A 1,062,824-nucleotide genomic window follows, 5' to 3' on the forward strand; every position below is an offset into this window, starting at 1 on the left:
TAGTTCGCAGTGGACCCACAGCCAACTAACGTAAAAAAGATTAGTTCCTTTAGGCTTAGCTGGTTATTACAGAAAATGCATACCTACCCGACTACTAAAATTCCTAAGCCAATGACTACTTTGATTTTTACTTTTGAAAAGTTTCTACTGGTTTCGTTTGGTGACTTAGTCTCAGGAGACCGATCACTGAGAGAAGTGACGCTGGATGAAGATGGAACACCTAATGAGATATTGTGTAAATTGAATTACTTCAAGATAAAAAGTGTGCTAAAAAATCCCTTCGCTTCTCTCTACGTAATGTACAGTTAATTCGTTTAGGGCCCTATAGTCTCAGGAGACCGATCACTGAAAGAAGTGATGCTGGAGGAAGATGAAACACCTAATGAGATATTGCGTAAATTGAATTACTTCAAGATATAAAGTGTGCTAAAAAAATCCCTTGACGTAGCCAAGGTATCGCAAGAACAAATTTATTTTATATATGTGCGAAGAAATTAAAAAATTGATAATATTAGGTACATTAGCCTTGGCTTGTCCTTTAGCTACTGCGCATCTCCGTATTGTGTTATTGTGATTCTATTTTGACCTGGCTATGAATTTTCTGACCTCGAACATGCATTACACTGCTGACCCGGCTATGAACTCTGGAACTCCGAACCTACTTGTAACGAACGATTCGAATTTGAATGGACACCGATTTCACTGCGCTAGGATTGAAGCTTACTGACGAAGTAAACTCATCAGCGACCACTCCGATGGAAGTTAATTTAAATCTGGAGCCTAATACGAAAGAAGAAGATAACTTACCTTACAGAAACCTGATTGGAACATTGATGTATTTCTCAGTCTCTACCCGACCTGACGTAATGTACGCCGTTAACTATAGTTAACGGCGTTAACCTTATCCACGATAACGAGCTAGTACTAGAAAACTCAGACTGTACGTGATTGGTCAGCGATAAGGGCGATGCACGTGCAACGGATGAGTTTACATGACAGTCAACTCTGTATCTTTTACGGTGCGGACGCGTCTAATTGCTCTCCTTTGTATTGTTTCCCGTTTAACTACTTTGTGACTCGGCCCGTTTACTGGATTATCTTCTGCTTACTTTGCGACTCGGCCCGTTTACTGGATTATCTTCTGCTTACTTTGCGACTCGGCTTGTGTATTATTGGACTGTTTCCTGCTTACTGTGTGACTCGGCTTGTGAATTATTGGACAGTTTATTGTGTGACTGAGGTGAATTATAATGGAAAATTCACCTAACTCGCCTAAGAAGAGGCGGAGACAGCCTTTTTTGTCACATGAGAAAGTGATGATATGCAAATTGTTTGACACGTTTGTCCAAAAGGCTCCAAATGCCTCATACAATGAAATTGCGAGGGCTGTTGAGTCATCATTGGGTATCCATTGGGTATCGGTGTACAAAATAGTGCAAGAAAAAAAAACTAAGAATGTCCTTAAATCACCAAAAAAAGTAAGACAGCGAAAAACTGTGCTAAACACGACTGATAACTTTACTCAAAACGCACTGAGAAGAATAGTGCACGAGCATGTATGGGGTATGAGGCGTTTGTTATAGATGAACTAGCGAAACAAAAAAATAAAACAGTGCTACGTTTAGCCCCCTATCACTGCGAATTAAATCCAATAGAGATGATTTGGTCACAAGTCAAGGGGTACGTAGCCAACCAAGTTTGGACCGGAGCCTTTTTAAATCAGCCAAGCGAGTATTACGCTACTTAAAAGGCACGACTGACGTCGGCCTAAGTTACTCCAAGTCACAAGAGCCATTAGAAGGCATGGCAGATGCTGACTGGGGTGCTTGCAAGTTAGACAGAAAGTCCTGCACTGGAAACCAACACCAACGAACGTATTATGAAACAATAAAACCAACGCAGGACACTTATCTTAGCAAACCCAAAATCGTTTCTTCAATAATTATTTAAACATTTATTTTTATCTAATAAACCTTTTTATTTGTTTATTCAAGCATTTTCCCACATACCCCCGATGATTATTAAAATATGTTTATTTCAAATTATTTTAAGGAATTTTGTTTCAATTTATGCAATAAATGGAAACCAACAACAAAACAACAAATGCAACGAACGTATTATGAAACAATAAAACCAACGCAGGACACTTATCTTTAGCAAACCCAAACTAGTTTTTCAAAAATTAAACATTTATTTTTATCAAATAAAAGTTAAAACCTTTTATTTGTTTATTCAAGCATTTTCCCACATGCCCACGATGATTATTAAAATATATTTATTTCAAATTATTTTAAGGAATTTTAAATTGATGTATTAATTAGATAAATAAAAACCAACAACAAGGAACATATGTAGGTATTATGAAAACAATAAAACCAACGCAGGACACTTATCTTAGCAAACCCAAACTCGTTTCTTCAAAAAATAAACATTAACTTTTATCTAATACATAAAACCTTTTATTGTTTATTCAAGCATTTTCCATGCCCACGATGATTTTCTTTCAATTTATGCATTAAATAGAAACCAACACCAACGAACACATTATGAAACAATAAAACCACCGCAGGACACTTATTTTAGCAAACCCAAAGTGTTTCTTCAAAAATTAAACATTTCGTTTTATTGAAAAAAAAAAAAACAACATTTTATTTGTTTATTCAAGCATTTTTTCCACACCCACGATGATTATTAAAATAAATTTATAGTAAATTATTTTAAGGAATTTTGTTTCATTTTAGTATGAAAAAGAAACCAACACCAACGAACATCTATAAAGCAATAATACCAACGCCGGACACTTCTCTAAGCAAATTCAAACTCGTTTCTTCAAAAATTAAACATTTACTTTTATCTAATAAAACCATTTATTTGTTTATTCAAGCATTTTCCCACATACCCCCGATAATTATTAAAATATGTTAATTTCAAATTATTTTAAGGAATTTTGTTTCAATTTATGCATCAGGTAAATAGAAACCAACAACAAGGAACAAGAACATATTTATTATGAAATCAATAAAACCAACGCAGGACACTTATCTTAGCAAACCCAAACTCGTTTCTTCAAGAATTAAACATTTACTTTTATCTAATAAAACCTTTTATTTGTTTATTCAAGAATTTTCCCACATGCCCACGATGATTATTAAAATATATTTACTTATTTTATATTATTTTAAGGAATTTTGTTTCAATTTATGCAATAAATGGAAACCAACACTAACGAACATATTATGAAACAATAAAACCAACGCAGGACACTTATCTTACTAGCAAACCCAAAGTTTTTCTTCAAAAATTAAACATTTATTTTTATTAAAAATACCTTTTATTTGTTTATTCAAGCATTTTCCCACATACCGCCGATGGTTATTAAAATATATTTGTTTCAAATTATTTTAAGTAATTTTGTTTCAATTTATGCATCAGGTAAATAGAAACCAACAACAAGGACCAAATGTATTATGAAAACTATAAAACCAACGCAGGACACTTATCTTACTAGCAAACCCAAAGTTTTTCTTTAAAAAATTAAACATTTATTTTTATCAAATAAAACCTTGTATTTGTTTATTCGTTTATTCAGGCATTTTCCCACATAACCCTGATGATTATTAAAATATTGATTTCAAATTACTTTAAAGAACTTTGTTTCAATTTATGCATTAAATAGAAACCAACAACAAGGAACATATTATGAAACAATAAAACCAACGCAGGACACTTATTTCAGCAAACCCAAAGTTGTTTCTTCAAAGATTAAATATTTATTATTATAAAAAAAAAAAACATTTTATTTGTTTATTCAATCACTTTCCCACATACCCCCGATGATTATTAAAATATATTTCTTTCAAATTATTTTAAGGAATTTTGTTTCAATTTATGCATCCGGTAAATAGAAACCAACAACAAGGAACAAATGTATTATGAAAACAATAAAACCAACGCAGGACACTTAGCAAACTCAAACTAGTTTCTTCAAAAATTAAACATTAATTTTTTACTAAAAATACCTTTTATTTGTTTATCCAATCATTTTCCCAAATACCATCGATGATTATTAAAATATGTATATTTCAAATTAATTTAAGGAATTTTGTTTCAAATATGCATTAGGTAAATAGAAACCAACAACGACGAACATTATGATTTATGAAACAATAAAACCAACGCAGGACACTTATTTTAGCAAACCCAGTCGTTTCTTCAAAAATTAAACATTTATTTTTATCAAATAAAACCTTTTATTTGTTTATTCAATCACTTTCCCACATACCCCCGATGATTATTAAAATATATTTGTTTCAATTTATTTTAAGGAATTTTGTTTCAATTTATGCATCAGGTAAATAGAAACCAACAACAAGGGACAAATGTATTATGAAAACAATAAAACCAACGCAGGACACTTAGCAAACTCAAACTAGTTTCTTCAAAAATTAAACATTAATTACTAAAAATACCTTTTATTTGTTTATCCAATCATTTTCCCAAATACCATCGATGATTATTAAAATATGTATATTTCAAATTAATTTAAGGAATTTTGTTTCAAATATGCATTAGGTAAATAGAAACCAACAACAACGAACATATGATTTATGAAACAATAAAACCAACGCAGTACACTTATTTTAGCAAACCCAGTCGTTTCTTCAAAAATTAAACATTTATTTTTATCAAATAAAACTTTTTATTTGTTTATTCAAGCATTTTCCCACATACCCCCTATGATTATTAAAATAAATTAATTTAAAATTATTTAAAGGAATTTTGTTTCAATTTATGCATTAGGTAAATAGAAACCAACAACAACGAACATATTATGATTTATGAAACAATAAAACCAATGCAGGACACTTATTTTAGCAAACCCAGTCGTTTCTTCAAAAATTAAACATTTATTTTTATCAAATAAAAGCTTTTATTTGTTTATTCAATCACTTTCCCACATACCCCCGATGATTATTAAAATATATTTGTCTCAAATTATTTTAAGGAATTTTGTTTCAATTTATGCATCAGGTAAATAGAAACCAACAACAAGGGACAAATGTATTATGAAAACAATAAAACCAACGCAGGACACTTAGCAAACTCAGACTAGTTTCTTCAAAAATTAAACATTAATTAGTAAAAATACCTTTTATTTGTTTATCCAATCATTTTCCCAAATACCATCGATGATTATTAAAATATGTATATTTCAAATTAATTTAAGGAATTTTGTTTCAAATATGCATTAGGTAATTAGAAACCAACAACAACGAACATATTATGATTTATGAAACAATAAAACCAACGCAGGACACTTATTTTAGCAAACCCAAAGTTGTTTCTTCAAAAATTAAACATTTAATTTTATCAAATAAAACCTTGTATATATTTGTTTATTCAAGCATTTTCCCACATACCCCCGATGATTATTAAAATAGATTTATTTCAAATTATTTTAAGGAATTTTGTTTCAATTTATGCAATAAATAGAAACCAACACCAACGAACATATTAATTATGAAACAATAAAACCAACGCAGGACTAATTTGTTTCAATTTATGCATCAGGTAAATAGAAACCAACAACAAGGAACAAATGTATTATGAAAACAATAAAAGCAACGCAGGACACTTATCTTACTAGCAAACACAAAGTTGTTTCTTCAAAAATTAAACATTTATTTTGATCAAATAAAACCTTTTATTTGTTTATTCAAGCATTTTCCCACATACCCCCGATGATTATTAAAATATGTATATTTCAAATTAATTTAAGGTATTTTGTTTCAAATATGCATTCGGTAAATAGAAACCAGCAACAACGAACATATTAAAAACAATAAAACCAACGCAGGACACTTGTGGTAACAAACCCAAAGTTGTTTCTTTCAAAACTATACATTTACTTTTATTTAATACATAAAACCTTTTATTTGTTTATTCAAGCATTTTCCCACATACCCACGATGATTATTAAAATATATTTATTTCAAATTATTTTAAGGAATTTTGTTTCAATTTAAGCTCTAAATAGAAACCAACACCAACGAACATATTATGAAACAATAAAACCAACGCAGGACACTTATTTTAGCAAACCCAAAGTGTTTCTTCAAAAATTAAACTTTTATTTTTATCAAATAAAACCTCGTATTTGTTTATTCAAGCATTTTCTCACATACCCCCGATGATTATTAAAATATATTAATTTAAAATTATTTAAAGGAAATTTTGTTTCAACTTATGCATTAAGTAGAAACCAACACCAACGAATATATTATGAAACAATAACACCAACGCAGGACACTTATAGTAACTAACCCCAAAGTAGTTTCTTCAAAGATTAAACATTTATTTTTATTAAAAAAAATTGTTTATTCAGAAAGTATTTTTCCCACGCCTACAATATGATGATTATTATAATATATCCATTTCAAATTATTTTAAGGAATTTTGTTTCAATTTATGTATGAAAAAGAAACCAACACCAACGAACATCTATAAAGCAATAATACCAACGCCGGACACTTCTCTAAGCAAACTCTAACTCGTTTCTTCAAAAGTAAAACATTTATTTTTGATAAAAAAAAATTATCTCACTCTTGTTCTAAAAAAAATCAACATTTTAAAATGTATGTCTTGCATCGACTAGATTCAACATGCACAATGTTCTCTGAAACTATTTGAAATGTCACTATTACATGACAAGTCTCACTCTATTTTAGTGGTTCGGAAAATAAAATATTTAGACAAAAGACACGAGGCGAGAAACTTTAGCTCATCTTTTTACATACTTTCTTCTAAGGACTTAATCTCTTGACTGTGTATCATAAAGATAAAAATTCTGACCGTATTTGTAGCATTTTTCAAACACGATTTTTTTCTACGCTATACAACACGAGACCAAGATTTGAACCCACGACTTTTTACCACAACACACATATCAAAAGTTAAAAGGTTAACTTCTCTTACCTTACCTGTAGTCCCGACACCCTTACCTGTAGAACTCGACAAGGCAGGGAATTTCCGTGTAGTAATCATCAGGTAAAGTTTATAATTATTGTGCGACAAATAAAATAAATCTACAAGTCTAGGTTCAAGGCGTGCAGAATATTGAGCAATTCTATTAAATTTTATAAAATCTGCGTTTTATAAAAAACTTATACCTTATAATATAGGTATATTATAATCGCTGCTTACATTATTATTACAGATTATAAGCCTTTTATATAACGCGACCACTAGGTCAATTAGATTGGCCGTGGCATTTTTTGATACGAAATTATATTATGTAACTATTATAAGTGTCATGAAATTTTAAATAAATTCAAGGCAAACTAGTCCGTTATTGCATGCCCATCGCCCAATTGTAACATAAAATTAACAAGTATTTTTGTATATTTCCGATTCACATAAATTAAGAGATGTAACAATTTCTATTACATTGCCATTGGTTACCTGACACAAGTGTCGGTCCTACTGTTCTACATTACATATTGTGTATTATAATGTACAGTCAGAAAAGTTAATAGCTTATTATCTCTCATCTGACCGATACGTGCTAACTCGGGGTACGGATATCAAATTGATGTTTATTATCTTAAGAGGTTCAATGTTAGACAAAAGATTAAACCACTTTATAGTAATAGAGGATTTTGAATTAACGCATGAATAAATATATTAAATATACACTAATAAACTTTAATAATAAACATCATTTTAGTGTCCATGCCTCGAGTTAGTACACGTCTGATAATGTTCATTTTATAACAATTACGCAGCCTTAATTTAGTTATACATATTTACCGCATATTTACAAGTAAATTGTTTATGGAACTACATGAACGTACCTATATAGTTTGTCAAAGGACTGTCTCATTTCAAACAGAGATAATCATACTATATACTATCTTTGTCTTACACTAGTACTATCACCCAAAAGAAAAGCATGAGTATAGTTTTCCTGTTTCTTACTGACTGACAAATTGGTTTGACCAACTATATTTGTTCTGTGGCAACATCTAGGTAGACTACAGAATGGCGTCCATTAAAGACTGTGTAACATTCAGTGTTTTATGTAAATATATCATTGCAAAATAAATTTCGTGTCAGCTGTTGCGTCAGCCGTAGTGCCGCCTTCGACTTATGAAGGAAATCTGGCTAAAAATTTCAAAAGCCAGGGGCTAATAATTCATATGGAAGCTAACGAATTGGACAAAGCTAAGGAGAAAAGAAAAATTGCAAATCAATTTCATGCAGTCAATTTCATTCGAACAAAAGGAATCGATATCTACAACACGTTTTCAAAAAACGAAAATTATACGTTTGACATAGTACTCGACATATTCAAAAACCATTTCTCACCAAGACAAAATCTGTCAATTATACGTCATGAATTCTTCGTTATAAAACAAAATGGCGGCGAGAGGTTGGAAGACAGTTTACTCAAGTAATTAATATTGAACGACAATGTGAGCTGGGGGATGGGGGAGTTGGATTAGAAGATAGATTCCAAGTATAATCATATTCGGACTTGACCGGCAATATGACTGTTATGTTGGCACATTGACAAGTGTTGTTTCTTGCATTCACCCGTGCGCAAGAAAGATTAAGGAAATCCAAAAGAGACCAATCCCTTCAGATCTGAAACAGGTCCGTGCATTCTTAGGCCTAGTCAATTTCTATGAAAGGTTCTACAGAAGTCAGACATCTTAGAGCCTCTGCATCAACTGAAGAAAAATATGACTTGGAAGTGGATAGAGACAGGGGAAGCGTTTAAAAAGGCTAAACAGCTGTTAACCCCTGACTTGACACTAGTGCAATTTAACAAGAATCCATACTAATATTATAAATGCGAAAGTGTGTCTGTCTGTCTGTCTGTTACCTCTTCACGTCACGCTTAAACCGCTGAACGGATTTTGTTTGAATTTGGCATAGAGATAGTCCCGGGAAAAGACATAGGATAGATTTTAAATCGGAAGTCATCCCTAAAGAGGGTGAAAAGGGGGGTGCAAATTAATGAATTGCCTGTTGATTGGTGTAAGCAAAGCTCAAATTGAAGGATTGCTATTACATTTTATCCAGGCGGTATTCTTACTTTTATTAGCTGATGTTACTGATTCCACGCTGACGAAGTCGCGGGCAAAAGCTAGTAAAGAGATAATTCTCACTTGTGATGCCTCAGAATATCGCGTTGGAGCTGTGGTAAGTCATATTTGTGATGATGGTCAAGAGAAACCAATTGCAATGGCGTCACGAACTATGCAGCCGCATGAAAGAAATTACAGCCAAGTGGATAAGGAAGCACTGGGTATAATCTATGCACTAAAGAAGTTCCGAGAGTACCTGGTTGGTGTAAAATTTACCACAGTTACAGACCATAAGCCGCTAATTGGGGTCTTTAACCCAAGGAAGCCTATTCCCGACCAAATCCCTCCACGTCTGCTGCGCTGGTCACTAATTTTAGCCAGTTACAATTATGACATATTGCATAAGCCAGGCCAGTTAATTCAGAATGCTGATGGATGCAGTCCAGAGCCTGTGCAAGAGGGAGCTGCTTTGCCAGAAGTAATTTAAATAAGAATACGATCATGTAGTTCCATAAACGATAATATGCAAACAATAGGGCTAAGATGGTCACCTCTTTATCGCCTGACCTGTACCATTAACATGCCCGTCACGTTATGTAAGTGCGAAAGTGACGCATGACACGACAGGTGACAAAAACTCGACCATGCTATCGCCGCAGAAGATTTATATCGATAAATATCAAAAATGTTAACATTTATTTGGAATTGTAAACATGGAAATATTATATAATTTTTATACAATTATAATCAGTCCTTTGATCTATTGTGGTTGGTACAACCAGACTGACAACGTGTTATTCAAAAAGTGTCAAAATATGAAACGTTTACACCCACGTTTACTTATTTGGTACATTTATTATCAACACAATAATTAAAATACAAATAAGATAATTATTACGATAAAATATATCGGTCGCATAGCATTTTATCACAGCAAACTTCACTTTGCAGTATTCTAATATCGTCCATCCCAACTTGTCGGCATATCATTGAATAATCACGTCTCTGACGGAGGAAGTATTAAAGTGAAGTGTCCGTTGACTGAACTACAAAATGCGTACCCATACACGCGTATTCATAATATTTTACAAGCCTCAATTAGTTAATTAATGTTTTATCCCTTTCTTACAAAAAAAATGACATAAAAACAAACGATTAATAGCAAATTGAGGCTTGCATTGCGTTTATGAATAACGCTTATTACTATTACCCCAGTTGCCGTCAGTTTCTTCAGCAAAGTAGAAGCTGGTTTCGGCGAGCATGCCGAAACGGTCTCTCTCGGCGCGGTGTTACATAGTAGAGATGCAACGGATAGTTGTTTGGCCGGATATTCGGCCTGACCATCGGCCTAATATTCGGTATTCGCGAATATTCGACCGGCGGAACTATACCTACATTTCGGTTTTTGAGGTGCGCATTGTGCACCGAAAATCTGCAGGTTTTGACCTGTTTCATAGTGAACGTTCTCGTGGACTCATTTCTAGGTTCGAAATCCTCAGAGCCCTCGCTCGTGCAAGTGAGTGGAATGTTCAAATTTTTAAAAATAATAAACCAGTACGATTATGACCGTGACTGTTTCTTAAATCCATTTGTTTACTCGGAGATCAAGCATAGTTACTATCCGGTATCCGGCCGGATATTAAAATAAGGGCCCGATAGGCCGGATACCGTATAGTAATCGAATATCCGGTGCATCTCTATACGTAGTTTTAACTAATTGAGTTGGTATTTTGAGCTAGTGACTAGCTGCTAGTCTGTATTCAGGATTATTAACCACAGGGCTACGCCAGTGCTAAGCCCCGCCCCGTTACCGCCAATACAGATGTAGTGCATAATTGTTTTCCATCGTATTTTCACGGAAACGTTCGTACGAGTATTTGTCATACTATTTCAGTCAACCTCAGTACTTTTTGTACCGAGACTGACTGAAATAGCAAGACACATTCGTACGTTTCCGTGAAAATACGATGGAAAATAATTATGCACTAAACTAAAGTGTCATTCTATGGAACCTGCCAACTATGTAAACAAACTGGACATCGGATGATGGTAGCATGTCGTAGGAGGAAACGGGATCATCAAGCATGATTTTTAGATGATTTTAGGGGGAGGGGGGGATTTTAAAAATCGTCAAAAATAGATGACGTAGGTAATTTATGAACAGCCCCATATTAAAATTGTCTCTGAATGTCAATTTACTAGTGACTTGTTTACATAGTTAGCAAGTTCCATGACACTTTACATCTGTACATTGCAACTGGCAACTTTTTCCGGGCAGTTTCTTCAGTTAAAAGCCGAGTATTTACTGCTAGTTAGTCCATGTTTATTTGACCACAGGGCCGCGTGAGTCCGTCAGCCCTGGTTACCGCCAATATCATTGTTTGCCGCGCTTCCCGGGCGGTTTCTGGAGCTGGAATCCTGCGCCGGAGTCGTGCGCCGCGAACGCGGGGGCGGCGAGCACCGGCGGCGGCGCCGGCGCAGCGCCCGGCTGCCAGCTGCTGCCTGCTTCAAACACGATGCTGTCAGATATGTGACGTTATCTATGAAAAGGGACCTTATTGTCGATGGCGCTTACGCCTTTGTTAACGATGCTCCGATATAAATACAGACGCAGACCGGCGTAAGCGCCATCGACAATAAGGTCCCTTTTCATAGATAATGCCCCATATTAATAAATATAGTCTGTCAAGCCATTTGCGCCAGTAGGAAAAAGCGGCAAGCATAAAAATTTAGGGTCGTTCCATGGAAAATTTGAATTTCGCGCCTTTTCCTGCTGACAAAGTTGGTTGACCGGCTGTATAACGGGACAATATTACACAAATCGACCTAGTTCCAGACAAATATAAATAACTTGTAACAAAATTATTCTTACAACAGAAAATGTATTTAGGTATAATATGTATTTTATTTAGTATTAATTTTTAGTTTTATTTAGACAAGTTAGTTTATTATTTTAATGTACAATTACCTCGAACCTATGTTATTTAAAAAATAAATATAGATACAGTAGGGCCTCGATAATCCGAACTTCAAAAAAATACCCCCTGTACGGACTGGCGAAGCGTTCGGATTATAGTAGGTATGTTAATAAGAAAATAATGGTATATTCTAAAAAAAACATATTTATTGAGACTCCAAAGTAACAAAAACAAAGAAATTAATCAACAAAGTACTTAACACAAAATAATCGCGAACTATTTATTGACAGAGCAAAGGCTTTGTCCCTCAAATCACGTAGCATCATTCGTCAGCCCAGTCCAAACAAGTGGTTAATGCCGATATAGCTTGCGAGTGGGGAATTTCTTTGACATTAAGAGCCGAAGAATCGTCAATAAAAGACTCGCCACATCCAGATTCGTCAGTCTCTTGCGAAAGTTGGGCTATGATCTCATCGTCAGTTCAGAGAAAGGGGTCACTCGGCAGTTCGGATTACAGCGACGTTCGGATTAGCCTATGTACGGATTATCAAGGCCCTACTGTATCTAGTTCAAAATCCGATAGTGTGGGGCTAGGTAGTGTGGGAAAGGTAAAGGAATTTCGACTCGGGGTCTCTGATTATTAGAGATGCCCCGAATAGTGGTATATTTGGCCGAATACCGAATATTTGTCCCCTATCTCGGCCGAAGCGCCGAATATTCAGCATAACATTTGTACATTTTGAGTCACATTTATTATGAAAACTGTTCGCCAACAAGGCACAACGTTTGCTAAGATTTAATTTGTGTTACTCAGAACTAGTGAATGTAGTCAGAGTCAATATATAATAACGAACTCATGATAAAAATAAAATTATTTGTAACCAACAAATGCTCAAAAAACAGTCTTCGTATTTAACAACTTAGCGAGAAAAAATTTATATTCCGTTCTTTCCTTTTGAAATACGGAACCCTAATAAAAGGTTTAAAAATAGCTCCTTATACATATCAATCGAATGTCATGAGTCGCGAACTTGCTATCTTATATTAAGTACAATATCTGGGCGACCGAGCTTTGCTCGGAAAACATATAAAAACTAGATCGTTTTTTCGCCCCCATACAGCAAATTTCATCGGGGATCTCCGAAATATATATACAAGAATTGCTCGTTTAAAAGTATTAGATTAGATTACTTAGTAGACTAAACGCATACCTGTTAAATCATCATCTGTTTTACTGGCAAATCTCACTTTTGCAAAGAGCATTTTTTTAATTTCAAAACACTACCACACCAAATGAAAGTACAACATACACTGAAGACGGACTGAGACTGATCGCCGTTCCTAACGGCATTTATTGAGCGACGAAGCTTCGTTTAACTCCCGTCTCTATTGCTCGACGCGAGAGCGATAGAGACGGAGATATGAAAACGTGTCCTTCGACAGTCCCGAGGTTTACCGAGTTATTGGCAAGGAGGGGGTCGGGGTCGGGGGAAGGGGAGTTACTGACCGCGAACAAATAGATAGGGCCAGGTAGTCGTTTCTTTTCGTTTTATCGAATGTGTATGGGTTGCGCGTGGTATTTACGTAAAAAACAGTCCTTTGACTTTAGTCTTTGTGAACTCGTAGAAACATGTTTCTTAATATAGAATTATAGATGAATAAGTAAACTCTTACACTTGTTCACTTACACTTACATCTAAGGGCCAAGATACACTAGTTTTACTTACGTAAGTAGCCACAGCTACACCATAAAATGAGAGATGAATATCGTAATTTCATTGTAACAAATAGCTTTGTCCCTACTTACGTAGGTAAGTAAAACTTACAAGTGTATCTCGGGCCTAAACTCATGTCATCCAGACAAAAATAAACTTTTCTATAAGACGATCTTTGTCTCAGAGTGTAAGGTAAAGGTACTAGTGCTCGACATGCCCAATAGATGACACCCTGCTGACACCTCTATTGACAATTACTTAAAAGTTTCAAGATTACATGTACTGGTACCGCGTCGACCACCGGTACGTTTACCTTGTAGTCCATCATTCGGAGTGTTGTTGATTTGTGACCGACTACATGGTTGGTTTGTCATGGGCGCACTATCATTTAGACTCTTTAGAGTCTCAAGAAAACAAACAAAACCAAGTATTTGGTCAAAAATCAACCAAAAAGTCCGTAGGACTACTAATACTAAGTACTCTCTGCTACGAAGATCGTCTTATAGAAAAGTTTATTTTTTTCTAGATGATTTGGGTTTAGATGTAAAATATTGATTGGAAATAATAGGAAAGATACTAAATTACAACAATAACTGGCCACCCTAAACTAAAAATGAATTCTATTCACCTATAAAATAAACATAGGTACATAATTAATTTTAGTATAATGTTTCCATAACTGGCCAGCCTTCAATAACTAGCCACCTTACCTGGCGAATTACCCTAGTACACAATTGTATGTTTTTTGTAGGTTATTACGTTTCTATAAGAATTTCTGCGAGGTAGTAAAAAAGCCGACTTTTATATTTTTTTCTCTTCCAATATTATTTAAGTAAACGTTACAGTTAATTTTGAAACAATATTGAGTAATGCAGAAGAATTATAAAAAAAGATCCAATATATGATCTCAAGTTAATAAATAGTTAGGTTAAGTCCCCTAATTTTCATTCTATTGACTGCTATTATATTGCACACATCTGTACGAGTACATACTGTACGGCTCGTTACAGATGTAGTGCATAAGGGCTTATTTAGACGGCGCGCGCACTCGTATACGATTTTAGCTACATTGCGGACCAATGAAGTTACATCAATTCAGCCGACGGATCAAACTACGCAATGTAATCAAACTCGCATGCTAGTTCTCGCCCCGTCTAAATAGGTCCTAATCCTTTGCCATCGTATTTTCTCGGACACGTTCGAATTTGTCATGCTACTTCAGTCAACCTCAGTACTTTTTGTAATGAGACTGACTGAAACAGCAAGAAACGTTCGTGCGTTTCCGTGCACGATGAAGGAGCATCATTTGCCAAAAGGACAATATCGCAGGTAAATTCTAGTATAAAATAACACAATAGGACTTACCATTATAAGTTCTATAGTTCGTTTTTTTAGCATTAGAAAAAGGTTAACAATCTTGACATGTCTTTTTATTGAAACATTCCTTTTAAAAATCAGTAACTATTATACTTATGAAAGCAAAAGATTGTAAATGATCGTATATGATTTACAATCACATATTTGCCGTGACTTATTTTTCAAAAGATTTTTTCAATAAAAAGACACGTGAAGATCGCGCAGTCTTTTTCTAATGCTACAAAAAGCGAACTATAGTATAAATTAACACAATAGGACTCACCACTATTATCAGCTCCAGGGTACGGGGAGAATGAATTGCCCAGGTAGCTGAATGGCGTGGGTCCCGCTAGCTGAGCTATGCTACCTGCAACAAAATGACTCATGTTTCAAATATTCACACTACAAAATGGTAAAGTTACCTTTCAATAAGTTTAGGTGCATTTTTTTGCCTAACCCGTATCATTAGGACAATCGCAAGCGTTGTGGAGATTTGATATCACTACCTCGGCTATTTTTTGCAGTTTAAAGGGTTAAATTTAGAGATGCCACGAATATATGGCAACTATTCGGTATTCGGTCTACTCGGCCACTTTGCCGAATATTCGATATTCGGCCGAATGTTGCCTACTATTCGGCCGAATACCGAATATCTGTAGCACCTACTTAAAAAGAAAAATTGCACAATAAAAATAACCAAAAACTATGTCGGTATATTTAGAATGTGTTCTTGGAAATTTGTTAAATACGAAGACCCTTTTTTGAGCATTTGTTGATTAAAAAACATTTTATTTGTATCATGACTCTATTCATTAATGCTGTTCAACAAAAATGTATTTTAGCTAACCTTATCTAACGTTGAGCTTTGTTAGCGATCAGTTTTCATAATAATTGTGACTCAAAATGTTCGCATGTCATGCCGAATATTCGATCGCCGAATATTCGGTATTCGGCCGAGAGGGGCGGAATATTTGGCATTCGGTATTCGGCCAAAACCACTATTCGGGGCATCTCTAGTTAAATTAACCCAACAAGAATTTCTGTGGTAGTTAGAAGCCCTTTCCACAATGGGCCATCTATCCAGCAGCAATAATTATCAAATCCCAGTCATTTCTGATTTTGCATTCATTTTGTATGAATTCTCTTGTCAGTCGTATCCGAGCTTGGAGGATACAACTAAACGGAGTAGCCATTAACAGGCTTTCCCCTCTGTCGAAAATAGGCGGCCAACGGTCATACACAATGTATGGACTGACGTTTATCTGACATGGCTATTTTTACGTTACGCATACATTTGACGTTCCCCTCCCCCGCAAAAATCGGCAGACTGTTTTGTACAGAAAATTGCAGACATGGCGTCTCCGTTTGATTATATCCTCCAAGTATCCGAGGGACCCATCTATGCCTAGGTAATTTTTTCTGCCTACCCGATATCGTGTCCGTGGGATTCAAGGTGAACTGATATCCAGTGCCCAGGGCTGGGATTGAACCATGCTGCTTTAGCAGATATAACCATTACGCCACCCGGACGTACGCAGCACAGTTGTAGTGCATAATTATTTTCCATCGTATTTTCACGGAAAAGTACGAAAGTGTCTTGCTATTTCAGTCAGTTTTGGTACAAAAAGTACTGAGGCTGACTGAAGTAGCATGATAAATACTAACGTTTCCTAGAAAGTCCGATGGAATGCACATCATCTGTACGTGCTTATATGTAATAAAAAAATTGGATTTGTTTCATATTTGGGTTAAAGATTTAATAGACATACCTAAAGCAGCCCTAGGGTCTGACAGCACGGCGCGGCCTAGGCTGTCGTTTAGCCCTGACTTAGTCTTCTTTCTTGTGCCTTCTGCGTCACGCAGAATCTGATCTAGACTGTGACTGGCTGTAATAAATAGAAGAATATTACTTGATGCTGTATGATTACTAATATTAAAAGCAAGGCTCGGAACCGGTTTTTTCTTCATACAAAAAATACCGGTATTATTACGTTATTTTTCGTTCTTTGGTTTATTATTTCACTTTTAATGGGACAATCTAATAATAAGTTCTTACCTAAATACATGATTCAGTCCTAAGTACGTAAAGAGGAGAGAGAAATAATTAAAAATATTGGGCTATTTTGAGTTTTACAAAAAAACCGGTTCTGAGCCCTGATTAAAAGCTTATACTTATTTACGTGACTACATATATTTTATTTTATTTCATTTGAATCAGGCAACAAGGCCAATATTACAAATACCTTATAGAATAACATATACATTTTATGAACTTAAAACTAAACACTATTTAGGAGACAAAACGCAATGGGAAATTTGCTATGGGAGTCAAAATTCGCTATTTCGGTGTTCGTCCCACAGTAAAACAAACTTTCTTATGATTGTATTGTGTGTTACCTAATTGTATCATCTATACCACCGCCTACAACTTATTTGCGTTGCCTAAAGGTTGACTGGTAGAGAATGCCTTATGGCCTTAAGTTCGCCGTTTGTAGTGTGTTTTCTTATGTGCAATAAAGATTAAATAAATAAAAACTGCACCACCCAAAACATGACCAAGAGTTGAAAAAACCCGCCGACGACCCGCCAGCGCTACTAGCGACTCGTGCATGCGCCTTATGCCGAGATTCAACTATATAAATACTACTACGTATATGTAACTTACCTGACACAGAGTTGAAGACGTCAGTGGAATCCTTGAGCACGTATTTCCTCAGGTTCAGGTACTGCTCCTTCTGTGCCTGGACACAAGTCCCACACACAAGTCCACACACACAAGTGTGCACAGCTTGTAGACGACCCGCGAGCGCTACTAGCGACTCGTGAACTTACCTGACACACAGTTGAAGACGTCAGTGGAGTCCTTGAGCACGTATTTCCTCAGGTTCAGGTACTGCTCCTTCTGTGCCTGGACACAAGTCCCACACACAAGTCCACACACACAAGTGTGCACAGCTTGTAGACGACCCGCGAGCGCTACTAGCGACTCGTGAACTTACCTGACACAGAGTTGAAGACGTCAGTGGAATCCTTGAGCACGTATTTCCTCAGGTTCAGGTACTGCTCCTTCTGTGCCTGGACACAAGTCCCACACACAAGTCCACACACACAAGTGTGCACAGCTTGTAGACGACCCGCGAGCGCTACTAGCGACTCGTGAACTTACCTGACACAGAGTTGAAGACGTCAGTGGAATCCTTGAGCACGTATTTCCTCAGGTTCAGGTACTGCTCCTTCTGTGCCTGGACACAAGTCCCACACACAAGTCCACACACACAAGTGTGCACAGCTTGTAGACGACCCGCGAGCGCTACTAGCGACTCGTGAACTTACCTGACACAGAGTTGAAGACGTCAGTGGAATCCTTGAGCACGTATTTCCTCAGGTTCAGGTACTGCTCCTTCTGCGCCTCGACTTGCGTGTGCACAGTTTGTAGACGACCCGCGAGCGCTACTAGCGACTCGTGAACTTACCTGACACAGAGTTGAAGACGTCAGTGGAGTCCTTGAGCACGTATTTCCTCAGGTTCAGGTACTGCTCCTTCTGCGCCTCGACTTGCGTGTGCACAGTTTGTAGACGACCCGCCAGCGCTACTAGCGACTCGTGCATGCGCCTTATGCCGAGAGTCAACTCTGTGAACAAAAACTTCAATGAACATAAACACAGATAAAGAAAATTTTAACCCTTAGGCCCAAGATACACTTTTAATTTTTACTTAAGTAAGTAAGGACACAGCTATACTATAGAATGAGAAATAAATATCGTTATCTCATTCTAACAAATAGCTTTGTCCCTACTTACGTAAGTAAAACTTACAAGTGTATCTCAGGCCTTATTCATAAAACTTTACAAGCCTCATTAAGTTAATTTAGGTTTTATCCAGTGTCCGACCACTCCGACCCAAGGTTTGGTTTCGGTTTCGGCAGAATTAGGAGATTGATTAAACTATGAATAGCTAATTGAAGCTTGTAGTGCGTTTATGAATAACTCCCTAAGAGACAGAATTAGAAAGTAGTCAGCCGGTCTTTGTATAGGATGTGGACCTGCAAGCCGCTCCGGTGTATGACTGGGACACGCCGGAGCGATGCGAAAAACCGCATCAATGTGATAACCGCATACAAATGTAGTGCATCATTTTCTACCGTCGTATTTTCTCAAAAACGTTCGCATTTGTCATGTTACTCCAGTCCTCACTTTTAGTAGGTACCGAGACTGACTGAAATAGCAAGACACGTTCGTAAGTTTCCGAGAAAATACGATGGAAAACAATTATGCACTACATATGTATATTATTTTTTTCATCCCCGATATAAAAAGTTTTTAAATTAAATTAAATAAAAAATTATTTCAGGCAAGACCCATATAAGTGAGTCATCACTAAACTTGTTCAGTGAGCAGTTTGGGCGACGACTGCATCTGTTTGTCGGCGACCTCCATCTGCCGACGGAACGTCACTATCTGCTGCTCCAGCTCTTTGATGTACTTAGATAATATGATAACCATGCTTACATACACATGTAGTTATAAAGTGATCACTAACCTTGTTCAGTGAGCAGTTTGGGCGACGACTGCATCTGTTTGTCGGCGACCTCCATCTGCCGACGGAACGTCACTATCTGCTGCTCCAGCTCTTTGATGTACTTAGATAATACGATAACCATGCTTACATACATATGTAGTTATAAAGTGATCACTAACCTTGTTCAGTGAGCAGTTTGGGCGACGACTGCATCTGTTTGTCGGCGACCTCCATCTGCCGACGGAACGTCACTATTTGCTGCTCCAGCTCTTTGATGTACTTAGATAATATGATAACCATGCTTACATACACATGTAGTTATAAAGTGATCACTAACCTTGTTCAGTGAGCAGTTTGGGCGACGACTGCATCTGTTTGTCGGCGACCTCCATCTGCCGACGGAACGTCACTATCTGCTGCTCCAGCTCTTTGATGTACTTAGATAATACGATAACCATGCTTACATACATATGTAGTTATAAAGTGATCACTAACCTTGTTCAGTGAGCAGTTTGGGCGACGACTGCATCTGTTTGTCGGCGACCTCCATCTGCCGACGGAACGTCACTATTTGCTGCTCCAGCTCTTTGATGTACTTAGATAATATGATAACCATGCTTACATACACATGTAGTTATAAAGTGATCACTAACCTTGTTCAGTGAGCAGTTTGGGCGACGACTGCATCTGTTTGTCGGCGACCTCCATCTGCCGACGGAACGTCACTATTTGCTGCTCCAGCTCTTTGATGTACTTAGATAATATGATAACCATGCTTACATACACATGTAGTTATAAAGTGATCACTAACCTTGTTCAGTGAGCAGTTTGGGCGACGACTGCATCTGTTTGTCGGCGACCTCCATCTGCCGACGGAACGTCACTATTTGCTGCTCCAGCTCTTTGATGTACTTAGATAATATGATAACCATGCTTACATACACATGTAGTTATAAAGTGATCACTAACCTTGTTCAGTGAGCAGTTTGGGCGACGACTGCATCTGTTTGTCGGCGACCTCCATCTGCCGACGGAACGTCACTATTTGCTGCTCCAGCTCTTTGATGTACTTAGATAATATGATAACCATGCTTACATACACATGTAGTTATAAAGTGATCACTAACCTTGTTCAGTGAGCAGTTTGGGCGACGACTGCATCTGTTTGTCGGCGACCTCCATCTGCCGACGGAACGTCACTATCTGCTGCTCCAGCTCTGCGATCAGCTCTTTGATGTACGCCGGCGGCGCCATGCCTTCTAACTCCGTGCCTACAAACAATGTATACGTCAGATAAATGGATAATGGAAATTAATTGTATTCTGTAGTAGGCCAAAAATAGTGGAGCACTAGTGGCCTAGCGGTAAGACCTTGCGACCTACGTCAATTCTTGGGATTAGTTGTCAAGCGGACCCCAGGCTCCGTGGCAAAAAGCCGGGATAACGCAAGGAAGATGACGAGTAGGGCAATAATAATATAGGTTACCTACCTAGTGTTACTGACAACAGTCTCTAATGTCAGCATTAGTTACAAAATATAATGTCGATTCAAAGGGTCATCATCTTTTTTTTCATCCTGTTACCCCCTGCTGGGGTGTAGGGCTCGAATCTTTTCCTTCCACTTACTCTGGTCCTGGGCAGCCTGGGTAGCCTCCTCCCACCCCATCCCCAATACACCCTGCTCTCGCTCCACAGAACGGCGCCAAGCAAATTTAGGGCGGCCCTTTTTCCGTGTGCCGGGCATCTTCCAGGTAGGGCCGTAACAGACTCCCGCACCCCATTGCGACCTCGGTGCGGTCAAAATATCGCCTTCCCGCTCTATCGATACCGCACTACACACTATCGACACCGTGCCAAAGTAGCGCTGCAGTGCGGGAGTCAGTTACGGTTGTAACACAAACATTTGATGGGCGGCGTCTAGGGTTGCCAGATGGTCGGGATTTGGCGGGATTCTCCCGATTTTTAGCATGTGTTCCCGATTCCCGACAAAGTGAAAATTGTCCCGAAAAACAGCTTCACGTTATAAAACAATAATTTCAAGTTCCTACCTCTCGTCCAGAGAGCGAGCGACCCGCGTCGAGCGCGTCTATGGCGCGCGTGGCGAGAGACTGTGCGGTGGGGGTGTGATTTTTCCCGACTTAAGTCCCAAAATCCCGAAAAATTTATATTTTTTCCGGATAATAGCGCCTTTCGATCTGGCAACCCTAGCGGCGTCAGCGTCTCCTGCGAGTTCCGGGGCCCTGTTATAAGGCAGGTGACATACCGAGCGTGTCCCGGGCGGCGGCCTCGGCGTGCGCCTGCGCGGCGGCGGCGGCCGCGCGCAGGCGCGCCGACCGCGCGCGCGCGCGCCCCACCTCGCCGCTCAGCGCCAGCGCCGCGCGCAGCGTGCACTCCGCCGTGCTAGACACCTGCCCACACACACCATATACATCTACAATAATGTCAGGGTGAAAAAATAATGGGCCCTGGAGGAAAAGTTAGCTCATTTCACTTAAAGAAAATATTCTTTTATTTTTTAACCTTTTCGCCGCCACATCAATGAAGTAATAAAGTATCATCAGCGCCCACTGACAATCCAACCTCTAGACTGAGCTTAGGCCAATTCTTTCATGAAACCGATGCTGCCAAAAATACGGGGGTGCGGGGGGACGAGGTGAGCGAATCCCGTGCCGTGATTGGTCTGTTCAAAGACACGGACCAATCACGGCGCGGGATTGACTCGAAGATGGAGTAACGCTACCGTATGTGTGGCAGAGGGGGTAGCGCGACTATGCTATGTCTAGAGGTTGGATTGTCTGTGTCAGCGCCATGTCAAAAATTGCTCGTATCAAACCTGACCAAAACTACGACTTGATATCAAGTCGTGGCGTGTGGGGCACGAAGCGTTCGGACTTCATATCAAGTCAACGGCGGCGAAAGGGTTAAATAAACATTCAATTCTCTTAGGGCCAGTTGCACCAACCACATTTGACAGACTCATCAACGCCCCGGCGCTTTACTATGAAACTTTCCATACATAAAAATATTGCGAAATCTTCCAACGATACCATAGAGAAATAAGTAAGACAAGAGTGCTCACTCCATACATCAGTTCAGACTATTAATTTCAGTGTCTACATCTAGCATCGAGTAGCGGAACTATCAGTACTGCTATTTGACAATAGATGTAGCACCAACCGGAAAGTCTTATCTCAACAGCATAAGAATTTCCGGTCGGTGCTACATCTATTGTCAAGTAGCAGTACTGATAGTTCCGCTACTCGATGCTAGATGCTAATAGTCTTTTTGGTACTAAAACTGATGTATGGAGTGAGCACTCTATGTATTTTTTTCTCTATGACGATACGAACAGTTTGGTGCAACGGACCCTTAGGGCCTATTGCACCACACTGTTCGTATCGTTAAAGAGTTCGCTAAATTTTCATGTATGGAAAGTTTCATAGTAAAGCGCCGGGGCGCGCCGGCTGACGTTGATCACTCTGTCAAATGTGGTTGGTGCAACTGGCCCTTAGTCTTACACACAATTCACTATAGTGTACTTGCATTGAGCCTGCGACACACCTCAATTACGAACTGCTAATTTAACTATCTGAGGGGTTGTATACCTACCTACAAAAAAGTACCATCGTCGAAAGATTCTTCTGATTAGCTTTAACCGGCTGTCAAATTCTATAAAATATATACCATTGCCGAGAATGACCTTATACAGGGCTACGAAAAAAATTTGATTTGTCAAATTACAATAGAATTACATGAACGATTTTTTTTGTTTGCGTCACACAAAAAAATAAGCAAATAGTTAAACTTCATACCTTATGCAACGGCTTGATTGACACTCTCATGATGTCCGAGCTGAGTGATTTCTGCTTCTTCACAAACTCTTTGAATGACTCCACATCGGTTAATAATTCATTTGGCAGCTTGGTCTGTTTCGGCGGTTCATCTAAAAACACAACCAAATTATGTTAAGTACAAGGGTGGATCAACTATTTCTTGTTGTTATCCTGTCCCAGTCTGCCAAGAGACAATAGTAGCATAGTTTGTTAGAAGACATTGTACACCACCTTCTTCTGACACGCTTGGTAGACGACCCTCAATGGAAAGGGTTTATAAGTATCACAAAAAAGCGTGTTTCGTGAATTTAAATGCCTAAAAATCAGGTTTTAAAAAGTGACCCAGGAGAACGTAACCATGGCAACGAGTGACAAGAAAAAGTTGATTCACCCAAACAACAAGACAGTGTACATCGGTGGACCTTATACAAAAGGCAGGTCCACCGATGTACAGTTAACAGTGTGGATGATGGTACCTACTTTATAACTCATTATATGGGCTTTAACTAACTGCAGGCGTGGCTCACTCCGCGATTTCGTCGCTTTGCTACAGGTAGCTAAAAGTACATCCGTTCCGCCCCAATTTTGGGGAAAGCCATAAGCCGCGCGTGGCGCTGTCGCCACCTAGCGGCCATATCTGTGCTGATCGTAACAGACGCGTTTTGTTAGAGAGTGAGTCTTCTGTACTTAGTACTATTATTTATTCTGTGCTAACAGTGCTGGGCGAAAAACTTGAAATAGAAATCATGCTAACCTTTAAAATTACACAAGTACTAGTTTACTTACTTTTTCCATCGCCTGTGGCTGTGTTCGCAGTCCCAATGCCGCTTTGCGATAAACCGCCTAAACCGAGACTGGGCGTCACTGTAAAAAAATAATTTTGTAGTTATGTATGATCAGTCATAAGAGCCATTTTCATATTTTCATTTTCATTTCATAAAATTCTAGGTTTATCGTATTTAAATGACCCAAACTTGCATTTTATGGTAGTTATAAGACCTTTGCATAATGGGACATCTGAGCATGTTAGTAGAACATGGTACAGCAGTTCTTCTAACAATCTATGCTACTATTGTCTCCTCGCTGATGGGACAGAATAACAACAAGAAATAGTTGATTGACCCTAACAGTACTTTATGGGAAGACAATCTGCATGACTACAAACTACAATAATTTACATTTATTTAACTACGTCAAAGCTAAGACTATAACGGCGTTATTCATAAACGTCTGCTAAGTTAATCGGCTGATGATCATTGTTTCTCCCTGTCTATGGTATAAGGACAGATAGGGACAAACGACGATCATTAGCTGATTAATCATGTGTCTGGAATATTGTTTTACTACTAGTACTGTAATTTTTTAGGGTTTCGTACCCAAAGGGTAAAAAACCGGCCAAGTGCGAGTCGGACTCGCCCATGAAGGGTTCCGTATTTAGGGTAATTATGACGTATAAAAAAAAACTACTTACTAGATCTCGTTCAAACCAATTTTCGGTAGAAGTTTGCATGGTAGTGTACATCATATATTTTTTTCAGTTTTATCATTCTCTTATTTTAGAAGTTACAGGGGGGGAGGGACACATTTTACCACTTTGGAAGTGTCTCTCGCGCAAACTATTCAGTTTAGAAAAAAATTATATTAGAAACCTCAATATTATTTTTGAAGACCTATCCATAGATACCCCACACGTATAAGAAAAAAAATGGGTTATATGAAAAAAAAATTGTATTTCAGTTCTAAGTATGGGGAACCCCAAAAAGTTATTGTTTTTTTTTCTATTTTTGTGTGAAAATCTTATTGCGGTTCACAGAATACATCTACGTACCAAGTTTCAACAGTATAGCTCTTATAGTTTCGGAAAAAAGTGGCTGTGACATACGGACGGACGGACAGACAGACGGACAGACAGACAGACAGACAGACATGACGAATCCATAAGGGTTCCGTTTTTTGCCATTTGGCTACGGAACCCTAAAAACGGGACCCTATTACTAAGACTTCGCTGTCCGTCCGTCCGTCCGTCTGTCACCAGGCTGTATCTCATGAACCGCGATAGCTAGACAGTTGAAATTTTCACAAATGATGTATCTCTGTTGCCGCTATAACAACAAATAGTAAAAATAACATAAAATAAATATTTAAGGGGGGCTCCCATACAACAAACATTTGCTCTATTTTTTGTTGACGGTGCGGAACCCTCCGTGCGCGAGTCCGACTCGCAGTTGGCCGGTTTTTTTTTATAACCTTACCCGTAGTGGATGTTTGAAGTCCTGTGGTCGCCCCTAATTTGGCACCTGAAAACAATAAATATTAGGTTATAAAATGTAGAAAGCCAATTAACCTTTTAGTACCTTCAAGTATTACACATTTACAGGACATCTGCTACTCTTACTAGACTTGTGCCATTCATAAATTAAAAGGTAAAAGGTCGTTGGACGTTCATAAATTGCTACTCGCATAAAGATTAAAGGTGTAATACAAAATTATACTCTTTGCCTAAAAAATTTGTCCCTGCTGGGCACAGATGGGAATACCTACATGCATTCATGTGAATCATTCCCACCTGACCCGCTTCATGTATGGCGGTGGCCAAATGGGAATACACCTAAAAGAGTACAATTTTGTACGCTCAAGTGCAAAATCTTATACCTTTAAACGAGCAATTCTTGTCTATTTATTTATATGTATATATATTTTGAGGATCTCGGAAACGGTTCTAATGATTTCGATTAAATTTGCTATATGGGGGTTTTCGGGGGCGAAAAGTCGATCTAGCTAGGTCTTATATCTGGGAAACGAGGATTTTTGAGATTTTTATGTCTCCCAGATATTGTAATTTCATTGACAAACTTTCACCATACTTATAAAAACCTCTCACCAAGTGAAGGTGTAATAGTCCGATACTGGTCTCTTGAAGCGCACTTCACGTGATACATGGGCGTCGCTGTTTGGGAACTACGGTTTGGTGACGCCGTGTAACACGGGCCTTGGACATCTTGGAAAGTTTGGGTGGTTGGGAGGAAGGGTTCTTGGTAGGAATTGTCGGGATATGTGGAATCTAACGGAAAGGGAAAAAGTTAGTTTCTGATAAGATGGCGGACTAGATCAGTATTGAGGATAATGGGCTTTTATACAAGTACTTTAATAGCTTAAAGATTCCGTCACACAGGCGCGTTTTCCGGGCGTGGCGTGAGCGTTTTATATATAAAAGCGGCGCGCCCCGCTCACGCCCCGCCTGTGTGACGGAACCTTAAGACAGAGAGAAGTGGAAATCGATGTAGAAGGCCTAGAAGACAAACGCACAAGCTAATGATATTTTGTAAAATATTAAAGGCTATATTGTTTTATGTATTATATACTAGCGACCCGCCCCGGCTTCGCACGGGTTGCACAAAACCTTAAAAAATTATATAGCTAAACCTTCCTCAATAATCACTCTATTGATAGGTGAAAAGCATGAAAATCCGTTCAGTAGTATTTGAGCTTATCACGAACATACATACACATAGACAGACGCGGCAGGGGACTTTGTTTTATAAAGTGTATTGATTTTGACATAGACGTCCATGGCAACGGCACATTATACCTATACAATAAGGCAGGAATCAAATGCACAAGATTGTATGCAGTCACTTTTAGTTTATGATGGACGGTAATAATAAAATAAATAAATAAAATAAAAATAGCCTTTATTACTGAAGTTTTGTAACATTAATACTATATCTACTTAAAAATATACCTATTAAATTAATATAAAAATATTTCTCGGTAATAGAATATAGAAATCCAAACAAACTGTCTCTGTTTAGCCCAAAGGTTGACTGGTAGAGAATGCCTTAAGCTTGAATGCCAAGGCGTTAAGTCCGCCTTTTGTACTCTTTGTGGAAATTTGTGCAATAAAGTTTAAATAAATAAATATCGTGAATTCAAAAGCAACTGCATTACACATCTATGACGTCTAAGGCAAAGCACCGGAATGGAAACATTTATTTTTGTAAAACTTGTGTATGAGGCTTGAGCCTCGTCTGAGATTCATATAATGCCATTCCGTCAAAGACAGGTCATTTAACTCACCAAACCCTTCAACTAGGCAAGGTTCGACTGAGTATGGTAACCAGTGTCATAACATAAGTGTCATAACAAACAGGTCATGGACTCTTTAACAAACATCTTTGTATAACAGGTGTCACAGACAGTCCCCTGTACCCTGGATGCATGGAGACAGAAGAAACAGCCTCTCACGTGGTGCTGGAATGCAGCGGAGTAGCCCCATACAGGGCAAAACATCTCGGATCTCTCCGAGAGACCTCCCCGAGGTCCTACTCAACATCAAAGGTTTGATAGGATTCCTCGAGGAGCTGGGCTGGCAGGACTAGCCCACCCCCCCATCACGCAAAATAGGCGCAAGACGTCGAGTTGCGGAAAATCGCCCGAACTACAATACAATACAACTCACCAAATAAACTGTTAGTTGTGCTAGTTGTTGCTCCAAATCCAAAACCGCCCTGAGTAGAAGCTGTAGCCCCAAAACCGAAGCCCCCCAGTCCTCCGAGGCCTGTGCCTGCCGAGGTAGCTGGTGCGCCAAAGTTCAATCCTGCGAACATAGTGAAATGTTATTAAAGTAATTCTAAAAAATCTTCACTACATAGTATAAAACAAAGTCCCTTCCCGCTGTCTGTTTATATGTATGATTAGTTAGATCTTTAAAACTACACAACCGATTTTGATGCGTTTTTTTTTTAATAGATAGAGTAATTCAAGAGGAGGGTTTTTGTATAATTTTTTAACCTGTTCGAAGCCGGGGCGGGTCACTAGTTAATAATAAACCAATCAACAAGTTATTTTAGTCCATAGTCCATATGGATCTTAAACGAATGCAAACAAGAAAACAATGTGATCCTGTCACTAAGTATGTACTTTAAATTTGTTTTAGTGTGAGTTTGTGTGAATCCTGAAGTGATGATAGCATTTCTTATATTAGACTCACAAAAATGTAAGTGGAAATTACCTCATTTTACTAGTTCACTGCAGCATCAGGCAGATTTAAGTATTTGTTATAAACAGTATCTCACCAGTTGAAGCAGTGCTGGTCCCAGCCCCAAAGTTGAGGCCGCTGGTGCCCAATCCACCACCAAACGATGGGGCACTTGTTTGGCCGAAGGCTGGTGTGGCTGTAGCCCCAAATGCAGGCTGAGAGGTCGCTCCTGAAATAACCAAGCAATTCAGGATTCAGGATTAACCTTTCATACGTGTGTTGGTCAAAAAATCTTGGATTGAATCCTCGGTTGTGCTGTATAAGGTAGAAAAAATTGTTCTCAAATAATATGCAAAAGATTAACAAAAAATTCAATCAGGATCCTTATTATGCACAGACAAGAGGTCAATTGTTTTAAGGTAAGACTCAGAAGCACAGTTTTAACAACAGCAAAATTTTTTATACAGGTGAAGTGAGGTTATATAGAATTATAGATATACCTATGAGCTCTCACTCAATTCTCATTTCCCCAAATGCCTTTGAAAACTTACCAAAAGCTGGAGTAGTTGTGGCTCCAAATGTTGGGTTAGCAGTTGATCCAAAAGCAGGGGCAGCCGAAGTAGCCCCAAAGGCAGGTGTTGCTGTTGCTGCGCCAAACGCTGGTGCTGCGGAAGTTGCACCGAACGCAGGGGTCGTAGAAGCTCCAAAAGCAGGCGCTGCTGACGCCCCGAACCCGGAGCTGGCCCCGAACGCGGGAGTGGAAGTCGCCCCCGCCCCAAACGCTGGAGTGCTCGTGTTAGCCCCAAAACCAGTCGCCCCAAAAGCGGGCGCTGCACCGAACGCAGGCGCCGAACTCGTCGCTGGGCTAGCGAAACCGAAGCTTGAAGGCTGCGATGTTGCCAAACCGAAGCCCGGCGTCGCGGGCCTGTCAAAAGTGAGGTTATGTTATAATAGCTTTTAAATGGAAAGATATGGAGTATATATTTGGTTCAAATAAATAATACGACAAGATATAGACCGATAGAATACAAAAACCCGGATTCACAGAGCAATAACACCAAAACTGGCCTGTCAGGTGAATTTACGTTTTCGCAAAACGTCAGATTTAATGCAATTTACTTTTGATTTGACACTGCACTGTAGCCAGCTTTGTGGTATTAAGGTTATGCATGTTCACAATGGTTTTTTATACGTACTTGGCAGCGCCGAAGCTGAACCCTGAAGAGAGACCTGATGAAGCTGGTGCACTTGATGGAGTGCCAAATGAAAAAGACATTTTGTCGAATCACGCACTTTTCGCATATAATCACAGCATTAGAACAAGAACATCATGATTTTCTATAAAATTAATACCGCGAACAGTAATTTGATGGCCAAGAAGAATCGCAAATATAGACAGTACAGCAAGCGGGAACGGAGCAACGGTCGCAGACGTCGCAGTCAAGTTTGAGTCAAGTCAATCGTACAGCAAGCATAGACACACAGACACAGGCAGAGACATCAACTTTTTTTTTCGTACGTAATGCACAGCCATGGCAATGTCCGGCTAGATAATTGGCGTCTATAGTTGGTCCGTACCAATAGTCTATACATATTAAGCCCCCTCCAAACTGGACGACACATAGTCTGGAGAGGACTCTAGAATTGGCCTCTTCGATAATCACAAGTCTATGTGATTAGCAATAGTCATGCGGCATTTGGTCATCGATTTATTTCATTACTCCTACTTTACGACGCATTATCTAAAATCGCAACGCCTGTAGAAGCCTTTTGGATTGAAGCCCCCTCCACACTACTGCGCTAATCGCGGCGCGAAGCCGCGAACGCGAGTGTGGCGTCGATTTAAGTGGAGTCCAGACGAGCTGGGCAAATCGACCTACATAATTGCATTCCATAGATACTAACTTCGAAAATTGGCATTTTTGTGTCCGCACCTGCAGACGGGCGTACCGGACCGCGACATTGGTACACATTGTGGTACCTAATTCAGAGAGACATTCCGGACATGTGAGGCCGGCCTAAAAGTGGTAACACACTATCGCACCAAGGTCGCGGTGCGGTGCGATAATGTGTTATCACTATATCTCTTTGCTAAAACTGGCTAAAAGCTAAAACTTCAAAAAATCTTCAAAGCATCAAATGTCTCTTTAGGGACTTGAAGGACGTGTTTGAAGCTCCACTTTTAACATTTAATTCAGCGTAGCTACTATTTAAAATGAATCACTTATCGTGGGGCGGCAACATAATAAACTCGTGTAGGGTAATATTTAAAACCACACCAATATCGTCGAAGATTGATTTAAAAATTCGGTCACCACCTTATTCTATACCACGAAAACCAAAGATGGCTCCAGTAAAATGCCCCGATGAACTGGGTAAGAGGCTCTATACAGGGAATATGCGAGTGGAAGCTTCTATCAGTGGGGGTCGATGTAGAGTTGTGAATGATACTAGGCTTTAAAGTGTGCTGTTTTATCTTAATTTGGATAATTAAATGTTTGATCTTTAATAATATTTTTTTGTTCTTGAACATCTACAATGAGATACTAGACATATATACTGGGTCAACCAAATCTTGTCAGTAAATAGGAACAAAAAAAACTTTACTCATCCTTTTCTTTTGGGTGCTAGTACTAGTGTAAGACAAAGATAGTATGATTCTCTCTGTCTATGTTTGAAATCAAACAGACCTTTGACACACTATAGCTGGTTAACCAAATCTTGTCAGTAAAAAAAGGCGTGAAATTCAAATTTTCTATGGGACGATATTCCTTCGCGCCTACATTTTTCAAATTTGCCGCCTTTTTCTACTGTCAAGATCTGGTTGACCAAATATATAAGAGATACCCAAAGGCTAGATGCATCATCTAGAGATACTAGAGGTAAAGCGTTTCACACATTCACACATCATATTAAGGGCGATTGTGCACTACAATGAATTTTACTGTCCGGCAGTCCGAGTTTTTACGGTCCGATATGGCACGCCATTAAATGTATATAGTAGCTTGTGCACTAGACGTAATTTTACCGTCCGACATTTTACTTTTCCCCATTCCGGACCGGAGCCAATCATCCGTTTTTTTCATGCCACTGCGCCGCACCTGCGAGTAAAAAGACGGACAAGTGCACAAGCCAAACATCCGTTTTTTTCATGCCATATCGGACCGTAAAAACCCGGACTGCCGGACAGTAAAATTCATTATAGTGCACAATCGCCCTAAGTATTACTTAATTCAGAATCCTAAATCCTAAAGGTAGGGGTCATGCGCTACTTTTCGTCCAGCTCTAGTTTTCGTACACTTGACGTAATTAGAATATAAACACATTGCTGTATAAATTTGGACTTATTGCTATCCTTAATGTCTAAACACGTAGTGATTTAATACTCTTTGGTCTAAACAATATATCTATCAACATAAAAATGATATTTCGCAAGTAGCAAATTAAAAATGAAATAGCTAGGTAATGCTAATGCGCAAAGTGGACGAAAACTAGAGCATGGATGGAAACTAGCGCAATGCTATTTTATTACCTTGCAAAATACCCTATGTTTTTTAATTCCAGGGTTCTGTCAGGGAGCATGATACCAAGTATGTACAATTGAAGGGATGCTTACAAAAACAACATAACTGACTACACTGGTTGACACCTGAAACGATTAACAATGTTCTTAAAAAAGTGTCAACCGCTCTAAGCAGTTATGTTGTTTTTGTAAACATCCCTTCAATTGTACAGTCAGCTGCAGACGTTGTGATCAAAAAACTTATATACTGGGGGTGTCAGTTATCTCTGGCGCTATTGACTGTACTCGCTAAAATAACAAACAACGGAAAAATAACGACTTGGGACATTAAAGTAGCTCCGACTCCGAGTATGGGTACACTTAGCTTGATGCACCGGATGCACGGCAAGCTAAGAGAGCATGGTAAGTAAATATTCGAGCATCTAACCTCCATTGCAAGTCTCGAGAATGCCATTAGTTTATTATGCAGGTACCTAACTACGTAATATCCATTTCCGCATATAAAACCTGCTATAATAATAAGTTCTCTCTATTCCATTCTCACCAACATCCTAAGTCCTGAGGGACTCGCGACACTAACGATGTAGCCATGTAGCCCTCCAACAACACACCGCTATTTCGAGAAAACTGGACCTTTATACATTGTCATAAGGACTAATATAACTGCAAAAGTTAACGTGGTCATATCATGAAGCTCGTGACCTTAGGGATTTGCTGCTAATTTTCGGGATTGTATGCCTTATTCAGTGGTATTTAGGTTTATTGTGTATGCAGGTTACACGGTCATGTTCTCGTGGTGTAAATTATTGAATCCAGCAACGTAAAGGAGTCTCGCGGTGATAAAACTAGGCGTTCCGGGAGTCAGTATTGGTTTTCTTGAAATGAAATGTAATAGCAAATTTATTACTGTTGCCGGTACAGCTATTACCTGTTGTTGAGTTTATTAGATTTGAAAAGCTGGAACAAATAAACTACTGTTTCTGTAGATATCTATAGGTACAGAAAGATTTTATTAAGTTTATGTCTGACCATACTCTGAGGGTTCATGTAGGTCACATTAAACAACTTTTACTATGGAGCCAACCGAAAAAAAAACTGCTAGTGCTGTTCCATAGAAAACATTGACATTATTTACTATTGATTTGGCAAAATGTAGGTATGATGAGACATGAGACTGAAGTTTTTTTTTGCGATTTCGGGGTTTCGGGGACCCCATGGTAAAAGTTGTTCAGTATGACCAACATATTCACCCCTTAGAGTTGTATCAGACTTATTTTTTCATCCAGTTTTTCTTTGAGTAAAACATTTAAAAAATTCAATATAAAAAGAACATTCTTACGTCATTAGCCCCTTCTTAACCAATACTAGCCTAAAACCTATCCACCGCCAAATTTAATTGTATTGTACCTGTACCCTGTACCTAGCCTCGCTACAAGTGTGGGATATGTCTAACACGTTTATCTCATTAATTCTTTATTCTTTAAATAAATACAGGTATAAGGTTACACCGGCTTTACAGCTCTAGATATGCCAAAACACTTGGCATGAACTATTTCTATCATCATCCAGTTAATTACTAAAAACCTTGCGGGTGCGGGCGCACCCAAAAAGATTACGGTAGCTAACTATCTAAATGTACTTGTCCTTAATAAGTTCGGTAAGTATTAAGTGCTTAAACTTGAGTGTTCTTACCGCAATTAATTCTACATTAAATTTATACCTAGTAATTTATTGTAGCCCACAGGGACGGGACGACTGTTTTAATTTTGTAGGTACGTACCCCTATCTACACCGGAGTTAGGTAATAAATAAAGAAATTAAATTAAATAAAGAATTTTAATAATCTCTTATAATAATTTAAAGTAAATAATTTTGCATTGGTCAAGTTCGTAAACGTTGCTTTTATGGATGAGTGAGGAGGTGTTGAGGAGTATGTAGGTACTTCAACTTCAACTTCAAAAATAATTTATTCAAGTATTAGGCTTAATAATAAATTAATAAGCACTTTTGACAAGTCATACAGTATGTAGGAACCTATAGGTAGGTATAAAGCTTCGAAATAAATTAAAAGTGGAAAAATTCACTGTCTTGGGTGGGACTTGAACCCATGACCACTGGATCACTAGTACAGTGCTCTGCCATCTGAGCTACCAAGACCGTACCCAATTCAGCGAATATTTCCACCATGTATGAGCCCTAGGGAGGCTCATAGCGACATCTACCGTAAGAGTCTTACACTTCTTAAACGGGTACCAGAGTTCCAAATCATATTGGAAATTCACTAGTAACGATGCGCTATCCCATACTAAATTAATTTTGTATTAAGCAGAAACGTCTGCGAACGATGCTATTCTGCCGTGCAGTACTTAAACCACAGTAAGTGCTACGGTTGGTAGGTAACACTTACTGTGGTTTGTACTGCACGGCAGTATTAAGCTTCGAAATAAATTAAAAGTGGAAAAATTCACTGTCTTGGGTGGGACTTAAACCCACGACTATATATGGCGGAAATATTCGCTGAATTGGGTACGGTCTTGGTAGCTCAGATGGCAGAGAAATGTACTAGTGATCCAGTGGTCGTGGGTTCAAGTCCCACCCAAGACAGTGAATTTTTCCACTTTTAATTTATTTCGAAACTTAATAGCATCGTTCGAAGACGTTTCTGCTTAATACAAAATTAAGGTAGGTATAAGCCGCTAAAAATATTTTTGGGGTATATCTTTTGAACCTATTGACAATTATCTTTAAGACAATTTCCACTGTGGACCGCTGCTCAGCGGTTAAGTACTACTTACTGTGTTAAATGTAAACGTCATCATATCATGAACAAACAGGGCTAAAAACCGCGAAACTCGAAGTTCGCATTTGCGGGCATTTTTCTCCGTCACTCTAATTACGCCATCATTGGAGTAAAAGAGGAAGATCCCCGCAATTTGCAAATTTCGGTTTTCGGGCGACTTTTTTCAAATTCATTTTAACGTTAATTTGTGACATGGTCAGAGCCCGTACCATGACAAGAGTCACTGACAGTGTCAAAACTGACATTTACGCTATAGAGAACGTAATTTACTTTCTATACATCTCGTTTGCACTATATGCGAGTACGAGCGAGATGTACCTATAGAAAGTAAATTACGTTCTCGACGACGTTTATGTCAGTGACAAACTGATGGTAGCCGTATAGGTACTTGGTTCGTTTTGCTAGTACGTATATAATCTGTCCCAACATTGTTAACTAGAAATGGACCCGAATAGCGAAACTTTACAGTCGTATCAGTTACCCCTATATAACCTGCCAAAATAGCACTTTCAGCTTAAAAATTACAGTGCAATTTTGGCACACAACAAGGTCTTGTAAAATGTTACAACTATAACATAACTTCCAAGTGGCACTAAACGGTATCTGTCTGTGATTACCGCTTACTATGTTGTATTATGTTGTTGTGGGACATATTTTACTGCCGAAAACATGCAAAACTTTATGGTAGTGCTAGTGCTTAGTAAAAGATTGTTTAATCAGATTTGGGATTATACGATTTGCGATGTATGTAGGACATAGTTTTCTCGGTATGACTAAAATGTTGAACGGGTTAAGAGGCTTCCGTAGTTTAGGAAACCGTATTAAGTATAATGTCCGTCCGTCCGGGCGAATATCCTCCTAAATAACCAATCTATTTATTTTCAGAAAGAATGTTTCCGAGTATTTCCGATATTGGATACTTACGTGATACGTTCCTAGCGATTCCGAGAATATTTTGGTTCTGTAACCAAAAGATGGCTTTCAATAATTCCTGGTATTCACCCACCCTACAGGCCTACACCATACCATAGGGTTGATGCGGAAAATCCTCTCCACTATACTATACGCGTAGGCCGTAGATAATTTTTAATTACCAACCCGTGCCAAATTGTAGTTTTCTGGTACTAACGTAACGGTGCTAAGCCGCGGGCGGACAGACAGATAGACAGGACAAGTTGTAACGTAAACGTTCCAGAACGCGACATTTTTGGCCCAATTCGAACTTTAAGATACTTACGTAAAATACTAGTTAGGTATAGAAATGATATGGATCTTCTTCAAACAAATACGTTACTTTTGACACTTGTTTGACACTGACATATCCGATCCATATCGTTTCTATAACTAGTATTTGACGTACATATCTTAAAGTTCGAATTAAGCCGAAAGTATCCCTCCACCAGCCAGCTCCTTTCACCAAATCACTTTCACCATTAACTATATGACGCCAAATATTTATTTAATTTGCCTTTCAGTATAATCAACAGCAATTACAGCAAAAGGGGCAATTACTTGTGTCAATAATTGTATTAAATAATAGGTATCTGATAGTTAATTTTCAATATTAGCATTTTGCAAAAAGTTCTAACAGACTCGGTTTTGCTTTGAAGTTACGCCGTTCCGTTATTGAAATGGTATTTCCAGTAGGTATATTTTGTTAACCCTACCGTGAACTGGGGACAAAGTAATCGGGTCGCACTTAGCAGACACCGTTCAAGGAATATCGGATAATTTTCCACGATTTCAATTCTAAAGCTGTAGTGAGGGGCAAGTGTCGATTTAGGTAACTCTCGTTAACTTCTCGTTAGTCATCTATTGCATTTTTTTCTGTACCTAAAGATTTATTCTGCTCTATGTGTCACGAGTGTCACGACCGAGGCATTTAAACCCAATAGCATAATTTGCGAGGTGTATTTACTACATTGACTTATATCTCAGGACGGGCCTTACGTGCACTAAAAATGGTACTCGTTCAGCGGTGTCACTCACGAATCCGAGCCAATCGTGTAGTCTAACGCAACTAGTTGCGACCAATCGCGCAGCCGCGCGCGCATGGTGCGAACTCATCAACCAATCGCGTTGCAGCGTTTTCACACCGCTGTACTGGCCCCATTTATGCTCCATTCTTATTGCCCGTAAGGCTAGTCCTGAGATATATATGTCAATCATTTACTAATACATTTTGAGTAATAACATCTTGTCATAGTCATGATTTACCGCGCTTTTGAGGCCCCATCATCCATAAGGTCCATCACAAATATGCCCAAGGGTGTATCGACAGAGTTGAATCTAAAACTTTTGCTAGCAAATTTTGGTACCCAGTCGTCAGGACGCTATAAACATGTTCTTATCTATAGCAATTGAAATACCTACTCGACTCACTCCAGACAAAACGGTCACTTGTCCCCTCACTAGCGACCCAACTCTTGGCCAACTTTAATTGACTTTCTAGATTTTTAATTACAAACTTCAAGGAAAGATACACCGCTAACAGTGGCTCATAATGGAAGGTTTTACAATTCATAAAGAAAAAGTTGATTATGTTCGGAGAAGTGTAAAATGGGTACGGATTTAGGTCACTGAAGGTGTTTAATAGAGTTTTAATTTGAACGCTCATTACAGGGCTATATTTTCTTTTTTTTTATATATGTGCTCACAAGGAGACTCATTAACATAAAAAAATATCGACTTACATACTTACAATCCAGTTATAAGATACCCATGCGAACAATTTAATAAGTGGACCTTAATCATAATCATTTATTTGCACATAAAAAGCTTAGATATTACTTATTAGTCCCAAAATTTCCACACGTTTTCGATTCAGACACCGTTACCGTTACCGCAAAGTCTATAAAACCGTCATACAAAGTCTATAAAAAATGGTAACGGCATAGAAATAAAATCCTTGGGTCCCATTTTCCTCCTATTACTTTAGATTAGGGTTTGCACGACGGATCCGAAATGTATGGGAAGATCCGCGGATCCGGATCCAGATCCGGATCATTTCATGCATTCTGGATCCGGATTGCAAACCCTACTTTAGATCGATAAGAGTTCTTGATTATAAAAATATAAAAATCTTCAAATAAGAAAAAAAGTTTATTGTACAACTGTACATAAAATGGCCCCCAGATAAATAGGGTCTATAAAACCACATTTCCATGCCAAGTTTTAAAAGTTTAGTTTAAAACGTCTCGTAATGGCGAGTCTGCGTTTAATGACCGTGCAGACTATAAAGAAAACTAACCATCGACTTAAGCACGAGACACATTTCGTTCGCACCAAGGATTCATCACTATTAATCTCAAGGTATCAAGATTATTGCTGTTTTATTCTACATGCCCATATCTGGCTATAATGTTAATATTATAGCCAGATATGGGCATGGTCTTTGCCTTTTTATCATATGTCACCATGCTTGTCACGTTCTAACAAGTATGAAAGTGCGAAAGTGCGCATGACGTGACAGGTGATAAAAATGCGACCATGATTACAGACCTTGCTGATCCAGCCGCCCGTAAACTTCGCGAGGATAATTAGGGAGGTCCCTAATTAAAAAGCTTTATAAAAATCCCTTGGGTCTAGCTGAGAGCCTCGAGATCACCAGCGGCGGTAGCACGGTCGCATTTTTATCGCTTGTCACCATGCCTGTCACGTTCTAACAAGTATGTAAGTGCGAAAGTGATGGGCAAAGTGACAGGCTATAAAATAGAACCATGCTGCGCCCGCAGGTCTACACTACATATAAACAAAATCGTTTATTAAATATAGTATATCCTTTAACAGACTCCCGTATGTTTTATCAGACAGTTAATTGTTGAGGATCTAATAAAGTTAGCCTTGGCTGCACTCCCAGGAAATAGGGCTTCCTTGTGGGAGTGCTGCCCCTGCTGCATTTTACGCTACGTTATGACCTGTCCACTGCCACTTAAAGCGTTCAGGTGCTGGTTTTTTTTAAAGTTCTCCGGTATCTTTGTGCTTACCTATATATAGTCTGGCCAATGAATTGTGTCGCAGGTTATATACAGTCAGCTGCAGAGAAAAGTGACCCTACCTGCATAACCTGTTATTTATTTATTTATAGACGTTTTTATGCAATGGTGACTGTACTCTATGATAATATAGATTAACATTCTGATCTGCATCTATATTTTTTGTTTTTTGCATGTAGGGGAACGGGGGGTAATGAGAGCCATCGGGTAATTCAATTCAATTCAATTCAATTCAATATATTTTATTTCGGACCATGTCCATAGTGTTAGTGTACATTCCCTTAATCTTATGTTAGTGAGACTTATACTAAATTACCTATAATAAATTATAAACTACGCCTCTGGACCCCATATGTACATCGTCCCAGTGTTTCCAGAAGGCGCAAGCAGGCGATTCTAGCACTAGGCGCACGAGGCTGTTGGAACTGTCACGCACGCGACGCATCAGGGAGGCCGTTCTATTGCGTATGATCGCACCGAAACAGTCAGTGCGCGCCTCCGCGAACATACCTGACGCGCTGCAAAAACGAGGCAGTCCCAACAGCATCCTGAACCCATTGTTGTACTGGACGCGCAGGGCATTAAAGGCTCTTTTAGTATAATTTGTCCACAGGCTGCACGTGTAAAAGGTCTGGCAAAATGCTTTAAATAGCGTTATTTTGACATTCCCATTACACCGCGCAAACCTGCGGGACAACATATTACAACGCACCGCCAATGCCCTGCGCTCCCTCTCTATATCGACATCATCCAGTAAGTTGTCAGTCACCCAGTGTCCAAGATACTTGAAACGTGTCACCCTTTTAAGAGCGGCACCACACAAGCTGACAGGTGGTAGTTCGTCAAAAGCCTTGTTACCTGCTTTAAAAACTAACAGCTCGCTCTTACTTGTGTTGTACCTCAGACCATGAGCGACCGCATAATCTTCACACAACTTGAGAAGTTTCACTAGCGCACTGATTGATGGACACAGCAGCACCATATCATCTGCGTAGCTGATGTTGTTCACAGTGGTCCCACCTACCGAACATCCGATATTGATGCTGCTGAGTCCCTCAATCAGCTCATCCATGTACAGATTGAATAAACGCGATAATGAGAGCGATGGTATTTTACCGAAAACTACCCCTATTGGCGCACGAGTGACCACTCGGGCGTGTTCTTCGACCTTCGGGAATGTTCGTGTAACGCGGCCGACTCGTTGGTGTGCAGCATTGAGTCGCAGGAGACGGTTGTTTGTTTTACGTTCCGTGCTTATAAAAAAGTTCAAATTGTCAGCCACGAGATAAGCATGGAAATATGATATTGTTGAACAAGTTTGTATTAATTGCATACACAAATTAATCATCTATCAAGTGCCATTCAATCGATTCTGATAGAAAGCTGATTAAAATATTTATGTAATTATTTATCAAAATTGAGGTAAGCGGGTAATGGGAGCCTAGGATTTATCTAAAGATCTATCTAAAGATCTGAAGGATCTAAAGGATCTAAAGATTTATCTTTATTAGCAGAGTAAGGTTTTGCTGATTTAGTTATGGTAAAAATCATATCCAGCAAGATTCTAAATTATGGCTCTCATTACCCTTATGAAAATTTATTAGGCTCTCATTTTCCGAAGTGTGGGGTAATGAGAGCGAATGACTTTTTTTATATTTTGATTTGTTTTTCCAAAGAGCATATCTTTAGTAGGTTCAAAACGTGATTATCTGATACTCAAATAAATAAGGTTTATATTCATACTTGAAATATATTATAATTTAAACATATGTCGTTTTTATTAACAATTTTCCTTAGTAGGCTCTAATTCCCCCCCGCTCCCCTACTTAGAATTCGCGGATTATTTTCTAATGAATTTTCGGAAATGAAAATTGTGTGCCTAACTGATATCTGCAGATTTTTTTGCTCAGTTCTTATGTATCCGTAGGGTTGGTTCGGCAATAATTAATATGGACCTTCATATGACAAATAGTAGTACGTGTACACCATTGCGTTAGCAAGATATTCCACGGACAATGCGCCAGCCTATCTAACGCTTAAACCCCTCAGAGAAACTAGGTAATCATTAAAACTTCACTTCGCTACACAATGGCCCTAACTAGGTAACTCTCCCCCTCTAATTCCATCAGCAAACACTTAGGACTTGATCTAAAAACCAAACAATAAGTGCACCGCACGCATCGATCGCGCACACATTAACACGCACACACACCAACGGGCACCGTCGCCATTTGCAAATAAAACAAAATGCACCCCTCCCCTCTGTCTAGTCGGTAGACAACAAAGGCTGCTTGCACAAACTTTAAAAGAAACGCTGCCAAAGGAATATACCCTATATTACAATGTGTTAAAAGTGATAGGAAACGTTTTTGATACGAGGGTTTTAACTAGGAAGCGGTGTGTTAAGTGAAGTTTAGTTAATTGCGTTTGCAGATTTTACAGTAGATGTTGGGCTCGAGTCTTAACAGGACGGGTCGGAAACTCATTATGCACCTTATATAATGTGTTGTAAAGCTGTTTTATTTTAATTATTCATAGTTGAAGATAGACGGATGAACGTGCTTTGCTTTCGGCTTTGTGTTTAAAGTTATGGAAGAAATAGCTTCTGCCCGCGAATTCGTCTGCGTCAGATAATGATGATGATTGATAAATATCCTATGTCCGTCCTCGCCCCTCGGGCCTCAAACTGTCTCGATACCAAATTTCATCTAAATGGTTTTAGGGGTTTAAGCGTGAAGAGGTAAAAGACAGACAGAGTTACTTTGGTACACTTTACTTTGGATGTGTATACTTTAGGTACCTACTATATAATATTAGCAGGGATTAGGGATACGGCTAACCTATGGGTATCGCTGTAGACGCGTCGCAGTTTCATTTCTAATAGAAACCTTAGACGGATTAACGTAACGGCTAACTCTATACTGACATCGCAAAATGTGGAAGTACCACAATATAAGGTGCATTGGGGTAACTTCCGAAAGCGGGATCATTTAGGAAATCGCTAATATCTACCAAAGACATGTTGTAACTTCTACACTATTCTCTATGTATGTATTAAATTAGAAGTAATTCATACCTTGACAACACTTAAGGGTCAGTTGCACCAAACCGTCTGTCACCGTTAACACAGTGTGGCGCCACTGTGCCAGCGCCGCACTTGTTAGTTTATCTCATTTATATATCTCGTTTCAAGTCATCACCTAATTGTACCCATTCTTTACGCAATTTGTTCTTATCTGTGCAAACTTCGATTCGCGGGACCAATCAGGGCCTGGCTTCCTACAGAAGCCACCCCTGATTGGCCGCGCGATCCACTACTACCAACTTAGACACCATTTTCTCCAATTTTGCAACTGAACTGTTCTTCCTTCTGCTCCTGACCACTGTCACGAAAACACGGTGACATTATTTGTAAGACCGACTCTTTGTGTCCTCGAAGAAAATAAATATCTTCACCACTGCATCAGCGTTTCCGTCGATAGCCCTCACCAATACCCCACGGGCAGGGTCTTACAACTGGTGACCCCGAGAAGAATAGACTCGCCGCACACAGGCGGATTTTCCTAAATTTCTGGCCAAAAGTCCAATGTACCAAATCAACGATAATAGTCACGTGACTTTATTTTTTGTATCTGTATCGTTCCTAAGATTTAATGACAACCCTCATAACAATTTAAACTAACGTTTTCATAACTACCCACATTAACGAAGTATCGACTTCTGACCAAAGGTTAATTACTTGTTAAAACTAAGTGTATTTATATAACATATTCTATTGTTTTGAAGTTGTTTGGTGTAATTTATATAATGGATTGTGAAGCTGGAGGTATGTAACTATATATTTAACATGAATGTTCATACTTTTCAGTTTGTTTATACACAGGAAAAAAAAAGTTAATTTACAATCGAATTTTTACCTGTTGGTTACTTATATTAGTGTATAAAGTTCAATATTCAATAGAATCTGACTACTGAATGAATATTATAGTAAAGACAAACATATTAGCTAAACTATTTTGATAGTTTAGGTTGCTAATACGTGCTAATCTGTTTTTTATTAGACAATTATCAGTTAGAAGTAAAAATCACGAAAACCGTTTTTTTTTATTTTTTCATTGTTTTTAGGTTCATCTTCTGAGAATATCATTATAAGTCGTCAACAATTGCTTGTATATTATAGAACGTGCAATTCGAAAGATAATAATGAAAAACTTAACAATTTTTTTAACCAAGTAGCAAGTTTCTTAGGTGTTGAGGATGGTCTAACAAATGACTCAAAACAATTATTATCTAAGTTCGTATTCGACTACAAGCAAAAGTGGGCATCTGTTAGAAGAAACAATGCCTATTTCAATAGAAAAGTATGTAATTGGCTTAGTAATGGTATTTGTTTTGTGGTTAAGAAACAAGTTTCAAAGCAAATAAGCGGAAGACCTTCGAAAGATTTCTGTGAGAGTAGTGATCGGTCCAAACGCAGAAAAACCGAAGACTTACGTAAGGAAAAAACTAGTAGTGAACTTTTATTTGCTGCTAAAATGAACTTCAAAAGAGATGGTGATCTGAAATCTGCTAAAGAATGTGAAACTATAATTACAAAACAAGAAGCCACTTCTGGACAATCTCACATTCCTTTCACACCAGATGAAGCTTTAGCACTTGTTGTTGGAGCAAAACTTACCAAGTTCCAATACAATTAAATTAGGAAAAGTGCAAGTGATCATTACTGCAACATCTATCCTCCTATCCTCCTTACGAAAATGTTACTTCCGCCAAAAAGAGATGTTATCCTAAAAATATATTGGTCAGTGAATCATCTGTAAAAATAGCTATCCAAGACTTGTTAGATCATACAACAATGAGACTTGTTCATTCACTGCATGAAGTAATTTCTTCGCTTTCTAAAGACCAACTTGATACCATGTCTTTGATTACGAAATGGGGATGTGATGGTACATCTGGCCAAGCTGAATAACCTTCTTGTATCATCTGATCCTTACATAACAAATATTTCACGAAAACATTACAAGAAGGATTCAAAAATAAATGATTATCCAAAAGAACTAAAGTATTTATTGGACATGTAAAAAAAAAACTAATAAAATAAATATAGAAACAGTGAATCGACCTTAAATAAAGCTGTAGTTTAATTTAAATATGTTTTTATTTGATTCCTAAAGCGTTTCTAACTTTTAATTCAATCCATTAGTTTTGGCCAGAAATTTAGGAAAATCCGCCTGTGTGGCGCCGGCGACGAACGAAGATCGACTCGCCCATTTTGAAAAAGGGACTCGCCCGCGGCCGAACCACGCGGTAGTAACAACGAAGCCCTGCGCCCCGCCTCATAAAACGCACCGCTCGGCGACCTCGTGGCGCAAGAAGACTCCGCGCTGCCCGACGACCACGCGCAGCAACTGCTCGGCCACGTGCAGCTACATCCCGCGCGACGTCATCAGCGGCGCGCTCACGTAACGACGCCAAGCACGCGTCGGCGCCCCCGGAACTACTAGCGCCAGCGATCCGAGCACGTGTCGGCGCCCCCGGACCACGAGGCAACAGCTACCTACGGAGCACGTGTCGACCCGCGCCACGTGCCTACGACGACGCGCACACGTGCCACCTCCACGGCGCGACAGCGCGCCGACTCCGCAGCGACCGCGTGAACACATCCGGCGCGCCCGCGCGCTCCGTCCCCGGCGCTCCGCGCGCGCCCCGTCCGCGCCACGCCCACTGCGCGCGCACGTGCTCACGCGCGCAACACCGTCCTGCGCGCCCGCACCGGAGCCGGCCCAGCAGCGCGGCCCCACGTGTTCGTGCCCGCACGTGGTTTCTTCGTGCGCGCCACGCCCCTGCGAGTCTCAAAAGTAATATTTATCCTTTTTTTATATAAGTTATCGTGTTGTTAAATTGTAAAATGTCTTTAGAAGAGCTAGAAGCTAAAGTAACCTCTCTTGTAGAGCAGAATAATGCCCTAAAGGAACTTGTAGCCAAACAAACCCCCGCCGATACTAATAGTTTAAGTTTCGTGAATAAATTAGCGGTCCGCTTACCCCCTTTCTGGACCGACAAACCGAACGTGTGGTTTGCTCAGGCTGAGGCACAGTTCGCCCTAGCCGGAGTTACTAACGAATCTACAAAATATAACCACGTTATCGCACAGCTAGACACGCGACTGGCGGCGGAGGTGGAAGACATCATTATCAATCCCCCTAAGGAAGGCGCGTACCAAGCGCTGAAGGCGGAACTGACCCGGAGGCTGTCGCGCTCGGACGGCGAGAGGGTGAGACTCCTGATCCGCAACGAAGAACTCGGCGAGCGGCGTCCCTCACAGTTCCTGCGCCACCTGAAGTCTTTAGCTGGTGAGTCCCCCGATACTAGCATGCTTAAACAGTTGTGGCTAACCCGCCTGCCCAACCACGTCCAGGCCATACTCACTAGTCACTCCGAGTTGGCCCTGGAAAAGTTGGCTGACCTCGCCGACAGCATACTGGAAGTTTCACCTGCCAACCCCATGGTCCATGCGGTACAAGGTACAGGCCAGACAAAACCCGGCTCATCCCCGGAGGATTTTCCTTGGATTCAAAACCTAGTTGCCAAGGTTGACCGTCTCTGCGAGCAGCTGGTAGTAGCCGCAGTCAATCCGGGTAGAGGCCGCTCAAGAACCCGGTCACAAACCAGAGAGCGCTCTCAATCCCGGGGGCCTCCATCAACTATCTGCTGGTATCACAGGCGATACCAAGCCCAAGCTCAACGCTGTACCACTCCATGTACCTGGTCACCCTCGGCCGGCTCAAACCAGGCCCAGTCAAACTTTCAAGGCAGCCAGCAGTAGCGGCAACTGACTGCCCCGCGAGCAGCCGCTTATTTGTAACCGACCAGTCTTCCAAAATCAGATTCTTAATAGACACAGGGTCTGATTTATGTTGTTTCCCTAGAAGGCTTTTAAAATCCTGCAGGCAAGCCACAGATTACCATCTCAATGCAGCAAATGGGACCTGCATACAAACTTATGGTATACTCCCTATCTCACTTGGAATAGGTTTCAACAAATTACTAAAATGGAATTTCGTTGTAGCCGATGTGGACACACCCATAATAGGTGCAGACTTTCTTAGCTACTACCACCTATTACCAGACTGTCGTGGGAAGCAGTTACTAGACGGGACCACTGGCGCCACCGCCCCCGCCACTGTAGCCTCCACATCTCAACCAAGCATTAAAGCCATCCAGTGCGATAGTAACTCACATTTCGTCCAAATTCTTTCAGAGTATCCGGAGATCCTGAAGCCGGCTGGTGTGGTGCGACAACAGAAACACAACACTGTGCACCACATCAACACAACTCCCGGCCCTCCGGTGTACTGCCGCCCACGTCGCTTGGGTCCTCAAAAACTGGCCGCAGCCAAGAAAGAGTTTGCTGAGATGGTACAATGTGGGACGGCGCGCCCATCGAAGAGCCCCTGGTCATCACCGCTCCACCTAGCCCGTAAGAAAGATTCATCATGGCGACCGTGCGGAGACTACCGGGCTCTCAATGCCCGAACCATCCCGGACCAATATCCAGTCCGACATATTGGTGACTTCAACCAGGAAATAGCAGGTAGCACTATTTTCAGTTCCATAGACCTAGTAAAAGCGTACCAGCAGATCCCAGTTTTCCACACTGATATCGAAAAAACGTCGATCACCACGCCCTTCGGTATGTACGAGTTCCCATACATGACCTTCGGTCTCAGAAACGCGGGACAAACTTTCCAGCGTTTCATCGACGAAGTCACCCAGGGCCTCGACTTCACTTACGCGTACATCGACGACATCCTGGTGTTCTCTAAGGATGCCACACAACATGCCGAGCACCTGCGCATTCTTTTCAAAAGACTACAGGACTACGGATGCGTAGTAAATGCTGCAAAATGTCATCTAGGTATAAACCAACTAGTTTTCCTAGGTTACCTCATCAGCCCGGAGGGTACTAAACCACCTCCAGAACGTATCCAGGCGCTCCACGACTATACGTTACCGAAGACCATACAAGGGCTACGCAGATTTCTCGGTATGATCAATTATTACCGCCGTTTCCTACCCAAAGCTGCGGAACAGCAAGCTCCTCTCATCGACGCGCTTGCTGCCACCAAAGGTAAAGGTACTAAACCTTTCCCATGGACGCCGTTGCTGGAGAGGCACTTCTATGAATGTAAGGAAAGCCTTACCCAGGCTACACTTTTAGCCCACCCGATCGGTTCTGCCCCCCTAGGACTCTTTACTGACGCGTCATGCAACCAGGTAGGTTCTTGTTTACAACAACGTGTGGATGACAGCTGGCAGCCCATCGCGTTTTTCAGTAAGAAACTGACGCCTGCACAAAGTGAGTGGCCCGCGTACTACCGCGAGTTGCTCGCCGTGTACGAAAGTGTGCAACATTTCCGTCACATCTTAGAGGCGCAGCACGCCACTTTTTTCACGGACCACAAACCACTGGTATACGCTTTTTCACAACGGCGCGAGAAACTGCCACCGGCTCAGCTGAACCAATTGTCTTTTATCAGCCAGTTTACCACTGACATCGTCCACATCGCCGGGCAGGATAACATCGTGGCAGACGCAATGTCGCGAGTCGAGACAATTTCGCTCGTCGACGACTACACCGCCCTCGCCGCATCGCAGCAAGCGGACGAGGAACTCGCCAACCTGCGACAGGTCAACTCGTCGCTCAGGGTAGAGCGCATAAACATCCCAGGTACCGACGTCATCCTGACATGCGATACGTCGACTGGTAAGGCCCGCCCATTCGTGACTCTCGCATATCGCCGTGCCATTTTCAAGAAACTACATGGTCTCAGTCACCCCGGCCCACGCGCTACAGCCAAGTTGGTCAGTGACCGGTACGTATGGCCTGGCGTAAAAAAGGACTGCCACAGGTGGTCACGCCAGTGTGAAGACTGCCAACGAAGTAAGGTGAGTAGACACGCCCACTCACCTCTCGGGCAGTTCCCACCAACTGACAGGTTGAGGCACGTCCACATCGATATCATCGGACCCTTGCCACAATCGAACGGTTTCATGTACTGCTTAACTGCCATCGACCGGGCTACCCGCTGGTCCGAGGTGTGGCCGATGCGCACAATAACCGCCGAGGAGGTTGCTGAAACATTCACCCAGGGGTGGATAGCTCGGTTTGGTGTCCCAACCACGGTCACCACCGATCAAGGTAGGCAGTTCGAGTCCAACCTTTTCCAACGCCTCATGGAAATGAACTCCATCACGAGGAACCGGACCACCAGCTACCATGCTCAGGCGAACGGTATGGTCGAACGCTCTCACCGTCAACTCAAGGCTGCCCTAATGTGTCACCACGACACCTGGACCAAAGCACTCCCCATGGTGCTCCTCGGGATGCGTTCTGCCATCAAAAGTGACTTAGCCTCGTCAGCAGCCGAGATGCTATACGGTGAGCCGTTGCGCCTCCCTGGCGAACTGCTGTGTCCTCCTACCACAACACAGCTCCACACGGACCCAGCAGACTTCGTCCAACAGCTCAGGACGAAGATGGCGCAGTTCCGTCCCACTCCGGCATCCCGCCACAACCGCGACAGTTATTTCACGTTCAAGGACCTGCCTACCGCAACCCACGCTTTCCTCAGGGACGACTCAGTACGGCGCCCGCTTCAGCATCCGTACACCGGACCTTACCCCATACTCCAACTCAGGGAGAAAACCGTTACGCTACTTATCAAAGGTAAGAAGTCGGAAGTTAGTGTCGACAGGGTTAAGCCCGCCTACGTAATGACAGAGGAGGACACCACGAGCACACCCAGCCCGGCCGTCACTACTGTGCCCCCGCAGGTACCGACCGCCCCCTCCTCAGCTCCGTCGAGCCAGTACCCCTTAGCATCGACCTCTCCGCCGCCCGTCGTGCCTCCGGCTGTTGCTACACCGCCACCAGCCGATCCTCCTCCGGTAACTGAGCCACCTCCCACTGAGTACTCCACACGCTCGGGTAGAAGGGTCCGTTTCAAATTACCTTACGATATCTAATATAAACTTAAATTATTAATATAACTTATAACTGTGATCTCATTTCCCTTAGGTATAACTATTACTGTAGGTGTTACTCTCACATCTTTTTATCAAAAAAACAAATCCTTAGGCTACAAGTTCCTACCCATGTAATTACTGTGCAATATTTCACTTGTGAAGTGTACTTTTAATTTATCCTTAACTTAGCTTCCCTTGTCAATACATTTCACAAAGTGTATATACTACTTATGTAACTTATGATGTACCTATTTTGTACCCACTAAGTGTTATAACTCTGTGTAAAATTACTGTAATAACCATTTTTTTAATTTCATAAACAAATATTGTATACTTTAATGCTATCAACCTACAATATACCTGTAACTATGTTTAGCTCTGTGTAATAATTTTTATGATGTAATGTACCTCTTAAACTATTAATGTAATTAGTATTAGCCTTAATAGTTTCCCCTCCCTGGGGGGGTGATGTGGCGCCACTGTGCCAGCGCCGCACTTGTTAGTTTATCTCATTTATATATCTCGTTTCAAGTCATCACCTAATTGTACCCATTCTTTACGCAATTTGTTCTTATCTGTGCAAACTTCGATTCGCGGGACCAATCAGGGCCTGGCTTCCTACAGAAGCCACCCCTGATTGGCCGCGCGATCCACTACTACCAACTTAGACACCATTTTCTCCAATTTTGCAACTGAACTGTTCTTCCTTCTGCTCCTGACCACTGTCACGAAAACACGGTGACATTATTTGTAAGACCGACTCTTTGTGTCCTCGAAGAAAATAAATATCTTCACCACTGCATCAGCGTTTCCGTCGATAGCCCTCACCAATACCCCACGGGCAGGGTCTTACAACAGAATAAATAATAGTACTAAGTACAGAAGACTCACTCTCTAACAAAACGCGTCTGTTACGATCAGCACAGATATGGCCGCTAGGTGGCGACAGCGCCACGCAAAAGTTCGTTAAATTGTATGTGAAAAAAATACATAATTCAGTGCTGGGTGGCGTTGATCAGTCCGTTAATTGTGGTTGCAAGTAGCCGTTACACTCAGTAGCGTTGCAGTCAACGCTTACCAAGTCATCTTGCTCACTGTTGCTACAGTAGGTAGATAACGCTTCTAAATTTTCAAAATTATCCCGCTTTCGAAGTTATCCCACTGTACGAATATGATGGTCGTCTCTTGTCTACGTGACGACGTGATAAACGTCACACTTTTAAGAGCCAACAGGAGTGGTCATTTCTCCATACAAACGTACTCGACTGTTTCCTCCGTGGGTTTTGAAGCTAGAGCAATGATTTTTTCAACACAGATTAATATTGTCAATATCTGTGTCGGACCGTTTTGCTTTTTTTGATATTTTTGTTTTTTAAGGCGCTAGAGCCCCTCAAAAATGCCCAAAATGGCCTAATTGACTATGCCGCAATGAGAGGCGTGGTATTCAAAACTGATATCAATTAGCCAAAAAAGCAAAACGGTCCGACACAGATAATTTTATAATCATTTAGATTTCCAAATTTGGTTACGATTGGTTAAGTTTTGGAGGAGGAAACAGTCGACTACGAAACCTCGATTTTTGAGATTTTTACGCAGGATTTTTCGCCTTGTCCTTATCGCACTAGTTTCAGGAGCCGCTTCCGTTAGCGAGACGGGTATATTTACCTAAAATATTTAAATCTCAGCTCCTGTTGGCTCTTAATCACTTTCTGTTAAAAAGTAACGGACATTTTATCACGTGGATATAGCCAATAATAGGCCTGGGTCACACAGTTTTGCTAATATACACTATGTAGCCGCCGTGCAGGTCAGGAGCTCGACGACTCAAATAAAAAGCTGCGATTTAAAGTAAACTGATGTAATCTTCCAAAATACTGGTTACAAAGGGTTCTTGCCACAACGGTTAAATGTAGAAGTGGTGTACCTAGTTATTGTATGAAGGCTGATGAGAGAGTGATTTGCAATATTTGATTAGTACAAAAGGTGGTTTAAATTTAGGTATCTCTAATTGGCCGCGATACAAAGTATGTGGAGCGCCCCTATTGGTGCTTAAGAAAAAGCTTCCGAATACTAGCCGAGCCCGACGGCCGCGTTTAGCTACTGCATTAGGAATATAGGTATTGAGATTTTATACAAATATAAAGGTTGCGTTCGCAACACACTACAATACATGCTCCGCAACTACCTTACATGCTCCGCATCTCAGTTATCTCTACGATCTTCTCCTATCACTACGTAAACACGATCGAATTTAGTACCCCAGAGCCAAATTGATAGAGCCTTTGAACGACTATTCGTACCAAGTTCATGTGGTGCGTTCGTCTGTCCGTCTAGCCTCGCCGCTACAGGTGTCGATCGATGCGTCGCGACGGCCCAACCCCATAGCACCCGGAATGCTACCTATAGCATTGCGAGGTGGGTTTTGGCAACGTGCAGATGCAGACATAGAACTATGTACTAGATATTATCACTACACTTATAAAACAAAGTCCCCCGCCGCGTCTGTCAATTTGTGTTTGTTTGTTCGCGATAAACTCAAAAACACTGAACGGATTTTCATGCGGTTTTCACCTATCAATAGTGTGATTCTTGAGGAAGGTTTAGGTGTATAATTTGTTAACCAGTGCAAAGCCGGGGCAGGTCGCTAGTGAATTGTGTTTGTCTCAATTTTCTTATGGGACGATATCCCTTCGCGCCTACATTTTTCAAATTTGCCGCCTTTTTCTACTGACGAGATCTGCTTGGCCAAGTATATCAGTTTTATCTAATTGAACCCTTTGTCTATCTTTGTCATATAAAAAAAACTTTATACGTACGGTACGGTGGTACTTTGAAGGTGATGTGAAGAATGAAATCTATAATTTGACCGAGAAAAGCACACGTTTTTTTAGGGTTCTGTAGTCAATTAGGTACCCTTATAGTTGTTTTTGTGAGCCCTTATGTCTGTCTGTCCATTGAGGCATTACTCCGTGAACCCTACACTGGGCCATACGGCCCGACTTGCTCTTGGCCGATTTTTACATATTTACTTTTTCATACAAAATGGACAAAAAAATGACTTAAGTACACTTTTAGGGTTCCGTACCTCAAAAGGAAAAAGCGGAACCCTTATCTCCGAAACGAATGGGTCTAAAATTTTGAAAATAATACACAAAATAGTTCTTTACCTATATAGATGACAGGAAAACCTATTAGAAATGTGCAGTCAAACGTCAGTCGGACTTAATGTACGGTACCCTTGGAACGCGAGTCCGACTCGCACTTGGCCGGTTTTTTCTTAACAATATTGTACCTAATCACAAAAACATTAAAAAAGCTGCAAAAATCTACATGGAAATTGATCTATACGAGCACTTAAATGGGGGTGGGTGAAAAATGTCCCCGAAAATGGAATTAGGTACAATGTCAATAATTGTCCCTTTGTGGGAGTTGTGGGACAGAATCAATTTAACCGGCTCGCCATCGGTTTTATTCCATTATTGGCGCTCTTACTGTCCAGTTTTTGGAAACGCGGGCGTTTGAGCCGATATCAGGCGTGGCTCACTCCGCGATTTTGTCGCTTTGCTACAGGTAGCTAAAAGTACATCCGTTCCGCCCCAATTTTGGGGAAAGCCATAAGCCGCGCGTGGCGCTGTCGCCACCTAGCGACCATATCTGTGCTGATCGTAACAGACGCATTTTGGTAGAGAGTGAGTCTTCTGTACCTAGTACTATTATTTATTCTGTGCCGATAGACACGTTTCAGTTGGTTGTTCGAATTATCCGAGAGATGTCGTTGTTCCTGACGCAAAGTAGGCACACAGGGCTATAACAGCGAAAATCGAATTTCGCAAATTGCGGGCATTTTTCTCTGTCACTCTAATTACGCGTGCATTGGATTAAAAGATAAAGATCCCGGCAATTTGCGAATTTCGGTTTTCGCTGTAGCCCCTCTGCTCTGATGTAGTGCATAATTAGTTTCCATCGTATTTAGAACTTACGAACGTGTCTTGCTATTTAGTCAGTCTCGGTATGACAAATACGTTTTTTTCCGAGAAAATAGGATGGAAAATAATTATGCACTACATCTGTAATAACACTGATTTAAACTTTCACGATTTTTACACATTATTAAATTATACAACGGGACTTAATCGCGTATCTAAGTTTTAAGATTTACCTCCGACGTTTCGAGGACGGCGTTGTCCCCGTGGTCTCGGAGAAGACTGGCTTAAGTTGACATCAGCATCGTCTAACCGCGCGAGTTTTTCGAACTACCCGCACTTGGTCTTGTTTATCCGCTTGAACGTTTTGCGCACTAGGGATGTCACTCTGTCGACACACAACACTAACGATATTCGATTTATCGACTGTCGATATTCGTTTACGCTTACATTTACTAATGACTGGATTCCATGTGGATGAGATCTTGAAACCCTCGTCCCGATTGAAATTACTATGTTTTTTGATTTCAATGGCTTCCCGTACTTTCCTGCTGTAGAAATGAAATCTTAAAACTTAGATACGCGATTAAGTCCCGTTGTATAATTTAATAATACATCTGTAATATTTGCTGGATGCTGGAGCCCACAGAAGAGCATGTATTGCCATAAAGTGGTTTATAGAAATACAAATTCTACGCAGAAGAAGTCGCAGGTAGGTATAAGCTAGTCGATATATACCTAAGTATATACTTAACTTGGAACTCCGAGATCACTACGAGAGTCTACGGCCCGATTCAAACTTTAAAATACGTCAAATACTACGTCTACATACGATATGGTTTAAAATACGTCAAATATTACGTCCAGATACGATATGGATTAGATATTTATGTCAGTGTCAAACCGGCGTTTCTTCAAACAAAAACGTATCGTATATCTTGACGTAGTATTTGACGTATCTTAAAGTTCGAATCTGGCAGCTAGTATTGGCTAGAGCCCACATAAGAGCATGTCTTGTCATATCATATCATATAACACGATAGACGACGTGGAATTTGCTATGGAAGTGGTTTATGGAAATACAAATTCTACGCAGAAGAAGTCGCAGGCATAAGCTAGTCGATATATAGTATATATACTCGTAAGTAGATACTTAACTTGGAACTGGCAGATAACTACGAGAGTCTAGGTTCACATGAAAGCTGTTTACAAGTCAAAACTTGCTCGCAGTCTGGAGCAATGTTATTTTATTGCTGAAACTCTCTTGTCAAAGGAGTTCCGCTTCGATTCGCGAGGAAACTATTTATTCACTTGAAATAGGAACTCTGATAAAAGTCATTAAGAGAAGTTTTTTGTTTAGGTTAGAATCAAAGAGTAATTTAATAGTAGAAGAGACTATATTATATGGCATTATTCATAAACCGCTACAAGCCTCCATTAGCTTATTATTTAATCGTTTGTCGTTTGTTATCTGCAGGGCTAAGATGATTGGTGTTTTATCATTTGTCATCATGCCTGTCACTTTGTAACAAGTATGTAAGTGTGAAAGTGGCGCATGACATGACAAGTGATAAAAATACGACCGTGATACCGCCGCTGTAATTCGATAAAGGGATAATAACTAAAATTAACTAATTGAGGCTGATGAAGTTTTATGAATAAGGGGATTACACCGTCACAGTCTTAGCTAAATTTGACTGCTGAAGTAGATGTTGCTGAACAGTCCCGCAAATTATGCGGTAGTTATGCAGTTGTTAACAGTTGAAGTTTGATAATTTAACTTCGTTTTCTTTTTCATAGGCTTTATAGTGGCGGATGAGAAGTAAACTTCACTATCAAAAATATTATTTGTTGTCACGTTTTGCTCAAATATAACTTCACATTGGCATTATAAGTAAATGGAGAGAATAGGCTACATGACTAATTTTTTTTTATGGTATCAATCAATCGGGTTTGTTTTTAGGATCAAATGTCTATATGGGACCTATTGCATTAAAGTAACACAAAAGTCAGAAATTGTAGTCAAAGTCCGACAGTCGCACTTCACTCGCGAAACGCCCTATACAAAACGGCTAGAGGCCGTGACGTCATCGCCCATCTTGTAGTATGGACAAAACAAGAAAATTGCGTTTTTGTCGGTGAAATATTGCGTTTATGTATATAGTTGCTATACAATATTTTTTTGAATGTAATGTAAGGAATCGAATGGTACCCTTTTATCGTTTTTGGAAGTTAAAAAAAACTTAAATTTTGAAACTTTCAGGTCCTGTAATTTTGTAATTTGTCAATATTTTATTTTAATATCCACATTATTGTGATAAATTGCTCGTTTGCTATCTATTTTACTAGATTTTGTTATAAAATTCAACATGTGTCATCATCCCTATTATAAGTAGCCAGAGTAGCCTACACTTTATTAGAAACTATCGACCTGCCCCGGCTTCGCACGGGTTAATAAATTATACATAAACCTTCCTCTTGAATCGATCTATCTATGAAAAAAACCGCATCAAAATCCGTTGCGTAGTTTTAAAGAACAAAGGGACAGACAGCGGGAAGCGACTTTGTTTTATACTATGTATTGATGTACCTACTGTATCTCGGGCAGCGGAATTTCATCTCGCTTAATGTCGAATTTCCGGAGTTTCTATGAAAATATTACCTTTATAATGACATTCCATACTTTGTTGTGTTCAAGTTGATGCAACAATATATTTCATATACCTATTAGACGAACTCTATTTGTTTTGACTAGCATAAAACATAGAGCTGAAAGTTGACTGAAAATAAAGTCTGCATTGACGCATTATATAAGACTTGGAATAAAAGTTAGGCTCAGTGCTCGTAAAGAGACGCGGTTTACCTGAATTCAGGTCTAGATAGTCAATCTAGATTAATCGTAGGGTCGGCAGTAACTTCACCTTTTTCCAAAGGTTGTAAAACCACAACGGCCGTACACTGTACATGTTTATCGACGAAACCACTTCAGTTTTATTGACAGTAAAACTCGACCGATGCCTCCAATCTGTCCTGTGCCATAGATTATCTTATGATATAAAGATATATTACTCGCGCTGAAAAAAAAAGTTCTTGAACCAACAAATAATATTTGTTGCAAGATCTTTCCGAATTTCGACATAAGAAAACTTGAAAATGTCTTCGCCCTAGGAATAAAATAGATGCATTAGCTTCTTAAACTTCAGCGACTGAAAGACTCTTATACAAGTCTGACTTGTATCGTATAAAAAAAAAAATATATATAAAAGGATAAAAAATATATATAGGAAAGGAAGGTGCAGCATGGTCATTTTCAATCTTTAGTACAGTCAGCATCAATAGTAGTGCATGAAACTACGCGCAAAAAGTATATGCCACCCTGGAATACTTTTCCAAATACAGACATAGCTAGGTAATCTCTACAGTTCTCGTTCAAAAGTATCTGCCACAGTCTAATTGTTCTCTACACGTAGAGATAGGTATATCACTTTTTGATAAGTTATTAGATAATGTACGTTTTCGCGTAGTCTGATATCCTACTTTTGGCGCTGACTGTAGCTATGTCATGTCGCTGCATAGGTGTTAATGAAATAGCTATAATTTATACTCTTAAGTCGCACTTATTATTTCCTTTTGTATTATTTAATCTGTGTCCCTATTTACGGCGTCATAGACAGACGTACAAACGGATATATTGCAGCGGTATATTGGAAAAGGATAATAATGATGGTATAAGAAACCGTTCGTTCAAATGGGGGATACGTTTTTGCGGTGATTTAGTTTGCCGATTGTGATTGGTGCGGCGATCCATTTTGTTAAAGATAGAAATGGGAAAATAGAACGTAATAGAACAATGTTTTAACAGTTTTATTGAAAACATAATGCTGTAGCGAAAATGTAATACTTGTAAATTTAGTTTGTCAAAGGACTGGAAGGACTCATTTAAAACATAGCTAGAGAGAATCATACTTTTTCTCTTTTCTTTCTTACACTAGCTAGTACTAGCATCCAAAATAAAAGGATGAGTATATAGTTTTCCTGGTTCTTACTGACTGACAAATTGGTTTGACCAACTATAGCGATCGAACTTGTATTAAGTTTGAAACCGTCCAGTTTTGCCCTGTAGAGTAAGTTTACCTTCCCATGACGGAACTAATGCTTACGACTAAGTACATAACTAATAAAACGGATACATAGTTGTCGGCCATTCATTCGTGGTTTTAATATGATTAATTAGTACGTTTATACTTTCCCATTTTGCTTTTCATAAATTGATTTTTTTTCGTCAGATTTTGTATAAAAATTTGGTAAGTTTGAGGAGTTCTTCACTTGGGCGGAATAAATACAAACCCCCAAGTAATTTACCACTTAACTTTAAACAACGCAAATCAAAGGATTTAATAAAGTCACTAATTGCTATACTAAGTCTAAACTAATCTCGAATAAACTCATCTAAAGGACCAAAAGCGAATTATACTGTATTCACTCTGTATTGGGATTAGGATTGATTTAGACTGAACTGATTACCGCCTAATCTGCTCTGAATACAAATTGAACAACCAGATTATAGCTGATTATGATAAATATAGCTTGCAATTTGCTGTAACAAGCAGCTAAACTAGCTTAACATTAGCTATTTGTTGCTGTTCTAGCGTTGCAATTTCGGGATTAATGTTGTGTGACGACACAAGGCCAGCACAAGGCATATGTTGTAAACTATGTCGTATGTTATACATGTTGTAAACATGCAACTTGTTGTAATGTTGCGCTATAAAGCGCTTAGTGCAAGCGTGGTGTGCCGTCGGTAGGTTTCGAGAATTGCGAAATGTTCCACATAAAAAAATTCGGAACCTTTTTAAAAAAATTATGGGTACAATTAAAGTTTCCTTATAGCTACGCGACGAAATCGCGAAAGTGAGCCGCGCCTGCCATCACCAATCAGCGTTCGCGATCTTCAATTTCGTATCGAAATAAGATCTAAACCATAACAAGTACTTAAATCAGAATCGGGCTCCACATAAAAAAAACTGTTAGACACACTTATAATAATTTAGCAGTAAAAGTATGAAATTATGTATGAAATTGGCAAAAGTTTTTGCGCTATAGCGTGCCGCTACGCGCTACGATGCGGCTACGAGCTGCTACGACACGCCGTAGGCTCCAATTGGTAAAGCTACTGGCATTGATTACAGTAGGCGATAGGCGGTTATTAGGCATAATGCTGACTACAGTAGAAATAGTACATTACGATACAAGTGCGAAAAGTAGGTAATACGCAACGAGTCGCGATAAATTAAAACACGACCGAATGGAGTGTTTTAAATCGACACGAGTTGCGAATTAATTTTTCGCACCTGTATTGTACAACGTTTTACAGTACATATGCCCTTAAAATTTTCGACCTAGGTACGTATTGTGGTAATTACAGCACTAGGGCGGTAAAGTAGCACCATATGTACTGTTAAATATTATTTACTTTTATTTTAAGCCTTTATAAGGCAGGGAGAACATATTTCCCACCTGATTTTGCACTTTATCTTAAAGTGATAGGGTTCAATTATGCATAATTTCTGATACCTTTATGCCTTATAAAGGGTAAAAATTCAGAATCAGGAAATTAGACCCAATATTACATATAGATAGACTAACTTACTCGTATATACTCGTAAATTTCTTAAAAACTAAACACTGTTTTTCACTATATTTATACCTTTCCAAATGGGCTGCCTGCAAGTTCGAATTGGCCTACAAGTCTGGTACTAGCTTTCATTGATAAAAATTGTAAAATATCGAAATTAGAGCGAGGAGAGGTTGTACAACCCATTGCTTTTTTTTGCAAGTTTGCAAAGATAGTATACTTAAGCACATGCCAATTTTTTTAAATCTACTGGTTCCATGTCCCTTACAAAAACCTTCTAAGAAACTCGCGTTTGCGAGTCTCCGTGACTCCAACTATTAAGTATTTATGAGTTATTATAATTACAGACTAAATAATAGAGGAAACAAACCGTTTAAACTTATGTAACGCTCTAAATGTGCCAGATGCCCTAATTTTATTACTAGTACGTTTAATTGTATTTTCGTGTGGAAAACGGTCACGTACCTAATTTATTTATTTATTTATTTAACATTTTAAATCAGGCAACAAGGCCCATATTACAAATACCTTACAGACTAACATATATATGCATTTTATATAAACTTAAAAAACTAAACACTATTTAGGCGACAAAACGGCGTGGCTCCGTTGAATCGTCTGGTCTTGTGTCGGATTCGACAGTTTGCCCCGGAACCTCCGAAACACGACACCCTTCGGCCAGAAGTCGATGGTCCCCTGCAGCGGTCGCGGCACGCGCACCACAAACGAGTTGAAGTGCACGTAGTGGCGCGATCGAAGCTGGAACACCCTCAGCGTATAGCCGGTCTTCTGGTGTGCATATTCCACCACTTCAATAATACTAATAGTCAATAGGTTTTGTTTTTACAAAATATGACTTTTATTCAACTATATACATATTTCTTAGTTTCACCAGAGACTAGTAAATATCCAAGACGAACGACCTCCATAAAACACCGCGTTCCTCACGGCCCTTTTTTATATTTTTTCACAGTAACTTAGTTTATACAGACAGATTTTATATATAATGCTGCTATGTGTCATAGTAGTAGTGTTTATTCAATGTATAGATTTAGATATTTATTCTCATAATATGAAATAACATTATAAATTACTACATGAATTTATATTTTGATCGTCATTCATATTTACATAATATTATTTAATATAATACAAAATTAATAAATGTCTTATATCAACGATTACCTACGGTACGTGCCTTTTAGGCCTTTATAATCTATCGACCCTCCAGTCCCAGAGTTAAAAAAAAACCGGCCAAGTGCGAGTCGGACTCGCGCACGGAGGGTTCCGCACCATCAACAAAAAATAGAGCAAAACAAGCAAAAAAACGGTCACCCATCCAAGTACTGACCCCGCCCGACGCTGCTTAACTTCGGTCACGTTTGTTGTATGGGAGCCCCACTTAAATCTTTATTTTATTCTGTTTTTAGTATTTGTTGTTATAGCGGCAACAGAAATACATCATCTGTGAAAATTTCAACTGTCTAGCTATCACGGTTCGTGAGATACAGCCTGGTGACAGACGGACGGACGGACGGACGGACGGACAGCGGAGTCTTAGTAATAGGGTCCCGTTTTTACCCTTTGGGTACGGAACCCTAAAAATTACGTAAACAGAGACGTAAGTAAGGACCGAAAAGCTAAAAGTAACGCCGTAATATCTATCTTGTGCACTCGGGAAGTGTGTCAACAGCAGAAAGTTCGCATTAATTTAGTTAAAAATACGTCCGGCCGCGAAGCCACAAAGAAAATAAATAATTGCTTGCCGCGGGGCTTCCATCATTAGGGAACTCGCGATGATAATTGTTAGAGCATCTAGCGGTTATAATTTGTATCTTAGAAGTAACGTTTATACAATGATTATCAAATTCATATAAGCGATAAGGTGCTCACAATAGTACTTTACATACCTAGGAGGTGAATTCGTAAATTCTCCAGATTGCAGGTGTTATATGTAAATATGCGATCTGGGGCTTTACGAATTACCGCTCGTGGTTTGTCTAAAGTTTTACGTCTTGCCTTGGCCAGGAAGTGAGATTTTCTTCTCGCGTAGCGGGGAGAAAATCCCACATACGGGCCTAGGGTGACGTAAATATACATAAACATCTCAACACGACTCTGTCAAGCCTAGAGATATGGAGTGGAAGTAAAATAGTACTAGTACCGTGATATTATAACTTCAGAGTAGTCAGACATACGAAAGCGTTTTTATTTTACCCAAGCAATAACGGAGAATTTCTCTTCGCTCGGTCAATTACCATATATATTACCATATTTATTATTTTTCTACGCCTGATAGGCAAATTATAGTGATTCCACTAAAATACATATGATGTAGGTAATCCACCTTTCTATAACACCTATCCTTATGCAATAAATTATTATCTTATCATAAGGATGACTCACGCTATACCGGGCCGGGGCTGGGCCGGAGCTTCCGGAGCTTTGTTTTCCATGGAAAGCACCATGTGATCACCGGTCAGCCGTCATAGAAAATGACATGTCGGACGTCCCGGCCCGGGCACGGCCCGGTCTAGCGTGAGTCATCCTTTAACCGTACAACGGGTACCGGCAACCTACACGAGTCTTACCGATAAAACTTGCTATCGTAAAACATGGTAAATCTTAATTGAACAACATAATGCTACTTATCGCTTATCGATAAGTTCGCGATATCGCACCGCCCGGGCGAATAAATTTGTCGCGATAAGACCCAATAAATCAGAACGCGACTCTTGAAAGGAGGCACAGTGAAATTGTGGACAGAAGTGCTACTTTGTAAAACAGCTTAGTAGCTAGTATATAAAATAACTGGCTTTAAAAATAAAAATTAATGCCATTAAAAAAAAATATTAAACTACATGATGAAATTTATTTGCAACTAAGATAACAGAAATACGTAAACGTAATACGACCAGCCTTCTGGGCACCCTACAAAATGTCAAATTTTTTGCCTGTAGCATAAGTATAAGAGGCGTGTCTCCCTCCGCGATTTCGTCGCTTTGCTACAGGTAGCTAAAAGTACATCCGTTCGGCCCCAATTTTGGGGAAAGCCATAAGCCGCGCGTGGCGCTGTCGCCACCTAACGGCCATATCTGTGCTGATCGTTAAAGTAATACATAGATACATACATAATATACATAGTCAAGTTTGGCCCTGAGTTCTACTGTATTTGTCTCCTCATGTAAATGAACTCGGTCCCGAACTTGATCGTATAAGACACTTATTACATTTAAAATTTGCATACAGATTGCTTTCTCTTGGCTTTCTTACTGACTCTACTCTTTACTAACATTGATATATTTACTCCTAAAATTTATGAGACGGGTTCTTGGTACTTACTCGTATTTGAGTCGAAGTGACGTGGCTGCTATTAAGGATGACTCACGATAGACCGGGCCGTGACCGGGCCATGTCCGGGCCATGTCCGAGCCGGAGCTACCGGCGCTTACTTTTCTATGATAGATGACAGGTAGTGTTGTTAATAACGCTCATTTCGAGGCTTAAAGACTCGAACCCTTAAGACTCTCGAGGCTTATCGCCTCAAAGGCGGCAAAGACGATTTCTTACATCCATACGATTAAAATAAATAATTACAATTCTCAAATATAGTCGAGTCTTCAAGACTTACAAGTCTTGAGGGCTCGAGTCTTTAAGCCTAAAAATAAGCGTTATTCACAACACTGATGACAGGTGATCACGTGATGCTTTCCATAGAAAACGAAGCTCCGGAAGCTCCGGCCCGGACACGGCCCAGTCTGACGTGACCCTTTTTGACTCCTCCCCCCCCTTGGTGATATTAGGTCTGGGTTTTGGCTAACCCCCCCTTCCCCCCACAACCTCACGTGTATTTTTTAGATTTTTTACATTCAACCTAATTTTAAGTTACGCGTTCCAAAATTTCGTAAAATAAGATAATATAGCGAGCTATTTTGAAGTGCGCTGTGAGATTTATGTTTAACGAAACCGAGAAAAAGCATCTATTCATGATGTGGTAGGTATTTTTTCTTAGTTTCGTTCACTGTAGAAAAATACACATGAGGTCTCCTTATACCCCCCTCCCCCAACGTGATCTGTCGTGATTTTTTCGTGACTCCCCCCTCCCCTATCGAACCTCGAGTGATTTGTGCACAAGCCCTAACGATCACGGAGCAAATCTGCGGACAGATAGTTAGACATGGCGAAAGTATAAGAGTTCCAAGTTGAGTACGGAACCCTAAAAACCATAGACAAAGATTTGGGTTAAAGTCCTCACGTTAAAAGATAGTTTATTCAAGTAGGCATAATTACAATGCGCTTATGAACGTCAAATAAAGCTAGGTAGACCGGCTCCAACCCTACACCTCTGCCCCGAGAAGATTTAAATCCCCCCTCAATTGGAGGAGGGTATCCCAATATGGGACCGGCAACAAACTCGGCGGGACACATCTTTTCAAAAATAATTACATCTTATAATTAACATGCATTACGAGAAAATAAGGGAAAAAATACAATTTAAATTACTATAGAATTCATGCAATTATACACATAAGGTGTAATAGAAATTTGATTTAGAAAATATACATATGTACATGGAATCATACAAAATCGTAGCTCTTTCAGAAACCAAATGCAGATTGGTAACTTGTCGTAAACCAATTATTTTTACAATTTCTCTAGGTCGTGGTACAATGTGGCTAGGTACCACCAGTACGGCTACCATCAGTTTGGCATTGACGTAAACGCCATCGAGAACGTAATTTACTTTCTATGCATCTCGCTCGTACTCGCATATTAGTGCAAACGAGATGTATAGAACGTAAATTACGTTCTCGATAGCGTAAATGTCAGTTTTGACACTGTCAGTGACTCATGGTACGGGCTCAGTTTGGCACTGACATAAGCGCTATCGAGAACGTAATTTACTTTCTAATGCATCTCGCTCGTACTCGCATATTAGTACGAGAGAGATGTGTAGAAAGTAAATTACGTTTGGCTTATACATATGTCAGTGTTGACACTGTCAGTGACTGGTGGCACGGGCTCAGTCTTCTAAATACTTTTACTCCGTGATATAAATACAGACTTTGATCAGTAAACGTCAAATTAACCTGGTAGATGGAAGATAAATAAAGCCAACAGTCGGGAGATCGCTGAACGAAGCGACCCGCTGTATGTACAACTTGAATACCAATAAAACTGGCGCTGATTTGCCCGATATTGAATTTAATCTGGTCTCGCATTCTGTACATTCGATTTCAGGATGCGTTTAAATACGCGACGAGCCTCGGTCAACAACGTAGTTTCATCTATACGCAAGTTCTATTCACATTTTATCGCTATAGCGCGTTGTTCGACTTGGCCGTTGACCACGTAAACGCAGCTTTTAGATAAAATAATTTGGAAGTATAGAAAAATGGCGGGAACGATATTTTAGAGAAGAATTTTTAATACAAAGTACTATAAATTAAACTAAAACCCGAGTGTTTCCTCAAACTAAATGTTTAATGTAACATGCTAAGCCAAATGGGAATTAAATGTTTGTTGTCTTATCAAACAAAAGATAATTCAAAATATAAAGATAACACGTAAGAAAATTGTGTATTTATACCTTAATATTATCCTGATTTAACGAGTGCACAGAATACCCGGCCCGCGACTCCTCAAAATCGTATTTGGATTGCAATGGGATCGGCACTAATTTGCACTTAGCGCAGATTGCGTCGCGCGATTCCACTTATAAGGACTTCGCGCCGTATTGATTCGTTACTTAGAGGAATGTGTGGTAGCGAATGAGGTAGATTGGTCAATGATAAAGTGTAACGATTTTAATCCCACCAAAAACATTTTCATGTAAAATGTTGCCAAGACGAAACCATAAGGCTCGCACTGACAAAAAGTTATCAGATCTCTTGTAGAGCCAAGCTTCTAACTCTACAGGCCCTACCTTCACAGACTCTACACCTTAGTCCAAATATGTGGCTTGACCGTTTCGTCATATGGGCGTTAGGTGAAAAATGTATTCCACTATTCATTATTTTTTTATTATAAAATAGTTCTTATAATAATGAAACGGCCAAGCCACATATTTTGACTAAGGTGTAGAGTCTGTGAAGGTAGGGCCTGTAGTTAGAAGCTTGGCTCTACAAGAGATCTGATAACTTTTTGTCAGTGCGAGCCTTATGGTCTCGTCTTGGCAACATTTTACATGAAAATGTTTTTGGTGGGATTAAAATTGTTACACTTTATCATTGACCAATCTACCGCTGTAATATATTTAATAAAGTGTAACAATGTCATTATTAATGTCAAATTTATATAAAAATATGACGTTTATAATGACATTCCATCACTTTGATATATTCAAGTCGAGGTAAAGTTAGCTAAGACGGACTCTATTAGGCATCTCAAAGACTCTCGTAATATCTCCAGTTCTTTCATTTGCACTTCTGTTTAATGTATAATTGCAATAAATTAACATGAATAATCCAATATTACCTACGCATGCTATAACTGTTTGTTGTGTTGCGATCAGTGTTGTGAATAACGCTTATTTTAGGCTTAAAGACTCGTAAGTCTTGAAGACTGGACTATATTTGAGAATTACGGCGCGATTCGGGAAATGATTTAGAGATTCACTAGATATGAAATAGTAAAGATATGTGACGTTCCACTGCAAAATGTACCATTGCCCCGGCTGAATATTGGAGCGGCGTTAAGCGTCAGCTGCCATAAGGTACCTTTTGCCGTGGAACGTCACATATCTTTACCATTTCATATCTAGTGAATCTCTAATTCATTTCCCGAGTCGCGCCGTTATAATTATTTATTTTAATCGTATGGATGTAAGACGCCTTTGAGGCGTTAAGCCTCGAGAGTCTTAAGGGTTCGAGTCTTTAAGCCTCGAAATGAGCGTTATTAACAACACTAGTTGCGATGTCACGGTCTTTGGAGATTGCACATTAGTTCTTAGAAGTATATGTAGTTACTTAGTATATGCAGATTAATTTATGTAGGTACAGTTTGAGAACCGCCCGCCCTTAACATGTAGTTTGAGTATGTAGGCATGGTTGTGGTGATATTTCGTATTGTAAATCTCGTAGGAGCTTAGTATTTGGTATTTTTAGGTCACAGATCTAGAATGTACAAGATTGCCTGTCAAATATGCGACCAAAATTGGAATGAAGTGTTATTCGAAGTTCAGAAATAGAGAAATAGAGAATGATTGCGTAAATTATTTGATTTTGTTGAAATTTTCTTTCAAATTTTAAGATATTCCAAGATATAAACTCACCGTATCTCCTGAATACAGCTTTTCTTTTGGTAAATACATTCAAGCGGCTGTTAGCGGTCGCTATGAAGCTCAAAAGTATAGTTTGCCTCTTTCGCACACATGAAATGTTCATATACGTGATCCCTTTTGCACACTTCAATTATCTTAAAGCGTAACCTTCATTCTAGATATATATTAGGTATGTGGTTTTGGTTAATAACTATTATCAATCCAATATCAGTCATCCTAATCAGCCTGTACACCCACTACAAAGCACAGACATCTCATTAGTCTCGTTGTACAAATGGGTTTAGGCATGAACTAATTATACTAGTTCATGGTTTAGGCTAGATATACTATAAAATTATATAGTCCTCACGCTAGAACAGTGTAGATTGGGGACTTCATAAGAATACACCGTGAATTTCTTCCCCACTTGTATGCATGACATGACTTTTATATAGGTAATAATATAAAAGTATAATCTTTGTAGCCTTACACGCACACACACACACACACACCCACACATTCAGGCACACACACACACACACAAACACACCCACACACACACCCACAATTTTTTCTTTCCTTTTTCTTTGAATTGCTTAATTTCTCTAACTATTAGATTCATTACCTGTATTCTATTAGATTAGTCTTTAACTACATTCGTTTATTACTCATCTGCCCCCACATTTAAAAGCCCCCTTAAAAGCTTGATTTCTAACTTCCACTAATTTAAAAAGCAAATAATGACATTCAATTTCACGAACTGTTTTTCGATCCATCCAACGCACAGATGTACTAATGAGTACATTTGGAGGGACAGACGACAATATACTGCAATCGTACATAGCTTGTTCGATGGTCAATCCATGTGCCTTTCCCATGTACCTAACCATTCAAATGTAGATGTTCGGAGGGACATATAGAGGGACTCACCCTCCCAGACAGCCGTATTGATTTTTGAGTCCCGTAGTTGTGGGGTGTTATTATTAAATATAAATCGCGACGAAATGTTGGCGGTGTAAATGTTTAGGGGGCGAAAAATCGATACCCTTGAAAATATCACTAGGAGTTGATTCGTTTGGTGTTGTGACTGTTTGTGAATGTAGCGATTCGCAGACAACAATGGAAACTGATATAGTTCTGCAGTGTTTTCTCTCATTCTGAGTTTGTTTAAAACAGAAACGACCGGAAACTACTAAAAAAACTAAGAAATCAAATAGAACATAATTAAGTACCTATATAAATTCTAAGGGATAAATAATGCTTTAAAACTGATGCGTCCAAAGTTAAAACGGCCGTTTTTGTTTTGAGTTTATAGATTGACGAATCCAACAACATAGAAACTAGTTTGATGTATTCAAAAGGTACTTTAATACAAGATACAGTACGTAGCGGCCCCCTTTTTATAAATATCTTTCGTTAAATTGAAATAATCATGATTATTTAGCAGTGGCGCTAGTGTCCACGTTGATGGGCTCTTAAATCTGATAACATAGCAGTCATCAGTTCGTTCCTCGGTATTCTCGGCAAAGAAAACTCGGAATATGAAATATGTATATATTCTACAGAAGGATCGGAACTAAGAAATGTTATTTTTTTGTACCGCTAAAATTGCTGCTTGTATTATTCTGGCAACGTTACTACACCCTCTGCAGTGGCAGAGATCTCAAGGGAACATTAAAGATTGTGTATTTAACTTTTGCTTTACCTTTCCGTTTTACGTATAAGTTCCGAAAACAAAGGCAATGTAAACACAATGTTTAGTTAGCTTGTAGGAACAAAGAAATGCCGTAAGCTCGCTTAATAAAAATAGCAACAAATTTCGTTGCTTTTTTTAATATAATTTTCAAATCAATATTCTAAAAATGTATAAAATTCGTAGCAATGTTTACAGAAATGTTAATTTCGTACGTCACGTCACGATATTGAATGAAATTTACTAGGGGTAGGTACGTCACTTCAAAAAACTTCTAAACTGTTACCTAAATCGACTAGATTCCGTTTAAGCTAACTATAAATGACAGAGTTTTAAAGAAATTTGACGTTCACGTTGGCACTTCCACAATTTGATATAGCATAGTCCATGCAGAGTTAGCTTGGTTACAACGGCAAACGATAAGTACCTGAATAGTAATCATTATTACATATTATAATACAAGCATTTACAGTATCTACTAATCGATCCGCATTATATACTCGCTAAACACTGCACGTAGCGCCTCGTTTGCGATCACCAACCAATTTATATTTAAACTGATTCTTATCGTTCAGGAATAAGAGTCGTAATTGTTGAAAATTGAATATGGAAACAGCAAATTAAACTTTGTCGAGACGTCGGCCGATTCATTGAGCAGTTCCGGACCGTTTGTTTTCGTTTGTGCAACTTTATGTCGTTTAAATTTGGACTTTAATGCCCTCTGTTAAGGTTGGTGGGTGTGTTTTATGGTGGCAAAGGGTTTTGGCGTACATTATGTCCTGTGCGTTACCATCGTCCGATAGTGAATCCAATTACAGCACCGAGTGGTATGAATATTCACTTGTGTTCGTGAATCTCGATCGGTGCTGATTCGATAATGTTAATTGCTATCGGTCTGCATATTTCAGTGCACCAATGAAGAAAACTTTTGTAAGATCTGCACCAACGATTACCATTGTGATACCTGAAGACCCTGAAGTGACACTTAGTGGAAGTGAGCGGAGTGAATAGTTTTCTTAATAGTTTTTTTCATTGATTGCATCTAATGTACCTATATACCCGTGAAGATAGTTTTATATTATGCAGCCTCTATTAGTAAACTTATATTCGCATCTTTTTCCTTAGTAAGAGAGATCAAATACAGCATTTGCAAATTGGTAAAATTATTGTACTATACTAACTCTTTATTGCACAAATGCACACCTCAATAGATGAAAACAATATAAAAGAAAACTTTAACACAAGTAGCGGTAAACAACAGGCGGTCTTGCGCTAAAAAGCGATCTTTTCCAGATAACCTTTAGGTAGCGAAAATTAATAAATTTACACTGTATTTACAAAAATTAACCGTATATTCATCAAATGAAATTGCGTTCACAAAGCCATTGCGTAGTTTAGTGGAGGCACTTGTATTCAACCACACCACCGCTAGTATTTCAAGTGCATTGTTTAACTGCGACCTCTACTCGACACGCACACATGACGGCTATTTTGTAGGGTTTTACCGGATAACCAAAACAAAAATCGTTTATTACAAACTGAAATAAATAGACGACTAAAGAAAAAGTGACCAAGCCCTAGTGGAGTAGCGGAGGCCGGATTCGAACCGGCGTCCTCAGCTATCCACGTAGATAACATGCCAATCGCTAACGAATGAAACGCAACTGACACTGTCATACTAATAGTGATAGAGAGACACAAAACGATTCGATGGCGAAGCGATAGATTGTCACAGCAAGCGATTACGATTGGGTGGCACCTAGACTGAGCTAGGTATCAAATTGTGACGTTTAATGAATTTTTATTTGAGATTTTAGTAAGGCTAGAATTATATGGTTAATAAATAATAATAAGAAAATATAATAAATTTAATAATGGTTTGTTGCGACCTAAAATGAAAAATTTATATCGATTTACTTAGACGACTACCGATTCACAAAGGTGGTGTCTGGCCAACCCTAAATAAAAAAAAAGACGTAGGACGTAAACGTTCGCAGTGCAATTGTCTTCCTTTGTGATTTCGACGTGCAAGACATTTTACGTTGTATTGTTGTTGTGAGTGACATGTGTCAAATAATGCAAATAGGAATAATCCGACTATACTAATTTTGTCAACATCTGTGTTGTCTGTGTCTGCTCTATCTAGAGCGGCGGCAACAACGACGCCGCAACAGTGATGCAGCTGCAGTTGACATCCAAATGTCACCTTTAGCAGTGCCGTACAAGTATAAAACTTTGCCCTTTAACATAACTTTGCCCACCGTGTCACAGTTCAGTAAAAGCGAAATAACTTAAAAGTAGTTACAGATACATTTTCTGTAGAAAGTGTGAACTGTGACGCGTGGTGGGCAAAGTTATTTTATACCTTTACGGTAACGATGCAGTCGTCATCCAATTTTACTCTTTATATTATTACAACGTAATAGTTTACCACAAGCGTCGGGCCATGACAGTGCCAGATCAATATTATTCCCCCAACAGGGACCGTTATTAATGATCAGCCGTCCCGCTCCCACGCGGGGTCTGCCTGCGGCTGATACGGGCCCTGGGTTCAAATCCCGACAAAGCCGCCGATGAATTTTCATTTTTTTTCTATTTGTTCGGCTTACGGAAGATTATGGAGCGACCACATGCCGGGAATTATAGGAGTTTGTGTTGCCAGATATAATAGTATTTTATACAATCGTGATATAATGGAGAGCTTTTCAGTCGAGTACCGTGTTTAGGCAACGAAGCTTGCTGAGTTGCCTAAGGAAGGTACGAGATTGAAAAGCTTGATTATATCACTAAAGTTGTATACAATACTTTTTCTACGAGTCAAGAAAAGAAATACTTAAAACTAGTAGAAGAATCAAAGAATAGGTAAAAAACCAAAAGTATACAGCTAACAAGGAAGGGTACCCAACTGTCCGACTCCGATTTGATTTATTTTGATATATGTTATAGAGAAGTCTAAAATAACAGACACGTATTTTTTTTAGCTGCCCAAACTCAACCTGTTAGGAGAAAATGGCCTTCAAAGTACTTACTGAAAATTGACCAAACTTTCTAATTTCTGAGAAGAGACTTGTTCAAAAAAATTGATAATTAATTACTGGTTTCGTTATATGTTGGAGAACATGAATAAAGAATGGGGACGTGTTTTGTCATTTCACCACAAACTCATTTTTTATATAAAAATATATTTATTATATTTATTTATTTTATATATTTTTTAAATCTTCTCGTATCTCATGAGGCCCTGGTACTTGCTCCGCGCTTTCGATTGGTCAATTTCATTATAGTTGACTAAACTGTATCGAAATGAATATTATAGTTGCCTAAACAGTATCGAAATGAATATTATAGTTGCCTAAACAGTATCGAAATAAATATTATAGTTGAGTTGGGGTCCCATAATGAAAAAAGTATGCGATTTCACTTTGGTATACGAAGTCTTAATTCAAGCATTGCAGTCGAAGAGTAGAAAAATACAAATGAGTCATCATTCTATGTTTCAGAGAGAGAACAACGGAGTATGACTCACTATAGACTCTTAGTACTTCACCTTTAAATCATAATTCCACTATAAACTTTTCAGTAATCCAACATTTTAGGATATAGAAAAAAAATAAGAATAAATTTCATGTAAATAAATATGGCTAGTCGTGCTGTAAAGTCGTGTAAGAACTTTGCGTGATAACGTCATAAGAAAACATTGATGAAAAATTGCATACTTTTATTTAACGTTACCATGGAGATCTGTCCACAACGTTTCCATGGAGATCTGTCCACAACGTTACCATGGAGATCTGTCCACAACTTGACATTTTTTCATGCATGCTACCGGTGTTCATCGATTTATAAGTTATCACGTCAATAAAAATAAGGACGGGTGGCGAAGTTAGATTAATTTTGTTTTTTTTTTAGTTAAAAGTATTTTTACGCAGCTTTAGCCAGCTTTGCCAACCCTAATTTTCATGGAATGTGTGTTCAATACACACACGTCTAACCAACGAGTTGGTTATGTCATATGTTAAAAAGTTTAAAAACATAATCAGTAACAAGCGTAACTTTGGCCAGGCAATTAACCGGCAATGCCCGCGGGCCGCGGGGGGCGACACGGGCAAAAGTTGTCCGGTGCAATCAATTAAGTGGCGATGTTAACATGGGAGCCGGTGACGGTTAAACTTATATGTCCTTTATTCCTTTATTTATTACTGCATGTCTGTACAACCCAGATATTTACCTAGTTCTATAAACAATTGTTATATATGATCTAAATTGTATACATATGTTATACTATTACACTTACTTAAACTAGTACTTGAAATTTTCGTGTAACAATCTGTTAATTAAGGAAGAGCGGTGTTGCCCAACACAGGCAAATTTTGCTTACCGGGCAGCACTATCCCCTACTTTATAAACACTTGTATATTTTACGAAAATAAATAATTTTAATTTAATTTTAATTTTAATTTTTTTTTAATTTTAATATGTTTTTTAACACGTTCACAGCCAGAAACTCTGGGCCCGATTCGGATTTTGAAATAGATATCTATAAGATATCTTTTAGGCATCACCAAGATACGATAACGATATGTTTAGGATCTAACCTGTCAAATTTGACATTTCCGCGATTCTGGAGATACTCTTGAACGATTTCCACAAGATACTACTTAGAGATCTAATTCACATCTAATAGATATCTAACACGATCTATCGTAAAAGTGACATTGGTTGCCCGAATTGCGCTGCAAAAGAGAACTAGTTGAAATCTAAACTATAACGTATCTAGAATGGAACTACATAGTACGTGTCGTCTCTTGTGAATATCTTGAAGTTCGAATACGGCAGTCTGCTGCTGCTTTCTGTTCGTAGGCGCTTTTGGATACTTACGGTTTTCACATGTTATCGGCTACGCTCGTAGCGCGTAGCTCGCGCTAGCACTGAATGTGCTAACTAAAACTATAGATCTACAATGACACTTACGCTTCAAGATAATTAAAGCGTGCAAAAGGGAAGCCATCACGTATATGAGTGCGCAAGAGGCAGACTGCAAATGAAAAAACATGACCACTTTTGAGTTTCATAGCGGCCGCTTGAATGTCCCAAAAGTTTTTTGGTGTCCAATACACGTCTAACCTATGAGCTAGTTATGTCAAAATTCAAAATCTGGCAATCCGTATAATCGCACGGCCACATGGGTAACGGCAGCATTGGTAGAATTTTTTCAAGTAACATATGCAATTCTTTATAAGGGCTTACGGCCACTCTACACGGTAGCGGTGTTTTTTACCTGGAATAAAACAAATAAAAATATTATCATACAAATAATTTAATTTGTTTCCTAATAATCATCATATCATCAGCCCTTTATCGCCCACTGCTGAGCATAGGCCTCTCTTCTAGTACGCCACTTGTCCCGGTCCTGAGCTAATCTCATCCAGAAGTGACCCGCAATCTTCCGGGTGTCGTCCACCCAACGAGCCAACGGACGCCAGGCGCTTCTTTCATCCGAAAGCGGCCGCTTTGAATGTGGCCACCATTCTAATTAAAACCAAAATATTACTTTGCTAATCCGCGAAAAGATAACATAACTACTAGTCAATCAGTGCTAACCCGTTATACTTACTTGCGTATTTTTTACATGCAATTAATGTTCCTACCCTCCCACCGCAAAAATAAATACGCAAATAAATATAACAAACCACCACCAAAAGAACAATACTCGACACGTGTTTCGCCTCTCTACGAGGCATCTTCAGGAGTTCCACCATTCTGTTAACATTTTAGTCCACCTGCCATCACTCTGCCTAGCAACAAACAATAGCAATAGCAATTGTAATGTATTTTTATCTTTTTGCTGTCTTTGTCTTTTGTATGTTATATATTAATTTTGTTTTGTATTCATGTTACCTGTCGTGATTGTTTCACCGGATGGTCTCATCGGAAGATCAGCGCTGGAAGTCGCCAGCAACATGCTGAGATGAGACCATTTCGTGGCACTTTATCCTTTTATTCTCTGTTATATCTCTTGTTATATCTCTTGTTATCTCTTGTTATATCTCTGTTATATCTGTTACATCTGTTTCTATTTTGTGTTTGTGCTCACGAATAAAATTATTTCTATTCTATTTTATTCTATTCAACATGTCCCGTCCAACTCCATTTTAGTTTGATAATCACGCGACCCACGTCCTGCACCAATAATACCTATAATTAGCTTCAATAATTTATACAGCTCCCGCGCTACCGCGTTATGATAGGTACTACGGCATTGGAAAGTTCCATGGGGTCGCCGGGAGTATCGATTTTCGGCGGACAGACAGACGGACGTGTCACTGACAGCACGGTGGGGGTGCGATCATAGTGTGCTCAATAAATGAATGAGCGGTGCTATAGGCACGGCTGTTGAAATATTGTCTGGCAAACAGTTTTACTTTTAACAAACAGTAGAATAAAAAAAACGGAATGATGAATTCAGAAGTAATATGAGATTGCGTAGGTAAATAATATTTTCTACTCCCGTACTTTTATATGTCATTTAAAGGGTCGTGGACACACCTTTAAACCCCTATCTTATAGTTGTCAAGACAAGTCTTTAGTCTATTCCCCAAAAAAAGTATTTGTGCATACACGCAGTATCTTTTTGGCACTTTTATGATACTTCGTGTAATCACCACATAAAAAATATTGTATGAAATACATTTTGTCAACCTAATTTTAATTGCCATCTCTGACAGACATGTCTCAGACATGTTTTTTTTATTTCATTTATTCTTTTCCCGCCCTTACCCTCAATTTTTTGCTACATCTTGAATGAAAAATATTTGTTAAACTTACAATTTTATTTCAAAGTAAGTGCTTGGTCGTAGAAAAAGTATTTGTATGCAACGTTGTTTAACTCAGTCAAAAATATTCGTGGCGTCTTTATTAACAATTTTCGGCTTCGCCTCAAATTGTTACTCACGCCACTCGCCTTTTTTGACCTCTCCTCTCGTCTGACAGATTAAACAACGGTTGCATAAAATACTATGATTTTGTAACAGTAGATTCCATGATATAGTCACTCACCGTATCCCCTTTAGCTTTTCGTACTGTCCAGTTTGGGTACATTCTAACGGCCGCAAGCGGCCGCCGTAAAGCTCAAATGTGGTCACGTTTTTCATTTGTTTTCTGTCTCCTTCGCACTCATGAAATGTTCATATACGTGACGGCTTGCCTTTCGCCCACTTCAATTATCTTTACAGATGTGGTGCATAATTATTTTCCGTCATATTTTCTCGGAGACGTTCGTATTTGTCATGCTAGTGCTACTTCAGTCAACCTCAGTACTTTTTGTACCGAGACTGACTGAAATAGAAAGACACGCTCGTACGTTTCCGTGAATATACGATGGTAAATAATTATACACTAAATCTGTAAGCGTAAGCGTCATTGTAGATATAAATCATATAACATAAACTGTCACCGGCTCTCATGTCCCATTGGTAGATTAGTTGGTTAAACACAGCGACGGAATATATTATACATCCACGAAGCTCTCAGTACATTTTTGATTTTTAGAAACGGTCCACATTCTGACCTACTTATTATCATTGACAGTCAACCCGTCTCCGTAAATATTTATTTATTTTAATTATTTAAACTATATTGCACTATAAAAATTTCCCGCTATTAAAAAAAAGTCGTCACTAAAAGTTTTGATTGGCTAAAATAAAATTCTGCATGTCAAACCTACTCTACTCTTGCGCGGCATTGCAATATTGAGTCGATCGCGGCACATTTCCCGTGGTATTTATTACCTCTAGTCAGACTTTATTCCAGTTCGTTGGTATAACTCTTACTATGAGCAAATCAAGTTCACATTTAAAAACTTCGAATAGACTTGCTGGTTGTCACATCTCCGGCACACGAGCGCGGGATATAAATAGCATTGTACAAGATGAGAGCATGCACTCAATTTCTCCCAGGCCGGCTAATTGAAATCTCGGCCGCCTGCAAATTAGTTGCGAACTTGGCGTCTTGGTTGGCGCTTCCGTGCCCCTCGGGGCCTTAAATAGCTTCATCTTTATTACATTTTTTAGCTGTTTTGACATTTTTGTTTTGCAAGTTGGACTCTAAATTGGATAGCAGTAATTTTTTAATTCTAGTCGTAAAAGCAATCCAACAGTATTGATTTCTTTCAGTTTTATATTTAGGCGATTTATTGACATTATTTAAACTAAATTGAGTATCAAGCCAAAATATTAAAAAAAGCAGCGTGAGGTGGGAAAAATTCTGGTGAGATAATGCAAAACAGACAACAAATCATTTAAGTTGCAGTGGTTTCAGCCAGAGCTGTTTTTGTAAAATCGTAGCGCTTTTTTCGATCATAGTACGGTTGCAAGAAATATGGTTAGAATCTGTGCGGAAAGAAAAGAGTCGTGGAATGTATGGGGCCCAATACATTCCATGACTCTTCTCTTTCCGCACAGATTCTAGCAATCTTCTAGTAACTTCATCGTTTCGATACCCGATACGTAAATGCATCATTAAATGTTTGTAACTCTTTTTGAATATGTAACTGCTATTGATGAAAATAAAATGAACACGAAAATATTATATTTTGTTAAATATAGCTAAAAATAACACAATTCAATAACAAATAATATCCGCGATGCCGCGATGTCGAGCTGCGTTCGGAGAAGGACCTGAACTCACTGCATCTTAACTCTTTTAAGTACCTAAAATATGGCATGTGACATATGTTAAAATTAGGTTAAAGACAAACATATAAAGTCTAATCTTGAGCTAACGTGAGCTGAGCTCCCAGACTCAAAGGGCTTTGATTCATCGCGCGAGAATATCAGGCCATCACCGTCACAGGAGATCGTATTTTCCAGCCGATGGGACGCTGAGCCCGATTCAGATGTACAACTTGTTAAGGTTTTGATCTTATTTATGTGACCTTGAAAATCGCTCGTGCAAGCGAAATGACGACAGCCGGCCTAGCCAAGCTGACAATCGCTATCGGTTCGACAACGAAACGCTTTGTGTCTCTCTCTCCTCCACATTAGTGCGACAGGGACAGTTGCGTTTCGATCGCTATGGAGCGTAAGCGATTGGCACGTTGGCTACGCGGTCTGTGAAGCCGCGGTCCTGGGTTCGAATCCCGGTAAGGGCAATTATTTGAGTACAGATATTTGTTCCCGAGTCTTGGATGTTTTCTATGTATTTGTATATTATATAACTATCGTTGTAGTACCCACAACACAAGCTTTCTTGAGCTTACTGTGGGACTGTTGATCTGTGTAAGAATGTCCTATAATATTTAATTATTTATTTATTTATTATTAAATTGAGTGAATGTCGTGCGTCAAATATGTGCTAATCACCAAGACTATCGCTAAGAGCCCGTACCATGAGTGTCAAAACTGTCATTTACTCTAACGAGAACGTAATTTACTTTCTATACATCTCGTTTGCACTAATATGCGAGTACGAGCGAGATGTATAGAAAGTAAATTACTTTCTCGACGGCGTTTATGTCAGTGCCAAACTGATGGTAGCCGTAAAGGGCGTATTTAAATAATGTCAAGTTATTAAATCTGAACTGGGCTCGCCGTCGAGCGTATTATCTCGCCGGAATATTTCACAAGCAGCTCGGTGCAGTTTCGTAGATTGGCCCCGATATTTATGGGAGCGCTTCAGCTGGTGTTCGATGAAGATCGCATCCTTGGAATAACAACGCCTAAAAAGTAGGGATGTACCAACTAGTCGCCGACTAGTCGGGAAAGCTGACTATCCGGCCTCATTTGTAGTCGGCGACTAGTTGGCAAAAATGTCGGCACTTTACAAGTGACAGAAAACAGGGCAAAATAAATAAACAGCAAATATTTACCATAAGCTTTTCACCTATTTTACCCAAATTCCTATTTAGGGTGCTTACGAAAACTTTTGTACAAATTATTGACAGTGCCTTCTTATGTCCGATTGTCTGGCTGTCGTATGAAATATAGCCTTAGGATTTATTTTTCATTTTTAGCCCGACGAAAGGGGTAAAACGATTGTTTTCTAAGTGCATCTGAACCGAATTTAAACGTAAGTGACGTAACTAATAATCTGGCCGACTAGCCGACTAGTCGGCCGACTAATCGGCCATCCGAGCGCCGATTAGTAGGCTAGTTGGCTAGTCGGCCAAATCAATAGTCGGTACATACTACTACTAAAAAGTATTGGCAACTGAAAATAAAGTTTTTTTCACCATACCAGCTCGTAAGAGAATCTTTTTTTTTATGCAATGAGAAAGTTGCATTTTATCCACAACTAGCGACCCGCCCCGGCTTCGCACGGTTAACAAATTATACATAAACCTTCCTCTTGAATCACTCTATCTATTAAGAAAACTGCATCAAAATCCGTTGCGTAGTTTTAAAGATCTAAGCATACATAGGGACAGACAGACAGCGGGAAGCGACTTTGTTTTATACTATGTAGGTAGTGATAATGGCAGGCAGTAATGAAACATGTGAAGCAATCTTCGACGTAAAATACGCGAATGACCCGTTGTTAGTACATTACATACCTAGGGAGGTGAATTCGTGAATGCTCTAGATCGCAGGTGTTTGTGGCCATAAATATGCGATCTGGGGCTTTACGAATTACCGGCCGTGGTTTGTCTAAAGTTTTACGTCTTGCCTTGGCCAGGAAGTGAGATTTTGGAAGAAAATCCCACTTACGGGCCTAGGGTGACGTAAAATATATTTGACATGTCTGTGTATGAAGTATGGTTGTTCAAAGTACCTATACCGGCTATACCCTCAAGTTTGTAAATACTAAATATTCGATAATGTTTCATTTCCATGTTAAACCTAGTGAAATAACTTGCCGGCTTGCAGGTAAAAGTTGCCAGGCTCTCGTTCCGCTGATCTTGAGTAAAAATACCTAATTAATATTGCTAATGAAGCAAGCCTTCGTACAAGCGCCTGCTGAAGTTGCCTGAGGCTAGATCGATAGACAAGACTTTCGGAAGGTAGTTTCAAACTATGATGTAATAAATGCGATGGTGTATTTTAATAGTAAATTACGATATAATTGCGAAAATAATAAAATTAAAACACGACCGAAGGGAAGTGTTTAAAAAGCGTTTATTTTTAATATTGCCATTTTTATATGTTACGACCTTTTTTGCCACTTTTGTGTTATTTATTTTGTGTTATACTACTCACAAGTCACAATCACGAGCTCTTTCGATCCTCATGGGATAAAAAATATCCCAGAATCTTTTTTCCTATTGTGTTACCCTTTCCCCATATAGGTATCTACTTTGTATGGCGGTAACAAAAAAGAATATTTGAAAAATGTATGGAAATTTTAGGACACTTTTTTTCTCCTACGAAGGGGGCTAGGGGCTACAAAAGTGGCAAAAAAGGTCACAATATATAAAATGGCAAAAAATAAAAGAAACTCTCTTAAATCGACACGAGTTGCGAATGAATCGAGTAAAGTAGGCACATTTCACCGCAAAATAAACAGGAAAGCTAAAACACATCTAACTCCTTCCACCTCTGAAGCCTAACATCCAAAACATCCGTAATTTTTTAATATGTAGCCTTATAAATATTCATCCGTCCGGACTCGACGTCGCAATTAGAAAGATGGACTCCCGAGTATTATGCAAATTCCGCGCTCAAATAACATTATGGGGACCGGCTGTTATTTTTAAATGTAAGACAAATCCTTGACAAGTTGAATTGCGTTTTCGTCGCTGTAAATCTTTGATATTCAATTACATTTTTTATTTAGACGTTTTTTTTGCTTGGGGCAGTGGGGAGTTGAGTTCTTTTGATAATCAGGGAACTTTAGGTTTAAGGATGGCTCACGCTAGAACGGTATGGCCTGGGCCGAGGGTTCCGACACTTCGCCCCTTTTCTATGACACCAGGCCCCTATTTCACCATGGTGACAGGTGCGAAAATTGTCGACATCACTGTTACTGACGTCACAGGCCTCCATAGACTACGGTAACCGCTTACCATCGGATGGGCGGTGTGCTTGTTTGCCACCGTTTGCTGACGTCAGCAACAGTGACATTTGTCGAATTGTCGCACCTGTCGCCGTGGTGAAATAGGGGCCAGGATAATCTGGTAATTATAACAATTCAATATAGAGGTATATATTTGACATGTGTACGTTCGATTTCATGGGGCAGCCCCACAGACAAGACATCCTCCAGACTGAGCATAGTAGCGTTACCCCCTCTGCCACAAATATACGGTATTAGTTTTACTCCATTATCGAGTCAAAGTGTCTTTGTGTGACGTCCGTGTCTTTGAACGGACCAATCACGGCACGGGACTCGCTCACCTCGTCCCCCGCACCCCAGTATTTTTGGCAGCATCGGTTTCATGAAATAATTGCTCTAAACTCCGTCTAGAGGATTCCTAGTCTATGGGCGGCCCAATCGCCTAACCCATTCAGAGCTATTATAATCACGACACGTTGTCGTTTTCTCTCTACAAAGTATTTTCGCTACATACCGGAAAACCATGTTATCGGGTACTGCGTAGCGCTATGACTGTAGCTCAGCGTTGAATGTGTTAACAAAATCTACGATCTGCGTCAAAATGAGTACAATTTAGTCTTATGTAATCAAGACCTTCCTTACAGCTGCCCAGAGTTGCTTGATTTTTTTAAAGCCTACAAATGATACCCGATTAAATATAATTCAGACCGTAACCAGAACCGCCTTTTAATACCGTAAAATGGGGTGAGTAGGGTCAAAACTGAAATTCAAATTTCGATAACATTTTATTTTTACATATGAAAACTGAATGGTGTATATGACACCGTAAGATTGTGAACCCGTTAGTTTATAATCTAACGTAGGTTAGGTTAGGTTAGATTATAATCTCCCTACCGTCAGTTTATAATGTAACTAGCGAGATTATAATATGACGAGTGTTTACAATTTTACGGTGACATATTTAAAAAGTGTTCCGGACGTATGTATTTTAGTTTTTATTTTATTTTGGGTAGTTCCATTTCATAACTTTGACGATAAAGAGGATAACCCACCTCACCCCGTAGTGCCTCGTATTTGGGGTGAGAGGGGTTTTCATACAAAGGTGATTTTGGAAGATTGTTGGATCGATTTTTTTTTATTATGCGTATTACTATAGCTCCATTTTAAATTGGAATACATTATTTTTGTAGCAGTAGCCTTAAAATCCCTTCTCACCCCCCTCTCAAACCTTCTCTCCCCATTCATAACCCACCTCTCCCCGCGAAACCTACTCACCCCGTTTTACGGTATTTTGTTATAAAAACACAATATAAATTACTTATAATAAAATTAAAAACTAAACTAATCTAAATTAAAATACATCTAAATTGCCAAAGATGCTGGCATTCCCTCGCTGAATGGCAATACTTATGCGAATATATTTATATTTTGTTAGGTTAAGATTAAGCCTCTTAGCTAAGACAACTTGCTGAGTGATAACGTCATCACCACCTTTTTAATAAAGCGTTGCACCCAAACAGTCGATTGAATACACATATGTAGGTATGTAATAGAGAAATATAGTAAGACAAGAGTGCTCACTCCATACACCAGTTAGACTATTAATTTCAGTGTCTACATCTAGCATCGAGTAGCGGAACTATCAGTACTCCTACTTGACAATAGATGTAGCACCGACCGGAAAGTCTTATCTCAACAGCATAAGACTTTCCGGTCGGTGCTACATCTATTGTCAAGTAGCAGTACTGATAGTTCCGCCACTCGATGCTAGATGCTTATAGTCTTTTTGGTACTAAAACTGATGTATGGAGTGAGCAATCTATGTATTTTTTCTCTATGGGTATGTGTAGTATCAAATGAATGATATATGTATAAATAAGTTACTTACATATTATATTATATAATTATAAAGAGCCCACTGTGTCCCACTGCTGGGCAAAGGCCTCCCCCCTCTTCCTCCACTCGTCTCTATTTAGTGCAATATCTGGCCAGCCTCTCAAGAAGGAGTCCAAGTTATCCCGCCATCGCCGACGAGGCCTGCCGGCTCCCCGGTTAGACTCGTGGGGCTCCCACTCTGTGGTTAACTTGGCCCACAAGTCGTCCGGCATTCGGCAGACATGACCAGCCCAGTCCCATTTTAACTTAGCCGCTTTCCGAGCTACGTCCATTATTCGAGTCTTAGAGCGCAGCGTGGTGTTTCGGACTCGATCCCTTAATTTTACACCTAATATGCTGCGCTCCATAGCTCTCTGGCAAACCCCGAGTTTGGACTTCTGAGCTTCCGTCAAAGACCAGCTCTGAGCACCGTAGGTGAGAACTGGAAGTACGCACATGTCCATGAGCCTACGCTTGAGTGATAGAGGTAGGTCTCCCTTCATCAGGTGTTTCATTGACCAATAGCTCTTCCAGGCGTTTTCGGTGCGTCTTTGGACTTCTTTCTTCTGTCGCGCCTGGAAAGAGACTATTTGGCCAAGATAAAGGTATTCTTGGACATATGCGATGTGTTCTCCGTTTACCTCAATCCCACGTTTTGTGCTGTTAGTCATGACCTTGGTCTTTGACATATTCATCTTCAGTCCAACCTCGAGGCTTGCGTTGCTAAGGTCTTCTAGCATATGACGTAACTCGGATGAACATACACTTACATATATTCTTCATTATTTTTACAGACTTTCTGAGAAAATACTGTCTTGCATTTTCGCGTTATTTTGGACTTCAGGTTGACTCAGGTTAGACCGGGCCGTGACCGGGCCTTGTCCGGGCCGGAGCTTCCGGCGCTTACTATTCTATAACAGATGACAGGCGATCACGTGATGCTTTCCATATAAAATGAAGCTCCGGCCCGGACACGGCCCGGTCTAACGTGAGTCATCCTTTAAGTGTGCTTTAAATTTACCTACGAGTTAAATGTGAGCTTAAATATGCACCAAGCACGTAAATACTAAAAGTTAGCATTTCGTGTAATGTTTTTAAAACACTCTTAGAACGCTAAATCGAGTCCATTATGAAGTGAAGCACACTTCATTACTGCTGCGCAAACTTGAAATTTGTATTCAAATGAAAATATCCTGCATTCAGGAACTGGCAAACATATTCCCTTTAAGGTTGTACAAAGCCGCAGTAGTCGACTCGGCAGTAGAGTATCTGAATTAATTTGTGTATATCTATAATGCTTAGGTAAGCGCATAAAATAATCAGATATAAATACTTCGGCCCGATTCGAACAATGCTAAAAGATGTCACTCTTATCATATACGATACTGATCTGTTAGTGTCAAAAGTGACGTTTTTGGTCGCTGTGACATCTTAGTGTAAGGCCTGAGTGGACGCTCGAGTTGGGCGTCAGCGGGGCGAGGCGTGCGGCGTGCATGTTAAACAAATGCAAGCGTATAGGAGCGGTCTTAGTATATATGTCACCGTAAAATTGTAAACACTCGTCATATTATAATCTCGCTAGTTACATTATAAACTGACGGTAGGGATATTATAATCTAACCTAACCTAACCTACGTTAGATTATAAACTAACGGGTTCACAATCTTACGGTGTCATATACACGCTGCTCAAATCACTTGTGAGCTCGACGCCACGCTGCACGTTCCGGCGTGCCCGTTAAACAAATGCAAGCGTATTATAGGAGCGGTCTTAGTATATACACGCTGCTCAAATTACTCCTGACCCCGACGCCACGCTGCACGCCCCGCCGAACGCTCCGCTTCGAGCGTCCACTCAGGCCTTACACTTACAAGCATTGTTCGAATCGGGCCGTTAACGTTTAAGTTTGCTACAATTCGAGATATAATTATTTGTGGCGCAGGAGGCTTGCAGTTATTTTTCTCCGTGGTAATGGTAGTATTATTGTAAATTTCATCACGCGCCATGTTGCGGAATTTCACTGGAACTATTTTTTTCATACTATACTGAACTGTCACCCTATACATGAGAATAACAGCGCCCTCTTGACAATGATCATATACCTATTACTAGTAGTTCATGTAAGTAGCTAGTAACCACATAACTAGTTACGGTGGTAAGAACAGTCAAAGAATTTAATTTCCTACCTATGGGTATTGTCATAGTGACAGTGTCATAGTGGGTGTTAAGTTTTGTAAAGATGCATGCTTTTCTATTATGAAATAAACATATTAAAAGTTTTTTTTTGTAATATGTACGTCGCTAGAGACCTCTGCATACTATTGTCATTGTGAAAAAGTATAAAATGGGTAGGAAATTAAATTGTTTAACTGTACATCTGATATTGTACATACAATATAAATAGTGTTCCTTTAAGTAATATCTATCATACACATGGAAAATATACGTAGATGCGTTGACATCAGTCTCGTCATAGAGAAAAAAATACAGAGTGCTCACTCCATACATCGGTTTTAGTACCAAAAAGATAATTAGCATCTAGCATCGAGTAGCGGAACTATCAGTACTGCTACTTGGCAATAGATGTAGCAGTACTGATAGTTCCGCTGTAGCACCGACCGGAAAGTCTTATGCTGTTGAGATAAGACTTTCCGGTCGGTGCTACATCTATTGTCAAGTAGCAGTACTGATAGTTCCGCTATTCGATGCTAGATGTAGACACTGAAATTAATAGTCTGAACTGATGTATGGAGTGAGCACTCTTGTCTTACTATATTTCTCTATGGTCTCGTCTACATCCGTCATCTCTATACAAATATTTATACAAAGTACCTAAATCTAAAAACTTCCTAATATACTTCTTAAACGTGTCTCTACTGCTTTCAAACAACTTATACTACGCCCAGAGTTTACACTTCAAACGACAGGTCATGAATTTTGGAGTACAGCTCTACGATGCGGCTACGAGCTACGGCTACGAGCTACGCTACGGCGGAGCTCCGCTACGGCTACGCTGATTTGATTCCCAAGTCTTCCGGACATTTTTCATTAGGATCTTTCAAGCTGCTTTGCTGCGCATATTTCAGAAGAGATTTATTTTTAGTTGGTTTCCTGAAAAAGGAGAATAGTAAGAAGAAAAGGTAAGATTTATATTTACTTAGGTAGGTATTCGTAGACAAAAACAAGTTATTATTAAATTATACAACGGGACTTAATCGCGTATCTAAGTTTTAAGATTTACCTCCGACGTTTCGAGGACGGCGTTGTCCCCGTGGTCTCGGAGAAGACTGGCTTAAGTTGACAGTCTTCTCCGAGACCACAGGGACAACGCCGTCCTCGAAACGTCGGAGGTAAATCTTAAAACTTAGATACGCGATTAAGTCCCGTTGTATAATTTAATAATGTGTAAAAATCGTGAAAGTTTAAATCAGTGTTAAAAAAAAGTTATGGTTATTGCGAATGTACGAGAAGGTTATATCTATAGATAAATCCAACTATACATTTTCTTAGTTATGTTATACGAGGGCTGTTTGATAAGTACCCGTTTTCCGAATGTATTAATATCACGGGCCGAAAATATGTATACAATCGTTTTAAGCCATTTTTCAGAGGTGGGAAAATTTAAAAAAAAAACAGCATTCTTTTGTTTTTTTTCTCATTTGACAGCGATTCAGTGAAAGCGTGAACTTAAAATTGTGAAAATGGAGAAAGAGCAGTATCGGTCTGTAATTAGATTCTTGTTTTTGGAAGGAAAAACATGTGATGAAATAAAAGTAAGAATGCAAGCGGTTTACCATGAATGTGCTCCTTCTATGACAACCGTCAGATACTGGTTTAACGAGTTTAAGCGGGGGAGAACAACCGTCTTTGATGAGGATCGCCCAGGCCGCCCAATTGAGGTGACTACAGACGATATGGTTAAGAAAATTGAAAATATCGTTTTAGCCGACCGCCGAATTGAACTTCGAGAAATCGTTGATGCTGTAAATGTTCCAATCGAGCGGGTACAAAACATATTAGAAGAAAAATTGGGTATGAAGACAGTATCGGCGAGGTGGGTGCCGCGTTTACTCACGGAGGAGCAAAAACGGAACCGACTGACTATTTCGGAGCAGTGTTTGGCCGTGTTCAAACGTAACCCGAAGGAGTTTCTGCGTCGTTTCGTGACCGTAGACGAAACGTGGGTCACCACTAACCCCCGGAAATGAAAGGGCAGTCGAAGAAGTGGATTTAACCGGGTGAACTTGCGCGAAAGATAGCAAAAATCGTTCCATCGGCTGGAAAGGTCATGGCGACCGTTTTTTGGGATTCGCAGGGTATTATACATATTGAGTTCTTAGAAAAGGGGAAAACGATAACAGGGCAGTACTATGCCAATTTATTGGATGAATTTGACGCTGGGTTGAAGGACAAACGACCCCATTTAAAAAATAAAAAAGTACTGTCTCATCACGACAACGCACCAGCTCATTCGTCTAGAGTTGTGATGGCTAAATTAACACAATTACGCTACGCCCTATTGCCTTACCCCCCGTATTCTCCAGATTTGACCCCATGCGATTTATTTTTGTTTCCCAACCTGAAAAAATGGCTCGGTGGTAAGCGATTTGGATCAAATGACGAAGTCATTGCCGCCACAGAGGCCTATTTTAATGACTTTCCGAAATCATACTTTTTGGATGGTTTATTGAAGCTTGAATATAGGTGGAACAAGTGTATAGAGTTAAAAGGAGACTATGAAGAAAAATAAATGCATATAAACAAAAACAACTGATTATTTTTTTCATAAACGGGTACTTATCAAACAGCCCTCGTACATTAAGTAATGAATACCTAATTACGTCAACAGCAATTATAATATTGCATTATTGCAAAAAATAAAGAGAAATTTAATGTTTAAGTATAATTGATTCACACTTATAACATTAAACTAGTTTCTATATGTTGTTGCTGGATTCGTCAATCTATGCGTCCAAAGTTATAACGGCCGATTTTGTTTTGAGTTCATGGATTGACGAATCCAACAACATAGAAACTAGTTTGATGTATTCAAAAGGTACTTTAATACAAGATACAGTACGTAGCGGCCCCCTTTTTTTAATATCTTTCGTTAATTTTAAATAATCACGATTAAGCCCTTGCTACACGGTCGTCGACAAGCCCCTCAGACCGCGTGGCCTTGGTCTGGACGGACCGTGTAGACAGTTGTTACCAACAAAATTTGACCAAAACTGACCAAGGACAGACCAAGGTCAGACGGTTAGAAGGCTTGTCGGCGACCGTGTAGCAAGGGCTTTATTTAGCAGTGGCGCTAGTGTGCACGTTGATGGGCTCTTAACACATTCAGTGCCAGCGCGAGCTACGCGCTACGAGCGTAGCCGATAACACGGGAAAAACCGTATGTAGCGAAAAGCGCCTACGAACAGTGAACTACCCTAGCGAGTCGCTGGCAGTTAGTGTTAAATATTTAAATGTAAATATTTAATTACACACACACACCAAACGCTGCTGTTCCGTATCACCGGTGTCACGTGAATATGAAATACGACTCGAAAAGGAAACATTTTAAATTCCGACACTTGCCTCACTTGCATATGAATTGAAAAACAGAAAATGCACACTTTGAATTACATATATTTTTCACTTACGAAATGTACTGTGGGTCTCGAAAGAGCGTTATAAATATTAATATAGTGTGTCAAAGGTCTGTTTGATTTCAAACATAGACAGAGAGAATCAAACTATCTTTGTCTTACACTAGTACTAGCACCCAAAAGAAAAGGATGAGTATAGTTTTTTTGTTCCTATTCACTGACAAGATTTGGTTGACCCAGTATAGTATGTATACCACTTCCTGTGCTGATTTTTCACTGCTTGTCTATTTTACTAGGCTTTCAAAGTTAGTACCAGGGATATTGCGGATGCCGATTTTTGACATCCGCGGAAGCGGATTTTTAAAGGCTCACATCCGCGGATGCGGATGCGGATGTAAAGATAGGTACATAAAAACGTCAAATATTACATTTTAGTAATTTTTATTTAAAAAAACCGGCCAAGTGCGAGTCGGACTCGCGTTCCAAGGGTTCCGTACATTAAGTCCCACTCACGTTTGACTGCTAATTTCTAATAGGTTTTTTTGGCTAATGACTAAATTACCTAGCAGTCTAGCACTTACGCCGATGCTAAGACGTTCCTGTACCGACCTGTTCCTCGTCCGCATCCGCATTAAATCCGCATCAATTTTCGGATTGCGGATATTCGCAACATCCCTGGTTAGTACCTACATTAAAACTAAGGGAATAAAGGTGTCATATGCGATGTCTTTCATGGTCCAGGGCAGGAATCGAACCTGCGACTTTTATGTCGTGGCCGCAAATGTGGCTGGTCACGTCGACACCCAACAACACAAACTTTAGGCTTAAAAAAAAATTGATAATTATTTAAGTGCAAAAATTAATCCTATCCTTACTCCACTTTTCATACTAGAGTTAGATCGAGGTAAGTGTGCAACGATTTTGATAGCACAGGCAGTGCAAGTGTTATTTTATACATTTTAATGAAGTTTGACGTTTAAAATAACACTTTCACTGCGTGTGCTATCAAAATCGTTGCAGACTTATCTCGGTCTTACTTTACTTATATTACCTAATGTGAAATTCACTGAATCTTTCATAAAATATAAAGCATAAAATAGCTTACCATATTAATGGAATGTACAATCACATCAATAAGGCTTTGTACAGCCTAAATTGGACGCCTATAGGCGTGCTGTCCAGAAATGTGTGAAATTTTATGCATTATGCCGTGGTGTTGTCGACTGTACACTACCGGAGTGACGCAAATATGAAATTATGTTGTTTCAGCGGCACATTCATCTGGCGAACGGGCTGTATTTCAGGCTGACAGCCTCGTGGGCTTGAATAAAAATAATTCATTTCGGTACCTTTAGTAAGTTTAACGATTTTATAACAAAAACAAGTATTCAATTAATTTATTCCATTTATTGCTGATAACAAACGATCCTTATTTATCGATCCGATATTAAAATTACGCACAAAATGAAAAGTACCTTAAATAAATAAATAAATATTAATGGTCATTTTAACACAAATTGACTAAGCCCCACCGTAAGCTCAAGAAGGCTTGTGTTGTGGGTACTCAGACAACGATATATATAATATAATAATACTTAAATAAGTACATAGAAAACAACCATGACTCAGGAACAAATATCTGTCTGTGCTCATCACACAAATAAATGCCCTCACTGGGATTCGAACCCAGGACCGCGGCTTCACAGGCAGGCTCACTACCCACTAGGCCAGACCGGTCGTCAAAAACAGAAATGAAAATATTTAAATAATAATTTAATTTGTTCCCAAAGATATCTAAAAATATTCTTTAGTTTCCTTTGCCAAGTTTTTATTATCATTTAGCGTCCGCCGGCTACTTGTTCGCTTATCACGTGCGGGTGACGTCACGCCGATACCGGCCTGCAATCGACAGCTATGACAATGTCCCGGACAAAAAACAGGCGGTTTCCGCACGGGAGGAAAAGCCTTTATTACTGGCGTGGAACTGTTGCTGAAGGAAATGGTTGCGTGATTTTCTTTAACCAAACTATTGGGTGATTTCATTCCTGTTTTACTGTTTTTGTTTTATTTCCTTTTTTCTCTATTGATTTCCTTAATGCAAGTTTTATATTTCATTGAGTCGCTGCACAGAGGTAAGTTTTTTAGAGTCTCTATTATTTCCCAAAAAGTTTTAAGTCATAATATATTGTTTGTCCGGATTTTCGTTACTCATAATTTTCTTTTGGATACAAACAAACCTAACCTAAGTTATCTATAGGATACCCTTACTAAAATTCTGAATTTAACGGTTTCAATTTTTGGGACTAATGATAATATGACAAAATTATGACTTAAAACTTTATATGAAACAAAGGGACCTCGTGACTTATAGATTAATGTGGCTGGCCTTCACATTGAGGCCTGGCCGTGTAGCCAACGTGCCAAACGCTTACGCTCCGTAGCAATCGAAACGCAACTGTCACTGTCGCACTAATATGGAAGAGCGATAGAGAGACAAAGCGTTTCGTTGTCGAAGCGATAGCGATTGTCAGCTTGGCTAGGCCGGCTGCTTACACATCGATATATAGTATTTCTTTCGAGTTCATACCTTTGCCACTAAACACAAGTAGCAACAACACTAATCAATGTGTATTCAGGCTTCAATACTACTACTTACTTACTACTACTAGTAAGTACTTGTAGTAGGTAGGTACTTGTGTTAACCTTATTGTATGTTAGGCCCACGTGCACCATTCCACTAACCCGGGGTTAACTAGTTAATCCGTTAACCCAGTGTCAAATCGTACTGGTAACCATGGTAACTCCAGGTTTAACCGATTAACCCCGGGTTAGTGGTTAGTGGGATGGTGCAAGTGACCCTTAGTCTGTAAAGTAGGTATGTGTTTATGGGCCTTTGTTGTCCAACAACAAATGATTTCTGATTTGATTTGAATAACTTTTCGGTTTCGACTTAGGTTATTTTTTAAGTCCAACGGGCACGCCCCGTGATGTCACGAATGGAATCCGTCACGTGTCAGACATGTTTACAGTCGGCCTGTTTGCCGTACGCTGTACACGTGGACTGAATTGTAATGACATGTTTTGCTGCGACTTCCTAAAACTATACCAGCGGGATGAACCGACAACCGACAGTAAGTAAAAGAGGTTAATGTAACGCTACATTGCAAATGATTGAGCTGTGTAAATTTTCCGTACTCATTAGAAATGTAACGATACCGATATATCGGCCGATATAATCAGCAGGCCAATATATCGGCATCGCCGATTGAAATACACCCATATCACAGTTAGAAAAGCACAAATACAAACTATGATTTGCTAACATATTTGTTTGCCACAATCATGGCAAACGGCACCAATACATCAATTTAAGTCCTTATTATTTAATTTTTTACTAGATAAGTGTTATTATAGTGTAACTGATTATTTTAATGATATTGACATATGCCAAAATAATGAATTGTAATTGTAATCTATTAGCATACTTAATTCCTAGCATAGTTATAACATGAACATTTGACATTTTTTTAGTTTTTTTTGTATAAGTATATGAATTGACTCACTAAATTATATTTGCATATGCCAATCCCATTACCCATGTAAATAATGTAAAAAAAATGTATACTATTATGTACTGGGAATTAATCTATAGGAGTCAAATAACACAGCACGCGAGTATATTCAAGACTGATTTATTTGTTTTTCGTAGGTAGGCGCGTAAATCTTAATCTACCCTTATTCAATACATCGCATCCTTCCCCCCTTACAGAAAATTAGCTTAGTAATAACTTCTTAACAGTACATACTTATGTTAAGTGTCAGTTTGCCTATCCACATCTATCTTCTATTGCATTGGTTACTAAGTAGTACAATACACATATTTTAGGTTAATTACATAGGCTATTGAATACTTATTCTAACTAAATACAACATCTGTTTTACACCCTAAATTACTATTCCGGAACAATCATGCGTTTATTGTAATGTAATAAAAAGTACCTTAGTGTTATACTCAGTCGGCGATATCAAGCGATATTAAATTTACATACTATGACAACAAGGTCTAAATTAGCGTTACCTACTGATTTGAATAGTGTCTACAAAACTAACATGCAAATTATGAGCGCCTAACTTACAACAATATTATTACATAATCTAAGACGTCTTTAACACAGTTGGATAAGGCTTAATAATAAGCTATAATAGATAAGCTTGCTATTATACTAACATTGTATAATATATATCTTATCGGTGGACGACGAACGCGTTTCGGTCTTTGTACAGGTAATTTGAAGTCGTGCTATTGTCGTTGCTTGTGCGGTGTAGTGACTCAGTGGTGGCCGGAATCCCCTGAGCTAGCGTGGTAGCCCGGTTAAATTCTTGTGAGTCAGAACATGTTAATATTTTCGTACCTTTCACGCCCTCTGTGTTAACGCTGCTATCATTAAGCAATTGATCGACATGCCTTTTGTGACTGCGTCCGTCGGCCCCTTCTACGCGGTATGTCAAGGGGCCCAGACGTTCGATGACCGAACCTGCTGCCCAAAAAAATTGCTTGTTTTGCTGATAGACTCGATACATAATCTTTTCTCCTACCTTAAACTCGCGAGTCGGCGATGCCTTCATACCTATCTGTTTTCGTTGAGCTTCCCTTACTTCTTCTCTCGGGTCTGGCCGCAGCAAATCAAAGCGACTGCGTATGGTGCGCTTTAACAATAGTTCAGCTGGCGACTTACCTATCGTAGAATGCGGGGTTATGCGATGGGTTAATAGGTATGTTTGCAATGCTTCATGCACATTCGCATTATCTCGTTCCGCCTTTTTTAATTAACCCGATTGTGTTTTCGGCAGCCCCATTGCTGCTCGGCTTATACGGGGAAATGCGGATGTGCTTAATGTCCACTTTCTTTAGGTATGACTCAATCCATTTGGAGTAGGCGTCAATCAGGACAAAATAATACGTGCCAGCTGTCGGCGTTAGGAAGTCCACGTGTACTCGATACCACCTCTCCTGCGGCCACTCCCACGGGTGCGTGGCCGCCCGTGCCGGCGCCGGGCGCTCCGCCGCGCACGCTGCGCACTCGGCTGTCACCCGCTCCACGTCCGCGCCCAGGCCGGGCCACCATACATAGGCGCGCGCCAGCGCCTTCGTGCGTACCGCGCCGCCGTGCGCTGCGTGTAACTCGCGCAGCACGCGTGCGCGCAGAGTCGTAGGTACCACCATCCTGTATTCAAACATTATACAGTTTTGTTCCGATTTAACGCAAGCTATCTCATAGTCGTATCCGCTTAAAATTACCGCCCACCGCTGCAAGCGCCCCGCTACCATTTGCGGGATACTTACCTCACCTGATTGTTTGATGACGGGCACGACGGGCGTCCCCCACTCGCTCGCCTCCACCGGCGAGATGACCCCGTCCGCCTGCAGGCGCTCCAGCTCGGCCTCCACGGCGGCGCGCAGCGCGTGTGGCACGGGCCGCGGCTTGCAGAACACGGGCCGCGCGTCGCGGGCCACTCTTAATTGTATGGGCTTACCTGTGAACTTGCCAGTTCCCTGGGCGAACACCTGCGGGAACTCTCGAGCCAGCTGTGTCCCTACACCTTCGCGACCGTTATTAATATTGTATATCGACTCGGGAGTCTCGGGACTGCATTTTATACCTAACGCCGTCATCCACCGACGTCCGATAATGGGCGGGCTGTCGTCCGAGTCTACTACGACTAACTTTAAATTTGATTTTTTTTTATTGCCATATATAACTTCACACAACATAATGCCCTTCGGTGTGACTTTTTGTCCCGCATACATTTTTAAATTTGTATTAGAAGGCAACAAATTAACATTTTTAAACAGCTGGTTAAAAAAATTGCTAGACATAGCGCTTATCGCAGAGCCACAGTCCAGTTGCATGCGCACCTTGACTCCGTTCACCGTAACTGTGCGCCACCATGGTTGATCACCGTCGGCATCGTCGTCGTCTATAGAGTATAACGGCACGTCGTACTCGTCGTCGCCGTCCTCCGACCCGACGTCGTCGCTGGCCTCCGACCCGACGTCGTCGCTGGCGTCCGTATACTCCGTGCACACGTTGACGCTATGATGTTTACGGTTTTTACACGCTTTAGCTATATGTCCCTTCTTGCCACACACGTAGCACTCCGTGTTCATAAATGAGCAGCTCCTCGGATGGTGCGTGCCCAAGCACCGGGGACAGCGCGCGCGCGGCGCCGCCGCCGGCTGCCTGCGGCGCGGGGGCGCGCGCGCGCCGCCGCCGCCGCCGCCGACGCGCACCGCGTGCACGTCCTCTTCTCGCGTCGACATCGGCGCCGATGTCCCGCCCCCAGCGCCGCCGCTGGGTCCGCTCGCCTTTGAGTCTCGCTCCGCCGCCTCCAACGACGTCGCTATTTCCACTGCGCGGCTGTATGTTAATTTGTCCTCAGTTAACAGCTTGAAACGTATCGCATCGCTTCTCAATCCGTATGCGAGCTGATCACGTAGGTTCTCTTCTAAGTACGTAGCACTGGTGAAATTGCATTTCTGAGCAAGCTGCTTGAGTTGTGCCACGTACTCATTAATGGACTGGTCGGCCGTTTGCTTACATGCCCGAAATGTCATACGCTCTGCCAACTCGGATCGCTTAGGTGATAAATGTTCGCGAACTTTTGACACTATATCGTCGTAACTCACTGTATCGGGCTCCGATGGATAACACAAATCTATTATTAAGTCCAAAGTTTCCGTACCAACCACCGCGATAAGGTACTGCGCCCGATTGTCCGCTTTTACGTTTGTTACATCAAACCATGCCGTTAACTGACTTATGTACGTATTCCACTTTCCCGAGCGTAAATTAAACTCCTTAATGTTAAAAGGTAATGTTTTCGACATCCTCGTTAGCCAAATATTATGTACTGGGAATTAATCTATAGGAGTCAAATAACACAGCACGCGAGTATATTCAAGACTGATTTATTTGTTTTTCGTAGGTAGGCGCGTAAATCTTAATCTACCCTTATTCAATACATCGCATATACCTATAGTTAGATAATAAGAAATTATTTCGTACGCCAAAAGGCACATCATGGCTGTTCCTTAGAATATTAAGTTATCAATATCATCTATTTATGTACCTGTGATGAACGAATAAAGAATTGAATTGAATTTAGGGTAATAGGTACTCCAGTAACTGGCCACCATAAACTAAAAATGAATTATATTCACCTATAAACAGAATTAATAAGGTGGCTAGTTATTGAAGGCTGGCCAGTTATTGAAACCTTATACAAAAATGAATTCTGTGTATAGGTGAATAGAATTCATTTTTAGTTTAGGGTGGCAAGTTATTGGCCAGTTACTGGCGAATTACCCTATCTGCTAATAATTTGAATAAACTTTGATTCCAACAAAAATCTACGTAAAGTGAACTTTAATTACTGATTTTGATTTATTACTTTTGCTTTGATTCCTCGATGGTTACCCAAACAAATATTTACCATCAGACTTGCGCAGTATGCGTGTTATTTCACGCAAGTACTAATGTTGTTGACTATACGCAATGTATTGCGACGACTGGTCTGGCCTAGTGGGTAGTGACCCTGCCTGTTAAGCCGCGGTCCTGGGTTCGAATCCTAGTAAGGGCATTTATTTGTGTGATTAACACAGATATTTGTTCCTGAGTCTTGGGTGTTTTCTATGTATTTATGTATTTGTATATTATATATGTCGGAGCCGGTAGGTCTATGAAGGCATCAGGGGACCAGGCATCGGCTCCATGGTGGGCGGAAACAGTGGGCATATCTCGCACACAAGTCCAATACAATGTTAATGCAATAAACTCACTGACACTAGTAATTAGTGTAACTACGTATAGGTGCCGAATGTCACTAAATCACAATGACAATAAATTAAGTTCCAAATCACAAAGAAATCACACCAAGTTAATCAAAGCTTACACTACAAAGTTATCAAGAAACGGAAACGAATCCGTGGGTCAAGTGGTACAAGTAAGTACTTAAAGCGCACACGAAATCGCACGGCGCGGTTACGGGCTTACGGGACAGCACGCGTCCCAACTCAACCATGGCCCAAATCTTAATGCCCGCTCGGCATTTCATAGCTAAGCTCAGAACAAAGAACTAATATCAAATTTCATTCAAATACCAGACCCACGGCTACGTTCGGCAGTGTTTACAATAACCGCCCCGCTTCAAGGAACAACGACGTACTCTGTGACAATCACGCCTAATGCTGTTAATGTAAACAATTGACCAAGAATGCGGGCCACCTTCACGGGCCTCAGCCACTATAAGCTTACAGGTGCCCCGCGCCGACACGGCGATCCTGACTGTCACACGTCCCAGTGTGCCCAACAACATCACAGATTCTCAAAAGTAGTAAAATTCCAGTCAGTCAATCTGCTCGGCTATCCTGCCATCAGATCACAACAATGACAAAAAGTTAAGTTCCCAAAATCCATGACGCATCTTATAATCAAGTCGTCAACAGTAACAAATATTCTCAAAAGACACAGATCAGAAACAGCCCAAAATCGAATTCCTCAAATTCGACACAAACCCATTGTCTCACCATCACACATGTGATATCAAAGGCCACATGCCAAAATAGACCACAAAGGCCATAAAGCAACCGTAACCCTCCTGCTTGTCACCATACCGCGCAGTCTCCGTACCAGCTACACTGGGTTTGGAATATGACCTACGGCTAACGACCAAGTCAGTAGATCACGTCACAAAACACAATGCCAGCCACGTGGCATACAAACAACCATGTGTATCATCAAAATCTCGGCATCCAAGTGCATCAACCACACCTCGCCGACAGGGCTGATCCTGACTGTTCTCTACTTTCATCAACAGATGAACATTAATCAAATTCTATGGGAACGTAACAGTCTGACATCGAAGAATCCATTAGTGCACTTACTTTTTAAAATTTATTGCAATCAATAGCTAACAAGAGATATCAATCTCTATCGAGCAAGTCGATTATCTTAAAAAGACTTTAAAACTTCAGGTCCGACTTAGTTTGATTTCTTTCATGATTTTAATGTAAGTAAATGTAGTGAAAATCATCAAGTGCACATAAACTTCATTCCTCAAAATACAATATCAATCCACAGCGAAGGTTAATAATAGTATCCACAGTATGCTCATCCATAAAAAAATTACAAGCATTTTTTTTTAAACTGACGTAGCTCCTGAAATTACCTTTATACTTGTCAAAATGTGCTGCTTATCCACACAAAAATCTTCATTGACAGATTTGATCACGTCCTGGTGATTATCACCTAATGCATGTCAGTTTGCTTCAATTTATCAATAAACAATTTAGAGGGGTTATATTTTACAAAAATAACCCTAATCACTGTACGGTTAAAACAGCTGTGATATTAACTTGAGTCATGAACAACATCATGACATGTTCTCCATTAATTGATATCTTAAACAGTAAGCATGTTCTTTACTGTGATCATAATACGCTCAACCTGAAAAAAACAATCTTTACTAGAGACTTATCATCACGTCCCAGATGGCACATATGGTGGTTTTTGCATAGGTAGTAACAGTATTCGCATAATATATGACGATGATGATCAGCTTGACTTTTCTCTATTTCAATTGAAGTATTGTTTAACATGTAATGCATACTACAATGAAATAAGCAAATATTGTCGCTTATTCAGAAAACGGCAAAATCAAGTCTCTTTCAGCCCACTAACTAAAAACGAAGTGACTTGGTATAGAGCGTGTTAATTTTGTTGAATTTAGTTTTGATGAAAAACATCAGCTTTAAAATGTATCTGGAAGATCTCGTACGGTAACATTTTTATTTCGTTTTAAATAATTTCAATAATCTTAAAACACGTTCAGGATGTAACGCAACTGATCGTTGGAAATCTCTAGCACTTTTGTATTTTGTTTCGACAAAAATATAAACAGGACCCATTCGTTTACCGTCTCTATAATCAATATCAAAATAAAAACACTTATGAAGATCCATCACCTATGTACTCTAGGTGTTAACTTTATTAATTCTTCTGTGTGTACATCCAATCATCATCAGTTATTATCAATTGTTTCTCGTCAGTACGAGAAACAGTTTTACAGTTAAAATGACTACCTTATAAGAAAGGCTGTAAATATTTTGTGGTACTGAAAATCCCATTTAATTCAATTCGTATAAATGATAATGAACTTCTTATTTTTTTTTTTTAAATATTCTTTGACATGATACATATTATGTTGCTTTTGCAAAAAGCAAAACACTATAGAGTTACTGAACCAGCAGCATTAAGTAGTATACATTTGGTAATTTAAAATATTAATGAAAAGTAATTGTTAAAACAAGTTCAATACTTAGTAGTTCCGCCAAAATTTTTGGCACATCTGTCCAGAAATGCATCGTGTCAAGCATTCACTGAAACACCCTGCTCGTTGTAAATTGTTTTTTCTTATAAAGAGGAGTGCCTCTTTATCAGTGGATAACTATGAAAAATTAAGAATTAATTGAGAGAAATATAAGTGAACCAATAAGTTGCTGCAGTTGCATAATTGTTGTAAAAAAAAATCACAAAAGCCACCGCTTCACCCTGGTTAGGCCTAATTTCTCCACAAATGATTTAATTCAACTCTGACTTACCAAATATAATATGGCATCAAAACTTTCCAAACGGAAATCGTATTACTAAAAACGAGTCATAAACTCAACAAGATATTTAAAGACACATTGACAAACTATTCGACACCACAATCATATTTAGTTTCTTTTTCTTACAAAACTCAAAGGCACATACTTTGCAAACGCTCTGCATTCTCTGTTATATGGTGTCACTCGCAATTTACCACAAGATTGCCAAACTTTCAAAATGTTACTTGACATTAGCACACTTGCCGTCACACTACAGGCTGGCCGACTCTGCCGCCATCTCACACAGAGACTGGACAACTCTGTCGCCACCTGAGTCGAGACTAGCCAAGCGACTGTCACAAATACGACTCATCAACCCGAGTCAGATACAGCCAAATCTGGCTAACACAACAATCGCACCACTAGTGCTAACACATATCATAAAGAATGCAAGCCATTTATTTTGTATTTGGATACACCATTGTCCCATTCCCTTAAAACTGATCAATAAAAAGTTTGCCATTGCCTCTTTAATTTTAAAACAATGTAATCTCTTTTCGTTCAACTTTTATGGTTCAAATAATAACCACAATTTAGGTGAATAGTTTATTATTCAATTTTATGATCTATTATCAGATTCATCACTTCATAACTGACCAAACATTCAAACAAATCATTTCGTCGTGAATGAAATCAAAACCAAAACAATGAATTTCACTGTTGTCTTGCTCCTTAGAAAATTAAAATCAATGAAATCTAGGTAATTTTGTCATATCATTTGACCAACACAACAAATAACCTTTAATTCCTTCAATTCAAAAAAATACAAAATTGCGCTGTTGCATTAGGTACACAATTACTCATGTGGCTATAACTTTCCACTAAACCATTCCAATAGACTGCGTTCTGTTTACTATAAATTCATGACCACAAATAAAAAATAATATGGTACTCTTACTAAGTGTTCACGGATGGAAATATTGAATCAAAATTCCTTTACCAAACTCACTTTCCCAAAATACGTTAGCGTTACTGCTTCAGAGTGGGTTTTTCACCAGACAATCTAATATCATTAGCGGTACCTACATCTTCCTATGTTTTCGCTAGGTACACAAAAATTTTGCAACTATTTGCAAAGACTCAAGTAGGTTGGTATAATTTTTTTTACCATCGGAGACTGACTTAAGTAAATTTTCAGTCAAGGCATAAATTCTCCCCTTTATTCATAAAACTTAGCAAACCTCTGTCAAACTGTCTCCCTCCAACAAACACAAATTTCAAAAGGTCAAACAGTTATCAAAGACCCGACAAGCGATCACCGATCATTAATAAAGCCATAAATTCATACCGTCTAAAATAGGAATAAAATCCCTCATGAAATAAAATTTCAGATATAAAATATCATTCTCTAGGTTCCTCGTATGATTTAACCACATCAAATATATTCGGTGCCTTACCGATTTCTGTTAACAAAAAAAAAGTTAACATTTCACAATCTCAAAAAAAACTTTCAAATTGAATAAAGTCAACACACAGCGATGAATACCAATTAACCTCTACTACTTATCTTGTCATCCCACCGGATAACTCCTTCTCGCAAGCCAGGTTTATACCGCAACGCCACCACACCATGTCGGTGTTGCTGCACATTTCAGCCATCGCACCATCAAGTACCGCCATACGTCACTTCTTCCTTAGGAACTACTTCCAGAACTACGAACTCTCTTATGCATCCAGTGTTGTGAGAAACACGATAAAAAAATGGGTTTCACGACCATACCTTGTAGTAGGTCACAAATCACGTTTAATAACTGAGCCCCACATCTCTCATTGTTGCTCACTCACATTTTATCACAATAATTGCAGTTGTTTATTGTATCTAAGAGCATCTCGTCAACAAATACTTTCATATTAGATAATTCTTATCTTATTAGGTTGCATCTTCCAAGTAAGCTGTCTTTAACTCACAAACAAAACGGCCTTCAAACCATTTGCAAATTATCTTCAACCAATTTCCAATCAAATTCTGATAATCAATCAATTTAGGATTTTCCAGAATTTTCCACATTTTCCTCGTTCATGATCCCACTTCTGATGTCGGAGCCGGTAGGTCTATGAAGGCATCAGGGGACCAGGCATCGGCTCCATGGTGGGCGGAAACAGTGGGCATATCTCGCACACAAGTCCAATACAATGTTAATGCAATAAACTCACTGACACTAGTAATTAGTGTAACTACGTATAGGTGCCGAATGTCACTAAATCACAATGACAATAAATTAAGTTCCAAATCACAAAGAAATCACACCAAGTTAATCAAAGCTTACACTACAAAGTTATCAAGAAACGGAAACGAATCCGTGGGTCAAGTGGTACAAGTAAGTACTTAAAGCGCACACGAAATCGCACGGCGCGGTTACGGGCTTACGGGACAGCACGCGTCCCAACTCAACCATGGCCCAAATCTTAATGCCCGCTCGGCATTTCATAGCTAAGCTCAGAACAAAGAACTAATATCAAATTTCATTCAAATACCAGACCCACGGCTACGTTCGGCAGTGTTTACAATAACCGCCCCGCTTCAAGGAACAACGACGTACTCTGTGACAATCACGCCTAATGCTGTTAATGTAAACAATTGACCAAGAATGCGGGCCACCTTCACGGGCCTCAGCCACTATAAGCTTACAGGTGCCCCGCGCCGACATATATATCGTTGTCTGAGTACCCACAACCCAAGCCTTCTTGAGCTTACTGTGGGACTTAGTCAATGTGTGTAAGAATGTCCTATAATATTTATTTATTATTTATTTATTTATATATTATTATTTGTAGGTACAATTCAAATCAGCTTCAAAGGCACTTTCTGAATGAATGACGCTTGATTCTGACTAAATATTTGCTCATAGGATTATAGAAAATACGTAATCATTTCGTAACTTCAAACATGCGAGAAAAGTTATGTTTAGATACCATGTAAGTTCATAATTGTTTTCCATCGTATTTTCTCGGCAACGTTCGTATTTGTCATGCTACTTCAGTCAACCTCAGTACCTTTTGTACCGAGACTGACTGAAATAGCAAGACACGTTCGTACGTTTCCGTGAAATAACGATGGAAAATCATTATGCACTTTACATCTGTAAATAGTATGTACGTAAAGTCAACAGCAGAAATAGGTAGGCGGGCAAGGTGTTCAAACTTTATTTTAGGAGAATAAGATCATGTGCAAGATCATTTTGAACACCCAGAGGAAAACATAGGCCTTAGGAATGATAATACTACTATAATAATACTATACTATAATACTTATTCTGTGCCTTAGGTATTAAGCACTTGTCTGTGTTTCATAAGGATCCTGGCGACTTAGCCAAGGTGACGATCGCTATCGTTTCGCCATCGAATCGCTTTGTGTCTCTCTATCACTCTTCCATATTAGTGTGACAGTGACAGTTGCGATTCGTTCGCTACGTAGCGTTAGCTATTATTTATTTATTATTTATTTATTTAATTAATAAAGTACAGTGATATTCTTAACTATAATCATAGCCCCGCAAAACTCAACAATGAGTTTGACTGTGGGGTCATCAGTCTCTGGTTAATATGTAACTTAATGTAACTTAAAGTAGGTAAATTAATTACTACAATGTGTCATGGTAATGTTTTTTTAACATAGATTTAAATTTGGACTTCTTGTTTTCGCGTCTTATAGCTTCAGGCAAACTATTGAGTAAGTATGGAATTCTTTTTCTAAGTGTTCTATCCCCGTAGTAGTTATTAATTCTAGGAACGGATAGTTTGCCTGTAGTCACAGCCTTTGTGATGTATGTATGATTAACTGGTGTTAAGGAATCCGCTGAGTTAGACTCTTGGTAGCTATGGTTATTGATCGCGAGTAAGTATTTATGTTTTAAACTAACTGGTAAAATATTGCAAATTTTAAATAGTAGTCTGTAGTTACCTTTACATTTGAGTTTAATTTTATGGTTGACAAGTAATTTTAAAAATCTGATCTGCAGTCTCTAGTTTATCGATACGGGGCCTGGGCGCGTAGCCAACGTGCCAATCTTTAACGCTACGTAGCGTATCGTAGCAATCTCTCTCTATCACTCTGACCCACTAGTGCGACAGTGACAGTTGCGTTTCGTTCGCTATACACTGATTTTGTATTTTAAGAGCCAACAGGAGTGGTCATTTCTCCATACAAACGTACTCGACTGTTTCCTCCGTGGGTTTTGAAGCTAGAGCAATGATTTTTTCAACACAGATTAATATTGTCAATATCTGTGTCGGACCGTTTTGCTTTTTTTGATATTTTTGTTTTTTAAGGCGCTAGAGCTCTTCAAAAATGGCCAAAATGGCCTAATTGACTATGCCCCAATGAGAGGCGTGGTATTCAAAACTGATATCAATTAGCCAAAAAAGCAAAACGGTCCGACACAGATAATTTCATAATCATTTAGATTTCCAAATTTGGTTACGATTGGGTAAGTTTTGGAGGAGGAAACAGTCGAGTACGAAACCTCGATTTTTGAGATTTTTACGCAGGATTTTTCGCCTTGTCCTTATCGCACTAGTTTTAGGAGCCGCTTCCGTTAGCAAGACGGGTATATTTACCTAAAATATTTAAATCTCAGCTCCTGTTTCGTCTTAAGAAGGTAAGGGTGCTGACACATAGGTAAGGGCCACCCCACATCTAGCGTCTTTCGAGCGTCGGCGTCTACAACTTTATGGCCGAACGTCGACGCAACGTCATTTTCCATAGCGCTGACCAGACGCCGACGCTCGAAAGACGCTAGATGTGGGGTGGCCCTAAGTATTGCAAATTAAACTAATATTTATTAACTCCGTGTGGTACAGACAGCGACAAAAAACGATGTACATTGTAGTTCTTTATCATAAATGGAAAAATACTGAGAGATAGATTGTGTTGTAGTAGTAGCTGTTCCATATTATGAATGGAATCCATTCATAATGACTTCTCATTTTAATATACTGACTCCACACACCGAGGAGGAAATAATATTAGGACAAGTTAAAATAAAACGCACATTTCAAACCAGTTTCTTTATTTCGTGTTCATCATTTTAATACAACATACGAGTAAATTTATCATCAGATATTATTTATCAATTCTTAAGAACTAACTTAATTATGACCTGAATAACAAGTATGTATGTATGAGTATTTGAAGGCGCGAGTCATCCGCGCCGAACGAGTGTTAAGCTTTTGTCTCTGTTATTTCAGGTTGGAGAGGAGATGACGCTACTCACTTGGCGCGAATGTAAACGCTGCCCACCAATGCGCCTGAATGATCCATGGATGCATTATAAACGATCTATGAACCATTATAATTAGTAGAAAGTTGTTCGACCCACACAGTTCGCATTCGAAGACAAATCAACCAATAACAAAGTCTTATTATTTTTAAAACCCATAAAAATTGGAATGTTCAGATTATAAATATTAATTGGAAAACATAAGACTTTGACAACTTTTTCGGTTATAATATTAGAAACAAATCGGCAGATACATACAGTCGATCTTAAATATGAACATAATAAAATTATCAAAAACACAAACTCGCTGGTTCACACAAAAAACAAGGGATGGTGAAAAACGCATCATACGTCGTTAAACGTATGTACCTAATGATTACGAAGACTCTTTCTCCGTAACCTTGGTTATAAACAAAACACTCAGCTATATTCGACAACCATCAACTAACACAGATTCTACATATTTCCCGTGGATAATTTACACATGTTTCGGAAACGAGCATCAGAATGGAAACCAAACAACGAGGTAAAATAAATAACTGGCGGCAGGGCCGACAGTGACTAGAGAAAGAAGTACCATCTCGAAGACTCCGTGGAATTAAAAGAACCACGAAACTTATTTAACTTATCGAACGTAGCTCACGAAACTAAGAAGTAACTTATTTAGTAGCTAACCTAACCTGAAGTTGACTAGCTTCGAGTAAGCAAAAATACAAATAAATATTATTTCCTACAGAATTTAAGATTGTGACTTCTGCACTGCATGTCTATCAAGCGATTTGGAAACAGTCTTCACTATATTCAACAATAGAGGAAGACAATTCATGTGTTCTATTATTTCTTACTTGGTCTTCATTTATTTAGTTTAAATATTCCAAAGTGACTCGTTTATTTCGACGAATTATGTACCTACTTATATTAGAATAAATAGAAAATATACTGAGAGATGCTTATTGCTTATATAATTCCGGCAAAATAACTTCGCTTCTCTTTTTCATAATATCTCTTGGATTGTGTACTACCGGTGCCTATTTCACAAGATAAACATATAATAACAGTTGAATATCGAGCGGTTTTCGCAGGTCCATGACGAAGATAGACATTCAGCAGAAGCCAGAAATCCGAATTTAACAAATAAAAAATCACTCAGAAGGGATAACATGGGTGCGTATAACAGAAGTGCGGAAAGGAACCGTGAGGTGGGTATACAGCGGGCTCAGCACGGTTCCATTTTTATCGACTATCACTATGCCCGTCACTTTCGCACTTACATACTTGTTAGAACGTGACAGGCATGGTGACAAACGATAAAAATACGACCGTGCTACTAGGGCTGGATGTGCATTAATAGGCGGAGTGTAGTAGGTAAGGTAGGTCAGTTCGAGGACTGTCGACACAATCTAAAACATGAACACTAACAACTAAATCATTTGCCACGATCAAACTGCTGTCTCCAGTTACTGAGAACTGGCCAAATGCTAGCTGATCCAGAGAGAAATCAAAGGAGCAAGAGTGATCCGTGGCAATGATGAATACCACACGTTAAGTTTAAATTCCTACACAGTTATAAACCTTAATGTACCAATTAGCATTCAAGTCATTATGAAAAAATATATCATTGGAAATATTTTTCAACTTCTCTCCTTAATTTCAAACCACCCAAGAACATCTTAATTATGCATGTGACAACCGTTTTTTATAACTACATGTATCCCTAACAACACTTTGGCAACAAATAGTATTTTTGTTCAATATCCCGTCGATCAAACGGTTGACTTTGCTGCAGCATAGGCAACTGTAATCACACATACGGAATCATAGAACTTACTGTGGCTGTCACTTAGGTGTTTAGATGCATTTTGTGGTGACTGCGCATATAGCCGCAAAGTATTCATGGACCCCGAACGGCAATGACAATCAGTTGTCTGTGTACAGTTATCAATGTTATCAGTATCCTTACCGCGGATTTTTCCAATCTTTTATCGCTTAGATTCATCGTCTATATAGGAGACAGAGAAGTCGACAGAAGATGAATATAGATAATGTAACACTCACTCAGGTAGTCCACCAGCGGACCTCGTACAAATTTGGCTAATCAACTAATTCAATACCTACCCCTTCGGCTTGTAGACTACCCCAGTATCGAAGCAAACTGAAGCTTACCTAACCGATAAAAACAATTGTCCAGGATTTTTCTTTTTTTTTTCACTTTTCTTTTTCTGTGATCAGTCTTAAAATTGAGTCATACCATCTAACTAAGAAATGATGAACCCTTAAAGTTACCTTAAACCATTGCTAGGCCAGAACTATAACTTCGGAATTTGAGGTGAGGTTGTGTGGTACGTTTATATAAATAGTGGAAGTGTGTCAAGAGCTATTTGAGGGAGATAAGTATAAAAAGTAGGTAATATTAGTGTAGACGATCTGTCTGTCTGTTTATGCTAAATGGCCTGCGTAGGTACTCGCCGCCACACCACCGTACATCACTACATTAAAATGGGAAAGGGAAATTTTAACTGTCTAAGGAAAAGGCTTCTCCTCCACTAGTAAGGCTCTCGGGGAAACTAGTTTACACCATACTTAACACATACATTATTGGTTTTAGAGTAATCAACATTGAATAGTTTTCATTTTAATATTAATCTTATTACTAAAGAGTACAAAAAATAAAGGAAATTTTATGAATACCTATGAAAAACAACAAGTTATCAGCGAAAACCATCGCATATCTTATTAGAACAACATTGTTTTTTCGTTACAGTAACATTTCACGCTTACAATGTATAGATGTGAAGTAACAGTCGCCGGCACAGACTGCCCCCCCCCCCCCTCCCGTCTCCCCCCACCCTCCGGCCGACTGAAGTACCCCCCAACAATCCTTTATCTACAATTCGCGATTGTTTCCCTTCGATTATCCTCAAAGTATCAAAAATATCTGCTGAAACAGCCCTTTCCCTTAGAGAAAACTCGATAGAGTACATCTTGAACAGTCTCAAAGTAACTAATGAGTAGGTAACAAGTTATCAAACATGTTAAATCGGGATATGCACAAATCGAAATATTGAAATCAACAATTATCATTAAGTTAAGACATAGGACGTAGATATAGCGATCCTACTCTACCAACATCTAGCCTAGACGAGGGTTACCATACAAGTTAAGATATAGCACTTACAATAAACAGTTTGATAATGCTTCATATTGAAATGTGAAATTTTTAATCTGTACAAAATTCAAATGTCTTTTTAATAAAAGGATAACACATTCCTTCGTTTTTAAGGCCACGGCGCAAAATGGTGTTTCAGTAGATTAAAGTTAAGATTGAATGTAACATTTAAGTTATTAGATGTCATTAAATACTAATGACTGGCCTTATTTACAGTGTTCAGTGCAGTGCATGCGACATATAACCATACGTTGCTCTGATTAGCAAGTCTGATTCGAGTATGAAGCGAAATCGCGTGTTAGGTACATTAAAAATTAAGTAGTGCAAAAGCACTTTTCTCGTGGAAAAGTTAAAACCGAGCGCTTGCTTCTTAAGGGTATTCCTGACTACATCACCGGGAAGGCATGGCTTGAAGTTAATGTTATTACTAGGTCCATAAAAAATATTGGTGCCAGACTCACACGGTTCGAAGCTCAAGATGTGCCTTAATCACTAAACTAACATAGACAATGCGATATCTAAAAATACACACTACTCCATACACTAAGTAGGATATAATTTACTTTAGTCATCATAAGCATTGCGTTCTCCTTACAACTGGCAGGATGGCATTAATTAAATGTGTAAAATCGATTTGTGTGTGGACAATTTAAGCATCATATAACTAATTTAGGTTAAAACTTACGTGCATACACAGTTACATTTAATTATCTAAAAGCATTTATCTTTGGCGACTAGCTCCGTTCAGAAAGATTCCAAAATCCTTGCTCGCCTGCCCGGCCAACACTTCATCATTCCTTAACGAAAACGGTATCTTGTGCTATTCGTTTATTTTAATTTTCAAATGTCACCACTAAGTGGAAGATATGTGCGTCCCGACGGCGGGACTATTTCCTATTAAACCTTTTATTATTTTAACATGCGTAATCCAAAACTGAGTAGTATTGTCCATAATAATATCAAACAAAAACTTCAATTTCTCGTAAATACTTCACTAACCGTTCACGTGCTCATCCTCACTCCATTCGATTAATAATAAAACATTACTTGATATGTCATTAGCTACACCATAATTTTTCTATGCAGTTTCATTTGGAATCTTTCCAGTACAAAAATTATTATTTCTTAACTAAAATCACACATCTTACAATAGTAGTAAATATATCTAACACGTCATAAAAACATCGAAATCGATGGTGACCACTTCCATTGACCGTCTCTTTCGTTCTGGAGAAAGTGACATCCGATAACTACCTACTATCTGTCATCATCGATCTCTATGGCAGAAGAAGGAGCAACGAAACGCATGGAACCATAAAATGTACGCCTATATTTAAATATACTATCAATATCATGGTAGAATCCATATCATATTATCCACGAACTCTCAAAACTTTGCCACTAAAAAAATTTCTTTCCTCTTGAGAAAATAAATACTATTATATGCAAACGTTTCAACTAACTTAAGCGATAGTAAAATATTTTTTACAATAAAATGTATCATAAAATTCAAACGCGAGTTAAAACAGCGTAGTTTTCTCTGAGGATGGATGGTTTGTGCTCGTGTGTGCTTTGTAAATTTCTCCTTAACTTACAACAATCACATTTTTGACATGAGTGTCCGGATGAGGAGGGCCCGAACACTATATTACCCGTCGGGACCGTCCGCGGCCGCGTCCCCACCCCGCACCTTTTAATGAATTTACTTTCATTCACTTTAAAACAACGTCAGTCATCGATTTCAGTAAAATCATTGAATACATACTTTCAAGAAAAAATACTCCAAAAATCAAGTGAAATACCAACGTTCTGTGCAATTCACTAAAATATTCAATTAGCGAAATGGAATTCAACAATGATACAACACCGCCGTATTATAAATCACATTATTCCATAAAAGCGGTGTTTAAATATTACAATTATTCAAATACAATGACAATTTAATAAGAAAATGAATGCAATTCCTGAGCTTGCGCATACGAGAGTACGCGACAGTAGAAGCGACAATGATATTTACAAACTTTGCATAATACATATTATCAACGTACCGTTAAGTTCTATCAAATTCAACGACGCTCTACGTAATATAATAATGACCAAACCGTCAACCACATACAATCTGACAAGCTAACATTGCTACAATATTTCTACCTTGATGAATACATTAACAGGTGTATTTATTAACTGCCACAAAAGTATCGATTCCAAACAATGTTAAGAGTAGGTATACGCCTACGGATATGGTTACGGTAGACCCTTATTCGGACCTCGAGGCCGAACTGTCGCCCCAACAACAAATTCAATGTCTCGCTACAGTATGTCCCTAACAACAATCCTAAATAACATCTTATTAATTAGCGACCTATCGTTGACTCGTAATTCATAAAAAAATACACACTTTAATTCTTCGCGTCCTTCATTCCGCTGTTTACCTTTACTCTTGTTCTGTGCCCGGCTCCCTTACGCTACCAATAATCCTAAGAATGACATAATCTAACATATTTACATTATTTTCTATACACTTCCTGGCAATCGTGATGTTGATATTAGAAATAATTTTTCTGGGTGATGATGGGACGAAGTAGCTGTAAGCTTGAAATTTCATCAATGAGCATGAAGACTTTTGGAAAATTTTAATGCATTTTAGATTCATGACTATAATCAAAGCGGTTAAATTGTATTTAGGAAAATTTAAAGTTAAAAGCAGCAGAGTTAATTTACTTTGTTATATTATCAGTGCAATAAATGTTACAAATGATTGTAATGAATGTGATATTTTTACAATATTAATTAAGGAAACGTATACCATATAAAAATTGATGAAAAATAAACTGGACCAAATAATGGTTTTATTGTATCTTAAATTTTAACCTTAAGAAAACTGCTGAGTATAAAATTATAAACAATTGAGTAAGCCTAGTTAGTGCTTACGTTTATCTAATAGGTGCTAAAGTTAGTAGTAAAATGTTCCCTATAGTAATTGACTTGGAAATAGTGGTTTTGGTTAGAGCTTTTCATTCAAAAGCAGGTGCTGAAGGGCATCCAAGAATCCAAATCAGGTATGTCTAGTAAGTGGAAAAGAAAAGCTTATTCGGGTTACAGAGTTTAGACTTATGTTAATTAGTACAAATAGTTCTTATCACGAAGATTATAGCCTATAATCATAAGAATATGTATTTTTACTTGTGTTCTGTGAACAATTGTTATGTCGTACCGCCCAATTCACTGAGAAGCTTGGTTAAAATCGCCTTGGCAAACTAAATATGCAGCCAATACTTTGACTAACATTACAATGGGACAATGACAAATTAGATACATAATGCTTCTACACTAAATACAAAAGTAAGTAAGACCTTAAATAATTGTTCCTTTCCGCATAAAAAACATAGCAATTGTAACAAAGTTATTATTTCAATATCATTAGCATCTTTTAGTTAGAAATATTTATTTAGTTTGCCAATTTTAATGAAATTTTAAGGAAAAAATAACTAGTAAGTGAATAAATAGATACTACTGAAAACTATGCTCTAGTACTGAAATAAGTAACTAAAACGTGCACGTGTGTGACGTCGTTCTGCCTTTCTCACATGTGATATTTTCTCATATGACAAGAGAAAGGAGAAGAGAAAGTCACGTGACTATAATTTTAATGTTTAGTTCGGAGTCTCACTGTCCAATAAAGACACTGCTGTTACTCTCTCCTCCGTTTCAAAACCAAGAATAATAAATGCTCCTCGCAAACCTTATCGGTGTTTGACGTAAAATATTAAAATATCTACTTAAATTTGTGCTCGAAAGGTATCTAAAGCTGGAATGCCTTTGGGCCATAGTGTCAAGTCATTACTTATCCGCAACGTTAAATAAATACAATTTCATGAACGCTTCTTACGAACGGTTATTTTTATTGTCAAAATAAATTGCTTAACAAAAAGGTACTACACGTCATATGAAACACTCGATTATTATTATTTAATATAACTAATCGTAAGACGCAATAGTTTGTATTTATTTCCAATTGCAGTACTTTGGCCGCTTTGTGAATGTTCTAAATAATTGTGTAACGTAGGTACTTAATACTAAAGCAATACTTACGAATCTCATGCCAACGCTTGTTCCCCAACACCAACTGTTTGAAAGTAGGTAATACTTATCAAATGCACACACACGATCAAACAAACACACGCACACGGTCCTACCACCACACCATCTGGTTCAATTTTACAAAACTCGTAATATTAAGTTTTTGTCATTATGGACCATATAAATATTTTTTTTTATAGTTTTGTAAAATAAACCAAAACGTTTGTGCTAAAAAATCGATTTGACGTAAAACTATTAATAAAACAGTATCTCGTAAGAAATATTGGCTTAAGTGGCGACTGTCGGTATGCTGTGGTAGAGGTGCAGTATAATTAAAATACTGTTGTGATGAAAACTAGAGGTAGTGCAGGGTTATTTTAGACATTGTTTATATGTGATTATTTTACTAGTACCTATTTGGAGACACTTGTAAAAAAATATAAAGCAACGGAGGAAACATCTAGGATAAAGTATTTTTATTGTGTTTTCTATGGAATAGCAGATATGTAGATTAATTAGCACAAACACGCATTTTTCTAATCAGTCGCAGCTAATTTAGCTACAAGTAAAGTAACTGCGACCAAGAACAGGAACACTACTGAAGCACTACTCGGGCAAAATCAAAATAAAACACACATTAAAACTGCAATGAATTGGTATTATTAAAAAAGCAATTATACAACAAAAATAATTCAAAACAAAACGATGTACATTAATTTAAAGAACAATTGTTTATACAAATAATTAAAAAAATATAATAATTATAACAACAAACATCGACAAAATATATTTAAAGACAAAACATATTTCAAATTTTAATCAGTCCTCAAGCTTTAGAAATGCAATTTTAAGAATGAAATGTTTTTCGTACTTACAGAAAATCATTTTTTTAACTTATATTATGCAAAAACACAAAAAAGTTAAATGTGAACGAAATTTGTAATAATAAATCAATAGGCATGTAACTTAAAATACCATATCAGGTTAAAAATAAAATAACTAACTCATTACCGTCATAATTAAAAAAATGTTCGAAAGGATTACACTGCTTTACATTGAAGGTAGGTGTAGTTGTCATAATTTGCAAATCTTATGATAAATTTTGATACTATGCTATACTTAATATAAATATAATACGTTGTAACGATCTCAATTAAGTAGAAGCGTATGTAGTTACTGAAATCATTCGTAAACATTACGACACGATTTATGATGTAGATGGATCGGATATTTTTTGTATAGGTACAATGATGGCGTAATTTTTACGAATGAAACTTTTGCAAAGTCTCAATGATTGTATTCACCTTGTTTCGCGTAATCTCAGTTCATTTAGACGAATTGTGCATAGTATTATAAACTAAAATAATCGGTCAAGATTGGTAAAGCAACTATAGATTTTATAAGATGACACGTTGGAATGAAATGAAGTATGTTGGAACAATTCATCAAAATGGAGTGAGATGAAGCAGGCTACGGCAGCTAAAATCGCAATCAATAGACCTTCACTCAACTCGATTCAGTAGATTAAGTGAAATACAATATTAACGTCCGATCTAAGGAATGGTAATAATTTATTAGGAACAGGGCAGCCTACATTAAATCATTGGTGACTCATCACTGAAATTTCGACTCTTAGAGATCTGAAAATAAATTCTACTTCACCTAATCTAGTGAGTATCCAAATTTAAAAACGAAATTTTACTATCGAGTCGAAGACGCGTCGTGATTGGCAGTAAGTGCGCGGGTCGCAATTTTTGAAAAATAAGAAGCATAAAGAAAATCTGCTGTTTCAGAATGCTAACGATAGTGCAAGTGTGCAAACGATGAAATGAATTAAAATAAAATGCACTAAATACTTAGTTCATAAAATAATCGAAACACAATTGCACTAACGAGTAAGATGTACGATCGAGTTCATCGGAGGCTTATAATTAGATTCCGTAGTCAAAGATGTATGGTACATATTTACAAACGATACTAAATATTATTTATTAAATCACAACAAAGTTGTATGGCACATGTGTTGCAGGTAGGCGAGGCCACGACCCAAGCCCTCGCGACGCGCCTTCAATCATTAAACAGATAAACTTTAGAACATTGGAATATCACCGAACTCATCATAACCTAAGCAATATTACTAATGCAGATCAAAAATTAAGAAATAGATCCCCCGACCGTAATAGACGGATCGAATCAGATCTCTTCACTTGTCATAGATTCAGCGATTAAAAATAACTAAAAACGATTATTCACTAAGAAAACCAAAACTATTGAAATCAAACTAAAATAATTCTGCTAACACACTCACACACGGTAATGAAGTAAAAAATAATAGTATAATATTCATAAAATACAAAAAAGTAAACGTTACACATGCACCGTATAATACTACTGCTACAAAAATAAAGTTGTTTCCACATAAAAAAATATCTTACCAGAATAACAAATTGCATATTTATTTGTATACCGAGTGAGCTATAATACTCCAGTAAGTAGTGGAACGCCAGTTACACGCGTATCGAAATCTCAAAAATTATAATTATTTAAAAAGTCTAGCGAGACGACCATTTCCTAAAGTGCTCTACTAGTTACTACCGTGTCCAATTACTAAAAACATATTCAATTACTAGATTTGTATAAAAACGAACAATATTATTATCAACCAAATGTTACTTATCTTTAAAACAACGAAAACATGAATTTCAGGTCCGTGGGCTCTCAGTGACTAGGCGGTACTGACATCGGTCGGGACAGAAGTCTTCCAACAAATATAAAGAAACTACAGCCATTTCATTCATAACTTATTAACATCATAATCTAAAATGCTTTATAATACTCAAGGTTCATGTTGGAAGAGGAGTGGCGTATCTAATTCGGAACTGAGCTGAGGTCTATAAAACATTTTCGATCAGTCACAGTTTTGTGGCATCAGAACTTTCCGTTCCATATAGAACGACATAAGGTAAGGACCTGTAGCATTGCTCGAGTTATCATAGTGTCCAAGGAACGCCGCAGTCAACTTTGTCATTGATAAAACCCCTACCATCACTTTCCCTAAATTTTGTAACTACATCAAGAGGGTAGTAACTAATGATTGTCCACATTAGCTCAATCAATTTAACACTTACCTAATAATAATGTAACAACTTCTTACTTAGTTTCATAATCATATTTCCATCGACACAGAATAAGTGCTAATCAAAAACAGGAAGTGCCATTGTGCCGAAGAATATCTTACAACTAACAACAATACCGCTCGATGCTCTCTTATTACGATAAAATCACACGCTTAACGCCTAACAATTTGTTAAGTAATAATAGTTAAAATATTGGTCCAACAAATGGGCTAAATAATACAAATGCCCTTAATATTCATCCCTAATTTAACGATGTGGGATATGAAAAAATATTATTCAATAGATCAAAAAATGATAGGGTCGAGAACACCGTTCGTTATGCTTGGATCGATTCAACGGAATAATCTCCATCCTTTAAATAGGTACTCGAATAACAATGTCAATACTATGACTAATCTCATTACAGTTCCGAAATAATACATATAGAGATTTTATGCCAAAAACTATTTTAAGAATTCCCATCGTTAGTTGAATTGATCACATCGAGACAGCCGCAACACTTGCACTTACAAAAACTATCAAGTACCTTAATTCACATCAAAATTGTCACATGCAACTATTCAAAAATTGACACATCTGGCCGATCCGTTCACTTGCAAGTTATTTGCGATTCAACAAATGGTTTTTTGGCTTATAGTTCATCGGTCATTCCGATCTGATGTGATCAGAGCGGGGGGCTCACATGCCTATAGGCGGCACTTGCACGTAGCGATAGATATAGAGCCGGTAGTCCTTGCTGGCGAGAACGACGGAGCCGTCGTCCATCAAGGCCACGTCGAAGCACTGCGCGTGCTTCACCTTGCTTTCAAGAGCGGACACCAGTTGCCCGTCCTGAGTAAAGATCGTCAAGTTAAAGTTGTTGTGATTGTCCGCGATCAGGATTTCGCCGGCGGCGTTAATTCCTACACCAATCGGGTAGTTAGTCACACCTTCGCCTCCTATCTGGCGCAAATAGATCCCCTCGTAGTTGAACACCTTGACACAATGCGCGCGGTTGTCGCTAATGAATATCTCCTGCTTGTCGTTGACTACTACTCCGTTGGGGAACTCTAAATGCTTGGAGCAGCCGAATTTCTGGAGCACGTTGCCCACTTGGTCAAAGATTATGACGCGCATCACTTTGCATTCTACGACCACAATACGGCCCTTGTTGTCGACGGTCACGCCGCGAGGGTGCTGCAGAATGTTGGCACCAAATTTACGCACGAATTGGCCATACTGGTTGTAGATCTGTATTTGGTGTGTGGGGGACCTTTCGGTAACAATAATGTCACCAGATGTGCGCACCACGGCAACTCTGTTAGGGTATAGCAGTTGCCCGTCGCGTTTGCCACATTCTCCAAATTGGAATTTGAAGCGGCCTTCCTTGTCGAATATCTGAATGCGATGGTTGTTGGTGTCGGCGACGATGATGTCGTTTTGAGCGTTGACAGCGACGCCACTGGGCTCCGTGAACTGACCTTCCATAACTCCGAACTCTCCGAATTTGCAGTGATAAATCATCTTTTGTCGTTTAATTTGAGATTTCGGTGGGAAAATGGCAGTAGAAATTAACTTGTTCGTCAGATCTAATATAGGATCATTGTGTGCGGCAGTGGATAGTGAGTAAGGGTCATTATTGGTGGGAGGAAAGAGCGAGTCGCATCCGCCATTTGACCATTTCTCATAGGGATTAATTCCATTCAAGTTGATGTCTCCAATAGCGGTAGAGAATGGTCCAAGACTCGCGCCATTGTTAAATCTCTTGGAGATGATGTTGGATTCGAAAGGTGACGTGGACTGGCTGGTGGGTCCAAGTAGGCCATTGCTGTAGGGACGGTCTAAAACGCCGTTGAGTCCAGTCGGGAGGTGGATACCACCGTTTAAGCTTCCAGAACTTCCGTTGACGCTACTGCTGCTGGACGATGAGCCCCCATTCAAAAGTGAGCCGTTCGTAGGACGGGCAATAGGCGGTTGCTTGGTGGGCCCTACATTTTCGGGGTTCGAGCGGACATATCCAAATGTGTTTCGTACTCCAACTTGTATTGCCTGATAGTTCGACACAAATTCGAGTTCAGATGCTGTTTGCATGCTTTGTTCTGGGTTCGTTTGCATCAAGGTCTGCAGTTTATTATCTAATAACTTCCTGAACATCAATATTTCAGCTAAATTGGCGCATTTGGTTAGCCTCTCTACGAAGTCGCAAGTTTGATAAATTTTGTCGACAGTCTCTTGAGCTTTCTGGCCTACAACCGTCAACGCGATCTGTTTCGTTGAGAATACGCTTTCGAGTTCTTTAAGAAGTTCCTGTTTGCGCTCTTCCAGCATAGAACGGTAGAATTGGAACGTATCATTAATTTCGTTTTGAGCTTTGTGGTACTGGACCTGTAGTTTGCCAGCAGCATGTTCGACAGTCTTGACGACGTGCCTGATCTCCGTGGCGCGGGTCTTGGCTTCGTTGACGGCGGCTTGCATGAGCTCTAGTTGCTTAGGCCCAGCGTCGGACAAGTGCTCATAGTCGTGCAACGCGGCGGGGTGCTCGATGATGGTGCACTCCTTACACACCGGTACTGAGCATGTGCGGCAGAAGTATTTGAGAATATCATTCTTGTGTCGCGGGCAAAATGCGGTTTTATCCCCGCTCGTCGTGAGCGTAGATCCGAGCATGCCCTTGTCATCTTTCAGATCTGTGAACGCCAGCACTCGGTGGCCTTCGAAGCAGTGCATGAATTGGTGCGCCATAACGCAGTTTGGGCACAGGAAATTGGCGCAGTCTACGCAACGCGCTACGGCGTCTGATTCCTTTGATTTGCAGCCGGTACAGCGGGCCGAGGGCGAGTTGGTCTGGCGAGCAGACGGGAGGAGATCGGCGTCCTGCTCAACAGCGGCGGCGATCACGAGGTTCGTGAGCAGGCCGGGTACGCCAGCCGGCGGGAGCTGACTGTCCACGCGGCAAGTCACGCAGGTTACTTTGTCCGGGTGCGTCTGCTCGCGCTCCAGGCAGCCGCGGCAGAAGGTGTGGAAGCAGTTGAGTACTTTCGGGTCGACGAATGTCTCCCGGCAAATGGCGCAGGTGGTGTCGAGACCGTCGAACTCGCGAAGGTCACATACAGCGGAGTCGCTCGCGGGGGGCGAGGAGCCGCTGAGGGTCAGGGGCGATAAGGAGCCACGCTCCAGCGAACCTATCGAGTTGGCACCGGGCAGCGACTCAAGGGACGGGGTGCGTGAGGCCATCTTCAGGAAACCGGCATCCCTGAAACAAGTGAACAGACACGGTTAGTACTTAGTCATTATGTAACAGAATATTTCAAATTAATGTACAATATAAAATCATATTTTTATTGCTCTCTTTTAAGCGCGCGGTTGTTTTACGCGATTACGCAATGCTTTTGTCGCGCACCTATTTTACATCAAATAATCTAATGACACTATATTGTTTTACGCGGCAAACGCAGCGGTAAGCGCATTGTAATTTTGACGCATGCGTTCAAGCGCGCGCTTTAGGTTCACTTCCTTTTCGAAACATCAAAGTGATCGATGTGACGTGCTCCCATATGTCTTGGTAAATTTACTCTTAAAGAAGTCGCATGATAGCCACGTCACACCTGTCATTTTTGCACTGAAAAACTCAGTTTATACTCGACTCGTACACATTATTTATACATATCCAATGATGAGAGAAAACACAATTATGTATTACAAATACACTAGTAATACGGCGCGCTAAAGCTAAACTATCATTCTGTAATAACTATAGTTAGAAACAAATATCTCTGAATTATTAAGAAAACGAGTTTTTGTACCCACAAAAATACATATTATCATCATCTTCTAAGTACTGAGGCAATATCTCCGACCGAATAAAATCGTTAAAGTATATTTTCAACGTTCAAAGGCACGTTTCAACATTCTAATATCAATTTAGAGCGCTATAACGTAAATGCATCTCCTGACCTTACCCGTATATACAAGCGCCATAAACGTGATAAATAGACAAGCTTAACTTAATATTTTGGAGCCATTTACGAGCTGGCGGCCGGAAGGAGCGGAGAAACATCAATAACGAGGACGGGTAGCCGAAAAGTGCATTTCAGGAACGCCTCTGGAATGTTTACATCGGCGGTGCACTCCCTACAAAGGGCCCGTTGCCATGCCAACGCATAGGGCGAATCGAAAGGGGATCGCGCTCATTCGAATTAGGGTGAGGGTGGAAATTTATTTTGACTCCCCCGTGTTTAGAACTGTACCTAAGGGGAGATATTTGCGAGGTGAATGGCCTTGTTTTGTAGAAGGTAGTCAAAATTGCTCTCGACAAAACGGTACAGAGATAAACCGGAATACTTAATTAGGTTGGTAGCTAACAGGTTCTAATTTCCGATAGTGCAGCTCTGGGGTAATATGGGAATTTACGGGCAGCGTCCGCAATACATTACAGCGGCCGCTTAGTCCCCAGTGACAGTGACGGCTCGATTGCATTGCCTATGCGACGCTGCATACGGAATGACCACGCTGGCTCGTCGACTAATGATAAAATTTGCAAGCGCTATTCGGCAAGTATATCGTTGTCTACATTCCCTTTGAGGTGTCAAAGCGATGCAGCATGCATTAAAGTGGTTTATTTGTAAGCAGGGCGTTTCAGGCCTGGCACGGGATTATTGTGTCAGGGTTTTACATGGATACAGTTACAGCGGCCTTTTTTCAAGGAAGGTAGATATTGTTATTAGGTTACATAGAGGACTTGATTCCACAAAGGTTCTTTGCAAAAGCAAAAATGTGTCATAATAAACATTGTTTTTAATATTTACCCCCTTAATTGAAGTTAAACTGTCGTAGGTCATGCTTATATTAAATTAATTTACTAATTATTAACATGTCGCCCGGGTGGCTAAAAATGCGCGAGTTAAACCGTAAATTAACTCACTTCGTTGTTGTTACTTAAATATTAGTATTTTAAATTTCATTACGAAAGCATGTTGTTTTTTTTTACTGTACCTAATAAATGTTATATTGTTGTCAACGCATACAATTCCTCTGTTTCAGAACCTAATTGGTAACAAGCACCCGCTCGTAACCGTAACTCAGCATTGGGCACAATCGAAGTTTGAGCCGTTTCCCCGCACGGAGCAATTATACGTCCATCGTTGCGTTGCAGTTCCGTCCCCGATGTATAGCTCGATCGAGATACGGTAGATATACGGCGAGCCAGACACATTGTTGGGAACAAAGCACAGGCAAAATCGGTTCCGGCTACAATCTGAAATTCACGAGACAAAAGGCCCTCTACGTAGTTTTTGATTACTCTCGGAGCTCGCTAGAATCAATAAATACTAACAATTGGATACAAATTGAACGATTAATCCATCAGAAATTGCCTGACAGAAACATACTTTTAAATCAACAGAAACCTCAGCGAATTCGGCAGATTTTAACAAGCTTGGATTATTTTCCGATGTAAGGGATTTAGAGTAAAATATTTCGAATTATTAAGGATATTTGTAGCGAAATCGGGGCTAGGACACTTGAAAATTGTATGGCCTTTTGCCGGCACTCTCCGGGGAGAAGCCCTTAGTCCCGCTGATATATGTATACATAGTGGAAATTGTGGAATGGAAACGGTGACATCGCGTGGATTAACATCAGAATGTGAACATTTGACTTGGTGATGTTGCTTCAAAACCGTCGAGTTGTGTAGACAACTATGTGCATAATCTTATGTGATTTGGGCTTTCTAGAGCGGGATACAAACTACTTGCTTCTAGTTTTTCTACGAATGTTTATTACGATCATAAATTACGTTATACAGGTAAAAGAAGCAAGAACAAATCTGGAAAATACCATTCAATTGCGTTTCATGTTGCTTTTTAGGGTTCCGTACCCAAAGGGTAAAAACGGGACCCTATTACTAAGACTCCGCTGTCCGTCCGTCCGTCCGTCCGTCTGTCACCAGGCTGTATCTCACGAACCGTGATAGCTAGACAGTTGAAATTTTCACAGATGATGTATTTCTGCTGCCGCTATAACAACAAATACTAAAAACAGAATAAAATAAAGATTTAAGTGGGGCTCCCATACAACAAACGTGATTTTTGACCGAAGTTAAGCAACGTCGGGCGGGGTCAGTACTTGGATGGGTGACCGTTTTTTTGCTTGTTTTGGTCTATTTTTTGTTGATGGTGCGGAACCCTACGTGCGCGAGTCCGACTCGCACTTTTTTACAGTGGCCGGTTTTTTACAGTGAATTACCAGTATATGAATGCGCGAAAATACCAGTACGTACATATTATAATACAATGATTGCCTAATCTTAGATGTACAGCAAACCAGGATCAGTTTGAAAACACGTCCAGTATTCCCAGTACGAGCAATAAGACCGCCTGAACCGACTCCGCGCTGTTGGGACCTCATTAATTGCGATTGGGTTGAAGCAGATTACGGCAACCGAAAAGGTTTCCTGATCGGTCGTAAATCACATGCTGCAGCAGATGGAAACCGACTCAAACGTGCAGAAATTAAAGCCGATAATACGAGTAGCTTGGATCGACTAATGACAATTGAAACGTAAGGGTGGACAGCATTTTAGCACCGTCGGTGAATTGTGGCGGAGGCGCCTCAAGCTGGAGTGCACAATAAATAATCTGTGGCTATAAAAAGTATTGTTTGGGAATTACCTTGAGGTAACATTGGATTTTTCTGATCTCGCTGTAAATAAAGTTTGCAAGGGATGATCTCGGCTTGGGCAAATTGAAAAATTCAAGTCTGTTCGGAGCGTCTATAGAATGCCGATTTGAATAAGATCAACTGCGAGCTTTCATTGAAAGGGAATAAAGATGTCTAGAGAGTGTCATAGCGGAAAATCGAAGTCTTATGATATGCGAAAAAAGAGAGAAATGATCTTGCTGAGTATAGCGATCTTCAGCCCTGACAAAGAATATTTCAATTCTAAATTAATACGTATGATTGTGACATGGTGACTTAAGATTCATTAAGCATACAAAACCAACGCCGTTTCGTCATTATTTTCAATACGTCAAACGAACATTCTGGACTTAGCTCTTGTGCTTTATTAAGAGCCAACAGGAGCTAAGATTTAAATATTTTAGGTAAATATACCCGTCTCGCTAACGGAAGCAGCTCCTAAAACTAGTGCGATAAGGACAAGGCGAAAAACCCTGCGTAAAAATCTCAAAAATCGAGGTTTCGTACTCGACTGTTTCCTCCTCCAAAACTTAACCCATCGTAACCAAATTTGGAAATCTAAATGATTATGACATTATCTGTGTCGGACCGTTTTGCTTTTTTGACTAATTGATATCAGTTTTGAATAGCACGCCTCTCATTGCGGCATAGTCAATTAGGCCATTGTGGCCATTTTTGAAGGGCTCTAGCGCCTTAAAAAACAAAAATATCAAAAAAAGCAAAACGGTCCGACACAGATATTGACAATATTAATCTGTGTTGAAAAATTCATTGCTCTAGCTTCAAAACCCACGGAGGAAACAGTCGAGTACGTTTGTATGGAGAAATGACCACTCCTGTTGGCTCTTAATTCGATAAATGACAGGGAATCGGCAATAATGAGCATCGGCAGCTCATCTAACGCAGATGGCGGGGACAGATGCCGATATTAACCTTTTTAGGGTACGCTGGGTATTCCAATTAACGGTGTTACATTGTTTAACTTTCAAAGTAACAGTGCTATTATTAGAGCACTGCTATTTGCTATTTAATTAAATCTTCGTTTGGTCATTTACTGTCTTTATTGGAAGTTTTTTTAGATGTCTAAATGTTAGGAAACTCAATGACAATACAATCTTATATTTCAAACTTGCCACCGGCCCTGAGGGCCTACCGCGAACCACGTTCAACGTGTTGCCTCTCTGTCGCACTTGTAAATTCGTACGTAAGTGTGACAGGGAGGCAACACGTCGAACGTGGTTCGCGGTAGGCCCTCTGATATGACGACCAACCACTGACAAGAGTGTGACGACAAAGAAGAAGATATCATGATAACGCCAAAACTTACTTCGTTACTTCATAAACGGCATATATCTATAGATAACACATGCGTTTCACCCCTCCATAAAATATAAATAAAAACGGTCGGGCATCTCAAGAAAATCGTTTCATAAAACCAAATGTATAATGTATCGGGTTGGCAGTTGCCATGTGTAATATGCCGGGAGACTTGAGAAGTTAAAATTCATGAGAACATGTCCGGGATGGCGTTTTTTCGAGTGGCAACATTGCGTTTACGACGTCACGAATCAACCTAATGCGTATGGCGGGACTTTTTTTAAAGTAAACAAGGAGCACGCACCGTTTCACACAATTTTTATGGCACAGTTTCAATTTTTAAGGGCTTACGTTATGTAATATTACAAATAAGTAAATGATTAAGATCGGCTAAATATTTACAAGGTAAGTGCAGCCACCGTGCAAGGTCAGACTCGTAGTGAATCATACTGACGTTTTTGAAACTTAGGTACTTCCAATAGGCCGCGATAAAGCGTAATGCATTAAAAATCAATATTACCTTACTTTTCTAGTTTAAGTGTTTTACAAAAAAAGCCAAAGTGCCACGAAACCCTTGGTAAAACTTTGCTCCAATAAATTTGCAAGAATTTGCAATTTTTCAAACTTGCAAGCAGTTGCCGTCTCGCTTCATACATAATATTAATAAGGGACGGGAGATTTGCATGATTCCACTTTATTGAACAAGTTTCGTCTTGTCATTCAATATTAAAGATTAAACGTGGGTACTTTCTTGTTTAAGGTTTTTGGCGGAAACATATTTGTTTTATGCAAATGTGTAGGTAAATAAGGGCACAAAAATAATATCTTGATGTAGGTAAGGGCCTGTGCACAAATCATGCGAGGATCGATACGGAGAGGGGGAGGGGGGGATTGTCACGAAAAAATCACGACAGATCACAAAAACACCTCGCGTGATTTGTGCACAACCCCTAAGTTTCTACGTAGGCACAGAATAAATAATAGTACTAAGTACAGAAGACTCACTCTCTAACAAAACGCGTCTGTTACGATCAGCACAGATATGGCCGCTAGGTGGCCGGATCGCGGGGTGAGACACGCCTGACGTAGTAGAGACTTAGGGGTAGGTCTCTCTAAGTAGGTAAAGGGCATTTGAAGAAATAGAAGCGAATATAAAGAAACCACAAACGACATAACACTGCAAATTGCTTTTTAATGATGTTTAAAACGGGCTGTGTTACGTGGCCATGTTTGAAGCTTTAACACAAAGTTGTAATTTTTAAAGGTAAACCGCAAGCTGACTCATTGCTGTCAAGTTAATGTATTCACAACTAGCGACCCGCCCCGGCTTCGCACGGGTTAACAAAATTTGTTTTGTTCCTCTTGAATCACTCTATCTATTTAAAAAAACCGCATCAAAATCCGTCGCGTAGTTTTAAAGATCTAAGCATACAGACAGACAGACAGACAGACAGGGAAGCGACTTTGTTTTATACTATGTAGTGAGTAGTGATGTTAGCATTGCTAGGCGAGCGTAGAGAGGGTCGCGTATGGGAACTAGTTTAAATTAGACCTCGAGATTATGCGGTATCGGGGACTTCGGGGATTTCTAAATTTCGACCGCTCGATTTCGTGTATTTCATTCAATAATATCTCCGCTACTCGGCAATTAAATTCTACTAATAGAATTGAAAACGAGGAGTCAATACCACTAGATTCCCAATTTCTATTGCTCGGATTTAAAAAAAAAATGCATTTCGCCGTTTTCCACCGTTTTTTGAGTGATGAAATCGAGAGATCGAAATTCAAAAAGCGGCCAAGTGCGAGTCGGACTCGCCCATGAAGGGTTCCGTATTTAGGGGATTTATGACAGAAGCAAAGAGTTTATTGATTGTCATAGAGAGATAAAGTCTAAGAGATAAACGTGGCAGATGTCGCTGTACTGCAATACATCCACGGAAAAACGTCCACGAATTCAAGCTTAACAGTGATATCCATAACTATAACACTAGAAACAAACATAAACTTTCTGTGCCCGCCCACCGCCTCCGTAAGGTTAGTACGTCTTTCGTCGGGAACTGTACACGTTTTTATAACAAAGTTCCCACTGATATAGCGAATTTACCACTTAACAAATTTAAGTCACACATTAAGCGCTCCTTGTTGAGTAAGGCGTACTACACTGTAAATGATTTTATAGATGATAGAGATGCCTTTAAGCCGGCAGCTTGATTTCGATAGTATAATAAGAGTTAATATGTATTGTTTTTCTTTTCTTTTTTTTTCTTTTCATTGTGAATTAATCATGCTAGTGTCCAGTAGAATTGACACATGAGACCATCATGTTCTTGATTAATTAGGTATATTGTTTATATTGCTTAATTTAATTTTAGTTTTTGACACTTGGAGACCTTATACATCTCTAAGTTTTAATTTTATTTTTAATTTGTTTGTACATATTTATATTTTTAATGATTCTGACACTTGAGAGACCTATACATCTCTTAGTCAATATAGGGCATTTTGCTTAGTAATTATGTGAAGATATACCGTTTTTCATGTAACATACAAGAACAAAATGTTGTGTCTCACAGCTATACGTTATTACAATTTAAATATTAATATGGCCCGGCAGCTTGAATATGTCATGCTCGCTTAAAAGTCTTTGCTTACGGTGGCGTTGTTGATCGGGTCGCCACTTTCCCGAATGAAGGTTGAGAGAGGCGATGGCTGAGATACGCGTCATACTCGTGAACGGGTGCTGTTTGTGGAGACTGGTCTATTTAAGCTAACACGAGCTATTATATTTAGTAACTTTATTTTTGAGTATAATTACATGGACACACCTCATTCGGTTCTCGTATGCTATTTTATTTTTACTATCATTTTCTTTAATTTAATGAATGTTTTAATTAGGTATACAGGATTTTGACTCTTGGAGACCCTATACATCTCTAAGGATAATTTGATTAACTACTATATATTGTAATCTTTTAGTTATGATGACACTTAGAGACATTTACATCTCTAAATAATTTTAGATTATAGTTTTTGTATCTTTGTGTTTTTTTTTCAATACTATTGTTATTGCGTTTTTTGTAATTCGACATTTAGAGGCTTTATACATCTCTATGTTAGTTTGATTTGATATTTACGGCTTAGTTGTATTTTATAATTATTGATGTGTTTTTTTTTTTGCTGTATGTAAATTCCATATTGACGTGTAAAAGTGCCCTTGTGGCCTATTTGCTGAATATTGATATTTGATATTTGATATCAACTTTTGAACCAGTACACACTCAGAGTTACCGCATAATGTACCGAGCCAAACAGCGCCATCTCGTTTAGCTGTCTTATTCGAAGTACGACATTGCCAAACTTTACTCATCTTCTTCAATCAATGTATGAACGGAATGCATGAAACTTGAACTTGACAAACTTAAATATGTAGCTTAAACATGGAAATCGATAAAACACTTCTGTACCCCTTGCAGTGCCCGCAGTATTTTAGAAAGAACGGTTAAAGTTACAACTAAACTTGAAATAATTAGTTACTTTTTAAACGAATATCATGGTTTTTTGCGCCCCTATGAAACAGCTTTCCATAGAGACTATTAAAAAATTATAATTATAACTGGCTGGTTGGCTTCGACTCTGTAAACCGTCGAAATACCATTAAAACATACGCCAAGGAAGCATGACGCTTAGTGTAAGGCCTGAATGGATGCTCGAAGCGGAGCGTTCGGCGGGGCGTGCAGCGTGGCGTCGAGCTCCCAAGGGATTTGAGCAGCGTGCACTAAGGCCGCTCCTATACGTTTGCATTTGTTTAACATGCACGCCACATGCCCCGCCCCGCTGCACGCCCAACTCGAGCGTCCACTCAGGCCTTACACTTAGCGTTTCACTGACGGTGACGTCCCAAAACGCTCTCATTATTTTCATTAACAATAACGCTCAAGTAATATTAATTATAGCTAAAGACAATTATAGCGTAAGGCGATTACGTCGAGATGACGTCGCGAGACGCCATAAATTGCCTCCATTAAAATTCTGAGGAATTCCAAATTTGAATTTGGGAGGTAAGCGGTACGCGCGACATTTGGAAATCGAATTTGATAGTTACAAATGGTTGTTTAATGGCGCTCGGGGGAAAATGGGGTTATTTGCGTGTTTGGGGTTTAGCAAGAGACGCTTTTATTAGGTAATTCGGTTTTATATTATGTTACTGGATTTTGAATATTATTCAACAACACAACTATATACATTTTGTGAGTTAACTTGTATCTTCTATGTTTTCGTTAGTTATTTAATTACGAATGCGAATTATAACTTTAATAATCAATATAAATAAATTAATCATGAAGAAGTACGACTTAGGGCTGATTCGGATTTTGAACTAGATAGGTATCTATTAGACATCACCATACCTCGCAACCGAGCTAGCAAATCTGTAGCAGTTGTACGTCAGGGTTATCACTACTACGCATAAACTAAAGTACAAAAAATATATTTTCTTTGTTTTCAAACACACCAATATTATCAAGCAATAAAAATTCCATGTTAATATTTGAAATAAATGCGAAAAAAAAACGTGATTTTATAAACAAAATAACAGATACATTGAGACGCATCTAATATTGACATTGACCTGTTAATTTATATTATTTGACAGTAAATTGAACCGGGTTATATCGGAAGAGGGTCAACAAGGTTCTCGATCAATTTTATTAATCTTACATACAATAAAGTTAAAGCAAAATGTTTCATCATAATCGCCAACCCTGACACAAAACTGTCATATGCTACGGTTTTGCTAGCTCGGTTGCGAGGTATGGACATCACCAAGATGTCAGTGTCAAACAAGTGTCAAAAGTGACGTTTTTGTTTGAAGAAACGTCACTTTTGACACTGACATATATTGGCGATGTCTAATAGATATCTAATATTTGACGTATCTTAAAGTTCGAATATGGCTGATAGACTATATTATATGTATGTATGTATGTAGGCATGTTTTTAGCTTCCCTTTTTTCCCAAATTGCCTTCAGTAAGTTCTAAAAAGTCTACGTCTCGAATACCTAATATACCTACCTATAAACCTTTTTTAATTAATAGGTCATAGGTATAGGTGGCAAACGAGCAGACGTATTTATCGCCTGATGGTAAGGGATTACCGTCGCCCATGGGGAGTCCAACACCAGCGAGCTTGTAAGTGCGTTGGCGGAATTCAAGTTGGGAGTACGCTCTTTTCTTGAAGGTAAGAGGTAAGTATTGTACTAATATTAACAGTAAGTCTGCAGTGTAACACGGCAGCGTTGTCACAGAATCACAGATGTAATTAAATTGAATTAACATAAACCAACACAATATATGTATGTGGCAAACGTTTGTACAAGTTAGCGTGTTTGAATAAATATTTGGTCGGCGCGTTAATTACCAATTACTTGTGTAAAATATGTAATTCCGTTTGTTCTGTTACGTTACATTGTGTATAATATTAATATATTATCGTTCGCTAAGGTAGGTTTCCGTTTATCAGACAGCTTAAATTAATTAAAATAAACAGAAGTCTTTATTATTGTTACGTAGTACTTACGTACTAATAGTTACTGTTTTTAAATCGGCCCAGACCTAAAATAATAAGGCTTACTATGATAGTCTTCATTTTGACTCATTTATGTAGCCTTATTAGGTACCTACTATATATATAAAAGATAAGCTTTTCTTTATTTCAATTCTGCTAACCAATTATAAATGAGAAAATGTTGGGCTGGATTACTTAATAAAATACTATGAGTAAAGCTTTCATAAGTAATCATCAATGTTTTACACATCAAGCAGTACTTATCAAAGAAATAATATTAATTTAAGTCTAGATAAATATACCCAGTAATAATATTGGTAAGAAGTAAATATTAGACATAACAGACTATAAAATAATTGGCTGAGGTCTCAAAACGAAATTATCCACCTATGTGATTGAATACAGGGTGGATTTTCTTTTTGGGTCAGTGAGGGCAGCTACCAGATCCCGTGCTGCTACGAGAAAACGGTCTAAGAAGACCTTCCCTCGATTTCAAATTAATGAAGATTGGCTATTACAGATTTTGGAAAAAAACATACAGGGTGCGAGAAAAAGGTCATTTTTGACAAACTTTTTTTTTGATGCCAATCGATCCCATTCCTATTAAGGATCAAAAGCTTGTATGAAACCAAAAAAAATTTTCCGGCTAGAAAAGCCACAAATCGAGGAAAACTTTTCCCATACAATTTGTATGAAAATGAAAACTTTTATTTTTCACATGCTGTTTTTGTATGCCAATCGATTCCATTCCTATCCAGTATCAATCGTTTCCTAGGGGTCAACTTACGGTAAAGTACTAAAAACCCACAAATTAATAAAAACTTTTTCCGTACATTTACTATGGGGAAAATGTGAAATGTTATTCTCAATTTTCTATCTCGCCCATCAGTCCTACAGCAATGTCTTCATACAGTATTATGGTCCTTAAATGTAACAGGATTGATTGGCCAGATAGAAAAATGTGAATTAAATTTCACGTTTTCTCCATAGTAAATGTATGGAAAAAGTTTTCTTAAATTTGTGGCTTTTTAGTACATTACCGTAAGTTGACCCCAAAGAAACTATTGATACTGGATAGGAATGGAATCGATTGGCATACAAAAATAGCATTTGAAAAATAACAGTTTTCATTTTAATACAAATTGTATGGGAAAAGTTTTCCTCGATTTGTGGCTTTTCTAGCCGGAAATTTTTTTTTGGTTCCATACAAGCTTTTGATCCTTAATAGGAATGGGATCGATTGGCATCAAAAAAAAAGTTTGTCAAAAATGACCTTTTTCTCGCACCCTGTATGTTTTTTACAAAATCTGTAAAAGCCAATCTTCATTAATTTGAAATCGAGGGAAGGTCTTCTTAGACCGTTTTCTCGTAGCAGCACGGGATCTGGTAGCTGCCCTCACTGACCCAAAAAGAAAATCCACCCTGTATACTGATAATTGAAACTAATTAATTGTATTCACCGTTTGTGATCATGTTCTAAACACGTAATTAATCACAGATAGAGATAATTCGATTAATCAGAATATTGTCTTCGGTTACCGCGACAGTTATTCATGAAATAAAACTATTTAGGACCACTTCAAGGTTAGTCACTAACTCGGAGTTAACCGTTAACACAGGGTTAAATTGTACTGGTAACTCCAGGCTTTACCAGTTCTCAGATCGATTAGGTATATAGCGTATAATGAATTTAAAATACATCCCGATCCCGACGTTTCTACCCCTTTACAGCGTTCGTGGTCAATCTGCCTAGCTAACACTTAAACTAGACATGAGATACCTAGAATAGCTTTTTTCCTGGGAGTCAATCTTACCTAGAAGATTTAGAAGAAAGATTTGTTACCAAATTATTTTCAACTAAACATTTTAAATCTTTTTTGAAGTAGAAAACTACTATATATGTAATTTATATAAATTAATCCCCGTAGAGGGTAAAAATAAGTGTTAGGTTATTACAGTCACCACACGTGATTGTTACGCCATTTTGGGTCTAAATGGCGTAACAATCACGGAGCGTGACTGTACAGGAGTATTTATGGGGGGAAGAAAGGGGTAGTTTTAACCACTATTACTTAAGTAGACTCTAGTTGAAGTCTAAAATGGAAATTAATACAACTAGCGACATCAAAGCGTAATATTTAATCCCAACCGCGATCGCCGTCAATCACGAGCCCTCAACACGACCTAATTGTCGGGTAAACATTCTAATTTAGTCGCCGCAACTGTTGCCTACAGGCAACTAAAGGTAATCCATCCATTTAGGCTTTAGGCAAGAATTAGGCTTTAGTAATGATTAAATCACATTTACAACCGGGTCTATTTTACTACCTATATTTACCGACGTTTCGTTAGTAATGATGTTCAATCCACGCTAGTGACCAGACGGGCTACCGCGAAAACCGAAAATCGCAAATTGCGGCCATTTTTCTCTGTCACTCCAATTACGCCTTCAATGGAGTAAAAGAGAAAGATCCCTGCAACTTGCGAATTGCGCCGTAGCCCCTCAGAGAGATGGCAAATATTTTGCACAGAGGATCAGCCTTGTTGCCTTTTCCAGCGGGGCAATACGGTCAACCTTCTGGGCACCCTACCTAGCGTATATTCAGGGGGCCTAGCCAAACCGACAAAGGTACATCGACAAACGCCAAACGAAAAGTAAAAATATATCGGGATGACAGATAATACGAAGAGTCACGTGACTATTTACATTTATTTTTCTAGCTATCAACAATTGTCAGAAAACATCAATCGAATACTTATTTATAAGTTTAAGTTGCGGTTTTTTAATAAAGTTTTGCATATGTAACCATAAAAATTAGTTTTTAGTGAAAACGCGTTATAACTACTTAAAACTACTTTTATCTGGAATTTTTCAGTCAGTAGTTTTCGCGGTGTTTTTACGGTGACATATACACCGTATTAAAATCGGTTATTAAACGAATAAAACACATGACCGTGTGTTGTAAAAGAACCAGCGGGGGTGTCGACGTAAAATACTTATGTTATTTTTAGGTAAACAGGAGAACTGGGCTTATTTTTATGTCAAGGGCACAGTAAAGCAAGTGCGTCTCAAAATAGCTTACTCAGGGGGAATGGCAGCAGGAGTAGCAAGTTAATTATAAACCAGTGTGTTTACATAACAGGGTGCTTGTAAGGTTTTAAAAAACAATATTAAGCTATTCGTATAAAATATTACTAATTATTCTGTGGTAAGTATGTGTAAAACTACAGACAGCACATGAGTTAATCGTTTAACGTTAACGAATAACAGCAATTGTAACATTTCTGATTGTGTTTAATACGAATAAGTAAAGCAAATAATGATCATATTCTTATTATTTGTTTAATGTATCCTGACCGTATTAAAAAATCTTAACCCTTTAACAGATTACCTATAAGAAATCCTCAATTCAAGCCTTATTGCCACCTTTTACCTGCCTAAGGGAAAAATAGAAAAAGATGACGTTTTAGGGTGGCAATTTTTTCCTTATAATATAGAGGTAATATCTTATAAAAGGTTATAAAAACCAGTTTCCATTGCTTTCACTATTCTTTTAACCATTTGTCACTATTTTTACTTAACCACAAACACAGCGGGAGATCGTTCGACGTCAAAATATCGAGCTAAAAACTACAGGCCGCGTAGCCAACGTGCCAATCGCTTACGCTCCGTAGCGATCGAAACGCAACTGTCACTGTCACCCTAATATGGAAGAGTGATAGAGAGACACACAGCGATTCGATGGCAAGCGATAGCGATTGTCACCTTGGCTAGGCCGCACGGTTTTACACAAACGCAGTTGTCTCCGCCCTTAATGGAGCAATTTGATCACCGGGCATTGGGCACCCAAATGCAACCTTCGAAACCCAACACCTCCCTATAACAAAACGTAGGCGTTGTATCTCCGACCTACCGTCCACCCAATTAAGGTTTAATTTTTTTTGTAAGTTGAGTTGAATAAACGACCTTTTTGTTTCATGTTTACAATTACCAAGTTAGTTATTCAGTTAAATATATCGCTGATGGTTTTTATGAATAAGTAAAGAAAGGTTTTATCTTGTTTTGGCGCCGGTATGGTAAGATGGTAAAGAAGGCGTTTAAGACGTATCTATCTATCTATCTATCTATCTAATACCTTTAAACGAGCAATTCTTGTTTATACATATATATGTCGGAGCGAGACACCAGAAGGACGTATTGCAGTGTTACAGTTCATAGCTTTAACCGCCTGTATAAAGTCGATTAGCAATGTTTGGCTACGTATTAATTGCTTGTAACGAAATAATAAAGTTGCGTAGTGAATGAATGAATGACAGGTAGATCGTCAAGAGGTGTATCTTGAGTGAACGTAGGCACGAGTGGGCATTTTTGTCGTTATGTTGGTAGACTGGTCAGGCAGGTTTACCAACTTGAATTGGAGGCGGGAGCGGTTGGCTGGATAGTGATTGGTCGTTTTGATTATTTAGTACTGAAATATAGTAGGCACTAGCAGGGTTGGGCAAAATACTGGCTTCCACGTATTTGAAATACAAATTACAAAATACATTTTTAAAATTATTTGAAATACAAAATACAAACTACTTTGGTGACGGGTATTTGAAATACAAAATACAAATTACAGTGTTTAAAATAATGTATTTCAATTACAAAATATACCTTTAATAGCATTTAGTTTTAACGTTAACGTTAACGAATATCCTTTCATATAAACTTATAGGGTCATTGCGCTAGTTTTCGTCCAGCTCTAGTTTACGTCCACTTGACGAAATTTGAATATATACCTACATTCCTGCACGAATTTGGACTGATTTCAATCCTTATGTCTAAGGCGTCTAAGCAATATATCTGTCTACATATAACAATGATATTTCGCAAAAAGGAAGCGCTGGTGGCCTAGCGGTAAGAGCGTGCGACTTGCAATCCGGAGGTCGCGAGTTCGAACCCCGGCTCGAACCAATGAGTTTTTCGGAACTATGTACGAAATATCATTTGATATTTACCAGTCGCTTTTCGGTGAAGGAAAACATCGTGAGGAAACCGGACTAATTCCAATTACGGCCCTAGTTTACCCTCTGGGTTGGAAGGTCAGATGGCAGTCGCTATCGTAAAAACTAGTGCCAACGCCAATTACTGGGATTAGTTTCCAACCGGACCCCAGGCTCCCATGAGCCGTGGCAAAATGCCGGGACAACGCGAGGAAGATGAAGATTTCGCAAAAAGTAGTACATTAAAAATGAAATATATATTTGATAATCCGTCAAGTCGTCGAAAACTAGTGCATGGACGGAAACTACTGCAATGACCCTATCCCCTAGATTTAAACGAAAAGTTCCACGCAGAAGTTGACCTAATATAGATCCAGTATCCAGCCAATGAAAATTGTATCTCGGCTGGATCGGAGGTTCGCGGTCGGCTCACAGCTTGTGCGAGAGATTAGACATTTTAGGATTATAGAATTTAATAAAATGTATTTATAGAAATGTATTTTGAAGCTTGAAGTATTTGAAATACAAAATACTAAATACATGTGAGTGCAGTATTTGAAATACCAAATACAAAATACTTTTGAGGTAGTATTTGAAATACAAATACAAAATACTAATTTGTATTTCAAATACGTATTTCAAATACATGTAATTGAAATACTGCCCAATCCTGGGCACTAGTATGGTTAACAAGTCTGAATGTTTATTTCATGCGTTGGTAGCATACCTACTATTTTGGCTGTAAAGTAATACATCTAGGTACTACCCCACGCGCCCACCGCCATTAGAATCATCCTTCTCCGACATATATATGTTCAAGCTTGGATGTCTTGAGTATTAAATAAAAATCGCAGATACTTAAAAAGCTTCTAATTCTGGTTCCACAGAGGTACTTAAGATTACATTGTATGAAAAATATATTTGCGTGTGTGACGCGCACATGAGCGTGTATCTCAGAGCCTAATGGCTCGCTAGGCGTCTATAGAGACGGCGGGGGGCGCGGCTGATGGGCCAACTGGTTTAGTGGTGTACGGTCCCCGCTTCCCCTTCGTTGGTAGGAGCCGCAACATCCTGGGGGCCCTTGGAGGCGTCAGCCTTCAAGGCTTCATGAGTGTCGTCCAGCAGTGGGCAGAGGTACTTCACACCTCGTTTATAAGTGCCCGTTACTGTGGCAACTTCGGCCACTCGCGAAATCCCGTCGGCGCCAGGAAACAATTTGGCGATTCGTCCAAGCCGCCAGTGTAGGGGAGGAGTATTCTCTTCCTTGATGAGGACCAGGTCACCCAGTTGAAGATCTCGTCCTGGAACACGCCACTTCGTCCGTTGTTGGAGCTCGCAGACGTATTCCAATTGCCAGCGCCGCCAGAAGTGCTGTCTTAATGCCTCGAGCCTCTGAAACCTATCTAAACGGTTTGTGTTTATATCCGCGAGGTGGGGCGACGGCAACGAAGTGAGCGCGCGGCCGATGATGAAGTGACCTGGGGTTAAGGGTTGGAAATCGTTTGGTGAGGACGACAAAGGACATAAAGGACGACTGTTAAGGATAGATTCTACCTGACTAAAGAGAGTTGCCAATTCTTCATAGGTTAAATGAGCGTTACCTAATATACGATTGAGGTGAAATTTTGCCGATTTGACTCCTGCTTCCCACAAACCACCAAAGTGAGGAGCATATGCCGGTTGGAATTTAAATTGTATTCCCTCATTTGCTGCAAAATTGCAAACCGTGTCTGAGTTTGAAGTAAGATAATCGCTAATTTCCTTGGCCGCTCCTACAAAATTACGTCCATTATCGCAGAATATTTCGCGAGGTCGCCCTCTACGAGAGATAAAACGTCGCAGCGAAAGAATGAAAGAATCCGTCGACAGCGTGCTTACTGCCTCTAAATGCAAACATTTGTACCGGAAACAAACAAATATAGCTAAATAGCACTTTGTTATTTTGCAACCTCTGCCATGCCTGTCTGTAATCATAAAGGGCCCGGCGAAGTCTACGCCGACACTAATGAAAGGGAAATCAGGCGTTACGCGCTGAGAAGGCAGAGCGCCCATCAAAGGAGCAGAAGTGTTGCCAGCTGCGCGGCGACAGGTCACGCATTGCTGCGATACGGTACGCGCAAGCGTGCGCCCCGATACGGGCCATACCGTCTCGCGAACGGCGGCTAGAAGCAGCTGAGGAGGAGCGTGCAGGAGACGGATGTGTTCCTGTTGAAACAGCAATCTAGTCAATCTATGTTTAGAGTGTAACAACATTGGGTGGCGTTTGTCAAATGGATAAAACGACGAGGACAGACGTCCACCAACTCTGAGAAGCTTGTCGTCTTCATCGTAAAATGGGTTCAATGATAAAATAGGGCTTTTAGGGCCTAGAGGTTGCTTGTCACGCAACAAATTCAATTCAAGGGGGAAACTAGCCTGTTGTGACAAAGCGACCAGTTTTTTAAACGAAACCTCGAGCTCCTCAGGTTGTAGTACACCCGTAGTTTTATTGGATGAAGGGCGGCAGTTATGCGCAAACCTAAGCATATAAGCTACCGCACGTTGTAAATGTGTAAGTTTCGAATATCGATCGAAATCAATAACATTGGTTTTTTGCGAATCGTCAGTAATCGCGACGTTAACCTTTAGCTCGGGTAAATCGAGTTCCGAGTTTGCGGAAAACTGAGGCCAGTTATTTTGTGGCTCGTATAAAAAAGATGGCCCGGTCCACCACATGTGCAAATCAGGTAAGCGACGCGCTTCGACCCCTCTAGATGGGTAGTCAGCCGGATTTAACGCGGTTGGAACGTGACGAAACTCACTGCCATCAGTGAGTTCTAAAATATGAGCTACGCGATTGGCAACAAACGTTTTTAATTTGGTTTGATTAGTTTTAAGCCATGCGATTACAATTGACGAGTCAGTCCAATAAAATTTCTGCGCAATCTGGCAGCGCAACGTCTTAGAAACAGCTGACGCGAGCTGCGCGCCTAGAAGGCAAGCGCATAATTCCAATCGCGGAATAGTCGTAGCCTGGACCGGCGCGACCTTGGCCTTGGCGCACAGCAACCTGACTACAACATCGCCCCTCTCATTAGTGGACTTTAAATAAATACAGGCCGCGTATGCAACTGAGCTTGCATCACAAAAGACGTGCATCTCGATATGCGTCGGCGAGTCGCAAAGTACATTACGAGGTATTTGGAGCGAAGTTAAAGACGCTAACCCGTTAACAAAATCCTGCCAAGACTCGTTTATGTAACTCGGCACGGGAATATCGCAGTCGATTTTTTCAATCCATAATTTTTGTATTAAAACTTTAGGTATAATCGTCAGCAAACACAAGAGGCCTAGGGGATCAAATATTTTACACGAGTCCGATAAAATTGAACGTTTCGTAGGGTGGCCGTCCTTGGCAGAGTATTGAGTAGGAAAATGAATGACATCTGCCTCAGAGTCCCAGCCCACTCCTAGCGTGTGCGACGACGAGCTAATGATCAAGCTACCTTTATTTTCACCTACACTATCGTTTTGTGAGTCATGCAAAATTGACGGTAAATTTGTGCGATATTTGCGCAAGGGAAAACAACCAGCTGCCAGCGCACGCTCAACCGACTCTTTAATATAACGCAATTCCTCCTCTGTGTCTGATCCCGTTAATAAATCGTCAACTAAAAAATCATTTTGAATGATGATCTTAATTTTTTCATCTGCACATTCCTCGCCCAACTGCCACAAACAGCGTGTACTCAAAAAACTAGCACTTGAAAATCCGTAAGTGACCGTGTTAAGCCTTAAAGTCTTTAAAGGTTCGTTCTCATTGGAGCGCCAGAGGATTAATTGTAAATCGCGGTCGCATTCCTGAACCAGGACCTGCCGATACATCTTAGCGACATCCCCAGTTAAAACATATTTGTAAGTACGAAACCTCAGAAGAATGTTAAACAACGAATCTTGGATCGTCGGCCCAACCATCTGTAGGTCGTTTATAGAATAGCCAGACGTGGTGGGGGCACTGCCATTGAATACGACCCTTAATTTTGTAGACTCGCTGGAGGGCTTTTGCACAGAATGATGTGATACAAAAAAAGAAGGATCCGGAATGTCAGAATCGGACACAGAGAGATGGCCTAATTCGGCATATTCATTTATAAATTGCTGGTAAGCTGTTTTCAAATCAGGGTTGCGTTTAAATCGTTTCTCTAATGCAAAGAACCGTTTTTTAGCAAATCGATACGAATCCCCTAAACAATCGGGTTCGGTAACTAATGGCAAACGCACGTGAAACCTACCGTTATCGTCACGATAAGTGTGAGTGACAAAGTGTTGCTCACATTCCGCCTCTAAATCGGTAAACGGTTGACTAGGTTGGGGCACCTGCTCCAGCTGCCAGAATTTAGTAAGCGAGTCGTCGAGATTACTACTTGTGTACAAGTGATTGCATTGTAAAAAGGAATTGAACGACTTATCGTTTAACATTGAAAATGCATTGTACTTACTGACCACTAACCAACCTAGTTTCGATTTGCGCAAAACAAGCGAATCGTGCCCTATATCAATTTGCTGGCCTTCAACCAGACTCCAAAAAACGTCACCGCCAAGTAAAATATCTACAGGTCCGGGCTGATTAAAATTAGGATCAGCGAGTGTTTTATTACGTGGCAACTTGACGCTCGACACATCGATATACTCTAGTGGCAAAGAGCTATTAATTACAGGCAGCGCTAAACATGCGATATCGAATTTGGATTTTTTATCATGTTTAGACCGAATTTGCACAAAGCAGCGCTCCGGATTACTAGATATAGGAACGTCGGACAATCCGAAAAGCTTGGAATTACTGGGCAGCGGTGCGAGTTGCAATTTCTGTTTAATACTGCTTGTAACAATAGAAGGCATGCTTCCGCAATCTAAAAACGCGCGCGCTGTTACATAATCATTAATAGCCGGGCTATATATGTCTATGTACGCGGTAGGCAAGAGTATTTGATTTGAGCGCGACACGGTCACATTCGACGACAGCCCGAGCTCGGGCTCCGAACGCGGCGGAGGCGCATCTACGGGCGCAGCGGCAACCTGAGGAGTCTCCCTATGCAACAAAGTATTATGGCGCTTCTTACAAGTGTGACACGGAGCTACTCTGCAGCGATGAGAAGTGTGCCCCTTCCGCAAACAGTTGAGACAAAGGCGTAACCTTGACGCTCCGGAGATCCGGTCTTCAACTGGCAGGGACAGGAATGACGAGCAATCGTAAATCCGGTGCTCGCCGCTGCAGAACACACAGGCAGGAGGAGAGGCCGAGGCCGAAGCAGCAGGAGTGGCTGAAACCGCAAAACATTTGGTGCTAGACTTCTCGCGTTTATTATGAGGCGAGGCAATAGGTTCGCGTTTATTATTATTATTAGTGATAGGCTTATCAGATTTATTACGCTGAACCGATTCCAAAACATCCGCACGTCCCTTTAAAAAGCGATTAAAATCGGCCAATGACGGCATATCATCATTTGAAAATGAATTACTTTTAAATTCCTCCCATTTTAAACTCGTATTACTATCAAGTTTATTCGCGACCATATGTATAAGAAGCGTGTCCCACTTATCAGTGGGCTGGCCCAACGTATTTAAAGCCCGTAGGTTTTTGGACACATGATCCACTAAATAGCGCAAGGACTTTGCCGATTCGCGACCAATCTGTTGTAAGTTAAACAATGAGTTTAAATGGTTGCTAATCAGCTGTTTTTTGTTGTCATATCTCTCGCAGAGTAGACGCCATGCCTCAGCATAATTATTGTCCGACACTTCTAAATTACTTATCACCTGAGCCGCTTCACCGTCCAAATAAGAATTTAGATAGTGAAATTTGTGAATCGGCTTGATGTGGTCGGAACTGTGAATGAGTGAATCAAATGTGTCTCTAAATTCGAGCCACTTAAAATACGAACCATCGAAACTAGCGATTTTAATCACAGGCAAACGAAAATTTAAACCGTTGCATACATTGTCATGACCACAGTTACTTTGAACTTCAGACTTTACGCTGGCGAAATCAGATCTTTCGGCTATCTTATCAATAATTTTCTGCGCCGTTGCAATAAGAGAAATAAAATCATTTTCCATCTCTTCTCTTATGTCAATTTCGGACTGCATATCAGATGTAGTCGCAATTTCTATTTGAGTTTGGATCTGGTCGAATTGTGTGAACATATTACGAAAACGATCCAACTTCAACGAAAGTTCGTCTACATCTTTCGAGGAAATGTTTTCCTGAGCATTCAATTCCACAATGTAATTTTTAAATTTAGTAATACGCCCCTTAATGGACGTTCTAGTAGGAATCAACGTAGCCATTATATGAAAAAGATCCGATTTCAATTAAAAACAGCGAATGAGGAAATGAGAAATCAAAAATAAAATATTGGAATAAATACGTAAATTTTTCCGGCCTATGTCACAGTCACAGTGGTTGGCTCGGTCGGCAACAGTGCTATGCGGAATGCAGGAGTCAGCGGAAAACGCACCGCAGCTGCAGCTGAGTAGTGGCTGTTGCCGGGAGCGATGCGACCGGTTCTTATCTGTAACACGGTGAACACTTGTGTTACTATGGAATGCAATGGAATTTTTTGCGTTGAGATTTAACTGTGCGTAATTAGTAAAATCGCTAGACAGTATTCTATATAGCACAAAGTGGGAGTATGCTTTATGAAATAACGGAATGTTTAAATTAAGTTGAAGAAATTAACTAATAAGAATGTCACTCAAATAAGCGTTCTGTTCTTTAATAGTTTTAAGTTCTTAAATTGTCGTGAAAGACTATAGGTTTTAAGTTTGGCTATAAAGCAGCGATCAGATTATTTCACTGACACTAGCTATTAAATGAGGATACGTGCTAAAAAATGTTTACGTCACTAGTGCAATAAAATGGCATACAATTAAACTTAAGCACGGCAAAGGGTGAAGACGGCAAAGCTAAATAGTCAAGTAGGTGGAGGATAGTACGAGCAGAAAAATAGGAAATATGAAGGAATGGTGCACTTCCCTTGCTAAACCTTGGCTGCGGCGGCGTAGTTCTGACCGGCGGCGGGCTTGAAGTAAGGGTGTCTGCAGCTTCCAAAATGGCGTCGTAAATCTCCGAATATATATTTGTACAGTTCAACTGGCGTCGTGGATAGGTACAATAGGCGTCGTAAGTCCAGAATACTGCGTTGACGCCGGGATGTCCAATTTCTGCCACGTTGTAGCTGTCGTGACCTTTGCTCTCTTCACACGTAGAAATTCCGTTCGACTCGGGCAGAAGCAATCGTTGCGTATTAATCACGTCGGGGTCACCATGTTCAAGCTTGGATGTCTTGAGTATTAAATAAAAATCGCAGATACTTAAAAAGCTTCTAATTCTGGTTCCACAGAGGTACTTAAGATTACATTGTATGAAAAATATATTTGCGTGTGTGACGCGCACATGAGCGTGTATCTCAGAGCCTAATGGCTCGCTAGGCGTCTATAGAGACGGCGGGGGGCGCGGCTGATGGGCCAACTGGTTTAGTGGTGTACGGTCCCCGCTTCCCCTTCGTTGGTAGGAGCCGCAACATCTATATATATTTCGGGGATCTCGGAAACGGCTCTAACGATTTCGATGATATTTACTATATGGGGGTTTTCGGGGGCGAGAAATCGATCTAGCTAGGTCTTATCTCTGGGAAAACGCGCATTTTCGAGTTTTTATATGTTTTCTCACCCAGATATTGAATATATTATATGAATTAAGGTGTATGTTGTAGGCATTAAATACTAAGTGTACTTAATTATAAATAATCCAATCTATTTAATTATAATGAATAATTATTTAACGACTTAATAAAGTAGCCTGATATTTTTTTTTTAACTATCACAATCAACATAGGTATAAAAAAATATTGTTTGTTTAATGATGTTCAGCCAGCCTATTATGGATAGCTTTATCCATCTTTCTCCACGTGATAAAATAACTGTCACTGTTTAACACCGTGGGAAAGAAAGTGACGGACACCGTTTTATCACGCTGTCACGTAGACAAGAACGACCATCATATCCGTACAAGATTTAGAACGCTTAGGCCCCGAGAAGAACATAGACTACTTTACTTTTGGAAATCCAACCTTGGGGATGTGGAAAATTGCCGGAATAGGCGCAGACCAAACCCCAAAACTAAACACGGAAATGACAAAGTCTCTGATTTTGCAAGCATAATCTTCATCTTGTTCTTATAGATCCGTGTAAAGTAACAAAGACTCAATCTTATACCTTTAAACGAGCTTTAAGCTTTATATTTCGGGGATCTCGGAAAAGGTTATAACGATTTCGATGAAATTTGTTATATGGGGTTTTCGGGGGCGAAAAATCGATCTAGCTAAAACCTACCTCTGGAAAAACGCGCATTTTTGAGTTTTTATATGTTTTCCGAGCAAAGCTCGGTATCCCAGATATTGTACCTAATTTGAGAGAATAAAGTGTGCTTAATACTCCAGGGCGGGAAAATCACGTCGGGCGGGATTTTTAGTCCGTAAAACAAATGACGCGCAATGTTTTACGACGAGCACTGCTCATCCGTCCTGCTTTAACTGTCTGATAGACTTTTATCGGTTTGAAGATCCGTTAGGGTAAATACTTCTTAATGAGGCACTGAAAGGTAGCAGTGATCGGCGTCTAATTTCGCAGGAGGCTCTGTTACTGGCTTAAAATTGGGTTGAAGAGGATAACCTCTTATGATGCATCTACACCGCTGTTAACTTTTGTTGAGCAACAATGGAAGAACAATATGCAACAGTAACTTATCTAAGTTACCAAATGTTACCAAGTTAACTGCGGTGTGGAGATGTGGAAAATACTATTAAGTACAGATTATAGTCAGATTTACAAAATATCTGAGGATTAGTTTAATGAGTATAAAAAGCGAACTTAAGAAATTAGAACCACCGTTTTAAATATTGAATAGGAAATTTCAGTTTTAAAGGTATCGGAAGTCTGTTGTCAAATATTTTTATTAAACAATTCATCATAGTTTTAAATAAACGCGAAATTACCTCTATATGTATAAATATGGGAACAACAAGGAGCCGATTCTGATTTAACTACTTGTTATGGTTTTGATCTTATTTTGACACCACATTGAATATGAGCTTAGATTATCGTGCGAAAGTCGTGCGTGAGAAGCGCACCAATCACCAAGATGATTGTCAAGCTCGTGTCAAAACCAGCTCAAAACTAAAGTGTCATTCTATGGAACTTAACTATGTAAACAAACCGCCATCGCCATATTGAAATTGTCCTGAATGATGAATTTACTAGTGACTTTTGTTTACATGGTTAGCAAGTTCCATAGAATGACACTTTATAACCAATTGGTAAATTAGAAACGACCTCAAGTTATTTGGATAACGACATCAGCCATGGCATGATCCGATTCGTTCTTGACGTGTTTTTAAACGACATTTTACCTTTATTGCCGTCCAGGGATTCATGTCGAGTCAGGATCAGGATACTTACCTGTAAAGAAAGGAATCAAATTAATACTGAGACGAGGAAAAAACACCCATTATGCTCTGAACATTTACCGACGCTACTTAAATACTTAATATCTGGGAGAGCAAGCTTTGCTCGGAAAACATATAAAAACTCAAAAATGCGCGTTTTCCCAGAGATAAGACCAAGCTAGATCGACTTTTCGCCCCCGAAAACCCCCTATAGTAAATTTGATCGAAATCGTTAGAGCCGTTTCTGAGATCCTCAAAATATTGCTCGTTTAAAGGTAAAATAATTGCTCGTTAAAGGTATAAGATAGGTAAAAAAATCTTCAGTATTGAACGAGCCATTGTTTCCGATACTTAAGTCTATTGTCTAGTCTAGAAGCTTAAAAAACTAATAGATACGTCGACATTGTGAAGGAATCTTTAGAAACATGAAATTTTATCGTAAAAAACTAACCAAGTCTACCTAGCTTTATTTGACGTTCATAAGCGCATTGTAATTATGCCTACTTGAATAATCTTTTATCTTATCTTTTATCATGTGATTTATTTTTAACTGCGGAATCGCGACCTAGCCCAACATTTCGTTGCATACGAGAAGTCGTGTCAAGTGACTGCTTGCTTCTCACTCATGGTTTAGATGAGTGAGCGAGATGTAATCATTCATTTGTAAAAACAGCTGAACTACGGCTAAAAATGTAGAGTCAGTTTTTTTTGGTAGGTACCTATTTAATTATATTGAGACCGTCATTTTCTTGTTAAATATGAAGCTCTATTCGTTATTTGAAGACATTTGTGTTAAATGAAAAAAATACATATTACCTAATCACAATTTAGTCTATGCTGCGCGGAGCTAGCTAAATTGAAATAAGAATACCAATTCTGTTTCAAAAAATTTCCATCTGCGTATAATCATACTTCTGTCCCGAACGGTTGTGAATTAACATAAAAATAATTAATTAAAAATTAAAAAAACACGACTGCAGTTTAATTAAGCGAACTGAAAAGCTAAAAATAATTTTAGTTATATTTAATATAACTAATTTAGTTACTCAACTTAATTAATGTAAATTAGAATATAAGTGTTCAGACAGGGTCATAAACAGCAAATGCAAAAGTTTAGGCTCGTTTAGGATCGTGACTGTACCTGTATATTTTATTTTGATTGCAGTCGTGTTTTTTTAATTTTTAATTAATTCTTTTTATTTTATATATTTTAGTGATCATACAAACTAACGGTTATGTAGCATAATTTCTAAAATCAAATTTCCTAAGTACGAAATTCCTAAAGACAGAACATCGAAAATCAAAATGTCTAATATACGAAATTCCTAAAGATACAGGTCCTACAGTTAATCAACCTACTATTTAAATGTCTAAAATACAATACTGCTAGTGCACGAAAATACTAACGATCTTTTTCCTACGTTCAGTTGACCTAAGTTTAAAATGTATAAACTGCGAAATTTCTAAGACATTTGTCCTACGTTTAGCTGACCTTAGCTTAAAGAGTCAAACGTACGCAACTTTATTTTCAAAAAACTTCCTTTACAACTTAACTAGACGGAGCCCCGCTTCGCAGGGCTCCTATTTCTGGGTGGTTTGCCCTTCGGGCATCTGAAGCTACCTAACGAACCTAACCTACCTACCTCCCTACGCTTTTCCCCCAAAGTGTACTGTTTTCACGGACGTCACACTAAACTAAATCAATAGGTAGATAGGTTAGGTTCGTTAGGTAGCTTCAGATGCCCGAAGGGCAAACCGCCCGGAAATAGGAGCCCCGCGTAGCGGGGCTCCGTCAACTTAGGGTAAGAAGGAAATGTTCTCGGAAAAGTATTGTCCTTAGGTATTGTGTACAAAGGAATATTGATTTTCGAAAATGAGATCGTTCGATTAAAACTGTATTAGGACATGCGTCTTTAGGAATTTCGTATATTAGACATTTTGATTTTCGATGTTCTGTTTTAGGAATTTCGTACTTAGGAAATGTGATTTTAGAAATTATGCTATACTCAGAATTGCATGTACCTAATGCTGGTACAGTGGGCGCTGATTTATTCGGATCTAAAGTAACACTCATGGAGGTTTATTTACGTGATTACCTCCTCATCAGTTAATCAACCGATTTGAGCGAAAGTTGTGGCATCTGATAGATATTACTGCGATTTAGGTTAATAGTAAAAACATAAAATATGTGGGCTTATAGCGAGCTGTAAAAGTTCCTTCGACCCTTTGTGGAGCTTGGTCTTCGGCCTTTATCATTTAGATACTTATAATATTTTTTCTGTGTTTGAAGAACTAGTAAGCATGGACGCGAGCTTACGTGGAAACGATCCTCTCTTGGACGCTTCGAGCCATCGGCCCCTAATTGGAGCTTTGGCCTTCGGCCTTTGCAATTAAGAAACTTGGGGAAGTTCCAAAAAGCACGCACCTGGCTTACGCTCCGGGCCTTTGGCCCTACGCGGGGCTCGGCCTTCGGCCTTCGCAATTAAGAAACTTGGGGAACTTACAAAAAGCACGCACCTGGCTTACGCTCCGGGCCTTACGGCCCTACGCGGAGCTCGACGCACCTGCTTTACGCTCCAGTCCTTCGGCCCTGCGAGGAGCTCGGCTTTCGGCCTTTGCAATTAGAATACTTGGGGATTTTGTATAAAGCGCGCACCGGGTCTGTCTTACGCTCCGGGCCTTCGTGTACCTCGAAGCTCGGCCTTTGGCCTTTGAAAAAATGTAGATTTTACAAAAAAAATTGGTTATTAATGACACTTTCACACTTTTTTCTGTCAAAGTCGGTGCAGTTAGCTTAGACGGACTCTACAATCGTATCGATTAATAAATATAACTTATTTGTACACATTTCGATTCCATTAGCGCAATTTGGAACATAGGTATTGGCGGCTTTTAAAACATGTGTTAAAAACTTTAAGTAGTATAATGTAATATGTACTATATTATGTTTTTTTATGATCGGCGGTCAAAACCTTCCTTTTAATATCCAATTCAATAATAATATTTGGTTTCATGGGATTTGCTTTTCTTAACATATTTTGAAAATTCTTACTTTCCTAAAATTAGATTTAAACCAACATGTTGCATATATATTATTACTCGTCTTTCAAAGCTCTACATTTTGATACCCTACTCGATAGGTTTGCAAAATATTTTTTTCTTAAGGTTGCGTAATTTGGCGTATTAAGTCCGCCATATCGATTTTGTAATGACGTCACATAGCCTATGTCACCCGGGATGACGTAAGGATTCTAACGATATATCATACATCTAAATCGGTTGAGGCATTCTGAAGTTATCGTGGAATAAAGAAACTCACATAAATACATAAATATATACATACAAACATGAACGCTGAAAACAATACACTCTTTTTGTTTGGGCAGTCGTGTAAAAACAAACAGAAATTCTCGATTTGAATATTCAATTAATATTATCTTAGTCTTACACGAAAACAAGTGAATCGTTAAAATTGAGACAACGCTGTTACCGAACTGTTCCCAACATCTGTGTTCGGGAACAAAAGTAATCCGAACGAACGGCTTATACACTGCCCAAGTAATCCGAAAGGCTTTTCTGCGGTTAAATTTCGAACTAACTTTCGCCCTTTCAATTCGACGCGGTCAGATGCATTCACATTTCAAACTGACACGTTCCAAATTTAAATTTTGCCCTCTGTAATTTTGAATTTATGAACGTGATTTAAGAGTATTATTTTTTCGATAATTTTTACGTGGTAGATCCCTGAAATTGCTGTTTGGTGGTGAAAGACAGGTTGTTTATTTTTAAATAGGCTGATAATCTGTCAAACAAGTTTGCCAGTAGAAATAAGTTAATTTTAAAATTACAACCGAAGGACCATGATCATGAAATAAAAAAGTAGTATAAAGCCGTAGAATTAAATATGTATAATGGAAGATGGCTCTTCGCGCTTATATTTAAAAAAAATCCGCCTTTTTCTACTGACGAAGTTGGCTTACCAGACTAAATATACATATAATTAATTTCGTTCACGAAAAAAGGCAGGAGTTAAAGTTATAATGTCGAACTTTAAATTAAAGTGCACTTTGAATATTGAAAAGTTAAACTGGGATCAAAGAAAGTGAAACAATAACTCAAGTATTTCCGCAGAAAAGTTCCTATTTAGTTACTGAATGACGTGAATTTAAACTTCGCAAAGCAGGAAAAAATGCAAAAACCGCCTCGGGCAGTTTGTTTTGGCTCAAATTAAAATTCCGCCGGGCTTCGGAACAAATTCGTGCTTAATTAAGCTAAATAGTATAATTAAGGGAATTTTTGAAGTTCACGTCGAGAATATGAAACAAAATTTGATTTTCTGATACAAGAATCGAGTTTCTTAATTAAAGTCATCCGAATTCCTTGGGGGGTGCCAAAGTTTTCTTTGGAATTTACAATTTTCATTCAAAACCGTTTATTCGTCACGGTTCTAATTCTAACGGATCTCGACTTGTGAATTTGAAATTTGAATAAAAATCTTAAGTAGAATTGAATTTCCTAAATTGATCGATTTATAAAAGAAAAATTAAAAAAAAAAGCTATTGTATTGTTAACAACATTTCTGTCACTAGTAGGGATGATTGCGTTTTTGTCGCCTATTGTGTCAAATGTGTCATGAAAAACTTACGCACTTAGAAGTGACAGTTTCGGTGACGGACGATAAAAATCGCGACCATCATAGACCCGCAGCTTAAGTTAAAATAATACCATAAGCTTGATAATTAATTACATGTAACATGTTAAATAACCAATGCGATAAATATTAATTAACTGCCAATTATTGGCGTCGCTGTAACGGTCCAAATTTCCAGTAAAATAATAACGGGGCATTAATCGTGACGACAATAATTATTTATTGGCCCGCAATAATTTGTAGTTGGTTTATGTGTTTGAGGGTTTCGTGTACATATTAGCCACACATGATAGCGTAGCAAATTATGGCGCCATTTTGTTTTTAATATAACAATGAAATAAACTTGACAACACTGATTAGGTAATTGTTATGCGGGACAAAGTTTAACAATAAACAAGATGATAATAATAAGATGACTTCAGTTTAAAAAATCTTATAAATCGCTAGTTTGAAAATGTAGCTACATTTTCAAACTAGGTGTCTCTTGTAACACGAGCATTTAATTATTTAATTAAAACATATATTGTTCTCCTCAAACGATAAAACGTTGTTTCAAAAATTATGAAGTGTTTAGATTTTCTCTTTTTCCTAGAAATTATTTTTGGTGTAAGCTAAGCTATCATCAGTATAATTGACGTTGCTTGTCACGCTTTAAACATAACAAAATTCGCAACACAGTCATGCAGTTTGAGGAGTATACCCTACAGTTTTAGTTTATTGCTCCTGTATACAGGCCACACCCGATATATACTACACAAAATACACACAGCTTTAGTAACTGTCATTTTACACTTCATTGTGAGTATAATTTCTACTGTTGTTGAAGTGGAGAAATTCTGATATATTATTCGAGGTACGATGTTGTTGTATTAAGGTCTTTTTACGAGATTAATAGAATTGTACAGTAGTGCTCTATTTTCTTTTTGTTTTAAATACTAATGCGAAAAAATCTTCATTTGCTTTCAATCTGCTGAAGCTTTCCATAAGTAACCCGTAAGTACCCAGTATGCAATACTATTATTGATATCATCATTAAATGCAAGTCGTTTCCACCATGATGCATCATTAAATGATATAATTACGTTTGCCATTAACATTGGAGCTTTACGAGTCAGTGTTACAGGTAATTAATAATACGAGCTGTATAAAAGCTATATAAGAGGTACATTGGCATGGAAGCATATGTTGGTTATTTGAGAAACTGTTTAATATACGTATGATGTATATTTAAGAAATAATTTGTAAGCGCACCTATGTAACCAGTAACCATCTATGTATATCAGAGATGAACCACAAAGAAGCTTATAACTAGTTATAATTATAAATAAAGTACTTTTGATAGTACCGGCCTGATTCGTACTTTAAGAAACGTCAAAAATTTGCTATATACTTTTACTTTGCAAAAGTGACGTTCTTGTTTGAAGAAACATCACTTCTGACACTGAGATATCCGATCAAGGTCGTATCTTTAGCAATTTTTTTACGTATCGTGCCGTACGTGGGCGTAAATCACGGTGGACATTTTAAATCTAAATCGGGGTTGACAGCTGTCGTCATAGAAAAGTATGCTTTATTTGGTTGTACTTACGACATCCCAGACTGTATTAAATATTTTACGCAACCTAATCTAATACTCTGTTAAGTACAAGCTTCGTTATCCTTAGAATATTCAGACATGGATAGTTAAACCCATCGCAGACCATTAAGATCGATCCAGCCTGACGCTAACGGGCATTTATATAAATCACTGCTAAACGCCCATAGCTGGGACAAACACCCGACCTGGTGCCAATTTTGACATAAAATAAATGGCGACGAATTCGTTACAGTAGAAAAATCGTTAGTCACTTGAAAAAAAAAAGGAGAATGAATGACGTTCACTCGAGTTGCCAGCTGTTTCCGTCAGCTGATAGAGCGGATATTGGCTGTTAGAGAGACGCCTTCGCCCTCTCTTTCCACTGAATAAAGCCGTCCTTATCGGAGATTTTAATTTTTCATTCGTCACCTAATGAGGCCGCTTTCGATTGGGAATGGACGCTGAAGCTCGTAGGTATTTTCCGCTTGAAAACGTAGTAATACTGCGGCAAAAACATTTGAACAAAGATCTGATTTAGGTCAAATGTCCTAGTTTCAAAACTTAATTACAATTTTGTTAAAATTACTTATGCACAAATCGCGTGTTTTGGGACTTGTTACATTAAAACCATTGTAAAACTTGGCAGAACAGTAGTTTTAGATCTCGTTTTGCAATAAAAAAGTATAATACCTTCAAGCTTGCACGCGATTCGAATGCGGACGTCGTGTTCGAAATTTGAACTGGCCAAGTTTATAAGCTGTATTTTGCGGTTCGCATTTCAAAATTTTAACAAGAGGAGTTCGTTCGGAAACAAAGCTTGCTAAAATTGCGAATAACTAGAAATACCGACGGTTGTTTTTTGTAAATAAACACTATCGCGAGTAATAATCACAGCTGTGACTACTACCTATTCAATTTGCATGCAGTAAATTTTGCATGTGATTTATGTTTCGTGAATTTAATTTGAATATTTCCCGAAATCCCTTAAAGTTTAAGTGGGTTTAAGGTTAAGTTTATAATGTTCAAAATAATTAAATTTCAAAGGGAATACATTTCAGATTTAAATTTTAATCCGATGCATTCGATTATTCAGAAGGCAATTGTATCAGTCGTATTTAAAGTACCTATCAAAAGTTTCCGCTAGTTTGGACTTTATCCCGTCCTACTAAAATTCGATTTCTTATGCATAAAGCAAAATTAAGTCACGGATTTTAAGAGCTAAGTTTTGACATAATTTCGCTGGAAATTTGCGGTTTCATGCCGCCGTTTGTAAATTTAAGAAGGTTTAATATATAATAATGGACGACCTTTGGGAGGGGAATGTTTGCTTTGACAAATTGCTCGCCATTAGTCAAATATTAAACAACTCATGTACATACTAGACTAATGAAGTTACCTACCAGCGTCCGCTAGTAAAACGTGCATGGTTGTTTTAAACAGTTTGCTCTTTAATTTACTGTTGCCCTCGTAGGTATTATATTTAGTGTAAAATAGAATCCAACAAACATCTGTTCATTTGTTATGGGCAATACTGGACTTCTTAAAAAATGTAGTCGTGTCATTAACTAAAATAGTGAAGGCGGCGAATTGAATCCATAATAGTAGCTTCACCACCACCTTGACTTTGACGTGGCATTGACATATTTGCTAGCGTGTGCGTAACTACCTATCCTAAGCATCTCGCTCGTACTGGAACATTAGTGTGAGCGAGACGCATAGAAAGTAAGTTACGCACACGCTAGCGAATATGTCAGTGCCAAACTGGATAACCGTATAGGTATATTGTCAACGATATTTTGTATTTCGCAAAATTAATCCGCATTCTTACAGGTATTTCGTATAGCAACGTATTTAGGGTCAGTAAACGACACAGACACGAGTTGACCGGCTTTTCCTATTTAAATAAGGTAGAAGCAATCCGGGTTCGAGCAGCCTACTAGATCCCTAGGGAGGGCACTGCATTGCGGTGGTATTGCCCCCGGTCAGGCGAGGCTCACTCCGCGATTTCGTCGCTTTGCTACAGGTAGCTAAAAGTACATCCGTTCCGCCCCAATTTTGGGGAAAGCCATAAGCCGCGCGTGGCGCTGTCGCCACCTAGCGGCCATATCTGTGCTGATCGTAACAGACGCGTTTTGTTAGAGAGTGAGTCTTCTGTACTTAGTACTATTATTTATTCTGTGCCCCGGGGCATGCAAAGCCTCCATTACGTTCAGTTATTGATAACATATTTATGATAGGATATAGCTCTACTCTAGCTCAGCACGGTTCCATTTTTATCGACTATCACTATGCCCGTCACTTTCGCACTTACATACTTGTTAGAACGTGATGGCGATAAATGATAAAAATGCGACCGTGCTACTAGGGCAGAGCGTAATATGATAAATTAAAATGTATTCAAGACCTTTTAAATCGTAAGGCGTAAATATTTTAAAAGACTCTGAGGTCTCAGGTTTACATCACGGTCACATCATGGTCATGTAATAAATCTTGTAAACGTCGGAATTTAAGGTAAAAACAATGAAATTATATCGCGTTAGATCCGTTTGTGAAATTAAATAAATTTTGTTTATATCCTGCAGTAATAATATTACGTATTCTGTTTTAAACTTTGCATATAAAAAAGTTATAAGTCTCTGAATTCAAAATTTTCCGCATGAATTTCTCTATATTCACCGCATGCTCAAAGTTTGAATCGGCGAATAAGTAAGTTTGAAGTTTGATAAAGTACACTCGAAGTCTAATGAAATAAGGTTCATTTTCAAATAAATTCAATGCACATGGGGTTAATTGTAGAATGATGGATAATTTGCATTCAGGTCATTTGACATGCAATTTTCTTTGTAAACTCGAATGTTAAATATGAAAATTGCACAACTATGCACGTTCCGTGAATTGATGGCAATATTCATACTAATAATTCATATGCTTATTAACTTCGCTATTATTTCCTTTGAGACGCCATATTTCTTGAAGTGAAGACAACATTTGTTCGAAGGAAAATAGCTCCGAAAATTTTCGGTTGATAAAATGAGTTGGGAATTAAATTATGTTGGCCGGCATAATGATATTCGTTTCAATTTGTTAGACTCTGTCGACACAAGTCAAACAAGTACGAAATCCCCGAACCTTCCTGCTGCAAATTAAAGGTATACATTTATTTGGCAAACATATATTGGACTTAGTCATAAATACCATAAAAAATAAAAATAAAAAACCGGAGATACTATAGCCGGAGAGCTAGCCACGGAAATAGGTATGCGATTTATAGAGCAACGAAATCCCTCTAGTTAGTGTGCCATACTATCATTATTAATTAATTCGGGCGCCTGGCAGCTGTTCAGCGGTGGGTGCGGGAGTGGATGGACAACAAAGGGGTTGTAAAATCAATTGAAGGTGTGCAATTTATAGAGGTCTGAGTTTGGTGTGATATAATAGCTAATTATGTATTTAATTCAAATATAACAATGCCAGGCGTTTTATTTGGGGGAAAAGTAGTGCCAGGTGATGAAAATACACAATCACTTGTGCGCCTGCAGGAAGATCACGAGCAAATTCAACATGACTCACAATTGACTAATACTTTACAAAATTATACACTCCCAAATAGACTGCCCCTCCCTTCTTTCTCTTCTCAATTTTATTACACGTTACAAAACTCGCAACCCCTCACTCAAAATATTTCAACTACAGATTTACAAAAACAACACCTCATATTACAATCCAGTGACTAGAATGTGTCGACTATATAACGAAACCGCGGCCGAGAATCCTTCGGTAGACATATTCGAACGCAGCTTATCCACTTTTAAAAATAAAATACTTAAGACTTTCTGTACATAAGCTGCGTTCGCACTTATCATTTTCCAAATACGCTTTCTATTCTTAGTTGTTAGTTTATTTTAAATATTTTATCTTGTTTAGTTTTAGATCTAGTTTAATTAGTTTTGTTTAGTTTTTAGACCTAGTTTAATTAGTAGATAACTCTTAAATCTTATAATTATTGTTGACATCTCATCCCTCTAGCGTTATATTTTAACTGTATGTTCCTATCCTTCTGTGCACACATGTTTGGAGTTATAGTCCAGATCTAAACTGTAAGCTTATTAATGTAATTCCTGTAAATGTCTGTAACTTGTTTTGTGAGCCAAATAAATAAAATAAAATTGCTTTAAGCATAGTGTCGTATATGTCTTCTTTACCTATACGAACTGGGGTTTGAACCCGCGACCTCCGGATTGCAAGTCGCACGATATTACCGCTAGGCCACCAGCTTATACATGGAACTTTACTATTTTTACTTCGATAACATTCTGATTTAATTTCAAAGTTCTACTTGATTTACTGTAAGCTTCTTTGAAAGCAAAAACTAATCTAAGGAAACTAGTTTCACAACTGAAATTAGCAATTATAAAATAAATTAAGATTTCATACAACTTTTCGTTGCAGACTTATCTTGAGATTGTAATAAGAATTGTTCCTGTCATTTTAATTGGGGTTTTTGTTGTTGAAATGAGTTCAGTTGGATAGAAATAAACATTTTTGGAACTAATTTAACAAACAGGCCAATTCGTACGTGCACCTGACAGTCCTGACCAGGGATGTTGCGAACATCCGCATCCGCATCCGCAACCGCGGAACTTCCGCATTATTTTCAACATCCGCATCTGCATCCGCATCCGCATAAAATCGATGCGGAGCTTATTCGGATGCGGATGTCGAACAAGTCGGTACAGGAACGTCTTAGCGGCGGCGTAAGTGCTAGGTAATTTCGTCATTATCTATAACGAAATCGTCTAGATCCAGAGTTATAATTATAAGATAATAATATAATATGATATAGCCTCTTTATTCCTCAATAAACAAACATAATTCAGAGTATCACTTCTTAATTATATTAGAATTTCATTTCATATAAGATAATATATAATAGGTACCTATGTCATATCACAAGTCCGAGCTAAATAAACACGCGAATAATAACTGACTACATTTAGGGCCGGTACAGACAAACTGCAACCCAACTGCAACTTGTATGGGAACTGTACGCCGACGTTGCAGTTGGCGTGCAGTTCCCATACAAATTGCAGTTGGGTTGCAGTCCGTCTGTATCGGCCCTTAGATATCGTTTTGATGTCAGGTATCTACACGTTCGAATTAGCCCTCAGTAAATCCCCAAATTGATTTCAGATTTATATTGGTAGTATCCGATCTCAAAATTGGCTGACATTGCTATCAAAAATAGGTAATCAATATCATTTCGACCGAGAACAGACCCCTGAATGAAAATGAAAAAATAGTGAGTTGATCATAGATATACCAGTGAGTAGGTAATATGTATTATATGTATAGTATCTAATACCTTTAAACGAACAATTCTTCTTTATTTATTTATTTATATATATATTTCGGGGATCTCGGAAACGGCTCTAACGATTTCGATGAAATTTGCTATACAGGGGTTTTCGGGGGCGAAAAATCGATCTAGCTAGGTCTTATCTCTGGGGAAACGCGCATTTTCGAGTTTTTATGTTTTCCGAGCAAAGCTCGGTCACCCAGATATTAAGTATTTATACATACATAATTATACTAGACAATGTGGAAATAAAAAGTGATACCCCTTAGGGGTTCATTTATATGTAAAAAGAGATATTGAGGTATATTTACTGTCCCATTCTCATACGTGGATGCGTCCTTCTCGGGAAACCCTGAATGCAATGCTTTTATCTGGCTCAAACAATACTATACGACTATATAAAATAACATCAATAATGAACATGGCTTGGCAATGAAACGTTACTAAATCTAACTTCCTAAAACAAACGTCAATTAGGTGCAAATACATCACGTAGAGAAAACGTGATGGCGTAACACCTAATCCTAAACGTTTCCGTTTCTTTCACACTCGAGCAGAAAGCGAGACAGAAGACGAAGTTTCGGAAACGTTGGCCCTATTCGGATAAAACTGCAATAAAACTTCAATGTAAACGCAGTTAAAAGTAGATTTAGTCCAGGTGGGGTAAACGACAAAGTAATGTGTTGGGTTTGTGGAAAAATTGACTTTAACTTGTACGATACGATGCAGAATTTAAAATCGTTCTGAATGCTAAATGGACTATAATATATTCTTGAAGAGCATATTGGAGAGAATATTCTCTATATTTTTTATTACGAAGAACCATAAAATGAATATTACGCTTGGATTGTTAATGGTTAGTTACTTACCCTAATTCAATATACATGCAAAGTTTCTACTAGGTATTCTAAAATTTATAAAGATATGTAAAGTATGAAGACTGAAAAAAGATGTACATACTTAGTTTCTTGTTGTTGTCCCATCAGCAAGGACACAATAGTAGCATAGATTGTTAGAAGAACTGCTGTACCATGTTCTACTAAAATGCTCAGCAGATGTTCCATTATGGATAGGTCTTATAACTACCATAAAATGCAAGTTTGGTTCATTGAAATACGAAAAACCTAGAATTTTAAGAGTGACTCAGGAGACCGTAACCATAGCAACGTGTGACAAGAAAAAGTTGATTAATCCAAATACAAATAGAACACTGATAATCTCCATACAACCGTGTGCCTCGTATATACATATATAATAAATAAATAAATAAATATTATGGGACAATCTTACACAAATCGACCTAGTCCCACGGTAAGCTCATAAGGCTTGTGTTGTGGGTACTAGACGACGATATATATAATAATATAGATACATATAAGTACTTAAATACATAGAAAACATCCATAACTAAGGAACAAATATTTGTGATGAACACACAAATAAATGCCCTTACCGGGATTCGAACCCGGGACCTCCAGCTTCGTAGGCAGGGTCACTACCGACTAGGCTACGGAGGCCGTTATATATATATATATATATATATATGGCTTTATTAAGTCTGCATTTTGTAATCTGACACTAGCATTACACTGCTATATTTTAACTTCAAAACATAAAACTGGACATACCTGACCGGCGCTATGACAAGTTAAAAATATTAAAATATCCCTGAGATGCCAGTTATTACAGGCACAACCAAAGAGTAAAGTAAGTAATAGTAAACATGACAAATAGCGCCAGTTATAATAATCACTACATAGTATAAAACAAAGTCGCTTCCCGCTGTCTGTCTGTCTGTATGTATGCTTAGATCTTTAAAACTACGCAACGGATTTTGATGCGGTTTTTTTAATAGATACGAGTGATTCAAGAGGAAGGTTTATGTATAATTTGTTAACCCGTGCGAAGCCGGGGCGGGTCGCTAGTAAGGTATACGCGGAATTCTACGTTCTCAATTCTCATCCAGAATTTTCCACCAAGTAGGAACCTACGAACTTGATAGTTTCGAAACGAACGAAACTCTTGAAGCACTTTTATTAGAATATTCAGGAATAAGTTCTTGTTTAACTTGCTCTCCGTAACTTCGGGTTCGGTGGAGTAAATCTTGGGCCGCTTCTCGACATCCTCGGCATTTTTCTCTGTCACTCTAGTTACGCCTTCATTGGCGTAAAAGAGAAATATCCCCGCAATTTGCGAATTTCGGTTTTCGCGGTAGCCCCTCAAGATTCTGGGCTCTAGTAAACCTGACTTCTTAATAAGGCCCCTTTATATGGTAAAATTTTGGTCGTAATATGTTATGGTAACTGCCTAGGAATAGTGGGAGTACAAGTATGGTTTACAAGATGAATATTTTTCTCGTATTGCTATAATCATATGTTCGAGGCGAGAAACTCGTATTATGTACTCGTATTTTACACCAATACCTGATACCCTAACATTATTCACATTACGTTTTTTTTTATGTAACAATACCTAGTTTTTTTAAAGGCAGTTATTAATTAACTTCGTTTAGAAAATTATTAATGTAAAATTGAATACTTTTAAATCAATGTAAACATGAACTAAAATAATAACGGTAACCTAACGGCAACACAAAATGAACACTGTGTTTGCAAAACAAAATGAATAAGTACGTTTGATATCAATCAATATGTAATTCTAACCAGCGTTACAAACAAGTGTAATGATGCCACCCGCGGGGCGGGGGTTCATCGTACACGGTGACAGGAGTTTTGTTACGTTGGGGTGGAATGACGTTTGACGGATGACGATAATGGGTGACGCAGATATTATTTTTTTATGATTTCGTGCGTTCCGAATGTTACTTTAACGCGCCGTTTCGTCGTTTATACCTAGGGTTGCCAGATCGAAAGGCGCTATTATCGGAAAAAAAATCGGCATTTTGGGACTTAAGTCGGGAAAAAAGAAACATTCAAATTAAAATAATTGTATTAAAAACAACGATCTTTTACATTATTGGCTGTCAGCTGCTCTGCCCAATCTCGCCATGCCGCGCTGACGGGCTCGACGCGAGTCGCTCGCTCGCTCGATGACAGTTAGGAACTTGAAAGCTGTTTTTCGGGACAATTTTCACTTTGTCGGGAATCGGGAACACATGCTTAAAATCGGGAGAATCCCGCCAAATCCCGACCATCTGGCAACCCTATTTGTACCGATACATACGCGATATGAAACTAAGTTCCTAAAACGCGCGTCGACGGCGCGTTAAAAAAACGCTGTTGTTTAAGTCCTTACGGCGTTATTCATAAACGTCTGCTAAGTAACCAGCTGATGATCATCGTTTGTCCCTCTCTAACGCATAACGACAGATAGGGATAAACGACGATCATCAACTGATTAAGTTAGCAGCCGTTTATGAATAACGCCATTAGTTTTGTAACTATCGCTTATAGGGTTTGCTCCCGGTACTGAGTTTGTATGGCGAGAACCGGGAATTCCCGGTTCTCGATTCCCGGTTCTCGCCATACAAACTCAGTACCGGGAGCAAACCCTAATCACTTAGTAGGTAAACCGTCCAAATATACTTCTTCCTCTTTTTGTATTAGTTCGATTTTTAAATCAATGTTACATGTAAGCAAAAAGCTTGAAACTTGGCATATAAATAAACTGCCAGGTGCGACAATTGGCGTTATTTTTTAAATCAGTTCAGTCATACAGTCATAAGACATGCATTCAATTTCAGACCGAACGTGCGACTAAATGTATTCCATTTTTAAATACACAAGATCGCACTAAAAACGACGCGATAAATTTACCTTTCGCACATACCTCACATTACGCGGGATAAAAAGTGACGGATATACTTTCGCGCACTATGTAATGGCAGTAATAAATCGGGGTTATACTTTAAAGCTATACGCGCAGCTTTCCATGTATCGTATCTAAGAATACGTGTTAGTTTAAAAAGAGACTTTAGTCATATGAACATAAAGTCGAAAGTTCAAGTAAATGTGGAACCCGAATATGAGCTAAGGAAAAGGATATACCAAAGTTGCAGGTAGTCAACCCAAAACCCAGCAGAATGACACATTACGTGATTAAACTGCAACGAGGGTTGCCACCGTTCGGTTAAATTAATAGCTTAAAGTAAAGGGGAGTTTTACGCCCGTGTCGACTAATTGTGACTCTGTACCTTTTAAAAGCGCGCGGACCTTTGTTAAAAGCTTTTTGTTAGGCTTTGACAGATATTTGTTAGTAGGAATTATAATGATTTAACAAAGTTTATGAATGCTAAGTTTTTTGTTTAGGCTTTGTACACGCATATTGGGGCCTTATCAAATTTTGTTGTTTATATACAAATTGCAAGCAATTTGGTTGTTTATCTACAAATTGCAAGCTCACAAGCTGGAAGTAAAGCTGGTTGCTCTTAAAAAGTAAGGCCGCCTGTTGTTCACCCCAACTTTTAAGCTTTATGCAATAAAGAGCACTTCTATGTATGTATCTTGTCTCTTGATCGCTGACTCTAACTGTTCTTCTTTTAAAGGCAAATAAAAATATGAAACAAAATATTGATATAGATATTGGTAACTTCGTATTATGTTCTTACCTAAAACCCGAGCGTATTTTTTTGACACAACCATTAACAAACACGAATAGATTTACGCATTCACGAAATCTATTACGACTGTACACAATCTAAAAGACGTGTTCAATCAATCATCGTCCGTCATCCATCAAACATGCAACAAGTAAAAATAACTGTTATCGGGCAACCCTGGAGCCAGTCACTGTTTTATACAATGGGGCTGCGCCCTAAGCGAGTGACGGAGCTGTGTGCTATACGCACGACTAGCTGTGTATTTGTGTGCGTGACAGTGCGTATCATTACGACGGAAGGTAGGTGCGTGTGTGATGTTAGCGCGCGAGTGTGCGCTAGGGCTGGCAGATGTGTTGTTTCACACGCAGCTGTCGTTTCTCCCCTTAAGCTTTAAAGTACTGTATTATAATATGGCACGCGTTGCTTTCACGAAATTACACATTATTATTACCGGGTTATTATTACTGGATTGTAATTTTTGTTTTAAATGCAGTTGCCATGTCGCCGCCGGTTGCCCGGAGGAGATACGGTGACTTAACCAGTTAAATCTAATGGGGTGGAATGTCTTTGGTCTTGTATAATAACAAAGCTATGTCAAACAGAGCTTGGTTTGTTGTGAAGCTGGTGTTTTGATAATGAATTCATGTTTATTTTAAAGCTACGCTATATTTGGGTAGCAAATGTAGAAAATTATGAAACTTAGAGATAAAAATAAAAATTAAGTAGCACATAATGATATGACCGCGAATGATAATTCATATCTAGAAAATGTGAAGGCCAATAAAAACAAGAAGAAAGCACATAACAAAAGAAAAGGTCCAATATTATTCCTCTGTCCCTTCAAACAAAAGTTGAAATATGATGCTACATTTAAGATACAAGCACACTTGTCCAGATATAACACAATAAAGCAGCTAAGTGCGCAGCGCTGTAGGTCGTGAATCAAACAGAATTCTCTAGATGGCAACGTATTTCTACTGTTTTATTGTACATTTTTGTGAGTAAATAAGTAATTGACTGTTATTACGTGATTCTAGGGATTTATGTGGAGTTGAAAAGTAGACAAAGACAACTTTTGTAAATTATAACGTTCGTTGTAGACGATTGAGTAATGTCATTAGTTCTCGTTAGTGCCCTTTCAGACGAGCGTTTTTCTTGAGCTTACTTCAGTTCGTGGGTATTATATTCCGAGTATTCTGACCCTATTGCTCGTACGGTTTGATACGCACCCCCATATGTGGCTTTACGCGCAAGTAACTTACACTGGTATAATAAGCGGTTATTTGGTTTGGACCGCAAAACGCGGTAAACAAGGATCATATTTACACAGATTTAGGTTCTAATGTGCCTGTGTTCTAGCTATGAGCGCCGCGCCGGCGCGCCGCCGCCGCCGACAAAATTTTCGCGCCGCCGCCGCCGACGCTGCGCTATCGGCGTGGCATCGGCGTGACCTTGGTAGTTACTACTACTTTCGGAATCAGATAATATATTTTTAATCGAGTTTAGATCATTAACGGCGCCACTTCGAATAGTTTATAGGCATTCAAAAGGTATTTTAGGCCCATATAATTCAAAAATATCGAAGGCAAATGCAAACTTATCTGTCTAGTAACCGCGCTACTAGTCTTGGGGAAACGAAATTATTTAATATCAATTTTAACATCAATATGCTTGTAATAAACATACTGATTCCCTTCCATTTTTATTGTGGAACGTTCCACATTACAATTTATAGAGTGTATATATACACTAGACATATGTCAATCACAATGAAAAAATTAACTGTGATCAATTCTGGCTAACGTGAGCTCGAACTCGAACCCACATCTTTGCATTACCGTACCGATCTTAATTTTGCCAGCTAACCATCATTTACCGCGAATTTAGCCATTGCAAGCATGGTTAAACGTCTTTAAAAGGTATAAAATGGGGTTAATTTTAAGATATTAAGCGTTTCCACGTCCAAGTCCAAATGTCCGGCCGTTGGCTTCGCACGGAAGGGCGTCGGAATCGGGTCTCAATTAAACTTGGCCACTGTTCAAATTTCAAGCTTTGCTCTCTCGCAGCTCAATATATGGCCTTGCATCGCTCCCATGGAATTAAGCCGCTATCTGAACCTGCAAGTTTTTGGCCCTGTTTGGAGCTCAACTTTCGGCCTGTTTTAAAACGCTTGAGCCTTGGTCCTTATCCGATCTTAGCTCAATTGCAGCTCGGTCTTTGGCGTCGCACGAATGCGCCCGCAGGAAAGCTCCAGATCTTTAACACTATGGCTTCAGTCTTTATTGGCCTGCGCCCTCGCTCTGCTCTCATGCAGCTCGGCCTCGCACAGAAGCGCGCCGCAATTGGCGCTCCAGGCGTTCGGCCATCAGCCAATCTAACACTTGGCGTTCGATTCTTAGCTGTATACTTACCTGCAGCTCATCCTCTGGCCTCGCATTGGGAGGCGTCGAAATCAAGTCTTCGGTGTTACATGGAGCTCGGCGTTGGGCCTCACTTTGGGCATCACTATGGTTATCGATATTGGTTATCGATACGGAGACGGAGCTCGATTTTCTTTGGACTGTCGAGTCTGTCGACAAGACGTTTCCCTGATACAGTCAATCCGCAATTTTTAACTTAGCATTAGCACAAAAGAGTGCCTCGCTAAGATCTTCCGGCCAGAACCTCTCCAAGATTAAGTCCGCCTCTGATGCCGCGCGATACCGCTTATCTACTGTTTATACGATATCAATTTTTTTCGTACCATTATTCAATAAATTACCCTTGAAAATAAAAAATGCATTTATTTCATAACTTTCTTACAGCAAAAACATGTTTTTTCGGTAAAATTTTGGTTTGATTCTTTTTTCATTAATCGAAGGTGTTTCAAGGCCACGCCGCCGATTCGCCGCCGCCGCCGACCAATTTTGACCGGCGCGCCGCCGCCGGCTATATGCCTATCGGCGCTCATATCTACTGTGTTCTAAACTTTTTGGGTGAGATCATTCATCAGCGATAAAATCGCCTAATGTTTCTTATTCTTATAGTAACTTTTTTGTAACAATTGTTTTCTGTGTTTCAATATTATTGTATTGTTTAATGCGTGTGAATTTAATAAGCGCACCTACATATTTTATCGTTGTTTTTGATATTTATTGAACCAACCTGTATTTCCAGGTGTGTACGCAAACTACATTTTAATTGTCGAAAGTGACAGTGCTCGAACTCGCGATACCATTAGCTTTTACTTTCATAAAAATCATAAAATTATAATACAGAAAAGTGGGTGATACTTGGTACAATTAATATTAGTTTCTTTTTAAATTATACGTTTGAGACGAGCGTTTATACGCGCGTATAAACTCGTTTTTGGAAGTGCGTATTAGCGCGCCTTTTGCGAAATGTAGCGCATAAAGTATTAGCAATTTAGGATATAATTACGTTTTTAGCAAGAAATGGAAGGCAAAAATACACTGTCGAATTTAGGCGTTTATATCCTAGAAAAATATACAATACCTATAAATATCGCCTTTCAGAGAAAAACCCGCTTAAATACACCAACAGAAGCTTTTACACGCCTGCGAGTAAATAAAATAAAAAAACAGAACCCATCACATTTCGAATTGAAGTTTTGGTCAAACAAAAACACCACGAACTCCACTTTCAATAAACCCTATCAAATTTCGCTTTTTATTCTTTTTTGAGCTCTATTTCGTGCAACCAAAATCTTATTTTCGACAGTAAAGCTTTTTGTTATAAGATTTTGTGGTAGTTATCGCTTGGAACATAATAATAGCCTGTGACATATATTTGTCGATGTAAATAAAACGCCATTAGGGTAGTTGTGTAAATTTTTGATGAAGATGTAGATAGTAGGTGTTAATACCAATATGGTCTGTGAGCGGGAGAGGGTTGCTAATGGATGCTTTATTGACATGTGATTGGTTGAATATGGTTGATAATTGATATACATGTGTGTGTTAATTATTAATACATTCTCTCTCATATGATCAACATTTGCTAATATGGCTAAGCTTTACATAATTTCACGAAGCTTTTGATTTATTCACTATGTTGCCACATTTTAAGGTAGATGTCTAAATATTGTATACAACTTGTATCAAATTTCATTCAACTTTATAAGATAAACAAAGTATTTGAATAAGACTTGCAAGGTCAGGGTTATTGATTCGTACCGGAGTTCTAAATCAATTCAGTACAGCGGACATGCCTGACCGACACGGCATCATTGAGTTATTGAATAAGGTTCGGCTCGGCCCTATTCCGAGCGATGTGTCAATTGGTTCGGAGCTTCGGGATTAGGCGTAAGTCAGGGCAAGTAAAAGGTTTGACAAGCTTTATATTTTATTAATATTTGTATCTCCTTGGATATCACGGGCCTATAATCCCGGTTTTTTGATAGGCTTGCGTGGGGACACAGATCCAACACGTAGAGGCCCCTTGGAGAGCTTTTATGTCATGTAGAACGCCTACTGGAACCCGTTCACAGGTGCAACAATAGACACCAATGAACCGGTATTATTGGGGTGTTGTGGGCCTTTGAGTGCCACTTCGACCAAGCTGTGATCTATTGTGACGCCCCTTTAAAGTTCACTACTAATGCCCGTTGAATCCAGGAAATTCCAGATTCTTTGCGCCGTAATGCTCTGTACCTCATAGGGTTCCAGTATGTGTCGCCCTAAGTAGGTACTTCTTTTGGACATTAGTGGTCAACAGGAACAGAGAATGTGCATAGCAATCTCCTCTGACTCCTGGCAGAACCTGTCTTGTTTTTTCCCTATTTGGAACATGTGTTTGTTCAACTTGCAGTGTCCAGCCATTATTCATTAAGTAAATATTGTAAATCCATCACTAATATCTCTATCTTACACAGCCTTCACATTGTTTATTTTTGTATGGAACTATGAACAGCGCGCAAAGTGGGACGTTTTGGAAACTCAAAATCCCATACAAAATGACACGCAAACGCGTACGTCACGTCACGCTATCGAATGAAATTTAAGTACACTAGAGTGAGTGGGTTCAGATGCTAGAGTGCAATAAAAAATGTATTTCTAAAACAAAGTTTACCAGTTAAATCAGAGAAATATAGAAAATGGCCGGAGGCACTGACTGTGTGAGTACACTAATAGTGTTTCCCAATTGCAAATTCGAATATTAATTTCGATTGCCATGTTACGTCGATTGTTTTGGAAGCCGTACAAAGCTAGTTAACGAACTACAATAACGCAAATGTAACAAGGCCATAATTCAGTATTAACAGTGACCTCTAAACTAGTATTATGCAACAGTTATAAAAGATACAAATAAGCGCAATATTTTTATTCTATGCGTGTCATTTAGAGTGCCAGACGGCCAAATAAGCTTCGGGTAGGAGAGCATTTTTTACATACGTTTTATGTGTGTTACGCAATTCTTTGGCTAAAATATAAAATGTATTCGTATATGTTGGGTTATTTTTTGTTGCTCTTGTTCAGCATATACCACATATCATATTGACTACGGTACGCTGACTATTCTACTATTATGTAGCAGGCTTGAAAATTTAGGTATAATCTTGAAGTCTATTACGGACACAAACACGGGCCTTTACAATTTAATTGACTTTATCAAAATGACACCTGTGTAAAGTACTACGACATAATATACATTATGAGACCGTATGTATCATGTATATTCATTCATATGTACAAATAAAGCCTGTTATATCCACAACTATGTAATAAAATACACAAGATAAATATAATATACTTAACACAGAATACGAACATTATTTTAATGCCTTAAATTTTGAACAAAGCGTTCATAAAAAGTGTCTATAAAAAGCGGTCTTCCGACGTAATTACAAAACACGTTAGCGAAAAGCAATAAAAAGGAAATGGCGTATTTGCATAAAATAGTGTTCATAAAGCCGCTGTGCGATGCTAGCATTGGGTCGTCTAAGTGTAAGGCCTGAGTGGACGCTCATGTTGAGCGTGCAGCGGGGCGGGGCGTGCGGCGTGCATGTCGAACAAATGCAAACGTATAGGAGCGGCCTTAGTGCACACTGCTCAAATCTCTTGTGAGCCCGACGCCACGCTGCACGCCTCGCCGAACGCTCCGCTCCGAGCGTCCACTCAGGCCTTACACGCGAGCAATGGTTACTTCATTTGTCCAATTTTCATTTCGTCGAAAACGCCTTTTCAAAAACGTTGGATTTTCTGTAGGTTCTCAAATATGATATAATGATTTTATTTTATAACTGAATAATATAATTATAATGAATGATGATGATATAATTGACATGATGATTATTGAAAACAAACGCTTTCGGTGAAATGAAAATTTCGCAAATTTCAATTTCAATTTTATTTATGAAACGTTGGAGAAAATTTTTCGTATTAATTTCGGATGAAAAGCGTTGCTAACGGATTGTTTCGTTTAACGTAATGTTCGGTATAAAACCTTCTTCGTTTTAGTTATATTGATTTTCTACATTTAAACGTTGACATATAAAAAGAATGTGACTTTTCTATTGAGATTTGCACTAAAAACATATATTTTTATTAATAAATAAGAAACAACGATAATACGTGTTTAAATAAACTTACATAATACATAATCCATTTCACGTAATAAAATAAAAACCTTATTTTTTAAACAAAAGAGTAAAGGTAAAGTCTATCACATGTTCGAGAATTAATTAAAAAGTACGTCGTTTATTTGCATTAACTGAGCGACAAATTTATCAGGGCGTATAAAGTGTTACGTAAAAGCCTACTATTATTTTATTTATTTAAGCCATTTAATTCCTTAATAAAAAATATACATATTTCATTATTAAATTAAATAATAATAAACTATTAAATTAAATTAAATATTATCAAACTAATGTACATGCAAGTTTAAATTGTAAAATTCTATTCAATAATTTAGTTTGTATTATTAAGGACCTCTTGACGAGTAAAGGCCTCCTCCATTTTACTCCACATTTCCCTGTCTTGGGCTATTGTTACCCAATCGTCGCTGGCAAACTTTTTTAGGTCTTCTGTCCATCTTCCCAGTGGGTGGCCTGACTTTCTTTTACCGGGAGGTCCCGCCCATGTAGTGACTCTCTTAGTCCATCTTTCGTTGCTCATTCGTGCCACGTGGCCCGCCCACTTCCATTTTAGTTTCTTGCAATGTGATAGAGCGTCGATAACTTTAGTCTTTTCCCTTATAGCCGTATGACGTTGTTTGTCTCTAAGTTTTAGGTTCATGATGCTCCGCTCCATGGCTCTTTGACAAGTTGTAATTTTTCTTTTCGTGTATGCATTATATATCCATGTTTGACTTGCGTAGGAAAGACAAAACCTATAAAAGCCTACTATAAAAGGCTTTATTATATTTTAAATTGAGTTGTTTTAACGATGGCAATATTTTTTACACATCAGTTGCGTAAACCCCTACATTTTATAATTACTATATTTAAGATAATATTACGACAAGATACGCTTAAACGTGCTTAAACTCATGTTTAAGGGCTTGTGCACAAATCACGCGAGGTTCGTTAGGGGAGGGGGGGTCACGAAAAAATCACGAAAGATCACGTTGGGGGAGGGGGGGGGACCTCACGTGTATTTTTCTACAGTGAACGAAACTAAGAAAAAATACCTACCACGTCAAAAAGTAGCTGAAATCACCACGCGTGATTTGTGCACAACCCCTAAGCCACGCAAATTTTTTTTTTAATATGATATTATTTAAATTAGGACATTACGCATATCAGCACTTCAATAAACGTGCAACTATTGAAAGTAAAAACTCGTAGGTTAATTTTGCTTGAAGTAAGAGATATGTTGCTTCTCTTTTCTTGTGTAAGTTGCAATTTACTTTACGCAAGCGGAGTACATCAAAAAAGGAAGCTTTCAAGAAACATTTCACGATGAACTTTTTATGAAACAGGTTAAAAATATATTCCGGTTCGATCTTTAAGATACGTCATATTAAGTCTAGATATGATATGGTTCTTTTTTTTATTTTTAATATATGGATTAGATATGTCAGTGTTAAAAGTGACATTTTTGTTTGAGGAAATGTCACTTTCGACACTGACATGTATAACAGTACTAGCGATCCGCCCCGGCTTCGCACGGGTTAACAAATTATACATAAATTTTCCTCTTCAATCACTTTATCTATTTAAAAAAACCGCATCAAAATCCGTTGCGTAGTTTTAAAGATCTAAGCATACAGACAGACAGACAGCGGGAAGCGACTTTGTTTTATACTATGGGCCCGATTCGGATTTTGAAATAGACATCTACTAGATATCTTTTAGACGTCACCAAGATACGATAACGATATGTTTAAGATCTAACCTGTCAAATTTGACATTTCTGCGATTCTGGAGATACTCTTGAACGATTTCCACAAGATATGACTTAGAGATCCAATTCACATCTAATAGATATCTAACACTATCTAACGTAAAAGTGACATTGGTTGCCCGAATTGAGCTGCAACAGAGAACTAGTTGAAATCTAGAATGGATCTAGTACGTGTCGACTCTCGTGAATATCTTGAAATTCGAATACGGCAGTATGTAGTGATAATCCATATCGTATCTAGACGATTAAGTTCGAATCGGGCCATATTTCATTTCGCTTTATTTATCTTCCATAATCGATGCACGCTCATGTTTCTATTTCCACCGATTAAAACTATTTAAAACTGAACTCATCAGTTTTCGTGCAAAGCGTGGGGTGGATAGTTAAGCGTTATGTAGCTGTAAAACTATATTCACTATGCTTACTCGCATCTAAAAGAGCGGGACCGTAATAGGATTACGGAACAAAAGGGCGATTGGTCGGACTCGGTGCAAGGGGCACACACTTTGTAATGAAACGTCGGGAACGATATAGGGATTTCAAGGCGCTTACGACGTTTCTGTATTAAGTTTTAGATCCTATTGGATTTGCGCGCACGCTTCTGGATAATACGGAGAGGGATGGAGTGTTAATTATTTTTCGAACTTACATAGTGTGTACGTTGTACATATCCTCGTGCCGCCCAATGTACATTAGGATGTACACTCAGTTTCGATGGAATGTCAACCTTAATTAAAAACAAAGTAGGTAGCATTTTATTTGTCACGTAAATTTTTTCGAACAAATGAAATTCAACCCAATTGAAAATACAATAAGATTCAAACTTCCTTGGCTACAATTTTGTATGGTGGGCGGCACCAGGATAGTGTAGTGATGAAATAAGAAATAGTAAGGTTTTATTTCGATTTAACAAGAGTTTGATAAAATCTGGGACATGGTTTGTTCAAGTAGATCCAGAAAACTACGTTATACCAATTGATGGTTTTCATAAAATTAAATTTAGTAGAAAAGTAAATTATACACAAGAGTCGTGGAATGTATGGGCCCCATTCTCTTTCCGCACAGATTCTAATATTTTAATTAAAAAAAAAACCATGGAACGCATTTATTTTTGTTGAAACCAACGACGAAATATTGTCTGTTTGAAAATGTATAAAGACTCACTGAATGCTTCTGACTAAAAATATACTTTTTGGTGAAAATACGCAAGAACTGAAGCGAATATTGCGTGTAAGCTAGCAAAGACTAGATCCCTCGAAAATATAACGAAGCAAACGCTGCCAGAATTAAATAGTTACCTAGTTCACCCCTAAACTAAACTACCGAACCACATCACGTGCAGGGTTGACGTGGCTTAGGGGTATATCATCCCCATACAATTCAATCCCATAGTGCGCATGTCTCACACTCTAAGGGGATATTTTTGATGACCCCCAAACACAATGTAATTTTATTACATCGTATTTTCGAGTAATGGCGTAGCTCGTAAATTAGTAGATTTTTTTATGCGTTTTAATCGCGATTGTTATGTGACTAGGTCCCGTTTTATATGGTTTATAACAGCGTTGGGCGGTGGGAGTGTAATAATACTTTTTTTATCTATGTTTGGGTATTATTGGTTATGAACGATTGCCAAGTACATAATACGGTTTGATTACTGCGGTTTTCATGTCGGATAGGTATGTCATGTCACTAACACAATTATATCATTCGTTTCGTTATTTCCATGTAATTTAGTACTGTAGGCTGCACTGAAAGAAAAGAATACTGTTTTAGAACAGTAAGAAATTTTACAGTTGAAATAACGTATATTACATTTAAATTTACCTATTTCAGTCAGTACGTATCACTGTTTCAAAACAGTAACATGTAAAACAGTAGTTTTAATTCATTAAACAGTAGTTCTTACGTATTGAAACAGTAACTCTAACGGTTCACCGTAATCAGTAGCAAGACAGTAACATTTACCATTTAGAATAGTTATTTTCACTCATCGAAACAGTAGTTCTTACGTATTGAAACAGTAACTCTAACGGTTTACCGTAATCAATAGGAAGACAGTAACATTTACTGTTTAGAATAGTTATTTTCACTCATCGAAGCAGTAGTTCTTACGTAGTGAAACAGTAACTCTAACGGTTCACCGTAATCAATAGCAAGACAGTAACATTTACCGTTTAGAATAGTTATTTTCACTCATCGAAGCAGTAGTTCTTACGTAGTGAAACAGTAACTCTAACGGTTCACCGTAATCAATAGCAAGACAGTAACATTTGCCGTTTAGAATAGTTATTTTCACTCATCGAAACAGTAGTTCTTACGTAGTGAAACAGTAACTCTAACGGTTCACCGTAATCAATGGGAAGACAGTAAAATTTACTGTTTAGAATAGTTATTTTCACTCATCGAAGCAGTCGTTCTTACGTAGTGAAACAGTAACTCTAACCGTTCACCGTAATCAATAGCAAGATAGTAACATTTACCGTTTAGAATAGTTATTTTCACTCATCGAAACAGTAGTTCTTACGTAGTGAAACAGTAACTCTAACGGTTCACCGTAATCAATAGGAAGACAGTAACATTTACTGTTTAGAATATTTATTTTCACTTATCGAAACAGTAGTTCTTACGTATTAAAACAGTACCTCTTACGGTTCACCGTAATCAATAGCAAGACAGTAACATTTAATGTTTAGAATAGTTATTTTCACTCATCGAAACAGTAGTTCTTACGTATTAAAACAGTACCTCTTACGGTTCACCGTAATCAATAGCAAGACAGTAACATTTAATGTTTAGAATAGTTATTTTCACTCATCGAAACAGTAGTTCTTACGTATTAAAACAATAACTCTAACGGTTCACCCGTAATCAATAGCATGACAGTAATATTTACCGTTTAGAATAGTTATTTTCACTCATCGAAACAGTAGTTATTACGCAGTGAAACAATAACTGTAACGGTTCACCGTAATCAATAGCAAGACAGTAACATTAACCGTTTATATTAATTATTTTCACTCATCGAAACAGTAGTTCTCACGTATTGAAACAGTAACTATAACGGTTCACCGTATTCAATAGCAAGACAGTAACATTTACTGTTTAGAATAGTTATTTTCACTCATCGAAGCAGTAGTTCTTACGTAGTGAAACAGTAACTCTAACGGTTCACCGTAATCAATAGCAAGACAGTAACATTTACCGTTTAGAATAGGTATTTTCACTCACCGAAACAGTATATAGTTCCTACGTATTGAAACAGTAACTCTAACGGTTCACCGTATTCGATAGCAAGACAGTAACATTTACTGTTTAGAATAGTTATTTTCACTCAACAGTATATAGTTCCTACGATCCTACGTATTGAAACAGTAACTCTAACGGTTTACCGTAATCAATAGCAAGACAGTAAAATTTAATTATTAGAGTCTTTACAGTTAGGAGCAAAAGTGAGTCAATAGTAGTACCTTAATAGTAATATATAGATGTATTAATAATAGTCAAGCTTGACTTAATTGCTTTGAATACAACTTATAGATTATGAAATGCTCTATCAATCAGTTCACAAGATCTGTCTATCATTTATGGTTTTACTAACTCAAAAGGCTAAAAATATCATACTTTATGTATCCCTGATAATTACCAAATCTGTGTATGAAAGGCAATGCCTAAAATTCTTAAATCAGGGAATGAGTAGGTATTACCTGTACCTTATAAGTAAATAACATATATGCTCAAATAAAATTTTGTGAACAAAGTGTGTGGTGCTAAGCTGAATCATTGCAATAATGTATGGAGCCAACAACTGATTCTCTTTTGCACCTGATATTTATTTTTGCAATAATTACTAGAATATATTTCTGGTTTAAGAGAGTTGCTGCTTATTGTAAAGACGCGTAATTAATTTGTCTTATAATTGTAGCAGATTTGACATTCCCATAGGTAATATAAGTCATGATCTTTAACTCCGACTTAAACATGAAACAATTTACACATTGTCTGTTATTAGTTTATTTGTATTTATTCGAACTTAACGTGTATCAAGAGATATGAAGATCTCAGAAGAATTTTTTGTTATGAACACTATGTATTAGACTACCCGCCATCAAATTAGAGAGGGTGGTGCAAAATAGACTCAATGGAGAAAGACGAAAATAATTGATTGCAAACTTGTGTGTTATCGCGAACAGCACATTTTTCTCTCCTGTGGGCAATAGTTAACAGCTTGTGGGCATGTAAGCAATGATTTTATCATAGTTCTCTAAATAAAAGGAGGACCTTTTCACGTGGATAAGGGTTAAATAAGAAAATTAACCTTTATAGCCCTTAACTCTTGTGTATGTCTACAGGAAAGACATAACACAGTGATCTGTTTGACCCAAATTACAGATACATCACAAAATAGTAAACATTGGTTCAGTTATGCTACTAACTGTATTTTTACTCACCAAGACATACGTTATTTACTGACTGACTCAGTATTTCTAACGGTTTACCGTAATCAATAGCAAAACAGTAAAATTTAATGTTTAGAATAGCTATTTTCACTCACTGAAACATTACTGACTAAGTATTTCTAATTATAACCGTTTACCTTAATTAATAGCAAACGGGTACTTTAAATAATTCGTTATCTCTTCTAATCGAATAATTTAACAGAGCTATATGAGTTTCAATTTATCTAATGTTATTAAAAAAATAGTTGAAAACTACACCGTTAAGGCATTATAAGATCAGCGCCCTCTTACTGTGTACAAGTGAAGTCACTTAGCCAAACATCAAATAAAATCCAATAGTACTGAATACGCGCCACTGTATAGACAATTTTATTCATGTAAGGCAGCGCCATCTATTAAAAAATGTTTGTATCTTTAGGATAGATGTCTGGACGTACACCGAGTGGTTAGCTGTATGAACGCAAGATGGCGCGCTAAGTAAAATTTATCTCATCAAAAACATTTTGTGATGATCAACAAAATGATTTTCATCTCTCCTAGAAAGTTCACCTTTCATAGACTGATAGCCGGGTGGAAAATTGCATTTCCCACCCTAGGGTGGAAAGTAATTTATTTTTATTTGTACTTCGAGCAACGGCTACCAGCCATATACTTATGCCAAATTATTCAGTTCTGTTAAATTAGATTCAGTATTAGCTTCCGTATTTCTCAGACCAAGTATTATCGAAATTAAATGTACATAATGGCACTGCATTATTAAAAAATATATACTACTTGTATTTAATATGTATCTATGTATGAAATAAACATAAATATTTTTTGACAAAGTTGCATTCGGCGGGTCGTGGTCTCAAACTTGGGTTACCATTCATTGAGCCAATATCATAATCAAGTCTAAACTACCGGATTTGACGCAAACGCTAAATGTATAAAGTTTCTGTACTTATTAACTGGAGTTTACTAACATTTCATTGTGACATTTGTAACCCTTTGAATATTAGATATCTATAAGTATTTTTATAATAAATTGAATGACCTGGCCATATATCAGTTAAATACATATATCAGCTCATAATAACAGGCCTTTATCATCTGTGTCAGATGTTTTAAGCAGCATCCTGGTTACGACACTTGCGTTCGTGGCTGTAAAGCCCTATACGAGAGAGGATCCCTCGGCCACACGCGGCAGGTGTATGCTCCCCCAGGTGGGCGGCTGGGCGGGGGTTGGAGGCCTGCTCGTGGCGCCTCATGCGTTTTTCTTTTAATGAGGAAAACCAGGCATCGTCGTGCTTGGATTGACCATCGTGAATATCACGACGCCACACGGGTCGGTCTTCGGCCAGTTTCTGCCATTGGTTGCATGAGATGTTAAAGGCAACCATGTCACGTTTCGCACAAACATCGAAACATTAGGTTTTACTGACTGACTCAGTATTTCCAACGGTTTATTGTATCTAATCAGAAATCAATAGCAAAACAGTAACATTTAATGTTTAGAACAGTTATTTTCACTCATCGAAACATTAGGCTTTACTGACTAACTGTAGTGACTGTATTCGGGAAATTTTATGAAAAGAAACGGAACCGTCTCGGGCTACCGTGAACACCGAAATTCGCAAATGGCGGGCATCTTTCTCTATCACCCTAATAATTACACCGTAATTGGAGTACCTACTTAAAACAAGCGGCCAAGTGCGAGTCGGACTCGCCCATGAAGGGTTCCGTAGCAGCAAGTAACATAATAAAATTGCGGTTTACGATTTATGACGTATTAAAAAAAACTACTTACTAGATCTCGTTCAAACCAATTATCGGTGGAAGTTTGCATGGTAATGTACATCATATATTTTTTTTTTAGTTTTATCATTCTCTTATTTTAGAAGTTACGGGGGGGGGACACATTTTACCACTTTGGAAGTGTCTCTCGCGCAAACTATTCAGTTTAGAAAAAAATGATATTTAGGGACGTCAATATCATTTTTGAAGGCCTATCCATAGATCTATATATATAAATGCAAGTGTCCTGACTGACTGACTGACTGACTGACTGACTGACTGATTCATCAACGCAGAGCCGAAACTACAAAAGCTAGAAAGTTGAAATTTGCACACTAGGTTGCATTTATAAAGTGTACAAGAGATAAGAAGCGATTTTGAAAAATTCAACCCCTAAGGGGGTTAAAAAGGGGATGAAAGGTTGTATGGGGTACAAGTTTTATTTTAAGCTAGGAATTTAAAACTTTGTAAAAATGTATTATATTAAAAAACAAGAAAACTAATTTCAGCGTTTTTGAAAATTCATCCCCCAAGGTGGTGAAAAAGGGGTTGAAAGTTTGTATGGAGATCAAATATTTTTGTGAGTGTGGGACTTGAAACTTTGTATATGGGGATATTATTATAAGACAAGAAAAGTAATTTCAGCGTTTTTGAAAATTCATCCCCTAACAGGGTTAAAAAGGGGTTGAAAGATTGAATCCATTACAAATGCTTTGAAACTTCTTAGAAAGGCATAATAGCCGATTACAAAATAAAGTAATTGCGACGTTTTTGGAAATTCAACCCCTAAGGGGGTTAAAAAGGGGATAAAAGTTCGTCTTGGGGTGCAAATTTCATTTTAAGCTAGGAACTTGAAACTTTGCAAATAGATATTAAATTTAAATACAAGAAAACTAATTTCAGCGTTTTTGAAAATTCATCCCCTAAGGTGGTGAAAAAAGGGTTGAAAGTTTGTATGGATATCAAACATTTTTTCGAGCGCGGGACTTGAATCTTTGTATTTGGAGATATTATTAAAAGACAAGAAAAGTAATTTCAGCCTTTTGTAAAATTCATCCCCTAACATGGTTAAAAAGAGGTTGAAAATTTGTATGTGGTTCAAATTTTATTTTAAGCTAGGAACTTGAAACTTTGCAAATAGATATTAAATTTAAATACAAGAAAACTAATTTCAGCGTTTTTGAAAATTCATCCCCTAAGGTGGTGAAAAAAGGGTTGAAAGTTTGTATGGAGATCAAATATTTTTGTGAGTGTGGGACTTGAAACTTTGTATATGGGGATATTATTATAAGACAAGAAAAGTAATTTCAGCGTTTTTGAAAATTCATCCCCTAACAGGGTTAAAAAGGGGTTGAAAGATTGAATCCATTACAAATGCTTTGAAACTTCTTAGAAAGGCATAATAGCCGATTACAAAATAAAATAATTGCGACGTTTTTGGAAATTCAACCCCTAAGGGGGTTAAAAAGGGGATGAAATTTCGTCTTGGGGTGCAAATTTCATTTTAAGCTAGGAACTTGAAACTTTGCAAATAGATATTTAATTTAAATACAAGAAAAGTAATTTCAGCGTTTTTGAAAATTTTGAAAAAGGTGGTGAAAAAAGGGTTGAGAGTTTGTATGGATATCAAACATTTTTTCGAGCGCGGGACTTGAATCTTTGTATTTGGGGATATTATTATAAGACAAGAAAAGTAATTTCAGCGTTTTTGAAAATTCATACCCTAACAGGGTTAAAAAGGGGTTGAAAGATTGAATCCATTACAAATGCTTTGAAACTTCTTAGAAAGGCATAATAGCCGATTACAAAATAAAGTAATTGCGACGTTTTTGGAAATTCAACCCCTAAGGGGGTTAAAAAGGGGATGAAAGTTAGTATTGGGGTGCAAATTTTATTTTAAGGTTGGAACTTGAAAATTTGCAAAAAGATATTAAATTTAAACACAAGGAAACTAATTTCAGCGTTTTTGAAAATTCATCCCCTAAGGTGACGAGAAAGGGGTTGAAAGTTTGTATGGATATCAAAAATTTTTTTGAGCGCGGGACTTGAATCTTTGTATTTGGGGATATTATTAGAAGACAATACAAGTCATTTCAGCGTTTTGTAAAATTCATCCCCTAACAGGTTTACAAAGGGGTTGAAAGTTTGTACAGGGTACAAATTTTATTTTAAGCTAGGAACTTGAAACTTCATATAAAGGTATTATTTTAAAACGGAAAAAAAATATTTCAGCGTTTTTGAAAATTTATATCTCAAGGTGGTGAAAAAGGGGTTGAAAGTTTGTATGGAGTTCAAACATTTTTGTGAGAACGGGCTTGAATCTTTGTACAGAGGCATATTATTAAAAAAAAAAAAAAAAAAAATAAAAAAAAAATAAAAAAAAAAAAAAATTTATTTCAGACAATTAATAATCCATATTTTTAAATCAAATAAAATTAAAATAAATTAAAATTAAATTAAATAAAATTAAAATTAAATTAAATAGAATTAAAATTAAATTTAAATTACAATTGAACAATCATAAATAACAATAAATTAAATTAAATTTACAATTTTATTAAAACTAACATGTAGGTAACATTAAAATACAAGAAAAGTAATTTCAGCGTTTTTTTATATTCATCCCCTAAAATGGTTTAAAAGGGGTTGAAAGTTTATATAGGGTTCAAATTTTATTTACTTCAAACTTCGTAAATAGGTAGTTAGGTAAATAGAGGACATGAAAATCTTCTAAGGGGTTTGAGAGGGATTATGTCGAGAACAATTTTATTTAGTTAGGGGCTAGAAACTTCGTATGTTGTGAAAGACAAGTCTCATGCGTTGTATAATATTAATAATTAACAAATGATTAACCGTCCTACTGCAATATTTTCTGCATAATGTTCTAAGCTAATGTAGAATATATAACCACCAATATACAAATCCACGCGTACGAAGTCGCGGGCAACAGCTAGTACCCCATACACGTATGGGTTTGATGAAAAAAAAAATTGAGTTTCAGTTCTAAGTATGGGGAACCCCCAAATTTATTGCTTTTTTTAGGGTTCCGTAGCCAAATGGCAAAAAACGGAACCCTTATAGATTCGTCATGTCTGTCTGTCTGTCTGTCCGTCTGTCCGTCTGTCTGTCCGTCCGTATGTCACAGCCACTTTTCTTCGAAACTATAAGAACTATACTGTTGAAACTTGGTAAGTAGATGTATTCTGTGAACCGCATTAAGATTTTCACACAAAAATAGAAAAAAAACAATAAATTTTTGGGGTTCCCCATACTTCGAACTGAAACTCAAAAAAATTTTTTTCATCAAACCCATACGTGTGGGGTATCTATGGATAGGTCTTCAAAAATGATATTGAGGTTTCTAATATCATTTTTTTCTAAACTGAATAGTTTGCGCGAGAGACACTTCCAAAGTGGTAAAATGTGTGTCCCCCCCCCTGTAACTTCTAAAATAAGAGAATGATAAAACTAAAAAAAATATATGATGTACATTACCATGTAAACTTCCACCGAAAATTGGTTTGAACGAGATCTAGTAAGTAGTTTTTTTTTTAATACGTCATAAATCGCCTAAATACGGAACCCTTCATGGGCGAGTCCGACTCGCACTTGGCCGCTTTTTCTATTTTTGTGTGAAAATCTTAATGAGGTTCACAGCACATCTTAATACATCTACTTACCAAGTTTCAACAGTATAGTTCTTATAGTTTCGGAAAAAAGTGGCTGTGACATACGGACGGACGGACGGACGGACGAACCGACTTCAAAAAACCAACCCACTGAAAAGCACAAAATACTTAATTTTGATATGGCACCCCTATACGTGTCCAGTCCCTATCCCGTCGTAAAGCAAATTTCTAAAAAAAGTAATTAATATCTAATAATAAGAAAATTAATAACATAATATGACGTTTCGGTGCTAAACGATTTGTATGTATATTGCTCCCACTCCCACTTTCAGTCCTAGTCCGAGTCCCACTATTTTATCTAAATCGGTTTCAGCTAGGTATACCGATAGCATCGCCACCTACCGGGTCCAATTGGTTTTTCAAACCATCCATGTACTGTCCACTAAAACCTTCTCCAGAATGTAACACTTTTCTGAAAACCGCATCAAAATCGGTTCAGCCAAACGCAAGATAATCACGAACAAACATACATACATATAAACATACAAACATACGTATCAAACTGAGAACCTCCTTTTTTTAAAGGCGGTTAGAAAAAAGTTGATTGACCCACCTAGTGGAACTCTGCAACATAGGCACACGACGACAAGTCGGTTAACCAAAACAAAGTGTGCCTATTGGCTCCTCTTCACGTTGGGCCAACGCCAACGCCAACGAGGGACGCAGCCATGCGGTAGAATGAGATAGCAATATCACTTGCTCCCTCTAACGCATAAATGCGTCCCTCGTTGGCGTTGGCGTTGGCCCAACGTGAAGAGGAGCCATATTATGTTGCACCAAACCTGAGTTCCACTAGGTACAGCCAGGGTTCAGCATCAGCTCTATCTTGAGTACTGCACTCCCAAGTGCTCATCAAGATGTGACGGATGACTAATAATAGCGTGGGCCTATGTTGCACCAAACCTGAGTTCCACTAGGTACAGCCAGGGTTCAGCATCAACTCTATCTTGGGTACTGCTCTCCCAAGTGCTCATCAAGATGTGACGGATGACTAAAATAGCGTGGGCCTATGTTGCATCAAACCTGAGTTCCACTAGGTACAGCCAGGGTTCAGCATCAACTCTATCTTGGGTACTGCTCTCCCAAGTGCTCATCAAGATGTGACGGATGACCAAAATAGCGTGGGCCTATGTTACACCAAACCTGAGTTCCACTAGGTACAGCCAGGGTTCAGCATCATTTTTACCCTTTGGGTACGGAACCCTAGGTAATAAACGAGTAGGTACGATTATGACCGTGACTGTTTCTTAAATCCAATTTGTTTACATCGAATTTCCGAAATCAAGCAGATACTATCCTATCCGGTATCCGGCCGGATAGTAGGACACTATTCGGTATCCGGCCATATATTAAAATAAGGGCCGGATAGGCCAGATACCGCATAGTAACCGAATATCCGGTGCATCTAGTATTAACATTTGAAATGTACTTACCTATATAAAGAAAGTAGGTTCCTGACAAATGACCTACGATGTCATTGAAAGGAATCAAATTTTTTAATTATATTTAATTTTGTATAGCCTAGCGAAGAGACATCACCAAATAGTAGTGTTAATAACTTATTACTTAGGTAGGTACTTAAAAAAGGGTATGCATTATAATCATATACTTAAACATCATATAAATCATACTCAAAGGTTAACTGGAAGAGATCCCTCAAAGGGATAAGTTCGCCTTTAATTGTACTTCTTACTAATTGTATGTTATTTTTTTAAATATGTCTTTCTGCACAATAAAGAATTTACTATACTGGGTCAAGCAGATCTTGTCAGTAGAAAAAGGCGGCAAATTTGAAAAATGTAGGCGCGAAAGGATATCCTCCCATAGAAAATTTGAATTTCGCGCCTTTTTCTACTGGCAAGATTTGCTTGACCATCTATACTACCTACTTACAGAACAGTAGTTTGTACTGTTTTTACTGTCTGACTCGGTAAATAACGTTGTTGCCCGAAATGGCGGGACGAAGACATAGGTCGCAAACCTTTTCAATTTCATTCCTTCTTATATTATACGACAATTTAATGCTTTGAAGTAAATATGGGATACTATATTGTTTAAAACCAACATATATATATATATATATATATATATATATAATATTGTGATTAAAAGGCTCCCTGGCACCTGATTCCTTTAGTTTTCTAATGTTTTTTGTAGCTTATATACATATATATATATATGTATATAAGCCTTTTAATCACAATATTTATAAGAATCAGACAGAATGAAGAAATTTGGATTAAAAAATATAGATGGTGAAGCAAATCTTGTCAGTAGAAAAAGGCGCGAAATTCAAATTTTCTATGAGACGATATCCCTTCGCGCCTACATTTTTCAAATTTGCCGCCTTTTTCTACTGACAAGATCTGCTTGACCAACTATAAGTCATGAAATATTTTCGAATCCATATACTTACCTTAATACATACGTATAGTTGGTCAAACCAATTTGTCAGTTAATAAGAACAAAGAAAACTATACTCATCCTTTTCTTTTGGGTGCTAGTACTAGTGTAAGACAAATATAGTACGATTCTCTCTGTCTATGTTTGAAATGAGACAACTGCCTTTGACAAACTATACCTACATATTTTCTAGCGCTCAGTTTTGAAATGTCACTCTCGAAAGTCATAATATAAATCGGTTCCCTGTTTGACTTTCCGATCCATCAAATCAAATCGAAAAAATAATATTTAACAACAAAAAAACCGGCCAAGAGCATGTCGGGCCACATTCAGTGTAGAGTTCCGTAGTTGTCGCCCTGTTACAATAAACCCACTCAAAAGGTCGTTTTTATAGGATGCTTTGCGGCACTTACGTCTTTTTACTATGAAAGCACATTTTCAATAACTCAAAAACAGCTCAACCGATTTTATTCAATATAGTATTCATTAAAAGTACTTATTAGTCGTTACTTACTTAATTTTTCCATATTTTTTTTTTCACGGTTCAAAAGTTACAGGGGGGGAGGCACATTTTTTTGTGAACTTTGGGAGCCATTATTTCCGAAAGTATTGAATTTATCAAAAAATATTTTTTATGGGACCCCTTTTCTTTTTAGAAGACATATCCAACGACACCCTATAGCTATACGATAGGATTAAAGTGAAAAAAAAAAAATTTCAGCCCCACTTCGGGGTACTTTTGTTTTACCGTTTTGTCGGCGTGATTAATACACACACTCATACCAAATTTCAGCTTTCTAGTCCTAACCATCACTGAGCTAAGCTGCGGACAGACAGACATACGGACATGGCAAAACACATAGTTGACTGCGGAACTATATTTAACGGAATACATTTTCTCTCAATATGATTAACCCTTTTTAAAAAAAAGGGATTCTGATTACACTTTTTTTGCCAATCAAATAAAAATGTTTGTGATCCCTTCATGTCCACACCATGTCGGCCATTTTGCGCGACGCGTGGCGTGACTTGCGAGCCACCAAGCGCCATTTTGAGTTTAGAAGCCACTCGGGAGCCACGAAGTCAATTGCTGGATGTGTTCATAATTAAAGTTGTGTAGAGTGTGTGAACTGTGAATTCTGTGAACCAGGGATGATGAGGTAAATACTTAATTTTAATTGTAATACTAGTATGTAAGTATATTTAGAAAGTAGCTACTTATATTTAATAGGTAGTTACCGAGGAATTGTCGTTTGTGATGATTTCTACAAGCGTTCTTTGATTTTTTTGCTGTCCGGTTATTAAAATTATAATGTTGATAGTGGTTTCTGTGAATGTGAATAAGTGACATCATTTAATACTTACTACCTACTGCATTATCTGTCATTTTTTCACGAGCAAAGTCGTTTCGTAAACGCACTTGATATTGGCAGAATGCGAAATGACATGAAATTTATGGAGGATTTGTATTGTTCGCAGTGGTTCTTCATCCAACGAAGTATCCAACGAAGTCAGTCAACTTTTGAAGACATGGGGCTTCGAGAAATACGCTGAGACATTTGTTGGTAAGTTGGATATAATTCACGTCACGCTTTTTATAAGTTTGTCCTACAGTTCTGTACCTACTTAATTCATAATTATTAACCCCCGACGCAAAAATAGGTGTGTTATAACGATACCAAAATATATCGTAATATACCGAGCTATAATTATATAGCAAGGTATCTTAACCCTTCGTATGCCCCTGTTAACATTTGCCACTAAATGAATAACCTTGATATTGTAAATTACAGGGGAATTGTCTGTGACGTATACGGGACAAGGCATACGAAAGGCTAATATGCCTTGCTGTAAGATATCGTAATATACCAAAATATATATTATAGCTTCATGGGTGGACTCTGTCAAATTGTACGTAAAATACTGCCCTCCTAAGCCGAATAGCGCTATCTCACAAACAAATGATTTAGAAAATGGAACTCTCAGTAATAGAAACTAAAGTATAAGTTAGCAATGAATTTTCTTTTGAGATAGCGCTCTTTGGCTTAGCAGGGCAGAATATATCGTAAGATGCCTTGCTTTATGATATCTTTTGGTATATTATCGCTCCATCTGTGATAGGCTTTAGTCCAACTAATAGATACCATTTTATTCTGGCAATCAAATTAATTTCAGAAAAATATACACATGTAACTTACACCGGCATAGTTTAATTATATCAATTTAAGCGGAATTATTAACATTATTATATCAGCCTTTTATCGCCCACTGCAGCATAGGCATCTCCGAGTATGCCACTTATCCCAGTCCTGAGCCAATCTCATCCAGAAGTGACCTATTATTAACATAATTATGGCAAACTGCAAAGTAATCATGGTAATATTTATATTAAGTTAATGTGGTATTGTGTGATCACTGATCTTTGCTTGTGGTATGGTGTGGTATTTTAGGTATATTTAAGTGGCAAGTGACTGAAATAGCAATGTATGCCCTTGTTTAGTTACAAAGAGCGGCTTTGCATTGTACTTTCAATATTACTCTGCCTAAATTAAATTAAAATTGAGAATTTAACCATATTTAAATCGCCTGTCAGATATTTTTGCTGTCTATAGTTACTTGCATAGAAATCAAAAATTATTTTCATATTTTTGGGACTAACAAAAAACTAAATCTAACTCTGTTATGTTATGTAAACTGCTGTTAACATTTTAACTGGGTATTTGTTTGCTTATTTTATTATCTTGGATTTATCATTTGTGTAAGCTAGCCATCATTGCATTCTTTTTTCGATTATTCTAGAGAATGAGGTTGACTTAACTTCATTGCCGTTATTGGACGATGACCAAATCAGACGATTGATCCCTCCTATTGGCCCGCAAGCAAAATTTAAAAAACATCTTTTAGATTGGAAATGTACTAATTCCCAGGTATGTAAAAGTAATTATTATTAGGGTTCCGTAGCCAAAGGTTAAAAACAGGACCCTATTACTAAGACTTCGCTGTCCGTCTGTCTCCGGCTTGATTTTTTTTAAGTCTGTTAAAAAACCTTATATTTATTTCTGTGAAGATCTTTCTAATGCAAAAAAATGTAGTAAAATGGAACTAATATTGAGTTGATGAATACAGACAATAAAAACCAGCCAAGTGCGAGTCGGACTCGCGCACAAAGGGTTCCGTACCATTACGCAAAAAACGGCTAATTTATTTTATTCTATTTTTAGTACAGTCAGCAGCAGAAGTTGCTAAGCGGGCCAGGTGTTCAAAATGATCTTGACGCGACTTTATTGTTAAGAGAATAAGAGCGTGTCAAGATAATTTTGAACACCTCGCCCGCTGAGCAACTTCTGCTGCTGACTGTACCTATTTGTTTTCCATCATTCCGATACGTCGGAAAGGGACAAACGATTATTATCGGCTTGTCAACTTTAGTAAACGTTTATGAATAAGGGGGTTAGTTAATAGGGTCCCGTTTTTACCCTTTGGGTACGGAATCCAAAAAAAAAAGTTATCAATTTGACCTGTATGTATGTAGTATTATTGGTATTACACAACATTTCATATAATATATTATGTTAGTCTATGTGGGCTTAGTAACCAGATGTGCCAAATTTCTTAAGTGTATGTATGTCTGTATGTATGTACCTATGTCGGTTTGTCTCTGTGCAATACAAACCAAATATTTTTATAGGTATGAATTCTGCTCTATGTGATTTATTTAAGTTTTCGAAGTCGGTATACTCGGTATCATATCAAGTAGGGTAATTGTGTGAGTTTTCGTCCACTTATCGATTTTGACAGTTTTATTATAAATTGTTTTTTTATTGATGATCTTTCACAGTCTTAGTTAATAGGGTCCCGTTTTTACCCTTTGGATACGGAATCCTAAAAAGGAGGTTAACAATTCGACCCGTATGTATTAGATATGAGCGCCGATAGGCATTTAGCCGGCGGCGGCGCGCCGGTCAAAATTGGTCGGCGGCGGCGGCGAATCGGCGGCGTGGCCTTGAAACACCTTCGATATATGAAAAAAAGAATCCAAACCAAAATTTTACTGAAAAAACATGTTTTTGCTGTAAGAAAGTTATAAAATAAATGCAATTTTATTTTAAATGATAATTTATTGAATAATGGTACGAAAAAAGATTTATATCGTAAGCTGTGGATAAGCGGTATCGCGCGGCATCAGAGGCGGTCTTAATCTTGGCGAGGTTCTGGCCGGAAGATCTTAGCGAGGCCCTTATCTTTTGTGCTAAGTAAAAAATTGCGGATTGAATGTACCAGAGAAACGTCTTGTCGACAGTGCACGGAAAATCGAGCTCCGTCATTAACCGATTTATGTCGAAAAGTGAGGCCCAAGGCCGAGCTCCATGTAACACCGAAGACTTGATTTCGACGCCTCCCAATGCGAGGCCAGAGGATGAGCTGCAGGTAAGCATACGTACAGCTAAGAATCGAACGCCAAGTGTACGCTTGGCTGACGGCCGAACGCCTGGAGCACTGATTGCGGCGCGCTTCTATGCGAGGCCGAGCTACAAGAGAGCAGAGCGAGGTCAAAGGCCGATAAAGACCGAAGCCATAGTGTTAAAGATCTGGAGCTTTCCTGCGGGCGCAATCGTGCGACGCCAAAGGCCGAGCTGCAATGGAGCTAAGATCAGACAAGGACCAATGCTCAAGCGTTTTAAAAGAGGCCGAAAGTTGAGCTCCAAACAGGGCCAAAAACTTGCAGGTTCAGATAGCTGCTTACTTCCATGCAAGCGATGCAAGGCCAAAAATTGAGCTACGAGAGAGCAAAGCTTGAAATTTGAACAGTGGCCAAGTTTAAATGAAACCCGATTCCGACGCCCTTCCGTGCGAAGCCAACGGCCGGACATTTGGACGTGGAAACCATTGATATCTCAAAATTAACCCCTTTTTATACCTTTTAAAGACGTTTAATCATGCTTGCAATACCTAGTTAAATTCGCGGTATATGTCGGATAGTTAATAGCTGGCAAATTTAGTTATGCATTGGGTCGATAATCCAAAGATGTGGGTTCGAGTGTCACGTTAAATAGCCAGAGTTGATCACAGTTAATTTTTTCATTGTGATTGACATATTTCTAGTGTATATACAATCTATAAATTTTAATCTAGAACGTTCCACAATAAAAATCGAAGGAAATCAGTATGTTTATTACGAGCATATTGATGTTTAAATTGATATTAAATAATTTCGTTTCCCCAAGACTAGTAGCGCGGTTACTAGACAGATAAATTTGCATTTACCTTCGATATTTATAAATTATATGGGCCTAAAATACCTTTTGAATGCCTATAAACTATTCGAAGTGGCACCGTTAAAGATCTAACCTCGATTGAATATATATTATCTGATTCTGAAACCTCTGAAAGTAGTAGTAACTACCAAGGTCACGCCGATGTCACGCCGATAGCGCAGCGTCGGCGGCGGCGGCGCGAAAATTTAGTCGGCGGCGGCGGCGCGCCGGCGCGGCGCTCATATCTAGTATGTATGTAGTATTATTGGAATGACACAATATTTCATATATATGTTAGTCTATGTGGGCTTAGTAAACAGATGTGCCAAATTTCTTAAGTGTATGTATGTATGTCTGTATGTATGTACCAATGTCGGTTTGTCTCTCTGTGCAATACAAACCACATGTTTTTATAGGTATGAATTCTGCTCTATGTGATTTATTTCAGTTTTCGAAGTCTGTATCATATCAAGTAGGGTAATTGTGCGAGTTTTCGTCCACTTATCGATTTTGCCAGTTTTATTATAAATTATTTTTTTATTGATGATCTTTCAGATAGATAGTGGGATAGAAAAAATAATAAAAGTGTACGGAGAAGGTGTCGACGGGCTCACGCCAAGTTTAACTTCACCGATCAACTCTGTAGAGTCTTCACCAAGTTCAACATTTTCAAGGTCGGAAGAATTAAATGTAAGTGTACCTTTTTTGCAGAAAAGCACCTAGACCTTAAATATACCTTATATTATACCTGAGTCCCGCCTCCGCAGCGGTCGCGGAAGCATCATTTCTACTAACCTATTATTGTTATTAGACCTGATTTAGATTCCTACATTTTATTTACCGACTTACAAATCTCAATAGGAGGAGGTTATCAATTGATAACCTTCGGTTGTATGTTCATTTTTTATTTTTTTTTATGTTTGTTACTCCATATCTCCGTCATTACTGGACCGATTTTGAAAATTCTTTTTTTGATTGTATATGTATATGCATACAGATTGGTCCCGTTGTTGTTAAAACACAGTTCTGATGATGGGATACATAGTGATGGGTAGGACATCAATTTAAAATGAGTTTGTATGAGTACCTCATTTTCTAAAATGAGGTGTTACAATGTCTTACTTCAAATGAGGTGAGGTACTACCATACTTTCAGCGTCAACTATTCCATTAATTCCAACAGCGACAATTTTTTTAAGATGTATGAAAGCTTGCAGCGCTTACGCTTGTTGTCTTTCGTGTTTAATTGTCAACGTATTTTCGGTGGTGACGCGAAGCGATATTGAAGTACGTCGCGTGTCGGTCTCACTCCCTCTTTGGGTATTTCTAATTCATTGTTTCATTTTGAAAGGATTTTTGAGGGGTTCATGTCACAGAGAGGCGGTGAGTGGACCTTTTGTCGTTGCAATAAGGTTTGTAGTTCGGCAGTTGACAGTGTGGATCATTACTCGTTTCTTCATTTGAGACATTTGAGTTTTTAGTGTCGGCGAGCAGCCGAGCACCTAGCGCCTCGCGCGATCCAGGGACTCTGTTGCGAGTTGTGAGGAGTGTATGAGTTTTGAGGGTCGCGAGACTCGCGAGTAAATTTGAACGGATAAGAGTTTTTTGAAATTTGAAGTGTGTGAATGATTTGTGTGGCAAGAGGTGTTTGTGATGCGCGCGAGTAAATGAGTAAAATGAATAGAGGAGTGAAGTAAGACATTTTTGCAGTACGAAGTACTGCGACAAATTAACAAAATGAGTGGTACAAATGAGGTGCCTCACGAGTGAGCGACTCAACACTAGGGATACATGAGGAATTGAGGGAACTCCTCAAATCTTAAAGGCATGCGTATAGAGATTTCTGTATTATCATCAGAAAATCAAGCATTTTCATAAAAAACTGTCGCATTTGATGAAGTGGAACTGCTGATGATGATCAGAACAGAACTCTTCAACGACGCATTGTTTAGCGATTTCGATTTGGTGGGTTAGGTTAGGATAGAACTGCGACCCCTTAGAGAAACGAAATGCTACTAGAAAAGTGGGTAAGGTTAGGTTAGAACAGCGACCCTTACAGAAATGAAATATTCTACCAGAAAAAGGTGACGAAGTGGATTACTATATCTGGTGATCTTGGAGACTGAGAATCGCGTATTTAAGTTTTAAGACTTAACTCCGACGTTTCGAGGACGGCGTTGTCCTCATGGTCTCGGAGGAGTCCCGTTGTGCAATTAAATAATGTTTAAAAATCGTGAAAGTTAAATACCAGCCAATAATTTATATGGCATTTCAAACTATTTGAGAAGTCGGTTTATTTCTGTAAAATATTATTTCTTCTGCTCCATTACTATACTTAGTAATAAATATCAATCTTTTTTCTTTCCAGGACTTAATTTCTCTGCTCAATAGTACACAAGAGGGCAAACTGCTTCTTACACAGCGTCCAAACCCTTTGGGAGATCAACTACGAAGAACTTTAACCAGGGAGATTTCGACAGAAATAGTAAAACATGATCCGAAGGCACCAATAACAAGTAACATATACTTGCATTGGATTCGCGAAATTAGTAAGTTTTTAATTTTTTTTAAATAAGGACCTATTTATAAATGTGACTCTGACTGTCTGTCTAACTGTCTGTCTGGCTGTCTGACTGACTGACTCTCTTTTTGTCTGTCTGTCTATTACGTTTTCACTCCTAAATTGCTGAACCGATTTAGAATTTTAGATGAATGGATAATGGGCAATAATGTATGGCACGGAATATATTTAATAGGAAATAAATATGTGCCAACCAGGGAAACTTTCCTCATGTGTTTTATGGAAAACATTCTCTAATTGTTCAATGTTTCCCTAACAAAACGAGAAAAGTTTCAATGGGCCGCGTTGTTTTTCTTATAATAATCATAGTTTAATTATTTGTCTTTATATATTAATATAGGTATAACTATTGATCTGTTACAGAACGAGTATTCCCGGCAGAAAATACATCTATTTATTACACTAAAGGACCTCAAGTGTTTGGGAGAGCCCAAGGTCGGCTGTTTGACGCAGTGACTAATCTCAAGGCTAAGTATCGCCGAAATAAAATATACCAGCCAAGGGCGCGTCGTTCCTTAGAAAAAACGTTTACACCAACAACAGTATTAGTGGAGCACGCTACAACTAACAAAAGGACAGCACCGGTTAGAGAGGGCCCCGAGACCACCTCTGAGAGTCAAGCGGACCTAGATTCAGAGAACACCGAAATAGAAGAATGCTTCGAGTGGCTCCGTTCGACTGCAGACAATTATACACTTTGTAATGAAAAGTGGGCCGTAACTAGGAAACGGCGCCGCCAATCTGTCTTATCAGAAGACGCATATCCATACCTTCAGGAATTTCCCTGCTTAAAACGATCTTGGGGATATTCTTTGGTAAGTTTACCAAAATAGCCTCACTTTGGGTAGTAGGGTAAAAAACCTGAACCCTCTGTTTACTGACAGTTTAGGCGGTGTCCCCCTGTCGCCTGGTAGTCCTTATTTTTTCAAATATTAATACATTAACAAAACAGACATAATAACATGTAAAACTTGTTTAATACAAAAATATCTACTGTTTGAAGATGTTACAACACTGAGAACTTATTTTACATTTTATTTTCCAGCTTCTTGCAGACTTTCACGAATGGTATGTTGGAAATGAATACAGTTTCGATTGCAAATTTCCGTTATTGAAAAATAAGATAACAACATTATTTGAAGCAGTTTCAAACAAAAGTAAATTTGTAAAGGAACTTAAGGAACTTGCAAATAGTGAGTATTTTTTTTCTCAAATTATGACTAGCTTATCTGGCCAAGTTGAGCATCATCATCATCATCATCATCTCAGCCTATATACGTCCCACTGCTGGGCACAGGCCTCCTCTCATGCGCGAGAGGGCTTGGGCTATAGTCCCCACGCTAGCCCAATGCGGATTGGGGGGAAGTTGCGCATAGCAAACAACAAAGGCACAGCCGTATATCATCATATGATATACGGCTGTGCCGGCATATATATGCGAACATTTAAATTACATGTACAAAAATGCAAATCTCGCAACACAGTTCTTCTACCACAATAAGTATTGGGATCGAATGTAATCCAAGCCGGTGTCCATATAACTCAATCCTTACTGGAGTTTACTAACAACATTTCATTATGTGTGAGTGACCCTTTCAATATTATATACAATATTATAGACTGGGAACCTCTTATGGGAACCGGATAGCTACCATACACTTACTGCAGTCTGTGGGAGGCATGTCTTATAATGTTTATTTCTTTTATTATAGATCCCGATCAAGAAACAAGCAATCTAGCTGCACTTCTTATGATCCCGCATCTTTTAGGACCGGTTCAAATCAGGAAGAAGAAATATTCTACGGCTGAAGTACGTGAAAGTTTCATTAAGCATATTGACGAAGAAAAACTGCTGAACGAAGAACGACAGAAACGACGCGATACGAATCACGGGGTATCACTGTCCAGCCATATGTCGTAGTCGCAGGACCACTTCAAAATATCACGGCAAGGTACCTTATTGTTGATAACATTACTTATGAGCTGCCTACCATTGGTTCTGCAGTGGATACTTGTTTTAAAATAATATGGGCCCTATACTTAGAGTATCCTTGTGAATGTTTACGGGTTTGGCAATTCCTGCAGAGAGCGGTTTATGCCATTGATGATACCGAAGTAGTTAATTTAAAAGAAAATATTTCTACTTCTGTTCTTAGCCTACTGAGTGATTGCAACTTCAATAAGGAATAATGGTTGTCTGTTTTTTGTGTGCAGCTGAAGTTATAGATTTTAAAGCACTCAGGTTTCATTTCCAATTTTTTCATAAGAATCATAATTTTGAACAATATAGATGTACCGAAAGCGGCTGTTCCAGATCCTACCATCTATTTAACTCATATCGGCGACATTATCTTAAAATTCATTCAACTGAGGAGTTTCTCAGAAACGAAGAAAACGACGGATCTGTTGATACAAATGCTGAAATACCACTCGAAGATGTTAGTTCATCATCTGTAGTGCCACCATCTTCTACAAGTGATGATTTATCAGTAATTGTAGCACCAGAAGCTAATGATATCTCTTTACGTAATATTTCACTTGAATCAGCTTTAGCTTTATTTATAGCAATCTTGTATGGAGCTGCAAATCTACCAAGAAATGTTGTTCAAATTATTATTGAAAATTTTCTAAACATCATATCACATTCTGTGTTGCCTTTAATGCATGAGTTGCCGCAGAAAATGGTTAATAATGGGGGGATCGCTTCTTCTAATCATTCAGAAGTAGTACAAACGATACGTACAGAAATAAATTCAGTGTTCAGTACATTTTCCTCAGAACATCGTATATTTTCTTTCTTTGAGCGCAATCAAACGTATATACCGCCCCAAGCAATTGTAGTAGGCGAGAGCCGCGAATCAAACATTCGTGGCGGCAATGAAGTAGTTAATCGTACTGTCCAATTTATTCCATTAAGAGAAGTGTTGCGTGCTTTTTTCTCTCTCGAATCAATCTTGGTTGATACACTACAATATATGGCAAACCTTTATAATGATATCACAAATATACACAACTTCATTCAAGGATATTACTGGCAATCCAAAAAAACAGTTCACGCTGATAGGAATGTTCTGCCCTTATTTTTATTTTTTGATGATTATGAGACGGGTAACGCTTTGGGAAGCCACTCAGGCATTCATAAACTGGGAGCCGTATATGTCTCAATACCTTGCTTACCACCGTGGCGTTGCTCTGTTCTTTCTAATATTTTCTTAACTTTGTTGTTTCACTCTTCTGATAGAGTGCGATTCGGTAACGATATAATATTCCAACCTGTAATAGATGAACTAAATTTTCTCCGTACTGTTGGTATACCATTTGATATTCCCAATTTTAGTGGAGTAATATACTTTGAATTAGCTCTTATTCTAGGGGATAATTTGGGCATTCATTCCTTAACTGGTTTCGTGGAAAGTTTTTCAGCTAATTATTCTTGTAGAATTTGTAGAGTGACAAAAGAAGTCATGAAAGTTCAGTGCTATGAAGATAATACAATCTTAAGATGTATTGATGATTATGAGGCCGACCTATTGGAAGGTATTCCTGGAAACTCAGGTGTTAAGGAAAGATGTGTTTGGCTGAAAGTAGGCTTTGAGTTATTCAAGCAAGTAGGCGTAGATATTATGCATGACATTTTTGAAGGAGTTGGCAAGTATGTCATGGGACTGGTGCTAATGAAATATATTACTCGTTTCAAATATTTCACTTTATCTTTGCTGAACGATAGGCTACGTAGTTTTGAATACGGACCAGATAACCGCAACAAGCCTATTGAATTAAGCATGACTCACATCAATCAATGTAATATTCGTCTTAGCGCGTCAGAAATGCTAACTTTCATAAGATATTTTTCAGTTTTAATGGGTGATAAGGTTCCTGGAGGTGACATCTATTGGAAACTTTATTTGAAATTACGCGAAGTTGTAGAACTTGCAATGGCTACTTGTGTTTGGGACGGTATTGATGCTGTAATGCAGGACTGTGTCACTCAACTTAATGAATTGTATTTGTTCTTGTCAAATGGATCTCTAAAACCTAAGTTTCACCACCTCACACATTATCATAATGCTATGAAGAACTTTGGTCCTCTTTCATTAATTTCATCTATGAGGTACGAAGCAAAACATAAACTGGCAAAGACATCTGCAAGGGCTTCATGTAATCGAAGGAACATTTCGCTCAGCTTATCTATTAAACACCAGCTCAAATTAAACGAAATATTTTCTAAGGGTTCATTGGATCCAATATTATCTTGGGGAGCTAAAAAACTAAAACTGACACAATCTGATTTAGAAATCATTCAATCCTGTCTCCATCTAGACGAACCCAAGTCTTTGTTCGGTGTCCCTTGGTTTGCCATGTCCTCTGTTCGATATAGTAAGGGTTCTATACTTGTTTGTAGTTCTAAGCCAATCTGCGATCGTAACGAAGTAATGTTTTTAATGGTAAGTGGGGTGTACATTTGTGATAATGAGGTTATTTTAATAGGGACTCTGTTGCAAACAATTTTTTTTGATAGTCATTATTATGCGTATGAAGTTGAACAACAAGTGAATAAAATAGCTATTCGGTACAAAACCCTTCATTTTCAGGCTCCCCATACATTAAATACGGTATTTTCGCCTCTTAAAAGGTTATTGGTTACATTACGTAGTCCCATTTAAAAGCTGCATGCGATAAAAGGTATACAGAAGAACAGTCATAGGCACAAACTGGTCGGAGCAGCGGGGCAGATAGATATACAGTGGTGCGGAATATTGGTATCTTCAAATCTGTAAGATTTTCTAGTTCTTCTGTATTATCGTTCGTTGTTTTGCCTTCATTGGTTCGCCATCTTAATTTGTCGAAGGGTGCATGCATGGAAGCAAGCATGTGCCTAGTCCTTTTCAAATATGGATATGTAAATGTATTAACTTATTTTTCAACACATTTCTTTTCAAAGCTAATAATTATATTAACTTAAAGAAAGACCGTCAGTTGATCACATGAACCTGTAAAAAAAATCAGTCATCGCCTCCCGATTGATACTTTGCCAGATGATAGTTTAGGACCCGGGTATGTCCTTAAACTACGTCCAGACCACCGGTGGACGGGCAGCAGCGTCCCTTAAATTCGGTGTACCTACTAGACTGCGATCGCCAACCCGCCTGCCAAGCGTGGCGATTAGGTTATTCCCACTAGTTACCACCAAGTTATTACCAGTGGTAACTACTGGGAATTTTTATTCCCACTAAACCGAGCGGGTGGTAACTACTGGGAATTTTCATTAAAAGGTGGGATTTTTTTTCCAGTAAGTAGTTACCACCAAAATATTGTTACAGTTCAATACTAATAAAGACAGTTTAAATATAGAGTGCTTTAATAAATAATAAATAATGTAATAAATAATTATAAGTCTAGTGTTTCAGGAAACTGCCTTAAGAGTGATCAAAAATATTAAAACAGTTTAACCGATAGAAGTGCAAAAATTATATTATGTTCATATAAATAAATTTAATCGTCCATTTAGAATCTAAATTTTAGATTATTTTTCAAGTGATTTTATTAATTAAAAAGTTTGTTCTAGTATTTTTGATCATTTTCAAGACAGTTTACTGAAATGAAACACAAATCAATTTATAATAATTTATTAATGCAAAATGTATTTAAAAAAATTGGCTGTGTCATACAATTTGACTGGTCTGATGTTGAAATTTGTATGGGAGAGTCAATTTTTTTTCGTGATTTTGGTATTGGTTTCACAGTAAAACTTGTTTAGTATGACCTACATATTCACCTCGTTAATTATTGCAGGTGACTATAAAAAAACATCCTGTACATATTTATACTGTTTTTATTAGTATTGAAGTGTAACAATATTTTGGTAGTAACTAGTGGGAACAACCCGGCATTATGGCATTCACCCCCATCATGCAGATAGTTTAGATGCTATTATAAATAAACAAAACCGTCAGCCGGTTGTATAGCGGTGGAACGTCAGTTACTTGCATAAACATGTAAAAAATACGCGCCCGTAAGGCGTTTATTGAAATGCCTGATGAAATCCTACATGCAACGTTTCATGATTTAGTTATTCCTATAATAAAAAGGTACAGCGCTTATTTTTTACATGTTTATGCAAGTAGCTGACGGTTTTTTTTTATTTATAATAATATCAAAACTATCTTCTGACAAAGTATCAAACGAGAGGCGATGACAAAATTTATTTTATTTTTTTACATGTTTCGGTGGCTGCCATTCCTCAACCCACCAACGGACTGCCAGCCCCACCCCATGAGGGATCATCATACATAGCCGTTAACCAATATACGAGTTATCGCCCGGGAGGCGATTGGTCATGGAAATATGTTCGTGGCTCGCGGTCCATTAGAAGTTATTTAAAAAATCACCCAGCTGCAACCAAGCAGAAAATATCATAGATTTTGAACTAGGAGTATTGACTAAATTGTCTTCATTGCCTTTTATTGTTGGTATATGTTTTATTGTAGGAAGCGTGTTATCTGGTCCATATTTCACAAAGGTAGCCGTAAAGGTGGGCCGTATGCTTGTTTGCCACCATCGTGATATTTTTTTTTAATACGAGACAACATTATTATATCGTCAATAAATAATTAAAGTTCGAATCCGGCTGTAAGTTCCTTCACAAAGGACCAGGGGTAACTTTGTATGGAGCCTGGTTCAAAACCCAACAGAAATGAGAATTAGGTCATTAGATAGGTATTTCTATGTACTTCCTTTCGTTCTATGGGCACCAAAGCGGTGCTGTCCTTTTGTTAGTTGTAGCGTGCTTCTCTGATGCTGTTGTTGGAGTAAACGTTTTTTCTAAGGAACAACGCGCACTTGAGGTCCTTTAGTGTAATAAATAGATGTATTTTCTGCCCGGCGGTGCGCGAACATGTAGCCTGCAGCATGAATTTAATTATTTGGACTCTATTGCCTAGGTAATAAGGGTGACGACATTTTGACTAAAATACCAATATCTCAGTTCTGCGATGGAATTCCGCTTGGTGCCCATGGAACGAAATGAAGTACATAGAAATACCTATCTAATAACCTAACTCTCATTTCTGTTGGTTTTTGAACCAGGCTCCATACAAAGTTACCCATGGGCCTTTGAAGGAGCTTGCAAAAAGTGAGTATTTATCTCAAATTATGACTAGCTTATCTGGGGGCAAGGTAGTGCCCCTGCCAATAAGTTGAGCAAAAGAAACAACAAAGGCGAAGGCAATAAATGGTAAGCGTCAGAACCCCTGGACCACTTGAGATATTTGATGTTTAGATAATATCAAAATACACTACCTTTTTGCTACTATTTGGTACCTACCTTCAAATAATTAGTACCTCGATTGACACCGAAAACCCGAATAACTAAAGTAGCCATACATTCTGACGTCAGGATATCTGGGCCATTTTTTTTACATGGTTTGAGACAACGCAACTACATGACATGCTAGTAAATATTTACTACCTTTTTAGTACCTCAACATATATTTTTTTCCATTCTTTTTGGTATTCCAAAAAAAGAGTACATTCAAAAAAGAAATTTTATATTAGATTTTTTTTGCAATGCCTTTGTTTTTGGGGTAAGTAAATATATGATTCTGGCTATAAAATCATACACTTAAATATCATAAAAACAAAAAAAAATCTTATATAAAATTTCTTTTTTCAACGTATTTACTTTTTTTCTGGAATACCAAAAAGAATGGAAAAAGATATATGTTGAGGTACTAAAAAGGGGGTAAATATTTACTAGCATGTCATGCAGTTGTGTTGTCTCAAACCATGTAAAAAAAAGGTCCAGACATCCTGACGTCAGAATGTATGGCCACTTTAGTTCTTTGGGTTTTCGCTGTCAATCGAGGTACTAATTATTTGAAGTTAGGTACCAAATAGTAGCAAAAAGGTAGTGTATTTTGATATTGTCTAAACATCAAATATCTCAAGTGGTCCAGGGGTCCTGACGCTTACAAATGCCAGGACTTTATTTCTCTGCTCAATAGTACACAAGAGGGCAAACTGCTTCTTAAACAGCATCTAAACCCTTTGGGAGATCAACTACGAAGAACTTTAACCAGGGAGATTGCGACAGAAATAGTAAAACATGATCCGAAGGCACCAATAAAATAAGTTTTCAGTGTTGTCACATCTTGAAACAGTAGATATTATTGTATTAAGCAAGTTTTACAAGTTATTTCTCTATTTTGTTTATGTATTAATATTTGAAAAAAAAAGGGACTACCAGCCGACAGGGGGACACTGCCCAAACTGTCAGTAATCAGGGTTCCGGTCTGTAACCCTACTACCTAGACAACAGAGTTAGAATGGCCTGAATGGCTTCGGGAAGAGGATGGTACAGCCGCGCCTGTGTTGCTTTTGTGCTCGACTTATTGGCAGGGGCACTACCTTGGCCCCAGATAAGCTAGTCATAATTTAAGATAAAAATACTCACTTTTTGCAAGCTCCTTAAATTCCTTCACAAAGGACCATGGGCACATCTTCAAACAGTAGATATTATTGTATTAAGCCAGTTTTACCTGTTATATCTCATTGTGTAATAATAGAATGTAAGTAATAGACAGACAGACAAAAAGAGCGTCAGTCAGTCAGACAGACACTCAGACAGAGTCACATTTACATTTATAAGATTTAGCATGGATAGTAACTTTATCAATAGGTCCCTATTAAAAAAAAATTAAAAACTTACTCATTTCGCGAATCCAATGCAAGTATGCTTGTTATTCGTGCCTTCGTTCGGATCATGTTTTACTATTTCTGTCACAATCTCCATTGTTAAAGTTCTTAGTTTCTAAAGTTAGGTCATTAGAAAGGTATTTCTATGTACTTCATTTCGTTCCACGGGCACCAAGCAGAATTCCATTCCAGAACTGAGATATTGGTATTTTAGTCAAAATGTCACCCTTATTAGAGTCCAAATAATTAAATTATGCTGCAGGGTACAAGTTCGCGCACCGCCGGGCGAGCGTTTGCCGCGCTCGCCCGACGGTGGACTCTATTGCCTAGGTAATAAGGGTGACGACCTGACGACATTTTTACTAAAATACCAATATCTCGGTTTTGCAATGGAATTCGGCTTGGTGCCCAACCATAGAACGAAGTGAAGTTCATAGAAATACCTATCTATATAGTGACCTAATTCTCAACTCTATTGGTTTTTGGACCGTTTTGACGCATAGTCCTTTTGTTTGTGTTACTTCATATGTTTTTAACTGCCATACGATAAATAAATAAATTATTTTGGTAAACTTACCGTGAAGGTATGGATATGGGTCTTTTGACAAGACAGTAATAACATGTAAAACTTGTTTAATACAAAAATATCTACTGTTTGAAGATGTGACAACAATGAGAACTTATTTTTAATTTTATTTTCCAGCTTCTTGCAGACTTTCACGATTGGTATATTGGAAATGAATACAGTGTTGATAGCAAATTTCCGTTATTGAAAAATAAGATAACAACATTATTTGAAGCAGTTTCAAACAAAAGTAATTTTGTAAAGGAACTTAAGGAGCTTGCAAAAAGTGAGTATTTTTATGTAAAATTATGACTAGCTTATCTGGGGGCAAGGTAGTGCCCCTGCCCATAGGTTGAGCGAAAGAAACAACAAAGGCGCAGCCGTACCATCCTTTTCCCGAATCCATTCAGGCCGTTTTCGACCGCCCCCTCTCACTCTGTTGTGGATATAGAGTCTGGCTACTGAAATATTACACAAATGTTTGGCGGGAAATTCAAAAAATCTTGGGCTGGTCACACTTTGTGTAGTAGGAATTATAGTTTTGATATTAGAAAATATTTTTGATTTTCTATGCACACGTAAGGTACCTGAGGATATAAGTTAAATATACGTTGACGTGCATTCAAAGTCAGCTCACATAATTTCTACCACTATGTAAAGTACAGTCAACGACAATAACATATGTTAACACTTTCTCACCATATACCATTGTAACAAGGCGAACAATGAAATGTAGTTTAAATAAGACCTAGCTCGATAATACCGTAATATTAATCCATCACTAAAAAAATACATAAGTACTATGCCAAATATGCCAAATGCTAAGTATCAAAATATTTATAGAGCACCAACCTCCTAATTTGTTTACATTTCTTTAGGACTTGTAAACATTGCAGTTTTTCGTTATACAACGCTACACGTCGACTTCGCACATTGTCGTAATTATTTAAGAGCTTAAATAATAGTTTGCTAACCTCACTCAGTATAGACATTATTAATCTTATTTAAAATAAACCACTTATAAACCGCAAACAATTTGAATGAATGACATAAATTGACAACTGACTTTTAGCTTTTTTTTAAATCATAGACAATTAGTGATACAACAACGAAATATCTGTCAACAATTTTTGGCTAGCCAGACTCTATGAATGAATGATTTACAAGGCAATTGTGTTGACAAACAAAATAGTACTTTCACATGTTTAGCCGATTTCAGCATGCTAATACATTAACAAAAAATAGAGAAATAAAAGTTTTTTCTACGGAACGACGCACCTTTAGCTGGTATATTTTATTTCGGCTATACTTAGCCTTCAGATTAGTCACTGCGTGAAACAGCCGACCATGGGCTCGCCCAAATAGTACAGCGGCTGCGCAGGCTTTAGGTTAGTTTTCGCTCATGTCGTCTCGGATATGGGTGAATATGGTATCGATACCTTCAGTGTAATGCTCTGAAATCAAATATATGAGATGACAAGCGCGAAAGTGTTGGGGGTAGTTGCTGTGACGTCATAAAGTCGGCAGTACAAACTTTTATTTTATTTTCTTTTAAACGTATCTTGTGGGGTACCAAATGAAAGGGCTTTGTGAGTAGATCACAAATATATAACATACTGTAACATTTTCAATACTTGGTCTAACAAATTATCCGAAAACGTTCAAAATTTCACAATCCGCAGTTGATTTTCAAGTACATACTTTAATTGAAAATGGCTGTATAATATAATGTGTGAATAATTTCTATATAATGTTAAAAATAATTAAACAGATATATCAAATAATATGAAAAGTACATCAAGTTGAAAAAAGTATATTTTTCTGTTACATTAAACTGCAACTTTTATTAAAACAAACAAAAAACCCGACTGAGTATATATATTTTTGAAATGGTCTTTTTACTAGCTTTTATTTGGTACCCATATTGTTATAGTAAGAAAAAAAAACAATCCCCCCCTCAATTTTTTTCATTAGCGGGCACAATTTTCAAAATTTATATAGCCTTTGTCACTACCACAATTCTGACGAATTCAATCACACCTCACATATCTAGCCGTAGGCTGTAGGGCTATATATGTCCATTTATTTGGCAATCCCTACAGCCTAAGCGGCTGGACAGTTTTTGACATATGAGATGTGGTTGAATTTGTCAGAATTGTGGTAGTGACATAGGCTATATAAATTTTGAAAATTGCTCCCGCTAATGAAAGAATTGAGGGGGGAATTGTTTTTTTCTTACTATAGCAATATGGCTACCAAATGATAGCTAGTGAAAATACCATTTCAAAAATATATGTAAACAGTTTTTGAACGTTTTCTAATAATTTGTTAGACCAAGTATTGAAAATGTTACAGTATGTTATATATCACTCACAAAGCCCTTTCATTTGGTACCCCACATGATATGTTTAAAAGAAAATAAAATAAAAGTTTGTACTGCCGACTTTATGACGTCACAGCAACTACCCCCACCACTTTCGCGCTTGTCATCTCATATATTTGTGTTCAGGGCATTACACTGAACGCATCGATACCATATTCACCCATATCCGAGACGACATGATCGAAAATCGATTTCTAGAAAACTTTTCTTTCGCTTGCCACTATACTAAAACACTTGAGGCCCTTTAGTGTAATAAAATAAGTTCTCAGTGTTATCACATCTTCAAACAGTAGAGATTATTGTATTAAGCAAGTCTTACCTGTTATTTCTCTATTTTGTAATAATAGAATGTAAGTAATAGACAGACAGACAAAAGAGAGTCAGTCAGTCAGACAGACACTCAGACAGAGTCACATTTACATTTATAATATTTGGCATGGATAGTTAATTGTAACTTTATCAATAGGTCCTTATTAAAAAAAAAAACTTACTAATTTCGCGAATCCAAAGCACGTACGTATATGTCACGTGTTATTGGTGCCTTCGGATCATGTTTTACTATTTCTGTCGAAATCTCCCTGGTTAAAGTTCTTCGTAGTTGATCTCCCAAAGGGTTTAGACGCTGTGTAAGAAGCAGTTTGCCCTCTTGTGTACTATTGAGCAGAGAAATTAAGTCCTGGTAATTATTGCCTTCGCCTTTGTTGTTTCTTTTGCTCAACTTATTGTCAGGGGCACTACCTTGCCCCCAGATAAGCTAGTCATAATTTGAGATAAAAATACTCACTTTTTGCAAGCTCCTAAGTTCCTTCACAAAGGACCATGGGTAACTTTGTATGGAGCCTGGTTCAAAAACCAACAGAAATGAGAGTTAGGTCATTAGATAGGTATTTCTATGTACTTCATTTCGTTCCATGGGCACGAAGCGGAATTCCATTGCGGAACTGAGATATTGGTATTTTAGTCAAAATGTCGTCACCCTTATTACCTAGGCAATAGAGTCATGTTCTCGCCTGACCTGACGATATTTTGACTAAAATACCAATATCTCGGTTCTGCAATGGAATTCGGCTTTGTGCCCAACCATAAAACGAAGTTCATAGAAATACCTATCTAACGACCTATGTACTTCTCAACTCTATTGGTTTTTGGACCGTTTAGACGCATAGTCCTTTTGGTTGTGTTACTTCATATGTTGTTAACTACCATACGATAAATAAATAAATAAATTGTTTTGGTAAACTTACCAAAGAATATCCCCAAGATCGTTTTAAGCAGGGAAATTCCTGAAGGTATGGATATGCGTCTTTTGACAAGACAGGGGGCGTACCTACCGCGAAAACCGATATTCGCAAATTGCGGACATTTTTGTCTGTCACTCTAATTACCCCTTCATTGGAGTAAAAGAGAAAGATTCCCGCATATTGCGAATATCGGTTTTCGCGGTAGCCCCTCTGACTGCTGGCGCCGTTTCCTTGTTAGTTTGTAATGAAAAGTGGGCCCACTTTTCATTACAAAGTGTATAATTATCTGCAGTCGAACGGAGTCACTCGAATCATTCTTCTATTTCAGTGTTCTCTGGATCTAGGTCCGCTTGACTCTCAGAGGTGGTCTCAGGTCAGGGCCCTCTCTAATAGCTAAGGTCTAACTAGTGTGTAGTGTTAAAATAAACCTATTTACTGCTGTAGGAAAACTCGTTCTGTAAAATGGATTTTTGATTGGAAATCTACTACTAGTTCCCAGGTATCTAAAAGTAATTATTATTTGCTCTATTCATCGACTCAACATTTATTAGTTTTATTATGCATGTATACTACATTTTTTGCATTAATAAGATCTTCCCAGAAATAAATATAAGGTTTTTGAATTGCACAATATTCATATAGGTATGTTAGTCTATATGTGGGCTTAGTAAACAGATGTGTCAAATTTCTTATGTGTATGTATGTATATGTACCAGTGGCGGCGCATCAAACATATATCCATAGGCAAGCCGGGGCTAATTTGGCTTACATATTTCCTTTACAACTTTGTTCAAACTTCCAAAAAGAGGCAAGCCGGTGTGAATCGGCTTTTATGGACGCGCCGCCACTGATGTGTACCTATGTCGGTTAGTCTCTCCGTGCAATACAAACCAAATGATTTTATAGGTATGAATTCTGCTCTATGTGATTTATTTTCGAAGTCGGTATCATATCAAGTAGGGTAATTGTGCTAGTTTTTGTCCACTTATCGATTTTGCCAGCTTTGTGATGCAAAAAGATTATCATAGAGATGAAAAAAAAACGTGAGCAATTTCTTTTCTAGGCATAACAAGATAGCAAATTACTGCTGCCGTTTTTATTTGGCAAAAGATGTACCAAACACCCTGTATAATACATTTAAGTAGGAAGCTGGCAAAATCGATAAGTGGACAAAAACTAGCACAATTACCTTACTTGATATGATACCGACTTCTAAAATAAATCACATAGAGCAGAATACATACCTATAAAAACATTTGGTTTGTATTGCACAGAGAGACAAACCGACAAAGGTATATATAGTTATGTACAAACATACACACACATACTAAGCCCACATAGAATTGGCCCCTGAGTTGATAAACGTTTCAACAAAAAAAAATGTTACACTTGATGGAAAATTTATGATTGTTACCTACTGACTAAATTATTGGTACTTATTACAAATGTGTAATTTATAATACTAAAATAATAAGATAAGATAGTATAAGATGTGTTGTACACTTTAGGTTAGCTCCCAAACAGCATACATTAAATCTATTGCAATCATCACCTTGCGTGCTAGCAAGGTATTAATAGTAGTTTGTGTTACAAGGGATCAAAATGATACATTTCCGTCAAGGCAGGGAGGAAAAGTGCCACTTTGATCCCTCCTAGCGGGGAAGAAAAAGCCCTTTTCCGAATAGGTGATGTGAAAATAGTAGTTTTCACACCAATTATTCGGAAAAGAGCTTATTCTTCCCTGCTAGGAAGTAACATTTTTCTGTTCTAGCACACTATTTTTAAATTTTTTTGCACATTATTTTTTTAGCTTAAATAATCTGTTTAAGCATCAGATTGTGTCAACACTAAGATTTTTTTATTTTCCTCATAGTTGATGTGAAAAGCAGTATGTGTCACACGGTATCAAAATTATTTCGTCTTGGGCGTTAACACTTGAATCCCTCATTACGCTCAGGATTCTACTGTACTGTACTGGATTCTATTGTAGAATCCATCGCTTCATTCAGGATTCAATGTACGCCCTTGACGGAAATATATCATTTTGATCCCTTGTAACACAAACTAATATTGTGTTACAAGGGATCAAAATGATATATTTCTGTCAAGGGCGTACATTGAATCCAAATAAATATGTATTATTTGACCAAAAAAAATAGTATGCAAGAAAGAAAAAATCGTGTCCTAGAACAGAAAAGTACAACTTTGATCCCTCGTAGCGGGGAAGAAAAAGCCCTTTTTCGAATAGGTGATGTGAAAAATAATTTTCGTAGTCAAAGGCCAGGAATTATTACTGCATCGCAAAGTACCCTTAGCCCTTACTAGCAGGCGTAATGGTGATTGCAATGGATTTAGTTGTAGGTATCATTATTAAAAAATGTTTATTTTTCACATAACCTTTTCGTAAAAGGGCTTTTTCTTCCCCGCTAGGAGGGATCAAAGTGGCACTTTTCCTCCCTGCTAGGGGGGGTCAAAGTGGCACTTTTCTGTTCTAGGACACTGTTTTTGTTATTTTTTGCATTCTTTTTTTAGCTTGAATAATATTTTGAAACATAATAATTGTGTCAACACTAAGATTTCTTTATTTTCCTCATAGTTGATGTGAAAAGCAGTATGTGTCACACGGTATCAAAATTATTTCGTCTTGGGCGTTAACACTTGAATCCCTCATTACGCTCAGGATTCTACTTTAGAATCCATCGCTTCATTCAGGATTCAATGTACGCCCTTGACGGAAATATACCATTTTGATCCCTTGTAACACAAACTACTATTGTAACACTCGTGTTTATTTGGATTGGATTGATGTAGGTACTTACATGGATTTAGTTCTATCAAAGTATCAATGAATAATGTTTACTTTGTAACATCCTTGTTTATTGTGTGTAATTTGATGTGAGTTCCATCAATAAATATGATTTTTACTTTGTAATATACACTTGTATTTATTTCTTCACTGTTCCTCAACAATAGCAAGACCAGGGCCCTGTTTCTCCAAAGCTTGTAAATTGTAATACAAGTGGAAGTCCCTTTCTAACAAAAGCTGTCAAAAAGTGACATCCGCTTGTATTACAAGTTACAAGCTTTTGAGAAACGGGCCCCTGTAGCTCAGCTGCAGTGTCTGCTACTGTTAGGCAATAGTACCAGCTACTCTTAGGTATGTAGTTGCTACTGTTCCACAACAGTAGATGTTACTGATGGCTACGGTTGCTGCTACTGTTTAGGAACAGTACCAGCTACTGTTAGGTATTTAGTTGCTACTGTTCTACTACAGTAGATATTACTGTAGTGGGTCAGTAGCAACTACATACCCAACAGTAGCTGGTACTGTTCCCGAACAGTAGCAGCAACCGTAGCCAATCAGTAACATCTACTGTTGTGGAACAGTAGCAACTACATACCTAACAGTAGCTGGTACTGTTACCAAACAGTAGCAGCAACCGTAGCCAATCAGTAACATCTACTGTTGTGGAACAGTAGCAACTACATACCCAACAGTAGCTGGTACTGTTCCCGAACAGTAGCAGCAACCGTAGCCAATCAGTAACATCTACTGTTGTGGAACAGTAGCAACTACATACCCAACAGTAGCTGGTACTGTTCCCGAACAGTAGCAGCAACCGTAGCCAATCAGTAACATCTACTGTTGTGGAACAGTAGCAACTACATACCCAACAGTAGCTGGTACTGTTCCCAAACAGTAGCAGCAACTGTAGCCAATCAGTAACATCTACTGTTGTGGAACAGTAGCAACTACATACCCAACAGTAACTGGTACTGTTCCCAAACAGTAGCAGCAACCGTAGCCAATCAGTAACATCTACTGTTGTGGAACAGTAGCAACTACATACCTAACAGTAGCTGGTACTGTTCCCAAACAGTAGCAGCAACCGTAGCCAATCAGTAACATCTACTGTTGTGGAACAGTAGCAACTACATACCCAACAGTAGCTGGTACTGTTCCCAAACAGTAGCAGCAACCGTAGCCAATCAGTAACATCTACTGTTGTGGAACAGTAGCAACTACATACCCAACAGTAACTGGTACTGTTCCCAAACAGTAGCAGCAACCGTAGCCAATCAGTAACATCTACTGTTGTGGAACAGTAGCAATTACATACCCAACAGTAGCTGGTACTGTACCCGAACAGTAGCAGCAACCGTAGCCAATCAGTAAGATCTACTGTTGTAGAACAGTAGGAACCACATACCTAACAGTAGCTGGTACTGTTCCCGAACAGTAGCACCAACCGTAGCCAATCAGTAACATCTACTGTTGTGGAACAGTAGCAACTACATACCTAACAGTAGCTGGTACTGTTCCCAAACAGTAGTAGCAACCGTAACCAATCAGTAAGATCTACTGTTGTGGAACAGTAGCAATTAATGTTTCCATTAACTGTTTTCCTTAACTGTTTTCTTTAACTGTTTTCCTTAACTGATTTATTCAGTTAAATTAGGTGAATAAAGTTACTGTTTCCATTAACTGTTTTCTTTAACTGTTTTCCTTAACTGATTTATTCAGTTAAATTAGGTGTATAAAGTTACTGTTTCCATTAACTGTTTTCTTTAACTGTTTTCCTTAACTGTTTTATTTTTTTACTGTTTTAGTCAATAGTCAATTAACTGACTTATTCAGTAAAATTTACTGTTTTACCCTTACTGTTTTGTTACAGTTAAAGTAACTGGTTTTTACAGTTGGCTCCATTTTAACTGCTTTTTTCAGTTAAGTTTACTGATATTTCATTAAGATTTACTGATTATTTCTTTCAGTGTGGCATGGCTCACTCCGCGATTTCGTCGCGTCGCTACAAGTACATGCGGCCCACACCAATTTTGGTGTCTAGCCATATAGTAGTTGCCGCGCACCGCTACAGAACGGACGCCTGCTCGCGCTTGCGCCACCTAGCGGTCATATCTGTCGTAATAAACGCGTTTGTTTTAGAGTGAATCTTCTGTGCCTAATACTATTATTTAATTTTATTCTGTGCTATATGTAAGACCGAAGAATGTAGCCTTAATGATATTGTAACTATGAATAAAAATGTAACTCCTCCTAGCTGCAGCGGCGAGCATTACCAAACTTTATAGCAATGGCCACCTTCCAAATCTGATAAAAATAGGTGCAGGGAAATGTAATCCCAGATGTAATTTCCTTTGTTATATTTAGGTCGGCGAATAAAGTACTTACGCGAAAAATGGAGCAGCGTTGACCTGCTTTAAATAAATGGCGAAGAGTCGAAAAAAGTTAGCAATTACGAGTAAATGGTAATATTGCAGTCTGAAAACATTTATTAGACGCTTAATATTCAGCTAATTTAGTATTGTGTACAGTGAAAATAAACGATTATGTTAAGGGTCGATTTACACGAGGAGTGTACATTTAGCGATTTGCGGACTAAAACACCTGTTAAAGGTCATAACACATCTCAAAGTTCGAGCAAAAAAAAAACTAAATACACAGGTAATGTATACTTGTAACGTCTTAGTTCATACTATTACCTACTTAACTCTTATCAGTTCTAAACAAATAAATAATTTTATCAGATTTTTACTTTGAATGAAAGATTTGATTCCCTCTAGAAGCTTTTAGCTTCCATTGACCCAAATTGCGGAAATTTACTCAGTTATAAATACAATAAACATCCCTTTGGCACGGAAAAACATTTAAGTAAAAGAAAAGAAAGGATGACGAATCTTTCGGCCCATTGATACGGCATTAATACGTTTGTTGGGGGAGGGTCCAATACACACAATACCATGTATTAACAAGAGTTTTGTTTTGTGATACGATTTACGGAATTTCCGACACAACACGCCAAACGGTACAATAGTTATTTTCGATACAAGTGTGGAAAAGAGGAAATTACCTATTCGCACGTGTATCGTACAACGTTTTACAGTTCATATGGCACTTTAAACTTTCGACATACGCACGGAAAGTGCTATTTCCTGCACCCATATAGTGTAATAGTAAATTACATACCTAGGGAGGTGAATTCGTGAATGCTCCAGATGGTCCAGGTGTTTGTGCATAATTATGCGATCTGGGGCTTTACGAATTACCGCCCATGGTTTGTCTAAAGTTTTATACGTCTTGCCTTGGCCAGGAAGTGAGATTTTCTCCTCGCGTAGCGGGAAGAAAATCCCACTTCCTTTAGTTCACCACTTCGTTTAGTCTGTAGCATAATTATGCGATCTGGGGCTTTACGAATTACCGCCCATGGTGTGTCTAAAGTTTTACGTCTTGCGTTGGCCAGGAAGTGAGATTTTCTCCTCGCGTAGCGGGAAGAAATGCCCACTTACGGGCCTAGGGTGACGTAAAATATATTTAAGCAATCATGTATCTGTTTTATTTGAGGCTTTGTGTAGAAACTACCTACTACAAATACTACTTACATCATAAATAATGATCTAGATGAAAAGTTACCGTACCTACTTTGTTTTAGTACCTCAGACCTAAGGATGACTCACGTTAGGACGGTCCGGGTCCGGGCCGAGGCGTCCGACACTCCGTTTTCTGTAGAAAGCATCACGTCATCACGAATCGAAATCGAAAACGTCGTAATTCCATCATGAAAATAATTATTTATCGTTATGTTGACTGGGAAGGCATGGGCTATTTTGTTTCATCATTGCCATGTGGACAAAAATGTTCGACTGCTATTTATATAGATATCTTTAATTTGTAATAGGTACATATAATGACTTGGCAATCGCACATAATGGTTTACTCGTACCGTACTCGTAAATATGTGTAATGCTCAAACTGCAATTAGCGCTAGCGTTATGTTCAATTAGAATTATTTTTAATAGGTGACGATGATCCTTTTGTCATTATGCAGCCGTGCGATGGCCAAGTCATTATACGTACCTATTACAAATTAAAGATATCTTATTGATACGGTTTTAACACCCCCTGGCACTGATTAAAATAACCGACTTGGTTTCACATTACATCTCAAAACTTTTTTGTAGTAAAAGCGTTGCGAGACTTGCGCCTTTTTACATTAATGTTTTTGATGGGATATGATATAAATGTCTAAGAATCCGACATATCCGCCAGGACCCGATGAAAGTGGCAAATGTATCAGATCGAATGAGAATTATATGGTAAATTAAATAGTAGCGGATACATGGATTTTTCAACTTATCCCCTAAAGGGATTCGCGCCAAATGACAATTTCTAAGGGACGCATCCCTTCCGCTCGACCTCCCTGCTATTGAATTTGGACATTCGCGACGAATTCATGAATATTCTTTGAATTCAAATATGGAAATACGGAAATTGTATATTATGATACAAATGCGAAAAGTAAGAAATTCGCAACGAGTGGGGATAAATTGTTTTAAGTCGACAGGATTTGCGTATTACCTTTTCGCACGTGTATTGTATCTGATGGCGACTGTACAATTCGTCGTTTTAACCGGACAATTGTCCGTGTAAGGCGACGATGTCTTGTTTTCTTGGGTGTACCTGTCGGTAGCCACAATACAAAACTGGATGTAGTCGCGTATCACGGTCCTTTGTCCAGTGAAAACAAGAGACCTACAGGTATACAAGCGGCCTTACATATACTTACCAATTCAAGAATTAATTAATTTTCAATTAGACTAACAAGATTGCGGAGATTTTTTTTTAAGAAGTTATTTTCTATAATCGAATTTGTGGAACAATCGAACACGATGGTAATATAGGAAAAGACTTACCGAGGAAAAGCAAAGAGGGTTCCTTATCGTGTCCATCTGAGACGTCATTCCCATTTGTCAATGAGATGTTAATAAGACATATGGTAATTACTTAAGAGATATACTTTTTAGACGAGGGTCGGATAATTTTATTGTCTAGTTCCTCAGCACTCATTAGAGTTATTAGTTTGAATTATTTAATACACAACTATAAAGAATTTATTGCGAAGCGAAATGAAATTCATAACAAAGCAAATCATACAGAAAGCTCATCCACCTCAGGCTTCGTCAAATTAAAATGCATTTTGTCACATATGTCATCCGCAACACGCATCGTCAAATTATAAAGGAAATTGGTCATTACAAAATACATAATAATAAGCCATAAACCTATATCCTAATCCGGTAAGTACCCGGCACAAATGTCCCCAAAATACCAGCGGCGTTCCCGCGCTGAATAGCCAACGATATACGCTGGACCAGGTACGAACCAGACCTAGGATCGCAACCCCTATCCCGCAAACGTTTTCCCAGGTCCCTCACAAAAACCTTCGCCTCGGAACACCAAGGACCAGCCGACTCAACAGCGAGAGGGACAAAATCGTAAACCGGCTTCAAGTCTGAGTACTTGGCATGTTTCTGTCTCGCGGCGTTCTCCGCAGCCCCCCCAGCCGCACGTATTGTCTGTGCAAGATGCGATGCGGCAAAGGTGCTCACACATGTAGCATCCCACAACAGACTCCGACCTTTAGCCCAAGGAACAAGAGTGAGACCGTCTGGCCTCTTCCCGTCCGTCCGACTAAGACCCTGGGGTTCTAACACGCACGGCAGGTTAGCCAACACCATCGCTCTGTGCACAATATCATTAATCGCATGATGTCGAGGAAACCTACCAGCACACCGCGCACAACTCAATCCATGGTGCCCGTTTGCCTCCACCATCACCCCACAGACGCACACATGAGGCTCGCACACAGTACACCCGAGCCTTAAAGCAGCACCAATCCTTAGGTAATCGTTATCTATCTTGAAACATCAGAAAGCGAGTATTAAGACCTACATGCGGAGTAAAGTCACCTGCAATAATATGTTCCTCTTCGAAGGTCGCAAAAGTATGTGACACGCTCAGCTCTACAAATAAGATCGTGTCAGATATTTTGTTATACGGAAGCGAGACGTGTACATTAACCCAACGTGATAGAGAAAGATTGAAGAGCTTTTTAAATTTGGATATTGAGAAGAATGGAAGGTATAAGCTGGAAAGAGAGGAGAACAAATGAGGAAGTGCCTATTAGATTTGGTAGGTGAGAAGACACATGTGTTGCTGCTGAGAACGATTGAATATAAAAGGGGAAATATGTTAGGTCACCTGATAGCATAACTGTTCTAGAGACCAGCCTTCACTTAGTATACCTATATTGAAAGTGTTTTGTAGATAGCAGTTTTAAAACGGTTTTGTAAAATTCCTTAAACTCGCGCAGAACCCTTAAAAATCTGTCGAACTCAGCATTCTGCTTAATTGGATGAACCCGGGGCGAAATTTCCTGCGTAATTCATCCCCCATGTTATTATACCGCAAATTAGCGTTATTCTACGTTCCTTTTGTACCTCATGTGCTCTGTATTGGAATACGCTCCAAATTGCGCGAACTTACCTGGAAAAATGAAAGGAAATTATTAATATATTTCAAAGGAAAAAATAATAAATTGTCTGGAACGCTCAGATTGATAATTAATGACTGGAAATTAATTGCTTTAGCTGGAATTTCTATTACGTATTCAAGTTACGCAAAAGTCTAGGGTTGTGGCGCGGGAAATTATCGAAATAATCGGAATAATGGTCGGTAATAATATTCTGTCGCTATAGATATATAGTTTCACCAAAGCTAGTTATCTCCTTGTTAATGTTAGCTACATTTTAGTACTAAGAAACTGAAAATGTTCGAAAAGATCTGAATTCCAATTTATTACGCTAAAAGCGCAATTAACCGCGATATGAGTTCTCTTCATCGAACCGCCAACTTTCTAGCCACACATTTTGATACTTTATTCCAACGGAACAAGGAATGAAATCGTAAAACATATTGGCAAACGAGTGAACATAGGGCAAAGCAGTCGCGAATCCGTATTAGCCTATCCAAGGCTTTGGCAGTACGCCAACGTGGCTGCTTCTAAAAGAAAGGTGAAGTAAAAAGTACGGAAATTACCCTATCGGGCGCTTTGCAATCACTTTGTTGTGTATAAATGAAAACGGGGCTTCAAACGAATTTTGGAAGTGTGCCTTTTGAGCTTTAGTAGGAATATGTAACATTAGTATGTATACCTTTTTAGGGTTCCGTACCCAAAGGGTAAAAAACGGGACCCTATTACTAAGACTTCGCTGTCCGTCCGTCCGTCCGTCAGTCGCCAGGCTGTATCTCATGAACCGCGATAGCTGGACACTTGAAATTTTCACAAATGATGTATCTCTGTTGCCGCTATAACAAGAAATACTAAAAACAGAATAAAATAAAGATTTAAGTGGGGCTCCCATAGAACAAACGTGATTTTTGACCGAAGTTAAGCAACGTCGGGCGGGGTCAGTATATAAAATAAATATTTAAGGGGGCTCCCATACAACAAACACGATTTTTTTGCTCTATTTTTTGTTGATGGTGCGGAACCCTCCGTGCGCGAGTCCAACTCGCACTTGGCCGGTTTTTTTATTAGGTATGTAATACATACCTCGGAGAGTTGGGAGACATAAGACGAAAGTGGAGAACCCGCGCGAAATCGCCTTTTCATACAAACGTAGTCCTCATTTTCCTCTATGGATATTAACATTATTGAAAAAAAAATTGACACAATTTGTTGTATATAAACAACAGCTATGCCCCTACGCTAGATTTTTTTCGATTTTCTAATTATTATACGAGTTAGGAGCATTTAAAAATTTGTATGAAGTCTGTTATTCGCTCATACATACAATTATGTAAAAATATTTTCTAGTGTCAATATCCAGAGAAGAAAATGGGGACTACGTTTGTATGGAAAAACGGCCGACCCCTTTCCTCTTAAGTGCCCGTGTGTAGAGCATCTCACTCAAAGAATCGAAAGGTCGCGCGGCAGAATACGTACCGGGAAACGCAACGTCGGAAAGCTAAAGGTTCAGTCACATAGGCGCGTTTTCCGGGCGGGGCGTGAGCGTTTTATATGTAAAGGCGGCGCGCCCCGCTCACGCCCCGCCCAGAGAACGCGCCTGTTTGACCGAACCTTAAAGGCGGACCGACAACCTCGTCAAGATTGCAAAGAACCCTTGGAATCTTACAGATCGTTAGGGGTGGCCCGTAATAAGCATTTTTCGGATGCGAGTTGATGCCTGTGCTATAACCGCGAAAACCGAAATTCGCAAATTGCGGGGATCTTTCTATTTTATGGCTCCTCTACACGATGGGCCAACGCCGGCCACTCCAAGGGACGCATTTATGCGTTAGAGGGAGCCAGTGATATTGCTATCTCATTCTACCGCATGGCTGCGTCCCTTGGAGTGGCCGGCGTTGGCCCATCGTGTAGAGGAGCCATTACTCCAATGACGGCGTAATTAGAGTGACATAGAAAGATGCCCGCAATTTGGGAACTTCGATTTTCGCGGTTATAGCCCTGACTAGACTCGCATTTAATATGTTCACGCGCACCTTCTTAAATAATAATTATGTCCCAATTATACCAACAATCTGCGCTGCGCTGTGCGACCGCCTATGCTAAAAAAACCGACCAAGTGCGAGTCGGACTCGCGCACGGAGGGTTCCGCACCATCAACAAAAAATAGAGCAAAACAAGCAAAAAAACGGTCACCCATCCAAGTACCCCGCCCGACGTTGCTTAACTTCGGTCAAAAATCACGTTTGTTGTATGGGATCTTAAATCTTTATTTTATTCTGTTTTTAGTATTTGTTGTTATAGCGGCAACAGAAATACATCATCTGTGAAAATTTCAACTGTCTAGCTAGCTATCACGGTTCGTGAGATACAGCCTGGTGACAGACGGACGGACGGACGGACGGACGGACGGACGGACGGACGGACGGACGGACGGACGGTCGGACGGACGGACAGCGGAGTCTTAGTAATAGGGTCCCGTTTTTACCCTTTGGGTACGGAACCCTAATTAACTATACTTACAGAAACGGTTCTTTCATTCTATATTATTATACCTAGGTACGTCTAAAAGTCGCTTTATTTTTCGCTTTACAGAAAATTGTGTAGCAATGAGAATTTCAATCAGCACTAAAAAAAAATTACTTTTTTAATTTCAAAAGAAAATAGCAAGTTTCTTTTAACAACCAGAGAAATACAATATAGGTTTTAAATTAGATTTTAGTTAGCATTGCTTGGAGCTTAAGGCGAGGTTATTCAATATTCAATCTAGGGGACAATTTTGGATGAACCCCAGTTTTAGGACTAAGTAAATATCTAATCCTCTAATTACTACAGTCTAGTTAACTAACTATTAATTTTGTATTCAGATGTTTAATTTTTGGGACAAGATTCGCTTTATAAAGTAAGAATACTAAACTCGGTTATAAATTAATGTGAACACAAGGAGACGGCTATTAAATTGGCTAAGTAATTTAAAAATTAATACGACATAATAGCCAATAATTGACATTTATAATGATATGCCATCCGAGTATTTCCTCTAATAAATACTGTATCGTTTATTATAAATACAGATAAAACCTGGTCTAACTGTTGACGTGTGTATTATTTTGTATTACTATGTTCTTAAGGTATAATCTGGGGGTATTTTTAAGCCACATCTGATATAAGAAGGTTTTACATTTTTTTTTAGGTACTTTATGATGATTTCAATAACGTCTAGCAAATTTAATTTGGACAAGCCTATCGAGCTTAATTTGAGACTATTTCACCGATTCCTTGGTACGATTTAAAGAAAAAAAAGGTTAATATGCTGCCAAAATATGTCATCTAAGTGTCCTTTTCATGATTGCTCAATTGAACATCCACAGAATAAATGTGGTGAATTTTAATTTTTACATGAAAACGACTTTTTATGCAACATTTTGGATTCCCGTCAATTTCTGAAGCAAGCGAAAGGAGGGAAACAGCTAAAAGAATCTACCGAAATCCAAAGCCTAACGGACATTCATGGCGTTGAACCATGGCTAGAGCAGGTGTTGTCGTAAGTAACATACCATGTTCTCTAAAAGGCCACCATGCACAGATCCAAAACTTTTTTTCCAACTAAAAGAAATTATTAAACTATGCCCAGATGTTTCGCTTTACGAATCATGTGTAATTGCTGTTTACATAGTACGATTTTTTTTGTGTAATATCTCGTCTTGTTCGCAAACCGCAATTTTTTTTGTAGTATTTGTCCACAATCGTTTTTGTTACTCGGGAGGATTTAGGGCTCGCGGTTGCGTCCGGATTTCGTGCACCCGTTGCCGGGGCCCCGGTCTCGTGCTACACGAAACCGGATTTGTGGCCCGTTCGGAACGGGTAATTAGGGTCCGTGTAATTAAAGTCCGTGTACCCGTGTTACCCGTATGTCCGGATCCACGGATATTAATTACACGCGGGTCCGGCCCGTTCTCGACGTACAGTGACGATCGGACGCGTTCTTTTTAAGAGCGAAGAACGAAAATTAGTCTCAAGAATGAAAGATAAATATTTAATACTAGCTGTTGCCCGCGACTTCGTTCGCGTGGATTTGTATGTTGGTGGTAATTTATTTTACATGAGAATAGAGCATTATGCAGCAAAAGATAGCAGTCTTCTTCTTCTTCTTTATTTACCATGCCCTAACAAAAGAGTAGGTACAACAGGCTGACTTAATGCCGCTAATGGACCTAATTTCAAAATTAGTAATTAAACTTTTTTTTGCGTTCCTCTAAATTTTTCCATGAGTGGAAAGAAATAAATATTTCATATTTCACAGTTTATAATGAACGATAACAAGCAAAACGAAAAAAAAAAAACAGAACATCAACAACTAGGTAAAACTATAAATGCAATTCAGATTAAAAACGTTGACCGGCGGTGTGGCAAACTCAAACCTTATTAATTACTAATAATGAGTACTTGTGAGTTCAAAAGCTGCCCCCTCTAAAATAACTGAATAAATACCACTCTTACCTTTTTTGTAAAATAGCACGGCTAATTCTTCAACTTTCCAAACAATAGGTATGCCTGGTAAAATACCAGTGTCAAAGGGAATCAGGGTGTCAGTGTCAATATTATTAGTAAAAATTGCCACGGGGAACCATTATTCTCTGCACGTGCGTTAATCTTACTTACTTCTTTACTACAAAACAAAAGGCTGCTGCCCTAGTATGTAGATAACGAATAACTCAATAGTTCTTCACTTAATACGACTTCAAAGACGTTTTATTTATTTTAAGTACCTATCTCTATCAATATTTAGTACAGGTAGTTAGGTACCTAAATACCATAAAAATAATTAATAATTATAAAGACGACATCCAGTTGTACGTCTGCCTAATCCTGATTATCCGCATCCGCATCCGCAACCGCGGAACTTCCGCATTATTTTCAACATCCGCATCTGCATCCGCATCCGCATAAAATCGATGCGGATTTAATGCGGATGCGGATGTGGAACAGGTCGGTACAGGAACGTCTTAGCATCGGCGTAAGTGCTAGACTGCTAGGTAATTTAGTCATTAGCCAAAAAACCTATTAGAAATGAGCAGTCAAGCGTGAGTGGGACTTAATGTACGGAACCTTTGGAACGCGAGTCCGACTCAAGTGCGAGTTTTTTGAAATAAAAATTACTAAAATGTAATATTTGACGTTTTTTATGTATCTATCTTATGTCAAAAAATCGGCATCCGCAACATCCCTGATTCGTACGCAATATAACATAATTTTTAACATTTACTTATTTCTTTCAACTCAAAACTCAAACCGGCCCGCGTGGGTCGGTCCACTCGGTCCGTCGGCGCTGTGTATTCAATACCCGAACGGAGCCGAGATTCGGATCCGAACGCACTACACGGGGGAACGGACTACACGGGGGAACGGACTACACGGTAACGGACTTCGACGGGGTCGGGTAGTTCGGACGCTTAGCACCGCCGGGGCTAAGAACACGGGCGCACGGGTTGGCGGGTAGCACGGATATCGGGAGCCCTGGGAGGATTACGTAAATATTGTCCAAACCATATGCTTTACGTCGATTTCCCAGGACGAAATGTTACTTATTATTAAAGCACTAATTAAACTATATGTGTAATTTTTAAATAAAAAAATACCAGAAAAAACGGCTAAGTAAAGTTGTATTTATAATAAACGATACAGTCCTTACATTTCTACTGTCATATTATAATAAATCTTTCAACATTTCATTCTTTTAGGTTATTTCTTTGAGTGCTTTATTATTTAGAAGCTTTTTGTTGACGAAGTATTAAAGAAAAGTAAAATGAAAATATCCAATGTTACTATAACGTCTTTATAAAGTAAAACGCATTGCGTTATTCTAATTGGAATAATATTTGAGAAAACCTCATCTTCAGTACTTTACTCTTAAGTGGGTTTGCTTCAAGCAAATACATTATATACCTAGTTTATAAGCACGTTGTTTATATCACATTCCTAGAAGCTTAGCTTACAATACAAACTCAACACAATCCTTTTCCGTTAAAGGTAAACTGCCAGAGTTAAACTACGTACATAAGCTGAAGTGAGACACCTGTGGCTTCAGCTTGGTTTGTGTTTAGAATTCTAAACTTAGTTAATATTCTAGTGTCGTTCGGGTGCCGGAGTTTTTAAGAAACGTTTAATTAAAGTGTAGACAAAGTGTTCAGCGTGCTTCACTTGTTTATTTTGGCTCTAGAGCTTTGTAGACTATTAAGGTCACGGTGTTTTTTTGTAAATTCGATCTTAATTTGTGTCATTCTCAACGAAAGGGTACTTATTGTCGGTTGTCAATAAGGCGCTATTTCCCTATAGCCTAAATTTGAAATAAACCTTTTAGACTACCGACAATGTTGAAAACGTAACATTTTATGAACATTAGTTAATTACGTTTGTATATCCCACATTGGTCTACGCAGCCGTGAAATACGCTGTCACTTTTACGTGACACTGCTTATATAGTGTAGTGTTATAGGAACAAAAGCAATTAATTGATAACGCTGACGTATTGTGAAAGAGTTGATGGATTGATGCGTATAAAATCATCAACTTTATGACAAAAGCTTGATCCTATTTCAATCAGAATATTTTGAACGACGGATTAAAGCATGTGAAAGGTGAAAAGAAAGAAAGTGAAATCATATAACGTTGATTTGTTTCGCGGAACGCCATCCATGAAATGAATTGGTATTTCTTTCTCCCGACTTTACTCATAAAATCAAACAAACTGGAGGTAAACTAAATATATAGGAAATGGGTAAGAAAACAGGCTCAATCTAGGTCAATTTGTAAGCTATGGGAGTCCGTTTGTCGCAATACTGGATTCTATTTTGCCTCGCACCTGCCTCCGGTAAATGAAAGGTAACGAATAGATAGGTAAATATATGTATGTCGGGGAAACAAAGGCGAATTTGTCATATATTATTTAGAAAGGCGAAGTAGGGAGGGGGTTTGAAAAATCCATTTTTCAGTAGCTTGGATACGAAACGAGGGTATTCGTGCGTTATGGAAAAAAAGCGGCCAAGTGCGAGTCGGACTCGCCCATGAAGGGTTCCGTATTTAAGCGATTTATGACGTATAAAAAAAAAACTACTTACTAGATCTCGTTCAAACCAATTTTCGGTGGAAGTTTACATGGTAATGTACATCATAATTTTTTTTTTAGTTTTATCATTCTCTTATTTTAGAAGTTACAGGGGGGACACACACACATTTTACCACTTTGGAAGTGTCTCTCGCGCAAACTATTCAGTTTAGAAAAAAATGATATTAGAAACCTCAATATCATTTTTGAATACCTATCCATAGATACCCCACACGTATGGGTTTGATGAAAAAAACATTTTTGAGTTTCAGTTCGAATTATGGGGAACCCCAAAAATTTATTGTTTTTTTTTATTTTTGTGTGAAAATCTTAATGCGGTTCACAGAATACATCTACTTACCAAGTTTCAACAGTATAGTTCTTATAGTTTCGGAGAAAAGTGGCTGTGACATACGGACGGACAGACAGACAGACATGACGAATCTATAAGGGTTCCGTTTTTTGCCATTTGGCTACGGAACCTTAAAAACCAGAGGGCCTACCGCGAACCGCGTTCGACGTGTTGCCTCTCTGTCGCACTTGTAAATTCGTACGTAAGTGTGACAGGGAGGCAACACGTCGAACGTGGTTTGCGGTAGGCCCTCAGGACCTACCCCTAGTGTAAATTTTGCGTTAAGTGTAATTTTGTATAGGATTTTGAGTTTCCTAAAGCGTCCCGCTTGGCGCGCTGTTCAAAATACCATACAAACTTAAGACTTAAGGTAATAAACGCGTAGTTACGTCACGTCACGCTATCGAATGCAATTTACACTATGGATTCTGATACTTAAGAGCCCGGACCATGAGTCACTGGCAATGTCAAAACTGACATACACGCTATCGAGAACGTAATTTACTTTCTATACATCTCGCTCGCTTTCTATAGGTACATCTCGTTTGCACTAATATGCGAGTACGAGCGAGATGTATAGAAAGTAAATAACGTTCTCGATGGCGTTTATGTCAGTGCCAAACTGGTGGTAGCCACACTGATCACCAACCACTACATCCTATCAAACCCACTAGTCCAAATACTCGTGATTCATGGCTGTAGGGCGTGGGCACAAACATGCCTTTTGTGCAAACAATTAGGGCACTTGTTGCTACATCGATATTCTATATATAGACAATCATCAGGGTTGTCACCAAGCAATTAATAGGTAAAACTATGTTCAGTCACGGCAGCAATGAAATACATGCCATTTTATAAACATTGGTTGTTTTATATATTTTTATATAGGCTTTTTAACTGCGCCGTTTTTTATTGTACCACTTCCATTAGCATTTGTATGCAAGTAGTGCTTTATTAATCTACATATACAAAGAAGTACCTCATTCGACACGTAAAGCGTAGTCAAAATAAGGCATTTGAATATTGTATACGCAAAACTACTTTGCTTAAACGGGCATAATGAATAGCGAATACATTCAAATACTATAAGACGTCTAGAATTGCTATTGTTCAAGTAATGCCCTAGAATCCATAGATAAAAATAAATTGCGTTGGTAAGCTTTGCGTTGTGCCACCTGCCTCTCTGAATAGCCTATAAAATGGATTCTAGAAAAAGTACTAAACGCACTCAATGGTGAATAATTGATCTTGCATTTTTTCAGACAAATTAAATAAAAGCAATGCGCTTGAGAAAAAAGGCACATAAAGGCCATCCAACTAGTCAATAATCTTTTTGTATCTTTTGTCTCGGGTACAGGTTTTCCACTTTTTTTAGCTCCTCTCATCGTATTTAAAATGTAGCAACATTGAGTTGCTCTTTGAAAAACGTTCTTAGATAATTTGTGTATCTATAATATACATAATAATCGAAGATACGTTTTTATTTGACAACCCTACTTGGTAACCAAATAGGGTATTTGTTTTGCACACCCTGTATGTATAACGTTTCTGTTGGTACATCGGAATAGACATTTTCGTTCCATCAAAATAGGAAATTGGTATTTTGTAGGTATGCCTCCAGCTAGGGATGTCTGTATACAACGATGTACGTATTATTTGTTTGTAAACATCCTATTTGTTTGTTCGTGTCCGTGTATAAGTCCTATGGTACGTATTATTATTTATTAAGTATATTTACGTATTGTTTTAGTTGTTTTAATTTGTACTGTCTTTATGTTTTTTTGTCTGTTCTTTATTTCTTTATTATAAGTATTAAAGTAAACATACTAGTGCTCGACATGCTAATACCTAATAGATGACACTCTATGCTGTCACCTCTATTGACAATGACTTAAGTTTCAAGATGACATGGACTAGAACCGCGTCGAGCACCAGTACGTTTACCTTATAACAGTATGTTAGGGCAGTTTCAGCACAACACACACTTTTGTAGACCTAAGACAAGCTCGTGTTAGGTCTACAAAATAAATGGACTGGACGCATCGCATTAGCGGGGCGTGCATCGGCAAGCGAGGAGGTAAAGAAAGTAAATGAAAGAAAAGTCGAGTTTCCCGGCCTGGATGGGTATTAGAAAACGCGCTGTTAGGTAACGGGAATTTTTGGCAGATTTACCTACATTCGTGATTTGAATGTACATTTCTGTTCGGAATAAGCTCAAGACGAGATTTTGAAACGTGTAGACATTAAAAAGATAGTGGCGATATTTTGGCTGGCTTATGGCCTGGCCACGACATTGCGCGACTGGCTTCGCCTGAGCGCGCCCTCCTAGACGCCGCGCGCCTGAGCGCGACCTCACTAACCTACGTATCTACTGCTATCTCGTGCCGTTTATGTATTGGATTTTTAGTAACTCGAAGTGCCATATTGACCACTTACCTGGTAAATAAAAGAGACCTACCCCTGAATTCCTACTTTTATTGCTCTACCTTCATCTTCACCCTACCAGCTGCTCAGTTGCGTGCTCTAACATTTATTGGAAGAGCACATAACGTGACAATACAAGAAAAGTAAAAATACGTATTCCTTTAGGCAAAAAGTCTCCTACGTATAGATTTTGTCTGGCTGTATATATTATTAGTCACATTTAGAAGTCTCCTATATTGACAACCAAACACTCGTACCTACATATATTTAACCTACGAAGGATATATATCTATACCATATACATCTCGCCCGCCTAGCAACTTCTTCTGCTGATTATGAAAACGCTTGATAATCTAAGTCTTTAGAAGTAGGTACGTCTTTAGTCGTTTTCTAAAATAAATATCGAAAACCTGATAAAATCAAATCTGGACATTCTTGGGCTCATTCTACTCAGAATCGACAGCATTCTCCACCCTTCCATTAAAAAAAGATGTCATAAAATGTCCATTCCATTACTTCACGTTTTATTATGAAAAAAATTATCACATGTATGGACGTGACGTACTAGTGGAATGTACAATTTTCATCGAATTTTTGGACATTTTTTTTATCATCAGGATTGAATATGCTAGTGATTCTGAGTTGAAAGAACCCAAAAACACCAGGATCCGTGAGAATCGGGTTTTCAATATTTATTTTAGAAAACGCCCCTTTAACAAGCGAACTCTTTCAGCGTCTATTCGTACGAACAAATTAAAATCGATGCCTATTCGATTGAATGAGGCGTGCCAACCAATGGTGCTGAAAACGGCCTAACTTGATAATATATTGAACTAAGTTGTCTTTCGAATATCGAGAATTTAAGCTGATTCATTGAAAAAGTTTGATTGCTATAAGTTATCTTTGAATTGTGGAGAATTCTCGATTAAATTTTGGGGAGTAGTTAGCGAGATACTTTAATTACTTAAGTACTTTCATTTGATGAATGTTAACTAGCTTTACGGGTAACTTCAAAACTTCCAACTAACAGTTTTCGTTACATTAAGAAGCGCATCCGGATTTCGAGGTAGTAAATTTTTATTTCTGTATTTATAAGCATTTCCAGATGTTTCCAAACAAGCCGCTAATGGTAATCCTATAAATGTTACAAATAAACAAAAGATAAACTTAACCACTCCATAAAAAACGTGGAAGGAAACAAACTCAAAGCATTCCTCACCCGGCCGCAAAACCAGCCCTTTCCTTTCAAGTTAAAAAAGTAATTAATGAACTCTGTAAGCCTGAGGACCACTGAAGCTTGGTCTTCGTTAAAAATAGAAGCACGTTACGTAAACAGGTCGCGAGAAGCGATTAAGGTTAAATACTTTGATAGCGACATCTGTTGAATTGCGGAGATACCGATTAGTTTTGGAATTCGTTTATAGATGGCGGAGATTGCACGGGTCAATGTTACTCGTGTCAATACGGAAAGGAGTCATTTTCATGTCCAGCATCATCTTCCTCGCGTTGTCCCGGCATTTTGCCACGGCTCATGGGAGCCTGGGGTCCGCTTGGCAACTAATCCCAGTAATTGGCGTGGGCACTGGTTTTAACGAAAGCGACTACCATCTGACCTTCCAACCCAGAGGGTAAACTAGGCCCGTATTGGGATTAGTCCGGTTTCCTCACAATGTTTTCCTTCACCGAAAAGCGACTGGTAAATATCACATGATATTCATATCCATATGATGTGATAATTGTATCCGATTTGACATTTCTCATTATTTATTCTAAGCGCGTTAAACAACGAGTTCGTCAAATACGAGTTTTCCTCATTTAGACGTGTTAAATTTTAAAGGAATATATGAAAAGTCGCTAGTCCGCTTTAATATATAGAAATAGTAGTAGTAGAAAAGTAGTATAAAGAAAATCTTATTTCAAATTCCGTACTAACTTTAGTTCCAAATCGTAAAATGTGAAAAGGCAGCTGCAAACCCACCACCATATTAAAAACGTTACACAAAGAGTAAACGTATGAAAAATTGACAAAACAAGTTGTGCTCAATCTTCTTTTATTTACCTAATCATACATATGTAAGCGCCTCAAAAAATACAAGGCTCATTCGTGCGTAATGTATAAAGCCGCAATATAAAACGGCGCATGCATAAGGCATTTACTATACGCAAACATATATTTCGTTAAACGCAGGGGAGGTTCAGCTAAGGCTGGCGGCAGTCGGAAGTCGCGGGAATGATTTAAATACTTGCGTCTTATCTAGAATCTGAGACGTGACGACAAACGCTTTAGAGGCTTCGGGCCAGTGCGAGCGGCGTCAGTATTGAACATACTCTTTTGTATTTTAGTAGATATTCTAACAAAGATATAAAAGCGCAGGATGCGAGAAAAACAAATGTCGATACACGGTACAAGCGCACACCTCCTAGTCAGGATTAACTTATCGAGATTACAGTATTCCTTATACGTTAGTCAGGGTGTCGGTGAAACGCAAACAAGTTGATGTCACAGTTGTTGGAACTAGGGCTCCCGGTATCCGTGTTACACGCCGAAACGAACACCCGTGTTCTTAAGCCCGGCGGTGCTAAGAACACGGTTTACACGGAACCGCCGGGATCCGGATACGTCTCTAATAAACGTTCCCAAGACACGTTTCTCAGATACGTATCTCCGTTTACACGGGTACTTAACACCGGCCCGAACGGATCCGAAACAGGTTGACCCAATCAATGCTCTAGGTCTGGGTATGTAAGGTCTAATATTGAATGTTGACTTCAGATGAACTCGTTTGGCGTACGATTTTTTTTTTAATTTTTTATGACTGTTGATATAACATATTTAGCCAACTATACAATATATTAATCGAAGTAGGTGTCCCTATCCTATATTGTCTACTATTTTTAATTTTAAACCTACTCGTCCCTAGTTTAAATTAAAACCTTCATTTTTTTACTATTATTGCTTTTAAGCTAACATATTCATTATTAATTACATAATTAATATAATTATATTTCAATCAAAGAAATACATTTTATACATGTATAATTGTGTAAGTAATATAGTTTCGTGAAGAATAGATGTGCAGACAAATACTACCTATATTAGTTAAAAATAACAGTTAAGAAAATAAGTATGAATTACTTCGTGGTTATTTCTTATTATTATCAATTTACTGCTGAGCGAAAACAGCAAATCTGCCAACGATGCAAAAAAAGTACACACAAGCGGCATTCGAAACGAGAACCTTAAAATTAAAAACCCATGCTACCTTGGTTACCTAGCGATTATATTGTTAAAAACATTAAAATAGATCTCAAAATTGGTAATCATTCATGTTCACTTGTGTCACTTTCAAACTAGTGTTCAGGTAATAAATGCCGGCCGCTGGTGTTCCATTCATTAGAACGTGTTGTTTTACAATATCCTTTTGTCTGATATCGCCGAAAACAAGTAGGTTCCCAAACCATTATCAGAACTGCCACAACCAATTATAAGCTTTATGTCGGAGTAATAAGGTGAACACGTCTACACAAGAAATTGTAACAAATGCAGCGGCAGATACATATGATTATTTATCAATTTTTACATGGTTTACTATAATACTTATAGATGCCTGGCTTACGTAAGTTAAAAAATTATACAATTAAAAAATATACATTTCTTATTGACAGAATATTTATTCGATAAAATATACCTATTCGAGAAAACTCACACATACATTGTAGGTAATATCAGTAATATGATTGACAATTGATTTAATTTTAATTATAATTATACTTATAGGACTTATATGTACAGATTATTAAAAATATAAGAACTGTTTAATAATGTGCAATTGGTAAGAATATTGTAGGTATGTATACCTACCAGATCATGCATGGCCAGTTTTTGTCGTACAGTCTTCTCTTTATACTCTTTATTGCTTTAATTTTTTATTACTAGCACTTTATATTTATTGCTATCAAGTTATATAATAAACCATAAAGTATTAGTATTTGAAGTCTTATATAAAATACTATTTTGATAGTAGGATGTAGGTATACCTACTGTATTTCTAATTTTCTACTCGTATTGCAACATTGCAAGCAAAAACTACCTGCTCAGAAAAGGGTTTTGTAAACCGTTTATTGAATTTCGACTCTATGAACCACGAAAATAGGTTAAATATGACAGAAACTCCTCATGAATCTTTTGTCTATTCATTTGTAGCTCTTAAGTACCTACGACGGTTCGTTCCTTCGCTACTCGTCAAGGACGTCTCCGGAGCCACGGGTAAATAAGATCCGTTTCTTCGAATACCCGTTTATCCGTGGGAACGGATCTTAATTACACGTTTCTTAATTACACGTGCGGAACGGGCCAGAAAACCGTGTACGTGTTATTCGGAATCGGGTATTCGAAACGTGTAAACGAAACACGGACTCGACCGCGAGCCCTAGTTGGAACTGCTCTTCAGTCTTCACCAATAGTTGTTATCTGACAATGACAATTATTTGGGACAAAATTGGGAAATATAGACGTGTGGGCATAGACTAGCCAACGGCTTTCTTACATTATCTGTGCGCACTTAGTGGTTTTCAGTCTACTTGTGATGCAAGAAATTAATTGCATATAAATTACTAAGCTTCTTATGGCGTAAATGTATTTGATCAGCAAAATAACATTTTACATGCAATTGGCGCCAAAACGTGTCAGATCTTCGTAGACTCGAGAGGAAAGTGAGAAACCAGGAAAACGGTATAATAGCGTATTGTGTCAGGGGAATACGCGAAAGGCGAAGATCGCTGTCAAGTGTAACTGACATGTGTCGTGCTTTGATCAGCTTAATCACTATATTCGCAAACGTCTCTGAGCGGACATAGTGCTCACATACGTATATGTATGTAGGTATGCAAACTATGTACGAATATTTGTACTTGACGAATAATTAAAGCGATGTTTCTAGTGGCTATGTGGATTGTGGAGAAAATTCCGTGAGTTGCTAAAGCTTTTTGGGCTTTACAAAAACTGGGTCCTTCAATTTAAATTGCAGAGAAATGTCACCAACAAAACCTGAAAAACATTTGACAGCCAAAAATTTGTGAACAGAACTTTTCTTATTCGACTTTGCACTATTAGTACAAGGTTACAGGTACAGCGTTAGGTGTGGAACCATCGTGGGAATGGCGTAAATTTTCGTTTTATCTCAGTGGCGAACGTTGCAGAGATTTCACGCTAGAACGAGTGTGGAATGAGCCAAAAAAAGGAAAACCCGTTAGTACGAGTATACAATGAAAGCACGGATATGGGAGTGGTCCTTGGAATTTAATTTGAATACGTTTTTCTAAAGAAGATATAAATTGTATCACACATCAGATCGTGTTGGTGCAAATCCAGCCTGAGCATAACGGACTATTCCGAATATTTATTTAAGAGATTGTACCTAAATTTGACACCAAAAAGATGCAAAATATACAGGCATCTTTCGCACAACATATGAAATAGATAAGGTAAGCATTCGACGTTCAGACAGGCAGTCTGCGACGTTGGCGTGTACAGCTCTGCTGATATAAAACGACCATGTTTCAAATGTAATAGAACACCTCATTACACGCCCTTCATTAATTAAAAAGGTACTCCAAGCGCCGCCAACAGTGTGTCCAAACCTCACCGAGTAAATCGAGCCAGGCTTGCCCAAAGTCTTGTTAAAATTCATTAGTTTACGCGGGTTGATTAAGGGTTATTTCACGAGGGATTTTGCAGTAAATATGTTGACGTATATGCTTACTTTTGCGCCTACGGAAAATGTGAATGTTTAAAGTTGAAAACACTAACTAGAACCTTGAAAACAGGTCAACGTGGAAGGTCAACGTCTGAAAGTAATAGTATTATATCAGAAAGCTAAAACAAATAGCAAAAAGCGGGATGATTTGAGATTACTCCACTGACAAGAACTGTGCTCTTAAATATATTATAATAACCTAAAATGCTGTATACTTATAGGGATTATTCCATGGATGTTCCGGTACAATTATATATTTATATAATTATTAACTAACTCCAAATCCCGGTAAAGGAAATTACGTCACGTTTCGCAGCCAACCAAATTTAATTGAGAAACGACTCCCTTGAACTCAATGGATTTACGTTTACATAACGGTAATTAAGTTATATCATCATTTTCCTCGCGTTATCCCGACATTTTAGCCACAGCTCATGGGAGCCTGGGGTCCGCTTGGCAACTAACCCCAAGAATTGGCGTAGGCACTAATTTTTACGAAAGCGACTGCCATCTAACCTTCCAACCCAGAGGGGAAACTAGGCCTTATTAGGATTAGTCCGGTTTCCTCACGATGTTTTCCTTCACCGAAAAGCGACTGGTAAATATAGTTTCGTACATAAGTTCCGAAAAACTCATTGGTACGAGCCGGGGTTTGAACCCGCGACCTCCGGATTGAAAAGTCGCACGCTCTTACCGCTAGGCCACCTGCGCTTCCTCTAGCTAGGCCACCATCGCTTCCTCGAGCGCCAAATAAGGTCAAAATAAGGCCAAATAATACCTATCGATCTCCATAACTATTCTAAAATTGAACTACTTTAGTCAGCTGAAACTAAAACCGTAATTCCAAGTTTTAAATAGTCGTTAAAGTATCGGCCTAATTGCTAGGATTTGATGACAATCTCGTTTATTACGTCATTTATGTCCTTTCTGGCTCCACCACCTATCTACTATTTGTTATAATTATAACTAACGATAGATAAAAATATGTACTAACATTTAGAAAGGAAACTAAGTTGACATTTAGGTAATCGCAGTGTAATAACAGTTTGTAACTGTAGCTAGACTAATAATTATAACTACAGTATTTTTTTAGGGTTCCGTAGCCAAATGGCAAAAAACGGAACCCTTATAGATTCGTCATGTCTGTCTGTCTGTCCGTCTGTCTGTCCGTCCGTATGTCACAGCCACTTTTCTCCGAAACTATAAGAACTATACTGTTGAAACTTGGGTATAAATTTTTGAAATAAATTTTTTGGGTTCCCCATACTTCGAACTGAAACTCAAAAATTTTTTTTTCATCAAACCCATACGTGTGGGGTATCTATGGATAGGTCTTCAAAAATGATATTGAGGTTTCTAATATAATTTTTTTCTAAACTGAATAGTTTGCGCGAGAGACACTTCCAAAGTGGTAAAATGTGTGTGTCCCCCCCTGTAACTTCTAAAATAAGAGAATGATAAAACTAAAAAAAATATATGATGTACATTACCATGTAAACTTCCACCGAAAATTGGTTTGAACGAGATCTAGTATGTAGTTTTTTTTATAAATCGCCTAAATACGGAACCCTTCATGGGCGAGTCCGACTCGCACTTGGCCGCTTTTTTTATTCTGCCTGAACGAACGTTTATTTTAAGCCAATCGATAGGTAAAATTAGTTCTAGTGCCAATGTACAGATGGCGCGTTCCTTATCTGTATTTTATCTACTCGTAAGTACCTACTGTGTTGCAGGCATATACGAGTATGCGAAAATTATCCGACGCCTTACAATTTCCAAGAAGTGTAAATGCTTTTTAAAACGTGACATAATGTGCTATAAATTCCAATTAGGGGTTGATGAAAGTCCATTAATCCAGGGGTGAGGGCGGGAATTAAAAACGTATAGGGTAATGGGCTAAGTTCCGACTCACACGTTCCGGCAATTTAGGCCCGCCGCAAACGAACCAATTAGGGTACTAAAATTTAATTTGCAATATCAATCAGATTTATGAAAATTTCGCTGTTATTGAACAATTATTGGTGTATGTGCGTTTTCATCGAATTAACGCAACAAACCATATAATAGATCGGTTTAAAAAATGAGTCGATACGTATAACCGGCAAGTCTCTCAAGATAATGGGTGCTAAAGTTTACAATAAGATTCCTGAGTTAAAGACGTTGACACCGAACGTCAATTTATAAATAAGCTAAAAATGTATTGTCTAATGAAGGCTTACTACACAGTAAACGAGTTCTTTGATGAATGAAAATACCTATAAAAATACATAACTGACACTGACATCATTATTAATTTATTGTTTTTAATTAATTATTAACGTTTTCAATTTTAATTTATTGTATGTACGGACTTAATTTGCTATTGTATTATTTTTTGAATTGATATTTAATTGAAGTTTTATATGCCTACCATGAAATCATTAATTGTAATGCACTTGAATCCCATTGTAAATATGAACCCATGTTGACAGTGTATGATCAGCGGGCTCAGCACGGTTCCATTTTTATCGACTATCACTATGCCCGTCACTTTCGCACTTACATACTTGTTAGAACGTGACAGGCATGGTGATAAACGATAAAAATGCTACCGTGCTACTAGGGCAGTACCAATAAATGAATCTATCTATCTATCTATAGATTTGCAAATTGTTTTCGATTTTTGAAACTCAAATCTTTTATTTTCAGCATTACATACCTACTCAGTTACACATATACCTATTGGGTAGGTACCTAATCAATGTACTTATTTACTGAATTGGTTTTTGTAAGACGAAATATGGTTCTCCCCCACGGATTCGTTTTAATAGTACGAGTATTTTCAATATTGTCATATTACCGACCAATCTTCCTGCCGTATTCGAACTTCAAGATATTCACAAGAGACGACACGTACTAGATCCATTCTAGATACGTTATAGTTTATATTTCAACTAGTTCTCTTTTGCAGCGCAATTCGAGCAACCAATGTCACTTTTACGTTAGATATCTATTAGATGTGAATTGGATCTCTAAGCCATATCTTGTGGAAATCGTTCAAGAGTATCTCCAGAATCGCGCAAATGTCAAATTTGACAGGTTAGATCTTAAACATATCGTTATCGTATCTTGGCGATGTCTAAAAGATATCTAACAGATGTCTATTTCAAAATCCGAATCGGGCCCTTCATCATACTATTTTTAACTTCATTTATTAGCATATGTGTGACCTCATTTCAGAAAGGTAATGTAAACAAACCAATCGTGACATTTGCAAGTCAATCACTAAAAGTAAACAATTCATTCGAGTAAGCTGTATAGTTTTATTCTTAATCTGCTGCCTAATAAGAAATATCCGTAATTTATCACGAAGGCAAAGGAATGTTTAAGACAGGGTTGCCTCAATTAAAATTTAAATAAGAGGAAAAGCGACCGTGTACCCTTAGAATTAGGTCCACAATTCACCCAAATTCATCTACATTTAGATTCGTTACAATTACTTTCCATAGGCCGGGAGTCGTAACTGTTTTTCAACTTACTTGATCAGCCCATTTTTTTTAATTTTTTTAAGTCTGAATCGTGTTATTCATCGTAACTAGATGAATATAAATACACCTAAAGTTAAGGCATTATGATTTTCAGTGTATGTATGTAGTTTTAATAGTGCTAATTTAGAAAACTACAGGTATATCTAATAAAACAACTTAAGAATCGATCACCATATGGTTTAAATGTTTTTGATTGTATCTGAACAGCGGTTTAAAAACACTGGCTAGTCCATATTACATTAAACTATTGTCACATAGTTCAAGCTCTATATTGAACTAACAACGTATTGAAAATAATTATTATTAATGTACAGCTCCTGCCCTAGCCATAGACCCTTACCCCTTTGTTCCTGCTCCCTAATTTTAGAGCGCCCTAGCACGAGGTTCGACGCTATCGCGGCTTGTTTACAATCGCATAAATGTCTCACACTATTGGGTGCTCGATAGGTCGCTGATTATGAATACATTAGTTGGCTACAGGCATACATTAGTGGGCTAAATCACGCGAGAACGCGTCACATCTACGCGTTCTCGCGTGATTTAGCCCACCAGTTCAGGGGGCCTCTCGCGAAAACCGAAATACGCAAAATGTGGGGATCTTTCTCTTTTACTCTCATTAAAACGTAATTAGAGTGACGTGACAGAGAAAAATACCCACAATTGACGAACTTAGATTTTCACGGTTATAGACCAGACCTGATAGCATGAGTAGCACGACTCCATACATCTAGCGCGACTTCAAATATGGACTCGCGCGATAGAACGCAACTCATGCTAGCCGGTCGGATGCGACTCAAAATAAACATTAATAGGCTATTACTGAACCGGTGAGCTCCATCTTAGGCTCTGTCTTCACTTTGCGTCAGGTGTGACTACAGCCAATCGCCGATCAGTTTGTTCTAATAAAAAAAAAACAATATCTGGGAGACCGAGCTTTGCTCGGAAAACATATAAAATCTCAAAAATTAGCGTTTTCTCAGAGATAAGACCTAGCTAGATCGATTTTTCGCCCCCGAAAACCCCCATATACCAAATTTCATCGAAATCGTTAGAGCCGTTTCCGACATCGCCGAAATAAATAAATAAATAAATATGCAAGAATTGCTCGTTTAAAGGTATTAGATAGGGAAAAGTAAAATATGTATAAGTAGGTAGGATTCTACGGAGCCACAGGGTCAGGCACGTAAAATAATTTTTAACGGCCTCTTGGCCTAGTCTGTAGTGAGTCTGCCTACGAAGCTGGGGGTCTTGGGTTCGAATCCCTGTAAGAGCTTTTGTTTGTGTGTTTATTACGAATGTGTATTTATTTGGCAGTTGTGAATGTTTGGGGCTAGGTCGATAATGCTTTCATGACACGGTTAAACGTTGGCGGGCCATAAACTTGATAAGTATTATTTGTTCTATTTACGCATAGAAAGCTGACAGTAGAATAGCAAAAGTTATATTGTCAAAGGAAATTCCATTCTAATGACGTTATTGTGTCTTGCTAATCTAGTAAAGGACAATTGCCAGATGTTTGTCATAAGTTTCGTAGAATCACTAATGATTCCATTACTGGCTGACAAACAGCCATATTCGAACTTTAAGATACGTCAAATATTAGATATGGAACGATATGGATCGGATTTGTCAGTGTCAAACAAGTGTCAAAATCGATGTTTCTTCAAACAAAAAAGTCACTGTTGACACTGATATATCTGATCTATATCGTTTTCATGTCTAATATTTGACGTAAGTATCTTAAAGTTCGAATATGGCAGAAAGTCCATGAAAGATGGAATAGAATCCATCTTAAGCTTCTGTTAAAGAAACAATAAAACGTTATTGGCATTAAAATTAGATCATGATTTCGAAACATTCTTAATACATTTCCAATATTCCAAATATGTATGGATTATGTGCTTTCACGGTACTGCCAAAACGTACAGCGTAATCTGATAAAGCGAGACGTAAAGTGGATCATCTCAATTTATCAAATGTCTGTCTCAAGCTCTTAATATAAACGAGGGCTTCAACAGTGTTCTGACGTCACTCGTCACATCGACCTCAAACGCGTTACAAGTCACGTACGATCTTGATTCTATTACAGGTACCTATTATAAATACGTATTTGTATAATTGGAACATGTCTAACGCTTGAGGTCAATCGAAACTTGCATTTAGACGTCTAAATGATGCCATTTTGCTCTTATTCGCCCGTGCGTCTCGCTCGCGCCAATACATGTATCTACGGCCAAGTACGAGCGAATGATAACTAAAAGACATCAAAATGTACTTTCGAATTGACCTTCTTGTCTTTCAATGAGATACCCCATGACAGGGAATGAAAGTATGTAAATGTAATCAGCGGGAAAGTAACCTTTCCCAGCGGAAAGGACCCTAATATTTAACAGGGCTGTAAATAGACTGTTTAGGGGCATGCTAACACGCAAGCCACTAAGTTTTGATGTCGTAAACACAATATACGAGACGTGGATTCGTAAAGATGAATTTTAATGTCCAATTTGTGTTTGTAGCTTAGATAGATGAGTTGAAAGTCCTGCTAAACCGGAAAATGCATCTCGACTTTATTGTAAAAGAAGCATAAATAAAAAGCGATTTCATAAAATTATAAGAGCGATAATAGCCTATTATAAATGACTGCTCTAAAGAGTGACATGTCCACATGAAAACAAGCGAAACACGGCTTAAAGCTCACACATTGTACACACATGTCATAAGTGACACACATCGGTCTTTAGCCGCACCGACCATAAATAATTCTGTGATCGACGCTTCCGCATGAAACTATTTGAATATTGTATAGGATATGTACATTGTACACGCAGGTGTGCCCATAAGAAGACCTTAAGACAATGTATTAAGGTTAGGTACCGAATAGTCTGACTATATTGTTGATGCTCCTGTCTGTTATTATCTAATGGATATTGTTCATTAATCATTCCAAATTGAGTATTTACATTGGATCAACTAGTGGGCAATTGTTGCATTTGTGAGCGATTTGGTGGTAACTGAACCTTTCATTACGATAATGTACGATACTTTGATACGTTTGTAGGACTATTGATTTATTTCGTTTGAAACCTCAAAGACACGAAGGATCTGGAGGTTTAAACGACTCGCCAGATTGAATGATAGGCGTTGACTTTTGTTAATAAATACATAAGACTAAATTTACCACAATGCCGTATGTCATTCTGACTAGGTCTCTAACTATCTAAGAACTAAGGAACGTTATGTTAAAATACCACAGCAAAAGCGCCTGAACAGACTTAAAAACGTCAAGAATAGTGGTTCCAATAACTACTCTTTAAAAACCGCACAAATACAAAAGTCATTATAAAATAGGTGTGAATCACACAACATTCCCAAAACAATTCTAAAACGTTCTAGTGAAAAAAGTCCGTTAAAGTCCGCCATCTTAAGATTTGAATTCAAAAGGACAGGTCCAACCCTGGAATCTATTGTTCCATTTTCAAATAGAAAAAGGCACCTGATCGTGAGAATATGCTGGTAGCGGTTCATAGAAGAGGGTAAGTTTAAGGTATTTTGGGGTTGTGAAAAGTGAATAGTTTAATGTTCTTAACGGTTAACTCAAGAAATGGATACGTATGAGGGCTATTCAGTTTTTGTCGCAGGGCCATTGTTGTTTAATCTTAATTTGTTTTATTCGTGAGAAAATGTCATGCGAAACGTGCTATTTAGTATTCTGTTGTGTAGGGTTACGTTAGTTTTACGTAACTATGCGACTCTCGTCTACGACGTTTGAGTTTTTTTTCACTTCGGTCTTCAAGGAGGTACCAATATTAAGGGACAGAAAATTACTTGCCAAAACAGCAGTCTACCTAGTGTTTTAATTTTTAACAAGCTTTTATTAGGTTGACCTGTATGTAGCTAACTATGTAATGGAATCTAAGGTAACCAATTTAATCATCTTCCAAGGATCGTAGCGTCATTAAAATTGGCAGCTGTATTGTAGTTCTGATGACAATACAATAATATGGTACTGTAGAACTGATCTGATGATGGAGACAGGAGGTGGCCATAGGAACTCTGTGATGAAACAACGCAACCTAATTGTGTTAGGGGTTTTTAGAATTGTCTCGATGAGTATTAGTTGTCTGTCGTAAGAAAAGTACAGTCAGCGATAAAAGATTGTACCAAAAATTAAATTTTTGCCAAAAACTTATTTGATTGAGACTGTTCCTCACTGTTTACATTCAAGTTCCAAATCGAAAACAATCAACCCACTTGGGTTGAAAGACCACTTGGCATGTAAGCTAACCCATTTTCCCGTAAATCAGTACATCGGTAACAGAGTTACGTCACGCGACGTCAACGTAACGTAGTTACGCGTAATCTGGTTGTGACGTCGATACGTAATAACGTTAATATGGAATATTGCGGCGCAAAGGACGTGCCAAGTGGGCAATAAAGGGTTTGACTCTATTTGAAGTTTCAGTAATAGCATATAGAATGCTTACTTATTTCTCTATTGTAATAAGAACAGTGTCGAAGATATTGAAGTGGAGATTAGAGGTTATCTATATGTATGAAGATCTCAAACGGCTTAGGTCGTCGTTTACAAGCTATCCTAATAACGCAAGACAAGCCCTAATATTTCTCAGTTGGGTTTTGCAAAGGTCCTTTAATAATGGTGTTTTTAACTGGGAATGTTTGTGTCACAGACAATGAAATAAATAATTTTTGGAATCCACTAAATTGAGAATAAAATGAATTTATACTTATTACGAAAATCAATAAATAAAAAGAATGCGCTAGGCACGTTTGAATACTTTGAATGTCTTCGAAAAGATCACAAGACGTTTTCAATAAACTTCTTCTCAAGAATTTCCCAAGTGTTTTGAATTGAAGTGAAGCGTAGTTACAACACTTTTATCATCAATCACAGTAAGTAAACTAGTAATCCAGAAACGTCAGGTAAGTTGCTACTAAACGTTTCGTCAATGGTTTCATAATGGAACTCCTTGCTGCCCTTTACTGTCCTATTGAAACGAAATGCCGGCGTCGGCGTGGACATTATTCTCAATTTTCATATAGCGCATTGCCATAGTCCAACCAGTTTAAGTATAATTTTCTCACTCGTACTTATTCTGTAGATCCAGGGGTCTTGATATAATAGTAAGCAGCTCACAATTTCGTCAAAATACTTAACGAATTTCGGTACTTTCATCGTCAAAAGGTCGCAAATCACAAATTTAACCTACAAGGGTACAGCGTTTTTAGAATTGCTAGCTCATACATAAGCCAATCGGTCGCGTCTGCGCGTCGTAACATGAATCGGGACATCATTACTCATGGGGGATATTAATCATATTAATAACGGGTCTCAGCAAAAAGCGAGTGGCAATTTGTGACGTACATATTTGACGTTTTGGCTATAGATGACACACTCCCGGGTGCTAGCCAGCTTAATTACGGAATATTCTCAGCACTTCTCACCGACGTCGGTCCGTTTGAAGTCTATTCGACTTGTTTTGATGACATTTCGTGACACTACAGGCATGAACGCTTGTTAAAAATGAGGATGTCAGCTGAATGTCTACTTGGAATGCTTAAGAGTCAAAGACAATTCTGGAATAGCGCCTGTCAGTTTGCTTATAGCAATTTAGCTCTAATATGCATTTGTTTCTTGCGCACGTAGGCACTTGCGTATTCAATTGTATGTAGGAGTTTTCTACTGAAGGTAGAAAAATAGTCAAAAAAAGTCTGATAATCTGCTTATGAACTTTAAAACACCTTTAAATAAGCGCCTCTGCAAACGTAATATTAGATATTAGCTTCCTTAAAGTAAAAAAAAACATTGTCATCCATTTGAGGTTTCCAAAATTCTACCATTTAAAACTGATGTTTATCTATATTTACAAGCACGTAACTTTTTAAAGAAATAAACGGTGCCGGACGAACAAAGGATTCCTTTCATGGTAATTGTGTTCTATGAGATGGAATACGTTTTGGAAAGATGTTTATGACAACACAAGGTTCTTTGGATTCGGTTTTTTATCGAGGAAATTTTATGTAATTTAGTAACGTCGCAACTAAGTAAAGTTAATACCAAATTCAAAACTATGTTAATTACTGAATGGTTGCAGATTTTCGTTCGATAGAAAATCCAATTGAAAATGCACATCGCCCTGAATGCTTATTCCGATTGTAATAACAGGTTATGAATTTGATCTAGATTTGTTATGGAATATCTCTGTCTTTTAAAGTATTTATACTTCGTTTCAAGATGTAGAGTTACAGAGATCTGAAATGTGTAGAGGGAGCTCTTTTTAACAAGCTTTTATTAGGTCGACCTGTATGAGTATGTAACTATGTAATGGAATCTAAGGTAACTAATTTAACCATCTTCCAAGGATCGTAGCGTCATGAAAATTGGCAGCTGTATGTAGTTCTGATGACAATACAATAATATGGTACTGTCGAACTGATCTGATGATGGAGACAGGAGGTGGCCATAGGAACTCTGTGATGAAACAACGCAACCTAACTGTGTTAGGGGTTTTTAGAATTGTCTCGATGAGTATTAGTTGTCTGTCGTACAAGAAAAGTACAGTCAGCGATAAAAGCTTGTACCAAAAATTAAATTTTTGCCAAAAACTTATTGCAATATACTTAAATATAATTCTGAAACTGAGTTTGCGCGTAAATGGTATTAAAATGGGGGCTAATTGACATGACAAGCCGTAACGTGGTCATTATAATTGAAGGGATGTTTACAAAAACAACATAACTGACTACACTGGTTGACACCTGAAACGATTAGCAATGTTCTTAAAAAAGTGTCAACCGCTCTAAGCAGTTATGTTGTTTTTGTAAACATCCCTTCAATTATGCCCGGTCATGGTGGTGACTACGACCGAACCAGAGGACTTGACAACATACAGGAAATGAGGTCTAACATAAAAATAAGTCCATGTTTACTTTAGTAAAATGGGTTAGAGTCGGACTAAGCTAATTCAGTACTGAAATGATTCAAATGACAAAGTGCGGCAATGTTAATGACACCCCTTCACTTAGTTATGTCCAATTAAGTTAGCATAGATTCCAGTCTTAGTCTCATTGTTACTTAAATGTTAACATAAAATATCACAAAGAACTAAGCAAAATGCGCACATTCAACGTTCATCGCATAACAGCCCTTGTTCCAATCAAGTTAAAGTACACATTCCAAGACAACGAGAGTACGAGTTGCGGAAAGTTAGGGTACATGTGCAAGTTAAAGCCATTAATCAAATCGGGTGCGGAGCTAACTGAAATCTGAATAGCAAATTCGACGGTCGCTGTTTTATAAACTCGCGCGGTGAAGAGCGGAGCGGGTAGCGTTTCTGGGAGTTTTCAGAAAATAGTGTTCCTTAGCGCGAGTTGTTAAAAAAAGTCAGTTTTGTGACGATAATAAAGCATTAAATTTCAAAAAAAACTTGGTTTTGGTGTTTATTTCATAAACCTATATCGCTTAGGTTAATGAAATAAACACCAACGATATAATGGAAAAAAAGGGCAAAAAGTCCCCTTCCCCTTAATTGCCCTTCCCTTAATTGGTAGCATTACTTGACGTTCACAAGCGCATTGTGATATGCCTACTTGAATTATTGAATCAGATAAAGAAATTGCGACACGTCAAATTTGATAAACGCTGGGGAATTTCAGAAAAGTGTCAGATGCGTGACGCATTTTTAACACTTCTGATAAAGCTAAGAAGCCGATATGGCATGATAACGTTTGATAACTTAACTTTAAATTCAACGGTATATAATATAGATTTCTGAACGTTATTAAGGTAGCTGTCACATGCGTCACGTTCTCGACAAAGTAGACCTTTTTGTGGAATGCCCCCGCTACTCGCGTCTCTTCCTACTGTATCCCCTCACTAATGACCAAGCCGTACTAATAACTATTTGAGTTTACAATCGAGACGCAACCCGTAATCTGGCTCCAGACTAGGTACGAATAGTTGATGGCTCTTGCTTTAAGGGATTTGCTGTATAGGTTAATTGGAAACCTTTGATAAACCAGACTTATAAATACGCTTAAATACATGCTGAATACACAAGTATATTGAGATCTTCAGGGCTGTCCTCAACGCAGGATGTAGATAAACTTACCTGAAACAAAACAAATAAAATATTAATAAATAGGCTAACTAAGACGAGATGGTAGAGGTCAGAAAGTTGTTTTGTTGTGGTTGAGGTTTGGTCATGTTCAACTGATTAATACACAATTAAGTATTCAGTAAATAAAAACAAAGCTGTATTCTGCTCCTACATCACGAATCGTCACAATTAGGACTGTCAAAACTAGTCTTAATTGTCATGCAGTTAAGCAAAAATCACTTTAAATTCATCATATAAATCCGACTGCCAGCATATGTTAACAATACAATCACAATTTAGACAAACCGACGTTACCGAATCAAGGCATGTTTAAGGGGAAAGAAATATAACACGGAATAATAAACCTACTTATGCATATTTTTTTGAAAGATCAAGTTCATAGGTCCTTGAAGCCCATTAGGCTATAAATCGTCCCGAGGGAATAGACATATACGTTTCTAATTACGAAAATACCCTTCATTTACAGTAGACAGTAAAAAACTACAAAGAAATGAAGCAAGAAAAATAAAGCAACAATAACAATTAAGTACAAAGTTCACGCTAACAAACTGCTTAATATTAGATTCCCATCGTAAGCTAAGGTTACATATGACGTCATTGTGGGAATAAACACTTCTTTACACTTACAGGTTGTTTAATCAATGATCAACGTCTAGGGTTGCTTGATCATAAAATTCTGACAAAAGTCCGGATATCACCAAATCCTGACAATCCTTTCGAAGGCCGCTAAGCCCCTTAACTCGCCTTCATATGTTGTAGCTACAGCATAACCTTACCTAACGAAACTATTGGTAAGTTGAGGTTCCTAATAAGTTTTTGGCAAAAAAATAATGTTTGATACAAGCTTTAATCGCCACAGGCAACTAGTAATACTCATCGAGACAATTCTAAAAACCCCAAAGATAATTAGGTAGAATTCCTATGGCCACCTCGTGTCTCCATCATTAAACCAGCTCGTTGGTAGCATAATATTGCATTGTCACCCGACTTACATATGTATGCAAATGATCAGCTTTATTGGAAGTTGGGAAGTGGGTCAAATTTTACTTGCAAGATTTGACCCGTACAACCTTACATAGATAGGTACATTGCAAGTTAAATAAAAACTTGTAAAAAATAGTGACACTCGCCAAATCCCCTCGCAATCTAAGGACCAAAAATCTTCACATGTTAGGGGAAATCCTGACGTATAGCAACCCTATCAACGCCTGACCATTGTGGCACGTGTGACATGTGGACATTGAAGAAACGCCGTGTATGGATATAAAATTAGACCAGTAGAGCAATTAATTCATATACTACGACATGTGTAAACAAAACATATGTGAAGCGTTATGTTTATAATATAACCGCGTGGGGTTATTTGGATAACGAAAGATTGTTTAAAACTATGATTGCCATAATAGACATGTGATTAGGAGCTTGACTGCTGTCACTAAAGGTACCTATGTCAATAATAATTATAGGGTGTTTAACCTTATTTAGGTGAACTGAGAAAGATGTCATAATCGACACCCGCAAACATCAGTGGTTTACTCTAATTATGAATATGAGTTTACATAGTATACTTACGCAAGATTGGACAATAATTAAAAGTATACCGGAAATCAAACATCAATGTTGTTCATGACACACGTCAAGTTGCTGTCACGTCAAGCGGCTGTCGAAATTTTTCTCGCATAAAATTTTAATTAAATATTTAGGTTTTTTGATCCAATTTCGGTTCAACTGTCTGTCTGGATGAGTGAATCTAGTCGAGGGTCTCGCTCTATGAGCGTAAAAAGTGGAATCCTCTTCGATGATGTAAGTGGGAACATGGATTGGGATCGCGCAAGTTTACGAAGCCTTCCTGAAAGGGCGATACGAAAGAATGCGCGTCTAGCTGAAAAACGCAGCTGTAGTGACCAGGGCCCTGACAGCGAAGGTGATGATAGCGAAGGCAGTTATACAACCGTGGTAGCTAAGCGACTACGCAGACGATTGCGGACAGGTATACTTCAGCACTCAACACAAGGTAATGTCGAGTCTGAAGGTATAAAAGAAGAGTTTGAGGTAGCCCTTACGTCAAAAGAACCGTTACCCAAACAAATTGCTATGGCAAAATTGCTACGAGCAGAAAACATAAGTGGCATTTTGAGAGTAAAGTTCAAAGGCGCGTACAAGGTACTTATACAATTTTCTCTTAGTACGCAAGCTGAAAAATTAATAAGCTGTTCGACCTTTAATAATGAGAAGATGAGTTGCCAGTGGTCAAACCAAGCTGAGTACTGTTTTGGTTTGATTAGAAATATTGACCTAGATATAGAGGATGAGGAACTGCTGAAAGAATTTAATGTCTCGCAGGTAGTCTTGGCAATTCGTCGCCTAAATCGACTTAATGAAGACGGCCAATGGGTTAAAAGTGAAGCCATACGTATCTGCTTCAAAGCGACTTCCCTCCCGTCTTATGTGTACGCGTATGATTGTCGCTTTAAAGTAGAGCCGTATATATTTCCAGTATCACAATGCTCAGGGTGCTGGAAATTTGGCCACCGAGCACGTACATGTCCGACCAAAAAAATCGTGTGCCCTAAGTGTGGAAAAAACCACGAGAACTGCAATACTACAGTAATGACGTGTATCAATTGTCAAGGCGCACACATGGCACTGGATAAAACATGTCCAGTGTTCTTGAAAGAAAAGAGACTAAGAATGATTATGAGCAAACACTTCTGCACATATAAGAAAGCTATGGAACTTTACTATGAGCAAGAAAGCACCTCTACAGAGTCACCAAGCGATGCGATTGATAACACCCAGTTAAGTACGAATACGTCGTATCGGGATGCCTTAACTTCGCAAAAGTCTAGTGCAGTAGTCTTTACACCAGATATTAGAAAGGAAGAGGACAAACTGAAAGAGGTTCTTCCCTTAGCCGGACCTTCTTCTCCAGTGAACAAACAGCCAAGGCAAAAAATCAAGGCAAGGAAGCGCAGAGAGGAACCTAAATGTGACCTTCAACAACCGGCTCTACCATCGGCAAATCAAGGTAAACAAGAGGGTGAAGATGAGAAAGAGAAGAGGAGAAATAGTACGAGATTTCGAGAGATACTTCAAAAACTTAAAGAGATCTGTCTATCAAGACAGACATTGGAATGTAAAGTTAAGGCTGTAGTTAGTTTTTTGATTGAACAAGTAGTGTCATTTGTCTTAGACATCGTGAAGGGCGGTGACTTGTTAAATATGTTATCTATATTTAATTATGGATAATAGCCGCAAAGATTATACTTTAAACTTAGTCCAATGGAATTCACAAAGTCTAAGACCCAAATTAACAGAATTGGACCTTTTTTTGACACAGGAGAAGGTTCATATTGCATTAATATCTGAAACGTGGCTTGAGCCTGGCTCGGCATTAAACATAAGCGGCTATAATATTTTTCGCAAAGACAGGGATGACTTACATGGGGGAGTCTGCGTAATTACTCACAAATCGATAAAAGCTCAGTTACAGAATATTAATTTACCAAATACTGAAATTGAATGTATAAGTATAAAACTTTTAAACTGTAATATATTACATAACGTTGTTTTAGTATACTGTCCACCGAGAGTTAGAACCACTCAATCTGATTGGGACTACATTTTCACACTTTTTCCAAGGAAATGTTTAATTGCAGGAGATTTTAACGCCCACCACACGAATTGGTCTTACAGAACAGAAATAAGGGGCTCCCAAATTCTTGACGCTTCACTAGAAGCTGGGTTTGTGTCAATTAATAATGGTCAAGCCACTAGAGTCAAATCGGTGAACGGTATACTTCAACAAACTTCACCAGATATATCTTTCGTGTCCTCAGATGTCGCAGGTAATTTTACATGGAATGTTATTAGCGAAAATCTGGGCAGTGACCACTTATTTATTAAATTAAAGATTATATATCAGGAACTCAGAGTAATGCATAAAAAACGAAATTATAAACTAGCTAATTGGGATTTATATAGAGAGCATTTAGAACGAACATTACGTCTCCTAGAAGGAGACCGTAATGTACAAGAAATGTATGATAACCTTACTACACAAATCAATCTAGCGACAGAGGAAAGTATTCCTTTTGTTAAATTATGCCCGTATCCAAATTCAAAATTTAGACCGAAACCTTATTGGAACCCTTCTTTATCGGCATTGGTAGCAAACCGCAGGCTCGCGTTGAGCACTTTTAGGAGAAACCCCACACCTCACAATTTAGATATTTTACAACAAAAATCGGCTGAAGCAAAGAAGGCTATACTACATGCAAAGAGAGAGAGTTGGCAAAATTACTGTAGTAGTGTAGATGAATCTACAAGTTCCTCAGAAATGTGGCAGCGGATGAGATGGATCAAAGGTTTTAAAAAATCTAGTTACAACTTTTCACATGAAGAAAAGTCAAACATGCTAAGCAGCCTGGCCCCAGACTTTGTTCTTCCACAAGCTCCCGTGTGCTTTTCGAACAACCCTATTTTAGACATCAATTTTTCTATTCATGAGCTAAATAACTGTTTAAAAAAAAAAGACACAGCACCAGGAGATGATGAAATCACTTACTCTATGATATACTATCTACCAGACTCAGCAAAAAAATATTTGTTACATATATACAATCTTATTCTAAGTTCCGGCGAGCTGCCTTCTCAGTGGCGAGAGATTAAAGTAGTTCCCATACCTAAACCAGACAATAATCCAAACTTACCTCCTAAGATTAGACCTATTTCACTAATATCATGTTTATGTAAGACTCTCCACCTCTTACTAGTTAAAAGACTTGAATGGTACATAGAATCAAATCATTTTCTATCTCCGTGCACGACAGGTTTTAGACGAGGCCAGTCATCGCTGGACTGTCTGACTAGAGTTGTCACTCACATACAAATCGGTTTCACCACAAATGTTCCCACACTCGCTTGCTTCCTGGATATTGAAGGCGCTTATAATAATGTCCTAATTGATCAATTAATGAACATTTTAGATGACCTAGGAGTTGGTAAGCGGATATGCAAATACCTGTGGAATTTTCTGAGTAATAGGATTCTTATAGTTAAAGATACTGTCAACAGCCAAGAAACAGTAATAAGACATACCAGCAAAGGCCTAGCACAAGGCGATCCACTTTCCCCGCTCCTTTTTAATATAGCTACATCGAAATTGTGCCGTGACATCACAAACGTACATATGTGTCAGTATGCAGATGATTTTATATTATATAAAAGTAATAAAAATATCGCCCTTAGTCGCAATGCTATTCAGGAAGCATTAGATTATTTTGTAACTACCTTAGGTACTTTAGGTTTACAGATATCAGAACAAAAATCAAAATTTTGTATTTTCAGCAGAGGGCATAAACGACAACAGGTAGAGTTAACAGTAAACAATATGCCTTTAGCTTCGGTCACATCTTATAAATACTTAGGCCTTTGGCTTGATAGGTCACTCCGTTGGGGCAAGCATATCAATGAAATTACAGAGAAAGTACAAAGAAACCTTAATGTCTTACAAGTCTTAGCTGGTAAATCATGGGGCCTACATCCTAAGCACTTACGTAGAATATACATCGCGCTAATTAGGAGCCGAATCGATTATGCTAGTTTTTTATACGACAACAGTGCAAAATGCAATACATATAAGCTAGATAAAACACAAAACAAGGCGCTGAGGATTGTAGGCGGCTTCATACGAACCACCCCCATCCATAGTATGGAAAGTGAAATTTGCATTCCACCTTTATTTGTCAGGAGGCGATTTCTTGCAATTAAGTACCGGCTGAAAGCTCTTTCCACTTCAAATAACGAAACCAACTCCCTGCTACACAATTTAACTTTGCTCAATCAGAATAGGTACTGGGTGAATAAAAAACCGCCTCTTCTAGTCACCGCTGGTAGGGATGTTGCAGATGAAACCATATTCTCATCTGACTGCCTACAAATGTTTTCTCTTAACACGTGGGTATCAAATATAAATGTGAACAATCTGGTTACCTCCAATTTAGACTGTATAAGTGACTCTAAAAATACTTATGAATATAACTGTCTTAAATATAATGTCTTAGAGGAGTTACGTCAAAAGTATAAGGATTGGCAATTTTTATACACAGATGGGTCTAAGAGTCCGCTTGGAAAGGGAGCCGCTTTTTATGACACACGTAATCCTTTATGTGTCCAGGATAACATGTTTAAGGTTGTAGGAGATGTTTGTGTGATGACAGTAGAACTGGTCGCAATCTCGCAAGCACTTTCCTATATCTCTAACAGGCGAATTAGAAAAGTAGTAATTTGTACAGATAGTAAGAGTGCTTTACAACATATTTCACGATCGATTCGTGGACACAGAGGGGTACCGACTGTCTATGAAATTCTTGAAAAGATCCTTCTTTTAACACAAAATAATAGTGTAGTACGACTGCAATGGGTTCCTTCTCATATAGGATTAACGGGTAATGAGAAAGCTGATCAGCTAGCTAAACGGGCAGCAGTAGACGGAAATGAAACGGTCATCAGACCGAGTTATTTAGAAGCTTTTAGTCGCTATAGGAGCACAATCCACTTACTATGGAAGGAATACTTCAACGAACGCTCTAAAGAAAAAGGGATTTGGTACAAGGCCATTGCAAGTGAGCCTCCGCGGATTCCATGGTGCCTTAATACTGACGAGGGTCGAAAGACTGTCGTAACAGCGCATAGATTACGAACTGGTCACGTGCCCCTCAATAAATTTAGGTTTCTAATGAAGCAGATCGACTCTCCTAACTGCGACATCTGTGGATCAGTAGAAGATGTCTATCACATTCTTATAGAGTGTAGTAAAAATCGTGCCCTTAGGGAGGCGCTCATAACTTCAGCCAATCTAATGCCATATGACATTGGTGCTTTCATACACATACTCAGTCAACCATCATCAGACACGGCACAAATGGTTTTTAGATTGGCTGGAGTTATACTGAATAAATAGGTAGATTTGTTTTATTTTAAATATTCACTGAATTTTGTAATTTTTGGAAGTACTCATAGGAAGCGGACCATAGGGCCGATATATACAAATGTATGAAGGTCCTGTTAAATAATAAATTGAAAAAAAAAAAAAAAAAATGTTGTTCATACTAATCTTGGCAGAACCTCAAGGCTTAGTTTGTCAAATTTACACATATATACATTTTCTATACGCAGACCCATCTTCGTCACGTATCCACTAAGTTATAATCTCATTCTACCCACATGGAAACATTCTATACAAACCAAGCTATAACTTTCGAGTTTATCTCGCAATTCTCGCATCTCGCTCGCACTCATTACACAATGCATCGCTAAAAGGAGTCAAGATTACCTTTACATATCAACAGTCGACGACAAATTGTAACTAGGCATTTGTGGCCTTATTAGAAGGGAATAAGGTGCAAAAGTGTACACATTTTTTTACATCGACACTGAAAAAATCGGGTCAAATAGATTAGGACATAATACTATTGTCTAAGAGTTCGAAGATGGAAGGCGTTGAGTTATTACGCGATACATTTCCTGTTTACTCAAAATAATACTTGTAGGCGTGGATTAAGACGAAAGATACCGATTATTTTGTATTTTTATTACGATTAATAAATTGTTAGACTTGCCTCATGATATTCCACATCCATAAATAGTTAAATACTAAATGCTTCCAATAAGAATAGATAATTGAGTGACTAAACATACCTAATACAAGATATTAATTTAGTGTGATTGTAATGTAATACAAATTTTAATGAAATGTAATAAAAAGCTATTATAAAAAAGCGTGAATCAGACAAAGAAAAAAAATTAAGCATTTATTTGATCTGAATAAAAGCACGCAAGGAAACATTGGTTCGAATTAAAGCATTGATTGATTGGTTTCGTTTCTATAAGCTGCAATATGCTCAAGTTAACATAAGCCCAAAAGAACACGAAGTGTAACATTATACCTAATTAAGCATGGGCATACAGGTTGCCATGCTGGCCCCAGGGCCAAAGCTACTTATCCCTGCCAAATAATAGTTCCGGACTGCTCTTTAAACTTAATAAAAATAAACATGGCGCTAATGTGTTGAAAATATCCATAAGCGTGCCGGAAACTACCAGTCACGACAACATAAACTTGAGAACAATGGAAACGAATCTTTTTGTATGGATTTCCATATAAAATGTCCAATTTTTATTGCTCTTGTGTGTAGTATGCACGGAAAATAAACTGCATACAACTTAATTTTATTCTTCATGAAAATATATAGGTAGTTGACATTTTTTGAAGGCATTTTTCCTATTTTTTTTTTAATTATTGGGGAAGTTATTTACGTACTTATGAATGTTATTGTTTTATCAGTGTTCAAATTAGGCAAATGTTGGAGCTGTTTCACGCACTGCGACATTAAGTCCTAAATATAAAGGCTTATGTTAGTTTTCCTTGTCATAATCGCAGTTCTTAAAAAAATGTGTAAGTGCAAATTATAATCTTCACAATTTCTAATACCTAGTGACTAAAGGTTTTAGAGTTCTTTAATGTTGTCCTCGACTTTAATCCAGAAGGTCTAGCCAGCACTGAAGAAAGGCGTTATCGTGCAGATTTTTACCAACAACCTTTTACTCACTGTAATGATGCGCCACGTCAGACTAAGTTCAATTCCCATCGCTAATCGACAGTCCTACTCGGCCATATAACCGTGACCTCAAGATTTCTCACATTTAAGTATGTATTAGCGACCCGCCCCGGCTTCGCACGGGTTAACAAATTATACATAAACCTTCCTCTTGAATCACTCTATTTAAAAAACCGCATCAAAATCCGTTGCGTAGTTTTAAAGATCTAAGCATACATAGGGACAGACAGACAGCGGGAAGCGACTTTGTTTTATACTATGTAGTGATGTGTAGTTGAAGATTATGCTTAGAGACGGACTCTCACCTGTGGTCAGAAATCGATCGGAATATCCTAGTGCGTAGGTTTCATAACATTTATTTAACATTTGAACCGAGACTTTTAAGCACTCATGACAACTAAAATTAAACCTTATCTTCATATAAATAAGACCTAAATTAGAAAATAACAATGCACGTTGTTACCTAACCCGTAAGTGATGGACTAATTTCGATGCACGCTTTGAGATGGAATCTAGAAACAGTATTGTCGGGTCATTTGTTTTGTATCGCAACCTGGCCTACATTCACATATATTTTTTGGTAATATTGAACTTACGAGTATAACGCCAATCTTCTGTTAATGTTTATTTTACTATTATTTTTTTGATGCAACTTTAATATAACTTTTTATGTATAATATTACAAGCATACTTACCTATTTTTTTTAATAATACCTGAAAACAACCATTTAATTTAAGCGTTATCGTTTGACAAATAGACCGAAAAGGTTCCGAAAACCTTGTTTTGTGCCCGTAACCGAATAAAAATACCTAGTATTGAAGACACACGATTATCATATTTGTTGTATCTAATATACATATCAACAAAACATACGAGCATTCAAAATCTATAACTTAGCGGGATTAAATATAAAGACAAATAAATAAGTAGGTAGACCAAAAAAAGCGTTACAAAAAGTCCACGGAACCCATAACGCGACACGGTTTCTTTTAAATCAGTCAACTAAGCAACGAATACTCGATACTCGTTTAAAACTTAAAACCTCATAGTGTTGTGAATAACGCTTATTTTTAGGCTTAACGACTCGAGCCCTCAAGACTCGTAAGTCTTGAAGACTCGACTATATTTGAGAATTGTATTTATTTATTTGACGCGTATGGATGTAAGAAATCGTCTTTGCCGCCTGTGAGGCGTTAAGCCTCGACAGTCTTAAGGGTTCGAGTCTTTAAGCCTCAAAATGAGCGTTATTCACAACACTACCACAGAGCCTATCCTCGGAATGTGTAGTCATACTCGAATAAGTCGTATTTTTTCTGAAACCGATCCGCGGCGGAACAAAGACAGACACCCGGCGAAGTAATTTGTTGAGAGCTCTCGGCCAATGACTTTGGAAGGCAGGTTCAGTTTCAAAGATACGTACAGACTGACGGACTAATACGTTTCTCGTTACAAAAGGTAAAGTGAGTTATATTTTTAAAAGGAATTCGGAGTTTCTTTAGGTTAGAAATCTTTTATACGTCGGAGCTTTAGAATTTTTTCGTATAGTAAAAGACAATGATGAAAAATAATCGATTTTTAAGCCTAATAAAGATTAAACGTTTAATATCTGATCAAGTATTTCTTAATCGAATTCAAACTGTTGTGAGACATACTAACATTGACGCTACTCGCACTGTTAGTGCTTGAGAAAGGAGACCTGCCCTAGTAGCACGGTCACATTTTTATCATTTGTCACCATGCCTGTCACGTTCTAACAAGTATGTAAGTGCGAAAGTGACGGGCATAGTGATAGTCGATAAAAATGGAACCGTGCTGAGCCCGCTAGGTTCTCCGAAACATGTCGCGCGAGTGACTTAAAACAAGTGAGTCTAAACCGTAAAATTATTCAAAGTATTTCTTAATTTGAACTATGTTGACAAAATGTACAGTATTTCCGTGTACTTTTATCGAATATTCATTGAATAAAGCAGGTAGACCAAGAAACCGTTAAAGTTAAACGTATTCGATTACATTCAGTAGATACCAGCTATTCCATTCATAGCAATTCCGAAAATCACCGACAAAAGCTAACAAATTTTTTGTGGTAAATACTAAAAATCCAAGTTTATTCTCTCAAGATATTTTAAATCTCTATAGCGCCTGATAAAATTTCGAAGGCAATCTTACATTTCTTACACTAAAAATATTCCTAAAATTTAAGGACATTTTGTTTGTGTAGGATTTAGGACATTTTAATTAACCTAATAACTTCGAATAACTTGTTTGGAATTCGCACAAAGTTACTTTAAAAAATTCTCTCAATTAAAATTCTAACATTCAAAAAGTTCTAATTTAATTAAACTTTATAAATAACCGTTACTCGATTTACGTAATTTGAACACCGTTTATATAAAATCACAAAATGAAATATCAAGCGTTACACAAGATGAAACCCTGTGTGTGTGTTTAAAACCGGCACACGCGGCGTTAACAAAGAAAAACAAACAAACTCACCAAAGCAATCCAAATCCGTTCATTAAAAGCAAATAATTATTCTTCCAATCTTAAAAACAATTCAAACTACACAATTAAAACTAACCTAAGCTACACGACACTAACTTATAACTTAGAAATACAATTTGGCGTTGACTAGAATTCCGAGCGCACAACCGTTCGCGGCAACGGTCGGATCATAACTGAAACGGGGGTCAAGTTTTGGAAAAAGAATGCAGGCAAGGCACCCATACGTTACGGACGAGATGACTACAACAAAAAGTACCCTACTAGTTATATTACCGAAAACTGACGGTTCTCAAACATCTGTTTGTGTAAGTGTTAATTACTTTTTTATGTTCTACGCGTAATTTTAAGGGAAATTAGTTTTTTTGTTTTGTTCCACGCACGTTGAGTCGGGCGAGCGAAGGTATTGTAGTCCAATGCTATTTTCGTATCGGTTATAATAACGTACATACTTATTTTTTTGTTTTAGTAAAGATCTCGCATACAAGTTTTCAAGGTAATCGGCCCGCGTTCATTGTACCGAGGAGTTATTCTACTTCGTATACAGATTAAAGTTTATGGACGTGTTTTTTTTTGTTTTATTCACTTTAAGCGAATGTCGTTGTGCCGATTATATTCAATGTTGCGGCCTGTTATCGTATAAGGCAGTGATTTAGATTATGATGTAATCAGTCTGTTATTCATACATATTTAGACTAACGCCAAATAAGCCTCCCACCAATTATGTGTTTCTCCATGAGTTACTAGAATGTTTAATTGTTTTTGTTAACGTATACAACAGGTAAATGACACGGATTTGCGTACACGTGGTGATTGTCGGGTTTGTCGACCTCAATATGTGATGTTCGTAGACATTTCTCGGAAGGTACAGTAAAATTTCGGAATAATCTCTTCTTTCCTACGATAACATGTTGCTTATAATAGTATTTTATGCAACCGTTGTTTAAGAGAGGTCAAAAAAGGCGAGTGGCGTGATTAACAATTTGAGGCGAAGCCGAAAATAAAATATGAAATAAAAAAAAACATGTCTATGGTTCACTTATTTGTTAGAGATGATATTTAAAATAAGGTTGGCAACACTGTATTTATTTTCATTCAATATTTTTTAAGTGGTCATTACACGAAGTATCGTAAAATCACCAAAAAGATACTGCGTGTATGCACAAATTCTTTTTTGGGGAATAGACTAAAGACTTGTCTTTACAACTATAAGGTAGGGTTTTAAAGGTGTGTGCACGACCCTTTAAATGACAAATAAAAGTAGGGGAGTAGAAAAAAGTTACAAATGAATATCTCATTACGCCTTTAGTCAGGTTTTATTTACTTAGCCCTTATTGTGCGGGCGTGGGTGAATGACGCATCACGTAAGGGACATTGTCACTTATGTAGGGTTGCCAGAGGCTGTCCATTAATTTTGCTTGCGTAAAACAGTAGTCAGCATATTGCAATATTTTTTTCATAATACTAAGCATTTAAATATCCGATAAGTAGTAAAAGTCTGCTACTTTTCGATGCTAGTCTGATATTAATAAAACCGGCCAAGTGCGAGTCGGACTCGCGCACGGAGGGTTCCGCACCATCAACAAAAAATAGAGCAAAACAAGCAAAAAAGCGGTCACCCATCCAAGTACTGACCCGCCCGACGTTGCTTAACTTCGGTCAAAAATCACGTTTGTTGTATGGGAGCCCCACTTAAATCTTTATTTTATTCTGTTTTTAGTATTTGTTGTTATAGCGGCAACAGAAATACATCATCTGTGAAAATTTCAACTGTCTAGCTATCACGGTTCGTGAGATACAGCCTGGTGACGGACGGACGGACGGACAGCGGAGTCTAGTAATAGGGTCCCGTTTTTACCCTTTGGGTACGGAACCATAAAAAACTAAACATTAACTTATAGAGAAAAAAAAACAACTAAAATTACCGTATTTCATTTTTCAATTTAACTGACGCAAAATAAGTTAAGTAGTAAAAAAAACTGTACCTACAGATGTTATGTAACTTTTTATACTCTAATCTTACATAGAAATCTATAGAGAAATTAGATGTGTCGTTCTAGTCTACGGTGTATATTTTTTTACTGTGGCAACCCACAACCTGACGCGGCATTGACAGTTGGAGTCGCCTGGTGAATTTGTAAATCTTTGCCAACGTGTTATTGGCTGTGGCCGCAGAATACATAGTTTTGCTATTGTCATTCCACGTTTGTAGGGTTTCGTTTTTGCAACGTGTTATTTTCAAGGCTGTAATCTGATAGATAAGACGACGTGTTCTAGAGCTGATTTATAACTATTTGTTGGACTTATATTACGAATTAACCATAACTTTCCAAAGCGGGTCCAAGTAGAATTCTATGTGTAATGCTCGGTGTATATTAATAACTAAAGAACGGATCACATTAACATATAAATACATACATTACATAGATTTTGTTAACCTTGTCCATTAAATAAAAACAAACCTATATAGGTACTAAATTGAACACATTCATCTTCTAAAAACAACACGCATTAAAAAGCAACATGCTTTTTTACATTAATAAAACGATCGCAACAGTTGCAGTAAATTCAAAGCAACACAAAACACGAGTCACAATTCATCGTATTCCTTGCAGTTAATAATAAAAGTTTGGGAACCGCGGGCGGCGGGATTCGAGTTTTGCAGCTGCCGCCGCACACATGCGCGGGCACATGTGTGCATTGCGTGTGTGTGTGTGTGTGTGGGTGTGATTAACGTATTGTTGTGTTGTTAATTGATTTTATGTATAGCAACTGCTGATAGATTATAGTTTATACATAATAAAATATGTTTTTTTTGTTTAAGTGTATTTTCAATTTTGAGAGTAAATCGATGATATTTTAATTGGCAATTTGAACCAATCCAATAACGATGGCGTGACGTCAAATATATTCAGAGGGCTAACTAAGCAAGGCTTATTCCGCTTCCATTCTTTTACACAAGTTGCAGGATCAGGTTTTTAGGGTACCCTTATAGGATCACTTTGTTATCCGTCCGTCCGTCAGTCAGTGTGTCAGTCAAGACCCTTTATGTCGGGAACGTATGGAGGTATGGAGTTGAAATTACCATACTTATACCCAGTACGGCTACCATCAGTTTGGCACTGACATAAACGCCGTCGAGAACGTAATTTACTTTCTATACATCTCGCTCGTACTCGCATATTTGTGCAAACGAGATGTATAGAAAGTAAATTACGTTCTCGATAGCGTAAATGTCAGTTTTGACACTGTCTGTGACTCATGGTACAGGCTCAGGTCTACAGTCCCTTGAAACTTTTTTCACAGCTCAAGATCAAACTTTTAAGTACGTAAAAAAAGATAGGTATATGAGGAGAAGAGAAAAGGTAGGTTTATGCCGTTTATGGGAATGAAAATTTATAGGTTACTTCCCGTTGACCTAGAACTATGACATTTGGCGAGGCGAAAAAAATTTTTACGGAACCCTCGGTGGGCCAGTACGACTCTCACTTGTCCGGTTTCTTATTCTTAAAATGTAAATATAGTCCTACAGATTGCTTTTACTTGTATCTTAATAGGTATAGGTATTTCTTATCTACATTACAGACGGATAATGATATAATGCATAAAGTGTCATTCAATAGAACTTGCGAACTATGTAAACAAAACTTACTAGTAATTTGACATTCAGTGTCAATTTTAGTATGGCGGTTTGTTTACATAGTTAGCAATTTCTATTGAATGACATTTTAGGTATTAATAATTTCTGGTAAGGAAAAAATGCTGAGATGAGGCCATTTCGTGGCACTTTAATCTTATTTTGTGTTTCTTTTATATTATGTATTGTCTGTGCTTACGAATAAATTATATTCTATTCTATTCTATTCTATTCTAAAAAAAAACAGATTTTAGCTGATATTTTCACAATCTTGCGTAATCTACTACATATTTGTATAATAGCAGGGTCAGCAACATCCAGTTGTTTTCCTAAAGCTGTCTCTTCTACTGAGGTAGGTATGCAACAAAGACTATTCTGTCTATCAATGTATCCAAAGGTAAACTAGTTGACTACGGAACCCTAAAAAGTGGACATTGCTGACATTATTTCTATGCGACTCATCTGTGTCTTAAATTCACTAATACTCAAACCTTCAACATTTTTGTCCCCTAAACTCTTTTACGTTTGACCGTCAACACGACCTTTATGTAATTTCAATCTCGCCCCCCCGGGAGAAAACTGACGTATCCCAAAAGTGTCGTAATAGGGATATCGTACGCGCGGGAAATAAGACTTGGATGGGAAAGTTGGTGAGCAGTAATTGTCGATAGAAGTTTGCTGTCCGAGGGACATTTCGGGACGTTGTGGATTGTTTTTGCGGCATTTCTGTCATTTGGGACTACGTTGGACCAGTCAACGAACTCATCACCAATAGGTATATATTTTTGGCCTGCACAATTTTTGTAACACGTTTAAGAAATTTGAATTTACTAATAATGCTCATTTTCAGATGTTATTTAGATTCGAGCTTACAAATGAATGTCCTTTTGCTGTTATGTTGTTATCATTCGCTCGTGAATCTCACTCGTACTTATAATATTGGTTCGAGCGAGATGCATTGCGAGGCGTGCGAGTACATAACATTTTTTAAAGTTCTAAAGGCGGGATTCCACCAGTGTGCGGCACTAGCATTTTTGTACTGAATATGCTTGTGTTATGCCGCCTTTACGGCTAGATTATAATTTTAATAAACGTCAAAAATTTGATCTCGAGACGATACGGATCGGGTCTGTCAGTGCCAAAATGACGTTTCTTCAATCAAAAATGTTACTTTTGACACTGACAGACCCGAATTATATCGTATATCGATATCGAATTTTTGACGTTTACCTATTAAAAAGTGAATCAGGCCGTATATGCTGCTCCGAACAACGTGGAATAACTGACAATTCAAAAATATCAGCCTAAGTAGACGATCGAAGCGGAGCGTTCGGCGTGGCGTCGGGGTCAGGAGTAATTTGAGCAGCGTGCACTAAGGCCGGTCTTATACGTTTGCATTTGCTTAACTTGCACGCCGCATGCCCCGCCCCGTTGCACGCCCAACTCGAGCGTCCACTCAGGCCTTAGTGTAAGGCTTTAAACAAATGCAAACGAATAGGAGCGGCCTTAGTGCACGCTGCTCAAATCACTTGTGAGCCCGACGCCACGCTGCACGCCCCGCCGAACGCTCCGCTTCGAGCGTCCACTCAGGCCTTACACTTACACTAAACGTGTTGAAATCGGACATTTTCTAGGAAACACTTTTAATGACCGTCTAGCAAACGAAACTGGATTGTGTAACGCCGCCAAATAGCGCAGGTGTGACTCAACCAATAAAACAATGAAAGGATACTCCGTAACCCTGACCTCTGGACAAATAATGGAAAACTGTGTAGTTAAAAATTCAGTCAAGAGTACCCCTAAATATATACGAGTGGTGAATGTTATGAAAGTGAAATAAAAAGATAACCAGCATCGTAAAAAGTGGAAATCAGACATCTGTCCCTACGTCCGTCCTTTTGTTCAAAATCCATATTAATATTATCATCTAGCCACCCAGAGACCTATAAAAAGTTCTCCCGTTCTATGCTAATTTGAATCTTTACTTTGACAATTCAAAGTTCAATTTGTCTTGGCAAGTTTTGACATCTGGGCGGCTAGAGGTTAAAAATGCGAAAGTAACTCTGTCTGTTACCTCTTCACGCTTAAACCAATTTAGATGAAAATTGATATGTAGATAGTTTGAGGCCCGGGGAAGAACATACCTATTTACTTATCGTAGTTTTTATTAATCATCATTCATCATCATCAATACAAGAAGACGAAGTCGCGGACAGAAGAAATTGTATTTAATAAAACTGTTTCTACACAAAATCATATAAAAAAAAACACCTAAATAACTGAGCTAAAAATGAATATTTGGGTACTGTACTACATTTAGTTAAGTGATTTTGTACACTGTACCGTGTTTAGTTCTAAACTGTGATGATACACACGAATACGGAACTTACCTGTAACAAATTTAAAAAAAACATTAGACATAGAAAAATATGAACAACCACCTATTTAGAAATATCAAAACATTAAGATAAGTATATAAGTACATATTATTTGGAGCTTTCCAATAGTAGGTGTGTGTGTGTCCAATAGTGGCAAGAAAAAGTGTATCGGGTTGATGGCTCCTCTACACGATGGGCCAGCGCCGGCCACTTCAAGGGACGCATTTATAGAGGGAGCAAGTGATATTGCTATCTCATTCTACCGCATGGCTGCGTCCCTTGGAGTGGTCGGAGCTGGCCCATCGTGTAGAGGAGCCATCAACCCGATACACTTTTTCTTGCCACTATTGGACACACACACACCTACTATTGGAAAGCTCCAAATAATATGTACTTATATACTGTAGAGGAGCCATGACAGACGCTACGAAAAGTCACGTGACTATTTCCATACATTACTTAAGCTTCGATTGGCGTTTTCTACCAAAGATTGTCATCTTGTCTTTCCGAGCCCTTACGGACCCTGAGGTCACTTTACACTCGCTCTCAAAATCTCACACGCAATTTTGTGCAATCACACACGCGCTACCGGTATTTTGTTTTATACAAGAGGAAAATGGGGATACATACGCACGGACCGATTAGGCATTCAAATATCGTTATTGTTATCTTAACGTGGTATGTCTATAGGCGTCGCCTTAAGTTACGTACTTAAATACCAAAAAAATATTTTAAGTCGGTAAAAGAAACGGATTTAGCCGTGTACCTGTTTCAAAGGGTTTCAGGTAGCCAGACAGTCGGTGCCGTAGATTGGTGGTTGAAACAAGGTCGGAGTCTTTACAACTTTAGGAGAAATTATTAGTCCCATGTGTAAAATAGAAAAATAAACAAAGTAAGGGTAACATTCCATTTCTGGAACTGAACTTTCTACTGGTACTGAACGCGTCGCTGTTACTGTCAATTTCCATAGTAAAATGAACAGTCGTGCAGCTGCGGTTGGAAATGGACTGTCACCTTTAGGCTCACGGTTTTACCTATAAATAGTACTTATTAAGACGAAAGTACAATATGAGATAAGAGAATCACCGAAACCGACAAAACCTTTCATATAGGCCCTTGGTTGTAGTATATTATCACAATACTCCAGTTGCAACAGAAGATGACGTCACGGCCACCTCGGACCGCAAAACGACATGTGCTGGTCTGTATCGCGGAGGTCCAGTGCTTTCGGATTTTTAACATGCCTGCACATGCCTCGCATATGGCGTTGGCACGGTGAAAATATTATAAACAGTATTTTAATAGTATGCGGTGGCAAAAATGCTCGTACAAATGAGTTCTTTGGAACTTTAAACGAAGTAAGCACATACTATTTTATTTGATAAGTAGTAAGGCATCCGCTGGCTGGCGCGGGTGCATGGAGCGGGCGCACGCACGCGGTTGCCTTTGTAGGTAAAATCCGCCGCACGTATCCGCGCCAGTTAGCGTTGCTCATCCTTTTTAGGGTTCCGTACCCAAAGGGTAAAAACGGGACCCTATTACTAAGACTCCGCTGTCCGTCCGTCCGTTCGTCCGTCCGTCCGTCCGTCCGTCTGTCACCAGTCTGTATCTCACGAACCGTTGTAACTAGACAGTTGAAATTTTCACAGATGATGTATTTCTGTTGCCGCTATAACAAGAAATACTAAAAACAGAATAAAATAAAGATTTAAGTGGGGCTCCCATAGAACAAACGTGATTTTTGACCTAAGTTAAGCAACGTCGGGCGGGGTCAGTACTTGGATGGGTGACCGTTTTTTTGCTTGTTTTGCTCTATTTTTTGTTGATGGTGCGGAACCCTCCGTGCGCGAGTCCGACTCGCACTTGGCCGGTTTTTTTCGTTTACCCACTCACCTGTTCCGTGCAACCGCGCCGGCTAGCGGACGGCCGTATACTAACCAATAGCTTTTCAGTAGAGAGTAAAGTATTATGAGGAAACCGGACTAGTCCCAACAAGGCCTATTTTTCTCTTTGGGTTTGAGGGTGAGGTGGCAGTCGCTTTGTAAAAATTAGAGCTTGCGCCAATACGTACGCTGAGCGTCTGATCTGATGATATGCAGCTTGCAATTTCAGGGGTATCACATTCGCATTGCCGACCCTTAAAAACCATTTCTTTTTTGTTTTGGAAGCCCAAACTGTAGTGTGTATACAGTTTCTGTGAAACGTGGAAGTGCAAATAAACACGACACGCGGCAATAATTTTGTAAAGTAAACAAGGGTTGAGTAGCCTGCGTGTTCGATGCCATAAGATAACTGACGATTGGTATATTTGGTATTAGAATGGCTTCGGCAATGCAAATATTGCAAATGTATTTTCAAATCTCAAGGAAAATTATGTACTTGCAACTTTTAACACCGGCATCAATTTAATTATTTATTTTTTGTACATTAAGTTAAAAAAAATACATTTACAATATTTACATCACGATTTTTTGGGATTCAAAAACACATAAAAAAATTGAAGAGTTATTATACTGGGTTAAATATATTACAAGGTGCAAGCCTGCAAGGCCCAAAGCTGATACGGCGGGTATGTACATACATAAAAATTAAAAATACCTACTTACAAAAAAATAGTAAAAGCAAGATCTAAAACGGAAAGCCTTTAGTAAAATAAAAAAAGCTTACTGTCGGTATTGTCGGAAAATTATTTAAACGGGACCCGATTACTAAGACTCCGCTATCCGTCTGTCTGTCCGTCTGTCACCATGCTGTATCTCATGAACCGTGATAGCTAGGCAGTTGAAATTTTTACAGATTATGTATTTCTGTTGCCGCTATAACAACAAATACTAAAAACAGAATATAATACATTTTTAAGTGGTGCCCCCATACAACAAACGTGTTTTTTTGCTGTTTTTGCGTAATGGTACGGAACCCTTCCTGCGCGCGTCCGACTCGCACTTGGCCGGTTTTTCTGTTCCTATCCTTGCAAGTCCCCATTATCCAACTGTTACATGACTTAATGCCAAAAATCTGTGATATTATAGCGCAAATATTTCAAGTCGATGATTAAAAAAAAAACGCAGTACCTACTTTATTATAAAGCGAACGTATCGCCAATTCGCCAGTAACACTTGACGTAAAGTAGTCCGCGCATAATCGCACGCGCATATATGTCGCATATGGCACGCATCGGCAGGATGCGGCTATAAATACCTAAACTATACCTGTACATGTACATTGTATGGGTCAGCAGAGCATTCCCGTCGCGTCCCACAAATACAAGGTGATATAAGTTAAAGATTTCAAGAAATAATTAAGACTAGCGGATGAAACAACGCTCCAAAAGTATCTGCCACCCTTGTATAAGTATTCTTCAAAATATATCTCAACAGATCCTGTCAAACGTATCTTCAGTCACAGTCTAATTGTTCTACATATCTCTTTTTGTAAAATATTATCAGAGAATTCTCATCAAGTGCTTTTGACGCGTATTCTGATCCGTTACTTTTGATGCTGACTGTACCTAATAGTTCCACCCAGTGCCGGCCCGAGCCCTTGATTAGGGTAGAGCGAAATCTGGTTTTGGCGCCCTTCGTTGAAGTTTTCGTATTTTGGGCCCCCGCCACACTCGCGTCTTTTAAAACTTTTTTTTTCTCATTTGCCATTTTGGCGCCCCCCTTGCCATCCGGCGCCTAGAGCGGCCGCTCCAGTCGCTCTACCTTAGATCCGGCCCTGGTTCCACACCTGGTATCAAAATCAGTAAATCAATATTTGAACAAGTTACTTTGCAAAAAAAGCATAATTTGACAGTAATGAGAGGTAAACATGGAATTACCGAACCGTTAAAACAAGAACAGTTACCGGTCGTAAACGAAAAGTCAATTCAGTTGCATCTGGTCACGGAACAGAGTCAGTCGGCCAAGGTTGGCCGAAACAAACAGTCAGCGCCATTTTGAGAGCGAGCCCGGTCAATGAAGACTATTTTTAGTCTTTACATTGGGTTGTATAAAAATACTGGGTGACATTTTTTTTAGTTGAAACAAGATATATGTACGTGATTGTACTAACCAACTGAACTCGCAAAAAACAAGCCTGGTCTTCATATATTTGTCGAGTTCTTTATTCTTTACTTTAGTTAACCTGTTGTATAAAACGCTAGACTTTTTTGGGAATTTAGGGTTGCTTTCTAAACACTGTATGTACCTCTCGTAGGTAAATATCACCTAAAAATTTCACTCAGTAGGTATACGGAAGGAAAATCTCATTCGTCACTGCTGCTGTCTTTGGTAAAGAGACCTTGGGAGCAATATGAAATACGATTTAGGAAACCCATTATAGAAAACGTTGAAAAATGAAATATAAAAATAAAAATGTAATAACAAACAGTCATAAAACTTTGCCTAAATCATTTTAGGGTGATTCCGATTACGTTTTCGAAAAGCTACAGGCCTTTTCTTAATTATGTATTTAATTTAATTTCACCGGTATTCAAACATTGTAATCGTAATTGACTTAACATTAACTGTGACTGATAGTGATACCGTCATGATTTAGTTTTTATACATATATGATAAATTAAAATACGTATATACGGCCACATTGATTGGGCTATGTGTAATGGAGTACACGACATTGCTGTTTTTATTTGCGTCAGCAACCTGAAAAATGATTGCATTAAAGGTGTAATAACGATTATGTTTAATCGATTTAATGTGCTGACCCTATGACCGATTTTAAAAGAGGAACATTTTCAATTCATCAAAACAATTTAAATAAGTACATGGACAGCAATGTTTCTGTACCTACCGATACCGATTGTTATTTTATATTGTTTAAAGGAGTTATTTCAATGAGAACTAAGTTAAATGAGCACTTAAGTATTAATGGTTAGACTTATTTTCGTGCCGTAAAATTGATTTTGTACTAAGCAGGTCCAAGCATATTAATTTTTACGACATTAAAAAATGCGTTATTACTGTGACAATATTATTATGACTGCCTGCACCTACATTACATATTATGTAATTATGAAGTTTGGATTAAGAATTATAATAAGTTTACATTATACAGTAATCTGTTAAAGGTAATACACGTGTGAAAAGTAAGCAATATCCAATGAGTAGCGATATATTACAATAACCCGAAACGAGCCATGGTTTAAAAGCCTTTAAATAACCAAAAATAGATTTTCCCACAAACAAATATAAAATTTACAGACCTCGTCCGGAAAACACCGGGTCAACGTACGAGTGAATGACCCCCGCTAGATGACTGGAGTCATCGTTTACGACCATTGTGTGTATGACTCATGTATGGTCTTCATTTGTATGTAACAAAAGGTCGTTACAGTAATGATTTACACCTTTTGGATCCTTCAAAAATGCGCGTCAATCAATATTTGGTTTGGGTTATTGGTTGTTTTGTTGACAATGTGTTTTAAGACTTACGACAGTATATTTAGAATCTAAATTGCAGTGTACGTGCAATTAATTGCATTCACCGCTCCTCACGACTCGCGAGTGAATAAGGAGCGAATCGAATAAGTTTTTTTCCAATTCATGGCATTGAAAATGTTGTCATATTATGTACAGATATATTAAGCTTTGCTCATACATTCAAGAAAGAATTAAATCATTTAGCGATCACACAGTAACTTTTCGGAATCCATTCTCAAGAAAGTATTATGTAACATTAAGCAGTTTTTTCTTTCAATTATTATCAAAAAACTGACAATATCACGATCTCCAAAAATCAGAGATGTCGATTAGCGTCTCAAAGTCAAACGTGCTAAAGTTATAAATCCAAGTTAATCTACACCAATCTCATATATGTATTTGAATATATCTGCTTGCGTTTAATTTTCTTCTGATTAAGCCACGTGTGGATTCTACCCCTCGAATTACTTCCTAGTACGACATTAGGAATATATGTAATTGTATATTCATACAAGTATGTCTGTATGTGAGGAGGGATTAATTAACACGTTCTCGGAGATTTTGATCAGCGGCTGAAGCAAAATTTAGCAACGTGTTTAATCTATGGGTGTGATGATAGAGGTTGTTGACAGTCACTCCAAGGTAAAATACACAATATTAAATTATAAAGTCGACTAAAGTATGTTAAAGACTCAACTTAGAAAATACCTTAGCAATTAGCATGTTAGTGTGTTATGAGCAAAGCTCGGCGGGGGTGAGCTATTTTCCTTATAATATGACGTAAGACTTGTCAAATTATAAGGTAAAGCTCACCCCCGCCGAGCTCTGGTTATGAGTGTTATGACTATAGCCCCAGCTATAAATTCACATGCTAGCATTTTAGCATTTTTTTTTCATTCCGAAGTATAATTATAAGGATATACCTAATACATATATTATATAGGCGACACCCTTGTGGAATACCCCTTAACCCACTGACCACCAAGAACGTGAACTGTTGCGCGCGGATACAGCCCAATATCAACCTTCATACATTCCGACAAGGTTCAGGATGGCGCCGCACACGATAGGCGTGGTGATCAAAGAGTTAGTCGTATATCAGTTGCGACTTTCTGTGTAACGTACCCAAGTAAGGTCTTAGCCTTACGCGCTGGTCACGACATTGCGCGACTGGCTTAGGCTAAGGCGACAGCCATAGGGGAACAAAGGTCCGATTGCTCTGACTCGTTCCAAGTCAACCTATGGTTGTCGCCTTAGCCAAAACCAGTCGAGCAATGTCGTGGCCAGGCCGTTAGAGCTTGTGCACATGGACGTTTCTGGCCCGGCAGCGCAGTGCCATACAATGAATGACAAGAAAAGCCAGTGTGAACGTGCTCTAACCATGACAAATAAAACGACTTATCTAACTTATGTTGTTCAGAAATGACTGTCTCTTTCGACCTTTTGTATGACACGGGTAACCTAACCGACGAGTCCTTCCGTTCGGTCTCAGGTTACACCGCGACACCGATACGGCCAGTGGTAACCGGACCTAGCTGGTGTCAGTTAGCGAGGTTATCTGTACGCAATTGATTTATTGGCAATGGTTTAAACGTCTGCTGGTAAGTGGATCAAGTCTCGCGAAAATCCGGAGTCCATAGGGCGCTTTTCATAGCATAGGTACCAAACCATCTGTCAATGGCATTTTGAAGTGTTCTACGCTTCTTCGCCTCGGCCCGAGCCTGGCGTCCGACACTTCACTTTCTGTGACGGGTAATCGAAAGACCCCTTGCTCGGTGAGGGGTACACGTGAAATGTTATTACTCTTCTCTGCAATTCTGAATCTCGAGGCGCCACTGTTGCAGAACAATACGCTCCGAGAATATCCCAACAACGCCCGCTCCTTACGAAATAGTGCACATACGCGATTTATTTAAATCTCTAAACGCCCAGAGGAAATTCCTGCAACGAACACCCATTGAAACCCACCGACATAATAGTTCCCCTACGTTCTGCATTGAAATTCAAGAATACCCGGACGCTGAAAACGAATTTTCCGGACGAGCTCCTACGGACCTTGTAAAGTGGTTTCGACGTGAAACTTCCTTCCTAAAACGACACATGTTTTTGGGTTAAGCCAGGCGCTTACGCCCTTTTTAGTAAGTTTTAAACGGCGAGATACCTATGTTGGTAGAAAGACCAAGTCACATAAGCTCTTTTTATAAGTACAGCCCGGAAGTGTTTTCTCGATGTCGATAGCTGAATTTAATCTTATTTTACTGTATGGTCTCCGAGTAGGAAAACACATTTCCAGAACGTGGTTTCCGTTTAAATAGGTCTGCTCCGGACAATGTCTGTCTTTCTTGGATTTACCACGATACGGCCAGCTTGATAGTAAGTGCCCACTGCACCACTGCTGCCTACCACTGCATACATTTTTATATAAGTAAATATTTATCATATGTTATTCGTGAATTCCAAATAGCAAAACTTAGGACCTGACCTACCTGTTGACATAGGTATTTCCCACAAAATATTGGAAGTAAAGTAACCTACAACCACCTACTAACCTAAACAAATTTGCTCTTTTAGCAAATTTGCAACCAAAACAAACGCAATTCGTTAGCAAAACAAAATACTGTTTCAATAGCGCATAATAAAATGAATCAAATAAGCAAACAACAATCGATCCATGGCATGTCAAACGTAATTTATTCTTCGGAAAAGTAAACACGAGACGATCGCATTTTAAATACGAAACCCGGACGGGAAATAATTGCGGAATTCGTTTGGTTTTTTCAATTATTGAATTCGGTTTAGTGTAAAGATAACGGCGGTATAGGTGACGGTGAATTGTATAACTTCCTTGCTAATCCCTGATAATCTATTATCGTAATACCTTTGAACGAGCAATTCTTGTATATATTATATATTTATATATTTCGGGGATCTCGGAAACTGCTGTAACGACTTCGATTTTGCTATATGGGGGTTTACGGGGGCGAAAAATCGATCTAGCTAGGTCTTATGTCTGGGAAAATGCGCATTATTGAGTTTTTATAGTTTTCCCGAGCAAAGCTTGGTCTCCCAGATATACATAAATGCAATAACTCTCAGGCCAATTCGAATGTACACGGTCATCAGAATGATATCTAAATGATGTAATTTAGTTATCGTGCGTCAATTTGGTTAGATTGCGTCCCGGAGATGGACAAATAGGTGCTAAATATTTTCTTCACTTGATTAAAGTTTACTGATTGATACATGATACACAAATAAATGCCCTTATCGCGTTTTGAACCTAGGACCTCCAAAATTGTAGGTGTAGCCGCCGTGCAGGTCAGGAGCTCGACGACTCAAATAAAAGGCTTCAATTCTTAGTGAACTGATATAATTTTCCAAGGTACTGGTTTACAAGGGTTCTTGCCAAAACGGTTAAATGTAGAAGTGGTGGATATTGTATGAAGGCTGATGAGAGAGTGATTTGCAATATTTGATCAGTACAAAAGGTGGTTTAAATTTAGGTGCCTCTAATTGGCCGCGATACAAAGTATGTGGAGCGCTCCTATTGGTGCTTAAGAAAAAGCTTCCGAATACTAGCCGAGCCCGACGGCCACGTTTAGCTACTGCATTAGGAATATAGGTATTGAGATTTTATACAAATATAAAGGTTGCGTTCGCAACAGTAGGCAACGTCACTCTCACTACCGTCGAAACCAACATATGCATTGCCTATGAGGCCACTACGAACGTAGGTACATTGACATCAAAATGATATCTAAATGATGTCATTTAGTTATCGTGCGTCGAAACACCGATAACTAAATTAGATCTTTCTGATATCAGTGTACGTTGAATTGGCCTATATATGGGGATGCGAATTAAACCCCAGATTTGAGGGGGCCAGTAGTAGGCAATACCAGCTCCACTCCACTAAAGCTGTGTTTAATATCCCTAATACTAAAATGACAGTTTGACTGTTCAATTTACTATCTAATCAACCTGTTTTTATTTACAATATTTTTTTTTCATATCTGCCGGGCTAGCACAGATTGGCGCGACAGTATTTTGCGGCGAGATAGACTACCCGTCCCTCTTTTATTAATACAGTTAGAAAAAGATGGGTAGTCTATCTCGCCGCGAGATACTGTCGCGCTAATCATGTGCTAGGGGTGCAGATTGATTGAGCAAATCGGGATCTATTAGGTACTCGAACCGGCGGGGTAGTAAGTATCTGAAATGTATAAACAAGGCAGGCAGGCTGATGTCTTCACATAGGATGCGAACGCATGCGGATGCATGGCGTCCCGCGCAAGCGTGACATCGCTATATAGCATAGCGCTGTCTTGTTTACACACAGGAGTGGCGTCAGTGTGATATCTAAAGCGGTTGACGTATACAAATAAAACCGTTAAATGCGTTACGATTAGAACGATTTACGTCCCACGCCAGGTGCCATTGCGGTTAGGCAGGTGCGATAACTATGGCAAAAACCGCCTAGTAACCTAACCCTTGAATAAAGCCTATGTAATTATGTATGTACGGACGATAGGATGTCCGGCTTGTCAATGTAGCAATATGTAAATGGGTAGATTGTAATCTGATGTTATTGTTAACAAAAACCTTAAGAAAGTCATGGGGTTATGTCAAAGTCACTTTGTTTCATCAGCAGAAGTAAGCTTTATAAAAGACAGGCACACGTAGATCTTATATGGTAAAAATTACCACCCTACTGTAACGTCATCGTTTCATACATACATACATATAATCACGCCTATTTCCCGAAGGGATAGGCAGAGCACGGATTTCCATTTGCTAAGATCCTGACATACCTAGCTCTTTCGCTTATAATTTTTTCTTATGCAGACATTTAAGAACTTTAAGTATTTTTTTAAATATTGACCGTTAAAGGGTCAAATCGCTTTGTCCAAAAATAAAACTAAGGAAATGAAAAATTGGCTCGAAAAACACATGCTGCACATTAAGGTATCAGAAATCCATTTGAAAATTCACACCGTCATTCTACACGCATTTCAATTGCCCTGAACCCTAAAAACTCCCCTTTTTCAGAGTGTTTTAAATAAAAACCGCGTCCAATAATAAATAGGCACACAAAGGAACGTCGCCAAATTTATCGTCACCACGAGCTCGGTTAATGTAAGGAAGGAAAGCGAACAAAAGAGAGAATAAATCTTCTAGGATTGACGAAACAATTACTTAAATTAAAAGCAATGGTCCACACGCATTCGCGTTTAAAAAACAAATCGTTGTTGCCACGCGAAAAATAAGAGCGGGGGCCTAACGCTACGGCTTATGTAGGCGGACAACGCGCGAACGCGGCGCGGCGCGGCGCGACGCGGCGAGGATGAAACAAACCGTTGATACGTATAGGTATGTCCTACTCGTACGTGAGCGATTTAGACGCGAAGCGGGGCGGCGGCCGCGCGGCGTTCGCGCGTTGTTCGCCTACGTAAAGGTGGCGACTGACTTGTACCATTTCGGTGTAATGTAACACGATACAACCCGAGCATTACAGCAGTCAGTACAGCGAACCGAGCCGCTCGACGCGAGCGCTGCGTGCTCCACTCGGTTGTCGGTTTTTACGCGAATCCCTTTGAGTGTTACATTACAAGTCAGTACAGGTTCACGAGTCGCCGCAAGAGCACGTCTCGCGTGATTTTGTTTTGGGACTGGATTTTTCAATAATTTTTCAATCTAGTATCTTGCTTTACCACTAACCGCCCAATTAAATTAATGAGTCGGTCAAAATCGGTTGACGACATTCTAATGAAGTTTCTGTATTGACCAGTAAACTCTTGGTTACGAAGAATATCCATTATAGTCGTATCGTTGTTTCTTCTTTGGTACAAATTACTTATCCAATATAGTTTAGGTAGTTTTTTCTTTTTTTTTAGATAGCAATAACTTAGTAAAATAAGTGAAGCACACGCAACCTCCATGTCTGACATTTTGAAACAATATGGAGCACAAATGAACAGAGCGCACAAAATGAGCGTTCGCCGCGTAGCTGGAATGTAACTGTAATGTAACACGATCGCTGTAAACGATACATTACACCGAAATGTTACAAGTCAGTCCCCACCTTAAGACGTAGCGTAACACGAAAAATAAGAGCAGAGGGCCTCGGCGCGGCAAGGTGGCGGCGCGGTGGCGGCGCGGCGCGGCGCGACGCGGCGAGGATGAAACAAACCGTTGATACGTATAGGTATGTCCTACTGTACGTGAGCGATTTAGACGCGAAGCGGGGCGGCGGCCGCGCGGCGTTCGCGCGTTGTTCGCCTACGTAAGACGTAGCGTAACACGAAAAATAAGAGCAGAGGGCCTACCGCGAAAACCGAAATTCGCAAATTGCGGGGATCTTTCTCTTTTACTCCAATGAAGGCGCAATTATAGTGACAGAGAAAGATGCCCGCAATTTGCGAACGTGAGTTTTCGCGGTGATAGCCCTGGAGCGCAGGCGGTGAAGGGTCCCGCGGAGTTGCTATGTCACCGTATAAGGGAATTAAAGGATCATTTTACCAGCCGTGGAGTTTACTCAACGCTGCTCTTTTATATAGATTACACAACAAGGGTATAAAGTAACACATTTCATCCGAGACAACGTATATAAAAGGTCGGTATAGGACGAGGATAAAATGGGGATTTTTGCCAGAGTTATATAGGTACCTACTTGGCTTTTCATTTCTGTTGCGCGTAAAATATAAAATATTTATTCAGAAATGTTTTTTTTTTGACATTGTTTACTTTATTCTTTAAATAAATACAGGTATATATAAGTTTACAGCTCTAGATATGCCAAACACTTATACTGTTAGGTTCATTGTTCAATGAGCACATCGTCGTAAAATTCCACCGAATCGATACCGACTAAACCAAAAACCCACGCTAATCACTATCCACATTGACTTCCTGATTTGACTTGTTTTTAAAAAAGCACATTCGAATTTCAAATTGGTTTGAGACCGAGAACGCATTGCAGGTAGCAAGTTATCCTGGACATGAACGCAACGGCGGGTCGATACGGCCCGGTAAACCCCAATATAATTAGGTATGACGTGCAAAGCTCTGTCGTAGTTTCAAACCGCTATTTGAGTAGCTAGGATTAGAAGCTGATAAATCCTAGGTGTGATTGTAACTGATTTGGCTTGTTTGAACAATACCGGTTTCAAAAAACAGGAAAGGAATTTTAAAATTTCAAATTGAGAACGTTAGAGCATAGGACGTTATTCTGGCACATTGCACTAGATCGATACTGGGGAATCCCTATAAACTACATAAGAAAATGTACATGACTCGTTGTCTATGATATATGTATATTATATTCTGCGGAACAGAAAGTAAATTACACAGAAGAAAAACTTAGTATACAAAAGGTGAACTTAATGCCATGAGGCATTCTCTACCAATCAACCTTACGTCAAAAGTGTCAAAACATATTTCAGCTCGGTAATTTTAACTTAACATACAAACATGTTTGATTATTCCCTCGATTTCGTCGCTAAAATTTGATTTTTCTACTCGTCGACTGCAATGCTTGAATTAAGACATCGTATACCAAAGTGAAATCGTATACTTTTTTCACTATGGGACCCCAACTCAACTATAATATTCATTTCGATACAGTTTAGCCAACTATAATATTCATTTTGATACAGTTTAGTCAATTATAATATTCATTTCGATACAGTTTAGTCAACTATAATGAAATTGACCAATCGAAAGCGCGGAGCAAGTACCAGGGCCTCATGAGTTACGAGAAGGTGTCGTTGATCAACAGGCCGGGGGCGCGGGGCGCGGGGGCCGGGTCGCGTACGAGTATGAAGGTATCGCGGCTGCTCGCGCATCTTTAGCCCTTGCTACACGGTCGCCGACAAGCCTTCTAACCGTCTGTCCTTAGTCTGACCTTGATCAGTTTTGGTCAAATATTGTTGGAAACAACTGTCTACCTACACGGTCCGTCCAGACCAAGGCCACGCGGTCTGAGGGGCTTGTCGGCGACCGTGTAGCAAGGGCTTTAGCTGTATACTTTTGTTTTTTTTTACCTACATATATGATTCTTCTACTAGTTTTAAGTATTTTTTTTGTTGACTCGTAGAAAAAGTATTGTATACAATAGTGATATAATCAAGCTTTTCAATCTCGTACCTTACTTAGGCAACTCAGCAAGCTTCGCTGCCTAAACACGGTACTCGACTGAAAAGCTCTCCATTATATCACGATTGTACAAAATACTTATACCTACACAGTTTCCAGCCGGGTTCGATTTTCAAAATTTGAAATGGAGAACGGCACTGCACGTTATCCTGGCACATTGCACTGGCGGGTCGATACGGCGCGGTAAACACGGCGGTTGCCGCGGCAACGGCGGGATTCGTCACTTCCGCCCCGCCCCGGCGGGTTCCCGCGCACCCGCCGATTTTAGGGCCAGTTTAACTGGGACCTCGGGAAAACGAGCCATGCCATAGCAAATATAATTGGCATACTTACCTATTACCTACTGTAACCGATGTTGTGCAATTAAATAAATAAAATATACCAATTACAGTATTTAATTGCGCAACTCATTCACAATTCAAAATGAATTTCCGATAGTAGTGCAGTGTGAAGCCACACGTTAATATTATTGAAGTGAAAACTTCTTTAGCGGCGCTGTGCACTTTTTGAGGTGGGGAAAAAATGTTAAACTCGCGACAGGTCACGTGACCGACTGATTCGTAAGACGGACACGTGACCTGATCGAAAAACTGTTACAATGTCATTGAGTTTTCACTTCTGCCGGCACTCCCGGAGTGCATCCCGTTGTTTTTTTTAAGCCGTTGTTAACCCGTTGTTTTAAGTAAAATATTAGGTAGATTGATTGAATAGAAGAGTAAATAGTTTTAAATTTCCACACTATACACCGCGTATTTCATTATTGTGTGAATTTTTGATTTCGAATAGGCCTCTTACAACCGGCCCATAGTCATGCAAAATAAATAATAACGCCATCTAACGTAATGTAACTGAACTTTTACTTCTTGGCCTATCAACAGTATCAACACATGTCACTGTCACATGTAGGTATGCACCCAAAACTCTGAATGAGCTCAACATTTTATACTATTTGACAACTTTAAATAATCAATGTAGCCCATAACCGCTAGGTGACGCCACTATCGTGCGCAAGAAACAATACACGAATGCCTAAAACTAGAACGGTCTTGCAATATCCGAGTAATAAGGAGGGAGATACACGATTTTCAGAATTGGATGTTCGCGATAGTGTTGACCGCTGGCCGTTCGGTAAGCATTTGGAACAACGGAACAGAGGGCGCCGGCCGCACCACCTTCACAAAGTACAAAATACTCGACTGCGAGTTCGTGTCTAGTATAACATGACCTGAAGGACATTAACAACTGTCAAATGAAAGGTAATAAGATACTGGTTCGTTTACGGTGAAGTGGTGCTTTGTGAATATTAGCTCTGTTGTGATGCTGTTCGATTTTTTTTATGGTACGTTGTATTGCAAGATCTTGCAGTTTTAATTTTCGAAGCACATGGTTCTATTTGTAATGTTTGATGTTTGACTGAGTAATTGTTTGATTCTTAGTTTTATAGCCAGTAAAGAAGATACTCTTACAGTGCTGTCATATCCATCTTATCCGTTCAAATGTCATAGGAAATACACTCATAAACTATACCTAACTTTTATAAAAAAAGCGGCCAAGTGCGAGTCGGACTCGCCCATGAAGGGTTCCGTATTTAGGCGATTTATGACGTATTAAAAAAAACTACTTACTAGATCTCGTTCAAACCAATTTTCGGTGGAAGTTTACATGGTAATGTACATCATATATTTTTTTTAGTTTTATCATTCTGTTATTTTACAAGTTACACACACACACATTTTACCACTTTGGAAGTGTCTCTCGCGCAAACTATTCAGTTTAGAAAAAAATGATATTAGAAACCTCAATATCATTTTTAAAGACCTATCCATAGATACCCCACACGTATGGGTCTGATGAAAAAAAAAATTTGAGTTTCAGTTCTAAGTATGGGGAACCCCAAAAATGTATTGTTTTTTTCTATTTTTGTGTGAAAATCTTAATGCGGTTCACAGAATACATCTACTTACCAAGTTTCAACAGTATAGTTCTTATAGTTTCGGAGAAAAGTGACTGTGACATACGGCGGACAGACGGACAGACAGACAGACAGACAGACAGACAGACATGACGAATCTATAAGGGTTCCGTTTTTTGCCATTTGGCTACGGAACCCTAAAAAGATGCTATGCTGTCGCTCCTATTTTATAAAACAAAATATAAGCTAGATTAAAAACAAACAATATAAAGATTTCTAGCAAGTATTTTTTAAGTTATTATTTTCAGAATATCTTTAGGTATATTGTACCGATATCGAAGTGTATGTTTGTTAATAAGTATGTATGTTTGAATGTTTTACGACAGACTTACTATCTCTCAAAATTCACTTGAGTTCCATTAATATAGACAGTATTTGTTAGTTTTTTCTATTTTATGATTAAACAAACAAATTCAACTTATTTGTATTTACCCTTTCTGCAAAAACTCAAACAACTTACCTGTAAGAAAAAGATATTGTTATTAGAAATATATAATAAGTAAAGAAACTCATAAGAAAATAAACTTCACAACAAATCTAGATGATAATATAATTAAGTACTTATGTACCTACTTAGTGTAAAAGAAATATTTGTTTTATAAAGTTTAGCTCTTCAATGAAATTAGTAAAATCAAATACCTAATGGAAACTCGACCAACGATATAAATGGTATATTTACATAGCTGGCAAGCAAACATACTTACGGTCCGATTTTGTTAATGTTTCCAAAGTTTCGTTTAAAGTATACCCCACTAGCGTTTTTTGAACGTCGGCGTCCTGTCAGCGCCATGGAAAATGGCATCGCTGCGCAGTTGCGCCGACGTTGCGTCGGGCAGCAGCCATAGTGTTGACTTGACGCCGACGCTCGGGAGACGCTATTGTGGGGTGGCCCTTAAAAGTCCCCCGAGATATCCTTGGTCAAAATTTTAGTCGAATTGAAAATTGAACAATGGTTTTCAGCCCGATTGTCGGGAAAATCCGTTAGTTCATTAACGAATGGTTTACACAGATAAAACAGATTTAAGCCCTTGCTACACGGTCGCCGACAAGCCCCTCAGAACGCGTGGCCTTGGTCTGGACGGACCGTGTAGACAGTTGTTTCCAACAAAATTTGACCAAAACTGACCAAGATCAGACCAAGGACAGACGGTTAGAAGGCTTGTAAGCGACCGTGTAGCAAGGGCTTTAGCCGCTTCGTCAGTTGTTGGATATGAATTTAATTGTCAAATGAATGGAATTGTTGAAGATTTTACATTCATTCATATTATAATATTGAATCAACAGACACATTGATTAGTTTAATTCGACCATTTCAGTAGTGACTGATACGAAACTAATATGTGCGGGACGAGACTGAATTTGGCGTCTCGCATAAGGATTTTACATCTTTAGTGAAACGAAATTTAACACTTTGCAATAATATCACTAAGGAAATCCGGTGTTAATAAGGTTGCCAGATCGAAAGGCGCTATTATCGGGAAAAAATATCAATTATTCGGGATTTTGAGACTTACGTCGGGAAAAAAAAACATGCAAATTAAATTAATTGTATTAAAACAACGATATTTTACATTATTGGCACTACGTCAGCTGCTCTGCCCATAGACGTTTTTATAACGCTAACGCGCACGACATGGGTCGCTCGCTCGCTCGACGACAGTTCGGAACCTGAAATTATTGTTTTATAACGTGCAGCTGATTTTCGGGACACTTTCCACTTTGTCGGTAATCGGGAACACATGCTAAAAATCGGGAGAATCCCGCCAAATCCCGACCATCTGGCAACCCTAGGTGTTAATTTGTTGTTTGTGTACACTGTTCCCTAACATATCCCAAAACACGTACCTTAAATAAAACAGACTTCCGTATGAAGTACGCTTTCACTTTTCTGGTTTAATCTAGTTTGTAGAAAGAAGAAATATCAAAAGCTATCTAATACTAAACCGTAAAAGTGTTCGCTAGACCAAATTAAATACTGGTGCTCAAACGCTACTTCGAGTACCTACTTTAATATATTTTGGAAAAAGCTTTCAGGAGACACTTGAAACTTCTCCATCTTGGCTATTTAAACTTTATCTGTCTAAGAAATATCTAATTATGAAGTATAAAAGCTAGCTTACCCATAATTTTGGCGCTTGTTCAAATAACAAAGTTATTTTCAAGCGTTCTCGAATGTTCAATACAGTAAGATAATTCGATGGTCCGTTTGTATCAAGAAAGTAATATCTATTAAACTAGCGATTAGTGTTGAAATGAATTTTACCTATATGGCCTGACAAAAAAAAAACTAAAGTAAGAGAAAAAAGTTACCGATTACTAAAAGTGCAAATCATTGTTTAAAAATCACCAAATAAAATACAAAATTGCAAGGGGACTATATATAATTGTTTGTTTTAAATTGTTACTTTTTATACGAGTACCTACCTATGTCGTCATTTCTACGTCAGTGTGAAATTGTAAAGCATAACGTATCTACTTAATATATGATTTACATGTGACGATATGAACACAATAATGTATGCAACAGCGAGTCGGAATAACGTAAAATTAGCATACAAATCCCTAATTCATTAAAGCCAAACGAGGCAATTCGCGAAACTAACACTGCAGCTATGTGCCGCATGAAATTAGCTTTTCAATGGTACAACAGTAAGTGATTATGACTGCATTGGAGTGCAAAGACGTGTCTGGCATAATGATACGTTACTTAATTATGATTTTGAGATTACATTAACATGTGCTTATATTTGGGTTGGCTTGTAGTTAACTAGCCTTTGGACTTATATTCTGCAGATACATTTGATATTTTCTCGGAGGAATAATCCAATATGGAGTGATGACACGCACTAATTTCTATGTGAAAAATTCTGCCGTTTTCGGCGCGGGGGGCGAGGAACGCACACAAATAATGTAAACACTAATGCATTTTTTGCATGCGTCGTTACACACGCACACGACAAAATTATCAAACACTAGCATAAACTATATTCACACAAATACAAGAACAAACACAGACAACCCTGTCCGTGAACGAGATGATGTCAGTTCTAAGTAAACGTAGAAGTGCGAGGGACTTGTCGATAATATTGTCGATATTTTATTGACTGAATTTTAACTGTCTGCTTTAGTCAATTATAACCATCAAAAACATTACATGTAAAAAGGTGCAAGTCTCGCAACGCTTCTACTACAAAAAAGTTTTGAGATGTAATGTAATGCTAATGTGAAACCAAGTCGGTTATTTTAATCAGTGCCAGGGGGTGTTAAAACCGTATCAATAAGATATCTTTAATTTGTAATACGTATAATGACTTAAATATGTAATACGTAATACGTATAATAACTTAATAATGACATACTCACATCGTACATACATCATAGTGTACCTTTAATTTACCTACTATTTGTAGGAACTGCAACAGTAACTTTGTAATAGCATATATTTATATGGAATTACAAACTTACTTATGCAGTTCTTAGATCTTTAAAACGTGACTGATATTGCAATATTTTTAGGTTTTCGATGGCTTGATAAGCTGAAAACTACTTATGTTTAAAATTTATTGCATCTTTTAGAAATCTAAAAAAATAAATCAAAATAACAATATATTTATAATGTTCATATAGATTTTATCGATATTGGTTTTTATGGTGTCCCATCGCTAACTATGGTAGAGTGATACCAGAGTAATAAATTAAAAGTGCCTATTTATGGAAAATGACGGCAGTAAATACCTTAAAATAAATAAAATACAATACAAATATTGGACATGTCAAATAAAAAATATACGATAGAAACTAAGAGAAAAATGAATTTTCAAACAGTAGTAGGGTAGGTGCGTTAGTTTTCGTCCAGCTCTAGTTTTCATCCACTTGACGAAATTGAATATAACTGAATTGCTGCACAAATTTGGACTTAATGCAATCCTTAATGTCGAGACAATATACGAGTATCTATCTACATAAAAAATTTATTTGGCAAGTAGCAAATTAAATATCAAATAAGTTATTTGCTAATCTGTCATGTTGACGAAAACTAGAGACTAGAGCATGGACGGAAACTAGCACAATGACCCTATATCGGTAATAATATCACGATATTTATGATTTATACTATTTATTTCATTGAATGGATTATGTTGATATAAAAATAAGGTGTTATAGAAAAATAATGTGTTATATAAATTATATAATAATAAGCAACGCAAATTAGAAGTTAGGTATACCTAATGAATATTTAGAAAGTCTTCTTTAAATATTACCCTAAATTAGATCTAGTACCATGAAGTGGTATCACTTTCAGATTGACAATGTTTTTTAGTTTTTTGCTAAATTAGTGTACTATTTGATAATATTTACATGTAATAGTACTTACATATGAAAAGAAACATGTTCTTTAAGTACGCTAGATGTGTCCGATCGGTTTTTACAGGAGAAAACGCTACAATTCGGCATTTTCTGCTCCTAAGATTCCGCTTAGACTGACGTTTGCTGAATGGCTTATGACGTATGGCAACTAGTTTTATATAACCTCCTTGACCGGCGGCCGCCGACTTTTGGCAGAGGGGAACGCCTGTTAATGGCGGTTCCTGTTGGTTTATTATTCCGAGGATATTTTACATACATAGTATAAAATAAAGTCGCTTCCCGCTGCCTGTCTGTCTGTATGTATGCTTAGATCTTTAAAACTACGCAACGGTTTTTGATGCGGTTTTTTTAATAGATAGAGTGTTGCAAGTGGAAGGTTTATGTATAATTTGTTAACCCGTGCGAAGCCGGGGCGGGTCGCTAGTTTTACATATAAATCATCAAACAACTTTAAAGATAATTCTCGGCGTAAGGACTTGCAGATGATTTAATTATTTAAAAATCTTGGTTGGTAATATAAATTGTAAATAAATAAATAAATAAATAAATAAATAAATAAATAAATAAATAGTAATGGACATTTTTTTTTACACAAATTGACTAAGCCCCACGGTAAGCTCAGGAAGGCTTGTGTTGTGGATACTCAGACGATAGATATAATATACAAATACTTAAATACACAGAAAACAACCATGACTCAGGAACAAATATCAGTGCTCATCACACAAATAAATGCCCTTACTGGCATAACACATAACATAATATTATAACATTAACTTTAATACCTACGTTAAACTTTAAATATTATGACTTTGCAAAGCATTTTCTGGTATTGATACTTAGGTATGTAGTAGATGTTTAAAGTGAAAAATATTCTAAATAACATTTCGGTCAAGTAACTCGACCGACAGTAAGACAAACGCAGCATAATACTATTAGGGCTGTCAACAAAAGCGGTAATCCCCACTTTGTCATTCCGTTCGTCCGCGGCGATAATTGGATCAACTGTACGCAAGATGGCGCGGCCAGATGATTTAAGGAGCCTGTTTTTGTGAAGATGTGCCTGATTTTTTCTAAGGCAACATATTTTTTATAAGTTTTGTTCAAATTTTTCTTTCTAAAGCCCTATTTAGACGGATCAAGAACTTGCATGCGATTTTTACATTGCGGTATTTGGTAGATCGACTAAATTCATTGTAGTCTATATTTTGGCAATATCTAATATTGATAAAAATAGGCCAAATATGATCACATGATTTCTGGACGACCCCAATATAAATACAATAAATTTAATACATGTAGCTATAAACTAGATGTGTAATTAGTTAAGTACTAGATGTAAACATTTCATTTAAACGGTGCAAAAAGGGCCTCAGAACTCTGCATTCCGCATATACTTTTAAAGCCTTATAAAGAAGCTTCAGAGAGCTTGAAACGAAAAGTTGTTAATAGACCGACTGAAAGGGTGTAATGATAATTAACGTTAAAAGCTCAGTGTAATCGCATTATGGAAGGTTACTTGTGGAGTTACGACATGAGAACGAGACGTAGGGAGTTCTTTGGTAAAGTAAATGGGTTAGAAATATGACATTTACATTCCCGTATTAATTTAATCTTATCTTGGAAGTACAGCTACTTGTACAAGTTCAAATTGAGGTTTGAATTCATATGTCTAGAAATGAAGAAAGTTCCAAAGTCAAAAAACACAACAATAGCCTTAAGATTTGGAACCCTGTTTATTTCTCGAAATTAAACTTTCGTGAGACATATTTTAAACGATTTAGACGACAACGGTTTCACTCACTTAGATTTTTAGTCGCTATTGGCGACATGTTTCGGGCTTATCGGGCCCTGTTTATTTCTATTAAAGTTTAAAATTTTAATTGAATTTGCCCTTTGAGAAATACGGTACCGAACTTGTAAGCCTGAGTAGCCTAAACGATTGCTTAAAAATATTCATGTATTTATATATGTACATTTAAGTAGCTTCTCCGCGAAATTTAAATTATCTCATATCCTTCCCGGGGACTCAAACTACCTATATATATGTCGGCGGCAGATCGTAAAATCGGGCATATCGAGATATTCCTAGGCATATCATGAAACGCCGCCATTTCATGATCTGACTAAGATTAACCCAGTCGTATCACGATCTGCCTTATAAAAGAGGCGGCAGATCGGTCAGACCAATGTATTCGTTGATATTCCTAGCTTCATACTGGGCGCATCGTAAAATAATTGATGAGATATTCCTAGGCATATCATGAAACGCCGCCATTTCATGATCTGACTAAAATTAACTCAGGCATATCACGATCTGTCTTATAAAAGATTCGGCAGATCGATGGGAGCAATGTATTCGTCGAATTCCTAGCTTCATTCATACCGATCGCATCGTAAAATAATTGCATTTTTTGTCACTGGTGGCGCTGCATTCTATATGGCGCTACGTCCGAGGCCCAGTGTTGCCAGATCGTACCTTTTAATACAAGTTTACGTTCCTTTTGAGCCTTGAGGTTTGCTCGATATGGCTGGTGGTCGCTAGGTAGATCATGAAATGCCGGCGTTTCATGATCTGCCTAGGAATATCACCCATTGAGGTTTGCACGATATGGCTGATGGTCGCGCTAGGCAGATCATGAAATGCCGGCGTTTCATGATCTGCCTAGGAATATCACCCCTTGAGGTTTGCACGATATGGCTGGTTGTCGCTAGGCAGATCATGAAATGCCGGCGTTTCATGATCTGCCTAGGAATATCACCCCTTGAGGTTTGCACGATATGGCTGGTCGTCGCTAGGCAGATCATGAAATGCCGGCGTTTCATGATCTGCCTAGGAATATCGCCCATTGAGGTTTGCACGATATGGCTGGTGGTCGCGCTAGGCAGATCATGAAATGCCGGCGTTTCATGATCTGCCTAGGAATATCACCCCTTGAGGTTTGCACCATATGGCTGGTCGTCGCTAGGCAGATCATGAAATGCCGGCGTTTCATGATCTGCCTAGGAATATCACCCCTTGAGTTTGCACGATATGGCTGATGGTCGCGCTAGGCAGATCATGAAATGCCGGCGTTTCATGATATGCCTAGGAATATCACACCCTACTACATATTTGATATGCCTAAACGTCGCTAGGCAAATCGTCAAACGTTGATGTTTGAACGATATGGCTGGTAGTCGCTAGTCAGATCATGAAACGGCGGCGTTTCATGGTATGCCTAGGAATATCTCGATACGGCCGATTTTACGATCTGCCTCCGACATATATACCTTCAATCCTTTCATTTAAATCTGTTATTATTTATTATTTTATTTGTTAGCCTGTTGTGTCCCACTGCTGGGCAAAGGCCTCCCTCTCATTCTTCCACGCGTCTCTTTCTAGGGCAATATTAGGCCAATCTTCCCGAAAGACGTCAAGATCGTGCCGCCATCTCCTTCGAGGTCTGCCGTTACGCCGCACTATGTTCGGTGTCTACTCAGTAGTTTTCTTGGCCCACTTTAAATTTTAAACCACTGTTAGTCGGTTTAAACACTTTAAACGTGAAAAGGTAACAGACAGACAGATAGACAGAGCTACTTTCGCATTTGTGATATCATGAATCCCCTATTCATTTAATGTGTTACTACTAGATCCCTTTACTACCTCAGTACGAAACGGCTCGGCTGTTTTCCGCCAGGTAGAATTTTTCCTTATACCGTCCACTAAAACTTTAATCAACCCGGAAGTGAATGCGCGAATTAAGATTGCACGAGCCCACGGGAAATCAGGCTGATGCTCCACGTGTGTTTAAACATCCGGTTTTAAGGGCTATGCTAATGTTCCAACTTGCACGTGACTGGCCAGTTGCGCAAACCACACTTGACAGACTGACCAACGTCACTCAGCGGTTTACTATGAAACTTTACATACAGGCGTGGCTCACTCCGCGATTTCGTCGCGTCGCTACCTACGTGTACCTACAAGTACATGCGGCTAGGGTTTGCAATCCGGATCCGAAATGTATGAAATTATCCGGATCTGGATCCGGATCCGCGGATATTCCCATACATTTCGGATCCGTCTTGCAAACCCTACATGCGGCCCACACCAATTTTGGCGTCTAGCCATAGTAGTTGCCGCGCACCGCTAAGAAACGGACGCCTGCTCGCGCTTGCGCCACCTAGCGGTCATATCTGTCGTAATAGACGCGTTTTGTTAGAGAGTGAATCTTCTGTACCTATTATTACTCTTATTTTTTCTGTGATACAATTTAATTTTGCGACAGCTTTACCGTTGACAGGCGGTTTGGTGCAACCCACACTAAGGGCCACTTGTAACATCCCACTAACCCTTAAACCGTTAACCCAGTGTCAAATTCTACTGGTAACCATGGAAACTCCCGGTGTAACCGGTTAACTACGGGTTAGTGGCATGATGCAAGTGGCGTAAACCGACCGCAATAGGGTAGTTGACTGATTAGTAGTGTCCGACCGAAACATGTTTTTTTGCCGAAACCGAAACCGAATTTTCGGCTTTGGCTCTAGTTTCGGCCGAAACCGAAACAGAAACTTTTGAAGACTTGTTAAAATCGTTGAAAAAATTTCATAAAACCGCTTTTAAACTCATATTAAGGGGCTGTCAACACCCAATGTCCTTGAAATTGATGTTACTTAAGGGGTTCCGCCACGCCAATGACCTTCGATCTGAATCCCTTAGTTTTCTTATGTTTTTTGTAGCTTATCAAGTTATCATATTAACAGCAACGGCTTTAAGCAATATAGTATTCCATATTTACTTCAAAGTTCATTGTCTTCGAGATATTTGGCATCAAAGTTGAACAATTTAAGGCCAAAAACTGGTTTTCTGGCCATAACTTTTGTGTTAATTCGTTTAAAATAAAACCCTAGACCGTTTTACGACACGTCAAAGACGAACCCAAATATGTAAGTAGATTTCGTATAAGTAATATCCTTCACAGCAATCTAGATACGAAAAAAGTGTTCTTTTAGACAATGTTTAAAAAAATCATAAAATAGTATCAATTTCTTTCAAAATCCGGTAGACAATAATGGAGATAAAGATTGAAGAACCGATAGCCGTTTGTCTTATAAAAATCTATCTGTAGTGCAAAAGTAGGAGATAGGATTCAAAACTTGTCAAAAATCGATAAAAACCGCAGGTAGCCCCTTTTAACAAAAGCTATTTGATTTAGTAAAGCAAAAAATATATTTATACCTATGTTAATAAATATTTATTATATTTTAAGACCGTTGCCGCACTCGATACATGATTGAACGACATCGGCTCGATGCTCGATAGAAAATAATTGCAAAGTTTGGTCTTAAAATCACCATTAAACGGTTCTAAGTTCTAATGTCTTTATTTCTTGGCTTATGTGTCTGAAATTAAAATCAGTTTGTCAAAACATTTACTTACTTATACCTTATACCTAAACCGCTAACGAGTAATATTACACAAATAATCCACATTTATTTTTATTTCAATAGTTTTCTTATTATTCCCTTGAGCACTGGTGGCCTGGCCTAGCGGTGAGTAAGAGCGTGCGACTTTCAATCCAAAGGTCGCAGGTACAAACACTACAGACCCCGGCTCATACCAATGAGTTTTTCGGAACTTTGGTAAATATCAACCAACGTGGGTATTGTGGGTCTTTGTCACATAGTTCAGTTTCATAGAACGAAGTACCATTGCGTATGTTTCGGCCCGGCCGAAAGGTTCGGCCGTTTTTTGGCCGAAACCGAAACTACGGCCGAAACATGATTTTTTGGCCGAAACTGGCCGAAACCGAAACCGAACCTTCGGTCGGACACTACTGATTAGTCAAATCAGTTTCTTTTTAGGGTTCCGTAGCCAAATGGCAAAAAACGGAACCCTTATGGATTCGTCATGTCTGTCTGTCTGTCCGTCCGTATATCACAGCCACTTTTTTCCGAAACTATAAGAACTATACAGTTGAAACTTGGTAAGTAGATGTATTCTGTAAACCGCATTAAGATTTCCACACAATAAATTTTGGGGGTTCCCCATACTTAGAACTGAAACTCATTTTTTTTTATCAAACCCATACGTGTGGGGTATCTATGGATAGGTCTTCAAAAATGATATTGAGGTTTCTAATATCATTTTTTTCTAAACTGAATAGTTTGCGAGAGAGACACTTCCAAAGTGGTAAAATGTGTCCCCCCCCCCCCCCCTGTAACTTCTAAAATAAGAGAATGATAAAACAAAAACAAATATATGATGTACATTACCATGCAAACTTCCATCGAAAATTGGTTTGAACGAGATCTAGTAAGTAGTTTTTTTTAATACGTCATAAATCCCCTAAATACGGAACCCTTCATGGGCGAGTCCGACTCGCACTTGGCCGCTTTTTCGAACTGTCTATACTCTATGGAATCTTCTTATATGAAAAACAGAACAATGACGGTTATATTTTAGAAATTTTAAACACCATTATACTAATAAGAAACATACTACACAAAAAAATACACTGTCAAATCTCATTTAAAACAAAAAAAGAAAGTGGCCAAAGAATTCCCCGAAGTGCAAATAATTTATGCCTAACTTTCCCGCGAACTAAAAACGTTGGTAATAAAAATATAACATACCAAGGTGCACAGATGTACAACGACCTTCCCAAAAATATTAAAGACGCGCCAAGTTTTTCAATATTCAAGAATAAATAAAAATCCCATATACTCTCTGAAATCCCGGTTATCTAAATACGGCCCTGGCCAACACAACATCTTACCGCGAGCCTAGAAACCGGCCGGTCGTCCGGTGCCAATGCGAATAATATTAATAATGTTTAGTGTACTCCTACCTTCTCTCTGCTAATTTATAAAAAAAAAGAGTAATAGGAAAAACAAAAATTATAAATGTATATTTGGGTCATGTTTTTATTGTCTGTTAGTAAATAAGTAAATAAATAAATAATATGAATATACATATGTACTTAACAAACTCTCACTTAGTACTTATAAGTTCTAGTTACTTCGTTTTGATATACCTATTGTTTTTTACTGCTACACCTATGTTTATGTAGTTATGTAGACGCTCACAAATCGTCATAACTTCTACTTGTTTACATTGTAAACTACCTACTCATTAAGTGAAATGTAACGTTTCTTTTGAGTAAATAAATGTCTTTAACCAGAAATTGTGTATGAATATAACTGCGATATAGGTCTTTATAATATTTTTTCTACTTCCGTACTTTTATTTGTCATTTAAAGGGTCGTGCACACACCTTTAAACCCTCTTATACAGTTGTCAAGACAAGTCTTTAGTCTGTTCCCCAAAAAAGTATTTGTGCATACACGCAGTATCTTTTTGGCACTTTTACGATACTTCGTGTAATCAGTTAATCACCACGTAAAAAATATTATTGTATGAAATACATTGTTGCCAACCTAATTTTAATTGTCATCTCTGACAAATAAGTGAACCATAGACATGTTTTTTTATTTCATTCATTCTTTTCCCGCCCGTACCCTCCACTCTTTGCTGCTTCTTGAATGAAAAATATTTGTAGAATTTACAATTTTATTTCAAAGTGCTTGGTCGTAGAAAAAGTATTGTATGCAACGTTGTTCAACTAAGTCAATAAATACTCGTGTTCGCCTCAAATTGTTACTCACGCCACTCGCCTTTTTTGACCTCTCTTAAACAACGGTTGCATAAAATACTATTCTGGTGCTTTATTTCGGGCATAGTGTGAAATAATTTACATATTTTAATACAGGCAACATCCCTATATTGTGTTGTGGTCGGTTTACATTACATATATGTATTGTAAGCAGCTCATGTTTATGAACAGCAACACCTTCTAATCCTACATCAAGAAAACGAGAGCTTAAATCAAACGCACTTTGTGTTTACTTCAGTTCGACAGTAATATTAAATGATGAAAGTTATATCATAGTATAGGCTACTAACCCCATTCAACCTGCCATCTGACATCAAAAATTAAATAACTATATTCCATTAATACAGAACCGAACTAGTATAACTGCGCACACATAACATAACACATAGTTGTTACAGATTATAAAGTTACTCTTACACTGGCTAACTTTAATAGAAAGCCTGCGCTCTGTAAGCTCTGAATACACATGCCCCGCTTCATAACAAGGCTATTCGAATATAGACTTTATTACTTCATTAGCAAGGTATATAGGTTAAGGTATAAATTATGACATAAAGTGAAATTCCCAGAGAGATTATGTAAATGGTGTGTACTGCGAATCTTTGTTATGTATATTAATAAGTGATGTGGAGGCGAGTCGGCTGAAGCTATGCGTACTATTGCGTACTCGTATCGAGCGTCTGTAAGTGACGTAATATTATACATAAATTCGCCGTATTAAAATGTAGTTCAATACTCTTACTAGGGAACTTACCCACGTCGTTTGTATTCATGCGTACTGTATGCCACAGTTGGCTCGCAGGACATACATATAGGTTACGTAAATAAGTATGTAGTAGTGAGATTCAAGTGAATGTTTATGCAGTCGTATATTCAGGTAAAAGCTTTTAGAAACTACATTATGTTTCCGCCGTATTATATTACGCGTACTAAATGGAGTAATCTAGTTAAAATTAAATGCAAAGTCTTAAAATGGTCAGTAATTCTTTTCTCCATCCATTACTATTTCATACAATACAAGATTTTAAATGCTATGTCGTCACGCACTATTCGACAAAACGTACATCGTACATATGAACTACTAATTTTGACTAGTACTTAATCACCGCCCGCCCCATCTCGAGCATTAATTGAAGAACGTGTACATATATTTGCAGTTCTCGGGGTATATTGCATTTACGTGTTCTTAATACTAAATTGATATAACTTTGATTGAAACGGTGTAATTACGCTGGGGTATCGCGTATCCATATGTATGAGAACTATATATTAGGGATTGCAGAACCGGTACTGTTTAAAAGAACCGGGATTTTCGGTACCGGGCAAAAATGGAACCGGGATTTCCCGGTATTTTCGGTACTTTCGGGACTGCCTTCAAAAATCAGTTTTCACATCAATTTTCAGTAAAAAAAAAAGCAAAACGACCACGAATCTTTCTTAAAACAATAAAAAAGTAGCACAGTGAAGGTACACACTTCTTTTATACCATAATATGTGTCTTTAAGTCGCACAATCATTAGTATAATTTTTTTTTCCTAAACTACATGATATTTTTACTATCTTTGTTGATTGGCAAAAACTGAATTGTGGCTCAGTTATATCTTCATTTTTTTTTTAAATATGTAAGACGTTTTGTGAAAAAGGATAAAAAAAATGATAATTTTCGCATGCGGTCAAAATGGGCTATGGACCTTCGAACATACTATAATAACAGAACTATCAATACGACAAATCAAGAAATTATTCAGTCAGAATTATTAATTCATTTAAAATATCATTATCATATGTGAGTTTCTTATACCGTATTTGAATTAAAAGTAGTATTTTATTAATTACAAAATTGTCTCTATTTTTGCTTCTAGTTAGTATACAAATATGAAATAACTAATTGTTCGTATAAAATTATTTATCGTACAAACATTTATGCCCTTAAAGTATCAAATTACGCAATTTTATATTGTCGGCATTGTCAAACCCATTGACTTTTTTTTTTAATTTATTTTAATAGTGGTCAGCCGTAAAAGTATTACCAGCAGCCTTAGATTGATAAAATATATTTATTTTCTTTATAAAACATTATATTTCATGCTAAGTAACAAATATTGCAAGTAGCAAATATTGCAGTCAAATATTGTACCGGAAATTTTAGTCCCGAAAATCCCGGGAGTACCGGGAATTTAATTTTGAAATCCCGGTTCTTTGCTTGGCTCTAAATCCCGGGAATTCCCGGTACTTTCGGTACCGGTATTTCCCGGGAGCAAACCCTACTATATATTACTGTTAAGAGCCAACAGGAGTGGTCATTTCTCCATACAAACGTACTCGACTGTTTCCTCCGTGGGTTTTGAAGCTAGAGCAATGATTTTTTCAACACAGATTAATATTGTCAATATCTGTGTCGGACCGTTTTGCTTTTTTTGATATTTTTGTTTTTTAAGGCGCTAAAGCCCTTCAAAAATTGCCAAAATGGCCTAATTGGCTATGCCGCAATGAGAGGCGTGGTATTCAAAACTGATATCAATTAGCCAAAAAAGCAAAACGGTCCGTCGAAGATAATTTCATTACCATTTAGATCTCAAAATTTCGACACATTTGGTTAAGTTTTGGGGGAGGAAACAGTCGAGTACGAAACCTCGTTTTTTGAGATTATTATGCAGGGTTTTTCGCCTTGTCCTTATCGCACTAGTTTTAGGAGCCGCTTCCATTAGCGAGACGGGTATGTTTACCTAAAATATTTAAATCTCAGCTCCCGTATCCTCTTAATTATAATTGGAGGCGTGTCGTCGAGAGCCATTAATTTCGCTTTGAAGTGTTACGTCCCTGCGTCGATAATGTTCGAAAAGCAAGTCTACTTCCAACATATTTTAACAGTAGAGAAATTGTCTCATGATATCCAAATATGCACTATCGCTGTGACGTGTACAGATATTTAAGCTACAGTTTGCTTCGATGTAACACGTGTGTAGTATAAGGACAGAAATGTCAATCTTAAATCCGACTGAACATCTAGCGATCTAGCGATTAGCGAAGGAGGAGTTAAGGGTGTCAAGTTTCGGCGGTTCCGCGGCCGGCTCCCTGACACTGCGGGGTTGCGTAATGGATCGCAATCATAATATGATTTTTTGTGTTTTGTTATAATTTTATACTATGCTAGTTTTAAGGTATTTATGTATATGCCTGAAATAAAGATTTCATTCATTAAATGTATCAACACACGCGACTATTCTAAACTTATAACTCCCATTCGACCGTCAAATTAAGCATCAAAGCTCCGTGTTCTTCTAAACTCCTTATTTACTACAATTTCTGTTTTTGTCATTTTCTAAGCACGCACTTGAACTTTAGTACAAAAAAAGATGAATGGAATAGTTCAGTCCCGATGAAAGTTGAAATCATTGAGCTGACAACGAACTACATTTGTTGTTGCAATTTGAACCTTTTATATTCTTCGGTAAAGTTGTAATTTGAACGATAATTAATTATTGTTATTCGGCAATGTGTAAGAAGTTCCACATATGGACACATGTGGCCTTCTTTAAAATGACAGAACGGCTGGTGTGTGTCGGCACTGAAGTGATTACTTGAGACTTTAAGTTCTAATCCTCGAACTAGTTTTTTTTTAACTTTGACGTTCAAGTAGTTATGAATGAATTTGAAGTATTTCCAGTCACACTTAGCACTTGATTCAAGCGGCATAATGCAATTGACAGATTAATTAATAGTATTAATCTCTAAATATAATGAATTGATGAACATCATGCATTATTTTTGTCCATCAGTCAAGAGAAATTGTCTTATTTTAGGATAGAAATAATAAGTTAAAAAATCCAAGCTATTAATAACGATGATGAAGATGACTGGAATGTATTACGCCTTACAGATAGGTACGTTTAAATTTCCATGAAATATATTTGTAGTTGTTATAAGCTAGTTACAAGAATTTTTATCAGATTCATTAAGCTATTTGTTAATAAATCTGATAATAATTCTACCTAAACTAATTTAGAGAAACATGTTTATTTGTTTTATCTATTATTTGCTTCAGATTCGGTCGCTTTCCATATTTTAATGAAATGATGCAGTGTAACGACGAGTGTAGGTTTATTCTTGTATAATGTTCGTATAATATCTTAAAGATAGTTTATTATGCTATTACTTATTATTCAAATTCGTCAATTCAAAGACAAACTTGGTCTACTGTTGTCCGATAATCATCAGATAGTAGATACCAACTGACCAATACTTTCTTACCTACTCGTATTGAAGACAGGCCTTTGCTCAGCACTCTCAGCAGGGCGATAAAAGGGCAAAAAGCTAATATGAATTTAAAACGCATTTTAGGGGGTAAATCAGATCAATGGTTTAAAACAACCTTATATGTATTGTAAAAATACAACTTCAAATAAAAAATAACTCTTGATTAAAATGAAATGAAAGTATTCAGTAACACTGAAAGGCCAAAGCGCTAGTAAAATGCGGACACAATTAATTATAATAGTAAATTAAGCAATAATACCTTTTCCGAATGAATAAGTTAAATTAATATTACATCCGAACAGCCTGCGGTTATATCTGGCGTTCGGTTTTACTCTAAAATTATTCGTAAGTCCAAAAGTATAAATCATTAAACTGGAAATTAATTTTCAATACTGTTCGGTAGTTTAGCGGTTTCGATTTTAAATGAACTTTTTGGTTTACGAATTTATGGATTCTGATTTTTCATTGTTAATATAACAATACAATTATTATTTGAGCTCCGAATTAACGGAAGTAATCATGAAAGTTAATTATTTTGGTGCGTGCTAACAAAGAAATAAATGATAATATTGATAAAAGCGAGAACATATTTATTTTCATGTTAAATTTAATTTCATAGAGTCGGCGATTTGGTTTTAATGGATTTGTTAAATATCACAATATGTAAATTGATTTCAGTATTTCACTGTCTGACGTGATGTCACAGCAAAGCGCTACGAAGAGTTTTCGCTACGACGCGGGAAATTCTAGCTACGAGCTACGAAACGTATCACGTAGGTAACTTATAGTACTGAGGGCCTACCGCGAACCACGTTCGACGTGTTGCCTCTCTGTTGCACTTGTAAATTCGTACGTAAGTGTGACAGGGAGGCAACACGTCGAACGTGGTTCGCGGTAGGCCCCCTGAACTCATTATCCCGTTTATAGTTTACTAGCGACCCGGCTTCGCCCCGATTAACAAATTATACATTTAAAACCTTCCTTTGAATCACTATCTATTAAAAAAAAACGCATCAATATCCGTTGCGTAGTTTTAAAGATCAAAGCATACATACAGACAGACAGACAGCGGGAAGCGACTTTATTTTATAGTATGTAGTGATTTTATTGTAAAGTACTTTTCTAGTCTGTAGACCGTAAAGGCAGTCATCCCTCATCCGCTCATCGCTACCGCGAGCAGGCGTGGCTCACTCCGCGATTTCGTCGCGTCGCTACAAGTACCTACAAGTAACATCCTACCTATAATGCGGCCCACACCAATTTTGGTGTCTATTCATAGTTAGTTGCCGCGCACCGCTATGGAACGGACGCCTGCTCGCGCTTGCGCCACCTAGCGGTCATATATGTCGTAATAGACGCGTTTTGTTAGAGAGTGAATCTTCTGTACCTAGTAGGTACTATTATTTATTCTGTGCCGCGAGTGTAAACGTAATGTTTGGTTGCAACTGTAGCTGCATTACTGTTGCTGCGCCGTTGTAGTCGCGGCTGTTTCCTTCAATTTCCTTGATGAACTTATCCTTAAGGCTGCCTTTCCACTGAGACGGAGATGAGAGGAGACGTGCGGTATCATCCAATAGCATTGGTTGATGACAACCGAGCGCTGAAGCTAAGTCTCCTCTCATCTCCACCTCAATGGAAAGGCAGCCTTAACGCCAGTTTTCACAAACGTTGGAATTTGTATGCTAACGCCATAATTGAATATACCTCTGCTGAAATCCGTATCAGAATTAATTATTAACTCCAAACTAAACCCAACAATGCCCCCGAAACTTTAAGCGCATAAAAACCTTGCCTACAAAACAACTTATTAAACCAAAAGCCAACATTAACAAGAATATAGAAGCGTAGACACGGCAAAGGTTTATTAAAAATTAATCCCCCGAGTTGTAAACTACATAACGCATTTACTCCCAAACTGTTGAAGTTTCATACGGATTATAATGAATTCAGAGCCGCGATGAATAATTTAATTTACCACACGGCGCCTCTGAAGTTATGGCTGTCTATAGGAGTTTTGAGTGTTTTTGAGTTTAGTTATGCAATGGCTGGGCTAAATCTTCCGCGCAGGGCGTTGAGTTGATGTTTTAACTATGTTAGGTTTCTAAACTTGTGCATGTCATGGCCTAGCCAAGTTGAGAAGATAATCGTACATCGACAAACATCAAGAAGAGTGGACACGGTTTACAGTTTTGTAATGACGATGATCCGGATAGGTGGGCTAATAATTATAGCCACCAAGTGGATGCCGATGAAGAAGCGTGGGCGGGACAGGCCCAGGCAGAGATGGCGGGACGACTTTGACGCCTTCCTCAACAAGAAAAGAACGATAAACTATTTAGGTACCTAAAAATGATAGTTTGTGTAGATACACCTTGTCATCTTAGAATTATCAAGTTTAGTATATTATCAAGCGGGATTCCATTTCAAAAGCGTTCAATCAAAACGTACAGCTTATTATAATACATCCTACACAAACCGTTAATTCATTAAAGCATTATGCCTCGACAATGATCTGAGGCCTATTCTAAATCGGCCCGTAAGATTTATAGCGACTGTTTGTAATAATAGGTTAGACTATACATAACATAACGTAAAACTACCCAAGTATAGTCCAAAATTAACTTGAGTTTAGGCTTGACTATTATTTGAATGAAGTAATTCTGATGAGGCATATTTTCATACAAAAGAGAAAAAACTCAGATATGTACTACAAAATAGTTATTTACAGTACATATGGGGCTACTTTTCCACACTAGTGCGTAAAATAGCACTTTAAAGTGCCATATGTACCTACTGTAAAACGTTGTTCGATACACGTGCGAATAGGAAATTCGCAACTCGTGTCGATTTAAAACACACCCTTCGGTCGTGTTTTAATTTATCGCCACTCGTTTCTAATTTCCTCTTTTTCGCACTTGTATCGAAAATAACTATGTATTTCGAAACGTGTATCGAACAACGTTTTACAGTACATATGGCACTTTAAAGTTTCGACATACGCACGAAAAGTGCTATTTTACGCCCCATATGTACTGGTAAAAGTACATTTTGATACTTAATTACGAAGTGACACTGTGGACCATAGTTGTAGTATCCGATTATATGGTTTTACGGTAACGATTCTAGGATGGCCGTTGCGAATAATAGTCTCTAGATATCAACATAGTTAACTGACCATGAACTTTAATGCAAGGATATAAGATTTACTATTGATCAGTCGCCGTTATTGTTATGTGGAGGTCAACGACATGTAGGTGAATAGGCGATAATTCCGACAAGTACGTACTAACGACAATCAGTTAGCGCGTGTTGTATACATATAGGTATTTGTGTTGAACCTGTTGGATCAATATGTTCCTGTGAGCTATTTAGGTAATTCGTGGAAATCTGTGTCATGAAATTGAGATTTATAGTAACTACTACAAAAATGGGGCATTATCTATGAAAAGGGACCTTATTGTCGATGGCGCTTACGCCGCACAGCGTCGCGCGGAATTGTATTTATATCGACGCATCGTTAATAATGGCGTAAGCGCCATCGACAATAAGGTCCCTTTTTATCGATAACGTCACAAATAATGATTAAATACAAGTTAAAATTAGGTCAGTAATTGACAAAGCTTATTTAAAAGATAGGCGGTCCGACCTAATATAATAAATATATCACCAGTAAATATGTAATCTAGTAACATAATAAATAATATGCCAAAGCCTGTTGCGGATTACATAATTTGTTAGTAGGTGACGAAGCCTGTAGCTGATTTGTATTAATGTCCTCTTGACGAAGAAAAAAAAAACAAAGAAGATAAATAAAAGTATTACCTAATTTTTTCCAGATTTTATTGCCGAATTTCAGAACTGGTATAATTATTGTAATTCAATCGAAAAGCATTAATTAAGCTAACACGAAAACTTCTGCCTGTTTCGCTCAGACAGGCACAATCGGTTGCGTCGTTCAAGGAGAAGTTAAAGAAGCTATAGTTATCTGATTTGGCTGATTAATTTGTCTATATTTCTATTGTATATTTGCTTTATATTTTTCTAATTCTTTCCAATTTTTAGTGTATTTTCCCCATTCCTTTTTGTGTAATATATGTATGTTTTTCCTATAAATTTTGTATGTATTTATACCCTTTAACTTTTTGGTACCTTGTTGTACATTTTGCTGCATTCGTCGCCCTCTTTTCACTTTCTCCTCTCATCTACTCAAAGGTTAACTGGAAGAGATCCCTCATAGGGATAAGTTCGCCTTTGTACTTCTCACTACTTGTATGTTAGTTTTAATATGTCTTTTTGTACAATAAAGAGTTAACTAACTTCATTATAAGAATTACAAATATTACAATAGCTCGAGAAATGGAGAATCCGTGTAAAACTTAATACAATGGATTAATTTGATGTTCAAACAATGATTTTCGCTTTTGTTGCCGAATCTGATGTTCGTCGGTATTTTCTTTTAGGGTTTCTTCGCTCACGAAAACTCCAATCATTGATATCTAGTAAAGACGTGAAGGGCTGTTTAGACGGCAACGGTTTCACTCACTTGCATTTTGAGTCGCTATTGGCGACATGTTTCGGGCCCTTCCTCAGGCTCGAGTGCTCGCGGCGGCTGCAATTTGTACAAAAAAAAAATCCACTGAGTGAAATCGTTGTCGTCTAAACAATTTAAAATATGTCTCACGAAAGTTTGACGTGAAGCTGAAGGGCGTTAAGCACGAAGAATTTTGTAAATTTTTCCTATTGAACATGTCCTGTTGGCATTTTGCAAACCTGCGGATCAACATGTTGCTTTTCACTGATAGCGCCCTATTACGCTCCCTATATCTATGTCCAATATGTCCATGTCATCATTTTGAGACGCAGTGACCCAATGCCCCAGGAACGGGTATCACACTTTAAACTCTCGCGTTTTGTACACAAATATAAGGCTTCGTCACACAGGCGCGTTTTCCGGGCGACGAGTGAGCGGGGCGCGCCAGTTTTACATATAAAACACTCACACCCCGCCCGGAAAACGCGCCTGTGTGACGAAGCCTTTAATTACACAAACGGGTCTACCGCCCACAACCCGCAGCAGCCAGCAGCGCGCGGGGTTCCGTGACAACAGCTGGTGCAACTCAGCTGAAACGTCAGAATTTAAGGTAAAAACAATGAAACTATATCGCGGAGATCCCGTTTGTGTAGTTAAATATGAGAAACTGGTATTCTATCTCGGGGGGATTCCTAAAGCTTGTCCAGTTAGGGTCGGTTGCACAAAATCGTCACTATTTAACGGCAGGTTTCCAAATAAATATAGTTTCCAATAAAATCTTAAGAGAAGAAAAGTTTAACACTCACGTTTCGATATCGTTTGTGCGATATCTAATGCATGGTTGGCGTTTAACGCGCCGCGACCGTCGGCGCCGCTGAGCGAAATCTGTAACAATAAGAAGACATATTTATTAGACAACTTCGATTGATAAATATAGGAACTAGAGTGTACCTGTACCCTCACTATTAGTTATACACGCCCTGAAACGCTAGCAACTGCGTCAACATAAACGCAGTGCTTCTTGCTTGAGGGAGATGCATTGTTAATTTACGCAGTCGCTAGCGAATATGTCAGTGTCAAACTCGTAGTATGGATATTGGACAGCATTCTTTACAACGTAAACTGCATGGACCCACTTTCTTTTTCGATATGCATAGAGCTGAATAAGTATGAATTTGAAATATAGGATCAAACCATAAATAAAAAAGCTATTCCAAAAATAATTGTCACAAATCTAAACGTAAAACGAATTATTAAACTTTACTATACTTAAGCACTGATCAGTGTATCCTTACATTCAACTTAAGCGTGCCAACATTAAGTTCATGTTTTGTTTTGAACAGACAAAATTTGACAGTAGTCTACAAAAGACCAAAAAAAAATAACCGTAGACAACGCATCTATTCTATTATTTCTATTTAACATACCAATGAGTAGTGCGTAGTAGTGAAAAGTGTTAGTTCGTGCCTACATTACACCCCTTTGTAGAAATCTTACCGATTGGAGTTGTAACTATATGTATAATCACTAACCGAAGTGTACATATACAATTATACAGGCTTTAAAATCTGCTTTAACGGCTACTACCGACAAAAACAGAAAAATAAGCGTTATGCTATTCAATAACAGAACACAGGACACGTCCGTTGGGACTATTACCAACCGTCTCGGCCTTGGGCCGTAAAAAACTCAGGTAGCAACCAACCGACGTGATCGGAGAAGGCTAAGTATTGTAATTGCCTACAGAGCGCATTTAAACCCAAAGGTCTTGAAAACCAGCGTAAATACGACCTCGACATTCATAACAACTATACGCGACCGAAAAGCGCATATACACTGGTACTGTTGAGCTCTCGACTCGTTTGCGCTCTGGAATAACGGCTAAGGATCGCTGTCTTTAAAACTAACAAAGTTAAGTTTACCGTCGAAAACGGCGACACTATCTAAGTGACACAAGAGGTCTGTATGTAGAAATGGTAGTTCTCTATTTGAACAACGGTATAAATAAGTTTGTTGAATCTTTATTGGATTCTTGACTCGATACAGCATTAGGAGAAAAAGTCGTGGTATTTAGGTTATTGTTAGGTTAGGTTAGGTAATGTTAGCATTGTTTATGTATGTTTACGTTCATGCCCTGAAAATGCATCGTGCCTGGCAGACTAGACTTCAATCGTGATATTTTATTACAATTTATTTTATAACAGATACAGATGTAGTGCATAATTGTTTTCCTTCGTATTTTCTCGGAAACGTTAGTATTTGTCATGCTACTTCTACTTACTTACTATTTGTCATGGTATTTTATGAACCGAGACTGACTAAAATAGCAAGACACGTTCGTACGTTTCCGTGAAAATATGATGGATAAAATTTGCACTACATCTGTACATAGGCGTAGTAGCTTATTTAAGTAAGCTATCCCAGTAAGAATCGCCAGGACACCTTCATAATTTTTCCATGGACAACTATAAAAAAAAAGCGGCCAAGTGCGAGTCGGACTCGCCCATGAAGGGTTCCGTATTTAGGCGATTTATGACGTATAAAAAAAAAACTACTTACTAGATCTCGTTCAAACCAATTTTCGGTGGAAGTTTACATGGTAATGTACATCATATATTTTTTTTAGTTTTATCATTCTCTTATTTTAGAAGTTACAGGGGGGGACACACACATTTTACCACTTTGGAAGTGTCTCTCGCGCAAACTATTCAGTTTAGAAAAAAATGATATTAGAAACCTCAATATCATTTTTAAAGACCTATCCATAGATACCCCACACGTATGGGTATGATGAAAAAAAAATTTTTGAGTTTCAGTTCGAAGTATGGGGAACCCCAAAAATTTATTGTTTTTTTTTCTATTTTTGTGTGAAAATCTTAATGCGGTTCACAGAATACATCTACTTACCAAGTTTCAACAGTATAGTTCTTATAGTTTCGGAGAAAAGTGGCTGTGACATACGGACGGACAGACAGACGGACAGACAGACAGACAGACAGACAGACAGACATGACGAATCTATAAGGGTTCCGTTTTTTGCCATTTGGCTACGGAACCCTAAAAACGTTAGTTTTGCGAAGGTTACACTAAAACCAAGTTCTTGTCATTTATAAATGCCCTAGTATAGCATAAATCGCGGTCTTTCGGCAAAAGCGTTAAAATCGTAATAACAATTTGTTAAAATCCAATCTACGAATCATTTAGCATTAACGACGTTAAATTATTCAAATTCACCAGACGTTCGGAAATAACCTCCATAAAGGACCAGCTGATATTCCCATAGCTAAATACTGGACTTAGAAAAACCAGTATAAATTAGTGAAATGGGTCATGCACATTTTATTGTACGTGTATATGCAACACATTCATCGTGGCCTAGCGGTAAGAGCGTGCGACTTGCAATCCGGAGGTCGCGGGTTCGAACCCCGGCTCGTACCAATGAGTTTTTCGGAACTTATGTACGAAATATCATTTGATATATACCAGTCGCTTTTCGGTGAAGGAAAACATCGTGTGGAAACCAGACTAATCCCAATACGGGCCTAGTTTACCCTCTGGGTTGGAAGGTCAGATGGCAGTCGCTTTCGTAAAAACTAGTGCCCACGCCAATTACTGGGATTAGTTGCCAAGCGGACCCTAGGTTCCCATGAGCCGTAGCAAAATGCCGGGATAACGCGTGGAAGATTATTTTGTTATTTGTTATTATGTCACCGTAACTAGAAACACTCGTCAGATTATAATCTCGCTATAGTTAAATTATAAACTGACGGCAGGGAGATTATAAACTAACCTAACCTACGTTAGATTGTAAACTAACGGGTTCACAATCTTACGGTGTCATATACACGCCGTAGCCGATAATAAATTGAAAATAATACAGTAGGTTGATAGATTTCGTATGATATAATTTGCGTAAGTAGTTATTAAGAATTTGTCAGGTAAATCACATTTTAAGTTTTGTATCACATATTATCAGTGAAAGAACAAGGATCAAAGTCAAATGGCGTTCTAAAAGTTATAATCATGTGTCGAAAGATGGCAGTAAATTTACTGTGGCTACAAAATGTACTTTGACAATCCGCCTCTATATCAAATTCTCCTTGGTACTAGTATTGACGCGACGGCTAGGTGCGATGGGAATACACCACAGAACAAGCTAGAATGGCGATGCGAGCAGGGTACGTGTTGCCGCGGGGTTTTGAGCAAACGCTCGCATGCTACTCGCCCGCGCTGACCGAAAACGAAGTAAACATGCCTTTTTGCGCCACAATAACCTTCAGATTAAGAAGCCAGACATCAAATCTGTCTAAAGGAGGCGTATCCAGGAGGAGGAGGGGTTCCACAGGGTAGCGTCTTAGGACCTACACTGTTTCTGATATACATTAACGAGCTCCCAAAAGTCGTTAATGAATTATGTGTTTTGTTTGCAGACGACGCAACAATACTGTTTTCAGGTGATAAATCGAGCACTGAGCAATTGGAACAAAATATTAATAACACCCTTCTCAAAGTTATCAAATGGCTTGAAACTCTTAATCTAAAAGTTATCCTAACCAAAACAAAACTTATTAGTTTCAGAAACTATAAAACACCTTCTCTATGTTTGAATGTTGCAGAAAGTGGGACTTTGATTGAAGAAGTAAATAGTATATCTTTTCTTGGCATTACTATAGACACTTTTTTGAATTGGAAGGCGCATATTACTAAAATAAATAAGTTGATTTCCAGCCAGTGTTATGCCCTGTCAGTACTCTCAGGAACTTGCTCTGAGGATGTTGCCAAAAAGTCTTATTATGGTAATGTGTTTTCGTTGCTAACATACGGTATCATTTTCTGGGGGAACTCGGTGGACATCCAAAGTACATTTATCCTACAAAAACGATGCTTACGTACAATATATCGCATGCATACTGAACAATCCTTACGCAATGTGTTTAGAGAAAAGCGGTTTCTTACTCTTACTGGAATATACATCCTAGAACTTTGCCTCTTTGTAAAAAATAATGACGGCTATTTTAGAAAAATGTCCTCGCAGAGAGATAATCTTAGAGAGCAGTACAGATTTAATCTTGTATGTCCAAAATCAAACAACTCAATGTTTTACAGAAGTACATTAAATACTGCAATACGAGTTTTTAACGCCCTGCCAGTTGAAATAAAAATGTTGGAGGGGAATCGCTTTAAATTAAAATTAAAAAATTGGTTAATTGAAAATGTATTTTACAACCTAAATGAGTTTTTTCTGGAATCACCAGTTTGTTAAGTATAAGTTAGTCAGTAAGCTAGTATAGTTAGTAGTTTTAAGATCATATTGTATGCTCGAAATGGGCAACTGTTGATTCGATATCTCATGTTTATGACATCTTATGTACACAGTTTACAATTAATAAATACTTTACTTTACTTTACTTTATCCATTCACCAGGCACACAAGTTATTACTACCGTTGCGCGAGTGTTAGTAAATGTGGAGAGGAACGAGCGGCGACACCGGTTCCGATACTAACTGCGCGCGATAGCCATTCTAACCTCTTTAATAATGTTCTGTGGAATACACCGAAGGAAGGTCGCGTTATCGGCGTCGTTAGAACTTCATTATCACCCACGCCATCATTTCTAAACCGACGCACTAAATCCCTCCCTTTCTCACCTATCAGCGTAACGAAACGTAGAACAGGGACGGCATCAGCTATTTTGAAATACGAACGATTCCATTAACCAAATGCCTACAAATACATTAACACCAAATGTATTGGACGATTTAATTTGTGAATGTTAAGTTAGGAATTAAAATGTTAGGTGAGGTAACGGTCTATTGTTGAATTCGAATTTTATGGTTTATTATGTTTTGTTTTTGTGGTTTTTGTGGTGTTTAATCTGTATTGTAGAGTCGCTAATGTCGCCATAAGATATATCGGAGCCGCCAAGGTGCTCCAAAATATCTGAACACGCACTTTAACGCCTTGTCAATAGAGCCGCGTTTAGCGATTTGTGAGCACCTTGATAGGTTTGTTAGGTTGCTTTAGATGCCCGAAGGGCAAACTGCCCAGAAGTAGGAGCGTCGACTCAGGGAACGGGTCAAAGATTTTCACGTTTCACGATATGCCTAGGAATTTCACGATATGCCTGATCTTACGATCGGCCGCCGACATACATAAACCTTCCTCTTGAATCACTCTATCTATTTAAAAAAAAACGCATCAAAACCCGTTGCGTAGTTTTAAAGATCTAAGCATACTTACATAGGGACAGACAGACAGCGGGAAGCGACTTTGTTTTATACTATGTAGTGATTAAGTATACTGAGAATTTACATAAACAGAAATGGGAAGCTGTGACTCATCTGTTTCTAACGAACTATCAAGTAACTTATATATCCATTGAAAATAAGTACTAAACATAAATAACTCCAAATAATAAATAAATAACAAAGTTAACTTCAAAGAGATTCTAATACCATTATGTTTATACACAAAAGCATATAAAAGCGGCGAAATTACGTTCAACTAAATTAAGGGGATCCAAACTTCCATATTTACTTGGAGATCCGGATACTTCTTGTCGTATCAATTACTTGATAAATTCCCTTCAAAGGAGAGGAAATTCGGTTAAAATGGATATAGCTTATGCAGCATTTTGGAGCGCTGCTAACTAAGCATAATGCTAGCGCAAAGATTATATAGATATACTTAATAGAGATAAGCATGAGATGCTATTCGAAAAATGTATTCCAGAACTCCAGCATATTTTTTTATATGGAGTATTTATTTATTTATTTTATTTTATTTAAACTTTATTGCACAAAATATATACAACAATGTACAAATGGCGGACTTAATGCCAAATGGCATTCTCTACCAGTCAACCATAGGGCCAAACAGAGATACCTTCAATTGGTGCAGAGAGAGAAAATATATTGAGTGAGTTAAAAAAAGCAAACTATACTTATAAATTACATAAATAAATAAAATATATATAAACTACCACATATTTATAAAATACATACTATAAATATAATAATGATGGATATTATTCGAACTCTTGCCAGTATTATCCAGTTTATAGGGACAAATTGCGGGTATTAACTAAGTCTACTATATGCAAAGCACGAAGTAATTCGTTCCATTTGAACGGAACTATTAATGAAAAATATTTTTTCTTATTTTTTTTTATTGTTCAAAAATAAGACGAGGCGAATGCTGAAATTTAGTATAACACTTACTAATGGCGTGACCCATCATCAGAAAAAAAATCAGGCCGAATAGCTGTTAAGGCACAAGATGGTCCCTTATCCTGCCACGGCCTTTACTGCCACCTTTCGACATCAGATTACAACTGTTAGAACGCCATTTGACTAAACCCTTATTCTTTTACTGATGTGTTCATTTGTTAAATATTGAAATTAACGCCATCTACACGACAGTAGGCCAAAGGTATGGCCAATCTTTTCGAGAGATGGCAGCAGTGTACAATATACCCAATGTAATGTACAGATTAGCTAATTCAAGAGAACTCCAAATTTCATTGAATAATAGAGAGTTCAATCAGGCTTTCACTAAGACCACTTGTCAGTAATCTAGTCTAGAGTCTAGACAAACCTGGGAGAGACAGAGCTTTAGCGTTGGCCTAATCCTCTAATATAATCCTACATAAGAGATTATACTAAAGGTGGCCTTAGGTAGCTAATACCACACAGTGCTAATTTTACATAATCAGTTGATTTAAACCAACACGATTTCCACTTATAATTTTAAAGCTGAACACGAACGTAACGTCACGTTCGAAACGTGAGGCCAAATAATAAACGTAAATGCACGCGATGTCCCGTTTCTACATAATCCTTAAGGGTCCGCAGCACCTTCATCTTCCCATACAAACTGAACTCCTATCTGTTGGATTGCAAGGAAACCTTGCATATCCAATGACACGATGTATATCTATGCCTGTAATTAGTTCATATAGCTCAAGCTCATAAAACAAACGAAATAGAGCAAACACAAATTTTGCATGAAAAACTTAAATTCGCTGTATTTTTTTAAGTATGGTATCTGAAGCTACATAAACTAATTACAGGCATAGATATACTATACCTTATCCTATTGTAAAGTTTCAGAGCAATCTAGCTAGTCTTTTTAAAATGAGAGCGTAACTACGTTTGTATTAGTAGTAGTAGTAGTAAACTCTTTATTGTACAAAAAGATATATTGAAAATAACATACAATTAGTAAGAAAAGAAGTACAAAGACGAACTTATCCCTTTGAGGGATCTCTTCCAGTTAACCTTTGAGTAGATGAGAGGAGAAAGTGAAAAAGGGGTGACAAATGCAACAAAATGTACAACAAGGAATGTTTGAATGGAGAACCGAGCTTGCTGCGGACTCTTAAGTGAAACGGAACCGTAATGTCATTTCATTACAATCAATATGCAATCGCAAGTGTTTGACACTTGTTAGATCAAAGCATCTAATGATCCGTTACACGCACGCTACGCTTCCGTAAAGCTTTTGTACAGCAACCAAGTTATCTTTGACTTGAATCAAGCAAATATAACCTTTATTCATCCTACATACGGTCCACGGTATTGCGCTGATAACCTGGTTGAAGTGTTACATCATAATTGACAAAGATGTTTATGATGTAAATCAAGCAAAAATGGCCCGTTTGTAGATGGGATAAAGTCTTTGATGGATGCACGATAAGCTGGTATGAGATTTTCTTCTAATGCTGACGCGCCAAGATCGATTATCTGTTTGAGCGTGGAGAATGTAATGTGCCTTTATAATACCAAGATAAATACCTAATACATATCATATTATGTGGTCTTGAGTCTTGAATACGTAATGATAATTTAATAACACGGTAAAAGAGATATTATAGCTGCTATATTTGATCATTTTTTGAAACTGAACGTTTTTGTGCTTTCTAAAATGTAACTTGACGCTGAAGTAATAAAGGTTAAGTTTAAAGACTGTTAAGACTAAGTCAGTTTCCCAAAATCATCTGCACATGCGGTGATCGTCTGTCTTGTCAACAAAGTTTTGTTCAAATTAGAACGTCTCGCTAGCTTAAATAGCTACTTCAGCTGCTGACTAAATATACATTAATGCACAGACTCGAAAAGAAACAATCGTTATTATTTTATTCTAACTGAACTGAACGGGGCACAAACGATAGCGCGATTTAGAAATCACTTTCCTCGCAACAGCGACATCTCCCGTGCAATTAGGTCAACAAATCCTTTACGCATCAAAAAACATGACATTCGATAATCTGAAAAAGATGATAGTGAAATTTATGAATGAAGCCCGTCCAGACCGGACGACACGTAACGTCCAGCCGTTGATCCCGATTGCGTAATGCAGGTGAATGGGTTGGCTTAATTATTCGGGTTATTTTTAAATGAATGGATAACGCTGGGAGCTCATACTTAATTAATGAATGGCGTTGGATTATGGAATAAAATGATGTAAGAGTCATATGGGATTTATTTTACGTGAATTAAACGATTCCTAGTTGTAAGGATAAATTACCTGAGACAAGGACACAGGATTATTTATTTTCAGAAGAGTAATATTCAACACAGTAAACTCTACAAGCTTCATTAGTTAAATTATGTTTTATTCCTTTCTTACAAATACATGAGTCAAAATGACAGATTAAAGACAAACGATTAATAGCTAATTCATGCTTGTAAAAGTTGTAAAGCGTTTATGAATAACACCAATTAATATTAAGTTTAAGAAGTCCGCATTACGGATATTAACAATTATTAAAGCTTAATAAATAGAATTACAAAGAGCGCGTTAATTTTTACGCGGTCTATAACTTTGAAGACTTCAAAATATGAACTGAAAGTTAGCAGTAACTTTTTGCTCCAGACGCCCTAACAAAGTTACATAAAGCAAACGAGCCAGGCGGGGCTGACTCCACTAACTCGGACCGTCAACACTCTCCTAACGAATTATCACAGCACAAACTATTCTACTTGACAAGTTTTAGGTGTCTCTTGAGAACGAGGGATATAGATCTAGACTTCCTCGCTCTTAGGACTTGAAAATGGCTGTAACAAAATTATGTCGCACGCATGAACAAAAATACGTAAGATTAATTTAGTCTTTATACTTCTTCAAGGATTGAAAAAGGTCAAGAAGAATATTTTCAAGGAGATACATATAAGAAGGAGATACCTAACGAAATATCACAGCACAAACTGATAGAGGGATATATTATAGATCTTTATACTTCTCTTCAGTACTCTTAGAGCTTAAAAATGGAGACTAATGGCGTTATTCATCTAATACCTTTAAACGAGCAATTCTTGCATATTTATTTATTTATTTATATATATATATATATTTCGGGGATTTCTGAAACGGCTCTAACGATTTCGAGGAAATTTGGTATATGAAGGTTTTCGGGGGCAAAAATCGATCTAGCTAGGTCTTATCTCTGGGACAACGCTAATTTCTGAGATTTTATATTAAACGTTTATAAACGGTCCGTCATTTTGATAATTCTGTTTCTTAAAAAGAGACAAAATTTAACAGTTTGTAAGAGGTTAAATATGTCGCTTGAGTGTCTAAAAATAGGTGAGTTACACCGTAAATTAATTTAATCATTATACTTCTCTAATGATTGAAAAGGCTCAAGAAAAACATTTACAGGGAACCCTAGAAGGAAACAATTTTCTTTAAGGAAAGACCTGTTTTAAAACGTAAGTTTTATCACTGGCTAGTTCATACAATCAATACCAAGGCTCAACTTATCTCATAACTCGTTAGTTTTTATATCTAAGATTTATTTAAAACCTAATAAAACTAATTGGTTTGTGTTTGAGCTATGACATTTAGGGGAAAAATAGCTTAATTTTGACTTTCTAAACGTGCTCTATAAAGATTACAGAGCAACCCCAAAAGATGAAAATGTTTCTTCACAAATACTTGCTGGTCTGAATCACGTTACCCCAATTGTTTATCGCGAACTCCAAGAATTGAAAAACACGTTCAAAACAATGGAGGTGGGAAAACGAATTAAATGCAAAACGATACAGCCTTAATTACCGAGCTCGGGTGGAATCGAATAAATTGTTAATTAAATAACATGCTGACACATAATGTTAGGTCATTAATTTGGAATGAAACGGGCGAATTGTATTAGTGTGCGGAGTTTATACGCGCGAAAAGAGCAGAATACACTGTTTTTGTCGTTGAAGAACGAAATATTTAGTATAAGTTTATTTTGAAGTCGAATGAGCACAATTAAATCATTCTACGTCCGGATGAACTTGAAAAATGGTAAAGGACACAGATGTTTATCTATATGGCTTGTTTACTCTCACAAGTCTCACCACAACCACAAGGAAAGTTTGTAATGAAATATCCAACAATTAATTCGTTCGTAAACTGAGGGACCACTATCCTACTCTGAACCGTTACGCTAAAACAAGACAGGTAGAAAACATAATCACGGTCAGCCGTCCCCAAATATTTGTACTTCAATTTGGCAAGCAAAGTTCTTGTTTCATTAGTGTTATGTTGTTGGTCCCAAGACAAGAGTTTACTTCTGATTGGCCAGAGTTCTGTGCAAAGTGTTGGCCGGTTTCTAAAGGGATTAATGTCGCAAACGTTGGTCCGTTCACGGCCCTGACAACTGGAGATTGGGACAACTAGGGATCAGCTAAGTGCTCCTTGGTTTATAGCTTCTTAGTGGAGTTGACGAGACGTAATAGCCAGGGTTTTTTTAATGTTAGGTACCTATTTCAGAAATGTTGGATCGTCATATTCAGTATTTTCAGTTTTCAGTTTAGCATTTTTGGAGAATTTATCAGGAGAATATGAATTGCAATTTTGCTTGAATGCTTATTTATAAAGGTCCCAGTACCAGCTTCAAAAGAAATGGCAATCTTCGTGAGCAACGCGACTATATTGAGGTGTACCTACATTAAGTTCCGTTAGTTAAAGACGATATGTTACTTAATCATAACTTGCTAATACACCCAAATACGCTACGCACGTCCCAACGTTTCAATCCAATTACAATGATGTTGACAGGATAAACTAATGTCAAAGTTTCAGATTGCTTTTAATGCGATTGAAACAGTTGTTGAAACCAGAATAAACGTTACGAATATAAATACAAAAGACACTTCATACCATTAAAAATCTTCAGGGGAATTCACGCCAACAGGCTCCCAAAACATTTTCCCAAAATTTTTGCTCATTATTCTACAAAGACGAATACCAATAAAGAGGCAATTTCCGAAGGTTCTCGAGGCCCAATACTGTGAATCAATGTGTAACCACACGTTAACAATTGAAAAGAAGAAATGGAAAACCTTTCAGAAGAAAGCACTCAAGATAACGGAGGAAAAGGGCTGTAATTACTTTTTATGGCAGGATGTTGCTATAGGTGTCCTTACGTTCGGCAAATAGAAACGTGGAACATTGTGAAAGATGTTGACGTGGAGCCCTGGAGGGACAAAAAATATTTTTGTTTGTGAGTGCTTTATTTTGAAATGGTGCTTAAGAAAGTTATTAAAATATGTACATTTAAAATAGATAATGACGTGATATAACATCAGAAATAACTTCGCAACTATAAATTGGCCGAAGTGAAGAAAATAATTGATAAATTTTTAGATTTCAAAATTATGCCTATAACCAATCCCCCCACTGCAGAGAATATGCCTTTTATTATTTATTACGTCTATTAAATTGATAAATAATATTTGCTAAATGTCTACCTCTTAATGTTTTTTATCAAAAAATTTTTATAGAAAGCAAAGAATTTGTTCGGGAAAACCTCTCGAGTCTAGAACAAGATACTTGTTCAGTTAAGGGACATGCAAACGATCCCAACAATCCCAATTTTGCCATCGTTCTCGCATGAGGAGACATTGCAAAAGACTCGTCATTTAACTTAGGAAGTCACTTAGAACATGTCGTCAGATATTCGGAGGCAGTCGGCTATAAATATAATTGGCTTGTTAAGAATTAAAGGGGAAACTTTCCTTTGAAGACTAGAGCTTTTAGACCATACTTTGTATAGGCAGTACCTACTGCATATCTGGGGAGTGTGTTTTCAAAAGGGCTTATTTGTCAATGAAAACCATATTACTACTACATATTGTTAACCATATCTCAATAAGAAGCTGTATAAAATAAGCCCGTTTTAAAAATACACTCCTCATCTGTAGTAAATCCAACATTTTGCAATTTTTTCTTTGTAAATGTCAAGCTTTCAACAAATATAATTCGCAATAATGTTTTAATGTAGAAATATTGTGAGATGATAGACAACACAGATAATGAAAACAATAAACAAACATAATTTTAGGCAGAATAGCTTAGTTAGGGGACTCCTAAAATGAATTTATACCTACTAAACAAAACAAAGTACTTATATTAAACAAAATATAAGTAAGTAATACCTATTTCGTTCATAAATTCATTTTATATAAGTAAATAATTATACAAAATACGAATATTAATCTCACATTTGTACCTACGCATGAAATTGTTTCCCATAGGAGTGTTTTTTGTGATACTTACTCCATTGATCCGGAAAAAGGTTACATTTCGGTTGTTACTTTTAGTTGCGGATTCCGGGAAATCAAATCAGTCGTGTCATTTCACGAACGTTACATACAGTTTCACCGATATTTGGGGCATTATCTATGAAAATGGACCTTATTGTCGATGGCGCTTACGCCGCACAGCGTCGCGCGGCATTGTATTTATTTATCGGAGCATCATTAATAATGGCGTGACCGCCATCGACAATAAGGTCCCTTTTTATCGATAACGACACATATATTGTTTATTTATTTTAAAATTTACATTGCTGTCACTGCCCTTTTATTTTGGGTATGGACTTACCCAAATTCTTTATCTGACTATCCCTCTTGGTGTTGTTTAATGTGCCTCTAAAGTTAAAAAGATATGTGCTGTTTTCAAGCAACTTAAATATATTATTTTTTTAATAAATATACGATTAGGAAAGGCCCTCATTTTCTACTGTTTATTTGGTACGTGTTGATTGTAAGCGTCACATGGAAATGTAAAGACGGTTAATTATCACAGCTATTCCATTTGTTTTTAATCTGTTTGTTAATCCTCCATGTCCCGACGAAATTATCACGTCAAACAAACTCACCAACTCGTCCCTTTATTTTCATAATGAATATGCTTCGTTCGCCTCAACTTTATCGCAGAGACATCTGTTGATTTTCTTTGTTAAACTCGCCTTTGTTCCAGGATTAAATTGAACAAGTTTCAGACTTATTACCGGAGAGATATGGTCGCATGTCCTATTTAATGTTATGTAATAATGAAGGTATTGTTTGAACTAGAGGGCGCCCCTATGCTCGCACATGTGCACTACCTACTCGTTAGGGCTTCATAACCACTTGTATCCTCGTGTATGTACAATGATAATGTTTGCTGCCGGCGAGATTAAAATTAAACAACTTTACCCCTTAATGCGTTAGCATTAGAGTCACGTCTGGTAGGAAAGACCGAATTAACCTTGGTCGGTTCAGGGTTTAGGATGTTAAAATTCAATGGATTATGTAAATATGGGTTCCGCTCCTAATGGAACGATATATTTGTGTAATTGACATTCTGTTCCGTGAAATGAAGCTGTGGGGCCTCAACGGGCGGAGAGAAATGTTCCACATTAAAACCAAGTTATTGGAAATTATATAAAGCACGTCATTAGTAACTGTTAGAATAAACGACGCTATTCATTTATTATTCTTCTCCGACTAGTTCTATTCAGACAGTTTTATTGCTAGATCTAGATTTTTTTCTATAGGTACTTTCATTAAATATAATGATTTCGCGTAATAGCTATTCTTTTTCCGAGTAGTTTCGGTTATTCAATTAAATAATAAATGTTATAATGCTTGTGAAATCCTATAAGTTTTATTGAGTTTGTATCTAATGAACGTAGTATTTACTTTGAATTAAAACATACACAATAACCTTTTGTATTAACAGAACTGCCAATAGAACTATGGTATTTTTTGGCCAGTACTATTAATTATTCATTAATTCATGTAAAACAATTACATAAAACAAAGCTATAAGTAAATTGTTAGTGATGTTGGTATTGCTGGTACTAAGGAAATGGTGGGACAATATCATATAGTTATCTTATGACTAAGTTGGCTAAAAGTTGGTAGTGATCTAATGAAACTGGTGGCCTTGGGTTCGAATCCTGGCAATTGCATTTAATGTCTGATGAGGACGTGTTCCAATGTTTTATTAGTTATGTATATATCTATATAGATATCTGTCTTGTAGCCCAACCTAAGTCTTACTAAGTTACTGTGTGACTAGGTCAGTACAATACAATTACTCTTTACTGCACACCTCATTACAGAAAACAATACAACGAATACAGAAAAGAAGGGGTTAAACAACAGGCGGTCTTATCGTTAAAATGCGATCTCTTCCCGACAAGCTTTAGGAAGTGGAAATTAATAAATTAATCAATGTGTCAGATCGTCCAATAATATTTATTTGTGTATTTATTGACCTAGGAGCTGAACAATGCGCACTAACGCCAGCAATGTTTCATTACATCATTTCAACTCTAATTTTGTATTCCTTAATGGAACACTAGCTATGCTCAGAAGCATTTCTGGCATTTCCTACAAACCACGCGTCAAGCGAATGCTGGGTTTTTGGAAATTACACTCTATTACGACACAGTAAGGTGCTAGTTGAAACATGCAGTCTCGCCAGGTCGTAACGAATCAAATGCCCAATAAAGCTAGACCTCTTAACCCTCTTGCTCTAAATATTAAACAGGTGATAAATATTCAGCGTAATGCATAATGAAGTGTCCATGTTAAAATGGCCGTTGGCAAACGCCTTTGCTGTCTGACACGCCATGCTTGTTTTTTTTTTTAATATCGTACGTGGTATAACATTCTGTGAGTTGTAAAAAAGCTTTAGGACCGATTTTTCAGTAATCATTTAACTCTTTGTTTTCTACTATTATTATAGTTGTAGGTCCTCGCTTTCAATGGCGGCCTATAACTATTATTACCTACTTTGTTACATCAATTATCATGAATGTTTTATTAGTTATGTACCTATCTAATCTATATGACTGTCTTGTAGCCCAACCCGTCTTACTAAATGTCTTGTCTTCTTTTTTGAAGTGAAAACTGCTTTAGCGGCGCTGTGCACTTTTTGTGATGGGGAAAAAATGTTTAACTCGCGAGAGGTGTCACGTGACCGTAAGACGTAAGACGGACACGTGACCTGATCGAAAAATTGTTACTTCAATGTCATTGAGTTTGTCTTTATTGATTTAAATGCCATTTAGTGAGTGTCGCTCTAACTGGTATTAATATAACTTGTGTACTAACAGTGACGTGCTTAGGGGTTTCAAGTAATGCGACTAAATAACGCTAGATGGCGTTAACCTCAATTATACATAGTGCTGCAGACATTTTGCAATAGTGAATTGAGTTTTCACTTCTGCCAGCACTCCCGGAGTGCAACCCGTTGTTTTTTTTCTTGTTGTCGGGAACCGTGGGCGTATCATACTATCGCAAGCACATCAGGACCTTCAATCGTGGATGACGAGGGCTTTCAATGAAATACGTTATTCAACTCACAGTCTTTACTGAACAAGACTGATCCAGTGATCGTTAATTTACCAGCAATTTTGGTGCAGCATAGGTAGTAAAAATAAAGGATTTTCTTCAATTTTTCTCTAGGGAGAGGATTGGTTAAGGTTAATATTACTGTTAATTACCCTAATTATCTATTCCACCTGGAGTAGGGCATACAGATGCTTTTAATCTGTCAGCTCCCACGGCTCATATATGAGCCAGAACGTTTATGGTGACGTCATATCGTGGGATTCGACAGGTTAACCAACAATGCTGCACCAAAATTGCTGGAAAATTAACGATCACTGCTGATTACAAATCATAGCATTCGTTACACTTCTTATCCAAAGCAAACCATTTAACTCGTCCGATAACTATATATAATAATTCACTCCCTCTCAATATAAGACAAGCCCCGAGCAAGTTAGCTTTCAAGCGGTTGCTACATAAGTACCTATCTGCTGAAACAAGAGTTCGAGTAGCGTTTATCATTATATTATATATTATGAGTATGTATGAAATATGTAGTAGTATATTAATTATATATATTCTAGTATTTTTATTTGTGTATTCTACATGTAGTTTATCAGAATTATTAATTGTTTAGTTGTTTACTAAGTTCTAATAAGTAAATTCCTTTTCCAATTTTACACGTCTCTGTTTGGCCCGATGGTTGACTGGTAGAGAATGCCATTAGGCATTAAGTCCGCCATTTGTACATTATTTTTGTGTATTGTGCAATAAAGTTTAAATAAATAAATAACTATTCCAACGAATTAAGTTTTGAGAATGACACTGGGGACTGAAACATCGGCTCTTAAAATAGTTGTCAACGTTTGATATTATATCGATATTAATATTTATCAATATTTATGTAAGTTTTCTTGGTACATATGGTCGCGTGAGGAGAAACTGCGTTGAGATATCTCCCTTAACGACTAAATGTAAGTCTACAAATAGTAATTATCTTTTTAAAAAGGCGGTTCATTGTTTGTTGAGTAATTCTGTAACAGTATTTCCTTTGTAGATAACACTGCAAACATAAAACGTAGCGGTATAGCAATACGGTCTGTCCTAGTGATAAGAAAAATCATACGCAAAACAGTGAACAATATCGGTACGTACCTAGTTAAATAATGCACTGACCCAGCTAATATTTAATAGTTATTTTATTTTATGGAAATTTTCGATTAAAACAATAGCTTTGATTATACATGAAACATAAAGTAGGTACAACGTACGCACAACTAAATACAAATAAGTTAGAGATAAGTAGAATTAGTGAATAAAATCAGGCGTTACTTTGCGGAAATCCATCTTAATTAAAACCAAAACATTACTTTGCTAATCCGCAAAATGATAACGTGCGTGTAAATATGGCCGACCATTTTAGACAGGTCATTGCGTTGCCGGGGGTCAGACCGTCAACAACTCCTGAAGATATCTCGTAGAGCGTGTCGAGTATTGTTCTTTTGGTGGTGGTTTGTTATACATATTTATTTGCGTATTTATTTTTGCGGTGGGAGGGTGGGAACATTAATTGCATGTAAAAAATACGCAAGTAAGTATAACGGGTTAGCACGTTATCTTTTCGCGGATTAGCAAAGTAATATTTTGGTTTTAATTTTAAATAAGTACAATTATTTTTTATGTTTCAGTAAACAATGTTTTATAACAACCTAGACTTTCTTATTTTCATTTCCCGCATTATATAAAAAAAAACATCATTTATTTCAGATCATTGCTCGTTGTAAACATGATGATATGTTAATAACAAAAAGAAAAGCAATAAAAAATAACAAATAAAATAACTGTTTTTGCTGTAATAATGGTCCCTATTCATGTGTGATATTAAAAATCAACAAATTCAACGTAACTACTATACAACATAATTTTTACTTTCGCGTCATTTCAACTGAATATCATTTTTCCTTCTACTAATACGAAATCGTCTTCGAGTTAGCGTGTCTATCTTTAATGACAAGTAAAAGTTAACATTTATCCAAAATATCCAAATGAATCAGCTTGTAATAGAAACAGAAACAAACCCACACGAAAATTACATTTTGCCTTAAATTTCTGAACATGCGATTTGAAACATTGAATATTTAATCAGTATTTACTGATTCTATTGTATCCTAAATTGAATTGTCTTAATTACAATATAAGATTACAAGATTATAAGATTACATTTAAAACTTAACTGTATTCCTTCAAGCCGAAAGCCCGAATTTGATCTTACACGAAAAAAGGTTAGATAGAAGTATGTAGAAACTTAAAAACTGGCAGCCACCGCAAGTGGATGCGTTCAGTTTTAGGAGGCCGTGCCGTACACTACAGCTGCGATCGTGGCCCACAATAAATGGACTCGCCGAAAGATCAGCGCCGACTCTCGGGTCAGCATTATGCTGAGGCGAGCCCATTTCGTGGTAAACAATATGTAATTATGAATTTATAACCTTTATCATGTTACTTTTGTATGTTTAACTAGTTTATCACGAAAAATAAATGATTTATGATTTATAAAAAGAACTAGACGTGCAGACAAATGCATCAAATGTTTGCAATTTGCTTAAATTTAATTTAATTCATCAAGTGAGCGGTAAGTAACAATTAAACGTAGTTGGCGCAAATAGTGACCTCCGAAAAGCTTTGTTTAATTATAACTTTGTTACTAATCCGAATGGATCCTCGTAAGTGACAATTAAATACGCTTCCACCTCTTTCAAGAAAAATATTGAAAAAACAACCATTATAAACGTGTCGTTTACTTACTTAGATATCACTACATAGTATAAAACAAAGTCGCTTCCCTGTCTATCTGTCTGTATGCTTAGATCTTTAAAACTACGCAACGGATTTTGATGCGGTTTTTGAAGTGAAAACTTCTTTAGCGGCGCTGGGCACTTTTTGAGGTGGGGATAAAATGATAAACTCGAGACAGCGTAAGGCGATCACGGTCGTGACCGTAAGAGGCGTAAGGCGATCACGTGACCGTAAGCGTGACCGAAATGGCATTTAAATCAATAAAGAAAAACTCAATGTTATTTGACATTTATATTGCGGCCTCCTTTTTAGGGTTCCGTAGCCAAATGGCAAAAAACGGAACCCTTATAGATTCGTCATGTCTGTCTGTCTGTCTGTCCGTCTGTCCGTCTGTCCGTCTGTCCGTCCGTATGTCACAGCCACTTTTCTCCGAAACTATAAGAACTATACTGTTGAAACTTGGTAAGTAGATGTATTCTGTGAACCGCATTAAGATTTTCACACAAAAATAGAAAAAAAACAATAAATTTTTGGGGTTCCCCATACTTCGAACTGAAACTCAAAAAATTTTTTTTCATCAAACCCATACGTGTGGGGTATCTATGGATAGGTCTTCAAAAATGATATTGAGGTTTCTAATATCATTTTTTTCTAAACTGAATAGTTTGCGCGAGAGACACTTCCAAAGTGGTAAAATGTGTGTCCCCCCCCCTGTAACTTCTAAAATAAGAGAATGATAAAACTAGAAAAAATATATGATGTACATTACCATGCAAACTTCCACCGAAAATTGGTTTGAACGAGATCTAGTAAGTAGTTTTTTTTTATACGTCATAAATCGCCTAAATACGGAACCCTTCATGGGCGAGTCCGACTCGCACTTGGCCGCTTTTTTAAGACTCTTTACCAGGGATGTTGCGAACATCCGCATCCGCATCCGCAACCGCGGAACATCCGCATTATTTTCAACATCCGCATCTGCATCCGCATCCGCATAAAATCGATGCGGAGCTTATGCGGATGCGGATGTCGAATAAGTCGGTACAGGAACGTGTTAGCGGCGGCGTAAGTGCTAGATAATTTCGTCATTACCTATAACGAAATCGTCTAGATCCAGAAAAGTCGGCGAAGTTACTGTTTATTAAATATAACGCACCTACTATATTCTTGCTCAAATACTAGACGTTTCGTTTTTTTAATTAAAAAAATACTAAAAATGTAATATTTGACATTTTCTAAGTACCTAATCTTGACATCCGCATCCGCATCCGCATCCGCGGATGTGAGCCTTTAAATATCCGCATCCGCATCCGCATCCGCGGATGTCAAAAAATCTGCATCCGCAACATCCCTGCTCTTTACCTATCTATCTTATCTTCTATATATATAAATGCAAGTGTCCTGACTGACTGACTGATTCATCAACGCAGAGCCGAAACTACAAAAGATAAAAAGTTGGTATTTGCACACCAGGTTACATTTATAAAGTGTATACGAGATAAGAAGCGATTTTGAGAAATTCAACCCCTAAGGGGGTTAAAAAGGGGATGAAAGTTTGTATGGCGTTCAAGTTTTTTTTTAAGCTAGAAATTTGAAACTTCGTAAAAAGATATATTATTAAAATACAAGAAAACTAATTTCAGTGTTTTTGAAAATTCATCCCCTAAGGTGATTAAAAAGGGGTTGAAAGTTTGTATGGATATCAAACATTTTTTCGAACGCGGGACTTGAATCTTTGTATTTGGAGATATTATTAAAAGACAGGAAAAGTAATTTCAGCATTTTGTAAAATTCATCCCCTAACAGGGTTAAAAAGGAGTTGAAAGTTTTAATCCATTACAAATGCTTTGAAACTTCTTAGAAAGGAATAATAGTCGATTAGAAAAAAAAAGTTATTGCAATGTTTTTGGAAATTCAACCCCTAAGGGGGTTAAAAAGGGGATGAAAGTTCGTCTTGGGGTGCAAATTTTATTTTAAGCTAGGAACTTGAAACTTTGCAAACATGTATTAAATTAAAATACAAGAAAACTAATTTCAGCGTTTTTAAAAATTAATCTCCTAAGGTGGTGAAAAAAGGGTGGAAAGTTTGTATGGATATCAAACATTTTTTCGAGCGCGGGACTTGAATCTTTGTATTTGGGGATGTTATTAGAAGACAGGAAAAGTAATTTCAGCGTTTTGTAAAATTCATCCCCTAACAGGGTTAAAAAGGGGTTGAAAGTTTGTATGGGGTTCAAATTTTATTTAAAGCTAGGAACTTGAAACTTCGTAAAAAGATATATTATTAAAATACAAGACAATTAATTTCAGCGTTTTTGAAAATGCATCCCCTAAGATGGTGAAAAGGGGGTTGAAAGTTTGTATGGATATCAAACATTTTTTCGAACGCGGGACCTGAATCTTTGTATTTGGAGATATTATTAGAAGACAGGAAAAGTAATTTCAGCGTTTTGTAAAATTCATCCCCTAACAGGGTCAAAAAGGTTCAAATTTTATTTTAAGCTAGAAACTTCAAACTTCGTAAATAGGTAGTTAGGTAGTAGGTTTTATTAAATAGAGGACATGAAAATCTTCTAAGGCGGTTGAGAGGGATTATATCAAGAACAATTTTATTCAGTTAGGGGCTTGAAACTTCGTAGGTTGTGAAAGACAAGTCTCATGCGTTGTATAATATTAATAATTAACAAATGATCAACCGTCCTACTGCAATCTTTTGCTGCATAATGTTCTAAGCTAATGTATAGTTTGTAGCTTTCTAATAGACCCCGAAGGCTAATCCTATTGTCTATTGTTCAGTAAAACCGCACGTGCTACTTACCTGCAAAAAAGGGTCCTAATTATTATATTTGGCACCTGAGCGCGGGCTAGTCCAACGCTCAAAAAACCAGTGTAGGTGCACTCTCCGATAACGCGCCTTTGTTACGCATCTCGATGACACATTTTAGACTGGTTCTGTAGCGTTCGACTCGCCGGCACTCAGTAACCGAAGTACCGATTTTTTATGCAGGTGGTTGTGGCACGTGGCACGAGCGGTTTTTCTTAACAATAGACAATAGGATTAGCCTTCGGGGTCTATTAGAAAGCTACAAACTATAGAATATATAACCACCAATATAGAAATCCACGCGTACGAAGTCGCGGGCAACAGCTAGTGTTCAAATAATTTGACGTTGTCTTGGCAGTATGTAAATAAACATGTCAATGAAAAAGTGTGATCTTATTTGAGAATGATAATAATATATAATAAATAAATAGAATACCTCCGCTAAACGTATGTATCGTGTTACCGGGCGTCAGTAACATAGTGAGGTGAGTTTTCACTTCTATCGGCACTCCCGGAGTGCAACCGTTGTTGCTTTTTTTTTTAAATAGATAGAGTGATTCAAGAGGAAGGTTTATGTATAATTTGTTAACCCGTGCGAATCCGGGGCGGGTCGCTAGTTTATTATAAGACGCACCTACAACTTCGTGCTTCTCAAACTTTACAGTTTGCATACGCATTTGTCCCAAACATTCAAGTCCCCCATAACGCAGAACTTATCTTCCACTGAAGTGCCCGCATGGCTTATCTGAACGAACGCCATCTGTCGTTGACAACGGGAACCATTGTGAACGGGAAGACTTGTTCACACAAAATGTCGTATACGCCGTTACCTCTTACGAAGTATCATATGTGAAATATGCTGAATTAAGGTCCTTTTTCCTGTGACAACGAATCGTGTATTGAGATTCTTGCTTTTATCACGTCGCTTCAATTAATGAGGTTTTTTTTATGTTTTTTTCGCTAGTTTCAATGAGCCATAGGGGCTCATTGAAACTAGCGAAGCTTCCTCATACTTGAGTTTTTTCTTTGCGCATAAAATAATTCTATGTAGTTACAATAATGTGTCGGATGTTAATGACATTGAAACAACTGTGTCCTCTAATTATGCAGGTTCCTATATGAGTTATTATTATTTCACAGGTAATTAGTATTATATTTTAATTACTTACTCAATATTCGTCCTAAAGTCGAACCAAGCGAACTCTGCATGGTATTTTCAATAACAACGTGTGGAAATGTCATTAGGAATGTCAAATTTCTATGAAATGAAACTTCACTTTGTTCGTTTAAAATGAACCTTCACTTTGTTCTATTCATGGCGGTGCAAAGTTACCTTAGACGGACCCTATTATTCGTCGTTTATTTTTTCTTAAAACTCTCGAAGGAAAACAATTACACATAAACAATTATAAATTAAAACATTAAATTCTGCGTACATATACCCGATTCAGTCACTATTTAACCTACATTCAGTTTTCCTGTACGGATATGATGGTCGTTCTTGTCTACGTGACAGCGTGATAAAACGGTGTCCGTCACTTTCTTTCCCACGGTGTTAAACAGTGACAGTTATTTTATCACGTGGATAAAGATGGATAAAGCTATCCATAATAGGCTGGCAGTTGTACATAACGTGGGTAATCAAAATTGAACTATGTTTTAAGGAGTATAAGGTCGTCTTCTGGATGGATAGGTTAAGCCACAGATTCGAAGTACGATTTTGGATGTTTGTTTAGGTACCTACGGATGTTTACTTGTCGATAAGAGCTTATGAAACTTGTAACCAATGCATGACAGATATTTAAGGACTGTGTAACATTCATTCAGCACATGAAATAGGACAGGGCCACTGTTGCTAACGCTATCTTATACTGAAAGAAATGCTTGCATAACAGTAACAAAATATTTTGGTAGTACAGTTGCCATCAGATATATCGGAGCGGCCAAGGTGATCACAAATATCTGACACGCACTCTAACGCCTTGAGAATAGAGGCGTGTTCAGATATTTGTGAGCGCTTTGGCTGCTTCGATATATCTGATGGACTCGTAATAAGAATGAGATCACAGGGCAGCCGAGTATCAAATGTTATGTGAACAGCTGACTGATTGCAATAATATATGACTGCATTGTTAGTTTTGCTACACTTAAGGGGCCCACTGATTAACAGTCTGCCGGACGGTATCGGCCTGTCAATTAGAACAAAAATTTGACAGTTCCGAACAACTGACAGGCCGATATCGTCCGGCGGACTGGTAATCAGTGGGCCCCTTAAGTGCCAGTTGCACCAACCACATTTGACAGATTGATCAACGTCAGCCGGCGCGCCCCGGCGCTTTACTATGAAACTTTCCATAAGTACATAAAAATTTAGCGAACTCTTTAACGATACGAACAGTTTGGTGCAACCGACCCTAAGCCTAGTTTTGGTGATCTGTCCATGAAAGAAAGTGAAAAACAATCCATACGTTTTAATTTTTATCAAGCAGAAACGTCTGCGAATGATGCTATTAAGCTTAGAAAAAATTTAAAAGTGGAAAAATTACTGTCTTGTGTGAGACGAACTCACGGCCTCTGGATAGATACTCCAGCGCTCTGCCATCTGAGCCACCAAGACCTCATCCATAGCCAGCAAATCTATAGGTTATTGTTATTTCTTACTGGTACAGTCGACATATAACACTTGCGTTAATTTATGATCTCATCATCATCATATCAGTCCTGTATCGCCCACTGCTGAGTTTAGGCCTCTCTTCTGAGATGCCACTTGTCCCAGTCCTGAGCTAATCTCATCCAGAAGTCGCCCGCAATCTGCCGAATGTCGTCCACCCAACGAGCCAACGTACACCAAACGCTAATATTATTCGTATCTAGTATTTATTTACATTACATATGTATTCTCTGCATAAGAGGAGTAATAAATATTTTTGACAAATACTGTAGTGCATTTAGCTAAACCAGTAGTTAAAGTTTTAATGACACAAAAACGTCTTAAAAGGAACTATGAATGTAAACATAAGATCCTGTTTATACCCAGATTAGGAAAAAATGTGCCTCTGCGCAGAACATTTGTGCGACAGATGCTAGTTTAAACATTTAGAAATAGAATTTACCTGCCTGCCCCATTTTTTTCATGTAACTTAATATCTCAACCGATACAAGACCTACTCGTATATATACCTAAAATGTTGCTCTTAAACTATAAATAGCAGACCAATTCGAGTTTTAGTTATTCGATCTGTTTCCGATAAGATTATGATCAAAAGTGACGTTTTTGGTTGAAGAAAAGACATTTCATCCGTCATTTCATGTCATTTTTTCCAACGGCATACATTTTCGACTTTCGGGATCATGACCCCGACTAATCACCCAGTATTCATTATAATATAAATCTAGTCTAAGAGATCTGTCTGAGACCGAAAATAACTTATTTTCGTTCCCCTTCAACCTTTCTCAACCTGCTCAACATACACGCTTGTTAAATTCATCGTAAAAATCTAAGGTCGTAGGATTAGGGATGAATTATTAATGGCAATAAAACTGAAGCCCTTTTATACTTGGTCTTGAAAATCTAAGGGCTTGAGACTGGCTAAAAATGTCCTAAATCATGTCGTATTATGGAAGAGCGACGCGGTATTTGCCAACTCCAATTTTCAAGAGCGATAGAGATATAATTTTTATTTATATTAAGCAGGAACGTCTGTGAACGATGCTATTAAGCTTAGAATAAATTTAAAAGTGGAAAAATTACTGGCCAGGGTGAGACTTGAACTCACGGTCTCTGGATCCAGAGATATAATTTCAACAGGTCGTGATGAAAGTCCTGATTTACCCGATTATAATATAATATGCCTACGGTACGCTCCTGCCGTCCCTCTGTGTTACCTCTTTGATAAACATGCCACTAATACGACATCCAAAAATGCCAGTTTAAAAACTGTGACAGAATCAAAATTTGAATGAGCTCTATGTAGATACTATGTATGTTTGTGTGGAGCGTCGGCGGATAGGAGGTCCTAGAAAGAGCTTACCAAATACTGATGCCAGGCGTTACTTGCGCCAGACAATTGTAACCACACAACAATTGCTCTTAAGAGGAAGCAATTTGCCTAGTCTTTGTTAATGAAGAGTGGGATTTACTTTCGTTGTCTATTACTTATCTATGTCTTATAAATAGCATCTTTAACCTCTTGTGTATAATAGGATCCAAACCGAATTATAGTCATCTTTTTGCAATTTTTTCGTGACCGATTTTATCTGATCTACAATTCTACATCAGCACAACCGAGGTTCAATCCACGATTTCGATCACCACACCCATACATATCTATAGGCTAAGTTAAAAATTAACCTGTGAATGTTATCTTAGGCTCTGTCATCGCTTCCCATTAGAAAACTAGAGCCGGTCATTCGTTGTCTAGTATTCGCTTAAAATACCTTTTCAATCAAATCAAAAATTAACCACTTAATCACTGTATCTTTGACACTGTCATCAGGTCATCACTTCCCATCAGGGTCAGCCGCCTGGAGTAATAAAAAATGGTTACCCAACGACCAAGTAACTAATTTAGAAAAAACTGTACTGCGACCCCGGAAAATATAGAAGCCAAAAACGACAACGTTAAATATAACGTAACGAATTCATTCCGGCGTCGAGGTAAACACAGAGCGGAATTTTTTCATCAAAATTTGACTTAGGTGCCTGCAATCTTGGCGGCCCAAATATTTGTCCCGGGTTCATTATAATGCCGGGAATATGGACGTCCTGGGGTTTGGCATAGTGGGCTCGGGAAATAGAATTTTCTAGACGTTGTTGGGAGTTTTTTGATTCTAGAATTAGCACTTAATTATAGCCTGACCAAATATATGATCACGCGCCATGTTGCGGATTTTAATTTTAACTATTTTTTTCATACTATACTGAACTGTCACCCTATACATGAGACTCATGAGAGTAATAGCGCCCTCTGGACAATGGTCATATGTTACTGATCAGGCTTTAGTAATTTTAACGTGTATATAAATTGGTAACCTCAAGCAGTCCAGACTAAAAACTAGTTAAAAATGAAAATATTTTTTACAACAATTCCTCAATATATTTGATTAAGCGCCTGTACCTACCATTGCTTAAGCACTTGCTCCGATTTAATTAAAAAGAGAAGTTGAAAATTGTAGTTATGCGATAGGTACTTTTATTCCTATCAGGATCGAAAGCGCGTGATTCTAATTAGATATAACCTACAAGTTTCCAAATCAGAAAAAAGTTACTACAACCACAGAATAAATAATAGTACTAAGTACAGAAGACTCACTCTCTAACAAAACGCGTCTATTACGGTCAGCATAGACATGGCCGCTAGGTGGCGATAGCGCCACGCGCGGCTTATGGCTTTCCCCAAAATTGGGGCCGAACGGATGTACTTCTAGCTACCTGTATTAAAGCGACGAAATCGCGGAGTGAGACACGCCTGCTACAACTTTCAATAGAATGGCCAAGTTATACAAATGCATTTATTTCATTCCTTTTTCACAGCTGTTCTTAGTTACAATAAAAGGGTTAGGTAGGTAATAATTAGTTATGCAAGTAGGTTCATATAACATTCAAAAGCGTTCGAATCCGCCTCAACCGTAAGCACACCTATTACGCATACTCGTCATATACTCACGTATGTAAGTACTTACGGCGGTAAGGTAAACAGAGCCGGGAATAAACCGATGGGTTCACTCACTGGAACTTACCTGGAAACAAATGTACATGTTACGTTTGAATATGAAGGACGTGGAAACGTTTAAACGGGATGGGCGTTTTTTTTGTTGTCCCCTACACTTTTTTTTCAAATTTGGGATTTTTTATGTTATTTCTACTTAGAATCACGAGCTCTTTCTATCCTAATAGGAGAAAAAAAGTGTCCTAAGGTTTTTATTTCCATTACGTCACCATTTTTCATAGAATAAACTACTTGAATAAACTATCTTTTATCTTTATCTTTAGACTTTGTATGGCGGTCGCGTAATGGAAAGACCGAAAAATGTATGGAAATTTTGGGACACTTTTTTTCTCCTATAAGCATAGAAAGAGCTCGTGATTCTGAGTAGAAATAACATAAAAAATTCCAAATTTGAAAAAAAAATGTAGGGGACAACAAAAAAAAAACGCCCGGTTATGGGTAACATGTTAGGTAATTTTATGTTTGTTTTATATGTGTATATGTATGTAAAAAATAATAAGTAGCCCTTTTCTAAATAGTAGGTAATGTAATCTGATACGGAATTTACGTCGAAATTAAAAAATGTGAACGTAGGTTTGGTGATAGGTAAAGCCTGACCAGTAATATATGATTATTGTCAAGAGGGCGCTGTTATTCTCATGTATAGGGTGACAGTTCAGTATAGTATGAAAAAAATAGTTCTAGTGAAATTCCGCAAAATGGCGCGTGATCATGTATTCCTGCGGGCTCAGCACGGTTCCATTTTTATCGACTATCACTATGCCCGTCACTTTCGCACTTACATACTTGTTAGAAGGTGACAGGCATGGTGACAAATGATAAAAATGCGACCGTGCTACACTCTAAAAAATGAACACCAACTAAGAGCAGTTTTCTCTTAGTTGACGTTAAGTTAATTATAACAATAACTATCTTATATAAATCAAAGAAACCTGATTACTTAAAACAATAAGTGTATCTGTGATTGAACTAATAAAGTAGGTATGTTATTAATCCTAACAATTGTATACTTTGCATCTATCATTAACTTGTTGGCATAATTATGTAACGTAGGTTGATTCAATCCTTAACAAATTAATTAAAACAGATAAATATGTTAATAGTTATGAACATTTTAATAGTTTATGTGATTATTTTCTCTTTGTTGATTTACATAACACTTGGTATTTTAATCAACTAAACATATAATATTTAGAACAACGAAGATAAAACATTCAATCCCATTATGATCAAGTTATTGTATTAATTACGAAACTAATATTCCATTCTATTAAGAATTATTTGTTAAATCGATTTTCTTCATAATTAAATTAAATAATCAGTTAATCCGTTCAATCAAGAGATAAGTAGGGGGGCGCCGGTGCACCCGCGGTCCTCCCCGCCCGCGCCCCTGCTGCGCCTGTGACCGTGCGAGTGGGGAGTCAGTCTCAGCCTCGACGTTCAACATTCAACTACTTAGTCATTCAAGTACGCGTCAACGAAATAAACTTTACTTGTGCCTTTATTTCACGGCAAGCCTGGAACAGTGAACGTGTTACCTTTGCTTTGTGTACCTAATGTATAATAGTGTATGTGCAACATGGAGCAAGTGCTAATCGCGGCGACGGGAATAAAAGGCGCGGGGACGGGCCGGGATGGTTATGTGGGAATCCCTGTTGTGGACTAATGAGACCCCAGGTCTACCCAGTAAAACCCCTGTTGGCCGCCTCAAGGCTTTAAGGCGAGGCACGGGAAACGATCGGGACCATGCTTCCGAAACCCCACCAGCGGCTGTCCGAACTGCGGACTCGACTGCGGAGGAACTGTTTCCCTTTACTTCTCTAAGAGTGCGCCATTTTTTGCGCATTGGCCATCCCAGGGACCCTCGTGTAGGCGACAGACGTCCCCGAGCCTGCCGCCAACGGGTACCCATAAGGGGGAAATCGACGGTTGTACGCCAAACGGTCATTATATTTGTAGCCCGTTTTAAATGTTAATTATAATATATATGTAAGGTATGTAAAAGAAAGTTCGATTTTTAAATGTAAAACGTTTAGTTTTCTAAATGTTTAGATGAATATATAACATCTTATTATATATATTTTTTGTTTTATTCATTTACCCCCTTTTCATAAAACTTTACTTTGTTAAATTTGAATCTCAATTGTTTAATCAGTTCAACTATGAAGCTTGTTGTGTTTTATTGTACTAGTACAATTGATGAAGAATGGTATATTGTACTAGACAAGCTTCATAGTTGAACTGATTAAACAATTGAGATTCAAATTTAACAATTTCTTAGTTCTGGCTAATAAGATGCATAAGTTGATGCAATCATGTTCTTAGTTGAACTTATTAGGGTCAAATAGTTGATACAGTAATTCTTCATGTTAACATTGATTTACATCTTAGTTGAAATGATTAAACAATTGAGATTCAAATTTAACAATATCTTAGTTCAGGCTAATAAGGTGCATTAGTCGATGTAATCATGTTCTTAGTTGAACTTATTTGGGTCAAATAGTTAATACAGTAATTCTTCATGTTAATATTGACCTACATCTTAGTTAAACTGACTTGTTTGTATTAGTTGGTACAGTAACTTATCATGATAATAATTATCAAGCCCTTAGTTGATCTTGCTAGGATCAATTAGTTAGCATAATAATTTTTCGTGTAAATATTGAACAAGATCTTAATTGGTTCAGTTACATAGATATAGTAATAGCAATCAGAATTACCTTATTTGATGTGTCTAAGTTCTTGTTAGGCTCGTATGGAATCAAGATGCTTGATTACGACTATCAAGATATTGATAGGGCCAACCAAATTTTTTTTAGAGTGTACTAGGGCTGGTCAGGCTGTGTATACCTAATGACATAAAATTCCAACTAATATCATAAATACGAAAGTACCTAGGTAAGTCTGTCTATTACCTATTCACGTTTAAATCACTGAACCAATTTAGATGCAATTTGGTATGGAGAAGAGGTAACAGGCAGACGGACAGACAGTTATTTTCGCATTTAATTCGTAGGCAGTGATTATTGTCTTAGGGCTATAAAGTATAATAATTTTAATTACACCGTAATTAATGATAGGTAATAATCGTAATCATAATTTTATACAGCCATTAATTAAAATTAAATAATAAAGGTTTTACTTAAATCATTGGGACAATAGAGCTATACGAGACAAAGGATTTAATTACAGGCGATTAATATATATTATTTAGCCATATACTGTACACCTAAATTTCGATTTTCACTCACAAATAACCAAAAACCAACTAAATGTGACGTTATCTATGAAAAGGGACCTTATTAGTCCTAAGGGACCTTAGCGCTTACGCCATTATTAACGATGCTCTGATTTAAAATAATGCCCCAAATTGAATACAGTTTTCTTAATAATAGGAGTTTTTCATGACCCGACTCACTTTTGACCGCTTTTTTATAGAAACTCGTTTTTAGTACTCGTACAGTTACAATTGCTTTCGCTGTTGTTAGTTTTTCATTAGACCGGCCGCGCTCTGCCTTTATTGGGTAGCCATAGCGGTTGAATAATTCTCTTGTTTCTTTCTATATGCGAATTTAGGCGTAGATATTAACTGTGTGTACAGCCAGCAAAACTATTAGCACCACTATGCAGTGGATGTATGCACATAGGGTGACTGCTTTAGTTATTGGGCACTCCTAACAAATCTAAAAGAAACAAGCCCATATAAGAGTTATTGTTAAGAGTGACCACTCTTAACAATATATAGTGCGTTAAAAAGTTTGCCCTCCCATAGAAAATGGACCAGCCAAAATGTATGAAACAGCGTGTCGAGAAATGTCGTGAAAAACCTGTGTCATGCAGATATCGAGAGCATTCTATCCAGAGTTTCGGTGTGGGATCGGGACAATTTAGTCCAATTCAATCCCACCAAGACTCAGACTCGTTTGTAGTGTGTAGTTATTAATATGTAGTGGCCGATTGCTGTAGCAATCACCCTATGTGGCTTTCCAACAGAGAAGGGTCCCTATGCTTCATGTGCATAAGGACCTTTGAGATGAGATTTGTGTGCAGGGGTGCTAACTTATCACTGATAAGCTAATAGTTTTGCTGACTGTACCATTACAGAGTGCCAATAATTGATCACCGCCATGTTTAGTTATATAAAAAAGCGGCCAAGTGCGAGTCGGACTCGCCCATGAAGGGTATTTAGGGGATTTATGACGTATTAAAAAAAAACTACTTACTAGATCTCGTTCAAACCAATTTTCGGTGGAAGTTTACATGGTAATGTACATCGTATATTTTTTTTAGTTTTAGCATTCTCTTATTTTAGAAGTTACAGGGGGGGGACACACATTTTACCACTTTGGAAGTGTCTCTCGCACAAACTATTCAGTTTAGAAAAAAATGATATTAGAAACCTCAATATCATTTTTTAAGACCTATCCATACGTATGGGTTTGATGAAAAATGTTTTTTTGTGTTTTAGTAGTAAGTATTAGGGACCCCCAAATTTTATTGTTTTTTTTCTATTTTTGTGTGAAAATCTTAATGCGGTTCACAGAATACACCTACTTCCCACGTTTCGACAGTATAGTTCTTATAGTTTCGGAAAAAAGTGGCTGTGACATACGGACGGACAGACGGACGGACAGACAGACAGACATGACGAATCCGTAAGGGTTCCTTTTTTGCCATTTGGCTACGGAACCCTAAAAACTAGCGACCCCCCGAGAATTCATTCGCGTAGAAGTAGTGATAAATTGTAAACCCTATTTTCGCCCCGCTAGAGTTTGAATGTCCTAAAATCCTTTCTTAGGGGAACTTTACATAACTAATATAGTATCAAACTGGTCAGTCGAACACTAACAATTATATGTAGGTATATGTCTGTCAGTATCTGTATGAAGGAACTGTTATATATATTTTATCTATTTTTTTAGCTGAAAATGCTCAATGTATTAACATTTTCGGCAAACTAGGTCACCTACACTACATATGTTGTACCTAATGTACCCATTGATAGTGTATCAGAATGTCAACGACCTCCGGTCTACCTTCCAGCCCTAGTAGCACGGTCGCATTTTTATCGTTTATGCCATGCCTGTCACGTTCTAACAAGTATGTAAGTGCGAAAGTGACGGGCATAGTGATAGTCGATAAAAATGGAACCGTGCTGAGCCCGCTGATCGAGATAACAATGATAACACGACAGACGACAGGCCTATTATCGTACTACTAATCGATACCTTTGTACATACTCGTACAATGTATACAATATCGACACGGACAAAGTGCCAAAAATATGTACCCACGACCTTAATGTTTGGGCAATAGGGTCCTGTTTTGGACACTTTGTATGTATCTATATCTAATATCTTGACTGTACTTGATAAATTCGACGATTCAAAGCGTACCTGCTTTTGACGTATTTGGATTGGATGAAAAAATATACAAGAGCGCTGGCTGCTGATTTGATTTCAATAAATCGAATTGAATTATTACCGCTGAATGAAGCTCAGGTTCAATACAAATGCAATGGTATGAAGTTTTGTTAATAAAATTTCCGTGTGATGGAAACAGGGATCGGAACCGGTTTTTTGCAAAAACTTAGAAATAACCATATTTTTCGAATTATTTTATACTAGAAATGTGGGACTCAGTTGTGTTTTTAGGTTACGACATCGTATTATTAGATTGCTCAATAAGAAATGAAGTAATTAGCAAAGAACGAAAAAATACCGTTTCCGTTCCCATACAAAAAATACCGGTATCCGATCCCTGGATGGAAATGATGATGATTTAGAATTATTTAAAGGGTAGACCTTAACCTTAACTTAGAAGGTTATTGAGAAGTTATTATGGTTGATTAGTTTGGCTACAGGGTAGTTGAAAGTGTGGCTGCATGAGTAATAAAAAAAAGTTAGTCATTCGAAGCGACGGTCACCCATCCAGAAAGTAATCCCGACATTGCTCTACTTTACTTCGTACAGTCAAAGTATAAAAGTACTAAAAATATGTATACATATAAATATTTATTGCCCATAGTTTTAGTTCAGTTAGTTAGTTATTTTTATGTGAACCGGTTTAGAATAATAAAAACCGGTTATAAACAATGAAGTTTATGACGCAAGTGCCGCAACGCTCCTAATAGTCATGCGTCTGCTGCCTCTTTCCTTATTTTTCTAATATACCAGTATCTAGGTCAAATAACTACTTCGTGTTCTCAAAAAAAGTTCGCAAGAATACTTAAACCGGTATCACCGACACATTTTAATCCAATTTCACTTCTAATAAGCCGTTATATCCTTCGTGTTCTCAAAAAAATCTCGCAAGAAAATACCGGTATTCACCGATACATTTTAAACCGGTTTCGCTCCTAATAAGCCGGTATTCGTGGTGCATGTTTATGCAGTGATACCACACGCAGTCCCACGTGGCAGGCGGCTCCAGAAATACCGCGTAAACACCGCAATATGTTCACAACTAATGAACCGAACACTTGGACGGGTATAAATAGATGGATAAATAATAGTGCTGCTCGATGCGGTTGTCGATGGTTGACTAAAGAATCAACTTATGCCCCACGGATCTATGTCCGCGCTTTTATCGTGGCTGAAGACAGGCGCTAAATATAATACCGTACAAATACTCTTCAATATAGAAAACAAAACAAAGACAACAGGCGGTCTTATAGCTAAAAAAATTGTACAATAGCAAGTACTTACGCACGTAATGATTGTCGGTCGTCTTATCTTATCGATGGCGATAAATGACAAAATCGCTCGACCTCACAGCCGTGCAACTTTTGGTTGCGCGTCACGACACTCAGTATACGAATTTATATGGATTTGCGTCCGTGGCGCTAGAATGCCACGAAAAACACAATATACACAAATCAACCAATTCAAAGCTTATATTAAGAGTACCATAGTGACTAGACCAAGGTAAATAATACTTGTTATAGGTTAGATACATAAAAATAAATAATTAAAAATCCATTATAAAAAAATCCATTAGTCAGAAACAAAGTTCGTGCTTGTGACGTCTAGATTCCCTTGTATTACAAGGTGATAAATAAAACTCAGTTGCTCAGTCATGTGCTTTGCGCCCCGTCTGCACGCCATGACAGTTGACAACAGAATGTCGACTTGCAGGTAGTTCGCATTGCACTTTTATTGTGTAAACGTCACAGTGCTCATCACACAATATGCCCTTTTAATAGTTATTTGTACAACAAGTGATCAAAGTTTGATATTTCTTCGAGTGCTTATTTTGAGTCCCGTGCAAGCGAAAGATTCTATAATAGATTCACGAGCGTAGCGAGTGAATCTAATTTAGAATCTTGAGCGTAGTAAAGGACTCAAAAGCGCACGAGATGTAAATAACTTTGATCTCGTGTAGTACACAACATTTTTCACCTCAGCGCAGTGAGAACATACCTATTAGACAACTTGAAAAATGTAAACCTTCATCACTTAATACCTGCACTCATGTTTTCTTAAGATATACAAACAATTAAGTTTACTTAATTACCGCAATGGAACACAAAAACAAAACGTAATAATAAATTCCAGTAAAATAATATAGAAATAACAAACATTAACTGACACTTCAATCGACAACTTTTTTTTGTAAAAAAAATCTTTGTAAGATACGGTCCGAATTGCGGATACGTACTATTTGTCAACTATGGTAGAAATTCTTAAAAGTAAAATAATTAATTTTGCGTGATGATCTGTGTATTTTTTGAGTTCGTTATTTTAATTGTACAATAAAATACCTAAAATATAGTATTTTATCAGTTTTTATCAAATCTTAAACTTTATTTTTATTTATTAATTATTAAGAATTCATACACGTACGTGGTTTGGAACGATGCGGTCTGAAGTTTTTCGGGGGTCTATTATAAACCGTGAATATACTGTTGAATGTCGTTTTAACTTTTTTGTCTGTTTCTTTTTGCTAACAGTGTGAAAGGGACAGAGATAATAGAACCCAAGTATTTCGAACTTTTATTAGACCCCGCATGTTGAAATGACATTTGACTATAAAGGTCACTTGAATGTCATTTTGTCTCACTCAGTGAGCAAAATCGCATTTTGCTCACTGTTTTTAAGAATCAAAGTACCCTTGTTCGAGCTGCTGAGGTGAAAAAGGAATTTCAACCCAGGGCCATCAACTTCTCAAGCATTCAAAACCTATGTTGCTAGTACCTACTGTCACATACAATTACCAAGCCCACATAATATGCGATACAAATGAATACTGACATATATTAGCCCCAGACTAATCGATAACGACGTGGCACATCCCTATTTACCGGCCATAGAGCACATCTGTGTGCGTTTGGTACCGTTTTGTTTTTTTTTTTCGGCATAGGGCTGCGCTGCCTGCGCTATAAAAAGATGAACTTGGTTTACTGCATGTGTGTTTACATTGGTTTTTGTGTTCGGTTTTTGAATCTTTTGAAGTCTATGGCAGGATTTATAACAGAATATTGGAGTGTATTGATTAACGATAGATGTATTGTTATTGTTTTGTAGCGTATTTGCTAGTTGTAACGAATGCTTTAAGAGTAAGAGGGGCTTCCAAAAATATGTTTTTTCCATAATATAACAAGTATTTATAGAAATGAAAGAAAGTTCTAAATTCAAAAGCACAAAAACTTCCCTGGGTCTTAGAGGAATCCTAAAAAGGGCACACCCACCTAATAGTGACAAGTAACAATTAATTACTACATAGTATAAAACAAAGTCGCTTCCCGCTGTCTGTCTGTCTGTATGTATGCTTAGATCTTTAAAACTACGCAACAGATTTTGATGCGGTTTTTAGTGTACCGCACAAACTTTGTTCGCGGTACACTTATGGGATCACATCGGTCATCAAATGTGTTTTTCTCAGAAACCGTTTGACGTAGATAGCTAAAATTTGGAACAGTTATAGCAATTATCATCACTGACATTATTTTTAATAGATAGAGTGATTCAAGAGGAAGGTTTATGTATAATTTGTTAACCTGTGCGAAGCCGGGGCGGGTCGCTAGTATAATATATATTATAACAATCCTAGTACATAATTAGCTTTTACTCCCGCCATCTTCCGGCCATAATTTGTACCAGATAAGTTGGTCCAACTTTCTCGTACTGCGTAGCGATCGTCCGATTGCGTAAAACTTCCCTTAGGCCATTGTTAGCTAATCCAAACTGGTCTAGGCCAAGTTGTTGCGAAACACCATACATACCTGGGTATAGCTTCGTAAGTTTTGTACTAAATATAGCTATAGTGCCCCAGTGCTTGAAAATACCCGTTAGTTGTCATTTTTTAGGGTTCCGTACCTCAAAAGGAAAAAACGGAACCCTTATAGAATCACTCGTGCGTCTGTCTGTCGGACTGTTATCTCCGAAACGACTGGGTCTAACATAAAAAAAATACATATAAAAATATGTACACAAAATACATAGTTCCTTTACCTAGATGACAAGAAAACCTATTAAAAATGTGCAGTCAAGCGTGAGTAGGACTTAATTACTTAGTTTTTGATCCGACCCCTACGGGTTTTTTAAAGACATTTCATTCACGGTCCACATAAAAAAATACATTATTAAAAATTGGGTAAAGTACGGAACCCTTGGAATGCGAGTCCGACTCGCATTTGACCGGTTATTTTAATAATATAGGAGGCAAACGAGCGGACGAATCGCCTGATGGTAAGCAATAACCGTCGGCCATGGACACCTGCACGACCACAGGGGTAAAATATGCGGTACGCTCTTTTCTTGAAGGGTTGAACGCATGTCACACCTTTAAGCTAACTTTCTAACAGAATTAGATTGGTACAGGATGTGGTGTAAACTGCTTGAATAAGGAATTAGGTTTTAGGTATGCAGTGTTGTGAATAACGCTTATTTTTAGGCTTAAAGACTCGAGCCCTCAAGACTCGTAAGTCTTGAAAACTCGACTATATTTGAGAACTGTATTTATTTATTTTACGCGTATGGATATAAGAAAGTCGTCTTTGCCGCCTTTGAGGAGTTAAGCCTCGAGAGTCTTAAGGGTTCGAGTCTTTAAGCCTCGAAATGAGCGTTATTCACAACACTAGGTATAGGACAATTAAAATTATCTTCGTAGAGTTCGAGAGATTTGCCCAGGTGAGAGGCTAAAAGTGCCAAAATCTAAATGGATATTTATTTTATCTGCACCCCAACAATGACCTAACGATACCTATTATATAACCTATTGTAGTATAAAATATGTTACACATTTTAGCACCCAGTCTCCCGTACCCACCGCCTACGCATTCAAGTAAAGTTTAAAACTCTTATAAAACAAAACAAAATGTTATATAATTACAAATTCAAGTTACTAATACGCTGTAAAATTGCCTTAACTTTGCTTTTAATTACATATACATACTTATTCTGTACAGTCGCCATCAGATATATCGGAGCGGCCAAGGTGTTCACAATATCTGAACAAGCACTCTAACGCCTTGACAATAGAGGTGTGCTTAGATATTTGTGAGCACCTTGGCTGCTCCGATATATCTGATGGCGACTACACATTTAAACTTGAATATCAACTAACGTGGCGTCAAGCCAACGCCCCCGCGGACCTTAAAACAGCCCACGGACCTTTATTGTCGTGGTCAGTGCCTCCTGCCCACAAAAATAAGACAAAACAGCATCACGAAACCAGTCCGACCGCTTTTGACCACTTTTCCTATCCCGTCGGGCCGCAACCAGACACTCTACTAGGGCGCAAGGGATTATAAACCTTGTCTAGAGGAGTTAAGGTAAACGTGGATGTAAAGATAAAGTTGCGTTTTTTTCGACCCTGGTATGATATAAAAATCGTTTCGTTTTCTTTAGGAATTCCGTCTGGCAAGGTTGAGGGCTGCTACATAATAGATAGACTTGTAGTTTTGAGCCGTTATACATAAATTACGAGTATGTCTTGAGTCAAACAAGCGCAAGTTTATAAACTAGTTTTCTAAATTATAAAATGGCTGTAAATTTCAAAATTGTATCTAAGATTGTGTAGATAAATTCTCTAATTAGGTTTAATGTAGCCTTATATTAAAAAGAACGTCAGACCGTCAGAATCCAAAGTCCAACTAAAAGCAGCTTTTTAGTTTAAAATCACTTTTAGAGCTTAAATATTACCAATTCTAGGTACATATCAAATTAAAGTGAAGGTCATTTCAATGCGTTTACATAAAGACGATACCTACTTAATTTTTTTTTTAAATTGAAATAATTTTAAGTTCGTATCTTTGCTTGCTTGTGGATATAAGTTTAAGTAAGTTCTATGAATTCCTCGTTCTGCCTTAACCTTTACAATTTACATGAAATTTCCCACTAGCGGATTAACAGTTAATGATTTAACATCGCCGAAATGGGATTAGGTTACATTTGGAGCCAATTTGAGCACAAAATTGATAATGATATCCAATTGAAAAACGTTTTCAAATATTTGTTGAATATCATTTATTTTCATGGAAAATATATGGGATATATTTTCATTCATAACAAAGGAATTACATAGAATTAAAATATTCTACTATTTTTGTATTTTACAAATCTCCACCCATATTCTATTCAATTCAAAACGTGTCTGAAAACTACATACATAGTTAATTGGTACATCACAATTGAATTACAAATGCAATGTATATTACTTGTATTACATAAAAATACATTAATATTATACTGCTTAATTATATTATTTATTATATCTAATTTGAAATATGTCATAATAAACGTCATCTATCAATTAAATACAGTTACAACACTTAAAACTTATTGTAAACAACATGAGTCACACGTTCAAATATTTAACCTTATTAACTCATAAATAATACAAAACCAACACATAAAATGCCAGGAGACGTTCACCTACCAGACATACCAACTAACAAAAAGACCACAAAACATATGGTTGAAAAAAGATAGTAACAAACTTGAACCAGACCTCGAAGAACGCTTACTAAGCGTATACTCTGCCTTTACGCAGTTCTTTTAATACTGGTCGTTAAGAATCCTTGTCCATTTTAAAAAGATCCCTCAGATCCTGTAAGGTGACCTGAAGCTGTATAAGAGAGGGGCGAGAGGGGGATCTTATAAAGTCGGTGTTACAGTCACCTAAAGGTTCCGTGGTCACTGACCAGCGCTGAGAATAACGCAAGTACCATATCCCGCGCCTTGGGTGTGACGTCACTATATGAACCAAGTACCTGTTTAGTGGGTTTAAACTTTTATTACATTATGGCGACGAAATATGAGTAAATCTCGAAACTGTACACGCTACGATAAGCTATGAAATAAGTTGTAAACTGTTTTATGTCTGTAAGCTAACATGGTCGTCAGATTTTATATTTTGCTATAAATATTATTATGGAGACTTTTAGCGAAACAAAAGACTTGATGTTTTCATAATACTTATCCAAATTACCAGAGTTTTTATAGCACGGTCATACTAAAGTGAGCTATGGAGTCGATAGTAACATTCAAATTAAAGTCATACTCATCCCCATACTCTTAGAGTAATTTCGTAATGCCTTTATAAACATTCCTAAATAGCATTACACTACAATGTTCTACTACAGAATGTTCTTTATTCAGAGGTTACAAATGATTTAGTTTTATTAAACTCTAGAAACTATTTTCTGGATGATTACGTGTCAGAGCGTAACTTACGCTCTGACACTCTGCTCATTTCTCATAGCATTATATTATTTCTCATGGTACCTACATACTGCCGTATTCGATCTTCAAGATATTCACAAGAGACGATACGTACTATACGTGTTAGATATCTATTAGAATTAGATCTCTAAGTAATATCTTGTGGAAATCGTTCAAGAGTATCTCCAGAATCGCGGAAATAATAAATTTGACAGGTTAGATCTTAAACATAATCGTTATCGTATCTTGGCGATGTCTAAAAGATATCTAATAGATGTATATTACAAAATCCGAATCGGGCCCCTATTCACTTCCTCGCATTTGCTTAAATTATCGTGTTGAATCTCTTTCCCTAGTACAGTCAGCTGCAGAGAAAAGGTATCCCCCTGCATAGAAGTTTGTATGCAAAGGGACTAAGCGAATAGTATTGCTGACTGTACATAAAAACAAAGGAGACGTAGAATAAGCCACCAATATAGAACCTATTCTAATATATTAAAACAAGTAACAAACAACAAAACCCTTAAAAAAAATATAACTAAAATTAAAAAACTAAGCATAAACTATAAGTAAATAAAAAAAAATTGGCCTAAATCGCCGCCTATTGGCAGCGTGCCCAGAAGGCAGAAGGCTCCGCTGAGGAGGAAGGAATCCGCTGTGCTAGATATGACCCAGCCTTCTGGTCACGCGTCAATTCTACTAACCTACGGCTGCACTCGTTATATAGAACCTAAATCGTTTTTTCTGGCATTATCAATATTCACACCAGGGATGTTGCGAATATCCGCATCCGCATCCGCATAAAATCGATGCGGATTTAATGCGGATGCGGATGTGGAACAGGTCGGTACAGGAAAGTCTTAGCATCGGCGTAAGTGCTAGATAGCTAGGTAATTTAGTCATTAACCAAAAAACCTATTAGAAGTGAGCAGTCAAGCGTGAGTGGGACTTAATGTACGGAACCCTTGGAACGCGAGTCCGACTCGCACTTGGCCGATTTTTTGAAATAAAAATTACTAAAATGTAATATTTGACGTTCTTTATGGTACTACCTTGACATCCGCATCCGCATCCGCGGATGTGTGCCTTTAAAAATCCGCATCCGCGGATGTCAAAAAATCGGCATCCGCAACATCCCTTATTCACACACATATCACAACAAGGCCCATAAATTCATATTCAAATCCTCGAAAAGCGAGGCGTCATATTTCCTTAAAGCCTTATTGCTTCTAAAGGCGTATGTTCAAAGTAAAACCCCGTCGCTTGCAACCTTCTAAGCAGTGAGGGCAGTAGCTGTATGAGTGAGAAATTTAACTCCTTAATAAAGCTGCTACCTGACGTCAACGGATTTATAACCCTCGGAATTAACCCTAGATGTCGCACCGAGATTTATATGGAGGAAATGAGGTATTTTTAAGTGCAGTTACATTGTTGTAGGCTGTTCAGAGCTTACAAAAGGTTACTAAGGAGCTTTTTAATCTTTTAAAAGACAATTAAGTGCAGAGATTTCGCATATGACGTGATATCTGCGGCGGAAGTATAAGGGTTCCTAGCCAAGATGACGATCGTTCATAGAAAATACCGATCGAAACATTCATGGAAATAGTCACAAGGATATGGTTTTGATGTTTTAATGCTGAAATCTTGTGTTACGCCGATGATACTGCTGTCATTTTCCGAGGGTCCTCCTGGGAGAACGTTTATGAAAATGTCGAGAATGGTATGTCACAAGTGTCAATTTGGTTAAAGCAAAATCTTCTGACTCTAAACACAGCAAAAACCAAATTTATCTGTTTCCATAAGACTTCAGCTTCTGCACCAAAACTACAGCGAGATATAAGTCCATAATCCTAATTGTATAAATGCCCCTGTTCCAAATTGCACTTGTGACCACATGAACAGAACAAACACAGTGAGGTACCTTGGAATTATGATAGACGAAAATCTTAACTTCAGAAAGCAAGTTTCCGCGGTTTCAGGTCGGATCCGAAAGCTAATATATACAATGAAATTGCTAAGAGAATCAGCCGATTTTGCACTGTTGAAGACTATATATTTAGCTCTTGGCCAGTCAATAATCAACTACTGCATTCTTGCCCGGGGAGGTTTATCCTCTTCCCTTATTCTAAAACTAGAAAGAGCGCAAAGAGCGGTGCTGAAGGTAGCTTTGAAGAAACCAAGTAGGTACCCCACGTGCGATCTATACAATGACGCCCAGATGCTCAGCGTTCGGAAACTCTACTTAATAAGGGTGGCGTTGCACGTACATAGAAAACTCCTAAGCTCGCCCAATTACAACACATTACTTTAAAATCGTATTTTTAAAATTCCTGTTACTGCTGTTAAAACTACATTTGCTCGCCATTATTCAGTTTTCTTATACCCCCGAATTTACAATAGACTAGTTAGGTTATATGAATTTAAAGAACACTCCATTTTCGAAGCAAAAAAAGTGTTATCAAAGAACTTAATGCATCTATCATATGTAGACACAGAAAATTTAATCAAGATACCATATTGAATAGACACACTCACAATAACCACACTCACTCACACTCCACGCACAAACACATACACGCACTTACACACATGATACGACCAAATGTTATTTAATTATATTTTAAATTTTATTCCACGAAGGATTATTCTTTGTTTTTTACCTACTGATGGTAAACTTAAGTTATGTTTGTTTGTTTAATATTACGTTTCTCCATCTTGTCTTTTCTTTTAATTCTTTGTCATCTCTGTAAACTTCATATATCTCTGTAAATTTTATTCTTGATCGTTTCACTTTAAATAATTGTTTCATTTATTCAAATATCATCGTACAATAATACTGTTTTTACTTGTAAACCGCTTTATGTCCACCACAGGACAGGCTATGCCTAGTATAGTGTGGGGGCCAGCATAAATGTAATACTGTATATTTTATTTCCGAAATAAAACATTTGTATTTGTTGTATTTGTAATTAAAGGTTGAATAAGCGAGTTTCGTTACATTGCGTTATTTGATCGGTCGTCTGTATTGATGTAACCTCAATGATCCGCAATGTAACTAGTATACGAGTTACTACGCGAGTTACTAGTATACGCGCGCCGTCTAAATGAGCTTATGAGCCCTAAGCAGTGTTGTGAATAACGCTTATTTTTAGGCTTAAAGACTCGAGTCCTCAAGACGTAAGTCTTGAAGACTCGACTATATTTGAGAATTGTATTTATTTATTTTACGCGTATAGATGTAAGAAATCGTCTTCGCCGCCTTTGAGGCGTTGACCTCGAGAGTCTTGAGGGTTCGAGTCTTTAAGCCTCAAAATGAGCGTTATTCACAACACTAGTCCTAAGTGACGTAACTTTCAGCGTTCGGGCCGAAACCGGGAAAATGATGTAGGTATGTTAAGGCTATAACATTTTGAATGATTAAAATCACTTCAACTTTGTAGCAATAGAGAGATTGTGTAGTTAAAAACATTTTATAACAGGTCATGCAAAATTAAACCTTATGACCTTGTGGTTCAAGCCCTGGCGTTTTGTAGCTTTCTACAATTTATTTATCTATACTTTCAACATTGTAAACAGAATAACTCGCAAAATATTTTGAATTGAATTTAATTATTCATCAGATATTTTAAAGAGCCCTCGACTTAAATGGTTTCGTTAGGATTCAAGGGGAGTTTTTTATTCCCTTTTTGAATTTTCGGTTTAATTACTTTGAGGCAGCCCTTTCAAGGCGTGTGATAAATATTTATTTAACAAATTTGTTTTCAAGCCTTTATCCGCCAAATATAAATGTTTGCTGGTGCAGTTGTAATATTTGGAGTTAAAAGCTGCTAACTGATGTAAAAATACAACATTACAATTGAAAACTAAACACTTACATACAACAAACAGAAGAAATATTCGGGGTAAAAAAATATCTTAAACACAACATAATTCATTTATATTTTAAGAGAAATTAGACGGATATCATTAAAAATAAAGAATAGGTCATTAGAATAGTCTCGCAACACTTAACAACCACTATACGCACGATTAAAATGAAAAATGAAGCCCCGAGTCCCCGGGTGGGCCTTTTGTGATAAAACAATTAGGTATTCTTGTACTGTAATTTGGACTCACACCGACAGACGAATTTGAAATTCAAAAACCCAAAGTTGGAGCTGACGTTTTGAATTTTAACTTCATTTACATACACAAATGAGTCATCTGCGGGATCGTTACGCCTGACTGTACTATACTCGGTTGTACAATTGTAAATTTAGGGTTGCCATCTCCTTGGTATGTCAGGATTTTTGGTCCTTGCACAGAATCGATACGTAGCTACAGAAGGTTTACTCTCTAACAAAACGCGTCTATTACGACAGATATGACCGCTAGGTGGCGCAAGCGCAAGCAGGCGTCCGTTCCGTAGCGGTGCGCGGCAACTATTACGGCTAGACACCAAAATTAGTGTGGGCCGCATGTACCTGTAGGTACTTGTAGCGACGCGACGAAATCGCGGAGTTAGCCATGCCTGGTTGGGCAGATGAAAAGAAAGGTTTATGCTGTAGCTATATATAGTTCATCTCATATACAATGGCCGATTCATTAGGCATGAACAATAGTATTAGTAATAACAAAAGATACCCCGCAAAATTATACAGCACATGGTGGTGGAGGGGCTAGTGGCCCACTGGGTCACTTTTTGAGAAATTACCGTCCAGTAAATGTCACGATATTTAGGATGATGTTAGGTCCTTTGTCAGGATATTAAATTTCTTCATATGACAACCCTAATTGTGATGAACATTACTTTATGCAGACGTATTTAATTTGGTCTCTGGGATTAAAATGTAGCGGAATTTAATTGTGGACCGCATTTCAGTTGCACAAACTAGAATGATTTTAAGTATTTTTATTACAACTGCTACAATATTCTCGTACACGGGAAAGTATCACTTGAACATTCGGGCAAGGGGCTATACCGCGAAAATCGATTTTCGTCAATTGCGAGCATTTTCTCAGTCACTCTAATTACGTCTTAATGAGAGTAAAAGAGAAAGATCCCCGCAATTTGGTTTTCGCGGAAGGTCCCCAGCTTTCAAACTGCATGCAACATTCTGGTAGTTATCAGTTCTCACTCGTTGTACTTAGTACAGTGAAACCTGGTTAATTGACACCTGGATAAATGCAAAACCTAAATAATTGCAACCAAAGGTCCGGTCCCGGTCCCTTGAGACCAAAAGGCTTCTATAATTGAAATTTTGGAACCTCTATAATTGAAATTTAGATTTAATTGCCTTTCGGAATTTTGCCTCTGTAATTGACCACATTGCAACTAAGACCTCTATAATTGACACGGTGCTAAAAAAAGTAGTGATTAACGTAGTGTAAAAGAGCAAGTTACATAATAAATAGACCAGAAACCCAGAATGTAAGCTTGTAAATCTTCTTTCAATTGTTATTTGCACCTCCATAAAAGCAATTTGTCAGAACGCAACCTCTGTTAATGAGAACCTCTATAATTGACACAACGATTTTTTGAACCTCGTTAATTGGCACGACCTGCTTAATTGATAAATATTAATTGAAAAACCTGGTTAATTGACAAAAAATTGCCGGCCCCTTGAGATTGCAATTATCCAGGTTTCACTGTATTAATGAACGCCTGCTATTTAGTTAGATCAATACGGGTAAGTGTTGCTGCGGGATAAGTGTGGCTGACCTTCACATAGGGTTCTGTTTACACATTGATTAGGGTTTATCGCGAGTTCTTACATTTGCCACTTCATCACGCACATAGCAAGTAGCAAGTGTGTGAACTCGCAATAAACATTCATCACCGTAAAATTGTAAACACTCGTCATATTATAATCTCGCTAGTTACATTATAAACTGACGGTAGGGAGATTATAATCTAACCTAACCTAACCTACGTTAGATTATAAACTAACGGGTTCACAATCTTACGGTGTCATATATACAATTGTACACAGGCCCCAATGTGAAGGCCAGCCACGCTTACCCGTACGCCACACTTACCAGTATTGACCTTATGACATTTGTATATGTTGTTGTATTGACATTTTTAATAGGTAAGAATGACAACGCATTCAGGCAACATTCCGGGCAAGGCGTAAACGCGCAAACTTGACCCCTACTGAGACGAAAGAGAACTTGTTATGTGTCAAGGTGAAAGGGCAACATTCCGTGATTTTCGTGACCTTTGTTTTGTTATACAGTGGGCCTTAAAACTAAATATTATTCCTTTTAACGCACTGTAAAATTGTGCTATTGTTGTGATTTTTAGAGTTCCGTACCAAAAAGGTACAAAAGGAACCCTTATGGTGCGACTCTGTAGGTACATCCGTCCGTTTGTCTATCACATCGCTAAATATCTCGAGAACTAATTAAGCTATCGATTTGAAATTAGGAATAGTCATGAACAACGCTAACCCAGACACATTGAAAGTGTTATTTTTTTTTTATATTATACTAGCTTCTGCCCGCGACGTCGTCTGCGTGGAATGATGGTCATGATTGATACAAACTATCCTTTGTCCTTCATAACAAATTCCTTCTTAATCGGTTCAGCGTAAAAAGGTAACAGACATACAGTTACAGTGTAGTAGAGATGTGACGAAATATTATCTATATATCTTGGTTCGCATCTCAAAGAAAGTGCCTTCTTCACTCGACTTGAACATTCAAGTTTTCCTTTCCTTAAAGATCCAATAAAAGATTTCCACCCTTAAGGCAATGCGACATATTCCTAGACATATTATATATATACAACAAAGAACTTTTTGTAAGCAATTTTCCGGAGGAAAGGGTCGTATTGAATTAGCAATGTTGTGGTAACATAAAAAACCTTATATGTAAAGCTACATCGATCATTTAAAAAGGAATAAACATTCGTTTTGTTATTAGAATTCAGGAAGCGCTATTATCATGCAAGCCAATGGCGATCTTTCAATGAAATCAACGAAAAAAACATCAAAATCAGGCATTTGCATACACCAACGAGATGATTCAATGGACGGAAACGATTATTTTACAATGGGCTCCTCTGGTAACGGAAACGCCCGTCTGTTTCCGAAAATATCGAAACATCTACATGTAAATTTGATTAGGCTACGCGGAAAAGGTATAAAGCACAATTATGTCATTAAAGTGTTGGTTAGATGGGTATATTAGATAAATATGTAACTAAATATGTTGGCGTGGAGTGAGGCATCGTGTTTCTGAAATTATATTTTACACTTATGATGTTTTAGTGTGTCGCGCTCTCTGAGAAAAGTGGCCTTGTTGAAGCGAGCGATAATGTCATTATAAGTACGTAGGTACCGCACTAAGCTACATTTTTAGCCTCGTGCCGCTCATCAACCGACCATACCCGTGAATAATTAGTCCTCTTCATTTATGCCGTGAAGTTGAAAATAAACGAGATAATGATAATATTCCAAATTTGTCGTTTTTTTCAAATTTAATTGCCAAAATATCGATCGATTTCACTGTAAAATCAAAAATGGCCGAGTTATTCAAGAAAAACCGTTTTTTTGGAATAAAAACCATTTTTCGAATATACGCAGGAGCCTGATTCAGTCTACTTTTTGAATTTACATTCCCAGTGACCCCCCCGAGGGACCTACGAAAAAAAAAATCCAAAAACTAATTATTCACGGGTCAAAATCTATAATGACTGTACTACCAAGGAAGTTAGAATCTTGTTGCATTTTGACATCAGCACCTCTAGCACATGATTGGGGCGACAGTATCTCGCGGCGAGATAGACTACCCGTCTTTTTATAACTATGTTAATAAATGAGGGACGGGTAGTCTATCTCGCCGCGAGATACAGTCGCGCCAATCATGTGCTAGCCTGGCAGTTAGATGTCATTCGGCTCCTCTACACGATGGGCCAGCGCCGGCCACTCCAAGGGACGCATTTATGCGTTACAGGGAGCAAGTGATATTGCTATCTCATTCTACCGCATGTCTGCGTCCCTTGGAGTGGCCGGCGCTGGCCCATCGTGTAGAGGAGCCATAATATCAGTGTACTTTCGAAATGGCCTGACATACATAAGAAACTTAAGAAACGACAAATAATGTCAGATCCGCAAGACACTGAAGTTTTATCACAAACATACGGAGGCACATGAGTTGGTTCTTATACTTATTTAAGTATAATACGTGTATTTACTTACTTACTTACATTTAACTTTGAGATCAAGGACCCTCGGTCATAGACCTTCTTAATGGAGCCAGTTCCATTTTCGTATAATTACTGTGTTAATACTCAAAAGGTCAAAGCCGAATAAGAATATAGCTAGTTGTGAAATTAAACCTTTTTGGAATATAAGCCTTAAATATATACGCTGATATGTAAATATGTTTCTTTTCGTTCAAAACCCTTTTCAGACTAAAGTAAATTGAAGTTTGACTTCTATTGAAATGAAATAAGCCTTTCTTCAATGATAAAATTCCACTTTCTGTGATATCAAAGAATTTACTTAGTTGAATAATTAATTTATATGAACTTATTTGTTGTATTTCATTTAAGTTATTAACGATACCATAAAGCTGAGAAATAAATTTTAATACTATTATTTATTCTGTGATAGGGGACTAAAAGCAATGTACACCGTATAATATATAAATTATTACTCTCCGGGCTTGAGAGATAAAAACACGTCTAAGTTAAAGGATTTATTTTTAGTCTCACCTCAGAAAGGTGCCTGGAAATATAATTTCCATCGACCTAAGCCTATACGAAAACGAAATTTCGACATGCGACTCGTATCTTTCGGGCCACCCGCGCTCATCCAACCGTGATTTTTATATCCTGACGCATCCTTTCCACTGCCGCCATATTGAAATTCCTTTCTTCCCCCATCACGCAAATATACCCTTTAACGCACTTGTAATACAGCTTCAAACTTGCGGGAAAGGTCACAATGGAAAATGAACTTCCCGTGATAAGTAATAAAGTGGTTTTCAGGTCAACCGTGCTGTATAGAAATTCTATTGTCAAGTTGAATAGAACCTGATTCGGGTCGGGATGATGCGTCGCGTCAGTTTTTTTACCTGTCAAACCTTGGGCATTAATCAGGGGACATTTTTTCGTTTATTTTCAAGCGTGACTTATTATTTATTAGGTCCCTTGACGTCTAGTGGGGCGTTGAGGCAATCAAATATTTTTTAGAGTATAACTAATGCGTGTGCGTTCACTGATGAGAGTAAACGGGTATGTAAAAACAAAATATTGTGGTTTAGATAGTGGCCATCGTTACTTATTGGCCTGTGATTATCACAGGTACTATACCATCCCGAAATTGACTGAAATTAATCAAATTTAAGGCAATACGCAGATAAAGCTTAATATAAAACATGTTTGACAGTTGCCTTTTGATTTTAAGGAATTAAATCGTCATGATTTCATGTATGGCGTAAACGTAAACAGTTTAAAATACTCCATCAATAATAATATACAATTCGTTCACACACATACTAAAGTCTATTTTTTTATTCGGTAGACTGAAATGACAGTTAATAGTATGAACATGAAATGTCATTTCATACTATTAACTGTCATTTCAGTCTACCGAATAAAAAAATAGACTTTAGTAGAAATCCGGTTCAGTGGCGGGCAACCTGCAGCTTTTACATACAGTCAGCAGCAGAAGTTGCTAAGCGGGCGAGGTGTTCAAAATGAACTTGACACGCTCTTATTCTCTTAAGAATAACGTCGCGTCAAGATCATTTTGAACACCTGGCTCGCTTAGCAACTTCTGCTGCTGACTGTACCTTGTCTTATGGTTTGCAGGATAAGATGCCTGTTTGTTTCAAAATGTAAGCAAGCCGGTGGGATTCGAGTTTTATGCATAACTCGTTACTGCTATGGTGTTACCAAAATATATTTTTTCTAAACAATTTATTTTATCAGTCGATTTGCGTTTTCTATTTTAATATAAAAATGAAACGAATACGCCTGATACGCGTCGGTGGGTAATGTATTCAAGCAGAATTCGCCTGAAAACCTTTATACATATATTATGCTGAAATTAGGACCGTCTTAGGTAATAATAGCTCATTACTTATATGGTGGAGGAATAAAGTATTTCTTTTTTTGCTTGAGGTTGTACACAATTATTTATATTCAGACATTTCAGACCACTCAATCCCATTTAAAAGCAAGATACTTTTAGATATACTTATATAACTAGCGACCCGCCCCGGCTTCGCACGGGTTAACAAATTATACACACACCTTCCTTTTGAATCACACTATCTATTTAAAAAAACGCATCATTGCCTAGTTTTAAAGATCTAAGCATACACATAGGGACAGACAGACAGCGGGAAGCGACTTTTGTTTTATACAATATAGTGATTACATGATACACATAAGTAAAAGAGTTCACACAAGATATTGAAAAATTACATACGTTTACTGAAAGCATAGCGTTGTGTACAAAGGGACACTTTAATTTTTAGACGCGCTGATAACTCGCTTCCTGCGTAAAATAAGATAAAAAAAAAGATAAATGTTTAGACTCTAAATTAGGACCTTGTCTACGCTATTATCGCCATGGAAGTACAGAAATACGAAATTAAGCATAACGTAATATAGATATTACAATACATATGGTATTACCTAGTAAATAAACTTAACATTAATGATATCGTAACTTAACGATGAATTAATGACCGTTAGACATTATAGCCCATTAAGCATTCGTATAAATAATAGATGTTGTCAGCATCACTAATACATGCATATAACTTTAATTAGCGTTTTATTACTCAGTGCGTGAGCTGTATTAAGCTAGGTATAACAAGCGAGTTGTAATTCAATAGTCATAGCTATCTGCGCCCGGATTGCAAGTTAATTTTATTACTGTGAAATCGTAGACGCTGTTGTAGGTATAATTAGTAATGTACTTGAATAGATTACTATGGGATATACATATATGTTATTTTAAAACATCCTTAAAAGAGTTCATGCTCGAACACCAGCTTAGCGAGGAATGCCTCAAACTGGAGACAAGCTGCATTTAAATATTGATTTCGTATATGTATGTATAAGTACTTACCATCTTTTTCTGTTCCTTTCCGCAACTGCCATTCACACTCATTTTATTGTTTTACGTAGTTTTTAATATAATTCTTTTTTTTATTTTTATTTTTTTATCTCTCTTCCTAATTTCCATAATATATGAATGTATTACTGTTATTTATTTCTTTCCAATTTCTTTGCTTTATTGCCATTGTTAATTACTTAAATGTTGTGTACTTTCCGTGCTTCACTCGCCCTTGGCCCCGACGGAAGACCAGCGTTGGCCCATCCAGGCTAACACCATGCTGAGTCGGGACCATTTCGTGGTTATTTTACATGTTATGTTTGATATGTGTTGTAATGTTAAGTGTAAGTTTTACTTTTGTTCCCCTGTTTTATCTGTTGTATTTTTATTGCCACGAATAAACTATTTCTATTCTATTCTATTCTATATGGGCTAATTGTACAGGCAACGCGGCTTTGGATAATATTGCCAAAGATGGCTTTAAAAAAAATGAGTGTGATGATAAGTGTTGAGTTGTTTTCAATTAAGTTCTACATTCCTTTACATTAATATTACAGAGCAGCTACAGAATGAGAGATGATTTTTAGGGTTCCGTACCCAAAGGGTAAAAACGGGACCCTATTACTAAGACTCCGCTGTCCGTCCGTCCGTCCGTCTGTCACCAGGCTGTATCTCACGAACCGTGATAGCTAGACAGTTGAAATTTTCACAGATGATGTATTTCTGTTGCCGCTATAACAACAAATACTAAAAACAGAATAAAATAAAGATTTAAGTGGGGCTCCCATACAACAAACATGATTTTTGACCGAAGTTAAGCAACGTCGGGCGGGGTCAGTACTTGGATGGGTGACCGTTTTTTTGCTTGTTTTGCTCTATTTTTTGTTGATGGTGCGGAACCCTCCGTGCGCGAGTCCGACTCGCACTTGGTCAGTTTTTTTTATACCACATCGGTGGCAAACAAGCATACGGGCCGCCTGATGGTAAGCAGTCACCGTAGCCAATGGACGCCTGCAACTCCAGAGGTATTACATGCGCGATTGCGCGTTGCCGACCTTTTAAAAACCTGTACACTCCTTTTTTGAAGAACCCCATACTGTCTATAGACCCTCGGGAAAACCTCGGAAGGGAGCTTATTCCACAGCCGGAGCGTCCGCGGGAGGAAATTCTTCTTAAACCGCACAGTACGCGACCATTTAGGTTCTAGGGTGTTTTGATTGGAGACCCAGACGATACATGAACTCTCATCGAGAACTATTATATCATAATATTGATGTAGTATCTATTATAAGCCCCAATCGTTTCAGTCACATTAACCAAGCATGACTAAGACATGGTTGTATTACAATTGTCTTAGGCAAATCTTGATAAGTTCATAGCATCATGAGTAAACCTTTTTTACCGTGAAAATGGGCAGTCAAGTTTGTGTACCCCTGAAGGTCGTTCGGCAATTGTTTCTGCAAGTAAACTAGAAAACCGACAGAATGACGCCATGCCAACAGGGCGTGTTTCCGCCGACCGAATGTCGTTGACACATTGACGGGCAAAAAACGAACTTGAAGAGTGCGTGAACCTCCGAGTTTTTAAACAACTTAATATGCATGTATGTTGTGTGCGAAATACATCAGTTTAAAGAAACATACATATTTCAACAACAAAGTCAAGTCAATTCACTTCGCCGAGTAAAAATATATAGCTTTTGATCTATCATCACGTCATATTGATCGACACACGAAAAAAAAAGTGTGTTTTATCTTAAGCTCGTCAAAGAGTCGTTTGATCTATCAACCCGTCCTAAGTATTTACGGACATAGGTACAAAAAAGTTGTATATTATATCTTAAAATGCCATACATATACATATAACATTACCTAAGGCGCGTAGAAAAGTAAAACTTGTTTTAATGGGCTCGCCTATTTTTATGGCTCCTCTACACGATGGGCCAGCGCCGGCCACTCCAAGGGACGCATTTATGCGTTAGAGGGAGCAAGTGATATTGCTATCTCATTCTACCGCATGACTGCGTCCCTTGGAGTGGCCGGCGCTGGCCCATCGTATAGAGGAGCCATTAAACTTACCTATGAAATGAATGAGCGTTATGTTGCCAGCATCAAAAATAACCAACCCTGTTCTTATTACTTAAATACATACATAGTATACTTTTTTTTCTTATGTCAGACACTATCATAGAGAAAAAAATACATAGAGTGCTCACTCCATACATCAGTTCAGACTATTAATTTCAGTGTCTACATCTAGCATCGAGTAGCGGAACTATCAGTACTGCTACTTGACAATAGATGTAGCACCGACCGGAAAGTCTTATCTCAACAGCATAAGACTTTCCGGTCGGTGCTACATCTATTGTCAAGTAGCAGTACTGATAGTTCCGCTACTCGATGCTAGATGCTAATAGTCTTTTTGGTACTAAAACTGATGTATGGAGTGAGCACTCTATGTATTTTTTCTCTATGGACACTATATACCTACCTCACGTATCTCTTACATGTATTCAACACCAGTACGGCTACCATCAGTTTGGCACTGACATAAACGCCATCGAGAACGTAATTTACTTTCTATACATCTCGCTCGTACTCGCATATTAGTGCGAGCGAGCTGTATAGAAAGTAAATTACGTTGATAGCGTATATGTCAGTTTTGACACTGTCAGTGACTCATAGTACGGGCTCTGAAACGCATTTGTTTTGTATTAACACTTGCACAAAAACTAAATTCTGTAAATCAAATTATTTTTCAACCCAAAACCGCTACCTAAAGGTTGTCTGGCAGCGATCACTCTTTAGCGATTAGACCGCCTGTTGTCTGCCTCAATCTTTAATCAGTTGTTCTTTCCTTATGTATCTTTTACTGAGGAGTGCCCATAATGGGTATTCTATCAATTTCTATCTTTATCTTCTTCAATGCGATTCCATACGAATGTTTTGGCCATAAACGTTATTCAAATTCAAAGGAACGGGCATCGCTCTAAAAGTTTTGTAACTGCCCTGTTCATACGGCGTGTAACCGTTCTTATGTAGCATTTGACGTAACAACAGTTCACACGATTGATACCTCAGTTAAGGTAAGTCACGTGACGTGCAACAATTGTGCAAGTCTCTAAGACAATGATAGCGTGGGAGTTTATCTACTAACATAATTTACATATATATAGGTACAACGTGTCGTTAGCCTCTGGGCAAAGATACAATACGTACTTTTACATATTAATTAGGATATTTCTTAGGGATAGTTAAAATATTAAAATGAAAGTTACCTTAATAAACATATGAAGTTCTTTAGTAGAGTTTCAATAGGTACCTGTAAATAAAACATATACAAATTAATATCTTGATTACATGAATAATATCTACAAAAAAGCAAACAGGAATATATAAAACTGAACATACAAACATTTAGAGTGCTTTCTTCGCAGCTGTATGGTTTCCTCAGGATAATTTATCTGTTTTCTCACGATAGTCACAGAATAAATAATAGTACACCTACCTAGGTACAGAAGTTTAAGGCCGCGTAGCCAACGTGCCAATCGCTTACGCTCCGTAGCGATCGAAACGCAACTGTCACTGTCGCACTAATATGGAAGAGCGATAGAGAGACACAAAGCGTTTCGTTGTCGAAACGATAGCGATTGTCAGCTTGGCTAGGCCGGCAGTTTCTAACAAAACGCGTCTATTACGACAGATATGACCGCTAGGTGGCGATAGCGCGAGTAGGCCCCGTAGACAACATGCCAATCGCTAACGCTACGTAGCGAACGAAACGCAACTGTCACTGTCACACTAATATGGAAGAGTGATAGAGATACACAAAGCGATTCGATGGGGAAGCGCAAGCGATTGTCACCTTGATTAGGCCGCCCGCCAGGCGTCCGATGCGTAGCGGTGTGCGGCAACTATTATGACTAGACACCAAAATTGGTGTGGCCGCATGTACTTGTACAGAGAGCCACGCCTGCGATAGTTTCCTTATACTCATCGAAAAAGTTAAGTGTTAGTTTAGAACTTACATATTTATGTTCAATATTCTAGCACTGTATGTTTAAATTAAACCATGTCGAGTCGTGAGTGTCGTGACATTAGACGTTAAATATTCCAATCTTGTAAAATCGATGTATCATTCGACGAGCCTAATAGTGTCTTAGTTTTTATTTGCGCGCGTCTAGATTTACGTGGAATTAGTAGGTATTTCTATATACCACTTCCATAGTAAATTTCACACCCGTTTTACCCAACCCTTAAAGGCTTCGTCACACAGCCGGGTTTTTCAGACGGGACGTGAGCGGGGCGCGCCGCTTTTACATATAAAACGCTCACGTCCCGCTCGCGCCCCGCCCGGAAAACGCGCCTGTGTGACGGAACCTTAAGGGATGATTTTCGGGATAAAAACTTTTACGTTTGCATTTATAATAGGTATTTGTATTACTAGCTGAATACAATAGGTAATAGGTACGTAAATAGGTATAGGTTGGCCGTATCCGTATTCAACTAGTTACGGTGAAGCAACATCATTGTAATGACATCATCCGAGGCGCTTGAACTTTATCAGATTTACCTCGTGACTACACAGTTTGGGAACCGTGAACCGTGAGTGTAACAAGAACGGATTTGTACTCAATTACATAAAATATTTTAACTGCACTGTAATTAAATATAACCACGATTTCACAATTTCGGGAAAAAAATCGACCCTTTTCAAGAGCTAATAGTTCCGAATTTGATATTGTCGCAACGCAAAAAGTCTTCCCTTCTTAGTAAAAAGACGTACCTAAAATGAAGCGAAGGTACTCCCTTTTGCTTGTAATGTAATGATGCTTAGGCACTATTAATAGCCCCCGTTCAGAGGCCCATTTCTCGAACGGTATTAATCTAATATTATTAGTCTGTTGCCATGGTAACCCATACAACTTAACAGGGGCCCATTTCTCGAATGATATTAGTCTAATATTATCAGTGTGTTGTCATGGCAACCCATACGATTTGACAGTTCGTGGACTAATAATATTAGTCTAATATCGTTCGAGAAATGGGCCCCAGCTCGTGGACTAATATTATTAGCCTAATACCGTTCAAGAAATGGGCCCCAGAAGTTACCCTCCTACGAAACCCGGATTTTCTTTTACGGTGGGCCGCTAAATAGAAGCTAAGTACATATAACCTCCAACACCTCCATAAAAATGTGATCCATTTTAACTGCTCGTGAGTGTAAAACAGCAAGACTACGTTTATATTGTAAACATTATTTTCTTGATTGCGTCTGTGACGCCCGCGATTATGAAGGCTGATTGATCCACGCCCATCTCTGTGTTCCGGACAGCAATGCTAGATTTTCCTCACTGTATCTTTCCGCGTTCTTGCTGTACACATTATTGTTGCAATAAGAGCAAAAGTGGAATGGTTTAACGCATTTTATCATGATTTGGAATTGTATAACAAAAGTGGGCAGATTTTTAGTTCGTTGTCGATTTTTTTTTGAGTTGGATAAAATCTGGCTGGTTTGAAGAGCTCGTTCTGTATGAAAAAAAAGTGTAGGTATATAATTTTCCGTTCAGTTACGAAATTAACATACGTTTTCATAACTCAGTTGAGGATTTTTTAGGACATACATATTACGATGAAGCTGCACTAATTATGTACCTACAGAATACTCGCTGTCCACCAAATTTTATCAAAACCTGAAGAAAAAAATCTACAACAAAATAAAAACGCCTAGAAGAAACGCGCTTTGTATAAATCCAACAGATAACTTTACTCGATTTGACCAAAAAATACGGAATACATCGTAAGTGTTTAGGTACAGTAAATAGTGTAGAAGTCGGTTAACATAAAAATGATCTTATAATAAAGCAAAAACGGGCTTCGGTTCAATATTTGATGACAATAAATTTAATATAAACAGGTAGGTACCTAACCGAACAAAACAGTTCAGAAATAGAGCCGTCTGTCAAACTACTGTCTTAGAGTGGAAACTAAACAAGGGTCCCTACCCCTCATTGAATAATATTTATTAGTGAATTTGTAATTTGGTAACCTTAAGGCTTAAGATAACCGAGAAACTGTGCAATGCTGCGGAGATATGAATGGAGTTAAATAAATACGATAAATAACAGGTACTTATCCCTATTAATCCCTAATATAATAAATGCGAACGTAACTGTCTCTATGTCTGTTACCTCTTTATGAATTAACCGCTGAACCGATTTAGATGAAATTTAATATGGAGATAATTTGTTAGCTAGTTAAACTTACCGAATTAACTACAACAGGCGGCCTAGCCAAGGTGACAATCGCTATCGATTCGCCATCGAATCGCTTTGTCTTTCTATCACTCTTCCATATTACTGACAGTTGCGTTTCGCTAAGTAGCGTTAGCGATTGGCATGTTGGCTACGGGGCCAGCTCACCAATCTATAATCCCAAAATTCGGATTCGAATCAGGAATGGAAAGGAAACGTGCATTAATGGAAGCAACGGGCCCGGGCCCTAATTTTAGCATCACAAAGAGCAGGGCGGGCTGTCATTCGCCATTGTTTAAGGCGCAGACGCAATTTAAATATTCCATCGCGGACGACGGGTTTGACTCGTCGTTTTTCCTTCGAAATTTGAACACGCTTCGAGTTGTGTAGACGGTTCTAGAGCGGTTTCGTGCGGCTTAGGGATTATTGATTGAACAAGTTCAGAAAAAAAAACTCTTTTTTCTCGAAAACGTTCTTATTTGTCATGCTACTTCAGTCAACCTTAGTACTTTTTGTACGAGACTGACTGAAATAAATAGCAAGGCACGTTCGTACGGTTCCGTGAAAATACCTACTATGAAAAATTATGAATTACATAAATAAGTACCATAGGTCTACCATTTCACTTTGGCAAGAAGTTTTTTCTGTCAGTTACGAACTGGCTGTATGAAGCTGATTTGCATTATTTTAAGTATAAAAGTAAATTTAATTAACTAGTTGTAGTTCCAAGAATCCGTAATCACCGCGCAACTTTTTTTCCAACCTGACTGAGATAAGTAATCACTTTCTCGGCTTAATTTAAAGAGATTTTATACACATTTAAATAACGGCTGCAAAAAGTGCCAAACAACAAGATACAAACATACATTCTTGAAATAACCCGCCCCGGAACCCGTAAAGATAAAGAAATTAGCTCAAAACCAGCCATTCTTGGAAAAAAATCGCAATGTCTCTTTATTAAACTCAAAAAATTAATTAAAAAAGTAAAACATAAAACCAGTTAGTAGTTAAATACAAACATTTATTGTTTAAATCAATATTACAGGCATATTTCCTTACTTACATGTGATTCATGTCATAACACATATTAAGAGACAAAGCAAACAGCATCAGACAAAGACAGAGACACCCGATATCAGCTCATCACTAATTCCTTATTAAAAATAAATCAAGGACCATTGTTCGATAATTTTATTTTGTCGACACGTGCAATCCTTACCCTTAAAGTGTTAATCAAAATGTCTTATTAAAAAGACATTAAGGTTCAATTTGGCGCAATAAATCCGGAAGAACTAAATGAATCACTTTGTTTTTGCGTTTTAAATGTGCCAAGGATAACCTATATCATGCGTTGCTGCTACAGGAAACTGAACCATACGGGCTTTAACACAAAGTTGTTTTATAAACGAGCTGACTGGGTGAGATGCGAGTGTTCTAAAGTAATCAGGGTTATGTTAAACAGCCTTTGTGAGTAGTACGACAAAGACGATACGCGTACTGTATGACCGATTTATTACGCCTACATCATGTTTAAAGGTTATACAAAAAACCAAATGCTAGTAGTACCTGCGTACAAAATACGTATGACACTAAACTATTGTATAATCTGTGCTATAACTTTCCATGCCCCTTCGACACCTTTTCATCTCTCCATCAGCTACGAGGCGATATTAATACCTAATATGTAACGATCGAAACTTTGAAAAAATAATGCTTGGCGTTTGTTTTATTGTTTAAAATAAAGCTTCCCGGCAAATCTTCTTCTCAGCATCTCTCTTCATAAATTAAATGTCAGCTCAAGTAGGCCAGAATACCGTTTATTTCAAGATTTTCAAATTATTTCATACAATTTCGACGTTTAATCTCAAGTTCAGTTTATACGCACGTCATTTCAAAATTACAAAACCCTTAATATATGTCTTAATTTATAAGGTACCAAGTCTTTATCAGATATGTATTATGATTTATTCGCACAGACAAAGGCACCGACGCAGCAAAGTAACTTTAATCAGTAACCGCGATAATGAACCCTTTAAATCAGAAGACAAAAGAACGTAACAGCCCAAGATTTCGTACAATTTACGTCATATTGTACAAGCCTTGTTTAACCCTATAAATAGATACGGAACCCTAACAATGGGTTTAACCCTCTGCCTGCGACAGCACCCGCGTCACGAGCGCTTGACGGACCGATTGTTATTTAAATGTCCTTCCTTGAATTTAGAACGGTTTAGGGTTGGTATTTGCCTAGTTTGGGTTTCGATTGCGACCGAAGTTTCGCTACGTTTTTCGCAAACGATAGGAACCTTTACAGGTTATTTGTTGAGCGATTACTTAAAACTGGATTACAATTAGCAATGTCTTGTTTTATTATAGTAAAAAATATAGGGTATTTTAGGATATCTGGATATACCTACTTTGTGAGTGCAATAGTAAGTAGGTAAGCTTACTTTGAGACAGACTCCAAAATAGTCAAAAATTGTTGCTGGTTCATAGCTACGAGTCAAAATAAACGAAACATGTATGTGTCAAACATCATGCAAAAAATTACGTTCGTCTTCGGTATATGTCTATTGGCGGTAATAACACTAAATTATAAAAAAAAAAACTATCTACTCTAGTGGTACAACATGAACCACTAGAGGAGATAGTATAATAATATGGAGACATTTTTAAATATTTAACATGTTTTTCCTAGACTTTCTCGAATGGTATTGGTAAATTAAAAGGGCATGACACAACTACGTTGTTTATTTCTATTCTAGGAAGATAGTTTAGTCGAATACCGGTCGAGAAGGCTCTTTATATGTAGGTACTAACAAATATTAGAAGCTTAAAAGCCGGTATCGGTTTCGGGTGACCTCCGGCCCGCACTACCGAGATCCGAGATAGACTCATGTGTGAGACAGGTCACAAGGGCCACCCCCGTGCGATCTCGCCGGACTTGCAAATTACATTCGAGGAGCGAAATACTCATGCATGCCTTGATTGCTTTTGGATCTTGATCTATATATGTCGGCGGCCGATCGTAAGATCAGGCATATCGTGAAATTCCTAGGCCTATCGTGAAACGTGAAAATCTTTGACCCGTTCCCTGAGTCGACGGGGCCCCGTATTTCTGGGCAGTTTGCGAGTTTGCCCTTCGGGCATCTAAATCAACCTAACGAACCTATCCTACCTATATATTGGTTTAATGTCACTATCGTCAAAACATAATATTACACAGGAACATTACGATCTGCCTGATCTTACGATCGGCCGCCGACATATACACGGATGAGATGCAATTGTTTTCTATACATATAAATATTATCACAGAATAAGTAAGTAATAGATCCTAAAGAAATTACGGTATGGACGGGTGGAGCGCAAAACAACATTTTTTTTGTTTATTTCTGAATCGTCAATCAATAATTTATACTTTCAGAGGTTTTCATGAGATTCAACATTCTAAATCGACATCTTCAGGTGGTGGTTGTGAAGACGTTGAAGAATAAAAACAATTTTATTCAGAAATAAATACAATTTAATTATTGTTGCCCTAATAAAACATTAAAGCAGTAAAATGGTATTATTTCCAGATGTTTACCAGCCGCATCCTAATCATCAAAGGTTTATTGCTATCAGTCAATCGACACGAACCGTGTGATGGTCTCAAGTGCTATTAACAGTTTAAGTGTATCGAGAAAAATCAATAACATTACTTCCATTACAAGTGCCGACGCGGTATTTGGATTTCTGAAGTTCGAACCTGACCACTGAAAACACAGAAACAACCTAATTACCATTAATAAGTTTTTTTTACCGTGGTGGTTTTTACTATTTTACCAAACAATAGGTCTAAGATCTCGCGGTCGATTAAACTGCAAATACTTCGTATTCGTAACTCAGAATCAAAGTGAAATCTGCAGCAATGGCTAAATGAATTTATTACGAATACTTCATGTAAATCATCATCATGTGTACTGTAGGTATTTTAAAATAGTATGAATATAACCGAAAGACGACTAAAGAAGTCTGCCAGTTGCCTACTGTCAAGAAATCATGGCATTATGACTAATAAACTCTATTTTAGTTCGGCAGTCTACATGCATTCGATGTAGGCAGCTTGCAACTCTGTTCTATTCTAAAACGTAGCATCTAACAAGCAAACCTAAGACGCGTTCATATTTAGAGCAGGCCATCTGTATCCCTTGCCCTTAACCCTCCGGAAACGACGGCTATTTCAGTCAGTTAAAATAAATTGAACAGTCCCAAGTTTACGACCGTTGCAGTTAACGCAGTTCAAAACTATAACGGTTCAAGATTTCATGCGTTTTCGAACGAATAGTAATACATTTAAAAAAGACAGACTGACACCGGGACCAATTCCAAATTGTATCTGTCAGCCTCGACACCCGAAACATACCGTCCATCCAAAACGTTATACGATTAGTGGTTCAACGGGTAGTCATTGGCGAGCTGGATATGTAGGCGATATCTGCTGAACAACTAGGAGTAATTCCCAAAAGTGCGAAAAAATGTGTTTCATAATCATAAGAAACTAAAAGATCTAATCAACCAACCGGTGTATGAAACAATCTCGAAGTTTGACCCCCCCAGTTCAGTTTGACATAACTAAAAAAAGATTAGATTTTAAGATTAATTCTCATATTGCTATTTGTCCATATTAAATTGTCTTTCACCTGTTAGTGTTTGATCCTTTCGCATTTTCTCAAAGGTTAGCTGGAAGAGATCCCTTTTAGGGATAAGTTCGCCTTTGTACATAACGTTCTTATTTTTGTTTTGTTTTTGTCCGTTTTATGTAAACCTGTTTATGTACAATAAAGTGACGTACATACATACATACATACATTATTATTATTAATTTTATAACTACAATACTGCATGCAATTACAATCATTTTGTAAAATTACATTTCCAACTAACATTATTCGCACGTGCTCGCTTTGACTATCCGAAATGCTATCCTAGTCTAGTATCGAATAGCCCAAAGCATTGAGTGAGCATTCTCCGTATCTCAGCTGTGTTCGTGGTATCCTATTACTACCTGTCGCTTAGTTTAAGTTTTCCAATATATAAGACATTTTACGAGAAGTAGGAAGTATATTCAAGTACCTATTGGCCCGTCATTTTTAAAGCGATAATTCATTTACTCAAGTTAAACATTAATTCAATTTTGTTATTTTTTAATTACTTTATTAATTTTTACACTAGAAATAGCATGAATACAAAGGGAAATCAAACATTTATTCAAACTAATGTTCCGCCAATAATGTTTAATGAATCCAGTCATAATTTAAAGCTATTTTGGGTACATTAGGAGGATATAAACTCGAAAATTTATTTGTAAATGTTACCTGAAAATTTATCTATATTTTCGGAAAATTTCCCAACTACACAATTCTGAGCTCGATATTGGAAAACCATATTTATTATCGTATCGTATTCAACACAGTGTATTTTGCCTAGGAGTCAGCAACTTCATAGGTTTTTTGATGTTTCTCTTAACTATTCACCGTCGATTGCAGGTGTATGTTGAGTATAAATTGTTTGGAACTGATAAAATATGTATATATATCCTTTATGCTTGTATGTAAATTCCATTGTTGACGAGTAAAAGTGCCCTCGTGGCCTACTTGCTGAATAATTGTTGAAGTTTTAAGGTCGTATTAGATAACGATAACTTTTTACCATAACATTAGTCGTTAGTCGTATGCTTGTTGATCATCATCTCTTTGAAGATACATTATCAGAATAAAGCGATCGGGTTTGGGGATTTGGGATCCAAATAAAGCGTTATTTCGCAGAAATGCGTCAAAACAAAGGTCTGGTATTGGATAGATATTAACGACGGACCGAGTAGCAATTTATACGCATAGCAGGTGCTCGGGTACATAATAAATAAAACAGCACCCCTGTTGTGGGTAGTTCGATAAATAAGATCTGTATTTACTTGTGGGAGAGTACAAGTGGCGAAAAGATATGGTTAAGCTGTTAGCGAAATACAAGACATAGTAAAGGGTGAAACCGAAAGTGGGTTCCGTAAATTTTGTTGTTGTGTACTAGCAACAGGTACCGTTCACAAGTCTTTGGTAATGAGTATTCATAGGCTATCGACCCCCAACTCGGAAGATTCTCAATATTTTTTTTTATATTACATCTTAGATTGCAAATCCGTTTTTGTTTTCGAATTCTAAACCACCTATATATTTTTTGTGGAGATCGAGTCTCGGCATAATTATCTATATATATTTATGATTACTAGATTCTGCCCGCGACTTAGGGTCGGTTGCACCAAACTGTTCGTATCGTTAATTAAAGAGTTCGCAGAATTTTTATGTATGGAAATTTGCATAGTAAAGCGCCGGGGCGCGCCGGCTGACGTTGATCAGTCTGTCAAATGTGGTTGGTGCAACTGGCCCTTAGTCTGCGAGAATGATGACAACTATAATAAAAACTATCCTGTACTTTCACAGTACCTACAATTTTTTTTCCACACTCATCTAAACCGATTCAGCGGTAAGATTTAATAGGGATTTAGATTTCACGTATTCCTATTTTTAACCTGCATTTCTTTATTTAAATACCTCATACACCTTTGAAGATACCAGGTATTTGTAAGACCACATAAAATATGGCACAGGCAACCGAAACGTTGAATACATTATCTTTTTTGACTTGGGTCGCTTTTTCGTTCAGACGTTAGGCATTTTACTCCAACACTTTCCGGGTCATTGACATGGAACATTTTTAAGGCAATTTTGAGGTTATTTTTCGTGGTAAGTATAAGTTACACGGCTGAGGTCAAAATACTGGCACCACCATACCTAATTTGGTTTATATACCTACGTAAATACCAAGTACCACAAACATGAATGTTTATTAGGAACATCCGCTGAGATAACCGCCATGGGGGATGTTGATTCGACGATCATTGTCCCGATAGTTGTTTCAGCGAACGGTCTAATAGCGAAGAGTCTCGACCAACATCTTGAGAGACTCTCGCTAGGTGGTTGGATCAAGGGTCAGATGCAGAAGGCGGTGATCTTGGACACGGCGCGGATAGTCCGCAGGTTCCTCTCTCTGCAGCCCTGACCACCGGCAGCTTGGGCCTTGCCCCGCTGCTGGCGGCACCCTAGGTTAGGTTTTTTTATAATATGTTTATAAGTATTTTGTATTGTTTTTGTAAGTGTTTTTGTATTTTATTTTTATATCCATATTGTAAAAAACCAACCTAAGAAGAGAAATAAATAAAGAGAATAATGAGTACCAAATACCTACTTATTACCTACATACTTATTAAACCAGTTGATTATAATTACACGACTGCCCAAAAAAAGGAGTGTATTGTTTTCAGCGTTCATGTTTGTGGGTATGTAAGTTTCTTTGTTCCACCCTAGCAGCTAAATGCCTGAACCGTTTTAGATGTATGATATATCATTAGAATCCTTACGTCATCCCGGGTGACATAGGCTATATGACGTCATTATAAAAACAATATGGCGGACTAAATACGCCATATTGCGCAACTTTAAGAGAAAAATATTTTGCAAACCCATCGAGTAGGGCATCAAAATGAAGCGCTTTGAAAGACGATCAATAATATATATACAATATGAGGGTTTCAGTCTAATTTCGAGAAAGTAAGAATTCACAAAATATGTTAAGAAAAGCTAATCTCATAAAACCAAATTTTAATATCCTATTCTTGTTGGGATATTAAAAGGAAGTGTTTTGACTGCTAATCATTAAAAAAAATTATACATAGGTATTATATTAATCATATTTTACTTGTTTTGAAACCAAGCCAATATGTTCTAAATTGCGCTAAGGGAATAGAAAAGTGTAAATAAGTTCTTTGTAAAGAGTCTGAGATTGTAGAGTCCGTCTTCAGATATAACTGTGCACCGACTTTGACGGAACAAAGTGTGAAAGTGTCACACCGAAGGCCGAGCCCCACGTAGGGATGACGGCCCGGAGCGTACGACAGATGTGCGTTTCCTGCAACATCCCCAAGTATTCAAATTGCAAAGGTCGAAAGCCGAGCTCCGCGTAGGGTTGAAGGCCCAAGCGTCAGAAATAATTCCCGGGGATTCCCGGTTCTCGCCATACAAACTCAGTACCGGGAGCAATCCCTAGTCAGAAAGGTGCACGGTTTTTGCAGTTTCCCCAAGTATCTTAATTGCGAAGGCCGAAAGCCGAGCTTCGCGTAGGGCCGAAGGCCCGGAGCGTAAGAAAGGTTCATGCTTTCTGTAGCTTTCCCATGTTTCTTAATTGCGAAGGCCGAAGGCCGAGCTTCGCGTAGGGCCGAAGGCCCGGAGCGTAAGAAAGGTGAACACTCTCTGCAGCTTCCCCAAGTATCTTAATTGCGAAGGCTGAAGGCCGAGCTTCGCGTAGGGCCGAAGGCCCGGAGCGTAAGAAAGGTGAACACTCTCTGCAGCTTCCCCAAGTATCTCAATTGCGAAGGCCGAAGGCCGAGCTTCGCGTAGGGCCGAAGGCCCGGAGCGTAAGAAAGGTACACGTTTTCTGCAGCTTCCCCAAGTATCTTAATTGCGAAGGCCGAAGGCCGTGCTTCGCGTAAGGCCGAAGGCCCCCGGAGCGTAAGAAAGGTGAACGCTCTCTGCAGCTTCCCCAAGTATCAGTAAGTAGGGGACCTGTGAATGGGAACATTTCAATATATCAAGGTCCCCGACTGCAATCGAAATAAAATATACAGGTAGAGTCACTATCCTAAATGAGCCTAAACTTTTCCGTTTGCTGTTTATGACCCTGACTGAACACTTATATTCTATTTTACATTTATTAAGTTGAGTAGCTAACATAACTAAAAATTATTTATAGCTTTTCAGTTCGCTTTTAAACTGCAGTCGTGTTTTTTAATTTTTAATTAATTTATTTTTTTTGTATTTATGTTTTCCGCCGTAGGTTTCGTCGAGTTCTCAAGTGAGTACAAAATATAGGGGGGGGGGGGGGGTTTGGCTGTTTGCACAGACACACAGACTGTTACGTAGACATCGAAGAAGTAAGCTTCGTCCGTCACATACAAATTAATGTTAAAATCGGAAACTGGCTTCAACACTTTTGTCGACCTTTAGTTGTAGGTACAGATATGGTGCATAATTATTTTCCATCGTATTTTCACGGAAACTTACGAACGTGTCTTGCTATTTCAGTCAGTCTCGATACAAACAGTAGTGACACTGACTGAACTAACCCATACGTCATTTAGCACACAAACACAATGATATTTGTGACGTTCCACAGCAAAAGGTACCATATGGCACTTGGCGCATACGTCGCATAGCGCCGCAATAATAATAGCGCGCGGCGGCGGAGCGGCGTTAATAATAGCGTAAGCGCCAACGGCCATAAGGACCTTATGGATAAGGTACCTTTATCCGTGGGACATCACATTTAAGATTTTACACGCACATTTTCCCATACAAAATGAGTCACTGAGACATCGTGACAAAGTCGTTGAACTTTATTGCACTAATTGAAATTACATTTCGCAAACACGATGAACTCAAGTGTCAGATATGTTAATGTGGATCTTTATTATTCAGTGGATCAACAGTTTCTTCTAGAATGTGCTACTGGGCGTTTTTTTTGTTGTCCCCTACACTTTTTTTTTCAAATTTGGGATTTTTTATGTTATTTCTACTCAGAATCACGAGCTCTTTCTATCCTAATAGGAGAAAAAAGTGTCCTAAGGTTTTTATTTCCATTACGTCACCATTTTTCATAGACTTTGTATGGCGGTCGCGGAATGGAAATTGGAAAGATCGAAAAATGTATGGAAATTTTGGGACACTTTTTTTCTCCTATTAGGATAGAAAGAGCTCGTGATTCTGAGTAGAAATAACATAAAAAATGCCAAATTTAAAAAAAAGTGTAGGGGACAAAAAAAAAACACCCTTACTGTGCTTGCAACAAATCTACGGATATACCTATAAAGTGTCGTGGAAGGGTCTTAGGAGTAGTCTTGCTCTATAATATAAATAGAAAATTTTGATATTTTGATATGTCGCTAACTATTATAGGTAGGTGCAATGTTAACTTATTTATTTTTAATATAACTTGCAAACAACTGCAATTGTAAAAACATGTGGGACATGCCACGCATACGGCCTGGGTTTTTCGGCGAAATGTCATACAACTTATAGACTTACCACTTCATAATATTACGAAGGTGATATGTTTCCCATTTTTTAACATATGAAATAGAAAGTGAAATAATTCTATTGTATGCAAGATTAATAATAAAAATCTAAAAGCCTTTAGGTTACCTATATTTTTACTTTGGGAGCGATTACTTCCACTAATATCTGGTTCGTTTAGAATGTTTGTCAAAAAGAATCCAAATATCTTGTTCTATGATTCCTAAACATATTGTGTATAAACGAGATAATCTAACCGAAACTACTTCGTAATTTAAGACGAATGAATTATGTACCAAAACATCGCTGGGGTTGATTTAAACCAGTCATCTCCGTTCCTTGTTCGCTGACGACAATGACTCACTATAGCAGGTAACGCCAAAAAACGGCAGGTAGCGAGCCCCCTTTAGGGGAAATTAAGGCATCGAAATGTACAAAAAACTGAACAAGCGCGAGTCGAAACTAAGCAGAAGGGTCTATAAAATGTCTGGTCCTTTGGGGTATTGTTAACCTTTAAGGATGTTTCACTTTCATTATGATATAATTATTCGACTGCAAGAATACTCGTAGTACGCCAAGAACCTAACCAAGAGGACAATCGTACATCGCGACAAACGCCAAACAAACAGGATAAATGGATCGGGATGACAGATGTTATGAAAAGTCACATGACTATTTCCATACATTATCTACGTTTCGTTTCGTTGGCCGTTTTCTATCAAAAGATGGCTATGGCAGGGTGATAGCCTAAGTCCCCGAATGTACCTTCCTTTTTAACTTAAGAGTTGATACAGATAAAAAAAAGTAAGTTGCGAAAGTGAAAACAAATTGCGAGATATTGATAATCCAACGCATTCTAGGTTGACTTTTTGTTTTATTTAATGAGAAGTATTTCTAAAAATATAGGATATAAACGTATAGGTATACTTACCTATACATCCATACCTTATCCCATTATTAGGAAATGCATACAAAATAACACTTTAAACTCTCGCGTTTTGTACACATATTTAATTACACAAACGGGTCTACCGCGATATAATATCATTGTTTTCACCTTTAATTCCGACGTTTCAGCTGAGTTGCACCAGCTGTGGTCACGTGTCACGTAAAAATAAAAACAATAGAATAGGAAAGACTAGAATAGGTTAAAGGTAAAAACAATGAAATTATATCGCGGTAGACCCGTTTGTGTAATTAAATATGAATGCATACAAAAGTTTTGGCGTTTTCATGTTTTATTTGCGGTACCCTAAATTTCTTGGTCCGGGCATCGTGGTTTTGATTCGGAGATAAAATGACGTAGAAAAAATGTATAATTTTATCACGTATCACTCGTTGTTCTAGGGAACTACAACATTCCTTATACCCGGCGTTCCGTGAAGATGAAATATGATGTGAATGCATTTTTAATGATATAATAAAAACTAAAACGGAGCAAGGTTCTAGAGTTTGACAAAAGATTTTGCCTATCGAAAAATCATGAGGGTTATAAATTTTTAGACGTAGTAGTAGTAGTAGTAGTAGTAGTAAACTCTTTATTGTACAAAAATACATATAAAAATAACATACAATTAGTAAGAAGTACAAAGGCGAACTTATCCCTTTGAGGGATCTCTTCCAGTTGACCTTTGAGTAGACGTTACGGAGTATTCACCATAATTTTTTGACAGTTTCAGTATATATGTTTAAACACTATCATTAAGGGCCGGTACAGACAGGCTGCACTGGGCTGAAGCTTGTATGGCAACTGTACAAGTTACCCCATAAAGATTCCACCGCGGTACAGTTCATTGTACCGTCCCTAATATCTTAATAGGTAGGCTTGTACCTCTAATATATTTGTACTATTTTGTACAAAATGAAACATTTCTCGTCGCTTCAGCGTATAGTAAAAATTATCTCAAAACCTAATTACTGAAAGCATCGCATCGTCAAAAAAAAGTACTTTCTAGAAACGCTACCTACCTACTCAGAAGAAATACATGTCTATTTTATTTGCAAATTGTAACCCTAATGCAGATAAGAATGATGAGCATCGGAAAAAGTTGGCAAATTCAGTTACAAGTTTAATCAAAGTTCGGGACCGATGTCAGTGCGGGCTGACCCGGGGTCGATGACCTGGCTGTGTTGCCACATGAGTATGAGTCAATTGTCAATATCTTGGAAATGGCGATTAGGTGATTAGCATGGCGGCGTAGGTGTCGATCAGCAATAATCAATAGCGCTTTTCGTCGATTCTTATCAAATATAGATAAGAGAAAAATTACGTTTGCAGACGTGTACGTGCTATGGTATACCTAGAATATAAATTTTATAAATTAATACCTACTTAAACACATTTCTTTTAAGCTGAGCGCTATGGTGCCAATATGTATTTATTCAAAAGTGGAGTGGAAATCGAAACAAATCGGAAATAAAATACGAAAAAAAGCTCAGTCTCGTCAAACGTAATAAAACAAGTAATCTGTCTTTATTGTCGTGGTTCATAATAATAACAACCGTGTCCAAAACTTAAAATAACGTCTAGCAAATACATCCCATATTCAGACTAATTGTAAGTACGTTAGTTTAATCACGTAGGTAGTGTGAAAAAAAAAACTGCGTGACGCGGGCAGAGTAACGACCGCTTTCAATGTTGTTTACCTGGTGAGCGAATTCGGGGCCTGAAGGTATTATAATATTAAGAGTGGCATTATATAATGGCCATACAATCGTGAAAACAGGTGCGTCAGTGGGCCTATGATGGTCGCACGTTTATCGTGCCCACCGCGTCCTAACAAGTGCGTGAGAACCGCATAAAACTAATATAGACGATAAAGCGCGAGATTTTCATCCGTGAATTGTATAACAAAATAATACTATGCTGTCAGATACGTAATCTTGTAATCTATTATTATAGCTATACCTATTATATAAAACACCTATTTGAGACACCACGGGCTATAGTGAAAAACATATGATCTTTAAGGCGATGATATTTATTTTAGATAACGGGGTTAATTAAAATATTTATGAAAAGTAACTCTTCCAATTGTCAAAGTAAAGATGCAAAGCAAACCTACAATGTACCAGTAGATTGTTAATGAACTTCTGAACGAAAAAGCAGTCCCCGTCAAGGCCTGGAAATCTTACTAAAACAAATAAAATTAACGTACACGCAGCGCCGCAAGCAGTATTAAAAATGGTCTTGCCTCGAAGAGACAAAAACAGAAAAACACAGCTCGTCAGAATAAAAATAAAAACGTGACAGCACATTATAATCTCTTCCCGTCGGCCATCTTGTTTTCTAGGAAGGTCTCCTATCTTGGAAATTACTGAGAAAGTTTATGTTAGTTGGAAAATTGTCTTAAATAATTCAGTGGTTGATTCATGTGTCATCGCGCGGTAGAAGTGTTTTCAGGCTGGTTGAGAGATGGTGTTAGATGTGTGTATAAATGTGGAGTAAATACCGGTGAAACTATTTTTGGAGAACCAGTCCTACACACTGGTTACGATTCATCTATTCTGATAGATTTTTTAAACGCCAGGTTTGCCAGATACAGTGAGGTTAATACGGCTAAATGTGGTATAGGACGGGTAAGTGTGGTTGGCCTTCGCTTCAAGACTGTTTAGAGTCTGTGCGGAAAGAGTGTCATGTGTCCAGAATTTTATAATTCACTCTCAGACATCGGTTTTGTTAAACAGTGACAATTCTGGACATAGTACAGTACTATGATACAGTCTATTCAGTGCTTCCCAGATTCAAAGGACTTCAAAGCGCTGTGGAGCTTCCTAATCTACAACATGGACATGGAATCCGCAATAAGCCAGTAGGTGCAACTAGGGGAACACAAAAGACCTCATTGGAGCTCCAATAAGGTAAATGCAACGTTGCACGTTGTAAGCATCAAATATTATTAAGGCGGATGTACAGACAGCATTCAAAGTAGCGGATCAGACTACGCTTTAAAAATATCTACCATACAAAAACAGATGTCACTATATGTAGAACAATTACAATGTAACAGATAATTATGTTTGTTTGTAGCCGGTCCCATATTAGGATCTCCAATTGAGGGAGGATTTAAATCTCGAGGCAGAGGTGTAGGGTTGGAGCCGGTGTAGCTTAATTTGACGTTCATAAGCACATTGTAATATACCTACTTGAATAAACTATCTTTTATCTTTATCTTATCTTAGAAATATATATATTTGGAAGAGTATTCCAGGGTGGTAGATACTTATGGCGCGTCGTTTCATCCGCTACTATTGAAACTGACTGTATAGTGGGGAGATGAAGGGCCACAAATAGCTGTGGACTTGTTTTGTTTATATTCTGACGGTCGGTGAGACGTGAGACCAGTCGGACTGCCTTGCCGTGCATAAAAGGAGTTATTTGGCATAGTTCTCGACCAACTACATTCGATTGATTCTTTTATCTCTTTGTTAGTATGGTTATACTCGTAAATAATTGCAATAACAGATACGGGTAAATAGAGAAATTGAGTACCTAAAGTATAATATATAACTCGATGACGAGGAAAATGTACATTGCAGCTAACTTTAGTATTAGGTACTACATTTATAATATTCATTAGTACATCGGGGAATACGTCAATTTAGTCGAAAACATTTTAGCCAGAGCAAAATATTAATTCACTTGCGGTCATTGGCATTCTTAAAAATAATCTTATCTTTTATTTAGTGTTGTACGAGTTAAGTTCATCAGGTTATCGTTCAGATAAGAAATAATTGCCGAATATGACACATGCGACGTCTAGACTCCCATACGCGTACCTACGTTGTAAATATTTACGTAAATTGTACGCGATAAGAAAATTATTTAGCCTCAACTTTCTTTTTTTTTAAACTGACTCCCATCAAATATAAATAGTATTTCACCGATGTCAAAAGTGTGCTCGTAGATAAATATTTTCATTTCATTGTTGTAGATGGCGCCAGTAGAAGACAATCCTAAACCAGTTTCATTTAATGTGACATTCCGATGTCAACTTTAGCTGCATAACTGTTGCTATAATGCAGTTGCCGATTACATCCGAACGTCACCTTTACCGTCTCATTTGTAAGTATGTAGTTTACAATAATGGTAGGTAGGTACATTTTAAACGTCGTCATTCACAAAAAACCGGTCAAGTGCGAGTCGGACTCGCGCACGGAGGGTTCCGCACCATCAACAAAAAATAGAGCAAAAAATCGTGTTTGTTGTATGGGAGCCCCCTTTAAATATTTATTTTTAGTATTTGTTGTTATTATAGCGGCAATAGAGATACATCATTTGTGAAAATTTCAACTGTTAACTATCGCGGTTCATGAGATACAGCCTGGTGACAGACGGACGGACGGACGGACGGACAGCGAAGTCTTCGTAATAGGGTCCCGTTTTTTACCCTTTGGGTACGGAATCCTAAAAAGATAACATTGATGAGGCACGGAATTTTGTGGGCAGTCATTGTTATTTGTGACGTTCCGTGGGTAAAGGTACCTGTTATTGCGTTTGACACTTACGCCGTTATTAACAACGCTCTAATACCAATGCGGTGCTACGTAAGTTACGCGACGTAAGCGCCGACCGCCATACGGTACCTTTTCCGTGGAATATAATTATGTCACATTTACTTGTCTTCACTGCCACGTTTATAAAACTTGTTTATGGTTTCCAGAATTTCCAGATACAGGTGTTTTTATCATGTTTGTCGTAAATATCAGTAATAGTTACCTTTATATTTCTGTATTTCATTCATTCAAAGTAATGTGGAACTTACCTGAAACAAAAATAAATGAATAATTAATACACAGTACAAGAAATTCTTATTACGTGCAAAGTGATAGGTAAAAAACTGGAACCGATATGGAGGTATTATATTTTATTAATATTTCTAGTCGTACATCAATAGTTGCAAATGATTCTCTACTAGCTTTACAACATGAGATATATATTTATATGTGAGACCATTAGCCTGCCTTTTCACTGAGGCGGAGAATGAGAGGAGACGTGCGTGAAACAACCAAAAGCATTGTTAGGGTCCTACTGGGACGTAGAAATAAATCGCGGACTGTATCAAAATAGGCTGGTTTATTCCGCCTTAATTACAAGAAGAAATCCCGGCCAAACAATTATAAAATTATATTCGGTATTCGTCCGTTGCCGGTGAAGTAGGTAAAGCCAAGTGTGGGCCGCGCGTCGCTCGCGGCTTGCCGCGATGACGTCGCGTGCTGCCCGCCGCCCGCGCGTCTCCTCCCGTGCGTATATCCAGTACTTAACAAGCATTGGCAGGCGTGGCTTATTTCGTCGCTTTGCTACAGGTAGCTAAAAGTACATCCGTTCCACACCAATTTTGGTGGCTAGCCATAAGCCGCGCGTGGCGCTGTCGCCACCTAGCGGCCGTATCTGTGCTGATCGTAACAGACCCGTTTTGTTAGATAGTGAGTCTTCTGTACCTAGTACTATTATTTATTCTCTGGTATTGGTTGTAATGCAGCGGTCGCAGCGGAGCGGAGAAGACAACCACTATTGGTTGATTCCCGGACGTTTCTCATCTCCGCTCATCTTCGCCTGTGGAAAGGCAGTGTCAAGGCCGCAGCAGTAATGTCGCAACAGGGTGCGTAGCCAAAGTACAATCGTTAACGCTCCGTAGCGAACGAAACGCAACTGTCACAGTGGGGAAAAGTGATAAAGATATGACTACGATACGCTACGGAACGTTAACGATTGGCACGTTGGCTACGCGCCCAGTAATCAGTTGTCATTCGAATGATTAGACGAAGCTCACTGGTTAAGTAATCAGTAATTACAGGGCCACGAACCCAAAACTAAGCTCAACCAACATTACAACGCACGAGCAACATAAAAAAATGTTTTATACCTTTTTATGCCTGTTATAAAACATCAGCTTCCTAAATTGAGACGTTTTATTATTAGAAATACGATTTTGACAGTCGTAAAGCGTCAATCCTGAGTTATTATTTCACTTTACGCGTTGGAATAGCACAATGCTGGCGCTTCAAAGAATTCGTAGGCTAATTCGAGTTTTAGTCATTCGATCTGTTTCCGTTATGATACTGATCAGTTTCAAAAGTGACGTTTTTGGTTGAAGAAATGTCACTTTTGACACTGAAAGATCAGTATCATATTGGAAACAGATCGAATAACTAAAAATCTGATTGGCCTGTAGGTTACGACGAGTATTCAATTGGCACTGGAAATTGGGATGATTTTGGAAGATGTATAGGTTTCATAACTTTCATAAGAGCTGGTGCAAGATATACTGAATGAAATTGTGATATAAAATACGCGTCAGCTTTCGTAAATTGGAATCAATCAGTTTGCCGATGCGTGGTGCAGATATGTGTAAAATGCAAGTTTTATTTTGACGAAATTAAATAAAAATTACCCATGTTTTCGTGTTTTTGTCTTCGAGACAACTTTGATTATTTACCTACTAAGGTTGTTGCTTGCTTTGCCCTTGCAAAAATAGTCTAGTTTCCGTGCGATTTTTTTCGTGGCGTTTTACATTGTAAAAACGTGTATCAATTCCAATTTAGAAACTATAATTTGGCCAAAAAAAGTCATCGTCTTGACTTAAAAGCCTCGGGGCTCAATAGTTCTAATCATTCAGATTCCGAAAAAAATACAAACAGTCAAAGATTTTGTATAGCCTGACATACACTGCCAAATTAAGGGTGGCACTAAAAGCCTTATTGACTATCAACAATCCCTTTTGCTTGCAACCGTCACAAACAGAATAGTGACACACTAAATAGCACAAGAACGCTCTTCCGTTTCCCGACTTGAATCAGAGCCAATGTCATTGCCATTCTCTTCGCAAGGTCGCCGAGGCTGCCTATTCGAACCTAATTAAACGGCCTTATTCGAAAATATATAAATATGGTTCGATAATTTGATTCGTGTGGCTGTGAGTCACGTTTCACCATTTTAGGGTTCTGTACTTTTAAATACACCAATTATCATCAAATAAAGTATTTCAATACCTACAATATGGGTAAAACAGACAGCCCCGTGTGCAGAGCGTGCATGGAAGAAAAGGAAACAATAAAACACATTCTCCTAGACTGCAAACAGGTAGAAGCATATAGGAGCAAATACCTAGGGAGTCTAGGGACTCCGTGCACACTAAAAGAGGCTGTTAGCAACTTGAAAATATTACTAGGCTCCATGGACGAGCTGGGGTGGTTAGACTAGTGTTACCTCGTTTCACGCAAAATAACACAATGCACAAGGCAAGGTTGTCGATTTGCGGAAAATGCCCAGAAGCACTAACTAACTAACCTAAAACATAGAGAAAAAAATACATAGAGTGCTCACTCCATACATCAGTTTTAGTGCCAAAAAGACTATTAGCACCTAGCATCAAGTAGCGGAACTATCAGTACTGCTACTTGACAATAGATGTAGCACCGACCGGAATATCTTATGCTGTTGAGATAAGACTTTCCGGCCGGTGCTACATCTATTGTCAAGTAGCAGTACTGATAGTTCTACTACTCGATGCTAGATCTAGACACTGAAATTAATAGTCTAAACTGATGTATGGAGTGAGCACTCTTGTCTTACTATATTTCTCTATGCCTACAATAAATACCGACATAGCTCGGGTAACTTCACTACTACCTACTCGTACGGCAATTCTCACTGCCAGTCCAGGCTATGCTATGGCGATGTGACCATCTGCAAAACAGAACGTAGGGTTGTGCTCAAGAAAGCCACATAATCTGTCATCAGTACAAACCTTGTATTAGTTTCGTCATGACGGTACATGTACACTATGGTTGATAAATTATTAAAAATCATAGGTAATAATAATAACAACCAAACCCAAGTTATGAGGGTTCAAAAAAACGACGAAGCGCTTCGAGAAAAGGTAGGTAGTGCCCTTGTACTTCGCTTTGCTCGTCTTGGCGGGGGCACTGCCGTGCCCCCAGATTCTACAAAAATTTGACTATCTATAAAGACATCAATGTGTGATAGGTCAATCAGGGTTGTCAAGAGTGTAGAAGTGTAAATTACTCTAGAGAAGTGAGTGAAATGAAAACCTCAGAGGGGCAACCGCGAAAAACGAAATTCGCAAATTGCGGGGATTATGAAGGCTCATAGTGACAGATAAAAATGCCCGCAATTTGCGAAATTCGATTTTCGAGGTTAGCCCAGGCCCAGCGAGTATGTCATATACCACAGTACTGACACTACTGACAGTATGGGTATGACGATCGTATTTGTCTAACTACGTGACAGCGCGATAAGGACAGTGTCTAATAGATAAAAATATTTTTTAGTAAGGATATTTTTTATATTCTCTTATAAAGTAGGTATATATTTATCGTAAGATTATTCAAAGTGAATCGACCTTAAGCGAATACATATATATATATATGCCTCGCTAATTCGGTTCGTGTGGTAAGTGAGTCACGTTTTTTTCATTTCTGACGGAGTTTTTTCCTGTCGTACCGCGTACGGCCGTGACATTTGTGTGTCTGACCGATTGGTCGGCCTTCGGATGCGGTCGTCAACACCGCGCGTTAACAACGCATGAGCGCTCAGATGAGCCAGTGAGTGCGATCTCTGATTACGCTGTCTTTACGTATTAAGCTGGTCGCTGTTAGATTGGTTTGTCTCGCGTGCACTTAAAAAAAACCGATTGGAATTGCCGGTACCTTACCGCGTTGTGTTACGGGCAAAGTGGTACGAGTTCATACTAACTTTACTGGCAGGAGAGTCGAGTGCTCGAATGAACTAGAGTAACTGTGACCTTTATATCCTTAACCTCCATGCACAATCATAAATCAATATATTACTGGCTTAAATTAGCATTCGACTTATTTGCGCACAGTAGTTACACCTCTGTACCGAAATTTTGTAGTGCCGCTCCAGCGCTCTCGAGTGTTTCGACCTACGCTTACATTGCGTGTGTAAGACGAATTCAAGGTGCGGTCTTCATCTGTTATTGCGCTTTGTATAAGGTAGGATTGAGACATTCAAAGTAGTAGAGACATCTGGGAGACAAGTTTTAAAGTAATCGAGTGAATAATGTTTCCAATGTATACGTAGGCGTGCTTAGTTACGAAACGTTAGATAAAGCTATGCCTCTCAATAGATTTTATGCAGTAGGTAGTAAAATAATCGTTAAAAGGGTTTGCCCGCATCGCTCTGCCCTTATAAATATAAATTGACTGTATGATGGATGTGTGTTAAATGATATTAACGACGGAATGAAATTATCAAGTAATTCTAATGAATTGCCGATCCCAGCTATCAAATATAATGATCATTTGACACTACTATGATCATAGACTATGATTCATAGTAATCCGAAAATTAACGTGAACTATGTTCTGCTAAATAGACAGGCAAGTTTATGTTTTCCGCTCAATATGTCTAATTATACATTCAATATGTTGATAAGAGCACTGGCCAGGATTTTATAACTTCCTTTGACGTAAATAAATTACCTGTTTATCACGGCAGCCATACTGAATTAGCAAGTCTGTTCACACTTTCGACGACTACAAAAAATTGTAGGTACATATTGGTAAATATGATGATGGGAAGTGTACATGTACCAAATCTCATGGATACTTGCAATAGGGTATTTGACACATGTTGAATTTTCTAACATTACATGACGATGTATTGCAATTTTGTTCGAAGCGTTTCGTCAGTAATGTGCGAGTGCCAGACTTTGACCATAATTTGTGGCTTTTGTATTGCTTTAAGACAATGGGTCCCATACAGACATTTGATCCTCAAAACAAATCTGATCGACTGATACCATTCATAAAAAATTTTCAAATACCCTATTGATCCCTTAAAAATATTTGATAAATTTGCGTTGAATCAAAAGGAACAAAACATGCGCCTTAAACAACCATGTGATTCAGGCCGTCAAAAACAAGATACAAAGGCAATTTCCATGTGGATATTTGTCAAGCAGTGCCATCGACCTCCGCTGGATACGTTAATAATGCCTATGTCCATGCTGAGTTCGAACTAGAAACTGTTTAGTATTTAAACTACGCATGTGTTCGCGGCATTTCCGCCGCTACTATGGCGTGTTGGGTAATACTAAAACTGTAGATAGGGCTTAAGTCCCTTTGTGTACTATGGTACTTAATCCTTTCTAAGCTAACTCATTGGAAGGCCTTCGTCCGCTTACAATCGCAACAGACTGGAATCAATTTAGCGTCGCGGTTACAAAATACAACCTAATCACTTGTCCTCGTTGCGTCGGCGAAGGCGCAGAGCGTTTGTCACTGTCTTGTAAAACATTTGCTAGTATTATTATGGGTGTTATGGCTGGGTCTTCCAAGTTCTAATGTGACTCATATCGCGAATCTAATTTACAAATGAAATGAAATCCTTATTTCAGGAAACAAAAACAACAAACACAAAGAACACAAACCACAAACAAACAACAAAGAGAATCACGATCATTTTTGCTAAAAGGAACGAAGTGATCGTTACTTAAACACGAATCAAATTATATATCACTGCTAGGTATTCCTTACATTAGTACGGTCACCATTTCAAGATGGTATACCTATAGGAAATGATGTCGGTGCCCACATCCAAGCGCACACACGACGCACATTCTTTCCTAGCTTTGGTCCGAAGTCACGGGCATTTTCCTCATTAAGTATTTATATCATTTACCTATTCACGAAAAGGAGCAAGTTCCCCTTTTTGTGTAACAGTCAAATATCGACCATTGGAATTATTACGCAATGATAGTGAACGGAGTTTCCCAAACGCGTGGGTATCCACGCTCCATTACATACGCCTGCCAATTTCGCTAAGTCCGATGTTAGTGTCGCTGGGGTTGCACATTCAGCACATGCATGTATCAATATTGTAAATAAAACAAGACAAGTGCCAACCAAGTTCTCTTGAAATTAAGGGCCAGTTGCACCAACCACAAATAACAGACTGATCAACGGCAGGCAGCAGAGACCCATGAAACTTTCCATACAATAAATTTTAGTGCAACCGGCCCTAAGACTTTGTTATGACGATATAAATTCTTAATGTACGAGTATTGATTCTTTATGCATTTAAGGGCTCATCATTTAATACTATGGCTCTTATACTCAAATGATTACGATGTCAAATTAATTTTATTAAAATAAGTTTTTGCCAAAAAAAAATTTTTTGGTACAAGCTTTTATCGCAGACTGTACTTTTCTTACGACAGACAACTAATACCTACTCATCGAACCATTCTAAAAACCCCTAACCTAACACAATTAGGTTGCGTTGTTTCATCACAGAGTTCCTATGGCCACCTCCTGTCTCCATCATCAGATCAGCTCGATGGTACCATAATATTACATTGTCACCCGACTTACATGTGTATGCAAAATTTCAGCTCAATCGGAAACCGGGAAGTGGATCAAATTTAACTTGCAAGATTCCATTACACAGTTACATACAGGTCGACCTAATAAAAGTTTGTTAAAAATGTAGATCTTTCATCCGAAAGGCTTAAAACATTGTGTGGATGGGATGGCTTGTACAAAATCACTACGTCGTGAACTTGTCTGTCTGTCACGTTGAATCAGCTGTAAGTAATTTAAGGAAAAAATAGTGCTTGTATTCAAGGAATAGGTACTTAGATGTTTGGTAAACAAGCACCGTAACCAAGGCGTGATTGAATCTATAAATATAGAAGTATTATTTACACCGTGTCGCTTATGCAACCTGGGTTACCAGGGTCAATTTAGCAATATCATAAAGTTTAACTGATTCTATATCCTAGATACTAAAAACACAGGTCGCCATGTCAAAATACAAATACTTACCTATGGCCACTATGGCCACTATAACAATTTCGTCATTTAATATGAATCAAAAGGATGAAAGTACCGATTTTTAACAAATTTCAGATTATCTTGTCTCTTTTAACAAACACGTTTGTGTTTTGTAAGAATACTAGCGACCCGCCCCGGCTTCGCACGGGTTAACAAATTATACATAAACCTTCCTCTTGAATCACTCTATGACTCTATCTATTAAAAAAACCGCATCAAAATCCGTTGCGTAGTTTTAAAGATCTAAGCATACATACAGACAGACAGCGGGAAGCGACTTTGTTTTATACTATGTAGTGAAGAATAATATTTATTTAAAATTGTGAACAACTCGTAAGTTTTTAAGATGTTACTGGAAAAACGTGGCGATGCAAACCTTAAAGGCGCCGGCACACAGGTGCGTTTTCCGGGCGGGGCGTGAGCGTTTTGTATGTAAAAGCGGCGCGCCCCGCTCACGCCGCGCCCGGAAAACGCGCCTGTGTGACGAAGCCTTTATGTAACATAAAGGTCAGAAGAAGTGCAGAATAATAACCATTTGACACGTTAGAACCAGCAATATAGGCAATGTCATTCATTCGGACACTCGAGCTAACATCGCACATACTCGCCTTCTCGGAATTTGCACACAATCGTTGCGCGGCATGCCATGCCCTGGCGTTCTGATGTCTGCCGAGCTAGCACATGATTGGCGCGACAGTATCTCGCGGCGAGATAGACTACCCGTCTTTTTCTAACTATAATAATAAAAGAGGGACTGGTAGTCTTATCTCGCCGCGAGATAATGCCGCACCAATCATGTGCTAGCCTGGCAGAAGTTAGCACGTCAAAATCTAGCGGATCACTTTTTTATTAGAGTTCTATTACCATGCAACATGGTTCTAGTTCCTGATATTTTTTAGCACCAGTAAGGCGACTGCTTTAGTTATTGGTCAAATCACTCCCAAACAAATCAGAAAGAAACAAGACAATAGAAGCCTTATTGTTAAGTGGCCAATAAATATAGCAGTCAACCCTACTATGGATTTTTACATTGATATGCTAACTTCACACAATAGCATAAATTTAGTAGTGTCCGACCGAAACATGTTTTTTTGCCGAAACCGAAACCGAAACCGAATGTTCGGCTTTGGCTCTAGTTTCGGCCGAAACCGAAACCGAAACCGAAACTTTTGTAGACTTGTTAAAATCGTTGAAAAAATGTCATAAAACCGCTTTTACACACATATTATGGGGCTGTCAACACCCAATGTCCTTGAAATTGATGTTACTTAAGCAGTTTTTTATGAAAATTACTAGAGTTAGACCAAGATAATTCTGCAACGATTTTGATAAGTTGATAACACACGCAGTGCAAGTGTTATTTTAAACGTCAAAACTTTTATGAAATTATGACGTATGCTATCAAAATCATTGCAGAATTTTCTTGGTTTAACTATATTCATTCACCAGTCAAGCTAACATGTAGACACAGGGTCAACCAAAAACGCGAGCGCAGCGAGCGCGAAATTTTTTGTTAACAATATCGCAAGGCCGGGTACCGATCTTCACCTGGGCCGAAAAGTCCGAAGTGCCCCATTGAGGCGAACTTTCATGCGAAGTCAAAGCCGTGCTTAAGGCTTCAGGATAAGTAGTTGAGCACAGACTCCAACCAATGTCCATTGTATTCAAAAGCGAGACCGCAGGCCGAGCATGGCGCAGCGAGGCCAAAGGCTAAGCTGAAGTAGAGGACATGTGGAACACAAACCAATGGTAAATTGAGGTAAAAAGTGAGGCTAGTTTTCTTATTATTATCTTGCCCAGGGCCCAGTAACATGCGACAGTGCTATCTCATTCACTTATAGGTATTGACAGCCTCTTAAGACTGCGTCAACCGTCCAGTGGCACCCTCATTAGTGGAATTGTGTTTTATAATAAACCAATTAATGTCTGTACCTAATATACATGAATCAGTATATGTAAGTATTAATATTGTTGTCCTACTTATTCCCCAACTTTTGGTCTTTGTCCGAAGTACCATTTCGTAAGTTTCGGCCCGGCCGATAGGTTCGGCCGTTTTTTGGCCGAAACCGAAACTACAGCCGAAACATGATTTTTTGGCCGAAACTGGCCGAAACCGAAACCGAAACCAAACCTTCGGTCGGACACTAAAATTTAGTTACAAATCGAATACAAAAAAATTGTCAAGCCTCGTTGACAACCATGCGACAGAGAGACGAAATATCACTGTGTTTTGTATCTCTTAGAAACTCACGGGTATATAACTACATCCCGGTCATTTGATAGGCGTGCGTGGGGATACAGAATTACAGATCCAACACGTAGAGTCCCTTTGGAGAAGTTTGCTGTTATGGAATACACCTGCTAGAACCCATTCACGGGCAAATACCCGATACCCGTAAATCGGTCCCAACAGGCGTAGGGGCTATTGTAAATATAATCACTTTATTATTATTGAGAGCCTGTGTGCCTGAGAGGTCTCCCCCACCTTTACTATGCCTTCCGGTTCTGTTCAGACTTCGGCCATTCCTTACAAAAAAGGACAAGTGCGAATCGGAGCCCACCGAGGGATTTTAGTACTTGTTGTTATAGCGGCAACAGAAATACATGTTTGAAAATTTCAAATGTCTAGCTATCACGGCTCATTAGGTGCAGCCTGGAGGCAAACAGACAGGAGTCTTAGTAGTAGGGTCCCGTGTTTACCCTTTGGGTACGGAACCCTAAAAAAGAGTTTAGCTCGTCTCGCCATCACTTCCTTCTTTTTAGGCCTTAACCTCTGTGTCTGTGTATGATATGGATCCTGAGCAAATTTTTAGTCATCTTTTGTTTGAACATTTTTTTAGTGTTTGTTATACAGCACAATCGATTTTTGAACCCACGACTTTTGAGCACCACACATAATGACAGGTAAAGACACAAATATGCAGTTTTATGTTCTGTACCTCCGTGGCTCAATAACTTCGCGACATAAATGGCGGAACAGTTCACAAGGAAACTACCTCACACCAGCAAGGTTAACCAGTGAAGGTAGTTCGCATAGTTAGGAAATGTTTCTCATTTCTAAGATCCGTTTACTTTACACGCTACTCGCATTGTGCAACGCAGATCATATCTATAATGTTGTAGAATATTTCTTTAGTAATAAAATTTATTAAAACTCTTCGCTTGGTTGCCGTACTGCGCATCGTTGTCATTACTGTGTAAATTAATTTTTTATTGCACAGTATATTTTGCAAGTTTAGTTATTAAATTACCTAAGTGCATTGGAGTTGTTAAGCAATTTCAAGATAAACATATTATATGCTCAGCGTGTCTTAATTAGTTAAAATGTATGCCTACCTTTTTCGACATACAAAAGTAAAATTGGCAAACAGCAATTTTTAACATTATAAAATGAATAGGTACAATCTTTTAGTATTTTATTTTCATCATGATGAGATGATTAGTCATTAAAAAAAATATGATTGTCATAACATAGCACGAGAAATCTTTCGACCTTTTGACTTTTTAAGGAGTAATAATACTAAACAATTATCTGTGCGTCCCTGCCATCGTTACTAAGCGTTCCAATAGGTTTAAGCACACATGTCGTAAAATGCAATACTCGTATATTGGACGAAATGCGTCATAAAATTCAATTTGACAATTCAGCGTTGGCTTTCGTCATCTTAAAAACAGATGTCTAGTAGTTAATACAATTACAGTTACACAACTAAACTGGCTGCATATGAAATATATGAGGTTTTAGGTTTGAATACGAATTGCAATCATTTGAGTTATAAAAAAAATTAAGACAGAACCTTTGTACTTTTTACACAAAATTGGTACTGATTGAATTCGCCAGCATGGACACAGAAGTGTTATTGTTCAGTATACGAGGGTGAATTGGAAAGTTTTGAGCCTGAGGTTGATAATGAAAATAAAAGTAAAAAATAATACTGGGACTGGGACGTAAGACTTACATATTTTTTTATCATAATGCACTATCTTTTGTTTTTCTTCTGTTACAATTGTACATTTTGTGATCGAATTACTAAAAGAGGTTTACGATTTCCTTTAGAGTGGATAAAATTGAGCACCGTTCTGTCATAAAGTACTTACAAAAAAGGGCTTAACGCCCAAGTAAATTTTTGAAGACATGTGCAAGACTTTAGGAGAATCCGCTCCATCATATGCCACTGTAAAACGACGGGTAGCAGAATTTAAACGCGGCAGAGAAGCAGTTGAAGATGAACCTAGGTGTGGTAGACCAATAACGGCTTTTACGATAGCGGAGACAATTGGCATTTCCTATGAGCGAGTACAAACATTATCACCAAGGATCTTGGATTTTCTAAGGTTTCTGCTAGGTGGGTACCTAGACTACTTTCAGCTGAAAATAAACGCACCCGCTATACAGTGTCACAGGATTTTTTTGATCTGTTTCAATGCGACCCACAATTTCTTGGTCGTTTCATAACTATGGGAGACTTGGGTCCACCACAATACACCGGAGTCAAAAGTGCAATCCTAACAATGGAATAGATCAGGGTCCCCACCTCCTAAAAAAGCTAAGGCCATTTTATCAGCGAAGAAGGTAATGGCTTCAGTTTTTTGAAATTGCAAGGTTGATTATCTTGAAAAGGGTAAAACCATAAATGCTGATTACTATTGCACCCTGTTACAACGTCCGAACGAAGAAATTAAAACAAAAAGACCTGGTTTGATATCTAAAAAAGTGTTGTTCCACCAAGACCTAGCTCCTGTCCATACTGCAGCGAAATCTTAGCCACAAATACATAACTGTGGGATTGAATTGTTGCCGCATCCACCCTATTCGCCTGACTTGGCCCCTTTGATTAACATCTTTTCCCGAACCTAAAAAATCACTTGGAAGGACGGAAATTTTCGACGGATATTAAGGTACAAGAAGCTGTGACTGAATATTTCGATCACCTTCAAGATTCTTTTTTTTTACAAGGAATAATGAAGTTAGAAGCAAGGTCGCAAAAGTGTATAGATAGTTTTGGAGACTATATAGAGAAATAAAATTGTTATAAAAACTCAAGTCTTTATTTTAAAGGTTAGGCTCAAAACTTTTCAATTCACCCTCGTACGTCAATGATATGTTTACATTTTCCGCCTTATTACAAAGGAGTAAGGTGCAAAAGTGTAAACACATCTTTGACGTCGACTGTTCAATCCATACGCAACTAAATCCGACCTTGACTTGACGCCAGTGACTACCCAGAGGCCAGTCTATGACTAACGCAGACCAAACGCGGCATGTGAACCGACTTGCGTGCCCGTTCCGGTCTCTTAACAATGAAAAAAGGGAGAATCTTACGGCCAATGACTGTATGATAACGCTGAGAATTCGTCTACCCAACATACCGTGACCTCTGCAAGAAAACACCTGTAGTAATCCTTTCTAAAACGACGTACTCATGTACAAATTCGCAGTGGATATGACCTTTTTGAACGGGAAAGTAAGCATACCAAGTATTAGCGAGCATAAGACAGTCGAAGTTTTCTTCTAGCCAGTGTAACCATGATCTTGAGATCCATAATATAATAGGCAATCAGAGAGCGCGCTTAAACTGGGATGAAAACGAGTTCGAGTTGCTTGCACTTAACTCGGTATTTTATGAACACCTCAGCAACAAAAGTCTAGAGGTCTCCCATAATTGTATAGGTTATGTAACAAATGAAGGGGACTCCGTTCCCATTGCGAGACGTAATTGCTAGTGCATCTTACGTTAATGAAGAAATGTACATGACAGGTGCAATTAGCGATATGCTGTGTTAATGGAGCGAAGGTGTATTCATTGGTAATGAAATGAAGTGTGAAGATAGTGTACATATTTCTATAAATAGTGCTAGTTGACTCGGCATGTCCATTTAATACACGTGTCAGTTTTAAAGAGTCATAATGAGTATTTTTAGAACAGTATATAACCTACGAACATGTTTTAATTTGCATTCTAAATTCGAATCTCTAGAATAATAACTAGGTAACGACAGTCCGCCAGCTCTTTGTAAATCATGGCTAATTCAAACTCGTCACTCGTCAATTGTTTTTGCCCGCGGACCGAAGTATTACTACTTGTTGCAATGTGGTTTTGAATTTTGATGTATAGTAAGTAGTATCCAAAATATCCAAATACATAGATTTTCGCGTGCGCGGATGACGAACTACAAATGTAAATGTATGGTCATGGTCGTTGAGTTCGCTACGTGCCTTGAGCTGTCAAAAATGTTTTTGTATCTTCTGCCTACTTTAAATTTATACAATACCTAAACGATATTTCGATGTCCATATCACTTCGGTCGGAGTTAGTTGCTATAAATGTTCAATTTATTCAACTCGCTTCACAGTCACGCTTCAGCTCTGCTCGGGTCACGCGTCATGCGTAAGGGTCTTTCTTTGAAGTTTATTACGTGTAAAAGAAAAGAACGCACTTTTTAAATTGTGTTAAATTTTATAGCAATTCCACAACTTTTTTGTTCTCATTAACGCGTTATTTGCATAATTACAAGGATGCTATTACAAACGGCCTGTTTAACAGTTGACGAAGTGGTCTTTGTCTGCAGATGATTTATCGTCAATTAATTAACCCGACATCCTTAACCTTTTGACCGCTACGCCTATAGTGCGTGGCACGTAATCTTGAACCTTGTCGGAATGCACGAAGGTTGTTATTGAGCTGTAGCCACGCGCGTCAGTTGACGCGTTTAAGGCTTCGTCACACAGGCGCGTTTTCCGGGCGGCGCGTGAGCGGGGCGCGCCGCTTCAATATCAATCAATATCAATACACATTATAAAACAAAGTCCCCTGCCGCGTCTGTCTGTCTGTATGTTCGCGATAGACTCAAAAACTATTTGACGGATTTTCATGCGGTTTTCACCTATAAATAGTGTGATTCGCGAGGAAGGTTTTGGTGTATAATTTGTAAAGCTTTTGTGTAAATTTATTGACGTACCCGTGTGAAGCCGGGGCGGTACGCTAGTTTACATATAAAACGCTCACGCCCCGCTCACGCGCCGCCCGGAAAACGCGCCTGTGTGACGAAGCCTTAAAACTTTTTCTGTCGCTGCCACTGTGTTTTAGATGCCTTTAGAAGTTTAGATGAATATTTGAGCTTTTTTATTAGGGTTCCGTAGCCAAATGGCAAAAAACGGAACCCTTATAGATTCGTCATGTCTGTCTGTCTGTCTGTCTGTCCGTCTGTCCGTCTGTCCGTCCGTATGTCACAGCCACTTTTCTCCGAAACTATAAGAACTATACTGTTGAAACTTGGTAAGTAGATGTATTCTGTGAACCGCATTAAGATTTTCACACAAAAATAGAAAAAAAACAATAAATTTTTGGGGTTCCCCATACTTCGAACTGAAACTCAAAATTTTTTTTTTCATCAAACCCATACGTGTGGGGTATCTATGGATAGGTCTTCAAAAATGATATTGAGGTTCCTAATATCATTTTTTTCTAAACTGAATAGTTTGCGCGAGAGACACTTCCAAAGTGGTAAAATGTGTGTCCCCCCCCCCCCCTAACTTCTAAAATAAGAGAATGATAAAACTAAAAAAAATATATGATGTACATTACCATGTAAACTTCCACCGAAAATTGGTTTGAACGAGATCTAGCAAGTAGTTTTTTTTTTAATACGTCATAAATCGCCTAAATACGGAACCCTTCATGGGCGAGTCCGACTCGCACTTGGCCGGTTTTTATAATCTTATCATTCTGATAATTTTGGCCTCGTACTCGTAGTAACTTGTGGTGTGTCATCTCCTTGTTAGTCAAATATACCTACGACCTTTTGCGTAGGTATTTGGCGGCTTCACTATCACTACATAGTATAAAACAAAGTCGCTTGCCGCTGTCTGTCTGTCCATATGTATGCTTAGATCTTTAAAACTTCGCAACGGATTTTGATGCGTTTTTTTTATAGGTAGAGTGATTCAAGAGGAAGGTTTATGTATAATTTGTTAACCCGTGCGAAGCCGGGGCGGGCCGTTTAACATAACTGTAGTAAACACTTTACTTTAAAGCGTTTACTCTAACTGATACGAGTACCGCGCTCTTTGAAAAACCTGTTTTGTGTGTCCTGTCCTAAGTGAGCTTAAAAAGCCCTTTCAAGGGCCTAGCCCTGACATTTGCGCCCGTAACCATGACGACGGACCCTCACAAATTGGATGATTGCCCTTAATTGTAGCCGGGATGTGGTTTAACGGCACCCCCATAAATGACATGACTGTCAGTTTACGTTTGACATGTCATGGGAATGTGCTCGCTCCATTAACTTGACCGTTGTTTTCGGTTGTTAAAGCCAATTGTGTTGATGCCGGTTTATATCGAGTTTTGAATGTATTATTAGCCTTATCGCAAGTCAGAATGTTTGGGAAAATTCCATCGTTTAAAAGTACAACAACAACGTAGAATTGAAGAAAGGCAACAAACAAACCGGTTTTCTAAAAATAATAAATAGCGGCGTTATTCATAAACGTCTGCTAAGTTAATCAGCTGATGATCGTCGTTTGTACCTATCTATGGCATAACGACAGATAGGGACAAACGACGATCATCATAAAGTTAGCAGCCGTTTATGAATAACGCCAATAACGCCATAAGTCTAAAATTACTATTTAAAAATAAGTGGGAGTTGCAAATTAAATTACTACAGTCTGAACTGCGGGCTCAGCACGGTTCCATTTTTATCGACTATCACTATGCCCGTCACTTTCGCACTTACATACTTGTTAGAACGTGACAGGCATGGTGATAAGCGATAAAAATGCGACCGCGCTACTAGGGCTGGACTGATCCATCGATATAAATTGTCATGAGAGGAAAATCACTACTAAATTACAGCAGAACAGAGGGCGTAGCCAAGGTGAAAGTGGTTAATCGTGAACGCCAATCGAAAAGTAAACAATATATGTGACAAATGCGAACGAAACGTCACGTAATCATATCCATACAATATTTAAATGTTTTTAATTTACTTACTTTTAAATGTTTTTATGATATATGACGCAAACGAATCACCTGATGGTAAGCAATTACCGTTGCCCATGTACGCCTACAACACCAGAGGATGCAAGTGCTTTACCGGCCTATAAGATGGGAGTACGCTCTTTTCGTGAAGGTTTGAAGGTCGTACCGGTCCGGAAATACCGTGGCGACAGTTCATTCCGCAGTTTAGCTGTGACGCAGGAAGTTTCTGGAGAAACGAGGAAATGTTTTCAATGTTGTGATATAAATAAATTTAAAAAAAATTGGCGTTGATGATTCTCATCTTGGCTACGCTCCTAAGTCGAGAATTGAACCTTGTACCTCAAGCCCCATTATTTTTATTTACCACTAACAACACATACCAGAAATATTGTCTAATCCAGTCATACTCAAAGTGTGTGAACCCTAGGGTTCCGCGACACCCCTGCAGGGGTTCCGCAAGAATTTAGAATTATGCTTATTTAATAAAAAAATACACTTCTAAAAACTATTGTTTTATTGTAGGGTTCCATCAAGTATTTCGCTTTCCAAAAGGGTTCAGTCAAAAAAAGATTGAGAACCGCTGGTCTAATCATCAGACTAAAGAAATTGAAATAAATCTCGTTTCGGCAATTCGACGTTCTCTCTGGCAATACCGCAACGTCATGGTGGGATAATGGTGAACACAAGGCTTGCCAATAATCAATTATGTATATTATAACATATCCAGGTATACAGGTGTGGAAGCACAATACATTATTAACAAGATAAATGACTCTGCACTGCTTGGCAACACAGTCTAAGTAACCAGTACCATGATTTGAAAAGACGGTTAATCACATTAGGGCAAGCAATTTATCAAATCAATTACAGCAGTGTTTTGTGCAGAAAGGACGTGTCTCCCAACATTAACTTACTCTAATAATGATCAGGTCAGAACGGGTTAATATGGGGCATTATCTATAAAAAGGGACCTTATTGTCAATGGCGCTTACGCCGCACAGCGTCACGCGACGCGACATTGTATTACTATCGGAGCATCGTTAATAATGGCGTAAGCGCCATCGACAATAAGGTCCATTTTCATAGATAACGTCACATATAAGAATGAAATACATTATTGCGGTTGGTTTTGCTTAGGTACACAAATGCCAAAGTCATAGCACCGAGTAGATATGAGTTACGAAATTGATGGTATGTTGTATAAAAGTGGAAGAAATAAATGCTTTTAGTTGTAAAAAAAACGGGAAATATATTTCAATTACAAGGTAACTATTTCCTCAAAGAGATAGATTATTTTTGAGTGACAATAGAAAATGGAGAGACGTAAACTTTTGACTGTTATAAACATATGTTATACACATCTAGTTAAAAAAAACTATTTATTTATAGGTATGTTTCAGTTTAAATTCTACGACCCTCCGCAATCAGCCCTTACAGCAGCGTAGCTAAAGTTGTTAAATTAGAGAGGGGCCCCACTGGTGCGTTGCGTTGCGTCGCGTCGTTGCAACACTTTTTATTGGGCATGTCATAAAAATATGTATAAGTAAAATATCGATGACGCTGGTGACGAAACACGCGACGCAACGCTACGCACCAGTAGGGCCAGGCCCTTATAAGAATGAAGTCACGAAACTCCACATAATAAATACACTGTTGGCAAGTTTCATTAACAGATAAGGGTAGGTTATCCTTTGTTACAAATAAGAAGAAAGCACGAAGAGAATATATATATACCTATAAGCATAGGGTTCTGAATGGCCTAGAATATTGTGCGTCACGAGGCACGTTCGGGATACGAATCATCTGACTTTAGTGTTATCTCTAATTAGGTGAGCTACTTTTATTTACTTTGCGGATAAGACTTGGTATTAATTAGGATTTTCGCTACAACCTTTTTTTCGCAGTATTTTCTTAGGTTTTCGGGTAGTTTTACTAATGAAATATAATCATTCTTATATAAGTATATAAGTACTTGAGCATTTCGTTTAGTTCGACTAGTATAAAGTAGCAAACAAATTTGGTATACATATGTGCCATTTTCAACCAAAAGTGTACTTACTTATTGTTGGTTGTCAATAAGGCGCTATTTCCATACAGTTTCAATTTGAATAGGTACTCTCGTAAATACTCTGCAAATAAGAAATAATTGATAAAAGAAGTGATGGTGATGGTACGGAATCCCCTGTACGCGAAGTCACACTTGGCCGTTTTTAGGGTTCCGTACCCAAAGGGTAAAAACGGGACCCTATTACTAAGACTCCGCTGTCCGTCCGTCCGTCCGTCCGTCCGTCTGTCACCAGGCTGTATCTCACGAACCGTGATAGCTAGACAGTTGAAATTTTCACAGATGATGATATTTCTGTTGCCGCTATAACAACAAATACTAAAAACAGAATAAAATAAAGATTTAAGTGGGGCTCCCATACTCTTACAACAAACGTGATTTTTGACCGAAGTTAAGCAACGTCGGGCGGGGTCGGTACTTGGATGGGTGACCGTTTTTGGCTTGTTTTGCTCTATTTTTTGTTGATGGTGCGGAACCCTCCGTGCGCGAGTCCGACTCGCACTTGGCCGGTTTTTTTTAATGACGCGGTCGCACTATCACTAGTTAACGCCGCCAAAACAGCAATCTGTGATGTACGGAATACGGAACCCTCGGTAAGCGATTCCGACTCACACTTGACTGGTTATTTTTACAATTTAATTATGGACGTTGTCGCGGCTGCGTAGATGTCGCGACTGCCAACCTAGCCAAGGTGACAATCGCTATCGCTACGACAACGAAACGCTTTGCTTGCCGTATTCGAACTTCAAGATATTCACAAGAGACGACACGTACTAGATCTATTCTAGATACGTTATAGTTTAGATTTCAACTGGTTCTCTTTTGCAGCGCAATTCGGGCAACCAATGTCAGGTTTACGTTAGATAGAATTAGATATCTAATAGATGTGAATTGGATCTCTAAGCCATATCTTGTGGAAATCGTTCAAGAGTATCTCCAGAATCGCGCAAATGTCAAATTTGTCAGGTTAGATCTTAAACATATTGTTATCGTATCGTATCTTGGTGATGTCTAAAAGATATCTTATAGATGTCTATTTCAAAACCCGAATCTATCTATATCTCTATCACTCTTCCATATTACTGCGACAGTGTCAGTTGCGTTTCGATCGCTACGGAGCGTAAGCGATTGGCATGTTGGCTACGCGGCGTACATTAGGACTTTGCCTTAAGAGCCAACAGGAGTGGTCATTTCTCCATACAAACGTACTCGACTGTTTCCTCCGCGGGTTTTGAAGCTAGAGCAATGATTTTTTTCAACACAGATTAATATTGTCAATATCTGTGTCGGACCGTTTTGCTTTTTTTGATATTTTTGTTTTTTAAGGCGCTAGAGCCCTTCAAAAATGGCCAAAATGGCCTAATTGACTATGCCGCAATGAGAGGCGTGCTATTCAAAACTGATATCAATTAGTCAAAAAAGCAAAACGGTCCGACACAGATAATGTCATAATCATTTAGATTTCCAAATTTGGTTACGATTGGTTAAGTTTTGGAGGAGGAAACAGTCGAGTACGAAACCTCGATTTTTGATATTTTTACGCAGGATTTTTCGCCTTGTCCTTATCGCACTAGTTTTAGGAGCCGCTTCCGTTAGCGAGACGGGTATAAATATATATTTAGGTAAATACCTAAAATATTTAAATCTTAGCTCCTGTTGGCTCTTAAATAAGTAGCAATAACGATAAAACCGAACAAATAAGTACTTACTTAAATAAAACCAAGCCTTATAAATACGGTGACAGTATCAATTGAATTTAATGTAAGGTCAGTAATCGGGTGACATTGTATGGTGTCAAGTCAAGGTTCCCACGAATATCAACAAGTGGTGAGATAACAAAACGTGTAACTGTAAACGGAATTATTAAAAAAAATACTGACGCGTGCCGACGGTTCCGTACCGAAGTAAAAGTCAGATAGGTAATAACAAAACGTACAGGAGGCCAATTAAATTTTGATTTCAGAATGTCATTTTTAGGGTTCCGTAGCCAAATGGCAAACAACGGAACCTTTATGGATTCGTCATGTCTGTCTGTCCGTCCGTATGTCACAGCCACTTTTTTCCGAAACTATACTGTTGAAACTTGGTAAGTAGTTATGTATTCTGTGAACCGCATTAAGATTTTCACACAAAAATAAAAAAAAAAACAATAAATTTTGGGGGTTCCCCATACTTAGAACTGAAACTCAAATTTTTTTTTCCTTCAAACCCATACGTATGGGGTATCTATGGATAGGTCTTCAAAAATGATATTGAGGTTTCTAATATCATTTTTTTCTAAACTGAATAGTTTGCGCGAGAGACACTTCCAAAGTGGTAAAATGTGTGTCCCCCGCCCCTGTAACTTCTAAAATACGAGAATGATAAAACTAAAAAAATATATGATGTACATTACCATGCAAACTTCCACCGAAAATTGGTTTGAACGAGATCTAGTAAGTAGTTTTTTTGAATACGTCATAAATCCCCTAAATACGGAACCCTTCATAGGCGAGTCCGACTTACACTTGGCCGCTTTTTAGCATTCGATTCGCTCGTGTCGTGTGTCGTGCGTCGCGCTCGCACTAATACATGATCGAACAAGAAATGCACACACGAATTAAAACAATGACATCATTAAAGGCTTCAAACACAGGCGCGTTTTCCGGGCGGGGGCGTGAGCGTTTTGTATGTAAAAGCGGCGCGCCCCGCTCACGTCGCGCCCGGAAAACGCGCCTGTGTGACGAAGCCTTATCATTTTGACAACAAGAAGTATGTTTGAATTGGCGTTCAGGGCTATAACCGCAAAAATCGAAGTTCGCAAATTCCGGGCATCTGTATCTGTCTTTCTAATTATACCTTCATTGGAGTAAAAGAGAACGATCCCCGCAATTTGCGGATTTCGGTTTTTGCGGTAGCCCCTCAGGTCAATGTATGAAGATATATGGTAAACTAACTTTGGTACCACAGTTGCCTTAAGAGCCCATCAACGTGCACACTAGCGCCACTGCTAAATAATCGTGATTATTTAAATTTAACGAAATATATTAAAAAAAGGGGGCGCTACATATACTGTATCTCGTAATAAAATACCTTTTGAATACATCAAACTAGTAAACTAGTTTCTATGTTGCTGGATTCGTCAATCTAGGCGTCCAAAGTTAAAACGGCCGTTTTTGTTTTGAGTTTATAGATTGACGAATCCAGCAACATAGAAACGTACTTTAATATAAGATACAGTACGTAGCGGCCCACTTTTTTAAAATATCTTTCGTTAAATTGAAATAATCACGATTATTTAGCAGTGGCGATAGTGTGCACGTTGATGGGCTCTTAAAATGAGGGTGCAGGGAACAACTACAATTAGACGCGGCCCGATAAAAAGTTTAGTTTGCTCTGTAGGCACCTATTTCCTAAAGACCTATAAGCACAGAATAAGTAATAGTATTATCATACAGAACGGCCACGCACCGCCCTGCCCCGACTCGGATTACCTCGCCCCGCGACTGGCCGCGACATGAATGTGTGCGTAAGTCGCTCTACTGAGAGCATGCCAGAAGTCCGTCAGATACACAATGACGCGTGTACAGACGTGCCGCGCACACATATAAACGCAAATCATTTTTGATGTATGGCGTGTCCGCCCTGTACTATAAGGTACCTAGAATATTGTTTGGTCTGGCTACACTAAGTAGGGCAGTTACCTGCCTTTTGTGCATATTTTGAATATATCTTTTGCCAAATAAAATTGTATTGGCAAGTTTTGATTTGTGGGGGACTAAGGTTAATAATCAAAATCAAATCAAAATACATTTATTTCAGATAACTATGATCCATAACTATGATTAATAGGTAGGTAGCCGGTAGGTACCCTATCTTCGAGTCCTGACGTGACCAATGACAAGGTTGGTCACGTCAGGACTTGATACGCTTTTGACAGTTAGTTACATAATTGACACGACTTTTTGTCAGATAAATTTAATTGAACTTACCTTTATTGTTAGCTACCTACCTCTAACCTTGTCTACTCACACATACTTATTACATAAGTACCTACAGGTAGGTAGGTAAGGTGTAGGTATATTAGTATAGTCATGTGGTTGCCCACTGACAATAGAGCTAATCTACCATATGTTATGCCTACACGCTCATATAAGCGGATTTCATACCTAATTAATATGTAAGTATGTGAACTTAGGGCGTCCAAATCGCCTCTAATCCAATGTTATGACAAGTTTGACATGTTATAGGGTAATTGTGTCTGTTTGCCGTCCAGTGCCTGTTTCCGTCCACTTGGCGGAGTTGCTACAAAGAATTGCGGAAAATTTGAATATAAACAAGCCTTCTCACACATGTTTGGATTTGTTGCAATCCATAATGTCTAAGCAATATTTTTACCAAAATAAAAGTGTTATTTGACAAATAGCGGCTTTAAAAAAAATTATGTAAGTGGCGGCATTGCATCCAGAGCTTGAAAACGTCATTTTGCAAGAAAAAAAAAGTGTTGGCGGCAAATGTTCACGGTAAGTTTATTAATTAATTTAACTAGTTTAAGTTACGTTATTGGCACATACTGCAACTTAAAAGTATAGTAAACGCAATTTTAAGTGTTTTTTATAGTTTTTTCATAATAATCTTTGATAAATTTAGTGGACGAGTACTGACATACTAATTTTGAAAAATATTTAGTTTCCGACCACACGGACGGTAACTGGAACAGCTAGGTGAGTATTTGTTATGATCGTTTTACTTCAAAAGACTTATAAACTACTATATATTTTCTCTTAAAATGATGTTTCTTGCTTATAAGATTATACATTTTAGTTTTCGTCCACGTTTTTGTCAGTGTTGCTTGATTAAAATCATGTTTAAAATACGTGGTCGAAAACTAAAAATAGCTTTAAATATTGTTTCAGTTTCCGTCCATGTACTATGAGTGGTGTAGACGAGATTTATTATTACATGATTACTGAGGGCGAAAATAGCAATTCGTGGATGAGTTTCGATTTTGTTCGACGAAATGAAAGAATTGAACTGAGTCCGACAATGAGACGATTCCACGAATTGCTATTCCCACCGGAGCATAGTGGTTTGCCCCAAATATGCGAGGAAATAAGTTAAAATAGGCAATTAATTATTTAAGCATCAAGCATTACTCGAATCTTAATATAAAAAATGTCAAATCTTACGATTTTCCCTCCTTAATATCTCGCGCACGAGTGTGGAGCGGGCTTTAAAATAATTGAAATGTCTATGATTATTAAGCAGTATTTACACGATGTTACAAAATAGTCCTGCAAGAATGAGACATATAATTGTCTCCCTATCTCGCTCTATATCCTACAGCATGAACTGATAGCTGTACCAGGCCGTGTGGATGCTGGTTTAATAAGTATCTGTTTTTCGCTCTCACTTAAGCCCCGCATTCACACTCCTACCTTGTAGGCCGCCTCGTAGTCCGCCTCGTTGGGTAGGATTGTGTATGGGGGTTGTAGACTACGAGCCGTCCTACCGTTTAGCCGTTTGTAGGACGGCTCGTAGTCCACAACCCCCATACACAATCCTACCCAACGAGGCGGACTACGAGGCGGCCTACACGGTAGGAGTGTGAATGTGGGGCTTTATAAAACTGCGTCCTTAAAAGCCATCTCTTTCTCGCTCTCACTCATGGGTGCGGTTGTCTGTTACACGGCTTTAATGGACGTACATACGGCGGATCACCTTACACACGATCGAACGTGCGCCGGACCGCAAAGTCACGGTCCGGGCGTCTGTAAGGCCAAGCGCGCACCACGATTTTAATTTTTGCGAGACGATTTTAGAATCGCGCTGTAATTTATCGCAGAAAATTCACTGCGCGCACTGCGATGAAAAGTCGACGATTTGTTCATTCTCGACATGGATTTCGTACCAGTCGCCAGGCGTGAAACAATATGCAATCGCTGTATGACTGAGTATTTATACCACAAAGGTGATCTCCTTCTATTTCTATAATTAAACGGTCAACATCTAGCGTCTCATCTTGTGACTCCATTGGAGAAGCAGGTTCCGATATGTTGACTCTTGGAGAGCGAAATGCCGACTGAGGTCCGGGGTGCGATTTTATTATCGCAGTGCGCGCGGGGCCATACAACTCCGTATGCTGCAATTCACTTTGTGACAATGGCGTCGCGAGCAGTCGCGGAAAAATGTGACAAATCACAATTTTAAAATCGCTGCGATTTTTTTGTCGCATATGCGCGCACTGACATATAAACACATACGTTACATTTCTGCGACTAAATTATCGTGCGACAAAAAGTCGTGGTGCGCGCTTGGCCTTACTGTCGCATTTGTCAAAACCCATGTTGCTGCATGGATTTTTGACATTTGCAGCAATAATGCAGTCGGCAGTATTGTCACGCTGCAATAATGCTGGTGTAGTCAGAGGGGCTACCGCCAAAATCGAAATTCGCAAAATTGCGGGGCACTTTCTCTTTTACTCCAATGACGGCGTAATTAGAGTGACAGAGAAAAATGCCCGCAATTTGCGAACTTCGATTTTCGCGGTTGAAGCCCTGAATCCGAACTGTATTTTTAAAAGCCTGGCCGCAGACGTTCGGAATTTTCCGTAAGGAATGACATGTGTAAGCGAGACAGCGCTATGCATTTGTAGAGCGACGTCCCGTTCCCACATGTCATTCCATACGGAAATCGAATGAAAATTCCGATTGTCTGTGGCCAGGGTTAAGGAAGGCGTCCGACTGATAATTGCAGCTGCATTACTGTTGCTGTATCTGTCAATTTCCGTAATAAAATAAATGACGTTCACCGCCGTACTAAATAAATTAAATTACTATCATAAATTCTTTATAAGGCACATACACGACACGAGCTGTTTTTCTAAAGAATTTCAGTGCCTAAATCTCTATGGTCACTTAATTAATTCAGAATGAACTCCCTGACGACTATGACCATACATAGAGATCTTTTCCTACAAAAAAATAAATTATTGAATGACCATGTATATTGAGACTCTGAATTTCTCAAATAATAATATTATCTAAAGTTGATAAATAGATTGTATTAGATTGTTAGTAATTTAAGAAAAACGAGTTAAATATCTGTAATTAATAAATTAAAAGTGGGTAGGTATTATAATTATAACTGGTGTTTATCTTAATAATGCATCTGCATTCGTTTTTCCTATACATAAATTAACACAAGAAAACAAATAACTATCATATATTTAAGTGGGTATTTCATGATAAATTTTACTGTCCAGCTACTCTGGCAGCTCCGATAAGTTGATGAAAACTAACGCAACGACCCTATATACAACAAAACTAAGTCGGTACTAGTAACGTACATAGCTTAAAAATAAATGATTCCTTATTATATTGATATTATATATTATAAATGCGAATGTAACACTGTTTGTCGGTCTGAGTCCTGAGGAAGGAAATATATATAAATATTTATCACGAAAATAACCATTCTACGCGGTCGAAGTCACGGGCAGAAGCTAGTAACTAACTAAGAATTATCTATATAACATAAAAACAAAAAATAAAGATAGGTATAATTGATTTTCAATGCAATAATGCACCCTACAGTACTTTTTCATACAGTGGACGAAAACTGACTCATACGTGGACGAAAAGTAGCTCACAGGCGGACGGAAACTGAAATAACCCTACTTTTTCATAATATATTTTTTATGAAATAAACCGTAAATATTATTTAAGGTCACGTAATATTAACCTAAAATAGACAATATGAGCAATACAAACAAATATAGCACATTTAAGTAAGACTACTTAAATAATTTTTTTTAGCATTTCAAAGTAGACATCTCCTATAATTGGACGGTATCTGACACAATTACCCTATCATGACATCTGACTGTGTCAACGTTAATAAAATACCTATTGTCCGTCTTTGGTCCATTGACACAATATTTACAAAGAATAATTTGTTAATCAGTGCAAATATAAGTACATCCTCTACATATTATCCTCTTATTTACTCTGTAACGCGTTGACAAGCATAATAGGTTCATTTTAAAACGTTTATATTAGGTACCTACCTATGTCACAAAGACTGAAGTGAATTAAAAACATTTACCTACTTGAAATGTTTACCAATTTAACGTGCCTGTCTGTAGGTAGGTACTTACCTAAATGTAGTTAGGTAGGTATTTGTAGCAACGGCCTCATAGATTTGAATGCCGAAATGTAACAGTCATTTTGGCCGTTAAGGTCGAATGTGAAGGTAGGTAGTAGTAAAACAATTACCGAGTCAAGAAACGCTGTCAAAATGTCAAGCAAGTCACCACAGACGCGATTCGACATGCAACTTGTTAACTAATGTATTACGCAAGCATTATAAAAAGTAACCTAGCCTAACGGGGTCACTGACCTACAAACTCACGATTCTCGCAGATGCACAGATAATTTAGCCATACGAGAACTGATCGGCTATTCAGACTAATTAGACAGGTATGTACCCAGCTGTACGGTACGGTACGACACCGAATGTACCCGACAAAAGGTTCGAAAGAGCGTTCACCTTTCGACAAACTAAGTCTTTGTTTCACTTTGCTTCGAATCAATCCCAATACTATTATCCTGGAAATAGAAACGACTTAATACGACTAAAGCCATGATTCATACGCGGACTACCCGTTAAAAACCCTTAGAAAAAACATGTGTGTATTAATATATCTAGAGACGTAAACAAAGAACATGTGCACGTTAAAACACTTAGAAAGGGATACCAACCGTTCACCATAAAAAACAACACGTACACTAACAGTTTTTTGTCTATAACACACTGGGGTAACGTCGCATAGGAACAAACTAGTTTTATTTTTCGAGCGCGTCGATCGAACGGGCAAACGGCCCGTACGCTGGTCGGGGCGAGACTGAGTGCGGCGAGCGGCGGCTAGCGCCCTCTCGCCCCGCCGCCGCTGTGTGCGTGCGTGCCAGTGTAGGGGTGCCAGCCCCTGCCCAACCGACAACCACCGACCCACGCACACATATACACATGGACACCCGCGCCCCGGCAACCGTGTATTTATTTTCGACTAACTATAGGGTGGATAAAGCCGGTGCATTCGTCAGATATGACTGCCGCTTCTCTAGATATTGAATGCCGATACGCAGTGGAAATTCAGTTTCCATTCAGCAGCTAAGTACCTACGTTCGATGCTCAACATACGCGGTTGGATCGTTTAAAACGCGCGATTTAGACGACCATGAACTCGCGCCCGGTCATTGCCACGGGCACTGATATAAAAAGATGCGCGTCACACAAAACAAGTCATCTGTTAAGATTTGAATTTTTAAAGTCGACCCCAATGCACAAGTTTAAGAATAACTGACAGTCTCGTTAATTTCTTGAGTCGTAATTAAAATGGCGTTCGGAGCGGGAAGGCGGACTATTTCTAAACAAAAATAAATGGGAGCAGAAAAGGACGCGTTATTTCTGTGCAACAAGGCCACAATAAGAGTCCTGTGTTCGTTCGTGCCGCAGTTTTTGTTTGTGTACAATTTCGCAGTGCAGAAGTTGTAAGGCAATATATCTCCTGGCGACAGTATATTTTGGACGTTTGTTCCGTCAAAATGCGCATAAATAAGTCAGCAATACAACACAGAATCGAGAATATGTGTACCATCACATTTAATATGTGATTTGACGTCGCTAAACCTATTGGAATCAAGGAAACTCAAAGCTGATTAAGACACATTATTAGTGACGTTTAATGTAAGACAACCGATAGGGTCTGTGCGGAAAGAGAAGAGTCGTTAAATGTATGGGATTGGATCCAATACTCTAGTCCTTCTGCACATACAATCATTAAATTTACTAAATTTGTTGTTATAATAAGCTAATTAGTCGTCTAAAATCAAGTTAGAATACCTACAGATACCAAATACCAACAAAAAGTCGGAAAATATAACATTTCGTAGCCCCAGCTAATCATTTGCGTCTTTGTACAGTGAAATGACACCACAGATAGCTCGAATAATGGCCTCTCATTCCCTCACGAGTCACGACTGACAGTGACTAATACCCGAACTTCTCATGGCGTCCGACGTAAAGAATCGCATTTCCTTAGATAGCCATGGGTTTTTGAGGAAATATGACTTTTTCTTTCATATTCAAGGGCCGTGCTCTTGCTCCCTTTGTGAAAAACAAATCGCTTTTTGTGCTGGAGTCCTCCTGAGACCCAGAAACATTTGTTTTGTTTTTGAATTTGGAACCCTTAGTTACCTACTCAATGAAAGTTCAAAATATTTATTGGAATAAGGTACAAAAATTTGTACGCACCCTTAGGAGGTTAAAAAAGAGTTATAAGTACCAAAATAGTTTGCTACAATAGTCTTATATCTTTTAGATATATTTTAGTGCCTATCTCATATATGTATTTCAATAGCGTTTGATATTAAAACTTATCACACACACATACTTTATGACACAAGTAGGTACTTAAAAAAATCAATTAAGGGTAGGTCCCTTCCTTCTTTGTTAGTGTGTAAAAATGAATCTACAATTATTTGTACCGGTTCACCTAAACTCTAAATTAAATCTAAATATTTAATGTAGGTACCTATTTCGTATTTAGATTCAAGACTCCCGAATCTCCTGATCCTAATGTCTTAACGATTTCGGACACCCTGTGTCTTGGTACCTGAATGTCACGGTCGGCGACGCTGTGTGAGTGAGGTACATTTACATTTAAAAAAATTGAGCCCTTTACCTGCAGGGCTGTCACAAACACCAACGCAACGCATAATAAAATTATGAACGAAAATACTGCTTTTTATTTTTTGACATTGGTTCCAGCTAAAATGACAGTAAAGCGACTATGAATATTATTTGAAGATGTACCGTGATTTTTTTTTCAGTAAAAGTGGAGTGAATCGCTGGTAGTTTTCATTAAAAATAGTAGGTACCTACAAATGTAACGAATTAAATATTCCAAGTGTCGATAGAATCAATAGATCAAATTATTAAAACTTTTTCACAACATCCATTTCTGCGTCATTTAAATGTATAAATGCCGTTCAATTTAACGATTTTTTGTCGCCCACGGCTAGTCTGCCTCCGGCCTAGTTGTAACATTTAATTAAAACACGAAAGTGACTCGTAAACTATAACGTTTTGGGGTCAAGGTGAAAGTATGTGCTCATTGATTGTGACGCTACCGTAACTAAATAATGTTATGCAATTTCTTTTGCCGCTTCTTTGTGATAAACTGTGAGCTAATACGTACGTGTTCTGATTTTAATTTTAAATTAGGAATTATTGAGCGATTGAATGTCGCTGATCCGAGACGGAATCCGTTCCGTATAAGGCGACCTGGAACGCTATACGGTTTTCCAGGATAGGATGAATTTTTATTATTCGACCGTTACAATTATCTAAAACCGGCTAGCGTTACATGGCGAAGTCACGGATGAACTGACACATTTGGAATTAACTCTAAAGCTATAGTAAGCACTAAAACCTAAGCTAAACATACCTATACAACATCTATATCGTACCCACGCACATCCTAATATTTTATTTGATAAAAAGAAACTTGGTGGGGATTTCTGTCCAAGCTATCTCCGTATCACGCATTTCTTAACAGCATGTCTCGTAAATTTTTGATTTTATCCTTTTTAGTGAACCGTTGTCAGTTAAAAGTGTTAAAACGTATAGATCGCATCCCTCGAACTCAGCCTTTAAAAGGTTTTACACAGCGATGTTTTTTTAAAGCGACTTCACGTGCGATCGACCTACTGCAGTACTATAACTATAATTATCAATAATAACAAGAATCGTCAGTTAAAAATACTTGTGTGAAAAGTCTCTTTTGGTATCACTTACTGAAAACCATGGAATATGTGAAGTGAGAGCGTTTCCGGAAGCAGGTGCTCACTTAAAATTCTATATCACACAATAATTGACACATACTTGTGTTGTTTCTCCAATAAAGAAATTAAAAATAATAAATAGTACGCGATCACATGGGCGAAGCATTTTGTTTAATAACAAAAGTATGTGTAATTCAAGCCTTGGGCACATAGTTTTGAAAACACTATGTTACGTATGTAAATGTGTATTAACACATACTGATTACAGTAGGTTGTTTTTAAGAAAATTGTACTTAATTATTCGACAGTGACAACCCTAGTTTTAACGCACACATCCATCTCATTGTTATAATAGGTGAACCATAACGACGATGCGTTGTGACGGATATTATCTAAGTCGTGTTTTATTTTAAAAAGTTAACATTCATTTATGAAAACTATGAATAGCATTACCACAGCGTGATTCGGACCCCGCGGTTTGAGGCGATCGATAATAAACCAAATTTCATTTTAATTAGAGTTCATTTTGGCTTGCAGTGGCAGAAAATTTTGTTGTATAATGAGGTTTTGTGGCGATATTTCAATTTCGGTTTCGATTTTGAATTCTAACACAACATTAATAAAACCAAACAGACTCATCCATCAATATAATATATTTAAGGTTGGTATGATCAAATGTATTAAATCTGATTAATCATATTGAGAAAGCTAAGTATTTACTATATTACTACTGGAAAACGGGGTGGCTTTGAAATGAAGGGGTGACTTTGAAATTTCAGTTTCAACAAAAAGCTTTAGTAGCCTCTAATGTTCACCATAAAGTAATTTTCACTAAATAATTAACAGTCCCTTCTTTTATAAAAGCACTCCGCCCTTGGCCAGCAATCCTTTTATCCTTAAATTATTCCAATGTTGTTTAGGGAAAATCATTATAGATAGCGTTCAACAATGTGGAAAGTTTTTGGCACTTCGCTTTTTTTCAGTTCGCTATAATGTGTTCTAGATCCGCATCTTATGGAGGTCTCCATTGTGGCACTTGATCACAGTGATCACACACTCAATAAAACGTCATCTCGACTAATTCTAGATCAAGATATTTAGGATAAGTTTGTTTAAATATATGCAGTAAATCTGAAAAAAATATTTAGTACATACCAAATACGTTCTTTTGTTACTTAAGTAAAGCAATTTGCGGAATGTGCAACTAGGATTCGAGGGCAAAACCCACGGATTGAAAGTCGCTTTACCGTCAGCCAACGTTGCTCTTTTATTTATTTTATATTTATATACTCAAAAGTAATTAAAATAGGTTACTATATTGAAATGTTCATAGAAATTTACATATTTTAATTTATCTTCAGTGTACAAAATAACCTATCAAACAGTAGCCTATTAATTTTAACTAAATACTTAATTTACAGTCCATTCTCCCTTTGTAAAAGCACTCCGCCCTTGGCCAGCACTGCTTATCCTTACTTTATTCCAATGTTGTTTCGGGAAAATCATTATAGATAGGGTTCAACAATGTGGAAAATTTTTGACACTTTTCCCGGGGAAACTAGATTAATGGCCGATGTAAAGTTTCGAGTTTATTACGGAGTGAAATTAATCTTTGCTGTTTTCGGTAAGGCGGCGAATTAGAAGCGTTAATAAATGGAGTCCAGAGGGGAAATGATGACAGGCCATTTTATGACAATAAGAGATGTTTTGACTTTGAACTACAGCGTTAAAGGTACGTATTGGTCATCGATTTTTGAGGAAGAGGGAGATGATTAGAACACGAGCTTAAGAATTTTATATTGTGGTTATGATGAAAACGCTCAGAAACGAATACCTTATAGTTTTAATTCGATGATCAAAGTTACCCCACGAATCAATGTAACCCCAGTATTGCGGAACCATAAGTTTTTGTAAAAAAGCGCTTTATGTTATCCTGAAACTGGAGTTTGTGGGTAAATACTAGATAATGACAACGAATCTCTCTTATTCCTAGTTATGTTGAATATCTATTACCTACTTTCAATCAAAAATCCGAGAATGATTGGACCAGCCATGATGGTTCCTGCAAAGATTATTTTTATTGGATAATCCATTATATTCTGTGCATGAATCTACTTATTACCGAAAAACGGGGTGAGTAGGTTTCGCGGGGAGAGGTGGGTTATGAATGGGGAGAGAAGGTTTGAGAGGGGGGTGAGAAGGGATTTTAAGGCTACTGCTACAAAAATAATGTATTCCAATTTAAAATGGAGCTATAGTAATACGCATAATAAAAAAAAAATCGATCCAACAATCTTCCAAAATCACCTTTATATGAAAACCCCTCTCACCCGAAATACGAGGCACTACGGGGTGAGGTGGGTTTTCCTCTTTATCGTCAAAGTTATGAAATGGAACTACCCAAAATAAAATAAAAACTAAAATACAAACTTCCGGAACACTTATTATATACACCGTTCAGTTTTCATATGTAAAAATAAAATGTTATCGAGGTTTGAATTTCAGTTGTGACCCTACTCACCCCATTTTACGGTATAGATATAATATCATTGTTAGTAAACGTTTCATAATGCGGCTTCTGTGTAGTCTGAGAGATGATGTCACGATGGAGTGTCCCAGGTTTAACTACACTATGTAATCCAAATAGGAAGGAAGGGATCGTGATAAGAAGCGATAACATGTAAGATTAAACTTACTTAAAGTGAAATCCACTCAGTTGAAGTGATAAGGTCGTTAAGGGGCCCACTGATTACCAGTCCGCCGGACGATATCGGCCTGTCAGTTGTTCGGAACTGTCAACTTTTTGTTCTAACTGACAGGCCGATACCGTCAGGCGGACTGTTAATCAGTGGGCCCCTTTAGAGGCAGGTACGTAGTTGTTTAACGGCCTCCTAGCCTAGTCGGTACTTCGGTAGTGCCCACAGAACAAGTAGAATGGCGATGCGAGCAGGGTACGTGTCGCCGCCGGTTATGAGCAAACGCTCGCATTCTAGTACTCGCCCGCGCTGACCGAAAAACGTAAACATGCCTTTTGCGCCACAATAACGTTCAGATTAAGAAGCCAGACATCAAATCTGTCTAAAGGAGGCGTATCCATTCACCAGGCACACAAGTTTTTACTACCGTTGCGCGAGAAATGTGGAAATGTGGAGAGGAACGAGCGGCGACACCGGTTCCGATACTAACTGCGCGCGATAGCCGTTCTAACCTCTTTAATAATGTTCTGTGGTAGTGCCCCTGCCTACGAAGAAAGAAGTCCCGGGTTCAAATCGTGTTAAGGGAATTTGTTTATCTGTTCATCACAAATTCCTTCTGGTTTATGAGTTATGGACGTTTTCTATGTAAGTATTTAAGTATTTGTCTACATATAAATATGTATAATACAGGGTGACACCCAAGACGTAATACAAAATAAGTAATTCTGACTTAATTGAAGATCGCGAACACGATGCACTAACTCAGTTATTAAAGTTAATCAAAATTAATTTTTAGTAATTTTCTAACAAAATAATTAATTAAAATCTCGAAGTGTGGACACACTGTCGTGTGGCACCTATTTGTCATGTTAACTAATTCTGATATTTAAAACATAAAACTACACTCATATGTACACTCGAAAGCAATAAAAATGGGTAACTTTTTATGGTGATTCTCATAGAAGGAGACCGTTTTTGTTGCTCTTGAGTGCAGTAACATTCTTTTGCACATTATGTCTAATAATGTAATAATTAGCGATTAGCGGTACTTGTTTAAAAGATTTTATAGCTAAATCAAACAAATCCAAAGTTCAGACGTATTTCAACAAATGTTCGAAGTGACCACCAACTTGCGCTTCACTTATTCTGCACGACGTCGAAGATTCCTCCTGGCTCATTCTACCAAGTACAAACTGGTTGGCATTCAGAACTTCCTATCCAACGCTCGGGAAAAGTTTGGTCAAGGTAATTTCGTACCCGCAAAAAAAAATGTGCTGGAGCCCCATCTTGTTGAAAATACAGATTCTGTGGCTTCTGGGTGTCGGATAAATTACCTAAGCACCTGTGTTCGAAACGCCTCCGAGTATCTTGGGCGTCGATCTCTACGTTGGGCATGAACTGGGACTGTAAATTGCCCATGGTCTCTCAAATTTTGTACGAGTATGTAGGAGTTGATCAATTGCCGTGTTGGAATTGGGCACTCTGCACCGTTCGTGAAAAAGTGCTTGCGGCCGCACCGTACTCCGCGATGTACATTTTTAGGGTTCCGTACCCAAAGGGTAAAAACGGGACCTTATTACTAAGACTCCGCTGTCCGTCCATCCGTCCGTCCGTCCGTCCGTCTGTCACCAGGCGATACTGTATCTCACGAACCGTGATAGCTAGACAGTTGAAATTTTCACAAATGATGTATTTCTGTTGCCGCTATAACAACAAATACTAAAAACAGAATAAAATAAAGATTTAAGTACATATAAGCTCCCATACAACAAACGTGATTTTTGACCGAAGTTAAGCAACGTCGGGCGGGGTCAGTACTTGGATGGGTGACCATTTTTTTGCTTGTTTTGCTCTATTTTTTGTTGATGGTGCGGAACCCTCCGTGCGCGAGTCCGACTCGCACTTGGCCGGTTTTTTGCCATGACAACTCGCTGGATATTAGTAAATGGATATGGAGGAGGCATTATTCATTTAATAACACGAGTTCGCTACAATGACAGGCTAACCAAGATTTGTAATGACAATTTCAATAATGTGTCAAAATGCATTTTATTCATAAATTATCGGTCGAGATAATCAAAAAGCGGCCAAGTGCGAGTCGGACTCGCCCATGAAGGGTTCCGTATTTAGGGGATTTATGACGTATTAAAAAAAAACTACTTACTAGATCTCGTTCAAACCAATTTTCCGTGGAAGTTTGCATAGTAATGTACATCATATATATTTTTTAGTTTTATCATCCTCTTATTTTAGAAGTTACAGGGGGGGACACATTTTACCACTTTGGAAGTGTCTCTCGCGCAAACTATTCAGTTTAGAAAAAAATGATATTAGAAACCTCGATAACATTTTTGAAGACCTATCCATAGATACCCCACACGTATGGGATTGACGAAAAATTTTTTTTAGAGTTTCAGTTCTAAGTATGGGGAACCCCCAAAATTTATTGTTTTTTTTTCTATTTTTCTGTGAAAATCTTAATGCGGTTCACAGAATACATCTACTTACCAAGTTTCAACAGTATAGTTCTTATAGTTTCGGAGAAAAGTGGCTGTGACATACGGACGGACAGACAGACGGACAGACGGACGGACAGACAGACAGACAGACAGACATGACGAATCCTTAAGGGTTCCGTTTTTTGCCATTTGGCTACGGAACCCTAAAAAGGTGAGTGTTTACTACGAAAGTGCTTACAAACTTTTTTTTCCATTTTAAGTAGGTAGGGTAACCATACTGAGCCTAAAAATTAGAGATAAAATTAAACCAATTATGTTAATGTTAATGTCAACAGGAGACCTAGCAGCTAGCAGGGGCTTATAACTCCAGGAAAATGAGTTCGAAAAACATATTTTGTATTACGTCTTAAGTGTCACCCTGTATATCGTCGTCTTTTATTATTTCCGTCTTTAAAAGAAAACATAGGTACTCGTGATATTTTTTCCGTGAGACTTCAATTTTAGTGCAATCGAGTGTTAATAAGCCCTATTGCAGAAAAGTATTTATTATGTATTGAAGAGACACTAATACCTAATCAAAAGAGTATAATAGATTTTTTTAAGACCTTACCCTGAACTTATTTCCCCTTAACACTTCCAATCTCAACTCATTGTTTGCATAATATCCCTTTTCAATGTGTTTACAGAATCAACATCGTAAAAGTTAAGATTTTAGCTGCACTTATGCCTTTTTGTAAGTGCCTATGGCATGGCAGTTAACCTCACCTACCTAACCTTACCTACCTCTGCCCTAGTGGCACGGTCGCATTTTTATCGTTTATCACCATGCCTGTCACGTTCTAACAAGTATGTAAGTGCGAAAGTGACGGGCATAGTGATAGTCGATAAAAATGGAACCGTGCTGCGCCCGCTGGTGGTTTAGAGTTGCCAAGTACCAGTCATGTTTCATATCATTACTTTCTCGGTTAATGAAGTCACAGAAATAGTAGATTGTGTCACAAGGGAGCAAAATGACATATTTACGGCGAGGGCGTACATTGAATCCTGAACGAAGCGAAGGATTCAATAATAGATTCAAGTATTAACGCCCAAGGTGGAAATAATTTTGCTACCATGTGACACATTACTGCTTTTCACATCACCTAATGATTTTAATTTTCATTTTCATTATTCGAAAAGAAACAAAAATAGTGTCTTAGAACAGAAAAGTGACACGTTACTTTGATCTTAGCAGGGAAGAAAAAGCCCTTTTTCGAATAGGTGATGTGAAAAAGCATTTTTTCTATGGCTGTGTTTCGTAGTGGTTTATTTTGTATGAAATGTGTCGTTTCCTGTACTGTCGGTATCTTCAGCCGCCTTGTTTCTGTTTTGCCTCCGTATTTCTTTCCAAATCGTAAAACCTGCAAGTGAACTCAACAAATCACTTGGACGGGCTCTAAATAATTACAAAGTGTAATAAAGTAATTAATTAGCTAAAACGCGCTTAGCACAGATCCTCTAATTAATCTTGTTTTCCGGCCTTGGCCTTTACTCTATTTCAATTCTTGCTAATCTACGAACCTTCGTCTTAGCAACTTTGTAAACATGACAATTGTTAACTACATATGAACAAAGGGAAAGCTAGTTTCCAAACTATAAACACGAATAAGCACCATTGGAAATCCAGTTCAAATTTAGAACTTATTGCCCGGGAATAAGGTAAACAATAGAATGCGTTTTCAAATGGATGTTACGCTTTTACGCTTGCTGCGGAAAGTTCTATAAAACGTCAAAGCGGTGATTATGAAGTCAGTAGTTGAATTAGTAAAACTATAATTAGGCCCACTTGCACCATTCCACTAACCCGGGGTTAACCGGTTAAACCTGGAGTTACATGGTTACCAGTACAATTTGACGGCGTAACTCAGGGTTAGAGGGATGGTGCAAGAGGCCATTAGTCGTTCATTACGGCGTCACAGTTGCATTTCTCATACTAACTTTATATCTCAGTATGTTTAAAAGAAAATATATTACTTGTTTAGGGACGTTCCATTCATTTATAATTGCATTCATAGTCATATTTTTACTGGATAAATATATGATCTAGAATTAGACGCCTCTAACTTTTTCATTATTTCTCATTACTCCTTCAAAGTATGTACCTACTTTCTTAAGTTGAATAGATACTTTATATCAAAGAACATTCATATGTTCAGCTTTTCGACTAGGCTAGACTAGACTTCTATATTAACTTCTCATTTCAAAACTGTATAAATGAATAGGACGACCTTGGATCCCAGACAAAAATCACGCATACATCGAACTTATTACGTGTTCGAAGTTCAATGCTACCTAAGCTTAGTACACACTGTGGCAGTGGATATATTCAGAAAAATAATTAAAATGCAATTATTATTAATGCAATACAAATGTAGCGCAAAACTTTTTGAACACATAATTTGTAAGCGGATTTATCGCGAAACGTATGTGCTTGCAAATGTTTTAAAACAACATCGATACAAATTACAATGAACTTTATTTTATTCGATGATAAAATACACGTTTTAATTTAAAAAAAAATACAATTTTGATTTATGCTAGAGAAATACTAAATTATTTACTTCTTAAAAAGTGGACTCGCTAGTTTTAGTTACACTATATACTATCTTGGGCCAAGTTGGAAGGTTAAACGGTATACACCTGCCCTAAAATCGTGCCCTTTAGGACAAAAGACTGCGAATTATTCCGAACCACCGACTCAGTCTGGAGGCCTATTCTGTTATATAATTTGATAAGGTTTTCTTATTTTGATACGACCTTGAGTCATCATCAGGCATCTCACGCGCACCAATGAGTGCGATCGAGATGCCTTCTTGATTGCATTTCGTAACGTAACAATCGTCAGCACCAATCAGTGTTAGGGCTCATTTAGACGATGAATGAATGAATGAATGATTTAGGGCTCATTTAGACGGTGCGAGAACTCGCATGCGAGTTTCATTACATTGCGTTATTTGATCGGTCAGCTGAATTGATGTAACCGCATTGGTCGCAATGTAACTAAAATCGTATACGAGTTCGCGCGTCGTAAGGGCCCATTTAGACGATGCGAGAACTCGCATGCGAGTTTCATTACATTGCGGGTTTTGATCGGTCGGTTGAATTGGACGTAACCAATAGTCCGCAATGTAACTAAAATCGCATACTATTTCGCGCGCCGTATAAATCCCTTAAGCCCTATTAAGCCCTTAGCTTAGCCGCATGTTGCTCGCTGTTCGGTCGGTGCTCGCTGACTCAAGGTCAAAATAAGATGAAAATCATATCAAATTGTTGAGACATAATCGACCTCCTCGTAGGTAAGCAAGTTCAAGAAAACCATTTATCCGCTGAGGCGTTACACGCTTTCAATTACCCGAGAAAATCGGGAATATACGACTTTTCTTATTGAAATTTTACAGTTTTTTTTGGGTTTATCGTACCTACCTTTACTGTTTTATCTTACAGGCTATTAATATAAGTAAAGGACATGCGTTTTTCAGTTTTTCAGCTCTACATTTCAACGTTCGAAACTTCAAACGGTAGCGTAATCGAAGTTTTATTTGAATAAATAGGTACAGGCTGGTAGGTGTGGACATTGCTGCCGAGTTTGACATTTACGGCAGCTATGAAGAAAGCAGTTATGTCGCGCTGCAATACTGCAGCGGTAATGCTGGTGCAGTCTTCATCCGAACGGTACCTTAAGCGGCAGTCTTATAAACGCCATCTGGCGGTCTAGCATGAGTTGCGTTCCCGCGCGCGACTCCATACATCTAGCGCGACTTCAAGTATGGACTCGCGCGCGAGAACGCAACTCATGCTAGACCGCCTGGTGACATTAAACTAATTTTACTACGACTAAGAATACGTGAGTTTAAACAGTAAAATTAGTTTAATGTTAAGTATGCCTCGCGATAGTTTAAATACTTTAAATTCGATCCATCTAGTGACCTGTAGCGTAGTCACCAACTCGCACTGCAAGCTGAAAACGTCGGAAGCTCCTCGTATTTTGCAGTAAACTACAACTTTAGACTCCGCAAAAGTCTCCAGACATATATATCACTGAGACGTGGGATTTACGATGCTTGTCTTTACGCTGTACCGGTCTAGTAAATAAAGAAGACTGACAACCCCCTTACAACGCCGTGTAAGGGGATTGTAAATGTTGTAATGTATGTTTAAGACGACAACAATTAAATATTAGTTATTTGCGTATGAAAAAACAGCAGGGAGAGGCTGCTATTTGTTATAAATTGTAATTTCAAAACGTAACATTGGTTGGACTTAACTGATCGCAATACAATTAAAAGTATAATTTAAAATACTTAAAATAAAATGTTTAAAGCCCTCTTCTCTTACAATTAAAATTAAAATAAATGAAAATAAAATGCCTACTGCTGCTGCCATAACATTTTTTTTAAACTAGATGGGGGCCATTAAACAAGAATATGTATAAAATGCTTTTATTATAGTTTAATTGTACTTTTGTGGATTTGACAGCGTCTAGGAAAGTCGAATTTTATGTTTATAATATAAGTCATAAACAGCAGTAGGTAACAGATTTCATACGTACGAAGCTTAAATAGAAAAATAGATGCGCGGTGTCTAAGGGGTTGTCCGTCTTGAATATTTACTAGTCTCTGACTATACGCAGGTAAATTGGCTTCGATGTATACTCTCGGTAAATATACCTATGTTTGTTTTAGGTCTTATGTCTGGGGTTTAAGGTTAAAAATAGATAATCGCTGCAAATATGAATAAATACCTACGTACACTACCTACCTATTGTTTTTTGAAGTCAAACTTCTTTAGCGGCGCTGGGCACTTTTTGAGGTGGGGAAAAAATTATAAACTCGAGACAGCGTAAGGCGATCACGTGACCGTAAGATTTAGATGGCCACTCATTTAGATGGCATTTAATCAATAAAGAAAAACTCAATAACATTACATGAAAAAGGTTCTAATCATGTACGGGCTGAAATACGAGGATCTCAAAGTTACAGTCTAACTTTATATCACTCAAATATAATTCAATAAAGCTATATCTTGATGAAATCGCTAATAAAAGTGAACTCTAGTACTGGTGAATAAAACTCAAAATATCATGACCAAATATATTTAGATGCGAGGTCTGCAAGGTAACTTTACAATTTCTATTCGAATTTTAAACAATTAAGTAACGCTAGAAATTTGAATTTCGAATCTTAAACAAGCTCACTGACCAGCAATTTCGCAACTAAAGTGTTTCAATAGAAAGGAGGATGGGTCAATTATACATAGTGCTGCAGACATTTTGGACTAGTCATTGAGTTTTCACTTCTGTCGGCACTCCCGGAGTGCAACCCGTTGTTTTTTTTTTCTTTTCATTATACGCGTACTTAAAGCCTGACCAGTAATATATGATCACGCGATTCACGCGCCATATTGCGGAATTTCATTGGAACTAATATTTTTCATATTAAACTGAACTGTCACCATAATATGAGAATAACAGCGCCCTCTTGACAATGATCATATATCCTCCTAAGGCCCAGCCATACAAATGAAAAATCCAAAATTTGTCACTGAAATTTGAACCTAAAATATAGTGTAGCAAATAGAGTTGATTATGCGTTGTTGGAACATTGAACGAAACAAAGCAAAAGCGACTCTTTTCCAATTGAATAGGATTTCAATTTCATCGAACTGAAGAGGTACTATAGGTAGGACCTTAGGAGGATATTTCTGGTCGGGCTTTATAATACAGACATATTCGTAAATAGTCCTCATCATCACCATCATCTCACGCATACGAAGTCGCGGGCAGAGGCTAGTACGCTGTATTGTGGTCAGTAGATGGCACGGGCATCTAATGTGGTCACTCGGTAAGTTCTGTGCTCGTATGTGGTTACCGGCTATTGTGGTTTATCATGCAAACATCAAACTGGATGAACCATTGCAAGATGGTTTTAATGGGGTGTTAACTGTTTTGTTGGCTTGGGCTTGGTGCGCTTTTAGACTCGCGTTTTTAATGCGTTTTCAGTTATTCATATTGAAATATATTTACATACTCATAAATCACTACATAGTATAAAACAAAGTCGCTTCCCGTTGTCTGTCTGTCCCTATGTATGCTTAGATCTTTAAAACTACGCAACGGATTTTGATGCGGTTTTATTTAATAGATAGAGTGATTCAAGAGGAAGGTTTAAAAGCTCAAAAATCATCAGAAATAGATGGCGTAATTTTTATAAACAGCCCCCTGGTGACAGACGGACGGACGGACGAACTGGCGGCCAGCGAAGTCTTAGCATTAGTATTAGAGTCCCGTGTTTACCCTTTGTGTACGGAACCCTACAAAAACGCGTCTAACCTCGCAAACCTACCACCCCAGTGTACATAAACGCAGTAGGTAAGCTATGCAAACGCAGTATAGACAGACAGACGGCTAGACGTCGAGACAGGGGGTCTGCGGTCCACTAATGAAATCACTGGGGGGCCAGACTGCACTGCCATTTTTGTTGTGTTGTCTTTTAACTGAATTGATGAGTGTTAATGAGTTTATGTTTCTGTGGTTGTTAAAATGGAATCTATACAAGAGATGTGCACCTGAATTTAAAAGAAGTCTTGGTTGAGACTTGAACTCACGCCCAGCGACTACATCTGTAATTTTTTCCACTTTTAAATGTATTCTTAGCTTAATATTAAATAGCATGATCGCAGAAGTTTTAGCTTGATACAAAAATTAATTTGCTTTTGATTTATGTACATTTAAAAAAGCAAGGTTACTACGATTATACGATAGTAACATTTGGTGAAAACATATTGTTACTGGTAACATTTTTCGGGTTCCTCTCGAGCAAGGTTTTTAATACACTGATTTAAACATTCACGATTTTTACACATTATTTAAAAGGTTAAAGGTTTTTATCATAGTTACCTGTTTAGTGTTTACCTGTTTAGTGTAATAGTTATTTGTTTTAAAAGGGGGAAAGTTGTTGCTTAACTCCTCGTGCTAATATTGATACGCGAGCGAGCGAAAGATTCCGAAAATGAACCACGAGCGTAGCGACTGTAGCGAGTGATTTGAAAAGTAGAAAGAATCTTGCAAGGCGCGAGGGTTAAACAAACCTTGCTCCCAACCAACGCGAGGAAAATACTGACTGATAAAGATTAAAAATTCAATCCAAATGAACGCAGTTACATATTTATTATTCAAAATAATACTTAAAAGTCAATTCGATCAGCCAACATAACAAAAACAACTAAAAATGTTCATCTTTCTTGTGAATACAATGCAATTTTCTCATCAGTTTTTGACAAAGAGTCTTTACAACTTTACTTTTTGTGGTGAAAAAGTATTAAAACATATACAACTTTGGGAACAAATCAAATTATTTTACTAAATATTTTGACTTGTGTTTTTTTAAGTAGTCACACTACTATATTTCAGTGTATTAAAACATGTTCAAACTAATCGCTACAGTAGGCTACATGACTAATTTTCATTTATGGTATCAATCGATCGGGTTTGTTTTTAGGATCAAATGTCTATATGGGACCCATTGCATTAAAGTAACACAAAAGTTAGAAATTGTAGTCATAGGCCGACAGTCGCACTTCACTCGCGAAACGCCCTTAACAAAACGTTAAGTGAACGTGACGTCAAGGTCTCTGAGAGCCCATCTTGTAGTATGGACAAAACAAGGATATTTACATTTTTGTCGGTGAAATATTGCGTTTATGTATATAGTTGCTATACAATATTTTTTTGTATAAAATGTAAAGAATCGAATGCTACCCTTATTTTTACAGTTTTTGGAAGTTAAAAAAAAACTTAAATTTTGAAACTAAAACTACCTATATTTTTGTAACATTTCCATATTTTATTTTAATATCCACATTATTGTGATAAATTGCTCGTTTGCTATCTATTTTACTAGATTTTGTTATAAAATTCAACATGTGTCATCATCTTTATTCTCCCCAGTGCAAACGAATGAAACGCTCTGCATATGCATAGTATTGCATAGTGATTTCCATTTCAAATGCGAGCGCGATAAATTCTCGCTCCACGCTGAAACCCTCTTTGTTAACTGAAGATAGGACACATTTAATTTGACGAAGCAAATATGCTCATTGCTGTACTTAGAATTTCTTTTATTTCCAAGGTCTTAGAAGTCAAAAATTAAATAAGTTTGCGAATATTTTACTTAGCTTACTTTGAAGGTCAGTGTTGTCTCTCCTGGCCCCGTAGCCAACATGCCAATGACTAACTCTCCGTAGCGAACGAAACGCTACTGTCACAATAATATGGAAAAGTGATAGAGCGATTCGCTAGCGAAGCGATGGCGATCGACACTTTGGCTAGCCCGCCTGATCCTGAGGGTCTATAGTCGCTGTAAAGTTAAGAAGTCAATCTTTGACAGTTATGAATTTGATCCTTATATTTACGAAGTTAAGACCAAATTAACTGATAGCCTTAGGGCCACTTCCATCATTTCACTAACCCGGGGTTAACCCGTTAAACCGTGAGTTATCATGGTTACCAGTACAATTTGACACGGTTAACGGTTTAACCGCTTAACTCGGGTTAGTGGGATGGTGCAAGAGGGCCTTACAGTTATACTTAAGTATGCATTTTTTAGGGTTCCGTACCCAAAGGGTAAAAAACGGGACCCTATTACTAAGACTCCGCTGTCCGTCCGTCCGTCCGTCCGTCCGTCCGTCTGTCACCAGGCTGTATCTCACGAACCGTGATGGCTAGACAGTTGAAATTTTCACAGATGATGTATTTCTGTTGCCGCTATAACAACAAATACTAAAAACAGAATAAAATAAAGATTTAAGTGGGGTTCCCATACAACAAACGAGATTTTTGACCGAAGTTAAGCAACGTCGGGCGGGGTCAGTACTTGGATGGGTGACCGTTTTTTTGCTTGTTTTGCTCTATTTTTTGTTGATGGTGCGGAACCCTCCGTGCGCGAGTCCGACTCGCACTTGGCCGGTTTTTTTTTGTATATCCCAGTACAATGAAAGCCCGCATGGTCCTTCTTTGTCGTAGTACGGTTTACATACTTATGAACAATACGGGTAAGTGTCGCTGTGGGTTAAGTATAACAGGGCGCGTAGCCAATGTGCCAATCGTTAACGCTCCGTAGCGTATCGTAGTCATCTCTATGACTCTCCCCACAGACAGTCTGCCGTTTCGAACTTCAAGATATTCACAAGAGACGGCACGTACTAGATCCATTCTAGATACGTTAATATAGTTTAGATTTCAACTAGTTCTCTTTTGCAGCGCAATTCGGGCAAACAATGTCACTTTTACGTTAGATAGTTATATTATTAGATGTGAATTGGATCTCTAAGTCATATCTTGTAGAAATCGTTCAAGAGTATCTCCAGAATCGCGCAAATGTCAAATTTGACGGGTTAGATCTTAAAAATATCGTTATCGTATCTTGGTGATGTCTAAAAGATATCTAATAGATGTCTATTTCAAAATCAGAATCGGGCCCAGTGACAGTTGCGTTTCGTTCGCTACGATTGCACTTTGGCTACGTACCCTGACCTTCACACCAGCGGGCTCAGCACGGTTCCATTTTTATCGACTATCACTATGCCCGTCACTTTCGCACTTACATACTTGTTAGAACGTGACAGGCATGGTGACGAATGATAAAAATGCGACCGTGCTACTAGGGCCTGTTTACACATTGATTAATAGTGTTTAGTGAGAGTTCATACATTTGCCACTAAACGCAAGTAACAAGCAGCAATAAATGTATATTAAAACAATAAATAAAATAAAATATATTTATTTTCACCTCACAAAGGATAAATTCAACAATAATTATTTTATTGGACTCGCAATATAATATATACACTAATGTATGTGTATACGGCCCCTATGTAAAGGCCAGCCACACTTATCCGTATTGACCTTATGCTAAAACCATTTCGTTAGGCTAGACATTTACAGCTTCAATATACACCCATTTATCTTACAAAACCTTACTCAAACTTCTTGAACGTTTAGTATCAAAGCTCAAACGCTTAATACAGTTGCGTCCAGTCTGAAGCGGCATTCGAACCTTCAAAAACTGACCTTGATTTAATATTAATCCCAGTGACTCTCGCTCACACTTATATTGGTCCAAGCGATACACTAAGGGTAACATCAAATCGATGTTAGGTTTTAGAATGTCAGAAAGCCGAGCGAGTAAAAACATGCACAGCTGACCGTCGCGTCGCCACGTTTTTTGTGTGAGACAAATGCGGGCTTTGTAGTCCAGACACTAAGTGAATGAGGGACGTTAATAGCTTTTAGTTATAAACCGATACCGCTAGGGCGGGGACACGGGCAGTCAATCGATAGAAATACAAGACATAGATATGTCGGCGACGGATGGTCCCGATGGCGGTGGGCACGTGGGGGTAGTACCTAGATGTATTACTTCACAGCCAAAATAGTAGGTATGCTACCAACGCATGAAATAAACATTCAGACTCGTTACCCATACTAGTGCCTACTATATTTTAGTACTAAATAATCACAACGACCAATCACTATTCCAAAATTATTTAAATCAAAATAAAAAGATCACATGAAACCGTTCAAATCTTTATTTTACAAAAGTAAGCTTCTAATGGCACATAAGAAATCAAAATAACACTTGGAATAAAACACTTAGCTAAACGGTTATACAACGTGAGAATCTATAAGCTTTCAGAATAATCCTTCAGGTGTAAGCCTTCAGGAACGTAGCGAATTAGGCACGAGCTTGGCTAACGTCCGATCTCTAGCGCGGTCCGATCAAGAAGAAGGAAGCCAGTTCCAGCGACGGAGCCAACCGCTCCCGCCTCCAATTCAAGTTGGTAAACCTGCCTGACCAGTCTACCAACATAACGACAAAAATGCCTGCCCGTGCCTACGTTCACTCAAGATAGGTACACATCTTGACGTTCCAAAGCCTTCTACCTGTCATTTTAGTTCAACAATACGCCAAACATTGCTAATCGATTTTATACAGGCGTCTAACTATGAACTGTAATGCTGCAATACGTCTTTCTGGTGTCTCGCTCCGACACGGCCGTCCTGCGATACACACGTCCTCGTGTGTGGGTGTATGCATTTGATACTGAAACAAAACATACAGCACAGTATCTCATCGCTCGGTCATTCCTGACCAACAATTTGGTTCTCACCCAAATTACTATTAAAATCAAACTTTGTTATCAATCAAACCAGAAAAAATAATTGTTCAAAATTACTTTAACAATCCTCAATTCTCTAGTCAAAAATAGTCCATCGAGCAATGACTAAATAAAAATAATCATCAGTAATCATCGCCGCTATCTAACGGATACACTCCAATAATCATCGCCTCCATCTGGCGGATACTCTCAAATTTATGTGAAAACAGAACAATCCCAAACATCAAAAACACAAATCACAACAGCTCTAATTCATTGCTCGACAGTATCACTACTATTGTCGTCAATATCAATTTACGGGGAAATTATCTGGCATAAAAAAAAAAAAAATTGGTCATATGTGATCTAAATTTTTGTAAGACATCTTAAAATAAATAACATTCTGAATTGATAGTTCACACACAGAACACACACAGAACACAGTACATAAACAGGAATTCATTTTTAACAAAACAACACCAGTCCTTCGGTGCATTGCCAGTCCTTCGGCAGATACCAGACCCTCGTCAGAAGTAACCATCTCAGCCGCGTAAGTGCTACTCCTCGCAAAGAGCATTCTGCACATAAAAAGCAGACCACGTGCACCTCTTACATGCTCCGGCACTTCTGATGCGGTCACTAAAAAATACCCAGTCCATCGGGCATACTTTCAGTCCATCGAAAGCAAACCAGTATTGCCCAATCCATTGGGCGTGCCTTCAGTCCATCGAAAGCATGACAGTATTGCCCAGTCCATCGGGCGTAATTTCAGCCCTACGAAAGTACAAGCTTTCAGTCCGTCGAAAGCAAAACAATGTTAACAGTGAATTCCCAAAAAAAAAAAAAAAAGAAAATAAAAACAGGTCTTTAAATCATGTTACTCAGAACCATTGGTACTATCAGCGTCAACTGATCAACTGAAACTGAACATTACTGATCAAAATCACAAAAGATAGTTTTCTTCTTTAGCTTTAACAACAGAAACTCGCTCAAGACTTCTATGCAGAAGTAAAACATCTCAAAATAATCCCAACGAAATGGGAACTGCTCACCAGCTTAATAAAGTATGATGCACGTCACCAAGTCAAAGGTGGTGGTGGTGAGGTCCAACCCAAGCACGGAGGCTGATCCTTTCCGCTTGCCGTTGCCGTTGCTGCGGCAGATTGCGAGAGACACGATGTGGTTCAACATAGCTGACTGTTACTGAAATCATCATTTACACGGTATCAGGTTTATCATGTATGCAGGCTAAACTCAAAAAGTTTATGAAATGCAAGATGGCAGACACAAAAAAAACATGTTTCCAATGTATACGGGACTTCAAAAATCTCAGAATAAAATTTAAATTTCAATGAGTGCGTTTTATTTCCTTCTATGAACAAACAAACACGTGTTCCAAAAATAAGTAACACGGTAAATAGGCCAATACGAAAAGTGACAGTTTATTAGTTACGTTCGACTGTTATGCTTCGCCATTACACTCAAAATAAAATTCACTAATAAACAATTAGAACGAAACCTGTCCTTTTATTTCCAAATCTCCAGCACTAAGATACTGCACAGCTGCTTCTGTGTCACGGGCGTAATGGTGTCTGCAAGTTCGCTCGGCTCTGGCTGCAGGACACTGTAACATTAATTTTCATATGCGTAGCTCATGTTTCCATAGTATGCACGATTTGTGATCTATCACGGTATTACGAGCAATCATTTGTCGCAATTTTATTAATTACTAAACGTTACAGGGTAAAGATTACATAATCCTTGCATTGGCAAATCAGCAGGATCAATTTCTAACGGTGCATTGTATTTTCATGAAAAAAAATATTTTTTGAGGGTAGATGCACAAGTGAGCGATGAAATAATATCACGTAGTGACAGCCAATATTTGATTTTAATTAACAATATGGTTTTCACATCAAAATAACTTAAGATCACTTAGATTTAAATAGATTTTAAAAATTAATTGTATTTTCATGAAAAATCGATTATTGAGGGTAGATTCACAAGTGAGCGATGAAATAATATCACGTCGTGATAGCTAATACTTGGTTTTAATTAACAGTATGGATTTCAAATCAAAATAACTCAAGATCGCTTCAATTTAAATGGATTACAAAAATTAATTATAAAGAAACGTGGCGATACCAGAGATGACGTCACGTCACGACCACTCTGTTCGACAGCCCCAATCATAATTCACAATGATTCACACCAAATAACATAATGAACTGCACTCACCTTTCAATGAAGGTTAGACACGTGAGCTTACCATTTACCACGTGTCCAGATTATGGAATGTAGGTCACCAGAAATACACCACGCTCCCAGGTGGCTGTGTAAGCAATACATGAAACTCCGCATCGATCCCACTTGCTGATGTCGGCGAAGGATGGTCCTAACGGCGGTGGGCACGTGGGGGTAGTACCTAGATGTATTACTTCACAGCCAAAATAGTAGGTATGCTACCAACGCATGAAATAAACATTCAGACTCGTTACCCATACTAGTGCCTACTATATTTTAGTACTAAATAATCACAACGACCAATCACTATTCCAAAATTATTTAAATCAAAATAAAAAGATCACATGAAACCGTTCAAATCTTTATTTTACAAAAGTAAGCTTCTAATGGCACATAAGAAATCAAAATAACACTTGGAATAAAACACTTAGCTAAACGGTTATACAACGTGAGAATCTATAAGCTTTCAGAATAATCCTTCAGGTGTAAGCCTTCAGGAACGTAGCGAATTAGGCACGAGCTTGGCTAACGTCCGATCTCTAGCGCGGTCCGATCAAGAAGAAGGAAGCCAGTTCCAGCGACGGAGCCAACCGCTCCCGCCTCCAATTCAAGTTGGTAAACCTGCCTGACCAGTCTACCAACATAACGACAAAAATGCCTGCCCGTGCCTACGTTCACTCAAGATAGGTACACATCTTGACGTTCCAAAGCCTTCTACCTGTCATTTTAGTTCAACAATACGCCAAACATTGCTAATCGATTTTATACAGGCGTCTAACTATGAACTGTAATGCTGCAATACGTCTTTCTGGTGTCTCGCTCCGACAGATAAGTATATGTTACTTGAGTGTTCATTTCTAATTTCATGTTACTTAGTTCAGAATGTCGTTTTAAAATGAGAGCGTATACTAATATTTGTTGTAGAAACTTTAATACAAAAAAAACTAAATATATAAAAAATAACTACCTACTAAAACCCGTTCCGGGCTGCCCCCGACGCAAAGGTGCCCATCACGCTCGCTGCGTTGCCGTGTTGGATTGCCAAACGAAAACGGCGACGCGGGCTTTTATTGTGTTCAATTAATTAAATTAATTACCGACCATCGCCCACACTGTTAACTGTACATCGGTGGACATTATGCCTTTTGTAATAAGTTCCCCGATGTACCTACAGTTAGGAGTGTTGCTGTACAGTATAAAGTTTTTGTCTTTTTGACCGTGACGTCACTACCACTTCTCGAAAGGGTTTTTTTGCATGTATCGTCCCTGATTGGACGTTTTTAGGGTTCCGTACCCAAAGGGTAAAAAACGGGACCCTATTACTAAGACTTCGCTGTCCGTCCGTCCGTCCGTCTGTCACCAGGCTGTATCTCATGAACCGCGATAGCTAGACAGTTGAAATTTTCACAAATGATGTACTTATCTCTGTTGCCGATATAACAACAAATACTAAAAATATAATAAAATAAATATTTAAGGGGGGCTCCCATACAACAAACACGATTTTTTTGCTCTATTTTTTGTTGATGGTGCGGAACCCTCCGTGCGCGAGTCCGGCTCGCACTTGGCCGGTTTTTTATTTTCTTTTCGCCAGTGGCGATGCATAGCCGAATCAATAAAACATAGAACGTTTGACGTGCCCGCCGTTTTAACGGCGCTGGATTGATCGAACTACACGAAATGGTCACAATTTGATCTCTTTTTGACATCACTGGCAGTGATGCATACTTAGTGTAAGTGTTAGGCCTGAGTGGACGCTCGAGTTGGGCGTGCAGCGGGGCGGGGCGAGCGGCGTGCATGTTAAACAAATGCAATCGTATAGGAGTGGCCTTAGTGCACGCTGCTCAAATCACTTGGGAGCCCGACGCCACGCTGCACGCCCCGCCGAACGCTCCGCTTCGAGCGTCCACTCAGGCCTTACACTAAGGCCTGAGTGGATGCTCGAGTTGGGCGTGCAGCGGGGCGGGGCGTGCCGCGTGCATGTTAAACAAATGCAAGCGTATAGGAGCGGCCTTACCGCACGCGGCTCAAATTACTCGGATTCTGACCCGACGCCACGCTGCACGCCCCGCCGAACGCTCCGCTTCGAGCGTCTACTCAGGCCTTACACTTACACTTAGTGTGACGTTCGGATGTCAACTTCAGCTGTAACTGTTACATGAACATAATTATAATGAACTAGCTGTTGCCCGCGACTTCGTACGCGTGGATTTGTATATTGGTGGTTATAAATTCTACATTAGCTTGGAACATTATGCAGCAAGATAGCAGTAGGGATGGTTAATGGTTAATCAACATTATACAACGCATGAGATTTGTCTTTCACAATCTGGCTACGAAGTTTCAAGCCCCTAACTGAATAAAATAATGTTCTCGATATAATCTCTCTCAACCCCCAGAAGATTTTCATGTCCACTATTTAATAAAACCTAAAACCTTTAGTTTAGTGTTTAAACCTTTAGTTAGGGGATGAATTTTTAAAAACGCTAAAATTACTTTTCTTGTATTCTAATAATATGCCTTTATACAACGATTCAAGTCCTGCACTCAAATAAATATTTGGGTTCCATACAAACTTTCAACCCCCTTTTCACCACCTTGGGGGATGAATTATCAAAGACTCTGAAATTAGTTTTCTTTTCTCTTAATAAAATACCTTTTTACGAAGCTTCAAGTTCCTAGCTTTAAATAATAAATTATAGGTAACCTAAACAAACTTTCAACCCCTTTTTAACCCTGTTATGCGATGATTTTTTTAAAAAGCGGAAATTAGTTTTTTTGTGTTCTAATAATATGGCTTAATACAAAAATTTAAGTCCCGCATTCTCAAAAATATTTGATCTCCATACAAACTTTCAACCCCTTTTTCACCTCCTCGGGGGATGAATTTTTAAAAACGCTGAATAGGTTTTCTTATTTTTTAATAAAATACCTTTTCACGAAGTTTCAAGTTCCTAGCTTTAAATAAAATTTGAACCCTGTACAAACTTTCAACCCCTTTTGGACCGTTATTGGGGATTAATTTAAAAAAAATCTGAAATTACTTTTCTCGTATTCTAATAATATATCATTATACAAAGATTCAAGTCCCGCACTTAAAAAAAATTTTGACCTCCATACAAATTTTTAACGCCTTTTTCACCACCTTAAATGTTGAATTTTGAAAAACGCTGACATGAGTTTTCTTCTCTTTTAATGAAATAACTTTTTACGAAGTTACAAATTCGTAGCTTAAAATAAAATTTAAACCCTATACATACTTTCAACCCCTTTTAACCCTTTTAAGCGAAGAATTTTTTTTAAACGCTGAAATTACTTTTCTTGATATCTAATATTATGCCTTTATACAAAGATTCAAGTCCCGCACTCTCAAAAATATTTGGTCTCCGTACAAACTTTCAACCCCTTTTTCACCACCTCGGGGGATGAATTTTTAAAAACGCTGAAATTAGTTTTGTTGTTTTTTAATTTAATACCTTCTTGCGAAGTTTCAAGGTCCTAGATTAAAATAAAATTTGCACCCCAAGACAAAGTTTCATCCCCTTTTTTACCCCCTTAGGGGTTGAATTTTACACTACACAATTTTAATTTTAATTTTACAATTACTTTTTTTGTAATCGGCTATTATGCCTTTCTAAGAAGTTTCAAACCATTTGTAATGGATTCAAACTTTCAACCCCTTATTAACCCTGTTAAGGGATGATTTTTTAAAAACGCTGAAATTACTTTTCCTGTCTTATAATCATACCCCGCAACGTAGCTAGCAAAACCGTAGCAAGTGACAGTTTTGTGTCAGGGTTGGCGATTATGATGAACCATTTTGCTTTAACTTTATTGTATGTAAGATTAATAAAATTGATCTAGAACCCTGTTGACCCTCTTCCGATATAACTCGGTTTAATTTACTGTCAAATAATATAAATTAACAAATCAATGTCAATATTAGATGCGTTTCAATGTAGGTATCTGTTATTTTGTTTATAAAATCACGTTTTTTTTCGCATTTCTTTCAAATATTAACATGGAATTTTCATTGCTTGAAAATATTGGTGTGTTTGAAAACAAAGAAAAAATATTTTTTGTAAGTACTTTAGTTTATGCGTAGTAGTGATAACCCTGACGTACAACTGCTACAGATTTGCTAGCTCGGTTGCGAGGTATGCTTATAATAATATACCCATATACAAAGTTTCAAGTCCCACACTCACAAAAATATTTGATCTCCATACAAACTTTCAACCTCTTTTTCACCACCTTGGGGAATGAATTTTCGAAAACGCTGAAATTACTTTTCTTATTTTTTAATATAATACATTTTTACAAAGTTTCAAATTCCTAGCTTAAAATAAAACTTGAACCCCATACAAACTTTCATCCCCTTTTTAACCCTTTTAAGGGATGAATTTTTAAAAACGCTGAAATCACTTTTCTTGATTTCTAATATTATCCCTTTATACAAAGATTCAAGTCCCGCATTCTCAAAAATATTTGATCTCCGTACAAACTTTCAACCCCTTTTTCACCACCTCTGGGGATGAATGTTTAAAAACGCTGAAAATAGTTTTGTTGTTTTTTAATTTAATACCTTTTTGCGAAGTTTCAAGGTCCTAGCTTAAAATAAAATTTGCACCCCAAGACAACGTTTTATCCCCTTTTTTACCCCCTTAGGGGTTGAATTTCCTAAAACGTCGCAATTACTTTTTTTTGTAATCGGCTATTATGCCTTTCTAAGAAGTTTCAAAGCATTTGTAATGGATTCAAACTTTCAACCCCTTTTTAACCCTGTTAAGGGATGAATTTTTAAAAACGCTAAAATTACTTTTCCTGTCTTATAATAATATACCCATATACAAAGTTTCAAGTCCCACACTCACAAAAATATTTGATCTCCATACAAACTTTCAACCCCTTTTTCACCACCTTGGGGGATGAATTTTCGAAAACGCTGAAATTACTTTTCTTGTTTTTTAATATAATACATTTTTACAAAGTTTCAAATTCCTAGCTTAAAATAAAACTTGAACCCCATACAACATTTCATCCCCTTTTTAACCCCCTTAGGGGTTGAATTTTTCAAAATCGCTTCTTATCTCTTGTACACTTTATAAATGCAACCTAGTGTGCAAATTTCAACTTTCTAGCTTTTGTAGTTTCGGCTCTGCGTTGATGAATCAGTCAGTCAGTCAGTCAGTCAGGACACTTGCATTTATATATATAGATTACTCATATATTAAGATGTGTAACGTTCCCCGCGCTAGCTGTTTTTATTTATATAAATAGAGTGTCTTGCGCAGAATTGAGCGAATTTTCTATAGATAGTTATCTAGTTTTATGAGTCATTTAAATTGTGCAACTTACAAAAACCAGAAATTAGTCACTATCGCCTAATTTAATGTAATCATTCGATTTCTCAGAACTTATACGTCATGCTAGTGAAGTTTCCTGGACTATGCTGTAATTTAGTTTTACAATGTAGATTTTGATTTAATTTCCAATAATAATTTCGATTTCGTTTATCTATTCAATGAGAATACCTAAGCAACCATAATTATGGCATTTTAACGTTGACGTACCTAAGTACTTTAGTTAAATAACTACCTAATGTAGAAATCTTGGTTTAATGTGTTTTGTGATACTAATACATGCGAGCCCTAAAATTGTTTATCTCTTATCTCACATTAATTACAAGCAAAAAACAAGCAACAACGGTTGCACTCCGGGAGTGCCGATAGAAGTGAAAACTCACCTCACTATGTTACCGACGCCCGGTAACACGACACGATGCATACGTTTAGCGGAGGTATTCTATTTCTTTATTATATATTATTATCATTCTCAAATAAGAGGTTTTCTTTATTGATTTAAATGTCATTTAAATTATGAGTGGCCACCTTACGGGGCTTATGGTCACGTGATCGCCTTACGCTGTCTCGACTTTATCATTTTTTTCCCCACCTCAAAAAGTGCCCAGCGCCGCTAAAGAAGTTTTCACTTCAAAAATGTCATGACAAAAATGTGGCTTTCCACAGAGAAGGGTCCTTATGCTTCATGTGCATATGAAGAATAAGGGCCCTTCTCCATGGAAAGCCACATTTTTGTCATGAAAATTTTGCAAATCAACTGGGCACGTCAAGGATTACAACATTTACAACCTCATTTTCAGACAAGGGGAGTATTCACCCCGCCGTGCGTGTGGTCCACTTAAACCATGTTTACACACTTGACATCCATTTTAACGATAAACATAAACATTAACAGACCTCCCTAGCAATGCGGCTATAAAATTTCAATGCAGTACAGCCACCACCAGATATATCGGAGCGGCAGAGGTGCTCAAAAATATCTGAACGCGCACTCTAGCGCCTTGACTTGCCGCGCACTATAGGCGTGTTCGAATAATTAATTGTGAGCACCTTCGTCGCTCCGGCGACTGTTCAAATTGATAGATTTATTTAGCAACTTTTATTTAATAGTTGGATAGTTAAAGTTTTAATTGAGTTTGTGTTTCATTTGTTAGGTTTCACTGCAATCGTGATGAAACTATTTCACTCAAATGAAAACAATGAGATTTTTTATGTAGCATTGATAGGTATCAATTGGTAAGTACAAGATACCTTATGTCGAATATATTCATTAAGGTCAATGTGGCTAATTCCGTCATGGGGACTATTCCGTTCACTAGCGATTTTCTCGAACAACGAACAAAATTTACAATTTCATCGACAAAGCAGCGAGTGCTTTTAGTTTCAGCAATCAAAAGCAGATGGTTTTTTTCCTACGATTTATATCAAATAAATATACGCTCGTGGACAGAATAGTCCCTATAACTGAATTAGCCACATTGAACTTAGTTTAGGATTTCAATTATATCTCCGGGTTTCCATTTATAGCTTGGTAACGTCCTAAATTTAATTAAGATTAGATTGTTTGCGAACTTTCATTAGGCCTTTGTGCCGTTATCTATACGAATCGACAAACCGAAAACTTAGACAAATATTTCAAAATAGCCCGGTTATATTTTATGCTCCTATATATTTTACTTTGTTAAGCATAGCGTAGCACGTACCTACCAAAGATCCTTGGTAGGTAGGTGCTACGCAAAAGCCATTTTGAGATTTATTTTGTTAAGTACATTTACAATTGGTTGTTCATTACTCATTTGTAGAAATGTCGTGATGAATTTTATCCACGTGAAAAAAATATTGTCACTATTTAACTCTAACTGTACACTATTATTTACGCTGTCACGTACATACTTAACTGTTTTTTATGATACGGCAAACGAGCAGACGAATTGCCTGACGGTAAGCTATCACGGTCGCCCATGGACACCTGCAGCATCAGAGGGGTTTCAAATGCGGTGACGGCATTAAATATTTATGAAAAGAGGGGCGTTATATGTTTGACGCCAATGTCTGTTTGTCTGTGACATCGTAGCTCTTCAACGGATGGACCGAATTCGATGTGGTTCTAGTATATAGGTATATAAATAAACTATTAAAATAGCGCTCCATCAGAGTTCAAAACTGTAAATAAATTATTCAATTCAATCTGGACGATAAAGATCGATCGATCTGACATTCCAGTATTGTGTTTGTATTTGAATAAAAAAAACAAACTCCATTCAACAACTGCGCTGATTTTTAATCCAAACACCCGGAAATGCAAAAACGGAACGTACGAAATCCGACGCCCGGAAAAATTAAAAAGTAAAAATTTGAAGCGGCGAGTTGGGTAAAACAAAATGGACGACATCTGGGTACGGCGGGAAGTGCGTTCCGGACGAGAGGACGTGTATCGATGGAAATGCAGTCGGCCATGGACGTTTCAACGGATTCTGTGAACTGATGTATACCTATAGGTTCCTGAATGCGTTTAGTTTCTATACACGTTTGCTTCGGCTTCTATTTGCTCGTATGATTTTTCTTTTAATATTTGTCGAGTGCCGAGTGCAAATGTAGGTCGATGTTATGCAGTTCAAACATACATGTCATGGGTTCAATGGATAATATTTTATCCAATAGTTATTTCGATTTCGAAAGTGCTAAACCGGATTTATTTCCAAGGAACATATTATTTTACATTTTAGTCGGTAACCTGTTCCGTGTCCTTAACTTACGAATAAAACTTTACGGGCCTGATTTAGTTAAATTATGTTTTATCCGTTTCATACAAATACTTAAGTCATTATTGAATATGTCGAAATTTTTTTGTTACGAGAAATGCCAGAAGCGACTCTGAAATGAATTTTAAACTAGTTTATTCTAAATTACTCTAGCATTTTTATCTATTCAACCACACAAAATGTATGTAAATAAAATATTCAACGTTTCATTTTAGTTCGTATGAGAAAATTTCGCAACGTTCTGTATTTTATTCTATGTTTGAAAATCGGATTAATTGGAATTTGTTTAAATATGTAAAACCAATTAGATTATTTAAAAACATAGTTTGAAAATTGCTTTTTGGGTTTTAATTTTCTAAGCTGGATTACAATTAAGTATCTACGAAGATTTATGAATGCTAAATTTATTTATTTAAGTATTCTAGGTTTTTAAGCTCCGCTCCTCCTAACTTAGATTAGACGCGTAGTTTGTATAAACTTGAAAGCATTAATTCATCCTTATACAGATAAAATATTTGCGGATTACTAATCTGAATTAGTCATGATAAGTCATAATGTTTAAGGCGTGGATACACTGTAGTTACGCAACCAAATATAAGTAAATGTAGGTACCCAGATCTGAATTTGGACTGTTCGAAAAATACTCCTTATACTGTGTACTACATATTAGAACATACTCTACAAGTGAACAGTGGAAAAAACTGCCACTTGCGGTATTCCCGGACCGTTACGACCTTCAAACCTTCACGAAAAGAGCGTACTCCTATGTTAAAGTCTGGCAACGCACTTACAACCCCTCTTGTTTCCATGTCCATGGGCGTCAGCAATTGCTTCCTATCAGGCGATTTGTCTTTTTGTTTGCCTCCTATGTCTTATAAAAAATTAAATAAACAAAACCGGCCAAGTGTGAGTCGGATTCGCGCACGAAGGTTTCCGTAACATTACGCAAAAAACGGCAAAAATATCACGTATTGGAGCCCGACTTAAATATTTATTTTATCCTGTTTTTAGTATTTGTTGTTATAGCGGCAACAGAAATACATCATCTGTGAAAATTTCAACTGTCTAGGTATCACGGTTTATGTGATACAGCCCAGTGATAGACGGACAGACAGACAGATGGACAGAGGAGTATTAGTAGTAGGGTCTCGATTTTACCCTTTGGGTACGGAACCCTAAAAAGCTCTAAGAAAGGGGGTCCCGTTGTTTCCCATAAAATTTTAAGTCATAATGTATTGTTTATCATATTATCATTAGTCATAAAACTGAAACCATTAACATTTCAGGATTTTCGTTAGGTTATCCTATAGATAGGTTAGGTTAGGTTTGTTTTATGGCAATCCTGGAAAGTGACGCGTTTCTGAATTAAATGAATTATTACTAACGAAACAATAGAGCCTGTGCCCTGTTTATCAAAAGCTTGTAACTTGTAATACAAGTGGAAGTCCCTTTCTAACAAAAGCTGACAAAAAGGGACCTCCATTTGTATTACAAGTTACAAGCTTTTGATAAACAGGGCACTGCTCCTGTTTTAAAACGGCTGTATCGTTAAAACAAAAGAGCGTCACCGTCTTATTTAACGTTCGCGCCGGCGTTCTTTATTTGAATAAATTCAAAATTGTAAGTGTTCTCAATTAGGATTGGGGAAGGGCAGGAAGGTGCGTTCCCTGCGAATGCGTCCGAGGGAGCGACGGTCGGGCTGGCACGACGCGACGCGACGCTAGCTAAGGAGGATACACCTTTACATTTTAACACGTTTTTACTTAGCTTCGCGTTGTATACTTATTTAAACTTTATTGGACATAAAAAAGAGTACAACAGGCGGACTTAATGCCGCTATAGGCATTCTCTACCAGTCAACCATAGGGCCAAACAGAAATATATGTATATAAATATATTGGATTATTTGTGTCATATACGTATGTAAAGGTGTGACCAGGCTACATATTAGGGTAATATGTGGTTAGCATCTAAGAGCAAGACAAGACTCAATTATATCAGTAAACGACAAGTGAAGCTGGTTTTGAAGCTCCACAAGCCAACTTTAAGCAAATTTTCGGTGTTTTGTGACATGAAAACGTGTTCCGTAATTTCCGTGACAATAATATGCTGACTAGGGATTGCAAATATTCGAAACTTTCAGATATTCGAATATTCGACTTTTTCTGACGACATATTCGAATATTCGAATAATTATTCGAATATTATAAAAAATAAGAAAAGGGACGAGAAATCAGTTTATTATCGTTTTATTCAAAAGCTTTTATACATATTGCTAAAACTAATGATATTTTGCAGAAATCCACTTAATTGACTAGATTTTATCATCCTACTATGAGATGCCCACATTTATAAAAACAAGTAAAACGCCAAAATTAGACGTACCTACTTATTCAATATTTCTAGATAAAACTTTTATTATAAATGCGTCGTTGCGTGAAATAATATAACTTTAACCATCTAAACACCTAGGTATGTAAGATATATTTTTAGTAGGTAATTATTTTCCGATTTAAATTAACTTGTAGTCACTCAGAGGCCTGTAAAAAGGCCTTTAATTCCATTGTATTTTGAATTTTTATTGACTTTATTTGTTTTGGCAAGTTTTTATTCCTAATTAATGGTCGGCTAATTATATAATATTGGAATATTTAAGGGAAAAAGTTAGTTGACTACTGGGTGGATTATTCGTCAGCTAAAGGTGCATTGTTAGATTACCTAGTTGGGCAGGTTTGGTGTATGATCAAATTTAAGAATTGCGATAAGTGGCAAGGTTTAGACTTCAAAAATTCGCTTAACGTACGCTTGTACTTAATAAACAGAATGACTCTTTAACTTAAAACTTATGCACCGTAATAATAACATCCTTTTTGATTTCGTCTTCTTTGAAATTAAGTTAGGTTTCACTGTATTCACGAAGTACATCGAGAGGAATACAGTAAAACTATTATTTCCTTCGTGTTTGGGTACCTACCGTTCCTCATTCACTGTAAATACCCGGAAAACACACATAAACTGTAACTACAGCGGATGAAAAGGATTTTTTATAGTAATAAAAAATATTCGAATATTCGAAACCTGAGCGGCCGAATATTCGAATATCAAAACAGGTCGAATATTCGACAAATTCGAATATTCGAATATTCGAATTGCAAGCCCTAATGCTGACATAGCCAGAGCTCAAAAAAAAAAAGTCGAAAGCCGGCCATAAATTAATCCGCAACCATAAATCACATTAGCTTCGAATATATATATAAGCTGATGAGAAAAGTCTTGAGAAGTATTACAACATCAAATATTTAAGTTTCTTTGTTATGACATCATTTGATTCACTTAAAACAAGGTTACAGGGTTTACCGTGGTAAAATCCTACCGTAACGCCGAATGACGCTAGAAGTAAAAAAAAAAGAAAGGTCTTAAAGAAAAGACCATCTTAAAGACCGGCAACCCATTTGCAACCTCTGGTGTTGCAGGTGTCCATGGGCTTTGGTAATTGCTTTTACCATGAGGCGATTCTTTAGCTCGTTTAAAAAGAAAAAACAAATCAAAAGCATTTATTTCATTAAATGGTACAAGTTACAACATAGCACTCTCATGGTTGGGACTTTCTAGTAAGTATGTATAATACCTGTGACAGGAAGCCAGGAAGCCCCGATCTTCCACATTTGTCTAGTTCATTTGTACACAGTTAACTACAATAAAATCTAACATTGTGCAAACGGCTGTTAACAAAAAAATTGCTTCCTATAACAAAAAATCCCTGGAGTATCAGCTACTGTCCCCGCTTCCAATTGCAGCAATATATTTACGTAGGTAAACTAAAACTTAGTACTTCTTTCACAAACGTTGGACGTGTCCACAGTATGGCTGTCGCTTGCCAAACTAGCTGGAACGAGTACTCGCGTCAAGTTCAATGTTACGAGCTACTTGCGCTAGTTCACTCGACCTTCCACTAAACTGTCCTAGAGACCGATTTGCTACGGCACCGCACGCAATCACAACCTTCGTATTTTAATTAAAGTTACAAAGATTATATTATAAAAAATATATATTTTACTCGATAACAAAACTATTATAAACTATTATTAAAATTGACTATAAACTAAATAAAAAAAACTAATAAAAAAAAACTTACAGACCTATCTTAGGTCCCCCAAATCTGTCCCCTGCCTTTTTCGTGCTTTCTATTAAAAATAAATTTGAATTGTTTTATTTGCAAATAAGAATATTTACCTTTTATATATATTCCATAAAGTAAAATAAAATATATAGTAGATGCGCATTTTTTTCTGATCACGGTAATATAAATCCCATCAAAAATATAAATGTGAAATGAGAGCCAAGTTCAACTTAAGAAATTTAATACATATACCTATGCGCCGTTGCGTTGTTGACTTCGCTGGCAAAAGTAGGTATTGATATATATGAGTGGCAAGCTCTAGTTCACTTGGGCTGTAATTAAAGTTCAGGATTGCTGTTTTATATACTGTGCCAACAGCCCAACATATTAACCTTTAAAGATATTGGTTGGCGTAGATAAATTGTAGTCTAGTAAGTCTAGTTTAAGTGTGATTTTTTTCATGGCATTTGCCCTTGATTATTATAAATATCTCCCGCATCTATCTCTGTTTAGCACAAAGGTTAACTGGTAGAGAATGCCTTCTGGCATTAAGTTCGCCTTTTGTACAACTTTTACTGTGCAATAAAGTTTAAATAAATAAATAAATTATGTATTATTATATTGTGTACGACCGGTCTGGCCTAGTGGGTAGTGACCCTGCCTGTGAAGCCGCGGTCCTGGGTTCGAATCCCAGTAAGGGCATTTTTGTGACGAGCACAGATATTTGTTCCTGAGTCATGGTTGTTTTCTATGTATTTAAGTATTTGTATATTATATCTATCGTTGTCAGAGTACCTACAACACAAGCTTTCTTGAGCTTACTGTGGGGCTTAGTCAATTAGTGGAAAAAAATGTATTTATTATGAAATTCAATATAAAAACTAAAATATTGCAATGCCCTCTCTAACATTATGCGCATCGTTTGTACTACTTACGTAGTTCCTCTTCAAGAGAAAAATCCTACTAAATTATATTTCAATAAATAAAAGCTATTACTTATAAGGAAAAGTATATCGAAACGACTTGCCATTTCTCCTTTGTTATAAAATACGTCTGTGATGTTGTTTATGTTCAATGTACCTGAAAGAATAAAAGAAATTGTAATACTTTAGTTATTTACGAACCTAGGTAATGTAAATGTATAGAAAACAGTTCAATTTAGAGCCATTCAAATGGAGAAAACACGTTTCAATAACATCATTTTTACTCGTATTGTCGCCTAATGAGACACGGATCACGTACACACACTAGATATAGCATATGATGGGGGCCGATCGTAACGATCTTGTGTAATGTTTTGACGGTAGTCTGAGTTACATTAAACCAAAGGATATAGCAGGATAAGTTTGTTAGGTAGCTTCATACCCGAAGGGCAAACTGTCCAAAAATAGGAACCCCGCGTAGCGGGGCTTCGTCAACTTCGGGAACGAAAGTGATTTTCACGATTCACGATATGCCTAGGAATTTCACGACCTGCCTGTTTTTACGATCGGCCGCCGACACATACACACCAGACCAAAAGTATGGAAACAGGCATAAATAGACAATAAAAAAACTGTGATTTTCATGCGATAGATTTTTATATTACTCATTGAGAATAAGAATAAACCAAAAACCAAATAGTAGAAATAATAATAGAACTGTTTAAATGTAAAAATAACTAAAATTCTGCTTACGATAATTTGCCAGTTCAACATTTTTTAAGGTAATTGAAGGGCGATATGTAAGTTTTTCTAAATTTCAATAATTCTTTATCTTTTTATAAGGATGTTTTTTAGGGTTTAGCCAAAGGGTAAAAACGGGACCCTATTACTAAGACTCCGCTGTCCGTCCGTCCGTCTGTCACCAGGCTGTATCTCACGAACCGTGATAGCTAGACAGTTGAAATTTTCACAGATGATGTATTTCTGTTGCCGCTATAACAACAAATACTAAAAACAGAATAAAATAAAGATTTAAGTGGGGCTCCCATACAACAAACGTGATTTTTGACCGAAGTTAAACAACGTCGAGCGGGGTCAGTACTTGGATGGGTGACCGTTTTTTTGCTTGTTTTGCTCTATTTTTTGTTGATGGTGCGGAACCCTCCGTGCGCGAATCCGACTCGCATTTGGCCGGTTTTTTCTTCATTCTTAAAACTGAAATATAAGTAAGTAGGTACTGAAGAACGGCTTTGTGTGGTGACCGCATAAAACTTATTAGATTAGCTGCCCTACAACAATCATAAACTTTTTCAGTACTCGAGTACTTAGGTCTAATTACTTTTATAATACAAGTAGTTCGCCTGTCCACTGTGTCCACCCTCATAAGTAATTTAATTTTCATTTAAAACTACATGACCTTGAGTTACCTCGATTACTGGCAAAGGTCGAAAAGGCCAATATAAACTGGTCTTCCGACTATATATCGCTGTTTAACATTCACAGGTCACCCTTAAGCTGGTTAGCGTCAAAAACAATGGGTATTCTTGTCAGTCTCAGGGGTTTATAAACGACGAAACCGTGTCAAAATGTTTGAAGGTCGCCATAATTGGATTAGTAGAGATGTTCAAAATAACATGTTGGTGACGGTTAGGGAGGTTTGGGACACAGGCAAGTTTTAACAGTTTTATGAATAATGTACCGTTATTTATGAATAACTTTTATAGATACGGGTAGAAGGTAGATGCTCTATGTACAAAAATGGCGGTATATATGTCGGAGGCAGATCGTAAAATCGGCCATATCGAGATATTCCTAGGCATACCAAGAAACGCCGCCATTTCATGATCTGACTAGCGATTACCAGCCATATCGTTCAAACATCAACGTTTGACGATTTGCCTAGCGACAGTAGCGACGTTTAGGCATATCAAATAAGTAGGGTGTGATATTCCTAGGCATATCATGAAACGCCGGCATTTCATGATCTGCCTAGCGCGACCATCAGCCATATTGTGCAAACTCAAGGGGTGATATTCCTAGGCAGATCATGAAACGCCGGCATTTCATGATCTGCCTAGCGACGACCAGCCATATCGTGCAAACCTCAAGGGGTGATATTCTTAGGCAGATCATGAAACGCCGGCATTTCATGATCTGCCTAGCGACGACCAGCCATATCGTGCAAACCTCAAGGGGTGATATTCCTAGGCAGATCATGAAACGCCGGCATTTCATGATCTGCCTAGCGACGACCAGCCATATCGTGCAAACCTCAAGGGGTGATATTCCTAGGCAGATCATGAAACGCCGGCATTTCATGATCTGCCTAGCGCGACCATCAGCCATATCGTGCAAACCTAAATGGGTGATATTCCTAGGCAGATCATGAAACGCCGGCATTTCATGATCTGCCTAACGACCACCAGCCATATCGAGCAAACCTCAAGGCTCAAAAGGAACGTAAACTTGTATTAAAAGGTACGACCTGCAAACACTGGCTCGGACGCAGCGCCATATAGAATGCAGCGCCACCAGTGGCAAAAAATGCAATTATTTTACGATGCGATCGGTATGAATGAAGCTAGGAATTCGACGAATACATTGCTCTCGTCGATCTGCCGAATCTTTTAGAAGAGAGATCGTGATATGCCTGAGTTAATTTTAGTCAGATCATGAAATGGCGGCGTTTCATGGTTTGCCTAGGAATATCTCATCAATTATTTTACGATGCGCCCGGTATGAAGCTAGGAATATCAACGAATACATTGGTCTGACCGATCTGCCGCCTCTTTTATAAGGGAGATCGTGATACGCCTGGGTTAATCTTAGTCAGATCATGAAATGGCGGCATTTCATGATATGCCTAGGAATATCTCGATATGGCCGATCTGCCGCCGACATATTCATAACGACACGCGTGCGTGGTCTGTAACGTAGAGACATAACGGGTAGAGAAAACCTTATGGCATTAAGTTCGCCTTTTGTACAGTGTGTTTTCTTATGTGCAATAAAGATTAAATAAATAAAATATTAAATAAATAAAAATATCGACGATCACGTAGTAGTGAACATTTTCCAAAAAACGAAACGACAGAGAAATTGTATCTATTGTATCTAACTATTAAATGCAACCTGCCCTAGAGTAGCAGGGTCGCATTTTTATCGTTTATCACCATGCCTGTCACGTTCTAGCAAGTGTGTAAGTGCGAAAGTGACGGGCATAGTGATAGTCGATAAAAATGGAACCGTGCTGAGCCCGCTGCAGAGGAGAACATCCGGATATACGAAAAAAAAAATGTTTTTTTGCCCAAGCTGCCGGGCTAGCACATGATTGGGGCGACAGTATCTCGCCAGCGAGTTAGACTACCCGTCTTTTTCTATTTATTAACAAGCTTTTATTATGTCGACCTGTATGTAACTATCTAATGGAATCTTGCATGTTAAATTTGATCCACTTCCCGGTTTCCGATTGAGCTGAAATTTTGCATACACATGTAAGTCGGGTGACAATGCAATATTAAGGTACCATCGAGCTGATCTGATGATGGAGACAGGAGGTGGCCATAGGAACTCTGTGATGAAACAACGCAACCTAATTGTGTTAGGGGTTTTTAGAATTGTCTCGATGGGTATTAGTTGTTTGTCGTAAGAAAAATACAGTCAGCGATAAAAGCTTGTACCAAAAATTAAGTTTTTGTCAAAAACTTATAACGATGTACGATTTAATTCAAAGAGGTATTTGTAGGTACTTTATAGTATTCCACAGGGAACACATCTGAAAAGATTAATTGTTAATTTCCCACCCAGCATCCAAAGCGTAGTTGATTTGTTTCTCAATTTGCTGCAATTACTATTGCGCATATACGATAAGAGTATGCGCTTTCAATAATTCAGAGACAATCTTCATCTGCAAAGCTAGAATTCTAGGCTAACTATCATTTAACCTAGCATCCTAAGCTACAAAGGGAAATTATTCCTTAGAACAAGACTCCATGCAATTTCCTTGCCTCTTCAAAGTAAATAGCAATCTAGAATAGACCTAACCTGTTTTCCCACTCGGATTAGTTGGCGGGATAACAAATTTCCCTTGCAATGCAGTTCTCATCGTGGGACTGGTAAAGGATGCCCTTTGTGCATGCACTGCGTGCTTCTGTAGGGTCACGGAATAAATAATTGTACTGGGTCTCAGGACTGGCCTTACGTGCACTAAAAATGGTACTAGTTCAGCGGTGTCACTCACGAATTCGAGCCAATCGTGTAGTCTAACGCGACTAGTTGCGACCAATCGCGCGGCCGCGCGCGCTTGATGCGAACTCATCAACCAATCGCGTTGCAGCGTTTTCACACCGCTGTACTGGCCCCATTCATGCTCCATTCTTATTGCCCGTAAGGCTAGTTCTGAGATATATATATATGTCAATGTACAAGGTACAGAAGATTCACTCTCCAACAAAACGCGTCTATTACGACAGATATGACCGCTAGGTGGCGCAAGCGCGAGAAGGCGTCCGTCCCTTAGCAATACGCGGCAACTACTATGGCTAGACACTAAAATTGGTGTGGGCCGCATGTACTTGTAGGTACTTGTAGCGACGCGACCAAATCGCGGAGTGAGCCACGCCTGGTAGGGTACAGAGTCAGTATAAGCGGGGAATAAATGTGGAAATTGGCCATTTTATTCAAAGTTGTATACTACACTATTTTTATTTTTGAAATTTTAATGTAATTTCTAGTACATAATCACGATCTCTTTCGATCCTAATAGGAGAAAAAAAGTGTCCCAATACTCCCAATATTTTGATTTCCATTCCATTACTAACTAAAACGGTAACAGAATGGAAGAAACGAAAAACCGGCCAAGTGCGAGTCGGACTCGCGCACGGAGGGTTCCTCACCATCAACAAAAAATAGAGCAAAGAAATCGTGTTTGTTGTATGGGAGCCCCCCTTAAATATTTATTTTATTTTATTTTTAGTATTTGTTGTTATAGCGGCAACAGAGATACATCTTTTGTGAAAATTTCAACTGTCTAGCTATCGCGGTTCATGAGATACAGCCTGGTGACAAACGGACGGACGGACGGACGGACAGCGAAGTCTTAGTAATAGGGTCCCGTTTTTTACCCTTTGGGTACGGAACCCTAAAAAAAGGTACCTATGGACATATTGGACACTTTCTTTCTCCTATTAAGCGCAAGTTGGCTAGGCCGACAGGGCTTTCGCCGCGTGCCGCGTAGCTGTAACGTCACTGTAATAGGTACACTTTCGCCGTGAACGTTACGTTACACCGGAATGTTACAAGTCAGTCGCCATCTTTAAATAAATTGTCGCCTGTGCGTTTAAATAACTTCTAAATTCAGAATCGCTTCTACTGGCGCTAAGTCCTCCCATAATCTCCTTGGTCCGTTAAGCTCACGCGCTTGCATAGCTCCAAACTTCACTTACATTTGGAATAAAGCGATTTCTCTCCTTTGTTTAGTTCGCTAACTCTTTTTTAGGGTTCCGTACCCAAAGGGTAAAAAACGGGACCTATTTCTAAGACTTCACTGTCCGTCCGTCCGTCCGTCTGTCACCAGGCTGTATCTCATGAACCGCGATAGCTAGACAGTTGAAATTTTCACAATTTTCTCTGTTGCCGCTATAACAACAAATACTAAAAATAAAATAAAATAAATATTTAAGGGGGCCTCCCATACAACAAAGACGATTTTTTTGCTCTCTTTATTGTTGATGGTGCGGAACCCTCCGTGCGCGAGTCCGACTCGCACTTGGCCGGTTTTTTAATTTGTTTTGTTTGGCCCGGGTGGCTTGGGGACTTTTTTGCGCAATGTCCTAACTTTAACTAGACGGTAAACGGTTTTTTTTGTAAGATAGTGTAGTTAGCAATTATCCTGATAAAATAGACTTTACAGTACATATGGTGCTGTTTTACCGCCCTAGTGCGGTAACTAGCACAATACGTACCTATGTCGAAAATTGTACCAGCCATATGTACCTACTGTAAAACGTTGTACAATACACGTGCGAAAAGGTAATTCGCAACTCGTGTCGATTTAAAACAGTCCCTTCGGTCATGTTTCAATTTATCGCCAGTATCGTAATGTACCTACTATTTCACCTCACCAGTGCGTAAAAATATCCTTATCATCACTACATAGTATAAAACAAAGTCGCTTCCCGCTGCCTGTCTGTATGTATGCTTAGATCTTTAAAACTACGCAACGGATTTTGATGCGGTTTTTTTTTTAATAGATAGTGGTTCAAGAGGGAGGTTTATGTATAATTTGTTAAACCGTGCAAAGCCGAGGCGGGTCGCTAGTTGTTCATTAACTCATGAGAAAGTTGAGTTGTTGAAGACGCAAATTTAATAATTTCAGCTCTCATTTTCAAACTTCGGCTTTCATCATTAAAAAAACAGGTTATTATATATGGGACAGTTAGGGTTTGCACGACGGATCCGGAATGTATGGGAAGATCCGCGGATCCGGATCCAGATTCGGATAATTTCATACATTCCGGATCCGGATTGCAAACCCTAGGGACAGTCATAACACACGATTTACTGCAACAAAGACATTAAACGATGAAAGTTACAGGTGCATTCGCAGCCTTTTCACGACTTTGTGTAACAAACTCTAGCTTTCAAACGTAAATGGTCGATTTAAAATTCCTAAAACTTTCATATGCACCCGTTAACGGGGATCCAAATCCTTTGATGGCGCACTCCGTGCAAAATCCGATTCGTGTCAAAAAATATGAGTACGCTCTTCTGATTATGTAAGTTTAAGGTTCACAGTTGTATAGATATTAATGACGACTGACTTCGCGTCGTAAAAGTGCAACATATTCACTTTGCATTATTGCATTTGAGATATAAAGAGAAACGTGTTGTAGGTTATATTTTACGTTATCTACAGTTAAAACGGGAAAGGGAAAACTTTGTAATTCATGCCAAAAATCCGGGGTAAAACTAATTTGTAATCAGTTAATCAGTTGATGATCGTCGTTTGTCCCTATCTGTCGTTATGCCATAGAGAGGGACAAACGACGATCATCAGCTTTTTAACTTAGCACTCATTTATGACATGACGCCGTAGGTTTTTCTTGTTTCTTCTATGGCTGCAATTAATTTTATTTCTAGGTTTAACTTTAGTTATAATTTTATATTATAAGATACTATATTTTAAAATAAGAATTAAACTACTTTTATATTCAAGTTGACCTACATTGGTTTAAATTAAATATCAAACAAATGAACAAAGAATATGTAATTATCTGGATGCAACGGGCATTAGTAATGAACTTTAAAGGGCCGTCACAATTAATAGATCAATACTTGGTCGACGTGGCACTTAAAGGCCCAGTACCACCCCAATAATAATAATAATCCCGTTCGATATATAAGTCTAGTGAAACTAACCGACGTGAATCATTCAAAACTGTTAACCTGCAGTATCCTAGTTCAGGCAGATGTTAAACCATCACTATTTTTAAGTCTTTGTTTTATATGAATGTAACCACGAATTATGTGTTTTTAAACAAATTATGTTTATGTTTAAAAAATTATGTTTATAGTATTTAGATATTTTACTACCACAATAACTACCGCAGCAAAACCCCCGGCCACAGAATACTTAAATAATAGTACTAAGTACAGAAAACTCACTCTCTAACAAAACGCGTCTGTTACGATCAGCACAGATATGGCCGCTAGGTGGCGACAGCGCCACGCGCGGCTTATGGCTTTCCCCAAAATTGGGGCCGAACGGATGTACTTTTAGCTATCTGTAGCAAAGCGACGAAATCGCGGAGTGAGACACGCCTGCCCCGGCTATAAAACCGCTGTTATTTCCGAAACTCGAATAAAGCTGTACTTCTTTAGGCAGATGTTGCCCGAACGTAAGCCAAATGACACGGCTTTTGATGTTTACGATTCTACCGAAGGCAAAGGATGACACAATATGTTTCAGTGGAGCAAAGATAGCTTTGAAAATGTATTTGTTGGAAATGTAAGAGCTCTTAGCTTTGTCTACAATCTATATTCGGCTTTAAGTTTGACAATGCAATGGGGATTTGTTAACTTATAACTTACATTTGAGCTGAGTTTTATACATAAATATCTGGGAGACCGAGCTTTGCTCCCGAGCGTTTCCCAGAAATAAGACCTAGCTAGATCGATTTTTCGCCCCCGAAAAATAATTAATAATTGTTAATATAATTATGTATACCTTTAAACGAGCAATTCTTGTTTATTTATTCATTTATATATATATATTTCGGGGATCCATATAGCAAATTTTATCGAAATCGTTAGAGCCGTTTCCGAGATCCCCGAAATATGTATATATAAATAAATAAATAAACAAGAATTGCTCGTTTAAAGGTATACAGAATTATATTAATAATACCAATATATCATCATCGCGTTGTTCCGGCTTTTGCCACAGCTCATGGGAGCCTGGGGTCCGCTTGGCAACTAATCCCGAGAATTGGCGTAGGCACTAGTTTTTACGACAGCGACTGCCATCTGACCTTCCCAGAGGGTAAACTAGACCTTATTGGGATTAGTCCGGTTTCCTCACGATGTTTTCCTTCACCGAAAAGCGACTAGTAAATATCAAATGATATTTCGTACATAAGTTCCGAAAAACTCGACGGGCCGCACGGAGAGAAAAAATATTGTTCGAATTAAAAACCTGCTTTCTAAAAGACGGGATTATCAAACTTTATTAATTTTTACATTTTTATTTTAGGCGATAGAAAATAATATAATTTCAAGTAAGTTTTATTAATTTCATAGTATAGGAAATACAAAACGGTTTTACTTAATCGTGAAATTAATATTCTTTACTCGGAATAACAGATTTGTATAAATTCTATAAAACTTTCCTTGAGTTTATAAATGGTGTACTATTTACAGTACGTAAAGATTACTAGATAATACAAATGGGATTTATTAAAATCGGTGGCTACAAATGAGTATTAATAATTATAAGTCAATTCTGATTTCTATACTTGGTGATCTTGTAATAACAAGTCCCTTTCTTATTCTTATGAGTTTTATTCTTATTTCCGTAAATAGTAAATAGCTTTATAGATATTAGTAAAGTGTACTAATAACAAGATTCCTAAACGCACTAGCCGCCCGTCCCCCCGCACGCGTACTCCGTATCCATCTTTGACTCGTCCATTTTGCTTGTAACCTCATCGGCGAAAGGAGCTCATCGGAGAAATTATGTTTGGTGCATGTGGTGTGTCGTCGAATGGAACTATGACTAAGTCTAGTTTTAACTACGTTGAACATATAACAAAGAAACCTGTAAAATTGGGCCAGCGACTTGTAAGTAACCATAATTGCAATTTACAGATGCACTCGTACCTGATCCTGATCCAATCCATTCAAGCGCGATTGGAGCGTGCCACGCAAATTTAGATCACGTAAGAAGTGATCGTTCCTTACGGGATCTAAATATGTCTGGTACGTTTCGTAAGCGTTTGGATCGCTTGGATCAGGCTCAGGTGCAGACGCATCTGTACATTGCAATTATGGTTACTTGAAATCAAATCGCAGCTTACTGAATCCCATGAATTATTCTATAAGTAGGTTTGTAATCTCTAGTAAAAATATTACTGAAAATAAGAGTGCTGCTTTATTGTTTCCAAGCAAACTATTGTGAATTTTAGTCACGGGATTAGTAAAACCAAGAAACAAAACACTAGATAAAACTTCTCAGCTTTATAAATTCCATGACTTTTTTTTGTAATTTCTAGTAAAGTTTACTTGTTTTTAGTAAACAGTATTGTTGTTCCAAAAAGAACAATTTTTTTGGTATTAGTAAATACAATTAGTAAAACTGGTTCATAACCGTTAGTATAATCTACTTGTCATGGGATTCACTAAAATTTTACTAATGATTAATATTTTTTACTTGATTCTACAAAAATTTTCTCTCCGTGCGGGGTTTGACCCGCGACCTCCGGATTGAAAGTCGCACGCTCTTACCGCTAGGCCACCAGCGCTTCAACACCAACAATACCAACATATATTACAACTTAAATATACGAACGATTCATTCAAATGAACAAAATAAATATGATACATCCTAAAATAAAACATGCACCCCAGGTCGTCTGTGCGTTATGGTGCCCAGAAGGCTGGCAGCGTTACGTTTTTGGATGGCCATTGTCCTATTTATTATAGGTATAAATCTGAGAATTCCCAATCACTAAAATTCTGATCGGATTATCTGTACAATTAGACCTTCGTTTTGTAGCAGAAAACCGTCCATGGCATAATGGGATGGGGCTGATATGTCGACGTCATATACGATCTTCTAAATGTAATGCTACTATGTGTAATGTAATGAACTACTATTTCTATCATTTAGTCTTTTACTTCGAGTATTTACACATAAATATCAAACTCGGCTTGGTGCAACCGGCTCTTAATCCCTAGCACTCTGGCTGCAAAGAATAGCCTGCGACCAACAGCCCAATTTATCGGCTGGTCGCAACAGCACTATGCTAATCCGCTCTTACAACGACCCAGCAAAGCTGTCAACATTCAAAAACAGCACTCCACAAGCTGCCAGTGTAACTAGAGCTATACAATACAATATTTGTACTCTGCCTACAAAGCAGGAGGTACAGGGTTCGAATCCTGACAGGAGCATTTATTTTTGTGTTGATTATGACACCATAAGATTGTGAACCCGTTAGTGTATAATCTAACGTAGGTTAGGTTAGTTTATAATCTCCCTGCGTTCAGTTTATAATTTAACTAGCGAGATTATAAACTGACGAGTGTTTACAATTTTACGATGACAATTACAAATATTTATTTCTGAGTTATTGATGTTTTCGATGTATGTGAATAATCATATATAACTATATAGTATAATATATCGTCATCCTAGACTAGACTAATAGAAGCCTTATAGAGCTTACTGTGGGACTAGGTCGATCTGTGTAAAATTGTCCTTATGATACATAATTAATAGGTGGTAAAATTGCATGCATCTCGTCGTGGCAATCGTAGTAGGTATCAAGTGTCTTTCCACTATGATGGAGGCCAATCCAAACTTACATTTTGACATGAAAATGATATCTAAATGATTGCATTTTATTTATCATTCGCTCGTGCGTCTCACTCGCGCCAATACAGTCATGTACGGACAACTACGAGCGAAATACACACGTGAATAAGAACTAAATGACACAATTTAGATATATAGCTGGTCAACCAAATCTTGTCAGTAAAAAAAGGCGCGAAATTCAAATTTTCTATGGGACGATATCCCTTCGCGCCTACATTTTTCAAATTTGCCGCCTTTTTCTACTGTCAAGATCTGGTTGACCGAGTATAGTTTTGAAAGTGTTCCTATTACGTCGTATTGGCCTCCAGGGGCCGATTGCACAACATTTTACAACTCATAATACAAGCGGATGCCTCTTTTAATTCCAATTTATTAGAAAGAGACTTCCGCTTGTATTATGAGTTGTAAAATGTTATGCAATAGGCCCCTGATGTCATGACCGGTCGGTCTGTTATAGGTTATAGGGTGATAGCTATAGTTCTGATTTAAACTTTCACGATTTTTACACATTATTAAATTGTACAACGTGTCTTCTCCGAGACCACGGGGACAACGCCGTCCTCGAAACGTCGGAGGTAAATCTTAAAACTTAGATACGCGATTAAGTCCCGTTGTACAATTTAATGATAGCTATAGTTATTGGCCCCTCCATAGTAATTGGCCATTCTTTACAAGGCAGAAAGAGACAAGGCAATAGAAGCATGAACTGGAATGAATAAGACCGTCTGCCTTATTAGTGGCCAATTACTATGAAGGGGCCAATAAGTAACTTTAGCAGTCACACTATCAATACACCCAGACCTTTGTGAACAACAATCCAGCTCAGCTTTTCTGCAAACTTCCACGGCTTGCATGAATTCATTATTACAATTTTCAGTTAAAAATCCCCGTTCAGTTTTAAATTCTATAGGTTTTATTTCAGTTTGGAATGTTATCTGATGCAATACTATAGTTTCACTTTATAATTTTAAACGCGGTATTTTCACAATTCAAAATATTTGCTGGGCAAATTTCAGGGATATTGATTATAAAAATATAGCTAGCGTTTAATACTGTGAGTCTGCCAAACGCATTTATATAACAAATTTTCCCAGAAATTTTATTGAATGCGTCGCACCCGTTTAAAGTGTCATTCTATGGAACTTGCTAAGTATGTAAACAAATCGCCATTAAAATTGTCTCTGAATGTCAATTTACTAGTGATTTTTGTTTACATAGTTAGCAAGTTCCATAGTATGACACTTTAATTCAATGTTTTCCATGTTACGTTCGTTGTAACATGAAAACGACTATGTTACTCAGCGCAAATTGGAGAGCAATTTTAAATTCTCATTGTTATGAGGTGATATGATAAGATCTATTCATCTCACAATACAATTTTACTTCAAATTATGCACCTACACAATGGTAAATTCTTACGAATTTATATTGTGATTGTCAGTTAATAATAATCGGTTATTATTAAATTACAATTGTAGCTATTTCAAAATTGGGTGTTGCATTAGTAATGAACCGAATGCATTGTATTGGTTCATTACAATTGTTAAACAGAATATATAACGAGTGGAACAGAACGAAGGACTTTTATGCAAACGGAGAATTGTTTAGGCTACGTATGTAGGTACTTTATTTATCACTTAATTAATCACGTTAATATTTCTAACCTTTTTGAGATACAGTTTGTTAAACATTAGTGCAAAAATCTGTATGTTTCAACCCTAGCAAGTAGATCCTATGAATGACATGACATATATTATGTATGTTAATTTAAAATGTAAATAACTTTGTAGGATTGTCACTGATATAAAAATATTTAATTATAATGATTTTACAATTGAATCCAGCTTTACGATTATAATAACCTGATTGAAGATCACTTAGATAACATTATCCTTTCAGCTCAGTCTCTAGAAATGTTCCAACCTGTATATAAAAAAATAATGCGCTTTCATATATCAGTAAGATTATAGATAATTGTTTGAAATAGAGCTCAGGATGGGGGTCTTTATGAGTGTAAGCAACACGCAACGGAATACTTTTACCTATAATATTTTGGAATTCTGAGTAAAGCTCCTAAGGGAGTAAAACAAAAGGTTTTTGTTATTTTTCCAAAAGCAAATCTTATCCAAAGTTCGATTAAGCTCGTAAAGATATTCTCTCAAAGCGTTGTCCCTATAATGAGTCCCAGAGTTTCTCGGATACCGTTTTATTCACTAAGGTCAGGGCAGAGGACGATGGTACACTACACAGATAATAAACAGTACGAGCAAGAGTGGAAATTAATTTCTCTAATGTGTTTATGATATATAGACAGTCTTTGTTAATAGCTCTAATGATTAAGCTAGAAAATAATTATGAGTAGGTTTCCAGTAATGTTGATGATAAACTGAAACAGATGACATGTACTAAAAAAAAGTACCTAACGAAGACCTCCAGTGGCGGAGGCCGGATACAAACCAGCGTTTTCTGCTAACGCAGCTAACTAAAGTACCATTTAGAAAACAGACATCAAAATATTTTACAAAATCAAATCATTTGATCCCAAAGTTGTATTGCTGAGAAGTATATTATAAGTGTAAGATTTTTTATTATTATTGCCAGGTACATTTCTAAGCTAAATGATCACAAGAGCAAAATGTCTGTGTTACGTTTAACTTTTTATACCACCGCAATGTACAGTGGTTGATCAGCGACAAATGCTAGTCCTTCGTTATCAACACAGTAAATTTTTGGAAGCTTCGACAACTCTCCTCCCTATTACACACTCAATACTACATTTCTAAAGAGTTCATTATTTGACGGGGATTTTACTTTTTCAGAAACAACGTACTGTTTCCATCATTTTACTGTGCTACCGCCGGCCTCATTCGCTAGGTATCTCATTAGGTCGCTTCGTCGCTTAATTTTTAACTTAAGTGAAAAAATTTAGTAAAATTCCACTCAGTTTGCCCTAAATATAGGATGTTGGGAACGATATTTCGTTGGCAGCTACCGCTCTAAATTGCCAGCAGTGTTTCAGATAGTACAAGGTATTTCAGCAGATTTTTATTAAGTCACGGTTATAAGGAAAGTTTTACTACGGTGCATTATTCATACATATTTGTAAAGTTAACTTGAACAATTATGATGATAGAAATGATGCACTACTGTGGAAACTAAGTACTGTAATGCAACATGTTTTGATGTTGATGAAATCCTATATATTTATAGACGGAATAACAGTAGCTATGTAAATATATAGGTACCTATATTACAAAAAATATTTTAATATATCTGACTCTTAACTGTCTCAAGGAAGTTTCCTAACTACAAATGTTCTCAATATTTTGATATTGGCTCTGTTCTTAACAACGTGAAGTGTTCCCGTCCACAAATAATTAATTACCCGATACAGCTAATGCTCTACAAGAGTCGTTTGCAAGCAAGTATTCCAATTAAGCGCACCGTTGACTAATGACGTACATGTGAACTTGCGAATACTTGTAAATACATAGGAAATACTTTGCGCGTTTAACGTTGAAACTACTTTTGTCATTATCGATTCAGGTGTGCTTAGGCTTATCGTATACGAACTATAAGAATCCTAATATTTTATGTTATATTTACGAGCTCTTAATAGTAGTTTATGCAACAGTGATATAATAAGGGTTCTTAAAATTCAAGGGTCGAAGTTACAAAACGAGACGTAGTAGAGTTTTGTAAAAAAAGACCCGAGAATTTTAAGAACCAATTATGAGCTGTTGCATACATTACTTTTTCTATGACAGCTGCAGCAAAAAAAAAAAAAAAGAGATTTAAAAAAAAAAAGAGTTATTATTTAAAAAAAATTGAGTTATTATTTAAAAAAAAAAGAGTTATTATTAAAAAAAAAAGAGTTATTATTGTAAATGAAAACATACCTCTTTCAATCAAGATGATCGGAACTTGTATCTTTAAAAAAAATAAAGCAGTTGTATTATACTCATAAGATGACTGCTAGCAGTCATCTTATGAGCCTATAGACAAAGCATTCAAATGACATTGCTTTAGATATCACTGTCAGTCATTTAATTGACACATTTAAGTGCTGGAGTAGAAAAAAGTATTTTATATCACTGTCAGTCAATTAAATGACTGACAGTGATATCTAAAGCAATGTCATTTGAATGATTTGTCTATAGGCTCATAAGATGACTGCTAGCAGTCATCTTATGAGTATAATACAACTGCTTAATTTTTTTTAAAGATACAAGTTCCGATCATCTTGATTGAAAGAGGTATGTTTTCATTTACAATAATAACTCTTTTTTTTTTAATAATAACTCAATTTTTTTTAAATAATAACTCTTTTTTTTAATAATAACTCTTTTTTTTGCTGCAGCTGTCATAGAAAAAGTAATGTATGCAACAGCTCATAATTGGTTCTTAAAATTCTCGGGTCTTTTTTTACAAAACTCGACTACGTCTCGTTTTGTAACTTCGACCCTTGAATTTTAAGAACCCTTATTATATCACTGTTGCATAAACTACTATAGTATAGCATAGTACATCTATGTATGCATACCTGCCACATGTTTTAGAATCGCACACTTAGCTTTAGATTTTTTTCTGGTTGGGGACTGAAAATCTGCGGTCTCGCTGAGTCTCATCCATTTTACTGCACAAATATTTGTAAATTCTACCTGTTTTTTTTTCTTCAATGTACTTGCAATTCGTTGTATTTTTTTGTGTCGGTAAATAAATATCTTTTTATTTTTATTTTATTTATTTATTTAAGGCTTATTTATATGGTGCGAGTTTCTCGCACGTTTTGGGGCGACAAGTCGTATGACAGTAACGTATGAAATAATTGTCAGGCGAGTATCGTATGAAAATGTTGACATTCATGCGAGAAATAAAAACTTGCTTACGATTAAATGTCATTCGATACTCGCACAGAAATTATCGCCAGGCGAAATCGTTTACACGAGGAGCTGCATTCTATGGAGATATTTGCTTGCGATTTCTCGACTCATCTAAACTTCTTCTCGTATGACAACGAGAATGGTTGCGAACCGATCGGCGTGGACCGGCAATCCAAAGATGTCGGTTCGAGTCCCACGTTGACCAGAGTTGATAATCGTTGACTTTTTCATGGTGATTGACATCTGTACATACAATTTAAGTTTTCAAATAATAATACAAAATGTAGGCATTTATATTCTGGTAGCATTTATATGTATTATAATATTCTTTAGATTCATAAACTGTATTAATTTGTATTTTTTATGAGAATCATTGTAGTATGAAAAGAATTACTTAAATAGTAAAGATTTCAGGGCACTTGAAAAAAGGTTTTATTTCGGGAATTTTAAGAGTAAATATTAAATTCAAGTACTGTAAAATAATTTAACATTTAAATGAATAGTTGTAGGTATGCATGCAAAAATACTTGGGTAAAATTTGCAGAACGAAAAATGCTAAACGTTTAAATATCATTATATTATTTTTATAAGTACCTACTGAAATAAATATTAAGCCGTCATTTTCGAGTCAGAGTTTTATTAAAATGAAAAAATTGTTAGTAATTGAAAAAAGCCTGCAGGCTGCAATTTGCTGGCTCTGACATACATTTTATTACAAGCTTTTATTTAACTTGCCTTGTATTTGTTAGTGTGGGTCAAATCATGGGAGCTAGATTTGGCCCACTTCCCGCTTTCCAATTCAGCTGAAATTTTGCATACTTACATATATAAATCGGATGACAATGCAATATTATGATGATATGGCGCTGGTTTGATGTTGGAGACAGGAGATGGCCATGGGAACTCTGTGATAAATTAACGCAAACTATTGTGTTTTAGGTTGTTAGAATTGTTTGGATGAGATTTAGTTGACTGTGTAAAAAAAGTACAGTCAGCCATAAAAGCTTGTACCTTTTTTTGCCAAAAACTTACTTAATTTTGTTTCATTCTCTATGATTCAATGCGTTTGTTATATGCACCTCTGGAGTTGCAGGCGTCCATAGGCTACGGTGACTGCTTACCATCAGGTGGCCCGTATGCTTGTTTGCCACCTATGTGGTATAAAAAAAATGCGCATAATTGTTTGTATACTAAGCATATAATTTAGATCAATAAAAACATTAGCATGATTAAACGAGCTAGCTAAGCGAAACAAAGTTCTTACATTCAACTTGGCACATTAAATTTAGTTAAACTATAAATACAAAGATAATTTAAGTTTAAGTTAAGTTTTAGAGATAATTTAAGTTTTAACAGGAGAACAGGAGTAAATCAGTTAATAGAATTCGGAGTTCTTTTAAAACAAATGTACTGTATCGACATAATACAAAATAATGGCATAACACAAAAAACCGGCCAAGTGCGAGTCGGACTCGCGCACGGAGGGTTCCGCACCATCAACAAAAAATAGAGCAAAACAAGCAAAAAAAACGGTCACCCATCCAAGTACTGACCCCGCCCGACGTTGCTTAACTTCGGTCAAAAATCACGTTTGTTGTATGGGAGCCCCACTTAAATCTTTATTTTATTCTGTTTTTAGTATTTGTTGTTATTGCGGCAACAGAAATACATCGTCTGTGAAAATTTCAACTGTCTAGCTATCACGGTTCGTGAGATACAGCCTGGTGACAGACGGACGGACGGACGGACGGACGGACAGCGGAGTCTTAGTAATAGGGTCCCGTTTTTACCCTTTGGGTACGGAACCCTAAAAAGATATATTCATTCATAATGTCTTTGTTTACTGCTCTGTTTTGCAGAAAAGTCTGCATAACATACTTTCACCGAAATACCTAAACGTTATACTCGTAATAGTACTATTTTGCTGTCGAAAGTTCTTTAATTAACAAACTATTAAAACCGACAAACATTTTCACTTCATTCGCTAAACACCCGACCTTCGTCAAGAGATGGCGCCACTATCGGGTTAGCTGTGACACCGAATTAATCCTATAGACTAAGAGCTAGCCCCGTAAAACGGTAAACTCGGTGCCCTAACACAAGTATTCACTTACTTAAGTTGGGGCACTTACCGTACATGATAATTAGAGTAACTAAACTTGACAGTTTGCTATACTATATACTTTTTACTGGACGCAGGCGTCAGGCAGTTATTTAAAAAATTCAGTGGAAAAAAATGCTTATATACATGCAAAGTCCCAAAATTATTTTATTTAAAGCGCTTACTACACAAACAAAAACGCTGGACATAAACGGGTACTTGTTTTCCACAACAGAAACGTCAATGTTATATTCGGAAACACATTTTAAGTGGCATTATTTGACCTCCATCGATGTATAGCTGCCAGACACCTGGATTTAGTAATGAGGATAGTATAGCCAACTGTCAAGTTCCGTTGCTCTCATTATCAAATACCATTTTCTGGGCTAGCTCTTCGTCTACTAGAGTAAGGTGGGAATTGTTTAGTAAATAATAAAGTGTAAACTGGGGTAATCTCTCAGTGACGTGGGCATTGTGGGCAAGTTTCGCAGTTGTAGGTAGTGTGAGGTCTGCCGTTGACAGCTTGAGGTGTTTTCTAAACTTTACTTTATTAAATGTGCCTTACTACGGACGTGGACAGGTTGTAGTGAACTATTCCACTAGTTTAAAGTAGTTTAATACATTCACGGGCATAGCGCCATTCTTGAAACTACGTTATGTGACACAGAGGTATGTGCCCTACAGGGTTTCATAGCTAAACCTACGACCCTGTATAACCTATGAAAGTAATAGACATACTGATTACTGATTACAGGTAAATTCCACACCTACAAGATATTTCGAATGTATGGTAGCGGCTTATTGATGGCGTGGTGAGATTCTTAATATTCTTAAATAATTTAATATCCTGTACAAAAAAAAATCGTCATCTATCACACTATTTAATAGCGCAGTCTGAATTTACTTTCAAGCGCATGTTGCATTTCCTTTATTCGTCCTCTTGATAATACACATTAGGTAAGGTTGACGAAATATAAAGTGAACCGATCTCTCGAACAAGTTTGAACAAGATCGGCTCACTTTATATTGCGTCAATTTTACATAAAACAACTGCAACAACTTTGTTCCTAGAATTTAGCCGGACAAATAATATAAATTCTCGGTAGTATGTCCGCCGGATATTCGGATCATTGAATTTATATTTATTAATTCTGCAGCGCATTACCTCTACAATAAGATTAAAGAATAAATCATTATATCCATGACCGTATCGCTACTGTAGAAAAGTGAATTATCACCCGAGATAATACTTAATCACACAACTTCCATTACTGCAGCTTCTATCACATTTCCGCACTAGTGAAATAAAGACGACGTTTGCTTTGCTGCATCATTGTTAAAACAATGTTGCAACTTCTAGGTATAGCTCTTGGTACAGTTGAGTTCATAAGACATCTTTACTTACAAACCAACATTTCGAAAATATATTTATTTACACGCCTCTACGAGACTGAGAATAAGGTCGTGTAAATATATTTATGGAACTTTGGCTTGTAAAGATGTTTGTGAATTCGATCGTACACTTAGAAACTAAAGTAACTAAGCAGAGAAGACCGTAATAATAATGATAATCCTTGGGCCCTGCCCCGCTGCCGGCGGCACCCTAGGTTAGGTTTTTTTATAATGTGTTTATATATTTTTTGTAATGTTTTGTAAGTGTTTTTATATTTTACTTTTATACTCACATTATAAAACCCTAACCTAAGACCCTAATTGAATAAAATAATGATAATCTGACAAAAACTGATTCAAAGTTTCACGTTTTTTACACATTATTAATTACTATAACAGGACTTAATCTCGTATCTTCTTCTTTGTCGTCACACTCTTGTCAGAGTGGTCGTGGTCGTCATATCGGGGCCGGTGGCAAGCTTCACAAACCGTCTCCATTCTTCCCGTACTGTAGCCCTTCTTGTAGGTACATTCATGGAGTGGTCCATCGAGTGCATTTTTGACTAGGTTTGACCAACGTATTGGTAACCTACCGCGCCTCGTGCCTTCGATACGACTTTTCCTTGCACTACAAGTCGTTCCACAGATGTATCGTCTCGACGTGTAATATGTCCAAAGAAATTGGAAATCGATGGAAGAAAGACGCTGTTCTCGTATACTTAAGCGTAAATAATAATAATCTGGCAAAACTGTATGTCTTTATTCTACAAAGAAAACATAATTGAATCGCGTACACTTACAGTAGGTATACCGAACTTATTTTACACTCTACCTAAAAACTCAAGAAATTTTCTCGCCACCAAGAGGTTACATAAATATAAAACACTAATCCTTGTATTACAGATCATTCGCTTAGCTTCTGAAGTTGCCTGTACCCTATCTCGTTATTACGGAGCTGATGTAATAGTGAAAATTAAAAACAACACGGGTAAGTGGTTTAGAAAAACGGGGTCGGCGGAGATGAGTTTTGTAAGTGTGCGGGATTATAGCGTTGTTGGGTTGAGACGCGGTACAGAGTGTAAATATGGCCGCAGATATATTACCGCGAACCGTGGCGATGCTGATTAAACATTTTTGGCAAAAATAACATTTTTGGTACAAGCTTTTATCGCTGACTGTAATTTTCTTTCTACAGACAACTAAATGCTCACTGAGACAATTCTAACAATCCAAAAAATAGTTAGTTTGCGTTGTTTTATCACAGAGTTCCCACGGCCACCTCCTGTCTCCATCATCAGGTAAGCTCCATGTCATAATAATATTGCATTGTCATCCGATTTACAAATGTATGCAAAATTTCAGCTCAATCGGAAATCGGGAAGTCGGTCAAATTTAGCTTCCAAGATAACAAATTCTAACTAGACTCTAAATTCTAAATTTTAACTAATAGCAGGCGTGACTCACTCCGCGATTTCGTCGCGTCACTACAAGTACCTACCTAAAAGTACATATGGCCCACACCAATTTTGGCGTCTAGCCATAGTAATTGCCGCGCACCGCTACGGAACTGACGGCTGGTCGCGCTTGCGCCACCTAGCGGTCATATTTGTCGTAATAGACGCGTTTTTTAGAGAGTGAATCTTCTGTACCTAGTACTATTACTTATTCTGTGCTAATAGTTGGGTGACTTGGGTGGTTTTACGTTCAATGTTAAATAGGCTTTCATAATCGCCTCATAACAGCAAATAGTTTAAAACCTATTACGTTCTAGCCTCAGTATAGCCAGTGGACATATGAATAATTTCACGATATCATAAACTAGCGATATTAAACGTCAAATCATGTGGCCTTTAAGTGCACAAGTTTTATTTCTGTCTTAGTTTCAGCGATCTTTATGGCTAGATGCATTTTACGGCGGGAAAGCCTTCAAGATGTTCCATAGACTAGGAATCCTCTAGACGGAGTTTAGAGCAATTATTTCATGAAACCGATGCTGCCAAAAATACAGGGTTGCGGGGGACGAGGTGAGCGAGTCCCGTGCCGTGATTGGTCCGTTCAAAGACACGGACGTCACACAAAGACACTTTGACTAGAAAATGGAGTAAAACTACCGTATATATTTGTGGCAGAGGAGGTAGCGCTACTATGCTCAGTCTGGAGGATGTCTTGTCTGTGAGATGTCGGCAGCAGTAAAGTTAAATGCAGGTTTTATTTGTCAGTTCGCGGAAGTCAAACGACAACGGCACGGAGCACTTACTGTCTAATCGATTTTAGGGATCCGTGTCTTAAAATATATATTGAAACTTACACGAGTATGTCAGCTGCGGTATTACCGTGATTCCTTCACCTTCAAGAAAAGGGCGTACTCCGTCCGTACGTACTCGTTCGCACTAATACACGTGCGGACAAGTCTGAGCGAAATGAACGCGCGAATGAGATAACTGCAGTGTTGTAAATAAGATTTTTAAAGCTTAAAGACAAGAAAGAAGAGCTTTTAGGCTTAAAGACTCGAGCCCTCAAGACTCGTAAGTCTTGAAGACTCGGCTATATTTGAGAATGAGCGTTATTCACAACACAAGATAACGGATATATATGATTCTAATTTCCAATATGGTTCCAATATCGGTATGATGTATAGTGCACGTTCTAATTGGCCTGTGTGTAGCCTGAAAGTAAAGTTTTATCATACAATTCTCTCAAATTGTAAAAAAAACAAAAGTTATAAAGGGTGGTTCAGACTCGGCATTACAGGTGCGGATCGCTGGCGCCTCGCCAGCCACGTTATCTACACTGACACCGCTCTTATGACGCTAAAGTGCTCGATGGCTTATGTGAACTTCCCAATTGTTTTTTAAGCAGTTTTAAGTTTTAAAGGTTTGGTCTTTAAGTATGTTTACGGTCAAAATGTAATAGATAAGGCCTTCTACTCTTTAGATGAATTTATGAATCCTAACAATGTTATGTAATATTACTGGAACTTATTATGTTTACTCTGTAATAAAGCTACTACTAATTTAATATTTATATCTAAAATTACATATTAAAATTATAAATTAAAAAAAAAGACAACGCTTCAAGTCGTTCCCGGCGCAAAGGTGCCCATGATGCTCGCAGCATTGCCACGCTGGATCACCAGGGACAGCCTTTACACGAGGAACGACTCGGAGCGGGGGCCTTCCCCTTTCTGTCTGAGTCGACGTCCTTAAGTCGCGTGTGAAGCGTTTCGCGTCGGCTCCCCAGCAACCCGCCGTTTCAACTGCGAAAGGGACGATTATGTAGGCAGGGGAGAGGGGATCATATTTACGACGCTTCACATCCGCTTGTGTTTCCGTTGCCGCTCCGGCCACGCGTGAGGTACGGCTGACATGGGAGGCGGCGAAGGTGCTGATGCACGTAGCGTCCCATACCAAACACCGCCCCCTTTCCCAAGGTACCAAAGTCAGGCCATCAGGCCGTTTACCGTCGGTACGACTAAGACCTGGTGGCTCAAGTACCGATGGCACACCAGCTGATCTAAGGGCCCGCTGGATCGTATCGTTTAGGGCATGGTGGCGCGGATGCCTACCTGCACATCGGCGACAACTCAGTGCGTGATGACCGTCAGCACCCACCATGGAACCGCAGATGCATAAATGTGGTTGGCATACATCGCAGCCCAGGCGGAGAGCAACGGCCACGCGCAACGAGTTGCGCTCAAGTAAGGTACCCAATTGGGGCGAAGGCAATGCGTGGAGCCATGCCCCTGATTCTGGTTGTGATACTGCCAGAAGCCTCGCACGGTCTACACCCGCGGCACTCTCAATAAGGTTGTCAATCGAGGCTTTAGAGCGGGTGTCGTCCCACGCACGCTGTATTTTGGGATTCTCTGGCACAGTCGCTCCCTGGTTGATGCACAACCATTCCCTTAAGGCGTCAGCCACAAAGGGAATGCACACCCTGTCGCCATTTTTAGGTAAAATACGAGCAACGAGGTCTGCCACCCCATGGGCCGACGCCAGAAAGGCCGGTAGACTCACATCTTGAATACGACGCACACCAAGGCCACCGTGACGGACTGGAAGAGCTGCTTGTGTCCACTGGTTTTCGTTCATCGAGATGTTTACGATGGACTCAATTGTTAACTTTATAGTGGCATCGAAGCAACCGATGTCGTCGGGAAATAACCAAACCGGGGCCGTACGCATAAGATAGGTTACTTTAGGCACGGCGAAACATTTTTGTAAAAGGACCAAAGCTACATGCGGATTAATATCCTTGAGGCGTTCGCCGGCAAGCAGGAGGAGCTCTTTGCGCGATAGTAGAGCCTCGGGAACTGCAGATGGAAATATAGGGGCTCCGAGTAAGGTGAAAGAGTTGGAGTTAAGTTCCGTAAGCCCAGGCAATATCGATGAGAAGGAGGGAAGGAAAGAAGATGACTCCAACCCGCAAGCGAAAAACTCGCATTTGGACGCATTAACTTCTAAACCCAAATCATTAAGGCGCGAAAGCAAAATAAGCAAGTCTCGCTTTACCTCTTCTGGTTTACCTCCAATGGTCCCATCATCGAGGTACCAGATATTGAGTGGGGACTTAAGTTCAGCGATTGTTTTTTGTATTGAGAGGCTAAACGTGAGGGGGCCCAACGGATCTCCTTGTTGAGCACCCACTTGAGACATAATGCGACTGGAACCATAGAAGAGGTTGGAAGGAAGGTGATAGACCTGATAGAGGAAGGGGTAGAGAATTGGAATATTCTCCCTTACCTCGTTTAATAAGGCGTCCCTTTCAACCGAGTTGAAGGCGTTTTTTAAGTCCAGTTTGACTATCACACTACCTGCATTTTCTGAATCTAAAGCAAAACTACGCACTGCATGTATCGCCGCTTCGCAACCCAACGGTGTCCCGAAACCTACCTGAACTGGCTGAAGGTAGGAAGCCATCTGCTCTCTTACCGCGCGGCACCCAAGTTTAGCGACGAGTCGGCGAAAAGTACTCCCTACTGCTATTGGACGCACCCCTCCCTCCTTCTTCTTTAACGCGCAAAGAGTTGCCCCATACAAATAAGGACAAACTTCGGCATGTAACTTTCCGCTAAGTAAAAAATGTTATGTTATGTTATGTAATAGGTATCGAAACGAGATACTTATTGTAGTTAATATAAAATAGACATAAGATGTAAATATGTATATAATAACATTGACATGTAACTGACGTTATGAATAAAGAAACTGAAACTCTTCTTCTTTATTTGCCATGCCCTAACGGACGTCGGCGACCACCTTTGCCATCTCTCTCCTGCTCTTAGCCATTCTTGCCAGTATGGCTGCGTTATCCACGTAAACTGAAACTAAAAGTACTGAAACTAACTGCTTAAAATAGGGCGAAGCCCCCATATCGTATAAAATTAAATACTACTTGCCTAAGTATGGATATCTATTTTAGTTTTAGAAGGAATAGCTGACCGCTGTTCTATTGCTCTTAAACGTAAAAAAAAAGTTTCATGGTACGATTTAGCCAGAAATATGGCGCTATTTGGTGATTATGGAAGCAATTTTGTAATGTGTTTTATTTACCGCGAGTTTATTCGCACCAAAAAGGGAAGGGGCAGAGGGGCATACATTGTATGTAAAATTTGAGCTCCGCCTGTTTACGCGCATGGTTATAATACCAAATGTATAAGAATTCACATCACAATACCGCGGTATTGGGAAAACAAGATCCATTCTAGAGAAGAGAACGATACGATACGTACTAGATACCAACTAAGGTAGTTTAGATTTCAACTAGATATCTTTTGCAGCTCAATTCTGGCAACCAATGTCACTTTTACGTGAAATTATCGTATTAAGATCGTTTCAAAATCGCTTGAGATCTAAAAATACATAACGAGACGTTTTAGACATTGTGGAAGTCGTTCAAGAGTATTTCCAGAATAGCGAAAATGTCAAATTTGACAGACTAGATCTTAAAAATATCGTTGTCGTATCTTGGTGATGTCTAATCTAATACCTTTAAACGAGCAATTCTTGTTTATTTATATATTTTTCTACTCCAGCACTTAAATGTGTCAATTAAATGACTGACAGTGATATCTAAAGCAATGTCATTTGAATGCTTTGTCTATAGGCTCATAAGATGACTGCTAGCAGTCATCTTATGAGTATAATACAACTGCTTTATTTTTTTTAAAGATACAAGTTCCGATCATCTTGATTGAAAGAGGTATGTTTTCATTTACAATAATAACTCTTTTTTTTTTTAAATAATAACTCTTTTTTTTTTTAATAATAACTCAATTTTTTTTAAAAAATAACTCTTTTTTTTTTAATAATAACTCTTTTTTTTAATAATAACTCTTTTTTTTTATAATAACTCTTTTTTTTTTAAAATAACTCTTTTTTTTTTTTTTTTTTTTTTTTTTTTTTTTTTTTTTTTTTTGCTGCAGCTGTCATAGAAAAAGTAATGTATGCAACAGCTCATAATTGGTTCTTAAAATTCTCGGGTCTTTTTTTACAAAACTCGACTACGTCTCGTTTTGTAACTTCGACCCTTGAATTTTAAGAACCCTTATTATATCACTGTTGCATAAACTACTATTATTTATTTATTTATATATGTCACCGTAAAATTGTAAACACTCGTCATATTATAATCTCGCTAGTTACATTATAAACTGACGGTAGGGAGATTATAATCTAACCTAACCTAACCTACGTTAGATTATAAAGTAACGGGTTCACAATCTTACGGTGACATATATATATTTCGGGGATCTCGGAAACGGCTCTAACTATTTCGATGAAATTTGCTATATTGGGGGTTTTCGGGGGCGAAAAATCGATCTAGCTAGGTCTTATCTCTGGGAAAACGCGCATTTTCGAGTTTTTATATGTTTTCCGAGCGAAGCTCGGTCACCCAGATATTAGATATCTAATGGATGTATAGTTCAAAATCCGAATGTAGCCCATGGTCACATACTACAAACTATCAACATGCAAACATTCCAAAGTAAAATAATATTTTATCTCCCAAAAAGTCTCGTCAGATTTGTAAGCCCCTTGAGTCGGCGTCGTTAAGGGCGATTCACACTCGACATGGGTGATGCGACGTGTTGGCGCCGCGCCAGTGTTGTCTGCGCTGACATTACCTACTGACAACGCTCTTATGAGGCTAAAGTACACGACGATTTAGGAATTGTTAACTTAGAAATTGAAATAAAACTCTGAAAAGAGAATATACCACGTATAATCAATTTAAAATACATAATCACCCCATTAACTATGTAGTTTACTAGACTTATGATGATGTTATACAGGATGATTCATGAGACGTGAGCAGGACTAATCCTGCACACTCAGTAACTGATAATTGATCGATCACCGTCGTATTTAGGTGAAACAACCACACTTTTTCCTATTTTTTAACTTTTTGGTGAGGGCAAATTTAATTTTCTACAATCATGGTCACCCTACAAGACCTAATTAATAAACATAAAAGCTTTTTAACCGTAATGGCAGCATTTTGATTACGGAGAAAATAAACTGTCAAACTTGAGTGAGATACCTACGAGTTTTCAAAAGTAACCAGACCGTGATGACAGTGATGACATTCAATTTGACACAGAATAGCGGTAGTTTAGTATTCTAATTGTAGGGTGACCATGCATGTCGTAAATAAATTAATAACTTTTTTTTTCAACACGACTAGAAAATTAACGTCTCACTAATACTGATACGAAACAGTTGATTATAATTTACGAAATGAGCAGTGTTAGTCCTGCTCACGTCTCCTGAATCACCCTGTATAGTAGTATAACAAATACTTACATTTACATTGCTACAGTCCATTGCCTAACACCTACGCAGCTACGCCGTCGTAGCGCGTAGGCTTCTCGTAGGAGTCGTAGGCTTTCGTCCGTAGCACTAGGTACGTGACTCATTTCAGTTTCGGCGCTAGGGAGTTATGAATCATAATAGCGTGTTGTTTTGATGATTCACTGAAAGCATATTTTCAGACAAAAATATGACGAGTTGTGGGTGTACGCTGAAGGTTAATATTGTACTTATTACATAATTATTACATACCTGCATAGGAACCAATTTATTTTTACCTTTCAAGATAAATTATCTAGTAAGATAAGTTCGTCTTATATATAAGATAAGGAGAACATTTATAGGACACACGTTCATTTTACTCTTGATAGATTTAAAGGGTGGCGACATTTACGTACTAATAAAAAGTAGTAGCAATTAAAAACATTGTATTATGTATAGAGTTATAGGTGACAGAGCTCAGGTAAGCAGGAAAGCACATCAAATATTATATGTTGGTAATTCATAATAATCAATCAGATTTATATAATGTTTTCCCATTTCTTTTAATAACTTTATTTTCTTTTCCTTTTGTAAGAATTTGATATGTTTTCTGAAAGAGCTACGAATTTGTATGATTCCATGTACATATGTATATTTTCTAAATCAAATTTATATTACACCTTATGTGTATAATTGCATGAATTCTATAGTAATTTAAATTGTTTTTTTTCCTTATTTTCTCGTAATGCATGTTAATTATAAGATGTAATTATTTTTGAAAAGATGTGTCCCGCCGAGTTTGTTGCCGGTCCCATAATGGGATACCCACCTCCAATTGAGGGGGGATTTAAATCTTCTCGGGGCAGAGGTGTAGGGTTGGAGCCGGTCTACCTAGCTTTATTTGACGTTCATAAGCGCATTGTAATTATGCCTACTTGAATAAACTATCTTTTATCTTATCTTATCTTTACGACGCGGTGAAGTTGAAAAAATAAAGGCCTGTGCACACTGAACGCGTAGTTATCTATGCCTTAAAGGTTTGACTTAATGGTATTGGTATGACTTAAAGGTTTTAATATACTGATCCTTATGAGAGCCGGCACACCGCTTGAGTGACGTTTGCGTGCACGGTCGCACGTGTACATCTACGCATACGCAGCCGGTGTGCTCTGGCCTTTAGTTCCCTATTAAATTTCGTCCTTATTATGAGTCAAACATATCGTTTGTGAATCTAACGACACTATACGAAATTCTAAAGATAACTGTCGGTCATATTCGAACTTTAAGATACGTCAAATACTAGGGATTGAAACGATATGAATGGATATGTCAGTGTCAAACAAGTGTCAAAAGTGACGTTTCTTCAAACAAACGCGTCACTTTTGACACTTGTTTGACACTGACATATCTAATCGATATCGTTTCAATTTCTAGTATTTGACGTATCTTAAATTCGATTATGGCCGAGTACCTAAGTACATTGTAGATAATATAACGAGGAATTGAAAAGGAAAATATTTTCAGCATTTCTGTCTTTCACTGTAACAAAATACTTATTCGTATAAAGTAGCGAAAGACTGAACGTGCCCGTTTGATTACAGGGTGGAAAATGACAGAGGGAACATATCGAATGACGGAAGTGATGAATCAACCTATGCGAGAAAATAATAGGACTTCGTTTGTTATTTACTTTTGTGTCAAAGGTCGGCTTTTAGAAACAAAGTTAGGAATGTATATGTCACCGTAAAATTGTAAACACTCGTCATATTATAATCTCGCTAGTTACATTATAAACTGATGGTAGGGAGATTATAATCTAACCTAACCTAACAGTTAGATTATAAACTAACGGGTTCACAATCTTACGGTGTCATATACACAGCTGCACATGTGCATATACCCACTTTATTAATAGAATTCATTCTGCACGATTCAAATAGAATAAATAAATATTTGGGGACAATCTGCATAATAAGCAAAACTTGTACTATGGGCATTTGGCGACGATATACATGCTTATATAGGAAAACATATAATTATATATAAATAACATCCATAACTTAAAACTAAATAACTATTCGTGATAAAGATTCTATCTTCTCTCAAAAAATACTGACAGATATAATAAAAATATTTTTTTTAAGTCGTTTGATGTACGACATAATAACCTGTATTAAAAATAATTTCGTCGAAACTACGGATATTCTTAGATTTAAACCAATTGTTTTCAGGTTCTCATTATGTACGTTGTACCTCGTATAAAATATTTGTATCATCACTTATCTGTCCTATTTATCTAAGATACGTGTATTTTCTCTCTATTGTTCCATACAATACACAACACAGGTGAAAGGCAATATATCCACACATTCCCACGAAAATTGGCTTTACCTTCGACAACATACAGCACGTAATATATCAATGGCTCTAACGTATGTGGGTAATTCTTATTCTTATGCATTTTTTGTGTAACACGTAAGAATAGCATGTATTTTTGTGGGAATAAGTAAACTCTATATAAATATACTTAGCAATTTACCTCTAGTTTTAGGTCAACCTAAATGTATTGTCCTAAGAGTATTAGAAACATATAAAAAAAAATTACAAGTGCGAAATGTCACGGACCGTGTAGTGTGACTTCCCCAGATTTTATGATATTTGATTTTTTTTTTAAATATGAAGTGATTTTACAATAATTTATATCAAATATAAAACACTAATCCTTGTTCTACAACACTGTTTAAAAATTGTATGGATTTATAACGATTTTATATAATTTTAAACAACATACATTTTGTGATTAGTTTTCGCGGCACCACCGCGCGTGGTAATATAAACATGCGGTACTCGGTAGAAAATTATGTTTACTACTGGCAGCCCTATTAAAGTTATTATAGAACAGCAACACTGTGTTGTTGTCAGGTTTACAAATGGCTGCAGGGAGAAGTTTTGTCAAAAAATATTTATTTGTGTTCATTTGAAAAAATGGTCAACCTTAACGCATCACCGCCGTGTTAGAGTTTTAAAAGTAAGTTGCAGTTTCACTTTATTGTTTGTAACATAAGATATACCTCATACATTACAGATTAAGCTAATTATTTAACATTTGCAAAATCAAAGGAAATGTTTATGTAATATCGAACATGTTCCAAATTATCACGACCGTGACCTCAAAAATTTATCACCACCACGGACTTTTGAGTCCACGTTCGTGACATATATATAGACACGTGGTCGTGTCATTCTTAATTCGTTTGATTAGTTTAGAGGCACATGCACTTTTCAGTAATGCATTTTTATTAGCTACAGATTATTTGCTATTATTGCCCGACTGCCAACGCAAAAAAAAATGATTTTCACTTGTATGTATGTATGATGTGTGTCGAATTCTTTGTCACGCTCTACAGCCTTTATAGTTTGACGGATTTCGACGTTTGAGCTGTCATTAGGTTTGTCGTAGTCATAGGAGTGACTTAGGCTATGTTAAAACAACTATATAAATCAAAATAGCCGAGTTGGCCACCAAAATGCCGAAATGTCATGTAAGTACCTATTTAGCTTTTTTGAATTACAGAGACTGACAAAATCATGTATCACTAAGCATGCATTTTAACGTAAAGAAAAAAATGTATCGGCATCTCGACAGAATATGCAACGAAACGTCACGTGACTAGTTCCATACATTATTTAAGTTGAAAACTAGCGTTTCTATTAACTATTGGCTGTAGGAGCCTAGCCAATATGACAATTGATAGTAAATGCCAGAGGAAACTATAAGTAATGTATAGAAATGGTAATGCGACATTTGGTAGCATCTGTCATTCCGATACATTTTAACTTTCAGCTTGGCCTTTGTAGATGTGTAAGATGATTGTCATCTTTGCTAGGCCGCCTGAATCGCCTGATATACGCACTATTGGTGAATCCAAAGATTGCAACACAAACGGCGCGATTCGGGAAATGAATTAGACATTAACTAGATACGATATAGTAAAGATAGGTATGTGACATCCTACGAGAAAAGGTACCTATGGCGGTTGGCGCTTACGCTATTATTAACGCCGCTCCTATATTATTGCGGTACTATGCGACGTAAGCGCCAGCCGCCATAAGGTACCTTTTGCCGTGGAACGTCACATATCTTTACTCTTTCATATCTAGTGAATCTCTAATTAATTTCCCGAATCGAGCCGAAAGTTACATTGTATATTACTTTTTAATGTAAGTGTTACGTGCCGTGATATTGCTTGCTGTCTATAACCGTAAGTCTGCGACCTTCACCCCTTTATGGGGCAGATAAGCCACGCGTGAGGACCGCGAGAAATGGCGACGTTAACACGCTTTCTGCTAAAGTTGATGCTTGTGGTGATATTACGTAAAGTTACGTTATCACCCTATTTTCGTATATGTCTAGATTTTTTTAGGTATAAGAATAATTAATAAAGAACATTTATTTCGAAATATGGTTACATACATTCCAGGGGTCTCTGCACTAGGCAATGCCTGTATGTACGCATATATTTTATTTTGCACGATGAAGTGGGTAAATTAAAACTTTACGGTGAAAAGCCTTCGCTCTTAGTATTTTATCTTGTTGTTTATTAAGACTAAAAGACTATACTTGTAGAGAATTACAATTAGAGAACAAATCAAATTATTTATTAAATATTTTTTGATTTGTGTTTTTAATAGTCACACTACTATATTTAAATTATAAAGAATGTAGGCAATAGGGATGTTGACACATGTTGAATTTTATAACAAAATCTAGTAATAAAATAGATAGCAAACGAGCAATTTATCACAATAATGTGGATATTAAAATAAAATATTGAAAATTACAAAAATACAGGACCTGAAAGTTTCAAAATTTAAGTTTTTTTTTAACTTCCAAAAACGATAAAAGTAAGGGTACCATTCGATTCCTTACATTTCACCAAAAAAAATATTGTACAGGAACTATATACATAAACGCAATATTTCACCGACAAAAACGCAATTTTCTTGTTTTGTCCATACTACAACGTGGGCGATGACGTCACGGCCTCTGGCCGTTTTGTATAGGGCGTTTCGCGAGTGAAGTGCGACTGTCAGACTTTGACTACAATTTCTGACTTTTGTGTTACTTTAATGCAATGGGTCCCATATAGATATTTGATCCTAAAAACAAACCCGATCGATTGATACCATAAAAAAAAATTAGTCATGTAGCCTATTGTTCGGATCATTTTTGAGTAACGACTCTAAAAATTCTGATAGAATTTACAGTTTAAAAAGATTCAACAGGCTTACGAAAATCAGAAATCTTAACATTCAGGTTCATTTATTGGAACATTTCGTTTTACTAAGTTTTTTCATTAACTTGTAATATTTTCTTTGTAAATCTTACAAAGAAAATGAGCATTAGCCGGTTATGAATCCCCCCCCCCCCCCCCGCATCCTCCACACCATCATCTCGTCATCGTGTTTACGCGGATGTCGTCGCCGGTCCGAAAGTCGCTTCGAACCGGGTTAGTGTACCTGTAAAGGGTACTGAAGAGCGAGCGGCTCCCAAGGAGAAGCTCCCTGTTGCCAGTGTGGATGAGGAGGATTTCACACTGGTATCAAGAAAGAAGAAGGCGCGCACGGCGCCTCGTAAAACTCAGTGTGGCACCGCCGAACCGGCTAATTCTGGCTTGCGGATTGCTACACCGAGTAAGGCGCTGTACGTATCGCGCTTGCATTACACCGTCACGGCTGCTGAAGTGGTGGAGTATGTACACCAGAAGACCGGTTACACGCTGAGGGTGTTCCCGCTTCGATCGCGCCACTACGTGCACTTCAATTCTTTTGTGGTGCGCGTGCCGCGATCGCTGCAGGGGAATATCGAGTGCGCTGACTTCTGGCCGAAGGGTGTCGTGTTTCGGAGGTTCCGGGGCAAACTGCCGAATCCGACACAGGAGCAGCCGATGCAACGGAGCCACGCCGTTTTATCGACTAAATAACTAGTGTTTAATTTTAAGTTTAAATATACATATGTATGTTAGTCTGTAAGGTATTTGTAATATGGGCCTTGCTGCCTGAATTAAATTTCTAAATAAAAATAAATAAATAAATAATACTCGTAATGTTGTCAAGTTTCGTATTTATTTTCAACAACAATTTTTATAAACTGTCTGCTTGCAGTAAAATAGCATCTGAAAGAGAGAAGAGCCGCCCGGAATTCGGAACGTTAAAAATGAAAATTTCAATAACTTACCCACGAACCTTATTCGAAGTCCGCATATTAGATTAGACGTATCTCCCGGGTTTGTATTAAATTCCATGTCCCACGACAGTTTTCGCAAACAATATACTTTCGAATTACTTACGCGGGCATATTAAATTTTCTTTTGTTCTGTGCAGGGTAATATATATACGAGTGCCTGGAGTGGACACTAAGAGTGGAATTGCGTGGAATATCTTATTATGCAATGCATTTCTAGGTGCGGAACGTAGTAGTAGGGTAGGGTAGGGTAGGTATTTTCTGCTTATAATTAGTCGTGGTTTACATAAATGCTGTATACCAATGTGCAAAGCGTTATAATAATCCGACCCAAACGCATAATAAAATAATTAAATCTCCTTATTAACAAAAGGTTTCGTCATTACACCCGTACATGAAATAAAAATGTATTTCCATTCCTAATCACGTATACGTTTCATTATAAGAAGGCTGTTTCTGATTTAATAATTTGATATAGTTTTCACCTTGTTTTGACACGACCTTGACTCGTGTCATTGTTGCGTTTCGCCAGCACCAATCAGAGTGAACCGCTAAGTGTAAGGCCTGAGTGGACGCTCGAATCGGAGCGTTCGGCGGGGCGTGCAGCGTGGCGTCGAGCTCCCAAGTGATTTGAGCAGCGTGCACTAAGGCCGCTTCTATACGTTTGCATTTGTTTAACATGCACGCCGCACGCCACGCCCCGCTGCCCGCCCAACTCGAGCGTCCACTCAGGCCTTGCACTAACTCTGATTGGTGCTCGCGAAATGCAATTAGCGTCGCTTCATTAGACTCTCTCGCAATTATTGATGCCCGTGATAACGCCAATGTCATTATTACTATCTTGAGTAATGTCATTATACTTGCCACAGCACAAAGTGACAAGTCAGGAAGTAAAAGTCAGGCACCGTACCTTTTATGCGAATTCCTGCACTACTGTTGCGAGTCCCATAAGGTCGTGCAAGTGCGACAGAGATGATTCTGATAATTTACGACCTAACTCGCCACTTAGATTTGCGATAAGCAATAGGCATTCTCACCAATAAGTACGAGCGAAATTTTGCTAATAACACTACTCAAGGTCGTGTCAAAACCAGATTAACATAACAAATTCTTAAATCAGAATCAACCTTCCGGGATAATAAGACCGTGTTCCATATGACTGTAATATCGCTAATGCTGGCGCAGTGGCTTCGTAATCTGATGCAAACGCGTGAATAAAATGTGTTGGTTATTGTTAATTTTCATGCTTGTTTCTTACTTGTGTTCTGTGCCAAGGAAACGGTTTTAGTTTTCGTAATATAATAAGTTTCTTACTTTAGAAATTGGGGACCAATTTCTAAAGTGGGGATCCTACTTGGGGTTACCACTAGGAGGCAGCGGGTGGTGAGTAAAGTTTCCTTTGGTGGATAAACTTATGATAATTTATTCCTTATTAACCAGTGATACGAGCATTATCTTAACTGGATCAGCGCGTTACGTAATGTGCTAATTATCGCACTAGTGCGGTAAAGTAGCACCATATGTACTTTAATAGTACATTACGATACAAATGCGAAAAGTAGGAAATTCGCAACGAGTGGCGATAAATTGAAACACGATCGAAGGGAGTGTTTTAAATCGACACGAGTTGCGAATTACCTTTTCGCATGTGTATTGTACAACGTTTTACAGTACATATGACTCTTTCAATTTTCGACATAAGCACGTATTGAGCTAGTTACCGCGCTAGGGCGGTAAAATAGCACCATATGTAAACATTATTATATCATATGATAGTTAAGATTCAGATTCATGCAGTGTTTCATAATCCGCCCCCGTAATTAGTATGCCGTAACAAATATTTGCAGGCGGAAACTTGAGCTTAAGCGAGTATTCCCAATTTAGCTCACTAGTGGGTTCATTACGTTGATATTAATATTCAATTTCGTAGCTATGTTTATACTTAGTTTCGTTGACATCGAGGTACAAACAGCTATTAATCTAACAGCTTTTACAAGTAAAAAAAACTATTACATAATATAAGATAAGATAGGTACATTTATTAGGTAATTAAAATTGTACAAATTTTACACGTCAATTCAATGTGGATTCTTTTACCATACTATGCTATACAATGTCGACCATATTATTATAAAAAGATTTATATAACCGGTATTAAACTTTCGTGAGACATATTTTAAACGGTTTATACGACAACGGTTTCACTCACTTGAATTTTTAGTCGAAGGGCCCGAAACATGTCGCCAATAGCGACTAAAAATTCAAGTGAGTGAAACCGTTGTCGTCTAAACAGATTTATATAACATTACAATGTTCGATTTGTTTTCGTAGTTTTATTGATTACGTTAGTTGAACTAATTATCATTTATATCGCTGACTAGTACATTCCTACTCACTACACCAGCCTTATTGAGCTGTGGAACTATCCATCTGCAGTTGCCACCCTAACGTCACGTTTATTGAACCTATGTACTCGTAGTTAAACATCACTGCACTTTTTCAGTTATAATTTCTCATTCATAATACATAGAAAATTATGATTTTAGTATCTTAAAATAAATAAATAAATATTATAGGACATTCTTACACAGATTGACTAAGTCCCACAGTAAGCTCAAGAAGGCTCGTGTTGTGGGTACTCAGACAACGATATATATATATATAATATACAAACACATAAATACATAGAAAATACCCAAGACTCGGGAACAAATATCTGTGCTTATCACACAAATAAATGCGCTTACCGGGACTCGAACTCAGGACTGCGGCTTCACAGGCAGGGCCACTAGGCCAGACCAGTCGTCATCTTATCCATCTTAATGTCTCAATGACTAAAGAAACAAACGATCAAAGGCATGTTAGATTTGATAGACATTAATGCCAATAATCTTAAACTCCTACATCTGAGAATTAAACGAATCTATTACCCAAGTTCCACGTCTCCAATCTCCATAGTACGGGACCCTAGTTTGGCTCGCTGGATTATGAAGGCAAACTAGTGCGCTCGGAGTTAAACCTTACTGATGGACTTGTGTAACGAGATCTAGCCACGGGTTTACTTTGTTGAGATTTTCCATGTCTTGCTGGCCTGAATGGAATATTAGTTTGAGTTCAACAAGGCGGCTACAGGCGAGTATAGTCAGAATCCTACGTAGCGGATCAGACTACGCGTCAAAGTATCTACCGTCTCTAGTAGTTTCACAAAACGAGATATGTACAAGGATAATTAGACTGTGAAAGATACTTTTAAAAAGAAATTGTAGTGATATATCTCTATTTGCAGGAAGCGCTGAGTGGTGATCTAGCGGTAAGAGCGTGCGACTTGCAATCCGAAGGTCGCGGGTTCAAACCCCGGCTCGTACCAATGAGTTTTGCGGAACTTATGTACGAAATATCATTTGATATTTACCAGTCGCTTTTCGGTGAAGGAAAATATCGTGAGGAAACCGGACTAATCCCAATAAGGCCTAGTTTACCCTCTGGGTTGGAAGGTCAGACGGCAATCGCTTTCGTAAAAACTAGTGTCTACGCTAATTCCTGGGATTAGTTACCAAGCGGACCCCAGGCTCTCATGAGCCGTGGAAAAAAATGCCGGGACAAACGCGAGGAAGATGAATCGAAGCTGGAAATATTTTAAACTCCTTTGATTTTTAAAGGCTTTTTGCACAATTTTCAAGATTTGTTGTTTTTCCTTAAAGTTCATAGTTCACAGTAAAGAAGTTCTAAGTATAGCAAGAATTTTATTCATCCATTTAGATATCAGAGTGATGTAAAAATAAAGAAGTTGAAGTTCAAACGACTTGACTTACGACTTACGACTCAAAGAGGTGGAGTTTTTTAGCGCGAAGTCTCTTAAAACTAGGTCGAGTATTCAAGTTTTTAATAAGTCAAGCAAGTCCTTGCTTTACTCTAGCTGTGTATAGATAAACAAACTTACAGGATACACTGTCTTACTAGTATTAAACTTAATATTGGACAGGGATTTATTGCATATCGTACCTACCGTCTTTGTTGCATGACGTTTCGCTAGAGTTGTCGAGTATTGTGTGTCTCCAATATTGAGATAAGGCTGACAATGATCGTGCTAAGGATCAGTTAAAAAATCGTTATTTTCAGTAGGTAATTTAAAAATTAGACTTAATTTAAAAATAAGAATTAAACCATATGTAACATATCAGGGATGTTGCGAATATCCGCATCCGCATAAAATCGATGCGGAGTTTAATGTGGATGCAGATGTGGTACAGGTCGGTACAGGAACGTCTTAGCATCGGCGTAAGTGCTAGACTGCTAGGTAATTTAGTCATTAGCCAAAAAACCTATTAGAAATAAGCAGTCAAGCGTGAGTGGGACTTAATATACGGAACCCTTGGAACGCGAGTCCGACTCGCACTAGGCCGTTTTTTTGGAATAGTTAAGTGTCTTGAGAGAACGGAGGTCTTCTTATAAAACACCGATGAGGAGGTATTTACTTTATTTGATTTTACAATTACGAGTTTAATTCAATATAGTTTAGAAGCGCGAGGGTGTACCGGTACACCGAGCGATTCGGAGCTCACGTGTAGCCTGGTCGCTGGATGCGAACTAGATGAGGACTCGATGAGAACTCGGTGAGAACTGTCTTCCGCTGGTCGGGATGGCCGCTTATATTCATCCCGAAACCGTGGGGATGCGTTGTCTGGAGTCACGTAGGCCATGAGAAGTTTCTGGAGCGTTTATGCTGTCGCTGCCATTAAGATAATGAAGAGTCGATCCCGTGGGAGCGGCATTAATTGACAACCGCCATAAAATAGGTGATGCATTACATACGCCTGTACTTGTATCAAAGGGTGCGTTTGTTTATCCCATTAGGTGCGTCTGCATTCCTTCTATCGACGCTGAAGATAATCTTTAATGTCTTGCCGTCGGTGTGTTGCTGGAGGTCGGGGATACGTGGGAAGCGTTCCTTAACTCCTCCCCCCTTAAGAGAGAACTAAGGGTGTAGCTTGTTACGCCCGTGTTCTCGATGCTGCTGCGGCGTTGGGTGCACTTGAGGTATATGGCGCACCCGATGAGGCACATAAATATGCTTATGCTCCACACGCTGGGTATCCAAATATGTTGATGTATGTTTGATTTGATTGTTGATTCTAATGGCTTCAGGTGTATTTGTAAATCTTCATCCGTATATTGGATCTTATCTGTTTTTTGTTCTAAGTGCATCTGTATCTGCTGGACTTCTTCTTTGAATAGATTGTTGGTTTTCGAGATCACTTTAGTATATAGGTTCGCCATCTGTAGTTCACAGCCGGGATTAAGGTGTAGTTTATATGGCCCTTGGATGACTTCGTAAAACGTTTCATTGCAATTGATGGTTACTCGTTGTGGTCCTCTTGAGTATAACAGGAAATTGCCGTCGTTTATTGTTGTGATAGCTTCCTCTTCTTCTAGTTTCGTCGTAAGGCACGTGTGATTGTTTTTGAGAAGCAGAGCTTGATGGATGCAGTCAGGTGTTTTATTGGAGTCCTTCCACCAAACGTGTTTGCAGACCATCATGGTTTTCTTAGCTTTGCATTGTTCAGCACTTGGGTAGGCGTACCATGAGTTTTTAATGAGGATTGAAGGTTTTTGGATTTCGAGGATTAGACCATCATGAGTCGGGAAAGGGATGAGGTTGTATGCATTACCACTTTTAGCTTTAATTTCCGCTATTTTTGCAACAAAGTGTATGACATTACTAACAGTGTAAACCATAATACGATCGACTTCTACATTGTTTGCCTCCTCAAAAATGTCTTTACAAGGTATTCCTGGCTTAGCTAATGTTATGCCTAACTCTAAGATATTAATTATATCTTCCATTAATATAAAAGTAGTTAAAATATCAATATTTGCCTTATTAGTAAAACTTACTTCGTACATAGTGTTTAAACGTTTTGTAATGCTTTTAAGCCTTAAGTCAACTTTGTTAATAGTTTCGTTTAAGTTGTTAAGTAATGTTTCTTGGTTATTTGTAAGGGTTTGAATATTGTTATTAATTTCTTTTAAATCATTCGCATCAGGGTTTCCAGCTATAAATTTAACAATTGTTCCAAGACCATCAATAAGGCCGCGTTTGGATCGACCAACGTTTTGGTTCATTAATCCTTTTAATCTTCCTAATAAATGGGTATAAAGACTGTTAATGTGGTAATTATCAGTTTGAACTCTATTAGACATTAATTTGTTAAGGATGTTAAGGATTTCGGTTAGATTACATCTTTTGGTTAGATATCTGTAGCCTTCTATTTCTGCAATTGGTCCTATTTTTTCGAGGTATATGCCATTGGGATTTTCTAACTTCTTGATTTGGTAGGGTTGACTACCCTGGACTTGGAGGAACCTGTAACAACAACAGGCCTCAATTTATTTGCTGCTCGTCGTTTACCTCGACTATCCAAATATATTTTTGGGGCTTTTGTGTCGCGAATGTAGGTTTTTCGGCGAGTACAAAATACGTTAGCTTGTTTATTAGTGGTTGGGAGTTTTTCGTGAGTTTCGACTATTGGGGCTGGTAATTCGGTATTCTTATTATATTCGTCTGTTCTTTTTATTTGAGCATCCCGTTTTATTTTGTATATATAATCGTAAACCGTTTTTAAATGTTCTCTATGTTTTTCCAATAGAGTATTTAACAACTGTGAATCATGGAGAAAGTTAAACAAAGGTTCCGTTTCAATATGTCCAAATAAGATTTCATGTGGAGTTAATTTTGTGTCTGATTGTATCGAGCTGTTGTATGCTATTAATGCGAGTTTCATTTTGTCATCGTGCGGTAGTTTATTTTTATATTGTTCACTAAGCAATCGACAATGTTCTCTCAACGTTGAGTGGAATCTTTCGACGATTCCGTGTGATGCTGGATTATAAGGCGTAGTGAAATTAATCTTAATGTGATATAAATTAACTAATTCCTTAAGTAGTGCGAATTCTTTTCCTGCGTCAGTCGTTATTTCTGCAGGGACACCATAGTGTGCAAAGTAAGAAAGAAGTTTTGACATAACTGTTGAGCTATTTTTATCTTTTAATCTTTTAACTACTGCGAAACGAGAGAATCCGTCTACTATAGATAAGTAAAGCTTGCCTTCAATATCAACAACATCGCAAAAAATATGATTAAGTGGTCGCAAAGCTATTGGTGGCAATAACATTGGTGGACGCATTGGATGCCGTTCGTATTTGCCTGCCTTACAAATAGAGCAGTTATTAATATATTCGCGGATATCGGACATAATATTTTTCCACCAATATTTCCTACTAATATGCATTAAAGTTTCGGTAATACCGCGATGATTCGTTTTTCCTTCGTGATAACTTTTTATGATATCGATTCGCTTTTCCTTTTCAACTACGGTTTCCACTATTTCAGTACAACGAGTTATACGAATTTGAGGATTATGTTCTTTAGTGAGGATCTTTACCATTTCTTGATATAATTCATCTACGTAAAAGAAAGCGTAATAGTGAATACCTGGTTTTAAATACTCGCGTGCAAGTTTCCTGAGTGCTTCTCCTGGTCGTTTAGATGTATACAGGCTAACTTCTATGATTTCGTTACCGTCTTCCTTTCGCACGTTTATATTATCTAATTTATTGTGTAGTTTAAAATAAATTTGATGTGGCTTTTTATTTATGACATCATTCATAATAGGGATTCCCTGGTGTATGTTGTCATCTTGTGAGTGCTGTGTTTGGATTTCTTCGCGGTTATCATTGTAGTTAATTTGTTCATCCATGTCGCTACCGTTCTGAGCTAATATTGATTCATTATCGTTAAAATTAATTTTTACCCGTGACAAAGCATCTGCGTTCGAGTTAATAGAGCCTTGTTTGTATTTTATTTCGAAGTCGAATTCAGCTAGTCGAAGTCTCCACCTAGTTAACCTAGAATTGGGGTCTTTTAAAGACATTAACCAAGTTAAAGGTTTATGATCGGTGTAAATGATGAACTTACGACCATATAAGTACGGTCTAAAGTGTTTGCAAGCCCAAACTATCGCAAGTAGCTCTTTTTCAGTTGTAGAATATTTAGATTCTGTATCAGATAAAGTTCTAGATGCATAAGCGATTGGTTTTTCGACATTATCTTCTTTCTGAGACAAAACCGCTCCTAACGCTATGTCACTAGCGTCTGTGGTAACAATAAATTGTTGATCAAAATCTGGATACTTTAAAATAGGTTCGTTGGTAATTAATTCTTTTAGCTTCTGTACTGACTTTAAAAACTCATCATCTATTATAATCTTGGCGCGTTTTTTTAAGCATTTAGTCAATGGTTTTGTTATTTGAGCATAGTTATTAATGAATCTCCTATAATAGCCTGTCAATCCCAAAAAGGATCGTATTTCTTTTTCGGTTTTTGGTACTGGGAAATTAACTATGTCTTGTATTTTGCGTTGGTTAGGTGTTAGACCGTTAGGTGTTAACTCGTGTCCTAAGTACTCTACATGTTTTTGAAGAAACTCAGATTTATCTGGTTGTATTTTTAAATTATGTTGTCGCAAGCGTTCAAATACTTTTCGTAATTTTTGTATGTGCTCGTCCAACGAAGTTGAGTAAATGATTATATCGTCTAGATATACGAGGCATGTATTATATAAGAGGTCGCGTAATATTAAATCCATTAATCGTTGAAATGTAGCCGGAGCGTTTTTTAAACCAAAAGGCATGCGTAAAAATTCCCAATGTCCGTGATTAGTTGAAAACGCAGTTTTTTCAATATCTTCCTCGTGCATTTCTATCTGATGGTACCCACTCGCGAGGTCTAGCGTAGTGAAGTACTGAGCTCTACCTAATTTATCCAATATTTCCTCTATATTTGGCAGAGGATATTTATCTTCGATTGTCTTTGCATTTAATTGCCTATAGTCTATGACCATGCGCCATTTAACCTTACCGGATGCGTCAGGTTTTTTAGGTACAATGTGAACAGGACAACTCCAAGGGGAATTAGACTCACGAATAATGCCATTTTTAAGTAACTCGTTAACTTGTTTGTCTATTTCCTCTTGTTGTTTTGGTGGTTTCCTGTAATTGCGCACATAAATGGGTGTATCATCTGTCAAACGTAATTTATGTTTAACTGTATGGGTAAAGGTAAGTGGCTCTTGACCCGTATGAAACACGTCTTTAAATTCGTGTACTAACTTGGTAATTTTAGCTTTTTCTTCCATATTCATGTGATCCGTTCGAATCGTTAATTTACTAGCTTCCGTTTTGTTTATTTTAACATTGTCTAATACTTCCGATACAGATTTTAATCCATTCGGTATTGGTTGTAAGAAATTATCAAAATTATTTTTGAATTTTTGGGGCCTAGGACTTAGGTTTGTGACACCTAATCTATATTTGCCATCTATCACTGACACTAATGCACAATTAATGAGGACGGTGTTTGTCCCGATTTCAGGGATAAAGTATTCGCCGTCCGGTTTGTTAGATACACATGTAATTAGATTATCCGAGAGCGGATCGATTTTTGAGATTTTCTCCGGATAGTCTATGCTAATTGGAATTATTTTGTTTGGCATGATAAGTTCACACTTTTTTGGATGAATTATTGCGTTAAGCTTTAAAATCAGGTCCCATCCTATCATTCCCGCATATTTGGGGTCAAAGTCATAGATCAAAAATTCATGTTCTATGTCTTCGCCTAACGGGTATAATTTTAAATTAATAGCTCCTCGATGTTTTGTTTTACTATGAGCAGTCGTAATTGTAAACTCTTTATCGATAACTTTATTATTAAAATTCCTATTAGACTTCAATATTGATGATCCAATAAGGCACCTATTACTACCAGAATCTATTAAGATTTTTCCTCCCCATTCATCTATAGTGATATATGGGAGATGATCTTTATCTAAATAATTTAATTTTACGTCAATTCGTTTTGTGGTCCTGTTTCTTGAAAAAAATCATCGCCATCATACGTGTTGGGGTCATAATTATGTTCGTAATTACCATTATGTTCATTGGTATTTATTTGTGTATTAAAAACTTCTACCGGTCGCGGTCTTGGCGGACGATTTACAGGTCGCCTACTAGTCGCGGTTCTCATTGAAATATCACTATCTAAATGGTCAGTTAATCTTTGAGGTTGGTGTTTTGGCGGGTATGTTTGTCGCCATTGTTCCGGAGTTGGTCGCGGTTGGTTGGCCCAATGCATTTGATTGTTGTTGTTATTTAACTGCAGATTAGGATAAGATATTTGTGCGAATTGGTTAGATTGGTGTTGATTTACGCGGTTTTGATTGAAATTCGGTTTTAGTATAGTATGTTGATTATAGTTTTTATTATTATAGTTAAATCTTGGATTAGATTTAAATGATTTTTCTTGTTTTCTCTGGAAGTACTCGGGGTGGACTTCTAACTCGTGTTTTAATTGATTATACGCGTCATCAAAAGTGGTGTGTTGCGCGGAACGGATTAATCGATCAGTCGCGATATCCAAGTGTTTACATAATTGGTCGATGCAAACGTTCTCCAAAATGGCTGTTGCTTGCGGTGAATCCGCTTTATTTTTCGCTGCGTACAAAAGTTCTTTTATTTTATCAGCAAATCCTAGAGCACTTTCGTTAGGGAACCGTTTAATGCGAGTGATTTCAGAAAGAATTTGTTCTATACTTCTAGTGTCACCAAATTTAGACCTTAAGGAATTTACAATTTCTTCTACCGTGTTGTTTGGCATGTGAGCAATTGCTTTAATTGCTTCCCCGCGTAACTTGCTTTTTAATATAATTGGAAACAGGGCCCTTGCGTCAGCGTCTGCTGCTCTAGCTAACATAGTAACTTGATTTAAAAAGAAATCTAAAGTTTGTCTATCACCTTCATATTTGGGCAAATATTTTTCGATCGTAGTATGATTCAGAGCCATTATCAAATTAAATTAATTAAATCCTATCACAGAATAGAACTGTCTCTTTTTTTTTTTAAAGAAAAAAAATGGTGGAAATGCGTACAAAATAATTAGGAAAATGAAAGGAAAATGTAGGAAAACTCACAGGGTAGCCGCCAGTGCGATGAGTACTGTGGTCTTCATAAGGCAGTGGTCGAATCTCTTCAGGTTGAAACCTTCCAGTTCGCGCCGACGATGTGTAGCCGCTGCTCGCTGGGAGACTCGCCCGTCGCTGTCACCAGTTAAGTGTCTTGAGAGAACGGAGGTCTTCTTATAAAACACCGATGAGGAGGTATTTACTTTATTTGATTTTACAATTACGAGTTTAATTCAATATAGTTTAGAAGCGCGAGGGTGTACCGGTACACCGAGCGATTCGGAGCTCACGTGTAGCCTGGTCGCTGGATGCGAACTAGATGAGGACTCGATGAGAACTCGGTGAGAACTGTCTTCCGCTGGTCGGGATGGCCGCTTATATTCATCCCGAAACCGTGGGGATGCGTTGTCTGGAGTCACGTAGGCCATGAGAAGTTTCTGGAGCGTTTATGCTGTCGCTGCCATTAAGATAATGAAGAGTCGATCCCGTGGGAGCGGCATTAATTGACAACCGCCATAAAATAGGTGATGCATTACATACGCCTGTACTTGTATCAAAGGGTGCGTTTGTTTATCCCATTAGGTGCGTCTGCATTCCTTCTATCGACGCTGAAGATAATCTTTAATGTCTTGCCGTCGGTGTGTTGCTGGAGGTCGGGGATACGTGGGAAGCGTTCCTTAACTGAATAAAAATTACTAAAATGTAATATTTGACGTTTTTTTATGTACCTGTCTTGACATCCGCATAAAAATGGGCATCCGCAACATCCCTGTAACATATCCCACTGACTGCGCCAGATAGAGAATGTTAATTTTTCGTATTCTAAGAATCCAAAGATCAAATAAATGTAATCTTTAAATAACACAGATGTTATACTAGATATAACTATACCTATTTGATATGTTCAGCTAAAGAAAGTAAATACAACATCGTTCAAACTAGAAAAACCGGCTTCACTTATTTCGGACCTGATAAAACTAAACACAAAACAGTTACTTCCAATAATCCCTTAGCAAAAAACCTATAAGATACGAGAAACTATTTCACTCCCAGACAAGAACAAAACAATAAACTTGATCCTTTTTGTTTGTCGCTCGGCAGACCGACATACCTCCACAACTTCTGAAAGAAAATGTGGATGAAAGTCGAATTCTGAAAAGTTAGCCTTTAAAAGTTTGTAAACGAAAAACGACCTTTCTTTTGGCGAATTAGGAGTAATAGATAATTTTGAGGTAGAATTCTATACCAGATTATGTTGTGTTATATTTAATCTTCTTTGTAGCAGTTACGGATAGGCTACACGATTTGAATCGAGATACAGTAAGAGTAAGAATAAGAAGTATCACGTAAATAAATATTATAGGTAGGACATTCTTACACAAATTGGCGAACCCCATAGTAAACTCAAAAAAGCTTGTGTTGTGGGACCTCAGACTACGATAATATATATATTATATACAGGATGGCCAAAAAGTCGTGGATCAAACGAAACAGGGAGATAAAGGAGCTAATTTTCAACAAAAAATCTTTCTACAGCATGGCCATAACTTCATTGCACGAAAAGTTATGATTTTTTTTTTTTTTTATGAAACTACCGAGATTTTTTACAATTTAATCGAGTCATAATACAATATCTTGATTTTAATCAATTTATTTTTTTATTCATTAAATTTAAAAAAAACTCGGTAGTTTAATTAAAAAATAAATAAACAAATATTCATAACTTTTCGTGCAATGAAGTTATGGCCATGCTGCAGAAAGATTTTTTGTTGGAAATTACCTCCTTTATCTCCCTGTTTCGTTTGATCCACGACTTTTTGGCCACCCTGTATAAATACTTCAATGCATAGAAAATACCCATGACTCAGGAACAAATATCTGTGCTCATCACTCAAAAAAAGACCCTTACCGACTAGGCCAGACTGGTGGTCAAATAAAAATTTATATAAATATAAACCGCCCCAATCAACATGCACAAATATAATAAGTTCTGAATAACTCCCCCTATTCTAGGAGAGCTGTTGGAAAATCTGGATCTCAACTGTATTACTTTAGTTAGCAAATACTCTTCCATCTCTGAGAACTAGGGCAAAATGTTTAGTAAGTATAAGATGCGCTAAAAGTTTTCTTAAGTTTGCACTACAACTATGCATCAAAACCACTTACAAGACTAGGACATTTATAATTTGCGTATACGCAGTAAAATGCCTTGTACGTTGCACTTTCGCCGTAGTTGAATAACTAATGAATGGAAAAAAAATCCGCACGTACGTATTTCAAGCTTCAGAACGACCTTGAAGCAGGGTCTCAAAGTTTACTACTGTCCAGAAATATGACCCAATCGGGCATAATCCGTCAAAAGGCAATTCGACTTTGTCACCCACTGGGCGTGTCCGCAATACATTGCCTAGCTTGAAATCTGACAGTAATGATTTCGCAGTAAAAATGATGCATTTTCGAATTTTTATTCTAAAATATAAACCAAACTGACTAAAATAAATGCTGCATCTTAAAAATTAAGAAGTTAAATACATTGAATACGTTAAATAAATTCCTAAAGACATTGAAATCTACAAAAGGGATAATAGGTATAGATTTATAATGTGTGGAAATTGTAAGTAATCTTACTTGATCTAAAAACTGTGATCTAAACCAAAACTCTGTTGATATAAATACTCTAAAATAATGAATACTCTAAAAATATTTCAGTGCGAATAAGGATTTATTGAATAGGTACTTTTAAAATGACTTATACAAACTTAATACTTAAGTGCCTTATAAAATAAAATAACTAAAACTAAACCTAACAAATAATAAAAATCCATAAAACCTACCTTATAAGCCTCTAGGTTATATAAATCCCTAAAAATATTATATGTGCATCAAGGGACTGAACTATGTTGTAGAATATAGCCGAAACATTTTATTATCGAAGCAAAATAGTTTTGTCCGGTCATCAAAAAAGCACACTGTCGTAAAATATTGTATTTCCAGTGACTTTCCTACTTTGTTGAAAGATATTTTTAAGTACTAAGATTAATGTTGATTCAAGATTTGTGATACTTAAATACTTAAGTGTCTAGAAATACGGGACGTTTTGAATATTGGAGGCTTAATGAGCTTACCTAATATTATTTTATATTCTAAAATAAGATTTGACATGAATATTCTTGAGTAATATTATTTACAACTTTTATATATATTAGGTATATAATAAGCAACACGAGATCTTTGAAATATTTTAGATGTAATTTGCCTTACATTTTATTATTTTATATTATAAGGTTTATTTGAATATTTGAATTACTCGTAATAGTATTTTTCAAGTGTATTAAAAACGAAAATTATTTACTTCAGTCTATAAAATTTCTAAAAGTTTCAACCCTAGCGGGGTAAACAACAATTTCACAAGCGTCACTGTGTATTTAAAAAGTTACTTTATGAGAAAAGTTAACGTGGTTAACTGCTTGACGCTCAGGGTTGGTGAAATGGTTCGGCAAGTTTAAAAATGCAGGCAATTTCGTTTAAGCTTTATGCAATTTTATAGGAGCTATGATAACAGGATAATGTTCTTTAGATTTTTTTAGAATACAGGCTGTGTTTTCATGCCTTAGCCATATTTTGCGAGGTGAATATATAGGTCATACTGTAGTCCTAGCACATGATTAGCGCGACAGTATGCCGCGGCGAGATACATTAACCGTCTTTTTCTAACTACGTTAATAAAAGAGGGATGGTTAGTCTATCTCGCCGCGAGATACTGTCGTGCCAATCATGTGCTAGCCCGGCTGAGCAGTGTGACCTTAGAACAATGGCTAAGGGTTGAAAATACATCCCGTATTTTTAGATAATCCTAGGACATAAGTTGCAAAAGTCCATATCTATCCCCTGAGGGCCCTGACCACGACTTTGCCTTGCATAGAATTCATCAAACTGAATACATATGGGGAAGGCCCCATTATCGTTCTGAATTTATGTGTAGGTACTAACATTTCGCCTATTTTACCTCTATATGTGGTTAATCCTGACGCACTTAGTAATTTTTGTAAATCCACGTTACAAACTAAAGTTATGCGAGTCTGTTTTGTCGTTTTGAGTCACTAACACCAAAATATACAAATACCTAATCACATTTTAATATACATAGCACCAAACAATCACTTAATATAACAGGTAGTAAACGAGCCGCAATCGAGACAATGCCACCCAAATGCACTTAAAGGAATCAAGAAAAAGCGTTCCGTCCGTGCATCCATTACTTTGAAAGCAAGGTAAACAAAACGCGGCAGGAAAAGACAGGGAGCGCTTAGTTTCCAGCGGCGAGAAAAGGTTCACGAGTTGTTTTTGGTGTGAAATAGACCCATTTTTAATTGGCACGGCTCGGACATTATAATGCCGATGACGTCAAACCACATATACAGTTTGAAAAGATAAGTCAGGCCCTGGAGGGAAACTACCTTAAATCCTTAAGCTGGCTCATTTTACTTAATGGAGACATTACTTTATTTTTAAAAAGAAACAAAACTGCATTCAATGTATTTTCTTTTTTTCTTCAATTTGGCTTGTCTAAAAAAATCTTGAGTACTAAATATTACATTTTATGGATATTTTGTACGACAGACGAGTTTAAGACCTAATGTTTCTAAGAGAAATGTTATCATTAACATTAACTGTATCGACTAGTAGAATAAAATTGCGAGTTTTTATTTTTTGGAATTTTTAGTCGGTTCGAGTCCCGGGCGAGGCAGGCGAGTTTTAGAAAATCTTTGAATGCAGTTTTGTTTCTTTTTAAAAATAAAGGAATGTCTCCTTTAAGTAAAATGATCCAGCTTAAGGATTTAAGGTAGTTTCCGTCCAGGGCCCGACTTATCTTTCCACACTGTATAATGATTTCAAATAGTCTTTTCGTTAGCAATCACCACTTATCAACCGCTTTAACTTAACGATATCGCCACTTGTAATGAGTAGTACATAATGTCTTCGACGAATAATAAATTGGTACATAATATAACATGGCAATATCAATATATTTTATGATTATAATTAATAATCTGACAAGGCTTTTATAGCTCACCAAACGATAACTAAAAACTGCCTGCTTGGGAAATAAATCATGCATAAGAGAATTTTGGCATAAATGCAGGGAATGGTGTTTTACATATACTACTTATAAAAAAGTAATCTCGATAAAATTTTCTACAAATATATTGTGTATATTTTTCACTTTGATTAAACATTGTTACGTATATTGCGGATTATTTACGGCTTCTTGTGACGGATGTCTATTGATCGACATTCAAATTTCTATTTCAATGAATTCCTTTCTCAATTGCTTATCTAAATTCAATGAGGTTAAACTTTACAAATTGTCTCATCTCAATCTCCATTTGATTTATTTTGACTTGACTCGCACCACATCTTCCTTGCACTCACGTGAAAAAAAGTACCTATACGGCTACCATCAGTTTGGCACTGACCTAAACGCCATCGAGAACGTAATTTACTTTCTATACATCTCGCTCGTACTCGCATATTAGTGCGAACGAGATGTATAGAAAGTAAATTACGTTCTCGATAGCGTATATGTCAGTTTTGACACTGTCAGTGACTCATGGTACGGGCTCATAGCATGAGTTGTGCATTTCATTTCACTTGTGTCACTTTTACGCTACTACCTAGTTTGGATCAAACAACTCGATAGAAATAAACAGGGGTCGGACAAAAAGTGCGGATGACGTCAAACCACTTATAGGATGATTTCAAATAGTATTTTTGATTTTCATAAACAATTATCACTTATCATTTATCAACCTCTTTATTAAACGATATCGCCACTTGAAATGAGTAAGTACGTTTTTGACTGACACATTGTCAATCAGATGAACAATAAATTGACTTCGTTATTGTTTAGCTATTGTATCTTCACGATTATATTTCGCTAAAATTTATATTTACTAATGTATAAGAAAACGCTCTAAAATGTCATCTTTACTCGAATATTGTGGCAAGTTTCGTGAAATTTATTTTATTAACTACATCACCCTACCACCTGTATTATTAATTCCATGGATTTATTTACGATTATTTTGTTACTTCATTAATACTACTTTGTTACTACATGTCACACGGAAGTTTAAATACAAACTCAAACATCATCCTGTGTGCAAGATTACGTCATTTTTACGACATCCGCACTTTTTGTCCGACCCCTGGAAATAAACAATTATCCATGCCACATCCAGCTATTTTCTATACCCGCAAAAAACGGTGAAAAGTATGCCCAGGTCTACCGGAAAAATATGCTCAGGTCTACCGGAAAATTCGCTAACATGGCTCGTACGGTCAGCAAGTCAATTAAAATATTAAAGCGGCCCTTTACGAGGAAATGCGCTGTTGAATTAGGATGAAAAGCGTGTTTTGTTAATGTACATGGAAATTTCCATTTAATGTGACCCATTTTCAGTATTCTAGAGTGTAAATGCATGTTTTATTAGAGTTTTTGTAGTATGCCAAATTAAATAGTGCCCGCAAAAATGATTATCGCAAAATGTTCGCATATTAACTTTTAGTGAAATATAATCGTGTTTAACAAGATAACCTTAATGAATAGGTACTCTTATTTTGTACACACTTCATCAAAAGGGATTGATTGCAAAGGACCTTAAAACGGGTATATTTTGATCGGAAGATATCTCATCACTACGCCAATTAAAAATCTATGGACTATTTTAACTGAGCTGCTATACCTATATGAAACCTCCGGAAAATTAATTTTCAATATTGCACAATAGTTAATGATGGGGTTTCATTCTATTTCTATCAAGATAATATTATAAATGCTTTAGGAATATAATAAATAGCATAACATATTACTTATTACCATAACTCCTGTTTATTTTAATTTAAATTGATGTATGTATTACATTTTACAAAAAACAATGGCAGCATTTACACGCGGAATCACCAACCATAACCGCTCAATCAATTTCCCAAATAGTTAACCGAAACAATACACCATTGTCATCACAAAAGTGTTGAAAAGCGTGAAAAATTCCCCGGAAAAAGTAAAAATATAGTGATAAATTCCGCTAAAATAAAGTGTGCACCGCTTGCGCCCTCCATCATAATCAATCATCGCGTCTGTGGCGCCTTTGTTTTTGTTAACACGTGCATTTTCTTTCGTAAACTCGTTTCGAGGTACTAAAGGTTACAAGCGGGTGGCGACTACAGCAACATTGGTGTAGTAATTTGCTGTAACGATGTATATTGGGAGCTCGAAAACAATACAAAAGGTAATCACGGTTCATATCCCGGTGGATATAAGTAATTAGTTCGTTTTTTTAGCATTAGAAAGAAGGTAAACAATCATGGCGTGTCTTTTTATTAAAAAAACATTGAAAAGCGCTTTAAAAAATTCGTTCAAGTATATTACTTATGAAAGCAAAAGAATGTAAAAGATCGTATATATTTATAATTCTAACATATTTGCTGTGACTTATTTTTCAATGGTGATTTTTAATAAAACGACATGTCAAGGTCGCTTACAGTCTTTCTAATGCTCAAAACAAACTATAGTGATATAAGTAAAACAAACACTCGACACCTAAAACAAATGGTGTCTTATATATATGTTAACTTAAGACAATAATAACTCCATGTATTTCATAACAAACCCCGTAATTGTTAAAATTTATCGCGAAGCCTTATTGTTACAACAAATTATTATCATAAGTTCGCAAACACTGAAGTTCAGTCGTAAACTAGATAGTTTTGAAGGAAAATTCGACCTGTTTACTGATATCCCTACGAATATTATAAATGGGAGAATAAATCTGTCTGTATGTCTGTTACCTGTTCACGCTTACACCGCAAAACCGATTGAGATAAGATATTGAGATAACAAATTTCATGAAATTATTAAAATACACCAAAATTGGCAAGTCACGAAGTACAAAAAGGAATTACGAATATATCCCCTAAGTCATAAAGTGAAGTTGATACAGATTTCCGAAATAGAACGCGCAACTATGAAAGTAAACTTGGGCACCTATTACGACGTAAAGAAGGTTTATGAGGTTTACGTGGACACAGTTTGGCTAGATGTGGCTTGTGACCTGACATTCTCGAAAGAACCTCGTTTTTTACCTTTATCCAGTCGAACGACCATCATACAACAAATTGCAAAGCAATTTGACCCATATTGATTTGTAGTAACACACGTCTGATACTGAGTCGCTATAACCTAAATTGAGTTCATCACACGTGCGATACTAGGGTGCTCCGCGGGTTAACTAATGATCACGGCATAGTTTATATACGATTTTACGTCAAAACAGATTTTATTGCACCTAACTATCGTGACACGAGCCTACAGTGACACGAGCCTAGCCGCCCGGAGCCGCCATACAATCCTTTTACGCTTTCATTTAAAAACAACATTCTGAAATAACATGAAATTGTTGCATGAAACGGAAATAACAAAATAAATAACAGCATTAAGTAACTAACTTAAAAAGTAAACTAAAAACTATCCCCCCGCGGCATGGTGCCGTGATGCTGGCAGCATGCATGAAATTGGACCTGCCAGCCTATTATGGATAGCTTTATCCATCTTTATCCACGTGATAAAATAACTGTCACTGTTTAACACCGTGGGAAAGAAAGTGACGGACACCGTTTTATCACGCTGTCACGTAGACAAGAACGACCATCATATCCGTACTGAACATTCAAGTAACATACATCTATATCTAGTTAGTAATTAGAGCCGTTTTTTGCCTGCGAGTTCAGCCAAAAAAACCGCTCCTATACGATTGCATACGATTGTAAAGATACGCTCTCATTTTAAAACGATGCTTAAATTACATGAAACTTGGTATGTACGTTTACGTATTATATACTATAGTCGATACAAAAACAGTAACTAACAACAACTTAAAATTACAATTAAACTAAATACAAACTATTCTAAAATAAAACCAAACTAAACTAAATCTAAAAAAGGCCAAGCGCAGCAAGGTCCCCATGATGCTGGCTGCGTTACCCCGCTGAACTGCCAGACTGATGCGTTGAGCGAGGTAACTGCCAGCTCTCCGGTCCCCAGTTGCGTCCCTAAGTATCTTTGAAAGGTTTCCAAAGAGACTCAGAGCGCCAGGACCCAGAGTAATATATACTTGAAGATATTATTGTACATTTTCGTTGCTAAAAATTTAATTCAATTATTTATTATAAACTAAGACTCTTAAAATAATTGAATTTGTCGTATCTAGATTGAAGCCACGGATAGAAGTTTTACTATCCAGCAGTATTTTAATGAAGCTTTCATTAACCTTCGGCTCTAATTAGCAAATGAGTTTTTATGAGGTTATCAAAGCAGAGTAATCAAACGCGAATATTTATGTCCTTTCAAAATCCTTTATGAAGCAGGTAAAAGAGGGATGATTTTGAAGTGAAAACTTCTTTAGCGGCGCTGCGCACTTTTTGTGATGGGGAAAAAATGTTAAACTCGTACGTCACAGGTGTCACGTGACCGTAAGACGTAAGACGGTCACGTGGCCTGATCGAAAAACTGTTACTTCAATGTCATTGAGCTTTTCTTTATTGATTTAAATGCCATCTAGTGAGTTTCGGTCTAACTGGTATTAATATAACTCGAGTACTAACAGTGATGTGCTTAGGGGTTTCAATTAATGCGACGAAATAACGCTAGATGGCGTTAACCTCAATTATACATAGTGCTGCACACATTTTGCAATAGTAATTGAGTTTTCACTTCTGCCGGCACTCCCTGAGTGCAACCCGTTGTTTTTAGGGTTCCGTAGCCAAATGGCAAAAAACGGAACCCTTATAGATTCGTCATGTCTGTCTGTCTGTCTGTCTGTCTGTCCGTCTGTCCGTCTGTCCGTCTGTCCGTCTGTCCGTCTGTCCGTCTGTCTGTCCGTCCGTATGTCACAGCCACTTTTCTCCGAAACTATAAGAACTATACTGTTGAAACTTGGTAAGTAGATGTATTCTGTGAACCGCATTAAGATTTTCACACAAAAATAGAAAAAAAACAATAAATTTTTGGGGTTCCCCATACTTCGAACTGAAACTCAAAAATTTTTTTTTCATCAAACCCATACGTGTGGGATATCTATGGATAGGTCTTCAAAAATGATATTGAGGTTTCTAATATCATTTTTTTCTAAACTGAATAGTTTGCGCGAGAGACACTTCCAAAGTGGTAAAATGTGTGTCCCCCCCCTGTAACTTCTAAAATAAGAGAATGATAAAACTAAAAAAAATATATGATGTAGATTACCATGTAAACTTCCACCGAAAATTGGTTTGAACGAGATCTAGTAAGTAGTTTTTTTTTATATGTCATAAATCGCCTAAATACGGAACCCTTCATGGGCGAGTCCGACTCGCACTTGGCCGCTTTTTTATTCTAGATGATGGGTAGGTGGTAGGCAACTTAATGAACCATTTGGAATTGTGTTGTCGAATTTATAGTTTACTTACTCGTATTAATAGTTTTGAATGATTCACGGTTAGTTTCACTAGACTTTGACACCCACCCGCTATCTTCAGTTACCCGTGAACAGGATCATGGACTAACCTATTAGGACTCGCAATCGCCATTTTGAGTAGCGTACCCCGGAAGAAAACATTTTTTTTGTATTAGACTTAGATGGCGTCGGTCATTCAGCGGGCTGTAGGTTGTGTAGCCCATTCCGCAAGAGGGCGCTGCCACTAGAAGAGTTGTAGACGTTGTAGTTGTTAAGGTGTAGTTCTTAGTTTTTCTTAAACGAATGGATAGATGGCGCAATAATTTTAATATTAGGTAGCTGGTCAACCAAATCTTGTCAGTAAAAAAAGGCGCGAAATTCAAATTTTCTATGGGACTACATTTTTCAAATTTGCCGCCTTTTTCTACTGTCAAGATCTGGTTGACCGAGTATACTACCGCATCATTTGCGTTTCTATGTGTGAACAGCGCATCTGTACACGTGTCATTGTGTGAGTTAGTTGTTATTATTATAATTAGGGCTGACTTTCGTTTTTTGTCACAGATAGCAATCAAATGTATATGTTTTAGATAAAAATGGTCTTCACAGCAAGATGTGTTGTCGTTAATTGTGTAAACACTAGCAGAAATAGTGACTGCAAATTTTATAGATTTCCAAAAGTAGTGTGGAAACAAGAACACGCAATAAATGGATAATTGCCGTAAGGAGAAAAAAAGTAAGTCACCTAACCTAACCTCTAAAATCATACCTTCCTTAAATACGCAAAAATTTGATTTATGTTGTAAACGTATCAAGTTTTAACGGTGAATTATTTTGTTATAGTCCCGATGGCACTCAAAACCGGACGACAGAATTTGCAGTGCTTACTTTATTGTTGGTAGAAAGGCTGATGAAAGTGATGAACAAGCCAGTCCCAGCTATGTTCCAAGAATCGAGACAAATCAAGACGGATTGACGAAAATGCGGCAATATCGAGGTTCCAACGTTATATGGAACGAAGAAACGCGAAAAAATAGAAGCTGTTAGTGCTATTAATACAACTAATACAAGTGACTTTGAATTGCTGGAAAATAGTGTTAGTGTGACTTCAAAATATTGATAGTGAATGTCAAGTGGACCTGTATACAGGTGTACAAAATCCAGGAAAGACGTTTACGTGCAACAGGTACATATTTTATGGTAAAAAAACGTGATGCCGAAGTTCAAACAGAAATATGTATGTACACCTGTGTGTACAAAATCCAGGAAAGACGTTTACGTGCAACAGGTACATATTTTATGGTAAAAAAACGTGATGCCGAAGTTCAAACACAAATATGTAGATATCAGTACCAGTGTACGAAGATTATTAAGCATTTTAAAATAACAAAACTCGAAGTCTGTAATACTGCTAAAAGTATTTCTCTGGATCTAGCCACCATAACTGACAGTAAATATTTTGCTGGATTTTAATTTATTAAAACCAACGAACAGGGGCCGATTGCATAACAAACTACAACTAATAATACAACCGGAACTCCTTATTTAATAAGTTAAATTAGAAAAGGAGTTCCGCTTGTAATATTAGTTGTAGCAAGTTGTAATTTGTTATGCAATCGGCCGCAGCTTGTAGATCTTGCAGGTGTTACTCTTAACAACTTCAACTTTTTATTAAAAACTACACAAATAAATTATATGGTGAGCGAAAAAGATAGACTTCTACTTTTCTTGATGAAAATAAAACTTGGTGTCACATTTTCAGCACTCAGTGTTTTGTTCGGTATTCATAGAACAACAGTGTCAAGAATATTCTGCCCGTATGTTGAAGAAGTAGCAGCTGTTACATCAAATTTGGTTTTTTGGCTAGAATGCTTCCGTCCGGAGTATAGTAACACTAGAGTACAGAGTTGCCTATAGTACCTACAGAGCAAGTATAGAAGTACCATCAAGTTTTGCTAATCGTGTGTATTGCTACTCACACTATAAAAAGGGTTTTACCTCAAAAGTGCTTATTGGTATTACTCCAGGGAGGCTTCATATCGTTCAAGTCAAAAGAATGTGGTGGAAGAAAAAGTGTCTCCCAAATAACGAGTCAGGATTAGTAGACTACTTAAAAAATTGGGATATTGTCTTGGCTGATAAGGGATTTCCGGCAATAAAGAATGTAATTGATGAAAGTGGAAAAGAAATTGTTTTTTTAGACTGGAGGAAACCGGCCTGTTTTGAGAAAAGTCGTCGACATCTCTTCTAAATACCTAAAACTGGTATGGATGTGTTCCTCGTGATCTCTAGAATACGAATTGACCGGTTTTGGTTTATGGAGGGGGGGACGGGTCGAAAAAAGGGGGGGGGGGGCAAAGATGTCGGCCGACCATCATTGATATTTGTGCTATTATCTATGAAAAGGGAGCTTATTGCCGATGGCGCTTACGACACTGACATCGATAAGCAAAAAACGTAGTAGTTTAAAATTGGGGATTCTGGCACATGTTTAGTTGTTTTGATTCCCAATTTAGCAATTAAGTTTCTTTGAATACTGGAACATTCAATGTTGCTGTCTATCCAATGCGGAGGTCAATTTATGTTATGTGACGCTGATGGACTGATCAGTCATGTTGTGTTAGAAAACTTAAATCGGATTTAAAGGTCCCTTTGTAGTTTTTTATAAATAACTCTTAGACATAGACATAGAAAAGTTTTATTCAACATCACATGAAGTTGCACGCTTAAACGGTGACCTGTAGCAAAAATGATCTGATACATAAGTAATCTTCATAAAATTTTCTACATTAAATATTCTATACGCTTTTTCGCTAGGATCAATATTTAAAAAAATATTTAAGGGAAAAAGTTAATTATAATCAATTGTTAATATTTTTTGTAAACGGTGGCCTGTAGCAAAAAATGTTCTGATACATAAGTAATCTACATAAAATTTTCTACATTAAATATTCTGTACACTTTTTCGCTGGGATCAATATTTAAAAAAATATAAAAGGGAGAAACTTAATTATAATCAAACAATTAATCAATCAATTTTTTGTTAATAACTCGTAAACGGTGGCCTGTAGCAAAAAATGGTTTGAAACATAAGTAATCTACATCCAATTTTCTACATTAAATATTCTATAAAAAAATTCGGTAGGTTCAATATTTAAAAAAATATTTATGGGAGAAAGTCAATTATAATCAATTGTTAATAATTTTGTAAATAACTCGTAAACGGTGGCCTGTAGCAAAACATGTTCTGATACATAAGTAATCTACATAAAATTTTCTACATTAAATATTCTGTACACTTTTTCGCTGGGATCAATATTTAAAAAAATATTTATGGGAGAAAGTTAATTATAATCAATTGTTAATATTTTTTGTAAATAACTCGTAAACGATGGCCTGTAGCAAAAAATGTTCTGATACATAAGTAATCTACATAAAATTTTCTACATTAAATATTCTGTACACTTTTTCGCTGGGATCAATATTTAAAAAAATATTTAAGGGAGAAAGTTAATTATAATCAATTGTTAATATTTTTTGTAAATAACTCGTAAACGGTGGCCTGTAGCAAAAACTGTTCTGATACATAAGTAATCTACATAAAATTTTCTACATTAAATATTCTGTACACTTTTTCGCTGGGATCAGTATTTAAAAAAATATTTAAGTGAGAAAGTTAATTATAATCAATTGTTAATATTTTTTGTTAATAACTCGTAAACGGTGGCCTGTAGCAAAAAATGTTCCGAAACATAAGTAATCTACATCCAATTTTCTACATTAAATATTCTATAAAAAAATTCGGTAGGTTCAATGTTTAAAAAAAATATTTAAGGGAGAAAGTTAATGGGGAAGTTAGTGCACTGAGTTGTCCCTTTTGTCCCAGGCGATGCCGCTTGACACAATTGTTCCTTTGATCATACTTAATTGATGTGAAGCCTTAACCTGGATATTAACTTTTGGCTTACCCCCAAAAAGGGAGAGGAGAAAAGTGGTTCCGGCTGTACACTGCGCTCTGTTTGATATAAAGCCGCAATCCGATGATTGATTGACATAATTGTTCTCCCAGGAGGTTCGTGGGGTATTTGTCTTTGGTACGGTCGTATAGAGAGCGGCTGGGTGACCTCCAGAAAATTCCGACTTTTGGTCTACCGCTTCCGGTCAGAAAAATGTTTGACGGCCCGGCCAAACGGTCGGACCTAGGTGGGGGGGGTGCTCGACCAAATGTCATAGAGGTACCCTGGCAGTTTTTGACGCCGCCATTTTTTTGTCAAAATGGCAGACTTTTATTTTTTATTTTTTCAAGTTTGTCCTAGCGCGCTGAAATTTTGGTCACGGAAACTTGGGGTCCCCTAGATTATTTGTAAAATGTTTTAATTGCGGAAAAACTGGGCACTTTTATTTTGTATGGTAACTTTTAAACGGTGCGTGATAGGTGGGGGGTGCTCGACCAAATGTCATAGAGGGCCTCGAGGGAAATAAAACTGCATTGAAAAAAATTCAAAATGGCCGACTTTTATTTAATTTTTTCAAGTTGGTCCGAGCGCTCCGAGATTTGGCATGGCAGGAGATAGAGGCCTCTAGATTCCTATAAAATTTTTTTTTTTTTTTATAAAACCCAAGATGACGGAAAAAATGGTAATTTTTATTTTGTATGGCAGCTTTTAAACGGTGCGAGATGGGTGGGGGGTGCTCGACCAAATGTCATAGAGGGCCTCGAGAAAAATGGAACTGCATTTAAAAATTTTCAAAATGGCCTTTTTTTTTTAAGTTAGTCCGAGCGCGCTGAGATTTGGATGCGACAAGCCTGGGGGCCCAAGAATACTATGTGAAAAATTTATTTGGAAAAGTCCAACATGGCGGCGGACACGGGCAAAAGTCAAATTTCCAAGTAGGTTAAGCGAGCCCGTAGGGCGAGCTTCAGGCTGGGAGGCCGAAGGCCGACCCCGCGGAGGGCCGTTAGGCCTGGAGCTTCTCCCCGAGTGTCCAAGCGTGGCCTACCCCCAGTAATTTTAGGCGAGGCCGAAGGCCAAGCTGCGGGAATGACGAACCAAGCAAAATCCTATACAAAAACTGTGTTAAGCGAGCCCGAAGGGCGAGCTTCAGGCTGGGAGGCCGAAGGCCGACCCCGGCGGAGGGCCAAAGGCCCGGAGCCTTCACACCGACTCCCAAGCGTACAACCCCCAGTAATTTAAAGCGAGGCCGAAAACCGAGCTGCGTGAATGCAGCGCTTCCAAGCGTTCTACCAAGTCAACTGTCTTGATAAGCGAGCGTTGGCGAAGCGTCGAGGTTCGCGAAGGCCGAAGGCCGAGCTCCGCGTAGGGCCGAAGACCCGAAGCGTTACACGAGAGGGGGAAGTTGGAGCTTAAACACGACCCAATAGTAAAAGTGGCTTAGACAAGCGAAACGGCGGGCCGAAGGCCGTAGGCCTCCTGCCATGCCAAATCTCGGTGCGCTCGGAGCAACTTGAAATTTAAAAAAAAAAAGTCGGCCAGTTTGATTTTTTTTCAATGCAGTTTTATTTCCCTCGAGGCCCTCTATGTTATTTGGTCGAGCACCCCCCACCTATCATCCATCGTTTAAAAGTTACCATACAAAATAAAAGTGCCCAGTTTTTCCGCAAATAAACATTTTACAAAAAAAAAATTTTTCATAGGAATCTAGGGGACCCCGACTTTTCGTGACCAAAATTTCGGCGCGCTAGGACAAACTTGAAAAAATAAAAAAATAAAGTCGGCCATTTTGAAAAAAAAAATGGCGGCGTCAAAATCTGCCAGGGTAAAATATGACATTTGGTCGAGCACCTCCCACCTAAATCCGACCGTTTGGCCGGGCCGTCAAACATTTTTCTGACCGGAAGCGGTAGACCAAAAGTCGGAATTTTATGGAGGTGACCCAGCCGCCCTCTATACGACCGTACCAAAGACAAATACCCCACGAACCTGCTTCTGGGAGAACAATTATGTCAATCAATCATCGGATTGCGGTTTTATATCAAACAGAGCGCAGTGTACAGCCGGAACCACTTTTCTCCTCTCCCTTTTTGGGGGGAAGCCAAAAGTTAATATCCAGGTTAAGACTTCAGATCAATTAAGTATGATCCAAGGAACAATTGTGTCAAGCGGCATCGCCTGGGACAAAAGGGACAACTCAGTGCACTAACTTCCCCATTAACTTTCTCCCTTAAATATTTTTTTAAATATTGAACCTACCGAATTTTTTATACAATATTTAATGTAGAAAATTGGATGTAGATTACTTATGTTTCAAAACATTTTTTACTACAGGCCACCGTTTACGAGTTATTAACAAAAAATATTAACAATTGATTATAATTAACTTTCTCCCTTTTATATTTTTTTAAATATTGATCCCAGCGAAAAAGTGTACAGAATATTTAATGTAGAAAATTTTATGTAGATTACTTATGTATCAGAACATTTTTCGCTACAGGCCACCGTTTACGAGTTATTTACAAAAAATATTAACAATTGATTATAATTAACTTTCTCCCTTAAATATTTTTTTAAATATTGATCCTAGCGAAAAAGCGTATAGAATATTTAATGTAGAAAATTTTATGAAGATTACTTATGTATCAGAACATTTTTGCTACAGGCCACCGTTTAAGAGTTAATTATAAAAAACTACAAAGGGACCTTTAAATCCAATTTAAGTTTTCTAACACAACATGACTTCATCAGTTCATCAGCGTCACATAACATAAATTTACCTCCGCATTGGATAGACAGCAACATTGAATGTTCCAGTATTCAAAGAAACTTAATTGCTAAATTGGGAATCAAAACAACTAAACATGTGCCAGAATCCCCAATTTTAAACTACTACGTTTTTTGCTTATCGATGTCAGTGTCGTAAGCGCCATCGGCAATAAAGTCCCTTTTCATAGATAATAGCACATTTGTTCACATCTTGAGTCCTATGCGACCGATCGGTTCGTGTGAGGTGTCGTTTGAAAGAGTATTAAATGTGCTATTATTGTTTCATAATAACTGTAGTCAATTACAAAATATTTTAAAATATTTGAGTTTTTACCGTGCATGGATGGCATAAGTAATGAAATGATTAACTATGCGTCTAACTCAATAAATTACAACTATACCGCAATTATTTTATTACAAAATATACGAGACATTTCATTAGCTTACCAAAAACATAATAGACCCCGAGCCAGGCGCAAATTTCGTCAGTCATCGCCTCCCGGGTGAAAACTCGTATACTGGTTAACGGCCATATATGATGAGCCCTCGTGGACGTCAGCTGCCGCTACGTTATGACTTGGTTATATAATATCATACACCATTAAAACTTATAGACCGCGAGCCACGAACAGGTTTCCATGACCAATTAACGGCTACGTATGATGAATCCTCGTGGACGTCAGCTGCCGCTCCGTTGGTGGGTTGAGGAATGGCAGCCACCGAAACATGTAAAAAAAATTGCGGTAAAGTTATAATTTATTGAGTTAGACGCATGTTTTGTCAGTACTTATGCCATCCATGCACGGTAAAAAATCATATATTTTACAATATTTTGTAAACGACTACAGTTATGACTACGGTTATTATGAAACAATAATACCACGTTTAATACTCTTTCAAACGACATCTCACACGAACCGATCGGTCCCATAGGAGAGCGTTCAAGTATTACGTAACGCAATTTTTGGACATTTTTGACCCCCCCTCCCCCCCATGTAACGCGCCGTAACGTTTTTCTGTAACCCCCCCTAAAGGCCACAATTATGTTGCGTAAAGTACCGTAAAGTGGCGAAAAGTTCTGAAGGGTTAAAAAACAATGTTACGTAACGCGTAGTTTAAACCCCCCCTCCCGCCTTTGTAACGCATCGTAACGTTTTACAAGAACCCCCCCACCCCCAAATTCGTTACGTAATACTTGAACGCTCCCTAGGACTCAAGATGTGAACATATCAATGCTGGTCGGCCGCCCACTATCCCCCCTTTTTTTCGACACGTCCCCCCCTCCATAAACTAAAACCGGTCAATTCGTATTCTACAGACCACGAGGAACACATCCATACCAGTTTTAGGTATTTAGAAGAGATGTCGACGAAAATCGTGAAGGAGACGACTTTTGTTTAATTTACCTATAGACTATTATTATGCCACCTTTTCTCCAGAATAAAGGTGAATTTACAAGGGAAGTGACCGATGCAACTTATAAAATAGCTCGAGTCAGAATTCATGTCGAAAGAATAATGCAGCACTTAATAATTTATCAGATACTACATAAAATTCCTGTAAATGTATTTTATCATAAACTGAAATAAATGTCATATACTCAGAAAAAAACAGAGACCACCGACCGAGATCGAGAGGTAACAGGCACCTGCCGCGATAGCAGAGGACGCTGGTTCGATTCCAGCCTGGGGCACTAGAGGCTAGGGTCACTTTTTCTGAGTATATGACATTTATTTCAGTTTATAATTTATATAGTAGTGTGACTACTCAAAATAATAACAAATTAAAATATTTTCTAAAAATAATTTAATTTGTTCTAGTATGTTATTTTATCATATTGATGATATATTACATGTTTAACCCTTTAACCGCCAGAGTCTGATATATAAGACATTACATATCCAGCTCATCTCGCCACAGTCTGATGAATAAGATAAAGATCTGATTTGGTTTTTACAGCACATTTATAACTCCCGTAACTATGCCAACCTTACTCTGCGTGGTACAATTACTGTCGGTGGTGACACGAGCACGCTCGATCAAAAATTGCTGACGGTTAAAAGGTTAATTGTTGGGTACTAGTAAACCTGCAACCACCTATATTTTCAAACAAATAAAACAACAGTTATTTTTACAATATTTACATTATTTAAAAAGCTATTAAAACATTGCATTTTTATTTAAATTTGTTTTTATTTCACACATAAAACCTGTAAATATTATGTGACTTTTCATGCCTGAAGGACCCTTATGCACATGGAGCATAAGGAACCACAGGCATTGACCACCACATATTTATAACATGGGCCCGTGGACCTATGAAAATGTGTCAGTCAGGTTAGGGTTTAATATGTCCAAGCACTGGACTGATCAACATTTTTATAAGTCTAATGTACAGTCAAGTCAAGTACAATGGATTAAGGTTAAGAAATGCATACATATTTATGAACTCTACTGTACATACCATTAGTCATATTCCTTTATTTCAGTCACATGCATAAACTTACAGCTAAGGATGCCAAAACGCTTATGTGGTAGGGACAATACATACATCAGAATCAAACATAGTCTAAAGCTAAAGATTATTAAAACAAAACAAAAACAATCAAATAAGGTCAGGTTAATATTTAGGTATGCTAGGATTCTAAGATATAAAAATGTTGAGTTCCTTACTTACAGGCCTTCCAGCTAGGTATGCGTATTGCAAATTTTCACAAAGCGTGATACTGCAATATTCAGCTTTACTATACATATAAAAAAAACAGTAATAAACATTTTGAGTTAACAACATTTAAACATATTATTTTACTTAATACTACTACTACATACTACTATTTGAAAAGTTAATTACCTAACATTGTATTGATTATATTTTTTCTGTAAAACTACGCTTTGGCTGGTTTTTCTCACTCAAAGTTTGGTTTGTTCTTGTAGAATACAAGAGCCGTAGATAATGAGCGAAGTAAAATTATTCACTTATTAAAATTGCTGCTTTAATAAAGTCTTTGTCTCTGTCTACTCTTACTATACAACTACCTTTTGGTGAATATATAAAGAGATCATACATAGTCATACCAGTGACATACATTTGCACTTGGATTTGGGTATAAGTTAATATGGTTTGCTTCTTTTTAATTCTGGTTGATCATTCACAAACTGCGAATATTGCACATTATGACATTACATTTTTGTTTATCAAAATCTGCAATAGGTGGTTTTTACAACATACAGGACATTTAACTTCTACTAACACTGACACATTCATCGCATATAACAACACCATCTACACTAGTGCACAACCAAGGCTGATCTTTGCTAACAATCACTCCGACACAAGAAATTCTTAGTCTCCTCGCCGAGTACCACTCTTCAGACATTGATTGTTCTATTGTGTCACTACAGAATTTAAAAATGTCTTTATCTGCCAACGCAACATTTGCTTCATAAAAGTTTTTCTAATGTTTTTTCTATGACTAAAAAAAATTTTTCTATGACTTTTTAGTCTAGCTTCACTTTTGTACACATCAAACTCTTTTCTAAAAATACTAAAGTTTTCAAGACATGTAACACATTCTTCTTTTTTTTTATCAGTCTGTTCTACTAAATTTTCCGACAACCTTGCTAACGGAAATTTCAATATCTTCTGTACAATTTATTTCAGCAACTTCCAGTACACGTTTCAAGGCACAATCTTCCTTTAAATCTGTGACATCGAACTGAAAAGGTTCACACTTGTGTTTCTTTGATGTAGGATACATTTCGTGGAAGTATCTCCCTTTGGAATACTTTTCGTTCGTAAATTGTCGAACACTTGGCTTGCCCCATTTTTGTTCCTGGCTGGTTTAGGTGGAACTCTCTTCATGATTGATGTAGTAAATTAGTGCTGCAATGCTGCTTGAATTTGCCACTTTTGTTATAAACAATCGCATGTTACTCTAGTAACATGACGATTGATATTACGAATTAAGGCTGTCTTATACGCTGTCGCCGTCACAGAGGCTTGACGAACCACTCGGGCTTTGATTATGTAGCTCCTGTCGCCTTGCCAGATGTCTTGCACCTCCAGTACGTGCCGGTAACGACCAAATTTCATGGGTTATGGCACGAAAAACCCTGTTCCCGTCAGAAGCACGTTCATTTTAACTGAAAACCACAATGCTAATGTAATTGTCAATACAGCCGTCGTCCAAATATGTCGAATAATTATACTGTAATATCATTAGATTTCATTGAAATTATTACGATGTTTACTTACTTCACGTTTGAAAGTTTTCTGACAGAATATCTCAAAGTTGCGCTCGCTAGGACAGAGAGTCATACTATCTTTGTCTTACACTAGTACTATCACCCAAAAGAAAAGGATGAGTATAGTTTTTTTTGTTCCTATTTACTGATCTATACCTATATTCGATTTTTCAAAGATATCTTTGATACGTCAAATACGTAAAGGCGTATCCAGATTAGTCAATTTTTCACCAATCTGGAAGGGAAGGGAATCGAATCAGGAGGTGCGGACGCAAACGGCAATTTGGCTCACTGATTCGATTGCCCGATCAAATCAGGAGGTGCGGACACAAAAATGCCAATTTTCGAAGCTAGTATCTATGGAATGCTAGGATCTGTACGTACTTTTTACAATCTGATCAAATTCTCGTGTCGAATCAGGCCGTGCGGACGCAAATACCAATTTGATTCCCCGATCACATCAGCAGGTGCGGACACAAAAATGACAAATTTCATAGTAGAATGCAAATTGGTGATTTAATTTCTGTACGTGTGGACGCTAGGCAAGATAAGATTGGCCAAATATTTTCCTGAACAAATCGACTGATTTGATCAGTCCCGTCTGGATACCCACTAATTGGCCAATCTCATTTAGCATCCACACGTAGGTACACAAATTAAATCACCAATTTGCATTCCATAGATAATTACTGTGAAAATTGGCATTTTTGTGTCCGCACCTGCTTATTTGATCGGGGAATCAAATTGGTATTTGCGTCCGCTCGGCCTGATTCGATCGGAGAATTTTATCAGACTGGCGAAAAATTGACTAGTCTGGATACGCCTTTATGCATTACTTACCTTTTTAGGGTTCCGTACCCAAAGGGTAAAAACGGGACCCTATTACTAAGACTCCGCTGTCCGTCCGTCCGTCTGTCACCAGGCTGTATCTCACGAACCGTGATAGCTAGACAGTTGAAATTTTCACAGATGATGTATTTCTGTTGCCGCTATAACAACAAATACTAAAAACAGAATAAAATAAAGATTTAAGTGGGGCTCCCATACAACAAACGTGATTTTTGACCGAAGTTAAGCAACGTCGGGCGGGGTCAGTACTTGGATGGGTGACCGTTTTTTGCTTGTTTTGCTCTATTTTTAGGGTTCCGTAGCCAAATGGCAAAAAACGGAACCCTTATAGATTCGTCATGTCTGTCTGTCTGTCCGTCTGTTTGTCCGTCCGTATGTCACAGCCACTTTTCTCCGAAACTATAAGAACTATACTGTTGAAACTTGGTAAGTAGATGTATTCTGTGAACCGCATTAAGATTTTCACACAAAAATAGAAAAATAACAATTAATTTTTGGGGTTCCCCATACTTCGAACTGAAACTCAAAAATTTTTTTTTCATCAAACCCATACGTATGGGGTATCTATGGATAGGTCTTCAAAAATGATATTGAGGTTCCTAATATCATTTTTTTCTAAACTGAATAGTTTGCGCGAGAGACACTTCCAGAGTGGTAAAATGTGTGTCCCCCCCCCCCCTAACTTCTAAAATAAGAGAATGATAAAACTAAAAAAAATATATGATGTACATTACCATGTAAACTTCCACCGAAAATTGGTTTGAACGAGATCTAGCAAGTAGTTTTTTTTTTAATACGTCATAAATCGCCTAAATACGGAACCCTTCATGGGCGAGTCCGACTCGCACTTGGCCGCGTTGATGGTGCGGAACCCTCCGTGCGCGAGTCCAACTCGCACTTGTTACATATGTTGAGTATAATATTTGAGGTTGTCATGGTACCCAGTGTAAATAAATATGTCAATAAAAAAATAGAACTTTATCAAATATATTACAAATAGGTAAAAATACTTTTCTCCAATATGCTCGGAAATGTTCACCTTATTGTAGCAAAAATAGTACGGGAAGATCTTCGTTATTGTCAAACTCTAATTTAAAAAAATCAAACTATCGCTGTCCTTTTCTAGCGGACGGGAAGTAAAAAAACACTACAGTAATAACTTATTACTGTAGTGTTTTTTACTTTTTAAAAATAAAAAACGTAAACAGCCAATTATTATAGCCGCGAGCCGCGTCTACACGACCCGATCAGCTATCATTTCAAGCTATAGGATAGAGTGAGATAGTAAGCCTTTCATGTCTCGTTCTTACAAGACCGTTGTGCTCGTGTCTGATCGTGCGAATACTGCTTAATAAAATCAAAGATTATTTTTATATATTTTTTAAGGATCTAAATCCGTGTTAATATTAAAGCTTTTATAGTTTGTCAAAGGACTATCTCATTTCAAACATAGACAGAGAGAATCATACTATCTTTGTCTTACTCTAGTACTAGCACCCAAAAGAATAGGATGGGTATAGTTTTCCTGGTTCTTACTAACTGACAAATTGGTTTGACCAACTATATTGCACAATTATATTGAATGAACGAATATTGAATGGTACTGAATGGCCGAATAAGTTTGTGCCTTTAACTTTTAAAAATTAATTAGAGGGGAATTGTTTTTGACATTCTTGATGTGAAGGTTCGATTTGAGTGATGCTTGATGCTTAAATAATTATTATTTGAGCTTATTTCCTCGCATGTTTGGAGAAAAGCACTATATATGCCTCGGCAGGAATAGCAATTCGTGGATTCGTCTTCTTTGTCGGACTCCGCTTCGCGTCGTCCGACAAAATCGAAACTCATCCACGAATTGCTCTTTCCCGGCCTCTGCAATAATGTACTATAAATGTAATGTATCGTGTTACCGCGCGTCGGTAACATTAATATTATGTGACAGAAAAATGTATTACGAGTTATTAAAATTAGTAAGACATCGCTAATGCTATTATATTTATATTTTATATGAATGAATATATTTATATTTTTTTAATATCAAACATCCAAAAAAAATGCGTCAAATGAAACGAATTCAGTACGGGGTATGGTCGAAGCGCCATCTCACGAAATATATTATCAACATTGAGGCAAGACGAGAGCATGACGATAGTTGTCATTCCAACCCGTCACATGGCATTGATACAGAATCACACTTATTGCAACATTTGACACTACTAGAGACATCTGCTATACTTTTGGGAACTAAATATAAAGTCACGCTACTCAAAATGGCGATTGCGAGTCCTAATAGGTTAGTCCATGACAGGATGCATGTAACTGCGTCGAAATATCGGAACCTCGAAAACAATACAAAAGGTAATCACGGTTCATAACCCGGTCGATATAAGTATACTTATTAATAGTTTAGTATAAACATAACGTATACGTTATACGTTGTGTTTAGTAACGATGGCCGTTTCAGCCGTTTACAGTTTTGTTCACCCACAGAGCGTCTAATAAAATCTAGTTTTGTCTAGTGACTCGCAGCTTTTATATTATTACTGCGTATTGGCAATTACATACTTTGCAGTCCATCGATAGAGGTAAAATGTATGTATAACAAATAATACTTAATTAATAATACAATACAATACAATACAAATACTCTTTATTGCACACCTCATTACAGAAAACAATACGGATAATACAGGAAGAAGAGGTATAATATTTATTATTTTATTATTATTTTTATATTTTTATTTTAAATATTATGCCCTTACGCACTCCAAGTGCGCTCGTAAATCGTAAGTTGCGCTCTCCTGCGAGATAATTTACATGTATCTTTCAACACATTGCCTTAAATTCGGGTGAATATACCATTGAAATTGTCTCCATAGTCGCTAAAATTATTTAAATTGTTAATGATTTTATACCCTAATTTATGTAAATACTTGTCGAATTCCACATGCGAAGACAAATAGACGAAAACGTTCGAACGCGCCCATTTACTTAATTCATTTTAAGGTTACTGTTTACAACGTTTCGTAACTCACATAATATATTACTTTTTATTTATCTTTTGTCTTAAGTTAGGGTTTTTTACAATATAAGGATATAAAATTAAAATATAAAAACACTTACAAAAACAATATAAAAAATATTATAGGTAAACACATTATAAATAAAAAAACCTAACCTAGGGTGCCGCCAGTAGCGGGGCAAGGCCCAAGCTGCCGGTGGTCAGGGCCGCAGAGAGAGGAACCGGCGGACTATCCGCGCCGTGTCCAAGATCACCGCCTTCTGCATCATATATTACTTATTATTATCTTGACTAGGCACCCTGAAGTATAGTTTAGCAATAGTCTAATTACCTTTGTAATAAACAATCAGTTTGCGTGAGGATTATCGATTAAGTACCTGAAACAATAATAATAAATCAATAATAATATAGGAGAACTGCTCTTACAGTAACTATACTAATTATTTATATAAGTACAGGCAGGTACCTATTTTCTATCTATATTTTCATTCTTAGGTTAGGTCATTTAAAAAATATAAATTATAAAAAAAAAAAACATATTACCAACCTACACACAATAATAAAAACCTAGGGTGCAGTCAGCAACAGTGCAAGGCAAAGCTTTATATGTACTTTTATACTAGTGAGCAATTTTACTCGTTTCTATGATAAATGTTTAACAACAACCCTAAAATCACAAAAAACCTGGTCTCAATATTTTTGTCGAATGGAACTTTAGTATAGAACATTTCTGGTCTTTTTCCCATTTTTAGGATTGCTTTCATGACAAAAGTTGTTCACAGTAATGAATACAGTCCCGTTTATACATAGGTAATAATTATTTTAAATGTCTTTAAAAAAACCACATCATATAAAACATTACTAACGGTGTAAAAGAGGCCTAAAGGGCGGTAATTCAACCATTTTAATTACAATTACAAGTCCTTACTGTGTCTTCATTTGTATAGTTAACGAACGCGAAAATTGGCACAGCCCTGTAATGGGTACATTTGTATTGGTATTCTTTATGGATGCTCTTTGTTTCTCGGTAGGGTTGTCAATTTGGGCCGACGGGGATTAAATGGGGAGAAATATTTCAATTTGATTACTTTAGCAGGTATATAGGTATCGATATCGGGTAAATAACCTGTGGTACAGTGGAACGTGACACATATAGGTACAGTATATAGGTAAGCAAGTATGCGATGCGTTTTGGACAATTTGTTTGTGATGTATTGTGTACTTAAACTGTAATTATAGCGTATTTTTTTTCGTTTAGATCGCTTCTCTTACGATCCGAGGATAATAATGGCTCTCGGTTGAGAGGACTTAGGGTTTCACCCAAAACACAAACAATGGAATGAATTATAAGTAGATACCCTTAAATAAAATGTCTTTCATTTTATATCGTAGGTATTATTACAACTCTATTATTGTGATAAATTGCGCATTACTCAGGAGACGATTTCTGGTATTATTATTATGGTATATTGTGAAGTCTTATAAGCCCTTGATAATCGGTTGTCCTTATCTGTCATTTTGACATGTGTTTGTTAGAAAAGGACAACGTTTAACAAAGGTTTATGAAATTTTACGAAAAAGAGGGTTATAGTTTCGTTTATAAAGCATAATAACCCAAGTAGCATTTCAAGCTGTATAAAAGCTGTATATAAGTTTATTTGTATACTATACGCTGTACACTTAGGCTGTACAAAGTCGGTATAAGCACTTATACAGCCCTTATAAGTTAAAAAAGGGCCCAAATTATACAGCTTTTAGCGTTATTGGAGCTGTAGAGTAGCTGTATATAAGCTGTATAAATTGTATAAGAGCTGTATTATAGCTGTAATTTGGTGTAAAGGAAACCTTAACACTACAGATAATATCTTATAAGTATGATTTAAGAATATAATTTGTAAATAAGGTTTTAAAAAGAAATACAAGAGAATAAAAATAATTTAAGAAACTAAAATGTCTTCTTGTTCATTCGTAATATTTGTAATGGCGACAAATGTTATAAGTGGATGATAAGTAAGGGACTTTAAATATTAATAAAGGACCTTGGGAGCGGATATTATATAGGTATCTAAGTGCCGATTAATATTTATTGTGAACCTGTGTATATTTACCGGCAAAATATTCACGCGCCTGCAAAATAATCAAGAGAAACACAAGAAAAATAAAAAAAATTGCTAAGTTAGTGTTTGTTTTTAAGGTTAGAATGTATTTTTTTTATTAAATATAATTTCTTTTGCTATAGTCATTATAGTCAATTTATTTTAAGCTGGTAATCTTAAAACGGCTTTAGTTTTTGCTAAATATTTGCAAGTATTTCTTTAATTATATTTTTAAATACGTTTTTATTCATTGTAAAATGGCGACAATTTTTAAACAGCCTACAAGATAGTTGGAGAGCATTATAATCTTAGTAGCTTTACTATGTAATTAGTGGAGTAACTTTTATAGCTTTTGGATTCAAATCAGCTTTAAAATAGAATATTTTTAATCGTTTGGCTGTATTTTGGTTCTCCTTACATAAGGTATAATCCTTCAGTTTTATAATACACTCAGTGAGAACTCGTAAAACTATACTATACTTATACGAGTGTCAAATTACGCCACAAAATTGCTTTAATCGGCTCTGTCAGTAATACAGAAAAAAGCTGTACTATAGCTATCATTTATTCTTTTAGTTTTATAATACCCTTATAGGCAGAAGTTATACAACTACTATACTTATAGGAGAGTAAAATTACGCCATAAGAAATAGTTTTAAAACGGAGTTGACGGATACTTTTGTACAGCTACTAGTGCCAAGTGATACTACAATACAGCCAATATACAGTTTTTACGCTAAAATTAGCTTGTAGTGTCTCACAACTCTTAAAGTTTTAAAACGGAGTTGACAGATACTTTTGTACAGCTACAAGTGCCAAGTGATACTACAATACAGCCTGTATACAGCTTTAATCTGTCAGCTTCCACGGCTCATATATGAGCCAGAACGCTTATGGTGACGTTATATCGTGGGATTCGACAGGTTAAGGATAGAATTAGCTTGTAGTGTCACACAACACCTAAAGTTTTATAGTAGATTTTTTATATTCTGATAAAGCACCTCATGCTTACGCAGTATCCTTTATAATGCTTTTATACAGCTTGAGCTGTATAATAACTGTAAAATACCTTTTATACAGCTTAAATCTTTTCTGACACCCTTATACGTCCCTTAAATTACTCTAAGTTCTAAATTGGCTGGTATATTGATTTCGCCGACACTTACATGCTACTTGGGAATGTACATGTGATAACGCGTCAGAATCTTGTGAGAAGGTCAATGCTTGCCCATATTTATAATAATGCGTAACAAGTAGAACCATTAAATATACGCTTATAGCGCTAAATAAGGATATAAAATGGCATGAATGCCTAGATAGTGCGTAAATATCATAACTGGATATAGGCTTCCTGTTGTTATTATATGTAAATGTACTACGTCTATCGATATTAAAGCCAGTATTATAATATCAATTATATCTGATTATTGTCTTTGAAAAATCATATTCCATGTGTAAAAGCTAAACATTTAGAAAACCAACTACGACCACGTCTAATCAACTTAATTACAAATTAGTGACTTGATTGTTTTAATAAATTAATATAAATAAGTTATAAAATTAGATACAACTAGTGGCTCTGTGAGCTATAGACATCGTGAGCCTGTTTTTGCTGTTTTTAATTTTATAAATGTGGTTCCGCCATTTATTTGTTTTTGTCAAAAATGTAATCGCCAATTCTTTTTATAACATTATGGAACCTAGGTTTTTGTACTCACAAAATTTCACGGAAATCAGTTGAGAAATGCGACATGGACAGACATACTTACAAAAACCTTTTTTGCCCAATTTGAAACGGAGACGCTTCGAGCTGGCTCGGCCAAAGTCGTTGCAAATCATATTAATATAGCAAAACCATAATGTCCCTTTACAACTAACTACCTATTACAAGTAGGTAAACAAAATTAAAATGAAAGCACAATTTCTTCTTCATCCATTAATTCCTTCATTCAGAAGTTCATTCACTAAAAGAAAACTCTAAACTCAAACTCCCTTTAGATTTCTGGACCATTACTTAAACGTAAAACTTTTTAACAGTGGAAATTTGCCGCCGACTTTGTCCCAATAACTCCGGAGTGGAATTAAAACCTCCGACGGCTATTAATTGAGGACAACCTTGACCAAGACTCGGTTATCGGCGACATCGATATTCGCTTTCATTTATTGAATGAGATGACCTAAGATTTTAGAAGATTCAAGTAAGTATGCATAAATAAGAATAAGAATAATTTATTGAGAAAACCTTATCGCTAATGTTGTTATGCGTGAACTTTTACATATTACGTACATTGTTACGTGCGCCTGAACTAGGAATATGATACTGTATATCAGGCATGCAAATGAACATTATCAAAACTACTACTACTACTATAATAGGTATAGACATTATCAAATGTATTCGATTACTTTCAACATTAAATATCATTTGATAGAAACAGAAAGATATTAAACTACTTACCTACAGCTAAGATATGTTGTAGGACTATGTTGTTTACCTATTTAGAAATTTGAGCTAGCTAGGGGTTGAAACAAAAAAATCTTCGATTTAAATTTCAAGTAAGCAAAATAGCGTTCTTGTCTTACGTACTCGTGACTCGTGTATGGTACGTAGGTAAACTTTTCTGACTTACTTTCGCATAATTAACCTTAGGTACTTCACGTAACATGTTATATCGTTCCCCCTAATCTCTCGCCATTAAAACACGAATTAACTCGACATAATAAACCTGATTAGTCGAGATTGAGAGAGATGACAATAATTTACTACGGTCATTATTCTAAAACGTCGCGGAGGCAAATGTTCGTGAAATTCGCCACGGCTTGTACACTTTATTGCGGAGTTGGGGGAGGTAATGTGTTTGGTCGTATTATATTTTGAAACAATGATATTTGCTGCTGAGTGATGTTTCATGAACATATACAAAATTTTCGAGTAATCATAATAAAGCCTAGGGGAAAACTTTAGGAAGTCAGATGGCAGTCGCCTTAAAAATATTGGGTTTAAGTTTCCAAAAGTGGACGTCATCACCACAGGCTTATTTTTTTGATATCAACCAACACTAACAGTTGTAATGTTGTGAGCCTGTCTGTTGGGTAGTACGATGGATCTCTCTCTACCACTCAGTATCAACTCCTATGTTTCTACAATAACGCTTGTAAATTTCGGCACTGTTTGTCTTCTCTGTAATCCATCCTTTGTATCTTTTGATGTAATGACTGTTTGTTGCCATAATAAAATAAAATAAAAAAAAATAAAAAAATAAAACACTAAATGCAGGTTTCAATACTGTAAAATTATTCTGAATGATTTAAAATTTGTCTTAACTACCTTAGCGTAATATATTTTTAAATATTTCAAGCGGCAATTTATTTCATACATGTGATCGGTGATCAGTGATCACTTACATGTGACAGTAGTGATATACATATTGCTTGCTGATTTTTTTTATAAGTAAACAAGTAAGTAAATATTCTTTATTGCACATTTATATGTAAATTTTCAAAGAAGGAAAATATAACTAGGTAACAACAGGTAAAAATAACATAAGAATCTTTTTTTATAAAACCTATGAAAGTATGTTAATTAGTGTTCAAACTAACTACCCTTTAATTATGCGGCCGTATCAAAAATACACGCTATGTTTTGGTAAAGTCATTATATGATTGCCGTTCTAAAGTGTACGACGAAAACCTAATTAAACTATAACTACTTATATACATAATAACCGCCAGCTCACTAAGTACTGTCGCTTTTTTTGATAAAAATACCTTTCTAAACGTACTCAAGGGCTGTGAGAATCGCAACATACATTTTGTAGGTACTGGATTTCTATAAAAAAAATACCGTCGTAAAGGCCAAGATCTCCTTATCTTGTCGATGTCTTCGCGTCGTAACAGTTATTACTAGCAAGGTCCGAGCGATAAAGTGAAAGTAGATACCGACCAAGGTCGGCCGAAAGTGTGTCTCGGACAAGGCTACGAAACGCCAAACTGGGTGACGCGGCACGCGTAAGACATGTTTTGTTTGGTTACCAGGTGGTCTAGCATGAGTTGCGATCTTACGCGCGACTCGATATTTACATTATTTACTTGAAGTCGCGCAAGATGTATGGAGTCGCGCGCGAGAACGCAACTCATGCTAGACCGCCAGAAGTGACAAGGACAATTGAAATTATCCGATATTTATTAGTAACTAGCGACCCGCCCCGACTTCGCACAGGTTAACAAATTATACATGAACCTTCCTCTTGAATCACTCTATCTATTAAAAAAACTGCATCCAAATCCGTTGCGTAGTTTTATAGATTTAAGCATACATAGGGACAGACAGACAGCGAGAAGCGACTTTGTTTTATACTATGTAGTGATTATTATAACTGGCGCTATTTGTCATGTTTACTAATACTTACTTTACTCTTTGGTTGTGCCTGTTATAACTGGCATCTCAGGGATATTTTAATAATTTTAACTTGTCATCGCCTGTGTGATTTTTTTCTGTAGGTACGCGTAAAAGCTACACGTAATGTCAAGCAAAAACTTTTAGGCACTAAAATGAAAATGTTTTGTACAAAAAATTTCTTGCTTTGGGATTAGGTATTACAAACCTATACATTTTTAAGTAATCAAAGCCAGCGAAATCTTTAAAAAACTGCTTAACGGCCTAAAAAAGCTTATTCTACTTACATATATTTTACGAATTTAATTTAAGAAGCAATCACACGCTTATTTACTTTCTCAGATTAGTTCATTTTGCAATTTAACCAAATAAATGTATGATGAAATACGTGAAATACATTTATTTCTATACACTTTAGCAGTTTTCAAGTCATCTTACAGTTTATCCGTGGCACGATTGTGGTAAATAAGCAGTCTATGGCTTACTTGCCGGTATCTATGTCGGTATGGCTTACCAAAAAGGTCCAAAATCACAAAAGTGGTGATTTGGCGAGTTGAAATTACGACAACGGTTTCACGCACTTGAATTTTTAGTCGCTATTAGCGACATGTTTCGGGCCCTTCGGGGGTCCTTCCTCAGGCTTGAGTGCTGGCGACTGCAACTCGTGCACTCAATCAAGTGAGTGAAACCGTTGTCGTCTAAACAGTTTAAAATATGTCTCATGAAAGTTTAATATCGATTAGTTGAAATTACGCTTTGTCGTAACCCTAACTTAGCCTTAATGGTGTGTACGGAACCAGAACGCGTGTAACTAACACACATTATCTATACCTACTTAGATAAAAGGGCTTATAGGCCTGATTCGCCAAAATTTTGCAAAAGATACGATAGGGATCGGATATGTCAGTGTCAAAAGTGAGGTTTTTGTTTGAAGAAACGCCACTTTTGATACTGACATGTGGGTATCCGATCCATGTCGTATCTTTAGCAAATTTTTGACGTATCTTAAAGTTCGAATCAGGCCGTATGTTATCGACGTTATCGTCGGCTAAAGTCGCAAACCTCTGTCCTACAAAGGAGTTAGGAGGTTTGAAACTTTAAGTACCTATTATTGGTTAAACTTGTCTTATGTCCTTGAAATGTAATTACGAGGTTTGTAATAATGTAATGCTATATATCATTCAATTAAAAGTGAACCGTCTTTATTATTTTTAATTAGTCTTTATCTTATGTATCTATTTACAACTTTGATTAAAAAAAAAATTAATAACAATAACCGCGAAATAAATGTTTTTATAAATTTAAGTACCTTACGACCTTACTTAATATTTCTTATGTCAGTTACGCTGGTTTAATACCGCGGTGCCGACCCCAAACTGCGTACTAACCGTTTGAGACCATTTGTTTTTATGTGATCGTATTTAGCAACTGCTTCGTATTGAGAAGGTCGTAAGCGCCTAAGATAAGCTAATAAAATTATTACCTTTTGTCGACGGGGATAGTGGAAGGGTTGCGTTTGGGGTCATATGTGACGTCCCACGAGTAAAGGTACCTTATGGCGGCTGGTGCTTACGACGACGCGTACCAGCGTATTCGTTTTCTACACTGACAGATGTGATCCATATCTTATCCAGATCGAATTAATGTCCTATAATTAAAATTGGAATACGCCTGTCTTTCTGTTCTCTCCTATAATGTTACAAGCTTATTATAACAATATCTGGGAGACCGAGCTTTGCTCTGAAAACACATACAAACTCAAAAATGCGCGTTTTCCCAGAGATAAAATTTAGCTAGATCGATTTTTCGCCCCTGAAAACCCCCATATAGCAAATTTCATCGAAATCGTTAGAGCCGTTTCCGAGATCCCCAAAATATATATACATATAAATATATAAATAAATAAATAAATATGCAAGAATTGCTCGTTTAAAGGTATTAGATAATATGTGACGTTCCTCGACGAAAGGTACCTTGTGGCGGTCGGCGCTTACGCCATTATTGGCGGCGCCCCAATAGATACTAATGCGGTACTACGCGACGTAAGTGCGCCGACCGCCATAATGTACCTGTCGTCGTGGATCGTCACATATGTTCACAACAAACAATATATGTAACACCATTCCGTAGATAAAGTTTAATATTGCACGGTAAACGTAGAGTGAAATGGGTTTCATTGCATGTTCGACGTGTAAGTGTATGCCGGCGAGTATCCACTGCAGTGGAATGCTGAAGGCAAGGTCACGTACTACCGCAGCACAGTGTAGGGTAGGTACAGTGGGCCAGCTATATGCAGGCAAGAATTCAAAATGACCTCAATTTTTTTTATAAATTTATATTCAGATTTTATAAATCCGATTGAAGTGGCTCGTCAAAAAATACGAGTAGCCATGCAATGCAATCAATATTGCTTTTTATAGTTCGTTTTTTTTAGCATTAGAAATAAGGTAAACAATCTTGATGTGTCTTTTAATTGAAAAATATATTTTAAAAATAAGTTACGGCAAATATGTAACAATTATGAATCTAATACGATCATTTATATTCTTCTGCTTGCATAAGTAATAGTTTTTGATTTTTAAAAAGCGTTTCTCAATTAAAAGACATGTCAAGATCGCTTACCTTCTTTCAAGTTCCTTATAATGCTAAAAAAAACGAACTATAGTCACCTTTAAATTGACACCTTTTCTGAGTCAGCAGCTCTGCCTGAGAGCATACCTATTCAGTACTTTCAGTAGCAATTTGTACGCAGTAATAAGTAAGCAGGGTACACTTAATTTTGCTTGTCTTGATGTTCAATGTTGATCTAGCATACCTGAAATTTCTTAGCATCCATACCTACATTACCTACCTAGAGCATCACGCAAAGAATGAGTGATACACAGATTATTTTATTACTACGATATTTTTCCAATTTTAATCAAGTAAAGTACATTAGGGTAATTTCAAAAGCGGGCTGATTTTGAAAATACTAAACTAGAAGCACTTTCTATACTGCTGCACTCACAAAATTATGCCGAGACAGAAGACATATTTGACAGGATCTAGTTTCAATATTGTGTCTAGGGTTAGCTTTAGTTTGTAGTTAAGATTACTAGTCGTAAGTAGTTTCTTACTAAATGTTAGACTAAATGTAACAGCTCCGATATTTAATTGTAATTTGGTTCCCCGCGATACAGGCATTGCCTAGTGCGGAGACCCCTGGTATATCTGTAACCTATTTGCTGAAATAAATTGATCTTTATTCTTTATTCTTATTCTTATTCTTTCTATTGTAGCAAGTATAAGCAAAATGCCATAGTAAGCGGTTGCAGTAGCCTAAGTGGTGCTAAAGTATAAACTGCTTCAGGTTTAGTATATATTAGCCACATTCAAAACTACCCCACGTTCGAAGTTATCATGAACCTTACCTACGCTTTCTTGTCTGGACTGTACAAAACTATGCCGTGGAATAAAAATACTAAGTAAAACAGTCTCGCCTACTGTACGTCGGTGTCTGCTTGGCCGACAACCCTCTCGGGTGCTCCTGTGGTATAAAATTTAAGTTTTCAATGTTACCGGTTCGTGACATCAAATTTTCAGGTATTTTCAGGTAACGGTGCATTCCTTTCTTTAGAGTGTTTTTCATTTCTTGCTTTTACTTACGTAGGAGGTTTTGAATTCGAATTTGAAGCTATTCCACAATCCAATGACTAGAGTACCTATATTATTATTTATAAAGTATTTTCAGGAAGGCGTGGACATCATAATAAGTAGATTATATTCTTTATTCTTAAGTGTTTTGGCATATCTAGAGCTGTAAACTTATACCTGTATTTATTTAAAGAATAAAGAATAAAGGTATATAAACCTTTTTTGGAGCGTAAGTAATAATATGTGTCGCGTAACAATTATATATTTATGAATCATTTTCTTATTCTAATCGGTAGTTTTAAATTCCCATTTCTATTTTGTACGAATAAAACTTTTTACGAAATGTATCTTTTTCAAAACTCATAATTCAAAAATACTTACTGTTATACTTACGATAATTCTTTGCCACTTTACATAGTTTTACATTGTTATTACCTAAGCTATGTAGGTAGAAGGTTCCTGATTAAATTTGCGCGTCGGCATTATCGTGGAAAGTTGTGGATAGTTCCCGAGCCAGGCTCTTGTCTAACTAATATTAGTGTACAATGTACATGGCAGATAAGCTTCGGCAGTTCAAGTGTAGGGCGGTTCCCGTATGTCATGTCGCGCGATTCGGTGGGTTACTGGGTACCCCTATACGGCTACCATCAGTTTGTCACTGACACAAACGCCGTCGAGAACGTAACGTAATTTACCTTCTATACATCTCGCTCGTACTCGCATATTAGTGCAAACGAGATGTATAGAAAGTAAATTACGTTCTCGATAGCGTAAATGTCAGTTTTGACACTGTCAGTGACTCATGGTACGGGCTCGGTGTACATTTCATTCGATATCGTCACGTGACTTACGCGTTTGCGTTAAGTGTAATTTTGTAGGGGATTGCGAGTTTCCAAAACGACACGCTTGGCGCGCTGTTCAGAATTCCATACAAAAATAGACATAACGCAAACGCTCATCAAGCTATCGAAAGTAATTTATACTACGGGTTGGGATGTGATGTTTTGTGCAAATATTTTCTTCCATGTTAACGGCGTATTAAGTGTTAAATTTATGTGTCGATTTCAAGAAAGAAGTACTTACCACCAGGGCCGGATTAAGCATGTCGGGGCCCCTAGGCAGTGCAATGCTCGGGGCCCCCTTAGGCCCTTACAGTCAATTCTGCATACATAATGTTCATTTTTCAGTTCAGGGAAGTAAGTTTGTGGTTTTAATTTCAACCTTCAGGTGTCGGTTGAGCCGATCCGAACATGCCGAGCGTTGTCTTTTTCGCTGTTATTGCGTGGACATAAAGCTTTTTTCTATCAGTTTTTGCCGATTCCTTTTTGCGTCAAGTGTGGGGAGAGCCCTTTTTTTCTCAATAGGTAGGTAGTTAAATATTGTGCGAGGCTGAACAGCGATTGTCCGACCATAATACCATACGCGAGCCACATGATTAAAATTAACGTAATAATAAAGATATTTCATAGATTTAAATTCACCAGTCAAGTTAGCATGTAGGTACAGGGTCAACCAGAAAAGCAGCAAAAAACGCGAGCGCAGCGAGCGCGACATTTTTTGTTAAAAAATTGTGAAAGCGTGTTAAAAACGCCGGGCCGGGCCTAAAAATCCGAAGTTCCCCAGTGAGCCGAGCTTTCATGCGAGGTCGAAGCCGTGCTTCAGGATAAGCTCAGCTAGAGCACAGACGCCAACCAATGTCCATTGTATTAACAAGCGAGACCGCAGGCCGAGCTTGGCGCAGCGAGGCCAAAGGCTAAGCTGAAGAAGAGGAGATTTGGAAGACAAACCAAAAATGGAGGTGTGAGGCTGAAGGTCGAGCTCAGCAATCTCCACATTACTTAACAAGCCCGAAGCGTACTTATAACCAGCGAGGTGAGCTTTCATGCGAGGCAAAAGGCCAAGCTTCCGAAATCAATGTTTATATTTGTTAAAAAGCGACGCCGAAGGTCGAACTGTAAGAAAGCAGCGCTCTGACACGAACCAATCGTCAAATGTTACTCACTCGACAATAATATGTCTTAAGCAAGAGTTACTCGGAGATGAGGTATTAGGCCCTCGGGAGCCTGAAAATCGAGCTCGATATTACAGACTTTAAATCTATAAAATGACATAATTGACATAATCATCTAATGATCGTGTATCTGAGAAACTGATAATGGACATTAAGTAGGTATAAATATTTAGGTACAACAAAAACAATATTTATGAATTTTGGCCATATGGCCAAAATTCATAAAATGTTTCATATGAAACAAATATTGTTTTTGGCGCGCGCGGGGCCCCCTAGCCGAGTCGGGGCCCCCTAGCCAAAGCGGGGCCCATAGGCAGTTGCCTACTCTGACTTAGGGTTAATCCGGCCCTGCTTACCACATTATCGCTTGCCATAAGCACACTCTGACATGTTATTCCTCTGAAGATTCAAGCAAATTTCGTCCTTATGGTAAGCGACAAAGTGGTACGTTTGCTTGATAACGTCACATATGCAGTACCTATGTGAAATAAGGTTCTAGGAGTCGAATACCAATCCTATCATCACTATTCCCCGACAAATGCAATTGAATAGTTAAAAGAACTAAACCATCCTGCCCTACTAAGCATAACAGCCGCAACAACCATTGAACAACAACGTGTATACGTGTAACGTGTGTGTGAAACAAAACACTATTTAAAAAAAAAACTCATCGAATTGTAAACCGTATTTTAGCACAATAAACTCAAAATTCCGACTGTTTTTCCAATGGCTGTTGCATTTTTTATTCGAGGTGGAGCATCAAATAAATTATTCACAGCTCACATTGTTTCTATCTTTAACTTCACTACATAGTAACAAAGTCGCTTCCCGCTGTCTGTCTGTCCCTATGTATGCTAAAACTACGCAACGGATTTTGATGCGGTTTTTTTTAATAGATAGAGTAATTCAAGAGGAAGGTTTATGTATATTTTTTTAACCCGTGCGTAGCCGGGGCGGGTCGCTAGTAAGCCATAAATCAGCAAATCGAAACGGTAGCCGAACGGGACCAACACCGCCAAGAAGCCAAGCATTTAAGGCTGACGACATTGGTAACGAGTATAACACTAGCTCGTTACAAATTGTCGTTACGCAAAACGTTACTCTAACGACTCGCGTTCGCCTAATGAACTTGATCGCTAGTTCACTGGGTAACTTTAACCTGCCATTTGTTTTGTTTGCCGCTGGCGTGGAGTTTCACCTGTTAATTTAGTAAGTTTCAGGTAACACTTAATCAAATGTGTGATGTTTTACATTAGTTTTGCAACTTCATTTAATAATTAAATAGGTATAGGTAAGTTTAGTATTATTACAGTATTAGCTCTTTGAACGCCACGCCTATCGTGCGCGGCGCATCATCGTGAATCTTGTGGGATTGCACGAAGGTTGATATTGGGCCGTAACCGCGCGCGTCATTTGACGTCTTTGGCGGTCAAAGGGTTAACAGATATGTATGAAGTTATAGTCAGAGGCAGCTGTTTAATGAGTCTCTTTTTAGGGTTCCGTAGCCAAATGGCAAAAAACGGAACCCTTATAGATTCGTCATGTCTGTCTGTCTGTCCTTCTGTCCGTCCGTATGTCACAGTCACTTTTCTCCGAAACTATAAGAACTATACTGTTGAAACTTGGTAAGTAGATGTATTCTGAGAACCGCATTAAGATTTTCACACAAAAATAGAAAAAAAAACAATAAATTTTTGGGGGTACTTTGAACTGAAACTCAAAAATTTTTTTTTTCCTCAAACCCATACGTGTGGGGTATCTATGGATAGGTCTTCAAAAATGATATTGAGGTTTCTAATATCATTTTTTTCTAAACTGAATAGTTTGCGCGAGAGACACTTCCAAAGTGGTAAAATGTGTGTCCCCCCCCTGTAACTTCTAAAATAAGAGAATGATAAAACTAAATAAATATATGATGTACATTACCATGTAAACTTCCACCGAAAATTGGTTTGAACGAGATCTAGTGAGTAGTTTTTTTTATACGTCATAAATAGCCTAAATACGGAACCCTTCATGGGCGAGTCCGACTCGCACTTGGCCGCTTTTTTTGTAAATATGAACGCTAAATTAATTTTTACACCATAATGATCACGTTTGTAAAGCGTGTACTATAAATAAATAAATAAATATTGGGGGACATCTTACGCAGATCAACCTAGCCCTAGCCCTACTATGCCTAACTTAGCCCTACTATGGATACTAGGCGCGACGATATACATATTTATATAGATAAATACATACTTATATACATAGAAAACATCCATGACTCCGGAACAAATATTAGTGTTCATCACACAAATAAATGCCCTTACCGGGCCTTATGCCTTACCCAGGACCCTGGCTTAGCAGGCAGGGTCACTATCCACTAGGCCAGACCGGTCGTCAAGTATGTAAAGCGTTATTTTTATTATTTAAGTATAGTATACGTATCGGCGCATCAAATAATGTAGTTATATATGAACACATGCACCGAGAAGTAAATAATTACATTGCTGGGCTAAACTAAAATAATGTGGTGTTTTTGTTGGTTTATTGCAATCATGTCCATTGGGAATCCTAATTGTGGATAAACTAACAAACAGTTTTAATCAATGTTTACAAGATGGTAAATTTCCCGACAGTATGAAGATAGCTAAAGCAACGCCAATATTTAAAGCCGGGAAACGAACATGTCCAGGGAACTATCGCCCGGTATCAGTTCTCCCTATACTTTCTAAAATATTAGAAAAAATTATACACAGGAGGCTACAAACATACCTTAATTCGATAAACTTTCTTTCTGAATCTCAATATGGGTTCCGAGCTAAATCGAGCACCCTATCTGCAACTTTAGATCTGGTAACAGACATAAGACAAAATATAGATAAAAAAACTTAGGCCTCTGTATATTTGTTGACTTAAAAAAAGCATTCGACACCATTAGTCACTTTTTGATGTTTAAAAAGTTAGAACATATAGGAGTCGAAGGAAAAGCTCTCTCAATGATCAAGTCTTATTTAGAAAACCGGCAACAAGTCTTAAAAATTGGCAATATGATTAGTAGCACTAGAAAAATCACATACGGCATTCCGCAGGGGTCCATTTTGGGCCCACTGCTATTTATATATATAACCTATATAAATAATATCGCTAATCTTGACTTACAAGGACAGGTATCTCTCTATGCGGACGATACTTGCTTGACGTATTTTGGAAAGTCAATCGATGAACTCACAGATCGCGCTCAATGTGACTTAAATATAGCTTATTTAAGTCAGATTGGTTTCAACAAAATCTCCTCACTATTAACGCATCAAAAACTAGCTACATGATATTTTCCGCTAAAAATAAAACTATTCGACAAACCTTACGAACCACTACATATTAATGGAGAAATACTTAAAGCTTCTACACAAGAAAAATATTTAGGTCTATTACTTGAGCCGCGCCTTGCTTGGAATTTGCAAATAGAACGTGTCAGGAAGAAAATGATCTCACTAACAGGTTCACTACGCCATGTCGTCGGCTGTTTTCCTAGAAATGTACGATTTATTATTTACAACTCATTAGTGAAGCCACATCTAGAATATTTAATTGAGATCTGGGGTTGCGCGGCAAGAGCCCACTTGAATAAGCTGCAAACGTCACAAAATAAGTTGCTTAAAGTATTATTCGGATATGACTATTATACTTCTACTAGCAAAATTTACGAAGAATTAAAAATAATGCATATTAAACAAATTTACGTTTTTAAAACCTGTATCTTGGTCTATAAAATTTTACATAAAAAACTGCATACGAAACTTTCATTCACATGTAAGCAGACTAATTATAATCTTCGAAATAAGCATAGTTTAAAGTTACACTTTCACAGAACAAATTACGGCAAACGAAGTTTTTTAAACGAATGTGCAAAATTGTACAACAAAATGACGCCGGCGATAAAAAATAGTCCTTCGATCATCATATTTAAAAAGAAACTTAAACGGTATGCAGTTGAAAATATTTCGCTTAAATAAGTAGTTACATAAATACCACAGTTGCAAATAAAACACAGTCTATTAGTTTAACGAATATTTTCAAATACATAACCGTTTTTAGTATGACATCTTACATAAAAAAAAATGAAACTCGCAATTGATTATAACATATGTACTTTTAGATTAAAAGCATGATAATTGATTGATACAATTATTAATTATAAGTTACTGCACTTGCAGAGTTATGCATGTTGTTGTTACGCTACCCACTCTTAGTATTAATTAATATTGTATTTACAGTTTTTGCATCGCACGGTCGAGGGTGCGCTACGAATAGCAACCTTAATCCTATACACATAATAACTATGCTAATTTACTGGTGTTTCCTTGAGATGCAAAAACATAATAATACCTACACCAAGTTATTGTATAGCATTAAGTTAAATTTTAATTCTCATTTTAAGTGAATAATGTATATTCTTATGAGAATAAATGTCTTAAACCATATATCAACCTGCCACCGTCGCCTGGCAAATACTGCGGGCCTGCATATATACCTATTAGGTAGGTACATACCTACGAATATACTTTCGTTTTCTTTTCTTAGGTAGGTAACTCATATATGTCACTCGCAGTCATACTGCCGACGAAGCAACCATAATAGATCTCCGGGGGGCACTGACCAATCACAATCCTGATTGAAATTCGGATTATTGCTAATTTTGGACGAAACAATTTGTTTCGTATACGATCTACAATAAGTAGGTACCTACAACACATACTAAAGAAACTCAGACGATTGCTAGCGTGGCCGACTTGTCTAGGGGTTACCTTAAGGGCGTCGGCTCAAGAACACTGAAGTTTTGATTCAACCTGCCTGCCTGTGAAGCCGCGGTCCTGGGTTCGAATCCCAGTAAGGGCATTTATTTGTGTGATGAGCACAGATATTTGTTCCTGAGTTATGGTTGTTTTCTATGTATTTAAGTATTTGTATATTATATATATCGTTGTCTGAGTACCCACAACACAAGCTTTCTTGAGCTTACCGTGGGGCTTAGTCAATTTGTGTAATAATGTCCTATAATATTTATTAATTATTATTATTATTTATTTAACCTCGTGCACAGGGGGGCTTTGTGAATCTTCTTTAATATATGACATATGCTACAATGTGTGATATAAGCTTAAGGTGGCATTCGGATGCCAAATGCGGCGGCCTGTCAGTTTCCTTCCCGCAACTACCCCTACTACCTACCTACTAAGTGTCTTAAATGCGAAGGTCGAAGGTCGAACTCCGCTCACGGCCTGTAGCGTCCGACGGGTACATGCGCATCTAAGCGAGGCCTAGGGCCTGCGGGAGGTTAGTGTTCGCGGAGCTCGGCCTTCAGCCAGGCTCGGCTTCGGCAATCGCGCACTTGTCGAATGCTTCATACCTTCGGCCTCACGCGGAGCTTGACTTTCGGCCTCTGCAATTAAGATACTTGTGGAAGTTGCGAACAGCGCGCACCTGTCGGAAATTGACAGATAAGTACAGTGGCAAAATCAATGCCACAGTAGTAAATAATATCGCAACAGTAAAGCTGCAGTGGACATTTACGGCCACCACCAATGTTCCCCAATGCAGACCACCAGAATTAGTGCCTAAAAATTCCTTTTTAGGCTCTCCGAAACATGTCGCGCGTGTGCGTAGAGTACGTAGTATGACTCACGACTGTGTAAATTCGGATGTAAGATTTAAATATTTACTTACTTAGTGGTATTCCTCGAATAAATTGTCTAAGTATGTAGTTTAATAAAAGGTGTCTGTCGTGAAAACCGACAACCTAACCTTGCAAGATAACTATGTAGATGAGTTCATATAACGCACATGACGCATCCTTTTCACAATTTAAAGCCTATACGTAAAGCTGACAGACGATTATGTACATGCATTAACATACATTAGCCACGTTTAGGTCATGTATTACACATTAATGTCACGAACTATAGTTTATATGGATATGCGTGTTTCCTACTTTACCATATATTGTGGGAAACGTAAGTATTGTGTGAATAAATTATGAGGTATTACGGCGCAAATAGTATATTGTTTTGATGATTCGATTTGTATGTTATTGTATCATAGCGTATTATACTAGTTTATGTGACTGCTACATAATGTCTAATGATGTACAGTTACATACACTGCTTTACCTACACACATATGTACTTATTTTAAGCTCTCTATGATGTGTTCAGGTACTCCATTTTACGGCCACCCAGGCGTCATTTGATCACACTCAATAAAACTTCATCTTGACTGATACTAGATATAAGGCAAAATTATTTATTTAGATTTTTCAACGATTTGAATATCATTATAATATTATAGATATCGACGTAATTATTACGCAATTTCAGAATATCAGTAGCCAGCACAAAATTACAGGAAGTCGAAAATGGCTTGAATCGCTTCGAGAAAAGGATGGTACGGCCGTGCCTCTCTTTGTTTTGCTCGACTTAGCGGGGGCACTGCCGTGCCCCCAGATTACCTACTTGTAACCAACAATAAAGAAATTGAGATTGGTTTATATTACCATGATGTGACCGCTTACCATTAGGCGGACCATATGCTTGTTTGCCACCGACGTGGTATAAAAAAACAAATTGTCAAAACATTCTTAATTCCTGCAGATACATGATTATGTTGTTAAGGTAAGGACAATTAATCAACGAAAACGTTTGTTTTGACACCAAACAAACGTTTCGTGTCAAAACAAAATAACACGAAGAGATGTCTAAGAAAATGAAACTCTTGAAAATAATCCTACAGTAAATGGATCTCATTTCAATAAAATCGCAAGTGGAAACACGTTTGACCCTGTCTCCTCGCGTAAATAAAACAAAGGCATCCGAAAGAAAGAAATAAAGTGAAATCTGCCGAATGGGGTCCGAGTGTCTTTTATTGCGGGGTCGGTTCATTAGTTTTTATCGTTGCCCACCTAATTATGAAGTCGGAGGTCGGGGACATAATTCTTAATAACCCTTTTATTGTTTTGTAAATATTGCCAAACGGGAAATATTGCATTTAGGGTAGTTATCTAAGTGGTAATCGTGGTCAAACACTTTATTGTACAAAGTAACACAGCGAGAGAAAAACACGGAAACGTTTCTTGACTCAAACCGAGTAGTTAGTCATAACCTTTTATATATAGGTACCTACATACACTAGCTTTTGCCCGCGACTTCGTCTGCGTGGAATTAGTACCAGCATGCAGTTAGAGTAAGTACAGTGCCTGGAGAAAATCGAATGGCAATAATTTCTAGCATAATATGCTTAATTGCTTACACCAATTAACAAACATTTCATAAATTTTCCCATTTCCCCACTTTTCACCCTTTTTAGGGATGACTTCCGATATAAATCTATCCTATGTCCTTTCTCGGAATTCAAACTATCTTTATGCCAAATTTAAACTAAATCCGCTCATTGGTTTAGGCGTGAAGAGGTAAGACAGAAAGACAGACAGACAGACACACTTTTGCATTTATAATATTATATATTATTATGGACATCGACAGAAAAAAAGAACAAATAATATACTCAAGTTCTCAGCTACTAAAGCTCTCCAAATTCAGATAATCCGTACATTTTCCGTAAAACTTGGTAAAAATCGGTATCTTTTACTTACGCGTAAGCTTTTACAAGTTCTCTATACATTTTCCTCGTGTTAATGTATTCGACGCACGCGAGAACTCGACCGAGTATAAAACGTAGTAAATAACTATGGACCTATATGGGGTTGATGCCTTTTTGAACTGTTCGGTTTTTCGTTGTCGTACCTACTTACTGTATATTAACTAAATAAAAGATTGCAGATGAGATAATGAAAAATAACACATTATTTTATTATTAAACCTTCGTTATTCGTTACGTAGATGTAGGCGTAAAATCCACGCTGTTACGTCGTTACCCAAACCTGCCGGCCTAGCCAAGCTATCAATCGCTATCACTACGACAACGAAACGCTTTGTGTCTCTCTATCACTCTTCCATATTAGTGCGACAGTGACAGTTGCGTTTCGATCGCTACGGAGCGTTAGCGATTGGCACGTTGGCTACGCGGCCTGTTCGACTTGCACTTGGCCGGCCATTTCTTTTAAACTACCGCGGTATTCGGAAAACAAGATCCGTTCTAGAGAAGAGAACGATACGATATATACTAGATACCAACTAGTTTAGATTTCAACTAGATATCTTTTGCAGCTCAATTCGGGCAACTAATGTCACTTTTACTTTTTTCATAATCGTTTTGAGATCTAAAAATACATAACGAGACGTTTTAGACATTGTGAAAATCGTTCAAGAGTATCTCCAGAATCGCGGAAATGTCAAATTTGACAGGCTAGATCTTAAAAATATTGTCGTCGTATCTTGGTGATGTCTAAAGGGGCCCACTGATTAACAGTCCGCCGGACGGTATCGGCCTGTCAGTTGTTCGGAACTGTCAAATTTTTGTTCTAACTGACAGGCCGATACCGTTCGACGGACTGTTAATCAGTGGGCCCCTTAATAGATATCTAATAGATATCTAGTTCAAAATCCGAATCGGGCCCCTACTGTCACTAACGAACATTATACAACGGTACCTATATGTGAACTCATGAAGTCCCACCATTCAACATTTCACATTTTAGTTATTTCAGTCATCACCATTTAACATTTTATCAGGGCATCTCCTTAATTACCACTGTCATGGAGCTATAAATCCACAGACACAGCGATTTACTTACGCTATATGTAAACAAATATAATATATCGCGTGCGTGTAACGTAACATGTGTTATTTATTTCGCCCCGTCCACGCCTCCTTCGAACAATGGAGATGGGAATAGTACATTATTGTCGAGGTTCGGAAGTAGCTACTTGCAGGCTGAGGATTCGTTTTAAACGGACGACCTTGGGAGTCCGTTTAATTGAATCCGAAGCCAGCAAGTAGCCTTCCAGCCGAGTCATATATAGTGCTTTTCTCAAAAGTGGCGCAAGAAATAGAAATATTTTACAGAAGCAACGTTCTAATTTTCACAGAGAAAAGTAAAACCATTAAAAAGATTTGCTTGCCGCCTTTAAAAAAAATAGAAGTGTATTTTTCTGCTGAAAATACGCCAACGTATTTGAGACACCTAAATAGTCGCGGTACCAACATTATAATAATAATAAGTGATGATCATCTGTTTGGCTGTTTAATGGACCTATGCCTTCATTTGATATGGCCATTTAAAGTTTTAAAAAGTTTGGAACTCGTTTAATAATGGAATTTGTATGCAACATTGCAGTCCCGAAATCGAGACTGCAATGTTTTTAACTTTTTAATTTTTAGAATGACCATAAACTACGCACTTCGCGACCTATTTTTTAACCGGCAACGTCGACTTTGCCGTCCATTTTTGAGAAAAAACTATTATAAGCTAGGGAATGAGGGCTAATACATGAGCTGATGGATTTTTGACAACGCTGTCTTTATGGTATGGGCCTTTGAACGAAGAATAATTATTGTGATGTTTACATCGATGGGTCTTACCTGTTATACCACAGAACATATTAAAGAGGTTAGAATGGCTATCGCGCGCAGTTAGTATTGGAACCGGTGTCGCCGCTCGTGTCTCTCCACATTTACTAACACTCGCGCAACGGTAGTAAAAACTTGTGTGCGTGGTGAATGGATACGCCTCCTTTAGACAGATTTCATGTCTGTCTTCTTAATCTGAACGTTATTGTGGCGCAAAAGTCATGTTTACGTTTTTCGGTCAGCGCGGGCGAGTATTAGCATGCGAGCGTTTGCTCATAACCGGCGGCGACACGTAGCCTGCTCGCATCGCCATTCTACGTGTTCTGTGTGTTATACATAGAATATAGGAGGGTTGAATGGACTGAAATTTAAATTCAAAATAAGTATATTTATTTCAAGAAATACCAACAGTAATTTCAATAAAAGCAGTACAGTGATCCCCACATTAGGCTCATCAGCCTGTATCGTGGGAATCTTAGAGAAATACCGAATACTGATGTTGCCGCTATAATTTTAACAGAATATAATACATATCAGAGCTGTTACATTACAGGTAAATAAGAAATTTTATTGTCCTAACTATCCAACTAATGATAATTTGATAGGTATACCTGATAAATACTAGTATTTGATTCCTATTTGCTAAGAGAATAGCTTGATTAATTTAGTTAGTATTGAAATAAGACCAATCTTCGAATTTAAACAGTCGTGAGTCCTAAATTAAGCTAATATTTAATATTGACGAGGGATCTGACGAGCAAAATTTTATACAAAACTATATTTTCAGAGTAATTTAGATAAAAGGTAAAAACCCGATGACATATCTTACGTCACAACTTTCACGCAGCGCGCCTATCTTTTGTCCCCTTCTTATTTATTGGCTTTACGCCCCTCTTAAGACGGTCTCCGCTGACGCCCGTGTCTCACTCCACATCTTATGAACGCGAGAAAAATAAGTCTCTGGACGTACCTAGGGGCCTTATCTCAGGGTTGACACTCGCAGGTTTTAGCACTCCTTGATTTGTAGCCGAGCGCAGACTGAGGCGCGATAAATCACACCCCTAATTTGACGTGGGAATATTTATACTTGGTAGCTTAGTAATGGAATATCATATTTATTCAGAATTATGAAAAATTTAAACTGCGGTAGTGAGTTAATATGATTATGCACCTAAAACGCTGTATAATAAAAGGACTAAAATAACGGAACTATTTAACATTGTTTCAGTTATATTGAGGTTTTTATGCGATCTGTTCATTTAAAGAGGTTTAATAATTTCAAAGAGGAGGCCTTTGGGTTCCAAGTGAAGGGAAGTTTCCTATTTATCCAGATCATAATTAACCAGTTTACACTGTATATTAAGGGCACTAAATATAAAAAAAAAAATATTGCTATCGAGTAGCGCGCTCCACTCGTCCGATTCTCATAACATCTAGTTATATTCTCGCATTGTCCTCGTGTCATCCTTGCAGACACAATCATGAGACGTCAGCGAGACGTACTGCTACAACAATCACTCAACGCGGTCTCTTGCCGTAATACCTTTTACTTACGGATACACGTGACATTTCTCAAATAATATGTGGTCTTCCCGGTATTTATGTTATTTATTTCATATTTAGTTTTTTTTGTCATATTCAGCTCATAACAGAAGCTGACACGTGTAATAGTTTTTCAATCAATAAATTCTTTATTCGTCATCACAGGTACATAACAAATAGGTGATAACTAAATGATTTAAGAAACAGCTATGATGTGCCTTTAGGCGTACAAAACTTTGACTTCGAACTGTCTCTTTCAAACCGAGTAACGTTTGATTAATCTCATTAGATGTTGAAACGCGTGCACTGATAGTGCTTGAAAATAAAGACTTAGGCGCTCCGAAACATGTCGCGCGAATGACTAAAAATACGTGCGTTATCGTAAAATTAGCTGTCAACCCATTCCGAGGAATCTCGATCACATCAACTGGTCATAAATATTTATAGGGCTTCTTTAATCGCGGTGTAATATCGGAAAGCAGTTATCGTCGAGTTATCGGAACGTTATCGTTCCGTAATCGTGTAAGCGCCGTTCCGTTTGGGAGTTTAAGCATGGAAACGTATTATGGAAATGGTTATAAAGCTGTTTCACGCTTATCTCGTACCTGATTTTAATTTTTAGCTGTCGAAGCTTTAGGGGCCGGTTGCACCTGACCACTGAAGGCGGACTGATCAACTACCGTAAAAGTATGAAACTTTACTCTTTAACATAACTTTGCCCACCGCGTCACAGTTCAGTAAAAGCGAAATAACTTAAAAGTAGTTACATATATGTTTCTGAAGAAAGTGAATTGAAGTGAGGTAATGGTTTTTTTTTTGGGACAATTTTTTATTCATCAGTTTTGGTTAAAATTTTGTTGGTTTGAAGAGCTGCTCATTCTGAGTGTAATAAATACGAAATCCCATACATGTAGTACTCAAATAAGGTTTCTACAGCTCTTCACTACAATTTATTTTAGTACAGGTTACCGTGCTAATATAATACGATAGAACATTCAGTTCGTCGACCTGTTTTATATGCCTGTTCACAATATTCTAAAAGTGCTTAGAGCCAAATACATACAGGGTGAATGTGCGGTTTTGTATTTGAGAGGTCACGTTATTGTCACTGACTAAATAGCCGGAAAACACGCATAGTTTAAAATTGCTTGTCACTATGTGGTAAAAAATAAGCCTGAATGTAGACAGGATATAATATGAAAAACAGTACGTAGGTACCTAATAAAAAAACATGCGTCTTCATTGTTTTTTTTTTCGGCAGAAATGACTTAACCTCTTTTGGACACACATATTTCTCCTAACAGGATCGAAAAAGCTCCTGATTCTGAGTAGAAATAGCTTAAAAGTGTAGTGGGAAATTTCTAATAATATGGCACAGATATCTGTACGAGTAGGCACCTTACCTAATTTACCTTATTTACTGTTTTGTACGTAATTATTTTATTCGTAAAACTCCTGCCATGCTATGGGTTTAAAACTTCTACTATTTGGTAAAATGAGAAAACTGCCAAAAAACCTAAATTATACCAACTAGAATAAAAGACTAGAAAAACTAGGTTGACAAAAAGCGAGTAAATTTCCATGGCACGGCGAGTCGTTGACCGCTCGCGCTTGACGGGGTCACTACACTGACCTTGGCCACTTCCTACGTAGTTGCTATAAGGTTTTTTTGCCCGAATGTGACGTTTCTAAGCAAAAGGCGGCATTGTCGGTTGCCGATTAGGACTAGTAATTATTATTAGTAGTAAGTACCTATTTATTAATTGTAAACTGTGTGATGTCATGTACAGGAAATATCGAATCAACAGTTGCCCATTTCGAGCATACAATAATGATCTTAAAACTACTAACTATAGTAGCTTACTGACTACTTAATTTTTGCTTTTCTTTTCTAATTCATGCTATCGAGAAGTGTTAAAATGACGATAAAAGTGTCCCTTTTTAGGGTTCCGTACCTCAAAAGGAATAAACGGAACCCTTATAGGATCACTCGTGCGTCTGTCTGTCTGTCTGTCCGACCCCCCCCCTTTATCTCCGAAACTACTACGTCTAAAATTTTGAAAATATACACAAAATAGTTATTTATCTATAGATGACAGCAAAACCTATTAGAAATGTGCAGTTAAGCGTGAGTCGGACTTAATGTACGGAACCCTTGGAACGCGAGTCCGACTCATACTTGGCCTTTTTTTTACCTGCGTTAATAGAAGACGAATGTTTCGAAAGCTGTACTTCACGTACAAAACAGTAAAGTAAGTAAAGACTTTGTCTTTATCACATGATAAATGATAATCTGCCTTAGATTAAATAACACTCGCCTACACAGACATAAACCTAGATAAGGTTACATAAACTTTCACTTTTCAACCTACTGCCCATGCACCAACCCACCATATGGTCGTCTCTTCTTACTCCACTTGACAAGTTCCAATAGAGCAACTTTTACCGTCAATTTATTTCTATATAATCCTTATTTAGTGAGTATTTAGAGCTAAATTGCAATGCCTTCCTATTTTTCAACTGTTTACTTATTTTTGTAATAATGTTGAAAAAAGTTTTATGATTAAGAACGCTACTTGTTGTGAGTTAAGGTTTGTTATTATTTGTAGTAGGTTTGTTGATGGTTGAATGTCGTGATGAAGTTTTGGATTGTATTCAAAATGCAATTATGTGTAATTTTTGTAGAGTTACATTTTTATTACCTACAAGTTGTTGATCTGGGAGCATGGTAGTGCCCCCGCCAAGATGAGCAAAGCGAGGCGCAAGGGCACTACCTAGCTTTCTCGAAGCGCTTCGTCGTTTTTTTGAGTCCTCATAACTTGGGTTTGGATTATGCCAGATAAACAAAATTCTCGGGATATGATGACTTATTAAGCATAACAAATTTCAATTGCATAGCTTTTATACTTTGGATTTTATTCATATCTAATAAAACCCGATTTCGTTACTGACTGACTCACTCACTGATGTTCATCAAAACCTTTAGGGTATACTTCCTGAACTCTTAGGAAGCTGAAATTTGGTATGTACGATAGTCTTAGTACACAAACAATATAAAAATTCAAAAACTTTCACTTAACATGTGACGGTAGCGAAACGGCCAAACCACATATTTTGCCTAAGGTGTAGGGTTTGTGAAGTTAGGGATTGTAGGAGTTAAAAACTTGGCTCTACAAGAGATCTGATAACTTTTTGATAGTGCGAGCCTTATGGTTTCGTCTTGGCAATATTTTACATGAAATGTATTACTATATTATATAGTATATTACTACATGTAAGCTAACAAGAGTAAAGTGAAACAAGCAAAGTGTCAGTATTGTCAAAGTGCACGACACTCGCGCGGCAAACGCCGGTAAGTGCCGCGAGTCACTTTACTGTCTCCACGCTCTGGATGAGCTTAAAGAGGTGGTCATACGGGGGCTATTCCGACGAGTTTTTATATTTCAATATTATTACATTTAAATCTACTTCTGTTATATAAAATATTCCGTTTTATAATTTAAATGTGCGAATACAATTTACGTTTCTTGCCCGATTTACTATTTTACAAGTACCTATTATATTGATCATCACCTAATCTCATTAGTACTTTAATTGAAATAAACAGATTCAATGGAAAAAATTATGTATTTTACATTAGCAACATTTTACAGTATGCACATTGATTTTGTTTAAAAGGCCGTTATATACGCGACATATGTATCACATTATGTCATTTCCGTACACGGACACTTTTCAAAAGTAGTATATGAAATTAACCGAATTTTCTCTAGTTTAGGCAACTAGTGCCCCAAGAGTACAAAAAAAAAATCTTAAAACTAAAAACTACAAAGCACGTTATGGCTGTGATGCATACCTCACACGTCACAAGCCAGCTGTCATATAACCAACACGACAACCCCTGACCTTTCCCACCACGTTTCACTCGCCACAATGTCGATCGCTCGCAATAACCCCCTTTTCAAGAGCACTCGCCAGAAGCAGGCTAATGCATGTTTATTCCTGCTTTAAGTAAATGGATGTCGTTCTCTGTAAAGTGTTTTTTATTTCGCAAGGACCCGACAAGTGTCGCTGGGGACAGAATGGGAGGAAACAGTGTTTGAAGTGTGTATTGTATTAAATATTTATTATGGCGGTATAATATGATGCTTTATACATAAGTATAAGTTGTATAAAGAGTGTGTTTGGGTACTTTAGGTTATACACTTATAGGTAGTTATTTTTGTTATTCTCTGGTGTGTTAATTTTATTTCTTTTAGTCTCTATATTAATAAAAAAAAATGTTGTAAAAATTACCAATTAAGGAAGAGAGGTGCGGTCTTAGCACAGGTGTATTTGTTACTTAAAAAAAAGAGGCGCCAACACTTACAACTGTATAAATAATTCCTCAACCGAATAAACATTTTTTTATTTTTTCATTTTAATTTTTCACTGTGGGAAGAAAAAATCACGCACCGCTGCATTACTGCAGCAATTATGACGATATGATTCATTCCATCACTCATTTTGTTGAGAAAATCGACAGATACAGCGGCGGCAACAACCGAACGTCACATTTAAGAGAATAATTGTGATGTCCCACAGGTAAAGGTACCTTATGGCGGTTGCCGCTTACGCCATTAATAACGCCGCTCCAATACTATTGCAGTGCAATGCGTCAGCCGCCATAAGGTACCTTTTCCCGTGGAACGTCACATATTTCTTCACAATTTGTTTTATCTATCCTCACTTGAGAACTATGTTGCGATTGAGTGATTGTATTGAATATTTCATCAAATACCCACAACACAAATTATTAAGCTGGCTCAATACTTACCATTTTACATCCTGTACCACCAATTACGTAAGCGAGCAGGAAGGAATGCCAATGAGAAATGTAGCTTTCCTTACGTAACTTGATAATTCCCGAGCTTACGCGAGCTTTGGCTCGATGAAATCATAAAAGCGCCGATTTGTACGACTTGAAGCTCCCATTCATGCCTTTTAAACGTCGTAGTAGAAACCACAGATTTGAAGTAACTAGATAAGGATACTAGCACAGAACATATTAAAAAAGAGGTTAGAATGGCTATCGCGCGCAGTTAGTATCGGAACCGGTGTCGCCGCTCGTTCCTCTCCACATTTACTAACACTCGCGCAACGGTAGTAAAAACTTGTGTGCGTGGTGAATGGATACGCCTCCTTTAAACAGATTTGATGTCTGGCTTCTTAATCTGAAGGTTATTGTGGCGCAAAAGGCATGTTTACTTCGTTTTTCGGTCAGCGCGGGCGAGTAGCATGCGAGCGTTTGCTCAAAACCGGTGGCGACACGTACCCTGCTCGCATCGCCATTCTAACTTGTTCTGTGGATACTAGGAAGGTCTGGAAACTGGAAAATTTAAATATACAACATGTTTAATAATGGTCTCTATTGTTTCCCAAAAAGTTTTAATTCATAATGTCGTATTGGTTGCCAGCATTTTCGTTAGTTATAATTCATTTGGTTCAGAAACGCGTCACTTTTTAGGATTGCCATAAAACAAACCTACCCTAACCTATCTATGGGATAACTTTACGAAATACCTGAAAAGTTAATGGTTTCCGTTTTATGACTAATGAATGATAGTATGACAAACAATACATTATGACTTAAAACTTTATGGGAAACGAAGGTACCTCGTTTAATAAACGTTCTAAAACCATTTGAACAAAAACCGACTTCAAAAAGGATAAAATAAAATAATATTTTATTTTATTTTTTAATTGCTAGCGCATGTAAAACGAATAATAATCTCAATGAGGGCATTGAGATTATTATACCTTTTATAGGCGGTTAGCAATAAAAAAGATGTACCTACCAATCTTTTATTGGACTATTTCTCCAAAAGCAGGGGGACGTATGTTGTTCGTAAGCAGTAACAAAACTTATTAAAAAAAAGGTCATCATCACTGTATTACTGCAGCACAAAATCGCTACATATATATATTATATCTTTAAAATAAACATTTTGTGGTGTCTTGTCTCACTTCGTCTGTGGCAACAAAGTAAACAGTTTTGGGTTGAAAGTGGTAACAAGATCCCTATAGTATTGCGGATTGTAACTTGAGATGTTCTGTGCGATTTACATTCAGAATACTGTATAATAGACGATGTCTACAATAGTTGTATAGATGGAGGAAGATGTAATCCTCATTTAACGCGCGACAGTGTCATTTTATCGTGTTGACTGGCAAATATATTTACCGTAGACGAGAAGCGTCAGTCAGCAATACTGTTCACTTAGCACCTTTGCATACAAACTTCAATGGGAGGGGGGGGGGGTCACTTGTCTCTGCAGCTGACTGTACATTTAACGATATCCAATCTAATTTTAATACAATAACTATTATATACCATAGTAGTAGTTCATTATTTCAAGTTTGTTTGATACGACATAACAAAATAGGGGTCATCCATTAACTACGTCACACGTTTAGGGGGAGGGAGGGGGTCAAGTAAATGTGACATGTTGTGACATGGGGGAGGGGGGAGTCACAAACATTGTGATGTCACTTTAACTTCATCAGTAACTGAAAATTAATTAAATTTTTTTTTCGCTGTACAGTTAAATAATGAGATTTTGGATGTAACTTTCGTTGTGTTATAAAATTACTAATATTTATATATCAAAAATATTTTTTTATTAAAAAAATAATGCCGAGTTAGTATTGTCGATTTCGTTGAAAAAAAATTGACTAAAATGTGACGTCACACCAGGGGGGGAGGGGTTTGCAAAATGTGACCAAGTGTGACAAGGAGGGGGGGAGGGGTAAAAAAACCTAGAAATTCGTGTGACGTTCATACAAAATCAAAGATCATCAGCGTGCGCGTGATAGGTTTGTATGTATGTATGATTGTATGTCAGGTTACAGTTCTACCGATTTATTTTATACCTCATAATGTTCTTCATACGGTTAAATATTATGCGAAAATCCCTTTCTAATTAAATAAGTTATCAATAAAAATAATAAACGGTCGACGCCCTGCGTCTTTGTATACGATTCCACTCTTTATCGGTTGGTGATTTTCAATAAAATACGAAATCGGCTACTGCGAAATGTAAACTTATTACGAGGAGTCTTTTTACTTTTTCCGGAACAAAAGAGTAACGCGACCGTTAATGACTTACATGCTGATTAAATAATTCACTCGACATTCCAGCTGACATACCTGCGAACAAAGGAATCGAATTAAAATAAAATTATCGACTCACGTCAACAGGGGAGCGATTAATCGAGCATGATTGCAATCAGCACGGGAAATGAAACGCAACAGGAAGGCTGATGATTTCAAAAGAGCATTTTTTGCTTTAATAAGTTAAATCTTTAATTTGAGTCGTTTTGTTGGAGAATATTGGTTTTTAAAGCATTCTTTGTTAAAAATGACTTGCTCATTATTGCAAGGATTTACATGCTTTGTTAATATGTACCTACTGCATCTTTATAATTAGATCGGCATTATATATTTCACTACGCACAAAGATTATACAAAAATTACAAAATCTAATAACAATATTAATATCGATCGAGAATAATGGTAGTGAAAATCGAATCGAAATCACATTGGCATTATATTCTTATAAACGTATTCAATAAAATTAACAAAATACAGTGTGGAAAGATAAGTCGGGCCCTGGAGGGAAACTACCTTAAATCTTTAAGCTGGCTCATTATAATTAAAGGAGACATTCCTTTATTTTTAAAAAGAAACAAAACTGCATTCAAAGATTTTCTAAAACTCGCTTGCCTCGCCCGGGACTCGAACCGACTAAAAATTCCAAAAAATAAAAACTCGCAATTTTATTCTACTAGTCGATCAGTTAATGTTAATGATAACATTTCTCCAAGAAACATTAGGTCTTAAACTCGTCTGTCGTACAAAATATTCATAAAATGTAATATTTAGTACTCAAGATTTTTTTTTAGACAAGCCAAATTGAAGAAAAAAAGGAAAATACTTTGAATGCGGTTTTGTTTCTTTTTAAAAATAAAGGAATGTCTCCATTAAGTAAAATGAGCCAGCTTAAGGATTTAAGGTAGTTTCCCTCCAGGGCCCGACTTATCTTTCCACATGTTTGTGTAATAAATAAAATAACAGTTTTGAATGATTCACGGAGACTTATGTATATCGACCGGGATATCGGGAGCTCGAAAACAATACAAAAGGTAGTAATCACGGTTCATATCCCGATCGATATAGGTAATTCTAATGAAAAAAAAAGTTTACATCCAGTGATTTGAGTTCTTATCTTAAATATCATCAACTGTACTCTACCATATTTTGCATCGATAACGATCACTAGATGTATATACTCGTATAAAAAGCGACTTACGCAATTTTACATACTATACTATACTAATATATACATTTACATACATAAAGCTTGTAATTGAAGATTGTTTTAGGTCTGACGGGTCCCAGGCATGTTTGGTTAGGTTAAAAGCTTTTGAAACTAGCGCAGCCGAAAGCTCACTAAACCACAATGGGTTTACATACTCGATACGATAAAATACGCAAATATATCTCATACTTTCAAAAAATATTTCGTTGAAAAATTACCATGGGTGTTTTTATACGATGTAACATATGTATGGTGTTGTCCGATTGATTGTATGATCTTATTTTTACTCTTAAATCGCTCAGGGGACCTAACTAAATAAGTGACAAGCGTTTGTAGAAAACGCCAATCGAATCTTAAAATAATGTATATGTTAGAAAAAGCTTATTTTTTGTTACTTGCATCTTATAATAAAAACTAGTTTTCACTGAAATACATTTCTGAACAATTAGTGAAAACTAGTATTCACACCAAGGCACTTTTTTGATCCCATTCTAAATTGTTTATAATATTTAAGGTTTTGGCGTTTTAAAGTAATGTTATTAAAATATACTTTTGAGTTATATGTAGGTACTTTTAAAATAAGTAGGTATACTTACTTTTTTATTTTATTTTATTTTGTATTTTATATTTTGACATGTGTTTTTGACATTAAAGATATTGAATTGAATTGAATTTAATTTAATTTACGAAGGTTACTTGTCATAGTCGGTTATCAATCAAAGCGATACTGCCGTACAAATTATATTTTATTTTGAATTTCATGTGATTCCTTTTGTTTAAGCATGTCACAAAGTGTATATGTATGTATATTATCGTTGAATCCATTCACGGTGCCCTACTTTAATAGTAAACCCGAAATATGTCACCAACATTCTGCGCTATCCTAAATACCCCGTTTCTATCATTCAGCATACCCCGCGAGCCTTCACCCCCAATCAAGAGTCGCTACAAACCAAATAAAATATGGCAATAACTGCAGACAGAAAAGGAAAAAGGGGGAACGTTCCCAAACATCTGGCAGGGGGTGTTCTATGTGAGTGGGATCGATCAGTATTCCATAAAATTAAACATTCAGGGAACGCGCCGTAGCTTGGAGTGCCGAGGTGCAAGGGAGAGGCGGAAGATGATCAAGTTTAATCCTTTTTTTAAATTCTACGGTGACAAACAGGTGTACTCTACTGATGGTAAGTAAGTAAGTATTTATTTGCAAAGAATAAGCGTGTTCTATGGACGCTTAGGGGTTCCCATACTTAGAACTGAAACTCAAAAATTTTTTTCATCAAACCCATACGTGTGGGGTATCTATGGATAGATCTTCAAAAATGATATTAAGGTTTCTAATATTTTTTTTTCTAAACTGAATAGTTTGCGCGACACGCTAAATAAACCGGGAGAAGAAATTCTGGAGTTCGGCACACGCCATATATTAGCGATAGTGAACACATATTTCCAGAAGAAGCCTGAGCACTTAATAACATATAAAAGCGGTGGGAAATGCACCCAAATAGATTACATACTTACAGATAGAAGACTACTTAAACACTGCAAGGACTGCAAAGTCATCCCAGGGGAGGCGCTAACAGCACAACATCGAATGCTAGTCTCAATCTTTAAGCTACCCAAACCCATAAAAACAGTAGTAGACAGGACCCCCAAGAATTAAATGGCGCCAATTATACAGTGAAAAAGGCGAAACACTTATAAGCCAGATAACGTCATACCTGGGCCGAGATATAAACAAGGAATATAACAGCAATGCAGATAATATGTGGTCCAACTTCGAGAAAATCTGTATTGAGGAAGCAGCAAACATCCTAGGAATGTCAAAGGGTGGGCTTAGCAACAATAAAGACCCCACATGGTGGACGGATGAAATAAAACAACTTGTGAAGGAGAAGAGAGACCTATTTAAACTATGGCAGAAAACTCAGCTGGAAGAAGATCGTACAGAATACAAGCGTTTAAAGAAAATAACCAAGAGCAAAGTGGCACAGTCAATGGCGAAATCCAAGGAGAACCTTTATAACAGACTAGAACAAGCACAAACAGATAACGAAATCTTTAAAATTGCTAAACAGCGCCACCGATCTACACTAAATATAAAAGTGAACAAATACATACGGGATAAAGACGGAAAACTCTTAACGGAGAATGATAAGATCAATGCCAGATGGCGCCAATATTACCAGGAACTGTTAAATGAGGAATTCCCTAGCCAACCTTTACCCCCCATCACACCAGTGCAAGGGCCACCGGTAGGCATCAAAGTGAGCGAGGTTGAGCGCGCAGTAAATAAAATGAAGAACCATAAAGCTACTGGCCCCGATGGTATACCCGCTGACCTATGGAAAAGACTAGGAGCCGTAGGAGCACAGTGGCTAACGATACTTTTTAACACTATCCTAAGTAGCAACAAAATCCCCGAAGCTTGGCGACACAGTTATCTCCTCCCCTTCTACAAAAACAAGGGAGACGTCAGCGACTGCGGTAACTATAGGGGCATCAAACTCACATCGCATACGCTCAAAATTTGGGAAAGAATTCTTCACAACCGCTTTCTTAAACATGTGACCATATCAGAAAACCAGTATGGATTTACTGCCTCAAGGTCAACCACGGATGCAATACAAACAGTGAGAATACTCATGGAAAAAGGTCGTAACAACCATGAAGATCTACATCTAGTCTTCATAGATCTAGAGAAAGCATTCGACCGGGTGCCGCGTAAACTAGTATGGCAAGCTCTGAGATCGCAAAGAATACCTGAGTGCTACATATCACTGGCACAGGATACGTATGACAATGTAAGCACACAAGTGAGAAGCCTAGCTGGTACAAGCAATCCCTTCGAGGTTAAAGTTGGCGTACACCAAGGGTCTGCTCTTAGCCCGCTATTGTTCAACATTGTTATGGATTACCTCACCAAAGACATCCAGTCCCCCCTACCATGGTGCCTGCTGTATGCAGACGATGTTGTACTTATTGATAAATGCGCGGAACAGCTGCAACGGACCCTGGAGATGTGGAGGCATGCCCTGGAATCTAATGGTTTGAGGATTAGCAGAAGCAAAACAGAGTACCTGCCATGCAATTATAGCCGCACAGAGCAGACAGCATCAAAAATCACCATAGATGGACACCCCGTACCGGAAGTAAGCAAGTTCAAATACCTAGGCTCGGTTTTGTCCGCGGACGCAAATGTGGACATGGATGTATCACATAGGGTAAATGTAGCTTGGCTGAGATGGAGGTCGCTCTCGGGGGTGCTCTGTGACCGCCGTGTGCCGATAAAGACTAAAGGCAAGGTCTACAAAACAGCTGTGAGACCTGCTATGGTGTATGGTGCTGAATGCTGGACGACCAAACAAGCGCATGAACAAAAACTCCATGTCAATGAGATGAAGATGCTGAGGTGGGCGGCCGGTGTGACGAGACTCGATAAAGTACGTAACGAACACATCAGAGGAAGCTACAAGGTCGCCCCCATCACCGACAAGATTCAAGAATCTCGCTTGAGATGGTACGGGCATATCATGAGACGCGACGAAGACCATGTCGTGAGGAAAGCCCTTGCATTACCGAATAATAAGAGAGGCAGAGGCCGCCCGCCTGCTACGTGGTGGTCCACCATATCAATGGATTTGAAACAGACCCAGTTGAACAAAGAGACAACCCAGGATCGCCCGACCTGGCGCTTGAGAACGAGGAGGGCCGACCCCAAATAATGGGAAGAGGCACGGAAAGAAGAAGAAGAAGAAGAATAGTTTGCGCGAGAGACACTTCCAAAGTGGTAAAATGTGTCCCCCCCCCCCCTCTGTAACTTCTAAAATAAGAGAATGATAAAACTAAAAAAAATATATGATGTACATTACCATGCAAACTTCCACCGAAAATTGGTTTGAACGAGATCTAGTAAGTCGTTTTTTTTAACACGTCATAAATCCCCTAAATACGGAACCCTTCATGGGCGAGTCCGACTCGCACTTGGCCGCTTTTTATTTACTTTTGGGGTGTTAAGAATGATTTACTTCATTAAAATTCTTAGCGCCATGTACTGATATATATTTTGAATACCAATCAATGTTTTACCATTTCTCGCTCGCTTCTGTAACCGAAGTCACAAGGAAGAATCCTACGGTCGCACTCCCCACTTACTGTTAATATGTTTATTTACTCCTACAGATAGGATCCATAATATATACGTGTATGTTGTTGATGCAAAACCATCTGTACGTGATTCATATTCGAGCCGGGACCTATTCGCGTTAAATACGACTTCGGAAAATAATTTTATACGGGATCCGAATGGCTAATGAGAGATAATATATGTGGATGAGCTGAAAAGTCGGAAGTTTTTGAATTTTCTAAGCATGTGTTAGGGCGGGAGTTGATCAGAAGAAAATGTGTTTATACTGAATCTTACCTTACGTACCTACCTTTTACCTTTATTTACACTGTAAATCTGTTATTGTATTTTTCTTTGTGGTGCAATAAAGTGTATTTACTTACTTTACTTAATTATTGCCATTAAGTCTGCTATTTGTACTTTTTTTGTATTTTGTGCAATAACATGTACATACAGTCAAAGAATTTAATTTTTAGTACCTACTATTTCGTACCTTGTCCCAGTGACAATCAATATGAAACAGTACATAAGTGAGTGTCTCAATATACCTAATTCTAATATTTTCTTTAATTTCAGCACTGATACCATGCACAAAAAAGGATCTCCAGCTCTTAGTGTCAAAGAGGTGCCATGTACAGAGGCGGACAAACACGATCTGGTTCAAGTGGCGACATTTGAATAAACCCACTCGTGTCGGGGACCAAAATGGGCCTTTCTCCACAAGAGCCTCTTCACCATAACGTAGGCGCCTTTGATGGTTAAAATTTGCTTATCGTTGCGAATTTTAACTTTTGATTTTCTTGAATTACCTACCACATTTGATCTTAATCAACATAGAAAGTCAGCTTTCATAGAAATTCCTCTTTATATTAAAATAAATGATTTGCAACACCGTGGTGATCCCATTAATTTAGTGTTCAGTGAACGAAGTTTTGTACGGAACACTAAAAACGTGTTCATCATTAACTGCCCGTGCTCAACTCTAAGGGTAACATTCAATTTCTGACCGCAGCTGTTCACTACTGGTACTGAACGCATCGCTTTTACTGTCAATTTCCATAGTAAAATGAACAGTAGTGCAGCTGCGGTTGGAAATGGACCGTCACCTTAAAGGTGACATTCGGATGCCAACTGTAGCTGCATTACTGATGCGACATTACTGCTCCGGTTGTGCCACGGGCGCTGTCAGACAATTTCCTTGATAAAATGAATGACGGATTGAACGTCATAATCGCTTCAATAATCGGGGGTAAACGATGCAGGATTTCCGGTTGATCTTCAAAATGGCGAAGTCGTCACGAGAATGTTTTTTTTAAGTGAAAACTTCTTTAGCGGCGCTGGGCACTTTTTGAGGTGGGGAAAAAATGATAAACTCGAGACAGCGTAAGCGATCACGTGACCGTAAAGGGCGTAAGGCGATCACGTGACCGTAAGGGGCGTAAGGTTTAGATGGCCACTCATAATTTAGATGGCATTTAAATCAATAAAGAAAAACTCAATGTTATTTGACATTTATTTGTGCGATGAGCACAGATATTTGTTCCTGAGTCATGGTTGTTTTCTATGTATTTAAGTATTTGTATATTATATATATATCGTTGTCTGAGTACCCACAACACAAGCTTTCTTGAGCTTACCGTGGGGCTTAGTCAATTTGTGTAATAATGTCCTATAATATTTATTTATTTATTTTTATTTTTATTTATGTCGCGGACTCCTTTTCAAGACTCTTTAACTATGTTCAAATAATTTGACGTTGTCATGGCATATATGTAATAAACATGTCAATGAAAAAGTGTGATCTTATTTGAGAATGATAATAATATATAATAAATAAATAGAATACCTCCGCTAAACGCATGTATCGTGTTACCGGGCGTCGGTAACATAGTGAGGTGAGTTTTCACTTCTATCGGCACCCCCGGAGTGCAACCGTTGTTGCTTGTTTTTTTTTCTCATTAATGTTGTTTAAAGTGCAATATTGATAGTTTGTTTTGCAGTGAACTAACGTGGAAGTGTGCATCTAATGAAGAATTAAACTCTAAATAAGTTTCTATTGTCAATACCCGGCAATCCTTATTGACTATTTGTAACTAGACCAGCTATCACTTTAATAAAAGCAACTACCGTAAAACGGGGTGAGTAGGTTTCGCGGGGAGAGGTGGGTTATGAATGGGGAGAGAAGGTTTGAGAGGGGGGTGAGAAGGGATTTTAAGGCTACTGCTACAAAAATAATGTATTCCAATTTAAAATGGAGCTATAGTTATTGGCATAATAATAAAAAATCGACCCAACAATCTTCCAAAATCACCTTTGTATGAAAACCCCTCTCACCCCAAATACGAGGCACTACGGGGTGAGGTGGGTTTTCCTCTTTATCGTCAAAGTTATGAAATGGTTCTACCCAAAATAAAATAAAAACTAAAATACAAACGTCCGGAACACTTATTATAAACACCGTTCAGTTTTCATATGTAAAAATAAAATGTTATCAAGGTTTGAATTTCAGTTTTGACCCTACTCACCCCTATTTTACGGTAGGTACCGAACAAAGTCATGTTTTACGAGTACGCTTTTGATATGCTTTCTACCTCTAACCGTGTCTGATTAGGGCCCTCGAGGCCATATATTGTTTTATACTGTAAATTGAAATTTATTTATAACCTAAAATATTGTTTTGAACCCACGTGGATCCACTCTTTGACATTGGTTAAATCATCGACAATATCGATTAATACAGTAAATTTATACATTTAGCGTTTGCGTCAAATCCGTTAGTTCTGATTTTTTGCAGACTTATTTATGATGTTGGTCCAATGAATAATCCAAGTTTGTGACCTCGTGCGCCAAACGCAACTGTGTCAAAAATCGAAAAAACCGCGAAAATTTCGTTTTTTTTAGTTTTGGCGATTCTAACCCTAAAGGACTAGTTTTTGATAGTACCTTCCTTAGACGTTTTTAAAGAAGACTAAATTTGCTACAATACGAGAACTGTCTCTGTAGATTGAACAGTTTCCGAGATAAAGGCTTTCAAAATTTAGATTTTTTTTAAATTGAGGTCGTAAGCTATAAGTGAGTGCATTTTCGATTTTTGACAAAGTTGCGTTCGGCGCTCGAGGTCACAAACCTGCATTATTTATTGGACCAACATCATAAATAAGTCTGCAACAAATCAGAACTACCGGATTTGACGCAGAAGAGCCACGTTACAAAGTTCTACAATTTCACTGGATTAGATGGAGCCACTCAAAGATTGATTGATTGCAGGTGCAGTTGGCATCCGATATCAGCTTTCAGGAGTTTTTCGCCATCTTTCTAATATCATCAACCCATCGAGATGTTTCCCACCGTAAATATGCTTGAACTGAGCAAAATTTGACAATATTTCAAGAAAATCGTCTAGAGGTAAACGCAATCTCGGCGTTATAATCGTTGTTTCTAGTAGCAATTTCATCACGGACGGCGGCGGCCATTTTGACGAAATTGCGCCAACAACAATATCCCTTAATTTAATAAGTTGAAAAGACCGGCGCAGCTCTTCTTAGCCAATGGGTACGGGCGTGGGTGTGGTTCGAGTTGCGGCGACAATTTTTCTACTTATTTTCTCAAAAATGGACGGCAAAGTCGATGTTGCCGGTTAAAAAATAGGTCGCGAAGTGCGTAGTTTATGGTCATTCAAAATATTAAAAAGTTAAAAACATTGCAGTCTCAATTTCGGGACTGCAATGTTGCATACAAATTCCATTATTTAACGAGTTCCAAACTTTTTAAAACTTTAAATGGCTATATCAAATGAAGGCATAGGTCCATTAAACAGTCAAACAGATGATCAGCACTTATTATTATAATGTTGGTACCGCGACTATTTAGGTGTCTCAAATATGTTGGCATATTTTCAGCAGAAAAAGACACTTCTTTTTTTTTGTTTAAAGGCGGCAAGCAAATCTTTTTAATGGTTTTACTTTTTTCTGTGAAAATTAGAACGTTGCTTCTGTAAAATAATTCTATTTCTTGCACCATTTTTGAGAAAAGCACTATATATAAATAATAATAAATAATAAAATAAATATTGGGGGACATCTTACACAGATCAACTTAGCCCCAAACTAAGCTAAGCTTGTACTATGGGTACTAGGCGACGATATAGATACTTATATAGATAAATACATATATACATAGAAGCTACTTCCGAACCTCGACAATAATGTACTATTAATTACCTCCAAGCTGAGAAGTGCTGGCTGGACGTCGTGATAATGGTCACGGAAGAGAACAATTTCACACCTGAGGATGCCGAAGACCGGGCAAAGTGGAGAAGACTGAGCAGGAAAGCGGACCCTGGCGCTAGGCCGGGAAAACGCTGGATCGAAGAAGAAAATTTGGTTTACCTCCTTTGGATGCAAGATACGAGAAAAAATATTAAAAGGGGGCATTCTTCTTCTTCTGTTTTGTCGTTTCACTCTTGACAGAGTGGTCGTGGATGACTACGACCACTCTGTCAAGAGTGAAACGAATGATGACATTGTAGCGATTTGTGACGAGCTTCGCAACACGCCGCCATTCTTCTCTGTTCTGCCTTTCTGTAACATTCGTGTGCCAACCAATGACGTATATCGGCTAGGTAAGAGTGCCCTCTAATTTAGTATGGATATAGTTTAAGACCCTCGTCCAATCATCATTATACGCAGACAAAAGTCGCGGGCAGAAGCTAGTAAAATATAAATCATCATCATCATATTAGTCTTTATCGCCCACTGCTGAGCATAGGCCTCTCTTCGAGTACGCCACTTATCCCTGAGCCAATCTCATCCAGAAGTGACCCACATTCTTCCGAATATCGTTCACCCAACGAGCCAAAGGATGCCAGGCTCATTTTGTCTGAAAGCGGCCACCATTCCGTTAACATTTTGGCATGCCATCACTCTGCCTAGCAACATGTCCCGCCCAGCTCCATTTAAGTTTGGTAAAATATAAATATGTAGGTCAAAATTATTTATGTTTCAACAAGAGGAAATGATTGATCGTCCCACGCTATCGCTTGTACAAAGCCGCACCTCTTCAATATTTCAGAGGCAACAGCATCTCGCATGCAGCTCTAGTGTACCTCAAATATTTATAAAGGTTTTTAGAAATGAAATATATGGGCATTATATGGATTGGACTGTTGTACGGAAAATGTTGAGGAATTTTGAAATGTTGAGTGCGTCATACTGCCGTATTCGAACTTCAAGATATTCACAAGAGACGACACGTACTATATCCATTCTAGATACGTTATAGTTTAGATTTCAACTAGTTCTCTTTTGCAGCTCAATTCGGGCAACCAATGTCACTTTTACGTTAAAATATCGTATGAACGAACGATTTCCATTAGATATCTATTAGATGTGACTTGGATGAGTATCTCCAGAATCGCGTAAATGTCAAATTTGACAGGCTAGATCTTAAAAATATCGTTGTCGTATCTTGGTGATGTCTAATAGATATCTAATAGATGTCTAGTTCAAAATCCGAATCGGGCCCATAATAAACTGTAGGTATATATGATGTACTGTATATAATGTGACTTTTGGAATGTACAGTCACCACACAGGATTGTTATGCCATTTAGGGTTCTTGCTAAAATGGAAATTTTATAGCGTAAGCTGCGTAAGTATTGAACCACCAATTTAGCTTAGTGGCGCAACAATCGCGGAGCGTGATGGTTGTTATAAGTTCATATTATAAAAAAATGGAGTGGTTTTCAATTTTTTTCATTGGAATTCGAAAGATGACATTAGGTGATTTTCCTTCCTTTGTTCTCAATTTAAATGATAAACAATCTTTACATAATTAAGAGCTATTGAATTCAAGTAGGGAGATGCTTCCCTTGTTTAAGATCCAGTCTTGCAGAATTGCTTAAATTAGGAGGATAGAGGTACGAGATCTTAAAACTTAATTATGTAATTAACTGTTTACTTTTATGTATTTACTTAAATATTATATTTTATATACTCAAGAGCAAAGGGAACGAAATCTTGACCGCGATGACAACATATAATAGTATAAAACAAAGTCGCTTCCCGCTGTCTGCCTGTCCCTATATTTATATGCTTAGATCTTTAAAACTACGCAACGGATTTTCATGCGGTTTTGTTTTAAATAGATAGAGTGATTAAACAGGAAGGTTTATGTATAATTTGTTAACCCGTGCGAAGCCGGCGGGTCGCTAAGTAGTTTCATTATATAAAGTTGTTTACTAGGTCTTAATAATATAACGGAAACTGGCGTATTCCGACGCCCGCAGCTACAACTTGCCAGTGCATAAAACGATACACGCACGAGCCGAAATTACAATGTTCACTGAACTTAGTTTAAGAGTTTAGTAAACTGGGTTTCTAAGAGAACTAACGCTTTATTACGCTTATTGTATGTTTATGGCTATTTGTGGTTTTATTTATCATTTATTAGCTTTACCAAAATATGCCAGAAAAGTAAAGCGAACATGCTGAACATAAAAGAAAAACTAATTGAAATTTTAATTATTAACAAGCAGAAACGTCTGCGAACGATGCTTTGGAGGTTAGAATAAATGTAAAAGTGGAAAAATTACTGTCTTGGGTGAGACTTGAACTCACGGCCTCTGGATCGATACTCCAGCGCTCTGCCATCTGAGCCACCAAGACCTCATCCATAACCAGCAAATCTTTCCACCATATGGGTCACGGGGACCTGAGCGACGTCTACCGTAAGAACCGACCGTACCGTACTTGAAATTGTCAAGAAAACATTAGTTTTTTTTTTAAATTTAATATTACTCAGTCAAATAAATGGTACACAGAATTAAAATTCCGAGTCAGATTTAAGGTCAAAGAGACGTTCTAAAAACAAAATTTTCGTTTGTACACCCGATTTTGCGGCTTTTAATCCACTAAGTTGCTTTCCTCGTAATAACATGTTCCAAATAAAAACAAAAGCTTGCGGAAAAATCCCAACTTCTGTGCACTAAACAAACACAGCTTTAAGCTGTGGGCCATGCGAGTAAATAAGTTCGCTGCACCTCAAACTTTCCGTAATTAGCACAGTTGTTCCCAAACTTCCCATTTAATTTATTCATAAACTTTAAACACAAGCCATGGACACCCAGCATGGCGTAAGTTTAGTAGTTACACACATTTAACTTTCAAGAGCGCTGCGTCATATTTGTGTTGCGAATAATTTAAATAAGCTCTGACCCAGTTCACAATGGCACCCGTGACGAATCATCTTCATTCTCTTCCATTATTTTCTTACACTTTTAACTATTGCAGATAGTTTTGAGTTCGACTAATCTCTTAGCTATTTACCTAGCAAAATCTAAATAGTAGGAAAATTTGCATTGCATGACTTCTTTCTTGGGGCTTAATGGCTTAACTCACTTCACTTTGAAGTGTCTCTCTGAATCTGTAGTAATGTTTAGCAAATCTTCAATGTATATAAAATGCATAATTGGTAATTTTTTTATTTACAAGTTTTTATTTTATTAATAGTTATTATGATTTTCATTAATTAAAAATTAAAATCACCTATAAAAAAAAATTGGTAAATTTCATTATTAGAAAAAAGGAATATTGAACACTTTTCAGAATGCATCCGAAAAAATCTACGTACAAATTAGACTAGATGAAACCTTTATATATGTTATTTATTCAGTGATATAATTTTGCATTTTGGGGTAAAATACCCAAGGATTGGCCCAAAAAACTGTAATTGGCCCCTATTTTTGTAAGAAAGTCACCATACTTATATATCCTATAAGTTGAAGAGATCATTGGAGGCCAAAATTAGTATCGATTACCCTATTTTAACCACCTTAAATTTTCAGTTAACGTATGCATGTAACATGTAACCAAATGGATTCCCCATACGTAGCTGCTAATAACATACAAGCCGCAACAAGGCCCACCTGACCCGAAACTATCGACTATCAATTTCCCTAAGACCCAACTTTTGAACTTAAACTGAAGGTAGTAAGCGCCTGTACTTCCACATATAGTTGGGCTCTTTTGTACGCAACTTGGCATAACTTGGTCCACTAATTAAGAGCCACTCCAGCCTTCGAAGTTTGATGCACTAACCTGTATGTACCTAGTTGTAAAGATATGTGCCATTGCAGGTATACGGACGTATCTTACAGAAGTTAGCTCAAGTCACTGCGGCCGGAGTAGGTACCTTAGTTCTAGATTGTACATAAGTAGCGTACTAATTAGAACACACCTAAGTTTGAGTACGAACAAGCTCGTAAGTAGTACGTTTGGGCAGGATGTCATGTTGAAAGTCTGTGATAAGTTTTTGCATGTAAGTACCTACAAACTTATTTTGCTAACGATATATAGTTTAGTTTAGTTTATTTATTTCATAATGATAAATTACAGTATAAATTATTCTTACGCTAATCTATATGAATTTACATTATGGTCGTCAATAATGTAGCATGCAAACGTATAATTATAAAATGTCAACAATGATAATCAAAAAACAATACAAACTATTAACACTAACAATTTATAGCTAACGTACCTACTACGATACGAATAAACGCGAAAGAAATAAAAGAATAAATAAAGAAAAAAAAGACCTATTTCTCTACTGATAAAAATGTCCTGTCACTCTGACCTCCACCGCAAAACAGCTGCCAAACGCCCGGATCTAGTAATAAGGATAGTTTAGCAAACGAATTAGACAGGTTTTGTTGCTCTTGAAATTGTTGACCAGTTTTCATGTTAGTTTATTATTTAGAATAGTGGGCCTACTCTGGCGTACCAAATGTCCGAAGACCTTCTGGACGTCCTAGGTATCCCTGGAGACTTGGAGAGACGAAGTGCAAAAAAAAATACATTTGCGAACTCGGCACCGTTTCAAAGAAGCATGTCGGTTTTTGGTGTCGGAGGTCAAGACCCACTTCGGGTTGTCGCGCCATATCGCCACATCAGTGAGTAAACTAAATACACTAGCAGGTATACAAAAAACCAGGTTTTTATGAAGTGTTGTTTTTATACTTCTTTGTATCAGGGATGGTTTGCGATATATTTATTATAAGCCAGTATATTGCTAGTAATCGGTATATATTCGTGAACAATAAAGGATTATATTGTATCGGTCCAGCGTTAAGGGGTATCGTGTCAGATAATAGCGTTTCCCTGTACGGCTTATGAGCGGTCAGCGATTGCCAAATCCGACGCAGGGTCGCCAGAACAATAGGTAACTGATAAATTGATAATAACTAAACTTTATTGATTTATTTTAGTAACATAGGTTAGAAGTAACTGTATTAAAAAAACTAACATATTTAAATAAAACTAAATTAAAACTAAATAAAATTAAAATAAATCCAAGAAATTTGGCCCGTTTGGCATGGTGCCGAAGGCGCTGGCAGCATTTCCCCGCTGTATTGCGAGGCTAATACGCTGCGCGAGAAAGCTGCCAGCTCTTCGATCACCAGTTAGGTCGATCAGTCTTTTGGACACGTCTTTAAAATTGATAATTAGTATAATAAATGTCAGATTAGACTAAAGTAGTACAGATTAGGGAAGACTTGGTCAACCTAAATTATAAAACCACAATTACGTAATTGCGAATAAATGAATAATAACTAATAAGCCAATAAGGTACCAACCGCTATAATGTTCTGATTTTGACAATCTAACGCGGCAACGCAGCGAGCGTGATGGGCACCTTTGCGTCGGGGGCAACCTGGGACGGGTTTAAGTAGGTAGTTATTTTTAACATATTTAGTTTGTATTTATATTTAAGTTTCTACAATAAATGGTTCTAATTATTATATTATATTTCATCACAACGTGCGTTAGTATTGCTATTTTAGATCTATTTCAAATTTAATATAGGTAGCTTTATAATATAAAGGTCCTGAAAAGTTACGCATCTCTGCGATAAACCAAATTACGACTAACTAAAATACGAACAAACAATACATTATGACTTAAAACTTTATGGGAGACCATTGAGATCCATCTGATACAATTATAACCTATTAAAATGTCAGTAGGTACTAAACACAACACATTTCACTAGTGGAAATTTGTTCACTTCGTGAAACCACCACCCCTAATTATTCAATATCGGATTAATATCTACTGAACCGAATCTCCGCTTACAGATGACTCGCTTCCAATGTACGGATAGTTCCATTTTCATGATACAATTTATAAATGGATTTTATCTTTTTACACATACAAAAGGCAGGAGTTACTCTATGATTTGTACCTTAAAATAGGATTAAATAAGCTAAAAAAAGTACGACTAAGACGAGTTTAAATTTTGTAACAGACATTGGGTACGTATTTTTATTTTTCAAAGTTTTTTTTTCTTTTTAAATTGGCGAAATCGGACTGTATAAGTGTGTAACGAAACTTATTGTGTTTGTTTAACTTATACCTAGGCCTATCATCAGATTGAAGTGATAGACTGTTTTTTATGCGCTAAGGGAACGTGCATGAACTGTAGGGGGCAGCCCCTTGCTTATTGGCGCAAAGTGTAAATGTCAAGTTTAAGTTTCCGTAGGCCACAAGATGGCAGAACTTACAACGCGCAAGAAAGCGTGCATGCGCTGTAGGAGGCAGCACCTGCTTTGGCGTGAAGTGTCTATCGGCCCAATTCGAACTTTAAGATACGTCAGTTAATAGATCTAGAAAAGATATGGATCAGATATGTCAGTGTCAAATGTGACATTTCTTCAAACAAAAACGTCACTTTTGACACTGACATATCTAATCCATATCTTTCCTAAATTGGGCCGAATGTCAAGTTTAAGTTTCCGATTTAGGTCACAAGATGGCAGAACCCCCCAACGCGTTGGAACGTGCACTCGTATAGGATACAATACATATCTGTATATATTATGTAGATACAGTTTAATAATCGTATACCACACACAATACAGAAATATGAATACGATAAGAATCTGAAAACAGCTAAAATTACTACAGCAGAACTGGATTAAAATGCATATTATACAAACAACATCTGTTGACAGAATTTCAAATTAAAATAAAGTGGAAGCCACAGATAATTAATTATAGTCAGATTTAAATTATGCAGAATATCAATTTGCAGACTAAATTATTTCCTGATGGAGCGGCGATTAAAATTTGCAGTAATATGTAATATTTTCACCATTTAAACGGATAGCATTAACTACTGATTTAACTTATTTTAATTAGACAATAAAATTGAATGAAAACATTTGTTATTAAGCAATGGTGTCGTTTAATGAAATGAATTAGGGATAATAGGTATAGTCTCCATCAGATATATCGGAGTGGCCGAGGTGCTTAAAAATATCTAAACACACTCTGGCGCCTTGACAATAGAGGCGTGTTAGAATATTATACAGTATATTTATATTCAGATAAAGCATCCTTGACACCGCTCAACACGGCACTGGCCGCATTTCAGATGAAACACAAATTACTACATAGTTCCTGACTGCTTGCTCTAACTTGTTCTAATGCATTGTGCGAACTACTAAGTGCAAGTACAGGTTCACGTTTACTTGAACACATTCGCCCGGTCTTATCACTTTGCCAGTGTAAATCACCCTTAGTTACACAACGGAAACGAGTTCAAGTTACGGCAGTTAGAACTTTGGTGTGTCGCGCCCCTATTATAGTTGCTGGTGCTTCTTAGAGTTAAGCAATTGTTTAAGTATAATGTTCTTTTAAAAAGTAGCCTTTTTCACCTTTTAAGTTTTCTTCTTTTTAATATTAGCTAAGGTCAATAATACGGGTAAGCATGGCATACGGGTAAGTGGTACGGACCTTCACATATATTGGGCCCTGTCTAGTTACCTACACATATTGGTTAAGTAGTGTTTGGTAATTATATACTGAAATAGATGTCATATAGGTACTAAAGAAAATGCGACCAATCCTGCTCGCCCTCAAGGAGCCCACAGACTACCAGTTCGCCGGACGATATCGGCCTGTCAGTTGTTCGGAACTGTCACAGTCTTTGCGTTTAACTGACAGGCTGATATCGTCCGGCAGACTGGTAATCAGCCCTTAAGAGTTGGTCAAAGACGCCCCTGCTTTCAAATGTTGCAGGTACCTTGAGAAATTGAGACGGGTACCGACGTGGCCGGGTAGCCTAGAGATAGGTACTGGTCGTTAACCGCGTAAGCTGAAGAACCGGAACCGGAGGTTCAGACCCGGCATCCAAACTACAGGGCTTGGTCACTTTTTCTTTGCTATATGACAAATATTTGAATCACTCATATTATACGAGTAGATCATAGAACACGTTAATAAAAACAAGAGCATTACATCATAAGTTATACACCACTGTCCAAGAAAAAAAACCCTTCAGAAACGAACAATAAAGGAGTAGAAAATAAAACACGCTAATAAAAACAAGAGCCTTATACATCATAAGTCAAATAATGACATACTCATATCAGCAACTACAAGCAAAGTCTGAAGTGAATAACTTCGACCCTTCAGCGACCAACTATTATAATGTATAGTTAACTGTAACTTCGCCTATTTAAGGCGAAGTTACGCAAGTGATTGTGGAGGTAAAGGGTCAATTTTGCTATCAGCAGGGCGGTCGCGTTACAGCGTCGATCATTGGACTTTATGTAAGCTGCGAGAATACACACGGAGCTTTGATATGGCATGCAATCAAATAGCAATATTATTTCTATGCAATTTTCTAATAGCAATCTCTTTCTATGTTTTCTTTTATTATGTAATGTCTCCTTTGTTTAATAAATAAATAAAAATAAATATTATAGGACATTAGTACACAAATTGACTAAGCCCCACGGTAAGCTCAAGAAAGCTTGTGTTGTGGGTACTCAGACAACGATATATATACAAATACTATACAAATACTTAAATACATAGAAAACAACCATGACTCAGGAACATATATCTGGCTCATCACACAAGTAAATGCCCTTACTGGGATTCGAACCCAGGACCGCGGCTTCACAGGCAGGGTCACTACCCACTAGGCCAGAGCGGTCGTGTTTGTGCTCACGAATAAAATAATTCTATTCTATTCTATGCTATTTAAAGGCTTCGTCACACAGGCGGGTTTTCCGGACGGGGCGTGAGCGGGGCGCGCCGCATTTACATATAAAACGCTCACGCTCCGCTCACGCCCCGCCTGGAAGACGCGCCTGTGTGACGAGGCCTTAATGGCCTACTAGCCTAATCTGGGGGCACGGCAGTGCCCCCGCCAAGTCGAGCGCGAAGCAAACACTGCCGTACCATCCTTTACTGGAACCATTTCGCCGCATTTTTAGGCCCCTATTTGAGAACCTCTGCTTAAGACCAGAACGCAGAAATTTTCGTCATCCAGTAAGCTATAATCACATACTTAAAATCCAAAATTTCAAGTCTGTAGGTCATTTAGTTCCGAAGTTAAGCGAAAGCAAAGTTTCGCATTTATGACACTCACTCACTCATGATCATCAGAATAGAACTAGTACTTCCCATAAACTCAGACAGCTGAAATTTGGTACAGAGTTACGAGTAGGGTTTAATGGCCACATAAAGGGAAAACCTAAAAATATTGCAATATCAGTCACGTTTTAAAGATCTAAGAACTGCATAAGTAAGTTTGTAATCCCATATAAATATATGATATTACAAAGTTACTGTTGCAGTTCCTACAAATAGTATGTAAAGTAAAGGTACACTACGATGTACGATGTGAGTATGAATGAAGATATGTTTAGTTATGATATGTGTATACATAGTATGGGTATGAGTACCCGAAAAGAAAGACTGCCTACAAAAAGAGATGAGATCCGATCAAAAACATTACATGTAAAAAGGTGCAAGTCTCGCAACGCTTTTACTACAAAAAAGTTTTGAGATGTAATGTGAAACCAAGTCGGTTATTTTAATCAGTGCCAGGGGGTGTTAAAACCGTATCAATAAGATATCTTTAATTTGTAATACATATAATGACTTGGCAATCGCACATAATGCTTTACTCGTACCGTACTCGTAAATATGTGTAATGCTCAAACTGCAATTAGCGCTAGTGTTATGTTCAATTAGAATTATTTTTAATAGGTGACGATGATCCTTTTGACATTATGCAGCCGTGCGATGGCCAAGTCATTATACATATTACAAATTAAAGATATCTTATTGATACGGTTTTAACACCCCCTGGCACTGATTAAAATAACCGACTTGACATTACATCTCAAAACTTTTTTGTAGTTAAAGCGTTGCGAGACTTGCACCTTTTTACATGTAATGTTTTTGATCGGATCGGTAGTGACCCTACCTACGAAGCCACCAACCACCAGGAGGTCCCGGGTTCGAATCTCGGTTAGGGAATTTAACTGTGTGATTATCACGAATATTTGTTCCTAAGTTATGGATGTTATCTATGTGTATTTATTTATATGAGTATGTATATCGCCGCCTAGTACCCATAGTACAAGCTTTGTTTAGTTTGGGGCTAGGTAAATCTCAGGCAAACCGAAAAGGAGATGGCGGGACAACTTGGACGCATTTTACCCCAAATGGTGGGGTGCCGATGACAGTAAAGAAAACGAGGGGAGGCCTTTGCCCAGCAGTGGGACACCAAAGTTGGTTAGTAAAAAAAAATCTCAGACACACGTTTGCGTGCCATTTTGGCTACCAGTGTGTCCAAGCTTATCACAGCAGGTTATATAAGCCGTCAGTTCGTTCTGGAGCGACGTAATCTAGACGGTTGCGCAACTCGGGACGTTTAGGACAGATAGATGACTAACAAGCCCCAAAAGTTGAGAGCGGTCTGGAGAAAATCGAGGCGGCATCCATAGTAAACATAATAAGATACCGACGTTGTTATATATGTTTACTTTATCTTGAAAACAAATTATTTCTAGTACTTGTAGCTTTAGAAACTGAAATAATATCGATATAATGCGCAAAAATTAACAGTGAGACAGAGAAAGATTATGCTGACGTCAGGTACCTAAAGCGTTTTAAAATGGAAGGGAAAACGAAAGACGATGAAAAAGAGTTCCAATTGGAAGTAGAAACAGTTTCAAAATGAAGTTTGAGGTCAGAAGAGGAAATATATTAGGGCATGCTACATATAGCAATCCGTGTGAATAGTATAAAAACACGATAAAGATTATACTAGAAGAACAACATTTTTTTATTTGAGACCGTTAAAAACGGAGACAAGCATTTATGAATGACTAGCGACCCGCCCCGGCTTCGCACGGGTTAACAAATTATACCTACATAAACCTTATATCTCTTAAAAAAAAATCGCATCAAAATCCGTTGCGTAGTTTTAAAGATCTAAGCACACATACAGACAGACAGCGGGAAGCGACTTTGTTTTATACTATGTATTGAAGGTAAACAGAAGGTCTAAAACAAATGTAAGAAACAAAATTGTGATTATTCTAACAAAATGCGCATATGGACTTATTTGTCAATCTAACAATCTATAATCAAATGTAAAAATCAATGAGAGCGTTTCTAGAACCGTCGATTTCTCGGAACCCTTGTAGCCGTAGAGCTTGGAATAACTAGCGTAACTAAGGATTTTCCCAGAATATGGTAAAAATATAACCTCACTAGCCCCTCCTTGTGCAAAAGTCGTTAAACTAACTTCCCCAGAGGAATAGTATGCCTCTACTAACTTCTATTATCATTTCATTACCTTACTCTTGGGAGGAAGATATTTGAAACTAAAAAGGTATTCTTCATGTTGGCCCTAGTAATAATATTTATAAAAGCCAAAAATTAAATTGATTTTACGTATTAACTCACGCGTTTATAGTCACTCGTTTGGCACTATTACTCACGACGGTGTAAATTCGAATACACATAATAGGTATTGTAAGATTCATTAAAATTACTAATTATTTGAAGCATATTTAATGAAATAAAGAGTTGAATAATCATTGGCAATCTATAATTTAGTAAGTTTAAAAGTAACGTTATTGATAGTTGACCTTTGTAAAGAGTAGGTAGTTTGAAAAAAGAATAAAAGGACTGGCATGGCGGTTAACGGGCATTCGGTTACGGGCAGAGGTGACGGGAGGACGATTGTGAAGTGAGGATTGGAGATTTAACTGTAACGGAATATTGTGATCAAGAAATATATTGTTGTTATGTAAGAAGCATTTTTTATTACATAACACTTGGCGGACGGGTCTCTTTGGTTGTTGAGCCGTGCTAGCGAATGGTGGTTATAAGACGAGATTATTAATGTGAATTGGAACAAGACAAGAAACTAATGGATAGACATCTTCCAGGGTGTTGTTATTTTTACAGTATGCATTTCTATCTACATTTTAAGGTACATAATCAATTTTATTTATTCCATGTCAAATTATTATTATTTAGATTTTCTAATACGAAAATTTAAAAAAAAATCTAGAATTTCGATGAAGCAAACGGATCTTATTTATATTTTTTGCCTTATTGTCACAAAATAACTGAAAATATACTTCTTGCAGTGATATCTCAGTATTTTTAACCGACTTCAATTTCACAGAAGGAGGAGGTTCTGTATTCGGTTGTGGCTATTTTTTTTTCTATGTACTTTAAGTGTTATGTTGGAATTCTTTTATGCGTTCTGAGTGAAAGTCAAACGATAAGATTCACACGGATTGCTCGAGATGAGACTTTGAGTGTTCAAGGAATAAAAGATCTTTTGTCGTCTTTTTTATCATAGAACAATAAAAAAATACGCGAAAAATTACACACTTCGTGTACAATCAGTAGGTATCTTTTTGGTACAGTCATGTTCATAAATATCTTCACGTTTATTGCAATAACGTGAACAAATTTATAGGTAGGGTACATATTTATGAACTCAACTATACCTACTTACCTATATGGTTTGAACAGTTTATCTCTATTTCAGATTTAAGATCAGATTAAAAAAAGCAATTGCAATAATCGTATGTTATGAAACTGGAAACTATTACATCCTTTTTAGGGTTCCGTAGCCAAATGGCAAAAAACGGAACCCTTATGGATTCGTCATGTCTGTCTGTCTGTCTGTCTGTCTGTCTGTCTGTCTGTCTGTCCGTCTGTCCGTCCGTATGTCACAGCCACTTTTTTCCGAAACTATAAGAACTATACTGTTGAAACTTGGTAAGTAGATGTATTCTGTGAACCGCATTAAGATTTTCACACAAAAATAGAATAAAAACAATAAATTTTGGGGGTCCCCATATTTTTTCATCAAACCCATACGTGTGGGGTATCTATGGATAGGTCTTCAAAAATGAGATTGAGGTTTCTAATATCATTTTTTTCTAAACTGAATAGTTTGCGCGAGAGACACTTCCAAAGTGGTAAAATGTGTCCCCCCCCCCCCCTGTAACTTCTAAAATAAGAGAATGATAAAACTAAAAAAAATATATGATGTACATTACCATGCAAACTTCCACCGAAAATTGGTTTGAACGAGATCTAGTAAGTAGTTTTTTTTTAATACGTCATAAATCCCCTAAATACGGAACCCTTCATGGGCGAGTCCGACTCGCACTTGGCCGCTTTTTACTGATTAGTGACGTGATTATATTTAATTTGACTATACCAGATACCTTGATAAATAGGATGATATTGCAACCCCATTTTACAAAGGCCTTCCAATGCACTTCGACGCCCTACAAAAGTTTATTTAAACTTATTTCCTGTAAGCAGACTACCCTCTCAGCTACTCACCTAGCAAAGACGTAAAGAATATTATTTCCCCAGGAGATCGGAACGTACTTACGAGAGCACATAAGGAACGACGTTCACTACGTATCAACTCGTTTCAATATTGAAACTGTTTTCGATATCTATTATGGATGAATGGATATGTCAGTGTCAAACAAGTGTCAAAAGTGACGTTTCTTCAAACAAACGCGTCACTTTTGACACTTGTTTGACACTGACATATCCAATCCATATCGTTTCAATCTCTAGTATTTGACGTATCTTAAAGTTCCAATATGGCCGTCTGTGTATTCGACTGATGCATAATGTTCGGCTCCAAAATCGAAAGGCTTCTATTTATTATGATGATGATAATTGTGTTTAGGTTTTCTCTTAGTCGTAAAGATTTTCAATGTTATTTATCTTAATTAACTTGAATAAAAAAATTAATAATATATTGCCTTGCTTAATATACAGCAATTTTTATCAAATCTTCGGTCACTTTGATACTCGAGGCCTGTGTAGCTCGACCCATATAAGATAAGTTTCAAGAGTACAAAATACAAACAGTAAATACTAACCCCCTTATTCATAAACCTCAATTATCTAATAATGGTTTGTCCTTATCTGTCACTTTGACTTATGTACCGTAAACCGGGGTGACTTTCAAATGCAGGGGCGACTTCGATATTTCAGTTTTTCAGCCGTTACATATTTTTATTCGGATTTTTTAGTAGTAGGTAAACAAGTATGTATAATAATCTAACTTGTTACACGAACAGTTCGAGAAAATAATGAATAATGATAATTTAGTGGCAGTTTTAAAACTATCAAAGTATCCCCAAAATTTCCTAAAGTCACCTCGTTTTACGGTATATGTAAGAAAGGGATAAAAGATAATTGAACTAAATCAGGCCCATAAAGTTTTATGCATAATCCGGTAAGAGGGTAAATATACCGGTAAGGGTGTGTTTATATTCTACTTTTAAATTCATAATAATTAATAATTGTACTTTCGTTCTCGGGGCAAAGGAATTTTGTAATAACTATAAGTGGAAACTGTTTTGGCTTATGTTCTAACTATATCTTTTACCTTATTGTGTTACCTATTATGTGCTGTATGTTTCCCGAATAAAAAAAAATACTGCACCATTCCACTAACACAGGGTTAACCGGTTAAACATGGAGTTACCATGGTTACCAGTACAATTTGACACTGGGTTAACGTTTTAACCGCTTAACCCCGGGTTGTGGGATGGTGCAAGTGGCGCTTACGTGAGTAAGCAGCCTTATACGGCGCTGCATCGGTACGGATACGTCGCTAACGTCAAATTACGCCCGACGCGTTCACAAAGCCAATGCGGGAATACTTTTTAAAATAAATATCGTTTGCAGTCAATTCGTAACTCTTTCAAACCGGAATTGGGTTCAGCAAACAGGAAACGTTATGAAAATAAAGAAAATGTAGCCTTTCAGTACAGATTTTCAATAGCTAAAGGAGACGAAAGAAAAATAAGTACGGATGTGAAATGAATATATATATAGCGTAAAGATAAGATAAAAGATAAAGGATAGTTTATTCAAGTAGGCATAATTACAATGCGCTTATGAACGTCAAATAAAGCTAGGTAGACCGGTAGGCGTAACTTTAAATACCTAAAAAAATATAAGCTAAAATAGAAGATGTCATATATTAAAGAAAAAGTGAGGAAGCCTTCTAGTGGTGGCACTTTTTCTTTAATATGTGACATCTATTTCAGTTTATAATTTATATATAGTAGTGTGCCTACTTAAAAAAAACAAATCAAAATATTTAATAAAAAAGTTTAATTTTTCCCAAAGTTGTGTATAGGTAAAAATATTTCTTGCTAACTAACATGGCTAACAGGGCCACGTCTGACTAATTAAAAAAATAAAATAAAACGGAGACGGTAAAAATTCGAAGCACTTTCCCATCGATGCACTTTACGTACTAACCCTTGTCTTTAAGTTTTATCCGATTCCCATAGACGGTAGGTACTTGGCTTACACTTTAGCTGAGCTCAGATCGTTTTTGTTGTTTTTATTATAAATGGGCTTACTCATGGCCACAGACTAGCCGAGGCAAAGACGTGGCCTACGATGGAGCGATCCTGCCCAGGAGGTGCCTGTTCACCCTTGATTTGAAGGTTGCCGGGTTATATGAGCTCGGAAATATAGACGCCGGCAAGGATCATCACAAAAAATGACCTAGCTAAGTTTAATTCTTGGATTCTTGGTAAAAAACTGAAAATTTCCTATTGTTAATGTTGTCAATTATAGTATACACATATTGAATTGATCCAAGTTGGTCGCAAATAAATGAATTTAAAAATGAATTTATTTATAGTAAAAACCCCATGTTACCTTTAATAAAATTAAAAAGCTTTTAGTAACATAAATATAATGCGGTAATCCCAGATAGATATTAAACAAGCTTAATTAACCAAACGCAAAAGCAACACAAATTGAAACCAAATCCAGCAATTATTATTTAATATCATCCAAATTTTAATAGAATCGGTTATTTCAACTAAATAACATCCACAGTACCATTAATTCCTTATTTGCAATTTACATTTTAACAGCATGGTTTATGTTGAACCGTATCCATTGCTGATACATTGGGATTTAACGTAGCAATTTAACTAGGCTGTACGGATTATCTCTTTTTTAATATAAATGCATAGTCTACTCGTATTTCCACAGAAACAAATATTTAATACATTTTAAAAGAAATCGCAATATGGCTGAAAAAATTCTGTTAAATAAAATCGTATTTTCAAACAGTTTAACATATGATAAGTACCGATAGTTGTAGAATGATTTGGTATTCACCTAGACATATTAAAGCACATAAAAAATGTGTAAGAACACTATCAGATATGATGGCGGTATCAATTTTTTTAAGGTCAACAAAACAAGTTGATTAAAATTGGTATCTTTATAAAATATGATTAAACTAGCGACCCGCCCCGGCCTCGCACGGGTTAACAAATTATACATAAACCTTTCCCTTGAATCACTCTATTAAAAAAAAACCGCATCAAAATCCGTTGCGTAGTTTTAAAGATCCAAGCATACATAGGGACAGACAGACAGCGGGAAGCGTTTATACTATGTAGTGATAACCATTTATAGAAAGATAAAATAAAATACGCTTAAATAATAATAGGAGTAAATCTAATTATAACTGACTAAAACAATCTAGAACTATTTAATCGGATCGGCAGACAACTCAAACGGGCAAGACAAAGAAAAGACAATACAAGGACAAGTCTCCAATAACGAAATTCTTCGGAACTTTTAATGGCGGAAACTAAGCCAAAGTTGTATGTCATTCGAATCGCGAATGTTTTTTAGGGTTCCGTACCCAAAGGGACCCTATTACTAAGACTCCGCTGTCCGTCCTTCCGTCCTTCCGTCCGTCCGTCCGTCCGTCCGTCCGTCCGTCTGTCCGTCCGTCTGTCACCAGGCTGTATCTCACGAACCGTGATAGCTAGACAGTTGAAATTTTCACAGATGATGTATTTCTGTTGCCGCTATAACAACAAATACTAAAAACAGAATAAAATAAAGATTTAAGTGGGGCTCCCATACAACAAACGTGATTTTTGACCGAAGTTAAGCATCGTCGGGCGGGGTCAGTACTTGGATGGGTGACCGTTTTTTTGTTTGTTTTGCTCTATTTTTTGTTGATGGTGCGGAACCCTCCGTGCGCGAGTCCGACTCTCACTTGGCCGGTTTTTTACGTAAACACGAAGAAAGTACTGACAGTTACTTTGTGTTTTCAAGAAAAACTTGAGTGAGCACTTTCAGAAAAAAGTGTACCATTTACTTTTTTTCGAAATAGATACTTTTAACTTTTGAGAATCACGAGGACATCTATTTAAAAAGATAAAAAAGAGCCTGAAAAAATATTCAGTTTCATGACGCATTTTTACATTACATACATTTTGTATGGACAGTCACAAAACTGATATCAAAAATTTGTATGAAAAACTGGGTGAACAGTCCGTCTGGTCGGTCTGGCTGTCCGTTGTGAACTGATCTTATTTTGTCTTGTCGTTGTCATGTCTGATTTTGAATTTAAATGTCCGTAGTTCCAAATATGTATGTCAGTCAGCCATTCCGTCAGTTGCTCTATGTCATGTCACCATGGAGGTTGGAAGCCACGACACTGGGGACAGTAGTTCTAGACATCTCTAATCTTATTTAGGTATTACAATATCGTCAGTCTACTTAGTTCTTATTAAAATCTTATTATTCTCATTAGAACAAGATAAATAAAAGTAATTACTTTGTGTACTTAAGTATAGATAGGTACAACTGTTATTGGCCTTATTTTATGTAGGTAAGCATATGTCTTAGTTATATTTACGGCTGTTGTTATCCTGAAAACCAATAGAAAAGAAATATATAAGTTAGTTCTTTCGTTACTTACAACTCCAGCTCTACGCGGGTCCTTATCAAACAAAAAAGTGTCACATAAACTTTTATACACCAAATAACATAAGCTATATTTGCCCCGTTTTTACGATCCACTCATCACAAAGCCAAGTGTATCACCGCCAAATGAATAACAAACATCAGAAATTGCAACAAACCGAAACCGCGCGTAATGTTAATAAAATAGGGGTGAAATTTGCATGGGTCGCTTGAACTTATAGGCACATTCGAGTTTTAGTTATTCGATCTGTTTCCGATATATATGATACTTATCTGTCAGTGTCAAAAGTGACGTTTTTGGTTGAAGAAATGTCATGAATATCATATCGGAAACAGATCGAGTAACTAAAAGTCGAATTGGCCTGTCAAATATCAATTTGCGAAGGATCAAGTTATCAAATGCGTTCGTATACAGGTATGGCTTACGTATGACCTAATTAATATATTCCGAGTCAGTGTTTGTAACTGCTGGTGCAAGATACGCAAGGATTAATGATGGAATTATGGAACTTTAATGCCAAAATGCAGTAAACGTCTACACTCGAGAAATGTTTCGTTGTTTATTAGTCGGAACTGTAAATAATAAGTCGAATGAAAAAATATGTAATATTTTATATTTTGGAACGATACCTTTACGGCGCACAAAAGGCACTGGCCCTCCTCCTCCTCCTCCAATATTTTAAAATAGGCAAGGTGGGAGTCGAGGTATATGGAAGCTTACAATGGTACGAACAAAAAAACTCTGCCGCCACACTCGGCTCCGTAATTTTCAATCCGTGTGACGTGTGACGCAGTAAATTACAAAACCAATAAGCCTGGTGGCCGACAAACGTCAATGCGGTGTCCAATTCACGTCCGTCGGCCATTTGGTTTGACGCTCGCCCGTACCTGAAATAATTAAGGCTTTGTTTTACACATGCACTGTCAAATGCTAGTACAAAGCAATAGGAAATTCAGTGTTTTGGTGAATAATATTAATACAGTGTCAAACCTATCGGGAATATTTCCCAGGTGGGTATGTTTACGTACGCTGCCCGTGTACGAGTATAATATTCAATTGTTTTGAAAAGAAAAAAAAAACCGGCCAAGTGCGAGTCGGACTCGCGTTCCAAGGGTTCCGTAAATTAAGTCCGACTCGCGCTTAACTGCACATTTCTAATAGGTTTTCCTGTCATCTATAGGTAAAGAACTACCTATTTTGTTTATTTTTTTCAAAGTTTTAGACCCAGTAGTTAAAAAAATATATTTGAGATTCTTACGCTACGTCTTACGTAGGCGAACAACGCGCGAACGCCACGCGGCCGCCGCGCCGCTTCGCGTCTAACGCTACGTCTTACGGAGGCGAACAACGCGCGAACGCCGCGCGGCCGCCGCGCCGCTTCGCGTCTAAATCGCTCACGTACGAGTAGGACATACCTATACGTATCAACGGTTTGATTCAACCTCGCCGCGCCGCGCCGCGCCGCGCCGCGCCGCGCCGCGCCGCGTTCGCGCGTTGTCCGCCTACGTAAGCCGTAGCGTAAATCGCTCACGTAGGAGTAGGACATACCTATACGTATCAACGGTTTGTTTCATCCTCGCCGCGCCGCGCCGCGCCGCGTTCGCGCGTTGTCCGCCTACGTAAGCCGTAGCGTTACAATGAGCTCTTTCATTTGATATGTAACACGATATAGTTTGAAAACCTTTATTTTTTAATTTTCTTATTTAACCCCCAAAAATGGCCTCCATATTTAAAATTCATTTATTTACGTTACACGTCCATCTTTGGGTCACAAACTTACATATATGTGTGCCAAATTTCTACTTAATTGGTCTAGTAGTTTCGGAGAACATAGGCTGTGACAGACGGATGGACAGACAGACGAGTGATCCTATTAGGGTTCCATTTTTTCCTATTGAGGTACGGAACCCTAAAAATCAACTGTTTCTCGTATTTTCGCACTGTTCCGCGTGAGAGCAGTACAAGTAAGTATTCTGTTTAAGCATTGTGCATGCTTGAACTGTGGGGTATTTTAGTAACAGAGGGCCAGACTCACATGCGGAAGTGATGATGGTGTGACATGTCCATGTAAGTTTTCATTTAGGCCTTAAGGCAGACCCCTCTAGGAGGCAAAGATGGCCGGAAATGAGAGAAGACGTGCGGGAATCAACCAAAAGCATTGGTTCTCTTTTCCACTCCGCTGGATTACAACTAAGTGTAAGGCCTGAGTAGAAGCTCGAAGCGGAGCGTTCGGCGGGGCGTGCAGCGTGGCGTCGGAGTCAGGAGTAATTTGAGCAGTGTACACTAAGGCCGCGTGCTAAGACTAAGGTGCGGCGTGCATGTTAAACAAATGCAAACGTATAGTAGCGGCCTTAGTGCACGCTGCTCAAATCACTTGTGAGCCCGACGCCCCACTGCACGCCCCGCCGAACGCTCCGCTTCGAGCGTCCACTCAGGCCTTACACTAAGTAATGATATTGGTTGATTCCCGCACGTCTCCTCTTATTTTGTGGCTCCGTATTCAATGTGAAGACCGGGACTTTAAGGGCACAGTCCCTTTAGCATGTGTACATTTGTACAACAAAGGTCGCAGTGTACAAACAGACTGAACAACTCAATTTAGTCCATTAGTGACGTACCAATGGTCCAATCCCGCAGAACGCGGCTGATTTTAATCACGACCGCGTTGTTTCGCTTGATTGGCCCCTAAAATACCCACTGGAACCGTGCATACAAATGTCAACCTTCTGTAAAGGGATGAAGGCGTGTTTTTGAATGACCGGATAGTATAAAAAAGGTTACAAGCGAGATATTTGAATATTGTTAGGATGCCTCGGTAATTGACAACAGGCAAAAGAGACACATGTTGTTCTTGAATATTTTATTAATGTAAGTACATCAATCAAGTTAAAAATGGAATTACGTGCAGAGCTGAATAATGGTATTTTTAGGGTTCCGTACCTCAAAAGGAAAAAACGGAACCCTAATAGGATCACTCGTCTGTCTGTCTGTCCGTCCGTCTGTCACAGCCTATTTTCTCCGAAACTACTGGACCAATTAAGTTGATTTTTTTTTAACTACCTATGTCTAAGCTTATAAAAATGTAGCGTGATTATAATCTACTAGAGGTGATCTTTCTTACAAATAAATTGAGATTTATAATGAAAATACACTGCAAACTTATTCCACAAGTTTAGTTTCAGAGACGACAGAAAGATGACCCTAAAGACGACATTCGGATTATGATCTAATTACCCCTATGTGGGGCACGGACAGTGAATGTGTTAAAACTGCGAAAAAACACAAAAAAAAACTATTCGTTAACTTTAACCTGTAGATGCCACTATTTTGAGAATCACTCCTATAGATTTCCGTTATCTAAAAAATCTTGTAGGGAATATCATGAAATGTGAACCAATTAGATATGTAAACAACACTTTAATAGTTAAACTACCCTCACCCTAATCTCTCCGGGGTCAGTTCGAGCCGCTGGGTCATATTAATTTAACCTGATCTACGGTTTGAAGATGGCAGCCGCGTTATTAAATTTGGATTCAAATTAGTTTCACCCTGTTACCGAAGGGGCTTGTATAAATATGTATATAGATAGTTAGGGAATTCTCATTATAGCAAGACAATCTTGGTATAAAGTTTACTAAAAATATTAGGAGTGAAAATACTAGTTTTAGAATAATATTAACATAATTTAGTTCATAATCATGAGTTAAATAGTGTTTGGCAATATTAATTTCGTTTTGCAAATTCTCCAAACAATAATATTGTAATAAGCGGTGGTAGCCGAGTGGATATGACGTCCGACTTTCAATCTGGAGGTCGCGGGTTCAAATCCAGGCTCGTACCAATGAGTTTTTCGGAACTTACGTACGAAATATCATTTGATATTTACAATTACAATTTATTAGTTTTGAAATTGTTATACTTAATACGACGTTGCGTAGCAATACGACTCGTAGTGTATTTTGCGCACATTAAATCGAGTGCGAGCGATCGATCATATTAATATTGACCACTTAACATATTTTAAAATCTGAATAGGTACCATACCTACTCGTAATCATATATGAATTTAGGTCCAAGTAAGGCCTGGGCACACCGACCTGATGCGTGTGCGTAGATGTGCACGTGCACATGCGCGTCGTAATATCATCATCATCATCATCATCATATTTGCCCTTTATCGCCCACTGCTGAGCATAGGCCTCTCCTCTAGAATGCCACTTGTCCCGGTCCTGAGCTAATCTCACCCAGAAGTGACCCGCAATCTTCCGGATGTCGTCCACCCAACGAGCCAACGGACGCCATTCGCGTCTTTCATCCGAAAGCGGCCACCATTCTGTTAACATTTTAGTCCGCGTCGTTAATATACAATTCCTTATGAGAGACCGCACATCACATGGGGTAAGTAATATAAAATATACAAATTTTAAATATAAAATTCACAACATATACGCTCATTTTGTATAATTTTGAATAATATATGTTTTGGATTATATAAATTTTGACTTATATAAATATATAATGTTAAAATGTCTAATTTGTGTTGAAATAACATTCAATGAACATAATTTCATGTTATATTAATGTTAGATATCATAACAATTACATAGTCGAACGATCATACAGTATATTATTTAGTATATCTAAAAACATAATTAAAACTGCTCAGAACGCCTAACCCTAACCTAACCTAACCCTAACCTACCTATCTCTGGGAGCAGTTTCGTTTTTAGGATCATAAAAAAATAACCCTAACCTACCTATCTCTGGGAGCAGTTTCGTTTTTAGGATCATAAAAAAAAATAACCCTAACCTACCAGACATAGGTATGTCTGGGAGCAATTTCGTTTTTAGGATCATAAAAAAAATAACCCTAACCTACCTATCTCTGGGAGCAGTTTCGTTTTTAGGATCATAAAAAAAAATAACCCTAACCTACCTATCTCTGGGAGCAGTTTCGTTTTTAGGGTCATAAAAAAATAACCCTAACCTACCTATCTCTGGAAGCAGTTTCGGTCTTAGGGTCATAAAAAAAATAACCCTAACCTACCTATCTCTGGGAGCAGTTTCGTTTTAGGGTCATAAAAAAAATAACCCTAACCTACCTATCTCTGGGAGCAGTTTCGTTTTACGGGTCATAAAATACCTGCTTTAGTATAGAACAACCGGTAGAAGTTACTTATTTAGTTAGTTACATGTTTGATCATATGTATAATCTGGATGGTATTTATGTCATTTATATATTATGTTATATATATGTTATTTCAAGTATTTTTATTTGTAATAATTACTATAAGTTATGTATGTTATACGAAAATTAATGTTATACTAATATATACGAAGTATGTTAGATAATTTCTACATTATATGTCATAAATATATATTTTTGTTGATATCCCTAACGTGTGTTATATATTGTGAATGATATTAAAATTAGATTATATCAAATGTTGGTATAATAATAAGACGCACCCTTGCGTGACGTGTGCGTGCACGCAGCCACTGTCCTATGGCTTTTAACAGCTAAGTATTGTTTATCAAAATCTCGCGAAATCAATTCTAATTTTGATACTGGTGTACCGATGGCTGCTGCAGTTGTTCCGCGAAGTCACATTCTCTACTTCAGTCATAGATAAATATAGTAAGACAAGACTGCTCACTCCATACATCAGTTTTGGTACCAAAAAGACTATTATTTTCATAGTCGACATCTACTGTCAAGTAGCAGTACTGATAATTCCGCTACTCGATGCTAGATGTCGACTATGAAAATAGTCTTTTTGGTACCAAAACTGATGTATGGGAGTGAGCAATCTATGTATTTTTTTAACACGCTTTTGTTAGGTCGACCTGTATGTAACTATGTAATGGAATCTTGCAAGTTAAATTTGATCGACTTCCCGGTTTCCGATTGAGCTCAAATTTTGCATACACATGTAAGTCGGGTGACAATGCAATATTATGGTATCATCGAGCTGATCTGATGATGGAGACAGGAGGTGGCTATAGGAACTCTGTGATGAAACAACGCAACCTAATTTTGTTAGGGGTTTTTAGAATTGTCTCGATGAGTATTAGTTGTCTGTCGTAAGAAAAGTACAGTCAGCGATAAAAGCGTGTACCAAAAATGAAATTTTTGCGATAAACTTATTCTCTAATGCTTCAGTTCACGGCAAGTTTAATCCCCCAGCACAACAACCCAAATTAACAGTCAACTAAACCGCTTATAAAAGTAAATATTCTATTTAACGCCCGCTACAAATTCATACGCGTTACGCGAACACAGGGCGACATAGAGGGTACGCAATCTGCATAATTTCAACACATTGCCAAAGGTTATCCCTCACGAGTTGGGTCACTCTGACCTGTTCTCATTAACCTTGTTAATTGTACACATGGACATACAGAAGGCATGAAAATGAAACACAATAGGTAAGTCTCATAAAAAACCGGCCAAGTGCGAGTCGGACTCGAGCACGGAGGGTTCCGCACCATCAACAAAAAATAGAGCAAAGCAAGCAAAAAAAAACAAGCAAAAAAACCGGCCAAGTGCGAGTCGGACTCGCGCACGGAGGGTTCCGCACAATCAACAAAAAAACGGTCACCCATCCAAGTACTGACCCCGCCCGACGTTGCTTAACTTCGGTCAAAAATCACGTTTGTTGTATGGGAGCCCCACTTAAATCTTTATTTTATTCTGTTTTTAGTATTTGTTGTTATAGCGGCAACAGAAATACATCATCTGTGAAAATTTCAACTGTCTAGCTATCACGGATCGTGAGATACAGCCCGGTGACAGACGGACGGACGGACGGACGGACGGACAGCGGAGTCTTAGTAATAGGGTCCCGTTTTTACCCTTTGGGTACGGAACCCTAAAAACGGCCACCCATCCAAGTACTGACCCCGCCCGACGTTGCTTAACTTCGGTCAAAAATCACGTTTGTTGTATGGGAGCCCCACTTAAATCTTTATTTTATTCTGTTTTTAGTATTTGTTGTTATATCAGCAACAGAAATACATCATCTGTGAAAATTTCAACTGTCTAGCTATCAGGTATCACGGTTTCAGCTATCACGGTTCGTGAGATACAGCCTGGTGACGGACGGACGGACGGACAGCGGAGTCTTAGTAATAGGGTCCCGTTTATACCCTTTGGTTACGGAACCCTAAAAAGCTCAAAGTTACTCTAAGGGCAATAGACCCTCCACGCCGGAGCGTGGAGCTCATCGAGAGAGCGTTTATCGGAATAAACGCTCTTTCGATGAGCGGCGATAGACGCTCCGGTCCGGCTGTGGAATGAGCTCCCTGCCGGGGTTTTCACTAGGAGCTACAGTATAGGGTTCTTCAAACAAGGAGTGTACAGGTTTTTAAAGGGTCGGCAACGCGCATGTAACACCCCTGTAGTTGCAGGCGTCCATAGGCTACGGTGCCTGCTTACCATCAGGCGGGCCGTATGCTTGTTTGCAACCGCGTGGAATAAAAAAACAAACAACGGGTTGCACTCCGGGAGTGCCGGCAGAAGTGAAAACTCAATGACTAGTGCAAAATGTCTGCAGCATTATGTATAATTGAGGTTAACGCCATCTAGAGTTATTTCGTCGCATTACTTGAAACCCCTAAGCACATCACTGTTAGTACTCGAGTTATATTAGTACCAGTTAGAGGAAACTCACTAGATGGCATTTAAATCAATAAAGAGAAACTCAATGACATTGTAACAGTTTTTCGATCAGGTCACGTGTCCGTCTTACGTCTTACGAATCTTACCGACAGGTATCTTCGCGACAGCGAGTTTAACATTTTTCCCCATCACAAAAAGTGCACAGCGCCGCTAAAGAAGTTTTCACTTCAAAAATAGAGTGAGCTATGCTCGGGGCTTTTCTGCAAGAGCGAATGAGATATGTGGAGATCCGGAAGAGAAGCAAGGTTGTTAACATAGCTCAGAGTTACCAGACTTAAGTTGCAGTGGATCGATGGCGACCGCGAACCGCTTTCAAAAAAGACTGAGGCCTGCCTCTTTCTATAGGAGATGGCACACTGGAAAAAGAAGAAAGAAAAAAACTTCGTTAACGTCAACCTGCTGTGTTGACTTGGCGCGAACGGCCGCGTCAGCACACGTGGTTCATTAATTTTAACAAGCCCCGGTAATTTCGGCTTTATTACCCGCCGTTGTGGGCCAAATTTGCTTTATCGCTTATTTTTACTACGAATGTTGTTTTAATTGAATTTAAAATAGGCTTTTGTTTCGGAGAACGCGCTTGGTGATAAGAAAGCAGATGAAAATATACAGACTACGAATTAACTGCCGTATTCGAACTTCAAGATATTCACAAGAGACACGTACAAGATCCATTCTAGATACGTTATAGTTTAGATTTCATCTAGTTCTCTTTTACAGCTCAATTCGGGCAACCAATGTCACTTTTACGTTAGGTGTTAGATATCTATTAGATGTGAATTGAATCTCCAAGTCATATCTTGTGGAAATCGTTCAAGAGTATCTCCAGAATCGCAGAAATGTCAAATTTGACAGGTTAGATCTTAAACATATCGTTATCGTATCTCGGTGACGTGTAAAAGATATCTAGTAGATGTCTATTTCAAAATCCGAATCGGGCCCTAAAAGATTTTTATTGTTATTTCGTGTGAAGTCATATTATCTCACCAATCCATGTCGCCATCACATATTCATGTCGATCAATAGTCCGCAAGGTATTGTGGGCTCTTCACAAGCTCTTGCATCAAATTATAGGACGACCGGTCTGGCCTAATGGGTAGTGACCCTGCCTGTGAAGCCGCGGTCCTGGGTTCGAATCCCAGTAAGGGCATTTATTTGTGTGAAGAGCACAGATATTTGTTCCCGAGTCTTGGGTGTTTTCTATGTATTTAAGTATTTGTATATTATATATATCGTTGTCTGAGTACCCACAACACAAGCTTTCTTGAGCTTACCGTGGGGCTTAGTCAATTTGTGTAATAATGTCCTATAATATTTATTTATTTATTTATAGGTATTCAAAATATTCTTGCAATTTCATTCATTCACAGACGAGAATTCAATTCAATTTCATTTACATTTCCCATATAATTGACGTTCATCAAATTGTCATTAGATAATTGATTTTACTACAAATTGTAGACGCCAATCAATACCGTTCTTGCGAGAATTGCTACGAACTCCTACGAACTACAAGCTACGGCGTAGCACTTTGAGGCGTTAACAGGCGTGTCTCACTCCGCGATTTCGTCGCTTTGCTACAGGTAGCTAAAAGTACATCCGCTGGGCCCCAATTTTGGGGAAAGCCATAAGCCGCGCGTGGCGCTGTCGCCACCTAGCGGCCATATCTGTGCTGATCGTAACAGACGCGTTTTGTTAGAGAGTGAGTCTTCTGTACTTAGTACTATTATTTATTCTGTGGCGTTACATCGAACATACGGCTGCACTTTGCACACATATGGGGCATTATCTATGAAAAGGGACCGTATTGTCGATGGCGCTTACGCCGCACAGCGTCGCGCGGCATTGTATTTATATCGGAGCATCGTTAATAATGGCGTAACCGCCATCGAAAATAAGGTCACTTTTCATACATAACGTCACATATGTATGTATTACTTTTTAATACTGACAATATGCAGGATTCCAGTTTTAAATCTTGTGATAATTAAGTACCTTAATTTTATCACTTTTATGACAATTTCTATAAAATATCACCAATATCACAAACGGATATGAGGAAAAGTCAACAAAACCCAGAAATAACACAGGGTGCCTCAGGGTCGGGGCTACCAAGTTTTTACCGGAACATTTAAGGGATGTTGCGGATGCCGATTTTTTGACATCCGCGGACGCGGATGCGGATGCGGATTTTTAAAGGCTCACATCCGCGGATGCGGATGTCAAGATAGATTACATAAAAAAGCGGCCAAGTGCGAGTCGGACTCGCCCATGAAGGGTTCCGTATTTAGGCGATTTATGACGTATAAAAAAAACTACTTACTAGATCTCGTTCAAACCAATTTTCGGTGGAAGTTTACATGGTAATGTACATCATATATTTTTTTTAGTATTATCATTCTCTTATTTTAGAAGTTACAGGGGGGGGGACACACATTTTACCACTTTGAAAGTGTCTCTCGCGCAAACTATTCAGTTTAGAAAAAAATGATATTAGAAACCTCAATATCATTTTTGAAGACCTATCCATAGATACCCCACACGTATGGGTTTGATGAAAAAAAATTTTTTGAGTTTCAGTTCGAAGTATGGGGAACCCCAAAAATTTATTGTTTTTTTTCTATTTTTGTGTGAAAATCTTAATGCGGTTCACAGAATACATCTACTTACCAAGTTTTAACAGTATAGTTCTTATAGTTTCGGAGAAAAGTGGCTGTGACATACGGACGGACAGACAGACGGACAGACAGACAGACAGACATGACGAATCTATAAGGGTTCCGTTTTTTGCCATTTGGCTACGGAACCCTAAAAACGTCAAATATTACATTTTAGTAATTTTTATTTCAAGAAACCGGCCAAGTGCGAGTCGGACTCGCGTTCCAAGGGTTCCATACATTAAGTCCCACTTACGCTTGACTGCTCATTTCTAATAGGTTTTTTTGGCTAAAGACTAAATTACCTAGCAGTCTAGCACTTACGCCGATGCTAAGACGTTCCTGTACCGATCTGTTCCACATCCGCATCCGCATTAAACTCCGCATCGATTTTATGCGGATGCGGATGTTGAAAATAATGCGGAAGTTCCGCGGTTGCGGATGCGGATATTCGCAACATCCCTGTTTTATACATACCTACGCGCGTTTTGTACATGTGCAAAAAAGGGTAATTAGGTATTTTCTATATGGGTTATTTATTTATGTATATAAATATCCCAATTGGGATTGAGTTAATTACGTGTAAGAACGTCCTATCACAATGATTGATTTATTCAACAATATAATAGGTAGTAAACTCTTTATTGTACAAAAAGACATATTAAAAATAACAAAAAAAAAGTATGAAGTACAAAGGCGAACTTATTCCTTTGAGGGATCTCTTCCAGTTAACCTGGATGTTATAATTGGTTTAGAGTATGATTTAAATTCAACGTTATACTCAACAGCAAAAGTGGATCACAGCATCGAGCAATGCCACAATATAATTTGCATATCTAACCATATTCTAATTCAGCAATACGGAATAGTAAGGTAATTTGCCTAAAATTATTATAATCAAGAGAGAATTCCTGATTGCTAACCTACGCGATAACCAACTAAGAGCAACCTACCCAGGTATCATTACATTAATATATGGGAGATCGAGCTTTGCTCGGAAAACTTATAAAAACTCAAAAATTAGCGTTTTCCCATAAAGATAAGACCTAGCTAGATCGATTTTTCGGCCCCGAAAACCTCCATTTAGCAAATTTGATCGAAATCGTTAGAGCCGTTTCCGAGATCACCGAAATATATAGTATATATAAATATAAATATGTATATAAATAAATAAACAAGAATTGCTTGTTCCTTCCATCGTAATACCTTTAGTATTAGATGTTGGATGAAAATATCTGATGTTTCTACAAAGTGATTCTATAACGGTTCGCACGCGATTAATATTTCCGAGGAAACGAAATATCACCCATCTGACCCCCCACGTCCCCATTGCATCACTAGGTACAGCCAAGCTCCGTGATTGTAACCAGGGATGTTACGGAGCTCCGTTTCCGTTTCCGTTAAGTCGGAACTTCCGTTTGGTATTACACATCCGTTTCTGTTCCGGTTGCGTTACTTTTGAAACGGAAGTTATATCGGATGTCAATGATGAGCGCGGCAGCGGGACATGAGCGATGTACATCAAAAACAAACAGGTTTATACCAGTCATTCGCTCATAGCCCCGCTTGCCACGTGCTGCAGTAATTAGATGTTCTGGTATATCCGTGTTTTTGAATTTAAAGTACCTATTCGTATGTTGTTTCACCGGATGGTCTCATCGGAAGATCAGCGCTGGAAGTCGCCAGCAACATGCTGAGATGAGACCATTTCGTGGCACTTTATCCTTTTATTCTCTGTTATATCTCTTGTCATCTCTTGTTATATCTCTGTTATATCTGTTACATCTGTTTCTATTTTGTGTTTGTGCTCACGAATAAAATTATTTCTATTCTATTCTATTCTATGTGTTGTGTTGTGTAATGTATACTTACTGATAGTACTGACTCAGGCTCCGGTTCTGGTTCCGGTTCCGTTTTCGGTTCCGATTCCGTTTCTGGTTCCGATAAACTAAATTTAAAACATCTGGTTCCGCTTTCGGTTCCGATAAAACCACATCCGTTACATCCCTGATTGTAACGCCATTTAGGGTTCTAGCTAAATTGGACATTCCATAGCGTAAGTATGGAACTACCGATTTAGCTAGGACTGGTAGGTGACTGTACTATATAGGAATCGTCGAATATGTATCCGATAAAGTAGAAGAACGCAAATGTAAAACATATTTGGGGCATTATCTATGAAAAGTGACCTTATTGTCGATGGCGCTTACGCCGCACAGCGTCGCGCGGCATTGTATTTATATCGGAGCATCGTTAATAATGGCGTAACCGCCATCGACAATAAGGGCCCTTTTCATAGATAACGTCACATTTTAGTACAAGATTCGTACAAAACTCACCCGGTAAGTAACACAAAATCTACCCAAACTGGCAAACTGCCGAATCCGACACAAGACCAGACGATTCAACGGAGCCACGCCGTTTTGTCACCTAAGAAGTAAATAGTGTTTACTTTTTAAGTTTATAAAATGCATATAAAAAAAATCATTTATTTCGGACCATAGAATCGCATAGAATAGCATATATATGTTAATCTGTGATGTATTTGTAATATGGGCCTTGTTGCCTGATTAAAAAAAAAATATATATATAGGGTGACATTTAAGTCGTGATCAGTAATATGTTTTTCTAACTCCATAAACAACGAGCAATTTAATGCCCCTACTCTTATTAAAATCAGACAAGATTTTTTTGAATTTTTTGTTAATTTTTTGTCAGTATTTTACTTTTATAAGTGGATTTAGGATATTACAACGGCTTATTAAATTAGTAAATTGAATCGCCTCTTTGAATCGGAACTGTCATTGACATCAATTTTGCCATTTGTCCCAGTTAGAAATAAAATTTACTTAATTTTTCATTTGAAATATCTTACAGAGCTTTTTAAATGCCACATTGCCACTTGTAAAAGTAAAATAAATGACAAAAAATAAACAAAAAAATAAAAACATCTTGTCTGATTTTAGTAAGAGTAGGGGCATTAAATTGCTCATTGTTTGTAGAGTTAGAAAAACATATTACTGATCACGACTTAAATGTCACCCTGTATATATAAAATCGCGCATGATTCATGTTCAAAATGTTAAAAAGGTAATCCACCTATGTGACGTAACCCACGTCTCAAAGAAGTGTAGAATCTCATGTTATCTCCGCTATATCCGGCGAGTAAAGGCGGGACGCGATTGCCCATGACGTGCCCTATCGCGTTTAATAAAGCTGTGCTTTTCCAGGTGCGGCGCAAGATACAAGCGTAAGCGGATAGATTCGGTTATCTGCGTTTATTTGGTCCCTCTTTTAAAAATGTCTGAGAAATCATAAATCCAGTCATACTAAGTACAGCTTAAGTAGTATATTAAATTTAACTAAAAATAAATTAAGCAACTTTGATGTATGATAGCGATATGATAACGAAGTTTCATGATGCTTTCTCCTAGTATAAGATTGAAGTAACCATGATGAGTAGATTGAGTAGGTGCTACAAGGTCAGCAAGAAACGTATTAAGGGTGTCCGCTAGCTGGCACGGTTGCACGGAGCCGGTTAACGAAAAACAGTATGAGGAACGCTAACTGGCGTGGACGCTACGTATTTTGTCTACAACTACGTATTTTGTGTACGGGTGCCGCGTGCGTGCCTCCGCTCCGTGCACTCGCGCCAACTCGCGGACGCCCTTGTGTAAGGCCTGGGTGGACGCTCGAGTTGGGCGTGCAGCGGGGCGGGGCGTGCGGCGTGCGTGTTAAACAAATGCAAGCGTATAGGAACGACCTTAGTGCACGCTGCTCAAATTACTTGTGAGCCCGACGCCACGCTGCACGCCCCGCCAAACGCTCCGCTTCGAGCGTCCACTTAGGCCTTACAGTAAGAGCGTATCGCTTATCTCTTACAACTCACTTTCCTCAAGCCGCCCCCACCCACGTCTAACTCGGCACCCTTTCAATATCAATCAATATCAATAATGTAATCCGCGCCGACTATACCGGTTTGATTCATTTTCGCCCGGCACGTTTTATACCTCTCTAAACCTTATAAAGCCAATATAATTTTGAAGGCAAATTAACTTTATTATCTCAGAAGGATTCGATCAACGTATTTTTTGTTTGAAGGTTGAAGTAGGTAATGGAAATTAACTTTAAATTGCGTTATTGGGAATTGTGCCATTAGTAAAATTAAAAATACTTGAAGTATGCGCTAATAAAATGGTTAGATTGTCCAAGAGTGTTGTGATTGTTCTAAATCTAGTACATTTGTTCCATACTATGCTGATGTAATGCCCGTGCCGCTGCTTGCTGCCCTCAAAAAGAGAGGAGGAAACAGCTGCTCTGGTCAAGTTTGCTGTCTATACATACCTGTATATAGCAAATAAATAAGACCAGTTTTTACAAGATATTCCATTATAATGACTCGTTTTCATTGCTCTTGAGTTGTACATAGGTTACTCTGGGCCCCTAACCTATAATTGGAATACGTGCATGTTAACCGAAGACTATTTATTGTGTGACAGAATGACATGACAGCAATTGATATCAAAAACATATTTGGAACATCACAGTTCCTTATTTAAACAAACACTATAGATGGCGCAGCTGGATATCAAAAACTACAAGGTATATGATGACTGTCTTGAATATAATAAAAAAACTAAAAATATCGGCCATTCCGGGACGCCAGTAAGTCCAGTAACTTAACACAAGCAAACGCTCCACTCGCTTTTCCCCACATTATTTCATGTTTAACATTTTATATACGCCGGCTAATGCATCTATTACCAAGGGCTTTAAATTGCCTGTGTTTCCCTGTTTTACGACGCGCTTTAAATCCATCGCCGGCCACTTAATGCCTTCACCGTGGCTATTAAGATGTTGATGAGATTTAATATCAGAAGGGCAGTTAGAAGTGTGAGCAGATAAGTCTGCTTTTCGCAAAATTATATCTACTTACATAAACCATGCCTTTTCGAGAAAGTGTGTCTGTGCAAGAAACACTGAGTGAGTGCATCATGCACTAATACGAAAACAAACGATCGAATCCTTAAGGTGAAGTTCGGATGTCAACTGCAGCTACAACTGTTGCGGCGTCATTGTTGCCGAAGCTGTATCTGTCAATTTCCTTGATTGAATACGTGACGTTTGCCGCTGCATTACTGCCGCGATTATGACGTTTCATCACTCATTTAATCTAGGAAACTAACAGCGGCGGCAACAACGACGTCGCAACAGTAATGCAGCTAGTCGCTTTTTTATCGACTGTCGGGAAGCGTCGGCGCCCTGTGTCTTTCTGTCAGACAAAGGACGATTGTCAGCCAATCACATCTTTAATATTCTTAGTATGTTAACACATTTATTAGAATATCAATTATAATATTTATAATATATATCGCAAAATCCCATATTTTTCCGAACAAAACAGTTTAAGAAATATCTACTTTAGTGCCTAAACAAATACGTCTACGTCAAACTTACTGGAACTATAACTTTTGATGGATCATGTAAAAACTTAACTGTGTTGGCATTAAATAACATTCACGTTATTCTAAATAAAGGCCTCAGGAAAATGTTCTTTTAGCTACCTGTAGCAAAGCGACGAAATCGCGGAGCGAGACACGCCTGCTTTCGTCGGAATCTACCTAACCTAACCTAACCTTAGAATAAATTTAAAAGTGGAAAAATTACTGTCTTGGGTGAGACTTGAACTCACGGCCTCTGGATCGATACTCCAGCGCATTGCCATCTGAGCCACCAACACCTCATCCATAGCCAGCAAATCTTTCCACCATATAGGTCAAGGGGACCCGAGCGACATCTACCGTAAGAGCTTTACACTAGGTACCTACTCAGCACTGGCCAGATACATGTTCAGCTTGATAGAGAGACTCGTTTACATGAACGAATAGGTCCAATTTATTGTAATATACGAGAATTTCCCAAGCTACGCCACGAGGCCCGCAAATGCAATTACGTTCAGAAATGGCAAGAACAATAAAACATTACCCGTAAACTGATTATGCCACAACTCTGTAATTCAATAAAACATGTGTTTTGTCGATGTACCTAAGTGATGCGAAGATGTGGGGTTTTTGAGGCGGGAATATTTCCGAAGGAATTCCTGAATTATTTTAGTAATATTTCAAAGGTTCCTCATTACATTATTCTAAGAGGGTTCACAAGTCCAATGATATTCATAATATTTTCGATTAAGTAAGTAAGTAAAGTAAGTAAATACACTTTATTGCACCACAAAGAAAAATACAATAACAGATTCTCTCTACGAGGTTTTCTCTTAAACATTAAAAGATGATTGGTTAATACAATATATTCATCATTATTTAAAATTATAATATTATGGCGTTATTTCTCAACGACCTACAACATACTTACATTTTGGTTGATTTTTATTTTTTATTTTTATTTTGTCTTTATCGGTCACTTTTGAACTTGACAAGAAAAGCATGCTACATTTTATATAGGGTTAATATACAAGAATGTTATTGTTGTAGTTGTATATTTTATTATAACGTGGGATAGAATGTTTGAGGCCTTTTGCTCAAATGCTCAAGGAAATTCTCTATTTTCAGAAACATTGGCAAGTAACATGCCCCTTGGGAATATTTCTGTCTGGGGTAATATTCCTTCCGCACATCACTAGATGTTATGTGAATGTCGGCAGTTCGGGGCGCGGATTTCACGTATGTTAGGGCAAGTTTATTAGGTTTATATATGAGATTTGACGAATAAGTGTCTATTTGCGAAGACGGAGTTTGTACAATGAGGATATTACTTATACCATTATTCGATTTGAAGCGTTTTGGCTGTAACATGGGATATCGGCCGATCGTGTATTGGATTACGAAAATCGTATTATAATATTATATATTATATAAATTACATTCGTCTTGTGATTGCAGTGCTTCCACAGAATTCTCAACAACAGCAGGCAAACATGCAAAAAATATACCTACTTAAAATGAATAAGATAAGACTTTTCCAAACTACGGAGTGATGATTAAGAGACTTAAGGGGCCCACTGATTACCAGTCCGCCGGACGGTATCGGCCTGTCAGTTGTTCGGAACTGTCAACTTTTTGTTCTAACTGACAGGCCGATATCGTCCGGCGGACTGTTGTTAATCAGTGGGCCCCTTTAGGTACCATTATGTTGAATTGATAGTAGGATGAAGGCAGCACGAAATCGATGATAATTATCTGGGGCACGGTAGTGCCCCGCCAAGACGAGCAAAGCGAAGCGCAAGGGCACTACCTACCTTTTCTCGAAGCGCTTCGTCGTTTTTTTGAACCCTCATAACTTGTGTTTGAATTATATCAGATAAACAAAACTCTCGGGATATGATGTCAATAGTAAACTTATTAAGCATAAAAAATTTCAATTGCATAACTCTTATACTTTAGATTTTATTAATGTCTAAAATACCCCGATTTTGTCACTGACTCACTCACTCACTGTTGATCATCAAAACCTCTAGGGTACTTCCTGATGTCCTAGGAAGCTGAAATTTGGTATGTAAGATAGTATTAGTCCACAAGTAACAAAAAAATCTAAAAATTGAAATTTTTAGCCCCTAAGGGGGTGACAAGGGGGGTGGAATTATGTATGGGAAATCAATAACCGCTGAACCAATTTCGTTGAAATTTGGTATGTAGATAGTTATTGTTATCATTACTTTTTAAGGTTGATCGGAAATCTACCGATTATAGTGTAATTAACAGCACACTCGTTAATGTACTTAACTGGTTTACTATGAACAATTTGCTTCTTAATGCTAAGAAAACCAAATGTATTAGATTTTCTTTGCCGAATGTTAAACCAGTCGATACTAAAATACTTTTGAATAATGAATGCTTAGAGATGGTAGATAAAGCTCTGTTTCTTGGTTTAACATTGGACAAAAATCTACAATGGAGTCCTCATATCGGAACACTAGCTAACAAATTAAGTTCGGCCGCTTACGCCGTGAGGAGAATTAGACAACTGACTAATGTTGAAACAGCTCGCCTTGTTTATTATAGTTATTTTCATAGTGTAAGGTGGGGTTGCTCGATGCTGAGCAAGCAAGGAGTGACTCGCCGCTGATCTATTTCTCAACTCGTGAAGTTGCTGACTTAATCAAAAATATGAAGCGCGGAAAGTCACCGGGGCATGATGGGCTCAGCATCGAGCATCTCCAACATGCCGGCGTACATCTCCCACGGGTTCTTAGTATGTTATTCAACCTCTGTATCCGGCATAGTTATTTACCTGCAAGTCTCATGCGTACGCTAGTGGTACCCATTGTAAAAAATAGAACCGGAGACGTATCTGATAGGAATAACTATAGACCCATATCGCTGGCTACAGTGACTGCAAAGGTGCTTGACGGTCTTCTTAATAAGCAGCTCGATAACTATTTGCATTTACATGACGCTCAGTTCGGGTTTCGAGCGGGTCTCTCGACGGAGAGCGCCATCTTCACCTTAAAGGAGACCGTCAAATACTATACTCAAAGACAGACACCAGTTTATGGATGCTTTATGGACTTATCCAAAGCCTTCGATATGGTTTCCTATCGGATACTGTGGGGAAAGTTGCGGGCCACTGGCATGCCTAAAGAGCTGGTTGACTTGTTCAGTTACTGGTACGAGCGGCAGGAAAATTGTGTAAGGTGGGCTGGAGCGGTGTCCGACACATATAGACTGGAATGCGGAGTGAGGCAGGGGGGGCTAACCTCACCTAAGCTTTTCTGTCTGTATGTCGACGAGCTGATTGCCGGACTCAGCAGCACGTATGCGGGATGTTCTATAGATGGCCAAATGGTCAATAACATTAGTTACGCGGACGATATGGTGTTGCTGAGTCCGTCAGTCAGTGCACTTGGGGACCTGCTACGCAAGTGCGAGACCTATGCCGATTCACATGGACTGAAATACAACTGTCTCAAAAAGCAGGTTATGGTTTTCGCGGTGCGGGGCAGGTCTGTAGACTATGTGCCGCCCATCAAATTGCATGATAGAGAGCTGGAGAAGGTTGACCAGTTCAAATATCTTGGTCACATTATCACGAGTGACCTAAAGGACGACAGTGATATTGAGAGGGAGCGTAGGGCGTTGGCTGTTCGGGGGAATATGCTGGCTCGCAGGTTCGCGCATTGTACAGGGGAAGTAAAGAGAACCCTGTTCAAGTCCTTCTGTCAATCGTTTTACACCAGCGGCCTGTGGGTTAGTTATACTCAGAGAGCACTCAACGCCTTACGAGTCCTCTATAATAACATGTTTAGGGTCCTGATGGGACTCCCTAGATTCTGCAGCGCATCTGGAATGTTCGCTGACGCCCACGTAGAGGACTTCCACGCTGTAATGCGTAAAAAGATTGTGTCTATTAGAAGCAGAATCCAGGGTAGTCCCAACAGCATTCTAAATATGTTAGCGGATAGGCCAGACAGTCTTTTGCAAAGACATTGGATGTCCGCACTAATAAACCCCCATTCTGGGGAAGTTTATTATTTAAATTAAGCCCGTACTGCAAGTAAAACTAATTCAGTAATTTTGAACTTTAATAGCTGTCAATAGAGTTGAATATTATATCCGCCATAATTGGCTTCGTATGCGGTAAAGGGTTAAAAACAAGTACAAATAATTACCTGTATATTTCTAGTGTAGTATGTAAGTACAATTAACCTAGTTATAAGTAGCTGAGTAACAAATGTGGACTGTATATTGTCTGAATAAAGAAAATTATTATTATTATTATATTAATGTCATATGGTATTCTGGTTTGGGGCAAAGCAGCTGACATACAGACTATATTTGTCTTACAAAAGAGAGCCATTCGTTCTATATATAACTTAAGAGCGCGTGAATCATTAAGAGAACTTTTCAAAGAAATTAATATTTTAACTGTAGCTGTAGTAATACATATATGATAGTATTATTTATGTTATTAAGAATCTAGACTCCTTCACTAAGAATTCTGATGTCCATAACTTTAACACTAGAAATAGAAATAAGCTTGCTATCAGAAACTTTCGTGTCCGTAAAGTACAAAAGTCATTCGTTGGGCAATGCATTCATTTTTATAACAAGTTACCTGAGGATGCTTTAAGATTACCCTTTCCAGCTCTTAAGAATTACTTAAAAAAGTCATTGATGTTAAAAGCTTATTACAGAGTCGAGGACTACTTGACAGACAAACATGCATGGTCCAAACCAGAAACTAACTAATAAAAAGTAGTAGCAATTAAAAGCATTGTATTATGTATAGAGTTATAGGTGACACAGCTCAGGTAAGCAGGAAAGCACATCAAATATTATATGTTGGTAATTAATAATAATCAATCAGATTTATATAATATGTTTTCCCATTTCTTTTAATAATTTTATTTTCTTTTCCTTTTGTAAGAATTTGATATGTTTTCTGAAAGAGCTACGATTTTGTATGATTCCATGTACATATGTATATTTTCTAAATCAAAGTTCTATTACACCTTATGTGTATAATTGCATGAATTCTATAGTAATTTAAATTGTATTTTTTCCCTTATTTTCTCGTAATGCATGTTAATTATAAGATGTAATTATTTTTGAAAAGATGTGTCCCGCCGAGTTTGTTGCCGGTCCCATATTGGGATACCCTCCTCCAATTGAGGGGGGATTTAAATCTTCTCGGGGCAGAGGTGTAGGGTTGGAGCCGGTCTACCTAGCTTTATTTGACGTTCATAAGCGCATTGTAATTATGCCTACTTGAATAAACTATCTTTTATCTTTATCTTTATCTTATGGGGAAGGATATAGAATAAGTTTTCAACCCCAAAATCACCCAGTAAGGGTGAAAAGGGGTGGAAATAGGCATTAGGGGAAAAAGGGGGTTGAAGTTTGTATGGGGAATCCGGTAAAAAGCAGATTGTACAAAAGATGCCCCCAGGTACGTATTTGAGGATTTTTAGTAGTAAATCACCCGCAACCCTTTAAATTAGGAGATGGAAGATTGTCATAAGCAACTTACAAAAAGATGTGAAATCCCACCAAAAACATTTTCATGTAAAATGTTGCCAAGACGAAAGCATAAGGCTCGCACTGACAAAAAGTTATCAGATCTCTTGTAGAGCCAAGCTTCTAACTCTACAAGCCCTAACTTCACAGACTCTACACCTTAGTCAAAATATGTGGCTTGGCCGTTTCGTTACCACAAGAACTATTTTATAATAAAAAATAATGAATAGTAAATACATTTTTCACCTCACGCCCATGTGACGAAACGGTCAAGCCACATATTTTGACTAAGGTGTAGAGTCTGTGAAGTTAGGGCTTGTAGAGTTAGTAGCTTGGCTCTACAAGAGATCTGATAACTTTTTGTCAGTGCGAGCCTTATGCTTTCGTCTTGGCAACATTTTACATGAAAATGTTTTTGGTGGGATAATATTTATAATACAGGGTTATTTTATTATGATGAAACTAAAATTAATGAAGAGATGAGACATTTGAGATTGGGGTTTGATCCCATAAAAATTGTTCAGTATATGACCTACTTATTCACCTCTTACTTGGGCTGGACGTTTATCAAAATGCGGAATTCCCGAAAAGGTGGTCGATAAATCAAAGTATCAAAATTAAAACACACGGAAACACGCAATACTTCCTAAACATGTATTGCAAAAGTTTAGATATAACATTGAATAAAACCTCACCAAATTTCCGATATCCGGACTCCTTCACAAGAGTTTTATTACATTTGTCAATGGCGCACAATTCCCTTTCGAATTCGGAAATGCCCTGGGTTCGGTTGCGTTGGACAAAAGCGGCCAAATTGGCCAATTCCAGCTGAATAGACGAATCTGGGACCTTATTTATTTATTTATTTATGGGAACAATTGTGAGCAAGGTTAAGCGTGCCTAGGTCAGAACTATTTTGATTTGAGTATGTGCGTAGATTAAATCTAGCCGAAACCTACTACTTTGTCACGTAAGTGTCGTTATAATAACTTTTAACACCATTTTCACCTCTAGACGTTGAACCTTAAAACATAATTTCATGTTGTATACAACTCGACAACATCTGAAGAATATTTCAAGGTCCTACCTTCAACAGTTTACGATGTGTATTGTCTGCTCAAAAGTAACGGAATTGTTATATGCATGTATTATATATTTCTTTTTTATCATAAAGGGGCAAACGAGCAGACGAATTGCCTGACGAATAAGGCTCACTTGCACCATTCCACTAACCCAGAGTTAACCGGTTAAACCGTTAACCCAATGTCAAATTGTAACTTCAGGTTTAACCGGTTAACCCCGGGTTAGTCAATGGTGCAAGTGGCCCTAAGCAAAGTATCGTCGCCCATGACCACTTGCAACTCCTTGGGGTTGCCGACTTTAAGATACCGCTTATGCCACCACAAAAAACAGAATATATGTAAATTAAGAGATTTGTACTGAGCTAACTAATCTGACTATATTTCGTTTTTTCGGTAAGTTGTCGGCAGTCAGCTTCCGTCAAACTATTTGTAAGTACACGCACGTTTTCTTATATTCCTTCTCGAACTAAGGCCTTACTAAAGTCCTCCCGCCCTATGACAAACCAAACAAAAAGGTGGTGTAACAAAGTTAAGTGAACCCGCTAGATACGCCTAAAGATTCCTCTTAGTTCTTTTACTACGCTGTTACTTTACGGAAACAGCATTAATATGGGGCCGGACTTCTAATAAACCTCTTCGATTCTGGGGTCGTCCCGTTTGGGTTCGTTCTACAGAGGCTCTTTTAATTGGTCACTCACTTATTACGATATCAATGTCTCTAAGTGCCGGTGAGAATTGAAATTACTCTGTGAATCTGTAAATCTACTTTGTTTTGAAAATCGAACTTGCTCAAATTTCTTAGGCCCACAGTCCCCACACATTAGCAGTTCGACGGACGATATCAGCCTGCCAGTTAAACGTAAAATGTGACAGTTCCGAACAACTTGTAATCTGTGGGGCCCTTAAGTTTCACGATCTCGCCACGCCGCAAAAAACCGTTTCCTTTTAATTACGTTCTTAGCTTACTCGGGCGCACTGATTAGGTACTAACATAACTGAGCACTCTTTTATGGATTTTCCTTCTATTAAAATATAGATCACTTGTACATCGGGTACTTGTACAGGGGTATTGGTTATAATTTGCACAATTAAAATATGTTCAGTGGTAAAATTTCAATCAGCATTATCTATAATGAGATATTAGGTATGTCTTTTCCAGGTCTTTGAGCGGCTAGAGGTTAAAAATGTTTCTTCAGATTTATTTGACGCCTTGCCAATGCAGAGAACAATTTATTTTCCGCCTCTATGTTTCAATATTCAATCCTATCGAAAGTTTTACTTCAGTGAATCGGAAAGTTGCCAACGGGGAAGATACCTCGAAACGTATGGCGATCACGTGTCCGTGGCACTTGAACTAAGTATATTAGAGACTTTTATGGCACTCGTAAAACCCCCAACGAGGGGGCTTGATCTGATAGACATTGGGGTCTTCGTTAATATTTAGTATCGAATTAACTAGTGACTATATTGACTTAATGGAATACGAGTTTAGGTTTCGAAGTAGATAGCCTGCGTGATCTGAAAAGTTTTATTTATTTATTATAATTAAATGTTATAATTACAGGTTGATAAAGGTTCACAAAACTACATTCTTTTGACTGTGGAGTCAGGTATCAATCTCATTTTCGACTTAGTTATAATACTGCAATATAATAATAGCATATTATATTGCAGTATTATACCATTACTAGTTATATTCGTTCATGGTCGTTTCGATTGTTTCGTCGTAATAAATAAAAGGTACATATTATAGGTTATACTCGTATTTCACAACAAACAAATAATATACTTATTTATTTACATTGCAGGATGGATATATGAGTAAATAAATATCATGAAAAGCTCACCAAGGCTTGTGATGTGGGTGTGGGTACTGTCAACTACTGTCGAGTTGGGTAATTCTTATTCTTATGTCTTTTTTGTGTAACACGTAAGAATAGCATATATTTTTAAGAAAATAAGTAAACTCTATATCAATATACTTAGCAAAATTTACCTCTAGTTTTAGGTCAACCTAAATTTATTGTCCTAAGAATATTAAAAACACATTTAAAAAAAATTACAAGTTTGAAATGTCACGGACCCTGTAGTGTGACTTCCCCGAATTTTGTGATATTTTAATTTTTTTTGAAAAAATATGAGGTGATTTTGCAATAATGTATATCAAATATAAAACACTAATCTCTGTTCTACAACATTGTTTAAAAATTGAATGGATATGTAATGATTTTATATAATTTTAACCAACATACATTTTGTGATCAGTTTTCGTGTCACCGCCGCGTGTGGTAATATAAACATGCGGTACTTGGTAGAAAATTATCTTTACTACTGGCAGCCTTTTTAAAGTTTTTTAAGAACGACAACACTGTGTTGTTGTCAGATTTGCAAATGGCTGATGGGAGAAGTTTTGTCGAAAATTATTTATTTGTGTTAATTTGTAAAAATGGTCAACCTTAATGCATCACCGCCGTGTTTGAAATTTAAAAATAAGTACCAGTTTCACGTTATTGTATGTAACATAAGATATACGTCATACATTGAAGATTAAGCTAGTTATGTAACATTTGCAAAGTAGAAGGTAATTTTTAGATAATACTGAACATGTTCCAAATTGTCACGACCGTGGCCTCAAAAATCTGTCACCGCCACAGACTTTTGAGTCCACGTTTGTGACTTATAAACACGTAGTCGTGAAATTCTTAATATGTTTGATTAATTTAGAGGCATATGTACTCCTTAGAATGGTATTTTATTAGCTATAGATCATTTGCTATTATTGCCCCACTACCAAAGCAGAAAAATGTTTTTTGCGTGTATGTATGTATGATGTGTATCCACTTCTTTGTGACGCTCTACAACATTTATAGTTTGATATATTTCAACGTACCTATAAGCTGTCATTATGTTTGTCGTAGTCATGGTAGTAACTTAGGCTATGTTAAAATAAATATAAATCAAAATAGTGGAGTTGGCCGGCAAAATGCAGAAATGTCACGACTGAGGGACACTTTGTCACAACCGTGTTTAAGTACTAATTTTATTTACCAATCCTGATGGTATTAAGCTTGACCATATGCATTAAAAATTTGCTTTTTGTATGTTCTTTTGATATATGTAACAATATGTGAAAAATAAAAACTTTTATGAAAAACAATATTTCTGGACACAATTTAAGAATCACCAGTTCACAAACATGTTACAAGTTACAAGCCAACGTTACAATAGTACATTACATACCTAGGGAGGTGAATTCGTGAATGTTCCAGATCGCAGGTGTTTGCCCCAGCCCCAGGTCGCATATTCAGGCCATAAATGTGCGACCTGGGGCTTTACGAATTACCGCCCGTGGTTTGTCTAAAGTTTTACGTCTTGCCTTGGCCAGGAAGTGAGATTAGCGGGGAGAAAATCCCACTTACGGGCCTAGGGTGACGTAAAAATATGTACACGCCTCTAAGACACTGACAATAAGGTTCAGTATATATTTTTGGAACGTTAGATTGTAAATATTTTTTGTGAAATCGACCGTACGAGAAATATAGAAAAACCACAATTTGGGAACAAATGTCCATGCTCGTTACAAAAATAAAAGTCCTACCCAGGATTTGAAAACAGGACCTTCAGCTTCAAAGGCAGGATTACTAAATAGTATTTTGATTTCAACTAACGCGCTTTGAACTCGCTATTTAATCGTATTTCAACTGAAACGGGATTTAATCCTGTGCACTTACTTACTTGAGTCCGTCTGCGACCACGAACGTGATGTCACGTTCGAAACGTCAGGCCAAGACATAAAAGTAAGTGCCGTTTCAGTTGAAATTACAGGCCGGTATTATATATTTCATAAAATAGTTTAGAAACCATTAACTCCAACATCGGGTACTATATTATGTCTAGATAAACGATGTCACGCCAGCTTTAGGCTCAAACGCCCGTAAACCTACATTATATGCCAATAACGTAAATATGGAGCGTGTTAACGTGAAATATACGGAGCCATTAGCATTATTGTCCCGCGTAATAGTAGGCGTATATCAAAACTTTTCAGTACAGTCAGCATTTAATAGCAGAGGTACAGCGCGCAAGATTATCTACTAGTAAAGTTTTACTACCCTATAATAGTTTAAAAGAGGTAAGTACGTATCACTACAGTCTGCATTCAAATACAGTCAGCATCTATTTTTGATACGACCACATATTTACAAAGGTAGTTAGTGACTATATAGGCCCTAGTTAATTGACTTTTATATGATTAAAAAAATACGACCTCAAATTTTCATTTAGAAAATAATTTATCGCGTAATGTAGGTATCATTACCACAGAATAAGTAATAGTATTATCATACATAACGGACACGCACCGCCCCGCCCCGATTCGGATTACCTCGCCCGCGACAGGCCGCGACATGAATGTGTGCGTAAGTCGCTCTACTGAGATTCCGTCAGGATTCCGTCAGAAACTCAATGACGCGTGTACAGACGTGCCGCGCACACATATAAACGTAAATCATTTTAGATGTACAGCGTGTCCGCCCTGTCTCATTACATTGTTTTTATTCAAAAAATCGCACTTAAATACCTACTGTCGCGACGTAACAACTATCACAAGTAATGACTACCAATATTTTAATCACTCTTGAATGTACACTCAAAACAAGTATTCTTGGATAAGAGGTTACACTACACTTATACTTACCTACATTATACATGTATACTTCAGAGAAACTCGGCTGAGAATAAAAGTTCAAAGCTACATTTACATTTGCTGCTACTTAGTAATAAGCATCATACTAACAGAAACGCTCGAGGTATAAAAGTAATAGGCTAAGAGCTGGCCCCCGAAAACGGTAATCATTATTGCACAATGCATGACAGTACAAATGACGGACTTAAAATTAAGGCATTCTCTTCTAGCCAACCAATGGGCTAAAACGGTAAGATTAAGTAGGTGGTCTTTTAAAGTGAATGAAATTATAAATTGGATCCAGTAATGTAGAGCTGGACCAAGCTAACTTTGCATGTCATATGCAATGACAGTGTAGCAATGTCATAATTAATATCAAATTTCTATGATAATTATGACGTTTATACCTAACTAGCGACCCGCCCCGGCTTCGCACGGGTTAACAAATTATACATAAACCTTCCTATTGAATCTAGAGTGTCTATCTAATAAAAAAACCGCATCAAAATCCGTTGCGTAGTTTTAAAGATCTAAGCATACATAGGGACAGACAGACAGCGGGAAGCGACTTTGTTTTATACTATGTAGTGATGTCACATCACACCCTCACTTCGTTCTGTTCAAGCCGGTGCAAAGCTAGCTCAGACCATAGAGAAATATAGTAAGACAAGAGTGCTCACTCCATACATCAGTTTTGATACCAAAATGACTATTAATTTCAGTGTCTACATCTAGCATCGAGTAGCGGAACTATCAGTACTGCTATTTGACAATAGATGTAGCAGCGTGCACTGACCGGAAAGTCTTAATGCTCAACAACATAATGCTTTCCGGTCGGTGCTACATCTATTGTCAAGTTGCTACTAGCATTGCTAGTTGCTAGTTGTTGCTAGTACTGCTGTACTAATAGTTCCGCTACTCGATGCTTGATGTAGACACTGAAATTAATAGTCTTTTTGGTATCAACACTGATGTATGGAGTGAAAAATCTATGTATTTTTTCTCTATGCTCAGACTAACATATGCCACTTTCCTAGGATCTAGCTCTTCGTGTAAGGTGAGTACATGAGCGTGTGTTGCGAGAAGCAATCTCATTCCCGGCGTGATGTCCGTTTGAGCACATAGGTGTAGCGGCGAAATAAACAATATGAAGGCAACGGCAACACACAGCTCACGAGGTGGACAGTGGTTACACCTCATTTAGAACTAGTATTTTTTAAGATTACTTAGAACTTTACAAAACACATTAATATATTTATGGACTAAAATATATCTGATATATTAAAGGAAAAATAACGAAGTCCGTCAATGGTGAATAAAATTTGATTTGCTCCCAAAGTTGTAAATTTTTTTTAACAGCAAACTAACACGACTAAATTCACAATTTCCTATAAAACATAACAGACAGTAAGCGGTAAGAGCCTAAAAAGATTATGGCCTGTGCGAGACCGACACGAACTTCAAACCTTCAAGGAAAAAGCGTACTCCCATATTAAAGGCTGGCAACTCACTTGCAACCCCTCTGGTATTGCAGGTGACATGTGCAATGGTAATTGCCAACCATCAAGCGATTCGTCTTCTCGTTTGCCTCCTTTGTCATTAAAAAGGCTTATTAGTCCATAGGTTGCGGTAATTTGTAACCATAAGGCCAGCGAATGCGTGTTTGACGACGTTTTCTTTCTTCTTACAGTGAAATTAGGTGCAATTATCTTAAGTCCTCACTAGTCCTAACCTAGACCTCAATAAAAATGTACTACTGTTAATAAATAGGGTACGTTCCCAGCGACCCGAGTACTCAGATATATTAGTCTCTTTGCCCGTCGTAAACGCGCCGTTATTGATGGCCCATAACGAGTTCTTTGTTAATATCACTGTTTTTATTTCTTATCTACGTAATATAAAGTATCTACTGCTGTATTGTGAGCTAAGTAAAGTCCGAGTTATGAGGGCTGGTATTGACCACAAATTGAACCTAAATAAATACATGCAGTTTAGTAGCATAGTGTGGCATGGTTTTGGTTAATATATGTTAAGAGAAGTGTGTGTGTGTATGTGTGTGTTATTGAAGTTTATCTAATTCAAGTATCGTACAGAGTGACCTTAGCCATTGGACAAACCCTGAAATCCCACGTAGGGTTACTTCTCAGGAATGCTCTAACGTTTTTTTTTTATTAGAACGAAAGATAAAATAAATAAATTTTCAAACAAAAGTTATGAATTGCAATACAAAGAAAATAGAGCTACTAAACGTTTTACATACATATTAATTTATTTACCATAAACGACAGACTTTAAAAGCGCGGTCACAATTTTATTTTATTTTAAATAAAATTATGTATGATAATATTGATAATCATATACAAACATGACGTATGTGCTGGCCAGAAGTGCTCAGGGGGCCTAGCCAAGATGACAACCGTACATCAACAAACACCAAATAGAAAAAATGTACCGGGATAACAGATGCTGCAAAAAGTCATGACTATACCTATTTCCATACATTACTTAAGTTCCGATGGGCGTTTTCTGTGATGGGTGTTCCTGTCTTAGCTAAGCTCCCAACACATCCGTCGTTCAAGTCAAATACTTATGAAAGTGTAAACAACTCGGAAGCACTCGGCGAAATACAATTCACGAAATGTTTCACAGCACATGTCCCAGCTAAAAGATAATTCGCTTGTATTTGTCATTTAAATTAAAGTTAGCGAGCCTGGATACAGGCACGAATGTAGCTTAATGTCTTACCTTAATGTTTTTAGTTTGAGAATTATCTGGGTTTTCGTTCGTACGTATTAACCCGTATGAAACCCCGTATGAATAAGGATTCATAAACGTCTGCTAAGTTAATTTGCTGATGATCGTCGTTTGTCCCTCTCTATGGCATAACGACAGATAGGGACAAACGACGATCATTAACTGATTAAGTTAGCAACCGTTTATGAATAACGCCATAAGTACGTACATACGTGCGTATATTAAGTTACAAGTATAAATATTTACTTTCAAGAAGAATCCAACCCTTAGTATAATAAACCCGTCAACCCTCTTCACGACTCTTAATGAACAACTTTATTTAATGTTTTCAAGATCGACTAAATAAACAACGGAGTTCTAAAATCCATTTAGTTAGAAATTTAGAACGAATCGTTTTCGACACGTTATTTTTCTAAAAAATATATTGAGACTCACGTTTTTAACTCCTCGTCTGTGTATGATAAATTAATAAAGATCCTGACCAAAATTTTAGCATTATTCTATTTTAAACATTTTTTTCAACCGAGGTTTGAACTCACGGTTTTAGACCGCCACACACATACGAACGGTTAAACTTACCTAATGTTATCGTGTTGCTCCACAAAAGTTAACTACGGTGGATGCACCTTATCGATAACGTTTTTATGAATCCTTTGTACTTACCCAAACTACATTAACTAATAGCGAATTGCGTTTAATTGAAGCGATTTGGACGTTGATAGTTATCGAGCAAAAACTGATTCCTGGTTCGTTAACCCGATTGTGATTGTTCATTGCTTACTGAGCGACAGTTAAACTCTCAGCAAAACCAGTGTAAAAGCCGTAACAGACTGTCGCACCACACCGCGACCTTGGACACATCGTGAAGGAGCGATCAGGCCAGGGTATCTGCAAGTATCCCCATTGTTGTATTAGCCACCACCAACCAACCACCACAACCACCAACCATGCCACATGCATTTAAAAAAAATGGCTTCTTAGTAGAGTTTTCTACAGCATGAAAGAATTTCACGATTATGATAATAATGTATGCATGTATTAATTTTGTTATTTAGTTATAGGTTAGTCATTAATATATTGTACGTCCGTGATGGATAGACTGTTGGTTCCTAATTGTATTATGTCAACATCTTTGTACACAGTTATACAATATCTTATCTTATCTTATCTTAGTTATAGTTATGTCGGGGCCACACTAACCTATCGGGGCTATCGCGATAATCCCAGTGTAGTCGTATGACAAACGTCCATTTAACACGATAATCAGCGGCGTTTCCGGGCGTTTCTCGTTAGTGTGGCCGCGGCATTAGAGAAACAATATAAAGATAAGATAAAGATAAAAGATAGTTTATTCAAGTAGGCATAATTACAATGCGCTTATGAACGTCAAGTAAAGTTAGGTAGACCGGCTCCAACCCTACACCTCTGCCCCGAGAAGATTTAAATCCCCCCTCAATTGGAGGAGGGTATCCCATTATGGGACCGGCAACAAACTCGGCGGGACACATCTTTTCAAAAATAATTACATCTTATAATTAACATGCATTACGAGAAAATAAGGAAAAAAAAATTACAATTTAAATCACTATAGAATTCATGCAATTATACACATAAGGTGTAATAGAAATTTGATTTAGAAAATATACATATGTACATGGAATCATACAAATTCGTAGCTCTTTCAGAAAACATCAAATTCTTACAAAAGGAAAAGAAAATAAAGTTATTAAAAGAAATGGGAAAACATATTATATAAATCTGATTGATTATTATGAATTACCAACATATAATATTTGATGTGTTTTCCTGCTTACCTGAGCTGTGTCACCTATAACTCTATACAAAATACAATGTTTTTAATTGCTACTACTTTTTATTAGTTTCTGGTTTGGACCATGCATGTTTGTCTGTCAAGTAGTCCTCGACTCTGTAATAAGCTTTTAACATCAATGACTTTTTTAAGTAATTCTTAAGAGCTGGAAAGGGTAATCTTAAAGCATCCTCAGGTAACTTGTTATAAAAATGAATGCATTGCCCAACGAATGACTTTTGTACCTTACGGATACGAAACTTTCTGATAGCAAGCTTATTTTTATTTCTAGTGTTAAAGTTATGGACATCAGAATTCTTAGTGAAGGAGTCTAGATTCTTAATAACATAAATAATACTATCATATATGTATTGGGAAGCTACAGTTAAAATATTAATTTCTTTGAAAAGTTCTCTTAATGATTCACGCGCTCTTAAGTTATATATAGAACGAATGGCTCTCTTTTGCAAGACAAATATAGTCTGTATGTCAGCTGCTTTGCCCCAAACCAGAATACCATATGACATTACACTATGAAAATAACTATAATAAACAAGGCGAGCTGTTTCAACATTAGTCAATTGTCTAATTCTCCTCACGGCGTAAGCGGCCGAACTTAATTTGTTAGCTAGTGTTCCGATATGAGGACTCCATTGTAGATTTTTGTCCAATGTTAAACCAAGAAACAGAGCTTTATCTACCATCTCTAAGCATTCATTATTCAAAAGTATTTTAGTATCGACTGGTTTAACATTCGGCAAAGAAAATCTAATACATTTGGTTTTCTTAGCATTAAGAAGAAAATTGTTCATAGTAAACCAGTTAAGTACATTACCGAGTGTGCTGTTAATTACACTGTAATCGGTAGATTTCCGATCAACCTTAAAAAGTAATGATGTGTCATCAGCAAAAAGAATTATTTCACAAAGATTGTCTACTATACATGGCAAATCATTTATATAAACCAAAAACAGGAATGGACCCAAAATAGAACCTTGTGGCACTCCTAATTGGACTACAGCTCCGCTAGACTGGGTTTTGTTTACGACAACTGTTTGTGTTCTATTGCTAAGGTAAGAAGACATAAAGTTTAGGGCATTTTCTGACAGACCATAGAGTTCTAATTTCAAAATGAGCGTTATTATATTAGAATCTTCACAATAGAGAGCAGAGTTGATCAGGGTTTAGTTGAAATTATGCATACTAATATTATAAATGCGTTACCGTGCGTTGCGTTATGTGTCTGTCTGTTACCTCTTCACGCTTAAACCGCTGAACAGATTTAGTTGAAATTTGGTATCCTAATAATATTAAATATTTGGTGTAAGTACAACAAAAAAAAACAGAACCAGTGCGAGTCGGACTCGCCTACCGAGGGTTCCGTACTTTTTAGTATTTGTTATTACAGCAGCAACAGGAATACATCATCTGTGAAAATTTCAACTGTCTAGCTATCACAGTTCATGAGATACAGCCTGGTGACAGACAGACGGACTTAGTAATAGTGGAGTCTTAGTAATAGGGTCCCGTTTTTACCCTTTGGGTACGGAACCCTAAACATGGAAAATATCGCGTCTGGTTTTGAAGTCAATGCCATTCTACTTTAAACTCCATCCGATCAACCTTTTCAAATTTTTATAAATAGAAAAAAAAAACATTTTTTTTATAGATTGCTGTCGGATTTAGGTCAGCAAGAAAGATCTGTATGCCCGATTTAGGTTATGGTTTCACTGATATCGACTCACATGCTAAGAAACTAAATTGATGTTTTGGCTGGACCGATTTTAATGATTTTTGATTTGTCAGATTCGCCTCTGCATCGATTAGCGGAATAGCCATTACAACATCGATAAAATCACCAAATAAAATGGTGAAAACTATAGCGAACACTTTTGGGTAAGTCATAATTGATATCGCTTTCTAGGTTTTGGGGGGTACGGATTTCGAAATGATGATGTTTAATTTAATATACGATAGCTTACTTGCATTTTTTCGTAAAATCGTCATGAATATTGTTGTTGGGGTGCAGATTTCGAATATTATTACAATGTTAGACTTTTACCTACTTTAAACTTTAGTTTATTAAAATGGAGTTACGTTATAGAGCACGATAATAAACGACCAATTTTAAAAGGATTGGTACTAATATAGGTACTCCTCTTACACAACGATTTTATAATCAAGTGGCCTTACTGTCTTAGAAATGTACTCTGTCGCAAAATTGTAAAGTCAATTTAGGGCTGACGCAACGACAAGCAATCAAACCATCGATTTATGGGTGGAAGGATGAGTCGTGCTCTTAACGAGGCAAATACCAATATTGGCGAATGGAGGGAAAAGTAATTAGGGTAATTGTGGATGTATGCTCGGTTTTGTGAGTAGGAAGTTATATGAAAATTTGCAAATAAAAAGAAGATACCGTAAAATGGGGTGAGTGGGGTTCGCGGGGAGAGTTGGGTTATGAATGGGGAGAGAAGGGATGAAAGGGAAGATGCATTACAAAAAACAATGTTTTAATTATGGTATTTACACTCTCGTATTTACACTGTAATCGTTTTAAGGTTTTACTCACGTAATAGGATATTCACTTTTCAATTCAATTTAATACAAGAAACTTGATATCCATGTTGTAATACTTGCAACAATGTGAGATGCAATCACAGCTCTAAAGTCAATGCAAATACCTTAACTTTAGTTCCTTACTAACTTTTCTAACGTCTTAATCAAAACACATCCATTTCACCCCGAAAACAAAGTGATCAGTGGTCCACAGAGTAGTAAAACTGAGATTTTACACAGTTAAAAAGTCGAAGAGCTCCATAAAACTAAGTATCCGAGATGCAACATAGTGGCATGCAATCGCGGCGGAAGTCATTTTACGGGAAACAGAATTGCATCGTAAACTCTGTCTGTGGAAACCAGGATTTTGATGTACCTATGAACCGAAATAGTTAATGAAGATCTCTTTTTTTTAATACCACATCGGTGGCAAACAAGCGTACGGGCCTGATGTTAAGCAGTCATCGTAGCCTATGGACGCCTGCAACTCCAGAGGTGTTACATGCGCGTAGCCGACCTTGATAAGATCTCTTGACAAAATGTGGATTTATGAAAAAGCACACGACTTGCAGAAAAGTATTTATTTGTTCCTTGGGCAGTCTTCACATTGGATGGGAATTCACGCCACTGCGGTGAGCGAGTGGGACATCGCACATAGCGCCGTCACGCTCAAACAGCGGAGCGACGTGCGAATTCGCATCAATGTGATGACCGCATTAACCTAATCATTCTAATCAACACAGCGAATCGTTGTACAGGTACTTAAGGGTTCGACAACAAGTTTGTGAATCTACTCGAGTTGCAAGCGTCCATAGGCTGCGGCGGCCGTTTTCTTACTGCAGTATTCGCTAGGTGCACGACTGGTGCTGCCCTCATTTTGGCAGACTTTCTACGTTAAATCTTATGGAGTAAAATTAGTTCAAGCGGCTGCCGCTAGTACTAATGTCAGACATTCCATAAGATTACCTGTGTTTGTGACGATCAGTGCCACTTCCCCCTCCACCGACTGCGCACCTTGCCAATAAAGCAAGCGTTCTAAGTGGCACTTTTTAGGGTTCCGTAGCCAAATGGCAAAAAACGGAACCCTTATAGATTCGTCATGTCTGTCTGTCTGTCTGTCTGTCTGTCCGTCTGTCCGTCTGTCTGTCCGTCCGTATGTCACAGCCACTTTTCTCCGAAACTATAAGAACTATACTGTTGAAACTTGGTAAGTAGATGTATTCTGTGAACCGCATTAAGATTTTCACACAAAAATAGAAAAACAACAATAAATTTTTGGGGTTCCCCATACTTCGAACTGAAACTCAAAAAATTTTTTTTCATCAAACCCATACGTGTGGGGTATCTATGGATAGGTCTTCAAAAATGATATTGAGGTTTCTAATATCATTTTTTTCTAAACTGAATAGTTTGCGCGAGAGACACTTCCAAAGTGGTAAAATGTGTGTCCCCCCCCCTGTAACTTCTAAAATAAGAGAATGATAAAACTAAAAAAAATATATGATGTACATTACGAGTCCGACTCGCACTTGGCCGCTTTTTTTATGTTAAATTGTTAATTCACAAACATTGTTCAAAATGAAAATATAGTCCACCCAGCGAAATTAAAAGTCACATAAAAAATAACTAATAAAAATAAAATAAAATAAAACTATATGTCAAGCAGGCAGTGACTTCTAGAGGACATTAAATATATGTACAAATACATATAGAATTAAACATTACAAAAATCATTTTTTTATCACGTTTTATAACGTGTTTTTGGATTGTTTACCACTATCGACCTACATTTTTGCGCGGATAAAACATTTTAGATCGTTCCATGTTTCAGGTTTTTGTTTGTCAAACGTGGCATGGAGTAGACAAAAAGTATTATACTAAAGTAAATATGAATCGGAATATCGGACATCAGAAACAACTGTTCGTTTAAACTGGATGTTTGACTTTTTTATATTTTTTGTTTTTAGAATATTTTGGTGTTGTTCGTGTATTTAGTTTTGTTTTTTTTTTCTAATAAAGTATGGAAATATTGAAAATTAAGAAAAATAACTTTGTTTCCATACTTTTGGCCTGGGGTGTATGTTGGTGTTGTTCGTGTATTTAGTTTTGTTTTTTAAGAATAAAGTAGCTAATAACAATAACTACGTTTATAGGAGGTTTATAGCGCTATGGCGTAGATTGTAGCAGATTTTCCGGTATGTCACGAAAATTATTCGTAAAGGCCAAATTAGGATAATGCATCGTGATTAGCACTAAGTACCTATCTAGTACTACCTCTACAAGTTCTACATGCAATATTTTCTTTTGACATAATTTCATGCCGGCGGCAAAATAAATACTCATTATCATTATCACACTACTTTAGCTACTTTTAAGTACTACTGTGCGTTTAATGAGCGAATATTGTAGTAGAGGCATAGCATAGTTCTTAACAAAAGTCTAGAACCTATCATGCCGACCCATCCGACCCTTAGTACCAATCCGCATCAACAAAGACAACTCAATCATAGTTGTGACAAACACAAGTTTTAACCCTTATTACGTCGTCATAGAGTATAAATTAGACTGTAGATACCTAAGTACACTTGGCAATGTAAATAAAATTTAAGGAGAAAGGGTTACTATTGACATATTACCTTGTTTTATGTACTTGCTCGGGATTTCGAGAAAGTTTTGCTTGCGTGAACACTTGAATGTTTAATTTGAGATTGTGAAAGGTTAAGAGATCTCAATTTGAATATTTAGGTATTTTAAGTCGAGGAGGGTTGTATTATTTTATGATAAAATACCTTTATTGTCAAAATAAAGTCGGTATAATACCTTTCTATGGAGCCAACCACGTCAACGCAAAAAAATATGCTGTCTTAAAATTTTCGGCGAATATTATGTAAAAAAAATGCCGTTTTCTATGGAAATAGTATTTTATACAATCGTGATATAATGAAGAGCTTTTCAGTCGAGTACCGTGTCAACGAACGAGGCAACGAAGCTTGCTGAGTTGCCTAAGTAAAGGTACGAGATTGAAAAGCTTGATTATATCACTATTGTATACAATACTTTTTCTACGAGTCAACAAAATGAATATTATAGTTGGCTAAACGGTATCGAAATGAATATTATAGTTGACTAAACTGTATCGAAATAAATATTATAGTTGAGTTGGGGTCCCATAGTGAAAAAAGTATGCGATTTCACTTTGGTATACGAAGTCTTAATTCAAGCATTGCAGTCGACGAGTAGAAAAAGCAGATTTTTGTCACGATTTCGGGGTATATGGTATATGGTCTGACATTGCAATTGCAAGAGTTACACGATCCAGTTTTTTTGGTTAGTAGAAGTCGGAAGATATTTTCAATCAAACATATGTCGCGTCAGTTCTTCCATTACAAATGTAGCTTAGCATGAAAGGGTGAGAAGAATGTACGAAATATTTACACAAATTATTAAAAATACAATATAACAAATGTCGATTGTTAAAAGAAAAAAAAAGGATTTCATTTGAATTATTATAACTCGTTAAATCGTCAGCAGACTGCACATACAATATCCGATAAAAGCCTCAGGCAGCCGAATTTAACAAGTACCGGCAAATAAATAAAATACGGCGTGTACAAATGTACAAAAACCGAAGAAACAGTTTTTAATATGAATTCTTCCAGCGCATTCTGATTTTAAACGTATTTTCTCAAAAATGGACGGCAAAGTCGACGTTGCCGGTTAAAAAATAGGTCGCGAAGTGCGTAGTTTATGGTCATTCAAAAAATTAAAAAGTTAAAAACATTGCAGTCTCGATTTCGGGACTGCAATGTCGCATACAAATTCCATTATTTAACGAGTTCCAAACTTTTTAAAACTTCAAGTGGCCATATTAAATGAAGGCATAGGTCCCTTAAACAGCCAAACAGATGATCAGCACTTATTATTATAAAGCTTGTAACAGACTATCGCACCGCACCGCGACCTTGGAGCGTCGCACCCATAAGTGAGAGCGAGAAACAGATATCTCTTTCTCGCTCTCACTTATGGGTGCGACGCTCCAAGGTCGCGGTGCGGTGCGATAGTCTGTTACAGGCTTAATGTTGGTACCGCGACTATTTAGGTGTCTCACATAGGTTGGCGTATTTTCGGCAGAAAAATACACTTCTTTTTTTTTAAAGGCGGCAAGCTAATTTTTTTAATGGTTGTATTTTTTTCTGTGAAAATTAATGGAAAATTAGAACGTTGTTTCTGTAAGTTCTGTAAAATATTTCTATTTCTTGCACCATTTTTGAGAAAAGCACTATATATGACTCGGCTGGAAGGCTACTTGCTGGCTTCGGATTCAATTAAACGGACTCCCAAGGTCGTCCGTTTAAAACGAATCCTCAGCCTGCAAGTAGCTACTTCCGAACCTCGACAATAATGTACTATTACCGAACATGACCATCGACAAACAGATTCCATTTGAAAAGAGAACTTAATTGACCGCGATACCCAGTGACATTTACGAGTCGCAATCTTCGAATTTCAACTTTATCATTTGCGGGATAAGTCACAGAACCGTCTGTAAGAAGTTTCTAGGCTATACTTTCACTAAGTAATGCCAATGTCAGCGCACGGCTATTTTCTCTGAAGTTACGCAATCCGTTACACGGTATTAGCGATTAGCAGTTGCGCAACAGCACGTGTATTTACCATGTAGTTCTCATTGCTTACTGGTTACTGGCGAATGGAACGCTCTGTGACCTCGAGATCCATAACACTATGAATTTTTGGACAGCGCACGTATATTAGTTATAAGCATTAGCTCGCCTGCGTTTCATAAGCGTTTGGAATAAGACCGAACACGCGTTCGATTTGCAACGGATTTTTGCGAAAGAAACGTTTTTTAACGGCTTATTCCTAACCGCGTTTGTTTCTTTTAATTTCTCGTGCTGATGACCTACGTGCAATTATAGATTGATGCGGTTTTGAAATTTTATACTTTTTTGGATTGTTTAATTGTTAGAGATTATTTTTATGTTTAATTATAAGTAGCTTTTGTTTTAGTATTCTGCTAATTTAATAATCTTGATGCCAACTCGCTGACGTAATCACCAGAAACGGAGTCTTTTCGGTGTTACACCATCAAGTCTGCAATATATGAAAGATAGAAATGATAAGCCTTTTCTACCAGTTGCTGTCATGCCTTCCATTTGATTCAAATCATCTTCCTCGCGTTGTCCCGGCATTTTGCCACGGCTCATGGGAGCCTGGGGTCCGCTTGGCAACTAATCCCAGTAATTGGCGTGGGCACTAGTTTTTACGAAAGCGACTGCCATCTGACCTTCCAACCCAGAGGGTAAACTAGGCCCGTTTAGGGATTAGTCCGGTTTCCTCACGATGTTTTCCTTCACCGAAAAGCGACTGGTAAATATCAAATGATGTTTCGTACATAAGTTCCGAAAAACTCATTGGTACGAGCCGGGGTTCGAACCCGCGACCTCCGGATTGCAAGTCGCACGCTCTTACCGCTAGGCCACCAGCGTTTGTGTTCCATTTGATTCAAATGTAATAACACTAATAACGAAGAGCAATTAGGGACGATTCATTTCAAAATTGGAATCTTGCTTCTAAATTTCACGAACCACACAGACGTCCCCAAAGTTAAAACAATTACTAATTTTGATTGGAACACAAACGGAGCAATTATGACTGACGATCCGACTTCTATATTTAAATTCATCTAAGTATTTCTGATTTGAGATAGCGTAATTTTCCCCAGACAATCCGTTAGGTAGTTGTTTCCACAATTTCTACATTTGTATCATGTCTCCGGACGTCGCGTACTTACTCCTAGTTTTTCATTTCGAATTAATTTCATTCAGGTAGTGTAAGACCTGAGTGGACGCTCGGAGCGGAGCGTTCGGCGGGGCGTGCAGCGTGGCGTCGGGCTCACAAGTGATTTGAGCAGCGTGCACTAAGGCCGCTCCTATACGTTTGCATTTGTTTAACATGCACGCCCACTCCACTCAGGCCTTACACGTAGGTATTCCCATTTGATTGGTAAAATGGTGCAAAAGGTAATGTAAGTAAATGGGCAAATAAACACCAAAATAATATAAATATGAGGAGGAATAAAATAAATATATCAAAGAAGGGTATAGCGTATTAAATTGTAACTGACATTAAGAGATATATTTTTAAGGTCGTACTCGTTTGTAATTCATACGATCGAGCATAAATAATATGAAGGAAGTACCTACGTTAATAAACTACGTTATAGACAGTTGCAAAAAAAGTGATATTTTCGTAATTTTTTGCCAATTTTAGCAAATCCATTAAATCTTAAACTACCTATATAGGACAGTTTTTCTCCCGATAAACTTTTGCGTTTCCATTTGCAACGATCTCTGAAATCTTTGATCATTCGCTGTTCAAAGATCAAGGAGCCTCATTTCCTCGCCAAGCGTCATTTGCTTATCTCAAACAGACATTTAAACAAATCTCGACTTTATATTCATGTCATTTAAGGTCAACTCGTTCTGATGGACGGTTAAAGTAAAGTTGTGTTGCCTAATGATTTTCGAACGAGTAAGTTGTATTGATGTGATGCTTCAATTATCTTTCGTTTGCACTTTAGATTATTTTCTTGGCTGAATCATCTCATCAGCTAAAAATCCTTTTTAATTATGACTTAAGAAGAGGACAGAGTAGTTTTACGACTTCCAAACGGACGTAGTTGCGGGCAGAACCTAGTCTGTAATAAAATTGTATAATACGAGTGGCCACGGAGGATATGATTATATGTATATGTATATTTAGCGTTGTTATTGCATGCCCATGAAAAAATATGTAAGTAGAAACTGTAGCTACTAATTTATAATGCGAAAAACAAAATATATGCGCTGAAACGATTACTTAATACCTAATTTAATCTCATATGAATTGCTCCAACCACATTGATATAGCTACTTGATAAATGTAGGTAAATATGTAATAAACTAAGTAATTACCCCGACCGTTTAAACGGTTGTTATGCTTTAAAAAAGTAAAAAATTGCCATCGTACCTTATAAACACGGTAACCAATCCGAAACTCCATTCCAGCCAAACGTACCTAAACAAAGAGAAATAACAGTTAATATCCATTAAAATCGTAAAAACAAGGGAATTAGTCGAACAAGGCAATTCGTTATTGTTAAGCAAATGGTGACAACGTATGGTATGGCCCATTCGTTTCAATTTATTTTGAATCTTAATTCCTGGCGGTAAAGTCTGTTATGTAAGGATTAATTTTGAGACGTCACAGTTCAGTGACCGATGCCTAATGATTTGCACAGAACAGTGTTTCATGTGTACCATCGTCAAGCAGTTATCTGGCTCTTTATAAGCTTTATTTCAACGAGAAAAGGACTACCGATAGTCACTGACGTATGTTCTTGCCAGTGCTTGTTTATTCTAGTATTTCTGGAGTTTAATTGAAAAATTCAATCACAAGACGGTTGCCAAAAATGTAATTAACTATCTTAGCGCCTTTCTCCAGTAACTTTATCGAATCGAAACCTGATGTGACTTTCGCTCGATAGAAAAAAAATACAAGTCTAAAACGTACTATAAAAATGTGTTACTATTTTTGCACAACAGCTAAAAATATGAAAATAGCATCTAAAATTAGCAATACTTTTTTTGTTCAAACTTACAAATATTAACATTAAAAATCATGAAATCCGCGATCCCAGTCACACACAGAGCCATCTACCTCACCCTTACGCTCATTGAGAGAAGAACCTGAACCTACACGGGCCTTAAGAAAATGGTAGCCCGTTCATTTCAATTAACCTCCAACAGTAATTTCTGCTGATGCGCCTTTATATGTTATTTCAGTTTAAAATTTATTTACTCGGTTGTTAGTGTGAATGTAAATTTGAATAATGCTAAATATTTGGTTTAATTTTGATTGAACTAAAATAAATTCGCATTTAGAGTGAATTTTATGTTTGATTTTAGATTGCTATTTAAGTGAGTAGTATTTGTAACATTCTAGATACCTAATCTTCTTCTTTGCCTGGCCCTTTCCCATTTTATTTGGGGTCGGCCCTCCGTATCATGCGTCTCCAGGCAGCTCGGTCCTGGGTCGTCACTTGGTTGATTTGGGCTTCGTTAAGGTTCTTATTTACTACGGACATCCATGTGTTTCGGGGTCTTCCTCGTCCTCGGGGTTTGGTTTGGATGTCTAGCACTTTTCTGGTCATGTGGTCGGATGGTCGCCTCATAACGTGTCCGTACCACCGCAGACGGCTCTCCTGTAGTTTATCTGGGATAGGTCTCACTTTGAAGGTGCCTCTTATGTGTGTGTTTCTGACGTGATCCAGCCTAGTTACACCACCTGCCCACCTGAGCATCTTCATCTCTGCGCAGTGTAATTGATTTTCGTGCTGCTTTTTGAGTGGCCAGCATTCGGCTCCGTATGTCATGGCCGATCGGACGGCTGCTCTGTATACTCGTCCCTTTATGCGCACGGGCATTCGGCTGTCACATAGTACGCCGGATAGCTCTCTCCATTTCATCCACCCGGTATTTATGCGATGGGTGACATCAGTGTCTATTGACCCATCTTTACTGATGACTGACCCTAGGTACTTGAAATGGTCCACTTCTTTTAGCTGGGTGTTCTGCAGACAGATGGTGTATTTGCTGTTGACGCCACTGAAGTTGCAGTGCATATACTCGGTCTTCTCTCTGCTTATTCGCAGACCTGATGTTTCCAGAGCTTCCCTCCACTTTTCTAAAATCTGCTGTAAGTTGTTGACATCTTCACTTACGATGACGACGTCGTCCGCATATGGGATGTCATTCTAGATACCTAATAATAAATAATAATAATGTGAGCCTATATACGTCCCACTGCTGGGCACAGGCCTCCTCTCATGCGCGAGAGGGTTTGGGCTGTAGTCCCCACGCTAGCCCAATGCGGATTGGGGACTTCACATACACCTTTGAATTTCTTCGCAGATGTATGCAGGTTTCCTCACGATGTTTTCCTTCACCGAAAATCTAGTGGTAAATATCAAATGATATTTCGTACATAAGTACCGAAAAACTCATTGGTACGAGCCAGGATTTGAACCCGCGACCTCCGGATTGAAAGTCGGACGTCATATCCACTCGGCCACCACCGCTTCTAGATATTGAAGATAATTAAAATCATGTTCATATTCGTCAGCATCAATAGTAGCGGTTCAAACAACTCGCCAAAAGAAACTGCCACCCTGGAATATTACTTTTCCAAATATGAATATTCGTTCGCTTAAGAACATAGAATATAGATTATTTTGTATATAAATCCGATTTCATTGCTCTGCAGTGTGATCTGACTAAGGTTAGAGGTTATTTACATTTTCGGGTTCAAAAACCACATTATATAATTTAATTTGGATAATACATTTGCATTACGTTCTGTGTAATACACGTCTAAATTAGTATGAGGTATTTAATAACCCTTACTTGAAGGTGAATCTTTTAGGTCGTCTAACCTGAGAAGCGCAATAAACATGTCGGCTAAGGGCCGGTACATACAGACTGCTACCCGACTGCAATTTGTATGGCGTGCAGTTCCCATACAAATTGCAGTTTTTTTTATTATTATAAATAGGCTTACTCATGTCCACAGACTAGCCGAGGCGAAGACGTGGCCTACGATGGAGCGAGCCTGCCCAGAAGGTGCCTATTCACCCTTGATTTGAGTTGGGTTGCAGTCCGTCTGTATCGGCCCTAAAGCTTGTTAAAATTATCTTTAATAGCAATACTCCCGCTATCGAAGCAATTTCAAAACAGTTATAACGTAATTATTGTATACGCCTGCATCGGGAGCAAATTCAATTCAGGCAGGAAATTTACATCATTTTCATGTTGATAATATCGGCGCAGATCGTGACTGTAAAAAATCAGATATGCCACTTAAGAAAACCACGTCAACAATATTTCGGGAATGTATATTTTCTTATTCATGTTGTCACGTTTATTCCATGTTGTTATGTCAAGAAAGGTAACTGATATATTATGTTATCACGACGCCAATATTGTTAATATCCATGGCTAAATAGCAAAGGCAACTTGATGCAAAGCAGTTCGATCCAAGAACAAGTTACATGTTACAGTGTCAGATGTGTTCTCTTTGATATGTTGTATAAAATTTATTTGAGAGTTGCATATCTAGTGCTAGTATATAATCTGCGTCGAATGAAAATGACAGAGGTTTTCTCTTTAATTAAAATTGATAGGATTATACATCATCATCTTCCTCGCGTTGTCCCGGCATTTTGCCACGGCTCATGGGAGCCTGGGGTCCGCTTGGCAACTAATCCCAGTAATTGGCGTGGGCACTAGTTTTACATTTTAATTAGGATTATACAATCATTAAAATTCACTTTGATATCTACTTATAGCAAGTTTCTGACAATATGGTATTAATACTCGCAGAAGGCTCCTCCTCCCGCGCCCCGCGGCGTTCGCCATGCGTGCATGTAGCTTGCATTTATTTTCCTCATAATGATAGCCATGCTAATTCACTTCGTTGCTTTTTTGATAATGCCGCTAGGCTAATGCATTCCCACCCTGATGATATTTTCATTTTACTGGGTGACTACAATGTTTCCCACGCCTGTTGGTCTCTGTACAGGGACCAAAACCGTCTCCAAATAGAGTCAAGCGATGACCCCATTGTGACCATTCTTTCTGATTTTATAGCATTAACCAGCGTACACCAGTTCAATGCGTGTTATAACATTAATGGACGGGTTTTGGACTTAGTGTTGAGCAATTCGGACTGCATGGTTACCCCTTGTACCTCCCCGCTTACGCCAGAAGACCCTCAGCATAAAGCTTTGGATATATCTTTAGCTCTAAATTTGACAACATATTTGCCTCAGTTAAAACCGAATCAATCTACTAAGCCTGTATTTTATCGTGGTAACTTTGATCTCATTCGTAATGAATTATTAGTAACGGATTGGTCGTGTTTAAATGACCTTGGCGTGGAGGATTCTGTTGCATATTTTTATTCTGTTGTAAGGAATCTCATAATAAAGCATATCCCACATAAATGTATCAATGTCAATAATGGATACCCGCCATGGTTCTCCCGCGCCCTAATTAAAACCCGTAAACAAAAACTTTCAGTCCATAAGCGATGGAAAGTGTACGGCAATCCACTGGACAGAGCGGAATTTGTTCTCTTAAGGGCTAGGGAACATAAGATGGAGTCTGAGTGCTATAATAGCTACATCGCCTTTGCTGAGGATAAAATTTGTAGCAATCCGTCATATTTTTGGACTTTTATTAAGTCTAAATTTCCCACCAATAGTGTGCCGGACCAAATGACATATCTTGGTAATACTTCCAGGGATGGAGACACCATAAGTAACTATTTTAATGACTATTTTAACTCAGTTTTTATTCCTGATCCGCCTACTACTACCAATTCTTTGCCAGTCCCAATTGATGACACTCTTGTTGATTTACGGTCCATTAATATTACGGAAGATTGTGTATTCAGCCACTTACAAAATGTCGATATTAGAAAGGGTGGTGGTTCTGATTTGATCCATCCTATCTTTATCAAGTCGTGCGCTCGTGAGTTAGTCGTTCCGCTTACTAAAATTTTCGCCAAATCCTTGTCAAGTGGTCATTTTCCTGATATATGGAAGAAAGCCCTTATCACACCTATATATAAAAGTGGCGATACCCAACTAGTGACTAATTATAGACCCATCAGCAAACTAAACATTTTCGGAAAAGTATTTGAAAAAATTGTTTGTAATGAGATTAGGGCTGTAATTTGCCATCATATATCTCTGAATCAGCACGGTTTTTGTCAAGGTAGGAGTGTGGACACTAATTTACTTACTTTTACTGATTTTATTACCGACAGGATCTCATCCGGTTGCCAGGTTGACGCCGTGTATACCGACTTTTCGAAATGTTTTGATAAAATAAATCACAATAACTTAATAACTAAACTTCTAAAGCTCGGTATACATGGCGATCTCTTGAGGTGGGTGAAGTCCTATCTTACGAACCGAAGTCAGGCTGTAGCATTGAAGGGATACACATCGCGTTTTCTTCCCGTGCCATCCGGTGTACCACAAGGGTCACACCTTGGCCCGCTCCTTTTTGTCTTGTATGTCAACGACTTGGCTAATTGTTTTCTAAACTCTGATCACCTAGTTTATGCAGATGACACGAAAATATACAAATCTGTTACTTCGGAAGCGGATTGCCATATATTGCAAGAAGACCTAGATCGCTTTTCCCAATATTGTTCAAATAACAACCTTTTCCTTAACCCTGACAAATGTTTTGTTATCAGCTTCAATCGTAAGCAAGATCCTATAATATATAATTATAAATTATCTCATTCAAATATTACAAGAGTTTCCTCCATTAGAGATTTAGGAGTTACATTAGACTCGCAGTTAAATTTTAATACCCACATAGATAACATTTGTAAGCGTGCATATAAAAATTTGGGCATGTTGCTTCGGGTAGGGCAGCCTTTTAAGCGACCTATTACATATAAGTTATTGTTTTTCTGTCTTGTCCGTAGCGTCCTCGAGTTCGGTAGTGTTGTATGGTCACCTCAGTATCATGTACATATTGACCGACTGGAGCGGATTCAAAACATTTTTATAAAATATCTTAGTTATAGGACAGGTTTTCACTTCAATGACACCTCGACGGCTGCGAAGTACTTCAATATCCCTTCCCTCAGTAAACGTAGGATTTATCTGGATGTTATGTTTTTCTACAAAATTTGTAAGAATGCAATCCAATGCCCTAATCTTTTACAAAATGTGCTTTTTAGCGTTCCGCACCGCCCCTTACGTTCTAGGCCCCTTTTTCATGTTAGTTTTGCTCGCAAGAAATATGCGCAGCATACGTTTTTCAGACGAGTGCCCAATTATTGTAATAGGTATCTAAGTAATATTGATCCCTTTCACAAATCACTTAATGCACTTAAAATCCTTACAAGGGAAAAAATATTATAGCTGTAATTACCTACTCTCTGAGACTTTAAATTTACTGTTATCTATTTTTCGGTATTACGCAAATTCAGAATGCTATGTATATTTCTTTAATTATTACTATAATTCCGACTTTTTACTGTAAGTATTAATGAATCACTAATGCTTCATATTGTATGTATCCTACCTTAGGCTTATGCTTGTGTCTATTGTATTCCAAATTCCAGTTACGTATATATTTTATGAACCTCCAGGTCTTTGTAGTAGATAAATTATGTGCGTATAATGCACTTCTACCTTATGTATCATGTATGACTGTATGTGTTCTGAATAAAAAAAAAAAAAAAAAAAAAAATATATGGATGCCAAACCTGGGCCGCAACAAGAAAAATCGCACAAAAGTTGATAACGTGCCAGAGGGGAATGGAAAGAAGCATTTTAGGGTACACAAAAAGAGACAGAAAACGGGCGACGGAAATAAAACTGGAAGATGTTACTCTAAAATCAAAAACTCTAAAATGGAAGTGGGCGGGCCACATGCTCAGGGAAAAGCAGAAATGGTCAAACATACTGACTGAGTGGACCCCACGCTACGACAAAAAAAGAAAAAAAGGCGGACAATACAAGAGATGGTCAGATGATTTAAAGAAAACTGCTGGTCCACTATGGAACCGACTAGCCAGAGACAGAGAAGCATGGAAGGCAATGGAGGAGGCCTTTGTGTCAAAAGGACACGTCGAGCCGACGGTTGTTGCAAACATATAAATAAATAAATAAATATTGTATTAAATATTATTAACTGTATGTTCGATAATAAAAGGCTTTGAAATTGAAATTGAAATTGAATGGTTTAGACACAGGAACCGCCACAGACGTCATCTTCTCCCGTTCATTCTCATCATGTTCCCATCTGAAGATTGATTGACAGCATAACTTCAATTGTTCTGGATTTTATTTGTTTTCGACAGCGCACTCTATGACGTCTTGGCGGAACTGCGCCGAGCGCCACTCAGGTGTACACCCTAGTTTGCTCTATTTGTCAAAGATTGCGTGATGAAACGCCACTTGAAGGCAATAGATGGCACATTTCAGCCATTCTCCGACATATATATAACAATCATGAGTGTAAAACAATGAAGTTGTGATATACCCATAAAAACTGTTGGAGTACAATTATCTAATGGGGAGCAAAGTGGCCAAATTTTACGGTATCGTGTATTCCCGATTTAGTATCTAAATACTGTGGTATTAATATAGACCGGGATATTTCTGTCGGTGCGTCTGATCGACTCTTTGGCCTAAAATAGAACTTCGTAATGCAACATTAATTCATTATTTCGGTAGTAAGGTCATACTCGTACTGAGAGTACGAGTACGAATATACCAACGTCTCGTGGAATCTCGTGGAGTACCTATTAAATTTGTTCCAGAGCCCGTATCAAAACGGACATTTACGCTATCGAGAACGTAATTTACTTTCTATACATCTCGTTTGCACTAATATGCGAATACGAGCGAGATGAATTACGTTCTCGACGGCGTTTATGTCAGTGCCAAACTGATGGTAAGCGTACAGATAGGTACTTAGCTTGTGCCCACGTCTTGTTTACGTGTCAGCGTGATAAAACGGCGTCCGTCACTGTCATTCGCCCGTTGTTAAAAAGTGACGGTTATTTTATCACGTGGATAAATCCATCCATAATACGCCTGCTGTAGCGAATGGCGATAAAATAAAACACGACAGAAGGGGGTCTCCTGACACAAGTATTTATATACTTACTAGGAGGTCCCAACTCTTTCTCAATTTGTAACACCAAGATTGTGACCAATAAACGAATTTTCATTTTTTAAATAGGGGATATAACTGCAATGTTTTGCCGCCAGAGTGCAGCACTAGCGCCTTTAGTAAACCAAAGAGTAATTTATACATACTGTACCTTAAACTGTTTCTTGACAAGTTTTCACAGACAATCAAATATGGCATTGATACATCAAGGCGGTTTGTTTACAAAGGGCCTACCGAGATACGCGAAATCGAAACTTGGCTTACTGCCTCTCGCTGGCTCGCTCGAATATGCAAGCTAGAGTGATAGAGAGGATAGATAACAAAATGTCGACTCTCTAGTATGCGGTAGACCCTTAGATTGTGACTTATTGTGGGATTGGCGCCCCCTACGCAGAGTTTCTTGTAATATTCCCTATTGACAGGAGTTACAATTTCTAGCAACAAAACTAGTAGGTACCAGACATGGATATTAATGCTACGTAAATATTCATGCCAAGTTTCATGTAATTTAAGCGTGTCGTTTTAACCTCTAGCCATCCAGAGACCTATAAAAAGGTCTCCTGTTCCATTCTAATTTGAACTTTGTGTTGACAAAATAAAATTTAATTTTGCTTGGCAAGGTTTGACGTATGGGCGGCTAGAGGTTAAAATGAAAGCGTAACTTCGATTGTATGGGAGCGGCTTTTTGGCGGTGGGTTCGTTTGACTAAGTGCCAGTTTCACTTGCACTTGACAGACTGATCAACGTCACCCGGCGCGCCGCCGCTCTTTACTATAAAACTTTCCATACAATCAAATTTAGCGAACTCTTTAACGATGACAGTTTGGTGCAACCGACCCTAAGTTGCTGCTGTAGCGGTCACGTGACAGCGTGTGAGAGCGCGGCGCGCTCATTCTTTCTTCCGTGGGCTTACAAGTCAAATATGTAGGTCCTCTGAAATTGAAATCAATACTAAAAACATTCGTTCTAGACAAACACAATTTACTTACAGAATGTTCTCTCGTACCCTATTCTTAGATCTGTTGTTAGGGTTCCGTACCCAAAGGGTAAAAACGGGACCCTATTACTAAGACTCAGCTGTCTGTCCATCCGTCCGTCTGTCACCAGGCTGTATCTCACGAACCGTGATAGCTAGACAGTTGAAATTTTCACAGATGATGTATTTTTGTTGCCGCTATAATAACAAATACTAAAAACAGAATAAAATAAAGATTTAAGTGGGGCTCCCATACAACAAACGTGATTTTTGACCGAAGTTAAGCAACGTCGGGCGGGGTCAGTACTTGGATGGGTGACCGTTTTTTTGCTTGTTTTGCTCTATTTTTTGTTGATGGTGCGGAACTCTCCGTGCGCGAGTCCGACTCGCACTTGGCCGGTTTTATCTCACCTTTGTGTGAAAAGAACCCACACATGAAAGATGGTGCACAATTGTTTGTTTGCATAAAACTGCCTTTGACCCTTTCCTACTTGTTTTATTTATTTTCTCGTGTCAATTTGCTTTTGAGGAATTTCGGGGGCCCGCTGCTTCGTCGTTTGATTCGCGCGGAGTCACTAGGGATGGGAACACGGTTTTCTAAAGTCGATATAATTTATTAAAAAAGCGGCCAAGTGCGAGTCGGACTCGCCCATGAAGGGTTCCGTATTTAGGCGATTTATGACGTATAAAAAAAAACTACTTACTAGATCTCGTTCAAACCAATTTTCGGTGGAAGTTTACATGGTAATGTACATCATATATTTTTTTTAGTTTTATCATTCTCTTATTTTAGAAGTTACAGGGGGGGGACACACATTTTACCACTTTGGAAGTGTCTCTCGCGCAAACTATTCAGTTTAGAAAAAAATGATATTAGAAACCTCAATATCATTTTTGAAGACCTATCCACAGATACCCTACACGTATGGGTTTGATGAAAAAAAAATTTTTGAGTTTCAGTTCGAAGTATGGGGAACCCCAAAAATTTATTGTTTTTTTTTCTATTTTTGTGTGAAAATCTTAATGCGGTTAAGCTACGCTTAAGGCTACCTATTAAAATTATGAGAGTCGGATGTTAGTAGCTAGTCAAACTACGTTAAAAAAGCTTTGTGATGTAACGGTGTACATAACATTAATTCTTAAACATATTACAGTTTTAAAATAACGTAGGTATAGGTATAAGGTGTGTAGACTGTGTAGCGTAGTAGCGTTTCGTATTTAATAGCGCGTCTTAAACGAAAGTAATAGGTACTTACATATATAATATAGGAGACGACTATAGGTATATGTACCAACCAGATTATTTTTCCATTTTCCCTTTAATATAAATAAATCTTATATGAAACAACTTCCCGCGTCCCAACCCTAACGAGTGTACATAATAAAACTCATGTCACATTTTACGCGCGCTCAAAGACGAGCCGAAATTGGACGAAAGGAAAATATTTACCGAACATAATAAGGATTTAAGTTGCTTAAGATAATTTTGAGTGATTGATGTAAATATTGATTTAAGGCAATGTTACTGCTTTTGGCCGATTTTTTTAATGGCACTGTGGGATTACGTCAAGTATGTAAGCGGACTATTAATTTAGTTGTGCTACTTATTATAACTACAGTGCTAATGCCAAATTATCATCATCATCCTCATTGGCCTTAAAGTCTATTATTACCTACAGACTAGGTATTGAAACAGTGTCAGGTAGGGCGACAACGTTTTTCGTGGCTATATGTAAGAAAATTAAATTAAAATTAAATAAGCCTTTAATCCATATAATAGACACTTGTAAATACAAATTTAGATATTTTGTTTGTGAGATATACATTGATTAAATTACAGAATGTCTCTCAGTGTGGTGTGCCTGTCGGCATAGGCCTATTCCAACTCTTTCCAGTGCTGTCTGTCCAGGGCTACTCTGGTCCAGTTGTAAGTTGGATGTCATGTCATGTAAGCTAATAGCTAATGCCAAATAGTAACCTACATATTCAACTGTAAATCGGGCCTTATGCCCCACAGTTAAAAGATATACCGATGATATGGATAATAGGGGGAACGCAAGATACTAAAAAGTATGTTTCTATATTATATCTCTCGTTGAGAGTTTCGCAACAAAAAAACACTTTCATCACATAATATGAAACATACAAGAAAGTTTTAACAGCTACCAATATGATTACCTACCAATTGTAGGTATCTCTGTTTGGCCCTATAGTTGACTTATAGAATGCTGTTTGGCATTCATTCCGCCATTTGTGCATTGTTGTATATATTTTGTGCAATGAAGTTTAAATAAATAAATTACAGATGGCTCGTACAGCCAGCAGCAGAAGTTGCTAAGCGGGCCAGGTGTTCAAAAATGATCTTGACGTGACTTTATTGTTAAGAGCGTGTCAGGGTAATTTTGAACAGCTCGCCCGCTTAGCAACTTCTGCTGCTGACTGTACCCTTAGAAAATTTGGCTCTCATCTCTCTTTTTCATATTACATATTTGCACTAGCAGTCAGTTAATAAAGCCACAGTATTCCAGAAGTTTAGTGCTGTAACTGAAATAACTACATTTTTAGGGTCCAGTTAACGAGCAAGCACCCTATTAATCTTGCTTTGTAGCTATCGTAAACTAAACAACGTGGAGGACGCGAAAAGTGCAAGTAAGCTAGCGCCAGTTTATCTATGCCAGTACTAAACCGGTGTCAGCGAGGCTTGGATGAACTTTTTGTAAAGTGTAAAAATGTGAAACTAGGGAACAAATCAAATTATTTTTATGAAAACATTTTGTCAAAAAAATATGTGCCCCCCCCCCCTAACAAAAACTCAATAAATAGGTACTTTCAATGAAAACTATAGCGAACATAATCGGTCCAACCGTATTTGAGTTATTACAAAAAGTTTTCTGATTCTAGTCAAAATAGGTACCTACAAAGCGCTGCGAAAGTAGGTACTCCCTTTTGCTTGAAATGTACATGATACTTACTAATAGCCCCGTTTAGCCTATTCTGATAGAATGGTATGTTACGGAACTTACGGAGGTTTGACATCCGCGGATGCGGATGCGGATATTTAAAGGCTCACATCCGCGGATGCGGATGTCAAGATTAGGTACTTAGAAAACGTCAAATATTACATTTTTAGTATTTTTTATTTAAAAAAAACGAAACGTTTAGTATTTGAGCAAGAATATAGGTGCGTTATATTTAATAAACAGTAACTTGGCCGACTTTTCTGGATCTAGACGATTTCGTTATAGGTAATGACGAAATTACCGAGCACTTACGCCGCCGCTAAGATGTTCCTGTACCGACTTGTTTGACATCCGCATCCGCATAAGCTCCGCATCTATTTAATGCGGATGCGGATGCAGATGCGGATGTTGAAAATAATGCGGAAGTTCCGCGGTTGCGGATGCGGATGCGGATGTTCGCAACATCCCTGTTACGGAACCCTACACTGAGCATGGCCCGACATGCTCTTGGCCAATTTTTCTTATTCTGAAAGAGCTCATTAGCACGTTGCACATTTCTCGCTTGCCTATATAGGTGCGACTAATTCAACTGTACAATTTGTACAATTTAAGCGCTTCAATTTCAGAACGCCTACCACCTATCTGGAGTTAAATTATCATGAATTTATTCATGTACTTAAATAAGGCCACAAATAAGTTCGTTATTAAATAAGGACTACATTTTTGGTAGAAACTTATAAATTACAGTAGTAACGATACTTAATTAGGAAAGCCACCATATGCTCTCAATATATATGACAATCTTAAATCACATATCAAACGTCCTTGCACTAAATTCCTTAGATGTACAGTACTAAATCCGAGGACATACTAACCCATTTCCTTGACGTATGTAAACAGAATACGTAACACATAGGTATGCATAACGTTTGTTGTCACTCACATATGTATGACGTAGATTACTACGTACCTACAGAATTTTTAAGGGGAAGTAAATTAACTATAGAGGTAGTGTTAATATCCTTCAATGTTTTGTTTTTGAAAACTGTTCATCTACTAAAGACTATTTTCTTTTCTAAAACCAAAAGAAACTTAACTACTTTTTTTATCAAGCAGATACGTCTGCAAGCGACACTATACAATTTTAAATTATAGGAAATATCACCGCTTCGGGCAAGACTAGAACTTGCGACCTTTTTGAAACATTGGTCCAATCGCTCTTAACTTAACCAACTATTTGAGTGTTTATTTATTGAGTATAAATATAGGTACAGACTTTAACGGCGACGTATAAACTATATACTAATATAAATTCGTTCTCACGCGAATTAATTCAATATAATTATAATTACTACATTTTATGCTAACACAAAACATCTATATTGTATAGTATCTTCAGGAAGATTGCAGGTTTGCGGGATAGGCGCTTGTTTATTTTCCTGCTCTTACTCTCTTGACATTGTTTGTGAAGGCGCTACAAATAACAAAAGCCTTAATTTAGAACAATAACGAATTATATCCACTGATATCTCTTAAGGGACCCACTGATTAACAGTCCGCCGGGCGATATCGGCCTGACAATTGTTCGGATATGTCAACTTTTTGTTCTAACTGACATTCCGATATCGTCCGGCGGACTGTTAATCAGTGGGCCCCTTTAGGGTTACAGCATTTTTTGATCAACTAAGTAGCAACGGTTTGCCAAAGGCGTTTCGTTAACTATTTATTTATTTAAACTTTATTGCACATAAGAACATCTTAATGTACAAAAAGGCAAACTTAATGTCATGAGGCGTTCTCTACCAGTCAACCGTAAGCAGAAACGATTGTAGGTAAACTATTCACATATGTTTGGTTATCGTTATCAAAATATTTAAGTACCTACGGGTTAGAAAACATGATTTAAGAGGTGTGTAGTACGCAACAGGTAGCAAACAGATAGAAGTAAGTACCATTGCCCACACTGTTAACTGTCCATCGGCGGACCTTATGCCTTTTGTAATAAGGTCCATAGTTAAGAGTGTTGCCGATAAAGCTGGAAACAAATTATCGGACGCGGCTGACGGACGCGGCTGACGCGCGCGACATAAAAGTGTGCACAGTCAGGAACATCCAGCGCGCCAGATTTCTGTCGGATGTCCGAAGGCTCAAGGTTACGTCCTCGGTTACCTCCGATAGTTTGCACAGTTCCGTGTATATTCATTATCTAGATACCTATAAGTCGCGGCTGTGAGCTGCGTCCGTCAGCCGCGTCAGATAATTTGTTTCCAGCTTAACACTCTGCCCTGTTCTGCGCCACTTCACGCCAGGGTATTCCGAGAGCGGTCAGGTATTTTAGGGCTTCGTCACTCCAGCGGTATCTGAGACGCCCAGACGTTTTCTGCCCGGGTGCCCCACATAGCTACGCTCTTCTCACAGCACGAACCTCTCCCATCCTCTCCAGGTGACCAAGCCATGAGTGGACATTATTAGGTCACCCTAATGCCTCCTCCATTGCAGATCAGTCGGCAGGTTACTCATAATTGCTTTATTTTGCTTCAAAGGTCGATAAACACAGAGAACAATGGGCGATAACAATTACGTAGGTATGTGCACACAGTGACCCGATTATCGGAATGCGTATACTAACAGCAATTCTAAACTGGTAATTGGTGGATCCTATGTCTTTGGGATAAGGTTTACGAGGTGTTAATAAAGTAAGGTTAGGTGTTACGTATATAGGCTCAAATTATTATTATTATATATATATATAAGTATCAACGACGGTTGTATCATTATTAAACTTGTTGTGTTAATTCTCTTCAAGGACTTGGACTTCTCTTCAAGGAGCAATGTAAATTTTATTAAACATTTGTTCTGTCCTTGTCATGTCCTAGTAAGCTAGAAACTTGGCAGCAATGCACAAGGTCCTTTTTACTGCAACTTCGTAAGAAGCATACTGTGTTACTATCTGACCCCATTTTTTATTATAAACAAAGAACATTATTTACTTGAAACTATCTAGGTTACGTTGTTTTTAGATTAAATGAAAGAAAGTGCTTCATTTGAATTGTTGGAATAAAAATGAATAATAATTATAGCGTTGAGAATGCTGCTCCCTAGTACGTAGGTACATTTGTGCAAGTAGCGGAAAGTTACAAAAGTTCTCGGATATTTCGGGAAAATTTAATTGAAAATTCTAAAAATCTTTAATTTGGGAAACGGAAAATTACTATCCCCATACACAAAATTGAGAAGTTCCCGAAATTTTTTAATGTAAAAATATCGCAATTTCGGAAAATTTTCGACGGCACGTCAGTACCACCAAGGATAGGAGATAGTAAGGGCAGGTGACAAAAAAATATTAAATTGACTTATTAAAATATTTGTTGCCACAGATCGCAATCATTCACATTTTACAGTCTCTCGCAAAAATTGAAATGATTTTTAGTCAGTTAAAGTAAAGTACTTATTTATTCACTGGTATTTTATTGCATTTTTAATAAGTTTGTTTATTCTTTTACGTAGTTTAGTCAGCAGTAGAAGATTGTTAAGCGGGTAACGCATGTAAAATGACACACTTCAAGACAACTTTATTCTTAAGATAAAAAATGTTTATTGAAAAATAAGTCCTACAACATTGTTTATTGCATTTGAATGCTTGAACATTACCTACACATTAAATCTGTAGTATCAGTAAGTATTTGATGAACCAAAACATTATTTTCAACTATATAGTATAAAGCTCGCTAAACGGGCAAAATAATGGCACAATATACTACACCCATATCATTTCATGATTATGAGCTTATGTCAACGAAACTACAATCTCGTTACCACACGCGTTACCCGATCAAAACTACGCCCTAACACTTTAACAATAGGGTGGGATTTCGGTGGTGAAATAATTCAATCACTTAGAAAAAATAACAATTCTTCCCTCCAAGGCGTCAAACAAATGTATATAATATCCTGAGTCGTTGTCGTAATGACTTGGACAACACTATAGCGCAGATTAAAGGCGACCTAGTGTAAGCGGATTCATAAGCGGATTGTATAAATCAAATATTTATTGTAAATTGCAGGGTCAAACGGAGATTCAATGGATTAACTATAATTATAATGATTGTTGCTATAAAAGAAAGTATGGGCCCGATTCGGATTTTGTAATAAACATCTATTAGACATCGCCAAGTTACGATAACGATATCTTTAAGATCTAACCTGTCAAATTTGACATTTCCGCGATTCTGCAGATACTCTTGAACGATTTCCACAAGATATTACTTAGAGATCTAATTCACATCTAATAGATATCTAACACGATCTGTCGTAAAAGTGACATTGGTTGCCCGAATTGCGCTGCAAAAGAGAACTAGTTGAAATCTAAACTATAACGTATCTAGAATGGATCTAGTACGTGTCGTCTCTTGTGAATATCTTGAAGTTCGAATACGGCAGTATGTTTATTGCTACGATACGCTGTCACTGGCACGCAACAAGTGTAGTTCACAGAAACTCAAGTCGCAAGTCACGGCTATCGACCAAATCTCACCTAAAAGTCTTTGTGGTCATTGAACCATCGTAGTAGCGGTTATACTCCGCCGTCACTGGCACCCCGCAAGTGTATTTCACACAAACTCAAATCGCAAGTGACGGCAGTCGATCAAATCTCACGTTTGTCTTTGGGCGTTTTTTTTTTAAAGTTGTCCCCTACACTTTTTTTTCAAATTTGGGATTTTTTATGTTTTTTCTACTCAGAATCACGAGCTCTTTCTATCCTAATAGGAGAAAAAAAGTGTCCTAAGGTTTTTATTTCCATTCCGTCACCATTTTTCATAGACTTTGTATGGGGAAAGATCGAAAAATGTATGGAAATTTTGGGACACTTTTTTTCTCCTATTAGGATAGAAAGAGCTCGTGATTCTGAGTAGAAATAACATAAAAAATCCGAAATTTGAAAAAAAAAAGTGTTTGTGGTCATTGAACCATCGTAGTAGCGGTTATACACCACTGTCACTGGCACCCCGCAAGTGTAGTTCACACAAACTCAAGTCGCAAGTCACGGCACTCGATCACATCTCACCTAAAAGGCTGTCTCTCGTAAATCCCCATTTTTTGTGGAGCGTGGCGCATTTTGGGAGTTTTCGGGGACAATACTTTGATGTAAGTAAATAAAACTATTTATTTTGTCAGGAAGTCTGCCATTTAATTTATTAATTATTTTCTCAATACATTATAAATCATTAAATAAAAATTATAGGTTGTAAATAATATTTAAAAAAACACTTATCAAAAGTATTATCATCATCATGAAGATATTGAAGATTCAGTCATTAGCAGATACTACTAATGTGAAGTCGAAACTTAGGCAATTAGTAATTAGAGCTAACCAACTTGGGCTGGATGGCAAATGGTGTTCGGTTTCAGCACCAGAGTTAATTAAACTTGTTTCTATCGCACAGATCATGAGCTAAGTCTAGACGGAACACAGGCATAGATTTAACTGGATGTAGCAAGCTACTTAAAGAAGGCCTGCCAGGGATCTACACAGGGGCCTATTATCAGGAAGGCGGAAATCGTGCAGAATGGAGAGCCTTGGTGCACGAAATAACGACCTCATGTGGTCGCGATCCTCAAGACATGAGGACTCGAGGAAGAAGAAGAAGCAAGCTACTTCAATAATATGAAGAAGTACCTACGGCCTCGGTGGGTTGTGTTCAGCGAAGCGTTTGACGGGGCGGGCAGCGTACCGTCAAGCGAAAAAATTCATTTTTGCGTCGTATGATTAATTCTTGTTTAATTAATCTCGCCAGTTCAGAGCTTGGTTAACGGTGCTTAACATACGAATCTTTAACGATCCCAGACTCACACCTTCTGCAACAACAAGCGTAACAAACGTTTAAGGTGAAATTTATAGCCATATTCGAAATTTAAGATACGTCAAATATTAGGTATAGAACGATATGGATTGGATATGTCAGTGTCAAACAAGTGTCAAAAGTGACGTTTCTCTTTGATGAAACGTCACTTTTGACACTGACATATCCAATCCATATTGTTTCGATATCTAATATTTGACGTATCTTAAAGTTCGAATATGGATGTTATAAGCATCTTTTTGTCTACCTATATATATCCGAACGAAGGACTTTTATGCAAACGGGGAATTGTTTAAGCTACGAACTTTATTTTTCAATTATTAATCACGTTTTTCAGATGCAGTTTGTTAATCATTAGTGCAAAAATCTGTATGTTTGAATCACAGACATAGAATCCACATGGTTTGAATCCTAGCAAGTAGATCCTATGAATAACAAGATATGTGTCAATTTAAAATGTAAATAACTTTGTGGTCTGTCACCGATATAAAAATACTTCATTTTAATGATTTTATTTTACAATTTAATCTAAAGTCTATTTTTTTATTCGGTAGACTAAAATGACATTTCATATAGTTCGTTTTTTTAGCATTAGAAGGAAGGTAAGCGATCTTGACATGTCTTTTAATTGCAAAACGCCTTTTAAAAATCAGTAACTATTACTTATGAAAGCAGAAGAATATAAATGATCGTATTAGATTCATAATTGTTACATATTTGCCGTGACTTATTTTTAAAACGTGTTTTTCAATAAAAAGACACATCAAGATTGTTTACCTTGTTTCTAATGCTAAAAAAGTATGAAATGACACATGATGTTCATACTATGAAATGTCATTTTAGTCTACCGAATAAAAAAATAGACTTTAGCTTTAGGATTATAATTTAATCTAGCTTTGCGATGAGTAGAACGGAATGGCGTGTACCTACACAGTCTACAACTCAGCCGGCCAGCTCCATGGCGCACCATGTAATCGCATTTTCAAAACCAAGTTTGGCTTCGCAAGTCATATCAGATGTTCCTGATTAAGATTCTTAATCAGGAACATCTGATATGACTTAAGAACAGTTGGAGGAGTCGCCGTCGTCGGATACGGCGAGGAGGACTAATATATATTATTTTCCACCGTCGTCGTATAAAAATAAACTTCGTGAATCCGCTTCCGCTCATGAGTTAAACCATGCGTTTCGGATTTGCCACGTAAATTATTTCTTTATGCGAACGTAAATGTATCTGTCGTTATTAAGTGATAAGAGGCCTGCTCCGGAGAGATAACAGCTAGACATTATTAGAATTCTTGACGGATCGGGATGAAAAATGTAAGGTTTCCCGCAAAATGGGATATTATCAGGGCTAAGGGACTCTTTTGTCCTGAGGATATTTGCTACGTTAAGTTTTTTGCTTGAGATATTTTTCTTATACTCAAGAGAAAAAATTACGTTAAGAATTAACACAGAAATTGTAGTTGGGTTTTCTTTTCATTTTGAATGCTAGAACAAATCCCTACATGCGAAAGTATCTCTGTCTGTAACCTCTTCACGATTAAACCGCTGAACCACTTTCGGTGAAATTTAGTATGGAGATAGTTTTATGCCTAGGGAATTAAGATAATCAATCATCATGATCACTCCACGCAGACGAAGTCGCGGGCAGAAAGCTATATAGTCTATACGTAAATTTGATTTTAGTATTAGCATCGTCTCCCTCAATTTCCTATCCTTTATTTCTAAGACCAACTTCAAGAAGAAGCGCTGGTGGCCTAGCGGTAAGAGCGTACGACTTGCAGTCCGGAGGTCGCGGGTTCAAACCCCGGCTCGTACCAATGAGTTTTTCGGAACTTATATGTACGAAATATCATTTGATATTTACCAGTCGCTTTTCGGTGAAGGAAAACATCGTGAGGAAACTGGACCAATCCCAATAAGGCCTAGTTTACCCTCTGGGTTGAAAGGTCAGATGGCAGTCGCTTTCGTAAAAACTAGTGCCTATGCCAATTCCTGGGATTAGTTGCCAAGAGGACCCCAGGCTCCCATGAGCCGTGGCAAAATGCCGGGACAACGCGAGGAAGATGATGATTTCTAAGACCAACTTCAGTCTTTTGTTCCTGACATTTTCAATCTTTTATACTAAACCAAGCTACTTAAACTTCCTTTATGCTGAAACTACAGGCAGATTTATTAAGTCAGAAATAAAAGAACTATTCTTTGTTTGAACTTTTCGACTGCAAGTTAAATTCGTTCCGTGGCCATGATCGCTGTCGGTTACTTACGTAGCTGGCTTTGTCATGTACTGAAATTATACAGAAAAATGTAGTTAATAGGTGAATTTAGTTTTTAGTTTGTATTTACTTTTATACCATTTGGGACACATATCAGAAAACAGGTCACTGCTGTGGACTAAATATCAAAAGTTAAGGACCCGGGTACATATATATATATCACGGTTTTCTTATTTGAGTCAATTACTGAAAACATATAGGATTACGGCCTGTAAGGGTGCAGCACAAAAATTTAGTAGATTGTAGTTAAGTTAGCTATATTATTTCCACAATTTTCCAACAATAAATATTTACCCAGCAAATGTAGGTTATGCTAGCCAAAATTTGCTTTGTAAATTTTCTATTTCAGCTCGCTATTCAAGTAATATAATGTGGCGATTCCGCATAGAGGTTTATTATACATTTACAGAGGTCAGCCGGTCATAAGCGCTGGTAGTGTAGCATAGCTATGGCGTGTGTTAATCAAGTTTGGTTAAGAATTTAGAAACATTTTCTTAGATTTCTTAGAAGATTGATGTTTACTAGTATGTCAATGAGTAAAGGGTGTCGGTTTAAAATTAGATACAGTTCTAATAAAACAAGAGCCCGTGGCAGTCAGATTTACGTCATAGTACAGGGTGGCCCAAAAGGGTGTTGGTAGTTTTAATCTTGAATTTTTCAAAACCGCTTGGCGGGGTGCGGCGGGAGGGTATGTTACTATACGCCTCGTTTCGTGGAAATTTAATCGGCATAGAGCAGTACACAGGAGCGGAGCCTGCATTTTGTGTAACATTTTACCAAAACCCTAAATCGGTGATTATTGCACGATGGCTGTATCGACAGGAATACCATTTACGAGATTAACGTGAGGTTCCAAGTGTTCATGTTATACGCAAATTGATCATAATGGTTTAAACAACCGGATCGACCATAGCAATAATCCCTGGCGGACGTCCAGCCTCTGAGAGAACGGCCGACATTGTGGAGCAAGTTCGACGTTCAGTTCGGCAAAATCCGCAACAATCAACGCGTAAGAGAGTTTAGGCTATGGACAATAAAAAAATCAACATTGCGACAAGTTTTGAAGCATAATTTGCATTTTATGGTTTAAAATATTCAGTTTGTTTATGAATTAAAACCAAATGATGCGAATAACCGACTTCATTTTGCCAATCAGATGCTCTAATCTCATTTCTGAAAGGAATGATAACAAATGGCCACCACCCAGCCCCGATCTCGGTGCGTATGATTTTTTTTTCTGTAGGATTACCTCAAATCTGTAGTCTTTGAGAAAAATTCGAAAGATTTTGAGCAGCTCAAAAGAAAAGAAATTCGGAAAACCGCCAATATCCCCGAGGCGAAGATTTGAAAAAAAATATATCAGAATTTGTGACGTTGCCTTCAAGGGTGCCAAGAAACTCCACCACTTCCACTAATCTACACATTATTTTGAGTCATAAAATTTCCATAACTAGTGTTTTTAAAAGTAGTATTAAAAATGTTGTACGATTAAAGTCAAATAGTTTTACTGGTTCAGTACCTATCAGGAGACCTGAATCTAGCTAGTCGTACTACTTAGTAATTAGATTTGACCGAAAACATTTCTTTTTTTAATTTTTAACAAGCAGAAACGTGTGCGATCGATGCTATTAAGCTTAGAATAAATTTAAAAGTGGAAAAATTACATTAGTGCCATTAGTGTAGATGCTACATTAGTGGAAAACATTTCTAATCGTTTCCAATGAGTGAAGCTAAAATTTCGATGATTTACTGCGAAACCATAAAATTTTCGCTGAGCTTACGTGAGGGTTAAATCGGTAGCTCTAAGGCTGCCTTTCCGAGGTGAAGATGAAAGGAAACGTGCCCCAATAACAGGTTGTAATCCAGCAGCGCCGAGAAGAGCACCAACGCATTGGCAGGTTCCCGCATGTCTCCTTTCATCTTCGCTGATCATTATTCATTATTCTGCGCAGCTGTGTCTAAAGTTCGTATAGCCCTCACGATAGCCGACCTCCGGTAGGAGATGTCACTGGAAGAAGAAGAAGATCAGTAGAATTCAGCCTTCATTCCTCTATCATTGTCCTTCGTTTGATCCGTACAGTCAGCAGCAAAAGTTGCTAAGCGGGCCAGGTGTTCAAAATAATCTTGACGCGACTTTAGGTGACAGTCCATTTCCAACCGCAGCTGCATTACTGTTTATTTTACTATGGAAATTGACAGTAACACCGACGCGTTCCGTACTAGTAGTGCAGCTGCGGTCAGAAATGGAATGTTACCCTTTAAGAGAATAAGAGCGCGTCTAGGTAATTTTGAACACCTCGCCCGCTTAGCAACTTCTGCTGCTGACTATATTGAACGTAACACTTGTTAAAGAACCGCCTTTTTGTGTCACAAGTGCAAGTCTGGGCATATTTATGGCGTCGGGCCCAAGTTCACGGCCCGAAGGAGGATAAAATTTAAAAATAAAAGAACGTCGCACGCGCCGGTCCGATTCCGTGTCGCCATGTTAATGTTGATAGAGTTTGAGTGATATATTTTTTTGTTACCTATTAAAAAAAAACAGAGAACTGATTGATAAATTCCTAAGGCTCACTTGCACCATTCCTTTAACCCGGGGTTAAGCGGTTAAACCTGGAGTTGCCATGGTTACCAGTACAATTTGACAATGGGTTAAGGGTTTAACCGCTTAACCCCGGGTTAGTGGAATGGTGCAAGTGGGCCTAAATAGTTTAATTAATATTATCATTTCTCCACTACCTAAAGGTTGTTTAGGAGAGATCGCTCTTTAGCGATAAGACCGCCTGTTGTTACCTCTGTCTTCATGTATTACCCATGTGTGTCTCTCTGTAAATGTTTTATTGAGGTAGTGCAATAAAGAGGATTTGTATTTATGAATACAAATCCTCTTTATTTATTGCACAAACATTTATGAATACCTAATGTTATTTATTTATGTATAGTTATGGGAGTTAGAGTTCTAGTTTTCTGGAGTTATGTATAAGGTCTTGGTAGCTCAGATGGTAGAGCACTCAACTGGGCTAGTGATCCAGTAGTCATGAGTTCAAGTCTCACCCTTCTTGTCTTAAATTTTTTCCCACTTTTAAATTTATTCTAAGCTTAATAGCATCATTTGCAGACATTTCTGCTTGGTGCCACTTATGTCAGAAGCGAATGAAGTCTTCTACTGTAAATTAGAAACTTCAACAAAAATTTAGTGCTAGAAATGTAGGTACAGTCACCTGCAATAATATGTTACACAACGAAGGCCGCAAAAATATCTGACACGATCTTATTTATAGAGCCATAAGAGAGTGTCACATATATTTGCGGCCTTCGAAGAGTAACATATGAATGCAGGTGACTGTACATGGGTTTTCGTAGTATAAAATGTATGATAGTGCTACTCGCAATATATTACAAGCACATGGTCTATGTGTGAGTATCTGCGTCATAAACGCTTCATAATGTGGTGCCTGTGTAACCTGTGCACGTATCTCAATACTCTCAGTAGATGGCGTTAGGACATTAAAGGTAGTTGAAGAGCTGCATAAGTAGCGTCATCTACATCACAGACAAAGGACGTGACCTTTTATAGAGCTTGATTTCAGTCTTTATCTGCCGAGGCAAGACAAGGAAAACTGCCTACATTTTCTCGTCGCCTATTATCGCATTTTCGTTATTTATTCAATTATGAAAACAAAACATGACACAAAGTCGTACGTCCAAATACCAACACGCAATCTTATCTCTTAATGACTAGAGAAACGGGGTGAACAAACTCCCACAGCAATTTATTTAATTCAATTGCTATAAATTTATCTAATTAGACCGACCTATCGCTCGCGCAGAAATCCTTCACATACGCAACAAAAAGAAAGCGAGGCCTATGACCCTACCACAATAAAAACTGCATGAAACCATCCGGGCTAAAATTATAATGTCGACGCACTCCCGAGCTGTCGACCTTAAAAAAATACAACCCAATACCAACCTTAAACCCTCTTATATAAAATCCAAAATTATCCGTCTACTTGATTCACGAGATGTCCTTCTGGCAACAAACTACCATCGCCATTCAAGATTACTCAACCCAATAAATGTTACAACTTTCAGTGTCCTTCAACCTGATTTCAACTCAAGGACAAGTGCGTAAAGTTCAAACTCGAGCATCGTCATAGGAATGCATGCACAGGAGCCATCGGAGCCTGGATAATGCCCTTTGTTAGTCGTTACCATTCTTCGAATTTCAACTTATTGGCTTTCAGAATACCGTTCACGTTCGTTTACGATGCCCGAGCCTTCCAAAACGAAATGTCGTAAGTGTTGCGTGCGCGCGTAATCTAAAAACAACTTCAAGGGTATCAATACAAGGTTGTTTTTGGGTTGGTTAGTGACGTGGCAGATTCAGACTGGTGTCATGACATTGCATTCCTGGCGATGCGAATGACTGGGCGATGACAACGACCAGACAAGGGCAGTACTTGCTCATGCGAGGGGCATCGCCTACGTTCGCTTGTTGCAACTATGTGGGGTACATCAATGGATAGTTGCAATGTTTCTAATTCAGGACATGTGAGATTGTTTCCGCGAGGCAATTGTAAGTCTGAGCATCATTTCTGATATCTGAGACTCGATGCGTCGTGATCGAACTTTTAGCTTTCTGCATGACTGTGGCGTCGCCATGGCGGCTATAGGACATATCTGACCGTCGTTGACAGCTGTCAAAATAGTATGAAATTGGTATAATGATGTATGTTGTCGTTGATTGAATTTGCCCACCAATAGGTAAACGTAGGTATAGCGTATATGTTTCAGTTCTTGACACTACCACAACCGTAATTTTAGCAATTAAGTGACAAGCTATCAACACGTGAGTTAGGCTGTCGAACTCTAGGATGTTTACCCTAATTATTTAGACAAGTTTGTATATTCAGAACCGAAACATTACAAGACGATCAATTAAAACTTACATTTTGACATCATAATGATATCTAAACGATGAAATTTTGTTCTCATTCTCCCGTGCATCTCGCTCGCGCCAATACTGTGCGGACAAGAACGAGCGAAATAATTACATGACATAATTTAAATATCATTTTGATGTCAAAGTGTACGATCGAATTGGCCTCAAGGAAACAGTCACAGAGAATTCTATATGCCGGGGGCTTTGAGACACAATGAATAATATATCTGCGCAGATCTAGGCTTTGATGTTACATTTAGTGATCTCAAACTTGGCCGGATTAATGTGGGTAAGTGTTTTTAGTAGTTTGTAAGAGGCTGTGGAATCCGAGTGATCTAGATATTCTAAAAAGGTCACTAAGGATATTCTAACATATACAATAACAATATTCTGGTACCTACCTAATATACATATATAGGTACTGTTATTCTTATTTATGTCTCAAGTACTGAAAAAATGATTCCCTTAACTTTCCGATGTCTACGGGAAAGACGCAAACGAGTTTTAAGCATACCTACTATATAAAATTAGTATGACCCAAGGTATGCGACTTTTCAAAATGTCGTAAGTATTCGGATGGCAATTGCAGCAGCTGCATTACTGTTGCGGCATTACTGCTGTGGCTTTAAAGGTGACAGTCCATTTCCAACCGCAGCTGCGCTACTGTTCATTTTACTATGGAAATTGACAGTAACAGCGACGCGTTCAGTACCAGTAGTGCAGCTGCGGTTAGAAATCGAATGTTACCCTTACGCGCGCACTGTCACTGTCAATTCCCTAGATAAAATGAGTGACGGATATTATTGAATGTCATAATCAAGGCAGTAATGCGGCAACGAACGTCACTCATGTATATAAGGGTAACATTCGATTTCTGACCGCAGCTGCACTACTGGTACTGAACGCGTCGCTGTTACTGTCAATTTCCGTAGTAAAATGAACAGTAGTACAGCTGCGGTTGGAAATGGACTGTCACCTTTATCATGAAATTACCAGATACAGCGGCGACATCAACGCCGCCGCAGTAATCTTGCAAAGGTAATGCAGATGTAATTGACATCCGAATGTCACCATAAAGCTGCTGCAGTCACTATTCGTATATGCCCAGCAGTGGGTGATGAGAGGCTGATATGATGATGATGATACAAACAAACATTAGCATATTAAGTATAGCTTTTGTCTGAAAATGGATTAGCAATTAGCCAGTGTCTCAATAGACCATGGACCGAAAAGCAATTAATCAACCGTGTCCAAACTGCAGACTACTGACTTAAAAGGTCGTAACTCCATTACTTTCTTACTCACAAAATGACCTTTTGAAAAAATAATGCCCAATGAAACTAGCGCATAGAGACATTATACCTAGAGGGAGATTAGACAGATATTAGTATTTGGTTAAATGATCGGTGATTAGAGTATGCGATGTGTTGGAAACTATGCAAACTAAATGGCATTTCTGGATAATGGAGTGTCAAATACACGAATATACTGGATATTAATTGAGATTATTCAACAGATATAAGTACTGGATATTGAGATTATTCTACAGTGTTTAGCCTGCCAGATTTGGGTAGTTATAAGAAGTTCCGGCATTTTGCCACGGCTCATTGGAGCCTGGGGTCCGATTGAAAACTAATCCCAAGAATTGACGTAGGCACAAATTTTTACATGGCTGACCTTCCGACACAGAGGGGAAACTAGGCCTTATTAGGTTTACCTCCAATAAAAGTAATACAACTTATTACTCTTATTAGTTATTAAGTAAGAAGACTGATGTGGGTGTGAGAGCACACTAACCTTACTTATTGCACTTTGCTTAAACATAATAAGATAATAACGCATTACCAATCACGTGGACTGCACTCAATGACCCATTTTGCCACGTTACCGCCGCCCAATAAGACTTACACATCCATATGCTGGAATCCTTAGTGCAACGTAACTAACGTTCGAATCTGCAACATAGTCTAATTGCAGGAATCAAACTCACCAACGGTTGGACCGCGCGGTACTGTTGCTGTGTTTGATTCTTGGTACCTACTTTATTTTTGACTGGCTGACAGCTCTACGACTCAAGATGCGCCTCATAAAGGGCTCATTTAGACGGTGCGAGAACTCGCATGCAAGTTTCATTACATTGCGTCATTTGATCGGTCGGCTGAATTGACGTAACCTCAATGGTTCGCAATGTAACTAAAATCGTATACGAGTTCGCGCGCCGTCTAAATGAGCAGTAAGGGAATTGATAAATTAATAGTTATGGTCAATCCGTCGTTGCGGCATTATTAGGGAAGGCGGCCAATAGTTATAAAGTTCATATTGTGTGACCGTGTTAACACAACAGACTAATTGAAAACACAGTTCATCCTCCAGAGCAGTGGTAACTTTTTTTAGACTTTTAATATTCAACAAGAATACAATACAATACAATACAAATCCTCTTCATTGCACAACCTCAGAATAAATGTACATGGAAACACAAATAGAGGTAAACAACAGGCAACTAGAGGTAAGAATAATCCGCAGTTATCGTCTAAAAGGGTGGCGTGCGTGAACGGTGCGTTCACGCACGCCATCCGTGCGTGCGTTCGGTGCGTGAACGGTGAGGTCCTGCTGCCCAAAGTTTAGTTTTCGTTTAGATAAAAAAAATGTTGTACTGTTGCAGACCCTTTAACTCGCAATGAAGTGTTTAATTTAAAGCTTCGGCCTATTGGCGTGAAGCATCAAGTAAAAATGATCGATTAAGACAGCAGATTGTCCCGGTTTTTGGTAAATAAATTACCGTGTCAACTGCACATTCTGTTGTATTCTGCTTTGGTTTTGTTTTTATGTTCTGTGTTGTTTTGTGTTTGTTTTAAGTGTCAATGGGTACACTGAAAATCAGCGTCGTAACACAATTCATGTGTTGCGACACATGCTGTGTTATCCTTTTCTGGAACCCCTCGCAGCATTGTTACTTACCTACTAACTTACCTAGATTTAAGCCTATTTTAGTGTTGTCGTGTGAGTGTTTCGAATAAAGCATCATTAATTCATTCATTAATATTGGCAGGCCTTCCAAGTCTTGGATACTGGGTTCACTATAGTAGACGCAAACCAAACTGACGACCGGGGTCTATATATCTCTGTCTTTCTCACCCTTCCTTTGACCACGCGAGCGTGAATGAGAAGTATTACGACTCCGGTCAGTTTGGTTTACTATAGTCGGGTTGAATCACCCAACGCTACTCGGACTGCCTCAACGTTACCAGACAATAGATTCGAACGAGCGGTCACGTCCCACACCCAAGATTAAACTATTAATATGCAAACTGCATAGACGCGCTGATTGACGAATCACTGCACCTTACTCGCTGGAAATAATGCCCGTTTTCCTCAAGCATTTGATTTGAGGTTGAGATCTAGCCAATATAAGTGGAATAGGAATGGTTTTGTAGTGGACGGAATAGTGACGATATCAGTGACGCAAGGAAGTTTGGTGTTTGTTGATCATATATTGATTCTTCGGATTATTGAGTTATAATATGATCGTTTATAAATGAATACTCCGCAAACATCCTGCAGAGAATTCATGCGACCGATTTTACTGTACTTAGGGCATACTGAAAATTCCTGGACTGGCCACTTAGAAAAAATAAGTCTTCTCATATATCAGAATCCAGAAACTTTCAGTATAGCGTTTTATATAACCACTAGCCGCCCAGAGACCTATAAAAAGGTCTCCTGTTCCATTCTAATTTGAATCTTTGTTTTGACAAATCAAAAATATGCATTTTATTAGCAAGGTTTGAGGTCTGGCGGCTAGAGGTATATACATAATGACAAATAATATTTTTCAATTAGCTACCTATTGTATTTATAAATGTTGCTATGTATTTTTCATGTCACTTTATGATGTCACTGTGAATGTTGTATTGTTGTAAAAAGCCCTTGAGGCCTACTTGCAGTTTTTTTTGAAGTGAAAACTTCTTTAGCGGCGCTGGGCACTTTTTGAGGTGGGGAAAAAATGATAAACGCGAGACAGCGTAAGGCGATCACGTGACCGTAAGGGGCTTAAGGCGATCACGTGACCATAAGCCCCGTAAGGTGGCCACTCATAATTTAGATGGCATTTAAATCAATAAAGAAAAACTCAATGTTATTTGACATTTATGTTGCGGACTCCTTTTCAAGACTCTTTACCTATGTTCAAATAATTTGACGTTGTCATGGCAGTATGTAAATAAAGATGTCAATGAAAAAGTGTGATCTTATTTGAGAGTGATAATAATATACAGGTTGGTCCAAACTTTGACGTCCAAAAATTTTTTTTAGATTCCTCACGTCGTGGGCTATCAGAATATACCCCATGTTAACCAATATGTTAACCCTTCCATAGAAAATGGACCACAGCCAAAACGTATGAAAGCCAAATTTTTTTTTTCGCGATTTCGGGGTTGGTCCCATATTAAAATTTGCTCAGTATAATCCCAAAACCTCCCTGGCAACGGGAATGTAGTTATTTTTTAGCCACCCTGTATGGGAACCCCGGAATTTTATAACAAAAGTTAAAACTTTAAAAAATCATAACTCAAATACTACGAAAAATCGGCTAACATACATGGGGTATATTCTGATAGCCCACGACGTGGGGAATCTAAAAAAAAATTTTGGACGTCAAGGTTTGGACCACCCTGTATAATAAATAAATAGAATACCTCCGCTAAACGTATGTATCGTGTTACCGGGCGTCGGTAACATAGTGAGGTGAGTTTTCACTTCTATCGGCACTCCCGGAGTGCAACCGTTGTTGCTTGTTTTTTAATTTTGAATATTTAACGACTGAGAAGAACTGTATTGTACGGGTATGAACTCTAAGTTATACGAGTTACGTAACCTACACAATGACGCCTCAGACGGAGTGAATGGACTACTTAGCACAGTAGGTACTAATGGGTTAACACTTCGTTCGGTAATTGCTAATGTACATAAATATGGGGTTACGTAGTGAGAAACAGTGGATTTGGTTGATGAACCGTTGCAAGGTGTGTTCTGGTAGAGTAGTCTTAAACAAGCAACATACATTTTTTTTAAATACTTATATTTAAGATGAATTACAGAAGTGACCAATTAAGTACTAAGTAAGCCTACCTAGTGGAAGATAAGTCTTAAACAAAGCGATATTTTTTTTAAATACTTATATTACTCCACCGACAAGACCTTGATCATTAAATAGATAAAATAAATATATAGCTCGCATTTTTGTGAAAATTGGGTTATTAAAACAGTAGCTCATATATAATATGTGTTAGAATTATATTATTTTATCAGGGGGAAAATACGTTTATATGGAGAAAAAACTATCTATATCCTATCACTACTTATATTCTCACACAAAATCTTACACCTATTTACTTTGCATAATAATGCGCTACAACTTGAGGCTTCGTATAATAATAGTAAACATTTCAGTGCGGACATTTCCCCAAATTTACAAGACCTTTGAAAGGAAATTTCATCGGAAACGTCTCACCTACAAATTGCTTTTTAAAATCCTACATTGTGCTTGTACATAAATAACGACGATCTAATTTCATTCGAACATGAGCCCTAGAGGACTGGTCGAAGTTAAAAATATTAACTTAATTTAACATCGTCCGCGTCGTAGCAGTAAATGTAACATTCCGATTATGACTGCAGCTGCTTTACTGTTGCGCCATTACTGTTGCGACGCAGGCGCTGCCACTGTCATTTTCCTTGATAAAATTAGTGACGTTCTAAACCGTATTACAGCCGCGAACGAATCTATCACTCATTTTATCAAGGAAACTAGCGACCCGCCAAGAATAACTCTTTTGATAGGTGAAAACCGCATAAAAACTCGTTCTGTACTTGTTGAGTTTATCGCGAACATACATACATACAAACAGACAGACGTGGCGGGCCTTTGTTTTATAAGATCTAGTGATGTACAAATACAGCTGCCGTCAAGGCGGCAGCTGCAGTGGCCATCCGAACGTCACCCGTACGCTGCGTCTACGTAAGCGAAAAACTCGCGAACGCGACGCGGCGGGCCCAAGGCGTTCGCGTTCGCGTTCGCGTAGGACACTTCTATGGGTATCAAAGGATTGATTCACCCCGCGCCGCATCGCGTCGCTTCGCGTTCGCGTGTTGTTCGCCTACGTAGTACGCTGCGTTATCCTGCTGTAATCACCATCCGAGCACTGCGAGTAGTTAAAGTTTGTACCATATCAATAAAAAATCAAGTTGAGAATTCCAAACTTCGAACTGTACTTCTAATTCGGAAATCCACTTTGCGCTAATAGAAAACGTAGCGCCTTTCAATTCAATGAACTCAATTTCGACGTTAACCGTTTTGATATTTTCGTTTCCCAGTACCTTTTATTATTGTGATCGGTCGACGAACGTTCGCCTCTGTAAATATTATTTTTACATGTTGTTCATAAAACATAAGTAATAGAATTTCAATCAAAGCTCATAACCTTAACATACAAGTTGAATGTAAATAAACTAGATAACTACAATTAAAAACTTAATAAAAGAGGAAGATTGCGGGTCACTTCTGGATGAGATTAGCTCAGGACCGGGCCAAATCGCGTATTTTAATGCTGGGTGATAAAGAGTGGGGTGTACCACCAGGTGAGATTGTGGTCAAATGCTTACACACCACAAAAAAAAGACTAGTTAGGTATGATGATGATGCTTGTAAAGTTTAGGTGTGAGAAGTCAAGAGCTGCGACAATGAGTGGGATTTTTTTGCCAAGCGTACTTTAGAGCAGCGGTCGGCAACCTTTTAGCAGCCAAGGGCCACATAGTAGTTAACGAAGTTGACGCGGGCCGCATTTTGTTAATATTTATGACTTTATCAGACATTGTCGTTTGTCAATATTACATACAAAATAGCCAGGGAGGCTCGCGGGCCGCAAGTGACAGGTTCACGGGCCGCATGCGGCCCGCGGGCCGCGGGTTGCCGACCGCTGCTTTAGAGGGTCTTTAAAAATGACACAAGGAAATCCCAAAGCCCACATTTATATTATACTCGAATTGAAACTGTCGTGAGTCATTTTAAAACCAAACTTATTACCTATATGATTTAAACTCACGTATTCTTAGACACTCGAGCGACATGTTTCGGACAGCCTAGGTCTCCATTTTCAATCATTTCAATCAGCGTCTTGCGCTGTCGTAGGCGGGCAGTGACTCATGGGCTTTGGTCACCCAACACTCTCAATGATAAACAGCACGAACTTCACATTTACACTGGTTCCCTCACCAACGCTCGTGACAAATTTTGGATAGGTACTAAACACCACCAAAGTGTTGTATTTTACTCAAAAACTATTAACTTTTGACCTTATCGCACGTATAATTGAAATTTCTCACAATTTCGTTAGCAACGTGACACCAATCACGAATTAATTTGAATTCTTAACGAGAGGGATTGTATAGTCCTTAGAGATGTCAAATAAATCAATTTAAATTCAGGGATTAAATCGGACACGGATTAACTTAAAACAGGGTCTTTGTCATTTCACTACGCCATGTAATAATAGGAAATACATAAAATAAATAAATATTATAGGACAATCTTACACAAATCGACCTAGTCCCATAGTAACCTCAATAATAATAAGTTATGGGTACTAGACGACGATATAATAGACACATATAGATAAATACTTAGATACATAGAAAACATCTATAACTCAGGAACAAATATCTGTGATAAACACACAAATAAATGCCCTTACCAGGATTCGAAACCGGGACCTCCTGTTTCGTAGGCAGGGACACTATTAACTAGGCTAGGAAACCGTTTAAATTAGGAAGAAGCAGTAACTTATAAAGCATTGCGGAGGAAGAGAATTTAGTTTTAGTTTCGTTATCCCTCTATTTCTCTAGAAAGCTTTACTGATTATTCAAGCAAATAAAAGAAATTTACATAGAAAACAATCTAGAAGGGCCGCGAGATAAAAGTAAAAATAAACCTTTGCTTAATGAAACCCAGAATCCGTGAAAGCGGACTAATGGTACTCGAAAACCAATCTTGTAGGTCCGAGTGTTCCAGTCTTTCCCATTCAAGGTGTTCCACGTCATAAGTGGCAGCGGGTATGACATTAAGTCAGTCGAGATAGATTGTAACTACGATAAAAAGTTTACTACTCTACATTTAGGCTATTTCTAAAGTAGCATTTTTACCTACCGGGTGTGTAATGCTTCATATAATTATAAAAAAACTATCATACATTTGTTATAACGCCATTTGATATATTATTATATGTTATAATGTAATTTTTATTATACATTTCCTTTGTTATATTGTGATTTTATCTAAACTGTCATTGATATAATGCCTAATGTAATATAATTTTTAAATAATATATACACATGTGCTATAACGACATTTGTTATATTATATTTTTGTATAAAGTAATACTTTATACAATTTTATCAAGTATAAATAATATAGTGTATAACATTTTTTGTCAAACAAAAACCAACATAATAAGTATCTAAGAGTGATTTTTTTAATTATTGTTTTGTGCATGCTGCATTATTTTTTAATAAAATATTGAATTTCTAGTTACGTATTTTATGGATCCTACTTCTTTTGCTACATATTTTACTCTAGGGGGTCGCAGTTCTAACCTAACCTAACCAATTTTTTCATGGTTTTCGATTCTGCGCGGGCCGCAGTTTAAACCTAACCTAACCTAAACTACTTTTTTGCTAGGTATTTCATTCTACAGAGAGGGTCAAAGTTCTAACCTAACCTAATCCTCCTTTTGCTAAGTAGTTATTCGTTTGTGTGGAGTCGCAGTTCCAACCTAACCTAACCCATTTATGTCATACAACTATTATGCCACACAAATAATTATAACAAATAATATGCTTTAGAGCAGGGATCGGATACCGGTATTTTTGTATGGGAACGGAAACGGTATTTTTTCGTTCTTTGCTAATTACTTCATTTCTAATTGAGCAATCTAATAATACGAAGTCGTAACCTAATACCACAACTGTGTCCTACATTTAGAGTATAAAATAATTCGAAAAATATGGTTATTTCTAAGTTTTTGCAAAAAACCGGTTCCGATCCCTGCTTTAGAGTATGTAATAATTATGGCAATGTATATTAGACGAAGTGTAAATATACCTTATGACCATTATACCAATAGTAACATTATGTGTACCGTTAATTAGGTAGGTAGTATGCCATTCATTACGTTATTCGAAATAACGATATATTAAACTATAATATATAAAAAGTAATTATAAAAAATGTAATGCACCCTTACCTACCTACGAAGTATTACCTAGGTGGGTTAACTGACCGTACGTTCAGTGAGGTGCGAAATTATTGAATTCATTGATAAAGTCGCTATACACGTACTTTGCGGCTGATGGTACGTTGAAGCCTATCACCAATAAGCAGAGATAAAAAAGAAACAATTTGCTACGACACTGAGTCGTGTTTTTATCCTATTAATTTCATGACAATCTCCATTTATGCTGGACGATTTGGTGCCTCTTACTGTGCGTATGTAGAATCTTTCAGACGCAGAATAGACGGCGAGGTTTTTCCCTTTGTATCAACGCCAACCATTCATATTTTATATACCTATATATTTTCCTAAGGTATATAAATGGCACAAGGTAAGAGTAGGAAGATTAAAAAGTGTACATACGTAAAGTTATAAAGTAGGTATGTGGAAACAGCTATCAAAATTATAGCATCAAGCTAATAATTTTACTGGTTAACTCGCGTATTTTTAGTCACGCGCAAAAAACGCGTAAAATAAGCTCAATTTTAGTATGATTTACGACAGTTTAAATTGGAAAATTAGAGCAGTTAATAAAGACACAAACACATTAAATACCTATCAACAAGTAAGTGCAGTTTCAGAACTAAAAAAATAACTTCAAAATTTATTACATATTTAACTAGCTCCCATCTTTTACTTGTACCGTACTCAACGCTCCCAGGATTGGGTACTTATGCCAATCGCTTTAGGTTTTAGAGTGCGGGTGCGGACGTCATGTGTTAGGGATTTTTCCACGTAATTGATTAAAACGTGGTATATGTGCCTTTGATGAGTGTGACCTCCGGCGTCTGTTTATATTTAGATCGCACAAAGGGGTTTATTAGTTAAAGTGCATTTATGTAATTATGTGTGGACTCGTGGGCACCATATCAGAATATAGACAACGGCGGATATTCGATTAAAAAAAAGTAAACATATACCTAAACCAAAACTATTTAGGAAAATAGGGGATGATTGATTTTTCACTCACCGATTGTAACGTATGACCACGCATAACTTTTTACAGAGTAGTCAGATTTTTTCATTCATGTGTCGCGCTCTTAACAATACTCTTAACAATCTAGTTGCCGGTCAAATACTGTCTCTAAACTAATAGAATAGGTATAGGTACCTACCTCCAAAAAGAAATGTTAATTAAATTATTTTAATTTTAATATTCTTCTAAACATTTCAATTTTCATTACTGTCACAACTTAGCAACTTATTCTAACTTTTAGCTTAATTAGCACTGGGATAACTTTATAACGTTTTAGGGTGTTAGGTACCACCACTTATAGACGCCGAATCGGCCGAATCAACGAGCAGATGACGTGTCTCTTATGTTACCGACTGACTAGGTGTGCGACCTTTTGGTAGCAGCGGAGATCGCATGGCGCTATAGGCTATACAAGGATACGTTGCGAGGGATGTGTTTGTTAATAATAAAAATAGAATGACTTCATTTGTTTTCCTCGCTCAGCGTGCAGTGATTCTATTGGTTAAAAACACATCTCTTGTCGAAACGCAGCCCTAATCGCTCTTATGACATACTTAGACAGAGTTTGCTGAACGTCCTCAGCCAATTCGGCGTTGGCAAATGTGGTGACACCCTTATTAGTCTGAGGGCCCTACATTGCAAACGATCTGTAAGTTGTCAAAAGTGATAGTTTAATTAGTTGTCTAATGACAGAGACACACGAAAGTATATTGCGTGGAAAAACGATGCAAATTTCAAATAAAAAGATAAGTTTTTATAGACATTTTACATCTGATAGGTTTTCATTGCTAACACACCCAAAGAACGTTGTATGTACCTATGGATTTACAACTTGGCTTAGCTAGATAGCTAACAAAGTTATAACTTCAATTAACTAGGGACTAAGCATGTTGCTGATTTTTATGTTCCTAAAATCTATAACAACATACCCTTAAATATTAGGAAAAGCACCAGCAAAAATGTATTTAAGTCTAAATTAAAAAAAAACCGATGTTGAAACAATATGAAGCTAGGATAAGCTTAAGTTAAGGAATGTCATGTTATATTGAACTTATATTTGTATCTAAAAATAGTTAAAATACCGAAATTAAGTAAAATAGCCTAAAAACAGTATGTAAAGAGAGGAGCCTATTTCTGCCAACAAACTGTTATACAGTTTGGCGGAGGTTGTAACCTAAATTTTCAAACACAAAACGTTGAATCCAAAATGGCTGTCACGTTCTGACAGTCGAAATTTCGCAAGTTTCCCGTCATTTCGCACGTATCTGTGCGGTTTCGTTACGACTAGACCATTCACTTTCATTTTATTGCTACGTATACGAGTATGTTAGGCTATTCCTAGAAGATCGCTCGTTTTGTGTTTTGGTGTCTACGTACCTAACAATAGCACGCACGACTTGGGACAGTTTTAGTTTTACATTTGATCATGATTCATATTTTATTTATTTACTTAGGTGCAATACAAAAAATACTTATAAATGACAATATTAAATTATACAACGGGACTTAATCGCGTATCTAAGTTTTAAGATTTACCTCCGACGTTTCGAGGACGGCGTTGTCCCCGTGGTCTCGGAGAAGACTGGCTTAAGTTGACATCAGCATCGTCTAACCGCGCGAGTTTTTCGAACTACCCGCACTTGGTCTTGTTTATCCGCTTGAACGTTTTGCGCACTAGGCATAAACAAGACCAAGTGCGGGTAGTTCGAAAAACTCGCGCGGTTAGACGATGCTGATGTCAACTTAAGCCAGTCTTCTCCGAGACCACGGGGACAACGCCGTCCTCGAAACGTCGGAGGTAAATCTTAAAACTTAGATACGCGATTAAGTCCCGTTGTATAATTTAATAATGTGTAAAAATCGTGAAAGTTTAAATCAGTGTTATAAATGACAAGTTATAAAATAAAATTGCTAGAATATTCAGCCAATTACAGGCAAACACGGCATGCATATGCATATGGTCATGATATGGTCACTTCTTTCTATTTAGGACAATTACTTAAGACACATTTTGTCATTCAATCTTGACTTTACAATGAAGTAAGTATGTATACCTAATCAAAGTACAATTGTCAAACTTAAGAGGCAGTAGGCATGCCAAGTTGCTCGTAAAATATTCAATGGAATGCAATGGCTGGACAAGATTGGTCGATGATGTGGATAGTGGCCTGAATGAATGTTTAACATTCGATTCGAAAATTTTGAACATTAAAAGTCACATAATTTTCACAATTAATCAACGAGATTCCTACGGATATTACAATGTGCGAGTATAACTAATAGTAATATTTAATTTAATCATACAAAAGCAGCTGATCAGAAAACGGGTGAAATTCAGCATACACAAGACACCCACATATATACAAGATGTTTCTATTTAGTCTGAAATACGAGAATAACATTAAACGGACGAAGAAACAAGTCAACAACATTACCGACTCACATTTATATTCAAATAGATATCTCAGTAGTCTAACTTATTAATACGCTGCTTAGAAACTTGCAGCCATCTCCGGCCGTGTGTTCCGCCATCTTGGGCGGCCATATTGGCTGCCGGAAGGAAGTCGAGTTGGGAACTCGCTAGAATTCCCCTTGCCGACGTATTAGCCGTTTATTCGTGAACGGGTTTCAGAAGTTTGGATGTTAACTTCAATTAGCTGCATGGGATATTGTGTGTGGGTAATAATTAATTTATAATATACCTAGTAGGTACCTAACAGTATAATTAAAAGGTTTCAGTAGTAGTGTTATCTGAAAATCGAAGTAGTATTTTAGTCAAATAAATATTATAATTATTAAATGTACTACTTTCACGCTCTTAGAAGTTGCCTTAGCTTTAGCAACTGTTTCGTAGCTCAGGGTCTATGTTTCTACTTTTTTAAGTGCACTTTGTATGGTTTTCGGCATCTTCTTTTCTAAGATTGATATAATATGGATCATTTACATAACTATATAATAAGTTATCAAAGTTCCTTTATTGAGCACACAAAATGATGTTAACTATTTTTGGTTATTCTGATAAAGTCAAATTATAACATAAAATCACAATAGGCGTTGTGAGGTCTCGTGTGTCCTCATCCCAAACCTAGCCTTTAAATTTAATAACTAAATTCAATTTTCAAAATTTTGGAATAGAATAAAAATTACTCACGCAACAGAGATCAAAGGCCAAGTCCTGAAGTGTCAATTATACGTACCTTTTTTACCCCAGTCAAGTATTCAAAAATACGCGCAAAAGGCATATTTTAGGGCAAGCTCGCTAGTAATACGAAAAAGTTATGGCCTACATTTAATTAGTGAAAAGAGCCCTTGTAAGGCTTCGAGATAAAAGTAGTTGCTATAGTGCTTGACCGAATATGAAGATCGCGTGCGATTATCAGAAGATAAGCTGATATATGATGGATGGATGGATGTATGGATGGATGGATGGATGGATGGATGGGTGGATGGGTGGATGGGTGAATGGATGGATGCAAGGATGGATGGATGGATGGATGGATGGATGGATGGATGGATGGATGGGTGGGTGGATGGATGGATGGATGTATGGATGGCTGGATGGATGCATGGATGGATGGCTGGATGGATGGATGGATGGTTGGATGGTTGAATGGTTGGATGGATGGAAGGATGGATGGATGGAGGGATGGATGGATGGAAGGATGTATGGATGGATGGATGTTGTAGGTATATTGGTATATTAGCCGTAAGATATAAAGACTTCTCCATGTGTTTTAAGATGATAGTGGACGACTGCTTCTCCATACAAACGTAGTCCCCATTTTCCTTCCTTGATATTGATTTATGGAAAATATTTGTATACAATTTATTGTATATTGTTTATAGCTATGCTCTTTCGTTTGACTTTTCCGATTTTTTGATTATTATAAAAGTTAGAGCGGAAAACAAATTCTAGCTAGAGGTACACTTTTTTATCTCCTAACTCTTATAATAATTATAAATTGTAATTAATCAAACGAAGGTTATATGTAGCTATGGTTCATAATTAATATACTTCAAATGGCCTAATCAATTTACGTTTGAATTTATTTTCATTAGCATCTGTTATATAAAATAAAGAAAATGGTTTATTTTCTAACTTATACAGCTATACTCTAGCTATACTTATGACGTATTTAAAGCTCAAAAAACCTGTATTCGTGCTATGACAAACTTAAATACTGATGAAAGCTGTGTGCCCGCATTCAATTCACTAAAATTGTTGACATTCCCTTCATTGTATATTTTAGAAATGGCCTTATTTGTTAAAAATAATTTAAATTTGTTTAATCTAGCATCTCATGGTCGACCGCGTCCTGTGCGGCCGCAACATACTTACAAACTGCGAATACCAGCTGGAAACACCGCTCTTTTTAACAAGAGTGTGTTAAAAATGGCCACAATCATTTATAACAGATTGCCGAATGACATCCTACAACTAAATTTGAAATTATTTAAGAGAAAATTAATTAAACTATTGTTGCAAAAGTGTTACTATTCAATTAAAGATTACCTAAACGATCAAATGCTATAATTTAATTATATTTATTTTATTAATTACTTACTCTTAATATTTTCACAGTTGACATCACTATAATTTTTAACTTTATTCATAAATTGATACGGACATTTTTGTAATAATAATAATTCACTAGGTGAAATAATTTATTTACAAACAAGATATGTACAGTGGGTGGTATTACTAAAGGAAATTAATAACTAGGTAAATTTTTGAAACGCTTTCCATAAATTGTAAAATTATTTTGTGACGTGACTCCTGTCCTGTCCTAAATATCATTACTTATTTTTAACTTGGTGTAATTTATGCTGTATATAAATTGCTACCCTATAGTTAAGATGCATGCTGCATGCGATCAAATATTTGTATACCTGCATCCGTGGGTAAGACATAGAGAAACCTGTACATAATTTAACACCATAATTGTACCTATGTTTTCACAAATAAAAAGATTCTGATTCTGATTCTGATTCTGATTCTGATACATCTTAATACAACTTAAACTTAATGCTTGATTTTAAATACTACTTATTAACGTTATCCGATATAACGATATTTTAGAGTCGTTAACAAGGATCGGCTTACGGATTAGGGGAACTGTTAAATTGGGCAGTTAAGGCTGAATAGGTTCACTTCAGGTCTGCTATTCAGTCAGGTTAGCTGGATCAACGTGTTTTTAAAATAAGTCTGATATTTAAAGATTTTAAAGCATTGTTATAACAACAAAAAAACTCTATGAAACTTATGTCAAATTCAGCATTTCTATAAGTAATTAGGTACCTACCTAGGTATCTATAAAACATCATGAGGAATCTAGCCTAGTTCTCCTTTGGGTCGGGAGGTCAAAAACTCAGATGGCAGTCACTTTCGTAAAGTGCTTATATTAATTCTTGGGATTAGATTGCCGAGTGGGCCCCAGGCTCCTCAAGTCAGCCGTGGTGAACAGCCAAGATAATCCGAGGAGTATGATGATGATGTACCTACAGTAATAAAAAGTGAAAATACCCTGCACGGAGAAAGCCAAATATATTAGACTTTACCATACGATATTTTGGAAATATCGATGAATTGTACCAGGGATTTTGCGAACATCCGCATCCGCATCCGCAATCGCGGAACTTCATCATTATTTTCAACATCCGCATCAGCATCCGCATCCGCATAAAATCGATGTGGAGCTTATGCGGATGCGGATGTCGAACAAGTCGGTACAGGAACGTCTTAGCGGCGGCGTAAGTGCTAGGTAATTTCGTCATTACCTATAACGAAATCGTCTAGATCCAGAAAAGTCGGCCAAGTTACTGTTTATTAAATATAACGCACCTATATTCTTGCTCAAATACTAAACGTTTCGTTTTTTTTTTAATAAAAAAAATTAAAAATGTAATATTTGACGTTTTCTAAGTACCTAATCTTGACATCCGCATCCTTTAAATATCCGCATCCGCATCCGCGTCCGCGGATGTCAAAAAATCTGCATCCGCAACATCCCTGAATTGTACTTTAAAATGTAAACACTTATCTAAATTCATTATGTGTACATTTAAGTAGATAACTGACGTGCAGTCGTGCACGTTTTAATTTTTCTTCTTCCTCGCGTTATCCCGGCATTTTGCCACGGCTCATGGGAGCCTCGGGTCCGCTTGACAACTAATCCCAAGAATTTACGTAGGCTCTAGTTTTTACGCAAGCGACTGCCATCTGACCTTCCAACCCAGAGGGGAAACTAGGCCTTATTGGGATTAGTCCGGTTTCCTCACGATGTTTTCCTTCACCGAAAAGCGACTGGTAAATATCAAATGATATTTCGTACATACGAGGGGTGTTCAAAATATTCTCGGTATGAGAATGAAAACAAACAAGTACGAAAAGTTTGATATTTTTATTTTTCAATATACTCCCCCCCTATGTTCATACACTTAAAAGATCGATCAATTTTTTTTTTAATCCTGCATAAAAATATTTTTTATCTTTGGTGTAAAAATGCTCCTCCACTGCCGCCTTCAATGCTTCATCATCGGAAAATTTATTTCCACGCAGATCCTTTTTAAGATTGGGGAACAAAAATAAGTCGCTGGGGGCTAAGTCCGGACTATACGGTGGGTGAGTAACAGTTTCAAACCCACATTCAACAATAGCTGCCTTGGCAATATGAGCAGTATGGACGGGGGCGTTGTCATGCAGAAGCATAACACCTTTGGTTAACTTTCCTCGCCTCTTTTCTTTGATTGCATCCTTTAATTGACGTAGAATGTTAGCGTAGTACTGTCCTGTGATATTTACACCTTTTTCTTTATAATCGATCAGTAATACTCCTTCACAATCCCAAAATATCGTGGCCATGACCTTGCCAGCTGAAGGGATGACCTTAAACTTCTTGGGATGAGCTGAACCCTTAATGTGCCACTGCATGGACTCTTGTTTACTCTCTGGGTCATAATGATGAACCCAGGTTTCATCTCCAGTAACTATTCTTTGCAGCACCTCATCAGGATTTTCACCGCACAGGTCAATAAAATCGGAACAACAAGCTACACGCATGTCTTTTTGAAGCCGAGTCAGCATTCGCGGAACCCATCTTGCACTTACTTTTGACATATTAAGATGGTCATGGATAATATCATGTACGGTACCAATAGAGAGATTGGTTACTTGTGCTATAGATTTTACCTTCACTCGACCATCTTCCAATATAAGTTTTTCCACTTTATCAATATTTTCTTGTGAAGTAGCTACTACAGGCCGGCCAGGTCTAGGGTCGTCTTCAACACTCTCCCTTCCACGTTTAAACTCGCTTGACCACTTTTGAATGGTAGATAAAGAAGGAGCAGACTCACGGTAAACACAATCCATTTCCTCTTTTATGGTTTTTTGATTTTTACCCTGTTTTGTCAAGAATTTTATCACGCATCGATGTTCTAATTTAGTTAACATTGTCAATTCCCACATGATGTTCATGTTTGTTCAGCAATTGCAGAAAAACAAAAGAACATCTCGCTTCGAATTATACTTTTTTTTAATGTCAATGAATAAACCTTAGCGGCCAGTAACGAAAGAAATTTTAGAAGAGGTTGTAAGATATCAATATCGAGAATATTTTGAACGCCCCTCGTAAGTTCCGAAAAACTCATTGGTACGAGCCGGGGTTAGAACCCGCGACCTCCGGATTGAAAGTCGCACCCTCTTACCGCTAGGCCACCGGCGCTCTTTTTTCGAGCTACAGTATCGTGACAAAATTGTTTTACGCATACTTTATGCATAAAGGGAGGTCAAAAGCAATTACGCTCTGACGAGTCAAAATTAAATTATTTTACAGCGAAATTCGCCCAAGATATATCTTGACAAGCACAAAAATCTACGAGCACCGTAACACTTGTGAATCGGATTTAATTATCTGAGTGAGATTTGATTGAAATTGAATTTTATTAGGCCATTCCCAATCGAAAAGGAAAAAGTTAAAGATACATTTTGGTTAACTTAGCAAGCTCGTACACAAAGTATTTTATTGAATTAGCGATTTTACTATAACTGGATACGGTTTAAAATTGCACCGAGCCTATACGCGTTTTAAAAGTGTGCCACGAATATTGAAAACTTATCTCGAAAAGCTTTAGTATTAGAAATACGACTTTACTGAAAATAGACAGTGTTGGAAACAGAGAGCCTTCAGACTCTTTTTACAAGGTGATTATCAAATTACCAAAGAAATTTTATTTCGTTTTCAATTCGTTAAAAAGATGATGATTTTATTTATTTTGCTGTTCTCTTTATGTCTTAAACAGAGTATTTTACTGAATTAGTGATTACTCCACAATTTTCTACACACTGCCGTGGCGCATTATTGGAAATATCTGGGAGACCGAGCTTTGGTCGGAAAAGAAATATATCTCAAAAATGCGCGTTTTCCCAGAGATAATAATTAGCCCGATCGATTTTTCTCCCCCGAAAACCCCCATATAGCAAATTTCATCGAAATCGTTAGAGCTGTTTCCGAGATCCCCGAAATATATAAATATAATACAAAAATTGCTCGTTTTTAAGGCCTGTGCACACCGGCTGCGTGTGCGTGACGTGCACGTGCGCGTGCGGCGTTGTAGTATACAGATCCTCATGAAAGACGGCACACCGCTTGCGTGACGTGTGCGTGTGCGGCTCCAACATCCTGAACAGTGCACGTAACGCACACGCAGCCGGTGTGCACTATGTTGAGAAGCCCGGTACAGTAAACACCCATATAATGGACTTGGCGCCAATAATGAAAGGTAAACCACAAATGCGATAAAATAAGTATTTACCATCAGTTTTTAATCAAGATTAGAGTCATAGAGCTACTAAAGTTTGATGTTACATTAAGATCAGTTTTAAAATTTGTAAGACGTCTGTCTGTCTTACTAATTTTAAAACTGATCTGCATGAGTGATCCTATAAGGGTTCCGTTTTTTCTTTTTGAGGTACGGAACCCTAAAACGAACCCAACTGAACTTTAAACGTTGCTAAAGACTGTAAATGAAGGTAGATTACTATTCCATCCCCGTGCCAAGATTCCATTTTAACCGCCCTCATAAACGCTACAACAATAAAATTATTGCCGAGCGCCTCGGGCTATATTTTACGCTTCCTTAATTTAAAGCCAGAGTCACTTTAATTCTTATTTCCGGGAAATATAAAGCTTGGTACACATTTATGCATTTTAAGGGTTCCGTACCCAAAGGGGACCCTATTACTAAGACTCCGCTGTCCGTCCGTCCGCCCGTCCATCCGTCTGTCACCAGGCTATATCTCACGAACCGTGATAGCTAGACAGTTGAAATTTTCACAGATGATGTATTTCTGTTGCCGCTATAACAACAAATACTAAAAACAGAATAAAATAAAGATTTAAGTGGGGCTTTCACACAACAAACGTGATTTTTGACCGAAGTTAAGCAACGTCGGGCGGGGTAAATATTTGGATGGGTGACCGTTTTTTGCTTATTTTGCTCTATTTTTTGTTGATGGTGCGGAACTCTCCGTGCGCGAGTCCGACTCGCACTTGGCCGGTTTTTTAAAGTATTTTTCTACATTTCTACAGGACAAACTAAACTTGGAGTGATCTCTAGTACAATCGCCAACAGATATATCGGAGCGGTCAAGGCGCTCACAAATATCTGAACACGCCTTGATTGACTTGAATGTGTACTCAGATATTGTGAACACCTTGGGCGCTCAGATATATCTGATGGCGACAATATATGCGAGAAGTATCCATAACTGAGTTGATCGATATAGGAACTCTGTACCCGTCATCGTCATTAAATTTTGTTTCTAAAATTCCGATGTCCATAAGTTTATTGCCACACGTAATATTGCATGTTCAAATTTTTAACCTTTTATAATATCACTTTTTTATTGTGTTGATTGTTTAACTTAAAATTAGTCCTATAGATACTGTGACAGAATCTTAAATTAGACGGTGAATTAGGTATTTTTTAACAAATCATTTGGAATGTATTTATTTCTAATATCGATTTAGTCAACTAGGTACATTTATTAACTTGAAACTTGTAACTTATTAACTAAGACTTAGTGGATTTGAGCTTACATTATAGAAAAAAAAGCCAAATTCGGCTCTCCAAGTACCCATAAGCTCTAACAACTTTTTATCTAAATTATAATACCTAATGATGTTTCTTGGGTAGGTACTGAGTATTTAAATACTGATATTAATTTAAATATAGCAATTAAATCGAGCTGAATTTGGTAATTTAGTGGTAATAAATAGTCAAATTAAACACTTTAATACTCTTTTTTGGAATAAGGTTTAAAAATAAATAAAAAAATACTTTAATTTGACGCGTTAGTCTGTCCCCCACCTTAACTGCCGTGATACGAAAAATTTAAATTCCAAATATCCGATTCCATCCAATGTCCGCTATAATTTGGGGCAATCACGGCATCGCAATTTTCTATGCTGAGTGCCGAATCTGCATATGCAGTTTTCGGTGCACCAAAGGGCTGTTTTTATTATGGGATTGCGGTCAGATAAGACCTTTTGGTGTTGTGAAGATTTTTGTATGCAGATTACTTGGGAATAATGACGCTGGTTTAGGTTCCGTGTTCGAAACAATTGAATGTGGTGGCGATGTTACTTGTACAGTCGACTACAAAAGGTTATCCACTTATTCACCAGACTGCGTTGTAATAAAGTGGAGAAAGAATGCATGTTTTTGTAGTCGACTGTACGTAGAGCCAGGGATCGGAACCGGTTTTTTGCAAAAACTTAGAAATAACCAAATTTTTCGAATTATTTTATACTCGAAATGTAGGACTCAGTTGTGTTTTTAGGTTACGACTTCGTATTATTAGATTGCCCAATTAGAAATGAAGTAATTAGCAAAGAACGAAAAAATACCGTTTCCGTTCCCATTAGATATGAGCGCCGATGGGCATATAGCCGGCGGCGGCGCGCCGGTCAAAATTGGTCGGCGGCGGCGGCGAATCGGCGGCGTGACCTTGAAACACCTTCGATTAATGAAAACAGAATCCAAACCAAAATTTTACCGAAAAAACATGTTTTTGCTGTAAGAAATTGATGAAATAAATGCATTCTTTATTTTCAAGGATAATTGGACGTAGTTTAGCGTAAAACATTCATCCTCTAAAATTTGACATTTAAATGAACGACTTTTTCGTTTGACAGAAGTTCAAATTTGACTAACAGATTTTTGTGGATTGGATCTTTTACCCTAAACTACGTCCAATTTATTGAATAATGGTACGAAAAAAATTGATATCGTATAAACTGTGGATAAGCGGTATCGCGCGGCATCAGAGGCGGTCTTAATCTTGGCGAGGCTCTGTCCGGAAGATCTTAGCGAGGCCCTTATCTTTTGTGCTAAGTTAAAAATTGCGGATTGACTGTATCAGAGAAACGTCTTGTCGACAGTCCAAAGAAAATCGAGCTCCGTCATTAACCAATATCGACCCAACAAAACCGATTTATGTCAAAAAGTGAGGTCCAACGCCGAGCTCCATGTGCCGAACACCAAAGACTTGATTTCGACGCCTCCCAATGCGAGGCCAGAGGATGAGCTGCAGGTAAGTATACAGCTAAGAATCGAACGCCAAGTGTAAGCTTGGCTAACGGCCGAACGCCCGGAGCTCCGATTGCGGCGCGCTTCTGTGCGAGGCCGAGCTGCAAGAGAGCAGAGCGAGGGTGAAGGCCGATAAAGACTGAAGCCATAGTGTTAAAGATCTGGAGCTTTCCTGCAGGCGCATCCGTGCGACGCCAAAGGGCGAGCTGCAATGGAGCTAAGATCGGATAAGGACCAATGCTCAAGCGTTTTAAAACAGGCCGAAAGTTGAGCTCCAAACAGGGCCAAAAACGTTTAATTGAGACCCGATTCCGCGCCCTTCCGTGCGAAGCCAACGGCCGGACGTTTGAACGTGGAAACGCTTAATATCTCAAAATTAACCCCATTTTATACCTTTTAAAGATGGTAATGCTTGCAATGGTTAAAGTAGCGGTAAATGACGAATGGTTAGCTGGCAAAATTAGTTATGCATTGGATCGGTAATCCAAAGATGTGGGTTCGTGTCTCACGTTAACCAGAGTTGATCACAGTTAATTTTTTCATTATGATTAACATATATCTAGTATATATATATATATAACCTATAAATTGTAATGTGGAACGTTCCACAATAAAAATGGAAGGAAATCAGTATATCTATTACAAGCATATTGATGTTAAAATTGATATTAAATAATTTCGTTTCTCCTAGACTAGTAGCGCGGTTACTAGATAGATAAGTTTGCATTTGCCTTCGATATTTTTGAATTATACGGGCCTAAAATACCTTTTGAATGCCTATAAACTATTCGAAGTGGCGCCGTTAATGATCTAAACTCGATTAAAAATATATTATCTGATTCTGAAAGTAGTAGTAACTACCAAGGTCACGCCGATGCCACGCCGATAGCGCAGCGTCGGCGGCGGCGGCGCGAAAATTTTGTCGGCGGCGGCGGCGCGCCGGCGCGGCGCTCATATCTAGTTCCCATACAAAAAATACCGGTATCCGATCCCTGCGTAGAGCTAATTTGTAGAAATCAGTAGGTTCTGACCAAAACAAGATTTTTTGCCGATATCGAGTTCGTTTTTGCTCGATTTTGTTTTGGTTACATGTTCATGCCAAGTTTCGTGTAATTTAAGCATGTCGTTTTAAAATGACAGCGTGAATTCGATTGTACGGCAGCGGCATTTTGGCGGTGGATTCGTTTGACTCTTAAGATTCAGGATATTTCAATGTCAGATAATTATATCGCGGTGTCAACGACATAATTACGGCGTACCTATTATGTATACATTTTTGAGCAAACCGTTTTTTAATTATTTCTAAAATAACAAAAAATATGCTATAATTGACAAAAATCGGTTTTTGAAAAATACAATTTTTATTTACACTCGGTTAACAGAAAATTATCACAAAAGTTGTGACATATCCAAAACTTTTGTGTCATATCATACATTGTACGTTTAACATTTACTCATCAAAAACCGATATGGCAATAATAAAAATGCTTTTATTTCTTAGTTACCACTATATTCACAATATTTGTATGATACTATACATAGTAAACATATGTGCCTAAATGATAAATAAGTTCAATATTTCCTAAATGTAATTCCTCATGTTTTTAAAGGCTCTATGTTAATGACGCGCCAAAGTCATATAGCCATGATATTTTAAATTAAAATAAAAGGTAATATTCAGGGTATAAAAAAAAGTTTAAATTTAAAATGCATGTAAAAAGTTGAAATGCATGGACACCCTACAATTAGAATACTCCCTGAAATACCAATACTCTTTGCTTTATCCTATGACAAGTGTCAAACTGAATGTCATCAGTCTGGTTGCTTTTAAAAAATCGTATCTAACTCAAGTACTTATGTAAACTTTTTTCTTCATAATCAAAGTGCTGTCATAACGGTTAAAGAGGTTCTATATTCATTAATTACATGTTTTAGGCTGACCATGATTTTAGATAGATAATTAAATTTGTCCTTACTAGAAGAATTAAAAACAGGAAAAAGGTGTGATTGTTTCATTTGAATGCGATGGTGAACGATTCATTAAAATTTACTGAGTGTGTGTGTAGGGTTTTGCTCACGTCTCATTAACCTTTTGAACGCCAATGACCGATATATCCGCACCGTAGGTTCAACGCCAAAGACCGATTAATCGGTCACATGTCACAGAGCAACATAGACCTACGTGCATATGCATAAAGTTCAATTTCAGTTTTGACACTTCGGTGACGTGGCGTCAGCGTGACAGCTTTTGTGTTTGACACGGCGTCGAAAAGTGTAATCATTCCGTATTATACCTAATAAACAACGTCTACATGTATTTCGGGGCAGACACCATAAGACAGTATTATAATTATGATCTGTGCCTTTACCATCGACACAGAATAAATAATAGTACTAAGTACAGAAGACTCACTCTCTAAACAAAACGCGTCTGTTACGATCAGCACAGATATGGCCGCTAGGTGGCGACAGCGCCCCGCGCGGCTTATGGCTTTCCCCAAAATTGGGGCCGAACGGATGTACTTTTAGCTACCTGTAGCAAAGCGACGAAATCGCGGAGTGAGACACGCCTGCCATCGATCACATTACGAGTAGCTAGTCCTATTTTCTGTTCTATTTGCAATCGTGTCATGCATTGATCAGGATGATACTATTATCATTTGTCACGCTCTAACACGTTCGGTTACGTGTTAGACAATGCAAGAGCTAGATTAACAGCTCAAATCGTTGTATGAACGCTTGCGCTTATGGTTCGCCTAAAAAGCACACAGACTTATCAATACGCATCTCATTGCACGCGAAAATCACTGCAAGTCGTGTGAAGGTCATAAAATCGGAATCCCACTGTATATTGTGATACCTACTATGCCCTTAAAACTTCAAGAACAAGTAGGCGGAAATATATCTATAAATAAATCACAATATAACAAAGCTTTTAATTTATCTGACGTTTGTCTCAAGTAACACGACGCAAATTTGAATACGTCCATAGATACGAACTCACTTTGACACTTCCCAGTCCAACTTTCTTTAGGCTTTTTATGAATGTAAATTCCAGCATTCTCTCAGTTCGCGATTTTTCGGGATAATATTTTCGTAAGACGGCGGAAGCTCCTTTATTATCATGGCTTCCGAGGAAATTCCTCACAATAACGCGCTAAACTTATTTGAGTATTATACCGTCATGCATAATATAAAAGAGAGCAAAGTTCTACCTTGTTTTATATCCCACCGGTAAAATCCATGACACAACACTAATCACTTCAAAGCACTCACTCAAACATGCCAAGGAATTTAAAATTCGAATTTCGACATTCGAACGATTTTAAATTTCGAATAGAACGTTAGCACTGGCCGGTTTGCGTGTAGTTTGCGCGCGGCCGACGTCGACGATTTGAATGAACGATAAACGAGCGATTACTCGGCTAGTGGTGGGATCGATCGGTTATCGATGCTTACTGCATTGCTCGGTGATTTATAGCGCATTGTGCAACGATGCCTATGTGGTTACATTTGTTAACAAGAGTCAAATAAACTCTTTCTGAAATTCCCCTTTACGAGAAAGTGCATTGAAAAATTAACAATTAGCTGGGCGTTTTTTTTTTGATGTCCCCTACACTTTTATTTCAAATTTGGGATTTTTTATGTTATTTCTACTCAGAATCACGAGCTCTTAAGTTTCTATCCTAATGGGAGAAAAAAAGTGTCCTAAGGTTTTTATTTCCATTACGTCACCATTTTTCATAGACTTTGTATGGCGGTCGCGGAATAGAAAGATCGAAAAATGTATGGAATTTTGGGACACTTTTTTTCTCCTATTAGGATAGAAAGAGCTCGTGATTCTGAGTAGAAATAACATAAAAAATCACAAATTTAAAAACCAAAGTGTAGGGGACAACAAAAAAAACGCCCAGCTACACTTTTTTATGTGTGTTTTTACTCATCTAATCTAAAAAGTTGTGCAAGTCCACAGTGTTGACATTTTTTACACGTTTTTATTTACTTAAGCACATCGGTAATTTTTACACACTCGTATAAACAATTACTTGCCGCAACCATCAATATACAGTAGGTATTTATAGTAAAATAATCACAATGTCAAAGTTCAAATTCATTGTAGGTAAACTGTATAACATAATCACAAGCTTTGATAACGTGAAATCAGTTTTATCTAAAAGTTGAATGACCGCAATGCTTGCCATTAATTTAATCCAATAATAAACAATCAGTTAGTAAACTAATAATAATTAACCCCTTGACCGCCAATGAGGTTCACAGCGCGTAGCTCGTTATAATATTATAAATGCGAAAGTGTCTGTCTGTCTGTTACCTCTTCACGCTTAAACCGCTGAACCGATTTAGTTGAAACTTGATATACAGACACTTTGAGTTCCGGGAAAGGGCATAGGATACTTTTTATCACCCTCAAGGGGGTGAAAAGGGGGGTGGAAATTTGTATGGGGAATCAAGAACCGCTGCACCGATTTAGATGAAACTTGGTATGCGGATAGTTTGAGCTGTTGGGAAGGATATAGATAGTTTTAATTCCCGAAAGTCCCTTAAAATAAAAAATTCAGTGGACCAATTTGGGGATGAAAAGAAGGACGAATAAAAACAAATTTGTTTGAAAAGTAAGGTACCCAAATTACTTATTCCACGCAGACGAAGCGAAGTCGCTGGCAAAAGCTAGTACATAATAAGCGTGGCTTTCAAAGGGTTAGTGATCAGAGTTCTAGTTAAATTGGTCAAGAGTTATCTCAAGAAGTGTTAAAGGCCAAGTATGATAGTTTCGCATATAATATGACGTGTTATCATAATAACAATATATTTTTTATCTGATCTTGACATTTATACCGCAGGGGTTTGATGGCCGTCACTTATCTAATTATATAAACAAATACATTTTGCTCAAGAGCACTGAAAGTAGGTCACTTTATATGAAAATTCTAAACAATATAACTCGGTTTTTTTGCCTTTGAGTGTAGGTATGTAAATAATTTTTCTTATCGTGTTTAGTTCTACCTGTCACGTCACGTGTAAAGTATGTTATTGTTGTTACAAGCAATACTTTATTAAATTATCTTTATTTTATTTGTAATTTACTGACTTTTTTATGTTTTTATAGTCAACTACAATATTTATTGGAGGATTAAGTGGCTAGAGTTAGACCAAGAAATCTCTGCAACGATTTTGATAGCATACTCAGTGCAAGTGTTATTTATACCTACGTCATAATTTCATAGAAGTTTAAGGTAACACTTTCACCGTGTGTGTGCTATCAAAATCGTTGCAGACTTATCTTGGTCTAACTTTAATCATTTTGAAGCAGCTTATAAACTTTAATCATTTTGAAGCAGCTTAATTCACTCAAGTATCGATATCGATAATCCATCACTAGGGTGCTATCGACTTTACGCTATGTCGTTTAACGAATGCATTGTACTTTTTTAATTTCAAAATCGATTGCACACCGTTTCCACGATGATATAATGCACCGATTACACATGATTACACTGTTACCCACTAGCTGGCCGTTGCGATATGACAGACCAACCAATATAAGCTTGAGCTGGGACTCTGTATAATCTTTATGGACCTAGGCATCAATTTATGCTGGAGGTGTTGTGAATGAGATAGCTGAGGTTGCGAATTCGTAACAAACGGTTAGTGGCTTGAATTCTTGCATTGAGACAGTGATTAAGGAGTCATCGTCGTGTCAACTAGAACATGAGGCTAATTGTAACTTACATTCCATTTTTTTAAATCATAGCAAACGAGCAGACCAATCACCTGATGGTAAGCAATTCCGTCGCCCATGGACATATGTAACACCGGAAAAGGCATACACCTGTGTTGCCAGAGCGTTGCCGAACTTTAAAATGGGGGCGCATTTATTTCTCTCGTACCTAGCCAATTGTTCGTGTATTGGTGCACAAGGGAATTTCGAAACATAATAATATCGATAAAAAGCGAACAAACCTACTCTTCCCTATTTACGAGTCCACCTAAAATAAAACACGAAACGTGTAAGAAGCAGAAGCTGGACTCCATGAAAAATGTGGACTCGCCGAGTTATTTGAGAGTTAATCCAATATCTCCACAATACGCCCGCCGTGGACGGTCGCTGCATTATTTATAACAACACAGGGAATACTGGGTGGAGATGAAGGTCGACTCGATTTGTACCAAAAAAAGTTTTACAATAGTTATTTTCGATACAAGTGCGTAAGGGGCATATGTATTGTAAAATGTTGTACGATACACGTGCGAATAGGTAATTCGCAACTCGTGTCGATTTAAAACCCCCCTTTCGGTCGTGTTTTAATTTATCACCACTCGTTTCGAATTTCCTCTTTTTCGCGCTTGTATCGAAAATAACTATATCAGTCGTTGCGCAGCTTTGAAAACATTTTTGTTATATTCAAAGGTTCAGAATTTTTGTATTAAAACCACGAATCGCAAAGTTTTTGGACTTTTGCCATTTTTATGCAAATAAATATCACATTGCTTGCGTATTTATTATCAGACACAATTTGTACTTAATAAATCCGAAAGAACTATAAAGAGTATAGGTAAAAGGTAGGTATTTCCTAGACTCTATGACATACAGAATCCACAGTGGCTAATCGTTTTATCAGGTCGAAACTGAAACTGAGAAACTGGGCTATAACCGCGAAAATCGAAGTTTGCAAATTGCGGGCATCTGTCTCTGACTCTCTAATTACACCTTCATTGGAGTAAAAGAGAAATAAAAGATCCCCGCAATTTGCGAATTTCGGTTTTCGCGTTAGCTCCTCTGATTTGACTAAGCAGTATTGGTTTTAGAGATTGATATTTATTATGATGCATTGTTAATCACCTAGCTACTCACATTTGTTTAAAGGACAGCCGAGTCCCACGAGAAATCGTATTGATAATAAACCGCCTTGACTTGCCTATTACTATGAAAACCGTAACACTACTCAATAATACATTACGTAACTTGCGTGTGCGTGTGCGCACGAACGTCTATGCACGTGGACTGATTATCGGTCTTCGTTCACTTTTCACATTAATCTTGTTAGCTATTGGTACGTAATGCAATTATAATTGTATGGAGATGAGGGTCGGTTCAGTAGATTCGTTTGTGACCTAGGTTTTAGTTTTAAACTCTTATAAAATTTCAAATTAAAAAATTGTACTGGGTTTCACGAGATGCAGAAAAGCATTGATACTCGTAAATACAGATGTTTAAATTGTTGGAAATTTTCAAATTTTCAAAATTTCAGGAAAATTTCACAGGAATTTAAGGGAAATTTCACAGGAATTTAAGGGAAATTTCATTTTGGTACTGGAAAATTTCGATCCCTATACAAAAATATGATTTTTCGATCTGGAAATTTCGCAATTTTAGGAACTTTCCGACGACGGCACTTCTGTACTCGTACAATCAAATAATTCATGGTACTGAAATTAAATTCGTTGACCGTACATATATAGTCCGGAAAGCCCATTATATCAGTATACCTGGTCTACATAATAGACAACAAAATAAAATTTAATAATGTAACCGCGAAAGTTCTATTTTCCACACAAACTTTAAACTTCGTGCCTTTTTTTCTTTGCCAATAGTCAGGTAATAGTTATTTGTACAACAAGAGATCAAAGTTTGATATTTCTTCGAGTGCTTATTTTGAGTCCCGCGCAAGCGAAAGATTCTATACTCTAATTTAGAATCTTGAGCGTAGTAAGGGACTCAAAAGCGCACGAGATGTAAATAACTTTGATCTCGTGTAGCTCACAAAACTTTTCACCTCAGCAGTGAGAACATATTAGAGAACCCGAAAAATGTATTCCTTCTTCATCACTTACCTATTCACTCATCTTTTCTTAAGATATACCAACATTAAGTCTGCACCTCAGCAGCTCGAACAAGGGTACTTCGCTACTTAAAAACAGTGAGCAAAATCGCATTTTGCTCATTTTGACTCACTCAGTGAGCAAAATGCGATTTTGCTCACTGTTTTTAAGTAGCAAAGTACCCTTGTTCGAGCTGCTGAGGTGAAAAAAATATTTCCGTCTCCAGTTTTGACCTAGTTGACCTTGAAATTGTTTTTCACATTGCCACCTCCCCTACCCTCCCTCCGTCTGTCCACTGCCGGGTCTAAATTTGGCGGTATCCCCCATCCGATATAATTTGTCACGAACGTGACGAGAAACGGAATGGGACAGAAACAGTTGCGTAAATTATACCATATTCAAGACGCGGACACGGAATTGAATTATAGGAAAAAAACGAAACGCCATTACGATTCTGAATAATGAGTTTAGGAGGTAATATTTATCAGGTTATTTTGGGATGAATCTGGTTGTGCATGAAGCCATCATAGTGGGATTAAGCGAACTGGCATTTTCAGTGACAATGTCATGATTTAAATTTTTAACAAGCCGAAACGTCTGCGACCGATGCTATTAAGCATAGAATATTTTTTTCCACATTTAAATTTATTCTATGCTTAATGTCATGACTTTCTATGAAAATGAGACGTTTTCGTTTTGTATAAAAATTTTGGAAAATGAATTGTGTCAAGAATAAAAAGATGCCAGATAAATGATTAAAATTAAAAATATTTAAACCGTTTTCAAGGTCATATTTTCTTATACACGATACAGCGGAATGATAAAAAAAAACAAATTCAACAAACGGTTGGAGTGAAATCAAAAATAATCGATGTTCTTTTATGGTTTATAATTTTTTTTCATTAGAACAACGAATTTTCCGTTAGATTATTTTTTGCTTCGACTATTTTATGTAGATAATGTTAATATTCTACTTATTACCTAGAGCGACGTTTGAATATGTAGTTAAATACAAATTACAAATAACCCGGTATATTGTAAACTACAAACACAATAACGTCGTGAACTAAAGTCCTTTAAAACTTAATAAAAGCGGAAGCTTAACGCTGTTATTAGCTTTAAGTGTAGGGCGTGAGCATAGTAATAGCGATAGCGATTTTGATATCACGAAAATGTGAGCTGATTTCTATTTAAAGTTTGTTTTCCTTAGTCACCCGTTCACTGCGAACGCTGTAAAGGGTTCGAAACGTCGGAATGTAGTATAAATTTAATATAAGGTCACTGTGGGCAAGACCGGCATACTTTATTTTTTTTTTACTTTGGAGTGATCTAGTTGCGTTAATTATTCACCTACGTTACCGTTTGTAATCGCATACGATGAAGAATTTAATAATTAATAGTTTAGCCATAGTGACAGATAATTTTAATCACAAATTATGCAAAAACAATAGTATTTTTAAAAAATCGGCGAGTAGACGGACTTTCCTTGTAGTTTAAGGGAAGTCCGTCTAGTAATGATATCATCCAATCTATGGGTGCGTATATGTTCGTAGTCGAATTCCTAAAAATAATTAATCAAGACAATGAAAAGTGTACTTTCACCTTGTTAATATAGGGTCCAGATTCGAAATAAACGCCATTTATCTAATATAAAGGCAAGCATATACTACGAAAATGGGGTGGTAAACCTTTTTTGGCTAATAATTACACGTAATTATTTTTTGGATTTCCGAAATAAAAAACCCATAAAAATTTTGAAATGTACTTTATTCGTTTCTTTTAATTTACTGATATGAAAATTTAGGAAACTAACATCATGCGCAATGTCAGGAGGATTTGTCGATACCTTATTAAATTGTTATAATATTATAGTCGCAAACACAGTTGGTAATCTCTGATTTAACGAAAGTCCATATGACGGACTTGCCTTGTACATAATAGACGGACTTTGGAACTTAGTCAAATTTTAATGTGATAAATAGTGGGACGTATAATTACAAAATTAAGCCAATTTCTGATATTTTAAACACAGAATAAAGATAACTGGTTCTTATGCTACTTACGTAGGTACTTTCTAATGCACAATCTTTTCAAAAACTATTTTTAACAATTTTTTTTCGAACGGCTGTCGAACTATGACTTCGAGTTCAAAACACGAAATGACTTATTTAGGCGGATTGCTCTGAAATTGGTTGTCACAGCGCCATCTGTTTTAGAGTGAGGGAACTAACGCGCAAAACTGATTAATCGACTAGACTCCAAAGCGGCATACGCCTTCAGATTCAAAAGTTATAACGTGTAGACGGACTTGCCTTGTAGACGGTCTGGCCCGCAGTGACCTTACGCGATATAATCCGTTCTAATAGTTTTATTTTATGAGTAGGTAACTATCGCGGTAACCGAAGACAATATTATAAAACTTCGATTTCGAGAGTTTGTACTTGGTCAGTATTCTCTTTTTATCCGACGGTTTTGCTTTTTGTTCATCGATTAAATTATAAATTAAGGGTCACGGAAATGAACTAGGACATCATTAGGGTGCACATTTCAAATGGAGCAGTGAGTGAAAATCTGTTTTCGGACAGGCCAATTCGAATGTGACATCAAACCGATATTTGAATCGTATTGGAATCATATCAGTTAAAATAAGTAAAACTGTCAAACATCGCAATTTTTATTTAAACGGGCCACCCATTCACGTTCCTCCCTACTCTATTTTAGCCATAAACCATATCAAATGGTTTCCTCTCCCGCTCACTGCTCCCATTATATTCCAACCCCTATCAGCACAATTGCATTTAGAAACCCATTCCCTGTATTATGCTACAGTCTTTGTTGTCATTTGCATAGACATTTTCACACAAGAGTCGTATTACGCGGACGCTACTTGGTAATGCGTTTGCGGGATTCGCATTTTGATTCTTCGCATTATATAGTATTTAGATGAATGTATGCTGTGATCTGCTTATATAATCGGTTGCTGGTATATAATTTAGGTACTATTTTGAAATGTTTCATGTCGTTACATAGATAATTTATTTTAGATACGCATGCATGTAGATAGGTACATCAAATCTGAAACGACCTGTATATACACGGTGCAATCTGACATGTGATCAGAAATCATAAATTTACAAAAAAACTGTAAGTAATCAGAAATATTATTACGTGCAACTTAACAACAAAATCGTCGTTGCGCTTTCCTAAACATACATGTGCGTTGTCATGACTTTTCAGTTTTAACTCAAAACCATTCGCTGAAATTCTAAATAAATATGAAGAAAATTTGTAAAAAAAATAGGTAGTTTCAATGAATAAGAAATCACTTTAGAAAACCGCAAATTTTAGTATGTTTTTAATTTTTTTCACTTTTTGTGCACATGTCAGATTTGTTTAGAGTCAAAAAAGTTATACATGTGCAAGCTATGCACATATAAGAACATTATTTTAACAAATTTTTAACATTTTGGTTTCATATGTGCTTCAAGTAGTTAAAACAGAATGAAGATATATAGATATGAAGTGAAATAAAACAGTGATATAATCGAAAAAAGCGATTTATACAAAAAATATTTTCAGAAATAAATCTTCTTATAGTCAAACAAAAAAAATAACAATTTTGTCAGGTAAATAAATCATATTACCTATGTTTTATAAGTGCGTACATAACTATCATATTCCCCATTAGAAGTTCCATATTCTATAATATAAAATAATATAGCCTGGAAAACCAGTTTTGTTTAACATAACTATTTTATCTATTTACTACTTAGAGTATTAGATTGATGTAATCGCTAGGAGCATATATGGGAGGTTTGAAGAGGTTTTCTAATGTAGAGTGAACACTGTCAATCTGCATCATAGTATGGCCTTTTTCAAGAAGCCGCTGCTCTATTTCAATATGTTTGTCAGTTGTAAAACTAAGAAGAGCTGAAGACAAAACTTTGTTCCTGTTTTGATAGCAATATAGCCGTCTGAAATTAGAATAACTTTTTTGAAACCTTGATCAACTTTCGAATTCATAAAATCTATGATACGTCTCGTAAACTGATTAGCCGTTACACCACCATATCGTCAGTCGTAAATATTAACCTGGGGTTCCTCGGCAGTCTCTTTTAAGAAAATGATTTCTTCAGTCTGATCGTCTAGCACACAATTGTCGTCTTGGATCCTTGAATCATTTTGGCCAACTTTAAATACCCCAGTCGTTTCATCTAGCTCCATAGAAGTAAAATTGTTCAAATCACTTAATTGTTGATTTGGTGCAGGAGTTGAAGCAGGGATATTTTCAGTAGTTGTTGCTATCTCGCTTTGGGTTAAGTAATGATCATAAGAAGATTCTCTGGGCAGAGGTGCGGAGGCAATTGACTGATCTGCGCCAATGAAATAGGAGTCTAATGAAATATCACCAGTTTCCATAAAGGTTATAGAGGGAAGAGATGAATTTGGAATCAAAGAATTGTTTCCTAATGAGAGGCTTATATTTTGGTTAGCCATCCTATCATGAGAGCTGATGGGATTATAAACATTTGACGGAAATATATTGGAAGAAAAATGTGATTCTTGTAATCTATTTATTTTCCCTGTACTCAATCCACAAGAAGTTTTCCTCGCCGTCCTTTATATCTTGAACTCATATTTAGACTATTCCGGTGAGCCTTCTACTTAAAATTACCTACAACCAATACACGAGCTATTAAAGTACCTACGTAGTAAAACTCGAATAATATGCCAGGAAACAGGTGCCAGGAATAGGTATCAAATATAGGTACCTAAATAAGTTAATGAATTACGTATCAGAGGGTTTTCTTAAATTGGAAGTCTTACCTTACTATAATACGTATTCCCAATTTACGGTGAACCCCACGACAAAATAAACCTCCCATTAAATTAAACACGTACGAAGTTCATACTTCTAGCTATAGCTAGCCGTTATTTTTATTTTCTACAGCGATTTACCTATTTATAACATACCTACAATAAATCAACGCTAATAAATTAATCGATCGATCAATTAATCCAATAAAATAAAGTATCTTCCTACCTACAAAATATAACAGACATCCAACCAGTTGTAAACATAGTTAATCATTGAATAAGACATAAGACCCACGAAATAACGTATCCTCATTAACACGAGTTTATTATAGTGTTTTATTAATGAAAGTAGGAAATCTTACCTGTAACTTCACAATTTTCCGTAATTTTGCACTTATTTTATACAACACAACCTTAATTGAACTCAACGTACCGACAGAATGCATAAAGGAGAAAAAAGTGACATGTGCAGACCAGACCTGATATGTGTGATTTACCTGATTTAATAAAAACGGATATGTGTCTCGTAGACACTTATACGGTTTTTAAATGAACCTAAATCACATATAATCATTGTAATCTCCGTTTCTATTACGATTTTCCACATGTTTGTTTTTGCAACAGACGCGGCTTTCGAAATTATTAACGAATCGCAAATAAAAAAAAAATCGAAAAAATGCACATATATGTTTTGGAAAGCGCAACGCGTTTTTAAAACGTGTCAAGAATAGCTTTAGAATAATAGTAACACAAAATCCGAAATTCCTATTACATTTGAAGCTGGAAACAAATTATCGGACGCGGCAGATGGACGCGGCTGACGCGCGCGACATAAAAGTGTGCACAGTCCGGAACATCCAGCGCGCCAGATTTCTGTCGGATGTCCGAAGGCTCAAGGTTACGTCCACGGCTTATCTCCGATAGTTTGCACAGTTCAGTGTATATTCATTATCTAGATACCTATAAGTCGCGGCTGTGAGCCGCGTCCGTCAGCCGCGTCCGATAATTTGTTTCCAGCTTTATTCCCCGCCATCCCACATGTCCATGCCGTAGGTAGGTAAAACATTTTACCCCAAAAAACATAACTGTCAAAAGAAATTACAAATCCCTGCTTAATAAGTAATCCGGATCCCTTAACGAACCCCGAAGGCTTTTACACCTCATCAGGGAATAATAATAACCAAGTTGCATTACGGAGGCCTATTCTGATAAAAAAATAGATACATGTAGTTTTATATTTATTTTGATACGACGTTGACCGTGGGCACCAATCAACGTCAGCGGCGCACACTTTCTGCTGACGAAATGCTATCAAGCATATAAGGCGCATGGCACACTCCATCCGATTCGCAAATCGCTCTGATGTTTGAGCGAGACAACGCTATGCGCGTATTGTACCGACATCCCGCTCGCACGTCGGAGCGACGTGCTAATCGAATGCCTATACTATGCGCCTATTTCACCGCGGTGACAATTTACCGTAACAAGAAAATATTGACTCCATGTGCCCCCGTTGCTTATCGACCCAGAAATTGTCAGGAAACTGTCAGATGTCAATAAATTATTGTCAGCGTGTTGTCATAAGGCATTTTGCTCGCGTATAGGTGTGAGATCCCTGTTGAAACGACTCAAGGTCGTATCAAAATGAGAACACAACCATATCGAATTGTAAAAACGGAATCGGTCAGTCTCGGACAAGGGAAAAAGAAAATTAACAAAGTTTAATGAAAACATTCGGACAGATCAGAAGGGCGCAAACAGGTGTAGAAGTAAATAGATGAATATAATGCCTAATATTCCGGCGCGTAGGGATGGGGCCGCGATATTTTTCGTGTATCGATAAAGCTAGAATTTTATAGGACTGACGTGTCGTGTGGTGCTATAATTTTACACAGTTATTTATTTATTGATAATATCTTCCCTACCTAATAGACAGAATTTCAGAATAAACAGGTATTATAATATAATATGTATAATTTGGTTTACATGCCTCTCATAGTGCGGGGTGTTAGAAAGACCCTACGGACAAGGACAAGTTACGAGTACGTGGTCAGCAGCTACGAAATGGTTGAACCAATGAAGAAAATGAGTCGATATGATCATGACTTTGTTCGAATCCTGGTAAGGGCATTTATTTGTGTGTTTAAGTACCACAAATATTTGTTCCTGGGTTATGGCCGTTTTTTATGTATAACTGTATATTATATATATCGTCATCGTAGTACCCACAAGCCTTAATAAGCTTACTGTAGGACTAGGTTACAAAATAAAGAACGAGTAAAACTTACAAATAAAAAGAAAAAATATCGATAACAACATTTACTAAAATACCAACCGGCACATCTGTACTTCCTAATATAGGATAATAAGCATCGTGGAAGCTCGGAACTGCGGTCTCTTTTGTAAAGAAAAAACAATAACGAATTTCCATTTTTAGGGTTCCGTACCCAAAGGGTAAAAACGGGACCCTATTACTAAGACTCCGCTGTCCGTCCGTCCGTCCGTCCGTCTGTCACCAGGCTGTATCTCACGAACCGTGATAGCTAGACAGTTGAAATTTTCACAGATGATGTATTTCTGTTGCCGCTATAACAACAAATACTAAAAACAGAATAAAATAAAGATTTAAGTGGGGCTCCCATACAACAAACGTGATTTTTGACCGAAGTTAAGCAACGTCGGACGGATGTACGTACTTGGATGGGTGACCGTTTTTTTGCTTGTTTTTTTTTTGCTTGTTTTGCTCTATTTTTTGTTGATGGTGCGGAACCCTCCGTGCGCGAGTCCGACTCGCACTTGGCCGGTTTTTATTTACTTGGTCTAATGTTGGAATTTTTCTGGTGAATAGAGGCCTTAGTTACATAAGACGGTTTCTTATTGACATAGGACGATTTAGGATAAAGAGTCCTTAGTCCTTAGAGACATTAATGTAGTTTAAAGATATTTTTAGTCAAAAATATCTTTAAACTACATTAATGTCTAGGCAGTAACACATACTTTTGGCGCTTTATCTGTGTCGATATATTTGACCTTGACTGTAAATACATTGCTGAGGGGCTACCGTGAAAACCGAATTTCGCAAATTGCGGGTTTCTATCTCTTTTACTCCAATGAAAGCGTAATTAGAGTTACAGAGAAAAATGCCCGCAATTTGCGAAATTCGGTTTTCGCGGTAGCCCCTCTGATTAGTTTATTTTTCGCGATTAATTTTAGCATTCTTTTACCTTTACATTATTTAAAACATTAACGATGACTATTTTAGCCATTTTCTTATTGAGAAGTAATAAAATGTAACATAGATTAAATAAAAAGAGGGTCAAAGAAATTTTGCTAAACTCGTAATGGCTTCATAATAATAATTTCGCCTTTGCTTCGAAAAGTAAACACGTAGAACTTTCGGGAGGTAAAAAGGTTAACGTCATAAATTGAAATGGCCCGGATAAGGGCTTCATTTTCTTTAAAAACAAGGGCTTCTTTTGTGTATTTTGAGTTAAATAACCTGTATTACGAAACAGTAGGAACAAATCTGAAGTGGTATAATAAAATAATAGTTATTGTTATGCAAGGTAGCAACATTGATGTTTTCCAGCTTGAATAGAAATAAAAATTACCTACCTACCTCGAGTGTGATTGGTTCCAAAAGTTGAATGTTGTTAAACTCGCAGTTTTAATGCGGTGGCAAAACGCAAGACTTGTTGAGTAATTGGTTCACGACATTGGTCATCACTTTTTGTAGGAACATGATATACATACTAGCTTTTACCCGCAACTTTGTTCACATCATATTGGAATATGAAGTTGGTTTGTTGCTACCTACCGTACATTGGTACTATAAAGTGGATATAAACGTAGGTAAATTGAAAGCCAAATTATTGGTCTGAAACAGAGAGCGATAATCCTGCGGGCAGGACATGGTTCTATTTTTATCGCCTGTCACTATGCCCGTCACTTTCGCACTTACTTGTTAGAAGGAGACAGGCATGGTGACAATTAGGCGATAATAATGCGACCGTGCTAGCCAAGATGACAATCGTCACGTGACTCACGTGACTTTTCATAACATTTGTCATCCCGAAACTTAAATAATTTATGGAATTAGTCGTATGACTTTTCATAGAATCTGCATGTCATACCCGATACGTTTTTACTTTTCGTTTGTCGATGTTCGACGGTCATCCGTTGATTCCATAAAGTGTCATTCAATAGAACTTGCTAACTATGTAAACAAACCGCCATACTAAAATTGACACTGAATGTCAATTTACTAGTAACTTTTGTTTACATAGTTAGCAAGTTCTATTGAATGACACTTTACATATATACATATAATTTTTTTTGCTACGATCCTGACATACCTCTTTCGCTTACTTTCATAACATTCCCCATACACGCTCGCCGGTTTAGGGTGCTCTTGACCTGGCCGTTCTTTAGGATTTCCCCGATCTGATCAGAGAAAGTCCGCCGAGGTCTGCCCCTTCCAACTCCCTCTTCTTTCTCCCTTATACACTCTTTTTGTCAACCTTCTTTCACTCATTCTTTGATTCCGTTATGCTATTATTCCAGCACATATGTTTCACACAGTTGCCTCAATTGCGCACGAAACCCTGCATTGGTGACATGAAATGCTGTAATTTCCCCGGCGCATGCCAGACTGTGTCGATACTGTACAATTTATACGATCAACGTAGTTTAGTTTCAAACTTCGCTGCGCCGAAGGCAATTTATCACCTAAACTTGCACTAGCAGTCTAAAACGATTATTTGCGATTAAATTTAAAGAAGTGCCTAAGAAATTTTGGTTTGCGGAATGAGATTAATATACACATTTTGGTATGTGGTCGATATAGGCGTTCCAAAATTGAAGCGCGTAAACTGTACAAATTGTACAGTTGCTCTATGCGCACGCACGTGACTCCGCACACCAAAAGAGAAATAGACAACTGATTTAACTTTCACGATTTTTCACTCTCCGAGACCACGGCGTCGCCCGTCCTCGAAACGTCGGAAGTAAATCTTAAAACTTAGATACTCGATTAGGTCCCGTTGTACAATTTAATAAAAAGAAAGAGACAAGCTTATGTTCAACAACGAGTGTAACAAGGATGAATGGTATGCGAAAATTAATCAGCAAAAGCCTCAAAAGCAGATTCATTCGTAGGCAATGAAATGAATATGGAAGTATTTTTGTGCTCAGGCACAGAATAAATAATAGTACTAAGTACAGAAGACTCACTCTCTAACAAAACGCGTCTGTTACGATCAGCAGAGATATGGCCGCTAGGTGGCGACAGCGCCACGCGCGGCTTATGGCTTTCCCCAAAATTGGGGCGGAACGGATGTACTTTTAGCTACCTGTAGCAAAGCGACGAAATCGCGGAGTGAGCCACGCCTGCGGTTATATAATATAATTGCCGTTAGTCTCATTTTGTTCGAGAATATCAAAAATAGCCTACTAAATATTCAGTTAGAATATTGAATAGGATATGAGGAACACCAATAAACACGAAACTCCCGTGAAACCTTTTAGAAACAAGTCTCGTTAAAGCCTACATCCCCCGTATTGAAACTTTTTGCTTCGAACGATTGCTTTGCATTTTGTTACTTTACTTCGTCGCTTCCTGAGTAAATAAGGATAATTAATGTATTGCTTTGAATTTGGTACAACTTTAGCAAGACAAGTCCGCGGAAGAAAATCGTACGTGATATTTATAAATAAATAAATAAAATAAAAAGCATTTATTTCAGACATAAAGTCCATCGGGGTTAGTATCATAAACCATAAACCACACCATAACAAACCATAAACCACATAAACCATAGACTAGGAATCCTCTAGACGGAGTTTAGAGCAATTATTTCATGAAACCGATGCTGTCAAAAATACTGGGGTGCGGGGGATGAGGTGAGCGAATCTCGTGCCGTGATTGGTCCGTTCAAAGACACGGACGTCACACAAAGACACTTTGACTCGAAAATGGAGTAAAACTACCGTATATTTGTGGCAGAGTGGGTAGCGCTACTATGCTCAGTCTGGAGGATGACTTGTCTGTGTTATAAACATATCGGCCCGATTCGAACTTTAAGATTCGTCAAATATTACGTCTAGATGTGATATGGATTAGATGCCAGTGTCAAAAGTGACGTTTTTTCAAACAAAGACGTCACTTTTGACACTGACATATCTAACATCTGATCGTATCTATTAGAGATGCCCTGAATAGTAGTTTTGGCCGAATACCGAATATTCGGCATGACATGCGAACATTTTGAGTCACAATTATTATGAAAACTGACAGCTAACAAAGCTCAACGTTAGATGACGTTAGCTAAGGTATATTTTTGTTGAACAGCATTAATGAATAGAGTCAAACAAAAACGACTCATGATAAAAAGAAAATGTTTTTTAATCAACAAATACTCAAAAAGGGGTCTTCGTATTTAACAACTATCCAAGAACACATTCTAAATATACCTACATAGTTGGTTATTTTTATTGTGTAATTTTTCTTTTTAAGTAGGTGCAACAGATATTCGGTATTCGGCCGAATAGTAGGCAACATTCGGCCGAATACCGAATATTCGGCAAAGTGGCCCAATAGGCCGAATACCGAATAGTTGCCGAATATTCGTGGCATCTCTATTAGTATCTATATGTAATATTTGACGTATCTTAAAGTTCGAATCGGGCCGTATTTTGAGTAATATTTACTTGTTGCGAAAAATACCACAAACCTACTTCCTACATATTGTAAATATAAATGTCTGAATGTTACGCAATCGCCTTGAAGATGCTAAATAAGTGCCTACTTGCCTAGTTGCAGTTGCAGTAGTTAGTAGTAATAAAACTAAAATTAACTAAATCGTAATAGTCCGTATCCGTTTACAACATAGCAATTTAGGGAAAATGTTACAACATTTAATATGCCGTGGTAAACACAATTTTTGGAACAAATCAAATTATTTTATTAAATATTTTTATTTATGTTTTTTAAGTAGTCACACTACTATATTTAAATTATAAACTGAAATAGATGTCATATATTAGACTTATTAGAGAATACCGTGTACCGTTATACCGTGGTAAAATTCTCGTAGAGAAATGTCAAATATTCCATGGCCAGCATATAATAAACTACAATAACGATCACAGACAACAAACAAAACCCCCTGAAATGTTAAAATGTACGTGCATAAATTCAGATAAAACGAATAAACAGAATTAATAATATTTCACGCACGGAATTCAACCAGACTACGCCAATTTTAAATTAAACCAATCCAAATTAGTTATTCTACTGTTTAATGCTTAACAATGAACAAATGTTTGTTGTTCCAATTCCAAAATGACGTTAGCCACGTTGCTACCTTAATGACTAAACTACCATACCAAAATGACGCATATTTATCTAAAACTTTGACATGAAATAACAACTGTTTCCTCTTTATTTCAAGGTTCAAATTTGCTTAAAAGGTGTTGCGAATAAGCGCCTTTTGAATGTAACAATTTATACCTGAAGGCGTATGTAGATGAAACAATTACAAACGGAACTCGTTTGGAATCTTCATAAACAAAATAAAGCATTTTATTCAAAATCGCTTTAAAATATGCGAGGTCCTCTTAACGTCGTGACAGTATTTTCTTCATAATGATTTAAACTGTCTTATAAGTTAATTAATAGTTGGTTAAGATTTTATGTCAAATATTATAAGTTTGGTACAAATTTTCTCCTGTGACAATTTTGCCGTTCCTTCCAAATTGTACCGTCTGACCGAGCCCCAACATTTCGTTAATAATGGCCCCCATTTAGCGTAGAACGCTCAGCGAACGTTTATTTGGATTTCAAATTAAGAACACCTGTTGAACAGACGCGGACGGTAGCTCGCCCTGATAATTTGTTTATGTAATTTAAATTGCATCTAAATACGAGAACGAAATCTTGTTCCGAATTTGAGATGTTTTTTGGTTCTATCTTCACTTTCCTGTATATAAATGTGACATGATGTGTAAATGTGTAAGGTATTAGGTATGTAGACATATTCTAAGTAATAATATCAACAGTCTTAATATAGTTTAAAGGCTTTGGGGATTATTAGGTAGGTACCGATAAGCTAGACGTGCTGCAGCATTTATTTTTAATATAGCCATTTTTACTACGAGTTCCTTGGTCAATTTCAGCTTATATTACCGTGAAAGCTTATATATTACCAAAACAATATAGAGTAGGTGCGTCAGTTTTCGTCCGCTGGATGAAATTTGAATATAAACCTACATTGCTGCACAAATTTGATCTTATTGCAATTCTTAATGTCTAAACAATATAGGTAGCTATCTACATAAAAGTTATATTTCGCCGCTGGTAGCAAATTAAAAATCAAATGTATTATTCGCTAATCTGTCATGTGGACGAAATCTAGAGCATGGAAAGAAACTAGCGCATATGTTACTGTATATTGACAAGCTTTTCAGCTCAAGACTGTATATACCACACTCTGGACTTGAATTGAAATAACTATACCTATAACTATTGAAATAACTCAGTTATTTCAATTCAAGCAAAACCGGCGTAACTTTAAGGTTATTTAAGCGTTAATACATATAGCTCGATCTGCGAAACATTCTCTAGCCGGCCATCCATACGACAAATCTTGCCAAGCAAAATTAAATTTTATTTTGTCAACACAAAGTTCAAATTAGAATGGAACAGGAGACCTTTTTATAGGTCTCTGGGCGGCTAGACAATACAACTCAAACGGTTTTAGGGAAACACAAAGTTCTATTGAATTATTTTGAAAGACAATGTGTATAAAGTTTTTGCTGACACTTATTTTTATCTTACCTATAGCAAACAACTATTAAGTACCTATTATTTAACATATAATTAAGTATAAGGTTTCATCGACAACGTAGTAGTAGTAGGGCAGTAAAAAGTGACGTTTTTGGTTGAAGAAATGTCACTTTTTCTGACAGATCAGTATCGTATCGGTGTCATCTTATAAGCATTGTTCGAACTGGGCCGTAACTCTGGCTAAGAGCATAGGATCAATCCAATAAGTCAGTAGGATTATATTTTACGCAGATGGTGCCGCAGATAAATGGGTAAGCAGAAGATATAGAGAGCTCCAATATCCAACCAACAGGAAATTCAAGCATATTTTTCATTGAAAAAAAAAAAAACACTAATTAATCCAATTTCCTTTGTGTTTGCAAGATACCAATAGGCATGTTGGCCTAATGCGTTGACAATGAATTTTGAGGATTTTTTTACTTACACATCTTTAACAAAATGTAAACAAATCAAAGTATTATTCTCTAGCTTTGATACACAAAAGCAAACGTTTGTAGAATTACCAACAATTTGCCGCAGTAAAAAAATTTACAACGTATTTAAGGGCCTGTAGCTATTGAAAAACTGAAACTCACCAGAAAGAGAAATAAGGTTACCTATATGAAATAAAATAAATTAAAAAGATAGAGCTCGCATAACATAAAAAAATAAAGTAAGCACAAATACATTGATTTTAGTTTTAATTAGCAGCAAGCCAAAACAAAAGAACGCTACAATATCAAAGGAATTCAGTCGCTTTGTTTACTTATTGAAAACATGATTTCACCTTATTGCTGCTGCCTCCGCTCCTGAAACAAACAATAAATATAAATTAGATGTGCGTAGGAAAATAATTTAAGGTAACATTTACAAAGTTACACGTGTTTTACTCTAGCCGCCCAGACGTCAAACCTTGCCAATGAAAATTCAATTTTAACTTGTCAAAACTAAGATTCAAATTAGAATGGAACAGGAGACCTTTTTATAGGTCTCTGGGCAGCTAGAGGTTATGTTCTGGAGGTCAAATTCTAGTTTAATGATTAGTTATGGTTTTGATAAGACCTTGACGATCGTTTTGATGACTGGCTCGCATCTCACGCACGACTTTCACTTTCTTTCGCATGCGTCAATCAGCGTGAGCGATCTTCAAGGTCGTATCAAAATAAGATCAAAGCCGTAGCAAGTTGTTAAATCTGAATCGGGCTCCCGTTATGTTATGAAAGTTTAAAAATATATTTTACTACTTAAAGTCTATTTTTTTATTCGGTACACTATAATGACATTTCATAATATGAACATAAAATAACATTTCATAATATGAAATGTCATTTTAGTCTACCGAATAAAAACATTCACTTTAGTTACCCCAATAAGTATTAATTTACAGCCAAAAAAAATTGCACGCCAAAACTTATCTCTCTAAAAAATGAACTCCACATCGTTAATATTTCCCCGAGTTAGTGAAAAGGCGTCGCATTAGCGGGCCACATTTATCAACCAGACAGATCCCCCGAGGCTCTTAGCCGTGACAAATGCCGCGGTCAGGTAAAAACCGTTTAGGAATTTCACTTAAACGATGTTAGGAGGTGTCTGAATGGAACTGCGTCTTTGATGCGGCTTGCAAGGTGTGCTTAAGTGTAAAGCCTGAGTGGACGCTCGAAGCGGAGCATTCGACGGGGCGTGCAGCATGGCGTCGGGCTCACAAGTAATTTCAGCAGCGTGCACTAAGGCCGCTCCTATACGCTTGCATTTGTTTAATGCCGCACGCCCCGCCCCGCTGCAAACCCAACTCGAGCGTCCACCCTTACACTAAGACGCCTGCTTTTTTTTTAAACATAGATACATACGTCTGTATTCGAACTTTAAGATACGTCAAATACTAGAGATTGAAACGATATGGATTGGATATGTCAGTGTCAAACAAGTGTCAAAAGTGACGCGTTTGTTTGAAGAAACGTCACTTTTGACACTTGTTTGACACTGACATATCCATTCCATATCGTTTCAATCTCGAGTATTTAACGTATCTTAAAGTTCGAATACAGCAGATAGTGGGGCGTCAAAATCAGCCCTATTTCTCTTTGCTCTAAATTATAAAATTTTAATGCCAGCAAACCTCAGCCACAGGCTAAACTATATTTACAGAATTTTTACCTAATTAAAACCTAGTGTAAGAGCAGATCGGCTATCTGTTGGAGTGAGGAAGAATTAGGATTGTCATCTTATTCTAACTGACGTTTGCTTTTGTAGGACCGTAGGCATTGTAGGCTGCGTGTGTAACTTTGTACGAGGCACTAGCTCTATGGTCCAGTTTTGAAATTGAGTTGACACCTGCAGACTAAGCATTCGGCTTTGCATGGCAATTATCGTATAGAGAATTTTGGAGAATATCGCGAAAAAAGAAATGTCTGTTTAACATTTTGGCTGGTCTGATGTTTCAAGTCTATTTTTTTTTTACGATATTGGGGTTGTTGGCCCCATAGTAAAAGTTGCTCAGTATGACCTGTATATTCACTCCGCAAATTATATCAGGTGACTTAAAAAAAACCTGTATAATCTTACTGAACGTGAACTCAGAATAATTATAATGGAAAATGCCAAAGGCAGCTAACTCTATCGCTCACACGTTGGAAGTTAACATAGAAGTTCGCCACTCTGATCTAAAGTTTCGGGTAATGTTTGTGACATAGCCATGTCACCAGCGCGCCATGTCACCGCAGCGACGCGCCCAGAGCGGAATCCGGCCACACCGACACGACGGCCCCGCGCGAGGCGCGATGGAGGGGAACACCGACCGGAGCTATATAAGCACGCGCAGCGCACAGTCCCATCAGTCGCGGCCGGGGTGACATACGTGCGCCTAGGCCAGGCTCTTCCCTTCCCCCACGGGCTGGAGCGGTCACCGCCTGCCAGTGGTATCCTGACCCGGGCTGGAGCGGCTATCCGCCTGCCAGGGTATTCCCGTCACGGGCCGGAGCGGTCACCGCCCGCCAGTGAATCCCCTACACCCCCCATACGCAAGGCCTGTAGCGGACACCGCCGGCCGGCGTAATTCCTGTCCCCGATCTTCCTTATCATTCCCTTACGTCCGTGTTACCTAGGGAACCCGCGTATCGACCCACTACCGTAGAGTCCCCGACCGATCGGGATTAGTTAGTGATAAGAGTAGTTAATAAGTGTTTACAATAAACGGCATAAAGCCCCGTCTATACTAGTGTACTATCCGTGTTTGTATTCATAACCCGTAAGTCCCCTTTCTCCCAAATCTGAGACTAGCTCGGTAAACCTCTCCAGCCCTTCAGGCCGAGAGGATATGTGACTCCTGCTCAGGCAGCACATCACATGTTAATATTGTTATATTACAAGCTGTTATGTGGGAGCACGTAATATTCACTGGAGTTGAAAATTTACCCGCAATATTACAGGGGATGCCTCCTTGGCATTTCTATCGAAACAAGCAGTTTGGTAGATAGTGAATAGAAGTGAAACCAATATTATTAGTAAACTAGCGACCCGCCCCGGCTGCGCACGGGTTAACAAATTATACATAGGTAAACCTTCCTCTTGAATCACTCTATCTATTTAAAAAAACCGCATCTAAATCCGTTGCGGAGTTTTAAAGATCTAAGCATACATAGGGACAGACAGACAGCGGGAAGCGACTTTCTTTTATACTATGTATAGTGATACCTACTACTAAGTATAGACTACAGTAAAATTACATACCTACCTATATAAAAATACACACATACTAGTTAGTTTTTCAACCATTGTGCATTGTGTAGCCACCCCAGTGTCTTCAGATTGCTAACTGCCTCCTACTACCTACACACATATACTATTCAAGCAAAAGAAAAAAAAAACAATGTAAGAGCATATTTCATAAACAGGTACATTTCTGGAAATTATTAAGATTTAAGATTGTATCAACGAAATTTACAGTGAGCATTGAGCGCCCGCGACAACGGCACAGCAGTAATGTCGTAACAGTAATGCAGCTGCTTTCAATCCGGAGGTCGCGGGTTCAAACCCCGGCTCGTACCAATGACTTTTTCGGAACTTATGTACGAAATATCATTTGATATTTACCAGTTGCTTTTCGGTGAAGGAAAACATCGTGAGGAAACCGGGCTAGTCCCAATAAGGCCTAGTTTCCCCGCTGGGTTGGAAGGTCAGATGGCAGTCACTTTCGTAAAAACTAGAGCCTACGTCAATTCTTGAGATTAGTTGTCAAGCGGACCCCAGGCTCCCATGAGCCGTGGCAAAATGCCGGGATAACGCGAGGAAGAAGAAGAAGAGTAATGCAGCTGCAATTGCCATGCAAATGTCACTATCCTCAATTATATGACAAATAAATCTAAAAAATACACAAAAATTCCGCAATCCCGCGATCAACCCTGCGAATTCACCGCCAAATATGGAGCTGTGACACCCAGTGACGTCCGTCAAAACGGACATGAAGTGATTTATGGACGATATCTATGACTCTTTTAGCTCGTGTCGGCCGACATCGTGACAGGCCGTCATTCACATGTAGATGAGCGCGAAATTTCCATGTCCCATAAAAGGGACTAAGTAGATTGGTTTAATACGGTGCTTTACACTTTCACTGCGTGTGTGCGTGAAACTCAGGGAAACATGGGACTGGCAGTCGAACGGTTAAAGAGCTTTTATCGATCGGATGTTTAATGCGATGTAATGGAACGTATTTAGGCATATCGCTTTGGTTGTATTTGGTGATTTATGTATACGAATGAATTATTCGTAAAAGTTTATTTATTTCTTTTGTATTTAACATTGAAAATGTACTATAGACAACTTTTGTTATTTGTCAATTTCAACATATTTCTGAGTATGTGCATGAAAATAAAGTGTGATAAGTAGGTACACAGCTTTTAAAACCAAAGTTGTCACAGCAATAAATATCGTTCACAGCCATTACAGCAATTATTTAAAACCAAGAGTGATGTTAACTAACTTAATGTGTTATTTCGTACTTGACATAGTCTGGTCTAGTCATCCTGCCTTGAATCCGATAGTCCTGGGTTCGATTCCCGGTAAGGGCATTTATTTGTGTGATTAGCACGGATTTGTGTTCCTGGGCTACTTTTATTTATTTAATGTGACAAGTTACGAAATGGTACATACCTACTTAAATCAAATTGCTTAACTATAACTGTACAACAAGTAGTAGGTAAGTATAGTAAAGTTGATCTAGTTTTTGCAACATTAAGTACTACATCCTAAAGTACTAGGTGCCAGTCTCCAATTGTCTGGCATCCTTGGGCCGCTCACTGTTTCGACACCGTTTCGTTTCTAGGCTATTGGGATCAGAGAATAAATTAATGCATTCACTTTTATGCCTCAATCAGATTTACTCACTGTTTCGTATTATATTGTATTATCATTAGTCCTAAAACTGAAACTTTTTGGTACGGAACCCTAAAAAGTAACGAAATAAAAGTATTTGTATTTGTAAAATGTCCAATACCCTAGGGAACAAGTCTGGGGTTGAAATCGGCACCCACCAACCTGGATGCGCATCTCTACGTTCCGGAAGGTTCCACAGCTGGAGACGGCCATCTCCAAGTGCGACGTTCCGTGGTGCAGGGAAGCGACCCCGATCAAGGACTTGTTTCGCGCTAATTTGAAACTGCTAGCTCAGTATTAAGCTCACGACCCTATCTTTCTACCTATTATTATTATAGTTTTAAATATATTTTGTAAAATTTACTCCGGGGATTTGTCTTCTCTCTCTTTTCGTAGTCTACCCTACTCTATGCGACGCTAAAGACTGTGAGTTGGAAATTGACTTTCTTTAAAATCTTTAAATGTTCATCGTCCACTATTTATACGTATTGGATCTAAATGTGTTCTTCGAACATGCTACGCCCTCGATTCACGATGTACTAAGTAGGTAATGCATACGACACGAGGGACTAAATTCATAACTCAAACTTTCTAAATCTGATTGATGCACCAAAACTATCCTAGCTTGTAGGAGTGGCTTTTGGGGGGGTTCTAAGAGCCTGGACAACTTTAAACTTGCAGCAGCTGTGCCAACTGTCATCCCCGTAATTTATGAGGAGCTTTTTAAGCTAGCTCAGACTTAGATTATACTCCAAATAGAAGTCTAGATTTACAATTTCTGGGCGTCACATGCGCGTTGCTGAACTGTTGAGTGTCCCACAGTTTTTCTCATGAGCTCTTTCAAATTGTTTGTATTTGTTTTTATTTTACTACTTTTACACAAATACAAATTGCAGTTTTCTAGCACTAGGTAATGGTCTAGTAGCTAAGCCAAGGACGGACAGACAGACGGACATGGCGAAACTATAAGGGTTCCTATTTGACTACGGAACCCTAAAAACGCATAGTAAAGCACAACATTATTTCCAACGTCAAAATCTGTTCTAGATTTGGAAAGTTCTTTGCGGGCAATTCCAGTAATGGACCTAGGTTTGCAATCCGAAACCGGAATGTATGAAATTATCCGGATCTGGATTCGGATCCGCGGATCCATCGTGCAAACCCTAAATGTACCTAAAATAAAATATCATATTAAGGTCATATTTTTAAAGTACAAATGCTCGATCAATCTAGAAGTTGAGTATAAGTATAATATGAGTCGCGCATTAGCCGTCGGACTATTTATTTTCTTTTTGTACATCCGAGCGAGATATTGAAAAGCTCCACAGGGGTACGGATTCAATGACACTGTCCACTGCTATAACGGGGTACATGCATGTTTATTACATTAAAACTCAAAATAATTACGTAATAAATGTGATGGGTGCCAACCTGTTAGGGTGATTATTTTAACTCACACGCTTTTTCATAACTCTGCTCTTGTCAGTTTAGACTATACATCTTACAACATACTTTTGCATGTAACGCTTCCGTGTCGGACTAAGGATTTTTGAACTGATTTTGATTGGCCATTCCTCGACGATTTTACGTCGGAAAATTGCTGCTGAGCTCCTTTTAGAAATGGATATCGCCAGTTAGCGGATAGTAGGCCTAAGGACAACGTGTAAAGTTTTTGAAATTTACTACTAAATTCAGGCAATACCTACATCTTGGACAATGGGCACCCACCCTATTCTCTTTGAATCATTTTTATCACGATAAGAGAGTTAGAGGGGTCTAATACTACGCTACGAGAGGGGCCATTGCGTAGTTGTACCTAGTAATTCAATATTAAATTTTAAACAAAACTTACTGCTCCTTCTTAAAACTTATACCATTTAATATACATTATACATTAAATTTAACACGCCAGAACCATTCGTTCGTAGAGCAAACCGGCGCGTGGCATACTTATCGGTTTCACACGCTGTTTACTTTTTGGCAACACGCCAGATACATGGTTCTAGCAGTCGTCAGCGACTCGGGCGAAAAGTGAATTTAGTAGCAGAAATGTGCTTCTCGTTTTAGGGTACCGTTGAGAGCCTAAGTGCGACGAGTAACTCGATTTGGGAAATGAGTGCCTGAAATATAGAATTTGCTACATACGAGTAATTGTATCAAGTTAGCTATTTAAGTACATATATTATAAATGGATGCGTGAGAAACGTTGATAGCCTAGCGGTAAGAGCGTGCGATCCAGTGATTGCGGGTTGAAACTCCAGCTCATACCAGTGAGTTTTTTAGAACTTATATGTACCTACCAGTTATTTTTTGGTGAAAGAACAACATCGTGAGAGAATCGCGGTATTTCCAATAAGACCTAGTTTCCCCTCTGGGTTGTAAGGTCAGATGACAGTCACTATCGTAAAAAAGCACTAATACTTTGCCAATACTTGGTAAAAATGCAGTTTTTCGTATTTTTCAGTCCGCTCACGATACGACTTGGTAAGTACATTAGGAAGCTTAAAAGTGGGCACGTCTTTTCATTTGTAATCTGCCTCTTAACTCATGAAATGTTCATATAAGTGATGACTTCCCTTTTGGACATTTTCATTATCTTGCTGCACCGTCATTGAGACCGAAGAAATGTTGGATGGATTTGCGCTAAATGGGTCAATGATGCGTCGTAAACCGGTCATATTTTAATAGCTTGTAGTTGTAACCCTTTTTAAATAAATACATCCGGAACCCATCATACGCACAAACGATACCATCTAAAAAGTTATTTGAAATGACCCTTGGATAACGTTTCCATTGTTGGCAAAATTGGGAATTGTATGGTTTACTGGGTAAAAAAAGAAATGTCTGTGTTACGTACTTCAGTTACATGGATATTACAAGTTGGAATTTAGTGAGTTACCTTATGTCGCACATTGTGTTTTAGCCACGGTTTATTATATTGGCAGCGGTGTCTCACTCCGCGATTTCGTCGCTTTGCTACAGGTAGCTAAAAGTACATCCGTTCGGCCCCAATTTTGGGGAAAGCCATAAGCCGCGCCTGGCGCTGTCGCCACCTAGCAGCCATATCTGTGCTGATCGTAACAGACTCGGTTTGTTAGAGAGTGAGTCTTCTGTACTTAGTACTATTATTTTTTCTGTGATATTGGTCAAATCAGCTCACCATTGGCCTTCGAGTCTATTACAGACTATACAAGCAGTATCAGGTAGGGCGACGTTTTTCGTGGCTGTGTAAGCCAATACGGGCAGCAAGGTAGTAAAACTAGTAAATCTTTTGATGTGAATATTTGCTGAACATATTATGTCAAATAAAAACAACAATATTTATGTTTAAGTATATCTGATGAATTATTCACATCTCTATACCCAAAAATTAACTAAAGTTTTCTGAACGCATCTCACCTACCCGAATAAATTTATAAAAAAAAGATAAAAGGCAAATTCGTGACCGAACATGAACGAACATGTACGGAGAACAAAAGCAGAAAAATAGAACATTAAGTGCGCATCACGAAAAGGACCCAATTCAGCATAACGCTTGCTATGAAACCATAAGGCGCTGGTCTTCCATAAGGCCTACTTTTTCGGTGATTATTATAATACTTATACTACGTTTCGTTATTACTTATGGCACGTTGTAATTTACCTAGGTGCATAAATAGCAAATATAAAACAACCGTTTTCGTACCAAGGCATTATATTACCGAATTCCAATTCAAAAAATTAGGGCATATGGGAGCTATAAATCAAGTGAACCGTGTTTTAGAGAATTGTAATTTTGCTTAACGTTCGCCAGCAACGCAACATGATGTAGTGTTTCTAGAACGTTCGATCGGTTCAGCTCATGTAGTGCCGAAGGTATTTAATGTATGGCACAGTCAAGTGTAAAAATATGGGTGCACACATCTTCAAAAATATGTCCCATAGCTCTTATGTCAGCGAATTAAAAACTATGGGACATATTTTGAGTAAGTTATATCCACCCATATTTTTGACTCTATCTAAATTTCTATAAAGAGGTTTTAAGAGCGTTTTGTAGAGCAGAGAGTATTTTAGATTTTTTTATCTGTAGCGGGTGAATCAACTTTTTCTTGTCACTCGTTGCCATGGTTGCGTTCTCCCGGGTCACTCTATAAAACCTGTTTTTTAGGCATTTAATTTCATAAACCCACACTGGTATTTTAATGCCATTCATGCACCACTCATAAACTAGTGACGCCGTTAAAACGCCGTAATAATAACCTATTTCTAGCTCAAATGCCTCAGTAACCTAACAATCTGTAACACTATATCCAACCTTCGATCTACAGCTGAAACCAAAAACTGGCTCAATAATACCTACCCGTTCGAGGTAATAATAAGGTGCGTTCGGAAACGTGAATGCCTGACCTTACCCAACCGACGGTAACCAGCCCGTTGGCTTTTTAATAGTAAAATGCTTTAAGTCCATGTGATATGATTAATGTTATGGTTTTTTTTAAAAGGGGGCTAACGCAAAACTAGTAGGCTTTATATTGAATTTTTACAGGTGTTAATAAAAGGCTAATCCCGTTATAAAAATGAGGCAGAATCTAGACTAGATTTGCAAGGGTAGACTTTAACGATAACCTTATAAGGTTAAAGTTGAATTGATAGAAAAAAGTACGAAAACATGTTTAATTTTCTTTTATTTTCAGATGTATATCGTTACCCTGCATACCATAGCACTATAATTTTAGTATAAAATAGCTAGTGATATATCCGAGCTAGGATCTAACGAGCAAAATTTTAAACAGACGTAGTTTTTCAAAGTAATTGAGACGTCGACAACGAGTAATTGTGGCGACGGCCATGTTTCGCGCGGCGCGTCTTTTGTTTATTTCTAAATCCCTGGATTTACACCTCTTAAAATGATGTGCGTGTTTTTTCAAAGTCATTTCTCAAGTAAATTATTTGATGGTCGGTAAGATTGAGCGATTTATATTTACAGTCGACCACCTGCTTGAAAGAGCACAAATGTGGACGCGTTACCAGCGTGAAAAGCAAATTCTAGAGAATTAAAGGTGAGAGTCCATTTCCAACCGCAGCTGCACTACTGTTCATTTTACTATGGAAATTGACAGTAACAGCGACGCGTTCAGTACCAGTAGTGTAGCTGCGGTCAGAAATGAAATGTTACCCTTAGAATATCTACTGCTGCTGAACGTTTCTTATCCAATCATAGAATCTTCAATAGTTTTTATACTCTTTTTTATTTAAATGCATGGGAGTCTGTATATAACTAAAGTAAGCTATATAACTAAAGTAAACCATTAACAGTATACAATACAAGTATACAACGCGTATAACAGCTCGCATATCGCATTAGTGTCGCTGACAAATGAACGCTCATACATCACCTCACCTGCCCGCTCGCGGCAAATAATGGACCATCTATTGGTGCTTAGCGTGCTAGTGCGATACTCTTGTGAATAAATCTTAATCATAAACACCTTCGCTAATATAGTGTTTAAGTCTACTTCAAGTTGTTTTATCGGATGCCTAGTTTATCATAAGAACTTTTGCTATAACACTTATTTTGACTAATCTCTACTGTCATATGAACACATTTAGTACTTATATAGCACAGGGGACACTATATCATTTTGCTATTTGGTCGTAAATTGTAGTTGAAGTTGTCATAGCCATGTCACAAGAAGTCACGAGCAAAAAAAAAAGTAAAATTCCAAGAGCTGCCATCTCAAAGTAGATATTTATACATAGCATAGATGGTCTAAGAGCCAGCACCGGAAGAAGGTATACAATTTATAAACCAGCAAAAGTGTTCTAGTGTGCCATCGATGGAGGCTGGAAATTTTAGTCCAGCAAACTGAAGTAAAATCAATTGTAGGTGCAATTATAAAACTAAAGGAAGTGATTTTTGCGCGACAAAAAGGAATGGTTATGATTAAACCATTTTACGTAAGTGGGTGTCTTTAGGTGTTTGTGTGGGTAAGTTTGTTTTGTACGTTCCACCGTGGGGTCTAAACGACTAAACCATTTTTTTTATTAAGGCCCAAAAATATGCTGACATAGATTTTTTTACTGGGCATATTGATAATAATTTTAACAAACGTTTGCTTAAGTCAAAGGATAATACGTTGTACTTCAGTAAAATGATGGTAGTTCAAATTTTTAACGAAATTTTGTAATTAAGAAAATAATTAAGTACTAAATTTTTTTGTCAATTTTTGGGCTATTATTCTGTAATAATTTACAGAATAGCCCAAAATTATTATTTAATAATTGTATTCCATTTTCTAGCGTTCGCTCTCCGTCTAAGAGTAAAGATCTGCTAGTAAGTAATAATATAACTCGTCCCGCGACGGGATGGACCACATTCCAGAAACGAGTCCGGATAAATGGTCATGTAACTAATAGCTTTTAAACGCAACAATTGGCCGGGAACAAGTGGAATGCGGGTTGAAAAAAAGCGGTTTAACTATTTTTGCTGGAAAATCAGTATTTATTTTCTTTAAGTTTATTGCCGTGTTGCAACCAGCAAGTTGTTTCAGATAAGTAAGGATTAAGGATGGCACATTAGGGCATAGAGAAAAAAATACATAGATTGCTCACTCCATACATCAGTTTTGATACCCAAAAGACTATTAATTTCAGTGTCTACATCTAGCATCGTGTAGCGGAACTATCAGTACTGATACTTGACAATAGATGTAGCACCGACCGGAAAGTCTTATGCTCAACAACATGATGCTAGATGTAGACACTGAAATTAATAGTCTTTTTGGTATCAAAACTGATGTAGTGAGCATTCTTGTCTTACTATATTTCTCTATGATTAGAGTTTGCAATCCGAATCCGAAATGTATAAAATTATCCGGATCTGGATCCGGATCCGCGGATATTCCCATACATTTCGGATCCGTCGTGTAAACCCTAGGTACAGTTAATGACAATGTTATTTCTTTAGTAGAGTCTTAACTTGAGATTTTACGATAAATAACTGATAATAATGGCTGCTATAGAGTAATTTAAATAAATAGGAGGCAAACGAGCAGACGGATCACCGGATGCTAAAGCTATTACAGTCGCCCATAGACACCCGCAATACCAGAGGAGTTGTAAGTGCGTTGCAGGCCTTTAAGATGGGAGTTCGCTCTTTTCTTGAAAGTTTGGCTATGCACTAAGATTAAATAGGCCCTGTGTTCCTATGTGATATTTAAGATACCATTGGTATCAAACCAATATTAAACGCTTCTGTTACATTTTATGATATCAACCTCTAATCTATTACACATCATCATAACAAATTTCATCATCGCTTAACTATAACATAACATGACACTGTGCATAACCGGTCGCAGTGAAAGGGAAAACAGATAGCGTAGTATCGAAAACGAAAGGGACGATACGATCGTATTTAGCGCGAATCGCTTGATGCATGAACTGTAAATCGTTTTCTTTATTGTACAGTTAATAAATAAATATTATAGGACATTTTTACACAAATTGACTAAGCCCCACAGTAAGTTCAAGAAGGCCTGTGTTGTGGGTACTTACTCAGACAACGATACATATAATATACAAATACTTAAATACATACAAAACAACCATGATTCAGGAACAAATATAGAAAGAAAAGAAGAAAGAAAATACATTTATTTACGTCAAACTAAACCAGTTAATTACATAAGATATATAAAAGAGGCAGACGTTAAAAAGGACCCCCACTCAGCGTAATGCTACGCTAAGCCGCAGCGCTGATTTTCAGTGGGGACCTAACTTATAACTTAAGACTAATAAGAAATACAGGAAAATTAACACGTAGAGGAAAAAAAAACAAATAAAATGGATAAACCCGTAATTAAAAGAAGAAAGTTAAATAAAACAAAACAAATGAAACACTTTGGGTAAGAACGATGTAAAAATTATATGAACTGAAATGCTACAAACGAATGCTAAAAAAATTAAATATTTCAATTTTGCCCAAAGATAATTAATGACATGGGGTTGTTGCTGCCGCTAAATGTTTTGGGTGTTAAAAAACAGCATACGACATTTATATTTGAAACTGTTAACGGTTAAATAGAATTTTAATATAGATTTTATAGATATTTATACTAAATTGTGTGATTAGCACAGATGTGCTAATCACACAATTTAGTAAGATATAACTTAAGCATTGTATTTTTCTAACGTAAGCATTGTATTTTTCAAAATGAACACAATTCTTTTGTTCTTTATATAAGCGCTCTTTTTACACGAAAATTGTAAAGCTTTTGCACTATATTACTCTGTTATTTATTACCTAAAGCGACATTTTCACAGTCAAATTATACAGTATACTAGGACACATAAATCGCATGAATGCTACAGCACCGTTTAGTAAAAGTTGGTAAAAGCGTAATAAAACTTCAGTACTTGCATGTACGATCAGATGGTCACGGTCTTTAAAAAATAAATAAATATTATAGGACATTCTTACATAAACAAGAAGGCTTGTGTTGTTACCTACGTACTCAGACAACGATATTATAATAAGTAAATACTTATATACATAGACAAATATATGTGCTCATCACACAAATAAATACCTTTACCGGGATTCGAATCCAGGACCATCGCTCACTATCCACTAGGCCAGACAGGTCAATATATAAGTCAGAACAACACAACTTTAAGGGCCGTGCTGTATTCACACACATTTCAGCGAATAATATGTCAATGGTTTTTCATGGAACAGTAAATTCCGGGGTTGGCTTCGTAGTAAAAATGGTTCAGCATGACCTAAATATTCACCCCTCAAGTTTGGACAGACTTTACAAAAACAACCTACATGGTATATTTTAGTTTTTCTACTCGTCGACTGCAATGCTTGAATTAAGACTTCGTATACCAAAGTGAAATCGCATACTTTTTTCACTCTGGGACCCCAACTCAACTATAAGATTCATTTCGATACAGTTTAGTCAACTATAATATTCATTTCGATACAGTTTAGTCAACTATAATGAAACTGACCAATCAAAAGCCGTCTAAAAATTGAATTTAGTGCGGAGCAAGTACAACCTCATGAGTTACGAGAAGGTGTCGTTGACCAACCGGCCGGGGGCGCGGGGCGCGGGGGCCGGGTCGCGTACGAGTATGAAGGTATCGCGGCTGCTCGCGCATCTTAGCTGTATACTTTTGTTTTTTTTTACCTACATATATGATTCTTCTACTAGTTTGAAGTATTTTTTTTTTGTTGACTCGTAGAAAAAGTATTGTATACAATAGTAATATAATCAAGCTTTTCAAACTCGTACCTTACTTAGGCAACTCAGCAAGCTTCGTTGCCTAAACACGGTACTCGACTGAAAAGCTCTCCATTATATCACGATTGTATAAAATGCTTTTTTTGTTAATGTTAATTTTAATATGTTATACGCTTACACATATTCATGACTTCAGGGGTCTATAACGACCCCAATAAACTGATTTTAATACTTAGGTTGTGTGTTAATTACGCAGACTTTCTTAACGAGACTCTAAATTTTCGAAGATTGAACAAAGTGAAATTACAAGAATTTGAGACTGAGAAGAATGGCTCTTTAGATTAGTTTCTAGACTCAGTATTTAGTATTTTGGCTGTCCTAGAACTGTTAAGATCGTTTTTAGGGTTCCGTACCCAAAGGGTAAAAAACGGGACCCTATTACTAAGACTTCGCTATCCGTCCGTCCGTCCGTCTGTCACCAGGCTGTATCTCATGCACCGCGATAGCTAGACGGTTGAAATTTTCACAAATGATGTATCTCTGTTGCCGCTATAACAACAAATACTGAAAATAAAATAAAATAAATATTTAAGGGGGGCTCCCATACAACAAACACGATTTTTTTGCTCTATTTTATGTTGATGGTGCGGAACCCTCCGTGCGCGATTCCGACTCGCACTTGGTCAGTTTTTTTATCTAATTTACAATTCTTCGAATCCTTAAAAGCTGTTTCAAGCCTTTGTTTGAATTACGAAATAAGTAAATTAAATGGCGTTTTGTTTCCAAATACTTTTTTGTATTACCTAATCAAATAAGCAAGCTTGGTATAAATGATTAACTTGATTTAATAAGTTTTTCTCAAAAATGGACGGCAAAGTCGACGTTGCCGGTTAAAAAATAGGTCACGAAGTGCGTAGTTTATGGCCATTAAAAAAATTAAAAAGTTAAAAACATTGCAGTCTCGATTTCGGGACTGCAATGTTGCATACAAATCCCAATATTTAACGAGTTCCAAACTTGTTTAAACTTTAAATGGCCATATCAAATGAAGATGTAGGTCCATTAAACAGCCAAACAGATGATCAGCACTTATTATTATAGTGTTGGTACCGCGACTATTTAGGTGTCTCAAATACGTTAGCGTATTTTCAGCAGAAAAATACACTTCTTTTTTTTTAAGGCGGCAAGCAAATCTTTTTAATGGTTTTACTTTTTTCTGTGAAAATTAGAACGTTACTTCTGTAAAATATTTCTATTTCTTGCACCATTTTTGAGAAAAGCACTATATATGACTCGGCTGGAAGGCTACTTGCTGGCTTCGGATTCAATTAAACGGACTTCCAATAAGGTGGTCCGTTTAAAACGAATCCTCAGCTTGCAAGTAGCTACTTCCGAACCTCGACAATAATGTACTATTAATACTCAAACGCGGTACCTACTATTATTTGTATTTGGTCTACTTTCGTTATGGTCGTTTATGTAATATTTAAAAATGATACTGAAAAATTGCATGGACACATTTATAGAAGAGTTTAGAGGAGAGGTTTATCACTACATAAATAAAACAAAGTCGCTTCCCGCTGTCTGTCTGTCCCTATGTATGCTTAGATCTTTAAAACTACGCAACGGATTTTAATGCGGTTTTTTTTAAATAGAGTGATTCAAAGGAAAGGTTTATGAATAATTTGTTAACCCGTGCGAAGCCGAGGCGGGTCGCTAGTTATTTCTAATGCATGCCACGAACATTATAGTTCCTATGTCAATAGACAGAGCGAGATAAAGAAATATCCTTAGCTCCCTCTGCAAATCGAACAGACAGAGGCATACGAAAGAAGAGTAACGGATTTAATATCTAATTCATCAATTGGTTTTTTAGCACCTCGATTCTAAACTTGAATTTACAACCTTTCCACCAAAAATCACCACACATAATATATTTGGCAAACCTTCTTCGCCAGCAATTCTCCGATTTTACGGCAATATATCTTTAATTCGCAACACATTTATCTTCCAATACAATTTCTCTCTTCTGTAAACAGTTCCACACCAAGTAAAATATTCCAATTGCCTCTTAGCGCGGACGAAGCGAACGCTCAGATAAACCACTATACGTAGGTACGCTCTCCGTTCCTTTTTCTTCGTCAGAACACTTAATGTACAGCAGCCACACTATTAAAACATTAACTGTCAGCGACTCGCTAGGGAAGTTCACTGTTCGTAGGCGCTTTTCGCTACATACCGTTTTTCCCGTGTTATCGGCTACGCTCGTAGCACGTAGCTCGCGCTGGCACTGAATGTGTTAACTGACATACATACTGTTACGTAGGGTACCTAGACTTATAAGTATGTCGGCAGTTGGATCTTTTTACACACTTTGATTTAGTTTCACTGTATAAGTAGTGCTTCAAATCTTGTAATTAGAATTTTAACCTCTACCTGTGCCCTGTTTGTCAAAAGCTTGTAACTTGTAATACAAGTGGAAGTCCCTTTTTGACAGCTTTTGTTAGAAAGGGACTCCCACTTGTATTACAAGTTACAAGCTTTTGATAAACAGGGCACAGGTATCTGATTCAGTTGAAATTTGGAGTACTATCGTAATTTCGGTGACAATACAATGATGCTAACATGGAGGTGTTCTGATGATGCAGCCGGTAGGTAACCAAAGGAACTCCTCGACGGAAAACCACAAACGCATTGAGCTTGGGCTCATTAGAAAGGTCTCAAGAAGGACTCGATAGATATGCAAATGAGAAGAAGTACAGTCGGCAATAAAAGTGTGTCACAAAAAAAATTGACAGTTACTTGTATTCATCTAACATTGGCGCAGTCGGTAGGATAAATAAATAAATAAATATTATAGGACATTTTTACACAGATTGATTAAACCCCATGGTAAGCTCAAGAAATCTTGTGTTGTGGGTACTCAGACAACGATATATATAACATACAAATAGTTAAATACATAGAATACAACCATGACTCAGGAACTAATATCTGTGCTCATCACACAAATACGAGTAAATGCCCTTACCGGGATTCGAACCCAGAAATAATACATAAATGGATGGATGGTAATAGGTAGTGTTGTAAATAACGCTCATTTTGAGGCTTAAAGACTCGAACCCTTAAGACTCTCGAGGCTTAACGCCTCAAAGGCGGCAAAGACGATTTCTTACATCCATACGCGTGAAATAAATAAATACAATTCTCAAATATAGCCGAGTCTTCAAGACTTACGAGTCTTGAGGGCTCGAGTCTTTAAGCCTAAAAATAAGCGTTATTCACAACACTGATGGTAGGACTTATGCGGCAAGAAGTGTTGTGCAGTGACAGGCTTGTATAGCTATAAGTGGAAATGCATCGGCCGTTTCAACCGCTCTTGGCACAGCATTACAACAATCATCCGTCAGGGAAGCAGTGGCCATTGATGATTCTCGTGAATGAATCAATGAATTCCAAATTCAAACAGGTTCTCCAATTGGGAGTATTACTGCAATGTTATGCCGCCAAAGTGCAGCACTAGCGACGTAAGTATACCATACACACTGTACCTTAAACTGTTTTTTGACAAGTTTTCACAGACAATCAAATATGTCGTTGATACATCAAGGCGGTTTGTTTACAAAGGGCCTACCGGGAAACACGAAATCGAAACTCAGCTATCTGCCTTTTATCGCTCGAATATGCAAGAGTGATAGAGAGGCTAGATAACAAAGTTTTGACTCTCTCGTTTGCGGTAGACCCTTAGATTGTGACTTATTGTGGGAGTGGCGCCCCCTACGCAGAGTTTCGCGTAATATTCCCTATTCAAACAGGTTTTCCAATTACAGTGATAGTTATGCGTGGTGGGGCAGTACCTAATTTAGTTTTTAAAACGGCTGGTTCAACCAGCTAAGCAAATCGACTAGCAAGGGAATATAACAACACCAAAGAACTAGAACTCGTAAATTGCAACTGTATTTTACTATTTCCATTTTCCAGACACGAAGAAAACGGTCTGCTTAACCGGATAATGTAGTTGCATTTTGCACGGACTGTGGTATTGTCTTAACCTTTTTTAACCAAGTAAGGTCGTCGCTTGCAACATGGATACCACCACCACAGGGGTTGCAAATGTGTTGCCGCGGTCACAGAATAAATAATAGTACTAGGTACAGAAGACTCGCTCTCTAACAAAACGCGTCTGTTACGATCAGCACAGATATGGTCGCTAGGTGGCGACAGCGCCACGCGCGGCTTATGGCTAGCCACCAAAATTGGTGTGGAACGGATGTACTTTTAGCTACCTAGCAAAGCGACGAAATCGCGGAGTGAGCCACGGCTGCCGCGGTCTTTAAGATGGGAGGTTTTAGATAAAAGATAAGATAAAGATAAAAGATAGTTTATTCAAGTAGGCATAATTACAATGCGCTTATGAACGTCAAATAAAGCTAGGTAGACCGGCTCCAACCCTACACCTCTGCCCCGAGAAGATTTAAATCCCCCCTCAATTGGAGGAGGGTATCCCAATATGGGACCGGCAACAAACTCGGCGGGACACATCTTTTCAAAAATAATTACATCTTATAATTAACATGCATTACGAGAAAATAAGGGAAAAAATACAATTTAAATTACTATAGAATTCATGCAATTATACACATAAGGTGTAATAGAAATTTGATTTAGAAAATATACATATGTACATGGAATCATACAAAATCGTAGCTCTTTCAGAAAACATATCAAATTCTTACAAAAGGAAAAGAAAATAAAGTTATTAAAAGAAATGGGAAAACATATTATATAAATCTGATTGATTATTATTAATTACCAACATATAATATTTGATGTGCTTTCCTGCTTACCTGAGCTGTGTCACCTATAACTCTATACATAATACAATGTTTTTAATTGCTACTACTTTTTATTAGTTAGTTTCTGGTTTTAAGGCCGTATCGGTCCAGAAATACTGCGGATGACAGTTCATTCCATAGTTTTAAGGATGACTCGCGCTAGACCGGCCCGGGCTCGGCCCGAGGCATCCGACACGTCATTTTCTATGACGGCTCATCGGTGATCACGTGGTGTTTTACATAAAAAACGAAGCGCCGGAAGCTCCGGCTCGTACCCGGCCTGGTCAAGCGTGAGTCATCCTTATGCGAGGCAGAAGTGTCCCTACGCGCTTGTCTTTAAAAATCAACGATCATCAATACTCTCCAATCCGAAACGAAGTCATAACATGACTTCATTTTACTAGAATCAAGAGTTTAGTTTAGTACTCTCACGAAAAATCTTTACCAAAACGATTCAGTAGGTACTTACGTAAGTTTCTAGAAACGGACGACCTCTAGGTCAATGTCAATGTCACTTGTCTGAGCCAAAAAACAGGATTATAATCACACTGTAAAATAGACACCACAAAAAGGCGGGCACGGAGAAAAACGGGAAAATTATCCGAGTTAACACTCCGTGAAATCTCTCCATTTATCTACCAACTATTTTGGGATGCGCCCTAACGAGATATCGTTTAACATTATAGTGCGTAACATATTTTTTCTTACAATGGGGTGAATGAGAAATACCTTTCTATTTCCCGTGGGGAACCCTCCGTTTTAGAGTTACGACGCGATTTTTCAGTGTCTAGATTAGCTGTTAATAGAGTGAGAGACAAACGTATATATCACAGATCACTTATCGTAAAGCCATCCAACTATAAATTGATATAGATTAGCTTAAAATAATTTATATTGCAATTTTATAATATGAATTATGAAATAAATAAATCTAAATCTATAGTCCAGTACTATGTAGGTACTTATTACAGCTATGGCCCACGACTTTTTAAATACAAATAAGTATCAATACCATGGTCTTTTTGTATTTTTAGTATTTTCTTTGATTTATAAAAATATATATTTAGCCTAAGAACAACAAATTTCAAATAATACTGGTACCAGAAGAAAGATATCAGAGTTAGGATCACAGTTGAGAGGTTTTGCACTAATAGCTGGGTTTTATAGTACCACAACGCGTTGTCGCGTTAGACCCAGGGCCAGTTTCTCAAAAGCTTGTAACTTGCAATACAAGTGGATGTCACTTTTTGACAGCTTTTGTTAGAAAGGGACGACAATGGATTAGTCGTTGTAGGATTCATTTGGACTAGGCAATAACTTTAATAAACCAATTTAGTAACATCGTTTGTGCTAACTCTTTAATGTACCTATTGCTCAATAATATAAATTTAAACGACTAGAAAGCAATTTCACCCGCGTTTATAATAGTCAATATGGCTTTATTTGCCAATCTATCCACAAATCAAATTTAAACACTGATTTTAATACACGAGCCTGTATTATTCACAAAGCGTTTTGAGTTTGGCTTGGTCCTTGTGTCTGGTACAGTTGTAGTGCATAAATAAATTTCCATCGTATTTTCACGAAAATGAACGAACAAGTTTTACTATTTCAGTCAGTCTCGGTACAAAAATGACTAATAAAAAAAATAAAAAAATCAAATATAATTTATTATCAGGCAACTAAGGCCCATAGATACATAGGTACCATACAAACTAACATACATACAATAATAAAAATCTTACAAGCTAAAAATTATTTTATTTCGCCGACACGGTGGTTTTCTGTTGTGTCGCCTGTTCCGGTGTAGGATTTGGCAGATTCCCACGGAACCGCCGAAACACCACACCCTTCGGCCAGAAGTCCGCGCTCGCGATGGTTTCCAGCAGCGGCCGCGGCACACGTAATACGAACGTTTTCGAGAAAGTACGATGGAAAACAATAATGCACTACATCTGTAATAGCAGATTAGGTATTTATATTGCTTATATTGGTCCAAATAACTAATGGTCGGTATGCTTTCACGAATGCCCTGAAAACTCCGATGCGGCTGATCAAAGCGATTTTGCCGCCTCAATACACCCTAAAGCCAGTGGCTTCTGTCAGTCGTTAGTTTTCGAATGTCCAATAGACCTCAATTAATCTAGTACCGAATTTTCAGTAATTAAGTAACGTACATTTGTTTTTGAGGTTATATTGACGATCATAATTTCTGTTTTGCTTTAAGGATTACTGGCTGGACAATTTCAATAAGTGAAACTATAAATTAGTGTGATTGAAAAGACAAAACAGTTGGCAATCCAACGCGGGAACGCTCCCTGCGTGATGGGCACCCTACGAGTACCAAGGGCACTAAATTTTGATAGGTATTTTTAATTTTTAGCTTTAGTTATTATAGTTAGTTTTATATTCATTTTATAACACTTATTAACACATTCATTGCCACCCAGCCAAACAAGACATCCGCGCCAGGGTCATAAAAATTTCGTCATTTTTATGCTAACAGTAGTACCACGATCCCGACTATTAATCGGGTCGTCCGGCCTGGAAACGAAATCATAAAATACCCGATAGTGGGGTTTTCGGCACTAAATGTGTTAAATAATAAATGAGTTTCTTCCTAAATCAGTTGGTCGGTAATATTTAGGTAGTGGCGGCATATTGAAAACATTAATGGGCCATTTTATTTAAAGTTGTCCCCTACACTTTATTTTTTAAATTTGTAAGTTTCTATGTTATTTCTACTCAGAATCACGAGCTCTTTCTATCCTAATAGAAGAAAAAAAATGTCCCAAGGTTCTTTTCCCATTCCATTACCTTTTTAGGGTTCCGTACCCAAAGGGTAAAAACGGGACCCTATTACTAAGACTCCGCTGTCCGTCCGTCCGTCCGTCCGTCCGTATGTCACCAGGCTGTATTTCACGAACCGTGATAGCTAGACAGTTGAAATTTTACACAGATGAGATGATGTATTTCTGTTGCCGCTATAACAACAAATACTAAAAACAGAATAAAATAAAGATTTAAGTGGGGCTCCCATACAACAAACGTGATTTTTGACCGAAGTTAAGCAACGTCGGGCGGGGTCAGTACTTGGATGGGTGACCGTTTTTTTGCTTGTTTTTTTTGCTTGTTTTGCTCTATTTTTTGTTGATGGTGCGGAACCCTCCGTGCGCGAGTCCGACTCGCACTTGGCCGGTTTTTTTTCATAGACTTTGTATTGCGGTTACGGAATGGAAAGATCGAAAAATGTATGGAAATTCTGGGACACTTTTTTTCTCCTATTTGGATCAAAAGAGCTCATGAGTCTAAGTAGAAATAACATAAAAAATCTCAATTTTGAAAAAAAAGTGTAGGGGACAACTTTAAATAAAATGGCCCTATGCCCACGGTAAAGTTGAGTCGCTTGCGGCACAATACACATGGGGTCATTTTATACCACTTATGACTACCTACATGAATGATAAAACAACGTGGGAACAACAATTATTATTTATTTTTTCTGTTTGATTATGATAATGACGAAATGGACATTCCAATGTATTATGTACTTCTTTTGTTTTTTTTTTGACATTTAGATTTTATTCTAGAAACATTCTAGACTAGTGTTTTTATACAACTTTTTATGTTTTCCATCTTTTTGTGAATTTCTTAGTATTAAATTTGATCTGCATAATAATTCAATACTCTTATGAATTATACTTACATCAATAAATTGCTCTGAAAATTAGCTTAAGATAATATAATTAAGTATATGTAATAAGTAGCTACTATTCATAAGTGCTTGTTGTTAGGCCGATATGAATAAAGTATATCTGAACTTTGAGCACTAGTCAGATTTCTAATCTTATATAGTTATTCTAGTTCGTTGTTCAAATTAGTCTATACCAACTTCTATGCAAAATCCAGAACATTCGCGAAGAAATCCTCTACATCAAGTCAGCTTTTAATTGATAGGTATTCGACTGAAATTCCATCAAAAATTTACAAAGGCCGCCTGCTCACTGCTCAGGGCTGATAGCGATTTGAATTTCGTCAAAAGGTTGCGCACAATGGGGAGTTGAGTATGGTTGAAAGGTGTCGGCAGATTGCGGGGTATAGGATTTGAAGCTGGGGTTTTGCCTGACCTTTTTAAGAAGATATGAAGTAAAGTGCCGTCAAACTAGCCGACTTTGTCCACTTTTTTCGAAAAACACGATATAAACAAAATTATGAAAGAAGAAAGAAAGAAAGAAAATACATTTATTTACGTCAAACCAAACCAGTTAAAGTCTATTTTTTTATTCGGTAGACTAAAATGACATTTCATAATATGAACATAAAATAACATTTCATATGAAATGTCATTTTAGTCTACCGAATAAAAGAATTGACTTTAGTTAGTTAATGATAGTTAACCTTTTTTCTTGCATAGGTACTGCATTTATCGTGATCATACGCATGTATTTATTCAAACAAATATTTTTAAGTCATAATTTCACCCACTTTTTTTGCAACTTCGATGGCGGGTAAAATTACCTAAGTATATAAAGGTTTTGCCACCATTGCACACGTCGATTTCGTATGGAAATACGACTCGAAAATCGTCGAAACAAGGATCTAGATAACGGCTAATACTAGCGTTCCTTTTCAACAGTAAGACATTAACGGTATGTAATATGTATTAGAACAAATTAAATTATTTTCAGAAAATATTTTAATTTGTTTTTATTTTCAAGTAGACAGGCACCTGCCCCGATAGCAGAGGACGTTGGTTCGATTCCAGCCTGGGGCACTGGAGGCCTTGGTCACTTTTTCTTAGTATATGACATTTATTTAAAGGTATGTAATATTTTGTAAAAATGGGTAATGTTACCTACCTGTTAAAATTAGTTAACTGAAATAAATATTGTATTGGTAATTACCTGATCCGACCCTCTTACCAATGAGTGCAATCATGATGTGGTATTGCAGTAAGTAAGTACTAATAGTATAATTAAATCTTGCTGCCGACAAATATTCAAATAACAAACCGACGCAAACAACCTTGAACTTGTCTGAACTTGACCAAACAGTCAAACAATAGCGACAGTCGTGACCAAGATACTATCGCGGTCGGCGACCTGTTCTTATATAATTCAAAAATTATCAGTCATCAGCTAGACAGTGCGTCCGAGGCATTGTATCGACTATAGTCCTGTCAACTATTTTCGTCACTAAAAAAAGCAACAACGGTTGCACTCCGGGAGTGCCGATAGAAGTGAAAACTCACCTCACTCTGACGCCCGGTAACACGATACATACGATTAGCGGAGGTATTCTATTTATTTATTATATATTATTATCATTCTCAAATAAGATCACACTTTTTCATTGACATGTTTATTTACATACTGCCATGACAACGTCGAATTATTTGAACATACGAGGGGCGTTCAAAATATTCTCGGTATTGATATCTTACAACCTCTTCTAAAATTTCTTTCGTTACTGGCCGCTAAGGTTTATTCATTGACATTAAAAAAAAGTATAATTCGAACCGAGATGTTCTTTTGTTTTTCTGCAATTGCTGAACAAACATGAACATCATGTGGGAATTGACAATGTTAACTAAATTAGAACATCGATGCGTGATAAAATTCTTGACAAAACAGGGTAAAAATCAAAAAACCATAAAAGAGGAAATGGATTGTGTTTACCGTGAGTCTGCTCCTTCTTTATCTACCATTCAAAAGTGGTCAAGCGAGTTTAAACGTGGAAGGGAGAGTGTTGAAGACGACCCTAGACCTGGCCGGCCTGTAGTAGCTACTTCACAAGAAAATATTGATAAAGTGGAAAAACTTATATTGGAAGATGGTCGAGTGAAGGTAAAATCTATAGCACAAGTAACCAATCTCTCTATTGGTACCGTACATGATATTATCCATGACCATCTTAATATGTCAAAAGTAAGTGCAAGATGGGTTCCGCGAATGCTGACTCGGCTTCAAAAAGACATGCGTGTAGCTTGTTATTCCGATTTTATTGACCTGTGCGGTGAAAATCCTGATGAGGTGCTGCAAAGAATAGTTACTGGAGATGAAACCTGGGTTCATCATTATGACCCAGAGAGTAAACAAGAGTCCATGCAGTGGCACATTAAGGGTTCAGCTCATCCCAAGAAGTTCAAGGTCATCCCTTCAGCTGGCAAGGTCATGGCCACGATATTTTGGGATTGTGAAGGAGTATTACTGATCGATTATAAAGAAAAAGGTGTAAATATCACAGGACAGTACTACGCTAACATTCTACGTCAATTAAAGGATGCAATCAAAGAAAAGAGGCGAGGAAAGTTAACCAAAGGTGTTATGCTTCTGCATGACAACGCCCCCGTCCATACTGCTCATATTGCCAAGGCAGCTATTGTTGAATGTGGGTTTGAAACTGTTACTCACCCACCGTATAGTCCGGACTTAGCCCCCAGCGACTTCTTTTTGTTCCCCAATCTTAAAAAGGATCTGCGTGGAAATAAATTTTCCGATGATGAAGCATTGAAGGCGGCAGTGGAGGAGCATTTTTACACCAAAGATAAAAAATATTTTTATGCAGGATTAAAAAAAATAATTGATCGATCTTTTAAGTGTATGAACATAGGGGGGGAGTATATTGAAAAATAAAAATATCAAATTTTTCGTACTTGTTTGTTTTCATTCTCATACCGAGAATATTTTGAACACCCCTAGTAGGTAAAAAGAGTCTTGAAAAGGAGTCCGCAACATAAATGTCAAATAACATTGAGTTTTTCTTTATTAATTTAAATGCCATTTAAATTATGAGTAGCCACCTTACGGGGCTTACGGTCACGTGATCGCCTTACGCCCCTTACGGTCACGTGATCTCCTTACGCTGTCTCGAGTTTATCATTTTTTCCCCACCGCAAAAAGTGCCCAGCGCCGCTAAAGATTTCACTTTAAAAAAAAACTGAGCATAAAATGCGAAATTCTAAAATTGTATTCGCGGGGTTCAATCAGCATTAATAACGCTCCAAAAATATCTACCATCCTGGAACTACTTTCCAAATAGGGATATATTTCTCTATAGTTTGCGTTATTATAAAGTATCTGTCACAGTCTATTTGCTGTACATACAGGGACTTACATATTCTTGTTAACCTATGTTAAGGGGCCCACTGATTAACAGTCTGCCGGACGGTATCGGCGTGTCAGTTAGAACAAAAAGTTGACAGTTCCGAACAACTGACAGGCCGATACCATCCGGCGGACTGTTAATCAGTGGGCCCCTTTAGTTTGCAAGGTTTGATTTGATAGCAAACTCACTGTCTTTGCAAGTAGAGGTACACAGACTGTGGGTACCTATGTCCACAGAACTCTCGTTCAAACATTCCATTTAATTCCGCGTGTTAGAGGGAAAATCAATAAAACTAATGATAAGGCAACTGATTACAAGCTTATCAGAAAAATGATATGGAAATAAGCCTGACTGGCGTATTTTTTATGATTACCTACTGAGAACACAACTGTTTTGTACCAAGATAACGGTGACGGTACATAGGTATATTTGGGCGTTTTCACTTACCTGTGTACTTACTATTAACGCCCGGTTAGTAATCGTCACTAAACTGACCGTCCATGTCAATTCCCATACATTTTGTCAGGAACGTGACGGTTAGAGGTTACTGATACACGACTTAAGTCACGCTTTAAAGTACAAGTTAAAATAAAAATGCCCATTTATATGCGTCTAGGCCTAGGGTGATATAGTCGTATGTCTATATTACACATAAGATGAATGAAATTTTTCATCAAAATATTAGATATTTCGTCAATATTCGCGCGTAATGCGCATATTCCAAAACTAACTTATTTACGTAACGCAAATGTTAATCACATTCATTCAAGCAAATCAATCGAAATCATATATCGTTTATAACAATCACTCACTCTTGACAATCGCACTACTAATTTTTATGTCTGCAAAATGCTATTTTGCTATGAAACAAGTAAAAAAGGTTGCAATTTCTATCTTATCTGCCTTGCAATAAACACTTAATATTTTTTATCCGCCGCAAAGCAAATCACTGTCGAAGTATCTACATAACCAAACCATCTAATTCGATTGAAAATGCAGTAATCAATCGAAAATACGTCTTATTACTAGGCAGATAAAACACATGCAGTTTTTTACAAGCGATAAAATAAGGATAATAAACACAGAATAGAATTGCAATGGAGTCGTCACTCATTTTAATTGTAGCCGTATCATAGTAATATAAAAACAGTACCTAACTTATCAAAAACTGTGTCATTGCCCTTCAATTACATCAATCGTACTTGACAAACGTTTCATCGAAATTGGAAACCGAATCGAATTTAAAATTTTGGCGTTATCCTTCGCAAGAAGATTCCAATAAATTTACAAATAATTTTAATAACCTTCTGGTTTTAAAAATATTATAAAATATAACATTGACTCTTTATATAAAAAGTATTATAAACAAAGCTGGTTAGCCTTAAGAGTCGTAAGAACCCGCCGCCAAAAAATAGCTACCTAGCTCCTAGCTCCCATACAATTAAAGTTACATACTCATTTTAAAACGGCATTCTTAAATTACTTGAAACTTGAAATTAACATTTAGGTATTTAGATATTTATTTTCATTCCGTTACCATTTTTCATAAGCTTTGTATGACGTCAAAAGAATAGAACGATCGAAATCCGTATAGAAAAATTAGGACACATTTTTTCTCCTATTAAAATCGAGAGAGCTCGCGTGATTCTGGGTAGAAATGACATAAAAATTACCACAGGTATATATTATTTGCAAAAAGAGTTAAGTGTATAAAATGTTGTCTTCGGTTACCGCGATAGTTACTCATGAAATAAAACTATTAAAACGTTTTTTTTTCCTCAGTCACCCGTTCGAAACGTCGGGGTGTAGAATAAATTCAATATACGCGATATAATCCGTTTTAATAGTTTTTGTTAAGTGTATAACTTTATATAAAATGGGCCAGTTACCACGATGATCTACTGCGGCATAGCGCACTGTGGCATTGCGCAAGCCGCGGCGTCTGCGCCGGTTTTGCAAGCGCGTGGGTGAACAATGGAGCGTAATCTCTGCGAAGGGATTATGCGCAGAGCGAGAAAATAACGATATTACCTAGGAATGAGAAATTGATGTTTCGTATATCGGTACCTACATTTTAAATCGCTTAAGCGCCCTGACGACTGATAAGGTAAACGTACTAGTGCTCGACATGCTAATGCCCAATAGATGACACCCTGCTGTCACCTCTATTGACAATGACTTAAGTTTCAAGATGACATGTACTGGGACCGCGTCGAACACTAGTACGTTTAGGCCGTTTAGGGTAACATTCCATTTCTGACCGCAGCTGCACTACTGGTACTGAACGCGTCGCTGTTACTGTCAATTTCCATAGTAAAATGAACAGTAGTGCAGCTGCGGTTGGAAATAGACTGTCACCTTTACTTTACCAAAATTTGCCAGTTTAAATTGAACTCTGCCAAAGTGACAAAAATCGTAAGCAAACCACAACATCTGCCGATTACGCCACGGTTGACCACCATTATTTTTTACAACCTCTATATCATTAATAATAACCCTAATAAAATGAAATATATATTAAAAAGAACTCAATAGCATAGTAAAATATTAACAAATAGTTTACTAGACAGTTAAACACACAAATATAACATGTATACCTACATGAACATGGACGTATAAATACATAAAGTAAAATTATTACAATTACAATTTAAGAGTAGATAATGAATCCCTCGCGCTAACTAGACAATAACTAGGTTTAAGAAATAACATTACTTATTATTGATAAAATATAAACCATTTTTTTTTATTTCATATCGTTTCTATACCGCATATGTGTCGTTACGCCAGAAAACAACCAGTATGATTAATGAAGTCAGTCAGTTTTAGAAGTAAGCTCTAGAATCAGTAATGCTGGCTTTGGACGTCAGGGGGAGTGATAAAGAAATTCACCGACTGTTTCCTTGAGATTGTTCAACTTAACGTTGGATATTTAAAACGATTCTATTTGAGGAACATGAAAGGAGGAAGGCTCTAAAGGTAACATTCCATTTCTGACCGCAGCTGCACTACTGGTACTGAACGCGTCACTATTACTGTCATTTTCCATAGTGAAATGAACAGTAGTGCAGCTGCGGTTGGAAATGGACTGTCACCTTAAGTAAATATTTTTATTGTCACATGGTTTTTAACATTTGATTTGTTTATTAAATGTAACTTGTTACATAACGTCCATATAAAATATCTTACGATCGGTAAAAACAACTGTTTTTTTTTTCAAATCGGCAATATTTGGCCTGCTAGATAACGTTGACAAGGTTAACGGTTACTTGCCTGCCTTTGTAGATTATTTGCTTTTAAATACTCACCTATTGCTCTCGCGTTGAAAAGATCTACATTTCGTAATACGAAGACTGAAGACACTTACCTGAAACAAAAAGAAAGTAATGTTGCAGATAACCTTCAAAATTATGAATTCCTAGTTTCGAATATGCAGGTCGACCAACTAACTTAAGGCAAGTCAAGTTTCAAGATCTTTATTTGTATAAGGGTGTAGACACTTCAGGAAATGCTTTGTTGAAGGAAATAAACTTGAGACATCAGTTTATTAAATATTTATTCCGCTATTACGCACATAGTACCTACCGCGAATACCGCGACAACTTCAACTCCTAACCGGCGTTAATCGTAGCGGGTACGGGTGGCAGCATTGTCTGCCAGCCTGTTCAGATACTAAACCTTAATCTATATTTAATTCTACATCATGTTTCAATCTAGTTATTTAGCTCCATACTAGCAACCCGCCCCGGCTTCGCACGGGTTAACAAATTACACAATACAATAACAAAATACATAAACCTTCCTCTTGAATCACTCTATCTATTAGAAAATCGCATCAAAATCCGTTGCGTAGTTTTAAAGATCTAAGCATACATAGGGACAGGACAGACAGACAACGGGAAGCGACTTTATTTTGTACTATGTACAGATTTGAAAGATATTAGATGCATATTAAATAATACCCTCCTGAATATAACAACTAATTATATTAACAAATGAGATTTAAACATTGCAATCTTGAAAGGAACGAAGCTTGTGTGACATCTTGCCTCAGAACTGCTTCATTCAAATAATAGTCACGTCTAAACAAAGATATTCAAGTTCATTTCGGACCTAGTTTGGTTTTACTGTAAGTACCAAAAAGATAAAACTGACAGCCGCATAAAATCCTACTCGTATAAATGACGCTAGCAAACGAGCGACAGTAAGGACTAATTCTCATCCCTGACAAGCACATCGCCTCGGATAAAAAGTAGAACCGACTCGGACCCGGGCCACCCGAGACGATAAGGCCCTCCTGACTTTATGACAGGTACATAAACAGGATTCACCAGTATAAATGCAGCAGCAACAAACTTGCAGCAGCGGGAAAAAGCTGATGATAATACCTGTTAATAAACCTACAGTAAATTTATACATTTAGCGTTTGCGTCAAATCCGGTAGTTCTGATTGTATGCAGGCTTATTTATGATGTTGGCCCAATTAACAATCCAAGTTTGTGACATCGAGCGCCGAACGAAACTTTGTCAAAAAGTTACGCAGGTGCAGTCTGAATGCGAATGTTACCTTTAAAAACCGTCAATAGCCTTCAAATACGAAACTGCGATCGACAATCGCTTTGACGCGGGGTTTGTCATGGTCAATCACGTGAAATTGACAATCGTATATGATGGTCTCAGTGTCGCTTTGATCGTGTGAGTCCTTTGACAAAGGTATTTGAAGCTCCTTTATGGTATTTGATACACACACATTAGTATACTCCATGGTCTAATAAAACATGGTCTTCTCTCGTCACTTGCCTACGTCACAATAACATTGCCACTTTATTTCAACATAACATGTTACATGGGTACATTATATCTATGGTTAATAAGTTAAAATATTTCTTTATAATTTTATAATTTTCATTTATATGTATTTTATCTTAAATTATACAATAACACGTCATTTTTAATTATTCGTTAGCAATATCTTCCGATTCACGAAAGAAATTTCAGACGTTCGGGTAATTCTGTTTACACTACTGGCAACACAGGATAGCGCTGTCACATTTGACAATCCGCCATGTTGTCCCTGACCGTCATCCTTGTCGAACGCGTGTTAATTGTTATTTCCTTCTCGCTCAGTGACAGCAGTCGCAGTGTTTTCCAAACTTTTCACGTCGTAAGCTTGGTAATTAATGTTTTGTTACGAAAATGGTTGGCTGTTCTATTCGGAACTGTAAGAGTAGGAGTGAAAAGTGCAGTATAGATTTGTTTTATTTTACTATGTTTCTACATGAATAACTTAAAATTAATGCCGTTAAAATAATTTTCACCGTTGGTTAAAATTCTCCCACATTTTAAAGTTTGAGAACCTGTAAACAGCATGATGACGTAGGCAAGTGACAGTTAGGTCATTCGCGAATCTCGGAAGAGAGTACCAGGCGGAGTATATTATTATACCATGAGTATACTCGTATAGACACTACATAGACTGTTTTTGGTCTGTATTTTATTTGATGTTACATACGTTCAATAAAAATAAACCTACATTCATAATATATAAACGGGAAATGAGAGGATACTGAGATAAAACATTATATAAACAAAGCTGGTACTTAGAGGTTAATGAAAAATTGTGAGCCGCTTTAAGTGGAAACCAGAGGTCAGATTGCAGCGTCTCATTCACACGCATAGCGGCCGCAGCCGGGTACCTACTGGGTAGAGTCCATCTAAGCTAACTCTGCACCAATTTGGACAGACAAAAGTGTGCAAGTGCCATCATATTTTTGTAGAAATTTTGACGTTTACGGCGGCTTCTCCTTTTTCATAGTTAACTTCGTCTGACTACTTTGAGGCGAAAGCTAGCTAAGCAATACAAATAACAGCTAAGTTTGCATATCATTACCCTGGCGATAAGGGCGCGTTTTGTTACAGAAACAATACTTTCTTCTGTCACAAAGGCTCTTTGTGTTAAAAATCGCGCTTCTCGTAATGCTAGTTTTTATTTTGAATTGTGGGTGCTTATTAGAGCCAGCTGAGGACAGAGGGACCTGAGGGTTGGGTTGAAAAGGACATGGTTTTTCGTAGCCTCTTTGTTTTCTTTTTGTTTTCGCGTCAACTGAGAGGATTTACTGACTACTATAACACTTTAAACTCTCGCGTTTTGTACACATATTTAATTTCACAAACGGGTCTACTGCGATATAATTTCATTGTTTTTACCTTAAATTCCGACGTTTCAGCTGAGTTACACCAGCTGTGGTCACAGAAAGACTGACAACCCAGCAAATGTCAACGGAGATATTAATAAAACACCACTACTTAAGGTAGCTAAGGTAAAAACAATGAAATTATATCGCGGTAGACCCGTTTGTGAAATTACTGACTACTGTTATTTTATTGTATTTTACAGTTAATTTTCCCTCAATGTAAGAATATTATAACATGTAGTATGTACAGTATGTAGTAGCCGTCGCGAAGCCTTATGTTGCACGATAAACAATCATCTTCATCTTCCTCGCGTTGTCCCGGCATTTTACCACGGCTCATGGGAGCCTGGGGTCCGCTTGGCAACTAATCCCAGTAATTGGCGTGGGCACTAGTCTTTACGAAAGCGACTGTCATCTAACCTTCCAACCCAGAGGGTAAACTAGGCCCGTATTGGGATTAGTTCGGTTTCCTCACGATGTTTTACTTCACCGAAAAGCGACTGGTCAATATCAAATGATATTTCGTACATAAGTTCCGAAAAACTCAATGGTACGAGACGGGGTTCGAACCCGCGATCTCCGGATTGCAAGTCGCACGCTCTTACCGCTAGGCCACCAGCGCTTCCCACAATAAACAATACTACTTATTAAATACTTATAACTACTTCAGCTGTAATAGCATTATAGTTTATGTTGTCACATATAATAAATAACAAGGTCATTAGTATTTTCCCTCGAAATATTCCACTTTTTCCCCTACTTATGTCTCGGAAAGTACATTTTTAAACACAGAACACCTAGAACTTGTAAGAAGCCGTAAATAAAAGTAAGATTAAGGATTGTAGGTCAGCGGGTAGTTCCTACAGTTCTTATTAGCAAGAGCCGCAGAGGGCGCTGGAGGCTCTTAGAGATAATGAGGTGGCGCGGTATGAGAGCCTTGCGGGATCCCCGAGTAAAATTTATCTAATTCTACGCTGCTGGCCTTAATAATCCGAGATTATTTCCTGGCAGAAGAATTTCCGTTACATGGATAATTAATTCAATTTTAATTATCAATAGGTGTGAAACAATAAACGGCCAAGTGCTAGTCGGACTCGCGCACGAAGGGTTCCGTACCATTACGCAAAAAACAGCAAATTACGCTTGTTGTATCGGAGCCATACTTAAATATTTCATTCTGTTTTTAGTATTTGTTGTTATAGCGGCAATAGAAATACAACGTCTGAGAAAATTTCAACTGTCTAGCTATTACGGTTCATGAGATACAGGCTGGTGACAGACAGACAGACGGACAGACAGACAGACAGACACACGGATAGGTCTTAGTAATAGGGTCCCGTTTTTACCCTTTGGGTACGGAACCCTAAAAAACAAATCAATTCGCACCTAGTTTCTTGTAAAACCTCAAATCAATTCCTTCGTAGATGGAAGCTGACTAAACTATAAAATTATAAACACAATACGTTTCAGTAATATGTCATAGAGGTACCAACTACTTTTTGTCTTATTTATGAAACATTTTTAAAACAGGTAGGAAGTGTGAAAAGCGCTTTCACGGGAGTTATGTGAAATTAATGCTCACAAAGCTTTGACACGTCACTTTTCTAACTTTATTCACAGTTCTACACACTCATTATTCTCAATTATTGCGACTGGTACGTCACTTTTCTGACTTTATTCACAGTTCTACACACTCATTATTTTCAATTAGTGCGACTGGTGAGAGTACCCACGGGTCCCAACATTCAGAAAAATGGTCGGCACGATTCTGAAGAGAAACATCTCTTATTAAATAAAGCTAATTTTTACCTTATACTTTCGTGGCGCGAATTGCAGTTATTCATAATCCCTTTTTTTTTAACATGGTGAAAAAAGAAAAAATGCAATTCGGGGCATTGACTCAGATCTTTTCATTCTTCATTCTTCATCAATTTTTTTATGAAATTGTACTATTAATTTTAATAGCTTATTTTAGTAAGAGCTCTAATACCCACCCTTCATTGATCATATTTAAGCTTTAATATCTTAACAATGAGGTCTACATCAGTGGATGTCGGTACACAAGTACACGTTAGCCTCTTCCTTATCTTGACTATTTCGAAAACGTGTTTTCTTTCAACACAAAACATCGTGAAATGCCAATACACTGTTGCAAATAGGCGAATAAATATACATAAAGGAAAGTTTTGCGCAGATATATTACGTAGGTAACAATTTAATATCTTAAACTGATGCCCAGTATTGAGTGCTAAAAAAACGTTTACCTACTTACAGGTTCTTAAAGGGTTGGAAACGCTCATGTGACGTGCATGTGATGTGGTGTTGCGCGTTACTATGCTACGGTAACCGCTTTACCAGCAGACAGACCGTATGATGTAATTGTTTGTCACCTACGTAGTATAACTACGTGCACTTCAACTCTTTTGTGGTGCGCGTGCCGCGACCGCTGCAGGGGACCATCGAGTGCGCCGACTTCTGGCCGAAGGGTGTTTCGGAGGTTCCGGGGCAAACTGCTGAATCCGACACAGGAGCAGCCGATGCAACGGAGCCACGCCGTTTTATCGACTAAATAACTAGTGTTTAGTTTTAAATTTATAAAATACATATGTTAGTCTGTAAGGTATTTGTAATATGGGCCTTGTTGCCTGAATTAAATTTCTAAATAAATAAAATAAAAATAAGTTTAATATCCACATCAATAATTTTGTTTAGTTTTATAGGTATCTATAACACTTACGAGGTTTTGAATGATTCACGGTTAGTTTCACTAGATTTATATCGACAACTGTATAAAAGGTAATCACGGTTAATATCCCAGTCGATATAAGTCTAGTGACCTACGAGGTGACTTGCGAAGGGGTGTGTAAGTAAATAAAACGTAGATCAATAAACGCTCTATCTTCTTGGAAATTACAATAACACATCCCACGTGATTCAATGAAATAAAAGTAAATATTTACTTTTTATATTTACCTTTTCTTTACATCTCTTATTTATTATAAACTTACGTATCACTTATGCGCTAACGAGTTTGTAAACAGGAGCATAAAATAAATTATATTTACAAATCTCACTCAACTTTGCAAACAAGTTTGATAAAAAATAAAATCAATAGTGTAAAACTGTAAAGGAATATAATGGTCAAAAACTTATTAGTAGATAATGCGACTTTTCTGTGTAAAAATTTCGTGTAAAAGTAAACGGACTTAAAAGGCTAATTTTTGTACTTTATCCTTATCGACATATTAAAATCTTCGACTTTCTTGAATTTGTATTTGTATATTTGTATAAAGTCTTCGAAAAATGTTTCCATTTCACTAACTTCCATAGAAAAGCAAGGCGGTTTTTCCGAACGTTTTAACCCCATAAGTAGGTACCTAAAAGTACAGAATGATGCACTATAGCAGAGTACTGTACTGTATAAAACACAAAGCAGAGCCTGCCTCAACAAGGGCATCGGACGCAGGGCGTGAGCAGCCATAGAATACTAATGGTTCAAGGGCACAGAAAGTATTGATGAGTCATTATTTGCCTACGGACGGGTTTTTCATTAATTACAGAATAACTGAAAAAAAAATTTGCTGAATTCATTGAAATAGTATTGTCTTTGGTCACCGCGATAGTTACTCATGAAATAAAACTATTAAAATGGATTATAGTGTCACCCGTTGACCACGAACGCTGTAAAGGATTCGAAACGTCGGGATGTAGGATAAATTCAATATACGCGTATAATTAATATAATCCGTTTTAATAGTTTTATTTCATGAATTAATTGAGTAATTAAAAAAAAATTTGAACTGAGATAATAAAAATTAAATAAATGAGATAAAAACAATTTTCATCAATATCCTAAAACTGATTTTGTTGTTAGAAACCGCAATTACTTTGTCTTACATGTGAATAAAATGCAACTTTCTTACCAGATTTTTGAATAATCAAGGGAGCCTTTATTAGCTGGTGTGGTGAAAAATAATTTAACTCGGAAGTAGGATCATTTATCCTTTATTGTAGGTATGTACCTGATGATACACGCCAAAATTCTCTCAGAGCCTTCACCCTCTTACCTACAAACGTTTGGCTACGGATGGTCGCATCTGTAACACCGCCGCTCGCTGCTCTCCGCGATTCTTGACCTCAAGCGTGACCAGCCCGATCGTTGCCACTGAGTCAATTGGACGAGATACATATAGTACTTATAATATACCTATAGTAGGTATCTGGTTTGTTGTGTGCTGTATGCAGTTCCGCTTGTGGGATCGGCAAGTAAATATTATGAAATAAATGGATTGGGTACTTAATACTTATGCTGCTTTTATTTTTCTATTTAAGAAAGCTACAAGTTACCCTATTTGTTAGAATGAGACTTCCGCTAGTAAATTGTAACTTGTGCTCTATTAAATAAGCCACTGGGCAGATAAAATCTGAATTAAATTATCTGCCTCTATCGCTGAAGAAATTTCGATTTTCGTTTTTGGCGCAAGTATTTTATAATACTTTCCAAATACCTATACCAAAATGGTGAATAGGTATTGTAGGAGTTACCCCAGATCTACTCTCCTGCGTCTATCGTCTACGTCCCACTTAACTATCATACTCGTATAACTAACTACCTACAGTAAGCAGGAGTAATTATTTTATCTTATGTAAAACAGTCTGGTTAAAATAAACCTATTGAAAGACAACACACATCTTAACTATTATAACTGAAGGTAGGACCCTGAGATTGATTGAGGAAAATTGGGTTTTAATTATACTTAAGTTTTTAACGAATTTGACGTGGACGAAATCTCGTACGGGGAAAAATATTTTTTCTAAAATTGGGTCGAACATAAATGGAATGAAATCATAATTTGGCTGTCTATTTAAGGGAGACACCTCGCTAATCAAACTTGGCTCCAGCTAAATATGCAATTTAGTCAGCAATTGGACACTTCAGGATTAAAACGAATTACATTTAGAGGAAAGGGGACGATGTCTCCGATGTAGGTGTGTCTCACTTTCCTCGAATATTTACACTATAGAAAATATTTTTACGTAATCTCGTGTTAATTAACCAGCTATATGACAGAAACTTTAAAAAAAATTATGGAACTTGTTTTTCGCTCGTAAGTTTTATAATAGGTAATCAAAAAATCTAAAAAAGTCGTAAGAAGACTAGCTATCTAGGCGTAGCTATGGATAATATACCTACAACACAGACAAGACATCCTCTAGACTGAGCATAGTAACGCTACCCCCTCTGCCACTTGGTATTTTTACTCCATCGTGCCGTGATTGGTCCGTGTCTTTGAACGGACCAATCACGGCACGCGATTCGCTCACCTCGTCCCCCGCACGCCCGTATTTTTGGCAGCATGGGTTTCATGAAATAATTGCTCTAAACTCCGTCTAGAGGATTCCTAGTCTATGACCTACAATGAATTGTGTACAAATATTTTCTATAATGTCAATATCCAGAGAAGAAAATGGGGACTATGTTTGTATGGAAAAGCAGTATTTGGTTTGGCACCCTTGATATCCTTTTAAGATAAAATCAATTTGTTAGAAGATCATCAACTCTAAAAAATATCGACAATCATCACACAATCATCTTGGCTAATGGATTATTGAAGGGTGGTTTATGGAAGGGTGTCAAGTTTCGGCGGTTCCGCGGCCGGTTCCCTGACACTGCGGGGTTGCGTAATGGATCGCAATCATAATGTGTTTTAGTGTTTAGTTATATTTTTATAATATGTATGCTAGTTTTTAAGGTATTTATGTATGGGCCACTAGTTGCCTGAAATAAAAGATTTCATTCATTCATTCATTCATTATTCAAGGTTATTACTTGTCACAAAATATAATTTTAAGTGATGAAAAGCTTACGTTTCGATCAATTTGCTTTTGTTTATCTTGTGAAAAACAGTGTTATTTAACAGTCTAGACTCTAGAATGATAAAATACGTTGTGGGTGTAATGTGAATACTTGTTCAGAAAACATAATTTCTGTTACGAAATACATTTTTCCCACGCTTCTTTGCTATTTATACACACCTATTAAAATACCGTTTACTATTTAAATACCGTTTGGTTAAACTATAATTCTTATGTCGCGACGAACGCGATCCTCAACAAAATAGCAGGTAAGTGTATGCCTTGGACAGTTTTAATTGTTTACACTGGCAGCACTGACAGAATGTTTTTAAAACGGTTAACGAATCTTTGACAGTAGGAGGAAGAAGACGTTTTTTCCCAACGGAACAATGTTCGCGTGGCGGGAAGTAAGTTGCATAGAAAGAAAGAAGACCTGCGGGTTTAAATCGGTGAGTGTTAGAAATGTAGTTCACCAGTAATTGGATTAGAGAGATGAAGGGATAATTAAGAATGAAGAATGAGAATTAGAATAGAAACAGCCAAGAATAAGCCAAATGGTTGTGAGTGGACAGGGTCGGGCTATACGGGGAGTTGTGGAGGCCCGCGGCGGAGACAGAATCTCCGCCAAACAATCAGAATAGAATGTACATTGTATTAGAATCTGAATCAGAGAATAAATCTTGAAATCACTTCATCTCTCACTCTGTAGTATTGTGTTGTGTACTTTCAGAGATATCTTGTCGTTATGTCTCGTTAGAACTCGGGCACGGTTTGATATTAAGGTAATAAATAATATTACTTTGGTTGTCAACCTTGCATATGTATAGACGTAACGACAAAATGGTGGAGATGCTGTGCGAGCATATTATTAGTAAGCGAAGCATGTTTAGTAGAACCTATACCTTTTCGTTTGGCTCGGGAGGCTCCGAGGTAGAACGGAAAGGTGTTAGAAGAGGACGGTGGAGACCTAGAAACTCACAGGACGGTGGAGACCTAGAAACTCATAGGACGGTGGAGACCTAGAAACTCACAGGACGGTGGAGACCTAGAAACTCACAGGACGGTGGAGACCTAGAAACTCACAGAACGGTGGAGACCTAGAAACTCACAGGACGGTGGAGACCTAGAAACTCATAGGATGGTGGAGACCTAGAAACTCATAGAAAGACTCAGAAGTTAGATGTACGTTTCACAGTTAGACATACATGAGGTACAGAGTCCATAGCCTAGGAATCCTAGTTTGGTCTCACAGGAATAGAACGATTTTCTTTTTTTTGTCATTCAGAAGAACCCTATGCTAGGAATCCTAGCTCGGGCTCATTAATATAATATACAAAAGAAAACAATAATTTGATACTAATAAATGTGTTTTATTTAATTGTGAATTTATTTGATGTATTTACCAGCTATTTATTGCATTTTGAATTGGTACGATACGTAACAGATGGACAAGCGTAAATGTCACAGGTGTTGGAGAGTGTGAAGTCAATATAACAAATCGATAGAGTTGTAGGCGAAAAAACGCCTCATACTCGTTAGGTTGGCAGCAGTGTGATGATTTGTTCTTGTTACCATAAATTTATCCTAACTAGGTCTAATCGTTTGTTATTGGCCAATTTAGAAATTAAGGTTATGTTATTGGTTATTAAGGCCGATTATCAGATGACATATGGATTTGTAAATGGAAACGCACTTGTCAACTACGGCGCTCTTTTAATCTAAGAATAACTTCAGACGGATGTTTTGTATGAAAATATTTGGTCTGAAGTTTTGGGTATGAATGTTCAATGTTCGCAATCGTAACAAAGTATCGAAAAAGAAAAAACATGGCTTGGCTTTACTTGCTTGGCTAAGATTGTTATTGTTTGCAAGCGTTACTTAGATTAGTGGTTATTGCAAGTAATCCTATCGCGAAAGCGTAATTATAGTTAACCACGGAAGATACACTGTGCTGTTGGTATATTGTGGAATTTGTGGATAATCAAAGGAAGCAAGGATATAAACGTAAGTTTTTCCTTAAGTTTCTTATAAGAATCTAGTACTGCGCCAGTTTGGCAAACGTTATGCAAATGAAACAAGAATTATAAACTAGGCGTAGGATTGTAAGGAATTGTTTACTTTCAGTACGGTCAAAATGGACGACGCCATGTTAGTTCGTCTGGAGCTCATCCATGAGCGTCTAGTCAACTTGATGAAACAAAGCGCCGCCATGGCAGCTGTCACTGAGGATGATCTAAACAAACAGATCCAAAAGGTAGAGGAGTGCAACTCCAAACTGACGGATGAAATTCATTTTTATTTGGAGAAAAGTAGTCGAACATCAAGCGAAAGTTTAAAAATGTTTACCCAAACACAGTTTCAAGCAGAAGAATGGAAAGTAGAGATGAAAAGTCTTATAAAAAGTCAGTCTTCGGTCACACAAAGCACAGCAAAACTGCCGAAACTTACACTACCAAAATTCAAAGGAGATACTCTACGGTGGGCAGAGTTTTGGGATAGATATAAAAGTAATGTCCACGACAAGGCCTTGCCGGATTCCGAAAAGATGGCATATCTTCTCGGCTGCCTTGAAGGGGAGGCTCTTCAGGCAGTGGAGGGTCTTGGTATAACTGACCGGAATTACGACATAACAGTAGGAATACTAAAAGAAAGGTTTGGGAACCAGCAGAAGGTTATTGATGCACACTATGATGCCGTCAATAATCTTCAAAGGGCAGCTCAAAATGCCACGGATTGCAGGGCAAATTTTAACACAATAGAGAGACACCTAAGAGTTCTTCAAAGTTTAGGAGAAACCATAAATGGAAATAACTTAAGGTCTGCCATATTATCCAAATTCCCTGAAAAGGTGGTGTATGAGCTACACTTGTTAACGCTGACGGACAATATAGATAATATACGAAGCGGTCTTCAAAAGATTATAACCGCAATGGAGAGTGCGAAAGAAAGCCCCGTCCCAAGTACTAGCGACACAATCTCTACAGCAGCGTTACATATAACTACCCACCATAAAAAGGGAAAGCAAGATAATAAAAGGATATCCATTAAAAGGGGGTCTCTTAAACGGAAACAACTACCGGAGAATTCTGAGAAGATGACAAAAAATAAGAAACCTAAGATGGCTTGCATTTTTTGCCAAGGTGCGCACTACAATGCATCTTGCCCAGTGGTTCGGGATATAAATGATAGGAAAAAGAAACTCGGCAAAAGATGTTACACTTGCTTCAAGGAAGGGCATAGAACAACGACATGCCACAATAGGAAGCCGTGCTACTTCTGCAAAGGAAGTCATAATCAAGCTCTATGTCCACAAAAGCCAGGTAGGAGTAATAATAATATAGAGTTATCTATGGCATCTATGTCTAAAAATAATGACATCAATATTAAACATAATTATTGTTCTTACCCACAGACGGCAATAGTGGTGGTGGGGCAGAAGAACTCAAACAAGACTAAGACACGAAGACTGATGCTTGACAATGGCAGTGGTCGCAGCTATATTACCAGGAAGCTTGCAAAAGAACTTGACTTAGCAGCAGATCAGGAAGATGAATTGATGGTATTTGTCTTCGGTGCTGATAACCCCGTTAACATTTCCAGCCCATCCGCTGACATCCAAATCATAACAAGAAGAGGTATCAGAAGAGATATTCGAGTAAACATTGTGCGCCGTATAGCGAATTATCTTGGTCCTCCCATGAGTATGGATGGAATTCATGGAGTAGATGTTATAGCTGATGATGGGTCTGCTAGTGAAGAGCCACAACTTTTGATAGGTGGTGACTATTGTTATTCATTTTACAGAAAAGAAATGTTAATGCTGAAGGAGCACTTATATTTAATTAATACAGATTTTGGCTGGATAATTGCCGGCAAGGTGCTACAAGAAGAGAATAACAATACACTATCTGTCATCATGTACTGCCAGTGCCAAGAATCAGTAATACCCTATTTTGTAACACCAGACTTGCCACTCCGGGAACCGGACATCAGGTTTCTTTGGGCCTTAGAAAGTATTGGGATTGTAGACTCTCCTAAGATAACTAGAGAGGAAGAGGCAATCAAACATTTTAACGAAACAGTCAAATATGAGGATAAGAGATATCAGGTAAAGTGGCCCTGGATAACATACCCACCTGACTTACTCACTAATTATGGTCTTGCTTATGGGAGACTGTCAAGCTTAATCAGAAGATTAGAACAAGATGCCATGGAAGAGTATGATAGCATTCTGAAAGAACAACTAGCCGCAGGGGTTATAGAAGTAATAGATCCTTCGGAAATTGATTCCAAGACACATCCTGTTCACTATCTTGCCCATCATATTATTCTTCCGAAGGGGAAGAAAGGGCGTGTGGTGTACGATGGCTCAGCTAAACTTAAGAATAGTAAGAGCCTCAATGAATGCATGTACAGAGGACCTTCGATGCTTGAAGACTTGACCGCTCTCCTTTTGAGATTCAGAGTCAACAAGATTGGAATAACAGCAGATGTTGAAAAGGCCTTTCTTCAAGTAGGATTGCAACAGGAGGATAGAGATGTGACCAGGTTTTTATGGCTTAAAGACTCTAAACAAGGAGTGACTGAGGAAAACCTTCTCCATCTGCGCTTCTGTCGTGTCCCATTTGGGGTAATATCTAGCCCATTTTTGTTGACGGCTACGATTCGACATCATTTGTCAAAGGGTGACCAGAACCTTATGTCAAAAATAGCAGAAAGAACCTACGTGGACAACCTAGTCACTGGAACTGACACGTTAGAGGAAGCTCGTGATCTTGTAAACAAGACTAGGGCGACGTTCACAGAATTGTCGATGAATATAAGAGAATGGACATCCAACAACAAACTATTGTTGAAGAATATACCAAAACAGTTTCGATCAAAAGACACTGAATCAACAAAGGTATTAGGACTCACCTGGCACATGGGAAAGGATACACTGAAGCTAAGGTTGGGTGATGTGCTCTCAGACACAAAGCAAGACAAGACAATTACAACAAAACGAGGAATATTGCGAACTCTTGCTTCATTATATGATCCTTGTGGATTCGCGGCACCCTTAATTTTGCCTGCGAAGCTCCTCCTTCAAGAACTATGGAAAAGGAAAGAAAAATGGGATTCTCAATTGCCGGAGGACTTAGAGGAAGAATGGCAGAAGGCAGTAAGTGCTATAAAGACTGCTGCTGAAATAGAAATTCCTAGACATGTTGGCCTGTCACCAAATGAAGACACAGAATGTGAACTTCATTGCTTCTCTGACGCATCTAAAAGAGCCTACTCAGCTGTAGTATATCTGAGGTTAGTAAATAAGAAAGAAAAGAGCACTAAAGTCATGCTCATTATGGCTAAATCCCGGGTTACCCCTATAAACCACACGGAAGACCTCAAAATACCAAAATTAGAATTACTTGGATTCGTCATCGGAAAGCGACTCTTAACTTATGTAAAGGACACCCTTAGAATAGAATTGAAACGACTATGCCTTTGGTCCGACAGTGAGATAGTTTTATACTGGATGAAATCAGAAAAGTTATTGCCTCCATTCGTTTGCAGAAGAATAAACGAAATTAAACAAAACAAAGATATAGAGCCTAGATATGTCAATACAGAATTGAACCCTGCAGATCTGGCAACACGACCGGAACTTTGGCACACGAAGAAGGAACTGTGGTTCAATGGACCTCAATTTCTTTCGCTGAGTGAGGAGGGCTGGCCGAAGTTGCAAGACCACAGCCAGTCAGCTCTTTTCGCAGGGACCGACTCGAGAATGGATACCATGGAGATGGACCTATCATCTCAAGTAGAAGAATCAATCAGAGGAACCATAGAACAGGAAAATACGGAAGGAATGACAATAGATATAGAGAATATAGAAGACAATGGCCAGATGCAGGTTTCGGCTACCGCGGTTGATACAAATTGCACAGAGATAAAGAATTTACAAAAATTATACTTTCCACAAGAGGCAGCAGGCAAGGAAACAAGCCTATCAAGGAATTTAGGACTATTTGTGGATATGGATGGATTATTAAGATGTAAAGGTCGGCTTATGAACACAATGTGTTCATATGACACCAAATATCCGATACTGATACCTAAGAACTCAGAATTTACAGACAGACTGATCCTGGAGACTCATCAGAGATACTACCATGTGGGAGCCCCACATACACTGAGCATTATTCGCCAGAAATACTGGATCCCTCAAGGAAGAGCGAAGGTTCAGCGAATAATTAGAAAATGCCAGCAGTGTATTAAACATGGAGGTGGTCCCTACAAACTTCCGCCCACACCAGCACTGCCAGCAGAACGTGCTAATTATAGTGCCCCTTTCACATATACCGGAATCGACTATTTCGGGCCAATCTTCGTCACGGAGGACGGACACAAGAGAAAAAGGTGGATTTGTCTATATACATGCCTGGCCGTACGCGCAATTCACATGGAAGTAGTTAAGGATGTAACTGCGGAGGAATGTTTACTTGCAATGAGAAGATTCATATCCACACGAGGAAAACCAGAACTCATAGTTTCGGATAATGCATTGCAGTTTAAATTAACTGCAGAATTATTGTCGAACACATACTTCGTGGACAATAAAATAAGGTGGAAGTTTATCCCTCAGCTCAGTCCATGGCATGGAGGTTTTTATGAAAGGCTGGTCGGCATTGTGAAGAATTGCATGAAGAGAACTTTAGAAAAGAGAGTTCTAAATAACTCACAGCTAAGTACAGTCGTCAAAGAAATCGAAGCCGTGGCGAATTCACGTCCACTTACTTGTGTTGGTTCTGACATAGAATATGTTTTAAGGCCGGCAGACTTTCTTACCTACGGGAAATGTATAGCGATTGAGCCTTCTATACAAAATCCGTATCCAGGTGGTTCAGTCACAAAAGAAAATCTAATAGAAGGATGGAAGAAGGGTAGAGTGATACTAGAAGAATTTAAAAGGATGTTTCTGGGACAATATCTTTGCAGTCTACGTGAAAGGTACCAACATTCACACAAGGAACCCCGAGTTAAAACTAACCAAAGCCCTCTTATTGGTGATATAGTCCAGATTAAGGGTGATTCTAAAAACAGAGAGAACTGGAAGGTGGGAAAGATCATTAGTTTGGAACGAGGAGCCGATGGAGAGTGCAGAGTTGCAAAGGTCAATGTTGAAGGAAAGGAATTTATAAGGTCGATAGGTCACTTATATCCATTAGAGGTGGAAGAAGCTACAGTAGAAGTTCCAGGAACAGAAGAAAGAATTCAAGTAAATCCAGACGTACGGGAGACAGAAGAATCTTCACTACAGGGAATCACAGAGATATCTGAAATAGAAACCAGATATCCTGAAAGGGAATCAACAGAACAGATGCCACAAGAAATTGCAGGAGAGGACGATGTTAGAATGGAGACCAATGGTTCAGACAGAATGCTCACCCCCGTAGAATGGGTGCAGAGAAATGGCAGTGCTGAGCGTGCTAAAGTGGTGACTGAAGGTGACGAAGAGGTAGAGAGAGTAGAAACTGTGTCAAATGCCAATCAAGAAAGAAGTAGGAGAGCAGCTGCTGTCCGGGCGAGAGAAAAGATTGCCCAATGGACTAGCCAGCTGATAGCCCTGCTATAGAAACTCGCGCCGTTGGGGAGTGTCGCGACGAACGCGATCCTCAACAAAATAGCAGGTAAGTGTATGCCTTGGACAGTTTTAATTGTTTACACTGGCAGCACTGACAGAATGTTTTTAAAACGGTTAACGAATCTTTGACAGTAGGAGGAAGAAGACGTTTTTTCCCAACGGAACAATGTTCGCGTGGCGGGAAGTAAGTTGCATAGAAAGAAAGAAGACCTGCGGGTTTAAATCGGTGAGTGTTAGAAATGTAGTTCACCAGTAATTGGATTAGAGAGATGAAGGGATAATTAAGAATGAAGAATGAGAATTAGAATAGAAACAGCCAAGAATAAGCCAAATGGTTGTGAGTGGACAGGGTCGGGCTATACGGGGAGTTGTGGAGGCCCGCGGCGGAGACAGAATCTCCGCCAAACAATCAGAATAGAATGTACATTGTATTAGAATCTGAATCAGAGAATAAATCTTGAAATCACTTCATCTCTCACTCTGTAGTATTGTGTTGTGTACTTTCAGAGATATCTTGTCGTTATGTCTCGTTAGAACTCGGGCACGGTTTGATATTAAGGTAATAAATAATATTACTTTGGTTGTCAACCTTGCATATGTATAGACGTAACGACATCTTATATGTGCGAAAATTTTAAGAAAACATCGAGGCCCATCAACTCGGAAGACTCATCGTAACAAAAAAAAAACTTGTTTTATGTTATGTTATGAGCATTCGGGTGAAAAAGAAAATAAATTTGCTCCGCTTTTGCAGTCCATATTAGTATCTACAAGAAACAAACCTTATGTTACCTCCAGCAACCATTATTCGAAAGCCAGCTAACTCTGTTCCTTCAATCCAATTGACGACCCCGTCCGATACAAAATACTAAGGAAAACCGGTAAACACGGATACCGGTAAATACCGGTAGAAACTAGACGGACATTTTCAATCGAAACGAACACAGTTCTCAGTGAGGATCAGATCCTATTAGAGGTAACAAAGGATGCATTGTTGGGATTGGATCCCGTCTGTTTGAATCAGTCTTTCTTAACTTAATACGCGTGTCATGTCCGCTGGTGAACAATCGGATCTTGAGGTAAGCTGGTCTTGTTTGAGGTAGTTATTCCAACGTAGACTAAAGGGGCCCAGGCCCACTGATTAACAGTCCGCCGGACGTTAAGTATCGGCCTGTCAGTTGTTCGGAACTGTCAAAATTTTGTTCTAACAGACAGGCCAATACCGTCCGGCGGACTGTTAATCAGTGGGCCCCTTTACACCCATATTCAAACTTTAAGATACGTCAACTATTAGATATCTAAGCAATATGGATTGGATATGTCAGTGTCAAACAAGTGTCAAAAGTGACGTTTCTTCAAACAAAAACTTCACTTTTGACACTTGTTTGACCCTGACATATTCGATCCATATCGTTTAGATATCTAATATTTGACGTAATGTATCTTAAAGTTCGAATATGGCTGTTAATGTCAGTAAGACGAGGTCAAAAATGCGAATACCACCCCTGAAATGGGGGCGTAAAGTAATTTCGTTTGGGATCCTGTTTGCGAGAAAAGACGTATACATCCGCATACTACGTATTACATGGGCTTAAAATGTTTTGTGTCAAAGAGCCTCTTAAGCAGGCGTAAGTCCTTTCAATAAGCAAAATAGGTATATAAAAAGAAGGTTTAAACAATATAAATATCAGATTTTGTTTTTCAATTAGATGTGTATGCTTATAATTACTGACCGTGAAACCAAAATATCTATACTCGATCTCTCCGATTCTTCATTCATCCTGTTAACCAGTTAATTGGAATTCTTGTTCATATGATTGCTATTGCATTGAAATAGCGATCTTTGATAAATCCATTCTTAATATTAGTGAGCGGTGCTTGCCTTTTCCGAGCATAAAAACTGCCTTCGGCAAAATCGTGAACAAAACCTAAGCAGAGAACCGAATCGCCCTGACACAAAGGTGTAAGTAAACGTTAAATCTTAAAACGTCTGACTTCTGAAATGCTGGCATTATCTAGGAATTGTTGTGCAAGGTCTAAGTATAAGTGGGTACTATAAACTATAAGTGTATACCTGCCCACGTGGTCGTTGCTTTTGTAATAAGTTGTGGTTCTATAATATGTAAAACTTTCGCGTTTTGAACACATATTAACTCACATTTATAGACGGGTCTATCGCGAAATTTATTTAATTACCTTTATTTACCAACGTTTCGACACAGGTTTCACTGGTCGTGGTCGCGGCTAACACTGATGTCCCAGCAAAATGTCAAAACAGAGATTTGTGCATCTACCCGACGAACACCCCAGTAATTTTAATAGGAGGATGGATGCATGGGTGGACGGAATAGTTGTGGTTCTTCTAATTGCCTGTCTTTATGCCCCCTCTTAATAAGGTATCTATATCGATCAATGACCGCAACGTTTTATTAGTCTAAATGTGACGTTATCTATGAAAAGGGACCTTATTGGCGATGGCGTTTACGCCATTATTAACGATGCTCCGATATAAATACAATGCCGCGCAAATAAGCGCCATCAACAATAAGGTCCCTTTTCGTAGGTAATGCCCCAAATTTAAATTAAATTTTAAAACCGTCTTTGAAATGAATTGCAAAACATACCGACGTTTGTGGTAAATAAATCAATTTTATTTATATTTAATCCTTTTAATGTATCATAGAAAGTTGCAAAGTAGTGCATGGAAGGTTTCATGAAATGGCTAGATTTAAAAATGCGCGATTGTAGAACAACCCCTTTTTCAATGGAACTTTATTTCATACTAACTGCCAAATAACTTCATAAAAGACATTTAAAGCCCCCCACAGTTCTGTAAACTATAGTTTACTTAACAATTTGTCACACTGCGCCAACCCACAACAATTACACAATATTAATAGCTGCAAGTCGTAGAAAGTAGAATGGAGCCAAGTTTGCCAGCTGGTCTCAACCAGTTGCATAAAGGCTGATTTACGGGTTTCACTGCAGCTTCGAATGCCGATACTCATAGACTACTTCATGCAGACGCCGCATAATGAAGCACTAGTATTTTCCCACGTCTTCACCGGGGTACAAGTAGAAAAACTGATTGCAAAATCGTCCTTTTTACATCCCCTTTTAAATCTTTAATTTTGTATCCCAGAATTAAATGTTTTTTTTTCTTGACTACATACTTATTATACTTAACTGCTCTGCTAATAGTGCAATAGGTAGGTAGTCATATAAGTGCCCTTATATTTAAACACTATGGTATTCAGTTATATTTTAAATTACAATAAACTGTTAAGTTCAAGTTTCGTACATAATTTTGTGTAAACGTCCGATTCTCATTTATTAGTGTAGAATAGCCAATCAGGCCGCGTAGCCAACCTGTCAATCGCTTACGCTCCGTAGCGATAGAAACGCAATTGTCGCTGTCGCACATATGGAAGAGTGATAGAGAGACACAAAGGGTTTCGTTGTCGACACGATAGCGCCTTGGCTAGACCGGCTGTTCAGTAGTGGCGTCTTAAATGCTTCATCTACCGAGCAAGTGGTCTATACCCGATACTACAAGCGTTACGCAAGTAAGGAAAATAGGTTGTTTAATTAAAATTGTTCGCGAACTTCCAAGTCACTCTGCGAAGCCTAAACAGTTCCAATGAAGGAAATTTTAGACTTAGGTATGGTTATAATACTTGACCTATGTAATATATGTATTAGGTAATATTATAGGCGACCTAGTCTAGCCTAGTCGGTAGTACCCTGCCTATTAAGCCGATAGTCCTGGATTCGAATCCGTAAGTGTAGTTTTGAGATGAACACAAATATTTGTCCCAGTATCATGGGCGTTTTCTATATTATTAGTCTGTCAAGCCATTTCAGTTAGTTAAATCTAAATCAGTCGGCTAATTTAAAAAATGTAGGCGCGAAGGGTAATCGTCCCATAGAACATTTGTATTTTGCGCTATTTTCTAGTGACAAAGTTGTTTGACTGGCTATATTTAAGTAATTGTACATTATATATATCGTTGTCTGAGTATATATCCACAACACAAGCCTTCTTGAGCTTCTTCCATAGCCACAATCCTAAGTGTACTTACTTCAATCATATTGCAAAATATGTTGTCATACGTCGAAAATCTTGAGCAGGGGCCCGTTTCTCAAAAGCTTGTAAGTTGTAGTACAAGTGGAAGTCCCTTTCTAACAAAAGCTGTCAAAAAGTGACATCCGCTTGTATTACAAGTTACAAACTTTGAGAAACGGGCCCCAGATCCAAGCAAGGATTTCGAGCTGCTGTCCCATTTTTAGCCGAAGATTCTACGAGTATATCGTTGCAAAGGCACAAAGAGACCTTCACAGACATTAAGGTCGTCCGATCTCCAAAATCGTTAAAGCCGCCATCTTGTTTTTATTTAAAAACCATTATCAGCGCCTACGGGTTTACGACGCCTGACATAAATACGAGCGTAAACCATTTTATGGACAAGTGATATTGGGATCCGTCATTCGTTTAGGTGTAACAAATTCCGTGGCATCATGTGGTCATTACTGCCGGTGACTTTATTGTGCTGTAAAGAGGTTTTATTATCGTTGAATCTTTAAAGCATCTAGCATGGAATTATCATCATCTTTCTCGCGTTGTCCCGGCATTTTGCCACGGCTCATGGGAGCCCGGGGTCCGCTTGGCAACTAATCGTAAGAATTGGCGTAGGCACTATTTTTAACGAAAGCGACTGCCATTTGACCTTCCAACCCAGAGGAGAAACTAGGCCTTAGTGGGATTAGTCCAGTTTCCTCACGATGTTTTCCTTCACCGAAAGGAGACTGGTAAATATCAAATGATATTTCGTATATAAGTTAAGAAAAACACGGTACGAGCCGGGGTTTGAACCCGCGATCTCCGGATTGCAAGCTCGCACGCTATTACCGCTAGGCCACCAGCGCTTCCAGCGCTTTAGCATGGAATCATCATATCAGCCTTTTATCGCTCACTGCTATAAAAGGCCTCTCTTCGAGTACGCCACTTACTCCGGTCCTGAGCCAATCTCATCCAGAAGTGACCCGCAACCTTCCACCCAACGAGTCAACGGACGCCAGGCACTCCTTTCGTCTGAAAGCGGCCACCACTCCGTTAATCCTATCACTCTGCCTGGCAACAAGTCCCGCTCAGCTCCAATTATTTAAGTTTGGTAATGACGTAAGTATTCGACGTCTTGCACCTTGGCTCGGATCTCGACATTTCTCATTCGGGCTACAAGTAATCTGATTTTATAAAGTACCATCTTATTATGTGTTAGGTAGGTACTATAATATGTCCCTACACGTACGTAGGTAAGTAGGTACTTAGTTATTTTTAAGGCTCTCTATACCTGTCAGCTCGTCTAGCTTGTATGTTGTATGTAGGTAGGTACCAAGTTTAGAGCTAAACTATTTAAATCCATCGAGTGATGGACTGAAAATTAATAATCAATGATTTTATCGATACAATTGACAGATACAGGGGCGGCATCAACGCCGCAGTTAGTTGATATCCGATTATCACCTTCTTCTCCTTTAAAAATGTATGCAGAATTTCACAAGCATCGTTTCTTTTCCCGATGAATAACTATATTAAATGACATTTCGTACACGTAAAACTTATAATTAAGAAACTTACGGCGCGATTCGAGAAATGAATTAGAGATTCACTAGATATGAAATAGTAAAGATATGTGACGTTCCACGGCAAAAGGTACCTTATGGCGGCTGGCGCTTACGCTATTATTAACGCCGCTCCAATATTCAGCCGGTGCAATGGTACCTTTTGCCGTGGAACGTCACATATCTTTACTATTTCATATCTAGTGAATCTCTAAAAATCATTTCTCGACAAAATACATTTTCTCGATGAAAATATTTTAATTTGTGTGTTTTCAAGTAGACACACTACTATTAAACTACAAACCGAAATAAATGTCATATACGAAGGCATTTATTTCGGTTTAAACTTCCTCACCGCTAGCTTATCAGCGCTCTTTGCATATCCTCTCAAAACTCATTTGTAATCCTTCAGACGTCATAACCATGCACTAGCATTTCTGTGAAATTTAAGCTGAATTCCGTACTAACCCGGATCCGTAGCAGCTGACAATCCAATTTCATCTTGGACTCTCAAGGGTCGTAGCCGATAGATGAAATCCTTTGGATTCCACGCGTATTCTGCTTATATCTGTACGAGTACGTAACATTCTTATTTGATTCACGAGCACGCACGTCGAGCGACTATTGTGTGAACCAGCGTATCCTGATCCGTAAGAGTTTGGTGTAATATGAGAGCTCTTATGCTGGTTTGTTTGGAAGATCAACTCTCTGGCGATCGGCAAGCGTTTAGAAATAGGCTCCTGTCTGTAAAAAGGTACGTATATGTTGAGATTCGATGTTCGCGTGTGGGAGTTTTGTAAGAATTCTTAAATATTTATAACGAAGTTTTTGGCAAAATGCGAAACTCCGAAGTATTTCGTATAATAATACACGAGTATCTGACTTGTAAGGTTTTGTTTATGGTCATTCGATAAATTAAAAAGTTAAAAACATTGCAGTCTCGATTTCGGGACTGCAATGTTGCATACAAATTCCATTATTTAACGAGTTCCAAACTTATTAAAGCTTTAAATGGCCATATCAAATGAAGGCATAGGTCCATTAAAAAGCCAAACAGATGATCAGCACTTATTATTATAATGTTGGTACCGCGACTATTTAGGTGTCTCAAATACGTTGGCGTATTTTGAGCAGAAAAATACACTTCTTTTTTTTTAAAGGCGGCAAGCAAATATTTTTAATGGATTTCCTTTTTTTTTGTGAAAATTAGAACGTTGCTTCTGTAAAATATTTGTATTTCTTGCACCATTTTTGAGAAAAGCACTATATATGACTCGGCTGGAAGGCTACTTGCTGGCTTCGGATTCAATTAAACGGACTCCCAAGGTCGTTCGTTTAAAACGAATCCTCAGCCTGCAAGTAGCTACTTCCGAACCTCGAAAATAATGTACTGGTATTATATTAAATATAGGTATATTTTTTTACTTTGTACGTCGAGAGGCAAAGCATGAAGCAAATTATCTTTATCTTTATTATACTAATTAAAGATAAGATTCAAAAGTATGCGATAAGTTATGTTAATCTAATCAAACAGCATTAATTTGTAGGCCTCGATTAGACAGTCCTTTGCTTATTAAGTTAGTAATTGCTTGACAATTTTTGTTTATCATAAAAACGTAATAAAATTTCTATGTACATGTACAGTCACCTGCAATAGTATGTTACTCTTCGAAGGCCGCAAAAATATGTGACACGCTCTTATGGCTATTACGAATGAGATCGTGTCAGATATTTTTGCGACCTTTGTTGTATAACATATTATTGCAGGTGACTGTAAATCGTTTCTGTACTGCGAAATGCAACCTGCAATACAGCCTGTATGTATACTTGCAGGTATTTTAGTGACTTTCATATTGATTGTGACAAGGTGCGAAATGGTACGGAAATGAATTACTTTGCCTGTGTTAATACATAATTAGTAATTACCAGACATCGGACTTTTTGTGGCAATAAAGAGTAGTGCTTGACAAAATGAATAATCGATTTTGTTAGAGATAAGTCTTGAAGTCATATATTGATTTATTAATGAACAGATGAGTGCCTATACAATACAAATCCTCTTTATTGCACAACCTCAATAAAACATTTACAGAGATACACACATAACACATGAAGACAGAGGTAACAACAGGCGGTCTTATCGCTAAAGACCGATCTCTTCCAGACAATCTTTAGGTAGTGGAAAATGAAATCTATATGTGTTGTAACATATCGAGAAGTTTACAGACTTTAATATTTTTACAAATCGACAAATATTCCTTATACATATATTTTATATTCATAAAATAACTGCATGTCTTATGAAAGACTATTCAAATCTCAGAATTCAATCCGTCTGAGATAAATCCGGTAGTCTGTTACTAGTAGTGATATTCCAATATGTCACCGAGGACCGGCGAGTTGGAGGCGTACGAAAACCAATATAAGGACCTGAATCCAAATTTATAGACGCAATACATTGCGCTCGGCCAAATGTGGAGTTCCATGCCTAAAGGGTCCATTCCATTCCATTAGAGAAGGGTTCTAATGGAATACCACATTAGAAAGGGACGTCCACTTGCATTACAAGTTACAAGCTTTTGAGAAACGGGCCCCAGTCCGCGGCCTAAATAATGTATGGAAATAGTCACGTGACTTTACGTAGTACCTGTCATCCCGATACATTTTTGAAGTGAAAACTTCTTTAGCGGCGCTGGGCACTTTTTGAGGTGGGGAAAGAATTATAAACTCGAAACAGCGTAAGGCGATCAAGTGACCGCAAGGGGCGTAAGGCGATCACGTGACCGTAAGCCCCGTAAGGTGGCCACTCATAATTTAAATGGCATTTAAATCATTAAAGAAAAACTCAATGTTATTTGACATTTATGTTGCGGACTCCTTTTCAAGACTCTTTACCTATGTTAAAATAATTTGACGTTGTCATGGCAGTACCTATTATGTAAATAAACATGTCAATGAAAAAGTGTGATCTTATTTGAGAATGATAATAATATATAATAAATAAATAGAATACCTCCGCTAAACGTATGTATCGTGTTACCGGGCGTCGGTAACATAGTGAGGTGAGTTTTCACTTCGATCGGCACTCCCGGAGTGCAACCGTTGTTGCTTGTTTTCGTTTGGTGTTTGTCGGTATACAATTGTCTTTGCTAGACCCTCACGAAGACTTTATTCTTTATTCTTTATTCAGGTAAACACTAAGCTTTTAGATAGCTCTATCGAACGGAATCGCGGGACGATTCGCAAAAATACTTATACATCACATCAAATATACATCAGAGGTATACTTATAATCAATCCAGAATTTAGGTAATACAGGAGGAAGAGGGGGCATTTATAAGATAGTAGTGGGAAGGGCCATATATAAACCTTTATTTTATTTTATAAATGGGCTTACTCATGGCCACAGACTAGCCGAGGCGAAGACGTCGCCTACGATGGAGCGAGCCTGCCAGAGCTGCCTGTTCACCCTTGATTTTGATTTGATTTTTATACAATTTTATTAAATGTACGAGTAGGTACCTATGTTAAAAAAATATTTCTGCTTAATACCTTAGTCTCGCCCACGTTCGGCCTTGCAGTGGGAACACAGCAATTGCAATCCGGTCCGATCTAGTTCTTGGAGAACCCTCGAGAGAATACCCGTGTCGTGGGCCGACTATTGGACCTGGATATGTTAAGCTTGCTTCAAGAGGACGCTATTCACAACTCTTGCTTGCACGGACCAGTTTTAGGTGGACTTCAGAGTACGCATAATAGTCAATAGTCATGACTGCGTTGAAAATTCAGTATACTTTTCTCCAAATAAGCAAGCTGATGGGAGCTCTTGTGGTCAAAGGGCGGTGTGAGACTCCTAAATCGAGGTGCATCCACACCGCATCGCAGCAATCTATAAAATTAAACTACCTACATGTATTATACAACTAAAATAAACTTATTAAATTATACAACGGAACTTAATCGCGTATTTAAGTTTTAAGATTTACCTCCGACGTTTCGAGGACGGCGTTGTCCCCGTGGTCTCGGAGAAGACTGGCTTAAGTTGCATCAGCATCGTCTAACCGCGCGAGTTTTTCGAACTACCCGCACTTGCTCTTGTTTATCCGCTTGAACGTTTTGCGCACAGAGTTGTTTTGCTTGAGAGTTTTGGAGGTAAATCTTAAAACTTAAATACGCGATTAAGTCCCGTTGTATAATTTAATAATGTGTAAAAATCGTGAAAGTTTAAATCAGTGTTAAAATAAACTTATAAATAAAAAATGCTCCCCAGGTCGCCATCGTGTGTCATGGTGCCCAATATACTGGCAGCGTTACATCTTTGGATGGCCAGAATTATGTCAGTGACCGAAGTAGCTGCCAGCCCTCTGGTTACCAGTATCATTTATTTAAATAAATTGAATAATTTGAAGCTTTACACAAATAGTACTGTTATCTTACCTTTTTTAAGGAAATCTAAGGGTCCGATCTCATTGGTCACCTTACAGGCGTATACACCAAGTTTAGTAAATCACCTAGTTAGATAGGATAGCGAATGCTTTTGAAATTGAACCCTTTATTAGTTCTAGAGTATCGGATACCTGACCGTCTATTGAATTTCCCTATTTGTGATAGCCGAGCTCAAGGCAGCTCTGTTTTATTTGGTACCGTGACTTCAATGATGAAAGTCGATATACTTTATTTCGAAGTAAAGCCAAACTATAGAGGACAACATAACATCACTACATTAGTATAAAACAAAGTCGCTTCCCGCTGTCTGTCTGTATGTATGCTTAGATCTTTAAAACTACGCAACGGATTTTGATATTTTGCGTTACCTAAGGCGTCTTCTTCACATTGGCGCCGCAAGCGGTTGCATTTCAGTGTGATAACTGACTAGCAGGGTTGAGTCTTTTCCTGATAGTGCATTAGAACTTCCGTGCTGCCTCTGCGTGCGTCCCATGATACGGGCAAGGGTACATTTAAGTACATTTCTTGAAAGTTTCAAAAGGCGCTCTACGTGTGGGCTTTGGCTTCGCGCACGCCTCCCAAATATCCGAAACACGAGTTCCGTGATTTGAAAGACACAAAATTATAAAATGTCTGCGATTAATTCGCTTATCATTAATTAATGACGTTCCGCAATGTGATCGATGATGATAAAAACCTGATTACGAATATAGAATCTAAAGCAATCTATCTGAATATAATAAAATACAATCGTCACGATAACGTGATAGTCAGTATGTTAGTATTACCTTAAGTCAGTAAGACAACGCTTCCTGGCTTCCATTAAGATTAATTTCTTTTAGATTTAAATAAAAATGAAGCCTATACTATATTTAGTACTCCTCGTTTACCTTTCAAATACAGTTTTAAGTGAAAAGTTGCGATATGACAACTACACTCTGTTCAAGATTCATGTAGAAAATGTGGAACAAGTGAAATTACTGCAAGATCTTCAAGATACTGACTTCAGGTTTGATTTCTGGACGCACCCCGACCATCCGGCAAAGTTCGTGCAAGTTATGGCCGGTCCGGAAGATAGAGCGGATCTGCAGAAATTATTGACTGAAAATAATATGAATGCTGAAATCAGCATGAATAATGTGCAAGAGTGAGTAACTAATAATTTAATATAGTGTTTTTCGATCGGTTGTCAACAAACTAGGATAGTTAGTAGAGACCGTGCATGCATTGCGTGCCTTTGTGTAAAAGAAGCAAATATTTGTTCTTGATGTAGGTACAACACAAGCCTAACAAGCCTTATTGAACGTAATAAGGGATTTCGTCGATGTTTAGATTATTGTATTATAGGTATGTACAATATTTATGAATAAATAACAGTTTTAAATATTTCACGGTTAGTTTTACTAAACTTATATTGGGAGCTCGAAAACAATACAAAAGGTAATCACGGTTCATATCCCGGTCGATATAGGTCTATTTATGAATCAGGGTACCTATATGTTTGTTTTATTTATTGGCCAAAAAATTATGAAGTCAAGTAAAAATAGCTACATACTTTTAAATAATGGACCCACTTAAGATCGCCTTAGAATCTGATTTTTTTATTTTCCTCATAGTTGATGTGAAAAGCAGTATGTGCTCACACGGTATCAAAATTATTTCGTCTTGGGCGTTAACACTTGAATCCCTCATTATGCTCAGGATTCTACTTCACTCACTACGTTCGGGATTCTATTGTAGAATCCATCACTTCATTCAGGATTCAATGTACCTACGCCCTTACGGAAATATATCATTTTGATCCCAATTGTAGCACAAACTACTATGGTCGATTCATTTTTATGAAAATTATGAATTATTAAATTATACAACGGGACTTAATCGCGTATCTAAGTTTTAAGATTTACCTCCGACGTTTCGAGGACGGCGTTGTCCCCGTGGTCTCGGAGAAGACTGGCTTAAGTTGACATCAGCATCGTCTAACCGCGCGAGTTTTTCGAACTACCCGCACTTGGTCTTGTTTATCCGCTTGAACGTTTTGCGCACTAGGGATGTCACTCTGTCGACACACAACACTAACGATATTCGATTTATCGACTGTCGATATTCGTTTACGCTTACATTTACTAATGACTGGATTCCATGTGGATGAGATCTTGAAACCCTCGTCCCGATTTAAATTACTATGTTTTTTGATTTCAATGGCTTCCCGTACTTTCCTGCTGTAGAAATGACGATCCGTGGACAGGATTTTAGGGTTATGCAGCTCAATCCAGTGGTTTGGTCCTGACTCCAGTAAATGCTCAGCCACGGCAGATTTGTTCACCTGACGATTTTTGACAGCTGCAATATGTTCCTTAACTCTTTCTGCTATTGTGCGCTTTGTTAAAGTCCCGTTGTATAATTTAATAATGTGTAAAAATCGTGAAAGTTTAAATCAGTGAAAATTATGAAGTCAAGTAAAATAGATATGTACTTTTAAATAATGGACCCACTTAAGATCGCCTTAGAATCTGTAATTTAGAATTTTATTTACTATTTTATTAATATTTGTTTACTATTTTAGGTTTATCGAAAAGCAAACTATAAAACATTACTCAAGAAACAACATCGGAAGCATGACGTGGGACGCTTATTACAGCCTAGAAGACATTTACGCCTGGATCGATGACGTAGTCGCACAATTTCCCGACATTGCCACAAAAGTCATCGGGGGTCAAACTTACGAAGGTCGAGAAATAGTAGGGATCAAAATCTCCCATGGAGAGGGCAAGAAAAACATCTTCATAGAAGGTGGAATTCACGCCAGAGAATGGATTTCGCCGCCAACAGTCTGCTTTATTATTCATGAGTTGTTGACCAGTCTGGATGAAGACACCATGGCAGCTGCTAGAGATTTTGACTGGCACATTTTCCCTGTTACTAATCCTGACGGATACTTATATTCCTTTGAAAGTGTAAGTATACAGTACCTACATATGGTGCAACTTTACGGCCCTAGTGCGGTAATTAGCACAATACGTGCCTATGTTAAAAATTGGGCCATATGTTCCTACTGTAAAACGTTGTACAATACACGTGCGAGTTTTCTACTTTTCGCACTTGTATCGTAATGTAATAATTACTTATTTTTTAATATTTATGTATGCTGAACTAGATATACCTAGAAAGCACCTTATATATCTTTTTATCTGACTGCTACGTTAGAACATATGGAATGGGATCACAAATGAGTGGTGTTTAGGGTATCCATAAAAAACATGTGAATTTACAGCATTTGCTGAGTCCAATTGGGCCAAGCCTCAGAGAAGGGTCTCTGTTTCAGCTAGGACCAAAATGCTTTCTTCATGTCCGGATGTTTTTCTCTATAGGTCGCAATTCTCAACCGATTCTCATGAACACAGATATAATATGTACATATAATTTAATATAATTTTTTGGTCGTTTAATTTTTTTTTTCAATATGATTTATTCTGTTTTAAGTTATGCTTGCGAGGTTTACAACTCACAGAGCTACTATAGTGCATGACTTAATTCACTGTTGAGGAGTCCAAAAAACAAAGGTAAAAATAGTTTTTTCTTTTTTTTCACAGGAAAGGTTTTGGCGTAAGAACAGACGTGTTTTCAGCGGAGGCATCGGAGTAGACTTAAATCGTAACTGGAACAGCAATTGGTTGGGTACGTTTCCCGACTAAACTAAGGACGATAAGCATGCAGAACTTCTTACATTGACCTGACATTTTCTATTTCTATCGCATGCTTATAATTATAGTCCTGTAATATTAATTTGACGACTGGTCTGGCCTACTGCCGTATTCGAACTTCAAGATATTCACAAGAGGCGACACGTACTAGATCCATTCTAGATACGTTATAGTTTAGATTTCAACTAGTTCTCTTTTGCAGCGCAATTCGGGCAACCAATGTCACTTTTACGATAGATCGTGTTAGATATCTATTAGATGTGAATTAGATCTCTAAGTAATATCTTGTGGAAATCGTTCAAGAGTATGTCCAGAATCGCGCAAATGTCAAATTTGACAGGTTAGATCTTAAACATATCGTTATCGTATCTTGGCGATGTCTAAAAGATATCTAACAGATATCTATTTCAAAATTCGAATCGGGCCCCTAGTGGGTGGGTGACCCTGCCTGTTAACACATTAACTGCCAGCGACTCGCTAGGGAAGTTCACTGTTCGTAGGCACTTTTCGCTACATACGGTTTTTCCCGTATTATCGGCTACGCTCGTAGCGCGTAGCTCGCGCTGGCACTGAATGTGTTAAGCCGCGGGCCTGTGTTCGAATCCCGGTAAGGGCATTTATTTGTGTGATGGGCACAGATATTTGTTCCTGAGTCTTGGGTGTTTTCTATATATTTATGTACTTATTTGTATATTAAATATATACAGGGTGGCCCATTTAGATCGGTCAGTATGGGAAAATTTGAAACTATAAGACATACGACGATCTCTTCTTAGGAACCATGTCATCGATTTTAGTAACAAGAAAAGCTGCATTTAATTTTTTTTTATATAAAATGTATTGAAAAAAATGGTGGCTATTTCGAAAACATACTAAAATAAATTAAAGGATATGAATACAATGCATTTTATTCATTTCAGACATCATGTTTCATAGTAACATTTACTGCTTAAGACCTACACAATCGATATCTAAATAGAAATAATTTTAGATATTTTTTTTTCAAAACGTCCGGGTTCGATTCCCGAGCTAAGTACACTTTTTTTTTAATGTATGAATGCAGTTTTTCTTGTTACTAAAATCGACGACATGGTTCCTAAGAAGAGATCGTCGTATGTCTTATAGTTTTAGATTTTCCCATACTGACCGATCTAAATGGGCCATCCTGTATATCGTTGTCTGAGTACCCACAACACAAGCCTTCTTGAGCTTACTGTGGGACTTAGTCAATCTGTGTAAGAATGTCCTATAATATTTATTTATTTATTCTTCTTCAGTACATGGAGCGAGCACCGACCCAAGCTCCGACGTCTACGCCGGTCCTGGTCCATTCTCGGAGATTGAGACGAGGTCCATGGCCAGATACATGAGGTCTATTGGGGACCAAATGGAAATTTTCCTCACATTCCACTCCTATGGGCAAATGCTGCTGCTGCCTTTCGGGAACACATCTGAACCTCTGGCGAATTATGATGAAGCGGTAAGCTTACGCTTAGTTAAATTGACGAGTGCCTAACAATTAGTACAGCTACCACCAGTTTGGCACTGACACATAAACGCTAGTGTAAACGTAACTTACTTTCTATAGATCTCGCTCTTACGCGCGCGAGATGTACAGAAAGTAAAATTACGTAGACGTTAGCGTATATGTCAGTGCTAACACTGTCAGTGACTCGTGGTACGGGTACAGGTCCCTGTTTTACCACATTGACCGTCGTTTTTTTTAAATTAATAAATCTAATGAATATTTTGCGTTTATTATATTAGTGTGTTGAAAATTTTTCAGATGAACATTGGCCGTCGTGCTATGGGCGCTCTGTCCGTCAGGTACGGGACGGAAGACGTCACAGGCAACATTGTAGAAGTCTTATGTAAGTAAAATAGTTAATTAATAATATTATATTTAGTATTCAGATCTTTTAAACCTATAAGAAATTGACATAACTTGTGCTTGTTCTTTTTTGTGTATTTTAAGTTTTTCCTTACTCTACATTGAATTTGTAATGGAGAGGAGAATCGCCGGGCATAGATGCGAAAACATTTTTGCTCAAGTATTAGGCCACCAAACGAAGGAATTATAGCGGAAATAATACGTGTATAAGCAGATTTTGGCATAGTTGTAGGGAATTGTGTATTAAACAAGGTACTAAAAGTACCGGGGGGTAGGGGTGAAGATAACGGGTCGGGGGGGGGAGCTTTAAAGTTCCTGTTTATAGTTTTTCGTAGATAACTCTTAAACGGTGGCCCGTAGCATTTAAAAACGATTGAAAACCGTTTCAGACGAAGCTACAGGGGGAACCGACGAGTGGGTCAAGGAGCAACTCCACGTCCCAATAGTCTACTGCTACGAGCTCAGAGACCGGTTCCAATACGGTTTCCTCCTCCCACCAGAACAGATCCTGCCCACGGGACTGGAGACCATGGACTCCGTCCTGGACATCATCCATCAGATGAGGCGGTTCGGCACCCTGCCGAGCGCTGGGATGGCTTTTGAAGCGTCAACGGTGCTGATTCTGGGAATGGTCATGTCTTTTTTTGTGTAGTGTGAAAAGTGGCTAAGATTTGAATGGCAAGGGTGGAAAAATACGTTGGCAAATTTTTAGGAATATTTGTATTGCTGACGCTTTTACAAAATGTCATTAAAAATTAAAACTACAAACTATAATCGTTTAATTTAAAAAAACGTATTATCTTCATAATATTCTCCTGAAGCTTTGATACACATACGCAAATCCTCATGTGTTAGTAAAAAATGTTAACGTATTTTTGAGCCACTCTGTAGGAGGGTTTAATATATGACATACATACAGTTCTAGTGTCAGAATCATTTTGTATAATTTGGTAAAATAATATAAATCATAAAAAATATTTTTTAGTTTAATTAGTTTTATTTACTCAAATTATTAAATTACCATGACTTTCAATATAACCATTTTAGGCTTTGTTTTCCGGCTGACGTTTAAATTTTAAAACTCCTATTGATAGGTATAATTACTCATTTTAAACGAGAGAAAATGTTAATATAATGAAATGCTTAAAATCACAATATTGTCAAGTCTGCTGCAGCTTAGCTTACATTTGTTAAAAATACAGTATAAAACCACCACCAGCCAAGTGTACCACTCCAAAATCCAAGAAAATTACCTTCTAGGTATAGTTGTACCTACAGTCAGCAGCAGATGTAGCTAAGCGGGCCAGGTGTTCAAAATGATCTTGACGCGACTTTATTGTTAAGAGAATAAGAGCGTGTCAAGGTAATTTTGAACACCTCACCCGCTTAGCAACTTTTGCTGCTGACTGTACCTAACGAAAATTATGGAGGCAAAACTTACTTTAGCAAACCCTCCAATAAAATTCACTCTACGTTTGGCAGTTTTTTCGCCCACAATGTGCCATTTATGTTAATACACTTCATTATTATAGTAAAATACCGTAATAAAACACGACAGTTTCATGCCATATTTCCCGCAAAACGTCTTTTACAACGACAATGGCGATATCTCGAGTAATATAGAGTACACTAAATTCCGGCTTAGTGATTCAGGAAGTGGACCCGCTGGGTTCACGGACACAGATTTATTAGAGTCCACTGCAGCGACCGTGTGGTTATTAATGGGTTATGTGAACGTGTTTAATAATTTGTAAGATATTTGAGTTTTTATTAACGCAGTTTATTATCCGTAAGTAATAGGTTATGTTAGCTCTGCGGAACATTTTAAAGATAGGTAAATTTAAGTGGAAAAACTCTGCGGCATAATTTTCTAGGTAAAACGAAATTTCCAAAAAACTTCCGACTTGCACTCGACCGGTTTTTATGTATTATATCCCAGACTCGCTTGAATACGCACACAGGTCAGGCAAGACCAATCTTGCGGAAAAACGTTTGTTAGGAAAATGAGAAAAACTTTGGTTCGCTTTCCAGTCAAAAGCAGGCATAAATATTGTTCAGTGCTTGGAAAATGTGCAATGAATAAGGAAAGCTTTAAATAACCAGATACCGGATCTCTTAAATACTATGTTTTTTTGACAAAAAATTAATTATTGATAATAGACGCGTGCGAGATAGATAGGTACCTAGGTCTACCAGCCAGCCTATTATGGATAGCTTTATCCATCTTTATCCACGTGATAAAATAACTGTCACTGTTTAACACCGTGGGAAAGAAAGTGACGGACACCGTTTTATCACGCTGTCACGTAGACAAGAACGACCATCATATCCGTACAGGTACCTACTCGTCTTTTTCTAACAGCAGGACGAGCAGTATATCTCGCGCGCAAGACACTATGTCGCGGCGCTCCTGTGCTAAGCTTACAGGCGTACGAATCGTACGATGGTCAAGGAATGTAATTTCTGCGCCATTTCGTACCTTGTCACAGTGACAATAGAATGCCATCCATAGCGGAGGCTAGCGGCTTGCACATTGATTGTCACTTTGAAAACGTCCAAAATGAATAATTGTTACAAAAATCATATTTCTCAACTGTCCTCGTAGTAAATTGGAGACAAGCGACATATAGTTATTAAGTTACATTATGTAACTTACACTTGCCATAGTTCTAGAGACAAAAACACGTTGAAAAATAGCCATGGACACATGTCACATTTAAATGACCCGTCCGTACGGACAGTCCCGTTAGGAAATCATCTCACGTATCGGGGGGGCGAAACGGTCGTAGTCCTGAATGTTAAAACGGCCTTCGCCTTTATAAGTTTTCAGCAAGTTTAAATTATGAAATGTAGTCGGCTGTTTTCGTGAGACTATTAAAGTTGCCGTCAATAGAACTTGCAAACTATGTAAACAAACAATGTAACTTTGTTTTGTGACTGTTTCTCCTTGAATTTCATACTACCCCATCAAACACAATTCAAACTATACACATATACACTATTGAAACGGTCCGTTCCGTAAAATACACAAATTTATAACTGTATCTTGGATATTTAATTAAAAGTTTAAAATGGTTTCATAAGTTAGGTTATTAGGACCTGATGGAACTGACGTTTTTGTTTCTTTGAAATTCTACAATTGTCTATGATGGGTAGTGTTGTGACTAAAGTTTGTGATATAAACCCGCTACACACTACCCAACTCACGCTCTGTACCTACCGCCGCGGTTGTAAAAAACATCAATACATCATTCTTAAGTACCAATTTGTCTTCTGATCGTGATTAAACAAATTAAAAATAAGTAACTACTTGTTTTTTAATTTTGGTATTTTATTATTCGATATGGTTTGACATTAGTAAAGTAGTTAGTAAGAGTCTTGCCCATCACTAGTAAATTCATCATTCAGAGACAATTTCAACGAATTCCGGCCGAACGAATTTCAATATGGCGGTTTGTTTACATAGTTTGCAAGTTCTAATGACGGCGACTTTAGCATGGCACACTGCGACCGATTCGCACGTCGCTCCGAAGTTTGAGAGAGATAACGTTATGCGCGTAATATAGCGACATCCCGCTCGCACGTCGGATGCCCCGGCAGTGTACCATGCCCTTTAAGTTCGGACAGTTTTCGTCCAACATTTTATGACTTATTGTTTTTTTTTCTCGTGGATGAAAAGCTGATAACTGGGGCCCATTTCTCAAACGATGAGTCTAATATTATTAGTGCGTTGTCATGAGAGCCGACACGATTTGATATTTCGTGGACTAATAATAAGTCTAATATCGTTCGAGAAATGGGCCCTGAGCGGTATATATTGTATGCATATGCACCTCGCGTGTGCATAAACGTAGCATTAGCCGTTTTATATTAAAAATAAGAACAGCAATAGCTAGGTAACTATAAGTAGACTCAAAAGCAACTAACACGAGCAGCGTTTTATATCAATTCCCTACCGAATAGTCCCGTTTTCACTGCCCTAGAGTATACGAGCTGGCTTCATTGTTCGTAAATGTGTCAGAGGCAGTTAGCGACCGATTCAAACTATAAAAACAATACTGACCATTTCCGTGACAACAAAATGAGGTAATCGCACCTGTTGCCGGCCGTTCGCGTGTTACGGAATTATTACTGTAATCCCCCATTATGGGTCCGAAATGTGTGTGCGGGGTGTGATTCATTTACCTGTCTAAAAGGATTGACCCACAATATTGTTTATAATCCGAGTATAAAGCATTATTTTTTAAGACTGGTTACCACGTTACACACTTAGGTATGGGCTTATTAAAGCATTTATATGTTTTAGTGGGGTCCCGTTGTTTCCCATAAAGTTTTAAGTCATAATGTATTGTTAGTCATAACAGTCATATTATCATTAGTCATAAAACTGAACCCGTTAACATTTCAGCATTTTCGTTAGGTTATCCTATAGATAGGTTAGGTTAGGTTTGTTTTATGGCAATCCTGAAAAGTGACGCGTTTCTGAACCAAATGAATTATGACTAACGAAAATGCGGGCAAACAATACATTACTTACTTATGGCTTAAAACTATTTGAAAAACAATAGAGACCCGTTTTAGTGGCAATGCAATTTTATTGGTATAGTGATACCTAATAGGTTATACCTACTTCGTTAATACCTACTTGACTGAACCACCTAGTTCAACCATTATAATTTGTCCATAGAAAGTGGCTAAAATGGACGCGCCAGATATAATGTTGAATTTTTGGTAGGGTAACTCGGATAGTTATTGGCCACTAGATAAGTACTAATTGCCCACTCTTAAGAATAAAACTTCTGTTGGCTTGTTTCTTTCTGATTTCTTAGGAGTGGCCAATTACTATAACTATAGCAGTCACCCTACTCATTTTAGAACACTTAAACAGTTCATTAAAAAAACCTGGAACTCTGAAAATGTGTACAAAAAGAAAACCACCCTTAAAGGCATTTTATAAGTCACGTGATTTTCCACTGAAAATTGATCCTGTTAGAAGTCGTATCGAGCACGCGAGGGGCTTTATAATTGGATAATTGTAATGGGTGTAAATGAGGCTGTTTTAAGCCAGCTGTCGTGACGCTGGTTAAGGCTTTTCCATAATAATTATTACTTTATCTTTCAATCGGTGGACTTATGTAAAGCTTTTAATTTAATTTCCTTTGTTTCTAAGATATTATCAATAACAGGGTCCCCAACAAAAATAATAACGTCTAAAAGTGTAGGTTTATTAATATATTGTTGAACTTAGGTATATGTAACTTGCGACAGTAGCATAAGACGTGAAAAATATTAAAATGTAGGTACAGGATTACGGTATAAGAACATAATTAAAAAAAAAATTGTCATACTTTCAGCTTAAACCAGGTCACTGGACTAGTTTTTACTCAATACGTTTAGAAAAAGTTTTAGGTATTGCAGTGCTTCCAACTAGCTGTAAAAGTCGTAACTCGCGCGACATAGGTACCCATCTTCCATCGCTTTTGCACATAATAACAAGAGGTAGGCACAGTCAAGTGTACAAATATGGGTGCATATAATTTACTCAAAAATATGTCCCATAGTTCTTAATTCGCTGACATAAGAGCTACGGGACATATTTTTGAGTATGATGTGTGCACCCATAGTTTTACACTTGACTGTACCACATAAATAAATAAGTAAATAGTACCAGGTACAGAAGGTTCACTCTGTAACTACACTCTCTAAAATTACGACAGATATCGTCGCTATACTTACTCAACCTCATATCTGCAACAATCATTTGATGGAAATGTCGCTTTTATTTCATTCGGAATACGGGTGTTTTTGTCATCAAATGAAGTGTTGCAGATACGATACGAGGTTGAGTAAGTATAGCGGCGATATGACCGCTAGGTGGCGCAAGCGCGAGCAGGCATCCGTAACGGTGCGTCGCAACTACTATGGCCAGACACCAAAATTGGTGTGAACCGCATGTACTTCTAGCGACGCGACGAAATCGCGGAGTGAGCCACGCCTGACTGTACCCATCGACCCTACCTTACTTAACAAACTTACGTCTCACGATACTCCCTCTATCGATGCCTCGATCGATCCCTCTATTTAACTAAAATATCGACTAGTCCTCGAAACAGTACCTGAAAAAGAAAAAAAGGTATTAAACAAATAATCGGATGATGAACGAGCGCAACGCAAACAAGAAATTACTGCCTTCAGAACTATTGGGTCTTATATTTCTATTGATCATATGACACATACGCCTTTTTGGTCCTGTAGTACAGAAATTATGACCAGAGGTTATTTATATGACAGACAAGCTAATTAATCTTATAAGAATTATGTTAACATCGCCCTAATAAGCGCTAATTATTTCTGTATTTTCTTGAAGGCATATTTAGCGAGAAACGTTTCAAACTTGGTCTTCTTAGAACCAAATCAAAATGTACTGATGGAGTTTGTTGAACATTGTGAACTGTCTGGCTTGATTTTTTATACACTTTAGAGAACTCAAAAACTTAAGTCGAAGGCTGCCATTCCACTGAGGCGGAGATGAGAGGAGACGTGCGGTACTTAAAGGATCATTTCTGGGATAAAAACTAACCTAATATGTCCTTCCCCAGGACTCAATCCGTCTCTATATCAAATTTCAACTAAATCGGTTCAGTGGTTAGACGTGAAGAGGTACAGACAGATACACTTTCGCATAAAATGTATAATATGAATAGTATGGATTCGGCGTACTTCCGTAAATCCGATGATAATGCTAACATGGAGTTGATCTGATGATGCAGTCGGAAGGCATGTAAAGGAAATCGTCGGTGGAGAAACACAAACACGTTCATTTTAGGCTTACTAGAAAAGTAGGTACTTGATAGACATGCAAAGTCGAGGATGTCCAAGTGTTAAAAAATCATTAAACTAGACAGGCATAGTCATTTCCTAATCAACCCGTCAAAAACATTCATTGTCATTGTCATTGAGTCACTGTTAAATTGGAACGAGACATGAGATCAACATCCGATTCTGAGAATGTCTGAAAATTCAATTAACCCATTAAGATATTGTTAGTCTGTGCCCTGCCGTCTTAGGATAAACAGCAGTGTTGTTATAGTCTTATAAGAAGAACGAATAATAAATAACGAATCTAACTTTTTGGTTAAAGATCTAAATCTAAATCAGGATTTTTATAGATTATATTATGCTTACCTAAAAAAAGATATAGGTAAACGTAGAATTAAAACAAAGAGATTACTAATCTGCGAAAAAATATCGGTTGACGAAATATAAAGTGAGCCGATCTCTCGAACAAGTTTGAACAAGATCGGCTCACTTTATATTTCGTCAACTTTACATCCAAATGTAAACTGTCGTTCACTTCAAATAGCGCCAGTGTGTACACCGCTTAACAGCAGATATAAATCTATCAGTGCCTAGGTATTAGTCACGGCCCCAGCTGGTCCATAACAGCTGCTGTTATTGTACGCAGCTAGCTCATTGTCTAACTAAACTCTAAATGACTGACTTTGCTTATAAATGCTACCAATGTTTTACATAAGTGTTAGCAATCCGATATGTTTGTGTAACACTGGCAGTTGAGGCAGTTGGTATTGACGAATTGTTCTGGATTACTGGCGGTCTAGCATGTGTTGCGTTCTCGCGCGCGACTACATACACCTTGCGCGACTTCAAGTAGTCACGCGCGAGAACGCAACTCATGCTAGAGCGCCTGATATAAGTGATATACGGTCGGAAAGTTTCCAAAATAGCGAAATTACCACATTGAAAAATGTCGGAAATTTCTCATATTTTTGTATGGGAATCGAAACTGGAATCTATAATATACAATAGGCTACATGACTAATTTTCATTTATGGTATCAATCGATCGGGTTTGTTTTTAGGATCAAATGTCTATATGGGACCCATTGCATTAAAGTAACACAAAAGTCAGAAATTGTAGTCAAAGGCCGACAGTCGCACTTCACTGGCGAAACGCCCTATACAAAACGGCCAGAGGCCGTGACGTCATCGCCCATCTTGTAGTATGGACAAAATAAGAAAATTGCGTTTTTGTCGGTGAAATATTGCGTTTATGTATATAGTTGCTATACAATATTTATTTTTGATGAAATGAATGAATGAATGAATCGAATGGTACCCTTACTTTTATCGTTTTTGGAAGTTAAAAAAAACTTAAATTTTGAAAGTTTCAGGTCTTGTATTTTTGTAATTTTTCAATATTTTATTTTAATATCCACATTATTGTGATAAATTGCTCGTTTGCTATCTATTTTACTAGATTTTGTTATAAAATTCAACATGTGTCATCATCCCTATTCACAAATGTACGCCTACATTACATACACACTAAGCATGCTGAAATCTGACCGTATAAGCTATCTGTACGCCTATTAATTTAATATGAATCTGTTTTTCATATTACGTATACCTTTTACAGGCGATTTTACGTGAAAAATCACTCAAAATATTTACAGACACATTTACAATATTACAGTATAGCCGTGATAATTCGGACCCTCGCTAATTCAAACGGTGTCGCCCCGCGGGTGCACTGCCTTAATATTAGTACTATTAGTAGTAACGATTTCATGTTTTTCCCCGACTAAGAGGGCCTTCAAAACTACGAAAATTTTAAGCTGAAGACCCATAGTCTAATAAAACATGGTCTTCTCTTCCCAGAGTGACACAAGCCTACGTCACAATAACATTGCCACTTTATATAGCGCTATCGCATATTATCATATAGCGCTGCCGCATGATGACGTAGGCTTGTGTCAGTCACGTGGTCGGAAGAGAGTACCAGGCAAGTATATTATTATACCATGCTGAAGACCTATATTTAACAGATAATTTTTACTGCTGAGTAATTTATTTCCTTTGTTTCACTATAGTGATATGTACAGACACTATAGTGATTTTTGTAGCATAGAAAAACTGTACCCAATCCGTATTCCGTCAACAGCCTAGTTTTTTCCCGTCCGGACTAGCAAGACCCTACTCTACTTGGTACCTAGTTGTATTACATCACAATTTCGAGACCCACTGTACGTAACCGCAGTCATTAGTAGAGATATTTTTCATGCGTAACAAACGTATGAAGGTCTTCCTCGCTGATAAGAAAGGGTCACTGATAACAGACCCCTGGCCCTTAGATGGCCCTAGATTGTGAATGTCACCAAAACGGGTCACTTATTAATGTTAATTGCTCAGCGACCTTTAAAGGTTAGTGGGCACTTACATTTTGTAAGTTGTGGCATAGAGAAATATAGTAAGACAAGAGTGCTCACTCCATACATCAGTTCAGACTATTAATTCCAGTGTCTACATCTAGCATCGAGTACCGTAACTATCAGTACTGCTACATCTATTGTCAAGTAGCAGTACTGATAGTTCCGCTACTCGATGCTAGATGCTAATAGTCTTTTTGGTACTAAAACTGATGTATGGAGTGAGCACTCTATGTATTTTTTTCTCTATGGTTGTGGTAGTGAAATGGTTCCGAATTGTAACTTTAAACCAGAGGTCATGAGTTAAATTAGGAAATAGTATGTACAACATTTTGTTTTGCTACATTTATTTTCTACTGTTTCGTTTCTACTTTTATTTTGACTGTCTGTTGCTACTTTTATTTACACTGTGAATCTGTTTTAACGTGATAACGTCTTATAAATCGATGAACACCGGTAGCATGCACGAAAGTGTCACCTTGTGGACGGATCTCCATGGTGACGTTGTGGACAGATCACCATGGTAACGTCACTAGTACGCAATTAGTTGGTAGTATGCAATTTTTCATCAATGTTTTCTTATGACGTTATCACGCGTTATCCGTAAGCCGACTTTACAGACAACCATATTTTTTCTTAATTAGTTTTCATTTGTGGTGCAAAAAAAAATTACACCTACTTATTTGCTCTCTAGTTCTTTAAACCGTCTCTTTTATATCGTGCTGTGTCACAGAATAAATAATAGTACTAAGTACAGAAGACTCACTCTCTAACAAACGCGTCTGTTACGATCAGCACAGATATGGCCGCTAGGTGGCGACAGCGATTCAGCAATTTTGGGGAAAGCCATGGGACTTTCCCCAAAATTGCGGCCGAACGGATGTACTTTTTTAGCTACCTGTAGCAAAGCGACGAAATCGCGGAGTGAGACACGCCTGGCTGTGTCAAAAAGTCAAATAGTTACGGCGTAGTCATTGTATGCCATGTTGCATGGACATGCAACTACAGGACTGTAGTCATCGCTGTGTCGGCATCAACATAACAATGACGGGGAATCGTTAGCGATAGCGGAGGTACCACAGTTTCTCGATTAGAAGTCACTGGACAACGAAGCGGGGTGAGATCGTCTGAACCATTGACTCAACAATACTTTATAGAACTCTGATTTTCGTATATTTGAATAACTGTAAATCTTGTATATTTAATTACGATTAATGATGCGTGTAATTACTTACTAAGCCTAGAAAGACGAAGTAGAAGTAATAAGGGTGCATTCATGATCTTTGTGGCTCTCCACCTCTCCCCCTTCTTAGGTACGCCAGATTTTATCAACATTACATAAATAGGTACGTAACATGAAGGAAAGAAATTGTTACCTGCACCAAATGAAAAATTCTAAAAGAAGAGTATGTGCAGGTATAATTTTTACTTTGGCAATGAACACTAGATTCGTACGTATTAGGTACTTTATCAACATTATCAACTTTCATCTTAAAAGGTCCTATGTCAATATAGAGAAGGTTGGATGTATGAAGATATTTTGGAAATAGAAATATTGTAACTTTTACTATATAAATAGGTTTTATTAATTAATATCATGCGGAGTAAGACAAACATAGTTTATTTTACTCGGAGCAAGAGTAACAGGATGTAGGTTCCCTAGAAATATTACTCTTGCCCCAGTGTTGGTGTTACCCTATCTGACCTTAAATAGAAAATCTTACATTTTTGCCAATGTTTGCTGTATGATAGAGAAAGATAAAAGAAAACAATAATGACACACGCAGGAGGTATTTTTACATGCTTATAATAATATTTATTTAGGTGTGTTTCACGCTAATATTATGTAAGCAGGGATTTGAGCCATCCAACCGCCGGGGTCTCGTAAAGATTACGATAAACCGAAGTGCCACTGCAAACACATATACATACATACATACATTTATAAACGTACATGTACACGACGCATCGGACAATGTGTTAGCTTTGTACATGTACATCCGTTGCCTGCGGGACATACATCACATTGCTATATCGTATCGCAATCAGTTACGAACATGTCTTAATATTATGTACAATCAAACCGCCGTTGGTAATATAAGCTATGTGATAGAGCCTAATATGTATTCATTGAGATATTTGTGTGTTATGTAATTACATCTTATTGTATCCATCGCTTATAGTTACGAGTACGGGTTTAGTTTCGATTTGTAAAGGATAAACGAAACAAAAAAGCCACGTTTAGCTACGTTTTATTTCTTTCCTTTTCGCAAAAACGCTTTCGTATCTTTTGATGTTGACATGTTTACATTTTGAACCTCCAGCCAGCCTATTATGGATAGCTTTATCCATCTTTATCCACGTGATAAAATAACTGTCACTGTTTAACACCGTGGGAAAGAAAGTGACGGACACCGTTTTATCACGCTGTCACGTAGACAAGAACGACCATCATATCCATACAGGGCTAATAGGTAACCACGAAAATCGAAGTTCGCAAATTGCGGGCATTTTTCGCTGTCACTTTAATTACGCCTTCATTGAAGTAAAAGAGAAAGATCCCCGCAGTTGCGAAATTCGGTTTTCGCAGTAGCCCCTCAGGTCTTTTTTCATATATTTTTGTACGTTAAGTATATCTATATTTTTATGTATGTGTTCTGAACAATAAATAAAAAAATAAAAAAGTGCATCTTCAAGGTCACTGTGAAATTACACAAAATATTTTATAAATTATTTGTATGTCCCATGCATGGTTTTAATTTTCGTTTTATTTTATAACAAGTCATCACATAAAATGTCCTCTTCTCCAGGCCTTCCCCAAGGATCTTTAACACGACATGGTTCAATTTGAAACAAAGTTGTGTTCATTTTGGGACTTAGTCCGCTTAGCCACTTCTGCTTCCAACTGTACCTATTAAACTAAATTAAACTAAAATACACAAATTTTAAGCACTTCTATTGCCTCTGCTGCTGACGATTCCTACGCATGACGCCATATAAAGTCAAATGTCAATTTGCAACAATGTGGTCAATATCCTGCCTCGTCGTGACTCAAAACATGTGCTCAAGCTCAAACTGAATAGATTGATATAATTAATGCGATCTTCCGGTGATAACGCTACGCATTATTATGTAGATAAGACTAATGAAATGTAGATCATTACATTATGACATGTATGAGCGACATCCGACCATTTATAACCTGATTTAAAAAAAATTGAATAGGGATGATGACACATATTGAATTTTATAACAAAATCTAGTAAAATAGATAGCAAACGAGCAATTTATCACAATAATGTGGATATTAAAATAAAATATTGAAAAATTACAAAAATACAGGACCTGAAAGTTTCAAAATTCAAGTCCTTACATTTCACCCAAAAAAATATTGTATCGCAACTATATACATAAACGCAATATTTCACCGACAAAAACGCAATTTTCTTGTTTTGTCCATACTACAAGATGGGCTCCCAGAGACCTTGACGTCACGTTCCCTTATCGTTTTGTTTAGGGCGTTTCGCGAGTGAAGTGCGACTGTCGGCTTTTGACTACAATTTCTGACTTTTGTGTTACTTTAATGCAATGGGTCCCATATAGACATTTGATCCTAATAACAAACCCGATCGATTGATACCATAAATGAAAATTAGTCATGTAGCCTATTATGCCTATAGTCCTCACGACGTCACGACACAGGCTCGACCCAGTGTGAGGGCTACTGATAACAAAATCATAATATTTGTAAGTAAAATGACTTGTATTGTATCCTATTTATAGTTCATATCATATCTTATGCCTGGTAGGTAACGAAATATATTTTAGTCGTAGTCTGATCCGTTACTTTTTGATGCTGATCGTACCTACCAAAAGCAGTATATATCGGCACAGTTTATATAAGTTGGGTGGGTACAGCATTTGATGTTGTAAGATATCTCATTACAATGAGTTTGTTTGTTATTTACACACCCGTTTGAATAGTACAAGTATATACATACCAATATATAGATAGGTAGCTATCGATTGTTTGGTCCTTCTATCGTCCTTCGTGAACCTACAAGGACTCGCCAAGGCTTGCGGCGGTAGCACGGTCGCATTTTTATCGCTTGTCACGATACCTGTCACGTTCTAACAAGTATGTAAGTGCAAAAGTGACGGGCATAGTGACAGGCGATAAAAATAGAACCAGTGCTGCGCCCGTTTGATTTTTTGAGAAGTGAGATTTTACGTTATTTTGAGTAGGTACCTACCTAAACAAATCTATAGGTAGCAAGTGACTCGACTTCTCTTTCCATTAGGTAGTTTTCATTGTGAAATGCGATAGTTTGCTCTTTAGTACCTACCTACATTTATCTTACTTATATTAATTACTATTTTAAACAAATCATCATAATTAAAGGATAAATAAAGGGTTAGGATATAATAAGCCAAAAATATAAAATACAAAAGGTTATAATTAGGTGAGTAAGCAAGTACTAATATTATAAATGGAAAAACTTATTTGATCTATAATTTCTAGCACTAGACTACATTACACTATAATATTCGAGATTCCCTAACCCAAACCCTACTAAATAGAAGTGACCGCTTACATAAACTAATAAAGCTTTCAAGACGAATCGTTATCGCGGCGACTAATGACAAATGTTCGGGTACAGTCACAGAAAAAAGTTCTTGTTAGATTATTTTATGAGAATAAGCTGGTTCCTGCAGCTTTCCAAATCGAAAATAAATGTATGAATTCAAAAATTATTGGATATCGGAATATACTTACCTACATCGGCATCCAATTAAGGTGGTTCGATTTTCATACAAAATTCAATCGACTTTCATTAAGTAACTACACACTAATACTACATAAATATTTCCGCATTTATCTTCATTTTCGCTAAATGAATAGGAAAACAATGTTTCATACAGAAATCATGCAAAAATCATAGTTAACTTTTCACCAATTTTACGTATGTGTGCGTCACAAATGTCGTGTACGGATACATTTGCGACGTTGCCATACCATTTCCGACGTTGCCGGGCTGACCACGGCGTGAATTTGAAGTGCCGTCATGTTTAGTGCAATTTTGTTGACCTACCCGATTTTGTTGAATGAGTACCCGAATTTCGCCAGCTTAGCTAAGAACTATCATGGTGCGTTTTGTAAACAGTTGCTTTTTTGCTTACAAACGAAAGGTTCCCGGTTCAATCCCCAGTCATTGTATACTGGGACATAACTTTTTGTATTTTTTTTACATCTAAATTTCGTATTGTTTTTTTTTATTTTTATTTAATTTTTCTTATTATCAAAAATGTATGGGCTAAGCGTATTCGTTTATTTTTTACAAAGATAATTAGAAATTATACTCTACCTAATCTCTTTGATTTTTACAATCAGGACATCCTCACAGCAATAAAAAAGAAATGTATAAAATTTCCTGTGGTTGAAAATAATGGAATTTTATCTATGAATGAAAAACACAATTATTACTAGTTACTATATACCAGGTAAGTAAATTATAACTTGATTATAACTTTATCAGAATCCATATTGTTGCATCATCTTTCTTCCTATTACATTAGAGATTTCGGTCGGAGATTTGGTCATTACGTCAGATTTTAGTATCAAAAATGTTTCCCAGCCTGCGTGACGTAGCGAAAACTAAAACTTCTATACCTACAAATATTTTGGACATAGTTTTTATATTAGCTACTAGCAGGATTCAACAAGAATATGCTAGTGATTCTGAGTTGGAAGAACCCAAAAAGATCATAATCTGTGAAAATCAGGTATTGTATTTTTTTTTTAAAACGTTGATAAAGTAATTTATTGATGGGCACCTTTGCGCCGGGAACGACTTGAAGCGTTGTCTTTTTTTTTAATTTATAATTTTAATTTGTAATTTTAGATATAAATATTTATTGATAATAGCGACCCGCCCCGGCTTCGCACGGGTTAACAAATTATACATAAACCTTCCTCTTGAATCACTCTATCCATTAAAAAAAACCGCATCAAAATCCGTTGCGTACTTTTAAAGATCTAAGCATACAGACAGACAGACAGGAAAGCGACTTTGTTTTATACTATGTGATAGTAGATATGAGCGCCGATAGGCATATAGCCGGCGGCGGCGCGCCGGTCAAAATTGGTCGGCGGCGGCGGCGAATCGGCGGCGTGGCCTTGAAACACCTTCGATTAATGAAAAAAGAATCCAAACCAAAATTTTACTGAAAAAACCATGTTTTTGCTGTAAGAAAGTTATGAAATAAATGCATTTTTTATTTTCAAGGATAATTTATTGAATAATGGTAGTACTTACGAAAAAAATTGATATCGTATAAACTGTGGATAAGCGGTATCGCGCGGCATCAGAGGCGGTCTTAATCTTGGCGAGGCTTTGGCCGGAAGATCTTAGCGAGGCCCTTATCTTTTGTGCTAAGTTAAAAATTGCGGATTGACTGTATCAGGGAAACGTCTTGTCGACAGTCCAAAAAAAAGAGCTCCCGTCATTAACCAATATCGATCCAACAAAACCGATTTGTGTCAAAAAGTGAGGCCCAACGCCGAGCTCCATGTAACACCGAAGACTTGATTTCAACGCCTCCCAATGTGAGGCCAGAGGATGAGCTGCAGGTAAGCATACAGCTAAGAATCGAACGCCAAGTGTAAGCTTGGCTGACGGCTGAACGCCTGGAGCGTCGATTGCGACGCGCTTCTGTGCGAGGCCGAGCTGCAAGAGAGCAGAGCGAGGGCGCAGGGCGATAAAGACTGAAGCCATAGTGTTAAAGATCTGGCGCTTTCCTGCGGGCGCATTCGTGCGACGCCAAAGGCCGAGCTGAAATGGAGCTAAGATCGGATAAGGACCAATGCTCAAGCGTTTTAAAACAGGCCGAAAGTTGAGCTCCAAACAGGGCCAAAAACTTGCAGGTTCAGATAATGGCTTAATTCCATGCGAGCGATGCAAGACCAAAGATAGAGCTGCGAGAGAGCAAAGCTTGAAATTTCAACAGTGGCCAAGTTTAATTGAGACCCGATTCCGACGCCCTTCCGTGCGAAGCAACGGCCGGACATTTGGACGTGGAAACGCTTAATATCTCAAAATTAACCCCATTTTATACCTTTTAAAGACGTTTAACCATGAGCATGCAATAGTTAAATTCACGGTAAATGACGGATGGTTAGCTGGCAAAATTAGTTATGCATTGGATCGGTAATCCAAAGATGTGGGTTCGAGTCTCACGTTAGCCAGAGTTGTTGACAGTAAATTTTTTCATTGTGATTGACATGTCTAGTGTATATATACAATCTATAAATTGCAATGTGGAACGTTCCACAATAAAAATGGAAGGAAATCAGTATGTTTATTACAAGCATATTGATGTTAAAATTAAATAATTTTGTTTCCCCAAGACTAGTAGCGCGCTTACTAGACAGATAAGTTTGCATTTGCCTTCGATATTTTTGAATTATATGGGCCTAAAATACCTTTTGAATGCCTATAAACTATTCGAAGTGGCGCCGTTAATGATCTAAACTCGATTAAAAATATATTATCTGATTCTGAAAGTAGTAGTAACTACCAAGGTCACGCCGATGCCACGCCGATAGCGCAGCGTCGGCGGCGGCGGCGCGAAAATTTTGTCGGCGGCGGCGGCGCGCCGGCGCGGCGCTCATATCTATGTGATAGTGATGATGATGATACTGAATATCTGGGGGAAGCGCTGGTGGCCTAGCGGAAAGAGCGTGCGACTTGCAATCCAGAGGTCGCGGGTTCTAACCCCGGCTCGTACCGTCGTACCATTGATTTTTCGGAACTTTTGTACGAAATATCATTTGATACCTATTTACCGGAACCTATTTATATACCGATACCTATTTTTCGGTGAAAGAAACCAATGTGAGGAAACCGGACTAATCCCAATAAGTTTACTCTCTGGGTTGGAAGGTCAGGGCAGTCGCTTTCGTAAAAACTAGTGCCCATGCCAATTCTGGGATTAGTTGCCAAGCGGACCCCACGCGAGGAAGAAGAGATTGAATAACTGGGAGACCGACCAAAGCTCAGAAAACATATAAAAAAAATGCGCGTTTTCTCACAGATCAGACCTAGCTAAGAGATCAAACCCCTTATAGCAAATTTCATCGAAATCGTTAGAGCCGTTTCTGATATCATCCAAATATATAAATAAATATATATATATATGTTGCAGTCAAAAATGTGAACTGGTCAAAAGAACTTTTAACCGACAAAAACAGGCAAAACTGCTTTTGACTGAGCATGTTGGTCAAAAATAGTTTTACCTGAAAATCATACCTATTTCTGGCAGCAGTTTCGTTTTTAGGGCGTAGCATAAAAAAATAACCCTAACCTACCTATTTCTGGGAGCAGAGAATTTACCCCAATGTACCAAATATTACCATACAAATCCTAAAAACTAGCCCAAAATTACATAAAAACAAATTTCTATGTAAAAATTGTCTAGTGCGAGTACTTTTGACTGATAGTAACAGTCACAATTACTATTAACCAATGATTTTCAGGTAAAACTACTTTTGACCAACATGCTCAGTCAAAAGCAGTTTTGCCTGTTTTTGTCGCTTAAAAGTTCTTTTGACCAGTTCACACTTTTGACTGCGACATATATAATAATTTCTCGTTAAGATAACACAAAAAGGACAAAAATAAACAAAATGAAATTATCTACTCGCACCAGTCTTGAACCCCAATCCTCTTGCACGTGTTTCCACGAACATACCGTAACGCTATTGCAGCATACTTACGTTGTGTGAAATTGTCTACTACAAGCATCACTGAAACACTGTTTGCATGTGTGAGTTATAGTAGGAAAAAGCATGACAGCAACACTCCGTCGACTTTAAAGGGTAGTTTCTGCACAATTAAGTATTCAATGTCTCTTTTAATAGTTCAATATTTACTTAAAGAGTTCGCTAAACATACTTTTAAGTATACAAATACCAAGACCATTCCACAAAAAAATAAAACATGAAATTTTGCGAAAGTGGCGCCATCTAGCGAGGGTTAAGCTTTGAGTAACCTAGTCGAACCACCTTAAGGTATTTGAACTTTAAAAGTCTGTTACTGTTAATGTTATTACTCGCAGCGTATCTCGCTTGCACCAATACAGCATTCTACCTCGAAATTTTGTTCAAAAGTTTGTCTCATAACTTGATAAAAAGTTAATTTCCGAAATGTCTCTATATTAGTCCAGTGTGCTCAGAGCATAAAAAGGTCAACGACGGCGTTGCGTCAACAAGAGATTTCCTTTGGCAGGATTGTTAATTAGCTGTGTATGAGCGCAAACGGGCGTCATGATATGTAGGTAAATGAAATAAAAATGTCAATTTTCAGTTTTTGTTTTTCGGAATTTTAACAAAAATGTTAAATTAGAAAAAAAGGCCACCGTAACATTTTTAATCCTGACTATATTTAAGCGTAATGTCTTTTGTTATCTTAATGATATTTAAATGTACGGGCGGGTCAGGGTTATTTAAAAAATACCTACAGACAATGAATCAGTAGGTACCAAATTGCTGAGGTGACTGTCAAATAAATGGTACCCTGGGCAGAGTAGGTTTGTAAATTAGTCCGTCTTAGAACAAACTAAAGGTCTTACAAATAAGGAACGCCTGAATCATTGCATAGTTATCCTCATTATTGTATCATACCAAAACACTATGCGCATAGGCATAACTCGACTAACTTATCTATAAGTATACAAATGACGTAACCGCCATTGATCTTCGTATACGTTACGCCGTTTTTCACAAGCATGGCGTAACAGAACGGACAATAGAGGCCATTGTCTGACGCGCTAAATTATAAAGTTTGTAGCTGGACTAGTTAGTTTAACTAGTTCGCTGTAAATAGCAGTAGCGAGGCATCCGTAAGCTACGTACGTACACATAAGTGATTCTTACACTTATTTGAATCACTAAAGTAAAGTCGATTCGGCCAAATCCATTGACATAGATACTAGATATGGACTGGCTTTACGGGCAATAATAATGAGGCATGACAGGGGCCAGTACAGCGGTGTGAAATCGCTACAACGCGATTGGTTGATGAGTTCGCATCACGCGCGCGATTGGTTGACGAGTTCGCATTACGCGCGCTATTGGTCGCAACTAGTCGCGTTAGACTGCACGATTGGCTGGAATTCGTGGGTAGCACCGCTGAACTAGTACGATGTTTAGTGCCCCATTAGCCCGTCCTTAGATATTATACGTCCATGGCCAAATCCGTCTGCGGGAAAAACCGTAAATACGAGATCATTTTTTTTTCAACCTTAAGCTAGAGCGTAAGTAAGGTAAACGTACTGATGCTCGACGCGGTCCCAGTACATGTCATCTTGAAACTTAAGTCATTGTCAATAGAGGTGATAACAGGGTGTCATTTATTGGGCATTAGCATGTCGAGCACTAGTACGTTTACCTTACCTACTGCGTGTTTTATATGTTAATGTATGTAATAATGTATTGTTTTATAAAAACGCGCTCAAGTCCAGAATTTCCCGTAGATGGATTTAGCCGCATTGACTTTATCAGTATTATTATGCATTAAAAACAGCTAAACAAAGCCTGATATATAAATAAAATCTGACTGGGTGCCAAAAGAAAAAACAAACCTTATTATGATACTTCCGTTTTTTATCACGATATTTTCCTTCCCAGAAAAGCAGGGTACCTAAATATCACCCGATATTTTTTTCTTTACAATCAAGTAACTTCTAAGAAATCTGTTCGTCTGTTTCCTGTATACCTATAAGTTTCGTCTGCGTGCGTAGTTATATTTATATTGGCTATATAGCCCAAATAGTACATATATTGCCCTCCACATCGGTCGGTTTATTGGCAATAAATGCCCAGGTCCACTTAAGGAACAGAAGGAGACGGAGGTAGGCCGCGGCTTGGTGCAAGTTACCAGTTACAGGCGGGAAATATATTTTACGGGTCATAAACCAGCAGAAAAAAAAACTAACCTACCCTAAAAACTAATTGCACAACAAAACAGCATATAATATTGCTGTGCAAGACAGAATTTTTTGAAGAACTTTTTTTGATGTTTGTAGCCCAATAACACAAAAATGAGTAAAAAGAATTCACTTAACAAAACATTAGATTTAAAGTAGGTACATATTTCTAACCCAATAAATCCACAACATTAGCTAAGAGTGTAAACCTGCTAGCTAAGTTAACATGCCAGGTGCTACGTCAAGTTTAGAGCTTATAGGGATAAGTACGGCTACCATCAGTTTGGCACTGCCATAAACGCCGTCGACAACGGCGTAAACGTAATTTACTTTGGCTTATTATTAACCGGGCAACTAAAATATTAAATAGGAACTTTCATTGGGCATATAATAATATAATTTGGCTGTGCATTAATATTTTGGCGCCAAAAAAAAATATTTTACCCTCAAACCAAGCATCCAAAATCAAGCCACCTAAAAAAAATATAGGGAACTTAAAGTGATAGGTTGGCGTCTAAAATAATAAATTGGCAACTAATATTGTAAAGCGATCATAAAATTAAGTTGTCATCTAGTTGTTCACACCTAAGTAATCAACTAATCATAACTGAGCATATCGTATTCAGCTAGGTAGTATTTTAACACGATAGCAGTTAAATTTAATGAATATTGGTCACTTTTTACACAAAACACCTCAAATTAATTTACCAATACGCAATGGTCAGTATACTTATAGTCGAAATTTCTAATCATGAAACGCCTAATGGCCATTATACCATTAGATCTTTCAATGTTTAATTACTAATTTCAATAGTTACCACTGTGTTCTGCTAGAGTCAACAGATAGGTGCGACGACGAGCGAAGCGAGGAGGAGCGTGTTAGGTTGACAGTGTAATGACCAAACAAAATATTTTAAAAGAACTTCATTTTTGAATTAATAGATAGCCGTTTTCTTTTTAAAATGTGCTTCATAAATAGTCTCCAATATATTAATTCAGTTGCCAAATAAATACTTGCGTACCTGCCTAAACATATTCAAACGCTGTAACGGCTTTAAAATACAGCTCATATTGATATACATATTTTAAGACTCCGTTTTTGTTGCCAAACTATTAATTTTAGTAGCCATTTCTATTTTTTTAAACTACCCAAAATCGATTAATTAGTTGACCGGTTAAATACGTGCCATTTACTTTCTACCTACATCTCGCTCGTACTCGCATATTAGTGCAAACGAGATGTATAGAAAGTAAATTACGTTCTCGATAGCGTAAATGTCAGTTTTGACACTGTCAGTGACTCATGGTAGGTACGGGCTTAGTATGCGTTCTTACTGCAGAGTTTGTGCCAAGTTAGCAAGGTCAGAATTAAAAACCATTTTGAAAATATATGTAGGTATTTGTTAACTTTATTATAAAATTACGTAGAAAATACTCTATATCAAAAAACAAACTTGGCATGTTTACACTTTTAGCCGACGATAAGCTATTTAATTAGTAATATTAAGTCCGAAAGGTAACGGATTCTAAACGAAAATGTGAAAAAAAAAACTCTGTTTTGACATTTTGCTGGGACATCAGTTAGCCGCGACCACGACCAGTCCAGTGAAACCTGTGTCGAAACGTCGTTCAATAAAGGTAATAAAATAAATTTCGCCATAGACCCGTCTATAAATGTGAGTTACAATCTCCTATAACATAGACCGCAGATTCCAATAAATTAGTGCAGCAACCCCGGCCGGCACTTAACGGGACTAAGCATTATTGTTCCCGCCATCCTGAGACCATTACAGGGTGCACTCACCCTACAACACCTTTTTATAGTAATTTATTGTGTTGTTCAAAAAAGCGATAATGTAAAAATAAACCAACTTGATGCCATTGGGCAGTTTCTAGCAGCGTTTTTCTTAGGTTAACAAATTATACAAACCTTCCTCTTGAACCACTCTATCTATTCAAAAAAACCGCATCAAAATCCGTTGCGTAGTTTTCAAAGATCTAAGCATACAGACAGACAGACAGACAGTGGGAAGTGACTTTGTTTTATACTATGTAGTGCATGATAAAGTGTTTACATACATACATACATATCCAATATCGGATCGAACAATGTGAGAAGGCTTATCTACACTTTATTCTGTTGTTGACCGTCACAGTGACGTAACGATCAAGTTACCTACTCGCATTTAAACTGTTGTGAGACATACTAGATAAGATATCATTGATTGTATAACTGTGTACAAAGATGTTGACAATAATACAATTAGGAACCAACAGTCTATCCATCACGGACGTACAATATAATAATGACTAACCTATAACTAAATAACAATATACATACATACACTATTAACATTAACATTGAACAAGTGAGTATAATAAGCGGTAAAATTATTCAAAGTTCCTACTCTTTACAGTTCTTTCCGATTTATTTACATAGAAATTGTGTGAAATAATAACCGCTGTCTACGTTTTTAGGGTTCCGTACCCAAAGGGTGAGAACGGGACCCTATTACTAAGACTCCTCTGTCCGTCTGTCTGTCTGTCACCAGGCTGTATCTCATGAACCGTGATAGCTAGGCAGTTGAAATTTTCACGTTGCCGATATAACAACAAATACTAAAAAGTACGGAACCCTCGGTGGGCGAGTCCGACTCGCACTTCCGGTCCGTCTGGTTTTTTTTAAATTCTGGTGCTTTATTTAGTGCATGGTGTAAAATAATTTCAACCGTATTGTCGCGCAACAAATTGCAAATTCAAACCAGTTATTCAATGGCTCTTACGGCTTTTATACAGGATGCCCAGTATTGAAATGAGACAATCTCGGAGCAAATAGGCGGACGGCCGAGAACTAAAGAAAAAAAAACGGTCAAGTGCGAGTCGGACTCGCGTTCCAAGGGCTCCGTACATTACCCAATTTTTTATAATGTATTTTTTATGTGGAACGTGAATAAAATAGCTTTAAATAACCCGTAGGGGTCGGATCAAAAACTAAGTAATTTAGTCCGACTCACGCTTGACTGCACATTTCTAATAGGTCTTCCTGTCATCTATAGGTAGGTAAAGAAATATTTTGTGTATTTATTTCAAAATTTTAGACCCAGTAGTTTCGGAGATAATGATGGGGGGGAATGGTCGGACAGACAGACAGGCAAACGCACGATTGATGCTATAAGGGTTCCGGTTTTTCCTTTTGAGGTACGGAACCCTAAATAAAACGAGGAATACCGTAAACACGAGAAAAAATATTGCCAGGCCTTTTTACCATTTTGCTAGACGATTACGCAAGGATTTTGCTCACTATGGGATACTAAAAGAGTTTTTATTTTAAACAGTCTGTTTATTGTTGTTGTTGTAGGCTCAGAATAGACGGATAGCTGGTATCCCATTGTAGTTGGGGTTTATACCTTAAAAATATAGTGAAACCTCGATAAATTGATATATGTTGCGACGAAAATTTTGTGAATACGCTTTTGTTGCGTTTCTTGTGTGGTTTAGATTTATTGACGTTATTACCGAAACATAATAAAAAATTAAAAAAACAGAAACGAGACCAAAATAATGATATAGCGGTAGACCCGTTCGTGTAATTAAATAATTATGCCAAAGTATCAAAGACAAAAGTCTTTAATTTATAAATTTGTCATTTATAAATGACAAATTTCAGAGGATGAATACTTTTCGCTAAACTGTTTCCAAATATCGTTTGATTAATACAATTGAAGGGATGTTTACAAAAACAACATAACTGCTTAGAGCGGTTGACACTTTTTTAAGAACATTGTTAATTGTTTCAGGTGTCAACCAGTGTAGTCAGTTATGTTGTTTTTGTAAACATACCTTTAATTAGTACCTAATAGTTATCGAGAACTTTACAGATAGGGACGTACCATGTGATCAATCTATTAGCGAGTTTAATATATACAGTCACTACAGTCAGCAGCAGAATAAGTTGCTATTAAGCGGGCGAGGTGTTCAAAATTTCCTTGACACGCTCTTATTCTCTTAACAATAAAGTCGCGTCAAGATCATTTTGAACACCTGGCCCGCTTAGCAACTTCTGCTGACTGTACAAAGCCAGTTTCCCAACCTCATTATTGTCAGGGAATTCAAAGCGATCCGAGTTAGGCGGAGTCATAGACTAGGAATCCTCTAGACGGAGTTGAGAGCAATTATTTCATGAAACCGATGCTGCCAAAAATACTGGGGTGCGGGGTACGACATGAGCGAGTCCCGTGCCTTGATTGGTCCGTTCAAAGACACGGACGTCACACAAAGACACTTTGACTCGAAGATGGAGTAAAACTACCGTATATTTGTGGCAGAGGGGGTAGCGTTACTATGCTCATTCTAGAGGATGTCTTGTCTGTGGGCGGAGTAATTAATATCGCAGACATAAATGAAATACCCGAGAGTTTTACCTTAAAACTTAGCCCATTATCTCTTTAAGTGATTGCTTAACCAGCCTTCAAGAAAAAGGTAGTGTTACCTGTAACAAAGGATGTTTTATTAGAAACTTGGATTTTTTAAAACTTTTAATTATGTCATAACTGTCATAAGATAAAACAGGGTTTTTATTGTGACTATGGAATAGCGGTATACCGAGGTGAATCGGATCACAGGGTGAATCGGACTAAGATAGAAAATCCTTTGATATTTATATTGTATTTTGGAGCCAAATAAAACAGTGTTTATTCAGCGCTATACCAAATGTGTTCCGTTACATGATAATAATGACAGGGCATATCTCAGTGTTGCCACAGTAAACACTGCAACAGGTTATTACATTTAAAATTTTGCTTTGAACGTGCTTTGAACCTATACAATTAATATTATATAAATATTGTTTTTTTAGTTGATCCGATTCGCCTCGATATTAGACTACTCAAGCCATATTCAGCGAGAAAGCTGCATAAGTGCATACCCGCTTGAATGAATTCCATAAATGCACTTTTGCAGCGTAAGTATGTACATAATGCTTACTGAACAATTTTTACTCTATGAGACCATGACAACCTCTAAATGTGAAAAAAATACTGTCCCTTAGTAAAAATCGACATATGATTCACCGAAATGTACCTATGTAATAACTTTCTTTACTACTTTTAGTATGAGACTATCACCGCTAGTCAGTAAAATGTTATTGGTATGGTACATTACTCCAACTGAATAAAGTCATGTTGCAAGTAAAACACAGTGAAATATCGAATCATTTCGTTTCTCATAATAACTTCATACTATTTACTTAAGCAACGAATCATTTTGATATTTTACAGAGAGTAGATATTTACTGACATCTGACAGTCCTTAAATAACGTGATTACTTCCATTTCGACATTCAAACAGTAGGTCAGTAGTCAGTACATATTAGAATATAGTTATCACTCAAATCTATTCACGAATTGTTAGCTTAATTGAAATGTTGGCATTTAAGCGACGTTTTGTTACTGGCAGATTTTACCAGTAGCAAACTGTTACGAGCGATTTACAAACGTTTTCAAACCAGACTAATTTGGACACAATACAGCTATAATCGAAATCATTTAAAACCCGAATCTAATTAAATACAAATACACTTTGTGGCATTTGGTGTCGAGACACACTGGGGCCGTGGGGTCCAAGCGCACATGTTCTTTTCAAAGAACTATGTAAAAAGCTCATCGATACCATCGATACAACTGACCAGAGAGCTGGCACCTTTCTCTCGCAGCGCATAAGTATTGCCATTCAGCGAAAGAATGCTGCCAGCATCTTTGGCACAATGCCGTGGGGGCCTTTTTTATATGTTTTTATTTTATCTAGATTAGTTTAGATTTTAATTAAATATATAAGTACGTATTTTTACAAGCTTTTATTTAACTTGCAATGTACCTATGTAAATTTGTCAATATGTAACTATGTTTGTACGGGGCAAATCTTGCAAGCTAAATTTGACCCACTTCCCAACTTCCAATGAAGCTGAAATTTTGCATCAATATGTAAGTCGGATGACAATGCAATATTATGGTACCATCGAGCTGATCTGATGATGGAGACAGGAGGTGGCCATAGGAACTCGATGATAAAATAAAGCAACGTAATTGTGTTTAGGGTTGTTAGAATTGTCTCGTTGAGTATTAGTTGACTGTGGAAAAAAAGTACTTTTTGGATTTCGTGAACTGTTATTGTTCGTTGGGTGTGTCTCAAACGTTCAAATTTAAAGTGATATATCATGTGTAAGCGTCGGTGAAGGAAAACATCGTGAGGAAACCGGACTAATCCCAATACGGACCTACCTTACCCTCTGGGTTGGAGGGTCAGATGGCAGTCGCTTTCATAAAAACTAGTGCCCACGCCAATTACCGAGATTAGTTGCCAAGCGGACCCATGCAGCCAGGTACCTAAAGTATTTTTCAGCTCGGATACGGTGACGGTTAATTGTCATCTCCTTACAATTTTTTAGCAAATATTTAACTTTAAAACGCATTATAAATTGACAACTGTACTACAAATAAAATAAAATAAAAGCCATTTTGCTATATATTTCGTGAATCAGCGGAGTAGACTAATCCTTTACTTTTTGGTAAACAAGCCTTAACACGATGACAAGGCTTTGTTTTTTGTCTTCAACCGTACTTAACGTTTTACAAAAGAAAGTTTCACGTCCCTTGAGCCCTTTCCTTAACAGGAGATAAAGTCAAATACTGACTACCATTTCCCGGACGCAAAAAAATACACAAGTAACAACTAGACACTCCTGTAAATGCCCTGGAAATAGAATTCCTCGCACTGTTGCTAGTCCCAGTACATTAAGTACTGACGCTCGAACGGAACCAATTCAAGGCAACACGTGTATGAGGACAATTGTGAGGTGTCTGTCTGTCTGTTGTTAGCAGAAGCTGCTCGCAACATGTTCAATTCAATTCAATATATCTTTACAAAACTAAATTTTTATTTTTAAAGAAATGATGCACCGCTTTGTAATTGATTTTCTTTCTTGAAATTTCTCGGTAACTTACCAACAGCAAGTAGAAGTCTTTTAAATATTAATATATGTTATCTATGACTTATCTATAACAGATTTATCGATGTTTCATTTTCTCAAGCACTCGTTTTTGCCACAAAAATTTCTATGTCTGGACTCAGTACAGTGTGGACGAAGGCCGATAGTCTAAGTGTAAGGCCTGAGTAGACGCTTGAAGCGGAGCGTTAGGCGGGGCGTGCAGCGTGGCGTCGGGCTCACAGTAAGTGATTTGAGCAGCGTGCACTAAGGCCGCTCCTATACGCTTGCATTTGTTTAACATGCACGCCGCACGCCCCGCCCCGCTGCACGCCCAACTCGAGCGTCCACTCATTACACTAAGAAAAGCTAATTGGCGCAGTCAGTAGAATATATAGTTAAGTCAAACCAATTTGTCAGTCACTAAGAACCAGGAAAACTATACTCATCCTTTTCTTTTGGGTGCTAGTACTAGTGTAAGACAAAGATAGTATGATTCTCTCTGTCTAAATATGTTTGAAATGAGGCAGTCCTTTGACAAACTACATATATGCACAAAAATAACTAAAAAGAATAAACCTGGTCCGGATGTAGCGAAATTCCCAGTCAGCTTTGCGAATAACTGTACAGACTTTGAGTTGAACACTAGTTCTGCTATTGTCTTTTGTTTCATTTTATTAAAGCTCTTGTTTCTAACGAGTTTCGAATCGTCTTTTATAGTAAATTAGTGGGAATATCGCAGGCGATTTAGATCATACTTTGCGTTTTCATTTGTTTTAAACTTTTTTAGTAGGTAGTTAAATTGGAGTAATATCTAAAGATCTAGTGGAAATCACTGGCGATATTTTGCGGGAAGCGGATTGCATTCTGTACAATCACTCACCAATTTAGTATCGATATCGGTCTCGTACGCGGATTTTAATTTGCTTTTAGAATAGTGGTTTGGGAGGTGTAGTTAGTTCACTTTGGCACGGTTTTAGTGCCAGTTTTAAATTATTTTAAACACGTTAAATTTTACAAATATTGTTTTGCAGTGTATATTATCTTTGGCCGAAAACCTTCAATTTGAGTCTGATTTCTTACATGGATAAAAATTCTATTCGTTGTCTTGTTTCTGTCTTTTATAAAATTCAAATAAAAAGTTAAGTGCTAATTGCATGTTTTTCTAGCTGTAGATTATAATTATCTTGAAAAAAATTAAAAACCAAAATTTCACCCCATACAAAAAAACCCATTCCGTGACATTTTTGGAGCCAAAAAACAAGATAACGAAAATAATTTTTACTCTATTTATTTCTCTCGTCCAATGGTGAAGGAAAGCTTGATTGACACTGCACGAAAAATTCACACTACACTATTTTTTACAGCTACTTTCAAGCGATCTTTTACCGTGTATGTACTAGGAAAAATTAAAACCTGGAATCTGCTACGGACACCGTTTACGCGAAAAATTCAAAGCGTTTTGAGACACAATCCCGCTTCAAATTTCCGATACCGGCCAACTTTTCATGGGAATTTTTGTTTCCACCGTTTTAGTCGCGTGGACGACTCTAGCTAAAATTGTACTTTACGCTAGTTGTATTAATTTAGCTTCTTTGTTCTGTGAAGGCGCAGCTTTAGCGACGTTAAAAGTACAACAAAAATAGAGTACTGTCTGAGTGGGTTATTGTGAGATTATTCTGAATGAGCCTTAAGCTTATATCTTTCTATTATCAATGACAAGTGATTATATGAGGAATCAGTTTATTCCTTTTGCGGTACGGAACCCTAAAAAGATGATTGTGAACATATCGCCTGCCTAGCATCTTCTGCTTCTGATTCAACCATTAACAGTAACCTCTAGTCGCCCACGAATTAAAACCTCTTAAAACAAATGAAATTTTGATTTGTTAAAATAAATATTCAGAATACAATGAAGCGTAAGGCCTTTTTATAGGTCTCTGGGCTGATAGAGGGTAATGCGAAATCTCAGGACCATTTATTCTTAAGTGCGTAAAAAATACGCGTGTAACCTTTGAAACAAATTAATAAGTCTTACGTTTCCCAATAAACCTGAAAAATAAAGGGCCGCGAAACTCTTGAAACATTTCCAAGGTGGTTGGAGTACGCATTGTTGGCAAACTCAAGGTTGTCCAGGGGATTATTAAAAGTAACAACAAGTTACTTCGAGGATATTCCTATAGGCAAACTCCATTTGAAGTTTGGTTACCTTTTAACTTTGTTAATTGTTTTTTAACAAGCATTTAAGTAAAAAATAGTCGTTTTTAGAAGAAAAAAACGTGCGTAAGGTACTTTTTATGTAACTCGAGAGATTTCGTTTTGTATTGATGCAATTACATAAATCAATTTTTTAACTAGCAGATACGTCTGCGAGCGATATTCCAAATTTTATATTAAAGGAAAAAATGGAAAAAATCTGCTAGTTAAAAAAATGATTTAGTATGGATTAGCACATTGTTACTGGTAAATTCTCAATACAACTTGGGACTCCAGTGCCGTTTAAAGGTCTAGTCGTCTTACGGTAGATGTCGCTATACGCCACCCCAAAGGCGTGTATGCATAAGGGAAGGAATGGAAAGATTTGCGAGGTCCTGGTAGGCTTCTGTAGCTCAATTGGTTAAGAGCAACACACGGATTGTGGAGGATGCGGGTTCAAGTCCTTCCGGAAGCGTAACTTTTTCCATTTTTTCCTTTAATATAAAATTTGCAATTACTTACATAACTTTTTTGTCATGTCAATCTCAACACGCTAATACGCTTTTTTAAATGAGTAACAAGTACTTTTAAGTATCTTCTGCCCGCGACTTACTCATCGTAGTCCTTCCGCGGGCCCGAAACTATCTCCATACCAAATTTCGTCTAAATGAAATCCAATTTCGGCTTCAAAACTTCTAAAAGCCACGACTGACTTCAACCAGCCTCACGGCTCGGCTAACGGCTTCATAAAAAATATTACACGCGAGTTACAAACGTATTCTAAGTCTTATGGTCACGTCAAGGTCAAGTGACGTTTCTTCAAACAAAAACGTCACTTTTGACACTGACATATCTGATCCATATCGTTTCGGTATCTTATATTTGACGTATCTTAAAGTTCGAATATGGCTGCAGGTGTCCTTGAGTGTGCTCGTTTGCAAATTAGTTGACTTGGTAACTAATAAATTGTAAGTGCTCTTGCAGTGCTTGAAAGCTTGAACGAAGGCCTAAGTGCACGAGAAACTTTTGTTTGGTAAAGCGGTCACGTGACTACGTCTTTTGTCATTTTACGCTTGCGCTCAAAAATCAAGTCCTTATTTAAATTATCAAAAATCGACTGTAAATTTTCCCCGCAATTCAAAATTACCCCAGTTTATAGGTATAGTACTTAAAAAATAGTTGTCTAAAATTATCCCCCTAGTTTTAAGTTAACCTAGTTGTGCTCTTTCTACTTCCCGGACGGTAGCACAATCTCATGTCTCTTGTTTGCAAATTAGTCGACTGGGCAACTAATTAATTGTGATTGCAGTTGCGGTTCGTTCACCTGGGGCATGGAAGCAACGCTTGCTCTGAAAAGGTAAGTAGGGCTGCTTCGACCGTTGTACATTAAAATGTAACCTATATTTTCCAGATTTCGGTATTTTAACGAGATTCTTCTTGGTTATCCTTAACTTTGAGTTTTGTTTGGTTTTGGTATTATGGAAATTAGTTGTACAGAACAGGGGTCCGTCAAATTTTAATCTTGAAAAATCGACTTTATAAAATCGTTATTTTCGTCCATACAATAAGAATGACGCCCCGGCGGATATATTTTTTCTAAAAATCGATAGATTATTCTTTTTATACCAGTATGTAAGTATGTATGTAGATTATAAATACTGCTGCAGTATTGCATCTCGACATTACTGCCGACTGCATTGCTGCCGCAAATGTCAAACTCCGTGAAGTCTGAATCCGAACGGTACCTTTATTCGCAGTCGTGCTTGCGTTGACTCACCTCCAATCTGTCACGTAGGAGCCCATTTGCGAAACACAAATTACCGTGGCAGCCCTAAGCTCCGGAAATATAGGAACTGCGCGCTTATTCCTACCGCTTCCCGAGTCCAACAGCCCTATGATAATCGTTTGTCCTTATCCGTTAGTTTGACATTTGTGATTGTTAAAAAGGGACAACAATTGACAAAGGTTTACTAAGTTTTATGAATACGGGGCTAAGTGTAAATTTTAATTTAAAATTCTGACCATTTCCGCTTCAATGTAAATTTTGACGGAAAGTCAATGCAAGCCGAATTATATTTCAAAAGGTCCTACTATTACCGTTGAGAAAGTTACTCGGTAAATATCTGGGCCGATTTTTTCATTATATGATAATTTTATAAACTCTCATAATTAGAACATACGTGTTAATATACATACCTACGTGCGTTTTGAGCTGAATTTGTCATATAACCGCTCGCTTGATTGTGATCTGCGTGTAGGCTTAGATTTATTTAAGGTAAGGTTAGTGTTATACTGGTTTACTTGAGATGTGCGATAAGCGTAGGCGATGATAATAATAGCCCTGCGCACGTTTCGCCCATTTTCTACCGACCTCTCCATAAAGGTCCTTTTAGCATATAAATGACAGAGGTTTTCACGCCGACGCAAACGAAAAAGGAATCGGCGCTGTATTAACACAGTTCATTCTTAAGAATCTTAAGTGACACTTAATCACGTTTTTTTATTCGTAGCAAGTTAATATTGATGCATTTCTGATGAAGTTTAAATTGCCCTCATTCGCAACTTTTGAAACACTGATTATGTCCGTTGAGAAGTCTCATCTACCTCATCATAAATGCAAACAAGTTTATACAAAGGCGGTTCATTGAAATATTTTCATTTTGGTTAGGCGATAAACCTAGATTTTTCGTTTGCCGCGCGGTTTACCTAATAAAATAAATAAGGCCGCTTGATAAAATAAATAATTAGAGTGAAAAAATATAGACTACAAAAATATAGACTAGAAGACTACAAATACAATAAATTTCGAATTTTAATTATAAGTAATTTTAGTTCCAAATCAAAACTCAGCTAGCTCAGAATTAATTTTAGGTGGTAAAAAAAATAGCACAACTTATTAATTTAACTCATCTTCTAATAATCTTATAATAATTCATAATCTTGTTTAGTGTTTATCTCACTTAAGAAAAAAAATAGGTATTGGATGTGTATTGTAATTATTCAAAAAAACGGCAAGGTTTTTAAATAATTTTTCCATAAGTTGAGTGTCCAGTGTCCCATAAAAACATCGAATTCAATCCTGTAAAATAGTCTCCTCAAACTATCTGCTGACTCTCGTATGGTAGGTTAGTACCAGTAAGCGCAGAAAACTTGTTTTTGACACGATAAAACCGTTTCAGTCGCCCGTACACAGTACACACTTCTTACGAGGAATTCACACAGTCTGAGATGTTGGATTTCAGTCCTTATTACTACCGCAAAGAGCCCATGTAAATTAAAGCGATCAGACAATTTTCAAGGGCAGGACATTTTGAAGGTCGACTTATCGACTGCTCAACTCCTCCACTTTATATAGCTAAAACTTCGTGTTCGAAAATGAACGCTATTCTCCAGAAACCAAGGTTGCTTTTGTAAAGGACAGAGTGTAATAATTTACGAGCTTGTGTAGATAAACGGATTTTCGCTAGACGCTTAATAATTTCTGACAAAGCCAGGTATCTTGTTACTAAGGTTGCTATTGTCATTGCTTAGCAAAGGCGTCACCTCAGCCTTACTAATGTAAGATTGATCTCGAAATCTGTAAGATAGCTTGATAAAAGCTATCTTATTTCCTTCACCGTGCGTCAAACTATCTTCATACCAAACTTCATCTAAATCGGTTCAGCGGTTTAAGCGTGAAGAGGTCACAAACACACAAACAAACAGTTACTTTCTCATTTATATTTTAGTAGGGATGTACGAGTTATCTACATAATTATAATAGTATGTATATCGTTACCTAGTACCAGCTTTGCTTATAGTTTGTGGTCGATCTTTGTAAGATTGCAGCAGATAATATTGAGATTAAATCTGAATACGCCTCCTATAGTAATTTACGTCTCACAATTACCTACGGTCCGTGATGAAGTATTTTCCTCGCGTTACGCCCGGATTATGAAAAAGCTCCCTCATTTATGAAACAAATTGAATTATTGTAAAATTTTCATTGACATTAGTTATCTTGAAAAATCTAAGCGTTGTCAGTTGGAAATTAAAAGATAAAATGAATGATTTGAACTCCAAAAATAATAAAAAATGAATAATGGCGCTTAATATAACAGTGTCATTTGGACTTCAAAGTTATTATTTAGAGACTTTGGTGTAAAGAAGTCACATATTAATTGTAGGTTGGTATTATCACATATTAATGGTAGGTAATATTAATTGTTGTACAGGTACCCTTTTGGGGTCGTCCAGAAATCATGTGATCATATTTGGCCAAAAAATTACACGTGTTATCTTCTTTGACCAGCCCAATCGTGATAATTCGTGATATTTTCCTTACCTCCCCCCCCCCCCCTCTAAACGATCACATGATTTCTGGATGACCCCTTTCCTATACACTGCGTGGTTGCCACTATTCTGCTACTCACTGTCAAAATCGAGGTACACGTTGGATGAGATCAGCACGTGTAGTAATCATACATAAAACCTATGATTACTACATGGCGCTGCGGCATAGAAGAACAAATATTAGAAAACAAAAGAAGATTGCAAGAAACGAATCAATAACAAGAAAAATAGTGAGAAGAAAGAAGCGAGAAAATGGCGGAAGGGGCAGAGCATGGCGTCGTGGGCCTAAAACCACCAGAAAAGCTACTAAACCAAGACTTTAAAAAGTGGAAACAAAGGTTCGAGTTGTATAGAAAGGCTAGTGGAGCTGACAAGAAGGAGGACCAAGTCCAGGTAGCATTACTACTGCACTGCATGGGCGAGGCTTGTATAGATATTTACAACACGCTCAATCTTGATGAAACAGCTACATATATTGAAGTGATTGCAGCATTTGAGAGTTATTACATACCTAAAAAGAACGAGAGTGTGAATTCTCATATGTTTTTCACTAGAAATCAACTTGAGGGGGAGAATTTTGACAATTACTTAACAGAATTAAGAAAATTGGCCAAAGAATGTGACTTTGGTACACTAGAAGATAGATTAATAAAAGATAAGATTGTATCAGGTGTCTACAATAAAAAACTGACAGATAGATTACTCCGGGAACCTGATTTGTCACTAACAAAAGCGATAAATATATGTAAAGCAGCAGAGCTAGCTAATGAACAAGTCAAACAAATACAAGGAAAAAGCTCAGTAGAAAAAACAGAGGTGCAGGTCATTAAGAAGAAATCAATAGCAAGAAAAGAGCAAGCATCAACCAATGGCAGTAAAGGTGGCGGTTCAAGTGGATCTACTTACCATCATCAAGCATCAGCAGGTACCAGTAAGAGTAGTTCAAGTGGATCTACTTACCATCATCAAGAAAGCAGACATCATGCAGAGTGCTACAGGTGTGGCTACAGTCATGAAAGGAATAAGTGTCCAGCGTATGGAAAAACTTGCAGCAAATGTGGCAAGCTGGGACATTTTATTAGGAAGTGTAGATGGAATAAGATAGGTACAGTAAGAGTACAATATTATGGTAATACAAATCCTGAAGATCAAGGCACGAGTGACAGTGATTCACAAGAGATAGACATTTCAATGGTTAGCAATAAGAAAAGCAAAAGTAGTAGTTGGTATGAAAATGTCCATTTTGTGGAGCAGAATAAAGATATCAAATTTAAGCTTGATAGTGGAGCTGGTTGCAATATAATACCCAGATCTTTATGCCACAAAATGAACATATTTCACTTTGAAAAAACAAATTGTCATTTGACAAATTATAGTGAAGAAAGCATTTCTACAGTTGGTGAACTTAACTTGAAGTGTAAAATATTAAACAAAGAGTGCGTTATAAACTTCCAAGTATGTAAAAATGATTATGTGCCAATATTAGGTTTGCCTTTATTGGAAGAATTAGAATTGGTAGAGAGAAAAGTACATGCTGTGTCTGAAAAAATAGATTTAAAAAATTATGAAGAATTGTTTAAAGGGATAGGAAAAATAAAAGATTATGAATATAAAATAAAGTTGAAGGAGGGTGCGACAGGTAAAATAGAGTCATGTAGACATGTGCCTTTTAAATTGATGAGTGATTTAAAAAAGGAGTTAGATAGCTTAGAGAGAAAAGGAATTATTTCCAAAGTGCAGACACCCACAGAATTTGTTAGTTCATTAGTAATGACTAGGAAGCCTGACAAATCATTGCGTATATGTTTAGATCCTCAGTATTTAAATACTCAAATACAGAGAGAACATATTCAAATCCCGACCCTAGAAGAGATTACAGCTAAATTGAAAGGTAGTAAATTTTTCAGTACATTAGATGCCAATAAAGGATTTTTTCAAATAAGTTTGTCGGAAGACAGTCGAGAGTTGACTACGTTTAACACGCCTTATGGGAGATATTTTTATAATAGATTGCCATTTGGGTTAGCGTCCAGTCCAGAAGTGTTCCAAAGAGTGTTCAGTAGTATTTTAGGTAGCATTCCAAATGTAGAAATTTACATAGATGACATACTAATTCATGCACAGACAGAGAGTGAACATGACCAAATTTTAAAGCAAGTGTTTGAAAAAGCAAAAGAGTATGGAATAAAGTTTAACAGAGCAAAGTGTCAATTCAAAAAACAAGAGGTAAAGTATTTAGGGCATGTTCTCACAACAGAAGGAATTAAAGTAGACAGTGATAGAATTAGAGCTATTACAGAAATGAAAGAACCTAGTACTCATAAAGAATTGTTGCGTTTTTTGGGCATGATTATCTATGGTACTTGCACAATGGATCTGAAATAAAACTCATGTTGATTTATCACGCTCTTTAATTAATATAATAATCATACATAAAACCTATGATTACTACAGCACGTGCCCGGACGCTGCAGAGACTTTTGTCCAGCAGTGGACGTTTTTCAGCTGATGTGATCACTGATCATGTACCCTTTTACCCTTGTACCGTTTCTTATAAACTTTGATAATTTTATACCCTTTTCTAATAAACTTTGATTATTTTTTCACGTGCAATATAGACTGCTGAAGCATTAAATATTTTTATTACCTGTATTAACTTAGTATTCTTCCGGGTTTTAAAAAGATTCTTGATAGCTATGCAATACAGATGAAAAACTTCGGTATGCTCAAAAATTATGCAGAATAGACTTCAGTTTTCAGTATCCAATTAGTAGAAGTGGCCGGGTGGTCTAGTGGTCAGAGCCCGTACCATGAGTCACTGACAGTGTCAAAACTGACATTTACGCTATCGAGAACGTAATTTACTTTCTATACATCTCGTTTGCACTAATATGCGAGTACGAGCGAGATGTATAGAAAGTAAATTACGTTCTCGACGGCGTTTATGTCAGTGCCAAACCGATGGTAGCCGTACAGGACGTTAGCCGCGTAAGCTGAAGACGCGGGTTCGATTCCCGCCTCGGCCACCGATGGACTTGGTCACTTTTTCTTTAGTGTATGATATGTATTTCAGTTTATAGATTTCAGTATTTTAAGAGAAAATGTACTTAAATCAAAAGTAAAGATAAATTTTAAAACACAAATAAATCCCAAGCCATTATGATAACTTAACCATTCAGAGCATCCAGCCAAACATTTCATTGACATTATTTCGTTGGAGAGTTATTAATTTGTCCCGGTGACAGATCGCTTGGGCCGAGGCCAAGGGGACAATTCTGGCAGAATATATACTTACTATAGTGGATGCCAGTAGTCCATCTTCAAACGAAATAAAATACGCGCTCGCAAAAAACAAGTATCGAGTGACGATAAAATCTTCAAAGTCAGGGTCTGTCCATATAATACCCCAGACCGGTGGCCCTAGCATGGTCGCATTTTTCTCACCTCTCACCATGCCCGTCACGTTCTAACAAGTATGTAAGTGCGAAAGTGATAGGCATAGCTACAGGCAATTAAAATGGAATCATGCTACTACCGCTGGGTGTAAATAAAAGCTTGATTCTTGCTGGACCCACGTAGACAAGTTCAAATCCTTTACTTGTTTAAACTGTATGACGAAGCTCTTAGGCCGCGGACTGGATGCATGCGACCGACAAACCAAGGCCGTTCATACATTTGGCCGTGCGCAATGTACATGTATTGTCTCCGTGATTGTTACGCCATTTAGGGTTCTAGCTAAATTGGACATTCCATTGCGTAAGTATGGAACAACCAATTTAGCTAGGACCCTAGATGGCGTAACTATCCCATGCGGTGACCGTATGAATGGGCTTGATTTGCCGCTCGCCACGCCGCCGGTGCGATCATCATTACAAGTTTTGTCCACAGGGAAGACGCATCTTAATATCCTTGATTAGGAAGAACAAACCATATATTGTACCAGGTCAAAGATGTTTTCTTTGTGTGTTCTGGTTTCTCAAACTAAATTTTCGTAGTAAGTAGGTACTTATTGACTGTGCCGAGAACAGCCTATTGTCGAAGTGATCGCTGACAGTTTACTGTAATTGTCCTTATACTCGTTTCCGGTCAAAGGCTGTATGGCAAGTGTTTCTATTGTTGCACGCACCGTTTCGGTTTTGGAGTTGGCACAGACTCTGATGTAGGATCTGCAGTGTTTATGAATTTATTACGAACGTTGTTGCCGAAATAAATGATGTTTTTTAAATCCTAGCCATATTTTACAAGATATTTTACGAGAGGCACATATCTTAGATCATTATTTTCGAGAAGAAATATCTTAGATTATTCTTTTCCAAAGATACTCAATGAACGGCTTAGCTAAAACGATACAATTCATAAAAATATTATTATAGGAATGTGAGTGAGGTTGACTGCGGCACTTTCCAATTCAAATCTGACTGACGGTTCCACTCAGGATGCCATCTCACTTCGGGCTGTCCCCAGAATCAACCAGGAACCAATCGATTAAAGCAGCTGTTCGGGTCATTCAAATAAAAGTCACTGTATCGCAGTCAAACACACTCAAGCATAGACTATTTCAATAGTTGATATTAAAATAAATGTCTTTATCTGCTTCTCTATTGCTCTTAAGTATTCGAACGATAGAAATGCAGATAAGTAAATAAATTTCGCTTTTCGCGCTTTTGTTTTAGCGATTCTGCCTTTGTACCTATATCAGCTAATTCTTGTGGAGATAATAAAAGATTTTATAGCAAACTCTAAATGAGAACTATCTCATCATTACAGTTCTTAATGGCCGAACAATTCATATAATCATTATATCTTAATAATCTTAAGGAACGACTTACAAATAGATTTGCAAGACGTCCGTCCAATTTTATCTTAATAATTAGAATTTCTTCGATAGAAATTTTTCATTTAGTTTTTCGATATTAAATACCGTTTTTCAGGGATCTCTTATATTTCTACTGCGTTGAAATTAAAATCGTGTTTCTTTAGTAGCCTCCGAAAGATTTTATTTCTAGAACATCTTTTAACAAAGGGTATTTTTTTCTGTTTCGATCTAATGTCTGGGAATTTCAACAAAGTTGACTTTCATTAAAGAAAAAATCAGGTTTAACATTTTCTAACCAAAATTTATTTCTTCAATTAAACTTCTTTAAAAATTAAAATAGTAAGTAATTAAACTCTTTTTATGGTTTACAAGTATATATGTAGTTAGATACAAGTACCAATATGTGTAGTTCCGTGTAAAAGGGAACTTTGGTTTGACGCAAACGTTTGATGCGTTCGTTATGCCCGTCGTAGTTATTTCTCTACAAAATTTGCAACCCCAACAAGTCTAAAAATATGGCAAATTTATTAATAATGCTTTAATAATAATTAAACAAAAAATATTTTGATTAAACCACTGATATTACCGTAAACTTTATTTTTTACACACCGATGGACCTTTATGAAAATGACTGTATTATACCTAAGCTAAATCTTATACAAATTAAAATTTTTAATCATAATGTAACGATTCAAACTTCACGTTCACATCTTGCGTGTTGACTCTTCTTACGCCTCTTATATTTAACCTATTTGTAAGCACTTCTTCTTCAGCTTCGTTTATAATTTTAAAAATGTCTCTTTTCACTCTTATTTGTACTTCTGGTGGAAAAGTATTTACGGTTTCTCCTAAATTCGCAAAAAAATTGACTAAAGTATTATTTTCAGTAGTTTCTGCGTTATTTCTCTCAAACTCTGGTACTGCATTTTCTGTGACTTCTACAAATTTGTCTAAATTCGTTGATGAAGCACTTTCAGAGTCTTCATCTACTGGTTCTGTGGGATCCGTTCTTTCTTTGTTATCTATTATAGAGTCTATGAACGCGAATATTTTTTCGTGCTTTATAGGTTTTATTTTTTTGAAACCTTGTGCTTTTTTCGTTTGGCGTAGTTTTCGCGCTTTTCTGTAGTTGTCTCTTAGTCGTTTCCATCTATCTCTGCACTCTTGAGCTAAAAATAATAATATATGTGGTTATAATTAGATGTATGATTTAATATGTATTTATTAAATACTTACTTAAGGTGACGGTAGAGGTGGGTAAATTTTCAGATTCTGTCAATTTACCCCATTTCACACACAAGCGCACTTCACGCACACTACCTCACTTTACTGGGACAGGTCATTGACCCATCAAGTTTTTTTAAGATAGCGTTTTGAGTTTAGTGTTAACCACTGACCTCTTTTGAGGAACAGAAACTGTAAAAACGTTCCATTGAAAGAAGAAAGAGAAACATTAATACATTAAATCTTGCTCTCCTTGTCTGTTCATGTCACACGTGACGTATTTAAATTCTAATTTAATTCATTTGATTGTTAACTATTTTCTGCATATTATGGCTTTGTCGAGATACGCGTTTTGTAAAGTTAAACCGAATAAACCCAGATGTCATTAAGTCAGATGTAAAATGTTATTTACTACTCTATACGGTTATTCATAAGGCGAAAAATCAATTCAATTAAAAATTTAAATAAATAAAGTTTCGGCAGGGTGGAAATTTAATTAAGGCCGACAAAATAAAATTTAATAATATATGTCGGCTGATGTACCCCTAAGATCTTTACAGATTTACTTGTACGAGTATCGTATATTCGCTATTTATTTTGCTATTAAATTTATAAAATTAAAATAAATAATTAAATATTATACTGGCATTCCACCGCTATTATTTCAGTGCTGAACTGATTATCTTCGATCGTAGCCTTGATGATGTAGTTGTACTTACACTTACGGCGGTAGGAGCGGCAATGAACCCCGCGCAGCGTAGAACGAGAGGTGCGTTGGGATAAGTGCATATACATATAATTCTTCGTGCGTCTGTCTGTCTGTCCATCCGTCTGTCACAGTCTATTTTCTCCGAAACTACTGGACCAATTCAGTTGAAATTTGGCACACATATGTAAATTTGGCACACAAATGTAAATTTGTGACCCAAAGATGGACGTGTAACGTAAATAAAATGTATTTTAGAGAATTTGAAATACGGTAGCCATTTTGGGGGGGGGGGGGGGGGGTAAATGAAAAAATTAAAAAATATGTTTTTTAAACTATATAGTGTTACATATCAAATAAAAGAGCTCATTGTAAGAATCTCAAAGATATATTTTTTTTATAATTTTAGGATTAATAGTTCAGCAGTTATTCATGAAAATAGGCAAAAAATTATCATTCTCCGCCCACTTTCTCCGAAACAACTGGATCTAAAATTTTGAAAAAAATACACAAAGTAGTTCTTTACCTATATATGTCAGGAAAATCTATAAGAAATGTGCAGTCAAGCGTGAGACGGACTTAATATACGGAACCCTTAGAATGCGAGTCCGACTCGCACTTGTTTTTGTTTAGCTCTTATTAGGTTTAAGGAGTTTTATGAGTGAAAAAAGAAGTTTTTTGTTTTATGTGCCCGCGTTATTGCCGATCGATTGTGTTTTAAACGATAATTAGACAAAAAAACTTGTTTTTCACGCAACGAATATAGATCCCCATGACACATCTTCCAAGTCGCCTTTGGATAGGCTTAATTTTAAAAATAATTGAAATAATGTTCTATATCATTCATACTTGCAAAAAAAGACTAAAAATAATTTACGTGACCAATGCTTATTATTAGTAAATATCTTACAATTTAATATCTGATATATCACACGATACAAAAAAAATGGCCGCAAAGTTAAAAGTTTATTTATTTACGTTACTAGTCCATCTTTGGATCACCGACTCTTTGTCATATGTGAAAAATGTGTACCAAATTTCAATTGAATTAGTCTATTAGGGGCAGACACACGAGTGATCTTAAAAGGGATTTTTTTCTTGAATGATTTATATGTACTTACCCCAACGCACCTCACGTTCCACGCGGCGCAGCGTAATCAGTAAGTACCTAATAATTAGTGTCCGACCGAAACACAAATTTCTGTATATATAAATATTGTTGTCCTACTTGCTCCCCAACTTTTGGTCTTTGTCACATAGTTTAGTTTCATAATACGAAGTACTATTTCGTATGTTTCGGCCAGGCCGAAAGATTCGGCCGTTTTTTACCGAAACCGAAACTACGGCCGAAACATGATTTTATGGCCGAAACTGGCCGAAACCGAAACCGAAACCGAATCTTCGGTCGGACACTACGAATAATCACAATGGTCTTAAGTACCACAGACCCTACTGTCGCTTAAGTCCTTTATGACAATCTCTGCCTATTAGAACTTATAAAAAAAGAAGATACCGAGTAATTATATCCAACTACCGAACCTGCTTACAAATTTTCTCGAGATATTTGGGAAATGTGATATGCAAAGGAGAACATTCGAACAAACGAAAGTATTTTTGCCCAAGCTGAAACGGAGACCTTCGCCTACGCTCGGTCAGTGATGGTTTAGGTACAGTCAGCTGCAGGTCACCCGCACTTTCCACCATAGTAGACTGGTTTACGGCAAATAACTTACTTTTGAATGCCAAGAAAACCAAGTGCATCAAATTTACGCTGCCGAACGTCAAGCAGGTAAACAACAGCAATATTAAAATAAAAGGTAATACGCTGGAATTCGAAGATCGAACGGTTTTCCTTGGAGTCACTTTAGACGCAAAACTGCAGTGGCATGCACATATAGCCACTCTAGCCGGCAAACTTAGTTCTGCTGCCTATGCAGTGAGGCGAATCAGACAGCTGACAAACGTAGAGACGGCCAGGCTGGTATACTTTAGCTACTTCCACAGTGTTATGTCGTATGGAATCCTGTTGTGGGGAAAAGCGGCAGACATTCAGACAATATTTGTGCTGCAAAAACGAGCTGTACGTTCTATCTATGGACTGGGCGCTCGAGCATCCCTGAGAGAGAAATTCAAAGAAGTGAACATTCTTACCCTTGCATCTCAATACATACTTGAGAATATTATGTATGTTCGGAAAAACGTCCACGAATTTAAGCTTAACAGTGATATCCATAACTATAACACTAGAAACAAACATAAACTTTCTGTGCCCGCCCACCGCCTCCGTAAGGTTAGTACGTCTTTCGTCGGGAACTGTACACGTTTTTATAACAAAGTTCCCACTGATATAGCGAATTTACCACTTAACAAATTTAAGTCACACATTAAGCGCTCCTTGTTGAGTAAGGCGTACTACACTGTAAATGATTTTATAGATGATAGAGATGCCTTTAAGCCGGCAGCTTGATTTCGATAGTATAATAAGAGTTAATATGTATTGTTTTTCTTTTCTTTTTTTTTTTCTTTTCATTGTGAATTAATCATGCTAGTCTCCAGTAGAATTGACACATGAGACCATCATGTTCTCGATTAATTAGGTATATTGTTTATATTGCTTAATTTAATTTTAGTTTTTGACACTTGGAGACCTTATACATCTCTAAGTTTTAATTTTATTTTTAATTTGTTTGTACATATTTATATTTTTAATGATTCTGACACCTGAGAGACCTATACATCTCTTAGTCAATATAGGGCATTTTGCTTAGTAATTATGTGAAGATATACCGTTTTTCATGTAACATACAAGAACAAAATGTTGTGTCTCACAGCTATACGTTATTACAATTTAAATATTAATATGGCCCGGCAGCTTGAATATGTCATGCTCGCTTAAAAGTCTTTGCTTACGGTGGCGTTGTTGATCGGGTCGCCACTTTCCCGAATGAAGGTTGAGAGAGGCGATGGCTGAGATACGCGTCATACTCGTGAACGGGTGCTGTTTGTGGAGACTGGTCTATTTAAGCTAACACGAGCTATTATATTTAGTAACTTTATTTTTGAGTATAATTACATGGACACACCTCATTCGGTTCTCGTATGCTATTTTATTTTTACTATCATTTTCTTTAATTTAATGAATGTTTTAATTAGGTATACAGGATTTTGACTCTTGGAGACCCTATACATCTCTAAGGATAATTTGATTAACTACTATATATTTTAATCTTTTAGTTATGATGACACTTAGAGACATTTACATCTCTAAATAATTTTAGATTATAGTTTTTGTATCTTTGTGTTTTTTTTTTTCAATACTATTGTTATTGCGTTTTCTGTAATTCGACATTTAGAGGCTTTATACATCTCTATGTTAGTTTGATTTGATATTTACGGCTTAGTTGTATTTTATAATTATTGATGTGTTTTTTTTTTTGCTGTATGTAAATTCCATATTGACGTGTAAAAGTGCCCTTGTGGCCTATTTAAAAAAAAAAAAAAAAAAAAAAAAAAAAAAAAAAAAAAAAAAAAAAAACCCCTGCATAGAAGATTGTATGCAGGGGTGGTACCTTTTCTCTGCAGCTGACTGTACACCTATAAAAAATTGTTGTACCTGCTGCAATTTTATACCGGTACCGTACTTTATATTTCAACAGGTATAGTACCTTCAAAACGAAGCGGTATTGATAAATAATAACGGTACCGTACCGCCTATAAATAATAATAATAATTCAGCCTATATACAGGGTGGTCCAAACCTTGACGTCCAAAAATTTTTTTTAGATTCCTCACGTCGTGGGCTATCAGAATATACCCCATGTATGTTAGCCGATTTTTCGTAGTTATCGAGTTATGATTTTTTTTTACTTTTAACTTTTCATATGAAATTCCGGGGTTCCCATACAGAGTGGCTAAAAAATAACTGCATTTCCGTTGCCAGGGAGGTTTTGGGATTATACTGAGCAACTTTTACAATGGGGCCAACCCCGAAACCGCGAAAAAAAATTACCCTTCCATAGAAAATGGACTAGCCAAAATGTATAAAAAGCCAATTTTTTTTTCGCGATTTCGGGGTTGGTCCCATAATAAAAGTTGCTCAACACCTTGTTGCACAATCCCAACACCTCCCTGGCAACGGAATGCAGTTATTTTTCAGCCACTCTGTATGGGAACCCCGGAATTTCATAGGAATAAGAATAAGAATAGAATAAGAATAAGAATTGTTTATTGCCACATACATGAACATAAAATAGAGTTAGAATTACTTACATAATAAAATAAAACAGTTGTTATCATATACAAAACAAAAGTGAGAAGATCTTTGTATTAGGCAAAGGGTTCCAGTCTCAGCGTGTGCCGGGCCTAGGTGCCCGGCGCTGGTTTTCAGACCGGTCCCAGACTAAGGACGGTCGGAGAATATTACCTACATAGGAAAAGTTAAAAGCTTAAAAAATCATAACTTGAAAAGTACGAAAAATCGGCTAACATACATATGGGGTACATTATGATAGCCCACGATTTTTGGACGTCACGGTTTGGACCACCCTGTATAGACAATAATCTCAACGCTAGCCCAATGCGGATTGGGGATTTCACACACAGCTTTGAATTTCTTCGCAAATGTATGCACTACGAGTATGCAGGTTTCCTAACGATGTTTCCTCCTTCACCGAAAAGCTAGTGGTAAATATCTTATAATATTTCGTACATAAGTTCCGAAAAACTCATTGGTACGAGCCAGGATACCAATGAGTTTTTCCTTACCGCTTATACCGTAAAGAAATAATGCAGTCTCTGCTTTGCACGATTATTGTGTGGACATAATTCTTATAATCACCGAAACATACATACCTCTACGCACAGAATGTCATTGAAATAAAACATTGTTTTTTATAGTAAATTAATATAACATTCGATTTATACACATAACAATAAGCAGGCCAGGCCGCAGCGATATTGGCCTGTAAGCTTCATCTCGGTCTCCAAATCCGCAAAACTCGCTGGTACTAAATGCTGGTCTTGCCGTTATTAATTATCTTGATTCTTGAAGATTATCAGAACAGCACGTTACGTAATCGCATACATAGACGGAACGAACGTCAACAAAGTAGGTGTAGACACTGCAAGTCTTTAGGTATTAAACGAATTACGCTTCGTATTAATAGATGAGTAATATTTAAATGAACATATAATATTCTCTAACATAAATACAAGATTACAATTAATTGACATCAAAAGTCATTGACGTACAGAAGTCATATACATTTTTATAATGACGCAAAATTGATACCAGCATAATGAAAATCAATCCCAATCAGTAAAACGAGTCTTTAAACTTTTTTCATTTTAAGCGGGTTTTGAAGGAACAAGTTACTTAAATTCGATTGTAATCGTATTGTTTTAGGATAATTTACTGCTGTTTTCGACCGTTACGACCCGTAAATAACAACAACTCACATTTAAAATTTGACTGGAGCTCGACGTGATTATATTTATTTACCCTATTTTATGAAATACAATTTATCTACTGGTATACATTTTCGTATGCGTATATGATGAAATGTCTTTATTAATGTCAAAAACGAGCTATGACGACGTACACGTCTGCTTCGATGCAAGGCCAACGGCCATCTGACTCGAAGAAGAGTTTTGAGTGATGTCGTCAATGTATGGAAATTATACGAAAGTTTACATTTGGGATTGAATTTCTGTGTTGTATTTGTGAGTAAAAATATAAGTAGATAATAATCTGGTAGTTTAGTTATCTAGCCTTCAAAATCCCACAACAACTCAATTACTGTCAAAGACAAAACTGTAATGCGTCTTGCTCAAACGGAACTCCATATTTTGATTTTTGGACACTTTTAGTGTCGATTTGTAGAGAATTACAGGAAATAAAAAAAAATATGGCGTGAAGAGCCGGTACACGGCTTCTTCGTGAACAGATTTACGTATAATTTAATGCAGTTATTAATCATTCATTGAACAAATTGATTGCACAAAGTGAGGTCTAAATCGAAAACGTCATATACCGTCCCCTTAAAAGCCAACCCGCCGAGCCCCCCCCCCCCCGAGTTGAGTCTTCCGAGTCGTCGGCGTATAGCCAGCGGTATAAAAAATGGCGTCGCTGCGCAGTTGCGCCAACGTTGCGTTGAGCAGAAGTCATATATTTGAATAGACGCCGACGCTCGAGAGACGCTAGTGTGGGGTGGCCCTAAGGCGTGTAAGAGCCACTCCAAACTAGCGTTTCCCTAGCGTCGGCGTATAATCAACACTATAGCTAGTGTGGGGTGATGGTTCTTAATTGTGATTGTGAACTAAGAAGGATCTCATGAAAGGATTCACCAAGGTCGAGCAAGTCAAGTCTAAATCACGCGACAGGGTGAATTTCCAGTTTCAACTTATTTTACAAAATTATTTTTTTACCTGTTTGATTAGTTATCTTAGCAATCTCCTGCCAAGCCGCCTCCCTCCTATGCTGGTCTTCATACTGCTTGTGTTCCGAGTCATACAGCTCGCCGTGTTCCTTCACCAGGTTTATAAGCAATTCTTCATCCATTGTCTATAAATATAAATTCTTAATGAGGATAAACGCGAAAGGCTCAATTAAGATGGCGCTGCAATCGTTAAAAAATATTAATCCCCAAAATTTGCTTATCAACTTTTTCTTGACACTCATTGCCATGGTAACGGTTGCGTGGGTCACTTTTAAAACCCTGGTTTTATGGTACAGTCAGCAGCAGAAGTTGCTAAGCGGGCGAGGTGTTCACAGTGATCTTGACGCGACTTTATTGTTTAGAGAATAAGAGCGTGTCAAGGTAATTTTGAACACCTCGCCCACTTCGCGCCTTCTGCTGCTGACTGTAGGTATTTAAAATAACTAAACATATGTTTTATATCATTTATAAGCCCTTTCCTGTGTCAGCTACTTAGCATAATAGTAGAACATAGTGTACCTAACAAGTCTTCTAATACTTTCTATAACAAACTATGCTACTTTTGAGGCTGTCGGAACAGAATAACAACAAATAAAGTAGATCCACCCTTAAACTTTATCAATGTAGCAAATTTGTATTTATCATATTTTTCGAATTAATCTTATAACAATAATTAACAAAACCGTCAGCCGCCAATCAATGGAGTTGGCAACTGTCAAACGTTTGCATAGTTGGCGCTTGGCGCCATCATAGCTTGTCCCTATCTCTAGTTGTGTTTGAGGTTTGGCTTAAAGGGCAGGACTGGCATCCAGGCCATAAAATTCCAAAAAAATAAAACAAGAATTTGACGGAATTCTAGGGATTGACCGAGCAAGCTACCTACAATGGCGCCATCTGGAAAATATTTCGACCACTCAACCCTATTACTCATTTCAAATTGCTATATTGCTTTAATTTTTGCTTATTGCTTTCTTTCTTTGCTTTTATTAGGGAGTTTTGCTTTAGGTAGGTAAGCAAAAAAATCGACACAGTTATCGCGATCTAAAGTAGAATCAAAACAATGCAAACGGCTTCAACCAATGTTGTTACTGGAAATTGAATGTTATTCATCATAAATAAAGTTTAGAACGGTCCGGCACGGCACGGACGTTGTGTGGCCGGGATCACGTGACGAATTTATCACCACGCGCATTTAAATATTAAAACTAACAACAACTTGCAGTGAAATAAAAGGCTTTTAAATCGACGACGTAAAAATAACAGATTAAAAAACAATTGGTAATCAAATCGCCACATTTTCTTTTAAAAAACTGCATGTTTTTGACAGAAACACGGTATTTACCTGCAGGATAATCCTAGAGCTGAGCGTTTTTTTCCGTAAGTGTTTTTAAAAACACTTTCTTGTGCTGTAACGAAATAACAGTTTGTGGTAGGAACGACAAACTGTTTTTATAAAAACGATGACAAAGAGGCGGCGGCATACGATAACATAGTCGCTCATAACCACGCATAACGGACGCAACTATCGCAAAGCAAAATGCAGCTCTAAAACTGTTTTATTCGTTTTCCGATGAGCAGGGACAGTTATAGGTTATCGGCTAACGAAAGAGCGAGATAGAGATAAAAACGAAACGAAACGTATTGAGCTTTGTCAGGTAGACGCTAATCGCGCTTTTTAGCAGGCATTATATTCAAAAACTTCAATGTTCGTTAGATAAATAAGTGCTCTATTTTCTAAGCATTAGGGTTTAAATTAAGGAATCTTTTAATGCGTAAAATTTAAACAAGTAGCGAAATTGGCGCCAGTTGGACTACTTTAAAAATAATTCACGACGCTTAACAAACACTCGCTAGCATCACGAATTTAGGGGCCATTTTATGTGTGACCTATCGATTTATCTTTATAAAGTACTGAAGTTAGGGGTCAAGTTATATCAGACATTTGTGAGACGATGCAAATTAGGTTTTTTTGAAATGTGAATTGCAGATCGTTTTAGTTTTGGTTTCGCGACTTGGCGGGAATTCGTGACAATAACAAACTAATGTGATTGTATTTGTCGAGTGTCGAGTTAAGTTGATTGTATAATTTTGTTTTAAAAACTAGTACGTACTAGTGTCCGACCGAAGGTTCGGTTTCGGTTTCGGTTTCGGCCAGTTTCGGCCAAAAAATCATGTTTCGGCTGTAGTTTCGGTTTCGGCCAAAAAACGGCCGAACCTTTCGGCCGGGCCGAAACTTACGAAATGGTACTTCGGACAAAGACCAAAAGTTGGGGAATAAGTAGGACAATAATATTAATACCTACATATACTGATTCATGTATATTAGGTACAGACATTAATTGGTTTATTATAAAACACAATTCCACTAATGAGGGCGCCACTGGACGGTTGACGCAGTCTTAAGAGGCTGTCAATACCTATAAGTGAATGAGATAGCACTGTTGCATGTTACTGGGCCCTGGACAAGATAATAATAAGAAAACTAGCCTCACTTTTTACCTCAATTTACCATTGGTTTATATTCCACATGTCCTCTACTTCAGCTTAGCCTTTGGCCTCGCTGCGCCATGCTCGGCCTGCGGTCTCGCTTTTGAATACAATGGACATTGGTTGGAGTCTGTGCTCAACTACTTATCCTGAAGCCTTAAGTACGGCTTTGACTTCGCATGAAAGTTCGCCTCAATGGGGCACTTCGGACTTTTCGGCCCAGGTGAAGATTGGTACCCGGCCTTGCGATATTGTTAACAAAAAATTTCGCGCTCGCTACGCTCGCGTTATTGGTTAACCCTGTGTCTACATGTTAGCTTGACTGGTGAATGAATAGAGTTAGACCAAGAAAATTCTGCAATGATTTTGATAGCATACGCAGTGCAACTAGTGCAAATGTTATTTATACATCATAATTTCATAGAAGTTTTGACGTTTAAAATAACACTTGCACTGCGTGTGTTATCAACTTATCAAAATCGTTGCAGAATTATCTTGGTCTAACTCTAGTAATTTTCATAAAAAACTGCTTAAGTAACATCAATTTCAAGGACATTGGGTGTTGACAGCCACATAATATGTGTGTAAAAGCGGTTTTATGACATTTTTTCAACGATTTTAACAAGTCTACAAAAGTTTCGGTTTCGGTTTCGGTTTCGGCCGAAACTAGAGCCAAAGCCGAACATTCGGTTTCGGTTTCGGTTTCGGCAAAAAAACATGTTTCGGTCGGACACTAGTACGTACGTTTCTAAATTCAATGCGATTTCGTTTCGTTTCGTTCGACACACACTGGGAATCCAGTTATTTTAGAAACTGTTTCTGAAAACAGTTACGTGATTTAAAGAAACGGTTACGTTTCGTTTCACGGAAAACTCGAAACGACCCAGCTCTAGATAATCCCCACTGTTCGTCACCGCGGCCGGACGCGCACTAACGGATCGAAGTGGAGCGGGGCTCGGCGGGTCGGAGCGGAACGCGCCTGTCTTACCAACGCCCACTGCGAATCCGACTTTACTACAAACTAATAAAGTCTCATTCAGAACGTGCACTGTACGTAAAACACTCGAGCGTTGCCAACATACCACGTTGCCGCTAGTTTATTGTGACCGTGTGTTAATCGAAAAAGGACGTTAAGAGTTTAAGATTTAGGTGTATTTTTAATTGCTACAGATTTGTTGGTGATAATGAAATTAAGTTCATACTCGTCTGGCGATTCAGTGTTGAGGCATACCAAGGCATACGGAGGCAGCTGCCAGGACGTACGAGATACGAGTACCTACATACAAATTAGAGATGCCCCGAATAGTGGTTTTGTCCGAATAGGTACCGAATATTCGGCATGAGATGCGAACATTGTGAGTCACAATTATTATGAAAACTGTTCGCCAACAAAGCACAACGTTTGCTAAGATAGGTATATTTTTTGTAAAACAGAACTAATGAATGTAGTTAGAGTCAATCAAATCAGACCCATGATAAAAATACAATACCTATTTCATAATCAACAAATGCTTAAAAAAGGGTCTTCCTATTTAACAACTTCCTATTTAGTAATACATTTTAAATATTAAATATACCTAATTTTTGGTATTTTTATTGTGTATTTTTTCTTTTTAGGTAGGGGCAACCGATATTCTTTATTCGGCCGAATAGTAGGCAACATTAGGCCGAATACCGAATTATCGGCAAAGTGGCGGAATAGGCCGAATAGTTGCCGAATATTCGTGACATCTCTAATACAAATTATATTAATTAATAGTACCTATATATTATTAGTAGGTACTTATTGGCAGTTATTAGCGAGTGCGTAAGTTAATTTCCACGATGGTTACTAGCGTATTCTGTTGCCAAATGAATTAATATATCAATTACATATTACTTAACATTTAAAATTTCATCCACCTTCCTCATTGTAAATCCGATTTAATATTTTTTAAATCATTAACATTCCATTTTCGTGTATCGCCCCGTCCGCGTCCCCGCAATCCACACTGTAAAAGTCACTTTATTTACGTACGTTGAAAGTTCATTCTCCAGTAACGCCCATCCTTGAGACAAGGTCTACCGCGAACACTAAAGTTCGCAAATTGCGAGCATCTTTCTCTGTCACTATAATTACGCTTATTGGAGTAATAGAGAAAGATGCTTGCAACTTGCGAACTGCGGTGTTCGCGGTAAACCCTCGAAGTAAACAAACATAAGTCTTATTGCAGTTGAGGTCGTCCTTATCACATTAATATAAGGTCGGTTTCCGAATATTCCCCACTAAAATCGAGCGATTCGTTTAGTCCGATTCGCCGCGTCTCGCTTCCACCGAATCGTTAGTATTCGGTCGAATTCCGCGGTGGAAACGCTACTCTTTCGCAGGTAATCACTTGATTTTTAGTTTAAATAAAACACGCTTTCTATTAGAAAATTAGTGTTAAATCCTGAATTATAGCTTTTTTGTGTTATGTTGCTGGTTTTTTGCTAGACGTTATTGTAATTTTCGCATCATTCCGATGCTGCGCGTTCCGTGCGATTCAATGTTGAAGAAACACTCGGAAACAGTAGCGTTGTATTTTTCACACTGCTCCTGTGTGAGCGAGACAGACGAGTGTTACGAAGACTCCTTAGTAGTAGATCGTAGTGAACCTTATGTCACTGCAGTAAGGTTTAAGATAAATCATAATATCGCTATAAATAAACTATATTAGGCTATGGAATTCATGCGCGTATTCAACAATAAGTTTCAGTGCTTATAATTTTTATTATAAAAAAACATAAATCAATTTTTTAAACATGCAGATTACGTCTGCGAGCGATATTCCAAATTTCATATTAAAGGAAAAAATGGAAAAATTACGGTTCCGGCAGGACTTGAACCCGCAACCTCCGCAATCCGTGCGTTAGCTCTGCCAATTGAGCTACGGAAGCCTACCAGAATCTTGCGAATTTTTCCATTCCTTCCCTCATGTATACACGCCTTTGGGGTGGCGTATAGCGACATCTACCGAGAGACGATTACATCTTTTTAACGGCACCGGAGTCTCAAGTTGCACTGAGAATTCACCAGTAACAATGTGCTAACCCGTACTAAATCAATTTTTTAAACATGCAGATTACGTCTGCGAGCGATATTTCAAATTTTATATTAAAGGAAAAAATGGAAAAATTGGCAGAGCTAACGCACGGATTGCGGAGGTTGCGGGTTCAAGTCCTGCCGGAAGCGTAATTTTTCCATTTTTTCCTTTAATATAAAATTTATAAAAAAACATGTTTATGACTGTAAGTTGGGGACGGTGGCGAAGATAGGTTAGTTATTTTAGATATTTTTTTTACTTTATAATATTTTTACGCAGCTCCTTTTATTATGAATTTAATGGATATACATTTCTTGGTAAACTTATTATTGTAATATTTTACTTGGGCGAAGATTTTACGGTAGATACTCTGGCCAACCCTGATTTTCAATGGATTGCAACATTGATAACGAGTTTGGTACCTATTAAAACAGTGTCTATTATCTATCTGTTCTAGACCATGGACGAAGAAATGCTGATAAACCTGGTGAGGGAACACGGGGAGTTATACGACCCGGCGCACAGACAGTACCAGCAGCTACACAGGAGGGAGATGGCTTGGAAGAAGATCGCCAACAAGATGAAGATGCAAGGTAATTACATTTTTGGGCCATTTTTAGGGGTTCCGTACCTCAAAAGGAAAAAAACGGACCCCTTATAGTGGCTTATAGGATCACTCGTGCGTCTGTCTGTCTATCCGACCATTCCCCCCACCCCCCTCTTTATCTCCGATACTACTACTACTCTAAAATTTTGAAAAAAAATACACAAAATAGTTGTTTATCTATAGATGTCAGGAAAACCTACTAGAAATGGCAGTCAAGTGTGAGTCGGAATTAGTACGGAACCCTTGGAACGCGAGTCCGACTCGCACTTGGCCGGTTTTTATTTTAGGGGGGCGGCCCTAGCGTCTTTTGAGCGTCGGCGTCTAGTCAGCGGTAAGGAAAATGGCGCCGCTGCGCAGTTGCGCCAACGATGCGTCGAACAGCAGCCATATAGTTGGGTTCATGGGGTGGTTCTAATTTTTTACACTGTGCTTTTTCTTTTATTTCGAATTATTTGTGTTATTTCTACTCAGAATCACGAGCAATTTAGATCATAGACGAAAAAATGTCACAGGATTTTTATTTCCATTCTGTTACCATGTTTCATAGAATTTGTATGAAGGCAACGGAATGGAAGGAACGGAATATGTATGGAATTATTGGGACACTTTGTTTTCTTATTAGGATCTAAAGAGCTCGTGATTCTGGGGGAAAATAACTTAAAAGATCCCAAATAAAAAAAGTAATATGTGCAACTTTAAATACCTACGTATAATGACCCATCTGTCTCTCTATCACTCTTTATGCATATTGAAACGATATAGAAGCAGATAGCGAAATTTCGATTTTGCGACCAGAGTCAAGCGGTAAGCGGAGAGAGAAAATTCCAACCCATTTGACAGATTATATCTATGTACAGTCAGCTGCAGAGAAAAGGTACCACCCTTGCATAGATGATTGTATGCAGGGGTGGTACCTTTTCTCTGTAGCTGACTGTACGTATATTCAGTGCAATTGGAGAATTCTCAATAAATACATTTATTATTTTCAGCACATGAATGCAAAGAAAGGTGGAAAAAACTGCGTGAAAACTACAGAAAAGCAATTAAACTACGTCAAACACAAAAAGCCAAAGGCGTCACAAAACTTAAACGCATCAAACACGCACACATAATGACGTTCATAGATGACCAGAAAGAAATAGAATATGAAGAAATCGATACACAGGGTGCGGGGCATTCCAAGAAAACAGAAATATATGCTGTAGAACCTAATTCAATAGATCCACTGGTCCTAGAAAGGAACTACGAAGGCCCTACTGCAGCCCCTAGAACTGACACAGTGGTAACATTCTTCACTAATTTAGGAGAGACAGTAAAAACGTTTCCGAAAGACGTCCAAATACGTGTGAAAAGGGATATATTTAAAATTATCAACGAGGCAGAAGAAGAAGTGGTGATGAACAAATTCAATTGGTGATGAACAGCAGTGAATAGATTAGATATAGGTAGATAAGTACCGATGTGTTAACCAAATCTTAAGTAAATTGTCTATCTTGAAAACAATGGCATTCTTTTATTTAAGTTAGCAGCAATCCCTCAGTCTGCCACCTGCCTACCTGACGCTACTCATACTTTTGAAAATAAGAAGCTGATTTTTGTTTAATTTAATTTCATATCTTAGCCGTTTACTAAAACCATTGAACAATGTCAGATTAAATTTCCATCCTAATGATAATTTTGTCCTAAAATTATAATAACTTCAAATTAACATTATAATAAAAAAAACAACATTATAGAATCATATTTTTCTTTATTCATTTAGTAATAAAAACTTAAATCTACCTATTATTACTGAACCGGTATATTGCGAACTTAGTTTATTTACCTTTATTTCCGACGTTTCGACGAATGTATGTATACAGGTCTAACAGGTCTTGTTCGCGGATGACTGATAATGATAACCCAGTAACATGTCAAAACCAAATCTCAAATTATGATTGAACTTCTTGTCTGTGTATGCTTACTTGTGGATAGTAAAGGATCCTGACCGATTTTACGTCATCATTTAGGATTTTTTTCTAGAACGTTTTACCTCTATTTATCAGCACAAACGAAGTTAGAACCCACGATTTTAGATCACCACACGTTTATAAAAGTAAAAATTGACTGTGTTAAAAACGCGAACATTATTGATGTTAACTTTAAAACAAATTAAAATAATCCTATTGATTGACATGGACAGAAGCTTCCTCGACATATTTTTCTCGATCAGTTTCGTCGAAAGCTAAATGTCTTTGGCATGCAAATCAGGGCCTTGGCGGATTATTCATGATCCGAATTTTACGAAATCTAAATTGTTTTTTGTTTCCGAGTTTCAAATTCATAAAATCAAAAGGGTTTTTAACTGTCTTTCGCGTTTCAGCTGTCAGGGATAAATTGTATGTCTTATAGGATTTCAAAATTTTTTTTTCTTAGACTCTACGGCCCGATTCGAACCTTAAGATAGGACGTCAAATATTTATAGACGTAATACAAATTTCGTAATATAAATAATAAAATTCTTTCTTGGGGAGTCAAGGTCGTACCTACCCTAATTTGAGAAGTGTACCTACACGTCTGTAGGTATCACGTTTGTCATAAAAATTTTTTTAGAATAAGTACCTATCAACTTACTACGTTGATCACATTCGACATCGAAAAAATCTTTGGTTTTCGAGTTTTTTCGTGACGTTTTATAAAATTGACACAAACCTAAAGTTAACCCTCTAACGTCAGACTATCCCAATTTTGTCGTAATTTTTAAACCAAAAAATATATTTTCTTGTATGATGGTTAGAGGTTAAATTCCAATCCACAACTCTGCACGCTAAGAAACGTAGCTACCCGTAGCCATAATACAAACAAAACGACAAGAGACACGCAGCCACAGAATAAATAATAGTACTAACGCAGCACCATTTATTACAACTTAAGAGGGTACTGTACTGGTTACATACAAAAGTATACAATTTGCGTCTGAACAAACGAAGCTGTTTAAGCCGAGCCACGCCATTTTTCAAGCCGCCACGAGTAATTTGTTTCCACGAAATGATCGGGGAAATGAAATGAATTTTGAATCTCAAACGGGAAAAGGGTACCGGAAGTCATTTGAGAAGGTTACAGCGAAATTTATTTTAAGCCGTTTGATATTTTGACAAAAGGTGTTGGAGGGTTTTGGTTTAATTAGAAGGTGGCCAATTGGAACTTACATTTTGATATCAAAATGATGTCATTTTGTTATTCGTGCGTGCGTTTCGTTCGTACTTGTTTTGGTCCGTGCTAGCGGGGCGAAAATGACTTCATTTTGACGTAAAAATGTAGGTTCGAATTGGGCTCAAGGTACAAATATGTACCTACCTAATACTAGCGATCCGCCCCGGCTTCTCACGGGATACACAAAACCTTAACAAATTACACACCTAAACCTTCCTCAAAAATCACTCTATTGATTGGTGAACACCGCATGAAAATCCGTTCAGTAGTTTTTAAGTTTATCGCGAACATACATACACACAAACAGACTAAGCGGCGGGGGACTTTGTTTTATAAGGTGTAGTGATTATTTAAAGTAATTTTAAAACGATTTACTTAAATAACACTAGCGACCCGCCCCGGCTTTGTACGGGTTAACAAATTATACATAAACCTTCCTCTTGAATCACTCTATTGAAAAACCGCATCAAAATCCGTCGCCTAGTTTTAAAGATCTAAGCATACATAGGGACAGACAGACAGCGGCGACTTTGTTTTATTTATACTATGTAGTGATGAAACTTTGTCATGAACATTAAAGTAATATAGTCTGGTGTCTGGTATTCGATTTTGTTGTTAACCTTTTCGACGCCGTGTCAAACACAAAAGCTGTCACTCAGACGCCACGTCATTGAAATGTCAAAACTGAAATTGAACTTTATGCATATGCACGTAGGGTCTATGTTGCTCTGTGGTCTGTGACCGATTAATCGGTCTTTGGCGTTGAACCTACGGTGCGGATATATCGATCATTGGCGTCCAAAAGGTTAATATTTTAAATTTTTAATATGTAGGTACATATAAAATAGAGCTAGTAGAAATTTTGTACGTGTAACTTCTACTTGTTGTATTTTATTTAAGTATATTCGTATATTACAATTTCTAGCTTCGCGACTTAATAGGTACTTTCTGGCACGTTGGGATCCTTTGGGACGCGATCCCGCCCAGGGATGTTGCGAATATCCGCATCCGCATCCGCAACCGCGGTGCTTCCACATTATTTTCAACATCCGCATCTGCATCCGCATCCGCATAAAATCGATGCGGATGTGGAACAGGTCGGTACAGGAACGTCTTAGCATCGGCGTAAGTGCTAGACTGCTAGGTAATTTAGTCATTAGCCCAAAAAAACCTATTAGAAATTAGCAGTCAAGCGTGAGTGGGACTTAATGTACGGAACCCTTGGAACGCCAGTCCGACTCGCACTTGGCCGGTTTTTTGAAATAAAAATTACTAGAATGTAATATTTGACGTTTTTTATGTACCTATCTTGACATCCGCATCCGCATCCGCATCCGCGGATGTAAGCCTTTAAAAATCCGCATCCGCATCCGCGGATGTCAAAAAATCGGCATCCGCAACATCCCTGATCCTGCCCACGATCAAAGGGTATATTTAATTAATGAAAACAATAACAAACCCTCCCAATTGAACCTACGTAGCCATCAAATTTGATTTCAGAACTCCGGTGATCCGGATTCCTGTTTGTTTTTACAATTCCCGGAATTAGAAAATTGGTCCGTTTCCGGGTACGCGTATCCAAATTGTGAATTTTGTTTTGCGGATCCCGTTATAATCAACACCGTGTTCGTTAATTACTGAGGGTTTGTTTGATGAAAATGTACTCAAAAGCAGAGAAATGGGTCGCATTGAATCAGTAGAAATTTCCAAACACATTTACTTACCTGCGGGCCTACTGCGAAACACGTTCGACCTGTTTTTTTATTTTTCTTTTATTCAATTAGGGTCTTAGGTTAGGGTTTTACAATGTGAGTATAAAAGTAAAATATAAAAACACTTACAAAACATTACAAAAAATATATAAACACATTATAAAAAACCTAACCTAGTTATGTATTATTAACATACAGTACAAGGCTTCAATCTATCTATTGCCTCTCGTTCGCACTTGTAAATTCGTATGAAAGTGTGACAGGGAGGCAACACTTAACGTGGTTCGCGGTAGAGTAGGCCCACTGTTTTCATAACCCCTTTTAGTGTTAAACGTACAGATCTGCAAGTTTCTAAAAAGTTGGAAAATATCTCGGAAAATTCAGGAAATTTAACTCGTGTCGATTTAAAACACTCCCTTCGGTCGTGTTTTAATGTATCGCCACTCGTTTCGAATTTCCTCTTTTTCACTTGTACTCGTATCGAAAATAACTATTCTATACAGAGCTCACACTAATATGTCAGTACGAGCGAGATGCATAGAAATTAAGTTACGTTCACGCTAGCGTTTATCTCAGTGCCAAACCAGTGGTAGCTACAATAATGTATTCATTGGAAATGTCACTTGTGATGATATATTTTGTGTCTGGAATCATTTAGCCGCGCACCTGAAGACGGCGCGGCGATAAGGTTGATGTATGCGCGTCTTCAGGATGTACCAAAAATAAATGTTTTGTGCTCTTAAGGCCCCTGTACACAATGGGCCAGCATGGGCCAGTCTGGGGGACGCATTTATGCGTTAGAGGGAGCAAGTGATATTGCTATCTCATTCTACCGCATGGCTGCGCTGCCGTGTCACGCGCATCTCGTGTAACTTGAAAAGTTGAATTTCGAGATAATTACGTTTAAAGTTTTAAAGATTCAAATGCTGTTATCGTTGACGGTTTAACGTAATTTTTTAATTTTTTCTAATCTACATGTAGTAAATATGGTCACAGAATAGGATCTTTAATTTTTTTACGCATATTTGAATAGTTTTCATTTTATTCGAATTAAGTGGTTCCGCATGACCAACTCTTCCATACTATAGTGGTCACACGAAGTGATGTAAGTCAAGTTACATGACATACGCGTGATCAGACGTGCCACGTACATATTTAAGCTAAATAATATTGTTGTCGTATAAACCAAGCGCTCGGCCAGTCATGCCAAATTGCCTAACTCCGGTAACTTAAGAACATATATCATGCAACTCAAGTTAACTGAGTTGTGTCTGACGCCATCGGCAAAAAAATGAAGTTAAGTACATGAGTTAGTCATATGCTTTTCTCAGTAAATAATGAAGATTTTCAAAATGTTCTTTTAGAAGATATATATTTAATGGTTTTTAAGACGATTTAGACTGGTTAGCCGTAACTCATGTAACTCGAGTTAACGGAGTTTGGCGTGCCTTGGAATGGCCGGCGCTGGCCCATTGTGTACAGGGGCCTTTAGGATTACACCAATCAACGAGGCTTAAAGAACGACATCTGGGAGATCGAGCTGTGCTCGGAAAACATACCTATAAAAACTCGAAAATGCGCGTTTTCCCAGAAATAATTAAGACCTCTAGCTCTAGATCTAGACTAGATCGATTTTTCGCCCCAATATAGCAAATTACATTAAAATCGTTAGAGCCCTTTCCGAGATCCCCAAAATATACAAATATACAAGAATTGCTGATTTAAAGGTATAAGATTTTTTTCAGTCCCAGCATGGTGTAATCCTGATAAATTTATCCACGTGATAAGTGTCACTTTTGAACACCGCGCGATTGAATTATCTGATCTGACAATATTTACTTATATTTTATGACCTTAATGAATACGACCCTAACTTCTGTAATAAAACACAAGCTCATAGTAAATAGCCATAAATACGGCTAACAGTACCTCCCAGCTGTATTCATTTTATCTGAAAGCTACATAAATACCACTTTTCATTTACCCTCCCTCCAATGTCGGCATCCAGTAACGCTCTTAAAAGGTGAGCCGAGATAAGAGAGCGTTACATAAATGAAAGCCTACTCGTTGAATTGTAAGTTGGCTTGAGACCAGCGGATCTTGAGGGGTGCACATTTAAAATATCGATATCGATAAAATAACCCTTTTTAGTGTTTACCAATTTTTTTTATGTTATAGATAGAAGGTAAAAAAGCAGACGAGTCGCCTGATCGTATAACACAATGACCGTCGCCCATGGACAATTGGATACCTGCAACATCAGCGTCGCCGGCATTTAAGATGGGAGTACGCTCTTTATCTTGAAGGCTTGAAGATGGAGTTATCTTATACCTTTAAACGAGCAATTCTTGTATATATATTACGGGGATCTCGGAAACGGCTCTAACGATTTCGATGAAATTTGGTATATGGGGGTTTCCGGGGGCGAAAAATCTAATATGGATCTGGGAAAACGTAAATTTTTGAGATGTTAAGTATATGTTTTCCGGGCAAAGCTCGGTCTCCCAGATATTATCGGTAAAGATGCCAAGAATCTATACAAGAGCGATGAATAAATTTGTGTTGGAGTTGCCAACACCAAGAACTTAAAAACACTGAATTCTTTAATCTACCCCAAAGTATCGATATCAACTTTTCCCGTGCCCTTTGTATTACGTAACCACCAAATGGGGCCCTCAGGCAGTCTATCAATCATCTCTAAGATATTGTTATTGTCCATTCGCGCTTGGGAGCGGATTCGAACCCGGGTTGACGAGTTCGCTAACAGCGTTTTGATTGCAATTCTATTTCAATTAAAATTTGAGAAATGTTTCCTTTATCCGCTAAAGGCGGTGTTGTTTTTGGAAGCTTTGTTACCCGTTCAAGTATTCTTCAAGCATTCGTTATATTATTTTTGATTGAAAGTGACTGATTGACAGTTAGTACCTACAAATGGTAGCAGATAATAACCAAAATTAAAAATTTTAAAAACTCCCCGACTTAAAGCTGATGATCTTCAAACGGCAGAACAGATTTTCATGAAACATGGCTAAGAACACCCGGGATAAAATTATCTATGACACAAAAAAACTAAACCAAAATCGGTTCATCCGTTTGGGAGCTACGATACCACAGACAGACACGTTAAACTTATAACACCCCTCTCTTTGCGTCCGGGGTTAAAAACAACGCATCAAAATGACCTGTCTCCTTCGAATACCTAGTTATTACTTATTACAAACACGAGAGGTCAACCTCGGAATGAAAGATAATAAAATTTTATAAGCTGTACCCGTACCATGAGTCACTGACAGTGTCAAAGCTGACATACCTATATACGCTAACGTGTACCTACGTTATTTACTTTCTATAAGTAGATACATAAATGCGAGTACGAGCGAGATGCATATAAATTAAGTTGCGTTCTCGATAGCGTTTATGTCAGTGCCAAACTGGTGGTGCCAAACACTGGGAACTCTGAAGGTATGGCTTCATTATGGCGTTCTAAATAAACGTTACAAGTCACAGAAAATCTCGTGAGCGTTTCGCAAGTTATTCAATCGAGGTTAAACTTCACAAAAATCGGTTTTTCGCTTAGGTAAGGTATACTAGTGATCGACATGCTAATGCCCAATAGATGACACCCCGCTGTCACCTCTATTAACAATGACTTAAGTTCAAGATGACATGTACTGATACTGCGTCGAGCACCAGTACGTTTACCTTATATCAAGTTTTGTATAGCTTCAATGATGTTTAAAGTCCAGGGAAAAAAATAAATGAAGAGCATAAAATAACCAGCTAATTAATAGTAAGCTGCTTAAGTATGACGTTTCATGTTCATGACTGTCAGTCGTTTTAAAAGCAATAGCGCCTTGTTGCCTATGATTGGAGAAAATAAAACATAGGTTAAATTTATTTATTTTTTAGTTATATTGAAACCAATTGCAGTATACCAATTTCATTAAACACGCCGAAAACATAAAAGCGAATTAAGACATTCAACTGTTATTAAGCAAAGTTTTCAAATAACAAAAAACTTAACTTAATACGTTTCTCTTTACTAAGGCATTAAAATCTCAACAGCGATGATAATTCATAGATTCAATGAATAACAAACTTGATGAAGCCCAAAAGCTACTGTTTAAACCAGGGATCGGAACCGGTTTTTTGCAAAAACATCGAAATAACCATATTTTTGGAATTATTTTATACTCGAAATGTAGGACTCAGTTGTGTGTTTAGGTAACGACTTCGTATTATTAGATTGCCCAATTAGAAATGAAGTAATTAGCAAAGAACGAAAAAATACCGTTTCCGTTCCCATACAACAAATACCGGTATCCGATCCCTGGTTTAAACGTGAACATTAATGCCTCCCCAATGAATACGCATTTCATTTCACGTTCCAGTGTTGCCAGCTTCGTCAGACGTAAGTGTTTAATATTTAATTAATTATTTCGTGGAATACCAGGTGCCCTTGATGCTTATGTTTTGTTTTTACGTTGTTCCATTTGCAATTAACAAATTGAGTAGAAGATTGTTTAGGATAGATATTCGGCTTTTGACATGATAACGTCTTATAAATCGATGAACACCGGTAGCATGCACGAAAAAGTGTCACGTTGTGAACAGATCTCCATGGTAACGTTGTGGACAGATCTCCATGGTAACGTTGTGGACAGATCTCCATGGTAACGTATAAAAGTATGCAATTTTTCATCTATTTTTTCTTATGACGCAAAAATCGCAAAATGGTCGTCCGTAAACCGACTTTACAGACAACCATATTCTTATTTTTTACAATAAATATGTACCTAACCAATAAATACGTAACGTTTAAAATAACACTTACGGCCGAATTATGGAATTCCTTACCGTCTTCTCTTCGAAAGTGTCAATCGGTCGCATCGCTAAAGGCGAATTTAAAGAAGTTATGACTTTCTGACGGAACTTGAATCAAAAAGATGTATGCGGTTATGTAGTTTTAGTATATATGTATTATATCGTATAGAATGTATTATATGTATTATATATTTCAAATATATATAGCTGTTTACATATTTGTTATATTTCATATCCCATACTTTGTGTATACTTATAGTAGGATATTAGGTTTGACCTATCTTGTAGGATATTAAATCTTTTATCTTTATGCCGATTAGTACAGTTTTTATGTCTACCGTTCTCCAATTCTCCCTCAATTGCTCAAGGGTTAACTGGAAGAGATCCCTGAAAGGGAAATAAGTTCGCCTTTGTACTAATGATTTGTGTTCTGTTCTTTCATGTTTTATGTTTCTCTTTGTACAATAAAGTATTTTACTACTACTACTACTACTACATAGGCGATCACTAACGACAAATTAAAAAAAAACGTAAAGACACGAAGCAGCAGCAATACAACAAGAATAACTGAAAGTGATCGACATATTTAGTAGGCACTTCAATTAACTCTTGACCCATATTTAGATAAGATCTAGAATCATCATCTATATCTACTTACAAACAATTTGTAGTCATTATATCAGTATCCGTTATGTTGGTAATGTGAGTAAATTGAATGATTATGAAGTAGGTAGTATGATAAGGAGGTAAACATAGTAATCTTTATGTCAACATAACATAAGTATTCTTTATCAGTATGAAAGACACCGCTTAAAAGACCGCTTATTTTACCTTTGAGGCGATGGACACAAGTTTATACGTGGGCAATAATTTAAATTCCGAATTATTGGCATTGCTTTAACCTTTAACCGCCCAGATACCTATAAAAAGGCCTGCCGTTTCATTGTGTCTAATGGCTCCTCTACACGATGGGCCAACGCCGGCCACTCCAAGGGACGCAGCCATGCGGTAGAATGAGATAGCAATAATTAGATCTCGTGTTAAAAGAGTGAAGAAATCTTTTCTAGGACAGTGTATACAGTTTTACAATAAGTTACCAAGGGAGGCACTAAATTTACCATTTCCTGCACTTAAAAAATATGTCAAATCGAGTCTACTGCATAAGGCATATTACACAGTCGAAGATTATATGAACGATAGAGATGCATGGCCGTCTATTAATAAATGAAATGTATTTGTAATATTTGTATCGCGAGTAAATTGTAATTGTTGAATTTTGTATTTTGAAAGCTGTTATTTATTTTTTAATTTAATTTTAATTTATTTATAATGTAATTTGACGATGCAAAAGAGATTGTAAAATCCTACTTGATTAAATGAGATTCTATTCTATTCTATTCTATTCTATTGTATTATGAATCTTAATTTTGACAACTCAAGATTGCATTTGTCTTGTTAGGTTCTGATTTGTCAGAGCGGCCATATCGCTACTCGTATTTAGGTAGGTACGAGTGGCCCCTCTACCACGACACGAATCATAGTACGAGTAAGAGAGCTCGATAGAAAAAATGATTTAAATTAGAAATTATATTAACGGCGTCGACGCACCTCAGCTTAAACGTCTTAAGTTTTTGTAAATCTTAGGACTTACACTTTAAGTGATTATTTATTTTTTGATCTTATAATTCTTATAAAACATGTACCTATGTACTGTGTACAAACGCTTAGTAACTTAAATAACTTATAAATTCACGACTAAGAAAATTTTGTATAAGTAGTTACCATAGATGCTGTGAGAGACAGTTTCCCCAAAACACAACACCGTAACACGGAGATGCTGCTACATGACCAAAATACGGCGCTGTTAATTCAAATATACCTACAATCACAAATTTTCAGAATATTATGACGGCCATTATGAAAACACATAACACACCAAACGTAATCTTGACGTTTGCGAACTTATTACGAAGTAGGTATAAGTAAATAAGACTCGGAGATAGAGAAATTGCCAGCTGTGTAAACATCAAATTGCGATGCGAAATATAACAGAATACAGCTGTTTTATGTCAATAAACGTGAGAACAACTATGTATTTATCCACTAAGTAGGTAGCAAAGTCAAATACCTATACCCTGGAGGTACCGATGTAAATAATAAAGTAGCGAGCAAAGTAAATAGGATTTTTTTTCGGTAGATATATATACGTTCTATACATTGTCATTAATTTCCACAAGATATTACTTAGAGACCTAATTCACATCTAATAGATATCTAACACGATCTATCGTAAAAGTGACATTGGTTGCCCGAATTGCGCTGCAAAAGAGAACTAGTTGAAATCTAAACTATAACGTAGTACGTATAGTACGTCTAGTCTCTTGTGATTATCTTGAAGTTTCATTATTTAGCTCGTTAATGAATAAACTGCGTAGGTAGGTGGACGAACTACATACATACGTAATGATAAATAGTGAAATGGACGAACCGAACTGCATATTATTGAACTGCGTAGTATACGGATGACGAAATACGATTTAGATGAATTTCGGATTATAACAAATGGCTCATATAAACTGTAAGTCAGCGTTAAAGGCATGACATTTTTTTCTTTTTAGGATTCCGTACCTCAAGGATAAACCCTTATTTATAGGTTCACTCGGGCGTCGGTCTGTCTCTCCGTCCATTCTCCCCACTTATCTCCGAAACTAATGGGTCTAAATTTTTTAATAAAATACACAAAATAGTTCTTTACTTATAGATGACAGAAAGACCTATTAGAAATGTGCAGTCAAGTGCGAGTCGGACTTAATGTACGGTACGGAACCCTTGGAACGCGAATCCGACTCGCACTTGGCCGGTTTTTATTATTACAGGTACCTACTCTACATGAGGGCCGAGATTCCTGTTATATGCCTAATGTGACCACATTCGAACTCTATTATTGCGCATACTCAGTAGCTATAATAACCATATGCATCGTTTTACAGTTGACTGTACCTCAGACCTCTAAGACTTACTAGTCACGACCAAGCAAAAATAGCCTAGCATCGTTCACTGTCCCGCATGAACACTAACAGATACTCGTAAGAAGGAACAGGACAGGATACTACGACGTAGAACACATAGTATACATTGTGGTCATTCACCTAAGCTATGCCAATCGCTTACCAAGCGCAATCGAGTGATATAAATGGAACAAGTTTTTTGTTCCAAACATACCTACATTAAGGTCATGTGTAAGTAAGACTGTAATACACATTGGGGCTGTTTACACATTGATTAGGTAGTGTTTATTTATAGCGAGTGCAAACATTTGACACTAACATTAGTGTTTATTGTGATTTAATAGTGTTCACACTTTTGCATGGTACTTACGATTACTGGTAAATGTATTAACTCGGAATAAACACTAATCAATGTGTAAGCAGTACGGCTACCATCAGTTTAGCACTGATATAAACGCCATCGAGAACGTAATTTACTTTCTATACATCTCGCTCGTACTCGCATATTTGTGCAAACGAGATGTAAGTATAGAAAGTAAATCACGTTCTCGACGGCGTTTATGTCAGTGCCAAACTGATGGTAGCCGTACAGGTCCCCAATGTGAAGACCCACACACACTTCCGCAGCCACACTTACCCGTATTGACCTTATCTTATACCTTTAAACGAGCAATTCTTAGTATATTTATTTATATGTATGTATATATATTTTGAGGATCTCGGAAACGGCTGTAACGATTTAATAATAGAATTACAATTTCTTAAACCTAGTTACAATCTTTAATATTTAATAATCTTTAATATTCCGAGCAAAGTTCGGTCTCCCACATACTTATTTACCGTATAACTAGAAAAAAGACATTGTAACGAAATCTGCACGATATCGTACGAGAGAGACCGATAATAATCTCGTGTTCGAAGATTGAATGTCTCTTTGTAATCTCCAATTTGTCTCCAATCTAGACAAGCGAGACTCGTAATGCAATTCTCAGACATTTCTGTTTTGTGTGATGTTTTAAGATTAAAATATAAAATATTGGGGTAAACAATTTTTTTTATTACATTTATAAATAAATAGGTAGGTATTGTGTTATTCTTCTGCTTTGTAGTGCACGTTGCACAGTCGCACTGTTATCAATTATAATACAAATTTGCACATTTTGTATCGTAAAGTTTCCCTATAGGTACTCTGTAAGATAATATATGATAATATTTTATTCATTTAAAACTTATGCTAATTTGATTGATACAATGGTAAGTCTATAGTTGACTCTTTGGAACGTTACACGTACACCATAGGTATTTAAATTCAGCTGAAGATAGGTTTTCATTTGTTATGACTTAGGGGCCTACCCAAAATGATAATCGTTGATAGGAAACGCGAATAGAAAATTCTCTTCTTCTTCTTCTTCTTCCTCGCGTTGTCCCGGCATTTTGGCCACGGCTCATGGGAGTCTGGGGTCCGCTTGGCAACTAATCCCAGTAATTGGCGTGGGCACTAGTTTTTACGAAAGCGACTGCCATCTGACCTTCCTTCCAACCCAGAGGGTAAACTAGGCCCGTATTGGGATTAGTCCGGTTTCCTCACGATGTTTTCCTTCACCGAAAAGCGACTGGTAAATATCAAATGATATTTCGTACATAAGTTCCGAAAAACTCATTGGTACGAGCCGGGGTTCGAACCTTCGAACCCGCGACCTCCGGATTGCAAGTCGCACGCTCTTACCGCTAGGCCACCAGCGCAGCGAATAGAAAATTAAACAATACTTATATGGAAATAGTCACGCGAGTTTGGCGTTTGTCGTTGTAGGTGCAATTGTCATCTTGGCTAGGCGCCCTGAACACTACTCGCAGTGCCTCTCGCGCACCAACAATAATACGACTCGCAGTTTATTTCACGCTCCGCAATGAGCACGAGAGATCAATATGAATATTAAATATATTAAAAACGGGTCACTCACGTATTTTAAGTCGAAAAACGCTCGACATGTTTCACTTCGTACCGAGAAGTGTCATCAGGAGCTTGCGTTTACGGTGACGGACCGGCGCAGACTGCGGGCCGCAGCTACGTGAGTGACCCGGTTGTAATATATTTAATATGTCTTTGTCTCACGGAAGTTTTGTTATTAAAATCAATATGAATACCTTAAAATCTGCCAATGACTGGACTTATATCGACCGGGATATGAACCGTGATTACCTTTTGTTTTTTGTATTGTTCCCGGTCGATATAAGTCTAGTGAAACTAACCGTGAATCATTCAAAACTGTCAATGAATGGTCATCATACTGGATTATTACTTTATCCTATTCCTTTCCATACACAAGCGATCAAGCGCGTATCGCAACACAGCCTTGTCGCCTTCCGTCCCCGTCGGAACCTCTTACTGTTGCGTAACTATTGTTGGTGGCCTAGATATGCTACATCTAGACGTCCTGTATTACTGCACTTAGTAATTTATGTATTTACTTATTTACTTGGCTGACGCGATGACCCAAAATGAGTCTTGCCCTCCAACACAAGAGCACGCTACCACAGAATAAGTAATAGTAATATCATACAGAACGGACACGCACCGCCCCGCCCCGACTAGGATTACCTCGCCCCGCGACTGGCCGCGACATGAATGTGTGCGTAAGTCGCTCTACTGAGAGCATGCCAGAAGTCCGTCAGATACACAATGACGCGTGTACAGACGTGCCGCGCACACATAAAAACGCAAATCATTTTTGATATATGGCGTGTCCACCCTGTGACGCTACTTTGCTCGGTCCAGAGCGGTATTACGCCAGCTTTCGCCGACGCCGAGCTCACTCTAGCCCAACGATATTTAGGATGACCAATAGGACGGCGTCCAGTTGGTCAACCCAAGTAGGCCCTTTTGGCTGCCCGATCTTCACCCATTCTTTCGAGGTGGCCAAGAAGCGGAGACGATGTCTTAAATAGTTTGAAAAAACGAAATTGTCGTACTTTGGTCAAATGGTTATCGACCTAGAAAATATATTTTCATAAATATCCCACAGAAAAATTATTTTGTAATAGCACTGCATACATACTTGTACCGGGAAGCGTATAACGATATTTTGTTGGATTCCAGTTCGTAGATAATAGTAGATAATAGAAGAAATTGAACCAATAACATCAGCTATTATAAATTATTTCCAATTCGCCGTACTTCCGATGTTCCGATCCGTAAATGGACTCGACCACGGGTTTCTGTTTGACTTCAGTTAACAACTTTAGCTACGTTTCCCTTTGTACACAATATATTATTAACAACGTTGCTATTTGAATCACGGGACGCAAATTAATTTTTAATAAGTAGAAACGTCTGCGAACGATGCTATTAAACTTAAAATAAATTTAAATGTGAAAAAAATACTGCCCTGGGTGAGAGTTGAAGTCACTCTGGATTTCAAATATGACTTGGAACTCCGTTGGCCGACTTGGCCGTTTAAGAAGTGTAGCGCTCTCATGGTAGATGTCGCTATGGTCCCCTAGACCCATATGGTGGAAAGATTCGCTAGCTATATGTATACTACGTATTTGCGTAACAGATGAAAATATAACCGTATGTAATTTATTTCAGTGTAACAGAAGTCCTCCTTAAGCCGGCCGACTGTTAGTGTTTATATGGAACTTTTTCCTCTGGCCTGAGGGAGTAAGAAACGAGCGTTTAGGGTTGCCACTCGGGGGTTAATACTGATTAAAATAATAATTTTTAAATTACAATCGTAGTAATAGACGATGGCATGAGAAAAACTTTTCTTAAATAAACCGCAAGAACAGTATACAAGAATACGATGTCTCAAATAAATTGTATAATTATAGTTCTTTTAAATTTGATAAATGAGAGCAAATTCTTGTGATGGTATCTTTGTATGTAAAGCCCATCTAAGCTAACTTCGCACCGTCTCGAACAGTGAACAGAACAAACTGAGAATGTTAAAAATTCCAAGACATTTCACATTAATGATGATATTGCCACACTATCTTATTGAAAATGCCATTAGTTAGCTTGGTTCGACTACTGGTTTTATTTTACTTATAATTTTAACATCTACAAAAAATAACAGCGAATCGACAACCCTAGCGTAAGGCTTTGAGCAAAAGCTACATACATTTACAGCGTATTACCTCAGGGCACACAAGGTACATAATACTTAATTCTTAGACCCCTTTGTTCCACTGTTTGCCGTATTTACCTTGAAAATAAAGGATAGGAAGGATGTATAGAACATGAGGCAAAACACCTAATACCTATTACTAGCGTTTGTGAGAAACTTTATACTAAATAAAATATATTAAATAAAAAATGATACATCGTATGAGGAAATTAAAAGACAGCGATTACTCCACCGACAAGAGCAAAGCTTTTAAGTTATGATGATGATGTTGATGATGGAGAAACTTTGAACAAGACTCAAAATTATCAAAAGCTCGGTTGGGCAAGTTTAGTACGAAGATATCATATACTTACTAAGTCAGCAGAAAATGGTAGGATGAAGACAGTGGACACTGCGGAGAGGCTTGGGTGAGATCTTTAAGGTGTGGTTTCTTAGATAATATGATGATAAATGATAATGATTAACTGTCATATAAAACTTCTAATAAAACTTCTATCCCTGGTTCATTTTCGAAATACATACATGTTGGATTTTTTATAATTTTGTCAGAAATGAAAATTTAACAATCTTGTAAGTTTTGGCGTGGCCGAAAAGTTCGGCAGGTTGTTGCTGAAACCAAACATGATTTTTATGCCGAAACCTGCCAAAACCGAAACTTCGGTCAGACACTAGTCCTTTTATTATTCGTCCTTGCCGTCCCTGGATATGATACGACATTAGGTTTCAGACTAGCGTTTTATACGAGCCAAAGAGAATTTAAAATAGAGACGGATTGTCAACGTAAATTATGTAGCCACAGTAAATTTACAGCCATCTTTTGACATAAGATTAGAACTGTTAGAACGCCATTTGACTTTGACCCTTATTCTTTCACTGATATGTGTTAATTTGTTAAATATTGAAATTAACGCCATCTACCCGAGAGTAGGCTAAAAGTATGGTGCAATCTTTTCGAGCTATGGCGTGATAACCTTTGGCCTACACCCGGATAGATGGCGTTAATTTCAATATTTAACAAATTAACACATATCAGTGAAATAAAGTGTTAATCTTTTGTCAAAAGATGGCAGTAAATGTACTGGGGGGGGGGGGCTCCATAATTTACCATGACACTCTATTCACTCTATTCTCTTTGATACGCGCGTACGCGTAGAAGGTCGCGTAGGTAAATAAGTGCTCAGTGCTCACCTATAGCTCCAACTATGAACGATAATGTCTTCTTTCTTGACAATACGTTCACACAGCCCAATACTTAAACGCATAAGTAAAAGTAAATTGCAAATGCGTTTTTAACGATGTCATTACTAAACGTCTCCGTCATAAAGGCACCGAAAGATAACTCTTTTTCTTACAATCAGGTTGCTAAGTACATATTTTTTAACAATAATAATAATAGGTATGACGAACAACAATAAAATATAGATGGTCAAGCAAATATTGTCGGTAGAAAAAGGCTCGAAATTCAAATTTTCTATGGGACGATATCCCTTCGCGCCTACATTTTTCAAACTTGCCGCCTTTTTCTACTGACAAGATCTACTTGACCATCTATATTTTATTGTTGTTCGTCATATTATTATTGTTAAAAAATATTTGCATCTCGTTACTTGAGCAACCTGATTATAAGAAAAAGAGTTGTCTTTCGGTGCCTGACTGTACTTTTCTTTCCACAGGCAACTAATACTCATCGAGACAATTCTAAAAACCCCAAACACAATTAGATTTCGTTGTTTTATCGCAAAGTTCCTATGGCCAGCCCCTGACGGCCCTGACTCCATCATCAGATCAGCTCGATGGTACCATAATATTGCATTGTCACCCGACTTACATAATTAGGTATGTAGGTACCTATGCAAATTTTCAGCATCATTGGAAATCGGGAAGTAGGTCTTAAAAACTTGCAAGATTTGACCCGTACAAACATAGTTTACATATTTACATACAGAGGTACATTGCAAGCTAATAAAAAGCTTGTAATAAAATCGGCACCACTATGGAATTGTATGACTGTGAATAGCTGAATACTCAATACAAACATACTCATGCCATAGTTGTAGGTAATAAATATCCGGCTGTCCCGACCTCGCTCTGAATGAAGCCGAGCGTAATTTGCTTTGTTTTTTACTACCTAATTAAATTAATTATATAGGTACTTATGTTTAGATAATGGAGATATACTTCATAACGTATTTTAAACGTGATGTTTATCAATTACCGGTGGTTTTCACGGCGGTAGTTGCAAAGTTGCGCTCGTTGAAATTGTATCATCATCATCAGCCTATGTACTTACAGTGAAATAACTTAATTTCCGACCCATTTCCTACCTTGTCACAGTGACAGTCAATATGAAATTCGGTAGAGATCTCATACTATTGTCACTTAGACGACATAATTCTGATGTCAATGCACGTTCGACTTGGTCTGATTTTTCTGTGGCCAAGGCATGAAGGTCGCAGGTTCGAATTCCAGGCAGTCAATGTATCAGTCTGTCACAGTCTAATTGGAATTCGGGTCCAATTAAGTACTTAGTTTGAGTGCTATTTCGTGTCAGTCTAAAGTTTTTAACGCTTGAGAAGCGAAAGCGGCAGAATAGATTTAATCCCAGAAAAGGTACTTAACAAAAAACCAACGGTTGACTAGAAGAGATAACGTCCCTTATAGAGATAACTTCGCCTTTATACATTGTACCTATATTTTGTTTTCATTGTGTTTGTAATCTCAAATCTGTCTTATATGCAATAAAGTGTTTACAGACATCCTACACCCAAAAATTACCATCGCAAGTTTATCAATGACTTAACTAGTGAACGACATATTTCTACCGTAATGTCTAACCTTTTTTAATCAAGTTTACTACTTCTTCCCGCAACCGTTTATAACACACGTAAGCCTAGCATTAACAATAATTACCCTGTAATACTAGCTTAAGAAGCCGTACCAAACATCAACATTCACCTTTAGGTACCTAAAGGTACCAAGCGCACATAAGCATGTAAGTTACGTTTTCCCTGCCCATCCAAAACCGTCTCAAGTGCGTTCAAAAACCATACTAACATAGGTCGTTTTGCTTTGACAAGGCGGTGTTGTAACCGGAGCGAGTCTGCCACACTCGTTGCGAGAAACATTACGTCATGCCACAGCTGTTTATCGATCTACGGAAGTCTACCATATTTATGTTCTATCTCCCGGTATTGGCAGGATAAAACTACGCAGATGTAGGCCTGAAGGGCTATGATGGCAGTCTCTTTATCATTTGTCACCATGCCTGTCACGTTCTAACAACTATGTAAGTGCGAAAGTGACGCATGACATGACAGGTGATAAAAGCACGACCATAATACCGCTGCTGTTTAACAAAAACTAGGAAAACATCTGTTGTCTGCTCGAATTTAAAGCGATCGCGTTCGAAATTTGAATATGTAAACTCACCTCTGACGCCGGCGATCGATAAGACACGTGCTCAACCACACCTCCCGGTAAATAACAAAACCAAAACACACAAGATTAATACACACTGGCCTCCTGCAGGTCCAGATCGTCACATAACACGTACACTGAACGTTATTGCGTACACACAGAATTTGACAGCCGGCGTTTTCGCGGCTAAATAAAACAGAACTAAAAACGGAAAACAAACGTAAAACGGAACGGAAAACCCAAGTGACAACGCTTTCCGAACGTTCTTAGATCGTATTTAGACGTTAAACACTGTTTAAATGTACATAATTCGCATCTGTTTTAGCGTATTTAGCGTTTTTCGCTGAGCAGAATACACAGTCTGCCTCGATGGCGCGACCAATACTGAGTGAAAAAAACAAAAGCCGGCTGGAAGCGTTTGCCGGCTCGAAGCGTTTGCCGGCTCGGCGAAGGGAAACGCAACTGGAAAATTGGTGCGTTCTCGCTTATTCCTACGTATTTTCTGGGGGTTGGGCGTCCTTTTTCCTTTTCCAGCTTATCAGTATGGCGCAAAGTGTGGGCTATCAAGTGAGTCACCGAGGCACCATATTAGCCAGGTGATAAGCGGTGCAAACACCATGTCCGAACGCCTGTTTAAGTTGTTGAGCAAATACTGTAGTTTTGTTTCGGTTCGTTTACGTAAATTGGACGTAGCGAATACATTCGTTCTAGATAATTGTTTAGCTTTATACTTACGTACGTCGTGGCAAAACTTCAACTCGATTTCCATGGGCTTGAGATTTTATTACTCATAAAGAACAAAAGTTCACGTACAATTACATCCAGCCATTTTAGACGAGAAATCGTTCCAGTTAGGTCTCAACCCGTCTATGGAATGTATAAGGTCTAGGTATAAGAGCGCTCGTTGACTAGGTACAGAACCCTAACAAAAAGTATATAAACTGGTAAGAAAAACTGCCATACAGTTGCTCTTTCGAAACTTGACTGCTTAATATCATTTCTCCCATAAATATAAATTGTTTTCTGTTTTATTATTATTTAAGCAGATATATGTAAAAGGAACACAATTAATCGGGTCGGCAATTCATTTCGGAGGTCGGTTTGTCGGAAGCAATTAAAGTGTAATTGACGAATACAATGCCGAGGTACCCAATTTAATGAAATTCGATTAATTTGCTTCCGGAATACCACCCTTAGCCAACAGCCACGGCCACCTGTCCAATTTCTTTGTCCAATGTGAATCTTGTCTCATATTTTTCTTAATGGGAAAGTGAGACGCAACGGCATTGGACAAAGATATTAGACAGATGGAATACCAGAATACCACCCTTAAAAATACACTCTTACCTGACCATCGCATCGGTGAACCTTATGTCTCAGTAATAAGGTTTCAAAATATCAGTTAAAAGCGCGAACGATGGTATGAATCACGCTTAGCACGAATTACCTAAATTGCCTAACCCCCGAAGCTAGCATTAACTCGTAATGCGAAATAAGTCTATCGTGATTGCAGTCAGGAATTATTGGTTTCGTCCTTGATGTGCCGTTCACTGTAAACCTTCACAGTTGACGTTTGAATCTAGCCACTAGCGTATGGTTGCCATGCGTCCGGGTTTCCCTAGATTTGTCCTAGTTTGGAGGCTGTCCGGGAGCCGTGCAGGGGGGGTTTTCAAAAAGTGTCCGCTTTAGAATGAAAAAAAAAAACGCGATTGTTTTTTTTATAATACAATCTTCGGACACGTCCGGGGAAAAAATGCGCCAAATGTCCGGGTTTTTTAAGTCTGTTCGGTGAATTTAGAGATGGCAGCCCTACACTAGCGTTTTGATCGTCGGCGTCTAGTCAGCGCTATGGAAAATGGTGTTGCTGTGTTGTTGCGCCAAAGTTGCGTCTTATCAAAGAAACGATAGTATAGAGGGGTTCTGTCATAGTAAATTTTGTAGTCACAGTAAATTTACTGCCATCTATCGACACACGATGAAAACTGAAAATGAAAATCTATAAAACTATCAAAAAAATGTATATTATTTTATTAGTTTTATATTATTTCGACCCATGTTCTTTCACTGATACCTATGTGTTAAAATTATTAAATATGAAACGGTGTCGTCAACGCCATCTAGCCGAGCATTGAGCTTTTTTTTTATTAATGTTTTTTAAAGTATAATATTGATATATAGCTCATTCATCTCATTATGCAGTGAGCAAACGTTGAAGTGTGCAGCGCTGCATGAAGAATTCAATTAGAATCAGAATCGGGCGTCTGCCCAAATCGCTGAATTATTAAAAGCAGATGATTCTAGTGACACATGCGGTTATTTCCATGAATATTAATGGGGTGATACCGATTTAATTGCTGAGCTAAAATTATAATGCTATGACCGATGTTGCTAATCATTCTAATCAATAAGGATTTTGATAATACATATGTTGTGTGATCGCCTGATCGGTAATAAAATCCTCTCAAACGTAAAGTTGTGCAAGTTGCTGAAAATTTCCAAAAAGTTGGAAATGTTTGTAGAAATTTTAGGAACATTAAATAATTTGGGAAATGGAAAGTTTCGAAAAATTTAAAGGGTTTTGGAAGATAGGAGGCGTTCGGTTCTTTTCTTATTACAAGCCTTGATTTAGCTTGCCAAGATAACTAATAGAATGTATTATGTATATGTTAGTAATATTTTGGAACCAACGGCGGAGACAAAAATAATTTTGGGAATTACAGACCTATTTCGCTTCTAGGATCTTTTTCAAAAATCTTGGAGAGGGTGGTTAACAGGCGCGTAGTCAACTTCCTAGAAAGCAATAATATATTATCGCAAAAGCAATTTGGGTTCAGGAACGGGAAATCTACCGATGCTGCTATAACTCAATTGACAGATAAGATCGCTGAGCATTTAGATCAAGGAAGGACCTGTGTCGGAGTGTTCCTTGACCTAGCCAAGGCCTTCGACACAGTGTCGATCCCAATCTTGATTAGGAAATTGGAGATGTCCGGGATACGAGGAACTCCATTAAAATGGATGCATAGCTACTTGTCGGGTCGCACACAATGTGTTAGAGTTAATGAATAAGTCAGTAGTCTTAGACAAATAACTTTTGGTGTGCCTCAAGGCAGTATACTTGGACCAACTTTGTTCCTGATCTATATTAACGATCTGACTTTCTTGGACTTGATCGATGCAGACATTGTGTGCTACGCAGATGATACGGCAATCCTATTTCATGGTGCTTCGTGGGATGAAGTAATCACCTCTACAGAAAGCGGTCTAGCCTCGGTGACAAAATGGCTCCAAAACAATTTACTGACCCTGAATGCAGACAAAACAAAATATTTATGTTTTCACAAAACAGCTGCTTCCGCTCCGCAATCTCTTAGTGACTTAAAAGTTCACTCATGCACTGGTAACCAGACATCATGTAACTGTAAATCTATAGCAAGAGCCTCGTCTATAAAATACTTAGGTGTTATCCTGGACGAGAAACTCAACTTTGCAGAGCACATACGAACCACTGCGAATCGTGTCAGGAAATTGATATATACCTTTAAAAATCTTAGAAATGTAATGGATAAGGCACTACTCAAATCGACCTACATTGCTCTAGCCCAATCCGTCATCTCGTATTGCATCTCAGTATGGGGTAGTGCAGCAAGTACTTATCTAATACTTCTAGAGAGAGCCCAACGATCGCTACTAAAGGTTATTTTTTCAAAACCGAGAAGATTCTCAACTCAATGCTTGTATACAGAAAGTGAGGTCCTCACTGTGCGCCAACTGTTCATATTGCGTAGTTCTATCATAGCACACAAACATATACTTAGTATGCCTAATTATGAACAAGCACTGAAAAAACGCAACTTTGTCTTTCCCTTACCTGTACTTAACTCACACTTTGCTAAGAGATTTGGTTTATACAAGCATTTAGCAGTTTACAAGATAGTCAACAAAAATTGCGACATCAAAATATGTTCGGTAAAACAGGCTCAATATAAAGTCAAAATATGGTTATGCACTTTGAATTATGGTGAAACAGAAAACATATTAACATATTAATAGACACACACACACGCACACACACTCACACACACACACACACACACACACACACACACACACACACGCTCACTCGTACACACACACATACTCCTACTTAAATAGGTACCTACTCATACTCACTCATAAGTACCCCCAAATTCCTTGCCTAGTTCTTGTAGTTGCTTAGTTTTAAGTTTTAAATTTTACTAAAGTACTGTGTCACAGTAGACACAAAAACCGTAGAATACTTAGTAGTAGACTGTAATGTAATGTAGCATGCATTTTGTTAATTTAGCTGATAGTAGTGAATTCTTTAGCGCCTAATGTAATCAATAAAAAACTGGCAAACTAGGAAAAGTGCCATCCTGCGAGACAGGCATAGCCTAGTGCAGGTGTCACGGGCAATTTATATATCTGGCAACAACTTTAGCAGTGTTTAATCATAGAATAAGTTTACGTAAATCTTGTTAATCATAAGTTTCACTGTCTCAATAAACTATTTTGATTTTGATTTTTGATTTTTTGAACGGCGGAAGCACTGTCGCATTTTTATCGCTTGTCACCATGCCTCTCACGTTCTAACAAGTATGTAAGTGCGAAAGTGACGGGCATAGTGACAAGCGATTTGCGCCCCCAAGTTTCTACATATATCATTAATTTACAGCCACGATGGCACGAAGATAGGGTTTGCAATCCGGATCCGATATGTATGAAATTATCCGGATCTGGATCCGCGGATATTCCCATACATTTCGGATCCGTCGTGCAAATCCTACACGAAGACACCTCGCAGCAGTTGCTAAAAGCAAAAGCGCCTGTAGTTTATGTCATAGCAAAAAATAATATGACAATGATACCAAGACACCACGCTGCACTTGTCTAAAAGTATAAGCGCCTGCCATTTAGGTCATAGCAACCAGTTTTGAAACAGATGTGCTATGCCAAGCGGTAGGAGATAGCATTTGGCAAAAGTATATTTCAGCTCCTATTTCTTGGTAGTAGTTAAGTAGTAGTAGTAAAACACTTTATTGTATAAAAAGAAACAAAACATGAAAAAAGACACGTCATTTGTACAAAGTGGAACATATCCCTTTCAGTTAGTTAGTTAAAAGTTAAATACCATAGTTATAAAAATTAAAAACTGTACTATAAGTTTAGAATAAATTTAAAAATGGAAAAATTACTGTCTTGGGTGAGACTTGAACTCACGGCCTCTGGCGTACTATAAGTGTACCGTAACCGTACGTTTTTTTATTATTATTATAAACTGATCGGCGATTGGCCCTAGTAAAATGGCCGGTTCAATAACAACCTATTCACTCTTGAGATTCTCATAGTTTTAAGTTCATAAAACTTCGACGCCTTAAAATATGAAGACTGACATCATGGTCGCTTTTTTATCACCTGTCATGCCAAGCGTCACTTTCGAACTTACCTACTTACTTACATATTTGTTAGAACATGACAGCCATGGTGACAAATGATAAAGAGCTGGCCATATTAGCCCTCCTGAGGACAATAAAAAAAACCGGCCAAGTGCGAGTCGGACTCGCGCACGGAGGGTTCCGCACCATCAACCGTCCGTCCGTCCGTCCGTCTGTCACCAGGCTGTATCTCACGAACCGTGATAGCTAGACAATTGAAATTTTCACAGATGATGTATTTCTGTTGCCGCTATAACAACAAATACTAAAAACAGAATAAAATAAAGATTTAAGTGGGGCTCTCATACAACAAACGTGATTTTTGACCGAAGTTAAGCAACGTCTCGGGCGGGGTCAGTACTTGGATGGGTGACCGTTTTTTTTGCTTGTTTTTTTTTTGTTTTGCTCTATTTTTTGTTGATGGTGCGGAACCCTCCGTGCGCGAGTCCGACTCGCACTTGGCCGGTTTTTATTATTACTAAATACCTAGTTATTTAACATTATAGGTATCATAGTTATATATAGTTATTTAACTAAAGCGTCTATAAATTCGACCAACGCTGTAGTTCCACGTTCGTATACACGTCAGTTTAGTTATTTAGTCACTGATTTATCCCACCAAAAGCCGCCAGCCAAGCGTGGAATCAAAATAATACATATGTTGTGTGATCGCCTGATCGGTAATAAAATCCTCTCAAACGTAAAGTTGTGCAAGTTGCTGAAAATTTCCAAAAAGTTGGAAATGTTTGTAGAAATTTTAGGAACATTAAATAATTTGGGAAATGGAAAGTTTCGAAAAATTTAAAGGGTTTTGGAAGATAGGAGGCGTTCGGTTCTTTTCTTATTACAAGCCTTGATTTAGCTTGCCAAGATAACTAATAGAATGTATTATGTATATGTTAGTAATATTTTGGAACCAACGGCGGAGACAAAAATAATTTTGGGAATTACAGACCTATTTCGCTTCTAGGATCTTTTTCAAAAATCTTGGAGAGGGTGGTTAACAGGCGCGTAGTCAACTTCCTAGAAAGCAATAATATATTATCGCAAAAGCAATTTGGGTTCAGGAACGGGAAATCTACCGATGCTGCTATAACTCAATTGACAGATAAGATCGCTGAGCATTTAGATCAAGGAAGGACCTGTGTCGGAGTGTTCCTTGACCTAGCCAAGGCCTTCGACACAGTGTCGATCCCAATCTTGATTAGGAAATTGGAGATGTCCGGGATACGAGGAACTCCATTAAAATGGATGCATAGCTACTTGTCGGGTCGCACACAATGTGTTAGAGTTAATGAATAAGTCAGTAGTCTTAGACAAATAACTTTTGGTGTGCCTCAAGGCAGTATACTTGGACCAACTTTGTTCCTGATCTATATTAACGATCTGACTTTCTTGGACTTGATCGATGCAGACATTGTGTGCTACGCAGATGATACGGCAATCCTATTTCATGGTGCTTCGTGGGATGAAGTAATCACCTCTACAGAAAGCGGTCTAGCCTCGGTGACAAAATGGCTCCAAAACAATTTACTGACCCTGAATGCAGACAAAACAAAATATTTATGTTTTCACAAAACAGCTGCTTCCGCTCCGCAATCTCTTAGTGACTTAAAAGTTCACTCATGCACTGGTAACCAGACATCATGTAACTGTAAATCTATAGCAAGAGCCTCGTCTATAAAATACTTAGGTGTTATCCTGGACGAGAAACTCAACTTTGCAGAGCACATACGAACCACTGCGAATCGTGTCAGGAAATTGATATATACCTTTAAAAATCTTAGAAATGTAATGGATAAGGCACTACTCAAATCGACCTACATTGCTCTAGCCCAATCCGTCATCTCGTATTGCATCTCAGTATGGGGTAGTGCAGCAAGTACTTATCTAATACTTCTAGAGAGAGCCCAACGATCGCTACTAAAGGTTATTTTTTCAAAACCGAGAAGATTCTCAACTCAATGCTTGTATACAGAAAGTGAGGTCCTCACTGTGCGCCAACTGTTCATATTGCGTAGTTCTATCATAGCACACAAACATATACTTAGTATGCCTAATTATGAACAAGCACTGAAAAAACGCAACTTTGTCTTTCCCTTACCTGTACTTAACTCACACTTTGCTAAGAGATTTGGTTTATACAAGCATTTAGCAGTTTACAAGATAGTCAACAAAAATTGCGACATCAAAATATGTTCGGTAAAACAGGCTCAATATAAAGTCAAAATATGGTTATGCACTTTGAATTATGGTGAAACAGAAAACATATTAACATATTAATAGACACACACACACGCACACACACTCACACACACACACACACACACACACACACACACACACGCTCACTCGTACACACACACATACTCCTACTTAAATAGGTACCTACTCATACTCACTCATAAGTACCCCCAAATTCCTTGCCTAGTTCTTGTAGTTGCTTAGTTTTAAGTTTTAAATTTTACTAAAGTACTGTGTCACAGTAGACACAAAAACCGTAGAATACTTAGTAGTAGACTGTAATGTAATGTAGCATGCATTTTGTTAATTTAGCTGATAGTAGTGAATTCTTTAGCGCCTAATGTAATCAATAAAAAACTGGCAAACTAGGAAAAGTGCCATCCTGCGAGACAGGCATAGCCTAGTGCAGGTGTCACGGGCAATTTATATATCTGGCAACAACTTTAGCAGTGTTTAATCATAGAATAAGTTTACGTAAATCTTGTTAATCATAAGTTTCACTGTCTCAATAAACTATTTTGATTTTGATTTTTGATTTTTTGAACGGCGGAAGCACTGTCGCATTTTTATCGCTTGTCACCATGCCTCTCACGTTCTAACAAGTATGTAAGTGCGAAAGTGACGGGCATAGTGACAAGCGATTTGCGCCCCCAAGTTTCTACATATATCATTAATTTACAGCCACGATGGCACGAAGATAGGGTTTGCAATCCGGATCCGATATGTATGAAATTATCCGGATCTGGATCCGCGGATATTCCCATACATTTCGGATCCGTCGTGCAAATCCTACACGAAGACACCTCGCAGCAGTTGCTAAAAGCAAAAGCGCCTGTAGTTTATGTCATAGCAAAAAATAATATGACAATGATACCAAGACACCACGCTGCACTTGTCTAAAAGTATAAGCGCCTGCCATTTAGGTCATAGCAACCAGTTTTGAAACAGATGTGCTATGCCAAGCGGTAGGAGATAGCATTTGGCAAAAGTATATTTCAGCTCCTATTTCTTGGTAGTAGTTAAGTAGTAGTAGTAAAACACTTTATTGTATAAAAAGAAACAAAACATGAAAAAAGACACGTCATTTGTACAAAGTGGAACATATCCCTTTCAGTTAGTTAGTTAAAAGTTAAATACCATAGTTATAAAAATTAAAAACTGTACTATAAGTTTAGAATAAATTTAAAAATGGAAAAATTACTGTCTTGGGTGAGACTTGAACTCACGGCCTCTGGCGTACTATAAGTGTACCGTAACCGTACGTTTTTTTATTATTATTATAAACTGATCGGCGATTGGCCCTAGTAAAATGGCCGGTTCAATAACAACCTATTCACTCTTGAGATTCTCATAGTTTTAAGTTCATAAAACTTCGACGCCTTAAAATATGAAGACTGACATCATGGTCGCTTTTTTATCACCTGTCATGCCAAGCGTCACTTTCGAACTTACCTACTTACTTACATATTTGTTAGAACATGACAGCCATGGTGACAAATGATAAAGAGCTGGCCATATTAGCCCTCCTGAGGACAATAAAAAAAACCGGCCAAGTGCGAGTCGGACTCGCGCACGGAGGGTTCCGCACCATCAACCGTCCGTCCGTCCGTCCGTCTGTCACCAGGCTGTATCTCACGAACCGTGATAGCTAGACAATTGAAATTTTCACAGATGATGTATTTCTGTTGCCGCTATAACAACAAATACTAAAAACAGAATAAAATAAAGATTTAAGTGGGGCTCTCATACAACAAACGTGATTTTTGACCGAAGTTAAGCAACGTCTCGGGCGGGGTCAGTACTTGGATGGGTGACCGTTTTTTTTGCTTGTTTTTTTTTTGTTTTGCTCTATTTTTTGTTGATGGTGCGGAACCCTCCGTGCGCGAGTCCGACTCGCACTTGGCCGGTTTTTATTATTACTAAATACCTAGTTATTTAACATTATAGGTATCATAGTTATATATAGTTATTTAACTAAAGCGTCTATAAATTCGACCAACGCTGTAGTTCCACGTTCGTATACACGTCAGTTTAGTTATTTAGTCACTGATTTATCCCACCGAAAGCCGCCAGCCAAGCGTGGAACGTGATTGTTTATCGATTTCACGAGATGGCTCAGTATCCGGTAATCAGTGGGTGGGCAGTGTTCCAATGTGTAGCGGTTAGTTCGCTACGTTGTTGGGTATTTCTATTCAAAGTTGTACAGTCAACATCAATGGTAGAGTATCAGACTATACATCAAAAGTATCTACAATTCTCTAATGACTTAACATAAAGAGATGGGTATGTTTCTATTTGTAGAACAATTACACTGTTCCAGATACGTTATATACAGGGTGGTCCAAACATAGAAGCCAAAATTTTTTTTTAGATTCCTCACATCGTGGGCTATCAGAATATACCTAACGTTAAACCTAATTGTTATTCCTAACGTTAACAAAAAGAAATTACCACGAGAATTCAATGTTGTGACAAGTGATTAACCAAGCATCATTTTGCTCATCGTCTTTTGTCTTTTGACTTTTGTCTTTTTGGTTCACCTCAGAATTTCTTAACAAAAGTTAAAACTTCAAAAATTCATAACTCGAGAACTGCGAAAAATCGGCTAACATACATGGGGTATATTCTGATAGCCCACGATGTGAGGAATCTAAAAAAAATTTTGGACGGTTATGTTTGGACCACCCTGTATATATCTCTTTCTGGACAAGTTGTAGAATATGGGACTACTACTGGAATAACGGGATTAACATGGGAAATACGTGTTATCAAAACTATCTGTATTAAAGGAATGAATAACGAAAAACATAGACAGATGTCAACAGAAACTATAAACCATCCTGCATGCAGTATGCATATACAACACACAAGTATTACAGGGTACAGATAGTTTTGGCGCATTGACTCATCCGCTACTATTGATGCATTGTAAACCCAATTCGGAATTTCCAAATTATTTCTACTCAGAATCACGGGCACTCTCCATCCTTAACGTGAAATCAAATGCCCTCAATATTTTTGGATCCATTTGATTACATTTGCATTACAAAATGGAAAAATAATTTGCCATTGCTTGTGTGGCAGAGACCACCCAATAACTACGGTTACTGAGTGCTGGCTTATTTTTTTCGCAAGTAGTGGCACGTGCGGCCTTACTTAACACAATAGACAAAGGCTAATCCTTCCCGTTCGGGGCCAGCTTCCAATCTACGGACTATACCACGCTAGGCGATATGCTCTTAACTGCAGCAATCATTGCCAATAACATTTAGGTACTTACTGAAAATCCTAATTTGAATGGATTGATCCTTGTAGTGTAAGCTAAAGCTTATCCAGCAGCTAATACAAGCTGTTAGACCAGATCGGAAACTGCGGTGAGCTGGATAATTGGGCCTAAATTGCTATTAGATTCGCGTACTAGCATGTCAGCTTTTGAAGCTTTTGGGCCAATTTTAAAGCTTTAAGGCCCGGTTCTCCGATAAAATTAGGCATGACAACTAAAAAAATATTTATTTTTTGTCGACCGTAAGATTGTAAACAATGCTGAGATAATTATAGGATTAAACGAACTTACCTGAAGTGAAGTTCAATCCTGATTATATGAAGTATTTATTTCTGGATAATTAACAATGTAGTACATCTCGCTCGCTTGCCAATGTACGCGAATTTAGAGCCGCCATAAAAGAAAAAATCACCAACTGTCACGATGACACTTCATATAGTTTAGAGTATTCATACACTAATTGGGAAGTAACCATGGATCCATGGTTACTCGAGGAGGGTGGGGATATCCCTTATCCAGAAATAAATACTTCATATAATCAGGATTGAACTTCACTTCAGGTAAGTTCGTTTAATCCTATAATTATATTCGTATTTATTTCTGGATAATTAACAATGTAGATGTTTAGAGAAGAGAATTAAATAATTTGTAAAAACCAAATATCTCAAAAATCTACCCAAAAACAAGCACTTGTCTTTTTGGTAAGAATATACATATATATCTATATATCTATAATGGATACCTATCTCTATATATCATCAAAGGTAAACTAAACATAAGTTGCTATGAGACATCTTAAAGTAGATCAATGTTAAAATAAAAATTCTCCTTCCTATGACATGGGAATTATCAACAATAAAATTAGAGTCTGCTATTTTAATAGGTAAATACTTTGAGAATCAAAGATTTACTGTATACAAAATTTTGAACATGTAAATATATCTAATAAATAAGTATCTAACAAAAGTAGCAGACTAGTTATCTGAAGCATCCCTCCATTATATTAAAACATTAAATTCACTGGTGAGGCCTGCCCTTATGATCTTTACCTTATCCAATGTGAGACATGATAATTGTCATATGTAAAGAAAATATAGAAATATTATTACCCCCTCTTTTAGTACTAAATAGCATCTAAGTAATGTATGATATATAAATATAAAGCCTCCATAAAAGAAAGAAGACATGTGAATGGCTACTAAAATACCTTGTACTTTCTTGTTACTTGTCTAAGATACGTAAGACAAGGTTTTAAGACATTATGATGCCATATTTTTCTCTTATATTGTATTCGTTTATTCCAATAAATACATAATTTCATTTTATTAAAATTGTGTCAATAGTCATAGGTTCTGGGCATCACCCAGTAAGTAAAATCTTGACACTATTAATTTTTCTTAGCTAAGGTCTTCAAAGAGTTTTGCTATTCTAAGTAAACATAAAAATAAATGTACTAGCTATTTGTTGAAACATGAAGTAACTAACCCTGTAATCTTAGTTTCAAATCCTCAAGTTGATTTATTATTCGTGTCATACACCCTTAAATATACTCGCATTGCTTCTCATGCATGCAATTAAGCGTAATTGATTGCATGTCCATATTCTAATCCGAATAAACTCTTCTTTCCCCGTTTGGAGAATCTTGAGACATGTTTGGAGCTGTTTAAACTAAATATAGTAAATTTGTTACTACATGGTGACTTAACACCAGATACATAGTTTACGTTAGAAGGGATTAAGTACCCTTATTTAAAATATTGTTAAGTACTTAACTAAGCTAAGTAAGTATTCACTTGCTTACTTGCTAATTATGCTAAACGGGGTATTACCAAATTATATAGCCTACACTTAAATAAAATACGATAAATTGCTTTCCTAGCTACAACAAGTTTCACTTTGTATTATATTTTAATAATTTATTTCCTCATCATCATCATCCTATCAGCCAGAGGACGTCCACTGCTGGACATGGGCATAGGAAATATTTTATTTAAGTACTTATTATAAATATCTAGAGGTACTTATATAAAAAGATGATCCTGTTGGGTAACATTCTTTCAATTATTTGTTCTAGTATTTCTCACCACTACAGAATCTAACAAAATAAGCAGTTTAAACCAAAACAACATGTAATTAGGTAAAATAATGTAAAACATTTATTTAGGGACTGTGTGAATTATAAAACCACACATATGTATGTGGATCGGTCTGTGACGTTTCGTGTATTATCCCATAATAAAAACCGCAAATCACTTGTAAGTGACATATGTTCGTACTTCGTATGTTGTACATATGCATACACCTCGAGAATTCTAAATAGGTACTAAGAAAAACAGAAAATGACTATTTATATAACATAGTCATGAGTTATTATGGATCGACAGTTTGTCTATAATGCTCTGTTAAGTGCCCAAAAATATCTTCATAGATCAGCTTGAACAGTCGTAAGACTGCTGAGAGGTGTAACTATCTATCCACTTTCTGTTGGATCTTTCTGATCATATTCGTACAGAGAGTATAAAGAAAAGCATATAAATGCAACAAAATGATCTGTTGTACATTTTATTATACTTTTGAAATTGTTTCAATTCACTACTGATTATTTATACATTTATAATTGATTAATTAGATCATTAGAGATAAAAGAAAAATATCTATTGCTCATTATGGCATAAAATGGGCATAAAGCATAATTTTACTTTCGGAATCCAATCCTTCTTTCATTTCAGCTCTACTATTGATAATTGTCTCCGATGGACCTGACCCATTATCATTAGCCCCCCAACCGTTCAAAGTAAATTTACAGTACCAAGAGGTATCAAACATTCTAACACAAATATAAATAAATACCTAAGTAATTATATTATCTTCATTTTATGTTTTGGGCTTAATTTGGCTAAGACCGTTACTGTTTTAAAAAGTCAAGGATTCTGCTATAGAGATTTGTTACTACACTACTGTTCAAAAGTTGGGAAATGTAATATAGCTATTACATACTTACCTATAAACCTAACTAATTATCTACCTACCTACCTACTTATATTATATTACATACCAACCTAACCATTTCTCTTTCTTATCACAAATGTATTCAAGTCTGCCATTTAATGGGCATGAACTTGTGCTAAACTGAACCCTATCATTTTGTAAAAGGGTTCCAAAAAATAAATAAATGTTACCACTGGCTTATAAAGGTCTGAAAGTTTGATAAATAAATGAGTTTGAAGCGTTGGGCTATAATTTAATTGATATTAAATATCCATCCAATGGCTGACTGATTAAGATTTCATATGTAGGTATAGTTTCGGTATTGTATCCTTGTTCACCTACAGTCTTGTATTTTATACAACATACTTCTCATTATCTTACATTTGAAAGTAATAATAAACTCACTTAATTCAGTATATAATATCTTTATATATCTTTTGAACATTTTCACCGAAGGCAATTGGGCTTCAAGAACTTAAAATTCCCATGCTCAACTGACTGAGCTATCCGGGGACATTTCATAATTTTGTTCACACTATAATTGTGACATTTTGGCTAAAATAAATTAGTAGCCCTTGAAGGGTTATGTTATGATGTTATGATATTAGAATTTTTTAGTAAACTTGTATGGCAATTTACCAAACTGCCTGAAAAGGGAAAAAGTTATCCATATTCACACAATATGATATATTATTATGAAACACGCTCAAGCTATAGTAAACTTGTAAGAGTGAAAAAAGTATAAGCCATTAACCCCAGGATATGACCTTCACAATAAGGCAGTGGTTTGGATCTAGTCCTTATAAAGGCTGTTAAATAGCATTCTTTTGTACACTAGTATATGTGTGTGCTGTACACTGCCACGGCACTTATTTATTTTATTGTATTAGTGCAGGTTACAGAAGTTTTGATTAGCAAAGAAATAATAAAAATGGTAGGCCATTCTTAAGCCTTAAAAGGGTTCAGCATATATTATAAATGCTTAGCATATACATTAATCCAGAGGCATTATTCCAACAGCATCCAGAATATTGTTATTATTTGTAAACAGTAAGTAGATGCTTAATTAGCATACAATTTGTTTAATGCCGCTAGCGGGCTTGCTAATGACAGAATATCATCTATATTAGAATATGCTTGTAAATGATACAGGATCACATCCATGAGTGTGACGAAATTCATGCACTGAATTTCAAGTGCTAATGTCATTATAAGAAATTATTAGGTAATACAAAACAATTCACAAATGTAACGCTGCAAGTGTGATTGGGGCCTTTGGACCCGGCATGGCTCAGAACAGGTTTTAGTTCTTAAGTTTTGTATGTACGTATTTATATTATTGAAATAAAAAACTTTTCCCATTCACAAATTATCATCCCACGGATGAGGTGTTTCTTCACATTTAATCCATTTTATTATTGAATAGTGATACTCGTGCTCGTCCCACGGACGAAGGGCTCCTTGCTATGCAATAAGCATTATATTATAGTCAAAGTGAGTTGAAAAAGATCTGACCTTCGTTCCACGAACAAAGCACAATGTTGCCACGCAACATGTGGATATTTTCAAGCCAACATTTCAAACAATGTCCCACGGACCTAAGTCTATGTTCTCTATAGAACGAAGCACAAAATGTCGCTACGCGATATGTGAATATCTTTAAGTCAACACCTCCAACAATGTCCCACGGACATAGACAAGCTCGTCACACGAGAATGTATAAAAACTTTGTATAGGTACTCTATAATAAAGTGAGGTTAAGTATGTAAATATCTTTAAGCCAACACCTCGAACAATGTCCCACGGACATAGACAAACTCGTCACACGAGAATGTATAAAAACTTTGTATAGGTACTCTATAATAAAGTGAGGTTAAGTACATGACTTGTATCAGAAGTCCAAGTTTCCCCACGGGAGCACTCTTAGCACCTTCTAGCTGCAAGAATTTAGAAAATGAAAACTACTTTTGTTTACTAGCTGACACAAATGCTGTCCGTAAAGATGTACAAGGCTGTACAATGTACTTACCACAGTCCGTGGTACTTACGTTGCGATATTTACAAATTTCATTTTCCATGTACACATTGCACTGTATATAGACCTTTTAGGTATAACTGCATGGGAAAAACTAGTAATTACTCGATAAAACTTAATTTTTAATAACTATGCGACAGATGCGTTACGGCGCGCGCAAAATATATGAAGTGTCATCATGACAGTTGGTGATTTTTTCTTTTATGGCGGCTCTAAATTCGCGTACATTGGCAAGCGAGCGAGATGTACTACATTGTTAATTATCCAGAAATAAATACGAATATAATTATATTTTTATTGACAGATTTAAAGTAGGTATTCAAAATCTCCTATGTTGTACCTAAGTGTTGTAAGATTTTATCACAATACCGAGGAAATAGAAACATTTAAAAACTAAAATAAAAATAGTACAAAATGAATCATACAACCATGTATTTTTATATGACATACAGAGAACCGTTCGGGTTATTTGTCGTAATTGTACCTACATCCATTACCATAATATGTTAATTGTAACCGAAATAAATCCCTGACTATGGTCTATTTTTCTTTAAAGGCAGCATACTATACTGAGAGACCCAACAACCAATCGTATTAGCTTTACTATACATTGCAAGCTTTGTTACATACACTCCGTAATCTCTACCTGATCCAGGGAATATGGAATCAATCGCATCAATGTCTACATCACTTACATGATAATTCCCCTTCTTAAGAAGACACCCTTCAATCGGAATACCAAATGTTCGGAAGAGAGTTCTAACCACGGGGCTTGTACAATTCAGGTCTTTAATCATCAGTATCCATTTGGCGTTCGCATATTTTCCTTTTCCAATCATAATATCTTCTTCTATGTCTAATCCAGATATATCTTTGGGCACTGTCAGATTTCCTCTTATTAGGGATTGGTTTTTTATTCCTTTGTAGATTTCAATTTCCAGGTTGTACGGTAATGGTCGGATGTATGGTGGTTGAGGATTCTTACATTCGTCTATGCTGATTATTTCTAATCTGTATGGTTTGCAAAAGATATAGTGAATCAAAATTGATAATATTAGTAAGGATTTCATTTTACCGAGTAGATACTCTTCAAAAACGCGATCGGTCACAAAGTGACAATATATTTTCGAGATTCTATTCATATTCGCGGGTCATTTAACATGAAAATAACGAAAATTGTTTATGAAACAATAATAAAAATGGACAAACAAATCACAAAGATCAGACAAATTTACTGTCGTTTAGTAACCGTAATAGTCGAAATTAAAATAAAAAACGATACCTGAAACCTTATAACAGTTTAATGAATTTTTGTTTAGTTGTTAGAGAATTCCTATGTTTTTCAATCCAGGTAACGTTGGGCATGGTTGGCAAAAGGCATGTTTCCAGTAGGTATTGTTGCAAAAATTATTTTACCTGCTTCCAAAGTTACACGCAATACCATTATGATCTAATATTATGAAATAAAATGATCCCTTTATTATTTGACACACATTTACATTTTATTCTTTTCTTTATCGGTAGGAAACACACTTAAATAACCTGACCAACAATTGAATGTATTTGTTTTCGAAAATATTGCTGTTGACATACTGGCCGTAAACTCGTCCAACACCAGGAAAGGCAGAGTCCAGAGCATCGACGTCTATATCTTTCACAGTATAGTTTCCTTTCTTGAGTTTGCACCCTTTAGTGCTGATGAATGATCGTAGAGGATCAAACATACGCCTAGCAATAATATTTGGCTTATCTGTACAACTAGCCTGATTCACCTCTATCACCCATTTTATATGATCAGAAACCTGTTTACCAATCCGAATCAGCACTTGTTTGTCGAATCCTGGTATATCTTTATGCACTGTCAGGTTTAGGCTTATGAGATTGTAACCTCTGCGTCCTCTGAAGACTTCAATATCAAGATCATAAGGAAAAGGGTAGACATAAGGTGGTACTGCGCCTTTACACTTTTCTATACTCGTGACATTAGTTCGGTATAGTTTACAGAAACAGTTACAAAATAAAATTGTTGTATAGGTTTCAAAAATAAGTAATTTCATGTCGCTGTATCTGTATTACGAATTGTAAAATCTGGAGGTGTGATTTTTTAGGACAAAGTATAACTTTTTATAACTTAGCAGAAGCAATGAAACGATACAGCGAGTAATGGATTTTACTAAACCAAAAATTTTAACATTCCTTTTTATATGGATAGACTAGTAAAAAAATTTTTTTAACGATATTTTAACGATACTTACCTATGATGCTAGTCCGCTCATCATAATAGCGATTTGAGTGGCTTAATCGTCTGTTGTTGTTTTGATGTTTTCTGTTCAGAATTTTACCATTCATACCTTTTGTAAGTACGTAACATAACATAAATAATAATGATGGGATAATTAACAACTTCGGATGTTTAGATGATGATGTTTCTCAATCAGGCCTCTATATTGCCTCTACATTGTAAACTTCAAAATTATAACAGCCGAAAAAACGAAAATCATAATATTTGCGGGTAGTTCGAAAAACTCGCGCGGTTAGACGATGCTGATGTCAACTTAAGCCAGTCTTCTCCGAGACCACGGGGACAACGCCGTCCTCGAAACGTCGGAGGTAAATCTTAAAACTTAGATACGCGATTAAGTCCCGTTGTATAATTTAATAATGTGTAAAAATCGTGAAAGTTTAAATCAGTGTTAGCCGAAAAAAAAATAGAAAATTATATTATTATATATTTATTAAACAAATATGCAAGATTCACAATAGTCATCGCTTCGTTACTTATACGCCCAGTTATATACTGACTGTTATTGAGATAATTAATTTTCATCCATAACTTATGGACGCTATTTTACCATAATAATCTAATAAAATACCTAGATTATCATTGAATCACCAGCGCCACATATGCAATAACTAAACCTCCGTAAGGCCGGATACACATAATTCTAGGCGTGCCGTTGGCACGTAAAGCCCGCTCACACGATGGGACGACCGCAACCTGCGGTGTGCGGTGAACTTTACAGTGACATACAAAAATTAAAATAATATAATTTTAAATGGTTTAATTATGGTATGACAAATGTACCTAATCTGATAGCGGCTTGGTTCGGTACAGGAAAGTTAAACATAATTAATAAGCGACAAATTTCATTTTTGGCTTTGTTATTTTGCTGCGGCTCGTGGCAGCATTTTTATTTTCTTTACGTCACCGCGAGAAGAAAATCTCACTTCCTGGCCAAGGCAAGACGTAAAACTTTAGACAAACCACGGGCGGTAATTCGTAAAGCCCCAGATCGCATATTTATGGCCCTCACCTTCGGTTCGGGCCACAAACACCTGCGGTCTGGAGCATTTACGAATTCACCTCCCTAGGTATGTAATGTACTATGTATTTCGGTACCTTTTTTCGTAGACTTTGATTCTGAGTAGAAATAACATTTAAAAAATGCCAAGTTTGAAAAAGTACAACTAGTGTAAAACTTTAATAAAATGGCCCTACCTAATACATAAAGATACATTAATAGTTAATATTAATACTGATGCGAGGTGACCCTCGCATATAAAACAAATCACTATTTAACCTTTATACGGGAATTTGTACATTTTTCATTTGTCGGACTTAAATTTGCTTCGTCCGACAATATAACTCATCTACGAATCGCCGTTTCCCAGTTCATACAATAATTTACTAGTACAGTCACCAGTCCTAGCTAAATTGGTTGTTCCATACTTACGCTATGGAATGTCCAATTTAGCTAGAACCCTAAATGGCGTAACAATCACGGAGAGTGACTTTATATCCTACTATTATTTACTACTATAAACTATAATATCTTCTTGCCCTGAAAATTATTCAATTCTAAGGAAAATGAGGGTTAGGCTACGATCATCTTGCACACGTCAAAGGTAGAGCACCTTAGGGCATAAAGTTTCTAACCTATTTAGATTATTTAGGGAACCTGCGTAACCTTCGTGAATGTGAAACTAAATTTGGCCGCGAAACCTTATATAGGCTCGTAGGTAGAAGCGTAGCTAGGTAGCCTAGATATATATTGAGGTGAAATATGCTGTCAGTATAATTTATGGATTGCCTATTTATTCGAAATTTACCGATCAAACAGGCCAATTCGAAAGTGCATAAACATCGGAATTACATCTGAATGATGTCATTTAGTTATCGTGCGTCTCGCTCGCGCCAATACATGTACGGACAAGTACGACCAAATGCACGATAATGGAATGACACCATTTTGATGTCAGTGTACGTTCGAATTGGCCTGTAAGTTCTACTAAGGATCGCCCACTCTAAACATTATCAGCGCAGTAAAAATAACAATAAGAGATCGACCTTGTAAGAGTGAAAAGGCACATATCTTTAAAAAAAATTAAGCCTATAATAGTTAAATTATTTTCGACACAAGTGCGAAGTTCGCACTGCGAACTGCTTTGATACTGCACGCTGTTGTATGGGGAACCTTGCACTTTGTGACTATGCGCTGAAACTTGGCACAGTTGATTCTTAGCTGGTTTTGAGTTGATAGAGACCGGGAGACAACGAGAGCCAACTCACATTTAATGGGGGGGAGGGGGGTAATTTCGACGCTGCCGCGCTTCAATTGAAGCCACATTTCTCTAAAGCTATAGGTATTAGGGCATGTGATATATAATTTTCAGATAAATTGAGGATGAGGAATCCATTTTTAGAACAAAAACAATGCACTTTCTAACCAAAAAAAATGAATAAAGTAGAAAAGACTAAAAAAGTATAATTTGTTTTTTTATATTTACCAATTTAAAAAAAAAAGTATAACAGAAATCCCAAAACAAAAAATATAGTCGTAAAGCTACACTTATCTAGTTTACAAAAATATATAGTTTATTATATAAATCTGTTGAAACATGGGAGATAAAACATAATATTCAGCGTGGGTTAGGGTGATCTCAATGCATGATCGTCCGTGAAGTAGGGCTTAGGTACTGTTTTAATTTGACTCGAATGGTGAATATATTATTATTTTAGATCTGTTAGCGCCACTTGCATCATCCCACTAACCCGGGATTAACCGGTTAAACCTGGAGTTACCATGGTTACCAGTACAATTCGATACTGTGTTAACGGTTGACCCGCTTAACCCCGGGTCAGTGGGATAGTGCAAGTGGCGCGTAGTGTTTTAAATGAAACAACGCAATGTACATTTGGCAAAATGCCGGGACAACGCGAGGAAGAAGATGATGACGGTCCACTGCACATACAGAGGTCTGAATATTTAAGCTGCCTGGTTTTCCAATTGAACCAGCCGCGGCACTGTTTTATGCATTTGCAGTACATATTTGCACCTGACAATTTCTAAACCTGCTTCTGCAGTAACAGGCAAGTACGTCCATATAGGCTCCCGGTTGTTGTTGATCTTCGTGCAACCCCAAGTAGACGGACAGGGTAGATTTTGAGCTTGTGCCAACTGACCCCAAACATGCACCCCTTGATATAATATGGCTTTTAAAAATGCTGATATAAAGTAGCTTTGGTCTGTGGAATGTGTTCTATCTGCCGGTCTTTCTTAGTATACTATTATTTACGGCACTCATTTACTGAAATACACTATTCTCTTTCCTTTACCATTGAACAAAGATACCGTGTTAAAACCCGTCTTTTCTTAATTTTCTATCACCAAATATATGGTATATTTGGTGATAGAATATACCTAAGGCGGTGGCGATATCATGACAGCACACATACTGATTATGTTTTCCTGTTCCTATATGCACCCACAGTTCCTCAAGCTAAGGTAAATTTTGCACATGTGCAATTGTGCAACTGCCAGTACCACCACATCACATACGTATCCACAGTACGTATTATGAGTGTCATAAAGCCTCGATCGACAGCACCAGATGCATGCACCATGATCCGAGTGTCAAATAAGATAGGTCAGATTTTCTGCTTTTTGAAACAAATTATAATAAGATCTCAAAGCTTAAACCAGAAGATTGTGTGTCATAATTGTTATTTCAGATCAGCATCGTATACTTCAGTAAATGAGTGCCGTAAATAACAGTACCTATACTAAGAAAGACCGGCAGATAGAAGACATCCCACAGACCAAAGCTACTTTAGATCAGCATTTCTAAAAGCCATATTATATCAAGGGGTGCATGTTTGGTGTCAGTTATTGGCACAAGCTCAAAATCTACCCTGTCCGTCTACTTGAGGTTGCACGAAGGTCAACAACAACCGGGAGCCTATATGGACGTACTTGCCTGTTGCTGCAGAAGCACGTTTAGAAATTGTCAGGTGCAAATACTGCAAATACATAAAACAGTGCAGTGGCTGGTTCAATTGGAAAACCCGGCAGCTTAAATGGTAACTCCAGATTTAACCGGTTAACCCCGGGTTAGTGGGATGATGCAAGTGGCGCTAACAGATCTAAAACAATAATGTATTCACCATTCGTGTGTTTAAAACAGTACCTAAGCCCTACTTCACGGACGATCATGCATTGAGATCACCCTAACCCACGCTGAATATTATTTTTTATCTCCCATGTTTCAACAGATTTATATAATAAACTATATATTTTTGTAAACTAGATAACTGTAGCTTTACGAATATATTCTTTGTTTTGGGATTTATGTTATACTTTTTTTTAAATTGGTAAATATAAAAAAACAAATTATACTTTTTTAGTCTTTTCTACTCAGAGATGCGATTTATTTGAAATACTTCTATTTAAAATGCAAATACAAAATGCAAAATACCTATTTTGTATTTTGCATTTAAATGCCTTTTAGTAAAAAACATTTTGTATTTTATTTGAAATACTTTTCGAGATGTATTTTGCATTTTTAATATTCATTTCAAAATGCAAAATACTTTGTGATTAAGTTTAGCCAACATTACCAGTCAAACAAAATGAAATGAACGAATGACGCTTGTATTGCCGAATTTGACCGATAGAGGCGCCTGCTAGCGCCTGGCGCCAGCGCCAGGTATTGTTAAAAAGCGTAATAAATAAAAATTGATGTTTATTTCTTTCACATACACACTGCCTCTAAATCTTAATTTAGTGCATGGTGCATGCTAATTGCTATTAGCAAACTTAATTTCGTATGCCCTTGGGTACGACATAGTGGAACAATTTTTCTTTTTTACCATCATATGCAATATCATGTTGTGTACACCTATGATCGACGAATAAAGCATTTGTATTTTGTATTTGTATTTTTTTTTTACTTTTTAAAAATACCAGTCCAGTTGTTATTAATAAAAGAAAAGTGTAATAATAATAAAATAAGAACTAGATGCACAATCAACCGAAATAAATGGCCACACAAGTCACAAAATGGAGCCATGGCTCTCTTTTCGTTAGTCTAGTTTTTTACATTATTTTAAGTGAGTATTATTCTCTTTATTCATTTTTCGTCTTAAGTTAGGTTTTATTACAATATGGATATAAAATTAAAATATAAAAACACTTACAAAAACAATATAAAAATATTATAAAAAAACCTAACCTAGGGTGCCGCCAGCAGCGGGGCAAGGCCCAAGCTGCCGGTGGTCAGGGCCGCAGAGAGAGGAACCGGCGGACTATCCGCGCCGTGTCCAAGATCACCGCCTTCTGCATCTGGCCCTTGATCCAACCACCTAGCGAGAGTCTCTCAAGATGTTGGTCGAGACTCTTCGCTATTAGACGAAGTATTATTATTATTAATAACATAATTTATTGATACGCGTACTGATAAATATGACCAAAATGTCATGTATAAGGTGCCGTGTTATTAGACGTTTTTGTTCGGCTCGGCATTGTGTCTCTATTTCTCATGACAAATACCTAAAATAAATAAAAATATCTGAGATTTGGTCAAAAGGTATTTTATTTTGAAAAAGTATTTTGAAAATACCTATTTTGCATTTAGCATTTGAAATACATAACGCAAAACTATTTGGTATTTTGCATTTGAAATAGTAAATCTGAAAAGTATTTTGCATTTTGTATTTAAATGCTTTTTTAAAACCATTTTGTACATCTCTGTTTCTACTTTATTCATTTTTTTTTGTTAGAAAGTGTATTGTTTTTGTTCTAAAAATAGATTCCTCGTCCTTAATTTATCCGAAAATGATATATCACATGCCCTAATACTGCTTTAATTGAAGCGCGGCAGCGTCGAACTTCCCCCCCTCCCCCCCCCCCCCCACCAAATAGGATGTGGCTCTCGTCGGCTCCCGGTCTCTATCAACTCAAGACCAGCTAAGAATCAATTGTGCCAAGTTTCAGCGCATAGTCATAAAGTGCAAGGTGTCGTGCACTATCAAAGCAGCTAAAAAAGAGGAAATTCGAAACGAGTGGTGATAAATTAAAACACGACCGAAGGGAGTGTTTTAAATCGACACGAGTTGCGAATTACCTATTCGCACGTGTATCGAACAACGTTTTACAGTACATATGGCACTTTAAAGTTTCGACATACGCACGAAAAGTGCTATTTTACGCACTAGTGCGGAAAAGTAGCCCCATATGTACTGTAATAGTTATTTTCGATACAAGTGCGAAAAAGAGGAAATTACCTATATGTACTGTAGCCCCATATGTACTGTAATAGTTATTTACTGTAAAAACTATTTAAGCACTATCAACGATTATTATATTACGGTTAACTGTTAGAGTTTGCGGGAGTGGTCAAATAAAGCGCTTACACAGCAATAAAACAACAAACTACGATAAGTGGCGAAGTTATCGCATTTTTCACTCGGACTGCCCGGAACACGGCCAAAAACACATTTATTAATATAATACCAGCGTTGTTTTCATGGCAATAAACGTCATTTTACAGCACTATCAAATTACACAACGTGTCAAAAGCGAAATGACGAAATATTACATGTTTTTTTAAGACTGCTACGTTTTCCTTAGAGATATTTTTTCTTGACAACCAAAAGACTCAAGTTTTGTTTATAACAGCTGATATTCTTCTTTTTCTTGGTATAATATGATTATAAGCAAAAAGACGTTAATCCTATTGTAAGGGTAAAAACACCAGAGCACCACTTTTAAACAATATTTATTAGGGAATCACAATAATAATCAGAGTTTTGGACTTAGGTAATACGCAGTGTTGATCACGCGCAAAAAACGATCTCTAGATGACAGACGTCATAATGCTGCTCCCAGTGTTGCCGGTTCTCGTAGTGATGTCAAGACCGCTGTTTGACGATGCCGCCTTTTAGCTCGGCCATCACCTGACCCGACCAGCGCCCCGCAGGTCACTGTCATCAGTGCAGCCACTGAAGTCTGCCACAGCCAACGCAGTCGCAGCAAGCTGGGTCTTCACCAGGTGGATGTAGCCTCCACCAGTTCAATATTCTGCGAATTGAACAAGCACCTTTTACGCTCAGCCGATATACAAGCCTTGGTCCTTTTGAATAATTCGACTCGAGTTCCGTTGAAACGGTCTATTTCGTTATTGTCAACTTACACCAAGATATTTAGTTCTATTTCAGTCGAATTGGAGTAAGGGCTTAAGCCGACTGAACCAAATGTAAGAAAGCATGACCAGGCTAGGTACCAAATAATCCGTGGTATGAGAGGTGTTAGGATATGCAAGTATGCTCAGCACTTGCTTGAAATACACAAAAGGCTTAATTCACGTGCATATGACACCAAGAGGATATAAATACCAATTAATTAATTATGCAAAATAATAAAATATTGCGATGAGCGTGACATCTAGCGGCAGGTAGATAAACCACCCCCTTTTTTGTAACACCATCTAACATAAATTATTTTCTTGTGAATAACGTCATATAACTTTGAAGGATTTATTAGATTTTGATAAGTTTCTAGCATGTATACCCATGCAGCTAACCCAAACCTTCCATTGAGCGGTGCGTTCATACTGACCGCTTAACGTAACAATGACTATTTGTGTCGTTTTAAAAGCAAAGACTTGGAACAAACTCACAATTGGCTTCTCCGTTGTAGGATGTAAGACTCCCTCGCATGCACGCACAAAAATGCGTACAACTCGTGAGAGGCTAACATGGGACCCGTCTCATGCATGTGCGGAGCTGCCTAGGCTAGGACACCACTGCCCTTGTAGGCGCAACGACCGTAGAAGTTAGCCCTTCACGATAAGGTTGTCACGGAGCCCGGTGCACGCACTCGCTCCAACTGGGTATTTTGAACAGGCACTCCCTCCAACTCTACTGGATCCGGTACTTCGCCAGCGATCCCTAGAAGGTATAAGTGCAAGCAACCCTTTCAAGGTAACCTTGAGATCATCAGTCTTAAGGTCATTAAAATATCCTTTTGTAAACAAGGTCTCAAGCCAACCTCTCAAGGTCAACAACAAATAGTACGATACGATATAGATAAAACATTTATCGGTAGTAGAAATAATGGTCCTCTTAAGGATAATATCATATCACATGCAATGGTCTGCCTCTTAAAGCCTGCACTGCAGATACCAGGAACAAACTAGCCTGTTAAAGATAGTCTTGTATCACATGCAATGGTCCGCCTCTTAAGGCCTGCACTGCAGATATACCAGTAACAAAATTAGCCTATTAAGGATAATCTAAGCTCACATGCAACGGTCCGCCTTTTAAGGCCTGCATTGCAGCAAATACCAGTAACAACCATCCTCTTAAGGATAGTCTTATATCACATGCAATGGTCCACCTCTTAAGGCCTACACTGCAAACACCAGTAACAACCATCCTCTTAAAGATAGTCTTATATGACATGCAATGGTCCGCCTCTTAAAGCCTACACTGCAAACACCAGTAACAACCATCCTCTTTAAGATAGTCTTATATGACATGCAATGGTCCGCCTCTTAAAGCCTACACTGCAAATACCAGTAAACAACCATCCTCTTAAGGATAGTCTTATATCACATGCAATGGTCCGCCTCTTAAAGCCTACACTGCAAATACCAGTAAACAACCATCCTCTTAAGGATACTCTTATATCACATGCAATGGTCCGCCTCTTAAAGCCTACACTGCAAATACCAGTAACAACCATCCTCCCAAGGATAGTCTATATCTCATGCAATGGTCCGCCTCTTAAAGCCTACACTGCAAATACCAGTAACAACGATCCTCTTAAGGAAAGTCTTATATCACATGCAATTGTCCGCCTCTTAAGGCCTACACTGCAAATACCTGTAACAACCATCCTCTGAAGGATAGTCTTATATCACATTATGTTATGTATCTGAAAGCACATGAATTACCAAAATAACACAACATATAAGTGAGGCAGTGAATATTTACCACTATGGCCCCGGAGCACTGTTAGGTGTTGGATCGACAGACTTCTTACCTGAGTTAACTTTTACCTGAGTTACTCTATAATCCCAAGGATTTATTTCATTCATACCAATATCAAAATTCAATTGTACCTAATGGTATCTGTCAGCTTATGTCTTGTGATCTTCTGCTGTGAATATTGTAATACATACATGCCAGCAGCTTTATTACACTGTCAATATGTTTTATTTTTGACAGTCATGATCATTGATGTACATAAACTGAAATAGGTCTCTGAAATCAAACACAAAACACACAAAACACACGGCAAAGGTACGATACGCCAGCCAATAGCCGGCACAGGTTAGTTTTGTAGGCTATTCTTGTAGGTATGATTTTGACACCAATCTTGGACTTTGTATATTTAAGTCCCTAACTGATGAGTGGTGTTGGTGCATTTACTCATTACAATCAGATTAACGATCAGAACAATGAAACAAGGAAGGACTACGCGCGGTAAATTTCGTAATGTCAATTTCGACAAATTATATCGTAGTAGGCGGGAATCCACTATCGCACTTCTGAAGCTGTAAGGGTAAAAACACCAGAGCACCACTTTTAAACAATATTTATTAGGGAATCACAATAATAATCAGAGTTTTGGACTTAGGTAATACGCAGTGTTGATCACGCGCAAAAAACGATCTCTAGATGACAGACGTCATAATGCTGCTCCCAGTGTTGCCGGTTCTCGTAGTGATGTCAAGACCGCTGTTTGACGATGCCGCCTTTTACTATGTTTATTAGTACTTATGTAAGATATAGTTTGTTTCAGTTTACTAATGTCCGGAAAATTGCCATCGCATCATTATACTATATTATACTCGTAATCTATTAGTTTATCATTTCAGGATATAGTTGGTAAAAAAAATAAAAAGAAGCCGACTTTTATTGCGGTTGTATTTTACGAAAATAACATGAAAACAGGGTGACCAAGAAGGAAATACACTAGGTATTGAAAAAGCTTCGCCACTTGTTTCTGGCACCATACAAACAATAATTAAGTAGGTATGATTTGACTATTTATTTATCGTATGGCAATGATATGACTGATAATATTGTTGACTCCTACGACTGTAAGACTGAAGAGTAAATTCCACAAAAACATAGTGATGTTTTTGTTGAATCGTGCTCCTAGACAGTGGTCTAGGAGCACGATTCAAATATAACAACATGTTACGATTTTGATACGACCTTAACAATCGTTTTGGTGATTGACGCGCATCTAACACCCGACTTTCACTTCATTTTGCATGCACCAATCAGCGTGAGCTATCTTTAAGATCGTGTAAAATCCAGATCAAAAGCGTAAAAAGCTGTTAAATCTGAATTAGGCTCTAGGAGGAGGCTTTTATTAATTAAATTTTGCTCCCGGGGTGCAATATCTCTCTAAGCTTCGTCCCTTTAATTTCCTGCAGGTCAGTACAGTGTTCAATTTTATACATGGCAGTGTGACCGTGAGTAAATACAGTGCAACAATGAAGGCTTTGCTATGACGTGTGAGTGAAACGTGCTGGTTGGAACAGTTACAGGCATGTTATATGAAGAAAGAACACTTAGTGTAAGGCCTGAGTGAACGCTCGAAGCGGAGCGTTCGGCGGGGCGTGCAGCGTGGCGTCGAGCTCCCAAGTGATTTGAGCAGCGTGCACTAAGGCCGCTCCTATACGCTTGCATTTGTTTAACATGCACGCCGCAGGCCCCGCCCCGCTGCACGCCCAACTCGAGCGTCCACTCAGGCCTTACACTTAGGACGGATGTAATACACACACAATCAATAAAGTTATCAACCTAAATATAAAACAGAGCTGTCATAAATGTAGAGAGCTGTGAAACTTTTCATAGAAAAGTTTTCAATATGATAAATGATAGTTTTTGTCTTAGCTACCCATTTTGCCATAGTTTCCTTTAATATAATACATACCTATAGGCATAGGTACCTATTCTATTTTTGAACCTACAATTTGAAAGTTGTTCTCTTTTTTTATTGATTTTTGCTTCAGCGAATTTACACTTTTTGGGGAGTTATAGAGGTTAACACAACTAATAGGTTTTGATGTTTTAAGAAAGTGCAATATTTTAAAAACCAAATACTGTAGTGATTAATTTTCAAAGTGGACATCCTTCACCGACGTACGCTGTAGCTGCGCCAGGCCTGCGGTTCCGCCTGTCCCTGCAATTTGTCAGGCGCAAACCTCGGACGCGGTCGCGCTTTGCGTGTGTCAGGAAATTACGGCGTTATTCTGTTATAGTCGCTGCTTTCATTTAAGCTGTGGATGTAGGTAAGTCGCCGTGTGCCTGCTACACTGCCACATCTCAAAAAACCGTTTATCGAGAAATCGCGTCTCAAAGTTGTGAGAGTATAGTTCAGGGTGTTTAATAGGATCTTACTCCTTTAGTTTTAGGTCTATGAATTTAAAATTTAGCTTTTTTTACTCGGAATGATATAACCCTCCTTATGCCCACGTCACTTTTTAAAAGAAATGTATATTTTTTAAGACACAAGGCCCGAAAGACAGATATTTAGAGTTGTGGCCGTATTGCAGAAACGTTTTTTAAAGATTTTGAGATGCGGCCAAATTTAAACACAAAATTATTGGATAAAGGTTACCATGCAAATATAAATAAAAACACCAAAATAGTTAAAATCCCTTTATTTTATCAACTTTGATAGGAACAAGATCACTGTACGCGATACTATGTGTAACTATAGCTTATAATCTGCAACATTATACCATGTCATTACCAAATAATATTAATTGTTTAAAAGGTTCTTTATAAAATTTGAACAAATAAAACTTTGAAACTTCTTTTTTAAAATATTTAAAATAATAAAAAGTATTTAGAATACCTACTATATATAAATAAGAAATCAAAACACAATACTGTTCCTTGCTAATTTGTGAAATCAACATCTTTAAGAACATTGCAGGCAATTTATTTATTATAATGTATTCAGTAAGTTAATTCTTACAAGTAGGTAACTTCTTATAAGTAATCAGTACAAGAAATAATGAATATCACAATGTATTTCAACTTAGCACTAATAAAAAAAGCGTTGATATACAAAATATTTTGTTTTCGTTATTTTAGTAGAATCAACGTATGTAATAATCAGTCTTCTTTAAGTAGACTTACAAAATACAAAGGTAGTAAATTGCTGTAAGTATATTTTCCTTTAAAAGGCCAATATTTAGTACTTACACAATACACATCAATAACACGTAACTACTGGACACTAAACTTAATCATAGGTAATTCGGTTTCTGGTGAATCCTTCGCTTTTGACAAAGGTGTCACACTAGAGAGACTGTCCGAGGTGGCATTACTTGTGTTAGCAGATCTACTCGTAGTCCTCGAAATTTTAGATCTAAAACAAGCAAGCATATAAAACATAGCTATATCTAGTTTCTATCATTCTTGATAAAAGCATTTTAATGGAAATAAATTGAATAGCTAGGACACACACAGAAAAAAACATTAAACACAGTCATTACCACGAAAATGCCTTTACCATTATCAAATAAGTAAATGTAAATATATCAAAGTAACAACTTTCCACGTGATTTAATTTTTGGCGCCAAAGTCCCCTAAATAAAAGCAGTTATTATAATATTTAACAAAATTCCAATATTATGACACCATCCCGAATACAACCATCCTGAACACAGTTAGTAATTTACCTCACACAATAAAATCCGTTGCATATTAAGCTGGCTATACACACTAGGGTACGCCTGCGCAGTTTTACCTGTACAGTTCAACTGCGCAGGTAAAAAGGAGCGTGTGTGGCATTCGACTGTGCAGTTTTCTACGACTGCACAGTTGACCTGTGCGAATATGAAAATAGATATTTTTTACCTGTGTGCTCTTGAACTGTACAGTTAAAACTGAGCGTGTGTGGCGTTCGCCTGCGCAGTCCTCAGTTGATCGCAGTCTCGTAAGCGGAATGAAACGCTAGTTGAGTTAAATTAACTTTATAAATCAGAGCCCTGCCTAATTCCCCTGATGATAAAACATGTTTTTTATTCTTGTATTATTTTTTTAGACTTGAAGTATAATACATGGTGATTTGGTACCATATGTCTGACCATACTCTGAGGTGTGGATAATGTAGGTCATACTCATATTGAACAACTATTATTATGGGACCAACCCCGAAGTCGTTATTTTTTGTCTTTCTTGCGCTTTATAATTAAAAACAATAACGTTAATATAGTGCTGCGTCAACATCAAGCACAGCTGACGACGGTGCCATGGCTACACAACTGAGAGTTTGTGCAGGTTTACCGCTGCCGTGTGTGTGCTCCACCCGGCTAGGGTTTACCTGTGCAGTTTAACTGTACAGGTAAAACTGTGCAGGCATACCCTAGTGTGTATGGCCAGCTTTATTGGCAATAAAGCGTGCTATAGAATTAGACACACATAATATTATATACTTACAATAAAATGTTAGTTAAATACATACACTCTTCGAAAACATGCTCAATACTTATCTTTCTTCAGACGGGTAAAAATATGTATTAGGCTCACGACCCTCACTGATGAGCCATATTGAACCGCACTTGTAAGAAAACAAAGTTGAGATTTGCTTAATCTTTTTGTTGCGTTGTGGTAGTTTCGGTGGCGAGCTGGTAATTTTGTAATAATAAGTGTAATACTTACTGCTGTGACACAACCAATTGCCGTTTGTTTCTTTTATATTTATAGTGATTCATCGTAATTATCACTCAACTAATTATTATTTTCTAGGACGCAACTCAAAAGCTTAATTTAAAACGTGTGCTATATAGCCACAACTCAAAAGGGCCGTCAGTTCACGTGCGAACGCCAGACGGCAGACTGGCAAGTGGCTGTATTGCAGGGAATCGTCTGACAATTTATGGTCAAATCCATAAGGCCACTTGTGAGAAAAAGGCTCTTAAAGACCTTTTTTGCTATGGCTCTCGAAATAAGGTCGTAAATTGAACAATTTTGAATACGAATCTGCAATAATCCAGAAAATTAAATTTTTTGAATTGTGGCCGTATAGCAGGCACACGGCGAAGTACGTATGCAATACTGAGCCCGTACCATGAGTCACTGACAGTGTCAAAACTGACATTTACGCTATCGAGAACGTAATTTACTTTCTATACATCTCGTTTGCACTAATATGCGAGATGAATAGAAAGTAAATTACGTTCTCGACGGCGTTCATGTCAGTGCCAAACTGATGGTAGCCGTACTGGAAGAAAATATGAAAATACTATCTCGTTACTAGGTGCCCACTACACCAATCTGGATACATATTTATATTAAGAAATCTTCATAACGATGGTATCTGAAAGAGGAGTTAGTGTTACACTGAACGAAATGTTTGAATAACAGTAAAGGGGCCCACTGATTCGGGGGGGGAAGGGGCGTCCGCCGGACGGTATCGGCCTGTCAGTTGTTCGGAGCTGTCAATTTTTTGTTCTAACAGGCCGATATCGTCCGGCGGACTGTTAATCAGTGGGCCCCTTAACAATAAATAAATACATACCTATATTGTTAGGTACTACTTACACAAAAAATGCATTTAGTTTGTAAGTACATACTTATAGGAAAAAAATCGCCCTTTTTCAGCGTTTTATCTCTGTCGTGAGGAAGGCTAATAATAAAACGCTACTTGAATGTTTGATGAGTGAAGCCTCGGCATAATAATGTCAGCCATGAGTGACGTAATTCCCTGCGACGAGAGGGTGTGCCGGTTAGGGCGGCGACACACTACGACTAATGTACCTGCGCCAAAGATTACCCTTAAAATTAATTACTTACTTTCAAAATTTCATTTAATTCAAATCGTTTAAAGCAGCGGTCGGCACCTGCGGGCCGCATGCGGCCCGTGAATCTGTCACGTGCGGCCCGCGAGCCTCCCTGGCTATTTTTGTATGTAATATTGACAAAGGACAATGTCTGATAAAGACATAAATATATAATAACAAAGTACGGCCCGCGTCAACTTCGTTAACTACTATGTGGCCCTTGGCTGCTAAAAGGTTGCCGACCGCTGGTTAAAGCCTGACATGTAATATATGATCACGCGCCATATTGCGGAATTTCATTGGAACTAAATTTATCATACTAAACTGAACTGTCACTATATACATGAGAATAACAACGCCCTCTTGTCAATCATCGTATATTTCTTGTCGGGCTTTACTTTTATACTTACGTGGGAATAGGTTCAAATTTTGTTAGTACCATACACAAAATTGCATATTCATATGAAACCTTCAAATCAAGGGTGAACAGGCACCTTCTGGGCAGGCTCGCTCCATCGTAGGCCACGTCTTCGCCTCGGCTAGTCTGTGGTCATGAGTAAGCCCATTTATAATAAAAAAAATAAAGACAAAAAAACCGATGGGCCTTCTTTGACGCAGGTATCTTACCAATGTACAAGAGCGAACGAAGCTGGGGGCCAACCCTGTAAAGCTATCGATTCATCTGGGAAAGCGCCCTATGAGTATCATTTCCCCCTACTGTACCCCTTTCCTAACGCTGCGGCTTACGTAAGCGATCAACTCGCGAACACGACGCGGCGCGGCGCTGAGCGGCGCGGCGGGCCCAAGGCGTTGGCGTTCGCAACGAGATCGCCCACGTAGGACACTTCTATAGGTATTGTAAAAATAACAACACCTTGAAGATATTTATCCATTTATTTTCTTGTCTTCTTCCAATTCACAATAATCTCTTCTCTTGACAACCGCCTGCTAGCACGACTCAACAACCAAAGAGAGCTGTCCGCCAAGTGTCTTTCTTTTTATACCCAACCAATAACAGTCTTCAATTTCAAACTACCCTTAACTTTAAAAACTTATTAAGTAGGTATGCTAGGTCTTATTTCAAACTACCCGTAACTTTAAAAACGAATTAAATAGGTATGCTAAATACCAAAAACCCTACACTCGTCCATCCTGACTCCGTGTATGTCCTCATACACGTGCCAGGTGGAAACCCTACACTTGGCCGACAGACTACGTATACTACTTAACAGTGGATACACTAATCGCATAGGATACTAAACAGTTTCAATCAGGCATCAGCAAGTCAAAATCTCAAAAACATCATCTAAATAACCTTTCGTATGCCTGCCACACAATTTGGACTAGAATTTACAGTTTCAAGGTTATTAATTCAGTGGTAAATTTTGACTAAAGCATACGAAGGGTTAAAATTGTTACTCTTCTGCCGGAGACATCCTGCTGGAGACGGCTCGCACCGGACTCTGGCGGCGCGAGGCGGGCTCCTGCTGGAGACGGCTCGCACCGGACTCTGGCGGCGCGAGGCGGGCTCCTGCTGGAGACGGCTCGCATCGGACTCAGGCGGCGCGAGGCGGGGGACGCCGGTAGAGGTGCGGCGCTCAACTTGCTAAAAATATCCAACATTGGGTTAATAATCACAACAGTGTACACCTTGACTAGTAATTCAGGGTAACAGATCATTAATTGCCATTTATTATTCGATTTTAATGAGTAATGATCATCTCTATCTGCAGGTAGATAGTACACGAACCAATTCAATTCTCGTGACTGAAACAACAGAGTACACGAACCAATTCAATTCTCGTGACTGAAGCACTATCAATCTTCCTGCCATATATAATATGAACCAGTTCAAATCTTTTCTAAAATGGTAGTACTTAGCTGTGTCAGCACACGAATCAAATCAAATTCTCGTGGCTTCAACATCATTTTCCATTATCATGTCAAGAAATCTTCAATTATAAACCTCACTCTTGAGACAGGAATATTTCCCGAGAACCTTTCAGTAACTTTAACCCTGACTATAATTTATAAAATATTACTATGATGAATAACAGCGATAATTAAGTAATTATTGTGTACAACTTGACCTATTATGTTCCCATTATCAATGCATTAATCATCTGGTACTAAAAACCTATACCTAATAGCTGCCCTCCCAATGTTTTCAGAGAAGGTCGTATATTCTAGCTTGTTAGGATTTATCCAAGCTGACAAAGTACTTAGTCCATCAATCGCAAGACGCGTTGGGATTTTCAGACTATTAGATTTTTTTATAATATGCATATTGTTTTATGAAAGACTTGAACAGTATATTAATTCACTAAACGTCTTTACAGCATACCAAATCCCGCAGTTCGGGAATAAACATAGCACCTAAATAGGCGTGTTTCCGCAGAAAAAGGACCAGTAATATTTTCTCTACATGTTGAATTAAATAAATTATACGTTTCAAATGTTACATGGCAGACATAAACGATAGAACTGCAAAAACCTGATGTTTTACCTATCCGTACCTTCCGACTTGTTCTAGAATACAATCAAAAATGTATACCATGGAATCGCATATATTTCGTAACTGAAATATGGTATCATTTAACTACTGGGGTGATTACGACGACGTTGTAATTATGTTTAGGTTGTAAGAAAACTGCCCACGCAACATGTATCACCAATATCCACTCAGAGATTTCTTCAAGGAAATACTTGCGTTAATTGAGATCTACATACTGGAGCTTCGCCTTTTTGTAAACATAAAATATTAAGAATAAATCTTTTAATTACGATTTGCGCACTAGTATAAATATAATTATCAAATTTCAAGTTCGGCAATAAGTAAAAGTATAAAAGTGAATTCTTTACCGCAATACGTGTCTTTAATAACCTCCCAGTTGAAATTAATATCTCTTATTATTAAATTATCTCTTTTAAAAACTGCCTCAATGGTAATCTACTATTATTTGACGAGTTTTTTATAGTTCATGCATTATTTAATATATCAGCTTATCTAGTAATGAGATAATGTTTATTATTGTACATCTATTTTTATCAAGTCTTAATTTAAACATAATATTTAAACATAATAATATAACCAATAAGAGGCCATCAATCCTCCTCGATCTCGGTTTAATTGTGGTGAGTTCTACAGGTTCAACCATGCACTCTTCATTATCGCTTATATTAAAATCATCATATTAAAATCATTTCAATGTAATGCTGCAACATTAACTGCAGTAACCTATGAATTAAAAATATGATTCAATAATTCAATGATTAAATAATTCAATAATTAAATAATTCAACGATTCTACAATTCAATAATTCAACGATTCTACAATTCAATAATTCAACGATTCTACCATTCAATAATTCAACGATTCTACAATTCAATAATTCAACGATTCTACAATTCAATAATTCAACGATTCTACAATTCAATAATTCAACGATTCTACAATTCAATAATTCAACGATTCTACAATTCAATAATACAACGATTCTACAATTCAATAATTCAACGATTCTACAATTCAATAATTCAACGATTCTACAATTCAATAATTCAACGATTCTACAATTCAATAATTCAACGATTCTACAATTCAATAATTCAACGATTCTACAATTCAATAATTCAACGATTCTACAATATTCTATACTCTATTCTATACTCTATACTCTATACTCTATACTCTATACTCTATACTCTATACTCTATACTCTATACTCTATACTCTATACTCTATACTCTATACTCTATACTCTATACTCTATACTCTATACTCTATACTCTATACTCTATACTCTATACTCTATACTCTATACTCTATACTCTATACTCTATACTCTATACTCTATACTCTATACTCTATACTCTATACTCTATACTCTATACTCTATACTCTATACTCTATACTCTATACTCTATACTCTATACTCTATACTCTATACTCTATACTCTATACTCTATACTCTATACTCTATACTCTATACTCTATACTCTATACTCTATACTCTATACTCTATACTCTATACTCTATACTCTATACTCTATACTCTATACTCTATACTCTATACTCTATACTCTATACTCTATACTCTATACTCTATACTCTATACTCTATACTCTATACTCTATACTCTATACTCTATACTCTATACTCTATACTCTATACTCTATATACTCTATACTCTATACTCGATACTCGATACTCGATACTCGATACTCGATACTCGATACTCGATACTCGATACTCGATACTCGATACTCGATACTCGATACTCGATACTCGATACTCGATACTCGACCAATAAATAAACAAAGCAACAAATCAATCAATTCACAGAAAATGTGCCGTTAATGAGCTAACTATTGTCCAATTTTGTTTATAATCAGATGGCATTATAAATGTGGAGCTTCCTCGCAGTTCAAATAGAAATCACAAAAGTGGGTCAAAGGCCTGACCGGCTGAGAACCACTCATAGATCGTATCTATTATTTCGTAAGATAAGATATATACGCGTTATTATATCGCATTGACATATTTAGGCAAAAATTTCTCATAATTGGTACACAAGTAATAGTTTCTATCGGTTCATCAAATTTATTTTTCTCAACTTATCCTCTGGCAATATATTCATCTTATACTTATGTTATATGTGCTAGATGTCGATGAACGAGATGAAGTCAAGCAATTCACGGTATCTAACACACATTACCATATCAAATCATTCATAATATAATAGTAAAAGTAGGTGTACATGACCTGATGTCCAGTGGCGCGTGCCTCTCGCTAAGGCTGTCGAAGCGGGGTTACTCCTGACTTTCACAACAGGACTCTGCTTCGGTCTGGATTCCTTTTTCACTGCCGCTGTTAGTCCAGCTACATTCCCTTCCGCGAAGACCGAGGCTTCTGGTGTTCGCAAGCGCCGTTGATCATCATGAGTCATCGTCAGCCATATTCTCCAACAACTCGGCATGAAACGTAAAAGTATCCGGTGTTACATATACCTATATACTATATCATAATACCTTATAAACTATAAAGGAATTATATGACAAAATAATGTTTAATGGTAGTTCAAATTATAAACATTCATTTATCTCAAAAACTATGCGTCGTAGCAAAAAAAATGACTGAAAATTCAATGCTCCGTTTGCATAGTAAGCCATCTACTTATATTCCACAAATTTTAACATTAAGGATCAAAATCAAAACTCAAAATCTTCAATTAAATTGCGAGACCTGGTTATAAATCATAAATATCAATTTATCTCTGAAACTATGCGCCGTAGTGAAGAAATAATGAAAATTAAGGCACCCTTGAATACTCCAACCAACACATATCAAGACCCACGTGTTGACATATTCTGCCTAATTCCCACATGTGTGTGGGTAAGTAAGTAGCAAAGAAGTTAATAACTACAGTCACGTATCTATTTATTAAGAAGAACACGTGTACTTGATTTTGTTAACTGAACATTATTATAGCTGTCGGTGGCATGGTGGTTAAATACTTTGAATTCTCGACCAACTGACGCATATATTCTTATGATTACACATTGATATTATGTCCATTTAATTACATTTATGGGTCAAACTAACCTAAGTTTAACTGATATGCAATTAGATAGCCTATAATCATAATCATCATAATATTATTAATAAATGATGCAGGTACTCATTTAAATTAAATAAAAATGTTACCAGTACCATCTTTCTTACGTAATCCATTAGAATTTCGTATAGTTAATTAATTATCTCCAAGCTCAGAGTAAGGGTCATGTTATCAGTTATCTCACTAAATCAATAAGTAATAGCAGTAGGCGTGTACTTACGTTCTGCACACTTCTGAAGTGTAAAAATAACAACACCTTGAAGATATTTATCCATTTATTTTCTTGTCTTCTTCCAATTCACAATAATCTCTTCTCTTGACAACCGCCTGCTAGCACGACTCAACAACCAAAGAGAGCTGTCCGCCAAGTGTCTTTCTTTTTATACCCAACCAATAACAGTCTTCAATTTCAAACTACCCTTAACTTTAAAAACTTATTAAGTAGGTATGCTAGGTCTTATTTCAAACTACCCGTAACTTTAAAAACGAATTAAATAGGTATGCTAAATACCAAAAACCCTACAGTATCAAAGGATTGATTCACCCCGCGCCGCGTCGCTTCGCTTCACGTTCGCGTGTTGTTCGCCTACGTAATACGCTGCGTAAGCGTGCGGGAGCCGTGGGAAACCCGCTGAGTCACCGGCTGTCGCGTCCATGGCTAAATTGGACGCGAAAATTAGTTTCTGAAACGTTTACTTTTTTAGTCACATCTATCTTGTTAACGGGAAATGAGGAAATATCCTATTTTACTCAGAGAAACTAAAACTGTAGTAAGCCGGTGTAAACATGTCATTGTCGAACTCTGAAACGTATGCCGTTGGTGTTAAGATACAAAATTGTATGTTTATTATAGGTACCTAACTGTCATGTGTTTTCATATTTATGGTAGGTACTCTGTTTTACTCTAAGATCAAGGCATTTCGTGGCTTAATATAAGGGGATAGTCTCGCTAAATAATATTGTTTTACAAAAGTAAGCAGAAGCCGAAGAAAGGGTTGCCCTCGTGAATATGTTCACAAGGACCAATCACAGCCGACTCTAAGGGTCGTGATGCGACGAGGATGGTTTCAAGAGGGTTGTAGCCGCCGTGCAGGTCAGGAGCTCGACGACTCAAATAAAAAGCTTCAATCTTAGTGAACTGATATAATCTTCCAAAGATACTGGTTACAAGGGTTCTTGCCAAAACAGTTAAATGCAGAAGTGGTGTAGTTATTGTATGGAGGCTGATGAGAGAGTGATTTGCAATATTTGATCAGTAGGTACAAAAGGTGGTTTAAATGTAGGTGCTAGAGGCACCATTGGCCGCGATACAAAGTATGTGGAGCGCTCCTATTGGTGCTTAAAAAAAAGCTTCCGAATACTAGCCGAGCCCGACGGCCGCGTTTAGCTACTGCATTAGGAATATAGGTATTGAGATTTTATACAAATATAAAGGTTGCGTTCGCAACAAGGGTGGAGAAGAGAAGGAAACCTGCTCGTCAGAACCAGTGCGGTACCGCACCGACCGGACCCAACCATTTGCTGCGTCGACGCTGCTGTATGCGTCCCGTCTACATTACCTTACAGGTCGATGAAATCGTAAAGTATGTAAAAGTAAAATCAGGTTTCATCCTGACGGTCGCTAAGTTGAAATCACGACACATTTCTTCAATCCGGATCAAATTCATTCAGAAATACGCCCCCAGGGGCCCGTTTCTGCATGAAAAGCGTGTAACTTGTAATACAAGTGGGAGTCCTTTTCTAACAAAAGCTGTCAAAAAGCGATATCCGCTTGTATTACAAGTTACAAGCTTTTGATAAACAGGGCACTGGAAGACATGGATTGCCTAACTAAACATTCAGGTTGTTCCTGCGTTATTCATAATCCTGGACTGTTTGACACGGTATAGACAGTCTATTACTCTCTGAATCATGGCATATCATGACTAACAACCCCAAATTGTTCCAAAAATACTCTAAGCCCAAGACTGATTCAACGAAGCTTATGACTCAGCGCTTTCATTCACGTTTCGACTATAGAATCATCCCCGAGAGCTGACTAACAAAATTACCCTGTAGGCCTTCGGAAAAAACCGGGCGTAGCATGCCCCATTTGATTTGTTGATTCAGCGCACCTTAAATAAATAAAGATAAAGATAAAAGATAGTTTATTCAAGTAGGCATAATTACAATGCGCTTATGAACGTCAAATAACCGAGAAATTACTCTGGAGATACATTAGAAGCCTGACTGAACTTGACTTTAATACAAATATGGGGCATTATCTATGAAAAGGGACCTTATTGTCGATGGCGCTTACGCCGCACGGCGTCGCGTGGCCTTGTATTTATATCTGAACATCGTCAATAATGGCGTAAGCGCCATCGACAATAAGGTCCCTTTTCATAGATAACGTCACATATAGCCTCGTGCAGCCCAATGTTTATTACGATGTACACTCCGTTTCGATGTAATGTCATTATGTCAACCCACATTTAGGTCCCGTAGGTTCGTGTTTGTCTCTCACTCTCACAGTGAGTAATAAAAAAAAGATTTCTTGGTGATTTTCAACTTAGAAATACATAGCAAAAAGAAACAACAGTTGTTTAAAAATATATAATCACATAAATCATACACATATCACCTATCATATTATTCGTTATCTTGAATCATACGAAGATAAAATCACATTTAGAAGAAAATCATAAATATTTAAATCTCACGTCTCTCCTAATCAAATCAAATATGTAAAATACTTTTACACAACTTCACTCCGTAGAGTAACTTTAAAAATTAAACCTTAAAGCTTTTACAATTGAGTTCAAATTGCAAATTAATGTTGCAGTTTGACAAGAGATTTGGAAAGTAACTCAGAATATTCATTATTACTCGAGTGCCGAATACCTTGAATTAATTGTCAAACTAAAACTTGACGTGTTAGATTTAAATTGAAATTGTATAAGGTTTGTATTTGTACTAGTGCGGGTCTAGTGTGCAAGCGGGACATCGCTAATATACGTGCGTAGCGCATTCTCGTTCACACACCGGAGCGGCGTACGGGTCTGATAGTAAGTGTGATAATCGGGATAGCCGCTTCTATATGACTTGCTTCAGGCTAATTTTAGGCCAATCAAATTAGGTTCGAAGAATGAATTCCCAGCAAGCTAAAAATCTTTTTATACCTTCATTTGGTCCTAAATACGTGTAATCCGAATTTGTACAATCCTAGGAGGCGTGCAAAATGTTATACTATTTATCAATTTCTTGCTTGTAGCTCGAAAACTCATCAATATTTAGCCTCATTCATAATATATTATTATAAAAAAAAACTTACTCATATTGATACCTATGATATATATTGGTGCAATTATGTTCAAGCACGACGCATTACAAATCCGATTGAATCAGAATTAAGACATGGATTAGATCAAGACAAGCCGAATGTAGGCTCTGGTTCTGGATATTAATTAAACATAGGACGAAACAATAGCTTCTTTAGCCGAAACTTTTCGAATTAAAAGCTTAATTTAAATTAGGGAAAACGAATTATTCTTGCGAACCAGAAAACAGTTTTAACGCTGCTATTAGTGCGTCTTGGGTAAAATTTGGTATCTATTAAAACCAGAAATATTATTATTTTCATTTTGCCTCCTCGCCAGTTGGCGCCACTTGCAAGTAGTGAGTAATATTGGGGTAACTTCCAAAACGGGGTAATTTTGAAGATAACAAACAACTAAATACTAAACTATAGAAGCATTTTCTGCTATAGCAACAGTAAGCAAAATGCCGTGGTAAGAGTTGAAGTAGTGTAACTAGCGTATGTGTTGGCTCTCAAAGTAGTCCTTCTGGTGAAGTAGATATAAGAAATTTTCAAAATTACCCCGTTTTAAAAGGTATCCCAAGGCACCTTAGGTAACGTGTCAGTGTGGGGACATCCCGATGACATTTGAATTTTTCCTGTTTCGTAAGGTTCGTATGCAGCACAGCTCTCAGCGTAAAGGGGCCCACTGCTGATTATCAGTCCGCCGGACGATATCGCCCTGTCAGTTGTTCAGAACTATCAACTTTAGCGCGAGCGGTGAACCATTTGACATGTAATTTTGTACATTACATAGGACGTGTACACGCTCATAGACAAGTTAAGGCAAAATATAAATGTGCAAGTGTGATTAAATGAGATTTTTCCTACCGGCACATCAGAAACCCACTTACTCTTGATACCAATATCCCATCCCTAGGTAAAGAAACTCATTCAAACATCATTAGCGCTCGAGATGAATGGAGTAACACTGTTACAGGATTATGATTGAACGTTAATTTGTGAAGGTTAAACGTGTGAAGGTTGACAGACCCTGTAAAGGTTAAATATCCTTGTGAAGGTTATAGTTTACAAAGGGCCACTCATAAGTTGCCGACTTGGAGTTTGTCGTCTAGTTAGAGCCTAGTCTTGTAAGACAATGTTTAATTAGGTTTGGTAATTTCGTATAGGTAATCCACTTCTCTCAAACAATATTTGGTTTTATTAGGGAGGTTTGAGTATAGACGTTTTTAATCCCTCGTATGCCGCCTGTCTGTCTGTGTCTGCCTATCAAATTTGATCATAGAAAAAGTGACCTCGGCATTTAAAATAAGTAATAGATTTTAATTCCCACGCACGGATTCGCCTGTAAGCATACGAAGGGTTAAGCTGAAATTTATCATTTTCTAGCGTTTTGGCTGTTCTTTTTCTGTCGAATTAGAATTTCAATGAAGTTTCAAAAAAAAATGCTAGTGGAAACTTCGCAATTCCGAAAACTCTCCGACGGCACTTCAGATGATCAGATCAGACACAATATCTAACAAAAACATTCAAATAGGTCAACCTAAAGCTAAAAAAGAAGCAGAATAATCAATTCATCCTAAAACTACCCCTAAATCAAATAGAAGCCTCAAACAATCCAACGGGGTGGTAAATTCGTTCGGGAGTCCGAAACCGGAAATGGATCTGCGTGGCAATGGCCGCCGCTTCCGGGGGCTGATCCCGCTACTTCCGGCGCTCGCTTTGTTGGTTCATTCTTCACCGATTGTTCCACGCCGAGTTTGATGGTTATGTTTACTTAAAACAAAGTATTAATCATGTATAATATAACGCCTCCTAGCCTAGTCGCTAATGACCCTGCCTACGGTGCAGGAGATCCCAGGTTCGAATCCCGGCAAAATATACTTTTTTTTTTGTTCCTGAGTTTTCATATAATACATTACAACCAATGCTGAAGGTTGACTGGTAGAGAATGCCTTGTAGCATTAAGTCCGCCTTTTGTAGATGAGATGAGATGGCGCCACTGCCACGCACATCTCAACTCCGTGTATTTTAATGTAAATAAAATAGTTAAAAGTGATTTTTAAATGGAAAAACTATACCATTCGTCGAGTTTTTGTCTAATTGTGTGGGGAAAGTGAACGCAAGTGTATATAACCATTAACAATAAACCTAAGGATAGGACCTTTTGCGTGTGTTATTTATTGTAAATTTGACGTGAATATTTGACTTGAACAGTGTAAAAGTTATGTGTTTGACAATTAAGTATCAAGGTTAAGGAATTTATATAGTTTAACAGTGAGAAAGTGTTACAAAAACAGAAATTAACTTGTCAGATACCGTTGAACCATTCGAAAGTAAACAAAGGACAGCTGATTGCCGATTCATGGTTGTCACTTATGAGCGACATCTATCGCAAGACTCGTTAACTACACACTCTGGAGAAAGAAACATTGAACGGTCACCTAAAGTGCCACCTACCGGTGTCGGCTTACACTACAGAGGCGGAATACTCAGCAGTTAAGTACTGACAAATTGTCCGCCATCTAGCGGCGCAGCTTTAAACGTCTACGACGCCAAGAAGAGACCAAGGTGCGCGTGCGTCTACTGTGTGTACCTACCTATCCTATCTCTCGGTGAATGTGTAAGATGGCGCTAGTATGTACTAAATGCGGCGAGAACGTACAAGATAAAGACACTCTTAAGTGCTTTAAATGCAAGCACGTATATGACTTACAATGCGCAGGCAGATCTTTAAAGTTATTCCAACTTATGTCAACAGAAAGCAAGAAATCATGGGTTTGTCTACAATGTCGCCCTAATACAAACACTCCAAACCAAGTTGTGTCAAAAAAACCTATTTTGACCAAAAAAATGGACGAAAATAACGTAAAAACAAAGAAACAATCTACAAAGAAGTCATCACCCACCCCTGGCACGTCCACCGTCACGTGCCCACCGTGTGGCGAAAAAACCGGATCTGGATCATCTGAACCAATCTCACAAAATGATGACTCTCCCCATAGCCTCCTGACGCCCAAGGAGGATAGCCAACGTAGTTCAGTCGCAGCCACCATGCCCAACACCAGTCTACCAAGTACCTTCAACTGTGCTAATAATACTCCGTCACAAAATAACGTAACACATCGGAAAAAAACGAAATTACAACAAGTAGAGCAGAATTCATTACTAGAGGCTGATTTGGATACTTCACATTCTTACGATTCCGACGATTCGAATGAACCTGAAAGTAACACACTAATGGAATCGAGTCTTCATAACAGAAGCCTGCCATATATGAAAAATAGTACTGAAGAGACATTAGAAGAGTATAAAGTTAAATTAAATAGCTTAGAACTCAGATTGCAGTCGGCGGAGCTTGAAATTCAGAATTTAATACTTGAAAATGGTAGCCTGAAAAAGGTTATATACGAAAATGAACAGACAATAAAAAAGCTAACGCATATATGCTCATCCACTTCATCCACGTCTAAAAAAACTAAAAATAAATTACCTAAAAAAAGATTGAGTTGTTTAAAGTTAAATCTAAATCAGTCACAAGAAGAAGGAAGTGGCAAGGTAAATTCAGGATCCCCAACTGATCCCTCCGCTGACCATAGCCAGGAGCTACAGGAGAGTTCCCCAGCCCCAGCGCATCAACACGCGAGAACTACTACACCTCAACAGGACAGTGCTGCCACCACTGCCATAGACAAGAAACCAATTCAACTGTGTATTCTAAGTAACAGAAATAATAGTGGAATTTTGAAGGCCATGAATCATTCTTTCGAAAGTAATGTTAAATACTGTCACTATAACACGCCTAATACTAGTATTATAGGATTACTGAATAATTTAGAAAACAAATTGGAGAACTTCACTATGAATGACTATTGTATAATTTTTATTGGTGAAGGGGACTTAAGTGAAACTAAAAATAGCATTCAATTAGTAAACTCTATACGTGAATCACTCTTAAAAATTACTCACACAAATAAAATAATTTGTCTGCCTACATATATTTGTGGGGCACTTATACACAACTACAAAGTTGAAATGTTTGGAAATCTGTTGGCTATGGATATGCAGAGTAACAATTACGCATATTTATTTGACACTAACCGTGACTTAACTTTAGATATGTTCTCTTACTACTCTGGTAAGCTAACACCGTTTGGCATGAGAGCTGCATTTTTAAGCCTCAAGCGATTCATGTTAAAAGTTGACGAGTACCTTACAGATGGGCAAAATAAATTGACACCACCACTTAATCAGCAAGCTCACACGAGCGCTTTTTTAGATCAAACTCTCCAAGGTCATCCACCATTACTCTAGGCTCCTTCCGCAATAATATTAAGGTAAAAACTGGAAATATGGTAAATTTAAATGTTTTTCACCAGAACTTGTGTGGTATAAATAATAAAAAAGATGACTTAGAAGTATATTTAAGTAACAGGAAAGAAGAAATTCATTACATTTGCGTCACTGAGCATTTTCTCAACAAGGATACAGCATCTATCTTTAATATGCCCCTTTATACCATGGCTTCTTATAACGTTCGTACTAACAAGACAAGAGGAGGTAGTCTAATTTTAGTAAAAAAACAAAGGGACATTGAAGAGTTAAAGATTTGTAAATCTCTCTATAAACCAGAATATTTTGAAGTGTGCGGTGTAAAAGACGGCGAAACGGGTCTCTGTATAATTTGTTGTTATCGTAACCCAATAGCTAGTAACCTAGAACTATTCATGGAAAAACTCGAGCAACTGCTTGAACATTTTTTCAATAAGCAATGTATAATATGTGGAGATTTTAACATAGATCTCCTAAAATGTGACAATAAATCGGCGGAATTTATAACGCTTTTAAAATCGTACAACTTTAGTCCGCTTGTAACCGATGTAACCTACAAAAGAAATCTACATGAGTCTTGCATTGACAATATATTATCCAATTTATCACCAGTTAGTATAAGATCTGTTATAACAGACCACAACGCGTTAGCCGACGGACATGCAGGTTCATTTTGTAATCTGGCCTTGGAAAATTTGAAAGGTAAAGCTAATGCCCACGTGTACACTGAAAAACGAATTTTTAACCATGCCAATAAAGAAGTGTTCAGAGAGCAGTTGCAAAAGCAAACGTGGAGTGGAATGGAAATTGACAATTTTTTTGACAAAATGGGTAGAATCTACAATAGCAGCTTTGTTAAAAAGAGAAAGAAACTAAGTACGCGCAACTCAGATTTTCAGTGGATATCTCAAGGTATTAGGACATCTAGCAAAATGAAGCGTTTCTTGAACACAGTGGACAAATCAAGTTGTGACATAAGTCTAATAAGTTATCGGTCTAAGTACATTACCATCTACAAACGAATAATTAGAAATGCGAAAAGGCTTGCGATTCAAAGGGAAATAGCTAAGGCTGACAATATCAGTAAATCAATATGGAACGTTGTGAACAGACACAGAAATAAAACAAGAACAAAAACACGAGAAACTTTAATACTTCGCACAGACAAAGTTATAGTAGATCCACAGGAACAAGTTGATATATTCTCGAATTATTTTGACCACAGTAACGGCTATATTGCCAACGATTCTCTACAGGCAGTAGATTTGCTTAAAGACTGCACTAAAAGAATCGAACACAACATGGAATTTGACATAGTTACTCCCTATGAAGTTTGGAAACTGGTAAAGGAAATGGCTCCCAAATCTTCTGTTGGATATGACGAAATTCCCATAACAGTTATAAAAGACAACGTGGACTTACTGGCCGAGCCACTTGCGGAGATATTTAATAAATGTTTTGAGCTAGGTAGATTTCCCGAGCAATTAAAGATAGCAAAAGTGCTGCCAATCTACAAAAAGGGAATAAAAAGTGATCCAAAGAATTACAGACCCATATCACTTTTACCAACTCTGTCTAAAATATTAGAAAAAATTATGAAATCGCGCCTGCAAAATCACCTCAACCGCTGTGATGCGTTACAAGACAGACAATTTGGGTATCGTAGAGGCGTTGGCACTCGTGAAGCTACGGACGCCTTAATCGAAGATGTGGTACACGCAATAAATAATAAAGATAAAGTAGCTGGACTGTTCCTTGACCTAAGCTCCGCTTTCGACACGGTCGATCATAAAATACTATTAAAAAAATTGGAGCACTATGGAGTTCGGGGACAGGTTTTAAAACTGTATGAATCCTATCTCACTAACAGGAAACAGTATGTCGAACTTAAGGCTATTGAATGCGGCACCGAGAAAGCGTACAAGTCCGATATGATCAACATAAGACGTGGAGTACCGCAAGGTTCGATTTTGGGTCCATTATTCTTCGTTGCATTTATAAACGATTTAATATCTTATATAAATAAGCAAATGCCGCATGTAAAGGTTGTTGTTTTCGCCGATGACACAAATGCAGTAATTTCGGCAAGTAGTATAAAACAACTCAATGAAGCAGTAAACGCGGTTCTTATGGGTTTCAATACGTGGTTCGGAATAAACAATTTGACATTAAATACCAAGAAGACAAGCGCAATACTTTTTTCAGCGACAACGAGACAGTCAGATATTTTAGATGTTAAGTTAAATGGAGTCAGTATAAATCAAGTAGATGTGGTTAAATTTTTGGGCATACATATAGACTCACAATTAAACTGGAAACACGAAGTGCATCATGTAAACATGTCGATGAGTTCTGCTTGCTATGCGCTCCGTAGTTTGAGAGACGAACTTACAATAAAACACTTGAAGATGGTATATCATTCGTTAGTAGAGTCAAAGCTTCGGTACAGCATTAAACTATGGGGCAATGGTTATAAATACAATGCAGACTCTGCATTCAAGATGCAAAAAAGGGCTATTCGTACCATAGTTAGAATCTCGCAAAGAGATTCTTGCGTGGATCACTTCACCGAACTTAAAATCTTGCCAGTGCCGTCCCTGTATATTCTTGTCCTGCTCTCTGATCTAATAAAACATTTACATCAGGTTGAAAACCAGAGCGAAAGAGAGAGCAGGCTCTTGTCTAGAAGAAAAGACATCCCCAATAAGATTATAGCCAAGTTCAATATACCGAAGCATGCTGCTTGTGTCCAGGCTATTCAATTATTTAATAAATTACCGATCGAGTTGAAATCCATAGTAGATCATTGTATTTTTAATGCAAGGCTTAAAGCGTTTCTTTTAAGGAAGTCCTATTATTCTGTCCAGGATTTTATTAATGATAATAATCTTTATTGACTAAACCTACAACCTACATACCAAATTTGTAAATATTATTAAGTTTGTAAATAATTGTTATAGTTGCATGATATTATTTAAGTTTTATTTTTATTTTTTATTTATTTTTAATTTAAATTTTTAATTTTAATTATAATTTATATTCATATACAATGTAAATTGTGACTGAATAAAAAATGAATGAATGAATGAATGTACGTTTGTATTTTCTTTTGTGCAATAGAGATTAAATAAATAAATGCTTGGCTGATTCCCGCACGTTTTTGACGCTGTATCAGTGGAAAGGCAGCCTAACAGTTATAAATACCATTTTACTAAAGCTATTAAAGAATGCTATTAAAGTATCTACGTACTTTTGGGCTGACTTTACCACATACGTACAGTCGCCATCAAGATATATCGGAGCGGCCAAGATGATCACAATATCTGAACACGCACCTTGACTATAGAGGCGTGTTCGGATATTTGTGAGCGCCTTGACCGCTCCGATATAACTGATGGTGACTGTACCTAACTTTCGTCGTCTCTTCGTGTAACCCAACTACTACTAGAGTCTGTTCGGAAAGAGAAGAGTCGTGGAATGTATTGGGCCCCATTCATTCCACGACTCTTCTCTTTCCGCACAGACTCTAGTAGGCAATACTAGGGCTATATTCAAACCTAAAACTCGACCAGAGTACCACGAGTCATTGACAGTGTCAAAACTGACATAAACTTTCGAGAAAGTGATTTCATTTCTATACATCTCGCTTGCACTAATATGCGAGTACGAGCGAGATGCATAGAAAGTAAACTACGTTTTCGATTTTTATGTCAGTGCCAAACTGGTGGTAGTGGTACTGGCCTTAAAATTTCAGTAAATCTTTCAGAAACATCCGTCCCGAACGCATCAAACATGCAAGTACGTCAACAACGTCCGAGCTATGCATCTGTTACAGAGAGCTGAAAATTTTACACCGACACGCACTGGCTCCGGGTGTACACGGGTTTTCAAATAACCATAAGTGTAAGGCCTGAGTGGACGCTCGAGTAGGGCGTGCAGCGGGGCTGGGCGTGAGGCGTACATGTTAAACAAATGCAAACGTATAGGAGCGGCCTTAGTGCACGCTGCTCAAATCACTTGTGAGCCCGATGCCACGCTGCACGTCCCGCCAAACGCTCCGCTCCGAGCGTCCACTCAGGCCTTATACTTTGGGTTCCGAAAGCTTAAATCAGTGTTTCACACTTTTGACATTGGCGAAATCATCATAAATTTAATGGAAGCCATTTTTAAAAGAAGAGAAGATATCATACAGTAATGCGACAGACCAGTACCATACCATTTTTTTAATTCGGTAGGTACTTTAGTTTCGATGTTATTTATTTTGATGTAAACAAAACAAACTTTTCACATAATACGACAATGCACAACGTTATCCCAATATTGCGCTTGCATATTGTATTCAATCTCCAACGCCGCATTGTTTTCACATCACTTCACACCGTGTGACCTATAAAAATATCTGCTTACATCGTAGAAACATCATCTTACTTACGCAAGCACTTCCCACATTTACTTCACCCTGTAAATCTAGACTTTATTAGCAAGTGGTAAAGTTGAAGACGCAGCGGCATAGTGAAATGAAGTACGAGATTGGGATTGTCAATCGTCGTTGCATAAGAATGTGTTCCAATCTCTGCATGAACAAACAACAGAGTCACTGGTTTGGTGAAAAATGGGAGCACTGTACGTGGCGCGATGGATTGAGACGTAAGGTACCTGCGTTGCGCCAAAGAAGGATCATTATTATTTTTCTTTTTCATTTATCTTGTGTTTAATATGAACTTAGCAGTTTTGTCTATGGGACTAGCGAACATGAATGCCATATTTGAACCCCTTCACATCTATAATTAAGTATAAAATACCTATGAAATGTAGAAACTAGGCAAACCGAACCGTCTCTGGCGCAGGTGCCTTAGGTACAATTCTACCTAAGGCACCTGCGCCAAAGACGGTTGTTGAGTTTTCGGTAGAAGTCACGCATTTTTGATACCTATCACATTTATAGTAAGTTCCACTTGTCTTTGCACTTTTTAATCTATAACGTTTTAATCAAATCGGGGTATGAATGGCGGTGACCGATTATAATCAGGAGGGCTGGTAGACTCCGTGTAAGCTAACTTTGCTTATCGTCGAATTTACATGAAATTTAACATTTTTGATGACATAGCCACACTTTGTCATTGTAAATGATATACAGTTATCTTGGCCCGACTCTAGATTCTTAGTCTGTAGAGACTCTAGAGTTTGACTCGAGACGCTTTCTCATTTTCACTTTGTAAAATCATCGTTTACAACAGCTGCGTTTTGCAACACAATGCGTATGAATATTCCGTCAAAATGCACATGGCCATTGCACGTTTATAATGCACAGAGTTGCATGCAGTTTAAGTGACTTTGCACCCACGGGAACGTAACAGGTAGTGTTTGGTTAGGGAACGGGTAGCATATTTAGCAGTCCCAATGCCGACTTGCGACTCACTTAGTCGCAAGTTTTTTACTTGCTGGCGGGTGTCTTAGAAAAAAAATCGGCAGTGTAAACCGTCAGCGACCAATAAAATTACTCGTATGCATCTATTCTGTTCATACGGGATTTACATCTGTTATTTCTACTTTTTCTGTGTTTCTGGAAAGAAAAATTACTTGATAGCTAGTGGTTTTCTCGTCTCCAGTCGGATAATTGCTTCAAGTTTTGATGTATAAAGCGTAAATATTTAAGACGAAACAGGAACTGAGATTTAAATATTTTAGGTAAATATACCCGTCTTGCTAACGGAAGCGGCTCCTGAAACTTGTGCGATAAGGACAAGGCGAAAACTCCTGCGTAAAAATCTCAAAAATCGAGGTTTCGTACTCGATTGTTTCCTCCTCCAAAACTTAACCAATCGTAACCAAATTTGGAAATCTAAATGATTTTGAAATATCTGTGTCGGACCGTTTTGCTTTTTTTGCTAATTGATATCAGTTTTGAATACCACGCCTCTCATTGCGGCATAGTCAATTAGGCCATTTTGGCCATTTTTGAAGGGCTCTAGCGCCTTAAAAAACAAAAATATAAAAATAAGCAAAACGGTCCGACACAGATATTGGCAATAATAATCTGTGTTGAAAAAATCATTGCTCTAGCTTCAAAACCCACGGAGGAAACAGTCGAGTACGTTTGTATGGAGAAATGACCACTCCTGTTACCTCTTAATAAGCAATTAAACACAAACAAAAAGCTTTTGGCAAAAAAAGCAAAAAAATCTAAATATCTAATGGCCCTTTTAGACTGTTTGGTCGTTACCATACTACTTTACAAAACGAGAAGACGAAAATAATGATGAATGATATGTTAGTACGAGTAGTTCATAGTCACATGTATTTAGTATGAGGCGCACGAGGCGCGCTTTGCTGGGCACTTTCGGCGCCCTCATACCAAAAGAGTCGGGCGGAGTCCGACGTACAGGGCGCGTTACGCGCACTCTAATGCCGAGCGCTTTCATACTAAAAGAGTGAGATGTATATGTGTACAGTGCGCGCAGCGCGCTCTAATGCCAGGCCCCTTCGGCACCCTCATACTGAGAGAGACATATATGATATAAAGTTGTATATCTAAATTAGTTTTAAGTAATCTGTGACTGCAGGCTCTCGATACAGAAATCCAAGTTATCTAAGAATTTATCGAAAAGCTCTAAACCCAGTCGCGTGGAAGGAATTTTAAAATGCAGGCACACGGTAAGCTTGGCTCGAGATGTTTTTGAGCGAAATGCACCGACGAAAGTAAATATTATCTAAGTATAAATTTAAACTTAAGTTATAAAAAAAATGTCAATTGTCAAGTCATGCTATACCTCTCGCGTCTAATAAATGGTCCCTATGACAGTTTCTTCAGGTCTCTTTTAGTTGGGCTTAGTTTAAATTTTTAAATTAGTTTAAGTTTTATCGTATTTTTTTTACTGAACTTTTACATTTCTAGATAAATGGACGTGCTAAACTTCCAAAAATATGTCTATAATACAAATATTTCGCGTGACAGTGTATAGTAGTGTACTTACAATACGTATAAAAATGAAGTGTCATAAGGACCATCAATTGACGCGAGAGGTATAAACGTGAAGTACCTCCCGAGTCGTTCCGGTAGTATTTCTGTGAGGTCATTCATTCTGCTGATTGCGTAGTTATTCTTATTCTAGGTAAATAACGAATAGCATTAATTTTACACCTATGGCAGCAATAGGAATAGCTATATAAACATTTATTGGTTATTATAATTAATAGAAGTTCATTGCCTAATCGTTTACTAATTTAAACTATTTGTTTATATACGGCATCAATAATTTAAACCCTTTACTGGCCATGACGTCATTCGACGTTGTGACGTCACACCAATTAAAGGCTTTAGTACCTATTCAAAAGCCTTGCTACAAAACATGAAATAGTTGCTACGTGCTACGCCGCCGTAGCGGTAGTGCTAAGAAAGTATTACCCTAGTTACCTAATATGAGAAAGAGATAAGATATTTGTCAAATTGGCAGTTAGTTGAGAGTAATTTTTCATTATTCCTTGTTATTTGAGGTAAATAAACTAATTGTTCGAAAGATCATGCAAATTTGATCCGATCATACTTGCCGCGTTATCATGTTGGATTGAACCTTTGCACCAGGGGGTCTAGCCACGATGACCAGGTATCGTCTTGGGTCGTCCCATTCGTTTTTCGTCAAGTTCTTAAATTAGTCCTATTCTGCATTCGTCACTCATTCTACATTCGTCACAATCGTCGGTGGCTTTCAATGTAGAATGCATGACGAAAGCAGAATAGGACTAATTTAAGAACTTGACGTAAAACGAATGGGATGACCCAAGACGATACCAGGCGTGTCTCACTCCGCGATTTCGTCGCTTTGCTACAGGTAGCTAAAAGTAAATCCGTTCGGCCCCAATTTTGGGGAAAGCCATAAGCCGCGCGTGGCGCTGTCGCCACCTAGCGGCCATATCTGTGCTGATCGTAACAGACGCGTTTTGTTAGAGAGTGAGTCTTCTGTACTTAGTACTATTATTTATTCTGTGACGATACCGACAATCATTGATAAATAACGCTAATCGAAACATAAGTAACGTATGGAAATAGTCACGTGATTTTTCGTAGCATCTGTCATCTAGATACATTTTTTCTATTGCTTAGCCTTCGTCGATGTACGCGCGGTTGTCATCTTGGCTAGGCTTCCAGCAGGCGCAGCATGGTTCCATTTTTATCGTCACTAATGCCCGTCACTTTCGCACTTACATACTTGTTAGAACGTGACAGCCATGGTGACAAGCGATAAAAATGCGACCGTGCTACCGCCGCAGGAATCGATACCGGTCCTTAATCTCAATTATAACATTGGCATCAGTTTTATATTTTACGGTATTAGAAAATTGTTTACACAGATTTGTGGTTACGAAAATGTAAGTCCCAAACGAATACGATCGAAAACTTGCCTCCATTTTGCAGCTATAATAATACTTTTATCTAAAAACTTTCGGTCAGACAGTAAAATATGATTTCCTTTGTGGTTTCGGCAAACATTTCGTGCGAATCTTTTATTGCGGTCCGGTCAAGGTGGAATCGTCGTCAAATAGAGCTTCGGTGGCCTTTCGAAGGGATAATAGTTGGTTCGGACACTATTCTGGTCAGGTAAATGGAATGGATGTGTAGGGACTGTAGGGGCAAAATGATCGATCATCATTTCTATTCTACGGACTATCATAATTTATTTTATCGACCTAGCGGCGTGGTTGTATAGTCGGCAGCACACAGAAAAAAACAATGCATATTATGTAGAGGTAAACGTAAATGTGACGTTATCTATGAAAAGGGACCTTATTGTCGATGGCGCTTACGCCATTGTTAACGATGCTCAGATATAAATATAATGCCGTGCGACGCTGTGCGGCGTAAGCGCCATCGACAATAAGGTCCCTTTTCACAGATAATGCCCCAAATTAACTAATTGAGGCTTGTAAAGTTTTTTGAGTTATGGGGCAAGTTGTCAACTAAAGAACCTCTTTTAACCAAGATAATAATTTTGGAAAATGAATTTTAACTGAGGGAAACGAACATAGACTAGGAATCCTCTAGACGGAGTTTAGAGCAATTATTTCATGAAACCGATGCTGCCAAAAATACTGGGGTGCGGGGGACGAGGTGAGCGAGTCGCGTGCCGTGATTGGTCCGTTCAAAGACACGGACGTCACACAAAGACACTTTGACTCGAAGATGGAGTAAAACTACCGTATATTTGTGGCAGAGGGGGTAGCGCTACTATGCTCAGTCTTGAGGATATCTTGTCTGTGGAAACGAATTTAAAGCACGAAGTCTTGACAAGAAACAAAAGAAGGCCATTATTAGGCTGTCTGTTGCCTACCTTTAGTTTTAAATCTGTAATGTTGTAAGTATATATACGCTATTTACTGTTATTTATTGTACAGTCAGCAGCAACAGGTAGTTGCTAAGCGGGCGAGGTGTACAAAATTATCTTGACGCGACTTTATTGTTAAGAGAATAAGAGCGCTTCAAGGTAATTTTGAACACCTCGCCCGCTTAGCAACTTCTGCTGCTGACTGTACAGAACAGAACACACAAAGACACAAATAGCCTAAAATAGACGATAAAATTATCATGTATCTATTTTATTTTATTCTGAAACTGTGTCATACAGTCGACAAAATATTTAGTTCCTCCACACAATATAGGTACTTAATCTTTCATTAGTTTCCTATTTAAATTTAGCCGTACAATCTTACATATAAACCTAAGAACCGACAAAGTGTAAAACTTCGTACGTTGCTTAACGTCATCGATTATAAACATGCCTTAAACTTCTGATGTGCTACAGTTTTGTTGGGAAACTCCAGGCTCCGTCGTAAATCCCCTGTATAATGCGCTCATTATACAACGAACTTATAATCAGGAAATTAGCTACGGGATTATCTGCAGTGGGTGTTGAGCCACAGGGCGGACACGCCATACATCAAAAATCATTTGCATTTATGTGTGCACGGCACGTGGATCCGATATCGATGGAGTTTATTTTTAAATATTTTTATTCGACTTCCATAAAAGGAGGAGATTATCAATTCGATCGTATATTTTTCTGTGTGTTTTGGTAGGTATGATGTATTTCTGTTGCCGCTATAACAACAAATACTAAAAACAGAATAAAATAAAGATTAAAGTGGGGCTCCCATATTTACAACAAACGTGATTTTTGACCGAAGTTAAGCAACGTCGGGCGGGGTCAGTATTTGGACGGGTGACCGTTTTTTTGCTTGTTTTGCTCTATTTTTTGTTGATGGTGCGGAACCCTCCGTGCGCGAGTCCGACTCGCACTTGGCCGGTTTTTCAGAACTCGGAACCTCAGAACTGTTTCTGTTTTATTGTAAGTGTAAAAAATTCAGACATTGACTTGATCTGTGTCTAGAGCAGAAGAGTTTTAGTGACTTTGTTTAGAGCTTAGGCCAATTTTTGTGATTATTTATATGTATTTTTAATTTTTTTTATTTGTAAATGTACACTTCTGTACGCATCAAAGTACTTCAGTAGGTATCACCTACTACAGTACTTAGATACTACAGTTGCGCGGATTGTTATTATAGATATAATTATATAATAATAATTCAGCCTTTATGCGTCCCACTGCTGGGCACAGGCCACCTCTCATGTGCGAGAGGGCTTGGGCTATAGTCCCCACGCTAGCCCAATGCGGATTGGGGACTTCACATACACCTTTGAATTTCTTCGCAGATGTATGCAGGTTTCCTCACGATGTTTTCCTTCACCGAAAAGCTAGTGGTAAATATCAAATGATATTTCTAGTACTAGATCTAAGATCCCGTTTTCTAAGGGGACCTTGCATTTTGGAGACAAAGCAAACCGCTTGGAACAGGTGTTCCTAGGGGTGATCTGAGCTAATTTCGCCCGGTTGCCGAGAGGTCCCCCCCAGCAGGTGGGCAGGGGAGGGGGGGGAAAAGTGCCTCCGGCGAGCCTCACTCTTAAATTTTATATCTGCATACATCTAGCAACTTTGGTGGTATCAAGTTTGGTGTCTTTTTCGTATAATTTGAGGATGGAGAATTCATTTCTGTGACTAAACTTTCACTCACCCATACAAAAAAATCGAGAAATTCAAAATTCAAAAAAAATCTTTACGCTTTTTTTTTTGAAAATCCTCTACATAATTAAAACTATGAGGATCTACTCTAAAAAAAAATACATGTGAATAGCCCAGTTATTCTACTATATAGAATAATAAACTTATCAACCATTTTTAACTAATAATTGTATTTAAAAAAATGTTTTGTGTCGCACGGCGGACCGTGCTGAAGTAGGTATACCTACACGCATTTAGTTTAGACACGCATTTACTTCAAAACATTATTCAGCATAACGCAAGTAGGTACAGAAAGTAAATATTTAAAACAATAAAGGAATTTACAATAAGTACGATATAACTGAATATTGGATTATCCTATGCAGAATGAGTTGTCTACCTACTGGATAGTTTCACGACAGATCAATTTTTTATTTAGTTATTGTGACCTTTTATCTTCTACGTCTTTTGAGATACTTATCTATGTATACATAAAAATTATACTAAATTTGCGTGTAGTGTAGGTATCTAAACGGAGGTGAATGCAGTGCAGTGCAGCGGCGCTCGCGCTCAAAGACCGTTGGTATTAGTTCCCAACATCTTTATTTAACTTCCGTTAACTTGAATCTTTTCCGCCGTCTCACTATCTGAAGGTTGTCTGGAAGAGATCGCTATTTAGCGATAAGTCCGCCTGTTGTTACCTACATTTTTGTACCTGTTCATACTTTTGTAACATTTCTTTTGTAGTGTGCAATAAAGCATTTTATTATTAAAGTAAAGTAAAAGTAAAGTAAATTCTTTATTTGCATTTAATGTGGTTAACAGTAGGTCTTATTGTAATTATAAGTGTCACACATTTAGCCGTATATAGCATGCAAAAATATGTACAAATACATCTTAATTAAATCTATTTACATTTCATGCAATCTTTTAATCAGTTTTATTATTCACTTTATTTATATTTCATCTTAAGTTAGGTTTTTTATAATATGAATATTAAAGTAAAATATAAAAACACTTACAAAACAATAAAAAATACATATAAACACATTATAAAAAACCTAACCTAGGGTGCCGCCAGCAGCGGGGCAAGGCCCAAGCTGCCGGTGGTCAGGGCCGCAGAGAGAGGAACTGGCGGACTATCCTAGAGTCTCTCAAGATGTTGGTCGAGACTCTTCGCTATTAGACCGTTCACTGAAACGACTATCGGGACAATGATCGTCGAATCAACATCCCACATGGCGGTTATCTCGTGAGCCAAGTACTTACTGGACTTGTCCTTCTCGGCCTTCACGAGATTCTCATCATGGGGGATGGTGATGTCAACGAGCACGGCCCGACATTGCGATCGATCTATTATCACAATGTCAGGCTTATTGGCTACAATAGTCCTGTCAGTGATGATAGATCGATCCCAATAGAGCGTGGCACGACCATTCTCGACAACAGGCGCAGGTAAATACTTGTAGTACGGTACTTCGCGGTCCACAAGACCATATAGAAGAGCAAGTTGCTGGTGAATAATCCTGGCTACGAGCTTGCACAGATTATGTCTGTGCAAGTACTCCCCGTTAGCAAGATGAGAACAACCGGAAATGATATGCCTGAGTGACTCTCCGGGACGGCGGCATGCCCCACAAATGTCGACCGTACCGTCCTTCAGGATATATTTCCGATAGTTGTTCGTCATCATTACTTCGTCCGCAATTGCACAGGCAAAACCCTCGGTTTCTCCGAAGAGATCCCCGAATCGTAACCAGTTCACCGACCCGAGCAGGTCCACATCGGGTCCCGTGAGGGCCTTGTAGAACCGCCCGTGTAGCACCTTACTCTCCCATGCCGCCTTGCGATCCGCAGTACTTAGTACCACAGGTTTGCGCCAGTTCTCGTTTGCCAAGGAGAGCGGCGTGAGGTTCCTGTCTACTGCCACCACAACACGATGCATCCCACACTCGTTGTTAAGGAAATAATTCCTGAGATTGTACACCTGGCGGTTGTGGAGATCCTTAGCGTTTAGGAAGCCTCGGCCTCCACACTTCCGTGGGATGTACAATCTCATAACTGACGAGCGTGGGTGTAGCATGCGATGCATGGTGAGCAGTGATCGGACCCTCCGATCTAGGGCGTCCAGTTCGGTCTGAGTCCACCTTAGTATGCCAAAGGAGTATGTGAGTAGGGGCATTACCCAGGCGTTGAAGGCACGCACTTTGTTGCCTCCTGACAAAAGACTGTTAAGGACTTTTGTGAGCCGACTGAAAAAGCGCTCCTTCACCGACCGTCTAATACCCTCGTCCTCAATACCCAGAAACTGTGTCATACCAAGGTATTTATAGGTTTCTGATTCAGAGATAGATCTGAAAGCCATTGTCTCAGAGAGTTGTAAATTTGTTGAATTTACAACCCTCCCCCGCTCTACATGTATAACCGCACATTTATCGACACCAAACTCCTTGTTGATGGCACTACTGAAGACTTCGGTAGTTTTCAGTAGGTCCAACAAGTCTTGGCTATTTTGTGCAAATAATTTGAGGTCATCCATGTACAAAAGGTGAGAAATGACTTCACCCTTCATTCATTCCCTCACCGAAGCCGGCAACCTAGTCCCAAATCTTTCAGCAGGGTGAGGTTCATGAGGAGATTCAGAGCTAGGCAGAACCACAGGGGACTCAGACTATCACCCTGAAAGATTCCTCGCTCAATCCTTATAAAATCCTGCGGGCCAGAGCGGTCATCCCCGCCTCCTGGTTGACGAAGGACTGTGGTCCACTGCCTCATACACGCGCTTAGGAAGGCTCTCAAAGCTGCATCAACTTTATACAGCTCTAAGTCCCTCCCCAGCCATGAATGAGGCACCGAATCATAGGCCTTCTTATAGTCAATCCAAGCGGCTGAGAGGGCCCCCTTGTTCCGCCGGATTTGTTGGCATATGGTCATGTCTATGAGGAGGAGCTCTTTAGTACCACGGGACCCAACCCTACATCCATTTTGAGCGGAAGCCAAAATATTGTTTGCGACAATGTGCGCATTAATTTTTGCTCTCAAAATGGATGTAAGGAGCTTGTAGAGTGTAGGCAAGCATGTGATGGGTCTGTAGTTTTTTGCTTCCGTGGTACTACCGGACTTGAAGAGCAGGAAGGTGACACCAGTTGTTAAGGAAGGTGGGAGAGAACCAAGCTCGAGGGCTTGTTGGAATTGTGCTGCCACTTATTATTATTATTTATATATTTCATTTATATTTGCATATATATCACGTCCAGAAGTAATATATTAATGTAATCTACAAAAAGAAGCATAATAACTTATAAGAAACCATCAAAACATACTTAAAAATCCTAAAAGCTGCATACTGCTCTTACAATGCAGGTACGCCGCGCGACATAAATATTTTTTTTTACAGAGTTATAAAAGAAAAATGATTGAGAAGTTTACTATTCTATATATAAGGATAACTAGGCTATTGACAGGTATTTTTTTTGTAGAGCAAATCCTCGTAGTTTTAATTTTGTAGAGGATTTTCAAAAAAAAAGTGTAAAGATTTTTTTTGAATTTTGAATTTCTCGATTTTTTTGTATGGGTGAGTGAAAGTTTAGTCACAGAAATGAATTCTCCATCCTCGAATTATACGAAAAAGACACCAAACTTGATATAGTTGCTAGATGTATGCAGATATAAAATTTAGAGTGATGCGCGCCGGAGGCACTTTTGCCCCCCCTCCCCTGCCCACCTGCTGGGGGGGGACCTCTCGGCAACCGGGGTAAATCAGCTCAGATCACCCCCAGGAACACCTGTTCCAAGCGGTTTGCTTTGTCTCCAAAATGCAAGGTGGTGGACCTTAGATCTCTTGCTATTCGTACATAAGTTCCGAAAAACTCATTGGTACGAGCCAGGATTTGAACCCGCGACCTCCGGATTGAAAGTCGGGCGTCATATCCACTCGGCCACCACGCTTCTATTATTATAGAAGTCGTAATATATTAAAAAATATATGACATAGGGTTTTCTTTATACCTAACTAGCGACCCGCCCCGACTTCGCACGGGTTAACAAAATATTATATATACCCCTTCCTCTTGAATTACTCTATCTATTAAAAAAAACGCATCAAAATCCGTTGCGTAGTTTTAAAGATCTAAGCATACATAGGGACAGACAGACAGCGGGAAGCGACTTTGTTTTATTTATACTATGTATTGATTTGAAAGGTATCCAAATAGTTTTTTAATTTAAATAAATCCTATTTTGTCTATCCCCAAAGCAACATGAATTAATGAATTACCTTAACATGGACAGAGTTGGTATTAGATATTTAATAGTACAATCCCAAGGTAAATATTTAAGCAACTGACTGTACAGTACAATGGCAGTTATTGTTCCGGAAACCGGAAGTAGGTTGAACTTGAGTACCTACGGTAGCATTTACAGCGACGCCGGAAATGGGACGATGTGGCTGGAAACCTGCGAATTTATTCAACAGAGGGATGATGACAAGCCGATAACGTGTATACACGGTAGATACAATAAACTTGGGCCTTACCAATGATGTCTATTGCGATTCTGTTTAGGACCTAAACTGAATTTCTAAGGGACGGAGTTATGCGACTTATGTAGCTCCGTCCTTTATCAATTCAGTTTAGGACCTAAACAGAATCGCAATAAGACATCATGGTAAAGCGCCTGAGCTACTATGTATTTTGTAACGTTTATATAATTATGTACTTTCATAAAATATGTATTTTTACAAACAAAACTAGGAGCGATAACTTTACTGGTATAACTTAAAATGATCTAATTCTAAGTTGACTTCCATTTCCAATAAATAAATAAAATAACACTGAAATAACGTTTGTTCATTGAATGGAAATGCAATGAAATGGGAAAAATCCCGCGGATTTAAGCAAAAAGAATGTTTAAAATTCAAGAAACACGGTCAAACACAGGTTACACGCCACATGCAGGTATAGTTCCAACTTCTAAAGTTATGCACCAAAATTTTGCTTCCATTTTTGCATAGTTTTTCGTTTTTGGTCAGTAGAATAAATTCGCCCATTCAAAGGGAATATAAAATACACATTACACATGAAATTAGACTTTATTCACGCTTTTTAACAATAATTTTCACTAGGAGTGTTAAGCAAATAATACGTGTATTATGCCATTATGCAGGCGTAAAAGCCGAGCAGTGTTATATGGCGTGAACTTTGCCTAACGCTATCCGGCAGGCGCTTACATTACCTTTAAACCACAACAGAGAAATGTCATACCTATTTACTACAGAGCTATGGTGCGATTCGCTATACGACCTTTATTAGTACAACTAGCGACCCGCCCCTGCTTTGCACGGGTTAACAAATTATACATAAACCTTCCTCTTGAATCACTATCTATTTAAAAAAAACCGGCCAAGTGCGAGTCGGACTCGCGTTCCAAGGGTTCCGTACATTACACAATTTTTAACAATATGTTTTTTTAATGAAAAGTGAGTAAAATATATTTAAAAAATCCAGCAAAAACTGCACATTTCTAATAGGTTTTCCTGTTATCTTTAGGTAAAGAACTATTTAGTGTATTTTTTTCAAAATGTTAGACTCGGTAGTTTCAGAGATAAAAGGGGGGGGGAATGGTCATTTTTTGTCTATTTTCTTGAATAACTGCTAAACTATTTATCTTAAAATTATAAATAAAATATATTTGAGATTCTCAAAATGAGCTCTTTCATTTGATATGTAACACGATATAGTTTGAAAAACTTTATTTTTTAATTTGCTCTTTTACCCCCCAAAAGTGGCCTCCGTATTTAAAATTCATTTGTTTACGTTACATGTCCGTCTTTAGGTCACAAACTTACATATGTGTGCCAAATTTCAACTTAATTGGTCCAGTAGTTTCGGAGAAAATAGGCTGTGACAGACGGACGGACAGACAGACAGACACGCGAGTGATCCTATTAGGGTTCCGTTTTTTCCTTTTGAGGTACGGAACCCTAAAAACGCGATAAAATCCGTTGCGTAGTTTTAAAGATCTAAGCATACATAGGGACAGACAGATGTAATGTGTTTATACTATGTAGTGATTATGTATTATATTTTTAGAGAAGATTTTGAGTTAGTTTTTCAATGTACTAGAGCTAGAAATCAAGTTTAACAGCGTTAACAGAGCGTAACCTGAATCGCCAAGACGCGTTCGGAAATAGAACGGAATGGCTGAAATTGTAACTACGTATTTATTGAACAATATTAGGTACTGAAAAGCCGATCATTTGTGTGCCGTAAATACGTTACAACGGGTAGCGTTTACGGTTAAAACTTCAGGGCAGAGTTTAGGGCTAAAATGATACCTACCGTTGACTCCCTTCGGTTGGCCAGTCGTATTAAGTACCTACTTCAGTGTTTTGAAATACCTTTTATAATTTCCGCAACTTGCAAATCTGTGCTATGCGTAGGTATTCCAATATTTTTAAACACGGGCACTCATTTATCATACACTAGCGATCCGCCCGGCTTCGAACGGATTAACAAATTATACATAAACCTTCCTCTAGAATCACTCTATCCATTAAAAAAAACCGCATCAAAATCCGTTGCGTAGTTTTAAAGATCTAAGCATACATACAGACAGACAGACAGCGGGAAGTGACTTTGTTTTATACTATGTAGTGATAGTGAAGGTGTAACAAAAATAGTGGGGATCCGTTTAAGGGCATAAAGGCTTTTTCCTAATAAGAACACTATACTGAATATTCTCTACGGATTCCCACAGTTTTGTTACGCCTTGTATACTATTAACAGTAAGGACTACTCTTGGACTAGTAGTAGGTACTGTACGAGTCACTGTTGGGACGAAGTTCGACGTCGCTAAAACAATTTCTTGAATAGATTAAAACTTGGGAATGACTATTTCAAGCACTTTACATAGCAATGAGAAACTATTGTATTAAGTAACACCGCTTTCATATTTATGAGGTAATAATGGACTCTTAGGGCGTATTGGAAATATAAAGAAAAAAACGTAAGGAGCATTCTGCACTGCATAATTTGTGCTTGTTTTTTAACCGACTTCCAAATCTAAAAGGAGGAGGTTATCAATTCGGTTGTATGTTTTTTTTTTTTTTTTTTTTTTTTTTTTTTATGTTTGTTACTCCATATCTCCGTCATTGCTGGACCGATTTTGAAAATTTTTTTTTTGATTGTATGTATATGCATACAGATTGGTCCCGTTTTTGTCAAAACCCAGTTCTGATGATGGGATCCATGAGGAATCGAGGGAACTCCTCAAATCTTAAAGGCATACATATAGTGATTTTTGTGTTTTTATCAACAAATCAAGCATATACATTCAGAAACGTGACATTTGATGAAGTGGAACTGCTGATGATGATCAGAACAGAACTCTTCAACGACGCATAGTTCATGTTTGGCGATTTGTCCTCTTCGTTATGTTTGTTAAGCAAGTTAAGTTTTTAAGCCACATTTTTGTCAAGCTCGAGTTCTGATGATGGGATCCATGAGGAATCGAGGGAACTCCTCCAATCTTAAAGGTGTGCGTATAGAGATTTTTGTATTTTCATCAGAAAATCAAGCATTTTTATTAAAAACTGTCGCATTTGATGAAGTGGAACTGCTGATGATGATCAGAACAGAACTCTTCAACGACCCATAGTTCACGTTTGGCGATTTGTCCTCTTCGTTATGTTTGTTAAGCAAGTTTAGTTTTTAAGCCACATTTCTGTCAAGCTCGAGTTCTGATGATGAGATCCATAAGGAATCGAGGGAACTCCTCAAATCTTAAAGGCATACATATAGTGATTGTTGTGTTTTAATCAACAAATCAAGCATATACATTTAAAAAGTAACATTTGAGGAAATGTACTGCTGATGATGACCAGAACGAAACTCTTTAACGACGCATAGCTCGCGTTTGGCGATTTTTTCTTTTCGTTATGTTTGTTAAGCAAGTTAGGTTTTTAAGCCATATTTATGTCAAGCTCAAGTTCTGAACATGGGATCCATGAGAAATCGAGGGAACTCCTCAAATCTTAAAGGCACACGTATAGAATTTTCTGTATTTTCATCATAAAATAAAGCATTAACATTAAAAACTATCGCATTTGATGAACTGGAACTGCTGATGATGATCAGAACAGAACTCTTCAACGACGCATAGTACATGTTTGGTGATTTCGAATTTCGACTTTGACTTGGACTGGGACCCGGACTCAGATCCAGATCCGGACTCGTACTCAGATCCGGTTCGGACCCGGACCCGGACCTGGACTCGGATTCGGACTCGGACCTGGACTAGACCCGGACTCGGACCCGGACTCGGACACAGACCCGGACCTTGACCAGGAAAACCACTATGATACCTAAACTAAATAAACCACTATGATTACCTACCATAAAATGTAGGTATAAAGTATGATGAGGCCAAACCCCTCCCGCTCAAATCCCCGTACGACGCACCGCATGCGCCGTTAAGTGGGTTAGGTTAGGTTTGAACTGCTATCCTCACAGAACCGAACAAAAGTGGGTTCGGTTAGAACTGCGAGCCTTACAGACACGAAATGCTTCCTTTTCTACATAGCGCACCATCTACAATAATCTTTCACCGGGCCGCATAGAAGTCGGTTTTTTTTTCTTAAAAATTATGTATAACAAAGATCATTAGGTTGCAACTAAATGTTGGAAAAGTTCCAGGAAATTTCAGGAAACTTACATTTTTAGGAATGAAAGTTGGTTTGCAATACGTGTAAAATATTACATTTTATTCTTCTTTTTTCCCAATTTGCGGATTTCGTTCTTATTCCGCCAAGACAGCTCTTCAAACCAGGGATCGGAACCGGTTTTTTGCAAAAACTTAGAAATAACCATATTTTTCGAATTATTTTATACTCGAAATGTAGGACTCAGTTGTGTTTTTAGTTTACGACTTCGTATTATTAGATTGCCCAATTAGAAATCAAGTAATTAGCAAAGAACGAAAAAATACCGTTTCCGTTCCCATACAAAAAATACCGGTATCCGATCCCTGCTTCAAACTTACCAAATTTTATCAAAATCTCTACGGATATGATGATGGTTTTTGTCTACGTGACAGCGCGATAACAAAAAGTGACAGTTATTTTATCAAGTGGAAAAAACCACAATACGCCTGCTGATTGAAAAAATCGACAAATAAAAATATTGGCCGCATACATTTACAGTCTCGTTTTCTACTTTCTGACACATCGCTCGAATATTCAATGTCGGGATCGGCTCAAGTTTCAATGTATTGCCTGAGGCATACGAGTCTGCCGAGATTTCATTTTCATGCATGGCGTATGATTTTACCTACAGATCTTTCATGTTACAGATTTATACTCCATTACAAATTAACTTTTGGCACTGAGAATGAATAACTACAGCCAAAACTCTATATAATACAGGCAACAGAAAAAAAAAATACTTTGGCATGTCAATAATAGTTTTTTATACAACCGTTGTTTTTTAAGAGAGGTCAAAAAATGAGGCGTGAGTAACAATTTGAGGCGAAGCCGAAAATTGTTAATAAAGACGCCACGAGTATTTTTTGACTCAGATAAACAACGTTGCATACAATACTTTTTCTACGACCAAGCACTTACTTTGAAATAAAATTGTAAAAACAAATATTTTTCATTCAAGAAGTACTTGGAGTAGTAGTAAGTCAAAAATGGAGGGTACGGGCGGAAAAAATGAATGATATTTAAAAAAAAGATGTCAGTGTTTCACTTATTTGTCAGAGATGACATTTAAAATAAGGTTAGCAACAATGTACCTATTTCATTCAATATTTTTTAAGTGGTCATTACACGAAGTATCGAAAAAGTGCCAAAAAGATACTGCGTGTATACACAAATGCTTTTATGGGGAATAGACTAAAGACTTGTCTTGATAACTATAAGATAGGGCTTTAAAGGAGTACGGGAGTAGAAAAAGCGGCCAAGTGCGAGTCGGACTCGCCCATGAAGGGTTCCGTATTTAGGCGATTTATGACGTATTAAAAAAAAACTACTTACTAGATCTCGTTCAAACCAATTTTCGGTGGAAGTTTACATGGTAATGTACATCATATATTTTTTTTAGTTTTATCATTGTCTTATTTTAGAAGTTACAGGGGGGGGGACACACATTTTACCACTTTGGAAGTGTCTCTCGCGCAAACTATTCAGTTTAGAAAAAAAATGATATTAGAAACCTCAATATCATTTTTGAAGACCTATCCATAGATACCCCACACGTATGGGTTTGATGAAAAAAAAATTTTTGAGTTTCAGTTCGAAGTATGGGGAACCCCAAAAAATTATTGTTTTTTTTTTCTATTTTTGTGTGAAAAATCTTAATGCGGTTCACAGAATACATCTACTTACCAAGTTTCAACAGTATAGTTCTTATAGTTTCGGAGAAAAGTGGCTGTGACATACGGACGGACAGACAGACGGACAGACGGACAGACAGACAGACAGACATGACGAATCTGTAAGGGTTCCGTTTTTTGCCATTTGGCTACGGAACCCTAAAAAGTTTTAATGTATGAAGTGTCTATTAGCTAGACGGCTTGTTAAAACTATCCAGCTATATAAATATCACGGTTTTTCGGGGGCAACAACGTACCAGTGTTAGTGATTAATTAAATATAGACTTAAGTATTATCGATATCGATAGTACCTAAGCATTTTCATAAATCATTAATAACAAAATGTGACTCATCCTTAAAGTAAAGAGTGTTACAAATGTTATAATTTTATGCTAAAGCTGATTTATTCGTATTGCAACTAAAACATATAAGTAATAGGTCTATGTATATATACATATCTGACATCTGAAATTGACTCTGATCATTCTGACGATAATTAAAGTAATATTTATTTTATGTTTAAACTTCATTGCACAATACATGAAGGTCCAAATGGCGGCCTTAAGGCATTCTCTACCAGTCAACCATCACACTGCAATTACATAATTATATGATCTGCTGCGGCGCGAATATGCGAACGTTGTGCGGAATAAAAAATATGCTAATGCGGTTTGTCGACACGAGTCGCGGCTTAGTCGAGATCCGACAGCGGCCAGGATGAAAAGTGGGGGGTTCGTGTCGAGGGGGTTATTAGGTACTTATGATTAAGGATGTGTCTTTATTGGGTCGCATAATAGTTGATTGTCCTAATGTAATGTTACGCATAAAATTCATTTCGCATAATTGTTAATATCTGGGAGACCGAGCTTTGCTCGGAAAACATAAAAAACTCAAAAATTCGCGTTTTCCCAGTGATAAGACCTAGCTAGATCGACTTTTCGCCCCCGGAAACTGCCATATAGCAAATTTCATCGAAATCGTTAGAGCCGTTTCCGACATCATTAATATACATATAAATAAATAAATATACAAGAATTGCTCTTTTAAAGGTGCTGAAACTATTAACATTTCTTGTTCATCCTTGAACACTCGTCATCAGATATATTTGAGCGGCCAAGGTGCTCAAAAATATCTAACCACGCACCTTGACATTAGATGCGTGATATTTGTAAGCCCCTGAACCAACGAACCAAGTCATTCTTGAACCAACTTCTTACGCTGCGTCTTACGTAAGCGAACAACTCGCGAACGCGAAGCGAAGCGGCGCGGCGCGGCGCGGCGCGGCGGGCCCACGGCGTTCGCGTTCGCAACGAGATCGCCCACCTAGGACACTTCTATAGGTATCAAAGGATTGATTCACGCCGCGCCGCATCGCTTCGCATCGCGTTCGCGTGTTGTTCGCCTACGTAATACGCTGCGTTATCGGTCAATCGCAACCACGACTATTCTAGGCTAGAACACTAACCTTGTTCCAAAATAGCCACTCAATGAAAGTTCGGTATAAATAGCCCGCTATTTCCAAGGGAAAGTGGTTAAATTTAACTCAGACTTTCAGCCGGGTAGTAATAGAACTCGCCTGGTCGATATCTAATCGTTGGAATGGCTAGCATGGAGGGCTGCCAGATCGTAGAATTGGATACGAAATTCGTATAATCGAATTTTTCTCGTATCTATTACGTATAGGTAGTCAATCGGTATAATTGGATACGAAAAAAAGCGGCCAAGTGCGAGTCGGACTCGCCCATGAAGGGTTCCGTATTTAGGCGATTTATGACGTATTAAAAAAAACTACTTGCTAGATCTCGTTCAAACCAATTTTCGGTGGAAGTTTACATGGTAATGTACATCATATATTTTTTTTAGTTTTATCATTCTCTTATTTTAGAAGTTAGGGGGGGGGGGGGGACACACATTTTACCACTTTGGAAGTGTCTCTCGCGCAAACTATTCAGTTTAGAAAAAAATGATATTAGAAACCTCAATATCATTTTTGAAGACCTATCCATAGATACCCCACACGTATGAGTTTGATTAAAAAAAAAATTTTGAGTTTCAGTTCGAAGTATGGGGAACCCCAAAAATTTATTGTTTTTTTTCTATTTTTGTGTGAAAATCTTAATGCGGTTCACAGAATACATCTACTTACCAAGTTTCAACAGTATAGTTCTTATAGTTTCGGAGAAAAGTGGCTGTGACATACGGACGGACAGACAGACGGACAGACAGACAGACAGACAGACAGACAGACAGACAGACAGACAGACAGACATGACGAATCTATAAGGGTTCCGTTTTTTGCCATTTGGCTACGGAACCCTAAAAACGCTGATGTCAAACTACTGACAATTTACTGGCTATACAATTTAATGGAACGGCAACAGCGGCAACCACTTAAATACACGTCAACGTCAATTGCGAAAATCGAAGATCGCAAATTGCGGGCATCTTTCTCTGTCACTCTGGTTGCACGAGGGCGGAGATCGGAGGATCTTGAGGGGAGTTGGAGTCAGACAGCGTGTGCTCTTTATGGTGTATATTCGGAAAGTGTCACGAGTACATTTAATTCACTAGCCTAAAATAATAATAACTAATTACAGCGCCACCTATGCACTGTAAAGGGAACTAATTACCGTCCTGGAGGACTAAGTACCTTTATGTAGATCATTAAGCCATATAGGGTTCATTGAAGTATCTAAAAGGTCAGATAGATGGCGCTGTTAACTGCACAAGTTAACACACTCTTATTACGCCTTCATTGGATTAAAAGAGAAAGATCCCCGCAATTTGCGAATTTCGGTTTTCGCAGTAAGACCCCAGTTTTTAAAATATCGATTGAATATTAATCGATTTTTTTTTATTGTGTTCTCGTATAATGCAGTCGTATTCCGTATAATTGCAGGCACTGGATCGTATATTCAAAAATTATGTACTGGCAGCATGGTGTTAGTAAATATATTTAACTAGCGGTCCTGGCGAACTACGAACCGCCAGTCAATGTATGTCATAATTTTCAAAATCCGTACCCCCTACAACCTAGAAAACGATATCCATGACGATTTACAAAAAAGTACATGTCAGCCATCTTAGATTCTAAAATGGCGATACTTTTCGAAATCCGCACCCTCTACAATCTAGAAAACAATATCTTCGATAATTTTGAAACCTTAATATAGGTACTTGTATTACACCTGAACTAAAATAACACTCTTTTTGAAATTTCAGTTCAGATAATACCCACTTACAATGCTACGAGTGTTTGAAATTTCAGTGCAAGTGCACGCAGAATGCTAGAACGGCCGCCTATTTCCGGACACGGACGAATGCGGTTGCATCGTGATTGGACGCAGTTTACAATCGCATGCATTACAATATGTGCATAACGGAATGAAATACTACTTGCAAGTGCAGTTGCAAAAATATGTGTACACTCATCATCAGGATTCCCTACGTACCGTACCTCAAATGTCTTATGAAGCGACAAGTCTCCGTCAGACCAAAACGACACTCGCTGATGGTCAAGCGCGTGTCAAAATGTCGTTTTACACTTAAATAATTGTAAACTGTAGCTTTATATGTAGAACGTGGCCCTATGACACCTGAAATTCATCATGTACAAATTTTAAATTTGAGGAGAATTTGTTATTGCGTTTAAATTATAAAAATTTCTAAAATATCTTGTTACTTGTTGTATTGTCGTGAAATAAGTACACATTACATACAGTTTCTACAGTAGACGTATATACGCACGTATGTAGGTACATATAGAATCATTTACCTACATAAAACATTCGACCTAATCTTATATACGGCGAAATACTTACTGACTCTTTCAAATATTTTTTTTTACTATTTTATAGTCGCAGATAAAATAGTCATTTTCGCCAAACTTTATGTAAATCTTTTCATAGACGTAATCTTTCGTGCAATCATAAAACCCAATAGTAAAGTTTTATCGCTGAATCTTTGAGCAGTGGGTTCGAATCCGGCCACAATAGGCTCCTTTGATATTCAGTGTATTATCGAGGGTAATAAAAAATATTCGTCGTAAAACTCGGTTTTCACGCCATATTGTGAGGTTAAAGCCCTGCAAGGTATAATGGCCTACGTGATCGTAATGTACCTATAGCTGGTCAACCAAATCTTGTCAGTAAAAAAGACACGAAATTCAAGTTTCTATGAGACGATATCCCTTCCTTTTTCAAATTTGCCGCCTTTTTCTACTGTCAAGATTTGGTTGACCAAGTATAGTGTAGTTTCATACGCTGAATCTTCGCTTCTTAATTTAATTACCTAATTTTCCTAATTTTAATATACTTACATATTTATAGTGTCATTCTACGGAACTTGCTAACTATGTAAACAAACCGCCATATTAAAATTGTCTCCGAATGTCAATTTACTTGTGACTTTTGTTTACATAGTTAGCAAGTTCCATAGAATGACATTTTATAGTCTACCTTGCAAAATCTCATTGTGGTTATGTAGGTACGTAGCTATATAGAGAGAGAGAACAACATTGTTGCTCAAAAGCACTAGACTAGATCCTTACTCAGAACTCTGAATATACTACAGATTCTAGTAAACTTCATTGAAAATCAATCGTTCCCGAATGTAACGCAGAGTGTTTGAACGAATGAAAGGAATGGAACACTACATGAAAGTTTCATGCGGTTTCCATTCACTCTTCCAGTCACTGCGCTTCGAGTTGAATGAGAAAACCTCTAAGTCTATACATTTCAAATAAGTCTGGAGTTTGTGTTATGAGTTTTAAAATAAACTTTCTGTTTGATTGGGAAAGTGCAAGGAACTGTAGTTAATGTAGTAAGTTTCAAAATATAATAAAGTTTGTAGAATAATTTCCTTATTCACGGCCAAACCATAAGTCACGCACTTAGTCGCACAGACGGGGGCAAAAAGTCACGAAAAATGTAACTTTTGTGGCCATCTGGTAACAATGATTAGGAGCACATTTTTATTGAACATGTGAGTTTATTAGGAAGTACTTACTTTTAATGCACTAAAATCTAATGACAGCAGTAATTATTATTCTCACTCTAAAAAACTGCCTATATACCAAACGAAATAAATACATGTAATTGTGTGTTATTTTGTACCTAACCATATTGAAAAACTAGCACCAAATAAACAACTATCAAAAATATATTCTGTGACACACACTTTTACCAATGATTGTATTTTTTCTAATTTACATGCCTTACTTCGTATAATTGCTAACCATCACAAAAAATTACCATTTGGCAACTTCTATCGCATTACAAAAATTAAACCAAAAAGACGCATACATGGCGTCATTTTGACCAGATTAGTTACACGTTCTAAAATAAAAGAGATAACTATGAAAAACGTCATAACATTTTATCAACCAATTTTTCCTGCCACAAGAAACTCAAAAGCAGAAGCTGAACTAAGTAAAACTCCGCACCTAATGCAGCGAAGATTCCGCACAAGTTCAGAAGGTGCAGTAGTTAAACTAAGAATAATGGCGGGCGAGTAGTCGGGCGTAATTAGTTAGAATTTCTTGAAAAATTACAGCGCGCCAGTATTGACGCTCGGGTCTGAAGATGCTTGTATATGTCACATAGAGATGTTATTACCACATACCTATAGTTACCTCTCGCGTGGAATCATTATTCCACAAGATACTAAACGCGCAAGGTATAGTATCGACTACAGCATTCAATATTAACAAATGTCAAATATAGAGGCAAACTGCACTTTCGGACAGTAAAAATAAGGCCAAGACATGCGGCGACTTATCCTACCACGTTTCATATTTTCTACTGGATGGAACCATTCATTTTATAGGATGAAAGAGGAAACTAGACTCCTTTAAGGCTTTGTTTTTGTTGGATTATCAATACTATGATCCAAAAAAAAGGCCATCAAAATTGATATCAGGTGCCTACCGAGGGTCTGAATCCGTATTTTTCCATCTCTCTTGCTCAAAGCAAAAGCGATGGAGATGTAAGAATTTCGAAAATTGGATTTTACGGAATTAGAATCCTAGATGTCTTCTGCTCAATTATTAAATTCTACTTGACTTCCAAAGCTAAGCTGAGCTAAGGACTACGTCAAAGATATATAAGAGTTATGTAGCATAAGCTAGGGCAGCTTCGCTCGTTCTTGTAATAACTAGCCTACGAAATAATTAAAATTAAATTAGTATGTGTAGCACATCGTAACTGGTGAATTTTCAATATGACTTGGAACTCCGGTAGCCGTTTAAGAAGTGTAACGCTCTTACGGTAAATGTCGCAAAAATGTCGGGGGGGGGGGGGGGCAAAGGGTCCCTTAGATCCATAATATGGTGGAAACATTTGCTGGCTAAGGATGAGGTCTTGGTGGCCCAGATGGCAGAGCGCTGGAGTATCGATCCAGTGGCCGTGAGTTCAAGTCTCGCCCAAGACAGTAATTTTTCCACTTTTAAATTTATTCTAAGCTTAACTAGAGATGATTCAATCGTAGGGTAAAATCATCTCTAGATAAATCCCAATTAGTTAGGGCCATTATCGAAGTTCTCGGCTGGCTGCTGTGTGTAATAATTGGGTTTTAGCTCCATGTAGCTCTCATAGAAACAGGGTTAACGTGAGGTATAGGTTTTATATCTACAGCCTGCAATTTTTGCTACGTGTTGTGTGTTGTATCAAACCGTGCTTACTTTTATGCGCTGCCGAGGCCAGGGGCGCGTTTCTCAAAAGCTTGTAACTTGTAATACAAGCGGATGCCACTTTTTGACAGCTTTTGTTAGAAAGGGACTTCCACTTGTATTACGAGTTACAAGCTTTTGAGAAACAGGCCCCTGCAGGCCCATTCGAACGTATACTGACATGAAAATGAGATCTAAATGTTTAGTTATCTTGGATTTCGCTCGTACTTGTACGTACATGTATTGGCGCGAGCGGTACGCACGATAACTAAACAACATCAATCAGATGTCCTGGTGTCAGTGTACGTTCGAATTGGCGTTGGAATACGTTGGAATTGGTGATTTTTCTTTGAGTCGAATTAAGGGTCAATGAAGAATGCGTAGGTACCTATTAGAATATCTTTTCATTAAGTTATCTTCCAGCTACTATGAACGATCGAATTTCTAACTTGTAGACAAAGATTGCGAAGATTTTATTCTCTGGAAAGGAAGCTTCAAACCGATGAGCCCTGCAAACAGAATACACAAAAGGATTCCATGAATACCGGGATTTAAATCACATGGAACCTTTATCAGAGAAAGAATCTAAGGAAAAGGGACTGTACCTACCTTACCATGCTATTGCGCGTGACGAACGGGAAACTACTAAGGTTCGTATAGTTTTTGACGCTTCTTGCAAGGGCACAAACGGGGTGTCCTTAAACAGTGACCTTATGGTGGGTCCTACATTGCCAGTTGTAAACCAAAATTATCAGTTCGAAGAATACATCTCGATCATTTAGAGTTTAGAGCCCCAATATTAGAAGCACCCGGTATGTATTTCCAGCTTACATAATGCAATTAACCATTCGCAAGGTGACGAATTGCTTTATCTGGGCAGTAAAATTCAGTTTCAGCATGCGTTCTCACTGCGCCATATTGTGTATTTTACTGGTAAGATTTTATTTCACTTTCAACATAAAGTAAAACCCGGTTAAGAACTTTCTGGATCTATCACGCCAGAAACGCGATTGAATTTTTACACATTTTTATCTCGGTGAAATGGCCTGAAAAAGATTACTCGGAAATTAGACTATTAGAAGTCAAAACCGTAAATGGTCAAAGTTAACTTGACAGTAAAACTAAATCTCAAAAATATGTCTAATTTTCATTACTTTTTTATAACGATAAAATTCTCAATTAGATAATTAGACATAGACCTAATTTATTGGTAATAAGGTATCTTACATATAACTCCGAAAACATACTTATTTTTAAAATTTTGCTATCAGATCCCTCGGCTGCTCGGCATGCTCATGGCTAACGATATGCAATTGAAAAAATAAGCCATGTTGTTGTGGCTTTTAGGGTTCCGTACCCAAAGGGTAAAAAACGGGACCTTATTACTAAGACTCCGCTGTCCGTCCGTCCGTCCGTCCGTCCGTCACCAGGCTGTATCTCATAAACTGCGATAGCTAGACAGTTGAAATTTTTACAAATGATGTTATCTCTATCGCCGCTATAACAACAAATACTAAAAATAAAATAAAATAAATATATAAGGGGGCTCCCATACAACAAACACGATTTTTTTGCTCTATTTTTTGTTGATGGTGCGGAACCCTCCGTGCGCGAGTCCGACTCGCACTTGGCCGGTTTTTTTCTACCAGGGGCCCGTTTCTCAAAAGCTTGTAGGTTTTGTTTGGAGTCTGCCCGCGTGAATATATGTAGTATAGAGTCTGTCTGATTATTTTCATGACATTTGGCCGTAATTAAAATGTGTAAATATTCAATATAAAACCACAATTTAGCGTTAATTTAGAGGGGGCCCTCTTAAAAATGTATACGCAGACGAAGTCGGAACGGAGGCTATTTTGTTTAGTTTAGTTTATTTCATGATGATAAATTACAGTATAAATTATTCTTACGCTAATCTATATGAATTTACATTATGGTCGTCAATAATTTAGCATGCAAACGTATAATTATAAAATGTCAACAATGATAATCAAAAAACAATACAAACTATTAACACTAATAATTTATAAGTTCAATTCAGAAATTTCCGAACACTTTGACAGGATCCTGTCATTAATCCAGTTGTCACCTAATTTATAACTTTCATTTCTCATGCTCTGAATGAGCGTCATTGTTGTGCTAAAAGGTGTGCAGAAAATGATACGTTTCTGCACTTTACGTTCGAAGTACGATTAAAAAGAATACGATAAGCAATTGAAATTTGGGTTTAAATGGATTTGTTATACAACTTCCATTCTGATATTTAATTCCCCATTCCATAAATAATGATACTTTTGCCTAAATTGTTAGTTCAAAGTACCCTCAAGAAATAGGCGTTTTTTTTCTTGTTGTCCCCTACACTTTTTTTAAAAATTTGGGATTTTTTATGTTATTTCTACTCAGAATCACGAGCTCTTTCTATCCTAATAGGAGAAAAAAAGTGTTCTAAGGTTTTTATTTCCATTACGTCACCATTTTTTATAGACTTTGTATGGCGGTCGCGGAATGGAAAGATCGAAAAATGTATGGAAATTTTGGGACACTTTTTTTCTCCTTTAAGGATAGAAAGAGCTCGTGATTCTGAGTAGAAATAACATAAAAAATCCCAAATTTGAAAAAAAAGTGTAGGGGACAACAAAAAAAAACGCCCAAATACTATAAGAATGTATACATAGTCATGTTTTTAATAAAACATATGCATTTTACTTTCCTCGTATTCGAAATGAAAAGTAGAGTGTTTAACTCGGGTGAAAGGCATCATTTCAGCCTCGGACTATTAATTATAAACTACCCGGCAGAAATGAAGTGCTTTTCATCCCTTGGTTAACAAATCTACTATTTAATTTCAGCTTTACTTTAAACAAGTAAACACTGAAATAAACTTGACTGAAGAGGATATGCTCCTATTCTGGAGACGATGTAAGTACATGCGAGTCAAATATTAAAACTCAGTTATTATAAATCAGTACATCTATTCCGATTGGAATTCAAAAGGGGCAAGAAGGAATATCAGGAACCATAGAAGAAATCCTGTAGGTACTGATATTTCAAGGTACCTACTTTAAAATCTCACAAAGTTAAAACACAACACACTTGGTTACCAGTATACTTACTTTACTCTATATGACCCTGCACCTACTTAATCTTTTTAGTTTATCCCATTGGTTGTCTGGTAGAGTACGCCGTACGTCATTAAGTCCGCCATTTGTACTATCATGTATGGTGCAGTAAAGATTCAATCAATAATATATTAAATAAATAAATATTATCTAGGACATTCTTACATAGATTGACTAAGTCCCACAGTAGGCTCAAGAAAGCTTGTGTTGTGGGCAGAGTTGGGCAGTATTTCAATTACATGTATTTGAAATACGTATTTGAAATACAAATTAGTATTTTGTATTTGTATTTCAAATACTACCTCAAAAGTATTTTGTATTTGGTATTTCAAATACTGCACTCACATGTATTTAGTATTTTGTATTTCAAATACTTCAAGCTTCAAAATACATTTCTATAAATACATTTTATTAAATTCTATAATCCTAAAATGTCTAATCTCTCGCACAAGCTGTGAGCCGACCGCGAACCTCCGATCCAGCCGAGATACAATTTTCATTGGCTGAATACTGGATCTATATTAGGTCAACTTCTGCGTGGAACTTTTCGTTTAAATCTAGGGGATAGGGTCATTGCAGTAGTTTCCGTCCATGCACAAGTTTTCGACGACTTGACGGATTATCAAATATATATTTCATTTTTAATTTACTACTTTTTGCGAAATCTTCATCTTCCTCGCGTTGTCCCGGCATTTTGCCACGGCTCATGGGAGCCTGGGGTCCGCTTGGAAACTAATCCCAGTAATTGGCGTTGGCACTAGTTTTTACGATAGCGACTGCCATCTGACCTTCCAACCCAGAGAGTAAACTAGGGCCGTAATTGGAATTAGTCCGGTTTCCTCACGATGTTTTCCTTCACCGAAAAGCGACTGGTAAATAGCAAATGATATTTCGTACATAGTTCCGAAAAACTCATTGGTTCGAGCCGGGGTTCGAACTCGCGACCTCCGGATTGCAAGTCGCACGCTCTTACCGCTAGGCCACCAGCGCTTCCTTTTTGCGAAATATCATTGTTATATGTAGACAGATATATTGCTTAGACGCCTTAGACATAAGGATTGAAATCAGTCCAAATTTGTGCAGGAATGTAGGTATATATTCAAATTTCGTCAAGTGGACGTAAACTAGAGCTGGACGAAAACTAGCGCAATGACCCTATAAGTTTATATGAAAGGATATTCGTTAACGTTAAAACTAAATGCTAAACAAAAAAATAAATAAAGGTATATTTTGTAATTGAAATACATTATTTTAAACACTGTAATTTGTATTTTGTATTTCAAATACCCGTCACCAAAGTAGTTTGTATTTTGTATTTCAAATACTTTTAAAAATGTATTTTGTAATTTGTATTTCAAATACGTGGAAGCCAGTATTTTGCCCAACCCTGGTTGTGGGTACTCAGACAACGATATATATAATATACAAATACATAAATACATAGAAAACACCCAAGACTCGGGAACAAATAATTGTGCTCATCACACAAATAAATGCCTTTACCGGGGATTCGAACCCAGGACCGCGGCTTCACAGGCAGGGTCACTACTACCCACTAGGCCACCTCCTAGACCAGTCGTCAAACATAATAAAACACTCTTACGAAGATTTCTAAATCTTGAGAATAAAATATTGTCTTATCTTATCTTGTCCTATCTTATCTTATCTTCATTTTTGCAGCAAACGCGCCGAAATGCAAGCCGTTCACAGTGTTCAGGGTCGACTGTAACCACTGCGTGTGCGCAGCCGACGGCACGATGTCCTGCACCAGAATGGACTGCAGGCCTCGTGGTATATATGTCGGCGGCCGATCGTAAGATCAGGCAGATCGTAATGTTCCTGTGTAATGTTTTGACGATAGTGACATTAAACCAATATATAGGTAGGATAGGTTCGTTAGGTTGCTTTAGATGCCCGAAGGGTAAACTGCCCAGAACTCAGGGAACGGGTCAAAGATTTTCACGTTTCATGATAGGGTAACGGCACCAGTGGCCAGCCAGGTACTAGTGGTCAGCCTTTTGAGTCGTCTATTGGTCATAAATATCTGGTATATTCGTTTAAACAAATCGCGAGTACTCAAATAGGAGCTTTGATTCCTTATTGGTTAATACGTCACACGACAGGTGCGGTGAGGGAACGGGGGGAAGAAATATACTCGTTCATACAGGTGCTGTTTGTCGACGAGTGCAATAGTGTCATGTCCGCCATATTTTTTACTGCACGTGGTGTTCTCTTAACAGGCAAGAAAAACTATGTTTTAATGTTAAAAGTTATTGTTTTTGTAAATGATTGGTTTATTTATTAGTTTATCTATTAAATTGCATTATATTTGAATGAAAATATCAATATTTCACTTATAAATTGAGGGGGCTGGCCACTGGATAACACTTTTTTCCAAAGAATCCAGTGCCCAGCCCCCCACGGCTGACCTTTGGGTTATTCGTTTATTTTATTATTTTCTAGCCAATGCGACCGTTAGGACCGTTAAATTTACATTTTCAAATTTAGTTAGGCATGCCCTGGTCAATTTAAAGTAAAACCCAGTAGTCAGCCTCATTTGAAATAACGTTTTAATGCGGCTGAGCACTGGGTTTCGCGGATCCAGTACTCAGCCATTGACCTTGCTTGGTACGTCTCCGCCTAAAATATGTCCACATTTTTAAACCCTATCTCATTGAAATAAGGTTCAAAAGTGTATACATATTTTTGACGTTAACTATACATAACTATCATTTTGCTGGTCGGTATATGACTTTGTTTATTAATGATAATTAGATCTGCATAGACTCAATTAATTATTTTTTACCGAATACCTACTAGGAACATAATTATATATTACCTGATTTACCTCATTAATTTTTGACGGATTAATTATTAGAAAATAAATATTGCGATTCTTAGTTTGCAAGAATAGTGTTAGTTAATTAAGTACATCCAACAAATTTCGTGTCATAAGAATTGTATGTACCTATAAGATTTTTTTTTTATTAAATAAGTAAGCAAGTAAGTAAGTAATACATATGTATACCTATGCAAAAAAAATTAAAAACTATAACTAATTACAATAACAATAATTAATTAGTAATAAAAAATAGATATTTGTATAACATCTTTGATTTTGATATATGCAAAAACTTATAAACTAAATTTAAAAACTACAACTAACTACAATAACGATAACAAAAAATTTAAAGAAAAAATAAATATTATAATATCGTTGATTTTGATATAAATATTAGTGATTTTGATCTAATTATTATGAATAGTTTATATAGGCTGAGTACTGGGTACACAGAGGCTGCTTACTGGATTTTGGAGGCTGACTACTGGAGAAAAGTGCCAATTTTTGTTTAAACTTAATTAGAGATATTATAAAGAGAATTGTTATTTTTTTAAATATTTTGTTTTAAAACTATGATAAACAATTGATCTAACCAGGTCATTTGTTTAATTATCCGACTAATCCTGTAGAAATGCCGAACGTTCAAACTTAAAAAAAGTCGTTATAAGGCTGACTACTGGTGCCTTTACCCTATGCCTAGGAATTTCACGATATGCCTGATCTTCCGATCGGCCGCCGACTTATACAAATATTATATGAGAACTAAGTTTCCATGGTTTCCTCAATCACGCTAGGTAAACAGAATTGTCTGAAGGCATACATACATACATAGCCATACGTATGTACATACATAGTCATATGTCGTGGTTGCTGAACTTGTGTGTTTGTTTGAATAAAGAATAGCCTAAGGAGGTGCAGAGGGGCATAGGCTATAAAGGATCGGCAATGCACTTTTGACACCTCTGAAGTTGCCAGTAGGTATCCAGATAAAACAAGCAACATCGGTTGCACTCCGGGAGTGCCGATAGAAGTGAAAACTCACCTCACTATATGTTACCGATGCCCGGTAACACGATACATACGTTTAGCGGAGGTATTCTATTTATTTATTATATATTATTATCATTCTCAAATAAGATCACACTTTTTCATTGACATGTTTATTTACATACTGCCATGACAACGTCAAATTATTTGAACAAGAGTCTTGAAAAGGAGTCCGCAACATAAATGTCAAATAACATTGAGTTTTTCATTATTGATTTAAATGCCATTTAAATTATGAGTGGCCACCTTACGGGGCTTACGGTCACGTGATCGCCTTACGCTGTCTCGAGTTTATCATTTTTTCCCCACCTCAAAAAGTGCCCAGCGCCGCTAAAGAAGTTTTCACTTCAAAATATCCTATACCTACTCTTAAACAGAAGCATAATATCGTCAGGCGACAAGCAAACTCACTAATTACTAAAAAATATTTAAACAAAAATCAACCTTCTTTTCGTACTAATATGATTCACTGTGGCTATGAACTTGTGGTTGTACTGTACTTAGTGAGTTTTGCTTGTCACCTGACGATATGCTAAATGTAATTTAATTATTTGATTTTATTTCCAGATACTATAAAAAGGCACAGACCTAGAATAAGACCGAGAACACACGGTAATCATTGCAATTTGTTTTAATATCAATGTAAATGCAATCGAAGATTTCCATAATGATAAGATATATAATCAATATTAGGTATGGAATTCGAATTTGATACGACACTGATTAACATTTAGGTACCTATTATGCTGACAACTTGTCTTTTACATAAGTTACATTTGCAATATTTTCAAGTTTTCAACTTTCCACCAACCATGTATTCAACTTTCAAGTTTTGGGATTAATATAAATCCCTTTAATGCACGCAAAATGGTGATTTATAGTTTCACTCATATCAAAAGATCGTGTACAAAAAATAAAACTTAAAGCAGGTATTGATTTATGTATGTTTATTTGACATACATTATGAGTCCTTTGGGTTTGGGTCATGAATTTATGATTAGGTGCGCTTTGTTGTTCTAATATATTAGGAATAGAAAGCAATCATCAGCTAATGCCTATTTTATTTGTTTCAGAATCCTACACCGATGAAAGTCAATAGTCAATCAAAATAACTAAAACTTCTTTTTAATTAAAAAATAGATATGTACTAAAAAATGTGTTGTTCAGTAAACAAATATTGACATCTTCAACTAATCTCTCAAGGCGTAGTTTTGAAAGTGGATCCTTTCTTTTCTTTTCAGGGTACTAAATACTTATTTGATTTCTAATATTAGTTTAGTTAGTGTACCTATTATTTATTTAGAAATTTAAATCAGGCAACAAGTCCCATATTACAAATACCTAATCTATAATGTTTATAATCGTTCTTTATGTGGTTCTAATTTAATAGTATTGGTTGCATGCATATTTTTTGTTTTAATAGATCGCTATTCTTTCTCGAATATCGTGAAGTAATCGTACTTACCGAGATACTAGTGAGTGTGACATGCCTAATAAATTATGAAAACTTGATAGCATACATTTATTTGTCAGAGAGATAACCCCCAACGATATTGTTACTTATATATTTATCTTAATTACCTACAAAAACAAATTATCATTGATATTTATCATTAAGCATAAAAGGCGTTGTGAAGTAACTTTAATTTTAGACGTGCTCAAAGAGTAGAGGAAAATGGCGCAATTCACATTTGAAGGCGATTTTGAAATCCTCGCTGACCCTCAAATAAAACTAGTTGAAAGTGCTCTTCACAAGCAAGGATTCACAAGTGGAAAAATTGTTGTAGAGCCAGTGGGTCAAAAAGGCGATAATTACATTGCACACGTGAAGAGATTCATTTACGAAGCGGAAGATGGAACTTCATTTAAGATGATCGGAAAAGTTGCACCTGTAGCCGTACAATTAAGACTAATGATGAAAACAAAGATTCTATTCAATAACGAAATCGTTATGTACACTCTAGTTTTGCCTAAGCTGAATGATATACAAAACTCGGTCGGTGCCGCTGACGATGAAAAAGTAAGATTTCCAGCTTGCTACGGAGTCGTGACTGAAGAACCGTACGAATTCATTCTGCTTGAAGATTTAAAAGAGGCAGGTTTTGAGATGCTTGACAGAATGAAACCCTTAACCAATGAGAGTGTTCGTTTAGTCGTTAAGGATTTGGCCAAATACCATTCACTTTCTTATGCATTCAAAAATTCTGAACCAGAAATATATGAAAATTACTCAAACAAACTGTTAAATATGTGGGCCATTATGTCTGCTGAACCTGAATCACAGCAGTTTTTTGAATCGCTCGAGAATCAGCTTCTCAAAATGATGTATGATGTGAGTGACAAGTACAAGAACGTTGTAAGAGGGTCGTTGACACAAATAGCTCCAATTTCCAAGAAAATTGAAAGTTATGAAAAGGGTTCAAAATATTCTGTGATCCAGCAAGGTGATTGTTGGAATAACAATATCCTGTTCCGGCTTGAAGTAAGTTTTTGATTCTTGTTTGCATTGTTGATAAGAGAAACTATAATTAATCTCGCTTGAGCATTTTTTCCACTTGTTCACAATTCGAGGAATTAATCCATAATATGTTTAAATCTTCATGAGGAAATTAAGCTATAAAAATATATAACTTATACTACGTACACAGTGTGTTACTCTTGCATTAGTTCAAGCTTGCATCAAGCATTTCTTGAATTAGTTCATAATTCATATTATTCTCGTAGAGTTAGAGACGATTCAGGAGGCGTGTAAGAATTTGAATAAGATGTTATATCACTTAACAAATCTTTTATTCCCAAATCTTCCAGGACGGCAAGCCTGTTGATGACGTGATGATCGATTACCAGCTGGCAAGAGAAAGCAACCCTGCTTCCGACCTTCTGTATCTTATCTTCAACTGCACAGACCACGCCACCAAACTGAAGCACTACCAAGAATGGATCGACTATTACCATGAAAACCTCGACTACTTCCTTAACCTACATGGTCTTAAAGCCAGCCGCGTATTTCCCAAAGACCAACTTGACGCAGACCTTAGAAGATATGGCAAAATGATGGTTAATCTAGGTTTGATGCTGTCATCTATATTAGTAAGGGAATCTAAAGATGTAGTGGATCTTAAAGAAATGACTGGCGATAAGGAGAAGATGGCGGGAGACACAACGGCTCAGATGGACGCCAAATCACTGGATGTATCGACTATTGTTAAACTGAGAGAAAAAATCATTGGTATTATTGATACTGCTCTTGAGTTTGGGCTTATTTAAGTATCGAAACTTAAATTAAATTGTTTTATTATGACTAAAATTATATTATAAAAATTATATTCCATAAGTACCTACATAATATTTACCTCTCTTAGCCATTTGTGGACCTCCACGAAAAAATTCCGCGACTCGCGATTTCAAAATGTGTCAATTATAGACGACTGTGTATTAAAGGCACTGGTTTTCGGAGAAACAAAATGTAATCTGAGTAAACGGGCATTTTTGAGTTTTAATATGTTTTCTGAGCAAAGCTCGGTCTCACAGATATTATTATGTATAATTAGTACCTACTTGATAAAACAATCAGAAAAGTACGTGGTTATATCACACTGATTCGCAAGTCACTCCGGTGTGTGAGCATGACAGACTATACGCGTATATAGCGATGTCCCGCTCTTCCACAAATCCGCATTCGTGGTTTATCTGATAGTGTTATCTTTAAAGTAATGCACTTTGGTATTTGATTAAAACATTAATCGATTTTATTAATCGTGCAATCAATAGGTTAACTAATTAGGTTTTACTTTGTGCTGATTAATACTTACCTAATCATTTCGAAGTGGTTATTTATATGTATATGTTTGCATTTTTGTGTACAGCTCATAATCTTGTAAGTTATATCAGATACAAATATCATTGTCATATGAAAAAACGGAATATACGAAATGTCCAGACATCTCCCCAAAAAATCCTGACAATCTCAGTGGGGTTATTTTATATTAGGAAAAAACGGAATATACTGACAAAAGTCCAGACATCTCCTCGAAAAATCATGACAATCCCTGGGGGGTTATTTTACATTATTTTGCACACATTTTTTTTTAGTTTAAACAGCATAGGTACTCGTAATTACCTCATAGGTGACGTGAAAAGCAGTACATGTCACATGGTAGCAAAATTATTTCCATCTTGGGCGTAACATACTTGAATTCCTCACTACGCTCAGGATTCTATCGGTTCGCATAGGATTCAATGTACGCCCTCACCGTGAATATGTAATTTTATTCCCTTGTGATCTACCTACTATTATTTCCATAAAACGTGAAGTGAGCGGTAAAATAAACACACCAAACGTTGAAATAAAAAACAACTCTTTTCATAACTGCTCACGATTTTTTAAATCACGTCATAAATCTTGTCAAGTCAGCCGTTCTATTTGCGAATTCGGGAAATTCCCTGACTGCCCGGACGTAATCAAAATGTGTGTTAGTATGTACGTCCCTTAGGCCTGAAAAATCTCGCACAGTGCGTGATTTCAGGAGACTGGACAAAAACACCTGTATAACGCAAGAGCAATTCAAAAATGTCCCTCTGTATGGAAAAAGTCATCCGTTTTTTTTATTTTTTGGGTATCTATAGAATTATAGATATAGTTTCAAAAATGTAAGTACAATATACTTACTTACAACTAACATTATTTTAAGATTGATATAGGTTCCGGTGGGGCAAATATATGACACAGGTAAAATAAGACACAGTTTTTAACGCTCAAAAACTTATTCTATTTCATTACTATTACATTTAAAAAGTAGCCATGTGTGTCTTTGAATGAGTTTTAGAGTGTTAAAAGCCTTGTGTTAGTTTTCCCGTGTCTAATTTTTTCCCGAGTCTTATATTTTACCCCACCTGAGCCTAGCCGTTGAATCACTGTGCGTCCAAAGCAAACTCAAGGGCGTCCCCAGAGAATATGCAAAATCATATCCAAAATTTCAAAAGTTTTCTTACCCGCTGGTTTCTTCGTACCTAAACAGTGAGTAATCTAGAAATCACTAAACAAAATCTAAGAAGAATATCTCTCGGGCATAATATTTCAAAGAACTAATGAGTAATGAACTGAAAATCAGAGGAGAAGTCCGTGCCCTTTTGAAATATAAATCGAGATGAAGAAAAATTTGAAAGTTGCAAAGTATTTCTAAATGTAATTACGGTCCTTATGTCTAAAACTGAGATTGTTATGACTTTAACTGTATTCAGGTAGGTAGTGAACGTATGGCAAAATCTATGATAGACTACCTAAATTTATTCTCGTACACCGTTAAAAAAACTCGCCAATAAATTTGAAAAGAAGTCAACTTATGTGGCTGTAAGTTTCGCAATTACTTATAAAGGGTCTTGCTACAACGCTGGTGCCATCTCTCATGCATTAAATAACACCATAAAATACCACAGCTCCTACTTCACTCGATGCATCATATTTTTCAATATAAAACAACAACTATGAAACCTGTGGTCTCACTATGAGGCAATACTACCCCCGAGAGGCCAATGCGTCCTCTGTTCGACAAAAATAACTCTACTGTCGCTTAAATTCCAATAGTTGAAAACTTATCGCTACAGCTTTAAAAATAAGAGTGTTTTTATATTTTATGGGGTGTTTTTTAACTTTGTATAAAAGTATAATGCTGTTGTGTTGTATAAAGCCGTTGTAAGACCGCAGAAAGTTATTGGTTTATTGGCTAGTGCTATAATGGTGGTTAAGGGACCTGTTAAAGAGCTAGTTTAATAAGTTGGCGGACATTTATGGGTGATTATCCTGGTGCGGGATAAGATACGGGGGCATGAAAATTTTAGGGGCTGTTTTACAGGATATATAGGAAAGAGGTCTTCCTTATTCCGGCGAGTGGCTTATTCCTTACCTATTTATTCTGTGTTGGGTTTTGTCTCGTTTTCGTAGTGTCTTAGTGTTTCGCTTTATTTAATCTTGGGTGAAAAATTGTAAGTAGATATGAAACTTTAAATTATGTTGCAGGTACCTATGTCATAATAAACTGTCATAATAAACAACCCGCCCCGAACCGTTCATCCTGAAATCGGTAAAAAAATACATAGTTCTCAAATAACGCCTAAAACATACCTATAGTAGAATTGACATCCTCTCCTTTGAAAGTCAATTAAAAACGTAGAAGCATGTCAATCAAAATCCCGAAACATCAAATCTTATAATAAAACACGCATCGCACACCTCGCAGAGAACATTACACTTTCAAAGAACATCTCATAAAGTGCGTAACAGAAAACAATTTTTTTGAATATCTACACACAAAAAAAAAAGAAAATATTCTTGGAGATAAATCAACGGCCAACACCCAAGGGAACCTGTAAAAGAAATCGCAAAATCGTCTCAAATGAAATTTCTCACTTCGAGGCATATAACATACTCGAAAAATTTCAGTTCCCTGCCAAAGAAAACACAACTTTATCTCTTTAAGATTAGGTTGAAAAGCCTTCATTGATATGCGGAGGTGCCTCTAAGAAACTTTGGCGCGTGAAATGTATTCGAGAGGGCAAATTGAGACCCAAAATATAGTGGAGGAGGAAAATTTAACGGAATTGGGATTTAGGACAGGTTGTCTAATTTACTCCTCATAGCGTACAATGTAATTCAAATATTCAGAATCTATTTCTAGGAACTTGAATATTTAGGCCATCTGGTTAGAAAAGTATATGCTTGATAATCTAAACTAAGAAACAGTCATCGCTGGTGAATCTGGTTAGGAATAAAAAATAATCAAGCGTTTCTCAACCTACTCCATCTACTCTGGCACTTGCTAGGTAATTTCTTGTTGTATATTATTTGTAATGGGTATAATCTGTCAGCTGTCAATAATAAAAAAAAATAATGTGTAATTTATCTTCCTGACGATCATATATATCATCATCATCCTGGCGTCAATCCCAGCTGTGCCCCCGCGCGGGGCGCGAGGACCCGAGGTCCGCCTAGCGACGACGCCTAGCCTAGACGATCATATATATCATATCAGCAATATCAGCATCCTATATGTATTACATAGGGCCCAATGAAGTTTTGACTTTCATGTCAACTTGAGTTAAATTTAAATTAGTAAACCTTGAAGAATTAAATTTAATAGAACATTTGAACATCTTGCTGTCTTAGCTTATTCTGATGCACAGTCAACATATGGTGCATATAACTTACTCAAAAATATGACATAATATATGCACGATGATATTTATATTATACACTTGACTGCACAGCGAATTCTGAGAGCTACAGTACCAGTCACCCTTAACTGTCCATTAGAACACCCTATGCCATTGTAATAAAGTTTACATAGGTAGTTAATTACATATATGGATTATGGTTCATGCTTACATCTTACAGTCTTAATGTCTTCATCAAAGTGATTCATCTACCCCTTTAGGACTCGTTAATCTATTTATAACCCACATCCTACTGATAGCTTCTAAACTAAAACACAAACGATGATGTATCCTAATGGCTTATTACCACATTATGTTCGCAACTTAACACTTAACGGTCTTGAAGGGCAGGAAATAACCGTTAAAGTTAAGGGGGTGTGCACGACGGTGCTGCCTCCGGCGGCTACATGTATGAGGGTGTATGTATCTATATTCAGAAACTTAACAACCTTTATATAACGTCGTCATTGTAAATAATATGAACGCCTTGAATATTTACGTACAACATAGCCATAAGATTATCTTGTTACTATTTTAAAAGGCGCATTAAGGTAACTTCGAAAGCGGAATAGTTTTGAAAATGGTTAATATGGTTTGTCAAAGGACTGTTTCATTTCAAACATAGACAGAGAGAATCATACTAGCTATGTCTTACACTAGTACTAGCACCCAAAAGAAAAGGATGAGTATAGTTTTTTTTGTTCTTATTTACCTACTGCCAATTTGGTTTGACCAACTATAATAAAATAGAAGCACTTATTAATACTGCAACAACAAAAAGCAATATGCCTTGGTAAACTTTGCAGTACCTAGCGTAAGTATTACTAAAGTATGAACTGCCTCTGGTTTTATTTACGAGTATATTTGCCATTTTCAAAATTATCTCTCTTACAGAGTTATCCCAATACACCTTAACAAATAAATATATTCAGATTTTTGGCGCAGCATTTGGCGTGGACACTTAGCATGGTCCAACTGTATTTGTCGACGCCCACAATTATAATAAAATAATTAAAAAACAGCATAATGAAAATGACCCTGAGAGCATGACAATACTGCAATCACATGGCTAAAATTCATCCCTTGATTTTTTATTTTGTATGGAACCTCCAACGTAGGCAAGAAATGCTTTTATTTTCCCCCTTCCTAAAAAGGTACCTATCATCTCCATAGACATACTCTTGTTTTCTTTGAAAAGGCGTAAGTGACATGCCTTCTCGTAGGCACTTAGGCTGTAACTACAGGAAAAGGTTCAGTTCACTATACAGTACATCCTTACGATGTCAGACACAGCTGAAACATGTAATAGTTGTGAAATTAACATATCCTTTGGGATTCAAAAAGGATGTGGTAGATTCTCTGTGTTATGTAAGTAGGTAAGCCATCTTAATAGCTACTTTTCAGCGTTTAGTGCGGTAATGTACCTATTAATAAAAAAACCGGCCAAGTGCGAGTCGGACTCGCGTTTTAAGGGTTCCGTATATTAAGTCAGACTCGCGCTTGACTGCACATTTCTAATAGGTTTTCGTGTCATCTATAGGTAGATAAAGAACTATTATGTCTATTTTTTTCAAAATTTGAGACCCAGTAGTTTCGGAGATAAAGGGAAAATGGTAATTTTTTGGCAATTTTCTTAAATGACTTGTAACCTATATTTACTATTATTTAAAAATATAAAATGATTTTAAAATTATAAAAAAAAATTAAGCATTCAAAATTAGCTCTTAACACGATATAGTTTGGAAAACTTTATTTTCACTTCTCAATTCTCATGCTCAAAAAGTGCACCTTTATGTCGTGCGTAGACGACATTAAGTTGCTTATTATGTTCTAGAGCATAAAGTAAAATCATCTATTGCGACCCTTATTGACCTAGCAATAAAGTCCAAAATCTGCCATACAAACTGCCAGCCTTGCCGGCGCGCCCGCGCCCGAACGGCGCGCTCCCGCCCGGCGTGCCTCGCGCCCCCGACCGGCCCCAATAAAATTTTCTTTAGTCTTGAATGAATACGGGAAAATAACCTAAAATATTGGATATTTTTGTGTGTATATTTTCCTCGCAATCGAAGTGAAAAGCAGAGTGTACAACAAGGGCATAAATGTCCATTTTTGCCCTCGTCTACTATTTTGGTCTTCGCTTCGCTTAGACCAAAAAATTGCCTCGGGTAAAAACGGGTCACTTTATGCCCTTGTTGTACAATCGATTATTTTTAACTTTCTCATGTACATTCAGAAGTGGTCTCCATGTTTAAAATTCATTTGTTTACGTTACATGTCTATCTTTGGGTCACTAATTTACATATGTGTACCAAATTTCAACTTAATTGGTCCAGTGCTTTCAGAGAAAATAGTCTGTGACAGACGGACAGACAGATACACGAGTGAACCTATAAGGGTTCCGTTTTTTCACTTTTTTCCTTTTGAGGTACGGAACCCTAAAAGGAAAAAAAAAGCCAAATAAGATCAGCACCTACTGCCTAGAGTGTGCAAAATGATAGTATACGTACCTATCTTAGTTATCTTAGTATGTAACAGGAATGCAAGTATAGACGATACAAAAATATAGTACAGTCATCTGCACAGAGAGGTGACCCCTGCAAACAAATTTCTATGCAAGGAGGATCACCTCTCTCTGCAGCTGTCTGTACATAATTAATGAAACTATATTTTACATACCTACACGTAACCGTTAATCCTCATCATTTTAAGTTTATGATTATTAAGATCATTTTAAAAAGCTACTTACCGTAGTAGCTCAGGAGAGTGTAAAAGGAATAATGCAAATGAAAAACGTTCAAAGGGCTACACTTAGCCTGAAAGCTTCAGTTCATAAAACATACGCTCTCCAAATGGATGAAATAAGATAGAAACTACTTCAGTAGGAAATTTTTAATTTGATATTAAACATTTTTAAGCGAAATGGAATTTACAATTTCTGTAACTTTAATCAAAATAACGCACTAAGGGAAAATTCTTTATGCCAGGGTTTAAAAAGGCAAGGGCAAAACGAAGAAGAAAGAAATAATATAGTCCGTTAAAACGTAATAAAATAAAGGAAATGTGTATAAATCTAGCTATATATTCCCATTAAACAGTTTAATTTTGTTTTGGCTTATATTTCCTGTGCCCGTAGTCCCGTACCACGTGCCACTGACAGTGTTATTTAAACACTGACATATACACTAACGTCTACGTAATATACTTTAACATACATCTCGCTCGCACTAATATGTTACGAGTGAGATGCATAGAAAGTAAGTGGCGTATATGTCAGTGTTGACACTGTCAGTGACTCATGGTATAGGTAGTAGTATCCCTCTTACGTACACAACTCTCTATTAAAATATAAACATTTGGCACACTGTACTAGTCAGCAGCAAAAAAGGAATAAAAGCCTATCTAACCTTTTTCGCATTGCGTTCTATGAGCCAAAAATAAGAAAAATACTCCCTAAAAAGAGAATCATCATTGCTGATAATGGTATTAATTTCCTATTATTCAAAAGGGTGCGGTACAATCTGATAACCAATTATTTACCACTTACCACGGCACGCGCCCGTACCTCAACAAAGGAGGGTCTCAAGTGCATACAGTATCATTGAAACTTGTTACCTTTTGGAATGTTGGGGCTAAATGTCTCACGGGCCCTAGGGTCTGGGAACGGGACGGTTTTGACAAATTCACACGCAGTGCGGTGGGAAAATACCGGGACCGTGGGAGTTTCGGTTAGCGGGAATTTTAGGATTTAACGATTATGGAGATGAAGCGATGGTAGAATAGAAATCAAGATTGATTTAAATGTACTTAATAAAGGATTTCGTAAGGATGTTTATTGAACCGATAAAATAAATTAGAGTGTAATTTTAGAAATCCGCCATCTTGGGGACAAAGGAGAAATGTCAGGCAGGTTTTTGTCTAAATCGCAGACACAGCTTTTATGACTTTATTTTCTTTTCCTTTTGTAAGAATTTGATATGTTTTCTGAAAGAGCTACGAATTTGTATGATTCCATGTACATATGTATATTTTCTAAATCAAATTTCTATTACACCTTGTGTGTATAATTGCATGAATTCTATAGTATTTTAAATTGTATTTTTTTTTCCTTATTTTCTCGTAATGCATGTTAATTATAAGATGTAATTATTTTCGAAAAGATGTGTCCCGCCGAGTTTGTTGCCGGTCCCATATTGGGATACCCTCCTCCAATTGAGGGGGGATTTAAATCTTCTCGGGGCAGAGGTGTAGGGTTGGAGCCGGTCTACCTAGCTTTATTTGACGTTCATAAGCGCATTGTAATTATGCCTACTTGAATAAACTATTTTTTATCTTTATCTTTATCTTTATCAACATAATTATTGTATCGTTATCAGTGGAAATAATACAGGAACTTTATTCTACTCTACATAACAACCGTTACAGCTGTAGAAAATTATGTTTTAATTTGGAATTAGTTACGCAAAAATGCAAAATTAAATTGTTTAATTTAATTACTTTTCCAGTTGCACTTACTTACGTTGATAAAAACTGGCAATTATACAAATACAACCAAAATATTAGTTTTACCTAAATGGCCTCCTATGACAGTTAAATTTCAAGTTTTTTTCCTAATTCACACGACCTTTTGGTGGGAAACTACCCTAACCGTGGGATTTCTGGTTTCGTGAGATAATTTGGTATAGAGGTATATAATAAGTTCGATTTCTGTTCCGAGAGCAGGTAGCTGCTTTAATGACCCCTTTTTATACATCCTTAATTATATTAAAGGAGTTTTGTGATAGAACACTTAATGAGGCATAGGTTATCAAATTTAACAATCATTCAGTTACTAAAAATGTAGATAGAAGGTACCTTCTAATAATTTTAATTACAAACAAAAATTTTCCCAGGGTGTTTTAAAAAGGATGAATTTGTAATAACGCAACGTATCTAAATATGAATTCCTACATAGCCCTTTAAATTTGTATTTGTGTACCTATGTTAAAAATAATCTAAAACATTACGTACCTTCTGATAAAAACGTTGAAACTAGCTGTTTTATGGTTCATATTCTCAAAAATGCTTTACCTAGTTTTATTGTTTAGCGTAGATTGGGAAATTAGACAATGAATCATAATTAATTGCTTTACCTAATCACCCAGACGGTTGACGAGATTCTAAGTAATTAGTATCACGATGAGTAGTAAAAATTAACCAATACTTTAACTTCAAACAAAACAAACTTCTACTAGAACTACCCCCCAACTACCTAACCAACAGTCTGATTATACTGTCACACTTGTATGCCCCTCCATAGGTTACGGTGCGCACGCGCCGAGCCGTGTTCACCCGGGAACCGAACCCATGTCCCGTGGGAAAAATAACCGACGACTTCGCTGATCTATGGGAGTTTAGTGTGAAACGATTTGAAATACATGATCATAGTAAATACAATGAAATGTCACTAGTGCGATAAAGTAGCAAATGTACTGTAAATATTAATATCTAGGAGACCGAGCTTTGCTAAAACATATAAAAACTCAAAAATGCGCGTTTTCCCAGAGATGAGACCTAGCTAGATAGATTTTTCGTCCCCAAAAACCTCCATATAGCAAATTTCATCGAAATTGTTAGACCCGTTTCCGAGATCCCCGAAATATATATACTCGTACAAGAATAGCTCGTTTAAAGGTATAAGATAACTTAAAACTATTTTAAATATACCTATTATAAATAAATACCTTAGCAAATTTTATCTAGCCAACCAAAATTACAAAGAGACACAAATTGTCACCAAAACTTTCACAAACGACCAATTCCCAGTCTCACGAATTATTAACGAAACCCTTTTGACCCAAAAAAAAAAGAAATCCCACAAGAACGTAAAGAATTCGTGTGAATATTTTTTTGAACCCACTACCGCCCATTACGGGGATGCTGCTGAGCCGATTGTTGCGAGGGTAGTTATGTGTTGGGCCATAAAATAAGATAATTTGAATACTTTTAATTATATAATATCATAATAGTTTTTTTCTACTCCCGTACCTTTATTTGTCATTTAAAAGGTCGTACACACACCTTTAAACCCCTATGTTATAGTTGTCAAGACAAGTCTTTAGTCTATTTCCCAAAAAAGTATTTGTGCATACACGCAGTATTTTTTTGGTACTTTTACGATACTTCGTGTAATCACCACTTAAAAAATATTGTATGAAATACATTGTTGCCAACCTAATTTTAATTGTCATCTCTGACAGATGAGTACTAAATGCATTGCTGCCAATTTACAAAATATTCATTAGGTTCTATAGTAGAAACATCAAAATTGCTTCAGAAGTCAGAAACGCGAATGTGACACCCGTAATATAGCAAGATCCATAGACTACGAACACCGCTTAGCGTTGCTTGCTAGTCTCCATAGGCTACTGTGGCCAAAATCGAGAAAAAACTATCCAAAATTGTAATTTAACTAAGAGCAAGTACCAGGGCCTCATGAGTCACAAGAAGGTCTCGCTGACCAACCGGCCGTGGGGCGCGGGACGCGGTTGGCCAAAATCGAGAAAAAAACTATCCAAAATTGTAATTTAACTAAGAGCAAGTACCAGGGCCTCATGAGTTACAAGGTGTCGCTGACCACCCGGCCGTGGGGCGCGGGGCGCGGTGGCCGGGTTTGGTTTGTTTACCTACATATATGTCATATATATATGATTCCACTTGTTTAAAGTATTATTTTTGTTGAATGAAAAATATTTGTTAAATTTACATTTTTTTTTTCAAAGTAAGTGCTTGGTCGTAGAAAAAGTATTGTATGCAACGTTGTTTAACTGAGTCAAAAAATACTCGTGGCGTCTTTATTAACCACGCCACTCGCCTTTTTTGACCCCTCTTAAACAACTGTTGCATAAAATACTATAATTAATTAGTTAAATGTCCAGGATAGAGCTAGGTGGAAGGAGAAAAGCAGGAAAGCGGACCCCGTCACAGTACGGGACAAACGCTAGGAGGATAATGAATATCATAATAGTTTTAGTCTAAAATATCATAATAATTTTAATTAATTAGTTAGAGGTCCAGGATAGAGCTAAGTGGAAGGAGAAAAGCAGGAAAGCGGACCCCGTCACAGTACGGGACAAACGCTAGGAGGATGATGAATATCATAATAGTTTTAGTCACAATGGCTCATTAAAATGTTATATGTATCATCGTGTGATAGGGACAACATGATGGTAATGATAGTGTTTCATTATGTTATGTGATGTGACAGCACTGAAAAAAATATGATATATCGAGCACACATTAAAATGATTTCATTAAGATTAACTGCTTTTACAACATCAACAAATGTACGTACGTTTGTACGTAACGTACAAACAGTTAACTTTACTGTTTGGTTCGATAGGCTCAGCATATGGAACTGTTTAAAGCATTATCGCACTATTTTTCGCCCCAGTTCTACCAGGACTAAACTGGGCAGGGCACTTCCAGTCCATAGAATGCAGGTAACATGGAACAATCTGTCACTTGAACAAAACTTTGAAACAGATATATTTAGTATTTCTATGCAAAATTTGAAGCGCAGAATGCTCAAACAAACTTAATGCTTAATGCTTATAGTATAGTATAGTATAGTATAGTATAGGTGAATTGAGGGTGCGCCATGTTGCGGAATTTCACTGGAACTAATTTTTTCATACTACACTGAATTGTCACCCTATACATGAGAATAACAGCGCCCTCTTGACAATTATCATATATTACTGGTCAGGCTATATCAAGGTAGTTATAGTTTTTTATTGCATGTTTTATTTACTTAATCTATTAATGTATAGTTATATCTAGTTAGAAGTAGTAAAGTAGTGTAAAAGCCTCAAACTGCTTGAATGTTGTTGCACACCTGTTATTGGTGCATAAATATTATACGTGTCTACTGTACTTATGTAACTTTACTTGCTCTGTTTATGTACTGTTGGTGTGTCTAATGAAAAAAAAAATTAAACGTTATTGTAATTTCAATTGTTTTAAACGATTTTTAGGGCTCCGTACCCAAAGGGTAAAAACGGGACCCTATTGAATTATTAGCTAGACAGTTGAAATTTTCACAGATGATGTATTTCTGTTGCCGCTATAACAACAAATACTAAAAACAGAATAAAATAAAGATTTAAGCAGGGCTGCCATATAATAAACGTGATTTTTTAATTTTTCAATTGTTTTAAACGATTTTTAGGGCTCCGTACCCAAAGGGTAAAAACGGGACCCTATTGAATTATTAGCTAGACAGTTGAAATTTTCACAGATGATGTATTTCTGTTGCCGCTATAACAACAAATACTAAAAACAGAATAAAATAAAGATTTAAGCAGGGCTCCCATATAATAAACGTGATTTTTGACCGAAGTTAAGCAACGTCGGGCGGGGTCAGTACTTGGATGGGTGACCGTTTCTTTGCTTGTTTTGCTCTATTTTTTGTTGATGGTGCAGAACCCTCCGTGCGCGAGTCCGACTCGCACTTGCCGGTTTTTTTTCTCAGTGAGGGACTAACACGATGGATAATTATAACATTTTATAACAGCCGACGTGGGAGCATCATTACACCATTACCAACTATTTACACACCATTGTTGCCCGCTATACTTAATACTCTCCGCTTGCACCTCACTAAAACCGCCAGTTCCATGGCCCCCAGTTTTAAAAGCCGTGACAAAAGGGTCGCGTGCGGCCGTTGCGTGACAGTTTTGTCACATGTCACACTCCGCCGAATGTGACCGCAGTGTCGATGTGCTGTAAATACAGGACTGTTCCTATTGGTTGTACGAATTCAGGTGAGTTGAGTAATGTGAACCAGTCTAAAGTTAGGTACAGTCACGCTCCGTGATTGTTACGCCATTTACGGTTCTAGCTAAATTGGACATATCCATAGCGTAAGTATGAAACAACCGATTTAGCTAGGACCCAAAATGGCGTAACGATCCCGTGTGGTGACTGTACATACCTTTGGAGTGGTTTGTAACAATTCTAAATGTTAAGTACGACGACTGGCGGCCTAGCCAAAGTGACTATCGCTTGCGCTTCGACATTGAATCGCTACGTGCCTCTCTGTCACTCTTTCGTAGTAGTGTGACAGTTGCGTTTCGTTCGCTACGGAGCGTTAGCGATTGGCATGTTGACTACGCGGCCTGGTCTGGCCTAGGGGGTTTTAACACTGTTGATCCAACCTATGATGATCCTGGGTTCTAATCTCGATAAGGGCATTTATATTTGTGTGATGAACACAGATAAAATATTAGTTCCTGAGTCATATACATAATACATATATGGTTTCTGAATATCCGCAACACAAGCCTTCTTGAGCTTACCGTTGGGCTTAGTCAATTTGTGTAAAAATGTCCCATAATATTTAAATAAAAAAAGAATTTTCAAACTTGAGATTTTTTGTTATTGTTACTCAGAATCACGATTTCTTTAAGCGATTACAATTACACTTCTAAGTAAAAAGATGTTGAAAAGGTCGGGCATTGTATGTGTTTGTGTATACTCGTAAGGTAACGAAAGATTAGCTTATAAGACGAGGGATGATGTTGGCAATTTATTTTCGTAAGGATGCTAAGTTGTTTTTCTTTATTTCAGTGGCGCACAACACACTATGTCGTTTCATCGGGGTATTCCCATATGTCCCGGCCGGGCACAGATGAGAATACGTGCATTATACGTACATTACAAGGTATACGAACACTCAAGAGCGATTACGACTCATAGGGTATACGTACCGGGTTCGGTACGTATACCCTATGATCTTATATCTAAAGAAAAATGAAGCACTCACCTTGCGACAAATTGTACAAGTTCCCTTTAGTCGAGCCCAGGACTGAAAAAAGGACAAATATCAAATTATCCAAAATAGGAAAGTATACTAGTGGCTCTGTGAGCTGTAGACCTCGCGAGCAGAGCTTAAAACTGAATAAATGTATGGCAAAAATATTTATTAAAATATAGGTATAGTACATGTAATATAAACAAAAAATTAAAAACTACATAAAGCTACAAACAAAAATTAAACGAATACGCTTAACCCGCGCTTGATAAATAAAAAATACGAAATTTTTCATTTTTTCAAAATAAAAAACAACTATACGAAATTTAAGTATAAAAAAAAATACAAAAAGTTATGTAGCAGTATACAATTACTGGGGATGGAACCAGGGACCTCCCGATGCAAACAAAAAAAGCGAACGTTTGCAAAATACACCATTATAGTTCTTACTAAAGCTGACGAAATCTAGCTACTCATTCTCAAGTAAAAACTAAATATCTAAATACCGCCAAAACCAGCGATACAAATTTTCTGAATTTTTGGCCATTTAATCTATAAACATATCTCAAAAAGAAAAAACTGTTATGATACCGATACGACTATTTGTTTAGGCGGGAGCTATCACAACTCCGCCATTTTGAAAAAATTCCAAAAACCGGATCGACAAATAAATTTTATTTAGTCATATAATTCGGTCACAAAATTTCACGAAAAACGGTTAAGAATTGCGACCTGTAGAGGAGAACATCCGGACATACAAAAGCAAAATGCCCGAGTCAAAACGTAGACCTTCGCTACGCTTCAGTCAATTAATTATAGCGCTTAAGTTATACAATTACTTTTCCTAATCTTATTAGGGCAATTAAGAAATGAAAACGTTAAATCCATAAAATTTACATCTTAGACGAGTGCTCCTTTTCGTCTGTCCTACTTTTAACTGTCGTGGCAAATTAATTTTTCTCCTAAAAGTACTTAAGTAATACTGAAAGTCCGTGATAATCTCAAAAACTATAGTACGAGTAGATAGGTATGTTCGTTAAAATCAATTTAAATAAAACTGTTCAGCTCAAATAATCACTACATACTTAATATAAAACAAAGTCGCTTCCCGCTGTCTGTCTGTCCCTATGTATGCTTAGATCTTTAAAACTACGCAACGGATTTTGATGCGGTTTTTTTTTAATAGATAGAGTGATTCAAGAGGAAGGTTTGTGTATAATTTGTTAACCCGTGCGTAGCCGAGGTGGGTCGCTAGTAAAAAATAAACGCAACTTTGCGAAACATAAACTCACTGGCTTTCACAATTAAATCCGTTCGATAATCCCATTCAGTTTTTATTTTAGCATAGGTACACGTTAAAAACTGGATTAGTCTGCTAAAAATAGAATTCCTATTCCACACAGAAATCCAATCGAACAAATTCTATTCAAAAGAGTTTGTTTAATCCTCTTAGGTTGCACGCAGTATGCGATTGATTTTCAAGTGTTGAAATATTTTTAATTACAAAATGTCGTATGTTAATGGGGAGTGTGTGGCGGTTACGTCCTTTGTGAACTGAGGTTGGAATCGTCCATTTTGCTTTGACCCATAGATTGATAGTACGCTGTTTCTGTTTGTGTCCATTGATTGGGGTCTTGATTATATGGGCGTTTGCGGTTGAAAACATTGGACTCGGAAGTTGGATGTATTTTTTAATTATCTAATCTAATACCTTTAAACGAGCAATTTTTGCATATTTATTTATTTATTTATTTATATATATATTTCGGTGATCTCGGAAACGGCTCTAACGATTTCTAACGATTTCGATGAAATTTGGTATATGGGGGTTTTCGGGGGCGAAAATTCGATCTAGCTAGGTCTTATCTCTGGGAAAACGCTCATTTTTGAGTTTTTATATGTTTTCCGAAGCAAAGCTCGGTCTCCCAGATATCTCTTTATACTACATATGTACACTGTAATTGAGTACTTAAAAGGAAACTTGGAGATCAAAATATTTAAGCTGCTTGAATCGAGTTGGTTTGGTAATGATGACTCCCTTAATCATAAAACTTAGCAACCACAAACCTCTGTAAAGTATCTTCTTAGTTTCTAAAAATCTTAAATCCATGGTTGTATGGTATCAAAAATAACTACAGCCATTTTCATAATGAGTCATCATCTACTTACTAAAATATGTCTTCTATTAACAACAAATATTCTGACCTTTTTTTTTAAGAGGGGAAATGCTTTACGCATACCACCCGGCGCGGGGACGGGCCGGGATTGTTATGTGGGACTCCCTGTTGTGGGCTAATGAGACCCCAGGTTTACCCACTAAAACCCCTCTGTTGCCGCCTCGCTGCTATACGGCGAGGTCCCAGGAACGCCTAAGTACTCTTCCGCAACCTCGCCAGCAAATATTCTGACCCTGCACCAACCAGATCTTTCGGTTTAGCCCATGGTTGACTAGTAGAGAATGCCTTCTGGCATTAAATCCGCCATTTGTACTCTTCATATATTGTGCTAAAAACTTTAAATAAATGCTTCTAATTATCGTAGCCTGGCTGACGGAACAGAATAACAATGAAAAAACAATCTTTATCCACCCATTTAATTACCTATTCGTTAAAACATCAAGACACCGTTGCTATTACACAAAAAGCGAACCTAAATAATTCAATACACCCTGCTTCCATTTTGAAATCCGTTTACCGCTCCCTAGAGCCAGGCCAGGAACGGGACTCGCAAGAAATGGAGACTTTGTTTACGGGCCAGTAAGGGGCGTTACCTTACCATTATCATTTCAGCGTTGTTTATTAGTTGTTTGTTTAGGTTGATGATGTAGGTGTGGCTGAATCTAAGAGTTGGATCTAATGTATTTTTCTGTGGAAAAGCAGAAAATTGATATTTTTCATTATCTACTTAGGTACCTAATCCTAATACCTATCATATAAGTGCGCATTGACTGACAAAAAACAAAAAAGTAGATGAGTTTCTAAAACTAGATACGCTGCTGTCTGTCTGTTACCTTTTCGAGCTTAAACCGATGAAGAATAGAAGTTCTTATCAAACATTATCATAACTCTACACAGACGGGGTTCCGCGCAGAAGCTAGTTTACTATGCTTATACTTATAAATCATCAAATCTCAATTAACCCCAAACTTAAAATATCCCACGCACGGAAACACCCACGGTCGGTCCCGGTATTTTCCGTGTGAACTTGTCAAAGCCTTCCCATTCCCAGGACTTAGGGATTGCAATCCGGTCCGGCGGATCCGGTAATCCGGCCGGATCCGGCACATTTTACAAGATACCGGATCCGGCAAAATTCACATATGTGTCGTCGTAGTGTTGAGATTCCCGTGCACCGTAAGTACTGAATTGTTTTATATTCAATTAATTGTGTTGTTACATTGTAATTAAATGTACGTGTTGTTTCGTTTTATTTTGTATAAACCATTATAGCCCAGTTATAATAAAGTGCTACCTGCATTTAAAATATAGGTACCTAATGAATAAATATTTATAAAACTTCATTCAGCACTTCAGCAGTTAAGTTAAATGTTTTGTCGAATTAAAAGTAATTAGAGGAATATATGTTGAGTTTTGACGACCGGTCTGGCCTAGTCGGTAGTGACCCTGCCTGTGAAGCCGTGGTCCGGGGTTCGAATCCCGGTAAGGGCATTTATTGGTGTGATAAGCACAGATATTTGTTCCTGAGTCATGGTTGTTTTCTATGTATTTAAGTATTTGTATATTATAGCTGGTCAACCAGATCTTGTCTGTAGAAAAAGGCGGCAAATTTGAAAAATGTAGGCGCGAAGGGATATCGTCCCATAGAAAATTTGAATTTTATCGCCTTTTTTTTACAGACAAGATTTGGTTGACCAAGTATATATATATATATATATTGTTGTCTGAGTACCGACAACACAAGCTTTCTTGAGCTTACCGTGGGGCTTATGTAAATATGTCCTATAATGTTTATTTATTATGATGTTATCTTGTTATTATTATATGCTACTAAATAAAGCTGGAAAATATAATGTGTGAATAAATGTTTAATGTATACTTGTAATAGATATGCACGTTCATTGTTTTTGTTTGCTCAAACTAAAATGGTTGAATTGAAAGCACCTTTTTGTGGGAAATGTGGGTTGGGCTATAGATATTTTAAGAGAAAAAGAAGATTTTAATTTGTGACATTGATTATTGTAATAAGACTTAGTGGTTAAGTAATAAAAACGTTAATTTTTGAAACTTAAAACAGCCGTTTTATTAATCCATTAAAAATATCCTTAACTTCGCATATAACGCTAAAAAACATAATAAAATACGTGACTTGATGATTTTTTTATCCGCAATACTAATCTGGCCGGATCCGGCCGGATCCCCGGATTGATGCCAGAATCCGGCCGGATCCGGCCGGATTCAAAATCAGACCGGATTGCAATCCCTACCAGGACTTAGGACCCGTGAGATAGTCGCCCTAACCTAACAGTCAAAAAGACCAAAAGCTGCTACAATATTGAAGGCACTTAAGCTCCTTTGTTGTTGCGATGATGGCGCGTGCCTAAGCGGCAAATAGTTGTATTGGCTTATTCCGATTTAAATAGGAACCTAGCATCCCGCTTTTTAACGGTATTTAACGGTTAATTTATGTTAAATATTAGCTGTGCTTGCGATTCTACTTGGGTAGATTTCGGTCTGTGGCATTTCTGTTTTCTCCCTAAGATTGGGGATTTATACAATTAGGTAGGTACAGTACTTTTGGACTTCAACTTTGTACCCTACATTTTTTAACCTCCCCCGCAAAAAGTGGGGTGTTATAAGTATGATCCCTATGTTTGTGTATGTGTGTGTCTGTCTGTGGCACCGTAGCTCTTAAATGGGTAAACTGATTAGGATGCTGTTTCTAGTGGTGGTCCTTAGATATCAAAAATATCAAAATCAATTCATTGCATTGGAGGTTTATAAAATTTTTAATTTAATAAAATATTAATCGGTTAGATAGAGAAAATTCTGAAATCTTTTAATATGGCGTCTGCTAGCAGGCGCGGTTGCACGAAGCGGGTTAACGAAAAATAGCTAACATTTATACAAAATTTCAAACCAGACAGAAAGCGCTGGTGGCCTAGCGGTACGAGCGTGCGACTTGCAATCCGGAGGTCGCGGGTTCGAACCCCGGCTCGTACTAATGAGTTTTTCGGAACTTATGTACGATATATCATTTGATATTTACCAGTCGCTTTTCGGTGAAGGAAAACATCGTGAGGAAACCGGACTAATCCCAATACGGGCCTAGTTTACCCTCTGGGTTGGAAGGTCCGATGGCAGTCGCTTTCGTAAAAACTAGTGCCCACGCCAATTACTGGGATTAGTTGCCAAGCGGACCCCAGGCTCCCATGAGCCGTGGCAAAATGCCGGGACAACGCGAGAAAGAAGAAGACAGATTATCATAATATTTTCGAAATAAACATTGGTTCCTATTTTCGTCTTACTTAAATGTTCTTACACTTCTTACTGTCATCTTAGCCTTCATCCTGGTTATATCCTATTGCTTCGGAGTTCAGGGTCCGCTTATTCACTTTTTCTCTTCCACTTTGCACAAAATGTTTATTATCATATACCTAGGGTTTGCACGACGGATCCGAAATGTATGGGAAGATCCGCGGATCCGGATCCAGATCCGGATAATTTCATACATTTCGGATCCGGATTGCAAACCCTACATATACCTATTATGTTAGGTTTTTAATTTAGACTTCGTAAACATTTAAATTAAATTAAAACTAAAACTCCCACGGACCCGGTATTTTCCCACCAGGCTGCGTGTGAATTTGTCAAAACACTCCCGTTCCCAGGACTTGGGACCCGTGAGACATTTTACCCCTAAATTCCAAAAGGTAATAAGTTTCAATGACACTGCACGCACTTGAGCTCTTTCGTTGTCAAGGCAGTGGCGCGTGCCTCGTTAAGTGGTAAATAGTTGGTTATTATACGGATTTTGAATGGGGTCAGGGAGACCCCATGGTTTTATTTTTAACGGTGGTTAACGGCTTAAGTGCTAATTTTTTTTTAAATGTACCTAGGGTTGTGGTTACGTACGTCACAACCCTTGGGTATCTATTTGGGCATTTACCATAATCAGGTGATATGGTAAAAAAACCGACCAAGTGCGAGTCGGTCTCGCGCACGGGTTTGGCAACTTCCGCACCATCATAAAAAAATAGAGCAAAAAATCGTGTTTGTATGGGAGCCCCCTTAAATATTTATTATATTTTATTTTTAGTATTTGTTGTTATAGCGGCAACAGATACATCATTTGTGAAAATTTCAACTGTCTAGCTATCGCGGTTCATGAGATACAGCCTGGTGACAGACGGACGGACGGACGGACAGCGAAGTCTTAGTAATAGGGTCCCGTTTTTTACCCTTTGATACAATAATTTTGAACTGGGAATTTGATTTTACTTCAACAGAGAACTTTACCACTTTACCTGATGTACCTATGTAACAATTTTTAATATCCTGTTAAATATCAAATTTAAATCCTGCGAATGACATTTACATTAATGATTAAATTACAAGTTAATTATACGTCAAAAGAAGCTCTAAAATGTTTTTATCAGAAACAAATGAAATGAATTTTAAAGACAGTAAGTACGTTTGGAATTATACGTCAAAATAAGCTCTACATTTTTTAATCAGAGACAAATGAAATGAATTTTAAAGACAGTAAGTACGTTTGTACATTTAATGGAATCATATTACGATTACGGGTATTACCGATTTAAATTGATTTCATAAATAGAATATTTAAACAAACGTAATGAAAACCTATTTTGGTAGGTATATTTATAATATATATTTTTAATCTGCATATTTGCATATATAATCAATTGTTCTTTTCATTCCGTGCTTTAATCATGTCCACATCCCAGAGGAAAAACCACATCGAGAATCCATTAAAATAATTGCTGTAACATCGATTCATTGCATTAATTAAACGTTTCAACCTAAACCGAACCCTAGCACCCTTCGTATAAAGTCTAAATTCCAAGCGATATAAACAAAAGTTCACTTTTAAAACTCCCGTTTACCGGAAAATAAACCTTATTGTTATTTATTAAGGTTCATTTTAGAGTATGTTGTAGCCGAGGGATATGTTCCGATATGATAATGGTATGGATCTATGGATATCCCTAAGGGCTCGCCCTTACCGTATGGTTGTTAACAAGGGCTTCTGATAGTGGGTGTGGAAAACATATTTTATTAGGGGTATGTGGTTTTTAATATTGTTGGTAGTTGCTTTTCCGATTTCGCTATTAGTTAGGTTATTTTTTACCCCAACAAAAGGCGTGTTATTAATTTGTATCTGTGTGTAAAGTAATTAGGTACCTACTGAAGTAAGGAATTATTATTTATTCTGCAACATAAAGTTAAAAATACCAACACAGATAAGACTATAGCAGAGACGCAATCCATATAGATTTTCGTACATCGACTTGCCTGTTGACATCTCTATCGCACTCGCATTATTAGGTATATTGCTGTCAAGCTCGCACAGTGACATTGACAACCGGCATCATGTGCGGGACAGCAATATAATTTATGCGAGTGCAATAGAGATGTCAACAGGCGCCAATGGACGAATATCTATATGGAGCTTGTCTCTTCTTTAGGTAACCACAGGCGGTCTAGTCGCTAAAAAGCGATGTCTTCTAGACAGCCTTTGGGTGGCAAGAGACCAGAGTCATAAATGATTTATATAAATTTTGTTTTTTTAAGAGTCACACGAACCCTCCGCCAAAAAGACGCTCCCATATAATTCGTTACGCTCTCATTTTAAACCGACACGCATAAATTACATGAAACTTGGCATGAACATAAAAAAAAAAGACAACGGGTTGCACTCAGGGATTGCCGGCAGAAGTGAAAACTCAATGACTAGTGCAAAATGCACTATGGACATATAATACAGGTTAACGCCATCTAGCGTTATTTCGTCGCATTACTTGAAACCCCTAAGCACATCACTGTTAGTACTCGAGTTATATTAATACCAGTTAGAGCGAAACTCACTAGATGGCATTTAAATCAATAAAGAAAAACTCAATGACATTACATGTAACAGGTCCGTCTTATTACGGTCACGTCATCTCTCGCGAGTTTAACATTTTTTCCCCACCTCAAAAAGGGCACAGCGCCGCTAAAGAAGTTTCTACTTCAAAAATTCTATAATATCTTTTTTTTTAAATAAACGAGGACAAACGTAAAGGTTGCACTTGTCCGTGTGAACTGGATTGTCGGTTACGTTTCCTGTGGGAAGCGGGTTCGGTTCCCGGGTGAACACATAAGGGCAGGGGCTGTGACGGCACGCGCCAAGGGGGACTTTATCAACGGACTACCAAATCTTTCTTTACTACTTAAGATACGTGTCAAAAGTCATTAATGTTTTTTTTTTGGAACGGAGATGAAAAAAGTGTAAGATTTTTTCATTCTTTCTCGAGAATAAGTAGCCTAGTTTCATCGACTTACGTACACTCCCGGCCAAAAGTATGGAAACAAGCTTGTATTACAGTAGAAAAAAAAATTTTTTTTTTAAGCGATGGATTGTATAGGTACCTACTACACATTGACAATTTAATAAAAAATGGTTAAAATAATAATACAACATTATACAAGTAAAATACTCAAATGCTGGCTATGACGCTGCCGCGGGGCTCCTATTTCCGTCATTTCCGTGCGGTTTGGCCTTCGGCCATTTGAAGATACCTAACGAACCTAACCTACCTATATGTAGTCATTTTGTGTTCTAGACCGTTTGCGATGTAGACTAAAAGAGATATAGGCAAAATATTATTACACTAGTCATTTTGTGTTCTAGACAGTCCGAGATCCAAGCCTTTTGGCCTTGGGTGTATACCTATCCTAATAGTGGCACAGTTGGCAAACAGCCGCTTAGAAACGGGACAGCAGCGACGATCCGGGTTCGAACCCCAGACCCCTATGCAAATATATCATACATAATATATACATACTACGTTCATCAATAATAAAATACTTCGTTCCAACCGAGTGTTCCACGACACTCACGCATTTTTAACAAGCTTTTATTTTGCTTGCAATTTACCGTACAAACGTAACTACATACTACTACGTATGTAGTTGTTTGTACGGGTCAAATCTTGCAAGTTAAATTTGACCCACTTCCCGACTTCCAATGAAGCTGAAAATTTGCATACAAATATAATTATGTGAGTCTGGTGACAATGCAATATTATGGTACTATCGAGCTGAAAAAGCGTGTACCAAAAATGAAATTTGTCCCAAAAACTTATTTACATTAATATAATTAATACCTACATTGAATTAAGATCAATTACACGAGTCAGAAATATGATTTCCAAATAAGTATCCGATTACACGCCTTATAAATATGGCAACTGTCCGTGTGAACTGGATTGTCGGTTACGTTTCCTGTGGGAAGCGGGTTCGATTCCCGGGTGATACAATACACAAGGGAAGGGACTATAATGGCACGTGCCAAGGGTACCTTTATAAACGTCACAAAGGATGGCTTAATTCGACTATTCAATTCATAAACTTTAAAGACAGATTACACGAGAACCTATAAATACAGCCAATTTGAACCCCTTCGCAAATATTGGTGATCTTTTTTTAAGTACCGTAAGAAAGGCATTATTATTTATTAAATAGTTACGATCCTGAGAATTCATAAACCAAGAATAATGAACAGAATAATAAGAATATAAAGAATATAATAAGAAAATAATTATTTCTGAATGATAATAGTAGTTTTATTTGCATAATATATGTCGACCGTTTATAGGGTTCCGTACCCAAAGGGTAAAATGGGACCCTATTACTAAGACTCCATTGTCCGTCCGTCTGTCACTAGGCTATATCTCATTAACCATGCTAGTTAGAGTAGTTAGACAGTTGAAATGTTCACAGATGATGTATTTCTGTTGCCGCTAGTACAATAACCAAAACCGGCCAAGTGCGAGTCGGAGTGGGGGCTCCCATACAACACATGTTTTTTTGCCGTTTTTATAGATAATGGTACGGTACCCTTCGTGCGCGAGTCCGACTCGCACTTGGCCAGTTTTTTTTATAATGTGTACGTATTTTATAAAATTATGGCAATCTTTCAGTTACTTAAATTTAGGTATCTCATACAAAATGTCAAAATAGGTTTTAGTTCTAAGTTGGTGACCAATAAATACGGCCCGACGCCTAGGGTTACCAGATGACAGGAATTTTGGCCTTTTATCAGGAATGGGGACGGAACACAAAAATGTCAGGAATTTTTTGAATTGATATACTTTATTATAAAGTACCTTTTTACTTACTTAAATTAATCAATTAATCAAAAACATTGTAAAAAAATAATAAATGAGATCCACTCAACTTAGTAAGCAGGTAACACTGATAACATGCTCTTTAGCCACACTGAACGACCCTCACCTTATTTCAACATCCGTAACTTTATGTACTTACAAGTAGATAACCCAAATGCATATTTAATTTCAAAACCCATATTTACCAACCTCAAATCGCAGATATCCCAAGCAAACACGATATTTTCCCATGGCGGCGCATCCCACGATCCATGGGAGTGGGAACTTGACCCCCCACAAAAAATCCCCCCCACTCAAAAAACAGCCTAACTATTTTTCATTAACACTTGAAAATAAACTGTATGCATTGTGAATAGGACTCATTTTTCTATAGCGCAGTGACGTGAACATGTGTCGTTTTTAATGGTGGGGTCAGAAAAAATGGTTCAACCTTCACCCGGTAACGGAATTTCACACGCATCGTGGATGGGAAGTAATGCAGTGTTTTTTTTTTTTAGTTTAAAGCGGTTAGGATGCTTGTGCAAATTTAACGAACGTTTCTGTTTCTATGCAACGACTGGAAAGGGGGAGAGTAAGTACTTTAAATTGAAATTAGTTCGCTATTTAATATACTTTTGGATAGGTACCTAGGTACCTATTTACTTATTTAAAATTATTTGTGAGAATTGTGAGTACTTAATTTATTCGTTTAAAAATGATAAGATAATTTTATTGTTTTAGATATTTGTTACAAAAAAATCTGAAAAAATCATTTAGGTACTCACCGACCGACTTTTAAAATTTATTTTTTTATTTTTTAACACAAATACATAGGTAGGTACTTAAAAATATATATTTGTACCTCCAATATTTTTCAGAGTTAACCATTCGGTTTATTAACAACAATTTAATAAAATGTATTTTCTTTATAAGCGAATTAAATAGAAATATTGATAAACCTTCAAAATCCTTCAATCCGATAGCTTCCTTAATAAACAAACAAACATTATAAATACAAACTTCCCACGTCCTTGCAACTCCAAAAAAAGAATTATCTTGCAGAATTACCTTGTCGCCGTAAATATTTGAGCTCAAACGAACGTTTTAATCAAGGGAACGACAAGATACCAAGTACGTCTACATACGAAGGATTACGAGGGAACTGAATATTTCGTGTGGGAACTGGGTGCTTTGGAACGGTGTAAGTTATGGAGACAGTATTTTGACTTAACGTACCTATTATATCTTTGCCTCAAAGTAGTTTACAACATTTGCAAATAATAACAAGACAGGTATAACTCTTAAATGTTTCAAATTATAGTTTAAAAAGTATTTGATTAGGTAGGTATGCTACAATTCGATTTCTTTGAAATGAGTGCGAAGTTCATGTTTTTTTTATCTAATTAAATACACCTTTTAAAAATATAAATAATCCTAAAAAGATAAATAATTTTGATTATTAATAAGTAATTTGACAATATCAACACAGAGAAGACCGTCTATCGGATAAGACCGTCTATCGGATAAGACCGTCTATCGGATAAGACCGTCTGCAAAGCTCTTTCGTCACTTTTAACTCTTGCGTTTGAACACATACTCCACTTACAGAAGGTCGTGCCAAAAGTAGCGAAGCTCTTTTATGTGTCTGAGCGAAGTGTGTGTAGAAAGAAAAGAGTTCTTGCCCTATGACGATCTTCCTAAGCAAAAATGTTATATGCTAGTCTTCCCACATTGACGTTATGTTTAAAACAAGTACTGTTAAATCAGACTTAAGTTAAAATACTGCTGGTAAAGTATTGACTGTTGTGTGGGATATTTATCAAATAACTGCGTGGCGAGGCGCGTGCCGCGCTGCGCGCGAGTCCACCAATTGCCTGCCTGTCATTATGGTAATACATATTAAGTGTTGAGTGTTGAAGGGGAATTTTATTTGGGGGAAATTTACTGGTTTTTAATTTTTATGGTATGTTGTGTGGAATGTACCCTTTGCTTGTTTGTTCGTTGTTTTTTGAAGATGAATCTGACGAGTTATATTGTTATGCTTTCTCCACGATTTTGAAGGAAAAATATTGTTGCTACCGACGATTGACGAGCATGATAAGAAGATAAACATAATTTGGGCATTGGTGCAAATTTATAGTGTAATTTTTATCGAGAAATAAAGAAATGTAATCTAATCTAATATACCTATTTATAAAAATTGGGACTTAAATTGCATTTGTTTGTAATTCAGCCAATATACGTCCCATTATTTATTTTAGTGGTCAAGAAAAGATTTAAGTTTATTTTTTATTGCCACAAAGAGTGCACGTTTTGTTTCATTACTACTTTGTCTGCAGTTTAATACTTGGTCATAGTCCTCAGCCATATAAAATATTATTCAAAACTTAAGTAAGATTATTCTATAATTATATAATTGTTAGTTTACCAAGCGTAATTGCTTCCACGGTCCCATTTCGCCGCCGTAAGTAGAGAGCAATTTACATTTTAATTAAACGAGATTAAATAAAACCCTGAAGATTAAATGGCGGCCATTATTTCTAACGAATTTGTTAAAATTTTACTTTGATATGCGGTAAGAGATACATCTCCTTAGGTGCTTCTAAATAAGAGCCAACAGGAGTGGTCATTTCTCCATACAAACGTACTCGACTGTTTCCTCCGTGGGTTTTGAAGCTAGAGCAATGATTTTTTCAACACAGATTAATATTGTCAATATCTGTGTCGGACCGTTTTGCTTTTTTTGATATTTTTGTTTTTTAAGGCGCTAGAGCCCTTCAAAATTGTCCAAAATGGCCTAATTGACTATGCCGCAATGAGAGGCGCGCTATTCAAAACTTATATCAATTAGCCAAAAAAGCAAAACGGTCCGACACAGATAATGTCATAATCATTTAGATTTCCAAATTTGGTTACGATTGGTTAAGTTTTGGAGGAGGAAACAGTCGAGTACGAAACCTCGATTTTTGAGATTTTTACGCAGGATTTTTCGCCTTGTCCTTATCGCACTAGTTTTAGGAGCCGCTTCCGTTAGCGAGACGGGTATATTTACCTAAAATATTTAAATCTCAGCTCCTGTTGGCTCTTTTATTGGAATTGAAATAGGTACTTATCTCAGTTATTTTTTTGTATCATGTGATACGTCATTTGACGTATAAGAACAGGTAAGTAGGTAGGTATAATGTCATCAATTATGACAAAACAATTAGGAAAATATAAAATTAGCTCAGGCAGTCCGACTCTTTATGACCTAATTAAAATTAAAATAATACACGTGATTGTTTCTATAGTCGGACAAAGCTATCTTTGCATAGCAAAATAAAGTACTTAAGAGCCAACAGGAGCTAAGATTTAAATATTTTAGGTAAATATACCCGTCTCGCTAACGGAAGCGGCTCCTAAAACTAGTGCGATAAGGACAAGGCGAAAAATCCTGCGTAAAAATCTCAAAAATCGAGGTTTCGTACTCGACTGTTTCCTCCTCCAAAACTTAACCAATAGTAACCAAATTTGGAAATCTAAATGATTATGACATTATCTGTGTCGGACCGTTTTCATTTTTTGACTGATTGATATCAGTTTGGAATAGCACGCCTCTCATTGCGGCATAGTCAATTAGGCCATTTTGGCCATTTTTGAAGGCCTCTAGCGCCTTAAAAAACAAAAATATCAAAAAAAGCAAAACGGTCCGACACAGATATTGATAATATTAATCTGTGTTGAAAAAATCATTGCTCTAGCTTCAAAACCCACGGAGGAAACAGTCGAGTACGTTTGTATGGAGAAATGACCACTCCTGTTGGCTCTTAATGTCGCCATTAACGTCAAATTTCTATGAAAATCTCACGTTTATAATGACTCGCTAAATCGGTGCAAGCTTAACTAGCTTTATCGACTCTATTAGTCACATATTTCTGTTTTGTAATAAGTGACCAATTATATTAGGAAGTATAATGTTACCTACATGTGTTACCTACAGGTGTGTAATACCCTAATAGGTTATTTAGTCGTAACAACAAAACCGCAAACTATAAGTACCAACAGAATTCTCACGTATTTTTTCCCACGGGCACAAACCGTAAAATCCTGCATCTGACACATATTTTAATGACCAAAACCCCATTTCCTTTCCAAATTAAATCTTGTTCGGTCCGCTTAAAGTTCGATTTGTGTTATGATGGTGGTATGAGTGTGACAGCTAACTGACTAGGGTGGACGGGGGTATATATTGAGACGTCATATGTTATTTCACTCATTTGAACCTCGGTCGTGAAAAGCGTTTGTTACACATTCGGACCCGCAATCTCAATTAAGTTGTTGTTAAGATATTTCAGGCGACGTCTATAGACGTTGTTAGACCGAGCGTGGTTTAATAAAAAAAGTCTGAGTCATTTTTGTTACAACGTTTTAAGATTAAAGTGAAGGCAATTTTCACTTTCAAAAAGAGGTTAGGGTATTTATAAATATTTTGTTCACTTAGCAATTAAATTATTTGTATGTTTTAAAAATTGTGATTATGTACCTAAACTAAAATTACGTTGCGGTAAATTTATTATATTCCTATTTGATTTATTTAGTTAAAGTGACAGTTTAGTGATTCCAATAGAAATACAATTAAAGTTTTTGAAGTGAAAACTTCTTTAGCGGCGCTGTGCACTTTTTGAGGTGGGGAAAAAATTGTTAAACTCGAGACAGCGTAAGACGGACACGTGACCTGATCGAAAGACTGTTACATGTAATGTCATTGAGTTTTTCTTTATTGATTTAAATGCCATCTAGTGAGTTTCGCTCTAACTGGTATTAATATAACTAGAGTACTAACAGTGATGTGCTTAGGGGTTTCAAGTAATTAACGCTAACGCTAGATGGCGTTAACGTCAATTTATACATAGTGCATTTTGGACTAGTCATTGAGTTTTCACTTCTGCCGGCACTCCCTTGTGCAACCCGTTGTTTTTTTTTAATCAACGGTTAACTATAACTAAAGGTAATGATTTGGCCTTCAGCCATCTTGTATCACTAAAATAAGGAGTATTTATTTTCGTTTGCTGTCTATCACATAAAAAAAACCGATTTTGTTACAAAAACTAGGTACATACTTACTTTAGCATGTCCGTTACGAGTCAAGTTACATAAGTTTGTATTTAAGTCACCCGTAAATTACTCGTATTTAATAAAGGCAACATTACAATAGCGGACACAAAAAAACTCGCACCAAATTCACCGCTATACTTACTCAACCTCGTATCTGCAACACTCATTTGATGACAAAAACAGCCGTATTCCGAATGAAAGAAAAGCGACATTTCCATCAAATGATTGTTGCAGATATGTGGTTGAGTAAGTATAGCGACGCGCCGCTATACTTACTCAACCTCGTATCTGCAACACTCATTTGATGACAAAAACACCCGTATTCCGAATGAAAGAAAAGCGACATTTCCATCAAATGATTGTTGCAGATATGAGGTTGAGTAAGTATAGCGACCAAATACGGTTTCCACATTTAATTTAATTACAAAGCAGCCAACAATCAAGTCCAATGCAAACCGCACTCACAAAAAGCCTCACGCCATTGTTCACGCACAATACTGTTGTTTCAACCCCGTAAAAATGGGGCTTATTAAAACACTTGCAAATTGAATTGTTAATTTCAGTTGTTCAACCTGCACTGTTTGCTAGAACTTGCTGATTACACGGTGGAAGGAAAATACTAAAGTATTTTGCACGAAACGTCGTATGTCCATAAAACGCCTGTCACTTAAGACTTTTCATCCGAGATATAAAAATACCGGACGGTGAAAAAAGAGTATTTTTATGGTAAAGTTTATGTCGCTTTTGACGTTTTTAATTATGAAACATGCGCCAACTGCAATGGGCATTAAAGCACTTCTAAGTTATTAAAAAGTTATTTCATTCTTTATACTAAACTCGTATTTTCTTATTACCTACGTTATTCTATTGTGATGTGATGGCGTTGGAAAATACCATTATTTTGTACGTAGTATAAGATCGAAAGCGGGGTAATTTCAGAAATAAATGGCCAATATGGGGCATTATCCATGAAAAGGGTCCTTATTTTCGATGGCGCTTACGCAGCACAGCGTCGTGCGGTTTTGTATTTATATCGGAGCATCGTAAATAATGGCGTAAGCGGCATCGACAATAAGGTCCCTTCTCTTAGATAACGTCACATATGTATAAAACCACTTTATACTTTAGCAGCGTTATCACGGTCGCATTTTTATCACCTGTCATGCCTTGCGTCACTGTCGCACTTACATATTTGTTAGAACGTGACAGGCATGGTAACAAATGATAAAGAGCTGACCATCTTAGCCCTACAGGCATCTAGCTTACTGTTGCTGCAGTAGAAAGTGCTTCTAGTTTAGTAGATATTTGCCATTTTCAAAATTATCACGATTTCGATGTTACCCCAATGTCCCCAATGCACCGTAAGTACCTAAGTAATATTTTTTGTTCACCAGATTGCATTAGTATAATATATGTTCACTAGCGACTCGCCCCGGCTTCGCGCGGATTAACGAATTATACACAAATCTTCCTCTTGGATCACTCTATCCATTAAAAAAACTGCATCAAAATCCGTTGCGTACTTTTAAAGGTCTAAGCATACATAGGGGCAGCCAGCGGGAAGCGACTCTGTTTTATACTTCTATTACTTCTTACATTGCATTCGGTTTGGCAAAAACAAAAATACACCATAAATTCATATAAATCCTTTTGAGTTCAAAAACATTTTCTTCGCTGGCTAAGCTTGAATTGTAGCGACAGAATAACTAATTAATTTTCCTTATTTTTGTAGAAGGACAATACAGAAGTTTTATTCAAATCTCGACAAAAAAAATTAACGAAATAGCACAACAGAGGAGCTATTTCACATTGTTTCTTCCAAATCGTGACTTCGCCATGCCAGAATCTCTAAATTTATCAAATACTTACCTACTCGATATATTGTCACTTTTAATAAACGTATATGTTATATTGCAGTGCAAACACCCCATGTGCAGAGCGTGCATGGAAAGAGAGAAAACAAAAGAAAACAAATTTTGCTGGAATGCAACCATCAGCTACCTATGGTCTCAAGATACATAAATAGGAGGCAGTTAGCAATCTGCAAACCTTGCTAGGTTTCGTGGAACAGCCGGCCTAGGCAAGATGACAATCGCTATCGCTTCGCCATCGAATCGCTTTGTGTCTCTCTATCACTCTATCATATTAGTTCGACCGTGACAGTTGCATTTCTATCGCTACGGAGCGTAAGCGATTGGCATGTTGGCTACGCGGGGTAGTTAGAGCAGCGCTACATCGTTTTAACGCAAAATAGGCACAATTACTTACCTACCTTACCTACAATTACGGAAAATGCCTAGTATTGATTTATTTTAAACTTTATTACACATCAATAAAAGTACAAAAGACGGCTTAATGCCTCGTGGCATTCTCTACCAGTCAACCATAGGGCCAAACAGAAAATGTCCAGGTGGGTGCAGGAAGCGCGCAGCAGCGGACTGCGGACTCTCATGAGCCGTGGCAATAATCCGGGACAAACGGTAAGAAGAAGAAATCACAGGCAGAAGCTAGTCATATTAAAATCTGTATGCCGCACCCAAATGTCATTTAAAATGTCGAATACTGCTCCATTTAAAATCCTCGGTACGAAAACTTTTTGAATCTGGCCGCCCGTATTTTCAAGTATAATTGAATTGGTCTCTTTGCTTTTATCGAGTCCGTTATTGTTATTGCCTGCCTTTGAACTCATTCCTGGCCTGATATTATTCTCCTTTACCAAGCACATTGCCTCCAGCAAACAGTATATTTGTGACCCCTGAAGAGAGGGCATTTGACAATGACATCAAAGTGGGATCACTTACATCAAATTGTTTTATTTTATTTTGGCCTTCTAAATCCTTATTAGTCCTAAGAAATAGCTCAAGCACTAGTTTTTGCGAAAGCAATGTCAGTTACTTGGAAGGAGGACCTAATGGGTTATAGGTTCTTCAGAATTTGTTACCAACCGCATCAATTAAATGGTACACTTTTTATATGCGCCACGAATTCACAGTTATACTGGATGCACTGTAGCTACTAGGGCTCCCAATATCCGTGCTACCCGCCAACCCGTGCGTCCGTGTTCTTAGCCCCGGCGGTGCTAAGCGTCCGAACTACCCGAACCCGTCGAAGTCCGTTCCCGTGTAGTCCGTTCCCCCGTGTAGTCCGTTCCCCCGTGTAGTGCGTTCGGATCCGGATCTCGGCTCCGTTCGGGTATTGAATACACGGCGCCGACGGACCGAGTGGACCGACCCACGCGGGCCGGTTTGAGTTTTGAGTTGAAAGAAATAAGTACCTAGGTATCATTAATTCATTATAAAATGTTAAAAATTATGTTATATTGCGTACGAACAGGGGTTAGGTACTTAAATATATTTGAATCAATGTCGAGTTATATTTTTTGCACCGGTTACATTTATAATGATTATATGTATTCGAGTAAGGGCGTTATTGAATACAAAACTAGTACCTACAGTATTCTTGTATTGTAAGACCATAATTCGGCACACTACTGGTTTTATGAAAAAATTAAACTGTTTATTTTAAGAAAACTAAGAAAAATACAACTTTATGGCTTACAACTTAGAAAAATCATGTATAGATTTTTATTGTTATATATAGATTACTTAAGAGAAAGATAAAGATTTTTTTTTAATTATGTTACAGCTTTAACGCCTATTATTTATGTACAGTGTTTTTTTTGTATTAGTTTAATCATATGAGGTTTCCTCTCTAGGTTGTCTACTACCAAGTTTAAGAAGGCTCGGTATATTATGTTGCAAATAGCTCGGCTACTACTATTATAATCAGGATTAGGCAGACAGATGCAACTGGATATAGTCTTCATAATTATTATTAATTATTTAATGGTATTTAGGTACCTAACTACTTGTACTAAATATTTATAGAGATACTTAAAATAAATAAAACGTCTTTGAAGTCGTGTTAAGTGAAATAACTATTAAGTTATTCGTTATCAATTAGGGAAGCAGCCTTTTGTTTTGTAGTAAAGAAGTAAGTAGGATTAACGTCGCACGTGCAGATAGAGAGGATAATGGTTCGCCGTGGCAATTTTTACTGATAATATTGACACTGACACCCTGATTCCCTTTGACACTGGTATTTTTTAAATAAATTACATATTTTGATGCTATAATTAAAACCTGTTTTTTTGCGTGCCTCTAAATTTGTCCATGAGGTTTATATTAAACATTTATTTTTCGTTATTGAGACTAATTTTCGTTCTTCGCTCTTATAAAGAACGCGTCCTATCGTCACTGTACGTCGAGAACGGGCCGGACCCGCGTGTAATTAATATCCGTGGATCCGGACACACGGGTAACACGGGTACCCGGACTTTAATTACACGGACCCTAATTACCCGTTCCGAACGGGCCACAAATCCGGTTTCGTGTAGCACGAGAACGGGGCCCCGGCAACGGGTGCACGAAACCCGGACGCGACCGCGAGCCCTAGTAGCTACGTACACCCTAAAAGTTGTTCATAACATCGCCGTTTTACGGTACGTTTCCACCAATCGAATCACCTTCAATTAAATCTAATGGAGCTTCAATTTTCATTCAAATTTGAACTGTAACTAATATGCCGTTGGGTCGTTTTTATATGAAGACCACTGTGTGAGATAGGAGTTTAGTTAAATAACTTATTAATATCGATGCCAGCAGACGAGATTTCCTTTGAGGCGTCAATTACTTTATTCAATTTAATAATATCGCATCAGATATTTTGGGGGACGACACTTAACTAATTACGTGAAATGTAAAGTCAGAAAATGATATCAGGATTTAAACTCGGTAGGTATGAAAGAGAAACAATGTGTATTATAGAGTGTCATTCTATGGAATTTGCTAACTATGTAAACAAAAGTTACTAGAAAATTGACATTCAGAGACAATTTTAATATGGCGGTTTGTTTACATAGCAAGTTCCATAGAATGACACTTTACAAACTAGGCTTAAATGACCTTTTTTATACAGGAGGCAAACGAGCAGACAAATCGCCTGGTGGTAAGCGATTACCGTCGCCCATGGACACCCTAACAAGAGGGGCTAGAAGTGCGTTGCCGGCCTTTAAGGTTCAGGTTTTTTTATGAAACTTCTGACTAACCTCTTCTGTTTATTTATTTATTCGTATGGCATAATTGTTCAGTCGTTTATAAATATATTCTAAGGTTCTGTATCCATTGAATTACGTCACTGTCGGGGGTAAACAAGGCTGCAGGGTTGCCGTCGTATTTGCTAAGTGGGCAGTACTGAATGATGTGCTCGATGTCCTGTACAGGAGCCCCGCAATCGCACCTTGGAGACTCTATCCATCCACATTTGTGCAGGAATGCTCGTGAGCAACCGCAGCCGGTTCTCAGCCTATTCAGTTGGCACCATTCTTTTCTAGGCAATGAGAAGCCAAGTGGTTTTACTGTGGCTGATAGTAATCCCAACATTCCCAATCCTCTGTTAAACGGTACCTAAACCTGTTACCGCCTTCCGAAACTCAATATCTCCGTCGTCAGCCTGTTTTGACCTTAAATACGCAGGATTTAAAAGTTTAATGACGAGAGTGCCGGAATTGACTCCGATATCACCTTAATTTATGGACCCTCTGGCCCGTTATTGAAAAAAGCTTTTTGGGAAACTCTCCAAACTCCGTTTACGAGTAGCTTGCTCTAATGGAAAAGCGCGGCATATTTTGATGGTTGCACTTACGCGGTTATCACACGTCATCCGCTCCGGTGTTTGAGAGAGACAACGCTATGCACGTATATTGCAGCGTCCTGCTCGCAGATTTACATCATCAGACATTGGATTCTAGGGGGCAAAATTTAACGAGAGTTAGACGTTCCTATATGACTAGATTAAATTATCAATACTTTTTGCTTATATGTACTAGCCAAGCTTTATTGTAGCTGTATATTATTTGTATGTATTTTTTGTAATCGATGATTTACTTATTATCGCTACGTTAGAAAAAAAAAAACATGATGAATGAAGTTTCAAAAATCACATTTATGTTAACTCATTTTCAATAAAATTATACTTTTACAAACAAATCCTGGAGCCATCACTAGTTGAGAGAAGTTTAATTTAGTTTATCGATAGGAACTGTCATAAAATGTTGCCCCGTAGAATCCGTATTTTGCACATCATCATCATCGTGACAATAATATGGCCATAGTTGAAAATTCTTTCAAATAAGTTCTGTCACTGCGTGGGAACAGTATTACCTGGCATTTATTCAAATCCGTAAGACGAAGGAATGTCCAATAAAAATGCAAAGATGGCAGCTATTCTTTCTCGGGAGTGACTAAATCGCCATGTTAGGGGTGGGGTCACAGTGTCTCAGTTATTACAGGTAAAAAAATTTAGAGGAGGTACCCTAAAAAAAGACTAGTAATTTTTAATTTACCACTTTATCGCCATTATTGATTTATGTATCCATGCTAAATTGCGGCTTTCTAGCACTAACGATCACGGAGCATATATATTCACATAAAGTATTACAGGTAATTAAAAAAAGCGGCCAAGTGCGAGTCGGACTCGCCCATGAAGGGTTCCGTATTTAGGCGATTTAAGACGTATAAAAAAAAACTACTTACTAGATCTCGTTCAAACCAATTTTCGGTGGAAGTTTACATGGTAATGTACATCATATATTTTTTTTTAGTTTTATCATTCTCTTATTTTAGAAGTTACAGAAGTTACACGCAAACTATTCAGTTTAGAAAAAAATGATATTAGAAACCTCAATATCATTTTTGAAGACCTATCCATAGATACCCCACACGTATGGGTTTGATGAAAAAAAAAATTTTGAGTTTCAGTTCGAAGTATGGGGAACCCCAAAAATTTATTGTTTTTTTCTATTTTTGTGTGAAAATCTTAATGCGGTTCACAGAATACATCTACTTACCAAGTTTCAACAGTATAGTTCTTATAGTTTCGGAGAAAAGTGGCTGTGACATACGGACGGACAGACAGACGGACAGACAGACAGACATGACGAATCTATAAGGGTTCCGTTTTTTGCCATTTGGATACGGAACCCTAAAAAGCACTCACACTTTATAGTGGACAAATGGACGTCACTCCTATCATGCTAGAGTTATCTCTAGCATGATAGGAGTGACGTCCATTTGTCCGCTGAGGGTCTACCGCGAAAACCGAAATATATATATAAATAAATATTTGCGAATATGCAAATTGCAGGGATCTTTCTCTTTTAGATTGGATTAGATTAATTTATTTCCGATTGAAAATGTACATTATATTTTACATGTCAAAATAAAATGCATTCACAAAAAGATAATATATAATATCAATAATAATAACAATTAACAATCAAATTCCATAAAAAAATCCAAAAATAAAATAATGTCCGTTATCAAAAGAAAATAAAACAGTAAAAAGTCATTTTGTATAAAAGCACTTTCTATAAATAGAATGAGTAAACAGAAAAAATAATTGAGAATATAAAAAATAAAAATCTCAAAAATAGCTGTAAAAAAAACATACGACTAGGACAACCTAGGTAATGTCAAAAATTCAAAATTTAGATAGGTAAGTAATATGTACAATAATAGGTAAAATGCAACTAGAGGTAGGTGGGCGATTTTTTTTTGTTGTCCCCTACACTTTTTTTCAAATTTGGGATTTCTTATGTTATTTCTACTCAGAATCACGAACTCTTTCTATCCTAATAGGAGAAAAAATGTGTCCCAAAATGTCCATACATTTTTCGATCTCTCCATTCCGCGACCGCCATACAAAGTCTATGAAAAATCGTGACGTAATGGAAATAAAAACCTTGGGACACTTTTTTTCTCCTATTAGTATAGAAAGAGCTCGTGATTCTGAGTAGAAATAACATAAAAAATCCCAAATTTGAAAAAAGTTTAGGGGACAACAAAAAAAAACGCCCAGGTATGTGAAAAATCCCCTTCGGCCGTCTACGTAACCGGGGTATACTAGAGGTATACGGGGTATTAGTATAATTAGTATCAATTAAAGTCCTTGTCCGAAGCTAGTTACGCACGAGTAAAACAAAGTGCGTGACCGAAGCTAGTTACGGAGGAGTAAAAAAAAAGCTTCGATCGTAACCAGGTTACGAAACCCCGGTTACGTAGACGGCCGAAGGGGAAAAATCTACTAATTGATAAAATAAAAATACTCATACTTTTATACTCTCATCAAGACGTAATTAGAGTGACAGAGGAAAGTGCCCGCAATTGACAAACTTCGATTTTCGCGGTTATAGCCCAGTGCACAGTGGCGCCCCGCCCCGCCCCGCTCGCACTACTTACTATTTTTAACTCCCTTTTCCCCGATTCGTGATTTGAAGTGCTTCCGTAATTGCCTCGCCAATAAGTCGATGGGGGCTTATTGCGCTAAATCAATCGTCCGTCTTTATTCCTTTCTTCATTTAATTAGATTTGATTTATGTGGATGAGATTATTAAGAATCCATTTGAAGAAATAAATTATATTATATTATAATATAACCTCACACATTTAGTTTAAAAAATCAATACGTTTCTGAACATGACTGACATTATCCATAAAAAATGGTAAAAACATGATATTTTGGGGGGTCCCGTTGTTTCCCATAAAGTTTTAAGTCATAATGTATTGTTTATCATTATTATCATTAGTCATAAATAAAACTGAAACCATTTGCTTATCAGGATTTTCGTTAGGTTATCCTATAGATAGGTTAGGTTAGGTTAGGTTGGGTTTGTTTTGCGGCAATCCTGAAAAGTGACGCGTTTCTGAACCAAACGAAAATACTTACATACTTACTTACTGCTGTGGCGCAACGACCCGAAGTGGATCTTGGCCTCCGACAATGCGGGAACAAAATGCGGGCAAATAATACATTATGGCTTAAAACTATTTGGGAAACAATAGAGACCCTATTTTGGGACATAATTATATTAGTGAAAATTAAAGACTGTTTAAGAGTCCGATAAAATTATATTGAGTCACATAGAAGCTCACCTGAGAAATTTTTAAGGGTGGCCATTGTCATATAAAATATAGAGGACTATCTAATTATAAAGCAATCATAAAAATAAATATTAATTGAAAAAATAAATACAATTAAAAATCCAAAAGGATTACCTTGTTGAAATAAATAAAACAAAAGCTCATAAGGTGACGGTAGAGGTGGGTAAATTTTCAGATTCTGTCAATTTACCCCATTTCACACACAAGCGCACTTCGCGCACACTACCTCACTTTACTGGGACAGGTCATTGACCCATCAAGTTTTTTTAAGATAGCGTTTTGAGTTTAGTGTTAACCACTGACCTCTTTTGAGGAACAGAAACTGTAAAAACGTTCCATTGAAAGAAGAAAGAGAAACAATACATTAAATCTTGCTCTCCTTGTCTGTTCATGTCACACGTGACGTATTTAAATTCTAATTTAATTCATTTGATTGTTAACTATTTTCTGCATATTATGGCTTTGTCGAGATACGCGTTTTGTAAAGTTAATCCGAATAAACCCAGATGTCATTAAGTCAGATGTAAAATGTTATTTACTACTCTATACGGTTATTCATAAGGCGAAAAATCAATTCAATTAAAAATTTAAATAAATAAAGTTTCGGCAGGGTGGAAACTTAATTAACAAAATAAAATTTAATAATATATGTCGGCTGATGTACCCCTAAGATCTTTACAGATTTACTTGTACGAGTATCGTATATTCGCTATTTATTTTGCTATTAAATTTATAAAATTAAAATAAATAATTAAATATTATACTGGCATTCCACCGCTATTATTTTTTCAGTGCTGAACTGATTATCTTCGATCGTAGCCTTGATGATGTAGTTGTACTTACACTTACGGCGGTAGGAGCGGCAATGAACCCCGCGCAGCGTAGAACGAGAGGTGCGTTGGGATAAGTGCATATACATATAATTCTTCGTGCGTCTGTCTGTCTGTCCGTCCGTCTGTCACAGTCTATTTTCTCCGAAACTACTGGACCAATTCAGTTGAAATTTGGCACACATATGTAAATTTGGCACACAAATGTAAATTTGTGACCCAAAGATGGACGTGTAACGTAAATAAAATGTATTTTAGAGAATTTGAAATACGGTAGCCATTTTTGGGGGGGGGTAAATGAAAAAATTAAAAAATATGTTTTTTAAACTATATAGTGTTACATATCAAATAAAAGAGCTCATTGTAAGAATCTCAAAGATATATTTTTTTTATAATTTTAGGATTAATAGTTCAGCAGTTATTCATGAAAATAGGCAAAAAATGATCATTCTCCGCCCACTTTCTCCGAAACAACTGGATCTAAAATTTTGAAAAAAATACACAAAGTAGTTCTTTACCTATATATGTCAGGAAAATCTATAAGAAATGTGCAGTCAAGCGTAAGACGGACTTAATATACGGAACCCTTAGAATGCGAGTCCGACTCGCACTTGTTTTTGTTTAGCTCTTATTAGGTTTAAGGAGTTTTATGAGTGAAAAAAGAAGTTTTTTGTTTTATGTGCCCGCGTTATTGCCGATCAATTGTGTTTTAAACGATAATTAGACAAAAAAACTTGTTTTTCACCCAACGAATATAGATCCCCATGACACATCTTCCAAGTCGCCTTTGGATAGGCTTAATTTTAAAAATAATTGAAATAATGTTCTATATCATTCATACTTGCAAAAAAAGACTAAAAATAATTTACGTGACCAATGCTTATTATTAGTAAATATCTTACAATTTAATATCTGATATATCACACGATACAAAAAAATGGCCGCAAAGTTAAAAGTTTATTTACTTACGTTACTAGTCCATCTTTGGATCACCGACTCTTTGTCATATGTGAAAAATGTGTACCAAATTTCAATTGAATTAGTCTATTAGGGGCAGACACACGAGTGATCTTAAAAGGGATTTTTTTCTTGAATGATTTGTATGTACTTACCCCAACGCACCTCACGTTCCACGCGGCGCAGCGTAATCAGTAAGTACCTAATAATTAGTGTCCGATCGAAACACAAATTTCTGTATATATAAATATTGTTGTCCTACTTGCTCCCCAACTTTTGGTCTTTGTCACATAGTTTAGTTTCATAATACGAAGTACTATTTCGTATGTTTCGGCCAGGCCGAAAGATTCGGCCGTTTTTTGGCCGAAACCGAAACTACGGCCGAAACATGATTTTATGGCCGAAACTGGCCGAAACCGAAACCGAAACCGAATCTTCGGTCGGACACTACGAATAATCACAATGGTCTTAAGTACCACAGACCCTACTGTCGCTTAAGTCCTTTATGACAATCTCTGCCTATTAGAACTTATAAAAAAAAAGAAACCGAGTAATTATATCCAACTACCGAACCTGCTTACAAATTTTCTCGAGATATTTGAGAAATGTGATATGCAAAGGAGAACATTCGAACAAACGAAAGTATTTTTGCCCAAGCTGAAACGGAGACTTTCGCCTACGCTCGGTCAGTGATGGTTTAGGTACAGTCAGCTGCAGGTCACCCCTGCATAGAAGATTGTATGCAGGGGTGGTACCTTTTCTCTGCAGCTGACTGTACACCTATAAAAAATGGTTGTACCTGCTGCAATTTTATACCGGTACCGTACTTTATATTTCAACAGGTATAGTACCTTCAAAACGAAGCGGTATTGATAAATAATAACGGTACCGTACCGCCTATAAATAATAATAATAATTCAGCCTATATACAGGGTGGTCCAAACCTTGACGTCCAAAAATTTTTTTTTAGATTCCTCACGTCGTGGGCTATCAGAATATACCCCATGTATGTTAGCCGATTTTTCGTAGTTATCGAGTTATGATTTTTTTTTTCCTTTTAACTTTTCATATGAAATTCCGGGGTTCCCATACAGAGTGGCTAAAAAATAACTGCATTTCCGTTGCCAGGGAGGTTTTGGGATTATACTGAGCAACTTTTACAATGGGGCCAACCCCGAAACCGCGAAAAATATTACCCTTCCATAGAAAATGGACTAGCCAAAATGTATAAAAAGCCAATTTTTTTTTTCGCGATTTCGGGGTTGGTCCCATAATAAAAGTTGCTCAGTATAATCCCAACACCTCCCTGGCAACGGAATGCAGTTATTTTTCAGCCACTCTGTATGGGAACCCCGGAATTTCATAGGAATAAGAATAAGAATAGAATAAGAATAAGAATTGTTTATTGCCACATACATGAACATAAAATAGAGTTAGAATTACTTACATAATAAAATAAAACAGTTGTTATCATATACAAAACAAAAGTGAGAAGATCTTTGTATTAGGCAAAGGGTTCCAGTCTCAGCGTGTGCCGGGCCTAGGTGCCCGGCGCTGGTTTTCAGACCGGTCCCAGACTAAGGACGGTCGGAGAATATTACCTACATAGGAAAAGTTAAAAGCTTAAAAAATCATAACTTGAAAAGTACGAAAAATCGGCTAACATACATATGGGGTACATTATGATAGCCCACGATTTTTGGACGTCACGGTTTGGACCACCCTGTATAGACAATAATCTCAACGCTAGCCCAATGCGGATTGGGGACTTCACACACAGCTTTGAATTTCTTCGCAAATGTATGCACTACGAGTATGCAGGTTTCCTCACGATGTTTCCTCCTTCACCGAAAAGCTAGTGGTAAATATCAAATGATATTTCGTACAATAAGTTCCGAAAAACTCATTGGTACGAGCCAGGATACCAATGAGTTTTTCCTTACCGCTTATACCGTAAAGAAATAATGCAGTAGCAGCAGAGGCTTTGCACGATTATTGTGTGGACATAATTCTTATAATCACCGAAACATACATACCTCTACGCACAGAATGTCATTGAAATAAAACATTGTTTTTTATAGTAAATTAATATAACATTCGATTTATACACATAACAATAAGCAGGCCAGGCCGCAGCGATATTGGCCTGTAAGCTTCATCTCGGTCTCCAAATCCGCAAAACTCGCTGGTACTAAATGCTGGTCTTGCCGTTATTAATTATCTTGATTCTTGAAGATTATCAGAACAGCACGTTACGTAATCGCATACATAGACGGAACGAACGTCAACAAAGTAGGTGTAGACACTGCAAGTCTTTAGGTATTAAACGAATTACGCTTCGTATTAATAGATGAGTAATATTTAAATGAACATATAATATTCTCTAACATAAATACAAGATTACAATTAATTGACATCAAAAGTCATTGACGTACAGAAGTCATATACATTTTTATAATGACGCAAAATTGATACCAGCATAATGAAAATCAATCCCAATCAGTAAAACGAGTCTTTAAACTTTTTTCATTTTAAGCGGGTTTTGAAGGAACAAGTTACTTAAATTCGATTGTAATCGTATTGTTTTAGGATAATTTACTGCTGTTTTCGACCGTTACGACCCGTAAATAACAACAACTCACATTTAAAATTTGACTGGAGCTCGACGTGATTATATTTATTTACCCTATTTTATGAAATACAATTTATCTACTGGTATACATTTTCGTATGCGTATATGATGAAATGTCTTTATTAATGTCAAAAACGAGCTATGACGACGTACACGTCTGCTTCGATGCAAGGCCAACGGCCATCTGACTCGAAGAAGAGTTTTGAGTGATGTCGTCAATGTATGGAAATTATACGAAAGTTTACATTTGGGATTGAATTTCTGTGTTGTATTTGTGAGTAAAAATATAAGTAGATAATAATCTGGTAGTTTAGTTATCTAGCCTTCAAAATCCCACAACAACTCAATTACTGTCAAAGACAAAACTGTAATGCGTCTTGCTCAAACGGAACTCCATATTTTGATTTTTGGACACTTTTAGTGTCGATTTGTAGAGAATTACAGGAAATTAAAAAAAATATGGCGTGAAGAGCCGGTACACGGCTTCTTCGTGAACCGATTTACGTATAATTTAATGCAGTTATTAATCATTCATTGAACAAATTGATTGCACAAAGTGAGGTCTAAATCGAAAACGTCATATACCGTCCCCATAAGCAAACAAAATTAAATGCACATTATTTTGAAATATTTGTAGTACATCCTCAATTCATACTTTTTATATTTGGATAAAAAAAAAACGAAAATGACTTAAAACTGCTACCTTTACGAGACGTAAATAAGAAGGTCCCACCGAGATTTGAACTCGGATCGTTGGATTCAGAGTCCAAAGTGCTAACCATTACACCATGGGACCGCTCGGAAGCTCGGGCGAAAGTCGCGATCGGTATCCGCTGGGGTTCTAGTACGCATGACCTAGTTTATCTCTTTCACACATCGCGTCGTCACACTCGCGCCAGTCGCGCCCTAGGGAAGCGCGCTTTCGAAAGCACGCTGTATTTAAGTTTTTTTATGATATTTTTATAGTTTTAAGAGAGTGGCTTGTTGCCAATGTTCTAAATGATATTTTAATTATTTTACTTATGCATATACAGTACATGTAAGTACAGTCGAGTACACAAACAACTTTACAAGCCAACTTTCCGTGTTTGATAATGTTTGTTTGTTAACTCGATCGTACCAAAGTTAAGTGTTGTAATATGGACAAGATTTTTATCCCTTTTAATTTTTCCTAAAAACATTGCAAAAAGCGGTGGTGGCCGAGTGGATATGACGTCCGACTTTCAATCCGGAGGTGGCGGGTTCAAATCCTGGCTCGTACCAATGAGTTTTTCGGAACTTATGTACGAAATATCATTTGATATTTACCACTAGCTTTTCGGTGAAGGAAAACATCGTGAGGAAACCTGCATACATCTGCGAAAAAATTCAAAGGTTGTATGTGAAGTCCCCAATCCGCATTGGGCTAGCGTGGGGACTATAGCCCAAGCCCTCTCGCGCATGAAAGGAGGCCTGTGCCCAGCAGTGGGACGTATATAGGTTCAAAGTATTATTATTATCTATTGCAAAATAAGCCAATATAACTTATATATATGCAGTGATATGATGTAATAATTCTTAAGCATATGATTGTTATACGATGAGTTTTTCGGAACTTATGTACGAAATATCATTTGATATTTACCAGTCGCTTTTCGGTGAAGGAAAACATCGTGAGGAAACCGGACTAATCCCAATAAGGCCTAGTTTACCCTCTGGGTTGGAAGGTCAGATGGCAGTCGCTCTCGTAAAAACTAGTGCCTACGCCAATTCCTGGGATTAGTTGCCAAGCGGACCCCAGGCTCCCATGAGCCGTGGCTAAAATGCCGGGACAACGCGAGGAAGAAGATATGATTGTTATACGACTCACTTCTTATCTCATAACATACACACAGATCACGGGGGCTATTTTTAGATTGATTTATAATATTTACATAAGCCCCGCGCGAGGAGAAAATCTCACTTCCTGGCCAAGGCAAGACGTAAAACTTTAGATAAACCACGGGCGGTAATTCGTAAAGCCCCAGATCGCATATTTATGGCCCTCACCTTCGGTTCGGGCCACAAACACCTGCGATCTGGAGCATTCACGAATTCACCTCCCTAAGGTATATAATATACTAATATATTATGCGGGATTGGTACCTCACGATGTTTTCCTTCACCGAAAAGCTGTAAATAAATATAAAATGATATGTCATACGTCAGTTACGAAAAACTCATTGGTACGGACCGGGGTTTGAACCCGCGACCTCCGGATTGAAAGCACGCTCTTACCGCTAGGCCTTACGGCTACCATGATTTGACACTTGACGTTTGTGCTAGCGACTGTATGTACTCGATCGCAGTCCATCTCGCTCGCACTGATGTATTGGTGCAGAGAGGGAATGCGATCGAGTTCACACAGTCGCTAGCGTTAATATTAAATATCAAATGCCAACTCATGGTAGCCGTGCAGTACCAGCGCTTTTTTACAGGGAGAAGGAAAGTATTGGTCCATATTTTAGTAAAGTAGCTAACTATGCAATAAGGAACGTAGGTTAATGCGATCCTGGCCCCGAGTCGATTTGTAAGAACGGAAGCATCGATCAGCTAATGTAAGGCGATTAGTGGCACATATAGAAAAAACAGAAGAAAGTGCAGTTGAATCTGTACGGCTAACATGAGTTGACATTGACACTTCACGTTTTACGCTAGCGACTGCGTGTAATCGACACAGTACATCTCGCTCGCACTGCTGTATTGGTGCAATCGAGAGGGAATGTGATGGAGTTCACGCAGTCGCTAGCGAAAATATCAAATGCCAACTCGTGGTAGCCGTGCTTAGCTGTGGTCAATGAAACTGCAACTAAGGGCTATTCCCAGATTTTACCACAAAGTTGTTACCACTGGTAACAGCTTGGAATATATTTATATAAATTAAAAGAGTGAATAAAGAAATTCCGGCCGGAATTCTTGGAAAACTTGTTACTTGCCAACTGGTAACACCTACTTTACTTCTGTTATTAATAATGTGAGAGTGTAGAGGTTGTTTGTAAGAGATCGCTTTTTAGCGATGAGACCGCCTGTTATTTACCTCTACTTGTTTTTCTGTTTTCTTTTATCGAGGTGTGCAATAAAGAGTAATATCTGGGAGACCGAGCTTTGCTCGGAAAACGTATAAAAACTCAAAAATGCGCGTTTTCCCAGAGATAAGACCTAGCTATCATAGATCGATTTTTCGGCCCCGAAAACCCCCATATAGTAAATTTCATCGAAATCGTTAGAGCAGTTTCCGAGATCCCCGAAATATATATATATATATAATTATAAATAAATAAACAAGAACTGCTAGTTTAAAGGTATCAGATGTAGTATTGTATTGTATTGTATTGTATTGTATTGTATTGTGAGAAAAGAAATCCCAGCCGTTACCAGTGGTAAGAATTTGGCGGTAACAACTGGGAATAACCCGAAATAAATGCAGTTTCGTTAAAATAATGTCCGTTTAACTTTGTCGACTCTCGCGCAAAGTGCACTATCTTGTCTGGATGAAAGCTAGGGTCACCTAGCAGCGCTAGAGCTTAATCTCATTTTATAACTTATCGGGGCTTTTCGCTTCATTTTTACGAGCACTAAAGCTAATGTTCGTTGCGAATAATGAAAAAGGTTAATGACTTTGGGTTTATTAATATATCTAGGGTAAAAGTAGATACACTAAAGTTTCCATGATTGGTCTCCTCGACCTTTCGTTGCTTTGGCAAAAACTACGTGCAAAAATCCCTTGGATTATTTAGGTATAATATTAATAATGTCTATACTGAGGTCCGCATATTATTAAATAATTACGACAATGTGCGAAGTCGACGTGTAGCGTTGTATAACGAAAAACTGCAATGTTTACAAGTCCTAAACAAATGTAAACAAACTAGGAGGTTGGTGCTCTATAAAAATATTTTGATACATTTTGATACATTTAGCATATTTGGCATAGTACTTATGTAATTTTTTTGGTGATGGATTAATATTACGGTATTATCGAGCTAGGTCTTATTTACACTACATTTCATTTTTCGCCTTGTTACCATTGTAACCGGTGAGAAAGTGTAAACATATGTGTTTATCGTTGACTGTATTTTACATAGTGGTAGAAATTATGTGAGCTGACTTTGAGTGCACGTCAACGTATATTTAACTTATATCCTTAGGTACCTTACGTGTGCACAGAAAATAAAAAATATTTTTTAGCATCAAAACTATAATTCCTACTACACAAAGTGTGACCAGCCCAAGATTTTTTGAATTTCCCGCCAAACATTTGTGTAATATTTCAGTAGCCAGATTCTATTTATTACATGATATAACTCTTAAAAAAAGTAAATGGTTAATATTTAGGTACCTATCTACAGTTATTATTATACATAATGTTCTGTTAACGATTTGTTCGACTGATCACTCAACCCCATTTATCCTGGAAATGTCGAATAGAAGTGTTAATAGATAGCTCTATTAAAACTAAGTTAGCACTAGTCTAGTCTCAAAGTTGCCGAGTGGAATAGAATGGAATTGGCGTTGAAAGGGGTCGACATCTTAGGGCGCTACTCACACCGATATGATTTCTGAATTTCTTTGCTTTTTAGGGTTTCGGACCTCAAAAGGAAAGGAAGTGGGACTGGGCTGGTCATGTCTGCCGAATGCCCAGCTGGGCCAAGATCGCCACAGAGTGGCAGCCCAGCTCAAAACGAGGAGTTGGCAAACCACGTCGGCGATGGCAAGACGAGCTAGATTGCTTTTTAAAGAAATGGCCAGAGATTGCACAGGATCGGAAAGACTGGAAATAACTGTTTAATTTAAAATTAGAAAAAAAAACCTTAACTATATGCCAACAACATCCTTTTTATGCATAAAATGCTTTAAATCGTTTTGGAAAAGAGCTGATGCTCTTCATACTGTTGGATCGATTTCTATGAAATACTTATAGCTAAAAAGCTAGGGAAAGTAAACAGTAGTTAAAAACTAAGTTAAATGACAATATAAAAATAAAACTAAATAAAATATATTGTCTTCGGTTACCGCGATAGGTTCTCATGAAATAAAACTATCAAACACGAAAGGGTTCGAAACGTCGGGATTTAGTATAAATTCAATATACGCGATATAATCCGTTTTAATATTTTTATATCATAAAATTAACTTAAAAATACTTACGTAATACCTACTTAGAACGACTTATACGGTATCTCTTGTCCAGAGCAAAATAAACTATGTGTCTCTTACCCCACCTGACCTTAGGTACAGATGAACTGCATAATTATTTTCCTTGTATTTTCACGGAAACGTACGAACGTGTCTTGCTATTTCAGTCAGTCTCGGTACAAAAAGTACTGAGGTTGACTGAAGTAGCATGACTAATACTAACGTTTCCGAGAAAATACGAAGGAAAACAATTATGCACTACATCTGTACGGATGTTTTATGCTCTGTGTGAATGCCGGTCTAGTTCACAGTTTAAATTAATAGCAATCAATTGCAATGGCAATCAATTGCGGTGCGACCGGCGCGGCGGGCCCGTTCGATTAATCGTGTTGCATTTTGTCACTACAGTTATAGTCGGACCAGCCATTGCTGTCACTCGATAAGGTGGAAAAATATCAAAATATAACATTTCTCTATGAGGTGGTGAATTTTACCTAACATTAAGTACTCAAGAGAATTTTATCTTTAGGTACCTACTGACGTTGTCAATCAGTAGAACCTTCTACATCTCTGTTTATGCCATTTCAATCAATTGACTGAAATCGTCACAAAATCCCCAAAAAACATACTCTAGATATTCAGACTTTAATAAAATGAAAATTACCCTAAGACATTAATCTGTATTCTGGCTTAAGCCGCCCGATTACTCTTTTGCCACAGAAAAAAAAACCAGTAAGTGCACTTACGCTAAGTGGATTTGGCAAAGGCCGCGGATCTCCAGTACTGAATCATTCCGTACCGGGCAAAATCGGCTGCGTCCAGATCCAGATTAGTGATGTGCCACTTCGAGAAATAAATAAAATGGGGACAATCTTACATAGATGCAACTAGCCTTACACTGAGCAATGGTCGAACTATAGATACGGTGCCGATATACAACAACACAAAAAAAACAACTCAAGAACATAATATATAAGCTTGCTCAAAACACAACTAAATTCCCTTATTGGGATTCGAATCCAAGACATCCAGCTTCATACGCAGGGTTAGTAATTAAGGCTCTGGAGACCAAGCTCCGAGGATTGAAGGGGATGGCCGCTTTGCCGCCCCCCAAGCAAGAAGATCTGAATCATTCTATCATTTAGATGTCGTTCTGATAACAATGTACGTTCGATGTGGCCTGTAATAGACTAATTGTAAGATAAAAGTAGGCACTCGGTGTTCCGGTGCTCGCCAATCCGGCATGCCCAGAAATCACCGCTTTCGCTTCTCTATCGAATCGCTTTGTGTCTCTCTATCACTCGTCCATATTAGTGCGACAGTGACAGTTGCGTTTCGATCGCTAAGGAGCGTAAGCGATTGGCACGTTGGCTACGCGGCCTGGGAAGACCGACTGGTGGCCGCCCGGTAGGTCAGCCCAGATACCGCTGAGGAGACAGTGTGGAAGCGGATCTGTGTCAGTTTCAAGCCGATAATTGGCAGGAAACGGCGCAGGATCGGGAAAAGTGGTGTGCTCTCGTTTCTCGTCTCTCGCCGTAATAGGTAGTTATTTTTTAGTTCCAACAATTCGGTATAGGGGGAAATTTTCAGGTACCGTATTACCGAGTGCACTGTGTTACATCGGCACATCACTGGTCTAGTTATAGCCGGTTATAACCGGTTATTAAGCCCCCGAATTATGGCCGGATACTTGCACAGTCAAAGTTACTGGTCGGTTTATTTTTGATGGCACTTTATACTTCCCGAAGTTTGCTTCGAGCGCGCTCCTAACTGACATCTCAAAGGAATGTTTTAATTAGGTTTAATGTTCCAGTTAAAGAGAGAGCTTATTGAAAAAAAGTTTTTTATATAAATTGTGTAAGATCCAAAATAAAGACATGACGCCGATGTAAACAAAAAGAAAGGATTTCGTAATTATAAGCTATTTTACCACAAAAATACCAAAATCGATTACCAAAGATGCAAGAAAAAACATTTTGAATGAATAAAGAAAAATACACAAAGTTTAATTACTCATTTTGAAATTACGTTTGCGTTCCTCTAAATTTGTTCAATTTGTTCATGAGTATATTTACATAAAAATAACAAAAAAGGACAAAGTACATAATATTGCGTAGCATTCCAGTAAATAATGTCCCGAAATTGGTCGTTGACCGGTACCTACTGACATCTGCGCACATTATTGCCATATGTAAATTGTAAGCTTTTTATAGCAACACTATCTCGGGTCCAAATACAATCTTGTATGCCTTAACATTTAAAATAAGATAAATGGATTTTTCCTCTTATCTAAGTTTCGGCCATTTCAATTGTACGCCGTATTAATCAGACTGTCCAACAGTTTTACCACGTCATTTAATCTGTCTGTCTTTATAATAATTACCATGCAAAAACTTCTAGGGATCGTGCCAAAAAACGTCCGTAACATTCCAAGTTGTAAATTTAGAGAAGTTAGAATGTCCTCCACATTTGAATAAAAAAACCGGCCAAGTGCGAGTCGGACTCGCGCACGGAGGGTTCCACACCATCAACAAAAAATAGAGCAAAACAAGCAAAAAAAATAGCAAAAAAACGGTCACCCATCCAAGTACTGACCCCGCCCGACGTTGCTTAACTTCGGTCAAAAATCACGTTTGTTGTATGGGAGCCCCACTTAAATCTTTATTTTATTCGGTTTTTAGTATTTGTTGTTATACCGGCAACAGAAATACATCATCTGTGAAAATTTCAACTGTCTAGCTATCACGGTTCGTGAGATACAGCCTGGTGACAGACGGACGGACGGACGGACGGACAGCGGAGTCTTAGTAATAGGGTCCCGTTTTTACCCTTTGGGTACGGAACCCTAAAAAAGACGAGTATTTATTTCTGTTTACGCTCCGTCTTGCTGTAAATTGTAATGCGGAATGGCGATGAGGATGAGACTGTTGCTTGTTATTTTACTAGATTACGCCATCAACTTTTTGATTTTAAGAATAATAATTTAATTAAATTTGTAAGTAAATCGACTCAAGAGTTTGTTTGCTAAGTTCTTTTTAGTAATTACTAAGTGTAGCTAACTATAAACTTATAACCTATAAATATAATAATGTTTATTTGCTTTAACTATTGGTTGTATTTTAACTAGGTAGGTAGTTATTAAAATTGGGTTATGTGAGAAATTCACGTTATTACCATAGAGAAAAAAATACATACATAGATTGCTCACTCCATACATCAGTTTTAGTACCAAAAAGACTATTAGCATCTAGCATCGACAATAGATGTAGCACCGATCGGAAAGTCTTATCTCAACAGCATAAGACTTTCCGGTCGGTGCTACATCTAAAAAATATTGTCAAGTAGCAGTACTGATAGTTCCGCTACTCGATGCTAGATGTATACACTGAAATTAATAGTCTAACCGATGTATGGAGTGAGCACTCTTGTCTTACTATATTTCTCTATGTTATTACCGATATAAATATATACACGTGCCAACACGTTAGGTCACCTAAAATTAACTATTAATTTCCTAAAATACTAGCTTTAGGGAGCCAAGCCATTTTCTAATATTCGTTGTTGAATTTGCGAATAATTAAGCGAGAGTCAACACTTAATACTTCTACTACATCTACTCTATAACAGACTATACAGACCTATATCGGCTATATCTATATGCTCGTAGTTATATACTAAATCTCCTCAGAGTTGCAACACGAGACAAAAAGAAAAGTAATTCCTCTCGGAGAATTAATGCCGACTAATCCTTATTAAATGCAGTCTCGGGCAAAGGAACTGCACCTTAAATAAGGTATTTTTAATTAGGATCCGGCTTAAAGAGAAACGGTCGTGTTATTAAGGGCAGGTGTAGTATGAAATATTAACGTTTTATAAGAAAAATAACCAGGTGATAGACAAAACAGCAAGAATTCCAACAGAAAGTAAAGAAATAAACAAATAAACGATTTATTTATCTATCTATCTTATCTATTTAAAGTAAGGTCACTATAGATTTCTTCGTTAATAATTGCTTATTATGTTTTCATCTGAGGTCATGTGGGGTAAGTGACACCTAGTTTATTTTCCTGGGGGCAAGAGTTTCTCATATCTCATATCTTCTCATCTAATTTTTGAATTTTGACCATAACATAAAATAATAATCACCTAACATAATAATTAATAAGATGGAAGAAGAGATACAAGGTAGCGAGCCTTAAGTAGGAGTGTTATTTATATTATTCAGGTACTAGAGGATCTGAAGAAACTTAATTAATTTTGTTAACCACATAGCTACATGTTATACAGTTGAGAGAACAGAATTTAGTAAATACTTACTCACTTAATCTTCTTACTAACACAGTATACTTGTTAATCGAATATACGAGGTCTGAGGTAAATCTTCAATAATTACATAGATCGAAACATGTCGAACGTTTATTCGACTTAATAATACGTGAGTAACCCGTTTAAAATAACTAACCGAGCGTTAGCGGAGGTCTATGTTTCAGCTTAGGTAAAAATGCTTTCGTATGTCCGAATGTTTTTCTCTACAGATCACGCCTCTCAATTAACCGATTCTCGTGAAATTTTGTGATAATAGATTTTTTTTGCCGACTCAGTATTTGGATTTTTTTCAAGATGGCGGAGCCATACATTTATTGAGTTTTAAGCTATGACCGCGAGGTCTACAGAGAGGGCCTACCGCGAAAACCGAAATTCGCAAATTGCGGGGATCTTTCTCTTATACTCCAATGTCTCCAATGAAGGCGTAATTAGAGTGACAGAGAAAAACCCGCAATTTGCGAACAGTTCACAGAGCCACTACTAGTGGGTCAATTTGACCGTTATTTATCTAGCAGCTAGCACCTCATCTCGATCTTAAAACCCCACTAGCTTCTTGTAGAACTCGCCCACCACTAAATTCAATTCACACGCAAAATCATTTTCTAATCTTTATAACGAACAATTTTCCGGTGGTTTAGTAAATAGAGTTCCGTTGGGCTTCGCCTCTTTAAACACTACATAGTATCAAGCAAAGTCGCTTCCCTCTGTCTGTCCCTAATGTATGCTTAGATCTTTAAAACTACGCAACTGATTTTGATGCGGTTTTTTTTAATAGATAGACTGATTTAAGAGGAAGGTTTATGTTTTGTTAACCTGTGCAAAGCCGGGGCGGCTCGCTAGTTGAAAATAACATGAAAAATGAAACACTGTTTTGCTGGCACGAGAATGCATATTCATTGAGGACGTGACTCCAACGGGGTCAGGATATCCTTCGGTGCTGCCAAACGGTCGGGACGTGCAACGGCACCAGAAGATAAAGTCCTCTGTGGATAAAATAACTTCTGCACGGAAGCTTGCACAGTCCCCTGTAGTAACTGGGCGTTTTTTTTTTTGTCCCCTACACTTTTTTTTCAAATTTGGGATTTTTATGTTATTTCTACTCAGAATCACGAGCTCTTTCTATCCTAATAGGAGAAAAAAAGTGTCCTAAGGTTTTTATTTCCATGCCGTCACCATTTTTCATAGACTTTGTGTGGCGGTCGCGTAATGGAAAGATCGAAAAATGTATGGAAATTTTGGGACACTTTTTTCTCCTATTAGGATAGAAAGAGCTCGGGATTCTGAGTAGAAATAACATAAAAAAAAACGCCAACCTACCCAATAATCTCAATATACATCACAATGAGGCACGTAAAAATATCAGGCAAAATATTTCTTGTCATCCGCTCTTCGCCGTGTGGTAGGTATAAGGCAATCGAAATTAATGTTTTTCTGGGAGCCTAGCCAAATTGACAATCATTGATAGAAAACGCATGTATGGATGATCACACTACTTTTCGTTGCATCATTCATCCCGATACATTTTTTCCATTCAATCGGCGTTTGTCGATGTACGGTTGTCATCTTGGCTAGGCTCTCTGATGTACATATGTAGATTATTGCCGAGTTTCTTGCCGGTCCCATATTGGGATACCCTCCTCCAATTGAGGGTTGGTGTAGCCGGTGTAGCTTTATTTGACGTTCATAAGCGCATTGTACTATACCTACTTGAATGAATAAACTATCTTTTATCTTTATTTTCTTTCTATTCTTTTGCACGTCATATATATCCCAAAAAGCTTGACTACTTAATAAAAAGTGTGTCGTCAAATGCTGCATGGTCAACTGTGGAAATAGCATCTGACGTAGGAAGTAGGTACATGACATGATACAAAAGCAATTCGTTAAGGTCAACCGAGGTAAACGCGTCACTTGAGGTAAACGTCTTTTAAAGATTTCTTCTAAACGGAAGAGAACATTTTAGAACTATTCTTCTAAAATGTTCCGTTTAGAAGAAATCTTTAAAGGACGTATTTACCTCAAGTGACGCATTTACCTGGTTGACCTTACTTATAATCTGATTAATCTGTATTAAGTCCATTTTGTTCAGTGGCGCGCTGTGCATGTGAACTTGAACCTTCAGCTTACATAACATAACCTAATTCTTTGTTACAAGTTTCCTTTGTTATTTATGAAGTACTGTGGCCAACAGTCGTAACGTGGATTGGAATCTCATTACCAAACCCTCATTCCACGTTTCACTTTGTTACATCTGCAGCTACATGCTGTATATAACTTATCCTAAGCACAATGAAGATGCAATATGCAATGCGTGTCATGTCACAGTAAGATCAATAATTGATATTTCCATGTTCAAATACATGTCCTATATTTAAATTAATAATGAACTCTGTGCCTGATGAAGTCCGTGTTTGGAAGCGCTGGTGGCCTAGCCGTAAGAGCATGCGACTAGCAATCCGGAGGTCGCAGGTTAAACCCCGGCTCGTACCAATGAGTTTTTCGGAACTTATGTACGAAATATCATTTGATATAAGTATGTACCAGGCGCTTTTCGGTGAAAGAAAACATCGTGAGGAAACCGGACTAATCCCAATAAGGCCTAGTTTACCCTCTTGGTTGGAAAGTCAGATGGCAGTCGCTTTCGTAAAAGCTAGTGCCTTCGCCAATTCTCGGGATTAGTTGTCAAGCGGATCTCTAGGCTCCCACGAGACGTGGCAAAATGCCGGGACAACGCGAGGAAGATGATGATGATGAATTCTGAACTCTATGCCTGTCGAAGCTAAAAAGGTGCTCAACCTTCGCAATACGCTCTCAAAAGCGATATGGCGGAAACCCAACCACAATAAAAACATTCACAATCATGTAACTCATTGTTAAGTAAACTCATGATATTGAGAACTTTTAACAAAGCCATGGGAAAATTTGACTTTCCCTCGCATTGTTTCTACAAAACAAATATGGAAATGAAAATGTACTTATCTACATTTCGGGCCTTGTGATTTGATAAAGCAAAAACTGTGTTCAGCGCTGGATTGCGTAATTCAAGCGTACGTTCGTTGTAATTACCGCTTGTTTTTGCTGATGTCTTGAATATTACTTACTAGCGACCCGCCCCGGCTTCGCACGGGTTAACAAATTATGCATAAACCTTCCTCTTGAACCACTCTAAAAAAAACCGCACCAAAATCCGTTACGTAGTAGTCTGAGCATACATACAGACAGACAGACAGCGGGAAGCGACTATGTTTTATAATTTATACTATGTAGGTAGTACTCGTAATGTGTTAGAGTCTAACTTACTAACTAAAAGAACTTTACTGTAAAGTCTAACAGTTAGACGTTGCAGTAAAGTTCTCCATCTTTTTCAAAATAATAAACATTTTAATTAATTCTCATTTCTTTATGCAAAAAAGGCACCAGCGCCCACACTGTTAACTGTCCATTGGTGGACCTTATTTATGTATTTTGTAATAATTAAATAGTATAGAATAGAATAGAACAGAACAGAACAGAACAGAACTGAACTGAACAGAACAGAACAGAACAGAACAGAACAGAACAGAACAGAACAGAACAGAACAGAACAGAACAGAATAGAATAGAATAGAATTTAATAGAACAGAACAGAGCAGAGCAGAGCAGAGCAGAGCTGAAAAGAACAGAACAGAATAGAATACTTATAGTAGAATAGAAATACTTTATTTGGTAAATAAAGTCCACCGATGGATAGTTCAGAGTGTTGATGTTTGCACTTAGTACCAATAGTTCTTTAACAATGTTGAAAATATTTATAACGTTTTTGGTAACATCGATAACAAACATGTCGATATTTTATTTTGTCAATACCTCTTTTTTAACCAGAAAAGTTATATATCTGATAATAATACTTGTACGCCAATAAGATACTTAGATTCTATATGTTTAACCTATTTAATAGTGTATAATAACTTCGAATCTTTTATCCGTATGTAAGTGTCTAGTGTGGCTACCACCAGTTCGGCATTGACATAAACGCTAACGAGAACGTAACTTACTTTCTATGCAACTCGCTCGTACTCATATATTAGTGCGAGCGAAATGTATAGAAAGTAAATTACGTAGACGTTAGCGTATATGTCAGTTTTGACACTGTCAGTGACTCGTGGTACGGGTACAGGTATCGGAATTCTATAATTTTGTTAAAGCCTGCCTATCGCCGCGAATTCGTGCCTTAATATCATTCCGGTTGATGTTTTTTGAACGCACAATATTCGGTGAAATTTTTAGGAATTCCGTTTGATATGAGTAGGGTTGCTACAGTAAATAATACTTTGGACATTTATAAAATATTTAAACATATATAGGTATGAGGGTGTATAAATATTCAGGGCAAGTAGAAAGAGGCACTAAATCTGAAAAATGTAGGCGCCAAGAATCAATTTCCCATAAAAAATATGGAATTTCGCGCCTTTTTCTCTTTACAAATAATTTACTTGTATATTCATTAACTGTTATAGCGGTTTCATATCGTTTGCTAATATATTTGCTAAAAATACATTTTAACCACAATAATTATGTATAAGGAAAAAATTACCCATTTTTTAGGACTTTAAGGTGGCAATGAGGTCCGTTAAAGGGTTAAAAAATGTTCTGTGTAGGTACTTTTATTACATTGACAAAGTGAGTAAGTGGCTAGAACCTAGATAATGCTGTTTTATTTCTTACCTATACTCTTTTTATATAGGTACATATCATTCACATACGAACTAACAAACTTGCGGCGGTAGCACGGTCGCATTTTTATCGCTGTCACCATGCCTGTCACGTTATAACAAGTATGTAAGTGCGAAAGTGACGGGCATAGTGACAGGCGATAAAAATGGAACCATGCTGCGCTCCCTGGTCAGAGCAACGAACTAGTTATATTACCTAATATTGACCTTCTAAATATCATAAATACTAAAACCAGATAATGGCAACCCTACAACACCTTCGGCACACTGCACAGCGCGTACACAGTTAGCCGTAAGTGAGCCACTACTCAATTTTACTTCACTCCGCCATCGTCAAAGCGAAAATCATACCGGTGCTAAAAATTTTAGCTCACCTTTTTTACACGGAAAAGACTGCATCGGAATTATATTTTCCAATTTCTATTTTTAGGTTCCACGAATTCGTTATTTCTGGGTATTTGGCAGTGTTGGCCGAACGTTAAAGGCGAAAACACACTTACCCCACGTACGCAACGTATGCAATGGATTATGACAATCTGAACCCTGAAAGTTGTATGCATAGAAACATACTTCTCATGCGTTGCGTTGCGTATGACAATGAAATGTTTAATTACTCATATTAATTAGTCAGTAATCGGCGATAAATCAATTAACTCTGCGGCAGTGAAAAGCACAATTACTTTTTCACTTATTTGTTATATTGTCTACAAATTGGAAACACCGGTATAAAAATGAGATTTCTACATTTCTATAATTTGGTAAGATTTGACTGTTATCTTAGCTGTATAAGGCTTTAAAAATTGTTTTTTTACTGATAAACTAATAGCTAAGTATCTTGTCGTACGAACGGGGTGATATAAAAAATGTTACAGTAAATGATACCTACTTCCCGATTGACCTAATGAATGTTTGTATAGTCGACGTCAAAAATATGTTTACATTTTTGCACCTTAATCCTTTGTAATAAGGCGAAAAATGTAAACATATATTTGACGTCGACTGTACTTAAGACAACAAATATTTGCAATATGTAATGTAAACATAGAGCTGATGTAGTCCGCAGTACAGTCAGCAGCAATAGTTGCTAAGCGGGCGAGGTGTTCAAAATTACCTGTGAGCGCTCTTATTCTCTTAACAATAAAGTCGTGTCAATATCATTTTGAACACCTGGCCCGCTTAGCAACTGTTACTAATTAGATCCACATCACATTTATGGTCTTAAAAACATCCCGGGTCAAAAAAATCTGTGTCTTATTTAGGATCCCTCTGCCATGACAAGTTTCGGTTCTTTATAGGTCATCATCATCTTCCTCGCGTTGTCCCGGCATTTTGCCACGGCTCATGGGAGCCTGGGATCCGCTTGGCAGCTAATCCCAGTAATTGGCGTGGGCACTAGTTTTAGTATTAAAAAAGTAACGAATAAAAAAGAATTACATAAAAATACCATTTTGTTATTTTTTGGGATGAAATAAACGGATAAAACTTGACCCACTGTGATAACCCGTAGATTTTCCAAAACACGTTAGTCTGCAATAAAATCGTATTCATATTTTTTAAATGTTCTTGTGTGCTTAAGAAATTAAGTTAAAACTAACAGTGTATGGACCAGGGTCTGAAATAAACGTTTTCATAATAGGTAATTTTCACAAAAAATGTTTCCTTTTCAGCTGTTTACTTTATTAGTAAACTTGTTGTACTGCATATGTCAGGAGGATGTAATAAATGACTGGGGTATGTGTTTATATAATCTTATCTTATCTTATACCTTTAAACGAGCTATTCTTGTACCTATATTTATTTATTTATATATATATATTTCGGAGATCTCGGAAACGGCTGTAACGATTTCGATGAAATTTGTTATATGAGGGTTTTCGGGGGCGAAAAATCGATCTAGCTATATTTTATCTCTGGGTCAACGCGCATTTTTGAGTTTTTATACATTTTCCAAACTTTGCTCGGTCTCCCGGATATTAGGTATACCTATAAGAGGACTAGCTTCTGCCCGCGACTTCATTTGCATGAGATGATGATGATGACTATTATTCATAGAAACTATCCCATGTCCTTCCCTGAGCCTCAAACTATTTTCATCCCAAAATTTATCTAAATCAGTTCAGCAGTTTAGCCAGTTTAAGCATGAAGAGGTAACAGGCAGACAGCGACCTACTTATAGAACCAAACTGCAACCAGAAAACCAAATATTTTTTTGTCTACGAGCAACCATGGCCGAGATATTAGACTTTGTATTTTAATATTTGAAGCCAGTGGCAGCGAGCGAGCGAAGCAAACGAGCAAGACCTTCCGGGACAGAGGGCCGACTTGGATTTGGTTATGGTCCACGAGCCAGGCGCAAATTTCGTCAGTCATCGCCTCCCGGGTGAAAACTCGTATACTGGTTAACGGCCATATATGATGAACCCTCGTGGACGTCAGCTGCCGCTACGTTGGTGGGTTGAGGAATGGCAGCCACCGAAACACGTAAAAAAATATTTTTTTTTCAGTCATCGCCTCCCGTTTGATACTTAGTCAGATGAAAGTTTAGGTGCTATTGTTAATAAAAACAATCGTCAGCCGGTTGTATCGCGGTGGAATCACCGTCAGCTGTACACATGAACATGTAAAAAAAATTTTTTTTTTCAGTCATCGCCTCCCGCTTGATACTTTGTCAGATGATAGTTTAGGTGCTATTGTTAATAAAAAAACTCGTCAGCCGGTTGTATCGCGGTGGAATCACCGTCAGCTGGTCACATGAACATGTAAAAAAAATTTTTTTTTCAGTCATCGCCTCCCGCTTGATATTTTGTCAGATGATAGTTTAGGTGCTATTGTTAATAAAACAAATCGTCAGCCGGTTGTATCGCGGTGGAATCACCGTCAGCTGGTCACATGAACATGTAAAAAAAAAATATTTTTTCAGTCATCGCCTCCCGCTTGATACTTTGTCAGATGATAGTTTAGGTGATATTGTTAATAAAAAAAATCGTCAGCCGGTTGTATCGCGGTGGAATCACCGTCAGCTGGTCACATGAATTTATAAAGCAAATAAATAAATACAATCTAAAATTTAAAATAATTGGTTTCAGTCATCGCCTCCCGTTTGATACTTTGCCAGATGATAGTTTAGGTGCTATTATTAATAAAAAGAATCGTCAGCCGGTTGTATCGCGGTGGAATCACCGTCAGCTGGTCACATGAACATGTAAAAAAAATTTTTTTTTTCAGTCATCGCCTCCCGCTTGATACTTTGTCAGATGACAGTTTAGGTGCTATTGTTAATAAAACAAATCGTCAGCCGGTTGTATCGCGGTGGAATCACCGTCAGCTGGTCACATGAACATGTAAAAAAAAAATATTTTTTCAGTCATCGCCTCCCGCTTGATACTTTGTCAGATGATAGTTTAGGTGCTATTATTAATAAAAAGAATCGTCAGCCGGTTGTATCGCGGTGGAATCACCGTCAGCTGGTCACATGAACATGTAAAAAAAATATATTTTTTCAGTCATCGCCTCCCGCTTGATACTTTGTCGGATGATAGTTTAGGTGCTATTGTTAATAAAAGAGATCGTCAGCCGGTTGTATCGCGGTGGAATCACCGTCAGCTGGTCACATGAACATGTAAAAAAAAAATATTTTTTCAGTCATCGCCTCCCGCTTGATACTTTGTCAGATGATAGTTTAGGTGCTATTGTTAATAAAAAACATCGTCAGCCGGTTGTATCGCGGTGGAATCACTGTCAGCTGGTCACATGAACATATCAAGCAAATAAATAAATAAAAATCTAATATATGTTCATATGACCAGCTGACGGTGATTCGACCGCGATACAACCGGCTGACGATGTTTTTTATTAACAACAGCACCTAAACTATCATCTGACAAAGTATCAAGCGGGAGGCGATGACTGAAAAAAAAATTTTTTTTTACATGTTCATGTGACCAGCTGACGGTGATTCCACCGCGATACAACCGGCTGACGATTATTTTTATTAACAATAGCACCTAAACTATCATCTGACAAAGTATCAAGCGGGAGGCGATGACTGAAAAAAAAAAATTTTTTTTACATGTTCATGTGACCAGCTGACGGTGATTCCACCGCGATACAACCGGCTGACGATTTTTTTTATTAACAATAGCACCTAAACTATCATCTGACAAAGTATCAAGCGGGAGGCGATGACTGAAAAAAAATTTTTTTTTTACATGTTCATGTGACCAGCTGACGGTGATTCCACCGCGATACAACCGGCTGACGATGTTTTTTATTAACAATAGCACCTAAACTATCATCTGACAAAGTATCAAGCGGGAGGCGATGACTGAAAAAAAAATTTTTTTTTACATGTTCATGTGACCAGCTGACGGTGTTTCCACCGCGATACAACCGGCTGACGATTTTTTTTATTAACAATAGCACCTAAACTATCATCTGGCAAAGTATCAAACGGGAGGCGATGACTGAAAATATTTTTTTTTTACGTGTTTCGGTTGCTGCCATTCCTCAACCCACCAACGGAGCGGCAGCTGACGTCCACGAGGATTCATCATACGTAGCCGTTAACCACTATAGGAGTTATCGCCTGGGAGGCGATTGGTCATGGAAACCTGTTCGTGGCTCGCGGTCTATTAGGTTAGAAGACTAAGGCGGGAGCAAAGCCGTTTAGGTTATTTTTTTTTTCAACAGCCCAAAAAAGATTTGTATTATTTACTTCATTTTCAACCGAAATTTTTCCAACTTTGGGTCAAATATCTCGGCCATTTTTGATTTTAGAGAAAAGTGTTTCCTACAAAACATGCTTATTTTACGGTATTCTCTACGATAACACAATAAAAAATATGTGTTTTAACCCCCCCCCCATTACTTATAGGTACTCTATATCTATGTAACTGCCTTGATGAAGGTTATAAGTCTAAAAGTAAATAGTTACTAAATTCAAAATGAGTATTATTATTTAGTTTACCCGAGCAAAGCCGGGTTCTCATCTAGTTATATATAAACCTTCCTCTTGAATCACTCTATCTATTTAAAAAAAACCGCATCAAAATACGTTGCGTAGTTTTAATGATCTAAGCGTACACAGGGACAGACAGACTGCGGGAAGGAACTTTGTTTTATACTATGTAGTGAATGTAGTGATAGGTGCAGTACGGATAATACATATTACTTGATAATTGATACTGGTAAACTGGGGTTCATTTGGTTCGTGGGGTAACATTTGGTTAGACAGACAGACGCACGAGTGATCCTATAACTGTTCCGTTTTTTCCTTTTGAGGAAGATCAGCGCTGGAAGTCGCCAGCAACATGCTGAGATGGGGCCATTTCGTGACACTTTATTTTTCACTTTGTTATTTCTATGTATGTCTTTTGTCTGTGTGTTTACGAATAAAAAACTATTCTATTCTATTCTAAAAACAAAATTCAATATTCAGTTAACCACTTTGTTACAGTACATTCAAACAACTGCCTCCCAGACGCGCCGGTAAACCTCGACTTCTGCACATGCAAGTGTTCCGAAGTAACTGCTGCCCTTCGCTCCTCGCCGGACTTACAATTGCAGGTTACCCCTATTGCCTAGCCTGTTACAGTACAGTCCAACAACTGTTGGATACTGACTTCTGTACATGCCAGTATTCCGAAGTTACTCTGCCCTTCGCTCTTCAGTTGCAGGTTACCCCTATTGCCTAGTCTGTTACAGTACAATCCAAAAACAGGCGGATTTCGACTTCTGTACATGCCAGTGTTCCGAAGTTACTGCTGCCCTTCGCTCCTCACCGGACTTACAGTTGCAGGTTACCCCTATTACCTAGTCTGTTACAGTACAATCCAACAACTGTTGGATTTCGACTTCTGTACATGCCAGTATTCCGAAGTTACTCTGCCCTTCGCTCTTCAGTTGCAGGTTACCCCTATTGCCTAGTCTGTTACAGTACAGTGCAACAACTGGCGGATCTCGATTTCTGTAAGTACATGCAAGTGTTCCGAAGTTACTCTGCCCTTCGCTCCTCGCGATATACACCTACATAGTACATAGTTATATATAAATACTTATAATTATAGGTAGGTTATATGTTCATATACGGGTGTTTTCTATGTATAAATTATTTGTAATATGTGCCTTTTTTTATTTGATTCAAATTTTATAATAAAACTAGTGACCCGCCCGGCTTCGCACGGGATAACAAATACATAAAACTTCCTCTGGAATCACTCTATCTATTAAAAATAACCGCATCAAAATCCGTCGCGTATAGTTTTAAAGATTTAACCATAAGTACATAGGGACAGACAGACAGCGGGAAGCGACTTTGTTTTATACTATGTAGTGATAACTAATAATATAAATAAATATGTATATATTCTTATAGGACATTATTACACAAACTGACTAAGCCCCACGGTAAGCTCATGAAAGCTTGTGTTGTGGGTACTCATACAACGATATATATAATATACAAACACTTAAATACATAGAAAACAACCATGTCTCAGGAACAAATATCTGTGCTCATCACACAAATAAATGCTCTTACTGGGATTCGAACCCAGGACCGCGTTTTCACAGGCAGGGTCACTACCCACTATGCCAGACCGGTCGTCAATATAATGTTATCTGTGTTCAGGTCTCAAGAAGGCTTCGAAGTAGGCGGCAGGATGGGACGACAACTACAACTTTACCACCTATTATATCGCCCTACACCCCAGGCATTATGAAGTGCTGGGAGACCTGCGTTGACACTCTAATTTAGTTCAACAAACTTAGAACATTTTTTTTCGTAATAAAGGATATATTGTTTGTCAAAGGACTGTCTCATTTCAAATATAGACAGAGATAATCATAATATCTTTGTCTTACACTAGTACTAGCACCGAGGATGAGTATAGTTTTTTTTTGTTCTTATTTACTGACAAATCGGTTTGACCAACTATAGATAAAGTGCATTTGTATAGCTTCTAAAGTGCATGGGGTAATTTAATCCTTGTATCAAAAACACATTTGTAAAAAAAACTTATAGCCATTTCTATTTAAATCATGTAGGTCAGTTACTCAGGAATAAGTATTACGATATACATAGTATATTATACTATATATATAACGATATACATTATCTATGATAGTACCTATAGGTATTATACTCTGTATATCGTTCGTATACGCGTACAAATACTAAAAGCAAACAACACAGAGAAAGTAGTAAGAGCCTTAAGAGAAATATACTCTATACCTTATAAATCCGATAATTATACCCTATCGCTTTTACATACGCAAGTAAATAATTAATTTAGAGCTAGCCAAGCATAATTAAACCTTATTAATATGGTGTTAAGAAATCGTCAAGTGAACGCGACATTGGATTTCTTACACAAGTATACAAACTGCGTTGCCTAATTTATAAGTTACTAATTAATTTATTTTTATTCAAATTTTTATCGTAATACAACTAGTGAGGTTCGAATTTCGATTGTTACGCGGATTTAGTTATGTCTCTTCGTCTTCGAAGTTGTCCATCACAACAATGCTGCGTCATTCAGTCTTATCTTGAAGCGCAATGAAGATTGCAGTGATTTTTGTATTTATAATTTTGGTGAGTATTCATATTTCTTAAAGATTTAAGTACTAAATTGGCGTAACCATAAAATAAATACATAAATATTGCCAATAATTTCAAAATAGTGGATATAAAAGTGGGGAAAACCTAAGTAGTAGAGGTATAATGTCCGGGCTGTATAAGAGAATAGATTGTAGGTATAAGTTCACCAAATAAACTCTTTTACGTGACTCTGCGCTCAAAAAACTTCTGAATATTGCAAGTCGGGTCGTTTATTGAGTATTTTTTACAAAAAATCTAATGGACTCGAGCCTCCGAATAAAGATTCCGTCAAAAAGATTGTATTTTTTCTAAATACTAGTAGTAGTAAAGAAAAATACGCGTTATTGTAGTTATGGTGTATTTTCATGTATTTTATATGAAAACTTCTCTGAAAAAGACTCAGGACTACAAAAGACTAGGGTCTCTGACAAGTTGAAAATTATATGAGTCTGAAAAACTGAGTAAGTAGTCTTAAATCAGAGAAAATAAAAGACTCAAGTCATACTGAATGAAAAGTTTGCTGTGCTTATCTAATGAATAATTAAAATTAAAAATAAATAACCAACACTGATGGGAAGATAGTGCAAATTCGATAATAATTAACAGCAATCATGTGATAATATTTATTACTAATGATGGTAATTTTACCAATTCCAGGCGATATCACACTTTGGTTTTTCTGACACAAGAAGTCACCAAGGTAAATAATATTAAAATAGGTCGGTTTTTTGAAGAAGAGAAAGATGTTGTGCTGTAATTTCTAGTAGAAGTTTAGAAGTTTGTTGAGTTTTGGCACATAGATAGGTGTTTACTACATGTTTACTTAACATAGGTAATAAATAAATTGAGCATGATATGAATGTAAGTAGTTTCTTAAGTTATTGTTAAAAGATATTCTACTGTTGTATAAAATCTATCGTGGATGGAGAATCGAGACAAACCTTAGTGGTTTACCGATACTTTTGTAATTAAGTTTAGATATTGTGTTGTAATTACCTGAATAATAAATAAATAAATAAAATAATACAAATCAGTATCGTGCCGCGTATTTACCAACCGACTTAGTTACACGGAAGACCTATTTTAGACGGGGGTGGGGCTCTCATCCACTGGCTCTTTCTACTGAGAACGAGGGAGAGGGTCCTACCCACTAGACCCATACCTACTGGCGTTCCCCACAACCACAATGTGCCGTTTGGGCCTCCCCATGGACGTCCTGGGATCGTAAGCATTTTACCACGACGCAACCTCCAAAAGTTAAACGTCTCCATATTTTTTTTTACAGATACCTATCTTGTGGGTGTAATGAAGAGCTTGAGATTCGGCAGCAGGGGAAGAAAACCGATGTTAAAAGTATTGCTTCTCAAAGGGAAACGTAAAAAAAAGGTTGATGTCCATTCAACCAACTGGAGCAAAATGGACTGGCTGGATAGCCGAAGACGAATTATTCCAATTATTTTAAACAAATAGAATTAATTGAAACAAATTTCGTTTTTATGCGAAACCGAAGTACCGTTAATTGTGTTCCAATGGTTTTCATATAGGGTCTGTGCGTAAAGAGAAGAGTCGTGGAATGCAAGTGGCCCATACATTCTACAACTCTTCTCTTACCGCACAGACTCTATGAAAACTATATCACAACCAAACAATAGCAAAATTTTAATCAGTAGTACATTTCTAGGTAAATAGGAAAAAAACCTACGCGACGGCCATGCCCTTCGTCGCAAGCATCGCGCGGCGTGCCATATCGTTTGTCTTATTCTAATTTCCTGGCTTTATACCCCCCTTAACGGTGCATATTTGAAGAATTTCGTCAGCTGGCAAGTTGGCAACCCAAACCCGCTTATTGTAAAATCTCTGCAAAAACATAACTAAACAAAAATATACCGTATTTAGCTACTAGTACGGTTCACTATGGAGTGAACTCTTACCTGTAATAGTAGATAGTAAGTAAGTTAATGGTTGTTACCTGACGATGTAATTTATAAAAAAACTCAAGATCCTACTTTGAACGGATACCTAAGCTTGTCCGTTGTAGTCAAACCTGTTACTGAACTGTTTTAGATCGTGTGTAGGTCATTTTGTGCACCCGGTCCGCTTATCTGCTTCTGCTTCTGTACATTCAGCAGCAGAAGTTACTAAGCGGGCGAGGTGTTCAAAATTACCTTGACACCCTCTTATTCTCTTAACAATAAAGTCGCGTCAAGATCATTCTGAATACCTGGCCCGCTTAGCAATTTTTGCTGCTGACTGTACATGTATATGCACGTCCCATAGGCCCCGGTAACAGATGTCCCTAATGAATTTTATTCCTAGCGCAATAACGCAATGCGGCTTGCATTTTCGGGATTTTAATTCGCCCTAGTGGAGATTTACGGCTTGGAACCATGCTGCTGGCTTTAGTGCTTTGTCGCAGTAAACTCACAATACTGCAGTGATTTCATTAAATTAACTATCATATATTAAAATGCCATAAAAATTAATAAATTAGATTCAAATTAAGCTATCTTTGCTCCAACCGGCTTTGGACCAACCGACCGACCGACAAAGAGTGAGAAGCACAAACATTGTTATATTTTCATAGAAATTTGACGACCCACGGCGTTTTTGTGGTTGGTCCCATGAGGAATATTTTTTGGTATAATCAACTAACCATCTTAACATTTCTAACATTCAAGATCAAGACCCTAAATCACCCAGTACCTATATAAAATTACCCGTTTATTTTAAAACCCATAAAAGTATTACATGTAAAATGTATAAATACACATTCCGAAACCACAAATATCGCGAAACAAAAAGACAAAATAAAGGCCCATAAGACACATCGTACACAGGGCAGGAGTCAAGGATATACAGGGTGGAAAGATTTATGTCCCCACACTATTACGTTCAATGAGGCCCGCAAGTTTTCCTGGTGTGGGGACATTGTAGCTTACAATGCGACAAAATGCTAAAAATAAATACCTGTCAATGTTACGATTTCTTAGACGTATATGCTTTTTTTTTCTAGGGCAGAAATTATTATGTTTGGTGGTTTAATTTTGACATCATAATATCATTTTTATTTTTCGTGTACCGTAAGCTGGGATTTCTTACTTTGAATCGTGGAGAAACGTTGATCATCATTTATTTTTGAGAAATAGGAGTTGAATTTTGAACGCAAGCTGAAGAATTTTATGATTTGCTTGGCAACCTTAACAGAATTACATAATGAAAGCATTCAGAAACTGTTTCCTTATAGTTTAAAAATCGATTATCAATTTTCTCCCTAAATTAATAGTAAAATTTACCGGTACCGTATAAAACATAGTACATAGTGACCACTTTATGTTACTACAAAAGCAATGATACACCCCTATATATGCAACGTATTTTGACAAGTCTATTCTACTTGATTTTTTTTTTCAATTTGGCATGTACAGCAAAGCTTACGTCACACTTTGTACTTGTACCTACTCGTAACCAACTACTGACACCTCAAATCACCTCTGACATTTTATATATGTATAAAGAAAATTATGTATTTATTATTCAACAAACATTAATAATAAAAAAAACTAGAGATGCACCGGATATCCGGTTACTATCCGGTATCCGGCCTATCCGGCCGTTATTTTAGTATCCGGCCGGATACCGGATAGTGACCTACTATCCGGCCGGATACCGGATAGTAAAATAAACACAATTTGGGGTAAAAAATGGAATCTAAAAAACAGTCACGGTCATAATGCTAACGACACAGTAGATAGAAATGAATACGTAACCAATGTCACACAATACACTTATTTGTTTACACAAAAATACGCGCGCGCACTTGTAACCATAAACGAACTTACTACGTAATGACATGATAAAACTCTTTACGATCCTAGAAATGTTTCCGCGCGAATGTTCACTACAAAACAGGTCGAAACCTGCACGACGCGCACCTGCAAAACTCAAAATATAGGTATAGTTCCGCCGGCCGAATATCCGGCGGCCGGATACCGGATATTCGGCCAGTGTCCAGGCCGGATATCCGGTATCCGGTATCCGGCCAAACAACTATCCCTTGCATCTCTAAAAAAAACACAATAATTAAAACTAATAATAAACTAAAAAACGTCTAATATGCGCCTCCACCCTGCATCGTACCCGGCTCGTAAGTCCCCATGATGCCTGCAGCGTTTCCTCGCCGCACTGCAATGGAGATCTGTTGAACCAGGTACGACCCAGAGCGGGGGTCGCAGCCCCTCTCCCGTAGACGTGTCCCCAGTTCACCAATCAGACGCCGAGCCTCAGAGCCCCAGAGCCCCGCGGTTTCAATTGCCACCGGCACGAAATCATAGCTTGATTCCAGGGCGGAGTATTTGGTGTGCTTTAGCTTGGCGGCGGTTTCCGCCGCCGAGCCGGCACACCGTGAGGTTTGCCTCAGGTGGGACGCAGCAAAGGTGCTAACGCAAGTTGCGTCCCATAAGAGACACTAGAGACAGCGTCCCGCCATGGAATCAAGGACAGTCCGTCCGGTCTTTTACCGTCCGTACGACTCAAGCCAGGGGGCTCCAGTATATGTATTATTCAAAAGTACGTTCACACTTCAGCTATCCCGATCGTAAATCCTATTTATTCGCACATAAATTTTTATTCGACATAGAAATAAAAACTAAAGCATCCTGTACACAAACAATCTTCCAGCGGTTGACTGCTATAAATCTACAGGGTGATGAAGCTTGGGAATTAACTGCCCGCGTGGGTCGTATTTTTCCTGGGCACCCTGTATTGCGTGTTAACGGGCGACGAAACATATAATTGGTTACCGCATAGCAGAAATATTGTTGATTTATAGGATTATAGAAATATACAGACAGGAGCTATGATCTTTTATAAAAGATCATAGTAATCGTGGCTATTTTACATGCTCATAAATTATTGCTATTAATTTTTGTGTAGTCTTCTCAATGTTTTTCTTCCAACTCACAGTTACGAGTACAGATACACAAGTTGCGCTTTTTCTAAAAAGTTGGAAAAGTTCTCAGAAAAACCAGGGAAATTTCACAAGAAAAAGGAAACTTTCATTTTAGAAATGGAAAATTTCCAAGCCCATACAAACGTAAGAATTTCCGAAATTTTTCCTTGCGGAAAATTCGAAATTTTGGAAACTCTCTCACGGTACATCACTACACACTTCATAATACATATAGCAGTTAGATTTATATTTTTTCCGTACCTGTTACCTTCTGTACGGTCATGGTATTTAATTTCAGTACCACATTGTACCTTGAAGTCCCTGGCGACTTGATTGTCACTGTGACAAGGTACGAAATGGTACAGTCACCGGCAGTAATATGTTACTCTTCGAAGGGCGCAAAAAAATGTGACACGCCCCGGCTCTTTTTGCGCCCTTCGTTGTGTAACATATTATTGCAAGTGATGCATACGATTAAATAAATTAATTAAATATGAATAATTAGCAAGCGTGGAGTAGGTACGCTTAAAAGTTTAATTTATTAAAAATATTTTTTATAAGTGTATTATTTTATATAAGACATATATGGAAACGCCTAAGTCCTAACTGACTGACGCATCAACGCCGAGCCGACACACATGTGCTAGTTTATTCACAGTCTGCTGCACATAGGGTGCACGCCGTGCACGTCCGCAATACCGCAATGCACTAACAGCGTAACGGTGCACCACCAAACACGCTTCGGTGATAAACTCCGTGGAATGCTGGATACTTTCAGACGAAAAAACTAGGCCGAAGTATTTGGCACTAGTGAATTCCTGGAACAAATGTGGGGTTTGATAGGGAGGCTGAGCGATTTGAAAATACCTAGAGGGCTATTTGACTGAACAAAGTGAGAGTAGTAGCGTGGCATGGCTGCTATGTGGGTATATTATACTTGTTTCCCGTTCTTCAAATACTTTTGACAAATAAGCCTGGAATCCTGTTTCCTGTTTGATATTCGACGTTTGTGAAAGGCGTCGAAGCAGTGCATCGTGCCCACAGACATACAATTCCCGCTCGCGCTTGACAGACAGCTTAAGTGTGCGAAAGGGAAGCCATCACGTATATGAACATCCCATGAGTGCGAAAAAGTCAGACTACCAATGAGAAAACGTAACCACTTTTGACTTTGACGACGGCCGCGGACGGCCAAGAACGTATCACGGTAATTTTCAAATTGAAAAATATACACGGATTAGGACGAAAAGTATTAAATAAAGTAATTCAGTGAAGATGTTGTCTTGTAGTGTGCCGGATTTCAGTGTTACAGTGCCAAATAATCCAAGCAAATACTCATTTCAGAGGATTTATGATATTCCGAGCGAAATATTCATAACGATATTTTGTCAAATTAACAGCGTAAAAAGTGTAAGAAGCCGGTTTATTAAGTTCATTATAAGTTTTTCTTCCTTTGTGTGCTAATATTTTATCATATTAGTCTATAATTTAAAATATTTTGTGTAAAAACATAACCTGTTACTTTACGCTAGGGCTTGACAAAATGTTCATATGACAGTATCGATAACTTGTCGGTATATTAATAGCTATGTAATTATTTCTTCACAAGACATCATTAAGATATTAGCTTTTATAACCGTCTTCCAATAATAACGATTGTTATACCTTTTTGAAGGTGCTCATGTTTAGCGGTAAATTTAAACTTCACTTACCAACACAGTAAGAGTTACATTAAAATAAGTCTGCAACGATTTTGATAGCACACGCAGTGCAAGTGTTATTTATACGTCATTATGTCGTAGAATTTTAAAGTTTAAAATAACACATTTGAAAAAGTAGTCGATAAAGCAATCAAACATCGACAGATTATTAATATGTTGTAACATGTCATCACTATTTTTGATCCCACATAGACAATTTACGCACACACTTGCATTTCATTTTTGGTCGCACTTTTGAAGATTGACAGTTGTTCTAGTCATATTAATTCTATGATCGTGCCAACTTTTTGGATACGAATTATAAACCGTAAAACCACCCGACTGTAAGTCCCTTTCTGACAGAAGCTATCAAAAAGTGACATCCGCTTGTATAACAAGTTACAAGCTTTTGAGAAACGGGCCCCAGGTGCCGATGTCTCGAACGGTATTAGACTATAGGTACTCATATGTATTATTAGTACTTGAACTGTCAAGTCACGGGGTTACCACGGCAACACACTAATAATATTAGACTAATACCGATAGCGTTCTAGTAATGGGCCCCAGGGGCCCATTTCTCTAACGATATTAGACTAATATCATTCGAGAATGGGCCCCAGTACTACATCTACGAGTATGGTCATAACAAATCAAACAAGTAATGAAGTATCAAGCCAATATTATATTTGATATTGTCTTAGTGTTTTCTTCCTTAAATTAAATTATTTTCCCTTTGAAGTTACAACTGCAAAATTGAAATAATAATCACATCTGAACGAAGATCTTAAAGTTAGGTTTGGACCACATTGAGAGATTTTAGACTATACTTAGGTGATTTTACGGAACTGAAATACGATAGGATACGATTTTGACACCTAAATGAGAATTACCTTTTCATGACACGACCTCTGTACATTTTATACAAACCAAATATACATTTTTTTAGAGTAAGAAACAATCGAGAACATTACATCAAAATTGAAATATGTAGTTGGGAACCTAGTTCACATCTTAATAAAATAGTACCTATTTGCTTCCACCTACGAGAAACCCGGCATTTCAAAATTACACTTCCGCAAGCGTTCACAATTCTATTACTACGAAGCAAATTATAGCCGACTGTACGTTTAATAAAAGAGCAGGTGGCGTGACGGATGGCTGCGGCCGAGTGTACCGGCTGGCGGAATATTCGTGTAAAAATAAGTAATGCAGTGTACTCCGAGTTCGCGTCGGTTTTGTGTGGTAAAGTGCACAATGCCCGAGCATCTAAAATGTGTTCTTTTTAAACCCCAGGATTATTTTGAGTTATTTCTGATTCGAGTTTGTATACTTTTGTATAGATAAAACTTTTACAACCTCTATAAATAATGGTGTAGCTGCAGATCTCTTTTTAACTTAGTCAAGCAACATTACATACCTATTATATTTGTCAAATGTAAGCCATAGGTAATGTATTGTTTGCCCGCATTTTCGTTAGGATTTCAGGATTGCCATAAAACAAACCTAACCTAACCTAACCTATTTATAGGATAACCTAACGAAAATCCTGAAATGTTTACGGTATCAGTTTTATGAGTATAATGATAATATGACACACACAATACAGTATGACCAGAGTATGACTTAAAATTTTATGGGAAACAACGGGACCCCAGGATAAGTAGATGTTGCTAAGTTTTGCAAAAAACAAACGAGAAATAACCATAAATGTGTTTTGTAATCCGATAATTAATCGATTTCTGATCCGAGCGTATAAATAGGTTCCTAATGAATGTTGACACATGAACGACCAATTACAAAATGCAATTATAACCGTAAATTAGGTCATTAACAGTATATTCAAAAGAGCGTGTAGTAATATTAAGTTTTATATAACTAATATGATACGACATGCAGTGCAAGTGCATCTTGCGCGCTCCAATAAGCGCGAGCGATCGTAACATCTTATACATAAGTACATTTTTGTTCTACTCCAAATAATTATTGTTTAATGTCTTCTATCGCTAGTTCTATCGCACCTATTGACCTATTATCTATTATTTTATATAATGTGGCGTTCCATGCTTCCATCCCTAAAGGGTACTAATGCTCACTGTGCATAAGGACCCTTCTCTAATGGAAAGCCACTTATGTTGTAACAGTCTTAACTTAATGAGGTAATTATACAATACATGCCACGGAAATTACTTTCATGTTTTTATAATTGCCTTTGAATAATTTTCTCAAATGTATTTAAGACTAAATTCATGTGCCAACCAAAGGTAGTGAATTCAAGCTTAGTGTAGAAAAATATGGGACTATTAACTATTGGTGTCATAGCATTCATGGTAAGTTTAAAATACTTCTAGTTTAATATATTTGAAAACACACACTCACGCAAATACGCGGTGTGTATCGATATCGATATTGAATACCTTAACTGTACTTGATTCAGAACATAATTATGCGATAGTATTATAAGATAGTATAAGGTCAATAGCGGCTATTCCGTCCACGAGCGTAGGTAAGTATATTTCTTATTGATTTTCAATCGTAGGAAAAAAAAAATTGCTTTTGATTGCTGAAACTATAGCATATAGTCCATCTAAGCTAACTTCTCACCGATTCGAACAAAACAAAGTGAGGGAATGTCTTTATAAATGTCATATTTTCGTGGAAATTTGTTATTAATGATGAGATTGTAACATTGTGTCATTGCCATAAATGCCATGTAGAGTTAGGCTAGTCCGTCTCTATAATTTTAACGCTTCTTTATTAAAATTTCAGATAGCACTACCCTTGGAAGCGTCGCCAATTTCGCAAAGTAATGGTAAGAATAATTATTAAGTAAGTAATTAACAGGATAACAGGAACATGCAACAAACCATGATGAGTGGCGAAGGAAAGGGGAAGCCTTTGCCCAGTAGTGCATGGGACACGAAATAGGCTACACAAAAAAAAACAACGGGTTGCACTCCGGGAGTGCCGACAGAAGTGAAAACTCAATGACATCTTACGTCTTACGCTCTCGCGAGTTTAAAATTTTTTCCCCATCACAAAAAGTACATAGCGCCGCTAAAGAAGTTTTCACTTCAAAAAAGTAACTAACGCAAAAATATGTTTATGAATAACAAATCCTGGAATTTGTACTTAATGTTTTTTACTTAGACATTGAATATAGTTACGAGTGTAACCTAGAATTTACCCTACATGGCTCCTATATGTACTTACTATTTGTTGTATAGTTGACGAAATATATTTTACACAGATTAGTCATAAAACTTTATCTTTACGGATACGAAAGGATAAAAAAGCGATCAGAGCGCCTACCGCGAACCACATTCTACGTGTTGCCTCTCTGTCGCACTTGTAAATTCGTACGTAAGTGTGACAGGGAGGTAACACGTCGAACGTGGTTCGCGGTAGGCCCTCAGTCTCGGTAAAGCACGTGCCATCCGTATAGTGCGAATGACTAATTATGATACTTTTTGTATTTCTGGGATACTAAGTTAAAAATACAAATTGTATTTACATTGAAATGAATATTTCAGTTCCGTTGAGTTACGAAAATAAATACTATACGTATATAAATACATATTCCTAACTCAGAGGAAGATTTGACATACAACGAAATTGCGCTTATACTCTTATTTTACATAATAGGGAACTATATTAAATAAATAAATATTAGGGGACACCTTACACAAAATATAGAATTGTGACGAAAAAAAAGTTACAACAAGATAAAAATCGGCATATAATTTACAGCATATATCGCCGTACCAGTCTCATGGAGAAAATATTTTGGAAAGCCTAGTTCACATTTCAAGTACAATTATGTACCGAGGAGTGAATACTACGAACCAAAAGTGTCACAAGAATCGGACAATTATATAGAACGACTCATCAGAGAAGCTTTACAAGGTAAATTAGTATTATTAAAAGGTACAGTCACGCTCCGTGATTGTTACGCCATTTAGGGTTCTAGCTAATCTAGATAAATTGAAATTGGCCTCCATGTATATCTATACCTTTAAATGAGCAATTCTTGTATATCGGGGATCTCTGAAAGGCTCAAATGATTTCGATAAAATTTGCCTTATGGGGGTTTTCGGAGACGAAAAAACGATCTATCTAGGTCTTATCTCTGGGAAAACGCGCATTTTTGAGTTTTTATATGTTTTCCGAGCAAAGCTCGGTCGCCCAGATATTTATTATATAACATACCTAATTACAGCTCCACGTAACATGGAGAGAGATAGAAGATCCACTTCGGACATCGACACGGACTATTATTTGATAATTGAAAATGGTAACGGTGAAATAGTTTAATAATGTTAAAAAAGATGTTCAAAAATAAATTTATTTTAAAACTTTTCAAGCGCCTCTAGATTTTTTTTTTTTTTGCAAATATCATTCGTACATTTGGAATGTACTTACAAAAAGTATCAATGAAAATGGATAGATACTTCGATTTCAGAGAGTCATAGATTTTGCTCTAAACGATTTGCGTCATCGATATTTTTAACGTATCAATGCATCATGAATCTAGTATTTTAACTGGATCAGGCATGAGGGGTGGGGGGAAATGACCAAATGGGATAGTCTTATGTATCTTTCAGTAGGAGTAGCAGCGAAAGCCTCCTTGTTTGTCCTTGTCACAGTCTCACTTTTTTTTTATTCCCCACCATAAATTAGTATGGATTATGGTGGGCTACAAATAAGTTTGACCAATTATAGTGTCACATTACCTATGTTTTGTCCCTCACGGACGCACGCGTATACCACATACATACGGATCCTACCACTATGCAATGCATTAAGATGAAGACATGTGTAGGTACATATTTTTCACCTTTACTATACTTATAAACTGAAATAGATATCATGCACTAAAGAAAATGTGACCAAATCCACCGGTGGCCGAAGCGGGAATCGAACCCGCGTCGTCAGCTTATGCGGCTAACATCCTGACCACTATACTACTACCTACACTTTATTTTGAAACGCAACGAAACTTGCAACATTAAGGGCAGAGATGTACAAAATGGTTTTAAAAAAGCATTTAAATACAAAATGCAAAATACTTTTCAGATTTACTATTTCAAATGCAAAATACCAAATAGTTTTGCGTTTTGTATTTCAAATGCTAAATGCAAAATAGGTATTTTCAAAATACTTTTTCAAAATAAAATACCTTTTGACAAAATCTCAGATATTTTTATTTATTTTAGGTATTTATCATGAGAAATAGTGACACAATGCCGAGCCGAACAAAAACGTCTAATAACATGGCACCTTATGCATGACATTTTGGTCATATTTATCAATACGCGTATCAATGGGCTCGCGGCTCGTCTCGTAGCTCGCAAGCTCGTCGAGCTAATATAATTTAAACACTAACGGCACGGCATAAGGTTTATAACCGAATGACAAGCCGAACGCGAGTGTGTCGAGGCGAGCCACGAGACGCGCCGCGAGCCGAGTCGCGAGTCTAAACCGGCTATAAGGCGCGCACTCCGACCAAAGAAGAAAAAAACCGGCCAAGTGCGAGTCGGACTCGCGCACGGAGGGTTCCGCACCATCAACAAAAAATAGAGCAAAACAAGCAAAAAACCAGCCAAGTGCGAGTCGGACTCGCGCACGGAGGGTTCAGCACCATCAACAAAAAATAGAGCAAAACAAGCAAAAAAACGGTCACCCATCCAAGTACTGACCCCGCCCGACGTTGCTTAACTTCGGTCAAAAATCACGTTTGTTGTATGGGAGCCCCACTTAAATCTTTATTTTATTCTGTTTTTAGTATTTGTTGTTATAGCGGCAACAGAAATACATCATCTGTGAAAATTTCAACTGTCTAGCTATCACGGTTCGTGAGATACAGCCTGGTGACAGACGGACGGACGGACGGACGGACGGACAGCGGAGTCTTAGTAATAGGGTCCCGTTTTTACCCTTTGGGTACGGAACCCTAAAAAATGGTCACCCATCCAAGTACTGACCCCGCCCGACGTTGCTTAACTTCGGTCAAAAATCACGTTTGTTGTATGGGAGCCCCACTTAAATGTTTATTTTATTCTGTTTTTAGTATTTGTTGTTATAGCGGCAACAGAAATACACCATCTGTGAAAATTTCAACTGTCTAGCTATCACGGTTCGTGAGATACAGCCTGGTGACAGACGGACGGACGGACGGACGGACGGACGGATGGACGGACGGACGGACGGACGGACGGACGGATGGACGGACGGACGGACGGACAGCGGAGTCTTAGTAATAGGGTCCCGTTTTTACCCTTTGGGTACGGAACCCTAAAAAGGGCGCGCATGGCTAGCAGGCGCCTCTATCGGTCAAATTCTGCAATACAAGCGTCATTCATTCATTTCATTTTGTTTGACTGGTAATGTTGACTAAACTTAACCACAAAGTATTTTGCATTTTGAAATGAATATTAAAAATGCAAAATACATCTCGAAAAGTATTTCAAATAAAATACAAAATGTTTTTTACTAAAAGGCATTTAAATGCAAAATACAAAATAGGTATTTTGCATTTTGTATTTGCATTTTAAATAGAAGTATTTCAAATAAATCGCATCTCTGATTAAGGGTCACTTGCACCATCCCACTAACCCGAGGTTAAGCGGTTAAACGTAGTGTTAAATTGTATTGTATTGGTAACCAAGGTAACTCCAGGTTTAACCGGTTAACCCGGTTCAACGGGTTAGTGGGATGGTGCACGTGGTGCTTAGAGGTACAAAAGGTAATCACGGTTCATATCCCAGTCGATATAAGTCTTGTAAAACCCATCTTCGAGTCAAAGTGTCTTTGTGTGACGTCCGTGTCTTTGAACGGACCAATCACGGCACGGGACTCGCTCACCTCGTCCCTCGCACCCCAGTATTTTTGGCAGCATCGGTTTCATGAAATAATTGCTCTAAACTCCGTCTAGAGGATTCCTAGTCTATGTGTAAAACTAACCGTGAATCATTGTGGAATGATAAGGGAATGTGCACTCTGTTGGTTCTGCTTGGTTCATTTTTCCAGGGCTTTTGACTGCCTAAATGTGGCGCGTTCACGTTTTAGTTTTTATTTTATTATTTCCAATTTGTTTTATTGCCATTGTTTATTACTCCTTTTTAGGGTTCCGTAGCCAAATGGCAAAAAACGGAACCCTTATAGATTCGTCATGTCTGTCTGTCTGTCCGTCTGTCCGTCTGTCCGTCCGTATGTCACAGCCACTTTTCTCCGAAACTATAAGAACTATACTGTTGAAACTTGGTAAGTAGATGTATTCTGTGAACCGCATTAAGATTTTCACACAAAAATAGAAAAAAAACAATAAATTTTTGGGGTTCCCCATACTTCGAACTGAAACTCAAAAAATTTTTTTTCATCAAACCCATACGTGTGGGGTATCTATGGATAGGTCTTCAAAAATGATATTGAGGTTTCTAATATCATTTTTTTCTAAACTGAATAGTTTGCGCGAGAGACACTTCCAAAGTGGTAAAATGTGTGTCCCCCCCCCCTGTAACTTCTAAAATAAGAGAATGATAAAACTAAAAAAAATATATGATGTACATTACCATGTAAACTTCCACCGAAAGTTGGTTTGAACGAGATCTAGTAAGTAGTTTTTTTTTTATACGTCATAAATCGCCTAAATACGGAACCCTTCATGGGCGAGTCCGACTCGCACTTGGCCGCTTTTTAAATCTCTTTTAATGTAATTTCCGTGCTTCACTCGGTTATGGCCTCGACGGAAGACCAGCGTTGGCCCATCCAGACTAACACCATGCTGAGCCGGGAGCATTTCGTGGCTAATTTATGTGTTATGTTATGTAATGTTATACATTGTAATGTTATGTGTAATTTATGTTTGTTTATTGTTTCTCTTTTTATCTGTTTTTTGCCACGAATAAACAATTTAAAAATCAAAAAGCGTTTATTGGTTACAATATTGTGCACAACAAATTATGGTTGGAATCTCCAAGTAAGTAGAATTATACTTGTGGCAGGAGAACCTGCTCTTCCTACCAAAGTTACATACAAAGTAACCGAAAATATACTTGAATGTAAATCTTACATTTATATTTATATTTATTTTATATTTCTATTTTTATTCAAAACTGTTATTGTTCCAATTACACTTCTGTAATCTGCGTTCAACCACGCTTGCCATCAGATACGGTAAACGTTTACTTTTAAATGATTTAGCATATTTAAAAAATATTGCGATCATTTTTGATTTCGGTGCTTGTTAGTGAAGCACATTTGAAATGCTGAAAATAAATATATTTTATATTATTATTTCCGCATCAATGGTACTATGTGTGGAAAACAAAGCCTATGTAAGTTTTATCTTTAAAAAATATATTATGATTCATTTATTTAAATTAAACTTATGCAAAGTTCATCATTGCTCTCCGATGCTCTATGCAAATCATACACAGTTGCATTTTTAGGGTTCCGTAGTCAAATGGCAAAAAACGGAAGCCTTATGGATTCGTCCTGTCTGTCTGTCTGTCCGTCCGTCCGTATATCACAGCCACTTTTTTCCGAAATTATAAGAACTGTTGAAACTTGGTAAGTAGATGTATTCTGTGAACCGCATTAAGATTTTCACACAAAAATAGAAAAAAAAACAATAAATTTTGGGTGCTCGCCATACTTAGAACTGAAACTCATTTTTTTTCTGAACTGAATAGTTTGCGCGAGAGATACTTCCAAAGTGGTAAAATGTGTGCCCCCCCCCCCCCTGTAACTTGTAAAATAAGAGAATGATAAAACTAAAAAAACTATATGATGTACACCATGCAAACTTCCACCGAAAATTGGTTTGAACGAGATCTATTAAGTAGTTTTTTTGAATACGTCATAAATCCCCTAAATACGGACCCTTTATGAGCGAGTCCGACTCGCACTTGGCCGCTTTTTCCAAACAATTTTCTTTGTGTTGAATTACTTTGTCTATTTGCATACTGGTATGGGGGACATTGGGACAAGATACATAATATACGTATTTTGCCAATGAGTACTATTAATATGTAAGTACTAGAGTTATTTTATTTATCATATTTTAAGGGTCCTTTTGCGTTACGGATTACTTCGTTTTCGGTGTGCCATTCACCGAAAGCTAAGGACTGCACCGCTATAAATGTCCGTATATCAGGGCCTGGCAGCGTTACTGTCAATACTACTGTCCTGAAAACCTGCTCACCAGCTAAGGTAATTATGGACTATTGGTGGAAACTCGAGTCCGAATAAAGACTCCGTCAACAATTATAAATGTTTTGACAGTAAATAAAATAGGCGTGAATTTTACACGAGAAACATGAAATTTGTAATAATATTGAGAGTTCTCTAAAAAGGTGTCAACTGTAACGAGTTGAAAAACTGAGTCAAGTCAAACAAAAAAATCAAAGGATTTGAGTCTTAGCCAACACTAATTAACCTACAGTTAACCTATAATTATTCATTAATTTGGATAGTATACGTTAATATGATTCTGTTTGTAACGCTGAGATTATAAAAATCTAAATATTCATCGATTTTTGTACACTTCTGAAAAATACCACTTTTAATTTTCAGGGAAAGATGATACTAATTGCAAATGGAAAAGAAGTTTCTAAACTGCAGATATCTAAACCGTGCAATCATGTATTTCTTAGAAGTGTATTTGATTCATTGTACAATGTCACCAAAAAGTGTGAAGTGTTGAAGGTACCTATGTTATTTTAGTTTTTACAAGCTTTTATTTAACTTGCTCTATTAATACGTATGTTAGTGTGAGCATAGAGAAAAATATACATAGATTGCTCACTCCATACATCAGTTTTGGTACCAAAAAGACTATTAATTTCAGTGTCTACATCTAGCATCGAGTAACCGAAATATTAGTACTGCTACTTGACAATAGATGTAGCACCTACTGATAGCAGTACTGATACTTCCGCTACTCGATGCTAGATGTAGATACTGAAATTAATAGTATTTTTGGTACCAAAACTGATGTATGTATTAAAAGGCGGCATCGTAAAACAGCGGTCTTGACATCACTACGAGAGCCGGGAATGGAGCAGCATTATGACGGCTGTCATCTAGAGATCGGTTTTTGCGCGTGATCGGCGTCGCGTATTACCTAAGTCCCTAACTCTCATATATTGTGATTCTCTAATAAATATTGTTTAAAATGGTGCTCTGGTGTTTTTACCCTTACAGCTTCAGAAGTGCGATAGTGGATTCCCGCCTACTACGATATAATTTGTCGAAATTGACATTACGAAATTTACCGCGCGTAGTCCTTCCTTGTTTCATTGTTCTGATCGTTAATCTGATTGTAATGAGTAAATGCACCAACACCACTCATCAGTTAGGGACTTAAATATACAAAGTCCAAGATTGGTGTCAAAATCATACCTACAAGAATAGCCTACAAAACTAACCTGTGCCGGCTATTGGCTGGCGTATCGTACCTTTGCCGTGTGTTTTGTGTGTTTTGTGTTTGATTTCAGATACCTATTTCAGTTTATGTACATCAATGATCATGACTGTCAAAAATAATACATATTGACAGTGTAATAAGGCTGCTGGCATGTATGTATATTACAATATTCACAGCAGAAGATCACAAGATATAAGCTGACAGATACCATTAGGTACTCTTGAATTTTGATATTGGTATGAATAAAATAAATCCTTGGGATTACAGAGTAACTCAGGTAAAAGTTAACTCAGGTAAGAAGTCTGTGTTGATCCAACACCTAACAATGCTCCGGGCCCTCCGGGGCCATAGTGGTAAATATTCACTGCCTCACTTATATGTTGTGTTATTTTTGTAATCTATGTGCTTTCAGATACATAACATAATGTGATTAAGTATGTCTACATGACATATTAACAAAATGCTATGATCATTTTCTAAAGTTTGTGTCGTGGTGAAATTTACATTCAAGTAAAAAGCATACAAAACAAGTTTGGTAATGTAAACTTAGCCTTGATTGATACTATATGTATGTTGGTATTATGCTTTCATGATTAACAATGAGTGCTATTTAATACTTTATCCTTTCAGTCAAATTAAAATAGATTACAAGTTTTCAAAAACACTGGAATATTGGTTACAACGACAATGAGGAGAAATTACTTGTTGTTTCATATGTGTGTGTGTGTGATATTACACATGCTTATTGCAACTGAAATAATGCTTTGTTGGTGTGTTTTTGGTTTGTGTAATTTCCAGAAATTTGACAGCAATGATTCTTGAATTGAACGACCATACCGTCGTTGAACGCACTAGAGTGACTATCGGGTCAGGCCTCTATAATGAACCCAAATGGACATGGATAATATTTCAAAGTTAGTTGGTTATGGATGCCAGGTATAATATGTCCAAGTGTTCAACTAATTCATTATATGGAGAAAATATGTTGATACTTAATCTCTGATGTCATGGAGAATGAGGTATTTATTTAGAAATAAAATGCTTGTTCATGTTGTACATGTATACTAACGGTTAGTATGTGTTACATTGACTGTGGGTTGGTAAAGTGCGCTTTGTGAATAAGCGAAAGGTGACAGTTATTTGTAGCTGGTTAGTATTGTCTGTGACAAAAGTAGTCGCTCCATGTTTCCGGAGCCTCCTCGGACTGAATATTTTAAAAGACAGTTCATATCACATATAACCTCCTGCATCTTTGCAATTAACATTAAGCTGCAGACATACTGATAAATAAAGCAGTAAATCATTTGAGATGTTGAGAAAATTTCTGTCTGTACATATTATTGATTGGTTCTATGTATGAAAAATGTTATGAATGTTTATACAAATTAATTGCATACAGCTTATAGTATGTTGTGGTTGTTGTTTTGTTCATTGGGATGTTGGTTTAAGTTTGCATTGCAAATATTTTTCACAAAATGTCATGTTATAAAATGAACAAAAGACATATATTTAAACAGACTTACCAAACTAATGAAAGTTATTGGCATGACATTGTCAAGTGTTTGAGTTATTGACAATGATAATCATTTGTGTTCTAACAGTATGTTTCAGATGCATTTCATTATAACAAAACTTTATTACTGATGAAGTTTGATGAATTTCCAAGGTTAAAATCTTGTCAACGAGATGGACATATTGAACAAGATATTTACTGAGCTGAGTATGACACTGCTAAAGCAGGTTGTTGCTAATGGTAAGCGAGGTAAATACTTTCAGGAGTCAATATGGATATTGACGGTCTACATGATACATGTCTTTTACATACAAGTGCGACTGGACTCTAAACGTTCCAGTCCGATAAGTGTTTTATGGGTGAATATTAAACGAAGTTAAATAGCTTGGTTAAAGCTTTCCAAATAACTATTTTAACCCATTCACTGCTAATGAACATTGACCGAAGAATATCATGTCATGAGCTACTGTTTGAAGTTATTGACGGTTTTCGTCTGAACTTGTAGTGTGTTATGGTACCGTTTGCATTAATAAACAGTACACTTTTATTACTTCTGGGTTTCATAAATCAAATAATAATATGTTTCACAAATTTTATGGGTTCACTAAGTATGTATTTCATTGTTTTGAAAAATGCATAAATTGTGGTTTATTATGTTATGAACTCATTTATCTTACAATGTGTGCTTGCATGGCATTTAACAAAATTATTTAGTTTTGTGCAGGTATAAGTTAACCTGGATGATGATGTGTTGAGTTATCTACACATAAAATGCACATGCACAGCTGGAGAAAATCAACCATGTGTGTCTTGGGATTGGAAGCTTTATGGTTTAAGCATATGTGCCATGATTTGACTGATTGGTCATTATCAATATACACTTCATGATGGTTGAAAAATACAATTTGTGAAACCTCGATAAGGCGAACCTGGGTAAGAGAGGAACCTCGATAACATGAACTTTGAAGTTGTATACAACTGTTGGTATAGTAAGAGTGTGGCCTTTATTTAGGGGCACGGAAGAGGCAAGCCAAGTTGCACATGATCATTTACAATTGGTTGCATAGTAGCAACTGCTTATTATTTTATATTTCCCATGTTAAGGGCAAATGCTGTTATTTCAGGTACCGTTTTCAGATTAAGAACTGACTACGTGTATATTCTCAGATTAGGAACTGAGATATAATTTTATGAGACACTCGGATTGAGAACTGAGTGATTATTTTATTTATATTACTTACTCTCGAGTTCGGAATCGAGTTGTGATTTTGTTTTATCCCAGATTTAGAACTGGGTTACTGTTGTCATACTTATGTGTTTTGTTAACAGGTTTGCCGACTAAAATAAACACATTGTGCTTGATTAATTTTATTAGACGCTCGGATTGAGAACTGAGTGATTATTTTATTTATATTACTTACTCTCGAGTTTGGAATCGAGTTGTGATTTTGTTTTATCCCAGATTTAGAACTGGGTTACTGTTGTCATACTTATGTGTTTTGTTAACAGGTTTGCCGACTAAAATAAACACATTGTGCTTGATTAATTTTATTAGACACTCGGATTGAGAACTGAGTGATTATTTTATTTATATTACTTACTCTCGAGTTTGGAATCGAGTTGTGATTTTGTTTATCCCAGATTTAGAACTGGGTTACTGTTGTCATACTTATGTGTTTTGTTAACAGGTTTGGCGACTAAAATAAACACGTTGTGGTTGATTAATTTTATTAGACACTCGGATTGAGAACTGAGTGATTATTTTATTTATATTACTTACTCTCGAGTTTGGAATCGAGTTGTGATTTTGTTTTATCCCAGATTTAGAACTGGGTTACTGTTGTCATACTTATGTGTTTTGTTAACGGGTTTGCCGACTAAAATAAACACATTGTGCTTGATTAATTTTATTAGACACTCGGATTGAGAACTGAGTGATTATTTTATTTATATTACTTACTCTCTTCAATGTCTGCTATAGAGCTTTAATTATTATGTGCTCTTTAAGAAGGGCTGTTACTTTAGTCTTGGCAAGGGATGCTATCCTTAATAGGCTACTTCCTGGCGCCGGTAATCGCAACAGAGGCTTTAAGGAGCGGCCTGTTGCTTGTCACTATCCTTCAGAGGATGGTTGTTACTGGTATTTGCAGTGTAGGCCTTAAGAGGTGGACCATTGCATGTGATATAAGACTATCCTTCAGAGGATGGTTGTTACTGGTATTTGCAGTGTAGGCCTTAAGAGGCGGACCATTGCATGTGATATAAGACTATCCTTCAGAGGATGGTTGTTACTGGTATTTGCAGTGTAGGCCTTAAGAGGTGGACCATTGCATGTGATATAAGACTATCCTTCAGAGGATGGTTGTTACTGGTATTTGCAGTGTAGGCCTTAAGAGGCGGACCATTGCATGTGATATAAGACTATCCTTCAGAGGATGGTTGTTACTGGTATTTGCAGTGTAGGCCTTAAGAGGCGGACCATTGCATGTGATATAAGACTATCCTTCAGAGGATGGTTGTTACTGGTATTTGCAGTGTAGGCCTTAAGAGGCGGACCATTGCATGTGATATAAGACTATCCTTCAGAGGATGGTTGTTACTGGTATTTGCAGTGTAGGCCTTAAGAGGTGGACCATTGCATGTGATATAAGACTATCCTTCAGAGGATGGTTGTTACTGGTATTTGCAGTGTAGGCCTTAAGAGGCGGACCATTGCATGTGATATAAGACTATCCTTCAGAGGATGGTTGTTACTGGTATTTGCAGTGTAGACCTTAAAAGGTGGACCATTGCATGTGATATAAGACATCCTTAAGAGGATGGTTGTTACTGGTATTTGCGGTGTAGGCCTTAAGAGGCGGACCATTGCATGTGATATAAGACATCCTTAAGAGGATGGATGTTACTGGTATTTGCGGTGTAGGCCTTAAGAGGCGGGCCATTGCATGTGATATAAGACTATCCTTAAGAGGATGGTTGTTACTGGTATTTGCTGCAATGCAGGCCTTAAAAGGCGGACCGTTGCATGTGAGCTTAGATTATCCTTAATAGGCTAATTTTGTTACTGGTATATCTGCAGTGCAGGCCTTAAGAGGCGGACCATTGCATGTGATACAAGACTATCTTTAACAGGCTAGTTTGTTCCTGGTATCTGCAGTGCAGGCTTTAAGAGGCGGACCATTGCATGCGATATGATATTATCCTTAAGAGGACCATTATTCTACTACCGATAAATGTTTTATCTATATCGTATCGTACTATTTGTTGTTGACCTTGAGAGGTTGGCTTGAGACCTTGTTTACAAAAGGATATTTTAATGACCTTAAGACTGATGATCTCAAGGTTACCTTGAAAGGGTTGCTTGCACTTATACCTTCTAGGGATCGCTGGCGAAGTACCGGATCCAGTAGAGTTGGAGGGAGTGCCTGTTCGAAATACCCAGTTGGAGCGAGTGCGTGCACTGGGCTCCGTGACAACCTTATCTTGAAGGGCTGACTTCTACGGTCGTTGCGCCTACAAGGGCAGTGGTGTCCTAGCCTAGGCAGCTCCGCACATGCATGAGACGTGTCCCATGTTAGCCTCTCACGAGTTGTACGCATTTTTGTGCGCGCATGCGAGGGAGTCTTACATCCTACAACGGAGAAGCCAATTGTGAGTTTGTTCCAAGTCTTTGCTTTTAAAACGACACAAATAGTCATTGTTACGTTAAGCGGTCAGTATGAACGCACCGCTCAATGGAAGGTTTGGGTTAGCTGCATGGGTATATGCATGCTAGAAATTTATCAAAATCTAATAAATCCTTCAAGGTTATATGACGTTATTCACAAGAAAATAATTTATGTTAGATGGTGTTACAAAAAAAGGGGGTGGTTTATCTACCTGCCGCTAGATGTCACGCTCATCGCAATATTTTATTATTTTGCATAATTAATTAATTGGTATTTATATCCTCTTGGTGTCATATGCACGTGAATTAAGCCTTTTGTGTATTTCAAGCAAGTGCTGAGCAGACTTGCATATCCTAACACCTCTCATACCACGGATTATTTGGTACCTAGCCTGGTCACGCTTTCTTACATTTGGTTCAGTCGGCTTAAGCCCTTACTCCAATTCGACTGAAATAGAACTAAATATCTTGGTGTAAGTTGACAATAACGAAATAGACCGTTTCAACGGAACTCGAGTCGAATTATTCAAACGGACCAAGGCTTGTATATCGGCTGAGCGTAAAAGGTGCTTGTTCAATTCGCAGAATATTGAACTGGTGGAGGCTACATCCACCTGGTGAAGACCCAGCTTGCTGCGACTGCGTTGGCTGTGGCAGACTTCAATGGCTGCACTGATGACAGTGACCTGCGGGGCGCTGGTCGGGTCAGGCGATGGCCGAGCTAAAAGGCGGCATCGTAAAACAGCGGTCTTGACATCACTACGAGAGCCGGGAATGGAGCAGCATTATGACGGCTGTCATCTAGAGATCGGTTTTTGCGCGTGATCGGCGTCGCGTATTACCTAAGTCCCTAACTCTCATATATTGTGATTCTCTAATAAATATTGTTTAAAATGGTGCTCTGGTGTTTTTACCCTTACAGTATGGAGTGAGCACTCTTGTATTACTATATTTCTCTATGGTGTGAGTCAAATATTGGAATCTAAATTTGACCCACTTACATTTTGACATCAAACTGATATGTAAATTCATATCATTCATATCATTGCCATTTTGAAATTCACGTGCGAATGACAACTAAGTTACATCATTTACTTATATGAGCGTTTTCCAAAAAAAGTGTACATGTCATTCATGTCTTCAAAATATTGACTTCTTGGGCTCATTTTACTCAGAATCGTTCGTACATTCACGCCTCATACATGAAAAAATGTGTCCCAACATTTTGTATGAAAAAATTTTTTTCCAGTGCGTCACGTTCATACAAATAAAAAAAATTTCATACAAGAATGTGACGATCAGGAAAGGACATTTTTGGACACATTTTTTTATGTATGAGGCGTGAATGTACAAATGATTCTGAGTAAAATGAGCCCAAGAAGTCAATATTTTGAAGACATGAATGAAATGTACACTTTTTTTGGAAAACACTCATATATCATTTTGGTGTCAAAATTTACGTTACGTACGACTTGTGGCCCGTTTCTCAAAATCTTGTAACTTGTAATACAAGCGGATGTCACTTTTTGACAGCCTTTGTTAGAATGGGACTTCCACTTGTATTACAAGCATAGAGAAAAAAATACATAGTGCTCACTCCATACATCAGTTCAGACTATTAATTTCAGTGTCTACATCTAGCATCGAGTAGCGGAACTATCAGTACTGCTACTTGACAATAGATGTAGCACCGACCGGAAAGTCTTATCTCAACAGCATAAGACTTTCCGGTCGGTGGCTACATCTATTGTCAAGTAGCAGTACTGATAGTTCCGCTACTCGATGCTAGATGCTAATAGTCTTTTTGGTACTAAAACTGATGTATGGAGTGAGCACTCTATGTATTTATTTCTCTATGCCAAAACTGATGTATGTATGGAGTGAGCACTCTTGTCTTACTATATTTCTCTATGGTGTGAGTCAAATATCGGAATCTAAATTTGACCCACTTACATTTTGACAACCATATCTAAATTATGCCATTTTGTTATCACTTGAATTTTAAAATGCACGTGCGAATGACAACTAAATTACATAATTTACCTATATATCGTTTTGGTGTCAAAATTTACGTTTGAATTGGTCCAGGATCGGATTTTTTGTTTCAGGGGCAGTACGTGAATGAACTTGATGTTACTAAATCATTAACCAACTATTTTGGTCATAGTTTTTTCTATGGAAAAATTACTTTCAAAACATATATTTATAGCGACGAATGCAATTTTTCATGTACCTCTCTGGAACTAGAATTGACGCCTGAAAAATAATTTTGATATCGAATTTAACATAGGTACAATCTTGCGAAATTACCCGAATACTCTCTACGATTGTCATCTCTACTACCTACTTCTCCTACTAACTGAAGGATGTTTAATTTGGAACGAATTCACCTGAAATCAAATGTGTTTTATTCATTAAATTAACAAAAATAAATTAAACTAATAAATAAACATACTAAACTAAAACTACCTAAAAAGTAAAAACCTACAAATAAAAAATTGGCCCCAGGTCTGTGCCGTCCGGTAGGGTGCCCAGAAGGCCGGCGGCGTTGCCGCGCTGAACGGCAACGCCAATGCGTTGGGCGAGGTAAGCTCCAGCCTTCCAGTCACCCGTTGCGTCTATACCTAAGGCGCTTGGTCAACTCCTTATAAACGCTGTGCGCGCCTTGACCCCACGGCCCAAGCGTCTCCACCGCAAACGGCTCAAACATGCAGCCGCTGTCTATGGCTGCATATTTGCGCCGCTTGAGATGCTCGGCCGCATCGGCAGCAGCGCCAGCTCTAGAAGAGGTCCCTGGAAGATGGGACGGCGCGAGGGTATCCACGTGGCGTCCCAGACGAGTAGTCGACCCAGCCTCCAGGGAACCAGCGTCATGCCATCTGGTCTCTTCCCATCGTCACGCGGTAGACCCGTCGGTTCTAGATCCGACGGCGCTCCGGCAAATCAAATTAAAAAAATCATATTGAGTACAAATACAAATGTTTCTCTCATTTACCATGTTTACCATCTAAGTTAAGAGGGAGGTTTATTATTGAAAGTGGCTACAGAATGCAACACATAGGCCTCAAATCTAAAGAACTTTCAAAGTAAAATTATTTATTAAGTCAACCCAAGATCTTTAAAATTAGAACGAAACTCCGTTTGTATGGGAAGGTGAAATTCGGCCGAGCTTGCTGGGACTCTTAATCTTAGAGTATTAAATATTACATTAAATTTACCGGAAGCAAGATGGCCGCCTTAATCTTCCGGATATCTCATCTAGCTAAAAGCTTCCGGTGTCAAAGTCACCCAGCCTAGATGCAGCCTACATATACAGGGTGGTCCAAACCTCGACATCCAAAAAATTTTTTTAGATTCCTCTAATCGTGGGCTATCAGAATATATCCCATGTATGTTGGCCGATTTTTCGTAGTTTTCGAGTTATGAATTTTTAAACTTCTAACTTTTGTTAAGAAATTATTTAGGTAAGCGCAAAATCTAAACTTGACATGTTTGAACGTAAATCTTTGACTTTTGTCTTTTTTTTCCAAGTTGCAGTCAAGTGAGGATGCTGCATTTTTTTAAGCTACTGCGCCGTTTGAGCAGGATTATGTTACAAAAAGAAACATTCAAAAAAGTTCAATAGTTTTTTTTAATTAAATTTCTTAACAAAAGTTCAAAAATTCATAACTCGAAAACTACGAAAAATCGGCTAACATACATGGGGTATATTCTGATAGCCCACGATGCGAGAAATCTAAAAAAAATTTTGGATGTCGAGGTTTGGACCAACCTGTATATAAGAAGCCTCTTAGCTGTCCGTCGGTGGATCCTATGCCTTGGCAGTAAGGTTTATTATCAGTTAAAACGAAACTGGACGACAGCGTACAAACACATACAAACGTAGTCCCCATTTTCCTCTCTTGAAATTAGTAAAATATTTACACTAATCAAAATATTATGACACAATTTGATGTATATCGACCACAGCTATGCCATAGGCCTTCGTATTTTTATCGATTATGTCATTCGGGATTATAAGAGGAGCATTAAAAAAAATATGGAATTTGTTTTTCACTTCTATTTCATATAATAATATACATAATATATACATCGGAAAAAGTCAAATGATGGGCATAGATGTAGGTGTAGTCGATCATAATATTGTTAAATGTATCCTTTGTGAGGTAAAAATAAATATATTTATTATTTATTATTATAATAATTTCAAAGGGACTACGTTTGTATGAAAAGGTGGTTTCGCGCTGCGCTTTCCATTTAAAGTCAACATCCAGAGAATTAAGGATGGTACAGATCAGCTACCATACGTACGTCTGTAAGGTAAGCAAAAATTACTTTAAATACAAGAGAGGCGAAACACGGGTTGAATTGTGTATTTTTGTACTTAAAAGCTCAGATTCTCGTTGAAACGAGTCGTGATCTTTAATTTAAGACTTAAATAACTACACACCAACCAACCAATTGTTTCTGTTTTTACAAGCTTTTATTTAGACACAAATCAACCGACCAACACGATTTGCGTCACATCAGTCATAACCAACTTACAATTTATGTTTAGTCCGATTACAATTACTAATACTATGAAATCGAAATCCGCAATAGGTAGGTAATTATATTACTATTTGCTAATGTTTATTGCAACATGCTATATGATTTTTCTGGAGTCAGTAAGCGGTATTTAGATTAACGCACATTTTATACTATAAAGTTTTTCTTTTGTGCAATATAGATTAAATAAATAAATATACGTATTAAGTAATTCATAAATATACTTCATTTGTAAAACATTCAGGGTTTCTAAGAAATAAAAGAACCAGTTTATGCCCGATGACCACCGATGACTTCGTTTGTAAAGTTATTTGTATGAAAAGAAGCACATGGTTGAGAGGTAGAGAGGTAGCGTCGCTAAAGATAAAACTGGCAGCCTTAAAATTGATATTTCGGTATCTGCCTTACTGTCAATCTCACTCTTGTATATGCCAGTGATAAAGAGGCAGAGAAATTTCCATTTTCAATGTTTTTGAAGTGAAAACTTCTTTAGCGGCGCTGAGTACTTTTTGAGTTGGGGAAAAAATGTTAAACTCGAGACAGTGTAAGACGATCACGTGACCGTAAGACGGACACGTGACCGGATCGAAAAACTGTTACATGTAATGTCATTGAGTTTTTCTTTATTGATTTAAATGCCATCTAGTGAGTTTCGCTCTAACTGGTATTAATATAACTCGAGTACTAACAGTGATGTGCTTAGGGGTTTCAAGTCACTAACGCTAACGCTAGATGGCGTTAACCTCAATTATACATAGTGCATTTTTCAATAGTCATTGAGTTTTCACTTCTGCCGGCAATCCCTGAGTGCAACCCGTTGTTTTTTTTTATGATATAGGAGGCAAACGAGTAGACGAATCGTCTGATGATAAATAACCGTCGCCTTTGGACACCTTTAGCAGGGGTCGGCCTAAGATACATACCTAGTTTCTTTTCTTGAAGGTCGTATCGGTCCGACAATAACACGGGCGATAATTCATTCTAGAGTTTATCAGAATGTTCGCGATAATAGGCCCTCTGATTTCATGTACCGATTTTGTACGCTCATTAACCATAACTACTCAATTAGGTATTGCATTTGAGTCATTCACCGGTCAGTCGTCGAGTTGCTGTGTACGTGTAACATATAACGAAAAAGTCGACTTTTTATTATATCAAAGTTTTATCTTAGCAACTAGATGCTTATCTTCTAACTACATACTCGTATGTGCTCTAACTATTGACTATGGCTACCTAACAAGCAAATTCTACTTGGCCTGAGAACAATCTGTTCGCAGTGTTATTAATTAGAAATGTCTGTTTTCCAAGGAACATCCTAACCAGATAACCATTTATCCGAGATCACTCGGATTATGGTTTTCAAACAACCATTATACAAATAAAACTTGTTCGTGAACGTACTAATGAATTGTTTTATTGTATACACGGTTAAATCACACTTTATTTTTTATACATAATGATTTAATAGAATTAATGTTTTAATTTGTTACGGCGAGGCTGACTCGCCTTTTAAAATTAGGCACGCTTACCGTTCATTCAGTCTGAAATGTAAGTTTTTATCGAAACCATGGCTGTCTCTCGCTGCTTGTGCAGTATGGTTACTATTATGGTAAGTTTTTTATTTATTTTAATTTAGGTACCTACATATATTATGTAAATCATACGTCGATATTGCCAATTCCATACATTGGCAATATCGACTTATGATTTAATTTCTACGACTCTAAAAATCATTAAATGAAACCTTTCAGTAGTTTTGTTTAATGCTAGATAATTTTGTGTTTTTAAATCTAAGTTTTGCTACCTACCGAATATATTGATAACCAGGCCTCGGAGTATTTTTAGCACGGTAAGACTAAGGAGAGCTATGGAGTCTTTGTTAACATTAAAATTAAATTCATACTCATACTCATCCTCATTAATTAAGTTCGTCCGAATCGTTTTATAAATACTTAGACTACTTATATGTAATTAATTCTGTTTACATATATTTAATTAAATGTTATATTATAAAAAAGTAATAATATGTATATGTGTATGTTGTGCATTGCACCTTTGAATCTTAAGTAATTAAGTAATAAAAATGCTGTCCAAGAAGTACGCGATTAAAAAACTGTTCTCGAAAAATCCACAATCATTGTACCATATTGCAATGGTGAAAGTTATTGGTCTTATAAGAGAGGCATACGATTTTTTCGAAAATGATTATCCAGTTTTGGATCAAGTAAAGTTATTATAATGTTATTGTAGCGTTTCCGTGTCAGCGTGATTATTTACACTCAGTTTATATTGTTTTAATTTATTTTAGATAGAAAATATGCGGTCCACGTTTTACTGTTTGAAACTTCCTCATACAATCTACGTTGACATGTTCTTCAAAGGACTACCTCGTGAGGCTATATCTCTTAAAGATGAAGGGATGAAATCAACTGGATATTGTGAAGATTGCTGCCGTCACTATTGGTGTCTTGAAAATGATGCCCATGAATGCGACTTACGACGTTTATACTGCCCATTATGTGTGAACGAACTGTTTTGTAGACGTAAGGAAGAGTAACGCATAACTATTCTAAAATATTGTAGCTCTATATCAACCTTAATGAATAATAAACAGTTTTAATATCTATGGAATATCGTTTTAATATGTCGAATACGTATTACCAATGTTTATAATCATAGGTTGCATGTCTTAAGTACTTTTTTAAGTGATAGGCCACTTATGATTAAACCTCTTTACCTAAATATGTGTATGAGTAAATCAGATGTCACATTATGTCATGAATATATAGTTACGTATTTCGTTATTGTGATGATCGCTGATATTTATTAGGTCTAGAGCTGTACATAATTTACTTGTACTTAATTAATGAGGATGAGTATGAGTATGAACTTAATTTTAATGTTAACAAAGACTCCATAGCTCTCCTTAGTCTTACCGTGCTAAAAAAACTCCGAGGCCTGTTGATAACATATTGTTTAAGTAGGAACTAATAAAAAAAACTAGTTAAAGTAATTAGTAAATTACAGATCCTTGTGAGATACGGCACACCGCTTGCGTAACGTGTGCGTGCGCACACGCACGTGCCCGTATACACACACGCAGCTGGTGTGCTCTAAACTCTATTACATTTTAGCACCAGCCAGCATTTTAGTGGTGACTTTTTTTTACAAAAAAATTACGCCAATGACTGGTACTTATCAGAGCCAATAACTATGTAGTTTAACCCTTAAATATTTTTAAATACATAATTTTCAGATGATTACCGGTTCGAACGCGGTTCATGATAGAACCATTGTCGATGAGGACGTTAACAATTACGATGACATCCTTGACGCCATTTATAAAGGCAAATATTACAGAAGCAATGATGATATTTACAAAGACGAGTATGGCATTTTCAGAGACAGAGATGATAGTTACGATGGTGATGGCTTTAATAATTACGATGACATCCATGACGCCATTTATAAAGGCCAACATCACAGAAACAATGATGATATTTACAATGACGACTATGGCATTTTCAGAGCCAGAGATGATAGTTACGATGGTGATGGCTATAATAATTACGATGACATCCTTGACGCCATTTATAAAGGCAAATATCACAGAAACAATGATGATATTATTTACAAAGACGAGTATGGCATTTTCAGAGCCAGAGATGACAGTTACGATGGTGATGGTATTAACAATTACGATGACATCCATGACGCCATTTATACAGGCAAACATCACAGAAACAATGATGATATTTACAAAGACGAGTATGGCATTTTCAGAGCCAGGGATTACAGTTACGATGGTGACGGGATTAACAGTGGTATTAACAAAGTTTACAAAGGCCAAGATGACGATTATACGCCTGAAAGCGGCCTCTTCATCGACAAGTATGACACCTACGATGGCAATAACCTTTACAGTCGCGATGATGACTTTGATGATAAAAATGGCTTTCACAATAGCGATGTTGGCGTTCTCAATATGTACCGTAGCCAAGGTCGTGGCACTACAAGCAGAATTGATAAAGGTAAAAATTCTTCGGTCTTTAAAACTGTTTTTGAGAAAAAATGTCATACATCAGTACATGTATTTGATCAACTGGTAATTATCGGTACAACGTTTTAATTTTATGGTAGCGTTGTTGAGGTAAAGGATTCTGTAAAGAAAAATTCAGTCATTTATTAATTAATAGTATATTGTGAAATCGGCCAACTGCAACGTGCAACTGGCCACCGGCCAATAACTGGCCACCCTAAACTAAAAATTAATTCTTTTCACCTATAAACAGAATTCATTTTAATATAATGTTTCAATACTTAACTGGCAAGCCAGTCAATTTTTTTTTTTCATGTTTGACGATCCTTTTGTGATATTCTTAGTGTTAAATTTTATTTGTATAATAATCCAATATTATTATGGAATAATAGCATCAATAAATTGCTCTGATAATAAGCTTAAGATAATAAGTATATATGTTACGATTCATAAGTGCTTGTTGCTAGGCCTACATGAATAAAGTATATTTTGACTTTTTGACTTTGAATAACTAGCTACCTTATACTCAAATGAATTCTGTTTACAGGTGAATAGAATTCATTTTTAGTTTAGGGTGGCCAGTTACTAACAGGTGACCGACTGGCGAATTAACCTATATTGTTTTTGTTTACAGAAAAGTTACGTGCCATCATTACTCTGCTGCACCACTATAACCCCTTAATGAAGTTGTATTCAATGAAGGCTAATGGTAAGAAACGGGTTGCCTGGAGAAAGTGGATTGGCTGGTATGACTCGTCGAATAGTGGAATTAATGGTATAGGATAATAAATGGAAAGTCGGTAATTTGAGGTGTTGTATTCAATTGTGTTTTTTTATTTTATCTAACCGAACCTAACAGATAAGCAAAAGCCTACTCGCATCACATAGGTAACTGTAAGAATTGTGACTGCAAGGATTTGGATTTGCTCGTATAGGCGCTTTTTCGTTTTATACAATATTAAAAACTCTAGGTACTAACTTTTCCGACAATCCGACACAGAAGGGCTACCGCGATAACCGAAATTCCCAAATTGCGGGAAACTTTCTCTTTTACTCCAATGCAGGCGTAATTATTTTAGAGTGACAGAGAAGAATACCCGCAATTTGCGAAATTCGATTTTCACGGTTATAGCACTGATATTTCCCATATGGCTCATAATAAAAATATTTATTAAACGTATCATAAGGGTCCAAAATATGTGATAGTTTTTATTGCTTATCATTAATGTTTAATCAGAACCGGGATGAATGAAGGAAGCGGGGGGAGGCCTTTGCCCAGCAGTGGGACACAATTCACACAATAGGCTCACAATAATAACTTAAAATAGTTATTTGTACAACAAGAGATCAAAGTTTGATATTTCTTCGAGTGCTTATTTTGAGTCCCGTGCAAGCGAAAGATTCTATAATAGATTCACGAGCGTAGCGAGTGAATCTAATTTAGAATCTTGAGCGTAGTAAGGGACTCAAAAGCGCACGAGATGTAAATAACTTTGATCTCGTGTAGTACACAACATTTTTCACCTCAGCAGTGAGAACATATTAGAGAACCCGAAAAATGTATTCCTTCTTCATCACTTACCTCTATTCACTCATGTTTTCTTAAGATATACCAACAATTAAATTTTCACCTTAGCAGCTCGAACAAGGGTACTTTGCTACTTAAAAACAGTGAGCAAAATCGTATTTTGCTCACTGAGTGAGCAAAATCGCATTTTGCTCATTTTGTCTCACTCAGTGCTATTTTGCTCACTGTTTTTAAGTAGCAAAGTACCCTTGTTCGAGCTGCTGAGGTGAAAAAATAATTTATTAACAAAAGTGACTTTTGTCCGCTGACTCATTGCCCATAACAGAGAACAATCTAGCTATCATGTTTAGAAATATTTAGAATGGTATTGCTACTGTATACAGCTAACAGAGCCACTAGTTTATCTTATTTAGGCTGCTCCAAATTCAAACTCAATGAAATCTGCTGTGCCTTCTATTCATGTTCCATCAGTTAAGTAATGTTCAGTACTTCAGTAGCAAAATGAACTTTAGTTACCAACGCCACCAACGGCACGATATGCCATGGAAACTAAGTCGCACAAAGGAGACATTGGCTTAAACCGAACAAAGTGAACAATATTTGGCATCAAAGTAATCCCGACTTTACCTTTAGTTTCTTTATTTGCGAAGTAAAGTCCCAGTTTGCAATCACAAAGAAGATCCACCGGAAAGACGGGATTATCCGTCTTTGTTGGGGCGTGGCCGCTGTGGCGGCGGAGACGTCGACGTCTTAAGGCCGTCGGCAGCGATGCAGTGGGCAATCATGCCGCGCCGCATGACTGCAGCAGTAATACTGTTGTAGTTTAAATCCGAACGGTAACTTACAGGCGTCTGTGTAAGACCTGAGTGGACGCTCGAGTTGGGCGTGCAGCGGGGCGGGGCGTGCGGCGTGAATGTTAAACAAATGCAAGCGTATAGGAGCGGCCTTAGTGCACGCTGCTCAAATCACTTGTGAGCCCGACGCCACGCTGCACGCCCCGCCGAACGCTCCGCTCCGAGCGTCCACTCAGGCCTTACAAAGAAATGTTCATTGTCAGTTAGCGGAATGCCTAGTGCAATGGGTTTCCAGTGACAGCGTGAAAAGGCATTACTTATGTGCCGTCGGAAACTTTCCATAATTGCGAAATTTCGACATTGAAATTTTTTGGAAGCTTTTCATTTTTGTATGGGGGGAACGAAATTTTCCGTTTCCAGAACGAAAGTTTTCTGAATTCCTAGTTTTTTCTACTAAGGCCGCTACTATACGTTTGCATTTGTTTAACATGCACGCCGCACGCCCCGCCCCGCTGCACGCCCAACTCGAGCGTCCACTCAGGCCTTACACCTAAGACTGGCGTCCACTAGACTCGCCGAGGCGAATCGAATCGAATCGAAATAAATTCGCCTCCTATATTTTCTAATGCAACTGCGTCCATTGACGAAGAGCGCGTCAATGGACGCAGTAGTATTAGAAAATATAGGAGGCGAATTATTGCGATTCGATTCTATTCGCCTCGGCGAGTCTAGTGGACGCCAGCCTCTACACTTACACGAGCGTCGCTAGCCATAGGTCTAGGGAAGAGGCAAGTTGATCAAGTTGATTGATACTAAGGGAAGGGAAAAATAGGAATTTTGGTTCTTGCTTTACATGTGGCAATTTTTTTTAAAGCTGCATCGCTTCCCGCCTCCATTTTGTATTTCCACGGCGTCTTGACTTCTCAATGTCTATTGCACAAAATATCATGTTCGAATAGCATTATGGAGATTTCTTCTCATAACGCATACATACGAGTAATTAAAGATAAATCAATTACCAATATTTTCTTAAAGGAGCCTGAAGAACACCGCTACGTATCTTTGCAAGCGACTGCATGACATATTAATATAGACATGATCACTGTCATCAGTTGTTATTTATAATGTATTTTTCACATATTTAATACGCACTGATGATTGTGATGATGCAACAATGGAGATGGTTACAGAGATACACTTGTGTAAACAAGGAGTCTAAGTTACACAAATCAATCGAGCTTGTGCTCGGAATGCAATCGAAAATTTGTGGGTAGAGTTTAAAATATCTACGTGCATACGTGATTTATTGTAAATAGAAAACGGCAAACTATCCTTTATAGGGTTCTCTTCAAGTTTAAAACTTTGAGGATATTATTTAATATTAAATAAATATGCTAAAGTCGAAAATGTAGTTTTAATGTGAGTGAAACTTATATTTAAAAGCAACACTTACAATATCAGTCTAATACGAATTCATCATATTCATATTTGTCGATTCCTTTGCGATGTCTTTGGAAAGCATCCTATATGTTGGTAGGTCCCCTCAAGAGTATCAGGAAAACCACTTTTAAGCGATCAGACCTACAATAGTTTACTATTTTTTCACTCAATTTCAGTGTCCAACCGTCTAGGCCGTAAGATAGGTAGAGGGTGACAAATTTTAATAGCACAAGAACTTCAATCAGCAATAACAATATAAACCACAATAATAAAGGAAACTAAATCATTTTCCTATTATTTTCCCGTCGTTATTTTTTCGCTATAAAACGCTCCCCACCTTTATCCAGCAGGATTTGACTTTGTAAGACTATAGAAATATCTTCAGGAGTACCTTATTACACAAATCTCCAGCAAGTTTGATATCTCGATGGAATATTTTATATTTTCACAGCATACCTACTATCGTTCGGGGATGATTTTGCATCTTCAAAACTCTTTGTTTTCAATTGAGGGAACTGTTCGATTCAGAAAGATTTTGTATTTGTAGAACACCCTACCTACAGCAATGTACAAATACCTAAATATTTTGAAATTAAATATGAATTAGAGTGATATATTGGTATTAGGCTACTCAGCCTGTCTGTCAAGTCAAGACCCTTTATCTAGGGTGCGCGTGGAGGTATCGAGTTGAAATGGGGTTGGCTGTTCGAAGTATTTAGCAGATGGCGCCATCATAGCTTGAACTGTCAATCCCTAGAATTGTGTAAATTTTTTGTTTTTTTAATGCCCTGGATGCCAGCCAATTAAGCCAAATCTCATAGAAAAAGGGGCAAGCTCTATGCAAACCTTTGACAGTTGCCAACCCTATTAAAACCAAATACTCGTACTCAGGTCTACAGTCCCTGGAAGCTGTAAAAAAAAAAACAAATTTCTTGGCTATTCTTTAGTACCTATACGTATATGACATCTATGTCAGTTTATACATAAAGATTAGTTCAAGCAGCTTTCTCTTTCTCAAAATCCACACTACACAAATATTTAAAAAAAGGCCCATATTACAGCTCAATAATAATATATATAACCAAATACCAGTAAATATACGAATAATCACCACCAACAACTTATTTACTACAAAATTAAAAGCACTTTTAATTCAGAAAGCCTACTACTAGGTTGCAGAGTTCCTGGAAGATCAAAATCTATAATGGCAAAATTATTATCACCCCACTGCATTAGTTTTAAGAACTAGCTTTAAGAACTATTTTTTAAGAATATGTGCTATACCCTGTCAGGGTCCATGTGATACTTTAAATATCTGTAACAACGTATGTACCATGGTTGGCAATAAACGATTATGATTATGATCTTCCCAGTCTAACCAGCAGAGTGATGGATGAAGTAAGTTTGCACTTGGAATGCATTGTGCGCCTCACGACCATCCGCGACGTACGGTCACTTCAATTATAGGTAATCGATGGCTGACACTTGGAAATGGATAACTTTGTGGCTGTGACGCGCATTCAAACTAAGATATTCGAAGTTACATACTTATAGTAACGGATTTATGCTGAATAGAGCAGAGGGCTTACCGCGAACCACGTTCGACGTGTTACCTCCCTGTCACACTTACGTACGAGTGCGACAGAGAGGCAACCAGTCAAACGTGGTTCGCGGTAGGCGCTCAGGTACAATGTCAATGATTTGGGTAAACTGCATTGGGGTAACTACGAACGCGGGGTAGTTATTAGATTAGATGTGTCAGTGTCAAAAGTGACGTTTTTGTTTGAAGAAACGTCACTTTTGAGTTTAGACCCTTGTTTGACATTGACATATCCGATCCATATCGTTTCTATATCTAATATTTGACGTATCTTAAAGTTCGAATATGGCTGAAATTACCTTGTCTACTAAATAGTAAATATTTTTTTTACGAGCAGCCACTATATGCTACGCTTGAAGGGTTCTCGGTTCGTAGGCGCTTGTCGCTACATACGGTTTTTCTCATGTTATCGGCTACACTCGTAGCGCGTAGCTCGCGCTGGCACTGAATATGTTTATATCTACCTATTGCAAAAGTACCTACCAGGTATTTTTTCTTAGTAGATACTTCACACTAGAAGTAGACAATTAGAATTTATGGTTACCTAGTACAAATACAATAATGTAGGTACTTAAGGTGCTAGTAAATGCAATCCGTTATTTGTCTCTTAATTTGTTAAGCTAAAACGCTACTCTCTCGAAAGTTCCCGCATACTTATGCAAATTAAATTTGAGTTTTTAACTCTTATAAAAACAAAAGAAAGTTGTAAATTCAAAAGCGCAAATATTGATTTGGGTCTTACAGACTAGATTCATATCTAATCTTATACCTTTAAACGAGCAATTCTTGTATATATATTTATTTATTAATATGTACGTATATCTCTAGAGTCAAACCGAGAAAAGTCTTTTTAAACGTCAAACTTCTATGAATTTATGACGTGTAAAATAACACTTGCACTGCGTGGGCTATCAAAATCGCTGCAGACTTTTCTTGGTCTAACTCTAAGAAAACGCGCATTTTCGAGTTTTTATACGTTTTCCGAGCTTTGCTCGATCTCCCAGATATTGTTATTTTATTAGTACTCAGTCGGGTTTTCTAAAAGGATTCCTACATTTCACGTTAAGTACAAAGTTAAACCCTCTACGACCGTTTATTGCATTCGCTTGAGACTTACGAAACACTTGTCGTAATGGCAACTTACAAAGTGTCAAATGCCTGTTAGTCGCCATTTTATTTCCATAGTTATGGTTTAACCGCAAATCGAACGCTTACCTTATCGACCTCTTAACTCTTTTAAAATTTCTTTGGAATTTGTACTCTATAAGTAAGGTATCAAGGTTGATTTTGTAATGACGTTTCAATGATATAAGCGGTTGGGAAGGAGATCAGGGGAAATGCGAGCGACCAAAACGTTAGGTGAGTCGTAACTGCATGGTAACTATGTTGCAGCATGTGGAATTAATGGCAAAACTATTATTGCACGTAGGTTTGTAAACGGTTTATTTTCAGTTGGCTAAGTTCGCTTCAATACCTAATCCGTTCTGAAAATTGGGAAATTCAACTCTACTATTTTTAGGGTTCCGTACCCAAAGGGTAAAAAACGGGACCCTATTACTAAGACTTTGCTGTCCGTCCGTCCGTCCGTCCGTCTGTCACCAGGCTGTATCTCATGAACCGCGATAGCTAGACAGTTAAATTTTCACAAATGATGTATCTCTGTTGCCACTATAACAACAAATACTAAAAATAAAATAAAATAAAAATTTAAGGGGGGCTCCCATACAACAAACACGACTTTTTTGCTCTATTTTTTGTTAATAGTGCGGAACCCTCCGTGCGCGAGTTCGACTCGCACTTGGCCGGTTTTTTTTTTGGAATGCACAATGAAATACCTTACCTTAAGTATTATGTTAACACTGTTTTGTGTGGAATAATGGGATTGGAAATTGGATTGGATATTGAATTGGAAATTTGATTGGAAATTGGATTGGAAATTGGATTGGAAATTGGATTGGAAATTGGATTGGAAATTGGATTGGAAATTGGATTGGAAATTGGATTAGAAATTGGATTGGGGGACGATGTTTTTGATAACTTTTATTATCACCCTCAAACCTACAACGTATAGAGAAAAATAACATATCAAGTTTGAATAACCCTGACGCACCCTTGAACGTGTTCCAATATACACAACGTATGACGTTAAAGAAAATATAATGTCTTAATTTTGCATTGTCTTCAATAAAGACGATTTGCGTTAATGCTCAACCATCGACAAACACGTCCCAATTAAAACCATTGTTCCAACTGTCCAGTCAGCAAGCTTACACATTCAGTTACATATCCAAAAAAAAGAGAATATCAACCGTAATTATAAGACAATAAATTTCATTCAATATCTTTCATATATCTTTGCCAGCAGTTCAATCAGCAAACTTACATCGTCAGTTCATTAATCAAAAAACAAAAGATATTATGCCGTATTATGAAAAGAATAAGGAACGATTCAGATGCAATCGACTGTAAATATGTTTGCCAGCAGTTCGCAAACTTGCTTCTGTTAACACAGATGCATAGGGACTGCTGTTTGCTCATCGCATGTATATATAGTAGTGGCTGCGAGTATGGATTGCGTATAGTATATACCGTTTGGTCAATAGAGGACCATCAAAATGCTGTCTTTCGCTTTGGTATTACTCTTCGCTTCGGTAAGTCTTTTTATATTTTATTCTTCCTTAATATCCCAAATTAGCTAGCGTTGATATTTATAAATTGATAATATAAATAAAGACAGACATCCGCGCATGAGAGGAGGCCTGTGCCCAGCAGTGGGACGTATAAAGGCTGAATTATTATATTATTATTATTTATAAATAAAGATCACAATAGTTTATCAGCAAACGCCGACCGAAAAGTGAAAATTTGACTTTATAACTGAATATTCTCTTCTCCCGTTGGTCAAAAGTCCACACCTCTACATTGGATGAAGCCACCTTGCTAAAATTAGCGAGCAGTAAAAGCCGCTTATAAATAGAAAAAAAAAACAATAAAGTAAAAATGTATTGGGATATCAGATTCGAACGAAATTTGTGATCATATCCATACAACATCAAAGTTTCGATTAGCGTTTTCGATAAACGATTGGCTCTTGGCTATCTATCTGATTTGCCCACACATATAGACTGGACAGTGTAAGAATCGGACCAAGCTACACAGTGTGACAGTGTGGCGATGTCATCATTAATATCCAATTTCAAAGAAATAAATGACGTTTTTAATGACAACCTCGCACTTGGTTCTATTCAAATCGATGAAAAGTTAACTTAGAGGTCTTAGAGGGATTCTTAGTCAAACAGCGTCCAGTCCAGATAAAAAATTGCTAGGTTCATATAGGTACCTAAAGCTACCTATAGGTTCTGTGTGTGCCAAAGTGCGCCATTTCTATGCTAAAATTCTCTCGCACTATTAAAATGCTCGCCAAATATCGACAAAAATCAGAACTATTTTCGGATTTCGACGAACGCGTGTGAAATAGTGTCCTGCCGCTGACGTCTCGCTTAAGGCGCTAGGGTGACAACGTTGCGTTATTTTGTAGACAATTTTACTTAACTATAACACTGCGAAGAAAGGCTGAAGGAAAAGTTGAATCATTTTGCCTTTTACATAATGATTATGTAAAAGGGAAAATATTTTAAGCAATAAACGTTACTTTTTTGTAAATTAAATGTAGCTACTTACATATATATAGATCTATGAAATTACCTACGTACGTATTAGTAGATATTCCTGTTGCAAACATTTATAACTTTCTTATTAATTTTCATTTCGGGATTATTTTTATTTTTTTATTATATTAGAAAGCGTTACGGTGAATAGGGTTAAAAGATTTCAACTTAACCAGTTTGATTATGACGTTAAGAACGTTCGTGTGATTCGCGTAAGATTAATATATATATTTTTTTTGACATAAGTCAATAACAAAATTATCTAAGAGCAGAAAAAGAGCAAAAGTATCCATAATAAACCAGTATGCGTATTTATTAAAAAAAAACTATACCTACGTGATAAGCTGAAAATACGAACTAAAAGTATGCTAAAAACTTCATTCGCCACTTGCACCATTCCACTAACCCGGGGTTAACCGGTTAAACCTGGAGTTACCATGGTTACCAGTACAATTTGACACTGGGTTAACTGTTAACCGCTTAACCCCGGGTTAGTATGATGGTGCAAGTGGTGCCAAAATGCGGCAATTCAACTGCAATACGTTCGGATCGACAACCACACGCGTAATTGGCATCATGCAGAAGCAGATCCCCCGTGAGTTATGAAAACTGTTGCCCGCCTGACAGGCAAAGCCGGTATCCGATATTTCCCGTTGGTTGTTAGTAAAAAGCTTTGTTTATATTGGTAGTTGAGAATTTTTTTTATTGCAAACAAACTATTCCGTGTGTGTTGTGTTGTTGTTGTGTTTTGTCACCACAGAACATATTAAAGAGGTTAGAATGGCTATCGCGCGCAGTTAGTATCGGAACCGGTGTCGCCGCTCGTTCCTCTCCACATTTACTAACATTCGCGCAACGGTAGTAAAAACTTGTGTGCATGGTGAATGGATACGCCTCCTTTAGACAGATTTGATGTCTGGCTTCTTAATCTGAAGGTTATTGTGGCGCAAAAGGCATGTTTACTTCGTTTTTCGGTCAGCGCGGGCGAGTAGCATGCGAGCGTTTGCTCAAAACCGGCGGCGACACGTACCCTGCTCGCATCGCCATTCTAACTTGTTCTGTGGTTTTCACGGTAGACCTCGTCGGAGATGGCGGGACGAGCTACTCCTTTGACGGAGACTGGTGGAAGACTTCCAAGGATAGGGATACGTGGAAGAATAAGAGGAAGGCTTTGCCCAGCAGTGGGACAATAAGGGCTCATAATAGGCGTTCTACATGACATTGAAGCTCTCCAAAGGGTCTCTACGTATTAGATCTATATCCCCACGCAAGCCTATCAAAAGACCGGGATTTATAGGCCCGTGAAATCCAAAATGGAGATACAAATAATAATAACAATATAAACTATTCTGTTGCCAATAAACAACAGGGGGTTACCGTAAAAACTAAATGACAGTTTATTTATTTATTACAGAGCGCGTTCGCCGCGCCATCAGTCTCTGTATCCCAATATGGAATCAACGAGATTGCTCCAGTCCCTGACAATGGCAGACTCGTCTCCAGGTAACTAACGAACATTTAAAAATCTTTTGTTCGCTTATACATTTAGCTACAGAAACGACTGATACCCCTGGATAAAAGTTTATGCAGGGGTATCTGTGCATAAACTGAGACTGAACCTGAGAAACGGCAGGGTGGTCAGGTACTTACCTACCTCTACAGCTGACTGTATATTATGACGTTACCTTCTTTGACATCTCTAGGGGAAACAGATTATGTATTAGTACATTAATTAGCGCGTAAGCTGAGACGACGAACCCGCGGGCCGCGTCTGTGCAATAAATTCATAAATTAAAATAATGTAATTTACTTGCACAGAAAAAGTATCGTATTGAATAGTACACTGCTACAAATTAAGTGGTAGGAGTTACAAAACAGAGCGAAGCACTTATTAGTTATATACCTGTTGCGTAAATTATAAAGTAGGTATCTTAAGCGTCACACTAGCTGGCCAGGCTCATTTTTGTGATGATCAGATAAATTGTACCTGACACATTCCTCCATAGTTCACCGTCCAGATGAACTGTGCTTATTGTTCTGTTGAGTAATTGAAAAGGGGAACTTTTTAGAGAGTTATGTAAGCTGTGAGCAACTCGAGATTTGGGTGGTTTTCTCGTTCCGTTCCGTTCATAACTGCAGTTTTCTAACTAGCATTTTGACGTGACAAACGTCTTATAAATCGATGAACACTGGTAGCATGCACGAAAAAGTGTCACGTTGTGGACAGATCTCCATGGTAACATTGTGGATGGATCTCCATGGTAACGTATAAAATTATGCAATTTTTGATCAATGTTTTCTTATGACGTTATCACGCAAAATTATCGTCCGTAAACCGACTGTACAGACAACCATTTTTTTTTTCTTAGCTACCTGACCGACCGTTCCTTCGAGATCGTCGACGGTGGCGACACCAACATCTACATCCTGAGTCTGCAACAAGTCCTGAATGACCTGGCCAACCAAAAAGACGCCAAAAGCCAAGCCCTGGCCGTGGCTCAAACCGTCGCCGCTCTCGGAGAGCTCGCCACCGGCAACCCTGGTGACTCTTGCGAGGCTGCCGCTGTAAGTCGAGTTCAGCTTTGAGCTTTCCCTGTGCCAGCAAAGTAACAACAATTCTTGACTGGTTGTAAGATTGCGCCAATCAGGAATAAATGCACCGTACGATTTTTCGAAACCTTTCGATAAATTTATATTTAAATTCCTCTGTCCCAGAAATTTGGTACAATGATTACAATATTTATGTTACAACAAAGACTAGTAAATTTACTAAATTGTGCCTACGTATTAATCTGTTTTGTTTTCATGTACTTAACTAATGCAGGGAAATAAACATTTATAGAAATGTGTGTACCTTAGTAGTAGCAAAATCAGTTTTCAGCATTATAAAATAATACATTTAGAGCCTGATTGCCAAAAAAGGCCTTTCCCTCTTTATTCCATGAAGGTAACTACACTTTTTCGGCAGCAAAGTCTGTTTCACCGTCTCCATGTCCAGTCGCCATCAGATATATCGGAGCGGCCGAGGTGCTCAAAATATCTGAACACGCACTTTAGTGCCTTGACAATAGAGGCGTGTTCAGATATTTATCTGCACCTTGGCCGCTCCGATATATCTGATGGCGACTGTCCGTGTCCATTATTCAGAATATAAATGCACTTATTGCATTAGCCGTGAAAACTGAAGGCGCTGGTTTGAATCCGGGACTGAAGGGCCCAGTCGCTCTTTTTTTAATAATGTCATCTATTTCAGTTTATAAATGCACTGTCCAGGTCGCCAACGCTGTCGCCTCCGGCAACCACGGCGCCATCAGACAAGCCGTCGGCAACTTCATCCGCCGTCTGCAGACCAGCATCGACCTGATCGTGCAACTCGCCAACAACCCTAACTCTGTCCGTTACGCTGTAAGTTCCGTTTAAGACTACATGGTTTGTCGAGGTAACTTACAGGTATCCTGCTTTTTTTTAGAAGAGACACTTTGTAGCAGTCAATGAGATACCCCAAGGCTCGGAACAACCGGATTTTTCTTCATACAAAAAATACCGGTACCTATTATTACGTTCTTTTTCGTTCTTTGGTTTATTATTTCATTTTTAATTGGACAATCTAATAATAAGAAGTTCTTACTAAAATATGAATCAGTCCTACCATACCATTTTTTTATTAATATAACGCGCACGTGCACGTCTACGCACACGCAGCCGATGTACTCTGGCCTTAATTCTTCGTGTGCCCTTTGTCACTTAGAGGACTCGCATTTAGACATTATATAGAGCCTTCATTTTATCTTGCCACATACCTAAGTCAGCAAGGATTCCACAAGAAGTTCCGTGAATTTCCAAGAGGTGCAAATGATGATTTGGCCTATCTCATTACTTCTCATTTGTTGAGTAAATTGAAAAGCCGGTAATTTAACACCAAGTAGATAATCTATTCTGTTTATATAATTATAATTAAATTGAAATGTGATTTCAGACTGGACCACGCTCCAAATGCGTTGGAGGCGGCAGAACCTACCAATTCGAAGCAGCTTGGGATGCTGTCCTTAACGCTGCTAGCCCATACACTCTCCCGTAAGTAACTTATGAGCAGAGCTCGGATTTTTCACGGCAAAACAAAACACTAGCGTAATCTAGCCAGTGCTTGAAATATTATTTTATCGATATCGAGTATTACTAGAGTATATGACAGGTATTGCCTCAATACATTTTTAGGGTTCCGTAGTCAACTAGGAACCCTTATAGTTTCGCCATGGGTCTGTCCGTCCGTCCGTCCGTCCGCGGATAATCTCAGGACCTTTAGTGCTACAACGCTTAAATTTGGTATGAGTATGTATATTTTCCACGCCGAAAAAGTGGTACAATAAAATCTAAAAAAAAATGTTTTTTTGGGGTACCTCCCATATACATGAAGTGAGGGAAAAATTTTTTTTTCGCCCCAACCCTACTGTGTGGGGTGTCGTTGGATAGGTCTCTTAAAAAGAATATGAGTCTTTTAAAACCATTTTTTGATCAAATTAGTTGTTTTGTAAATTAATGCTATTCACCCTTTAACAGAATTTATTTTACAGTATCTATCTACCTAAAGGTGGCCAGTAAGTAACAGTGGCTAGTAATTGCAATTTTACCCTATTTATTATATAGGTAAGTAATAAAATAACTTTTCATTTTAGCTTTGCCATAGTCGAGCAACAAAGAGGTAGGTCTGCATGTACAACTTAGAACGAAGTAACTATACCACCTCATACAAATGTTTTTATTACATATTTATTTTATTTGGTGACGTATTTTCTTCTAGTACTGAATTATCGATATCGATAAAATAATGTTTCTATCACTGGCTAGATTCCGATAGTGTTTTGTTTTGCCGTGAAAAATCCGAGCTCTGCTTATGAGACGCCATCCTTTTCTATGGCTCTCTCGTTTTTATCATAGAGGATCCTATAGAGTCCATTTCAGCGACCGACGCGAAGAATTAACACAGGCTCCTGCCGTGTCACGACTTGTGAACGAAGACTACTGCGCCGCGTCTGTATAGTGCCTCCACGCAGATGCTTCAGTAAAAGACATCCTTTGATTGACAGCTCTTAACCCAATTCTGATGACCGGACTTCATCTCTAAAACTCAGCCATGCGAGCTCAATTTGCCGAACTGATGTTTCTATCTGTTTTCTTCACCTGTTCTCCAGATTTATCTGTAACCTAACACCTGTTGTCACCTCCAGACTCGTGAACGAGGAGTACTGCGCGGCTAAGCGTCTGTACAGCGCCTTCAACACCCGCAGCAACAACGTCGGAGCCGCCGTCACCGCTGCCTCCGTGCCACAAGTCGTGGCCGTCGTCCGACGCGCTCTGACCCCAGTTGCCAACGTGAGTGCTTTCAAAGTTCTTCATTGTCAGAGCTCTTAAAAAAATGGTCATAGCTGTAGTGGTTAACAAACTACAGGAGCGCTTCTCAGATTTCTGTACTCCTGGTACTCGGAGGGAACTATAGAGCTACTATTTGCAAGAATACTAAATGCCCTATCCAATAAAAAAAAATTAAAGCTGGGGAATGTGACGCAACATAACCATACCCCGGCCGGCGAGAGCAAAAATTCGTCTGCTCCTAGTGCTTAATTAAATATAGAATATTCTATCGACATATGGATGTCGATAGAATAGTCGACTTTTAATTAAGACCAATTTTTTTTTTTTTAACTGAGCCATTAGTATTTGTTATTTATTTCAACTTGATACCTCCACGCGTTTCTAAGAATAACCCTAAAACAATTTTAAACTGAATAAATACAAACACTTGGTTTTAATTTTATTTACAACAATAATTAATACTTCTGCATATCATAACGGTGGTCCAGTACATCGTGTTGTTTTTATCGACATCGACCAAAGTGTGTGTCCTCGCACTATTAAGCTGTCAACGCATTTTTGCTCTCGCCGGCCGGGGTATGAACATAACGCAAAGTAACTTTTGGCCTTTTGACTTGAAGTCAAATCCGTAAATTTCGATGCGTAAGTAAGTAGTTACTCAAATGTAATATACGATTTTAATCAGACATGATAATTAAAAATAATAATACAAAGAAGATAGTACATACCTGGTAAATCATATTTATCTACAGACATTTTAACAGAACTACGATTATAGTCGTGTAGACAGCGTACAAATACTTGTAATCTTCAATACTAGAACTCCGCACTCGTACGTGTGATCAACAACACGCTCAAATGGTACACGATTTACAAGTAGCATCAACGTCAAGCAAAAAATAAATATGATTCTAATATCTATGGATTCCTCAACTAATAATAAGTCTACCTACCCGTTTACGAGAATTCTGCATTTTGTTACTTTCGACTAATGGCCAGCTTTTAGACTCAGATAAGTATGTGCGCCGATTTTATGTATTTTTGTAATTCTAATTTAACCAGAAAGTCCATTCTACAATACAGCGTAACAGACGCGATATAATCGCGTGACAGAGATGAAGCGAGGTAGACTAGATAGACCTCTTGTATTTACAAGTGTTTTTTTTTCCAAACCGAGTAATAAATTGATCTCTCATCTGTATTCTGTAATGTTATCATTTAACGACTAAAGGAACAATTTTTGGTGCTGTCTGGCATGTAAAATATTTAATATATACCCATTGAGTACAGGGAATCTACAACACAAATCTTATATGGTATGAACTACTGCGGGGTCTCCAAACAACGGCTTTCGCGCCAGACCCGACTCGCATAACTTACAATTCTGCCGGAACAAGGGAAGCGAAGCCAGTGAGTCTTGCATAACTACTAATAAACCTTTTTTTGTTCCAGTTCCTCCGCGTTGTCGCTTCAGGAGGAAACCCAGCTCAAGCCGCTGCTATCGCTAAGTCCGCCCTCGTCCAAGCTGCTAGCGCTTAAGCGACCACGACCACCCATACATATCCCAGCCAACATATAGTATCTATATATAACCATGCCAACCGGCCATATACTCCTCCCTGAGCACACCTAATATAATATCGAAACATATATTACGCTTAGTGTCTCAGCAGAAATAGATAGTATTTTATTTATTGTAAATATACGTTACCTATTTTATAATACCTATGACCTGGCTTTCATTTCGGTAAACGATTTTTCTGTTGTCTTTAATAAAGATGTATCCAACTTTTTGGCATGAATGAATTCGTTTTATTTTAAACTTCATATTCACCAAATTAACGCTATTAAATACTGTTTATTTACAAGCATCACTTAATTCACTCAAAGTCACTCTTGTGAATAAACTGCAATATTCTTTCTCATCAGATTATTATTTAGATTTGGAAGAATATGTAGAGAGCCATTTCGCGCTCGTGTGGTGAAAATGTAACTTAAAGGGGCCCACTGATTAATAGTCCGCCGGACGATATCGGCCTGTCAGTTAGAACAAAAAGTTGATAGCTTCGAACAACTGACAGGGCGATACCGTCCGGCGGACTGATAATCAGTGGGCCCCTTCAATCTCATTTTATTTATCCAGAACGTAATTGAAAACTTAGTTTTTCTTTAAACCAAAAACAAGATATTTTCATAAATACCTACTTTAATTCACATACCGTAGCTGTACAGTGTGGTAAAGACGATAATGAGAAATGCTCTGAAACTAATTTCCACTCTGCAGCCGAAGTTTGCACTAAGTAAATAAATAACTTAAAAACTAAAAGCTCGGAGCTTATTTATCTTAAGTTATAAGTACGGTATCAAGTAGCGAGCTGTTTATGGGTGCCATTTTATTCTATAAAGGCGTATGTGTGCCTTGAAAATATAGTCAGTATGTCGTTTTAGTGTAGATCGATATTTTAGTGCTCGAGAAAGATCGGAGTAAGTTATTTAACCCTGACGTGAAATATTACAGCTTATTTATGAGATTAATGTCGTCAATGTTTACATAGATGTCACTACAAACTTCAAGTACCTATAAATAAATTATCGAGAGCTAGGAATTGCATTCGTATATTGATGATTCGTAGTTGTACTACGGTTCGCCTACCTAATGAATCCCTACCTATTTATAGTAATTTAGATTTTCAGGGCCGTCTATCCTAAACTGGAAATTGAATGGTGCCTATTCTTAATTTAAGTATGTATACGATACAGGGATCGGAACCGGTTTTTTGCAAAAACTTAGAAATAACCATATTTTTCGAATTATTTTATACTCGAAATGTAGGACTCAGTTGTGTTTTTAGGTTACGACTTCGTATTATTAGATTGCCCAATTAGAAATGAAGTAATTAGCAAAGAACGAAAAAATACCGTTTCCGTTCCCATACAAAAAATACCGGTATTCGATCCCTGATACGATAGATTGACATATACATACCTTAAAATTGGTAATCTTGTTACAAAAGCCTACCTTCAAGTGGCGTAAACTGTCGGATTTTCAGGCTGGACTGAATGCGTCAGAACTCATTAACACCACACGTTGCACTATCCACATCACATCACATAACAAAACAATGCATCACAAATACGCACAGTATACACGAACGCGTATCGTATCGTATCGGACGGGGCACCGCAATAATTGCCGATATATCGGAGTTGGAGGCGACACGGCCGATATCGCATCGGATCATAAGGTGCAGTTCTAGCACACCTACTTATATTACATTTTTCTTACATACTATAGTTCTCTTTACCCAAAACATATAGAATTTACAGCAAAATACATAAATGACTAATATTATGTCCGATAATCTGTGTAATATTGAGTCCGAACAGATGACCGAAAACAACTGACAGTGATATTAAAAAAGTTTTTTTTTGCCACAAACATGTCTCAATAAGTATTCGCTAAAAAGTTACTATATCTCCGTCGCGATATTTTTACCGACGGTTTATTTCTAATAGAGCCCGTACCTTCCGTATATATCGTACTTATAAGTTAACTTGTGAAATAATACGTATTTGATAATAAAATTGAATCGTTTACTTACAGAAATCACTTTCTCGTTCAGATTATATTTTCCATAGATACCTACGTACTTCTTTTTCCGAGTAAGTATAACAACCTCCATCTTTCCGCTGTCATATTGACAGAAAATCATGAAAGCTAGTTAAACGCTGCTTATTATAAGTCGTTTATTACGATTATATGCAATTTAATACATCAATTTAGTCAGAGTACATGATCTCAAAATCGAAAAACAATTATGTAAGTAGTTGAGACCAAAATGGGCACATAGAGATGGGACCAAAATTATACCGTGTCATATTTTGGTTAGCTCTAATGGTAAGTTTGTGCATTACTTCGAGAGTTATTAGTTACTGATTTAGCATGGAATAAAAGTCTATTACCAAAGCCATACAGTCTACATATGCCAGTAACAGCACCATTTAAACAAGGTAGGTACTAGGTAATTTTTTGACATACCATAAACCACCCAACTATTTCAAGTGTGTTTCCCGAGTTGTTTCTAACTTTTTTTACATTTTGCCTATGAACTCGACATTCAAATAATATTTACGCCTGAACGAGGATATTTTAGTTAGTTTTGGACCATAGTTAGGACTGTTTGGACTTTACGGTAATACTAATCAATAAGGAAAAAGAAGCAGCACAATAAATAATAGTACTAAGTACAGAACACTCACTCTCTAACAAAACGCGTCTGTTACGATAAGCACAGATATGGCCGCTAGGTGGCGACAGCGCCACGCGAGGCTTATGGCTTTACGGATGTGCTTTTAGCTACCTGTAGCAAAGCGACGAAATAGCGGAGTGAGCCATGCCTGGCGACAGTATCTCGCGGCGAGATAGACTACTTACCCATCCCTCTTTTATTAACATAGAAAAAGACGAGTAGTCTACCTCGCCGCGAGATACTGTTGCGCCAATCATGTGCTAGAGGTGCTGCTGCGACTAGTTTAAACCTCAAAAGCTATTAATAATAAAATTTCCCTGAGCCACACATTCTGTGTCAGTCTGCGTCGATTCGCCAACACGTGCTCCCGTTGAAGGTCCTCGTTATGAAGCGAAACATGTCGAGCTATCTTCGACTTAACTATACTTGAGTGACCGAACCGGGTGCCCGACCCGGGAGGCGGTGGACGCGGGTATACCGTTTTGTATGGGTATACCGGTATACCGGCTTGAGTGACCGAATATATTTAATGTCAAGTCCTATTCCAGCATACACCAAACTCAAGCCAAGACCCGGACCGCGAGCGGCTGCCAAGAGAACTGCCAAGAGGATGGCAGGTTAGGCCAAGCAGCACACTGGAGCCATGGTCGCAGTGTAAGGGGATCAAACCCACGCCCAGAGACATTGTCAGGCGGATCTGTGCCGTATTGCCGTAGTAAGTGGTGATTTACCCGATTGCCGAACATGAATAAGGGCTAAAAACCCCCCTAGGGCTCATATATGGTGGAAATATTCTCTGAATTGGGTACGGTCTTGGTAGCTGAGATGGCAGAGCACTGTACTAGTGATCCAGTGGTCGAGGGTTCAAGTCCCACCCAAGGCAGTGAATTTTTCCACTTTTAATTTATTTCGAAGCTTAATAGACGCAGACGTTTCTGCTTAATACAAAATAAAAATAGTTTTAGTTTAATTTAATCCTGTGATTGTTACTGTATTTCTTCTCTCTCTGGAATTGAAGCAAATATGTTTAGGTACTTAAATGATTGGTTTTACATTTGATGCTATAACAATTTTTACTATAAAACAGCTCTAGTTGTTATAGTCTATTCCGGTTTGCATGCTATGTCTTATTCATTTAAGGAAGTCGTATTAAATATATTATTTAATTTAATTTAATTTATTGTAATGTATGGATCTTGTTATCTGAATTAAATATATATATAAATAAATAAATAAAAATTAATGAATAAGGGCTCATTTAGACGACGCGCGAACTCGTATACGATTTTAGTTACATTGCGGACCATTGAGGTTACATCAATTCAGCCGACCGATCAAATGACGCAATGTAATGAAACTCGCATGCGAGTTCTCGCACCGTCTAAATTCTAAATGAGCCCCATGACAATTGACTAGGTATAGGGTGTAGTAAGGAGTAGTTTTACCCGATTGCCTAATATTATAGTAATATTTTATCCCTGTAAATGTAATGGCCACTTGCACCACCGCTTAACCTCGGGTTAGTGGGATGGGGAGACTGTATGGGAGTTCTATCAATGAGAACAATTAATGGCTCCTCTATACACGATGGGCCAGCGCCGGCCACTCCAAGGGACGCAACCATGCGGTAGAATGAGATAGCAATATCACTTGCTCCCTCTAACGCATAAATGCGTCCCTTGGAGTGGCCGGCGCTGGCCCATCGTGTAGAGGAGCCATAAGTTTTACTTAGTATTCAAAATAGATGATTCTTTATAAAGAAAAATTTGACTGCTACATAGCGACATCTACCATAAGAGCGTTACACTTCTTAAACGGCTACCGGAGTTCCAAGTCATATTGGTTACTGGTGAAATTCCATTCGAGACGAGGTTGAGCATGGCTATTTCTGTACATATGTATGGTATACTATTTTTTATTCGGTGCCTTCGTGCAAAACAGTGGGCCAAGAAAGTGGTCTACCAGTTTTGACAAAAGTTTGAATAATAAATTTAAATCTAATACCTTTAAACGAGCAATTCTTGCATATTTATTTATTTATTTATATATATATCTAATACCTTTAAACGAGCAATTCTTGCATATTTATTTATTTATTTATATATATATAACGACTTCGATGAAATTTGGTATATGGGGGTTTTCGGGGGCGAAAAATCGATCTACCTAGGTCTCATCTCTGGCAAAACGCAAATTTTTGAGATTTTATATGTTTTCCGAGCAAAGCTCGGTCTCCCAGATATTGATACCTAAACTAAAGAGAGCAATTGTCACTGACATAATATTATTGCAAGGGGAAATCGACCTTCTTGTCTCATGACGTTCAAACGAACCTCAACCGTAGGGTGGTAGACCACATTTTTGGCTGACTGTACATACATACAAGCTTGCAAACAGATAAGAATCCACTAGAAAACCATTAATTTTTAGGTACCTACTTACGTTTTTATCCGCAGTTAATTAATGTAGAGCTTAAAAGGTGTAATCACGGTGCACAAACATTGCCTGAATTTACCGTCGGATATTTGCGTTTCATCAAGCCGAAATTTAAGGGAAATTGCATTTTAATGACTTTGTTTCACAATTTAGTCAGGCGTGATGTTTGCCTTGCGCTCGGTAATATTTTGACGGGCGTGGGTATGCGTGATCGAAAAAAATTACGTAAATAATCTTTTCAATTTATCGTCGTTCAATTCTACGTAAAAACAAGTAAAAGTAATTCATCACATAAACAAATTTTAGCTTAAAAAACTTAAATGGCGATTTTAGTTTATGCGTTTAGACACTTCTTTTAAAAAAAATTTACAGCCTAAAACTGTGTAGTTTTCGTCTGCGACTATTTATCAGTTTATTTAGAAACATTTTAGTTTAATAAAATCGAAATATTATCAATTTATTTTGTGTATGTATATTTGAACATAAAGAGCCAACCCTGGCGTGTACCCATTCGTTACCTACTCTTAACAATGACCATGCATTCCCACCTCGGATTTTCAAAGCGAGTACCTACTCATAGTCGGATATATTATTTATAATCTATCTAATACCTTTAAACGAGCAACTCTTGTTTATTTATATATTTATTTATATATATATATATATATATATATATTTCGGGGATCTCGGAAACGGCTCTAACGATTTCGATGAAATTTGATATATGGGGGTTTTCGGGGGCGAAAAATCGATCTAGCAAGGTCTTATCTCTGGGAAAACGCGCATTTTCGAGTTTTTATATGTTTTCCGAGCGAAGCTCGGTCACCCAGATATTAAGTACTTATAGCACGACGTGATGTCACATGCACTGAACTAGCTCAGATCTATATTTTCATCATAATATTAGACGAAATAATTTTAATTTAATGCATGTTAATTATAAGATGTAATGTTTTGAAAAGATGTGTCCCGCCGAGTTTCTTGCCGGTCCCATATTGGGATACCCTCCTACAATTTAGGAGGGAATTAAATCTTCTCGGTTCAGAGGTGTAGGGTTATGGCTCCTTTACACTATGGGCCAGCGCCGGCCACTCCAAGGGACGCATTTATGCGTTAGAGGGATATTGCTATCTCATTCTACCGTATGGCTGCGTCCCTTGGAGTGGCCGGCGCTGGCCCATCGTGTAGAGGAGCCATTAGAGCCGGCGTAGCTTTATCGCGTATCTTTATCTTTACTTGAATTGAAATTATTAGTTGAAATTAAATAGTTGTAACGTAGAACTAGCCTTATGAACCAATTTTGCATGTATAACTGGTCTTAAAATTTATAGTTTATGATGGTTCATTATTTTGTGTTCATTTTAAGTGGGTAGATTTGCACAGTGTAGTTTTTCCTCAGTCACCACGTTGACCACGAACGCTGTAAAGGGTTCGAAACGTCGGGATGTAGTATAAATTCAATATACGCGCTATAATCAATCCGTTTTAATAGTTTTATTTCAGATGAAATAAATTTACGAGTACAAAATATAACCAACGGGCTAATTATAGCCTGTTCTGGATATAAATTTAAACTATAAATTTGCAGTTTTGACCGGGAGCACAAAAATGCTGGTCTCCTCCAACGATATCGGGTCACAATCAACAGGTTGTCAGAAAGCGTGGATTCAGTGGACCGCGAGGTGGCCTTCCACGCAGCAATGCTTACGCCTATTATGTTCCTGCAGCGGTACAGGGACGCCAAATGCTTGCTAGAACGGGTATGTGTATATTAAAATAAGTAATAAGATGATTTTAATCAGGAAGAAAAGTTTCCGGCACGTACATCGCGGGGCTGCTTTCTACGTGCCAGTGCTGACGCCTGTCGTATTCTTGTAGCGACATCATGTTTCTGCAGCGGTATAGGGACCTATTACTTACCTATCCGTTATTGACCTATTTTACTGCGAGTCACGTGCAGTGCTTCTTCAGAGTTACAATCAACAAGTTGTCGGAAAGCATAGATTTGGTGGACCGCGAGGTGAGCTTCTACGTGGCAGTGCTGACCCCATCATATTCCTGTAGCGGTATAGAGCAGGGATGTTGCGAATATCCGCATCCGCAACCGCGGAACTTCCGCATTATTTTCAACATCCGCATCTGCATCCGCATCCGCATAAAATCGATGCGGAATTTAATGCGGATGCGGATGTGGAACAGGTCGGTACAGGAACTTCTTAGCATCGGCGTAAGTGACGACTGCTAGGTAATTTAGTCATTAGGGTCGTTTCTCAAAAAGTTGGCACCGCCAGGTTAAAATTTATGATTTTCAAAAATTATGCATTTTCGCATTTTTTTTATTGAGATCGTTAAAAGGCAACTTAAACTATTAGAAAATGTGGAAGGGAAGCAATTCCTTCAATTAGTTTAGAAGATATAGGCGTTTGAAAATTCAGGTGAATGACATCAAGGACAGGTGAAAGATATTTTGTCCCCAGGTTATCGATAGTAGAAGCAGGTTATCGAGAAATAAGTACAAATTCCACTGAAAATATTGACAGGTTATCGAGAGGCTCCATTAACCTGTGTCCGTTGACGTTAACCGTTAAAAAGGGACCTTATTGTCCACTACGATGATAACAATAGTAGGTTAAAATTTTGGATGGCAGGACTTGGGAGGACAGTACCCAAGATAGAGCTGATGCTGAACCCTCGCAGTACCTAGTGGAACTCAGGTTTGGTGCAACATAGACACACGCTGTTTTGGTCATTCGACACGTCTTGATGAGCACTTGGGAGAGCAGTACCCAAGATAGAGCTGATGCTGAACCCTCACAGTACCTACTGGAACTTAGGTTTGATGCAATATAGACACACGCTGTTTTGGTCATTCGACACGTCTTGATGAGCACTTGGGAGAGCAGTACCCAAGATAGAGCTGATGCTGAACCCTCGCAGTACAAGTGGAATAGACTTGGTGCATCATAGGTATACGCTGTTTTGGTCATCCAACACGTCCTGGGAGAGGAGTAGGTCCGGGTCATAGTCCAAGTCCGGGTCCGAGTCCGGGCCCAAGTCTGGGTCCGGGTCCCAGCCCCAGTCCCAGTCCAAGTCGAAATCGAAATCGCCAAACGTGTACTATGCGTCGTTGTAGAGTTCTGTTCTGATCATCATCAGCAGTTCCACTTCATCAAATGCGACAGTTTTTAATGAAAATGCTTGATTTTCTGATGAAAATCCAAAAGTCTCTATACGCATACCTTTAATATTTGAGGAGTTCCCTCGATTCCTCATGGATCTCATCATCAGAACTCGAGCTTGACAAAAATGTGGCTTACAAACTTAACTTGTTTAACAAACATAACAAAGAGGACAAATCGCCAAACGTGAACTATGCGTCGTTGAAGAGTTCCGTTCTGATCTTCATCAGCAGTTCCACTTCATCAAATGTCACTTTTTTGAATGTATATGCTTGATTTGTAAATAAAAACACAAAACTCACTATATGTATGCCTTTAAGATTTGAGGAGTTCCCTCGATTCTTCATGGATCTCATTATCAGAACTGACCTCTCTCTCTCTCTCGCCCGTCATCTCATCACACAATAAAAAAACTGAGCATGTTTTCACCTTTTTACAAAACATTTTAATATGTCTAAAACTAAAAACCCTCATAAGGTACCTTTTCCCATGGGACGTCACAAATCTACTTAATCACTGTTTGAGTATAATGTAACGTGGATGTAAAATAGTTATCGTTCACCTGTCATATGGCAAGTGAATGCCGCTTCATTCACCTGCTATTGCATCATTCACCTGACTTTTTTGGACAGGTTAACGAGACGTAAGACAAAAGTACACAAATTTGAATAATATGCAGCTTTAACAGACAGGATAGTTTTTATTCCTAAATTAACACACAAAAGCGATATAACCACTATACAATTATATAGTTACGAGTATTAGTTGTGGTATCAGTGACATTAACCTGCCGCAAAATCTCATCCACCTGGCAGTTTTAGCCAGGTGGACGATATGCAGGTGATGGGGAAAATGGCAGTTATATCGCGAATACACAAAATGTATTAGCTTGATGACCTCCATACTTAGGCATATAAAACTAAACTATTGATTAAGTAGCAAGATATCCTCGCCAGGATAAAGAGTACTTACTCATTACAAACTCCAATTTCCGATACTTTGTCGTTTGTGTTTTAATTGCGGAGCACAATAACCACGTCTTCGTCCTACCAGGTGATAGCTGATGACTGACGGCTTCGGCTCGTGCGGAGTGATACGGGAAAGGTGCGGTGGGGGTTATACAATCGTCGTGAACGTGACGCGACAGGTGAATGTCAAGAATTGCCTTGGACAAACTTTGAAGCCGAATAACTTAAAATATAACCATAATATTGTTATGCGACAGTAATACTTTAAAAGTTAAGGAAATATGTTAATAAAATACAGCAATGACGTTAAATTAAGTCAATAATTTGTGTGGTTTTCATAGCTCGGAACATCAGTACCTCGCGTTGGGACACGACAGGTTAGCGGATAAACGTAGTTACAATATATTTTTTTGTAATCAATATTTATTAAATCTTTTTCAAAGTATTAGGCCTCTGTGTAAAAAGTCTATCTAAATATGTGTTAAAATTTTATATATAAAAATTATACATAATGAAAAAAAGTTCTAACATAAACCTATTGACAGGTGGCGGTGCCAACTTTTGGAGATAGCCAAAAAAACCTATTAGAAATGAGCAGTCAAGCGTGAGTGGGACTTAATGTACGGAACCCTTGGAACGCAAGTCCGACTCGCACTTGGCCGGTTTTTTTAAATAAAAATTATTAAAATGTAATATTTGACGTTTTTTATGTGTCTATCTTGACATCCGCATCCGCATCCGCGGATGTGAGCCTTTAAAAATCCGCATCCGCATCCGCATCCGCGTCCGCGGATGTGAAAAAATCGGCATCCGCAACATCCCTGGTATAGAGGCACTACATGCTTAGAACGTTAGCAGCAGAAGTTGCTAGGCGGGCGAGGAGTTCCAAATTACCTTGACGCGCTCTTATTCTCTTAACAATAAAGTCGCGTCAAGATCATTTTGAACACCTCGCCCGCTTAGCAACTATTGCTGCTGACTGTACCTACACGTTCTAAGCATGTAGTGTCTCTAAGCATATACCTACACTTTGCCTAATAATTCGTAGTTACAATTTTTTTATAATTTATATCACATGCAGGAAAATACAATTATAAATTATTTTTACACTGACGCAATATTCATTATAGGTATGACATAACAGGAAACTGAATTTAAACATTGTTGCTAACTTCTCCTTTGTTTAAATTTATATGCGCCTTCTGGGCATTGTTTTAAAACACTACGAATTTGAGGGCCTACCAGTTTGCACCGACAACACAAATTTTGTATGAGAGGCCTTAGCGCCTTACCTCTTTTAAAATGTCACCTTTTCTACTAACAAAGGTGGCTTGACAAAGTATAATAAATATACCTACTACAACAACAGAGTACAAGTTTTTCTTAATTTGGGGCTAGGTTGATCTGTGTAAGATGTCACCTAATATTTATTTATTGGAGGAGGAGGAGGAGGAGGAGTGGAGGAAGGGAGGGGAGGCCTTTGCCCAGCAGTGGGACACTAAACCAGGCTAACAAAAAAAAAATTATTTATTACTTGACGCGCAGACTTAGCGTAAATGGACTCAATTTTTTTTTTTACTTTTCCCATACTAAAGCTGATTTATGTTACATCAAGTAATTAAAAATGTAATAAACTAGTTTAAACGCAAAATCCAACTAACTTCTACTACCGACTAGCTTTGACGACCGGTCCTAGTGACTCTTCATGTGGAGCCGATGATCCTGGGTTCGAATCGCGGTAAGGGCATTTATTTGTGTGATATTTGTTCTTGAGTCTTGGGTATTTTTTATGTATTTATGTGTTTGTATATTATATATATATCGTTGTCTGAGTACCCACAACCCCAAACACAAACCTTCTTGAGCTTACTGTGGGACTTAGTAAATTTGTGTAAGGATGTCCTTTAATAATTATTTATGAACTATATTATTTACTAGATAAACACCTCGCAATTTCTTTAGTAACCGCCTTAAATAAGCACAAATCATCAGTGTCAAAGTTGAAAACACCATTAGATAATTATATTTTTGTTTAGTTACAACAGTCATTGGAAGAGTTCGACAAATACCCTCCCTTCGAAAAAAGGAATGCCCTGAAGAATCTCCAGGGTCTACGCGATCTTAGCCACAAGGTAATAACTATTAAAATTTTGTTTAATATTGTCAATAGTCATAAAATATTGTTACGTGACCTACCCGTGACATACCGGACCCTACGTGAAATGACGATAACATGGATAGAGTAAGACCAAGCCAACTTTGCACGAACTTTGTAATATTAAAGGTTAAATCATTATGAAATGTCAAATCTGTGAAACGGAGTCCTCGCCAAGATGACAATTGTTTGCGCTACGACAACGAAACGTTTTGTCTCTCTATCACTCTTCCTTAATAGTGCGACAGTACTTAAGAGTTGCGTTTCGATCGCTACGAAGCGTTAGCGTTTCGTTCTCGTAGTAGAAACGATTGGCCCCCTGTACAGTTACCATCAGTTTGTCACTGACATAAACGCCGTCGAGAACGTAATTTACTTTCTATACATCTCGCTCGCACTCGCATATTCGTGCAAACGAGATGTATAGAAAGTAAATTACGTTCTCGACGGCGTTTATGTCAGTGACAAACTGATGGTAACCGTACTGAACTTTATAATGACACTTCCACATGGTGTAGAATTAGCTAAGACGGACTGTACATGTACGTACGTGTATGTGTGTAGGTCCTGCTGTTCGTCAGCAACCTGCCCGACAAGAGACCCCCGACCCGCACGCCCGCGCCCGACCCGGACGAGGAGGACATGGGTCTCAAGGGCAAACATGACGTCCGCTTCTTCAAGGAGTTAATCAAAAACCTTGGATAAATAAATGCTTTATTTTACACATAAATTATTTCAATAAGAGGACTCTTTAATGACAGCAAGGATGCCAAGCACTATAACAGGAGTCAGGTTGGCGGACCGCGGTCCGATCCGGACCGGCACCTATATTATTTTTTCACTTATTTAACCTTTTGGACGCCAATGACCGATATATCCGCACCGTAGGTTCAACTCCAAGTACCGATTAATCGGTCACATATCACAGAGCAACATAGACCTACGTGCTTTATGCATATAAAATTCAATTTCAGTTTTGACAGTTCGATGACGTGGCGTCAGCGTGACAGCTTTTGTGTTTGACACGGCGTTGGAAAGGTTAATAAACTCAATTAGAAACGGACCGCGATAGTCATAATATTTTAAAAACCGGACCCCAGAAGAAACTAATTGGTGACCCCTGCACTATAAGCTCCATAGGTCCTTGACGTAGCGCTTGGCATGAAAACTTAGAGTGGTTCGAATCTACAAATTATATTTTTATTTGTCAAGTCTACAACTTTTATAGGTTACTGGGCGGATAAAGGTTAACTTTTTTTGCCAAAATTAAAATCAGGGAAATTAGCTAATATGGCGTTTTTAGGGTTCCGCACCTCAAAAGGAAAATAACGGAACCCTTATAGGATCCTCCCTTTATCTCCGAAACTACTGGGTTCAAAATTTTGAAAAAATATACAAAATAGTTCTTTACCTATAGATGACAGGAAAACCTATTATAAATGTGCAGACAAGCGTGAGTCGGACTTAGTTACTTCGTTTTTGATCCGACCCCTGCGGGTTTTTTAAAGACGGTTCATTCACGGTCCACATAAAAAAATACATTATTAAAAATTGGCTAATGTACGGAACCCTTGGAACGCGAGTCCGACACGCAGTTGACCGGTTTTTTATTAACGGTGGAACAGTTATTGATAGTTAGGTATAGAAATATAATAAAATGTAGTTATTACGTTATACTGCGAATTTAGTATAAAGAGGATTCAATTTTTTTTTAAATTAAAAATGAAAAATAGGATTATGACTATTATGAGCGATGTAAGTACTCCTACGTCCATACAAGGCATCTATTAAAGAAGAAAAGTAACAAAATCACCATAACGATGAACATGAGCCACACCACACAAATAATCACAATATTAGTGTCATCACAAGGACTGGTGAAGGCTCTGGACCTCTGGATACAAGGCTCTGGCAAGTCTAAATCATAAAAATCCGTCCCCGTCAATTTTAGGTCCTTCTCGTAAGGAGAGTCAATGCGGCCCGAGTCGTGGATAATTATACTTTGGATGCCAACCAATCGGCCAGATATAAATTTACGTATATACGCCTTGGATAGGTCAGTTTTGTCTGACTTATTCATTTTCTTGTATATCTCACTGAAACAAAATGTTAAAGGTTTAAAATGAAATACAAGGAAGTCTCTTCAAGAGATACATACTATCGGAAAGAAGGAGAATTTTAAAAACAGAAATTTTACTTCGTCATACATATTTACATATTCTTTTTTAAGGTTCCGTGCCTCAAAAGGAAAAAACGGAACCCTTATAGGAGCTCCGTCACTTTTTCTTTAATATATGACATTTATTTCAGTTTATAAACTTACTTGTAGTAATAATCAATACGTTCCTTTACAGTTACGCTCGTCACACTCTCCACGGCGTTAGATATGAGCGTTAACCCTCGCGACACACTGTTCAGGTTAGGTCCGTCGTGAGCATATTTAGCTTTATAATGTAAGATGGGGTAGGGAGATAGCTTCATTGAAATCATCAGCGTGAATTTCTGAAATTAATTCTAAATTAAAAAAGATAAACACCAAAAAGTTATGATTAAATACGATAAATAAGAACAACATCAGAATAGACTTGTATAGTTATATACATGTTAACGCTGGGCCAAATTAGCCACGGACTGGATCCCACAGGAAAGATCTCAGGGCAGAGGAAGACCCAAACGGAGATGGCGGGACAACCTCGATACATTCTGTGTGAAATGGCGGGAGTGTGCATTGGACAGAGCCAAGTGGCGGGAAAGAGGGGAGGCCTTTGCCCAGCAGTGGGACATACTAATAGGCTAATAAAAAAAAAGTAAGTACAAGTGACATGCTCAAGTCCTGAACAGCTTAAAAACATTGATTCTTCATACCAATAAGCTGGTGCTGACGCTGCCCCCAAAAGTTCACATTTGCCCCTTGCACGTCATATTATGGTCTGCCATCTTGTGGCCTAAATCGAAAATTTAAATTTGACTATTAAAATTCGTGCCAACAAACGGAAGTAATGTGCTGCCGCTACAGTTCATGAACACTTCGTATAACGGACACTTATCTGACATAATTATATGCGTCCGTCCGTCCGTCCGTATGTCTGTCTATCACCAGGCTATAACTCATGAATTAACCGTGATAGAGACTCACAGATAGAGACAGATGATGTACTCTATATCTGTTGCCGCTTTAACAACAAACGTGGTTTTTGCGTAATTTTGCCGTTCTTTGCGTAATGGTACGGAACCCTTCGTGCGCGAGTCCTACTCGCACTTGTTGAGCTCTAGTAAGACTTGTATAGTTATGCTAGTTCGTTGCTTACCAATAGTTTGACGTTTTCAAATGGCCAATCCCTGACGAGCCACAAGTATCGGTTCGACAACAAGCCATGCTTCTTCGCAGCGTCTGCCAGCTTCTGTGCGTTCTCCTTGTCGATGTTCACGATTATTACGTACGCTTTGTTATCTATTATGTATCTCATTGCCTGAAAAAAATGTTGTTTATGGGACACACATTTCCGAAAGTAAAGTGTCATTCAATAGAACTTGCTAACTATGTAAACAAACCGCCATACGAAAATTGACGCTGAATGTCAATTTACTAGTAACTTTTGTTTACATAGTTAGCAAGTTCAATTGAATGACACTTTATCTAAATGTAGGTACGGTTACCTTATGCCTGCAATACGTACCCGTGATAACTTAAGGTAGATGATAATCAAATATGCATATACATACCCATGGGTGGCCTTAAATTGATGGAACTCTATTTTAAAAAAGTTTTTGCAGTATTTCACAAACAAATATAATGGTACTTTCTGCGTGAACACAATTTTTATTGCTTGCAAAAACAGTTTTACATCGTAATTTTAAAACTAAACAAGACTTCATTTTTAAAATTATTTATGAGTGAAAATCGAAAACAACATAGTTTCACATACTTATCACGATTTTCGTGAAATTTAACTGTTCTATGAGGATTAATACTCCGTTTTAAATAGTTTACCATGTATAAACTCATATTTACCCTATCAAACATAGTCTTACTGTTACAAAGAGAATGTTTTCTCCGATTGGAAATAGTTGACAACAAAACAATACTTGTAACATATCAAACATATGATAAGGATCATGTCAGAATGTTTAGTACCTAATCTTTTTACATTTTTCGAGACCGATATTTTCTGCTCTATAGGTACACCGTTGAAAAAACTGTCTACCGTTGTCCCGTACAAACGTGAATTTTTCTGAAGATTTTCAGGTACTTATAAGAGTTTCCTTTTCTACATTATAATAATCGCCTGCTTTAAATGCCGAAAAAAAAGTCGCAACACTCGCAACACAGGAAATAAAATGCGTCTGTACGGGACAGCCCGTGGTCCAAAAGAGGTTTGAACCCTCGATTATTAACCATCTCTATGTAAAAGTGTTTCGTTTGTTTTAAACACTTTAATTTCAAAAAACAACTAGATTTAGCGCTATAGGTACTCACCCGATCGAAGCCTCCTTTATTAGGTTTTCGTAGCACATCAAACACGAACTCCTTCTCTTTAAAATGCTCGATAAGCTCTGCTTCAAACGCTGCACTATAATACGAGTCATCAGAGACAACCACCAATCTCTGGTATCCATGAGTCGTCAAATAATGGCTGAATGCATGTTTCAAAGACTGCCAATGGCTACGAAGTGGAAATAGCCCGTTGGGGAATTCATCCACATCGTCCTCGTTCAGAAAAGGAGTGTCAAAAAAATACATAGGTATTTGAGAGGACGTTTTAAGTGGCTTTGGAGCGACAACAGCAAGAATTCTTTTAGGTTGTATCTCGGCATCTATCTTAACTTTACAGCTGTGAACTGTATTGTACTCAATGTTGAGTTTAGGATGTTCATCGATTAGTTTCCAACGTAAATCGATATCTTCTATAGAACTCTTAGTCAGTTTGGTTAGTTGATCGTCTGGCTCTAGGCATAATAAGACTTTTTTTAAATGCTTGTAGGGTATTAATACCTCCTTCGAGTTTTCTAAAACATAAAAATTGCATGGTAAATTAATCTATGAAGCGAGATTCAGGCGCTTTTGTTTTGATTTTTCTGAAGATTTTTTCACACAACACTATGCAACACTACTTCAAGCAACACTATGTGACGTTTCGGCGAATTTTATAATTCTTATTTGTACTCTTATGTATTGTTATGTGCGGGTTATGTCACACAAATAAACAAATAAACAAAACAAAATGTCATTTAAGTTGGAACTTAATTTGAATTTACTGAAAGCCAATTCAAATACAGATAAATTTCCATAAATATTTTTTAACGATTATTTAAACTAGATTCGTACAAATGAACCTAGTTGTTTTAAATAATTCGCATGTGTTGTAGAGTACTCTAAAAACGTAGCAAACAGCACTTAAAATCTATCTAAATTAGTAGATTAGTTCAAGTTTGGTCTTGAACTTTAGTTCAAGTTGAAGTTGTTTAGTTGAAGTTTAGTTCAAGTTTAGTCTACGTTTTTAGAGTACTCTACAACACATGCGAATTATTTAAAACAACTAGGTTCATTTGTACGAATCTAGTTTAAATAATCGTTAAAAAATTTGCAAATTGAATTGAAAGAGAGTAACTTCTCATTACATTATCTAATTTATTAAATAGACTTATATGTTATTAATTTATTATGTAAGTATATGCATTGGTACACCTACCATGATTATTAAAGGCTTCATTGCTGCGAATAACCAGGATTGTCACTGTACATAAAATTAGAATCTTCATTTTCATTCCTTCGTGGTAGGCCTATACTAGAATTGCCTTCATAAAAGTAACCTAATTTTATAACAATTTAACCATTTAGTACACAACACACAACCCTTCCTGTTTGATCTCAGTTTATGTTATGTCCTATAATTATGAATTAAAATCCATTTTCCTGTACACGACATACCAAAAGGATAAAAGTAATGTAGCCGAATAACACAATCACAATATTCAAGTAAGGATAAATTATTTACTTATATTATACAATGATCATTTTAATTGAATTCTGTTTTTTTAGTATTTTATAGTCTATAGGTAAGGTACCTATACCAAAAATATTAAATGCTATGTTTCAACTAAATCGACGAAAAATTAAACATTATAATCGATAACAATATTTGAACAGAATTCCAGACAATACTTACTGTGAGAAGTTGGTGTAAGTAGTGCAGTGAAGTAGTGTTATTTTTTGCCACAATTTAACATAATTTTAGCCACAATTTAACATAATTTTAGCACCTACCTGGTACCTGGGCGAATCTACTTTTAGACCGACACTAGTCAGAACCCCTAGTGTAGGTACATTTCATTCGATATCGTGACAAGCGTTCGCGATATGTCTATTTTTGTATGGGATTTGGAAACTCAAAATCCCATACAAAATGACACCTAACGCAAACGTTACGCTATCGAATGAAATTTACACTAGGGGTACTGAGCTGTCCATGACATTTAAAGTTGAGTATACAAAGTGAAAGTTGATTCACCCACTCACTATTTTTTTTTAATCGTTATAATGCATAGCTTATGCAAAAATAGATTTATATTTTTAGTCGTAACTCTTGAACACTTATAGACATATTTTAAATGTTATTATGCAGAATATTATCTCATACCAATTCAAACTTTCCATGAACACAACACAAACCCCCGACCCTTTAGGTTTATCATTTCCCTGGTTGGTGTTATTAATGTTATGGGATACTTTTCTTTTTGGTGTGTCATAAAATAATATGAATAAAACTATAGGGGCGTAATATCGTCCAAGGATAATTTATTTATTTTATTTAGAAATTTAATAATGCCCTTTAGTGACGGGTCATGCGCATTAACCTTTTGGACGCCAATGACCGATATATCCGCACCGTAGATTCAACGCCAAAGACCGATTAATCGGTCACATATCACAGAGCAACATAGACCTACGTGCATATGTATAAACTTCAATTTCAGTTTTGACACTTCGGCGACGTGGCGTCAGCGTGACAGCTTTTGTGTTTGACACGGCGTCGAAAAGGTTAAAAACATATCGTGGAAATCGGTCGTGTGATTTAGCTATTAAAACAAACATCAAGAGAATATCACTTTAATAATTTAGCCAAAGCATAAACATTCAAATTTTAATAACAACTCAAACCATAACAAAACACAAGGCTAAACAATACGCATAAACACCCAGTTTGTTTCTATTTGCTGCTGAAAATTTAGTATATAATACAGGATCGTCGTCAGGCAGAATATAATTCCCCATAACGGGTATAGCCTGAGCAGTTATCCGAGTACCCGTGTTGGAGACCAAACGGGGGCCGATTGTATGCGTAGGTGACTTTTTGACGTCTAGAGAGGTCTTTTTGCTAAAGTCGGTTCTGGAAGTTGACTGAAATAGAATAACAAAAATATTATAACCAAATATGTAAATTAGTCAGAATTTCTATTGTACAGTCAGCAGCAGAAGTTGCTAAGCGGGCCAGGTGTTAAAAATGATCTTGACGCGACTTTAATAAAGTGAATAAAAGCGTGTCAAGGTAATTTTGAACACCTCACCCGCTTAGCAACTTCTGCTGCTGACTGACGTATTTTGTTAATTTGCATATGACAGCTCACTTGCGGGGAATAATGGTTTTGAAAAACCTGTGACCCCAAAGAGTTCGCAATCAGAAGAATGTAATAGGGGTAGAGCAGAGTTTCTTAAGCTTGTTACTATGTTTAGTGATAAGTGTTTATTCTTTTTTATATGGTATGTTGGTACTTGATTATTTATACATTTAACCCTTTAAAAAAGCGCAACGCCTATCGTATGCGGCGCGTCATCGTGAACCGTGTCGGAATGCACGAAGCAACGCGCGTCGGTTGACGTCCTCGACGGTCAAGGGGTTAAGTGTAAGGCCTGAGTGGACGCTCGAGTTGGGTGTGCAGCGGGGCAGGGCGCGCGGCGTGCATGTTAAACGTATAGGAGCGGCTCAAATCACTTGTGACTCTTGTGAGCTCGACGCCACGCTGCACGCCCCGCCGAACGCTCCGCTTCGAGCGTCCACTCAGGCCTTACACTAAGAATGGAGCATTTACCATAATTAGCATAGTCGGCACTTTCCACCTGATGCTCATAGGCGCTACACTCTGCAAAAAGTCTTCTAGTATGAAACGTGCGCGCGACAGGATAGGATCCACCGCGCGCATGTGTACTGCGATTTCCACAGGCGTAGCCGAGTCCAAGTACTGGGTTAACTGAAGCAATAAGCCATTATTAAAGGCAAAGACAGCCAATACACACCTCGCTAATCCGGACACTAACTTATCCGATGATCCCTGTAATCCAGACGGTTTCAAACTGAAGAAAACGATTTTGATAGGTATTCATCATTAAATAATGCCATCATCAGTGCCAGTGAAATGAAGTGCAAAAATGTAAAGCAAAAGAGTTAGTTATACTGAGCTGATTTTTTTACAGCTAGTATATTATATAATTATATACTTAAATAGTAGTTTATGCAACAGTGATATAATAAGGGTTCTTAAAATTCAAGGGTCGAAGTTACAAAACGAGACGTAGTCGAGTTTTGTAAAAAAAGACCCGAGAATTTTAAGAACCAATTATGAGCTGTTGCATACATTACTTTTTCTATGACAGCTGCAGCAAAAAAAAAAGAGTTATTATTAAAAAAAAAGAGTTATTATTTAAAAAAAATTGAGTTATTATTTAAAAAAAAAAGAGTTATTATTGTAAATGAAAACATACCTCTTTCAATCAAGATGATCGGAACTTGTATCTTTAAAAAAAATAAAGCAGTTGTATTATACTCATAAGATGACTGCTAGCAGTCATCTTATGAGCCTATAGACAAATCATTCAAATGACATTGCTTTAGATATCACTGTCAGTCATTTAATTGACACATTTAAGTGCTGGAGTAGAAAATAGTATTTTATAAAATTATTATGTTAATACATACCTACATACATAGGATAGGTGCTAATTAAGTAATTTTTATCACACAAAAAGGCTACTTATTTGCCCGTCCGGATTAGCAAAGTCCAACTGTAGGACCAACCCAAAATCGCAAAAAATTGGCTCTGCCATAGAATCACGTATCAAGTATCAAGATTTCAGGGTTAATCAGTCAGTTTTAATAAAAGTTGATCTGTATGATCGATAAATTCACCTTTCAAAGTTTCAAACAGTCACGTTGAAAAAACAACTTATAGGTACTTAGAACTATAGGTATAATGTAGTAGGTAGGTATATGTAGGGTGACGAGGAGCCCTATAATTCTATGCACGTTATGACAAACAGTTTTAAGGGGTCCACTGATTACCAGTCCGCCGGACGATATCGGCCTGTCAGTTGTTCGGAACTGTCACCGTTTGTGTTTAACTGACAGGCCGATATCGTCCGGCGAACTAGTAATCTGTGGGCCCCTTTAAGGACCTGTTGAATGGGGCACCAGCCATTATCCTTAGTGACGCCAGGGTCTGCAGCCAGCATCCACACCGCAGCCAGAACCCTCGGCAGGGTGTCGTGGGGTTGGCCCTGCATGAGCTGCGGGGTCCGTACTAGAGCTGCTAAATCCGGCTCCACTTCCAACTTGGAGGTTGGCACGAGCAGCATGGTCCTAGCTAGCGTCTGCGCTAACTCTTGGATGACGCCATCATCGCTTTCGAGGTTTCTGAATATATATAAAACAGAAAATATGCTGCAGCTGCGAAATTGCATGGAGAAGTTATGAATGAATTCATTGATAAAGTCGACATTCACTTTTGCGGCCCAAGGTCAGAGCAGAGTGGGAAGCCGCGATAAGCGACATTATGCTAAGGTCGGATGGGAGAAGGGAGATAAGAGAAACTATGGGGCAAGATAAACACTAGTAGGGAAACCTCACAATATTTCCCTTGTCCTGAACAAAACAAACTATTTTTCTCTAACCCACATGACCTTACATAGAAGTTATTTACTTTAACAGCTCCAGCATAAGCCTGGAGATCTTCCCTGCAGCGGGTCTCATGTAGTCCATACACTCAGATCCCTCCAAGTCTTTAGAGAGTGTTGTGTTGTCACTCCCAAACGCATGCGCGAACTTTCGTTGCTGGGAGCCCTTGTCCAGCCAGTGCAGTGTCAGAGCAGAGCGGTACGCCGCGATGCCGGAGACGGTGCTGTGCGTGTTGTTGTCTGCGTAGAAGTCGGCGGAACACTGGAGAGAACATAGATAATAATTAATTGGACCGGCAATTCGATTATGTGGGTTTGAGTCCCACGTTGGCCAGAGTTGATCAACGTTATTTTTTTCATTGGATTGATATCTGTATGTACAATTTATAGATTGTAATGTGGATCCACACTAAAAAAGGGAAAATATTTAACACATACTATATAAATAAATATTTAACATAATTGTGAAGCGTTTATTCCTGTTAAACACTTGTGCCGCTCAAAATTTTCTTTTTAACCAACTTCAAAATAAGGGGGAGTAGGTATTTTATCCAACAACACTAAACCCATTGATAAAAGAACCCTAACATTGTCACTCAAGCGTGACGCTTAGTGATTACTTACCACAATCAATTAAAATACATTGAGTCTAAAATTAATAAAAAAAACTTCAAACATCTTACAAAAATAGTAGTTTATGCAACAGTGATATAATAAGGGTTCTTAAAATTCAAGGGTCGAAGTTACAAAACGAGACGTAGTCGAGTTTTGTAAAAAAAGACCCGAGAATTTTAAGAACCAATTATGAGCTGTTGCATACATTACTTTTTCTATGACAGCTGCAGCAAAAAAAAAAAAAAAAAAAAAAAAAAAAAAAAAAAAAAAAAAAATTAAAAAAAAAAGAGTTATTATTTAAAAAAAAGAGTTATTATTTAAAAAAAATTGAGTTATTATTTAAAAAAAAAAAAGAGTTATTATTTAAAAAAAAAAGAGTTATTATTGTAAATGAAAACATACCTCTTTCAATCAAGATGATCGGAACTTGTATCTTTAAAAAAAATAAAGCAGTTGTATTATACTCATAAGATGACTGCTAGCAGTCATCTTATGAGCCTATAGACAAAGCATTCAAATGACATTGCTTTAGATATCACTGTCAGTCATTTAATTGACACATTTAAGTGCTGGAGTAGAAAAACAAGTTAAGAATACTTTTAAAAATATCTTAAAAGCAATGCCAACAGTAACACATGCCGAACGAAGCTCCAAGAATCATATTACGAGAAACTTTTTCAATTCGTTGTTTGTAAAGTTGAATGATGGCATAAACAAGTTTATGAAAAAATCACTCCCGAGTATAATAACGTTGGGGTTCCATTAGACAACTGAATTAAACTTCACTGCTTCTTCTGAAGTATTCTGGTATAATCAAAAGAGACTATAAAGCAATATATCTTTTAGCAAAGATTGTATTACGGAGCTTAACAAGGTCATATAAACTTTTCTTTATAAATTACCAATTCAATAAAAAAATACAACGGGTTGCACTCCGGGAGTGCCGGCAGAAGTGAAAACTCAATGACTAGTGCAAAATGCACTATGTATAATTGAGGTTAACGCCATCTAGCGTTAGCGTTAATTACTTGAAACCCCTAAGCACATCCAGGGTTGGGCAGTATTTCAATTACATGTATTTGAAATACGTATTTGAAATACAAATTAGTATTTTGTATTTGAATTTCAAATACTACCTCAAAAGTATTTTGTATTTGGTATTTCAAATACTGCACTCACATGTATTTAGTATTTTGTATTTCAAATACTTCAAGCTTCAAAATACATTTCTATAAATACATTTTATTAAATTCTATAATCCTAAAATGTCTCGCACAAGCTGTGAGCCGACCGCGAACCTCCGATCCAGCCGAGATACAATTTTCATTGGCTGGATACTGGATCTATATTAGGTCAACTTCTGCGTGGAACTTTTCGTTTAAATCTAGGGGATAGGGTCATTGCAGTAGTTTTCGACGACTTGACGGATTATCAAATATATATTTCATTTTTAATTTACTACTTTTTGCGAAATCTTCATCTTCCTCGCGTTGTCCCGGCATTTTGCCACGGCTCATGGGAGCCTGGGGTCCGCTTGGAAACTAATCCCAGTAATTGGCGTTGGCACTAGTTTTTACGATAGCGACTGCCATCTGACCTTCCAACCCAGAGGGTAAACTAGGGCCGTAATTGGAATTAGTCCGGTTTCCTCACGATGTTTTCCTTCACCGAAAAGCGACTGGTAAATATCAAATGATATTTCGTACATAGTTCCGAAAAACTCATTGGTTCGAGCCGGGGTTCGAACTCGCGACCTCCGGATTGCAAGTCGCACGCTCTTACCGCCTAGGCCACCAGCGCTTCCTTTTTGCGAAATATCATTGTTATATGTAGACAGATATATTGCTTAGACGCCTTAGACATAAGGATTGAAATCAGTCCAAATTTGTGCAGGAATGTAGGTATATATTCAAATTTCGTCAAGTGGACGTAAACTAGAGCTGGACGAAAACTAGCGCAATGACCCTATAAGTTTATATGAAAGGATATTCGTTAACGTTAAAACTAAATGCTAAACAAAAAAATAAATAAAGGTATATTTTGTAATTGAAATACATTATTTTAAACACTGTAATTTGTATTTTGTATTTCAAATACCCGTCACCAAAGTAGTTTGTATTTTGTATTTCAGATACTTTTAAAAATGTATTTTGTAATTTGTATTTCAAATACGTGGAAGCCAGTATTTTGCCCAACCCTGAGCACATCACTGTTAGTACTCGAGTTATATTAATACCAGTTAGAGCGAAAATCACTAGATGGCATTTAAATCAATAAAGAAAAACTCAATGACATTGTAATAGTTTTCATTATTGATTTAAATGCCATATCTAAATGAGTGGTCATCTAAATCTTACGGTCACGTGATCGTCTTACGCTGTCTCGAGTTTAACATTTTTCCCCCACCTCAAAAAGTGCACAGCGCCGTTAAAGAAGTTTTCACTTCAAAAAGCTTTCGTTTGGTCCATACTGAACGCGACACCGTGTATTACTTATGTGCCCTGTCAATATTTAACCGCTATATTGCATGTAAATAATGAACAGTCTATCGACCCAACCGCAACGGCCAAATTCAACTGCGGTCGTTTATTTGCGAAAGCCCCATGATGGCCATTAAGCTACCTACCTAATTGAAATTTATTTGCAGTTAATGATTTGCAACTACCGTCATGAGAATTGACTACTTTCCTACTAGTCAAATCAAATCAGCTTCTTTTTTAGAACTGTCAAAACGATTTTCTAATTTCTAGCAAATAAATTTATATTTATATTTCTAATATGGAATTTATATGAAAATGTGTGTAGTGACGTCACGGTCAACTCACCTACTTTTTATATTTCAATCCAATTTATTAAATAGAAATAGTATTTAAAAATAACTGCTTTCTATGTTTTTCTAATAATTATTTGGTGCTTTATTTCGTGCATGGTGTGAAATAATTTATTTTAAGTAGAGGAAAGTACCCAATTTCAAAGTAAGTACTTTATATTCTCAAAACAATATAAAATAGTTTTAGATCTTAGTTTTTGTAAGTAAGTAGGTATTACATAACTAAAGAAAAGTAAGTAACAAAAGCTAAATTCGTGTCTATTTCGGTAAATGCATGAACATTCTTGGTTTGTTTCATCACGCAACCGCAAATTACAGACTTACATCCCCTAGACACATTTACATGGTGACTAAACTAAGGCGCTGTACTTAATGTAAAATATAGAGCCGCGGCCCTTAAGTCAAATTGACCTACTCTAGTTTATGGCTATTACCATAACATAAGATTGCCTGGCTTTAAAAAAACGAACCGACCGATGTTAACGAAACGTCAAAAGTAAGCAGCTCTAAGACCCTTGCTAATGGCAAAATGTTGCCAGTGTTTATTTTTTATTTTTTTTAAACCACAAGGTTTACTTTAATTTGTGATGTCACGTTCATTATAGGGGTGTATAGTATGTATAGCGGTTTACCGCTCGCACAACAGATCGAAATTGAAGTTAGAGTTTGTTCGGAAAAAGAAGAGTCGTGGAATGTATTGAGCCCCATTCATACCGCGACTCTTCTCTTTCCGCACAGACTCTAGCGGTGGTGCTCCCATACTAAATTATCCAAGAGCACCAACGTGTAGTTGGGCTCGAAGTCGTTTCATATACTCCATCTAGAAGGCGAGCGATCTGTGCTGCAAACAAAATGTTCGTCAAAACAGTTGAGGCAGGTGAATAAAGTTACTAAACAAGTCACGGCGGCGGCGGCGGAGCATTTACATCCTCGACGTGGTTAATGTGCTCGCTCTGTCACGGCTTTCGGGCCTTTTGGGTTTTCCACGGGTTTTATAAAGCTTTGTCAGTACAGCGATTGACCTACCGACTATACTCGTACATTTTATAAAACAAAGTCCCCCGCTGCGTCTGTCTGTTTGTATGTTCGCGAAAAATTCAAAAACTATTGAACGGATTTTCATGCGGTTTTATCTGACATATACCTTAACGTCTACGTAATTTACTTTCTATATTACATCTCGCTCGCACTAATACGCGAGTACGAGCAAGATGCATGCATAGAACAGTTTGATTAATGTAACAAGTCTAGTGTCATATTTTGCCTTCATTAACATGGCAATATTATCATTAACCTCTAATACATAATGTAATTTTGTTAATTGGCAACATTGCGAAGGAAACGCGGTTCGGGCAGATTTATATACAGCGGTATAACATTGCCACTTTATCGTTAAATTACTAGCTAAAATAAACCCGAATTGTGTTTGGGATGTTGGTATTGCTCGGCTAATTCACACTGAGCGTTATAGCTACACTTTTTAAGTAACTCCCTTCAAAACACAACAATATAAAGCCATATAACTATATAACTAATTATTATAAATACAGTTGTGTGCAATATAATAGCAGTCAATAGGAAAATGAAAATTAGGGGAAAACTATAACTTTAGATCAATTATAAGTATTGGATATTTTTTTTATAATTCTTCTGCATTACTTGACATTGTTTCAAAATTAGCTGTAGCCTTTACGTAAATAATATTGGAAACAAAAAAAAAATATCATAAAAATCGGCTTTTTACTACCTCGCGGAAATTCTTATAAAAACGTAACAACCATAGAAAAAAATACAATTATCTAATATTATTGTAACTTAGTATTTTGCCTATTATTTCCAATCAAAGCTTTACATCTAAACCTATGTCATCCAGAAAAAAATAAACTTTTGTATAAGACGATCTTTTTTTTACTTCCAATATTATTTAAGTATGTAAAGGTTACAGTTAATTTTGAAACAATGTCAAGTAATGCATAAGAATTATAAAAAAGATCATATAGGTAATCAGTGGCGGCGCGTCCATAAAAACCTATTCCCACCGGCTTGCCTGTTTTTGGATGTTTAAGTAGAAAATTAGCCCCGGCTTGCCCATGGATATGTTTGACGCGCCACTGATAGACCGGTATACAACTGACCCAGCAATACTCGACAAGTAAATTATCAAACCCCAAGTGATGCAACCAAAGTAGTCTTGTTCCACGTGAGATAACAGGCCCCAAGGTTAAGGGGTTGAGGTCCAAACAAATTTACATCGTAAAAATGTTTAATGGCCCATCCCGCTGAAATAGGGTGTTAGCGTAAACAACTTTATTACGCGAATAAATTCGCCCGCCCGTCTTATTTTTCAGTGCAAGCAGTCAATTTTCTTGAAATTTAATTAACGTTTATATTAAATTTGTGATGTAATTATTTTCCTTTGCGCTCGTATAGAGGAAGTGTAACGAGAAGTGAAGCAAGCAACGTTACTAGAATGATTTGTTGTTTAAAGAAAGAATCCGAAGTACTAACGTTAATATATTACCTACACCTTAACCTTAACCGTTAACCTTTTGGACGCCAATGACCGATATATCATTTTTTTTTTTTTCGTCTACCCTCCAATAAGTGAACAGTGCCGGCATTTGCGACGTATCTTATTTAATGTTTAAATATAGTTAAAGTGATTAAATCTCAATCATCAGTGACTAAAACACTTCCAAAAGCCGTCTTTGGTTGTATTAACACTGGTTTTGGTGTAGTGTCGCGAGTTTTTAGTGGAAAAAGTGACTTTGATTAATCGCCTTGGGGCAGTTTCTTTGTGTCGTTTGTAGCTTTCAATTTAAAATGAAGTGTTTTCAGTGCAGTGGGGACTGTAGCAATGATGATAGTGCGATACAATGCGATGGGTGCAAACGGAACGTTTGCTTAACATGCAGTAATTTGACGAGTAGTGAGGCTAGAGTGATGGGTCTAAAGGCTAAGCGAACCCTGCTTTTTCTGTGTGTTCCATGTCGGGAGGCTTTGTTTCAAGTGCCTCAGCTCATAAAGTCGTATGACGCGGTGCGTGAGGAGTTGTGTGATATCAGGAAGCAATTATCTTCAGCTCCGAGTGCAGCTCCTGTCATTCAAGGTCAGAACCAAGGAACAAACGACATAATTGCTGAAATGATGGACCGGGAACGCAGATCGTGCAATGTCATTATAGTAGGCGTCACTGAGTCGGATTCAGACGATATCAACATAGCTGCATCAAGCGACAACTCTATTGTGCGGGATATTCTGAGCGAGGCAACGAGTGAGGGTGCTTTTGTTAAGGCAGTTCGCCTTGGACGTCGTGAAAGTAACAAGAATCGTCCGATCAAAGTGATCCTAAAGTCTCGTCAGGATGCGGTCAAGGTACTCAAGAACAAATCGAAGGTCAAGCCGCAGGTGAGAATATACGATGACAAAACACCCCTGCAGCGGGCAGAGCTTGCGGACCTGCGGCAGAAGCTTAAGGAACGGACAGAGAGAGGTGACGCTAACCTTACTATAAAATATGTTAGCGGAGTGCCAAAAATCATTAACACAAAAAACTAGCCAACCGGGACCCATACAACGACCTGACCTTTATGTATACCAATTTATGCTCTCTTCCTTCTAAATTTGATTTATTCTTACTGCAAGTGAACAGGACCAATCCAACTATCGTAATTGTAACAGAGACCTGGCTGCACGGCGGAGATAGAAATTGCACTTTTGCCATTCCTAATTATAGTCTGTATAGGCGGGATAGGCTAAGGCGCCCTAGGTTGCTGGGCGGCAAAACGCGAGGTGGTGGGGTCGCTATCTACGTAAGAGACTCTTTGAATGGCATTCCAATTATAGCTCGGAAAAACCTGAACTACATGTGTGATGAAGCTGAAGCCCTATACTTGGATATTAGGTTTGACTCATACCATTTCCTTGTAGTTGGTGTGTATCGCTCGGATAACGAACCCGACTGCCAGGCGCGGGACTCCAAGTTACTCGAAAATCTGCGTTTGGCGTCTGAAAACAACACTCTCATTATTGCTGGCGATTTTAATTACCCTAATATTGTCTGGCCGCTGTGCACTGTGCAGAAATTGTCAGGAGCTGCTGAAACTTTCCAACAAATGTTTCTGGACAGTAACCTCCACCAGCTTGTATCTGAACCGACTCGCTTCCGCGTCAATAATGCACCTTCTCTGCTTGACCTTGTTATGACCAATGATAGCTCTCTTTGTTCTACCATAACTCATCAGCCTCCTATTGGGAAAAGTGACCATTGTGTACTGACATTTAAAATGCAATTATTGGCTCAACGAAATGCCCCTAGGATTAAGCAGAAGTTGCTTTATCATCATATCGACTATGAAATTTTTTGCCATGATCTTTACAAGGAGTTGGATGCCTTGCCTATTACAACTCGGCCCGACTTAGATACATTATGGACAGATTTTAAAGTTACTCTTGCACAAAATATTCATAAGCACGCTCCCCTCGTTACAGTAAAACAGAATAAATACAACAAACCTTGGATTAATAAAGACATAGTAGCTCTTACCAAAGAAAAACGTTTAAGATGGGACTCCTATACAGTAAGCAAGTCAGATGAGGATTATGAACGGTTCAGGGCCATTAATAACCGGTGTGTCGCAGAGACTAGAAAAAGTAGGAGTCGGTACGAAAATAACATACTATCAAACGGTGACAAGAAATTCTATGCCCACATTCGCAGGCTCAGTGCATCCAGAGTGGAAATTCCGCCTGCAATTAAAAGTCCTAGTGGAGACCTACTTACCAACCCCATAGACATTGCCAACGCTTTTGCTGCTGAATTTCATAAAGCTTACTCTCAGGAACCGGATTTTACTGTACATCCTGTAGTCGATAAGGTGGCTCGTGTTCAGACCGCACTATGTGACGTACTTTTCACACCAAAGCAAGTTTTTGATGTCCTGAATGCCTTGGATGTTAACTCGGCTGCTGGCCCTGATAGTTTTCCAAGCATTGTATTGAAGCAGGCTGCTGCGGTGATATCCCCGAAACTGGCAGAAGTTATGAATTGCTCCTTTGACTCTGGTTGTGTACCCCGGGATTGGAAACATGCCCTAGTAACCCCAATTTTTAAAAATGGTGACAAGACCGACCCATCCAAATTTAGACCTATAAGTCTCACAAGCATCATCTGCAAGTGTATGGAAAAGATTATATGCAAGGAGTTAACAGGTTTCCTCAATAGGGAAAATTTAATATCGGTGAAGCAGCATGGTTTTGTGCAAAAAAGATCTACAGTTACTAATCTCTTAACCTGTGTACATGCTTGGACCGAAAGTATGGACCTTAACCTCCCAGTAGATATTATATACTTAGATTTTGAACGTGCATTCGACAAGGTTCCTCATCAGAGACTACTTTTGAAACTAGATCATTTTGGAATCCGTGGAAAGCTACTAAAATGGATAGAAGGGTACCTGTCAGACAGAACCTTCAGTGTGCGAGTCGGTGACTGCCTGTCTCAGCCACTAAACGTGCTGAGTGGAGTACCTCAAGGATCTGTCTTGTCTCCAACTCTGTTTGGAATATTTGTGACTGACTTAATAGCACTAATAGAGTCAGAGTCGTGCTTCTTTGCTGACGATGGCAAGTTCTTTGCCAACCCTCATGTTTCTTCGGGCCAGCTGCAAGCCGATTTGAATCGGTTAACGGAGTGGACTTCGAAGTGGATATTGAAATTGAATGTTAACAAATGCGCAGTTCTGCACCTCGGTAAAAGAAACCCTATGGTCCAATACATGATAGGGAACTCTCCAATTGCAGCGGTGACGTCCCAAAAGGATCTCGGTGTGACAGTTACAAATAACCTGAAGTGGGGTGAGCACATAAATAACATAGTCAAAAAGGCAAATTCGTTCTTGTATGTTATAAAACGCTCATTTCAATGCATATCTGTTGAAGCTTTTATCAAAATTTATAAAACATATGTCCGGCCCTTGCTAGAATATGCTTTTCAAGTATGGAATCCTTATTTCGTCAAAGACATTGACCTTCTAGAAAGTGCGCAGCGAAGAGCCACCAAGATTCCTTTTAAGCTGAAACGCTTGCCTTATGAAGAAAGGCTAAAGGTACTGAAGCTGCCCACACTCAAAGCTAGGAGAGTGAGAGGAGACCTCATCGAGTGTTTTAAGATTATCACCCACTGTTACAACCTCCCTGACATCCACAAAATAATCAATAAGAGAACTGTCAGCCGCGAGACCCGAGGTCACAGCCTACGAATTGTTCGCACTCCCACTACTACTAAAGCTGCATATCATTCCTTGTCCAACCGTGTCGTGGCGGCTTGGAACCGTTTACCGGATAGTGTTGTGACTGCCCCCTCGGTCAATGTGTTTAAAAACAGATTGGACAATTGGCTTTTAAGCAATAAGTTAGACTGATGATTACTAGTGAAGTGATATGACTATACAAACTTTGAACTATATAACACTGGACACTGTGTGACATAGGCTCATCAGCTCAATAGCTGCTCGCCTATAATTATATAATAATAATATCCGCACCGCAGGTTCAACGCCAAAGACCGATTAATCGGTCACAGACCACAGAGCAACATAGACCTACGTGCATATCCATAAAATTCTATTTCAGTTTTGACACTTCGGTGACGTGGCGTCAGCGTGACAGCTTTTGTGTTTGATACGGCGTCGAAAAGGTTAAATATGCTGAGGAAAATATGAATTAAGAAATACCAAGGTTTGCTGTATGTACGTACCTATATGTACCGTCCTAATAAGGAAAAAGTTGCCAGTATTCTCGAAAGATACTCGTATATCGCATGTAATTTGTAATTTGCATTGATACTCGTATCAATGAGTCGAGATATAAATAAGAATTATAAATATAAAATATACCTATAAAATAATGTAAATCGATACGGCGCTTGCCAACATATTGTCGCGATGTATATATTAGGTATGTATGTATCTATACCAATATACATCTAAAAGTACAGTACAGACTGGTCGCACTTTTCAATGTGACTTGCATGAAAATAACAGCCTCTGTCTCTTATCAACAGCGCGTTGTTAGAAAGTGACATTTTGCTTTATCATATATCGATGACTCCGTCCATCATACGGCCGCACTCACCTCACGTCGGCAGTTTATTTTTCGCATCATAAAATAGCCGGGCGGGTCTGGGGGCCTACCGCGAATCACGTTCGACGTGTTGGCTCTCTGTCGTACTTGTGAATTCGTACGTAAGTGTGACAGGGAGGCAACACGTCGAACGTGGTTCGCGGTAGGCGCTCTGAGATTATAGGACGGAAGTGTTACGGCCGACCGACACATCTTTTGGGGTTTCGATATAGACCGCACCATTACGTTTTAGGTTTATTGGGTCCAGTGACTTACAAATAATGGATGAGAGAATGGATGACGATGGAAATGTGAAAAGAGTGGAGCGACATGGTGGAAGCGCATCTAGCCGCGTAGCCAACGTGCGAATCGCTTACACTCCATAGCGATCAAAACGCAACTGTCACTGTCACACTTACTAATATGGAAGAGTAATAGAGAGACACAACGCGATTCGATACTAACTCCGAGTTAACAGAGCCGGTACCATGAGTCACTGACAGTGTCAAAACTGACATATAGGTACGCTATCGAGAACGTAATTTACTTTCTATACATCTGCCACATAATTGTGAATAAAGCTTATTTTTAGGCTTAAAGAGTCGAGCCCTCAAGACTCGTAAGTCTTGAAGACTCGACTATATTTGAGAAATGTATTTATTTATTTTACGCGTATGGAAGCCTCGAGAGTCTTAAGGATTCGAGTCTTTAAGCCTCGAAATGAGCGTTATTCACAACACTAACCACAGAGCAACATAGGCATAGACTTTTTGCAGAGTGTAGCGCCTATAAGCATCAGGTGGATGGTGCCGACTATGCTAATGATGGTAAATGCTCCATTCTTAACCTTTTGGACGCCAATGACCGATATATCCGCACCGTAGGTTCAACGCCAAAGACCGATTAATCAGTCACAGAACACAGAGCAACATAGACCTACGTGCATATGCATAAAGTTCAATTTCGGTTTGGACACTTCGGTGACGTGGCGTCAGCGTGACAGCTTTTGTGTTTGACACGGCGTCGAAAAGGTTAATGGTACGGAGTCAATAGGTACGGCCTAAGTTTTCCAGTCTCCTTGTGAAAAATTACTACCACCAAAAATCAAAGTTACGATTGGATGTAATTTCTATTCTTAAAAAAGACCTTTGGTGCATTACAATTATTTACACAAAACTCTCTTTAACCTGTCGAATCCCACGATATGACGTCACCCATAAGCGTTCTGGCTCAAATATACCCAATAACCAAGATAGAACTCGGACTCGGCGGTCGATCCCGAATGAACGGTCCTTACCAACAAATTATATACCAAGCGTTATTGTTGTTCTTGCTGTATGTTATCCTTGTCTAACTCGCTATCTATTTTCGGGCGCTAGAAGAGCGTAACTATACTTTAAAGCGTTAAATTTTGACTCTACGTAAATACGGCAACACCTCACTAACCACTCACTGGTGGCCTTCAGTTTACTGGTTTTCGCATTGACCACTCACGGGTTGCGCGCCACTTGAAGGGATATAAGAGTTGTTGGTGACGCGGAAATCTTGTCACACGAATAAAATACTTATTTCAACATGCGAGAAAAACAATAATTCTGTGACCATATTTCCTACATCTACAACTTTATTATAAAATAATTAAAAAATACGATGACCCATCAACGATACCTAACAGTATAACAGTAATTGAATCATTAACCGTATAATGTTAGTACCTACATATAAATACATAATTAAAATCAAAAACAGAATTAAGAACAAAAACAGAAAAAGGAGTCACCCAATATACATTTTATGCCCTTCCCGTCACAATACTGACCCAATATTTTAACATTGGACAGTCAAGGCGTCCAGCTACCATCCTCAGGATGTTGTTATTACTGTCTCGCACTCGTCTCAGCAAAGAGGCTACCCTCTTGCGTCTGATGGCATGGGAGCCATCCGAGTGCGCCTCGGCAAACATGCCTGACGCACTGCAGTGGCGAGGCAGCTTTAACAACATCCTGAAGATGTTATTGTATTGTATACGGAGCGCGTTATAAACGCGCTTTGTATGTTTCACCCATAGACTGCACGAGTAGAAGGATGTACAAAACGCTTTAAATAGTGTAAGTTTGACGTACATCGTGCAAATCTACGAATGAGAATATTGCCTCTGACTGCTAAGGCCCTTCTCTCTCTTTCAATATCGAAGTCATCTTCTAAATCCTCCGTGATTATGTGCCCTTGGTACTTAAATTGTTTTTTAATTTTAAGAGCTACACCTCCTAACATGACCGGAGGTACCATTTGTGGATTGTATTTACGGGCTCTGAAGACCACCATCTGTCTCACTTTTACTCGCATTGTACCTAAGGCCATGCTGGTCCGCGTAACTCTCACATTTTCCCAGGAGCTTTCTAATCGAGTTGATTGAGGGACCAATTGTTGATTATACTATGTAGTGATTCGAACTTTTAGTCATCATTAGCATTACTTAATATTCATTCAAATTTAACTGTAAACGTTGCGTAAATAATATTGGAAGTAAAAATACATACCTACATTGTAGCTGTGTCTGCCGTGTTGTAACATTGGAATATAATGGAGTCATCGACCGAGTAAAACACATAAAAACATGGTAATAGAAAAACCACAATTACCATTGAACCGCGGGCAGGTGCGGAGAAGACCCTAAAGCGAATTTCAGCTTCGCCACAGTCAAAATATTAACTTCCAGAACTAGGACTCTGTTTTAGGTATGTTTATGTCTTAACCCTGTAGTGCATGTCATTAAAAATATTTGTTTAAATTTGAACTTTAATAGATGCCAATAGAGTTCAATATTATAACTGCCATATATGGCTTCGTATGAACTAGACTGTACTCATACTCATACTCATAATCTTTATTGCATATCACATTGTATCTTAACCTATTGCATAGAATCGTGTACAACATGACACCCTGTAGGGCACAGCAAACAGTTTATTCAAGAGGAGATCGAGTTTTTTGTACAAGATGTTATTTATTTATACTTAAATGTTATTTATTGTATAGGGGTACTTTTTTAATTGCAATTATTGGTCGTGAAAAAATTCATTTAATGTATAATAAGCTTTTTTAATGAGGTGATCTTTTAGTTTTTTTAAAAATTCATTGTCGGACTTAGTGTTATTTATTTCGTTACTAATTTTATTAAATATTTTTATTGCCATTGAGTTTGGACTTTTTGAATGTAGTTTTAGTTTTGAGGGTATTACCTGCACCAGCTTATTTTGAAACCTGCTGGCGTAACGTCGGGGTATATCTGAATGTTTGGTATAAAATTGAGGGTATTTTTTTACAAACTTACAGGTTTCCAAAATGTATATTGATGTTAAGGTAAGTATTTTTAGATCGATGAAGTGTGTCTTAGTACTTTCCGGTATATTTATGTTTGCCAAAATTCGTACACATTTTTTTTGTAATATAAATAGGCTTTCCACGTCTGTGCTATTCCCCCATAGAATTACACCATAGGTAAGCCAAGCATGGGCATAGGAGTAGTAAGCTGTTAAGGCGGTGTTGAGGTCGCAGTAGAGGGTTAACTCCATAAACTTAAAAGATGTATTGTAGGTCCATCTCATGTCTTATGGTTACATTGGTCGCTATGTCGCAACAAAGAGAATTGTAAATTAATTCTGAATTTAAAACAAAGGCCGTTTTAGACTAGTAAATTTAAATCCCTGCCCATTAACGATTAGCGTCTAAGGCTGCGTTTCCACCCTCTGGTGGAAACGCACCACCCATCCGCGCACATCTCTATGTGCGAGGATGCGTAGCGAGGGATATGTTTGTTAACAACTTCATTATATAGACATGACTAAATGTATTCTTATGTATCCTTTCGTAGGTGTTGGTTGCTAAAATCGTGGGTTCAAACGTGGATTCATATAAAAAGATACACTTCAATCAAAATACTGGTTTCACTAAATGAATTGTGCCCCAGCCGAACGCCACGGAAAATGTTTGTAACGGCCGGGACCCATACACTTTACGATGACCATAAAGGGAGATCGCCATTTCTCATCCCCCGAATATTATGGAAGGGTTAAGGAAATTAGGCAAATAACGTTATGGATAAACAAGTAAGTAGGTAATGTGGAAATCGATTTAACCACTTTTGATATATGTAATTATATTTGTTTTAAGTATTTTATAGTGATAACAAGACACTTATAACATTATTTATCGAGAGTGTTAATATCTTTACGCTACGCGAGGAGAAAATCTCACTTCCTGGCCAAGGTAAGACGTAAAACTTTAGACAAACCACGGGCGGTAATTCGTAAAGCCCCAGATCGCATATTTATGGCACAAACACCTGCGATCTGGAGCATTCACGAATTCACCTCCCTAGGTATTTAGGTATTAGGTATATCTCTTATCTTTTTGCAAACCTCTTTGATTTATTGTTATTGCAACTGTAAATATCAGACACATCAGATATTGACTAAAAATACGACAAACTGATAGGTACCTACAAGGCTCACTTGTTTGTTATTCGGCGTCAGAGCTGACCGTCTTCACCTTCACACACCCGGATTCAATATTATAATTTGTGCTTTAAATATGTTGTGGCCATTAGTATTAGGGTTATTCGCAGTTGCATTAATATTGTTATATTTTTACGGAACACGGACTTTCAGCTACTGGGCGAAGCGCGGGGTCAAGCATGATGCTCCCGTAGCGTTCTTTGGCACCGCGAAACGACAGTTCCTGCAGGAAATATCCTTCGCTGACATTTACGACGAGATGTACCAGAAGTATCCCAGCGAAAGATTCGTCGGATACTACATTATGACTACTCCGGTGCTAATTCTAAGGGATCCAGAATTAGTTAAACGTGTTTTAGTGTCCGATTTCAACCATTTTACCTCCAGAAATGTGTTCCCGATGGACGAACATCCTGAATCGCTATTGAAAAATCTGTTTACGACTGAAGGCGATCTCTGGAAATTGTTGAGACAGAGGATGACTCCCGCGTTCACGTCCGGGAAGTTGAAGGCGATGTTTCCCCTGATCGTGGCGAGGGCCGAGAAGCTGCAGCGAGTGGCGGCCGAGGCGTCGGCGAGCGGCGCCGAGGTCGACGTGCGGGACCTCATGGCGCGCTACACCACCGACTTCATCGGCGCCTGCGGCTTCGGCATCGACACTGACACACTCAGCGATAAAAACAACATGTTCAGAAAGCTGGGTAAACGCATATTTAGACAAGAAAGAAGAGATATGATTGTAGCCATCCTTAAATATTCCATGCCGAATTTAATGACAAGTTTTAACTTCTTTGCACCAGAGATCGAAACACTTATGATGAAGTTGGTGAGAACCATAATGGCGGAACGGAATTATAAGAACTCGGGCAGGAATGATTTCATCGACTCCCTTTCGGATTTGAAAGAGAAAGGGAAAATGATAGGCGAATCCCTGGTGCATAAGAAAGCTGATGGCACTCCTTGCATGGCTGAGATTGAGATGGACGACGATATTATGGTGGCCCAAGTGTTTGTGTTCTTCGCCGCCGGGTTTGAGACGTCCTCCGTAGTGACCAGCTACACGCTGCACGAGCTGGCGCACCATCCCGAGCACCAGAGGAGGTGTCAGGAGGAAATCGCTGCGGTTCTCGCGCGTCATGATAATAAATTATCTTATGACGCCGTCAAGGAAATGAAGTTTTTGGAAATGTGTTTTAGGTGAGTGTATCCCAATTTTGACTGTTGCAAAGACAACCATGAAATGTTACGTGTTTGAAGATGTGTACAATGCAGGTATGTTATTTCGTTAGGTACATAAAATTTGTACCTACTAAATGCAACAGTCTATCTGTGGACCTTATTTCTATGCATCAAAGTTTAAGAGTCGTCAGTTATATAACAGTGTGGACGATGATACAGTCTGCAGAGATGCATTGGTTGTCTTAGGGAAAAAATATTGTCATATTATGCTACTTATGGCTTTTCAAATCGCAAGATAGTTTATGCCTATGCAATCTATTTGCGATTAATCGATGTATATTATTATTTAATATAAGTACCTAGGTACAATTTTTATCTAAACAAATTTTTATCAAGCAGATACGTCTGCGAGCGATACTAAAAAACTTTATACCTATAAGAAGGAAAAAAAATAAAGTTTACCTCTTCCGGCAAGACTCAAACTCGCAACCTTTTGGAATAATCGCCTCCTTTTACCTTAATATGTATATATAACTTCATCCTTAATTTCTACAATTCAATTCAATTAACAGATAATGATTACTATTTTCAGTGAAGCCATGAGGATATTCCCCTCCATCGGCTTTTTGCAACGCATGTGCGTGAAACCCTACACCATCCCGGGCACGGACATGACCATCGACCCCGGGGTCAACATCATCGTCCCGGTCAAGTCGCTGCACCTGGACCCGCAGTACTTCCAGGACCCGGAGGAGTTCCGTCCGGAACGGTTCCACCCGGACAATGTTTCCGCCATCAACAAGTACACATATCTGCCTTTCGGGACCGGACCGAGGGCTTGTATTGGTGAGGTTTTCTGTATGTTAGGTACTTAAATATATATATTTTTACAAATTAAAGTATGATAACTATTTTCCTAGTTTTGTCTGACATCAAATCTTTATTTAAGGATTTAAAACACTTCAAAAGGGTAAATAATTTGATCCTATAGATTTAAAAGTGTTTGAACTTTACGTGTGCGATACACGCGGCATATGCCAGAATAAACGTATGTAGGTAAGTAAAGTAAAATCAAATAAAGTAACAAGTATTTTTTTATTTGGCAGGCGAGCGTCTAGGCTACATGCAGTCGCTGGCCGGTCTGGCTGCCCTTCTGAGCCACTTCTCCGTGGCTCCCAGCATCAGCACGCGCCGCAAGCCGATCATAGACCCCAAAATCTTAGGGGTCCAGAGCGTCAAGGGAGGCCTGCCCCTAACCCTTATCGCCACGAAAAAAACCCAGTGAAGACACTAGGGTCCGTCTGTCGTTTTTAGATCGTTCGTCGGTCGTTTTTATGTTTTTTTTTAATGCCAGCTTTTATGTCTACCGTTCTCCAATTCTCCCTCAATTGCTCAAAGGTTAACTGGAAGAGTCCCTGAAAGGGATAAGTTCGCCTTTGTACAAATGATGTGTGTTTTTTCATGTTTTATGTGTCGTTTTGTACAATAAAGTATTTTACTACTACTACTACTACTACTAAAACCAGGGACACTAGCCGTGTAGAAGATTACATTTCCAAACGCAAATATACTTGGCAATTATTTATACAAGGGCGTATTCTAAAATAAATATTGAAAACCCGATTCTCACAGATCCTGGTGTTTTTGGGTTCTTTCAACTCAGAATCACTAGCATATTCAATCCTGATGATAAAAAAACTTGTGTCAAAAATTTGTATGAACATTGTACATTCCACTACGTCACGTCCATAAAAGTGAAAAAATTTCTCATAATAAAACGTGACGTAATGGAATGGACATTTTGGGACAACTTTTTTTAATGGACGGATGGAGAATGCTGTCGATTCTGAGTAGAATGAGCCGAAGAATGTCCAGATTTGAAAGAATCAGGTTTTCGATATTTATTTTAGAAAAAGCCCACAAATGTTTTCTTATGCAAAACTGCTGCGTACTTAATAATTTGACCGCTAAAAACGAGTTGTTCCAAGGACTCTTTTTTTTCACAATTTGTGTGTCTCTAAGGGACCGGTATTAGGTAAGATGACAATCCGCTTTTGCCGTGGGGTAATTTCAAGACTATGTCGGTTACGATATGCCGTTACTTATACTATTATGAATTACTAAATTGCAATAATTATAATCTCGGAGAGGCCATACCAACAATAGGTACATACCAAGGTAGCTACCAAGGCAGGCGTAAGTTTTTTGTAAAAAAAAGTCACATGTCTGACTTTGTACGAAGGAACCAACCAACAACGTGAGAAAACCGGACCTATACCCTCAAAGTCCTAAAGCATCTGTGCTTTCGTGAGAACTAGTGCCTACACCAGTTCTTGGGATTAGGTTGCCAAACGCCTGGACCTCAGGGTAGGGATTCAATTGAGAGTGGAACTGCGTTTATGAGGTGCAATATGGCTCACAGGTAAAAAGTTTGGAGACCCCTAGTCTAAACATCTCTGCGTTGACTTTGACGTTATGAAAAAAAGGGTATATCCTGACAAAAGTCCTATTATCTACTAGGAATTGTTTGTGCGTTAGTTTGAACGCCTAAAACGTGATTTATCAAGGACTCTTTTTTTCTGCAATGTTTTTTGTTATTAATATGTTAAGTAGATAAGCTACTGTTTTGCTGCAGGTCAAATCTTATCGCTGTTGCTACCCATTTGCTACCAGTCGGTTACATCTTAGTGTTATTAAGTTATTAAAACCCGATTTATTTGTAAACAACTTATTTGAGTTTGATCACCTATAGGTACTGCTTCATTTCACGTTGGAGATAAGTGCTCGTGGTTCAGTCAGCAGTCAGCAGCAGAAGTTGCTAAGCGGGCGAGGTGTTCACCTTGACACGCTCGATCTTATTCTCTTAATAATAAAGTCGCGTCAAGATAAATTTTTATTTGTCTAGTCTACAATTTTAATAGGTTACGTTACTGGGTGGACTTTTTTTGCCAGTTAATATCAGGGGTAGTAGCCAAGATGGCAATCGCTTATCGACAAACGCCAATCGTAAAATAAAAGTCACGTGATATCCTTGATGAAGACTAATGGCGTTATTCATAAACGTATTTATTACAAGCCTGAATTAGCTATGAACCGGGTGTCTAACTGTCTATCTTATTTTGACTTATGTATTTGTAACAAAGGCATTAAACATAATTTACCTAATTCAGGCTCGTAAAGTTTTATGAATATGAGGGGGTTAGTATTTGGCTTAGTTGTAATAGTTCTGCTCTCTCTCTCACCGTAACCAGTGAACCCTCGCCTGAAGTTATCACTCACTTTAATTTAGTAAATAATATAACAAATGAAACAATAGGGATGATGACAGATGTTAACTGCTTACTACAATATGAGAGAAGGTTGGAGAAGGTGAAAAGGGAATGGAAAATAAAATGTTTCGTCTCGTGCATATCACTTTGAATAATCATAATAATAACCACTAATTGTGACCACAGATATACTTTAATCACAAAAAGGTTAGCGTGGGCGAGCGCTTGGCTTGCTATATCTGATCTTTAGCAACTTAAAGATGCCAATGAATTGTCGAAAATAGACGGTTTCATTGTGTCTTCTTCCTAGGAGTGAGGGCGAGCGGCAGGCCTCCCTTAGGGCTCTGTACAGCCATAACCGTGGGGTCAACTATCGGTTTGCGGAGTGTGCTCTTGCAGGGTGCCACAGAGAACTGGCTCAGAACCGCGGCCAATCCTGCCAGCGACTGCATGTAGCCTAGACGCTCACCCGAAAATATAAAAATAAACTGTGAAAAAATATATTATATTCATTTTTGACGCTTGTTGGATGTTTCCAAAAGAATAGTTCTTATCTGACAAGTATTACCTACTGCTTGTTACGCGCTCGCGCGGGTTTTACCACAGGCAAATTGTAACTGCTCGGTAGAACCATCAGCAGTATCAGTACTATAGCAGTGAACTTCTTTGGGCTGATATGATGATGAATGCTTTGAAGCAGGGATGTTGCGAACATCCGCATCCGCAACCGCGGAACTTCCGCATTATTTTCAACATCCGCATCCGCATAACGGAACGGACGGAACTCCTCCGGATCCTGGAAGTACTGCGGGTCCAAGTGCAGCGACTTGACCGGGACGACGATGTTGACCCCGGGGTCGATGGTCACGTCCGTTCCCGGGATGGTGTAGACTCTTACGCACTTGCGTGTCAAAAAGCCGACGGAGGGAAATATGCTCATGGCTTCACTGAAATTAATGATGAATACGTTTACATGCCTATACAACTATACACTAAACGCAATACTGAAAATAAAGATACCAGATAATTATTAGAAAAACATAAATAGCAGTTATTTTTAAACACAATTTCTATTTAATAAATCGGATTGAAATATAAAAAGTAGGTGAGTTGACCGTGACGTCACTACACATGTTTAAATCATATAAATGCCATATTAGCAAATCGTTTTGACAGTTCTAAAAAAGAAGCTGATTTGACTAGTAGGAAAGTAGCCAAATTGTAAATAACCTCTTTAAAACCAAGACAGAACTCGGACTAGGCGGTCGATCCCGAATGAACGGTCCTTAACAACAAATTATATACCATGCGTTATTGTTTTTCTTGCTGTATGTTATCCTTGTCTAACTCGCTACCTATTTTCGGGCGGTAGAAGAGCGTAACTATACTTTAAAGCGTTAAATTTTGACTCTAAATACGGCAACACCTCACTAACCACTCACTGGTAGCCGACAGTTTACTGGTTTTCGCATTGACCACTCACGGGTTGCGCGCCACTTGAAGGGATATAAGAGTTGTTAGTCACGCGGAAATCTTGTCACACGAATAAAATACTTATTACAGTACATATGAGGCTACTTTTCCGCACTAGTGCGTAAAATAGCAGTTTTCGTGCGTATGTCGAAACTTTAAAGTGCCATATGTACTGTAAAACGTTGTTCGATACACGTGCGAATGGGTAATTCGCAACTCGTGTCGATTTATCGCCACTCGTTCCGAATTTTCGCACTTGTATCGAAAATAACTATTTCAACATGCGAAAAAAATAATAATTCTGTGACCATATTTCCTACATCTACAACTTTATTATAAAATAATTAAAAAATACGATGAACCATCAACGATACCTAACAGTATAACAGTAATTGAATCATTAAAACATTAAACGTCTCGAAACTCATCTTTTATAAGTTACACGAGTTGCGCGTGACACCAGCAGTAGGTATGTGCAATAGGGTATTTGACTGTATTTAAAATAAATTATTTTATAACATGCATGAAATAAACCACCAGAAGATTAATAGAGAAACGTAGACAGCAGTTATTTTTAGTCACAATTTCTATTTTAAAACCCGTATAAAACTATAAAGAGTAGGTTATTTTATTGTGCCGTCACATGCTGGTGTTTCATATAAATTCCATAGTAGCAAAATCGTCTTGGCAGTTCGAAAAAAGAAACTGATTTGACTAATAGTCAAATACCCTGCATGCCACTGGAAAAAAAACCAAATTCATCATTACATAAGACATTTCAGTCTGTGATAATGTATAGAGTTATGTAGAAACTATCAGAGATAAACAATGTTAAACCTTACATTGTAAAATGAAGGTTCTTACTTAGTAAGTAAGGTTTAGATTTATTTGATCGTATTCCCTGCTCAGTGCTCTGTCAACAAAAGATAATTAGGAAGTAACCAAAATACCATATTAGACTGTTATAATACTACTCATTAATCATGGCAGTAAAACGGGGATACATTAATTTTAAAATTTAGAGATGTGCAAATTCGACAAATTTATTTCAAATGTCTTCGTCATAAATTCAAAATCATTTAGCCATCATATCATTTATACACTTTTTGATATTTTTATACTCTCTCATTTTTAGTTTTAACTTTTAATCGTGTGTCGATAGATGGCAGTAAATTTACTGTGACCACAAAATTTACTATGACAGTATACCCACCCTCTATATACTATCCATTCTCTTTGGTTATAATCATTATAATTAGGACTACTGTAGCCAATAAGCCCCCGACATCGTGCTGATAGATCGATCGCAGCGCCGGGCCGCGCTCGTCGACGTCACCATCTCCCATCATGAACATCTCTTGAAGGCCGAGAAGGACAAGTCCAGCAAGTACCTTAGACTTGGCTCACGAGATTACCGCCATGTGGGATGTTGACTCGACGACCATTGTTCCTATCGGTCTCATAGCGAAGAGTCTCGACCAACACCTAGAGAGCATCTTGCTGGGTGGTTGGAACAAGGGTCAGATGCAGAAGGCGGTAATTTTGGACAGGGCGACAATAGAGAAAATTTATGATATTACTTATTATTTAGATACTACAGATACCATATTACCAGGTTAGAAAACTTTTACTTGGTTAGTATCTCTACATTTACCGCTAGAACAAAGTTCAGTTCGGACAGGCTTCATTTCTTACCTCGGCGAGGCCTTAATTTACAGACAAAAAAATCTAACTTTTAGGCAGTTTTATTAGCTTCTTTTGATATCAATGTAGAGTATAAATAGTCTACTATACACGTATCCCAAAAACTCAAATTTTAGAGATGTATGTTTTTAAATATAACAACTTGAAAGAAAAAGTTCATAATTTCTCTGTTCACCCCGCGATCTCTGGTGACCCCATTTTACGGTACTTTGGCAGTTGAGTGTAATTCAACTTAATCAGCTAATGATATGATAACCAGTCAAGCAACGGAGTAGATAAATAGACAAAAAACGAGTTTATAAAACGATACAATTGCGTACCTTACTTATTCGACAGAGTAATCTCACAGCCACAAGCGCAGATAATATTTCACTAAGGTCTTTTTTTCCGCTTTATAATGTTGTGGGTACTACTAGGATTATTTACAATTGCAATTTTGTTATATTTTTATGGAACGCGAACATTCGGGTACTGGGCCAAGCGTGGAGTCAAGCACGATGCTCCAGTACCATTCTTTGGCACCGCGAAGCGGCAGTTCCTCCAGCAAATATCCTTCGCCGATATTTACGATGAGATGTACCAGAAGTATCCCAGTGAAAGATTCGTCGGATACTATCTCATGACTACTCCGCTACTGATTCTAAGGGATCCCGAATTAGTCAAACATGTTTTAGTGTCCGATTTCAACCACTTCCACGCCAGAAACGTGTTACCACTCGACGAGCATCCCGAACCGTTGATGAAAAATTTGTTTACCTGTGAAGGCGATCTCTGGAAATTGTTGAGGCAGAGGATGACGCCCGCATTCACGTCCGGGAAGTTAAAGGCGATGTTTCCCCTGATCGTGGCGAGGGCCGAGAAGCTGCAGCGAGTGGCGGCCGAGGCGGCGGCGAGCGGCGCCGAGGTCGACGTGCGGGACCTCATGGCGCGCTACACCACCGACTTCATCGGCGCCTGCGGCTTCGGCATCGACACTGACGCACTCAACGATAATAATTCCATGTTCAGAAAGCTGGGTCAACGCTTGTTCGTCCAGGAAAAAAGGGAGATGTTCGTTATTATCTTTAAATATGTGATGCCGAGTTTGATGACCAGTTTCCACTTCACGCCTCCTATGGTTGAAAATCTGACACTAAAGTTAGTTAAAACTATAATGGATGAGCGCAACTATAAGTCTTCGGGTAGGAATGATTTTATTGACATGCTTCTAGAATTGAAAGCAAAGGGAAAGATGGTGGGCGAGTCTGTAGTGCATAAGAAATCTGATGGAACTCCTTGCATGACTGAGATTGAGATGGACGACGAACTGATAGCAGCTCAAGTGTTCGTGTTCTTCGCCGCCGGGTTCGAGACGTCCTCTTCGGCGACCAGCTACACGCTGCATGAACTGGCGCATCATCCCGAGCACCAGAAGAAATGTCAGCAGGAAATTGATGAGGTGCTTGCGCGTTACGATAACAAATTATGCTATGATGCTATTAAGGAGATGAAGTATTTGGGCATGTGTTTTAGGTGGGTAAAATTCCATAATACAATAAATACATACTCATCAAATATTTTGTAATCTAGATTTAGTCTAGGCCTCCGAAACCTGTTCCAATCTTGTTGTAGGAAGTAATCCCACTCGAAGACGTTCAAGTGTGTTGTATCTTTGTAAACAAGTATTTCCAATATTTTCAGTGAAGGCCTCAGAATATTCCCTTCCCTCGGCTTCCTGCAGCGTAAATGCGAGAAGCCCTACACCATCCCGGGCACGGACGTGACCATCGACCCCGGGGTCAACATCATCGTCCCGGTCAAGTCGCTGCACCTGGACCCGCAGTACTTCCAGGACCCGGAGGAGTTCCGTCCGGAACGGTTCCACCCGGACAATGTGGCTAGCATCAACAAATACGTGTACCTACCATTCGGATCTGGACCGAGAGCTTGTATTGGTGAGTTTATATGGAAACTTAGCATTATTTAAACTATACTAAACAGTTGTATTTCAGAGCCAAAATGAATAAACTACAAATACTTTCGTAGTAGGTACCTCACCGGCCAATAAATTCAGTAAACAATTATGTGTGACCCTAGAAAGGGTTCTGACCTTCCATTATAGGCATGTAGGTACATGCGGAATGAAGCACGAAACTCGGGATGCTTGCAACTTTTATAAATACATAAAAAAATGGAAACCTTAGACGATTGTATTTAGTTACCTAACTAATCAAATCAGCTACTCTTACACACATCAAATCGATTGTCTAATGAAGAAAAACAACGACTATCACAATTAATCGACCTCCGATTCATGTGTCTTGCTGAATATTATAAAATGTATCTCACTTATCTGAAATTTGATTTGATGATCTGAAACTTTCGAGACACAAACTGCCGTATTCGAACTTCAAGATATTTACAAGAGACGACACGTACTAGATCCATTCTAGATACGTCATAGTTTAGATTTCAACTAGTTCTCTTTTGCAGCGCAATTCGGGCAACCAATATCACTTTTACGTTAGATAGAGTTAGATATCTATTAGATGTGAATTGGATTTCTAAGCCATATCTTGTGGAAATCATTCAAGAGTATCTCCAGAATCGCGCAAATGTAAAATTTGACAGGTTACATCTTAAACATATCGTTATCGTATCTTGGCGATGTCTAAAAGATATCTAACAGATGTCTATTTCAAAATCCGAATCGGACCCAAAGCCTATCCCAGTTTTTGAGCAGTTCAAACTTTCAAAGCTGTCAACATTAGATAATAAACTGAGAATTTAAATGAATAAATATAATAATTGTACTCATGATAATCAAAATTGTAATCAATGAAACTACGAAGACAGATCGAACATTGTATAATGTTACATAAATCTATTTATAATGATATGGTTGACATTGTATAGCATGATTAGTATTGTAAAATAATCCACATTGGAATGACGTGTAAAATTTGCACAATTTTATCAATAAATACATCTTATCTTATCTTATCTAACGAACAATAATCCTGTTACAGGCGAGCGTCTCGGCTACATGCAGTCCCTGGCCGGCATGGCAGCACTCCTGGGCCAGTTCTCCGTGGCGCCCGGCAAGAGCACGCTCCGCAAGCCGCTCATCGACACCACGGTGCTGGCCGTGCAGTCCATTAAAGGCGGCATACCTCTCTCCCTCACTCCCAGGAAGAAGACACAGTGAAAACATCACCTTGCTTTTATATATATCAGATATTTAAATGGGCGTTTTCTAAAATAAATATTGAAAACCCGATTCTCCCAGATCCTGGTGTTTTTGGGTTCTTTCAACTCAGAATCACTAGCATATTCAATCCTGATGATAAAAAAATTGTCCCAAAATTTTGTATGAAAATTGTACATTCCACTAAGCTACGTCACGTTACATACAAGTGAAAAATTGTCTCATACTAAAACGTGACGTAATGGACTGGACATTTTGGGACATCTTTTTTTAATGGTAGGATGGAGAGTGCTGTCGATTCTGAGTAGAATGAGCCCAAGAATGTCCAGATTTAAAAGAATCGGGTTTTCGATATCTATTTTAGAAAAAACCCAAATGTCAATTCTATTGCCCTAATTTAGAACAAAGTTAAAACAAAGCAGTATCTTTTATAACTTATTCGAACTTTTAGTTATCTTTACTCTTTAGCATTACTTAATACTGTAAACATTGCTTAAATAATATCGGAAGTAATAGTAGTTTATGTGACTGCTACATAAATTACATAATGAGAGGCATTAAAATACGAGTGTGGGTTTAAGAAACGAACGTTAGTGATTTCTTAAAAGGATCGCACGAGTGTTTTAATGCCTAATTACGTACAGTTACATTTACTACTTTATCTAAACACATACTTAAAACTAACTAAAAGATAAACTGTACGTCAAATGGCGGTGAATGAAAACTTTTTTCTCGCATGTCACACATCCGTAGTTTTTTTTAATTCCTAGACAAAAGAATGAAGTCCCTTTTCTCATGTCACTCGAGATCAAATATCGTGCGGTTTATATTTAAAAAAAACATATTAAATGTACGTTTCGTATCGATAACTCTTTTAATATCTATGGATAGGTACTAGAATAGAGACCCACTTGAGTTTTGACTGCTGTTCCAAATTTAAACTCATAACCTTACAAAAATCTATAACGTTATGTACATTAAAGTACAAATTTTCCTACTACCACAGATAAGAAAGTTCTCATAGTAAAATTGGTTGTAATAAAGGTTGTCATTTCCTACGGTTTCTGAACGCATTATAGAGCACTAATGACATGTATGTAGATAAAAATACATACCTACATTGTAAGTATGTGTAGGTAGGACAAATAGCAAGTCTATTCTGTGTCTGCCGTGTTGTAATATTGGAATATCATGGAGTCATCGACCGGGTAAAACACATAAAAATATGGTTATAGAAAAACATCAATTACCATGCATTTAACCGCCACAGTCAAAATATTAACTTCCAGAACTAGGACTCTGTTTTAGCTATGTTTGTGTCTTAACCCTAGTGCATGTCATAAAAATATATTTGTTTAAATTTGAACTTTAATAGATGCCAATAGAGTTCAATATTTTACTGCCATGTATGGCTTCGTATGAACTAGACTATATTATAGAGGGTTAACTCCGTAAAGTTAAAAGATGTATTGTAGGGCCATGGTTAACTCCTAGTCTCATGGAACAGGTTACATTGGTCGCTATATCGCAACAAAGAGAATTGTAATTTAATTCTGAATTTAAAACAAAGGCCGTTTTAGTGCCAGTTGCACCACCCGTACCTACTTGACAGACTGATCAACGGCACCCGGCGCACCGCGGCGGTTTACTATGAAACACTCCATACAATAAAATTTAGCGACCTCTTTAACGAAGACACACAGTTTGGTGCAACCGACCAGTAAATTTAAATCCCTGCCCATTATCGGTTAGCGTCTAAGGCTGCGTTTCCACCCTCTGGTTGAAACGCACCACGTATCCGCGCACATCTCTATGTACGAGGATTCGTAACGAGGGATATGTTTGTTAACAACTTCATTAAATACACATGACTATATGTATTCTTATGTATCCTTTCGTAGGTGTTGGTTGCTAAAATCGTGGGTTCAAACGTGGATTCATATAAAAAGTTACACTTCAATCAAAATACTGGTTTCTCTAAATGAATTGTGCCCCAGCCGAACGCCGCGGAAAATGTTTGTAACGGCCGGGGCCCATCTATCAAGAATTCAAGATACACTTTACGATGACCATAAAGGGAGATCGCCATTTCTCATCCCCCGAATATTATGGAAGGGTTATGGAAATTAGGCAAATAACGTTATGGATAACCAAGTAATAAGGAAATCGATTTAAGCACTTTTGATATTTTGCACTTTAATTGTACAATAAAATACCTAAAATATTGTATTTTATAAGTTTTTATCAAATCTTAAACTTTATTTTTATTTATTAATTATTAAGAATTCATACTCGTACGTGGTTTGGAACGATGCGGTCTGAAGTTTTTCGGGGGTCTATTATAAACCGTGAATATACTGTTGAATGTCGTTTTAACTTTTTTTTGTCTGTTTCTTTTTGCTAACAGTGTGAAAGGGGCAGAGATAATAGAACCCAAGTATTTCGAACTTTTATTAGACCCCGCATGTTGAAATGACATTTGACTATAAAGGTCACTTGAATGTCATTTTGTGTCACTCAGTGAGCAAAATCGCATTTTGCTCACTGTTTTTAAGAATCAAAGTACCCTTGTTCGAGCTGCTGAGGTGAAAAAGTGTATTCATTCATCCTTACGTGTCTTATCATGTAAACAAACAAACGTCAAATCCATAGAAAATGTAGACATCGTAATGTCAGATGCTTTTGTGGTGATCCGTTCGTTACTGCGATTTTTGATGAAAATCTTATTAGAAATTATATTTTTCAGTGGTTAATTGGTTGATTTCAATACTTTGTTAGTTTCTTTAAGTATACAACAACATTTTAAGTAATGAATATTGAGAAAAATGTGATAATGTCTTCGAGCATTGTTTGTTTACATGATAAGACACGTAAGGATGAATACACTTTATGTTATGTTATGTTACAGATAAGAAAGTGCTCATGAGAGCTTGTCAATCATTTTGGGGCACTGTTTCTGGAGCTTTATTTTCTTATTGTTTGGTCTTATCAACATAGCCCGGTATTTCAGGGACAAAACCGTACCTACCAGTGCTAGTGGTTAGGGGAGACCGAGGCAAGGCCGTATAGCTAAGGATTAGAAGCTCTAGGGTAAAAACAACAAGAGACCAAGTAATCAAATAAACAAGTTTATATAGTTAATTTAAGTGGAAAAATCATGCCGTAAACAAAATTAGGAAAACCTTAACAAAAAATTAAATTTTCATAACAAAACAAAAACGCTGCTTTATCCGGTTTTGACCCGACACCTGTACAAAACCGTATACCGTATACGATATTGACCCGGTAGCTAGTTATCAGCAACACATGCCATACATATAAAACTAACTATCTCTTCTGAGTCGTGACCGGTAAAGCCATCATGAGCCCATCTTTTGCAAACTGTACACTGCCCCAATCTTCATTGACGCGACTTGTATCGTATTCTTCAAGGCAGTACAGACATGTATTGTCGTCCCGTCAGTTAGGTATAGCTTTAATTGCTTTTTTCATCGCCTCTACATCCCATTCTTGCCTATTAGTTGTTATTTTGTACTGGCACGGCATTTTGATAGGTTCTTAAACTTAAAACAATAAAATACATTGTATTTATCAATCATAGGTTACGGGTCAAAATATTATTATATTATACGGTTTCACCCCATACGGTTGTGGCCCGAGGGTAACAAGTACAAATTTGTTGCTCACAACTACTCACGCAAACGATTTTTTACTCTTATGAATTATCGGTAACTATAACAAAAGACACACAATTCAATGTAATTAATTCGTAACTCACCTCATTATAAGTATGATCCACTAAAACTGCTTCAGTATATCGAAAAATAACATTGAACACACCAAAAAACTATTATTTTGAATATTTTTACGCAGTGCGTGCATACAGCCTTTGCTGATGAATAGCTCCTATTGGCGGACGACAGCGAGCGCATTAAGCGCGGCAAAATATGAATTAGTGACAGAGATAGGGACAGTCTACGGTTTTATCCCGGTATACGGTTTTGCACGGGTTTCCCCTACTTATTTAAATACCGATGCAAGCGTTATCGATATCTATAGCAAGAAATTTCTAAATAAATATTAATAACAAATGTGACCCCTTGCACTTTTAACATCATTTATTGAGAGTGTATTATCTTATCTTATCTTTTTGCAAACCTCTTTGAATTATTGACCGAAGCGTAGCGAAGGTCTACGTTTTGACTCGGGCATTTTGCTTTTGTATGTCCGGGTGTTCCCCTCTACAGGTCACAATTCTCAACCGATTCTTGTGAAATTTTGTGACCAGATTCTATGAGTAAATATTTTTTTTTTGTCGATCCCGTTTTTGGACATTTTCAAAAATGGAGGAGTTGTGATACCTCGCGCTTAAACAAATAGTCGTATCGATATCATAAGAGTATTTTCTTTTTGAGACATATTTACATAGTAAATGGCAAAAAATGCAGAAAAATTGTATTGCTGGTTTCGGCGGTATTTAGATATTTAGTTTCTACTCGAGAATGAGTAGCCGAATTTCGTCAGCTTAGCTAAGAACTATCATCGCGCATTTTGCAAACTATCGCTTTTTTTGTTTGCACACAGAAAGTCTGGGTTCGATCCCCAGTAAGACATAACTTTTTGTATTTTTTTTTTCACTTAAACTTCGTATTTTTTTTTAATAAATTAAAATCTTTGTATTGCTGATTGATCAAACCGCTGTGTGGCGCTGTCATCGTGCATGGTCCCAATAAGCTATGCTCGCGAGGTTTACAGCTCACAGAGCCACTAGTTGTTATTGCAACTGTAAATATCAGACATTTCTCATTTACTAAAAATACGACAGACTGATACATAGGTAAGTACCTACAAATGACCTACAAGGCTCACTTGTTTGTTATTCGGCGTCAAAGCTAACCGTCTTCACCTTCACACACCCGGATTCAATATTATAATTAGTGCTTTAAATATGTTGTGGCCATTAGTATTAGGGTTATTCGCAGTTGCATTAATATTGTTATATTTTTACGGAACACGGACTTTCAGCTACTGGGCGAAGCGCGGGGTCAAGCATGATGCTCCCGTACCGTTCTTTGGCAATGCGAAAAGACAGTTCCTCCAGGAAAGATCCTTCACTGACATTTACGACGAGATGTACCAGAAGTATCCCAGCGAAAGATTCGTCGGATACTACCTTATGACTACTCCGGTGCTAATTCTAAGGGATCCCGAATTAGTTAAATGTGTTTTAGTGTCCGAATTCAACCATTTTAGCTCCAGAAATGTGTTCCCGATGGACGAACATCCGGAATCGCTATTGAAAAATCTGTTTACGAGTGAAGGCGATCTCTGGAAATTGTTGAGACAGAGGATGACTCCCGCGTTCACGACTGGGAAGTTGAAGGTGATGTTTCCCCTGATCGTGGCGAAGGCCGAGAAGCTGCAGCGAGTGGCGGCCGAGGCGTCGGCGAGCGGCGCCGAGGTCGACGTGCGGGACCTCATGGCGCGCTACACCACCGACCTCATCGGCGCCTGCGGCTTCGGCATCGACACTGACTCACTCAACGATAAGAACTCCATGTTCAGAAAGCTGGGTAAACGCATATTTATCCAAGAAAAAAGAGATATGATTGTAGCCATCCTTAAATATTCCATGCCGAGTTTAATGACAAGTTTTAACTTCTTTGCACCAGAGATCGAAATACTTATGATGAAGTTGGTGAGAACCATAATGACGGAACGGAATTATAAGAACTCGGGCAGGAATGATTTCATCGACTCCCTTTTGGATTTGAAAGAGAAAGGGAAAATGATAGGCGAATCCCTGGTGCATAAGAAAGCTGATGGCACTCCCTGTGTGGCTGAGATTGAGATGGACGACGATATTATGGTGGCCCAAGTGTTCGTGTTCTTCGCCGCCGGGTTTGAGACGTCCTCCGCAGTGACCAGCTACACGCTGCACGAGCTGGCGCACCATCCCGAGCACCAGAGGAGGTGTCAGGAGGAAATTGACGCGGTGGTCGCGCGTCATGATAATAAATTATCTTATGACGCCGTCAAGGAAATGAAGTTTTTGGAAATGTGTTTCAGGTGAGTGTATCCCAATTTTTGACTGTTGCGAAGACAAAAATGAAATGTTACGTGTTTGAAAATGTGTACAATGAAGATATGTTATTTCGTTAGGTACATAAAATTAGTACCTACTAAATGCAACAGTCTATCTGTGGACCTTATTTTTTTGCATTAAAGTTTAAGAGCCGTCAGTTAACAGTGTGAACGATGATACAGTGTGCAGAGATGCATTGCTTGTCTTAGAAAAATGTAACGTATAAGAAATAGGGGAATAGGCGATAATGCTTATAAAGGGTGGATTTGAATTTGAAAGCGAAATGTTACATTATATACTCAGAAATACTTACTGAGTCGAAGCCGGATACGTCTCTGGAAGGCAAAGAACCCTTGGATCAAGGGCCATTCTGTACTGTGTTGGATATAAGTGGGATGGTGCCTATGACAGAAGTAAAAACAGAGCGTCTCTTCAATACCTATAATATTATACCACGCACATGGCAGCCTGCGGCGCTGCGTTGTACATTTGAATATAAGGAACTAGCTAAATTATGCTAATACTTAATATGGCTTTCCAAATCGCAAGATTTATGCTTATGCAATCCATTTACGATTAATATATTATTATTTAATATAAAGTAGGTACAATGTTTATCTAAACAAATTTTTATCAAGTCTGCGACGTCAAGATACGTCTGCGAGCGATACTAAAAAATGTTGTAAAAAAGGAAAAAAAAAAACACTTCTTCCGGCAAGACTCAAACTTGCAGCCTTTTGGAACAATCGCTCTCCTTTTACCTTAATATATAACTTCATCCTTAATTTCTACCTTTAATATAAAAATGTTTATCTAAGTCATTTAACAGATAATGATTACCTACTATTTTCAGTGAAGCAATGAGGATATTCCCCTCCGTCGGCTTCTTGCAACGCATGTGCGTGAAGCCCTACACCATCCCGGGCACGGACGTGACCATCGACCCCGGGGTGAACATCATCGTCCCGGTCCAGTCGCTGCAGCTCGACCCGCAGTACTTCCAGGACCCGGAGGAGTTCCGTCCGGAACGGTTCCACCCGGACAATGTTTCCGCCATCGACAAGTACACATATCTGCCCTTCGGGGCCGGACCGAGAGCTTGTATTGGTGAGGTTTTCTGTATATTAGGTACTTAAATATATATATTTTTTTACTAATTAACATATGACAACAATTTTCCTAGTTTTGACCGACATAAAATCGTTATTTAAGAAATCAAAAGGGTAAATAATTTCATCCTATAGATTTAAGTGTTTGACCTTTACGTAGGTATGCGATACACGCGGCATATGCCAGAATAACGTATACGTAAAATGTAATAAAGTAACAAGTATTTTTTTATTTGGCAGGTGAGCGTCTAGGCTACATGCAGTCGCTGGCCGGTCTGGCTGCCCTGCTGAGCCACTTCTCCGTGGCTGCCAGCATCAGCACGCGCCGCAAGCTGATCATAGACAGCAAAATCTTAGGCGTCCAGAGCGCCAAGGGAGGCTTGCCCCTAGCCCTTATCGCCAGGAAAAAAAACCAGTGAAGGCACTAGGGTCCGTCTGTCGTTTTTAGGGTTCCGTAGTCAACTAGGAACCCTTATTGTTTGCGCCATGTCCGTGTCTGTCTGTCCGAGACTTTGCTCCGTGATCCTTAGTGTTAGAAAGCAGCAATTTGGCGTGGATATATACCTAAATTAATAAATCCGACAAAGTCATACGATAAAAAAAACCTACGCTGAGCGTGGCCCGACATGTTCTTGGTCGGTTTTTTTTATTCTGCATAGGTTTTGTTTTTGAGTGCCACAATTATAAACGTCATACTTTTTTTAATTTTGACTCTTGTTGACCTCTGTACTTAATGGGTTACAACCAACGAAAACGAAATAAAATGAATTAAAACCAGGAACCCTGGCCATGTTAGTAGATTACATATTATTTCCAAACGCAAATAAACTTGGCAATTATTAATACAAATGTTTTCTTATGCAAAACTGCTGCGTACCTAATAATTTGACCGCTTATAACGTGTTGTTTCAAGGACTCTTTTTTACACAATTTATGTGTCTCTAAGGTACCGGTATTAGTTGGGCGGATCAACTATTTCTTGTATCGAATCAACTTTTTTTGCAAAAAAATAAATGTTATTTTTTCCTCACAATATTATTAAATTGCAAAGATTGCAAATTTATCTCGAGCATCGCTCGTTCTTGTGTTTTGATGGAAATTAAACATAGATTTGATAACACACTCACGTAAAACGTCTACTGAGTCACAGATACGGATTTCTCGATTTTGATAAGGAAACTACATTCAATTTAAAAATTCTTTCATTTATTACTGAAAGTAATTAATAATTAACATAGTTACAAAATAAAAGGTACAAAAGTCAGTCTCAATTTCGTAATACTGGGGTTGATTTTGTCTCTTGAGTCACATGGGTAGTTTGATGTGAATATTTTTTAACATAACTAAGTATGCACTCAGTATAACTAAACAAATATAGTGACGGTACTTGTAGCCGCCGTGCAGGTCAGGAGCTCGACGACTCAAATAAAAAGCTTCAATTCTTAGTGAACTTATATAATCTTCCAAAGATACACAAGGGTTCTTGCCAAAACGGTTAAAAATGACGTTTGTTGTATGGGAGCCCCACTTAAATCTTTATTTTATTCTGTTTTTAGTATTTGTTGTTATAGCGGCAACAGAAATACATCATCTGTGAAAATGTCAACTGTCTATTAGCTATCACGGTTCGTGAGATACAGCCTGGTGACAGACGGACGGACGGACGGACAGCGGAGTCTTAGTAATAGGGTCCCGTTTTTACTTTTTGGGTACGGAACCCTAAAAAGACAAACTTTTACGTTCAAGCATGTCGAGCTTAGATGTTGCCCTTACCTTAATAAATAAAAATAACCGGCCAAGTGTGAGTCGGACTCGCGCACGGAGGGTTCCGCACCATCAACAAAAAATAAAGCAAAACAAGCAAAAAAACAAGTAAAAAAACGGTCACCCATCCAAGTACTGACCCCGCCCGACGTTGCTTAACTTCGGTCAAAAATCACGTTTGTTGTATGGGAGCCCCACTTAAATCTTTATTTTATTCTGTTTTTAGTATTTGTTGTTATAGCGGCAACAGAAATACATCATCTGTGAAAATTTCAACTGTCTAGCTATCACGGTTCGTGAGATACAGCATGGTGACAGACGGACGGATGGACGGACGGACGGACGGACGGACAGCGAAGTCTTAGTAATAGGGTCCCGTTTTTACCCTTTGGGTACGGAACCCTAAAAATACGAGCGATTTCAAGGAATTTTGGTTATTTTAGAAACTGCTAGACCCTACGTTTTTTTAAAAGGTCAAAAAAGTGACACTTAATAGTCATAATTTGTCAGTCGCCGGTCAAAGGAACTGAGGTGGAAGATTTCCAAATTAGTAATTAATTACAAAAATCCTCTTTTGTTATTTCTTCTATTATTTTATGGGGTCACTTCCCCATCGCTATTTCATGTTATCAGTGCAAATACCACGAACAATTATTAGAAGGCATAAAAGCAACGCAAAGCTTCACCCCGGAATTTCTTAACAAAAGTTAAAAGTTAAACTCAAAAACTACGAAAAATCGGCTAACATACATGGGGTATATTCTGATAACCAACGACGAATATTCTAAAAAAATTTTTTGGACGTCAAGGTTTGGACCATCCTGTATACAGGGTGGCTAAAAAATAACTGCATTTCCGTTGCCAGGGAGGTTTTGGGATTATACTGACCAATTTTTACCATGAGACCAACCACTAAGTCACGAAATAAAAAATTTGACTGTTTCCTACATTTTGGCTGGTCCATTTTCTATGGGAGGTCTTTTGCCCATTTTGGCGCCCCCTCTTGGACGGCGCCCGGGGCACGTCGGTGACATAAATGACATAATATATATTAGTGTTATTGAGTTATTATAAATAAACCCGATTTTTTTATAAAATATTTGAGTTTGATTACTGCTTCATTTCACTAGAATCACGTTTGCTAAGCGCGTCAAGATCAGTTTGAACACCTCGCCCGCTTAGCAACTTCTGCTGCTGACTGTACTTATGAAGACTAATGGCATTATTCATAAAGTATTACAAACCTGAATTAGCTATTATGAACCGGGTCTACTGGAACTTGCCTAAAGTATTTGTAAGAAAGGCATAAAACATAATTTACTTACATTCAGACTCGTAAAGTTTTATGCAATAAGGGCGGGTAATTATTTGGCTTGTAATAGTTCTGCTCACCGTGACCATTGAACTCACCTGAAGTTATCACTCACTTTTAGTTAATAACTAGCGAACCGCCCCGGCTTCGCACGGGTTAACAAATTATACATAAACCTTCCTCTTGAATCACTCTCTCTCTCTTTTAATAGATAAAAAAACTGCATCAAAATCCGTTGCGTAATTTTAAAAATTTAAGCATACCTACATAGAGACAGATAGAGGGAAGCGACATTGTTTTATACTATGTAGTGCTATAACAAATGAAACAATAGGGATGATGACATATGTTGAACTAACTGCTTACTACAATGTGAGAGAAGGTTGGAGAAGGTGAAAATGAATGGGGAATGAAATGTTTCGACTCTTGCATATCACTTTGAAAAATCATAAAAATAACCACTAATTGTGACCACAGATATAATACTCGTACTTAATTTAATCAAAAAAAGTTTAGCGTGGGCGTCGCTTGGCTTGCTATATCTGATCTTTAGCAACTTAAAGATGCCAGGGAGTTGTCGAAAATCGACGGTTTCATTGTGTCTTCTTCCTAGGGGTGAAGGCGAGTGGCAGGCCTCCCTTAACGCTCTGTACAGCCATAACCGTGGGGTCAACTATCGGTTTGCGGAGTGTGCTCTTGCAGGGTGCCACAGAGAACTGGCTCAGAACCGCGGCCAATCCGGTCAGCGACTGCATGTAGCCTAGACGCTCACCTGAAAATATAAAAATAAACTGTAAATTCCTACAACGTAAAAAATATATTATTTATATGCATTTTTGACGCTTGTTGGATGTTTCCAAAAGAATAGTTCTTGTCTGGCAAGTACCTACTTGTTACACGCTCGCGCGGGTTTTACCACAGACAAATTGTAACTGCTCGGTAGAACCATCAGCACTATAGCAGTGAACTTCTTTGGACTAATATGATGATGAATGCTTTGAAGTTATTATAGGAAGATTTACATACGAGTATTAGGACAACTCACTGAACTTACCTATACAAGTTCTCGGTCCATTCCCGAAGGGTAGATATATACACTTGTCTATGCTTGCGACATTGTCCGGGTGGAACCGTTCCGGACGGAACTCCTCCGGATCCTGGAAGTACTGCGGGTTCAGGTGCAGCGACTTGACCGGGACGACGATGTTGACCCCGGGGTCGATGGTCACGTCCGTGCCCGGGATAGTGTAGACTCTTACGCACTTGCGTGTCAAAAAGCCGACGGAGGGAAATATTCTCATGGCTTCACTGAAATTAATGACGAATACGTTTAGATACATGCCTATACAAACTATACACTAAACGCAATACTGAAAATAAAGATACCTACCTAGACTTTAACCACACATGAAACGCCTCTAAGTCTTAAATCAAATATTGAACACTAATTAAAATTTTATTATAAAAGTATCCTTTACCCACCTGAAACACATGCCCAAATACTTCATCTCCTTGATAGCGTCATAACTTAACTTGTTATCATGACGCGCGAGCACCGCGTCAATTTCCTCTTGACACCTCTTCTGGTGCTCGGGATGGTGCGCCAGCTCGTGCAGCGTGTAGCTGGTCGCCGAGGATGACGTCTCGAAACCGGCCGCGAAGAAAATGAACATTTGAGCCACTATCAGGTCGTCGTCCATCTCTCTCTCGGCCACACCAGGCGTATCAGCGTTCTTGTGCACCAGAGACTCGCCCACCATCTTTCCCTTTCCTTTCAAATCCAAAAGCAAATCAATGAAATCGTTCCTGCCCGAGTTTTTATAATTCCGCTCCTTCATTATAGTTTTCACCAACTGTGACGTATGTTTCTCAACAATAGGTGGCAGAAAGGAAAAACTTCGCATCAAACTCGGCATAGTATATTTAAAGATGGATACAACCACATCTCTTGTTTCTTGGATAAATATGCGTTGACCCAGCTTTCTGAACATGGAGTTTTTATCGTTGAGTGTGTCAGTGTCGATGCCGAAACCGCAGGCGCCGATGAAGTCGGTGGTGTAGCGCGCCATGAGGTCCCGCACGTCGACCTCGGCGCCGCTCGCCGCCGCCTCGGCCGCCACTCGCTGCAGCTTCTCGGCCCTCGCCACGATCAGGGGAAACATCATCTTCAACTTCCCGGTCGAGAACGCAGGAGTCATTCTTTGTCTCAACAACTTCCAGAGATCGCCTTCACAGGAAAACAGATTGTTCAACAACAGTTCAGGGTTGTCGTCGATTGGGTGCAAGTTTCTGGAATAGAAATGGTTGAAGTCGGACACTAAAACATGCTTAACCAATTCGGGATCCCTTAAAATCAGCAGCGGAGTAGTCATGAGGTAGTATCCGACGAATCTTTCGTTGGGATACTTCTGGTACATCTCGTCGTAAATATCGGAGAAGGCTATCTGCTGGAGGAACTGCCGTTTCGCGGTGCCAAAGAACGGTATGGGATCATCGTGCTTTACTCCTCGCTTCGCCCAGTACCCAAACGTCCGCGTTCCGTAAAAGTACAACAGTATTACTACTGTTAATAAACCCACTAATAACCACAACATTGTAAAACACCAAATGGACGTTAAACGAAATCAAATATATGTAAGTATAATAATATTTATGAACTGGGGTCTACGGAGCTCAGGCACGCTGCGCTGACGCGCGTCAGTATAGTGTTTTAAGTCAAATGAAATAAGATTGCCTATTATGAAGCTTCTTTATACCAACCGGTAATCAATCCATACTAATCCATACTAATCCATACTTATCCATACTAATCCATACTAATATTATAAATGCGAAAGTGTGTCTGTCTATCTGTCTGTCTGTCTGTTACCTCTTCACGCTTAAACCGCTGAACCGATTTAGTTGAAATTTGGTATAGAGATATTAGAGATTGTTTGAGTCCCGAGAAAGGACATAGGATAGTTTTTATCCCATCCCTTATGGGGGTGGAATTTGGAAGGGGGAATGAACAACAACTGCATAACAAACTTTGTCGATAGGAACTATCCCGCCCGCGCGGTGTAGCACCGCCCGCGCGCCGGCGCTGGTGCATGGTTTGGTTGAAATTTGTTATAGAGATATTTTGAGCCCTGGGGAAGGACATAGGGTAGTTGTTATCCTGAAAATCATCCCTTAAGAGGGTGGAAATTATCTCACTTCCACCCCGAAAGTGAGATAATTAATGCATCGCCTGACAATCGATGTTATTACGCTCAAATTGAAATTGGCACTTATCGAGGCGTGTAAAAAGAAACTACCCAAATTACTAATTCGACGCAGACGAAGTCGCGGGCAAAAGCTAGTATATTATAAATGCGAAAGTGTATCTGTCTGTCTGTCTGTCTGTTACCTCTTCACGCTTAAACCGCTGAACCGATTTAGTTGAAATTTGGCATAGAGACACTTTGAGTTCCGGGAAAGGACATAGGATAATTTTTATCCCAGAACTCACCCCTCAAGGGGCTAAAAAGGGGGGTGGAACTTTGTATGGGAAATCAATAACCGCTGAACCGATTTAGATGAAACTTGGTATGCAGATAGTATGAGCTATGGGGAGGGATATAGAATAGTTTTTATCCCCGAAATCATCCCTTTAGGGTGTAAAAAATGGGGTGAAAATTTATAGAGTGCACCAATTTGGAGATGAAAAGAAGGGTGAATAAAAAGCAGATTTGTTTAAAAAGTAAGGTACCTAAATAACTTATTCCACGCAGACGAAGTCGCGGGCAAAAGCTATATTAGTATTATAAATGCGAAAGTGTGTCTGTCTGTCTGTCTGTTACCTCTTCACGCTTAAACCGCTGAACAGATTTAGTTTAAATTTGGCATAGAGAAAGTTTGAGTTCCGGGGAAAGACATAGGATAGTTTTTATGTCGGAAGTCATCCCTAAAGAGGGTGAAAAGGGGGGTGGAAATGAGAGAATTAATGAATTGCCTGTTAATTGGTGTAAGCAATGGTCAAATTGAAGGATTGCTATTACATATTATCCAGGCGCTATTCTGACTGTAGCTGATGTTACTGATTCCACGCAGACGAAGTCGCGGGCAAAAGCTAGTAAATAATAATAGGTACCTACATTACGTAACGTATCGAAGTAAATTTTATCACAATCGCAGTTTTTTTATTTTGGGCTATCGTCAGTCAGATGGATTATGATTATGCGATCGATAACACAAACGCAATTCTTCCTATTCGCGATTCCCATACAATATGGATTCCACACAACTGCAGTTTACTACATTCGTGATTCCACACAGTTGTTTTTTTAACGCAATCGAGATTCTTTCCATTCGTCATTCTACACAATATTTTTTCGACGCAACCGCAGTTTACTGCATTCGTGATTCCATACAGCCGTTATTTTAACGCAATCGGGATTCTTCCTATCTGGGGGCAAGGCCGTGCCCCCGCCAAGACGAGACAAAGGGCAAAAGGCAGTGCATATCTTTTCTCGGCACGTTTCGTCGTATTTTCGAACCCTCGTAGTTTCGGCTATAGGATAATGCTAGAGATCTGAAATTTTTATTATTTCAAATAGTTAGTGGACTAATCAAAAATACCAAGTTTGATTAGGCTCTCTATTATACCTAAAATTTTATAGATACCTTAATTTTCATTGTTCGATGTCATAGAAAATACAAACTACTTCCTGAAGACCTAGAAGGCTGAAATTTGGCGTATCAGGCGGTCTAGCATGAGTTGCGTTCTCGCGCGCGACTCCATACCTGGCGCGACTTCAAGTATGTACTCCGGTGCCCTACGGTTGCGCCCTAAATACGGTTACCGAATCAAAATGTTACCTTATCAGAAGGTTACCGTTACCAATATAGTAATGGCTTTTATAACCACTTCTAAAATAACCCTATGGAAAACCCCGGTTAAGGTAAGCGGTTCCGGTCCCTGCTTTTTTTACAGAATTTGTGTCTATAAGGTATTAATTATGATGACAATCAAATCAATTTCACGACAATGTCGGTTACGAATCTCTGCGTTGACTTTGACGTGACTAGGGCTACCTTATGAAAAAAAGGAATATTCTGACAAAAGTCCTATTATCTACTATAATCTACTAGGTATTGTTTGTGCAAAACTGCGCGTTAGTTTGAACGCCTAAAACGTGATTTTTCAAGGACTCTTTTTTTCTGCAATGTTTTTTGTTTTTAGTATGTTAGATAAGCTACCTGTTTTGCTGCAGGTCAAGGCGGTTACATCTTTAGTTATTGAGTTATTATAAACCCGACTTATTAATAAATTATTTGAGTTTGATTACTGCTTCATTTCACGTTGGAGATAAGTGGGTCATTTTATTTCAAGTTGTCCCCTACATTTTTTTTTATTGGGATTTTTTGTGTAATTTCTACTCAGCATCATGAGCTCTTTTGATCCTTATAGGAGAACAAAAGTGTCCCAAGATTTCCATACATTTTTCGTTCTTTCCGTTCCGAAACCGCCATACAAAGTCTATGAAAAAATGGTAACGGAATGGAAAAAAACCTTGAGACACTTTTTTTCTCCTATTAGGATTGAAAGAGCTCGTGATTCTGAGTAGAAATAACACATAAATTCACAAATTTAACCTTTTGAACGCCAAACGGCGCATCCATTTGCCGTGCCACTGACGCCACGGGGGTAAAATTTAGTTTTGTGAATAAATAATGCCAACCTAAAAGTGGGGTGTTTTTCAGTAGATTTTCATCAAAAAACGATCGACGTCAAATGCCGTCTTTGGCGTCGTTGTCACGATTTTGCGTTGATGTTAATTGGCGTCTGTGGCGTTCAAAAGGTTAAAATAAAAGTGTAGGGGACAACTGTAAATAAAATGGCCTAAGTGCTCGTGGTACAGTCAGCAGTAGAAGTTGCTAAGCGGGCGAGGTGTTCAAAATTACCTTAACACGCTCTTATTTTCTTAATAATAAAGTCGCGCCAAGATCAGTTTGAACACCTCGCCCGCTTCTGCTGCTGACTACTTATGAAGACTAATGGCGTTATTCATAAACGTATTACAAGTCTGAATTAGCTATGAACCTGGTGTCTGTCTATCTTATTTTGACTTATGTATTTGTAAGAAAGACATAAAACATAATTTACCTAATTGGCTCGTACAGTTTTATTGGTGGCCGCTTACGGATGAAAGAAGCGCCTGGCGTCCGTTGGCTCGTTGGGTGGATGACGTTCGAAGTATCACGGGGCACTTTTGGATGAAACTAGCACAGGACCGGGACAAGTGGCGTACAAGAAGAGAGGCCTATGCTCAGCAGTGGGCGACCGAAGGCTAAAATGATGAATGATGAAGGAATTTTTTACTCTTACATGGCAACCAGTTGAGACAAAAACTTCTATTCTTTTCCTAATCTCTAAACTTTATTTTAAGCAAAATATATTAAAACCTCGACAAAGTATTAGCTTATATATCTGTCATGATGGAAAAAATACTTCAAAATCTAAAATATTATCAAATATTGAAAAAATAATGATTATTTATTTTAATTTTATACAAACCGAACATTAAATTTAATATTGTTTTTCTAAATTTTATTGTAAGAATATCAAAGCTAAAGAGTTCACATTTTTTAAATTGTTGGAGAGATTTATAGTGGTTATGAAATCGCATGTTAGTAAGGCCATGATGGTTTATGTACTATTTAATTAGTTTAAGTTTATAATGTTAATGTTGTTGTTTTATATTTTTGGTGAGCAATAAAACCATTTGACATTGTGGACATTGTTTTTCTCAAACTATATTATAGGTACCTCTCAGTTGAAAGAAGTGTAATTCACCTTTTGATAACGAATTCATTTATTCAAACAATTAACCCGTAGTAACCATATATTAGCTGATAGACACGCGTACTTACTCGCCGAACTTTTATCCAAACGGTACAAAATGTGCCGCTTTGGAGGCAGCAAATGAGCTGTCAGTGTAAACACATGCAAGTGTAATAAAATAAACACATTGTATTTTTTTGCCTTTTCTAACAACATAAAGCCCGGGATCCCGGGCATATCCATACTAACATAATGATTGAGGTCGTTCACCCCATGTCGAATCCAAAAAACCGATCACTGGGTATGAATTAAGGGGGGTTAATATTTGGCTTGTAATAGTTCTGCTCACCGAAACCAGTGAACCCTAACCTGAAGTTGTTACTCACTTTAATTTAGTAAATAATATAACAAATGAAACAATAGGGATGATGACAGATGTTGAACTAACTGCTTACTACAATGTGAGAGACGATTGGAGACGGTGAAAATTAATGGTAAATAAAATGTTTCGTCTCGTGCAAAAAAATCACACATCATAAAAATAACCACTAATTGTGAGCACAGATATACTTTAATCACAAAAAGTTTAGCGTGGGCGTCGCTTGGCTTGCTATATCTGATCTTTAGCAATTGCTACTTAAAGAGTCCAGTGAATTGTCGAAAATCGGCGGTTTCATTGTGTCTTCTTTCTAGGGGTGAGGGCGAGCGGCAGGCCTCCCTTAACGCTCTGTACAGACATAATTGTGGGGTCAACTATCGGTTTGCGGAGTGTGCTTTTGCAGGGTGCCACGGAGAACCGGCTCAGAACCGCGGCCAATCCGGCCAGCGACTGCATGTAGCCTAGACGCTCACCTGAAAATATAAAAATAAACTGTAAATTCCGACAACGTAAAAAAACTTACCTATATTCATTTTTGACGCTTGCTTTTTCAAAAAATAGCGTTCTTATCTGACAAGTACTGCTTAGAGGCTTACCGCAAAAAGGACGGGTTTTTGTATTTGTTCCATAGATCCATCAGCACTGTAGCAGTGAAGTTTTTTAGGCTAATATGATGATGAGATTTACATGTTAGGACAACTCTCTGAACTTACCTATACAAGCTCTCGGTCCAGTCCCGAAGGGTAGATATATATACTTGTCTATGCTTGCGACATTGTCCGGGTGGAACCGTTCCGGACGGAACTCTTCCGGGTCCTGGAAGTACTGCGGGTCCAGGTGCAGCGACTTGACCGGGACGATGATGTTGACCCCGGGGTCGATGGTCACGTCCGTGCCCGGGATAGTGTAGACTCTTACGCACTTGCGTGTCAAAAAGCCGAGGGAGGGAAATATTCTCATGGCTTCACTGAAATTAATGACGATTACGTTTACATGCCTATACAACTAGATATAGAAGATAGACTAACCACACCACACATGAAACTCCTGAAGTCTTAAATAAAATATAAAACAGTGAAACACTAATTAAAATTTTATTATAAAAGTATCCTTTACCCACCTGAAACACATGTCCAAATACTTCATCTCCTTGATAGCATCATAACTTAACTTGTTATCATGACGCGCGAGCACCGCGTCAATTTCCTCTTGACACCTCTTCTGGTGCTCGGGATGGTGCGCCAGCTCGTGCAGCGTGTAGCTGGTCGCCGAGGATGACGTCTCGAAACCGGCCGCGAAGAAAATTAACACTTGAGCCACTATCAGGTCGTCGTCCATCTCTCTCTCGGCCACACCAGGCGTACCATCAGCGTTCTTGTGCACCAGAGACTCGCCCACCATATTTCCCTTTTCTTTCAAATCCAAAAGCAAATCAATGAAATCGTTCCTGCCCGAGTTTTTATAATTCCGCTCCTTCATTATAGTTTTCACCAACTGTGACGTTAGTTTCTCAACAATAGGTGGCAGAAAGGAGAAACTTCTCATCAAACTCGGCATAGTATATTTAAAGATGGATACAACCACATCTCTCGTTTCTTGGATAAATATGCGTTTACCCAGCTTTCTGAACATGGAGTTTTTATCGCTGAGTGTGTCAGTGTCGATGCCGAAACCGCAGGCGCCGATGAAGTCGGTGGTGTAGCGCGCCATGAGGTCCCGCACGTCGACCTCGGCGCCGCTCGCCGCCGCCTCGGCCGCCACTCGCTGCAGCTTCTCGGCCCTCGCCACGATCAGGGGAAACATCGCCTTCAACTTCCCGGTCGTGAACGCAGGAGTCATCCTCTGTCTCAACAATTTCCAGAGATCGCCTTCACAGGAAAACAAATTGTTCAACAACAGTTCGGGGTTGTCGTCGATTGGGTGCAAGTTTCTTGAATAGAAATAGTTGAAGTCGGACACTAAAACATGCTTAACCAATTCGGGATCCCTTAAAATCAGCAGCGGAGTAGTCATGAGGTAGTATCCGACGAATCTTTCGTTGGGATACTTCTGGTACATCTCGTCGTAAATATCGGAGAAGGCTATCTGTTGGAGGAACTGCCGTTTCGCGGTGCCAAAGAACGGTATGGGATCATCGTGCTTTACTCCTCGCTTCGCCCAGTACCCAAAAGTCCGCGTTCCGTAAAAGTACAACAGTAGTACTACTGATAATAAGCCCACTAATAACCACAACATTGTAAAACACAAAATGGACGTTAAACGAAATCAAATATAAGTATAATAATATTTATAAACTGGGGTCTACGGAGCGCATGCAGGCACGCTGCGCTGACGCGCGTCACTATAGTGTTTTAAGTCAAATGAAATAAGATTGCATTCTTATATGTTTCAAAATGAAGCTTCTTTATACCAACCGGTAATCAATAAATAATAATAGGTACCTACATTACGTAACGTATCAAAGTTAATTTTATTGCAATCGCAGTTTTTTATTTGGGGCTATCGTCAGTCAGATACCTACCTAACTTACCTATCAACGTATGCGCATAAATTATGTTTCTTTTTATGTAAATTAATGATTATTTATCTTGCTGTGATAATTATGGCAGAATGCAGAGGTTATACATTGTTTGTTTTATCATTGTTCTGATCGAGGCGTGGTCTTATTATCTTATACCGGGGATCTCGGAAACGGCTCTAACGATGTCGATAAAATTTGCTATAATGGGGGTTTTCGGGAGCGAAAGCTCGATCTAGCTAGGTCTTATCTTTGGGAAAACGAGCATTTTTATTAATTTTGACAGCATCGTCACCTGCTGTAAAGCCGGTTGTGCAAAGGCTATCCAATCTAGTTCTTAGTCAAAATAATTACGGGTCAACACTGCACTACAAAAACAAAAAGCGGCCAAGTGCGAGTCGGACTCGCCCATGAAGGGTTCCGTATTTAGGGGATTTATGACGTATTAAAAAAACTACTTACTAGATCTCGTTCAAACCAATTTTCTGTGGAAGTTTGTATGGTAATGTAATGTACATCATATTTTTTTTTTGTTTTATCATTCTCTTATTTTAGAAGTTACAGGGGGGGTGGGACACATTTTTCCACTTTGGAAGTGTCTCTCGCGCAAACTATTCAGTTTAGAAAAAAATTATATTAGAAACTTCAATATCATTTTTGAAGACCTATCCATAGATACCCCACACTTATGGGTTTGATGAAAAAAACTTGAGTTTCAGTTCTATTTAAGTATGGGGAACCCCCAAAATTTATTGTTTTTTTTTCTATTTTTGTGTGAAAATCTTAATGCGGTTCACAGAATACATCTACTTACCAAGTTTCAACACACAGACAGACATGACGAATCCATAAGGGTTCCGTTTTTTACCATTTGGCTACGGAACCCTAAAAATCGGACATCGTGTTGTGTGCTGTGCTGACCGATTGACAGCCCTATTTAGTGTGCAAAACATTCAAGTGGATTAAACAAGATCAAGAGCGGGTAGTTTCTGACAACTGGCGTAGGTACCAGATGTTGATGTCAATCCAGTCTTTCTTCGAGACCTCAAGAGCAATGTCGTCTTCAAAACGTAATTGTAAAGCTTAGTTATGCGCGATTAGGTCCCGTTTTAGTAAAAAAAAATGTGTTGAAATCGCGAAACTTTAAATATGTGTACTTATTAAGTTTTACTCACGGCAATCCATAACAATGCGAAGGCAGCTATCTGCAACATTTTCTTTCTTCTTGATGGTTCATCATTGGGATATTGATGAGAAAAATCTCGAAAAACTTGGTATTCTAAACATTGTACCTCCCGATATTATGAAGGAAAGTGTCAAACTAACATGGACATTCAATGACATGTAAGAATAAAATGATAAAATATCAGCTTTCTGCAAAAAGTTTATCGAACCTACATTGGTTTTTGGCATCTTATACCTTTAACCCTTCGTATGTCTAAGCACTAATCAGTGCGCACTAGTTTAAGTCCATTGTTTAATACGAAAGGTTTAAATTCGTTCGCACTGATCAGCGCTAATACATACGAAGGGTTAAACTGCTTTAAACGAGCAATTCTTGTTTATTTATTATTATTTATTTGTTTTTTATATACATACTTATATATGTATATTATGTATACATATTTCGGGGATCTCGGAAACGGCTCCAACGATTTCGATAAAATTTGGTATATGGGGGTTTTCGGGGGCGAAAAATCGATCTAGCTAGGTCTTAATTATCTCTGGGAAAGCGCTATTTTTTGAGTTTTTATGTTTCCCAGATATTATTATATTGTATCGTGTACTTATACACGGTACAATATAATTAAAAGTAGTAAAGTAAAAAGCAAGCCGTTCCAGCTGCTTGAACATGTGCCACCGCGACCCAAGCGCAAGCGAGTATTTTATAAGGCTGCTTTTCCACTGAGACGGAGATGAGACGTGCGGGAATCAACCAATAGCATCACTACATAGTATAAAACAATGTCGCTTGCCGCTGTCTGTCTGTCTGCCTGTATGCTTAGATCTTTAAAACTACGCAACGGATTTTGGTGCGGCGTTTTTTAAATAGATAGAGTGATTCAAGAGGAAGGTTTATGTATAATTTGTTAACCCGTGCGAAGCCGGGGCGGGTCGCTAGTTGGTTATAATCCACATCTCTTCTCCGCTCCGCTGGATTAAAATATAATATTGGTTGATTTCGGCACGTCTCTTATCTTCGCACGTTCGTCTCCGCCTCAGTGAAAACACAGCTTAATAGTCTTAGCTAAATATACAGGGTGTGTCATTTAAATCGGTCAGTATGGGAAAGTCTGAAACTATAAGACATACGAAGATCTGTTCTTAGGAACCATGTCATCGATTTTAATAAGAAGAAAAACTGCATTCATACATAAAAAAAAACCTGTACTCAGCTCGGGAATCGAACCCGGTTGTTTTGAAAAAAATTAACTTACACTATTTATATTTAGATATCGATTGTGTAGGTCTTAAGCAGTAAATGGCTCTATGAAACATGATGTCTAAAATGAATAAAATGAATTGTTTTCATATTCTTTAATTAATTTTAGCAAGTGTTCGAAATGACCACCGCCTTTTTATTATTTTGAGTACAGGTTTTTTTTAAATATATGAATGCAGTTTTTTTTTTATTAAAATCGATGACATGGTTCCTAAGAACAGATCTTCGTATGTCTTATACTTTCAGACTTCCCCATACTGACCGATTTAAATGAGACACCCTGTATAAATGGCTACAAAAGCTACATTTACTACGTGTAACATTTGTTTTAATTCTTGGGGACCCAGACAGAAGTGAACGGATAACCTTGAGATAACCAATGTCTGCTAAAGTAAAAACTAGTTATACTAAAATAAACATTTATTCATGAAAACTTTGTATAAAATAACGCTTACACTAAAATTAGATATCTAACACTCGCACATTTGCACGGTACATTTAATAATTTATCGATTCTTTAAAAAAATAACAATAGTTATACCAAAGATGCATTGATTGAGTAAGATGCGTAAAATCTATGACAATTTCGTGATTCGAATTTGACAGGCAAACGAGATGGCGCTGTACAGCTCCATGCATTTTGCGGCATGAATCTAGTATTTTAACTGGATCAGGCATGAGGGGTGGGGGGAAATGACCGAACGAGATAGTCTTATGCATCTTTCAGTAGGAGTAGCAGCGAAAGCGCTA

The 1,062,824-nt window shown here is 37.7% G+C and overlaps 18 protein-coding genes, 6 long non-coding RNA genes and 1 other non-coding gene across 30 annotated transcripts; 15 read left to right on the forward strand and 10 right to left on the reverse strand.

Moving 5' to 3' along the window:
- Positions 1-11,421: 11,421 nt before the first annotated feature.
- LOC134654598 (nuclear pore complex protein Nup58-like) lies at positions 11,422-29,793 on the reverse strand. Its single transcript, XM_063510067.1, has 13 exons — positions 29,607-29,793; positions 28,962-29,335; positions 28,508-28,639; positions 27,892-28,029; positions 25,685-25,729; positions 24,219-24,296; positions 23,412-23,542; positions 21,863-22,007; positions 20,728-20,871; positions 18,555-18,713; positions 16,851-16,967; positions 15,365-15,448; positions 11,422-11,597 (listed from the first exon to the last, which is right to left on the reverse strand). The coding sequence occupies exons 1-13, from the start codon at positions 29,684-29,686 to the stop codon at positions 11,467-11,469; spliced, it is 1,758 nt and encodes a 585-aa protein (XP_063366137.1). The 5' UTR covers positions 29,687-29,793; the 3' UTR covers positions 11,422-11,466.
- Positions 27,584-27,820, forward strand: LOC134654609 (uncharacterized). The gene is made up of 2 exons (XR_010097348.1): positions 27,584-27,680; positions 27,713-27,820. It is a non-coding gene; the product is annotated as an uncharacterized LOC134654609 (long non-coding RNA).
- A 22,801-nt stretch (positions 29,794-52,594) lies between the features above and the next one.
- LOC134654853 (uncharacterized) lies at positions 52,595-70,298 on the forward strand. The gene is made up of 2 exons (XR_010097373.1): positions 52,595-52,628; positions 70,157-70,298. It is a non-coding gene; the product is annotated as an uncharacterized LOC134654853 (long non-coding RNA).
- A 40,241-nt stretch (positions 70,299-110,539) lies between these two features.
- On the reverse strand, positions 110,540-643,162 carry LOC134654559 (brain tumor protein). Of its 6 annotated transcripts, none has more exons than XM_063510017.1 (4): positions 389,420-389,637; positions 343,677-343,715; positions 289,528-289,608; positions 110,540-116,271 (listed from the first exon to the last, which is right to left on the reverse strand). In XM_063510017.1, exon 4 carries the CDS (start codon positions 116,250-116,252, stop codon positions 113,718-113,720), a length of 2,535 nt encoding a protein of 844 aa, XP_063366087.1. In that variant the 5' UTR covers positions 116,253-116,271; positions 289,528-289,608; positions 343,677-343,715; positions 389,420-389,637; the 3' UTR covers positions 110,540-113,717. The 6 variants fall into 6 exon arrangements, with proteins under 6 accessions (XP_063366087.1, XP_063366086.1, XP_063366089.1 ...); XM_063510016.1 differs by having other exon boundaries at positions 289,528-289,606; positions 343,672-343,715; positions 389,420-389,636; XM_063510019.1 differs by lacking the exons at positions 343,677-343,715; positions 389,420-389,637 and adding an exon at positions 643,012-643,162 and having other exon boundaries at positions 289,528-289,606.
- Positions 132,512-135,095, reverse strand: LOC134654525 (uncharacterized). Its single transcript, XM_063509971.1, has one exon. The coding sequence runs from the start codon at positions 134,716-134,718 to the stop codon at positions 132,601-132,603; it is 2,118 nt and encodes a 705-aa protein (XP_063366041.1). The 5' UTR covers positions 134,719-135,095; the 3' UTR covers positions 132,512-132,600.
- On the forward strand, positions 570,307-571,751 carry LOC134654727 (uncharacterized). The gene has a single exon (XM_063510200.1). It carries the CDS (start codon positions 570,378-570,380, stop codon positions 571,749-571,751), a length of 1,374 nt encoding a protein of 457 aa, XP_063366270.1. The 5' UTR covers positions 570,307-570,377.
- A 75,253-nt stretch (positions 643,163-718,415) lies between the features above and the next one.
- LOC134654565 (zinc carboxypeptidase-like) lies at positions 718,416-723,832 on the forward strand. Its single transcript, XM_063510029.1, has 6 exons — positions 718,416-718,708; positions 720,128-720,518; positions 721,155-721,239; positions 722,543-722,745; positions 723,052-723,136; positions 723,546-723,832. The coding sequence occupies exons 1-6, from the start codon at positions 718,416-718,418 to the stop codon at positions 723,806-723,808; spliced, it is 1,320 nt and encodes a 439-aa protein (XP_063366099.1). The 3' UTR covers positions 723,809-723,832.
- Positions 723,833-762,360: 38,528 nt separating this feature from the next.
- LOC134654578 (uncharacterized) lies at positions 762,361-797,167 on the reverse strand. The gene is made up of 3 exons (XM_063510046.1): positions 796,507-797,167; positions 770,048-770,183; positions 762,361-762,860 (listed from the first exon to the last, which is right to left on the reverse strand). Exons 2-3 carry the CDS (start codon positions 770,178-770,180, stop codon positions 762,364-762,366), a joined length of 630 nt encoding a protein of 209 aa, XP_063366116.1. The 5' UTR covers positions 770,181-770,183; positions 796,507-797,167; the 3' UTR covers positions 762,361-762,363.
- LOC134654581 (uncharacterized) lies at positions 774,832-777,632 on the forward strand. The gene is made up of 3 exons (XM_063510048.1): positions 774,832-774,912; positions 776,065-776,200; positions 777,204-777,632. Exons 2-3 carry the CDS (start codon positions 776,068-776,070, stop codon positions 777,629-777,631), a joined length of 561 nt encoding a protein of 186 aa, XP_063366118.1. The 5' UTR covers positions 774,832-774,912; positions 776,065-776,067; the 3' UTR covers position 777,632.
- A 29,280-nt stretch (positions 797,168-826,447) lies between the features above and the next one.
- On the reverse strand, positions 826,448-828,852 carry LOC134654854 (uncharacterized). Its single transcript, XR_010097374.1, has 2 exons — positions 828,544-828,852; positions 826,448-826,521 (listed from the first exon to the last, which is right to left on the reverse strand). It is a non-coding gene; the product is annotated as an uncharacterized LOC134654854 (long non-coding RNA).
- A 50,707-nt stretch (positions 828,853-879,559) lies between these two features.
- LOC134654728 (uncharacterized) lies at positions 879,560-881,204 on the forward strand. The gene is made up of 2 exons (XM_063510201.1): positions 879,560-880,419; positions 880,746-881,204. The coding sequence occupies exons 1-2, from the start codon at positions 879,613-879,615 to the stop codon at positions 881,202-881,204; spliced, it is 1,266 nt and encodes a 421-aa protein (XP_063366271.1). The 5' UTR covers positions 879,560-879,612.
- Positions 881,205-924,523: 43,319 nt separating this feature from the next.
- Trnaq-cug (transfer RNA glutamine (anticodon CUG)) lies at positions 924,524-924,595 on the reverse strand. Its single transcript has one exon. It is a non-coding gene; the product is annotated as a tRNA-Gln (tRNA).
- Positions 924,596-938,632: 14,037 nt separating this feature from the next.
- Positions 938,633-944,645, forward strand: LOC134654606 (uncharacterized). Its single transcript, XR_010097345.1, has 4 exons — positions 938,633-938,749; positions 939,659-939,722; positions 943,447-943,556; positions 944,620-944,645. It is a non-coding gene; the product is annotated as an uncharacterized LOC134654606 (long non-coding RNA).
- A 9,819-nt stretch (positions 944,646-954,464) lies between these two features.
- Positions 954,465-956,547, forward strand: LOC134654797 (uncharacterized). Its single transcript, XM_063510267.1, has 4 exons — positions 954,465-954,563; positions 955,003-955,045; positions 955,984-956,139; positions 956,453-956,547. Exons 1-4 carry the CDS (start codon positions 954,528-954,530, stop codon positions 956,545-956,547), a joined length of 330 nt encoding a protein of 109 aa, XP_063366337.1. The 5' UTR covers positions 954,465-954,527.
- A 17,283-nt stretch (positions 956,548-973,830) lies between these two features.
- Positions 973,831-975,774, forward strand: LOC134654607 (uncharacterized). Its single transcript, XR_010097346.1, has 2 exons — positions 973,831-973,999; positions 975,647-975,774. It is a non-coding gene; the product is annotated as an uncharacterized LOC134654607 (long non-coding RNA).
- A 524-nt stretch (positions 975,775-976,298) lies between these two features.
- LOC134654855 (uncharacterized) lies at positions 976,299-977,252 on the forward strand. Its single transcript, XR_010097375.1, has 2 exons — positions 976,299-976,421; positions 977,064-977,252. It is a non-coding gene; the product is annotated as an uncharacterized LOC134654855 (long non-coding RNA).
- Positions 977,253-984,335: 7,083 nt separating this feature from the next.
- Positions 984,336-992,557, forward strand: LOC134654576 (fibroin light chain-like). Its single transcript, XM_063510044.1, has 7 exons — positions 984,336-984,442; positions 986,874-986,962; positions 987,829-988,024; positions 988,733-988,864; positions 989,436-989,533; positions 990,685-990,829; positions 992,282-992,557. The coding sequence occupies exons 1-7, from the start codon at positions 984,407-984,409 to the stop codon at positions 992,366-992,368; spliced, it is 783 nt and encodes a 260-aa protein (XP_063366114.1). The 5' UTR covers positions 984,336-984,406; the 3' UTR covers positions 992,369-992,557.
- A 2,062-nt stretch (positions 992,558-994,619) lies between these two features.
- Positions 994,620-1,004,541, forward strand: LOC134654856 (uncharacterized). The gene is made up of 5 exons (XM_063510321.1): positions 994,620-994,727; positions 995,628-995,794; positions 999,104-999,275; positions 1,003,699-1,003,794; positions 1,004,382-1,004,541. The coding sequence occupies exons 1-5, from the start codon at positions 994,683-994,685 to the stop codon at positions 1,004,520-1,004,522; spliced, it is 621 nt and encodes a 206-aa protein (XP_063366391.1). The 5' UTR covers positions 994,620-994,682; the 3' UTR covers positions 1,004,523-1,004,541.
- Positions 1,004,542-1,006,136: 1,595 nt separating this feature from the next.
- Positions 1,006,137-1,014,333, reverse strand: LOC134654798 (uncharacterized). Its single transcript, XM_063510268.1, has 9 exons — positions 1,014,286-1,014,333; positions 1,013,790-1,014,025; positions 1,013,266-1,013,503; positions 1,011,906-1,012,064; positions 1,011,058-1,011,216; positions 1,009,508-1,009,598; positions 1,008,295-1,008,824; positions 1,007,126-1,007,287; positions 1,006,137-1,006,319 (listed from the first exon to the last, which is right to left on the reverse strand). Exons 1-9 carry the CDS (start codon positions 1,014,331-1,014,333, stop codon positions 1,006,137-1,006,139), a joined length of 1,806 nt encoding a protein of 601 aa, XP_063366338.1.
- A 14,590-nt stretch (positions 1,014,334-1,028,923) lies between these two features.
- LOC134654857 (cytochrome P450 6B2-like) lies at positions 1,028,924-1,031,323 on the forward strand. Its single transcript, XM_063510322.1, has 3 exons — positions 1,028,924-1,030,044; positions 1,030,619-1,030,872; positions 1,031,133-1,031,323. Exons 1-3 carry the CDS (start codon positions 1,028,924-1,028,926, stop codon positions 1,031,309-1,031,311), a joined length of 1,554 nt encoding a protein of 517 aa, XP_063366392.1. The 3' UTR covers positions 1,031,312-1,031,323.
- A 2,262-nt stretch (positions 1,031,324-1,033,585) lies between these two features.
- On the reverse strand, positions 1,033,586-1,036,114 carry LOC134654800 (cytochrome P450 6B7-like). Its single transcript, XM_063510269.1, has 3 exons — positions 1,035,993-1,036,114; positions 1,034,050-1,034,242; positions 1,033,586-1,033,783 (listed from the first exon to the last, which is right to left on the reverse strand). The coding sequence occupies exons 1-3, from the start codon at positions 1,036,112-1,036,114 to the stop codon at positions 1,033,586-1,033,588; spliced, it is 513 nt and encodes a 170-aa protein (XP_063366339.1).
- Positions 1,036,115-1,036,869: 755 nt separating this feature from the next.
- LOC134654801 (cytochrome P450 6B7-like) lies at positions 1,036,870-1,039,659 on the forward strand. Its single transcript, XM_063510270.1, has 3 exons — positions 1,036,870-1,037,984; positions 1,038,153-1,038,406; positions 1,039,481-1,039,659. Exons 1-3 carry the CDS (start codon positions 1,036,870-1,036,872, stop codon positions 1,039,657-1,039,659), a joined length of 1,548 nt encoding a protein of 515 aa, XP_063366340.1.
- Positions 1,039,660-1,044,607: 4,948 nt separating this feature from the next.
- Positions 1,044,608-1,047,278, forward strand: LOC134654802 (cytochrome P450 6B2-like). Its single transcript, XM_063510271.1, has 3 exons — positions 1,044,608-1,045,728; positions 1,046,598-1,046,851; positions 1,047,094-1,047,278. Exons 1-3 carry the CDS (start codon positions 1,044,608-1,044,610, stop codon positions 1,047,270-1,047,272), a joined length of 1,554 nt encoding a protein of 517 aa, XP_063366341.1. The 3' UTR covers positions 1,047,273-1,047,278.
- Positions 1,047,279-1,050,454: 3,176 nt separating this feature from the next.
- On the reverse strand, positions 1,050,455-1,052,555 carry LOC134654527 (cytochrome P450 6B2-like). The gene is made up of 3 exons (XM_063509974.1): positions 1,051,412-1,052,555; positions 1,050,984-1,051,237; positions 1,050,455-1,050,701 (listed from the first exon to the last, which is right to left on the reverse strand). The coding sequence occupies exons 1-3, from the start codon at positions 1,052,521-1,052,523 to the stop codon at positions 1,050,523-1,050,525; spliced, it is 1,545 nt and encodes a 514-aa protein (XP_063366044.1). The 5' UTR covers positions 1,052,524-1,052,555; the 3' UTR covers positions 1,050,455-1,050,522.
- Positions 1,052,556-1,057,407: 4,852 nt separating this feature from the next.
- On the reverse strand, positions 1,057,408-1,059,380 carry LOC134654526 (cytochrome P450 6B2-like). The gene is made up of 3 exons (XM_063509973.1): positions 1,058,234-1,059,380; positions 1,057,827-1,058,080; positions 1,057,408-1,057,586 (listed from the first exon to the last, which is right to left on the reverse strand). The coding sequence occupies exons 1-3, from the start codon at positions 1,059,346-1,059,348 to the stop codon at positions 1,057,408-1,057,410; spliced, it is 1,548 nt and encodes a 515-aa protein (XP_063366043.1). The 5' UTR covers positions 1,059,349-1,059,380.
- Between the last annotated feature and the right edge of the window lie 3,444 nt (positions 1,059,381-1,062,824).

The sequence above is a fragment of the Cydia amplana genome, chromosome 15, assembly GCF_948474715.1.
Source record: "Cydia amplana chromosome 15, ilCydAmpl1.1, whole genome shotgun sequence".
Taxonomy (NCBI): domain Eukaryota; kingdom Metazoa; phylum Arthropoda; class Insecta; order Lepidoptera; family Tortricidae; genus Cydia; species Cydia amplana.

Excerpts from the sequence above, each read along its gene's own strand:
- LOC134654559 (XM_063510014.1), bottom strand. Across the intron at positions 116,272-289,527 it reads CGCACAAACGATATCGAAAC|GGATGCCGGTTTCCTGAAGA; the intron begins GTGAGTGTTAAA and ends CACTTGTTTCAG.
- LOC134654797 (XM_063510267.1), top strand. The coding sequence starts at position 954,528 with ATGGGACTATTAACTATTGGTGTCATAGCATTCATG. Across the intron at positions 954,564-955,002 it reads TTGGTGTCATAGCATTCATG|ATAGCACTACCCTTGGAAGC; the intron begins GTAAGTTTAAAA and ends TTAAAATTTCAG. Across the intron at positions 955,046-955,983 it reads GCCAATTTCGCAAAGTAATG|CATATATCGCCGTACCAGTC; the intron begins GTAAGAATAATT and ends TATAATTTACAG.
- LOC134654526 (XM_063509973.1), bottom strand. The coding sequence starts at position 1,059,348 with ATGTTGTGGTTATTAGTGGGCTTATTATCAGTAGTACTACTGTTGTAC. Across the intron at positions 1,058,081-1,058,233 it reads TATTTGGACATGTGTTTCAG|TGAAGCCATGAGAATATTTC; the intron begins GTGGGTAAAGGA and ends CATTAATTTCAG. Across the intron at positions 1,057,587-1,057,826 it reads TGGACCGAGAGCTTGTATAG|GTGAGCGTCTAGGCTACATG; the intron begins GTAAGTTCAGAG and ends TTATATTTTCAG.
- LOC134654798 (XM_063510268.1), bottom strand. The coding sequence starts at position 1,014,333 with ATGGGTTTAGTGTTGTTGGATAAAATACCTACTCCCCCTTATTTTGAA. Across the intron at positions 1,014,026-1,014,285 it reads CTACTCCCCCTTATTTTGAA|TGTTCCGCCGACTTCTACGC; the intron begins GTTGGTTAAAAA and ends TGTTCTCTCCAG. Across the intron at positions 1,012,065-1,013,265 it reads GCTGGTGCCCCATTCAACAG|TTAACCCAGTACTTGGACTC; the intron begins GTCCTTAAAGGG and ends TTATTGCTTCAG.
- LOC134654802 (XM_063510271.1), top strand. The coding sequence starts at position 1,044,608 with ATGTTGTGGCCATTAGTATTAGGGTTATTCGCAGTTGCATTAATATTG. Across the intron at positions 1,045,729-1,046,597 it reads TTTTTGGAAATGTGTTTCAG|TGAAGCAATGAGGATATTCC; the intron begins GTGAGTGTATCC and ends TACTATTTTCAG. Across the intron at positions 1,046,852-1,047,093 it reads CGGACCGAGAGCTTGTATTG|GTGAGCGTCTAGGCTACATG; the intron begins GTGAGGTTTTCT and ends TTTATTTGGCAG.
- LOC134654728 (XM_063510201.1), top strand. The coding sequence starts at position 879,613 with ATGGCGCAATTCACATTTGAAGGCGATTTTGAAATCCTCGCTGACCCT. Across the intron at positions 880,420-880,745 it reads ATATCCTGTTCCGGCTTGAA|GACGGCAAGCCTGTTGATGA; the intron begins GTAAGTTTTTGA and ends CAAATCTTCCAG.
- LOC134654576 (XM_063510044.1), top strand. The coding sequence starts at position 984,407 with ATGCTGTCTTTCGCTTTGGTATTACTCTTCGCTTCG. Across the intron at positions 986,963-987,828 it reads AATGGCAGACTCGTCTCCAG|CTACCTGACCGACCGTTCCT; the intron begins GTAACTAACGAA and ends TTTTTTTCTTAG. Across the intron at positions 989,534-990,684 it reads GCTAGCCCATACACTCTCCC|ACTCGTGAACGAGGAGTACT; the intron begins GTAAGTAACTTA and ends TGTCACCTCCAG.
- LOC134654525 (XM_063509971.1), bottom strand. The coding sequence starts at position 134,718 with ATGCACGTCTTTTGTGATGCAAGCTCAGTTGCATACGCGGCCTGTATT.
- LOC134654578 (XM_063510046.1), bottom strand. The coding sequence starts at position 770,180 with ATGGATGAAGAATTGCTTATAAACCTGGTGAAGGAACACGGCGAGCTG. Across the intron at positions 762,861-770,047 it reads TAAGATAACTAATCAAACAG|CTCAAGAGTGCAGAGATAGA; the intron begins GTAAAAAAATAA and ends TATTATTTTTAG.
- LOC134654527 (XM_063509974.1), bottom strand. The coding sequence starts at position 1,052,523 with ATGTTGTGGTTATTAGTGGGTTTATTAACAGTAGTAATACTGTTGTAC. Across the intron at positions 1,051,238-1,051,411 it reads TATTTGGGCATGTGTTTCAG|TGAAGCCATGAGAATATTTC; the intron begins GTGGGTAAAGGA and ends CATTAATTTCAG. Across the intron at positions 1,050,702-1,050,983 it reads TGGACCGAGAACTTGTATAG|GTGAGCGTCTAGGCTACATG; the intron begins GTAAGTTCAGTG and ends TTATATTTTCAG.
- LOC134654856 (XM_063510321.1), top strand. The coding sequence starts at position 994,683 with ATGGGACCAAAATTATACCGTGTCATATTTTGGTTAGCTCTAATG. Across the intron at positions 995,795-999,103 it reads ATCTGTGCCGTATTGCCGTA|TTTTGACCGGGAGCACAAAA; the intron begins GTAAGTGGTGAT and ends ATAAATTTGCAG. Across the intron at positions 1,003,795-1,004,381 it reads TACGCGATCTTAGCCACAAG|GTCCTGCTGTTCGTCAGCAA; the intron begins GTAATAACTATT and ends GTATGTGTGTAG.
- LOC134654598 (XM_063510067.1), bottom strand. The coding sequence starts at position 29,686 with ATGTCTTTTTCATTTGGCACTCCATCAAGTGCACCAGCTTCATCAGGT. Across the intron at positions 29,336-29,606 it reads TTCAGCTTCGGCGCTGCCAA|GCCCGCGACGCCGGGCTTCG; the intron begins GTACGTATAAAA and ends CACTTTTGACAG. Across the intron at positions 11,598-15,364 it reads CCCTGGAGCTGATAATAGTG|CAGGCAGCAGCTGGCAGCCG; the intron begins GTGAGTCCTATT and ends TCGTGTTTGAAG.
- LOC134654565 (XM_063510029.1), top strand. The coding sequence starts at position 718,416 with ATGAAGCCTATACTATATTTAGTACTCCTCGTTTACCTTTCAAATACA. Across the intron at positions 718,709-720,127 it reads AGCATGAATAATGTGCAAGA|GTTTATCGAAAAGCAAACTA; the intron begins GTGAGTAACTAA and ends TTACTATTTTAG. Across the intron at positions 723,137-723,545 it reads CAACATTGTAGAAGTCTTAT|ACGAAGCTACAGGGGGAACC; the intron begins GTAAGTAAAATA and ends AAACCGTTTCAG.
- LOC134654727 (XM_063510200.1), top strand. The coding sequence starts at position 570,378 with ATGAAGCGCGGAAAGTCACCGGGGCATGATGGGCTCAGCATCGAGCAT.
- LOC134654581 (XM_063510048.1), top strand. The coding sequence starts at position 776,068 with ATGGACGAAGAAATGCTGATAAACCTGGTGAGGGAACACGGGGAGTTA. Across the intron at positions 776,201-777,203 it reads CAACAAGATGAAGATGCAAG|CACATGAATGCAAAGAAAGG; the intron begins GTAATTACATTT and ends TATTATTTTCAG.
- LOC134654800 (XM_063510269.1), bottom strand. The coding sequence starts at position 1,036,114 with ATGGGAGATGGTGACGTCGACGAGCGCGGCCCGGCGCTGCGATCGATC. Across the intron at positions 1,034,243-1,035,992 it reads ATAACCAAAGAGAATGGATA|TGAAGCCATGAGCATATTTC; the intron begins GTATATAGAGGG and ends CATTAATTTCAG. Across the intron at positions 1,033,784-1,034,049 it reads TCCGTTATGCGGATGCGGAT|TTTATTTTTATATTTTCGGG; the intron begins GTTGAAAATAAT and ends ATTTTTTCACAG.
- LOC134654801 (XM_063510270.1), top strand. The coding sequence starts at position 1,036,870 with ATGTTGTGGGTACTACTAGGATTATTTACAATTGCAATTTTGTTATAT. Across the intron at positions 1,037,985-1,038,152 it reads TATTTGGGCATGTGTTTTAG|TGAAGGCCTCAGAATATTCC; the intron begins GTGGGTAAAATT and ends CAATATTTTCAG. Across the intron at positions 1,038,407-1,039,480 it reads TGGACCGAGAGCTTGTATTG|GCGAGCGTCTCGGCTACATG; the intron begins GTGAGTTTATAT and ends ATCCTGTTACAG.
- LOC134654857 (XM_063510322.1), top strand. The coding sequence starts at position 1,028,924 with ATGTTGTGGCCATTAGTATTAGGGTTATTCGCAGTTGCATTAATATTG. Across the intron at positions 1,030,045-1,030,618 it reads TTTTTGGAAATGTGTTTTAG|TGAAGCCATGAGGATATTCC; the intron begins GTGAGTGTATCC and ends TACTATTTTCAG. Across the intron at positions 1,030,873-1,031,132 it reads CGGACCGAGGGCTTGTATTG|GCGAGCGTCTAGGCTACATG; the intron begins GTGAGGTTTTCT and ends TTTATTTGGCAG.